Raw genomic sequence first — 1,153,433 nt, 5'->3', positions numbered from 1 at the left:
TCCAATTCTTTTTCAGGGTAATACTCTCCTGTATGTACCTTATGGTGCAGAATTTTTATAGACCTCATGTTGATTTTTTTTTCCTGTTTGCTCATCTTTGAACAAAGGAACATCTGCTATACTGAGCTCTTGCCAACAGCAGCGTGTGCCGATTTCACTTGACCCCCACTTACTGTCCACATGAATGTTTGTAGACTTTCCCACATGGATGTAAAACAGAGAACAGGTTGACACGGTTCTTGGTTTACTTTTTAGAGTCTAACGGAGGTTCACATAGTGCCTTTCTATCAAATTGAAGGGCATCCTTTCTTGCTCTGCACTCCATTCTCTGAAACATAAGGAAAAGAATATATGTCCCATATCAAAGGCTTTCCAAAGTGTACTCCTTTGAGGCAAGCTGAAGTGTCCATTCAAAAGGGGCCCTTAAAATTCTATTGTATAGATGGGAATTTTGCACACAGTTTGATTTGGAAAGGAATTAAAGAATATAATTCCTAAAAGTTGTTTCAAAAGAAAACATTTATAGATCATATAAATTTCATTTGATCAGTTCCCATGTGTGAACACCTATAATACCTCGCCATCCACCACCAAACACACCCATGCACGCACTGCTCAGACCACTACTCCAATCATTTCAGAACCATCATTTTGGTGAATGAGTGCGTTTCCAACTTTATACCTTTCATTTTCAGATGCCCAGTAAGCTGTGGCCTTGAAATGGTTATAGCGGGGGAAGTAATGCAGTTGGCAGGGAAGCTCTTGCCTGGACAGATCAGGAGAATCTTGTGATGTTAGGCTGGTAGCCACCCCGCTTTCCAGTTGGCATAGACCCCAAGCTTCTGAAGTATGGAGAAGAGGCATGAAGATGAGTGAGGAGGAAGAGAGGGAAAAGCGGACAGAAGAGGAATGACAGCTCTGTTAGTGAATCAAATACCTAGCATGGCTAATATGTATTAATTGGTTGTGTCTGACAGTAGGCTGACTGCCTTATGTAGATTATTATTTTATTTCAATTATTTTTACAAACGCTTTTGAAATAAGTGTGCTAATCTCCATTTTACATAGAAGGGAACTGAGAATTAGAACTGATAAGCAATTTGCCCAAGACCATACACCAAGAAAGTATGGTTAAACTCCAGACAGTCTTCATCCAAATGCTTATCTTTCCACGTCTGATTGTGACACTTTTAATAGAAAGGTTTAAAAATACATAATAGATGTGCTGGCCTCATAGTATTGTCATCAAATAAAGCAATATTATAATTAATACTGCCATAGTGTGAAGATAGTCACCAAACAGTAAGGCTGTTGGGAAAATGTAGGAAAAATGAATGTGATATGTGAAGGACCATTTCTTACTCGTTTTTTAGTTTTAGCACCCTGTACAAGAGTCAACCCATAAGATTACTCAATAAATACTTGTTGAACAAATATACCATTTTATTAAGAGTTTACAAAGTACTCTTACATATTGTATCAAACGATCCTCGCACAAACCCTATGAGGCATGTTCAGAAATGTCTACCCAGCCATGAGTTCCTTTTCTTTCAAGTTTTTCCATGCATAAATTTACCTCTCAATCTGTCTCTCAACTATTTGAATACTGTCCATAGAATGAGTCATTGTTTTAGTAGTTAATTACAAATAAAGCAAATTGCTACACATTTTGTAATGTATTTTAGATGATTCCACCAATAAAGGTCTCAACCAAGTCTAAATGTAAGATGTAAATATAATTTGATCCCACACTGTGGGGTTATCACCTTCCATTTCAAATCTGTTCTTCTTTCCATGTTATCGAATTGTGTGATATGAATGATGCTCTTTGCAATACGAAGGCCCTACCTTAATCTTATCTAGATGTGTATCCTGAAATCACCTTTATATACTATTTTTTTTACCTGTGATTCAATCGTCTCGTCATGTCAATTGTACAACTGCAATAGCTCTGCTGTCTGTCAACATCACTCCATTATTCATTTAGATCAAGCTTTTGTTACAGCATGCCTGGATAATGGCTTCCTAGCTCACATTAGAACATTTCTCCCTCTTGCTGCACAACAGAAGAGTGACTGTATCACTCCTAAATCTTCAATGCCTCAGTGGCCAGACAAGAAAATCTAGACTTCTTTCCTTGACTCTGAAGGCCCTTCACAATCTAGTCCTACCAGTTTCATACCTCATTTCTGTTCACCAAGCACTTTCTCCTTGGTAAAATCTAACTAATTTCATTTACCTCTTGCCATACTATTTCCCAGATGCGAAATTTTGAATACGTCTCATCTTTCTACCTAAAGAATCCTTCTTTGGGTGGGGCGCCTGGGTGGCTCCGTTGGTTAAGCATCCGACTTCCACTCAGGTCATGATCTCACAGTTTGTGAGTTCGAGCCCCGCATCAGGCTCTGTGCTGACAGCTCAGAGCCTGGAACGTGCTTCGGATATTGTGTCTCCCTCTCTCTCTGCCCCTCTCCTGCACATGCTCTGTGTCTCTGTCTCAAAAATAGATAAAAAATTTAAAAAAATAAAATAAGGAATCCTTCTTTGGAAATTCATATTTTCATAAGCTCACTCTATTTTAGGGGAGAGTTCAATTGCCACCTATTCCAATGTCACATTTCCCCCTCCTGAATATCTGGACCTTTTTATCTGACCATTTTAAGTTTTGTTAATGACACTTAAAACCTGACAAAATATCTTTAGATCCAAAGGCAGGATCAGTACCAAACACAACTGTGTGTTATCTCTGTCTCTTTTTAAACCACTGTAGACCCCCAGTGTCTTATATTATTATGTGCTCCAATAGACATTACTGAATACATTTTCCATAAGTATAACAAAGCATTTGATGGACCTGGTGTTGAATCCTAGTCTTCATATTTGTAGCTATGCAGCTATGGGTTATTTGTTTAGTCTCTCTGTGTTTCTTCATCAAAAATATGGAAACGGGTGGGGACCCTAGGTGGCTCATTTGGTTAAGTGTCTGACTTTGGCTCAGGTCATGATCTCACAGCTCATGAGTTCACGCCCCACGTTGGGCTCTGCGCTGACATCTCAGAGCCTGGAGCTTGCTTCAGATTCTGTGGCTCCCTCTTTCTCTGCTGCCCTTCCCCTGCTCATTCTCTCTCTCTCTCTCAAAAACAAATTAAATATTTAAAAAAAGAACAGAAAAATATGGAAATGGGAAACTGGGTAAAATAAATTATGTATGTATCCACCAAGTCTGACATGCAATAAACACTTAATAACTAGAAATCTTCTAAATCTAAATTTTCAATATAGATTTTAAGATACTGGATTATGTAATAGATCAGAATGTCTTCTCTTCCTCTTGTATATATTGCCTAATAACATGTTTATTGTTTAATAATTAATCTTGAAATTTTTCTCATATTCTAGAATTTGCCCTTCTTAGTCCCAGAAAAAAAAAAATCAGTCTCTGAAGTTTTCCTCTCTGGCCAATCTGTCCAAAAAGGAAATTCCAGCAAATCTGGGTCTATAGTATTTTCCTTCATTTTTTTTTTTTCTTTAATAAAACCGCAAGGACAACTTTTAAGAAGAAAAACCTCACAAATTTTCTAAGAGGACAAGGGCATCAAAATGGCTGCTGAAAAGTTTCACGTGTGTCTATAAACTGGTGTACATGGCCTTAGCAAGGTTATCACAATGAGTTCTTCACTAAGAAAATGGTATTCCATGGGGTGCTTGGGCGTCTCAGTCGGTTGAGCGTCCAACTTCAGCTCAGGTCATGATATCATGGTTCGAGCCCCGCATTGGGCTCTGTGCTGAAAGCTCAGAGCCTGGAGCCTGTTTCAGATTCTGTGCCTCCCTCTCTCTCTGCCCCAACCCACTCGCATTCTGTCTCTGTCTCTCTCAAAAATAAAAATAAAACATTAAAAAGAAAAAGAAAAAAATGGTATTCCAAAGGGATTATGCTCACGAAATATCTGTAAGTTCCCTCTAAATAGTGTTACAAATAACTTTGTTGAACTATTAGAATCACAAATTAGTGGTGAGAGGGTATCATTCTGTGATGTGCTTCCTGTGAATTTACAGTTCTGGGCACTGTAAGAAGTTATTGACACCAAAGCTCTTCGTCTTTTCTCATCAGTCCTTCATGTTCCTCTCTCCAGCCTGTGCAGACTAGAGGCTCTGAAAGCTGTCAGGTCTCAGGAACGAGCCTGTAAACACTATGACTGCATCCATCTCAATTTTGGTTTGGCAAACATCAGAGTTTCAGCATCTATGGTTCCAGGGCCAGTAATTCTGGACCCCGTATGGGATGTGGATTGCTGGTTGTTCTCTCACATTTTAGTGGTTGTTGTGGCCATACATAATCTGGAGAAGCACTTGACAAGCAAGCATTCTGGCCAAGATATCTCAAAGGCACTAGGAGTCTTCAAAATATGGCTTTGTTAACCCTTCAAGGGCATGTACAGCCAGCATGTGAGTCCTTCTTTAAGTTTGCAAACACAGGCTAGAAAAGACCCACAACAATTTTAATGGGAAATGGCAATTCGACAGAAAACTATTTGGTGTAAGGACAAAACCCAATTTGAAAACATAATGGCCTTTCCCCCAGGTTTGCCCCAGTGAGGAACGACTTCCTCTCTAGATTTGCACTTTTCCAATATGACTTTTTTACTGCTTATTTTTAAATACTGTAAGTTGAGCAAACCTCTAAATATTAAGTCTTAATTTTAATTTGCAATCATGTTCACTTCATCAGCCCATATATTTATTAATTTAAAATGATTTCTAGGGGGTCCCCGGGTGGCTCAGTCATTTAAGCATCAGACTCTTGATTTCTGCTCAGGTCATAATCTCATAGTTTGTGAGTTCAAGCCCCAAGTAGGACTCCATGCTGACAGTGCTGAGCATGCTTGGGATTCTCTCTCTCCCTCTCTTTCTCTCGGCCCCTCCACCCGCCACTCACTCATGCACACTCGTGCTCTCTGTCTCTCAAAATAAATGAAGAAAAACTTTAAAAATAAACAAATAAATACAATTATTTCTAGAATATAAACCTTTATTGTTCTCAGCATTCAGTCGGCCAGCAGGTGTGGTTCAAGCCTTTTTCATTTATTACCTGCATTCTTGTAATTATTCTGTAACTGGGTCTGTCTCTAGTCTTACATACCCCAAACTTCCTTCATAGTGATATTCTTAAAAGGCAAACCTGATGAGGAATTCCTTACTTTACATCACTTAATAGCCACTTACTCTTTTTAAGACAAAATCTAAGATTTTCACTAGGTTATACTGGACCCTTCATGATTTGACATCTATTCATTTTCTTTTCCAAGTTCAACATCTTCCCCAAAGGAACACTTACTTCACAAAGTACTCTAAGTTTGCAGAAAGTTCCATCTTTTCTCTTGCCCTGATTTTCTGATAGGTTTCCCTCTGCTTAGCATACCCTTGCCCCATTCTCTTCTTATAACTGGGTACCTTCTTACTTAATTGTTATGATTATTCCCATGTATAACCTCTACAATGTATTCCCTGACCCACCCACGTATCCAATATATAGATTTTGTACCATTGCTATGATTATTACTCAGCAATGTGGTGTTGCCTAAGGTTTTCAGCTGTTTTTAATCATTTCAATCCATTAATTGCTTCTGCCTCTTCAAATCCATTGAAATCATTTGCTGAGAAGTTTTCTCTCTTCCAACATTTAAGTCTCAGTTGTGAGAACGCTTTGAGGATCTATTGGTTCTATTCAAACAGAAGCCAGAGGTATTAACATCATCATCATCATCATCATCATTATCATCATCAAATATCAGCTTGTAGTCATAAAAGAGATCAGCTGACCCCAGATTGGCTTTTGTCACTGGATGAATTAAATGGAGAAGATACTATTAGATTAGGGAGAGTTTAATACACCCTGAGCACTGTTCTAATTGGTATACATGAATTAATTCTCACATTAATGCTATTAGGAGGGTAATATTTTCTACACTTTATAGATGAAGTGTAGGGAGGTTAACTTGCCAAATGTTACAAAATGAGTAAATGCAAAGCCAAGATAGATATAGAAGACATTTAACATTATACCATCCTGATTTTTAAAATTATTTCTTTCTATAATGAGAATATGTTGAAATTGTAAAACACACACAAAACAAATAATATTAGTAAGAATTATATTATTAAAAGGAAAAAAACCAGTATTTTCTAAAATATTAGAAAGTACAATATTTTGGGGCACTTGGGTGGATCAGTCGGTTAAGCGTCCATCTTTGGCTCAGGCCATGATCTCACAGTTCTTGAGTCTGAGCCCCACGGCAGGCTCTGTGCTGACAGCTCAGAGCCCGGAACCTGCTTTGGATTCTGTCTCCCTCTCTTTCTGCCCCTCCCCTGTTCATGCTCTCTCTCTCTCTCAAAAATAAATAAACATTAAAAATAATTTTAAATAAAAAAAAAAGAAAGCACAATATTTTCTAAAAGTATCCTAAAAGAGATCAGGATAAATTGATGAAGGATTTGTTAATTCTTACAAGTGAAAAGAGGAAATAAAAAATATGTTGTTATACCTATAATATTTATAAACATCCTCTTGATTATGCTCTGTAATTTAAATGTGAGAATTTTGTTAATAAATTATTTTTGTTGTTTTCTGTCAAGATAAAATATTGACCATCTAAGAGAGTTCAGTAAGATATTTAGAGTTGTATATATTAATATTTAATGATCTTTCTGAGGAATTCATGTCTTGAATGCAGAATTAGAGTAAATGGTTTCTATACTCTTCTGTGAATATAATATGCTATCATTTTTCCATGCCTCACTGCTTGCTTAAAAGATCTTCCTAAAAGAACATACCATAAGCTTAAATGAGCTTGTGCTTTCCACAAATTGCCAGTGATAGAACCCAAAACTTAGTGAGGAGCTCTCAACCCCACCTCCACATTAACATAGATTCTGTTCCTTAGTGGATTTTCACTGTCCAATTCCAAAGCCCACCAACTAGAAATTTGTACTGAAGAAAAATTTGTCCCCTGAAAAGCCCTTTGAGACTGGCAGATCTCCTTGGTAAATTATCTGATATTATATGAGGCAAAGCTTGCCAGGAAAAGACAGGACGTAAAATTAGTAAGAGACTGCATCAATGCATGGAGCACAATTTTCTTCCCAGTACTAATTATAAACTTGCAAAGAAGAAAGGAAAGAAGGGAGGGAAGAAAGGAGGGAGGCAGAGATCAACTTTAATATTTAAAAAAAAAATTTTTAATGTTTATCTATTTTTGAGAGAGACAGAGACAGAATGCGAGTGGGTTAGGGGCAGAGAGAGAGGGAGATACAGAATCCGAAGCAGGCTCCAGGCTCTGAGCTGTCAGCACAGAGCCCAATGTAGGGCTTGAACTCACGAGCTGTGAGATCGTGACCTGAGCCGAAGTCAGATGCTCAACTGACTGAGCCACCCAGGCACCCCGGACAGATCAACTTTAAAGTTTCAATTAACTTTAGAACCTTAGTTTAGCAAACTGGCCAACTTGGAAATTTTGCATTCTCTTTACAATTCTATCACTTTAAAAGTGCTGATAGCCAGACTTCTTTCAACTATTTTAGACATAGCTGTCTGACTCTTAAACTTAGCAGGTATTTGAGATCCATCAATTGTGTACAATAAAACTTCTTTTTATATTTTAATTTCTGGAAGGCTTCCATGTTTAGGTCAAATCAGCAAAGTTGTTCTCTCAGGCTCTGAAGTGGGATGTAATAATTGGACATAATAATTGGACATGTCCTAATGTAACCTTGGTAATGTTGGTTCTCCCAACTATCATGTGCATGAGAATGTCACAAAAGGCTCCTTGTGCTTAGTGATAATACAGTGGCCATCCACTGATGGAGTTGATGCGCAGCAGCAGCAGGGACAAGTAGAACACCAATAGCCAAAGGATGTATTTTCGTGTTCCATTAAAATTTCTACTTTGTGATGCCTGCTTCTTGGACTCAAAACTTGAGCCTCTAGTATTCTCTTCATTGCCATGGCTACCTTCTAGCCTCAGAAAGTTTTTTAATATTTATGGTGAATAATCTTTAATGGATGTGTACACTATCTGTAGACTCATGCAATTTGTGCTTAAATAATTCTCTTCCTTTTTATTCCCCTCAGTGCTTTCAGCCCTAAAAAATAAATGAGTATAGGGAAGGTATCATATCAGCACTTGAATTGTGGATTATCACTACTGTGGACAACTATCCTTGATTAATTTTCAAAAAGAGAGTGGCTTATAGTTTCAAGGTAATCAGTGGAAATATTTATTGAATCAATTACCTGCCATTTTTCTCTTTTGACAACACCTCTTTGTCAAGAAAAATATTGGTTCAAAAGATATTATATTAAGCTAGTCTTGACATAAATATATGAAAGAGAAATAAGGAAATATAATTTTAAAAGTATTTAAAAAGCAATGTTTCCATACTGAACACTCTCTTATTTTCAGATTCTGAAGTTAAATGTCTAAACATACAATAAAATGCCAACAAGTTGTGGTGTTTAAACAGATGTCCTCATTTATGCTATTTGTTCCCTGCGTGTTTATTTACTAAAAAAAAATGCATTTTAAATAAAAACATAAGAATGGCAGTGTGATGTTACTGAAATATTAGCCTTCTCAGGGACTATACTATTTGTGCCCAAACCTTGGGCTTTCTCAGCTGAGTTCCTAAGACCAAATTTGGGGACTTAATTCCAGGGCAGCCCATCCACAAAAGACCAAAATTCAATGTTGTGTCAGGTCTGAGATAACCAACACCCTCTCTGGGAAAGTGGAATTGGGAAACCAAGGAACTAGGAGAATCAAGGAGAGCTGTCGGTGGCTGAGCAGAGGCCTCATGCAGAGTCTGGGGCTGAGGAAGCCATGTGGAGCTGCCTGCAGAGGAAGGAAAGTGGAACAGCTCTTACCCCACTATGGCACTCATTAAACTTATGTAGACTAATGTTCATGAATGATAAGAAGTCAGTAGTCATATGCCATTAAATACTTCCATTACCGCCATTACTGTAAGCCACAAAGAATGAGCCTTGAGATGCAAAGTCCTCTGATCATCCCAGAAACCACGAGTGGAATGTGACCCCTCTTTCTATACATCATCCTTAAGATGGCTTTGGAAACAAAGCAGAAGATGGGGTGTTTAAGACCAGAAAGATGGAGTAATTTTCTTGGTTCCCTATTTCTACAGTAGAAAGGCCAACAAGGCTGTGACTCAGTGACTATGAGAAATCATCCATAGAAGTGAGGGGAGCATGGAGGAACAGAAAAGGCCTATCTGTTTTCTGCTCTGATCACCACATCCATATAAAAAGGCTTCTCTTCTAAGAGCATGGTTATCAATCATGCTTGCTTGATTTCACTCCATACAAGTTAGGAAGAAATTTAGAAATCCTAATGAGTGAGAACCTTCTCAATATTGTCATCAATGTCACAGAAAAAATGACAAAGGCATAATTTCATATAACATCTCACTAGTTCTGTCTCCCCTCCTCTGGGAGGTATACCAGACATAAAAAAATAAATGCTATGCAGTGGTAATGGATTTAGCTGAGACTGGGCCAATGCAATGTATACTACATCTGAAGTCAGAAATCTAGATTCCCATTCCAGTTTTACCACTGAGAAAGTGTTTATTTAGGAATGTTGATTATCCTCAGAATCTCAGTTTTCTCTTGCTTAAAAGAGATGAGATGCATGCTTGGCTGAGTTGCTACAATGATTGAGACAGATAATGTTTCTGGACTGTAGTACATCCAAAAAAGTAGTTATTAATATTATTATGACTTCTAATATCTATTCCTTTGCCTGACTCAAAGGTTTCTGAAGCTGGCACATGACCTGTTCCTCTTTGTATTTGTGGACTCTCACCGAAGCCCTGGAACCAAATAGGTGCTACCTATTTGCTGCTGTTAGTACAACTGCCCCAGACAAAACTGGGACTTAATGTCAGTAAAGTGAGAGTAACAGGCCAGATGGGAGAGGTCTATGAGAACATGCTTCTATGGGGAACATCAGCCACACACAAAGCATCAGGCAAGCACAGGAAATTCACACACACACACATAGCTCATGCTGTTTAGAGGGAGCCATTCACAGAAAATGGGACGTGATGAACATAAAAAATTAGTGAGGACCTGAAAGAAGACACTTCAACAGTGCATTTCAACAGGCTGCAAAGCCTGAGCACTGATAGCCATCAACATGGGATATATAGGCAAGTAGTGACAGGCTAGAGAAATCTTTTAGAAACTAGCATAGAGTTTCCACGTAAAATACAGGATGCCCAGTCAAATTTGAACTTCAGGTAAATGATGAATAGTTATTTTAGTGCATGTCTCATGCAAAACATTCTCTCTATTCTTACAACAATGTTTCCAAGCATGTACAACTACAATATTTCTAAAGAAGAGGAAATTGAGAGTCTGAGGATTTTCCTACATAATATTTGGGATACATTTATTAAAAAAAAAAGCCCTATTTGCTGCTTATCTGAAATTCAGATGTAACTAGCATTCTGTATTTTATTTATCCAGCTGATAAACCTTAAATTAGTGTGTAAAGGCTAGGATGCCAGGCTAGGATGCTTTAGCAGGACCCCCATATAACAACAAACTGGATGGCCAGACAATACAAATATGATAAGCAAATGATTAAGACAGAGGCCCAGATGCTGGAATTCAATTTCAGTCCAAAAAGTGGCTGACATTTTAAGAAGTAATGTAAAGAAGCTCAGGGTTTCCAACAACTTAACAAGGCTCTCTCTGACGACTGTGCACACCTTACCCTCAAGAATCCAGGAATGCCTTATTTCCCTGGGAGCAGGAACTGGATTGGCACTAACACCTGGGTCAAGGCAAACTTGAAACTGCAGAAATGGGAGGCAGCAGGGCCAGGAATGCAAGCAGGTTCTTATTTTTTATATTTTCATGTTTCATATTGTTTGAATTCTGTAAACTGCCTCAAATCCCTTTAGGACATAAGCTGAGGTAAATCCTAAAAGAATGAATAAGTAAATAAACAAAACCATGCCCAGCCCAAGGCAGTTATAGGAAAACCAAGATAAGGAACCCAGCCACAATCTAAGGAGCAGCTTGCTTTCTTCCTACTGGAGTTAGCAGCCAGGGCCCCTTCAGCCCTTTAAATTAACCTCTTGATGTCCTTAGCAAATACATTTGCAATTCCTTTTGGGAGTTTTTTTCCGTTCTGTTTTTGTTTTGTTTATTTGTTTATTTTGTTTTGTTTTATTTTAGTTTTTTAGAGATAGCACAAGCAGGGAGGAGCAGAAAGAGAGGGAGAGATTCGAAGATGGCTGTGCGTTGTCAGTGGAGAGACCCTCTTGGGGCTCAAACTCATGAAGCTTAACTGACTGAGCCACCCAGGCACACCTTCTTTTTGGAGCTTTTGATTAGACTCTGGGGGTTAGAATTCCAGAAATTAGATTGAGTTACAATCAGCCAATCATTCAGGTTTGGGCAAAAATATTAATTAGAGCCACGTTTCTGGAAGCTATTTTCCAGTCTTAAAGTTTTTGTTACATTCTTCTTAGGTTTTTTTAGTCTTAAATGTTTATCTGTAAGAGATGATATGATTGAATTCCTTAACATTTCCTGGGAGTGAGAGGGAGGAGATGACTTTAATGGAATGTTTTAAAAGAATGTCATTATTTTGTAAGATCTAGGACCTTTTTTTGACGTGACGGGAATATACTATTATCCACTCCCTAGGTTCAGTGCTATACAGTATGAGCTTGTAACAAATGCCACCTTAACTTACTTAAGTGACATATAGTAAAAGTTGGACTGCGTTCAATCCATTATTACTCCCATTAGTTACACTCTAGATATGCTTCGCCCCCTCCCCCTAACAAAATCTGTTACTAATAGCATTTTTTATGATGTTCATTATGCAATGAAACATTTCTACATTTTTTTTTTTTATTGTAATGGGTTGCTACATGTCATCTGACACCTGTGCTGAAGTCCACATAAAGATTGGCCTTGGGAAACCTGAGGAACATCTCTTCTGCTGAAATAGGAAAGGAGTGTTAATAGCAGATATTTGTTAGCAGAGCATTCTCTTTGGGTCCTTTCAAAGAATGACAGAGGCCCTAGAGATAAAAATTATGGCTATGAAAACTAGGATTTTCTTTTTTTTTTTTTACCATCCAAAGAAATAAGTATTAAACTGCTTCATGGGGCGCCTGGGTGGCTCAGTCGGTTAAGCAGCCAACTTCGGCTCAGGTCATGATCTCTCGGTCCCTGAGTTTGAGCCCCGCATCGGGCTCTGTGCTGACAGCTCAGAGCCTGGAGCCTGTTTCAGATTCTGTGTCTCCCTCTCTCTGACCCTCCCCCGTTCATGCTCTGTCTCTCTCTGTCTCAAAAATAAATAAACGTTAAAAAAAAATTAAAAAAAAAATAAACTGCTTCAAACACTTAAAACAGTAATAAAAAAAAATGGCTGATACCCTCTTCACTCCACACTTTGCCTCTGTTCTGTCCACAATTTATTCATTCTTTTTGATTTTCCATTTGAAATACTTAAAACTTTGGATTAAAGTTCAGATGCTGAGATATTTTTCCGTAAGACAAAGTCACTCAAATTGTTTGCCTTCCCTGACAAATTATGAAGTAGGAATCCCAAATTCTCCCTTTGCTGTTAGAAAAGAATAGATTCATCTTAATGTGGAAAAAGTAAAGAGAGGAAAAGCAGGCATCAGTTTCTATTTTTTCCTCTATGAACTACTCATATTATTATTAATTGATTACTCTACATATGATTATCTGCATACCTGGAAGTACTTGGGTACAATGGACATAGAGACAATTCTTTACTATCCAAGACTACCAAATGGCTACATACCAAATTAGGGGCTTCCCCATCTTGCCTCTTCCTTCTGGCATCCCCAGTTGTGTTGACGACAAAAGAATTCTTGTTCACCTCAGACTCAGAAACTTCCCTTTTTCAAATGTAGAACAAAAGAGGGGGCGTCTGGGTGGCTCAGTTCCCTTGAGCGTCTATCTGCCTCTTGGTTGTGGCTCGGTCATGACCTCACGGTTCATGGGTTCCAGCCTAGTATGGGGCTGTCTGCTATCAGTCGGAGCCCACTTTGGATCCTCTGTCCCCCTTTCTCTCTGCCCCTCCCCACTTGTGCTTTCTCTCTCCGTCTCTCTCAAAATAAATAAATAAACTTTTTTAAAAAGCAGAAAAATCTAAAATACATAAAATTTAAAAAGTGTTTTGTATTTGAGGTCTCCATTGCATTGGTCAGTGTTCAGTTGCATAAATAAATAAATAAATAAATAAAAGAATTCACTCCAGTTAGTTCAGGGTCCATGTATTCTATAGAAGAAAAGAAAAAATGCATTTTTCAGCCTGTAGGAGAGAAAGCTACAACAGGGGTCATGTGCAAGTGCACTGGATGCCATAAACTTTAATCTCACCAATATATTTCAAGTTCTTAGTTTTAATGATTGGTGATTTGGTGTTTATTAAAACAAGATTTTGAGGGGCGCCTGGGTGGCGCAGTCGGTTAAGCGTCCGACTTCAGCCAGGTCACGATCTCGCGGTCCGTGAGTTCGAGCCCCGCATCAGGCTCTGGGCTGATGGCTCGGAGCCTGGAGCCTGTTTCCGATTCTGTCTCCCTCTCTCTCTGCCCCTCCCCCGTTCATGCTCTGTCTCTCTCTGTCCCCCAAAAAATAAATAAACGTTGAAAAAAAAATTTAAAAAACAAAACAAAACAAAACAAAAAAAAAACAAGATTTTGAAAGGCTATTCCAGCTTGAATGCCCCTGAGAAAAACATTTCTGAATGACATGCCATCAGAATTCACAGGAATTCTGTGAATTCTCATAAATCTTCATTTCTAAAAGATTTGTCTCTTCTGAGTTTCATGTTGTTTATATAAAAAGAAAACTGCCAATAGTGCAATATATTCCCAGATATATACCCTCAACATGTCCAAACCTAACTATGTCCTCACGGAGCCTGCTCCTCTTACGTCAATACCTGAAATTCCATCCTCAGGTACAAACCTGAGAGTCACGTTGAAGTGTGCCTTTCCCTCACTGTTCATTCAATCAGGATCACAAATTCTATCTGTATATATGTAACCTAAAGATCTATCAGGCCAATCCATCCATCTCTGCCCACCTTTCCAGCCTTATCTCTTCCTAAAGATCTCACCTCATATTCCAAATGACTTTTTGTTTTCTATCAACTTCATGTTCATTTTTTCCATTTGGCTGTTTCACTTACTACTTCCACTGTCTAAAACATTCTTCTTCCCTCCTCACTTACAATCCCCTCCTATATCCCTTCCCTTCACAGAAACCTTTCCTTCCCACAGACTCCCACATGCTTGACTCATATCATCCTTCAAATCTTAGCGTTGAAAGTAATTTCCTCTAGGCCATCCTCAGTAAACTCCTACATCTGGGAGATGGCTCCCATTGCATCCTGTCTCTCCACATCATATCTCCACGTTGTAACACTCTTTTCACTCAAATTTATGTCTCATTATACTCTTTGCCATAGGTTTATCAGATAGGCGTTAGTCATGTTCGTGATTGTAAATTTGAACCTAATGCAACTATCTAAAACCAATATTTTTTAAATCAAAGAAATTTAAAATTGATATTAATGTCCATGGAGTTGAACACAAAATCATGATGAGACAGTTTTTGTCTTCAAGTAAAAAATCTAAAAGGTAAACTTTCATTAAAAATAACACTTCTGTATGTTGTGATATTAATGGGATGTTTCTGGTAAACTTTGATTGACAACCTAGGCAATCAGTGACTGGGATGGTTACTTGTTCAAATAATAGTGGTTTAAGGCAGAATAGACCCACACTGTAGCAGAATACCCAGTATGAAAATAGAGGTCTCTTCCCTTTCTTGACAAGTTTCCAGCAAGTATCAAAATAAAATGAAACCCAAGAATCCTCGGTCACCTCAAGATCTAAATCAAAACTTTGACTCTTGAGGAAGTTTTTATTTTAATTTGTTGGGTTTTGTCAAACGGTTTGGATTATGTAGAAATTTGGGAGCTAAACAATGCAAAACGTGTAGAAATCTTAAGTTGTCTATGTTAGGTTGAAATTAAAAGATAAATGGAAATAATCATCATTAGGTCTTGCTTTGATAACTTTTATAAAGTTTTAGACAGCTTGAATGTTATTTGAGGGAAAGTAACAGATTGAAAATACTACAGGGATTTGATATAAATTTCTATCCATTTCTTAGAATTAAAACAGTGCTTAAATTCTGTTTCCTTGATCTGTCAACTAGAACAAGCAAATTTTTTCTACTAAGTGCTTGCATTAAAAAAAATAAAAGTATTCTAGTGATGCATTAAAATAAAAATCAATGGATGCAAAACATGATGAGATTATTCAATGAAACCAAATGGGTTTTTTACAAGATTCACATTGTAATTATATATGCCATTATTGTATAACTAAATTAATTTTTAACTGAATTTTTAAATTTGGTAATAAAAGGACTTACTAATTACAGTGGTGGAGATCAAGAGTACTATTTTATCAATTTTTTTTCTACACCAAAATGTATCTTATGCTTAAAAGCTATTTCCAAAGACTGAGATGTATTTGATATCATGGATGTATTTTAAATTAGCAACAAAACTAACAAATACACTCTCTACAAGCATTGCTCTTCCCTGGGTTGAACTTTGGATACAGGTTCAAGTCTTGTGCATAAGAATATGATAGCGAATATCATAGATAATATGTCTTTTTTGGCATTAAACAATTTATTGCTAAGAAGCTGTTTGATTAATTTAATTAATTTAATTAACATTAATAATGAATCATAATATTTTTGCACCAAAAATTTTTTTAAAAAAGATAAAGAATGCTGTCACTGTGTAGTATATACTCATATGTATGGCTAAATTATATGTTGAATTTATTTTCAAGGGTGAGACAATCACGGAAACAAAAGTCCCTAATACATGTTATTTGTAATTCAGGGATCAGTTGAATTCAGTTGAAGATTATCACTATTCTAGTACATAAGCTTTTATAATAAAATACCAAAAAGTGAATCTTAAAAATACAACCCAAATCAAACCAACTAACAAAAAAACAAAATCAAAGAAACAAAATAATAACGTGGGGAAAATGAAGACCAAATGCAACAAATTAAAAAAATTGGGACTCTATTTTAAAAAAGCAAATATTAATTGGCAATATACTTCACTTTCCTAGTCAGAGCTGCATGCAAAGAGCAGGCAGTTCTCTGAGCAATATGATTTCCAGGGTTCCAATAAAAAAGGCCCATGCCCCAAACATCTCCTTCTTATAGTCAAACCATGTCATTAAAGACTATAAAATTTTAAAGAGAACGTCTCCATATTAGGCATGAAAGTAAACTCATTGGAATGTGGCCTTTCAGCCTCACAGATATTTAGAATAACACCTGTGGTAATCTACTCATACAAGTAGAGGCAGAACATCTAAGGAGAAACTGAAAAAAGGAACCCTAGTTGGCTGGTATATTTGGAGTGGTTGGCAGGAGATTTTGAATAATGTTGTTCAAATACCAAGAGTACCTCACCACAAAAAGGTGAGTACCCCCCACAAAAAGCATAAAATTCAACTTTGCTTATTTCAACATGTCCTGGGCTTGGCCTTTCTTTCTCTAACATCCAACACACAAAGCCCCAGGCAGTGTCTCTTATATCCAAGGCAAGTGTACAATTAGAGCTGTGCTGCGGTAACTATCTTTGTCATAGATGTCCTTTAGGTAGACATCACTAGAACTGACTCTGTTTGTATAATGATGTGTCTTAAAGTGTTGTATATTTAAAGAAATCATGACAGAGTTTTATGAACTGACTCTGAATGAAGTCAGAGAGGAGAACATTGAATTTGAAGTCAGATAGATACCAGACATATTCTGATTCTGTCTCTTAGTAACTGGTCTTGTAAAGTTAACCATTTCTGAAATTCAGTTTCCTCATTTGTTAAGTGGAGAATGTGATACTTTCCTTGGAGATTTTCTTTGAATGTTCTATGAGGGTTGAATAATAATAAGATAATTCATTTATATTGATTTACACATAATTCCTCATTCTCACAAATGATCATATGTTTACTATGGTCATTCAAAATTAAAGATAGAAGCTTAAGTGCAACAAATACAGATTTATCTCCTTAAGATTCATACTTTTGAGTTCCAAACCATAGCCTCAGCATTCTATAAAATCCATAGTATATTAGCAGTATTCATTTCTTCCTTAAGTTTCTCACCAAATTAGGCATTTACTGAAAGTAAAGGGCACCTTACTCATCTATATATTTTACCACCTAGTTTTCTTTCTGTTGTGACAGGATGTTTGCTGAATGGCAAAGTCAGTTCTTACCATGTGTAGGAATCAAGTACGAACAAAATAGTTCTTAGTATTTAGTGTACAAATCTTGGCACTTGGTGCACAAAATGGAGATAGAAAAAAACAACTACAAATTGAAAAAAATTTGTTTTTAATATCAGGAAAAAAGATGGAGAAAAATGAGAAAACTATTTTTGATGTGGAAATTTTAATAGAAAGTCATTATAGAATACTCACCAAATTTTAAAAGATTGAAAATTCTGATTGACAGATGTGGCAAAGTATAATTATGGTAGAGAAAGGAGCATGGGTTCAGATACATATGAGACTATTTTAAGAATGATGATATGTTTGGTCTGGAAGGTACATGAGCAAGAGTAAAAAGGTAAGACTGTAAAAAAATGTTTAAGTATATTTCAATACTAAAATGAGGGGAATTTAAATTGGGAAGAATTTTATATTGCTGTCCATAATTTTATATTGCTTAGTTTTTCAGCAAACCTCTTTTCTCTACATTCTGAATATATGGCTGGCCACATACTTCTTCCTTTTTTTTTTCCCCCAGCTGGAAATGGGCTTGTGATGGCAACCTAGTGAGTAGAATGAAGGTGGAACTAATACTTTCCACATTGCATCTTGGTCAATATAAACCTCATGTTCAGTATTATCTCCTCTTCTCCTCCACTAGGGGTAGATGTTGGTGGCCAGGGTAACCTTGGGAACCATGTTTTGAAGTTAGAGAACTTCTGTCATCTTGGGTCCCTGAATTTATTTTGTCGAGCCAGAGGGTGAGAATGTATTTTGTCAAGCCATTAATATTTCAGGGTTTATCTGTTTTGGTGGATTGCATAATTTTAATGCACTATCTTATACTGGATGTGCCAAATCATCAGATACTAGTGAACAGGTGAGAGACATTCTGTGTTTTTAAAAGATTACTTTGTTGGTGGCATAGAAAAAGAATTTAAAGAAATGGGTTTTTCTTGTTTAGGAAAATTCTAAAATAGACTAAACAATTGATTAGGGAACCTCAAACTAGAAAAAATATAGTAAGAATAAAAAAGGCAATGCAATGACTCTCTATATGAATCCATTATCTCCAGGATAATTGTTATTTCTTTGATGTTATATTGGAACTTATCTGATGCCATTTCAATACTAAAATGAGGGGAATTTAAATTGGGAAGAATCTAAGTTTAGCCAGTAAGAGACATTGTTTATCTGAAACCTGTAAAATACCATATTTATTTATTTCCCTAATGGTTTCAAATAAGCAAGATTTAGAAGAGACATTAACAGGAAAGTGTAGAAACTTAAGACTATAAAGAAAAAGCAAGCAAGCAAGAATGCAAGCAAGCAGGAAAGAAAGACAGGAAGGAAGGAAGGAAAGAAGGAAGGAAGGAAGGAAGGAAGGAGGGAGGGAGGAAGAAAAAAGGAAAGGAAAGGAAAGGAAAGGAAAGGAAAGGAAAGGAGAGAAAGAGGGAGGGAGGGTAGAAAGAAGGAAGGGAAACATAGCATACACTGCTTTGAGTGTGATCCTTTTCTTAATAATTGGAAAGCCTCTTTAAACAGCACTTCATAAGCTACATATAGTGGTACTTCATCATTAATTATTTCACACTATCTATTGATCTATTGATGATAACTCGATATTGGACAGACATACTGAAGTCAGTCACCTGTCTCTTTTCCTTTAACATCCATCCACAGTTTACCAAAACTTCCAACAGATTTTTCTGAAATGATCAGAAGCAGGGGTGCCTGGGTGGCTCAGTCGGTTGAGCTACTGACCCCAGCTCAGGTAGTGATTTCAAGGTTTGAGAGTTCAAGCTCCATGTTGGGCTCTGTGCTGTCAGCTCAGAGCCTGGAGCCTGCTTCAGATTCTGTGTCTCCTACTCCCTCTCTGTCCCTCCCCCACTCACACTCAGTCTCCATCTCTCTCTCAAAAAATGGATAAATATTTAAAAAAATGGATAAATACTAGAATTTTTTTTTTTTTAATGCTCAAAACCCACAATAACCTAATGAAGTAGCAATGTGATGTAAAAGGACAGAGGAGAAAAAAGCCTAATGGATTCTGGAGCTGAGGATTAAAGGAGTTTGCTCAAGAAAAGGGACAGAGGACATAGTTCTTCAAAAGTTTTAACTTACATCATTTTTCCAAAACAACGATTTACATGGCTGCTCATGAACTGGATTTGGAATGTAGCCCACACACATCCATCCTGCTCACCACTCAGATAACAATACTATCAAATCTTCAAATGCAGGTAGTATATACACATGGTTTTAAACAATCGTGGTGAAAATTAATTTCCTAAATTATTTAATTGCCTCATTAATTAATATATTCCATTAACTGGCGTATTACATCTTCTGATGATAAAATATAATTATTTATTTATATATAGTATAAATCTTGAATTTTTAGCTTGAGAAATGTGCCACCATTAGGCATGACTTGGCATTTAATAACTAACTGGGTTAAAAACTCTTCTTTTGAACATCTGGGCATATTTGCTGCCAGAAATTGTCCTTGGGTTATCCCAATCTCAACTGTTATTGTTTAAATAAATATCATCTAATTGTGAGGATTTTTTTTCAAGTATAAATGCACTATAATAATTCTAAACAATTATTCATAAATATAATTATTAAAACTTTTACATTTATACATATTTCAATATAATGTACATTGTGTATATGCAAAGAATAAATAGCACACAATCTATTATCTGATGTATTGTGCAAAAGTATTTGATCTAATCTCTGATATTATCTTGGAGAAATTTCCCCCAAATTGTATTATACTGCAGCCAAATTCTAAATCAAATAGTTATTTGGATTTTTTTTAGAAAGTATTTTATGTTGGAGTTCACATATAAAACAAATTGAAGACATAATATTATTTTGTCCTTATCAGTAGCTTAAAGTACATAATAATACATTAGGTCTTTGCTAAACTATTTTATTGAATGTTGATTGGTATTTGGTTTTCCTTATAATTTCATTATTAAATATCATCATGTGGACCAAATTCTCTAAGTTGTCTATTACACACACACACACACACACACACACACACATACACACACACATGCCACAATTATGCATGTGTACCTATAGCAGGCAAGACAACATAAAGCATGTTCATAGATCACTATAAGACAAGGTAGACAGTGTTAGCAAAAGAAGAGACACACTACAATATAGCAATTTGATGAAGAGAAAAAATACTTCTTTTTGGAAGACACTAAATATCCAAATATTCTTGCAGCTCTCAAGAAGCAATTGCACAGTTTTAGGAGATAGAAAAATATATACCTCTAAAGTCTGTCCCAGTTCTTCAAATGTTCTCTTCTTTATTACTCAGCCTCAAGTTTTCATATGTCTCAAGAGACTATCAGAGGGAAGAGCAATACCATATCCCTCTAGAACTTTCTCCCTATATTTGTTAAAGAAAGAAAAATAAAGTTTTGGTATCTTAAGCCTTAAGCAAATGTAACACAGTTTTTAACTGTGGGGAGGGAAAATGGTGAAAACATGCAAAACTTGACAGATTTTCTTTGGATTTTTATTGAAGCATGGAATAATTGTCTTTCAGTCTTAATTCTGATAAAATAACCACAGTTTTAATAGATCTCTAAAACCATATTCATGCAATTTCTCTCCAAAAGTAATAAAAACGGAAACAAGAAGTAAACAACAGAGCATTTTTAAATTTTTATTTATTTATCTTCAGAGAGCTAGAGAGAGAGAGCGAGCAGGGGAAGGGCAGAGAGAGGGGGAGACGAAATCCCAAGCAGGCTTGGCACTGTTAGGACGGAGCCTGATGCGGGTTTTGATGCTCAGGGCTCCATGCATGGCTCAAGCTCATGAACCTTGAGATCATGACCTGTGCTGAAATCAAAAGTTCAGCACTTAACCTACTGAGCCACCCAGGCACGCCAATAGAACATTTGTAAATACCTCTTTTGATAATTCTTCCCCCCAAAGAAAGTTAAATTTGCCCAGTGAAAGGTTTCTATATTAACACTATTTTCTTATGAGGATAAACTTCTGTCGGCCAATCTGTACTTAACAAAGTTCAAAAACACTTGTAAAGGACCTTCTAGTCTACCTTATGAAAATGCAAGGAGGTACTTTTTCTTTTGGTTCCAGAATCACGATGGCCCATGTGGGCAATTTCTTCTCCCATTGTTACATCACTCAAGAGCATATCTTAACATTGGCAAATACGACTTTTGCACTAAAATAATGTAAAATTGGGATATTTCTGTGCTGATTTATCTAAGACAGTGCTACTGAATTGTTGAAAAGTTAGAGATACATAAAAATTTAAAAAAAAATGGCAAGAAAATCAAAATACTTGCAGTATGTCAGGCAAATACATAAACCATAAAACCACAAGAATTTGTCTAATTTTACAAAGTTTATATTTTATTCAGAAGCAATGCATTAGATAGTACTTTTTCATTTTTATATAACAGCTTTATTGAGACATAATGCACATATAATAAACTTTGCCCATGATTACTAGCTGATTGCTCTATTGTTTTCAGCAACACTCCTTAGTGTATAATTCACTCTAAATAGACTTGCTCCCCTCAGGTAGAGTGTGGTATTACCAGTCTTTGAGGCTTGCTCCCCTAACACACTCCCCACCTCCTCCTTTACATGACAAAACAGTTGCTCTATGAAGCAGGAGTTGAAGGTAAAATTTATCTCTCACTGAGTGTTCCAACAGGATCCTACTTAAGGAATGGGATCTATGTATGTGAGAGAGAGAACAGGTGCTGCCACCCAGCTATCCATCTCCCTCCACTAGAGATTGTCCTTGGCACAAAGGTGGAAGCTACTGGGCTGGCCTGGAATAGGCTTTCTATGTCAATGATCGGAGCTGCCACTTAGTTGCTGAGTTGTCCAGGGTAGCTCTTTCCCAACATAGAGTTGTGGGGAAATGGGAGACTGTACTCTTTACCAGTTGCATTGCCAGACTTTCCCTGGAGAGTGGCAGTTGGGGATGGGAGAATGGGACCATTGCCTGGCTACCATCATTTATCCAATTTATATCTTTTGCAGGGCGGAGCTGAGGAAAATGGAATCTACCAGTGTTTCCCGAGCCTGCTGGAATAGCTTTTCCACACCAGGGATCTCGGTAGGAGTGAGCCCTGAACTGAAATGCTATTTTCTTTCACTCATATTACTAAGTTTCCAGAGTCCTTGTTGAATAAATACTTTTCAATTTGTTGTAAGAAAATTTCCAGAGACTATGAATGATTGTCTTTGCTAATTTTAACCAGTTTATAGATTCCTCTCTAGGTGAGACCTCTTGCCAAACTGCTCATGCTGCCGTTCCATAAGTCCCACCTGGGTATTTCTTTCTACTTCCAAATGCCAAGTTAGATCAAATTATAATGTTTTAAACATCTACAATATGCCATAAATAAGAAATAACCTCTAACTTTTAAATAATTGGAAGGAACAGGCAGACAGGTGATTGTGAATACAGTAGAATTTTTTTTTTATGACCATTAGGCTTTTTCCACAAAAATAAAAATTATTCATGAGGTTTTTTTTTTTTTGATGGAGGAGTGGTGTTAATTTCTCAAATATCTGGCAGCAAAATATAAGATCTTTTGTATCTCCAACCTGATTTCATTTATTTTTTTCACCAACTTGCTTTTAAATTGCTCCCTTTTTTATGTCCCTTAAATTTAAAATTAGTAAAGTTTTATTTTATATTATTATAATGTATACTCAGAGCACTTCTTTATAAAATATATCCTTATTAGAATCAGCTAGGAATATCATTTGATATTCTGTTGCTTATTTTTTAAGTTTGGAATATTTTTATTCAGTGAAACTAGGTTTAAAAAATTAACTAGATTTTTTATATCTGCATATTTGAACTTTAAAAAAGGTGATGTTGTTTTTTTTGATCATATGGAATTATTTCTATGGTTGAGTTTCAGCTATTTTCATTTTTTTCATCTTTCTAAATAATTCAGAAAATAATTCCACTTTTATTCTGTCATAAGTATATTTTACTATTAAATTATGTGGTACATCTATGCACTCTAATTATAGTAATTTTAATGTTTAAAAATTCTCACAGAATACCTACTGTGTGTGAGGATATAAACTAATTAAAAAGGAATAGAGACCCAACGCAGGAATTTTCACTACCTAAGGAGAAGTACAAAAATTAGTTAAAATAAAATCAATATATAATAGTGCCAATGAAGATCAAACACAAAGAACTATTCCAGTTCATTAAAATAAGGAGACATTACATCAGGTTGGGAGAATTAAGATGAAAAACTCAGTGTATTTGATAAATGTTTATTCATTCATAATTTACCTCCTGCTAGGCAGTGGAGTGTAAGTTGTATATATAGAAGTCTGTGTGTGTGTGTGTGTGTGTGTGAGAGAGAGAGAGAGAGAGAGAGAAAGAAAACAAGTGAGATTATACTTGACATTTCAGAGTAAGAACATTTGGGCATATTTTTGTTGGGTTAAGTTGGAAGAGAAGAGCTTTGCAGAGAGGAAACTCTAAACAGTTGAGGCACTGAGTCCAAGAAGGGAGTCACAGATCACTATGCCTCAGGGCTCAATGGGTTAATAAATTAAGTGGACTGGCCACATGTAACACAATAGGGAAAGTGGGTACATGTACCCTGCAAAGAGCATAGACTTTGTTCTTCTCCAGATAACTATTTTCATGAAGTAAACATATATGGCCATAAGACATGTCATCTAATGGATTAATGTAATAAAGTGGACTGGCCATATGTAACACAATAGGGGAAGTGGGCACATGTGCCCTGCAAAGAGCATAGACTTTGTTCTTCCCCAGGTGACTATTTTCATGAAGTAAACATATATGGCCATAAGACACATCATCGACATATCCTAGTTAGTTACCTCCCATTGATCACCTTCACATGTCAAGAGAGCTTTCACGAAGACACTGTTCAGTTGTTTCTATTCATTGGCCCAGATATCAGATAGTCCTCTATCTAAAAATCTATGGTTTTACATGTCAGTGAGTGCCTTATGGCAAATATTTATGAAAAATCTGTTTGCTCTTTATTTTGATAAAGGATATTCCTAACAAAATTCAGTTCAAATATATGGCAATTTAAGAAAGAAAAGTTTGCTTTTGCAAATCACTCACAATGTAACAAGTAAATCTTGTAACGAGCAAAATTCTGATGTGAATGTAGCCTTGTAATAATAGTTTATGAAACACCAATGCATCTGAATTCTCTAGATATTTCATCTTGATTCTCAGTCTTTCCAAGACAAATTTCCAGCTGCAATTCTCATTCTTCCACTACCACAACAAATGAATGAATGAATGAATGAATAAATAAATAAATAAATAAATAAATAAAATGATGGGCTGTGTCAAAGGAGACCCTCTGACCATCTGAGATTAAATTTTAAAGTGAATTTGTATCTTTGATACTTTTCCATTATACATGATTCAAAACTCTTCTTATATTTAAAAATTTCAGTAATAAAACATGAAATTTTGTGGTGTCAAATATGTAAAACTCTTCAATTTGTTGAAAATTTTCAAAATTTATATAATTGAATAAAAATTACAATGTATTCAGTATATTCATGGGAAATGCTCATTTAAAATTACATTATTAATGAATAAGTAAAGAATATATTTGATATGTTATTACCTTGAGGATTTTTAAAAATATCACACATAATTCATATTGGGATAAGTCAATGATTCACATAGTGAATTTGGAAAGATCATATTATAGAGAAAAACCTTATAGGTTTCCAACATCTAAGTATAAGGTGTTACTAGATATGAAGGAATCTCAGAAAATACCTATTAATTCTCAAAAAGTAATGTATTAAAATATATCAATCACATGGTGAGTATAGCCGATTTTGTAGTAGCATATACACACATTCACAGATTTGTTACAAAGAAAACTGAACAGGTTTTGAAGTGAAGACACTTTAGATGTGGAAATGGAGAGCAAAGTTAAGTACTTTATTTTTTAAATCCCAGAGACTGAAATGCTTAGAGATGTGTGTGCATTAAAAAAAAAAAAAAAAGTATGTTATCACCTTGCACAGTGTGCCTAAACCTGCCTATTTCTAGAAAGAGTGATTTGAAGCTGAGAATAACTGCACAAATGGAACATTAACTAATACACTTAGAGGAGGACTGCTGAAGAAAGGTGACATTTCTGCTTCACGTGTCTTCCAGTGGGAACAATGGATTCCTAGCTTCCTAACTAATGTCATCATGAACATAAAATCGTTATGCCACACTGATTGAAAAATCATTGCCTCATAGTCTATGTTCACTACATTTGCGGTTAAGTTCCATATCACTATACTTGAAAGCACCTTCAGCTGTATGTTGTTTAGCTTACAAAGAGAGTTTCAGAGTTGCTATTGTTGGGGAAATAGAATTGAAAACAAAATCTTCCTTCAACACAGAAAACCCTCTCCACAATGGTAGTAGAGGAAAAAAATACACTTTTAAGGGTGCCTGGGTTGCTCAGTAGGTGGAGTGTCTGACTTCGGCTCAGGTCATGATCTCATGGCTTGTGAGTTCGAACCCCGATATTGGGCTCTGTGCTGACAGCGCAGAGCCTGGAGCCTGCTTTGGAATCTGTGTCTCCCTGTCTCTCTGCCCCTCCCCTCTTGTGCTCTTTCTCTGTCTCAAAAAATAAATACACATTAAAAAAAAAAAAGAAAAACAGACAACAGAAACGATATGATCTTAGTGGCCAATCTTTTCAGATTACCTAGAGAGTGCCTGTATTGTGACTGATCTATTTGCTTTGTTTTATACTATGTCTATGCCACAGTGGTATCTTAGTAAAAAACATAAAATAAGTTCATATGAGCTTAACTAAGTTTTCAGAGTAAGTAAAATATTTGTTTTAATTTAATATGCTTTGTTAACAACTTTTATCATGTGAAAATGAAGTAATTGTCAATTTTTAAAAGCATCTATAACTGTTAACTGTTATAGCATTTCGGTTTGGGTTCCTTGAGACAACTAAATTGATAAAATAAAATAAAAATTGATAAATCTTACTGATCATCTATAAGACTATTCAAGAAGAAATTGATTTTAATCAAGGAAAATGGCCAATTACTTACATAATTGTAACATTCCTATTATAATGAGTTAATTCAAATACCCAAAGGCCTACTTTTTGTTTATTTGTTTGTTTATTTGTTTCATTCTATTTCTTGCTTGTATTAGAAGGTAGAAAATTTGGCAATATAAAGAGACTCAGAAGTATATTCCTTGTGACTTATTATTTTCATAGCTCTATACTCTCACATTTGTGAAATCCATTTCAATAAATAGCCACAGTAGTTTCTAAACAAAGGAAACATAATACCATGTTTATCAATGGTGGATTAGCCATCCCATTCATATTTACTACACTAAGTATATTCTGCTAGGGGAACAGTCTAAAAAGAAAGAAACAGTAAACCCAATTTTTTAAATTGTATTGAATATACGTTGAATAAAGAGACAATAGCCACAAAGAATATTTTAGAGCCTATGTTTTCTTGATTATGAATTTTTAATTATGACATTTACATGACATTCTATAAATTATACTTTTGATTTAATAACAATTATGATTTCTATAAAGTATGTTTATCTGTGATATGCTACAGGTCATCATTGCCTTCTATTCTCTGAAAGAATTCAAAACGGATTAAGGTTAATTCACAGAGTAGGGTTTGAGGCCTCTAATTAAAGTTCAGGAAGAGCAGCTGAAATTTCTGGCATGTCATCTACAGAAGTACATGTACATTATTGCTAAGTAAAGAGGTATTAATTTTTTGGATTATAATGAAGATGGGAAGCAAGTGAAAATAAAGACAGTCATGGAGAGGGGAGAATCTTACCGAATATTTCTTAAACATTTCTATGCCATTAATGTTATCATTTTCCTATTTTTCTTATTCCAATAGAAAATTAAACTCTTAGTCATCTGCGTTAATAATAGCACAGCTAAATTTGAGAACTAATGGCTAAAATACTTAACCTTGAGCTTTAAATGCTAGACTTTTTGCTTAAGTCTATATGTGAAAACATTAGTGTGTTATGAATATTAGGATCATGAATATTGTGCTAATTTGACATTAAGGTCTTATCTGAATGTTTTATTTTATTATAGAATTGAAGGTAGAAATCCATCATTTCAAGAAAGGCTAAAAATTTTAAGCACATGCAAACAATCAATTTTTACCTGAGTTTTAAAATGTTAAAACATTTGTCAAAATACAATTGAATACTTCTGCCATTGTTAAAAAAAATAACTCATGATTACAGAAGCCTGTGTATCTATGCATTGTTAGTTTTAAATTTATGGCCCAGCTGCATTTGGTTTTATGTACGGAAGCCTGCATTCATCAATAAAACAAGCAAGCTAAAAAAACAACACACAAACAAGCAAGTTAGACATTTCAGTTTGGAAATTATAGCAAATGGACACAATGGACACTCATCATATTATTTTAGTAAGGAATAACAAATAAACCTCAAAAATAGTGATTCTACATTTTTTCCCCTCCAGTATTTCTCTAGTATACCTCTCTGACTTCTGAACTGTTTTCTCTTCATTCAGATTCCCAAGGCTTATTCTTCTATCTCCCTACACTTTCCCTCTTTGAGATTACATTCATAGCTCAAAATATCACAACCATTTTGAGTGATCTCCAAGAAACCCAGCTGTACTAAGTTCCCACTTTTATTGTTTACAGGAATTTCTAGAAGACTAAAAATCATCATTTGGACCTCCCTCTACTTCAGGGAAAACATGAGCAAAACTTGAGAATGCTTCTCAGCAAACTACCTTCCACTTCAGAATTTCATGTTTCTGTAAATGGCATCACCCTTCCTTTATGTTTGCTCTTTATTTTATAGCCCTTACTTTTAAAATATTTCATTAAATCTTGCTGATTCTGATAAAGTAATCCTTCCATTTTTCTTTTTACTCCTGTCACCAACTGCCTGGGTCTGCTGCACCCTCATTTTCCAAGTTGCTTTTCACAATAGAAAACCTTCCTGGGGCACCTGAGTGGCTCAGTCAGTTAAGTGTCAGATTTCTGCTCAGGTCATGATCCCATAGCTCATGAGTTCAAGCCCTGTATCTTCTCTGTGCTGACAGCTCAGAGCCTGGAGCCTGTTTCAGATTCTGTGTCTCTGTCTCTCTCTGCCCCTCCTCTGTTCTCTCTCTCTCTCTCTCTCAAAAATAAACATTAAAAAAAACAAAAACAATATGACCTTCTCCCTCTCTTAACTATTCTATGTATATAATTTTAAAACTTATTATAGAACACTATTTTAGGGGCACCTGGTGGCTCAGTCGATTAAGCATCTAACTCATTATCTTGGCTCAGTTCATGATCTCATGGTTCCTGGGATCGAGCCCTGAGTTGGGCTCTGCACTGACAGCTTGGAGCCTGCCTTGTAATGTCTCTCTCTCTCTCTCTCTTTCCGCCCCTCACCAACTTGCGCTTTTTCTCTTTCTATCAAAATAAATAAATAAACATTTTAAAAATGACACTATTTTATTGGCTTGCTCTTCTATTCAAAAATTTTAAAAGTAACATTAATTATAATAATCAAATATATGATTTACCAAATCATATATTTCAGACACTGTGGTGGGCATTTAGAGTACATTATCAGTCAAGTCCAACCTTTTGAACCAAGTATAATTATTGCAACTTACAGAGACATTTTTAGCAGCTCAGAGAAGTTAAGGAACCTGCACACCTCCAGTAGTACATAATAGGGCCCAGTTAGTAATGCAAGTCTTCTATTCATTACTCTGTCATATCATACATTGTCAAAGGGCTTTTTATTGCCAACCTCAATAAATTCAGCCTCCTTTTTTGGTAAAGTATGAATTTCAAAGTAAACTTATAACCCTTAAGCAAAAAGTTTTTAACTCATTAATTAATGAGGTAATCAGTAAAGATGTCATGACTGGTTCAAAGGGCCTCTGAGAAGCTAGGACATACAGACCACAAAGAAATGTTAGAATATAATTTCTGAGTTAGATATAAACAGTTCAATGTCCACAAGGCCATAACTCTTTTAGGGTTCTCTCTTCCACTAAACCAAAATTATCTGTATCTCTCTTAGGCAAATATCTAGAAGTTAGCAAGTAACTTCAAAAGGCCTAGGACTTTAATTAATAGTAATTAAAAATGTGAACTAAATACATCCCCCTAGACTAACACATTGCAACAAAAAATAATGCAAGCTACACATAATATTTATTTTTAGTGGGTTTATTAAAAATAAACAGATGAAATTAATTTTAATATATTTTCTTTAACCCAATACACCCAAACGATTGTATTTTTAATATCTAATCAGTGTAAAAACCCTAAGAAGATATTTTGAATTTTTTTCACAGTAAGTCTTAGAAGTTTGATTTGTATTTAAACTTACAGCCCTCTGAAGTCAGACAAGTCATAATTTAGCCACATATGGCTACTGCTATCTTATTGGATATTGTAGTCCTAAATAATATTTGGGTGTCCTCCACCAATACATGATATGTCACCCATATTTTATGGCCTTATTTATAATCTTCAGACAGTTTTTCTGAGAGGGTAAATTTCTGACACCCTCCATAAAGTAGAAAAATCATATCTTCCCAGAAATTAATTATTACCCTTTATTTTTTATTTAATTATTTTTAATTTTTAAATGTTATTTATTTTTTAATGTTGTTTTTGAGAGAGAGAGAGAGAGAGAGAGAGAGAGAGAGAGATACGGAGCATGAATGGAGGAGGGGCAGAGAGAGAAGAGAAACAAATTCCGAAGCAAGCTCCAGGCTCTGAGCTGTCAACACAGAGCCTGACACGGGGCTCAAACTCACAAACTGTGAGATCATGACCTGACCCTAAATCAAGACACGGTTGCTTACCTGACTGAGCCCCTCAGGTGCCACTAAATTATCACCCTTTGAACTTAGGTCTACTTAACACTGATTCATCACACAAGCCTGGCCATTTCTCATTAAACCTTCATCACTTATAGTATTGTTCCATTATACAAGATGGATTTTTGCTGAGTGCTAATTGTTTTATATGCAACACTGTGCTTAATCCTTTCAACCATCTTATGAGCTAGGTACAATATTATTCCTTTTTTCGTGGATGAGAAACCCAAGGCATGGAAGGTTAAAAAACCTGGCCAGAGTCACAAAGGTAGAACATGGCAGAGCTGGAATATGAACCCAGGTACTGTGTCTGCAAGGTTTTTCTGTGAATTTTTCTATATCCTTATAATACTTTCATATGCCAGTCCAGCCAGGGTTAACAGAAAGTTTGTGGGCCTCCAATGTGTGTTTTTAATGAGTCCTGCATAACTTAGCACTTCCTTTTAGATAATTGTTATAGCTGTACTATTTCTGTTTCCCCTGTTTTATTACAAACTTTATAAGGACTAGGGTCATGATTCGTTGTCAGCAACAGCATGCATTACATAGAGAATCTGCTGGACATGTAAGCGATGTCTATTATGATTACACACCTTACTGCTTCCTTTAGAACTGATGCATATCTGGCCTGTGTTAAAATGCCAGATAGTAACTTCACACCAGGCTAAACTATGATCAGGAAAAATATACCCTGCAAACAAAATATGATGAACAAGTCAACCAATAGTTATGAAGTTCCAAAAAGGTTTTCCTCAAAAGGGAATCAAGAATATTGAGAAAACTAGAAGTTTTCTCTTCTGATGTTTTTTTCTTCTTGCTCTTGGGCCTATGTTTAATTCTTATTGGCTATTGATGGGAAATAGTTATTAAGTGTGGCATGCTAGACAAGGGTGGTGAAGGAAATCAATGACCATGTAAGTAAAGTGATTAAACTTAAACACATTTTATCATTTAGCCATTAACTTTAAGCATCCACACTGCTTCCCTCAGGTTCTACATTTACTTAGTGCCTAGGGAACATTGATTACGTTGTTATAGTACCAATGGACTTATCAACAAAAGCAACTCTTTCCTTTCTAACATCTTCTGTTGACTTCAAGCAAATTGGTAGCAAAAGGAATTGGTATTGGTAATACAAGAAGTTTCAGCAAATATATTTGAGACAGTTACACTTTGTAAACACAGAAGATCTTTTGTTTATTCATATATCCGGAAAAAAAAATAAAACATGAGCGTATACTAAATGATTTATCTTTTGTTATTGCCAATACACATTAAGTGGCCCCATCTCCAAAGTCAATATTTATGGAAATCTTTTTTTTTATTTATGTTTTTAGAAAACTGGGTAAGTTTGTTCTCCGAAATTTTAAATTTAAATATTTTTATACATCGGCTTAAATAGGTGTACTTGCCCAGATTTGTCAACAATTTACTAGATCAGAGATGTTTTAAAAATAAATTATTAGAGTAAGCACATTTACTTGAATGTTTTCATTAAAAAGTGAATTTCATTAGGGTTCTAGAAAAAAACTTCTATTAAAGGGAAAGTTTAAATTGTTTTCTAATAAAATTCTTTTTCCGATGTCAATTAAATCCTTTGTTCTGCAGGGGCAAGAGTCTATTGTTCAGACTACTACTTTTCTGAGTGTGTGACTCTTTGGCTGGCTTCCAAGGAAAGTATATTAATTTTTGTCATTTTAACTATTTAATTTACTGTACAGTATAGTTATATTAAGTTAATGAAATAGTCATTAAAAAATGAATACACATTTTGTTTAACCATAGTTTAAAATTGGTAGTTTTCATGCAGAACCATCCCCTTACCAAACATTTTCTTTATTTTCTCCAGCTAACAACATTCGTGCTAGGTACTGGATCTGAGATGATGATGCCAACTGTATTAATAGTTGATCTTCCTATTATATTACAAATCTTGGATCATCACATATTTTTACTTTACCAGTTCTGAATACTCATTTAACATGGTTTTACAATATCATTTGAAATGTTTAAGACCTAGATAAAGCAGAAAAATAGAGTAGATCAAAAATGAATTATACATAGAAACTTGCTTATTGGCTTGAGATTTTTATGAAGGTTTCCAATGTGACCTTCTCTGTAAATGTAAAAGTCACTCTCACAAGTCTGAAATAGTTTTTACCTCAAGGGAAACATGTCAAAGAATACCATGTGCAATATTTAGCATGATTTTTGAAAATCTTTTAAAGTTTCAAAGTGACAGATTTTATTTCAAGGATTATCCATTTTTGATCTGCTATTCTGCAATCTGGTGTACTCGTTTTTCAATACTGTTCATTTATATCGCATATCAGATTTTATCTTTTGGTTAAGGGAAGATTCTGACCACTTTGTTAATTGTGAATATCTTTTTTTTTTAAGTTCATTTATTTATTTTGAGAGAGAGAGAGAGAGAGAGAAAGAGAGAGAGAGAGCATGCACACGGGGAAGAGGCAGATAGAGAGGGAGAGAGAATCCCAAGTATGCTCTGTGCTATGAGCACAGAGCCCAATGCACGGCTTGAACTCAGGAACCTAGAGAACATGAGCTGAGCAGAAATCAAGAGCTGGACACTTAACTGACTGAGCCACCCAGGTGCCCCTAATTGTGAAGAATAGCTCAATTGTGAAAGTTTTATTTAAAAATACATGGTACTTTTTATGTTTGCTTCTTTTTAAAAGAAAAATAACTATTTATTATTCATGACTTTTAATATACACTTTTCCTACTCCCCTAACTTCATTTTTCAAAGAAGTTGAAAATATAGGAAACTAAAGGTGCTGTGAAACTAAAGTCAATGTGAAACTATTATTCCATCTTTTTAAAAAATTCACCTTAACTTAATTTCATTGTATTTTATGAGAAGTTTGACCTTTGAAAACAATGCTTTGGAAAGAATAGTCATAGTCACAATCCCATATGTGTTGCTTTTTTTTTTTTTAAGGTACAGTTCTTTTGTCTGACAATGGCTGATGTTTTTAAATGTTTTGAGACCACAGACACATTCATGGGAGTTATGAATATAAAAGTGAGGAATGTTTTTAGCAGATGGTTGGTACAACCTTTTATCCTTATTTAGAGTAACCTCTCTCACTATAATTTCACTCTGCACCTGTTGAGAATGTGATTATCCAAGTCTTTGTTCTGCTTATGAGACAAAGCACTAGGCATTGAAGTGAGATGCACTGAAATTTCAAAATGTAAAACCTTTTTAAACTAAACAAATACATGTACGTAGAATGACTTATGCTTTTCATAAATTAAGTTTACATGTTTGAGATTACGGACAATATTTCTGTGAAAGATCAAAGACATTTTAAAATGAGAAAACAGATGTGGGAAGTAAGTTTCTCCTCACTAGGTGTTGTTTGCACATATAGGTCCCAGGCACGACAGTTTCATTTCCATCGCTTAAAAACAAAAAACAAACAAATGAAAGACCAAAACAACAGAAAACATTTGGCATTCATCTTAGTGGTTAAAACCTAGGAGTTAATTTAATTCGGGATCTAAGCTGTAAGGTTCCAGATATTTAGAGGAACAATGTAAAATAAAATCTGACTTAAAAATACAATTTTAATACCATTAAATTTTCAAATATTTAAAAAAATAAAAATCAACTGAAATTTTTCTTTTCTAAGAACTTTACAGAAGAATTCTTTATTTAATAGTTTTTTTAAACTTTAAATTATAAGAGTTTTATAGGTGAATTTTTTTAGTATTAAAATCAAGTTATTATGGAAACATTTATAAATCTCTGTTGTCATAAAATTTACCAATAAAATGATCAAATGCAATTACTACTTCCACTTCAGATGAATGCAGAAAAGCAATTTGAACCAGCCCCCTTGCCAAGGACAACCATCAATGCTGGAATAAAATTATTCATGAAGACTTCAAAACATAAAATCAAAGGTCGGCTTTGTAGTCTGTAGGAAGGGTAAGGATTGACAGAAGTTTTAACTACTAAGCTAATAGTGGGGGAGAAAGAAAGAAAGAAAGAAAGAAAGAAAGGGAGAAAGAAACAAAGGAAGAGGAAGGAAGGAGGGAGGGAGGAAGGAAAGAAAGAGAGAAATGAAGGAAAGAAGGAAGAAAGGAAGAAAGAAAAGAAGTAGAAGGAAGAAGGGAGGCAGGGAGAGAAAATATACAATTATAATCCAAAATCTAAGGGAAGGAAAGTGAAACAAGTCTTCAAAAATAATAGTAACAAAGGGAGGGTCTTAGAACAGAGAATGAAAGTAAAAGGAATAGAATTGATGGGATCAAGTGGAGAACAGATTCATATTTCCTTAAGAATTTGATCAGTGTAATGATTGTCTTTAAAGTTGAATGGAAGGAATAATCTAAAATAGTGACTCTTCAAGAGATTTTTAGTTAGTTCCAGATGGCAGGTACCTAGATCATGCATGTAACCTGCCTGGGGCTCAGGTTTCTTTCTTTCTTCTTCTTTTTTTTTGAATATAATTTTTTTTTAAATGTTTATTCATTTGTTTTAAGAGAGAGGGAAAGGGCATGCACCAGTGAGGAAGAGAAAGGGAGAGAGAGCATCTCAAGCAGTCTGCATTGTCAGCACAGAGCCCAACTTGGGGCTTGATCTCATGAACTGTGAGATCATGCATGACCTGAGCTGAAATCAAGAGTCGAACACTTAACCTACTGAACCACCCAAAAGCCTCCCTTCTTCTTTCTTTCCTTCCTTCTATCTTTTTCCCTCCTTCCTTCTTCCTTCCTTCTTTGCATCCTTCCTGCTTTCTTGCTTGCTTTCTTGCTTTCTTCTTCCCTCCCTCCTTCCTTCTTCCCTCCCTCCCTACTTCTTTCTTTCTCTTTCTTTCTTTCTTTCTTTCTTCCTCTTTCTTTCTTCCTCTTCTTTCTTTCTTTCTTTCTTTCTTTATTTCTTTCTTCCTCCTTCCTTCCTTCTTTGTTTATTTCTTTGTTTCTTTGTTTCTTCATTTCTTTCTTTCTTTCTTCCTTCTTTTTTCCTTTCATCCTTCCTCCCTCCTACCTCTTTCTTTCTTTCTTTCTTTCTTTCTTTCTCTTTCTCCCCCTACTCTTTCTTTCTTTCTTTCTTTCTTTCTTTCTCTTTCTCTTTCTCCCCCCACTCTTTCTTTCTTTCTTTCTTTCTTTCTATGGATGAAAACATAGTCAAAAATGTCCTTTATATTGTGCATTTTTTTCACATCCATTTCTACTCCCTGCCTAATTCTAAGTTACTCCTCCATCCCTCCTGCCTGTGGTCATTGTTAAAAAGATATTTATTTCTGTCTCTCAGCTGACAGCATTATAATCCTTTTGACATTGCTTTTCTCTGTTTTCCTTCCTAAAAAAGTCAACAAGTGGCCTTCAGTGTTTATCTCATGGAAATAGTATCAAAGAACTTAAAACAGCGAGGAAGCAGAAGGCATCGCCTTGCTTACTCTATAAGTATAGTTTTTTCTAATAAGAATCTACAATAGGAGCTGTAAACTATTTCATTTATTTGTCTTTGAGTACACTTTAATAACCTGTCAAAAACAAATTTTCTGATGGTTGCCACTGAATATCCACTTGGAAACCATCAGTATAAATTGGCAAAAAAGATATCCACATGCCCAGTTAGAGAAAACATGTCTCCTTTTGAGTATAACTCTTAAAACTTTGAAAGTATCTAATACTGTATCCAATTACCTATAGAACTGAATAAAAAATAGACTTAGTCTTATCTAAAATTACTGCTGAGATTCGATAGAAATTTCTTGACAAAAGAAAAAAACACAAACAAGTTTCTGAAATAGCACAGCTAAAATTTCATTTCAGCATAATTCTCCCCATATTCTAAAATGTAAATATTTAAAAATTATGCATAGATAGAATAGTTAGTAAAGATCAAATGTTTATAATTTATGAGAAACAAAAGTTATAGAAGTGCATTTTTATCATCATCATTACTGCTATTGTTATGATTGTCAGCTTAATAGTTATCAGTTCTTAGTACTCTGATAAGCCCTGTTATTAAAGGAACAACATGAAGAAATTGCCTATTTTTATATTCCCGTAGAAAGACACTCTATTTTGCGTGTTGAAACCTAGTAATCAATTAAGTTATATGTTCACTCATTTTGACTTTAGTATATTTAAATAAGAAATATAATTTATCAGAGGAAAAAAGCCAAGAGATTAGGAATCTGATAGGCGAGGCTTTGTGATGAATTTAGATCACACAGTTGTGTCCTCATAGGCCAGGTATTTGATAGTTTTTCACAGATAATAGTAATTGTAGATAATAATATTGTTAATAAGAATCAAGTTCCTGTCTACTGAGAAGGTTGCATGAAGAATTAGTCACTAAACTATAAAAAAAACACAAATATTTTACAAATAGATTATATGAGGACATTAAATATTATTTTATTTTTCTACCTAATTCTTTGTTTTTGCTAACTGAAAAAGGTGAAATGCATCTTACTGCTAAAGGCCTTTTGAATGATTAGCTTAACCCAAGGCTGCAAGGCTTTTTGTTGACCCAAATGTTGGTTACCAGCATCAGGTCTCATTAACAATTCGATCTTATGGCCTTTCAATTACCTACTCCATTATTATCATTATGTCAATGAAACATAATATTAAAAAGAGTGTAATATTTTAATATGAAACTTTTTTTTGAGTAAAATTTTATTACACGATTGCATTTTTTATACCAAAAAAATAATGTGCTTTTGTGTGAAGATTAAGAGAAGGAATAGGTGTTAATGATGTGGTTAGAAGTAAAGAAAAAGACCAGGAGGCAATGTTTTGCAAGTGAACTATCCTGCATTATAGATGCGCTTAAGAAAATTTGCAATAATCTATTTAAAATATCAAAGGTTGAATTAAATTAGAGATTTTAGAGTAGTAAGGACGAGAGGATTTAATATATAAAAGACATGGCTAAAGAATAACTATTAGGACAAAACCTAACAATATGAATATACAATTTTGTATGGCAATAGATAATTAGTATCTGATATATAAGTGCATTCAAAGATTATGAGCACTCCAAAAGACAATAGAAATTATGTATATATTTTTTAAGAGAAGAAAAATGAAATTTCACAAGAAAGAATTCTAAAAACTCAGAAAACCCTTTATTCTGAAGGATCAATTTCTCTGTTAAGGAAAAATTTCATGAGAAATCTTTAATATTTTTCTTTCCCAGTGGATCTATATATCCTCTAAAACCTTCCCTAGCTACCTATGTAAGGATTTGGGATCTGGAGAAAATTAAATCTGAAAATCAAATTACAGGTTTGACATTTATCGAAAAAAAATAAGTATGAGGTGTACAATAGAATTCTATGTACTATGAAAAATTAAATAGCTTTAGGGTATGGACATAATTTGTCATGAATGGTTAAAAGAAACTGCTCAAGTTGTATATTCATGGATAAAAGTTTATGATCTTATTCAATTAAAGTCTCATAGAACCATAATATAATAGAAGCAACTATGTATTAAATGCTTATACAATGCTACCTACACTGAGATCCATATCTCTGTATCTATATCCATCTCTGTATCTCTATATTAGTCTATTAATTTTCAATTAACCTGTAGGAGGCAGATTCCATAGATTGAGAAACTGATGTTCAGTAAACTAAGACCTTTCTCCAAGACCACATGGTATATAAAAGACAAGCATAATCTGAATCCTAGATCTGTTTGCTTTGGAAATCCTTCATTCATTCAACACATATTTATTGCATGTTTTCAATGTCCCAGGAGTTCTAGAGGTAAACCCACCCAGATGCTCGTTCTCTCTCTAGTATTCTGAAGACTTCAGTTAAAATGGGCTCTCCAATCAACCCACTTCATTTGTTCCAGTGAGGGCATTCCCAGCTATTGTGATAAGAATATCTAGCTGTGGCAGCTTGTGGTCACGGACCATTCCTTCTGATTCCCAGTGTAGTGGAAGCCTTTTTACCACACCATAAACTGATAATGCAAGCCTTAGTGTGTTTTTAATATTCTGTTAATTCACTGAGTATATAATTTAGGTTTCCAAACAGGTACATTTATTTTTTCAAGCCTCTAGGACACCCCTGTGCTGCCTCTATAATGTGGGGAGAAGTAAAGTTTATATCTCAGCACAGCTGCCTTCACAAAGGATACGAATCACTGCTGTCAAATTGTCCTTGTGGCAGCACTCATCGATTTTTAAGACAGTCGAAATAAAGAGATCACCCATGCTGTGCTCAGTTAATTTTGCATGTATAGACACGATGCCTTATAGAACCCAGTGATTAGTTTACAGCTGGTTTAATTAAAGGACAACACTTGTAAGAGCAGAGTCTCTACTTGATTCACATTAAAAAAAAAAAGAAAGAAAAAGAAAAAGACATACAGCTAGTTAAAGCATTCCAATATTGCCTAAAAATCTCAGTATCGTCTTTTACAAATAAGACAGGGGAAGAAAAACAAGCAAAAACACTATGTATAAAGGATTTACCAGCATTGGAAAACCTAGTAATAAGAAATGTTTACAGTTATGCTTACTTGATTCTAAAAATCAGCCTGAAATTCTTCGATATAGTAAAGAATATTATTAGAATCTTTTAAGAAAAAAAGCAATTTTGAAAACATGCACCTGAAAAGTGTTTCAATTTGTTTTTATTTCTGTGTTAAATACCTTCCCTCACTCTCATACCTTTGCTATTATAACATTCATGGGGAGCAGAATTGGCCATGAAGTTAAAATAGACATAGTACATATCAAAGACCAACAGGTGCAGTTTTATGTTACAACTTTTAAATTTTCTATTATTATTAAATGTTGGTGATTTTTCTACCTCACTCTTAAGAACAAATTTGATTCACCATGCTATAAAATTTCAAAGTAGGAGAAGCAGAACCACTTGAGGAAAGAGAAACCACTGATCTTCACGGTTTAGGTCAAATTCCAACCTAAAGCAAAATATTTTTATAGGTTATACTATGTGCAGAAAACATGACCAATTCTCAATAAGAGAGCAGGGATACAAGCATAGCAATTTAAATGTTTTGCAAGTGATTTTAAAAGGAATAAAGTAAATGCGATAGTTGCTATTTCAATAAATCTAAGTACACATAAAAAATAAAAATGAGGGACACCTGGGTTAAGCGTCTGATTCTTGAGTTTGGCTCAGGTCATGATGTCACAGTTTGTGAGGTTGAGCTCAGTATCCACGCTGACAGTGCAGAGACTGTTTTGGATTCTCTCCCTCCCTCTCTCTCTGCCCCTCCCCTGCTCTCTCTCTCTCTCTCTCTCTCTGTCAAAATAAATAAACTTTAAAAAATTGGGGCGCCTGGGTGGCGCAGTCGGTTAAGCGTCCGACTTCAGCCAGGTCACGATCTCGCGGTCCGTGAGTTCGAGCCCGCGTCAGGCTCTGGGCTGATGGCTCGGAGCCTGGAGCCTGTTTCCGATTCTGTGTCTCCTTCTCTCTCTGCCCCTCCCCCGTTCATGCTCTGTCTCTCTCTGTCCCAAAAATAAATAAACGTTGAAAAAAAAAATTAAAAAAAAAAAAATGAAATATGTATATATAATGTAACAAAAATGTAATGACCTGCTCTGCAAAGAGTATTTCAATTTTATGACAATGTAGTTTGCTTCAATTAAACAGAGGTAATAGAAGAATTCGTCACAAATATGCCAATATTGGGGCTGAACATTTATTCTCATAGTGAATCTTGAGCTTCCAGTGGGCAGAAATATATTTGTTTTAGCATGTTTATATAATAATATTTGTACTGATTTTTGTCATGCATTGTAAATTTACTTAATTGTATTTCTTTTAAAAAGGTAAGCAATATTTAGTATTTATTCTCCTAGAGTTTTGTGGGTTTCAGTAGGTATTTTGATTTACCAGGACTTCCATAACAAAGTACCAGACTGGATAGCTTACACAAGAGAAATTTATTGTCTGTAAGCTTTGGAGGCCAGAAGTTCAGGATCAAGAGCTGGCAAAGTTATTTTCTCCAAAGACCTCTCTCCTTGGCTTATAGATGGTCACCTTCTTGCTGTATTCTCACATGGCCTTTTTTTTGTGTGTTCACTCATACCTGGTGTCTCTTCCTCTTCTTCTAAGGACATCAGTCACATGGAATTAGGGCCCCACACTTATAACCTCATTCCACTTTAATTACCCCTTTAAAAGTAATTTCCAAACAGAGTCACATTTGGGGTTAGGGTTTTGACATATTAATTTTGGGGATACACATTTCAGTCCACAACACCAGGAAAGATAGAAACAGTTACATTTTCAAATGCTAATGGGTAGATGCACAGTGAAGGATTATCCTTGCTCAAAGAGAAGTTTGAGGCTTAATCTGATCCTTGGAGGTGACTTCTAAGGCCTTTTAATGCCCTGCCTACTGAGTGCCTTTGTTCACTAGGAGGCCTTGGGATGCGCCAGATACTTTATGCTAACAACGTGACCCATGGTGAGGGCTTTTGGCAGTGTGATATCAGCCCTGCATACCTCTGGAGGGGCTAAAGACCTAAGAAACAAAGGAGTTTAGCCAAACTTGAGATTAAGAGCACAGTCCACAGACTGCCATATTATGCAGGACTTCTGACACAGACTACATGTTTGGGGCCTTCTCCAAGCCACCTTCAGGTTTAATAATTTACTAGATTCACAGAATTCACTGAAAGCTTTTATAGTCATGGTCACATTTATTACGGGGAAAAGTTACAAATTAGAACCAATCAAAGAAGTGACACAAAGGGGAAAGTCTGAGAAGATTCTAAATGCAGTTTCCACCCTTCTTGGAGATGTATTATTCTCTCGTATCAATCAATGTGTAGCAATACACATTAGAGTATTACCAAATTCAGGAAGCTCACCCAAGCTTCAGTATCTGGTTTTTATTGAGACTTCACTACCTACACATGATTGATTGATTGATTGATTGACTTGTCCACATTGTTGAATTCAGTCTAAAGCTCACCATGTGTCCTTCTTGAGGTCAAACTGATTTCACTTGGCCCAAAGCCCTAGACATTTATAATCACAAAGTTGGTTTTTCTTGCCTGGCCAGCACCCACTCTGACTCATCTGACTCACTATCAGGTGTGGTCCAAGGGGACAATATGAATACAAAGGCATTCATAGCTTTCAGGATAATACAAAGGTTTAGAAGCCTGGACAAAGGCAAGACCTCTCTTTGGAGATCAAATTCCCTACCACACATAAGATTAGCCACATAGGCAGTCAGCCATGTCTAAGTGACCTATACTTAATGAAAAGCCTGGTCCCAAGGCTGAGGTAATCTTTCCCAGTTGGCTATGCTCACTGCATATTGCCAAACATGGCAGCAAGAGAAGTAAGCACTTTCCACACACTCCACTGGGAAAGGACAAAATAGGTAACTTAATGCCTCATCTTTCCTGGGTGCTCCTTATGTATCTCTTCCCCTTGATTATTTTAATCTGAATTCTTTTTCTTTAATAAAATGCACTAGTGAATGTAATGACTTTTCTGACTTCTGTGAATCCTTTTAATGAATTGTTGAGCCTGAGGGTGGTCTTCGGGACCAATGAAACAGAACACTAGGCATATGTGATCTGAGCTAAGTTTTTTCCATCTCCTTTGAGGATGGGAAAGATACTAAGAACTATCACTATACAGTATTGTTGTGGGTCTGTCCATGGGTCAAAGAAACTATAACTCCACTAATTATTTTATTGCATCATGATGACACAGAAGGTAATTCAGAAGTTCCTGAATCATAATGCTAACTCTTATCTCTCTTTTAGAGAGATATATGAGAAGAAAATCAATCTGATGAACCTCCAAAGGTGACACATTTCATCCTGGCAAAACACAGATGCTTTGATCACTAGCAAGTGCAATTTAATGACATTTGCTATTATTCTTTATTGCCAGCAAGAACATTTGAGTCAGAGATATTAAACAAATATTTCCTAGCCCATAAATACTGGGGAGAGAGAAAATTTAAGCCTAACTCACAAAATGTGGTGGATATGAAGACACAGAAGATATTAATTTAACTTCAAGTTGCTCTAAGCCCATATATCTATGTGTATCTATAAATGTACATATGGGTGTACATATAATAGTGTTTGTATATAAACACATACATATAAGTAAATAGCTATACCTACACACACATGCCTTTTAAACACTTTCCATGTATTAATTCATATATCCTCACTATAATGCTATTAGTTAAGCTCTATTATTATACCTGTTTTATGGATAAGGAAATGTAAGCACAGAGGTTAAATAATTTATTTCATTATCTTATGATAGATAACTTTTGAGTGGTGATATTGTGATTCAACTCAAATCTTGCCAGCTTGGACCCAGAATATGAAGTCACCATGCTGTGGTGACTATGTATGCAATTTTGTCCAGAATCAGTATTGATCGGTTCAGTATGTAAGAGCAGTATCATGAGAATTGAAAATCTTGGCTCCCACATTTTGTTCTTGCGTGTTTTTGGATATTATGATAACCTCACTGTGTCTCCATTTCCTCAGTAATAAATTGGTGCAATCATGGGAATTACTTCAGGGTGTAATATAATGATTAAATGAGCAAATACATGACAAGCACTTAGAAATTTTCTTGTAGCATAGTAAACACTCAAATGATAATATATTTACAGTTTTATAGTTCAAGTTCACAAGCAAATCTTAATAAATTCTAAGACAACAATCTAGTATTGAAATTGTGCCATATACATTTATTCAGGTTTTATACAAAAGGAAAAATTCAGATTAGAGTATTTGTGAGGACTTCTTTAATAGCATTTGAGTCTAACTGAACTTGAAATATGGGTATGCATATTAGGAAGGTGTCCAATGCTTATATTATTTCTGTATTGTACAGATTATGAATCCTGAGAAAATTCTGGAAGCACCTGGCTCCAACTGCAAACAAGCATTTTTCTGAATTCAGATATAATGAACTTTTGGTTCAGCTTTTTCCAGTAAATACACAAAATTTGGCATTCCTATATTTGCACAATTTGGCCAAAACCATGCAACAAAAATTCAGTTCATGCAAAGGCATGTGACCTCTGAAAGGAAGTGACCTTGACTTAAATCTATGCTCTTGCTACCTGCTGGGAGTTGTGTTTGTAGACTGAATAGCAGATTTGACTGAGCAATTGAGGACTCCATATGGTGCTGGTATGTCTTCTGGGATGAAACCTTACCCTAAGATAAAAATAAGCCAGAATTTTAGACTTTTGCCTAATGACAAAGCTTTGCCAGATGAAAAACTTTTTAAGTTCATTGTTTAGGCAATGCCCATTTGCTTAAAATATACCTAAAGTGACTTGAACCTAGCAAAATGTGAGATATTTATAGACCTTAAAAAGTGTGCTTGTAATAGTAAAATAGTAAACTAGGATAAATTAGGATCTGTCAGCTCATGACTCTAATGGGGAAGGAGACATTTTTAGAGTAGGCTCATTCTGGAAGCTGCTCTAATGGCCAAATAAGTCAGTAAATTTTATCAAGTTAGAAGAACACACTTTAGCAGGACACAGCAATTAAGAGAGAGACAGAAGCACAATGCAGTGACAATTGATAGGTAATGGCATTAACATTTTGCAGAGGATAACAGATCACGAAAATCATCATAGGAAGATAAATAATAAAGTATCTATTTATAAAATATGAGCTTTTAAGAGCTTACATATGAAAATTAATTCTTTCTGTTTGAAATTTTAACTGCTCATTCATGGAGGACAGCATTCCAAGGAGAGTTAGTATATGGCTCAAGAAACATATGGAATAAATAAATGGATAGAATAAAAGTGTTTCCTGTGGCCTCATGATTGAGAGAATCTCAAATTGTCTACAGGTGAGATTCTGAAAGTTAGAAGCCATGTTGAGGTTGTGAGTCATGTTAATGTTCGATTTTGAGCCATTCTACTTTACAAAATTGGTTGGTTTTCCCTTAATTAATAAATAAGGCTAAATTCAAAGAAAGCTTTAAAATTTTCCAGGGAAACTAAATGACACTTTTGTTCAAAAATGATCCACCTTGTGTGGTATTTCCAGACTTTGTCCATTGCTGTTGTTTCCTAATGTGAAACAGCTTTGTTCTCTTGCCTCTATTTGTCTTTTGCTATCCTTCCAGTACTCTTCCTTTTGCCTTCCCTGCTTTTGCACACCTGGTAAGAGATTGCCTAGGAATGCTGCTGTCTCCTGTCATTGACGTGAATTTAACCCCAAGTAGACAGTTGCTAGACATGCAACTCCACTGCCAAGAACGTGGCTGTATTCTCAGAGGTGGCATCATATAGTTGAAAGTGTGCCGACTAAAAGCAGGGTCTCCTCCTCTGTGAAGGCAAAGACTCAACTGGACAAGTTAGTTTCATAGTTTTAACTTCCGTGAGGTTTCCTCCTTACAATTTAAGGAGCACCAATTTAAAAAGTGCTTTAAACAACTACACATGGAATCTTCAATAAATACCAGTTTCCTGGCTTCATGAACAAAGAATTCTTTGAAGAAGAGTACATACGACTCATTTTGATGCCAAAGTTTATCTATAAAGTGTGTGCATTACATTAAAATTCATTGATTGATAGCCTTCTATAAAGATATACCCCAAGTAATTGCTATATATTAATAGTGATACTATAATAATCCTGTCAGGTAAGGGCATACGTGATGAACTACTATTGACTTTAATGATATAGCTGGCAGAAACCATCAACATTTTATTCAGATCTATGAGCAAATAGTGTGGTCATATCTAATTATTAACCATTTATGAGGTGATAAGTCTCCTCTAGACTGCATTAATCAAAGTTTATACCACAAGTAACTACTATGTATTAAATAAATGAGCTGTGGATACTCAAAAATGCTCTAATTTTCACTGCTAGGTTTTATCATGCTGCTGAGTTTTGTACCCATGCAAAAGAGAACTCAATAGTATTCCCATGGGAGTTTTTCCTGTTAGTTTAGACAGTGCAAAAAGCTCTAGTGAGTATTTTACTGGTACTTTCGCAGGTCAAAAGGGGAATTACAAAAATTATTCCAAAATGGAAATACACATGGAGGCAATACTTCATGTTGCAATATCTAGGATAGAGAAGGTAATTTTTTCTCCTGATTTAAGAAGATCATACTTAGCTCATAGTCAATATTTCATTTTCATGGGATCCATTTACATGCCAACAATTCTATAATTTTGGTTTCCTGCTCTTTGGTTATTTTATGAAGTAATTGCACACTAATATTATATCCTAAATTGCTTTTATCCATTCATTATAAGTCCATTTCTTTTGAGGGGAAATGAATTCTTGTATCAAGAAAGATTTAACCTTCAATTTCTATCCCATCAGTAACCTCCATGGAAATGATATAACGGTATATAGAATAAGGCATTAGCTATTTCCAAAAATGCATATTTTTCAACCAGCCTTTAATGAAAATATATAGGGGAGCTGAAAGAGCTGTGAGATAATGATTGGGGAGCCTATATCGTAAAGAAATAAATATATGTCAAAACTAAAAATGTTACTAAGGAAAAAAGGAAATCCCAGCAAAAGATAAAGGGTTAATTAAAATATTCTATTCAGTTCAATAAAAATAATGTTCCAGTCTCCTTTTCTTAGAAAATCAAGCAGTTTTTATATAATAACACTTCTTGGGAAATTCTCACTATTTGAAAAGAAAGGGTTGTTTTTATTTCTGTTTTTGTTTTTAGCTTTGCATCTATTCTGAAAACAATTTATCCTTTTTTCTACATATGTTTTGTTGTTGTTGTTGTTGTTGTTGTTGTTACTTTTGCATTGGTTTCACTGCATACGTCTTAAAGTAAGTAATTTTACATTTTCCTTTGTGATGTTTCTTCTTAGACCATGATCCATAAATAGAAGTGCTGCTAGGAGTAATGTGTTAAGAATTGCTGAAGGAGAAGCAAATAGGATTTCCAATACTTGGAAAGTGGAAGACACACATTGAAAAATGAGAAAATTTATCATTTTAATTAACTGAAGGTTCCCCGTCTTTCTATTCAATATTTTCTTTGCTAGGAGAGGCATTTGAGCAGCAAAGAAACTCATTAAAAAAAAACTTACATAATGAGGGCTAGCATGCTACCATTAATTGACAGTACAGTTTGACTGCTAGTATGGATGAATAATCCAGAAGAATTTTGGAGGGGGAGAGAGAAAGAGTGAGAAAAAGAGAGAGAACAAGTAGAGAAGGAGCAGAAAGAGAGGGAGAGAGAGAATCCCAAGCAGTCTCCATCCCCGACACAGGGCTTAATCTCATGACCATGAGATCGCAACCTGAGTGGATATCAAGAGTTGGACGCTTAATCGACTGAGCCACTCAGGCGGCCTCCTACCCCCATATATTTTAAATGTGGTTTATGGTTCTGCCTACTGGTCTAGAAAGCAAGACCTCAAATGTTTTGCCCATAGCACCATTAAACTTCTTTCATTTCTAAGTATCTTGAATAGAGAGTCCATGTCTCTTGATATAATTCATGTTCTAATCACAAAATAACATGCCCAAGAGCCCATTTCATCAGTGACAATTATAAAATACCTATGAATTTGTAAAGTATAAATAAAATAATTTACCAATGCACACATGTCATATGAAAGCCATGCAATGCTATTAGCATGTCACACCTTCATCTTTTTGAGGTAAGATCAAGCCAGCTACAAGAAATAGAGTGGAAATCATCTTAATTGAACATATAAAAAATTTCTTCATTGAAAAAACAAATAATACAAGTAGGGAGTTACAAAGTTTTTTTTCAATAATACATAAATGTCAATACTCAACACTGCAACTTTTTGAAAAATTTTGCATATTAATCTTAGAAATAAATGTATTCATTTTTATAATTAGTTTTCCACTATTCTCTCTCCACATGAACAAGTTTACATATATTTCAAGTGCAGGGATTACTACGAAAGCATATTAAAAACAATTGCTCTAACATACTAAACAATTTTAAGCAGTGATAATTTTGGGGGGGCTGAGAGAGACTATAAAATAACACCCATTCTATAATGTTTCACTGGTAATATTCTATTCATATTGGGCAAATTTCACAGATTTTACATAATAAATTGATTATCTTTCCACTCATCAACTGATCAGCAGCAGGCTTGTTTTTAATGGACACCCTAATGCAATCAATTCTTTGTAGACATTCTAGTAAGATCAGGTCATTAGGTTACATATTTTTATTAACTTAAATACATCTCAATAAACCATGAAGGATTCTTTCCAGTTCCTTAATTAACACAGAGTGAAAAAGATGACTTTAATTCTAGTAGGCCAGAAACAGAAAGCACAATACATTTACCAATATAAATATATTGCTAGAGTAAAGTTACCATGTAAATAGTCCCTGAACTTGTCCTCACATCTGTTCAATTAATTTTATACACAAGTACACACACACACTGAATGTCTAAGGATGTGCTATTTGAGTGTTACAAAAGAATTACAAGATGCAGTTACTACTCTTAAATTGGTTTATAAAATCATTAAAAGTGAAATTGTCACAAAGAATATATAATTAAATGATTAATATATATAATGTCTCATTTACTATGTACTATATTGTGTTTGTTTGGCAGAGAGACTGAAAAGGTGAATTCAATATTTTGAAGTATTCAAAGTATTCAGAATTATAAGAAAATTTGAAACCCTCAAAGATTTCCAAGCAGAGAATCCATATATATATATATATATATAATGTATAAGCAGAGAATCCATATATATATATATATATATATATATAATGTATCATTATATCTGTTACCTAGTAAAGTGACAAATGGTAAACATTGATCCAACCCAATATTAATAATTCCTTTTCATGACACCATCACCTGATCCACAGGTGACATTAGCCATGTTAATATTATATAACTCATACCTCACTCCCAACCCTGAGCATGGCTAATGGATTTAGGAGTTGGGATTATATCACTGAAATTAAACCAATTAGAATTATTCTCTCTGAAATTTTTAATGAGAATTTTCAGATTGAGTTTGTGACTCATGGAAGAATTGTGGGGTCAGAGGGGGAGAGTCTGAGGAGCTATGGGATAGTCATATTTCTTGATTAATTCAGGGAGGCAGAGGAAGCAGGTCTGTAGGGAGAGACAGAAAGCAGATGGTGAAAAATTTTCAGTTCCTAATTCCAGTCTCTTCCTCAAGTCTGACTGCACTGGAGACATCAAGGTCTGAGAGAAATATATGCATTTTTAGATTCAGTTCTCTCTTTGGCTCAACTGCTTTTGATGGTTTACATTGTTTGCAAAAAGAAAAAAAATAAAATCTAACTAATGTTAAGATTATTCAACTGAATAACGAACATTGTGACTTAGGTACAAAAATCCGTTGGCATTTCATAGTAGTTGATTGGAGGGAAGAAAAACAGGATAAGTTTAATTAAAATTGGGTAAAAAAACTAATGAGTCTGTTATGAAATTCCTATTCTCTCTCTTTTTGTAGGTTCCCACCACCAGAAAAAGAACTTGTGACTTATTCAATATGAGCATGTACATGATCATATTTCCTTAAACTATTTTTAAGAGTAAATGATAATCTTTATGTCAAATAAAACAGGTTCAGTTGTTCCTCTTTTTATTACCTGTAAACTGTACAACCTTGGGACACTATTTGAGTAATCTGAATACCACATCCCCTAACTCTAAAATAAGACATTTGTTTAAAGTGATATGAATGGCTTAGCAAATAAAGCATTAATATCAGCCAATTAGAATAAAGCCAAAGCTAATTATTACTGTGATTAGTTTAGAAAATCGTTTCTCCACACTTTAAAAAAATTAACTTGCTTGTTAAGAGCAGCTTTGGTTTACAGAAAAATCAAGCAGAAAGCACAGAGAATTCCCATGTATCTCCTCTCCTCCCTGCACCTGTTTTCTTATTATTAACATCCTTCATTAGTGTGTTACATTTGGTGAACCAATAATGAACATTATTACTAACTAAAACTTCAAATTTACATTAGAACTTACTCTGTGTTGTGCAGTTCTGTGAGTTTTGAAACTTTTTAAATGATAACTTCAGGTCAGAGTAAATTCTTAATACTCTAGTGTTATTTAAAAAAAATAACATCCACTGAATATTTCAATCCCCCTTCTATTTTATTATAGTCTGAATTATTCATAATGGAAAATGATTATAATGGATATTGGAAGGCTCTAGAGACATGTGTCTGTGTGTGCTTGTGTGTGTAAAATTCATTGTTAAAAAAACACTTCACATAGCTATACTTAGCTGTGTCTAACATAATTTTTATAAATATGATATCTTCTCTATGTTTATTCTTGAACCTATAGAGATATTTTGAGAAGTGATGCTTTGTACATTCCAATGAGTAAGAAAATAATATATCGAGTTCTTGAAAATGAAAAACAGCAATGGGTAACCAAATCTCCTTGGACTATCCCAGTGCCCCATTTCTTTTCAGCCCAGATAACGGAACTGTTCAGAACAAAAACAGAACATAGCAAGAAATTCGTTGGTATTTTTTAACTCAGCAATTCTCTGTCACTCTGGGATTTTCTAATGACCCTTGACATTATAGCTTAAAATTCTAAATACTATTATTGAATCTTTTGTAACTATTTAATCTGTTGAAAGCTAAGACAGATGAGGCCATCAATACTTAAATGATTTCTATTCTGCATGGTGATTCCAAAATGAATCTGAGCTTACATTTGAGGATCTGAATAAAGAAACATTTGCTATCATAATTTCAGCAAATCAACAGGGAAGAATGTATCCTTGCATTTCAGATGTATTTGAAATGAGGAGCATAGCATAGTGACTCTGGCAAAGGAAAGGGAAACTGAATTTGAAGAGTGGTGATTGTTTTGGGTAATTTTGGTTAACACAGAAGCAGAAAGTGCGTTGGAGATTCAGCTTATGGTTGGTAAGGGACAGTACTTTCAAGACCTGCTTTAATTTTCAGTGCTACTCTACATCTAAAGACTGTGTCCTCAGGGCAGAGGGGTGGTTTAGTTGGTTAAGCGCATGGCTTCTGAGTTCAATCCCCATGTCTGGCTCTGTGCTGACAGCTCAGAGCCTGGAGCCTGCTGCAGATTCTGTCTCCCTCAGCCTCGGTCCCTCCCCAACTCATGCTCTGTCTCTCTCTCCCAAAAATAAATAAACATTTTTTAAAAATTTAAAAATAACTAAAGACTGTGTCCTGGAAGGTGGCACTCTCCTTCCCTGTGTGCCTCTCTCAATGTCTGACGTTGATAATATTTTTAGCTTTTCAATTAGAAATTATTAACAGTACTGAACTATCTTATGGTCTTTCAAGAAACTGCCCTTAGATGATGCTGTTGGAATCCCCATGCTAATATCCACATACTTCCAACTTTTTCTACTCCTACCTTTGCTTAATGTGTGTGGCCTTACCTTCTATTAACTAAATTATTGGTAAGTTATGCTCTCTCCTACTACCCAGTTTTCTGCATTGTTCCCTTGCGTTAATTCTGAATGTTGAAAAAGAAATAAATGGAATTTATCTTATTGTGACTATGTTATTACTTTTCATTTTTGGTCAAGTAGAGTTCTGGGGTTTTATTTTTTCTCTATGGATAATTTATCTAGATTTCTGGGGAACCTGAATGAGAATTTTTCTAGAATCAAGACCAAACTAATTCTCTTTCTCTCTCTACTTTTTTGTATTTTTCATTTAAAAAAATTTTATAGTAAGGGTACATTATAATCAGCTTTATTTAAATTATAAATTTCTTTTAAAATATTTGTTTCTCCTGAATTTTACATTTTTCATTAAATATTGCATTTCTATTCTTTTACAAAAATTTGTCCTTTTTTTAAAATCAGGACTCTCCTGGGAACTCTGTCCTCCCATTGCAGAAATTTTGTGTTTTCCTCGATAGGGTTGCTATTTTCTGGATCTCATATCTTCCAACTTTTCTATTTACTTCTTCATCTGGCTGAAGATATAACCTTTAGTAACTGCCTCAGAAAGGATAAAAAGAAGGAAAATATTTTGAGAGCTTTTATGTTTCATAAGGGTTTTATTTTATATTTTCTCAACCCTTTACCTAGATATACACTTCTAAATTACAAATATTTCCCCCAAACTTTAAAGACTTTGCATCCTCATCTGACTTTGAACCTCTAAGAACCCTATAGAGTTTTCTACTTGCTTTTCGTAGCACAAAATCTCATTTTAAGAATACTGTATCTTCTCAGGATGCTTGGGTGGCTCAGTCGGTTGAGCCTCTGACTCTTGATTTCTGCTCAGGTCATGATCCCAGGGTCATGGGATCTAGGCTCAAGTCAGGCTCCATGCTGAACGTGGACCCTGCTCAAGATTCTCTCTTTCTCTCTGTTCCTTTTTCCCTGCTTTCTCTCTAAAATAAAAAATAATTAAAAAAAAGAAAGAATACTATATCTTCTCAATATTTTGAGTATACTTATTACAGTTTTTTTAAAAAGTTCTTTGCTAAGCTATCTTTTTCTTATATTGCATTTTTTTTCTGATAATTTGCCTTGGCCTGTTTTGTTTCTTTACATATTGCTCTGTGCATTTGTTTTTGGTCACTATTTGATCTTTCATTGTTAAGCAGTAAAAACAAAGGAGCTAGTAGCTGTCCCGAGTCATATTATTCATAGGACTCCTAGATATCGTAGGGCAAAAAATGTATCCCTTATAGGTCCTTTGGCTTGTCTAATAATTAAATTGACATAAGAATGATCAATAAGAGAAAAACATTTAATTTCTTACATCTGAGACCCTGTGAAAATCTAAAACTCAAAGACAGGCAACTGAGGTTTATAAACTAGCCTGAGCTAAGCAAGGGAGAGGGGTCTCACTTCAAAGGGGAGGAAGGTCATTCATAGGAAGATGAGAAGAGCAGATGTTTGGTAATGAAATGTTTGCTGTGCCAACCAGATAAGTCTTTCAGATAAAAATAAAGTTATCTCTAGTAATAGCTTTCCTACTGGTATAGGCACCCTATCTAACTAAATTCTTTAAGGCAGCTAAAGGAAAGGGAAATGATTTACCTGAGCCTCCTGGGTCCTGATTGCCTTTCAGCTCAAAATATTCCACATGCCAAAGTGGCACATTTTGGGGCAGCATATTCTGCTCCCCTTCAATATCTTGGGTGGCAATTATTACTGTAAGAAGGGCGTGTTTTGTCAGGAGAAATTTCACATTAGGTAAAGCTGATAGGTAGTGGATTGTCTGGATGAAATTCTTTCAACACCTGAATGAGAAGTTTTTATTTGGTGGAACTAACTCTTATACTGTAAGATTTATCTTTCCCCAGAAAATTCATCCTCCCCCCTCCCAAAGGGAGGGCGCTGCATTTTGCCTAAGGATTATAAACTGAATTTCTCTATATTCAGTACACATGCACTAAACCCATATTAAATTTTGTACTATGCAGTCATCAGTAAACAATCCTCATCCTCTATGTTTTTGAAAAATTAGTTGCAATTCTCAGTTGCTGGAGATGCTTTTATTCCCTCAATTATGTTTGCATTTATAAGATTTCCCCTTTGTTCTTTTATTTTTATATTTCAAACAGGCATGGAGTGAGGCATCGAGTAGACCCAAGTGTGCACTACTTTTGAATCATTTATTGATTTAAAAAATAATACTACTTAATGAAAAACTTTACTATGAGATTTATTTGGGATTCGTCAACATACTACATAAAAAAGTTTAATTATAAAAAGTTCTGTTATTCTATATTCTTGTTTTGTGCTTTTACTATATGTAAGTACTTTGCCAGAAATTTATATGTCAATGTGTCTCTATCTAAAATTCTCCTGTAGATTATCAGCCCCTTAAGAATAGCAATTGGGTCTTGCATTAGTTTTCATTCTTTTTCAAGTCATACACAATCTCAGGTGCTGTATTAAATACTGATTTAATAAATTAAGTGAATTACAGTAGCAAGAATTTATTGATAGCTACATATGTGGGTCAAAATTAATATTCCATATTTTGCCCTAAGTGTAAGGGAGGAAACATAATTTTCCCTCTAGCCTTCTAGGTTCTTGGCTGAGACACCCTTCCCCACCCCCATAATAAAAGACAGGGTAACAGAAGAAAAAAAAAAAGACAATTTTAATTATGCAAGTACATACACACGGGAATCCCACAGAGATAGGAGATTCAAAAGGCAGCCAGATGATTGAGGCTTATATACCATTCTGAGCTAATGAAAAGAACAATTAAGGAACTGGGGCCTCAAAGAGAAGGCAATTCAATGGAGAGTGAGAAGAAATGTTTCATAAACAAAGTCTTTTGGGTGAGAAAGTTATCTCTTGTAATAGCTCTTTTCCAGGTAAGGGCCCTCTTTGTAATGCAGATTTCCCTTATGAAAGGATAACTTCTACTCTGTTTTTAAGTTTCCTCTGTGTCTGCAGTCTCTCAAAATAATCAACTCAATATAATCCTTATGCCAAAGAGGCACATTTTGGGATGGCACATTCTGCTACCCTTTGTAAGAATGCAAATAAGTAATATATGATTAAATATATGAATATATAATCTCTAGATTATAGCTACGAATCTACCTATCTGTAACTAGATCTGTAGCTGCTCCTATTTGTACTTTTTTTTTCCCAACTGTTATTTCTATTTCTGATTGTTTCTTTCTCATATGCAAGGGAGCATGTGCTGTTGTTATGTTAGAAGGCAGGAGATCTGTGTACTGTTTTTATTTCAGCAGCAATCATGTCTTATGATTTATAATTTTTTGGTCCTTTTCTATCTATAACATGGATAACAGATAAGATTTTCTTCCAAAATTTTACTGAGACAATAAGGTATAGCTAACATTTTATTAAAGCTATAAAAAGTAAAATCACTTCTGGCCTGATGTAAATTCAATTCAACCTCATGCCTGTTGAGTTCTAGACATTTGAAATATTAGTAAATATTAGTTTCATTTTTTGGCTCACTTTTCAAACACATGATATAGGAATTGTTGAAATGCTAAACTACTATAACACTTTATGTTAACTACCTGGAATTGAAATAAAACTTAAGAAAATAAATAAAAAATAGGGGCGCCTAGGTGGCGCGGTCGGTTAAGCGTCCGACTTCAGCCAGGTCACGATCTCGCCGTCCGTGAGTTCGAGCCCCGCGTCGGGCTCTGGGCTGATGGCTCAGAGCCTGGAGCCTGTTTCCGATTCTGTGTCTCCCTCTCTCTCTGCCCCTCCCCCGTTCATGCTCTGTCTCTCTCTGTCCCAAAAATAAATAAACGTTGGAAAAAAAAAAAAAAATTAAAAAAAAAAAAATAAAAAAATAAAACATATGATATATATTTCCAAAATACGATACCTTTTATAGATCTCAGTAATTGTACATTTACTCATCATAACCAAGGTATTTGAGTATCAGCTAGTCTGATATGAAAGTGATAAGCCTGTGAATCAAGAAGGTTTAGAATAATTTGCAATACAGATGTACCTGAGACCTTTTTTTGGTCACAGGAATTAAGAAGAATTTTGTTGTTAGAACTGATGTTTGAAGCAATCCCACAGCTTTTTAGATATTCTAAGAGCGGTTTGTAAAGGATTTCTAATTCAGAATGCATGGAAATGATACTGTAAGAATGGTCTTTGTATTGCATTTTAGATCTCCTGCATCACTTCCCAACTACAAGCTCTAATTATGAGACTCAGAAAGCCGATAGAGAATTTAGGATAACTTTTCTCTGTAAAGTATAATGGAGACTGAAAATTAAATAACAGAAAAGAATAGGATAGGCTTGCAAACAATTACATTTGCCTAATTACATTTATTTCATTATATCATTGGAATTAGGTACAACAGTATATATATATTATATATATATATATATATATCATTACAAAGAATTATAACATCTTTATAAAGATTTTAATAAGTATAATGTTTATTTAAAAATAGGAAGAGCACTGCAATAGTTAAATGTTTTGATGTCTTTTTACAAGAACATTTATGTTGGGAAGTTCCCATCCTCTGTTACCAAGTCATCATTTAAACCTAAGATGATACGTACAGATTAATTTATTTTTATTGTTAAAAAAAATTTGTGGTGAGACACTAAGATTATATTTCTTAAATTCTTAATTGTGACATCACGTCATACGTTTTGAAGAGCTAACATCTGAAGTTACAAAGGAGGAGAGGACAAAACAACCAATTTTGTGGCCATTAAGGATTTGGATTCAAGGTCAAACAAAGCATTGGATGTTCAAGAATAAACCAAAGCTGAAGACTCAGGCTTTTAAGAGTCATTAAGTATTTAACAGTTATTAGCCAAGAGCCTCTGGCAATTTTTTTGATACAAAGAACTTTGCTTCAGGAAGGCTCCGTATAAAAACATCTCAGGAGTTTTGATTGATTTATTTAGGGAGACTTTATTTAGGAAAAATGGTAACATAATATGTGTCTACATTATTGCTTGAATTTATTTGATGTACAATATGGTTTTAAACTGTAGAAATGCACAAATAAACACAGTAAAGGACATCATATAGAATACAAATTATTTTTATTATGTTGGTTTATCAAATGAATCATCATTATGTTGTAAATTTGATGTTAAAATGAATTAAAATTATATACTTAAAATCTGTCTCTGAAACAAAGCCTGTAGGGTATAGCTCTAAAGATAAACAGGAATCACATCAAATACATCATTATCCACTACTGGGCTAACTGTGGCACTAGTTAAGTGAATTCTGACTCAACCAGAGGGCCCTGGACTATCCAGAAATCTCTACCACAATACAGGATGTCAACAGGAACAAAACAATTTACAGTCTTTCAAAACTAAGTGTGTTCTGGGAAAGGTTAACTGACCATTGAGAGCACTAGAGACTGTGAATTCTGCAGATTAACCACTGAATTATTTAGATGGCAATCCAAATATGGACACGAATAAAATCCATACAATAAAAATCCAGGTGTGTCAGATTAGTCACATAAATCATTATATGTAAATAATATCTACCAACACACCTTATATTAAAATTTCAATCTCAGAAAATCACCCGTGTTAGTGTTCTTTGGTATTTTTAATTTCTATCGATTAACCTTGGCAGATGTTCTCTAACTACATATTATATTAATATATAATATTAACATATCACAAGCATATAATACAGTATGTATATATATTAACATATGATATATATTGCATACCTTTATATAAATTGTGTATTTTAATTAAGTTATGTCTTAATTTTATTCTTTTTTTTAAAGATATTTTAAAAGTTTTTTTTACATTTATTTTGAGAGAGAGAGAGAGAGAGAGAGTGTGAGCTGGAGAGGGACAGAGAGAGAGAGAAAGAGAATCATGAGCAAGCTTCACACTGTCAGCAGTAAGTCTGATGTGGGGCTTGAACCCACGAACCATGAGATGATTTGAGCTGAAATTAAGAGTCAGAGCTTAATTGATGAGCCATCCAGGCACCCCATCTTAATAAACAATAATCAATAAGTATCTTTCAATCATTGTTCTCTTCACCATTCTTTTCATTGAACTGCATTATTTATGTAAAAGATATTTTTTTTGTTTCTGAAAATTTTAATTTTGCTTTAAATTGATTATTTTAATAATACTAAAATATGCTACTTCATTAAAAGGTGTTAACACAAAATAATACAAAGGCCACACCCATATATTTGCAAATATATTGAATTATAAGAATGAATACTCCAGATCAATCGAAGTAAATATTGTTAATGATTAAATTATTATATTCCTTACAGAAAATGAGTGTTGCCACAAATTCAGTATTTTTCTTTTCCTCTCTTTTAATATTTAACATCACCTTTGGAAATATGAGCCTGTAACAAAAATAAAGTTGGACTTGTAGTCCAAATAGCAATGTATTGATGAAAGTTCATTATGTACCCTACATCACATCCACATTAAAGGAAGACAAATAATGAGGCATTATCCAAAATAAAGGGTTTTTCTTTCATTGCTGACATTTATTCTACTCCCACCTTAATATTAATGTGCCCTTATAATCTTTGGTATCTCTCTTTTTAACATCAAAAAAAATTGCCTAAGAAATTACTGTATCCACTGGGCTGGAGTGGGCCTCATTTTTTTCTTTAGAGGATGACTACCTAAATGCTTGGTATATGGTAGGAATTTTACAAATGATTCAAGAAGGAAAAAATGCATATATTTAAGCACTAAAACACAGTGCATCTCAAACTGAATTAATTATATACTCCCCCAAATCCTATTGTGTTTTGAGTCTTAGCTTAACTGCTCTGGAATCCTCAGATGACAAGATTTTCTGATTTTCTCCAACCGAATTAAGTTCTCCAGGGACCTCCCAAATAAAATCAGAGCTGGACAGTAGTTAAAGTGATAAAAACAGATTTTACTCAGGAACTCTTATAATAGGGGGAAAAAGACCTCAGCATAGAACCGGGCTGAATTCTGAATATAAAAGACAAAAGTGCAGATTTATAGCCAAAGAGTAGGTTGGGTGATCAATGGATGAAAATTTCCAGCTAAAATGATATAGCAGAATTTTTGCTGAAGGTAAGCCAGGACAATCAGGAATGACCTGGGGGATGGTAGAAGATAGGGGATTTGATTAAATATTGAGGTGATTGCTTATTGAGATAGATACAGGATTTTGGTTTGCTAAATAGAGTTAGCAGGATTTTGGCTAAAATTGGGAAATGTAAAGACAAACACAGAAGTCTAAAGGTGAAGGCCTAATTGGAAGGAAGGTTTGGAGAAGCCTAACCAGTTTGGTCAAGGAAAGAATTTTCGTTAGGCCCATGGTACTTTATTAATATTACTCCTATAGTATTCCTCTCAATGGTTTCATTAAATGTGATCTTCCTCATCATTGTGAGGGTTACTATAAGTCAATGATTCTCAACAGGGGACAATTTTGCCCTCCAGTGGACATTTAAGAACATCTGTATTATTTTTGGTTGCCACAACTCAGGGAGTGCTACTGGCATCTAGTGGGTAGAGGCCAAGGATGCTGTTAAACATCCTAGAATGCACAGAACAACCTCCCCCCCCCCCCCCAACAAAGAATGCTAAAGTGGAAAAACTTTACTGTAGATCAAGAGTTATGTCCTGTTGTCATGTTTTTGAAACTCTCCTATGTGTATTTCATATTAAAACTCTCCAAATTTTGTACATCAGTGCTTGAGGACAAACTAAGCCATGTAGCTCATGGCTTCTACATACTATAATGCATTTTATACAATAAGATTAGTTATTTACTCATTGATTTAGTTATTTTATTATAAAGATTTATTTGTAAAACATTATATGTATTTATCAATTATGGCACGTGCTATATGCTATAATAGAGAGGCTTAAAATATAGACGCTTTAACAAGACTTATTTTTCTCTCTAACAGTCCAGACCTAAGTCATCCAGCAGGTAGGATGGTCCACATCATCAGTTCAAGGTTTCCTAAATCTAAGGTAGCTGCTTGAGATCTCTTCACTCCCAGCCAGTTGGAAGGGAGAAAAGCTTGGTGGGAGCACATGCATTTCTAATTAGAAGCATGCCTAACAATCTATTGGACAGAATCTGGGGCCAATTGATCACATTAAAGCTGGGAAATGCCATCTCTTTATGAAAGGCCATATGCAGAACTAAAATTCAGGTGTGATAAAGAAAGGTAGAATGGGTACAGGTTGAATCAGACAATCTTTGTCAAGTAAATTAAGATAAAGTTTGAAAAAATACAGAAAAAATATAAAATGACTACTCTTAGTTTTCAGAATATTACTTCAAGTGTTTTTTTTTCCTCCTGTTTTAACAAAATACATTAGTATCATATCCAGATATCATTTGATATTGTATCATGGTCGGTCCTTTGTAAGTGAATGTTCCTCAAAAAATAAAGGCTCTAATGACTACAGAGTACTTCACTAGAAAGTTATAGTATTATTTTCTCAACCACTAGTTCTTTATAGATCTATCTGTAGCTTGTTATGATTCACCGCTACACAAATTGTAATGAACGTTCTTTTACACAGATATGTGTCCACCTCTATGACTATTTCCTTAAGAGCAATTCTTAGAAGTGGAATTTGTGGATCAAATATTATGAGTAAGCATTTTATAAAAATCTTAAGGCGTTGCCAAATTGCTTCTCAAGATGGCTATACCAACTTACACTCTACCAACAATGTGGGAGGCTATATATTTGACTAAATCTTTGCCAACAACTGTATAGTTGATCAAACAAAATGACCGTCAATTTGACAGAAGCAGATAAATTGCCTTTTTTCTTAACTTACCCTTTTAAGTATAATAGTTGGTATTTTAATGTATTTAATGGTTTTCACTGCTGTGCTTTCAAATGATTAATCTTAACTTTCCAGGTAACATTTATTTCTCACTGAAGGAGGAAAAAATACTACTTTTGCTTACAAAGATTACAGTTTTCTTTGACTTCAACCAGTAGACCTCAAGATCAGTAGACCTCTAAATTAGTTGCCGCTTTCATCCCTTTTTTTCACGTTTTCCTATTTCCCCCCAATAATTCTCAAACATTCCCAGCAAATGATGGAATGCAAATTGACGGTGATTGCTCCACATTTACTACTCTCTCATTAGGGCTTTTCTCAGCAGTCTGCCTCTTGTTCCCCACAAAGGATTACCCAAACTAATCTAAAGTAGGAAAAGTTTCTGGATAAGCCAATAGTCAAGAGACAGAGAAACTAAATAAATTCAGTGCATGAGCACATAATGATTGAATGATGGGGCTAAAATTGTGGAACCAAATCAAAGTGAGATCATACGTAGTAGCATGAGTTTGGGAACAAATCACTAGAAACCCTCATGGAGATGCTCAGTTTGCATTCATGGGATGTTAGGTGGATGCAGCTGGAACGCAACCAACTGGCTTCAAACTTTTCAGAATAGAAAAAGAAACTGATGTCCTGAAGTCATAACTATCAGAAAATGAATGTGTTACAGTTTTAATTAGAATCATTAATGCTTCCTCTTTCTGTAAAATTGCTTCCCATTGCTAATAGATCAACTGATTTAATGTTTTAGTTGGCTTATAATCATACATCCTGTATGCATGCTGCATGTGACTGTAGAGTCACATGCTCATGACAAGAACAATTCCACAGCTGACTATGAATGTTATATATAACTCTACAGTTATATCATTTATGCTTATTCATCAATTTTGGTTTCTTAAGAGAGATGTCTGCCAGACACACAAAGAAGTCTCCTGACAAAATGACATTAATGGAAACATTAATTCATATAAAATCTGATTCAGTGCAAGCACATTCAGAATGTAAAGTCACATTTAGACACATTGCTTACCAAAAAGATATGAAAAGAATCTTTAAAGGCAAGTTAGCATCACTCACAACACAAGGAATCATTTTTATCTAGCATATTATAAATAAAAGAGCACTCATTAAAATACATATATACATCAGGTCACTTTCTTTCTTGAAGAGAGAAACTGACTTCCCAGTATCCATTCATTTGTGTTGGTACTTCTGTAGAAAATCAACTTAATATGTATGTGTGGTTTGTTTTCTAGATTCTCTCTTCCTTCGATTTATTTACTTTGCCAATGTCTCAACTAGTATAGCATACAAGTAAATCCTGAAGTCACCTCATGTACTTTCTCCAATTTTGTTCTTTTTCAAAGAAGTTTTGGTGATGATTCTAGGCCCTTTGCATTCCCATATAAATTCAAAAATTAGCTTGTCAAACTCTGCAAAAAAGTCTGACAGAATTTTGACTGGATTTGAGTTGCTTCGATAGATTACTTTCAAGTGAACTGACATTTTAAGATACAGTCTACCATGTTTTATAGGAGACTTAGTACATCTTGTATTAAATGTATTTCTAAGTGTTTTACAGTTTTTGATATCATTCTTATTTTTATTTTTTGCTTTTATTTAGAAATATAAATGATTTGAATTTTAAATCTTTATTTTATGTAGTTGCAAATTTACAGAAAAGTTGCAACGATCATGTAAAGGTCCTTTATGCAGATTCACTAATTCTTTGCATTTCCCCCCATATGTTTTATGACTTTTTTCCCAAGTCATTTGAGAATAAATTGGAGATAAATTGTCACTTTACTATAAAATAATTCAGCGTGCACCTCCTTAGAACATGACTGCATAGCAATTATCAAAATTGGAAATATACCATAGATATAATACTATTATCTAAATTCAGCCCATTTTCATATTCTGCCAATTGTTCCATTAATGTGCTTAATGGCTGTTTGTTTTTCTAGCCCAGGATCATGCATTAAATTTAGTTGCTATTTAGTTTTAGTCTCATTTAACCTGGAATATTAATCTGTTTTTCTTGACCTTAACATTTTTATGGGACATGCTATACATATACATATATATATATGTATATATATATATAATCGCTTTCAATTTGGTTTTCTTTGATAATTCCTTATGATTGAATTCAGGTTATGCATTATTACAGAAATACTACATAAATGATATTATGTTCTTCTTAAAACACAGTATCAAGAAATAAACGACATTGGCTTGTATTGATATAGGTAAAATTAGGTCACTTGTTTAAGATAGTGTCTGCCAAGTCTCTTCACCTGTTTTTTATCAAATATTCACTAACTAGTTTTAGGATCCACTGATAACTTTCTAACTCCTTTATTCTTTCCATCATTTGACATTCTCCTTTAGAAATGCTTTTTTTCTTTTTTTACCATTTATTTATATATTTATTAATTTATATTCAAATGGACTCATGGATTTTTTTAATCTAATGGATTATAATCCATTATGATTACTATTTATTTTGATGTACAAATGTCCCATATTTGGCCAGAGGAATCCTTTGAGCTGGATCTCATATTATTTTGATATGACTCTTCCTTCTATAAGCACTTCTTTACTTTTTGGAATACTGAGAATTTCCCAACCCAACTCAGACATTCCCTGACCAGCTCTGGAATTAACCTTTTCCATGAAGACTCCTGGTTTCTTTTAGTAACAGCTGGAATTTAAAAATAAAAACCTAGGCTCTCTGTGTACTCAATTATTAATGGTATATTTTTGCTTCTAATTCTCTGCTGTCAAATATAGTAGCCATTAGCAACATGTGACTATTTTACTATAAGTACATATGAATTACACTTAAATACAATTAAAAGTCAGTTTCTTAATCACACTAGCCACATTTCAAGTGTTCAAGATCCAAATATGTCTAGTGTCATAATGGACAACACATCCACAGAACATTTCATCATCACAGGAAATTCTATTAGATAATGCTGCTCTAAACCCACTCAATGGAAAGCTAGAAGATAAATACAGACACACATATAATACACATATACACAAAATATATCTATAACCATGATTTCAGAATTCTTACTAATACTGCAATTACAGGGTATATTTTCTTTTTCCCTTTCAAAAGTGTACATTTCCGTCTTCAATAGTGAGAAGTCCATTTCCTATTATTCTCAATATGTTTTATATTTGTTCAAACATGGAAGACACAGAAAATGCCTTCAGAATTTCTAACCTGTACAACACTAAAGAGAAAAACTAACTAGAATTCAATATTTTATTTAATATTTTTGAGATAAAATATACATGCATTGGGCTTCTGGTTCTGGCCATGATGGAGTAAGCTTACCACAGCCCATCTTATCTTCTGATGTCAGGTGTTACAACTAACAGAATTACAACTAAAAACTGGGTGAAATGAAAAAAAAAAGCATCTATCTGAAGACTCAGAAAGTAATTGAAAGAATGCAGATAGTAGAGGGAAGACAGCATTTGAAAAAGTGATCTGAATGAGAGTTAACTTTTATTTTTAGTTTCTATTTTTCCCTCATGATTATGCCCTGAGAGTGCTCCCAGTTGCAGGGCTGAAGGGTGGCAGGGGGAGAGGTGGTTAAAACTCTGGTATAAACTCCATCTTTCTAGCCATGGACTCTGTCACAATGCTGCATAGCAGCAATAATACAGTAGCTAGACCCCCAAGATAATCACCATGTTTTAGCCCGAGGAGTTGTGAAAAGGTAGTTCTGTGGGGCAAAGAGTGTAGGAGGGCATCCCTAGAGAATAGAAAACTAAATGAAGGGAATGCCTCCTGAATCCACAAGTCCTAGGCACATTCCTGAGGTGTGTCTGCATGGGACAGACCTAAATTAGCATACCAAAGGCTTTGCACATTGGGTTCAGATTTAAACCACTGCCCATTTCCCAGAGTAAATTCTGAGTGTCTCATGCACAGGCAGATCAAAAGCAGCATAAATACAAATTTAGGAGAATGAACTAGAAGACAAGACGGAATTTACAATCTGAAACTATCCTGATTGCCTGCTAAAACAAACAAACAAAATTTCTTTAGAGTATTATTTGAAGACTCAGAGTCTATATACACCATGACATTCAAAATTTCCAGAACACAATTCAAAATTACTCAACACACTATTTGAAACATGTAGACATTTCTCAAGGGGAAAAACAATCAACAGATGCCAATTCTGACATGATGCACCTGTTGGAATTATCAGACATGTACTTTAAAGCAGCTGTCATACCTATGTTCTGTGAGTAAAAGTAAATGTATTGAAAAATATGGCAAGGTAGAAGTTCTCCTCAAGAAATATAAACCATAAAAAATGGAAATTTTAGAACTGAATAGGTACAATTTTTAAAATAAAAATAATCACTGGTTAGGTTCAATAGTGGACCAGAGATGATTGAGAAAGGAGGCAGTGAAGTTGAAGATATATCAATAGAAACTGAAAAAAGAATAGTGCTCCAGGGACTTTGGAATAATTAGTAATAGATCTAAAATTTATGCCTTTAGAGCTCTACAAGGAAAGGAGAAAAGGATTGGAGCAGAAAATATATTTGAAGAAATATTTGCAAACTTTCCAAGTTTAGTAAAAATATATATATATCATTTATAGAACCAAAAAACCTAAGTGGATCCCAAACAGGATAAGGTCAAAGAAAACACCCACCGAGGCATCATAATTAAACTGCTGAAAACTAAATAGAAAGAAAAAAAATCATGTAAGCCACTGTGAAGAAGTGACCTATTATATAGAGAGAAGCTGAAAAGCTGAAAAAGATTTCTGAAGGAACAACAAAAAGGCAAACATTTATTGCTGTTGGAAGCATAAAATGTTATAAGACCTTGAAGAACTCGTTGCCAGTGTCTCGTAAAATATGAACCAGCAATACAGTCATAAGTATTTTCCTAATAATAATGAATACATATGATAAGAAGACTTTATAAGAATATTCATTGCAGTCATATTCATAATAGCCAAAACTTGAACATAATACAGATAACATCCACAAGGACAACAGCCAAATGGATCATATGTATTCAGTGGAATATTTGACATCCCCCCAAAATCAAACTACCATTTGGGGGAATTAAACATAGGGGAATTAAAAATGTTTATTTATTTATTTTGAGAGAGAGAGAGTGAGCAGTAGAGGGGCAGAGGAGAGAGAGGGAGAATCTGAAGCAGGCTCCAGGCTCTGAGCCATCAGCACAAGACCCGACGTAGGGCTCAACTCAGAAACCATGAGATCATGACCTAAGCTGAAGTCGGACGCTTAACGACTGAGCCACCCAGGTGCTCCAACATGAGGGAACTTCAAATATATTATACTAAGCAATAGAAGCCAGAAACAAAAGATCATATTCTTTATTATTCCTTTTTTAATTTTTTAAATAAGAGAACAGGTAGTATTACACTATAGAGATAGAAATCAGAACATGTGTGCCTTTGGTTAAGAGGGTTGGCAATAAAAGGGAAATATTTGAAAAGAACAAGAGGAAACATTCTGAGGTTATGGAAATCTCCTATATATTTATGTAGAGTTATATATACTGAGTTACAAAAGAGTAAATTCTGTCATAATGAACATTTGTGATCTGCCATTTTGTTATATGCTAATTATATACCAATATAAAACTAAAGGAATGAAGTGTGATCAGTTTTGCCATGGCGGTACTATTTTACATTCTTTCAGCAGTGTATGAAAGTTACTATTACTCCATATCTTCATCAATGTTTGATGTTGTTTAAAACATATAGCGTATAATGACATCTCATTGTGCTTTTTAATATTTGCATTTCCCAGATGCATTGATTAGTGCTGCTGCTGATAAGTATATTTCAATGGTTCTGATTGGTATTTGTTTATCTTTCTTTGTGGAGAGAGTCTGTTTAGTATCCCCTTCTCCAACACACATACTTTTTTTCCCCAACCAGTGGATATGACCTTTTTTGCTGATTTGCAGGAACCCATTTATATTCTTGGTATAAATACTTCATCAAATGTTGTATTTATTGGTATAAAGTTGCTCATAATAACACTTAATCACCCTTTTTAAATGTGCAATGAAATCCTCTAGCTATTCCTGATGTTAATAACTTGAATTTTCTTTCCTTCTTCTTTCTTGTTAAATTTCACCAGATTTTTAAGCACTTAATGATATTTTCAAATAAACAACTTTTCGTTTTGTTAATTTGTTCTATAGTTTGTTTTTTATTTCACTGATTTCTACTCTTATCTTTACTATTTTCTGTATTCAATTTACTTTGAGTTTAATTTGTCTTTTTCTAGCTTTTTACCATCAAACTGGGTCATTTGTGAGTCTTATCTACTAGTTGCCTTTTTTTCTCTGTTTTGGACACATTTTTTTTGCTTCTTTTACATGTCTTGTGACTTTATTGCATTCAGGCATAGTGTAGAAAAGAACAGTGGAATCTAAACTAAAATTTTGTTTGCTTTTTTTTTCCACTTCATGTAAAGTCTGTCATCTTTTGGGTAGTTGGCACAAGCAAGAATCCAGCTGAGTTGGAGGCTGGCCTGTGTCTGGTCATATCAAGTTTACCTCTGCTTATGTTAATTCTCATACACTTCCTGTGATCTTGATAATGTGGAAGCTGGAGGTAGCTGGCGATAGTTCCTCATGCTTTTGCTTTACATTAACCTTCATCTCTGGAAGTGCCAAAAATCCAAGCGCCATAATAATCTGATAATGTGAAGATTGAATAAATCTTTCCATTTATATCTCTTTCGGCATCCAATTATTCTGTAAATTCCTGAGTTGGAGAGGATGAATAATTGGGGAATTTAATGATGTTTTCTTGTGTTCAAAGTATTTTAAGATTTTAATCTGCACTGTCTACAGTTATGAGTGTCTTGATTTCATCCCCACAAAGTCCTTTGTCTTCTTGCAGACATAGTCTTCAACCTACCTATAGCCTGAATATGTTTTTTCTCAATTTTTGCTACCATGACACTCCACTAAAGTAGAAAATTCTGTATGTTTCTGTAATTCAATTAACTAAGGATTCCTTAATTAAGATCCAGCATCTTCATTAGTACTGTAGGAAATATGACTAGATGGTATGTTTCTTTATTCCACAGAGGCAAAAGTCTCTCACATACTTCTCCATAATAAATAGCATTTGAAGTTCAAAGTTACCTTTACAAGTTAAAACTGACAACTCATTTTTAAACATTACATTAATGGTTAACATAATCCCAAAAATCTCATTTTTCTATATTCTATTATCAAGTTCTATGGCCTCTAAGTAGAAATATTGCTATGTGCACATATTGGCACAAATTTCTCGAATAAATATAACTCAGGTTTATATAAAACTTTTTGGTTTATTGGAAGTTTTTCCATAGAAGAATTGAATCAAATAGTTAGAAAACCCAGTTTTTAAGTTTATTTATTTATTTTGAAAGAGAGAGAGAGAGAGAGAGAGAGAGAGCGGAGTAGGGACAGAGAGAGAAAGGATAGAGAGAATCCCAGGCAGCCTCTGCACTGTCAACGCAGAGCCTGACATGGGGCTCGAACTCACGAACTATGAGATCATGACCTGAGCTGAAATCAAGGGTCTGACATTTAACCAAGCCACCCAGGCACCCCACAAAAAACCAGTTTTATATCCTTAACTTTTAAAATGGTGTATGTATTCTTGTTAGTAGCTGTATTTTCTAAGAGTGTAAGTCCATATCACCAGTATCATTTAGTCTCAGTTCAAAAACACTCCAACAAAATAGGTTTAAAAGATTTTATTTTTAAAACTATTCTTGCATTTGATAGAAACAGATGAAAAATATATTAGAGATAAACAATCATGTTTTGAACATCTAATTCAGGAGCACTATCATTAAACTCACAGGAAATAAGAAGTCAGTTTATATAATGGAATTTATTGTTATATTTGAAATCAAGAAGATTAGAACATTGAAGTCAACTTCATCTACAAGACTAAGAGATGCTCTCTTATAATTTTATATACACTAAATTTTCTGTTAATTCCATTTTAAACTGATACCTTTCATGCAGAAGATTATTTTAAACTGAGAACTGGCAACAACCTTATCTATTTCTTATTCCTTAGCTTTACAGTTTAAAAGTATTGGTCATGATAATTTGAATAAACAACAAAATATAATTTATAGTAAAAGTTATAAAACAGTTACTATCGATACATTGAACTGAGTTTCATGATCCTGGACATTTCCTAAACTCCATTAAAATGGATTTAATGAATGAACATTTGTTTTCCCTTCATGTAGTTTCATTCATAAATTCTCAATATTTTTATTTAATATGATGTTTACAATAATCCACAAGAACTTATGTGCTAGTATAACAGTCCAAATATGTGCATTTTAGCAAGTGTCACAGTATGAAGATGTATAATAAGAAAGTTCATCATTTCTGCATTCTCCCCTCTTCACCTTACCCTGCAGCCATAGATCAAATATAAAATGTAAATACTCCAGTATGTATATAATTCTGTGTACACAAACATCCTATATTTATTTTGGCTGAAAAAAGGCTTCTGATGTTATTATTATTATTTTTTTTGTCTAGTTGGTTGCATGATTTGTTTTCATTTAAAGATAATCTCATGAATCTGAAACTTGTTATCTTTACTTAAGAATATACATTGAACATGGGGCGCCTAGGTGACACAGCTAGTTAAGTGTGGGAGTTCAGCTACTGTCATAATCTCCAGGTTCATGAGTTCAAACTCCACATTGGGCTCTCTGCTGTCACTATGGAGCCTGCTTTGGAGGCTCTGTCTCCCTCTCTGCCCCTACCCCATGCATGCATGTGTATACACTTTCTCTCCCTCTCAAAAAATAAATGAACATTAAAAAAATTTTTAAAGGGGTGCCTGGGTGGCTGAGTCGGTTAAGCATCCAACTTCGGTTTAGGTCATGATCTCACAGTTCATGAGTTCAAGCACCACATTGGGCTTTGTGCTGACAGTATGGAGCCTGCTTGGGATTTTCTCTCTCCCTCTTTCTGCCCCTCCCCCCCCGCCCCAAATAAATAAATTTTATTTTAAAAAATTAAGTTTACACACACACACACACACACACACTCACACACGGAACATATATACACATTTCTGTATAAATGTATATATACATTTCCAAGTAATGCATATATGAAATGTACTTCCTTTTCCACTCTAATTCATGTGCATGCATGTTATTCACAGATGACATTTATTAATGTAATCATAAATACACATGCAAACACTCTATACATATGTGTCTGTATACACACAAATATACCAAATTTGCTTTGGTACTCAGAAATTCTCTTGGTCTTTCCTTTATGTATCTTACATTAGCTGAAGCTGCAGCCATAATACTGCAATCCTAAAAAAGAATGGGAAGGCAAGGTATCAGTATACCTGTCATTTTTATCAGGTTAGGAAACAAAAAAGATCAATGCAGCATATTTCTGATTTCTTCCACTTAGAACAATATTAAATGGTGAACTACACATGTAAAAGAAGCAGAGAAAGTAAGCTTTTTCATCCTCTAATCTCTATTGTAGAGATAGCAAGGAAGAAGTTTGGTGGGCATATGTGTTTGTTTAGGCAAAGAAAATTGTCTTCCTCATCATCTTCCTATTTTGGAAAATTTGAATAGTTCTTGCTTATTAGCATTCTCTAGAATCTCTCTCAACTTTCATCATTCCACATCATTCATGATGATGATACTGGTGATGATGAATGTTTATTTTAGGCTACCATGTATTAAGAACAGTTTATCATCATTTAAACTACACAATATTCTTATTAACTAGATCTTGGCATCCCAATTTTGAAGGTAAACTATATGAGGCTCAGACATGTCAAATGTCTCACCAAATCACAGAATTAATAAATGAGAATAACTATTATTCCATTACCAATTTTTACTTGAGTTTTTAAAGACCAAAGTACTGGTTTTATAATGGTAATCTAATAAAGTGTTTTTAAAAACATAGTATTTGATGCTTAGACATGTTAAACACCTCACCCACTCCAGAAAATTGATACATGGGAACCAACTGTTAATTACCATTCACTCTGGCTCTAAAACTAGGTATCTGCAATACATACAATTGAACGTTTTGCAGTTCATCATTGACTTAATGCATACAATTTGATCACTTATATCATCTTCATCAACAGAATTGTCAGATATCGATACATATTGGTTGCGGTAATTTTAACTGAATGTATGAATGCAGATGAAAAAAGTTTTTGAGCCATTTTTCTTCAATGTCAAAAGAAAAGCTATGTTCAATGTTGGATTGATTTTTATCTCTTAAGATGTAAATTTATTTCAGTGATATCAGAAATTACTACCAATAGCAACACATTGCACCTCAGATCCAACATCAAAAACACAGTAGCAATTAGAATTTGGGTAAAGATATTCAGACACTTTCACAACTTCCATTTGCAATAGTAATCACAGTACTACTGAGGTGATTTTGGAATGGTGTGCAGGTCCAGAGCTGATGGCCAAGAAAGAATTCTTGAGACATCATTGGTGCAAAATGATTTTATTAAAGCACAGGGACATGATCTGTGGGCAGAAAGAGCTGCATTGGGGTTGTGAAGAGTGGTTGATTATATACCTTCAGGTTGGGAAGGGGTTAGGGATAGCATAAGCCTCTAAGGTATTTTGGAAGCCAGGTTTCCAGAACCATGAGGGGCTAGCTGCCATTAGGAAAAGGCCATTTATTACTGTTTAGTAAAAACTCAGTCATGAGACCCTTCAGATGTATATCAGTGGGTCATAAGCTTGGAGTATGATTGCCAACATATATCTTGGAGGGTAAGGATCAAGGAAGTTTCCAAGGGAATTTTTATATGTTAAATTAGACTTACAGGATCCTGGGGGGTCAGGATAATGTTAAGCTAAGATTCCCTTTTGCCCCTAGCAAAGTGTCGTCATTGAGTCATCACTGAGCTCCTAGAGGGATGTCATTCTGCTCGTTTCAAGGACTTCTCAATGGGCTGTAGGCAGTAAGGAAATTTAATTTTTCATTTGCTTTTGTTTCCCACATCAATACTACTACTAATAATGAGTTTCTTTGCCTGCTTGTTTTGATAATAATTCTAGTTTAAAATAGAAACAACAGAGAGTTCCAACTCTAACTTTTAACACTTTCAAAAGTTATCATCTCTTCTCCTTAACTGGAAGGACCCTGAATGTGAGACCCATCTTTATATGAACTTTTATCAATTATCCATTCTGGAGGTTCTCTACTGTATAGCATAAGTGAATTTACCTTATACAATGGAATAATCGAGACTCTGTGGTGATATGCGCTCTTGTTGTTACATGGCTACACAGCATAAATAAACATTTCCGAAGAAAAATATTTGTAACATTTCAGATTTTTCTTTGGGGTAATTCCATATTCGGTAAAATATTTTGTGGGTTACTAGATTCTTGTAAGAGGTTTTGCTCATTGTACAACAAATGGAAATAAGAGAGTTAAAGTTTATTTTATTTAAAAAAATCTATCTTTCAAAGGTAATTTTCCAAGATTAAACAATTATTTCAAAAAGGCAATGATTATGTGTTTCTACACTGACAGTGTTATGACCTTAATGGGTAGAGAATCAGAGAATAGGAACATCCAAGCAGCCATCTATAGTAGAATTGACAAACCTTTCCGTAAATGGAGAGATAATAAATATTTTCATCCATCTTTGGCCCTATGGTCTCTGCCTTAATTCCTTAACTCTACCTTCGTGGTGCAATGCAGTTATTGACAATGGGTGTAATCGTGTTCCAGTAAAGTTTTATTTACAAAACAGGCTAAGGGCTTGGTTTGGCTCATGGGCCAGAGTTTGCCAAACCCTGATAGAGATGATCCGCATCTACCCACTATCTAAAAGTAGGTACTGGTTGTTGGATACACAGCAACTTGGACCAGAACATAGGGTCATTGTGTACCCTCGAATAAATCCTGGCTGGAGCAACGCTTCTTGATTCATTTAAAGCATCTAGTTTTCCTCTTAACTGCCTGAACTCATCTGTGTGTTTGTTTCTCTTTACTACTGTTTTTGAAGCTACCTTTTCAGAGGGAAATTTTCATTGAAAGAGAGAAAAAAAGAGGCACAACATAAGTTGAGAAGGCAGTCTTTGTCAAGGTTATTACATATAATTTCACAGAGTCTGCCTTTTTTAATATATATTTTTCTATTTTCCATCTCTGTCCTGCTTTTCTCACCTTAAGCATTTTTGTCTCCCACAAACCTAAAGCTCTTTTAAATTTAGTCTATATGAATATGTTTGCATTGTCTCTTTTTATTTTATCCTTTGATCATGCATTCATTTAACAGATGTATTGTTTACAGTATTCCAAATATTTGACAGTACCTTATACTAATCTTCAATTGTGCATCACATACGATTTTCTTCATTGGTATGATTTGTTTCCCAATGTTTCTTTATTTTGAGACAAAGGGAGAGACAGAGCACAAGCAGGGGCGGGTCAGAGAGAAATAGAGACCCAGAATCCAAAGCAGGCTCCGAGGTGTCAGCACAGGGCCCATGAACCATGAACCATGAGATCATGACCTCAGCCAAAGTCGGACGACTGACCGATTGAGACATCCAGGTGCTCCTAGTATGCTTATTTAGATACAGGAAGTAGCCCGCCCTTATCTGCAGTTTTGTTTTCTATGAATAGGTTTCAGTTACCTGCTGTCAACACTGCCCAGAAGCAGATGAATCTCCTTTTGACTTAACCCCATGAAGGTCAATAATAACTTAATGCTACATCGCAATGCTTGTTCCACCTTACTTCATCTCCTCATGTAGACATTTCATCATCTAGCATCATCACAAGAAGGCTGAGTACAAGACAGTAAGATATTTTGAGAGAGAAACAGGCCACATTCACATAACTTTTATTACAGTAGATTGTTATATTGTTCTATTTTATCATAATTTGTTGTTAATCTCTTACTACACCTAATTTGTAAATTAACCTTTATGATAGGTATGGATGTACAGGAAAAAAACAGTAAACAGTACATATAAGTTTTGGTACTATCCGTGGTTTTGGAGATCTACTCAGAGTCTTTAAATGTATTTCCTGTGGGTAAGGGAGGACTACTGTATTTACTAAAAGTTGACATATTTTTTTCATTAAAAAAATATTTATTTATTTTTGAGAGAGAGAGAGAGAGAGTGAGAGAGGGGGAGTGTGTGAGCACGTGCGCGCAGGAGTGGGGGAGGGGCAGAAAGAAAGAAAGAATTTCAAGCAGGCTCTGCATTGTCAGTGCAGAACCCCATGTGGGGCTCGATCTCACCAACCATGAGATGTTGACCTGAGCCGAAATCAGGAATTGGACACTTAACCAACTGAGCCAGTCAGGCACCCTGACATAACTTTTTAAATTAATTCCATCTTTTATCATGATTTTGGAAAAATATTTGACACTGAATTTTTAGTTATCAGTTATATTAGGAGATAATATACATGAACACATATAATTTAAAATCAAGGAATGAAAATAGTAAATTGTGAAATTCATCTTTTCCATATTCTCAATTTTTTAAAAAGAAGGTAGCAAAACTCAATGAATTGTTTTCCATCAAGGCAGCAGATAGAGTTAAAATTGGAACTCAATATGTGGACTGTAAGGTAGTAATGTTTCCATACTTGCTAGTATGGTGATTATTTTGCTATTTGAAAAATTTGATTCTTCTCCCATAAAAATCTAAAACAACAGGCATTAGTGAAGAAATAAAAATGTGTGTTAAAATACAGTTCAGTTTCTATTTATATTAGCAATGGATATTGTCTTTCTTATCCAATATTAATGTAATTTGCTAAATTTTATCTGATTGTTCTCAAGACTAATATGATTTCTGAGTTGTTGGTGATAATAGAGGTTAACTATGTATGACCTCTTGTTTCTAAGTCTTAACTTCTCATTTCAAAATTACTTCCTCTGAGGTTTCTATTTTAAAGGAATGAAGAAATTTATTATCATAGAACAGACATTTTCAATGTCCTTAATCCTCAGTATGACATATAACTTTGTTGATCCTGTAGGATTTTTTCTGAGAAATTGCTTTATTTTTTTTCAAATGAAGAGTCAGACACAGTTAAAATTTCAGTGTATCCAAGTCCTCCTTGAGGCTTGAAGGATGCATGCAATTATGCTAATGGAACATCAAGTCCCTGTTGCTAAGAAAAAGCTTGAGAAATATCTCAAGTTGGAATAAGTTGACCTCTTCAGAATAAAAAAAAAGGATTTTCTTCTCATATTTCCCAAAGTAATTAGCAAAGTTGGCAAATCTCATGAATTTGATTTAAACCAAATGATATAGTAAATTCTACTCTAATAAATCTTCATATATTCTTTAACAGAATGGAATATACTGCTTGTATGCTCCAGTGTGTGATATAAAGGAGAGCAGCATCTGGTGGCCTGCTGGAAATATTCCTAAGTGAGCTCCAATAATAGTCAACAGAGTGGGCAGAGATTATTTATTGCAGTAGCAAACACTTAGGGACTAGAAATATAGAGAATATGGAGCATATAGAGGATTTGAAATCTGTCTACTGCTCCATTTTATTATCTTCTTTATAAAACATTGTCATGCTAACAGTGGTCAGATTTTTTTGTTTGCTTGCTTTGTTTTGTTTCCAAATAAGAGGAGTTAAGAATAAAGTCACTTGGAAATCGGTGGTTAATGGGGAAAAATATACAACATAAAAGTTTCTTTTTAAATTTTCACTCCATCTGAGTGTTCTTATGAACTTGGAAACATATAATCAAAGAACAAAATTGGGGTGTATTAATAGACATTATTTATGATTCAATTTGAATTTGATTCTATCAATAGATATTCTATTTATGTACTATTTCAACCAAAATATATTGTTCACTTTCTATGTGTAGGAAGTTACCAGAGTAGGCAGTCATCCATTGATAGGGGACAGGCTCCTCCTTAAAGACTTAGAGTCTAGTCATGGGAAAATAAATCCATAAATCACCCTGGTACACCTAAAGTGTTATAGAAACTCGGAGATGAGAAAGAGTATGTCTACCTGGAAAATGAGATTGCAAGGCCTTTGAGTTAAGCTTATCAATAAGTTCTAAAGGAAGTAACAGACCAAAATTAAGTTTATTGTCAACTATGAAAGGATAGGATCGTATTGTTAAGGGACAACATCAGTCATAACATTGTCTTTCCTCCACATCATCTTCAACCTGTCTAACACTTCTCAGTGGTGGAACAAAGGGGAAATTATGTCAAATCTTAGCTATATGGTAATTAAATTTACATTTAGGAGGTTGAATTTAAGTAAGTTCAGATCTTAATTTACAGGGCCTTAATATCCATAGTTATCTCTCTTACTTCCTTATAAAGAAGCAATACAGAGGTAGAAGATGTTCCAGCTAATACTTCTCAACAACCAGGACGATAAAGGTGTTAACTCCATAAATAAATAGACTCAAATGCACAATACCATGTACATTTTAAGATTGGTAAAGAAAGCCATGCAACCTACTGCATTTGTTGTTGATATTATTGTAACAGTCAACTATGCTGTTTTAGGTTACATGAAAATATGTGTTATAGAATAATTTCTGCTTAGTGGTAGTCAGTAATTCTAAAGTTGTAGTTAAAGTAACAGTATTCATTTTTCCAGTTTTTAAACCTATAATCAAATATTTTAATTCACAAATCATGCATTTTTACTCCAGTGACTAATTTTCTTTAAAATCAATACTTTTAAATTGTCTTAATTTTCTATGGTTGCTGTAACAATTTACCAAAACTTTAGTGACCTAACGCAAATTCATAATCTTACAGTTCTGAGGTCAGAATCTAAAATAGGTCTCATTGTGATCAAATCCAGGTGTCAGGATGGCTAAATTTCTTCTAGAGTCTTTAGGGGAAGTTTTGTTTTCTTGCTTTTGCCAATTTGCAGAGACCACCCACATTCCTTGTGTCAAGGTCCCATTCCTCCATTTGGAGAACAACAATGTTGGGTCAAGTCTTTCCTTTGCTACTGTCTCTATAGTTCTCTCCCTTCTGCTTCCTTCTTCCATTTATAGGAACCTTTGTGTTAACACTAGCCTTACTTAGATAGAGCAGGGTACTCCCCCATCTCATGATCAATTGATTAGCAATTTAATTCCATCTTTCCATCGCCAAACTTAATTTCCTTTTGCAATGTCATCTAACATATTCACATTCGGGGGGATTAAGATATAGGTGCATTTGGGGGTCCATTATTCTCCCTGGTACAAAGATATATATTCTATTTTCATCTCTTTCTGTAAAAAAAAGATACATTTTTGGGAAATGAGTTTATGTATAAGAAATAGTATGTATAAGAAATTGCCATCCCCAAAGGCAAGGGAATTAAAAGCAAAAGTGAATTACTGGGACCTTATGAAGATAAAAAGCTTCTGCACAGCCAAGGAAACAACCAACAAAACTAAAAGGCAACCAACGGAATGGGAAAAGATATTCGCAAATGACATATCGGACAAAGGGCTAGTATCCAAAATCTATAAAGAGCTCACCAAACTCCACACCCGAAAAACAAATAACCCAGTGAAGAAATGGGCAGAAAACATGAATAGACACTTCTCTAAAGAAGACATCCGGATGGCCAACAGGCACATGAAAAGATGTTCAGCGTCGCTCCTTATCAGGGAAATACAAATCAAAACCACACTCAGGTATCACCTCACGCCAGTCAGAGTGGCCAAAATGAACAAATCCGGAGACTATAGATGCTGGAGAGGATGTGGAGAAACGGGAACCCTCTTGCACTGTTGGTGGGAATGCAAATTGGTGCAGCCGCTCTGGAAAGCAGTGTGGAGGTTCCTCAGAAAATTAAAAATAGACCTACCCTATGACCCAGCAATAGCACTGCTAGGAATTTATCCAAGGGATACAGGAGCGCTGATGCATAGGGCCACGTGTACCCCAATGTTCATAGCAGCACTCTCAACAATAGCCAAATTATGGAAAGAGCCTAAATGTCCATCAACTGATGAATGGATAAAGAAATTGTGGTTTATATACACAATGGAATATTACGTGGCAATGAGAAAAAATGAAATATGGCCTTTCGTAGCAACGTGGATGGAACTGGAGAGTGTGATGCTAAGTGAAATAAGCCATACAGAGAAAGACAGATACCATATGGTTTCACTCTTATGTGGATCCTGAGAAACTTCACAGGAACCCATGGGGGAGGGGAAGGAAAAAAAAAAAAAAAAGAGGTTAGAATGGGAGAGAGCCAAAGCATAAGAGACTTAAAAACTGAGAACAAACTGAGGGTTGATGGGGGGTGGGAGGGAGGAGAGGGTGGGTGATGGGTATTGAGGAGGGCACCTTTTGGGATGAGCACTGGGTGTTGTATGGAAACCAATTTGTCAATAAATTTCATAAAAAAAAAAATAAAAAAAAAAAAAAAAAAAGAAATAGTAGGTAACTCATATAACACATGAGTTCTATCACAAATGAACACCAAATGATAATCTACTACATCCTAACTCCACTCCATGCCTAAGAAATTGTTCTGTATTAGATCACATTTGAAATTGAGATATTAACTGTAATGTTGACATTTTCATTCACTTGGAAACTGTTCAATCACAATATAAAAATAAAAATAATATAATAAGAATTAAAATAGTATTTTCTTTTAATTTTTACATCTTATAAATAATGTGTCCTCTATGACTTACAGGAAAAAAAAAAACCACAACTAATGGTATACAGCAGTAGAGTGTTCTGTTTACAGATTAGTGACAAGTAAAGGAGAGTATAAAAATAAATGAAGGGCACCTGGGTGGTTCAGTCAGTTCAGTGTCTGACTCTTGATTTTGGCTCAGGTCATGATCCCAGGGTTGTGGGATCAAGACCCATGTGGAGCTCTGTGCTGAGTGTGGAGTCTGCTTAAGACTTTCTCACCCCTTCTGCTCCTCTTCCCCATTTATGCATGCTCTCTCTCTCTCTCAAATAAATAAATAAATATTTCTTTATCACCTATATCATTATCATTATCTGTCTATATCACTCTGTGCTGTACCTTAAGCATCCTAGGATTATGAAATGCATTCACACTAACTATGCATATCTAAATGTATTCTAATATCTTCAGTATCATGTCTTTGATCAAGCTGGGGTTTAAATCTCCACAAGACACTCCCTATTTCTGGGAGTCCAGAAGAAATCACAAACAGCATCTTTTCTTATTCTCCCTTCCTTCTCTTGTTGCCACCTGAAAATAATACATAACAATTGGATCAAGACCATGCCAATAGTTAGAATACCAATCAATATCTGTGCCAAAAGGGTTTCTCTAGAATCTTTCCAACTTCCATTGTCCCCACAGCTTAAGAGATTTCTCGCCTACAAAGGGAGTAACACCTTTCTCTTGAACTATGCCACAAGTTGCCCAGAATTTCAGAGTCTACATTAAAGTATTCCTCCACCTTCAGGAACATATTCACTCACTGAGTAGCTCATCACATGTTTACATGAAAAACAGTTGGTATGGCTTTTAATCTCATAATTTTAAATATGAGGATAAATAATTAAAGGAGCTAGAGAAGGAAGGGATTTCAACATCTCAGTGTTCTTCTTCATCTAACCTATGTTACCAGTCATTATTTCTTCCTCTGTTCCTAGTGTGCATTTTGAGATTTGTCAGATGTTTAAAATCTAAAACAACAATAACAAAAGCTTCGTTCTCTTGCTTTCTCACACCTATCAGCTACAGCCACATTTGATGATGTGAAGACTTGCATTCATACATCTCCTTATTTATACTTATTTGTCATTGCATGGTAAGTGTGCACAGGAGAATTAGACCTAATGGTGTTTCAGAGACAAAGAGTTATGCGATGCATTAATGATATCATCACTTTTCCAATGAAGGCCTCGGTGGTGTTGTCTCAAAGCACCTTTCTTATCAAATCCAGAAAGCTTCCCAGACATCCTTGGTTACTCTCCATTTTCTTATTGACCAAAAGGAATGTCTGGCAAGCTCAGGATATATTTGATCTGGGGTTGAGTATCCATTTTCATCAGTGTTGACAGAATTAACCTGGTCTTATTCAGGTGATGATTTGCCAGATCAATCTTTGTACCACAACCTGCTTAACATATTCTTGATATAGATGAGGTGCACTTCTAAGTCCATTGGCTCTTGAGAGAGCTTTGTCTTCCATATACATATACACATACATGCACATATACATACATATATATCTCCATGCAAAGTCAGTTTTCAGATACTTCCCTCATAATCTTTCCCTTACCTTCTTCTATCTTCTTCCCTATTAACCAGAAGAAACAGATTCAATATATCCACTCGTATCCAACTTTATAAATATTCACTAAATGCTTTTGATAATGTAATTTGTTAATTAGTTATAATGTGACAATCACCATTGGAATTATTTTTTTTTTATTTTGGAATTGATTATTAAACATACTATCAACCACTGTTGTAACAACTGGTTCAATGTGGAATTTGGAAAAAATAGGAGAAACAGGAACAATGCAGATGTGAAGAAACAAGAGCTACTCTCCTTATATCTAAAAATGTGAATTCACTTCAAATTGCTATTATTTTAGATATCATCTATAAGGAAATAAAGGAAACATGGGATAATATATGAGAAAAGTAGGGAATATGTTTTTTTTTTGTTTTTTTCTTTTTGTTTTTAAATAGGTAATACTGCTGCTCTATGTGGAGTGGTTTCAAGACTTTTAAGTGAAGGAGGAAATCTGTAACTATGTACCTGACATGTTAGCAGCTTCTCTAACCAACTCTTTCTATCATTCAAAAAATAGGTATGAGCTGTTTAAAGAGATATCGGAACAAGAAGACACTAACCAAGGCAAGAATTCACATTTTAGGAGGTGAAAATATACCTGAGAATTATTGTCTTTAGACACTTCTCAATAAGTTATTACTTCAACATTTTTATTATAGAACTAATTATAGTAGCAAACTCTATATCTTAGTTTTCCTAACTACAAAATGAGAATACTAATAGCGTCACAAGCTTTTTAAATGATTGACTAAAACAGTACATCAGCATAGGACAAGCACTCAACAAATATTAGCCCTTATTATTTGAGTTACACAAATCAAAGTGCTGATAGGGTTCCAATTAGTTTACAAAATTGTAAGCATTATAAAAAAGAAGAAAGAAGAATTTTCAAGAAGTTGTTTTAGGCGAAGTGTAGGAATATATATGACTATGGCTATTTTAATAGGTGAATATGCTAGAATAGTATTTCTAAAACTCCTCACAATATGCAAATTAAATGACATTTCAGTATCTCTAAATTAAACATATGTCATTCATCTGTATAATGAAAAATTTATGTTATAACTGTAGAACTTAATACTCAAATATTATAGCTATGCATAATTAAACACAAATTTTAAACTCTATAATGTATCAGGAACAATAGTTGTATTGGCCACTGTTCTTAAGGCAGGGCACGATTCTCTCCCACTCTTTAAGGGTCTCTTTTGAGAGCAATTCATTTCAGCCTTGACATGACTGCTGAAATCACCAGACTGAAGGAAGAGAGGAGGTTACGGCAGGTTTAATATTATGCAGCCGAATATTTTTTCTCCTGTTTTCCCCAACTAATCCTGAATCTTGGGAGAGGTGATTTGGGAGAAGGTGCCATTTGTAACCCCAAAAGTGTTTTTGGACCACCTTTCACTTCTCCAATAGCAGTAATAATAATAATGATTTTAATAGAACAACTAACACTTACTAGTGCTAATCTCTTTAATATACCACTTGCCATTTAAATCTCACAGTATGTTGAGTTACATACGATCACCACTACTTTACTAATGAGGACCCTAAGGCTTATAAAAATTAAGTAACTTACCCAAGGTCCCATAGTAAGTAATTGGCAGAGTCAAAATTTAAATTCTGTCAATAAACCCTGTGCTCTTCCCACTGTGTTATGCTACAGTTGCTGCAAAATGCATATGATGTCGTGGGGAATGTGATGATACCAATTCCTTTCATCTCTAATAGTAATGAGAAACCAAAGACACTTATAAAATAAGAACAGATTTTGTGCAGGGAGTTCCTTGAGGTTTATTCTCTTCTATTCCACCTCACTGGAAAATTTCAGGTTTGCGTTAAGAAGTAAAATGCTCAATATTGTTCACCATCACAGTGTATTCATGCTGTTATAATATAAACAATATTTTAATAAAATGTATAAAATTATAAAAATAAACATCAAACTTATAACACATTAATAAAAGATAAAATAATAGAAAGGGAGAACACATTCCAAAACTTACCACAAGTTTTTAAAGTATTTATTAAAACAAAGAAGCAAGAAAACAAAAAATTAAATTTAACTATAGACATATAGTATGTGTTTCTGATAAAAAAATAATTGATATTACTTGAAAAATCTCTTATAAACAAGCTATTGTTATACTCTTTGAAAATGAAACAGTAGGGACTGACAATTATGGAAATAGGTTATTAAATAAGATTTTATGATGTCATAAATTAACGATAATAGATACTGAATAAGTTTTCATCTGTTATCATTTGCTTATAAAAACTGTTTTTTTAATCTACCCATCCAATATATTTTCAACCAAAAATAACACATTTACAAACTTTTATTGGTGGTGTTTATAATAATATATAGCAAAGTAATTTTCTTTTCTAAACATATGTTCAAACCCTCTTTTATTTATATATTTTAGATATTTTTGAATCCATTTTTCCTGGACCTCTGAAGGACAAAGAAATTTTTCAGAGTTTAAACATCTTTCTTGTGGGGAGAGGGGAAGCAGGGAGCAGAGGCGGGAGAGTAATCCTTATTTAGTCAACTTAGTTACTTTAAAATCCTCTTCCCCAATAAAAAAAGGATATATGGTTAAAATGTTATTTCTAATAACTTCAGGATAAAGCAAATACTTCTGACTTATTTTATATAAATAAAGGACTTAAGTTCTAAAGTCTACAGTTAATTTTTTTAGTGTCTTTTGTATTTCTAAAAACTTTATTGCAAAACAAAACAAAAATTATCTTATTTAGATGTTTTCACCAATTTATTTTTATTTCTGAATTGCATTTCCTTTTTGGTAATTAACCTCAGAAGAATGTTGCTAAATTTAAGATATTTGAACCAAAATATCAGAGTTTGAATATACATATCACAGATTGTGTGTGTATGTGTACATGGTTTAGAATTCTCATATAATTATATGCAAATAGGAAAAATAGGGTACTATGAACTAATAAATATTTTATACCTGGGGTTGGACTTTCCATGTTACACATTATAGAAATAAATTTTACTGTGGTCAGGTCCTAATTTTAACCTAACTTGTGACTCTCCTTGGAATTCTTACATGTCTAGTGAGTCAGGATGATGTCAATTCATATGAAGTATTAATCTTTTTAAAATGCATTCCTTATTTATTTTTTAAAATGTTTACTTATTTATTGGGGGGGGGGAGGGAAAGCGGAGAGGGAGAGAGAGAATCCCAAGCAGGCGCCACGCTGTCAGCACAGAGCCTGACCTGGGGTTGATCTCATGAACTCTGAGATCATGACCTGAGCCAATTTCAAGAGTCATGTGCTTAACTAACTGAGCTACCCTGGTGCCCCCAAACTTATTCTTTAAAAATAAAACAACTAAGTATTATTAATGGGGAACAAAAAGGGTAATTATTTCATAATTTTCTCAATAAGCATTTCTATAAATTTATATGATTAAAAACAAGACATTAAACATGTGCATTAAAGTTTTAATTAATATTTAAAAAATAATTACTAATCTTACGCTATAAAAGATGACAAAATGAAGTAATTTACATGGCTTTTCACTTCCAAGGTTTAGCATAAATTCTGAGCACAGAATGATGTTTTACCTTTCAGATATAATTCCTCTGGAAGGAAAGAAGTAATAAGGAAAGCGTCAATAAAAATAGATACAACTGAATGGCTGAAAGTGAATACTGTGGAAAAGACAAATACCTCCAATTGTAAAGCAATTGACACAGTTTTGGTATACAGGGATGTTCACAGAGCATTTCGCTTATGGAATAGAAGCCTTTTTATTGGAGGTACATTTGAGGAGATTCTGATATTGAATGAATTGATGAAATTTATTGAAAATGATAATGCTGCCAATAAGATATGACTGTGGCCAGTGGAACTGGAAATAGTGCATTGTCTGTGGTTATTAGGAAATGAGAAAAACTTGTTGAAATAATGCTATTACCTAATGGAATATGGAAGGGAATAATAGTAGTGTATGTGCCTAGAAGATGGAGTGTTAACCACTGAAAGGAGTGATATTTCCCAAGAGATACAGCAGTGCAAAATGGGAGCGGAAACATCCAGTGGAAATGGCAACGGTGCCTGTGAGCATTAGCTATACTCAACCAGCTTTTACTAAGTTAGGTTGTGGTGTGTGTTTCTCTTAAAATCTCAATGGGTTCACAACAGTAAACATTTACTTGTTCACACATAGGTTATGGGTTAACTGTGGCTCCGCTCCAGACTATTTTCTCTCATTCTAAGACACAGACTGAAAAAGTATAACCTTTGAGATATTCAATTCCAATGACAGGCGGCAGAGAGATTGAGCTGACCCACACAATCATTATGAAGCTCCTTCTCAGACCTGGCAAGTCTCATCCAGAAAAATAAGTCACAGGCCAAGTCTGCTAATGGTATAGGAAGTATAGAGTATATTAATTATGAATAAGAGTACAATTTGCCAAAGTTGTCTTCCTTGTTTTCCCTCCTCAGATATCTTTTAAAAGAATTTTGAAAATACATATCTCCAAATTTATCCTCCAATTTTTTGGTTGATATCAATATTTTTTGTATTGTGAAAGCTTCTTAAAAATTATTCAAATAAGTTATGAAATTTAATTCAGAGTGAAATCAGCACGTTCAAACTAAGCTGACTCTCCCATCTTCATATATAATTAGAACTACAGATCTTCCGTTTAACACAAAGGTCAAAGTTTAACTCTGGATTCCGGATTACAGGGTCAGTGAAACCTTTCACAACAGTGACATACAATTAAATAGGCAATCAAAACTCCAATGATGGTATGATTCCGAAAGAAATATACAAAGAAGAAAGCCCTGTAAAATAAAAGTTTATGAACATTTCTCATTCATATACCCAAGTGTCTCTGAATCACAAAGTACGGTGTTGCTGAAAAAGCTAACAAAGCCTATTCTGGTCTTTTTGAGTTTCTCAATGTAAAAGAGAAGTAAGTTAGAGTCAGCACTTTTCCACTGTATATTAACAATATATGTAAGAAATAATATTCAGATACCAGAAGCAACAGGAAACGATTGTCACTTATACTTTATCAAGATTGAAATCAATACTTAAAAATATATCGGTACAGATATCACTTTGATTTTAGGAAAAAGAAACACTTTTTCACTGAAAGAATGTAGTCAAGTAAATGTCTATATTTAATGTTTAATATCAAAATATATTAAAACATATTTAAAATATACCAAAGGTATTTTATACATAAAGGAAACAATATGCATCACACTACATGACATGAACATTTCATTCATACCCTGTTAAGGTTTCAATGTTATTTATTTATTTTGCTTAAACATACATAATAGTTTATAATAAACATTTATTTGCCAACTTTTTGCTGTAGGCACTATAGGTTGAAAGGGCAAGGCCAATTAATTGCATACGTGTTTACTGTCTGATCTTTCTGGTGTTAAACCACCATCTTTTTTTTTTTTTTTCAATACCTATAGTAATGAGTTTTTCTTTTTTTTTAACTTTTTAAAATGTTTACTTATTTTTGAGAGACAGAGCATGAGTGGGGGACGGACACAGAGAGGGAAACACAGACTCCGAAGCAGGCTCCAGGCTCTAAGCTGTCAGCACAGAGCCCCACGTGGGGCTCAGACTCCTGAGCTGTGAGATCATGACCTGAGCCGAAGTCAGACACTTAACCGACTGAGCCACCCAGGTGCCCCAATAATGAGTTTTCTTAAAGTAGATTGGAAACTTATAAACTTGCAGAGTAATGTGAGTGATGAAGCATTTTAGAGCTGAATCGTTTTTTCCTAATCTATTTTCCAAATATATTACATGAAATGTCAAAATGAGAAAGTTTTAAAGAATGATATGCACCATATCCTGTAAATGTACCATATCCTATAGATTTAAAAATTATTAATATTTTGCCACATTTGCTCTAGGTAATTCAACCATGCTTTCTTGTCTTATCTTTAGCTATTACTAATAGTGTTCCAATGAATAAACGGGTAGGTTTTGGTTTCCCAAAGAGAAATGTGAGGGTATCTTTTAATGAAACCTTTTGAGTACCAGTTTTTTGTGAATCTATAAGTAAGTAATTACAGAGAAATTTATTAGTGGAATATTTATCAAAAAGATGTCAATGAGAAAATTCTAAGAATTGGTATAGTAGGTGCCATTTACATTAATTATAAAATAAAAAGAACTCATTTTATGGTATGTAGAGGACTGCTGTGTTTATCAATAATTAAAAATTCCACATATTTGCTAAGTACATTTCTATATTCATAAGTTCATAGTATTATGAATAAATATTACCTACTGCAGTCACCGAAAGTCAAAACAATAGCACTTAAGATAAAACTCTCATATACAGTTATGCTTTATAGGAGTTAGCATTTGTGACTAATAACTATGACTTATAAATTAATTTTGGATTGATGCAGCCTGACAAATAACAGAGAAACTAACAGATAAAGTCTCCATGTAGTGCTAAATCAAACCTTTAAAATCATAAAATGAAATACTTTCATGGTTTCACTTATTTTTAGTCATTTGTCAAGCATTTATGTTTTACACCTTTAATAAGGAAAAGATGAAAAAGTGTATTTTTACCTAAGTATAATGCATAAATTTATTTGTACAATGCATTTCTTGTCATTTTTAACAACCTATATACTCTCATGGGAGTTGTAGAGATATTAGCAATGAGATATATGAACTGTACCATTTACTAAAATACATATTTTATTTCTTTATAAATTTCTTCTGTTTCTATTCTGTGTGTATTTGTCAAAGTCAAACTTTCCTTGTGCTTACTTTATAGATAAAGATGCTCAAATAAAAAAAAGTAGCATTTATGCAACTAACCATGTGTTTTTAGAGATACTATTTGGCTAAAGTATCACTTCTTATTATCTGGCTTTCATTGTAAGTGTTATTCATGTTTAATTACTCTTATCATAATGCACCTATATCATAACTGATACATATGTTGAGCTACTGTTTTTTTGTGATTCTTCATGATACTTTTGTCCTTTTATCTGGTCATATCTGTTGATCAGGATTATAGCAGTATTTCTTCTCTGGGAATGCTATTTCAGGTATCTTTAAACTATGGAGTCTGAGGCATGTGTAGTTTGTGATATTTTCCTTTTTCTTTTCATGGATTTGTTGGCAATTATGTTGGCTATAACAGTTTATGCAAAAGCCCATAATCCAATCAATTTACAGATCTGCAAGAGCTTCATGTACTCAATGAGGTTGTTATTGTTGTTCTTTAATTTTTTTTAATGTTTATTTATTTTGAGAGAGAGAGACAGAGCGCAAGCAGAGGAGGGACAGAGAGGGAGACACAGACTCTGAAGCAGGCTCCAGGCTCTGAGCTGTCAGCACAGAGACTGATGCGGGCTCGAACTCACAAACTGTGAGATCATGACCTGAGCCGAAGTCGGGCGCTTAACCTACTTAGCCACCCAGGAGCCCCGAGGTTGTCTTTTCAATTTAAAATAAAGCAAAACATGTACTTTGCGAATGAGTCATAAGGTCATAGGTCTTTAGTAAAACATCTATTATTTTTACAGAATAGTCTTATGTATTAACTATGTAGAGTTGAAAAATATTCAACTTAAATTGTGCATGCCTACTTTTATTTACCTCCTAGAAAGTGAATTTGTTTGGTATACTACTATTTTTGAAATTTACTAAGTCATTCAAGTAACATACAAAACCATCTTTAAGTGATAATTTCTAAGAATAAACCATTAATAACATGGCAAGATTTACATTTCATGCAGAAGTTCATAAATTTGAGAACTGTTTCATTTTTCCCCATGAAAACTGCCAATTATTAGTGGGGCTAATTTTAACAATTAACAGCTAATTTCCTTAATTATGCAGTTATCTGCGTAACTAAATAATATATATTTTATTTAATATTTGACAGTATTTCTATATATCTAAAAAGAAATATGACATATAAATATTCTATGATTTCATAATTCTTTAATATCTGAAATAGTTTTATGAAAGTACAAGTGAAAACTACTTGTGGAGACTTATCAGTACTCTTATAATCAAGAACAACCTTCCAGGAAATTGAGCAGCGTAGATGAGAAGCAAAAATTCACAAAATGAAAATGTTCTTATCATTGTGAAAGCAAGGAGTGAAGGCCTTGTCCCAGAAAGAACACAGTTACCATTGAAATTTTATTGTTATATTTCCCACTCTGCAGAATGAGTAAAACCTGAAGTTCCTAAAAAAGTCAACTATAGCAAAAAAATATTATATACTCTTATCACATATGCTATTTATAAGCTTTCTTTGGGAAAAGATATTATATACTTTTATCTATCACATATACTATTTATAAGCTCTCTTTGGGTGGTAGCCCTATTTTTTTTTTTGGTGTTATTCTTGATTTTCGCATTATATTGATGAAATGCCATACATTTTTCACACAAAATATACATATTTCATCACAAAATATATTTCCATTTTATGTTGAAGAAAATAACAGTTATTCAAGATTTTATAAACCTTAAGATGGAGATAGTATATTTAGATTAATAGAACAGAAACATACATAATAATCATGTTAGTTATATCTGATTAATATTTTTGAATGTCTGATTAATATTTTTGAACATTAATGTCAACAGGAAGCTTCAGTTCAAAGTCTGCCAGTTACTGTACATATCCACATATCATAATTGCATTTATTATTCATTGTCAGAATAAATTGTTTCATATATTTAAAAACGAGGTCAAATATATGGTATATAGAGAATATTTTCAGCAATTTCACTATTCATCTGAAAATTGAGCCACTGAAGTTCAAAATAAAATGGGTGAAGAAAAGAGATAGGGGGATAAAGCTTCCAAAGAGAATTTTTGTAAAAAGGAGATTTAGAAGCTTAACAGTAATAGCTACTGAGCTCTTAATAGATGCCAGACACCCTACTGTGAGCTTTAAATATATTTAGTTTTATAATTTACAAAATGTTTCATCCAATCCCTTCAAAAAAATACCAATGAGATAAAGTTATCTCCATTTTTCAGATGAATGAAGCTAAAATGTGATGTATCTCGCTTAAGATCACATAGCAGCAATTGTGAAAGGCCAACTCTATCCAGTCTGTCTGACACCAGAACCTATGCTTATATTCAATGTTTGTGCCCTAGTGGGTGTATAACTACTTATTAGTCAGGGTTTCCCAAAAAAACATATTTGTGAAATTTGTGTAAACATTAAAAATCGAATCTCTTAATTCATGTAAATAATATATATTAGATATATTATTATATTATTACTACATGTATATATCTATATACTAAACGTATATTGCATGTATGTGTATATATAATATGTAATATGCAATACACACACATATTTTCTATAAGGAAATTGCTCACTTGATTGTAGAAGCTGAGATTTTCATGATCTGCCATTTGCAAGCTAGAGACCCAAGAGAGCTAGTGGTACAGTTCCAGTCCTCGTCCAAAGGCTGAGAACCAGAAGAGCCAATGGTGTAAGTCTATCCCAGGGCAGGAGAAGATCAATGTCCCAGCTCATCAGAAGAAAGAAGCTAGAAAACACATTTGTGAAATTCGTGTATTGTATTCCTAGAAATTTTAAAAATCTAAGCTCATTTTTTTAATGATTTTTATTTTTAAGTGATTTCTACACCCAACATGGGGCTCAGACTTAACCCCGAGATCAAGAATCTCATGCTCTACTGACTAAACCAGGCAGGTGCCCCTAAAAACATAAGCCCTTTTATTTTTAAGTTTATTTATTTATTTTGACAGAGAGTAAGAATGAGCAGGGGGAGGGCCAGAGAGGTAGAAAGAGAATCCCATGCAGTCTCAGTGCTGTTAGCACAGAGACTGATGCAGGGCTCCATCTCATAAACTGTGAGATCATTACCTGAGCCAACACCGAGAGTCAGACACTTAACAGACCAAGCCACCAAGCTCCTAATTCGTGTGAATAAATACTGACACAAAAGTATGCAATTAGTTTTTTAAGCTGTATAGATTTTTCAGCTAAAAGAGTACAAATATATGAATTCCATTAAGACTTTCTGATTATATATAGAGATGAGGTATATAATGAGGGAAAAGTCATGCTATTATGAATAGAACATTTATAAATGAGAATTGACAAGTTCCTACATCTGTAGCTCAAATTTATTAAAGGTATAAGTATTGGGGTAGTAGTGACAGAGTTTTACAATCTAATTACAGTGCGTTGATACTCTGAAGAAACTTCATACTTGACAGGATCTTGCCAACAGTATCACAACTGGCCAGACATGACCATCAAAGAAAATATTTGTTACAAAACTTAAAATCTATCCAGCACAGATACCAATTTTTAATGTTTTTCTCTCTTTAAAGTAAAATATATTTAATAATTTGTATGTACTATTTTAACATCTTATTTTCTTCATTATAATTGTCAACTATAAATTCTATTAAAAGTACTATTAAGAAGTTTTGAATTATAAACAATTGTGGAAGCTTTAAAAAATGAAAATGCTCCAAATATATACAACTGGAAAACTAAATTTCTACCACAGTAGTAGAAACATTCTTTTAGTTATGTCAACATAAGAGCAAAAAAATTTAATAAACTTACCATCTTTGGGGTAATGTTCCTCTCCACGAAACATACTTTCACATTGTATCTTTCTAAAAAGTGTCAATTCATTTATGAGTGTAATTTATCTATTCAATGATTACAAACTAGCCTTACTTTCATAATCTCAGAATTTAACTATGCCATTTTAATTGTCATTATATTTTTCTGAAAGAGATGAACAACATAGTGATTAAAACTAAAACAATAAGGGGCGCCTGGGCGGCTCAGTCGGTTGAGCGTCCGACCTCAGCTCAGGTCACGATCTCACGGTTCATGAGTTCGAGCCCCGTGTCAGGCTCTGGGCTGATGGCTCAGAGCCTGGAGCCTGTTTCCGATTCTGTGTCTCCCTCTCTCTCTGCCCCTCCCCCGTTCATGCTCTGTCTCTCTCTGTCTCAAAAATAAATAAATATTAAAAAAATTTTTTAAATAAAAAAAAAAAAACTAAAACAATAAAAGATGTCATGTTATTAATGCAGGTCAAAATGCATTATTTAAGTGTAATGACATAAATTTGAAACTTAAGTATTGGTTTTTTATCTTTTTTTTTTTTTTAAAGCAAATTTAAATTTTTTTTTTTTTAACGTTTATTTATTTTTGAGACAGAGAGAGACAGAGCATGAACGGGGGAGGGGCAGAGTGAGAGGGAGACACAGAATCGAAAACAGCCTCCAGGCTCAGAGCCATCAGCCCAGAGCCTGACACGGGGCTCGAACTCACAGACCGCGAGATCATGACCTGGCTGAAGTCGGACACTTAACCGACTGCGCCACCCAGGCACCTCTGGTTTCTTTATCTTAAGTAATGCTTAACATACCAACATTTGGAAGCTAAAAAAAAAGTACAAGACTGTAAGCTGGAGACCCAAGAAAACTAGTGCTGTTAATCCAGTCTGATTTCCAAAGGCCGAGAACCAGGGGAACCAATGGTATATATCTCAGTCTAAGAACAAGTGAAGACCAAGTTAATGATTCAAACAAGTAGGCAGAAATATGTCATATTTGGGGCTGCAAAACAAATTGGAGATCTGGAAAACTGGTAATGCTTGGAGCCTAACAATGTGCCCATCTTCATCAGAATTGTCTCAGGAACTGCTGGCATCTGAAACTAGAGGTTGAATGAGCACTGCTGAAGCTAGGGTAAGGGGTTAGGATATGAAGATTAACACAGAATGGTGACACTCTGATTTTTTCTGGTGTATAGACTGAAATTGGATTCATATTTTCTTTTTAAAATGACAATTCTTACTTTTTAAAAACATTATTTTGGTTAACATATTTACATTATCTTTTAGTACTCTTAAAGAAATTTATATGTTCATAGATGGTTTAACTACAGCATTTTACAAAAAATAAATGATTTGATTTCAAATTAATAGCTTATTAAAATGGAGTCCACTAAAGTGAAAAAACAAACTTTCCTGCAACTTTTGAGAATTGTAGAAGTTGCAAAAAAAAAAAAAAAGTAATGCATGGATTCTTTTTTTTTTTTTTTTTTTTTTAGCCTGCTCCTTAGGAAATATTTTGTAATCCACATAGGAATGTTAAATCTCCTCACATAGGTTTTCTCTCAGTGAATGAAGTCAAAGTATCCATTATTCAATTTTATGGTCTCTTGCATCCAACAAAGTATGATTTGTAGGATTGAACCAGACCATTTTATGTATACATGTAATTCTGTTTAATCCACTAATTTCTAAAGTACAGCCCAAGAGAAATACTTTATTTGAACTTTTTGACTGTGGGAATTTAATCCCCAGCATTAAACTATATGAAAAATGGGAAAGAAATAAAGTTCCCATGGATTTTATTTTGAAAATTGTTCCTCCTGTGGTAAAATATTCTAATTTTGGGAATCACTTTAAAATATTTTTCTTGTTAATATCTATACCATCTGCATGTAAATTAAAAGTAAATGCTGTAACTTTTTTATGAATGCTATTTCCTACATCGTTACAAATACACATATTGTGGCCAATGTACACACTATAAAATTTTGGTGTGTTACAATTAACAACTTCTGCAACATCCAAGAAAAAGGTTAAGCCTTCCTTAAACCTAAATATTTGGAATGATATTATATAGCACTTCAAATAAATATTTTTACACTGTAATGATATCTTAATTTCTTGGTAGAAACAGGTTTTACATGTAGGAAATTAAGAGTTTAATTTTTAATATTTTTAATAATTTTAATATTTTTCAGTCAATTTTCAATACCACATATGAGAGAATAAATAGCTATTAAAATCCTCATTGAAAATAAAGATTTGTATGAGGCCAATTTGTATAAAGTTCAATTCATCATGAATATTTATACATATTGATATCAACTAAGTATAAGTTGATAATGCTAACTCCCTAATTGGTTGACAATGTTAACCCTTTCCACGACATTAGAATTCATGTTGAGTTTTGTGGGTTTTTTTTTTTAGCATATATATTTGTAGGGTCTCAGGAGACAAAATAACATCAGTCAGTCCATTTTAGGTTTTTCTTTCAAAATACATGTGCTGGTTTTTCTCTTAGATTGTCTGTAAACCAGATTTGTAGTCTGATAACTATTAAACTATCAGAAGATCCAATGTGACAGAATAAAGGAGAAAATATACTCTGAGGCAAATTTTTGGGAACGTCTCCTTAAATCAAACCTAATCTTCAATTCTATACAGCATGATGATGCATTTAATTACATTGCGGGTTTATATGGTTCTTAATTTCATGAACTCATGAAAGAACATCTGGTTTGCTATACTAAAATCATATTTTTATTTCTCATTTCTTCTGTACTGGATTTGATTTAATGATGGCAGTTTTTACTTTCATACTGATGGACTCTTTTACCTTGTCATTTGATATACCATATGGTGCCTAGGTGACGATGCAATATTTTAAAAATGAATTTTGACAACCATATTGATTTAATATCAGACAGCTTAAATTAGGTTAGTCAGCACTGAAGCTTTTTTAGAGTTCACTTTTTGTAAATTTGATTCCTTATTGACATCATTATTTACACTTTTCTTTCAGTTAATCTTTCATCTCTTCTTCCATCAATGTGGTGGAGAACCACATGATTTTTGTGTGTTATGTTCTTTTCACTTTTTTTCTCAATTAATAATGCTGTACCAATTCATATTCCCACCAACAGTGTACAAGCGTATCTCTTCTGCCACATTCTCATCAGCATTTATCTTTTACCTTGCTGATAATAACCATTCTAACAGATATGAGGTGATATCTAATTGATTTGCATTTCCCTGATGATTAGTAATGTTGAGCATCTTTTCATATGTTTGCTGGCCATTTGCATGTCTTCTTTTGAGAAACGCCCATTCAAATATGTCTTTTGCTCATTTTTAATCACGTTATTTTGTCAACGTTTATTTATTTTTGGGACAGAGAGAGACAGAGCATGAACGGGCAAGGGGCAGAGAGAGAGGGAGACACAGAATCGGAAACAGGCTCCAGGCTCTGAGCCATCAGCCCAGAGCCCGACGCGGGGCTCGAACTCACGGACTGCGAGATCGTGACCTGGCTGAAGTCGGACGCTTAACCGACTGCGCCACCCAGGCGCCCCTTAATCACGTTATTTTGTACAACCACATGCAACACAGTATGGAGTTCCCCCCAAAATTAAAAATAAAACTACTTTATGATTTAGCAATCCCTATTCTGGATATATGTACAAAGGAAATGGAATCAGAATCTCAAAGAGATATCTGTACTCATTTTAGTATTATTCTCAATAGCAACTATATAGAAACATACTAAATGTCCACCAAAGGATAAATGGATAAAGAGAATTTGTTATATACATGGAATTAAATATTATTTAGCCTTAGAAAGGGAAGAAATACTGCCATTTACGACAGCATAGATGAATCTGGAGAACATTTGCTAAGTGAAATAAGCCAGATATAGAAAGACAAATACTGCATGATCTCACTTATATGTGGAATCTAAAAGAGTTTAATCATAGAAGCAAAAAATAAAATGGTAGTTACCAGGAATAGGAAGGAAGAGAAAGGGAAGATGTTGGTCAAGGGGTACAAAGTTTGTTATGTAGGACAAATAAGTTTTGAAGATCTGATGTATAACAATGTGTTAAAAATTCTGTATTGTATACCTGACATTTGCTGAGAAGGTAGATCTTAAGCGTTCTTACCACACACATGAAAGGAAGAAAGAAAGAAAGAAAGAAAGAAGAAAGAAAATGGTATAACTATGTGAAGTGACAGATATATTAAGTAGCTTAAATATATTGATTATTACGCAATATATATGTATACCAAATCATTAAGTTGTATACCTTAAATATATAAAATTTTAATTTTCATTTAATTAAATGAAGCTAGAAAATAAAATGAACCAATAATAATGCAAACCTCATTTCCAAGATCTAAACCTCTCACTTACAAATATAGCAGAGAGGAGTTAACATGGCAGAGAAATAGGGGGACCCAAAGTTCCCTCATCCCTCAAGCACAGCAGTACTGGGGCCAGAAGACTTAAATTCCAGGAATCCAGGCTACAGACTGATAGAAACATCTCCAGGAGCCTAGAGGGACAGCTTCGTAGACTATAGGTGTGTGATTGTGAACTGGGAAAGACAAAATAAGCACTGTAGGCATGGAAGGGAGGGATTCCCTTCCATGGAGAGACAAAAGGAAGAGAAAGAGAAGCAGTGGAAGTGTAGGATTGTATTTGGATAAGAAAAACAATGGACCCGGGAATGGAAAAAATAGAGAGAGAACCAATTTCTAACTCATTCCAGTGTTGCAAGGCTTTCTCCAGACTGGGACCTGGAGCTCTGTTCACATGCTTGGGAGTGAGGGGAGCCATCCCAGGGTCAGTACCAAGCTCAGAGGCACAGTAGAAGAGACCAATCCCCTCCCGTGAGTGCTATGGGAAGAAGACATATAGCCTCTCCAAAGACAAAAGACCTGCAGGTGCCCACCAGCCAGAGGCCTTTTGTCACCTGGCTGGGTGGAGTGACTCTACCCCAGAACCAGGGCACATGGAGAGAGATCCTTTAAGACATCAGGGTTTGAATACCAGCTGAGTGCTTGGGAGGCGCAGGAGAAATGTGGAGTAGAACAAACCAGCCCACTTGTACCCACAGGGCACTGTGAGGACGGCCTGAACAGAGTGATTTGGGACACCCAGTCTGGGAAGGAGAGACTGGAGTGTCACCATTTTCTTCCCCGTCACCAGCAAGGTAGGGCTTCAGGGAAGGGACAAAGGGTCCACAGTGGAGGCGGGACACCTACACCCAACCACACCCCTCTGTGCCTGGTAACTGCATATCTAACAGAGCAATATTGACCAGAACCAGACAGCCCCTCCCCCAGACCAGTGCAGTCACCAGTTCCAAGGCACCATCAGATAATAGCCCAGTGGTTTTGCATTTTCTGATTTGATTCTTGATCAATTCTTTACATATATATACATTTTTTTTTCTTATCATCCTTTTCTTCCTCTTATGTCTTCCCTTCTCTATTCTGGTTATTCTGGCTGTTGGTTTGTTTAAGCAGACGTTTTTAATCTATTCTTTATACACCTCTACTGTATCTCCTTCTTCTTTATTTTCCTCCCTCTCTCTCTGTATTAAGCCGTATTGTTTCTCTGATTCTCTGCCTGGTCATTTTTTTTTTCTTTTCTTTTTACCAACCCCTGTCATTTCTCTCTTTGTATGGGATAAGGCTTCTTCTCCCACCCTGTTTTTAATTTTTTTTCCAGTGTTAATTCAATGAACAAATCAAAGCACACCTGATGGAGGGTCCAAACCAACACTACAATTAGGGAGATAAAGCAACCAGAGTCACAACAACAGAGAGCACATAACACACTCCAAAAACACCTCCTAAAGGGCCAGGTCCTGGACAGTGTGTGACCCCTTTTTAATATAATAGTGTTTTCAGGTGCAGGACACATAACAAGCTACTGAAACACATAAAGGACAGAAAACTAACCAAAATGTTGAAACAGAAGAGTTCTCTTTAAACAAAATTCCAGGAAGAAATGACAACTAGAAAATTGCTCAAAACAGATAAAAACAATATATCTGAGAAAGAATTTAGAATAATTGTCATAAGATTAATAGCTGGGCTTGAAAAAAACCATAGAAGACAGCAGAGAATCTATTGCTACAGAGATCAAGGAACCATGACATAGTCATAATGAATTAAGAAATGTTGTAAAGGAGATGCAAAATAAACTATTTTCAGTGACAACAAGGATGGAGGAAGCAGAGGGGAGAACAAGTGAAATAGAAGATAAAATTATGGAAAATGATGAAGCCAAGAAAAAGAGATATAAGCAAATACTAGGAGCGCCAGTGTGGCTCAGTCAGTTAAGCATCTGACTTCAGCTCAGGTCATGATCTCATGGTTGGTGAGACCGAGCCCTGCATCAGGCTATGTGCTGACAGCTCAGAGCCCGAAGCCTGCTTCAGATTCTGTGTCTCGCTCTCTCTCTCTCTGCTCCTCCTCTGCTTGCACTCTGTCTCTCTCTCTCAAAAATAAATAAACATTAAAAAATTAAAAGAAAACATACTAGAGCACAAGGAGAGAATTAGAGAACTAAGTGGTTTAATGAAATGTAATAATATCTGTATCATAGGATTTCCAGAAGAAGAGAGAGAAAGGGGCAGAAGGTTTACTTGTACAAATTATAGCTAAGAACTTCCCTATTCTGGGGAAGGAAGCAGGCATTCAAATCCAGAAGGAACAGAGAACTCCCTTTAGATTTTTTTAAATGCATGCCATAGAAGCTGGTATGCAATGTTTGCATTATTTTTTTAAGAGAAATTCTGTCATGTCCATTTGTATTTCCCTTTTTACCCAATATGTTTTATTTTATGAGAAGCATTGTTTTTAAATTTTCACATGGAAAGAATTTTTTTAACCTATATATTGACCTACAAAATAAATGTAAACTACACAGCTCTTATATTTAATGCTTAACCAAAAGACAGAGAACACTGTACTGCCACTGGGGACATCACTGCTGCTTCAAGAAATTAGACACGAACACTGTATACTATATTGTTGCAAAACTACAGTGACAGAAAACAGATCGGTGGTTATCAGAACCTATCGTGAGGTAATGGATTGGCTGTGAAGTAGCATGAGGTACTTTTTTGGAGGGATGAAAAGTTCTATATCTTTATTATGGTGGTGGTTACACTAACTTTGTTAAAACTAATTTAATTATACACTTAAAATTTGTTAGTTTTATTCAGCTATTTTCTTCATTTTGATTTATCATAAAGATTCCCTTGAAAAGAGAATTGCTTGAATGATATTTTCATACTATGGCAGCGTGCTCTCTCATTTTATTCATTCAAGAAGCCGAGTGCTAAGTCTATCCATGATTTGCTAGGCCCTAGGGTATATAATTGGAGGAAATAAAATATATCCTGACAAGGACTTAAAAATCCTCTTCTTTACCATCAAATTTCAATAGCTATAGGAAAAGAGTCTCTGGATCCAGAAACCAATTTCCTTCTCCAGCAAAGTATTTCACTGTCACTTCTATATGTGATAAGTTAATCAAAGAAGAATAAAGTTGTGGAGGGAGAGCCTGGTGGCTCAGTCACTTAAACATCTGACTCTTGATTTCAGCTCAGGTCATAGTCTCAGATTCATGGGAATGAGCCCCATGTCAGGCTCTGGGCTGACAGCGCAGAGCCTGCATGAGATTCTCCTCCTCTGTCTCTGCCCCTCCCCCACCCCCCCCAAAACAAAAAAAATAAGCTTTAAAAAAATTAAAAAATAAATTTGTGGAGAAAAGAGATTTATGAATAAAAACTAAAACACAGAAATAAAGACAGAAGGTAAAAATAAAGAATATTTTTATTTCTGTATGCGTGAGTGACAGAGAGAGAAAGAGAGACTGAAGACTTAAGAAGGAATTTGGGGTGATTGAGAAAAAGAAAAAAAAAGAACTGATTTTTAATGGAGTATTCTAGGATTTATACTGAGGTTAAAGTGTAGGGTGATGTATGTCACTAGTGATTTTACAAGCAAGTTAACTTATTAGCTGAGTTTCTTTCTATAGAAGAGTGTACATTCCTTCAGAATCTGCCTCATTTTAACCACATTTTTTGTGACTAATGATTCTAGATCACATCTTCAGAACAAAATGTAAAACCAAAAAGATCATTTTCAATTAAATCCCACTATGAATACATTGCATACGCAACATATAATGGGAACCATTGAAAGTATTGTCTAAAATGGGAACATAAGAGACTGAAACAGTTATATCATAAATAAAACTGTTATATTATGTATATGAGATAGAGAAACCAATTGTGTTTAGGTGCATTTGAGAAGATTTTTTAAAGGAACTGTCATCTGAAAAAATCTTTTAATATGAGTTTGAGGGCTATACATGTATATGCATATAAGATGCTTTAACATTTTCAAAAGGGATTATAATGAATAAATAATACCTTCCATGGAAAAGAAATGTGGATGTGATAAAATATACATAAAGAGTATGATGTATAATTGAGACTCAATTAAGCTATTTTGAAAAGTAGAAGAAATTTTTGTTTGGTAAGAAAAGATAAAAATATTGCCAGACTGAACAGGTGTCTTTTTTTCCCTCTTGTTACCGTAGTATTATCTACCTTTTGGGTTTTTTTCTTTTTATCCTGACCAGCAGGTTTCTTTGCATCAAGACCCACAGTGACAATGCTGCAATATTTTCCTCACTGGGGTCCAGCAGTGCTAGTCATTAAATCCATATGTGGTCACTTTATAGGAAATTCCTCCCGAGACCCATTGCTGGGAAGATACATCTCCTCTCCTTCTATATAAAAGTAATGAAATTCTCTTTTCACAGTACTGCATTACCTAACTAGGTATGTATGTTAAAAATCAAACCAAACTCTCATAAGGCAGAAAGTCTGATGACTAACTTTTTATAGAGTTTCAAACAGCCTGGAAACTTTGTTCTGGATAATTCTCTGAGAAGAAAAATATTTCCTATAATTCAACAGAGGTACTCAGAGTGAACAGGGGAAATATTTAACCTAGGATTCTTAGATGAACATGTGATTCAATCTAAATTGTCTATTTCCTTTCAGCCTTTTTCTTGTCTCTGTACTCCCTGGAGCTGGGGGCGGGGGCGGGGGGGCTTTCTCCAGGTCTCAAAGGCCACCCTGAGGTACAGAACAACCCTGAATAATTTCCCTTAATGGTGTCAGTCTTGATGTACAATAAGATTATTTAGGATTCCCCTCATATTTGCTGAATCATAGGAGCCTTTGCTGGTAAGAATGGGGTATATGTGTTTATAAAAACAAGGTCATTGGGACTTTATGCCTGTGGGGAAAACTCATCGGTTTAGAATTTTTTCCAGCTAAATTCTGACTTGAAGTGTACTTGTTTACTGTCTTATTACTGCTGGGTTCTGCTATTTGCCAAAGCCCATTCGCAATAAAGATAAATTTGTGCCAATGTGCTTCCCCTCTAAGGTAATGGATTAAAAGTCCATTTCTTGGAAACACCCTAAAGGAGTGGCATTAATTGACAGAAATTTAGACACTGTGGAAATATAGTGAGGCATATTATGTAGGCCAGGTGATTCTTTCTTTTAAGGTTCCTGAAAATATAGCACATGGACAGCTATCATTCTGTCTTCTGTAGGCACTAAATATCACCCATGTGGAACAAATTAAATAGTTTCTTTCTGTCAGTGGTATTCAGAAGAAACTCGTGCCAAAAAAATAGTTATAACGACATATAACTTCCAATATTACCTTTCAATTTCAAATGCCAGTCAGAGTAAAGATAGATAATGTGCATCTTCTCAGGCAAAATCATATTGCAAAGTGATTTTCCTGCATGACACTCACTTACAAAAGTATTAACGAGATAAAAATGTGCATGATAGAAAGTTTCTGATAGTAGAAGCATGGCTGGAACAGCTTCATAAATAAAAAACAAATATTTTCTAGATAAAATTAGATGATCTATGATAAAGTTTTAAAAGCAGAAACTCTCCAAAAAAAAAAAAAAAAGGAAAAGCTCTCCTAGGAAAATAAACACTTAAAAGCATATTTAAATGTATAATATATTTATATATTTACATCAGATATTTATTACAGAAACTTACACTTGTAGTCAAAATTAATTGTTCTACAGTGCTTATTTAGATGATGAATAGTAAAGGCTTCATGCAATTTGGGTTATCCTCATATCCACAGTAAACTAAACAGTAAATATATTTCTTCAGGAATAAGAATCTGTGGGGCACCTGGGTGGCTCAGTCGGTTGAGTGTCTGACTTCAGCATGGGTCATGATCTCGCAGTTGGCGAGTTCCAGCCCCTCGTTGGGCTCTGTGCTGACAACTCAGAGCCTGGAGCCTGCTTCTGATTCTGTGTCTCCCTCTCTCTCTGCCTCTCCCCCGCTCATGCTCTGTCTTTCTCTGTCTTAAAAATAAAGATAAACATTAAAAAAAATTAAAAAAAAAAAAGAATAAGAATTTGCTGGGGCACCTGGGTGGCTCAGTCAGTTGAGCATCGGACTCTTGATCTCAGCTCAGGTCAGGATCTCATGGTTTGTGAGATCGAGTCCTGCATCAGGCTCTGTGCTGATGGTGCAGAGTCTGCTTGAGATTCTCCCTCTCCCTCTCTCTATGTGCTGTCTCTCTCTTTCTAAATAAATAAATAAATAAATAAATAAATTTTTAAAAGAAGAACAAGAATTTGCTAATTCTGAAGAGAAACAAAATTTTAAAAATGAAGATGACTCATAAATATACATATTATTAATCATATTATAACCATTCAGTCATGTGTAAGACTTGAGATTTTATTTAGGGAATACAATCTGTACACAAAAGTATGGTGAATATAATGAATATTGTAGTAAGTACCATAATAAAAATACAAGTAACATATAAAAATGAATCTGGAAAGGCATCTTGGAGAAGGGAATTTTAATCTGAGCATCAAATTAGAAATGATGTATATACAGGTAGAAATTTGACATTTGAGATGGAGGAAAACAATGAAGAGATATTAAGTGAAATATTGCCACTCTTTCAGAGATGCACCAGTTGGCTTTGGTATTGGGTAAATAAAAGTGAAAGGAGGAATATGCATGACAAAGAGAAATCTTTAATTTTGATTAGGATGTTAGTTCATGTTGCCAAAGCAATCATAAAATATTTAAAATTCTATCTGTCTGAATTATGCAGATTCCCTATGAAGTTAAATCATATATTTGGAAAATAATTTGGGTTCATTAGCATTTAGTCTTATTTTTGCTATTTACTATATGTGTGAGGTGACCATATATCTTTACCTAGCACAGTTCTGATGTATGCCAATAGAGTCAGATTATTATTAATAGCTTCTCTTTTTCTTTCATGGGGTTGGTTAACTTCTTTAAGTTTCAGACTCCTTACCTTAAAATATGGATAATTTTTATAACTACCACATGGCATTGTGAGCAGTAATAATACAGTGCCTGTAGAGTACTTAATTCAGTACCTTTACAAAGCAAACAATTGATAACTGCCAGTTATAACAATTTAATTATTAAAAGATGACAAATATTCAATTGGCTCAAAAAAATCAGTTATAGCACCAATTATTTGGATGATTTGTACACTTATAATTGACTAGAATATTGACTAATTGCTATTAGTAGTTGTAAAAATATTCTTTTCTTTCTTTTTTATTTCATTCACACTACACACAGTCTACAAGAAATTATCTTCTAAGGCCAGTATATATTGAATATTATTCTAATAAATGGAAACGGTTACTTTTGCCTCCAAATTTATTACTTAAATATAGATTGCATCATGGAAGAATATAATCCCAGATATATAAACAGATGATCCAGATGACAGTGATGAAGCATTTCTATTTCCTCAGACACAAATAAAACTCTGATAAAACCAGTGTATAGTCTGGAGCAACTTTTTAAAAAGTTTATTTATTTATTTTGAGAGAGAGAAAAAGCATGTACACAAGTAAGGGAGGGGCAGAGAGAGAGGGAGAGAGAGCATCTCAAGCAGATTCTTGTCAGCATGGAGCCCAACACGAGGCTTGAACTCACGAACCATAAGATCATGGCCTGGGCTGAAACCAAGAGTGGGTTACTTAACTGACTGAACCACCCAAGTGCCCCAAGTCTGGAGTGATTTTTAAAGATATTTAATGAATCTTTTCAGTCCTTTTATAAATGATATCATGCAAAGCTCTCTGAACCCAAACCCCCCAAAATGTTAGCTTTAGCCTGATATTTCACATGTTTCAGTACAAAGATGTTCTTTAGATTTGCAAAGACATTAACATATATCCTGTTAAGGAACAAATCTCTCCACCATCTAATAAAAACATTAATATAGAGTAATAAAAATACTTTGAAATATCTTTACATAAAAGTGTTTAAATATTACTGTTCTAATTCTTTTGGTTTTGAGATGTTGTTTTAATTACATTCAATAGTGTCTCACAAAGCATCAGAACATCCAGGAATATTCTGATTTCTGTAGTAATTAGAATCCATGCCACCCCCAACTCTCCTTCTTCATAAATTCAGTAGAATTTTAATATTTCTGAAGAAAATTCAGACAATATCCTTTTAATAAATTTTTTTAATGTTTAGTTACTATTATTATTTTTTGAGAGACAGAGAGACAGAGTGTGAGTGGGGGAGAGGCAGAGAGAGAGGGAAACACAGAATCTGAAACAGGCTCCAGGCTCCAAGCTGTCAGCACAGAGCCCAATGTGGGGCTCGAACCCACGAACTGTGAGATCATGACCTGAGTCAAAGTCAGATGCTTAACCGATTGAGCCACCCAGGTGCCCCCAGATAATATTCTTAACAGATAGATGTTGGAAATTTTGTTTGTTATGTTTTTAAATTTACTGCATTGATATTGCTCTTATTAAAATAAGGAGGGAATATATCAACATTTCTTTTTTAGGAGTCAGAAAAGGTCATGATCATGACATAAATGAAGTGTCTCCTAATTTGGAGGAGGAACCCCAGTACCTCACAGCATTCAAGTCACAAATCTTTCAAGGTGAAATCCGGTAACAGCCTCGCTGGATGACGTTATCAGCATGCTATCAATCAGAACCCAAGTGGGAATGTATAGCTTGCGTCTAAAGAGCTGTTCAGAAAACTTTTAGTTTCTTTTTCTCCATCTAATTTGCCTAAGTTACTACAGAGAGTGAGTCAAATGTAACCAGAGATAGCTATAGATATAATAAACAAAACAAAATAAAACAAAAACAGACTTCAAATAAAGAAAGGCAAAATGAATTTTCCCTTTATTTGAGATGTTTTGTGGTCAGGGAAAGAATGTGAAAATGTGGGCCCAGCTGGACTAGCCATGAGTATTGACTTCCTCCATCTGATTCCAGTTGTGTCAGTTTTCAGTCAATTTTAGATTATGATTCCCTTCAGCTATTTTTGTGAGCATACGAACAAATTTGTGAATAGCGTTTAAGCTTTACAGAATAGACTATGAGGGTGAATTGGGGTTAAAGAAGAGGTAAGAGGCTTAAATATGAAGAAATTACATGAAAACCTTTTTCGAGTATGTTCATCAATTGCAACTGGTTTGACTGAGGCATTTTGAGACTTGAAGTTGACTTTTGATTTTGGAATCTCTGTTCTAACCCTGGAAGTTCAGCCTGCTTTAATAGGCTTAGTATTTCTACCCAAGATATGATTAAAAGATGCATTATATGCAATAGAATTACAAGTACTCATTTCAGGACGTTTCTTCAGAAATGTTGAAGTGTGGCTGCATTAGTTTCTTATTGCTCCTGTAACAAATAACCATTCATTTAGTAACCTAAAACAACCCAAAGGTATTATCTGACAGTTCTAGTGGTTGGAATTCAGACACGGGTCTCCCTGGACTAAAATCAAGCTGTTGGTGAGGCTGTATTGCTTCCAGATCCCTTCTTCCACTTTCCCTTCCTTTCTCCTTCCTCCCTTCTCTAGAAGAGAAGTCATCTCCTTGCATTTCCCAGCTTTTAGGGGCTGCCTGCATTTCTTGGCACATGCCCATTCTTTCATCTTCAAAGCCACCAATGCTCAGTTGAGATTTTTCTCATATCACAACACTCTGACTCTGGCCATCTGTCTTCCTCTTCCACATTTAAATGACCCCTGCAATGACATCTTGCCAACTTGGATAATCCAAGTTGGATACTCCCCTTATTATAAGGTTATCTGGTTATCTGATTAGGAAACCTAATTCCATTGGCAACCTAAAATCTCCCTTGTCATGTGACATAACTTATTCAAAGGTTTCTGGGATAAGAACATGGACATATTTGAGGATCCATAAATTCTCCAGGAATTGTTTTGTTTTGTTTTTATTCTGCTTTCAATAGTAATGTGAGCAAGTTGATAACCTAACTGAATGTTTAGGGTGTCCCTGCTGAGGACTCTACATGTCTTGAGAGAGACTAACCTGATTCTCTTCCTTGGCAGGTCTTTGACCCAGGTACACTTCTTAAGAAAACACATCCATAGCCTGGTGAGATGTGGGCTATGATAACCATTATTCATCACATAATATTGCCTTGGTGCATCTTGTTACATGCAATAAAGCGTTTCCAGATTAGGGATGGGAAAGTCTTATAGAGAAATGAGAACAAAAAAATATAGTCACCCACTAAGGCTAGGTATGAGTCAGTAAATTATAGGAAGATGTGGTAGGACAAAGATGATGTTCACCATATAACAAGAGATTGCCGGCATGTCTATTCCAGCAGACAATGTCAGGAGGTCCAACTGAGAGAAATTGGGGTCTCCATAAAAATCATCGCATGGGATTGGAAGTCAAGACCAGACATGTTAAGAGACTCAATACAAGACTGATGGGCAGTTGCATCAGAGATATCTATTTGCTCTTAGTAAGGTCTATAGTCATTGTCTGGTCCGTGGTTGGGGAAATTTAGAGGAAAAGATCTATGGTCATAGTCTGGTCCATGGTTGGGGAAATTTAGAGGAAGTTGAAAGTTTCAGATAAATTGGGTTACTGGCAGGTCACTAAAATAGGATCTGTAGTAGAAGGACTTCTATTTTCTAGAAGAGAGAGTAAAATTTCGGAAAATGGAAAAGTAAAAACCCAAATATTGAAAGTGAGATCTCAAGTCAGAACAATTCTAGCAGTACACGCTGACTGCTGTATCCTGAGTGCTGAGTAAAAGTTAATTAACTTCTTCTGCTTAAGTCGAATACATTTGAGAGATAGAAGTTAAGCCGCAGCTGATTCAAGTAGACTGAGTGGTGGATTGAGCATGTTTAAAAGAGGGAATCTTCTGAGAACGAAAGGCAGTAACTAGCATCTTCAGCAATAATTTTATATTGAGCATAAAATACTTTATATTATTATTTGTTGTTTATTTACTTTGCTTACAAATTATTCCTTTCAGAACAGTAACCAAGTCTTTTTCATCTTAATTTTCTCATAGAGTGCCTAGGACAATGTTTTTTCATATAAAACAGACACTTGAATTTTTCCTTTCAGGTTGTCCAGTTAGGGAACTTTACCTATTCTAATCACTTTGTATTTGTTGGCTTGCTATTAGGTGGTTTATAAATATATATTGGCCTCACTTTTTAAAAACATACTTTATTATCACTTCTCAGCCTTTTGGCTAAGATCAAGTGTAAAAAAATACTTTATTTATTTTTTTAAGTTTATTTATTTATTTTGAGAGAGACAGCATAAATGGAGGAGGGGCAGAGAACGCGGGAGAATCCTAACCAGGCTTGGTGCTGTCAGGGCAGAGCCTGATGGAGGGCTTGGAGCCTCAGGATCTTGAGATCATGACCTGAACTGAAACCAAGAGTTGAATGCTTAACCGACTGAGCCACCCAGGCACCCAGCCAAAAGTATTGGCCTTACTTTTACATGTGTTTCTAAAGACAGTTGGTGACCTCTACATATATGAATTCTAGAACAGGAAAGAGAAACTATGGCAAACTGGTGAAAACATTATTTGAGGATAAAAAGAACTTTCAGCATTTGCTTATTCATAATTATTAGGTCACCTCTTATTTCAGCTATTCCTGATGTTTATTCTTTGAGAACTGAATTCTTCAAATATCATTAACCATATATGTACTATCTGCTATTTTCTCGTCCTCTGCTAGTTGCTCTAACTTGTAAGTAGTTTACTCTTATTGCTTTTCCTTACACAATGTCATATATTTGTTTATCAATTCAACTCTATTTTTTTCTTTCTTAAACAAATAAAATTTTCTTTCTTAAAAAAATAAAATTTTTACGACAGGGTTTTTCTTGTCACAATACAATTTGACATATTTAATATTTCTTTTTTGGTTGAGATTTAATTATTTTCTTTTTTTTTTTTTTTTTTCAACGTTTATTTATTTTTGGGACAGAGAGAGACAGAGCATGAACGGGGGAGGGGCAGAGAGAGAGGGAGACACAGAATCGGAAACAGGCTCCAGGCTCTGAGCCATCAGCCCAGAGCCTGACGCGGGGCTCGAACTCACGGACCGCAAGATCGTGACCTGGCTGAAGTCGGACGCTCAACCGACTGCGCCACCCAGGCGCCCCGAGATTTAATTGACATATAACATTGTGTTAGTTTAGATGTACAGCATAATGATTTGATACAGGTGTATATTGTGAAATGATCACCCCAATATGTTTAATTTACATCTATCATCACACATATTTATGGATTTTATTCATATGATGAGAACTTTAAAGATCTACTCTCTTAGTAGTAGATATTTTAACCTATCTCAGTGTAAAGTCAATTATTTAATTATTTCCCCTTTGCACTGGTCTCTATACTGTCTTGGGCCTTTTATGCATTCCGGTCCTAAGATAGACAATTAGAGAGACAGACAGACAGACATGTGGCAGATAATTCACTGTATAAATGTGCCAAAATCTCCAAAATGTTAAAACAACATTTGTACATATGGATGATCTTACCCCTGCTCTATAGGGATTTATAATCTAAACAATATTGGAAAACATATAGACACATTAAACAATTATGTAAAAAAAGGAAAGCACATAATGAAATACAAATATATTTTTAAATATAAAAGCTTTTCTTTTTTTTTGTAGGTTCACCACATACTTCCTTTTTGCTTTAAGGTGTTTGGTCGTCATCATCTCCTAATGTTTATTATTTCCTTTTAAGGTGAGATAATGACATTAGCTAGTAAGTGGAAGAGATAAATTTCAGACCGCTATCTAACTACACATATGTGTGCTCTTTCCCAAATATCACTTAATTAACTATATATAAGGAAAACAGAGTATGAGAGGCTCAGAAAAAAATTAAGCTTATTTATTTATTGATGTAACAGAGAAGGTTTCAACAAAGACATGCATCTTAACTTAGGCTTTAAAAACTGGATGTAATCTAAACTGGAAATTAGAAAGATAGGCATCCTAGGTACAGAATAGTATAAGCAAAGGCATGGAGATAAATGTTAGCCCTGTCTGTTACCAAGACAGTAAAAAGCAAGTGCAAAAGTCTGATTTAATCATTCTACCCCACATTCGTTCATCTCAAATTCAATGCTAAACCTTTATCCAATCAGCCTATCAGGTCCAGAATTACTTTCAGAGCAGACAAATTACTTTTACCCAGCATATGGTTTCAGAACTTAATGCCAGGCCAGTTTGTCTTCCTTCATTTGTAAACAATACTGTGTCCTGAGGAAGGAATATTGAATCCACACTTTATATAGGAATATATTAGATTTTTAAATTACATGGTGTTGTGTAGGTCACACTCCAGCAAGCTCATTCCTAAAAGGATAAAGTTAGTCATGGAGAGAACGCTTGCACTAGAAACACAAATGCCTGATGAATATACAAGGGTAAATAAGTGAAATACGTATTGCTGAAATGAAGACTGTGTTGAGATTAGATAGCCTACCAAGGAGACAGAAAAGCCTTCTCAAAATGCATCATTTAATATGGAACTGTACAAATGGTCATCTTTTATTGTATAGTCTAGCCTTTCATTTAATTTGTCACAAGGTTACCCACCACTAGGCAAAATGTCTGTTTTGACATATACCACTCAACTGTGAAAGTAACCTTTTGCTTTAATGCTTTATTCAAGAACTAGCCTGGTGTTTTTAATTGGCTAATGCGGCCCTCAAATCTGCAGTCTCCCAAAGAATATAATACATCCAAAAAACAGCCCAGTTTTAATTTCTTCCATTTTAATGTAGCTTAATATGAAATCTGCTTTACATCCCACTTGCAATTAGTGAGTATAATCAGTGTAAAAATGTGAATGGTAGTTGCAGCTGCGGTAGGCGACGTCTGTGAACATTTCCAATAAGATAAAAATACCATTCCCAAATCAAAAAGGAGATGTGAACTGATATGGAGAAGCTGATTGTTGAAATATTTCTGGTAACTACAGTTATTCTAATATTTATGTGGCTAATTGTTATTTTCCTCCATTTTGTAATATCTTCATTCAATTTCTAACAATATAATCAGGTACAAGCAACGTGTCTGTTTTCTGTTCAGACTTCAAGTAAAAGCAGTCATGGTACTGATAAGAGACGAATAATTTTGACATTTAGACAGTCTACATACTAAATATCTGCTTTTGAAATGTGTAATATGGACTATAAATTATTTTAAATTTGCAACTAAGGCTTAAAGATGCATTTCAGTTGAACACTGAGAAAGATGAGGGGAATTATAACAGGAGATGTCCTCAGTAACTGATTCTGTTAGATAAAATTTAGTTTCAGGTAAACTGTTTGTCATACCCAGCTAGTGTGAATACTTGAGAAACTTATGCATTGTTTTTACTAATTTTAAAATTTAATAAGTTATCTTATACTTTAGAATCACTCTTTCTACAAAGAAGAGTTTTCAATAGTTTTAAATTAACAACTTAAAATGATTAAAAAATAGGTGTTTATTTTATATAGAAATATGAATACTGTGTAGCACCAAAGGTACTTACTTATAAAATTTTGACATTGATCATTGTAAAGTATTGACAACCTTTGAGTCCCCCCCGTCTCAAATTTCCATGTCTTTCTACATCAGGTTAGCTTATGGTAGTTATTCAATTTGAATTTGCAAGATGCGTGATTGTTATAACAATGTCATGAACTATTAAGGTAGCTCTTTTGTATTTAAAAATATCATTATATAATTACCAAGTTCATATTCATAAAAACTATATCTTGAAAAATTTTAATCATGTGTAATATTAAAATTTTATTGGATTTTTCACCTCTATTGTTAATTTTCATATTGTTATGGGCTATGAGTTTGTGTCCCACCCCAAAAATAATGTGGAAGTTCTAATTCCTGATGTGATGGTATTAGGAGGTGGGACCTTTGAGAGGTAATTAGATCATGAAGGCAGAGCCCTCATGAATGAGTTTGCTGGCCCCTTGATCTGGGACTTCCCAGCCTCTGGATCTGTGAAAATAAATGTTTGTTTAAACCACTGTTTAAATCTGTTACTCTGTTAATCTGTTAATCTGTTAATCTGTTAAGTCTGTAAATCTGTTAATCTGTTAATCTGTAATCTGTTATAGGAGTCTAAACTAAGACATCATCTTCGGAAATTTTTATGAAGTTTAATATAAAGATACACTATTAACATTTTTACTTAGGTTATAACAATATATAATACATACAGGAAGTAGAGCATACTTGAAAACCACATGAAATTAATTTAGACATTATGGCATTTGTTGAATATTTTTAAAGTTTTTGTTGTTAAAATTTTATTTCTATTAGTTTTACAATTTTCATTAGAATATTTGTAAAATTTTATATAGTTATTTCTATTCTATTTATTAGCCTGTGAGCATTTTTAATGAGATAAATATTCTTTGAAAAGATAATTTCCATAGGAACATTTTATTAATGAAAATAAGAAAACTATATGATTGTAGTTAAGACGGAAGAGTAGTGGGAAGACCTTATGCTTGCTTTGTCCCTCAAACACAGCCAGATAATTATCAAGTCATTCTGGACACTGAGGGAATCCATCTGAGGACTAAGAGAATAAATTGCACAACTAGAGGAAGAAAAGGGGCCAAATTGTGGAAGGTAGGAGTTGTAGAGACTCAGAGATGTGATTTGGGGGAGAAGAATTGTGGGTGCTGCAGAGGAGAGGGAGCCCTGATCATGGAGAGAGGCAGGAGAGAAAGAGAGAGGGAGAGGGAGAGAGAGAGAGACAGAGAGAGTGAAAGAGAAAGTGAAAGAGAGAGAGAGAGACAGAGAAAGCAGCAAGCAGGGGATTGCACAGGAGAAACACTTCTCCAAAACCATTGACTGGGAAAATGAGAGGGGCTGATTATCACAAGTTTTTACAAGCAGCAGAGCTAAAGTCTGAAGCTTTAGAAGACAATACCATCATGAGGGTTAAGCCTGGCAGGCATAGTGATGCTACTATGGAGAAGGTGGCAGAGACCTGGGAGCAGCCTGGCAGGGAGGGTTGCAGGGGAGGGCAGCAGATGGCTTGGACAAAAACAGGGTGAAGGAAGGGATCTGATGGAAGCCTAGGACACAAGAGAGGAGATTGTTCATTCTTCTGTGAGGGCTTCCTGAACAGTGGCATGTGCGAATTCCCCTCTCCAGGGAAGAGAGTGGCTGCTGCCATTTTTCACCTCTCCCATTAGCACAGAAGGACTTCAGTGAATGGCAAAGTGCACACAGTGGAGGCTTGAGCCCCTTACATGAAGCCCTATCTCACTGTGCTTTGCAGGTGACTTTTTTTCTAGGGCAAGTGTGATTGAGAACCAGAGAAGCAGTGGGCCTCTCCCTTGGAGGGCCAGCACAGCCCTCCCCACCCACCTCAGCCCATCCCTGTCATAAAAGGGAAATATATTGCAAGATAGGCCTACATCAAGAAGGAAGAAGTCTCAAATACATAACCTAACCTTACACCTAAAGGAGCTTGAAAAGGAAGAGTAAATAAACCTTAAAGACAGCATAAGAAGGGAAATAATAAAGATTAGAGAAGAAATAAATAATGTAGAAACAAACCAAAATCACTAGTAGAGCAGTCAATGAAATTAAGCTGGTTCTTTGAAAGGATTAATAAAATTGATAACCCCTAGCCAGACTTATCAAAAATAAATAAATAAACAAATAAAATCATGAATGAAAGAGGAGAGATCACTACTGACACCACAGAAATACAAACAATTATAAGAAAATATTATAAAAATATCATGAAAAAATGGGCAATCTTGCATAAATGGGTAAATTCCTAGAAACATACAGACTACTAAACTTTCTAAAAAGAGCTGTAAGAAGTAGAAAGCTTAAAAAAAGGATTTTGGATTTTTTTAACATCTATCCATTTATTTTGAGAAAGAGAGAGAGAGTGCAAGAAGGGAAGGGACAGAGAGAGGGAGAGACAGAATCTAGTCAGTCTCTGAGCTGTCAGCACCTAATGGGGCTGGAAGTCACCAACCATGAGATCATGACCTGAGCCTAGAACAAAAGCCAGACGCTTAACTGACTGAGTCACCCAGGCACCCCAGGATTTTGGATAAATCCTAAATAACTAGGATCTATTTAGGAAGAGCAGTTGCAGTGGAATTGTGAGAAATGAGGCAGATTCTTTCACGATGAGTAATTAATATGGTGAGTAATTAATGTGAGTTATGATGAGAATAAAAATACACACAAATGTTTTTGAGAATCTTGGGTGTTAAAATGGAAAAAAAAAACGAGGGATTCTTTATAATCTGGGAGAATCTTAAGCAAGTTTTTTTTTTTTTTAACGTTTATTTATTTTTGAGACAGAGAGAGGCAGAGCATGAACGGGGCAGGGGCAGAGAGAGAGGGAGACACAGAATCGGAAGCAGGCTCCAGGCTCTGAGCTGTCAGCACAGAGCCCGATGTGGGGCTTGACATGGGGCTCAACGGGGGGCTCGACGGGGGGCTCCACGTGGGGCTCCACGTGGGGCCTGATTTGCTGCCTTTAAAAATCACTCTATGCATATTTTATATGCTTTTGCATGTAATTATAAGTAAATAAAAAAAGTTAAAGGGAAAACCAAGTTGAATATATACACTGTTGTATTATCTTCTCAAGATATAGTCACAAGATATAAATACCAAGATACTCACAGAGCAAGAACAAAAGTAGCTCCTTATAAGTGTTGTGTTTGTTTTTTGAAATCCACTGAATCCCATTCTGGCTTAATAAAACGGAATAAAATTTATTAGAGGATACCAGGAAACTCTCATAATTGCTGGATGGGCGACAGTATCAGGTTGGGCATCCAGGAACAACCTCCCAAATCACACTGTGAAGCAGGTTTAGTGATGAAAACCTTGTAGCTGCCAAGCACCAAGCAGCAGCTTGAATTGCCAACACAACCAGCCCTTATCACCACTGCTGCAGTGTTCCAGAAGTTGGCCTTCCTGTCGCTGTTGCCCAAGGTAGATTTTGGCCACCCCCCTTGGTTACATGACCAAATCCTAATTCAAGGTCTTGGGTTGGGGGGGGGCGGGTGGGTATTTTATTGTTTTGTTGAGCTCATGCCACATGACTCTGTACTAGTTGCAAGGAAAATGTAATAGGTGACATTTTTTAGCTCCTACGATTGGAAGCTTTCTCAGCTTTTCATTGAAAATCATAATGTGGGAATTTCCCCAAACAAACAAAAGGTTTTCAGGCACTGGGTAACTATAAGTAAATAAAGAAACAAAGAAACAAACAAATAAATGGAAGAAGGGAGTGAGGAGGGACGGGACAGTATTTTTTACAAGCTTTGTTCATGGTTGTGGACACCATCTGAATTTTCAAGAAGAAATTAACTGCCACAGAATATCTGATTTTCCACATTCATATCAATGAAGCAGAGCTTCAATCTTGGCAGTATTGATATTTTGCGTGAGATGATTATTATGGGGTCCATCCTGTGCATTGTAGGATGTTGAGCAGCATCTCTGGTGTCAACCCAGCCCTCCCAGTTGTGACAACCAGAAGTGTCTCCATTTTTCTAAACAAATGTCCTTTGGGAGGACAAAATTGTCCTGGTTGAGAACCACTGCTGTGAAATAATGCTAATGCACAGCTTCATCAAAACCAACACTGTGGAGAGTGTAACAGAATATTCTAGTCCATAGTACACACATTGGTAAACACAGTTTAATCCTTAAGCCAAATGTTCATAAGTTACGAACATTTATCTTTTAAAGCGTGGTCGTGAAGTATACGCAAGCAACATATTAGTAAGTATAATATCCTATTTAAAGTTTAGAGTTAGATTGCATGCACTTAAATACTGTTTTTCACCTATTATCTGTGTGATGGGGCATGAATTACTGTGCCTCAGTTTTGTCTCTATAAAATGAAGATTTAAAAGGTAAACATAGGGGTGCCTGGCTGGCTTAGTCAGTAGAGCATGCTACTCTTGATCACAGGGTCACGAGTTTAATTCCTACACTGGGCATGGAGGCTACTTAAAGATAAAAAAGTAAATATATTAAATTCTTGTTGTGGGAATTAAATGAGTGAAGACATTCGTGGAATACATTGAGCACCCAAAAGATATGAGCTATTAGTGAATGAAAGATTAAATTTGAGGAGCGTTCATGTTTTGGAACTGATTCCATAATCCTTGTTATCTCTCTGACCATAGCCTGTTCTTTTTCCTTAGTCTTGCCTAGTATTTTTCAGCAAACTGGCTTCTTTCTGTTTTCTGACCAGCCCTGATGCACTGCATAGCTCCAAGAGGCATCAGTCATCCTACCTAGAATATGTCTTTAGGCCTTTTTTGTAGCTGTTCCTCCATCTTCCTGAAAGAGGCTTTTGTTGACTGACTTCCTACCTGTTAATCAGCTCTTAGTTTAAATGTTACCTCTTAGAGGATTTTGATGATCATCCAAATATAAATACCTATTCAACGACTATCACATAATTATTTTTTAATTTTATGCATACCACATATTGTATTTTTTGAGTTATGTCTGTAAACATTGATTAATCAACTTATTTGGTTTTTGTCTATGTCCCTGAAGTAGAACTTAAGCTCCATTAGAGAAGAAAACTTGTCTGGCTTTTTCATGTATATCCTAGGTGCCTAGCATAGTGTGAGGCATAGAGTAAGGCTTAATAATGTTTTTTTATGAGAAATGATGAAAGAATGAGGCTTGAAGATCCCGAGGAACTGAAAATATTTTTCAGTGACTAAATTCTTTGATATGCTTTATCAAAAAAAGAGAATTAAAAAATATTATTTTAAAAAAAGGGGCACCTGGGTCGCTCAGTCAGTTAAGTATCTGACTTTGGCTCAGACCATGATTTTGCGGTTCGTGGGTTCCAGCCCCACGTCAGGCTCTGCGCTGACAGTTCAGAGCCTGGAGACTGCTTTGGATCCTATTTCTCCCTCTCTCTCTGCCCCTCCCCTGTTCGGGTTCTCTCTCTCTCAAAAATGAGTAAACATTAAAAATTTTATAAAAAAAGAGAATTTTATCTAGAACAGGACATTCTTTTAACTTGAATAAGTGTTTTGCCCTATAAAGAACTAATCATATTAATGCACATTTTTCACATTTTTTCTCTTGCAAACCAGTGAAAGCTTATTTACAGAGGAATGAAAAAAGTTTTTGAAGTATTGGTTGAAAACAGACAATAGAGTTCTTGTAAACTGAAAGTTTGTTAATTTCATATACCTTTCTTTCACAGAGCCAGCCAGAGTAAAGTGTTTTGTCACATGTGACTCAGTGGACCAGAGACTCTGTTCGGCCATTATTATATTTTCTGCCTTTGAGCGTTGTCTTTCTTATTTTGAATGCCTTGGGTTTTGAAGTGTTCCATATCTGGCCTGAGATGAATTACAATCTACACAATCAGTCTTTAACAATCTCTAGGATAATTTCAACAACTACTACTGGTTGCTAAGATCGGTTTAAACTTAGTCTGGATCCAGAGCACGGAAGCAGAGATGCTGTTTGAAAAAGGTGACCATGAACCTAGCTCTTGAAGGTAATCAGGAAACAATCAAATTTGGGGAATAAGTACATAGGTATTCAATAGGTAGACAGAGGGTAATGACATGTGCAAGACAGAGATGGAACTTAATGAGTCATGTATGGGAAATGACACAGAGATTTACTGGCCAATGGGAAAAAAAGCGTTTAGATAACATTTCTATCTTTTCCTTTTCTGATGTATATTTTCTGCTCACATAGATGGATAGATAGATAGATAGATGAGCATATATATGGCCATGTAGATATATATACATATGTATATATATGTATAGGTAGATATAGATATAGATATAGATATATAGATATAGATATAGATAGATATAGATATCTCTTACATTCTGATTTGTGTTGTGACATAATACTCCAAAGTTATTTTCTACATGCAGAAGCTTCCTTCAGGTCCTCACAAGAAAAACTGCTTTACAAAATCTACATTTTATACATCACTTGAACATGAGACAACCATTTTTTTTTCCTGAGCTAACTACAGCAGGTTTCTCCATTCTCATTACAGTAAAGAGGATTTGAATGATTCACCTCTCATCATTTAGATAGCATATACGCAGATAAGTGGCAGCTGGGCTCCTGCTCTCCAAACTGAAGATGAAATAGATGTATTTTGTTTGTGATGGATATCACTTATAAATGTTATGTTAACTGTTGCTGCTGTAGATGTCACTGTTTCCTTAACCTCTTATACACTCAGGGATATTTTTTCCTAGGTTGTAGATCTGAATCAACTCACACAAGACCGAGTAAGCAAAAAATAGCAAATCTTTACATCTTTCATTTTCACACATGTGAAAGAATAGGTTTTTTCTACAAGAATGCAAAATTTTTATTTGAATTTTGAACAAAGATAAAATAACTATAATAATTTATCTTCTGATGTGCACTTATGGGTTAGAACTGATTTTAAATAGTTTCGAGATTGCCCTATATACCATTCTTTGCTTTTCTGTAACATTTTCAAAATCCAAGTTTGTTGGATGTAGCAGCATTTAACTAATTAAAGTCAACAACTCATGGGGCGCCTGGGTGGCGCAGTCGGTTAAGCGTCCGACTTCAGCCAGGTCACGATCTCGCGGTCCGTGAGTTCGAGCCCCGCGTCGGGCTCTGGGCCGATGGCTCAGAGCCTGGAGCCTGTTTCCCATTCTGTGTCTCCCTCTCTCTCTGCCCCTCCCCCATTCATGCTCTGTCTCTCTCTGTCCCAAAAATAAATAAATGTTGAAAAAAAAAATTAAAAAAAAAAAAAGTCAACAACTCTTCTGATTTCTTTAGTAAAACTATCCTATAAACACAGGAAGGAATTTTTGTCCGTGGTGATATACATTCACTTACTTCCCCTAAGTATAATGAAAGAGGTTTATTCTTTCTTTCATGGCTATACTGTGGTCTGTTTCACGAAAACAATTTACTATATGTAGGTAAGTTAATTTACTCTTTAGGTTAATATCACATTGCTGCTGCAGCTAATCCTGTTTTCCAAATGAATTATAGACTTGTGCTCTTGTTATTTACTTTCATGGCTAGCACATTTTCTGTCTTTATACTAATATCTAAACAAAACTAAGAGCATATACATATAAAATACAATTAAAACAAATAAAACATGAATAACTAGAAGTGGAATGAACATGGTGATATCTGATGTCAACTTCTGACTGAAAGATAATTCATACACTCTCCCCACCATCAACACACTCATCTGATATAAAAAGTTTTATACCTCTAAACTTTCTCAGTGTCATTCTACCTTGTACATCTAATTCTTATCCACTTGAGTGACTTCAACATCCATTTTGATTAATCGTATGTATCCTAAAATACTGATGACCTTTATTTCAACACCATTGCAACCAACTGCCCACATAGGCTGTGTTTTGAGTTCCACTCTCATTAAAAATCCACTTCATCAATATCGAATTGCAGTTTATCTCCCTCTGATGACAAGCTGCTGGTTTCTGCTTTTATTTCCTATATTCTCTTCTTTCTCTCTTAAACCCCAAATCAAATCAAATCAAATCAAATCAAATCAAATCAAATGAAAAACCCTGATTCATTATCCTCTAAATTTCCTTAGAGAAGCCACTGTTCACACTACTCTCTGGAATTTTGATTATTTACTTCATTCCTGGAATAGGTGCCTCTTCTTGATCATAGACTTTCCCTTTCCAAATTTTTCACCACACTGACTACAGAGTCATTTCTGTATAACACTAAACTGATTGTGTCAGCTCCCTGATGAAAATTCTTGAATAACTACCTTTTATTTTTGTCTAATTTATTTCCAAACATCTTAAAGGACTGTCATGTTTATCTCTGTAGGTTTACTGTCTAAAATACAAGAATTCCCTATCTTTCAATGGCTGACATCAACTTACCTTTCTTGAATGAGCTTAGATGGAAAAATGTTATGGGAATATACTCTGGCCCACCAAAGCCAAATTAAATGACACTCAAATTATCCGTAACTGTATGTGTCCCATTTTATTGTTGGATTATGCATCATTGTTCCACTAAGGTACCCTCATTTTTGGTAAATATTCTTCCATTTTTAGTCTACATTTATCTTCATGTTAAATCTTATCCTCATCTTGCTTAATGCATTCTTCAGCTCTTAAGTTAAAAGGCACTTCCTTATAGAAACTTTATCTGAACTCTTCAGACTAGATATGGTATATTTTATAGATATTTTCAAAGCTCAACAGAATTTTTCCTCAAAATACATTTTTAAATTATGTATTTATGTGAGTCTATGGACAAAGATATCTCCCTGATTAAAATTTTAAGCTCATCAATGTAGGAACCAAGTCCCTTTTGCCAATTATTATATATTCAATATGTAACACTAAGTTTGAAAATAGTAAAAATCATGTATTACCTATGTGTTGTGTAAATAAATTAATCATTTTATTGGGTTAACAAAATAAATATTGTTTTGCAAGGCTGAATATTCACTAAATATATATTATAAAATCTCTTTTTAGGGGCACCTGAGTGGTTCAGTTGGTTGAATGTCCAACTTCAGCTCAGGTTATGATCTAATGGTTCATGAGTTCAAGCCCCATGTCAGGCTCTGTGCTGACAGTTTGGAGCTTGGACCCTGCTTTTGATTCTGTGTCTCCCTCTCTGCCCTTTCTGTGCTTACACTCTGTCTCTCTCTCAAAAATAAACATTAACATTTAAAAAAAAATCTCTTTTTATGTCAAGATTGTACTTAATGAACAAACATGTGTTTGTTCTGTGTCTCCCTCTCTCTCTGCCCCTCCCCCGTTCATGCTCTGTCTCTCTCTGTCCCAAAAATAAATAAACGTTGAAAAAAAAAAATTTAAAAAAAAAAAAAAAAAAAAAAAAAAGGTCTAAATTACTGTCCAAGCAAACAAAGAAAACCAGTGTCCTCACACCTGAGAATTTGCAACATTTAAAAAAAAAAAAAAAAGGGGGGGCGCCTGGGTGGCGCAGTCGGTTAAGCGTCCGACTGCAGCCAGGTCACGATCTCGCGGTCCGTGAGTTCGAGCCCCGCGTCGGGCTCTGGGCTGATGGCTCAGAGCCTGGAGCCTGTTTCCGATTCTGTGTCTCCCTCTCTCTCTCTGCCCCTCCCCCGTTCATGCTCTGTCTCTCTCTGTCCCAAAAATAAAATAAAATAAACATTAAAAAAAAAGATCCTTAATTTAATTGAATCTGAAAAGTCCTTTTTGTCATGTAAGATGATACATTTATAGGTTCTGGAAATTAGGACACTGACAACTTTAGGAGACATTTTTCAGCCAACCACAGGTGTATGCTGTCTGAGCTTCCTCATGTATAATAGACAGGGCCTGTAAGATGTCTTTCTCTAACATTTTAAAGTCTAGGTTGACTGTTTTCCAAAAGAGAAAGTTTAAGGTACTCTGAAGATTATATTGTGACATATAATGATCCCCAATGACTAGAATGGAGGAACAAAATCTAATTCCATGTATTTCACCCAACTTTGAAATGAAAGCTCTCAATTACAATGTTGTATATTGCTACATCTTTGTATGATAACATCAGAAAAAGTTACCAATTTACATAAATTATTTTTTTAATGTTTATTTATTTTTGAGACGGAGAGAGACAGAGCATGAGTGGAGGAGGGTAGAGAGAGAGAGGGAGACACAGAATTCAAAGCAGACTCCAGGCTCTGAGCTGTCAGCACAGAGCCTGATGCGGGGCTCGAACTCATGAGCTGTGAGATCATGACCTGAGTTGAAGTCAGACACGCAACTGACTGAGCCACCCAGGTGCCCCCAATTTACATAAATTATTAAATGCACTGTTAATTTCCAAATTTGCTGGTTAGAACTATGCAAGAAAATAAAATTAAGCAGTTATTGTCATTGCATTAGAAATGCAAACTAGGCACAAATTATCCAGAAAATGTATTATAATACTACACAAATAAAACTCTTATTTTTTTCACTCATTAATCTTGGAATTAGGATCCCATGAAGATTAAAAAAATTCATATTAATTGCCACTAAGGCAAGAAAGGCTATTTTTTGTTCCTTAATTGTAATGCATCAAAGTTATATTCAAAATCGTCTATGCACTATAAATATTAATTGATGAGTTCAATTTTAAGTACCTCAGTAGCAATAATGTTTAATGTTAATTATAAATCCACAGTATGAAATAACTCATCAAAAATAGTCACTAGGTGCCTACTGATACCATAGTTACAATGTGATATAATTGGACTACAAATCAAAAGCTGTAGGATGCAGTCACTTAGCCCTCAAAAAATGTAATATTCAATTATCTATTCTCACAGAAAATAGACATGTATTAAATACACTCTTTTAAGATGAAGGAATATTGGGGCATCTGGATGGCTCAGTCAGTTAAGCATCCAACTCTTGATTTTGGCTCAGGTCATGATCTCATGGTTTGCGGTTCAAGCCCCACATTAGGCTCTGCACTTGCAGCACGGAGCCTGCTTGGGATTTTCTTTCTCCTTCTCTCTCTGCCCCCCCCCCCCATGCTTATGCTCTCTCTCTCTCCAAAAACGAATAAATAAACTTAAAAAAGGATGAAGGAATGTTACATTTGTTAAATTTTAGGGATTTCATGAACTTTTTGTTAAACAAAGCTATTATTAAAATTAAATGATGTAAGTTTATAATTAGGTAAATTAATTAAAAACAAAGAAAATATATATTTAAACACTTCCTAATTTTTTAATTTAATTTTTATTATTACCTATGTTCTTCAGTTTAGGTCTGTGGTGTTTTTGTGGTAGCAGTGCTATATGATTGGGGCATTTCTGAGCATTTCTTCCAAAGTCTGTGTTCAGTGATGTCGCTTTGGTTGGTAGCTTTAAAATCATCCATGGGAAGAATACTTGCACCACAAAGATTAACAAATGTTACAAGTTAGGAATTTTTCTTTCCCCCGAAGGATTGGTTATGAGAGATTTACCAACATACTACTGATTAAACAGAGAAAAAAAACAATCTTTGTAATTTCCATGGGTCAGGAATTCAGGAGGGCTTAGCTGAGTAGGTCTGGTACAAAGCCTCTCATGAAACAGCCGTCAATGTATAGACAAGAGCTAGATTCATCTGAAAACTTGACTGGTATCGGAAGATTTTCTACCTAGGTGGTTTATTCACATGGCTGAGAAGCTGGTGTTTGTTGTTAGTGGGACGTTTCATTTCCTGGAAACATGGGTCTTCATTGACTGCTTGGGTTTCTTCATGACATGACAGTTATCAGAAAACAAGAGCCAAGTAGAAACTATGCATATTATGAACTAACCTTGAATTAAGTCACATGGCTTTACTTCTGACATATTTTATTCATTAGATGATAGTCACTAAATCTGACCCACACTTAGAAAGAGATGAATTCACCTTTTGAAGAGAGGAATATCAAAGATCTTCTTAATATCTCATAAAGTTCTCACATTTGTAAGGCAGTGTAGGACCTCTCATAGAATGTCACGGTCTATAGCTCAGATTTTACTATTATAAAGCATTATAATTTAAGGAAAATTTAAAATTAATAATACCTTGTATTTTAGAATTTATTTTAAATATCCCAGGTAAGTAATTTCCACATTCTTTATGTTTTATATTATCTGCAGCCATATTGACTTTTTTCCTCTAGGTTCAAATTTTTAAAATGATCAGTTAATGAGAATATATTGGTCTATATAAACTCATTTTATTTAAAAACTTGCAGAAAATATTTGTATATTGATTTAGCTTTTTGATCATGATAAAAATGTAATATAGTCTTTTTTTTAATTAACAAATTGCCTCAAGAAAACCACTTTTAATATTAATCATGATTATAGACTTGTAAGTATAAAACAGTGAATTGACTACAATTACCAGCAGCATATTCTGAAAAATCATTCTTTTCACTATATCATTTTAATGTACTTTTTTAATCCTTAAAGATTAGAAGAAAATCTAATACATTGAGACTCCTGTTAGTATTGATAATACTTATTTTTCTACATATTTTATGGGTTCCTAATCCCAGTATTTTAAAAAAATTTCCACCTACAGTGTAATATATTTAAATATTAGGATAATTTTTTCTATATCTACATTATTTCTTCTTTCAGCCTAATAAGGGATTAATAGGTATTTAGTATGCATTTTCTTTTTTTTTTTTTTAATTTTTTCTTTCAACGTTTATTTATTTTTGGGACAGAGAGAGACAGAGCATGAACGGGGGTGGGGCAGAGAGAGAGGGAAACACAGAATCGGAAACAGGCTCCAGGCTCTGAGCCATCAGCCCAGAGCCTGACTCGGGGCTCGAACTCACGGACCGCGAGATCCTGACCTGGCTGAAGTCGGACGCTTAACCGACTGCGCCACCCAGGCACCCCACTATGCATTTTCTTAATATTAATATACCTCTTTCAGAAAAAAATATATACCTTCACCATTTGCTTATATTCTCATTTTTTACTTCTTCCTGGATGATTAATGTGACATTTGAATGGGTTCCTTCCTTTTTTAAAACTTTTTTTTTTAATGTGTATTTATTTTAGAGACAGAGATACAGAGCACAAGTGGGGGAGGGGCAGAGAGAGCCAGAGACAAAATCCGAAGCAAGCTGCAGGCTCTGAGCTGTCAGCACAGAGCCCAATGTGGGGCTGGAACCCACGAACCATGAGGTCATCACCTGAGCCCAAGTCGGACACACAACCAACTGAGCCACCCAGGCACCCAGCTTCCTTGCTTGTAATATGAACATTTATAATTTTAACTTGTTACTCTTCCCCAACAGGATTTTGTGTCTTTGAAAAAAAATTCAGTGCATCTCAGTTTTCATCAAGTCAATAAAGGACTCCATTTGCCTGGTTGGTTATACTGTGCATATTTTGCAAAAAAATTAATTTTTATATTTATTTGAAGATACATGTAAAAACGACATTTTTTGTATATTTTTGGTGTTGGACTATTTACATTCATTGCTCACAGAAACCATGTCCCTAATCATATATAACTATGACTATGGCCAATGTTATTTTAAAGAACGTGAAGTGTAGTTAGAGCTACATTCCTAAAACTACTTTTATCTTTATTATTTTTATTCAAATTTATAATGTGAATGTACTATTGACCTAGTATCGTGCTTAGTATAAAGAAATATCAGATATGGCCCTATCCTAAAGGGAATTTAGATACTGTGCAACATAAGAAATATTTGACAGTGTATACAAAAGTTCTATTAAAAAAAAAAAGCTCCAACAGCGATGACAAAACTGGGATAATTATAAAGGAAAACAATGGGGGATCACAACTCAGAGGGGACAATAATGTGAATATTCAGAAAAGATGGTAACTCAGAACTTCTTATTAAAACATGCACTTTGCTTCCTCCATCTAATTGTGCTGTTTTTGTAAGTGAATGACATTCCAGAATTAGAAATGTATATGTAGAATATATATTAGAAATGTAGAAGTACCAGGGTGGCTCAGTCAGTTAAGTGTCTGACTCTTGATTTCTGCTCAGGTCAGGATCTCACGGTTCACGAGTGCAAGCCATGCATCAGACTCTGCACTGCTGGTACAGAGTCTGCTTGGGATTCTCTTTCCCTTTCTTTCTCTGCCCCTCCTTGCTCTCACTTGCTCTTTCTCTCTCTCAAAAATAAATAATATAAGAAAATAAAAAAAACATTTAAAAAGTTTAAAAAAATAAAAAATGAAATATATATGTACAATATATCTATTCAAACGTGAGTATCCCTAGGATATTTATATTAGCAACAGGAAAGTGCATAATATTAGGAATTACTGAACTATTGCAGTGGATTAACTTCTAAATCATATGTATTAAAGATTGTAAGGATCTATGAAATCAAGAGGTTCAGATAACAATTACTTTAAGTATCAAGCAAGTCACTAAAGCCAGGCCAGATTCAAAGGATAGGATGAAACATGGCCTTTTGTTGCAACGTGGATGGAACTGGAGAGTGTGATGCTAAGTGAAATAAGTCATACAGAGAAAGACAGATACCATATGTTTTCACTCCTATGTGGATCCTGAGAAACTTAACAGAAGACCATGGGGGAGGGGAATGACAAAAAAAAAAAAAAAAAGGGTTAGAGAGGGAGGGAGCCAAAACATAAGAGACTCTTAAAAACTGAGAACAAACTGAGGGTTGATGGGGTGGGAGGGGGCAGAGGGTGAGTGAGGGGTATTCAGGAGGGTACCTGTTGGGATGAGCACTGGTTGTTGTATGGAAACCAATTTGACAATAAATTTCATATTAAAAAAAAAAAGAAAGAAAGAAAAAAAGTTTTGTATACACTCAAAAAACAACACACAACAAAGGATAGGAATCCTATTCTTGTGCTAATGTACATACATGCACTGATGAAGTTTCCATTTGACTGAGTTCCTCAATGTCTACATTGAGTAGATCCTCTAGAAAGTATCATAAGTAAGCAACTTTTGTATTGTTAAGTCACACATTTGGGGCACAGTTGGTAATTGCAGCATGATTAGGTCATCAAGACTGGTAGAGAGTATTTTGGCTGGATTTGGAAGGCCAGATAGAGAATGAGGAAGGATAAAGCTTTGAAGTCAGGCAGAACTGAACTCTGTTGCTTCCTTGCCGATCAGTGCATGGGAAGAAAAGAATAAAGGATATCACTAGGAGGGTATTGCTAGAGTAGGGGAAGCTCTAGGGGATACTGAATAAACCAGTTGACAGGAATGGAAGCTTCTGGAAGTGGATAATTGGTGATAAAAAGCTGGAAAGTAGGTTGAGGTAAAATTTTGCTCAACTTTAAAACTGACTGAACTTTAGCTCCAGGAAATAAAAAAAAATCATGTGTATGTTTATTATAAAGATGTAACACAACACTGGGCACACACAGACAAACTAGAAACAGCTTATAGAAAGTTGTTTCTATTTTTATCAGTTTCCTTTAATTAGGATCACTTCTCTGGGAAACTGTAAATTAGCTTTTGTTCTATTTTCAAAACAGAAAATTCATGAGATATTAAAACATGAACTGTTAGACTAAGGTAGACATAGAGAAATTTAGACTTTTTTTAAAAAAAGAAAAACAATATTTGGTTTCATTCAAATGCACTTTCAGACCATGCAGACACATACAAAGAAAATTTAAGAACTGAGGCAATTTTGTGGTTTGAGGCTTGAATTATCTGGATAATTGCTTCAATTTTCCACCTCACTACCCATGGGAACACACTTAGAACATGCACATTCTTACACATTGCTAAAAATCAGTTTTTCTCTTTTATGCATGGAGGAAATATAACCCAAAAGCTTAAAGCTTAATAATATTATTAATATTATGAACAAAATTTAGCCTGCCGGTTTCACTGATTAGTTTTAGGTACATGTTTTAAAACTTATATTCAAATTAAGAATTTTGAATTCAAGGCAATATTTGCCTTAAAAAGCAAATGGGTTTTAACCATGCAATCTTCTTTCCCGAATTGAAATGGAAATGGAGCGCTGCAATCTGCAGGGAGGTGAAGGAATGCTCATAGTTCATTAAATAATGTGAGTAGTAATGAGGTTTACACAAATCAAACAGTGTGTTAGGTAATTGTAATGTTGCTTTGTGGTGAACCACCTGTCAGGAAGCACTTCCAGCCGAAGGCTCAATCTGCTCTCCTGTTCCCAGATGATTTCTAATTAGTGTAAACTTCATCTGTGGCAGGCTACCAGGAAATAAAGAAAAAGTTATTTGTAGGCCTCTTTCTTTTGTTTATGATAAAGGAAAATAATTGCTTTCCTTCAAGTACTTACTCTAATTTTTCAAGAAGGCATTTGATGTGGTCTATAAAATAGAAAATGTATGTATACACTAACACGTTAGAGACACGGAGGCACACACTTAGGAAAATAATGTTTCAGAACAGATCAGCACTACAGAGTCCTTCCTTTTCCTTGATCCAGAAGGAGAATGAAAAGATAGGGGCTGGAAAGGGAGAAGGAGGAGGAGGAGGGGGTAGGGAGGACAAGGAGGAGGAAGAGGAGGAGGAGGAGGAAGAAGAAATGTGAGGAGAGGGAGGAGGTAGACGGGATGACAGATGACGGATGATAGGAAGAAGAGAAGACAGGAGGAAGGAAAGAAAAAAGGAAGGAAGGAGAGAGAAGAGACTGGTAATAATATGAATGACCATGAGATCTCAATGTACATACTTCTACTTTTCTAGTTTTTTGAAAATCATTGACATCAGATAGATACAGCTATATTTTGGCAAAAATATATTTGTCAAATAGAAAAGAAAATGTTAAGCCTCTGTAATATGGCATACATTTATGCAGAAAGCAGAAAAAGGTATGAGTATATTCACAAGAAGAAAACAATAAGCAAAAACGTACAGGTAGAATTTATAAAGTTTACATCACTGTAAAATTATCAGCAAATTATGGACTGTATTTCCAAACTAGATATTCATAGGCAAGTTCAACCAAACACATTTAGGACAATAGCATCAGAGGCTTACCCCAATCATTCTACACTTATTGCAACACAGATCCCATGATTTGACTCTTAAAGGAAATGAAACTTAGTTATTGAGAGCTTGGACCATTCTAAAATTCATATATAATCACAAAGAGCCACAAATAACCAAAACAATCTTAAGAAGTAAGAACAAAGCCAACTGTATCATGCTTCCTGATTTCAAAATATATTATAAAGCTACAGTAATTAAAAGAAAATGGTAATAACATAAAGACAGATATATGGACCAATGGAACAGAATAGAGAAATAAATAAATCCATACATACACAGTCAACTGATCTTCCATAAAGATGCCAAGAATACAAAATCAGGAGAGTTGTTTAACAAATGGTGTTGGGAAAATTGGATATTTGCATGCAAAAGAAAGAAATCGGTCCCTTATCCTATACTACACACAAAAATCAATTCAAGAGAAGTTAAAGACTTAAAAAGACTTAAAAACATTATACTCCAAACTGTAAAACTTTTGAAAGAAAACAGAGGGAAAAACTTTTATGACATTGGACTTCCAAATGATATTATGGATATAACACCCAAAGCACAGGCAACAAAAATAAAAACAAATGGGACTGCATCAAACTAAAAAGCTTCTGCACAGCAAAGAAAACAACATAGCGAAAAGGAGCCTACAGAATGGGAGGAAATATTTGTAAGCTATATATCAGATAAGGGGTTACTTTCCAAAATATATATGGAACTCCTAGAATTTATTAGCAAAAAACTAACAACCCAATCAAAAAAATTGGGTAAGGGCATAAATAACATTCCTCCAAAGAATACACAGAAATGGCCAGCAAGTATATGGAAAGATGCTCAACATTACTTACCATGAAGGAAATGCAAATCAAACCACAATGAGATATCACCTTACACCAGGTAGAATGGCTATTACCAAGAAAACCAAAATACAAGAAGTATTGACAAGGATGTGGAGAAAGGGAAACCCCTTTACACAGTTGGGAATGCAAAATGGTACAGCCACTATGAAAACAGTATAGAGGTTCCTCAAAATATTAAAAATAGAACTACTATATGATCCAGCAATCCCACTTCTTGATATTTATCCAAAGAATTGAAATTAGGATCTCAAGGATATTAGCACTCCCATGTTCATTTCAAAATTATTCACAATAGATGAGATGTGAAAACAACCTAAGTGGCTATCAACAAATGAATGGATAAATAAAATGTGTTATTTACATAAAATGGAATAGTTTCAGCCCTAAAAAGGAAGGAAATCTCTCAATACATGACAGCACAGATGAATCTTAAAGATATTATGCTAAGTTAAATAAGCGAGCCACAGAAGGACAAACACTATACAGTCTTGATTATATGAGATATCTGAAGTAGCCAAACTCACAGAAGCAGAGAATATAACCAGTGGTTGCCAGAGACAATGAGAATGCGGAAATTGAGAGTTGCTAACAGGTCCAAAGTTTCAATTATGTAAGATGAAAAAGTAGAAATCTAGAAATCCACTTTACAAAATTTTGCCTACAGTTAACAATATTGTATTGTACACTTAAAAATCCATTAAGAGGGTAGGTCTCATATTAAGTGTTCTTATTATATACAATAAACATTAAACATAAACAAACAAACAAATAAAAACTTGGCCTTTGCTGTTAAAAAGCCTTCATTTTAAATCTGGCCTCTAATTAGCAATGGTCCTTAGGCAAGAATATGGAATTTTCTGAGAATCAGTGTCTTAATTGAAGAATGGTAATAATGATAATCTCTAATTCACAGGCTGTTTGTGTGGATAAATGAGATCATTTGAGAGGCAACATCCTCTTTTTCTGCCCTCAAATGATCTTACTAATTACTTTACTCAATTTTTCTATTTCCTTGTCTTTGGGTTTGTGTTTTATTGCCTTCCCCAACCCCTGCCTAAATATTTAACACACATTAAAATTTCGGGACTTGCTTTTCTAACCAATTCAACTTGCCTCCTTAATTGTCTACATACGTGGGGCCTTAATCCTTGGGTTTTCTAATATGATTACCGGCCACTTCCTGTAACTGAAAATATCAGACACTGCCCCTGGACGCCCTCCCTTATATTTTGTTTTTTCTCTTCCCTTTGTTAAGCTCTATGGCCCCAGAGTACAAGACTTACCTCCTTCTTAGTTCTTTCTTCAGCATAATTTATTGTTCAAATTTGGGTTTAAGAGTGTCACTGCATGGGTAAGGATTGCTCCACAACACAAGAGGGAATGACATTTGAACCTTAGTGAGAATGGAAAGGGAGACCAAGAAGTCTAGTCCAAGGATGAAACATCCAAAAAATAATCCAATCACTGTGTGTGGATATTAGACTCCATGTAAGATTTCTTCTGTAATGTATGTGAATAAAGCACCACATCCTTTGAGTTCTGTTGGAAAAGATTACTTCTATTTCCTTGGTAGGTACCAAGATCCAGGAGAAATGAATGGTGGTTGAGGGAAGTCTGTCCTAGCTAGATATACAGGTCAAATAACGAAGTGCATAGCTTGTATATATTTTTTAGTAATGAGGACAAAGTTTTGAGGAACAACATTTTTTCCTCATTATTTGAAAATAGTGACCACTCCACTTGCATCTTAAGAGAGGAAAATATGGGCAGAAGATTAATATTTCTTGAACCTTCACTCTGTGCCAGACATTTTTTAGATGTCATTTGTTCCTCTCAATAATCATAGGAAACTGATATTAATATCACCCTTATGGAAAAGCAACTAAGGCATCATAAGTAACTTAAACCATTTCTAATAATGTTGTAACCAACAAAATTAGAACACAGGTCTAGTTGTCTTTAATATCTGTATTTCCAATAAATTCTACTGTCTGTACATTTCAGTTCTTCCACATTTATTTCTGATAAGGAAGGAAAGTAGATCCTTTTCTTAGGTAAATGTTCTGCGGGAGAAGACAAAGCAAGAGCATATGCATGTGTGAGCATATGAAGGCAACATTGCAATTTTGAACTTATACATAAACCTTGATTATTGAAAAATGGGTAAGAAATATAGGAACTCATGATAAATGAGGACAAGTGGACATTGTCTTTGACATGAAGTGACTGCAAACTAAAGCTTCTTCAAGTTCTTCCCTTCAGAATAATACAGAGATTATTTTATTTTACTGTGATGATTAGCTATGAAGAAAACTCACCTCTCCTTACATATCAAAATAAATGAACAAAAGTCTAGACTTCAAGTGTTGAATGTGACTGTGGTATGCCAAATATAAAAGATTTCTAGCTGATCATATGCAGAGGACTTGAATAATGTTCAATTAGGGAGAAAATAAATACAGAAGCTATGTTTGTTGACTAGGCTTACATGGATATCAGTCATATAACTGAAAAGTAAGACATTGTTGTTTTTAATTGTGTTAATTCCAAGCAAGTTTGCATATTTCTGAATGTTCTTCTGAGATTGGACATTAGCTAAAGCTTTGAATTTAGATTACTCAATTGACACTGCACACAGTTTAACAATGTAGCTACACCTGATATGCTGTGGAAGTTCTGAAAAGAGCTCTTGTTAGAAGAAAGGAGGAGAAAGAAGAAAGAGGATATTCGAACAGGAAAAAAAATATGACAAAAAAGATAATCATTATATCAAAAATACTCACTTCACTCTGGGTGGCATAGGACCTATATTCCAATTGCAGAGCAACCCTAGGTATCATTCTACATAAAAAGAAGGATGAATGCTATAGTCCCAATTAGTTTATTATTGAAATTTTATTGTATTTATCTTTTTCTGCAAAAGTTCTAAGGCACAAATTGGGGTAGATCTGTGCAAAATGGCTAATGAAACATAATGAAACAATGGGGTTAGCCAACATCAGATTTTTTTCTTAGGTAGAGAAATATGTATACACTGAAGTTTGCCATGAAATAAACAAATATGCTAATTATGGTCTTTAGTAATAACCATGAATGAACAGAGAGAATAGCAAGGGATGAAACAATTTTGGAAACATCAGGTGATCTTTATCTTTCTCTCCCTCCCCTATTATCTAAGTCTTGATAACATATGAAAAATCATGCTCATTACGTCTAAACTAAAAGCCCATAAAATTAAAATAGCACCTGGGTGGCTCAGTCAGGTAAGTGTTCGACTTCAGCTCAGGTCATGATCTCACAGTTGGTGAGTTTGAGCCCGGCGTGGGGCTCTGTGCTCACAGCTCAGAGCCTGCAGCCTGCTTTGGATTCTATGTCTCCCTCCATCTCTGCCCCTCCCCAACTAGAGCTCTGTCTCTTTCTCAAAAATAAATAAATATTTTAAACAACTTAAAAAATAGTATGTGGGTTGGTTATAAAAGTTAGGCACTATTTAGCCCTTTATTTTATTTTATTTTATTTTTTTATATATAATTTATTGTCAAATGGGCTAACATACAGCATGTACAGTGTGCTCCTGGTTTTAGCCATTTATTTTAAAAGACAACTTATTGTTTGTTTAGGTATCAAATTGTGCTTCATTACTTTTTTCCATTATTCAGAAAAAATGTTAATATATTTTAGCAAATCTTGTTTAGAAGCTTACAGAAATGTGCAATATCAAGTTTAGAAAGATCTGATTATAGAAGGTTATACAGACAAAGCTAATTTTGCATGATAAGTATTTTTTAGATAATTTTTTTTATCAAGGTTTAGGCTCTTAAATGTAATACAGAGTAAGATTATTTAAAAAATTATTTTCAAAAACACATGTTATATGTGTTTATTCTCATCTAATTGCTAAAGCCTTCAAATGCCAGAGAAAACTCCTGCCTTATTTTTCAGCAGCAAATTTAATAATAAAATCTCATCTCTTCCAGAAAATAATTGTCATTCAACTACTAAAAAATAATTAATGATAGCTGATTTTAACCACAAAAAAATCTGGGGTTCAGTATTATTCTGAAAACATTGATCATATCTTTGACATAATACAGAGGATGTTATCATAAATATTATATTATAGAAAATACTTTTACATAATTTTACTGTCAATCTCTTTACTTAAAACCCATAAGAGTGATTTATCATCATCATTAAGAATTTTTTTGTGGGGCGCCTGAGTGGCTCAGTTGGTTAGGTGTCTGACTTCAACTCAGGTCATGATCTCATGGCTGGTGGGTTTGTGTCTCTCATTGGGCTCTGTGTTGACAGGTCAGAGCCTGGAGCCTGCTTCCGATTCTGTGCCTCCCTCTATCTCTGTTCCTCCCTCACTCACACTCTCTCTCTCAAAAATAAATAAAAGATTTTAAAAAAAAGAATGTTTTTGTGATCAGCGTATCATTCATGACTTAACTGTAAAAAGAAACCACAGTGATATATTCAGAAATGTACTCTAGGTTGCAAGGATTATTCTAATCAAAAATAAAATCAAAATTAACAGCAACAAAAAACACTCTAAGGAAACTGAAGCCATGATTTTGAGAATGGAATTAAATAATAAATATATGTTGGTTAGTTAGTTACAGATTCATAATAACCCTCTTATTCCCCAGACTCTTCCAATCCCTCTAGTTACCACTTACTGAGCATCAGGAAAGGTTACTTTAATACTTCATTTGTTTCCCCCACCTCCAGTCTTATTGTGAGATAATTGACAAAAAAAAATTGTATATATTTAGTGTACAATGTGGTGATTTGATATTTGTAAACATTGTGAAATTATTTATTAACATTTCATTTTTTATATATGTCACATTTCAATTGGCAGAGAGAAAAATGCTATGTGGAAAGGTTTAGGGTGGAATGTTTGGAGGAGGCCCATAGGATTTTACAAAGCAAACTCCAATTCATTCTTCCTCACCCACCCTTAAACTTGAGAGACATTATTTACTCACCTGTGTAAGCAAATAATCTCCAACCCCTCCCCCCTATATTAATAGAAGCACAGGCAAAATAAGTTATGCTGTTTCTGAAATACTAAGATGAAATATAAAAACTAGATTTATCTATAGATTACACTTGTAACATAATATCCTTAAGCTGGATAGAGTTATGTGAAGTGTGCTATTTTACCAAAAAACTGTTCTTTGTGCTTTTTGAAAATACAAGTTTTGAATATGCATTCATATAACAACTGAACTGGAAATATATTTGAAGTGCACAATAGGATAGTATTATGCCTTATTTTTCTTAACCAGAGAAGAATTTGAAGGATGGAACACTTCTCTAAAAGTTATTGGAAAGAGACAGATAACAGAATAATTGAATGTGAATGAATACCTAAGTAAAAAAAAAAAAGTGAGGTGGGATTGCATTTGTGATCCATTTCATAATTGTAAAGCTGACAGGTTGAATCAAAGGAAGAGTTCTGCACAATATCTTCTATTTAAGTTAAAATACTAGTGGAGGAGAGACCAAAGTCAAATCTAAGTATATAATTTAATACACATAGATGAGTCCACTGAAAGATATTTTTTAATATAGTTAGTGATTTAGGAAGAGACTTATTCATGGAGATCATTTTTACACAAAGTAGTCGAACCGCCTTTGATTTAGAAAGACAACAGAGGTAGCCATCAACGGTTATTGCTATATCCAAATAAGTTTTACTAGTACTCTTAAAACTTCATAGACGCATATTACTAATATGTCATGTAAAACATTTTCTCATTGTGGTACTTAGTAAATGAATATGGAGATCATAAAATATACAGTGAAATATTTTTCATGGTAGAAATAAAAACAAATGTAGTCTTTTCCAGAAACATTAAAATAGTAACATAAGGTATAAATTTAAATTATAATTAGCATAAAAGCACTTTTTCTTTCTTCTATGAATCTTAACTATTTTTCTGATCAGTTCTAGATTGAACACATTTTGTATTCCCCATGTTCTTTGAATAAAGTGCACTCCCATAAACATTCCACAAATTCAATTTTTTAAAAAATTTTCACGTGAACCATTATAATAACCCCATACCAAGCCTTTGTACTTCTTGTATTTCTTTATTTCAATCATCGTTCAACAATGTTAGCAGATTAGTTTTCTGAAAGGATCTCTGATCAATTAAGAACAAATTCCTCATTCTGGCATTAAGTCTTCTATGCCATATCCCCAACTTTTCAACCTCATCTTTATAGACACTGTGTTATACTTAATATAGAGAACATACTGCTTTCAAGTATTTTAAGCAATTTTTTTTCTCATTTTGTACTGTAAAAATAAACTCCAGTTTCCTATCTCCAACTTCAATTTTTTTGTGTTACTCTGGATCTTCTCCCATAAAATATTCCCCAATACTCCTCTTTAAACCCATGTAACACAAAGCTCTATAATATACATATTTATGGATTACTGTACTAGTGTGTAATATGTCCTAACATAGCTACTATCCTATAAAGTGCCATAGCACTCTATTTCTCTGCAGGATCCCACCTTTCTCATGGTTGGTGTTCAGTAAATATCAACTAGATTAAATAAATAATACATATAGTATTAGACAAGCTGGTAACACAAACTTCTAATATTTTTGCCTTCCATAAAATAATTTTCCAAAAAGGAATTCTTTAAACTGATATTATTTATTCTCATAAGCTTTTTGATTTTCAAATAAATTAACACAAACATCTCCTAAAAATAAATTATTTTATGTAAATTTTATACTTTATAAGTACTTTCCATTATTATTATTATTATTATTATTTATTTATTTTTGGTAGGCTGTATGCCCAGTGAGAGGCCTGAATTCACAATCTTGAGACCAAAATCCAAGACCAAGAGTCAGATGCTCAATCAACTGAGCCATCCAGGCGTCCCTTCATTTGGTTTTTGTTTGTTTTTAATTTATTCTTTGATAGTTATTTTAGATATAGGGATTCAATATGAATACAAGTTCTAAATTATTATTAATAAAATTTATATTCCTTTGATTTCTTCCTAAAATTGCATTTCTTAAAAACCTTACTTCAATCTTTGGAGTTTTGAATTTCTGGGTAGTCAAAGCCAGTCTGAAGTCCAGACCAGTTTCATGAATTTGGACAAACACCATGCCTAAATGGGAGAAGTGACAAAGAAATTGTGGCCATTTTTTACTCAGCTACACTCCAATCACTGGTCACAAATTATTTATACTCTTCTTATATGCAAAATATACTCACTTTCCCCAAGATCCTCAAAGCTCTCAGGGCATTATGACATCAGGCTCAGGTTTAAATTCCTGGGTCTTGTCATCTACATCATGACCAGGTATAGATCAGACTCCTAAATTATGGCTCCTCTCGATTTGAAAAATCTGTGAATTAAAGAGACAATTGCTCCACATTCTCCCACACTAGTGTACAGTTTTTAGGCAAGGACTTGAAATTATGTCCATTCAACAAGAGTGAAAATGGGGTGACATATCAGTCCACTGAAGTTCTTGGAAACAGCTTGGTCCATGTCTCCAGTTTCTGGATTAAGGCTTTATTCTGTACTTGGGGAGTGGGTCCATGTGGTGTTTGTGTTCACTCTTCTAATCTTATAGCTCAATTCTCTGAGTTATCGTTTATTTTCCACTACAGATGGGCTGTGTTTACATCTGAGGAATTTAGCTCACTTAAACTATTCTCTGACTCCATTTCCCATTTTACCATTTGATTATTTCTTAGCTACATTATCGCTTTTTTATTTTAGAAGTTGCATAGCTTGAAAAGCATCATCAGCTCTTTTTAACTTTATTTATCAACTATAGAAACGTAATCCTTTATTATTTACCATGAAATATTAGAACAGTCGGGTATATGATGGTCACACTATAAAACTGCAATGTAAATTATACTGGGCTTTGTCCAAGTGAGTATTTTTAAAGAACTCAATTTTAACATATGTGCTTATGTAATTGTATTATTGAAATGTATTTTAAAAATAATTTCTCAGACAATTTGAACTCACCATTATATTGATTCTTCGAAGTATTCAGTGTAAGAAACCCTCTTTTCACTTCTTTGTGACTTCATTTTCCTTATATGAATTGCACTCCATGCTTTTCAATTTCTTCAATCCAATCTTTATACTCCATCTTGGATTAACTCCTCCAACCCTTATCTTATGGGCCATACTTATGTGGGTAAAATTCTTGAGAGAGAGTGTCTGCATCAAGATACCTTTCTTTGCTTTCATCCTTGAAATTTGGTTGGGGTAGAATTCTCAGTTGAGTATGATTTATTTTTCCTACAGAAATGACAGCACATTGCTTCCCAGAATCCAATGATAATTAACTGACTGAAGTCTCAGTTTTGTTCCTTTTTGTGTAACATTTTTCCCTATAGAATCTGTTTTTCCTTGAAGTATATGAATATTATAAATATGTGACAAGAATTTTTACAACTAGCGTTGCTTTTTTATTCTTGAAATCTGTACAACCACTACAAGAAATGAAATGCCCAATTCCTTCACCTTAAAACCATCTGTTCCTGGTACGATTAAATCCAATATGCAGGAGGAGTGTTTAATCAGCCTAAAAACCCTAATTACAGGTTGCCTAAGGTTACATCTCAACAGACGTCTGAAGGCAAACATATTCCAAGGGTCCTAGGAAATATTGTTAGGGTGTTTTGATGGGTAGCATTTTCTACACGGTGGTTTAGTGAGGATGAGATTAGCAAACTGGGAATGTTCACAAAACACCAAGTCAGGAGAGCTTAATTCTAAGGGTAGAATGTTTCAGTCCCTCAGACTGCTCTGCCCTTTACTAAGACTACAGTATAATTACTAGAAGGTCCTTGATGGTAAATCACATACTTTGGCTCACAGGTCGTTCTTAGGCTTTATATAAGGGTGGTGAAGAGGGGAGGATGAAAGTCATAGCAGAAAGTCAATTATGTATTGAAGGCGGGGGTCAACCTCAACTGCTCTAGCTGTTGAGTATCTTATCACTTCAATTAAACTTATTTAGTTTTAGCGCTGTATGGTGGCAGATGATAGCTACACTTGTGGGGAGCATGACATAATGTACACAGAAGTTGAATCACTATGTTGTACACCTGAAATTAATGTAATAGTGTGTATCACTGTACTCAAAAAAATTTAATGTATTTATTTTTCTTCTCATATTTCATTTCTGCTATTAACATTTACTAAAAAGTATGTGAAGTCTCTTCTGTCTTCTCATGAAACAAAATACAATTATATCCTATGTTCTATTTACAGTTAATATTTTCTCTCTCAATCACATCAACCTTGCATCTTCTACAGACATTTAAAAATTATTAAAGTGATGACTCTCTTTCTGACTTTTTAAAATATGTAATCTTTTTTTTTTTTTTTTACTATTTGGTAACTTTAGTAAGAACTTGGAATTGAGAACAGGTAGACATATAAAAATGTTTTGCCAGATGACAAATTGTAGAATTAGACTTTTTGGATTCAATCCCAGCTCACTGCTACACACAGGCAGTGTAACAATGGGAAAGTTACTTAACCTCTGTGTGCCTCAGTTATTTCATACAGTGACTGGAGATAATGAATAGTATATACTTCATAGGAATTTATGAGAATGGAATGAGTTGATATGGTAAATCACTTAGATAAGCACCTGTCTTATAATTAGTGAAATAAAAGTATTGAAAAATCAAAAATAAAAATGTTCATTTAAAAGACAAAAATGCAAATGTAATTTTTATAATATTAACAAACTGTAAATTTTAGTGTGAGAGTATAACCTATATAACTCTATATGAAAAGACAAAGTATGCTTGACTTTTGTCCAGTAATACACCAGAGTTTATTTTTTTTTTTAATTTTTTTTTCAACATTTATTTATTTTTGGGACAGAGAGAGACAGAGCATGAACGGGGGAGGGGCAGAGAGAGAGGGAGACACAGAATCGGAAACAGACTCCAGGCTCTGAGCCATCAGCCCAGAGCCTGACGCGGGGCTCGAACTCACGGGCCGCGAGATCGTGACCTGGCTGAAGTCGGACGCTCAACCGACTGCGCCACCCAGGCGCCCCAATACACCAGAGTTTAATACAGAGATCAGGAGAACACTCTATGCATGATATCATACACTATAATATTATAGTGATACACACATACATAGACCCTATAAATGATACACAGAGGATATATTTCTCAATAAATATTCACTAATATTATCTTAAATACATAACATATACAATTGTGATATATCATCACATGTAATTATAAGCCAGATCACGATCTTGGTTTAAAAAGAACACATTAGGGGCGCCTGGGTGGCGCAGTCGGTTAAGCGTCCGACTTCAGCCAGGTCACGATCTCGCGGTCCGTGAGTTCGAGCCCCGCGTCAGGCTCTGTGCTGACAGCTCGGAGCCTGGAGCCTGCTTCCGATTCTGTGTCTCCCTCTCTCTCTGCCCCTCCCCCGTTCATGCTCTGTCTCTCTCTGTCCCAAAAATAAATAAACGTTGAAAAAAAAAATAAAAAGAACACATTACATTCATTTGTGTGCGTGTGTGTGTGTGTGTGTGTGTGTTCACTTATTTTTGAGACAGAGAGAGACAGAGCGTGAGCAGGGGAGGGGAAGAGAGAGAGGGAGACACAGAATCGGAAGCAGGCTCCAGGCTCCGAGCTGTCAGCACAGAGCCGGATGCGGGGCTCGAACTCACGAACTGCAAGATCATGACCTGAGCGAAGTGGTGGGACGCTTAACCGACTGAGCCACCCAGATGCCCCTACATTCATTTTTAAAAGTGCTTGAAAGATGATAGTTAAACATGTCAAGAGCTTCTGCAGACTTACTGAGAACAATTGTAAAAGTTTTGATTCCAAAATTTCATACCTTATAAAAACATTAATATATCATGAGCTTCATTTTAGTTAGAATGATGCTCCTTAGTTTAAAAATGCAACATTACAATTATTCTATCATGTTTTTCTTTCACATAAAGTTATTATTTTAATTCTGTGAAATTGGAAAAAAGGTGGTCCTTCTATGAAAGACTCCCTCATGTGATTTGGGTTATTTGAGACCCAAATTACTCCTGCTACCCAAATTAACTCCTGCTAAGTTAGTGAACATAGCTTAGCAGGAGAGGAGAAATTGTTGGGCCTTCTAGAAAAAACAAAGAAAAGACTTAATAAGGAAGCTTACTCATTATGCCCAATCTCCATGAAGTCACCAACATAGTGGCTCAATTTAATGTTCTATAGAATATGCAGAAAGTCAAGATATCTTTGAATCATATTTTGACAGAGAAGAGTTATCCATAGCTATAGGGAAAAACTGCCAATTAATAATATCCATATGAATGCAAACTATTTTTAGTCAAGCTTTCCTATTAGAAGGGAATTAAACACATTCACTATATCAGTGATCACACATCACACACCTAAGTTCTTATTGTACCTTCCAGTAACAGTAAAATCCATTACAGTGTGATCAGGGCAGCCACTTTGATGAGCTAGCAATAGTTTTAGCCATTCTCTAGGATCCATTCAGTTTTTGCAAGTGTCAGATCAGTGAATCGAATATATCATAGGCAATACAATCTTTAAAAACCTTAGATCTTTAAGGGGAGTACTAATTGCTGTCTTTCTCCCATTTTGAGATAAAATATTGTTTGTGATTTCCTCTTCTCATCAGGGAGAGGAAGTCTCAAGGATTTTATTTGGTCCTCCCCATTATGATTCTACTTATCCCAGAGAGCAAGGGCCTGATGTGAAGGTTATTCCAACTTCCAAGTATGTCAGTCCCAATTACACACTTGAGGACAGATACATGGGTCTGCAGATCCAATGGACTTACTATAAGTTGAAATTTAATCATCACTCCATTTATACCTAGTCATGTATACACTCACACCAACAGAGGGTTCATATGCCCTACACCTACAGTGATCAAAGTCAACTCAGACATTGTATCCAGTGGTGCTCAAATATCCAGATAACCTTACCCCCACAGTTAATAGTGAGAAGGTCTTTTGGGAAGCGACTGTGGAAAGAATCATAGTACATACTTGATGTGGTATCACAGGGTCTTTATATTGGACACACAGCCACCTCTATAATCAATAGCTTCCGGAACTGAAAAGTGACTTGTATTTGGAAATGGAAGAAGTAATCATGTCTTTTCATTGAGGCCAGCCCCTCATCTCCTGCTTCTCCCTTAATGCCTTCTTTGATTATAGATATTATGTCATACTTTCATTGAGTGTCTGGTTTTGCCCCCAAGGACACTATATACTATTAGGTATCTTCACATATCTCTGAAGGTCATTATCCTTTGACTATCCCTGTAGCCTTTTTAGCCATTATAGTCATGGTGGCTTCTGAACTTCTGGTGGCTAAGACTCTCCACATGACCTCTATTGTTTCTGAGGTCCCATCATTCCTATCACTATGAATAAGTGAAGCTTTTGATCACTTCTTCTACCCTCAGGCCTGATCTGCAGTGGAGAGCCAACAATGAAATTTTTATAGAAATGCATCATATGTGGAAAATCTACTGTGTAGGAAAAAATGATGACATTTATATGGTCATTTTCCTTTATTAGGTAAAAATGTGCTGTGAGGAAATACCTGAGCCCATTTGTCTATGATTATTGATTTTGGTGTCCTATAATATTATCAACATATATTTGTTAAATTATTTAATGATTAATATGTTGTAAATAACTGCACATTTTAATATCCTTAAGAGATGAAGTAAATTTAATTAAAAGACAAAGATTTATGCTAGTTGGGCACCTATTAAACCAGAGCATGATTAAAAAACTTGTTAAATTTTACAAACCTGAATTAATTCAATATGTACTGTGATTCATTGAAATAGTAAAAAAGAATTATCTAGAGATTACAGAAAAGTTGCACCCAAGGATTTTCATTTAAAAATAGTTTTTTAAGGGGTGCCTGGATGGCTCAGTCAGTTAAGTGTCTGACTCAGTTTAGGCTCAGGTCATGATGTCACAGTTTGTGGAATCAAGCTCCATGTTGGGCTCTGTACTGACAGATGGAGTCAGTTTGGGATTCTCTCTCTCTCTCTCCCTTTGTCTCTGCCTCTCCCCTGCTAGTGCCCTCTCAAAACAAATAAATAAACATTGAAAATAGTGTATTAAATAGGTTTTTAAATTAAATACACATTATTAACCAACTTTAAGTTTATACAACATTTTTATAAATTGTTTAGTTACATGTATGTTCTGTTAGCCTTTCCCATTTCTACATGTGTTATATACACATTTTATCTCTTACTTTGTTTTTGACTTTTCAATTTTTTGTACCCATACTTTTAAAATACTATCAATTGCTTTGGGACAGTTGAAGATCAAAATCACATCCTCACTAAGTTAATCATTGTACAGAATTTTAGGAATAAATTCTAGGTTTCCTTTTTGTGAAAGAATAACATTGTTAAGAGAAGTTTATATTTTTTTCTTGTGAAAAGTGGGTATCTTATACAATACTTAGTGTAAAATGAATTGACTCTATTAACATAGTATTTTAAATGTTTCTTTTGGAAAGTTCATTGAGAGAAGCAAACCATAAAACAGACTCTAAGTAAAGAAAACAAACTGAGGGTTGCTGGAGAGGAGTGGGTGGGGGGATGGGTTAAATGGGGGATGGGTATTATCGAGGGCACTTGGGATGAGCACTGGGTGTTGTATGTAAGTGATGAATTACTAAATTCTTCTCCTGAAACAAATATTACACTGTATGTTAACTAACTGGAATTTAGATAAAAATTTGAAACACACACACACACACACACACACACACACACACACACACAGAATCCGAAGCAGGCTCCAGGCTCTGAGCTCCAAGCTGTCAGTACAGAGCCCAACTGAAGGTTCAAACTCATCAAGGGCCAGATCAGACCTGAGCTGAAGTCAGATGCCCAACTGACTGAGCCACCCAGGTGTTCCGATAAGATATTACTTTTAAAGTATGCATCATACTTTAAAATCCAAGTAGAAGTCCAGGGGAAGTCATCACGTATTCATTTGCACATAAATGATATTTGTAGAGTCTTTAATATTGGATCCACCTAGTTGTCATGTAATACATGTTTATATCCTTTCTTGATAAATTAGTAAACTCTTCCCCAAAATTGAAGAATCAAACTCAATCTAACTAAAGTTATATGATGAAATGTATCAAGACAATCTTCTGTCAGAAATAAATAATCCAATTTCTTCTATTATTATTAATGAGTACAGGAAGATTCTGTCACAGACACATGGCAGAAAAGTACTGCACTCTGTTATGATTTTATCCTCCAGTAAGTATAGCAAGAGTCCCTAATATCAGGAAGTCTAACCAGTTAGTTATCTATTTGTAATTACTCAACTGAGAGCTGTGAGCACAAATGTAGGGAGTCGGTTTTGAAAGTGCTAATTTGTGAACCTCTTTCTAAAGTTCTTCAATATATTTATTGCATATAAATATTCCACCAATATTCTCCACAATTAAACCTTATTATATCTAAATAAAATAAAACAAACATAACAACTATTTTTCACTTTTTTAACTATAGCTTCAGAACTAGATAAACCTAACATTCAAACCCAGAATTACTCATTCCATTTCTGTGACCTTGGGTATAATTAGCTTTTCTCATATCACTGGTCACCCAAAGAGTTAGAATAATTGCACTACCTTTCATGGCTCTTGTGTGAATGAGATAATAAATGCAAAGTCTTTCCCTTGTTGGCATTCAAGTGGTAGGTATTACTTTGCTTTTGATTCAAGTACTTGCCTTTGTCTATATCATTAAAATAAAATACTTTGATTGTATAAGCAATTACATGGAAGGGGAAGCATAGCCCAAGAAGTGATGGATTTGTGCTTCAAAATGGTAAAGAATATTAGTGTTTGAAGTACGAACGTTTAAAAATTATATTAGTGTAAATTTGTCTTGTTAGAGAAGATGTCATTTTTTGATTCTATGCTATACCTAAGAAAGCCCAAAATGAGGAACTTAAAAGACTGAGGGTAGTCAAGTTATATTTAGCTCTTCTAGCTGATTTCAAGTGCACACTGATTGCAGGAACAAAAATAATTCCTGCAATTAAATGGGTGGCCTAACTTGATAAGTACCTGTATACATTTAGCTGGATTCAAGGTTCTAGAATAGATTATAGAAACTTAACCATATAGGAACAGTTAAAGATTGTCTATTTGCAATCAACATCTCTTCTAAATGATGAAGAGAAAGAAATATATCATTTACCTTTTTCTGAATTTCTAAAGTTATTTTCCAATATACTTTGTATACTTTATATAATGCTACAAGTCTATAACACTATGAAATGAAATCACATTTTCCATCAGAAAACAACAAAAGAGTACTCGTTCTTTAATTTTTAAATTAAAATTAAATAAATTAAAAATTTCATGAGCAGAGTCGGAATGAATCAAATAAGTCAGTATCTTCATTTTGAAATTTTACTTATTTATTTTAAGTTGTTTCACACACGTTTATTTAAGGGCTCCAATTTCATTCCTCAATGGATTTTATGTATTTCTCATATGCTTCTTCACTCGTTAATTTATCTAGTTCTGAAGGATTACTGAGTGCTATCTTGATCAGTCAACCATCGTCATAACAGGATTTGTTGACAAGTCCTGGATTTTCTGCAAGAGCTTCATTAATTTCAGTTCCTTCTTTTGATGGAGGAGAATATTCAGTAGCAGCTTTCACACTTTCCAAAGCACCAAACTCAACTTGTTCAATTTTGTCCCAACTTCAGGCAGCCTATAGTAAACAACATGTCCCAAAGCTTCCTGTGCGAAACTGCTGATTCCCACTGTTCCCATACAACTTTCTGTTGTTATCCATTCGTGTCTGTGAATTTATGCACAGAGAGCAGAGAGGAGCCCGGCCCTCCTCAGCCCCCAGGGCACCAGCAGGCAGGATGGGGAGATCGCGGAGGCGGCACGCGCACCTCACAGCTCTTAGCGTCCTTAGCAGAGGTCCCAGGTCTCAAGGCAGCAGCCAGCAAGAGGGGGCTGGGGTGTTCCCGGACTGGAGCCAGCCGGCTGGTTCTGGGTGCGGGGTGGGGCCCCTATTTTGACTTTTTCAAAATAGATATTAAAGCAAACAGCTGAGTTGGACATTCTCTGTAGTAGCTAGCGCCCTGAAAAAAGTGCGTGCAAATCGTAATACACATTGGCCAGTTGCATTCTTTCATAAAGAAAATAAATTTTAGAGCTGAGTGGTGTTTTCAAAGGGCAGCCAGGAAAAAGACAGGGAACATAAATTCCTCTCCTGATGTAAATTTAGGATTTAAGAATTTAGGCTTACTATATATTTGAAGCCACAATACTGCCTACCTGATGATGCTCTTTGGTCCCTGATTTCTGTCTAGAGTTTGAAATTTATTACCCGCTTGCCATTTTGTCAACCTGTTAACTCCCTCCATGGACTACAATCTGTCCATGGGTGCTCAGTATTGTCTATTTATATTTTTCTTGTATATTTGTTCTTGTATATGCCAGGAAGAGGTCCACGTCTTCAGGAATGATAGAATAGATCAAGTGTTTTTGTCTCTCTTTCGGCACAACATTTTTCATTTTTCACAAAGAGTCACTCTTCAAATTGAGATTCAGAATTTGAAAGAAACTACGTCTGAGAAGTATAAAGCCATAACGCTCCTGATTAGGTGTTAGACAATATTTATACATTGCTTTCCTTCATAGCATGGTGTGGTGGGAATCCTAAGCTAGATCCCTGGCCCAGTGGCCTAAGTGGCACATATGCAACCTCAGTAACTCATAGATGAGGACTGGTCAAGTTCATAATTTTTTGACCATTTACCCAGAAAAATGTGTGGCCCTGTGTATGTATGGCCATGAGGGAATAGGCATATTTTTAACAGACTCCTCTGGTATGACCCCAGAGAAGTGGTTTAAAAGTTGATGGACACAAAATATGATGGAAACTTGATAAATGATTGGCAGAAAGGTTTTTTTAAAAAGGGAAAGAAAAAAAAAAGGCAAGAAGGGAGAAAGAGAGGAATAGATAAAAGAAAAGGCTTGGTTGTGGAAGTAGATTTCAAAGATCTAACCAACTGGCATTCTTTTCTTTTTGTCCTTATTGGACTCACTTATACATAATAATTTTTTTCCAATTATGCCTATTGTGCTAACTGGCTATGGCTTTCATTTCTTTCTGAGTTCCTGTTGTTGGCTCTGCTATTCTGCCCACAAATTTATTCCTTAGGCCAAGAATTGAACATAATCACAATTTTCTGAAGTCCTAAGATCTCAGTTTCATCTGCACTCATTTTTCTTTTCTTTTTTTTTTTTTTAACGTTTTTTATTTATTTTTGAGACACGGAGAGACAGAGCATGAACAGGGAAGGGTCAGAGAGAGGGAGGCACAGAATCTGAAACAGGCTCCAGGCTCCGAGCTGTCAGCACAGAGCCCGACGCGGGTCTCGTACTCACAGAGTGCGAGATCGTGACCTGAGCCGAAGTCGGCCGCTTAACCGACTGAGCCACCCAGGCGCCCCTGCACTCATTTGTCAAATATTGACCTTGCTGAGAGAGGACATAGCAGAAATCATGATACACAGTACATTTTTCATTAACATACATGGAATGTGAGGAGCTAATTAAGATATTGATTGATCCTAATGTCTTCTTGAGCTCATATCACCTTTAATTTCAATTTATTTGCTCAGAATGCGATCATAGAGAAATGGAACAAAGAGAAATAAATAATAAAATTGCGAATATCTCAGGATTTACAGTATGATAAAGGTAAAATTTCAACTTAGTGAAAAAGGAACTATTCCATAAATTAGTATGCTTTTCCAATTAGCTTTTGATGATGCCACATTTATTGATATTGGTTTGTAATTGATATTGAGTTGATATTGGAGCTCAGGCAAGTCTGATTCTACACTACAAGCTTTTTCTACTCTACTATTCTATTCTGCCTCCTGAAATAGAAAATTCAATGAATGTTTTTGGTTTCTGTTTTTAAGACATTTGGGGAGCGATTTATTAAATTTCAAAATTCTAAATAACCCACACATAGCCAGTATTAACATGGTGTGATCCTTCCTTCCAGTTCCTTATCTTTACACATCTACCTATACCTTTTATAAAACTGGAATTGTAGGGGCGCCTGGGTGGCGCAGTCGGTTAAGCGTCCGACTTCAGCCAGGTCACGATCTCGCGGTCCGTGAGTTCGAGCCCCGCATCAGGCTCTGGGCTGATGGCTCAGAGCCTGGAGCCTGTTTCTGATTCTGTGTCTCCCTCTCTCTCTGCCCCTCCCCCGTTCATGCTCTGTCTCTCTCTGTCCCAAAAATAAATAAACGTTGAAAAAAAAAAAACACTGGAATTGTAGCCTATAGAGACATAATTATTATTTTATGTTTGCAAGTTAACATTGCACTTTGCATTTTTTCCTTATATGACAATTTTATATGTTTTTATTTAACCTATGTAATTTTGTTTCAGAATTTGACATGATTTATCCCTCTCTTCCAGTATATGACGTTATAAAACAATGCTATCTTGCTTTTCCTTCTATCATTTTGAACGTCATTTCTCATTCACTTCTATATCCTTTTCTTTCTCTATCCATTTAAGTATTGTGGTTCTTTGGGTTTCATTTTTGTTTCTCTGTTCTTAACACACTAGAATCTCTCCTTGAATGACTTTATCCAGGATCATGTCTTTAATTACCACCTATATGTCAGTGAACGCTCAAACTGCTTATAGAACAGCTCTATATAGGGGTGCCTGGGTGGCTCAACTAGTTAAGCATCTGACTCTTGATTTTGGCTCAGGTCATGATCTCACAGGTTAGTGAGATCAAGCCCTTCATAGGGTCAGGCTCTGCACTGTTAGTGGAGCCTTCTTGGGATTCTCTCTCTCCCTGTCTCTTCCCTCCACCCCGACTCATGCACATGTGTGCTCTCTTTCAACATAAATAAATAAACTTTAAAAAATAAAAATAAAAAGTGAAAAAAAGAATAGCTCCATATAGATCTTCTATATACTTGCTCAAACTGAACTCAGTTTTCCTGAAAAACAATTATTTGTCTTCCTTCTTCAATTTTCCCATTGCTTTAAAAAACATATATATTCCCATTGCTTTATGAGGTTTGAATTCTTCAGTATATCATATGAAGTTCTTCAGAATCTTGTTTTTACCTGCTTCCCCAATTTTCATTCTTGCCATTTCAATTCTCCTTTTGTGTATAGTCCTATTATTAAAATTCCCTGTATTTTTACATCTTTGTGTCTTTGTACATTCCTTTTTATGCCCTGAAATGCTTCCCTCCCACCAACTTTATTCTTAGTTAATTAATAATCTTATAATAAGTACTTAAGTCTAGTTTCTCTGTTCAGTTGACTTTGAACCAAATATGACAATGCCCCAAGATAGAGTTAAGGCTGACCCTTTCTGTTCACATAATATGCTGCCCTTACATTTATCATAGGGTTTATCATACTTCAATAATCATATATTTATCATATATGGTGTCATATATTTATTTAATTTGGTATCCTCATCATCTCAAATTGTACTTGGCAAAGAGTAATATACAATATTTTTAGTGGTTTAATAAAAAGATTAATGAATATTGTCTTATTTTCACTAATCAGTGATGAGTACAGTTTTTTAACTACTGGAAGAAAGACATGTTGAATATTGACCGTTTTGAGTTTAAGTTTATTATTTTGTCAACACCCTCCAAAATTTTGTTGAGTTACAGATATTAACCCATTAGAGCAAATTTCTTTTAGGTAAATTAATGTGTGTGTAATTTGCAGCAAAATTATTTTGAAAGTTCATTGAGAAGTTACTTCAGTTAAAATCAGATATTTCATGAGCTTGCTGTTCAGATTTTTCTGTTGTCAAGCTGCTGTTACTCTTTGTTTGGCATGCTTTAGGGACTAGAAAATGAGTAACTGAATCAAACATGTCTTTGTGTGCTAAGGTGATCTCAGAAGTGCTTCCCCTGAAAACTCTTGACTCTGTTTACAATAATATTTGTTTTATTTACTGTTAATTCCACATCTCTGATGGAAACATTGAGAGAGTTTAGAGCAGATAGGCTAATGTGGATCCTATAAATTAGTGCTTAACCAAAGAAGGACTCTTCTTCATTCTGTCTGTGGTGGAGAAACCTTGAGGCAAGCTCCAATAAAAAAAAAATTGATCAGCCCTCACATAAAGAAATCAATATCAGGAAGAAAATGTAAGCAACTGTGCTCCATTTTCCTCTGAGTGTTGGAAAAGTTGAATTTATAGCATAAAGAATTTGAGATCACAAGGAAGCAATGATTCATCAATCTGTATAATCACTAAACTAAGTAAGATTATGGTATACACATAAGTATTGACACTTTTAAAAATGAAGTAATCTTGCGGTGTTTGGGGTAGATCAGTCGGTTAGGCATCTGACTCTTGATTTCGGCTCAGGTCATGATCTCATGGTGAGATCAAACCACATCGACAGCTGAGAGGTAGTGCAGAGCCTGCTTGGGATTCTTTCTCTCCTTCTCTCTCTGCCCCTGCCATACCCTGTTCTCTCTCTCTCTCTCTGTCTCTCTCTCTCTCTCAAAATAAATAAAAAAAATTTTTTTCAGAAATAAAGTTATCTTAACAATAGGCTTTTCAGTTCAGCTTCAAAAGCAAATGTATAGATTAAGATAACCACTTCATTTTAATTTTATGTATGTGTTAGCATTCACATAATTCAACATTTAGGCTTGTAATTAAATATTTCAATGGACTGGCATAAAACTTTTAAGTAAATCTGTTCTCTTTTTTTGACATGATAAATTACCTTTATTTCTATTAAATTAAGAATTCAATTGCATTTCAAACCTATTCAACATAAACCCCCTCTTACTGTGTTGACTTGGAGCACCATTGTGTCAGGCAGGGTCTATTCATTTTGAGTATAAGAAACTTGATATCTGGTAACATTTTTGTCACTTCACATTTAAGTTTTTCTGGCTTTTTTCTTGTTGTTGTCATCTATAAGGTGAAACTGAACCATATCATTATTGATTTCTTTCTCAGCATTGGGATTCTAATCTATGTAAATAAAGTTCCCCGCATACCAATAACATTTTTAAGAACCCTCCCAAGAATTCAAATGTTAGTGTTTAACTCTAAAAAATGCATGTATCTCATTTAATCCTGATGACAAACAAATAAGGCATAGGCATTATTATCCCACTTGTCAGGGGGATAAAAACATTGTCAGTATGGTTTAAAAACTTTGCTCTAAGTCAAGCAAGTAGTTATAAAATAAATCAGGATTTGAACTCAAGAAAGTTGAACCACAGATTCATTTTTCAGTTTATAAAACAAAATTCAATGCTTTTCTCTTTTTCAAAATTCTGTGATTTTATTTTACTCTAACATTTTTGTCTTTAATTTCATTCTATTTCTTTTTTCTTTTTTAATTTTTTTTTAACGTTTTAGTTTTTGAGAGAGACAGAGAGACAGTATGTGAGCAGGGGAGAGACAGAGAGAGACAGAGACACAGAATCCTAAGCAGGCTCCCCAGGCTCTGAGCTGTCAGCACAGAGCCGACATGGGGCTTGAACTCACAAGCTGTGAAGTCATGACCTGAGCCAAAGTTGGTCGCTCAATCGACTGAGCCACCCAGGCACCCCATCATTCTGTTTATTTCTTATGTGAGCATTTCCTCTATAAATAAATTATTATTTTTGAAGTTATTATTAATTTTATATATGAATAATTTCATGTGGTAGAGCTTCCCAGTAGGCTTACAAGTAATACAAAAATGTCTGAAAGCTACAAGATTTCCAATTATGCTAGAAATTGCTCATCATGCTCATTCTTAATCCCTGATCTATTATTCATAAGGGTATATCCTAAGATGTCCAAGGAACCTTGTAATGGCCCTGGCTTTTGTTTTTTAACTCCCTGTACTGGGTTTCTTGTCTACAAAAAGTCCTGCTTGCATGTGCAAAATATCCTACTCACATTCTCGGTACACAAAAGTGTTTGAATATCTACATAAATGCCCAGCAGAAAATAGTTGTTAATTCCCATGTTCTCTGGAGTCAACGAGTGCAACTTTTTAATTGTTGTTCATCCAGTGTACTTGAATAAAAAACAAATTTCACTTTTTTACTGAGGACATCAAGAATCTTCTTCCATGTCAGTGTATCACATAAATTTTACAAATCATCAAGGCAAGTGAGAAATTTTTCATGTGATTGTGGAAAATCTTGCCTTCTGAGTAGCTTTTGCCTAAGAATCAATACAGCATTACTCTGACATGTCCTCTCAATCACAGGTACTCTGTATTCTTGTTGTCTTACACTGTTGATTGCTACAAGTAAGTTCATTGTTTAGATGCCAGAAGACCAAAGTTAAAAGTTTATATTTTTCAGTGGAAACTTTAAATATTTATAAAAATTCAAGAAAAGAAAAGTTTATATCATTTTGAGACCAAACTGAGTAAATTTAGAAATGTTAATGATATTATGTGGAGAATGTCAGCTCAAAATTGGTTGATTCATAAGAAATATATAATACTAGTTAAATGTATTTTAAAACTGTACACATTTAAACAAAACTAGTAAGTGTGTTTAAATAATTTTTTGCCTTAGGTAAAACATGCACCCACACAATCACCTTGAGTGTTTTCAATTAAATGGTAAAAATTATATGGACTCATTTTTTTTTTTACTGTTCTATCTGCTCCCAAAATTAGTTCTTTAGATTTTTTTTTTGGGGGGGGGGGTGGGAAGTACAAATAATATCTGTGAAATCAAAAAAATTGCAAAAAAAGTTATTAGTGGTACATACAAACTAGTAACACATTGTGACTGTATCATTGTTATTGGTTTACATAATTAGCTGTGTTAACATCCATGTTATATGATATATTTAAATAGCATTATATGTAATTTAGGAAGGTAAAATATACAAATATACTGAAAAAATAAATGATTTCAGGTATTTTGAAATGCACTGCATATTTACAAAGACATTTACCTTGAGTGCTGGCCCGTTATTTAAAATTATGAATCCAAAGTAAATAGATCCATAAAACAGCAATGCAATTCCTTGAACTATTTTTTTTTATTTTATTAGCCATAGTTCACCAAGATATTGAATGCTTTAAAAATTTAATATGTACCCTATATATGTTAATGGGTGGGAAAACATTTAAAAGTAAACCACAAATCATTGTCCTTGTAAGAAAATGTGCCTACTGAGTGGGTAGGAGGGGGAGAAAATAAAACATGCCTAGATTATCAATCATAATTAAATCAAGTGAATATGTATAATGTATACAATTGGTGCAGTTGCTTGTAGATTTTCAAAATCAATGTTTTTAATCCAGCTTAATAGTATTTTAAGCAGTCTACCTCAAATCTTGAATAATAAATTTGTGGCTTTCCCATATACCACATTTTCCTTTTTGGAACATCAATGATATTTCTAAGGTGCTTGAAATCATATATGGACTGTAAAGCCATAAAATATGTCAATTTCTAATTAAATATACCAAACCACCACTGATATTTCAGAAAAAAATCAGAGTATGAATTTCAGACTAGGTCATATCAAAATGTTATCTCATTGTGGAGTTTAAACAGTGAGTATATAACATTTTATTTTAGGGTGTCTTTGAACACACTAATGACCACCAATCTTTTAGGAATGATACAATACCAATATAATTAAATATCATGAAAAACTATCTTTAAAATTGAGAATTTTGTTTGGCTTGCAAATTACTTAGGATGCATTTTCCTGACAACTCCTAGCTAAATTTAGGGTGTTTTTTTAAATCTGTAGTTTTCTAAGGATAATTTCAAAGATCTGATAGTATGAAAACACTGAAATCCTCAGGAGTATACTAAAATTAATTAAATTATAAAACTCAACATGGGAAAATAAAGCATGCTTTTTAATAAACAAAAATAACGTGTCCAAAAATGCGTATGTTAGATACTTGTTTATTCCTTACACACCAAACCAGGCTCCCTTATCTTCAGCAGTTATTTCCACCAGACAGCAGCAGCTCGGAATTATACGTGAGCTTTTATATTATTGGTCTTAATAAGCATTATTCACTTCACCTTCGCCAACAGACTATCTTATGAGCTCATAAAATATACATTTTTGAAAAGAGAATAGATTGCACTACCTTCTTGTGGTTTCCTTTTCAAATTGTGGATAGCTAGAGGCTCAGGAAATACAAGGATGATATCAGTCTGCTACATTTTGGATGATGTGAGATATTTTTAAAAATGAGCAAATGTCAATGGATCGAATTAAGAAGGTCAAAAGAAAAGGGAAGCCAATAATATTGACCAAATACATTACAATTCATTTTTGTAATATATGTTTAAGAATCAAAGATCTTTTTTACATAGAATGTAATAAAAGAATAAAAATTCCTGGCTACAAATTGTTTGCAATGTGACTACCAAGAGATCCCTAAATATAGTTCATTTGTATAATGAAGGGAAAACTGAACCCTTTCATGACTATATGTAAACAACACGTTGAAAATATTTAGCTTTTATATCCTGAAAAGTGAATGAACAATGAAACTGTAAGCATGACACTATAGGAGTGAAGTGACATTACGCGTGGGGGCTTGCAATTTTTGGCTATACATTAGCACTTATGAGCCACTGTGGTCACATCTCCTGTGCTGGAATAGGTCATTTACTAAATAGACTGTGAACTGAAAGGGCAAACACACATCCCAAATATAAGCTGCTATTCTCTTCTCACAATTAGGGCCAAGAACAAGTAAATGTCTAAAGACACATTTCAACCACTTGTAATTTACTTTTAATGTTGCACGCCTTTTTTAAAGAACATTCATCTTCATCAGCTGAATGTAACATGTTTATTTCCCATTTTGAGCTTGATCAAGAATGATCAGATATTTTTATAAAGTGTAGATTTAAAATAACATGCTAGCAGCAATTAACAGAGTGTCAAATATGACAAATTGAAAAAGTTTTATATAGGTCTTATTTACAAATTTCAAGATAAGTTCTCTTTGGATAATAACAAACTATATTTAATGATATTTTCAGTTTTTCATTTTTCACTATATAAAGAGAAAATTGAATCTCAACACTCTCCAGTAATCTTAAGACATAATATTTCATCATCATTTACTAAACAGGAAGATAGCTCCTGGTTTTGCACTAATTTTTAACAGACTAAATCAAAAGAAGGTATATACACTTCACCATATATATGGATATATGCGTATATGTGTGTGTATATTGTGTGTGTGTGTGTATATTGTGTGTGTGTGTGTGTGTGTGTGTATATATATATATATATATATATATATATATTCCTTGTTATATGCTTCTCTCTGGTGATCAGAAAAGGTAGAAAAAATATTGAGTGCATTCCTTGGCAACCAATTATCTAAAAATACAGAAAAACAATTTTGTGCAATAGTTTCATCTATTACTCTGAATTGCTGTCTGCTTTAATATTTCATTTCCATGTGAAAAAATTTTGAGCATATCAAAATGCTAATCAGTTGCCAGAATAATACAGCATTCCATGCAGAATCCTCTTCTGTGGGAGCAAACAGTAGGATCACCTTACATAACCTAGAATTACATTTTCTTCCTAATTGGCAGAGTATATCTGTCATTTCCTGGTGTTTCTTGCTGTTTAAAACTAACCTTTGTGGACAGTTTATTTGATCATTGAGCTCTCTATATGTACACTTGTGTATTTAAATGAAATATCTATAGCTATTATTTTTCAAAATGGACATGGCTCTGTAAACCCATTTAAAGGAATGACAAGGTTTGTTGATGATTTTAATGGTCTTATAATCACCCCTCCTACACATCTAAAATCAGTTAGACAGTAAAAACAGACACAAGGGGATCTGAATAGTTTGATTTTATATTCACAATATTTTGAGTGACAATCATAGAAGTTTTTTGATGAATTCGTCTTTAAAATGTGAAGTCATTTCATACTCATGCTATTTAACTTCTACTGCTTTCCAAAATATTTTCCATTCATGAATTAGGTGTTGTTTTTATAGTTTTACTGATTAAATATGTTTAATGGAGGGAAAATATGGAAAAATAAAATAAAAAATTAAGATCCATAATATCTCTTACTATATTGTAGATATAACTGTCAATATTCTATGGTTTTGACATTTGTATTTTTCAGTTTTCTTTATATTGCATATACATTTTCACACGGCATGAGAATTTGTGAGGTCATTGTTACACTTTTTCACATATCACACATATCATTGCATTACTATAATACTAATTACAGTACTATAGTATTTATTAGCAACACTGCTATTATTGAACATGTAAAAGGTTTCAAATTTTCTTATTATAAATAACCCTGTGATAATCATCTTTGTCCATGTATGCATGTTTGTGTTTTTAAAAAAATTCATTACTAAGATAAAACTGCTAGCTTGAGATTGTTGCAATTTTAAAGCTCTGGATGTATAATCATACTATCTGTACCAAGTCCTTTCCTACTTACAGTCCCTCTATAATTTCATGGAAAAGCCTGTTTGCTATTATTCATCAGTATAAAAAATAAAATGTGTTTGAAGAGTTGCTAACTTGATAGAAATTACCTCTTTTGATTACCGATAAAATTGAATGTTTTACATATTGTTCACTAAACATTTTATTCACCTCATTGTGAAAAGTGTTTTCATCCAATTTGTTATTCTTTTTATTATCTTAGAATTTCAATTGTCATATCATTTTAAAAATAAATTTTTTTATTTGTTCATTTGTAAAAAATACTTTTATACTTTCTGTTTAACTTTCAGTATTGTTGCAGACCTGCACAATGTGCATTTGCTTCATTGTCCATTTGCCATTTTTTTCTTAGAATTTTCTCCCTAGAATTAATTTATCTAAATGTTCTCCTTATGCTTTTATTTGTTTATTTATCTACTTACTCAACAAACACTATTTGAGTGTTTATTATGTCAGGCAATGTGCTAGACATGAGACACAGAACATGCCCTTAAGGATCTTATGAGCTATTAATGGAGAAAAGAAAACAAAGAGAAAACTACAGAAGAGTATTGAAAAATACAGCAGCAGTAGTAGACATACTGTTGTGAAAAGCATAATGACATGTATGGACAGAGTGGAAATGGGAACTCATAGGACATCTACTTGAAATTGGAGACAGTGAGAGAACACTTCTTAAAGGAAATGATCCTTGCCAATCCTTAATTCCAAGTAGAAATTAGCCTGGGGTAAGAGAAAAGACAGACATTCAAAGCAGATAGAACCTTGCACAAGTTCAACCAAAACCACACAATCTGTCAAAATCTGAGACTGGGGTTCATATGGGAGAGAGAGGATTAGAACACCATGAGAAAGAAAACTGCATGTGTAAGGAAGGCCAGATTCTGAAGGGCATAGCATACCAAATTATGGAGCTTGTACTTTATCTTGAAGGCAATGGGAACATCATTCAGGCTTCCATGTGGAAATGGCATTAGGGAGCAATGAATTATGGCAGGATGACCAGTTAGAAGATTGTCAAAATTCAGGCTCAGGCATTATAAATGTCTTACTACACAAATTAACCTATTGGGGTTTGTTTCCTCATCTAAAATGGGATTAATAACACCTACCATAAAATTTTGTTATAATGAGCAAATGAGATGATTATTTTTAAATAATTCAAATTAGGCAGGTATAGAGTAGGTGCTGCATAAATCAAATACATTTTAGATTAAGGGATTAAATGTGAATTAAGATTTCAATGCTTGACAAAAATATTAAATTTTCTACCCTACACACATTGTGTGGATAGTTTTATAATATTCTAAGTACTATTTATAATCTGGAAATTCCAGTCTAGAAGATGCACAAAGTCAACATGGCTATTTCATAAATATTGGATCATATACTCTATGTTTGCTTTATTTTGGCTAACTATATTAATACTTTTCTGGTTTTCCTCAAAATTCTAAAATAATTTTTAACACTGACTTATCAAATAGTGCCTAATGTGTGACTATCTATTACATTATACAATATGTCTTTCATCAAAAACTGCTCATTTGTGATCTAAGACCACAGGGAAAATGTATCCTAAATCTTACATTTAATATTATTTGTTTCTTCAAATTTTCCTTTGTTTAATGAGGGAATTTGTTGCATTGCTTATTTAGCATGGCACACTTCCTTTGAACTTTCATTTTTTTCCACATCTACTGATATTTCTATATTTTCTAATCATTAGAAAAAGGAATCTATGTTTGTACATTATTAAGATTGTAATTGAATTTTATGTGAATTTATTCAAAATATTTATCCTCCAAAATAAAAGTGGCAACCACAGTTTATCTAATTTTAGTTTGTTCAATCAAGGTTTACTTGCCCATGGGACATAAAGCATGAGCAATTAGGAAACCAGCTCTGCAAAAGTCATTATACCGGCTTCCTGGGTGGTTTCCTTTAGACACGTTATGTAAGGTAATTTAAGAGCCATTCCCAAATAATTCTTGGGAATGATTTATTCCCTAAGATTGTCCCATGTGCGAGCTTTGCCATCAGTTTTTGATCCCTCAGGCCAAAATAACAATTTCTGGGGGAAGGTAGAGAAGTAGATACAGGGAAAATCATTTCATGGTTGGAGAAACCTCTCTTATATCAACACATTTGGTGGTTTGCTTACTTGGTTTGTTGGAAGAAGGCAAAAGTAGCTGTGGTATGTCCTCTTTTCCTTCTTCCTTATTATTGTTGCTGCTGTTGCTGTTGCTATATTTTTCAATGCTTTATTTTACTTTTTCTTAAACTTTATTCACAAAACTAATAGGGGTGGTAGCTTTTTGTTTAATAGCTTTATTGGGTAATATTTAACATACAATTCCCTGTACATATTCCAATTGTTAAATTTGATAAGCTTTTTTTTTTAAATTTTTTTTTCAACGTTTATTTATTTTTGGGACAGAGAGAGACAGAGCATGAATGGGGAAGGGGCAGAGAGAGAGGGAGACACAGAATCGGAAACAGGCTCCAGGCTCTGAGCCATCAGCCCAGAGCCTGATGCGGGGCTCGAACTCACGGACCGCGAGATCGTGACCTGGCTGAAGTCGGATGCTTAACCGACTGCGCCACCCAGGCGCCCCAATAAGCTTTGAAATATGTATAAACCATCACTAAATTCAAGATAATAAATATGTCCAACACCCCTCGAAAGTTCCCTCACATCTCTTTGTAAGCCCTTTTACCCCTCCCTGCTATTCTCTCTACTCTCTAGCTCTAGGTAGCCACTGTCACTGATTTGCTTTCTATAATTATATGTTATTTTGTGTTTTCTACTTTTTTTTTTTGAAGGAGGGAGGCTGAATTTCCTTACTCAGCATAATTATTCTGAGATCTATTCATTTTGTTTCATGTATCAATAGTTCATTCATTTCTTTGCTGTGTAGTATACCATTGTATACCTATACTTAAAATTTGCTTATTCTTTCACATGTAGATGGACATTTTGGTTGTTTCCAGTTTGGGGCTAATGCAAATAAAAATGCAATGAACACTCATGAATGAGTCTTTGTATATGCTTTAATTTTTCTTGGAGAAATACCCATGTGTGGTATTGTACTGATTTTATGATGTGTATTTCTGAAATTCTAAGAAATGACCAAATTTTATCCAAAGTGGTAGTATCATTTTATATCTCCACTCCAGGATATGAGAATCACTTATTCCACAATCTTGTCAACACTTATGATAAAGTCTTTAAAATAATTTAATAGGTATTTAGTGTCAATCCATTGTGATTTTAATTTATATTTCCTTAATGTTAATGATGTTGAATATATTTTTATCAGTTTGCCATCTTTCATAAATTGGCTGTTCAAATTTTTGCCCACTTACTTGAGCTTTCTTATTTATTATTGATTTTAGGGAGTACTCTGTATATTCTAGATACAAGTTTTGACAAGATATGATTTGCAAATGTTTTTCTCAGTCTTTCCTTTGAATGGCAACATTGTCAATATCTAAGAAGTCAAATTACCACATTTTCTTTTATGGATTATGCTTTCGATGACATAGCTGAGAATTCTTGGGCTAAAACAAGCCAAAAAAATGTTTTATTCTAGAAGACTTACATCTTTAGGTTTTACATTCGGGTTTATTATCCAGTTAATAATTATTTATTATTTATATATAGTATGAGGTATGTATCAAAATTTATTTATGTATGGATGTTCAATTATTCCAGTGCTATTGGTTGAAATGACTATTCTTTCTCCACTGAATTGCTTTCATGCCTTTGTGAAAATTATTTGTCTATTTCTGGACTCTATTTTGTTCTATTGATCTATTCATCTAGACAGACCTATCTATGTCAACTAGAAAGTTAGCATATCCTATTTTAAATATGCAAATAAAGTTATTGTATTTTTTGTACCAATTTTTCAAGTATGTCCACTACCAGTATAAGATAATATTGAAACTTTACTATTAGAAATAAAATAATAGTGTTTGCAGCAATGCCCAGTAACAACAACTTCAAAGTGTTGAAACAACTATATTTGTTAAAAATCTACATATTCACGTTTTTTTTTCTTCCCTATGATTTTCCATGTAATTCCTAGTTTACTTCATACAAAATTCAGAAGCTCTCATTCTTCCTGGCAATTTTATTTGTGTTTTACTGAACGGAAAGTCTCTAAAAGATTTTGCATTGATTTTTAAATGATTTCACTCTCATAGAAGATCCTTAATGGCTATGGCCTTGTGCTTTCACTGAAGACCTTTCATCACCTTATGTACCTTGTTGTTCACTTAGATCTGAATCTGCTGATTTTTTAATGTGTTCTAATCATAACCTTCAGGCAATGTGAGCAAAAATGTTTGGTAATTAGGTCCCTCAATAGGAAATAAGTTCCATGCTGAACTTCCAAATGACTACCCTATTACAATTTTGTAAAGCTTGCTTGAAATAACACATTAGTAAGTACCACTTTAAACTATATTTTACTTTCAAAGATTTAAATTTAGATTAAAAATGTTCAATGTATTTTGAATCCCATCATGCTAAAACATTTAATTTGGATAGTTGAGGGCTAACGTTAATAATTTTACATTGTGATATTTCACATGTATGTGGCAAATGGCCTCATGGCAATATAATAACAGTAAGAAATTCCCATGAGAAAAGACAAGAAGTAATCATTACTTTTGATTACTCCCTTATACTGGAACACAAATTACTCACAATCTAAACAAGCCATATGAATATACATACACACACACACACACACACACACACACACACAGATAGATAGATATAGATGCCATTTTTTATTTTGTAACTTTTTCATGAAACATTTCTTATTTTTAAATAACAGAAAGAACACCTACACAGAAATAAGATTTTAAAGGACTTGTTTTTGTTATATTTTAAGAATCATTTGATTAATTTTAATAACACATTTAGTATGGATTTGATGACCAAAATAAGAATTTAAGAGGGTATTTTACATTACTGCAATTACATTTTGTATTTAAATATGTATTCTATATGTATAATCAAACGCCTCTCATTTAGCACATAGCTGGAAATATTCCTAATTATCATTCAGAAAATAATTTGCAAGTTAAATATTTATCTACACTTAGAAATTAGGCATTTAGATATTTTCCTCATTTGTCAAATAAATAAACTCTAGCATCATTACAACAAAAACATATCCATTGTTAAATTAAGAATTATGATTTTAAAAATCGCCAGAAAACTGAGGTCAACAGTTCACATTTGATTCAACCATCTACAAGCTTTTAGAGCTAAAGTAGATCACTTTATTTTTCCATGTTTTTATTTTGTTAAGGCTGGTCATATGTAAGTAAAGCTCAAATGTAAAGTCCTCAGGATTTGTAAGTCATTAATTAAAATTTTGTTTCTTGGTGTTTTCCCATTGCTTTTAATAATATATTGAGAACATAAAATTACCTATATGGCAGTTTCTAAAATCAAAAGTAGAAACAAATCCTCTAAAAATCTTATGGTCAAGTTATGAATGTAAATGATACTGAACAAAAAGTTTCGTCCTGATAAGACATTTTTGACTCATCTTTATTTTCAATTTGCAAAATTTTCTCCTTCATATGCAAAAGTGCTTCTTAAAACTTGTTAATGTAAAATATCTGAAACCTGAAGATAAATCATCTGGTATATCTAAATAAAGATTAACAATCAGTTGATTTTAATGCACTTGGATTATTCTATGTTTTCTTATAATTTTGGTTCTAGAGGTTTCAGGCTATACAAGTCTATCAAAAAAAAAAAAAAAGTAAGCAATGCAGGGAACCAAGGTCTCTTAGATTGTATTTCACTTGTGGGTATAAGACTAATGTATTCAATGACTTCAATGAAAAAGATCATTTTTCTCAATATTTCTTCTTACATTATTTTGGATGCACGATACTATACTGAGAAGTTAATAAATAATTTGGAAGAAGAGGTAGGAAAGGACAGTAGACATAGGTGTACTTTGCTTTCGCAAAATTTAAGAATGATTCCAAGTTATAGCATTAGTCTTTCTGTTTGTTTTACTGTGCTTTTCACTGAACAAATTCAGAACAAATTGATGTTGATGAAAAGAACTTGAAACCATTCATGAAAGACTTAGGGCAATGATTAAGGTGTATTGTTACAATATGGCATATTGCTGATTCTTCGGCTAAATAGAAATAAATGAAAAATGAGGCTCTTCACTTTGGAAATTAGCAGTGAGTAAATATCTCTCAACATTTCAGATAAAAAAGGAGTAAGATATGACATTACTATCATAATTAAAATTCAAATTTATTTCCAACATTTTCAGCATTTTGCTTTTATGTTTGTAAGTAGTTCTATAAGAATAGAAAAGGACATGCAAACAGAAAAAAGTATAGCTGTTCATCAAAGTTCTCTTTTATTACAAGTTAGCAACTTAAATTTACTCCTAATGCTGCATTCTATACTTATTATTCTATGCTTATTTCAAACAATGACAAAATACTAGCGTATGGTTTTTAAACTTCTAGTTTAATATTTCATCACAATAATTTTTATTTGTTCCAGAATAGTAAAAATTATTGAGAGGACTTTTGAGTTTCAAAATGTATAAGTTAGATAACATGCATTTTTGCCACATTGAATTATATGCATGTTTAAGTTTAGAAATTAAGAAATACTTACTTGGTCCAGAATTAAATCACCCTCTTACTCTGTGTGCGATTCTAACTAAATAAATGGGTCAGCGGCACTTTCCCTTGGGGTTGTTAGCCTTGCTTGTCTACTTAATTCCAATGCAATAACCTGGGGCTTGGTCTGTCACTTTAAAAAGTATAATGCCATTTCTTGACTATTTCCATAATACTATGCTTAAATACTCCTCAGTTCTGTTCAATTTTTTTAAATTGAAACCCCACTGAAATTCAAATAAATATCTATTTTTTAAATTTGACTTCATCCTTTAAAAAAAATGACAGCAATGTAACATATTGGGGAAAACGTTAATTTGTCTGAAGTGGTGCATCTTTTGCCAGTTATAAGAGAAATTATTTTACATAATTTTACCTTGTGTAAAAAAATGAACAATCACCATAAAGGGTCCTGTAATAAAACATATGATAAAAGGTACAATATAGCTTTAGGAGAATTCTAAGCATGCACTAAAAATATATATATATATGTCCCAAAGCCACGATAAGGTTATAAACTGATAAATAATAGTACCATGCTCATAACTAGAGGTAGTATATTATATGTCACTATCTGTCAGGTATATATGGATAAAAAGTTAATGAAAATAAATACAACTCACATAACTTCCTGAATTATTCAGGATTAACTGAGAAGATGCAAACTGCGGAGTGCTTTCCAGGGTGTGGATAATGCATCATGATCAATAAGCAAACACTGTCCTAACTTAAAACCAAATTTAAGAATGCATTATTAAAGAGGCATAAAATATGCAAACATGCAAGTCTGATGACATTTGCATTGTGATAGGAAATGTAACTTCTTGATGCCACAATTTTAGGCAATATAATGCTTGAAATACTACATGTGGAGGATCCTTGCCATAAGAAAGAAAAGTAAATAATTTAACTATTTGACAAAAGGATCACAAAACTAAGATTCAGTATCTAATCTGGCTTCTTACCTTCATCAAGCCCATTCAGAAAAGAAGTAAACAAACAAAGAGCATTTCTTTCTGTACCAAGTATATATACTGGAAAGTTTATCACCTAACTTGATAATTTACAGAGATTTCTAAAACTAAATTTGACTTATTTTCTTGCTCATTAAACTTTCTTGATCAGTCCCCATTATCAGTGGTTTAAAACTTAAAAAGGAACACTTATATTTAATATCAATTTTTTAAACGCCTGGAAAATGCTACACTCATAAATTAAATTATATATATTGCATAATTTATATCACTTTGAATACTAAAAAATTGGATTATAATATATGTATGAAAATAGGTTTAATTTTAAAATCCTTTAAATTTTTCCTTTGATTTATAAATTTTACTAGCTTCAAACATGTTATCTTAGTTTAATAATATTAATGAAACAATAATTTACAATAAGAGAAATTAATTCATTTTCAGTAAAAATCAAATTACTACTGTACCAATCAGAAACATAGAAATATCTTAGCTTTCCAAAATAGAAATGTAAGAAAAGCAAAAAAAAAAAAAAAAAAAAAAAAAAAAAAGGAATTTAAATGTGGACAATAGAAAGTTCATTCATTTATTTGCAGAGGGTCATTCCCCTCATTCCCTGAGTATTTTGTCTTTTGATTTACTGTTTCTCTCTCCAGCCCTACTTACTATTATAATTATAATTTCAATTTCCTTGCAGGTGTTCTTTAATTAAGCTCCTCTCCTCCAATGAACTTATTCTCCATCTTGACTTCCTCACTAAATCCAATGGAATTTCTACGGATCTTCTCAACTCTATAACTCCTGCAACTCTATAATCTCAATTTTGAATCCCACTCTGTACACCATCTCTTTGTATCTCACTACCTATACTAACCCTGGTCTTATGCCTGTTGAACCTTGCAGGGATTTTAGTCCAACTTCTCCCACCTACTCATGTGGTACACACTCACTCAGAACCTTATTGCCCTACTTATCTAACTTGAAAGTCCAGGCCACATCATTATAATCATTCTCCTGCAGGTATACTCAAGGCCTTTGCCTTCTTTCACAATTGCCTAGAAATAAGTAGGACTGGTTCTGTCCAACTTTCTGCTTTCTTTGAGATGTTAACACAGATGAGTGTGATTGGAGAGAAACATGTAGTCATATTGACTATTGTCCCTCTAAATTTAAAGGGCTTCACATGAGCCCTTTTAATGCTTTTTATGAATCATACTGCATTTCCTTTGTTCATTCACTATCCCACTCCTCTTATAAATCGCAAGTCTTTTACCTATAAGCCAAAGTCAAAAGGCTGTGGAAACCAAGAGATTTTTATATCTCATCTGATGGTGAGACTTGGCCTGACCTAATCAATTCATTTGGCATTAGAACTTTACCTCAAGTTGATGTACAGCTATTTATACTCTCTTTATTCTCATTAGTATGAATATTCATATAGTTCCCTATGGACATATTATCGTTTTGATTTCAGAGTATTACTTAAGACTTTACTGGGGTTCTTCCTAATACTTAAAGTATATGTCACAGTATTACCTGTCTGTAATCCAAAAAAGTTCATATTTTATAACATATCTGACTTCCATGGTCTTGGATAAGAATTATGGCCTTTTTATTTTTTGCACAATACATTCTATCTCTATGAAGGAAATAATGATCCTATACAAAGGCTGTATCCCCTCTTATATGTAGTGTAAGGGTAAATACAAATTAAAAATAAGAGGCTTAATTCTCCCTCTTAAAAGTAAGGGAAGAACTCCACCCCCCACTTTTTCTTAGAACTCTTACTTTAGAATACTTGTAAGTTTTTTCTCTGTCTCTTTAAAATGTATGTAAATCTTTTTAAAAGCTATATAAATTACTTGCCAGCTACATGACCCAATAATGCCTTTCTCAAGGACCTGGAGCCATGTCTTTGAAATGTAATGATCTAAATAGCATCCCTATCTCCCAGTTTCTGTTGGAGGGTAGAAGCCTTACATCAGTGTACCTCTTTTCACAAAAATATGAAAATTATTTTTCCTTTGGAGAAAGCCAATTATGAAATACAGATGGCCACCCCAATTATCAGGCAAATCTAGGAAGAATGATGTGTGACAAATGGTGCTGTCATGTCCTCTTATTTAAGGACTAGTTAGTTATTGTTTATTGTGAGAACATATATGTCATAGGGTTGTATCTGCTTGGTAATATAAAAGAGTAAGATTTCTTTCTGGTTTAGAGTAGGCACTCTATAATAGAGCTGTTGTCTTTCTCTTCTACTTTTGTGGAAAGGTTTTCTTAGTTGGCTGAAGATTTTGTTTTTAATGATATTCCCCATTAGCACCTCCAACTAACTTGCTTATTCAAAGACATTGCCCCAGAAATGCTTCCCTTTCTTTTTATGCCTTTTAAAACATTTTTCCTTAATTGATCTTTCTCATTAGCTGTGATTTCTTCCATCCTGACCTAATACCTCCTTCAAAAATAGTCCTTTCTTTCTACTATCTTTTGAATAAGTTATCTTCTTTCAAAATCAGACAAGCTCCTCCTGGTATGTCATTTCTGATAGACACTCTAATTAGGCTTTCGACTTCATTACCAACCAAAATTGTTTTTGTTAGTGTCAGTAATAACCTCCAATGACAAAATTTTGGTCTTCACATTTCTTCACTACTAGCAATCTTTGACAGAATCGATCTGTCCCTCTAGCTTGAAACCCTGTCTTCTTACTTCTAGGACATCACCCTACTTATTTCTACTACTAGCTCACGATCTGGTGCTTTTCATTCTCCTTTATAAATTCCTCCTTATCTCCCAAACTCTAAACCATGGAGTGCCCCTGGGATCAGCCTTGACCTTCTTACCATCTTGGTCTCCTTCAGGTTTGTTGGTGGTTGCATTCAAACTCATAGCTTTGTACATAACCTCATACTGATAGATCCCAAATATATTTCTCCTGCTTAGATTGCTCTCATAAAATCCAGACACATTTCCATATGCTTATCTGACATCTCTTAAATGAAAGAATCTTGTGAAAGATCTACCTAAATCTAAATATCGAAAACCTAAATTGTATACCTAGTATTTATTTCTAAAATCTATGAATCTAAATTTCTAAAATCTAAAATTTAACTACTTTCACCAGCTCTGTTTAGTTGTCATCCTGTACTGAGTTGTCATCGTCTCTGAAATGATTGTAGTTTCCTCTATTGTCCTTCTACAACCTATTCACAGCACATATCAATCCTTCACTTTAACCTATATGGCATCTCCCCATTTCCCTCACAGTAAAACAAATAATTCTTAAAAAGACCTACAAGACCTTATATTATTTTGTATTCTACTAACATTCTGAAATTATCAATGATATTCCCTCCACACTGACCTTCTTCCTGATCTTTTAACATATCAGACATCTCACACCACTGACTTCCGTGGTTTTTTCTCAGATCTAGAATACACTTCCTTTGGATTAATGCTTGTCTCATTCTTTAACTTCTGCCAGGGCTTTATACAAATGGCACATATTAGGAAAGACTTCCCAGAATGCTCCATACAAAATTAGATATGTTTCATCTGGTGTGTCATTTCTGGTCCATCCATCCTTCCTTCCTTCCTTCCTCTCTGTCTTCTTTCTTTCTTTCTTTCTTTCTTCTCTCTCTCTCATTCTGTGTATATGTCCATATATAGAGAGGCATCTATATTTATAGAAATGTCCATGTATATGGAAAGTGTGAATATATATGTATATATAAAGTATACATACATCAAATAGTTTCAGAATCATTGACTGATACCATAGTTACATGAAGCCAACTAACTGAAATTCAATATTTTAATAGTGGTTTTAGTTTAAATGTACAGTGAAATGTACAAATCTTATTTGTACAATTTGATGAGTTTTGACAAATGCATACACCTGTGTAACCAGACCCTATTTAGATATAGAACATAATCATGATCTCAGAAAATTCCTTCATTCTCTTCCCAGTCAACACTTTTACGCCTAAGGCAACCACTTTGTTATTTTTTTTTTTACCATATTAGTTACCATATATTATATATAAAAAAATTACATATTTCCTGTGGGTTTATATTTTCATTTCTTTTGGATAAATACCTAGGTGTATTTATGTTATGTCATATAGGTACTTATGTCATAGAACAACTGTATGTTTCTCTTAATACATTGCCAAAGCACTTTCCATTGCACTGTATCATTTTACAAACCCACCATGTAAGAGTTACAATTACTCTTCCTACTTGGCAGCATTTGGTGTCCCATACTTTTAAATTTCAGCCAAACTTCTAGTTCTATAGCGGAATTTTATCATGGTTTTAACCTGAATTTCTTTAATAACAAATGCTCATTTTCTTAGCTGGTTTTCTCCCTCTCTCTCTCTCTCTCTTTTTTTTTTATATCTCCCTTTGTGAAGTGTATGTTCAAGAGTTTTGCTCATCTTTTTCCAATATGGAATGCTTCACAAATTTGCATATCATCCTTACACAGGGGCCATGCTAATCTTCTCTATATTGTTCCAATTTTATTATATGTATTGCCAAAGTAGGCACTTGACCTTTTTAATTTATTGGCTTACTTGTCATTTTATTGTCACATGGGATTTTCATGTATTTGATTTTTTTTGTAAAACATAAATTTTATAAATAATTTATTTTAGTTGTGATTTATGTAATAATTTTTAAAAAATATTTTTTTAACAGTTATTCACTTTCTGAGAGACAGAGACAGAGTGTGAGCAGGGCAGGGGCAGAGAAGGGGAGACACAGAATCCAAAGCAGACTCCAGGCTCTAAGCTGTCAGCACAGAGTCCGACATGGGACTTGAACTCACAGACTGTGAGATCATGACCTGAGCCGAAGTCAGATGCTTAAGCAACTGGGCCACCCAGGCACCCCTATCTACTAATTTTTTAAGTGTTATGTGGTAAGTAGCACTTTTTAAATTTAATGATGTCTGATTTGATATTTGCCCCCTTAAATTTGTTTAGGATGCTTTTGCCTCTTGTCTAAGAAATATTTGCCTGTCTCCAAGTCATGAAGATATTGTCCCTGTGTTTTATGAGATTTATAATTTTTGCTTTGTATGTTTAGTTGTATGATCTATCACAAATTAGGTTTAGTACATGGTGTGAGGTAGGGATTAATATTCTTTGTTACACAAATGGATATATAATATTCTAAATATTTGTTGAAAAGCCTAATACGTCTTTTTTATTGAATAGCTTTGGCAACCTTGTCTAAAATAATTGACCAAATATGTGTGGGTACATTTCTGGACTATCTAATCTGTTCCTTTGATATTTTTTTCTATCATCATGTCAATATGGTTATAGTATTACTATTATTATAGTTTTATAACAGTTTTGAAGTGAGATTTTTTTTAAGATTGGGTTTATTTTAGGTCTTTGTACTTCCACATAAATTTTAGATTCAGCATGTCAATTTTTATAAGAAATTCTGATGGAACTATGACTGTGATTACTTTGTCTATAGATTAATTTTGGGAGAATTGACATTTTCATAATATTGACCCTTCAAATCTATAAGCATGGTATATATCTCTCCAATTATTTAAATCCCTTTTTGTCCTCAGAAATATTTGATAGTTTAGCATATACAGGTCTTTCACTTATTTTGTTCAATATATTCCTAAGTGTTTTAGTAATTTAATTATATTAAAATTAATTTTAAAGTATTTTTATTTTGAAATAATTATAAAATCATAGGAAATGTCAGAAATAATGCAGCATGTCCAGCTTCCTCTAATGGTGACATTTTTGTAACTGCAGGACAAAATTGAAACCAAGAAAAATAATGTTGGTACAACATTGGTAACTAGACTACAGACCTTATTCAGTTTTGACTGTTTTTAACCTGCATTTGTCTGTGTGACTGTGTATAGTTCTAAGCAATTTTATTCCATGTAACAATTTGTTCAACCACCACAAAATCAACTATTCAAAACTGTTCTATGACCCCAGAAGAGCTCTTTTATTCTATTCCTGTCGCATGGCAACTAATAATCTGTTTTCCATCTCTATAGTTTTGTCCTTTGAAAATGTTATATAAATAAAGTCATACTTAGTGCCTTGTCTTTGAATTACTTCCAAAGAATCTTGGAAGTTGGTAAAAGTAGGTAGGAATACAGATTAAATTTTAACCATGAGTTGGTAATTGCCAAAGTTTGGTGAGGATACATAAGGACTTATTATACACTATTTTCTAATTTGAAATACTTTTAATATTCCCTTAATAATAAATAAAATTAAGAGCTATTAAGGAAGAGACAAAATATTTAAGTAGAGGATACTCACAACAGAAAAAAGGTGAGAATACTGTCCAAAGTTGGAAAATACATTAGAGAGAAAAATAATTTGGAGTGTTAAAAGTGAGATAGAAAATAACCAGAGAAACTAAGCAAGCATGACTGATATAAAAGTAATGGGCATTATGATTAACTTCATGTAGTTTTTTTTTTAAGTTTTTATTTTTTATTTTTTAAATTTATTTTTAGAGACAGAGAGACCAAGAGGAGGGGCAGAGAGAGAGGGAACCCCAAGCAGGCTCTGCAGTGTCAGCACAGAGCCCGACACAGGGCCCAAACCCACAAACTCCAAGAACATGACCTGAGCTGAAATCAAGAGACACCCAAAAACAGAGCCACCCAGCTGCCCCTCATGAAGTTGTTTGAAAAATGTTTAAAAATTGAGCCTGCGTGGCTCAATCGGTTGAGCATCTGACTCTTGATTTTGGCTCAGGTCATGATCCCAGGGTTGTGGGATTGAGCTTCATGTGGGGCTCTGCACCAAGTATGGAGCTGGCTTGAGATTCTCTCTTTCTCCCTCATATGAGATAATGAGATTCTCTGCCTCTCTCCCCCACTCATTCTCTCTCTCTCTCTAAAAAGAAATTTAAAAATGAGATAAAAATCAATGATATAACATAATGTCTTCAAGGTTACTGTAAACGTCAGTATTTTCTTCTATCTCATGCTTGAAAAATATTCCACTGTGTGTGTGTGTGTGTGTGTAAATATCCATCATCAGAAAAATAGAGAATATATGGTATACATTAATATCCAGTCATAAATGATAACCCAAGGGATGCACAAAATGCTTTCCATTCATAAATAATAACACAAACAATATAAAAATGGTTTCCAGTCACAAATGCAACACAGGTGATAGAAAAATATGGTTTCAAGTCATAACTGATAATGCAAGAGATAGAGACTGTTTCCTGTGATAAATGAGAACTCAGGTGAGAGAAAACAAAAGGTTTTCAGCCACGAATTGTAACTCAGCTAATAGAAAGAGAAGGTTTCCATTCATAAAAAAAGTCAGATGATAGACAAAAAAGATAATTTCCAATCACAAATAATAACTCTGCTGATTAAGAATGACCAGTTTCTAGTCATGAATGATAACACACAAGATAGGAAAGAATGTTTCCCAGTCATGGATTATAACTCAGGTGGAACAGAAAGAAGATGCTCAATCATAAACAATAATGAGATAATAGAGACAGAAAAACTTGCAGTCATACATGATAACTCAGATGGTGGAGAATAGAAGATTTCCAATCATAAATATTAAATCAGGAGATAGAGAAATAAAGGTCTCCAATGATAAATGATAAGTAAGGTGACAAATAATGTTTCCAGTCATACACGGTAATACAGACGATAGAGAAAGGTTTTCAGTCATTACTGATAACTCACATGATGGATAAAGAAGGTTTTCAGTTATAAGTGGTAAATCAGGTGCCAGAGAAAGAATGGTTTTCAGACATTAATGATAACTCAGGATATAAAGGTTCCCAGTCATAAACAAACCAGGTGATAGTGAAAGATTCTAATCATAAATGATGACATGTTATAGAGAAAAGAGTTTTCCTTATTTTTAGTGTTTGTTTTTATTTATTTATTTTGAGGGGATGGGGAGAAGGGCAGCAAGACAGGGTGAGAGAGAATCTGAAGCAGGCTCCGTGCTCAGTGTGGAGCTCAACATGGGGCTCATTCCCACAACCCTGGCATGATGAGCTGAGCCAAAATCAAGAGTTGGACACTCAAACAACAGAGCCACCCAAGCGCCCCGAGGACTTTTCCAGTTATTTTTGATAATTCATGTGATAGAGAAAGATGATTGCTAGTCAAAAATAATAACTCACATGATGGGGGAAAAAGGGTTTCCAATCATAAGTGGCGAATCATCTGCTACAGAAGATTTCCATCATAAATAATAACTCACATGGTAAAAAGAAAAACGGTTTATACTTGTAAATGATAAGTCAGGTTTGAGAGAAAGGTTTCACGTCATGTAACCTCTCTAGTGCTCAGATGCTAGGGAAAGAAGATTTCTAGTCATAAACAGTAAGTCAGGTAATAGGGAAAGAATGTTTACAGTCTTATATCATAACTCAGGTGATAAAAAAGAAAATTTCTAGTGATGTATGGTAACTGTAGTGATAGAGAAGAAGGTTTCCAGTATTAATGATAACACAGATGATTAAAAATGAAATAAAATAATTATAAGTTGCAACATATATGGAAAGCAAGCAATATATATTAAATAAACTGAATTAGTGATCCTGAAGAAATAAATGCAAAAGAAGTTGGTTTATCTCATGCATGTCATAGATTCTAAGCTCTTCCATGGGAAGATCATTTAAAAGTAGAATTACAGTTAAATGTACTCTTAATACAATACTTATTGTAGATCCTGGACCAATTAAAACAAATAATATTAGATTATGATGTAATGTAGGAAATATATAGGGAAAGATTGCCAATATTGAGACTTCTTGAAAATGGACCAAGATGATTTAAAAATACTACTCTCTTTAAGGATAGCTTAAAGCCACCTGGCAGGAATTTTCAGATTAACATCGCAGCTACTTTTTGGATTTGTGAGCCATTACAACCAAGCAATAAGGAAAAATTTTCCTTAGGATCATACTTCAGAACAGCTCATTACAAAAGAACTTTCTGCAATAGATATTTTCTGTATCTGGGCTGCCTAATATCTTAGCCACTAAGCATATGTGATTATTGAGCACTTGAAATGCTGGCTGATGTGACTAAGGAACTGAATTCGTAATTTAGTTTAATTTTAACTAATTTGAATTTAAATAGCTAGATGTAGCTAACAACTAAAGTATTGGACAACACAGGTCTGGAGGAATCCATAGTTACCTCCTTTCAATCAACCCATTTCAATCATCCAGATTTTGGAATTTGTCATGGATCTAATTTTCTGCTCCAAAATTCCTTAGGAATTTACATTGTTAACTCATAGAAATTATTGTATAAGGCTCATGCACACACACACACACACACACACACACATATACACATAAAAACAATTAAGTAAAAAATATATATATATAATCTAATATATATTAGATTGACTTTTAACAATGACTGTGCCATCTAAGCCAATAAATTGGCTTACATCCTTTAGTGATATATTAGGGTAGTCTTAAAAAAAAATCCTGATCCAATTTGGCTGAAGGAAGACACTCAACCTATGGGGATTTTGAAATAGCTTAAGCAAGCAAAACTTAAATTCTGCTATTATCTGCATTTTAAAATGTGCTCATTACTTAGCTTCTAGGTAGATATAAGAGGCTAATTACAATACTTAAAGGAATGTATAGTTAAGTTTCAACTTTCCAGTCTACCTGCATCATCAGGCAGAAGCCTGATTAAACAGATGGGCCTCACCCCATGACCCTGAAAATCAGTACTGTGATTTTGGAGAAACAAGAAAAGAAAATGCCAAAAAGTGTTCATTCTTCATGGAAAAAGCCCTAAGGCACCTAAATATGCTAATGCTGAATCAGCATTATACTTTGAACTTGGCAAAGTCAAAAAATGAACAATACCGCAAAGATGCTTTATTATGGTTCCTCAAATCATGAGATATGAGAATTATTAATATTTATTTTAATACACTAATCACATTTAAGATTTTATGGACCTTTTTCATTATTGAGTTATATTGCAAACTAAGATGAGGCATAGATATGAACCACACTGAAAGTAACAATTTAAAAAACCAAAGACACCTTATCATAGAAAGCAAACAGCAAAAATACCAAACATGAGGTCCTGTGTCTCAGTTTATACATGCATTAAAATGTACATTAATAGTAGCTTAATTTCATATGGATAAACATTTCACAAACTAGGAGTATACCTTGTGATTATTATCAGTTTCCAAAACCAAACTTGAAATTATACCTTCTCAAAGAGTTTAAAGAACTCAGAAATTATCTTAAGTATACTTATGTAACCTATTCAGAATTAACATTGAGCAAATTCTCAATAATTTTTTTATTAGTTTTCTTTATTTTTGAGAGGCAGAGAGAGACAGAGTGCGTGTGGGGAAGGGGCAGGGAGAGCAAGGGAGACACAGAATCTTAACCAGGCTCCAGGCTCGGAGCTGTCAACACAGAGCCAGATGCGGGGCCTGAACCCACAAACCGTGAGATCATGACCTGAGCCGAAGTCGGACGCTCAACTGTCTGAGCCACCCAGGTGCCCCAAATTCTAAATAATTTTTATTTAAGAAATCTGAGATAAGAGTCACACCAACCTTATAGTCTTTTTATTTAGATATCAACCTCCAAACTTATATATGTACATGTAAACAAATAAGTGAGTGTATATATACACACACACATATATACATACACACACACACACACACACACACACACACACACACACCCCACACACACATTTAGGTTGTTTTAAGTGATGAGGTTAGAGGACACAGAATAGTGGGCTATCTTTTGAGATGTCAGCCAGAACTCCAAAGGCTGTTACATGTTTTTCTCACATTTAGTTATTCATTCATCCTTACTTTCATTTATTCATTCCTAAATTCATTTATTTAATACATGATCATTAAATGCATGATCATTTATGTCAGATATAGGGAGGGTATCTGAATAGAAGAGACTAAATAATAAATAGAATAATGTTATACTCTTTGTACTAAAGAGGGAGTCAACTTACTATAAACAGAATGACGTATTAGATACCCAGGAGGATAAAAAGAGGTACATAATATGTATTTTCTTTTTAAAAGAAAAATTTTATTGCTTATATGAAGTTTGCATTGTTTATTTATTTATTTGTTTATTTATTTACTGGGCTCTATGCCTGACATGGGGCTTGAACTTATTTCCCTGAGATGAAGAGTCAGACACTCCACCAACCGAGCTACCCAGGAACCCCAGCAATGTTCTTTTAAAATATGACTTTCATGAACTTTCAAGTGACATTTGAATCTCATTAGATGTCACCACGGTAAAAAAATGTGACAACTGAAAACAAAAACACGATACAGAGAGAGTGTAAGGAACAGAATAATGATATAGAAGTCACTTAATATTGCTACTTTATTTGAGAACGATTTCACACCCTGAATGGCCCCTGATTATAGTATCTATTTGTAAAATGTATATGCACAAGCGTGAGCTAATACAGTTCCTTGACTCTTTCAGAGTTATCAGAAATAGAATATAATTCCTTAAGCATTTTCCCTCTTTCTATTCTTATGGTTTTTTTCAGTAAATGTAGAAAAGTGCTAGATATACAACACACATTTATAAAATAACTATTTGATGCAGGAATGGATCAATCATTCTTCATCTTATATCCTGCACTGGCCAGTTGATTGGGTTGTCAGATGTCAAATATTAAATATTGTGATCACAAACATTGGTCTTACCTCTAATGGAAGCAGACAGAAAGATATGACTAACCTAGCACATTTAAATTGCTGTATTTCTTACTATCACTTAGTGCTTCATCCATGATAGAGGCCCTGTGGAATGGCAAGAACTATGAATACAGTATTAGTCACAGCTTTTGGCCTTAACCCCAATGTATTCTTAGTTACCCAAGCTGAAGAGAATTTGAGATATAATGTGTGGGGATGGTAAAATTTTCCCTCTACCCTCTCAAGAGTTTTTGTTGTTGTTGTTGTTGTTGTTGTTGTTGTGGCTAAACCTGAGAATTAAACTGACATAAAACAGATTAGCAGGAGAAAAGCATAGAAATTTATACAAGCTTCATGCGACATGGGAGCCCTCATAAAAAAATTTGAAGACCCAAAGAAATGGTGAAACTATGTACTTTTATATTAGGCTGAACAAAGAGAAGCAATTTTGGGAAAGTAAACTAAATGTGGAGGCTAAAAGAAGATAAAAGTTATTTTAAAAAGATTTGTTTGTATAGGATTCTCATGGCTTTGACTTACTATTAAAGAGTGTTTCTTTTCTCCTGATACTGGATAGGCATCTTTCATATGGGAGTTTTTATCTTCGTTTTCAGGAATAAAATGAGAGATTAGAATGCCTGTCTTACACCTGCTGTTTTTTAAGTGCCTTTAGCTTAAAATAATCCTTATGCCAAAGGGGCATATTCTACCATGCTTCAAAGACATTTTCTTCTTTCTTTCTCTTTTTCCTCCTCCCCCTACTCCTTATTCTCCTTCTCCTTTTTTAGAATAAGCCAGAAATATGTCCTAGTCTAAAATCCAGCTCAATAGCACACTTTTCCCTCACTCACTGGGATCACAATCCAACTTCAAATGTGTATTCACTCATCATGAATTCAACCAATTTTTTTAAGCCCTACTAGTTATTGTTCTAGGCACTGAAGATACAGGTAACACAATGACTTTCACATAAATATTTATTTAGACACTGCCACTCAAAATGGCCAGAAGAGAAGAGAGAGAGAAACTCAGAAAAATCTTCTGGAACTACAGGAGATCTGCCTTCCAAGGAGGAGAGATTTTTAGCTTTCCTTACCCCACCGACTTTGAAATATGAACTGAAAAGCAGAATACGTCACAGTAAACCAAATTCAAACGGATTCTTTTGTTTGTTTGTTTGTTTGTTTGTTTGTTTTAAGATTCTCAAGATGCTAAACCAAAGTTGAAATTGTTTTACTTGCTGCTTAAACATTGCTACTGTTTCTACTTCTCCTTCCTTGTTTAGGGCTTTCCATAGCCTCTAAAGCCATTGAAATTTTTAGCAAAGAATGATTTAATCAAAGAAAAGTTAATAAAATACATTAATATATATTTAAGATAATGTTTGATCATTCTAAAAATTCTGCTTACATGCCAATATTCACTACATCCATTTTAGCTGCTTTTTTTTCAAATAAGTTTGCTAAATGAAAAAAGAACTAGTAACTCCAATACAATAGTTTCAATATGGTGCAAGGAAGTTTAATAGAATAGACTTTTTTCAAGTTGATTTATTTATTTTGAAAGAGAGCCCGCATGAGCAGGAGAGAAAGAGAATCTTATGCAGGCTCTGCACTGACAGTGCTGAGCCCAAGGTGGGCTCGAACTCATGAACTGCAAGATCAGCACCTGAGCCAAAACCAAGAGCCGGAAGCTTAACTGACTGAGCCACCCAGGCGCCCCTAATAGAATAAACATTTTATGAAATAACTATCAAACTATTAAGAGTACAAGTATGTTCAATCTTAAAATTTATAATATAGTTTCTTCTGCAAGTAAAATAGTATTTCCTCTCCCCATCAAAGATGGAACTGACAGATGCGCTTGACGTCATTCAGAAACACAACACTTGAGTGAATTTCTTAGAAAGAAAAAATAAACCAAAAGCCAAAAGACTTCCTTTGAATTCTAAACTAGTTTCCAGTTCAATGTATTCTCCTTGTCAAAGTTATGACCCTTATCTATTAGTCCTTTGAATGACATAAGAACTGAATATTAGAAAGACTGATTTAAATCTACTTTCTCACATAATCTCCACTGGATTGACATAAAACATCAACCTGTTCTCAGGCTTGCTGTGGAAGAGTTCAAGAAAGAACTGCCTTTTGGGGCGCCTGGGTGGCGCAGTCGGTTAATTGTCCGACTTCAGCCAGGTCACGATCTCGCGGTCCATGAGTTCGAGCCCCGCGTCAGGCTCTGGGCTGATGGCTCAGAGCCTGGAGCCTGTTTCCGATTCTGTGTCTCCCTCTCTCTCTGCCCCTCCCCCATTCATGCTCTGTCTCTCTCTGTCCCAAAAATAAATAAACGTTGAAAAAAAAATTAAAAAAAAAAAAAAAAGAAAGAACTGCCTTTTAAGAGTGAAATTCCCATCTGAATTCTCTTCTAGCATAGATACATTAAGAGAAAGGTATTGGACGAATGACTTGATTAGATCTAACAATGCAGGATTTGCTGAACTCAGAATTCTCAAGGGAATAAACTGAAGCATGGAGAAAATAAATGCAGCATATTATTAATTCACCCTCCTGCCAGAATGTAAAAGGCAGTAGATAAGTGTGTATAGAACTGTATAAAGAGTTACAAGTCAAACTAATTAAATTAAGAAAGCAAGGGATTTGTTATTTCTTAATTAATGCAACTAAGCCCCTATTGCCTTTTTCATGCTCTCTTAGCACTAAAAACCTATCAGTTTGAGCCCTTTTCATCCAAAACACCCCTCTGTTGATTTCTAAGTCTCAGTTTTGTGTATTTAATACATTATTTTCCTGGACTCAGTTTTAAATTCCTTGAGGGTAGGACAAATATTTTTTCATATTTTCCAATGTACACTTTAAACTGCTTAAATTTAAACACTTTAAATTTGTCAGATTGCACTTTAATCCAAGCCCTTTTCTCCTATTGTCAAAGGGGACCTTCACCATGACCCAAATGCTTGACTCTCAAATGTTCCCCTGGGGAGAGGCATATTCTATCCCACAACTCATTAGTTCTGTTCTTAATTCTGTTCTTTTAGAGCCTTTACATTGATTTCAGAGCTCCTTAATAAATGCTTCAGATTTCAGCCAAGGTGGTAAATAAATTCAAAATGTATTTTTAGGATCTATTAGTTGTTACAGAGCTTGGGTAGAGGGAATAGTTAACTAAGGTTTAGAGATTATTTGAAGATTTCTTTACTTCAGGCTCTTGTTCACATTAACAGATAATTCAAAGTGGAAACCAGACAGAGAGAAGACCCCCCAGTCTCTCCACATCATAAACAAAGCTTATGATATCCATCAGAGATATATTCGGAATTTTATAGCTGTGTGCTTATTTTAATCACACCACCTAGAGTAAGATCATATGGAGAGCAAACTGACTTGGCATTTCTAATAGTAACTTCTCAGGTACCACGCTACTTGGGCAAAATCTATTTTGATTTGTGTTGAGAAACAGTGTTAGAAAAGAAACTCCAGAGTCTGTAAGGTATAAGAGATCTGGAAATGTTTCGGTGTGAGGAGGAAAAATAAGTTAATAGGGACAAGAAAAGAAGATAGGCATAGGCTACAAAAATGTTTAGATCCTGAGAAATACTGAGAAAGAGAACTGGACCGAGAAGGGGAGGGTGGCTGAAATCAGGGCAGCAGAGCCAAAAAGAGCCAGAGAAGCAGTCATACTATTGGCACAGAGCCACACCCTCTAATACTTGTGAGAACCAGTCAGTCATTTTAAATCAATGTGCATAACAAATCAAATCTGCCAGGCACTAAGTTACTGTCTCTCAGCCCCAAAACCACCTGTATACATTCTGTTTTGTAGTATTGAGTCTAGCACTCTAAAACAACATTTCTCCTGTGTCAATAGGGAGTTATAGAGAAGGAGTTAACACACTTTTATTTGAAAGGGTTGCCTAGTAAATAGTATAGGGTTTGTGGGCCACTTGCTCTTGGTTGCAACTATTCAACTCTATCTTTGTAGCATGAATGCACCCGTTAAATAAATAAATGAACATGGATGTGTTACAGCAAAACTTTATAGACACTGAAATTTTAATTATATATAATTTTCACCTGCCATAAATTCTTAAATTTATAATATGTAAAAAAAATTATTAACTCACCAGACTACAAAAACATGAGGGTGAGATCTGGCCCACAGGCTATGATTTGCCACTCCTCTCACTAGGTCAATATGGAGGACAGGGAGAAAGGACTTGCTTCTGTTTCCTTGTCTTCCAGTCTACATGACTCCAGAGACCACGCTTCACCCTTGCGGTGGCAAACTGATCTCACTCTCCAGTTGTTTGCTTACTCTTGCTCTCCGGGACTCAGCTTTATCATGCTTTCTTAGATCTACCACAACCAATGCAGTCACATTCAAGCCTTAACTCCACAGTGTCCATCCTTGGAGTTCTTAAGGAAAGCACCTGCTGGGTGCTGCTTCCTTCTTAGAGTTCTGGGTCATAGCTCCTGTGCCCTTCTTCCAAGCTCCTTGGGAACCAGCGTTCCCTTTTAAGCAATCCCTTCTCTGAGGTCCCTTAACCACTCCCTTGTTCCCTAAGCCTTTAGCGTTATAGCTGCCTCTTGCAGTTACTATCTCTGTGTTAACTCAGTGTTCCTTTTCTGATTTTTAGTTTTCTACCATATGTTAACCAATTATTTTATTAAATTCCTACTGTTGAAGTACCAAGTTTAATTTCTATTTTCCTGACTGGATGCTGACTGATATACTGATATATGTCTTCCTAGTGACATAGCTATATTACTCAGGTAGTAATTACTGATTACTAGTTTTGGGTGGGTCATTATCTTCCAGGTCTGATTATTTTCTTTTCTTCTAGAAGTTTCTGTCCCAGGAATATCAAGACAGGCTTGTTCTAGGTTCCTAAGAGGTGCTCTAAATTCTGTATCTCTCTCACACTAAGGCAAATTAACTAAATTATTCCAGTCACACAGTATCAATGATTTCTTTCAAAGTCCCCAGGCATAATTATCTCCCTAATTATACAAAACAGAAAGTTTCAAGCTTTTTATAACAATAACAAACACTGACATTTACTGACCTATTTGGCAAAATGATGTTCAATGAGAATATACTTTCTGACTTAATTCTTAATCTGTGAGATAGATGATATTATTAATTTCTCTTATATAGACACTTTCATATAGTTACCAATTTTTTTAGTCACATATATAAAAAATATCATAATTGTCATCTAAACCCAAATATTTTGACTCCAGATTTTGCTTTTTCATCACTATGATGTATTATCTCCCAGCATATTGACTGTTATGCATTATCCTGGTTCCTCTTTAAGACTATCAAACTGATTCTCTTAGCTATGGGCTGTGCTGGCAGTTTTCTGGAAATTGCTCTGGGCTTGAAAGAATCGTTTCACTCAAGGTCATACTACCTTCCCAGAGGCGACTAGAATTCAGTGTCATGCTAGTCTGCCTCATCATAATAAGGGACAACTATAAGGACCATACAAGCTCCAGCTCTGCATGGGGCCAGCTGAGGCACTGAAGCCCAATTTATCCCTCCATCCAACCCCATTTCCTTCTCTTCTTTCCATACCAGTTGATCTGAAGAGCTTCTTAATAAATTTACTGCATATTAGTCTCAGTCTCAAAGTTGGCTTCCTGGAGAACAGGACTTCCAAAACCCAGGTGATTTAAATAAAGCCAAATTTGTTTAACATAATTTCATACAGACAGAAGGTTTATGGACTAAGGAATGAAAATCTTACTATTAACACATAAATAAATTAAGAATATTTTTAAAGTGCTAACCCTAAGTCAGTTATTAAGTTTGGTGTGGAACATATTTTCTCTAACATAGCCATGAAATAAATAGAAAATCTTCTTGTTTCAAAAGAGGGTAATTAACTTGCATAAGGTTATGGACAGTTATAGGGCTGGATTTGAACCAAAGCCTTTTAAATCCAAAATCTATTATACTTCCTATTGTATTCTTAGACTATAAACTAGCTTGGTAAAGAAAGATGACCATCTGTTCATGAAAGTTAAGTTAAACATATTTAAAGTTCAAACTCAAATGTTCACTTGAATATAGCTAGATTTCATCTGGCGGCACTGTAAACACTTATATGACCACTATTAAAAAAAAAGCTATATAGGATATTTTATTTTGTTAATTTGTTTTCCAGAAATGAGAAAACATGAGTTCAAAAATCAGACTGTTAATTTGGCAATGCATTCTGTGATGGGTATATTGCTGTACAAATGAGTTGCAGGGGGAGAGAGTTCTTTAACATATTGAAATATAACACTGTATTACCTCATTTTTTTTTCTAAATTCAGCTCATGGTCTCTTTTCAGTCAACTATTCTTGAATTTAATCTGCTATTCGCCTTTCTTTCATTAGTAAATACAGAACTAGGTTGGAATTCTGAATGTAAGAACCTCAAGTCAGTGGCTGCTACCAAGCCCTATAGCTCAAACACTTGACGGGGTTTCCAGTGGGGATGCTAACAGCAGTTGGAATAAGTATCATTCCCTGTCATTTTCTGCTCTGCAACGTCCCCACCATCCTCCCATCCAATTGTGCTTAATTGTCTAAGGATCTCTGGAATGTGTTTAATTAATGTTAACTATTATCATCATTGTCTTCTTTCTCTGCATCATGTAAGCTGCTGCCTTAACACATAATTAGAAATATCCTCAACCTTACTCCATAAAAGTCAGGTTAATTGGGAAAACATTAGTTTCTCTAGGCTAGGTATAATCAAGTCTCTCTTGGGTCAATGGCTAGGAAAAAAAAGGGACTTTTCTAAAAGAGTGTTTCAGCTTATATTAAAGCTGGCTTCTTGAATATTTTATTTATTCTGTGTAAAAATGCAATTAAAATATATATTCAGTTACCACTTTGTCAAGTAAATTCTCCTTTTGAAAAGTAGATACTAAAAGGACCTACGTGGGAAAGCACATCTACAGGAGCCCCACGCAAGAATATGAAGTCCACCTGAATTGCGCTGGCTTACTCGACACAGATAGTATGTTTCTCAAAGCAATTTAGCACTGCCACCATTCGGTATAAAATTAAAGTAGATTTTATATCCATGCTTATTTATCTGTATTCCTATTTAGAATTCTAGCAAAGGATTTGACACAAAGAGCCTAAGTCTTCAGGGAGCAATCGCACAAAACACTAGAATGCAAAACGTGTCAAATACGAAGATGCAGCAGATACAGGCACTTTGATTACTGAATTTAGAAGAAACAGTAAAATTTCACAAATGTACATAAGAGAAGATGCTTCATATCGACAGCCATGGGAAATGTCAATCGCACATGCCACAGGAATACCTAGGAACCTGATCATGAATCCAGCCTCTTCATTTTTAGATTGGGAGAAAGAATCAGAAAAGATATGTGGAGTTCCGGAAGCACCCAGTTAATTTAGCGTTTCCAAGTTATTTGAACAAGACTAAACTCTAGGAATCCACTTGTCATTCTATCTTGTAATATGTGTGTATTATGAATAATTAAATTTCTTTGCACAGATATGATAATGGAGAAGCTTCTGTCTCACATGATTGGAGACTGGGCTTAAACTTCACCAACGTGGTCTCTCAACCATCTGTCTTACCTGAAACTAACAGCTTTTCATTGTTTTCCAAAGCCTCAGAGATCAATAGGAAGCAATTATCTCATTAACCTTATCTTGGGTCAAAGAGAGAGAGAAATGTATACCCATACTGGGGGTAAATATAATCATGGAAAAAAGTAAGTGTCAATAGTAACATTTGTATCAGAGTTTTTACTTTTTTAAAGTTATGATAAATAGAACGGTATAGCAGAAAGAAACTTATTTTCTGAGATCCTGAGTTCTGCCATGTATTAATATAATCATTACTGTATATATTATTGTATTTAGGCTCTATTATTATATATGAGCTAAACAGCTTTTACAAACAGCCACAAAACATCACAAATCAACACAAGAGACATGCATTTTTTTGCTCAGAACTGTCTAAGTAGATTCCTGATCTGGGGGGAGGGGGTCTGGTTGTGGTGTGTGTGCTCTGTTTCATGAAGGTACTGGAGGACGCAGGCTAGTGCAGGCCCAGCAATCCTGATTAAGTGGCCTCCAGTATAATCCTAAGCATTGCCATTCCAGTCACCTGAGCAGAGGGAACATGGTAGAGCAAAAATAGGATGCTTTAGAGGCAGACATGAAAGTGGCACTGTCACTTTGTTCATTACTCCATAGGCGAACACGTAGTTACACAGCAACACCTAAGTACAAGAGCGTGTGCAAAAGGTAGTAGGTCTGTTGGTCAAAGTGAAAGGCTAGAATGGGTCTAAAGGCCAGTTAGCACTCTGTAACCCAATCTGACACTTTCTTTACCAAATATCCATGTCACCCTTTTCCCCACACACTTAGAACCCACTCAATCCCTCCCAGAGCATGACAGCCTAAACTCCTATATAGTTACTGCATCAGGATCATATTCAGGATCTGTGGTCTAGATGAATCTTCCTATAATCCAGCAATGTGAAAAATCATCAATGAATAACTAAATATCTTTTGTTCCTCCAAGTGTTCACACGCAAAACAACTGTGGAGAATAGAACAAACACCTGCATTATAATCTTTCCGTTTGGAACAAGGGAAAAGCAGTGCAATTATCATTCAATAAAAATGAGAAAATCCTCTTGAGATAGCAGTATGAAGACTCCTTTACTAGCAGTGGATCTGTTCTCAGGTGGCGAACTCCCTATATATCATTTTTCCATGGTTCCTGCTTCCAACCTCTGGAAAGTCCCTTCTTAACTATCATCCCCCATGACCACAACTGATTAGGGTTATGGCAAGTATGTCCTCCATGAGTGTGGTGCATTTTAAACAGCATTGTTTTCTATTGCTATAAGTTGGTGGCTCAAGTGGGATTACTCGGCTCATAGAGTCCAATGCTTTCTGAGGCCATACTCATGATTTTCTTCAGTAATAGAATTTCCAGTAACCTTTTTATACTTCTGCACTACTGCCTTTCCTCAAATATATCTTTCTTTGTATGTTACATCATTATTTTATGTACCATAGTTTACTTAACTCTCTAAATGCTTACTTGATATGCATTGAAATAGACCTTTTAGAAAGAGGAGGGTTATTGTATAGGATGACTTTCACTATCACTAACAGATGTTGATTACAGTAAAGTATTGATAAATTGTTATCATATACTGCATTTAATGTAACAGGCTATAAGACAGTAGAGGAAAGGGTCTCTATCTGCAGGCAGCCTGATCTAGAATGAAGCAAAGCGTTCCTAAGCTTACTCTTGTATGGAAAAGGAAAGGGCTGTCCATAGGTGCTTTGAAATGACAAAAAATATACTAGTGCCAGTTGTGGGCACCTTCCATTGTTCTGAAAAATCACTGATTTCTGCCAAACACCATGGGCTGAGACTGAGCATCTGAGTATGGGAGACAATCACCCACAATCCTGCAGAGAGTGAGTGAGAGAGAGAAGGAGACAGAGAGAGAGAGAGAGAACCATTGGCTCATTTGTGATCATGTGACATCTGGCATCATGTACTACCATATTGCAAGACATCACTCGTTTATCAAGTTAAAATTTATTAGAAACATTTGATCTTCCTGTGGAACACTCACAGAACAAGTTACAATCCAACGTTTTACTGTACTTCTCAACTCAGAGTCATTGATGGTGATATTTTTCAATACAATTACCATCCTCTATGTCATCGGGAACACTAGAGAAGAAATCTATAAAATAATTTAAAGCTATTGGTACTAGGTTCTTTTTTTTTTTTAACTTTATTTACTCATTTTTGAGAGACAGCACTTGCATGTGTGGGTGGGGCAGAGAGAGAGGGAGAGGGAGAACCTCAAGCAGACTCCACACTGTCAGTACAGAGCCTGACATGGGGCTCAAACTCACATGAGTTTGGGAGGGAGGGAGATCATTACCTGAGCCAACATCAAGAGTCAGATGCTTAACTGACTGAGCCACCCAGGCACCCCAGTACTAGGTTCTCAAGCTGGCTTTGCATTTAAGTACTGCTAATCTACTTCCACTCCAGGAGTATTTATTCACCACCTCTCCCTCCCTCTTAAAAAAAAGCCAAACAACAGCAACGAAAAGCCCAAATATGTTCCTAGAGTTTAAAAGTTTTCCACTGTTTACTTCCAGATGATTTTAGTGATTATAAAACCCCATTGATTTTCTGATGAATCTCAATATCAGAGATGGTAAACTATGAAAGAAAAGGACATCTTAGAACCATGAAATAAGTTATCTGGTTCCAGGACATTGCCTGTGTTGATAACCACAACACAAATCCTTTGCTACATAATTTGGAAATCTGCTTTATTCACCACCACCCACTTAATGTGGCTATGTTAACACCGTTTGAAACAATAGATTTGTTAGTAGGCAACACCCTTCATCTTTTTTTTTTTTTTTTTGGCAAAAAGACTGATTCTTTGTTAATTGAGAGGTCTTGATCCTTTGTCTTTTTAAATACATTTTAATCCTAGTTCCCACTGTTTATGGTCCAGAAGCACTTGGTTTCTCCACTACTGTGAATTCATTAATCTATGCTTAGAAATAAGCCATTTTTAAATTTCTGAGACCATTTATTTTTCTGTAATAACTTCCTAAAAGTAGCAAGTAATTATAAAAACAAGTTGTTACTCTAACCTTTTCCAACTCCTCGGCCTAGAGTAGTGGGCTCAGGATCCATCTTTCAAGTTATAACAAGTAACAGTTTTACCAAATGTTTTCCCACAGCATAAAGCAAACAAAGCTTTCAATTTTTCCAACTGGTAATATCCTTCTTTGATTTTAATTGCTAAACTGCTAATTCAATGTCATATATATATGACATATATATATGACATATATATATGACATATATATATGACATATATATATGACATACATATATATGTGTGTGTGTATATATATATATATATATATATGACATACATATATATATGTGTATATATATATACGACATATATAGAGCATTAGTCCACTACAGGGTACTAATGGGTTTATTACATTGCATTGATTTATTCTTAATAATCAGTTCAGATAATAGCTTGATACAATAAATGTTTACCCTTTGCTCAAAAGAGAGTACAAGGTGGCTTCAGATTACCTGGGCAGGGTACAACGTGAAGGCTGCAGATAAGGCCCTGCTCCACAGTGATTCAGTGACCCAACATGATAGAGACTCTTATGATATCTAATATGTAGTTCGAGACCCACCCTGTGCATTGCCATTCCCTCCAGCTGGATGAGGATAAGAACATGGTGAAGTAGACATGGGAAGTTTTATGGAATTTGCACACATCATTTCTACTCATATTCCACATCTTAGAATTCAGTCAAGTTAGATTATAAGGAAGCCTGTGTTCCTAAGAAGAAAGGAAGAACAAAATTCAATGGACAGCCACCAGTATTTACAAAGCAATACCATTTTGTTCTATATTACTTGAGTCTAAAATTTTTAAAAAATGAGATTAATCGTCCCAGTGTAACTTTTATAGTTGTGATGAGCAAAAGTCGTAACAAATGTCTTAGAGTTTTTTGTAAACCATAAAGCATCAACAAATGTTAGGTATTACTACATAATGACCATATCACAAAGTTATGCAGTTGCAAAGCAGTTACAACTCTATTAGTTTGCTTTTGGCACCAAAATTCTCTGAAAATCTTAAATAGAGCACTCAGTTATATTATTTACTCTTTCAAATCAATGAGATTATCCATGACAAGGTTTGAAGAAATTTCCTCTATTTTTATCAACAACATGTACAAAAAACAAAACTATACAACCATATATGCTTTTTTAAATTTGCCAGAAGGGGAGCTACACAAGAATGTTGTAATGTTTCCACATGTCTGATAATTTCTTCACCCAGAGGAAAATGGACAAGTACCTATCTTTTTCAAATACAGCCTACAAAAGTATTTCCCTCAACACTGGAAACTTTTCAGAAACTGTCAGGCTCTCCTAGAATGGCACCACACAGACAATACTGACTCTGTGGTCTTTAATTGAAAAATATTTCCCATTGTATTGATAATAATCTTTCAATTAATTTTGAATATGAAACTTCCATTTGACATGATATATTTTAGCAGTCAACATTAAAGGTTCTGAGCTAAGATCTCCTTTACTCACAAAAAATAAAATATTTGTGCATAAATTGAATCAAGAGAGCCCTACCACAAACCCTGAAATCTCCAATCATCTATAAAACTGACAACTACCTATCCTGCTCACATTGCTTAACAAAATCTCTTGAACCAGTATGGTTCCAAGGCTGAGCTAAGGTGACAATTATCTATTCAGTATTTTTGAAAGAGTCTTCAACACCAGTGAATTCTCACATAGAAAACAATAAGTCACGGCATGTACAAAGATTCTTTCTAGTCCAAGCTATATGCATAGCTATATACTTCATGTGATTTAGTGGACCCATAATAGGCCAAAATCCAAGTTTAGCTGCAGTGTCACACATCGATGGTTTCATCTAGTTGTACATTAAAGGTAAATCTAGCAGCTATCATAAACGACTTCAAAATATTAAAATGAATGTTATCTATTTTGAAGTGAACAATGTTATTGATAGAGTCACTGAAGCAATGATTTACTTTTCTAAGATATAAAACAAATCCATGATATAAAAAATTTATTTTTTCCAGGGGCTCCTGGGTGGCTCAGTCAGTTAAACCTCTGACTTGGGCTCAGGTCATGATCTCAGTTTGTGAGTTTGAGCCCCACATTGGGCTCTCTGCTGTCAAAGTAGAGCCCACTTTGGATCCTCTGTCCCCCTCTCTTGCCACCCCTCCCCCACTCATGCACATGCTCTCTCTCTCAGAAACAAATAAACATTAAAAAAAAAGCACTTTAAAAATTTCTTTTTTCAAATTTAAGTCAATGTTTTCTTTTACTTGGAAATGTAAAAAGTAATTTTTTAAGATACTTCTGTTCAAGGCTTTTATGTTAGTGACAAATTCAAGATTATTTTTTAAGTATTAGTATTTGAAAAATAAGTCATATGTTTACGATGCACTTTACCATGGATACAATTTTAATATAGACATTAGGTGATATTTTTTCTTCTTTTACTAGTAAGAACTCTGCCACACAAGAATGACTGGGTCTTGTGTGTCTCTTTAATGTCAACATTTATAAGAAAACAAAAGTCTAAGGAACTTTATTATGCTTTCCATTTTTGACATTTTCTCTCTTATACCAGGGATTAATATAAGGAACAGCAAATATGCATACTGTCAAGGAAGCACTACACTTTTTTTTTTCAATGTTTATTTATTTTTGAGAGAGACAAGAGTGTGAGCAGGGGAGGGGCAGAGAGAGAGAAAGACACAGAATCCAAAGTAGGTTCCAGGCTCTGAGCTGTCAGCACAGAGCCCGGTGCGGGGCTCAAACCCACGAACCATGAGATCATGACCTGAGCTGAAGTCAGACGCTTAACCGACTGAACCACCCAGGTGCCGCACGACACTTTCTTTAATTTCTATCAATAGAAACTCTGAGCATAATGTCTCTTGTATGCCACCTCAAAATAGCTTATGGTAAAATAACTTCAGAATGTGATATATCCATAGTTATTTTAATGCAGAAAAATTTTTAAAAAGGACTTGAGAGAAAAAGGTTTTTATGACTATTTTACAGAGAAATAAAACTAACACAAACAAAAATTCCATAATTTGTACTCCATATATCAAAGAATATAAAAAAAGAAACTTGTACTTTCTTGGAGAAATTAAGATATTTCTTTAAAATGCCTAAAGTTGAGCAGCAAAAATCTTAAACATTTTAAATATTATTTTGTCCCTTTTATTTTAATGAATAATTAATCTTCCTATATTTAAAACCATCAAAAGTGCAGACATTAAGGAAAGATAACACTTGAGAACTTTATCAGGCCATTTGAGATTTCTCAGAACGACAATGATCATACAGTTTTTAAAAAGTGCCTCAATCAAATATTTTGTTGTTGCTTTATCAGCTTTTACTTTTAAATGTGGCGTTTCTTCAATTGCTAATGTGCTTTTGGCAAATACATACAAATGATTTTCTTTAATGGTATGAGTATTGGGATTTTAATACCCTAAAATTAGTTTAAGTATTTCCTTTACAGACTATTATTACTCTTCCATTTAGAGGAAAATTTCTTCTCTAGGATTTATAAATGTAACTTATCTTGATGAATCCGTTACATATTACAGAAAAAAAAATGAAAATAAGCATGCTAGGGACTAAATCCCCATCCTTTAGATTTGGGCTAATGATATAAAATATATACTTCATACACGCATGGAAGAAATAATGTCTTTTTTTCTTCCATCTCTAGTAATACAATTTTGGGGTCTGTGTATAAAATGTATGTAGCGAGGACGTTTATTTTAAACTTATTTAGTAACTTTATCGTCAGTTGCCATTCCTGGTCTTGAATCCTTTAGGACCATTACATCCTCTAAAATGGTAATAATTTTGCAACTACTCAATTTTTAAATTAACATAAAATATAAATATGCAGGATGTTTTTATCAGAGTCATTACTATTACCTATTCAAAATATAGACTTTGTATAAATAAGGCAGCTGCATTATAATGGAAAGAACACATAGGTTGAAGTTACAGGGCTTAGGCCTAAATCCCATCTATTCCCTTACGAATTCTAGTAGCTCTGGGCAGTTATATATACTATACCAGGAAAATATGCCAGGAAAACTAATGAACCATGATGTCAGACAAACTCATGTTCAAATTCCATTATTTTTTTCCAACTCGTGAAAAATAATGACTTTGGGAATTTTTATAAACTATGCAGAGTTTCTCTTTCTCTATCTCCAAATGGAGATAATAACATTCATATTACAGTAGAAATGAATTTAGATAGATAAATGAACTATCAAACACTGGAAGCATGGTGAGTTCTCAGCAGATGCTTCTTCCATCATTCAGTTCTGTTCTAGTCCCTCTTTGAACCTCTGTATGGATCATAAAACTTTTGTAATTTAGAGCATTAAGTTAATTTTCTGCAGAACTTCTAGAAGTATAATATATTTTTACAGGATCTGAATATTTTTTATTTGTTTTAAAGAACATTTTACAGAACAAATCATATGCCTAGTCTGACTGAAAAATGATTCATGCATAAATTTAATGGGTGTTTATTTAGAACCTATCATGTGCCAGGTACCATATTTTGTCCAAAGAAAATAGTGATAGACAAGTGAGATACATTCTGCTGTGTTTTGTGGACCTTTAAATGGGACAGGCAAGTAAAAACTGAAACATAAACAAATTACATTTAGGTTGTGATGGGTTATGAAGTGAAGCAAAGAGAGAGAAAGAGAAAGAAACTGTGGGAATAAAAGAATATATCAAATATGGTTAGATAGGCTTCATAAAAATTCATACTCAGAAATCGTGCTTGGAATGGAGAAGAACCAATGATATAAAGAATGGGGGAAAAGAGCATTGCAGGCAAAAGGAACATCTTATGAAGAAGCCATTGAAGTGAGAAAGGGTTGAGTTTGACAAGCTTAAGGGACTGAAAGAATATCCCTGTACCTTTAGCTTATTATACCAGAAAACACTAAAGGCACAAAATTGAAGGACGAGGAAGAACATACCATCCTGAGACTTATGTATTATTGAAAGATTTATGGATTTATCTTTCAGTGCAATGAGATGCTAGTGAAGGATTTCAGGTGAGTCAATGACATAATGTGATTTGTATTTGAAGATTTCCTTACCAATAAATATAGAAAGGTCTGAAGGAAGGCAAAAGAGAGAAGAAAGAAAACAGCTGGAATGCTAGTTCACTAGGTCTATTAGTGGCCTAGACCAAGATGTTAGCAGTAGAGACAGAATAAACAGAATTTGTTTATGGATTAGCAAAAGAGAGGAAGGGAAAGAAAGAAATAAAAGATGATTCCTAGATTCCCACCATGAGACATCTGGATGAATGGTAATGTCATTCATTTCACTCACTGATGTGGGAGATATCGGGTGATGGAGCAGAGGGTATATATTTAGATTGGAAAAGCTAGACACATTAAGTCTAATTCCAAACAGAGATTTCAAATAGATAAATATTTTCCTTGAACATAAAATTTATAGTGACTACCATATTTATAGATTATTCCTAACATACGAGCTAGTGAATTCTTCACATTTCTTATTATATTTCAAAGAAACTATATGAAAAAAGGTAGGCTCTCTTCAGCAAATGCTTATAATATTCTGGGGCATAAATATTACTTAATTAAAATTTTTATATTAAGGAGTTTAACACAGTATAATGGGATTCCTGAAACTTCTATTTTATACCCATACCTGCCTCTAAATTTGCCTGCAACTTTAATGTTATTTTATCTATATTATTTTTTAAATTCCTGAATTGATGCTTTTGTACTAAATGTATTGCACTTCCTTTTCCTTCCTGTTCTCACATCGTGAGAGGGCATGATTTTTTCTATATCTGCCCATCTGCTTAACTATAGACCCATCTGTCTGTCTGTCTGTCTGTCTGTCTTTATATCCACTTATACACACACACACACAAACACACATACACTCTTACAATGTACTATATTATAGTACATATAATTGCATGGACTATGTGATTAGGGCATGTATAGTATTCTCAGTATTCACAGTGCAAAATTTGATATAAAGTGAATATATTTGAGACCTGGACAAAGAAATCTAAGAATAACAAATACCAAGTTTATCAATATCAATTAAATCCAATTAGAAAGGTTAGAGAAGTAAGTAACTTGTCCACTGTTATGAAAATTATAGACAAAGGTTATCTCTCTAATTTAATTCTAAAATTGATGGTACTAATCATTATACACTACAGATACTGAATTTAAAGTAATCAGACATAGCTAGATCTGCAGTGATATCTAATTTTCCATTATACTTATATATGCATGTGTATGTATATGTACACATATACATATACATACATATACTTAAATGTATACATACACACATATATATACATACACTAATGAGACTTATTTGGCAAATACGGGATCAATTTTAGACTCTGACCAAGGAGTATAATTACTGACAAATCAAATACTCTATATAGAATATATCCAATTGGATGTCATACTTGAGTTACTGGTCTTATACTTCCTGGATTAAAATACTGTCTTCAAGAGAGTGGGGTGTTTGAACTCTCCATAGGACTTAATCCATAAATTCTCTTCACCATGGAGTACTAAACAGGTCATTAATTAACTTCTTTTCAGGTTGTTTTTGTCAGCATTATAAGAAAAACAATTAGCTAAGCATAAATTACAAATGCCAGTAGAGATGGTTTACAGTGTAATAGCAAGAAAGCCAGTGGCATAGAGACAAGCACATTTTCAATGATGGCACTATGTGGATCCACAGTCACATAAATGTGCTGACAAATCTACACTGAAGTTTTATAAACATGGAAACTAAAATGTCACTGAATTATACACTAATTGTATTTATAATGTTACATTGTAGGAAATAAAATGTGTTCTGAGGAATACAGGCCATATCTTCATGTCTAAGGCATATCACTGATACTATGTCTACCCATAGTCTTTGCACCCTCTTTTCCCTCCCACAGAGGTATTAGAGTTTTGTTTATTATACTTATGTTTATTTAATATTCTTTATAATTCTTCTCCCAAACACATTTACTTGAATATAATGCTTTCTCATTTTGTCATTAGTCTGTATTTCATTTTAAGATACATGACACAAAGTTTCTAATTGGAATCTTAGACCCCAATTAATGTGGAAGTCATCTGTTTTAAGCTAGTTAAGTAATGAGAAAGACAGATAATATTCTCTAAAGTACCTAAGAAAATAGATAAGGTTTAAGGGCTTATCTTTACTTTTTCTTGTAAAGATACATATTAAAGAATGATCATCTCCTTAAGAGATAAAAGGTTAGTTATCATTCTTTGTTAATTGTAACCATTGCTCTTTTATATAAAGGTTCATTTATAGCTAACTCCATGCATTTGTCTCCTAATTTAGAGTTGTCAAAACACACAGAAGATTCATTATTTTCCATCTGACCAGAAAGCAAGAAGTAACTTTTGAATCTTGTCTGAAGCTTTATAGGTACTAGTATCACAAGGAAGGGAAGGGTTACTAACATTAGCTGAGAGCCTACTTTGTATAGGATACTGTGTTAGAAACTTCTACAGTCATTTTAATAAACCAGTGAAGTGGGATCTTTAATACAAATGTTATGATAAGGAAATCTAGAGTGAGAATGGGAAACTTTCCCAAGATCATACGGGTAATATCAGATCATGGTTTCCTGATTTCAAAGCCATTTGGTCCCATAATATTTCACTACTACTCCGTGTTTTTATGGCAATTTGTTCAAATAATTCTTTTTTTTTTTAATTTTTTAATGTTTATTTATTTTTGAGAGGGAGAGAGACAGAGTGTGAGCCAGGGAGGGACAGAGAGAGAGGGAGACAGAATCTGAAGCAGGCTCCAGGCTCGGAGCTGTCAGCCCAGAGCCTGATGTGGGACTCGAACCCACAAACCATGAGATCATGACCTGAGCTGAAGTCAGATGCTCAACTGACTGAGCCACCCAGGCGCCCCTCAATTATTTCAAACAGTAAGAAGTTAGTCATAAATTATTCATGTTAAAATATACCTTTTATTAATTTACATCCATTACAGGCCTTGTAACTCTCTTTTGTATCCAATGGTCTACTAGTCTTCTAGTACCAAATTTTTGGCTTTCTGAAGAGAGTAGAATCCTGAGTTCCCAAGACAGGGTTACCCCATAGTAATGCTCATTTTTAAAAAGTAAAAGAAGTATTATCATTGTTCAAAAGTAAGGAATGATGGTAATTACATATTAAGTTTCACTAGTAAAAACTGTATTCTCAACATTCATAAACAGCACCTGCTTTGACTGTCAGAAACTTAGAAGATAAATTGTATGGTTACATTAGCTCTAACAAAAGTATAATCCTGTGTTACAGGACTATAAAGAATAGCAGCAAAACTGACTATGGATCAAGAAAAGCTTTCTAAAAGGTACTGCTATCTTTATTTAACTAATAAAGAAATCAGAATCAATCAAAATTGTTTTGCCCAATGTGACAAAGCTATTGCCAAGTGGAGTCTTCATCTGAGTGTAAGCCTTTACATTCTACACAGTATTGCTCTTTCTCAGTATGTAAAGTCTGAAGATTTTCAGTGCAGGGCATAATTGAAGACCTAAAACCATAGCTATTCCTATACTGGAAGAGAGTGTTGGTTCAAAAAGAATATGCCAGAGTAAATAAACTAAAGCATTAAAACCTCATTAATTCGTTCCCCTGATCAATATCTGTGATAGCTGATGCAAAAATACATTTGCAATTTAACCTCTACATAGTTTATAAAATTATTTTATCTGTATCCTGCTTTATATGATGCCTTGAATAACATTCTGCAGGAATCAGTTGGGTCCTTTGTTCCTGAGTTATGGCAAGCTTCCCTGTTCATTGTAAATTCCATTAGCAGTGGTCAGTGGAGAGCCTTGTGTAACTCTAAGTCACTTTACCAGTGCTCCGACAAGGGTCAAAATCAAATCCCTGGTACTAGATCAAACACTAGAACTAGCTACTTCTATTCAACACCGATGACACTGTATCTAATCAAAGAGGGTTCATGATCCTAGAGCAACAATGACCTTTCCAAAAGTCCATCTTTTTGCAACAACCTCCTTTCAAAAAGTCAATCTTTTTGTTTCAATTGCCAGGGATCAAGAGAAAGCTCCAGATTCCCACTTCTATTTCCTAATACTATAAATATCATTAGCACTATCTTCCTTGTCTCACACAAATTGTATTAACTTTTTGGTCCCTATAGATCTAGTCACCACATGAAAGGTCCAAGATTCCAAAGTCATGTCTTCATGTCTTAAATTCTAAACTAATGAATTTATCTAGTTACCTTACCTAAAACCCATCACATCTCTTCACTTTTTAAAATATCCCCAGTGTCCTCTTTGAAATTGCCAAAAGATCATTACCAAAATCTCTACAAATACAGTCTCTTATCTGAACGTTTCTTTCCTGAGTGATCCAGTTTTTATGGAAACCTACTCTCTCCTGAGAACACCAATTTCCCTGTAACCTTTTCAAGTGCCAGTAGGTTTTATCCCAGAGAAACACCCGTCTTCCTATAATCTGTCCTCCACTATACCCCAGACTCTCATTCCTTTGTTTATAATCCTAAATAGAACATCACTAATAACTGCCATCTGTGACACACATCTCATTCTCTTCAACACCTTCTATTTTCCATGTTGACTCCCTGATGATAGGGTGCCAATCCATTGGTTCTGTTACCTATTCACATACGCCAGCCATTTCAATTATTTCACCACTTACGTAATTTCTTTCCACTGTACTTAAACTCCATAGAGTCATTATAATCATCCTATTGCATATACCCTGAACTCTCTTAACCCCCTTTCATTTTTTTTTACCTCAGTAAAAACATAACACTTGTTAAATCTAATTCTCCAGTTATACTACACTTGTACCACTTACAAAAATCAAACTGTTAGCAAAACAATATGTAAAGCAATATAGTAACCTGGATTGGACAGTCATCTGCTTAACATCATCAAATAGTTTACATTTAGATGCAAAAGTGAGCAGGAGTAGTATAAGCATAACAGTCAGACATATAATGGAACGCTCGATTGTCAAAGCACTGCAGGCCACAAGAACTTGTGCTCAACCAACCACAATGTCCTCTTTGCTGATTTTAAAATACGTGAGGTATTGTTTCATCTCAGAGCCTTTGGACAGATTGTCCCACTTTTTATAGTGCTCTTTCCAAGGAGATGGCTCCATTACTACCTCAATTTTTTTTCAAAGGCCACCTCTTTAAAGAGGGCTAGCCTCATTTAAATTTGCAAGTGAACTTCCTAGGGAATTGCAGAATAAATATGGCCTTTAATAGCCCTATGTTTGGGTCCCATTCACCCACATTGCTGAATGCCACTTCAAAGCCATATGACAACAAATCAATTTTTTTAATGGCATTGGATGGCAGTTTCTCATTTGGCACATTTTGTGATATCTGTTTTATGCTTCCATCTTTTTGATAGTTCATATGTATGCAATGTGACACAGTATTTATTCTGTAAAAATGGTAGCAAGATGTCAAGGTGTTAACAGTGTTTAATTTTAGATGGACATAATATAAATGATTATTATTTTATTTTACCCTTTTCTATGTTATTTAAAATTCAAAAATAATTGCAAAATCTTCTGTGACTATATAAGTGCTCAAACACATTTTGTTAATTTTAAGTCTTGTTTTCTTGTCCTAATTATGTGACATTATTTATGACTAATCTTAAGGAGTCATTTCAACGTTCCAGGAAAACCTTTCCTCACCTATAAAATCACATGGTTTTAGTGATGCTATCTTGAGTCTTCTAGCTCTGATCTCTGACCTTAGGATCTTGCTACAGACACTGCACACAAATGAAAATAAAAATACAAGTGAATAATTTTAAATTTTGAACATGCTTGTTACTAAATGAGATTGACCTCTTCAGATAATAACTTACTGGGGATTTTCTCAATAAGTGCTTTTGACCACTTGGAAGGAATTATTTGAAAGTGATAGAGTTACAATTTCAGGTGTCAGGACTCCAATACTTAGAAGGGTTGGGGAGTAGACGGCTGAGGAAAAAAAGTAATGCATTTCTGTCATTCTTAATTTTACAAAACCAAGCAAAAAGTGAATAATAATCCTATATCACAGATTATGCCTATAACACTATAAAGCTTTAGTTAATACCTGTCAGGAGAGTTACATTCCCCATTCCTCTTTATTAATTGCTCCTGTAGTGAAAGAGAGAAGAGAGAAGAGAGAGAGAGAGACACACAGAGAGAGAGAGAGAGAGAGAGAGAAAGTACAAAAATACCACTTTGAAATAAGCCAAAAAAAATAACTTCCCCACATTCAGGTGAATTTTGTTTACTTATTTCTATGTGTTGTTGTTGTTGTTGTTATTGTTGTTGTTGTTTTTCCAGTCGGCAAAATTTCCAAGGAGACACAAAATCTGAAACTGGTTTCCTGTATGCATTTTCGACTGCTGGTAGCACAGCAACATACATTATCTTAGTTTTGTGAGTCAGAGGTCTGGGCATGGGTTGGCAGGATCCTCTGGTCAGGGCCTCTACAAGGTTGTAATTAAGATGTCAATAGGGCTACATTTCTCATCTAAAAGCTTGATTAGTGAAGAATTCTCTTCTAAACTCATTGAGGTTGTTGGTAGAATGCATTTCCTTGCCATTATGTGACTGAGGGCCCAGTTTTTTACTGACTGTTGGATAAGGGCTGTCCTCAGGTCATAGACACCACCTAGCATTTCTGCCACATGGCCTTCTCCATAACAATTTCACAATCTAACTTTTTGCTTCTTCAAGGCCAACAGGAAAACCTCACACTCCAGTAGGCTAAGGTGAAGTCTTATACAATGTAATGTAATCCTAGAAGTGATATCCTATCATCTTTGCCATTTTCTATTGGCTAAAAATAGGTCATAGATTCCATATGCACTCAAAGGGAGGGATTACACAAGAATCTGACACATTGGCAAATCACCATAGTATATGTTCACTGCAATCTCCCCAGATGCCAGAAACCAGAGTTTTAGTTTGGACAATATTAGAGAATTAAGGAGAGGAAATGAAGACCTTACGGATCATCTAGTCTAAATGCTAATATCTCAGAAATGGAAAACAGGCTCAAGGAAATAAACAATAGTCTGAAATATCCTGTATTGGGTAGCAGAGCTGATTTGAAATCATAGTTGTCCTGAATCGCCTGTCTGACCCTTAGATAAAGGCAGCGATTAAATTATGTCATTGAATCAAATTATTTTCTATGGTAATGCATCACAAATTTTTCAATACATACTACTGATGGAAAAACCAGGTTTCTATATATAGCAATTTACTTCTAACCAAATTTTGGAGTACAGAAAATTAATCGGCAGTCATTTGTATTGCTGAAGGATTTTGTTCTCATATGAACCTGACCAGTGGTCATTTTAGCTATGTACTATTTATCCTACTATTCTGGAACACAAAGCTTAAGCACTGAAAGAAACTATTATTTAATCCTTCCTCCTTTGACTCAGATAAACAGATGCTCATTATTTGAATATAATGCTGTAATAAGTCCATAAATTTATTCCATGGTTAAGTATATTGCTAAAGGAATTACAGTTTGGGTTTATGCATGTAAAATTTGATTTTTACACCTTTTGAAAGAGAAATCACTTACAATTTTCAGTAAACAATGAAGATGATGACTTTAACATTGATATTACTAGCTAAAATATTATCATTTAATTTCTCCAGTGTTCTTTGTTTCTCTCAAAAGCAGTTTGTTTTTACGTCAACTGTTGTGCAATGGGACAAGACAAGGTCACACTGGTAATTTCGTCTGCAAGAAACAGCTTTATTCTGCAGTATAACAGAGGAACCAACAGAAAAGTAGCACATGGTAAAATGGACAAGCAATACACAATCCTAAACACAGTCAAATTAAGGTTTCCCTATGTCAATAACCCATATGACTTGCTGAAATTCAGAAATAGCTAAAACCTACACTATTGTCTCTACTAAAAAAGGAAACAGGGTCTCGTCTTGTTCACTGGTCATCTGGAGAAGTTCTATGCTCACTAAAGTTCTATGGTAACAATTTTGTCAAATAGTGAAAATGCGCAAAATTTTACCTTTTTTTTCTGTATGGTCTATGAGAATTAAATTTATGTTGAAATTCTCCACTCAAGGAATGAATACGTCATATCTTTTGTGTTTTAATTTGCAGACATTGGCATTTTTTAAGGACAGTAGTGGTCCTTCAATTTTTATCTTCAGAGCTAAGCAAATCTGTCTTTCCTTTTTTTCATAGTTTATGCTATAGTATGATGGGAAAAAAGAAAATCTTAGACAAACATTTCTAAATATGGTAAATGTCCAATATGTCTTTACATTGTTATGCCTTCTTTTTAAAAAAATGTATCTGTGAAAGTCAGTGGTAAGTTATGTTTAATTACTCAAGTACCTGTCTTTACTAGATGTTATTCAGGGTGATTTAACCTGTCATGTTTCTTGCCTTCAATTATATTCTGGAAACACTATTAAAATCCATGCAGCAGATTCAAACAATTCTTATAATAAAATAAAGGAAATTAGCTTGAAAAATGTTAGAGAGATGTCAAAAATAACAGCTATACACCCTAATTTAGGATTTAATGGTAAATTTAGCACGAGTAGAAAGTTTTATGATTCATTTCACTGGGATTGATTTGAATATTTGAGCACCTTTTTCTCCTTTAGTGGAAATTATTTGTTCCTGAGTACCCTCACAAAAACAATTAGCTAGTGTGATTGCAAAGCATATGTTTACTGGCAGATGTTGAGAATTTAATGCATCGGTCGGTGTAAATAAATAAGGAAAATTATAATTTTATTATAATTCTAAATATGAAAACATTAAATTGAATTCTATGGCTCATTAATTGTCTTATCAGTTTAATTTGCATATTAAGAATTAAAAATAAAACCAGGCTATTAAAAGTGGGCTAAAATGAAGTTTTTATATAATAGTTCATATCATTAGAATAAAAATAACAACTGTTTTATTAAAATATCCAAAAGTCAGAATATGCAATTATTCATGAATTTTTAATAATACCTTTGTATCATAAAAATTGTTTTTCAGCATAATATTGTAAAACATGCATATTCTAGGAAGTGAACTAAAGCATAACAAAGATGTATAAAACAAAACTATTCATTGCCTTCCTGTACCCTACCATCTCAATTTCCAGCCCCTAATTTAACCAACTTTATACCATCTAGTGCATTTTTTTCTGACAACTTTGTTTTCAGATCTTTGTACATGTGTGTGTATACACATACATACACATACACACAGCACACACACACATATAACTTAGAATTTTAGTGAACAACATCATGGACTATTACTATTTCCTCATTCATGAATAAACTTCTTTACCCCTATAATGATTTCTATGTTTGTAAAGTCATAAGAGTATATACAATAAAAATATACATGAAAATTAAATTTGATTTAAATAATGTTAAGGTAATATTAACTAAGATTTTTTTTTCAAAATAACTAAGAATGCCTTAGCGTTTATCAGTTCAAGACATAGATTAACATATCAAATTTGATTAGTGAGGAAATTCTTGTGTCATCCTTCCTGTGATTGATTTGTTCTTAGGATCTTGTACAAAAAAGAAGTAGGTAAGAACAAAACACATAAAAAGATACTAGGTATGATTTTGAATTTTTTTAGAAATAGATACAGGTATATAATATTTCTTTTTTTGTTGCTTTTCTTTTTTCATCACTCAGACCTGGTCCTCTCCCTCTTACTCCCCCAAAGGAGAAGACGAATGATGATCAGTGGTAATTGGCTGTCATGGGAACAACACCCAAAGTCAGCTTCATGCTCAGGAGAGAACATTGTACCTCTTCCTTGTGGTTTCAGGTACTCTAAATGTTCAGAAAAGCTTCTCTAGTAACAGACTATGGATATGATCTCTGAAAGTATAGTCTTACAGATATAATACTTCTAAGTAACTTAGGGAAATGAAATTGAAAACTGTTACTTCAAATTAAGTCACAATTTTAAAATATTTTTCACCAAAAACAAAGTAGCTTGCATTTTATAAAAGTATAACTTTTTAAGTAGATGGTTACCAATTTCAAAGTTCAACTGACTTTCAATAAGAATGATTTTATAGTTGACAGTCATGTTATAGAACTACATGAAAAAGAAACAAAATCATTTCTGAAGTCTATTTTAGACCCAGAGTGCTATAAGTAAGTGGGACTAGTTCTAAAAGTAATGAAAACAGCTTGAACTCTACAGTTTTTTTTTTCAAAAGGATGCATTAGTCAATAGTCTAAATTTCATATACAAATGAACTTAAAGAATGAAACCATAAATAAAGAATGAATGTTTTGCTCCCTCTAAAGAGTAATATGTGGATAGATTTGAGGTTTATTTCAAGAAATGTTAGAATTTACTTTTCAGTGGCATGACCAGAAGACAATTATAATGAATGTAGAAACAAACCTAAAGAAGGGGAGATTGCTGGTGGCAATAAGGAAAACAAAAGGATTGTAGAAAATATAATAATGTCATATTCAGAGAGAGAAAGAGATCCTAATTAGTGACTAAGTAATCAAAAAGTAACAGATCACAAATATTTTAAGTAGTGCTTTACAGATAAAAGGAAGAGACTGAGTAAATCTTGAGGAGGTGCGATGGATGGCTTTGCCACCAGACAGGTTTCTTTGAGGTGGCTATTATTTAGCAGTATTGAGCAGAATTGCCTGGCAGTTCCATCCCCTAAGACAGAGTAGCAAGGCCCATTTCAAATTTTCAGAACAGCTGGAAGATCATCAGATGCTCATTCCAATCAAATTAGCTGGAGCTGGAATTGGGATAAATTCTTGTACAGGAAGCAAAAGGAAGATAGTAGAAGAAATGAAAGTAATGCCTTAGTATACATAAGCTTAATGATGGTATCAGAATGAATTTTTCCATATTGAATATACATTGCACCTTCTCCAGTTCTTGATTAAGTGGCCATGCATTCATTTGGGCTTCACTATGTTAAATGTACCTGGTGGAGTTTATAATGATCAGTCTAGAATAGTATTTATTTATGTTAGTTTTCTAGTAAATCTCCAGCGTAATTTCAAGTAAGTAATATTAAGCACTATTCAAAGATGGGGTCAGTTAAAACTTTGAGTCAGAACAATTTATGCTAAAATGTTGATGAAAGTCATTAATATATGAAAATATTACTAGAGTCTTATTAATATGTTATCATATTTTAAAATAAATTATCTGTTAAAACATGCAAATAACAATTGAGAACCTATGATATTGAGAATTGACTTTAAAACCAAACCTAACAGAACATAAATAATAATACTAGTGTTATTATTTAAAAAAAAATTACTGAGGGGCTCCTGGGTGGCTCAGTTGTTTAAGCATCGGATTCCTGATTTTGGTTCAGGTCATGATCTAACAGTTTGTGGGTTCCAGCCCTGTGCTGGGCTCTATGCTGGCAGCATGGAACCTGCTTGGGATTCTCTCCCTCTTCCTCTCCCTCTCCCTCTCCCTCTCCCTCTCCCTCTCCCTCTCTCTTGGCTCCCCCCCCTGCTTGTGCTCTCTCTCTCTCTCAAAATAAATAAACATAAAAACTTTTTTTAAAAAATTAAAAAAATTACTGACCTTGGCTAGACCAGAAAATTTCAGAGAGGGAATGATGTGAAAAGGATGCACAAATGGTTTCACTTCTGTTTGTTTTTGAACCAACAAAGGAATTGTACAAAGGTTATTTGAGCATAACCAGGAGCACTGAAGCAGAACTGAAAAATAGAAATCATAAGCAACTGTATTTTTGCTTTCACAGCTCCTTCACAATTGACCTAGTGAATGACAAATCTCTCTTGACTCCAAATAAACACTTCAGGAGTCTTCATAATTATGGTGGTATTTTCAGGTAATCAAAAGTCCTACAATTAGGGGTGCCTGGGTGGATCATTGGCTTGAGCATCCAACTTTGGCTCAGGTCATAATCTCATGGTTTGTGAGTTCCAGTCCCACATTGGGATCTGTGCTGTCAGCTCAGAGGCCACTTCAGATCCTCTGTTCTCCTCACTCTCTGCCCCTCCTCAGCTTGTGCTCTCTTAAAAATAAATATAAAAGAAAACATTAAAAAAAAAAGGGTCCTACAACCACATTAATTAACAAACGGATTCAATATGGCTGGTCTTCAAACAGCAGCAACCTTCACCATTTTTCCTATGGATTTCCAAGGCAAAAGTTTAGCCCTTGTCCACTGAGTTCTCTAATCTCAGGGGATACAAGCCAACATTTTTGAGTAGTCTCACTGAAGCCCATCTCTCTTGACTTAGGGGAACACCAGCACCCCCTTTTTGAGTGAGGTGGTGTTTACTATGCAACTTTCTCTAAGCTCTCTCAAAAAATCCTTCCTAAAATCCTGAATAGTCTTACCTTTTTTAGTCAGTAGAAGTGACGAGTTCAAGACTCATATTTTTAGGATCTCCTTTTTGAAAGGTCTGCAGATTAGATGGTCAAACATCTCACCTGTACCTTAGTACGTCTACAAACCTTTCCAATTACCATTACATATCAGTAAATTGATGCAGCTGACTTATTTCCTCCTTAATCTCTTTGAACCTTCACCTGATTCCACCTGCTCCAAACAAAGCAGGCCAAAAGCCATGATGAGCAAGCTGATAAGGAAAGGGAAGGAAGGAAGGAAAGAAAGAAAGAAAGAAAGAAAGAAAGAAAGAAAGAAAGAAAGAAGAGAGAGAGAAAGAGAGAGAGAGGAAGGAAGGAAGGAAGGAAGGAGGGAAGGAAGGGAGGGAGGGAGGGAGGAAGGAAGGGAAGAAAGAAGGAAGGAAGGAGGGAGGGAAGGAAGGCAGGCAAGAAGGGAGGGAGGAAGGGAAGAAAGAAGGAAGGAAGGAGGGAGGGAAGGAAGGCAGGCAACAAAGCAAGCAAGCAAGAGAGAAAGAGATCACATTTCTTCTTTACCTATATCAGGCCTGATGAACATTAGTGTGAACTTGAAATGAAATTGGAAGCTGTACCTATTATATAGAAACCGACAAACTAATTTCAGGGTGGAGACTCTGTTTTGTGACTAAAATGACCACATAGTTTTTATATTTTATAAATGTCATAAACAAAGTTTTTCTGTCTTTGAAAAAGGTGAATCGTAAGCAAAAAATAGTGATACTTGCCTGAAAGAAAATCATTACTCTTTGGAAATACTTTAATATTTCTTTATAAAATACACTTATTTTTTAATTCTACTTTTTTATTCTTAGTATATATTCTACCTTTTAATGGTACGTATAATGTATCTTTATTTTAGGAGGAAAAAAACAAAAAGTACAAGGAAGGTAAAATGATGAATACAATAAAATAAAATAATAAAATTTCATGTAACCTTATCATCCAATTTCCGCTTAATATTTGATGAGATACCACTTACTGAGTCATGTGCAGGGAAACTAATGCTTTTAGGAAGGTGACACAGTACCTCCTTGCCGTGGTATCCTCCTAATTTGCATTAGGATTTTACTTTCATGTAGAATATGAAATTCTCTGTTTACTCATATGTTTACTCTATAGTTATCTATTACAAATACTTAATTTTTTGATTCAATCCTTGTTTTCAATGTTTCAGTGGAATACATTTTGATTTAGTTCATTACCTACATAATAAAAGCATCCTTGCTATTTTTTAACTCTGAATTTTAATAAACCAGATGCAGTGACTAAAAAACACCATTTATTTGTGTAAGTACATTTATGAACATAACAATGAAGGTGTTCTTGCTTTTCAGTCATAAATTATATAAATTATGTTCTGTTCTTTCTCAACTGTTCTGAGGCTTATTTTTTTTTCCCTAACAGGTGTGTCTCTAAATAGGATTCAAGTGGCATTGTATATTCCTCTATGATGGAGTGCTTGTTATACTCTATTAAGTATATACTATTAATATAAAATAAGTAATTTAATTAATTTATTTTAATTAAATACATACTATAGATATTATATATATATAATGAGCTTTTTTCCTCGATAGCTCATTATATATATAATATAAATATATATATAATATAAAAAAGCCCATTATATGTATATATAAAATATATATATAATATAAAAAAGCTCATATATTTATATATATAATGAGGTTTTTCCTCAATAGATTGTAGCACCGCTGTTTTTGAAGCCTCATCACCTCTTAACCTATTAAATATATAATAGTTTTTAAGAGACTATTTGTTAACTGTTAATCAGGGTTTAACCATGGGAAATATAAATATTCTTTTTTTAAACTGATAATACAGGTTTATATTGGTTTTAACTGGAATTTGTAATTAAAATTCTTTACCTTCATGAATTACATATGAAAAGAAATATGAACTATATTATTAGTTAAGCTTTCTTGAAAGTGATTTTTAAAAGTTAGCAATTTCTTCATTATTTAAGAAAAGTAAAACTGCCCTTGTGATATATCTTTACTAAAGGAAAAAGATGATCTGGCTTTAATTTACTGACTGCTCTCAGTTTTGTGTATGGAGGTATATGGTTAAGTGTATTCACCTCAACTTCAAAGGAAAAAAAAATGTCAGTTCTAAAACAAAGACTTAGCAAGTTGCAAGAAGAGGAATGTGCAACCTGCTGGTGTTGTTATTGTAAGACGAAGGAAAGGGCAAATGGACAACAGGATTTTTGCCTGAAGAAGAATATTTAAATTAACTTGTGCATAACTTGTGCCAAGATAGCAATGAGTGAACAAAAGAGATAAAAATAACATTGTAACCCAGAAGGCAGAAATTTTATGTCTCAAATCTACTTGATTATATGTCCTTAGCATAATGATTAAAATGAATTCATTGAAGATTGACAGTGGTAAGCTTCTAATATATCACTATTAAACTTTAACCATTAATTTCAAAGCAATTCTAGTTATAGTTTGAATTAATTTTAATCATATTTTAATTCATCTTACTGAGACAGTTGTTGTCTTTGGTAGGTTGAATTATTATTTTAACCTAGATTCTGGAGCATGGAGAAAATACGGAAATATTAAAAGAGTATTAAAAGAGTTCTCTGTCATGAAGGAAATGCTTATTCAATATTTTGAATATGACTACAAATAGCACATGTAGCTTTCTCAGAATGAACTATATTTCTGGGGTTAGTGAATCATTTCTGATCTTATAACAATGATACTGATTAGGTAATAATTACATAGTGCGTGCATTAAAAATGAGAAGACAAATATAGATTGTATGACAAGAAATAACAAGCTATTGATGCCTAATATTAATTTAAAAAGTTCTTATTTAATATTAATCATATTTCAAAGACCATACATGTTTGCAGATTTTATCCAAAGTACTATGAAATGTCACTCTACTATATCATATATTACACAAAACATGGAATGTGAAGGTGGTTAAAAGGTCCTAATATGTATCACTAATCAGCAAATTATTTTTCCCTTTTGCTTGAAAACAATCTTAGTTTAGAAACTTATTAGGAAACTATACCCTCATACTTTTTTTTGTATATCCCTACAACATACTTCTAGTGACCCTATTATCTGCACATCAGCTTGTTTAATAAATTATTTTATGTGCTGTTGATGGTCAATCTATTTCATTCTAATGGCCTCCCATTGCTGCCTCATTAAAATATAGCATTACGGATCCATTATATTCCAATGGCCAGTCATTGATTTCCTTCTTTTATTAAAACCACTCAGCCTCAACAGGAAACCTAATCAGGATGAATCATCTCATCCTCTACAAAATGGGATGGAATATTCCTAAATTTATTTTTGCACGTTGAGAACACTGTGTACCTTTTAATGGACCTAAAGTTAAATGTTTTTCCTCTTTATAAAAAAAATATATTTCTTGGTATGAACATACTTTTCCATAATAATGGCTCTCATCTGTCCCTTGTAAAATTGATACTATTCCTAGGGCCAATGAAAACAGAGATTGTAGCTTTTACTACTGTGTGTAGAATACATTCTAATTCTTGTTCTTGCAGAATATTTACTTCATGGTTTATATATTTAAAGCCAATATTTTGTTTAACTCAGAATACTCTTCTACTAAATTCTTTTTATATACACACACGTATAGAGAGAGGAATGTATACACACATACATACATATACTCTAAAGAGTGCTTTATTAATCATCATACAAAGTTCATTGATTCATAACTACCCCTAGCAATCTAAAATTCTAGTTTATGAATGATCAGCTGTAAATTTTTTGATCTAATTTTGGAAATTAACTGTAGCTAGAGTTACTTCATACAGTCTTTACCATTCCTTTAAAATTTTGATCTATTGCGGGGCGCCTGGGTGGTTCAGTCAGTTGAGTGTCCGACTTCAGCTCAGGTCACCATCTCGGGGTCTGCGAGTTCGAGCCTCATGTTGGGGTCTGTCTGACAGCCCAGAGCCTGGAGGCTGTTTCAGATTCTGTGTCTCCCTCTCTCTGACCCTCCCCCGAATATGTTCTGTCTCTCTCTGTCTCAAAAATAAATAAACGTTAAAAAAAAAAAACTAAAATTTTGATCTATCGCATAAGAAGATAAAAATATATTTGTCTTTTAAGAGAAATAGATGTCCAGATCATATAATCTTAAATTTACAGTGAGTTTTACCTGATATTTTTTACTATAAATTCGTTATACATAATCAAATATGTATTAAACTGTGTGAAATTATCATACAATAACAGTAACAAAATTCTGAATATTAATAGGTAGATTTTTGCCTCTTTCTCTTTTAGCTATTATAGCATAATCCTAATTTTATCTCCAAATTCTTACTCAAATTCTTTTCCAGATAACTCTGATCTTATCATAGTTGGGCCAGTACAAGTCTCCTCACCTCAGGCTATCTTGGGACCAGATGTCTCTACAGAGATTTTTAATATTTGCTCAATTTCTCTGTTTAATATCTTAATTTTAATATGACACCAACTCCAATGTGTATGTTTTTTTCCACACTACCAAGTAATTAAATCAATTCTGACACTATCTACCTGGAGACAGTATCTGATCCCACAGGTTAAAGGTTCAGTCTTACAAGACTGGGTATGTAAGAGATATGTTCCTGGGTGGCTCAGTTGGTATAGTGTCTGACTCCTGGTTTCAGCTCAGGTTATGATCTCACGGTTCTTTAGTTCAAGCCCCACATCTGGCTCCACACTGACAGTGTAGAGCCTGCTTTGGATTCTCTCTCACTCCCTTTCTCTCTGCCCCTCCTCCACTCATGCACACACTCTCTCTCTCTCTCTCTCAAAATAAATAAATAAACTAAAAAAAAAAAAGATATGCTCCTTAGTGGAGTAGATTTATTAAATTGGTTTGGAAAAATAAAGACTGTGGACATACCACATCATTTGACAATGTACAGGGAGTTTATGTATGTATTGCAACAGAAATACATTTCAGAAAAAAAAAAAAAATCAAAAACTCTAGGAGTGAGTAGCCCCTGAGTTTCTTTGTCAGTGTTCTGAAGTCATCTTACAACTCTTTGAGACAGCCTCCAAATTGTTCCTAAGCTTTCAGTCCTTTACAGATTGTTTCCCCATGTCCATGTTCCATACGGCAGCCAAAAATTCAGTTATGTTACTCTCCTGCTTAAAATGTTTGCTTGTTTTTAGCTGTTTGTGGACAATGCCAGATTCTTCTCTAATTACCCCCGACTCCCATATGTTTATCTTCTGCTCTAGCGATGCCAAACTAATTTTGAATTCCACAGTGGTAGCTGGCTTGCAGACATCTCAGCTGCTGTTCTTTCCTGTCTAACTTCCCCACCTCTCTAACAAGTGTCTCCTGTACTTGCCATATAACTTACTTGTACTGGAGTACTTAGAGCTTGTTCCTGCTTTTCCATTGCACTAGCTTTTCAAAAAAATTTTTTTTTAATGTTTATTCATTTTTGAAAGACAGAGAGAGACAGAGCACAAGCAGGGGTGGGGCAGAGAGAGAGGGGGACACAGAATCTGAAGCAGGCTCCAGGCTCTGAGCTGTCAGCACAGCCAGCACAGAGCCCGACACAAGGCTCGAACTTACCAACAGTGACATCATGACCTGAGCTGAAGCTGGATGCTCAACCGACTGAGCCACCCAGGTGCCCCTCTATTGCACTAGCTTTTCAAATCTATGTCTGTCTTAAAGACTGACCTCTCCAGGCTGAGTAAAATTTCTTTCCCCTCTGCCTTTTAGCCCTGAACCAACCCTAGCTGTTTAGCTCCTTTATCTGATTAGACCATCTTGTTTTTCTGGTATGAAATTTTCTTTTTCTTAATTCTAATGCTGTAAACTTCTCCATAGATATTAAACTTAAATAATAAATAAATAAAGTATTAAGTTGAGCAATATCTTAGCCTGCCAGTGACAATACAAGGGTTTTAAAATAGTTTAATTCTGATCTTTTCTCTCCCAATTTAAATAATATTATATCATAGAGACATTGATAGTCCCATGTATACATGGGAAATTAGTATATGATAAAGATGGCAATGAAAAAAATTATGCATTACTGAGAAAAACTCACCAAATGAAATAAAAACAAAACTGATGAGAAAGAAGACAGTAGCCATTGACATTCAAAAGCTAGGTCTCCAGGTTGCTAAGAGCTGGCCTTTCACTCAGAGCTTGGTGTTGATGTTACATTGAAAATAAACAATTTAGCAGAATACCAATGTCAGAAAAGGCCATTCTGTGACCATAATGAGTTAAGACAAAAGGAAGACCATGCCATAACCATGTATGAATGTCACCAGCTAGACCCGAAGACCTGACCTTTATTGGTCACCTTCTTGTATCCAGTGACCTTTGTCTCACATTTTTCATTATGCTCTTCTTTCTAGCTTATCTCTTAGGCAAAAGACCTGAGAGGCATAGCATCCTGTGATGGAAAACATAACTACCTCTCAAGCAATAACAATTGCCCAAAGAATTCTCGCCAGCCAGAACACCCAGGTCAGTTTGAACTCAACCTGTGACTCATGCCTGCTCAGATGGACCATGGAGTGACCTATGGAGTGACCGACAGTTACTTTTAACTCATTATAATACTAAAATCTCCACCCAAGGAGGAACACAAGCCTTATTTATATACCATAAAATGTATGTATTGGTAAGTTTCCTTAGGGCACATGTGCCACATTATGCCTCCCTCTACACACAATGCCAACTCCCTCCCCCCCCCCCCATCTAAATATTCTTTCTAGCCTTAAATAAAAGAAACCTATTCACCCTTGCTCAAAGAGTCATGGCTTTGGAGGTTATTCCCCAGGATCAAATAAAGTTTTCTTTGTGCGACAACTCACCTGGTGTAGTTTCTACCTGGGACTCACCAAGGAGCAAACTCATTTTGTTTGGTTACATGAACACAGACAACAATGTGTACATTTTTAAAACCATAAAAATTATTGACTTCTTCCCTTCCTAGTTAAAATGAGTGACCTCTGTTTTTTGTTTTGTTTTGTTGTTTCCAATTAGTTTCACCCTCACTTCATTCTTTATACCTACAAGGTAAGATTTGGTATTAATACCAAATCATAGTATTATCACAACTTCCTGACAGCACACAATCCAAAGCAAAGCCTTGATCCAATTGCACCTTCTCCAAAATTATCTAAAAGTGCCCAAATACTATAGTACGTCATTTCTAACACCCTTTTACTGAGACACCTCACTATTTTCCATAGCAAGCTATCTCACTGATTTCAGCAACCTAATACTACATACAAAAGGTGAAATCATTTCTGTTACAGTGATCTGTATTTCTGATATTTTCTTCTGTTTATTTCTTAGAATGCCTATCACTCCATTACTCATATCTTGCATGTTATCTACTTTTTTACACTAATGCTTAACATGTTTTCCATAGTTATTTTAAATTCCTTTTTTGATAACTTCGGCATTTGTGTCAGGTTTGAGTCTGGTTCAGATTCTTGCTTTGCTTCTTCAGACTGTGTGTTTAATTGCCTTTGTCATGCTTTGCAGTTCTTCATTGTGTTTTAATAAACAAAATTAAACTGAGTAAATATGAAGAACTAATTGAATTTATTCAATGATTCATGAATTGGGCAGCATCCCATCTAGAAAAAAGAAAAGAGCTCTGAAGAGCTGTGCAAATGGAAGATTTTATAGGAAGAAAGGGGTGAGACAAAGAAAGTTATTATTTCAGGAAAGGTCACCTCTCTTTGGGGAAAGCCTGGGGACTGTCAGGAAGATTACCTCACTAGTGTTGTCCAGATTGACTGATTAAAGGTCACATTTTGGAGAGAGGCTGAAACTGCAATTAAGTATTAAGCTTTGGTTTGCTGGTAAGGGGCTTAGCACAAGTGACTCCATTTGGAGAGTGTTATTTCTTTTCATAACAGTGGAAAGCCCCACATGATGTATTAGGCAAAAGGAACTGAGGGGAACAGGTCTTTTGTGTGAAGTTTTGTGTAATTAAAGTAATTGGGTTGTGTTTAATGTTTGCTATAAGTGTGTGGGTGGTTTACTTTTTCCTTTTTTACCTTCTTCTATCCACTTTAGGCTAAGTACTCCTCCTCAGAGAGAGTCTGCCTTTTACAACTCTTTGAAATGGAGCATTCTTGGTGTGGTGGTAATGTGGCAGCTGGAAGAATTTAACATTCTTTTTTTTTTAGTGTTTATTTACTTTTGAGAGACAGAGAGTGCAAGCAGGGGAGGGGCAGAAAGGGGGGGGGGGGGACAAATGATTCCAAGGGGCTCTGCACTGACAGCAGAGACCCTGATGTGGGGCTTGAATTCACAAACCACAACATCATGACCTGAGCTGAGGTTGCACCCTTAACTGACTGAGCCACCCAGGCACCCTGGATATTTAACATTCTTATGATTAAATATCCCTGGACTTTGATCTTTGAGTGTTCTTTAGGTCCCTCTTCCTTCATGCCCTTTAGGTGAGACAAGAAGGCTAGAGGGATTGGAATGGACTAACTGCCATTCCCTCAGGTGGGATAAGACTCTAGTAAAGTCTTTTCCCTAAAGAGTAGGCTTTTGTTATGGAGACCTCTGCAGATAATATTTAACAAAGGTTTGTCTTCTCCCTAGTGTGGAGCCCTAGGGGATATTTCTTTGCTCCCTGTGGGAACTGGCTGGGGTGCTAGAAAATAAAACCCAGTAAATTGCAAAGGGCCTTGGAAGACGGTGGACCCAGGAGTTTCTCACTCTCATGTTGATCTACATTCAGCCTCCAGCAAGTCATTGAAATTGTCATTTATATTTTCATAACAGTTTATGAATCCAGGAGCTTCTGCTCAGGGTGAGCGGATCTTGACGTTCTGGACTTGCCTGTTTCTCCAGATTTTGTGGAGGCTGTTTGACCTCTCTCCCCACTTCTCTGATGGGTCAGAAAAAGTCATTTCTTTTTAGTTTGTTCAGCTTTCTCTTGTTGTAAGGACAAGAATGACAACTTCAAAGCTTTTTACACAGTAGACCTAAAACTGGAAGTCACATTTGAATACTGTTTAAGCATCCAATTCTCTCTGTCAAATCATCCTTTTTTTAGAGTCTTTTCTATCTTCTTCAGTTAATTTTAAATAATCAAAATAGGTAACTTAAATGAACTCTGTGCAAATACTTAAATTAGAAATAAAAAAAAACTTTTTCTTTGTTTTATTTCTTCAGAAAATGAGCAAAATATTCCAAATTAGGAATAAAAATATGATTTAGATTTCTTTCTGAATTATAAATAGGTACAAGTAAAGAAATATTTGTTTTTTCATAGTTCTAATGAAATAATGTGTGTATAAATTTAATGGTAATAAATAATAGCACTTAGTGTATTAGCTAATGACTGTGTTATAAGTAGCATAGAATGTAATAATTTGCAAAAGAATGTTTTCTTGTTAGTCTGACTACCACCAGGAGTATTTGAGGTGCCTCAGAGAGAACAGAATTAAAAATAATCTTTTTCAAATAAGTTAAAAATTGTGAACTTTTCTATCAAACTTCAAATTAATGTTTAAATAAATTAAGTAGAGAGACATTTCTGAACATTTAAAAATCAAAATTAAGACCCAGAAATAGTGACCCTAATCATAACAAATTATATTTTTATCATTAAAATATGGAGAGAAAGGTAAATAAGCTAAAACTTTATTTCTCTATATTTTGCCAAAATCAATTTGAAGTAGTTGAAATTTAAATAAAAGCATTTGCAGATACCTCAGGATTATGGCTTTAATAAGCAATATCTAAGACAGTATACAACAAAAATTTCCCTTTTCTTAATGTTTATTTACTTATTTTAAGAGGGAGAAAGAGCACAGGGTGGGGAGAGGAAGTGAGAGAGAGGGAGAGAGAATCCAAAGCAGGATCCTCACTGATAGCCTCATGAACCATGAAATCATGACCTGAGCCAAAATCAAGCATCAGATGCTTAACCAACTGAGCCACCCAGGTGCCCCAACAACAAAAGTTTTCTGTGAATTCAGTAACACATCTAGATTATTTTGGCTTTTATTACCCCACAACAACAAATACATACATAAAAATAGCATCACATAAAAAAGCTTTATTTTTCCCCTTAGTCTACAAGCAATGCTTGCAAATTCTGCATAATATACAGTGGGGGACCAGGACTATAACTGCCAATAATAACAGTTTTTCTTTTCATTTAAACTTAAAACAAATTATTTATTTTCATTTGTTAGCAAATTATTTAAACTTCCTTGTAATTGCTTAATGCTTATTCTACTCATAAGGCCTTGTACACCTCAATAGTTATTCACAATCATTTATTCAAAAAAATGTTTTTAAGCTTCCACTATATGCCAGGCATAGGTGCAGAAAATGCAGTGGTAAATTTAGAGGCAGAAATTCCTGTGCTCACAGCTTACCATTCTAATCAGAAATAACAGAAATACTATGTTAGAGAATAAATACAAAAAAAAAAAAAGAAGCATAAACTAAGCAATGGGATCAGGAAATTTTGAGAAGGAGTATAACTTTCTAGATAGGATGGTCAAGAAAGACCTTAGTAGCGGCTAATATTTGAATCCAGTCCTAAGGGAAGTAGGGAAATGTCATGCAGCACCTAGGCAGAGGGAAAGGGGTTCAAAGTTCCTGAGACAGAAAGTTCTTAGAAGGTCCATGGATGATTACATATCACTGTGGCTATAGTGGAGGAAAGAAGGGGAAATAGTAGAATAAAATATCTGAGTGGAAAGGGGAAGATAGACCTGTTAGAGCAGTGCTATTCAGTATGTGGACTCCGCCTATTTCGGACCATGAACAATTTGTCACTAGTCACAAGGAAATAGACACTAGAAATTGAGAGTAAATACTAAGAAACTTTTATAACAACTTGATAGAGTACTATAGCAATTTTTTCTATTAAAATTAATATTAAAGTATCATATGGTCTTGTTTTCTTCACCTTTCTAATAACACATTTTTACTTATTTTATAAAATTATTGGTCCATCATAGAGTGGAAATAAAAAATAAACAAATAAAAATGACCTTCACCACTAACAATTTGAGAAGTTCTATCTAATCTAGGGCATTACTGAGTGAGGTGAGAAGAAAATGGGTTTTGTTTAGAAAAATGGAATGAACTATAATGGTTGCTGTGCTCAGAGTAAACTAGAGGTAGGGGCAGAGGTGGTGAAGTGAAAAAAGAGCCCAAACGGAGAATACAAAAAATTGTAAAATTCTAGGTATTTAAAAAGTACAGTCAACAAGATTTGTTGACAGATTGGAAGGGGTGTACAAAGGAAAGTGAAGAGTCAAGAATAATCTAGTTTTGGGGCTGGGGAAGAGGTGGAATAGAATTGCCATTAATCAAAATGAAAAAGAAGGCAGGATCATCAGAAGAAATATCAGGTGCCTGTTTTTGATATGTTAAGTGTGAGAAACCTACTAAATATTCAAGTAGAATCATCTGAATATGGAGTCTGGTTAAGATTCTGGTGTTCAGGAGAGCTTATCTGAGCTTGAGAAATAAATCTGGCAGTCATTAGCATAAAAATAGTAAGTAAAGCTATGAGACTGGATGAACTCACTTAAACAGTGAGTGTAGATAGAAAAAATCAAAGAGATGAGCCCTGTGTCATGCTCAATGTTTCTAGATTAGAAGATGGGAAAAACCAATACAGGAGGCTGAAGTACATTGGGAGTGACCAGAGAGGAAGAAGAAAGACTAAATATATATATTGTCAAGGGAAGGAAGTATCTGTGGGAGAACAGAGATTACTGACTTTAAATTCTGTAAGAAAGGAAATGAGAACGGAGTGGGGGGAGGAACAACATAAGGAAGTGTGAGTAAATCAAATGAAGGGTTTCCTAGAGTCAGGGATTGTTGGTGTTGGGATACAAAAGGCAGAGTATGGGAAAAATCAAAGGTTATATAATTAGGGTTGGAATGTTTCAGGTTGAGAGGAAGGAGGATTTGTAGGTAAAGTTTAGAACAAAGTCAGGATATTATGATGGAGTAAGGGGGCTAGGATGGGGAAAAGGACAAGATAATTGCAATGTAGGTTGTTACGGGATTGAAATGACAAGGAATAAGAGAAATTGTCTTCATTAATGTTGAAATGACCAATTACTATGACAGGGATGATATGGGAAAAAGAGATGAACTGCCTCTTAAAGTTGTTATTATAAAATAAAACTCAAGACTAGATTTGCATATCACATATCTAAATATATGTAATCTTTTACTTTTTTCCCAGAGGTTCTGAATTTTGTGGTAGTAATTTTGAGGTAGGACTCTGAAATTTGCAATTGAAAAAATAATAACTCTGGATTATGTTGGTGCACTGACAGATAAAGAAACCACTTCCTTATGGTAACCTGATGCTAACACAGACTGTAGATTTCATCAAGTATGATCCTTAAAATTCTTCTTCAAGGACCTAGAAAAATACCAGCTTCAGCTCATTTGATCACTGTTGTTGCAAGCAATGTCTTAACATAATTTCAATTTTATAGGTTAGCCTTAGAACAGGGCAGTTTACATTATGAATTGGTATAACAAATATGTAACTTCATAAGAATCATTTTATAAGTTAAACTAATGTTTGTAATAAATTTTCTTCCTCTTCAAGCATTTATCTTCTGTATTATTATATATATGAATTGAAAAGATATTTTAACAATAAGCTTCCAAGAACTTTTACTTTCAATTGTTATTAGTTTTAACTTTTATATTAACTCTACTTTTTCTCCAATTTTAAATCAATTGTAATAGCAATTCAAACTTTTCACCTACTCTCTTTTTGTTTTCTACTTCATCTTTTAAAAATATTATAGAATGTTGGGGTGCCTGGGTGGCTCAGTTGGTTAAGCCACCAACTCTTGATTTCAGCTCAGGTCACGATCTCACAGTCATGAGATTAAGCCCCACATCAGGCTCTGCTCTGAATGCTGAGCCTGCTTGGGATTCTCTCTCTCCCTCCCTGGTTCATGTGTGCCTGTGCACACACATGCACACTCTCTCTATCAAAAGAAATGAATAAACTTAAAAAAGAGTCCATCCTTATAAAAAATTATCTATAGAATGTCAAGTACTATTCAAGACAGTAAGGAGATTTTTAAAAATAATATTTGAACATAGGTTCTTCATAATTTAATTGAAATGAGAAGTGTAGAAACAAACACTTGCAGTGATGGAGTGTGTTTTCTAACCAATGCATGGTAAGACCATGGGAGAAAACTTCTAACTGCCTGATGATGGCATGAGGGGCTTCCTGGAGGAGACAGTGCTTGCTTTAAAACATTAAGGCTGAGGAGAAATTAATTTCCTATGTATAGATGGATAAGACACATCAGCAGCAAAGTGGAATATAACATGAAAAGGCATAAAAAGCAATAAAACATGCCCCTTTTCTAGAAATTGTAACTATTTAGGTATGGCATAAAATGAGGGGCTTTATAGAGAGACAGCAGAAAAGGAAGCTATAAAAGTAGATAGTTTTAAAGCATGTAGGGCTATTTGAAGAAACCTAGATTTTTCCTTAAGTTTAGTGTGTTTAATCAAGAAAGACTTATGATTTGATTTTTGTTCACATGGGATGAATAACATTTCAGTTAAACACAACCAATAATGTAGGTTCCATACTGTCAAGCTTTTTCAAAGAGTAACCTAGTTAGCACCATTGTGTACTATAGGGAAAACAGCCCATGGTTTCATGGGGAATAAATAGAAATTATGGCTATTTTTGTAGTTTTTTGTATGCCTTGTTTTCCCTATGACACATTTCTTGCCAAGCTTTTTCAAGTCTCACACAAATGTATCAGATTGGCTTATAGGTGACAAATGCTAACAAAGGGCATAAAAAAATGATTGGACAAAATTCAATCCTAAAGAAAGGTCTAGGGGAGCCTGGGTGGCTCAGTCAGTTGAGTGCCCAACTTCGACTCAGTTCATACAGCTACAGTTTGTGAGTTCCAGCCCCGCATTGGGCTCTGTGCTGACTACTGGGAGCCTGGAGCCTGCTTTGGATTCTGTGTGTGTCTCTCTCTCTGCCCCTCCCCCGCTCAAGCTCTGTCTCTCTGTCTCTCTCAAAATAAATAAATATTAAAAAAAAATTAAAAAGAAAGAAAGGTCTAGTTTTAATTCCCATTACATATTCAGAAGCCAGAGGACAGTGTTTTTAATTCTGGAATATAGGGACATTGGTCATTGTGATTTTCAAACCTTCACTAAATTTTAGTAAAGTGTTATGTTCATTAAATCATATATATTTATATATGATTATTTTTATATGGATATTTATATCTGAACATGAACAAATCTTGTATGTAACATGTGATTAATATATTCATTAAATCATGTATATATGATTTACATATATACATGACTTATAATACATAATATTAAAATCCTCAAATCTTTAGCATGCTATTAGTTAGCTATTAGTTTAAGGGCAAAAATTACTTCTGAATCTGTATTGTCAAAATAGAAATTGATACTGTTAATCCGTAAGTAGCAATTAACACAACTCTTTAAATTAACCCTAAGATATGAAATGATGTCTAAATATTTCTAACGGGTTAATTTTCCTAAGGAAACATATCATATTTAAAGCTTATAAAAAAACCAATTTACCCACAGTAACAGTAATATAGCACTACTGTAAGACTATAATAAGAACAGAAAAAAAATCTAATTTAGGGAAATGTACTTATAGGAAATGAATAATTTGATCTAAAACAAACAAAACATCTTTGGATAACAATTATTCAATAAAAGGGAACATGTTAAAAAACATAATTTGGCTTTCTAACAGTAGTACTTTTTTCTAGTCCGTAAGTTTGTGTGTGTGCTTACATGTGAGGATCCTGTCAGGTTGAAAGAGAGATATTAGGTAGACTCATATGATACTGGTTCATTGTTGATATTGTGTAGAAAGTGAAATTATCTCAGAATATAGACTATCAGAACTCATGAACTATTTGGTATTGATACATCACACATATTGCTGAAAATGAATTTGTGCTTTTCTCTCCTACCCACCATGTTTTTCTACCACCTTAATACCTCAGTAATGTCCCAAGGATTCTGCTTATACATATCCTCTACTTCCTAATACATCCTGCTAATTCCTTCTTTTAATATATTTCTTAGTTTCTGATCCACTGTTGTTTCTTCATCCTTCATGCAAATTTGAGCGACTTAGTCACAATTCAAACTACTCAACATGCCAGATTTCTAATATGCTTTTACCACCAGTGGACAATACAAACAACTCATTTTATTTTTTCATCATTGATCCCTGTTATAATCAGCTGCAGCTCAATCAGCAAGTCCATGTTAAACAAACAAACAAACAAAAAATTCTGTCCAGTAGTGGGCTGCTGGAAATGTCAACTATGTTTAAAATGAACCCTCTGTTTGTTATTTGGGCTCAGCATTTTCCAAGATCAAGTGTGCTCAATGTTTTATTTTTCACAGATTCAACTTAGATTTGTATTCTTAAACATTTTTTTAAATTTTTTTTAAATGTTTATTTATTTTTGACAGAGAGAGAGAGAGAGAGACAGAGCGTGAGCGGGGGAGGGGCAGAGAGAGACACAGAATCAGAAGCAGGCTCCAGGCTCTGAGCAAGCTGTCAGCACAGAGCCCGACGTGGGGCCCGAACCCACAGACTGAGAGATCATGGCCTGAGCCGAAGTTGGACGCTCAATCGACTGAGCCACTCAGGCGCCCCAAGTTTTGTATTTTTGCGTTTCTACAAATTCAATGTTATATCACCAAGTATTCTTAAAAGTATGACTTTAATGGATATACAGTAGTTACGTGATTTACACATACTTGCTCTAAAAATTGCTTTGTAGTTGCCCCTTAATTGAGTTTTCTGGTCCATCTTACTATCACCATCACATGTTTCTAATACCCCTACTGTTTTGCAGTGTCGAGGCATGAGTCCCTGGTTCTATTCATTTTCAGAGACTTGATATCATTCTAATCACTGGAGCTCAAGTGACATCTCCTGTCAAAAATTTGTCAGGTAAGTCAGGTAAGGACAGATTTTAATCAGTAATAAGTTACTGCAATAGGGAAAAGAGCCCAGCATTAGCTGAACTCAATTTCCATTTGTACAAAGGTGACTGGGGGTTGAAGGAATAAAGAGAGGGTGGGCAGCAGCTCAGTAGAGTCAGGGAAGTGAAAAATTACAAAAATTAGAAGGGAGGTTGATCCATGTAAAACTCTGGGTTTGCTAACTGGTGCTTATTAAGGTTAGGCTCCTATTGTCCCACAGAAGATGAGAGGCAGGGGCCTTATCTTTAGATATTGGCAAGAAGGAATAGTAAATTCCTTTGGTAGTGTTGAGTTTTCTCATTTTAAGGGTGGCTAGAGGTCACCATGAGACCGTGAGCTGTTAGAAATTGTGTTAGTGTTTATAGACCAATGTTAAGCCTAGTTGAGAAGAATGCTCCAGGGAGCCTGGCTAGAGTTTGGTAAAAAAGTGAAGCTCTGTCAGTCCTTTCCTGCATAATGTTTTGTCATTTTATGCTTAGACAAAGTTGAGATAAATACCGTTACCACAATTGAAAGAAACCTAAATAATAAATTAATGTTTACCTTATACAACAACAGCTTTCCATATACTTGATTAATTACTTGGAGTAATTTTCTAAAAGTAAAATAAATATATCAAAATATATTTTTAAAAAGTAGGTCGTAATATGTTGTTATATTTCTTTCCAATTAAGGTTCCTACAAGTTATTGATGACCCTGTCTAACTGATGTGATCACAAAGATAATTAATTATAACCAATTAATTTAGGGATTTTTAAGGGTTTAAAAAGTCTATCATTGCTATAAATGTGACTATAATTTGTACTTTTTCTTTTTGGTTAGTTAACTGGCACAAAATTTCATTTTTTCTCCTATAAGCTATTTATATTACTTAACCTTATTTCTAGTTAAGGGCAATGCTTTTTTATATGTAAGAACATTATATTTCTATTTTGTACTCTTAATAGTTAACTGCATGATTCTAAATATTATAAACCTTTTAAAAGACTCTTATTATGAACAATTTGAAACATGATAAGACACAGGCACAAAACCATAATTACCTCCCATGTATTCATTACCAAGGACCCATAACTTTGAACCCATAGCCAATTCTGCTCAATATGTACTCCTAACCACTCTACCCTTACATATTATTTTGAAGTAAATCTTACCCATAAATGTTTATAAAGATAAACAAATAATGTATCTTTAAAATATAATATTTTATAGTTATGAGTCTGTTTCTTGGCTTGCCACTCTCTTTCCCTTTGCTCATTTGTTTTGTTTCTTAAATTCCACATATGAGTGAAATCATATGGTACTTGTCTTTCTCTTATTTCACTTAGCATAATACTCTGAAGCTACATCTATGTCATTGCAGATGGCAAGATTCATTTTTTATGGCTGAATAATATTCCACTGTATGTATATATACCACATCTTCTTTATCCATTCATCAGTCGATGGGTACTTGGGCTGTTTCATAATTTGGCTATTGTAGTTAATGCTGCTATAAACATAGGGTGCATGTACCCCTTTTAATTAGTATTTTTGTAGTATTTGGGTAAATACCTAGTAGTGCAATTACAGAACAAACTGGTGATTACTGAAGGGGAGGTTGGTGGAGGGATGGGTTAAATGGGTGATGGGGATTAAGGAGTGCACTCTTGATAAGCACTGGGTGTTGTACAGAAGTGCTGAAACACTATATTGTACATCTGAAACTAATATTATACTGTATGTTAACTAACTGGAATTTATATAAGAACTCAAAAAACAAGATAAATATGCATTTTAAAATGTAACTACAATGTCATCTTCAAGCCTAAAAACATTAAAAATTGTTATTTAGTATCATCAAATACTAGCAAGTGTTCAATTTTGCAACAGTTCAAAAATGTCATAAATAGTTTTATATGTTAATTCTGAATCAGAACCCAAATAAGATGTATTTTGAGTAGTTCATATGTATTTTAAGTCTTTTTTCATCTATAGCTTCTCTCTCTCTCTCTCTTTAAATATCTTTCTCTTAAATACATACATGTCAAACACACAGCAGTTGCTCAAAATCAAGTTGTTTTCCTATAAAGCCTTGCTACTCAAAATATTTTCCAAGGATCAGCAGCACAGAAGACTTTAATTATAACAAATAAATTGGGAGCTTATTAGAAATGCAGAATTTCAGGGGCGCCTGGGTGGCGCAGTCGGTTAAGCGTCCGACTTCAACCAGGTCACGATCTCGCGGTCTGTGAGTTCGAGCCCCACGTCAGGCTCTGGGCTGATGGCTCAGAGCCTGGAGCCTGTTTCCGATTCTGTGTCTCCCTCTCTCTCTGCCCCTCCCCCGTTCATGCTCTGTCTCTCTCTGTCCCAAAAATGAATAAACGTTGAAAAAAAAAAATTTTTAAAAAAAAAGAAATGCAGAATTTCAGGCTCACTTGAACCAGTGAACCAGAATCTGCATTTTTGAAAAAAAATGAACAGGTAATTTTTATAGATATTAAATACTACATTTGATATTTCCATCTGCATTTTGCTGAAGAAAATATGAATAATAGGTTGTTGTATCTAATGGCTTCTCATATATATGACATACACTCTGTGTGTACATGTGTGTGTGTGTGTTTGTAAATGTATATTTCATGGGAGATGCCCTTCCGCAGAAGGCACATAATGTTTGCTTGTGTCTCTTTTAGTAATGGTAATTCTTATATAGATCAATTAGTTCATTAGGGGTTGCAAATGGAAAAGTAATTCTCACATTTACCTCCTGCATTGACCAGTTGGGATACTTCCATAAGAAGAAATTGAATTTCACATACACTTAGGTTTACTCTGTCACATACTTTGCTGAAAGAAGGCAAGATACATGCTTGATTCTTTTATTGCCCAATTTTGAAAACAATGTTTTTACCATATCATCCACAAACAAGAATCAGTTAGGTGTTTTTGTTTCTTTGCTTTATTGGTGGAATGTTAACACTTGAAATGTAACAAAACTTACTGTTCCTGTATATAAACTGTCCCATCACTATTATACTTTTTAAACTGCCCCAAATAGAAATCACCTATTTTAATCAAATGTTACTTAAATATCCATGTATATTATAGTTAAAACTGAAATTTAAATTAACATATATGATAATTTTGACCAAGAGATAATGGTAGGCCATTCTTTTACCAGGCTAAATGTGAGCATGGAGTCCAGAACTGGAGAAATCAAGAACATACTGAGAACATGATGAGTACAGGAAAAGCTTAGTTCCTAAAGGTTTCCAAAACTCTGGTGGGGGTGGGAAGTTCAATTTTGCCCAAGAAGGCAGAACAAGAACTTTTGGGCTATATAAATCTTTATTTTTTGTTGGTGAATTTTATCACTTTATTTTTATAGCAAGTATTTACACTCATGTCATCTTAATGCCTTTCAATTTTTATTATTTTTATTCCTTTTTTCTCTCTATTGGTACTTCACATATGCATCATGCTTTATTTTTAAATATTTTTATGAGTTGTTTTTATAAAATAATACAGCTTCCTGGGAGGCATTAAAATTATTCCTTTTCTTCACCTTTTCATATAACATATGCACTTCCTTACTCTTAGTATATATATATATATATATATATGTATATATATATGTATATATATACATATATATATATATACATATACATATATATATATATATATTTAAGTTTATTTATTTTTGGGACAGAGAGAAACAGAGCATGAATGGGGGAGGGTCAGAGAGAAGGAGACACAGAATCTGAAACAGGCTCCAGGCTCTGAGCTGTCAGCACAGAGCCCGACGCGGGGCTCGAACTCACGGACCACGAGATCATGACCTGAGCCGAAGTCGGACGCTCAACCGACTGAGCCACCCGGGCACCCCATCTCTTAGTATATTTTTGATTATAGTGTTAAACATTCAATATTATTGAAGCTTTATTTTCCATCTGGTGAATTTACACTTTCAAAATTAATAGTTTCAGAAAATATATTGTACTTTGCTGCCATAGTTTATCCAACAAAGAGTTTCCCAAAATGTACAAGCCACATATAATACTTCATTCATACCCTAAATAATCCTTTAGTTTTAAAGAAATGTGATCATTTATTTGCATAAATGAGCATAAATATATACCTAAAAGACTAAAATTGCCAACAAATGAATTACTCTGATTTTTCATTTGAATTCTATACATTGAAAAAGACTCCAGAATATTCAAAAAAAGAAAGTAAATGAAAAGTCTGCACTGTACAAATATTTACTTTAAATTCAAGAACTGTGTCATTTTCATCCCCAAGGGCAAGGGAATTAAAAGCAAAAATGAACTACTGGGATCTTATGAAGATAAAAAGCTTCTGCACAGCAAAGGAAACAATCAACAAAATTAAAAGGCAACCAACGGAATGGTAAAAGATATTTGCAAATAACATATCGAACAAAGGGCTAGTATCCAAAATCTATAAAGAGCTCACCAAACTCCACACCCGAAAAACAAATAACCCAGTGAAGAAATGGGCAGAAAACATGAATAGACACTTCTCTAAAGAAGACATCCGGATGGCCAACAGGCACATGAAAAGATGCTCAACGTTGCTCCTCATCAGGAAAATACAAATCAAAACACACTCAGATATCACCTTACGCCAGTCAGAGTGGCCAAAATGAACAAATCTGGAGACTATAGATGCTGGAGAGGATGTGGAGAAACGGGAACCCTCTTGCACTATTGGTGGGAATGCAAACTGGTGCAGCCACTCTGGAAAACAGTGTGGAGGTTCCTCAAAAAATTAAAAATAGACCTACCCTATGATCCAGCAGTAGCACTGCTATGAATTGACCCAAGGGATACAGGAGTACTGATGCATAGGGGCACTTGTACCCCAATGTTTATAGCAGCACTCTCAACAATAGCCAAATTATGGAAAGAGCCTAAATGTCCATCAACTGATGAATGGATAAAGAAATTGTGGTTTATATACACAATGGAGTACTACGTGGCAATGAGAAAGAATGAAATATGGCCCTTTGTAGCAACGTGGATGGAACTGGAGAGTGTGATGCTAAGTGAAATAAGCCATACAGAGAAAGACAGATACCATATGTTTTCACTCTTATGTGGATCCTGAGAAACTTAACAGAAACCCATGGGGGAGGGGAAGAAAAAAAAAAAAAAGAGGTAGAGTGGGAGAGAGCCAAAGCATAAGAGACTCTTAAAAACAGAACAAACTGAGAGTTGATGGGGGGTGGGAGGGTGGGGATGGTGGGTGATGGGTATTGAGGAGGACACCTTTTGGGATGAGCCCTGGGTGTTGTATGGAAACCAATTTGACAATAAATTTCATATATTGAAAAAAAAAAGAACTGTGTCATTTTTAGGTCTGTTTTTATTGGTTATTTTTTTTCTCTTTTTCTTGTCTATTTGTATAGCTGGTAATCTTATTGGAAGCCATTTTGTATTAAAATAAAAACTGCATGTTGCCAGGTAATGGGATCTTCCTCCAGAAAGGGATAATCTTATTTTCTCATTGGTGGCCTAAGGAGTGGTGGTGTTGGTGTTGGTGGTATATTACTTTGATCCAATCAGGAATGACTTGACTTGAGGTTGTACTGTCAGTTTTATAAGACTCAATTAACTCTCTTTCTCTCCATGGTATTCTACATGTTTTGTGTTAGCTTTTGTTCCAAACTATCTTCTCAAGGATGTTTGTATAACAAATAGCCTTGGAAGATAAAGATGCTATTTCTCTCCAAGATAAAAAGCAGAGGTTTTTGCTGTCCAAAATAATATTGATATGTTCCCTCAAGGGCAAAAATTAGTCAGGTTTGCTAACAGGTCCCTTGTAAGACTGGCAGGGTTCTGATCTCAAGGTTTCTCCCTTGTGACATAAACTCACTGTGTGTACTGCATCCCCAGGATCTGATTTTATACCACGCCAAAGGGCATTGAAGGCCAGGGAGAACCAATGCCAACATGCTGCCTGCTGTGTTGTGAGTAATAAAGTCCTTTGCTTCTGACTCAATAGTCTCATGTGTTCTGTCAGCACCCGAGAAATTGGGGAAGGCTAACTTTTGAGGTGAAGTCTTAGACCCTTCACATTTCTTACCTTGCTAAGTTTAAGGCTTCATAGCTCTTGTGGGGGATAAGCTTAGGAATCCCCCAGGCTTACACCAATGGGCTAATAAGGCATAAAGGAATACAAAGCCATAGGATGCTCACACCTGAGTTTGGGTAAACAAGATTAAGCGAATAAGGATAGAGAAAGGGAGCTTAGGCCCCCAGAATAGGGAGGTGCAAAGGTACCAGTATAGAACATAGGTATATGAAATAAGCAAGATTAGATATTTAGGGCCGAAGCACCCCCAATTTAGTACTATAGCAGAAAGCTGCCTTCACAGGAAGAAAGGACCAAGTTAGGTAAACAGGTAAATTGGGCTACAGACCTGCTGCACTGCAGGTAAAGGAGCCCAGAGTGGAGATGATTTACAAAAGGTGCCTTGTTAACTCTGAGGTTATTTCCCCTACCTGTCCCATCCCCTAGGCTAGCTAACATAAACAGAGGTGATGCCTCATGTCCCCTGTAAACAAGCCCAACTGCCCGACGCCCAGATTTTGTTTTGTATTAACCCAAACCCCTAACCCCAAATATCTTCAAGACCCCTTTTCCCTCATGTCCACAAGTTAACGTTCACAGTTTCATTGTCTCTTTGTGCACGTCCATCGCCATGTTTGTAAGCCTTCTGATCCTAATAAAAATGGTGCAAGGACCTTTTTTCTGGGCTCTTGACTTTTCCTGGACATTAGCCATCTCTCGTTTAATCCTGAGTCCCACTCTTTTGCTGGCTAAAAGAGAACTTTAGACTTAGAGTCTATGACAGGGCTCAAATGAGAATTTGGCATATTTAGTAGACTCCTTTCTCCTGATCTCTAATTTTTATCTTCCTAGCAGTATGAGACTGTAGAAAATGTTATTCTGCTTTTCATTGACTTTCTGTCTAGTTTCTTAACCTATGACTTTGAGCATCTTAAGAAATCAGTTAATGATTTGAGGGGAAAATCCTACTGAGTAAGGATTCCTCTCTACTCTCTGGATTTCATGACTTTAAGTCTTGTTATCTGAAAAATCTCAAACATGCAATTATTTATTCTATCACTATGAACTTTCATCTTCTTGGTTCATCTATCTTTAATTTTTTTAATATTTATTTTATTTTTGAGAGAGAAAGAGAGAGAGAGAGAGAGAGAGAAACATGAGTGGGGAGGGTTAGAGAGAGAGGGAGACACAGAATCCAAAGCAGGCTCCAGGCTCTGAGCTGTCAGCACAGATCCCAACATAGGGCTTGAACTCATAAACCATGAGATCATGACTTGTGTTGAAGTCACACACTTAACCAACTGAGCCACCCAGGCACCCCTTGGTTTATATATCTTTAAAATGTAATATGTCTGGATTTTCTGATTTGTACCTTACTCAAAATTAAGCACAATCCCTGAGGAAAGCAGCTACTCACAGAATGTTGGCTTGTATCTCTGCATTTCCTTCTCTCCAGCCTCTAAGGTCTTCAAGTCCTGGTTGCCCCAATAGAGGTTTCTTCAAAGGAAGATTTTTTTTTCTTTTTATTTTTCCTCTGTTCTGTTCTCTTTTCCTTTCTCTCTCCTTTGCTCCCTATACTCTGCTCTCCCTCTCTTTCTTCTTTATTGCTTTTCTAGTTATCACCAGGAATTTTGTTCTGCCACAAGCTACTTCATTCCAGCCAGGTGGCTAGATGTATAACATTGATATAGCTTAGGTATACTTTAATCAAAAAATCATATGAAATGAGCATTTGAGGTACTTAATCAATGTGCCTCTGAAGAGCTAACTTGTTATGTCAATATAGTATAGGCAGACTTTAATATCAACAGACTGCTTCACTACAGATTCAACATTTTATAACTATAAGAGTGCAAATACAAACCTTTATAAAATTCTACTCAGCTAATCAGGCCCATTGCTGATATTACAAAAAATATGATCTTGCCAATCAATGCAATCAATCATTTCAATTACAGACTTGGATTTAGGAATGGCTGAAGGCTTAAAGTCCATTTTCTCCCATTCAGTATTCTCTATTGGCATTCATGTTCTATTGGCATTCATGTGTACTGTGGATTCCACCTGGTAGGGTGTCCACTACATGGACATAATATGCTAGTGTTTACTGCATCTCTTCTTTTGGCATAGGCAATACACAAAGATGAATCTGGGGAGTTGAGAATTCCATTCTTGCTGGCTGAAACTTTACCCTCATCTCCTATTACCACTGCTAATCTTTGAGCCACAGTCTTATCCTTAATCGGTTCCCACACTTCCCTTCTATTTTGCATTCTCAGATCTAAGACTTCCTTGCCTTTTGCTGCTAGAGCTCCCTGGGAAACATCCAGTTCTTAATTCTGAGCAGTTTTTTATGCTTTATTTGGGCACATGTGGACATTTCAAGTCTTCACCCTATCCTGTAGGAGCTGAGGGAACATTTGGAAAAATGAAGTAAGGTTGGGTATATGATTTCCTCTCTCTACCTAAGATACTATTGTGGTAACCCCATTTGGGATGATTAATCTGAAGTTGCTTCCTGTCATAAATTCAAGTCCGTAATGGGAAATAAATCTCTGCACAGTTTCAGAATTATATGGAGGTTTGTTTTAATTCTCTTTGGTTTGTTTTCTAAAAAGACGTCAGGGATTTCTATTTGTTCTTTTCTCCCAATCATATTAGATTTCAGAATAGGTTCTTGCTCTGTCACTATAGGGCAGAAAAACTGTTTATGTCATTACATTCTTTATGTTACTCTATGTTGTATGATATAAAGTTTGTGCTTCAATGCCTTCAAGCTTTGATTTGGATATACAAGGCCAAGTTTTTGATTTTCAGATTGCTTTTTCTCTGTCATTGTGGTGTATTCTAAACATAACTGAGAAATGGATAATTCATAAAAGTGCTTATTTGAATTTATAATCTCTCAATTTAAAAAATGATTCCAATATTCAACTAACTGCTTTCTTTTGGACCATATCTGCCCTCTCCCAAAACAATAAATTCTATTCTGACTTGGTAGTGAGCTGTGGTACACCAAAATTTCTGTTCCACAGGAAGGCCAACAGAAAACAGCATTCATAAAGTCCACCAGGACTGTGCTGGTGAGATGGATGGTATCATTGCTAGAAAGACTGATGTTTTCTCTCTGTTGGTCATGGCTCATGGTAAGTAAGGCCATGAATATCAATGATATTCAAGAGGCCCCATATTAATAGGACCCAAGTGGTAATACTGAACCATCAGAATTCAGGAGATCATAACTACCATAATCAAGTGTACAGCCAAGAGGGATTGATCCAAAGTAAGTTGTGGAGCTGGTTAATAGGGCATGGTGTCTTAGAGGTAAAAGAATAGCACAGGCAAGAAGATTCTGAGAGAATGATGGAGTAGGAAGCACCAAGAATTTGTCTCTCCACCTAGACAACAATTGCACTGGCAGAATCTATTTGCTGTAACTATATAGGGTCTCTGAAGTTTATCAAAGGCTTGCAACTTCCAGGGGGAGATTTGGGCAGTACATTAATTACAGTGATTAATTTCAGTCAATTCAGTTCTTTGTTCCACAACAGTTACCCATCCCCCAACACCCAGATCCATAGCAGGCAGCCTTGCATACATTCCTGGAGCAGCTTTCACACTGCCTACAAAGAACCAGGGTGGGCACTGAGGATATTTTCCTCCAAAAATAAAAAATCTGTACTCTGATCGCTAATTACTGCTTCTGATCAGAGATGCAGACACAGAAGCAGACACCCAGAGTCCTGAATCTAGTAAGTCTACTATGAATTGGCCAGGATTCTGGCAAAATTTCAGTTTACAGTAGGCTTAATAAATCCATGGACACACACAGTGGTCATTTCCCCAAACTGTGACATATATTTGGAATTGATATACAAGAAAGTTGGAGTTATATTCACATGAGGCCCCTTATTTAATGAGGGGAAGACTTATCACAGTGGGGAAGACCAAGTGGAAGTCTCTAAAAAGCAGACACTCATACTCTCACTTGTTCTTTATCTCTCTGTCTCTCTGTCTGTTTCTCTCTCGTACATGCACCACACAGACACACACACACACATAGCCAAAATAGTAAACCAGAAGTAGTACTGTTTTCTAGGGTAGATTAGGCTTAAACAACAACAACAACAACAACAATAAAGGCTTAAATAATAAGAGTGGTAGCCTCTATGATATCTGCATTTCATCTGCCAGAATGGCCCCTGCAGGAATAAGATGAATCCTATAGAATGACTGTAGATTATGGCAGAATCATCCAAATAGTGATTCCAATATCAACTGGTACCATTGCAAGAGTAGATTAATAGAGCCATCAGTGCATATTTCATGGTCATCAATTTGGCAAATGAATTTTTTCTCATTTCAACTAGAAAAGAGAATCAGAAACAGTACATTCGGATAGGTTGGACAACAATACTGATAGTTTTTCCTGAGGACTATGTTAATTCTCTTGCCTTCCATCAAAGTGTAATTTAAAGAGGTCTAGATCACCTGGATATCCAAGACTGCACTGATACACTGACTGGGAAGGACAAGTAAGACCTGGTAAGGACACTGGATACCTTGGTAAGATACATGTGCTCCAGGAAATAGAAGATAAACCCAACAAAGATTCAGAAACTTGATGTATCTGTGAAACATTTGGGAGTCCAATCTTCAGAATCAGGACAGGTATTAGATATCCAAAATAAAATAAAAGATACATTTCTGTACCTTGAAACACCTACCACAAAACACGAAGGAGTAACTGGTAGGCTTCGCTCTATTCTGAAGGCATCACATTCAACACCTAGAACATAAACCACAGAAGGCTGTCAGCTTTAAGTAGGGGTGGAGAGCAAGGGGTCCTGCAGCACATCCTACTTTCTAATAATAGTTCTCTTCCTTGTCTCACAAATATTGTTGAAAATACAGATCCAATCTCTTCCTTTATATAGTATTCAAAACAAATGTAAATTGTGTATGTCTTTTCAAGACCTGGCTCTCATATATCTCCCCAGGATTATCTCTTAACTATTCTCAATTCCTATCCAGTACCTGTGAACAAACCACACTCACACACTCTCTGCCCATGTTCAGCTATTCTTGATTTTCTTCATATGACATGTTGCTTACGAGAGGACTAGTGCTTCTATTCGCAACTCATTTTCACTGATATTCCCATTCCCCACTCTTCTGAAAAATTCCCTATGCTGTATTCCCAGGTCAAATTTAGGTCACTTCTTTCTTGGTAAATTTTTCTAACACATCTTCTAACACTTCCCGTCTTCCTTTACTCAGAACTCAATTCAGTTTGCTTATTCCTCCCATATATCTCATTAAATATGCCCGAAGCATTGATCATGCACTATGTTAATCGGTTCTTTATATTTTTGACTTTTTCTCAAGATTATAAGATCCCTTGAAGGTAATGACAATGACTTAGCCACCGTATATTTCCAGCACTTCTGATGGTGCTTGCTACCTGGGAGAAACAGTATTACTTACTGAATGAATGAATCCTAAATTATACCTTAACTTTTTCTAACATTTTCTGTTGAAATTCTTTCTTTTACAAAATTGCCTTCACCTTAACCTCTTTTCAGAACCTACTATCTCCGTACCTTAATTGAAAGTGTGTTTTACATCAAGGACACCACTCCCTTAAAAGGCACTCTAATGAAGGGTGCATTTTTAACCACATGCTACAGGGCGCTGGCATATTCTAAACATTGTACTCATTTTCCTCCACTTTTTAGATAAGAATTATTCTACCTGTTGGCACACCTCTTCACCTGTAAATCTTAAGCATATTGCTAAATAACTTCTACTTTTATAACAAAATAGATTTTTACTGATCTGTAAGTTAAAACCTCCCATTCAGCAAAGATGAATTTTCCTATAACTGTAAATGTAATGGCAATTCCAATGTCCATACGAATGACATATCAAAGAGCCTAACCTCATATTTCACTGATTCAACTCAAATGACTTTAATTTACATCCCATTTTACCTATGTCTTCTGATGTCCATTTCTCACAATCCAGGTGTATTCCATATCATAAATACTAATTTGAAGATCAGCATCTCTGATTTTAATCCCCTATTCTTTCATATTCCTACTTCCAGGAACTCTACTCCTTGATCTCATTATGTTCTTGACTTTTTTTTCCTTTCCATTTGAACCTGGTTGATCAAGATTCCTTTTAGATTCATTAATTTTGGTAGCAAGCCTGAAGTCATAATGAATAACTGCATTAGTCAGGAATTCTCATTTGAAATATCAGCTATTGACAGCAGATCATTTAAACAAAAGCAGAAACTCTGAATTATCTGTAGGTAGCTCACAAAGGAGAGCTACCTGGAGAAGCAGGTTCCATTGGCTATATATTCATGACCACAGCCAACATTATCCCACAGGCATGCTCCATTGATGACTTCTCTGGCAGCACTAATAGCTACCAGATAAATGGCAGGTACCACAAACAGAGCTTAAATGCACGCTAAATAACACTAATGACATTTCTGTCATTATGTGCTATAGAGTTTTTCAATACTTCTGCACCACAAAAGTGTTTCCATTGTCTCCTAGCAAATTTTGTCAGCAAAATCAAAATGAAAATCCAGGACAGGTATATCCAACTGGATGGGAATAGGTGATTGTTCATGCCGTATAAAAAAGGAAGTCGGGAATACTGAGTAATAACTGATTTCAGCTTGCACAGTGTGAGCTGGATTTCATCTCTCATCAAAACTCACAAATTGCTCACCCAGTAGAATATGTCCAAAAAGGCCACCTGCCAGTTTCAATTTCCAACTCAACGGAATCTCTTTTGTGTTCTTTAGTGAAATCATTTTGCCCTTCAGCTTAAAACTTCCCAAGTAGTGAAGACCCCAAACATGGAGGCACTTTTTTTACAAGTTGAAAATTTTAATGAAATAATAATACATATCTTTTCCTCCTCTTCACTTTAATTTTCTAGCAGTGAACTTAGTTCACACCTTTTAACCCATGTTTAAAGATCTTTGTAAGTAATTCTCTAATCTCTTTGCTTCCAAGTACTTATACATCTTTTTAAACCATTTGATATCACCCATGAATTATCACTGACCACCAGCATTAGGATAGGATACAATATGCTAGACAAAACAATCTTACTGACTCAATTACTTAACAAAGCAAATGTTTCCTTTTCATTCCTGTTGTAGGTACACAGTTTGGTAGGTGGAGAGATCAGAAGGGGCTCTGCTCTGAAAATCACTTAGAACTACACATGATGGAACTTTCCCAGTCTTGCAGCTGCACCATTTGGAAATGAGTCTTGCTCAGTTTCTAAGCAGGGGAAGAAAAAGCTGAAGGGCAATGCTGACATTTACTACTTTCTCTTATAATCCCTGTAGCTAGATGTCATCATACCATGGAATCCTAACTACCTAACTGCAAGAAATTTTAAAATAGACAAAAATGCTTAGAAAGCACCGATTTACTATAAGATTTATTCTCTTAGACAAAGAAAAGTACCTCTCAAAATTTAGCTGCTATATCTTAGACAAAGAAAAGTACCTCTCAAAATTTAGCTGCTGATAAGATTCTCATTTCTGTGATGCTTCAGAAGAATCCATTCATAGGTGAATGTCATAGCAGTTCATTTTCTATTGGTGCCAGTTTATCTTGAAGAGCCATCTCTTCTTAAGGGTTAACTTTTTCTCTTAAGACAACTGGTCATGGGAAATTTCTTACAAGGCAGTGACAACACTAACAAAACAGGCACACAGGGAATGTGAAACACCTGCTGGTGAATTTATTTGTGTTATTGTGGCCCATGGGGGAATTCCTTGACATTCCAAAGAACACTGGAGCTCAGTGACTTCTCTAAGCTGGCTGCTCTCTGAACTATGCTGAAACAGAGTTCCCACCCTCTGGCATAAATAAAACTTAGGAAAGAATCTAAGCTATCTGCTCTGTCAGTTCTCTACGTCCTAAAATCCTCTGGGCCCTTGAGATTCTGCCATGTTCACTGAAATCAGGAGACTTTATTTATTGTAGCATATTCTCCCAAGATTCCCACTCTATAGAAAAGAAGCCAAAAAAAAAAAAAAAAACCAAAAACCCCCCAAAAAAACAAACAAAAAAAACCAAAAACCAAAAACCAAAAAACAAAAAAAAAAAAAACAAAACAACACTGTTTTAAGATATCAGTGCTCTATTTATCAAAATATCTCTTCATGCTATGGGAATGGAGTATTTTCAGGACATCTTTAGATGTCCTGCCTGGATCCTGGACAGAATTATGGAATTGGTGTTTGTGTCCCACATGATATACCCATACTGACGTGCCCAACTACCTCACTCATTGAATTTATTCCTCAATATTATTTCAAGGAATTTTATGGATAAGAGTAAGAGACCTGAAACCTATATGTAAATTTTGGTTCTGCTGCCTACTGTATCAATATCCCTGTCTTTCTTTTCCCCACCTGTGTAATAAATGATAATCCTATTTTCCTCATATAGATGTAGTAAATAAATGAATTAATCCATATGTAACACTTAAAACTTTGCCTGGAATATACCAAAAAATCAATAAAAATAAAAATTAATATTCATATTTATTTATCATAAGCCACTATTGAGCCCATGATTTATGCAAACAACTGAGGAAAAAATTAGTAAGACTTCAAATTGCCTGTTACTTGTTGTATTAATCCCTCAGACACAAGCTGGATTCCCCCCCCCCCCCCCCGCCATTACACACCTGGAATTTGGTTTGAATGTCAACACTGATGATGATACACAAGTACCAGAAAGAGTTTACTTATATAATAAGGCTTTGGGAGAGGAGAAGAGGCTCTTAAGCAGGTCCATAAATGGCTGGAGAGAGCACAGTGGTAATTGGTTTGGGGTTTTATGGTGATTAGGCAATGAGGTTATAATGAGGTTCCCTCACATGACTAGGATTTGTTTGGCTTAAACATCCTGCCAGTGCCACGGAGGAAGCATCTGGGCTTTCTTATCAGAACTCCCACAAGTAAGGCAAGAGTGAAACTGGAAAGGGTGAGGATTGAAGTCTGTCAACAGTCAAACATCAAAAACAAAGTCAGACTCTTCACAATATTAGCACAATGAATTTAGGACTTTGTGTAAGTATACCAGGATCAATAAATTTTCACCAAAATACATGTTCTCCACAGCTTATCACTATTATATATTTCTTGTATGATTTATTAAGTACCTATATTGTCTCAGGTACTGTGCTCTTAAAGAAATTCAACAGAGTAACACATATAACAGACATGGAAACCAAGGTGTAGAGAAATAGAAACATTTGCCCAAACTACTAATACCTAACAAAGTCAACGACAAAAGATGAATGTGGAATAAAGGGGTCTGTCAGATTTCAAAGTCTCTAAACTTGTCATTGCTACATACTGTTTTTCTGATGATCATGCTACACACTACAAAATTATGATATTATAATCCAAAAGAAAATAAATAAGTGGCTATGACAGTCCAAAATTATTGAGATTAGTAAAGAGAACCAAAAGGTAACATTTTAAAAAAAATTTTTTTTTCAACGTTTATTTATTTTTGGGACAGAGAGAGAGACAGAGCATGAATGGGGGAGGGGCAGAGAGAGAGGGAGACACAGAATCAGAAACAGGCTCCAGGCTCTGAGCCATCAGCCCAGAGCCCGACGCGGGGCTCGAACTCACGGACCGTGAGATCGTGACCTGGCTGAAGTCGGACGCTTAACCGACTGCGCCACCCAGGTGCCCCAAAAGGTAACATTTTTATTTGCATTCAAGTTTGAATGAAAATAATAATTCTTAACCAAATCCTAGTATTAATAGTGATCACTTTGGTTGGCATATTAGGGAATTTACATTTAAATCCTTATGTGTTGAGTTAGGAAAAGCCCTTATCACCACCAGAGAGAAACCAATGCATACATAACATGAACCTTCAACATCATATCAATTCTCTTATAGATGGTTATGTTTCAAATATTTAATATAAGTATCACATACTTATTTAAGAGTGTTTCATTTTTTTCCTCTAGCAGAGTTATTTTTTTCAAGATTCAGCTTTCTGCACTCTATGTTAGAAATTTAATCTAAAGTAAAATACATCAAATAAAAAACCATCCAAATGTATCTTATTTAAAATTAAATGTTCTTTTATTATAGGAAAAAAATCATAACCCCTAAATTGTCAAAACTCTTCTTCTAAAATTGTTTAATATATTATAGTGGCAATGATATGCAACTAATAATAATGAAACTCCATAAAAGGGATCTCTGAATTCATGAATTGCCCAGTGGAATCTATCATTTTGATAGGATTCTAGGAATAGTTTCTAAAGTAATTTCACACTATGATGCACAGTTTCTTACCAAGTTTGTAAATTGCCTTATAAGACAATATAATGAAGAAGGAAACATAAACAGCTAAATCATTTATAAAGACTGAGAAGGTATTTTAGTCAGTGCTTAACAACATATATGATTGTTGTTTAAATGTAACAAAGATGGAAATAACCTCAACATTGGGGTCAACTGATGGTATGAATTCCGAACAATATGCTTTCTCTTTCTTTGTATCCCAAATATTGAATGTATTGTTTTGAATTTAAACATTTCAAGCACAATTCTACAAAGATTTATCACTTCTTTTTTGTGTAGGTCATGATTTGAACTAAGTTTTCATGCCTAAAAAAAATACATCTAAAATAGTATTGATTTAGTGTTATCAACCTGTGACCTTAACCTGTTTTTCATTCTACTTCAAATTATATTTAATTTTAAACAAAGGAGAACACACAAGTTTATAAGTATTATTCCTTTTTACTTGTATTATAATAAAAACCTATATATGTACAATTTAGTTAGCTGATTGTTATAAACTCTCCAGAAATACTATTTAATTAGAATATGAAAACACACACTATGATCCCATTGCATAAGGATAACATTTATGTGTAATGAAAAACAACTATTTTTATTCTGCCAGAACAGGATTCTTGACATTATTTTGAAAATTCATAAAATAGAGGTCTACCTATCTTTTATCATTTGCATATTATGAGGCTTTATATGAAGCTCTATTTGATAAATTTGTAGTCAATTATAAATTGAGGAAATATATGAATAAGGATTATAAAAACATTTAAAAAACATATGTTTTCAGAGATACCCTGAAGTAATTTATTTGCTGGTTTAATAATATAAATTAATCTGGAGGCAAAAGTTTTGCTGAGTAGTTTCTGCTAAGAGGTAAAAAAAAAGTATTATATTTAAAGAAATTAGGATATATATTCATTTACTTTGACACTAAAACCTTTAAGCAGATTAGAACAGATATTTACAAGAACAAATGATTAACTTCAATCATATTTACTGATTTAATATATAGAATTTTTAAGCTTTTACTCAAGCTATTTGGCTCATATCAGATTTGATATAGTAATTATATATTTAAAAAATAATTTCTAACATTCCAAGAGATTTGAGATATTAAATAATTGCTTCAGTAACTTCTTAAAAAAAAGAGAAAACACTGATCCAAAATTAATGAATTATTAGCTACAAAAATACCTAGCTAAATTTAGTTTACAAGGCACTTATTTCTACCTTAGTTTAGTTCAAAATTTTTGTTTTTTATTAATTATAAATGTGAAAAGATAAGGTCCTAATTCTTTCTCTACACTACCAAGGATCTCACAGAGGCAACTTCTCTGACTTTTCTCAACCTCATGTCTTCAATCTGTAAACTTGGTTTATTGAAGCAAATCATATCTAAGTTCATTTTAAGGTTTAAATTGTGTAATTTAGTTACCAAACTATGAATTTAATAGAGTTTTATTAATAAGTTTTAAGACTACTTTCCTAAAGACCAAAATATGTAGACTATATTTATTTAATGTTTAATAATTATATTTATTAAATTTTTTTTGAATAAAACTTCCTGAAGAAACAGAACAAATGAGATCTTAAAAAAAAAAATCCTTTGGTTTGAAATGGCAGCCATGGTTCAGCAAGCATATTTTATATGTTTTCTGGGAGAGTGTATATAAGCAAAAGTTTGGAATGGGGTCAATTTAATACAGCTTCCCTCCCTCATTGGTCATTAATTATTTCATCCAGGAAGAATTGTTTACTGTCACCACTGACTGTGCTTGACTCTGAAGATAAAAGAGGAAAGAGTAGGGAAATATAATCAAGATAAGAAATACGGTCACAATGTCACTCTTGGGAATTGTAGCAAATCAGTGGAAAGAACTTTACTTAATAGATGAGCTAAACTTCCTTCAGATGTGGTTTAATATTATGTCAGGATAATCCCAGAACATGTGAATATGTTCTGTGACATGCAGCAAAAGTGAATTGGTTGCAAATGTAATTAAGGTTGTTAATCAGGTGACACTAAAAATAGTGAAATTATCCTGGACTCTCTGGGTGGGCCCAATGGAGTCTCCCTAAAAATGGGATCAGGAGGTAGAATAAGAGTCAGAGTCAGAGTAATGCAATGTAAAAAGACTTGACCAACTGTTGCTGGCTCTGAAAATAGAAAGGGGACATGGACCAAGGAATATAAATGACCTCTAGAACTGTAAAAAGCAAGGAAGAAATTCTTCCTTAGAGTCTCCAGAAGGAAAGCGCCCTGCCAATTTCCTGATTTTTCCCATTAGGACTCATTTCAGATTACTGACCTAGTCTAGAACTGCAAGATACTAAACTTTGTTGTTTTTTTGCAAGTGAGTTTTTGGTAATTTGTTACAATAGCTATAGAAAACTAGATATACATGGAATATTGTCAACAGATATATAAAACATGTGCATATGGCTTTCAGATTGAGCAATGGGCAGCTGCTGGTCAAACTTCAAAGAGCATGAAAGAAAAGATCTAGATTCTGTAGAGGTAGAGATGTCAAGAAAATTTTCTAGTGAGGACATAGATGGAAGTGAGGAGTATGCTAGAGAAAACACATAATGCCTTAGAAAATACTTGAACCATCATGAACAGACTGTTGGTAGAAGTATGGATGTTAAAGTTCTGCTGGTGAGAGATAAGAAGGAATTGAGGAACATGCTGTTGGGAATTGGAGGCAAGGAGATCCTTGTTATACAGTGGCAGAATACTTAGCAGAATTGTGTCTTGTATTTATGCTGAAAGAACTTATAAAATGATGAAACTGGACATTTAGCTGAGAAGACTTTCAAGCATAGTGATGAAGGTAACCTAGTTTTTTCTTTAGGTTCATAGCATATTTCCAGTGGAAAGAGATAAATTGAGAAAGAAATGTTAAACAAAGAGAAAATAAGGCTTGATGAGTAGGAAAATTCTCATTTTATCTAGATTATAAGAGACTAAAATTAAGATATTCACTGTCTGGAGGCCACTTTCCATACAAAAGTCCATTCATGTGGCTGTAAAATCTTTGCAAATACCTTAGAAAGATAAAAGATGAAAATATTCAGTCATTGAAAAAGCTCTTTGAAAAGACTAAGCATGTTACTCAGATATCCTCTCAACCATCTCAGCAGAAACCAAAATATAAATGGGATTATCTAGGAGCATAACGTCTAATGGAGTGAATTTCTGTGACAACATAAAAAACTCCTGAGATTCCTGAGAATATTATATAAGCAAAAATACTTCCAATTTTAACTGAAAAGTACAGAGATAGGACACAATGAAAGAAGGTGGTCAGACATTCAAAATTCTGCAGTCAAGAATATGCCGATAAAACTCAATTGCAAACATGTGCTACCTCTTATAGAAAAGGTAGGATAACTTAGAAGATGGAGCCTATCACCCAGAGTTTGTAGCCACAAGACACCAAGGGTCATTCTCTGGCCTTAAAACTAAATGAAGTTTCCCTAGCTGGATTTCAAATTGCTTGGGATAGTTGACTCCTTTTTGCCTTCCATTTTCTCATTAATTTTTTTAAATGTTTATTTATTTATTCTGAGAGACACAGAGAGAGAGAGAGAGAGTAAGTGGGAGAGGAGCAGAGAGGAGGAGAGACAGAATCCCAAGCAGACTCTGCACCATCAATGCAGAGCCTGATGTGGGGTTCGAACTCACCGACTATGAGATCATGACCTGAGCAGAGATAGTGTCAGATGCTTAACTGCACCACACAGGCACCCCATTTTCTCATTTGTTTGAACAGGAATGTTTATAATTGATTCCTATGCTTGTTCCACCAATACATTTTAGAAGTAGGTAACTTGTTTCTTGAATTTTACAATTCACAGATGAAGAGAAATTTTGTCCCCACATGGAACATATCCATAGTCTCACCCATATCTTGATTTAGATGATGAAATTTGAGATTTCTGAGCTGATAAATTTAGATGAGATTTGGGACTTAGAGTTACTACTGTAAAGGGATGAGATCTTTGGGAATATTGGAATGAGGTGAACATATTTTGCCTATGGGAAGGATGTGAATCTTTGGAGGCCAGGAGGCAGACTGTGGTAGAAAAAATAATTGTCTCATAGAAATATTCACATCCAACTCCTCAGAATCTGTGAAATGGTAAAAGGGATCTAAGAATTGTGTGCAATTAAGGTTGCTGATCAGCTGACCTTAAGATAGGAAAATTATTCTGAGCCAAGAAATGCTGCCAGCCTCTAAAATTTGGGAAAGGCAAGGAAATACATTCTCACCTAGAGCCTCTAGAAAGGCATGTAGCCCAGCTGAAATCTTTATTTTGGCCTAATGAGATGTATTTCTTATTTCTGCCCCACCCCTTGATTTCTGTTGTTTGAAGAAGGTAGTTTGTGGTAATTTGTTACAACAGTCATAGAATCCTAGTATAACATTTTACCCCAAACAAAATTTCTTCAAGAAGTTAAAACTATAGTCCTTTACTTTCTTAAAATCAATAATTTAGAGTATAATTTATCATAATATGTATGGTTCAGAAATCAACTTCATTCATTCACCATTATATAGTTCTCTATCTCCTCAATTTTTTGGTGTCAAATTCAAACACTTAACATTTTTTCTGCAGTTGTTTCAGATATAAACCATCAAAACTATTTTTTTTAATATTATTTACTGTCAAGTTGGCTAACATACAGTGTATACAGTGTGCTCTTGGCTTTGGGGGTAGATTCTCGTGATTCATCAGTTACACACAACACCCAGTGCTCATCCCAACAAGTGCCCTCCTCAATGCCCATCACCCACTTTCTCCTCCCCCTTGCCCCCCCATCAATGCTCAGCTTGTTCTCTGTATTTAAGAATTTCTTATGATAAACCATAGAAACTATTAACTATGCATTAATCATCTTAAATTTGGTTAAATGGTTTATAGACTGGTGAACTGGTTTATCTGTGACATGAGCTTCCATAGAGAAAAAGTAAAAGGCTGATACTAGGAATGAGCTAAGTTTACTATTACTTTATGTTTAAGGAGATATCAAAAAGGTAAGATTAATAAAGCAGAGAAATAAAGAAGCAGAACCTTTTTATAAGCCTACTAAGTTTTACAAATAGCACCAGGTTCTCTGTGTACTCTGAGTAAACATGCTACATTCCTACCAAAAGAAACTTTCAGCTTAACGAAAATAGCAAATAAAAACCCGACTACACATAATACAAAAAAGACTATAGTTAATGATATAAGAAAAATGTCAATAAAGGGCTTTGGAGACACAAAGAAATGAGGGATAACTACTTAGAACTTAGAGATTTAGGAATTTATGCTAAGTTTCCATAGGTCATTTAGTTTCTATAATTACATATAGATATATGGGAAAGAACTCTTTTTAAAACAATAGATAAAAGTGTTATTTTAAAAAATATCATGCGGAAGTACTAGATTATTCCATACATTATAAAATAACTTAAATATTTAGAATACCCTCCTCCACATCCCCATTCTCATTTTTTTTTTGCATTATTAACTGCTGCATCTTTCAAGGTGCTATCAATTAAGTTTTCATCTCTAACAGGAAGCTTTCCCAGAACCTTTGTGGATAACCGTTAGAACCCAATCGACCAATGAAATGCCCTTCCTGGGATATGGCCTATGAACTTCATCCTGGACTACCTTGCATGGGATTCGTGGCTATCCCTTAAACATTAATTTGTAAAGCTCAGGAACAAAATAGTGTCAGAACAGCTCACTTAAGGACAGATAAAAACAGTCCAACACTGCTGTTTATTTTTGGAACTCTTGAATACTTCATTGCTGCTATAAGCATCATTAATATCACCATCTAGTGAAAGACTAATTTTGGTTTTAGCTGTATTGTAGATAACCAAGAATCAGAAGGAGGGAAAGACATCAGAAGTTACACAACTAAATTGCCGAGACCAAGACCTTTACCCTCCTCTCCTCTTTCCTTTTCTTCTTTTACATACCAACATTCTCAGGCAAGTGGGACTTCCAGATTTCATCATTCGCCAGGAAGTAGATGGAATCTGGCCTTAGCACCAGGCCCCTAGCTGACTGTCAGTGGCTTATTACAGGGGGGACATGTTTACTATCTTTGCCCTGCCTCATTAAATTTCATTTGAGTAAAGTTCATATACAATAAAATACATAGATTTTAGATATAATTTGGTTACATTTGACAAATATAGATATCTTTATATCAAAAATCTTCATCAACCCTAGAAAGCATTTTCTGTTTTCTTCTAGAATTTTTTTTCTATTTTAAATATAAACTTTTACATTCAAGACTTTGGCTCATCTTGAATTAACTTTTACATATTGTGTGAGCAAGGAGTCAAAGTTATTTTTTTTCCATATACTTAACTAATTCGTTCTAAAAATTTCTGTTCTGCATTGGATTACCTTGAGAACTTGTTGAAAATCAGTTGACAAAATAAGTATGGTTCTTTTCCTCTATTGTATAATCTGTTCCATTGACATTGTTGTCTTTCCATGGGTCAAAACCTACCTTACAATCTTTATTAATATAATTTTATAGAAAGAAACTCAATAACCTGAGTCCTCCATTATTCCTTGTTCTTTTTGTTGTTGTTTTTCAAGATTTTATAAACTTTATATAGATCCTTGGGCTTTCTATGATTTTTTTTAGCCATCTTTGACATTTCTACCAAAAAACAAAAAGGTTCTTGAGATTTTGATTGAAGTTGTTTTACATATATATATATATATATATATATATATATGTATGTATATATATATATATGGAAAACTGGCATCTAAGTAATCTTGAGTCTTTGAACCTATGACTATATCTATTCATGACTATATGACTATATCTGCGATGTATCTATCCATTTAATTCTTCTTTAATTTTCTTTAACATTGTTTTCTAGTTTATTATGAAGCAGTCTTACACATCTTTTATTGAATTTATTCCTAAGAACAATATTTTAATGCTATAATTAATGGTATTTTTTTCTAAATTTAATTCCTGAATTATTTGGAAATATAAGACTACAATCATTTTTTCCAGTTTCATTAAGATATAATTGGCATACAATACTGTATAAGTTTAAGGTGTACAACATAATGATCTGTACCTTTTCACCAATTACCTAACTCTCTCAACACCCTCCCCTTGCCTCTGTTTACCACAAATCTGATTCGTTTTCATGAGTTTTTTTTTTTTAGATTCCATATAAGTGAGGTCATATAGTATTTGCCTTTTTTAATATGACTTATCTGACTTAATTTTACTTAGCATAATGCCTTTTTTAAAGTTTATGTATTTATTTTGAGAAAGAGAGAGAAAGCACACAAGAACAGGGAGGGGCAGAGACAGAAGGAGAGAGAGAATCCTAAGCAGGCTCCACTCTGGCAATGAAGAGTCTTATGTGGGGCTCGATAACATGAACTGTTAGATCATAACCTGAGCTGAAATCAAGAGTCAGATGCTTAACTGACTGAGCCACCCAGGTGCCACAGTATAATGCCTTTAAGGTCCATCTGTGTTCTTGCAAATAGCAGGATTTCCTTCTTTTTTATGGCTGAATTCCATTATGTCGGGTGTGTGTGTGTGTGTGTGTGTGTGTGTGTGCATCACATTTGCTTTACCCATACACTTGCCAATAGATATATAAGTTGTTTCCATGTCTTGGAAACTGTAAATAATACTGTGATGAACATGGGAGTGTGGATATCTCATCTCTTTGGGATAGTAACTTCATTTTCTTTAGATATATACCCATAAGCAGGATTGCTGAATCATATGGTAGTCCTATTTTTAATTTTTTGAGGAAACTCCATACTGTTCTGCATCAATTCATATTCTTACCAACAAAGTACAGGGCTCTCTTTTCTCTCCATTCTTACCAGCATTTATTATTTCTTATCTTTTTGATGATAGCCATTCTAAGAGATAAGAGGTGATAGCTTATTGTATTTTTGATTAATGATGTTGAGTACCTGCTGGCCATTTGAAATACACAAACACACGTGTGTGTGTGTGTGTGTGTGTGTGTGTGTGTGTGTGTGTATCTTTGCTCTACTGAGTTATATGGGTTCCTTGTATATTTTGGATATTAATCCCTTATAAGATGTGTGGTTTTCTCCCATTCTGTAGGTTGCCTTTTCATACTGTTGATTTTTCTTTTAGTGTGCAGAAGCTTTTTAGTTTGATGTAGTCCCACTGGTTTAATTTTTATTTTGTTGCTTGTGTTTTAGATATCATATCAAAAAAATTACTGTTAATACCCATGTCAAGATTTTCCTATGCTTTCTTCTAAAAGTTTTGTGGTTTCTGGTCTTAAATTTTAAATTTTTAATCTACCTTGGGTTAATTTTTGTGAGTGGTGTAAGATGAGGGTCAAGCTTAATTTTTTCATGTGCAAATATCTAAATTCCCAGCACTATTTATTGAAAAGACTGTCTTCTCTCTATTGAGTATTCTTGGCTCCTTTGTCAAATATTAATTGACCAAATGTACATGGGTTTATTTATGGGCTCTCAATTCTGTTCCATTGGTCTGTGTGTCTTTTTTTCTTTTTTTTTAATGCCAATATCATACTATTTTGGTTAAAGCAGCTTTGAAATGTAGTCTGAAAGCAGAAAGTGTAATGCCTCTAGCCTCATTCTTCCTTCTCAAGATAGTTTTGGCTATTTGGGATCTTTTGTGATTCCATATGAATTTTTGGGTTGTTTGTTCTACTTCAGTAAAAATATGCCACTGGAATCTTGACAGGGACTGCACTGAATCTATAGATGACTCCGGGTAGTATGGACATTTTAACAATATTAATTCTTCCAATCCATGAAAACAAAATACTTTCCATTTATTTGTGTCTTCTTCAATTTCGTTCAGCATTGTCTCATAGTTTCTAGTGTAGAGGTCTTTTACGTGCTTGATAAAAGATGTTCGTAAATATGTTACTATTTTTGATGCTACTTTAAATAAGACTGTTATCTCTGTTTCCCTGTTTTGTAGTGTTTCCAGTGTCACTGCATAGATTCACATGTTTTCCTGATTCAAGATGTAGGTTGTTAATATTGCATAGAGATCCTACTTTGTGCTGAAATGGTTTGTCTAAGGAGTAAATTTTACTTCCCTAGAGAGAACTGGTCTTCTGTAGAGTTCCAGGGAAACCTGCTACAGCCTGGTGCTTGAGGCAGTTAACTCAAGTAGAATACTGATATGGTAACTTAGCCTCCTTCTTCACTACATTATAGGCCGCGGCAATAAGAATTCAACCTTAGCTTTTATTTTTTATTTTTTTATTTAAAAAAATTTGTTTTCAATGTTTCGTTATCTTTGAGAGACAGAGCATGAATAGGGAAGGGGCAGAGACAGAGGGAGAAACAGAATTCAAAGCAGGCTCCAGGTTGTGAGCTGTCAGCACAGAGCACGACAGGGGGCTGGAACCCACAAATCGTGAGATCATGACCTGATCCAAAGTTGGATGCCCAACCAACTGAGCCACCAAGGTGACTCAACCTTAGCTTTTAAATTATAGCAAGGAAGGGGCTGGTGTTCTCCAGCCATGCATACTGAATGCAGGAAAGCATAGCTGGAGGACAAAGACCTGCCTGCTAAACTGCTGCAGATAACACCAGTAGTAGGTAAATGCTTCCTCCCCTCCAATGCAATTTTAAAGCCCTGCAATTAAAGGGCCAGTATACCTTCCCTGGATTCTAAAGTCTGATCCTGCCACATGGTTGTGCACTGTTTGAGATGTTGAGACATTACACTTCTGCCACTGTCTACACTTTTCCACTGATAAAGTTAGGTCTAACCAGCCTTCTGAGTGGGCTACTTCGTCACTTGTTGCCATTTGCTTGATAAGAACTTTGCTTCCTATACTGGAATATCCCTTTAATTTCAGAAAGTTAAATAAAAAATGATGTATATTTGGTTAAGTTTTTCATTTCCCCTACCCCCAGTCTTATATAATATTGATGGTACATGCTAAAACAGACGGCATAACACAGAGAAATAGAATGTAATGCAATATTTCAAATAATTAAAAAAATGCACTCATCCTTATCATCAAAAAGAACCCAATAACATTCACAGGGCATCTACTCTATATATCAAGTGAATCTCTGAGGTAATCGTGTCCATTGTTTAAGAGAAAGTGTTTTAAACATAATTGCTTTTTTCCATGAGAGAATCATAAATGATACCTGACAGTCTATGGTAACCACTCAGTTTTACACTTTTGAGTATGATTTTATCACATTTTGAAAGAATATTTGTCCTGAATATAGAACCCATTTTTCCTTCTAATGGCCATTTTTGCTTGCAAAGTTAGTCATCACATTTCTTTAAGGAAAATTATTGTTTCACGTTCCTTTCTTATACCCTAATGCTTGATAGAAACTAAAATGTCAAGAGTATTACAAAACTACCTCATACTTGCTTTAGCTCTACAGTTAGCTATTCACAAATTATGATTATACCAGTCATAAAAATCCTCCATGTTTATTATATAAACACTTAAATGTATATAGTAAGGTGGGCACAGCTTCTGCTCTTATAGTGCAGGTTTATTCTGTGCCTGTGGATAAACAGAACCTACCTATACCAAGACCTATCATTTAATCAGGCTAATAGCATAAGTAGGGGCCCATTCTACTTTTACTATCAAAAAATATCAGAAAACATAACATAGTTGTAACAATAACTGAGTCAGTTTTACTTTCCTATTTAAAGATGTTTCTTGTCATTAAAAGATATAAAAAAATGTGGAGAAATAGGCAATAGAAAGCAAAGAGTAATTATGTAGAACTCTGAATAACTAATACAATAAGCCAATAGATTCTATATGAATATATTGTCATGTATAAGAATTTAGAAGGTGAGAGTAAAATTTAACATCTAAATAAAAATATTTGTGGCTGCTGTGGATGTGCTGGTGAGTGGGGTCAGCTCCTAGTGTTGCTGGCTAAGAGGCTTGGCCACAACTATTGCAGGTGTGCTGTGGTGTGCACACACGCATGCACATGTGTGTCTCCAACGGAACATTACCCAGCCGTAGAAAAGAATGAAATCTTGCCATTAGCAACAAGATGAATGGACGTAAAGGGTATTATGCTAAGTGATATAAGTCACACAAAGACAAATATGGTATGATCTCACTTATATGTGGAATCTAAAAATAGAACCAATAAACAAACAAGGTAACGAAAAAACAAAGACTCATAAATACAAAGAACAAACTGGTGGTTGCTAGAGGAAGGAATATGGGGGGGTGGGCAAAAAAAGGGAAAAGGATTAGAGGTACAAACTTCTTATTAAAAATAAGTCATTGAAGGGGGGGTGCCTGTGTGGCTCATTTGGTTAAGCGACCAACTGTTGATTTCAGCTCAGGTCATGATCTCACAGTTGTGGGCTCAAACCCTGCCCCAGGCTCTGCACTGAGCATGGAGCCTACTGGGGATTCTCTCTCTCTCTCTCTCTCTCTCTCTCTCTCTCTCTCCCCCACTTGCTCTTGTGCATGCATGCTCTCTTTCTCTCTCTCAAAATAAATAAACTTAAAAAATAAATAAAAATAAGCGGTTGGGATGAAAAGTATAGCATAGGAAATACAGCCAATAATATTATACTACCTATGTTTGATGACAGATGGCAACTACACTTATCATGGTGAGCATTTCATAATTTATATAATTGTCCATTCACTATGTCGCATGCCTGAAACTATGTTGTACAATATAATATTGTATGCCAATTATGCTTCAATTTAAAAAAAGAACACTATAAAAAACTTAACAGTAATGTTCATAGCTGCATTATTCATAATAGCCAAAAGGTGAAAACAGCCCAATATGCACTAACTAATGAATGGATAATTAAAGTGGTATATTCATACAATAGAATATTATTTGGCAATAAATATGAACGAAGCAGTGCACATGCTACAATATAGATGAACATTAAAAAGATCATGCTCACTGAAAGGAGCTAGACAAAAAGGCAACATAGTATGATTTCATTTATATGAAATGTCCAGAACAGGGAAATCCACAGTGTCCAGAATAAGGACATCCATAGTGACAAAAAGTAAATTAGTGGTTGCCTAGGGCTGGAAAGGGACTTTGGAGGGAATGGTAAGTCACTACTACTAGGTATGAGGTTTCTTTTTTGGGATGATGACAATGTTGTAAAAAGTATTTAATTTAGAATACAATAAATAAATTAAGATGGTACTACTCTACATCTCACTACATCTCATAAATATATATTCTTACCAAATTTACTGCTTCTTTTTTTCTACAGAGACTTCAGTGGGGTTAGTTAGGTTAAGATGTATGCATACACAGATGTATACATTTCCCATGGTACTTAGGTAACACAAACCACCCAGACTCACAAATCAAGTATTTGGCACTCTCCAAACAGGAAAGCCCCTTGCCCTTATCTGCCTCTTCCCAGCCCCAGGGAGATTGATTTTAAATTAATAAAGAATTACAATTTACTGCTCAGCTTTTATAATTCCCAAACTTTAAAGCACATATACATATGACCAAAGGTTTTGTGATTGTGACCTTTCTGGAAACACAGCTGGTATTTAATTACATAGTGAGTCTAAAAGCATACAGGTTAATTTGTACTATTTCCTTTTGCACCGGTTTATAGATGGCCTGACCTACAGGGCACATTTAATTAAAGGTTGTTTAGATTTCTTGTTTTATTTTATTAATTAAGTTATATTCAAACTTTCTTAAAATACTAGTTTAAAAAAACCCATGGCTTGGTCTTTCTGGTGACCAGCCGCATCCAGGAGCCTACTCAGAGTCACAAGGGATATTCTGATCACATAGAAAATTACAAGGGTTTGAGGAGCTCTGTGCCAGGACCTAGGGGAAGACACCAATATATTTTCTATTCTCTCACATAGGTACAATAAATTCTCAGTATATCATGAGAATGGGATAATAATACCATAATAATAATGTCACATAAATACTTTAGTGCTTTGCTAAAAAAAAGACACTTAGCTATAAAATAGGAATGTGTTCTTACTCATTAGTTACAGTATTCATTAGTGATATTCAGCTCTATTTGTGCTTGTGAAGGCCTTTGAATGGAACAACTAGGAGCATAGCACAAAGATTCATCCACTTGGCTAGAACTTTTGTCCATCACTGAACTCCTAGAACATGTCGGAACCCAGATGGACCACAACACATAGATACAGATAGTAATTTAGAACTCTTGAATAGTAAAGATTCTAATGAATCACTAAGTTTACATTTAGTTTACCACCACATTTTACCTAATGAAAGCAGTGAAGATAATCCAATATTCTTAAACTATGCATTTCAATATTTTTAAAATGTGTTGAACAGGTATGAGTGATTATACACCTGCAAACAACTATTCTTAACTACTTCTTTCATCTTCCCTAGTCCTAGGAGCTATTGTACATCATTGCACCCAGACAATTGGCTAACACCTGTAAGAGGGGTGGTGGGGCTGGTTCTACTATTTTCTAAGCATAATTTGACAAATGAGATGAACAGATATAAGGAAAGATGTGACCAGTGGACCATTTCTACTGCAGTCCATCACTTCCTATATTTAATATTATTTACTTGGGATGATTCTTAATTTAAGGCATTACTCTGACTGCTAGGTGAGATATTAGCTCTAAATAGGAATACGCATGACCTGCAACATATTGTTTCTTGTTGCAGCACGTTTTTGTAAATATGAAAGTAAACAAGGCATATTCGTAAAGATACTTGGATGTGGATCCTAAATTCTTGTTCATTCAATCTTGAGAACTGTAGAGAATTAAGTATAAATTTGGAAACCGTCACAGTTTTAAGTCAGATTCTCAGGGTGACCAAATATTGAATCAGTAGTTTATAACTAATATGTGTATCATTTTTTTGTGTGTGAAATTGCTTAAACTTATTTTTTTTTCTAGACATTTGTTCATTTTAGGAATACATAATCCTGCTCATCCTGAAGACCCTCACAATTGTCCTAGGACAATTCCTTCTGGCCTCATGTCCTTGTTTCCCTGATTTGCCACTTCCCAAAGTATGAACTGCAAGGCTGAAATCAAAGAAGTATGCACATAATTTGGATTGGGTACTGACCTTAAAAGATACCTAATGTGACTAAAGTAGGAAAAATGAAACTGTGGAAATGGGAGATATTCCAAGCAAAAGACACACACCATCAAGGAAGAATCTTAAACAGTAATGAGTTTGGTCACATGGGGGGACATATTTTATTAATAAACATAGGGTTTATGTTGATGATTAGTGAGAAATAATACAAAGGTATGCATGATACAAAATCAGGTTGATTTTGAAATACAATTTTAGATTATGCTATGGAAAGAAAAACACAAAGGCTCTGAAAGGAAATGGAGGGGATTGCTTGATGCAGGGGTGAAACTGAAGGCTAAGACTGCAAATGTTAAGTCACTTCTGCAATTATTCTGCAATTATTCTGTGCTGCACACCCCTTTATTCTATCCCATGGGGAATAATATGGATGTATTAAGAATACAGGCTGTATTAAACAATCCAGATTGGAATATTTCTTCCAATGCTGGAGATTTTTTTTTCAATTTTGGGGGGCCAATTTGTTGACTCATAGCTTCCTCAGTAAAATAGGATTATTCGATGTATTCTTATTATTGTATTTGGATTAAGTTAATACTACTTCAAATTCACTAATAAGAGCTAGGTACATAAACAAATTTTCATGATGATAAGTTGTTATCTTTCCTGAGACTTAGGTATTTTGCTAAATATTGTCATAATATCCTAAACTTTATTTGAGACTTTTGTGCTTCCCCAAAAAGCATTCATTTACTCATTCATGCATTCATTTCAGCCTCAATAAATGAATAAATATGTAATATATGCCATCTCACTTTAATAGCACCCAGTAATAGAAACATTTATGACAGTAAGAAAATAAACAATTTATTGTAGTATGTGTTACTTTTGACAATAAATTTTTTCTTCAAACTGGATACTGGAATTAGAAAACTCTAAAATCCTGAAGGTTTTAAAGGTAAGGTACATATTACTTACCTTTGAAACTTTAGTATTTACCATATTTGGTTCTCAGTTTAAAAAAAAACTGTTGAATAAATGAATGATTGCATGAATGAAATAATGGTTTGGTTGTCTGCTCTGAATGGTTTAGACTTAATAGGAATGGGTAAACCAGAGTAGGAAAGAAAAAGAAAGAGAAAGTTTAGAACTGCTAACCTGTATTTGCCTCCATTATCCTCTTTATTTTTTTTTTATAGTTTTTTTAATGCTTATTTATTTTTGAGAGAGAGACAGACAGACAGAACATGAGTGGGGAAGGGGCAGAGAGAGAGAGAGAGAGAGAGAGAGAGAGAGAGAGAGAGAAGGAGACACAGAATCCGGAGCACTCTCCAGGCTCTGAGCTGTCAGCACAGAGTCCTACGTGGGGCTGGAACCCACAAACTGTGAAATCATGACCTGAGCTGAAGTCGGACGCTGCACCGACTGAGCCACCCAGGTGCCTCTATGTTATTTTTTAAGTAAATAAACTTAATATCATGTAACACTAAGGTTTCAGATGGTATATTAAAACAAGTATGAACATGGTAAGGTTCTGAGTTTGTTCAGTGTCTTCCAGTCAAATAAAACTTGGTTCTTGGTTATTTTAAAACTTAAATTCATTCAGGCTGCCTGTTATTCTGGCACAAATGTGGCAAGAAGCTGTTCTTAGCGACCCACCACATTTGATATTGCCCATGTTCAAAGACAAAAGATGCATCTTAGACCTCATAATGAGATATGACTAGCTAATCAGGTTGCAGATATTCTAGTTTGATCACTCAGGTACAAGGTGGTGCATTGCTTTTATTACCTAGTTTTCCTTTTGGTGCAGACCAAACATCTTCCCAGTTTATCCATATTTCTCTGGTGGATCAACAACAAAAAATTAAAACAGGATATACTGATCTTAACTCCTTTTTAAGGATGCTTGTTCAAAAGTCATACCAGACCCTAAATATGAATCCATAGTAAACAAACCCATTCAAAGTACAAATTTTAATATACCCAAATCTATTTTGTGACTCAGTCTCGGCTGATGTGGTAGTGGAGAGAGTGGCAGTTTCAAAGGGCCCAAAGCCCTTTAGCCTGTGGTCCTGACTGGGGAGAGAAATCAATATTACAAAAGGCATTCAGGTGTTGACTGTATGCTCACCAGTAGTCTTAGGTGTTCTGCTATCTGGCCATACAATTCTCATAAGATGTAAGCTTAGAGATACTAGTTCTAAGGGGGGGACTGAAAAAAATATGTTTTATATTTTGATCTTGAGAGTCAAAGGCCATGTCTCAAACAAGCCTCTAGGTGAGCACTACATTATTTTCCACATTCAGAAGTTTTAAATACACTTACAACTCTTGGAGTGCCTGGTTGGCTCAGTTGGTCAAGCTTGTGAGTCTTGATTTTGGTTCAGGTCATGATTTCATGGTCGTGAGATCTAGCCCTGCATAGGGCTCTGCACTGAGCATGGAGTCTGCTTAGGATTCTCTCTCTCTCCCTCTGTCCCTCCCTCTCTCTCCTGTCTCCCTCAAATAAAATTAAAAAAAAATTTAAATATACTTATAATTCCCAAAATAATTTCTTTTTTTTTTTTTAATTTTTTTTTCAACGTTTATTTATTTTTGGGACAGAGAGAGACAGAGCATGAACGGGGGAGGGGCAGAGAGAGAGGGAGACACAGAATGGGAAACAGGCTCCAGGCTCTGAGCCATCAGCCCAGAGCCTGACGCAGGGCTCAAACTCACGGACCACGAGATCGTGACCTGGCTGAAGTCGGACGCTTAACCGACTGCGCCACCCAGGCGCCCCCCAAAATAATTTCTTAAGGCCAGAATGCTATGGAGAACCAGATACATACACATGACCTCCATATTTGCATGTGTTACAAATATCTGAAATTTGGGCAGAACAGCATGGAAGTTGTTTTTGCATCTTGCGTCCATGAAATGCAGCCAGATAAACACTAAACCATCCTGCACACTAGAAAACTGATTTGAGGATTAACACAACAATTTGCACAACCTGAACTACAGAACTCAGCAGGTACACAGTCCAGAGAGGTGAACTGGGGGGAGAGAAAAGCCATGGGAAGGGAGCTATTTTTGCTAGAAGAGAGAGGACGGAGATGGAGGGGAGAGTACAGAAAAGCACCCCCCCCCCCAAATAAAAGCAGCTGGAGAGAAAGTGGAAAAGTGGCAACAAGCACAGGGACTGAACTATCTGAAATTTAATTTGTTCAAAATTGAGCTCTGCTTTCTAAATCTCACATTGTATCTGCTGCTCTGTCCATGCTTCTCATGTCAGCAAGTGGCTTCTCTATGTCAAATGTTAAATACTCTTAAGCCAAATGTTTAAATGTTGGAGATGCGTGAGCAAGAGGAGTTAGCAGAGATGAATACCAATTGACTGAATGTTCAGTGTTATCTACAAAATATATCTCTGTTATTTGATCCTTCTCCATTTCCTTTGTTCCATCCTTTAAAAATGAAACTTTTCATCTGGCCTCCACTGAGGCTTCCCTGCTAACATCTCTAGTCCCTATTTTGCCTTCAGATGACCACCATCTCCAGTCTATTTTGTCATACTGGTATTTCCAAAAGCTAAATCACATCATGCCACTTATGAAGTTAGATGTTTTCAACTAGTTCTTACTGCTCTTATATTAAGATCCAAATCCCTGACTAGACATGGAAGAAATAAGGAAAGAAGAGAAAAAAGAATGGATGGATGGTTGGATGGAGAAAAGAAGAAAGGGCTTACATGATTTTGACTTTAGTGACCAAATCATCCCATTTTCTGCCCATCTCACGTGTACTCATTATGTTTAAGGCACATTAGTTTTACCCAGTTTCTTCTGGGCTTGCAACTACATTATTTTCTAGATTTAGAATGCTGTTTATTACCCTTCTCTTCAATTGATTTACTTTTATATCAGAATATTTAGCTTCCTAAGAAAGAACTACTCGCCTTCCCAAATCTATTTCTTTACATGATGTCAAAGTATCACGTATACTTTTTTTTTCACAGAACTTATCACAATTATATTCTATGTCAAGTGCATGATTATTTGCTTAGGCTCGTTTCTCACCCAAGATTGTAATTTGTATGAGGACAGGAACTTTGTATGTTTACCTTTCTTTATTCCAAATTTTTACTGATGCCCCATGCATAGGAGACTTTGAATACAAATGATCATTGCCTTGTTTAGTAAAGACGCCAGTGAGGGAGTGAGGAGAGAGAGGGAATTGGATAAAGGTGGTCAAAAGGTACAAACTTCCAGTTACAAGATAAATAAGCACTAGGGATGTAATGTACAGCATGATGGCTATAGCAACCATTGTGTATGATACAGAAAGTTGGTAGGAGAGCGAATCCTAAGAGTTCTCATTGTAATCAGAACATTTTTTCTTTTTTTTTTTTAATTTCTTTTCTTTTTATTGTATCTATATGAGAAGGCAGATGTCAGCTGAACCTATTGTAATCATTTCACAAACTTAACACTGATGTATGTCAATTATTTCCCAATAAAACAGGAAAAAAAACCCAGGATTTTCTTGTAAAGAAAAAAAAAAGATACCACTGAATGGAATCACAATGATTGGCAGCAACGAGGTTAAAAGTAGCAGGGGAGAGAATTCCAGACCCAAGCTGATTTTTCTATCTATAAACCACGAGATAGGTAACAAATGCTGGTATCCGTTACCACACAGCAAAGTTTCTCAAACGATTACCAGGGAATGTTTTAACATGTCACAGAGGACTACACTCTAAAGACAGATTAAGCAATGACTACCCTGTAAAGAAAAATCTAAACGTCAAACCGATGTACAACATATGATATCTTACAATATGTTCCTCACATTCTGGTCCCTATACCACCTGGACCAGCACCACCTGCAATGCTTGATAAAAATATAGATACTTGTGTCCCATCACAAACTTATTTGAGAACTGACAAATTAGAAAATGCGTATGTAGCTAGCACATAACTCTAAACCCCTCACTACTTGTCCCACAAAAGACTGGAAATGACATCAATGACAAAAAAGAAAACTACTGAAGCTCCTTTAGAGAATGCTATCATGCCTTAAGTGGGAGTACTGTAGCAGAAGAGACTATAAAATATTGATGGACTATTGACTGGAGGTGGCAGAGAAGGGTAAAAGCTAATTATCTGAAGGCACAGAGAAAGTGCCTGTCTCCATGTCATGGAAAAGAGTTTCAACAGTGACAACACTAATCAGTAACCAACTGACATGCCTTTTCCTTTTTACCATATTAGAATTATATTCATTTCAGTTTCAGAGAGACAAGAGAAAAACTTTGTTTCTCCTTTCATAATTATGTTTTCTAGAGCAAGGAAAGTACACTTGAGCTAGGAGATTTAAAATATAGATCTTGCGGGGCACCTGGGTGGCTTGGTCGGTTAAGCATCTGACTTCGATTCAGGTCATCTCCTAGTTCTTGAGTTGGAGCCCCGCGTCCAGCTCTATGCTAACAGCTCAGAGCCTGGAGCCTGCTTCAGATTCTGTGTGTGTGTGTGTGTGTGTGTGTGTATGTGTGTGTCTGCCCCTCCCCTGGTCCCTCTCTCCCTCTCTCTCTCTGTCTCTCTCTCTCTCTCTCTCAAAAATAAATAACCATTCAAAAAATAAAATAAATTGGGGTGACTGGGTGGCTCAGTCGGTTGAGCGTCCGACTTCAGCTCAGGTCATGATCTCGCAGTTCGTGGGTTGGAGCCCTGCATCCGGTTGTGTGCTGACAGCTCAGAGCTTGGAGCTTGTTTAGGATTCTGTGTCTCCCTCTCTCTGTCCCTCCCCCGCTTGTGCTCTGTCTCTGTCTCAAAAATAAATAAACATTTAAAAAGTTAAAAAAATAAATATAGATCTTGTGATCATGAAAGGCCATGGTACTGTGGCTACATTCATGAAACAGTGAAATAGTTTGAGCTGTTTTGGGGTTCTCTTGGGTTAGGTCTAAATTCCCAATTATTACTAAGCTTCACCCATCGAAATATTGCTCAAGACAGAAAATATGTTCATAAAATTTAAACATTTCCATTTTAGGCTCCTGCACTCAGTAGCTGAGTCTTGCTGGAGAAAATTACATTGCAGTAAAAAACTGGTGGCATGACAAATTTATGGCTTCCAACTTAAAGTAGAATCCTAGAGTGCTCAGCAATCTATTTTCATGATATTACACCTCAACAAATAAACACAAGAGAAATATCTACAATAGTCAAATTATAGAAACAGTCCAAGTGTCCATTGGCTGATGAATGGATAAAGAAGATGTGATTATATATATTTATATTGGACTATTACTGAGCCATAAAAAAGAGTGAAATCTTGAAAAAAAATAAAATCTTGCCATTTTTAACAATGTGGATGGAGGTAGAGAATATTTTGCTAAGTGAAATAAATAAGTCAGTCAGAGAAAGGCAAATACCATATGATTTCATTCATATGTGAAATTTAAGAAACAAAACAAATGAGCAAAGAGGGGAAAAAAAGAGAGAGACAGAGGCATACCAAGAAACAGACTCTTAATTATAGAGAACAAACTGACAGTTACTGGACAGGAGATGGGTGGTGGGAATGGGTTCAACAAGGATGGAGATTAAGGAGTGCACTTGTGATGAGCATGCAGTATTACACGAAGTGTTGAAGCACTATGTTATATACGTCAAACTAATATTATACTGTATATTAACTAATTGGAATTTAAATAAAAACTTAAAAAAAAAAGAGAGAATCGTCCACACATTTTTTTTTTTTAAATAGGACCAGGTGCAGCATGTTGGTCTTGATTGGAGAGACTTGACAGGATGCTAATTACCAAACAGTGGGCTTTGTCAACACCTTGCTCCAACAAAATAATACTGATTGAGGAGTCAAAGATTTGGAAGCAGCACTTTCCCAATTTACGTTGAATCTTCCTTTAAGAACCACTGTCTAGATAAAATCTAAACTAAAATTTTTCTAAGTATTGATACTCAAACAATATTTTTGATACAACAAATATATTTTTTAATGTTTATTTATTTATTTTTAGAAAGAGAGAGAGAGAAAGAGAGAGATAGTGTGCACACACAAGTGGGGGAGAGGCAGAGAGAGAGGGAGACAGAGAATCCCAAGCAGGCTCTGTGCTGTCAGCTCAAAGCCAGAAGTGGGGCTCGAACTCACGAATCCCAAGATCATGACCTGAGTGAAATCAAGAGTCCAACACTTAACAGACTGAGCCACCCAGGCGCCCAATTCAGCAGATATTTTTAACACAACTTTTCTGTTAATGTTGGGGCTACTGATTTCCAAGTTCCTGAAAAGGAACTGAGGTGAAATCCATGTCTTGACTATTTTAGAGGATCTTTTGAATGGTTTATGACTGCCTTGCTGTTTGAATATTGGCAAAGGGATAAATAATAAATTAACCTAAAAAAATTAAAAAATAAAAACAAGGTATATATAGGAAAATAAACACAAAAGATGTGTTTTCATGTCCACAGTACTCTTTGTGAAAGTTCTTTTATCTACTTCCCTTAACCTAAAGAATTTCTCTTTTTCTTTCAAGATCAAGCTCAAATATTATATATTCCTTAACTTTATCTTGACTCTACCCATCTTTTCTCTCCTTTAAAGTCATATTTGAACTTATTTTACATGTGTTCATAACATATTCTACATATTTCTACTTACATTTTAAACTGATATCTTTAATGAGAGCTTATAATCTTTTTTTACTAGTATTTGAGATCTCAAGACCATGGGCACATGTATGAGTCATGTTTTTGTCTTCATTGCCTTATGTTGTGAAACCCAGAAGTTTCTGGCTCTGTATCCTGATGGAATAAAGATTTTGTAAATGTTCTGAATATGCATGAAATATTCAATATGAGTACACCAACACAAGTTTAAGTAATGTTGTAATTGTAAAGAAAATAAAATGAGGTGAGATTAAAGAATTAGATAGACAGTCTGGATACTTAGTTATGTTTACACTTCACTCTCCTATCTCCTATGACTTTCTGATTTAAGGCATTTTGGTATCTATGCTGAAGCTTTAATAAAAGAGGGCTAGGGGCACCTGGGTAGCTCAGTCGGTTGAGTGTCCAACTTCGGCTCAGGTCATGATCTCACAGTTTGTGGGTTTGAGCCCCATGTTGGGATCTGCACTGACAGCTCATAGCCTGGAGCCTGCTTTGAATTCTGTGTCTCCCTCCCTCTCTGCCCCTCCTCTGCTCTCTGTCTCTCAAAAACAAAAACAAATAAGCATTCAAAAATTAAAAAAAAAAGAGGGCTATACTTTATGAAGCAAATTTCTGGTATAACTCTGAATTTAGTACTAACATAATAAGAAAAATATATTATTTGGTAGGTAATTATCTCGTAAAGTTCATTTCATAAAACAGTCCAAGATGCATGCCTGGTAGATGCAAGTCTTCTTAAATTTCTTTAGAACAGAATTTGAAATAAATTATGAATTAAACTGACATTTTCATAATAATTTGAGTTGTGTTTTACATGATCTTGTTTAGGGGTTAATCGTGAAAATAATGAAAGTGTAATAATAACATGCATGAAAATTTCATCAGCAGAAAATATAGGTCAAAATTTGTTGGCAGGATGCCCAGTGTTTAAAGAATCAAAGATTGTGATTTACTTACTAATATTATCAGCCCAAATCCAGGATTATATCATTGATTTTTAAAGAGAAAATTTGCATTCTAGATTATCCACTATATTTTTACTAAAGTCACTATCATGAGAACAGAATTTAAGAACAGTAAAATGACTGAGCATACTATATGACTCCATTTATATCAAATTAACAATAATGAAGACACGCCTATAGAATTTTCCCTAACTCATGACATTTATATGATCTGTTCTTTAAAATATGTGTCCATGACACAAAAACATACACACAGATATACACACATACACATTAGATATATAGAGAGAAACTCAACAACACTTACTAGTATGTTTCATTGACTTTTGTTCATGTAAACTTCCTAATTCTTCATAAAAATTGATCTCTTTTCTTCAGTTAGAAAAATGTCAGGACTTTTATTAAGTTACAAATGCATGTTGTTTTTATCCCATTTTATTCATTATTTAGCATAAAGAAAGCTGACTCCTATCTCTTTGATAATTTTCTTTGCCTTTCTCTGAATTGTTTCAAGAAATAACTCCTATTCAGTTCTTCAGTTTCATGGCTTGTTCCCTTTATAAAATCCAAATTTTACTAAGCGGAGTTTCCAGAGATGGATAATTCGCTTGTCTAGCACTTGAGTCAGCCTGTTTTACCATTCCAGATACAGTGGTATTACCTGTAGGCAAATGTCACAGAGTGAAAGAATAATATTTTTAAGGAAAACTAGGGAAAGAAAAGGAAAGACAACTATGAGCAAAAGCATGTCCAGAGGAGAGTTATTGCTGTCACTGGACAAAAGGAAAAATTATTTTCCTTTGATTCATGGATAAAGGGGAGCCAGAGGAGAGTGACATAATCAGAATATTTAGCAAGAAATAATTTGGGAATGCCTTTTTAGATGATTGATTTGGGAGCAGGGAACGGGATTAGTATGCATAAGGAACAACTGATCAAGGTCTAGATTACCTTGTGTAATGGAAGAAAAATAACAATTCGCTAAATTTTAATTAGGAGAGCTCATCGTACTAGTTCACATACATTATCAAATAACACCTCTTTACCATCCTGGCCCTAGGCCAGTCACTATATGATTCTAAATCCATGTTGAGTTGAGTGTTTAGAGAAGTCTTGATGTAGATTTTTTAACATTGCTTAAGAATATGACAAAGAAGAATGTGCTTGGAAGTACACTTTGGAAAGACACTTTCCGAGCACTGGGGAGAAATAATTTCAGAACACTTTTGTGAAGTTACACTGAAGGAATTTTTGACATACTGATATAGGTATAAAACTGTCAAACTGCTCTAGGCAGTTTTGAGGCTGCATTTATTTTCTATATTCATAGTATTCTAATAGACTTTTCCCAATTTTCTGCCTTCCCATGTCACTTTGTCATTTTTTTTTCATAACAGTTACTATTACGGAGATATTCTGTTTACCAATATAACCCAAGCATATAAAAAATACTTAGGATATGATAGTTGCTTTATAAATATTGTTGAACAAATGAACAGTTTTTAGCAATAACTTTTACTTTAGAATTCTGTTAAAATATAAAGTATTTCTTGTGTCTTGTCACCATAGAAAACCTTTGCTGACTCTAGAATCCATCATAGAAATTATTTTAAATTACTTCCTAATTAATGAAGCAAAGGGGTCAATAAAAAAACAATTCTATTGTCTCTTAAATGTATGCATTTCATGTTAATTACATATATTCTTTTATTCCATCAGGGATATGTTGTAATTAGTATTTAAGCAAGGGACGCTCAATCTATTAGCAGCCTTACTTCCTAGAAAACCTAATACACATCTTATTCCTATAAGTGAGTCATCCGCAAATGCTTGGATCTCTCAAGTAGTTGCCTCCCTCAGGGGAGAAGATGACTGAAGAAAAAAAACAATGTACAGGACACTAAAGGAAACTATGAAGAGCAACCAAGGAAAATCGGTGCAATCTTTTGTTATAAAATATTAAGGAACCCTCAACAATCACAAGATATGCAAGAAAACAAAAGAAAGAAATAAAGTCATGCCAGAGGAAAACAGAAAATACAGAAAAAAAAAACCACAATTCAAAAATAAATAAAATTCCTTCTCTGTGAAAGTTTAATTTCCAGAGTACATAACAAAATGGACAGTAGAATTTTGTTTTCTATTTTAAGTAGGCTTTCAGCCCAATGGCTGAGCCCAATGTGGAACTTGAACTCATGACCCTGAGATCAAGACCTGAGCTGAGATCTAGTGTCTGATGCTTAACTGATGGAGCCACCCAGGCACCCCTGAACAGCAAGCTATTTTAATTTGATTCTCCCTTGGGTACTACATTTCCTGGTTCTTCTAATAGTTCTCTGAATTTCTAGGCTGGATGGATCCTCTAAATATCATTTTTTCTCTTGGTTTCTCTATTTTTTAAAAAATAATTATGCTTTAACTTACACATTTTTCTTGGTTGTACCTTGCAGCCCTCAGTAGATTGCACTGTTGCACATTTAAACAATTAAATTTTTTTTAACTTCTAATAACGCTTTATTGTTCCCTGGTTGCTCACATATTCCACATAGTTTTGTTTTTCTGTTTATGCATGAGATATTTATGTTGTTTTTACTCTAAACATTCCCGGACTTTAATTTCTTTTTCCTCTAATTATATTTCTCCTAGCATTATTTTTAAAAAATGATCTTGTCTTTATTTAGCTTGATTTTAGTTCTCACTTTTCTGATGATCTTTGATGGCCTATTAATATATTAGGGACTACATAGACTTTCTTTAGTGGTTCAGGGGAGTTTCCTCATCTACTATGGATATTGGTGTCTTTGCCAATCCTCTTCTCTGAAGAGAAAATCTGTAAAATTTAGTGAATAGGAGAAGTGTTCTGGTTGGTAGGATTTGGTATAGTATTTCAAAAAGGGAAGTAAAGGACTTATTTTCAAGTGCCAGAAACTCCTTTCCCCTCAGCAATTCTCATCAACACACCTTTGCCCCAACAACACAATTTCACCTTCTCTGGAATTTAGCCTAGCTCTCTGAAATCAATAATTTGATTGGTATAGGTTTTACATAGCAAAACTTTATATTAAACTCCACCTGACTCCGAGCCTACACTGCAGACCTTGATCTTGAATCTCTACAAAATCACACCTGTCACATCAGCCATCTCTTCAGTTGTATACTTTATACTCTTCAGCTCCAATTCTCTCATATCTATTTGGGATTTTAACTAACCACATGCTTTATCTCACAATATGCTTCCATTGCTTTTCTGACTTCCAGAATCCAGTAAAGTCTCATCTGCTATGGAATTCTATTCTTCCTCTAGTCAGAGTTGTGTTCTATGTTTTTGAATACATATATATATATATATATATATATACACAAATATTCAAATATACTATATATAAATATTAAATATATATATATATATATATATATATAGTAATTCCAATAAGATAATAGGAGAAAGAAGAAACAAATCTATGTTCTTTATTCAACACCATTATTATTTGGAGGACTTAGCCATAGAAATAAATGAAAACCATTCCTTCTATCAACAATTTTAAAAGGATTAACTAATTTTATATTAGGATATGAATACTAAAAAATCTAACTATTAATAAGTGTTCAGATACAAAGAAAAAAATTATAAGGGCAAGTGGAAAGAGACAAGAACACTATAAAATTATACAGTAGAATTAAGACAGCAATAATAAAAAATTAAAATAGATATCATGGTCTAACCAAATCTGTAGATTTTTCACTGTTTTCCTTAGAAAAGATTTAAGGGGCGCATGGGTGGCTCAGTCAATTGGGCATCCAACTTCCGCTCAGGTCATGATCATGCAGTTAGTGAGTTTGGGCCTCGCCTCGGGCTCTGTGCTGACAGCTCAGAGTCTGGAGCCGGCTTTAGATTCTGTGTCTCCTGTCTCTGCCCCTCCCATGCTCATGCTCTATCTTTCTGTCTCTCAATAATAAATAAATGTTAAAAAATTTTTTAAAAAAAGAAAAGAAGACTTAAAAGTATACATTAGCAGGGCACCTGGGTGGCTCAGTTGGTTAAGCATCTGACTCTTGATTTCAGTTCAGATCATGCTCTCGTGGTTCATGGGTTTGAGCCCTGCGTTGGGCTCTGTGCTGACAGTGTGGAGCCTGCTTGGGATCCTCTCTCTCCTCTCTCTGCCCCTCCCCTCCATGTGCTCTCTCTCTCAAAATAAATAAATAAACTTAACAAAAATGTTAAAGTATATATTAGGGCTTCATTGGACATTAATTTAGAGTTCTTATTATTAAGTTATGATTAAGACTAGGTATATTTTCATTTGTCTCATTCTAGATTGTTAATAGTTTGTTTCTAATTTAAATCATTTGATACCTTTGTCAAGTCTTGAATCAAACAATTCCTTAAAGACTAGACTTAGACAATGTAGATCAGGTGGTTCCTTTCAGAACCTTAAAGGATTTTTACTAATAGAATGGAAACATAGGAAAGAGGTATTCCTTATAGAATGATGTATTAACAAGGCTTAATTCTACCTTGGTATGTAGCACATTACAGAAATATCTTGCAAAATTTCCTGTAAAGGTTTAGTATGGAGTTACCCACCATCGTTAATTAACTCACTCATTCAATTTTAATGAGTTAACAGTTAAGAAAAGAACATTTGCTTAAATATATAATGGAAACTCTCATGGTAATTTGATTTTTAATTAGTTTTACTACATTAATGAATACAACTAACCTCTTTTTAAAATATTTTTAATATTATAAATAGATTACAAGATATATTTCATGTTACTTTAAAAGAGATTTACTACAGTTGAAATATTAAATATTGAATAAAGTAGTCAGTGAATCAAGGAGTTGAGTCAGTAATCAAAAAGTGCTTAGAAGGTAAGAAATCATAGCAATGAATGTAAGTCCTCTTTAATAACAGACATAAAAAGGATGCTTATGTGCCTAAGATGATTCCTGATTGGTGATTAGGTGTTATCTAGTTTAGGAAGTACTTGATGGGACGGGGTGGGGGTGGGGGGCATATTCAGAGGAAATAACTGGTAAGAGGAAGAGAGATGAGTGAAAATGACCAATTTAGGTAAATGCATTTAGACAAATTTCATGTAGGAGCTTAAAATGTTTCTGAGATTGTTATGGAAGTGAGAGGGAGAGGGAAAAACCAAAAGCTGAATGTCCAGAGAGGTAAAGAAGAAAAAAGTTCACAGAAGGATTTTGTATGCTATATTGATTTTACAGCAGTTCAAGATAGCAGTTTGTCCTAAAGGCAACTGACAGCCTATTAATTTTTTAAAAACATGTCAATATTTAAATAATATTTAAAAAATATACTGTGAATATATTATCAACAAATTTGGAGAGAACCACACTTGAAGGATTACCAGTTCTGTGACTCAGTGTACATCAAATGAGAGATAAAATCAGATAAAACAAAGATAATGGCACTGAGCTGGAAAAACAAAAACAAAGCCAAAAACAAACAAAAAGACTTGAGAAATATCAAAGAAGAAAAATCAGTAGGCCCTAATGGTTGATTCAGTAAAAGGGGTGGGGAGAGGTAGTAGTGGGGACTAGATAACAAATTGAGTCTGAAATATCTGCACTGGCAAAACTAGTCACCAAGGCAAATAGAAAGGGAACAAAGTTCACGACAAAGTTCACCACTATGGACTAAACATTGGTTCCATCTAGAGGACAATTACAAACAGCATCTTTAGCAGGTGAGCCCCACCTATATCATCTGATCCAAGTGTACATGAGCTAAACAAATACTATTATATGCTGCTGAGTTTGTTGGAAGTTTGTTATACAGAGAGACTAACTGATACAAATCATTTGGGGATTTTTTTTTCCATATTAAAACAAAATACCACATAAAAATGGCAATGTTTCAGGATTTTAGGTTTCCCACTAAAACAAGAGAATATATTTCCCTGTGTATATTATCTTTCAAAATCTGGTTTTAGACAGAGGATCTGTCCTTTTATGTAGAAAATTTAAGTTTCCTCAAGTCTTTCTTAATCCTACCAACATACTTAACTATGAGAGTTGCAGCTCAAGACTAGCATTGAGTGGGTCAAATAAAAGGGGAAAAATAAACAAAACAGTCTATGTTTAGACATATAGCATCTATCCAACCATATTAAAAAAAAGAATATTGAACTCAGTCACAAGGATCTTCGCTCAAAATCACATGAATAAGTCTACAAACCTTAGAGAGTCCCTTGGGACACCATACTTTGAGATCTATTATAGAAAGTGACAGAAACAGATCTTTACAAGAAAAACAACTAAGAAAAAAAAGAAGTCCAAATTTACATCATGTTGCTACTTTTCTTTTTCCTTATAAAAATTCTTATGAGACATAGTGATACGGATTCAGGCACCCAGTAATTGTCAGCAAATAATCACTGCATATTTGATAATACAAAAAGAGAGAAAGAGAGAGAGAGAGAGAGAGAGCAAGCAAGAGTGAGAGAAGTCACATCAAGGTAAATGTTAAAAAAATATTACATTAAACAAGAAACAAAAAAAATAGTAACGGAAAAAATATAAATGCCAAGGATAAAAGCAAGTCGTGCCATTGCTACATGTCTAGTTTATTGTAGAGAGATAATGCATTTTAAACTGTACATGATATATAATTGGAGCTGGAATAGTTATGCAATTAAGATGGCTTGCTGCCTTCTATTATAATCCCCACCCACTAGAGAGATGACAGATGGGTAATTTTAAGCTTTTAGCTGCAGAGAGGGAATGGGCTTATTGCTTCATCTGTCAGGTAAGGCATTTTGCAGTCATCTTCAACTTCATTAAAGCTTCCCCATCTTAGAAGAAATACATTTCAATATGGAAAATAGGTTGTTTGGGGATATTTATGCTTCACCTCTCTCATTGCTTCAGCTGTCCTATGTCAAATTTGTACTCAGAACTCTTCTACAAAGTCAATGATAAATTTGGCAGTATTCCTACAACCCTCAAAAACAAGATAATTAGGCCTGGAACTTCAATCAGGTTTCCGTACCTAAACATTTTCTTTTCTTCCAAGCTGACCCTAAACAAAATACAAATTAATGTTTTCACCCTCTTTTTCCTTTCATAACTGACAATAAATCTTGCCTTCTCTAATATTATATCATTTGCTAGTTGATTGTACTACAAGTTTAGAACAGTACACTGGGCACTGAATGCATTTATAATGTTGTGGTCCTATTTTTCAGAGCATGCCAATTTTATACAAATTAAATTTAAAGCAGAATTCATTATAAGCTACCACATTTTATTTTTAATATTCTTTATATTGGAAAGCACTGAGAAAATGACAAGTGATTTTAAATAATTTTTAAAGGGTGAGCCATATCATATGGATATGAAAATAATAAATGGTAGAAGAATATTTAAGAAGAGCTAGGGGAAGAAAATTCCTACCACTATCATATGCCATCAGTTTCAATTATTCTGTTAGAAAATTGAACAAATAATATGAAAAATCCAAGATAGTTTGTTTCTTTGTTTAAGAGCAATTAGTTATGGACTATGCTTATAGTCATCAGTTGTAATTAAAGCCGGTGAGAGAATCTTGGTGAGAACAGTTTTATATACATCTAAATATACCAAGGCATTATGTGCTTGTTATTTAATGAACCACAAATTTTAAATTCACCAAATGATACTAAAATGATTAGAGTTTACCTCTTAAATTATAAGCATAGCATGAGACATGAAAGAATCCTTAAGATTTTTTTTTCAGATATAAGTTATAGTATACTTGTTAAGCTAATCCTGACAACAGGAAGACATTCACCAAGCTAAGAATTGTCCTGTGAACTCAAATCCCGACCACCAAAAAGGATGAAAAAACATTTTTTTTCAATTTTATAAATCAAGTAATTTCTATTTCTACATATATCAGCTACTCAATTGAGTAAACTCAATTGTTTGCACATAAGTGTGTGTGTGTGTGTGTGTGTGTGTGTGTGTGTCTAGAATTTAACACAATAAACACTGTATTTCTAGCATTCATAGCTTGGGATATGTAACAGCCAATTTGTTTCTTTCCCTCAGCTACAACAACACATTTCCATTTAATTAAAGTCTCAAATATTGCTTGATTTCACATTAGAATTGTGATGTTTGCTAAATGAATAAATGGATTTGCTGGCATCTAACATTACAATATATTGCAGACTGAGTTCCCTTTTGGCAAAAATCCCTGGAATTTCAAGCCCTTTATTCATATATTTAAATGCAAAATTGCTGATTTAAATAAAGAGCAAAAATGAAATGGACGAGCAGTCTCGTTCCACTTTTTTATTTCATTTAAATAAGATATAACATGACTTTCCAAGTTCCAACTGCCATTGTAGCAGTTTCAATGGGAGAATAACATAGGCCTATGCAAAATCAAAGCTGGACTTTTTACATTTTAGAAAAGTTATTGTGAACCCATATTTTTAGGTTTTGAAGTTTATTATCTGTACTTAGCATTACAATTATTATTTTTGAAAAAACGTGTGCCAGAAATGGAATACTCACTAAAAATTATTTACATGTTGCAATCTATCATACATTTGTAGGCTATTTTTAAATTTATTATTATACTATGAATATAGCAAGTCTAACATTTTTATTTTATTGTTTAAGTTTATTTATTTATTTTTGAGAAAGACAGAGTGTGAGTGGTGGCAGCATCAGAGAGAGAGAGAGAGAGAGAGAGAGAGAGAGAGAGAATCTTAGGTAGGCTCCACACAGCCAGCGTAGAGCCCGATGTGGGGCTTGAACTCACTGAATTGTGAGATTATGACCTGAGCCGAAATCAAGAGTCAGACATTTAACTGACTGACCTACTCAGGTGCCCCAAGCCTGACATTTTTAAAAGAGAAAATTCTTGGCCCATCTATGGATAAAGAAAAGCAAAAATAAAAAGCATTGAGCAATGCTTTTAACCATAAAACAAAGACAATTTCTTTTCTCAAATGAATTGGAAAGTAGAGATGAAACCAAAAACCTGATAGTATTTTCCTGAATTTAATTTGATAAATTTAACTTTAGTAACACTTGATGAAGAATGTTATATAATTTAATTTTTCTGTAATACTTCACATGAAAAATAAAAAGAATAAAAACAAGACTTTTCATGAGCTTAAACTGGGAACAGACTCACCAGATCCCATAAGCATCAGGAGATGTGCATTAAATGCAGTTTAGTTTGAAACATCAAGGGAGTGGAGGATACTCTGCTGTCTTTACAGTAAGGTTTGGTAAAGAATGAAGGGAGGTGGTTTCAAAGGATCAACACTTCCATTCATTTTGGAGGAGGAATACAAGAGGTGCGCTCAGAATGTAGAAAGAGTACACAACAAGAAAACTATAAACCTGTTTCATCTACAAATAATCCCAGGTTTTAGAAGTAGCAGTAGTTCATGTAAAAATGAGACAAGAAAAAAAATTTCAACTCATATATATTTATTTATATATAAACACAAATATATATAAATTATTGAAAGTTTAGAGAAATATTTATATACAGTATATGTTTTATATATTTACACATATGTAGTAAATATACACCTGTCTACACTTACTGTGTAATTATACATGATATATTCACACACATACATATATACACATAGTTTGCTTTCTCTAACTTGGTATACTCATCAGAAAAACATCTAAAGGTTATTAAAGCTCAGAAATTAAGGGGAAAAATACACACTGAATCATAAATAAATAGTTCAGATATTAGTCTAACCATAAACACTGAAATAAATTCCTTTAGAAAAATTGTACAATCTCAACTAGAGGATTTTCTTTGAATAATGAAGGCCATATCTTTACAATCTGGTGAACCATTAGTAGGGCAGGAATTCAAACAGAAAAAGGTTGGAAAAACACTTCCAAAATCAGATACCCACAGTTGTTAATCTATAATCATCCTTCTCAGAGAACCAAGGAGATTAATAGAAAATGTTCTTTTGTAATTTTCTAGAGACCACCAAATGACTTCCTAAGAAAACAGGGAAATAATTCCACCTACAGTGTTTTTTGTTGCCTGATAGACACAAACTGGCCAAGTAAACAGCAATTGCCTAAGAGCCAGAACAAAATTCAAATGACCAGTAATTTCACATTTCTACTAAAGAAGAAAAAATGTAGGGACATAAAAGAAAAGGGACCTATTTTTAAACATAAATTGATATAAAATCAGAAAAGACTAAAATTCAGTATTATTATCATGCAAGAAAACAAACACACAAACTATGTAATATAAAGGATAGAATCTAAAAATGAGTTAATTAAACAAGTGCGAAAAAATAAATTTAAGGAAAAAAAATAATGTTATTGCTTAACTTAAAATGTAGTAAGTGACAGAAAATATTACATTTATACTTTTCTTATTTCAAGTAATCATCATGAAAAAAAATTTCAAAATATTATGGTGCGTTAAGAAACAATAGAGGTGGGGTGCCTGGGTGGCTCAGTTGGTTAAGCGTCTGACCTTGGCTCAGGCCATGATCTCAGTTTGTGCGTTTGAGCCCTGTGTCGGGCTCTTTGCTGACAGAGCGGAGCCTGGGGCCTACTTTGAGTTCTGTGTCTCCCTCCCTCTCTGTCCTTCTCCTACTTATGCTCTGCCTCTGTCTTCTCTCTCTCTCTCTCTTTCAAAAATAAATAAACATTAAAAAAAATTTTTTTTAAAAAGAAACAATAGAGGATCACAGATTGAATGACTAGCTAATGGGGATACTACAAAAAGTCCTATCTAGCCATGACAGGATTTTATATGGGATGGATCTCTCCCACCAAAAACAACTGTGACATCTATATAATATGTAGGAATGTGTGATTAAAGGAATTTCAGAGAAATCAGAGGAGGAAAAATTTGAGAGATTGCCACTGAGAAGATATTGAAATCACAAGCAAATGAATATCACCTTACCATAACATTTTTCCTGAAGCCATTGATCAATTGCTTCTGTGGCAAATAGGCCTTGGCAGATTACTGCAGCCACACTAGGCTGAAGAAACAGAAGCTGAAGATTGGAGTAGTTAAAGTGGCTAGAAACAGGGGGAAAAGTCTGAAGAAAAGAGAAAATCATGGGAGTGATCACAAAAATCCACATGCAATCTCCCTTTGAAGACACTGTCTGCAACTGATGTCATCATATACAGGAAACACTCTGATAAGTCACGCATAAAGCAGAAGCAAGACAGGCTAAAAAGCTGAGATTTTAGCAGATATTCACTGCCAAGGAGCTAAGAAGTTGGAGTTTAGTGCCACTGTGGAATGGTTGTGGTAAATACTCTTTTAGGCTTTTAGGTGAGACTCCAGAGTCATCCAACTAGGAAGAAAAGAATACTAAAACATCAATACTGACAAAGCATAAAAATAAACATTTTATAGAAATAAGATAATCTAATTCTGTCCTATATTCTTGACAGAATAGAATTTAAACCTTATGGGAGGAAAAATAAAAACATAGTCTAAATTTCCTACAAGTGTTAATGTGTGATGTCTAATATCTGATTAAAAAATACTTCATAAGGTATATGTAAAGCAAAACCAATTGATTAAAGATAAAATATAAAAACTTACTATGGAAAAGAGATATAGAAGTGACTTGGATTTTGGCAAATCAGACCAAAATTTTCAGAGTCAAAATTATAAAATAGTTATGATAATTATGTTCAAGCAAATTAAGCAAAGTATGAAAAACATTAAGACAGTTTAAACCATTCCAAATTATTTAATGAATATATTAAAAAGAAAAATGCTATAATTGAAATTAATAACTTAATAGGTGAGTTTAATAATAGAATAGACATAAAAGAAAAAAATAATGAACTAGAAAGCAGGTAAGTAGAAAGAATTAAAGCCAGAGAGGGAAAGAAAAGAATGCAAAAATACAGAAATTATCATCAAGGACATATGAATATGGTGCCAAAATTTAACCATAATTGTGATTCAAGTTCAAGAGGAAAGAGAAAATAGGTTAGAAAGAATATTAGAAGAAACATTGACTAAATGTTTTCAAATTGACAAACAATATTGAACCTTATAAATTTTTCTATAATATTAAAGCTCCACAAAACCCACAAAAATTAAGTATACAGAAAATCATACTTAGGTACATTATGGTAAAACTATGCAAAAAAAAAAATAAAAGACCAAAAAAAAATTAAAGACAACCGAAAATAAAATGCATTATTTTCAAGGAAGCAACAAAATGTTCACAGATTTTTTAAGAGAAATCATGGAAGCCAAAGAAAAGGGGATAAAATCTTTAAAATGCTGAAAGATTCTCAACTCACTCATCATCAAGAAAATGCAAATGAAAACTACAATGAGATATCACCTCACACCTGTCAGAATGATTAAAATCAAAAACACAAAATAGCAGGTGTTGGTGAGGATGTGGAATAAAAAAGAAATCTCTTCTCTCTGGGCCAGCCACTACGGAATACAGTATGGAAGTTCCTCAAAAAAGTTAAAAATAGAACTGCCCTAGGATCCAGTAATCACACTACTGGGTATTTACCCAAAATATACCAAAACACGAACTCAAACGGATACATGCCTCTCTATGATTATTGCCCATTATTTAAGACAACAGCCAAATTATGAAAGCAGCTCAAGTGTCCATTGATAGATGAATGGATAAAGAAGATGTGGTATATATATCTATATATCTATATCTATATCTATATCTATATCATCTATATCTATATCTATATATAACATTCCATTATATATATAATGGAATGTTATTCAGCCATAAAAAAATGAAATGTTGCCATTTGCAATAACATGGATGGAGCTACAAAGTATAATGCTGAGTGAAATAAGTCAGTCAGAGAAAGAAAAATACCATATTGTTTCACTTATACATATAAGTTAAGAAACAAAACAAATGAGCAAAGGGGGGAAAAAGACACAAACCAAGAAACAGGCTATTAACTATAGAGAACAAACTGATAGTTAACAGCAGAGAAGAGTGTGAGGGGATGGATGAAATAGGCAATGAGGATTAAGGAGGGCACTTGTGATGAACACTGGGTAATGTATAGAATTGTTGAATCACTGTATTGCATGTCTGAAACTAATATAACACTATATGTTAAGTAATCTGGAATTGAAGTTTATAAAAATATAAAATAAAATAAAATAAATTAAATTAAATTAAATTAAATTAAATTAAAAAAATAAAATAAAATTTTGAAAGAAAAAAAGAATGCCAACTCAGAATGCTAAAACAGGTAAATTATTCTTCATAATAATGGTGAAATAAAGATATTTTTAGACAGACAAAAGCTGAGAGAGTTCAGAGCCAACATATCTGCCCTAAAAGAAGAAAAATAATATCAGATGTGACTGGAAATAAAACAAAGGATGAAGAGGATTGACAGTGTAAATAATCTAATCACAAATACTCATCATTTAAATGATTATTATGATGATATTATTATAATTTTGGGTTCAAAGTATGTGTAGAGGTTACACACATGAAAATAATAGCACAAAAAATTGGAACAGGTATAGTATTAAATATATGTAAGGTTTCACATATTTATAGAAATGGTAAAAATAATTTTTAAAAAATCATCAAATATTTGGTAATTAAGCACTTTAAAAACTCCTAATTTAAATGTAAAGATTCCTAATGGAAATCAGAAAAAATATGATCTGAAAGTCAATGAAAATAGGACTCTCAAAACATGTAAATTGTAACTAAAGTTGGAATTCGATAAATATTTATACATTTAAATGTATGTATTAAGGGGCACCTGAGTGGCGCAGTCGGTTAAGCGTCCGACTTCAGCCAGGTCACGATCTCGCGGTCCGGGAGTTCGAGCCCTGCGTCAGGCTCTGGGCTGATGGCTCGGAGCCTGGAGCCTGTTTCCGATTCTGTCTCCCTCTCTCTGCCCCCCCCCCGTTCATGCTCTGTCTCTCTCTGTCCCAAAAGTGAATAAATGTTTAAAAAAAAAAAAGTATGTATTAAAAAAAAAAAAACAATGATCTATGCTTTCATGTCATATGACTAGAAATAATAACCAAAAAGTAAAGTCAAAGACTAGACAGAAGAAAATAATAAAATTCAGTGAGACACCCAGCTACAAATGTTGGTAAAAGTCAATATATTTCCCAAAGGTAGCTTATAATCAATTAGAAATCATTCAGAAGAAAACTCTTAATTGAAACATAAGCCTCACCTACTTAGAATGAACTTCATCATGGAAATAAATTTTCTGAGGAAAACACAATTTTAAATGAAAAAATGTGTTGAACTTGAAAAACACTATTCTATTTTGTAATTATGTCAATTATTTCAAATTTAAGAGAAAATTGGATCATGGGCTATTGGGGCCATAGCATGCTCTCTGCTGCATCTGGGGGTAGGGAGACCTGGTCTTCTTGACCATACCTACCTCACAACACAAGGCTGGGAGGTATGAGTACCACCACTGGCAGCCTGCCTCTCCCAAGAGAAACCTTAGCTTAAGACTGGGATCCAGGGGTTGCCTGGGTGGCTCAGTGGGTTAAGCGTCCAACTTCAGCTCAGGTCATGATCCCATGGGGCTCGGGTTGTGATCTCATGGTTTGTGGGTTTGAGCCTTGCATTTGGCTCTGTGCTGACAGCTCAGAGCCTGAAGCCTGCTTCAGTCTGTGTCTCCCTCTCTCTCTGCCCCTCCCTGGCTCACACTCTGTCTCTCTCCGTCTCTCAAAAATAAATAAACATTGAAAAAAAAAAAAAAGACTGGGACCCAGGAAGATAGATCCTGCACCTGCCTAGAGTTGAACATACTGCATAAAGTTTTTGTAACTAGGAGCTTGTGGGAGTGGGTAGAATAAGGTAGGAGGTTGTAATTAAAATATCACGCACTCTTGCTATTACATCAAAAGCAGATTTTCTTAGATGAAGAATTCTCCATTTGCTGTATGCCCTTAGGACAAATTACAGAGAATATAAATATTTTTAAAAACATAATTTTCATAGCTAAACTGTGTTGCTCAGGACAAGATCCACTAAATTCCTTACCCACACATCCCGGAAGCCACCCATTAAAATACATTCTAAAACTCCATTATGGCACTTGTATATAAATACTTAAAACAGGAAGAACAATGAACAAAATAGAAAAGTAGAATTAGATTCAATAATGCATGAGTTTTGGATGTGATAATGATAAGTCAGTGAAAAGTTTATTAAAAATTGTTTTTGGTAACTCATTAAAATAAAAACAATTCTAGTTTGTCTTTACCTTATTTACTCACATAAATTCCAGATTAGAATCTTGGCTCCAGTGATTTAAGCCACTGTCACTACTGGATTAAAAAGAAAACAACCAAAATACTACATTGAGAAATTCTCCCATGTTTCATCTTCTTTTGTCTGTTGATTCAGTGAAAGTCTTTAAGCTTCTAGGCTAAGGCAGAGCCTTTAGTTAGGAGTCTGAGTTTCTAGATGTTTGCATGGAGCAGAGTCCTCCAGACAGTTTACAAAGAACTGTAATGTGAGCAATAAGTAAGTTGTTGTTGTATTGAGCAAGTAACACAGAGAAGCAAGACAATTTATAATTCATCCAAAGGCAACAGTGATGTCCAACATCCATAGGCAGCAGCTACAATGCCCATGATCACGTGACCTCTGAGGTACACCTTTGCCTGCGGTTTTGACTTCCTAACTTTCCCTTGTTTGTGGATTTTTTCTATGAAATTTTTGAGATACCTATGTTCTACATAAATTTTTGTCTAAGTTACAAAGAGATGATTTCTATGGTTTACATTTAAAAATCATTTTTTATTTTACTTTTTTATTAAAACATTTTTTAAGTTTATTTATTCATTTTGAGAGAGACAGAGACAGCACAAGCAGGGGATGGGCAGAGGGAGAAAGGGAATCCCAAGCAAGCTTTGTGCTGCCAGTGCAGAACCCGAAGCGGGGCTCAAACTTCTAAAATGTGAGATCATGATCTGAGCCGAAATCAAGAGTTGGATGTCCAACTGACCAAGCAAGCCACTCAGGCACCCCTACATTTAAAAATCTTAACAGTGATATCTTTTTTAATTTAAAAGCATTTTTATAAATCAGTAAGGAAGAATAAATGATTTGACAAAACCCATTTTAGAGTATATGTATTAAGTCCCTTTGATGTTCAATTCCTTTCAAGGTGGAGGAGAAAAAAGAGGAAATATAAAAATTATTAGAATGAAAATGAAAAGAAAATATTACGTCAAAGTAATGAATTCCAAAAATCAAGCAATACTCAAATATGATAAAGTTTCATCACAAAGATGAGAATAAGAAAATAATTAGTTTGAATTTGGCAAGAACACATCATTAGTAAACATTTTGAGATGATTTTTTATGAAGACACAGGATCTAGTAAAGAATTAGCCATATTTTGGTTATAAAATAAAAAAAGGAATAATCAGTAGATTCTAAATGATAGGAAGATACATCAAATGCAAATCTACTGTAATAAGAGATTACTGAAATTTTATATCCTTTCCTATGCTTGCATAAGATCTGATGGCAGCTGTACAGGCTCTACATATTTTTTTAATATATATATATTTTTTTTGACAGAGAGAAAAAGACAAAGCCTGAACTGGGGAGGGGCAGAGAGAGAGGGAGACACAGAATCTGAAGCAAGCTCCAGGCTCTAAGCTGTCAGCACAGAGCCCGACATGGGGCTCAAACTCACAAACTTGTGATATCATGACCTGAGCCAAAGTTGGACATAACCGACTGTTAAGAGTAATAAATATTTCTGGAAAAGTTGATGTCACTAAAAAGAATGGAAGAAAAATCAGGTGAGCCTCCCCTAGAAACACCTCATTATCACACACACACAAAAGGTTGTAGTTTTCTATGGGTAAAGAGGTTACTGGTTAGGAAAAGATAACAGTCAACATCACTGTAGATCTAGAAATCCTTGGCTACTTAAAAAAATTTTTTTATTTAATAATCACACTAGACACTAGTTTTGTACAGCTTCTGTGATCCAAAGAGAAGATACCGAGGTCTAAGGAGGGAAAAGATCTATGAAAAATTCACACCATGGTAGAGGATCTGGGTTCAAAATCAGGCAAAGCTAGAGTTCTCTTATTTAGAGATTCAATGTAGATAACAATATTATAAAAGGAAATATGTAAATATTATCTCAAAATTTGAGCTAGCAATTATCTGTGAGTACAAGTTTTATTTGGTTAAAAAAAAAAAACTCCAGGAGCTTCTGAGGCTGTAGTAATTTTCTGATCTTGACCTGGAAAGTGATTAGGTGGTTGCTCATTTTCCACTTATTTATTACATTAGGTATTTTTACTTTATGTATTTTTTCTCTGCATGTCATATTTAACAGCACAAAGTAAAATATGATTTGGGGGACCTTATTATGATGTTATTGGGTGGTCATTAAAGGGTTTGCTTTGTAAGAAAGATTACTTTGGCTGGAGCATGAAGAATAGAGAGAAGGGAGGGGTAAACAGGAAAGAAAGCAGACACTACTGCAATGCTAAGAAAGATCCAATTTATAGGAAGATTCAAAAGGGATTTTGGAAATGTAAGTGATGAATCCCTAAACTGTACTATGGAAACCAATATTATACTATATGTTAACTAACTAGAATTTAAATAAAAACTTTTTAAAAATAACAAATAAAAGAGATTTTAGAAATGGAATTTGTAGAAGCAATGATTTAATCAGGTGTGTGAGTTACTGAGAAGAGCGAAGAAAATTTTGAGGAAGTAGGCTTAAATTAGGTCCCTCCCTGTTCCTAGGAGGAGAACAGATTGAAACATTGTGGCAGGGGAAGTTCAAGTGTCTGCAATATTTCCTGGATGCTCAGGGTGTGGCTTGAAAAAAAGAATAGAAAATTTCAATGAAGAGATATATTTGGGCAGTGTGCAAGTGACAAATGAAGCCAAAGAGAACAGAGGAGATCATCTAAGAAGATAATATGAGAATATAAAAGGATATAATACAAATTGCTTTGCATATGGACGTTTAAAGAATCTAGATGAAAAAGAGACCACAAAGTTAATTGATACAACAGAATGAAAAGGAGAATATCAGAGAAGCGTGGTGATATCCAGGATCACTTCAAGGTATTGCCTCACTAAAATATAGGTAGGTATATAATAGATGGAAGGGTGGACAGACAGATTGACAAATAGGTAGAATTACAAGTGTTACTGAGAGTTAGATGGAAAAGAAAAGAAGCCATGGTTCCTTTTGCCACCACTGGAAAGAATTGCAAGACAGCCAACGGGAAGTAAAGCAGAAGGAAGTTTTACTAATGGACACTCAAAGGGAGGAGTGGGCCAGTCAAGGGAGACAATGGCCCCAGAAACTCCGGGGTGTGGGCTCAATATCAATTATTTTTCTTTTGCGCAGATCCTAGGGTCGCATCGTTTGAGTGACTGGCCTGGGTTATATAATGTTAGTCATACTGTCTTGATTAGCAGCAGCTAGAGGGATGGAATGGGGTGGTTCCTGGGTGGCCCTTGGTTGGGGCTCTCCATCAGGATATCTAAGATCCATCCTCCTGTAGCTCATGCCTAACTTCTTGCCTGACAGTGCATAGTTATGAAGACAGATGTGCAGGAACTGTAGAAAACCTATTCTGATCTTCCAGCTTTCCTAGCTTCATTGTCTACTATTCATTTACAGATATATTTTAATAGGGCCAGCAAATGTGATTCATTTTCTGGGCTCTTGCTATTCCTATTACCTAAAATAATCATCCTCACTTATTCCATACCATTAAATTCTAACTATATGGTAAAATTTTACATAATGGTACATACTTTTGAAAATATTATCTGATCCTAAAATGATTTGCTTATTATATTTCTTGGAATTTACCCATATTTGTTCTGATCTCACTATACTATACATAGTAATAACTTCGTCAATTCCCAAAAAACAAGGAAGTCTGCAGTGTGAGAGTAGAGACCTTCCTTGTCTTAATTTTATATCACTGGCACACACTAGGTATTTAAGAGTCATAGAGATTTGCCTCCCTCTGTTTTTATCTTATGTTTTATTTCCTTCCCTATGTTCATCTGTTGTGTTTCTTAAATTCCACATATGAATTAAATCATATATTTGTCTTCTCTGACTTACTTCACTTAACATAATACACTCCAGTTATATCCATGTTGTTGCAAATGGCAAGATTTCATTCTTTTTGATAGCTGAGTAATATTCTATTATATATATGTATCCCACCTCTTCTTTATCCATTCATCAGTTGATGGACATGGACATTTGGGCTCTTTCCATATTTTGGCTAGTGTTTATAGCATTGGTATAAATATTAGGATGCATGTGCCCCTTCGAATCAACATTTTTGTATCCTTTGGATAAATACCTAGTAGTGTAATGGCTGGGTTGTAGGGTAGTTCTATTTTTAATGTTTTGAGGAACTCTATACTATTTTCCAGGGTGGCTGCACCAGTCTGTATTCCCACCAGCGGTGCAAAAGAGATCCTCTTTCTCCGCATCCTTGCCAACATCTGTCGTTGCCTGATTGTTAATGTCAGCCATTCTGACTGGTGTGAGGTGGGATCTCATTGTGGTTTTGATTCGTATTTCCCTGAGGATGAGTATTGTGGAGCATATTTTCATGTATCTGTTGGCCATCTGGATATCTTCTTCGGAAAATTGTCTATTCATGTTTTCTGCCCATTTCTTCATTGGATTAATTGTATTTTGGGTGCTGAGTTTAATAAGTTTTTACAGATTTTGGATACTAACCCTTTATCTGATATGTCATTTGCAGATATCTTCTTTCCATCCATTGTCTTTTAGTTTTGCTGAATGTTTCTATGGCTGTGCAGAAGCTTTTTATGTTGATGAGGCCCTACTAGTTCATTTTTGCTTTTATTTTCCTTGTCTAAGGAGACATGTCTAGTAAAAATATTATTAGGCATTAATTGGGATATGCTTTGGTACAGGTAGAAGCTACTGGCTGCCAAATTTCATAGCACCAGCCTGGTAAAACATTTCTGAGTTTCTAATAGCATATTAAATAACATCTAATATAGCAGATTTCAAGAATGCATGGAGATAAGAAAAAATAACATACAAATCCAAAAACATCAGAAGTAGAAAGTTGGCTTTACAAATGTTATTTACATAATATGTTATTTATATAATGTTTCACATGTTTTCTTTTTTCATTAAAAAAGTTTTTTTAATGTTTATTTATTTGAGAGAGAGACAGAGACAGAGAGACAGAGAGACAGAGAGAGGGCTCAAATGAAAGAAGGGCAGAGAGAGAGGGAGACACAGAATCTGAAGCAGGCTCCAGGCTCCGAGCTGTCAGCACAGAGCCCAATGCAGCGCCTGAACCCACAAACTTAGAGATCATGACCTGAGCTGAAATCAGATGCTTAACTGATTGAGCCACCCAGGTGCCCCACATTTTTTCTAAAAAAAAAATAATAAATAAAAATCATGAATCTTTCCAATCCCACTCTTGTGCATTAATGAATGTATTTTAAAAATCATACTTTTACATAACATAGTGAAATTGCCATCAAGTATAAAGATACATTTCTTAAAAAATCCACAGGCAAAAGGGAGATTAGCTACAAAGGAAAGCCAATTAGTCTGACAAGAGGTATCCTCAAAGGCATATGTAAAAATCATAGTCAACGTAGTTTTCTATACCCAGATAAACTATATTTTGAAATAAAGGTGAATGTATGAGTAATAATTGAAGTTGGATGGTACGTGTCAATTTATGATTCTTTAGAAATGTTTGAATATTAAAATAGAAAAATTAAACACAGTAAAAAAGAAATAAATAATTTTCAGATATTAAATAGTAGAAGGGTTTCCTACTCACCAACTCTACCACAGTACCTACATTAGCAAGAAGCTAACTGACTTCAAGGAAGTGATGGGATGAATTAAACATGACTACAAGCATTAAGAGCAAAAGAATAGCAATACTTCTTTTTTAAAAAATTAAAAACATTGCTGGAAATTTTATCTGAGAAGATATAGTGAGAAAATTTAAGTAAAGTGCACTAAGCCATATCTTGTTGAGAAAGTGCATAAATCTATAAAATAATTATATTTTGTTTAAAATTTATAGTTACATGTATGTGAAAAATATATAAAACACAAACCATAATCTCTAAATCAACAGGGATGATACAAATGTAAAAAACAAAATTTCATCAGTCAAAATAGGAAAGTAATGAGGAAAACATGAAGCAAAAATAAATCATTGCATGGCAAACAACAGCACACACCTAAGCAAACAAACATGCAGTTGTTTTTTTTTTTAATTTTTTTTTCAACGTTTTTTATTTATTTTTGGGACAGAGAGAGACAGAGCATGAACGGGGGAGGGGCAGAGAGAGGGGGAGACACAGAATCGGAAACAGGCTCCAGGCTCCGAGCCATCAGCCCAGAGCCTGACGCGGGGCTCGAACTCCCGGACCGCGAGATCGTGACCTGGCTGAAGTCGGAAGCTTAACCGACTGTGCCACCCAGGCGCCCCACAAACATGCAGTTTTAAATACATAACGTAGCAGAATAAATATTTTCAAATACTAGACATTTTTAAAAATGTTCAAATTTAGTAGCCTTCTCCAAATAACTGGGAATAGCAGAGTAAATTCAGGATAGGGTAGAGTAGGCTAGGCAATAGATTATAAATATATATTATGTTACAAATATATACTTATAATCTATACCTCTTACAATGTAAGCTTCATGAAAATAAAAGAGTTGTTCATGTTTCATGTTCGTGAAAATAAAAGATTTGCATCATTAGTGTGTTGAACAGTGTATATACAGTACAAGTACTCAAAAGATATTTTTGGGGGCTCCTGGGTGGCTCAGTCACTTAAATGTTCAATTCTTGATTCTGGCTCAGGTCATGATCTCACGGTTTGTGGGATCGGGCCCTGTGTCGAGCCCTGCACTGACAGCATGGAGCCTGCTTGGGACTCTCTCTCTCTCTCCCTCTCTCTGCCCCTCCTCTGCTTGTGTGCCTGCACTCTCCCTCCCTCTCTCTCAAAATAAATAAATAAACTTAAAAGAAGTTTATTTAAAAAAATATTAAAAATTTTTTAATGTTTCTTTATTTTTGAGACAGAGAGAGAGAGAGAGAGAGAGAGAGAGAGAGAGAGAGTATGAGCCAGGGAGGGTAGAGAAGGAGGAATTCACAGAATCCGAAGCAGGCTCCAGGCTCTGAACTTTCATCACAGAGCAAGACGTGGGGTTCGAATCCATTAACCATGGGATCATGACCTGAGCCAAAGTTGGATGCTTAACCAACTGAGCCACCCAAGCACCCCTAAAGTTTTTTTTGAAAAAGAGAAGAGAAAAAAGTCCAAATGGATGCTTTCATGGAAATTAATGTTGATATGGTGATACATTCCTAAAACAGCAGAAGGACTGAGCTGTGTTAAACAAAATACAAAATGAAAACACTAACAAAATACTGTACCAAATCACATATTTTAAGTCATCTTTTTAAATTTTGTTACTATTTTAACTTTTAGCTGTTTTGAATTTACATAGTTAAATATTTTATTCCTTTATTAAATCAATTTTCCATTATAGGACAAGCTGAGAGATGTCTTTTTCTCTACTATTTTATTGATTTTTACTTATGTTTTTATTAGAGTTCTCATAGTTTCTCTTTATTCTCTAAATCTTTGTCTCATCTGTAATTTGGCATAACAGTCAATTTTTACTATTTGGGTAACAAATCTTTGGACTGTTGCTTAATAAAAATTCCTTCTTTAAAATTTATTTGAAATACCACCTTCATTATATACTACTTTGTTCCTTATATTTTAGATTGTCTTGATTTTTCTTTTACCTTTCCCGTATTTTCTTTAACATCAACCAGTTAAAGTCTCAACATGTTTGCTTCATATGGATTAAATTTTTTTACATGGAACATGAGTCCAAATTTAAGATAAAAATATTTGCAGCATAAATAACAGTATATTATTGATATCCATAGTGTATTAAGGGAAAAAAAGTGAAAATACAAATGGAGTGGGTACCACAAATCTCATAGTCAATCTACAATGAAAACTGCCGATGGCCAATAAATATGAAAATATTCAAAGCCAAATAAATAAAAGCTGAAAGATAAGGACTACATCTCTTTATTCTTACCAGTGTAGTGAAGATTAGAATAATTGATGCAATGCTCAGTGTTGGGCCTGTAGTGGAGAAACATACACTGTCAAATAATGTTGGGAAAAATTAGTTTAACAAACCTGGAGGACAATTTGACACTACCTAATAAAAGTCTTTATTGTTTTGACTTGTCCCATTAGTTTCACTTGAAGGACCTCATCATATTTGCAACAATATGACTAAAGACGCTCATCTTGATTTTGCTATTTATACCAACATTAATTCATTGTAAAAGAAAAAGGTATCATAATAATGAGGTACAGTGTTGAAACCCATTTTTCATTTTAAAAGCTATTATGTATGATGTGTGTGTCTATATGTGTGTGTATATATTTCAAAGTGTAAATAAATAGCAAGGGATTTCTCTGACAGATTAAAATTTTATGCTTTCATTGTTAGGCTTCTTTATGAATTACTCTATAAGAATATATATATTTCAAGCATGTTCAATATTTTAAAGAATTTTTAAAACATATTTATTTAGCATCTACAATTCCAGCTCCTATTTCTTACTTACCTTTCTATCATACTTATAGGCAACTGGAACTCAGTTTGTTATTTATTGAGAAGAACCAAAAATAACTGACCACATCTAAATTTTGAACGTGAATAATGAAGAGTTCGATGACATTCATATCAAATGGTCAAGTGTGTCAGATTGAATCCATAAAAGTGTTTTGATATTGATCTATCTAGTTTCAGCACATCTTTTTGGGGTAGATTTCTTTTAGACTACGTGGAGATAATTAGGAGAGTCTGTTTACTGTACACGGTTAGAAAATGACAATGAATCTTTTGAATCTAATAGAAGCCTTGGTTTTTAAGTAATAATTGAATAGTAATATAATTTCAGACCAAACTGTAAAATAATAATTACCTACTAATAATTTAAATTTTTTTAAATATTTATTGTTGAGAGAGAGAGAGAGAGAGAGAGAGAGAGAGAGAGAGAGAGAGATAGAGCATGAGTGGGAGAAGGGGCAGAGAGACAGGGAGACAGAGAATCTGAAGCAGGCTCCAGGCTCCGAGCTGTCAGCACAGAGCCCAACACGGGGTTTAAACCTAAGAAACATGAGATCATGACCTGAGCTGAAGTCAGAAGCTTAACCGACTGAGCCACCCAGGGGACCTGAATTTTAAAATGTAATGAACTTTTCCTCTTCAGTGATCAAAACCATAATTTGAAGATTAACAGATTGTATCTATCTTGAAGAAAAACTAAATGAGAATCATTAAAATATGCATATGTAATAGAGGAAATGCAATTTTAAAAGACTTAAGAATTTATATCAAGACTATTATAAAAATTTTAAAAAAAGGGGGGGGGCACCTGGGTGGCTCAGTTGGTTAAGCGTCTGACTTTGGCTCTGGTCATGATCTCACAGTTTGTGAGTTCGAGCCCTACATCGGGCTCTGTGCTGACAGCTCAGAGCCTGGAGCTGCATGGTATTCTGTGTCTGCTTCTCTCTCTGCCCCTCCCCCACTTGTGCTCCATCTCTCTCTGCCTATCAAAAATAAATAAATGCAAAAAAATTTTTTTAAAAAGACTTATAAACACTATTTATTCCCCTACTACAATAATGCTAAAGTCAACACCTGTCCCAATTTGCCTTCAAAAGGTACTTCTTCTTGCATATGCAAAATTACAATAATGTACTAATGTTTGTGAGCTACCTACAAATGATAATATATCTTGGTTATTTTGCTATTTTTTCCTGTGGCTGCACATGAAACTAGACAAGAATGGACCGCCTTTTCCCTGATATCTGCTTTTTTGAATTGCCTGAGGCAAACATCATCAATTTCAAGACAATAAGAGATTCCACTGAGCTACAAAGTGATTTGAAATTCATGAATGTGCAAGTTTTGTGTACCAGAGGTCATTGTTCCACCCACCAAATGGACAGAATCAGCAATTTCAAGCTACCTGTTCTGAAGAATTATAGATTCAAAAAAGTCTATATGTTGCCATTTAAAATTAATGATGGTTCTCCCCTTGTAAGGACAGGATTATTTTCGAAGTTTTTTTCTTAAGTATCAGAATTGCTTTCATAGAAAATAAAAGCTTTTATTTTGGTTTAGTTGATGTATAAAACAATTCTAATTTATTTTAATTAGTATGATAAATTGCAACATGTGGACAAAGTAAATATATTTACTAGTTATTCTCACAACTGAAATCAGGAAATACACAGAAAGCTGTTTGGTGAATATGAAATAGGAAGAAAACTAGTTTGATTGTTTTAATTTTCTGTTACGTCTTGATGAGAAGGTAAAGAAGACTGATTCTGGAATCATCTTGTAACCACTTTCCAAGATTTGGGGAAGAAACTGGACAAAATTATCTAAGTTATGGGTGAGATGTGATTGCATACCAAAACAAGCTATGCCACCTGAAGTGAGAAGGTGGCTGATGAAAAACAAAATAGAAAAGTATGGGAGCAGAAGAACAGATATAAATAGGTAAAAGAAAAAATGAAAATAACCTTTATTATAGAATGTAATATTTAATGTTTATCATTTTAAATTAAAAGAAATACCAAAGCCTTTGGTATGCACTGCAGTTCAAATTCCATTTACACGTGAAAGGGGGTGCTACATAATAGTAAAGAGATGAAAATGAAACATATTTTAAAAAATACAAATTCAGATTCTATATTAAATAAAGGTATACCTCTCCCTATGTGATGGTCAAATACTACTTAATATTCATTTAAGTCTTCACCAATGAATTTTTCTAATCCTTTACAATTCCAAAGCAATTCTTTGAGAATGATCAAGTTCATCTTAAGAAATTGTTGGGATGAGCACTGGGTGTTGTATGTAAATGATGAATCATGAGACTCTACCCTGAAGCCAAGAACACACTGTATACACTGTGTATGTTAGCTAACTTGACAATAAATTATATTTAAAAAATAAATAAATAAACAAATAAATCAAATACTTTCCTTAATAGCACCATAAACGCGCGCGCGCGCGCGCACACACACACACACACACACACACACACACACACACAGAAATGAAAATTACCTACAATTTTATTAGACTTAGGCAACAACAGCAGCAATACAGCACACCGGAAACATCATACATGAGATTCTAACGCAGATTTTTATCTTTCTTGCTTAAAACAAACAAACGCATACAAGTAGCAGAAATTCTCCCCCAGATAAGGGAGGTGAGCAATATTTTTGTGAACCCAGTGATTCCTTTCTGCTCTGCATCGCCCTAAGACTTGCGGATCTCTTCCTCCTTGTTCTCTGCTAGGCTGGGCTGGACAACAGGCTCCTCCTTATATTTACTCCCCCAGACCCAGTTTGATTTCTTTCTTGTTCAAAGATTATGTTTTATTTGTAACTTTATCAACTAGAAAAATGAAATGTTGTTTCATTCCAATGTGCTATTGGTAATGTTGCCTGCTTTACATGCAAATTCTTCAAATGGCTTCTCTGTGTGCTTGGTAGATGTTGTGGTTTTACTTTTATGATGAGAATGCTGTAAACCTCTTCACTTGAGGTCTCCACTGAGAACACATTTTCTCCCATTAGACAGAAATATACCCAACATGATAACATTAAAAGAGTTGCTCAATTTTCATCTCCAGAGTCTTCCCTCCATCTTTTTTTTTTTTAAATTTTTTTTTCAACGTTTATTTATTTTTGGGACAGAGAGAGACAGAGCATGAACGGGGGAGGGGCAGAGAGAGAGGGAGACACAGAAACGAAACAGGCTCCAGGCTCTGAGCCATCAGCCCAGAGCCCCACGCGGGGCTCGAACTCACGGACCGCGAGATCGTGACCTGGCTGAAGTCGGACGCTTAACTGACTGCGCCACCCAGGCGCCCCAACCCTCCATCTTCACAGCAGCTCAGATTCTGTTCCCCTTGAGCCCATGTCACATGGTGTTATGAATAGTCAGAATTGTATAATGTGCCTGCACATTATTCCTGGCTCCACCTCTTACTTGCTCACAACCTTGGGCAAAGTATTTAATCTCTGGGACTTTCTTTCTTCTTGTTTAAAACAGATAATTATAGTACCGGCTTCATGAAATTTTTTAAGAAAAATATGAATTAATGCTTGGAAAAAGTTTAGAACTATGCTGGCACAAGTAAGGTATCATTGGCTCTTTCTTGTACACGTCCATATAGCACAATGGTCAATCTAGGCAATTATTTACATTAAAAAAACAGTTATAATATAAAAAAGGTATTATAATTACTTAAGCTGCCATTGTAGTTTAAACATGTTTTAATGCATAAAACTTTGCAGAAATCACATGTTTTATTTAGATAACTAGGTCTCAGCCTCAAATTTGTTCAAACGTAATGGGACTAAATTTACTTTGTAAATTTACTCTATAAATTTCATAGGGGAAAAAAACTGTCACTTCATGGAATCTTATAAATGACAAATTTCAAATCTCAACATTACCAACTCTATCACTACAACTCCAAGATCGACATATTTTTAAACATTTGAAATAACACACTGTATAAATCAACTCAGGACAGGCAAAGTGACAGTGCCTCTGGAGTTCACTGCCTGTCTTCCTTTGGTAATGAGACCGACTGATAATTCTTCTATGCTCTAAATAACTAAACTTCACTAATGTGAACCCAGGTCTATAAATTACATTTTATATGTAGCTGACTAGTAAGCAAATTTGATTTCATGCAAATATTTTGAAGTGGATTAGTTGATGGAGAAGCCACATCTGAATGCTAATAGCATGCCTCTATATATACACAGGATAAAAACTCCTTCAATCCACAGGAAAGTGTCAGCATTAATAAAGCAATGTCATGCTATACCTCCCCCATAGCTGGCCTATATTGACATGAAAAATTATAATGATAGAAATATAGAACTTTTCAGATATAAATAACCTTACTGTCTTATGAAATTTTTATCAGGAAGGGCTAACTAGAGAGAAGGAAGAAATCAACTGCAAAGAATATTATTGCCATCTATTGACAATGGGTTTTATGATAAAAGGTAAAATCTATTTTCATTATATAATTTTGAACGTCCTATTTATTAAATAATGGCATATCACTGTGCAGAAAAATAATTGTGATTTAGAAGGTATGTGTTTGGAGGTTACAAATGGGTGTTGACACCATTCTAAAGGTTCTTTAGGATGTTATTTCCACACTAGTACATAACCATAATTTCAACATTTTGTAGCATAACTGATAGAGGTGTTTAAAAGGGGCTGGCATTTTCTGTTGAGGGTTAATTTTCACATCCCCAAACACTGATTATAATAATTCCTTTCTCAGAATAGTTACTAGGGAGGAAATGGTAGTTCAATATTTGTTGAATTCCCAAGATGTCTCTGTCTGTCTTAGAAACTAAGTGATTTGATTTTAATTAAATGCTATAAAGCATGTGTGCTTGCCTCTCTGAACAGGTCAAATAATTTGACACAAAGGATTACAAAAACTCAGACTAACAAGGGATCTTTCAGGAAATTCGGGCCAGTGCCATGTGTTAATCTACTTAATCTTCCCCCAAATAATCTGCCATATCCATGAGAAATATTTTAAATATGTGCAAGTCTCTTATCTTTGCATTGGCAGGGCCTTCATTTGCCACTGTGATCAGCTCCAGTGTCTCGTCTTTTCATCCTGACACATTTTGATAACTACTTCATTAATTTCAATCAACTCAAATGTCTACCTGTAAAATACATACATCCCCATAAACAAAATTATAAAGTGGAACAAAAGGGAGAGCTAGGGCAATAAATTAGCTTTAAACATAAAATCTGACTTTCACTCGGTCTACTTGACTATCTTAAAACCCTGGGCACGCAGCTTTGACCATATTTTCTGCTCTACAGAACTAAGACAGAATACGATGCTCTAGGATCATTGCTTCTTCCAAACATGTACACGTAAGGACAAAGAAATAGCTTTATCCAATTATTCAATCTCATTATATATTTCTAGAATAACAAGAGAAAATAATGACATCCATTGAATTATTTTAACATAGAGTGGCTGTTACCCAGAACATTGGACTGAAACCCTTTCATAATACATATGTGTATATTGCCTTCTTCTCATACTTCAATTTTAAAGATAATGCTGGCTTCCTATACATTGTGATGTATCCTATTATGCTGTTATGGGAGCTGTAATTGTTAGCTTAGGTAGAGTGATAAGTAATTGTGGAAACAGATGATGATTGTAAGCCATTCTAAACCTATTACAGCAAAGCCATTTAAAGTAAACTCTAGCAGCAAGATTAGATTCCTCTCAGACCTAGGCTAAGATCAAAGACAAAGGCAGGCAATTGAAATTATACCTATTTCGTGACTGGATGTGTATAAATTATAAGCTACAAAAAAAGTTTCACAGTAGTAGAAGAGGGTTTTTGTTCTTTTTATGACATCTTGTAAAACAGTTCAGTTAATATTTTTCCTTATATGAAATTCCGAATATTTTTATAAGATTTGGTTAAAGCCTTAATCAAATAAAGTTAAATAAAAATGAAAAAATCAGTTTTTCTGTGGTAGCAGTTCTGATCTCCATGAAAATAAAGCACATTATATCTGTGTGTGTATGTGTGTATGTGTGTGTGTATTTATCTGGTACCCATTTCCTCCTAGAAATAAAACGAGCAGGTTTTTAATGAGGTCCTCATCAAAAGGAAAAGGAATATATTGCCTAATTCATCACATTAAATCTAGTATGGGAAATTATATAGGATACATATGAATATACAATGTACAACTTTTAAAGATAGCGTTTGAGTATCAGCAATGTGCCAGGTACTATATTAAGTATAAAAAGATATGCTAAGATTTTAAAAAGAAAGGAAATAAAGCTCAGAAATATTGAGTAACTGATCAAAAACAGCTTTAAAAGAGAAGCCCATACTCAACCAAAGTCAATTAATTCCAAATTTCTATGCTCTTAACTGCTAACCTATTCTGGGCATGAGGTATTTCAAATAAGAAGCACATAACCAGAGTTAAGCAACATATTATTTGTAACAAGTAGGAGTCAAGGGCAGATTCTTGGAGGGAGTGACATTTAATATCTGCATAGAGGCCAAGAAAAGCCACAGACAATGGAAGGAGCAGTCCTAGGCGGAAGGAACTTAGTGAGTGATGGTATAGAGTTCATACACGGCATGTCTGTTCAGAAAGCTCAGTGACCAATTTTAGGCAATTTGAGTTGATATGCGACTGTAGTCATAGGCATATATGCACAAATGGCTTGGCCAAATTGTGGAAACTCTGAATAATTTGACTAGAAGACTGGATTTTCTTCTGTAGACAAAGTGTACTGAATATGTTTAAATTTCAGTTAAAATTGCTGGGGGAAGGGGTGCCTGGATGGTTCAGTAGGTTAAGCGCCCAACCCCTGGTTTCAGCTCAGGTCATGATCTCACAGTTCATGGGTTCAAGCCCCACATTGGGCTCATGCTTGGGATTCTCTCTATTTTTCTCTCTGCCCTTCCCCCACTCGTGTGTGTGTGTGTGTGTGTGTGTGTGTGCGCGTATGCATGTCTCTCAAAATACTTAAATACAGACTTTAAAAGATTGCTTTGGGAAGATTAATTTGTCAGCAATATGTAGGATGGTTCTTGAGAATACCTACATAAAAACTTAAATCTACTTAAAACCTGTGTAGACATGACTCATTAGCTCCTTTCAAATCATTATTAGATTAGTTTACCATGATTATTATATCAATAACAATTTGAGGGTGGGATGTGTGTGGAGGGGGGAAGGAGGGCTGGAAGTGCTAAAAATGGAATCTGGAGTGGTTTTTTGGTTAAAGAACTTGAAAGACTTAGGCCCAGTGATTTTTATCATGTTTTCTCCCACTCAAAATCAGCACATCACCATGATTCTTAGAGTTCTACTCTTTTCCCAGAGAAAACACCCTAATCACTTCAAGAAAAAATATATCATGATAGATGCAATCATGATTGTCCATGGTACTAGTCAAGGATATGACAGCTATTCTTTCAAGAGATTCATGGTTTTATTTATTTATTTATTTATTTATTTATTTATTTTTAATGTTTATTCTTGAGACAGAGACAAAGCATGAACAGGGGAGGGGCAGAGAGAGAGTGAGACACAGAATCTGAAACAGGCTCCAGGCTCTGAGCTGTCAGCACAGAGCCCAACGCAGGGCTCGAATCCACGAACTGTGAGATCATGACCTGAGCCAAAGTCGGACGCTTAACCGACTGAGCCAACCAGGCGCCCCAAAGAGATTCATGGTTTCAGTTACATACGCAATGAGTAAAGAATATTTGTGGCTGTTGCTAGAGTTCAAAGAAGGAAGGAAGGAAGGAGAGAAAGAAAGAAAGAAAGAAAGAAAGAAAGAAAGAAAGAAAGAAAGAGAAAAAAAAGAAAAGGAAAGAAAAGAAAAGAAAAGAAAAGAAAAGAAAAGAAAAGAAAAGAAAAGAAAAGAAAAGAAAGAAAAGAAAAGAAAAGTTACCTGCTATTACTCTCCAGCTTGCTCACTCTCAGCTTATCTGCTCTTCCTCAAGGACCTTAGCACTCACCGTTCCCTCTGCATTGAATGCTTTTCTCCCAGGTGGCTCTTTTTCACTTTATTAGAGAGGATAACCAATAATCTGTCATTCCCTATTGCTTGGTATTATTTTTTAATTTATCTATGGACTGTCTTCCCTACAAATACCTAAACATTAGATGACATATATACCAGGGTTACTATGTGCCAGACATTGTTCTAAGCATTTTATTTAGAGTAAGTAACTCATTCAACTATATAAAAGATATATAATTATTCCCATATTACCAATGAGGTAACTAAACTACAAGGAGACTACATAACTTGCTGAAAGCTACACAGTTAAAATTATAAAGAAGTTGGTATTTCAACCCACATAAGTGGTTCCAAAATTTATGTTCTCAACTACCACACTTTGCCGTCTTATGTAAGTGCTATGAATGAAAGAATTTGATCTATTTTATTCACTACTAAACTCCCCCTAATGAGAACAGTCACTGACACATAAGTTACAGTTATTTTCAGAATGTGTGCATGAATGAGAAAGTTAGTATTACACTAGGAAAAATGTGCAAGATCTCTTGTATAGAAAGCTTGTGATAGATTGGGATATCAAAAATGAATGCATAAAAACCAAGGCTAAGACACCAATCTATTCACAAGGGGCAAAGGGCCTCCCTAATTTCACTGTTAAAAGAAAACAGAAGTTGATAACAGAATCTTCAATACATAAGTCTGTATTTATGATTTCTTCTATATACATATTTTATCAGTTCATCTTTTGTGTATAGTTAAATTTTCAGTATTTTTTATTTTTTTTTAATCTCAGAAATAAATATTCAGCCCTAAAAAAATCAATCTGATATTTTAAGGAGAGGTATGTGGGCAAGGACAAACCCAAAATATTTAAGGTCATATTTACCCTGCTCATAAGATACATTTTATTTATATAGTTTACAAAATATTATCTGTTTCTGATCAATCTGAGACCTCTTTGACTATAGGTAGATATTGCATTTTTCAGTTTATAGTAGAAAACAATTTTGCACCCCAAAACACTCCACATCTTTTACTTTCAAGTGAAATTACATTAAAATTTATCATATATATGATATTAATATATATATCCCACATGACATTACTTTTTGCCTTACAAGATTCATATTTGGGGAAAATAACCAAAGAAAACAGAGGTAGGTACCAAATACACTTTTTTTTTTTTTTTTTGAGAGAGAGACAGAGAGAGAGAGCACCGGCACACAAGCTGGGAAGGGGAAGAGAGAGAGGGAGACAGAGGATCCGAAGTGGGCTGTGTGTGGATAGCAGGGAGCCCGAAGCGGGCCTCAAACTCACGAACTGGGAGACCATGATTTTCCTAAAGTCAGACAACTACCCTACTGAGCCACCCAGGCCCCCTACATTAAATATTTTTTGTTAAATATCATGAGAATCTGTAGCTAAGAAGATGATATTTTTAAGGGATAGATGTCACATAGGAGTCAATTTACTGAGTCTTATTTCAACTAATTGGATTACTGTTAACTAGGACCTACTGAGCCCATTGAGAATGGAAATTTATGTTTATATACAGAGTTTGTGTCCTTAAACCTGGAACTTTTATCTAAAGCTGAAAGTTACCAATCTTTTTGCAACAAAGATTTAAGGCATTAAATAACTATAGAATATAGAATCTATAGAATATATGGTTACATTTTTTTTGTGATTAACATAAAACTTTCAGATAACTGCACAATTAACAGGTACTTCCTTCACAAGGGAATGGTTCCTGCAGGAAGCTCTCTTCTATAATAGACTTTCTGAGAACCTTAGGTTTTGAAATATAGAGGGAACCTTAAAGATAAGGCTTCACTTTTTCATATATAGAGGAAATTTTACTGTTTAGGTACTAGGTTTAAGGGGAAAGCATATTATTTAGGGATCCTGGTGATAGAAACATATGAGTGGAGTCACCAAGATCAATATAAGCAGTAAGTGAAATAATGCCATAAAAACTAAGGTAGAGAAACTACTTCTAAAAAGATATTATCAGCTACAGAGCTAACGTATTAAAGTTGTGTGACTACAGCTGGCTGGCATTTGGGAATTGGGTGAAGATAGTAAACTATAGTTAGAAGAGGCACTTTAAGAATAACATTTTCCAAACTGCATATTTTAATATATGTCTCCTCTTCTTCCTTACAGGGAACAAAAGCTCTTTGAAAATTCAGACTGCATACCATGCTCACAGTGAAATATCTAATTTAGAACAAAGGATATGTTTTAAACAAAAATACAACACTTCTTTTTTGAGCTGTTCTTGCTTAACGGGATGTCCCTACCGTTAAAAACAATAGCAGTTTCTGATTACTATGTATATGTGCAAGTAAGGTTTAAGAATATACTGATATAATTCAGTAAAGATTTTGGTGTCTTTCATTTTGTTTGTCTCAGCAATAACTTAAAATTTATGATAGGAAAAAATGTAATATCAAAAATTTACGGAAGGGTTAGGAGACAAAGGTTCTTAAGTTCTTTCCCTGACTCTAATTTACCATTTGATTTCCTGCTAAGAACTTTGCATTTTGGGACCAAAGGGCTTTTCACCTTCTAAATGGGTATACATTAAAAGAAAAACAGGGGCGCCTAGGTGGCTCAGTCGGTTGAGTGTCCGACTTCGGCTCAGGTCATGATCTTGCGGTTCGTGAGTTCAAGTCCTGCGTTGGGCTCTGGGCTGATGGCTCAGAGCCTGAAGCCTGCTTCTGATTCTGTGTCTCCCTCTCTCTGCCCCTCCCCCGTTCATGCTCTGTCTCTCTCTGTCTCAAAAATAAATAAACGTTAAAAAAAAAAGAAAAACAAAAACAACAACAAAATATTTCAAGGGGCTGTTGTAGAAATTAAACTATTAAAAGTTAAAGTGGTTAAAAGTGTTTACTCCTATTTTATTGCATATTTTTACATATTTCCAAGCATTCCTTGTAATCTATCTGCATCTTTTGAAATAACATCTCTGAAATATCTTTCCCTATTAGTCCATTTGTTACTTTTATCACACCTTTGGCAATTCTGCTCCCCAATAATTCTCTGGGCGAACACATTTCCCTATTTCAGTTAGTTTTCTACTTTACAAATTAAAAGAATGAATAAATCATATCGAGCCTTTGCTTAAGATGTGCCCATGATTCCTTCTTCCACAAAATGAACTGTGAATAACTCATTACAACAATCAATTCATTCCATATATGATTCCAGCTTCTCCTTTAGTCAGTACATTTCATTTTTATTGATGTCAGGATGCAAAAAGAAACTAGCAGCAAGGATACTCACACTGGGGTAAGCAAGGGAGCTGCTGACTTACAAAGGGGCTCTAACAGATGTAATCTTGAGGCTTCATTAATACCTAATGGTGACAACATCTCTGTGTGCTTGAAACACAAAGAGATTGTTGTTCTCAGTTTTTAATTTTGATGGGGGGTGGGAAGGAGGGGAGGGGAGGGGATGGGTACTGAGGAGGGCACCTGTTGGGATAAGCACTGGGTGTTGTATGGAAACCAATTTGACAATAAATTTAATATTAAAAAATAAAGAATTCTGAGATTAAAAAAAAAAAAGAAACACAAAGAGAACCTCCTCCCTCTCATGATAATCCAATGGGATAATCTCTCAACCGCATGAGATCTGTAATTTCCAACTCAGTTCTCTCATCCAAGCTATGTTCTCTACAAGAAATGCCCTTTGAATTATCCCAGTATCAAGAAAGAGAAAGGAAGATGAGAAGTTGTTTCCCCATAAGTCATTTGCAAAGCCTCCCATTTAGAATTAATTTCCTATTTGTAATTCCTTATCACTTTGTTTTATGAAAGTTACTACTGTCTTACATTCTGACTATCCAGTGTTTATTATGTTTGTCTTTCATCTCATATTAAGAGAAATCTAAAGCAGGGCCCATGTTTTATTCATCCTTTGATCTCACATAATACCTGAAATTGTGTCACTTTATGACATAAACAATATACATTTTGTTCAATTATTTGGAAGGCAGAGTAAACAAACTTCTACACAGAATTGCTATGTAGAAGTCTTAGACCAAAATAAGTTTTATACTTATGTAGGAAATTTTACTTTCTGACTTTGCTCTTGTAGTATTATTTATTTTCCATTCATTTTAGAAGTCTCACAATAATCTTTGTATTTTTTATTAATTTTTACTGGAAGCTAGAATTACTGATTTATACATTTAAGTCATTTTCAGCTTATGAGCTTTTTTCCATTAAATTTTACTACATATACTCTGAACTTCTTGAATATTAATTATTCATATATTTATTGTGTCTATAACCCACATCCTTCAGGCCCAAATCTTCCAATGTCACTGTCATTGCTTATCACAGCTTATGGCACATGGTGAGTGCTCAAACAGTAGAACAAATGAATGAATTGTATACAATTAAGACATTTTGAAAGTTTTAAAGAAAGGGAACAGATTGAAGGAGAGAAAAATTATTCCTAAAAATATTTATGATGGTGCCATTGATTCAGTTTTCTCAGAAAAAGGCAGGAAACATTAATTTTAAATGATTCACCTTTCAAATTATTTAAAACAATAAAATATGTATATTTCTAAAATACCCAACATTATTCAAGCAAAAACACTCAATGTTTCTAAAATTGCTCAATCTGTGTTACCACAAGTTGGCATAATCATTTATTGGAAAGTAGAACAATTTATGGCTCTTAGTACCGTTAAGAAGTTTCACTAATAGGAGACTCATTCCAATAGAAATTATTAAGGTATTTATCACTCTTACCATCTATCAGCTATTGTAGCAGCTAACTTGAAATGAATTGGCTTTTCTCTACTTTGTTACTAGAAGCCAGAAAAGTATCACATCATAAATATTACCGTTATTAAAACCCCCACTGGCAGTATCAGCAGGGAGAGCCTGAAGAGACCAGAGGACTCAAAAATGACTCACTCCAAGAGAAACTGCTCCTATTTAGGCATGTAGACAAATAGGAAGTCAGGATACTGCTACGGGCCATGGCAAAATCCGAAGTACTTACGGTTATTTGGCAGTGCGACATGGTACACCGATAATCCATTCTGAAAGATCATTGAAAACATAGGATATATCAGTTACCTATTGCTGCATAACAAACCACCCCAAACCTTACTGACTTAAAATAAGAGCACTTCTCGCCCGTTCATGCTCTGTCTCTCTGTCCCAAAAATAAATAAACGTTGAAAAAAAAAATTTAAAAAAAAAAAAGGGGCGCCTGGGTGGCGCAGTCGGTTAAGCGTCCGACTTCAGCCAGGTCACGATCTCGCGGTCCGTGAGTTCGAGCCCCGCGTCGGGCTCTGGGCTGATGGCTCAGAGCCTGGAGCCTGTTTCCGATTCTGTGTCTCCCTCTCTCTCTGCCCCTCGCCCGTTCATGCTCTGTCTCTCTCTGTCCCAAAAATAAATAAACGTTGAAAAAAAAAATTAAAAAAAAAAAAAATAAGAGCGCTTAAGCTGCCATGATTTTGTGGATTGGAAATTTGAATTGGACTCAGCCGAGCAGTTTTTTTTTTTGCTGATAAGATCTGGCTGGAGATCCTGTCCATCTATTGTTTGGTGGATCCTTGGTGTCAGGGACCCCAGCTGCAACTGCTTCTCTGTGACTTATGCACCCTGAATCTCATCTTCCACTAGGTGTCTGATGCTCCCTCAAAGGGAGCTTAAAGAGCAACATAGGATTAATCCCAATGCACAAAGGATACTGTTTTATTGACTAAAGTAAATCTCATATCTAGGCCAGGGTCAATGTTGGAAGGGTCTATATTATTCCATGTACACAGGAAGATGTGATCCATTGGTCAGTACCATAACAATCTACCACTTATGGTAAGTCATAAGTGAACTCTGGGCATAGCCTAGAAAATAATTCTAATTATTTTATATCATATCTTTTGAAAAGCAAATTTACACTGATATCATTGCAGAAGATTTGCCAGAAAGGCGAACTTTTTTTAAAGAGCATAGTTTATATTTATATTTGAAATTATATTTTGCAGATTTCTTTAGTGAAACAGTCTTTAAATAGAGAGGACAGAGTCTTTGAATCACATGTCAGAATTTAATCACAATCTATTGACATTTATTTCAGAAGACAGTAATGATCAGATACAAACATTTACAAGTAAATGCCTCAAAAATAAATGGTTCAATTTTGGTCAATTTTTGCCAAACTTAATAAAAAAGGTTATTTATTTAAGACAAATAATCTCAGCAATAAGTTTAGGGTTAATTTTTCCGTGGGGCTAAAGCAAAACATCAAAATGTTAGATAAATACCACTAAATACCTGAAATCTGACTAAAAGCTTGTTTTCTGTAGTTTCAAAGAAGTACTGTATACGTCAGGTAGACTTGCCAGCTAAAATACAGGATGTACATTTAAACTTGAATATAAGATAAATAATATTTTTTTTACTATTAGATTCTCCCCAACATTACCATATTAACTGGGCATCCTGTATTTTTATTTGTTAAATCTGACAACCCTTACAGCAAAATGTTAGTTTTAAAAGGTTTCATTCATCATTTTGTAAAGAGATGATGTAATGAAAAGTCATTAGTCAAGATACTTGATAAAGGGGTACTCGCAATGAGAAAATCAGACATCTTTATGTTTCAGAACTCCATTAATTGTGTTTTGATGGGCATGAGACCACAGAGACCGACATGTATGTAAATAAGATTCCTGTTGGATAATATGTCTTCTAGGCAGGGCTGATCTGTTCATACCACAAATGATTTTTTTGATAACTGCAGGTAAATCTTCTAAATGCCTTGTATCTACTGATATTTTACATATTTATGGTTATGAAAACCATCTAGAAATTTTATAATATTATCTCATTTTAAAATGCAAATTTACTTGAGATGTTAAAGTCCTTAATAATCAACTCACATATCTGTCTAAGAAATAGAGTGTTTGAAGTTAAAATGGTATCATAAAATATGATTTTTTTAGGAATATGTAATCTGCCTCTAGTAGATAAATGATCACAGGAAACAGGAAAGGAAATGAAGGATTAGATCTGTCTCATCAATCATATTATAACTAGAAAGCGCTAAGTGTTTAAATCCCAAAATATCTTTCCCTCTTTCTTTCTCTCTCCACCCCATATGTACATATACTAGAATATATATTAAACATACATCACCTGTATATTATTAAAATAGCAGCAATGCAGAGTAATTAATCCTTTGTAAGATGAATAGCAAGAAGGAAATTTTTACGTGACCATATTGGTGATTATTTTTTATAATACAGGAAGGAGTTGCATTTAGATAATAAGCTTACATTGCATTGTATATTTGACCTGAATTCCCTCAGACAAAAACAAAAACAAAAAACAAAATCCACAAAGAAAAACCATAATAACTTGCAGTGCATTCTTCCTCAGGCCTATCTCAGAGATTCAAAAAAGTACTCCTTAATAAATTTGAAATATACCATAGACTTCTTTACTAAAATATAAACCTTTTGAAATGTCTTAGCTCAAGCCACCTTGACAAAATACCATAGTCTGGGTGGCTTTAACAACAGAACATATTTTCTCACAGTTCTATGGGTTGTAAGTCTAAGATCAGAGTGCCAGCATGGTCACCTTTTGATATCAACTCTTTTGGGCTTGGAGATGGCCAACTTCTTGTTGTGTCCTCACATGGCAGAGAAAGAGCAAGCTCTCAACTACCTGTACTTTACTGTCTTTACTTTTATATGGACACTGATGCCACAAGAGCAGGGACCACTCTCATGATCTCATCTAACTCTAATTATCTCTCAAAAGCCCATCTCCAAATATCATCACATTGGAGAACAGGGTTTCAGCTTATGAATTTTGTAAAGACATAAACATTAAATCCATAACAAAATGTTGCTCCTTCTAGAATCCTATTTTACAAAAAAAATATATCTTCACTTATTCATTCATATTCTTATAAGCATTCCATGTACATAATACACTGCATGATTAATACTAGATTTACTGTTAAATTAGGTTTTTGCTTTTGAATTTTACTTGCAAGGGAGAAAAAAATTAAATTGTGGTAAAATTTATGATGGTAGAATTTATGATGTAGGCTTATCCCTACAGTGAACAACCTCAATAGAGAGAAAGTAATTATTTCCATATAACCTCAAGAAAACAGTTGAGATGTATTGGTTTGATTTAGGTTGGAATTTGAACTAATCTCTTTGTCTATGGGAGAATTGTGCAGTGATGGTCAAGGACTAGGTCATATATCTACTCTTGGCACAAAAGGATGAGTTATTTTCACCTAAAACAAATGGGGAACAACTATTCTATTATCAGAAGAAAGTAATAGTTTGAGTGGTTAGAACAGAGATGTTCCATATATGGGATAATATCAGATTTTTATTTAGTCATCTTAAATTCTCCAAAACTTAGTAAATAAGCTTAATTCTTTACATATTTCTCTTTTTATCTCAATATATTATATAATATTTAATATTATTGACTTTTTGGACTTACATGTGTACTAATTCCTTCCTTTAAAATATATTTACGGGAGGTTTTGCAAGATGGCGGCTTAGGAGGACGCTGGGCTCACTGCTCGTCCTGCTGATCACTTAGATTCCATCTACACCTGCCTAAATAACCCAGAAAACCGCCAGAGGATTAGCAGATAGGAGTCGCCGGAGCCAAACCCAGACGAGAGGCCCACGGAAGAGGGTAGGAAGGGCGGCGAGGCGGTGCGCGCTCCACGGACTGGCGGGAGGGAGCCGGGGCGGAGGGGCGGCTCGCCGGCCAAACAGAGCCCCCGAGTCTGGCTTGCAAAAGCGGAGGGGCCTGACGGACTGTGTTCCCAAAGCAAGCGCGACTTAGCGTCTGGGAGGTCATAAGTTAACAGCTCTGCTCGGAAAGCGGGAAGGCTGGAGGACAAAGGGAGGGAGAGCTGCTGAGCTCCCGGACGACAGAGCTCAGTTTGGTGGGGAACAAAGGCGCTCGCCAGCGCCATCTCCCCCGCCCATCCCCCAGTCAAAATCCCAAAGAGAACCAGTTCCTGCCAGGGAACTTGCTCGATCCGAGCAAACACCCAACTCTGCGCTTCTGCTGAGCCAAACCTCTGGCAGCAGATCTGACTCCCTCCCGCTGCCACAGGGCCCCTCCTGAAGTGGATCACCTAAGGAGAAGCGATCTAAGTCTGCCCCTCCTGCCCCCGTGCACCTTGCCTACCCACCCCAGCTAATACGCCAGATCCCCAGCATCACAAGCCTGGCAGGGTGCAAGTAGCCCAGACGAGCCACACCACCCCACAGTGAATCCCGACCCTAGGAGAGGGGAAGAAAAGGCACACACCAGTCTGACTGTGGCCCCAGCGGTGGGCTGGGGGCAGACATCAGGTCTGACTGCGGCCCCGCCCACCAACTCCAGTTATACACCACAGCACAGGGGAAGTGCCCTGCAGGTCCTCACCACTCCAGGGACTATCCAAAATGACCAAGCGGAAGAATTCCCCTCAGAAGAATCTCCAGGAAATAACAACAGCTAATGAGCTGATCAAAAAGGATTTAAATAATATAACAGAAAGTGAATTTAGAATAATAGTCATAAAATTAATTGCTGGGCTTGAAAACAGTATACAGGACAGCAGAGAATCTCTTGCTACAGAGATCAAGGGACTAAGGAACAGTCACGAGGAGCTGAAAAACGCTTTAAACGAAATGCATAACAAAATGGAAACCACCACAGCTCGGCTTGAAGAGGCAGAGGAGAGAATAGGTGAACTAGAAGATAAAGTTATGGAAAAAGAGGAAGCTGAGAAAAAGAGAGATAAAAAAAATCCAGGAGTATGAGGGGAAAATTAGAGAACTAAGTGATACACTAAAAAGAAATAATATACGCATAATTGGTATCCCAGAGGAGGAAGAGAGAGGGAAAGGTGCTGAAGGGGTACTTGAAGAAATAATAGCTGAGAACTTCCCTGAACTGGGGAAGGAAAAAGGCATTGAAATCCAAGAGGCACAGAGAACTCCCTTCAGACGTAACTTGAATCGATCTTCTGCACGACATATCATAGTGAAACTGGCAAAATACAAGGATAAAGAGAAAATTCTGAAAGCAGCAAGGGGTAAACGTGCCCTCACATATAAAGGGAGACCTATAAGACTCGTGACTGATCTCTCTTTTGAAACTTGGCAGGCCAGAAAGAATTGGCACGAGATTTTCAGGGTGCTAGACAGAAAAAATATGCAGCCAAGAATCCTTTATCCAGCAAGTCTGTCATTTAGAATAGAAGGAGAGATAAAGGTCTTCCCAAACAAACAAAAACTGAAGGAATTTGTCACCACTAAACCAGCCCTACAAGAGATCCTAAGGGGGACCCTGTGAGACAAAGTCACAGAGACATCACTACAAGCATAAAACATACAGACATCACAATGACTCTAAACCCGTATCTTTCTATAATAACACTGAATGTAAATGGATTAAATGCGCCAACCAAAAGACATAGGGTATCAGAATGGATAAAAAAACAAGACCCATCTATTTGCTGTCTACAAGAGACTCATTTTAGACCTGAGGACACCTTTAGATTGAGAGTGAGGGGATGGAGAACTATTTATCATGCGACTGGAAGCCAAAAGAAAGCTGGAGTAGCCACACTTATATCAGACAAACTAGACTTTAAATTAAAGGCTGTAACAAGAGATGAAGAAGGACATTATATAATAGTTACAGGGTCTATCCATCAGGAAGAGCTAACAATTATAAATGTCTATGCGCCGAATACCGGAGCCCCCAAATATATAAAACAATTACTCATAAACATAAGCAACCTTATTGAGAAGAATGTGGTAATTGCAGGGGACTTTAACACCCCACTTACAGAAATGGATAGATCATCTAGACACACGGTCAATAAAGAAACAAGGGCCCTGAATGAGACATTGGATCAGATGGACTTGACAGATATATTTAGAACTCTGCATCCCAAAGCAACAGAATATACTTTCTTCTCGAGTGCACATGGAACATTCTCCAAGATAGATCATATACTGGGTCACAAAACAGCCCTTCATAAGTTTACAAGAATTGAAATTATACCATGCTTACTTTCAGACCACAATGCTATGAAGCTTGAAATCAACCACAGAAAAAAGTCTGGAAAACCTCCAAAAGCATGGAGGTTAAAGAACACCCTACTAACGAATGAGTGGGTCAACCAGGCAATTAGAGAAGAAATTAAAAAATATATGGAAACAAACGAAAATGAAAATACAACAATCCAAACGCTTTGGGACGCAGCGAAGAAGTCCTGAGAGGAAAATACATTGCAATCCAGGCCTATCTCAAGAAACAAGAAAAATCCCAAATAAAAAATCTAACAGCACACCTAAAGGAACTAGAAGCAGAACAGCAAAGGCAGCCTAAACCCAGCAGAAGAAGAGAAATAATAAAGATCAGAGCAGAAATAAACAATATAGAATCTAAAAAAACTGTAGAGCAGATCAACGAAACCAAGAGTTGGTTTTTTGAAAAAATAAACAAAATTGACAAACCTCTAGCCAGGCTTCTCAAAAAGAAAAGGGAGATGACCCAAATAGATAAAATCATGAATGAAAATGGAATTATTACAACCAATCCCTCAGAGATACAAACAATTATCAGGGAATACTATGAAAACTTATATGCCAACAAATTGGACAACCTGGAAGAAATGGACAAATTCCTGAACACCCACACTCTTCCAAAACTCAATCAGGAGGAAATAGAAAGCTTGAACAGACCCATAACCAGCGAAGAAATTGAATCGGTTATCAAAAATCTCCCAACAAATAAGAGTCCAGGACCAGATGGCTTCCCAGGGGAGTTCTACCAGACGTTTCAAGCAGAGATAATACCTATCCTTCTCAAGCTATTCCAAGAAATAGAAAGGGAAGGAAAACTTCCAGACTCATTCTATGAAGCCAGTACTACTTTGATTCCTAAACCAGACAGAGACCCAGTCAAAAAAGAGAACTACAGGCCAATATCCCTAATGAATATGGATGCAAAAATTCTCAATAAGATACTAGCAAATCGAATTCAACGGCATATAGAAAGAATTATTCACCATGATCAAGTGGGATTCATTCCTGGGATGCAGGGCTGGTTCAACATTCACAAATCAATCAACGTGATACATCACATTAACAAAAAAAAAGAGAAGAACCATATGATCCTGTCAATCGATGCAGAAAAGGCCTTTGACAAAATCCAGCACCCTTTCTTAATAAAAACCCTTGAGAAAGTCGGGATAGAAGGAACATACTTAAAGATCATAAAAGCCATTTATGAAAAGCCCACAGCTAACATCATCCTCAACGGGGAAAAACTGAGAGCTTTTTCCCTGAGATCAGGAACACGACAAGGATGCCCACTCTTACCGCTGCTGTTTAACATAGTGCTGGAAGTTCTAGCATCAGCAATCAGACAACAAAAGGAAATCAAAGGCATTAAAATTGGCAAAGATGAAGTCAAGCTTTCGCTTTTTGCAGATGACATGATATTATACATGGAAAATCCGATAGACTCCACCAAAAATCTGCTAGAACTGATACAGGAATTCAGCAAAGTTGCAGGATACAAAATCAATGTACAGAAATCAGTTGCATTCTTATACACTAACAATGAAGCAACAGAAAGACAAATAAAGAAACTGATCCCATTCACAATTGCACCAAGAAGCATAAAATACCTAGGAATAAATCTAACCAAAGATGTAAAGGATCTGTATGCTGAAAACTATAGAAAGCTTATGAAGGAAATTGAAGAAGATTTAAAGAAATGGAAAGACATTCCCTGCTCATGGATTGGAAAAATAAATATTGTCAAAATGTCAATACTACCCAAAGCTATCTACACATTCAATGCAATCCCAATCAAAATTGCACCAGCATTCTTCTCGAAACTAGAACAAGCAATCCTAAAATTCATATGGAACCACAAAAGGCCCCGAATAGCCAAAGGAATTTTGAAGAAGAAGACCAAAGCAGGAGGCATCACAATCCCAGACTTTAGCCTCTACTACAAAGCTGTCATCATCAAGACAGCATGGTATTGGCACAAAAACAGACACATAGACCAATGGAATAGAATAGAAACCCCAGAACTAGACCCACAAACGTATGGCCAACTCATCTTTGACAAAGCAGGAAAGAACATCCAATGGAAAAAAGACAGCCTCTTTAACAAATGGTGCTGGGAGAACTGGACAGCAACATGCAGAAGGTTGAAACTAGACCACTTTCTCACACCATTCACAAAAATAAACTCAAAATGGATAAAGGACCTAAATGTGAGACAGGAAACCATCAAAACCTTAGAGGAGAAAGCAGGAAAAGACCTCTCTGACCTCAGCCGTAGCAATCTCTTACTGGACACATCCCCAAAGGCAAGGGAATTAAAAGCAAAAGTGAATTACTGGGACCTTATGAAGATAAAAAGCTTCTGCACAGCCAAGGAAACAACCAACAAAACTAAAAGGCAACCAACAGAATGGGAAAAGATATTTGCAAATGACATATCGGACAAAGGGCTAGTATCCAAAATCTATAAAGAGCTCACCAAACTCCACACCCGAAAAACAAATAACCCAGTGAAGAAATGGGCAGAAAACATGAATAGACACTTCTCTAAAGAAGACATCCGGATGGCCAACAGGCACATGAAAAGATGTTCAGCGTCGCTCCTTATCAGGGAAATACAAATCAAAACCACACTCAGGTATCACCTCACACCAGTCAGAGTGGCCAAAATGAACAAATCAGGAGACTATAGATGCTGGCGAGGATGTGGAGAAACGGGAACCCTCTTGCACTGTTGGTGGGAATGCAAATTGGTGCAGCCACTCTGGAAAGCAGTGTGGAGGTTCCTCAGAAAATTAAAAATAGACCTACCCTATGACCCAGCAATAGCACTGCTAGGAATTTACCCAAGGGATACAGGAGTACTGATGCATAGGGCCACTTGTACCCCAATGTTCATAGCAGCACTCTCAACAATAGCCAAATTATGGAAAGAGCCTAAATGCCCATCAACTGATGAATGGATAAAGAAATTGTGGTTTATATACACAATGGAATATTACGTGGCAATGAGAAAGGATGAAATATGGCCTTTTGTAGCAACGTGGATGGAACTGGAGAGTGTGATGCTAAGTGAAATAAGCCATACAGAGAAAGACAGATACCATATGGTTTCACTTTTATGTGGATCCTGAGAAACTTAACGGGAACCCATGGGGGAGGGGAAGGAAAAAAAAAAAAAAGAGGTTAGAGTGGGAGAGAGCCAAAGCATAAGAGACTGTTAAAAACTGAGAACAAACTGAGGGTTGATGGGGGGTGGGAGGGAGGAGAGGGTGGGTGATGGGTATTGAGGAGGGCACTTTTTGGGATGAGCACTGGGTGTTGTATGGAAACTAATTTGTCAATAAATTTCAAAAAAAAAAAAAAACCAAAAAACAAAACAAAACAAAAAAAAACAAAAAAACAAAAAAACAAAAAAAATAAAATATATTTACTATGACAAATGGGAAACTCCGTGGAAAAAATAAAACTGAAATGTTTAAAATTATCAGAAAACAGGAGAAAAAAAATAATCCTTTATATGCCATTTGATTGATGGAATCACAGCAACATGTCAGAAAGCAAAATAAAACCACCCATAAAGGTACTCTTAGTCAAGAATATAGAAAGAGGGCACTTATTTATCTGGATGCTTTGAAGACTCGAGCAGAGAATGTTTAGTATCCTATGAGTTCCATGCTATGATTATTTCTACCATTTGGGACTGAAAAATGTAAGTTTCCAACTTTCGTTTTTACCACTAGAAAATGCTATCAAGTTAGTAAGGATACACATCACTTTATACATCAAATCTCTACCTGGAAATGGAAGATTTTTAATTTAGGAATCTGAGATTTTCTTTCCAGGGCTAACATTATGCAGTTTTACTTCTGGCACTATCCAGAGATGGTAGGATTAAAAATTCTTTATAAACCTGACACTAGCAAAAACTGAGAAAGTAAAGAATTGAGGAACTGTTGTTGGATATTCATACTGTGCCAAGAACTTTCAGATGCAATTGTTACTGTAGGGGTGACAGTTATAAAGTTGTTCTTGTTTCTTTCTATCCTTATGCTCTATGAAATGAATTCAAGTCATGGTTTTCAGAGCTAAAATAATTTTAATTAGAAACTCACCACACCATAGTAAATAGTACACTAAAATCCTTCTGTTCTCTTTATTTTGATATCTTAAAAGGAACCAAAAATAATGAGACCTATTTTCATAATTGAATTACCACATTGGATAATTGGACATCTGTCAAATTAATTTCAAAAATAAATTTGGATGTGAGGAAGAAAGAGGATGGCCAAATCCTTTGAAAATCTACACAGAGACTCAGAATTACAGGCTATGTCTCACTTGCTAATCTGTTGATACAGATATCTACATAAAGATGATCATTATCTACTCCATTTATCCATGGTCACTATATGACTATAAGACTGCAGATAGCAACCAAAATCAAGATAACACAAATCAAATTGCTTTCCCATTAAGTTAAATAATAAGGATACATAAAAGAATATATTTTTGTGGTTTTTGATTTTTTAATTTTATACAGAGAGAGAGCATGAGGGGGATGAGAGGGGCAGAAGGAGAGAGAGAAAATCCTAAGCAGGCTCCACGCTTAGCACAGACCATGACACAGGATTCTATCCCACAACCCTGTGATCATGACCTGAACCCAAATCAAGTGTTGGACGCTCAACCAACTGAGCCACACAGGTACCACTAAAATATATTTTTATTTATAATGTGTGTGAGCCATATAGGATACAGACAGAAATTCTTATTTGTTAGTCTATGCATGTATTTTGTCACTTAAATGATTTAGAATATACTTTAGATGCTGACTATACATATTCAAATTTTGACTCTTCTTTTTGCTAATTATAAAATGGGCAATTTATTTAACTTCTTGCTTCAGTTTTCTCATCTGTGAAAATAGAGATGATAATAATAGCACCTCCCCTAGTGTAGCTGACATGAGAATTAAATGAAATAACATAAGTAATGCTGTCAGGTCAATGGCTCAAACATAGTAAATATTGTATATATCACCATTATCATTATTTTTATCAGTGGTAGTGATAGCATCATCATCATGAACATCATCATCATCATCATCACCCTCCAGTTTAACCATGAGGGATTAAATATGGTACAGTGTTTGAGAGCATATGCTTTTGTTTTTTTTTTAAATTTTTTTTAAACGTTTATTTATTTTTTTGGGGGGACAGAGAGAGACAGAGCATGAACGGGGGAGGGGCAGAGAGAGAGGGACACACAGAATCAGAAACAGGCTCCAGGCTCTGAGCCATCAGCCCAGAGCCTGACGCGGGGCTCGAACTCACGGACGGCGAGATCGTGACCTGGCTGAAGTCGGACGCTTAACCGACTGCGCCACCCAGGTGCCCCGAGAGCATATGCTTTTGAATCAGACTACCTTGTTTTCTGATACCTCTATGTAACATATGTGATCTTGATAAAATTACTGAATCTCTCTAAGCCTCAGCTTCTTCCTGAAGTAAATACTTTTAATCATTACTGAGAACTGCTATTACAAGTACAAAAAAAATTTCCTTTCTTTTGCAGTCTTTCTCAACTTTGCCATGGTGTATTTTGATTGGTTTTTAATATTTTTCAAAGTAAAGAGAAATTAAAAACTTAGGCTATTCACATGAGCATAAATCTATTTATATTATATAACATATAATATAAATTACACATAATTATATAAATATATAATTATAAAAATATATAAATTATGTAAAATATATATCTTTATATTGTACCATGTCAGTTTCAAATGAAAGTATCAGAGCATTGTACACATATATGGAATCATCAAAATTATGCAATCCATATTTCATCATTCATCTCCACAGGGTGCCTTGAGTTGACTAGAATGAACAAACACAAGCTAGATTCAGAAGTTGGAAAGGAGGAATAGTGGTCCCTCTAGGCAGTGAGGCAGCCTGATGAAGAGTGTTTTTATGCACAAGATATTCATGGGAAAGTCTAGACCCATGGGAGTAGGTATGGGGAGGCACACACACATGCTTTGTGCGAAGGTTGCCAAGTTCATCTTCTACCAATCACTGCTGACTAATAAAGCCTTTTCCCTGCCAAGGTGGGGAAGTGAGTCAGTCATCTCTCCTTCCTACAGGCCCCATGCAAGAATACACAATAGATGAATGACCCCTAAGAATATTGCAACCTCTGTGTTGGAACACAATAGGTGCCTAGGTATCTGGGTGAATGATGGCTGGCTGAGATAGAACCACTGCTACTATGCATCCTCTCCAGCCTCTGGGGAATGTGTGAACCCAACCCTGGCCCTCGCAGAGCTAGAGCCCAGGCTGAAAATCAAAAGTGTCAGTGTTTAGGTGGGGATTTGGAACTGGGAAGCTGGGTGGTCCTGTGACACTAGAGAGTGAAGGAATAGGCAGTTAAGAATCCTTCACAGGGAGACAAAGGATATGGAAAGGGTCCACACATTAGCCTAAGTTCCAAGACCCTGTCCCATGCTCCAGGGTTTTATCATATCTTATTACAATATACAAACTCTAAAATAAAATTAACGTATACAAATCAATTTATGTTACACACTAATTAACAAACGCAAGGATAATAACAGGATCATCTAATAGAGGCAGAAAAAGCATTTTACAAAGTTCAATATACTTTTATGATTAAAACAAAAACCTATCAACAAATGAGGTATAGAAGGAATTTGTCTCAATATAATAAAGTCCATGTAAGAAAAGTCCACAGCTCACATCATATTCAATGGTAGGATACTAAAAGCTTTTCCTCTAAGATCAAAACAAGGCAAGAATGCCCATTCTCACCACTTCTATTCAACAGAATACTACTCAGACCAGTAATACTGGTCAGACCTAGTCAGACCAGTAATATGCAATCTCTCTCTCTCTCTCTCTCTCCCACACACACACACACACACACACACACACACACACACAAAAGAAAGAAATAAAAGGCATGTAAAGGAAAAAGTAAAGTTATCTCTGCTTGCATACAGTATGATTTTATGTGTAGGAAACCCTAAAAACTCCATTAAAAAGTTGTTGGGACTAATAAATTCAGTGTAGTGACAGGATATAATTTTAAAAGTCAGTTGCATTTCTATATACTAACAATGAGGTATCTGAAAGAATAGTTATTATTTAGTTAAAAAAAAAAAAACAATTCCAGGGGTGCCTGGGTGGCTCAGTTGATTAAACATCTGACTCTTGATTTTGGCTCAGGTCATGATCTCATGGTTTCTACAATTGAGCCCCATGCTGGGCTCTGCATTGGCAGTGTGGTTCTCTCTCTCCCTCTCTCTCTACCCTTCCCCTGCTCTCTCTCTGTCTTTCTCTCTCTCTCAAAATAAACATAAAAAAATTCCATTTACATGGGGCGCCTGGGTGGCGCAGTCGGTTAAGCGTCCGATTTCAGCCAGGTCACGATCTCGCTGCCCGTGAGTTCGAGCCCCGCGTCAGGCTCTGGGCTGATGGCTCAGAGCCTGGAGCCTGTTTCTGATTCTGTGTGTCCCTCTCTCTCTGCCCCTCCCCCGTTCATGCTCTGTCTCTCTCTGTCCCAAAAATAAATAAATGTTGAAAAAAAAAAATTCCATTTACAGTAGCATCAAAAAGAATAAAATGCTTAAAAATAAATAAATAATGAATTAAAAGACTTGAACAGTGAAAACTACACAACAGTGATAAAAAAATTAAAAATGGAAAAAACATCCCATGTTCATGGATTGGAAGATTTAATAATATTAAAATATTTATGCCACTCATAACAGCTTCAGTCTGTGCCTGTGAGTTCCAGCCTGCTTGTGATGCCCACTTCCTGGTGTCCCTCTCTGTGGATTTCAGACTTGCTTATCCAGCCCCAACAATTTTGCAAACCAATTCCTTATAATAATTTTTTAATATCTATAAAAATATCCATACTACTTAAACCAATATACAAGTACAAAGAACACCTTATCAAAATCCCAATGGCATTTTTTGGGCGCCTGGGTGGCTCAGTTGGTTAAGTGTCTGACTTCAGCTCAGGTCACGATCTCGTGGTTCATGAATTCGAGTACTGCATCAGATCCTCTGTCTTCCTTTCTCTCTCTGCTTCTCTCTCTCTCTCTCTCTTTGTCTCTCTCTCTAACATAAATATTAAAAAATATTTTTAAAAGTCCCAATGGCATTTTTTATAGAAATAGAAAAAAACAATGCTAAAATTCGTATGAAACCACAAGAGACTCAGAATAGCCAAAGCAATCTGAAGAAAGAAGTACAAAGGTGAAAGCATCACATTTCTTGATTTAAAAATGTATTGCAAAGATATAGTAATCAAGATAGTATGATACTAGCATAGAAACAGACATATAGACCAATGGAACAGAATAGAAAACCCAGAAATAAATCCACACATGTAGATTCAACTGACATAAGTGTCAAAATGCACAATTAGGAAAGGAGAGTCTTTTTAATGAATGGAAAACTGAATATCCACATGGGAAATAATGAAACTGGACCTTTATTTTATACCATATAAAAACAACTCAAAGTGGATTAAATATTTAAAAATATGACCTAATTGTAAAATGCCTACAAGAAAACTTAGGGGAAAAGCTTTATAACTTTGGTTTGGGCGATGATTTCTCATATAGGATAACAAAAACACAAGTAACAAAAACACAATCAGGTAAATGGGACTGCATCAAACTAAAAAGCTTCTGCACATAGTAGGAAACCATCAACAAAGTGCAAAGGCAACCTACAGAATGGGACAATATATTTGCACACCATACATCTGATGAGATTAATATTGAAAAAAATATGAAACTCCTATAATTCATTAGCAAAAGTAAAAAAAAAATAAATTACCCAATTAATTAAAAAATGAGCAAAGAAGCTGAATAGGTATCTCTCAAAAGAAAACATAAAAATGGCAAACAGGCATATGAAAAGATGTTCATCATCCCTAAACAGGGGAATGCAAATAAAACGATAATGAAATATCACCTCATATTTGTTAAGGTGGCTATCTTAAAAAAAAAACTACAAGTGTCCATCTTCAGATGTGGAGAAATTGGAACCGCTTGTACACTGTATATGGGAATGTAAAATGATTCAGCCATTATGAAAAATGGACTGCAAGTTCCTAAAAAAATTAAAAAATAGAATTAGCATAAGATCCAGCATCCTACTTCTAAGTATATATCGAAAATAATTGATATTAATACTTTGAAAAGATATGTGTGTTCCCCTGTTAACTGCAGCATTATTCCCAAGAATGGGAGATATGGAAACAATCTAAATTTCCATTAACAGATGAATGGATGAAAAAATATAATATTTACATACAATATTTAATAATAGTGGAATATTCACTTTAAAAAAAGAAACAAATCTTATCATGTACTACAACATGTATGGGCTTTGAGGACATTATCTAAGTGAAACAGGCTAGTCATGGAAGGACAATTACTGTATAATTACACCTAAAAGAATTATCTAAACTAGTCAAACTCATGGAAACAGAGTGTAAAATGGCAGTTGCTAAGAGTTGGAGAAAGGAGGAAACAGGGAGTTGATGTTCAACTTCTTGACATAATGCAAGATGAATACATTCTAGAGATCTGTTGTGAAATACTATGTACAATATAGTATACTGTGCACTTAAAATTTAAGAGGGTAGATCTCATATTATGTGTTCTTATCACAAGTTTTTTTAAAAGGCATACATGTGACAGATACAGTGAAGTCTGGTGGCTTCACTTGCTCCTGAATGAAATGAAGTAACAGTAAGATTTTATTCATAGGAGTAATTTTGAATATTAGGAAATAAATAACTTGATAATAGTACTGAGAATGTGTTGGAGAATTAGAAAAGATGTAGGCATGGGTAGTAATTTAAGTAAAAGAAAATCTCAGAACTTAATTTTAAACAGTATTACAAGAAAAAAACTAAGGGAGGCAGACTTGATAGCTAATTCAGTTGTTGATATGCCTTAGTGATTGATTAGAAAAGAAAGGAGGGATGATATTTTACAACAATCCTATTTGAGTAACTGTACAAAATGTTGCCACCATATACTGCAGTAGGTAATTAAAAAAATGTTTATGTCTGGGAGAGAGAATGATGAAACAGTTTTTGGCATGTTAATTGTGAGATGTCCATGAACACCAAATTGGAGTTGGTAAATTTTAATTGGACATTTGAATCTGGAACCCAGGTGTGAGATTTAGACAAATGGTATAGATGTGAGTGTCATCAGCATATAGGTTATAGTCAGTTATTTGACTGCATAGGATGAGCAGGGGAAAGCAACATGGCCAGACCTTGAGGAATGCCAGCATTTATGGAATGGAAATGGAAAAAAAGAGTTAAGAATACTGAGAAAAAGTGTACAGAAGAAAAGGGGATTGTTTTAGAAAGACGGGAAGAAAGAGCTTCATAGTAAAGGAAATAGTGAACTATTCCTGCTACGGAGAAATCAATCAAAATGCTAAAATTATCTATTTATTTTAGTAAGAAGTTACTTTTTTACTTTTTTTTTACTTGTCACTTTCCTAGAGTGGGCATTTTCAACACAGGTGGCTGTGAAAATTAGATTGTAGGGAGAGAGAGTGCAAACTACTTTCTGCAAAAGTTTGTGAGGGGTGTGAATGAGGGTGATAACTGAAAGGTAATGAAGGATAGAGTAAGAATGTTTTTAAGATGAAATGAATGTATAAGGTTAGAAGAGTCGTGAAGAAGGGTAATTAATCCATTGGATTCTTTGGGGAAAAGGAAGATTATATACAAAACTTTGGAGCAAAGTTGGGAAAGTGGGTGAAAATACAGATAAACATATACACATAAGGACTGCAGACCAGAAAATTTAAGCATGATAGATTTGATATAAAAGTTGATTAAACAGTTTTTGTTAGTTGATTAAACTCTAAAGGAAACAGACACTGAAATGAATTTTTGCTTGCACACTTTGCAACAACACCTATGAGGGAGTGGGGGAAACAATTCATCGGCAATGAAGTTGCTGTAAGAGGCTCCTCAGAGGATTCAAGGGCAAATCTCTGAAACTCACGTGGTCCTTCAGAGCCGGCTTGAATCGAGACAAGAAGCCTGTCCTATGGCACCAGGCATCAGACAAGGACCACCTTAGAGAGAAGGCGTGACCTTGGGTAGGACAGTTCCTTTTAAGAAGGAAATTCTTAGAGTGGCACTCAGCTTAAGCCATCAGCAGACAATACTGGCAGCTGAGGGAATATGTCTTAGTCTTGAATGTGGTTCTATGTGGTACATAACTCATGACAGAGATGTAAAATAATTCTGAAATTTCTGGGTCAATATAACTATTGACTACCTAAGTTTATTTATTTTTTCCTAAGCCTCATTAAAATGAAGAGAAAAACATGCTAAGAAGATCAGAAACCCATCTCCACTACTGTCAAGGGAGAAATAGATTATACTTGGGGACTCACACAACTATTTTAGGATCCCGGATGGCTCCAAAGGTAATGCCTGGGCCTTTAAAAACTGACTATAATCACAAAATAGAAGTCAGCTTTTAACATAATCTGGCCAGAATTTCACATTTTTTGTAGAATAGGTACAAAGTTACAATATGTCTCTAAGAACACCTCAGGGATTTTTTTTTTAACCTGAACAAAGAAGTAATAAAGATAAAACCTGAAAATAATAAAATAAAATAGAATAAAAATGAGTTACTTATGAAATTTCCATGTGCAAAAATCTTTAACAAAAATACAGACTTCTGGGTAATGAGATTATGAAAGAAAAATGTTGAAGGAGAAGGAGAAAAAGGAAAAAAAAGAAAGGAGAAGGAGGATACAAAGTATATGAACCCTCCTCCCAACCCTCCCATTGGACCTCTCTCTGCAATGGGCATCTCAGGATAGTAATCTCTGAGAGAAGGGGGAAAAAATAAGGAGATCCCTAAGACTGTCCCAGCTCAATTCTTGGAGAAAATTTCCAGGCAGAAATGCAGGGACAGAATATGCAGATGGAACCTGCTGATTTCCCTAAGTTGAGAAGACAAGCAGTATAGAGTTCAGGAGGACAAAGTGGTTACAATTCATGAGGCAGACTGCCAGAGAAGAGAGACTTAATGCACAGAGGGAGTTCCTAAAATATGCAGAGGATTTTTCTCATAATTTCATCTAAGTATTGATTGGCAACTACTTATGAGGAGTCATCTCATAACAAGAGAAGGACTATTGGAAAGAAACAGGCAGAACAATCACTAGAGAGCACACAGAGCTGAGGATAGTTCATGTTCTGAGCAACTAGAGTAGAAAGTTCTGAAACATAAACTACCAAGTAAAATCCTTAGTGGTGGGACCAAATTAACCATCGATTAAAGGCTGTTTTGGGATCATCCAACAAAGCTTAAAGGCAAGCATCAAAAGCATCAAATTGTTTTCAAATAACTAAGTAAATTCTAGAACAAAATTCAAAAACATTTAAGAGAACACAAAAGCTCTTAGATCTAATAACATAAAATTTATAATGTCTGATAATCAAAACTTAACTGTCATATACAGAAGCATGGAAATATGAATATTAATAAGAAAAAAATAAATAGAAACATGCCAAGAATGACTAAGATAATAGATTTAATAATACTAGTAGCAATAAAATAAGAATGATGAAAATGAATTGCCTTTGAGTATTAAACATGTGCCAGCATTGGGCCAAGTGATTATTATCCATCACTCAGTATAATCATTAAAGAAAAAAAAAGACCCTTCTGGAACACAATTATTTTCACATTTTAAGTGGTGTAGAAAACCCGGCAAACAACACACAGGTACAACATGGCTGAAATGAGACTAACTCTCAAGTTTAGCTGATTGAAATGTCTAGTATATGCTCTAAACTACTTACCTATATTATTTTATTGTCATTTAAAGTTACAGAGCTATTCATTAATATTGAATACTTTCTAAAGTAATTTACATAAGTGAAAGTAAATAATAGTATTTTACAGGGTCTGTCATCATTCTGTAATGTTTAAAGATGTATTTGAAAATTTAGTTTCACTAAATTCAAAGTAAGTACTTCAAATATTCAATTACAACTTTATAGAGCAAATTAATGAGCAAGATCTTTTGTATTTAAATATATTTTTCAAAATATTCAAAAGAATACAATTAACCATATATGATTAGTTGATGCAGACTCATAGCAGGTATCACATGTGAATATGAAGATATGTTAATAACACTTTAAGAAAATCCTTATTATTCAATCTTGACGTCACCTCTCCAAAATATATCTTGCTTCTTTTGCTAGACTTTACAACTTCCAATGGTTTCTCTGGGAATAACACCTGGAAATTAGCCTTCTCCATTTGCATCCCAAAGCCAATACTATCAAAATGTCAAGATTATCAAGATTACATTTAGAATTCTGGCATTGCTAACAATTTGGCCAGAGGTCAAAATATATGAACAAATAATAAATTTACAAACTTTATGACTCATTAGGAAAAACCTGTGAATAGTAAGATGTAATATTGAAAAGCTAAAAGTCACACAATTCTTATACTGAAAGAACTTAAACTGAGGACAAAGAAAAAGCAAGAATATAAGGATACCATAATTAATATCAGTGGTTTTTGAACCATCTATATGGTCAAAAAGCTACACATTCACAAATACATGTTATATTATATACTCATAGAAATAAAAATGGAATAAAACATTAGATGGTAAAGCTTAACTGATGTTACAATTATTCAACTGTTTGAATAGCTGAATTTTACATTATATTATATATATGTATATATATATATACACACGATATAAAAAAGTTTTAAGAACATTATTTTCACTTAGTTTTATTTAAAATAGAAGAAGTACTAGAAATATCTAGTTATGAAAGAAAATATGTAGTATCTGACAAATTCTATTTAAAAAAAAATTAAGGTTTATTTATTTTTGAGAGAGAGAGAGAGAGAGAGTACAATTGGGGGAGGAGCAGATAGAGAGGGAGACAAAGAATCTGAAGCAGGCTCCAGGGTCCCAGCTGTCAGCACAGACCCCAACGTGTGGCTCAAACTCACAAACCACAAGATCATGACCTGAGCTGATGTCGGACGTTTAACTGACGTTCATTTATAAATTCTAACCCATGTATCATTTGGGTCACTTTAAAACTCTCCAGTCATCTCACTTGTGTAATTTAAATAGTTCTATTAAAAATTCCATATACATATTTGGGTTTCAACTGATACATAACCTAAAAGATATTAATAAAATAGAATTGTGGATTAAGGGGAGATCATAATGATTAGAAGATAGTAACTCCATATAATTTAGTCTAGGCATATGTTTTAATTTCCTAGGAGACCATGCATTTACTTTCAACTTTAGTGAAAAGGAAATTTGTTTCCAATAAAAACAAGTGAGATTATTTCCCTTGTAGAAATCATTGATGAATCATTAAATACTGAAGACAACTTTCTAAGAGGAGGATTCACATGTTAATAGTCTTTAAAAATTGTTTTTCAAAGAAATAAGACTGCATTTATATAATTGTATAGACTATTCTAAATTTGGAGATAGTTGATACAAATTAGGAAATTTATTTTCATTGCTTAATTTTGTTTTAGTGCTGAAACATAGTGCTAAATAACCTATTTCCCTCAAATGCAGATGTAGTTTTCTTTTTTTTTAAATGTTATTTATTTATTTTGAGAGAGAGAGAATGAGCGGGAGAGGGGCAGAAACAGAGGAAGAGAGAGAATCCCAAGCAGGCTCCACGCTGATTATGAGCATGGAGCCCAACGCAGGGCTTGATCTCATGACTGTCAGATCATGACCTGAACCAAAATCAAGAGTCAGGCACTTAACTAACTGAGCCACCCAGGCACCTCAAATATCATCTTAAAGTTTAACAACCAGCATGAAGCATTGACACGTTCATCTTTCTGAGCCTTACTAATGGTAGGCAACTGACTTCCGATTGTATGATATTAAAAAGAAAAAGAAAAGATAAAGACTTTTAAGGATAAGAGGTTAAAATTTAGTAGTGAAGAGAGTAAGTTTGTCACCGCCTCAAAAAAGCAAAACTAAAACCAAAACAAACACCAACATCAACAATCATCTTTTTATTAAAAAATATTATCTTTATTTCTTAATCGTTATTGTTTGCTTAATGAAAACTTTCTCAGCATATAGGCATTAACGTAGACATTATCATTTCTGTATGAGGCAACACACAAAAGAGGCCACGTTTACAATAAACTTTATAAGCCTTACAGTTTGAATACAAATCTACCTAGCAACCCATATATAGCATGTAAAATTTCTATCCTTGATTAAAGGATAAGAGCTGAGTGTGTATGGATAAATTTAAAAACCTCAATACTGAGCTGAACAGGTATTTAAGTTTGAGACTAAGTATTAGCGTCAAATATATCTCACGAGACTACATTTTCAGTTTTCAAGAGTCACTGGAGACTATTAACTTCCTGGAAGCTCACCAGAATCTGGTATATATTCTGCAAAACAAGACCAACAAAAATTAAATGCTGCAGCCTTCTTAAATCAGAATTTAGATTACTATTTACTCCTATTACTTAAATGTATTTTATTGAGGTCATTTTTGGACTGAGTTTTGGACAGTTGAGGGAATTGTTTTGAGGAAGGGGAAGAGAAAAAAAAATATTTCAGTTAGGGGCATAACATAAATAAAGTTCATGATGAAGTATAGGCCATGCACTAAAATCATAGAATAAACCAGACTAGCACAAAAACAGCTCTGGTGAAGAGAAACAGGAGATAAGCTTGGATGGCTTCCAAACTGTTACTCTTCCTCTCTCATGCAAAAGTCCTTGTTCAGCTCCTATTCAAAATACCACCTTGTAATTCCTCCACTTCTCTCCTTTATCCTTTATTCTAGAAATTCCTGGCCATTCAAGCTAATTTCTGTGGAGTTTGGCTCAAAGTTAGAATGGTCATATAAGTTATATTCAAATTAGTAAAATTTGAGAGTTAAAGGGAATGTTACTGATAACTACATCATGACATAGGTAGGAGCCAGGTTGTTTTAGGTACGAGTACATATGGACTCTTACTTGGGTGTTATCAAAACTGGCCCACCAAATTGGCTTCAACCATATTGTCTTCCATATTCAAACATATATGACAATAGATATTACTTTGTATCTTGCCATCATTCAAAGCAGCCTCACACCCAAAACTTTAATCTACAATATAATGATACCTGCCATCTCCTATACATCTGGTCTCTCACTCCCATTCTATCTGCTGTCTGAACAGATTAAATCTGACAATCACTATAACTACTTTCCCTTATTGTAATTCCTTCCTCAGAGTCACACTGTTCCTTACCCAACAATAATAGGTCACTCAGAGTCTCCATACCTTTTTACCCAAACCCCCTCTTCCTCCTAGATGTCCACCTTTAAAATACAAACCCTCTATTTTGGCTCATCCCTACCCCTTGGCTTCACTGCTGTAACCTAGTTCTAAATATGTATGCTACATTTTCTGGTAATGAGCTCTGGATAAATTGATCTCTTTTACTCTTTATATTATTTTCATTGTCTCACATATTAGACTTCAAATTCCAAAGCAAGGATATGTAAATGACATGTGTGTTTGTGCATGTGTGTGTGTATACACATATATGCGTATGTGTATGTATACATATATATATATATTAATTTGTGTGTATACATATATATTTATTTATAAACATTCATAGTTTAGGCCAATGCACAATAGACATTTCATAAAAATATTTACAGGCTCCTTTAAGCTCATATATTCTTTAAAGCAAATACTGGATATGCTGAATGAAAATCAGATAAAGCATGCAAAACCACCAAACACTCACATTTATTCAGTACTGACTCTCTTATTAGTCCCTAAGCACAGATTATCTAATCAATCAAATATACATTCCCACTCTTAACATTCTGAATCCCAGTCTAGAACCTCAAATTCTCTAAAGAATCCATTCCCTCATTTTGAAACACCTTTTTCTTTGCCTGACCCAGTTGGTCTTTGGATTTACTGTTACCGTAAACGCAGTGAATAGAAAAGATGATCTAGTGGATTTGTGTGTGTGTGTGTATGTGTGTGTGTGTGTGTGGGGGGGGTATGTGTGAAAAGGAAAAAGAAGATTGTAATTATTTGATCTCATTGATCAACAAATAATTGTTTTAGGTATTGCGACTATCACTATAAGAATAGCCATGTCACATTATTTTTTCTTTAAAACAATTCTCAGAGAGAAGCACTATAAATTCTTCTGAACAACAGAGAAATTTTTAGGCTTAAATGGGCTATTAAACTTTTTATGTATTAAGTGAAAGTGACTCCTTTTTAAAAATTAACTTTTGTGGTTTTTTTTTTGTTTTTTGAGAAAGAGAACACATGCGAGTGTGAGCAGGGAAGGGGCAGAAGGAGAGACAGACTCTTAAGCCGGCTCCACACCCAGGCAGAGCCGATGTGGGGCTTCACCTTACAACCTTGAGATCATGACATGAACTGAAATCAAGAGTCGCATGTTTGACTGACGGAGCCACCCATGTGCCCCCAAAATAAACTTTTAATTTTAGAGTAATTTTAAATTTTCAGAAAATTTGCAAAGTTTTTTCCTATACATCCCGTACCTAATTGTCCCTATATCAACATCTTATATTTGTATGGTACATTTGTTACAGTTGACAAATCAAAAGTGAAACATTATTATTAACTGAAGTTCACATTTTATTTAATTTTTTTTTTTTGGTTTTTACTTAATGCTCATTTTTAAAGTTTATTTATTTATTTTGAGATAGAGAGAGTACAGGTATGTGTGAGGCAGAGAGAGAGAGGGAAGAGAGAATCCAAAGTAGGCTCTGTGCTGTCAGTGCATAGCCCAACATGGGGCTCCGACTGGCAAACTATGAGATCATGACCTGAGCTGAAACCAAGAGTTGGACACTTAACTGACTGAGCCACCCAAGTGCCCCATTAGTGCCAAGTTCCCCAATGGATACTACATCTCATATACTTTATTATTTTATTTCATTAAAAAACTTTTTTTTGCCTAAGGAACTGAATATTTTATTTATTTATTATTTATTTATGTTATTTTTTTAAATTAAATACAATTTATTGTCAAATTGGTTTCCATACAACACCCAGTGCTCATCCCAACAGGTGCCCTCCTCAATGCCCATCACCCACTTTCATCTCTCCCCCCTACCCCCAATTGCACCAGCATTCTTCTCAAAGCTAGAACAAACAATCCTAAAATTTGTATGAAACCACAAAAGACCCCAAATAGCCAAAGTAATATTGAAGAAGAAAACCAAAGCAGGAGGCATTATATCTCATTTAGTTGTGATGTCTCCTTAAGCTCCTCTTGGCCATGACTTTGTCCCCAGTTTACATCAGTTTTGATCACCTTGAAAATTTTGAAACTATTAATCAGATAGTTTGTGAAATATCTCACAATTGGGGTCTATCTGATGTTTTATCATAAGTAGACTCCAGTTATAGGTTTTGGGAAAACAACAGAAGCAAAGTGCCATTTTTATCACCACATGCTATCAATCACACATCACCACATGCTATCAGTTTGACTTACACTCTTGCCATCAACCTTCCTCACCTGGGGAATATTTGTGATATTTCTCCACTGTAAAATTACTGTGATTTCCCCCATTCCATACATGATTTCCACACAAAGGAATCACCTTATACTATACAATACTCCTCATTTAAACTACGGGGAGTAGTGCTCTGTCCCATGGAGAGGTGGCTGCATAAATTATTTGGATACATGAATTGTATACCCTGAGTAGCTACATAAATTATTTGAAATTCTTCCGCATGGGAAATTTGTAAAACATCCCCAATTTACATATTCAATTATTTTTATATGAATGTGGACACATATATTTTGCGTTATAATCTAATACTACTTTATTTTGTTGCTCAAAGTATTTTGGCCACTGGGGACTCTTTCAGTTGCCTCCTGTGTTCTTCTGACATATTTTGCATTTTTGTTTGTTTTTTGGTTTTTCGTTTTAGCAGATCCTTATTTTCTGGAACTTCAAGAAGGCCCAGACTCTCCTATTGTATATTTCCTACCACACTCCAGCCTATAATAATCAATTTACAAAAAAAATCCAAATAAACAAAAAACAAAAACAAAAAAAAAAACAAAAAAACAAATCCAAACAAACAAACAAACAAAAAACCAACCCAAACAAACCCTGGTTCTTTTCACTGGTACTCATTGCTTGTTGGTAGGGGTTGCTTCTAGGCCTTGTCAAAAGACAGAACAAGGAAATACAGTGTATGTACTAACCAGTAGATACATATGAAATTATAAATATCTATACATATTTCTATATTAACTTTTTCTATATTAAGGTAAACATGATGTCTCCATCTCTAATCTAGTACTACCTGAGCAATTCTATTCTCCCCTCTTTGTTTAGAAACTGTCAGTTCAACAGTGATAAACAGTGCTTCCAACATCTATCATCCATTTATTTGATTGTTCTATTCCAGTAAACATGAGTAGCAGTGTTGTAAGTGGTATTCCATATACCACAAGAAACAATTTTATCAAGTAGAGTACAGCACGTATGTGCATTTTCTTTTGCCTTTAGTCTTAAACAATACTCATTCTTTTCTTTTTTTTCTTAAAGTTTTTATTTAAATTCCAGTTAGTTAACACAGTGTAATATTAGTTTCAGGTGTAGAATTTAGTGATTCATCACTTCCATACAACACCTGGTGCTCATCACAAGTACCCTTCTTAATGCCCATCACCCATTGAACCCATCCTGCCACCGACCTCACCTCCAGTAACCCTCAGTTTGATCTCTATAGTTGAGACTCTGGTTAGAGTCTCTCTTTCTTTATTTCCACCTCTGTCCATCTGTTTTATTTCTTAAATTCCACATATGAGTAAAATCATATAATGTCCATTCGTTTCTGAAGTTACTTGGTTCAGCACCTTTTCTCCTTACCCCCGTTAGTAAGCTTATTTCGTACATTTTATAGTTGGGGATACCTTTGTAAAGTCTACATTCATCCTGTGCCCTTGAGTTCCTCTTTTTTTTTTAATTCTTATACATTAGAGTTTACTCTTTGTACTATGAATTTCAAAAAATACTTAGTGTCATGTATCCACCTTTACAGTTTTGTAAGAATAGCTTTATTGCTCTCAAATATCCTTTGTGTGCTACTTTTCAACCCATCATACTCCTCAAAGTCCTGGCACCCATTGGTCTATCAAGAAGAATACACAAATCAAACAGGAATTCATCTATAAATAAAATTATTTTCTGATGGAAAACTCTTTTCCCAAAAACTAAGACAATCTGAAGTATGTATATATCCACTTATGTTAGAAAGTAATATTAAAGAATCTCATTTGATGTCTATTTGCATATAAATTTTTAAACTTTGTTTGAAGGCGATTATTTTCATTTATTTAATCACCATTTGAAATGAATGTCATAATTTAATCCTAACCTTAGGAAACAAGTAATTTCATGTTCAAATCAACCCAAATTTCACCCATTATATTGATCATGTTAGTGTTATTATCAAATTCAATTGTGTATTATAAAAATAAGTCATTTTAATTACAGAGGTTAATGTAGTAAGTGTAAGCATCCTAGATAAAAACCTTCAATTGTTCAGTTCAATGTATGATGGTCTATATTGGTTTTGTGTGCATCCATCTATATAATTCCTGTTCCATCTTCACAGAGATAATCAGATTTTCCACACATCATCAGGAAAATAAGTCCTTAAGGATATTTTGATTTAACAGTAAAGCATTTGATTTAACAATACAATTCCTTCCAATTCAGCAAGTATTGATTAAAACTCTCCTATGATCCCAGAATATCACCAGATGCTATGTCGCCTGGTGATATAAAAGTATAAGATAATCTAAAGGAAAAACAAAACACTTGGTTAGAAAAAAGTCATGAACATATCTATCCATCCATCCATCTAATTACATACGTATATTTACATTTATTCTTTCTCTTTTTCAATACATTCCCTTTACATTAATAAATGAATAACTTGAATCCATCACATTATTCCCATTCTGAAAATTCTACAATGCTTTTATTACCAGTAAGTTAAAGTCTATATACAATAAGCCTATTATATTTTAAATCTTATCTCCAATTACTCTCAGATACTTAACTTTTATTTTTACTAAACTGGTATTCTTGTTGACTATCAAACACTGTGAATTAACTTTTTTAATCTTTTTACATTGTACAAAAAAAGTTTGACTACATACTTAAATAAGTGCATTGGACAATAATTTTGGAGGGTTTCACTGAGGGCACATCCACTTGAATCCAAATAATTACATATGACTTCAGGAACAGTTCAAACAGTGGTTGAACTCTCAAGGATGGGTAGAAGAACAGTAGTAATTGACATGTTGCAAACCAACATTTTCAGTAGCAAATTTTACCTCCGTATGCTCCCATTTTCATACTTTAATGACGATTTTAAAAATAAACTTTACTGGCCAAGTAATGTGTTTCTTTTCAAAAGTTTTGTGAGGTTAAAGGTACTAATGAAATATTTAAAATTTGGAGATTGGCCTGAAGAAAGGAAAACTGAGCTTTCTTTTGTTTCTTAGAATATTCATATTAGTATTATTATTTTCCATTATCAATAACTACTTGTCTTTGAACAAATTCAATTTTTAAAATTTTAAATTAATTTTGATATTAAAAGAACTAATAATACTCTTTTAATGCTTATTTATTTTTGAGAGAGAGAGAGCGTGCGCGCGACTGGGGGAAGGGAAGAGAGGAAGGGAGACGCAGAATGTGAAGTAGGCTCAAGGCTCCCAGCGGTCTGCACAGAGCCTGATGCCGGCCTCAAACTCACAACTGTGAGATCATGACCTGAGCCCAAGTCGGGTGCTCAACCGACTGAGCCACCCAGGCACCCCTAATAACACTTTTTTAAAAGGCACAGAATCGATTAATATTATAAACCTTCCTGACTGTTATGGATCCTAGACTCAGGTGGCTTGGCTACCATATTGATGAGTCTTGTCTCTTCATTTTTATTGCTTACAGATGTAAGAGTTATTTCAACTTTGTGAAGCAATGAGAGAATCATCCATAAAATATGATGGAAATGCAGATACCATTATGGAAGTCTTTGAACCCTTACTCTACTCCACTTCCAATATTGTTGCCTTATTTGAACACATTGAATCCAATAGTAACTCATGATAAAAGTAAGGTTTTACTTTGTCATTTTTGTTGTTAAAATGTAAAACATGCTAAAAATAATGCCAAAAATAGGTAAAAAAAAATACTCCTATTTTTCTGGGGAATGATCTGGATTTTTATAAATAAAATATTTGCAAAATAAAGAAATAAATGTTATACACAAGTTAACTAGGAGCTGGATTATCAACCATTGAGATGCTGGAGAAGCTGTATGTGTAAAAAAATAATAACATCTCTAAGCACATGTGTACTTTATGACTTTAAGTGTACTTCCTTCTCCAACTGTTTTATTTCCTCAAATTTAGTTGTACCATTTAGTTGCAATTTAATTTGCTACCACCAGGTGGAGAAACTGTGCCAAGGCTAAGCCCAGGTTCGGCAAACAATGGCCCTTCAGGCTTGTTTTTTGTAAGTATGATTGTAACACAACCACTCCCATCTCTTTATGTGTGGCTTTATGTGTGGCTGCTTCTGCATTACAATGGCAGAGTTGAGCAGTTGTGCCGTAGACAAATCCTAAATATTTATTATTTAGCCCTTTAAAAAATGTTTGGCAACCCAAGGTCCAGGCAGTAAATTTTATGATTTAAATTACAAAATAGCTCTGTTTACTTCTACCACATTCACTCATAAATTATTATTCCTATATTCTTGGCTTATGTTAAAAGAAGTCTAGGGTATTAATAAGGATACTACTATACTAGTCCCGGTAAAAACAACAAAAATTCTGTATGTTAGATGTTCAACAGTTTATTTCTTGTTCATATAACAGTCTATTGGCCGTTTTCTCCCAAATAGTTATGCAAGGATTCTTTTCTATCCTACAGTTCCCAAGCCTACAAGTCTTGAGTCTCTGCATCCAAATGTAAAAAGAAAAAAAAAAAAGTTTGGAGAAGGCACACCTACTTCTACAAAAACAAAAACATTAAACACACACAATAACAACAATAAATCAGCCCAGGAGGAACAAAAACATACATTACTTTAGCTCACATTCCACTGGCAAGAAGTTAATCTGATGGCCTCACCAAAATGCCAGAGTGCTAGGAAATGTAGGTTCTGAATTGCAGCCACTTCATAGAAATAATTCTACTCTACGAAAAGGGCAGCATGGATCATTGGTAGGCTGCTAGATCTTTGCCACTCCATATTTCTTGATGTCAATTTTTATCAACTTTATGTCAACCTATGGATATTTTGGATTGAGTAAACATTTCTATATTGCTTTTTTCTGTATTCTGCTTTTGTAATGGTTACTTTTTAAGTCTAATCTTTATGGTAGGTTTTTGGAGGTGGGAAAGTACAAAGAGAAAGAAATGCAGTTGTATTACATGCCAACCATGTGTCTGACTATAAGTAATTACTGAAATAATATCTACCCCAATATCTGTCTGCTTTTTGACTTACAGACAATTGAAACTCCTTATGTTATCCAAAATATAATAACTCCCTCATCACACTCAGGTACCTGTTTATACACTGGTTTTATTCTATCTTATATAATTGGGAGTCTATATATGCATTTCCCACACTAAGTCCTGAATTCTAGAAAATGTGTTCATTTGCAAAAATTCTATAGGGCCTACATATCACCATAGACATAACATGATTAATAGGTTTGTTGAAAAAAAGGTTATCATAAAAGTTAGGCCTACCTACATTTTTTTTCTTTTTGTTTGTTTTACGTTGTTTTTACAAGGAAGACCAAATAATTATCTCTCTCTCTCTCTCTCTCTCTATATATATATATACATATATATGTATACATCTAGACATATATTAATATGTATATTTTAATAACATAATATTGATTGAAAGGTTAAGGTTTCTATTTTTTTCTTTTCAGTGGTTGTTAAAAATAATTTAAGCTTTGTATGTAGCCATTGTGACAAGCACAGAAAATAAACATAATTTCTAGTTATATAGGTTCCCAATGTAATTTAGAGAATCAATATGAAATTACTTAAAGTGTAATAAGATAACTTTCTGTAATGTTTTTCTACCTAAAGACAGAAAGGGCTATATAACTTTTTAATTTCCCTTGATCCTATTGATTGTACAAATACCAGAATTTCAGATATTCTGTGATGCTAACACATGCTAATTGAGTTAATAAGTGAAGTAGAGAGATATTTATTATTCTTAGATAACTAGTTTGATTTTTTTTTTGTAATGTTTTACAATATGTAACTTGGGTAGAAAATATTTTAATGAAAAATTAATGTATTTTTTTTCTGGGTGAGAGAGTCAACATTCAGAATTTCTTTTTTTTTTTAATTTTAAAAAATGGTTATTTATTTTTGAAAGAGAGAGAGAGAAATGGAACGTGAGCAGGGGATGGCAAGAGAGACACACACAGAATCTGAAGCAGCCTCCAGGTTCTGAGCTGTCAGCACAGAGCCAGACGAGGGGCTCAAACTCACAAACCGTGAAATCATCACCTGAGCTGAAGTCAGATGCTTTATTGACTGAGCCACCCATGTGCCCCGACATTCAGAATTTTAAATGGAAACTGTAAATATTTATACAAATCAATTCCTTTCTCTTAACATAAAAGAACAATCTTCCAACGCAAATCTCAGTTTATATTTATTCACTAGTGGATATCTAAGGATTAGGGAGTTAAAAAAGAATGCTGAAGATCTTCCTTGAACACTCACTCACTGTATAGTAAATTAGTGTCTGAAATCTCTACAAAAAGTTGAATTAATTACCACTGGGATACACATTAGTGAACCACTGTGAATTACCATCCTGCTTTCTGTTTCAGTTGACTTTTAAGTACACAGTATATTTTTTATCAGGTTGCAAACAAAACAATTTATATATGTATCGAAAGAAATATGAAAGTAATTTCATATTTCAATCTGTTAAATTTTTTACCCATAACAAAGCATATTCAAATTTATTTTAATCTGAAATAAATACAAGTCATATCATTAAGGAGAAAATTTATTACAAAATATGTCTATGTTAATATATTGGCACTATTTTTTTTCTTTGCCAAGATTTTTATAGACAGAATTATTAGGAATGCTAGAAAATACTTATAGAAAAAAAATTACAGGTAAATTAGAATACTAGAAAATATGATTCCTCCTATACATGTGACAGATACCAGGACAAGAGAGACTTTATAATAAAAGGCAAAATAGAGGGCAGTAATTGCCATGTGTTTGGGTTTAGGTAAAATATAGACTACTATATAGCACAGGGAGCGAGGTTTTGACAACTTTTCTAATCTATTTGTCAACCATTATCTTTCTACCCATATTATTTCAGATTACAGGTCTGATAATAGCATTTGCCTCATACATTACTAATTGGTTCGTGTTCAAATGAATTTTCATTTGCCTGATGAGCATCAACAGGTAAGAGAAAACATTGAAAAGCACAATAAATCAATGAATAAGTTCAAGGAAAATCCAAAGTTATTAATATGAAAAAACCTTTTAAAGTAAAAAATACCATTGTCAAAATAAAAATAAAATTGGAAGATATGTTCCAAAATATAGGATTAAAACGTAGAGAAGGAAAATATGAAAAAAATAAGATGAAAGTCATAGACAGTAATATAGGATGCTTAAATCTAATTAATGGGTATCTAAAAAATAAGAGGAAGATTACTAACAAAATAGTAAGTGTTTTGAGAACATTTAAAGAAAAACTACTAAAATCTAAAAAAAGAAAACAATTCTAGCTTTGATTTCAAGAGTAGAAAGAAGACTCAAATCTTTACACTGAAAGAATTCTGTAAGAGCTAATGCAATAGATGTAAAAATGCCCCATATGTCTAGAAACAATTGTAAATTTTCCTAACACCAAGAATGAAGAGATGGCCCTAGAATTCTTCAAGAGAAGGAAGAAAAGTCATCTACAAAATCTCGTTACCAGATATCTTTTCAAAAGTCATCTACATACTTAAACACACAAACACACAAATAAAGGAACAGAGAGACAATATCCATGAAATACTGGTTTAATTCTCGGGCAGGTAATTGTGCAGCAGTAAAAGAAAGTAAACTGACTAAATTACACAGGAAGTCTGAGTACCATGTGGGTTGTGGGGCATATTCAGAGGAAACTGAATTGCCCCCTATCAAAATATGGAAAGAGTACAGAAACAAAAGTAAAACTAAGTAAAACATGATGTTGAGTTTTCATATCCTTAATTATGACTTCAAAGCCTATTCTAATGATAGATGTGAGGATCAGAAGGGGAGTTTTCAGTGGGTTCAATCAACAAAAAAAGTTAATACATAATTCTTATGCAAATCAATTCAGAGGTAATAAAATAGAGGTAATAAAAAACTTATTTGGAGTTACAGAGATAAACAGAATAAGAAATAATTAGAAGAGTTGTTAAAGTGCTTACTTCAGGGAACACTACAAAGAATGGGAAAGCGGGATGGAGTTCTCTTATTTTTCTTTGTACTGTACCTTTAAAAATGTAATTTTTTTAACCATATGCATATACTGATTTTACAACTTATTCAAAATATTTACTGAATACTTACCATTTGAAAAATAGCAATACAAGTGTGGAGTATTTAATATCAAAAACAAAAAGACAATATGTGTGTGTGTGCACTTAAAATAACATGTTAGGAAATGTGCACAGTTGGAAAACCTCAGATTTTTCTGAGTACAAAATTAGTATTTATTCCATTAAATAAAAACAATAGTGGACCCAGAACTTCTTGCCCTGCACAATACCAGTGGTTTTCACTGTTAATGTGCTATGACACTGGGGGGTTGGGGGGGTGCTCTGAGCACGGGCACAAGCTCACAGGAAGAAGTGAAGATAATCTTTCAAGTAAAAAAAAAATCATGTTGTATCTACAAAAATCATGTTTGTAACAGCAAAGTTAGATACAAGGTTGGCTAATGTCATTGCTTTTTCTTTTGAGCCGCAAACTCTCAGGGCTACAGGAATCAGATGTCTGCACACCCATATGCTGTTCATGTGTCCCTGGGAAGGGAAATAGTCATTCTTTTCCTTGTCAGGCACGTACTCAGGAAAGAATGCTCTCACATAAGAAATGAAATTATATACACTAATATTCTCTACTTTACTGAGAGAATAGAGTATAATGGATTATTCCAGATTCTGTAGGAAATGTTTCTATTGACTTTCTTCTCCATTGATATTGGCATTGAATTTCTACATTTAATTTAATAACAATTTTTTTTATTTGATAACATGAAGATCTAGAAACCACGCCTGGTTGGCTACATCTCATTCACAGGTTGAAGGGAGATTGAGAGAGGTTACTTCCTTTGAGAAACACAGTGAGGTGTGCCACTAATCCTAATGTAAAAAGGACAGATTTTAAGTGGATTTACAGTATTTTCAGGTTGCTATAAAGATCAGCACATGTTTCTTAGAGTGACTAAATAAAGTAATGGAAGTTGTGTCATTATATGCAGTAGCTTATATCACATTAACTTTCTTTAACTGGTAAAAGTTAAACCTTCAATCCATGTAGGTTTCTTTGAAATCAACTATGAAAATAACCTTTGAAATTAATTTTAAATCTTAAAAGTGTATGTAAAAAAGTTGAAAATATTAGTTTTCTTTTTTTTAATTTTTTAAATTTACTTTATTTTTGAGAGTGAGAGAGACAGAGTACAAGCAGGGGAGGGACACAGAGAGAAGGAGACACAGAATCTGAAGCAGGTTCCAGGCTCTGAGCTGTCAGCACAGAGCCCAATGCAGGGCTTAAACTCATGGACTGTGAGATCATGACCTGAGCTGAAGACGGACGCTTAACTGACTGAGCCACCCAGGCGCCCCTAGTTTTCTTTTTAATAGAAAAGGCATATTGGGGTGCCTGGGTGTCCTAGTTGAGTAAGCATCCGAGTCTTGGTTTTGGCTCAGGTCATATTCCCAGGGTTGAGAGATCGAGCCCCACATCAGGTTCCATGCTGAGCGTGGAACATGCTTAAGACTCTGTCTGTCTCCCTCTGCCCCTCTGCCCTGCTTGTGTGCTTTCTCTCTAAAATAAAATTAAAAAAATAATAGGAAAGACATAGCTTCACATTAAATGAACATGAGATAAGCTCTGGATACCCTTGACATCCAGCTGATTTTCAAATGTATTCTGAAGTCAACTGGAAACTCAAGATTTTCTGAATCTCACTGAGATAATGTAAAAATGATTTCCTAAAATACCACAGTGAATCTGAGTCCAAATGAAATACAGTCCTCCAGTAAAGAGTCCAAAAACAAGATGAAACAAATGAAGTTGTCTCACATTTCTCTCAAACTTTAAGTATTCTGAGAAAAAGTAGAAAATGAAGTCAAAGTGGATAGTCATCTCATGTTTTATTTGTTTTATTAGAATGTAACTACCATGTAGATAGATATAGCTTCACATTTTATTTATAAAATTATAAAATTTCATTTCTTTTCACTTCATCTGCAGAAAAGAAAACTATCTAGAGCATAGTTCTATTTTTTATGTTTGTCCCATTCCCTTAACATCTGTAACTTTTCTTTCTGGAGTGAAATGTAATGATGATTAACATGGCACAGGCAAGGAGAATATGCTCCTGTTATGACTGTTTTATGCGGCTCCTGTAAATTGGAGTAACAAATGACATCCTCCTTTAGCTGATTCTGAGATAATCAGACAGCATCTGCCTTCTGTTCTCTGTCTCCATTTGTAGAAAGGAAATGCTAACTTTAAAATCATTCATCTTTTGAAGTGCTAACTCCTTCTATTCCCTCCCAATCATTTCCGTGTTCATTTCTGAGGTATCTTCCCTTGACCACTCAATACTATCAAATCTAACAGGATTCTTTATTTGATATTTCTGAATGGAAAACTGCTTTGTAATATTTTTACCCTTTAAAAGTCTGAACTTTTTGCTTAGTATAAAAGAAAATGTTTTGGGGCGCCTAGGTGGCTCAGTCGGTTAAGTGTCAGACTTCTGCTCAGGCCATGATCTCACAATCCTCAGTTTGAGCCCCGCCCAGCTCTGTGCTGACAGCTCAGAGCCTGGAGCCTGCTTCAGATTCTGTGACTCCCCCTCCCTGTGCCCCTACCCCACTTGCACTCTGTCTTTATCTCTCTCTCTCTCTCTCTCTCTCTCTCTCTCAAAAATAAATAAATATTTAAAAAAATTAAAGAAAATGTTTTTAGCTACAAAACTGATAGTTAACCTTAAACAAAACAAAACAAACGCTAATTGACCTTCCCATTCCTCTCTAAAATTGATGTAATTCCCTCTGTTTCCATCCAGACAATACTTTGCTGCCTGGAAAACAGCATTGCTGTAACTCAATTTAAACTTTTTTCATCATCTAGTATTTTGAAACCATTTAGGAACTTGCGGCTCTCCCTCTGTCTGTTTGGGTCAGTGGTTCTCATCAGGGTATAAAAGGAGGTGGCTGAGGTGGCTCCATGTGGTAAAGCAAAAAACTTGAATCTTTACCTACACTATGTAATTGACTTGCGGTTTTGGCCATTTAGAAGGTATTATTGTTTGTCATTGACAAAGCTAATAAACTGGATAAGTTGATATTTGGTATCACATAACCTGCAATTTACAATCTACAATCTAATAATGTGCAATTTGAAGTGATTTTGGGTAGCCATCATCCAACCTACTCTAGTCTTCTATTACGCACTGATTACATAAGACAAACCCTACAATATTAATCTTTCAGTACAACTATTTCCATTCTTCACTGAATAGCTCAACTCATTTAGGTAAGATTTCAATACAATGTATTTTTAGTGCTTCAGAGAATATGTCGGTTCCATCATAAATAGGGTTTGACATATATCACATAATGTCCAAAAATTTGGTGGTTTTTACTATCGTTCAGTTGTTTTATAAATATTTTATGCCACCTAGTCAAATAATTATAAAGAATCTTTTAGAAATAAAATATAATCATAATTTTCAAGAAGTTTAAATTTTGGAACTTGTGTTAGATAGATATAGACATAACTGAAGTATATATTAGTTTTAAAATGCTCTGTAACAAATCACCAAAATTCAGTGGCTTAAAACAAAAAGTTATTATCTCACAGCTTCCACTGGTCAGGATTCTGGCTGTGGTTTAGCTGGGTCCTCTTCTAAGGGTCTCACCAGGCTAAGAGCAAGGGATGAGCTAGGGCTGCAATCTCATTGGAGGGTCAGTATTTTATTCCAAGCTCATGAATTATTGGTAGAATTCAGTTCTTCATGACTGTAAGACAGAGGTTCTTGGTTTCTTGCTAGCTGGCAACAGGGAGCCATTCCCACCTACTAAAGGCTATCTACCATTTCTTGCCTATCCCTCTCCAAGGCTGTAAGGCTGGTTGAAGAGTTTCCCATAATTTAAATCTCCTAAGAAATGTTCTAGTGTCTTTCTAGGACTCATATTATTAAGTCAGGTCCACCTAGAATAATTTCCCTCTTGATTAACTCAAAACTGACTGAATACATCTTGAAAATCCCTTTTCCATATAAGGTGTATAATCATAGGGTTATATATGCCTACAGTATATCGTATACACCACCATATTCACTGTTCTTGCTCACAGTCAAGAGCAAGGGAATTACACAGAGCACATTTGGGGTAGAAGAGAGGATACTAAAGGCCACTTTATAATTCTGACTACCACAAAGTACAAGTTGGAATAAAATAAGTGTGTAAATAAGATAGAAGTTAGGTTTATAGAAACTGCATTTATGCATACTATATATACATTGAGGAAGAAATGTAGATGAGAAATGGTGAAGCAATTCTCAAAGATATACTTTTACAGGGTAGAGATGTGCCAGAGGAAGAAAGAAGGTATTTCAATAAAGAGCAAGACACATACCGTCGAGAGATATAAAAATATGGAGACTACTCCTACAGCCCAATTTGACCAATAATAAGATTTAGGCCATTCATTTAAAGACTTTAAATACCGTCCTTGTTTTAGTAAGCAATGAGAAGCTATTAAATGTTTGAGGGGATCCAACTTAACTACTTGCCCTTTGAAACACATTCTCTGACCTACATCTGGGAAGGTCCATCTATCTGGACCACATTCACAAGATCCCTTGCCCTTAGGCTTCTGGTTGGGTTTATCCAATTGGAAGTATTGGCAGGATATCTGGAAAATAGGAGAGTGAGATAGGTTATATTACTATATTACCTTCCTGAGAGGCTGGCTTCCTTCTTGATGACAGATGGCCTCTCCACATAGCCCTTTGTATCTTTGGGTTCCAATAACCACTTCCTTCTCTTTCTTCTTCAGGTACAATGACAGGAAAAGCACTGGGATGTGAACCCCTAGGTACGGTATTATCCCTTGTGTTCCTTCTTCACTCATATAGCACATTTTAAAATTCTATTAAAGTCTCTTCGAATTACCAACTTGAATGTGCCATTTATTTGCCATTGAGACCTTACTGAAATGTGGACTATATAACCACAGTTCTTGTGGGGAGATTAGTGTGACAGTGATGAATAGATGGTGTAGGGGGAGAAGATACTGAATATGTTTATCCAGCCAAGGTTAATAATAAAGGCATGAACTAAGTAGTCAGCATGAGAATACAGGACAGATGATACAAGAAATAATGTAGAAGTAGAATACACAGTACTTAGCATCTGATTAAAGGCAAGGGATGAAGAAAGAGTATTAAAGATAGCTCAAGGATAAAATTTGGTAACAATTGAATTGCCATTCCATTAATGAAAATATCAATGTCAGAATGAGAAATTTATTTAAGGGCTTTAGGAATAGCAAGTTTGTTTCTGAACTAGTACACATAAACATGGTAGATATAGAAGTGGACAAAACAAGTCAGTGGCTGGAAAGGTGGATTTGGCATTTCAGAGCATAGTAGAAGGTAAAGTTATAGACTCAATAACTATATAAAAGATGTTATCACTAATTTCTTAAGAATTGTTATGTTTAGAGAAAAATCAAAAAGCAAAGAATGTACATCCAAGAACAAAACCTTAAGGCACGTACTCATAGGAAAATTAGGAAGGAAATTTTCAGAGAAGACATGTCTCTTTCTCTTCAGAGGCAAGATAGAAAAGTGACAGTGATATGAAAAAAAAAAAGTCAAGAAGTTGCAAGTAAAAAAAAAAAAAAGAAATACAGAAGAGCATTTTAAGAAGCAGGAAATGGTTGGATTAGTGCCAGTCTTGCTTGGTGCATACCTGGAAACACCCCAAGCTAATCAACACAACTTCATCCCAAGCCATCACTTTATAGGTATTGTCATTTATTTACCATGTGATCATGTCATATGACCCATGCTGTTTGGACCAGGGATAGACATCTTATCCAAAGGTAATAAATTCAGAGTCTGGTTGGTGGTCCATGAGTACATATGCATGATGCAACAAATTTGGCCAAAGAGTCTTGCTTTTAATATTATATATTGAGAAACTCAGGTTGACTGAGTTAGCAAGTAGAAGGTATAGTTAATAGTGTCTGGGGTATAGTAACTTCCAAGACAATAACGGGTCATGTACAAGGCAAAATTAAGAAGCAACAGTAGCAAATAACAAGGGAAATAAAAAGTAGCCAATTGGCATAGGTACAGAATAGGCAAAAATAAGAATCTTATCAACAATATTGGTTTTAGATCACTGAGAAGACCAAAAGAAATGCATTGACTCAAGAACCATATTCCACTCTCTTTGACATTTAGCCAATTTAATATTTATTCCTAGATTTTTCTTAGTTCTGAACATATGTCCAATATAAAACTGTATTTGTGCTAGCCTGAAGGTCTACCTGTCTACCTGTTTCTAACAACCAAACAGGCCAAAATAAATAAAAGGATTCCTTAAATTCTCTATCTCTGATATTTATATCTACCTCTCTTCATTATTATATAAATATATGACGATTATATATACATATAAATAAAATAAATAGAAATGGAAATTAAAAAATCAGTCATCAGAACGGCACAAAGGCAGTGATAGGAATTGCTGGGTCACCACTTAAGTGAACCATCTTTTTTTTTTTTTTAATTTTTTTAACGTTTATTTATTTTTGAGACAGAGAGAGACAGAGCATGAACGGGGGAGGGTCAGAGAGAGGGAGACACAGAATTTGAAACAGGCTCCAGGATCTGAGCTGTCAGCACAGAGCCCAATGCGGGGCTCGAATTCACGGACCGCGAGATCATGACCTGAGCCGAAGTCGGCCGCCCAACCGACTGAGCCACCCAGGCGCCCCAGGTGAACCATCTTAATACACTCTAGGATGGCAAATTAACAGTTCACAACTGGTAAAATTTTTATTTTTATTTTTTAAGGTCATTTATTTTTAGAGAGAGATAGAGAGAGAGAGCACAAGTGGGGGAAGAGCAGAGACAAAGGTAGAGAGAGAGAATACCAAGCAGCCTATACATCATCAGTGCATAGCCCAACGCAGGGCTTGAACCTACCAACCATGAGATCATGACCTGAGCTGAAATCAAGAGTCAGATGTTTAACTGACTGAGCCACCCAGATGCCTGTGACTGGATTTTTAATGAGGCTCTCCTATGCAAAGCAAGAATATTGAGAAGTAAGTAACAGAATATACCAAAAATGATAACTACTGTAACAATCTAATAGCCCCTAGAAATAAAACTGAACTTTCTTCAACCCTCTGCTTCCCAAGTGCTATGTTTTGTGCCATCTGAATGCCACCTCACTCTTTAACTAACAAAGTAGGTATAAATTATCAAGAACAGCAATTAATTGCTAATTAGCAACCTGTAAGTGTCTTCCTGGAAAAAAAAAAAAAAAGATGAACCAGCCCTACCAGATGATCACCACCAGGAAATGAAACTAAGAATCAGAGAGTCTGAACCAATCAATAGGTAGAAATTGACTTTACAAAATATGAGGTCTAATTGGAACCAGAGAGGTCATGAGTCTTGTTTAATATAAATTATATGATGAAGTCTGTCATATTGATATAATATAATATTAAAAATACGCAAAATCCTTCCTCTTGTTGAGGTCCTTAAAACTACTTTGGAAACAGTATGGTCTTTGTGCTCTAGGTTTAATGAGCTTTAGCATCATTGTAATGCCTCTTGGGGTTTGTTGACAAAATGTCTGGCATCTAACCATATTCTTCCCTTGTAACTAAATGAGATAAACAAACAAACAAACATGTAGTTTCTAGTGCAAAACAGTAGAAGTAGTTTGAGGAAAATAGGGATTGAAAATGTATGTTGTATTTAGGAAAAAGAAACTCATTAATGACCTTTGAGAGCGCAATTTCAGTAGAGAGGTAGGGAAAAAAGAACAATTTTAAGGGATGAAGACTGAACGCATAAATGGATAATGAGAGCTGAGAGGAAATGGCTTTAGAGCAATATAAATGAAGACAGCTTTAGAAGAGAAGAGGTTAGGTCAAAGAACAATAGGGCACAGTTGGATCAAGAAAAAAGTCCTTTCTCTTACATTGCTTTGCCTTGAAGTGTTGGGGAAACTCTCAGAGAATATTTTTAAGCAGCAAAGTCAGAAAAAAGGATTAAATTATAAAGTATAAGATAAGTGGTATCTTTTTACTGTTCAAATATTTTCCAGGAGTTATAAAATTAAATAATGTACTTGCTTAACTGTCCCCAAAACTCCTTTTTTTTAAAATTCAATTGAATGTTCTCTAAGGAGAAATAATTGAGAAATCACCTGGTTCAATTCCTCATTTTGATTGATAGAATCATTTACTTACCCACTGCCTAAATCAAGTGATTGAAGTTTAAAAGGTATAAAACCCTAGTGACTCAACCAAGATTTTGATATTTTGCTTTCCATTACTTGTGTTCCTAAATGAATAAACAATCAATTTTTATATAATTTCTAACTTTATCTCAAACATAAATGTAAGAATATACAGCAATACAAGAAAAAAGTGGTCAAAGACCATTGTTAATTTCTGAGTATCAGTAGGTAACAGATCTGGATAAATATTCTAAAGAAACTATAATGTGTTTAATAAACTTTAATCTTTACTTAAATAGCTATTTGGGAAAAGTTTGATATGAATTTAAATGAGGGAACTTTTTAAAAATTATGTATGTATATATGTATTTTGAGAGAGAGAGAGAGAGAGAGACCGAGAGAGAGAGAGAGAGCGCAAGCAGGGAAGGGGCAGAGGGAGACAGAGAATACCAAGCAGGCTCCATCATGGAGCCTGCTGCCGGGTTAGATCCCATGACCATGAGATCACAGCCTGAGCCATCCTGAGTTGGATGCTCGACCAACTGAACCCCTCAGACACCCCATAGTAACTTTTAATTTTGTTTGCTTTTGCTTCATCTTTTTTGTTTGCTTTGTTTTTTTGTATTTATCTTTATTCATTTATTTGATCTGTTTTGCTTTGTTTTAAACTGGAAAATAAGTTAGAATTGGTCCACTGACTATGAAGCATGTGTCTTAACTAAAGGAAGAAACAGACAAAGAAAGGGTAAACAGAGGTTACACTAATAGGGGTTAGAGATTTCATTGAGGTTGGTTACATGTTTCCTTACATTCAGGCCTGGAAATGGTAATCTCATCAGTGGTGATACTCTAAGAAAATGGCACAAAAATTTACATATTACAAATAAATTAACACAAATGTGAAATGGGAAATATCAAGCTCTGTAATTAGTGCATACTAAACTTCATATTAAGTGATAATATTCAACTCTGAAATTGAAATGTATTAAATAGGCTATTACAAAGACAAGTTGAATGCCATATGTAAGAATATACAGCAATATAAGAAATAAATGTAACAATATACAGCAATAGGCTGTAACATATTGAATGTGATAGCAAGGCATGAAATTTTTAAATGAGTGACTAGATGCCAGTGAAGTATTAAGAAATATTTGGTCAAAAATAATTTTGAAATAAATATATTAACATTTCTGTTTATTACTTCAAAGCTCATTCATCTACGTATTATCTATTCTAAGTCAGTGCTTAATGCTTTTCAAAAGCACTAGAAATTCAAAAATCAACATGGAAAGATCCCTGTTTTAAATAGCCTCGTAGATAACTGAAATGATAAAAACCACATCTTATCATATCATCAAAAACTAACTGGGACTTTAACTTTGTAAGTCCAAACTATCTTTCTTTACAAGAATTAAATATATTGACATCACAATGTACATGAAAACATAGCCAACCCATAGAAATAGTGTAGCTCTCATTTCTAAAATGGTTTAAGTACCTATCTAATCTACCAACAAAAATGATGCCTGAGTGATTTTTCATTTTAAATTGTATTTTTTCAGCTTCATTGAGATATAATGGGCATATAGCTTTGGTTTAAAGTGTACAATATGTTGATTTGATACACTCATATCTTGCAATATGATCACCACCATACCATTAGCTAACCCTTCCGTCACATCTCATTTTAAATTTTAAATGGTTTTCCCCTTATGCTCTTATCTCTCATAGCTATTTTGTTATTGCAAACATGCATTGAATAATAAAAACAACCTTGAATAATTTTCTAAATTCTATTGTTAAAATGTTTAAATGCATATGTAATCTTTATTACCCTCTGAAGTGTGGAGGATTTTCAAGTTAAATAGAGATAGATGGATAGATAGAATATAAAATATAGTAGGTTCATGAAATTCCACCTGAATTTTCTATAAAATTTCTAATGAGTTCATCATTTTGATGAAAAAGACTGACCAGTCCATCAAAATTTTGATTTTCTGATTTCATAAAATCCAGACAATTTAGGGAGGAAAAGGAGATTAAAAAAAAAAATCTATACGACTGGGGCACCTGGGTGCCTCAGTTGGTTAAGTGTCTGACTTCGGCTCAGGTCATGATCTCACGGTTTGTGGGTCCAAGCCCGTGTCGGGCCTTGTGCTGACAGCGCAGAGCCTGGAGCCTGCTGTGGATTCTGTCTCCCTCTCTGCCCCTCTCTTGCTCACGCTCTCTCTCTGTCTCTTACAGATAAATAAATTTATTTATTTATTAAAAATCTATACTACTTTAACTCATCTGTACTGAGTCTGCATGTCAGCCTGACATGTTTCTGTATCTTTGTGTGTTTGTATGTGTGATGTATATCAATATAATGAAACTGTGAATGTACTTATTTCCTAAAAATGTTCATTTTCAAACCGATTGAATCTCAGTATCTTCGAGTAAAGCAGAATAATAAAAGAGGTCAGATTGCCTGATTTTGGCATAGCTGCTCCCCTTTCTCTCTTGTTCTACTAGTTAAATATTTCCCTCTTTTGCCAACACACAGTACCTTCCTAATATACAATTTGTTACATCACAGAGGAAAGCAATCTAAGAAATGCATTCATAATAAGATTAGAGGAGTATTACATTATTCATTAAAGGGATATTTGCATGTTAATGAGCAGAGAGTTAAATATCATCATTCTGATTAAACATTTTGCTTCTAGATTCAGAAAGAAATGGATTCAAATCCTGGTTCCATTAAGCACTATGAGCAATTCAACTAAACCTTTAAGACTCAGTTTCCTGTGAAAAGGAAATAATAACTCTCACCACACATAACTGATATGAGAAAATGAGAAAATATATGTAAAGAACTTAGCACAGTCTCTGGCAAATAATATATGTTTTATAAATTTGAGTTAAGGATATAACTAAAATTGATTGAACACATTCTCCACAAAAAGTATAAAATAAATTATACTTAATAAACTTCTCTATTTCTACAGTTTAATCAACATTTAATATATATCAGGCATTGTGTAAAACTGTAGAAACAAAATGTTATATGGGCTTATTTATCCATAAACGTATTTATTTTTTTTAATTTTTTTTTTCAACGTTTATTTATTTTTGGGACAGAGAGAGACAGAGCATGAATGGGGGAGGGGCAGAGAGAGAGGGACACACAGAATCGGAAACAGGCTACAGGCTCCAGGCTCTGAGCCATCAGCCCAGAGCCTGACGCGGGGCTCGAACTCCCAGACCGCGAGATCGTGACCTGGCTGAAGTCGGAGGCTTAACCGACTGCGCCACCCAGGCGCCCCTATAAACGTATTTATTTATGTATGGGTGGCATTCCCATATCCTCTCTGTCAGATAAGGACACAATATGTCACCTTGGCTCAACAGAGCTATTAGGTTTAGAGTCACTTGAGTGGCTCCTCATGGTTGTGCAAGTGACCAAAATATTAGTTTACAACGATGGAAGTCATGTAGAGAAAAGGAGGGGATTTGGGTGTGAATTAGACTTACTTTGGAAGTATATGAATGTTGAATGTTTTTATCTGTGTTCTTAGTAATTCTGGTATTTTTATGACAACACAGACAGCTCTGGCTGAGTAGAAGTATGTATTTTCTCCGTTTAAGTAAATAGCCCAGGGAGTGTATGGAGAGGACAGATAGTGGCACCGTGCAGGGTAGGTACCACGGAGGCAAAGCTAGGATCTGAGAGGACCAACCTTCAACTCAACAGGAGAAATCTTCCGTGTGGCTATGGATAGAGTTGTCATCACTGACACCAAATGACAAAGGCCAAAGCTTTATACTGTAAATGAATTACACTTTGTATTTCTCTCTACATGTCTAGCATTTGGAAGCAGGTCTGATATCTTTCGGACTAAATAAGCCGCAGATATTCTTGGTCAAATGTGAAAGAAGGAAAAACTTTGAGAGAAAAAAGCCAGATTTGAAGCTAATAGAGACAACTCCAGAAACTGACTGTAAGAATTAAAGATGCATAGCTGTAGTTATATTATAAGCTATTAAACCTGATCAGAAAAGGGATGCATACAAATGGATATGTATACATAATTTTAAAAGGGATATGGTGGAGAAATCGTAATGATGCATAATCTATCAAATACATGAAATAAGTAAACAGTCAAACAGGCTCTGCAATCCATTCACTCTCTTTACAAGCCCATCATACTAACACAGACCTCCTGCTTTTAACAAACTAAATGGTCCTTATTTATGAAATGACTTGAGCAGTGTGCACATGAAAAATATACAAACAATGTAACTATCCAATTATGAAGTTGAGATGTTTCATGGTTCTTCCTGTGTAAGTCAGTTGACTGTATGGATCACTTAGAAACCTCACACATTACCTGAGCAAAAGCATGCTCAAAGCAGCAAGTAAGAATCTGGGGAGTAGGGAGTGTTGTTGGAGTTCCCAGACTTTCCCTGTGCCTTGCAAATAGTTGTGTCTTTTCAAGTAACAAAATTAAATGGCAGGTACTATAACAGGTAAAGAACATAATACACATACAAGTAAGTTATGTACACTAATTTTATAGCTCTTCAGGATAAAAAGTGACCCTTTTTCCAAACTCAAAGTTAAAAAAAATACCAACACTAATTATCACCATTTACAGTGTCTCAAATAGGTGCTCAACATTTTGCATACATTATTTAATCTCCAGAAAAAAAAATTAAATGACATTATTTTCATTTTAATTAAGAAAACAGGCAATTAATATTTTAAAAGATACAATAAAATTTTAAAGAAATTAGAAAAAAGTCATTCCCAAAGTCCCCAAACTAATTAAAAAGGCAAGCTGGTATTTGAGCCTTTCAGGAGCTGATTCAAAATACTACCTCTAGACTAGTGAATGAGGTAATCAAGCATAAAATATAAAAGGAAACAATAAATCTTAGAACAGAGAGATGTGGAAGCACAGGCAAAAGAAGTTTAAGCAGAAGAATTGACACAAAGGAGATCATTTGAATTGACTTTAAGGGCAAATAAGAGTTTACCAGGGGAGATAAGGGTGAAGAAGGACCTATAATACTGAGAAAACTCACAAAAATCTATATATTGATGCATGGGAAATGATCAATAGTTATTGTGGGGAAGGGTTTTATCATTTTGCTTTTTTCCCCCAAATACCCTTCAAATGAGACTGTGAGCTCCTTCTGCCTATCAGCAAGTCTGGAGCTGAGTCTGAGCCTGTTTTCAGAAATTGAGATGTTTCTGTGAGCATGCTACGGGCTCAGTTTATTGCTTTGGACCTAGAAGGGAAAAGTGTGCTATAATGAACAATACCACAATGAAAGTTTTTCTGTGCACTCTATCAGAACTGCGACTCCAGAAACTTTTTTTTTTGTTTTTTAAGTTCTGAAGATGTTGTTTTGAAATATCTTGACACCTAGTGTCTATTTTCTGTTTTCAGTCTTGTCTTTTCCTTCTGATGTAGTTTGGACTCTGCTCAGGGCGCTATTGCATGCGTGCATATATCTCTCTGTGTGTGTATGAGTGTGCCTTTGACTTTAATAGAATAATATCAATCTTCTTTGGGGCAATCAGGATTGCCTTCAGGAAACTACAGATTCATCAAAGGCCTCAGTTAAAGACAATGATTGTAAAATACACGACTGAGGACCAGTTTCTGTTTAAAAAAAAGTTGAATTTTCAAAACACCTTCTCTCTTCCTCAGGTTTGCTAAATTTCTAGACAACATTGCAGTTTGTAATGATCTGTCATGCTAATTAAACCTGACCACATTTTCAGTACTCTCAAAACTAAATATATTTGTTCATCAGGCTTGAAACTACAACCAGGGGGGGAAAAAAAAAGACTGACAGTTTTCCTTAATTAGTAAAATATTCCAAAAGACACTGTTTTTCATTGGGTTCTCTATATTTAGGTGAATAACACTTTGTATTCAGTGATTAGTAAAGGTGCAGGGGAGATTCAGGTAACTATGAAATATATATTCTAGGATTAAGAGGATTTTCCCCAAGGTAGCCTCTCCAAACATGTGGGATGAGTGCCACTTCTGGGTTAGAGGTGATTTTATGTTTTAAAGAGACAGCTTTAAATTCCATTGGATTATATCAATGAGAAAATGATTCCCTTTCCAGTTCAGTTTCAATCCTGCTTGCATCATGGGGAATATCCTACTTTGGCAGGAAGATGTATTTAACAACCCCTGACTGTTGCTAATCTCTCTTTTTATAAAAGAGAGGTAGGCCCTAGCATCAGAACCTTCCATCAGAAACTCCTGTAGGCATTGTATTTGGTGGGAAGTTAACAATACTGTGGTGATTTCATTGTATTTATTTAAAACCACTTCTTATTGACAATAGTTCTTGTTTTCTTTTCTTTAAAAAAAAATTTTTTTTAATGTTTATTTAGTTTTGAGAGAGAGAGTGAGACAGAACACGAGTGGCTGAGGGGTTGAGAGGGAGAGAGAGACAGAATATAAAGCAGGCTCCAGGCTCTGAGCTGTTAGCACAGACCTGACGCGAGGCTCAAACCCACAAACTGCGAGATCATGACCTGAGCCGAAGTCAGACACTAAACTGACTGAGCCACCCTGGTGCCCCATAGTTCTTGTTTTCTATTTAATGTAGTGATACAAAGTTTAAGTTCACTGAATACCTTCTGAGTAAATGTATTTACGAAAAAAACTAAAGGAAAACAGCAAGTTGAAACTCTCTTTGATATTAAATTCTTTCCCACTCAAGCTAGGTCTCTCCAGGGAGAGGAAAAAAAAAAAAAGTTTTCAAAATTAAAATGCATTAGGCTCTAGGCTAGGGCACTTCTGACAAACAGGTTAAAGAATGACCGTGGTTCAAGCAGGATGCTCAACAATTGTGGGTAAAGAAAGTCAAGAACTCCTATGTTTCTTATGAATTAGTCCAACAATGAACACAGTGATGACCAGGAGGGAAAAACAAACCAAAACCAAATCAAACCAAAACAAAACAAAATGAGACAAAATTGGCAACAAAGTAATGTGACTTTTTATTTAAATAGAAAACTAGCCAATCATTCTTTCTGGGTTTTCTATTGAAGTTGTCTTTTTTTGGGTTGGTAAAAATTCTCCCTGAAAGGTCATGGAATCATACTCAACGATAAGGTGTTGTAGCTGCTTCTATAAAGTGCCACTTGGCCTTGTCTTATTCTGACTATCGAACTGCCCAACATGCAGTGCTATTGTCAGTAGTATACCTCAGGAAAGTACAAAGAGAAGCAACCCTTGTTTGCCAGTCCCATCAGTTCCATCTTTGTAAAGGAGGGTGAGAAAATATCCAAAGTCACTCCAAAGGACACTAAAGGTCTCTAGAGATAATATGCTTATAGGATTATCAAAACGAAAAGAATAAAAGGATTTATTTGAAAGGATTACAGGGAGGGAAAATAAAGAAAATAAAATCAACACCAAAAAAGACCTATAAGCTTCAAGTTTTGAAAAATATGGATAAAGATCATGCTTTTGATTGAATTAAAAATACACTAAAGAATTATACATTATACACATTTTTCTGAGTGTTTGGCTGAGAGCAATTTGCAGAGTAGCATTGATGACTGAGTAGAACAATGTGAACTCTGAAATGGATGTGAAACAAGAAAAAAATGTTGAAGAATGATTTGCTTTTCAAGGACAAATGAATACATAATATTGAATTAGGGAGAGAGTTTAATGAAAAATGAAAAATGAGAAGATGTTGGTTTATACATGATCCAGTTTTGATAATAATCTGAGGTACATGCTCATTGCTATGAGGAAATTGAGCACTTTTGCCACATTACCTTCTTTAAAAAGTTTCTTTTTAATGTCTGTCTCTTTTTGAGAGAGACAGGGTGTGAGCTGGGGAAGGGCAGAGAGAGACGGAGACACAGAATCTGAAGTAGGCTGCAGGCTCTGAGCTGTCAGCACAGAGCCCAACATGGGGCTCCAACCCACAAATCATGAGATCATGACCTGAGCCAATTTTGGACGCTTAACTGACTGAGCCACCCAGGTACCGCTAACACATTTAACTTCATAAGGTAAGAATTACCTTAGATAAAATAAAAAAAATAAACTAAGAAACATCTATGCAACAGATCTTTTCACATCTGTTTACAGATAATAATCTGTTTATTACAGATCTGTAATATGTGTGTAATATGGCACATCCACTTTGGAAAGAGTGTAGCAGTTTTTTTTTTTAATTGTTTATTTAATTTTGAGAAGGAGAGGGAGAGAGAGAGAGACACACACACACACACACAGAGGAACGTGAGCAGGAAAGGGGCAGAGAGATAGGGAGACACAGGATCCAAAGCACCCTCCAGGCTCTGAGCTGTCAGCACAGAGCCCGACAAGGGGCTGGAACTCACAAACCATGAGATCATGACCTAAGCCAAAGTCTGACGCCCAACCAACTCTGACACCCAGGTGTCCCAGCAGTTTCTCAGTAAGTTAAATAAGTTACAGTGGCCAAGCAAGTCAACTCCTACTTATTTACTCAAGGGAATTGGAACACAGGTCTGCAAAATACTTATGTAAGACTGTTTATAACAACTCTATTTAATGTAGCCCCAAACTAGAAACACTGAAATATCAATAGGAGATTGGGTAAACAAATCATGTTGTGATTTTACAATGATATACTCCTTAGTAATAATAAACAGCTGTCTCCTCTTCTTTATCCCTATTGCCACCTCTTAAATTCAATAAATCATCATCTTTACATTAGTAATGTAGTCTCAAAAATTTGTTTCCCTACCCTACTGAACACATATACTCAAATATCTATTACATTTAGTATGATTTTAAGACATTCCAAATTTCTTTGAGCTATTATATTGTTTCCTCTGCCAAGTACATTTGTTTTCTTCTCTTTCCACCAGTTTTCTGTTCTTTTTATTGTGTACTTCTGGAGTAGACCTTTATTCTGAGCAGACAGGGCTTTCATGCCCAGTGCCTCTCTAATCTCCCAGGACTTTACATGAGTTGCTGTAACATCCTCCATTTACTATCATTACACTTACACTGCCTTGAAATTAAATGAACTTTGTGTTATTCACTAAAAGCTCAATGAGTGCAGGAAATACATTTATCCTTTGTCTATTTCAGCCACATATTATATCACTAGTGACTATCAGTGTCTGCCTGGTAAAATCTCATAAAAATCTGTTGGCTTATAGTAAATATATGACATGAATGGTTAAAATACTATTATTAGGTTCTGATTCTTCATCTATATTTTTGTAAGGAAAAAAATGACTTGGCACATGAGTTTGATAGTTCACTAGCCCATCACTGGGAGGTTAAGAAAGGGGGGAGAAAAATGGCTGACGCATGTGCTCCAAAGAACAAACTTGATGAACAGAAGAAAGACAGCCAAAGGAATAAAACAAAACAACGAAACAAAACAAAAACAAAAACAAAAACAAACAAAAAGAAACTCTTGACCCCTACTTGGTATTTTGTTTTCACATATAGCCTACTGTTTATCTTGCATTTTTTCAGATTAGTATAACGTCTTCCAAAACAGGGCAATATGGACAAAACTTGTTAAAAGGTTTGAATACTTAAAAGTAACCCTTTGGAGTAGAATGATTATTTTAAATCTCTATTCATGGATGAGCAAAGTGATCTTCAAAGAGATCGAAGTAGAGACCCAAGATCACATATTTAGTAGCAACAAAATTTCTATTCAAATCCAAGTGTACATTCTAGTGCTACCACCCTGATTCTCTACTTTTCAAAAGCAAGCATTACATTATTGCCTTTCACATTCTACAATTATATTTCATCCTGAAGCAGAGACTTTTAAAACCATACGAATCCATCATATATTCATTTTTTCTTAACTGCTCCATTCTAAACACGCATTTTGTTTAGTTAGAAATAAAATGAATGTATTTCATTATTTTTTCTTTCAAAGCTGGTTTAATTAATGCCTAATTATGAAGATAGTTATTAGCATATTTTACATAAGTGTCTCAAAATATATTGATGAAAAACTAACAGTACATTAGAATGTAAAATTCAAATTTAAAAGTTATGTCTAACGTGGGTGAATAAAACTTGAAGGTTCTAAATGCCTAACATGTATAATAAATATGGCATAATATCATAACAAAAGGAAAAATTTCTCTGCTTTATATAAAATTCCAGTTAAACCAAACATTTGAAATTGCAATAATTAGAGGCTATAAAAGTGTAAGAGAAAACAGGAAGCTATGTGCTAATATGCCACATGTAAGTTTTCTGTGAGTAGTGTATGTGTTTATTAGTTGAAAGAATTCTTTCTGCCTAGAAACATACATGCAAACATAGAATTCAATACTTTCTCCAAGGCAAAAATCATTCCCTATAAATAAAGCTGAAATTAAATGAAAACACTTAGGGGGGGGGTTGTAAAACTTACAGATAAATGGCTATGATATAAAAAGGAAAAACCCACTGAAAAATATGAAAAGGATATAAACCTACAATCCAGAGAAAAATAAATTTAAATGGATTTTAAACAGATAGGAGGACAAAGAATATCTTATAATTAGATAAACTAAATTTATAACACTATTTTTTCATTTGTCAGAATAAAGATAGGGGCGCCTGGGTGGCGCAGTCGGTTAAGCGTCCGACTTCAGCCAGGTCACGATCTCGCGGTCCGTGAGTTCGAGCCCCGCGTCAGGCTCTGGGCTGATGGCTCAGAGCCTGGAGCCTGTTTCTGATTCTGTGTCTCCCTCTCTCTCTGCCCCTCCCCCGTTCATGCTCTGTCTCTCTCTGTCCCAAAAATAAATAAACGTTGAAAAAAAAAATTAAAAAAAAAAAGAATAAAGATCAAGATTGATAAAATACACTACCTGATAGTGTATAGCATCAGATATTTTCCTCATTTTTTAAAAGTGAGAATATAAATTGTTTGAACTTCTAAAAAGGGTATTTAAGTTATCATCTATCAAGTTTAAAATGAACATAATTTTGTAACAGTATATTCCTTTACAGGAATTTATCCTATAGCTACTGTAAAATTCCACAAAATATTGCATAAAGCATTGTATTTTAAGGGATATTCAGTATGGCACTCTTTGTAATGTTAAATGATTAGATTTGATGTCAACATAAATGTAGTATTAAACAATGAAGCATCAAGTAAATTACAGGACTTTAATACGATGGTAACTATGCAGCTACTTAAAAAGAATTAGATTTTTCCTTTTCTTCCACTTATATGTGGAAAGCATCTCAAATACATGATTAAAAAAACACATACACACATAAGCACAAAACCACGTGCACATGTTTTGGAATGGCAATATAAATATATCCATAAATGTCGTCATATGCAAGGAATACTTTTGAATGGATACTTAACCTAGACCCGAGAGACCAGGTCCTGTCCCAGCTCCTCTCCACTGCTTGGACCCAGCTACTGTGAGTGTGTCAGGAGGAGACCAAGAATCACGCGAGCCCTGGTGTGCTTTTTCGGCTTGGGATATGCTCCAACCCTTTGCCCTGCATTGGGGTGTCCAGATGGATGCCCTGGGAATGTGTGGGGCTTGCTCTGTGTGCTCCTTCCTGGTTACTGGACCCAGGTCCCCGAGGGCCAGCTGGCAAGCAGAACTGCTGTGGGATCCATGAGGCATTTCTTTCCTTGGATCTTGAAAGTGGGCAGCCAGGATGGTGTTAACAGGCTAGTTCCTGGGACTCTCCAGCGGGACACAGGAAGAGTTCTAGACACACAAGGAGCTCCAAGAGTTGTAGACACAGGAGTAGTTACTTTCACCAGAATGTCAATACACATGTGCCAACCCTCAGACTGCAGTGCTGAGCGGGCCTCTGCCTGGAGTTTCACTCACCAGAATTCCCGCAGGAACCACAACCAGCTGACAACTTGTAGGGGTGGTTTCCAAGGAGGTGGAGGTGCAGGTGTCCGTTACCTCATATATCTCCCCCAGTGGCACCTAGGGTGGCCACCTAGTCTTCAACAAGCTCCATCCGTAGGGTATCCAACTATTTGCTCTGAAGGCCTTTGAGATTCTTGCTCCAGAGGGTTAACAGGCTCTTCAGGTTCCTGTCCTCTCCAGCCTCCAATTGGTAAGGTGATAGTTCACACCCTTGGGTTGGTGTGAGGCTGTGTCTGAAGGGGAACACAAACTCCTTGGATGTGAAGAGGCCACACTCTCTGCCCCATTCATGGGCTCTCGCCTACCTTCCCACTGGTACTCAATGGAGACTGGGATGGAGCCAACATGAAAGTACTCACACACAACCTCTTGAAAAATTAAATAGAAGACCTTGTAGGAAGGTATGTTGTTTTGAATTTATGCTACAAATTTCTGAATGATAAATTTAGCATGGCTAGAAAATGAATGATTGTTCCCTCACATTTTCCTGAAAGCTCTGGGTAAGACTTGCATCTGTGATCATCGTCAAGGGAGCTCAGTAACAACCTTTTTTCTCTTTAATGTTTTTATTTATTTTTGAGACCGAGAGAGACAAATAATGTTTTTATTTATTTTTGAGACAGAGAGAGCATGAGCAGGGGAGGGGCAGAGAGAGAGGGAGACACAGAATCTGAAGAAGGTTCCAGGCTCTGAGCTGTCAGCACAGAGCCTGACGCAGGGCTCTAACTCATGAACTGTGAGATCATGACCTAAGCCGAAGTCGGAGGCTTAACGGACTGAGCCACCCAGGCGCCCCAGGAACAACCTTTGATAGAGTAAATGGAACCCAGTAATCACAGATGTCATGATGGATAATAAAGAGCCATTAAGGGGGCAAACAGAATTAAATAAATAAGATGAAAACTTCATATGCAGGAAGTTCTATGTAGAACAGGCTCCAAACAGCTATTATTGTAATAGCATTGCTACATTTTTCTCAGGTGGGACATATAAGATTAGCCAGGAATGACCATCTGACAATAAAGAACACCAAGAAATAGTTAATGGACCTGAATAGGGAGAGATGGTGCCTTGAAAGAATCTTTATATGTATTGATTGGGAAAATCAATATCTAAGTAATTCTTCTTTACTCATTATTCTAAATCTTTTTTTTTTTAAACAAGAATACTCCTTTCTCCCACCCCTCACTGGGGAAAAAACTGAAATAGAATATTATACAAATTCTGCATCTAGCATTTTTTCACTCAATGTCTAAATTGCAAATAATTCTTAATCAATATATACAGTCGCCTCTTATAAGGCTGCATAGTGCACCATTATGCAGATATGTCACAAGAATTCTTAGTATACATATTTAGGTTGTTTCAAGTTTCATGCTATCCAGTAACTGCTGCATTGACTATCTTTATACATAACCTTGGTACAGATGTACAAGTATCTCTACAGGATAAATTCTCATAAGTGGGAATGGGAGTCAAAAGATATGTGTATTTTTCATTCTTTGGAACCTTACATATTGCCTTCCAAAGATTTCTGAACTAAGTACGTATTCTAACATGATTGTAGACCAGGAGTAGACACTTTTATGCATACCCTTACTAATTTTATACTTTATCAAACATGTTAATCTTTACCAATTAATATGAAATAATGCTATTCCACTATGTTTTTAAAAATTATTTATTTTATTTTATTTAATTTTTTTTTCATCATGAGAAGTATACTCTTTAAACTCCATCATTCATTTCAGCCAACCCTTCTCCTCACCCACCCAAACACACACATACACTCTGGTAACCATCAGTTTTTTTCCCTATAGTTAAGAGTCTCTTGGTTTCTCCCTCTCTCTCTCTTTTGTCCTTTGCTCATTTGTTTTGTTTCTTAAATTACACATATGAGTGAGATCATATGGTATTCGTCTTTCTCTGACTGACTGCTTTTGCATAGTGTTATACTGTCTAAGTCCATCCATGTGGCAAATGGTGAGATTTTATTCTCTTTTATGGCTGAATAATACTATATATATATATGCATATATATACGTACATATACGTACGTACATATACATACATACATATGTACATACACATATACATACATACATATGTACATACATATATATACATACATACATACATATACATACATATATACATATATATGTATATAAACACACACACAACACATCATTTTTATTCATTCATCTATTGATGGACACTTTGGCTACTTCCATAGTTTGACTATTATAAATAATGTTGCAATAAACATCGAAGTGTACGTACGCCTTTGAATTAGGGTTTTGTGTTTTTGGAGTAAATACCCAGTGGTGTGATTACTGGATCATAGGGTAGTTCTATTTTTAATTTTTTGAGGAACCTCCATACTCTTTTCAAGAGAGGCTGTACCCAGTTTGGATTCCACCAACAGTATAAGAAGGTTCCTTTGTTTCCACATCCTCACCAACACTTGTTTCTTGTGTTGATCTTTGCCATTCTGACAAATGTATCTCACTGTAGTTTTGATTTGCATTTCCTTGATGATGAGTGATACTGAGCATTTTTTCATGTGTCTGTTGGCCATCTGTATGTCTTCTTTGGAAAACGTCTATTTATGTCTCCTGCCCATTTTAAATTGGATTATTTGGGGGTTTTGGTGTTGATTTGTACTAGTTCTTTACATATTTTGAATACTAACCGAATACATAACCTAACAGTTATGTCATTTACATATTTTGAATACTAACCGAATACATAACCTAACAGTTATGTCATACATAACATAACAGTTATATCTTCTCCCTTGCAGCAGGTTGCCTTTTAGTTTGGTTGATTATTCTCTTCGTTGTGCAAAGCCATTTTATTTTGATGTAGTTCCATAGTTTGTTTTTGTTTTTATTTCCCTTGGATCAGGTGACTTATTTAGAAAAATGTAGCTGTGGCTGATTTCAGAGAAATCTAGGATTTTTATGGTTTCCGGCCTTACTTACATGTTGGTCTTAAAAACATTTTGAATTTATTTTTGCATATAGTGAAAGAAAGTAGTCCAGTTTCATTCTTTTGCATGTTGCTGTCTAGTTTTCTCAAAATCATTTGTTGAAGAGACTGTCTTTTACCCATTGTATATTTATTTATATTTATTTATTCCTCCTTTGTTGAATATTAATTGACCATATAATTGTGGGTTTATTTCTGGGTTATCTATTCTATTCTATTGACCTATGTGCTGATATTTATGCCAGTTCCGTATTGTTTTAATTACTACGGCTTTGTAATATAACTTGAAATCTGAAATTAAAATAACTCCAGTTTTGTTTTTCTTTTCAAGATTGCTTTGGCTATTGGAGGCCTTTTGTAATTCCATACAAATTTTAGAATTGTGTGTTCTCGTTCTGTGAAAAATGCTGTGGATATTTTTAATAGGATTGCATTAAGTCTGTAGGTTGCTTGATCAAAAAATCACTATTACCTCAGATGGACCTATGAATTTTGAGAGATTTAAAAATCATATTCAATAAAAAATATTTCCCTCACATAGCCTAGAAGTGGCCCTGGGCAGGGGAAGAGGACAGATTGGTAGAGTAAAAATTGTAAACTTACCCTTACTCTACACCTTTTGCACATTTTGTTTTTTCTCATGTATATTTATTTCTTTTTTTCTCATTTTTTTCAATTTTTTAACGTTTTTATTTATTTTTAAGAGAGGGAGAGAGAATGAGCATGAGCGCAAGTGGAGGAGGGGCAGAGAGAGGGAGATGGAGAATCTGAAGCAGGCTCCAGGCTCTGAGCTGTCAGCACAGAACCCTCAAGGGGCTTGAACTCTTGAAACTTGAGATCATGACCTGAGCCGAAGTTGGATGCTGAACCGACTGAACCACCCAGGTGCCCCCATGTATATTTATTTCTTATTCAAAAATAAAATAGACATTTATTTATGTGAATAAATGCACTGAAAAATAATTTGGTTATGTAATTTTAATGTATATGTGTGTGTACATATGTATATACACAAATAGTTTTGAATAACTGTTGACAATTTTCTGAAAAAAATATAAATCATTGAGGTTGACCCAAGAAAAAAGAGAATACTTTAATAGACCAGTGAACCAAATAAATTGGAGCAGTGTGTCATAAATCTTACTATATGTGCAAATCTCTTAAAATGTTGAGACTTGATATTTGTACAATTAATCAACCTTTAGGTGAATCTATAACCACTCTTATATTAAAAATATTTGACAATAGACAAAGCTGGACCACTTGTTTTAAAATTGTATGATTTGGGCGCCTGGGTGACTCAGTTGGTTAGGCATCCAACTTCGGCTTAGGTCATGGTATGGCGGTTCGTGGGTTCCAGCCCTTCATTGGGCTCTGTGCTGACAGCTCAGAGCCTGGAGCCTGCTTCACATTCTGTGTCTCCCTCTCTCTCTTCCTGTCCCCTGCTCATACTCTCCCTCTCAAAAAAAAAAATAAATAAACATTAAAAAAAGAATTTAAAAAACTGGTATGATTTTATATTAAACCAAAAAAAGAAAAAACAAACAAACAAAGGAATGAAAATTTTGTGTGAGCCCGTGAATACAGATGCACCTATCATAAAATAAATAGCACAATAGTGACTAAAAAGTAAATAAATAGCAATAGCATATTTAATAATAATAATAATAACAATAATAAATAACAACGTGTGGTGACTGTGTAGGATTTATATATCAGGATGTAAGAATGATCCATGTTAACATATTAGAATAGGTAATGGTGGAGGGGCATTCAACAGATACAAAAATAATTCAATAGGGGGTGACTATTGAATTAGGGTGAGCCACCTGGGTGGCTCAGTCAGTTGAGCGTCTGACTTTTGGCTCAGGTCATGTTCTCAGGGCTTGTGAGTTCGAGCCCCACATTGGGCTCTGTGCTGACAGCTCTGAGCCTTGAGTCTGTTTCAGATTCTGTGTCTCCTTCTCTCTCTCTGCTCCTCCCCCACTCATGCTCAGTCTCTCTCTCAAAAATAAATAAACATAAAAAAATAACTCAATAATTGGATATTATTTAGTATAGAAAATATGCTGTATATTTAGTTTAGACATAATCTGAAATGTGAAATAATAAGAAATTTTTGTCTTGCTCTATAATGTCAACATTTAGAATTTGACTACAGATGTTTAAAAACAATACAATTGGGGCGCCTGGGTGGCGCAGTCGGTTAAGCGTCCGACTTCAGCCAGGTCACGATCTCGCGGTCCGTGAGTTCGAGCCCTGCATCGGGCTCTGGGCTGATGGCTAAGAGCCTGGAGCCTGTTTCCGATTCTGTGTCTCCCTCTCACTCTGCCCCTCCCCCATTCATGCTCTGTCTCTCTCTGTCCCAAAAATAAATAAACGTTGAAAAAAAAATTAAAAAAAAAATAAAAACAAAAAAATAAAAACAATACAATTATTTAATGGTAATATTTGCTTTCAACCTTGTGTTTAGCCACATGCATGTATATACATATACACAACAGAGATTAGTGATAAATGTTTAAAAATTAAACCATTCTACATATGCAATTTTCAATTATTATTATTTTAATGCTAATCCATTCTAGACTCTTAACATAATTGTCGTCATGTCTATAAAAGCTAAAGCCTTATTTGAACATTTCTTCTAGAGAGCCTATGTAATCTACTGCAGTGATATACACCTTATACACAAGACTGATATTCAGACAAGATACAGAAAATTATTATCTTCCCTCCAGATTATTGCTATAGATTTTGTGATATAATCTTCAAGACAGTATGTATAAACCATGGTTGTTAAGCATGTGAACTTCTGTTTCAGAGAGGCATGGTTTCAAATACTGCCTTAAGAACATTACTTATCCTATTATAAAGTGGTGATTACATATGCAACATAAATGTGATGGGAAGATAAGCAAGAATAATGCATCAAAACTGCTTATACGGGGTGCCTGCCTGGCTCAATTGGTTAAGTGTATTACTCTTGATTTGGGCTCAGGTCATTATCCCAGGGTTGTGGGATGGAGCCCTGTGCTAGGCTCTGCTCTGAGTGTGGAGCCTGCTTAAGATTCTCTTTCTCCTTTCCTTTGTCACTTTCCCCTGCTCACACTCTCACTCTACCAAATTAAAAAAAAAAAAAAAAAAAAATATATATATATATATATATATATATTCTCTTTCTCCCTCTGCTTCTTCTTCTCCCCTGCTTCTCTCTCTCTCAGCAAAACAAAACAAAACAAAACAAAACAAAAACCTGCTTATACATAACACATACTAAATAAATGCAGTATTTTTAATATTAGGATTTTTTATAGCCGCCCAAAATGCTGTTATTAGAAATTGAGATTTTTAAGACATCTTGAAAGTAAGCAAATTAAGTCTCTGCTTTGCTCTGGTTCATTTTAAGTGTGTGATACTTCCCTTCACAGAGACCAGGGTTGGGCTACATAGGATTCCAGTCATATACCCTCTGGTAGTAGAACAAAGTACCAAAATTATGGAACATTTTTTTGTGTTGATTCCCCAAAAGGAGAAATACGGAAAATATTATGTAGTTATGGAGTAACTATATCAAAAGGACCCAAAGAGTTAACAACTAAGTGGGATGAAGAATGAAGATAAACAATGTAAATAACTCCAGAATCAAAAATACTGCCATAAATTAGTTCATAAGCTGTCTAGCTCCTACTACAAATATATGGTTTTTCCTGATTAAAAGGCTTAATGTTGGAGCACATACTTATTATAACTAATATAGTTTTTATTTAAAGGAAGAAGTATTAATAATACAAGCCATTTATATTACACCTAGAACATGTAAAACCTTACAAATCAAATAGAGAAAATTCAACAAGTATAGATATTGTATAGTTACTTGGTCCTTCATTTGGGTTTTTCCTGGTCTTTTTGCCAAAAACTGTAACCATTTTATGTAATTCTCAACAGATTAGCAGTAATAATACCAGTAGATTGAACCTACTCATACATGAGAGTAACTCTTTCCATACCACTTCTATTAATTTCTTATTTTATAAGACATTTTTTAAAAAAGGAACAGACAGTAGTTTTTTCCTTAGATCTTGAAAATTTTCTAAAGAAAATTATCCTCTGAAAAAGTTTCCATTTCTGTTTCATCTTCAGCGTATCTTATCTAATTTTTAATTTTTCTCCTTAAATTTGGTTTATTTTCCAAAAATAAACACATCTTACCTCCTTTTGATTTGGCATCGCTTGGCAACTTAACTCTGTTGTTGTTGTTTAAGAAGCAAATATATTTTTAAAGTAATTTTTAAATATATGATGTTTTCCCATCATGTTTTAAGTAGGGCAAAAGTAGATTTATTTAGAGCAATAATCTGTATTTAAATTAATTATTTTCAACTTCACAAAGAAGAATATAGTAGTTGAAGCTGTTTTACTATGATAGAATTTATCAGTAAAAGGAGCCATAAAGATCAACTGAATGAATATTAATTAATCAAATAATGTTTGTAAAAAAAATGTTTGTCAGTTAAAAAATAGGTCATGATTAGCATTAAATTTTACTTGGCTCTTTTTATTAATTTCCAGGATTCCATAATGACTTTTTCCTGAAAAAACAAATGATTTTTAATTTTTGAGATATGATTCATTCAGCAACTTTTCAGTAACCATAGAAAAGAAATCAATAAGCCAGCTAGTTAATTGTACAGAATGACTTCTTGATGGATTTTTTTTTTATTTCCCAACTAGGGAATAGTTGTGCTGCATATTCTGAGTATTGATAGTTTTATTGGTGCTACAATTAACCAATATTTTAATCTTTTTTAATGAGGCATAGGGATGGTACAGCCTGTTGCCTTGTTAATCGAGATCAATGTTCTGGAAAAAGTGAGAACTAATAGGAACATTCAGTACTGCTTTCCTCATATCCTAAAATATTAAGACTAATAACATGTTGAAATACAATGTCAAACAATTAAATCAGAGAAAAACATATGAAAAAGCAAATAAGAATACTGAAGAAATTACCAAAACTAAAAACTGTAGAAGCTATCCATGGATTATTTTTTTGAAATAAGATACCATATGATTTATCAACTCAACTGTAACAACAGTCAAATGTGTTTTGATCATCTGTAATGGTATAGGAAAAGGACTGGCAAAGATTAAAATAAATATTTTCTAGAAGCCTCAGCCTTTGTAATGCTGAAAACATGCTCAGGAATCCCCTGACTCTAAATTTTGGGTGTTAAGACAGCAGACCCATTACAACAGACAGCACTTATATAATAAAATTTCTATGCTTTCAGTAACTTGAAAATGACCTTGCTTACTAGCTCTACTGAAACCCAGTCATTATTTTTCCCTACTCCTACACTCATACTTCCAATCTTCATTCCTACATTGAAATAGGTACCAAATCCCTTCTCTCAAATCCTTCCACTTCTTCCTGTCTCCATAGCTAATACCCAGGTTCAGGCCACCATAACGTCTCAGACTTATAAATGAATATTTGTATCAGACTCTTAATCCATGTCCTGGTGTCCAATCTAACAAATACTCTAAAATACAAATGTGATAATGTCACTACTGCTTAAAATTCAGTAGACGCTTCAGTACCATTGCTTTTGGGTAAGTTCTAAAGCATCTTAAAATGGCCCAGGAATCTTATAATCTGATCTCAGCTGATGCATAGAACTGCTTCACCTCCCACATACACTGATTTGAGTACACTGATGTTAGGGACTCTGTTTTCTTGTTTATTTGTTTTTTTTTTTTTTTCCTGGGTTTTTGTTTTGATTTTTTTGTTTTGTTTTTGTTTTTTATGTATTCACTGGACCAAAGTCAGAACTTTTAATTCAGTTAGAACTCAATAAATATTTAGTGAATAAAGCCTGCACAAATGACAAGCTCCTTAACCACAAACCTTGTGCAAGGAAGGAGGATGACATAATCCTCAATTCACACTGCATAGTTGTCTGAATGAGTCCATATACATTTTTCTTCTCAAAACTCCTACAAACATTTTCTCCTCAATGCATAGAAAGATGCATCTAAATAAACAGCGCTTTCCCTAAATGATTGGCAGATGCTGTAAAGGGATGCTAAGGTCAGCAGAGGATGACTGACCTGTTTCCATTTTGCCTAGTTCAGATAATACGGATAGTAATTAAGGAGGAATTAGGTTCTATATTCAAAAGCCCTCTACTGTCTTAATGCTTCTCAAATAAAAAGGTGATTTCAAAAGAGCAATTCCAGTAAACACTGTCATCAAATATTCTTTTTAAAGAAAATATTTACAATTTTTATTTTGCTTTAAGTAGCTCCTCTGTGGCCACAAAGGTTGACATTCAATACACACCTAATGAGATATAATTTTCTTCTCAGTGAGAAATATTTTTAAAATTTCTGGTCTACAACCTGTTTGATTTTTGAGACTACTTGAAAATGTCTTTATTATTCTTGGTAAACTCCTCAGTCATATTTCCAAAAATAAACCACTCTAGTTGCGGTTCTACTCAACCTTATAGCCTTCCTTTTCAGTGCAAAGAAGAAAAAAGCAGACTTTTACCTCAGGTAACAATTCAGCCTATCAAGTGTAGGTGGTTCAGCATCCCAATTACCTCCTCTTAGAAACAAATTGATATAAACGAGTCCTTGTTTTAGTCTTCTTTGGTCCCAAGGAAGGAGAGGTTACTTGTCCTAAACAAATGTAATCCTTCTACATTGATCTCAATTCCTTCCCCACTGCATTTCCTCTGGATCTTGCCTGTCAATCATCATAACATCTATATCGTCAGCTTCCCTTCTCTACTGCTCCTTGGCCTCCACTTATAACAGGCTTATATCTTGCTATTTGCATTCTCATGGTGTTCTCATTTGGAGATTAGTGTGCTCTTCCAAACTCATCCAGGTTGCTGACAGAATTCAGTTCCTTGCTGCCTATTGGTCAAGGCTACTCTCACCTTCTAGAGGCTACCCACACTTCTTGTCATTAACTCCTTCCATCCTTAAGGCCAGAAATGAAGAGTGTCTCTTGTGTTGAGTTACCCATCATATTTTAATTACCTCTCCAGAAGGATCTTAGCCTGTTTCCTTATGAATTCAGTTAGTTACATTGAGAATACTCTATCTTAAAATCAACTGAGTTGGGACCCTAATAGCTTATTTAGATATGCAAAATCCCTTCATAGCAGCCTGTTAGTATTTGATTGACTAACTGGGTGGTGTTTATATACCAAGGATGGGAATCTTGGGGGATAGCTTCAGATTCTGCCTACCATACTCATTTTATTTTACACTTTCCCCATTTTGGGCTTACTTAGCTATTTGTTTTACATGTTTTGCCAAATAGACTATGGATTATTGCCTGTTTTTGTTTTTTTTTGTGTTTTTAGTTGGGGAGGGGCAGCGGGAAAGGGAGAATCTTAAGCAGGCTCCACTCCCAGCTCGGAGTCTGAGGTGGGGCTGGATCTCAGAACTGTGAGGTCATGACCTGACATGCAATCAAGAATTGGATGCTTTACTGATTGAGCCACCCAGGTGCTCAATTTTTGAGACTGTCTTTTTGCCTTCTTTCAGAAACAGGAATGCTATATCTCCTTAACAAAAACAATGATGGCAGCAAAGAGTTTACTCAGTCTAGCTCCATTAAGACTTATTTTGTCTAAATTTTGTCAGGTTTGTGTACATAGGCTGTAAACAAAAGGTTTACATGTTTTTACCTTTTAGAATGTCTCCAAAAATATTTTAGAATAAAATAGAAATAATTTATTGGTTGTTCTTTAAAAATATCACTTTAGATGATTGTTCAGATTTAAAATAGGCTTTTATATAGTAATATTTTTATGTAACACCACACTAATATTGCTAATTAAACACCAAAGATATATAAGTGAATTTTACAGTTTTAGGAATTGGGCTCACTAAGCTGATATCATTTTGAATGCCTGACAAAGCATTATTTTTACTAAGGAATTAAAACTTGCGTATCACCATAGACATTCTCATCTGTGACTCTCTGATGTTATAATTAACTGTTCTCAGTCTTAAAGTGCTGAGATACTAGAAGAACATCACAAACCAAATAAATGGAAAGACATTTTAATAGCCCTTGTCTCTGGTGAGGCCTATTGTCTTGATGTAAGATTGGCCTTATCCTGCTGTGAGAGACACAGATCTTTCTTTAGGTTCAATGGTGGTTCAGTGGCCTGCTGTGATTTCCCCCAAGTCAATAGTTGTCATCCAGTCTGTTGACTATCATTTGAGATAATAAATCTTGATCTGTGCCATAGTAGAAGTCAATATCCACTTAAGTTAAGAAAATCACAGTGTTTTCTTTTATTGTAAACCAAGAATTGCCTAGACCTGGCTTGACCTAATCAACTAATCTATCTCCTGTGGTGAGAGCCACTCTAACATGCCTTGATTGGGTGAAAAGAATACTATAGACAGTCACTAAAATGTCAGGATGCTGTGATTTACCTTTCAAAATACTGTTTCCAATTTAGATGTGGAGATTCTTACAATGAAAGTTACAAACTCAGATTTACTGGCTTTACTAATGTCTATCACTTGTGTGAAGCAAAGTATTTACTTATTTACTAGTATTTGCATTTACCTTTAAAAATATAATTGCACTTAGGTATAACTTTTAATAATTGTTTCATATTTTATTGAATACATAGCCATCGAATATTTAAAGCCTCACCTTTCTAAGAAACAATTTTCCAATCTGCAAATTAGTACTAATAATTATACTGTTACTGTGAAGTGAAATATATTATTTCTTTTTTTTAATGTTTATTTATTTTTGAGAGAGAGAGAGAGAGAGACAGAGCATGAATAGGGGAGGAGCAGAGAGATAGGAAGACAGAATCAGAAGCAGGCTCCAAGCTCCGAGCTGTCAGAATAGAGTCTGACGTGGGGCTCTAACTCACAAACCTCGAGATCATGACCTAAGCTGAAGTCAGCCGCCCAATCAACTGAGCCACCCAGGAGACCCTGAAATATATTATATCTAAGTAATTTCTTGCATAGAACTCCATAAGAGGCACATCATAAACACAGATGTTTGGTTTCTTTTTTTAATCTGGTTTGGAGTCCTCATTGACTTACTGTGCACAAATAGAATTGAGACTGGTAGTATCCCTTACCTGACATTCCAGATAGACTAATACTGAGGATATCATGTCAAAGTATTTTCCGGATATCCATCATCTCATTAATCACTAATTCCAAAGTAGCCAAGGACTAATAATGGGCATCTCATATCGAAGTATTTTATGGGTATCTATCATCTCATCGATCACTAATTCCAAACTATCCAAGGAGTGATTTATCCTTTTTTCCTTTTGTTTAAATTATCTCATTTTAGACATTTTCATATGTTCTGGCCACAGTTATTTTTGTTTCTCTAATCGTTGTGATATATTTAAACTTTTACTCTGCCCTAGGGATTCCTCTCCCCTGATCCCCATCTTCCATTTCATACATTCAAGCCAGAGCAATATTTCAAAAACACAAAAATCTAGGTTTTCATAGAAAATTGTAGCTGCATAAATCTATCATCTCCCCACTCACAAAAGACACATATATCAAACAAAGATAATAAACTACCGGTACTTACAGTTATATTGATAGTAGGAAAATAGTCCAGAGATCACTCCAGACATGGATTAGGTGGAAATTGCATAGAAAATAGGAGGATTTGTTAAGCATGATACTATGAGTGTTGGGATCCATATTAAATTATCTGCAGAAAAAAAAGTCCCACATTATATAAGTAAATATTTGGAATAGGTATAATATCTAGAAGTTCAGATATTGGCAACTAGGGAATCAAAAGGAAGGGACTATGTTTGAAATACAGGAAAGGCACTCCCTCTAGGGAACTGAGTTGACATGAAAAGAGAAAGTGTCCTTTGCAGGTTTGATGGTAAAAGAAAAGAAGGAATCAAAAGGTGAAAATAAAGAATCTGGCATAAAGAAAATAAAAAATAAGATCACAAAAATCAGAAAACATACAAATTCAACACCTCAAAATCGCACAATTAAAGAAACTGCACTTCACCTTGCCAACAAAAGAGAGCACTCTTAAATTAATAATAAATAATAAATTAATAATAAATTAATTAAATAATCAATAAAATTAGCAACCATACTAATAATCTTATTGCTGTTAGTTTGGAAAATACTGCCTGTCTCCAACACTTTTTGATCACATCTTTACTTCTTCAGTGGACCACAATGTTCCAGGACAATCTTGTATTTTTCCTGCCTAAACCCAGGAATTAGCCACTTCTCCCAAGATAAAAATTATCCCTGAAGAGGAATCAAGAGCAGAGAAAAAGTGAAACAATAATACTGCAACTTAAATTATATACCTTTAAACAGCCATTTACAGATAGGCAAAAATACTTCAAATCAGAAATTCAAAAACTCAGAAAGGCATGTAAAAAAGAAAAAAAAAAGCTTAATGTAGAATGAGTTAAATAAATTTGAAAAAAAATAAAAAGAACAAAATCAAATCAGAAATAGACACTAACTTACAAGTTTCTTAAGAGATAATAGGTCAGACTATTATAAAAAGAATTATAAAATGAAAAAAATGAAATTAAGAAGTATAAGATGTCATACAGAAGGGGACAGATAATGAAGGCTAAAATATGTATATATATCATGTATATACGTATATACATAATATATATGTATATATATATACATATTTTATTCTGCATTATATATATATATATATATCAGATAGATATATATAAAATCTGGAGTACCTAATAAAAATATTTCAAAAAGTACTGCCTATCTCCAAATTGGCTCAGATGACCAACTCTCAGACCTATACTAGCTGAGCTATAAGATATTAAAGATAAAAATTAAATCCTCTGTCTTGGGCTCCAGGTAAAATAGATTGTCTACTGAGAAAAAGAATAACAGTTTAGCCTCAATTTTCTCTTCAGCAAGGCATGAGAAGATAAACATTTTTAGGAAACTCAGTGAAAAAACATGGAAATGAAGGATTTTATACTCACTAAACTCTTCTTCAAGTATCAAGATTAGAAACTATGTTTTTAAGCATGTATGAATCCAGGAAAAACTATATTCATGATTCCTTCCTGAAGACAAGAAGAAATGATTCACTAACTAGAAGAGAGGGGACAATTTGGCAAAAGGACTGAATATGGAGGGGTAAATATGCTTGAAGGTAGATCTAACACTAAAACAACAGGGAAATAAACTTTTAAAAATATCATGTAAATTTTATATTCTGTCATATATTAGAACATAAATTCCATGAAAAATTAAGAAAATGAGAGCAGAGAAAAGGAAAAAAAAAGAAGAGATTGAGGTAGTAGTACTAAATGAAATTCAAAATATATCATTTAAAAGTGACAAAACATGTAAATTTTAAGAAAAGTAAAAGAAGACTAGAGCTTTATAACAGGTATTATTATAAATATAACTAGTATATATACTAAAACCTTCCTAAATACCACTCCCCCTTTTTTTCTTTAGAGCCAAAGTACAAACACTGCACTTCTCAAAACAAAATAGCACAGAACCCATTTTGATAGATCTCCAACTGAACAAATCTGAAACATCTTGCTTATTAAAACTAAAAAATGATAACACATTGCAACCAATTTAATGAAATATGAAGTCATGAGTCCATAAATGTATACGTTTGTAAATAAATAAATAGAGGATAAGGAAAAACTCATCCTTCAAGTAGGATGCTAAAGAAAATATAATGAAAGGCATGTTAAATCACATAGTAAATCATTCCTTTGTTAAAAAAAAAAAAAAGATGCAGCAAAGACCATCAATGAATGCTGTAATGAGTGGATGAAAGTATGGCAGAAAGCAACATATTTATACAGTCTCAAAGTATTCCTACAAGTGACTTATAAATAATAAAAGAAAAACAGTAACTTTATAGTGGAGAAGCATGTATCAAAGTGAGTTATCACCAGTAATTGGAAAAATCAGCATCACATGACTCCACACATGCACTGGGAAGAATACAGTATTGCATCTGTGGAATTCCAACAACAGACCCTAAATCAAGGTTGATTCTATAAATTCCTGTCTTATATTCTTTTAAAAAAATGTCAGTATCAAGGTTATATTGGTAAATCCCTGTAAGGAAGCTCATGAAAGACAAAGAACAATTAACTGTTCCACATTAAACTACAGAGACATGTTGGGGCGCCTGGGTGGCTCAGTCGGTTGGGCGTCCAACTTCAGCTCAGGTCACGATCTCACGGTCCATGAGTTCGAGCCCCGCGTCGGGCTCTGGGCTGATGGCTCAGAGCCTGGAGCCTGTTTCCGATTCTGTGTCTCCCTCTCTCTCTGCCCCTCCCCGTTCATGCTCTGTCTCTCTCTGTCCCAAAAATAAATAAACGTTAAAAAAAAATTTTTTTTTAAACTACAGAGACATGTCAAATAAATGTAATAATGTGTAACACATGATCTTGAAGTGAAAATTTCATATATTTTTTAAAGACCAGTATTAGAACATATGGAAAAATTTAATTAAGGTCTGCAAATTAGGTAATGGTAAAACATCAGATCGGGAAATTTTTATCATTATTCCATGGTTATACAAAAGAATCTGTTCTTATGAAATTGACCAAAGTTTGAGGGATAAAGGGGCATCATTTTTATAACTTTCTCTAAAATTGTTCAAAAAAAATAATATGAGTTATATATAGAGAGAATTTCAAAGCAGAGTAGAAAAATGTTAACTGGGGAATTCTAGTGAAGGTTATAAGGGGATTCTTTGTATACTGTCCTCCTTATTCTTAGGAGGTGCATATGGAAGTATTTAGAGATTTAGCACATAAAAGTTAAATGTGAAAATGTTTCTGAGAAACATTTTAAAATGATTCTGAGAAAAGGAAGATGTGTAGGTGCTGCCTGGGTGACACACTTGGTTGAGCGTCAGACTCTTGATTTTGGCTCAGGTTGATCCCAGGGTCGTGGGATTGAGCCCCACATCAGGCTCAGTGCTGAGCGTGGAGACTACTTGAGATTCTCTCGCTCTCTCTCTCTGCCCATCCTCTTTTTCTCTCTTTCTAAAACAAAACAAACAAACAAACACACAAACAAAAAGTGGGGGGAGGGGCACCTGGGTGGCTCAGTCAGTTAAGCATCCAACTCTTGATTTTGGCTCAGGTCATGATCCCAGGGTCATGCAATTGAGTCCCACGTGGGTTCTCACTTCCTCTCTGTACCTTCCCTTGCTCATGTGCTCTCTCTCTCTCAAAAAATAGTAAACTTAAAAAAATTGAATGAAATCTAAAAAAAAGATGCATAAATATATATGTATGTATGTAAATATGTTACATATACATATATTTTTATATGTATATACAAATAAATACATACTGGAAACAAATACACAAATGACAGAAAATTAGTGTGGCCAAATATGAATAAGCAGTAAATCCTGCTAAGAAATATAGAAATATATAGTGTTTATTGCATTAAACTTTAAAAATTTCTGTATGTTTGAAATTTTTTCAAATTAAAGATTAAATAAATGAAATTTATCAACTTTAGGATTTGTCCAAATCCCTTTAGTAGTTTTTTATGGCCTTCAGGGTCTGCATAGCCTCCACACACTGCTATCTGTCATTCTAATTTTAGGTTTGAAGTCACCTCCTGTAAGGAACTCTGTCTTGACCTTAAACATGGTTAGCTACCTTTCTGGTGTGGTCCCACACATTCTTTTTTTTTTTTTTTTTACATTTGAATAGCTCAAAAGATGAGCAATTGATAGGTAAATCAATAAATGGATAGATAGATGAATAATTGATAGGAGATAGGGATAAAAGGAGAGGGTGAGAGAGTGCCTTTATGTTTCTTCTAGCAAACTGCTTCAGATCAAAAAGGTATTAGCAAATAATTTTATAGATGAATAAACCTATTTATGCAATATGTGTATATATACATATAAATAAATGTAAAATGGTTGAAAATCATCTAAACTATTGGTGATATTATATAATTTTTGTGTAAGTAAATCTTAAGAGTTCTTGCAGACATGGCTCAAGGGACCACTCACAGTGTGAACTAGATGTAAGAGAAATTTTAGGAGACCAAATATAAAGATTTCCATATCTCAGCCCATATTTTATTGATTTTTTTTATTTTTAGGTTTTATATATTAATACTCCTAACAAGACTTCATTTGAAAAAAAAATCTCCCATGGCTAAAATAAACAGAAATTTCTTTGCATTTCAGTAACTTTCTTCTCTACAATGGTGAAGTAAAACACACAATATTCATTGAGCCTTTAATATATAGCCATATTCATATACTTCATGTAATTCATTAGCCAGATTCCTGACTCAAATTCACAGCAATTGAAACAGCAGTATCTAAGGCAATAGGTGACAGGAAGAGTCTCCAAGCCTTTAGGAAACACAGAACTCCTATTCTAAAAAAGTAGACCACTGACTCATTCTCCTACTTGACCAGGAAGAGCTGACACAGTGTATAATAGCTGCTAGTCGCTTTGAATAAGAAAATAAATTACAGGTGCAGTATTGAGTAGAAAGATTGTAACTAGCTTTTGGCAGAAATTTAAGGGTGGGGGGAGAAGCAATTTCCTGGAAAAGGAGAGGAAGAAATGGAACCGATTTTATATATAAAGCTAAATAGTTAAGTGGTAATAAAACAGTTTATAACAAGAGAATGAAAGTATCTCAGTGGGTTGAAAAGGAGAATAAAAACAAGTCACCAGAAAGAGTGAGGAAGAGGCATTCCTTGTAACAAGGTGAGGAATATGAGGGAGCAGAGATAAGGAAATTTTTTACTTCTGAATATTCAGTCTAAAAAGCATATATAAAAGTATATTTACATATTTTATTATTTATGGTTTTAAGTAGCATTTATATATATTTTCTAATTTGATGTCTATAACAGTGATAGGTGAGGCAGACAAAGACATTATCCTTATTTTTCACAGAAGGAAATAATTAAGATGCTATATACTACATTTAAAAAGGTATCTTAGTTGAGAAACAGTAAGACATCTTATACACAACTATTATTCAGAAAGCCAGTGGTCAAGGCAGGGCCAAAATTAGTCCAAATCTCCAAACCATGAGGGTAGAAAGACTGTTAGGACTCATGCAGTGGAAGAGTTCATACACAAAAGATTAGAAAACTGAAATTAGAGGGGTGCCTGGGTGGCTCAGTTGGTTAAGCAACAGACTCTTGATTTTGGCTTAGCTCAAAATCTCATAGTTTCATGAGTTCAATCCCCAGGACGGGGTCTGTGCTGGCAGCACAGAGCCTGCTTGGGATTCTCTGTCTCCTGGTCTCTCTGCCCCTCCCCAACTCGCACTATCTCTTTCTCAAAACAAGTAAATAAACTTGAAAAAAAGGAAGAAAGAAAGAAAGAAAGAAAGAAAGAAAGAAAGAAAGAAAGAAAGAAAGAAAGAAAGAAAGAAAGAAAGAAAGAAAAAGAAAGAAAAGAAAGAAAAGAAAGAAAGAAAGAAAGAAAAGAAAGAAAGAAAGAAAGAAAGAAAGAAAGAAAGAAAGAAAGAAAGAAAACTGACAGAGACAGAGGGGGTTAAAAAAGTCTACTTAAGAATAAATGGGGGTCTGAAACAAAATAAAGGGAGATGTCAGAGTAACTGTAGAAATAGACATTTTGGAATTTTCCTAATTGAGTAAACGAGCAGACACTGAGAAAAGAAACAATATGAAGACTTGGTTGTGCAGAAAAGAAAGGATATTGGTTCTGTATTTGATATGCTGAATTTGAGTTTCTCTTCTGGAATAGATTTCAGTGCTTTTGAGGAACAGGAGTGAGAGTATTGGATGTTCATACATAGCTTTGTAGTTAAAAGTAAAGTTTAAGAGTTGGAATTCTAGAGCCAGCCTGCTTGGCTCAAATACCAGCACAATGACTTCCATGTTTTGTGCAAGTGTCAATTGCTCAGTGCATGTTTCCCTATATGTATAATGGGCTAATAAAAGTATCTTTTGTAGACTAGTGTCTGATACACAGTAAGTGTTAAATATTAATAGCTATTATTTGTAGGGCTTATTTGGCTGAAACACAGGGTTTTACAAATGACAAGTGAAATTTTGGAAAATAAGAATTAGTAACAAAGAATGCAGAAAAAAAAAACATTGAGGTAGCAGTGGGAAAAACTAAATTCAGACCATTCCTTGTGGTCTCGTGAAAAAGAAATATTAATAACAAAAACCCAGCTTTAAAATTATGGGAGGAGCAGCTTGGTGGTTCACTTGATTAAGCACCTGGCTCTTGATTTCGGCTCAGGTCATGATCTCCTCATGAAATCCAGCTGGGCATGGAGCCTGATTAAAATTCTCTCTCTCTCCCTCTCTCTCTCTGTCCCACCCTTGCTTGTGGGAGCTCTGTCTCAAAATAAATAAATAAACAAACAAACAAACAAGTAATAAATAAAATTATTGGAAATAACTATATTTTCAGGTCTGACAAGAAGGAAAATAATGTTGGTATTAAAATGAACCATATCTGTTGAGTAGCTTCTCACAAGTGGAGAGGGTTCCATAGGACAGAATCCAAGGAAGATGGCTGGAGGTAAAGAAATGTGAGAAAAGAAAGGAGAGAGCTGTGTGAGCATTAAAGTAGTGGAAAGTAGAGGAGAGTAAGAGAGATACAATAATGATATCAGTAATCATTTTTGAAATGTGCCTACCACTTTAACACTCCTCTGACCTCTAGGGTCTAGAGGAATTCTTATGTGAAACAATAGTGGTCTCCTGGAGAGGATACTAATAAACTAAAAAGAGACCTATGTTCCACAATACGCAGTTGTTAGTTTTTCTTTCAGATGAACATAGTCAATATGTTCAAAAACAATGCTTTAAATTAACTGAAAAACTCTAAGTTTCTCCAGCTGATAAATTTCAATATAATACAACATAACTCTATTTAGCCTTGCTACAATAACCTTCATTAAATTAAAACAACGGTGATGGCAGACTGGGAATGAAGAACCCAAATTGCTTCTGATATTTGAACCATGAGATTTTACTTTTTAAAGGATCAGTAGTAATTGCTAAAGGCATTTTGGAAAATTGTATGACCCTTAGATTACATTTGTTAAGACCTCTATTTCTTTCAGGCAATCTTTGTAACCCCACTAACCTGAGTTCACGCCTCAGTGAGTTATGGATAGAGAACATCAGGTGGAGTTGTCACACAAAGGATATTTTACTTGCAGCAAATGAGGAGATCACAAGGAATAACTTCCAAAGCTGTGACTCCCTGAACAGGGTTGAGCAGGTTCTTTTTATTTAGGTTTTAGGATGAATATTCAGAAAGGGAAGCTTTGTCATAGCATTTAAAGGCAAACAGAAAGCTACACTGATGTACTTAAAAAACGCGCCTATAGGGGGCGCCTGGGTGGCACAGTTGGTTAAGCATTAAGCATCCCACTGGAATTCTGCTCAGGGTTTATAAGATCCACCTGTTTTGGGTTCTGTGCTGAGAAAACAGAGCCTGCTTGGGATTCTCTCTCTCCCTCTCTCTCTCTGCCCCTCCTCTCTCTCTCTCTCTCTCTCTCTCTCTCTCTCTCTCTCTCTCTCTCTCTCTCAAAATAAATATATAAACATTAAAAAAAACATGCCTACACATGCATATTATGTTATGTTAATGAAACTGGTGTTCCTCTGTGGGCAGAGACTTTATAAGCAGAGATAACTGTTGAACTAGGGGAAGGAGCTATGAGCAAGCTCTGAGAGTTGGTATAACCTGGATGGGGGCATGGCCTCCTTATCTCTGGTGAGGAATGCAGGGTCTTGCTTACTTTTGAAACAACACTAGGAGTTTTACCAATGATTTACTGTGTTATGGTTAGGTAATTTCTTGGTAGAGACTGGTAGAGACTCTTAGTCTTTCATTCCCTTGGTTCCCTTATAATCCTAAACTACTGAAGGTTTTTTTTTTTTTTTCATTTCTTGAAATTCTGACACCTCCTGGAAAGTTCTGCAAGCAATGTGCTTGCACAAATAGAGTTCTTAGGACATAGATTACAGAAAACAGCTGGTGGGGAGCCAAAAAATGACTTCACTTGTGTCATGAAAGCTGTGTCTCCTCTTTGTTTTTCTGGGGACCCCTAACTTGTCCTGCTTATATCATCTGTACAATAAGGTTGAAGTCTTCAGTTATGTTTGGGCATCACAGACAGTTATTTTCTATATAATGACAAAATAAAAACGTATGCCCCAAAAAAGAAACAATGCAACTGAGAATGCTGAAACTCTAAGACATTTTGACTATTCACAAGATACAAATGATAGGAAGAGTTCTTGGAAATATGTAAATTTCCATAACAAGTCAAAACCATCAAAATACGATTATAATAAAGAATTTTAAGATATTGGAAAATGAACATATCTACTCTTAGCCACTGACCTGAAAAACAGCATTTCACTCTCGTATTACCTCCAGGATGAGGATATCCACCTGTCCATACAAAACAACTCTAGAAATCAATGGAATTACAAATTGTAGCCAACTCACCCACAGACCACGGAATAACAAGTAAAAAGGGTTTCAGGAATTTGCAAGATGATACGACAATACAGACAAGGATTCAACTGAAGTTATGCATTAGCTGGAGAGTATTAGTTTGTCCCGTAAAATATTTCAATCACAACATTTGAAGAGAAAATTTCAAAGCTACATATAAAATATGATGTTAAATGTCATCGTAATTTTATAAAACATTTAAACAAAATAACCTATGTGCTATTATTTTAAACTTACTAGTTTCTTACTTATCCAAAGTTGAGAGACAAGATTTGATTTAGCCAATATGATGCTCTAAGATTCCCCAATCTCCAGTATTTTCATGTTTCTATGAAATGTGCAAAGGCAATAAAGGCTATATTGAAGACAATTTAATTATGTTTTCGTCTTTCGAGACTACCAGCATTCAAAAGTATCATTTTCTATAGCCATGCCCTCTAGTTCCACTAAAGACTAGGGTGATCTGCTTCTCCATGAAATGACTAAGACTCTGTTACCATTTTTGTTAATGTTGAGATTTTTTTTTAATTCACATATACTAAAATTGAAGTGTGTGTGTGTACAGTTCTACACATTTAACACATTATAAACTTAGGAAACCACTACTATAGTAGTAATACAGAAAGGCTCTTTCAACCCAAACCACTGTCTTTTAATGTGTCTTCACAGTCCCACCTTCCCCTCACCCCAACTTCTGGCAAACAGTAATCTTTCCTCTATTACAATAGTTTTGTCCTTTAGAAAACATCATAAAAGTCAGGTTGTAAAGTATGTAACCTTTTCAGATCAGCTTGTTTCACTCAGCATAATACCCTTGAGATTCATCTCAGTTTTTTTTTTGTGTGTGTGTTCATCAATATTTCAGTTGTTTTGGGGCCAAACAGAATTTTATTGTAAGGATGTTTCACCCATGGGTCTTGCATTTGAAAAGTGTTTGCTTTGATTTCTGGGTTGGGAAATTTTGAATAGGGTCGTTATATAAATGGATGTATAGGTTCTTGTGAAAATTTAAGTTTTCAGTTTTGTATGGTAAATACTTAAAATTGACATCATGGAGTCATATGGTAAGTTTAAGCTTCATTTTATTAGAGAATGCCAAACTATTTTCCAGAGTGGCTGTACCATTTTGTATTTTCAGTAGTAAGAGGGGAAAGTTTCAGGTGTTCCACATTTTTGACAGCATTTGGTATTAATTGTATTTCTTCTTTTATCCCTTCCAATAGATAGGGAGTAACAATTCATTATCATTTGTTTACATTTTTTAATGTTTATTTATTTTGAGAGATAGAGGCAGAGCATGAGTGGGAAGAGGTAGAGAGAGAGGGAGACACAGAACCCAAAGCAAGTTCCAGACTCTGAGCTGTCAGCACAGAGCCCGATGTGGGGCTCAAACCCATGAACAGTGAGATCATGACCTGAGCCGAAGCTGGACGCTTAACCCACTGAGCCACCCAGGTGCCCCAGCAATTCACTATTGTTTGAATTTGCATTCCCTAATGGCTGATAATGTGGATAATATTTTCATATTATTAATTAATATATCATGTTATTGATATTAATACCTCTTTTAGTGAAGCGTCCATTCTTTTGCCCATAAATTGGGTTATTTTCTTACTGTTGAGTGTTGAAAGTTCCTTATGCATTTTGGATAAAAATCCTTTGTCACACCTGTTCTCTGCCAAGTGTTTTCTCCCAGGCTGTGGCTTGTCTTTTCATTCTTTACCTGTGTTTTATGCAGAGCAAACATTCTTTAATTTTGATGAAATCCAATTTATTGTGTGCTTTTATGCATGTCATTCGATTATGAGTATACTTTTCGTGTCATGTCTAACAACTCTCAGCCTAAGCCCAGGTCACAAATATTTTCATATGTTTTCTTCCAAAGTCTTTATAGTTACACATTTTACATTTAGACTTATGACCCATTTTTTGAATCATTTTCTGTAAGGTGTGAAGTTTAGGTCAAGACCTGTATTTCTGGAAGCGAATATCGATTAAAAAAAAAAACCCTTTTCATTTAATCGCTTTGTACCTTTGTGAAAGCTCAATTCACTATATTTGTGTGGGTCTATTTCTGGACTCTCTCTTCTATTTCATCAGTCTATGTGAGTCTAATAGGTCACTTAAAATCAGATGCTGATTTTAGGAAATTTATTCTTTTTTCAAAAAATTTTTTGGCTATTCTAATTCTTTGCCTTTTCATATAACTTAAAATCAGTTTGTCTATATCTAAAATTTTCTGCTAGAATTTTGATTGTGTTAAATCTGTAGGTCAATTGGACAGGATTGTAATCTTTACCATCTGAGTCTTCCAATCCAAGAACACAGTAATTTGATAGTTTTTAAGGCAACTCTTTATTTTATATAATAAATCTATACAGCATGTAAATATTAATTGTTATATATATCATATTAGCAATTACTAACAAATTTGATAGCAAATTTAAAAGTGGATCAAAAATACATGTATTCATGGGGCACCTGGGTGGCTCAGTCCGTTAAGTGTCTGATTTCAGCTCGTGTCATGATCTCCCGGTTCATAAGTTTGAGCCCCGCATTGGGCTCTGTGCTGAGTCCTTGGAGCTCGCTTCAGATTCTGTGTGTCCTCTCTCTGCTCCTCCCAGGCTCATGCTTTGTCTCTCTCTCTCAAAAATAAATATTTTTTAAATAATTTTTTAATGTTTATTTATTTTTGAGAGGAGAGAGAGAGAGAGACAGAACGTGAGCAGGGGAGGGACAGAGAGAGGGGGAGACACACAATCCAAAGTAGGCTCCATGCTCTTAGCTGTCAGCACAGAGCCTGATGTGGGGCTTGATCTCACAGACCGCCATGATATCATAACCAAAGTTGAAGTCGGAGGGTTAAATGACTAAGCCACCCAGGTGCCCCCAAAATAAATAAACAAAAAATACATGTATTCATGATAATAACTATGTAAACTATATTCTGTAAATAATTGGATATAATTAATACTTGCTTAATTTGTTTTTAAAAATGTTAACCAAATAATTTAAAATTAAAAGTTATTTTAAAAATTATGAAAAGAAGTAAAAAGGGGCTGGATCAGCCTCAGCACAGCAAAGCAAGAACCTGTGTATGTGTGTCAGAAAACTGCCAGGTACTAAGATTCTTAAAAATCTTAATGAAAATTCCCCCTTTTAAAGATCTAAAAACCAGATACATTAACCAACTGGTGTAAAGACAGTAACAATCATTAGAAGAGCTAGAAACAACTTGTAATTTTTACCACTGTCGGTCTCATTAAACATTACGCACATTTCTCTTTTATACAGGTTATATGAAAACAAAAAGCACACATCTAAGAAACATTCCAAACCCCACAACAAAGTGGATATTGGAAAAGTTCAATATCTTTATGTCATAGGGGTCAGCGAAATAGGTGAAGGAGATTAAGAGGCATAAACTTCCAGTTGTGAAATAAGTAAATCATGAGGATAAAAAGTATAACATAGGGAGTATAGTCAATAATGTTGTAACACTTGTATGATGACAGGTGGTCATACACTTCTTGTGGAGAGCAATGTATAAGGTATACCATCCTCAAATCACTCTGCAGTACACTTGAAAATAATACAACATTGTATGTCAAATATACTTTGATAATTAAACAAACGTGTTTTCTTTAAAAGGAAACATAATATATTAATTTTAAGGTGGCTTTGAAGATACTTGGTGACAACAGGAGCATAGTTAAATAGCTTAATTTGCTGTGCAAAGAATCATCGCTCTGTTGAAGGTATTTGTTCTTTATGAAGATAAATGAGACATCTAATTTTTCTAGACTGCTGTGGGGTGAGGCAAATTTAAATTCACTCTAAAAGAACCAACAGAACTTTTCTATTTTATAAAAAGTGACTTTGTCTTTAATTAGGGTAGTTTTAATCTGCAGTTTGTTCATTCTCATATATTTTCTTGTTTAAAGTCAACTCTTAATTTTGAGAAGGACATAAAAACTTAAAAGACAAAATTAAAGAGCTAGAAATCAGGAACTATTCCAAGCCTTAGTTTATATTCCTAAATACTTTCCACATTTTGTGAAACATTGGCTAAAATCCATATGCTGTTGAATTATGGCAATTTTGCAATACAAATTACATTCTAAAGAGGCAAAATGAGTTTTGAAGTCCTGAATACCAAAGATTATGCAGTGACTTTGGCTATATCAAATTGCCTCGCTGGAAAATCTGTCTCTCCACCCACACTGCCCCCCTCACCTGGCACTGCTCGCCTGGCCCCAAGCATATTCTACCTTTCCCCACCTTGGTCTGTATCCTGAGAAGCTCAGCTGTGTCGTCTATGTGACAGCGATCCCTTGTGCCTTCTCATCTTGGATCCAACCAACACAGGCTACCACAGATTGGAGGGAGAGAAAGTGAAGTCAGGAAATGTATTCCTCTGACTCACTTTCTAAGAGGTTGCTGTAGGCTGGCTATACCGTTCTATGGAAGTTCTCACCTGTCAGTTAATACTCTCCACCCAGACCTCTCTGTCTCCTGGATGTAGTAACTGCTTTCTCACTTCACACCTTCAGGTCTAGAAATTATATTAGAATATCCCTGCCTGGGGAGTTGCAAAATTACTTAGGGTTTCCCTACCATCCGAACCTTGTAGATATTACTCTTATAAAACTGTGGCCAAATTGTACTAATTTAAGTGTGTTCTTTCTTTCTGCTGGGACCTATTACTGATACAATGTCATTTTCAACTATTACATAAAATTTCATACAAACAAAAGCCTATATGCAACCTATGTGAAAATTTTGAAACGCCAAAATAAAATGAATACCTATAAACTCACCACTAGTACAAGAACGAGAATGCTGTCAATATCATGACATAAATTTATTTATTCATTTTTTTAATGTTTATTTATTTTTGAGACAGAGAGCATGAACAGGGGAGGGTCAGAGAGAGAGGGAGACACAGAATCCGAAACAGGCTCCGGGGTCCGAGCTGTCAGCACAGAGCCCGATGTGGGGCTCAAACTCACGGACAGCGAGATCATGACCTGGGCTGAAGTGGGACGCTCAACCGACTGAGCCACCCAGGCGCCCCTCATGACATAAATTTAAATACGTTGTGCCATCGCCACTGTTCCCACCAAAGGTCACCGCTATCTGAATTTTGAATGACTTTATCACATACATGCTATGTATGTATAAGCATTATATTGTTTTCCTTTGCTTGATTTGTAAATATATCTAAATATGTATGATATTCCTAAAAGTATCATACTCTAATTACAGCATGCTTTTTCCTAAGTTCTATTCCCAAAGATTTTTCTGTGTTGCTACATGTAGCTTTTTTCTTTGTGTTTTGAACACTATTGTCAAATTCTTAGAAACATCTGTGTACATGTAATACACGCTATATATGTAAAAAAATGGAAGTATATGTCCACGAAGAGAATTACTGAATATAGTATATAAATGATGAATTTCAAAAGAGAACTTGTTATTGGCAGATAATTTGTCTCAACTACTATACTCAAAATAGTTTTTAGGGGCGCCTGGGTGGCGCAGTCGGTTAAGCGTCCGACTTCAGCCAGGTCACGATCTCGCGGTCCGTGAGTTCGAGCCCCGTGTCAGGCTCTGGGCTGATGGCTCGGAGCCTGGAGCCTGTTTCCGATTCTGTGTCTCCCTCTCTCTCTGCCCCTCCCCCGTTCATGCTTTGTCTCTCTCTGTTCCAAAAATAAATAAACGTTGAAAAAAAAATTTTTTTTAAATAGTTTTTATATCTGAATTTGTTCCAAAATAACAAAACAGGAAAAGGAAGATAATATAGCACATGCAGAACCAGTTTGGATTAGAAACAAAAGTATAATAAACATACATATGGTAATTATATAACATGTAGTATATCAGTAATCATCTAATTGATATTATACATGATAATGAGGTTAGCCCTACTGGCTATATGTTAAATTATTCCAATTACATTCAATATGATTACTGATGTATTTGAATTTTCTTAATTTCTCATTTTTTCATTGTTTTTCTATGGTTTCTTTTTTACCCTTCGAAATAATACAGTGATATTTTCTTGTTTGCTTTTACTCCTAATCTATTTTTACCTCTCTACTTGTTTGAAAGCCATACAACCTTTAGAAATTACATATTTAGGGTTTTTTAAATGTTTATTTTTTAAAGAGAGAGAGAGAGAGAGAGAGAGAGAGAGAGAGCGCGCACATGCGTGAGCAGGAGAGAGAAGGAGACACAGAATCTGAAGCAGGCTCCAGGCTCTCAGCTGTCAGCACAGAGCCTGACATGGGGCTCAGACCCACGAATTGTGAGATCATGACCTGAGCTGAAGTCGGACACTTAACCGACTGAGCCACCCAGGTGCCACGGTAATTACATATTGATGTTTACTTTTTTTTTTTTTTTACTTTTTTTTTTTCCAACGTTTTCATTTATTTTTGGGACAGAGAGAGACAGAGCATGAACGGGGGAGGGGCAGAGAGAGAGGGAGACACAGAATCGGAAACAGGCTCCAGGCTCCGAGCCATCAGCCCAGAGCCCGATGCGGGGCTCGAACTCACGGATTGCGAGATCGTGACCTGGCTGAAGTCGGACACCCAACCAACTGCGCCACCCAGGCGCCCCTGATGTTTACTTTTAAATTTTATCACGCATATCTATCAAAATCTGTAGTTAATATTTTCATTCTTCTCCCCAGTATAAAATGACCTTAACACATTTCACCTCAAACCTTTCCCATATTTACAGGCTATTCTTATCTAATAATTTAGGTTTGTTAGAATTTTTATTTACATTATTAGACTAATTTCTGTAAAGTAGTAGTTGTAGTAATATCAGTATCTAACACTTACTGAGCTTTCTGTACATCAAACACATACATGTTGTAGTTCAGTTACTGATTTAATCCTCACAAAACCCATCTGGAGTGTGTAATTATTAACCTTCGTTGTACTGATGAGGAACCAGAGACAAAGGGTGAATAAATGTCTCTACCCACCTCTAATGAGTGTCAGGGCTGATTTAAAAATGAGACTGTTTAGGTACACAGCCTATTTTTTATTACCATAGACATTATGTGTTTAGGTTTACCTTCATATTTACTAACTGCTCTTATTATTTGTTTACTTTTATTAATGCAATTAAAAATTTCCTTCTAGAATCGTTTGTCTTCTCTCCAAAGACATTTTTTTAGAATTTATTCCAGTTAGGGCCATTGCTGTTAAATTCTCCCAGGTTTTGTTTACTGAAATATGTTGTTATTTACCTAATTTGTTTTGTAGGTCATTTTATCTCAGTGCTTCGAAGATATTATTCCACTTTCTTCTGACTTCTATTTTTGCTGCTGGAAATAATGCTGTCAGTTTAATTGCTGTTTCCTTCCCTCTGGCCACTTTTAAGATCTTCTTTTTGTCTCTGATGTATTTGAGGTCATTGATATTTCATTACAATGTGCCTAGGGATGGATATCTTATTTTTATTGCTTGGAATTTGTTGGTCTTAACTGCAATGAAATTTCATTTCATTGAAAAATGAAATATTTTTCAAATATTTTGTTAAGTTCCCATCCACTATTTCTTCAAATAACTGCTCTCTTCTATTTTGTCCTTTCTCTCCTCTGGGACTCTGCTTTGATATATGTTACACTGCCTAATTTTAATTGTTAATCTTTAATTGTTACTCTCACTTTCAGGTTTTTTTTTCATTTTTTTATGCTTTTGAACTTCATCATCAGAAATTTTTTTTCAGATAGAGCTCCCTATTTACTGTTGCTATTTCAGCCTGCTTAAAACTGTCATCTAAAATGGTTTGTTAATTTTTATTTAAATAATTACCTTTAAAAAATATTCTGTTTGGTTCTTTGATAGGTCTGTGTGGTTAGATTTTAGTCTTCTTCTTGCTCATTTTTGTATTTCAAATTTTATTTTTTTAACCATTTCACAAGCGGTGCTTTCTTTACAGTGTTTGATGCTGTCCTGATTCTAATATATGAAATCTTTAGGGATAAGAACGTGTTGTTTATTTAAGTATTCATTTCATTGTAACTTTTACCATTCTACATTTAGTTATTTTAGATTCAAATCTTCTATTTAGTAGATTTTGAACTATTGAATACCTAAATTGAGTACCTAAATAACATTTTAAAAATCTGCTTCTATATCCACCTAAACTATAATCAAGATGTTGGTATAGTCCAGATGTCCCAGGGTTAGCTCTAACTCTTTAGCCTTTCATGCTTCTTTCCCTAAGAGAAATGCTGTAAATATTCACACTCAGGGCAATTCCACTGTATTCTCAGTTTTATGTATTTGTCTTTTTTTTTTTTTTTTTGAGAAAGACGGTGCAAGTGAGTGAGGGGCAGAGAGAGAGAGAGAAGCGGGGCTCACCCGATGTGGGACTTGAACTCACTAACTGTGAGATCAGGACCTGAGCCAAAGTCAGATGCTTAAAGCCTGAGCCACCCAGGTGCCCTATATATATATGTCTTCTTAGAAATATACTTTATTCCCTCCAAATCAGTCTATACAAAAATTAGAATGTTATACAAAGCATGGTTGTATTTTAGCATGTAGTTGCTTTGGATTATTTAGTTTGCATGCTGCCCACAACACACCGTTTGAAAATACATCTGTATGAATATTTAAATACAAATATTTAAATATTTTGAATACAAATAACGAGGCTTATTACTTGAAACACAGATCCTTCTCTGACTCTTTTATGATCATTCGTTTATCTAATGTTGGATGAGATATTAGGATGTGGAATAAACAATAAAAATGTAAATAAAACAAATACTCTACTGTAATAAATTGAGGACTTCCTCTTTTGTGCTAAATTTCACGGATTATTCAGAGAAAGATTGCAATTTCAGAAAACCTACGTAAGTAGATATAAACAGAAGATACTGCCACCTAATAGGCTGAGTGGGAGTGACTAAGTGATTTTAAGTAATCTCACAGATAAAAATTCCTGGTAATTGGGGGAAATATTTTTCATAATTTTCTTCTAGAGCTTGTTATGATATTGGTCCAAAGGAAGAGATTAATAAAAAATTTATTGCTCAAAACCTAAAATTTTAACTTCCTATATCGCAAAATGGAAATGAATCCCATTTCTAAAAGAAAACATAAAAGAAACCATGAATGATTTATTTTTTCATCTAGCATTATATAACCCACTTATTTTTCAAATGTGTCTATTGAAATCCACATTTTGGTAGTATTCTGTACAGAGACTGACGTCTTTCTGGTCATAGTGGCTATTGGATGTTTGTAAGAGAAGGATTCTTTTAAGTTCCAATTGTTCAAATACTTGGGTTAGAAGTGAATTGAAAGTAATGGCATATATGTTGTTTTTAAATTTATTTCCGCATCTGAGAAACCACATTGGCTATATTATTACTTACATGTATTGCTTATGTGACAAGAATTGGGGTTTTACACTTCAGGCGTACTGTGTAAAATGTTCCATATCTCAATTTGTTCAGCAAAATAACAGAAAAAGGAAAAGGAAGATAATATAACTGATGCAGGACCAATTTGGATTATAAACAAAAATATAATGAAGTTCAATTAAACATATATAATTGGTAACTATATGGTATGTAACATACAATTAATTATCTGATTGGTATTGTACATGATAATGAGGTTAGCCCAATTGGTAGTCAGGTCACACAGCTGCTTGTTGAATGATTTGAAAACTAATGACAGTTCCTCTCTCCTTTCAAGTATACCATGCACTGACTGTTTTGATTCATGATAGCTCAATGATATAGATTCATTCTTACAGGAAATACAATTCCTCCACAAGCTTGTTGCTACCTCCCTGTATTTGAAGTAGGAACTATTTTTTGTGATCCAAATCTCTCTGCATGACCTGTATTGTGGCATTTATCATATGATTTTATGGCACACCACATTAGTTTGTCTATAGGCCATTAGACTATAAATGCTATAAGAAGTTAATTTACTTATTTATTTATTTAGTCAATAAATATTTATTCAGCACCTATACAAAGCCAGGCACTGTTATAGACACTGGAAATAATGCAATAATTCAGAAACATAGTTTTTACCTTCAAAAGGCAATCTAGTGAATGGGAGAATATATTTGCAAATGATATGTCCTACAAGGAGTTAATATCCAAAATAGAAAAATAACTTATACAATAATAAAACATAAAACCACTATGATTAAAAAGGGCAGAGAACCTGAATAGACGTTTGTCCAAAGAAGACATAGAGATGGCAAACAGACACATAAAAAGATGTTTGGCATCACTAATCATGAGGGAAATGCAAATTGGAACCACAATGAGAGATCACCTCACACCTGTCAGAATAGCTAAAACCAAAAACACAAGAAACAACAAGTACTAGCGAGGATGTGGAAAAAAGTAACCCTTGTACACTGCTGGTGGGAATGTGAATTGGTGCTGCTTCTGTGGAAAACAGGAAGGAAGTTCCTTAAAATTTTTGAAAATAAATACTATATGGTCAGGGCGCCAGGATGGCTCAGTCGGTCCAGTGTCCGACTTGGCTCAGGTCATGATCTCAAGGTTCGTGAGTTTGGGCCCGCATCGGGCTCTGTGCTGACAGGTCGGAGCCTGGAGTCTGCTTCAGATTCTGTCTCTCTGTCTCTCTGTCTCTCTCTCTCCCTCTCTCTCTGCCTTTTCCCTGCTCCCACTCTGTGTCTTTCTCTCTCTCAAAAATAAACACTATATATATATATATATATATATATATATATATATATATATCTCACATGATCCAGTAATTCCACTACTAGATATTTACCTAAACAAAATCAAAACACTAATTTAAAAAGATATAAGCACTCCTATGCTTATTGCAGCATTATTTACAATGCTTGATATAGAAGCACCCCAAGTGTCCATTGATAGATGAATGGATAAGAAAAATGGGACTTATACATACAATGGTATATTATTCAGCCATAAAGAGAATGAGACCTTGTCACTTGTGACAACATTATTGGACCTAAAGAGTATTATGCTAAGTAAAATGAGTCAGAAGAAGAAAGATAAATACCATCTGGTTTCTCTTATATGTGGAATCTAATAAACAAAACAAATAAACAAGCAAAACAAAAGCAGAAGCAGACACATAAATAAACTAATGGTTTGCCAGAAGAGAAGGAAGGTGGGAGGCTGGGCAAAGTAGATGAAAAAGAGTGGGAGATAACAGGCTTCCAGTTATGGAATGAATAAGTCACAAGGATAAAAGTTACAGAATAAGGAATACAGTCAATGGTATTGCAATAGCTTGTATGGTGTCAGACGGTAGCTACATTTTTGTTGAGCATAGTATAAAATGTAGAGTTGTCAGATCACTATGTGGTATACCTGAAAGCTATGTAACATTATGTGTCAACTATACGTCAATAATAAATAAATAAATAAATAAATAAATAAATAAATAAATAAGTCCCAGATCCTAAAATAAGTATTTGTTGTTCATGTGAAATTCAATTTTAACTGGTGGCCTTGTATTTTTATTTTCTAAATATGGCAACCTTATGACTGGAGCATGCTATTTTCTCTTCGCCTGTGTTGAAATACTTAGTATATACCAAACAATCAATGTTAGTTAACCGCATGCTGTCCCTGAAAGAAATGTATAACATATTCAAGGAGGTACTCAGAGGCTTAGAGGGTGCTGGAAGGGTAAGAGGTCAGGGAGGTCAAAAAGCAGAAAAGAGGGTCAGGGGATTGGAGGACATTAAAATTCATATCTGCCTATTTTAAATGCTGTGGAATATTGATCCTGAGTATCAATGGTCAATAAATACTGAACTTGAAAGTATTTTACTTGGATATTTCTCTTAGATTCTTATATTTATATATCATCTCAATATTATTCCAAAATATTTAATATAAACCATATTGAGATGAGAAATGAGTAATTTGGACTTTTACCCTTACATTTTCTGCATTTCTGCATTATATATAAATATATATATAATATAGTATATATATATATTGTATAGTATATATATTATATAGTATATATATAGTATATATACATTATATAGAATATATAGTGTGTATATATATATATATATATATATATATATATATAACCTAATGTAGCATAGGTCTGTACAATATGCTCGATCAAAATAATTCATATCTAGATACAACATAAAATTCAGGCATGCATAAATTAATAATCCATTTTTTTGATGCCTTTTTGCCAAATTATGCAGACTAAAATGACCATCTTTTCAGTAAATTGTCTCCAGTGTGTAGTAAAGCTCACGTTTGAAAAGAGTACCAAAGAAATGTGTATGGCAATTCACTTAATAGATCTCCAAACAGATGTTTTCAATGTGTGTTGTTGCGCTTGATAAAATTAAAATTGGGAATTGTCACTATTGATTGATGGTCATGCTATCAGGCCCCTGGAAGGCTACATCAATGTTAAATATTTTGAACTTTTCGTAGATCTCTGGAGGTGAACAGCAAAAGTAAATGAAAATAACAACAACAACAAAAACATGGTGCCTTCAACAAGTGCCTCAGGCAAAAAAAACCTCCTGCAAAGTTTAACCTGGTAGCTTACAGTCTGGACATGATAAAAGCTACGACAAAATATAAGCCTTTTTTATATTTCTTTAGAACAAAGCTTCTCAGACTGTGGACAGCAGACCCTTCCATTGTAACAGGGCTTCAGAAAAGGGTGAGCCTAGAGCCTGCTGGAACATAACTTCCAACCTCATTGCCTTCTCCAGAGCATTAAAATTTAGAATAACTTTGGTCTGATATTAATGAGTTTTATGACTACTGACTTGGTTTGTGGTTTTTAACCTACACAGTCCTAGAGCTGATATGTATGTTCAGATATTTTTTCATGTAAAATACATCATATCATTTTCCTTAATCATTACTTACTATTTAGGCTGAGAAACATAAAACTGACTCTCAAGAGTTACAAAGGAGTCATAAGAAAGACCTCATGTCCTCAAAACATCTTTTCAATATTTTTCTTAATGTAAATGATTCAACACATTCATCTTTATGATGTTGGGTCAAAATTTAAAAAAAATCTGACTTTTCTGATATGAAAACAGTACTGAAATTGCTGGGCTTTATCAGTAAACCATAATTTATTGGGAACTACTTTCTCACATTATTTCTTGAGAACAGTTTTAAGTAGAAATGGTGGTCAGAACCATTGCAATAAGATGGCGAAAGGTGAAGAATGGAGGACAGAGGATGAGTAGTAAGAGACAGGAGACTACAGACACAAACAATTTGACCAAATTAACAATTCTGATATAAAATCACATATGATGTTTTACTTCTCTCTTTGTATCTGTGCCATTCCTTCTTATTTCTGAACATCAAGACTCTCTGTTTCTGCAGTCCATATAAAGGGTGATAGAATTCAACCCCTACAGTTCTCATCTAGTTTATGATGCCAGTAACTCCAAAATAGGCCTCAGCTCCAATTCAAACTCCCCAGGAAAAGATTACCATGTTTGGTTAAATGTCCACATTGGGAACAATTACATCAAATGCTAAAGAGGATCCTAATGTCACTATGTCGAAGGTAGTGGTACAGTTCACAGTGGTACAGTTCAAGGAACCTGGACAAACTTCAAGCTGTTTCTACCATGTAAGCATGTGTGTGCATATGTGCATGTGCACACATACACACACACACACACACACACACACACACACACGCTTCTTTTCTTACATTCATTTCCCACAAAGTCCAATTACTCATTGGATACTCAGTAGGTTGTTTCGAAGCAGATATTTTAAATGTATACAAAAGCATCACACCTTATTTTTTTCTAGAGCTAAAACACTTAGGTCATAACAAATAAACTAAAACATTTTTTGTTTGGGAGATAATGTCAAAATTTTAAGAAGGAGCATGTGATATGCCAATAGAAAGATCTTGGAAAAGACATGAGACAGCTTATCAAGACCTGAGTGCACTGCCAGAAGAAAAAATTTTCAGCAATACTATAAAGAGATCTCTATACCCAAAAGACCATGAGTAGGAATTCCCCAAACTATTTACAGTGGTGTAGATGAAACAAAATGAAGTTCTTTGAAAATAAAACAAATGAAAAATCCATTGGCTTATCATACCTCCTAAGGGAGGTAACGCACACCAGAAAATTAGGACATCAAGTGGAGGGAGGGCATTTAGGGGAAAGGGCAGCATAAATCCTGGGGAATAATACAGTATCATGTCAAAGACATAACTGATTTCTTTCAAATGCATTCACCAGAAAATTTCAGAATAAACATTTAAAAAATGCCAGTCAGAGCCTCTCTTTCTCTCTTTCTTACTCAATCTTCCCCTCTCTCACTCTCTCTCTGAGTGGATTATAGAAGAGAAAGAAGGTAGTAAGCAGTAGTCTAGCTGATTCTTGACCTTGCATAACTAGAAAGTATGTAATATTCAAATGTTAAATTTAAATCAACTCTATGAACGCTTAAGTACTACTCACAGAATGAAAACAAAGATTTCTTGACATAACATGTTGAATTAAAATACATAAAACTCAGCTGATTTACAATGGGCCTATCAAGTGCACTTGCAGATCAAAGGAAGATGATTTTTTTAGAATTTATAAACTGGGATTAAAAAAAAACAACTAAAGCATTTGGATAAAAGATAGTAATTAATATATTTTGGGGATTAATTTAAGTCCTAGAGATTTCAATAGAAATCAGTTTTAGTGGATCATTCAATTGCCATTCTCTTAATTGCCTGGGAACATGTCTTAGGAAATGCCAAACTTAGATAGAAACTAAGAACTTCTCTATATCTAAAAACTTTTTTCAAGTCCAGGACAATAGAGTGTGTATGGAATTAATTCTTCTTCTTTTTGAATCCTAATATTCTTAATTTAAATTTTAAACCTTAAAAATACTAAAGCTGGTCAGCAGCTAAAAGCAACTGAAGGTATACATAGAGCTAACCAAAGCACAAACATACTTTAAGAAATTTATTTATCAAATTCACTGGGATATTGATTGGAACCAGAATTAGACACATTGTATATAGGCTGTCTGTAATACTATAGTGGCACCATCTTAAAATCAATGAAGACTTAGACAAAACTTAAAATGCTAGGGAGTTTACACATATGAAATTTTTAAGCAAATAATTTAAAATCTCAATTTTAGAGTGAAGATAATCTGATGCAATGGATTACTATGCTTTAATTAAAATTATAAATATGAATCTTGTTGGAAATTAAGATATGTCGCATACAAATGAATATATCAATACAATATACTTTAAAACCAATGATTATATCCCTAAAATTACATTTATATGTACTGAATGAGAAAGTGCAAGATACAACACTAAAAATAGAATACTTGTTACAAGAGTATAATTCAATGTTTTTCTTTCTTTTCCTGATTGTCTAATTGTGCACCGTTCTTTTGTCAATAAAACAGAACCCATACTATATATTTAAGTATTCAAAGTATAGATTGTCTAAACATAGGAAGTAGAAACTTGTGCTAGAAGTTGGAGCAGGTCTCAGCTTGAAGCACAAAATCAACTAATGCTCAAGAAGTTCACCTAGTTAACATGACATCTGCCATGTTTCTGTCCATGTGATCTCTGCAACCACTTAAGGGAATAAGGATCTTTCACTGGTAGGCTCTAACCAGCATGTGCACAATGAAAAAGAAGTCTGGAATTTGAAAATCCCTCCTGGTTTCTTCTCTGTGATGGTAGAAGAAACCTTAGCAGGAGTGTCAATGATGCCAAATTGGTTAAAATTAACACAATATAAACAGTACTGCATAATAAATATTGTTCCATAACTCTAAACAGTTTAAGGCAATAGCGGGGAAGAGAGCTTAGATTATGGAAATCATCAGCCTTGGACTCCTAGCTGTCAGACTGATATCATAGTGAAAAATGGTTTTAATGCCCTGCCTAACACTATGGGCAATTTATAACTAATCACTAATTTATTACATACAGAGAATTTGTATTGCTTTTCTTATTCATTTTGGTAAAATACAGTATTTCATCATCACAACTAGCAATCGTCGATTGTACGACACATCATTAGTTCATGTAAACACTAAAAAAATTGTCAGTGAAAATAATGGTACACCATTCATGATTAGATGCATCCTAAGTTCAGAACATTAAAAGGTGAAGAAAATACTCACTTTAAGATCAGTGGGATTGAATACAATTATCCTAAATTCAAAAATAACAATAGAGTAAAGATATATATCACTGTTACCTTGATGGTTTAGTAATGTGGTGAGATATGCTGTATATTATTTCTATGCAAATAACTAGGTTCATGCAAGTGTGCTAGTTTCTTTCCTGAAAGGCATAGAGTCAGGTTCAATTCCTGATGCTCCTTCCTTACTGACTTCAGTCAGTCTTTGTCCACTATATAATGTCAAATATCATTCTAATTACACAATTAATTCAGAGTATATTACTTTTCGGTTTTTAGATTTCTTTTGTAAATTTAGTATTTTATGTGCTAATAAAATTATATACATATAATTCTAACTTGTAATTTTCTAAATATTTATCAAGGATTTACTATGCATAAAGCCTTTGCTAAGTGCTATAAGAAATACAAAAATGAATAGGATATAGCCTCTCCTCTCAGGGAATTTATACTATGATAGTTTGAATAGTACTAGGTCTTAATTAACTATTAGACTAAGGATGATTTCTGCACCAAGAGAGTTACAAAGGGTTGGAGGACTACATTGGACACAAATGAATCTGTATTAGGAAACAGTTCCAATGGCTAAATGTTTTTGTTTGTTTTATTTTCTTTGGGCTAATGAAATTAAAGTATTCATAGAAATACATTGTTGTATTAAAATAAAACTGGGCAATATAGAATGGTATGGGGGACAAACACTTACCAAATATTAACAGTGTGATTTCTGCCAAGAAATTTTATCTTTCTGTGCTTCAGAATTTTTTTTTTAAATTTTTTTTCAACGTTTATTTATTTTTGGGACAGAGAGAGGCAGAGCATGAACGGGGGAGGGGCAGAGAGAGGGAGACACAGAATCGGAAACAGGCTCCAGGCTCTGAGCCATCAGCCCAGAGCCTGACGCGGGGCTCGAACTCACGGACCGCGAGATCGTGACCTGGCTGAAGTCGCACGCTCAACCGACTGCGCCACCCAGGCGCCCCTGTGCTTCAGAATTTTTATTGTCATACTAGGGAAAGTAGCCAAGCAAATAAATTTGCAGAATATATCTAAGTTGCCATTAAAAAGCTTTAAAGCTGTATTAGCACTGTTTATAAATGTAAAACACCGTGTGTTATCATTCCATTTGTGTTTTACAATTTTTATGTGTGTTTCTTTACTTTGAGCTTCTCCGTCGTGTTTTTTTTTTCTTTTTTTTTCCTTTTTTCTCCTTTAGCATCAATCAGTAGATATCTGGTGCTAAAGCATGAACCTCTAGGCCTACCTAAACTTCTTGTAAAATAAATGTTAACAAGACAAGTATAAGGTTTCTCCTCTTTTGCAGATGCAGAAAATATTATTCAGTATAATTTTTAAAAAGGTTTTCCTTGAAAATATTTCATAAGAAAAAATCTTCAAATAATCTGTACTTCAGAAATTATTGCTATATCCCTTGTGAATGTAACATATTACCTCTAAAATTTTATGACACTCTTTGGTGAATTATATCAAGTTTCCATATATGAGTGGTGCTATTTCCAAGCTCCATATTTTATTGACCTATTTGGCTATCACTATTTAAAAATTTTTTTAATGTTTATTTATTTTTGAGAGATACAGAGACAGAATGTGAGTGGGTTGAGCCTGGAGCCTGTTTCCGATTCTGTGTCTCCCTCTCTCTCTGCCCCTCCCCCGTTCATGCTCTGTCTCTCTCTGTCCCCAAAAAAATAAATAAACGTTGGAAAAAAAAAAAGAATCATGTTGAGGATTTTGAGGAGTATTCTGAGATAATCCAGTTTAATATGATTCAAAAGAATCTTCAGAATATCTACATTCTTTTGACCACAAGAATGTGAAGAGCAATGAAAATTTTTGTGTAATTTAAAGACAGAGTAGGTACAGCTGATTTGACCTTAAGGATGTATTTCATGGGAACTGGGAGGGAATGCATAATGATACCACAAGGGGATTTGGGACTTCAAGTAAAAGACAATTTTGTTGTAGCATTTTTAGGCTGTTAAAAACTTTTTTTGAAATAATTTATAGTTTGTCATTTTATTCCAGCTGGAGAGCATTCATCTTATAATTGAATATATCTATTTTACTGCTGATTTTAATCATTTTAATAATTTTTCTATGTAGAACATTCTTAATAGGAACTTGTTAGCCTGTGTCTTTCCTTTCCTTCCTGTTCTCCATTTCATTCCTTTCATGTGTTCATTCGGGAGACCTAGGATTACAGTGATCACTTGAGTTTGCATCCACAGTGATAGACATTTTACGTACAATTTCTAACTTCTATTCACTACCCACCTATTGACAAGGGAGCCTTTATTTTATTCCTATTATGTGCAGTGAGAATGACTCTGATGTTCGACCTAAAGCTTAGAACTTCAAGTCACTACTTCACCAGGATATTCATTTCTGTCAACATCTTTTGAATTGAGTCACATCAAGTTTGTTGCTTCACCCCAATGTCTCCACTTTGTTTCTATAGAACTTTTAGATCATGAATATTTTGTATCATTTTCATTTTCATATAGGCCTTTTCAGTTTTTATTGTTGATGTTATTTGTATCATTTCAATATATTTGGAGCAAGCAGTGTAAACACACATGGGAATCATCTTCACCAAAGTCTGAGTAAATGTATTTCTATTTTTTTCAGTTTATTTACTGATTTTGAAAGACAGACAGATTGAGAGAGAGACCGAGAGAGAGAGAGAGACAGAGAGAGAGAAAAAACTAGAGGGGGAGGGGAAGAGAGCAAGAGGGAGAGAGAGAATCCCAACCTAGGGCTTGAACCTATGAGCTATGAGATCATGATCTGAGCCAAAATCAAGAGTCTGCTGATGCTTAACTGATTGAGTTACCCTGATCAAATATATTTCTAAAGAACTGTGTGTGTAGTTTTAAAGAACTATACAGTTCTAAAGAACTGTGTGTACTGTTTATATGCATTTGTTTTGAATTTTAAAATAACTATTCCTACATCTAATGACTAATTCTGAGAACATTTTTAGAGGAAAACTTACCTGAACAATTTATACTTATAATAAAATAAATGATTAGTCAAGTCTAACATAGTCTATACTTATAATATTATTTGATAGGTATATTTTCTCAAGAACTTAAAGTATATATTAAAAACCAAACAATAGACAAGTAATAAACTGAATACATTGGAAAAGTAACACCAAAAGTTTAAAAATAATTTAAAGTACATATACGAGTCAATTCTCTATTGAAATTTAGGATACCTGAAAATATCATGAAGTTCTCCTGAAAAGCTTTCAGTACATCTATGAATCTTTAATATTTCATGCTGTTAAATTTGCTCTTATTTATTTTTCCTTTGATTATTCTCACTAGTATTATATCCATTTCACTGGTCTTTCCAAAAAAAACAGCTCTTAACTACATTGATATTCTCTATTGTATCTTTTGTCTTAAGATTATTAAGTTCTGATCTTTAATATTTTTGTCTTTTTTGATGAATTCTAGTACTTTGACTCTATTCTAAATTTTTCTAACTTCTATAACTGCATCATCATGATACAAGCATCAGTCATTAATTATTATTTCCTAAAATAAATAAGCAAAGTTATATGTTAGTCTCTAGGGACCATTTTAATATATAACAAAAACTGATAGTGGATCATTAAATATTATTAATGTCTGGGAAGTTTATATACATATATCTTAACATACCTGTACAAACATATATACATTTCTTCTTATACACAGATATAAACATGTTTATTGTATTATTGCTTTTAATAGCAAAAGTTATGCAGCAATCCAATTAAATGAATAATCATTAAATTATGATACATTTAGCCAAGGATTAATAAGAAGCTACTAAGAAAAATCTTATAAAATTTTGTGCCTTTTTGGCAAAGCTTTCCCCAAATATAGGAATTGTAAAAGCAAGAAACAAGGACTCGACAGTAAGATTCAATTTTAAGTTCCCTTGATGTTGAGTTTTATTACATGCATATGCTATTTTCTTAATAATAAAAATATTATACCCTGTGGATAAATTGAAACAAGAATACAAATGATTAATATTTTATTTTGTAGTCATAAAAATTAGCACTTTTATGTGATGAAATTCAGCAGTTGAGGTGCCAAGAGGAAAACTGTATTGTGTGGGGGTGCCTGGCTGGCTCCATTGGTAGAGCATGTGACTCTTTGATCTCAGGGTCATGAGTTTGAGCCCCATGATGGGTGTAGAGATTACTTAAAAAAAAGTGTATTGTGTAGTTAACTCATAGAGCTATACCTTTTACAATATTTTTGAAATTAATTTGGTAAAATGTTTATCTTTAATAATCCTCACAACTCTGGCACAGCAGTATCCCAACCAGGAAAAATTATTTTACAAATACAATTAAATCAATTAAATACAGACATTAGTATATGAATGTTTCATGTATTATGATTTGAAAATACATGGCATAAAACTAACCAAACCTTAAACACTAGCAGAGTATTTAACCAAATTATGTGTTATCAATTACATTTAATTTTATACAGTTTTTTAATATTTGAATTTGATGTAGCAGGATCAGAAAACATTTCTGAAATAACTTGAGTTGAGAAAAATAGATACAATTTTTACTTAGATATTTGAAAGAATAGACAATAGTATGAACAGAAGGAAAGGGGAATACAGAAATAGTTTTACAAAAATGTTTTTATCTTGTCCTTTCATTAAAAAATCTCCTTGTGTAATAGGATTCAGCAACATAATTGCATTTCTTGCAGTTAGTAAGTTTTTTCTAGTGCAGCATGGTTGTCCTCTTTTTAAAATTAAAACAAAGCTACTTGAATGTTACTTAAAATACTGGAGGTGGAGGATATTTCTATTTCAGAAAGATGTGTTCCATATTTTCCTGGAGAAATACAAAGTGACACATACAGAAAGAGGCCAAGAAGTTTAAATTTACATTGAAATCATCAAAATAAGATTTTATATTATTGTCCATGAACTTTCCTTGATCTTTTCCTGGAGCTTCTTTTCTTTTCTTTTCTTTTCTTTTCTCTTTTCTTTTCCTTCTTTCTTTCTTTCTTTCTTTCTTTCTTTCTTTCTTTCTTTCTTTCTCTTGTTTTTAACATAGTCAGCTCTGAAGTTATTTTCCAGTAGTTGAATCATCCTTACTAATCCCAATGTACATTACATTATACATACACAGGACAGTTATGCCTCATTTTATTCAACGTCGCTGTACTGTACTTTGCAATTATTGCATTTCCCACAAAGTGAAGGTTTATGGCAACCCTGTGCTGAGCAAGTATGTTGACACCATTTTTAAAACAGTATTTACTCACTAATATCTCTGTGTCACATGTTAGTAGTTCTTGCAATATTTTGAACTTTTAAAATTATTTTTATATTTGTTATAGTGATCTGTGGTCAGTGATCTTTGATGTTACTAATGTAATTTTTGGGGGTGCCCTGAACCACAACTCTTATAAGATGGCAAATTTAATAGATATATGCCATGTGTACTATGACTGTTTTACCCACTGGCCATTCCCTTGTCTTTCTTTTTCTCCTTGGATCTCCCTATCTCCTGAGAAACAATATTGAAATTAGGCCAATTAAGAATGTACAATGGAGACATGCCTGGAAGATGGTGGAATAGGACACTGGGCTCACCTCATCCTGCTGATCACTTAGATTCCACCCACATCAGCCTAAATAACCCAGAAAACCACCAGAAGACTAGCAGAATGGACTCTCCGGAGCCAAGGGTAGAGAAGAGGTCCACAGAAGAGGGTAGGAAGGGCAGAGAGGTGGTGTGATACAAGGACTGGGGGGAGGGAGCCAGAGCAGTGGAGGGGCAGACCCCCGGCAAGGCAGAGCCCCCAAGTCCAGCTTGCAAAAGCAGAGGGGCCAGACTCTGTGCATTCTGACAGCCAGAAGGATTTAACATCTGGAATGTTAAAAGTCAACAGCTCTGCTCCCAGAGAGCAGAGAGGTCTCTAGGGAGATCTCTAGGGAGAGGTCATCTAGGGAGGGCGAGAGGTCACCAGGAGGGAGAGTGGTTGAGTGCTGGAAAGACAGAGCTCTGCAGGGGAACAAAGGTACTGGCAAGCGCCATTACCCTCTCCCATCCCCCAACCAAAACTCCAAAGGGAACCAGTTCCCATCACCGAACTTGCTTGCACCACACAAACACCCAACGTGGTGCTTCTGTGGATCCATCCCTCCAACGGGACTGCCTCCCTCCAGGTGCTGAAGGGCCCCTCCTGCAGCAGACCACTGATGCCAAAGCTAGCTAAGCCGGCCCCTCCTGCCCCTGTGCACCTTGTGGATCCACCCCAGCTAATAGGCCTTTGGCCAGATACCATTGAAGCAGCACCACAAGCCCGGCAGTGTGCAAGCAGCCAAGACAGGGGCCACACCACTCCACAGTGAGTCCTGACCCTGGGAGAGGTTAAGGTAAGGTACACACCAGTCTGACTGGAACCCCAGCAGTGGGCTGGGGGCAGAAATCAGGTCTGACTGTGGCCCTGTCCACAACACAAGTTACTCTGGACAGCACAGGGGAAGTGCCCTGCAGTTTGGAGCTACCACAGGGACTACCCAAAATGATGAAACAGAAGAAGTCTCCTCAAAAGAAACTCCAGGAAGGAGCAACAGCTAATGAATTGATCAAAACCAATTTAAACAATATAATGGAAAAAGAATTTAGAATAATAGTCATAAAATTAATCACAGTGCTTGAAAAAAGCATAGAGGACAGCAGAGAATCTATTGCTACAGAGATCAAGGGACTAAAAAAATAGTCATGAGGAACTAAAAAATGCTATAAATGAGACGCAAAATAAAATGGAGGTGGCCATAGGATGGATTGAAGAGGCAGGGGAGAGAATAGGTGAATTAGAAGATAAAATTATGGAAAAAGAGGAAGCTTAGAAAAAGAAAGATAAAAAAATCCAGGAGTATGAGGGAAGAATTAGAGAATCAAACAGAACAATATCCGTATCATAGGAATTCCAGAAGAAGAAGAGAGAGAGAAAGGGGCTGAAGGTGTACTTGAACAAATCATAGCTGAGAACCTCCCTGATCCCAGGAAGGAAAAAGACATTGAAATCCAAGAAGCGCAGAGAACTCCCTTCAGACGTAACTTGAATCAATCTTCTGCAAGACATATCATAGTGAAACTAGCAAAATACAAGGATAAAGAGAGAATTCTGAAAGCATCTAGGGATAAACTGGCCCTAACATACAAAAGTAGACACATAAGGGTGGTAGCAGACCTATCTATTGAAACTTGGCAGGCCAGAAAGGAATGGCAGAAAATCTTCAATGTGATGAACAGAAAAAATATGCAGTTGAGAGTCCTTTATCCAGCAAGTGTGTCATTCAGAATAGAAGGAGAGATAAAGGTCTTCCCAAACAAACAAAAACTGAAGGAATTCATCACCACTAAACCAGCCCTACAAGAAATCCTAAGGGGGACTCTGTGAGCAAAATGTTGCAAGGACCACAAAGTACCAGAGACATTACTACAAGCATGAAACCTACAGATATAACAATGACTCTACCACATATCTTTCAATAACAACAGTAAATGTTCCAACCAAAAGACATAGGGTATCAGAATGGATTAAAAAAAAAAAAAAAGACCCATCTATATGCTGTCTACAAGAGATTCATTTTAGACCTGAGGACACCTTCAGATTGAAAGTGAAGGGATGGAGAACTATCTACCATGCTACTGGAAGTCAAAAGAAATCTGGGGTAGCCATATTTATATCAGACAAACTAGACTTTAAATTAAAGGCTATAACAAGAGATGAAGAAGGGCATTATATAATAATTACAGGGTCTATCTATCAGAAAGCGCTAACAATTATAAATGTCTATGCACCAAATACGGAAGCCCCCAAATAAACAAAACAATTATCACGACCTTATTGCAATAAGCAACCTTATTGACAAGAATGTGGCAACTGCAGGGGACTTTAATACTCCACTTACATCTAGAAACAGAATCAATAAAGAAACAAGGGCCCTGAATGATACATTGGATCAGATGGACTTGACAGATATATTTAGAACTCTGCATCCCAAAGCAACAGAATATACTTTCTTCTCGAGTGCACATGGAACATTCTCCAAGATAGATCACATTGGGTCACAAAACAGCCCTTCATAAGTATACAAGAATTGAGATCATACCATGCATACTTTCAGACCACAATGCTATGAAGCTTGAAATCAACCACAGGAAAAAGTCTGGAAAACCTCCAAAAGCATGGAGGGTAAAGAACACCCGACTAAAGAATGAATGGGTCAACCAGGCAATTAGAGAAGAAATTAAAAAATATATGGAAACAAACGAAAATGAAAATACAACAATCCAAATGCTTTGGGATGCAGCGAAGGTAGTCCTGAGAGGAAAATACATTGCAATCCAGGCTTATCTCAGGAAACAAGAAAAATCCCAAATACAATATCTAAAGGAAATAGAAGCATAGCAGCAAAGACACCCCAAACCCAGCAGAAGAGAAATAATAAAGATCAGAGCAGAAATAAACAATATAGAATCAAAAAAAAACTGTAGAGCAAATCAATAAAACCAAGAGTTGTTTTTTTGAAAAACTAAAAAAAAATTGATAAACCTCTAGCCAGGCTTCTCAAAAAGAAAAGGGAGATGACCCAAACAGATAAAATCATGAATGAAAATGGAATTATTACAACCAATCCCTCAGAAATACAAGCAATTATCAGGGACTACTATGAAAAATTTTATGCCAACAAACTTGACAACCTGGAAGAAATGGACAAATTCCTAAACACCCACACACTTCCAAAACTCAAACAGGAAGAAATAGAAAACTTGGACCCATAACCAGTGAAGAAATTGAATCAGTTATCAAAAATCTCCCAACAAATAGTAGTCCAGGACCAGACGGCTTCCCTGGGGAATTCTACCAGACATTGAAAGCAGAGATAATACCTATCCTTCTCAAGCTGTTCCAAAAAATAGAGAGGGAAGAAAAATTTCCAGACTCATTCTATGAAGCCAGCATTGCTCTATTCCCAAACCAGAAAAGACCCAGGAAAAGAAGAGAACTACAGGCCAATATCCCTGATGAATATGGATGCAAAAATTCTCAACCAGATACTAGCAAGTTGAATGCAACAGCATATAAAAAGAATTTTCACCATGATCAAGTGGCATTCATTCCTGGACTGCAGGGCTGGTTCAACATTCGCAAATCAATCAATGGGATACATCACATTAATAAAAGAAAAGACAAGAGCCATATGACCCTGTCAATCGATGCAGAAAAGGATTTGACAAAATTCAGCAACATTTCTTAATAAAAACCCTCGAGAAAGTCGGGATAGAAGGAACATAGTTAAACATCATAAAAGCCATTTATGAAAAGCCCACAGCTAACATCATCCTCGATGGGGAAAAACTGAGAGCTTTTTCCCTGAGATCAGGAACACGACAGGGATGTCCACTCTCACCGCTGTTGTTTAACACAGTGTTGGAAGTTCTAACATCAGGAGTCAGACAACAAAAGGAAATCAAAGGCATCAAAATTGGCAAAGATGAACTCAAGCTTTCGCTTTTTGCAGATGACATGATATTATACATGGAAAACCCAGTAGCCTCCACCAAAAGTCTGCTGGAACTGATACATGAATTCAGCAAAGTTTCAGGATACAAAATCAATGTACAGACATCAGTTGCATTCTTATACACTAATAATGAAGTAACAGAAAGACAAATAAAGAAACTGATCCCATTCACAATTGCACCAAGAAACATCAAATACCTAGGAATAAACCTAACCAAAGATGTAAAAGATCTGTATGCTGAAAACTATAGAAAGCTTATGATGGAAATTGAAGAAGATACAAAGAAATGGAAAAAACATTCTGTGCTCATGGATTGGAAGAATAAATATTGTTAAAATGTCAATACTACCCAAAGCTATCTACACATTCAATACAATCCCAATCAACATTGCACCACCATTCTTCTCTAAGCTAGAACAAGAAATCCTAAAATTTGTATGGAACCACAAAAGACCCGGAATAGCCAAAGTAATATTGAAGAAGATCAAAGCGAGAGGCATCACAATCCCAGACTTTAGCCTCTTCTACAAAGCTGTAATCATCAAGACAGCATGGTATTGGCACAAAACAGACACATAAACCAATGGAATAGAATAGAGACTCTAGAATTGGACCCACAAAAGTATGGCCAACTAATCTTTGACAAAGCAAGAAAGAATAGCCAGTGGAAAAAAGACAGTCTCTTTAACAAATGGTGCTGGGAGAACTGGACAGCAACATGCAGAAGGATGAAACTAGACCACTTTATTACACCATTCACAAAAATAAACTCAAAATGGATGAAGGACCTGAATGTGAGACAGGAAACCATCAAAACCCTAGAGGAGAAAGCAGGAAAAAACCTCTCTGACTTGAGCCGCAGCAATTTCTTACTTGACACATCTCCAAGGGCAAGGGAATTAAAAGCAAAATGAACTATTGGGACCTCATCAAGATAAAAAGCTTCTGCACTGCAAAGGAAATAATCCAAAAACTAAAAGGCAACCAATGGAATGGGAAAAGATACTTGCAAATGGCATATCGGATAAAGGGCTAGTATCCAAAATCTATAAAGAACTCACCAAACTCCACACCTGAAAAACAAATAATCCAGTGAAGAAATGGGAAGAAGACATGAATAGACACTTCTCTAAAGAAGACATCCAGATGGCCAACAGGCACATGAAAAGATGCTCAACATCACTCCTCATCAGGGAAATACAAACCAAAACCACACTGAGATATCATCTCACGCCAGTCAGAGTGGCTAAAATGAACAAATCAGGAGACTATAGATGCTGGCGAGGATGTGGAGAAATGGGAACCCTCTTGCACTGTTGGTGGGAATGCAAACTGGTGCAGCCACTCTGGAAAACAGTGTGGAGATTCCTCAAAAAAATTAAAAATAGATCTATCATATGACCCAGCAATAGCACTGCTAGGAATTTACCTAAGGGATACAGGAGTGCTGATGGATTGGGGCACTTGTACCCCAATGTTTATAGCAGCACTTTCCACATCAGCCAAATTATGGAAATAGTCTAAATATCCATCAACCGATGAATGGATAAAGAAGATATGGTTTATATTATACAATGGAATACTACCTGGCAATGAGCAAGGATGAAGTATGGCCTTTTGTAGCAATGTGGATGGAACTGGAGAGTCTTATGCTAAGTGAAATAAGTCAGGCAGAGAAAGACAGATAGCATATGTTTTCATTCTTATGTGGATCCTGAGAAACTTAACATAAGGCTATGGGGGAGGAGAAGGAGAAAAAAAAGGTTAGAGTGGGAGGGAGCCAAAACATAAGAGACTCTTAAAACCTGAGAACAAACTGAGGATTGTTGGGGGGTGGGAGGGAGGGGAAAAGGGGGTGATGGGCATTAAGGAGGGCACCTGTTGGGTTGAGCACTGGGTGTTGTATGGAAACCAATCTGACAATAAATTTTGTATTAAAATAAATAAATAAATAAATTTTATAACTAACTAACTAAATAAATAACTAAATAAATAAATAAATAAACAGAAAAAAAAGAATGCACAATGGACAATGAAAATGTGGTATACAATGGAATATTATTTAGGTATAAGAAAGAATGAAATCTTGCCATTTGCACAGACATGGATGGAGGTAAAGAGCGTTAAGGTAAGCGAAATAAGTCAGTCAGGGAAAGGCAAATACCATATGATTTCACTCATATGTGGAATTTAAGAAACAGAGCAAATAAACAAAGGGGGAAAAAGCAGAGAAAGAGGAGGCAAACTAAAAAATAGACTCTTAACTATAGAGAACAATCTCATGGTTACCAGAGGGGAGGTTGTGGGGGATGGGTGAAATAGGTGATGGGAATTAAGGAGTTGTGATGAGCACCAGGTACTGCATGTAAGTGTCGAATCACTATCACTATATTGTACACTTGAAACTAATATTACACTGTATGTTAACTGGATTTATATAAAAACTTTAAAACAAAACAAACATAAAATAAAATAAAATAAAATAAAATAAAATAAAATAAAATAAAAGGTCCCAGGTCAAAATAAAAAGATCCCTAGAATGATTTGTAACCAGTCATGTGAAAGGAAAAGTCTCACAGCTCTTGCTTTAATGCAAAAGCTAGAAATAATGAAGCTCATGAAGAAGACATGTCAAAAGATGAGAAAGGATGAAAACGAGGTCTCTTGTGCCCAACAGTTAGCCAAGTTGTGAATGAAAAGAAAGAGTTCTTGAAGGGAATTACAAGTGCTGCTCTGGTGAACATAAATGATAAGAAAACAAAACAGCCTAATAGTTGATATGAAGAAAGTTTCAGTGGTCTGGATAGAAGGTCAAACCAGCCACAACATTCCCTTAACCAAAGCCTAATCCAGAGGAAGACCCTAACTTTCTTCAAAGCAGGTGAGGAAGATGCAGAAGAAAAGTTGAAGCTAGCATAGTTTGGTTCGTGCAGTTTAAGGAAAGAAACATCTCCAATGCACATACAAGTGCAAGGTGAAGTATTAAGTGCTGGTGTAGAAGCCACAGCAAGTTATCCAGGAGATCTAGCTAAGATAATTCATAAAGGTGGCTACACTAAACAAAGATTTTCAGTGTGGATGTAACAGCCTTATATTGAAAGAAGATGTCATTGAGGACTTTTATGGTAGAGAGAATTCAATGTCTGGCTTCAAAGCTTCAAAAAAGGCTGACTATCTTGTTAGGGGCTAATGTAGCTGGTGACTAAGTTGAAGTCAATGCTCACTGACCATTCTGAAAATCCTAGGGCCCTTAGAATTATGCTAGGTCTATTATGCCTATACTCTATACATGGAACAACAAAGTCTGGATGACAGCATTATATTTACAACATGGTGTACTGAATATTTTAAGTCCGCTGTTGAGAAGTCCTGCTCACCAAAACAATTTGTTTTCAAAATAGTACTGCTCATTAACAAGACAACTGCTCACCCAAGAGCTCTGACAGAGATGTACAGAAAAATTAATTTTGTGTTTATGCCTACTAACACTACATCCATTCTGCAGTTCATAGACCAAGAAGTTATTTTCACTTTCAAATCTTATTATTGAAGAAATTAATTTTTAAAGGGTATAGCTGACATAGTGATTCCTCTGATGGATCTGAGCAAAATAAATTGAAAACCTCTGGAAAGGATTGACCATTCTAGATGCCATAGAGAACATTCACAATTCATGCAAAAAGGTGCAAATATCCAGATTAATAGGATTTTGGAGTCAGTTGATTCTAACCCTCATGAATGACTTTGAGGAGTGCAAAATCTAGTGGAGGAAGTAACTGTAGATATGGTAGAAATAGCAAGAGAACTAGAATTAGAAGTGGAGCCTGAAGGTATGCCTGTATTGCTGCAATCTCATGTTAAAAGTTTAGTGGATAAGAATTTCCTATGGATGAACAAAGAGTGTTTTCTTGAGATGGAATCTACTCCTAGTGATGATGCTATGCATATTGTTGAAATGACAACAAAGGATGTAAATGGTACATAAAATTAGTTCATAAAGCAGAAGATGGTTTGAAAGAAATGATTTCAATTTTGAAAGAAGTTCTACTGTGGCTAAAATGCTATCATTTGTGTTATTTTAAGAAATTGTCATAGTCACCCCAAACTTCAGCAACCACCACCCTGATTAGTCAGCAGCCATAAACATGTAGGCAAGATCCCCTATCCAGCAAAAAGATTACAATTTGCTGAAAACTCAGATGCTGGTTAGCATTTTTTAGCAATAAAATATTTTTTATTAAAGTATGTACACTTTTTTAGATGTAAAGTGTGTACACCATTATTTAGAAATAATGCTATTTAACACTTAATAGATTACAATATAGTGTATATGAAAGTTTTATATTTACTGGGAAACCAAAACATTCATTTGACTCTATTACACTCTTCGCTTTATTCAGAGTTCTGGAATTGAACCGCAATATCTCCAATGCATGCTTGTATAATTACATTATAATTAGTACTATTAGCAATATAAATGGCAATAATAGTAGTAATATTTACACCCTTAGCTTGGATACCTTGAGTTAAATCTATAAATTCATTTTAGTCATATCTCCATTATGGAATATCAACCAATCCACCTACTCAAATTAAATCATTCTGACTGGTGTGCTATAAACAATTTATTATGTATATATTAACACATATTACTATTACAAATACCAATGTATACCCCTTTTTTATATTATGTCTATTTTTGATATTATGCTATAGATGCCCATGTTATCTTCCCAATTCCTTAGAACTATACTTCAAAATCTCATTATTTTTTGTTCAATATCTTATTATTTTAAAGTCCAAAAGTTCTTCCCACAAGTTAAATTTCTTTTCCCCTGATATACTTGTTTTTTCTTACCAGAAAATATATGTAAACAACTTATTCAACAGTCTTTCATAATAGAGTATTTGTCAAAATAAATCTTAATTTAAAACATAAGTGTGTGTAATTGTATTTGCCTTATTTTCCATGGCATTAAGGGTGTTATCAAGTCACAGAATCATCACTTTTTTTTTCCAGCTCCAATCAAGAATACTCAAACATCTTAATTTATTTATAAAATATTTAGCTTACCTTTAGTAAGAAATTTTCATTTTTACATTTTTCCTCTACCCTACCTTCTTCCAATGATAAGTTCTGTTCACTTACTTATCATATTTAGTACAACTTTCCAACAACAATTTGTAAAAGTTTTGTTGGAAAAACAAATTCCTTAACATGTAAATGCCCAACAGAAAGAGCAAGATTAGATAGGGGCATCTAGGTGGCTCAGTTGGTTAAGCATCAGACTTCGGCTCAGGTCATGGCCTTATGGTTCATGAGTTCAATCCCTGTGTCAGGCCCTGTGCTGATAGCTCAGAGCTTGGAGCCTGCTTCAGATTCTGTATCTCCCTCTCTCTCTGCCTTTTCCTTCCCTGCTCTGTCTCTTTGTCTCTCTCTCTCTCTCTCTCTCAAATAAGTAAACATTAAAAAAAATAAAAATAAATAAAAAACAATTAGACACCAACATGACTTGAAATGTCATATTGACACTCAATTGATAGGTTCTTTTTTTTTTTTTCCAATTGATAGGTTTTTAAAGGGCTTTGGTATCTTTCAGTATGTTTTGGGATTTTATATATATATGGTTTTCCATAAGACTGTCTAGGTCATATGATTTAAATGCATAATGCTTTTGTTCCCCCCTCATTAAATGCTCATATTTAACAAATTTGGTTTCCCTTGTCGGGGAAAAGGAAATATTTTAAATTCTTAATCCCAGAGGACATTTAACTTACATCTAATTATGACAGCTGAAACCACAGCACAACTTAAAAACACAAAAACCCAATCATGTAAGCTAACATTTTCCAATGAATGAATTCCATATTTTATGCACACTCTATTCCAGTGCTCACATACCACTGCACTTGTCAAGCTGTATCTCACTGGTCTTGGGCACCTGAGCCTACAGGCAGGTCTTCTACTGGTTCAACTGGCAACTGAAGGCTGAGATAGGTCTTAGCAAAAGTCTCCATGAAAAGAACAATTCTAATCAAGCATAGGGGGATTCCCTTCCTGATTCTCAGCTCATTATTGCTCTGGTTCTTATTTGCCACCCGCAAAATGGAAGGGCTTCAATTCCTTTGGGGTCTGATTCTTCATGACTGAGTAGGCCAGAATGAAGAAAGGCATTATAGACCAGACCATGATCATCCCTACCTGCCCATGGTGTTGATAATACCTACCTTCCCGTGGAAGCTCAGTACTTGGCAGCAGGTATTCTAAACAATTGGCAATGCAAGTTGTGAGAGATCCTAAGCATCACCACTGCACTAACACTCTATTGTCTACCCAACTGAGTCAGCCAACACTATGCAGTAGTTGTTGCTGCTTGGACAGAATCGGGTGGATTATGAACAGCTAGGCAAAGGTCACAGTTACCGTATCAGCCAGTCCTTGATTTCCCATTTGTTTGGAATGGGACATGTGTGTAGAACTTCTTCAGGTATAAACTGGCTCTAAAAGATGTCCCTATAGATAATATTTTCAATTACCTTCCTTAGTTTGTGTAGATCCATGTTTTCATCTGTTGTCATTGTTTTTTCATTAACATTCGTGTAGTGAGATTCTGCTAATGATGAATTCTTCCAGCTTTTGTATTTCTCAAAGTGTTGATTTTTGTCTCCAGTTTGGAAATTTTCATTGAGTACACAGAATTTTAGATGGACTTTTCATTTTTCTTTGAATACTTTATTTTTTTATTTTTTTAATGTTTATTTATTTTAGGGAGATAGAGAGCATGAGCAGGGAAGGAGCAGAGAGAGATGGAGACACAGAATCTGAAGCAGGCTCCAGGCTCTGAGCGGTCAGCACAGAGTCTGATGTGGTGCTGGAACTCATGGACTGTGCGATCATGACCTGGGCTGAAGTCCTACCCTTAACTGACTGAGCCACCCAGGCATCCTTTCTTTGAATACTTTAAATATGTGCATACTTTCAGTATCTTTGAAGAGAAATTTGATGTCCTCTTTATCTTTGTTCCTTTGTACATATCATGTCTTCTCCCTTCCCCACTGGCTGCTCATTTTTTAAACTTTAATTTTAAGATAAGTGTAGATTCATGTGCAATTGTGAAAAAATAGTACAGAGAGATCCTATGTATATCCAAATATATATATATATATATAATATATAGATTATATATATATAAATTTGAATAAGAACTATATAGTTTCCTTAGTTGTTTGCCCTCATATGTATGAGTGTGCAGGTGTATGTCTTGGTATAGTTTTCTCCAGGTTTCATGTCCTTAGGCTTTGTTAAGCTTATGCAAACTGCTGGATTATTCATTTCATCAGATTTGGAACATTTTTTTATTTGAAACATTTTTGTCCATTATTTCATCAAAATTATTTCTTACTATTCAAAAGAGAACATAAAAATCTCTAGAAATTCATTTAAAATACTGATGGAAGTAAACAAACTTAAAGTAATGTATAACTGAAAAATGAGGTAATGATTAAACAGAATCTAGGAAGAATAACCACAATAACTATGAACACTAAAAAATCTGAAGCAGCATCAATTTTGAAAAAGCATTAAAATTGTCTTTATAAAATTGGAAAATGGTTAAAAAGCTTAGGCCATATCTTGAAAATATAGACAGGCGATGAGAATTTTGACTGTATTGTGAGAGACTATGCACTCAGTAAAACCACTGCATTGCCTCATTTCACTGGCTGCTCCACATGTCCATGTGACTAAGTTCTGAATAAAGAGATAAAACTGAAATGTATAATGATAGGAAATTGAGAAAAGCCATTTAAAGGGAGCTAACTCAGCTGACATTTTATCCTTTATATCTTTCTTATACTCTTTTTGGGCTTGGATGAGGTAATGAGTGTTGAAACATCAAAAGCTACCTTATACAATGATGCAATCTGGAGGCTGGAAGATAAATACTAGCACAGTCTAGAGAGATAAGAACATTTGTGTCCTTGATAACAAGAAGATATTCTACCTGGCCATGTGGAGAATACATAAACTTGTTCAGCTGCTGTTTGAGTTGGCTCCTATATGGAGCAAAACCCACAAGCCAACCAAGCCACTGTCCTCTCCTCTCCCCTGTTACTAACAAGGAAGAGTCTCCTTCTTAACTTCTGTAAACCTCAACCTCCCTCTCTCTCTTTCTCAACCTGATCTTTCTTTCTTAAACAAAAGTATGACCAACTCTTTCCACTTTAAAGGAGAGAGTGAGAAAGAGAGAGAGAGAGAAGAGAAAAGACAGAGAGAAATAAATATCATATAGATTGCTCAAAAATAAAAATACAAAGCCTGTAGTAGAAAAATGAGCAAAAATGAGTAAAGGATAATTCATAAGGAGGATTGGTCAGTTGGTCAATTAGCTTACAGAAATTGGTCAGATAGTAATACAAGGGATGGCTATTATAATAACAATAAAATATCATTTGATTTTACCTAAAATTTGGCAAAAATACAGAAAACAACAGTAACGTCTCATGCTGTTTTGAGTGCAGAAAAATTGACAGGTTCATAGAATGTGGTCAATCAATTGAGTCATTTGGTAACATACTAAAATATTTAAAAATAAATCAATAAATAGATAAATAAAAAATAAATAAATATTGCCTTCCTAGCCAACAAATTCCTTTTGTTTTAAGGAAAATATTAAATATTAATTAAATCCTAATTAATCTTATTAATATGCAAGTGCTAGAATACATATTTACAATAAGCTTAATTGTATAGCACAAATTGAAACTGACATTAGTGTTTAACGTATGATATTTGTGGAATCATTAATGGTACACCGGGCTTGTGGAACTCTTGTCATTAAAAATCATTTGAAAAGTGCATTGGTAGATCCCAAAAGTTCATAAATATTTTAAATATAGACATGGGGCTATAGAACAAGGTGCATATTAACTCCAAATATATTCACATAAAGTGGGAAAACAGTTGAAAAGGTTATACAAAATATTTCAAATATGCTAGGAGTAACATTCTGGATAACTCTATTTTTCTCTTTTCTACTTTTTAATTTTATGTTTCAGGCATTAAAAAAAAATGTTACTTTGAAAGAGAAACTGTCAATGAGAGCGCGCCAAGGTGAATAATCAAAATAGCAGGCTATTGTGATTTCCAAAATTCAAATCAGTTTTCAAAGACCAATTATCATGAGAAAGAATTTCATTTCAACCAAGTGTGTTGCTTCTCCTGGTAGTTACTGGGTAGAACAAGTGATGCAAAATAGATGCCAGATAGTTTTAATATAATCACTCTGATCAAGTCAGCAATACCCAGGAGTTTCCATGTATGTACATATATTCATGCCTGCATTGTCTTTTATTTGAAGTCCCCTAAGTTCCTCTCTGATGTCATTATGCACTCCTTCCCCAATTCTCATGAAACACTTCCTTGAGGATGAACCAACTATACCTATTCTTTCTTTACTCAAATTACACAAAAATCTTCAGTACTTTCCACATTCTTGTGGTCAAAAGAATAGAAATATTCTGAAGACTCTTCTTCATCTCATTAAACTGCATTTTATAAGAATACTTTTTAAAAGCCTCAATGTGATCCTGATCATAGTATCTCATTTCTCATCACGAGGGTTCCTTACAAATATAATTTGTAGCATTTATGAATCTAAATAATTTTCACTAAATATTGTTGGCATTTGTTTTACCTAATCACAATATATTCCCTTTCTTATTAAAAAAATACCAAAGTGAGACAAATTGTTTCAGCCTGTCTGTAGTTTCTCCAGATATGCTTCTTTATACTTCATGTTACATTTAGAGAAATGGACATTAAGTGATAGGTGATCATGAACAAAAGGAGTAATGTACTGGGCTTATGAGTAGAATAACATCTGAAAAACAACTGAATTATCCAGTTTTATATCTATGTCATCAGATTTTCAAATAGAAAAACCCACTGGGTTAGTTCCAGTGTTGATTTGATGATTTCAACCATATATGGAATCAAACTAAAGTTTGAAAGTTCATTATTTTGAAGGTAAAGCATAACCATAACATTGTACATGGTATAATAAATTCCATTTAAATGTTTAATATTAAATTCAAATTAAAAGAGTACAAATTATGGCAGAGGACAGATCATATTATTAGTGAATTACAAACTTATTCAGAGATAAGTACTTGGGGTTGGTTATAATGGCCACGTAATTCATATTTACATCCAAAATTCTACCAATCAAAATAGAAGTGATGGCTATCAAAATATACAAATACTTTGAATACATACAGTAAATAAGATAAAACTTTGTGACAACTAATACTGGATATTAAAATATTAATTAACATTTAAAAATGAAATATCCACTTTCACAACTGCTGTTCAATATAGTATTGGAAGTCCTAGCCTCAGCAATCAGACAGCAAAAGGAAATAAAAGGCATCCAAAATGGGAAGAAGTCAAACTTTCACTCCTCACTCCAAATGATATTATGCTCTAAATGGCAAATGTGAAAGACTCCACCAAAAACTGCTAGACCTGATACATGAATTCAGCAAAGCTATAGGATATAAAATCAATGTACATAATCAGGTGCCATTTCTATACACCAATAATGAAGCGGCAGAAAAAGAAATCAAAGAATAAATCCCATTTAAAATTGCACCCAAAACCATAAGATACTAGGAATAAACCTAATCAAAGAGGTAAAAGATCTGTATGCTGAAAACTATAGAAAGCTCCTGAAGGAAACTGAAGACACTAAGAAATGGAAAAATATTCCATGCTCATGGATTGGAAGAATAAATATTGTTAAAATGTCTTTACTACCCAAAGCAATCTACACATTCAATGCAATCCCGATCAAAATAACACCAGCATTCTTCACAGAACTAGAACAAACAATCCTAAAATTTGTATGCAACCAGAAAAGTCCCCAAATAGCCAAAATAATGTTGAAAAGGAAAACCAAAGCTGGGAGCATCACAATTCCGGATTTGAAGCTGTAGTATAAATCTGTAATCAGCGGGGCCTGGGTGGCTCAGTTGGTGGGGCGTCCGACTTCCCCTCAGGTCACGATCTCGCAGCTCACAAGTTCGAGCCCCACATCTGGCTCTGTGCTGACAGCTCAGAGCCTGGAGTCTGCTTCACATTCTGTGTCTCCCTCTCTCTCTGTCCCTCCCCGGCTCGTGCTCTTTCTCTCAGAAGTAAATAAATATTACTTAATCATTAAGTAATTAAGTAATAATTAAGTAAATATTACACTAATCATTAAGACAGTATGGTATTGGCACAAAAACAGACATATATACCAAAGGAATAGAATAGAAAGGAATAGAACCCAAAAAAATAGACGACCCACAAATATATGACCAACTAATCTCCAACAAAGCAGGAAAGAGTATCCAATGGAATAAAGACAGTCTCTAGCAAATGGTGCTGACATAGGACCCAGCAACTTCTTACTTACATGTGTCCAGAGGCAAGAGAAACTAAAGCAAAAATGAACTAGTGGGGTGTCATCAACATAAAAAGCTTCTGCACAGCAAAGGAAACAATCAACAAATCTAAAAGGCAACTGACAGAGTGGGAGAAGATACTTTCAAGTGACATACTGAATAAAGGGTTAGTATCCAAAATCTATAAAGAACTTACCAAACTCAACACCCAAAAATCAAATAATCCATTAAAGAAATGGACAGAAGACATGAATAGACACTTTTCCAAAGAAGACATCCAGATGGCTAACAAATACATGAAAAGATACTCAACATCACTTATCCTCAGGGAAACACAAATCAAAACCACAATGAGATACCACCTCACACTTCTAAGAATGACTAAAATTAACAACTCAGGAAATAACAGATGTTGGCAAGGATGCAGAGAAAGGGGAATCCTTTTGCCCTGTTGGTGGGAATGCAAACTGGTGCAGCCACTCTGTAAAACTGTCAAGGTTCCTCAAAAGATTAAAAATAGAACTACCCTACAACCCAGCAACTGTACTACTAAGTATTTATCCAAGGTTACCAAAATTCTGATTTGAAGGGGTACATGAGCCCAATGTTTATAGCAGCGTTATCAACAATAGCCAAATTATGGTAAGAGCCAAAACGTCCATAGGCCGATGAATGGATTAAAAAGATGTGAGATTATATGTATCTGTATCTGTATATCTATATCTATATCTATATCTATATCTATATCTATATCTAGATATCATATTCCATTGTATATATACAATGTATCTGCAATGAAAAAGAATGAAATCTTGCCATTTGCAACAATGTAGATGGAACTACAGGCTATTATGTTAAATGAAATAAGTCAGTCAGAGAAAGATGGATATCATATGATTTCACTCATATGTGGAATTTGAGAAACACAACAGATGAACGTAGGGGAAGGGAAGGAAAAATAAGATAAGAACACAGTGGGAGGCAACTCAAAAGACTCTTAAATACAGAGAACAAACAGGGTTACTGGCAAAGTTTTGGGTGGGGGGCTGGGCTAAATGGGCGATGGGCATTAAGGAGGGTATTTGTTGGGATGAGCACTGGGTGTCATATGTAAAAAGATGAATTACTCGGTTCTACTCCTAAGGCCAAGACTACACTATATGTTACCTAACTTGAATTTAAATGAAGTAAATAAATAAATAATTAAAAAATAATAATTAAAATAAAGGGCACTTTAACATAGCAGTAGGTATTTTCTCTTTTGATGTATGTCATCAGTCTAGTTTTAAGAATATTTGAGTCATGGTAAAATTACCTTATAAATATAACTATTTTGAAATGGGAGTAAAAGTATTTGTAAATGAGTTTGTTGAGTTTGGTAGCATTTTATTCAATATCAATGAGACTCTCAAATGAAAACTTATTCTACAAATGGAATGACAGAATTTCAACTTTTGAATCCTTTTTGAATTGCAATTTACTGAAAATAAAACTTGCAAGGAGGAAAAAATTAAATTTATCCCTTTAAATAGGAAGGAATTAAACAAATTAAGTGATCAGATGTCAAAAATGTTAAAGATTCAATTTTAAAATGTTATGTAACTTGGAATATTTCATCTAGTAGAAAGAGATATTTACAGTTCAATAAATTTGTATTCTGAACCAGAACTGAATAAAGTTGAGAGGGTTTATGATTTGGCACTGACTAAATTTGGCAACACCATTTTTAAAAAGAGCTTTATTGATATAATTGATATAAAAATAGTACACATATGTAATATATACAGTTCATTAGTTTTGGGCATATGCACACAAGAGGAGTAAGTTCGAAAGATCTGCAGTAAAGCATAGTGCTTATAGTCAACAATGCTGTATTATGCTCTTAGAAGTTTTTGTAAGGATGACAGATCTCATGTTAAGTGTATTTACCACAAAAAATGGGAAAGATTTTTTTTTAAGTTTCTTTATTTATTTTGAGAGAGAAAGAGAGTGTGAGTTGGGAAGGGGGAGAGAGAGAGAGAGAGAGAGAGAGAGAGAGAGAGAGAGAGAGAGAGAGAATATCCCAAGCAGGCCCTTTGCTGTCAGCACAGAGCTGGAGGTGGGGTTCAGTGCCACAAACCTTGAGATCATGACCTCAAGAGTTGGATGCTCAACAGACTGAGCCACCCAAGTGCATTGACATAAATATAGGCAATTACAATGTGTTTGCATTGTAAAAATATTTGTTGAAGAAAGATAATTTGGATAGGAACCAAAAAATATAACAGAAAGAATAAGTGTTGTCTACAGAAAACTAGAATTTATAAACATCCATTAATTATCAGAATTTTCCCTGAGCTTACCAGGTACCTCAGCATCTAACAGAAAGATTATTTTCTCAGTTATAAACAGGCTTTCAGAAAACAGTGAGATAAAATGTCTCCAATTACAACTTTTTTAGATTAACAAATCTTAAAACAAACAAAAAATATTGCAGGCAATTCTACTAAATAAATAAAAATAAGATTATGCTCTAAATAATTAGTCTTCAAAAAAAAACAATCCCACAGATTTAGAAATATATGGGGTTTAATAACTGAAGTATATGAATATAAAGCAATTATGATTCTTTTTAACTTTTGCTTTAATAGATACTTATATTATTTTTATTTAAAAAATAGTACCTGAATAGTATTATTTTTACTAAGCCATTAATATAATAAATAATTTGGTTAGCCAATAATAAATATCTGAAAATTATACATGATTTTTATCATTTGGCACATAATTTTATTCTCAAAATTTTCATATTTTAATGATAACTTATGCAATCACACTTAGAAAAGAGAGAATGACATTCTGCTTTATTGATTTATACATTTAGATGACTACCCAAATCTCCAGAGCAGTGGTAGATAGCATACATTATTCCAGGATAACTGTGATGGCCAAGAATGTTAGTTATCTCTAAAATTTGTCAGGATTCTTCTTTTTCAGTGTAAATAATATTCCTCTGAGGGTTCAGGGTGGTTCTGACTCTGCACTTCCTCCAAAATGCTTATTTTCTGTACTCATAATTTAAATTGTCTATTCATCTGCGCATAGGGATTTCTATGAAATGTATATCCATTAGACAGCATTTGTACCAGGCAATCTCCTTGGTGCTTTTTGATGCATTATTTATTTTAATTTAATAATATTCACAACACGCCTTGTGAAGTCTAGGACTTTGAATCTCAGGGAGAATTAATATGTTCAAGAGACACAGTAAGTAGTTAAGTTGTGAAAGTTTGCCGTTATGTTCCAAAATATAATGCATTTATAGTTCTGTTTTATTAGTAATGCAAAATGCATTAGTAAATGCAAAATATAATGCATTTATAGTACTGATTTATTAAAAAAATAAATCTAGGATATGAAATAGATGTGCTAATAAGAAAAAATAATTTGAGGAAGGAAAATGTCTAGGTCTCATTGTCACATGATAAATTCATCTTAAAAACAAGAGCAAAGAGGCTTCTGGGTGGCTCAGTCCGGCAAGCATCCAACTTCAGCTCAGGTCATGATCTTGCAGTTTATGGGTTCGAGCCCCTCATGGGGCTCTGTGCTGACAGCTCAGAGCCTGGAGCCTGCTTCGGATTCTGTATCTCCTCTCTCTCTGTGCCTCCCCTGCTCATGCTCATGCTCATGCTAATGCTCATGCTCTGTCTCTCTGTCTCTCTCTCTCTCTCTCTCACTCTCTTTCAAAATTAAATAAACATTAAAAAAAAAAAAGAGCAAAAAATGTGCTGACAGTGCAGAGCCTGCTTGGGATTTTCTCTCTCTCCCTCTCTCTCTGCCCCTGCCCTGTTTGCTCTCTCTCTCAAAGCAAATAAATAACCTGAAAAAATAATTTAAAAAATTAAAAAAAACCCCACAAGAGTAGAAAAGAGGTAAGATATAGACAATTTGAATAGGAACTGTGTGAAAATGCAATTAAAATGATTTATGGTAAGCAAATAAACTTCAAACTGCAAACAACAAAACAAAACTTCATAAAAACCCTGATAAGTTGATGTAGAGGAGAATCTGGGAAATCACTATCATTATTGAAAAAAAATCAAATAAAATTAGATGGTCCAACCTCCTTCCAGAGCAGTGGGCCCATGTGACTAAGTTCTTCTTAATAAAGGGATGAACCAGTAGTACAGTGTGTAAGCTGCTTAGCTTTGAGTACATTACTGCTGATGAAAATCTCCTATAATCTAGCATTTTTGCCAAAGGCATAACATATGAAAGTGTTCAGAATTAGTATGTTAACTTAGTGTAAACATCACTTCTTATAAATGCTTTCTCTTCACACAGTCCTCTTCCCCCAGACTAGGTCAATCCCCCTCTTTTACGCATCCATAGGGTCCAAACACTTTTCCTTCAAAGACTTTTCTCAAATATATTAATCAGTCACTTGAGTATTCTTTAATGTTTATCTTCTACTACATACTAGAATCAATTTGAGGACAGCCCCATGTCTGTCTGCTTCATTATTGTACTCCAGCAATAGCATAATGCTTGACACAGTAGATAATATATAATCTATTTTCCATATATAATAAAAATTTAAAAAAGGAGCTGACCATAATTTTTCTACACTAGTCATTCATTTGATAAATATTTATTAATTGCCTAATATGCCAGACACTTACCTAGCAACTTAAGATATATTAATGATCAAAAGAAGCAAAAATATCTGCTTCATGGTGATATTCTAATTGTGTGACACAGAAATTAAACAATAAAAATAACCAATTTAAGTCTATACTTTATGTTGGAAGGTGAGAAGTACTTTGGGAAAATAAAATCAGTGCAAGGAAATGGGAACCAAAAGTGAGGGGGAGGGGTAAATATTAATAGGGGGCAGTAACTGTAACTATAAATAAATGTGACATTTGATCAAAGTCTTGGAAGAGATGAAGACGTTAGCTCTGAAGATTTTTGGGTAGAGCATTTCAAGTACATCATCAAATCCCAAAGGGGAAGCAAGCCTTGAGAGTGTGAGGAAAAGCAAGTAGATCAGCATTGTTCGACCTGAATAAGCCAGCAAGAGATAAGTGGGAAATGATTAGAGAGTAATTATACTTAGTGCATAGCTGAAGAGCATGTTGGCAAAGTTCAAGACATTTTTACTTTGAAGTTTATCCATTTGGATTAATTTCCCAGAGGACAAGAACAGAAAGACATTAGGTTTCTTTTACTGAATTCAGCAATTGTGAAAAATACTTGAACTGAAGAAATATAGGAGTGAGATTATTTATTCTATCAAGCACAGACATCTTATTGATCCTGTAAATTTTAGTTAGAAGAAATGTATAATATAATTACTTTCATTTCATTGTGTATATTTCAATATTTAAAATAGTTGATATGATATTTGTTTTGGGACAGAAACATGCTAATGTTCTCAATAAAAATCATATTTACAGGGGCGCCTGGGTGGCGCAGTCGGTTAAGCGTCCGACTTCAGCCAGGTCACGATCTCGCGGTCCGTGAGTTCGAGCCCCGCGTCGGGCTCTGGGCTGATGGCTCAGAGCCTGGAGCCTGTTTCCGATTCTGTGTCTCCCTCTCTCTCTGCCCCTCCCCCGTTCATGCTCTGTCTCTCTCTGTCCCAAAAATAAATAAACGTTGAAAAAAAAATTAAAAAAAAAATCATATTTACAAATAAAAGTTACAATTAATTGTATATTTATTTATGCATTTATTAGTTTTGAGAAAGAGAGAGAGTACACATGAGGAGGAGCAAAGAGAAAAGAAGAGAGAGAATCTTAAGCAGGTTCCATGCCCACAGCAGAGCTCAATGTGGGGGTCAATCTCATGACCTTGACATCATGACCTGAATTAAAATCAAGAGTTGGACGCTTAACCGACTGAGTCACTCTGGAGCCCCCCAAATTACAGTTAATTTATTGAGTGAGTACTCTAAGTTATAACGTGTTGAGTCATCAAAACTAAAATGCAAACAAAATCTTGAAATTCATAATAAAACCAACAGAAGGTTATACAGTCCACAGACCACAGGGAAATAAAGCTGAAAGGTCAACACGGTACAGTTGTAACAGAGATGATTTTTAATAAACTCTATAATATGGAACTCTTAATGCAGAGAAAATATGTTAGGAGAATTTCATATTTCTCTTCACCATAATATTGTTTTTGGTCTGGCAAATGTAAAATATAGCTAGACACACACAAACACACATACAAAACAGAAAAAAAAACTCTCAATGTTCTCTTTAAGAAACAAAAAAAAACATTTATGCTTTCTGAGAATGAGTTGATGAATGACATGCTTTTCAGTATTCCATTTGGTGAGTAGTTTTATAATGTGTAATTACAGAATAAAAGGGAATACACAGTGTAACATGATTTATCTACTGAATATTGCATGCCAATATATATTATTATACCAGTTGATAAACATTTTTGAGATATAATTGACATATATTATGTCAATTAAAATATTATATAATTAAATATATATATATATAACCATCTTATATAACTTATATAACATTATAAAATATCATGCTTCCAAAAATGTTGCATTTTTTGTTTTCAGATTTTTACTATTTTTTTTTAACGTTTATTTTTGAGACAGAGAGAGACAGCATGAACCAGGGAGGGTGAGAGAGAGGGAGACAAAGAATCTGAAACAGGCTCCAGGCTCTGAGCTGTCAGCACAGAGCCCGACACGGGGCTCGAACTCACGGACCGCGAGATCATGACCTGAGCCGAAGTCGGCCACTTAACCGACTGAGCCACCCAGGCGACCCAGATTTTTACTATTTTAAAGACAATAGGAGTTAGGTGGATGCATAGAATTTCTCATCAGAAAATTCAAGACACCTGTAAAACTCCACTGAGTTCTCATTTTAAGGAGGTAGAATTTTCTGACTGCTCAGTTATATACTCAGTGAGAAAATATACTTAAAAATACCATTAGAAAATGATTTGATTTTTATTTCTTTATAAGTATGTTGTCATTCTTTATCTACTACCCTAGTCACAGATAAATACTTATTAATATTCCAGGTTGTGGATTTTCTGTCTTGTCACTATGGCTATGGTTCATGTAGAATTGCATATCTAAGAAATCAAAGATACCTGCTAAAGATGCATAGTGTTAATAACTGTTTATTTCATAGTCCTTAATATTCTCTGTAAAATAAAGAACATTTGGCAATAAGTAATTCTACATAGTGATACAGTTTTCCATATGAGAGTTATACAGATGATTTTTATAACTTGTACCAAGAGAGAAAATATATTTTTACTGTGATGTTAGGGTATACATTAATCTGAAAAAAAATCATATTTGTATTAGATTATGCACCAATAAACTGTGATTTCATTTTTACTTTTCATTAAAATAAAAGATCTAGATCAATTATACATTTTTTTGGTTACAAATGCTGAATTGTTAACTTAAGAAAAGATGCCAGTTGCTAATTTCTTGGATAAACTTATTTCCCTAACAAGCATAAATTATCATTTTCTTGATGTTCTTACAGTTGCTCCATGATAAAGAGGTGAGCAAAAGATAGTCTCCAAAGAAACCAGAAAACCGAAATGGTACAAATGGGTGGTGATGGTGAGGAGGAATTACATTAGGTACAATTTGAGTGAAAATATGGCAATAAGTTTCATATCATGTGTCTAATTCTATGCATAGAATACTGTGAAGTCCGGAGGTCAGTGGGGTCTTTTGGAAGCAGACACAGACAGAGTTAGAATTACAAGAGCTGTATTGACAGTCAAGATTGTAAAAGATCGAAGAGGAACTAAGATTAGTCAGGGGAGGCAAATCTGACATCTGTGTAAAGGATTTGGCAGGGAGAGTGTCACAGACATTAGTTCTCTTGTTTATAACATAATGGTAAACTTAACTATCCCTAAGATATTTTCTTACTAGATTTTTGTTCTTGTCTCTGTAAGGATTCTGTGTGTGCCTGTGTGCAATATATGTTTGTATGTGTGCCACTTAGTCTTTTTTTTTTCTTAATGGACTGCTAAATGTATTCATTTAATTAGATTTTTTACATTTGTTATCTTTCCTAATTTCTCAATCCCATCTAGGCATCAAAGGCTATATCACTTTCATTGGCTTTAGTAATCTAACTTCTTTTACCGGATAATCTTATACCAAACAAATTCCCAATGTGCTCTGCAGTGAGACTCCCAAATGTTCCATGATTAGCTGTAAAGGAGAATGTGAAATAGAATTTCAGCCTTTTATTTCCAGAAAGCAATATAAGTGTCTACTCAATATCTCTAGTTGGATTTCAAAATGTAGATTCTTGGGAAAGAAATGTTACAGTTATCATTAATGCTGTATTCTGAGTATGTCCTAGGACAATTAGGATACTTTAGATGATACTGGCTGTATGCTTCACTGGGAGGTACTATAATATTGTTGTTAAGGGCTCTGCCTTTGAGAGCAGACATTTCAAATTCCACCTACCTATTATCACATGTTTGATCTTAAAAAGTCTGAGTTTCTACATCTCTAAAATAATAATATTACCCAACTCATACATACAGTTGTTGTAAAGAAAAAATAAGATAATGCCTGTAAAGTAGTTTGCATAGCACCTTTCTTCTAAATAAATTATAAATCTTTACTATTTTTTCTAGTACAAATTATACTGTTGGAATATTGATTTTTAATTTTAAAAGGTAGTTAAAATAACTCTTTTTAATATTATTAATATGTGGATAGAAGACTACTTCATCATTACTATATTTCTTTTTCTATTTTATTATTTAAAAAATGTTTAATGTTTATTTGTATTTGAGAGACAGAGGAAGAGAGAGAATTTGCAAGTGGGGCAGAAGCAGAGAGAGAGACAGAAACAGAATTTGAGGCAGGATCCAGGCTCTGAGCTGTCAGCACTGAGCCCAACACACAGGGCTCGAACTCACAAGCAGTGAGGTCATGACCTCATAGTCAAAAAGCCAAAGGTGGATGCTTAACCGACTGAGCCATTCAGGCGCTTCACTATATTTCTTTTTTTTTTTTTAATAAAAAATGCATTGGTCTTATGTTCTAACCCATTTTTCATGTAAAAACACAAAAGAATTGAGTTAATAATACTTGGTATTAATGTATTTTATTGCTTCCGTATTTTAACTCAAGGAACAGAATATATGTACTCATTTCTGCCTTAGAAAATTGTGAGAAATTCTCTACAAGCATGTGGTTTACGGTGTCCAAACCTACTTATGATCATTGCAAAGGTTCTTTCAGCAGTATTATAAATTCCTTGGGTATTATTTTTTATTAATATACAGTTCTGAAAAGAAGCATAGATTACCCTAAGGCTTATGTCTTTTCAAAATGTATATTTTATTGTTAAACATACATTGCATGCTGAGCTATAATAAAACACAGCATTATTCTTTACAACGTAACAACTGGGGAAATGCTGTTCACTAAAATTGGAAAGAACTTAGACAGTGTCTTAGGAATTAACATATTACATTATGTTTCAGATAAAAGGGGAATCAGTCTTAGAGAGCATTGGGTTGTAATTATGTGATTGTCTATTGAATCTTTATGTTTCATTTTCGATTCTTCTGCACAATTGGGGCAAAAGAGGTACAAATTGGAAAATAAAGGTTTTTTTTCCCCAAAACCATGAAAAATTCTCACAGGATAGTTTTTGTGATGCATAATACTACCTAAAAGGGGGAATCATTATGTTTTTAAATGCCATAATTTTCTATTTGCAAAATTTTTTCAAAATATAATGTTTGCAAAAAAGATATTCAATGGAAATCTGCCAAGCTCTTTGTATGTGAAAGTTTGGTTATAAAAGATCGTTTCCATAAAGATACAAGCTTAAAAAATGGCTTTATTTATTTTAGGTAAAACATGATAGGCCATTTCGGTTTTTGGCTTTCTGGCCTATTGTGGTGTTTACTATTGAATAGATGACCTAACATTTGATTTCAGTAACCCAGAAAAACAACTAATTTATTACTTGCAACTGGTATCAGGGAAGCTGGGTGGGTCCAAGAGGAAAACTGCCTATTTTCTTCCCCATGAACTTCTTAAGAACTTCTGCTCTTTTAGTTGTACAACAAGAAAAACAAAATGACAAGAACACACAGGGACAAATAACAGAATTGTTAATAATAAGGCAAAAATTCATTAAATATAAAAGTTTTCAAGTATGATCAGATAATCAAAAGCTTCTTAAAATTATTAATTTTTGATATGAGACAAAATAGTCACATCTGGCTTTATTAATGAAATAATGAGAAAAATATATAAATTAGAAATTTACTTATGTCACTCCTAATCAGAGACATCCCTGATAGAGAGGCAGGACTGAGTACACAATTATGAGGCCCGATGCAAAATAAAAATGTAATGTCCCTTTTTCAAATATGGTTAAGAAATTTAAGACAGCAATAACAGAGCCTTAAACCAAGCACAGAGGCCTTTTAAGTATGCGGCCCTGGATGACTGCACAAGCCACATGCCCATGAAGACTTCTGTTCTGGCAGGAATCTCAAGAGGCCTCAGAGGAGGATCCAATTTGAGGATCTAGGGCCATGACAGTCTCAACTGGAGCTCAGTGAACCTCCAAGGTTATTGAATACTGGCTTTCTCAAAAATACCATTAAAATAAATCGTTGATGAGAAAAAAAAACTGAGATTATTCTTACTGAGGCATGGGAGAATACAACTTTGAGAGAGTCTTGGTAATGTTGAAGGGGGAAGAAAATGCAGTTGGAACACTTATGTGTTTTGGAGTCTGGTTTAGGATGGTATTTTATCTGGGGTCTTTATTGGGATTGGGTAGTAATTATGATATTATAATATTTGAAATTATAACGAATGAGGATTTTGAGGTGAGGATTCTGAAGAGTCTTGGGAACTCAACAGTCATTTAATGCAATCAGTTGAAGAGACAAACATTTTGTTGTTCATTTAAATGAGTTTTTCAGGAAGTTCCAGGAATGAACAATGAGGTTAATGTAACTTTTCTCTTCCTGATCAAGATCCTTTAATACTAAAAATATGTTAATGAGGACAGAAATACAGTGGAATACAGAATAATGTTAACGTAGTTATCTGTGTAGATAGTTTCAATTTACAATAGATTTTTGTAAAATCTATTTTACGAAAAAAAAGTTATTAAACAGCAGTGCTTTTCAATATGGATTTCAAAATCAACATTGGAGAAAGTATAAAAATGAAAGGGGGGGCGCCTGGGTGGCTCAGTCTGTTAATCGTCTGACTCTGGATTTTGGCTCAGGTGATGATCTCAAGGAATGTGGGATTGAGCTCCATGTTGGGCTCTGTGCTCATGGTGCAGAGCTGCTTAGGTTTCTGTCTCTCTCTCTTTGTGCCCATCCCCCCTTTAAAAATAAATAAACATTAAAAAAAATGAAAGGGAAACATAATTTCCAAGAGCTAGTCCAAAGAGAGAGAAAGAAAGAGAGAGAGGGAAAGAGAAAAGAGAAAAAAAAAAGAGAAAGACAAGAGAATCCCTTGGGAGACAGAAGTCTGTCTTGAACATTTGCCTTTCCCTTGATTTGCCTGACAATAATCACTGCCAGTCTTTTCATTGTAACAAAACAGCAGTAGCTACCCAGAACCCTAGGTTATATGAAAGGAGCATCATATGTCTCCTTCAGTGAGGGTTTAATTAATACATACACAGACTGGAGCACCAAGGTGGCTCAGTGGTTAAGTGTCCGACTTTGGCTCAGGTCATGATCTCACAGCTCATGGGTTAGAGACCAGCATCAGGCTCTCCACTGACAGGTTGGAGCTCAGAGCCTGCTTCAGATTCTGTCTCCCTCTTTCTCTCTGCCCTCCCCCCTTGTGCCCCCTGTCTGTCTCTTAAAAACAAATAAACATTAAAATAAAACACACATATGCAGACTGACAAGCTAAATTTGAGCTTTTATTCCTCTAACCACTTTCAGTCCCAAATCCCTGTGTTGGTTGATTTTAATCTTTTAAGACTGCCTCTCCCCATTCCTGTTTTATGCTAAGGATTTAAAGGAGAAATCTTGACCAGTAGAGTTTGTGCTAACATGGCAGTGAGTGAGAGTGATTAACAGTCTTTCTCTGATGCCTTAGCCTCTTGTTTTGGCCTTTCTCTATTATAAATTATTACAGAGTAGTTGGTATCTCCACAGAAAGTGAACTTGTAATTACCTTAAAAGGAAGGCACCAAACTGAAATATATATATGTGTGTGTATATATATACACACATATATGTATTTATGTATAAATAAAAGAAAGGCACCAAACTGAATATATAATATATATAATATATAATATACATATAATATATATATATATATATATATCAAATGAAACACACACACATGCACATACATACACATATTTAGATATATATAGGAGCATGATAACAACATCAACCAAAAACCATTCAAAAAGAACCATATGGAACTTTTACTTTATAAAACCTATAAAGGTTAAAAAAACCCTAAGATGGAATAAATATAACCAAAGATCTAACTAAATGATAAAGGCAGAATGGAAAGATAAAAAATAAGACAATAAAAAAGAAGATCTAAGAACCAGGTGTATGAAAATATAAAAGCAAGTGTTGGGATAATAGCAATCACATAAGAAGAAAAAAAATTCAAGTCAAATAAAAGAAATATTTGAAGAAATATTGAAGATACATGATTTGGAATTAAGAGTTCTATTGGAAAGGGCCCATCAAATGCCAAACAGGAAATAAAACAAATAACTAAGACCTGGATATACTACAGTGAAATTGGAAAATGTCCTAACTAAAGGGACAATATAAAAGTATCCATAAAGAAGGTTAACTCAATGATAAATTTAGAGCAGATTTTCTTGACATAAACATAGTACTCAAGAAGATATTGAAGTATTAAAGTTTAGCTAATGGCAGAAACTTATTTAGAGCATAGAATATTTAAATCCAAATTTGTATTCAAATATGAGTTATAAATATATTCTTACACATGTAAGCTCACATTACTCATAATAAAAACAATTTTAGCTGAAGTATTATGATAATAAAAAACAAATATATGATCTGTCACAAAATATTTTGGAAGTAAAAAGAATACAATACATGAACATTCAGAACAAAAGACACACTAAAGTAAAGGAAAAGAAAAAAAATGAGTATAAACGTTAAATTCCAGGTGTTCTCTAAATAATGAGGAGAGAGAGTGAAATACAAAAATACATCAGTACACATTTTTCATAAGGGAAGTAAATGATAATTTAAAAATTAATACGGGGAAATAAATACAAATATGTATGTAGAGTAGATGGAACCCGCATAAGAACAAAATATAGCATACCAGTTATATAACTGTAGTTATAATAGATGTACGTGGATTAAACTTACCAATTAAAAGCCTCTCACATTGTATTTAAAAACAATATGTAATTTTATGTTGTCTGTAGGAAACCTTAACACACACACACACACACACACACACACATAAACCCACACTGAGTTTGAAAATAGATTGATGGAATAAAATACACTAGGCAATTATGAACCAAAAAATTTTGAGGCATTGACTTTAATATCTGTAAAAAAACAGAATTATAGGTCAAAATTTTTATAAGGAACAAAATAATATATGCATATAATATATATAAAACTAGAAGCTATATTCATTACTATTAAATAGGTACATTCTAAGATACCTTAATATATATCAAATAATAAATGATAGAACAGAGATAAATGATAAATCAGCCTTTGCAATCAGTAATTTTAATACACCATCCCCAGAAACTGTTTAAGAAGACAAAAACACAGATAAAAGCCTTAAACAATACTAGTCATTAGGCTGACTTAGTGGATATGCTTAGATATCAATACAAAACTGTGCATTTCAGTACACATTCTTTCCAAGTACACATGAAATCTTACAAAAATAAACCCTGTATTAGGCCAAGCATTAAACCTCAACCCATGCTGAAGGACTGATGTTTTATATATTACTTTCTAGGAAAATAATGTAATATGGTTAAAACAATAGCAAAGCTATAGCCTACAACAATTAAGCACATATTAAAAAGATGTATCTGTATGTTAAAAGGAAATACTTTTTAAATAAAAATAATAATATATTTACCATTTTACATTGGACAAAAACCTAGAACATTTTCAGAAAATCAGTGTGTGAGTCATTATGAAGGGGTATGAAAACCAACCATGACTACAAGCTACTCATTAGAAAACATTTATGTTTGTAGTTGAAAACTTTGAAAAAAATTTAAGATTTTTTTCTTTTTTAACACTTTATATTTTTCTTTTCTTTTGGAGAACTAAGGTAAAAATCTGAAATCAATCTCTGTGTCTTTGGAGGTTATGAGGAGTTTCTAAGTGTAAACATTTTTCAGCATACACTCATTGTATACCACATACTTCTCAAGCTGACCAAAGAATGGAATTTTTCTATTATCCCATCATGTTGATGACAATACAGAAGTCAGACAGGTGGAGGCTGAGCCAGAAGCAAGTGCTCTAAGTAAATGGCATAAACTGAAACATTTGCCATAGCACAGAGAGTAACATTCAAGGGTTGTCAGTGTGATATAATCTTTGTAGTTATCAATTCCAGGTAGCTTATGGATAGAGCATCAGAGAACTCTAGTAAGTACGATCTGAAGGAAGAGGTGAACAGCTGGGAATGCAGGAATTTGAGTCGTAGGGGTGTGGAGAATGCTAAATGCAAGGATCCAAAAGGATAAAATTGAACTTTCACTGTAAATGTTGGCCAGATTGCTTTACTCTGTTTCTTCATATGCTGTCGATACTTCATATATTGTTGTTATAGTGTTTAAATGGTATTTTCACTACTGTTACTGCTAATCTGATTGAAAACATCTCTCTTCTTTCCTTAATTGAGCCCTTTTATGCTGAACCAAACTTTATAAACAGAAGTAATTTGAAATGTGCAACGAAAAGCAAAGCTCTTTGGTGCTTTATTCTTTGCCCCTGAAGGTCCCATGGATTTTCTTCAAAGTACTATTTCTAGAATTTTTCTCGTTTGTTTTTGTCATTCTTCAATCTGACTGATGATGCTGGAACATGGCCTTGGAGGCTAGTATGTGTGTATGTATATGTGTGTGTGTGTGTGTGTGTGTGTGTGTGTGTGTGTATTAATTATGCTTATTTATTTATTTTGAGAGAAGGGGAGGAGCAGAGAGAGCGGGAGAGAGAGAATCCCAAGCAGGCTCTGCGCTGTCAGTGCAGCACTTTGAGATCATGACTTGAGCTGAAATCGAGTCAGACACTGAGCTGACTGAGCCACCCAGGCGCCTCCCTGGTATAGTTTTAAAGGTTAAAAACAGAGCCTTGTATGAACCAAACCCAAATTCTGTATATCTTGCAATTTAACAGAAGAAAAATGAAGGAAAGGGGCCATACAGGTCAAGATATAAAATAAACAGTGGACCTCACTTTGTCAGTATGAAAATTGATAGAAAATTTACCATAAATTATGTGACTATTTTTTCTTTTCATTTTTTTGTATGACTTTATTTTAACAAATATAGTGGGACAATCCAGAATTAATATGATGTCATGCAGCGTACAGAAGATTATACTTCTGGAGTTATATGTGCAGTACAGAATACCTTTATGCAAAGCAGATGGTATATGAATAATCAGAAATCCAAGGGCAGATAAATAACTATAAATTGTAGCAGAAATATGGTTCCGATTGTTGGCAACAAAGGCATCCAGCTGAGGTCTGGATTAATTTATTTAAAGGTTAAGTACTTTACACTATGTTATGTGATTGACACTGGAAAGTCCTGCCACTGATAGACCCAGCTGGCACACAGGGGATGATTTTGGGAGAGGATTCAGAATTATTATAAAACAGTAACTTATAAGAAGATTAGATTTTTTTAGAGCTGTACAAAGTATATTCATCATTTTTTTTACATAAAGAATTTTATACTGTAGTGATGTTCTATTAACAACATTTAATCCATAGTGACTAAATAATTCATAGTGACTATAAATATATGAATAAAAGTCAATGGGATGGGCACATTTAACTTATGAACATGAAATGAGATGGGGTAAGAAAATAAGACTGACTTTCATTAAATATTCCCAACCTGGGATACCTGGTTGACATAGTTGGTTAAGCATCCAGCTCTTGACTCAGGTCATGATCTCAAGATTTGCAAGGTTGAGCCCTGTGTCTGGCACTTCACTGTCAGTGGACCCTGCTTGAAATTCTCTCTCCCTGTCTCTCTGCTCTTCTCTTGCTCTCTCTCTCTTTCAAAAGAAACAATCTTAAAAAATAAATAAATAAAAATAAACATACCCAAACTCATAGATCCAAAAAGATGCTTTCTTCCCTTGCCTGCAAACATAAACCCCAAGATGATTATAAACTAATTTCTATTCTCTTTATAAGAAAGAAGAATGGAGACTGACATATACATACCAATGATTCTCTGAGTTTTACAAGCTATGATTGCTCAGTTGGGTGTTCATAGGAGTTTTGTACATAACACATTGTTTTGGACACTAAACAGAGGTAAGATAAACCCCTCCCTCAAAATATGGCTCAGAGCAATGTTAAGGATTTTACACATACACTGAGAAAGTGTGAAAAGTTCTATATGCATAACGAGGATTTCTGTGGAGAGGTAAAACTAGTTTGGGGTTTTATGGTGGTTTTGGGGTAGAGCCAAGGGTGAGGATTTCTGTGCAGGAGAGTCAAGGCTTTTTTACAATTTGAACCTCTTGCCAGCGCCACAGGAGGAAGCACCCAAGCATTTCTAGATATGGCACAGAAGAGAAAGGGGTAATTGTATGGCTTGAAAACTGTCAGTCAACAAATATCCAATATGGAGTTGAATTCTTTATTACTTTCCCTGTGCTTAATTACAAAAATTCTGACATAAACAATGTCAAATGGATTTCTTGAGCTTTGAACATGCAATATCGTTTGAAAATGCCTATAATGGTAGATAGTTACTGTTTTTCCCAAATACATACAGCCAAGTACGTTTTCTTCAAAAGGATAAAGCTCAGTTTTCTCCTGATGTAGAAGAACATAAAACCTAATTTTTGGCAAGCTTCGTGACCTAAGCCTCAGCTTCTCATCTCTAATTTGGAAGTAATTTTTGCCAGTACTTACTTTCGCACATTATGTTGAGCTTCAAATATACATGTGAAGCTATTTAAAAAACATAATGTGCAGTGTAAATTAAAAAAAAAAGTTCACTGTAGGTGTTCAGTTCTAGTGTTTCCCAAAAAACCAAGATCTCAAAAAGCTAGGCTTTTTTGTTAAGTGAATCAACACTTAAGATAACAATAATCGGGTGGTATCATGGACTATTCTTGAGTAGATATTCTAACACTCAAAGGAAAAAGTTTTGTAACTTGAAAGGGTGGGAAGGCTGTGTTTACTAATCCCAAGTTGAATGATGATAATTTTTATCTGATTTACAATATGTAGTTGAGTACTGTGCAAAGGGGAGACATGCTCCCTGGGAAGATACTATCCAACATGTTCTCCTTACTATTCAGAAGGTGCTGTGTGTATAGGTTAAGTTACGTACTAAGAAAAGTAACCTCTCATAAGACTGCAATACTCATCTAATGAACCTGTTTTTATTTGTCCAACTTTGTCCATATACTTAAGTAAAAAATGTATTTTTCTGAATTTACATTCAGAAATGTTATCTGTGAAACTGTAAAAGATAAATGACAATAACTCTCAACAGGTGTTAAAATAATATATTGTTCCATTGCTAAAAGAACAAAGTGTTTATTTGGAAATGCTAATACGTAAGAAGAATGATTTCAGCTCTTTTGAAGGTTATGTAGCTTGAGGAGAATCTAGTATACAGGCTACCTTATGAAATCATTCATTTTCATAATACACTGTACTTAAAGGCAGAATGTTAATAATTATTATTTGAAAAACTTAAAATGTTATTATTATATGAATTTACTTGCAGAACATGGTTATAGTACACAACAAATGCTATTGCAAATGTCCTATGCATTTAAACATTCAGTAAAAATATCTGTTCAACTGTTTAAATTACAAGTATAAATAGTATTCAAATATCCATATGTTTATACACTGTGTAGTCAGTACATATACTTAAAACAACTGAATTGATCTTGCTAAGCATTTCTCCTTATTTTTGAAATTGATTTTCTTTGCAAAGGAAAAATGTGAAGCTCACTTGGAGAAAATCTATGCCTTGGGGGCATTTTATAATGAATGACTTGGCTTTTTTGTGAAAATGCTTGTACTATTTTGAGAAATGGATATACAGTATGATGGTTACCAGCAGTTTGCTTTGTTGTAATTTCTGAAAAGCAGCTTGCTGTGTTTCAGAGAATAATTGATTTTTTAAAATAGTACTCTCTTAGCTAAGAACTTATTTATATCATTTTTCTTATTGCTTTTAAAAAGACAGATGTTTAATTACTTATTGCAGCAGTATGCACAATTAAATTACATAGATGTATTTTTTCATTTTAGTTTAATATTTTTTAAATCAATAGAAAATCAAATATTAATGATGAATATTTTTGCATAGATTAAGATATTCAAGTCGAGTATTCTCAATTACAATGTTCTATAAATAAGGCAAATAAGCATACATGAAGCTGTGTCATAATAAATTACATAATAAATTTGGCATTATCACAATGTGAGAGGATATGAAATTTAGTAATTTTTAAAAATATTTTGCTAATGTTTATTTTTGAGAGAGAGAAGAGAGAAAGAGAGAGAGAGAGGAGAGAGAGAGAGAGAGAGAGAGAGAGAGAGAGAGAGAGAGAATGAGAGAGAACAGGGGAGGAGCAGAGAGATAGGAAGACATAGAATCAGAAGCAGGCTCCAGGCTCCAAGCTGTTAGCACAGAGCCAGAGGCGGGGCCCAAATTCACAAACTGCAAGATCATGATCTGAGCCGAGGTCTGATGCTTAACCGACTGAGCCACCCAGGTGCCCCAGTAATTTTTGAAAACTGAAGAATATTGTCCTATTGAATCATAAAAAAAATATTTTAAAGGAAAAAAGGCTAAATAGGAATAATTTAATTAAAATCACGAGTTAAAATTTTAGGTTTCTTTTTACACTGTGTTTAATATTATTCAAAAGTCTCATATGAAAATAATAAAAAAATTATGGCATTTCCAAGAGAGAAATAATGTTTTCTATGTGTGTACATAATTAATCATTAAGAATACAGAAAGTTACACAAAATTTAGAGTAAAATCAAGTTGAAAATCTAGATGGGTTGTGTATTAAACAAAAATGTTCAGATCTTTAAGGCACTCAGAATATGGTCTACAGGGCTATAAATATCATGTTATTGTTTCTTAGTCATTATCATTCTGCAAATATATGAATATATATGTATCATATATAAAATTTATTTATATTCATTTATATTCAGAAATAAATATATTTATGAATATTTTCCTGACTCCTTACATCAGTTACTGAAAACCAGATTTGATTAATGATTCTTCCTGCCTCCTTTTTTCTCCTTTCATTCTTGTTTGGTTGTTTTCCTACCCTTCTCCCATCCATTTTTCATTCTTTAATTTGTTTGTTCAATAGGTAAATAGTCATTTTTGTTGTGTTTTCATCAAGCCATATACCAAAATATTTATTAGATCTAATTAATATATTACTATATTACTAATTACTATATTACTATATTACTAATTACTATATTAGATCTAAAAACTATAAAAGAAAAATTGGTTTACTTAATAAATGCATTCCCATAAAAATCACCAACTCAGAGTTAAAGTAATTCCCTCAATGTCATTTCTCTTTTCCTGAAGACTCCTACACAAGTTGGTAATTTTATTTAACTAATTTTCTATGCTAATCTTCATGTATAATAGAGTCCTAGAAAAATTGTATTATTTTTTTCATCTTTATGAATATCTTTCCCATATTTCAAGATTTCTGTGTGATTACAGAAGTTGCTGTTTTGGATCCAGTTATCCCATCACAAATTAAAACGTTCTCATTCATAATGTCCTCTATACTTTATTCATGTATTTATGTGGTTTATTTGTTTTGAGAGAAGCAGAGACAGCATGAGTTGGGGAGGAGCACAGAGAGAGGCTCAAACTCATGAAACCGCAAAATCATGACCTGAGCCGAAAACCAAGAGTCACTGACTGAGCCACCCAGGCATCCCTGACGTTCTCTATAATTTATAATGGATAAATGTTCTAAATGTTTTGGTAACTTTCCCATTAGTCTTCACATTACTTCAGTGTCTACTCCAGAGTTAGCCCTAATTTGATGGGATATAATTCTGTATTAGGTAGTTATGTGAAACAACAGACAAAAATACTATGCAAATCTTTAAAATATCACAATTCCTACCTTTAATTATACTTATGGTCCTCAAAATATACTCAGATATTTTATACACATTAAAAAAGTTTTATCCACCTTGCTGCATTCAACTATTATGTGTACTCGACTATGTCATTTCTTTGAGATAGTTTACTCAATATAAGTCATTATATCATTAATTCTCAAATTATGAGATTGAAAGGATCAAAGATTTTAATCCATTAGCTAATATCCATTGGATATCAGGAATCATAAACAGAGAGGTCATGGTAGTCCAACTAAATCTTCGTGCAGATAAGGAGAATGACAGATTAAATGATTTACCTACTTTGCTTTAAAATCTACATTAATTACTACTTTATGGGTAACTTTTAGAAAACAAATGACTAAATATACATTTCATTTACTTTCATGAATATTTAGAAAAACAAATGAACATTAGGATGCATTTTCATCAAAATTGGGTCTCTGACATTTAATGAAGAATTATTAATATCCTACCAAATATTTAATTCTAAACATTGTTCCAGTTTTCTGAAAGGTGGTAAGTTTTTTTTTATTCATTATCTTCTTGTATATATAATCCGTGCTGGTTTATAAAGATTAAAAAAAAGATTTTATATTTCTCTAAGGATTTACAGTTTTTAAAGCATTTTAATTATATAGTATTATTTAATGATATATTATCCTTCCCACTCCACAGAGTGGGAAATATTTTCAAATATACTCTAAATACTTTAAAAATATATCTTCAAAATAGGAAATAATTATTGATGTCTCTCTTGTAATCCACCATTCTGTCTACAATGCATTGTGCACACAAGTAATTCAGAAAACACATTTTATTTGTGATTTTTAAAATATTAGATATCGTATTTTTATAAATATTTCCTGGAAATAAAAACTTCCACTTTTGTTTCTGGTAGTTTTCAGTCACCTTTATTTACCACTGTAAATTTTCCACACTGAGAAGATGCACACATAAATTAACAGAATGTAGAACCAAAATTTAACCCTCTTTAAAATAAGACAACATGGAATGATTTGGGAAAGATGGTGGTGTCAGAAGTGTCAAGAATCTGTTCCCCACTGGACAAAAACTGCACTGAAGGAATATGTGATGTAAACATGTTGGAACTCTGGAAGGTATTGTAGGTGTTTAACTTCCAGAGAAAGACTTGGATGGTATATTGTGGCCAAATTATTATTATAATTATTTTAATTATTTTAATGTTTTTTATTTATTTTTGAGAGAGAGGGACAGAGCATGAGTGGGAAGGGCAGAAAGAGTGGGAGACACAGAAAACAAAGCAGCTCCAGGCTCTGAGCTGTCAGCACAGAACCCTACAATGGGGCTAGAACTCAGGACCTGAACCAAAGTCAGGAGCTTAAACAACTGAGCCACCCAAGAGCCCCTATTTTGGTCAATTTGTAAATTTCAGCTTAATTTAGCACAGTAGTGACTACCTTCCTCCAACCTCCAGCCCAGTGGCAGACAGGTGTGCATGTATTTCTGGAGCACCCAGCATATAGCTTGGCTTGAGAAAGCCAGGATGGGTAAAAAGGATCTTGTTCTCCAGATATGGGAGATTGTGCTCTGCTCATTAGTTGCTGATTCTGGTCACAGAAATTCAGACTAAGGGCTGGTGGCCATTTCTATTATGCCTCTGCTGCAGGTGTGGTAAATCCCTCCTCCTTTTGGCTGAAATCACTTGCAGGGGATTTAAAGGAACAATGGCCTTGCCTTTCCTTTTATTTATCTCCTTTCCCCCATTTGGGAGGCAGACATGAGCATTAAAAACGTGAGCATTAAAGACATAAGCATTAAAAAACAACTGCATACATGAGGAAAATTAGGAAGTGAACCATGATGTTCAGGAAAAGACTCAGGAAAGACCTGAAAAGACCTTAAATTTATACCTCAGGCTGATCCTCAGCACAGAGATGGCCTATAAGAATCAAAAAACAAAAGCCATATCAAAAAGGAACAAATGACCAGTGCCTGGCTCAGTTGGTTAAGCTTTTAATTTCAGCTCTGGGCATGATCTCCTGGGTTTGTGAGTTTGCGCTTTGGGCTCGCTGCTATCAGCACAGAGCTTGTGTCAGATCCTCTCTCTCTCTCTCTCTTTCTCTCTCAAAAATAAACACTAGAAACATTTTTTAAATGTTTAAAAAGAAAAGAACAAGTTATGGGCAAGGCAGATAATTTAATTTCCAGAGTTACCACATTATTAGATTCAAATGTCCATTTTTTAACAGCAACAACAAAAATCACAAGGAAATAGGAAAAAACAAAACAAAACAAAAAACAGAAACGGGAACTATGTCATTTTCAAAGGAAAAAAAAATCAAGAAACTGTCCTTGAAAAAGACCTGATGGCAGATTTATTAAATAAACACTGAAAACAAGGCCTCAAATATGCTCAAATAACTAAAGTAAGATAGGGAAAAAGTCAAGAAAATTATGTATGAATAAATTGGAAATATCAAGAGGTAACCCCCCCCAAAAAAAAGAGTCCAGAGTTGCAATATACAGTAACTGAAATGAAAAACTCCCTAAAAGAATTCAAAGGTAAATTTGAGCAGGCAGAAGAATCAATGAACTTGAAGATAGGACAATGGAGATGACTGAGTTTGAGGAACAGAAAAACAAAAGATTGAAGAAAGGCAAACAGAACCTAAGGAACCTGAAAAACCTTAGGCACTGTGTTCTTGAACCCTCCTAAAGGCAGAGCTCTCCATGCTTTAGCACACTCTCTGTCTCCACTCTCAATCTTTCTTTGTGGTCCTAGGACATATCATGTACCCTCCAGGACTTGTGATTAATAAACCTTGTTTCTTCAAAGTTCCCTAATGATTGTTGCTGAGGTGTATCTTGTAATCATAAGAACCACAAGGGTCCATCCATCCATAAAATTGGCTCTGATTGAGGAAATGTGTGTGGGGGCTGGCCCCAAGCAGTATGGGTCCTGGTGAGCATCTGTCATTCTTAGCTGATACTATTCTAGGGATAGGCTGAGACCAACACAAAACCCCTGGAGTTTTTCAAGCATAGATGCATGATTCCTCAGACCCTAATGCAGGAAAAAAATGTGGGGAAGTGCAAATTTAATGTCATAATATAAATGTAATGTTACAAATTACACATGAACTGATATAAATTTAACATGGACTACAATGAGTTAAAGTTGCATATTGTAAACTCAAGAGTAACAACTAATGAAAAAAAGAACTAAAATTAGTGACTCATTAGAGGTAAAAATGGAAAACCAAAAACTATTCAACCCATCCAAAAGTGGGAATGAAGAAATAAAGAATTCAGAAAAGAATAAATAGAAAATAAATCAAAAGTTGATATATTGAAACTCCACCCTATTAGTTTATTGATCATTATATTAAATTAAATTGATACACCAATTAAAATGTGGAGATTTTCATGGTGGATAAAAATGCAAAACAACTGTATTTTGTATACAAGTTGGTTGATAATGTTATTCTAGTTTTCCATGAAGCACTAAGATATACTTTTTTGACTGCTTCTTCAACTAATTACTGAGAAAGGAATGATTACAATTTTAAATATGCCTTATTTTCCTTTTGTGTCAGTTTTGCTTCCTTTATTTTGAAAATATATTCATAAGTGTATACATATGCACATACATATACATATAATTTTCTTCTTTATGAATGTACATTTTGTCTTTGTAATGTATTTTTCCAATATTATTTTGTATAATTTTAACAGAGCTCTTTTCAGTTTTCTTACCATTATCATTTAGTATTTGTATTTTTTTCATCGTCCACTCATTTGTCTCACTTTTATGTTTGTTAAAATTTGTATTTTTGATCAACTCTACTCTTAACTTTTTTTTTTCAACGTTTTTTATTTATTTTTGGGACAGAGAGAGACAGAGCATGAACGGGGGAGGGGCAGAGAGAGAGGGAGACACAGAATCGGAAACAGGCTCCAGGCTCCGAGCCATCAGCTCAGAGCCTGACGCGGGGCTCGAACTCAGGGACCGCAAGATCGTGACCTGGCTGAAGTCGGACGCTTAACCAACTGTGCCACCCAGGCGCCCCTTAACTTTTTTTTTAAAACATTTTATTTATTTTTTGAGACAGGGAGAAACAGAGCATGAACAGGGGAGGGCCAGAGAGAGGGAGACACAGAATCTGAAACAGGCTCCAGGTTCTGAGTTATCAGCACAGAGCCCGACGCGGGGCTCAAACTCAGGGACCGTGAGATCATGACCTGATCTGAAGTCGGCTGCTTAACCGACTGAGCCACCCAGGCGCCCCTGATCAATTCAACTCTTTAGAGATATTTCATTTGGGGTCTCTTTTTATTTTAACTTCCAATCTTTTTTTTTTCCAATAAAATTATTAGTGGAATGTACTAAAGTATTTTAAATTTATATCCCAAGACAAGACTCATGGCTTCAACACACAAAAAACTTTTACAAGTAATGAAAATATATAAAAACTGACATTCCATGGAAATGCAGAGATTTCTTTAAAAACTATACATATATATTTATATAAATTATAAATATATAAAATTTTATATAAATATAAATATATAATTTATATATATTTATATATATAAATTTTAGGAAAGGAAGAACCTTGTTAGTATTAGAATATACAAATTAAACATTTGACTTTAAAGAATAAATATTGACTAAAGACAGTAAGACAGTACTCCAAGAAAATGAGCAGGTTTTTAAATCTGGCTATGCTGATACCACAATTCTAGAGAATTATTGGCAATATAAACCAAAATATCTAAAAGTGAACATGTACGTTATATAAATAATATCCATTTCATGAATCCAAAAAATAAAATAAAATAAGAAGACTCTGAACAATGGCTGAACCTCAGGACAACATCTGATCAACTTATGGCATCTTATAAAATGGTATGCATTTACTCTGCAAAATACTGTTAGTGTAATTCTTAAATGAAATAACTTAAAGTCACTATTACAAAAGTGGAATATTAATGTTCTAGAACAGCTTATCCAGGTGATTCTGATTTTAAAATATATTTACTTAATATGTTTATATGACCAGAAGTAACATGCAGGTAAAAATAAAAACATTAAGATAATTTTTTGGTTGTTTTTGGGGTTAAAATCCTTTTTAATTTTCATTATTGGTTCATTAATGTTTTCTATTCTTTCTACATAAATAATAGCTATTTAAATTTGTTTAGCAAATAAATTGTTTTAAAATTATTAACAGAAGATAATGTTTGTCTAGGTCATAGTCCAACTCATACAGTATTAAATAGCTTCATTACTTTATTTGAATCAGCTGTAGCATACACAAAAGGCCAAAATTTAAATCAATAGAGAAACCTTAAAAATATTTCCAGTGAGGGGCCCCTGGGCAGCTCAGTCGGTTGGGCGTCAGACTTGGGCTCAATTCATGATCTCACGGGTTCGTGAGTTTGAGCCCCACGTCAGGCTCTGTGCTGACAGCTCAGAGCCTGGATTCTGCTTCAGAATCTGTGTCTCCCTCTCTCTCTGTCCCAACCCCGCTCGCGCTCTGTCTTGTCTCTCAACAATAAATAAATATTTAAAAAATTAAAAAAAAATCTTTCCAATGAAATACAAGTTTGTTTCCAATCCTGACAGATGTCACAGACAAGTTCTTGTTAATATCTTAACAATATTATTTTATTTATTACAAGTCACTGACCTAAATATGTCAGTATAGTTTTTAAGCTTTTAATATTGATAATTTTAGTTTTACTATACGGTTTCATACCCTTCTTGATATGAGCTCATAAATACTAGAGCTTAGTTCAGTCTTTATTCCTTTTGTATAATGAATCCTTCTACAAGGCTATGGAAATAATAAGGAATATAAGCATTTGCTGTTCTGTGTTTGAACTATTGTAAGGATTAGGAGTATTCTGGTTGTGAACACTGAATTTAACTTGGGGAGACAAAGCTAAAAGAAAGTTTCTTATGTGATGTTGATCACTATAGCATAAGTCAAGCCAAATTCTGAGGCGATATTTAGAGATATGTGACTGAGATAGAGATATTTAGAGGTATGTGACTGGTACTCTTTAGATACTGAAACTTGCATAATAAGGTGTCATATATTCGTGGCACAAAATTAAAAAAAAGATATACATCATATATATTATTTATATGTATAAATAAATGATAAAAATCAAAGGATTTGAAAAGACAAATAAATAATTCTCAAATCCTTTGAATTATAAGTTCTCCTTACCAATAAAATCTCTATATATTTAGTGAACAAGTCAAATATATTGTAACACTTTCCATTTTCTTATATAATTTTTCAGATTAAGTGTACTGCAAATTATTTGCTAACTAGGAAACAAAGCCTCAGGATCATAAAACTCACTGCTAGCCAGTCAATTTCCTCAGTAAAGAATGCCAGGTTGAATTCCTACTGTATGAAATTTTGAAAATACAGCAGCTTGGTTTTAGCAAAGGATGCCAAAAACTTAAAATTATGGTACAAAGTAGTAGGAAAGTCATAGGCCTTTTTAAATAAAGTTACTTGAGAAATTAAGACATCTTTCATACATATAAAAGAGGATATTGATTCAATTTTTTAAGAAAGAAAATATTTTGATGAAAGTGGCTCACATAACTTTTTATAAAAATGATAGGAATTGTGATCATGGTAGAGACGTCAATTACCTAAAAATATATACGTTGAATAATTGGAATAATGGCAATCAAATTTGCTATGTATCCTCTTTAAATTCTACGCACATTCTTTAATGTTTTTTGTCAGAACCATTTAAACTCCAAAATCGGCCTAATACAGTGTTATATATTAGTGCATTTTGCCACTATCCATCTATATGCTACCTGAATTTAATAATTTATAACTGTTTTTCAAAAAATATCATAACTTAAGTGGGCTTACTTTAAAAAAAAATCCTATCATTTGGCATATTGAGTAACAACCACATACATATTGATAGGGATCAAATCCTCAATATGATATAACCTGGAAAATGGTTTACAGTTGTCATTAATCTCAAACTTGAGATATTCAAATTGTTTAGTCATGTACTTACTCCTTACTTTGGTATTCTGACAATAGTGAAAACTCTATATATCTATTGTTGATGTTCTCATCACTGATTGCTTGGATGTTTACAATAAAACTCCCTCTCTTCCCTCCACCCCAACAAATGCTATTACTTTGCAATTTGGATAGAGCTGATAAAAATGTGGGCATCTGAAATAGGCTTCCCTCACTTCTGGTTTCTGTTTCAAAATATAAACAGTTTGGAAGTTGTCACTCCCAAACTTATAATAAGCAAAAGGCTGAACAAATTAAAATTCAATTCTTCTTAAATCCACCAGAGAATTGAGGTGACAGGGAAAACTGATGCCCTGAAACTGGGAAAAAAAATCTAATACAGAGAATCACAGCATACCTAGAGTAGAAGCCACTAGGGTCAGTACTGGTAAGAAAGCTCAAACAGTAATTGACTGATATGTAGAGGCTGAGCCTGGACTAGCTAGAGAGTTAAAATCTCCTGGAGGTACAGGCATTTGGTTTCTTCCACATTTTCATGGGTTTTATATCTAAGAGCCCATCAGCTTCTCATTTTTATGACTAGAGAAAAATTGCCTCTTGCTTTTAGTAGGGAGATGGGAAAAGGAACCATACTGATGCCTGCCCAGAACATTTTGTTCTCAGTAGCAAAGTCCTGCCTGCCCTCAGGGGAAGATGCTTTACCAGAATCTAATATATTGTAGAGAAAGGGCAATTATATAACTTGAGCCTTTCTACCCTCTCTGTCACACATATGGAGAAGCAAAAATGGTAAGAAAGTCTTCTAAAGATCAAAGCCCAGGGACTCTTGCCCATTAAAAAGTAAGATTTAATCATGTGGTTATAGAATACTTCCTCTCCCCAAAACTTTAACACCTTATCAACAGTACTCCAATATAACAATGTATTATAACTGAGAGAGCTGTTAGAAACAGACTTTATTTAAGATGTTTCTAAAGAGACCCTAAGGCAATAGTGGAGCCATAAATAAAGACATTAGAGGAAACTGAAGCCTCTGAAATCTACAGCTACAGCAAACATTAAACACAGCCTAACTCAATATAAATATTTTCTTATTTTTTTGAAGATAAATATAAAACCTCACATTAATGGGCTATTTAACTCCTTTCTGTTAACCAATATCATGTCCAGCTTTCAATAAATATTACAAGGTATGGTAAAATTCAAGAAAAACACAGTCAAAAGAGACAAAGCAAGCATTAGAAACATACTAATATGTGACAGATTTTGAAGTTCTTATACTTGGAATTTAAAATAACTGATAATATGCTATAGTCTCCAGTGGAAATAGTGGATGACATTCAAGAACAAATGTGCAGTGTAAGAAAACTCTGAGAACAAATCAAAAGAGAATGCTAGAAAACAAACACCGTAAAAAAAAAAAAATGAAGAATTCCTTTAATTAGCTGCTCAGTAGACAGGACACAAATGTGGAAACAATCAGTGCTTTGGAAGAAGATATGTCAATAAAAACTTCCAAAACTGAAAGGCAAAAATAAAAATAAGAATGAAAAATAAAGTATTGAATATTCAAGAAGTGTGAGAGAATTACAAAATGTGTAACATACATGTAATATATTTGTATTCTCTTCAAAAATCATGCAAGCAAAAAGAGAACAAAGTGTTAAAGGAAGGAAACTCACGAATCCAATTTAGGATTTCCTATGCAGTGAAATTATGCTTCCAAAGTAAAGGAGAAAAATATTTTCTCAGATCAATAAAGAAATGAGGAATTTGATGTCAGTAGACTAGCCTTGAAAGAAATCTTAAAATAAGTTCTTTATAGAAAAGGAAAATAATGTCAGAAACTCAGATCAACCTAAAAAAGAAGAACATTAGAGGAAGAATAAACAAAAGTAAGTTAAATTTAAAAATTTTTCTTCCAAACTGCTCAAATAGATAACAATTCAAAATGATAATAACAACAATATATCAGGTGAATATAACTTACAGATAAGTGAAATGAATGACATCTAGTGAGTAAAGTGTGGAAACATTCAGGTATAAGGTACCTATACCTCCTGTAAATTAATATAGTGCTATTTGAAAGTGTGTTTAGATTACTTATAGACATGTATTGAAATATTTAAGACAATAATTAAGATTATATTAACAATATAATTGATATGCAAAGAGAGTAGAGAAAATAAAATCATATAAAATAGTTAAAACAAGAGAAAAAGCAAAAAAGCAAAAAAAAAAAAGAAAAAATTCAATGGGTAGAAAACAGTTACAAACATGGTAGATACTAATCAAACAAATCAACAATCACTTTAAATATAAATGGTCTAAATTCACCAATTTAAAAACAAATGGACAAAAAAGCAAGACGCAACTCTATGTTCTCTATAGGCCACAGACTTTTTCTCAAGTTTCTATTTAAATTCAAGTTAGTTAACATACAGTGTAATATTAATTTCAGGTATACAATTTAGTGATTCAATAATTCCATACAACACTTTGTGCTCATTCAACATATAAACTCTTTAATCCTCTTTAATCTTTAAACTCTTTAATGGGGGATTAAACTCATTAAACTCACCTATTTAACTCATTCCCACACACCTCCCCTCTAGTAACTATCAGTTTATTCTCTATAGTTAAGAATATAGGAGACTCACTTTAAATATAGACACAGATAGATTAAAAACAAAAGAAGAGATAAAAATATGCCATTCTAACATTAACCATAAGAAATTTGAAGTTAGCTATATTAATTTCAGACAAAGCAGGGAGAGTTCAGAAAAGCAAAAATTATCAGGGATAAAGAGAAATAATACATAATCATAGAAGGATTAATTTTGCAAGACATATCAATCCTTAATGTGTATGCATCTAACAACAGAGCATAAGAATATGAGGCAAAAACTAATAGAACTGTGCTGTGATCTAAACTGTGCACCTCCCTAAATTCATATTTTGATGTCCTAACCCCTAGTATGTTAGAATGCAACCTTGAAGACAAGGTTTTCAAAGATGTGATTTCTACATTATAATGAAGTCATTAGTGTGGGTCCTAATCCAATAGAACTGGTGTCCTTATGAGAAGAGGAAATTAGGACACAGACCAACACACAGGAAAGACCACATGAAGACACAGGGAGAAACCAGCCATCTGCAAGCCAAGGATATAGGCCACAGGAAAACAAACAACAAAATAAACAAACAAGACTGCCAATACCTTGATCCCAGACTTTTAACCTCTAGGATTGTGAGAAAGTAAATTTATGTTGTTTAAGTCACTCAGTGTATTCTACTTTATTATGGTAGCCCTAGCAAACTAACACAAACTGCAAGAAGAAATAGTTAAATCCACTATTATAGTTGGAGATTTTGACAGCCCTCTTTCAGTAATTGACAGATTCAGCAGGCAGGAAAATCAGTAAGGATAGAGTTGAACTGAACAGCACCATCAATCACCTGGACCTAATTGACATTTATAGAACATTTCATCCAACAACAGCAGAACACACATTCTTCTCAAGCTCTTGTGAAATATTCACCAGGATAAACTACATTCTGGCCTTCAAATACATCTTAACAAATTAAAAAAAAAATAGAAACCCTACAAAGAATCCCTCAGAACACCGTGGAATTAAACTAGCAATCAATAGCAGAAAGATACCTGGAAAATCCTAAAATATTTGGAGAATAAGCATTGCACTTCTAAATAACAAATGGACAAAAGAAGTGTTAAGAGAAACTAAGAAATAAACATCCCTAAGTCCAGACCACCAGTTTTACCAAGTATGGCATGGATAATCTGACTAAATTAGTGGAACCCCAGTTTCCCTAATTGAAGAATAGAAATGACATGTTTCTTTCAGGTGGGTAGAGATAATTAGAGATAATAAAATTAATTCAACTTAAAGTTTGAATTGTTTTTGCATAGCCAATCAATGGTAGTTTTTATTAATGTAGCACCTTAAACACATCATTTACTTATTCTTTTACAGGACTGATGAGGGGGTCATGAGAACCCCCAACTTGTGGCCAAGTCAGAGAGAAGTCTGGGTACCCTGGAGATTCACTATTTGTGACTGTTATCTAAAGTAGGAGCTGATCTTGTAGAACTGAGCCCTTAATTTGTGAGGTCTGTGCCAATGCTGCATAGTTAGTGCCATAATTGAATTGTAGGACACTCAGTTGGTGTCTGGAGAGTTAGAGCTTTGTTTGGTGTGGAAAATTGTCAACATTTGGTGTCAGCAGTGTTCTCTGAGTATGGAATAAAACAGACACAGGTGTTTTTCCTTTCAGTAACACAGTGTTTGGCAATAATATGCACTCAATAAACATCAAAAGCATGTTGAGTGAATAAATTAAAAATATATTTACTGCATCAGAAGTTTCTGTAAATTAGAAATTTTGAAAAAGAAATTCTTTTGAGTATCATAAGACGATGGAAGAAAATCATTATCCAATTTACCAACATAATAAATGCTGTGCTACCTTCATCCCATCCATTCACTCATGCCCTATTTTAAGCACTGGAAGCTAGCACAATAAAAAAATACTAAAATCCCTGACCTCATGGAGCTTATTTTCTTAAATATAGACATACATCCAAGAAGTCCCTAAATTACATAAAATGGTTCATGTGTTACAGAAATGTTAATACCTAACAGAATTCTTGCCTGACCTTTAGACTGAGGTCTCTATTATATGTTGTCAAATAATACTAAATAGCTTTTCTTCTTAATTCTTACCAAATTACATTTTATTTGTATAATTATTTTAACATATGCCTCACCCATTAGACTTTAAGCTCCATGAGAGTGGAAGTCAAAATGTTACTTTATTTATTTTTATTTTTTTTAATTTTTTAATGTTTATTTATTATTTAGAGACAGAGAGAGACAGAGCATGAGTATGGGAGGGGCAGAGAGAGGTGGAGACACAGAATCTAAAGCAGGCTACAGGCTCTGAGCTGTGAGCACAGAGCCTAACACAGGGCTCGAACTCACAAACCACAAGAGCATGACCTGAGCTGAAGTTGGACGTCCAACCAACTGAGCCACCCAGGTGCCCCCAAAATGTTACTTTAAAAAAAAATGTTTTATGTTCATTCTCTAACAATGTCTCTCATATAGTAACAACCAAAGAAACATTCAATCAATAAGTGAATGAATGAATGAATGAATGAATAAAGGTATGAATCAGTGGCTTTATTTAGTCTTCACGTCTGTGAGCTTAGAATAATTAATGAAGGATTGCATACGGTAGAGCCAAGATGAAGAACAATTAAATAACTTGTTCAAATCATTTTCATGATAGCACTAACAAGAAAACTTGTCTCTTCTGAATATAGTTAATTTTTCCAATACCACATAGACCCACTGTGTTAGAGAAATACTAAAATTTAAAACAAATTCTATCAAACTATGAGTATTATATTGCAGGTAAGCCAGTAAGAAAATGATGAGCTGCATTAAAAATTCCTGCTCTCACAAGAGTTTAACATACTATCAGCATCTCCCCTGAAGACTCTCTATTACAGTATTTCCTAAAGTGTATTGTGTTGCTAGTGATAGTATCTTAAACATATCAAAAGCTTTGGAATATTTACCCAAAAAAGGACACTTCAGACCCCCTTTGCCCCCCAAAAAAGTGAAAAACTGTGCAAATGCTAACATAACTCCACATTTCAAATTCCATGTAAGATGTGAGGTAATGCCATTCTGACAGTTTTATGTATATAAACTCTAAACAGATGAGATACAGTTCAGGAGAGTTAATCATTCTTCTGTTTCCATTGCCTGAATTCATGCTTTTATTTCCTGCTTACTGTCATCACAGGATACCACTCTCTCCATTTTTCTCATATTATTTGGTCTATTTTTAATCTGGTCTTTAGCTGTCTCAATTTTATATCTTTATGCATATGAAAAATGAAAATAGCTGAATATGTTTATTATTTCCCCTGATCGAAAACATGACAATTAATTTCAATAGTATTAGGCTCTATCAATATCAGCTATATATTGGTTAGTTCAATATTTACCAGAAACACTTCTTATCTAAGAAGTATAGTAAACATACTGTCAATATTCATGCAAATATGAAGTGAAACTCATTTTGAATTACATGAAGAATCTGGGCATTATTTTTGGTGATATTTGGTATAATATTTTTGGTAATTATGGTCATTAACATATTTAAGAAATATAAATTGATAGGAACAGAAACATTTCCTCTGAAAATTTTACGAAGCAGAAATGACTGTTTTGTCTGTCTCAATATACAGCAGTGTAAACTACAGGAGGCAGGGATATTTTCTGTTTAATTTATTCTTCTAGCATTGAGAACAATGCCAAGAATGTAAGAGGTACTAAGTTTTTTTGTTAATATGAAAGAACATTAGATGACTCCTATAGCTTAGTCACACTAGAAGTACTTTGTAGAGCCATTGTTTTAGCTAAAACAAACAAAATAATGATAGAATACATTTCTTCAGAATTCATCATCTGACAGAATTAAGAAGTGAAGTTTTGGGGACGCCTGGGTGGCTCAGTGGGTTAAGCATCTGCCCTTGGTTTGGGCTCAGGTCACGATCTCACGGTTTGTGAGTTGGAGCCCTGCATTGGGCTCTGGCTGACAGTGCTGAGCCTGCTCAGGATTCTTTCTCTTCCTCTGTCTCTGCCCCTCCCACTTGTCCTCACTCTATCACTCTCAAAAATAAATAAACTAAAAAAAGAAGTGAAATTTCAGGGGCGCCTGGGTGGCTCAGTCGGTTGAGCGTCTGACTTCGGCTCAGGTCATGATCTTGCAGTCTGTGAGTTGGAGCCCCACATTGGGCTCTGTGCTGACAGCTCAGAGCCTGGAGCCTGCTTCAGATTCTGTCTCCCTCTCTCTCTTCCCCTCCCCCGCTCATGCGCGCGCGCGCGCTCTCTCTCTCTCTCTCTCTCTCTCTCTCTCTCTCTCGGTCAAAAATAAATAAACAGAAAACAAAATTTTAAAGAAGTGAAATTTCATAAGTCCACATTTTAATTCATCAAAACTGAATGCAACATGTCTGTGTTTGCAAGCTAAAACACCAGGATTTAAGTTCACCTGCTTGCTAATGAAATGCACTGCAACAAAAGCAGCAGGCTGCAGGATGTGTATTAGCCAGGGAACTAAGAAAAAAAAGAGCAACTTTAATTTTTTAATTAGATTGAGGTGAAAGTATAGAGTGAGATTAATTTACACTATGCTCTATTCTTTGCCATGAATGACACATTTTTATTGTTGTTGTGTTTGCTGACAATTCAATTTAAGGAAAACAAAGCTCTAGTTGTCACTATTTTACAATTGAGCTTTTTACCGGTCTGAAAAGTAACCCTTTTGTCTGCCTGAACATTATGTGTTGATAAACATTACATATATATAACTATGAAAAGTCATTAAATTTGGCTAGTGTAGGAAGGAATTCTTATGAATTGTACCTAGCAGTGGATTTACTGTGAAGCTTGAGCACGAGGGCCCTTTACTTGCTTGAGTCGCATCCAAGGCCCTGAGAGGGGCCTTACTGATATGTCCACATGGTCATCTGCTTTTGGAGAGTTAGGAAAAAGGGAATTCATTTTAAATTTGTCAATTTAACATTTTTGCAATACTAATCTGATGGCATTTGTGTGGTAAAAATATTGCCAAGATCGCTTCTATGACATTATAATTGTTATGAAGATTCCACTACCTGGGCACCTGGGTGGCTTAGTCAGTTGTGTCTGACTTTGGCTCAGGTCATGATCTTGCAGCTCATGAGTTCGAGCCCCGTGTTGGGGTCTGTGCTGACAGCTCAGAGCCTGGAGCCTGTTTTAGATGCTGTGTTTCCCTCTCTTTCTGCACCTTCCCCGCTCTCTCTCTTTCTCTCTCTCAAATAAACATTAAAAAAAAAAAAAAACAGATTCCATCACCACTGTTGTGTATGTGTGAGTGTGTGTTTAAAGCTTTACACATATTTAACATATAGGTTGACTTTGCATGTTATATCACATAATACACAAAGAATCATGTGGGTGTGTATCATATCAATATCCATAAAGTTATCGTCCAATATCTTGATTGTAGATCTTGCTTGTGTTGTTTTTGGAAATGGAAACCACAGTTCAGAGACTCCTGCCATTTTGCATTCGCTCCTCATGAGCTTTAAAGAAGATTTATATAATTTTCAAAGTTGAAAATATCTGTGCAAGTCTAGTCGTACAAGCTTGACTTTTCAATTTTTCCAGGAATTTTGCCCCATCAGTCTAGAATCCATGGCAGAGATGGGTTTTCTTTTTCTCTGTGCTATTACTGAAGATTTTTCATTTTCAAATCACTTTTTTTTCCCTGAGAAAGTAGCCTTCCAGAATACTTGCTTAAGAGAGATCCTTTCTTCCACTTCTCTACTTCACATGGATCACAGTCAGGTTTCTTAGGCTTACATGAGTGACAATCCCAGTAACTCTCTATTATGGTCTATTTTGTTTGAATTTATCTTCTGATAATTGATGGAATTGAAATGAATCAACAGAATATAAATGCAAACTTAAAACTCATTTTCTATTTGGCAAAAAAAATCTCACCAGTACATATATGTGAGACTGTGTGGGTGTGAATATGTATGAGTATATACATATGTGTGTGCATGTGTGTGTGTGTGTATACAAAAACAAAATATTATTAGTTTTCATTTATATTATACCATATAGATTACAGTGATAATAATTTATTACATATGTTTTGGTCTTTTTAAATAGAGCTATTTTTTAGATGTAAGAAAATTTGCATGTGTGTTTGATGCATAGTTTTTCAATGTAGTATTTGCAGACATGATCAAAGTTTTTAGGGTTTTGAAAATAAAGAGCAGACTTTGGGTGGTTTTGGATCAAAGATTTGATTTGCATTTAACTGTAAGCTATTTTTTCCATCCTTTATACAAACACAGATTAGACTTTCAAATTAAAGAGAAAAAAAATCCATAACATCACCCTCAGTTAAGTAGAAATACTAGAAACATATATCCATTTACTACTGGTATTATGAGTAAAAACATCTGTGATAAGATATATTACTGTGGCTGACTGAGCCCGACAATATGAAAAACACAACTATTAATAGAAGGGGGGGAATGTTTACATGTTTCTGAGGCTCCAAAAAATGCTACCTTCAAAGAATAATATTTACTTTTAAAAAATACTTTTTACTTTTCAAGAAAACAATACTCATCTGTAACCTAGCAGTTTGTGGAATTATTTTATGAGCTTAAAATTCATGAAGTTTCCTTGAAAGTTGCCATAAAAAGACTATTAAGAACTTGAAGACAGCAAAGGTTTAGACAATATTTGGAGAAGAATTCAGTGTGATAAGTAATTTGTTAAGTAGAAATGGTTCTTGGCAGGAATGACTTGATCTCATCTGTCATTCCACCCTTATTAACTTTTTTTTTTTTTTTTACTGTCTTCCCAGTTGATTAGTGCTCAGATTGCCTTTGTACTTTGAGTTGCACTGCTATAATGTACTTAATGTTCCAGTCATGTGATCCTCTTATTGTTACAAACCACAATTTGTCCTGTGTCTCATTCCTTCAGGTCTTATTGAACAGCAGGCAGCTTAGTCTGGTAAAACTGACCAAATGACAGAGCTATGTTTAACAAACATAATATTCATGTGTTATTAAATTAAATACTGAACTTAAGGTTGTATAAACTGGATGATATAAGGTAGTTTAAGACTTAAAAGAAAGGAGGAACAGAATGAAAGTATTCAGAGAGGAAGATATTGTCAAATTCTGGACATTACAAGATTGATCATTAATAGTCTACCTACCCTGACTAACAAAATATCAGCTTTGTAGAAAACATTTTGTTTTTTTCTTGAATTGTCAATTAATTCTAGTGTATGATATCAGAATTATTTACCGATAAGTAACAGAAAACCTTATGTCAACTATCTTTAATAACGATGAATTTTTTATATTAAAAATTATCAGATATTAAAAAGTTGGTCAGTAATTTGATACACACACATTTCTAAATTTTTTTAATGTTTATTTTGAGAGAGTGAGAGACAGAGCACAAGTGGGGGAAGGGCAAAGAGAGAGAGAAGGAGACAGAATCTGAAGTAGGGTCTACACTCTGAGTTGTCAGCACAGAACTCAACGCGGGGCTCCAACTCATGAACCGTGAGATCATGACCTGAGCCAAAGTCAGACACTTAACTAACTGAGCCACCCAGGCACCCCAACACATACCTATTTCTGAACCGATCAACGACAAGAGGGATGAGATGACATAAGTGTCTTTCCAGTCATGATTCACCTTTTACACCTGTGTTTGAGACGCACCTCATCTGAGGTCTGAAACAGATATCTGAACAAAATTGGAATTACTTTACTTAAAAGAATAAGGAGAATAGGTCAATTGTTGGCTTAGCAACCATGATCTAAAGGAACTTCTTGTTCTTTTATCCTTCCTCCTCTTTAACACTAAAAATACAAGTAAGCCAACAAAAGTTACGTTTTTAATTTCTATAGATATTCTTCACTTTTAGCCAGTCCCCTGCACATTAAATAGTAAAAACTATGAAACAAAATATATCTTCCCATCTGTCCAGGCATGTCAAAAAATGTATAATTCAAACAAATGTTATGAATGATATGATGATAGTTTGATTATGGTTCCATGTTTATTATAGAGTAAATCAATGCTTGTTTCATACATGCTAAATAGAGGCCTCACTCTGGATAAAAATTGTGACAAAATCATAATGCCCTACATATTAACTAGATATTCCAGTTCCTTTCTTTTTTTCTCACCTTAGCTCTCAAGCAAAATTGTAATGAATGCATGAACAAAATCTATAGTCATGCTGGTACTCCAATATTATAGTCAATTAAAAAAGGGCTCTATAGTATCAAAATTGCATAATTGTCACAACTGATTTTAATTCAATAAAAAGTAATTCACATGTGTTATGTGTAAATTTCCATGCTAGGTAAGTACAATGGGAGATAGATTAAATGAGTCACGATTCATATTTTTCAGTGTATATCTAAGATACATTGCATTGAAGCAGATACATGTACACATATGAATAAATATAAATGCAAGTGCTTTGTGACATATTCTATAATAAAAGTTGAGATATGTACAAAGGAAAAACCTTAGCAATTTTAACAAAGCAAATTGATAACAATTCCTAGTGGAAGATATATAAATTTGATTACAACTTTAAATTTCAGACATTGATGGATATATTAGTGAGAATTTATATATATTTTAAATAAATATAAGCACATTTATTATGTATTATGTTTATATAACTACATATGTGTTCTACAGCTAAGAAGATCTTGATCCCTGACAACATATTTTCCTTATATAATTTTTTCACTATAATGTACACAAATGTTATTCTTAAATAATTTTAAAAGTTAGGACACTTAGATCATTTTTCATTAATTCAGTTAGTACTTTTTCTTAGTTTGATAAATTTTCTACACTCATAAGATTGGTGGGTGGAAAAAGAGGGGTAAGTTGAAGATATCAGCAGTCTAGTATGGGCTTATGTGAAAAAATGAAGATGGAGATAAGAAACTTCTCTAATATACAGGTAGGTAAAAAGTGGTAAAACATACTGATGTATTGGAAGTCAAGTGTTAAGAAAGAAAAAAGTAATAATAATTCAGCCCAGAGTTTTAGATCAGCAACTGAGTGAATGGTGGTACCATTTTACTGACACTTGGAAGGCCTGATATTGGGAACTAAATGAGGAGTTTTATTTATTGAATATGACAAATAGTTCAATAAAATGTCTGGTGCTTAGAGAACTTTGGAATATAAGTGTAAATTCAATAGCCTTCCTTTTCTATGTTATATGTAAAGCCATGGGACTGAATCAGATCATTTAGAAGAAAAGTATCAAAAGACAAAATGAGGTTACCTAAACATCATAAAAGCCATTTATGAAAATCCCACAGTTAATATCATCCTCAATCAGGAAAAACTGAATGCTTTCCCCCTGAGATCAGGAACACGACAGCGATGTCCACTCTCATCGCTATTGTTTAACATAGTTTTGGAAGTTCTAACATCAGCAATCAGACAACAAAAGGAAATCAAAGGCATCAAAATTGGCAAAGATGAAGTCAAGCTTTCACTTTTTGCAGATGACATGATATTATACATGGAAAACCTGATAGACTCCACCTAAAGTCTGCTGGAACTGATACATGAATTCAGCAAAGTTTCAGGATACAAAATCAATGTACAGACATCAGTTGCATTCTTATACACTAACAATGAAGCAACAGAAAGACAAATAAAGAAACTGATCCCATTCGCAATTGCACCAAGAAACATCAAATACCTATGAATAAACCTAACCAAAGATGTAAAAGATCTGTATGTTGAAAACTATAGAAAACTTATGAAGGAAATTGAAGAATATACAAAGAAATGGAAAGAAATTCCCTGCTCATGGATTGGAAGAATAAATACTGTGAAAATGTTAATACTACCCAAAGCAATCTACACATTCAATGCAATCCCAATCAAAATTGCACCAGCATTCTTCTCGAAGCTAGAACAAGCAATCCTAAAAATTGTATGGATCCACAAAAACCCCTGAATAGCCAAATATTGAAGAAGAAAACCAAAACGGGAGGCATCACAATTCCAGACTTTAGCCTCTCCTGCAAAGCTGTAATCCTCAAGACAGCATGGTATTGGCAAAAAACAACACATAGACCAATGGAATAGAATAGAGACTCCAGAATTGGACCCACAAATGTATGGCCGACTATCTTTGACAAAGCAGGAAAGAATATTCAATGGAAAAAAGACAGTCTCTTTAACAAATGGTGCTGGGAGAACTGGACAGCAACATGCAGAAGGATGAAACTAGACCACTTTCTTACACCATTCACAAAAATAAACTCAAAATGGATGAAGGACCTGAATGTGAGACAGGAAACCATCAAAACCCTAGAGGAGAAAGCAGGAAAAAAAAACTCTCTGACCTCAGCCGCAGCAATTTCTTACTTGACACATCTCCAAGGGCAAGGGAATTAAAAGAAAAAATGAACTATTGGGACCACATCAAGATAAAAAGCTTCTGTACTGCAAAGGAAACAATCAAAAAACTAAAAGGCAACCAATGGAATGGGAAAAGGTATATGCAAATGACATATCGGATAAAGGGCTACTTTCCAAAGTCTTTGAAGAACTCAGCAAATTCCACACCCGAAAAACAAATAATCCAGTGAAGAAATGGACAGAAGACATGAACAGACACTTTTCTAAAGAAGACATCCAGATGGCCAACAGGCACATGAAAAGATGCTCAACATCACTCCTCAGGGAAATACAAATCAAAACCACACTGAGATATCACCTCACGCCAGTCAGAGTGGCTAACATGCACAAATCAGGAGGCTATAGATGCTGGCGAGGATGTGGAGAAATGGGAACCCTCTTGCACTGTTGATGGGAATGCAAACCAGTGCAGCCGCTCTGGAAAACAGTGTGGAGCTTCCTCACAAAATGAAAAATAGATCTATCATATGACCCAGCAATAGCACTGCTAGGAATTTACCCAAGGGATACTGGAGTGCTGATGGATTGGGGCACTTGTACCCCAATGTTTATAGCAGCATTTTCAACAATAGCCAAATTATGGAAAGAGCCTAAATGTCCATCAACTGATGAATGGATAAAGAACATGTGGTTTATATATACAATGGAATACTACTTGGCAATGAGAAATAATGAAATCTGGCCATTTGCAGCAATGTGGATAGAACTGGAGAGTCTTATGCTAAGTGAAATAAGTAAGGCAGAGAAAGATAGATACCATATGTTTTCACTCATATGTGGATCCTGAGAAACTCAACAGAAGACCAGGGGGGAGGAGAAGGGGGAAAAAAGTTACAGAGAGGGAGGGAGGAAAACCATAAGAGACTCTTAAATACTGAGAATAAACTGAGGGTTGATGGGGGCGGTGGGGAGGAGGGGAAAGTGGGTGATGTGCATTGAGGAAGGTTCCTGTTGGGATGAGCACTGGGTGTTGTATGGAAACCAATCTGACAATAAATTTCATATTAAAATAAATAAAATGTTAAATTGTCTCATCCAAAAAAAAAGACAATATGAGGAAATTAAGAAACCAACTTTATGGAGAACCAATATAGAGTATCTAGGAAATGACCTGCATATTAACATCTGTAGAACCAAGAGGAAAGACTGTTTCAAAGAGGAGAAAGTTATCAACTCTGTAAAATGCTGCTTTGTAAGTAAAGAAGAGGAGGGCATAAAAACTGATTAGACTACGAAGAAAAGAGAAAGAAGGAGAAAAAGGCACTAATAAAATACAAAATTCTAAACAGAATAAAACTATACATAAAAATGATTAAAATTGAGGAATAAATAGAAAAACTGGAAGAAAATTAATTTGAAAAATTAGATGGAATAAATTAATTTCTCGAAGAATATAAAATGCCATAGGTAGTGCAATAGAGAAGAGCAAACTTGAATAGATCTATAACATCTCATGAAATAAAGGTCTAATCAAAGATCACAATTTGAAATAAACTCTAGGAAAATTTTACTAAATTTTAAATAAACTGAAAATCTATTTTATAGGAGTTGTTTGTAAAATAGAAAAAATTAAAAACCTGTCAGTCATTATGGGAAGTTAGGATAGCCATGATTCCAAAATCAATCAAAAGTAATACAAACCATGATGAATATAGGTTCATTTAATGTATGAATAGAGATTTTAAAAGCCTAAGTTAGCACAGACCCAAACTTAACAGTGTATTAAAATATCTATATAATGATTAAGTTAGTTTATATCAAGAGTTTAAGAATTCAACATCACAAAATCAATTATTATGGATTTATACCTCACATTAATATACCAAAGAAAAAAGCTCAAATAATTTTAGTAGCTGCCAAAAGCATTTTACAATATTAAATGTCAATTTATAATAAATGATTCAAGGTAACTTTATGAAGACTATAAGCCAAAAAATGATAGTAAACGCTTTGGAGATGCCTCACTAGAGTATTGAGCTTCTATGCATCTTACTGTGTATGTAAGGAATTCAAGGTTTCTTTAAATGCTCTTTATCTGGACCATTTTAGGAGGTTTTGATGGCAGGAAACAATCTTGAGGGTTGGGATAATCTCTCTCTCTCTCTCTCTCTCTCTCTCTCTCTCTCTCTCTCACTTAGTTCCTTTAAAATAGTGGATTCCCCAAGCCCAGTGTTCATATATTGTAAAACAATACACAGTTTATAGTTGTTATCAGCCTTTCTCTGTTGCTCTGTAAAAACTAGACTCAGAAAACCAGTGTAAATGTATTCATTCTCTTGCTACTGTTACTGCTGTGAGTGCCTCTGTTCCAGGAGCATTGGGTCTTCTGTCAATATCTATGGAACTGTGGCAAATTACCATGTTAGCTTGCAAGTAGGTTAACAATCTTATACCCTTCCCAATCATTGACATAAGTATTATGCTTAGTATAGAATATTACAATAATTTAAGTACTGGATAATACAATAAAATATGAAGAAATAGTGGATTGAGTTTTAAAATAAAAATCACAATACCGTTACTTGGAGATATGATAATCAACTATTTAGAAAACCTAACAAATTAAAACAAACCATTTGAATTGAAAAGATTAAAAGATTAAATATAAAGTCATCAGTAAACAAGTTATAGATTATACAACAAAAATTCTAAAATGCATGTGGATTTTAAACCGCATGAATAAAATAGCAATTAAAAAAACATTTTTCTATCTGATATGTGAGTAAAATTCTAGAGTAATGATGATGAGTAGATCATAGTACATAAATATGTTCATTTATAAATGATGAGTTATAGGAGCATGTGGGTGGCTCAGTCAGTTGAGCGTCTGACTCTTGGTGTCCGATCAGGTCATGATCTCATGGTTTCATGGGTTTGAGCCCCGTGTTGGGCTCTGCACTGGCAGCTCACAGCTTGTTTGGGATTCTCTCTCTCTCTCTCTCTCTCTCTCTCTCTCTCTCTCTCTCCCTATCTCTCTGCCCGTCCACACTCATAGTGCTGTCTCTCTCAAATAAATAAAAGCTTAAATAAATAAATAAATAAATAAAGAGTTATAGAGGTGGAAACCCAAATGATTAAGATAAAAATATATTGGTTAGTAGATAGTGATTGAAAAGTTATCTCACAGTATGGAGAAAACTAAAACATGCTCTCCTTTAAAAGATGTATAGATGTGATCTTAACCCTAAGAGAATAAATTTACAGAGAGAAAAACGTGGGGTGACAAAAGGCTCTCTAAATAATAAACTTTTATTCTCCATATAAATTTAGAAATACATTTGTTGATTTCCTTGAAAAATGTTGCAGAAATTTTTATTGGAATTAATTACATTCATAGGTTTATTGGAGAATAATTTTGTGATCAGTATGTCCTATGTAAGAGACTATCTCCATTCGTTCAAGTTCTTTATGTGAATTGTAATAATTTTATGATTTTCTATCTAGAGATATTGTGTTTTATAATTTGCTTTTTAACAATTGTTTTATAGAGGCAGTGTAGATTTGTCCTTGAGTGATAGATCTGTATTCCAGTCAGGTTTGAATCCATGCTATAACTTATTACCTGTTTGTTTTTCCATATATTGCTTAAACTTTGAGCTTTGGTCTTCACATGTTTAAAATGATTATAATGGCCTTTAATTCCTTAGGGTCATCATGAAGATAAAACTTACTAATATATAAAAAATACTTATATAAGTGTCTAACACATGTTAAGTGTTAAAGTTATAATTATTATTGTTAACATGTTTACTTACAAATCATCATAACAAAATGATATATTTGATTATATTAGTATTATATATTTCACGAGACACACATATAATAAATAAAGAAGTAAAAGACTAATTGAAGACATGTTATTCTATAAAACTGACAAGGGTTTATTAACTAAAAATGCAAAGACCTCCTGAAATTCAACAAGAAAATAAAGGAAAATGTAACCACATATTTTAAAACCTGGGACTGTGTTCTGACAGAGCCAAAGAATGGAACTGAGGAACAAGGTTAAGGGCAGCACAGGGACTAAGTTGATTAGGGGGAGAATGAAACAAAAGAAAAGAACTGCCCCCCTCTGCTCCCCTCCCTCTCTACAATAAAATAAATAAATAAATAAAATAACAGGAAATAAATGTAAAAGGGAACAATGCTTAGAAAATGTGGAGGTATTTGAATTTGAAAACCACAGCTCTAATGAAATGAATGTGAAGCCAGGATAAATTGGGATGGTGAGTAAATATGTCCTAGGAATATGCAGACAGAATGTGTTGACACTTGACAACTTTTGTTGTGTGAGGACTGGAAACCAGTAGAGTGGATGGACATTTGTACGGAAGAGGAAGGGCTGCTGCGGTTGCTGTCATCTGGAGAGCTTAGAACATTATTTGGGAAACAGCATGCTTTTCTGTTCATGTTGTAGATAGACAGAAACTGATTTAAAAAAAAAAAAGCACGTCTGTGGGGCGCCTGGGTGGCTCAGTTGGTCGTCCGCCTTTTGATTTCAGTTCGGGTCATGATCTCACCGTTCATGGGTTCGATCCTCGAGTAGGGCTCTGCACGGACAGTGCCTGGCCTGCTTGGGATTCCCTCTCTCTCCCTCTCTGCCCCTCCCCCGCTCACTCACTCTCTGAAAAAGAAACATTTAAAAAATTTTTAAACAAAAAAACAAAACAAAACAAAAAAGCATGTCTGGAGAAGGAGTGTGTTTGAAAGTTAATGAAAATGGAATCCAGGGTACACTTAGGGGTATTTCCATTTGACAATAAAAGAGATCCTTGATAGGAAAAAAAGACAGCTTTCAATATAACTTGACGATTTGATGGCAGAGGCATAAGGATTCAATTTTCTTGTGCTTTATATTTTATCATTTGAATATTAAATCATGCTGTTATCTTTGGTGAGAAGGAAGTAAGTTTGAGTAAGGAAAAAATCAGGTGCAGCAGTTTTAAAGAGGAGGAGAGTAAATTTACTAAAAGAACCTAGTAGACTTGCCAGGCAATATATGCAGGTGGTATTTTAACCCTAAGGTCATGAAATCAAGGGCATTTTGTGAGGGTACGTATGATGGGAAAACCTAAGGAAAAAAAAAGAAAATGAAATAATGATCACGACAGACCATGGAATCTAATGTACATAATAAGGAAGTGTAAAGTATAAAGTAGGGTAAATGATGGAAAAAAATGTGACATTTTCTAAGGATTGTTAGCCACAGTATGATGAGTGATTTTAATTATGACTTCTTGAGCAGGGAAACTAAATGTCTAAGAGGCTGTTAATGTACATGGTCCTTATTTCCATTTAACACTTTTGAAGAAGGATAGTTTGGGATAATGACAAGAATATTGGTAGATGACAAGTATAAAGTAGTAAGAATGAAAAACCCACATGATGTAAACAACAAGGGCACAAGACAGAATTGGAAAAGATGTGAAAATAATTGTAAGGATTACTTAGAAAATACAGCATAGTTTTGGATTCTAACTTTACCCCTTTCCTGTAGCATATGTTTCCTTTCCTCAAACCTTATTTATATATCTGAACTAGTTTTACTAAGTTGCTATTTGATTCAGTTTGCATTCTAAGTAATTAATTAGAATGTTATTCATTTTGTCTATATTCCAAAATAGTAGGGCTAAACATCACTTATTTAAGAATAACTTTTCAAAAATATCCTCATATCTCCAAATAACTACTTTATTTGATTAAGAAACAAACAAAAATAACCAAAACTCTTAATCTCTGAGGCTGTTAGAGGAAGAGATGTGAGTAAAAGTTCACGAAAAGAAGCACAATATAATATAATGATACACTGTGGCTGGCAGTAGGAATCCACTGGTGGATTTGAAAACTTATTAAGTGTTGAGTAACTAACCAGTATTTATGATAACTTTATAGTGGACCATGGTTGGACTATTCAATGGTAGGCATTTTACTTTAGAAAGGAGTAGGATTATTAGGAGGAGGGGAGGAGGTTAGGACTAAACACTAGGAAGAAAAGATTGTTTTGAACAACCTGAAAGATCAGGAGGGATGAGATCTGGAATTCTAACATCAGGAGAAATCAGTGTTTCGTTTGTGGAATATAACTGACAGTATTAGGGTGTTCCACCTAACAGTTCACCTTTATAAATTAATAAAATTCACCTGTTCTCTCAAGGGAAAAAAGCCTCATAAGGGCCACAAGGAACTCCTTTTGAACTCTACAAATTTTTAAATTATGATACAAATAAATAGCCTTGACATTATTTCATTTGCAAGAAGACATTGACTAATTATGGGTAACCTGATACTCCAATTATAAGTATTACTGGCATCTAATAAAAACTTACTCAAATTGCCTTATGCATAAGTCTTTATGATGTCACATCATTTTGTTTTAACTTGTATTCCCTCAATTTTTCTCAAATGATGCTGAGATCTTGGAAAAGAAGCTTGGAAGAATTTTGGCGGAAAGAACAATTTTGACTTTTCCACCTGCAAGTTAAATTTCACTTATGTTTATAAAGTGGAAAGGTTACAGTAGTATATTTCTTACTGTGTATTCATTATAAAAGTAAACTTCTAAAATCATTGGAGAAATTAGCATCAGAGTACTCTTCAAATTAATTAAGTAGAATTTTAATTTTTTCAATCCCCTCTATGCCAAGTGTTATGAATTTAAATGCTAACTTGAAAGTCTGGCATTTTATGATTTTAACATTTTGCTTCCTTTCACATAATTTTAGTGTAAAATTATTGAGACAGTTGACATTTTAATTCACGCTAGTAGGTACTGTGGAATTGAGGAATGTGAAAGATATGTGTTCAAACTTCATTTTATAAATATATGTGGGGGTTGGTGGTGGTGGCATTTTCCCTCAAAGTTAAGTACCATTTTGCAATGATAATAATCTACATTGGAGAGATGCTCTTGTCCACGCTGTTTGAAAAGTTCCAGGGTTCTGGTTAATAGTCATATCTGATACATTAGAAGGGATAATCATGAAAAAAGGAAGCTATGTGAATATACAATTATAACTAATAAATTGAGTTATTTCCTTGCTAAGGAGGCCTCTACTGTCTCAACTTAGATGAAATTCCGGGTACAGGTATTGACAGCAAAGAGCATCACCTCACTTGGCAAGAATTAGGTTGAGATATTCTTTGTGATATTCTTTGTGATAGTTTTGGTCACATTGTTTTGCTTTATAGAAAACACATCCTGTCTGGCAAAACTCTCCTTCCAGTGTCTTGACCACATTCTTTAGGGGAAACACTCTACACATTGGAACTATTTCTAAAGGAATCTCATTCAAACTTCTCTCAAATTGGCTTTCTCCAGACTAAAACCCACTCTCTAACTCTGTACCTAAACATGTTTCCTAAGAACACTTCTCTTCTATCATTTTCATACTCTAAAATGCTGAATGCAAGAGAGAGTGTTAGGTGTCCATCTTTCTCTCAAATGTATATTTCAGGCCATACTTCTGATATCATTGCTTCACCATTTTCCAGCTGCAATCTGCTTTTACTACTCTTTCCCAACTCATTTGTCATCCTTGAAAACAGCCTTGGTGATATCGGAAGTCCTTCACATATTTCTCCACATCATCTTCCATGCTAATATTTTTGGTATGTAAATCTGACATCAATAAAGGGGGAATTTTAATACGGACTCTGACATTTTTGAATGCCATGGGCATCTATTCTTCAATATTCTGTAATCTCTCTTAAAGATCTTCAAATTTCCATTTCATACTTATGTGCTGGAATCATATCTTCTAAGAAAACCTTAACCCCAAAGCCATAATTTTTTAATAATAAGTTCTGAGCTATTCTGAGTCACTGGGTTATTCAAAGTGTAATATGGTGCCTTCCCTTGTCTGCTGCAGCTAGTCTTTCTGTCTAGTGTCTTCCATTACAACGTGAACGTGGTTCCTGGTTCTGCTTTTCAAAAGTTTACCCTTTCATTCCTGCTCAAATTATGTTATTTTATTGCCTCTTTTGATCAGAATAAAATATTTTCACCGATTCATTCTCATAGATTTTAATCTCTTTTGTAGATGTTGCATTTTTCTGCATACACAATAACTAAGTGTATATGCTTCTTCTTCCTTTTGGTATGTTTGAATATTTAGAATACAATCAGGTCTTTAATTTTTATATCCCATCTAAAAATGTCTAACATTTTACCTAATGCATATGAAGAATCCATAAATTTGCTAAAATAATAGAAATTCTGTTAGGGAGAATATCCGCAATGAGAAAGGTAAAAAATAAACTGCTTTTGAGTCATTGGGATAGTTTCTACAGGGCTGAAATAGAGTGACAATAGGAAGGCACATGTTTTAGGCATGCAATATAAGGGGCATGAAAACAACCATGTTAAATTATACTTTAACAACCAAATGTGAAGCAAAATTCCACGATGAACAAATATCAGATTTTTAAATAAAGTTAGGAGTATTGATTTTTCCTTCTGCTTTTGTCTCCAACATGACTCAATATGGCACTGGATGGGAACAAGAAGGCCATGAGATAAATTCTAGGAATAATGGCACCATGACTAGTAATCGGTACAGAAAAATAAGAACCATGCACACGAAAGAACAAACATTACTAACCTACTTTTTTTCTCCAATATCGTTAAGTTGAGCATCTCTCAGTGTAGGCAGAGAATGAACATAATTTTACTCTTTGTTGTTGTTTGCAAAGAAACAAAGAAAGACAGACCTAGAACAAAATCACTTTTACCATATCACAGAGTTTGGAAAGTGAGGAGAAAAGTTTCCTAGGGTAATAAAATTCCTTTGAAAAATCTTTTCCATTTTGTCACCACAGATTTAACATATTTCATTCATGTAAACATAACATCTCTTACTGTTCAATGCTCTTTTCTTCAGTTGTTTTTGATTAATCTAGGAAGCCATGAGCATACTTTGAAAGTTCATGCAATTGGAACAGATGCTTTCTACAATCTTAAAATAGTAAAATTACATCTATTAATGGTATAGAGTATGGTATACTTTATTCTCCTTTGATTAATATGTTCTCACTCCACTCTCTTATTTTTGGAAAACCAAGCAAGTGTTAGAGCAGATAATGACCGCATTTAGTCCATAAACTACTCAACAGTGTGTGTGAAAAAACAGGAAATATTATTTTAATTTCTCAACAACCCAATTCCTAGTAAATAGAAAGTTGTCATTGTTTTCTTTTATCAGGGTGAAATTTCCCCCCCAAAAATCATAGAAATATGGTTCCTCACTTGAATTATTGAGTTCTATAAGAATTTATTGTGTTGCACCAGGAAAAAATGCTAACATGAGTAGAGCCAAGAGACCTAAATGATGACTGGTTCTGTTTATATGTGATTACAGGTAAGTAATTTCACACTTTCAGGGTTCAGTTTCTTAACTTGTCAAGTGAAGAGTTTGGAGTACATTGCATCTAATTTTCTAAGAGCTCTACAACATTTTATAAAACCGGGAAGTATTACCTTTCTCCCTAACTCCGGATATAGTCACTTCTATAGTTGAGGTAGTTAAAAATAAATAAATAAATAAATAAATAAATAAGTAAATAAATAAATCTTTAGCTTCTTTGGCTTTGTGTAGTTAATGTTATATTACCAGACCACCGGAGTGTGTGACCTTATAGCCACATGTAAACTTACTCGATCAGTTACCTTCTTAAACAAAGCTCAATTTTCTCTCCACAAGGGACACAGAAACCCAATTACGGGGATCTCTCTCTCTCTGTGTTTTAATTGTAGTGTAACTGACATATAACACCATATAAGTTTAAAGTATACAATGATTTCTATATTGCAATATGATTACCACCTAGCTTTAGCTAACACCACTCTTAAGCCACATAATTATAATCTCTTTTCTATGGTGGGAACAATGATCTCATCTCTCAGCAACTGTGAAGTTTATAATACAGTATTTTTTACTCTAATCACTAACCTGTATTACTTCTCCAAGATGTATTGATCTACTAGTTTCCTATTTGTATCTTTAACCATTATGTCCTCAATCCCTCCATACCCCAGCCCCTGGTAACCACCATTCTACTCTGTTTTTACGAGTTCATTTTTTTAAATTTATTTTGAGAGAGAGAGAGAGAGCAAGTAGGGGAGGGACCGAAAGAGAGACAGAAAGAGGGAGAAAATCTTAAACAGGCTCCATGCTCAGCACAGAGCCTGATTTGGGGCTTAATCCCACAACCCTGGCATCATGACCTGAGCCAAAATCAAGAGCCAGACACTCAACCAACTGAGCCACCCAGGTACCCCATGAACTTGGCTTTTTAAGATTCAACATATAAGTGATATAAGTGATAAGTGATATGCCTTACAGTATATGCATACAGTATATGCCTTTCTTTGGCTGACATATCACTTAGCATAATTCCCTCAAGGTGAATCCATGTTGTTGCTTATGTCAGGATTTCCTTCTTTCTCATGGCTGAACAATATTCGTGTGTGTGTGTGTGTGTGTGTGTGTGTGTGTATACACCACATTTACTTTATCCATTCATCCACTGACAGACACTTAGGTTGTTTCCGTATCTTGGCTACTTGGCTATTGTTAATATGCTGCAATGAATAATAGAAGTACAGATATCTCTTTGAACTCCTATTTTCATTTCCTTTGAATATATGCCTCAAAGTGGAATTCTTTGTAGTTCTAGTTTTAATTTTTTGAAGAACCTCCATACTGTAATCCACAGTGCTGAATTAGGGCTCTTCAATTGTTTTTCTTAGTCTGCAAAAACATCTTGCCCTGTGCAGTCATCTACATTATCAATCCTGTCCCTACATCTGTATTTTCTTAATTCTTACAAATCATATAAAGTCCATTTTTAACATTTTTGGAGGCTTATTACAATCAATGGTCTCTTATAGCTCTTAGGCATAAAAATCAAATAAGGCATATTCTCTTTTCTCAAAGAACTTCTAGTCTACTAAAGCATCTGTTTATCGAAATGAAAGATATTTATTTGCACATACGATACTATAACTGTTTTAACATTTCATAATAGTTTACTTCCTTTTGGTTCATTCCCTAAATCAGTAACTTTTATCTCTTTTTCTACAGAAATTTATGTTATGACATTATAATTTGCAAACAGTTGTTCTTCAATCACTTTTTTGTTTTAATGTATCATCATTCAGAGTTTATTTTTGAGTAGAACTAGTACTTGAAAGAGTTGTCACTATATGGTGGGCTCTCCCATTATGAAACTCAGGATGACATTTTAATTTCCAATGAGTCCTTTTAGCTCTAGCCTGGTAGTGAAATTTAGCCCCTCTTTTATTTCCTGAGTAACAGTAACCATATATGCAAAAGATAATTTTAATTTCTTTCAAAGGCTTTGTGAATTTTCTATGCTTCTGGCACTTTGACTTTCACAAGACAACATAAACATTTGTGCTCTGACAGATAACCTATTTTCTGAACTGGGTTTCAATTTATACCTTACGAAACATGTTTAAGTTATGGAACTTAAGGAGTAAGAGAAAATGTATTCTTTCCAAAAAAAAAAATAAATAAAAACCTGTTCTTCTTGTAGTAACTCTCAACTAATGTTGCTAACCAAAGTTATTTTTGTATACATTCTCTTCTCGTAATATATTATCAGCCTGTATTTCTAAATGATATCTGAAATGTGCCCAGTTGAAAAAAAAAACATGCATTGGTGTTTTCTAGTTTCTAATTGTAATAAAACAGGTGATGATTTGTATCTGTACAAATAAAACTAAAAACTGGCATTCAACTGATGGCATATGGAAATATGTTTATCTAATGAAAAATTTTCATTTTAACTTTATCTACATGTATATCATTGAACTGCACTGTGTAATTTTCACAAAACCACTTGTGCTTCAAACAAGTCATCTACGTACATGCATATCTAAATGATTCTGTTCAGAATGAGATCATGATTCAGTGACCTCATTTTATACACAGCTTATGGATTTCACAGCTCACAGCTTGACTGGTTCTTATGCTTAGAACAGTTTGCTTTTTTTCTGGTGGCTTAGCAACTCACTGGTGTGGTTGTTGGCTTGCCTTTTATCATCTGCTTAAATATAAACATCTCAGCCTGTATGTAAAATCTCAGTATGCATGGGAGCTTTAAATACAAGCACAAGAATGAGGTACTTACAAGATCTTAAATTTATGTCAACCTACTTTTTAAATCTGTCTTTAAAACGTTATTTTTAAAGTATAAAATTTATCCTGAATGGATGGATTACTGAAGAAATGTCACTGTCACTTAACACTTAACCAAATGACCAGAAGAAGCAACATATGAATTATAATCACTAAGAAAAACAATATGCATTCATTCATGCATAAAAATTTTCAGCTTGCAGGATTCAAAAGCAATAAATCTAGGGTCAGCAGCAGAGAAGTTTCAAATTCATTTATTATAATTTAATTTTTAATATCTTAGCTATGAATACTATAAATACATGGTAGGGAAATATATCACCTCTGAATAGTTTTCTATTTTGATGGTGGATAAACCATGAAAAGAAGATTATATAATCAAAGTATAAGATTATTCAGAAACTAGGCTACAATAAGGGATGTAATCAAACCTTCCACTGAATTTCCTTGCTGCTTTTTCATTTCACTGAAGCAATTCAGTTCACTGAGTGTCATTAAGGAAAATGGAGCTCAAAAGTCAGAGCAATTACAAGAGAGAAATGTTGAGAAGATTTAAATGTGTCCTAAAAGGAGACCCTGGTCCTAATGTTACACTATATGTCAATTTAATGCCTTCATTTTAGTAGCTGGCCCTCAGCAAACACAAAATGTAAAATCAAATGCTTTTTCTTTGTCAAAACTACTGACAATCATTTTATGTCATCCGTGTTGAGGTGAAGAGACCTTAACAGTGCACACAGAAGTCCAGAGCCACCTGGAGTTTAATCACATGGATTTTAAGCAACTGTTCTGTAGGTCTAGCATCTAATCTTTTTAAATCACTAGTTTCCTCTTAAGACTTTACCCCAAGCATCACGATTAACCCAGAAGTCCGGGTGTCTATTGCAATTCTCCACATGGTCTCCTATTACACCAGGTCTTCCTATGTGTCTAAATGTAAGCATGTGTGTACATTATAAACAGTAAATTGTTCTCAGCAGTTGTGAACAGGTGGTAAGAAATTCAAAGGATAGGGCTACTGGGACATTAGCCTTTAATGGAACTTCAAAGACAATTACTACTGAAATTAAGTAGAAAAACCAAAGAGGATTCTCATAATCTTTACTCATCTTAGAATTGGTCAAGACAGTTAGGGTCATTCAGAGACTCTTATTATTCTGCTAGTCTCTTAATCTGCTTTATTTCAGTTATTACAGTTGCTTAGATTTCTGGTTTGAAACCTAGCTGTTCATAAGTTTCTCTTAGATTACATTTTGAAATATACTTATCTGACTCTTCTCCCCAGAAGTTTTGCTTCAATTTTGGAAAGCATCAGCATAGAATACCATACAAATAAGACACATGGTTTTCATGTACTTGGTATTTTACAAATTGTAATTCCCAAATACTCATAGTTTTAAATATGACTTCTTTTTTTAACTCATATTCTCTGTTAACCTTGAAAGTGTATATTCATCAAGTACTAAGCCAAATACATTTTTTTCCAAAAAAATATTTTCTAAAATATCCATGGAAGCCTTCTACGTTTCTTTTATGCTTTCATTCACTTGAAACACATTGGATTTATGATTAAGTTTTAATATATGTGTCAATCTCAGAAAAATATGTGGAAGAGATTCCAATTTTTTGTCCCTTTGTTTTTTTCACAATACCAGAATCCAGTGTTCTGCCTGATTAATAACCTTTGAATAAAACAGTGAATGACGGCAAGAAAACATTCACTCATCCTGAACTTCCATTCCAGTAATGTGTGCTTCGGTTACCTAAATCCTTATAATTCAACTATAGATAAATCATAACAGTTCTATCACCAATTTTGAATAAATATACAGTAAACGGTGCACTATGTTCAATGTGAGTGGGTAAATACTCAGGCAAATGCCGTAGAAGTTACTACCTTTGTATTTGATTACATGAAAAATCAGGTAGTTACTGTGAACATAGTAACCATTACCAGTGATGTCTAAAACATTCTGTGATCATGGATTGGAATAAAAAATATTGTTAAAATGTCTATCCTACAGAAAGAAATTTACACATTTGATGGAATTCCTATCAGTATACCACTAGCATTTTTTCACAGAGCTAGAAAGCACAATACTAAAATTTGTATGGAACCACAAAAGACCCTGAATAGCCAAAGCAACCTTGAGGTAGAAAAGCAAAGCTGGAGGCATCACAATTCTGGACTTTGAGTTATGGTACAAAGCTGTAGTGACCAAAATAGTATAGTACTCACACAAAAATAGATACATAGATTAATAGAACATAATAGAAAACTCAGAAATGAACCCACAATTATATGGTCAACTAATCTTTAACAAAGCAGGAAAAAAGTTCCAGTGAGAAAAAAACAATCTCTTCAACAAATCGTGTTGGGGAAACTGGGAAAATAATGAAATTGGACCACTTTTTTACACAATACACAAAAATAAATTCAAAATGGACTAAGTATGTAAATATGAGTCTTGAAACCATTAAAATCCTAGAGGAGAACACAGGTGGTAACTTCTTTGACATTGGCTGAAGCACTATCTTTCTAAATATGCCTTCTGAGGCAACGGAAATGAAAGCAAAAATAAACTATTGGGACTTCATCAGAAATAAAAGCTTCTACACAATGAGGGAAACATCAGCAAAACTAAAAAGCAACCTATGGAATGGGAGAAGATATTTGCAAATATCTGATAAAGGTTTAGTATCCAAAATATATAAAGAATTTATAAAACTCAACACCCAAGAAACAAATAATTTAATTAAAAGATGAGCAGAAGACATGAATAGACAGTTTTCCAAAGAAGACACCCCAATGGCCAACAGACACATGAAAAGATGCTCAACGTCACTGATCATTGGGGAAATACAAATCTAACTTCACTGAAATATCACCTCACACCTGTCAGAATAACTAAAATTAACAAAATAGGAAACAAGTGTTGGTGAGGATGCAGAGAAAAGGGGATTGCCTTGTTATTGGCAATGCAAACTGGTGGCAGCCACTCTGGAAAACAGTATGGAGGTTCCGCAAAAGTTAAAAATAGAACTAGCATGCAATCTAACAATTGCACTACTAGGTATTTACCCAATGAATACAAAAATACTAATTCAAAGGGATACAGGCACCCCAATGTTTATAGGTGCCTTATATGCAATTGACAAATTACAAAACAACTCAAGTGTCCACCAATTAATGATGGATAAAGAAGACATATATACCATGGAATATATTCAGCCATAGAAAAGAATGAAATCTTGCCATTTGCAAAGACATGTATGGGACTAGAGAGTATTATGCTAAGCAAAATAAGTCAATCAGAGAAAGACAAATACCATATGATTCACTCATATGTAGAAATTTAAGAAGCAAAACGAATGAACAAAGAGGAATAAAAAGAGAGAGGGAGGAAAACCAATGGTTACCAGAGGAGAGGTGAGGGGGTCGGTAAAATAGGTGATGGAGATTAAGGAGTGCACTTGCTGAGATGAGGGCCAGATGATATACGGAAGTGTTGAATCACTGTATTGTACACCTGAAACTAATATTACACTGCATGTTAACTAACTGGCATTTAGATAAAATCTTAAAAATACCCAAAACAAAACAAAAAAAAAAAAAAACACCAATGTATCCCTGATTACAACAGTTTAATTCCCGTTAGTATACTTTCACATTGTTTCTGTTGGTTAAATGATGCCACTTGACAATTCCGAAATTCTATGAAGCTTTTTCCAAAAGCAGTATCTCCTGTTAACCCCTACCTACAGAGGATGGTCGCCATTGAAATTCTCCAAAGAGAATGGTGTGAGCCTCACCAGTGAATTTTTACTGCTTTAATCTCCTAGGGAATATGGCCTAGTGGGCATTCTCTGTACACAAGCTATAATATTCTAACACTTCAGTCTTTTCCTTCCAGGCCTTCTGACCCTTTCCTCAGCACATTTCAAAGGCAGTACCAGAATTATTTTCTCATGTAGAACTGACTCTCTTTAATTATGAGCTTTAAGGAATCATTTTCAACAACAAATTTGTATTGACTTCAGTAGTTCCTGTTAAAATGTTGAAACTCTAGTCATGAAAGAGTATTCTAATGTCAACAATTTATCTCCTGTCCAACCTTTAATGAGTAGTCAAACAAGCCCAATATCATGATCAGCTCCAAGCATATCTACCAGTTCCTGCTGAACTGCGTTAGACAAGCCTTGCAAACCTTTCTGCATGTACTCTTTTTTTCCTAGAATAAAAAGCACAGATTATATTGAGACCTGATCATTGGCTTGCAGACAATAAGGAGAAATAATGAGGAATCTTGAGGTAACAGACAAATCATTTTATACAATAGAAAATCCGCGTGCATATCTCACTACATATGAATATTTAGCATTTGATAAAGGTGGCATCTGAAATTACTGGAGTAAAACTAGACTCCAAAATGGTTTTCAAAAAACTTTGTAGCTAGTTGGGAAATAAAAATTAAAATTTAAGAGGCATCTGGGTAGCTCAGTTGGTTAAGGGCCTGACATCGGCTCAGGTCATGATTTCATGGTTAGTGAGTTACAGCCCTGCATCAGGCTCTGTGCTGACAGCTCACAGCCTGGAGCCTGCTGCAGATTCTATCTGTCTGTCTCTCTCTCTGTCCCTCTCCCTGCCACATGCATGCTGTCTCCCCCCCCACCTCTCTCTCAAAAAAAAAAAAAAAGAAAAAGAAAGAAAACACTAAAAAATTAAAATTTAATCTGTATCTGATATCATACATTCATAAAAATCTAATTGGTTTGGAAATCTAAGTATAATAAATAAAATTAAACAATTACCAGAAGAAAACATTGGGGAAAGACTCTACATATGATTTAAATTTCTGACGTATTAAAGGACGTATTTCTCTTAAATAACTATGAGTAAATAAAATAACTTTTTGAAAAGAAACATAAAGAATCAAAAGGCACATGATAAAGTGGAATATGTTATTTACAACATATCATAGACAAAGGATTAATATGCATAAGGCTTAAAGTCTAGGAAAAAGAGGTCAAAAACCTGGTTACAAAAATGATATCAGAGTAATCTAAAACATATGTAAAATAAGTAAATTTAACCATAAGTAAGATGCAAAATAAAATACATGAAGATTTTATTTCTCACCAATTAGGCAAGAATTCAAAAGTGTGACAAATATACACTTTTGCAAGAGGTAACAGATATTTATAAGCATTGCTGCAAATAATGAAAAAGATACAAGCTTACTTTTTTTTTCAATTTATCTATTTATTTTGATAGTGGGGCAGGGAGGGGCAGAAAGGAGAGAGAATCACAAGCTGGCACCACACTGTCAGTGCAGAGCTGGATGTAGGGCTCAATCTCACTAACTGTGAGATCAGGACTGGAGCAGAAATGGAGAGTCAGACGCTTAACTGACAGTCTCTCAGGCACCCTCAAACTCATTTTGTTTTGCTTTTTTTTCAATAAAGATAAGCCAGACAGTGCTTTCCATTATACATTGCTAAGTGAAAAAGCTATTGGAAAAGATTGTCAACAGTAAGCCCTTCTTTGCATTGAAAAAAAAAAATTGTGGCAGTTAAAAAAATGCATTCATTTGCTTACATTTGCATAATAATAATAAAAACCTAACGAATATATTTACCTATGGGGGGGGTGGGGCTATGTTGAGAAGGAAAGAAGGCAATAGATATTACTTGAAGTTTACCTGTTAGTATCATTTTGACTTTTGAAATAATATGGTTTACATAATTGAAAATATGTAAAAAATAGATATGGGAAAAATAGGGAAAATCTCATACTGACTACAAAAACAAAAATGTTTTACACTTGAAACTAATGTAACATTGTGTGTCAACTATACTCCTGTTAAAAATATTTTAATATAATTTTAGGTAAAATTTTAACATAACCACAGAGCTTTTAAAATAGAACAAATTAAAGAAATTAAATAATTTTCTAACATATTATTTTAACTATATATTCTTAGCAGGATATATTTTGAGGGAAAAATAAAAATATTGCAAAGATATTTTGCACTTTAGTACGTTTGTTTTTTACTGTACTAAGTGCAACAATTCTAAGAATATTTCCTGCTTATTATAGGATTGAACAAATGAGTAATAAATTAATGTACATATTGTTTCACTATGGGAGAAACAAGATAAAAATTATGAAATAGGAAAAAACATATTTTTGGATTGGAATAAGTGGTATTACTAACACAGTGACAACATAATACAATCTATATCCTAGTAACAATGAAAATACTATAATCAATAGTGACAGATTCTAAATTGGTACAGGGTAATTAAAAAAGGCAAACAGAATATTTAGTTGTGCCAGTTAAAAAGATGGGGAAGTGTCTACAAGAACACAGCAGCCAGCCTGAAGTGTTCCCATTTTGGCCAAAATGTAAAAGTACACATGAAGCATGTATGAATGTTCATTTTATTGTTCATGAAAACTGTCTGCATGTCTGAAAATATTCGAAGTAAAAATGTTGAAGACTATAAGACTCCTTATTAAGTGAATTAAGATAATTCACATACATTGGTGGAAGTAATGATGTGTCACCATCCTTGCATATCAAAACAAAGATGTACATTACCCTATTTTTACTGTATTTCTGTCTCTACATGTCTTCCCATTGTTAATTCACAAATTCTAATAGGATTATCCGTTCTAAAGTTTTATTTTTGCTCTTGTGGCTAGCTTTATACTTTTATTAAATTTTATAAATACTTGTAATACTTTTAATCTTTACTTAAATCCCTCATTAATTTTTATGATATACTTTCTTCTAACTAAGCAAAAATGATTTGAGGTTATTTAGCTTACCTATTATTTCTTCTTCTTCTACTTTTTAGCTGTCTTATTTCTACCTTATAAAATAATATGTTTCCATATTACTCTCCTATACATTTATCCAGTTTCCTTTTTCTCTTTAATTAAAACAAATATAGTCATGCTTACTGTTACAAATTTTCCTGGTTTCCTCAGCCGCTAATGAGTTGCTTGAAGTGTATCTTCTAATACATTCATCTGAAAGGGCTATCATAGCTATAGCTATCCTTATGTTCTTTGTGTGTATGTATGTGTGTTTAAAGACTATTTCTTAAAGCAATTTTAGGTTAACAATAAAACTCAGAGGAAGGTACAGTGATTTCCCATATATCCTCTGCCCCTACACATGCACAGTCTCCTCCATTATCAACATCACTCACCATCAGAATGATATGTTGGTTACCAAGGATGAACCTACATTTACACATCACAATCACCCGAAGTCCCTAGTTTACTTTACAGTTCATTCTTTTTTTTAATATTTATTTATTTTTGAGAGAGACAGAGACAGAATGCGAGTGGGTTAGAGGCAGAGAGAGAAAGGGAGACACAGAATCCTAAGCAGGCTCCAGGCTCTGAGCTGTCAGCACAGAGCCTGATGTGGGGCTCGAACTCACAAGCTGTGAGATCATGACCTGAGCCAAAAAGTCGGACGCTCAACCAACCGAGCCACCTAGGTGCCCCAACAGTTCATTCTATATATGTGTATGTGTGTGTATATGTGTGTGTGTGTATTTATAAATTATATACATATTTATAAATTTATAAATTATATATTTATATTTAAATGTGCCTACACATATATGTATTTGTGTATATATATATCCTACCGTTTTAATATCGTACAGAGTAGTTTCACTGCCCTACACATCCTCTGGGCTCCACCTATTCATCTTACTACCTCCCCACCCCAGACAACACCTAAAAATTTTACCATTTCCTTGGTTTTGCCTTTCCAGTGTGTCATACAGTTGAAATCACACAGTATGTAGCCTCTTCAGATTGGCTTCTTTTACTTAGTAATATGTATTTAAGTCTCTTCCATGTCTTTTCATTTCTTTTTAGGGCTGAATAATATTCCATTGTCTGGATGTACCACTGTTTACTTATCCGTTCACCTACTGAAGTACACCTTGGTTGCATCCATCTTTTGGCAATTATGAATAAAGTTGCCATAAATATAAACATCTATCTTCAGGTTTTTGTGTGGACATAAGTTTTCAATTCCATTGGGCAAATAGGAAGGAGTGTGATTGCTGGATCATATTGTGAGTATGTTTAGTTTTGTAAACAAACAAAAAACAAACACAAAAAAACAAACAAAAAAACACCAAACCATCTTCCAAAATGATACCAATATCATTTTGTATTCCACCAGCAATGAATGAGAGTTGCTGATGATATACATCCTCATCAGCATTTACTATCATCAGCGTTTCAGATTTTGGCCATTCTAATAAGTGTACAATGGTATGTCATTGTTGTTTTAGATTGCATTTCCCTGATGACATATGACATGGAGTATTTTTCGTATGTTAATTTGCCTCTGCATATCTTCTTTGGTAGGTTGTGTGTTTAGATCTTTGGCCAATTTTTAATTTTTTTTCCTTATTGTTAAGTTTTAAGAGTTCTTTGTAATTTTGGATACCATGCCTTTATCAGATAAGGGTTTTTTTTTTTTGAAAACGTTTTCTCACAGTCTGGGGTGTGACTTCAAATTCTCTTATTGTCTTTGCAAAGCACAAATTTAATTTTTTAATGAAGTTCAGTTTATCACTTTTTATGGAGTGTGTCTTCAATGTTGTGTCTATAAAGGCAACACCATACTCAAGATCATCTAGGTTTTTTCCTAGGAGTTTTATAGTTTTGTATTTTACATATAGGTCTATGATTAATTTTGAGTTAATTTTTGTGAAGTTTAATTTTTGTGAATCTGTGTCTAGATTCATTATTTTGCATGTGGATGTCCAGTTGCTCCAATACCATTTGTCAGACTATTGTTGCTCCACTGTATTGCCTTTGCTCTTTTGTCAAAGATAAGTTGGCTATATTTATGTGTGTCTTTTTCTGGCTCTCTATTCTGTTCTATAGATCTATTTGTCTTTTGCCAATGCAACACTGTCTTGATTACTGTGGCTTAATAGTTTTGAAGTCTGGCAGTGTCATTCTTCCAATTTTGTTCTTCAATATTGTATTGGCTATTTTGGGTATTCTGCCTCACCATATAAACTTTAGGCTCTGTTGAGATCCATAAAATAACTTGCTAGGATTTTTACTGGAATGGCATTGACCTATAGATCAAGTTAGAAAGAACTGACATCTTGTCAATATTGAATCTTCCTACCTATGAACATGGAATGCCTCTCCATTTTTTTTTAGTTCTTTGATTTTGTTGATCAGAGATTTGTAGTTACCTTAATATAGATTTTGTAAGTATTCTGTTTAAGTAGTTCATTTTTGAGGTGATAATATATATAGTATTTTTAAAAATTTTTAATTCCTTCTGTTCATTGTTGGTTTATAGGACTTTTTTTCAGGAAATTAGAAATAGAAGAGAACTTTCTCAACATGATAAATCAATAAACTTTTGTATATTAACCTTGTGCACTTAAACCTTGCTATATATAATCTTTTATAAATTTTAGAAGTTTTTTGCCCATTCTTTTGGATTTTCTACACAATCATGCCACGTGCATTAAAAATCTGATATTTTACTTAACAATCAATGTATCTTTTCTTTCCATACCTTGCATCCTTGCATTACTAAGGACTTCCAGGATAATGTTGAATAGGAGTGTTAAGAAAGAACATTCATGACTTGTACCTGCTTTTGATGGGAAATTTTTAGGATTCCCCATAGTAGATTTTCTGTAGATAGTCTCTATCATGTTGAGACAGTTATCTTCTATTTCTAATACTGAGAATTTCTATCATGATTGGGTGCTGGATTTTGCCAAATGCTTTTTTTTTTTTTGCATCTATTGATATGATCATGTGATTTTTCATTTTAACCTGTTGGTGTGATGGGTTACACTAATTAATTTTCAAATGTTAAAACAGTCTTAATACCCTGGATAAATCTGTTAGATCAACTATGAATAAGAAAAAAAAAACAAAGTTTTGTTTTTACCTTCATTTATTCCTTCTTTGATAATCTTCTTTTCTTTATGTAGACCTGAGTTTCTGACCTATATATTTTTCAACTCTGTAAAGAACTTCTTTTAACATGCTTGAAAGTCAGTTTGGTTGGCAACAAATTTCCTCAATTTTCTTTGTCTGAGAAAATCTTCATTATATCTTTCATTTTTTGCAAGGTACAGAATTCTAGGTCTGTTTATATTTCTGTAAATTTGATATTTTACTTCACTCTCTTCTTGCTTGCATGGTTTTGGAGAAGAAATCCTAAGTAATTTTTATCTTTGTTAGGTTTGGTGTCTGACATTAATTTAAAGAAGTTCTCAATCTTTATTGTTTCAAATATTTCTTCCTTACTTCCTTTCTTCTTCTTCTTCTTCTGATATTCCATTATGTATATATGGATATGTATATATATGTATATATGGATATGTATATATATTACATATACATATACATATGTATACATATACATATACATATACATATACATATACATACATATACATAATTATGTATATATTATACCTTCTCTAATTGTCCCACAGTCCTTGGATATTCTGTTCTGATTTTTTCAGTCTCTGTTTCCTTGCTTTTCACTTTTTGAGGTTTCTGTGGATACATCCTGTACCTCAGAGAGTCTTTCTTCAGGGATATCCAGTCTACTAATAAACCCATAAAGGCATTCTCCATTTCTGTAACAGTGTCTTTTATCTCTAGTATTTCCTTTTGATTGTTTCTTAGGATTTCCTCTCTCTGCTTACATTGCCTATCTGCTCTTGCATACTGTCTATATTATCCATTAGAGCTCTTAGCATATTAATTATAGTTATTTTAAATTCCTGGTATGATCATTCCAACATCACTGCCATGCCTGCCATAAGATTATTGTGATGACTGCATAAATTAAATAAGCGTAAGTAATTATCTCAATAAATGTAAAATATATGGTAATCATGGTTATCACAATATTCACCTTAGTGGACATATTTGTCCTAATTCCCATGTCTTATCTAGTGACTCCTTCAAATGCAGCTATACACACAGCTACTTACATGATTTTAGGCTATTAACAAATAAAAACACTTTTTTCTGACTCCTTCAGGGTAAAAACATACTAAGATTGAGCTCTATCTATCTATCTATGCACGTAAAATGATTAGGAAGGAAGAATTAAAACTGTCATTATGCACTGGTGGCATGATAGCATGAGACAAAATCCAAGGAACTACAAAATAACCACTAGAATTAATAAATAAATTTGCTGAGATCACTAGATAGGTCAATATAAAATATTATATTTCTATATAACAGCATCATTCTGTAAATGACAGTATACTGATGTAAATTATAATATCACTAAAATAACTATGCACAATGTAACTATACATAGCTATAACATACACATAATAAAATATAACTATGTATAACTATCACTATGCATAAAAAGCTATGCAAAATATGCATAATGTCTATATAGAAACACTATAAAATATCATAGATATATAGTAAAAAGACATGAATGTAAAGAAGGCTACAATTTTGGTGAGCTGGAAGACTCGATATTTAAAAGAGGGGTGGTAAATTTGCAATTTATCCTTTTTTTCTTCCTGGCTATTGACTTTGACATTCTAATTCAAAAAATTTTTATAACGACATAAAAGAGAAGGGATAGCCAAGAAAAAAATTGTGGAAAATAAATAAACTTGAAGGATTACACTATTAAATATTGAGACATTATGAAGTTACAGTAATTAAGGTAATGTATAATTGGCACAAGGACAGAAAGGTAGATCAAAGTAATTACATTAAAAGTTCAGAAATCGACCCTAAATATGTGGACACATGACTTATGCCAATGTGGTACAAACAGTGAGGAGTATAGAACTACATTTTAAATAAATGGCGCCATGTCAACTGGGTATCCTTATGAAAAACAATGTAGCTTGATGCTGATTTCACAGCATATGTAAAAAATTGAAATCAAATGGATTGTAAATTTATATATAACAGATGAAAATAAAATCTCTGGAAGACGATGTATGAGGATATTTTCATGACATTGAGACAGGTTAATTTTTCAACAGAACAAAAAAACTAATCATAAAGAAAAATGCTATAATTTAATTGACAAATTTTAAGACTGTTTATTTTAAAAAGGAAACAAAAAAAAAGAAAAGGTGACTTTAAGAAAGTGAAAATGCAAGCCACAATATGGGAGAATATATTTATAATAAATATAATAAAGGATTAATATTTGTAAATATTAAAAATGCTAATGAATCAAGAGGTAAAGACCTACCATCCAATAAAAAAATGTGAGGAACACTTTAGATAGGCACTTCATATTATAGGATATACAAATAACCAATAATCTTATAAAAATGTGTTCAACTTTGATAGCATCAGTAAAATGCAAATAAAAACCACAGTGAGATGTTATGACATCCCACCAGTTCCTAAAATTAAAAGACAGGCAGTAAGATTCAAAAGCATGTTGGGTAAATGCTACTCTTACAGATTTCTAGTGGAGTGTACATGAATGCAAACATTTTGAAAAACACTTTGCCATGATTTACTATTTGTAGATATAGCAGATCCTTTCACACAACAATTCCATTACCAGGTACATTGAAAATAGGAGTATGGGACCATACAGATGTTTACTAAAAGATTTGTACAAGAATGCCCATAGAAACATAATAACCCACAAAACAAAACATCCAGCAACAACAGAAGAGACAAATTGACACGTAAGAATGCAATGGACAGCAAGCAACAACATGAATGGATATTGAAATCATAATATTGAACAAAAGTTGCTATGTATGAAGAGTACATATATAAAGTTCAAGAACAGGCACAGCATCTTTGGTATTATAAGTCAGGATAATGGCTGACTTTGTGAGGAGAAGGAAATGCAATGAATGGGAATGAGTCATTGGGTGGGTGTTCTCAAACACTGGTGGTGTTCTATATTTTTCTATCTGTTTGGTGGCTCAAATGGTGTGTTCACATTATGATAATTCGCCAAACTCTGTATTTATGAATTGTGTACTCTTCTGTATTTTTTTATGTTTCAAAATAATATTTATTTTAAAATATTATTTACTCATCAACATCTTAATTTTTTTATTTGAATGTAGTTGACATACAATGTTACATTAGTTTCAGGTGTACAACATAGTGATTCAATTTTTATGTTATGCTATGCTCACCACAAGTATAGATACTATCTGTCACCAGTATATAAGGAAGATATGGTATGTGTATAAATATATACATACATCAACACACATATATACAGCATGTGTGTATTTAATGGAATATTATGCAGTTAAAAAAAGAATGAGATGCATTAAATATAATTGATGTTATTAGATTGTGTGCACCACTATTTTCCATTGTTGGCTTTGAAGTCATACATCCTATTAGCATTATTTTAATGTTTTTATTTAAATAATTATAATGTCTTTAAATAAAGCATAAAGAGTCTATTATATCAACTTTTGGAAAACAAAACAAAACTCAAAAAAGTATAAGACAGTTTACTTTGTACCCACTCTCATTTATGTTCTGCTAAATATTTATAGGTTTCATTCTGCTTTTTGTTTGCTTATTTATTTGTTTTGTTTTTTAGATCCCACGTATAAATGATATCATATGCTATTTGTCTTGCTCAGTCTAACTTATTTCACTTAGCATAATATCCTCCAGATCCATCTATAATGTTGTAAATGTACCATACTAGTACAAGATGTGAATAATAAGGAAAACTGTGTATATCTGGAGGGGTGGGGGTAGGAGATAAGGGAATGTATGAAAACTCTGTATTTTCAGATCATTTTTTTTCTCTGAAACCAAAACAATTCTAAAAATAATAAAGTCTATAACTTAAAAAATATCATATATACAAGATGCATATGATAGAAAACAAAGCAAGGATAATTGCATAAATACCAGACAAATGGGATTTTAAAATACAGGCATTTTTAGGGTATAGAAAGATTCACTATATAATGAGAAAATTTTAATTTACTTTCTACAATTTTTTGTACTTAAGAAGATGTCTCAAAACCCATAGCATAAACACTGTCATATTACACGATGACTTTATGTATCCACCATTTTAAAGATAGATTTAAAATTGGGTTTTTAATTGGTTCATAAAACTACAGGCAAAAAGTTGATACACATAGTGAACATATGAACACAGGCAGATATAATTTTTAAAAATATATAGATTGTGGCACATGCAACAACATATTACAGAAAATCTAGGACTCAAAAATCACACAGAACATTTTATCAAAAGATAAGACCATCAAACAAAGCTCTACAATTGTCAAATACCCAGTATTACATAGATGGTGTTCTATGAGTAAAGAACAATTTGTAATAAATTAGAAATACATTACTCATTTGTCTGGAGATTAATAAAGCATTTCTAATTAACTTATGAGTATAAGAAAAATATAATTGAAATTTTAATGTTCAAATGTGAAAATACTAGGCCAAAATAAATAATATTAGAAAATAAATTTGGATTAAATTACAGTAGAGATGAACGTTACAGTAAAAGGATGCAATAAATAATCTTATGTCCATATATTTGAATAATTAATCTAATTAATCTAGATTGATAGGTTCTGGAAAGATTTGACAATATAAATTCAAACAGAAATACAAAGCTTGATTATTCTTGTAACCATGAAACAGAAAATCAGCAATTTTACATGCTCCCACAAAAAGCCACAGGTTGAATAAAAGTCAAATCATCTGATTCAAATATAAATTACTCAGCATATTCTATTATTTTCAAAATTTTTATTTATTTTTCTCTTTTTTTTCTTCTTTTTTTTTAATTTTTTTAAAATTTTTTTTCAACGTTTATTTATTTTTGGGACAGAGAGAGACAGAGCATGAACGGGGGAGGGACAGAGAGAGAGGGAGACGCAGAATCGGAAACAGGCTCCAGGCTCTGAGCCATCAGCCCAGAGCCTGACGCGGGGCTCGAACTCACGGACCGCGAGATCGTGACCTGGCTGAAGTCGGATGCTTAACCGACTGCGCCACCCAGGCGCCCCTCAAAATTTTTATTTAAATTCTAATTAGTTAACATATAATCTTAATATTGGTTTCAAGAGTAGAATTTAGTGATTCATAATTTACATATAACACCCAGTGTTCCACCAAGTGCCCTCCTTAAAACCTACCACCCATTTAGCCCATACTCCACCCACCTCCCTCCATCAACTCTATTTGCTTTCTATAGTGAAGAGTTTCTTATGACTTTCTTCCCTCTCTTTTTTTCCCTTTCCCCTATGTTCATTTGTTTGGTTTCTTAAATTCCACATATAAGGTACATCATACAGTATGTGTCTTTCTCTGACTGACTTGCAAATGTCACAATTTCATTCTTTTTGATGTTAGAATGAGACAAAATAATCTTGATATCACTACCATATGATGATAAGATGAAAAAGGAAAATTTCACACCTTAAAGATATTTTAAAAATATTAATATAATACTAACTAAATACATCTAGCTAAAGCTAACATGTATTTCTCTCTATAAAAAATATGACCAGTTTGGGTTTATTATGGGAATGGGAGAGTGGCTTAAAATGAGAACATTTTATACATTTTATTTGGTTCTTCAACAGATAAATGAAAAATAATGTAATCATTTGCAAACAATGGAGGAAATTTACTTGCTAAACTTCACCCTAGAAACCATTTGGGAAATAAGGAACATAAGAAAACTTGTGAACATGATAAAGGGTACCTTTAAGATAAATTGATAGCAAATATGCTTAAAGGTGGAATATTAGAAGCATTCATTCTCTTCAAAATTAGGAGCAAGACTTGCATTTGATATTGTACATTAGAAATTAGTCAGTCCCTATACAGGAATAAAGTCCACAAAGACCACAAAGGAAAAACCAGAATGGCAGTATTCTCTGATTATACAGTTGTATAAATAAACTGAAATAATCTGAAGATTAGTATACAAAACAATTGACTTTGTAATTAAGCCCCAAATTATTAAAATTATAATTAATAATAATACAATGATATCAAAAGTTAAGGTACTTAGTAATATATAAGAAAATGTATACATCCTTATTAGAAAAAAAATAATGAATATTAAAATCAGTAAAAAAGGCCTAAGTAATGAGACATATAGCATTTGTGGATTTTTATTTTAACATTATTAATTTATAAATTCATTGTGATTTCAAGAAAAACCTCAAATCTCAACAGATTTTTTTTAAGAATCTTAACAATGGATTATAAGATGTATATGAAAAAAGAAAACGACAAAAAGATAAATGAATAGTTACGAGAAAAACAATGCTTGGCTGGAGGTGGGGTGGGACCATCTCTACTTGTCATTAGGGCTTACCAATTATTAGACTAAAAGTAACTAAGAACCTATGGGATTAGCCCAAAGATAGGCAATTGATCAATAGAACTAACAACCCAGGAACAAACTCAGAAATTGGTTTATGATTAAGATGGCAGTACAAATCATGGGGAAAAAGAAAGACTAACAGATAAATGCTTGGAGACAACTGGTTAACCATGTAGAAAGGTAAAACTGGAGACCGACCTCACATTGTACATAAATAAAAATTTTCAATGGATTAATCACAAATTAAAGGCAATTTTTTTAAAAATTAAAATGATATAAAACACAACTTTAAAACAAATATATAAGGCAGTGTTTTTTAAGGACTTCAAAGCTCTAGTCATAAAGAGACTGAATTACTCAAACTAATTGAAATGAAAACCACTTGTAATTAAAACACACTTTACAGAGAATGAAAAGATAATCCACATGCTGAGAAAAGATATTTGCAACATATATAACTAACATTAATTCAGCACACAGAGCTTATCTTAGATTCTGATACGTCTACAAACAAATGCCAACCAGACAGAAAAACAGGTAAATAACATGAACAAGAATTTTACAAAGAGAACTAGGAAAAGTACCTACATGAAAAAATGTTCAGCTACACTGGTAATCATAGAAATTCAAATTTAGATCACAATTAGATAACATTACATATCCACTAGACTGTTCAAAATTTAAGTTGGATAATGATACATGTTAGTGAAAATGTTGATCAACTTTTATGCACTGCTAGTGAGAATGCTAAATTGACATAACAACTTTGAAAAATGTGGTCACTTAAACTATGCCTCCAGCAATTCCATTCCTGGTGATATAATCTAGGGAAATCAATGTGCACTTGTTCCAGGAGACAGGTATAAAAAATGTTTATAACAGAAAAATATGAAAAAATGTTTTAATAACTAGTAAATGAATAAATTGATACTACAATCAGTAACAATGTATAGTGCAGAGAACTGTGGCAGTGTATCATAGAATCAAAATGCCTAAGGTAAAATCGCAAGCCTCAAATACTAGGTAAATTAAGATACAATTTATAAAGTTTTAAAAACAAAAAAAACAAACAATATATTGAACAATGATATAATTACACATTATTTTTATAAGTTATAAAAGAAGAAATAAAACATAAATTCAGTACATCTTTGATCTCAAGAAAGTTAAGAAAATAGAATAAGGGGTAAGGCAGTTCAGGTTATTTATAGTATTATCCTTTTTAATTGTAGTGGTTCACTCATATGTTCCTTTTTTTATTTGTTTCTTAAGTCTTTTGTGTTATGCTTCATAACTTACAAATATGTTACCATCTTTTCGAATGTATCAATAGTATCAAATAAATGCATATGGCATTTTAAAATTCAGTAAGTATATCGTCTTTGAAAGACTTTAGGCATATTAGAAAGGATCAGACAAATATGCAAAAGCCTACAGTGCATAGTAAAAAGTGATTAATGCCCAAAAATTATCTGAAAGGGAGTTAATGGTGGAGTACTATGGGGACCTTGAGTTTGTCTCATCCCTGAAATGCAGCCAGATCAGCATCAAGCCATTCTGAACACCAAGGAAACTGATTTAAGGATTAACACAACAATTTATGGCACAAAATTTTAGCCACAGAACTTGACAGGTATGTAGTGTGGAGAGGTGAATTGGGGGAGAGAAAAGTCACAGAGCTTTGGAGGGTAGGGAGCTGTTTTTACAGAGAGAACAGAGAAAGATAAAGGGGAAGACTGCAGCATATGGAGATCAGACAAGAAAAGCAGTCCCCCCTTCCACCACCCCCCCCCCCCAAGTGCCTGGAGAGAAAAAGAGTGAAAGAGCAAAATCACTCACAGGGGACTGGACAAGAAATATGTTCTCCAAAACCACTGACAGAAAGAAAAGGAGAGGGTTTTAATACCACCACGATTCTATAAACAGTGGAATGCACAGTCTGAAGGTTTGGACTCACAGTGCCTTGTGGTGCTCTGGTGATGAAATAGGGCACATCTCCAGGGGCAGGCAGTAATCTGAAGGGTCCATGTGCCACACGGGGAGAAGTGGTTCCCCTGCTTGGAGTGTATTTGGTAGAGGCCATTTGGCCTCCCAGTAGGCAAAGGTCCAGGGGGACCTGGAAAGCAGCCATGTTTGCTCGTATTGGGACAAAGATGCCAGAGTGAAGTGAAAACTGGCACCAGCTTGTGTTGTGATTTACCATAAATTCTGAACCTCTGCCTCTGAGGGATAACATGAATGTTTTCTGGGACAAGCGGGCCCCTAGCCATTGCTCAGTGAGACCCTCCACCCGAGACCTGGTGCAGGTCCAAAATTCAGGGATCTCTGAAGTGTGGGGTTTTGAAACACAGTGCCATCTGAGATAAAAGTCTAGAGGGAGGCACCACCTAAAAGGCGGACAGGCTGGACACGAACGGGGTAGAGGAAGGGAGTAGACGGAGGCCTGAGACAAAAAAAGACTATTGTGGATCCATGAAATTGTGAAGTTCCTGTGCCAGAGACAAGTGAGGTGGGTGAAGCGATTGTCAACTCTGGCACACCGTGCACATGCCCACTGGCACACACAGATCCACCCCAGTAAGCTAAGTAGCACCATCAAGTGGAAGATGGAGCCAATACACCAATCCCCACCCAACTGCACCCATCAGGCACATCCCCCAGAGCAACACAAATCCATCACAACTGCTTAGTCTATAGACTATAGTGTTTCAAATTTCAGTTCTAGGAGAAACTGGATGTAACTTCATTAGTGTTTCATTCTGTTTGCTGGTTCCTTTATTTGTTTGAAATCTTTACATTTGCTTTTGCTTAAATTGTTTCCATTTTTTCTTTCTTTCTTTTCTTTCTTTCTTGGACACAGAAATAGCAAATTCTTTTTTATATTTTTTACTTTTTATTTCTTTAATTTTTAAATTTTTTTCTATTTTATTTATTTTCTTTTATTCTATTATTATTTTTGTTTAAATTTAACTTCTTTTCTTCCCTTTCTCTTTTTTCTCTATTCTATCCAGCTTCTTTAAACAAGTGGATCAAAATACATCTAGGATCAAGCTTCCTTTATTTGATTATTTGTTTTTTCTTTAATTTTTTAATTTTAATTTTATGGATTTATTTTCTTCATCTAAAATGACAATACGGAGGAATTCACTGCAAAAAAAAAAAAAAACAAACAAAAAACAAAAAACAAAATGGGAAGAAATGATGGCCAGGAATGTAATCAACACAGATATAAGTAAAATGTCTGAATTAGAATTTAAAACCACAATTATAAGAATTCTAGCTAGGGTCGAAAGAAGACACCACAGAATCCCTTTCTGTGGAGATAAAAGAACTAAAACCTAGTCAGGCCAAAATTAAAAATGCTATCACTGAGAAGCAATCTTGAATGGATGTCAGGACAGAACGGATGGATGAAGCAGAGCAGTGAGTCAGTGGTATAGAAAATACAATTATGGAAAATAATGAAGCAGGAAAAAAAAAGAAAGGCAAAGGCTCACAATACAAGACTTAGGAAACTCAGTGACTTATTAAAAAGAAATATCATTCGAATCATAGGAGTCCCAGAAGATGAAAACAAAGAAAAAGGGCAGAAGGTTTGCAGCTCTAATTTGCTCACGTAAACCTTCTGCTCCTTTTTCTTTCTCTTCATCTTCTGGATTAGTGCTGAAAACGTTTTCAATCTGGGAAAGGACACAGACATCAAATTTCAAGAAGCACAGAGAATTTCCATTACATTAAAAAAAGTCCAACTATAACCAAGGCATATCCTGGTCAAATTCACAAAATACACAGACAAGGAAAGAATTAGGAAAGGAGGAAGAGAAAATAGTCATTAACCTATAAGGGAAGACAGATTAGGTTTGAAGCAGATCTGTCCACAGAAACTTGTCAAGCTAGAAAGTAGTGATAGGATATATTCAACATGCTGAATCAGAAATATGTAGCCAAGAATGATTTACCCAACAAGGCTATCATTCAAAAGATAAGGAAAGATAGAGTTTCCCAGACAAAAAAAAAAAAAAACCAAAGGAGTTCATGACCACTAAACCAGCCCTGCAAGAAATTTTAAGAGGGACTCTTTGAGTGGAAAAAAACAAAACAAGAGATGTAACAAGAGATGAATAAGACCATTATATCATAATTAAGGTGTCTATCCACCAAGAAGATCTAACAATTGTAAATATTCATACTCCGGACTTGAGAGCACCCAAATATATAAATCAATTAATCACAAACATAAAGAAACTCATTGATAATAATACCATAATTGTAAGGGACTTTAACAACCCATGGACAGCAATGGAAATATCAACTTAGCAGAAAATCAACAAGGAAATAATGTTTTTGAATGACACACTGGACCAGATGGAATTAACAGAAATATTCAGAAATTTATCCTAAAGCAGCAGAATACACATTCTTCTTGAGTGTACATGGAACATTCTCCAGAATAGATCACAACCTGGGGCACAAATCAGCCCTTAACAAGTACAAAAAGCTGAACATTATACCATGCATATTTTCAGACCACAATGCTATGAAACTTAAAATCAACCAAAAGAAAAACTTTGAAACAAATACTTGGAGAAAAGAACATCCTGCTAAAGAATGAATGGGTTAACCAAGAAATTAAAGAGGGAATTAAAAAATACATGGAAGCCAATGAAAATAAAAACATGACAGTTCCAAACCTCTGGGGAGCAGCAAAGGCAGTCATAAGAGGGAAGTATATCACAAAACAGTCCTTATTAAATAAGGAAGAAATGTCTCAAATAAACAATCTAATCTTACTCCTAAAGGAGCTGGAAAAAGAACAACAAATAAATCCCCAAACCAGCAGAGGAAGAGATATAATAAAGGTTAGAGCAGAAATCAAAGATATGAGGGAGAAAAAAAACAATACAGCAGATCAACAAAACCAGGAGCTGGTTCTTTGAAAGAATTAACGAAATTGATAACCCCCTACAAGACTGATCAAAAATAAAAAGGACCCCAACAAATAAAATCATGAATGCAAAAGGAAAGATCAAACCAACACTGGAGAAATACAAACAATAATATGATGATATTATGAGCAATTGTATGATGACAATTTGGTTAATATGGAATAAATGGAAAAATTCCTGGAAATATATAAACTACCTGAAGTGAAACAGGAAGAAATAGACAATTAGAATAGATCCATAACCATTAAAAAACTGAATCAGTAATAAAAAATCTCCTAACAAACAAAAGTCTAGAGATGGATAGCTTTCCAGGGGAATTCTATCAACATTTAAAGAAGAGTTAATATCTATTCTTCTGAAGCTCTTCCAAAAGATAGTAATGGAAGGAAAACTTCCAAACTTATTCTACAAGGCTAGCATTACCTTGATTCCAAAATCAGACAAAGTCCCCACTGAAAAGGAGAACTAGAGACCAATTTCCATGAAGAACATGGAATGCAAAAATTCTCAACAAGATACTAGCCAACCAAATCCAACAATATATTAAAAGAATTATTCACTATGATCAGGTGAGATTTATTCCTGGCCTGTAGGAATGGTTCAATATCCACAAATTAATCAATGTGATAAATCACATTAATACAAGAAATAATAAGGGGATCCCAGGTGGTTCAGTCGGTTGGGCGTCAGACTTCACCTCAGGTCATGATCTCACTATTTGTGAGTTTGAGCCCTGCATCGGGCTCTATGATGACAGCTCAGAGCCCAGAGCCTGTCCAGATTCTGTGTCTCCCTCTCTCTCTGCCCCTCCCCCACTTGCACTCTGTCTCTCTCTCTCTCAAAAATAAACATTAAAAAAATTAAAGAAAACTTAAAGAAATGATAAGAACCACATGACCCATTCAAGTGATGCAAACACACACACACACACACACACACACACACACACACATTTAAGAAAATACAGCAAACTTTCTTGATAAAAACCTTCAAGAAAGTAAGGATAGATGGAACATACCTCAAGATCAGAAAGGCCATATACAAAAGACACACATCTAATATCTTCTTCATTAGGGAAAAAACTGAGGAGTTTCCCCACAAGGTCAGGAACATGACAGGGATATACACACCTACCACTGTTCAACACAGTGTTGGAAGTCTTAGCCTTAGCAATCAGACAACAAAAAGTAATAAAAGGTATCCAAATTGGCAAGAAAGGAGTCAAACTTTCACCCTTAATAGATAACGTGATATTCTATGTGGAAAACCCAAGAGTCCACCAAAAAAATGCTAGAACTGATACATGAATGAATCAAAGTTGTAAGATATAAAATTACTGTACAGAAATCAGTTGCATTTCTATACACAATAACGAAGCAGCAGAAAGAGAAATTAAGGAATCAATCCTGCTTACAAATCGCACTGAAATCAGAAAATACCTAGGAATAAACCTAACCACAGAGGTAAAAATTCTGTATGCTGAAAATTACAGAAAGCTTATAAAAGAAATTGAAGAACACAAAGAAATGGAAAAACATTCCATGATCTTGGATTGGAAGAAGAAATATTGTTAAAAATGCAATCTACACATTCAATGCAACCCCTATCAAAATGAAACCAGTATTCAATTTTAAATTTGATTGTTTTTTTTTTTAATTTTTTTTCAACGTTTATTTATTTTTGGGACAGAGAGAGACAGAGCATGAACGGGGGAGGGGCAGAGAGAGAGGGAGACACAGAATCGGAAACAGGCTCCAGGCTCTGAGCCATCAGCCCAGAGCCTGTCGCAGGGCTTGAACTCACGGACCACGAGATCGTGACCTGGCTGAAGTCGGACGCTTAACCGACTGCACCACCCAGGCGCCCCAACAATTCTAAATTTGTATGTAACCAGAAAAGACCCCAAAGAGCCTAAGTAATGTTGGAAAAGAAAACTAAAGATGGAGTCATCACCATTCCAGACTTCAAGCTGTATTACAAAGCTATAATCATCAAAACTGTATGGTACTGGCAACAAACAAACAAACAAACAAACAAAAAACAGATACATAGATCAATGGAACAGAATAGAGAACCTAGAAATGGACACGGAAATGTATGTCCAACTAATATTTAACAAAGAAGGAAAGAATATCCAATGGAAAAAAGATAATCTCTTCAGCAAATAGTGTTGGGAAACTGGACAGAATCATGCAGAAGAATGAACCTGGACCACTTTCTTACACCATACACAAAAATAAATTCAAAATGGATGAAAGACCTAAATGTAAGACAGGAAACCATCAAAATCCTAGAGGAGAACACAAGCAGCAACCTCTTTGACCTCGGCCACAGCAACTTCTTACTTGAAATGTCTCTGGAGGCAAGAGAAACAAAAACAAAAATTAACTTTTGGGACCTCATCAAGATAAAAGCTTCTGCACAGCAAATGAAACAGTCAACTAAAAGGCAAATGACAGAATGGGAGAAGGTATTTGAAAATGAACTATCAGACAAAGGGTTAATATCTAAAATCTATAAATAACTTATCAAACTCAACACTTCAAAAAATAAATAATCCAATGAAGAAATGGGCAAGAGACATGGACACTTATCCAAAGAAGACATCCAAAATGCTAACAGACACATGAAAAGATGCTCAACATCATTCATCATCAGGGGAATACAAATCAAAACCACAATGAAATTCCACTTCATACTTGTCAGAATGGCTAAAATTAACAACTCAGGAAACAAAAGATGTTGGCAAGGATGCAAAGAAAGGGGAACTCTTGTGCATTGCTGGTTGGAATGCAAACTGGTATAGGCACTCTGGAAACAGTATGGAGGTTCCTCAAAAAAACTAAAAATAAACTACCCTATGACCAAGCATTTGTGCTACTAGGTATTTATCCAAAGGTTACACAAATGCTGATTCAAAGGGGCATATACACTCCAATGTTTATAGCAGGACTATCAAGAATAGCCAAATTATAGAAGGGGCCTAAATGTCCTTAAACTAACAAATGGATAAAGAAGCAGCGATACACACACACACGTGCGCGCGCGCACGCACACACACACACACACACACACACTACATATATACATATAATGGAATATTACTCAGTGATCAAAAAGAATGAAATCTTGCCATCTGCAACAATGTGGACAGAATTAGAGTATATTATGCTAAGTGAAATAAGTCAATCAGAGAATGATAAATACCGTATGATTTCACTTATATGGGGAATTAAGAAACAAAATATATGAACATAGGGGAAGGGAAGAAAAACTAGGACAGAAACAGAGAAAGAGGAAAACCATAAGAGATTTTTAAATACAGAAAATAAACTGAGGATTGCTGGACGGGTGGTGGGTTGGGGGGTAGGCTAAATGGGTGATGGGCATTAAGAAGGGTACTTGTTGGGATGAGCACTGGGTGTTTATATGTAAGTGATGAATCACTAAATTCTACCTCTGAAAAAAAAAATCAGGTACACCTAGATTTCATAATCATTCCTTTGATTCATACGAATGTTTTAAATGTATAAATTCACACAAGTAACCTTTATTTTAATATCTTTTATTTTTATATAAAAAAACAAAAACAATGATAAAAATACCCCTAAATACACCCACTTGCATATATAAACCTACAGACTCTCCTCCCAGGAAGTTAGTATTCAGTTTCTTGTGAACCACCTAGAAATATCCTAAGCATACAAACTTATCTTTCAAACAACTTTTACTCATATGAGCATTATACATACTCTTTATATGTGCATGTGTGTATAGTTTTATATTTTCTTAGAATATGTTTTACATAGTTCAATATAAGTATATAAGTACAAGAAGCCTATTTATTTCAACACCTAATATTACAATTGCAGCTATTACAATTTTTAAGCCAGACTATGACTACAAAACCTTTAGGTCCATTCCAGGATATTACTACTAGCTAATAACACTGAAATGACAAACATTTTATGTGATAATTTTCAATCATATTTGTAAATATATACATAGGTTACATAAATGGTCACATAAAAATATGTACATTTTTAAAAATTTGATATTGCCCAATTTCACTCAAAATGATTGTTTCCTTCTTTCACTTTCTTTTTTTTTCCCAGAATATGTGCAATGAATTATAAACTTTCACATCTGTGACAATATAAACAATAAATAGTGCCTCTAATTTTCATTCGTCATTCTTTTACTCAGGATTTGATTTTTCTAAAGGACTTGTTCATATGCTGCATATTATTTTCTCTGTAAATTGTATGCTACTACATTTGTCCACCTTTTTATTGTTTTGGGTTTTTTTTATTAATATGAAAGAATTCATCATATGTCAACAAAATAAGCCCTTTACCATAAAAAATGTGATTAATGCCATAAAAAAGTAGGAAACATTATTTTCTAAAATCTCAAAAGAAGAGGAAGTTAATATAAACCAGAATATCTGTTTAGAAGAAGCAGGGACATCACTGTGGTCTTGAAAAATATGTTTGATTTGCATATTGGAGAAGAGGAGTGTCAAATGTGTGTTTTGCAGTTGCCGAAGTGCCCTAAGAGTGTATTTTGGCTCTTCCTAATACATCATTTATTGGACCATGCTGTATATTGAGTTATATTTAAAATAATTGGAAGAGTTCTGGTTAAGACGGTGATGTAGGAAGACCCCGAACTCACCTCCTCCAGGTAACACACGAAATTACACCTATTAATAGAACAATTCCTCTTGAAGAAGAACAAAGGGCTGACTGAACAGCTACTGAACAACCAAAAATAGAGAAAATGTCATCAAAATAGCAAAAGAGACAGAGACATGGCTATGGCTTAAAAGAGTAATGAGCATATACAGCCCCAGCTCCAGCCAGCCAGCCAGCCAGCCAGCAAAAGCCACCAAGCACAAATAATTGGCAAGAGAGACTACATGCATAAGACCACTCCTTCCAATTTAAGAGAAGCGGCCATTTCACCTAATCTATAGAAAAAAAAACACATAAAGTGAAGCAAAATGAGGAGACAGAAGAATACACTCCAAAAGAAAAAAACAAAAAGCAAAACAAAAAACAAAACAAAACAGACCAAAACAAAAATAAGACCTCAGAAAAAGAACTACATGAAACAGAGGTAATCAATATGCCTGATAAAGAATTTAAAGTTATGTTCATAAAGATACTGGGCTGGAGGAAAAAGTGGAAGAACTCAGTGACACCTTTAATAAAAAGAACCAATCAGAGTTGAAGAATACAATAACTGAAAAAATATAACACTAGAGGGAATAATTAGTAGATCAGAGTATTCAGAAGAATCAATCAGCAATCTAATGACAGGGTAGTGGAAAACAGACAACTGAGAAGCAAAAAGAAGGAAGAACAGATTAAGAGATCTCTTGGAAAACATTAAGTGAACATTCACATTATAGGAGTCCCAAAAGAAGAAGAAAAGAGAGAAAGATGTTGAAAACTTATTTTAAGAAGTAATTGGGGCGCCTGGGTGGCACAGTCGGTTAAGCGTTCGACTTCAGCCAGGTCAGGATCTCGCGGTCCGTGAGTTTGAGACCCGCGTCAAGCTCTGGGCTGATGGCTCAGAGCCTGGAGCCTGTTTCTGATTCTGTGTCTCCCTCTCTCTCTGCCCCTCCCCCATTCATGCTCTGTCTCTCTCTGTCCCAAAAATAAATAAATGTTGAAAAAAAAAAAAGAAGTAATAACTGGGGCATCTGGGTGGCTCAGTCAGGTAAGCATCTGACTCTTTATTTTGGCTCAGGTCATGGTCTCACAGTTCTTGAGTTTGAGCCCTGTGTTGGGCTCCGTGATGACAGCATTGAGCTGCTTAGGATTCTCCCTCTCTCTCTTTGTCCCTCCTCCACCAGTCCTCACTTTCTCTCTTTATCTCTCTCTCAAAACAAATAAACAATCTTTAAAAAAAGATAAAAACTGGAAACCTTACCAACCTAGGAGGGTGGGATAAAGGACATTTAGGTTCAAGAAGCACAGGGAGTTCCAGGGGCGCCTGGGTGGCGCAGTCGGTTAAGCGTCCGACTTCAGCCAGGTCACGATCTCGCGGTCCGGGAGTTCGAGCCCCGTATCAGGCTCTGGGCTGATGGCTCGGAGCCTGGAGCCTGTTTCCAATTCTGTGTCTCCCTCTCTCTCTGCCCCTCCCCCGTTCATGCTCTGTCTCTCTCTGTCCCCAAAAAAAAACAATAAATAAACGTTGAGAAAAAAAAAAAAGCACAGGGAGTTCCAAACAAGATAGATCCAAGGATATCCACACCATGGCACATGATAATTAAAATACGTTAACGATAAAGAGAATCTTAAAAGCAGCAAGAAAGAAGCAAAAATTTACCTACATGGGAAAACATACAAAGCTATCAACTAATTTTCTGCAGAATCTTTGCAAGCCAGTAGGGAGTGGTATGGTATATTCAAAGTGTTGAAGGGGGCAGGGAGAAAAAAAACCCCAAAAAACAAAAAAAAAAAAACAAAAAAAAACCTATTACCAAGAATATCCAGCAAGATTATCTTTCAGACTTGAAGGAGAAATAAAGAGTTTCAGAGATAAAAGAGTTTATCACCACTACATCAGCCTTAGAGGAAATGTTAAAGGGAGTTCTTTAAGTGGAAAAAAAATGACCACAGACTTAAGAAAACTGTGTAAAAAAGATATAAAATATAACAATATATAAAATGTGGAAAAGGGATGGGAAAAGAAAAAAAGAGGATTTTTTAAAGAATGTATTTAAACTTAATATATTCTTAATTTGACCATCAAATTAATATGGACTGCTATTTAATTTATGATATTATATATGAGACATATGGCAACCATAAACCCTAAATCTATTATAGATACACAAAAACCCTAAATCTATTATAGATACAAAAAAGTAAAGAGAAAGAAAGCCAAACAAAACACAAAAGATGTTCACTGATCATAAAGAGAATAAGAAAAGATGAAATGAACAAAGAACTACAAAAAAGAAAGAATAATAATTTAATAAATTATTAATAAAGGTAATAAATAATAAAGGCAATAAATAATAGTTATCAATAATTACTTTATATGAAAATACATTCTATGAGGCCAGCATTACCCTGAAACAAACAAAAAAAAGAGACAGATACCACAAAAAAAGAAAACTACAGGGGCACCTAGGTAGCTCAGTTGGTTCAGCATCCGACTTTAGCTTAGGTCATGATCTCCCAGTTTGTGAGTCTGAGCCTCACATCAGGCTCTGTGCTGACAGCTCAGAGCCTGGAGCCTCCTCTGGATTCTGTGTCTTCCTCTCTGCCCCTTCCCTGCTCATGCCCTGTCTGTCTCAAAAATAAATAAACATTAAAAAAAATTAAAAAAATGGAAAACTACAGGCCAATATATCTCATGAACATAGATTGAACATCCTCAACAAAATATTATCAAACCACCTACAATACATTAAAAAGGTTATTCACCAAGATCAGGTGGGATTTATTTCTGAGATGCAAGGATGGTTTATTATTTGCAAATCAATCAATGTTATACACTATATCAACAAAATAAAGGATAAAAATTATATGACCACCTCAATAGATGAAGAAAAAAGCATTTGATGAGATTCAACATCCATTCATGATAAAAAACTTTCAAAAAGAGGTATTAGATAAAACTCACCTCAACATAACAAAGGCCACATATGAAAAACCCATAACTAACATCTTATTCCATGGTGAAAATCTGAGAGCTTTCCTTCAAGGATTAGGAACAAAACAAGGATGTCCAGTCTTGCATTTTTACCCAAAATTGTAGTGGAAATCCTAGCCACAGCAATCAGACAGGGAAAGGAAATACGAAGCATCTATATTAGTAAATAAGAATTTGAATTTTCACTAATTGTAGACAACTTGATACTATACATAGAAAATTTTGAAGAATCCACCAAAAAACTACTAGAATTGAAAAGTGAATTCAGAAAAATGACAGGATACAAAATTAATATCCAGAAATAGGTAGCATTTATTTACAGTAACAAAGAATTCACAGAAAGAGAAATTAAAAAAAAACAAATAAATAAGTAAAAAACAAAACACAACTGCATCAAAAATAATAAAATATCCAGGAATAAATTTAATCAAACAGGTGAAAGACCCATACTCTGAAAAGTATAAAACACCAATGAAAAAATTTGAAGATGATACAAATAAATGGAAAGATATTCCATGCTCATAGATTAGAAGAATTAATACTGTCAAAATGTTCATATTACCCAAAGCAATCTACACATTCAATAAAATCCCTATTAAAATACCAATAGCATTGAGCACCTGGGTGGCTCAGTTGGTTGAGCATCCAACTTCAGTTCAGGCCATGATCTCACGGTTCATGAGTTCAAGTACCACATCAGGCTCACTGCTGTCAGCACAGAGCCTGCCATGGATCCTCTGTCCCCTCTCTCTTTGCTCCTCCCCTGCTCACAAACTCTCTCTCTCAAAAAATACATAAACATTAGAAAAATACCAATAAGATTTTCCACAAAACTAGAACAAATAATACTAAAAATTGTATGGAACCACAGAAGACCCAAAATAGCCAAAACAATCCTGACAAAGAATGAAGCTGGAGGAATCACAATTCCAGATTTCAAGACATACTACAGAGCTGTAGTAATCTAAACAGTCATATTCTGGCACAAGAACAGACACATAGATCAATGGAACAGAGTAGAGACCCAGAAATAAATCTTAATCTATGACAAAAGAGGCAAGAATATACAATAGGGAGAAGACAATCTTTTCAATAGTTTTGGGTAAAATGGACAGCTATATGTAAAGGGCTGAAACTGGATTACTTTCTAAAAACATAGACAAAAATAAACTAAAAATGGATCAAAGACCTAAATATTAGACCTGAAACCATAAAAATCCTAGAAGAGAATGCATGCAGGAAATTCTCTGACATCAGCATGGAAATATTTTTCTAGATATGTCTCCTTTGGCAAGAGAAAGAAAATCAAAAAGAAACCATTAGGACTACAGTAAAATAAAAACCTTTTGCACAGTAAATTAAACTACTGACAAAACAAAGAGAGAACCTTATGCATCAGAGAATATAACTACAAATGGTATACCCTATCAGGTGTTAATATACAAAATATATAAAGAACTTATACAACTCAACACCAAAACAACAAGCAATCTGATTAAAAAATGGGCAGAGGAACTGAATAGACACTTTTCAAGGAAGACATAGATGGTCAACAGACACACAAAATGATGCTAAACACCACTAATATCAGAGAAATACAAATCAAATCGACAATGAGATATTACCTCACACCTGTTAGAATGGGTAAAATAAAGAAACAACAAAAAACAACCATTGAATCCCACTCACAGCAATAGACAGATCATCTAATCAAAACATCACCAAGGAAACAATGGCTTTGAATGACACACTGGACCAGATGTATTTAACAGATATTTTCAGAACATTTCATCCTAAAGCATCAGAATATACATTCTTCTCCAGTGTACATGGAACGTTCTCCAGAATAGACCACATACTGGGACACAAATCAGCCCTCAGCAAGTACAAAAAGATCAAGATCATACCGTGCATATATTCAGACCACAACGCTATGAAATTCAAAATCGACCACAAGAAACAATTTGGAAAGGTAACAAATACTTAGAGACTGAAGAACATCCTATTAAAGAATGAATGGGTTAAACAAGAAGTTAAAGAGGAAATTAAAAAGTATACGGAAGCCAGTGAAAATGATAACACCACAACCCAAAACTTCTGGGACGCAGCAAAAGTGGTCATAAGAGGAAAGTATATGGCAATCCAGGCCTTCCTAAAGAAGAAAGATCTCAGATACACAACCTAACCTTACGCCTTAAAAAGCTGGAAAAAGAACAGCAAATAAAACCCAAAACCAGCAGAAGACAGGAAATAATAAAGATGAGAGCAGAAATTAATGCTATCAAAACCAGAAATACAGTAGAATAGATCAATGAAACCAGAAGCTGGTTCTTTGAAAGAATTAACAAAATTGATAAACCACTAGGCAGTTTGATCAAAAAGAAAAAGGAAAGGACCCAAATAAATGAAATCAAGAATAAAAGAGGAGAGGAGAGATCACAACCAACACAGCAGAAAAAAATAAGATAATGTTATGAGCAATTATATGCCAATAAAATGGGCAATCTGGAAGAAATGGACAACTTCCTAGAATCATATACTACCAAAACTGAAACAGGAAGAAACAGAAATTTTGAATAGACCCATAACCAGTAAGGAAATTGAGTTAGTAATCAAAAATCTGCCAAAAAACAAGAGTCCAGGGCCAGATGGCTTTCCAGGGGAATTCTACAAAACATTTAAGGAAACATTCACACCTATTCTCTTGAAACTGTTCCAAGAAATAGAAATGGAAGGAATACTTCCAAACTCATTCCATGAAGCCAGCATTACCTTGATTCCAAAACCAGATAGAGACCCCACTAAAAAAGAGAACTATAGACCAATTTTCCTGATGAACATGGATGCAAAAATCCTCAGCAAGATATTAGACAACTGGATGCAACAATTCATTAAAATAATATTCACCATGACCAAGCGGGATTTATCACTGGGATGCAGGGCTGGTTCAATATCCACAAAACAACTGACATGATTCATCACATCAATAAAAGAAAGGACAAGAACCATATGATCCTCTCAACAGATGTAGAGAAAGCATTTGACAAAATACAGCATCCTTTCTTGATAAAAACCCTCAAGAAAGTAGGGATAGATGGAGCATACCTTGAGATCATAAAAGCCATACAATGCTAATATCATCCTCAACTGGGAAAAACTGAGAGCTTTCCCTGTAAGGTCAGGAACAAGACAGGGATGTCCACTCTCACCACTGTTATTCAACATAGTATTGGAAGTCTTAGCCTCTGCAATCAGACAGCACAAAGAAATAAAAGGCATCCAAAATCAGGCAGGAGGAGGTCAAACTTTCACTCTTCACAGATGACATGATACTCTATATGGAAAACCCTAAATATTCCACCAAAAAAACTGCTAGAACTGATTCATGAATTCAGCAAAGTTTCAGGATATAAAATCAGCGCACAGAAATCGGTTGCATTCCTATACACCAACAATGAAGCAACAGAAAGAGAAATCAAGGAATCAATCCCATTTATAGTTGCACAAAAAAAAAATACCTAGGAATAAATCTAATCAAAGAGGTGAAAAATCTATAAACTGAAAACTATAGAAAGCTTATGAAAGAAATTGAAGAAGACACAAAAAAATCGAAAAGATTCCATGCTCCTGGATAGGAAGAACAAATATTGTTAAAATATCAACACTACCCAAAGCAACCAACACATTCAATGCAATCCCCATCAAAATAACATGAGCATTCTTCACAGAGCTAGAACAAATAATCCTAAAATTTGTATGGAACCACAAAAGACCCCGAATAGCCAAAGCAATCTTGAAAAAGAAAACCAAAGCAGGAAGCATCACAATCCCGGACTTCAAGCTATACTAAAAGGCTGTAACCATCAAGACAGTATGGTACTGGCAGAAGAACAGACACTCAGATCAATGGAACAGAACAGAGAACCCAGAAATGGACCCACAAATGTATGGCCAACTAATCTTTGACAAAGCAGGAAAGAATATCCAATGGAATAAAGATAGTCTCTTCAGCAAATGGTGCTGGGAAAACTGTACAGTGACGTGCAGAAGAATGAACCTGGGCCACTTTCTTACACCATACACAAAAATAAACTCAAAATGGATGAAAGACCTAAATGTAAGACAGGAAGCCATCAAAATCCTCGAGGAGAAAGCAGACAAAAACCTCTTTGATCATGGCCGCAGCAACTTCTTACTCAACACATCTCTGGAGGCAAGGGAAACAAAAGCAAAAACAAACTACTGGGACCTCATCAAAATAAAAAGGTTCTGCACAGCAAAGGAAACAATCAGCAAAACTAAAAGGCAACCGACAGAATGGGAGAAGATATTTGCAAATGACATATCAGATAAAGGGTTAGTATCCAAAAATATAAGGAACTTATTAAACTCAACACCCAAAAAATCAAATAATCCAGTGAAGAAATGGGGGGAAAAATCATGAATAGACACTTTTCCAAAGAAGACATCCAGATGGCCAACCAACACATGAAAAAATGCTCAACATCAGTCAACATTAGGGAAATACAAATCAAAACCACAATGAGATACCACCTTACACCTGTCAGAATGGCTAACATTAACAACTCAGGCAACAAAACATGTAGGCGAGGATGCGGAGAAAGAGGATCTTTTGCATTGGTGGGAATGCAAGTTGGTGCAGCCATTCTGGAAAACAGTATGGGGGTTCCTCAAAAAACTAAAAATAAAACTACCCTACGACCCAGCAATGGCACTACTAGGAATTTATCTAAGGGATACAGGTGTGCTGTTTCAAAGGGGCACATGCACCCCAATGTTTATAGCAGCACTATCAACAATAGCCAAAGTATGGAAAGAGCCGAAATGTCCATCGATGGATGAATGGATAAAGAAGATGTGGTATATATATATACACACACACACACACACACACACACACACACACACACACACTGGAGTATTACTCGGCAGTCAAAAAGAATGAAATCTTGCCATTTGCAACTAGGTAGATGGAATGGAGGATATTATGCTAAGTGAAATTAGTCAGAAAGACAAATATCATATGACTTCACTCATATGAGGACTTTAAGAGACAAAACAGATAAACATAAGTGAAGGGAAACAAAAATAATATATAAATAGGGAGGGGGACAAAACATAAGAGATTCATAAATATGGGGAACAGACAGAGGATTACTAGAGGGGGGAGTGGGAGGGGATATGGGCTAAATGGGTAAGGGGCACTAAGGAATCTACTCCTGAAATCATTGTGGCACTATACTGTAACTAATTTGGATATAAATAAATAAATAAATAAATAAATAAATAAATAAATAAACGGTTGATGAGGATGTGGAGAAAAAGAAACTCTCAAGCACTTTTGGTGGGACTATGAACTGGTATAGCCATTATGAGAAATAATACAGAGGTTCCTCAAAAAATTAAAGTTAGAAATACCATATGATCAAATAATTCCGTAACTGGGTGTTTACCAGAGAAAATAAAAAGACTAACTCAAAAGATATATGCATTCCTATGTTTATTGCAGTATTATTTACAATAGCCAACACATGAAAGCAATCAAAGTTTCCATCAATATGCGAATGTATAAGGAAAATATGGTACACACACACACACACACACACACACATATACACACAATGGAATATTACACAACCATATAAAATGAGACCTTGTCATTTGAGACAATATGGCTGGACCTAGGAGATATTATGGTAAGTGAAATAAGACTGAAAGAGAAATACCATGATCCCAGTCATAAATGTAATCTTAAAAAAATGAATAAACTAAAAGCAATTAGAATCAGAACTATAAATACAGAGAACTGCTGGTTTCCAAGAGGGAGGGGTAGATGGTTGAGTAAAAAGGGTGAAGAGGAGAGGGAGATACAGGCTTCCATTTATGGAATGAATAAATCACAGGATAAAAAAGCAAAGTATAAGGACAACAGTCAATGATATTGTAATAGTGACATAGTGAGACAGATGTAGCTATACTTGTAATGAACACAGCATAATGTATAAATTTGTCAAATCACTAAGTTGTACACATGAAATGAATGTAATATTGTGTGTCAACTTTACTCAAAATAAATAGATAAGTACAGAATTAATGAAATTGGAAATTGTGTCTTTTTATATTTAATTTTATTTAAAAAGTTTTGTTTTTAATGTATTATTTTGGAAGACAGAGCGCAAGCAGGGGAGGGGGAGAGAGAGAAACAGAATCCAAAGCAGACTCTAGGCTCTGAGCTGTCAGCACAGAGCCCAATACAGGGCTCAAACTCAAAGACCGCGAGATCAAGACCTGAGCCAAAGTCAGATGCAAATGATTGAGCCACCCAGGCATCCCAGAAATTAATTGGATATTTTATGGACATTTATTACCTTGAGAAAAAGTGTGTTGTTGGTGGTGTTTTCTTTTCTAGTTCATCACTTAAAAAAAATGTTCCTGGGGCACCTGGGTGACTCAGTCAGTTTAGCATCCGACTTCAGCTCAGGTCAGGATCCCACAGTTTATGAGTTTGAGCCCCGTGTCAGGCTCCAAGATGATAGCTCAGAGCATGGAGCCTGCTTCAGATTCTGTGTCTCCCTCTGTGCTCCTCCCCTGCTCACGCTCTCTCTCTCTCTCAAAAATAAATAAACATTAAAAAAGTTTTAAAAAATGTTCCTGTAAATATACTGGAAAGAATATGTGATGAATAAATTAGTGAAAATTGGCTGAATTTTTCAAAAATTATTGAATCAAAGATGAGGGTTTAATTCTTCTGATTTTTTTCCTCTTCCTGAAATGTATTTTTAAAACCACTAAATCCTATTTCTTCACTATTTCTATTTAGTAGTCTCAGATTTGGTGTGCCCTTTGAAACATGACCTTAGGGCCCTTTATCACTAGCTCAATGACCCACAGACATCTTTTCATCATTTAAATGTACTTCTTAAGTAGCAAGTCTACTTTCATGGGCTCAGTATAAAGTAATTACAGTACACTTCTTTAGGTACTTCTGTTAAGTGTTTTGGACAACTTTGTAGAAAATCTACACATATTATTTACCAGATGACATTTATAAAAAATGTCTCACTGAGATTCAATTGGATCTATTCTCATTAATTGATTTTAAAAGATTTCAAGAGGGGCACAAATCTGGCTTGGCTGGTAGAGCATGAGACTCTTGATCTCAGGGTCATGAGTTTGAGCCCAAAGTTGGGCATCCAGCTTACTTAAAAAAAACAAAACAAAACAAAATGAAAAGAAAAAAAAAAGAAAAAGGAAAAAAAAACTTTAAAAATGTATAAAAGATTTCAAAGTTATTACAATATTCTTTAAAATAATTACTATCATAAATTTAAAACACAGATTAATGACACCATTATTTTTAAATAATTTAAAATAAATTCTAATGATGTTTTACATTTAATTCACTTGGTAAATATATTGCATTAAAACTAATCTGGGGGGCGCCTGGGTGGCGCAGTCGGTTAAGCGTCCAACTTCAGCCAGGTCACGATCTCGCGGTCTGAGTTCGAGCCCCGCGTCGGGCTCTGGGCTGATGGCTCAGAGCCTGGAGCCTGTTTCCGATTCTGTGTCTCCCTCTCTCTCTCTGCCCCTCCCCCGTTCATGCTCTGTCTCTCTCTGTCCCAAAAATAAATAAAACGTTGAAAAAAAATTAAAAAAAAACTAATCTGGAAGGCAGTATTATTGGAAAAATACTTTCTAGCCACATATTCTGTTTCTTTTGTGAAAATAGCATAACTTTACAGCAAAGAAATCACTTTAATCACTCAAGATAAGCCTATATTTCTGTAATGATAGAACCAGTCACGTTACTTCTTTTATTTTATGAAATCATACAATTCTATTTCTTTTATGCTTAAATTCATAGGTACTTTACATTCTAACATTTTCTAGAGATAGAGAAGAATTTTGCAAACTACTACAAAACCATTTCATTAGCAGTGGTGAAAACTTCATAGTAGCTAAGTTGTGTTTGTAAATTACTTTCTTGAAAAATCCAATTGTGCTTTTTCACATTCAAGATGAGCTTTTTCCTCTCATTGATTTAAAATTTTGAATGCCATGTCTCATTTTTGAAATGTCAGTTACTTATCAGATACAGCATACCTCCATAAACCACCTATACTCGTAACATTACTCGTAACTTTGTCTTTTTAAATAAATATAATGATAGGTAGAAACCTCATTTGCAATCAATGTTCACTAGGAATAATTCGCTAGTGTGACCTCGATTCTTTAATTAAGCATGTGTGCAATGCTTCAATACTCTGCTGATCCATTATATGGCAATCCCCATCTTTTTCTTTTAGCCAATTTTAGGACACAGTTTTTGAGCCTATTTTTATCTTATTTTAAAATATATTTTAAGTAGTTATCTCTGTTCTGGTGCTTGTGATTTAGATCCACTGTAGAATATTGTGTTACCAAATTATTGACAGGAGAGTGAATGTCTACTTCATCTTAAACCACATTCTCCTCAAACAGGGCCAACCACTGTCCTCTCAATTTTATTTCAGTTGTCATCTTAGTGTTTACTGAGAGGTGGTTTTTTTTTTTTTTTGAGAGGGTATTCTGTTGTCATGGCTTTCATCTTATTGAAATTGCCATAATCCAAGTATCTATTTCTAAGAGAAAAATAAATGAAGATACCAGTGAATTAAAGACTTAACAACATACCTATGTCTCTTTCATGTTCTACTTTTTTCTCCCAAAGATTTTATCAATTTCATGTATACTGTATACTCTGCTGTTACTATTTACTATTTATTGTCTATCTCTTCTTGCCATCTGTCCTGTTCTTTCATTATATAAGAGGAATAAGATTATATAAATCCTCATTTACTTTGCTCATAGACATATCCCAAGCATACAGATGCGTAGAGGTTGAATAAATATGTGAGGAATTGATGCAGGAATGCTTGAGGAAAAGAACTCTAGTCTCAGCTGATATATTCAGACTTTCATTACCTTAAATGTCATCAAAATCTATTAGTATATTTGAATATAAATTTATGCAGATACTTTGGAGGAGAAAACATTTCTTGGCATCTTTTTTCTTAAATTAATTAAACAAATAGAAATACACTCACAAAAAGAGACACTGAGATTTCATTTGCAAGTGGAATATCTGTGCTTCTCCATTGTTCTTTTTTCGTTTTTTTTTTCTTTTTTTTCTTAAGAGCACTAAAATGCTGAGATATGTATTATTCACCAAACTCAAGACATATTCAGGGTAATCTTAAACATTTTCTCCACACTGAATAGAATGTTATACTCTCAATAGATTTTATAGTTTTCAATTTTCCTTCACAAGTCCTAAGTAATCTCCATTTCTCAAAGCCTAATGTATTTCAATGTATGCCATGTGTAACTCAATTTCTCTTTCTTCAAAATTGCTGAAGTCTACTTAAATCCCAATATCTTTGCAACTGCTGGAAATTTTTCTTCAATCTTGCTATTATTTCAAGCTTACAATTTCAACCCTGAAAGGATAATATGCTTTAACCAAAATATGCTGTGACTCCTGCCACTGTTGTAATTTTGCTTCAATCTGTTTGTTCCCCTTTTTGTTTCTATTTTAATTTTATCAGCTATATAAAGTAGATAAGAGGTCATAGAGAAAACCTTTTAAGTTTGTTAGTATCTAAAACTATTCTCCACCAATAATCTGCTAAAGCATATCCCTTAATTCTTATGTTTTGACTTTAATTAAGGAAATAATCCAGATAAGGGAAGAATCCTGAGGGATAAGAACAAATAGACATTTTAGATTTTCACTGTCTCACATAAAAAGAAACAATAATTTTAACCCATATGTTCAACAGTGTTATTTCAAGTAGATCTTAGTATGTATTTGAGTATTGAATTAGACTGAAATTAAACTTTATTTTCACAATATAATTATTTAGGCATATGAAGAAAAATATGATCTCTTGTTTTGCGACCTGGCCCTCTCTGCTAGACGATGAAGAACTCTTAAGGAAGAGGATAAATACTTCAGGGGATATTCTAGAAAGAATTAAGTAAAAGAGTTATTTACAGTCATTAAGTTATAAAAAAAAAACAGTGATTAACCCCTACCATATTGATGTTCATTTTCAATAGAGTTAATGAAAGCCTAATTTTCCAAGATGAACAACTGTGTAAACAGAAATTCTCATTTAGTAATTCACAGTTCTGAAAAAAGCACAGGGCACTTTTAATACCCCTACTCCTTCAGAAGCAGCACACTCCAAAACTGAGGACTGACATTTTAGTGGAAATATCAGTGTTATAACTGAAGGGAGTTTATTATAAAATTTTTACAGAAAACTTGTGTTTCCTAGAACTTTAGCTTTATTAAAGTGACTGTATCTTCTAAACTAATACATATAATGTTGAATATTTACAAAGAGAAGGCAGTTATAGTTATAAACAGTATTATTTAACACTATGGCTACAGCACAAGTAACACACATTCAACTTGAAGGGCTTAAACAAAATGGGATTTTTTCTTCTCACATAACAAAATGTCTCTTGAAGTAGGTGGTCTAGAGTGGGTGGGAGGCTTCTCAATGTTGCAAATATTGGAGCCTCCTACCACCTTTTTTGCTATGCCATTTATTTCTCTTGTATTATAATGGTTCCTGCAGCTTCAGGTTTCTTATTTCAAAGAAAAAAGTAAAATGTGAGATGTTATAAGAAAAAAGCACTAGGTTTTTTCCTAGGGAAAGTTAAAGAACAAAATTATTCAGCAGTAAGAATATCTTGGAAATTCTATACAAATGTCCTTTATATCCTACTGACCAGTATTGGGGGGGGGGGGCATATGGTCACCACCAGGTGCAAGAGGTTATGGGAAATGAAGTAGGATAAATGTGAAAAAGGAAGACCACCAGCAGTGTTTGCCACAAAAGATATTCTTTTTATTGCTAAGAAGGTATATTCTCAAATATCAGAAGTAAAGTTAATATATAGCTACTACATCTATTTTATTGATTACATTTAGGTCTTTTTTTTTTAACCTTGCTTTTTTGCTGTTATGGTTCACTTGATTTTTTTGTGCTGATTTTCCTAGTAGTCAGTAAAGCATCCGGCTTTAGCTCAGGTCATGATCTCACAGATTGAGCCCCACATCAGGCTCTGTGCTGACAGCTCAGAGCCTGGAGCCCGCTTTGGATTCTATGTCTCCCTCTCTCTGCCCCTCTGCCTCTCACACTGTCTCTCTCTCTCTTTCAAAAATAAATAAACTTAATAATAATGATAATAATAATAATAATAATAATAATAATAATAAAGAATACCCGTACCTATAACATACCAACTTCACTAGCCCTACTTTTTTTCTTATTTCCATCTTTCGGGTATGCCTTTGGCAATCTTTAATTTTAGCATTTCTAATTCTTTTTCAAAAAGGTTTGCCTCTTTTATACAGATTACAGTCACAGCTTGCTTTGTGAACCCAATTAAAAATCTTTTAAAAGAGCAATTTTTTAGTTGTGACATATGGAAATTCATGTTTATTGATATGCATGATAAATTTTTGTTCTTCACTCCATAATACTATTTTCTAATTCTAATTCTAATTATATATACTATAGTATATGTGCCTTGTTTCTTTCTTTATCAGATGTGTATTTTTTCTCTTTTATTAAAATAAAGATATTTAATTATACCTTAAGACACTAAGTCTCTCTTTTGGTTTTAACTATTTTATCTATTTTTAGATGGTACACTTTAATCTCACCTATTTCCTATATAAAAACAATGAAGTTACTCTTATTCCCTGTTTTTCTCTCCATTATCCTTGTTTTTTAGTTACGTTATTTTGCCATAGCATACACATTTGTGCATTAGTTTTACACCCCATCACCATCTTTTATTTAGTCTGAGATATACTAATATATAAATATTAAGTGCTCACAACAGTCCTTTTGTTAACGTTTTCCCAGTCCTGTCTTGGTTGGATAAAGAGCAACCTGCAGTAGATTTTTCAAGAAAATCTTATGGAGACAGAATTCCTTAAGATCTTATATGTTTACTGCCATTCTAATTATTTTATTCTTGTATGTTATTTGACTTTTGCCTAAGAGTTTGGGAATTGTTTTTTCTTTATTTTAAAATCTAATATTTTCTTTTTCCTAGGATCTATATAGCAGAGGATTGTTCTAACATAATATTCCCATGTGACTCCTGGGTCTTTTCAATATCAAGATTCACATCTCTCATTTCTGGAAGGTTTTACTGGATTATAGTTTCAGACATTAGTTCTGTTCTATTGGTTAGTTTTTGCTCTCTCTCCCAGCCTTTCCCAGGGATGTCAGTTATACAAATGTTATTCCTTCTTTGTCTGTTTTCCTTTTCTACATAGTCTTCAGATGTTTAACTCTTTCTTCATCTCACCTTATTCTCTTTCTCTTTTACTTTTATCCAATACCCCTCATAAAATTTTAATTCCTCCTTAGTCACCTTAGTTATTTAGTTTTTATTTTGAGTTGTCTTTTTCATTATTGTCTGAATTCAAAAGTTTTCATCTGGGGATGTGTTTTGAACATTTCTGTTCTGAATTTAAAATAATAATTCCCATAAGAGTGTGTTCTACACACTACAAATGCTGGCTTCAGTATACTCAGTGTAAAGTTTTATCTTACAGAGTTTTTCTGCTTTATTACTGATTTTGGCAAAAAGATTTTCATCAGATATGGTATGTTAATCTCATATTCTTATTTTTTATAAGAAATTAGTGTAGATATAGTTTTTTTTTGAATTTTTGTTCCATTCTGGATCTGTTGTGATTTAATATATTCTTAGTTCAATATTAACCTTGACTCAGTGTAGCAAAATATAGATTCTTATTGGGTTTTTCTTTTTTGGTAGTGAATGGAAGCATTTTGTTTCCTAAAAAAATATTTTCTTTTATCTTATTGCACCCATATTTCCAATATGCTTTATGGAGTTGTTGTATTCCCTAAGTCTACATTCATGATCCAATACTTTTCTTTCCTTCTTTTCAGTTTCCTTATTTTCCATAATTTTATCACTTATTCATTCCTCTGATTCTTAGATCCTTGTGGGCATTACATCCAGTCAGTTTTGCATCTCTGGTTAAAGCACTTTTAACTTTGGCCTAGCTTTAGGTCTTTTATCTCTGTGGTAAGGGACTTCCTGGTATCTTCTATGCTTTCCTCAAGCCCAGCTAGTATCCTTATGATTATTGTTGTAAATTATAGATCAGACATATTACTTATATCTGTTTTGATTATATCCCTGGCCTTTTTTGTTCTTTATTTTTCTTTTGCAATGAATTTGTCCATCTTGGCATTTTGTGTAGGTCTCTGTCTTCTTCTGTGTTAGGAAAGCCTGTTACGTTTCCTGCTCCTGACAGTAATAGCTTTATTTAGAAAAGGTCATAAACTGTCTAAGGCATGGTGCTTCAGGATGTATTTCTTATGTATGTTATGTGCTCCTGCTGCTATGTTTTCACTGCTCTTTCCCTCAGGTCAGTCCTCTGCAGAGTTTCTCCTTGCCTGCAGTGGAGGATGTTTGGACCTTGCACAGTGTGTGGTGAGTTTTAACTAGGTGTGCTCTGGTCTGTTTGTTAAAAGCAGCCTGATCCTATTTCCACTAGAATTGAAGCTTTGCAATACTCTATAGTCTGTAGATGTGGTATGTGCAGGGTGTTTGTGCTAGTCTTTTGGAAAAGGAGCCTGCTGCTCTGGTTGTCAGGCACACTTGTTCTAGTAAAGAAGCACGTGCAGGGCTAGGGTGGCAGGGCTTGTTGTAGGCAGATCATGCCTCCGCTGTGGGGTCTGTGCTGCTCCCTAAAGTCAGTTGGTGCTGATGGGTGGGGGAGAAAAATGGCACCTGCCCTCTCCTTCCTCCCTGGAAAAGGGAGTTTGCAACCATTGCTTCCCTGGAAGCCCTCACAAAAGCGCAAACAATCGCCCCTCATGTGTCCCAGACATCCCTTAGATCCCTGTCTTCACTCTGTCTTTGTCCAAACCATCTGCTCAGCAAGCAGCATAGTGTACCTGTGTTTTGCCGCAGACAAGCTGGCTGAGTTTCAAAACTCCAAACAGATTTTTGATTGGGATTTAATGTTTCCTTTTTAGTTATTTAGGTTATTTTGAGGTTGGACAGTCTTCATCTTCAGGTTATGTGGAGAGTGCAATTTTGCATAGTTTTATTCCCTCTTCTTATTTTTCAGTATTTGAAGGAAATAATAGAAGACTTATTTTTTTTCTTCTGTGTAAATGTGAAAATGGAATGTTTATATATACTATCAATAAGAAAGCTATAATCTTTGAAAATATACAAGTCATTAGAGTTGACGAATAACTTCTTTTATTCAAGAAAATGTTATTTTTGTTAATAGACTTCCATATATAAATGTGGAAACTGGAGTTTATTACCTTAGGAATAATTACAAATTTTGAGTAGTGGAACAATAATAAAAATATTTGATGCATTATCATAATATTTAGGCTGACTAACTTCATGGTGATGAAGATTCTCAAAATAAACTTCTTGCTACTTCAAGGCTTCTGAATTTTCTGGGCTCTAAGAAATACTTGGTCATTTAACATAGAATGATTTCTAGCAAGTGTTTTTTCTCTTAGTATACACGTAAAAGCTTTCGGTTTTTGTGTGTGTGTGTGTGTGTGTGTGTGTGTGTGTGTGTGTGTGTGGTTTATTTTATTTATTTATTTTTTATTTTAAAATATGACAGTTTCACCAGTTTACAAATTAAAATGTTACAAATTAAATTACAAATTAATTGTTAATTAAATTATTGCTTACAATTAATAAGTAGAAGAGAAAAATGTCTCTTTTTGGTTAATAAAAACTTAATGATTGTGGAAATAATAAAGAGGCATTTTTCTCTTCTACCAAAAAAGGGAAATATGTTGTAGAATATGCATGCAAGGAAATAAGGGTTAAACATAAAATATGAAAAATATCTTGAAAGTCGTAATAATAATTATAATCTTGCATTCTATTAATATAATCAATTATATGTAATATGTACAAGACACTATAACAAGCATTTAATTCTCAAGAATACCTTTCCAAATGATGGAATAATTATACCCCTATATAAATTAACAAAAAGCCAAAGGGACGGTGAGCTTCCCAAGTTTACACAACTAAAAAATTATGGAGCTAGATTTTTATCCAAAACCCATGTTTTAAAGAACACTTCAATTTCTAATTCTCTGTGTCTTCAGTTTACCAAAACATTTTATCTAGAGTCTAAATTGGAGATCATTGTGTAAGGGTTACTTGACATTTAGAAAGACAAAGCTTTTCTGGCTAATACTCTTAACATTTATTGTTTAGAGAACAAATATAATATTCTGCTTAACATAAACTAACTTCAGTTAGAGCAGATATTATTCCTCAAAACCATGGGTCATAGCCCTTAATATAATAAAATGGAAGTCAAATTTATGAATTTCTAAAACACTTTCTGATTTTTAATTCCATATTTCAGAATATGACTAGTCTATTCACATCCCCATGAAGGATTTTCCTTCATTTCCACTTCACTACAAGTGGGTATTTATTTCTTTACCAATTTTTTCTTCTTTGTAATTTAATGACCATGAAGAAATAAGCATTAAGGTAACTTTAATAAGAAAAATATAGCATTATCAGACTGTACATAATTATCTAAAATTTCTACATAATACTGAATTTACTTTCTTTAAAAAATCAATTATTAAATACTCCTGAAATCACTGTTTCACTCATTATATGCTAACTAATTTGGATGTAGATTTTAAAAAATAAAAAATAAAATTAAAAAAATAAAAAATAAAAATCAATTATATGTGGATTTCATGAGAAATAATAGTATTTAGCATACATTAATAAAAGCTGCATGTAGCAAAATATAGTAATGATCTTCATTCCAAATATTTCTTATGAATTTACAGAGTTGTCTTCAATTTATATCACTCTACATATTTCCTGTCACTTCTCTAAATGTATATTCAAAATCTTATCAAAAAGAAACATCTGTTTTCTAATGCATACTATATGAATACAAAACTATCTGTATATTGTATACTATATAAAGGCGCTATCTCTATGGAATATACAATATCTGTTTCTAGTTATTTGGTTGATGCCGCAAATGGTGGGTATATATATGTGTTTGTGAGAGGGAGAGAGACAGAGACACACAGACAGAGAGAGAGGGAGACAGAGAGTGTGTGTGTGTGTTTGTGTATATATTTAGCATTTTGTCCTGCCATCCTAACTATTCACAACTGTTCTGCCAGCTATGATTTGGCTCATGCTGTGGAATCAATTGATGTTTTACAGTTCAATTCACAGATTGTAGAAAGTGTAGCAAACTATAATATAAAATAAATCTCATAAATGTATTCTGTGAATTTAGATTTTATGGCATATATATGAAGAGGAAGTATATTTATAAGGAAAATAGGCATTGAGTCCCTGTTTTCAAGTTTGACACAGCAATTTTCTCCATGTTAACTTTCATACAACATTTTCAGAAGATCTCATACTGCCAAATACACTTTTAAAATACTCAATAAAATTATAATTTGTTCCACCACTTTGCTAGATATCATATTGTGACATGTTAAAAAGTTTGTGGAGATTGGTAGGAGCTCCTATCATGGACTATAAAGTCACATGTATAACTTGCTAAACAAAATAAACCAGAGTATACAAATTTATTTAAGAAGCACAGATGGTGTTGTTTTACCATAAAACAAAACAAAACAAAACAAACAAACAAAAAAACAAATGTGAAAATTTGGTTGCGAGAAAGAAAATGCAGCATTTAGTTATTTTAAAGGGGAAAGTGAGACATGGTGTAAAGCTTAACAACACTCATACAGTAAGACTGCAACTTCTGGCCAAATAGGCTGAGGTGTAGCACTTGGGCACAGTCCATTACTGTATAAAATTAGATACTCTTTCAAGATATAATACTTCAGTGATTTCAATAAATTTGCCTATTAGGTCCCTAAGCCTATTTCAACATTCTTTGGCATTATTTTAAAATGTTAACATTATAACTTTCAACGTTCCAAAAGTCAACTTTCCAAAAGTTTTCTATAAGTTAATATTGCATTCATATGAATAACTATGCTCTCATAAATAAACAATATGAAAATATAGTACAACATATCAAAATATTAAAATGTTACTTTATTGGTTGGTTACATATAACTTTAATAAACAGATATAAAAGATATAGGTAGGTAGGTAGATAGATAGATAGATAGATAGATACAAAATGCACCACATAAGGCCAATCCATTATATCAAATGTTCATGTATTTAAAATCCTTTAATCCTCTTAAAAACCTTTTAAGGTAAGTGTTATTGTAGCCAACTGAATACACAACCCCTCCCCTCCCAAAGATAGTCACATTCTAATCCTCAGAACCTGTGATTCTATTACTTTACATGGCAGAAAGGATTTTGCAGATGTAATTAAGTTAAGGATTTTGTGATGGGGAGATTATTTAGGTGGTACAAATGTAGTCACAAGGTTATTTATGAGAAGGGCAAGAGAGTGAGAGTCAGACAAAGGAGAGACATGATGACGAGCAGAAGGAGATTTTAAGATAGAGGAAGGGGCCATAAAACAAGGAATGCAAGTGGCTTCTAGAAGCTGAAGTGAATTCTCCCACAGAATCTCTAGAAGAATGCTGCCAACACTTCAAGTTTGACTTCTGACCTCCAAAAATGTAAGATGGTAAGTCTGTGTCTTAATCTAATAAAATTTATGGTAATTGGTTAGAGCAGCAATGGGAAATTAATACAGTTATTATCAATTTAAAGTTATTTTTACGAAAGTCTAATGAAGTTCTATAACTTGCCCAAGGTATCACAACTAATACATGGCAAACAGAATTAGAACCTGTGTCTGACATTTTTAGCCAACTTTTTCACTGAGTCATGATTTTTTAGTATTAACATTTGTATTTTAAAAACTAGATTTAGAACATACTAAAAAGAAAAAAAACTCTTCAATAGAAAAGAACATACTTCATTAATTGCAACTTATTATGTGACAGAAAGAACTATGACTATTGAACATCTACTATGTTTTCTGCTTGCTAGGTACTTGGAACATAACAGACTAAACGGATGAAGTGCCTTACCTAAAGAAGACCATATGTCTCTCAAATATTTATTGTTTCCCTCAGGCAATGGCGTAGAAGGAAAAGTTTTAATAGCAAAAAGAACTAAAAAACACAGCTACCTAAAGTCAAACTGTCTTTTGCAGGAGGCTTAGTTTTCTCAAAAAGAAGATAATGGTAAATGCATAAGCATGATGAACTGGTACATCATTTCAGTTTTATTTAAATATTCTTGAGCTAAGAAACCAAAAGTAGTTGATTTTCTTCTGCACAATATGAAACTAGAGTGTTTTCACTATCTGTGTAATATGGAAATAGATAACTATTTCCTTTGAATAGATATAATTTATTGGAATTATATTTCCAACATATATAAAAGGAAGACAGTTTCTTTCATAAACTATATGTCAATCTATACATCATTCAGTCTTTTAATTTATTTTATCTAGTTCTCAAATTGATAAAATAAAATATATGAATTTCATATATGTGGTTTGATATATACTGAAATTCTATAAACATGTATATAGAAATGCTACACCCATATGTTAAAGGAACATTTAATCTGGAGAAGGAAAGAAGACAGGGGAGATATTTCTTTCATTAAAATGCTTTTTTAGAAAATATTTTTGATGATGGTTCTGTGCTCATTGTTTTAATTTGCAGATCCCTAATATACATGATGAAGATCTTTTCATACATTTATTTGTCAACTGTATATTTTCATTGGTGAGTTTTCTGGTCAGGTCTCTTGTCCATTTTTTAAATGTAGTTGTTTACTTTCTTAACATTGAGTTTTAATAGTTTTTTTTTTACAAGTTTATGTATTTATTTTGAGAGAGAGAGAGAGAGAGAGATTGAGAGAGAGAGAGAGATAGAGCATGAGCTGGGGAGGGACAGGGATATAGGGAAAGAGAGAATCCCAAGCAGGCCGCACTCAGCGTGAAGCAGGGGTTCAATGTGGGTCTCTCTATCATGACCAGGAGATCATGACCAGAGCCGATATCAAGAGTCAGACATTTAACTACTTAACTGACTGAACCACCCAGGCACCGGAGTTTTAATCATTTTTGCATATTTTGGATAATAGTTCTTTATCACATACGTGTTTTGCAAATATTTCTCCTAGTCTGTGGCTTGTTTCTTGACACGGTCTTTTACAGGGCAGAAGTTTTTAATTTTAAAGAAGTCCAGTTTATCAATTCTTTCTTTTGCAGATCATGCCTTTGATATTGTATCTAAAAAGGCATCAGCATGCCCAAGATCATCTAGATTTTGTTCTATGTTGTCTTCTAGGATTTTTATAGTTTTGTGTTTTTTATTCGGGTTTATAATACACTTAGAGATAATTTTTGTAGATGGTGTAAGGCTGTATCTAGATTTACCTTTTTGCATGTATGTCCTATTCTAACACAATGTATTGAAAAGACTACCTCTGTTCCTTCGCTCCTTTGTCAAAGATCATGAATTATGTTTATGTGGGTTTATTTCTGGGCCCTATTCTGTTTCATTAATATATCTTTCTATCCTTTTGATAATACCAATATCTTGGTTACTGTAGCTTTACAGATGATATCAGGAGGTGGGGCTTTTGTGTGTGTGTGTGTGTGTGTAGGTGTGTGTGTGTGTGTGTGTGTGTGTGTGTGTGTGTGTGTCTGTATTTATCCTGCCTGAATTGTGCTTCTTTTATATGTGGCTTGATGTTTTAATTGATCTGGGAAACTTTATCTACTATCTCTTCATATATTGCTTTTGTATATTTTTGCATTTTCTTTTCTTCTGGATCTCCAATAAAATTATGTGAGATACTTTAGGATGAAATAATATTCTATTGTAGAAAGTGTCCTATCTGTAACCTGCTGCTTTCCCCCAGTTTCCTTCCCTCTGTATAATATATTCTAGTGATGTGATTTTAGTTTACTAATCTTCTCCCCTTCCATGTCTAATGTGTTGTTAACTGATCTTTTGAATTCTTGATTTATTATTGTATTTTTCAGTTCTACCATTTCTATTTGATTTTTAAAAATTTTTTTTAAATGTTTATTTATTTTTGAGACGGAGAGAGACAGAGCATGAACGGGGAAGGGGCAGAGAGAAAGGGAGACACAAAATCGGAAGCAGGCTCCAGCCTCTGAGCCATCAGCCCAGAGCCTCACGCAGGGCTCGAACTCACGGACCGTGAGATCGTGACCTGAGCCGAAGTCGAACGCTTAACCAGCTGAGCCACCCAGGCGCCCCTCTATTTGATTTTTTAAATTCTACATTCTTCTCTTAAAATTCTCTGTGTTGTTTTCAATTTCTCAATAACAGCAATATATGAATCGTTTATGGGATTAATGTCCTTTCTTCCCCTCATCTTTCAATTTAGGTAATTTGGTCATGTTTTCCATTATCCTAAGGATTTTCTTTTATTATTAAATGCTGGATATATTATTTGAAAACTTATAGAGATTAGTTGAGGATTCTGCAAGGAAGATTTACTTTTGCTGCTGGAAGGCAATTAGGACAGTTATTGGGCATTTAGAAAGCCAGGCTATAGTAGTGAATTTACAGAAAGACTCTGGTAAATCTAAGTTATGACAGGACATCACTGGATAACGTGGTGTCTATTGTTCTCTAACATCTTCCTGGTTAGTGTTATCTAACACCTTCCCCGTGGTGAAACTGCTAGTATTAGACTGATAAAGGACAGCGTGTCATCTCTTTTGGGAAAAATGAGCAAAGTCACATAACCACACCTGGGAGTTCTTGTCTGCAAAATCCTACACTATAATATCTGAATAAGAATTTTGAAAAAGAGGATGGGAATCTAAAATTTACTAAAGAATGACTTCTATTCACTACCTCAGTTACTGAGAACATATGGTACATAGAAAAAATAATTTCTGTTGTTACAGAATAGAAAATAATACTGTAAATTTTATTGATGTATAGTGTGTCAAACATTAGTATCGCTGCCATATCTATGTAGTGTTGTAAAGGTCTGTAACCTTATTGACAGAATTAAATGAAAACCAAACATATGTTTGGTTGTTTGAAAATAATTGCCTTATATATTTTGTCCAGAGTATGTAATTGTTACAAAAAGGTGGATTACTATAGATACGGTCTACTCTGTCTTTACTGGAACCATTTTACCAATATTCTTAAAAGACAATTTCACAAAATATCAAAAGTAAGAGCACAGTCTTGAAAACATGCTAAGTTCCTCCCCCTCTCTTTGTAATTATTGAGAAATTAGGTATCAATCTGATTGGAATCATTTGTAAATAGTCTAGTCTTCCTTTTGTCTTCATTTTAAGGGGTTCTCTTTGGTTTTTGTGTTATTCATTTTCACTATTACATGTCTATCATTTTTTTTGTCTTCTTAGAACTGAGATTTTTTTTCAGAAATTCTGGAAAAAATCTCAATTAATATTGCTTAGACTATTTTCTCTTTCATAAATTTCCATGACATCCCTCTGAAATCTAAAAAAAAAAAATGAAAGTTATATCTTTTTATTCTGATTGCTACATGTCTTACTCTTTCACATTTCCTATGTCTTTGTTTATCTGATTTGAATTCTGGTGAATTAATTCATATCTAATATAAAATTACTCTTCAGTTTGGTCTAATGTGTGGTTTAACTAATTCACTAAATTTTTAATTTTTTTAAATTTTTATGTTCTAAAATTTCTAACCTTTAAAAACTTCTTAGTCATTTTTATCGACTTTGTATTTCTCATACATTGTTTTGTTATTTCTTTCTTGTAATAAATGATATAGCACTTTTGTGTATCCTAGTTGCAATATTGTAAATATTTTTAGCTCTTTTTCTGCTCACAATTGTCTATTTTGGCTTAGTCTCATGATGCTTCCTTCTTTGTGTTGTTATGACTTTTCATTGAGTTATTAATTCATGGAAATGTTTACAGCTGAGTTGAAATTTTACCACTTCAAAAGTGTTTACCTTTGCCTCTGCCAGACAAATGGAAACAGAAACTACTCTAGATCATAGTAAATCAAAACTGTCTGCGAGAATTCCCCATCCCACCACCTTGTATGAAGGCCAGCTTATGATCATAGATTCTTAGTGGAGACTTATCCCCCTCAAGCCAGTATTAAGGCCAAGGTAAGCAAGTCGCTGGCTGATGCCTTCTTTTCACCTGTAAAATTAAGGTATGTCTTTTTTGGAGTTTCTACTTTATTCTGGGATGTTCTATGAGCCTTCTTACCTGGGCTAGATACAAGACTTATTATTACATGTCACCTGTGAATCCATTAATTCCGTATGATGAAGATTCATCTACGTAGCCAGGGAAAAATAGGTAAAATGGGAATTTTACTAATTCCCAAGCCTCCCACTTTAATCTCATTTTGGCTTTTTATTTTCTGGGTGTATCAGTGATTAAAAATTTGGTTTTAGATCCATGCTGCATTAAATTTTAATTGGCAGATCTGTTCTGAGCATCCAGTATCCCATACAATGAGAAATAAAAAAATCATATTCTTTTCAATCCCTTTCGTTTCACACACATGAATGTATGTTTCATACATACATACTTACACTTACATACATACACACACATACTCACAACTTATTTTTACTAAGTCATATGAAGGAGTAAGTACAATAACACATTGTTTTCCATTACAATTTACAGATACATATCAAAAGTAAGTACATAAGAATATGAATGATGAATAATACATCAGGGAAAACAAGTAATTTGATTGCTATTTCAACATTTCAAAGGAGCTAGCATGTCCAACATGCTATTAGAAATATAAACACCATATTCAAACCATAAAGCACAAGCTGTTTTGTACTATGCTGAATATTTATTAAATCTTGAACCAAATAGTCTTCACTCTGTGTATCAATAGAATGAAACTCGATATGTTTTTATAATACCCAGCAGACTTCCTTATATGGAAAAGTTTATGTCCTCATAATCATATAACTACAAAAGAAAAGTAAATTAGACCCAACAGAAAGCTCATGAAAGAAGTGATTATTTTGATAAAAGTGTGTCCACATGGAATAGAGATGAATATCTAGACCAATAACTATAGAAACTATTCATTCTATTATGCAAATATTAAATGTGAACAGCTGGTGGAGTGATGAAATTGCCATGCTTGATAGTTAATAGTCAACTTGTTATATAAACACCTTTCTTAATGTGGGAAAGTAATTTCCTTAAATCAAATGCTTCAATCAACCTTCATAAGATTATGTCATATTTCTACAAGCAAAGAGATTATTGTTTTCCTCCATTCCCTATTTAGACCAAAAGATAATTAAACCTGCTCCCATAAATATTTTTTTAAAGTTTTCTAGTCATTGTGAAAAGCATGGTATTATACCAATAGTTAGAAAACATAACATTGATAACAGGCTTTTTAAAAATATATAATATTTTAATTTTAGAGGCACAAAAACAACATTAATGCAATTAAAAACATGACATTTGATAGAAATTTGTAAAAAGGGAAAAAAGGGGCTAATTGTCATGTGTTGATTGCCTATAAAGTCCTAGGCTCTGTGGTAGAGATTTTAAATACATAACCTAATTGAACTCTCTCAACAGCACTGGAAGTATACATATGAAGAAAGCCAGCCTCAAAATATAAATGGCCTGCACAAAGATATACAGCTACAGAATGCCATGCACAAGTTGCCAGCTGTAATCTGTCAACAAAGTCTTCAATCCTGATTGTTTCATCAATTGAATGATGAATTTGTTTTCCAATGGCATGAAAATCAAGTTACTATAAAAGTGTACTTTTAAGACATGTAACATTTATTTTAGGGTGATGACAGAAATAGTCAAATACATAAGTGATGTATCCAAATAAAATAGAGGAATTAAGCCATGTAATTTTTCAGTAAATAGATTACAATTTGACTCTTGCCATGTTCCAAAAATAGCAATTTTTATATGCACTTATACTTAACAGTTGCAGTGCTGGTGTCAAGATTAATGATATTCTTGGTGACATCCCCTAACATGAGTAAAAACCAGAATTGGTTTCAATAGATGCATTTTGATTTAAATGGAAAAGTGAAAACCTGAGAATGCAGATTCAAGGTGGTGAAATACACTGTTTTTCTTCATTATTTTGGTAAATAACAATGAAGAATTTGAGAAGGCAAAATGAAGAGGAAAAACGGAAATGAGGCAAGAGGAGCTAGATAGAGTGGGAAAAGCACAGAGAGGAAGAGAAGAGGTCAGAGAAGTAGAGAAGCCCAGCTAACGTCAGTCACTTAGATCGACATAAAGCCTTTCAGTTTTATTCTGGAAAAAGACAGAAGTCTGAGTGGAATTTGATCAAATCAGTGACAAATCCTGTCTTCTTTCCAAAGGAACACTCTGAATATTGTAGCATGAATAGACTGCGAGCATAAATAGCAGATAAACGGCAGCAAGAACATTTAGGAAGCTTTTACAATAATCGAGGCTAGAGAGAAACTAATAGACATGGAGTTGATCTATATCAGAAATAGATGGATTCTGAACACATTTTGAAAGTAGAGGTAACAGGATTTGTTGATGGATTCCAAGCATGAGGTTTAAAAAAAGAATATCAAAGATGACTTCAAAGATTTTGGTCTGAGCAAATTGGTGATAATTTTATAAAGAAGGAGATAAACAAGAAAAAAGTAATTAGATCACTCAAGCAGTCTATATATTAGTCATATTAGTCATATATAGTCATATTTTACATATTCTTCATACAGTCATAGTCCAGTTAGAAGGCAAAGTAAAAATTGGCACGATCTTGAAAAAAACTTGAAGCTAAAAAAAAGACATTTTTGACCAAACAGGTATAAAATACCTCATTTGACAAGAATAATAATATAATATTAGTGTATTATTTGACAAATATATATATATAATACATATTTACATACATATGCATGCTAATGTATATGATCTATACCACTTATGAAACTATAGATAGAATACTGAAGGATTACTTATGGTTATAAAAGAGACTTTGCATTTTGCTCAATTTATTGTGTTTGAAATGATGCATCACAATATGTTAACTTTAATAATAAATAAAGTTAGAGGGATGGAGTTTAAGAGGAATAAGAGAGTATGATGTGAAAAAAAAATGGATCAAGGGCCTAAATGAAAGTGAAAACTGTAAGATATGAAACTGAAAACAAATAACAAAAAAATAGATAAATTGGACTCAGTCAAAATTAAAAACTTTTATGTCTCAACAGATATGATCAAGAAAATGAAAAGACAATCCACAGACTGGGAGAAAAAAATTCTTACAACTCAACAATGAAAATATGAATAACCCAATTAATAGATGGTTAAATTATTTGAATAGATATTTCTCCAAAGAAGATATACACATAACCAATAAGCACATGAAAATATACTCAATATCATTAGTCATTAGGGTAATGAACATCAAAATCACAATGAGGTACCACTTCATGCCCATTGGCATGGCTTTATTAAAAAAGGCAATATCAAGTGTTAATGACAATAGGGAGAAATTGGAACACTCATAATTTGCTAGTTAGGATTTAAAATGGTACCACTCACTTTAGAAAACAGCTTGGCAATTCTTCAAATAGTTAAATGTAGAATTACCATATGACCTAGCAATTCTACTTCTAAGAATATATGCAAAAAAAAAAAAAATTGAAAGCTTATGCGTGCACTAAGTACACGAATGTTCAAAGCAGAATTTTTTATGATAGCCAAAAAATGGGAAAATACAGATGACCATAAGTGATGAACAAAGAAACACAAAGTCATATATCCCTGTAACAGAACATTATTCAGCCATCAAAGCAATGGAGTACTGTTATGTGTTACAAAATAGATGAAGCTTTAAAAGAAGTGTGAAAGAAGCCAGACACAAAAGGCCACACATTTACAATTTTATTTATATTAAATTTTCAGAATAAACAAATCTAGAGAGAAATAAAGTAAGTTAGCGGTTCCATTGGTTGTGGTTGTAGGAAATACAGAGGCTAATGGATACATGGTTTCTTTTTGGGATGATGAAAATATTCTGAAATTATTTAGTAGTGTTGGTTGTACAATTCTGTGACTATACTGAAAACAATTAAATTTTGCACTTTGGAATGGTGAATTTTATGGCATGTGAATTGTATCTCCATAAAAAAGAAAATAAAAGAAGAAAATTAAAATCCATCATTTTAAATTTTGAAGTTTATGGCTCATTTTACATCTCCAAAATCTAAAAATTAATGAAGAAATAATGTATAAACTTACATCAAAGAATAGGGAAGAGGCAATTTTATAATTAAATAGTGGATATAACCAATAATTCTGCATTGAAAACTCACGTATTCTTACTGTATGGCTCTGAGGAATTCTTTAATTTCTCTGGTTTACAGTTTGAGCATCAGAGATATGACACAATGCCTTACTCACATGATGGCTAAAAATACTGAAAAATCAGGCATGAGAAAGTTCTTCAGAAAGGTACTCACATGATGACTATAAACATTGAAAATTCAGCTGTGAAAAAGCTCTTCAGAAAGGTTTTTGTTTTATTACGGTTGATACGTGTTTACAGCTCATTTCAACACATAACATATAGCATGATCAGACTCTGCTGGTATAGCCACTCCTTGAGTCAAACCTTAAGTGCCTCTAAGTTTTCTTTACAATTCAAAATTCCCGTACTTCTTTAGGAGGACTAACAATAAAAGTTGAAGCACTTCACTTGAGTTTTAAAGATCACAAGTAGCTGGAGTTAGCCATCTCCTGGTTTTCATCCTGGGCACATTATTACAACATGGTATTTTCACACTTCTAGATGTCTACTGCTAAATGGTCACCACACCCTGTTTTAATATTTTCCTCAACACTAAAGGGGATACAAATTATATTCTCCTAAAAAAGTTCTTGCCATGTTTCTCCCTAATCACTGGAACACCAGAGTGGGCTTAACAAACATGTAGCCATCATGCCAGTTTTTCTTTCTGGAACGTACTATCAGACTCTTGGAGTTTTCTTAGAGCCTCATTATTGTTCCACTCTTGTTCCATTCTCTGATTAATTTACTTTGATAAGTGGAGGTATTGGAGAAGCTAGGATGATGCTACTTGGGGGCAACTTGACTGTAACTCCCCAAAAGTCATGAATGGACTATCTGGCCCAAATAATTGAAATCTCTCTTTTAACCTGGATATTTAGTTCCTCTTTTCTATTAGCTATGAGCCATAACCAGAGGTCAAAATCCTTTACATTATTATTGCAACTATTAATATATATACATATATATGTATTATACAACATAATTTTTAATATATTATAAACCTAATATATACATTTATAGTTATACAATTAAATTATTATTTCCCATACTGGCATACTGTTTTTCTTCTATATGTACTAAGTGGTATATTGACTTACCAACTGATAAGTCTGTTAGATCAACAAGCATTTGTTGATATAAAATATTTCCCAGTTCAAAAAAAGAAGTGTTATTAATAAGCTTAGTTACTTGAACAAGCAGTTGGTGACAATCCACTTTCCACCACAGAAGTATGTGGATGTGTACTCTTAATGCACCTAGGAAAACATCATGTAGAGAACTAAATGTGGGACATATTTTGGTTAGGAAGTATTAAGAATTATTTGTTAGTTTTTTTTTTTATGCAAGGACTCTATGACAGAAATAAAAGAAAACTGACATGGATAAAAGAAAGTACTTTTTAAAGCAATATCCAGGTTCTTGAATGTGATTACTTTTGAAATATGTTTTTTCCCAGATCAAACTTAATAGCTCTAAAATTAAATAAAATTTAATACATTTACATGTTAGATATACTTAAATGTTTAAAAAAAAGCAGAACAATTCAAAAATCATTCATTGAATATCAAACATATGGTCACTTGAGAATCTTCCTTTTTGTTGCTGAACCAATACGGCAGAACTGCATTTTAGAACTGAGCCAGCAATTACTGATAATGTTTCTTAATATTAATTACAGATATTCAGTTACTGTAAATATATATAAACCATATATACTTATAATTTATTATTATATGTAATATATGTTACATATATATAATTATATGTATTTTACATTATAGTACATTACATTATATACTTATGTATACATATATAAATTATATTATATACTTATATTTTACATATAGATACATTTATATTTATATAATATATATACTTCTTTGGTTGTTACTCAGAAGACAGAAGATTGAACACATTCTTTTAGAAATGTGTGCATGCAACCACAGGGAGGGGTAGAGAGAGGGAGAGAAAGAATCCCAAGCAGGCTCCATACTCTCGCTCTGCTGAGAGCATGATGTCTGACACAGGGCTCAACCTCAAGAATCTTGAAATCATGACTTGAACCAAAATCAAGAGTCAGATGCTTAACCAACTGAGGCACCCAGGCACCCTTTAGAAGTAAACTGCCTTCAAGTCTCCTGTTGACTTTGGACCTAAAATTTGAATTCCCCTTTTTTATATTTATAAACACATGTACACACATACAAATAAACCACATGACTTTGGATAGAATATTTTATTTTGAATTCCTAAATAGTTTACATGTGATATTAACTGAAAAAAGGAAAATGCACTATGATTTCACAGAAAGAAACTGACTTATCTTGTAAATATTACGAAGTATCCAGAAAGTTATACTGATCACTATCCAAATTACTATTTATCATAATATACAATGGGCAGATAAATCATAACTGTCTTTGTTTTTAATTTTTTTAAGTTTGTTTATGTAATTTGAGAGTGAGAGAGACAGCATGAACAAGGGAGGGTCAGAGAGAAAGGATGCCAAGCCGGTTCCATGCTGTCAGCACAGAGCCTGACACAGGGCTCGATCTCACAAACCTCAAGATCATGTCCTGAGTCGAAATCAAGAGTTGGACATTTAACCAACTGAGCCACCCAGGCACCCTTCATAACTCTTTTTAATGTTATAATAGTTTTTATATAATTCCTTTTACTATAGCATGTTTGAGTTAATTATTTAAGACAGTATTTATTTATTTTTTAAAGCTTACTTTTTGAGAGAGAGAGAGAGGGAGAGAGAGAGAGAGAGAGAGAGACAGAGAGAGGTAGAGTGCAAGCAGGGGAGGGGCAGAGAGAGAGGGAGAGAAAGAAAATCCCAAGCAGGCTCTGCACCGTCAGAGGGGGGCCCAGTGTGGGGCTTGAACTCAGGAACCATGAGATCATGACCTGAGCCAAAATCAAGAGTTGGACACTTAACTGACTGAGTCACCCAGACACCCCAACAGATAGTATTTAAATAATAGATACTATATACATAAAAAAATAATAGATAACAGAGGTCACATCTTTTCAGGTAAATACTGAAAAGTCCTTTGAACAGTGTATATAAAACTCATATCATGAAATAACTGGTATTTTTAACAATTTAAATGCCGTTAAGAAGCATCAAATGTTATTAACCTAACAATATTAACCTACAATATTTTCATGCTAAAACGGTATACAAAATAAAGTTATTCTATAACATAAATTTGTAGCTAATTGTGACTATAAATTAATATACTTAGAGCATATGTATATATGTCTGAATTAAATGTAGACCTAACTCTTTTTAAGAACAACACATAGGGATTTTCAAATTGAAAAAAAAAATGAAGTGTCTCTACAGAAATTATTTTACTTGGATTCAGTAACATTACACTTAAATTATTTTGAAAAGTTTGCATCTTGGCAAAAGTAAATCCTGAACTTCAACTACAGCTACAATTCATATGGGGTAAGGGTTGTGACAGTTCTAGGAGAATGAAATAAAGTTAGGTGAAGATTGATTACAGCACAAGCAAGAATTAAGGTATGGGCAGGTCAAGGAGAGAATGATTGCTGATTATGCATAAGCCTAACAGCATCTTAAGAATATAGACAAAATGTATTAAGAAAACAAGTTTTAGCTCAAGAATGACTAATATTTTTAGCCTTGGGAGTAAAGCTAATGTCTGAGTTAAAGAGACAGATTGTTAGTGCAGTTGTCAGCATAGTCATCCAGCTGGAATTGTTTTTTCTCCCTTGTTTTTCAGTTTTTCTATTAAAATAATTCTCTCTGTTGAACAAAATGAAAAGTAACATGCAATTAACATGAATATGCTCCCAGATTATCTTTTGGCATTAGAACTGTCTCTGACATTTAAGCAAATCACCTAATTAGTCTCTGTCTACATTCATCAATGTGTGAAGCAGATTTTAAAGATTTTATATAGTTGATAACAAAATTGGTAAATTTTAATGTGTTTAATGTTAAAATAGTGTTTCATAGTATATAATCTTTATAAAATGTTTAAGTTAATGATTTAACTATTTTATTATTATTATTATTATTATTATCATTAATATTTTAATTTAAAGAATGTGGTGTGTTGAAGGCCTTCGAGTGTTATGCCTGCCCGCAGAGTAGCTAGAAAGGCTTGTGGGGTGTGGAAAGCAGTCAGAACTAAGCTGAAGGTTTTTTCTCTTTTTTTTAAGTAAGTTCTACAGCCAAAGTGAGGCTCAAATTCATGACCCCAAGATCAAGAGTTGAATGTTCTACTGAGCCAGCCAGACACCCCCCCACCGTGTCCCCCCTTTTTTTTTTCTTTGGTTGATCAGCCATGCTTATTGCAGCATTGGCAAATAATGTAATGTATATACATTAGCTACATACATTTATTAACTATTTTATAAAAGAATAAACGAATGGGGCAGAACTATCTTAAAGACCCAGAAACTGGATTTTAAAAAATGGTTGTATTTTAAGCACAAACTAGTTGACAAAAGGTTGTTTGATTTTTTTCAAAACACTGTGCCTACTTTACATAATGGCATATAATTGAACTTTATATTTAATGTCATCTTTTAAATTTTAGCATACAACCCACCCATACATACACACGGTGCAAATACAGAAATCTCTTTCATAATGATAATTTGTGATATGAAATTCTACGGTGAGGATTCTTACTATTTTATGCTATTTATCACTTTTAAGGAATGCTAACTGAAATATGCAAATTTTGAGTCATTCTGTTTGAGATCAATTACCCAAAAGCAGTTTGGAATTTATGAAGAGGGATGCATACAGTGGAAAACTCAGCCAGACAAGAAGTTTTTGTAGGTTTGCCTTTGAAAAATAAAAGAAAAGTAGGGGCGCCTGGGTGGCGCAGTCGGTTAAGCGTCCGACTTCAGCCAGGTCACGATCTCGCGGTCCGTGAGTTCGAGCCCCGCGTCGGCCTCTGGGCTGATGGCTCAGAGCCTGGAGCCTGTTTCCGATTCTGTGTCTCCCTCTCTCTCTGCCCCTCCCCCGTTCATGCTCTGTCTCTCTCTGTCCCAAAAATAAATAAACGTTGAAAAAAAATTAAAAAAAATATTTAAAAAAAAAAAGAAAAATAAAAGAAAAGTAATGTGAAATAAACCAAAGCCTTAAAACTCCCCACTGTCAGAGTTAGGAATCTAGGTGCAGGAGCCCAGTGAGCATTTCTGCTAAGGGCTAGTTTCTAACAGGGGTGGAATTAACACCTGTTAATGCTTGGGAAGGATAATAAAAAAAATATTTACACAGCAATGTATAAGACTGAAACTTAATGCATGCCATTAAAAAAAAGTCTTTTAGAAGGTCTGTGATTCTGGAGATGAATGCAGAATGTGACAAAGTAATCTAACTGTATTCAAATGTATAAAGAAGTCTCACTGAAGGGGACAGGGAAACAAGATGCTGAACTAAGTAACTTTGGAAATGAGTGGAGTGTGTAAGACTAAAGGCAAAAGAAATTGCATATAAGTACTTTACTGTAGTTGGTTAATATTTCTCATGAGAGTACAAGTTAAAGATTCTGAAATCACTATACATATGTTTTGGAACTGAACGATAAAATAAATGAATGGCAGATGGTAGGAGCCAATTTTCTCATAATTAAAGTGGAGAATTATATACCAGCAAGGGGAAGAAGATAGAAAGATCCATGTGATTATGGATTAAATTTGGAGATATCAGTTTATTTAGTATAATATAGATATAGCTGATAAAACACAGGGATTTTTATAGATTTGCATATACCAATATACATTGGTTGATATATACACAGGTATTTTCCTTCTCTGTCACCTCAGAGAGCTTACATGAACTCACAGTATCAAAGAGCACATCTAGCACCCAGATCTTGGTTTCTAATACCATTTTTCCAAAGAAAGATATCAGGGCTCCTGGGCAAGAGGACTGATTCCATGTTTGAGCAAGAGATAGACACAAGCCTGGAGCATTTTGTAGGGAAGGAAAGTCAAGTCCTCAAACAAACAATCAAATAAACACAAAAAACAAAACCCCAAAACCTAAAACCAAAAAAACAACAACATAAAGTTCTCAAAACCCAAAAAACAAAAAAAATCCAACCCTACAATTATGGAGATGTCAAACGGATTCAAGAGATAGCTGAAAAAGCTCCCAACGTCAGCAAGAGAATAATTCCATTAGCATATATTAATATGAATATTTAAATAAATGAATAAATAGAAAAATTACTATGCCACATAATTAAAAAGAATTTATATACATATTCCACCCTCAAAGAGCTAGAGCGTAACTCCCCACTCAAGTGTGGGCTGCGCATAACATCCCTCCAAAGAGTTGAGTACGCACAAGGTGAACAACAGACTAACCTTACAATACCCAAACTGAAAAATGCCACCTGAGCCAAGTGATCAAGGTTAACAACGGCAGTAATGTCATTTTGATAATATATATTCTTTTTTCTATATTTATTTATTTTTGAGAGAGAGAGAGAGAGGCAGAGCATAAGCGGGGGAGGATTTGAGAGAGAGAGGGAGACCCAGAATCTGAAGCAGGCTCCAGGCTCTGAGCTGTCAGCATATAGCCCAACGTGGGTCCCAAACCCATGAACCTCGAGATCATGACATGAGCTGCACTCGGATGCTTAACCGACTGAACAACTCAGGCGCCCCAATAATATATATTCTTAATATGATGCAACAAGAGATGAACTTGGCTTCTGTGGTCTTCCTGTCTATAACACAAACTTCAGGCAAATCATTGGAAAAGAATCAGGCAAATGTCAACTGAGGGATATTCCACAAAACACCTGAGCATTACTCCTCAAAACTGTCGAAGTCATGAATAACAAGGAATTTCTGAGAAATTGCCAAAGCCAGAAAGAGCCTAAGGAGACATGATAACGTAATGTATCCTGAATGTGATGCTGCAACAGAAAAAAATTAAAACTAAGGGAATTTGAATAAAATGTGGATTTTGATTAATCATAATATATCAATATTGGTTCATTAATTGTGAGAAATATATCTTACCACAGTATTGGTGTTAATAATATAGGAAAACTGTGTGGGATTAGAGGAACTTCTCTGTACTATCCTCACAATTTTCCTATAAATCTTAAACAATTCTAAAAGAAAAGAAACATTTTAAAGTATATCAGAGAGAGGTGGGGGTGGAGAATAATGACACTGATGTTCTCAATAACATAAATATTATATGAGAGGACTATTTATTGGGCAAAGCAATTCTAGATATCTCCCCTCTTACATTTCATAGAACCCTGATATTGGGCAGGAACATATACACACACGTTTCTGTTGCAAGGAACATGGTTAACTAAAATATTCATGACACCAGTTACTTGAAATTGAATTAAAACTCATCTCTTTACCACCAAAAATAAAACAAAACAATATGAAAAGACCCCCCCCCCAAATAGTACTTTAAAACAAGGTAGTATCTTTTGGAAGAGCTCTCTGCACTATTTTTTTTCACTGTAAATTTGTTCATGTTTTCTTAGTGGAATGATGACTATTTTGCCATCCACTTCGACAATGAATCTAGAAAGAAAAAAAGGAGCATTGTGGGTATTATATTCCGTGAAGTTAAAGACAAATACCACAGTGGTGACTTATAATCATACGTAATAACAAAGAAGTAAAATCTGAGTTTAGGTGAAGATGAGGACTTGGGGGGCATGTCATACATAGCCAGGGATGAGTGTCCTGTGGGTTTATAGTAGATTCTAAGTTAAGTAGGACCTAAGCGTATCATGGACACTTCTTGTTACTGCTATCATGCGATTTTCTGCTTGGAATGCTCAAATAAACATGGAGAATATATTCATTCTGAGCTTCTTGCAAAAAAACATAATAAATGCTTATTTCTACTTGTAGAAAAAAGATTCTTTGTGTCCGGTGATGTTGTTCTTTCCATCCATCTGATTAGCCAATTCAACATCAGTGAACGATGTAGAGACATCTATCTCAGGCAGATCTAATCCTTCAATTTATTTTTAAAGCATGTGGAAACTACTTCACAGCAACTCATACATTTTGCTTGTGAAAACTTTCTTCCCAAAGATGACCAGGGAGGTCATACAGTAGAGTACTAAGTAGTATATTCTAGCCAGGCAAATTACTTTCTTTCCCTGAAACAAACATGCCATTTAGTCTTCCTATCACTGTATGTTCCTATTTCCAAAACCTTAATTTATCTTGCTTACATTACAATTTATATTTGAGAGCCATTGTAAGTCACTGGTAATACATGGCTAGCTAAAGTCAAAAACCACAAATAAAATACTTTTCTCCTTATTTTCAGATTTCAGGCTGAATCTTACCTTTATTTCTGCTAAACAAGTTTACGACCTCACATTAATGACTAGTCAGTATGCACAAAGCTAATTTTGACATAGGTCCTTTTTTATTTCAGTAATTAAAGTCATTTAAAAGTTTTAATTAGAAAGTGCACTTTATGGCCAGTAATAGAGAAAGGAAGGTGCCGCTTCGAGAGAGATTCTTTTCTACAGTGTTCCTACTGTGTCAGAAAATTACAGTATGTCCATCTTTTAATTTGGCTCAGTAATAATGGATTTCCACCTACACATATAATGTTTTCCCATTTTTTTAAAAGCTTACTGCTTCAGTGGAAATATGCGATATGCTGCTGTGATAGTGTTTTGCTATAAAATAGTATTACGTTGGTATAAAGAAGCCCAGGAATGTTAGAACAGGAGGAGGCCAGGAAGCTGTCCACAGTTCTATTGTAGTTAAGGTAGAGTCAGAATTGTGTGGTGCCAGGGTTTTCTCTTAACTGCAGCAGTTGGCTAATTACTTTTTGAGATCTGTTTACTCTAGTTTTTCTGAATGGGCAATTTAGTTTTCTATTAACTACTTGGAAAACTACATTGCTTATTTTTTTTTTAATTTCTGTCTTTTCCTGAATGTCAGACTCTTAACTCTTCTTTGGAGCACCTTAAAAACAATTTACATATTGGGGAACAGAGAAGAAGAGACAAACAAACAAACGGGAAAAGTATTCCACCACTTGAGACAAAATTGCAAAACTGAGATAGTAATCTTAATAGTATCTCATTGTCTTCACCCCCTCTAAGTATTCTTAGATATTTCTCATAGACATGTATTTGTCATACTCTTTGTGAAGGCCCTGGACAAAAATTTAAATGATTTAAATTGTATAAATCCTGGGGTGCCTGGGTGGCTTAGTCCGTTAAGCATCTGACTTCAGTTCAGGTCATGATCTCACCATTCATGAGTTTAAGCCCCACACTGGGCTCTGCACTGACAGATTAGAGCCTGGAGCCTGCTTTGGATTCTGTGTCTCCCTCTCTCTCTGCCCCTTCCCCCTCCTCTCTCTCTCTCTCTCTCTCTCTGTCTCTCTCTCTCAAAAATAAATATTAAAAAAATAAAGAAATTGTGTAAATCCTTTGACTCAGCAAATATTCTTCTGTTAATCTATCCTTAGCAAAGATCCATAGAAAAGTGTAAAATTTTGGGACACCTGGGTGGCTCAGTCGGTTGGGTGGCCGACTTCGGCTCAGGTCATGATCTCGCGGTCCGTGAGTTCGAGCCCCGCGTCGGGCTCTGTGCTGACAGCTCGGAGCCTGGAGGCTGTTTCAGATTCTGTGTCTCCCTCTCTCTGACCCTCCCCCGTTCATGCTCTGTCTCAAAAATAAATAAAGGTTAAAAGAAAATTAAAAAAAATAAGAAAGGTGTAAAATTTTAACTGAATAGCTAAATCTAAGAAACATCTTAATGTTTAAATATTAGCTAATAGGATGCGATGCCAATATTAAAATCATAAAGATCAAATGTTCAGTGATATGAAATATGTGATAATTTAAAAGAAATGTATTCTGTTCAACTGTGTGTGTGTATACACACTACATACACACATATAATATGCTCCCTTTTTCAATTCAAAAACGTTTGTGTGTGTGTGTGTGTGTGTGTGTGTGTGTGTGTGTGTGATCTAGAACCTAGCACTGCTCCCTGTCTCCACTGTTCCCCCATTAATCTGAGCCACCACCCCCAATCTATTCACAACATAGCTCTCAAGAGTAACCCATTCCAACGAAAACCCAGGTGACACCTCCACTTTTCTAAATATCATGCAGTGGCTCCCATTTTACTCAGAGTGTAAGCTGAGTAAAGTCCTCACCATTGTCTGAAAGGCCCCACGTGATTTAGTTCCCAGGTATCATCCCTCCTATGCCATCTCCTACTGTTTTCCTTCTCACTCATTCCTCTCACGTCACCCGAGTCTTCTCATTCTATTTGTCTCTGTGACAGTTTATTCATTTCTCAAGCCTGCATAATTTTCTCCCCAGATATCCAGAGAGCTACCTCTCTTGTCACCTCCAAGTCTCCACTCAAATCACCACTTTTCTCAACAGAATGATCCTCACCCCTATTTAAACTGCTGCACCCCCTCATCCATCAGTCAGCCCTACCAACTCTTTTTCTGTTTCTTTCTGACATATATCCTTCCAATGTACTCTGTTTCCTCTCTTGTTTGCTGTGTTTATCAGCTTTTGTTTATTTGTCAGTGTGAAAGAACAGAACTCCACAAAGGAGGGATCCCTGCTTTCTTTACTGTTGTATCCCAAGCAGACAGAGAGGCAGACGCTTGCCCATTGTAGACACTCAACAAATATTCACATGCGAGTACATAGGAGTTAGTGTTTTAACCAAAATGGTATTAAATAAATGTGGTTTAGCTCAAGGTGGTAAACTCACAGAGTTTTATAGGTGACTTGTCACAGTATTTCCAAAATTTATATTATGAATATTTATGTTAGGCCAAGTAAATATGCAGTTTCTGGAAGAAGGAAGTAGAGAAGGAAGGAAGAAATGTGTTCAGTTTGAATTTTTCAATACCAGTAGAAACTCAACCTCATTTTTGATGATTTGTTTCATATTTCCTTCCTAAGATTTGAGGCTTTATAAAACAATAATAAGCAAAAGAATGGTGACAGACCCTAGGTTTCTAAACAGGATAATGTCAAGATTCCACATGCAAGTAATCTGTTGTTATTAAATTTTAGAGGGTTACGCATTATATTTTCCTTTACCCAGATAATTTGCCTAATTGCCTTTTTCCCTCATGTTTCAATACTATCACTGCATACTTAGTAATTTTGTTATAAATGATCTGCTTTTTCCTCAGATAAAATCTCTCTGGACTATGCTTTATCAAAATTAGAAATATAGATTTGAGTGTAAGCTAATTCAAAACATGGTTTAATATTGTAGACATTTTCCATATCCTTAGAAAAAATGTTATATTAAGTGACTTCTTTCATACCATTTAATGATTAGCCTTTTATTTTGTCTAAAACATCAAGAATGTTTGAATATGTATTAAGTCTATAGAGGAGATATCATAAATACATATACATAAACAACTTTATAATATCTATGTTTAATGTGTAAGACAATATTGATTTCAAATGCCTTCAAAATTATAAATATTTTGGTATCCAGTCATACAAACTTATTGAGAAATGTGATTGATGTCTTAATTTCTTCCTACTCTAACTGACAGCGTATATAGTAATGGGCCATACATGTAATGAGGAATTGCTAAATGCTGAGGTTTGCAGGAGAAGGTGGTTAAAAGCATAATGATCAGGACATTAGCATAGATGATAAAGTAAACAGGTATCCATAATCCCCCCTTCCTGCTTTCTCTCATCTCACAAGTTACAAAAAAAAATAGGAGGAATAGATTTATTAACCACCACTGAACCAAAACTTTCTTTTCTCCTTTGGAACGTTTGTATTTCTGTTTGTATTTCTGTTTGTATTTCTCTTACCTAAGGGCCTATTTTTAATCTAAATGTGTTTTTAAATAAAATTCTATTTTCTGTTAATATAATTAACACAATCACTTTACAATAAATGTGATCACTCTTTCATTACTTCCTTAGAATATTTAGAAGTGGTATTTCTTTTTTTTTAATCACACATTTTGTTCTTCATATATAATACCATCATGCCCTCTAGGAAAAAAATCATTAACTTCTAATTCGACCAATAGTCCATCAGATGGTTTGAATCTCAAATATAGCGGAAATGGAACATTTTAACTGCACTTCAGTGTCTTTGACAAACTGAAAAATAGCAGAATAGAAAATTGATCCAAGATGTTTCTTATAGGTCGAAATGATGTACTGTTTTCTGAATCTTTTATATGCTCGAATGGGTTTGTAACATACCAAAAACAAAAACAACACATTCCAGCTTAAATTCTGTGGACTCAACTCTAAGTGCAAGTGAGTAAATAATGAGTGGCATCAATTAAAACCCATCCTGAAAAATATGTGTGATAGACCCTTCCTAAAGTAGTTCCCAGTGATCCTATCCACACCCTCATGTAATCTCTTCCCCTTGTGAGTGGCTAGACTTATATGCAAGAGAAAGAATTACTTTACTGAAGCAGCAGTGGACAGACACATGTGTCTTTTGCATCAGCTTTCCAGTAAGTTGATGCCAATCACCTGCTTACATCTGACATACAGCTGAAATTTTCAGAGGTGGCTTCCTATGACTCTGGTCTTTCATGATTTCCTGGAAGGTCAGTTTCTCTTTGACACATTCTAATGGTGTTGTAAGCCATCTAATTTGCTATATTGAATCATTTCCTGCTGAAATATGTAAGTGATTTATATGTTTATGATGAAGCAGTAACCTGTACTTTTTTAGCATGATATAGAACAGGAGATCCTCACAAAAATGCTAATCAGAGCAGTGCAAAAGATCTAATCATTTTGCAGTTATCACATACTGAAGGCAGAAAACTCTGGAAGTCACTTTCTCATTTTTCCATTTTGCATTCCTGAATTTAATAAATATTTTGGAGCTGAAAGACTAACAAAATGACAAGAAAAGTTTGAGAGTGAGAAATTGAGAGACAAAGATTTTTAAAAGGCCAACAAGAGGGAAGGGGGACATAGGGTGTGCAGGAGACCTATTGAGCGGGAGTTAACAGTCACTTACATAGCACTGGGGTACAGAATTGAGCCCTTGTGATCATAGGAATTGAGGGAAGAGTACAGTTGAGTAAGAAAAAAGAAACATTTCAAACTGTTCAAATTTTCTCCTCTAGAATAGGCTAGGAAATACAAATTAAAGCCTCAGTAAAATGTTTTATAAATTCTCTCAACTGTGCTGCTCTAGATAGATAGGTCATTCTTCCTAAATAGGATGGTTAGTTGTTGGTTAGTTGGTTAGTTGTTGGCGTGAATAACCCCACAGTGTAGTTCAACCTATTAAAGCTTCGTATTGAGTTTTAGGGGGGTGCAGACTTGTTTTACTTTAATTACTTCTCATTGAAACGGGATAATTTTCAATCCTCTTATTTTATAGAGACAATATCACTGTATAATTGACAATGAAACTGAACAAGAATGTGTGTAAAATGTATTTGTGAAATTTAAAGCATTCTATGTATATTTTGCTAACCATGAATTCTTTATGGGCAAACCTGTTCTAGTGTCTGAAGCATTTTTTTTATATTTATGAAATAAGCACTGTTAAAGATGTGTTAAACAAATAAATAAATAAATAAATACTCTGAAAATAACTCTCTTGTGAAAAAGCCCGAGAGGGCAAATCTACATGCTTCTTGTATCTCCAGAGCTTTGGGTTAAAAACATGTTTCCTCTAGCAGTATAGACACATTCATCTTTTCATAATTCACAGAAATTTTTCAAATTAAAAACCATGATACTTCTGTACTCCTTGAGACTTGTTGATCATTAAAAGAACAGAACAAAAACCTATGATATGATAGGTGCTACATTTCAAATTGTGTGGGTTGGTGAATTTTGGGGATCAGAAAATATATTCTGATGGATTTTAAGTTTGTTAATCTAGAGCAATTTATCCATATATCTATATAACAATATCTATTTCCATACATAAATGTATCCAGAGACTTTTGCATTTAATATATTTATTCTCAAGGATATATCTACTCTTATGTCCAAATATACTTTATGCAAAGGAAGGAATTGTTCTGTACTAAATATTCAATCACTTCAAGAATTTTTACAGATAAAAGCAGCACCACCTATAAAGAAAACAAACTTGCAGACTTAATTTTTCACAATGATAAGGCATGAAAATAAACCTAATGAAGATAATGGAAATGATTATAATAATATATGAGCATGGAGAAAATAAATACCTAATGCCAGTTAATTTAAATTTAAATATAATTGTCAGCCAATGACACACAGACACAATCCTAAATATTTCATGCTTATCAACAAGGATACAAATACTTCATCCAATACCCACACACATTTAAAAGAGCCTTTCTGAAAATGCATCACGCTGAAGCCCTGGAAAGGGGTGATTTTATAGGAAATAACACATTATGGTGTTTCTTGAACTCCCCATCACATATCACATGATTACATTAAATTTTTTTTTATGTTTATTTATTTTTGAGAAAGAGACAGAATGTGTACGGGGGAACGGCAGAGAGAAAAGGAGACACAGAAGCTAAAGCAGGCTTGAGGCTCTGAGCTGTCAGCACAGAGCCCAACACGGGACTCAAATTCACAAATCTTGAGATTATAACCTGAGCTGATGTTGGACGCTTAACCGACTGAGCCACCCAAGTGACCCACATCTTAAGCAAGTTATTTTAAATACATGGTAATAGGTTCAAAGAGATGCCAGAGCTGCTGGTTCCCCTGGGCTTTGGAACTGTAGAGAAAGGTGCACCTAGGGATTTTAGGTGAACACAACCAAAACAAACAACAAAAGCAAAAGACATTCTCACAAACCAGGTACATATTCTCAAATGGGGATATTTATTTGTTCAGGATCCATGAAATATTATTATCCATCTATTCTGGACAAGGCACTGTGCTGGGCATTAGAACAAGGCAGGAATAATTTTGTTAATGGAATATATTACCTTTTACTTTCAGAAAGTATATCTTGTTCCTTAGTATGTGATTAAAGTTAAGTAAACATTACATAAAACACAAGAAAAAATTAATAACCCAATTAAAATGATACTTAAAGTAACCCTAATGATCACTGAGAAAATAATTACTTAAATGAGCTATAAAAGTTAGGTAAGATGATACACAAGTGGCATTTGAACTGACTACTGAAGAATACTGAAGTAATCTTATTTCATTCTGAAAGTAAAAATTTGAGTTACACAAAAACATTAAATGAGATAGATCATTAAAGAATTCTCCTTTACAAAATGATTTCTCATGAAAGTAGCTCAATATTGTGAAAAAAGTATTCAATCATGCTAAAGTACAATGTTATCTTCCACTCAATTCTTCATTATTTCTTCAAGAAGTTCTCAAACACAAGTTGTTGGTCCAATATGAATATATAAACATTCAAGAATGAGGATGAGAATGTGGAATATTAATTTATTTTCTCTCCTTCGACATAGATATGCATGTATCTTTGAATCACTCTGTGTATTCTGTTGGTACACATCATGGAAAAAAGTCATTCAAACTATTTCCATATATTTTTGTGTTGAGTATATTCATCAGTATTAGAGCTATTTTATAAATATTTCACAGTTTTGCTTTCACCTAATTCTTGAGATTCACTATTTCAAGAACTCACATCTGATACTCTACTGGATATTTTAGTTTATTCAAAATACAAATATTTACATAATATAAGGATCCTGGGTCTTTTTCCCATTCTTTTTCTACAAATGTATACACACACACACACACACACACACACACACACACACATATACATTTCTAGAAATGTATATATATATATATATATATATATATATATATATACATTTCTTCACATATATACCTTTCTAGAAATATATATATACATATATATACATATACGTATACGTATACGTATACATATATGTATACATATATACATATACACATATATTTATACAAAATACAAAAATATATACACAATATATACACAAAAACACAAAAATATATATTCCTATATATTCCTACATATACAAAAATATATATTCCTATATATACATAAATATATATTCCTATATATACATAAATATATATCCCTATATACACATATATATTCTTATATATACATAATCCTATATATACATAAATATATATTCCTATATATATGTATATATATTCCTATATATACATAAATATATATTCCTATATATACATAATCCTATATGTACATAAATATATATTCCTATATATACATAAATATACATAATCCTATATATATACATAAATACATATACACACATATATACATAAATGTAAATCTTTTAATATATTGTTTTGGAAAATAATTGAAAAAAATTTTAACCTTATTTATTTATTTTGAGAGAGACAGAGAGAGAGAGAGGGAAAGAGTGCTCGTGAGCAGGGGATGGGCAGACAGAGAGGGAGACAGAGAGTCCCAAGCAGGCTCTGCATTGTCAGCACAGAGCCTGATGAAGGACTTGATCTCATGAACCATGATCATGACCTGAGCTAAAACCAAGAGTTGGACGCTTAACCAGCTGAGCTCCCCAGGCAGCCCTGGAAAATAATTTTTAAAATTCTCTTTAAAATGATATATAAGATAGATATATCAAAATTAGCATGGATTAAAAATATTTCCAGTACTTATACATACATATTATATATAAATATGTAGACTTCATTAAGAGTCTTCTCTGAGATTATTTTGGAAAACAAATCTTGCCAACATTCAGTTATTTACAGTATATTAAACTAATTCTTGGAGTAGACATGCAAGACATATTAACTAGGCTTGGAAGTAGGGAAGTTGCAGTTGGATTGGTGACTGATGAAACCACTTGTTGTCAGGGTTGCACAAATAAGTAAAGATTGCTGAGGTGAAAATTTACATTTTGGTTCAAATTTCTGGGCTTTCATCCAAATCATGCTTTACTTAATCTCATGCATTAGTCCGCTTAGACTGCAATAACAAAATACCATAGATTGGGTGGCTATCACAGACATTTATGTCTCACATTCTGGAAGCTGGAGAATCTAAGATCAAGATCCTAAGAGATTTGGTTCCTGGTGAGAGCCCTCTTTCAGGGATTACAGATGACCTCCTCCTCTGTGTCCCCCACTTGATGGAGAGAGAGCACTCCGGCCTTTCCTTCTCTTCTTCTAAGGGTACTAAGCATATCATAAAGTCCCATCCTCAGTACCTCATCTACCTAATTACTTCCCAAAGCCTCCTCTCCAAATATCATCATGTTGGGTGTTAGTCCTTCAACATATGAATTTTGGGAGGACATAAACATTCAGTCCACAAGAACTAGTTTGCTTCATTTGTAAATTTGTAAATCTTAGTTTGTCTTGTTTAAATTATATGGCTCAGTGAAATCAAATTACATATATTCACACACATATATACACACATATATATTACATATATATACACACACACATATATATATTTAAGTCTGCTATAAATGACATGCTGATATGTTAAGAAAATCTCTACTTTTTTTTAATGTTCATTTTTGACAGAGAGAGAGAGGGAGCACACACAAGTGGGGGAGGGGAAGAGAGAGACAGGAACAGAGACTCCAAAGCAGGCTTCATGCTGACAGCAGACAGCCCTACGCAGGGCTTGAACTCAGGAACTGTGAGATCATGACCTGAGCCGAAATCAAGAGTCAGACGCTTAACCGACTGAGCCACCCAGACACCCCTATTTTATTTTTATATAGCTGTTATAAAGCATTTCGGAATATAATTTAAAACACATTAGATTGTTTTAGGAGTGTGTTTTAAAAACATATCTGCTGTGTTGAGCTGTATGAAAGCCAGAAATATGAAAATTCAAGTGGAAGTCTGTACAGTTAACCAATTGTTACGGGATACCTGGAATTGTCTGTCCAGTACCGCCTCCCTTAGAACAGCTAACCCCCCTATTCAAATATTAGTGCTGGATCCATTATATAACTACAATACAATTTTACCTTCTGGTTCAACTAATTATGCCCCTAGGTTAATATCCAACTCAAGCTAGGGAACACCCAGAATTTCACTCCTCTAGATTTTGGACCATGAAGATATTGTTCAAAGAGAAGTCTCTGAGAAATAGTTTGCGAAGTCTGACTTACCTAGGAGCTAGTTTTGCTGTCATGGAAGAGTAAAACTTCCATAAAATACCTGGTACTATAAATTACCCAACAACTGCTGACCAATAGTCTATGTAATGATTTATGGATAAGTGAATAAGTTTCCCCCCTTTTCTCTTTTGTCAGTTAAGAGTTATACTTTGGATACCCTGCCTTCTCTTTTGGTTTGTTTTTATTTTAAGAGATTTACTAAGGAGGTATAATTGATATATAAATAAATGCACATATTTAAAGTACAGAATTTGATAAGTTTTGATACATTCTTGTGAGACAGATATGCCATGCCCTTTTGCAAACCAACTCTCGTACCACGCTCTAGCCACCTACTGCTACCCCCCATATCCAGACAACCAGTGATGTTTCTGTCACTATAGATTTGTTTGCATTTGCTAATATTTCATGTATCTAGAGTCATACAGTGTATACCACTTTTTTATCTGACTTCTTTGATTCAGCATAATTATTTTGAGATCTACCCACGTTATTGCATATGTCAATAGTTCATTCATTCTTATTGCTGAGTGTGGGTATACCACAATTTGTTCACCTATTAACCATTATTAACCATTTTTTTTTTCCAATTTGGGGAATATTACAAATTAAACTTCTGGGAAAATTTGTTTTCAAGTAATGTCTATACCCAACATGAGGTTTGAACTCATAACCTCAAGACCAAGAGCCATGGTAAAATTTGTTTTCAAATTGTTGTATGAATATATGCTGTGCTAGGCAGAATAGTGGCTCCCAAAAGCCAAGTCCTAATCCTGGAGACTTGGAATATGTTACCTTACTTGGTGAGAGGGAATTGAGGTTGCAATTGCAATTAAGGTTGCTAATTAACTGACCTTGACATGGGGAGATTATCAAAAATTATCTGAGAGGGGCGTCTAGGTGGCTCAGTCAGTTAAGCGGCCAACTCTTCATTTCAGATCAGGTCATGATCTCATGGTTCACGAGTTTGAGTCCTGCATGGGGCTCTACAGTATGACAGTGTGGATCTGCTTGGGATTCTTTCTTTTCTCCCTCTCTCTCTGCCCCTACCCACCCCCCCAAATAAATAAATAAACTTTAAAAATAAACTGTTAGATAATACATTCATTTTTTTTAATTTTTAATTTAATTTATTTTTTTAACTTTTTATTTCAATTTGTTACTTAACATACATGTTATAACATATGTTTTACACTGGTTTCAGGTGTATGATATCGTGATTCAACAATTTCATATATCACCAAGTGCTCATCTTGACAAGTGCATTCTGTAATCCCAATCATATATTTCATCCACTCCCCAATCCTCCTCCCCTCTGGTCACTCAGCAGTTTTTTCTCTACAGTCAAGAGTCTGTTTCTTGGTTTGTCTCTCCTTTTTTTCTCTTTGCTGTTTGAAACTCATATTAAGACACTAACTTTGTTTTGTTACAGCAATAGAAAAACCAGCACATATGATTTCATTTATCTTGCATAAATATCTAGGTGTGAAATGTCTCAACCATATGGTAGGTATGCGTTTAAATTTCTAAGACACTGCCAAACTGTCTTCAAAAGTGGTTGCACCATTTTAAATTCCCTACAAACTTAAAGAATTTCCGTTGCTCCACACCCTCATCAACAATGGGAATGGCCAGTCTTTTAAATTGTAGACAGTCTAATAAGTATGTAGTAGTGTCTTATTTTGGTTTTACTTATTTACGTTATAAAGTTTATTTATTTATTTTTAGATAGAGCAGCAAGAGCGGGAGAGAGGCAGACAGAGACGGAGAGAGAGAATCCCAGGCAAGCTCTGTGCTGTCAGCATGGAGCCTGACACAGGGCTTGAACTCAGGAACCTAGAGATCATGACCTCAGCTGAAATCAAGAGTCCAGTACTTAATTGACTGTCAACTAACTTAACTGACACTGGGTGACTGAGCCACCCAAGTGCCCCTCATTTTGGTTTTAATTTACTTTTTCCAAATAACTAATGATTCTGAGCATCATTTAATGTGCTTGTTTTCTATCCATATGACTTCTTTTGAAAAGTGTCTGTTCGAATCTTTGCCTATGTATTTAATGAATTGGTGTCTTACTGTTGAGTTTTGAGAGTTTTTATAGATTCTGGATACCAGTCTTTTTACCAGATACATAATTTGTAAGTATGTTCTCCCAGTATGTGCTTATCTTTCATTCTCTTAAGAATGTCTTAAAAAGAGTAGAAGTTTTAAATTTTGATAAAGTCCAGTTTACCCATTTTTTCTTTCATGAATTATACTTTTTATGGTGTATCTATAAAAAAAAATCTTTGCCTAATCCAAGATCTCAATGATTTTTCTATGTTTTCATTAAAGTTTCATTGTTGTAGGCTTAATATTTAAACTTATGATTAATTTGCATATGATATGAGAAATAGGTCAAAGTTAACTTTTTCTTACATACAGTTATCCAATTGTTATAAAGCCACTTGTTGAAAGGCAGTTCTTTTTCCAATGGAATGTCTTTGCATCTTTGTCAAAAAAAAAAAGTGTGCATTCACTGACATATTGGAGTCTCTTTTCTGTTCAATTGATATACATGTCATTTTTATGCTAATAACACACTGGTTTACTATAATGTATCTCAAAATAAATCTTGATATTTTCTAACTTTTAGCTCTCTTTCAACTTTGTATGTCTTTAATATGTTGCTCTGGCTATTCTGAAAACTTAGCCTCTCCATATGGATTTCAGAATCAGCTTGCATTAGTCTCACCCTCATGCCCCGCTATCCTCCACCCCAACCCAAAGAAAGAAACAAACAAAGAAACGAAGACACAAAGAAAGAGAAAAAAGTCTGATTGTTATTGTTTGGGATTGTTTTGAACCCATAGATCAATTAGGGGAAAACTGGAATTTTAAAAATATTGTCTTTCTAACTCATGAACATCTAACTATTTATTTAGTTTTTCTTTAATTTCTCCCAACAATCTTTTTCCTTTTTAGTGTACAGTTCATGGTACATTTTAGTTAGTTTATTACTAATTATTTCATTCATTCAGATGCAATTATATTTGATATTTTTTACTACAGTAAAATTATGTGACAGCAGTATATAGATATTGAGTTTTTGTATATTTTGTTTCCTGCAGGAATGCTAAATTCATTAGCTATAGATATTTTTTAAGTTTATTTATTTATTTTGAGAGAGAGAGAGAGCGAGCGATAATGTGAGCCAGGGAGGGGCAGAGAGAGAGAGAGAGAGAGAGAGAGAGAGAGAGAGAGAGAGAAGGAGAGAGAGAATTCTCAATTCCATGAAGAGTGAGATCATGACCTGAGCTGAAATCAAGAGTTGAATACTGAACTGACTGAGCCATCCAGGTGCCCCAACTACAGATTTTTTTATTTCATATTTTTTACCAAAGTTTTATAAATTCTCCTTATATTAATCATATTATTGGTGAATAGAAGTATTTACATTTCTTCATTTTCACTATGGATGCATTTTACTTTCCTTGCTTTTCACTGGCTAACACCATCCAGTACAATGTTGAATAGAAATGGTGAGAAAAGACATCTTTGCCTTATTCTAGCTTTGGATGGAAAAACATTCAGTCTTTCACCAGTAGGTATGATGTTAGACACAGATTTTTCATAGATGTTCCTAATCCAGTTGAGGAAGTTCCTTTGCAGTCCTAGTTAACTGAGAGGTTATTATTATTTTTCTTTTTTCCAAGAATGGATACTGGATTTTGCCCAAAGCTTCTTCCGCAGGCATTGAGACAATATATTTTTTTTTCTTTTGTTTTCTAATTATTAACATGTGGAATTACATTGTTTTTATACAATTTTAAATAATATGTTATTTTAATATCATTTTAGATTTCCACAACAATTATGAAAACATAGAGTTCTCATACACCACACAATCAATTTTTTCTATATTATTAGTATCTTAAATTGCTATGGTACGTTTGTCACAATTAGTGAATGGATATGGACATTTTATTATTAACTGAAGTTCATACTTTTACTTTTTTATTTTATTTTATTTATTTATTTTTTTTGTTTTAGAGAGAGACAGCACATACGAGTAGGAGAGAGACGCAGAGGGAAAGAGAGAAAGAATCTTAAGAAGGCTCCACCCTTATTGCAGAGCTCAACATGGGGCTTGATCCTGCAACCCTGGGATCATGACCCGAACTGGAATCAAGAGTTGGCTACTCAACGGACTGAGCCACCCAGGTGCCCCTAAATTTCATACCTTAAAAAAATTTCTTACTTTTCACCTAATGTCATTTTCTGTTCTTAGATCCCATCCAGGATACCATGTAATATTTATCTGCCATGTCTCCACAAGCTGCCCTTGGCTGTGACAGTTTTTCAGACTTTCCTTATTTTTTATGACCCCGACAATTTTGAAGAGTACTGGTCAGGGATATTATAGAATGTCCATCAACTGGGATTTGTCTGATGTTTTTCTTCCTATTAGACTGGGTATATGGATTTTTGGGAAACCACAGAAATAAAGTGTCTTTTTTTTTCACATCATATCAAAAGTACATACTATCAACAAGATTTATCACTGTTGATATTGACCTTGATTCCACGGCTGAGGCAGTATTTGTTAGGTTTCTCTCCCAGTAAGTCACTCTTTTTTACCCTTTCCATACCATAATCTTAGGAAGGAAGTGATTCTGCAGATCCCATACTTGAGGAGTGGAAAGTCATGTTCTACCTTCTGGGGAGTATCTAAATAAATTGTTTAGAATTCCAAACAGGAGATTTTTCTATCCTCTAAATAAATATAAAATATATATTTACTTAACTAATAATTTATTTTTATAAGACTCATAAATATGTATTGTACACTTTGAGTTATAATCCAATACTACTTTATTTATTTTATTGCCTAAATTGTCCAGCTTTGGATATTGGTAACTCTTTCAAAAAAAATTTGTCTACTGTTTTTTTGTTTTTTTGGTTTTTTGTTTTTTTTTTTTGACAGAGAGACAGAGACAGAGCATGAGCAGGGGCGGGGCAGAGAGAGAGAGGGAGACACAGAATCTGAAACAGGCTCCAAGCTGTCAGCACAGACCCCGACACGGGGTTCAATCTCACAGACCGCAAGATCGTGACCTGAGCCGAAGCTGGACACTCAACCGACTGAGCCACCCAGGCGCCCCTTGGGAACTCTTTCAATTGGTTAATTTATCCTTTTGACATACTCAAATTATTTAAGTGTTTTTTAACTGAGCCCTTTCTTACTTTCTGTCACAGCAAGATACAGCAGGTACATTTTGTGTAATTCCTGCCTTAACCCTAAAATTTACCATTTCTACAAGAAGCCCTAATTCCTGTCATTGGAGATAAGTATTAGAAACTAGGATGTGGGTACCATGTGTAGTGATTGCTACTAGAGTGTCATTACTTCTAGGTCCTCTCTGCTAACAGATCAAGATTATCTCTGTGTGTATGCTAACCCATGTGAATACAGATCTCTCTTTATCTATCTATAAACCGGCATTTATGTTAAATTAAACATGCCTTCATGCTGATGTGTCCAAATCTAATCCTTCCCACATAGATCATTCTTCTTCCTCCCTTTGCTAATCTGTAGCCTGTGACTTCAATAAGGAATCTGGCTGCTGCTATCCACTATTCATTGTTTTATTTTAGTATAAAGATACAGGCACCTTCAGAATTGTTAACCTGTGTGCAATAGGAAACAATTAAACGACTTTATCAACTAAAGTTCAGTGCTTCAGTACATTTCATTTTACTTTAATCTTCTGGACTGCATTAATTTCCAGTTACAGTGCTCGTAGTGTTTATATCTATTCCTTTCTTAAGGAGATTTCATACATTTGTAATACAATTAGTTTCTTTTGTTATGGTTTTCATTGCATGCTGGGATTGTCTTTACTCCCTAAATGTTGTATATAATTTACATACATTAGTTTAGGGTACAATTTTTTGCTGTAAAGATCTACAGAGATATCCGAATAAGTAGTGTCCTGCAACCACTGTCAGAGTATTATACAGAATCAGAATACTTTCACTTCCCTGTGTCAACATTCAACCTTCCCCTATCAATAAACCCCTGGCAAACATTGATCTCTACCATCTCTACATTTTTGCTTTTCCCAGAATATCGTGTAATTAAAATGACACAGTACATGGAATTCTCAGACTGGCTTTTTTTAAATAGCTATATGCATTTAGGATTCATCCAGGTTTTTGGATGGCTTAAGAGCTCATTCCCTCTCTTGCCGAGTAATACTACATTTTAAGGATTTACTACAGTTTGTTTATCCATTACCCTATTGAGGGACCAAAAATCTTCCAATTTTTGGTGATTGAGAATAGAGCTAATATAAGCATTCATGTGAATATTTCTGAGTGGATATATGTTTTCAAACCATCTGGGCTTGCATGTAGAAATGTGATAGCTTGGTCATATGGTATCTTCCCACATAGCTTTACCATTTGGCATTCCCCCTAGCAATGAATTAGAGTTCCTGTTGTTAGGATGTTGATTGAGTTTCAAATGTTAAACCAATGTTTCATTCTTGGAATAAAGTTCACTTGGTCATGAAGTATTGTTCCTTTTGTATAATCTTGCATTTTATTTACTAAAATAATTTTAGAAAGTTGTGGACTTATATTCATGAGGGATTTTGGATTCTAGCTTTCTTTTCTTTTAATCTCCTTGTCTGAATCTGTTTTAAAAATAATGATTCATAAAATGTCCTCACAGAATAAGTTGGGAATATTATCCTCTTTAATTTTCTCAAAAAAATATTTAGCAGTGGTATTATTTCTTCATAAAGGTTTGGAACAATTCACCAGTGAAGGCATCTGGACCTAGAGTTTATCTTATTTTTGAAAGAGAGAGAGACAGAGCATGAGCAGGGGAGGGGTAGAGAGGGAGGAAGACTCCGAATCCAAAGCAGGCTGGTCAACTTTCTTTTAAAAGATCCTGCTTATCTTTCCTTACCCTATAGCAGAAGAGCCTTTTTCTGTTCAATTTTGTGTTGTTCCAGTTTTCTAAAATCACAGTATTCTCCCTATGGAAATAACCTTTCTTTTGAGGAAAAAAAAATATCTCCCTAAATTCAGATCTGTTTTTGTTTCACAGTATATTTATTTGCATTATTTTTTGAGTGAGTTTTGATAGTTCATGTCCTTCAAGTATTATGATAATTTCATTAGAATTGTGGAATTTATTTGCATAATAGTCAATTATACAAAATTATAATTTCTTGTGTAATATTCCCATATTTTCAAGATCAGTAGTACCTGTAATGATTTCATCTATCTCATTTCTTATGTTTCTTATAATTGTTTTAATCCTTCTTATTACTCTGATCATTGGTTTACATTGGTTTCTTCATCCATTACATTGATTTCTTCGAAGAACCAGCTTTTGATTGTATTGATATTTTTCTATTCTTTTCTATTTTCTACTTCATTGATTGTTGTGCTGATCTTTGTCTTTTTTTATTTTCTCTTTTTTCTCTTCTTTCTTTCTTTTCCTTTCTTTCCCTTTCTTGCTCTGTTGATTTTATTTTCTCTTTTTTTGAAAAAAATGTTTAAAAGCAATCAGACTTTGTTGATTTGAAGCCATTCTTCACTTTCTTCCTTTTTTAATAAAGGCATTTAAGAAATGCTACAAAATTTCCCTCTGAGTACTGCTTTAACTGTATCCCATGACTTTTGTTGCATTGTGTTTTCATTCCTATTATCCTGGTTTTGCATGCCTAGTAATTTTTGTTTGATGTCAAGAATTGTTAATTTTACTTTAAAACATGCTTAATAGTCTGTATTGCTATAAATAGTCTTGAGTTTTGTTCTGGGAGACAGTTTACTTACTTGAAAACTATTGATGTTTTTGGATCTTGCTTTTAAGATTTGTTAGGAAGACATAAGCAGCTTTTAGAAAAGAGCTAATTATTCCATATACTCCAAGGAAAAGCCTTTTCTGTGTACTCTGTACAGTGTCCCATGAATTCTGAAATTTTCACATCTGGCTGGTGGGAATCAGCACAATTTCTGGTACTGTGCAAGATACAATTACTGCTTCCTCTTATCCTTTTAGGAATTTTTTCCCCTGTCCTGGATAGTTCTCTCATATTTCTACAGATAACTGAGGAGTCCAGCCACAGTTCTAGGCAGAGGATCTAGACTTTTCTCTCTGTGAAGCTCTTTCTTGGATACTCTGCCTTGCCTCCTTAGTTTCTCTAGACACTCAATTCTCTTCAATTCAGGGATATAAATTCTAGGCTTCCACTGGGATCTCCCTCTTTGATCCACAGCCTAGAATCTTTCTCTAGCAACAGGCTGGTGCAATCACAGTGCTCATCATACTTCATACTTGTTCTTAGTTCTACTTTATATTATAAAGCACATTAATATAGCAACTAAAATAACAATAATGCAACCAACACAAATTTGGACAAAGAAGTAGAAAAGGGTAGATGGGTTTCTCTATAGCACCTGAAAATAAAGCCTACAGTTAACAAATATATAAAATTTGTTTAATTATAGTATTTGAAGTTGATAAGTTGGTGAAAGACCTAGATAGTGGCTTCCTTGGTTAGCAGAATTGGAAGTTCTCTGTGTATTTAAAGTTAGATTGAAAAGAATGTATTCTTTCCTGAAAGAAAACTTTCAAGAGCAGATGTGGCTATTTAAAATCACTGATGAAAAACTGCTCAGTTGTACATGATCCCTAATATGTAATAAATCTATATATTTTTCCAAATTAAAATCAAGATTAAAAAAATTGACCTTTAGCTCATTTACTGTTCTGCTATTCTTTTTCTCTACTAATCCATTTGAGTATGCTGACTTAAGTAATACATGTTCTAAATAACAAGTAATTTGAAGCCTATCAGGATGTTAAATTGTGTGATTTTTTAACTAAAAACTTAACTCTTTGAGGCATTCAATTTACTGATAATATCTGCACTAATCAATGAACGGCTGAAAGTGTCAAAAAAGAATAAGGGGAAAAAAAACATCAAATTTTCAATTTTAAGGACCTAAGGAAATGAGGTTTTCACAGGAATGAGAAATCATTAATTTTTTTATGCAAAGAAAATAAGAAATGAAAATATCAGATTGTTTAAGATACTACACTACATTACAAGCTCTTACTATTACTGTTTCTCTGCAAATTACTTTTCACTACTCAACATTTGAAAAAGCTAGATTAAAAATTACATTTGTTATGTGAATGGCTAAATTAGTGAATATATGTAGGTAAACCGGATTACACATTTCAATGTAAATTTTGGTAATAAAGATAACAATCATGGGGTTTTTATAAATTACAGTATTTTTAAAGTTCTATTTAAGCATCTGAAGTCAACATAATTAAACATTACTAATAGTGTTCAACATAGTGAAAAACACTACAAATATTACACAATAGAAATACAACTAATTCTTTATCTGGTATTTCAAAACACAAATCATTATAACTTATTAATAATTGCTACCATTTATAAATGGCATGCTATATTCTTGCTAGATAGGATGTCTTAGGAATTTGACATAACCTACCAGAAAGCCACTGACTGGAACACTGAACTCCTAGCCAATAAAACGGAGAAGTGGGGTGCCTGGCTGGCTCAGTCAGTTAAGCTCTGATTTCACTTCAGATCATGATCTAACAGTTTGTGAGTTCAAGCCCTGCATCAAGCTCTGTGATGACAGCTCAGAGCCTGGAACCTCCTTTGGATCCTGTGTCTCCCTCTCTCTCTGCTCCTCCCCTGCTCACACTCTGTCTCTCTCTCAAAAATAAAATAAACATTAAAAAAAAAAAAAACAAAGGACCGGGAAGTGATTTGATATTACATTAGATTCTAGTATAGAAATGTGGGCATCAAGCAAAACATAAAAAAAAAATCATTTTTAACATAAATGGAAATATTTAACCCTAATATCATCAAAAGACATACATTTTAAAAAATGTGCTAGCATTCCTAAGAGAGGACCTTGTGTAGCTCACTGTTCAGAAATTATGTTTCTTCTTTTTTATTTCTTCAAAAACAATGTGTATCTGTGTGGTGTAGCTTCTAAAGGAAAATGGGATGGAAATAGTGGTATTAATATATTGGGAATTTTTTCTACATAATGGAAATACTTAGGTACAGAGCAATACTCCATGGACAGGGACGCAGATGGGAGAATCAATTCTGAGAAGCTGAGTAACTTGTAGTTAAGTGTCCTATGTAAATATGTAACAGACCTGGGATTTGGATACAGGCCTCAGACATCAAAGCTCATACACTTTCCATATAACTGGCTTTCTTGTTCAAATTCCTCTTTGTTTAAAAAAAAATTTGAAAAAAACCCCAGGATTCTCAGAGAGAAGAAAGTTGATTTGTTCCAAATCACATCAAAAAAGCATTCAGCTACCTCAGCTGTCACTAATGATGAGATCTATGAAGTCAGTTGAAATTATGGATTGTAATTTTCTTTCCTCTCATTTCTGCTCTCCACCATCTGGTGAAAACATAAAGAGAAATCCTCACAAATGTTTGGGTGTTTTTATAGGAGTATGGAATTTTTTCAAGTTTGCCTTTCACCAACTTTGATTTATACGCAATTTTAAAACATATTGAGTCTTACTCTCCCCTCACTGGCAGGAGGGAGCAGCTGTCATAAATCCTTCATACTGCTGCTTACACAAAGAAAAGGATTGTCCTGTATTGCATGACGTATATAATACTAGCTCAGGGGCAGGGAAAATGTGATGGAAGAATTCTCTAATGTCCTCGAGGCAGAGAAAGGCATGGAGCAGGACTTTCATTATCAAGGAGAAATTTAGCTAATTCATTTGTAGTACTAACATTGTGTAAAAGAAAAACTGTTTTCTTTCAAAGATCTAGTTATAATCAAATGAAATGGAGCATTTTCTTACTAATAAAATACAAGTGCCATCAATTATAACTGCCGGAAATAATTACTCTAACGATTATGTAATGCACTATTATGAAGAATGTAAGTTTTTCTGATCCATATCAAAGAAATAAGTAGTCTACCTTTCCAAAGCATGCAAAAAATTGAATTTGAAGATAAAAAATAAGATTGAAATTCAAATAAAAATGAAGGTCTGATAAATATGATTCAGATCATGTGTGGAATATCAATATGTTTTAGGGGTAAACACAGAATACAGAGCTTTATCACAAAATACTATGAAGGTTTTTAAGCACATCTGATTATTTTTATTCCCTGAGAGGTAGCAAATATCATATGCACACCAATGTAATTTTGGACTCTGAATAATTGGCAGGATTATGTAGCCATGATAAATCATTTTACTTCAGATAGAAAGATATGTTAAGATTATTTTATATAAAATGTACAATTAGGGCACCTTGGTGGCTCAGTTAAGCGTCCGACTCTTGATTTCTACTGAGGTCAAGATCTCACAGTTCAAGATCAAGCCTGGCATCTGGCTCTGTGCTGACAGTGCAGACCCTGCTTGGGATTCTCTCTCTCCCTCTCTCTCTGCCCCTCTCCCACTCATTCTCTCTCTCTCTCTCTCTCTCTCTCTCTCTCTGCTTCCCTCAATAGTTTAAAAAATGTGCAATTAGATTTTTTCTAACATACTCGGAGATGATAGAAAATACACATATATTAATATTCCATGATATCCAGTGATTTAAACTTATAGAACTTATTTTAAAATGGAAGTACTGAAGGGCAGACAATGAGAAAAGTCAAAACTTGGACATATATTCAGCTCTGCTCCATTCTCATTTAAATTCTGACAAATAATCAGTAATGAGTAAAGGAAGAAATGAGAGAATTCAGTCATTCATTCTTTAGTATCTTCTATTTTTGTTTAGTTTCTGTTGTTAATTTTAATTGTATCAGGATTTAAAGCTAATTCTCTAATAGCTGATTTAGCTGGAAAGCCTCTCAGGCAAAAGATACAGGATTAGAAAGAAAGTTTGTAACATAACTGAAATAAGCTGATTTCTAAATGAATTTTTACCAAATATCTTGTGAAACCTACGATAGTCATTAAGCTGATAGAGTAGGCAGTTAGCTAGATAAGAGCAGTGAACGGAACTCCTCAACTATTGAAGAAAGAAACTGCCAACCACTTCCAGAATGAAAACAGCTGGGAAATAACCTGGGAGCGTGCATGCGCCTTTCTGTATAACCACTGCCCTAAAATAATTTATATCTTCGTTATAATACATTCACATTGCAGTTTTGACTACTCCCTTGGCAGGGGATGGGTGCCATGACAGTTTCAACAAAGTCTATATAGGCCCCAAAACTTCCACTCCCCATTGGTAGGAAGAGTCCCTTAGATGATAGGAGGAAACCTTAGAGAGCACTCTAGCTAAGACCCATAACCCATGCAAGTATAACAGTATGACGAAAAAGACAACTCCAATCCCCAGCACACCACCTCTGGACCCACCTGCTCTCCCACCTTGAGAGTGTACTTTCACTTTGATCGCTATTAAATGCTTGCTTAAGAGTTTGGGTCTGAATTCCTTCTTGACTGAACTCAAGAACCCAGGTGGGAAACAGAACTCTCTGCTAACAAGGCCATCACTATTTTTTCTAGCAAGCATGAATGTAGACATTATAAAAATGCTAATAAAACAAGTCAAACAATACTGTTTTTAAAGAAATTATAATGGTTCTGTATTTGACTGTTCATGTCCACTTTAAACCAATTCATGATGAGACTTAATGACAATAACTGAAAGCAAAATGTAATGACAAAAAGATACCACATATAGAAAAGACTGAACAACCTTGGGTTTTTATATTTTCAACACAGATAAATGTGTTACATAATCATATAAAATATCAAAATGGAAGTAACACAAATTATTTTCCTTCATTGTTTATAGCTACTGTGCTACCACTGTTTTTTTGTTTTTTTGTTTTTTGTTTTTGTTTTATTTTTATGAGAATGCAGGAATATGTAGTCCCACAAAATTGGACACACAGGAACAAAGCAAGGATCAAAACACTTACAAACTTGCTCTTAAAACAAGTCCATGCTGCTGAATGTGTGGTTGTGTTGGGGCTAACTATATCAGAGTTCTCCAAGTTAACTTTCATGTAGAATATAACATTTATTAAAAGAAAAGTGACCAATTGTACTAATTTAAAGCTTACATATATATAATCAAACCTCATCTGTAATCGTAACAATTTTTAAGAACCTAGACCAGAAAAAGATTTGGGGGGACTATAGTTGAATCTCTGATTTTATTTAAAGTTGGTGGCACAAAGGTTAATAAAAAACAAATTCTTTAGTTTTTTTTTTCTATTGTACCTTAAAGGTCATTAATAGACAAAGCACATATTTATTGCCTGACACTTCACCCTTGCAACGCCACTATTAACACGTGCATTGTGCCTTAATACATGCTTATGTGATGGAAACTCAGCACTGGGATTTTATTCTCTCATGCATTCTGTCTCATTTTATAGGAGAGATATTTATTGACACAACATTTCTAATTAAGGTCCTACTTATTGTGAGAACATATGTGAAATAAAGTGGCTTCTGTCTTTACATATTACTTAAATACACACTTACTCACTATAAATAGATACAAGCATCTGATTACTCTATTGTGTCTTCTAGTGTAGTTGTGTCCAAACATTTACATATTGTGCTGAATGCTGTATTTGACTCCTTCAGCTTTCATTTACTTCCTTTTAGTTTGAGGAGTTGGGAATTTAAAGGCTACGTATCATCGATAACCTCATGCTGTTTTCCTTTTGTCTTTATCTGGTGACAAGTACAGTTGGGCAAATGAGAGAATTCTCTGCAAAAACACTACAATTCCTACATTCCAGTGTCTTTAATGACAAAAAGTACTTTGGTGTTGATGGTGATGGTTTCCTTATTTTCCAATATGGTTTCTCAATGTGGGCAACAGATAGGTGTGTCCATTCTTAAGATTGCTGAGTAATGCCAAGTTTAAGCCTTAGTATTGGCATGCTCGCATCTCAGCACAAGTTCATGGTGGCCAAAGAGGTAGATTGTCCTCTACTTCAGTTCTGTGCTGTTCTGGTATCTTTTCTGGAGTCTAGACCTTCTTCAACCTTCCAATATTTTTGTAGACATCGATATTTATGTGAAATCACTGATGCTTAACATACTTTCAGTGGTTTATGTTTCTTATACTTAACTATAGACGATACTCATATTGGTATTTATGCATTCTGCTATAATTATTACATACACTTTTCTGAAACATCTTGCACCAAAAACTGAGCTTCGGGAAGATTAGATTAGAAAAAGACCAACCAAAACTTATGCAACTTTGTGACAAGAACACTAGCAAAAGCAGTAACAAGACTAATAGAGCACCAATATTATTTAAAACAAGATATATTACATTCATAATAAATAGAGAAGTGCCATAACAAGTAGAAGTCTTTATCGCTTATTGAAAACAGTAAAGTTATCTTGTTGGAAACTCTGAAGGTAGATGGCATTTTATGGAAGTGAGGGCAGAGGGTCATTATCATCATCAGAAGATTTCAGGTGGAAAAGCAGTTAGAGGCTTTTCACGAGATGATGTGATGCACCAGGTAGAAAATTGTGATTCACATCGTAGCATGTTTATTGCTCAATTTCTCCCAAGACAGACTTTGTGGCAAAATGGAGCCAAGTAGAAGAGCATGGAGTCAATGATTATTGTATACACTGTAGTCTGTGGCTTGCAGCAAGTTCAAATATTTTACATTCATTTTTGTTATTTGAAGGTACAGAACTTTAATTTGCTGAGAATATTTATATTGACTGATAGATATTATTCATCATGCCTGAGTTAATTTTCATTACCGCAGAACAGATGAAACATATAGTTTTATTTCAGTTTTATTTATTATTCTATTTTAAAAGACTCATTATTAGATATATGTGTGTGAGTGAGGGTATTTTATACACAGATTTTATTTGAAGGCTTACTGTTACAAAATATTTATTTATTTAATTTTTAAAGCAGGTATTTTATCAGATCTGAAATTTTTGAGGTCTTTCTCAAACTTCATGCTATTCAAGACAACAGTCAGGGAAATTTGTTGCTTTGAATTGTGATCACATATCTCTGTGTGCCACTCAACATTTGTGATTTTACTTGTGAGAACTTGGAAGAGCTCAAGAATCCATTTCCATATACTTAGCTAGTATCTTTACTCGGTGTATCCTTTCTTTCTTCATTTTCTGGTTTGTTAGTAAAGCAAAGGGAATTACATCAAGCTGAATATAAGCCATCATTCTTAACCCAGATCAGACTTTGAATCCAGCTCCTGGCCTACCTCACATATAACTTTCCAGATATTCTAAACATCTGTATACATCAGAAACAAACAAACAAACAAACAAAACACCTAATCTTTTGGCTACCACCATGCTCAGCCTTTTATGAATCTAAGAGTAATGCACGCTGGGATAGCCAATAATACCTACTATTTTGTAATTGATACTCCTACTAGGCCAAGTGCCAGATTCACATACGCAATGCCTAGAACTTGACAGTGACTGAGAACCTTCAGCCTTAAAATTATCCCATTTAACATTTCAGATTCTCATGTGAAGTGATAGATTTTAAAGCACTTCTCAAATCAGTGGATTTCTTCTTCTATTGTTTATTACATTATGAAAAATTTTATTATGTAATTAAACTAAAGTGTTACATTTTATTGTAAATCACCACTTATGTATGAAAAATAGTATCTGCTGATTGTTATATTTGTCCACAGGTTTATAATTAGAATTACCACAATGACAGGTTAAAGCTATTATATTAAAGAAAGGCTATATACTCGTAATGACTAATCAACTTGGCACTTTTCCTTAAAAATATAAATAGTCTAGTGAAATAGACAGAAAGGCAACCTGTATCCTTTTAAACCAGAGATCATGCTTTTTCCCAAGTGGTTTCCCAACAAATACCATTATGGTTAAGATGTATGCAGACTATATATTGCAGTATTTACATGTTTATATATTTTTAAGTTTTTTCAAATATTATTTCTGAAATTACCAAACTCTTTCAGGTCCTATTAACATACACCGTGCATATGTTATAATTATTAATTGCCAACTACCTTATCTTTTTAACTGCCAATCATTCAGAAATTTTTCAATTATGCCCTTTCAAAGTCAGATTTAGCATTATTATATTTACATGACATTAAATTTACATTTACCTACATTTACATTAAATGTATTTACATTAAATTTTAGATACCAATAGTTTTTTTCAAGAAATTCATATATAGTATCATTATATAAATTAATCTGTGGTTGGATTTCTAATCTCTTCTAGTGATTTTAGTGCCCTAGTTACCTACCATCTCTAGTAAAATCTTTGAATCATCCTTTTATTTATTTGTGTCCATTCAGTCCACCTGAACATACACTATTACATTTTTTCTGTCTTACCAGTTTAACCTGAGTATTTTCCACAGAACAAAGTGTTTTCAGCCTCCCCTAAGTGATATAGCTACTCTATTCTCATCCATTTTTAAAATTACAATTCAAATACTGTCTCTTCCATGAATATTTACCTAGTCAGCTCAGAAGCAAAACTTGTCTCTCTTTTCACATATGGAATTCAATTTTGTCACTAATTTTTACTTATAGAAAACCTTGCATACAAATATGATATAAGAATTTGAGGCTTGGAAGGGTTGCAGGGCTATCTTTGCACTAAGTGCTCACCTTTTGAATGCTTTCCTTGTATTAGTGGGGAATCGAGTTTGCATCAAGTTTATTCTATTTCTCCACATTTTAAGCTGTATACGATTTCAGTTCTAGTCACTGTTTCTTGAGAAAAAATATCCTTTATATTATATCTTGTCTATATTTCCACTCATTATTGACTTAAAGTCTGTAACAGTGGTATTTGAATATTGCTAATAGTTTTCAGAATAATACAATTACTTATATTACCTAATTTAATCCTGAAATAATAATATTTCTCATTTTATAGAAGAGTAAGCAGCCTTAGAGTAGTTGTTTTCTCAGTTTCACAGATCAACTATGAGGCAAAACCGGGCCTGAAATCCAGGCTGACTTTTTATAACATGCATTTATCATGGCATTGAGTGGGGAAAGGGTTAACATTAGGCAGGGAGAAATAAAGGACCTTCTGGGAGGCAGACTGCAGCTGCAAGTGGGAGGCTAAAGAAGCAGGCAAGGCTTGGAAAGAAAAAAGGGATAAAGGTACCCTAGACCTGCCTGGGCTAGATGCCATGAATGGAGTCTCACAAACATTCTGGTAAGGTCCCAATAAAAGTCAGGGACAAAAATCCTTGGCGGCTACCCAGTCTTGCTCTCACTCTTGAGAGCTATATAATTTCTCTCAATAAACTCTACCACTTTGCCCACTCTCTGTTGTCTGCGAGATCCATTCTTCATGAGATAAGGACCAGCATCTCTCCCACCCTCCTGTTACAGCATGATTCCCCTTTCTTATTATTGCTTTATTCATGATAACAGAATAACTAAAAACATATCTTCCCTCACCTGCTCTCCCCATTCATTTAACTTAAAAATACATTTAATTTTTAATTTAATGTATTATTCTCTCAAGTACATATTTCAAGTATACCAATTTCAACAAAGTGAGGTGCTATTGTTTCAAAAACTTTGGGTCCAATAGCTGACATGATGAATGAAAGGGAAGCAAAATGGTAGTTAATCATGACTTCTGTGGTGTCTAGGTAAACTTAAAGTTCTCCTTATTCTAAATACTTCACTAGTTACTTCTACAATTCTTACAGCAAATCTAGAAGGATTATCTCAAAAATCAAAGGAAAGATTATCTGATTTTAGAGAGATCGCCCAATAGAAAAATGAGCAAGAGTTAATAGCCACTCCACAAAATAAAATGTAAAAATGACTATAAACAATTGAACCTAATTAATCTCATTAATCAGGAAAGTGTAACTGTGTAAGAATGGCTAATTTAAAAATTTTTTAATGTTTATTTATTTTTGAGAGACAGAGACAGACAGAGAGTGAGCAGGGGTGGGGCAGAGGGAGAGGGAGACAGACAATCTAAAGCAGGCTCCAGGCTCTGAGAATCAGCACAGAGCCTGACATGGGGCTCAGACCCACAAACTGTGATATCATGACCTGAGGTAGTCCGACACTTAACTGACTGGGCCACCCAGGTGCCCCAAGAATGGCTAATTTAAACCAAAATTATAAATGGAAAAAACAGACATTGACCTAGCCAAGAGCTATTACCTAAGATTCCAATACTAACACACAAATCATATATATATGTATGTGTATATATATATATACATATGTGTATATATATACATATATATGTATATATATATGTATATATATATACATATGTGTATATATATACATATATATATGTATATATATGTATATATATATACACACACAATGTGTATACATACACACACAATGTGTATATATGTATACAATATGTATACATATATATATGTATATATGTGTATATATATATATATACACACACAATAATTATACATAAATATAAAATTTAAAAAAATTGTAACCTAGAACTGTGCCCCTTATTAAATTCGTTCATGTGCTTTGAGTCTACCTTAAAGTGATACATTCCCTATGGATTATTTCTTAGATTATACCAGGCACAACATTCATTCTTTTCTCTGAACACCTGTTACTTGCAATTTCAGTACACTATATTTGTCGATTAATATACACAGTCTTTTATGACAATCAGGTTGATTTCTGTTGTTTATGAGATTTTACGTAGTTTGAGCTATTCAAGATACATCTTGCTCTGCTCCTGTAGTTTCATTGATACAATACTGGACATAAGACATTTGGTTAAATATATATATATTTTTTAAGTTTATTCATTTACTGAGAGGAAGACAGAGAGGCAGCATGAGTGGGAGAGGGGCAGAGAGAGAGAGAGAGAGAGGGAGAGAGGGAGAATCCCAAGCAGGTTCTGCACTGTCAGCCCAGAGCCCAGTGCATGGCTGGAACTCAAGAACGAGGAGACCATGATCCAAGCTGTAATTAAGAGTCCGACACTTAACCAACTGAGCCACATAGGCACCCATGGTTGCATATATTTTTTTAATGGATTGATACTTATCTCTGTATTCAAGCAAAGATATGTGCAATTTAAAGAACATTCCTTTCAGTAAAATGATTATCTAAACCAAAAAAAAAAAAAAAGTAAATCCAAAATCTGTGCTTTACCCTTGCTATATTAGCCTTTTAATTTCATGGATGAGAAATTAGAAATTTAGAGGTTTAGAGTTTGTCCAACATTACATAGCAAACTAGTGACAAAACGGTAACTCGGATACATGTCCACTGATTTTGTTTTCTTCTTCCAAGACTCTATTTAAACTATAGTTAAAATACAGTGTAGTACTGGTTTCAGGAGTAGAATTTAGTGATTTATCACTTACATATAACACTCAGTGCTCATTACAAGTGTCCTCCTTAATCTCCATCATCCATGTAGCCCATCCCCCCACCCGCCTCCCCTCCAGCAACCCTGTTCTCATAGTTAAGAGCCTCTTATGGCCTGGCTCCCCTCTCTGTCTTTACCTTACTTCATTTTTCTTTCCCTTCCTCTATGTTCATCTGTGTTGTTTCTTAAATTCCATGTATAAATAAAGTCATATGCTATTTGTTCTTTCTCTGATTACAGGTCCACTGATTTTTTTAGGCTGCTGAACTTTGTAATTTAATAAATAATTTTACTTAAAAGAGGATTGGAAAAAAAAGAGCAAATTTATTGTGACTCCAGGAATCAAATTTTCTTTCCTAGAATGAAAACCACTATTTAATGTCTCTGTCCTTTTTCCTATGATATATGATGCTGAATGCTAGTTGATAAACGTAGCTGAAGAAAAGCGGTAGTAAATAATACAAAGAAAAATAAAACACAGGAATTGCATATTTCCCTGTGGGATAATAAACATGGCAAAAAACTCTCAACAGCGTAAAGGATAATAGATGTTGGATAGCCATCTGGAATGCCAAATGCAGTGCTTCTAGCAAGAAGTAAAGGAAAGCAGATGGGCATTTTGTTTCCCATATTGTATTCCCAAGAACTACAAGAACCTACTTGAATGACCAAGGGCACAATAACCTAATCTACTAGCAAAACACTGTAGTAATAAATGTGAAAAAAAGAGGGGGGAATGTTCCTGTGATAAAAAGTAGAGTGTTTTATCATTAAGGAGAAATGAAAAAGAACAGAAAAAAAGAAACAAAAAAAGAAAGAAAAAATTCATATATTGTATGTGACAGAATTGCCAAAAAATATTTACTGTTGTATATTTTAATAGTGTCTTTGTTATCTGCTCACCAAAATCAGGAGACTACTTTTTTTTTTTAATTCCTTCATCTATAACCTGTAGAATATCATTTGGCAGGATGTTGAGGTGTTGTTATAGGTACAATTTTATTTGGACTTTCTTTTTTTAAGATACATTTTTCAATTGTTTAAAATATTTATTTATTTTTGAGAGAGAGAGAGAGACAGAGTGTGAGCAGGGGAGGAGCAGAAAAAGAGAGAGACACAGTATCTGAAGCAGGGGCTCGAACTCACAAACCATGAGATCATGACCTGAGCTGAAGTTGGATGCTTAACCAACTGAGCCACCCAGCCACCCTGAGATATATTTTTCAAATGGTGGGTATGATTAGAATTCATATTTTATTTGGTTTTTGCTCCTATTTGCCTTTAAAATAATTATCATAAATACTGGCTCAAGAAAAATAGTAGTTAATAAAAACAAGCATTAAGTTAGCATCTATAAAAACAAAGTGAATGACGAATGAGAGATGAATGATAGACACTGAAGTGAATGAGACGGAGTCAAGTTTTCAGAAAGTGTTTTTATGAAACCTGTTGGGAAGAAACTTGGGAAGAAGAAGGAATTATATTTTTGCCTAAAATGTTGAAAAAACAGTAATTAATATGACATAGGGCTTAACAATTTTTAGGAGAAAAAGGTCAGAGAAAAGAAAGCAGACAGGTATTTTCCATATAAAATAAAATACATATATTAAAAGAGAAAATTTTAGAAGGCCTTTAGATGAATAGGCCACACAGCAAATTAACCATGTGTTCTTAAAGTAATAATTCTGCACATTTGTGATTGCAGGTCTATACAGATTTCAGATTAAACAAACTTAAAATACCACTTTACTATACAATTAATTTTTTGTTTAAATTTCTCTTATGTGGCATCATGTGGCTAGCACTACATTATCAGTAATGTCATTAATACTTTTTTAAAATTTTTATTAGTTTAAAAAAATTATTGTTTATTTATTCTTGAGACAGAGACAGAGTGTGAACAGGGGAGGGGCAGAGGGAGAGGGAGACACAGAATCTGAAACAGGCTCCAGGCTCTGAGCTGTCAGCACAGAGCCCGACATGGGACTCGAACCCACGAACTGTGAGATCATGACCTGAGCCAAAGTTGGACATTTAACCGACTGAGCCACCCAGATGCCCCAATACATTTTTTTCTAATTAAAAAAAGGAGACTCATTTTTCTTTAGATGAATCCTAGGTGAAAGTTTTCACATTAGTCACTTTTCAAATAAAGTTATTTTCCTATTCTGATAAAGATAAACAAAAATTTATTTTGTAGTAAATTATAAAATAGTGAAATTAGTCTTTAAACCAGTAGGCTTTTCTTTTCAAACTAACTCACTCATGAGAGCCTTAGGAGATAATGGCGGTTATGGGTAAGCTCTGTATACCATGTCTAAGTTTTTTTTCTTTTGGGGGGTGGGTGCGGGGCTAGAGTAGAACATCCTTATTGTTTCCACAAGCTGAAGTAAAGCTATTGGCTACAATTTACATCAAGGTTATGACTATCCCAGGGGTGCCTCGAACATGGAAAAGAGGCAGCCCATACTTAATACTGCACTGAAGGATAGAAACGCTTCTTAATTCTTATTTAAACAGTGCCTCTGATAAACTCTTAAGAAATAAGAAAATCGAGCTTTTAATTTTGTTTTAACTCAACAAGGAACCATCTGGAGAAAGACAACAAAATACCACGACTTGTGTAGCCTTGAATGGGTTCCATGTCTCATCAGCTGTGATTTGATTAGCGCACTTCATTTTAATGAGACCTCATGGTAAACTCACTGGCTCTAGAGAATGATGTCACATACTAGGATTGATAGAATACGGTACATTCTTTTGTTAATATGTACAGAGTACTTCCAAGCATTGCTCTGAATTACAGACTGATCTACCTAACCTCCAAATGGTACTGAAGCTATAAAGCTACAACATTTTTCAGTATAAGCTTTTGCAAATTAGTCTCTGGATTGCCAAATGTAGTTCCTTCTGCTTTTTGTCATCGCCAAGGCAAACATATTCTTTATGATGTTTGTAATGATATATGCAATACTGCTCCTTTTTTTCTCATTTCCACTATGTCTAAGCATTAATGACTTTTCTTTTTTCTATGTATTATTTTTTAAAATTAATGTTTATTTATTTATTTTTTCAACGTTTTTTTTTTATTATTTATTTATTTATTTTTGAGACAGAGAGAGACAGAGCATGAACGGGGGAGGGGCAGAGAGAGAGGGAGACACAGAATCAGAAACAGGCTCCAGGCTCTGAGCCATCAGCCCAGAGCCTGACGCGGGGCTCGAACTCACAGACCGCGAGATCGTGACCTGGCTGAAGTCAGACACTTAACCGACTGCGCCACCCAGGCGCCCCTGTTTATTTATTTTTGAGAGACAGAGAGAGAGTATGAGTGGGGCAGGGGCAGAGAGACAAGGAGACACAGAATCTGAAGCAGACTCCAGGCCCCGAGCTGTCAGCACAGAACCCCACCTGAGCCACCCAGGGACCCTGACTTTTATTTTCAAGTGTGAAGTGGCAACTGAAATTTAACATCTATTGGAAAACTCGTTTTTCATAACAAATGTTAGCAAGATTTACTTTCCTAATACTACTGTCGTCTTAATTAGATGATAAGTCAGGAAAACAAAACAAAAACCAAAATGATGTCCTCATTGCCATTCTTCTCTAAACACACCCTCAACATTTGCATTTGAGGAAACAACAACTGCCTGTAATTACCAGAGGTTCAACAGAACTGTAAGATCAAAAAAAAAAAAAAAAAAAAGAGGGATGGATATTGAAGACTGTCATCAACATACAAACTAAACCAGAAGACGTAAGCAATATACAAACTGCTGGATTTTGAATATAACATGGAAAGCTTTAAATCATCACAATTAATTAAACAATTAGTTACTTGTTTAGTGTGCAGTATGTGTCAGGCTGGCCCAAACTATTTACTAATGTTAGGAAAACTGAGTATGATAACATTTTATAAGTGATCAGGCCAATACACACTTTTAATTTTGCAAACTGGAAACATTTTTAAGTGTCTTTATTTGACTTAACTTAGTTATATATAAATCAATTTTAATTCTTTTTATTCCTTTTAAATTCAAGGAAATGAGTAAGCCCTCTCCAAGTATACTTTGATAAGATTATTTCTAAGCCTTTACCATCTCCCCCCAATTCCCTAGGTGTTAACATTTGCTAGTTTGAACCATCCAGAAGGTGGTTGTTTTTCTTTGCCTTGTCCTAGTAAGATGGCATTTTTAACGAAGAAAGTACCTGGATCCTATTTAAGATCTAATAAAAAGGCTTCACAGTACAAATAAGTTCAGGGATGCTATCCAACTCTCTTTGTTCTTATGCTAATATAACATCACTTGTTGATTTCCTATTACCTTGTAAAGTCAGCAAGCATGCCAACACTCCTTTAATCTCAAGTGCAGCCAACAAACAAATGTATATTTTTGGCTAGAAATTGGAAAGACAATATTATAAACTTCTCAGACTGGATAATTATTAAGCTCTAAAGAAAAGTGACAGCTGTCCAGCTATGGTTCATCTATCAAGCTTAAAGTATATATTGGGAAGTCCGATTCAAAGCTTACAGTTTCAAATGCCACCAATATGCCAATACTTTCTGGTTTTTCCCTTCTTGCCTGTACTCAGTCAAATTCTGGACCTGTGCTCAATGTTTAAGAGATAGAAGAGGATTCGTGGGGAAGAAAGAAGCTGTGACCTCACCTATGGTTGATACTTTGAGTTTTATTTCTGGTTTTAATTAATCTATTTTGTTAAAAAAAATGACTGAAGAAAACCAGAAGATGTCACCCCAAAACATGCCTTTTTGACATACTATTTTGAGCTGAAGGCAATTTAAGAAGGAACAAACACAAGAAAAGTTCTCTCTACTCCCCCTTTCTGTCTAAAGGCAGGATGTGCATTCTCCTTTACTGGGATGACTCTAGACTCTTATCCCAGAGATAGCACCAGAGTATCTGCAAATAAACCTTACTCTTATCACTTTCCTCCTATACAGTTACCTTCCCTGTGCTGCCCTCCCTTAGAAGCCTAAAACTGCATTTCTTTATCCAGTCACTGCTCTATACATTTATTGTTCTTTGTTGAAGATGCTAAGCTCTTCAACATGTTGAGATGTTGAGTTCTAATTCTAGGCCACCTTTTTGCTGTACTCTTTCTCTGAGTCTGTCCCATGTACATATGAGATACACATGTTAATAAACTTCTCTGTTTTTCTCTTGTTAATCTGTCTTTTGTTACAGAGACCCAGAGTGAGAAGTTAGAAGGGTCAAAGGAAAACTATTTTTCCTTTCCTTTCAAGATATTGTATCTCCTCTTACTGACACTTTTATTTTTTGAAATCCATGAAATTGGAAAGTTCACAAGCTAAAAACAACAACACAAATAACAGCAAAAAAACTTGAGTCTTTAAAGTGAAATTGTCCACTGGGTGAGAAATTACATTTTTTAAATAAAAACTATCATCAAATAAATTAATTTCATATCCATTTCAAGATTCGAGAGATAAATCCTGTATTTCCAGAAGATATAGTTAATTACAATTCTTTGTTTTCCTAGTTAGAAAAAAAATTAATTTGATAAATCAAGAAATAACACCTAAGGATACTTTTAAAATTCACGAATCCTGCTTTTCCTGCTTGCCCTTTGAGTGCTTCCCTTGTGTAAAAGATCTTCTATTGCTAGATTTTATTGTCCCTTTTTTACAGTGTGGGATATCCTCAATTGTTTGCTGATTTTGAACTGTGCCTTCATTTTTAAATTAGAGTTCTCTTACATCAACTGCCTCATCTCTTTGTTCAGCCTGCCATGGGAAGAATGAGAGTGGGGTGCTGACTGGATATACTATATTGGTTCTTGCAGACAAGTTTATTTTATGTGTCCAATAGAAAGGATGGAAGGATGGAGGGGCAGGACATGCCATTTGACAGAGTTCCTTTAAAGGTATTCTTACTCCCTAAAGACTGACACCAGCTAATTGAGAGATTGTTTTCACACCAAACTAAAACTAAACTGTACTGTTCCTGGCTAGAATCAAATACCTTCTTATCTAATGGTTTATGCTCAAGTTTTAGAGTTGTGTTGGAGATAGGCTGTTTTAGTTTATAGCACTCCAATTAATCACACAAGATGTCCATATTTTGCTTTCAGCTTTCTTCACCTCTCCATGTGGCTCTACCACTCATTCCTATGATTCTTTTTCTCTCATCCGTCCTGGACTATGGATCCTACTTCAGTAAGAATCTAATTATGTGCCTTCTTTACAAGTGTCTCCATTGTCCATGATACTGCAAATACTCATCTTCCTGCATTTGACTAGGATTTGTATTCATTCATTTCTAGACTGTGATTAATGAATTTAGGGATTGGGATATGATGGAGAAGTTGTAAAATATCTTCAGTCGTTACTCATGAATTGGAAGTCCCTTAAAGTCCATGTCCTTTCACTTGCCCTTTAACACAAAAAAATGGACAAAACTTGCATCTCACTTCTTCTCCACCCATAAGTTGGCCCACTACCATGATTTTTGTCTTTTATAACACTTTACTTTTTAATATGCCTATATATTTGATTTTTTTACTCTTTCTTTGTACTTTTACCTGTTGCTCATTTTATTGTTTTTAAAATGAGCACATGAGAAATATGGCCATTTGACTATGGCAAAAGGGGAGGGGAAAATAACCATTGTGAAATATGATAGCAATTTCTTGGTAACAAAAGCCTACTCTGGGGTGGGGTGTTGGGGGGGAGTGGATTCATGGGAATACCAAAGCCTTATCTCTGCTGGAGGAAGGACATTCCTCCCAATACATTCTCCTATAGCCTTCTTATTTTACCTCAGGGTGAAAACATAGTTAATAAGAGTTAGAGCTTCAAGGAAATAAATGGAGAACCCTGTAGCCAGGGATGGAAACAGGAGAAAGGAGCAAGGGGTGGGGACTATACCACTGGGGAAACAGTTATGAAGTCTGCAGTTTCATCCAGAAGAAGGAGATATACAGGAGCCTCTCCCCCATACACCACCACCACACCAAGAGGGCTCCAGTTGCAACGAATCAGAGCTGAAAGAACTAGCAATTGGTACCTTCATACATTCTTGGTGGAAATATAAAATAGGGTAGCCACAGTGGAGAACAGTTTGGTAGCTCCTCAAAATATTAACCACAAAGTTACCACAAGAGCTTGCAATTCTGTTCCTAGGTATATACCCAAAAGCATTGAAAACATTTGTTCTCCCAAAAACTTGAACATGAATGTTCACGGTAGCATTGTTCACAATAGCCAAACAGTGAAAGCAACTCAAATGTAAATTAACTGGTGAATGGATAAATAAAATGTTATATTTGTACAATGCAACACCATTCAGTCATAAAAAAAGAATGAAGTATTGGTACATGCTACAACATGGCTGAACCTTGAAGACATTACACTAAATTAATGAAGCCAGACACAAAAGGCCACATTTGTGAAATTCCACTGAAATAACATTTCCAGAATAGGGAAATGTAAAGACACAGAAAGTGGATCAGTGATTGCTAGGGGATGCGGGGCAGAGTAAATTGGTTGTAACCACTAATGAATATGGGTATATTCTCAGGGTAATGGAAATGTCCTGAAATTAAATAGTGGTGATGCTGGCATAATACTGTGAATATACTAAAAGCCACAGATCATACATTTTAAATTGTTGAAATTTAGTAATGATGTGAATTTTATCTCAACAAATGTTTTTAAAAATCTAACAAATGCCACCTCAGCTAAGTGATCAATATTTATAATAACTGTGATGTCATTTGGGTAGAATGTATACTTGGTATTATAAGAATAGCACATAATAATAGCCCAGTAAGAATACCTCTATGGCCTTTGTCCTTAAAACCCATATTCTAAATATGATCATGAGAAAAAAGCATTATTTTTTTTTTCAGTTGAGGTAAATTCTACAAAACTCCTGACCAGGACTCCTCACATCCTTCATCGTCAAAATATAAGTCCAAAAATAAGGAATACCTGAATAGCTGCCACAGCCAAAAGGAGCCTCAGGAGATATGATGACTCAATGCAGAGTGTTTTCCTGATGGAATTCTGGAACAGAAAAAGGACATTAGGTAAAAAGTTTATAGAAATATTTATTACACTATTCACTATGCTCTTAAATACTTTATTTGTGTTCCTTTTGTATTTAGAAATCCATCGACAGCATTGGCGACCTAATTGTAGACTTCTACTTAATATGGACTGAACTATAGCTTCTTTAATGTTAAAACAATTTACAGAAGACTCTCATTTGATTCATAATTCTGAGTTAAAGTTTCTGAAAACCAAACATGCTGAGGTAACCAAGAAAGGCAGGGAATCATCAGCACAGCCCGTGAACTAAATGAAACCACAGAGCTTAATCCTAACAAATATTTACATAACTGTAATAAATATATATTATATAATATCTATATGAGCATATAGATATTATATAGATATGTTTTATAATTAAAAGAATATTTGGAAGATATATCTGGATACTAATGGTGGTTTTAAGCCCCAAAGCTTCATTTCTCAGTTTGCTGTCAAAGCTAATTTTGACAGTATATAAGTTATATAGCCTTAAGTAGGTGATGTCCAGCAGGCAGCACCACCAGCAATTTTAAAGTACTTGCTTATTCAGCAAACGGTTTTGTTATATAGATATCTACTATCAAATGATAGCATATGTAATTTTAAATTATATTTTAATGTTTTATTACTCTTGACATTTTAAGGACTTTATATTTTCCTTATATTCACTATGATAGCTCGTGGAAGATAAGAAAAGTTTGCTTTACTTAACAAAGATTAAAAACAACTTAATTTTTTTGAAAATATATTGTTATGTAACTGTTAACATTTGCAGCAATGCTATAGATCTTCTTATATACATTTAATTGAAGCCCACGTGTCTTTATTGGGTTCTCCAGAAGCAGACCCTGAAAAAAGGTATTGTGGGCTAGTAGTACATGGGGTAATCCCACAAAGAACCAGGAGGAGAATGGGGAATCCAGAGAATAGAGAGAAGGGAACAAATAAAAGATGTGTTATTAAATAGGTGGCAATTTTGCACACTTATAATTCAGGGAGACAGTATGGAACACACTTCAGAATTTTTCTAAGCAAAGGGAAAACAGAGGCAAGATAGTCAGCTGGCAGTGAGATTAGGGTGGGTATTTGAAAATCTGGGAAGACTAGACAAAATATTTTAAAAGTACACATGTAACATTTCTTGTAGACTGGGAGATCAGATTTATTACACAGATGGACTAAGAAAGCCAAGTTGAAGTCATTAATAATGATTATGTGGAGTTATATAATATTAAAGCTGATTTTTTTGGTATACAGTACACAATTTAATTTTTCTAGATGTCTTTGAATCACCTTTAAAGGTATCATTTATGGCATATGGGCAAACGACTCACATTTATGTCCTATGAAGTCTTAAAATAATAGTTATATATAAGCAATAAGTTTATTTTAACAATATTAATTTCATCGTACATTTAGTATATTTTAGTTTGAGAATATTCTATCTTTTAAATAGGAAATTAACTTTCTATCTCTCATGAATTTAGCTAACATTTATTTCTCCTAATGAATAGCTACGCTTTTATAGCCATCAACCATTTTGTATTATGTTTCTTCCTTATTCTGGCTGCTTAAGATTATCTTGTCTTATGTTGTCTCTGTATTAACATGTTGGAGGAAAATGAATGTGAAGTTAATAACTTCAGTTTCATTATAAAATAGTATTGTATGGCTTTCTTGGGGCACCTGGGTGGCTCAGTAGGTTAAGTGTCCGACTCTTGATTGTGGCTCAGGTTGTGATCTCATGATCCTGAGATGAAGCCCTGCATTGGGCTCAGCACTGGGCGTGGAGCCTTCCTAAAATCTCTCTCTCCCTCTCCCTCTGCCCCTACCTTGCTTGCACATGTGTGTGCATGTGCTCTCTCTCTCCCTCTTTCAAAAATAAATAAAGAGATAATTAATAAATATATAAAAATATTGTATGGCATTCTTGGTAAAAGCAGAATGAGAGCAATACTTAAATCTCACTAAGTTTTTCAAAAATATTTTACTGGGTTTTCTGTAATTATCAAGTTGAATCATAATTAGCTCAGGTTAGACTTCAATTGTTTTTATGTTTTATGTTTAGCACACTTATGATTTTTTTTTTAATTTCTTCTAATTTTTTTTCGAGAGAGACAGAATGTGAGTGGGGGAGGGGCAGAAAGAGACGGAGACACAGAATCTGAAGCAGGCTCCAAGTTCTGAGCTATCAGCACAGGGCCCGACTTGGGGCTCCAACCCACAAACCAAGAGATCATGACCTGAGCCAAAGTCAGGTGCTTAACCAACTGTGCCACCCTGGCACCCCATATTTTTTAACAGTCTATAATGCTTACAATTTAGTATGGGCAGATAATGCTAAGGGTGACTTCATTTTGAACTATTTTGTCTCCTTAATTAGTATTGTTATTTTTTTAGTTCTCCTTCCTGATCCACTAGCCTTCTAATTATAATAAAACTTGAGATATAACTAGATTTTTCTCTTAGATATCTCAGAAATCTTTTATTTTTTCAATTTTTATTTAGATCTTAAATTTCTTCTTGAAACTTTCATCATTTCACCCAAATGAATATTCCAAAAGCAATCTATGATGTACCTTTCTTCAAAGTCAGAAATTTAAAATGCATTTATATTTTCTGTATTATGGATTTGTTTCATATACATAGAGAGGTGCAAACAGATAGACCCTAAATATTTATGTGGACACGAGTTAAATACAATTGGTTTCTATAAAGAATCAAGAAGTATGTTTTTATTCCTTCTTCTCTGTTTCACTTGTTTTCCCAATCAATAAACTATATAAAACTGTTGACAAAGGTTGGAGAGAAAAGTGTGGAATGAATTGTGTGGGTTCCTGTGGCTTTCCATTTCTTCAAACAGAAAAGCCACAGGACCATTGGGCTTTCCTTGTGAGAACCAATGAAACACTCCGTGAAAGGTACTGAAGCCCAAGAGGCAGTAAAGATCTTTCTTTTGTTGTTATGAAAAGAACGCTGGCTAAAGTCTTTGCACTTTAGCAAGATGCCAGTTTGAAATGTTCAGGGTAATTATGTACATGACACAGAGAAACTATAAGGTTATGAGATTATATGTTGAACACACCAAATACTATGTAAAGCTGTTGAACTAAAACTATAACCACTACCCTCAGAGAGCTCTTCTTACATGTCAATTATTTTATTACTTGTTAATGTTTATTTATTTTGAGGGAGAGAGAGAGTACAAGCAGGGGAGGATCAGAGATGGAGAGAGAGCCCAAGCAGGCTCTGCACTAACAGTGCATGGGGCTCAAACTCACCAACTGTGAGATCATGACCTGAGCTGTGAGATCATGATCATGACCTGAGATCAGAAGCTTAATGGACTGACCCACCCAAGTGCCCCACTAAGTGCCAATAATTGATCCAAGTACTTTTACTCTATTTTCTAATTTACAACAAATTCTTATGAGAGACTTTGTAATTTTATAGTTAAAAATGTAGCACTCAGAAAGTAAACAATTTGTCAAATTTATAATTGTTGCAGCAGAAAAACAAATCTAGATTTATTTGGTTATAGAGCAGATACTACAATGTTCCCATCTCAGTTCTCTTTTATTTTCAGGTAAATTTTTAAAATTCAAATTAAAGTAAAATATAACATTTTAAACATACTACATATTTTTTATGTTGTGTTCTGAGTATTTAAAATGTATGTATTAAATATACATTTATCCTAAATGTATGTTTTTAGTAAGGGTTATGATAAACTTGAAATTAAAGTCTATCAATAACAGAACTGTCTTACAAAAATTTATCTACTTTGTGGAGCACTGGAACTTGATTCTCTTTTATAAAAGTGTGTGTTTTGTTTCCATTTAGCATTTTATTTTATTAAAATCAAGAAAAATGTTGTGGTTCAGGAAGTTATTGATATCTTAATTTAATCAAAGCATTTAATATTTTATATTAACTATAGAGGTATTCAAATCAGAATTTAACCTTAGAAATTTTTAAAGAATAGAGTTGCTATGCTCTGATCTCTGAAATTGGCCCATAATTTTAATTTTTAAGAAAAATAAAAAGCTTCATACTTCTACTCCCCAGACAAGGAAGAGACACACCAATAAACTTTACAATAATTATAACAAAAGTTTTGTTGTTTCTAGGACAAATGAATGGCTCTGTTTTCTAAACTCTAAATACATTATGTGGCCACAAGAAGTAACCTATGAGAGCTAAATGCAAATTTTATTCTAAATATAGTACTTAGCAAAAGCAATGTAGATATAGTCTGCTTTTCTATACCTACAAATCAATGAAATCTTCTTGACTATCACTTTTTTAATGTTAATCACAGAGGAACAGATCTAATTAATATATTCAGGCAAGGCCAAATTGACCTTTAAAAATTCTGTTACATTTATCAATTTTGTATGATGAAAAATTCCCTTTGGCACTTTATAGACTATAAGTAAATGAGTAAAAGAATGAAGATCTCACAAGTTACAGAGTTTAGTTCAGTAAGTAGAATAATGATCTTGTGATCAAAACATTTAGTTACTATCACTTACACTTCTATTATGTATAGGACCTGATTAAGTTACATAACACTCTCCACCTGATCTGTGCCTAACATACAAGAGGGGACCTACCAGATGGTCCAGCAAAAAGGGATATTGCAGGATATATAGGGGAGAATTATAGGAATCAGCATTCTGGAGTAAATGTCAGTGAGGCTCGAATTCAAATGGAAGGCTTAATAATGGACAGAACAGTGTAATGGTGTAATAGAAAAGGCAGAATTATGGATACAGATACAGGGAGAATGGTAGAAGTTAACCATGAGATTGTGATTTACTTCTGCACGTTTTGAAAGGCAACCTAGGGTCGTGCACATCACTGTTTGGACTAGGATTGGATTACAGGATGAGAGACTAAGACAGGCATTAGAAGACAGAGTCAAGGAATTGGAAAATCAGGAATGGCTAAACTCTTGACATGTCCAGAAATTACAGAAGGATTTGTAGCAGAAAGATGTACAATGATCCATGTGCTGGCAAGAGTTGCTATAGTCTAAAGGCATGAACTTCAAAAGTAAAACATTTTGAGGAGGCTGGAAGTGGTTACTGGTCAGGAAGCAAGCAGCAAGGAACAAGGAATGGATAAAGTAGAAGAATTGTTTTTTAATCTATAACGATATAAACAAATGTCAGTAGTTATGATGTCAGCTTCTTGTCTGTATCATGGGACTGCAGTAACTAACATGCAATACCTTTTAATCTCTTAGATTCTATCATTGTTACTTAGCTTTTGAACTCTTCCGTCCAGTTTCCTTTCCCACTATTGCTGCCAGCTTAGTGACTGACCCTCTTTAAAACCCCATAAATAGGCTTAGCTTCACTTCACAATTTCAGTCCAGTACTTGCCCTAGCTTAGGTTATACTTTGAAATTGGCTTCACATTATAATAACTTGCAGAATTTAAAATAATAATAACGAAATGCTAGTGCCCAGATCTACCCCTTGCCCAAGATGCAATTTTAACTGACCTGATATGGGGTTCAGTTTAGGTAGTCTTAAAAGATCCCCATGTTCTAGCAGACTTTTGGTGGAGTCTATCAGGTTTTCCATGTGCTGTAAAAAGTGAAAGCTTGACTTCATCTTTGCCAATTTTGATGCCTTTGATTTCCTTTTGTTGTCTGATTGCTGATCCTAGAATTCCAATACTATGTTAAACAACAGCGGTGAGAGTGGACATCCCTGTCGTGTTCCTGATCTCAGGGGGAAAGTTCTCAGTTTTTCCCCATTGAGGATGATAGTAGCTGTGGGCTTTTCATAAATGGCGTTTTTATGATGTTTAACTATGTTCCTTCTATCCCGACTTTCTTGAGGGTTTTTATTAAGAAAGAGTGCTGAATTTTGTCAAATGCTTTTTCTGCATCGATTGATAGGATAATATAGTTCTTATCTTTTCTTTTATTAATGTGATGTATCACATTGATTGATTTGCGAATATTGAACCAGCCCTACAGCCCAGGAATGAATCCCACTTGATCATGGTGAATAATTCTGTTTATATACTGCTGAATTCAATTTGCTGGTATCTTGTTGAGAATTTTTACATCCATATTCATCAGGGATATTGCCCTGTAGTCACCTCACGCCAGTCAGAGTGGCTAAAATGGACAAATCAGGAGACTATAGATACTGGAGACGATGTGGAGAAACGGGAACCCTCTTGCACTGTTGGTGGGAATGCAAACTGGTGCAGCTGCTCTGGAAAAACAGTGTGGAGGTTCCTCACAAAATGAAAAATAGATCTACCCTATGACCCAGCAATAGCACTGCTAGGAATTTACCCAAAGGATACAGGAGTGCTGATGCATAGGGGCACTTGTACCCCAATGTTTATAGCAGCACTTTCAACAATAGCCAAATTATGGAAAGAGCCTAAATGTCCGTCCACTGATGAATGGATAAAGAAGATGTGGCTTATACATACAATGGGATACTACTTGGCAATGAGAAAGAATGAAATCTGTGCATTTATAGCAACATGGATGGAACTGGAGAGTGTTATGCTAAGTGAAATAAGTCATACAGAGAAAGACAGATACCATATGTTTTCACTCTTATGTGGATCCTGAGAAATGTAACAGAAGACCATGGGGGAGAGGAAGGAAAAAAAAGAGGTTAAAGAGGGAGGAAGCCAAAACATAAGAGACTCTTAAGGACTGAGAATAAACTGAGGGTTGATGGGGAGTGGGAGGGAGGGGAAAGTGGGTGATAGGCATTGAGGAGGTCACCCATTGGGATGAGCACTGGGTGTTGTATGGAAACCAATTTGACAATAAATTTCATATTTAAAAAATAAATAAATGAAAGATCCCCATGTGATTCTAATGTGCTGCTAGGTAGAAAACCCCAGCCCTAGGCAAAGGAAACACAAAGTATCAGTAGCACATTAGCTAAAAGCAAACAAAGACACAAACCAGCAAACAAAAAACAAGCTTCGTAAGTGTTCTCTGTCATGTTCCTCAGTCACATGCCAATGCAAAAATCAGAAAACAAAGCATTAATGACTTTCTACTACCTTAAATTTCTCGTGTTTTCCTTTATTTTCTGGGCCCTCCTGCTTTTCAGCCTCATCAGGTACTATTAACAACATCTCTGTAGACCACATTTTGAATAATTATTAGATTATCATGAAATATTCTTGTACTCACGTTTTTGCCTACCCTTTCTCCCTCCCTCTATCCCCTTCCTTCCTTTCTTCTTCCTATGTGCTTCAAGAAAACTCCTCAGTTTTAAGATACACTTTAATTCAAATTACAAACACACTAAACTACACCACAAAGCCCTGAAAGTGTGCTCTTTGTCAATACTTCTGTCCCCTTTTAGACTAATAGCATACTATTATTTGGCATTCTGATCCTAATTCTTATCTGTCTGCCTAAGTACATCTCAAACATTTGATTTTTAATACAGACCTTTAATTCAACATGAAGAAGTCAAATCGGTTTATACTTATATTATCTCACATTTTTAAGCACTTGTTTAAAATAAATTTATTCTACCTTAGGTGTATTTTGTTTGGCACCAAGTTTTGACTGATGTTGCATTTGAAGAATAACCATACTCTCAACAATAAAAAAAAAATTCACTGAAAACCTCATTTAAAATATTTAACATTAAAACCTCACTTGAGTCTTTTCATGTTGCAACTGTCACTTAGGAAAAATGCATGAAAACTCATCATTTTAGTTAATGTTTGACTTTGGAATACCTTCCTATCCACCTTGATGAAGTGAGTCTTTCATGGAGAATCCAAAGCAATGGAAACATCTAGAGCAAGAGTGCTCAAACTGTGCTGTTAGGAGCCAGGTTTTTTTTTTTTCCCTTCCACTACAATTTTATTGTATCTTCAGATAAAGGAGAGGATGGCTCTGCCATGCCTCTGACCCATTTCTGGCCCATCATTCTACCTCTAACCACAGAACTAGAGGTGTCAGAATAGAGCCACTTGACATTTATTGAATCTACACTTAACATTTCATTCTTGAGTAAAAGATTTGTTTGTTATATATAAAAAAAAATGTGAAGATCACTGGCCTAGAGGCAGACAAGGTAACACAAATCATGAAGAATCTGCTGAATATTGGTAACAGACCTGTGTGTGTGTGTGTGTGTGTGTGTGCGTGCGTGCCCATAGTCCTAAATTATAATACTTCTGTTATGAATTCTAAGGATATTTTGGGGGTCCATACAGCACAGACATTGGTCATCGCTTTCCTTATAAAAAAGCGGAAGGATGAGGCTATCACTGAAGGAAGCAGATAAAAAAAGTAAAAAGTTAAATGCTTTAATCACAGTGTTAACTTGGGGAATTGGCCAATGTACTTCCTCTCTCATCAAGCATCTTTAATGGAAAGCAACAGGAAAACAATTTATATTCGGTAATGTAACAATTTATATAATATAACAATTTATATTTGGTAGTGTATGTTGGATGTATTCTTTGGGAAGTCATGCTCATGATCCAAAGAAGCAGTACTCATTTTCAGAATAGAAAACAAAAATTTGCCATGGAATTTTGAAACATTGCTGAATCTATTATTCTGATAGTAATTGAAACTGATTTGATAGCAGACACAAAGTTAATATAAAGTTAGTACTAACTTGACAGAGAATAGGAAGCTAAGAGCTAAAGTAGCTATCTAGAACTTCAGAGGTTTCCGGAAAAAAATAGGTCAGGCACTCTGTTTTGTTCATCTGTAGACAAGCAGTGTTTGAATTCAAGAAAAGAACAATTTCTGGATTACTGAAAACCTTCTAAAATGGGAAAGTTCTCATTTCTGTTTAAGATTACTGTTATTTATAATACGCACTCCAGCCTATTTATGAAGGAGACTTGAAGTCCACATTAATTTTTCACTATTCAGCAGGCACTTGAAGGTATTGATTTCTTTTGTGAATTAAGTAAAAGACCCACCTGGAGCAGAACAATCCTTTGTGATAAAAAGAATATAGAAATATTGGATAAGAAGTTGGGGCACCAAGATGGCTCAGTCGGTTAAGGGTCTGACTTTGGCTCAGGTCATGATCTCACAGTTCATGAGTTCGAGTCCCGCATAGGGCTGTCTGCTGTCAGTGAGAAACCCATTGGGATCCTCTGTCCCCCTCTCTCTCTGCCCCTCCCCCACTTGCACTCACACTCTCTCTGAAAAATAAACATAAAAAAGAAGTGAAATATTATAGTGAAAATGGTTCTATACAATGGCATATGTATTACAGAAACCTGGTGAATGAAGATTTATCATTCCCAGCTTCAGATATTTGCAAGTGACTCCAATGGTCATTGATGTGTGGTCATTTTCAGTTTATTTTAGAAGGCTTTTGTGTGAGAATGAACCACTGGGCTAGGGAGGTGGAAAACTCAGTTGCTAAGTAGCCACCTTAGAATGCATGTCAATATGGTTTCCTCCTTTGTTTCTGCCTTTACTAAACCTCTTGCAATTAGATTTAAGTTACTTTTCTTTTTTTTTTAATTTTATTTAAAAAATTTGTTTACACATTTATTTACTTTTCAGAAACACAGTGAGACAAAGCGTGAGTGGGGGAGCGGCAGAGAGAGAAGGAGACACAGAATCTGAAGCAGGCTCCAGGCTCTGAGCAAGTGGTCAGCACAGAGCCTGATGCGGGGCTCGAACCCACAAACTGTGAGATCATGACCCGAGGGGGAGTCAGACGCTCAACCGACTGAACCACCCAGGTGCCCCTTAAGTTACTTTTCTTAGGCAAATGAAACAAAAAATAAATCCAAATGAAGGGTTGTTCATGTTGGTGAAGAGGTTTCAAAAGTGGAAATTTTTATACAAAGGTGGATAAATTAAAGTGCAGGAGTTGAATTGTGCAACAGTATATGGATATTTCATACACACATATGCACACACACAATTTTAGATAGTGATCAAATAAGCATAACATTCTTCTTCAACTCTTAGACAAAACAAGCATAAATTGATTGACTATTCATTTAATGTCAGAAGATATTCACAGGAAACAAGAGACTTGTGGAAACACATTTCTGGGTAAAATCAAACTTTTATATATTGATTAAATGAAGGAACTGACATTTAGGACACATATACTGGCAAGAATTGACATGAATATATGATTGTTCAGGAATTTAAATAAATCTTTCTGTGTACAACAAGAAACTAAAAGGAATCATATGCTCACATTTTCAAGAGAATTATTCTACTGTACCGAAGAATCTCCTAGAGAGAAGTGTTAATAGGACATTACACACACACACACACACACACACACACACACACACACACACACACACACAAGATGATAAAATTTCCTCAAGCATGCACATCTAAGGATAAGCATGTCAAGGGCGGATCATCTCATCAGTTTATGGGCAATATGACCAAAATTTAGATTAAAAGAAGCTTATTATATTATTCTACAAACCAAAGGTTATTAAGGAGTCATGGATAGTAACCTGCTATATGCTTGAAGTATAATAAAATGAATGATTAGCTAAAAGTACAGTTAACTTTCTAGTGTCCTTTGATTAACTTTCTAGTGTCCTTTAATTATTGGGGGTAGAAGCAGAAAAACATTTTTATTCATTCAAAAAATAAACAAGTATTATACAAGGTCATTTGTAAGCCACATGTGAGTCTTAATGTTGAGATGTTTACTGTTCCCCTTATCATATACTTACAGCCTCTTGACCAGGATATAGTACATATATACAAGGATCACATTTACTCTTTGAATATAGAGCATGATGTAAGGAGATACTGAATGAAAATACATAATAAAGTAGTATTAGAACAAGTGAGTCCTGAACATTGAATGATTTTGAGGAGTTCTGTGGGAAGAAATGAAATTATTTCAATGGATAATAACAACTTAAAAATAAAATATGATGTTTCTAAAGCAGATGGTAAAATTACTGAGTACAACGTTTAAGCCAAATTGGAAGAGCTGATTCAAAGGCAACAAAGGAGGAGATGTTGGAAGATTCAGGAAACGTAGTTAAAAATGTCTAACAGACAAAATTGCAACATTGAAGAAGTAAGAGAAAATATTTGAGAATTTGTATAATATAGTAAACATTTCTAATATACTAAGCTGCTAATCAGTAGGTCATCTTATTGGCATCAGCAAAGAAAAATAAGCATGTGGACCCTTAATATCACCCAAGAAATAAATCTCTCTTTTTGACTCCTGTAAAGTTTTTTAATCATAATGCTCTAAAAATAACATTTACCCTTTTGTAAATGGCCATTCTCCTTAGTCACTCATAGCCTCCTTTTCAACCATCCTCCAAATATTTTCCACCAACTACTTTGTTAATTTATTTGCACAGAATGAAACAGTCACTTATTAGAATACCAAAGAGAAGATCTGATAAATCCTACTATTCCACTATTATTTTTTTTTGTAATTTTTCATCAATTTCTGCCATATTTACTGAAATATCCTTAGGACAAAGTTTTTATCTATTTTCATCACCAAAGTATTACAAACACAGTATCCTAACACAGATACAAACACAGAGAAAATATTCAAATAATATCCTTGGATAAATAAGTTTATAGGTATATAAGTATGTACTATATGCAGCCATTACCCTCTTTTTTCTTTATTATCAATCTTAACATCAACAGTATATATAATCCCCTATGTTTACTGAAGCATTATTTCAAGTAGCCAAAACACAGAAGCAGCCTAAATGTCCACTGATAGATATTGGATAAGGAAGATACATGGAACACAATGGAATATTACAAACACAAACAATGGAATATTACACAGCTATTAAAAGGTGAGATCTTGCCATCTGTGACAACATGAACGGATTAGGGGGTATTATGCTAAGTGAAGGGAGTCAGACTGAGAAAGACAAATACCATATGATTTCACTCATACGCTGAATCTAAAAGAAAACAGAACAAATGAATAAACAAACTAATAAAAGGTAGAATCAGACCAAAAATACCGAGAACAAACTGATAGTTGCCAGAGGGAAGGCAGTGGGGTGTGGGCAAAATGGGTGAAGGGGAGTGGGAGATACAGGCTTCCAGTTATGGAATGAATAAGTCATGAAATAAAAGACAGCATATGGAATATACTCTATAATATTTTAATAGTATCATATGATGACAGATGGTAGGTACACTTGCGGTGAGCATAGCATAACATATAGAGAAGTTGACTCACTATGTTTTATACCTGATACTAATGTAACATTGCATGTCAACTATACTCAAATACAATTTAAAAAATGATTCTCATGCTTTAGTTTAACGGAGTGAAGAAACATATGGTCCACACTATTGCTATGAAGGGTGTTATCACCATATTAGGAGATGTAAAAGGCTGACATATACGTTCTTGATAAGTATAAACTGAATAGACCTAGTCTCATTATAAAGATAGTAGAAACATAAATTAAATTTAGAAGCCTGTGTATATGGATACATGTGTGACCGTACAGATATCCATATCCATATATAGTGAATATTTTGAAGACTAATGTGACTTATAATTCTTAAGATTTTATTTTTAACAGAATGGTGCTGCAATATTATCAATTAATATAAATAAAATAAATTTAAAATGAATGCATTGGATTGTTTCTGGTAATGTTGCACAGTAACTATATGAAAAATCCATACTCTTTAAAACAATTTAAAAAATCAGACAACAGCATTTTTTTTAATCTTTTTTTAAAGTTTATTTATTTTTTAAAAATTTATGTTTATTTATTTTTGAGAGAGACACAAAGCATGAGTGGGGGAGGAGCAGAGAGACAGGGAGACACAGAATCTGAAGCAGGCTCCAGGCTCCGAGCTGTCAGCACAGAGCCTGACTTGGGGCTGGAACTCACAAACTGTGAGATCATGACCTGTGCCAAAGCCGGACACTTAACCAACTGAGCCACCCAGGCGCCCCAAAGTTTATTTTTGAGAGAGAGAGAGAGAGAGAGAGAGAGAGAGAGAGAGAGAGAGAACACAAGAAGGGGAGAGGCAGAGAGAGAGGGAGAAAGAGAATCCCAAACAAGCTCTGTCAGCACAGAGCCTCACGTGGGGTCAAACTCATGAATTGCATGACCGGAGCTGAAATCAAGAGTCAGACAGACACTTAACTTACTGAGCCACTTGGCTCCTCGAGACAACAGCTTTTTAAGAATGGGTGGTATGGGCAAAAAATAGAATTTCCTTTGCTCTCCCAACAAAGTTCCCTCCAAAGGATACTCTACAAAGAATACAGAGAGGTAGGAACATGTTGAAGTTAGTGGCTCCAGAGGGAATATCTATTAATCTGTATGACCAAAGGCTTTGGAGCTACACCAGGCATGACAAAGCCTGGTGACAAAATAAGATGAATTATTAGGTTTAGTGACCCTGAGCCCCCAAGTACAGTTAGGACCATGGACTCTCTAAGAAAGAAAAAAAAATCTATCCTACAGGAGAAGACATGTTATTCTCCTAAGTTACTAATAAGTAATAACTACTGCTGACCTATTGAGTATTCCTATTACTACTTAATACTATTTCTCTCTGGACTTTTAATTTTGTTGTCACAAGGCTCAGTAGTTTGACCACCTTTACTTTGCATTCATATTAATTCCCTTGTGGTGTTATCCTGTCTTATAAACCATATAATATATCTGTATGTGTGTAACATCTATAAATATTTACTAGACTTGACTTTCAAAAGTATCATATTACATGCTGCTTGAGCATGTATGTTTTTAATTTTTGTATAATTATTTTTCAAGTTAAAAATATCAAATTACTACTTGTTTTATTTAGTCTCTTCTCTATAATGCTCTAAATTTTTATATTTATTTCCATGATTGTTTTATTCATATATATGTCTCCTGCTAGACAGTATACAGCACGAGAGTAGGGACCAGGTCCATTATTATTCACCAGTGTCCATGGTACATAAATAACATTTTAAAATATTTTTAAAAAATAACTGAATACAGGGATATGAAGAGAATAATGACCTTATTTCTAGTATTTTCTATGTAATTAAAATTTACCTATCCAAATACATATTTTCTAAAATTAAAAAAATTCATTTAAAGACTGTATTTAGAATCATCTCTGAATTAATTCCACAGAAATCAAATAAAACTATTCTACTAGAAAAAAGTGTATCTTCTAATGCACACTTCAAAATACATAAATATTTGTTCCATATTAACCACACTAATGAAAGAAAGACCAAAATGAAATTTCAATGATAATATACTTGCTGATTTTTTTTCACATTTCATTAAAAAAAGAAAACAAATAAACAAAAAAGACAGCCAAAATATTTAAGTGGAAAACCTATGGACTTTGAACTTAACCAAACATGGTTTCAAGTATTTGTTTTCATGACTGAACATCTGAGGACAATATCTTTTTGAGAGTCAGTTCCAATATTAGCAAAGTAGGCAAAATTTTAAATTCCTCACAGGATCGTTGGGACGATTTAATAATACATCACATATGTTGAGGGCAAAGCAGACAAGCAAACAAAAGAACTTTTTCTATAATCCAAGTTCTGTTTTTTTGTTTGTTCATTTTTTTTTTTACTTCTAACCCCTAAGATTTGGAAAAATACCATAAGTACATGTGAAGATCCAACGCTCACAAATGCACGCTGTTGGGAATTATTTATGAATCATGGAAGCTGACTAGCGATACATGTTGGAAAAATGAGATGGAGAAAAGTGGGAGAATAGTTGTGATCATCATGCATTGAAATTGATCTCTAGGGGCGCCTGGGTGGCGCAGTCGGTTAAGCGTCCGACTACAGCCAGGTCACGATCTCACGGTCCGTGAGTTCGAGCCCTGCATCGGGCTCTGGGCTGATGGCTCAGAACCTGGAGCCTGTTTCCGATTCTGTGTCTTCCTCTCTCTCTGCCCCTCCCCCATTCATGCTCTGTCTCTCTCTGTCCCAAAAACAAATAAACGTTGAAAAAAAAATTAAAAAAAAAAAAAAGAAATTGATCTCTAGCAAATCTCTATGTTTTTATCCACATGGCCTATTTCTAATAAGGTCTAACTCAGGATCACAGAAATGATTCTCCTTTCTCTACAGAACATTACTGGACTCTGTACAGTGATTCAAAAATCATTCTAAACATGGTATGTGTGATAAAATGTCCTAATTCAAAAATGTTTAAAAAAATAATTTTCTTAAAATATTTTGCATTTATCCTGTTCTTTAAAGCATCTGGTTTGGTTTATTACAAACCACACTGACATAAACGACATTATTTACTTTATTGATTAAAAGATTCAGCACACTACTAATTTAGTGTTGCTGAAATCTACTTTTGACATATTAGTGTTTTATCATTTTAATACAATTCATAGTAAGTAAATGCATAGACATTTACAATCCCAAATGTTTGTAAAATATAATATATATGTGCACATATACATGTGTGTGTATACACGTGTCTGCACATTTTATCTTGATTTTCAAATTTGTTTTAATCATGTTCTATAATATTATTGTTAGGTGGAGGGCACTCCAATGTGAAAGAATAAGCCAGCATTACTAAATTCTATGTGTTTATGCTTTCTGTGCCTTCTAAGATTCTATAAAAAATAGCACATATGCTTCCAAAACTGAGTTGGTTGTACAACTTACGCTCAGAAGGATTTCTTTCTACTATTTTTTAAATTTATATTTTTAAAAGTTATTTATTTATTTTGAGAGAGAGAGAGAGAGAGAGAGAGAGAGAGAGAGAGAGAAAGAGAGAGAGAGAGAGAGAGGGACCAGGGGAGGGGCAGAGAGAGAGGAAAAGAGTCCCAAGCAGGCTCCACGCTCAGCACAGAGGTCTACTGGGGGCTCAATCCCACAAACCACAAGATTACGACCTGAGCCTAAATCAAGAGTGGGACTAAATGACTGAGCCACCCAGGTACCCCAGAAGGATTTCTTTCTATAATTGTTATGCCAGAAAAAAATAAAATAGAAAAACAATTCTGCATTCAGTCTTTGTTCTTCTCCATTTGGTCATGTAAACATACATGTAAGTACTAGTGATAAAGCACTTATTCTTCAACTTCTGCAACTATGCATCAGTTATTTTCCTTCTGATTTTCTGTTATGTTGTTTTCAAACCAATGACATTATCAGATTAACAATGCAAATTTAGTTTTTATCTATCTCTAGATATTTCAAAGCCATCTGAATAGTCAGATGGTACTTCAAATTCACACAAGTATTCTAGAATGCCTTTCCCTATATAAAAAAGCTTTTTTTTGTGGCCATTAGCATCTTTATTTTGATTACTGTAATTGAAAGAGAAACTTATTTTTGGTGTTTTGTTATTGTCAGGAAGTTAATTTCAGGTTATAATGATAAGCAATAACAATAAATGTATATTTAGAGAAATATATGAACAGTTCAATTTTGGTTGTAGGTAGATGGAAAGTGTAAACTGATACACTGAGGCATTGATAGATCTCTACATTTCTATATCAAGATATTCATTTAATTTAAAAAATCTGCATTATATTATTCTTACTCTAATGAAGCTATAAGTTCAACTGGGAAGTATTTTAAATAACCTAAAACAATATACTCCACAATGCTGATTTAGCTTCCTTTACATATAATTAGACTTTTCCAATTTAATTCTAAATTTACAGAGAACAATTTACAGATAATTTAAAAAGAGAAGTAAGATACTACAATGATAACAGTTATCAGGTCTATAAAGGATAATGATAATAAACAACGAGTATATTTGGGGTATTTATATGCATCAGTGAGTCAGATAAAATAACTAGGAATTATTGTTTTACACCCTCAAAAAATCTTATCAGCTACTATTTTTCCTAATTTAGATACCATGGTTTGATAAAAGATAAGAAATCTATTGACAATATCAGGGCTTGTGAGACAGAAGCTGGAATTTGAATTCACTTCCCTCAGATTCCAAACTCATGTTCTTTCCATTACATTATGCTGTTATCCTAACAACAAAAATTGTTTTTCTCACTCCTTTACTTCATGTTTCCATATAAACAGTGTATTATAAAATGAATCACTGCTTTGATGAAATGAGGGCCAGTACAGAATAAAACATTTAATATACCTTAGTACAAAGGTACTTTTCTTCATGTCTTCCCTTTTTATACTTCCTAAGAATTATAAATATTTAAAGGAATATTTATTAGTGTAAATTATTTGTGACAATTTCTGAGAATGTGTTTTAAACGTGCTTCTTTCTTTAAAACCAAAAAAGAATGGGGTGCTTGGATGGCTTAGTCGGTTAAGCCTCTGACTTTGGCTTAGGTTATGATCTCGCGGTTCAAACCCCGCAATGGGCTCTGTGCTGACAGCTCAGAGCTGCTTCAGATTCTGTGTCTCCTTCTCTCTGCCCCTCCCTTGCTTCTTCTCTCTCTCTCTCTCTCTCTCTCTCTCTCTCAGAAATAAATAATAAACAGTAAACATAAATATAAAAATATTACAAATATTATTATATTATTATACATTATATTATTATAAATATTATTTAAAAATTAAAATAAAAATAAAACCAAAAAAGAATGGGTGTCTGGCTGGCTTAGTTGTTAGAGCATGCGACTCTTGATCTTGGGGCTATAAATCTGAGCCCTACATTGGAAGTAGAGATTACTTAAGAATAAAAGTCTTAAAAAAAAGAAACTTTAAAAAGAAAAACAAAAAGGAAGATATATCATCACCTTCTATAATTTGTTCACAACTCCATCTTCATTATCAATTATTACCAAGTGAGTATTTACTGTTAGATGCGTTGTATAACTTGTGTGTAAATCTATGCTTTAATCCAAATTTGAATATTTATGTCTAAAACTCAAACTGTGGGTTCAACTAAATATAATTAAAAATATGACTTTGGGATGTATATATAAAACATATATATACATATATATGTCTGTGGTTTAGGTATAAATCAGGAGTAAAAACAATGATTAAATACAGAAGCACACTGATGTTTCAAATCATGTTTATGCTATGAACAATATAATGAAACATTTAAATAGTTTAAAATAATCAAACTTAAAGTACAATCTTAGAGAAACTTCTGTGATGTCTTTCCATGCACTGATAGATAAGAAGTAGTAAGTGGGCACTGGGGTTCGTGGATGGCTCAGTTGGTTAAGCTTCTGAATTTGGCTCAGGTCATGGTCTCACAGTTTGTGAATTTGACCCCATGTCAGGCTCTGACCTGATAGCTTGGAGCCTGGGAGCTTATTTGGATTCTGTCTCTCCCTCTCTCTCTCTCTCAAAAATAAAGAAACATTAAAAAAAAAGAAGAAGAAGAAGTGGGCATCAATTCCCCTAGAGAGAATTATTATTAAAAAAAGGCACTTTGAACTTTTAATTTTTGACTCCTCTAAACCATATCGAAGCAAATATTATACTCATTCCAGTATTTTGAACTTTTGCCAAGTAAAAATATTATAGAAAAATACAGCTATTGAAATCTATTTAAATCATGATTTCATTTAGATTTCTACATAGGAAGAGAACATTTCCACACAGGGACAAATATACCATGGTTAATTTCTCTTCCTCCCCACCTGTATGAGTGTGCAGTATGTGTAAAAAAAAAAAAAAGTTTTGTTTTTGCTGTTTATAAAAAACCTTCATTTCTAGAGGTCAAGGTAAAACTAGCACTCCCCAGACTGCCACAGAGAATCATTCCAGTAGTTAATTTGCTTTTATTGACTTCCAGGGTTTCCTACTGAGAAATTTCCTGGCTGGTGTTCTTAAAATTGGAGCAAATGTCTTCATCTTTGTTCATTTTTCTGAAGTTAATATATGGTTTTCAATCTCCTCCTTAAGATTTATCAATTTGTTATATTTCTCATAAACACAAACTATGTTTCATTCAACACTCCCAAAATTCTAAATGTACTTGTTGATAGTTCTCCCTGGCCTGAAGCCATCTGGGACAAACTATGTTATATATACACAAACTACACACTTATATACACGGACACACACACACACATATTTAAAAATAAATTGATAATCACTACTTGTTTTTGTTTACTTCTCCATGAAAGGCTCTAGCTGATAGATTTAGGGCCATCATTACCTTATTATTGACACCTGAAAACAGACTGCTGTTTTTGGCACTGAGAACTCACTGGGTACAGGTGAAGGAAACTGTAACAAAATCAACAGTGGGAAAAGATTGGAAAGAGGCAAGACATCATATTATTTTAGCTAGGTAGCCTTCACTAAAAGTAAATTCTGTACCTTTCTCATTAGCAACTATTTGATAATCTATTTTTTAATGGTTTTATGTTTTATTGATAAATATAATGTAAAGAAAATATGAAGCGCTATTCAAATTATGATCATAATGCTGCCTGTCTCTTCCCTATAGAGACTTTAAATTTTGGAATAGAGTAGATTGCATAAGACTCATGATTAGAGAAAGTGGATCTTCAACAGAATTTCAACTGACACTTAAAATCACTATAGTTTTCTCTCTTTTCATTTTGGTAAGTAGCAGTTATTAAAAATAATAGACAGACTTGCACTTCTGGGAAGATGGAGTACATGTAATTATCCCTATTTTTCAGGAATAAGCTTAAATAAACCCCCAAAAAGTCTGACAATAAGGCAGACTGGCAAAGGCCCTGGGGACCCAAGGAATGACTTGGTGGAGTGTTCCTTGGTTTTCTGTATGATTATATACATCGCAGACTTGGAGCTGAAGAAGCCAACTACCTGGAAATAGCAATGGGTGCAGACAAAAAACAAAAAGAAAAAACAAAATAAAACAAAAAAACAAAACAAAAGAATCAAACGAAACAATCCACCAAAAGCCCGTTATGTTTAGTCCAAGAATCAGGAAAGGTGAAAAGGTGAAGTCTATCATGAGACAAAACATTGGGAAAATAATTGCCCTACTCCATTACTGAAAATATGAACTGTAGTAGAATACTGGAATGTATTTTAAAATCCTATTTATAGTATATTAATCACTTAATTACAAGTAATGTTTCCCTATGTAACAACATACTATTTTAGTTAGGTCGACAATGTATTTTACTAGTAATATGGTATTAATTTTTCAAAGCAGTCTAAATTGTCATAAATAACTTCCTGAGCCACTCCATTTTAATGTTTCTATTTCACTGACAGATTTCTCTGAGGCTGACAGTTCATTTCTCTAGGATCAACAGCTTATAGAAAAAATAATATTATTCTCCCTGCACTATCAGGTGCATAAGATGTCAAATGCAGTGAACACTTCTCTACCCTAATTTGCTTCTTGAAATTTTGACTGTTAAGTCATATAAATATTCCTTGGATTATTATTTCACTACTAAAGGTATCTCTCAATTATATACTTATCCTATGAACCCTGCAGAAATATTACAGAGGCAGCTCATTTGGAAAACATTTTAGTCAGTATCTTTCTTGCCATCTGTTATGGCAATATTTATGATACATAAGATATAAGAATGCAAGTTTAAATTTATTTTGATTCAGTCATTTGTAATATTTCAGAATTTGTGGAATTTATGTGTACCTGATCGATTGAGGAAAATTAATAAAAACTGCTGGACACCAACAAATGGTTGTTGGATTACTTTTCAGCTTATAAGTCTTTCTCTTAACTTACATATTTTAAAAGTTTTCCAAAATATACAAAGTAGGCAGGAGAATAGACTGTATCCCAACTCTGAATTCAATAGTTATCAACATTATACCACAGTTGTTTATTATTTCCTTCCTTCCTTATTTCCTCCTTTCCTCCCTTTTTTCCTTGACTTTTCTTTCAATTATAAAATGGCTACATAATCTTCCAACATTTTAGCATCCTATTTTGCCATGTGATTTTGCAATTCCTCCGATCAAGGGGTCAAGTCTAGGAGTGCCTGAGTAGCTCAGTAGGTTAAATGACCTACTCTTAATTTTGACTCAGGTCATGATCTCAGGGATCATGAGATCAAGCCCTACATCAGGCTCTGCACTGACAGCTTGAGATTCTCTCACCCTCTCTCTCTCTGCCCCTCCTTCACTCATTCTCTCTCTCTCTCTCTCTCTCTCTCTCTCTCTCTCTCTCTCTCTGTCTCAAAATAAATAAAATATACATTTAACAAAAAGAGGTCACGTCTATTTCTTTACAGCTTGAATCAGGTTGGCCAGAGACTTACGTTGCCTAATGGGACCTTAGGAAACATAACTCAAGCAGAGCCCTCAAAAGAGCTTACATATTGGACTGTCTTCTTTTGCTGTGTTTAGAACCCTAACACCACCATACAGACAAAATTGAGCAGGACTCATGGAGGGTGAGAGGCTAAATGCAGGAAAAACAAGTCCAACAAATAGCGTGCCAACTTCCAGAAAAAGTAAAACCATCCTAAATCATCTAGCCATTGGCAAAACTATAGGCAACTACCAACATACCATCAAATTCAAGCTGAGTTGGCCCAGATAACAAAAGCACAACTGATACACAAAATTGTGAGCAAACTCAAGAAGCTGTTGTTGTAAGCTATTAAACAATTATCCTTCTTTTCCTCTTTTTTTCTCCCTTCCTTTCTTCTTTCCTTACATTGTTTTATCCTTCTTAATTCATTTCCTTTCTCTTTATGTTGTTATGATATTTTTTAAAACTCCTCATCATGGGGCGCCTGGGTGGCTCAGTCGGTTAAGCGGCCAACTTCGGCTCAGGTTATGATCTCGCAGTCTGTGAGTTCGAGCCCCGTGTCAGGCTCTGTGCTGACAGCTCAGAGCCTGGAGCCTGTTTCTCCCTCTCTCTGACCCTCCCCATTCATGCTCTGTCTCTCTCTGTCTCAAAAATAAATAAACGTTAAAAAAAATTCAATAAAAAGTTAAAAAAAAAAAAAACAAAAAACTCCTCATCATGTCACTTTTCTTGTAAGTGTTTCCGTACATATCCAAATAAGGGAATTTTAACAATCACAGTACCATTACCTCACTTAATATTATTAATAATAATTCCCTAACTACTAACATCCAGTCAATATTTAATGTTTTCCAGTTGTTTCTAAATATATTTTATTGCTTTTCATTAATAAATTATGATAGTGTCTTCAATAATAAATTATTTTGGAAAATTGACTGCTCTAGCTAGGTCAGAACTCCAGTGTTTCTTCAGCTTTGTATTATATCTGAAATCTTTGTTCATTTCTCACCCATGAGCAGCTGTGATTTATTGTTCTTTTTCAAGTCTATCCTTGTACATGTGCAGTTCAGAATGCAGGCAAGCACTTCAGGGGAACCCCTGAGCAGATTACCAGGATTCTTTTTCTGTCGTTCCCTTCTTCCCTTATCTCTGGACCCAGCCCCAGATATTCCAGCCTCCTTAGTAAAACAGTCCCTTCCCATTTGGGCCCTATTTGCCTGAAGAGCCATTTGAAAATGACCCCCTTGGGAGGCCAAACCATGGAGTCTAGCCCATTCCCAAGAATGATACTATTTATAAAAAAAAAAAAAAAAAAGTGGCGGTGGAGAGGGGGAGGGGGGCGCCTGGGTGGCTCAGTCAGTTGAATGTCTGACTTTTGATGTCAGCTCAGGTCATGATCTCATGATCCTGAGATCAAGCCCCGTGTCCTGCTCCAAGCTGAGCCTGGAGTCTGCTTGGGATTCTATCTCCCTGTCTCTCTGCCCTTCCATGAACCCCCTCAAAAATAAATAAATAAACATTTAAAAAAAAAAAGAGTGATGTGACAGATTCTCATCAAGGTTATTTGTTCTCTGCTTTACTACCAAATGTCTAGGTCAAAGGCCTTACATTGTTTACTGTGTTTATAAGGAAGCAAGATCCTCTCACCTGTAACTGTTCTATTAGGCCTGTGAGTTTCCATTTATGTCCGTTTAGGGTATTTCTATGGTCATATCTGGCACATACACTGTACAGGTGTATACAGCTTACATGCGTACATACTCTGGATTTTCATCTACAAAAAATGTTTAATTTTGTCTGACAAATGATACCTTATTACTTGACAATGGATTGTTTTAGACAAGGTGTAAGTTAGTTATAATGTTCAGTGTACATATATTATAATTATTTTCCTAATGTACTAGAGCCAGAATCAATATATTCCACATAGAACATTAATGCAAATGAGTGAATTTGTAATCTGGGATCTTAGCCATGGACATGCAGATTAGTATTTGAGGCAAAATTTTATAAACAAAACCATAGATTAATTATCTCCACACTGTGAAGTAGAGTAGTTTATTCTAGTCCATCTTTCAGTTTTAATTTTGTCACTAATATGTTCTAAGTTAAATTGATATACTCGGGAAAAATGACCTTCTAAGGTAGTTTATGAAAGATCCATAGTTTAACCTGAAATATTAACCAGTTGTTAAATACATTTCTAACTTTCGTATTCCATTTTCTAAAAAATCTACTTGAATGGAGTAAATTCTCAATTATTTATAGCATTAAGAGTTCAGAATAAAAGGAGAATGTTGAAAAATTGTGATAAGCCAAATTGTGGATGTTTAATTTCTATGTAAAAATGCATATAGATTTCCATTTTAAAAATACACTTTTATAGTTAAACTAATAGTATTTGTTTAACCTTTGGGCAATTAGTGAATGCCAGAGTCAAAAATCTTTATTTGATGCTGGGGAGCCATTGTAGATTGAGCAGACTAATTTCCTTTTCCTTTTTATTTTATTTTATTTATCTTTTTCATTTTAGATAGAGAGAGAATGTGTGTGAATGGGAGAAGGGGCAGAGGAAGAGGGAATCTTAAACAGACTCCATGCCTAGTGCAGAGCCTCACATGGGGTTCAATCCCAATACCCTAGGATCATGACCTGGAGCAAAATCAAGAGTCAGACATTCAACCACGTGAGCCACCCAGGTACTCCAAGCAATTAATTTCCTTAATGGAATTGGTCAAACTCAGAATAGAATAAATATTTTTTATATATTTATGTACTTTATATAGTATTTATATATTTTAAATAAAATAAATAAAATAAATAAAATATTTCATATTTTCCAAATAATATATTAGTATAAACAGTAGCACATACATAACTGCTATGCCTGCTGTTATGGGCTAAACTGTATCCCCCCAAATTCCTATATTGAAGCTCTAACACATCATATGACTCTATTTAGAGATAATGTCTTTAAAGGAGTAATTAAGTTAAAATGAAGCCATTAGAGTGGGCCATAACTTAATCTGGTATCTTTATAACCAGAGTGGATTAAGACATAGAGAGAGAGAGATACCAGGGCACATATTTACAGGAGGATGACCAGTGAAGAGGCAAGAGGGCAACATCTGCAAATGAAACAGGGAGGTCTCAGGAGAAACCAACCATACCATTTCCTTAGATCTTAGACTTCAATCCTCCAAAATGTGGGAAAATAAGTGTGTTTTAAGTCACCCAGTCTGTGGTATATTGTTATGGCAGCCCTACCAAGCTAATACATCTCTTCATATGATTACCATAAATATTAGGTTTTCTAGTAAGAAAAAACTGTTATATTAAAATAACTGAAAGATCTGGATCTAGATATCTCTTCCAGTTAGTGTTTTGTTTTCTTTGGGCAGATAATAGTTGAATTATTGTATCATATGGTATTTCTGTTTTTAGTATCTTGAGAAACCTTCATACTGTTAACCACAGTGGCTCCGCCAGTTTACATTCCCATCAACGGTGCAAGAGAATTTACTTTTCCCCACATCCTCATCAACACGTGTTATTTCTTAGCTTTTTGGTTCTAGACATTCTGACAAATGTAAAGTGATATCTCATTGTGGTTTTGATTTGCCTTTCCCTGATCACTACCACCCATCTATTTATCAGTTTTATTTACAATATCCAAGATATGGGAGAAATCCAAGTGTCCATTGATAAGTAGATAATGAAGATATGGAATATGTACAATGGAATATTACTTAGCCATAAAAATATGAGATCTTACCATTTGTGACATCACGGATGGATCTAGAGGATATTATGTAAAGTAAAATAAGTCAGACAGAGAAATGTAACTATCATATGATTTCAATGATATGTGGAATTAAAACAAAACAAAACAAAACAGGGCAACTGGGTGCTCATTTGGTTAAGTATCTGACTCTTGATTTTGGCTCAGGTCAGGATCTCACAGTCCCGAGATGGAGACTTGTGTCAGGCTCCATGCTAAGCATGGAGCCTGCTTAAGATTCTCTTGCTCCCTCTTCCTCTGTCCCTCCCCTGCTGTGTGTGCATTCTCTCTCTCAAAAAACAAAAATAAAATAATTAAAATAAAATAAAATAAAATAAAATACTAACAAAACAAAACAAATGAATAAGCAAACAAAAAGCAGAAACAGACCCATTAATACAGAGGACAAATTGGTAGTTTCCCGAGGGAGAAAAGGGTGAAAGGATGTGCAAGGGGCAAAATGGGTGAAGGGGTGTAGAAGATACAAGTTTTTAGTTATGGAATGAATAAATTATGGGAATAAAAGGTACAACATAGGGAACAGTCAATGGTATTGTAATAGTATATGGTGACAGATGGTAGCTATACTTGTGGTAAGCATAGCATAACATAGCGTAAGGTATAATCTTGTTTTGTTTGTTTATTCATTTGTTCAATTACTATCCTATACACTTGAAACTAATGTAACATGTATCAATCTTACTTAAATTAAAAAACAAATGACTTAGAGGAAAGTACAAATGGTTATAAGTTGGCCAAAGCAAACACAACAAAAGAAATAGCTAAAAATATCTTAACTAAAAATAAAGCATTAAAAAGAAAAAATAACAGAAAGATCATAATGGCTATAGAATAGTATATACTGATGACAGAAGTATGAAGACATTGAAAAAGAGATCTGTAAATATTATAACAAATTACAGGCCTTTAAGAGCTTCTGGTTATAGAGAATCTAGGTCTTCTGACCCCATCTCTAAGTTTGTTCATTTAATTAAAAAATATTGCCACTTAGTTTTCTTAACCAGGCAAAGTGAGTATAATATTTGTCTCTTCCATTCAACTGCTCAAAGATGTTTCAGAAAAGCAAAGAAAGGTCTTATTTCATGAATGAAGAAAAGTTGAAAAGAAATATCAAAAAATGTCAAATAGTTGGAAAAGGAGAAAATCTGTAAAAAAAAAGTTTACATTCCATATTATTTTCTAACATTGAGTCACAAAATGTTTTAAACAAAAACTCTTTCCCTGTGATTTTTCCTACTTTTTAAATAAGTTGTATACATCTTACTCTCATGTTTCAATACGTGTTTAAGAAATATTCTGGATACAAGTCTTTTGGTGGATATATATCAGTTATAAATACGTTCTAGTCTGTAGCTATTTTTTTATTCTTTTAACAGTATCTTTGATATAGCAAATTTTAAAAAAAGCTTATAAAGTTCAATTTATCATTTTTTTTTCTTTTATAGATTGTGCTGTTAGTATCATTTCCAAGATCTCTTACCTAACCTCTGGACACAAAGACATTATGAGTGAAAGAAGCCAGTTTCAAAAGGTTACCTACTGCATAATTCCATTTCTATGACATTCTTGAAAAGACAGAACTATAGTGACAAAAAAAAAAAAAAGATTAATGGTTGCCAGAGGTGGGGAACTGTGTGACTACAAAAGGGCAACATGAAGAGTTCTATGGGGTGATGGAAATATTATGTAGGCTAATGGTGGTAAAGCAGAACCAACATAGTTAAGGTTCATGCAACTGTGCTATACCTTCAAAAAATGTCATTTTACTCTATGTTAAATTAAAAAAATACAAAAATAAAAACAAAAATAAAAAATAATTTTTACCACAATGTAAGCATATTGTAGAGCAGATATTCCTGAAAAGTATATGAATGACAACTATCAACTAGAAGGCCCAGCGGTAGTAAACTAAAATCAAATTGATCAGGTCACAGACTATCAAAAACACCAGTGAAGACATTTTAGTTCTCAGAGCTCTGGTGGGTCTTATACATTAATAATCTCAGTCACAAATTTATTAAATTAACATATATAATATAAATATTAAACACTATTTTCTGTTGCCTCACCAAGTGAAGCTGATAGAAACGTTCATAGAGCGGTGCCTGGGTGGCTTAGTCGGTTAAGCATCTATTGATTTCAGCTCAGATCATGATCTTGCAGTTTGTGGGTTCAAGCCCCCTGTTGGGCTCTGAACTGACAGTGCAGAGCCTGCTTGGGATTTTGTCTCACCCCCTCCCTCTCTTTCTGCCCCTCCCCTGCTCTTACTTGCTCTCTCTCTCTCTCAAAATAAATAAATAAATGTAAACAAAAGAAATATTCATAGAACAGAAGGTAGTACCGGTATCAGAGAGTTTAATTATTTTCCTTAAAAACAACAACAAGAACAAACATGCAAGACTGTGAATATAAAAGGAAAAATCCTATAATGTGAGTTGAGACATAACCATCCCTTATAACAGTAATTAAATGGTCAGGAATTACTCTCTTCATTTATTTCACAATTGGCTGACAGCCACACTTATTGTTAAGCAAGAAAGAATGATGCTTTGTAAAGTGGGTTTGTATCATATGCTGTAGCTGGTTCCAGAGTATTCAGTAACTTATAGATTCTTGGGGAGCAAGTCACACAGTCAACAGTTATTAATTCAGTTGTTTAACTAGCTATTTATTATTCAATACGGATTGAACCAACCATAAACGTAGATTAGACCTAAAATTATTTTTTCTTACTGCCATTTGTATCTTTGTCCTTTTTTTCTTTATTTGCTTATGTTTGGTTTTAACAAATAATGAAGTCAGTGAATCTGTGCAGACAATCCTTAAATGTTAATGAACTGTCTTTTAAAAGAGCACATAAATCCTTTTCTTCCAATTTTTTTTTCCAGTTGCTGTTAGGTTGTTGCTGTGAATAAAGAGATATTTTTACCAGGGACTCTTTCAAATTTTTAAGGTTAAAAAAGGCTGTACTCTCCAAACAGCAAAAAAAAAAAAAAATAGGCAGAAAATCTTTCAAGGATGAAATAAATAAAAGGAGCAAAAAGATTTGTACTGGCAGAATTGTTAAAAATGTGATTATTTTGAATTCATTAGGGGATAAGCAATGATACAAAAATAGGCTGCTAATTAATAAGGAGGGGCTAGAAATTAATGAGTCCAAAATGTCTGAGTTACTGAAATTGTACAACTCATTTTTTAATGAGAGAAATGAGAGAAATTTTAGGAAATAGTGACAGCTTTGCAAAAATTGCTATTGACAAAACACAGGAAGAGGCATACTTGAATATATGAACATACTCAAATCAGCAAAATTGGGTGACTTGTTTCCAAGGACACAGAGCAAGTTAGTTGCATAATACCAATCACTGAATCAATAATAATAAAGATGCAAAAATTATGTCAAAATATCTATATATTGCCTTTGAACCACATTTTCTCAATCATATTAGATTCTACTTTTGATACAGTATGTTTTTCCATATAATAAGATCTTTCTAGATTCAAAAATGAATTGGGTACTTCTGGTTTTTCAAGTTTGTCAAAAGTGCAGTACTTGAAATAAAATGTAAAATACTTTTGATCGAAAAGATTTGGATGCTGATGAGAAACAGACAAAAACAGGGATGAGAGTAGAGAGTATTGGGTGTTTTCTTTTTTGTTTTTTTGTTTTTTGTTTTTTTGTGGGGGCTCTTTTCTACTGGAAGGGCAAGAAACTACCATCAGGTAGATGATATTTAATCTGAAACATACCAAATGAGAGGGATCCAACTGTATGAAGTATTGAGGTAAGACCCATTCCAGAAGTTAACAGTGTATCTAACACTTGGGTGAAAATCTTTTATGTTCAAGGAAAGAAAGAAGGTCTTCTTGGCTGGATTTTAGTGCCTGGGGTGATAGTGATAGGAAATAAGGGAGACTGGTTAGACTGTGGATGGTGGTAAGAAATCTGAATAGAAAAAATGTAAGTTAAATATGTAATTTAAAAATATAATCATCCTTAAACAAAAATCATTTCAGCTTCTGTTGCCATTATTAGAAAACCTAATGACTAAATAAGTTATATAAACATGACAGACTGGGTTTTATTATGGACAAAATGATGGAAATAGATTGATAGAATAAAGCCAAAAGCATAAAGAAACAACCTAAATCCTTAACTAGTAAAATAAACAGAGCTGCAACGAGAAATTGGATGAGTTCCCTAAAATAATTGTTGCCACAAATCTTAACACATACTCCTTTTTTTGTATACTCTATAATTCACCTATGATTAATAGTTTTTTTTCTATTTTGTAGGGAATTAAAATGTTTTTAAAGTGGCATGTTCTTTTTATTTTATTATTATTGTAATAATAAGTATTTTAAAGAACTATAAATACAGAGTTGAATGCTAGCCAGCAGGTCAACTCTAGTAGATCTTATCTCACTCTGAATCAAAAAAATATGAACATTTCAGTAACTCGTGTTTGGACTTATGCTTATGATCTCCCTGTTTACTTTTAGTATCAGTCAGGTTAGGTCAGATGTTATTTTAAAAAGCTCAAACCTTGCCCCAAAGCATATTACTTACAGAAATGTTAACTCTGCAACTTTTACAGATACCCAATACACATTAGTCCAATAATGGCTGTAATATATATATATATATATATATATATATATATATATATATACATATTTAAAGTTGTTCAGAGCATTTTAATACTAGTTGTTTTCCTGCCTCCTCTTTTGTCTCATTTATATAGCAAACACCATTAACAGTATTTCAGGAATGGAAGACATAATGAAAATAAAAGCCTAAGCAAAGATTGAGCAGTCTGAGCTCTAGTAGTAATATTTCCCCCTCAAACAGTTGGTTGAATGTAAGCAAGTCATTGACTAGCAGAAGCTCCATGGGTGAACTAAAAATCATCATGATCAAAAGACACAGTACATACCTTGTAATCAGGGACACGTTTTTGTTTTTTTCTAAGGTATTAGCTCTGCTGCTTATTAGCTCTAAGGCCCTAGATGGTCATTTTGCCTCCATAAACTATGATTTCTTCATCAGGAAAATAAGGATATGAATGCATTCTACACATATTTGAGATAATGTGTGATAAAGTGCAATGTACTGCATTGTATTGCAATGTATATAACCATAAAGAAGAGGTCATTATTTTCACTGAAAATAAATGTGCTGCAAAGACTTTACTATTTCTCAGGAAGTGAGAAACTATACCGGTTTCCTTTAAATGAGAGGCCAAAGGACACAAAAATACTGATTTAAAGGGGCACATGTACCTCAATATTTCTAGCAGCATTATCAACAGTATCCAAATTATAGGAAGAACCCAAATGTCCATCGACTGATGAATGGATAAAGAAGATGTGGTGTATGTATGTGTGTGTGTGCATGTATATATATATATATATATATATATATATATATATATATGTGTGTGTGTGTGTGTGTGTGTGTATATGTATATATATACGTATATATATACATATACATATATATGTATATATATACGTATATATATACATATACATATATATACATACATATACATATATATAAAACGGGATATTATTCAGCCAGCAAAAAGAATGATAATCTTGCCATTTGCAATGACATGGATGGAGCTAGAGTTGTATTATGCTAAGTGAAATAAGTCAGTCAGAGAAAGACAAATACCATATGATTTCACTCATTTTTGGACTTTAAGAAACAAATCGATGAACACATGGGAAGGGATAAAAGAGAGGAAAGCAAACCACAAGAGACTCTTAACTTTAGAGAACAAACTGATAGTGGATGGAGGGGAGATAGGCTAAATGGGTGTTGTGTATTAAGGAGGGCACTTGTTGGGGCGCCTGGATGGCTCGGTCGGTTAATTGTTCAACTTCAGCTCAGGTCATGATCTCAGGGTTCATGTGTTCGAACTCTGTGTGGGGCTCTGTGCTGACAGCTCAGAACCTGGAGCCTACTTTGGATTCTGTGCCCACCCCCCCTGTTCCTCCCGGACTCACACACTCTCTCTCTCTCTCTAAAAAATAAAGATTAAAAAATTAAAAAAAAAAAGAATTGGATGTTGTATGTAAGTGCTGAATCACCAAATTCTACTACTGAAACCAATATCACATTATATGTTAGCTAACTAGAATTTAAATAAAAATTTGAATGAATGAATGAATGAATAAGAGGCCAGAAATAATAACATTAAAACTCAAAACAAATGACTGCATACAAAAACCAAACAAACAAAAACAAATAAAATAGCTATTGGATTCCTGCAAATACACTCCAATAAACTGCTTATATTCCATCCCTTACTTCTATGCTGGTTATAAACTGCCCCTCTGCTCCAAATCCACCTTTCCCCCCACCCCTGCTTTGTGATACTGGAGCTGAATCATTTAAATCTCTTTTTTTGCTGGCCACCACAATGTTAAATTCTGTCAGTAGAGAGCAGTAGAGGGACAACTCAAAAGGAAGGGCCTGGAGCACCTAGGTGGCTCAGTGGGTTGAGCAACTACTTAGGCCCAGGTCATGATTCTCCAATTTGTGGGTTCAAGCCCTACATTAGTCTCTCTGCTGTCAGTGTGGAGCCTGCTTTGGATCTTCTGTCTCCCTCTGCACCTCCCCTGCTTATGCATTCTCTCTCAAAAATAAACATTAAAAAAAAAGAAAAAGACAAAAAAGGAAGGGCCTTCTCTTCTGGTTCTATTCCTTTCCTGTTTTTTCCTACATCGTGAAATTCAGCTGGTGGCTTCCCAGCAAATCTCACTGGGTGCTTCCCAGAGACTTTCAGCAGCACCTCACCCTGGGATTCCTCGCTTGTTAAACCTTTCCCAAACTCTCTCCCACCTGGTGAACCAGGGACCCACCCTCTCCAGCAGAGTGTGTGTGTTTGTGTGTGTGTCTAGAGAGACCCTCTTTCTTTCAAGTTTACTTCTTTCTCTACTATTCTCCCTAAACCCTAGAGATAGTGGCTGCTCCCCACTTCTATTCCTCTGTTTAGAGTTCTCTATGCCTCTTAATAGTTAATTCCCTGTTACTAGTTGATAATTCTTTATATAGAAATTATTCTCCTCAGGTTCCTGATATGATTTCTGACTCTTGACTGGACTCTGACTGATATACCTTTTCATACTCAAGATTAAAGATATCAAGTGTAATTTAAACTTGGCATTCTGGTAACTCTAAAGCACACAACAGAATTTTACAAATCTATGATTATAGCTCTTAATACTAAATGCAGCTTGAAACAAATTGAATTTTGCTGGATAAAAATAAATCTGAAGTCCGTGACAGATTTCAAAAACATTTCACAATATGTTGGAAAACAGCAATGGAATGTAAAATCTTTGAAAGAGTTAGAAATACTGAAGAAAAACAGGGAAGAGCATACAAAAAGAATTAAAATTCTGTTGGAGTCACAGTTTTGGTCCTAGTCTTTACACGGAGATTTTTATATACGTTTTGTTTAATTTTCAAAGGTTATTTTAGCCATGAATAAACTTAGTAATTTTTACATATAGCTGGTATGACTCACACATACATAAGCTTGATCCCATTCATATTTTTGGGTTCTCTACCATGCTTTCTAAACCTCTTGACAAACTAATCAAATGTCCTTTAAATTGATTTATAATATTTCAAATTTGTGTTCCACAGTAATTTTCCCCAAGTCTCTCATCCTGCACAGAAACTAATTCCTCTTCAATTGTCTCATTGTGCTCACTAAATACTAACCCAATTTAATTATTATTCTTTTATCTTTTATACCACTAACATTGGAAGTTGATAATTAGAATAAATTAATTTTCTGCTTCTAAAATGAAGAAAATTGGCTACATTGCTTTGTTATGAGCATTTGAAAAGTACTTAGTATAAATATACATAGTTACTGATAACAAATGCAATGACAACTCCCTGGCAGCTTCCCCTGAACCTCAGAAGCAATGGATTGTCACAGTGAAGTGTTAATGAACATTAGCAATTACACATGCAAATTTTGTTTCCATTTCTAGAATAGTCCATTTCTTTAAAATCCATTCACTTTAATGTATTTTCATTTATGTATTTAAATATAAACATACAAGAAATAATGATTTGTACTACCTTGCTTTAGGATTTAAGAAGATTCAAGATGAATACTAAATGGGCATGTTCTTTGAGTTCCACATTATTTTTTTCTGCTAAGAACAGGAGGTTTTTTTATAGGAGTAAAAACAGATATGGTTTTATCTTAAAGTATCTCTTAACATGAAAGTGTTCTCTATCTGACCACTCAATAGAGAAATGATAAATTTTAGAGAATGGGGTTTCCTTCTGGGTCAGGGTTCTGACTCTCTCATATATCCCTGGCATACACTTGATTTAAGCACATATCAGATATACACTGAAACAACTTAATTTTCCTCCAGAAGACATCTTCTCTCTCTCTCTCTCTCTCTTTTTTTTTTTTTTTTGGCTAATAGTTGATGTATAGAGATTATATAAAGGTATAAAAAAGTGAATTTTAAATATTTAAAAATATTTTTATATTGAGATAGAGTGGTATGGTATACAATTTTATTTATTTATTTACTTACTTACTTATCATTTATTTATTTTACTAAGAGTGAAGATCCTTTTAATTGTTAAGAAGGAAGTTACTTAGAGGGGGAACCGTGCTTAAGATTCCACAGAGCTAAGGTTGTGGAGACCATGACCAAATAAATATGTAACAAGGACATATTTTGATATACTTTAAAGCAGTGTTTTTGAGTCAGGAAAACATGCAAAAAACATGATTCTTCTTGACGTGCTTCTCACTGAACAAGACCTTTACTCACCTTTGTATGCATCGACTGCCTAGCCCAGGTATTGGACCTCCATAATAATTTAATGCAACTCACAATCAAATTACACTTTATCAAATATAATACTTTCACATGGAAATAAATTCCAGATACTTTTTAAATTCATGATTTCCATGAACATTTCAGTTATGATAAATTACAAAATGGCAAGAAAGACTCTTTGAGATCTCAAAGTAAGAAAAAACCTCGAGGAAAGTATCTTTCAAAGGGCTTCACAAATATGAAGCACAATTATTAAAAGCTTGATAAAAAGCAATTTTTCCGTTCAAGGTTTAAGTCCAAATTTTTGAACATTCCTACATCAACAAGACACCATTTGTGATTGCTCTTTTTAAAAAAGCCCCAAAGAGCTTATATCATGTCAGGGGCGGGTGCCTCTCAGCCAGCACCAGACAGAAGAGGCTTGCGATATTTGCACTAAATCCAAACTCCGTACATTGTCATTTCCTCAGTTCAGCTGCAATCTGCTATCTACCAGATTCTGAGACTTTTCCAGTCCAGCAGTAGTGATAAGTGCATCCGGCCCATCTTGTGTGAAGTAAACTATAGTACCATCACCTCTCACACAGAAATTTTCACAGAGACACTGACCTTTTTGTAAACTGAAGCTAAGCCATGTCTTAGCGGCCATAATCTTGCAGAAGCATCACTCTCCGTGCTTCAGAAGCCTGCTCAGCCTGTTGATAGCCTTCTGCATCTTGTCTGGAACAACCTCTGGAGTGTTGGGTAGGTGGTGGAGGATCCAGGGAACTCATCAGCACAGATTTCCAGGTGACTGAGTTTCTGAGTTGTGTTTTCTTCCCCAGGAGGCATCTGTGTTTTACATCCAAGGCTATCTGAAGAACACTAGTGTTCTTTTATTTTTAAAGCAGGTCCATCCTCACTGCTCCTACATTCAGCTACTTCACTTCTCTTGTTCTCTGAGAGCAAATCTTTCAAGTGATTTTGGTTTGGGCTAGGTGCTAGCTCTGGAAATTCAGTAAAAAGCCAATGTCTATCCTCAAAAAACCTGTTTTAGTGGATTTTGTAGAAGTCATTCCCATATTTGTGGGCATTGGATTGGTAATCAACTTGCTCCTCCTGGCACACCCACTGGGTACCGTTCTCCCAGACTTTCCTCTCCACCAATTTGGTCTATTCTTCTGACCCCTCCACATTGTCCCAGACATTATTAATGGTCGAAGAGTCAAAGCAGAATGCTCAGGAACCAGGTCCCAACCTGCTGCCTCCTTTTACCAGAGTGCAGCCTGCTCATTCAATATAGGGACCAACCATGACACTGGAGCCGGATATGTATACAATTATTTTTAACAATTTATATTCACATGGAAATGTGCTCATAGCATTTGGATATGTTAAAAACTATTTAAAAGTGGCTATGATATGATCATATGCATTTTAAATAACAGTAGATATTTAGAAGGATAATCACCAAAATTCATAACAATTATCTCTGAGAGCTGGTTTACAGAGCAAGGATATAAAGATAAATTCATTTTCTTACTTATGCTTTTTTTTCCCTGGTGTTTTCTATGTGACATGTAATAGAGCCATGATAAAACAAAATAAAAATTATTTCAATTTTGAATAAAAACTAAAAATGATGCCAACATCTATAGCTTCATATTATATGCCATTTTCTTTTTCTTTTTCTTCTCTCTTTTTTTTTTAATTTTAGAGAAAGAGAGAGAGAGGGAGGGAGGGGAGGAGGGAGAGAGAGAGAATCTCAGGCAGGTTTGACTCTATCAGCACATAGCCTGATGTGGGGTTCTATCCCACAAATGGTGAAATCATGACCTGAGCAGAAATCAAGAATCTGACACACAGCCCACTGAGCCACCCAGGCGCCCCGGATATTTTCTTATACTATGTTCTCAAAGAAGTAATCAATGATACTCATTTTTAAAATAAACAGATTCAGGGCACTTGGGTGGCTCAGTCGGTTAAGTGTCCCACTTCGGGTCAGATCATGATCTTACAGTTCATGGGTTTGAGCGCCACATTGGGCTCTGTGCTGAGAGCTCAGAGCCTGGAGCCTGCTTCAATTTCTGTGTCTCCCTCTCTCTCTGCCCCTTCCCCACTTGCTCTCTCTCTCTCTCTCTCTCTCTCTCTCTCTCAAAAAGAAATAAACATTTAAAAAATAAATAAAGTCAGGGCGCCTGGGTGGCTCAGTCAGTTAAGCATCCGACCTCAGCCCAGGTCATGATCTCACACTCCATGAGTTTGAGCCCCGCGTCCAGCTCTGTGATGACAACTCAGAGCCTGGAGCCTGCTTCAGATTCTGTGTCTCCCCCTCTCTCTCTGCCCCTCCCCTGCTCATGCTCTGTCTCTCTCTGTCTCAAAAGTAAATAAAAACGTTTAAAAAAAACTTAAAAGAAAAGAAAAGAAAAGAAAAGAAAAGAAAAGAAAAGAAAATAACAGACTCATGGCTAGTTTACTTAGTCAATTGTAGATAACTACCTGTAATGGCTTTTTATAATTTGCTTTTACTATTTTTGTGGAAACATTTTGTACAAATAATACCTTATTAAACTGGTATATGTGTTAATTACATATATACATTATATATAAATATTTATGGTATATACTGGTATATTATTTATATAAATTAATTATATATTTATATATAAATAATATATGTATAAAAAGTTTCCTTCAAATTTAGTAGATAATGTATCTTTTTTTTTCTCTTGATTTTTTTGGCTGGAATAATTCCTCAGAATTTTTCCTTGACAGTGATGCATAGCACTGACAGATACTGGGGGATATCAATACACATCCATGAAACAGTTTTACTTTCTGAAATTCTGCAAGATAGCTAAAGTATATAATGCCTTACATACCATACAGAAAGCTCCAAATATCAAAAAGAATGATTCAAACAATGGTACATGAGCTGAAGGTATCAGGAAGAAATAAAAAATGAATTGGCATCTGGGGTGGGTATTATAGGATTTCTGTAGATGGTGTTAGGGATAGATGGCATTCATGAAGAGAAAAATGGCAAGAACAAACATGAGGAGAGAGAAAACCAACAGGTGCCTTTGGAGCAATGAAAATACATCAGATTTGCTAAAGCTGACCACAGAGATCAATGAAAAGGCTGGAAAGAAAAGAAGGTATTGGATGCTAGCTGAATGATTTGGATTTTATTTCAAAGTCAGTGACTTGCCTTGGAAGTAACTGGGAAGTGCTATGATCAAAGTACATGTCTGGAACATCAATATGATGCTCATGTGCACAAACAGGATGCAAAAAAAAAAAAAAAAAGCAGAGGAGGCAAGACCCATTAGAGGACTCTGTTCGTATTCCAGGAATTCATGAGTGCCTACACCGTGGTGTGAACCATACAAATGAAAAAAAAAAAAAAGATATAAATGAAAGATACAAGTGCAGACTGCACAGAGCGTGGTAACAGACTGGATGTGAGGAGATAGGAAAACATTGAAAACAACTATTGACACTGGATAAATAGGGATATGGAATAACAGGAACAAGAAGGTCAAAGGAGAAGCTAGTTTATGGGAGAAAAGTGTAGTTCAGTGTTAAATGAAATGGCCAGAAGGTCAAGGTAAATGTAGAAATGGCCAACTTGAGCTTGGAATTGAGGCCAGCACCAGACATGTCAGTTAAGGAATCATTTAGCTTGACTCTGACTCCTTGGTGCTGGCAGTGGTGAGGGCACTCTGGCCATAGGCTTCTTATTTTGATGGATTTTATCAGTGTAATCAGTGTGTATAATATATAAATATGTTTTTATTATATAAATAGAATATTTATATGTTTAACCAGAAAGTTTCTTGAAGAATCACCTCCTTACAAGTTTTTTTTCAATTTTATTTATGAAATAAAAGGCCAAGAAATAGAATCACGCAAAAATAATTTCAGAGTTGAGGTCAACTCAGATGTATCCCAACTAAAGTATACCTATTTCTCCAAGATCATACTGCTTTAAAAAAACTAAATTATTCTAATTAATTGTACTCTCCTGTAGTGATGATGATAAATACACTCCAGTTCTCTGAAAATTCAAACAATCAGATGTTTAAAATACATACAATTATATGATATTTTCTGCTATGCTGTTATTTTTGGAAAAAGTTATATTGAATTTATCTCTAATCTAAATTGCTTCTATAAGAAGTAAAAGTAAAAAGAAAAGTGAGAGGAGTTATCAGTGGATATTGTAATAATGGCTTGGCTGAGTCCCAATATTCCTTCTTTATATTATTTAATAACTCTTCCTGAAATGATGCTGAATAATAATCAGGCACATGCACAAACTTTCTTATTTATAATCTTTATTGTTTGAAAATCCTTTCTTGTATGAAATATTGATTTTTAAATGTTCTTATATTAAATTATACTTGAGTATAAAGAAAAGTTATCATGTCAAAAAGTAAGATTGGAACTCTAATTTTTATCCAGATTAATAAAATATCATAGCATATTAATATAAAAATGAGCATAAGAGACAATATTAAAACAACAAATTTTCAACAAAGATTAAGGCAACACCTGGAAGTTGTGAAAAAAATAATTAGTAACTTAGAATAGCTATAATTGCGACATAATATTTTTAGAAAAAAGTATTTTCAATAAGAATATAACATTACATTGTAACACTTAGAAAGAGCTGACATTAATATTTTGGTCAATATCCATGAAAATATCAACATTCACGGACATACCAATTTGTATAAATTTAATCAAACTCTAACATATTCTTTCTGTAACTATTTTCTCTAAATAACATATATCATGGTCTATATATACATATACATATATATATATACATATGTATACACACATACAGTATATGTAATGTATACATATATACACACTATATGTATAAATCTATACACTATACACACACACACACACATATATTCAGAGAAAGAGAATTTAGTGGCTGCACATCTCATGTGATTGTTATGAGAGGATTAAATGAGACAATAAACGAAAAAAAACATTTGAAATAGTGCCCAGTTCATAATAAATGCTGAATGAATATTACCTAGTCATCTTACCACTGTCATCATCATGATTGTTTCACTGCCCTGGACTGTTGACATTTGGGTTGTTTCAATTTTTGAACCACTAAAGTGATACTCTAATGAAACATTTCTATGCATAAACCTGTTCACACTTTTCTGATTATCTCCTTGTTATAAATCCAATAAGAAGAATCAATATACATAAGGGTATATCAACTCCACATTTTGATATTATAGCCACTATCAAGCACTACTCTTGAAAACAAGATGGATCTTTCTCTAAGAGAGTGTGTGAGTTGTCACTCTCATTCACACAGAGTATTTTGAGTCTTTTTATTTTTATCAACATAATAGGGACAAAAAGTACATGATTGTTGTTTTTATTTGTATTTCTTTAGTTATTGGACACCATATAGTGGGCATGCTTAGTTTTTGTTGTTGTTGTTAATTCCACTAATTTGATTTTTGTTAATTTTTTTAATGTTTATTTATTTTTGAGAGAGAGAGAGAGACAGAGCATGAGCAGGGGAGGGGCAGAGAGAGAGGGAGACACAGAATCCCAAGCAGGCTCCAGGTTCTGAGCTGTCAGCACAGAGCCCAATGCAGGGCTCAAACTCACAAACCGTGAGATCACAACCTGAGCCGAAGCCAGATGCTTAACCAACTGAGCCACCCAGGCGCCCCTAATTTGATTATTTTTAAATATGAAGCTGATAATTTACTTTTATTTTACTTTTATTTGTATTAGAGAAATGAAACATTTCTCTGATATGTATTACATAATTTTCTTGTTTGTTTTGTCTTTCAAATATTTACTACATTTTAATGTAATTTAAGGTTTGTATTATTTGCACTATGTTTTAAAAGTATACCCACAGATACCATAGATTGTTTATCAATTTATTTGGTATTTTTATTTTCACATTTACTTATTTATTAATTAGCTCAAGACTGTGTATGTGTGTCTGTGTGTGCTGTGCATGCAATGAACTAACGATGTAATTTTTGTTTCACTTCAATGTCTGTGAATATGCTTACCAAACTACACAACCAATTAATCCTATATGATTTATTAACCCACTCATATTTTCCTCACTGTTCTTATGTCAGTGATATGATATATGTGAGAATATTTTTGAATTCTTCATTTGTGCTGTATGACTGCCTCTTCCTACACCAGTGTCTTAAATTATTGCTGTATTCGTATTCTATCTAATGTAACTGTGGATCATCACTTAACCAGTTGTCCATTAATCCTGTGTTTTTATTTTTCAGGCTACCATTATATAAATAGTATTATTCTACCTTATTCTATACACTTTATAAGTGTTTTGTCACATTACAAATAAAATCATTTTGAGTAAATTGATTAATTTCATAACACACCTTTAAGTAAAGAATATGTAATTATCATCATAATAATGAGACAGATAACTTTGTTATGTGATATGTACTAGAGATTATATAGATGAAATCAAAGGCTATGAACATTGCTTAATGGAAACATTTAACTTGGAGTTTTCTTTGTTGAGCCCACAAATAAAGACCTTGTAGATAACCAGATGAACATTTTAAGAAGAATAGGGATGGAGAGTAATATAGTGATTGAGGATGAAATAGATAAAAATACTGTAAACATGCACACATTCACACATGTACTTCTTATTCTCAGTTTTAGTGACCAATCGCTTATGTCTGAAAATCTCTGAAAATAAGTCTAATACATAAATATATATTACACATGTCTGTAATATAAGTATGTGTGTATATGAACTTGAATATGTAATACAAGTACATAAATATGCACATATATGTGTGTATGAGAATACACACACATACACATGCATATATATACACATATAAGCACATATACACGAGAGAGACAGAGAGAGAGAGATACACCTTTTCTTAGATGAGGTGAAATGAGAAAGAAGACTTCCTTTGAGGACATTGTTTATTATTATTCATACAACTCATGTATGTTTATGGTAGAAAAATGTGCATGAGTGTAATACAGATCAAAAGAAAAAAAAAACAAGGTAAATAATTCTGGGTTCCTCCTCCAATTCTTATAACCATCAATTGCCTTTTTAGATCTCTGCTCATTTTATAGTGTACAGAGCAAGCTGGAGAAATGTGCTCAGAATTACCTTCTTTTTTTAAAATTTCTCAGTGTAACAAGGTAGATATTTTAGCATTACAGAGGACACAAAAAATCATTGAGTTCTGAATCTGACACCATACTGGCTGGCATGTTAGATATACTCTTGGGCAAATTTTTAGCCTCTTCTTAACTTTTTCTCTTCCTTTATAAAGTTAGGGTTATAAAAGCTAGGTTTTATAATTACAATATACATACTTAAAAGGATGGAAATCAATTTTGATTTTTGTAATGTATATCAACAATGGCAAGGAAAAAAAAATAGAGAACATTCTTAGCCTCTTTTATTTCTTCCAATCTGACACTGTTCTATAATTTTATGAAATAACACATATTTTTTTCAATAAGCAAGAAGGATGAACTCAGATGATTTTTGTTGTCATATTTAGCTGTTTATTATAGGATATACTATGGAAAGAGGAATACTAAATCACCTAAGAAAGATTTTGTAACTGGAACTATGGTAAAAGAAAAAAAAAAGTTTAAAGTTGTGCCACAAGTAGTATATTTGTATATTAAATGATTTTTGCTGAAATCTCCTGTGAAAATAATGTTTAGAATCTGTTCTCCCCCAAGCTGTCCAACAAATTGATTTCATCCAGATGAGCAACTGTTGGAGAGTAATATGATTTTTCCCAGGCATTTTGTCTGTGGCCCCAACTTCTCTCCTGCTTAAACTATATATAAGTATTTATTCAGTCTGCACATACTCTGAAGTGTTGTGTGTACTTTATGTAGATTTTTGAAAAGTTAAAGTTCTCTGTTTCTGCCATAAAGATCAATAATAAAGTAGAAAGAATAATAACTGAATAAATTAGTAAGTATAAAACAACATTTGGATATTTTGAACAGTAAAATTACTAACATTTTCTTATCAAGATAAGCATCACGCACGATATTCAATGTTAGTAACATTAAACATGTAATATCTTCTGAAATGGAAGTTTCTATAAATCAGGGATATTTTATTCAGGAGAATTGTAGACTTAAATAAATCAGAAAACTACAGTGTTTTAAAAAATAAAGTTCAAGTAAACAAAAAAAGTAATAACTAAACTATATATCAGAGGAAAAAAATGTAAATGAGATAGTAAAAGGAAAAAGCTAGCAAAACAACACTATGAAAAGATGAACTCAAAAGTAAAAAATCAGATAGCTGTTTTAAAGTCAAGAGAAGGGCAAAACACATAGGACAAGAAACTGCTTAATAAAATAGCTTGTAGTGGCCATTCAGTACTACATGATTAACACAATGACAATCAAACACAGCTGAAAGTCTCAGTCAATTTGGTAATTATAATGTTAACACCTTTTGGGGAAAACAGATATATCATCATTCCATGCTTGGTGACACTGTAAAAGGATTTCATAAGTGATTAAGAAAATGATGTCAAGATGGTGGAGAATCAGATGAGTTTATTACCATTAGACTTTACTCCAATTCTGAATATTGAGATTTTTTTCTTTTATTTTTTCTGATATTACACTTTGGGTATGAGACCTTCACCAACCAGCAACTGAGGTCTATGAGAACTTTATATGTATTATGCTTTTGCTATACATATACTAAGAGAAAACACTAAAAACCTACCAGTGGAATTTTCTACTTGTCATATAAGGAATAATAAATCTTGGTGACAACAATGAGATATTCACCATGTGACTTATGCACAATTGCTATGATCCAACCTAACACTTTTCTACCATTTTATCCTATGCATTTATTTCAACAAATTTTCAATTTGAATAGTATGTTTGAAAAGCCAAAGTTTTTTTTAAATATTTTTTTAAATGCTTATTTATTTTTGAGAGAGAGAGACAGAGTGTGAGTGGGGAGAGGCAGAGAGAGAGGGAGACACAGAATCCGAAGCAGGCTCCAGACTCTGAGCTGTCAGCACAGAGTCCAACACGGGGCTCATACTCACAGACCACGAGATCATGACCTGAGCTGAAGTTGGACACTTAACCAACGGAGCCACCCAGGTCCCTCAGAAATGCCAAAGTTTAAAGAAAATAATATTTAGTGAGCATTGATTTTTTAAAAATTAGATATTCATAAACTAGGTATTGTCTTTTCCACTTGAAAGCATGAGGTTTTTTAATATATTTGCAAAATTTTAAAAGAATCCACTCAATACTCATATATTTTTAAAACTAAATGGTTGTCCAGATTTTAAGAAAGAAGGTAAGGAGATGGGAAAAACCTGAAGAAAGGAGAGTCTAAGGCAAAAGAAAACAGGAATGTGAAGGGAAGGACTTCCAGCCTTATAAATCAGTATTAGAATGGGAGACATAATCCTGTGAAAGATAAGAAATCATTATAAAAATATACTTTTGGTTTTTGAAGACATTTTATTTTTCATGGCTAGTTGACATGGAAATAGAAAAGACCAAAGGTCTTTATGAAAGGCTATACAAATAAGTATTTTTCTATGTTGACCTATAGTTTTCTAAATTTAATATTGACTTTCATTTCTAAAATTCTGATTATGAGTGCACAGTGAGTCCAATTACAGCTATGCTAAAAGTTCCAGGATCATTGTATGTCATCTAGCACTGAGTGGTGAGGTGAAATGAAATGTGAAAGAATTAAAGATGGAAGTGTCTGAGTTAGATGTGGAGACAGGCTGGTTTGGTTACCCAGAGCCCAAACCTATACGCCCCTTGCCTAAATCATGTAGGTAAGAACTTGGTAAAAAGTTAAGAGTTTACTAATTTATAACGGATTTCAATCATCCATAAATTCTTACTTACTATAAAATGTATTTAAAATTATAATCTGTCTGATAAGAATAAGAATAGGAAAAAAAAAAAAAGTAATGATCCAGAAACCAAGTATGTCTTATAGCAAGAATGCTAGAAGCAGAAAATTTAAGCTTGAGGTCTGCATCGGAACATAGAACTACATTTAACTACCAGATGGAGCCAATTTATCTAGAGTAAATAATATTATTGTAAATAATCCTAGGGGATAAATAAATAATTCTAGCAGAAATATTAGAATATTTAGGGGCGCCAGGGTGGTTCAGTCGGTTGAGTGTCTGACTTCAGATCAAGTCGCAATCTCGTGGCTTGTCAACTCAAGCCCGGCCGTTGGGCTCTGTGCTGACAGAGGTAGCCTGGAGCCTGCTTTGGATTCTGTGTCCCTCTCTCGCTCTGCCCCTCCCCCAATCATGCTCTGTCTCTCCCATTCTCTCTCTCTCTCTCAAGAATAAACATTAAAAAATTTCAAAAAAGAAATACTAGAATATTTAATATTTTTTTATAAAAATGTGAATCAAAAAATACTGAAATAAAATGAATAAACCTATCTTATGTATATTCTTAGTACAGGCTACTACTGAGTCACCAGTACTATAAACTAAGACTCTCTTATGATTTTTAAGACTAACATTTTGTTTAATCCTCACACCATCCTGTTATCTTATTATCTCTAGTATATAGATAACTAAATTTAGCTATAAAGATTGAGAAGTTAAGCGCTGTAACTGCTCCTTTTATAAAAGTTAGCATTGATTGAATAAGTTTTAGTCACCCTAATTTTGGGGGGAGGTGGATTTGGGAGAGTATTTTCAGGATTTGAAAGAGCTTCTAAATCTTTTGACAGATACCAGGAAGTGAGCAGACAGTAGTTGTTTGTTGACTTTTAGGGGCAGGTATTATAACACATATTTGTGTTACGCTAGACTTTGAAATATATTTGTGAATATTGCATACATAATAATCCATGAAGATGATTATACAGAAGAATTAGGGAAAAGATAACACAACACTATTTATTCCAGCCCTAAGGATCTAGGTGTTTGAATCAGGAAAACAGTTATGACTAGGTAGGACAGTCAACAATCATCTAATGGAATAGGACTACCCTTGATCTCTCCCTTTTGCCCCATGTCTTAAGAGCGGAAACGTTTTCTATTACCACGTCAGTAAGAGGAATCTCACAACTTCAGACATTTCACATACTGAATAAGCAGATGATAAAAGATCATTCTCTCCGTGATCAGTGAGTTTTGAACAGATTTGAAGAGTAAAGTGTGAGAACTTGCTGCATGCTTTATGCATAATTTATGTTATTACTGAATCTTCCAAGCAAATCCTAAGAATAGTTGTCCATATTTTCAATTAAGGAAACTGAGGCTTAGGGAAATGACCTCATTGCTTAAAATAACCAACTACTGAATTGAGAAGTCAGCTCTTGAATTTGACCTTCTGTGGCTCCACAAGTTATGGTATTTTTCACTACACTATAACACACATTCAGCAAGGAGTTAATTGAAACAAAGGCTAAAAAATACAGTTAATTGTAAAGCAACTTCTATTGTTACTGGTGATAATCATCTGGTTTAATCTATTTTTCCAATACTTTATAGTTGAACAATTTTTTAACTTTACTTGAATTCTAGTTCTAGAACATATTTGAGAATAATAAGCTGGAAACTACTATGTGTAATGACACAGGATATTAATATTTATAGATTTTCTCCCTATAATTCACCACCAGTGCTGCCTAATGAACAATAGAGAAATTGGATGAGTGCATACAAGACTCAAATGATAGCCATTTTTCTACGGTGGGATCTCTAAGGAACTCCAAGTCACTGTAAGTCTTTATCATTACTCCATACCAGGCAAAGAAATTCCAAATTAGCACAGCCGATGCATCACAACTGTGCCTGCAGGTCATGTTCTTCCACCATGATAGCAGTATGAATCAGGGTGAGGCTGCCACGACAGAATATGCTTAGAAAAAACATGTTTCTTTCTCACAATCCCTGTTCCTCATCATGATACACAGTCTAGCAAATCAAGCTGCTTCCAGCCCCTCACTCCTCTCTCCTTTTTTTGTTTTTGTTTCTGTTTCTGTTTTTATTTCCATGATGCACTCGGAGATATAAATATTATACCTCCATATATAATCATATCCCTAGGAAACTCATTATCTTACTCTCTCGCATAAAAGTGACAGCAATACAAGTGTGTTTCAGAGACTTGGACCTAGGGTTAGACGTTGGTAACCTCAAGCAATTATCTGTGACATTTGAGAAATCATGAGTTGGGGGCTTCAGTGATTCAGAGTGATAAAAATATTATAAATTTTAATTATGTAAATTATATAAAATTTAATTATACATAATTGAAATATAAAATTTTATATTATTTATGTTATTATTTTAATTTATAATTAAAGTGTAATAATTTTATATAATATATAATATACATATTAAAATATATATATGTATATGTGTGTGTGTATATATATATATATATATGTATATATATATATATATATATAATTCAGTCTTAAAACTGAAACAGTCCTGGGCCAACCTGGATGATTGGTTGTGATCCCGTGGAAGTTTTTTGTACGGCTCACTGTACATTTATTTTAGAGTTGTAACAGAAATCTGGAGGTCAGATAATTCAACTTCTTACAGCATCCTGCCGCATCTCCACTAATCTCTCTAGGAAACTCATTGAATCCAGGTTTCATGTGGTGCTAATCATAAATAATCACTGTTTTCTGAACTTACATGTTGTTATTCATTTGAATACCATTTCTACAGCTATAATATTTATTCATTTCTACAGTATATTAAGAATAGTTTATTCATCTGATTTGTCATTAATCCCAATTTAAACATGATTTATATCTTCCTTACCCCAAATTTCAATGAAACAATACAAATCAAGCACAAAATTTAAAAAGGCAAATTGAACTAAACCAATGTCAAGTAGCCAATCAAAGAAACACAGCTTCCCCACACTGCTCCTTCCCAGCTCTACCCACTTCTTCATAATTCCCTCTCTCGTACTTTCTCAGCTCAGATTCTTGATAGAATTATCAATATTACTTAGCAACTGGAATTTTTAACCAATAAAATGTGGGTTTTGGGTGTTTTTTTTTCCCACTTACTCATTATAATCTTTGCTATTTCATTCTCAAAGTAGTGAGATTTCTCCTGTTATCAAATTTAGTGGATTTGATTTTGAAGGAAGAAAAGAAAACAGATAATCAACCAAATTGCAGTAAACTGCAAGAACAACTTTCATAAGAATTACAATTGATACAAAACTATTATTTAAGATGAAATCAATCAGTCAGGGGCCCCTGGGTGGCAAAGACAGTTAAGCAAACAACTTTTGATTTCAGCTCAGGTTGTGATCTCACAGTTCATGAGTTTGAGCCCTCCATTGGGCTCTCAGCTGACAGTGTAGAGCCTGCTTAGGATTTTCTCTCTATCCCTCTCTCTCTGCCCCTCCCTTTCTGCCCCTCATGCTTGTGCTCTCTCTTTCAAAATAAATAAACTTAAAAAAAGAAATTAATAGGTCATTGAAGAAAATATCTCACAGGCCCATCTGTAGTAAAATAAAAGTAACACTCATTTCAGGGCACTCAAATTTGGAAACATGCATGGAAGGTTTATCTTGAAATATCTGTTTATGTTGAAGTATCTGAAGGCAAAATACAATGTATCTGAAAAGTAAAGGTTAATGAGGTAGGTTTTCCTCATTCTTAAAAATTAGAACGTAAACAACCACTGAGTAAGATTGTTTTGTAAATCTGCATTGTCACAACTTCCCAAATCTTCCTGAAAGCACTTCCTGAGAAACAACTGCTAGAGAAGCCCTAAAAGAAGAGATTGATATCACTTGCAAAGTTTGCTTGGTAGGATGTTTTATGTAGTTGCAAAGATTTTGGAAAAAATAATATTAATGGACCAACTTCAAAATTAAAGCATTTTTAGCATTTTCCAAAGCTCAATCATCTAGGTTGCAGATTAGGAAAAGACAACAACAATTCAAATAGAAAAAAATTAGTTCTGAAAGAGGCACAATACTTTAGAAATAACAATTTTTGCCTAAATTTAGTTAAGAGGCAAGCCTCTAAATGTTTTCAGTGTTTCAATAAAATGATGGAAAATTCACTCCTTAGAAAAATAAAAGAAACGTATCCACAAAACATTAAAAACATCCATACATATTAGATTGAAGAATAAATTTCTGTTTAATAATCTGTCTCTCCTTTGCAACAGATGACGAGGTAGACATTCCATTCTTTGAGGAAAGTTAACCCTTTCCTATGATTATGAATAATAATATACCTATTGACCTCAATGGAATGCCTGCTGAATTATGCAAAGGCAGATGTGATGTACTGCTTCTGCTTAACACACACACACACACACACACACACACACACACACACACACAGCTGTCATGAAAAATGCCAGAGTGATCCCAGATAAAATCCCTCTGACCTAATCCTCACAATCTGAACATGTTACTTTACATGCCAAAGGGATTTTGCAATTAAGGATTAAGTTAGGGATTATGGGGAGATTACCCTGAATTATCTGAGTGGGCCCACTGTGATCACAATGGTCTTTATAAACACAGGTGCACATACAGCAGAGAAACAGGAGTGTCAGAGTCAGAAAAAGGAGGTATGATGAAAAGGAAGTAAAGATTGGAATGATGGACTTTGAAGACGGAGGAAGGGGCCATGAGCCAAGGAATATAAGCACCCTCTAAAAGCTAAATTTCTGCCGAATCCACTAGAAAGAATGCAGTCCTGAAAACATCTTGATTTTAGCCCCACATGACTCATCTCCAACTTCTGACCTCAAATAACACAAAACAAGTTTGTGTTATTTTAAGCCACTAGGGTTGTGATAACTTGTTAGAGTAGAAATAGGAAGCTAATACAAATGTAAAATAAATGTATTTGAAAACAGATATAAAATAGATTTTTTAAACAGAACTACACAGTTCCTTTTTAAGAATGTTTTCTAGTTTCTATTCCTGAATATCTTTTCTATTTCTATTCCTGAATATCTAGTTTCTATTCCTGAATATCACTGCTAAAGGATATTAGAGTTTTCCTATATCAGCTCTCATGTAAAATGTGAAGAACATTTGAAGAATTAATTGATAACTTGTTCCTACAATCCATTTTATAAAACTAGTTTAAAAATAGCAATAAAATTAGGATTAATGTATTATATTCATAGACATCAATGTTCTCTTATTTAAATGTTGAAATTCAAAAAATATTTGAAGGACTTTATACACAAGAAAATATATAAGATAACTCGTATTCCTATCATCATAAGACTAGGTAAATGTCAATGATAAACCTAACTTTTTTTAACAATGTGAGAGAAAAAACTCTAGACTCTTTAAAAGAAATTTCATTACTGATATTGTTGATTGTGTCTGTTGCCTGGAGATTTGGTATTGAGAATTGGTGATTACCTTGTTTGGTCTTAGTTCATATTAAGAAAATGGGCTCTATTGTTTGTCAAATGGCTGCAAACCTATCTACTGTCTTCACAGTAATGAATGTAATTCATGTGCTGGCAAAGCCTCACACTTAATACCCAGGGAAGAAAATGATGGCATGAAATATGCATATGCTATTCAGGAGACAGCTCCAATTATAATGTATTGACTACAGTAACACTGAGTATCTGAAACCAGAAGTCTACTCAGGCTACCTAATACTTGGCTATAAATATTCATTGAGATTTCCACAATAGATTATTTATCTCAGTTGCTGCCACTACATTGGCATTAAAAATTGGAACAATTCTGGATCTGATGATAAGGATTTTCTGGAAACTATTATTAGAATACATTCTCTTTATTCATAGAAATTGATTTTTATATACTGATTAGAAGAAAAGTAAAGCAGGTTTAAAAATTTGAGGATCTCACTCTACTAACTCTTTTTAAAGTAATTTCCTCTTTTTACCCATCCTAAACTGTGATTAAATCAAATTCTTTGATTCTATCTATTCCTTGATATTTTCTCCCCCTTTTTCTCAAATCACCATCCCAGACTCATTTAACATTTTATTTTTTAACTAAATTTAAACTTTCCTGATTTTGAACCTTCCAAATATGACATATGTAAAATATTTTCCATTCTGATTAGACTATCACAAATCTCTCCAAGTCAGTTTTAGACTTGAATATTAAAGAGCCTTTGAAATATTATTTCCTTCAGATATTTCACAAATCTCAGAAAGCAATTTTAGACCAAATAGATTCATCTACCACCCTGCATAACCTGGATGTAAATTTATTCTCTTTCTTCTTATCTAACTCTTTAAGGAAAATAAAATGATCTGGCAAAATACTTTGGATTTTACTTGACATATAAAATTAGCCACTACTACTGGGATGATATATAAGACAAAGATAAAATAAATTATCTTTATATAAATATCATATGATCTATTAAAGGAGTGGCATTTGACTAAAATTTACGTTGCACATATACAAGGGGTTTGATAAAATAGGTGAATCTGAACATAGGTAATATAAGAATGGAGAAAAGAAGTGGTAAAACCTAGTGATACCACAAGAGCAGCCAAAAGAGCAGCAGAGGAGACAGATAAATTGATAAACCCAGAGTTCATCAGAAGGAGACTATATTTAGAATCACCACTTAAAGAAAACAAAAACACTAATTCAAATATATTTATGCACCTCCATGTTGCAGCATTAGCCAAAGTATGAAAATAATCTAAGTGTCCATCCATAGATGAATGGATGAAGAAGATGTGGTATATACACAGTGGAATTCAGCCATAAAAAGAATGAAATCTTGCCATTTGCAACAACATGGGGGGACCTAGAGAGTATTATACTAAGTGAAATAAGTCAGACAAAGACAAATACTGTATGATTTCAGTGATATGTGAAATCTAAAAACAACAACAACAACAAATGAACAAACAGATAAGCAACAGCTAAGAGAAACAGACTCATAAATATAGAGAGCTAGTGGTTGCCAGAGAAGAGGAGGCTAGGGGGATAGGCGAAATAAGTGAAGGGGACTAAGAGGTACACACTTCCAGTTATATGATAAGTCATGGAGATGAAAAGTACACCATGGGGAATATAGTCAATAATACTGTAATAAATGTGTATGATAACAGATGGTAACCACACTTAACATGGCAAACATTTGTAATATAAATGATTGTCAAATCACTGTGTTATACACCTGAACAAAATACTATATGTCAATTATGCTCAATTAAAAAAAATTGCTAAGAAAAATTTGCTAAGAATCACCTGGGAAATATTTCAAACTATAGCAAACTGGTGTTCTCTACACATTATGGGACAAATCAGATATTTAGTGGGATGGCTTACACTCATATAAACACTAAAAGCTTCCAGATAAAATATAATGCTCATTCATTAAATAGGCATCTGGGATTTCAAAAAAGCAGATGTCTTACTGAAGTTTTGGTAGGCACGTGGTGGGCAAAGGCCAGGAATGATAATGCTTATGCTACCCACAGGACAGTTAAGAAAATTGTAAATCTGTCCCCTCCATTTATAATCTTGAACCCATTTGGAAAACCTGATTGAGAAAAATGGATCTGTCCTAGAATGTAGATTACAGAGTATATTGGTGAAATCAATGTGTAGAGAATAATAACCTGATTTGGCTAGTTTAAAAATGTATATGCCCCTATGGCTCAACAACAACACTCTTAGATACATACCTTAGAGAAACTCTTGCACTTGGGAACAAAGAGATGATACAAAAATACGAAAATGCAAAAATGAAAAAAAAAAAACCAAAAAACAAAAAACAAAAGTCCATATCAACATCACTTATATTGGAGGAAAACTAGAAATAACCTAAATGCCCATCAATTGGGGTATAAATAAATAACCTGTGGTATGTTCAAAAAATGGAATCCTTAGGAAAAATGAAAAGGAATATATTATAGCTATATATTCATTAATGTAAATGAGTTAAACAGAAAGGAGAATTAAAATCATATTGCAGAACTATATAAAGTTTTATAAATTTTTAAATTTTATATGTTGTTTAAAGTTGGAAATATATTTTAAAATAAAGATAAATGACAAACAACCAATTCACGATAAGAATGGGAGGGTATGCAAGGATATACCAGCAAGAAGATGTGTGCAGGGGACAGTGACAGTAACTACAGTATTTTATTTTATTTTCTACAACTTAGATTTCCCCACCCTAGATTCTACACCTCTGATATCCAAATTAAATTCAACAAGATTCCAAATATCCCTTCTTCTAGTCTAGTTTGAAATTCAATCTGTCATTGTAGCCATCACTTCTTTGAAGGTTTATAGCAGAATCTGTTGGAAAGGCTACAAGTCTCTGGGAAAATTGGCACCCCATTACTTGTCCAGCCTCACTTTCTTTTTTTTTTTTTTTAATAATGTTTTATTTATTTTTGAGAAAGAGACAGAGCAAGAGTTGGGGAGGGGCAGAGTGAGGGATACACAGAATTGGGAGCAGGCTCCAGACTCTGAGCTGTCAGCAAAGCGCCCCACGTGGGCTTTAACCCATGAACCCAGGAACCATGAGATCACAACCTGAGCTGAAGTTGGCTGCTTAACCGACTGAGCCACCCAGGCACCCCCCATTTTTAATTTTTTTTTAATGCAACCTCACTTTCAGTCACTCTATTTTTCACTCAGGTCTGACATGTAGGCCTCATATATGTTCCTCAAATCTACCAGGGAAGCTCCCTGCTGAAGTAACTTTTCCTTGCTGTTCTTTCTAGAAACATGTGGTCCTAGAGTTATATACATGACTGCCTACCTTATCTTCTTCAAGTATTTTGCTTACATGTTACTTTACAGATGCTTTCCTTTATCAATGTGCTAAAATACCAATTCCCCACATCCATTCTCCCTATCACTCTTTACTCTTTTAACTTTTTCTTCACTAGACTCATCATCTAATACACTACATAGTTTATTGATTGGTTTATGGTTCCTAGCACTTTAAGACAACAACAAAAATTTTGTGCATTTTTCTTGCCACTACAACACATGGTAGGTACTTGGTATATTTTTTAAATGAAACAAAGGACTTCAGACTCAAGCCCTACATGCCTTGTACTTACATGTATGTTCTAGAAGCCAAAAGACTCTTGACTGCCTTCAATTCTGTTGCTCTCATATTTGTTAAGGTGAAAGAAAATACACATCAAGGCTCAGAGCCAAATGCCCAGAATCCAGTCTCACAAGGTATCTCATGCAGCTTCCTCACTACATTTTGTTTTTTAAATCTATTAGAAATCTTTCAATGAGATTTGCATCTGTTCTTCCTATCTCTCGTGCATTCAATCATCAATTTCTCTTTTAGACATTTTGTCTCTTCTTATACCTCACATTCTTCTCCACCCCTTTGACACCCACTAAACTTAATCTTTTCAATAAGACTTCCTATACTCTCAAAAACTTTTACATTGGTTCTAAATACACAACTCTCTACTGAGAAAAAGTAGTAGAAAATGACCTGCTATCTCCGTGCAATGAGGAAAAACAAAATACTGAGGGGGAAAAACATCTTCAATGAACTATATTTTTATATTATAGCAACATATAATGTGCCATAATTGGTCACCGTTATGCTCTTAGTCTTTAAAAATTGTGTTTTCTTTTTTCCCTCATTTTCCTTAAAAAATAGAGTTGAAATTATTTTTCCAGTAATCACCATGAATTTTGAAAATATGTACACACATCATATGTCTTGCCTTTGTGCACAGAACATATTTTTGTGTGGGACCAGGGACTACAGTTTCTGAATGTACCTGAATTTGGCCTTATTAGGTTAGTGTTTAAAAAACTTAACTTATTCCTCATATAAAATTATTTTAAGCTGCCTGAATTATTGAATTAAGGCAAAATACTGCCAATTACACTCGAATGTAAAAGGTTGAAAACCTAATTATATGTGTCAATATAAATAACAAAAGAATAACAACTGCCAATATTTAAGAAATGTTATACAGAGTAGCTCAATTTTGAATGATACAAGAAATTTCTCTTTTAGCTGCAAATTTGAATACCTTCTTCTGTACAAAACAATAAAAAATTCAAATTGAATCGCATGCTTTGTTCATCACTTTATGCTATACTAGATATCTTAACAATAAGAGAATATTTGAAATCATCATTGCAGTGTCCTGCTTTTGTTTCAAGAGTATTAATTATTCGTGTAGGAGGAAGAAAAGCTAAGGCATGATGATTATAGTATTCTCCCAATCAATTGATTATCCAGAGTTCACATCACTTAATTACAGGTTATAAAAAAGAGAAAAGTGAATGACTTTTTCTGTTTGCATTATTTGTTCAAATTTATCATGATTTTTTTCTCTTTAAAGGAAAATACTTCTACTTATTTTTAATAAAAATGATTTTTTAATTCTATCAATGGCTTGACATAACTAATGTGTGATTCTGACAGGAAAAATATACTTTCTTCCCAGAGATAAAAACAAGTTAAGTACCATGATAAATATATATTACTTCCAGGCAGTTCAATCATATTATCAAAGTATTTTCTAAAATAGAGGGCTGGAAATTCTAACATTCTATACCCCTTTTCCTTCAATACATTGTGAAGGGAGGTTAATAATTTGAGGGCTGTGGTGAAAATGATGTGGTCAAATGATCAGGAAAATTTAAGTAGAAGATGGGGTTATATTTTAATAAAAAAGGCAAGTCAGTGAGACTAAATTTGTACTGTTAGGGGAAAAGGAATATCAACATACTTATAGTTAATAAAAGGTCATGAATAAAACAGACTTCAGAGGTGTTTTTAATATTTACATAGATACATCTGAAACTGTGCATATAAACATTCACAAGTCCTCACCTAACTTTACAACTCCAGGGATTAGAAAAAGAACAAACTAAGCCCAAAGTTAGCAGAGGAAGGAAATAAATATTAGAGAAGTAATAAATAACATAAAGAAAAACAAAATTAAAAACAATATTAACAATATTAAAAATCAACAAAACTGAGTTTTTTTAAAATAAATCAAATCAATAAACCCTTAGACTAAGAAGAAAAGAGAGAAGACTCAAATAAAACAGAAATTAAAAATATTAGAACAGAAGATTCAGAAATGAAAAAGACCTAGCGTGCCAACTAATTACATAACCTAGATGTAATGCATAAATTCCTGGAAACATGTAATCTACCAACACTGAATTAAGTAGGAATTGAAAGCCTGAACAGACCAACAAGAAACAGTAACACTGAATCAGTAATCAAAAAGTCCCCAACAAAGAAAAGTCCAGAACCAGGGGGCTTCACAGTTGAATTCCACCAAACATTCAAAGAATTAATACCAATCTGTCTTAATGTTTTCCTAATAACAAAAAAAGAGGGAAAACTTCCAAACTCATTTTATGAGGCCAGCATCACCCTTACACCAAAATCAGGAGGAAACAACACAAGAAAAGCAAACAACGGAAGTAAAATACCCCTGATGCACACTGAGACAAAAATTTAAATTCAACAGCACTTTAAATGGATCAGACACCATGAACAGGTGGGATTTATCCTAAGCATGCACGGATAATTCAACAAACACAAATGAATCAATGTGATATACTTACTATATTTAAAAAAAATGAAAGAAAAAAACTACATGATCATCTAAATAGATGCGGAAAAAAACACATTTAGTTGTGGAGAAAGTAAATCCTTGTACACAACTGATGAGAATGTCAACTGGTACAGCCATTATGGAAAACAATATGGAGTTTCCTCAAAAAATTAGAAATAGAACTACTAGATGATTCAGTAATCCCACTTCTGGGTTAATAGCCAAAATAAATCAGTATCTTGAAGATACATCTGCACTCCTATGTTCATTGCCGCAATATTGGCAATAACCAAGATATAGAAACAAATTTAAATGCCCATCAATAGGTGTCACACACACACACACACACACACACACACACACACACACACACTTGAATAATATTCAGGTTGAAAAAGAAGAAAATCTTGCCTTTTGCAACATAAATAAACCTTTAGACATTATGCTAAAAAATAAAATAAAATAAGCCAGACACAGAAATATAATACTGCACAATTTCATTTCTATTTGGAGAGTAAAATAGTCATACTCATAGAGCAGAGAGTTAAATATTAGTTGACAGGAGCTGGGGAGGAAGGGGAAACAGAAGAGGTTGGTCAAGGAGTACAAAGTTTCAGTAATGCAAGAGGAAGTTCTGGAAAACAAGGTATAGTAATGTCACTTTAATTAACAACACTGTATTGTATACTTGAAATTTGCTAAGAGGGTGGATCTTAAGTGTTCTCATCTCCCCACCCTCTAAAAAAGAAAGAATAACTACGTGAGGTGATAGATATATTAATTACCTTGATTGTGGTGATTACATCACAATATATATGTAAATCAAAACATCAACATTAACTTTACAATTTAAATATATACAATTTTTATTTGTCAGTTATACTAAGTTCAATAGTCCTAATTTATATTGTGGTCTATTTTTGTACTACTTGTAAACTAAAAATGTTTCTTTACATTTTAAAAAGGAATAGTGTGTCCATAAGTAGACCCATTGATATGTGGCCAATTGATTTGAGACAAGGTGCAATAGTAATTCAGAAGTGATTTTAGAACATATTTGTGGAAAAATGAATTATCCATGTTCTAAAAAATAAGCCATAATCAATACTTCTTACTACAGACAAAAAGTAACTCAAAATTGATCAGAGATTTATGTGTAAACCTATATAAGTTTCAAAAGGAAGCGTAGGATAAAATCTTTCTGACCTCACCTTTAGAAAATTTTCTTAGATATGACACCAAAGGCATAATCCATAAAAGAAAAATTAATAAATTGGACTTTATAAAAGTTAAAAACTTCTTGCTCTTTAAAGTACAATGTTAAGAAAATAAAAAGAAAAGTCAGAGGCTGGGAGAAAATATTTGAAAATCATATATCTGATAAATGACTTGATCCTAGAATATATTGATAACACAAAACTCAATAATAAGAAAACAAATAACCCAATTAAAAGTGGCAACAATTTTGAAGAAATATATTACCAAATAAAGACATAAGAGAATTCCAAATTAATCATTAGGGAAATCCAAATAAACAATTTGATACTACTACATGCTTTTTAAATGTCATAAAAACAAACAAACAAACCTGATACAACAACTGTTGGTGAAAGTAACCTGAAGGGCTTATTAAAGCACTGAGTCCTGGCCTTCACCAGAGATTGTGATACAGAAGTAGTTGGTTAGAGATCAAGAATTTGGTTTGTAACAAGCACTCATAAGACAATGCCTACAACACAGGGAAAATTGTTGGAGTAGCATCAATCTACAGCAGTATCCTTGAGGAAGTTTATTATCTGTAATCATAATATGAAAATATTATTAGGTAGAAGATTTCAGGCAGTAACTGAAACACTGTCTCCATTGCTGTCTGTATTAATGAAACACTTGTACATTTCTTGAAGTTCTTATTACTTAGCTTTGTATGTACATTTTTTTGTACATCTGCATAGTATTTTTTTACTCTTTAGTTGCATATGTAAACACATTTTATGTGTACCCTAAGCAAAGTTTTGTACCAAGAAAATTTAAATTGCTTTCAGAATCAAAGGAAGAGTTATAAAGATCCACATTAGTTTGGATGGGTTTGGATCTAGAGCTTGACAAATTTGTCTTTCTCACAGTCTCTCTGCCTTTCAGACATATTTCTCCACGATCGTACGTTTTAGTACACATAGTGGAATATTGCTAACATTTTCCTCTTCAAAAATAAAGAGATTATTCTACCAACTAATGGGAATTCTATTGACCAACAGTCCACAGCCAACATGGAGAATTGCATATGCTGCAATGAATCACTCACCTAAGGTACTTTCTGGAGAAGGCTCCATTTAACAATGACTTGACAAGGATTAAACAGCCATGGCTTCTTTCCCTCACTTTTGAACAACTCTGCAAGACTATTCTATATTCAGATGTCCCTGTGGGTTTGACTGAGGTCTTCACTGAGATGATATCATGCCCAATCTTTCCCTCTGCCCAATCCTACTTCCTTCTTTTTTCTACACATGGTCACTAATATATTGTGTTAGACTAAAAAGTGCTGTCCCCAAGATATATCACTTCCTAATCACTAGATAGTATGAATATTTCCCCATATGGAAAGAGTTGATATTACTTTCTATGAAGTAATTAAGTTAAAGATCTTGAGAGGAGGAGTTTATCCTGGATTACCTGTGTGGGCCCTAAATCCTATCCCATGTATCCCACGTATCCCATGTATCCTACCCCTTGTAAAAGATAGGTTAAAACAAGAGTACTTTTTTTTTTAATTAAAAAAAAAAAAAATTTTTACGTTTATTTATTTTTGAGACAGAGAGAGACAAAGCATGAACGGGGGAGGGTCAGAGAGAGAGGGAGACACAGAATCTGAAACAGGCTCCAGGCTCTGAGCTGTCAGCACAGAGCCCGACGTGGGGCTCAAACTCACGGACTGCGAGATCATGACCTGAGCCAAAGTCGGCCGCTTAACCAACTGAGCTACCCAGGCGTCCCAGAACAAGAGTACTTTGTAAGGTGATGGCTGTGTTAACTAACCTTATGTTGGTATTTTTTTTTTGCGATATATACACATATCAAATAATTATGCTGTACACCTTAAACTTACACAATGCTATATGTCATTTATACCTCAAAAGAGCTGGGGGAAAAGAAGTAGAGAGACTCTGACATAGGCATATCACAGAGAAGATAATACAAAGTTGGAGTAGAGAGATGCAGCCATAATGCCAACATCCACGAAAAGCTGGAAGGGGTAAGGCATGGGTACTCCCGCAGAGCTGGGAAATCTGGAGGGAACAAAGTCCTACCTATAGCTACATTTCAGACCTCTGTCCTCCTGTGAGAGAATACACTTCTGTTGTTTTAAGCTACAGGGTTTGTGGCCACAAAACAACAACAGCAAAACTAACACATCTTTTTTATGTTACTTTCTATCTTAAAGTCTTCTTCCAAGTAACCCAAACTGGGACAGACATGGTTATTACAAATTCTGGAATCACCACTCACATCTCTACAAATAAAGATGAAAGGGTCCTTCTCTACCACTGCACTAATTCTTAGGGAAGTTTCTGATTTTTTATTTCTTTTTCTATGTTAGAAAATTAGTCCCAGAACTTGACCATTTAATATATAAGAGGGAGTAGGGTGCACCTTTGTTATGTGCTTACTCCCTAAGCATTGGAACAGACTAATATGGACAGACCCCCGCAAAACCATATGAGTGAGCAGTATACAAATCACCTACATATTACCCTAAGAAGGAGAGAGAAATGGAGGGCTGGGTAGACAAAATGAATGTTCTTTAGTACATCTTTTCCTACAACAAATCCCCATATCAGATTGTAAACCATAAAGCAGTGAACATTTCTTATATGTGGCACCTGTTTAACAGTAGGAAAATCCCAATATAACCTTGCCTAGTGCGGGAAGCCGAGCTATCCCAGCCTGAGTGGCAAGGCCCGGGCTGTGGACGGATTGGTGACTGCAAGGTGGCCCGCCGACAGTGAAGCTTCCTGTACTCCCGCTTTTAGGTAATTCGGCCTTAAGACTACCTGGGGTATTGTCTGTTGGGGAACTGCCCTCGACAGGCCCCCTGGGAAAAGAACCATTAGGAAAGAAAATAAGGTTCCGCAAGAAATTGTGCGACCTTACATTTAGCCCTTGCCATCCCCTATGGAGACTCTTCTACTTACAGGAAGGATAGCCTCATGCATTTGCCAGCAAAGGCGGCCAACAAAGGACAGACATGGATTTGAAAGCCCTACTCCGGCACCTAAGGAGTGTATCTCTGGGCACAGGTGACTTCAACCCCTAGGCCCACCTGGCACCCAGAGGCATTCCAGATGATGACTGAACCTAGTCAGTTAAGGTACAGAATGGTTCATTGGTTCCTAGGTGCATTGTCTCTCTGAGAATGTATAAGGCGTGGGTTAAGGTCCTCTTGGCTCCCCCTCCTGGCACCTCAGACCCAGGCAAACACTTTTGTTCTTCAAAACCACTTTTGTTCTTAGTTGGTTCAGGGAAACGACTAAGAGGTCATGTCCCTGTAACTGTTCCACTTTAGGTGTTGAGAGATAAATGACCTTTCATGAAAACAGCAAAATATTTTATAGATTATAGATAAACATAGATACATAATAAAAACAAGAAAAGAAACTAATCAATAAGCAAAGGGCAGGAGGGAAGGTTATGAGAGAACAATCATGTTATTCCTTATTGGGTGATGACACAAAGGAACAATTTTAGAATTGGGTAATGCCAGAAAACATAGATGACGTATGCTACAAGGAAATGGTTAGCACATATAACGCCACGTTTACTACAATAAATCGGCCAGTTCAACACACTGCTGTTATCTGTGTCCATTTTTATTTTTTGTTTTTATTTTAGTTTTTCATTTTAGTTTTGTTTTATTTTCACTTTTTCGCCGACGCCGTTCATCCTTCGGAAACCCCTGGACCTGCTGGAGCTGGACTCCGGCAGCCTAACTTCATTGATATACATTTTAGTTAAAGTAACAAAACCTAGTAACTCGGGTTATTGTTAAGGCCTGAGTTGACATGGTCAGGTTCTGATCATCAGTGTCTGAAATGTGACTACATTTGGAGATATGTCCTTAAAGAGGTAATTAAATTAAAATGAAGTCATTAGGGTCAGCCCTAAACCAATATGACTAGTATCTTTATAATGAAGAGATTAAGACCCAGACATACACAGGAGGAAGATCCTGTGAAAACACTGGATGAAGTTGAATCTCCCAGCCAAGGAGAGAGGCCTTCAGAATGAAGCCAATCCTGCCAACATCTGCATCTTGGACTTCTAGACTTCAGTATTATGATGAAACAACTTTGTGTTGTTTAAGCCACTCAGCCTGTGGTATTATTTTATGGCAGCCATAGCAAACTAATTCATTATGGAAGATAATATTTGTAATATATCAAACTTCAATGTAAATAATAATTTAAAAATAAGTACAATAATTATTAGCAATATCTAGTGTGATTTCACATATAAAAATCTCCTGAGTTATATACTATTAAGATATATTATGATTTATGTGGATATTTATGAATGCTTCACTAGCTTTGCTTTCTGAGGTAAAGAAAAGGGTGTTTATCATGAGAAAAAAATCATTCATATTCATTGTATTCGTACACATTAATGATTGATTTACATGCATGAATATAACCATTTTAGAATCCACTCAACTAGAAAACTCTTGCTCATCTTCTGTATAATATTACATTAAATAATATTCAATTATAAGTTAATCCAAATCATTAGCATTTAACCTTACATTTCTGTCATAATGTAAATAAGGAACAGTAACTGTTCATTTTTCCAAAACTTCATTATTTTTAATGCAATAAGGAATAGTACTCAATGAGGACCATTGATTTCAGTTAAGAGTACTGACTGATACATACAAAGCTATTAGAGCACTAGGGAGATGACATTATAATATTCTAAGGAAAATTGCACTAATCAGAAAAAGACTGGTTGTTATGTTTTCCCATCAAAATTAAACTTTTGCTTTTTTAAACCACTAAAAATGTTGGAATCTCTGTTACTACTGTATAACCTACCCCGTTCACACTAGCATCTATATTATCTGTGATGGGCTATTGATAAAACAAAATATAAAGTATGTGGCATTATCTTAACATCGGCTAACAGCATGGGGCTAATTGCCTGGTGTTGGAAAGATGGTAATCTATTATATGTAATAGCAATTTTTTGCATACAATTGTTGCCTTATGTTACATGTGAAATAGACCATATACCATAAAGTCTATAGCCCTAGGGAAAAGGCTGGCAATAGAGTTCATAGCAGCATATAATAGTTACTGTTGGCTTCACTTAATACGATATTGCAAGAAAAATATGAGTTAAAAATAACTGATGAACTTCAATTACTGGTCAGAATGCAGAAGATAAAGACAGATTGTTGCTCCCACCATAAAAAAAAAGTAGATTAATTTTTTTAGAGGCGCCTGGGTGGCTCAGTTGGTTGAGTGTCTGACTTTGGCTCAGGTCATGATCTCCTGGGTTCATGGGTTCAAGCTCCGTGTCAGGCTCTGTGCTGACAGCTCAGAGCCTGGAGCCTGCTTTAGATTCTGTGTCTCCCTCTCTCTCTGCCCCTCCCTAGCTAATGCTCTCTCTCTCTCTCTCTCTCTAAAACATTAAAAAATATTTTAAGTACATTAATTTTTTAATATGTATATTTATGTGATTGAACTTTTGTTAATATTAAATGTTCTCTTTTTCTCTAACAATAATACTTTTCAAAAATTGTTTAAGAATTTCAGACAGAAAAATTTTGAGTCAAAGGATTAATCTATTTTTTAATCTAGATTCCTAAAATGTTACTATTTTAAATTAATGTCTTACATATATACACACACATTTGGATTTTCTAGTGTTTCCTCAGTTTTAGATTTTAGTTATGCAGTTTTGGTAAATTATATGCAAGTAAGATTTCATAAAAATGAACATTTTTTAGACTGTGGCACCTATTTAATACTAAGAAAATCTTAATATAACTTTGCCCAATTTCATTAACCTACATTTTAGTTCAATGTGTATTAGTTCTTCTAAAAGTGCATCATGTCAGGAAACTCATGGAATTTATATGGTTCAGTACTGGTGATGTTAATTTTACTCACATGATTAAGGTAGGGCCTAGGAGTTTTCTTTAATGGAGAGTTACTATTTGCTTCTTTTATATTTCACAACTATTGTTAGACAAGTTACTGTAATACTACACAAATAAACTCATATTCTTCAAACTTTCACTAATTTTAAATATTCAAAATTCTCTGTTAAATTATTATAACAATGTTTTTGAAGTAGTGATTTCTTAATTATTTCTTTTAAAAAATCTTATTTATGTATGCCTTACTTCTGTGAAGAAGGGCTTTCCTTTCTCATTATTTTTTTATATCAGGGTGGACTCAGAGATTTTTAATTTATTTAGTGGGTCATAGCCCTTTATCTGTGGCACAATTGCCCCATATTGAGGGAAAGACCCTTCAAGCTTATTAGTTTCTCTTTTGTCCTGTCCTTTCCATTCCTTCAACTCTTTCTTATTTTCCAGAAAAGATATTCCATATTCATCTTGAATTTTTGCTGCTCTGGTCCTTGAATCAGGCCTTCTCCCAAGGAGTAATAGTTCTTTTCATTAAAGAATAAAATGTACCTTGGCATGAGTTGAGTTCATACACACTGGAAAATCATTGCTGTAGACTGAATATCTATTTATCTGTCTGTATACATATGTATATACATACATGCATATATGTGTATGTATGGAGAAACATCTGTATCTACCTACAGATAAATCTATATTTAATTTTTTTCAATGTTTATTTTTGAAAGAGAGAGAGAGAAAATAAAACATGAGTGGGGGAGGGGCAGAGACAGAGGGAGACACAGAATCTGAAGCAGGCTCCAAGCTCTGAGCTGTCAGCACAGAGCCCCGATGTGGGGCTTGAACTCATGAACCAAGATCGTGACCTGAGTGGAAGTCGGAAACTCAACTGACTGAGCCACCCAGGCCCCCAAGGTCAATCTATATTTAAAAACTATATGTATCTATATTTATGTCCACACACACTTGTATCTGAATATGTACCAGTATGTGTTTCCGCATAAACACATGAGCTCATACTGATACTTCCCATTCCAATCCAGCAGCAGAGGCTTATTCTATCCTTCTCCTGGTCTATATTTATAACTTCCATCTCCATAATGAGAAACCAAGCTCCAATTACCCACAATGTATTTACATAATCACTCAATCTTTGAATACCCAAAAAGTAGTTTCAGAATTTCTGACTATGACTCTGTATTAACTATAGGGTTCAATATTTTTAGAGTTCATTTTTTTTTCTTAGCCTGAGGATATACTATCCAAATGCTGATTAAAAATCACTTGGGTTAATACTCTTCCATGATTTTCACGGTGGTTATGCAATTTATTTGAAATATGGTTTGGTTCATTTGTTTCTGTTTGTGTTCTATTTTGCATTTCTACTCTTTTATTTGTGTGTGTGTGTGTGTGTGTGTGTGTGTGTGTGTGTGAACACTAATACGTTCCAAAGTCAGAATTACACAGAAAGATGTATTTCCCGAGTTAATCCTTAAGATACAGAAAAAAGAATATCATTGTTCCTGAAAATATTAATAGGAACATTAATTTGGGTGGATATTTTAAGGAGTTAAGTAATTTTCTTTTTAAACAAGTTATATATTGCAGAGGTTCTGTGATATGTATTTTAAGAATTAACCACGTTAAAACACTTCATTCCAATCCTAGCTCCCACACTATGACAACCACCTATAGAGTTTTCCTCCTTTGGTAGTTTTAACAATAGAAGTGTTCAGTATTTTGTCTATCTTCAAAATATTATGATAGGTCCTCTCTACACACTTATAAAATTTAGCAATTTCTCATTTCCACATACCACATTCTTAAAATGTAAATCCAAATAATGAAAGACAAACACAATGGGGGATAATTAAATAAAATTCTAAACAAAAAAAGGAAAGAGAAACATTTTTGAAGGGGTGACAAAATTCATGGCAAAAAACTTTTTTGTTTGAATAATCAGTTCATGAATGAATAAGGTGTTGCTGTGTTTCAGAAGAGTTTGGTTATTGGCCTTTTTTGGTTAAGGTAAAGGAAGAGAGGAGATAGAAAATTTAAAAATGTATCTTCCTACTGAAAAAGCAATTCTTTGAATTATCAAATTATTTGATCATATATCTATAAATATCCCATTTATATTTTATGGTTAATTGCATATAGTTAAGTTGTGCAATTTTGAATGTGACTACAACTGAGCATGTGCAAAACAACTCCATTGTGTTAATATTACATAACCTAATATTCTATTATTAAATCTATATAAAACTGGAGGACAATGATCCAGTATCAATAGAATAGTAACCTATGTTCAACATAAAAACATGTATTATACACTCTTCACTTTCTTGAGAGAGATGAAAGATAATAATTTTGGACAATCAAATATAAAAGCCATTTTTAATTGTCTTTTTGATTCATGTACTCACAGGTTAAAATACCTATTATATTTACTTTTAATCTTAAAAGACTGAGTTATATTTAAATAATATAGTGATAGGTGATATCTAATATCATTACTATATACTAGCTAATATGTATTATTAAATAATGTATATAATTTATGTTGTATATATGTGCATATATCTATCTATATCTACCTATCTGTAGAGGATCTTGTTAAGTAACGTATTTGTCTGATAGCTATTAAATTGTCTTTCCCAAGATGAAGATGCGAATGAGAGAGACAGAAAAGAGGATACAAGTAGCGGGTAACAAGAGATATCAGAACAAAATTATGCAATTGACTAAAACATTATACTTTGATTTTAAAAGTGAAAATTATTAAATGAGTAAAAATATGTGAATTATATCTATATTGTTTCTCCAAAGGCATAAGATAATTATTGATAAAATGGTATTGATTGTTATTCTAACATCTTTGAGAAGCCAGGATTTAAAAAAAAAAGACAAATTGATAACTGTCTAATAACTTTCTCAGTTTCCTAAACAAGTAATTTCTCTCTGAAATGTGTGTGTGTGTGTGTGTGTATATACACACACACACACACACACACACACACACACATGCCATTTTATACTGTTTTCTGATTTTTTTCTGTTTTCTTTTTGTTGTTGTTGTTGTTGTTTTTTTGTTTGTTTGTTTTTGAGGGAGGGAGGATGGAGTGGCAGAGGGGGAGGGAGAGAATCTTAAACAGGTTCCAAGCTCAGTGCTCAGTGCAGAGCTCAACTTGGAGCTCGATCTCACAATTGTGAGATCATGACCTGAGCTGAAATCAAGAGTCAGATGCTTAACTAAATGAACCACCCAGGTGCCCCTGATTTTTTTTTTTCTTACCATAAAAATTTAATGAACTGTATATACCAAAGTTCTCAAAATTTTACTCCTAGGAAGTTAGAAACATGTCAAGTATGTGGCATTTTAAATGCTGTCATAAACAATGTCTCTTCTAGAGATAAATTAAAATTTGAATATTATAAGATTTCTAAGACAGTATATGAGAAAGATGAATACTAAGTCAACAAAATTATCAAATATTTTATACTCAGTACCTTTATTTTTTTTTTCAATAAACTAGAGTTTCTATTCACTTTCACCCTACCATAGAACAAATATTATTAAGGATGTGAAACATGAATAAATGTGGAAGATCATGAATTTTGGATGAAACCCAAAGAAAGGAAATTTAAAATTAGCTCATATGACTAGACTGAATTGCAATAATTATAGTATCTATATCAATAGTAATAACTTAAAAGGAACTGCCAAATTACTTCTTGATTTACGAACACTATCTAATTAATTGAATTTCACTCAAGCTATGAGGAATTACACAGCAAAGGTAAATAATAACTACTTTTTCTTAAAAAAAATATATATATATATAGGGGCGCCTGGGTGGCTCGGTCGGTTAAGCGTCCGACTTTGGCTCAGGTCATGATCTCACAGTCCGTGGGTTCGAGTCCCGCGTCGGGCTCTGTGCTGACAGCTCAGAGCCTGGAGCCTGTTTCAGATTCTGTGTCTCCCTCTCTCTGTGACCCTACCCCATTCATGCTCTGTCTCTCTCTGTCTCAAAAATAAATAAACGTTAAAAAAATTTAAAAATATATATATATATAAACACAGGAAGAAAATTAGTCAAAATTAGACAACTGATACAAATACAAATTCAATTTTCTAAATCTTAAATTCATTCAGATATTTTTACCAATTCATTTTTCTACAAATATTTATTTAGCACCTACTTCATGCTGCAGATATAGCAGATAAAAATTTCTGTCTTCTTGTGTGTATAGTTTAATAAAGCTGTGATGTTGATAGTAAGAACTTTTGAAAATATTATTTAAATGATATGATATCTTAGATGATAAATTCTATGAGTAAAATTAATAAAAAAGGAATGGAGGACAAGAGAATGTTTAGGGAAGGGATGATAATTTTAAGTTGTATGTTTAAGGAAAGTACATTAGTCATGTAGGCAAAGTTCCAGTAAAAAAAAAAAAAAACAAAAAAAAAACCTTTTAAGTTTTAATTGGTTTAGCTTATGAATGTGTCTTCTTGGCTCATGTAAATTTGTCTGTGGATCTGACAGCTCTCTATGGCAACTTCCTCCTAAGTGGTGTCACAGGGATCAAATTCTGGCTCCATAATAAAATAAGACTTTCATGTTTGCTGGAATGGATATGAGCAAGTGACCATACTGGTTATGGGTTACTGGTTATTGCCTCTGTGACATGACTGCCTCTAGGAAGGACATTTTTTTTTAATTTCTTCTCACAGTCACCAGCCCAAATTACTCATATTGACATGCCCAACTATAATTGGATTGGGTACTGTGGTTTTCTATGTATTCAAGAAAATAAGGAAATATATATATTTGTCAACACTAATGGTATCACCACAAAAAATTTACTAGAAAGGTGACATTTAAGTAAAGACTTGAGAGAAGTGTGGGGTTAATGCATCTATATACCAAAGAATGAATGATCTAGATAGAGGGAAGAACAAATTCCAATGCCCTGGGAAGTTTCAGGCTGAACTGGATTATGAAGAACATTATGCCTGGAAATAGGGTTAGGCTGTCCCTGAGATAAGAGAAGGTTAAAAACATACCCAGGTTAGAATAATGGTAGACATATACTAATTTTGAGATTGGTTGAGATTACCCTCTGCTCCTTACAGCTCTTACGGGTATTACAGAACATACAGGGATATCATGGTACTTTAGGATATCAAGAGTCCAAATTATATGCTCCAAGTGGAAAAAAAAGGAACTTCAAAGGTTTATGGAGGATCAAATCTATTATGGTATCCAGGTTAACCAAAGACCAGGAAGACCTCTCCTGTTTATTTTTTATTTTTTATTTTTTTTAATTTTTTTTTCAACGTTTATTTATTTTTGGGACAGAGAGAGACAGAGCATGAACGGGGGAGGGGCAGAGAGAGAGGGAGACACAGAATCGGAAACAGGCTCCAGGCTCTGAGCCATCAGCCCAGAGCCCGACGTGGGGCTCGAACTCCCGGACCGCGAGATCGTGACCTGGCTGAAGTCGGACGCTTAACCGACTGCGCCACCCAGGCGCCCCAGACCTCTCCTGTTTAAAAACAGCAATATTTTGGCTCAATAGGTGGATTATTGGTGGGAATGAAATTCTACATCTTATTTGCTAAAAAGGATAGTGACCTAAGAAGGTCATATATTACAATTACACTGTTTGGCTTCAAATAATGAGAACAAACTGGATCTAGAAATCTGCTCATGAAATCTTGCACCATATCTGAGTGGTTATGGGGCTATGTCCTCATCCTAAAACAATTTCTCCTTGAACAGTTCATATAAAGTTTCAATTTAGAATTCTGTATGAGTAAAATTGTGTTGTCTTTTGGGGGCACAGTGAAGTATAACTTTGTATCCTTCCCAACACAGGGTTTATGTTCCTGGACTCTTCACACAATCAACAGAGAAACCAGTGCCTTTTACTTTAGGCAATCTACCTTCATGACTTTCTATCTCCAACTCCCCTGACCATTGATAATCTGTAATTACTCTTCCAAATGATGAATTGCTAGGTCAAAAGTTATGCCTCTTATAAAGCTTTTAATTCATTTGCCAAAATTCCTTTAAGAAAGATTGTATTATATGATATTCCAACCTTATCTGGGGTTTGGAAGAAAAATATGCCAATTTTATAAGCAAAAAGTCTTATCTTCTTCACGAACATACTTCTTTAATAATTAAAATATTTTAAAAAGTCTAATTAAGACACCCTTACTTCAAATTCTCTTGTGATTGTTCATAAGCATAATCATATACAGTTAGTGTGCAGATTTCTTGGGGTTGAATCTTGTTTCCACAATTTACTCTCTGTGAGATCTTGGGTAAATAACTCAATGCTTCAGTTTTTCATCTGTATTACAGTATGACACTAGGACCAACTTCAAGAGACTGTTTTCAGGAATTAATTGAGATAATATGCATAACAATTTAGTGGGGCAATTCTCCAAAATACGTGCTGGAAAAATGTTAGCTATTTTTATACGATTTTTACAAAAGACTAGTAAACCTATGTGAGCTTTTAAAGTCAAAAAATGTAAGTGTGACTGATTCATGCAGCATCTTTTAAATTACCCCCTTTGGACCAGATTAATTGGAAAGCTTTTTTTAAAAATAATTTTTAAAAACACTCTGTTTTCTAATTCACGATAAAACTTAGTTAAGGTATTTTACTTTGGGAATATTTTCATATAAAACCATTTATTGTTTACATGATTTTTATAACACAGCCAAATTCAAATGTGCCGTCTGATTTTGTGCCAGAGGACAATGAACTTTATACTGCTTTTAGTGCAGCTCTCAAATTGATTGCTAAAATGAAAGGAAGTGGTGAAAACCCACCTACATTGTTTGGCAAATGCATGCTGTCTCTGTAGGTGAAATAACTCATTTTACTGAACAATACTGTCTTTGCCAGCCCCTCACTTACCCTGCAGAGGTCAATCAAGGACATTTCAAAGCAGCAGGTACCATTTTTGAACACTATGACAAATCTTTATTGTTTACTTTAATAATATGCTTATAATTACACTTATGAGTTTAGTTTATTATTTGGAAGAAGTTGAAATTAGTATTTATGGAGTAAAAAAGACAGCATTTCCATAAATAATTGCAAATTCCTACAGTAATTGTCATTCAATAATTCTGAAATAGGAATGTTAAAAGTAGCCTAACTTTTCACTTACAACACAGTTGAAATCAACTGGGATGCTATCAAAAGTTTTTGAAAATCTGAGCTCATTTTTAAAACTAATAACTTGGTGGATTCGTGTGTTAGAATTAAACATACTCTGTGGTTGACAACCCAAATCTTTAGGCGCTTGAATTTGTAAATTGCTAACAAGCAAAAGAAGAGTTATGAATAAGATTTAAAAAATTAATGTTTACTTATTATTCAGAGACAGAGAGAGACAGACTGTGAGCAGAGGAGGGGCAGAGAGAGAGGGAGACACAGAATCCGAAGCAGGCTTCAGGCTCTGAGCTGTCAGTGCAGAGCCTGACATGGGGCTCAAACTCACAAACTGAGAGATCATGACCTGAACCAAAGTTGGGCGCTTAACCGACTGGGCCACCCAGGCGCCTCTAGTTAATGAATAAGATTTATTTGTTAAATATATGTTTCACATGTCTCAACTCAAAATGATGCTATATTAGGAAATAAAATATTATTAAATGTGTTATTTAGCTGGAAGTAACTACATTGAGTCCCATTGATTTCCCAGTGCAAATCTGAGGTCTATTTCCTGAATTTCACCAATGGTTTGTATAAAGAATTTCATACAGTTCTCTACAATTAGTATTGATCTGATGCTTTATAGTTTACAAGCTTATCTTAACTCACATTCTCATTTAACCTGAAAGGAAGACAATAAAATAAGTATTTTGGCAAATTTTCTAATGATGTAGCTGAATTTCAAAAATCTCTGTTTATTTTCCCAAGGTCAATACCCAGTGAATACTGAAGGCATTCCAACAACCAGATCGATTGCTAGTGAAATCAACATCAGCACCAGTATGATCTTTTAAAACATATCAGGTCATGCCTGCCCTCTAATAGTTTCTGTCTAACTCAGATTTAAACAGAAAATCTTACCGCTCTGTAAGTTTTACATAAAACAATGTTCTGTCTCTATGATCTCTTGCATATTCCTCTAATTTTTCTGTTTTCTGCTCTGATCATACTGGTCTCCTTTCTGCTCCGCAAACAAAGCAAGGTGTTTCAGAACCTTTGTACTTGTTTCCTCTGCCTGGAACAGTTTCCTCCAGAGAGTAACATCACTAAGTTCACTTTACTTTGGTCCCTTATTAAATGTTAACACCATAGAGAGGCCTTCTATGACCACCCTATAAGAAATCAGCCCTGCAACTTTACTCCTATCCATCTCTTCTTCACAGTGCTTATCACTGATTGTTCACTGTTATATAAGTACACTCAGAAGTCCAGATTACTTCTGTACTAGAGACTTCTGGTTTCCTGGAAGGCAGATGCTCTTACTGGAAATTAGTTTTTAGATCAGCTGTTGGTTCTTCTCCTATTTATTTTGCTGTAATAGTTCCAAAAATTTTAATGTCCTAGAACATGGTGACAATGCTGACACAACTCGCCAAGGGCACTATGATTTAGGGCACATCGTATCACCACCATGTGCCTTGAGCATCATAGTGGATATTTGTAATTGATCAATATTCAATAAAACAATAATTAAAATTGTTTCAAAGACCGCATTTTTAAGATCGGTTCTCATCTGGGCACTCAGTTTGTGAATTGTTAATAGGAACAGATTGATTTCATCTCAGGGGCCACACCTATTTGAACCCTCTATGGGTGTCAACCTAACCAGTACCTGGTGAACCAGATACTAACGTAAGTCTTAGCTCAATTGATACTGAAGGATCAAACAAGACATACCCGCACCTGCAGTTATCCTGTTACCCCTAAACAAAGCCCACTTTCTCCTTACATTCTAGATGTGACAGCCCTACCCCTTTATTTTACACACACACACATACACACATACCCCACACTAAGGGAGAATTCCAGACCTTCCATCTGTCCAACCCTGAAATATTTGGTGCTAAGTATTCCTGGATAACATTTCTTTATGTTTGAACTACTAATAATTTATTATTCATATTTTAAAGGGAGATACAATTAATTTTTCAACATCATATCCATGGAAAACATGAATAGAAATATGTAAAAACAATTCTATTCTTATTTATGCTAAAAAGTGTTGGAGTAAGAAATAATGAAGGTGACATATATTGAATGATTAAATGATACAATATGAAAAGTTGTACAATATAAATTCAACGTGCTCAAAAAATATACTCAATTCCTACTCTTCAAAGATAATAGTTAAACCACCAATCAGCCATCACAAAGTATTAATTATTTTTCCAGTATTCCAGTGGGAAGTGTTACTTTTAGTAACATTGTAAGACAGGAACAGTATATTTACTCTTCCTCTCTATGTCTCATAGGAGCACTACAGCAGACACTGTCATTGACCATCCAGATCCCCTCAGATCACATCTATAGGTTCTGTGTGCTTGCTTCTAATGGTTGACACCTGCAATAATTTACATACTTTTGCCATTTGGTCCTGGAACCCCTTCTCCCTCATCAGGAGAGAGCTGGAAGTGCCCGAGGGTATACACTCATTCAGGTAGAAATGACTTACTGATAGGCAAATCTAAAATCCCAACTCTCTTTCTAGATGTTGGCAGAACTCTAAGATGTGATTCATGCTGAAGAATTCACTATGAAATCAGGCTAAGGCTGGAAATTATTCCGGACTCTTTACCCTGCTCTGTTTTGATTCCCCCTCCCTCACTGGTTACTTCTGTAACACTTCTTTCTTTAAAGTTTTTATTTAAATTCCAGTTAGTTAACAACAGTGTAGTATTAGTTTCAGGTGTACAATATAGTGGTTCAACACTTGCATACAACACCCAGTGCTCATCACAAGTGCCCTCCTTAATCCCCATCACCTATTTAACACCTCCTCCCCCAACCATCAGTTTGTTTTCTAGGGTTAAGAGTCCGTTTCTTGGTTTGATGCTCTTTTTTTCACTAAGCCCTTCTTCAATAAATTAGTTGCATATGGGTACTTGTCTCAAGGGCTCCTTATGGGAAACCTAACCTAAAACAACACGGTAGTATTTTGGTATTTCAGTTGTCTACTTCAGTCATTAGTGAGGTCACACTGATCTCTGGCTATCCAAATGCCAAGAGAGCTGTGTAGCCACCTCAAAGAAGTCTGTGCTCAAAATCTTCAAAACCCTGTCTTCTCAGGCATCCCCTAAAAGTCCACTTTCAAAAACTATAATATTGCAGACATAAAAACAAGCAAATGGGTTTCTAGGCAATTGAGTAATACGAACTTTCTAGTTTGCTCTTTTCCAGAATTAATTTAGCTATTTCAACAATTCAACAAATTTGAATATGGACTGTAGATTGGGTGGTATTATTTCATCAAAGTTAAATTTCCTGATTTTTAAAAATTTGAAAATAGAGCTTACTTTTAAAAAATATTCTTGTTTTTAGGAAATACATACCAAAGAATGTAGACACAATGGTCATGATTTTCCAAATTATTTTCAAACATTTCAGAAAAATTGATATTGCTCTATTTATCTAAATAAATCTTGATATTGCTGTGATATAGGTGTTGACATACATAAATATATCAAAAGAGAGAATGATAAAGGATGCAGAACAAATGTAAATAGTTGATGAATTTTAGTAGAAAGCATATGAAAGCTATTTGTTTTTATGATTGAAATTATACTGAATTAAAAAGCAACAAAAGTTTATACCAACAACTTTTAAGATACTTGTAGGGAACTTCTGATAATGTAAAATTTAGTGTTTATTCATTTTACAAACATTGGAATTCTGGACTTTCTTTGTGATGTGTATTGATTACACAGTTAAGTTTCAAATGACATTAGCTCACATATCTTTTCAAAGGAAGGCTTTATTCCCCAAATGTATTTCAAATGAAAAATACTTAAATATATGTTCACGTAATACAAAAAACTAACGGATTACAATAAAGAAGTAAAAACATCATGGTAGCAGTTCCAATAGTGAGTACAGCCTTCCTTTTATATTTACAGAAACCATCCTTTTTAGTTAAACTTAGTTTCACTTTGGCATTTTAACAGCTTTTCTCAAGTGACAAGATTTTGCTCTTTTTGTTTCAAAATTGACTATAAAGAAAGAAAATGTTTTTGGTAGTTCAAGATGCAGAAACCAAAATAGATCCCTTTAAAAATGGTTGTCTGTGCACTTAAGGAACCTAGAAGGGAAACAGAATCTAGGATAACTACGATAATGGGATTTATTCCGCATTTAATCTGAACTGACACTGACTATGCTACTAACACAAAGGTCAGTTTTTCTAAAATAAACCATGTTCTTATTTTAATTTTCTCTAAAATATGATTTGTTACATGTTTTTATTTTTATTGTCTGAAAACATGTATTATGTGAATATTAAAACACTTAAATTGCTCTTTTCTATGTCAGTCCCAGGACAATGATTAGAAATTCTTTTTTAATTATTTCGTCAAAAGTCACTATAACTAAGTAGTTTTACGTACTTTTCTATTTCAAAACATGCACCATATTTTATGTAATAATACATGTACATGCATATTGCTTAAATAAAGATGAGGAGATACACTTACACAGCAAAGTTAAATATATAGATGTTTTAAAATAATATAAAAATGGATAATATTTAATTATTGCTACCTGAATATATTATATATGTGACCTATCCTTATAAATCAGTGACTTTAAACTCTCGTTTCGGCCACCTCTCTCCAGTATTTATAAAAACCACTTCTTCTGCATCCAATTCAAGATGTTATTTCTGGATTTCTTAGGCCTCAGTGTCTGCAAGGCATTCATTGCTGTACTGCATATTAGTTCTTACACTTTCTGTTAGGAGGTGAATATGCAACCCCAAAATTCATATGTTGAAATCCTAACTCCTAAACCTCAGACCTTACTTGTAAATAAGGTCATATTGCAAATACAGTTAGTTAAGATGAAGTCATACTGTAGAAGGGTGTGTCCCTGATTCAATTTGATCGATGTCCTTAAAAAAAGATTTGGACACGGATAACATACAGGGAAATACCATGTGAAGATTGTGCTATACTGCCATAAACCAAGAAAGGAATGGCCACAAGATAAGAGAGAGTTCTGGAACAGATCTTTCTTTAGTGCCTTGAGAGGGAGCATGCCTGCTGACACTTTAATTTCAGACTTCTAACCTCCAGAATTGTGAGAAAATAAATTTCTGTTATTTAAGCCACTGAGTGTTTGTTAGTTTGTTATGGCAGCCCTAGGAAGCTAACACCAACGTGAAAACTAGTTCTGATAATCCCTTGTTATACTCATCTATTTGGAAATAATTTTCTGGTTTGAACTTAAATTTTGTGTCATTTTATAAGATATTGGTATTCATGTTTTGCCCTTAATTGCCATAACAACAAACAACACTATGTCTGGCATCCGGAGGTAAAGTCCTAAGAAAGTGGACTTTTTTTTTTAAATTTTTTAACGTTTATTTATTTTTGAGACAGAGAGAGACAGAGCATGAACAGGGGAGGGTCAGAGAGAGGGAGACACAGAATCTGAAACAGGTTCCAGGCTTTGAGCTGTCAGCACAGAGCCCGACGCGGGGCTCGAACTCACGGAACGCGAGATCGTGACCTGGCTGAAGTCGGCCGCTTAACCGACTGCGCCACCCAGGCGCCCCGGAAAGTGGACTTTTAAGAGATTGTGATCCCTAAGTATTGCAAAACATGGACATTTATGTTTCCCTTATAAGCAAGAAGGTACTGCTTACCCCATTGAAGCTTTTAGGTCCTTTATCTTGTTTTTCTCATATTTATTTAATAACCTCTTTTGACCAAGGCCCATTTCTTTCACCTGGATTATGCCAGACATTTAGTCCTATATGCTTCTAAATGCTTTTTGATTCAGTTAGAGAAAGTCAATAATCTGCTGATTGCATGGATAGTTACTGCTTGAAGGGACACAAGAGTAAAAGGCCAGCAGGAGAAAGTGGTACAGAAAGTAAAGATAAGTACTGATCACTGTATGAAACTACACGAAAAACTTAGGTCTGCATGTAATGTAAATATCAAGACTTAAAAGCCATAAAGGTAATTTTAAACAGTAGAAAATGAATTAGGTTGCATTCAGAAGGGCTTCCTATGAGTCTTAGGTCTTCTTAACCCTGAATTATTTTTTAAGCAGCTTTAATGCAATATAATTCAGATACCACTTAATTTACCTACTTAAGATTACAATTCAATTTTTAAAAATATGGTCACAGCACAGTGCAACCATCCTCACAATCTAATTTTAGAACATTTTCATCTCCTCCAAAAGAAACCGTGTCCATTACAATTACTCCCCCAAATTCCCTACCCACCAGCCCTAGTGAGGCATTAAACTACTTTCTGTCTCTATGTGTTTGCCAGTTTTAGACATTTCCTAAGTGTATTCACATGACACGTGGCCATTTGAGGCTGACTTCCTTCATTTGGCACAGTATTTTCAAGGTTCATTCATGTTAGAGCATGTATCAGTCCAGTAGCTCATTCCTTTATTGCTGAATAGTGGCCCATTGTCTGCATTTACCACATTTGTTTATCTACTCATTAATAATTAACCTTTTGATTGTCTCTACTTGAGTTTTCTTAGGAAAAATGTTGCCATAAATGTCCATGTCCAAATTTTCGAATGTGCATATGTTTTCATTTCACTTGGGTAAATACATAGGAATGAAATTGCTGGGTTCTGTGGTAACTCTGTGTTGAACAGCTTGAGGAACTGCCAAATCTGTTTTCCAGAACAGATTCATCATCTTACCTTCCCACCTGTAGTGTATAAAAACTCCCATTTCTTTCTCTCTTTCTTCCCTTCCCATCCCTTCCCTTCCCTTTCCTTTTTATTCCAAGATTTTAAATTCAACTTAGTTAACATACAGTGTAACATTAGTTTCAGGTATAGAATTTAGTGATTCATCATTCACATACAACACCTACTCTCATCACAACTTAATCCTTAATCCCCATCCCCATTTAATCCATCCCTTTTCCCACCTCCCCTCTAACAACCTGTTTGTTCCCTATAGCTATGAGTCTGTTTTATGGTTTGCCCCTCTATTTTTCCCCTCTGCTCATCTATTATGTTTCTTAAATTCCACATATGAGTGAAATCATATGGTATTTGTCTACTTCTGACTGAATTATTTCACTTAGCATTTTAAACTCTAGTTCCATCCACATCATTACAAATAGCAAGATTTCATTCTTGAAATATTCCACTGTATATATTTAATAATCCACTATATAGATGGATGTGTATATATTTTTATCCATTCGTCAGTCAATGGAAATTTGGGATTTTTCCATAATTTGGCTGTTGTTGATAATGTGGCTATGAACATCAGGGTGAATGTACCCCTTCAAATCAGTATCTTTGTATCCTTTGGATACATTGCTAGTAGTGTAATTGCTATATTACAAAAATATAGGATATTGAAAATTGGGATCAACAGTACATTGTATATGCCACACTATAGAACATTCCTAGTTGTATTCTTTTGATAGAAAATGTTTTTTTTTCTTTCTTTTTGAGGAACCTCCATATTGTCCTCCAGAGTGGCTGCACCAGTTTATATTCCCACCAATAGTGTAAGAGGGTTCCCCTTTCTCCACATCCTTGCCAATATTTGTTGTTTCCTGTATTGTTAATGTTAGCCATTCTTACAGGTGTGAGGTGATATCTCATTGTAGTTTTGATGATCAGTGTTATTGAGCATCTTTTCATGTGTCTGTTAGCCATCTGGATGTCTTATTTAGGAAAAAAAATGCATTCTTGGCTTCTATCCATTTCTTACCTGGATTTGTTTGTTTGTTTGTTTGTTTGTTTGTTTGTTTGTTTTGGTGGGGGTGTTGAGTTTGATAAGCTCTTTATAGACTTTGGATACTAACCCCCTTTATCTGATATGTCATTAGCAAACTTCTTGAATTCTGTCACTTGCCTTTTGGTTTTGTTGATTGTTTCCTTTGCTGTGCAGAAGCTTTTTATCTTGATGAAGTCCCTATAGTTTATTTTTGCTTTTATTTCCCTTGCTTCAGGAGACTTATTTAGTAAGAAGTTTCTAGGACTGATGTCAAAGACATTACTGCCGGTGTTCTTTGATGATTTCCTATCTCACATTTAGGCCTTTCATCCATTTTTGTTTTTGTTGTTGTTGTTTTCAGTTTATTTATTTATTTTGAGAGAGGGACAGAGCACTTGAACACAAGTGGTTGGAAAAGGGGCAGAGAGAGAGGCAGAGACACACCAACAGGCTTTTAACTGTCAGCACAGGGCCTGATGAGAGCTCAAACCCACAAACAGTGCGATCCTGACCTGAGTGGAAACCAAACGTTGAATGCTTAACCAACTGAGCCATCCAGGCACTCTCTTCATCCATTTTGAATTTATTTTTATGTATGGTGTAAGAAAGTGGTCCAGTTTCATACTTCTGCATGTCACCATTCAGTTTCCACAAAACCATTTGTTGAAGATACTGTCTTGTTTCCATTGGATATTCTTTCCTGCTTTGTCAAAGATTAGTTGACTAAAGAGTTGTGGGTCCATTTCTAGTATTTTACTATTGTGTTCCATTCATCTATGTGTCCATTTTTATGACAGTACCATACTGTCTTGATCACTACAGCTTTATAATATAACTTGAAGTCTGGGATTGTGATGCTTCCAGCTTTGTTTTTCTTTCACAAGATTGCTTTGGCTACTCGGGGTCTTTTGTGGTTCCGTAAAAAAATTTAGGATTTGTCCTAGCTCTATGAAAAACACTGGCAATAATTTCATAGGGATTGCATTAAATGTGTAGACTGTATTGACATTTTAATATTTGTTCTTCCAATCCATGAGCATGGAATGTTTTTCCATTTCTTTTTGTCATCTTCAATTTCTTTTATAAGTGTTTTATAGTTTTCAGAATGCAGATCTTTCACCTCTTTGGTTAGGTTTACTTCTAGGTATCTTATGGTTTTTGGTGCATTTGTAAATGGGATTGATTCCTTGATTTCTCTTTCTACTGACTCATTATTGGTGTATAGACATAAAACAGATTTCTGTATGTTGATTTTGTATCCTGTGATGTTATTGAGTATGTTTTTCAGTTCTAGAAGTTTTTTGGTAGAGTCTTTGGGTTTTGGTATATCATTTAGCCTGAAAACTGTGAAAGTTTGACTTCTTCTTTCCCCATGTGGATGCCTATTATTTATTTTTGTTTTCTGATTGCTGAAGCCAGGACTTCCAATACCATGTTTAATAACAGTGGTGAGAGCGAACATGCCTGTCTTGTTCCTGACCTTAGAAGAGAAGCTCTCAGCTTTTCCTCATTGAGGATGATATTAGCTATGTGTCTTTCTTATTTGGATTTTATGATGTTGAGATATGTTCTCTCTATTCCCACTGTGTTGAGCATTTTTATCAAGAACGGATGTTGTACTTTTCAAATGCTTTTTCTGTATCAATTAGGAAGATAATATGGTTCTCATCCTTTCTTAATATGTTATGTATCATGTTGATTGATTTGCATATATGGAATCACACTTGTGGCCCAGGAATAAATCCCATTTGATCATGGTGAATGTTTCTTTTAATGTACTGTTGGATTCAAGTTGCTAGTGTTTAGCTGAGAATGTATGCATCCATCTTCATCAGGGATACTGGCCTGTGGTTCTCTTTTTATTTTGGTCTTTGGTTTTGGATTCAAGGTAATGGTGGCCTTGTAGAAAGAGTTTGAAAATTTTCCTTCCCTATTTTTTGGAATAGTTTGGGAAGTATAGGTATTAATTCTTCTTTAAATTTCTGGTAGAGTTCCCCTGGGATGCCATTTGGCCTTGGACTTTTGTTCATTAGGAGATTTTTGATTACTGATTGGATTTCTTTGCCAGTTTTCAGTCTCCTCAAATATTCTATTTATTCTTATTTCAGTTTTGGTAGTTTATGTTTCTACAAATTTAGCCATTTCTTTCAGATTGCCCAATTTGTTGGCATATAATTTTAATATCCTTTTATAATTATTTGTATCTCTGTGGTGTTGATTGTGATCTCTCCTCTCTCATTTGTGATTTATTTATTTTATTCCTTTCTTTATTCTTTTTGATGAGTCTTTGTAGTGGTTTATCAATTTTATAATTTTTGTTTCAAAGAACTAGCTGTTTTCATTGATCTATGCTTCTTTTTTGTTTGTTTCTGTATCATTTATTTCTGCTCTAATCTTTGTTATTTCCCTTCTTCTGCTGGCTTTGTGTTTCACTTGTTGTTCTTTTTTTTTGGCTCTTTTCAGGGTAAGGTTAGGTTGCATGTTTGCAATATTTCTTGCTTCTTGAGGTAGACTTCTAGTGCTATACATTTCCCTCTCTGATCCTTTTGTTGCATCCCAAAGGTTTTGACCATTATGCTTTCATTTTCATTTGCTTCTGTGTATTTTTTTATTTCTTCTTTAGATTCCTGCTTGACCTATTCATTCTTTAGTAAAATTACCTTTAATCTCCAAGTATTTGTAGTCTTTTCAAATTTCTTCTTATTGATTTCAAGTTTCATAGGGTTGTGTTCTGAAAATATGCATAGTATGATCTTGATCTTTTTTCACTTGTTGAGGGCTGATTTGTGGCCCAGTATGTAATCTATACTGGAGAATGTTCCATGTACACTTGATAAGAATGTGTATTGCTGCTTTAGGATGAAATGTTGTGAATATATCTATTAAGTCTATCTGGTCCAGTGTGTCATTCAAAACCACTGTTTCCTTGTTGATTTTCTTCTTAGATCATCTCTCCACTGTTGTACATGGAGTGTTAAAGTCCACTACTATTATTGTATTATTACCAATGAGTTCTTTTGTGTTTGTCATTAACTGTTTTGTATATTTGGGTTCTCTCAAGTTGGAGGCATAAATATTTATAATTGTTAGATCTTGTTTGATAGGCCCCTTTATTAAGATACAGTGCCCTTCTTTACCTCGTGTTACAGTTTTTGGTTTAATATCTAGTTTGTCTCATATAAGTATTACTATTCTGGCTTTATAAAAAAATAATGTTTATTTTGAGAGAAGGGGGGTGGGGGAGAAAGAGAGAGATAGAGAGAGAGAGCACAAGCCGGGAGGGAAAGAAAGAGATGGACAGAATCTGAAGCAGGCTCTGGCTCCAAATTGTCTGTGCAGAGCCCAATGCAGGCCTGAACTCATGAATTATGAGATCATGACCTGAGACAAAGCCGGAAGCTCAACTGACTGAGCCACCCAGGGCCCCAACTCTAGATTTCTTAGATATCAGTTTGCATGTTAAATCATTCTCCATCACCTCACACACAATCAGTAAGTGTCTTTAGGTAAAAAATGAGTCTCTTGTAGGCAACATAGAGATAGGTCTTATTTTTAAATCTATTTTAACACTCTATGTCTTTCTATTGGAGCATTTAGTCCATTTACATTAAGAGTAATTATTGATAGACATGAATTTAGTGCCATTTTATTACTTGTTTTGCTCTTGTTTATGGAGATTTTCTCTGTTCCTTTCTAGTCTTTGTCACTTTTGGTCTTTCTTTCCCACTCAAAGAGTCCCATTTAATATTTCTTGCAACACTGGTTAAGTGGTCACAAACCCCTTGTCCTCCTATTCTGAACTACGGTCTTGCTCGATGGAGTATTCCTGGCTGCAGATCTTTCCCATTCAGTATGTTGAATATATCATACCATTCTTTTCTGGCCTGCTAAGTTTCTGTGGACAGATCTGCTGGTAACCTTATTTGTTTTCCCTTGTGAATTAGGAACTTCTTTTGTCTTGCTGATTTTAGGATTTTTCTCTTTTTCTCCATATTTTCCAAATTTAAGTACAATATGTCTTGGGAGTTTTGATGGGAATTCTCTGTACTTCATGGATGTGGAAGTCTGTGTGCTTCCCCAGATTAGGGAAGTTTTCAGCTATAATTTCCTCAAACAAACTTCTGCTCCCTTTTCTCTGTCTTCTCCTGGGGCTCCTTTGATACAAATGTTGTTATGAAAAACTCTCATTTCTCTACATCCTTGTCAACACTTGGTCATTTTAATTATAGCCATTGTAGTGAATGTGAAGTAATACCTAATTGTGGTTTTAATTTATATTTATCTAATAACTAATGGTGTTGAACATCTTGTCATGTGCTTAGAGTCATTTGTATATTTTTCCTGGGAGAAATATCTGTTCAAATTCTTTGCCCACACCATAATTGGCTTGTCTTTTTTATTGAGTTGTAAGTGTTCTTCATATATTCTGGATTTCAGCCCATTATGAGATATAGGATTAGCAGCCATATTCCAAATAAAGTAAGTCCTGTCAGACAGAACTCTGGAGTTCTTCATCCTTATGGCCCAACTCTTTTCTAAACATAAACCCTACTCTTTTACCAGTGTTGGATGTGGAAATACTCATCTCCTGGAGTAACATACCTATGCTATGGTCCTGGGGAGCAGTCTCTGGTCCTTTAGGTTGCCCCTTCCTGCATGGAAACTTCAGTCTATGAGCAAGTGGAGGCTGGGTGATCATGCTATACATATTTTTGGCTGCTATTGAATAAGTAGAGCTTCTGTCCTGCATACGGGGGGCTAGGTAAAGGGAAGGTGACCCAGTCCTCTCTGCTGTACTTTCTTGGAATACAGTTTCTATAATATGGAATAGAGGCAGAGGTTAATGAAAAGCTCTGGGACTCTGCCTTTCTAAGTGTAAAATTTTAGCACAATTGAGAGCTGTGGGGAGAGGGAGCCACCATTTTCTTGGCTGCCCCTTCTCAGAGTAGAGTGACTGAGGTAGACCTTCCCTAGCACAGAGATGTAAGGAAGAGGGTATTTGTCGTGTCACACCTTCAAGTGTCACAGACTCTTACTCTGCATATCCAAATTTAATAAATTTCTTTGAACAAATGTTTCTTCACTTAATTTATACCATTAGAATAATTTCTGGAGGCATTAAATGAATTGTATTTAATATATTGTTTTACCAGTTAAATTGTTGTTTTTCTGGGGAGATAATCCACTGAGATCCTTACTCTGACATTCTGGAAGTCCCCCTTCTGGGAATCTGCCTATACTCACAGCTTTGAACCACATGTTTTAATAGTTAAAGTAAAGATGTGATATGTAAATTAGAAATGTGATGATGTCGATAGCCATGAGATTATCTTTGATTTGGAACTGGAAAGCAAGAATGGAGAAAACCAGAAACAAATTAGAAAACTTATGTTGTCTGTGTTTTTTGTTTGCTTGTTTGTTTTGAGAGAGAGAGAGAGAGGAGAGACAGAGAGAGAGAGAGAGAAAGAGAGAGACGGGGAGAGGGGCAGATGGAGAGAGAATCTTAAGCAGGTCCACACTCAACATGGAGCCTGACACAGGGCTCGATCCCCCAACCCTGTGATCATGATCTGAGCTGAAATCAAGAATTAGATGTTACAACTGACTGAACCACCCAGGTGTCCCAACTATGTTGTTCTTCCTATCTTAAGAAGTAGAGTCTTACTCTTGGAGATAAATGGGTGTTTGCTTAGAAACAAAGATACAAATGTATTTTCACACATTCACAAAATGTAGACAAAAACTAACTTATAGAACCTGTGGATGTAAGGAATTTAATTATTCTCTGTGGAAGGATATTAAATATTGTCTTACGTATATAAAGCAGTATTTCTTCAAGTTGTATTCTTTTGATAAAAAAAGTGGTTTTTTTTCCTGTTTATTGATTTAGTTGGCCCAAGGACTGTATATTTTAGCTTCTTCTCAGGAGTTGGTATTTATATATGTTCGTGTATGTTCATGCATGCACATGTGTGCAGGTGTGTGTTTAACTGTTGACCAACAGTAGAAATAAGCAATAATTCTGAAGATAACTAAAAGGCAGACTATAGACAGAACTATCACCTAAAGCATAAAGCAAAAAAACTATCACCTAAAGCATAAGCAAACAGAATTTGGTATACTCAATATACACTGTACTGTTGATCCAAATTTTCAATATCCTATCTTTTTGTAAATATATATTTATTAACTTGATATTTATATTACCATTACTATACACTATTGACTTTAGATGGATGAATTAGGGCTGCTATAACAAATGACCACAAACTGTGTGGCTTAACAACATAAATCTATTTTCTCACAATTTTAAGGGTTAGAAGTCCAATATCAGGGTATCAAACATGCAATCCTATCTCCAAAGATTTTAAATAATAATGCTTACTTGACTCTTCTAACTTCTGGTAGTTGCCATCAATTCTTAGTGTTCCTTGGTTTAGAAATGTATCACCTCACTCTCTGCATCTGTCTTCAGGTGGCATTCTTTCCTCTGTGTGTCTGTGTCTCTGAATTTCCTTTTCCTTATAAGGACCCTAATCATTGGATTTAGAGATCACTCTAATTCAACATAACTTTATTTTAATTGAATTACATCTTCAAGACCCTATTTCCAAATACACTAACATTCACAAGTTCCAGTAGACATCTTTTTTTTTTTTTGGAGGATATTATTCAACCACAGTAATTGGGGCTTGCATGATAACAGCAAATTATTATTAGTGTGATATAAGTGGCATTTATCTTGGTATATTGGGTAAATCCTCTGTAATACACTAAGGAACCACACTTTTTGTCTCACTCCCTGCCCTGAATTAAAGTCACCTTCTCAGGAAGTAAAGCTACTATTTTTCTTGGCTAGCACGAGGTCGGTAAAGTTACAGTTCTCACCAACTACTGCAGGTGGCAATGTAAACAACAGTGGCTTCAGGTAAGAAGGCACAGACCCTCTGCATGTCTTATCAAATTCTGATCAATTTTCAAAACTAAATTCTTCTCCCATTCATTGTCTGATATTGGTGAACTTCCAATTCCCGGAAATGATAGTTCTTTAGAAGTTTGTCCAGTTTTTAACTTTTTATTTGTGAAAGAAAATTGCCTTTTTCATGTCACCATTCTCACCAGAACTAATATCTTATTCCCCAGTACCCAAATATACTTCCTACTGTCCCAAAATGTTAACATAATAATTATTACTCAGACTCTGAAAGGTGAGTATATCATATAAACATTATGTGTTTTTATTCTCCCTTCCTTTTATTCTCCCACAACACTTGAGATATATTATAGTCATTATAGTTACTTCCATATTATGGTTGAAGAAATTGAAATTAAGGCAGATTTAATGACTCTTTTACCTGTAATTACATAATGGTTAAGTTTCAGAGCTATCACTTAAATCTGAGTAATCTGTTTTCTCCTGGTGTTTGCTATTAATTGAAATTAACTTAATCTTAAGAGTCCTTAGGGCAGAAACAACATCCCACTTGAAATTTTATTTCCACTTATGAGGAACTCAATGCATATACATTTGTAGATACAGATATAAAGCAGTAAATTGATCTGAAAATTTAGTTCAAGGAACAAATAAAATTGTATCCATTTTGGCATTCTTATAAATGAACATCAATTGTAAGCTTCTTGTTACATATTCCCACGGTTTCAATAGGAGAGGCAATTGAATCTAACCCTCACTTCAGTTCACTTCTTTACTTAGAATGTAATTGATCCATCTTTCTCTAACACTTTGTTTCCTCTTTCATTTTTTTCTGACTTTTTTTTTTACTATATGTATGTGTAATATTTTCATATGTTTGGGTTAAATACTACTTTGTCGGGGCACCCGAGTGGCTCAGTCAGTTTAGCTTCCAACTCTTGATTTCAGCTCAGGTCATGATCTCATGGTTCATTGGATCAAGCCCCACAATGGGCTCTGACGTGGTAGTGTGGAGCCTGCTTGGGATTCTCTCTCCCTCTTCATCCCCTCTTAAAGTAAATAAATAAACTTAAAAAAAAAAAGATTTCTTTGTCAAAAGCAGCTATACTGTTGTAATGATACTGTTTTAGATGTATATTTTATTTTAGTGGTTTGGCTGTATGTGATCACCTAACATAGTATCTTAAAACTGAATCTATTAGCACACACACATACATATATATTTTAAAGCTATGGCTATTCCATTTTAATTCTTTTTTCTATTAGAAACTATATTTTTTAGATGAAAAGTATTATAGCTTAATATTTTATTGATTGAATGAGTTCCTAAGAATCCTTCCATGATATAATTTTGATATTCTCCTATCTTGGTATTTCAAACAAATGCAGTCCTGATCACCTGAAATCTGAAGAAGAATAAGGTTAAATTACACTGTGGTTTAGGTGAGGAAAGAATGAGGATATTCTGAGCAATTAGGGTTGTCAGCACTTTAAAACAACTATTTGGAAAATAGAAGAGACCTTGGGCGCTAGTTCATCTGGATGTTAATGGATATGATGGTTTGAAAGGGGAATTAGTGTGTGTTTTGAAGCTAATTAAGGCACAGTTGTTAAATGTCACATCTGTTGTTAATAAAGCATATGGTTTTAAGATTTAATCTTGCACAGATCTGGCATTTTTAACCAATATGTGCATATATTTGAATCTGGGATGATTTGATCCTTTTGTGGTTTACTGGAATTCAGCATTCAGGGCTAGATTTCAAGAAGAACCTTTAAAATATTTTAGGAGAAAATTTTAAATTATGATATATTCTGATTCAAAACTACTTATTAATGTTTGTATCCTAATTAAAGATTACAATGATAAAGAATAGTCTAAGAATTAGAAAATATTTAAATAAACATATAAGTAGATATTCTGGGTCAAAGAATTAGAGATTTTGTTAATTTCAGCATTTTAAGTTTTTGTTTTAGATAAATATGTTTTTTTTATCCTCATGTGTCTGTTTGACATGGATTTGACTTTATAGTGTCTTGGCTTTCAAGTGCACGAGAATTAATAGTATGAATCACACACAATATGAAATGCATACCAGTTCATTTGAAATCTATAAGTGTTATAAAAGTTTTCCTGAAAATTTTAATTGGAGGTTTATTTTAGGGCAAGACAATGTTGTTTGTGCTCAATTAATATTTTATTTCATTGTTAGAAGATAATTTATCTTGTTTTCATGTCTCCCATCTAGAAAGGTAAAACAAGAAGGAAATTACAATCCTCTACTTGACCTCTTTTCACATCTAATTTGAGAGCATTGTTTCTGTGGAGATATCAGTATCCATGGTTACTGGTTACACAGACTTTTTAAATGTTTTAACCATGTTACGGGGACCCATGGGGCTGTTGCTTTGCATTTCAGCAAATAAGGACATTTGGCCTCTGAGAGTGCATCTCTGAAATAATAAGTGTGTATTAGATGAAGAGCATTGTAATGTTTATAACACACCCATGGCTTATAAATGTGCATATATGGATGAATATCCTCCTAGGGTCTCTGTACCTAAAACCGTAATTTGTCAAAGTAAATGCCTGTTAGTAGGTAGAATTGGCTTCAAGTGTCTGGATGGATCAATATCACTGTGCTGTTCAAATAACACAGAGACAACTCTCCAGGTGGGGATTCAGTCTTGTTATCTTTGAATATGGCAGGAAATGTCATAATCTCAGTGCAAAGCAGAGATGTCACTTAAGAAAAACAGATGGTATTTTACAGAAAATAAACATTTATACAAATAGTCTAAAAAGTCTCACTTAGATGAATACAACTGTTATGCTTCCTTTTGGTAATTTTTGGAAGGCAACAGCTGGATGAGGAAGAGAAGGATGAGGAGGAGGGGGAGGGGGAGGAGGAGGAGAGGGAGGGGGAGGAGGATGAGGGGAAAAAGCATTTACTATCACACATTTTAACATCTTTTCCATTTAATCCACCATAAGTTTTTCTTAAAATGATCCCTTTCTCAAGATGTCAATTCTATATGCATATATTTATATGTCATATAAATGTATAAAAGGTTATACTACATGTTTGCTGTTAGTCAAATAATGTGGATTTTTACCAGCCATATACAACGTTCTAATGATTTGAATTATATAAACCATGTAAGCGATTAACACATAAAAATGTATCTTTCATTTTCATTCAGTGTATTTGAATTGTGAAATCTTGAGCATTTGATGCTAATAATAATAAGTCAGAAATTATTCAGTTTTCATATACTTTTTTTCCTTTGACACATTTTAGTCAATTCATTTGAACTACCTGCTGGCTATATTTGTATTACAATGATAGACCACAGAAACAAACTGAAAGAAATAGAGCATGGAAGTAATCCTCTGGAGTGTTGGTATTTTGTTTGAGAAGATTTATTCTATGCTCTGTTTCACCCATCCTGAGAGTCAGTCATGTTAATTCAAGAGCTTTGTGTCACGAACTTTAAAAAAATGTTTTCCCTATTAAAATGTAGCTACTTTAATCCCAAAGTTGGGTCCTGGCTTCTTTTTTCCTCCCTTCTAAATTTACAGTCATATTTTAATATAAATTTGTTTCAGATAGAAATAACAATGAAATCTATTTAAAATTCTTTTGACTATATTTTAATGTTTTAAACATGAAAAATATTAAAGGAAATGAGTAAATCAACAAAACCCCATAACTCACTGAAAGGTAATGTTACAGTTTGGTTTGTATGCTGTTTTATATTTTCAGTCTTGCAATAGGAAAAGTATAATCTGACCTGTGATATGCTCATAAAAAGGAATTAGGTAGCCATTAAAAATTATGCCCATTAATGTTGTAAAAAATGTCTACAATTAAAATTATATTAAAATACAACAGATACAAAATTAAAATATATACATATGCATATATATGCATATTCACTCTTGCATAATTTAAAGGGACTTCTACCATCTTTTTGTGTGTTCTTTATCATATACCTGGAAGATACTGCCTTTTTGTTGTTGTTGTTCCCAATAACTTACTAGTGTAACTAATTTAGGCTAGAAGACCTAATAGGGGAAAAGGCCAAATGTGATATATCAAATTTACCATGGAAATAAATACATCTGACTCCATGAAAATATAAAGTGACAATGCATTTATCTAAAAGCATATAAAATGAACGAAATGTTTTAACCATAAAGAGCATGTTACACTAATAACTGCTTATGACTGTCAACCTACAATATTATATAGATTAATCTAGAGAAGGTGAATAAGATTATAAAATATTTCAAAAGATCTATATTCATACTTGTAATTTAATTTTTAATTTAATTTTTATTTTATTTCTTAAACATTTTTGGAAGTCTATCAGGGATGTTTGTGCAGAATACCCCATCTCAAATATATATTAAAAAACCTAGGGGCGCCTGGGTGGCGCAGTCGGTTAAGCGTCCGACTTCAGCCAGGTCACGATCTCGCGGTCCGTGAGTTCGAGCCCTGCGTCGGGCTCTGGGCTGATGGCTCAGAGCCTGGAGCCTGTTTCTGATTCTGTGTCTCCCTCTCTCTCTGCCCCTCCCCCGTTCATGCTCTGTCTCTCTCTGTCCCAAAAATAAATAAACGTTGAAAAAAATTAAAAAAAAAAAACTAAATATCTCAAATAATCATTTATCTACCTATGATATTTTGGTGAGGTCATTTGGTTTCTCTTTAAGACGACATGATATCCATACCTGGGAGATTCTAAAAAATGCACTTGCCAACAAGGATATAAAATATAAATATTAGTTGTAGCTATTTCTGTAGTTTTACTGTGCTCAGGAAGAAATACTCTCTGTATAAGAGAAGGGAACTTAAATCAGGAAGAAATAATCTCTGGATAAGAGAAGGGAACTTAAATCTGAATACAGACAATGAGCCAGAATTTTGCCAGATGATTTTTTAACTGTTTTGCAGGGACTGTATTCCTGTTCTCATAGCATCAATTCTTTTACCTTTGTCACATTTTCCATTGTCCATTCTTCTTTATCATCTTTGCTTATGCCCTTCTTTTTCTATTATTCTCACATTTTCTTCATTGTCTCATTCTTTTTCTCTTTTGTGACCAACAAACTGGGGATATCTGTGTAAACTATTAAACTTACCGTGGGAATCTAAGCCACTAAGTTTGGGTCTGATCTATCTACTCTCACCTTCCTCATAAATTCTATTAGCATATATACAAAGTAAGTAAAGATGCCCTTCCTCATAAGTCTTATAAGACTTTACATAGGTTCTTCATAACAACATACAATATACTAAATATATTTTTACTTATACATTGTATGTGTATATAATTTTTTTTAATTTTTCTAGAGCCAGAGAGAGAAAAAAAGTATGAGCAGGGGAGAGGGGCAGAGAGAGAGAGAGAGAGAGAGAGAGAGAGAATCTTAAGCAGGCACAGAGCAGAGCCCAACATGAAGCTTGATCCCACGACCTTGGGATCAGGACCTGAGCTGAAATCAAGAGTCGGATGCTCAACCAACAAAGCCACCCAGGTGCCCCTATAACATTTCTTAGTAGTAGTAGCTTGCAAATACATGTTTTTCTTTGGCTCTATTAACTAGATCTCAAATTTGGACAAAGCCTATCACATTAGTGAGACTACTGATTTTTAATACAATAAGATTGGAATAAATATTTTCTAATGCATGATAATATTTTACACAGGTGTTGTTCACTGTGATTTTGGTAGAAGACGTATAAAATTGAGTTCATCTTTTAATAGAGAAATCAGGCATTGTGGTGCAAATTAATAAATAAATAAAAATATAGAATACAATCCAAAGTTTAGACACAAGTCTTATTGTCTTTCCTTATTGTTATACCATATAATTTTCATATTCACGTAGGTAAATTTCACAGGTTAACAATAATGTCTATTTGTCCCTTCTAACATTTCACACAAGTCTTTGCCATATTAACATATCTATTATGTGTTAGATAAGAAGGTGTCTGCTGGATATATGTTTATAAAAACATCATGTGACATTCATTCATTTGTTCATTCATTCAATAGATATTTGAATTGTACTGTGGTCCAGGCACTGTATGAAGTACAGGTAATAGAACAAACAATACAGACAGGTCTCCATAGGCATGGAGATCACTCTTTAACATAAATATGTGAATTAATAAATAGTAAATTACAATGCGCTTAAAAATGGCCTGAAGAAGATGGTATGATAGAGAGTAAGACAGAAGGATTCTTGGATGATTTCTTTATTAAGGATTATGGACATGAATCAGTAAAGAGACTCCAATACCATATGGTAACTAGCTTGAGTAAGGAACATGCACAGTCTATCATGAGCACACAGGATAAAAGTGTTCTCTGGCACAGAGGTTGAGATTGAAGCAAGTAAGGCTTCTTGGATGAGATATGAGCCAAATTCTGAGGTCTAAGTCTATGCTTACAGGATAAAGAGGAGGTGGGAAAGAATAGGAAGAAAGGGACCCAATAGCAACAAGTTTATAGAAAGAGAGCCATGAGAAGATACTGATTTTATAAGACATCATAGTTATTCATATTTTGGCAAGATTGTTTTAGTTACTCATAATGATTTTCCTCTCTACTTTCTATCATGACATACATAGTACTGCCTTCACTCTTATATAATTAAGCCATAAAAGCTTCACTTTACTATTTAAAACAATATTGGGGCCACTGGGTGGTTCAGTCAGTTAAGTGTCCAACTCTTGATTTCATCTCGAGTCATGATCTCACAGTTCATAAGTTCGAGCCCTGTGTCAGGCTGTGCTGACAGCACAGAGCCTGCTTGAGATTCTCTCTCCCTTTCTCTCTGCCCCTCCCCTGTTTGTTCTCTCTCTCTTTTCTCTCTCTCTCTCTCTCAAAAATTAATAAACATTAAAAAGTTAAAAAAATAAAGAAAATATAACAATCAGTTTTATAAGCATTAGAAACACATTTCCCTTCTTTATTTGTTAGCATTTAGACATTTGAATCATTCCTATCTCAGGTTAGAACTGATAATTCTGATTCTGGGCCAAAATCATGTGTGTGAATCAGTGAAAAGAAGTCAGGTCAACAGCTTCCGTATTCCTGCTTCTCTGTTCTGATACTTTCTTAATCCCAAGCACTTATAATTTGTGGCACAGACTTAGATGGCTACTCTCAAGGACATTAGCTATAAATTCTCTTTTGAACTGATTCTGTCATTAATCACAGGTAGGATATGTGCTGTTTTGGTTCTTTTAAACAATATAACTGAGAACTTAATAGTGTCAGATAAGCTGTATATAAACTAAATTTTATTTTTCTTCATTTCTTTGCAAAAAACACAACAAAGCAAAAAAAAACCAAAACTTGTTTCTTTATAAAATATCCCTAAGACTAAAAGCTCCAAAGAAGGGTAAATGTCACTATAGCAAGACAATAGAATTTTATTTTTATATAAATCATCTAAAGTTCATATGAGGTCTTCTCTATGCCATCTATTAGTGACATCAATAATGTCATCCCGGGGATCTGAAGGGCATACAGGGATGCAATAACCTCATTTTAAATAAAAAATTGTATTCCTTTAAATTTTTAATGTTTATTTATTTTTGAGAAAGAGAGAGATAGCATGAATGGGGGAGGGGCAGAGAGAGAGGGGGACAGAGAATCCAAAGTGGGCTCTGTGCTGACGGAAAGAGCCCCAATGCAGGGCTTAAACTCACAAACTGTGAGATCATGACCTGTGCCTAAGTCAGATGCTTAACTGACTGAGCCACCAAAGTGACCCCAAAAATCATATTCCTAAAATGCAAGAAGTATATACTAATCCTTAAAATTACAATAGCATGTAAAATAATTCAAGTGTTTAAAAACCTACTTTATTGAGATATGATTTACATACAAATTTAATTTTAATTCTACAGCTCGAATTGTCTAGTTTAATTTAAAATTTTTAATTGTACATTTGATGTCTTTTGACAAGTATACGCCCATATGACCACCACCACACCCAAGATACAGAATATTTTTGGGGTGATGGAAATGTTGTAATAATCATTTTTATAGATTTTATAATCGAAAGCCAAATATATATTTGCTAAATAAAGATCATGCTATTAATATTTAACATAATATGTAACTAATTAAAATTTAATTACTATGTAATGATAATATTATGCAAGACCTCTGAGGGCAGAGTTTTTCATTAGATTTGTTCAATGACATATTCCAGTGACATATGCTAGGTGCTTAATACATTTATGTTGAATAGATGAAGTAGGAATAAACTGCCTACCTGAATAATTGTGTTTACTCATTACTATTATTTGTAGTCTTCCAAATTCTTCACTACCTTCACTTATAATAATACAAAACCAATTTTCATTAAATGTCCATGTAGTGAATTTTTGTTTGATTCTGTTACAGACATATAGTTTGCAATTAGGAATAATATATATCAATATTAATAGAGCATTATACTAAATATACTAGCTCTTACAAATATATATAATTTAACCATTTTATCCTCTCTCAATGTAACCCTTCTAAACTCAGTATCATTTTCTTAAAAATACTATTTATCTAACTAATCAAGGCAATTTCACTTGATAAACCACATAAGTCTCGTTACATTGGTTCAGTTTTATAATGGTGACGGATATACCAGTTTATATGATTAATGCAAACTAATATTATTTTGAAACAACTGAAAAAAAGTTGTCATCAAAAAGTAGTAACCCGAGTTGAAATTATTAACCACATGACTTTTTCCCAGATCGTAAAAGTTGTTAGATTGCTAAGCAAACTTATCATCCACACATAAGCAATTGTCTTTGGTGATGGTAACATATTAAAAAAGCAATGATTCAAACTGATCTTAGTACTACAAAAGAGTTCTTTCATTCCTGGATAGTTGCAGTTCTCCATGACAACAGTAATTTTCAGTGCCTGGAAAATCTATTTGACATGCTGGGGTCAGGGGTTGTTATTACCAGTAACAGCGAGTCCTTCTAATCTCATGACAGCAGAAAAGGTCTCACCGATTATGATTGTTATAAAATTTTAGACAATAGATATTTTCATTCTTTAGCAACACCATTCTCCTCATAAAATAGCCTATTTCATTCTTTTATAACCAGTCTTATGAAATTGCATACTCTTCCTTTCCTACCGCAAATGTTCTGGATAGTTCTCTTCTATTCACCCTTGGCCCTCTCACAAGGTTTGGCTTTTTTGACAGCCATGCCATTGCTCAGTTCTATCACAACAGATGTTGCTTCCCTTTCAGCTTCTACACCACTTGCATCCAAGTTCAAATGCTCACCTGGCAGCCTCCAGCTTTTCATGCTATGCTGTGTATTCATTTCAGTAGAGGCTATGCCTGGCCAAGTTACTTTGCAACAGGAAACAAAATGAAAAAGTATCATCAGCAAAATTAACAAAAGAGCATAATTATGGGTTAAATATGTACTAAGTGGCTACCCTGCAATGGCAATGAATGGCATCTTCTTTTCTGAAAGAAACAAAATAAAGGCAAATAAACCAACTGAACTACAGTAGCAGATGGTTTCAAAAATCATGAAAGAAAATAATTTCTTTTGGACTAAAATACAATCCAATTCTTCTAGAAACTGCACCCCTGGGGTTTTGGAATAATTTCAGTAGAAGTTTTTTAAAGATCACTCTCTAGTCCTCAGTCAGGTACAACCCAATTTAGAGGCATCCAGCAATTGTAGTTAAACTTCACTGCAGTAGGAAGTCTATTTGGAAACACAGGTGTTTGCAGCAACCACTCACAGAGTATATCCAACTAAAGAGACGAGTCATAGATCTTTCTCAAACTTCTATCCTTACTTCATGGCTGTAAAGGATGTCATACAGTTATCAGTCTAATGATTATAATGAGTTTTGATGGTCACAACAAACCCTTTTATGTTCCACAATAAATGATAATAACAACAATAAATCTAACATTAGTCCAGGCCAGTTACATTTTGCTAAACAAGCCACAAATCCTCAAAATGTATATGATATATAAAGAAAGACATGAAATATTTTTTTCTTTTAATGTATGTTTTCACATTATAAACACCGTATGAAAAATTGAAACAGAGAGAGAGAGAGAGAGGGAGAGAAAGAAAGAGTTGCTGGTGCTTTATTCCCATGTCTATTTCTTTCATCAATCATTGTTAGTGCATATGTTTCATTGTCACTATATGATGATGAACAATTATAATTCATTAAAAACTGTAATATATATTTTTAAACTAAAGACCTAGGTACTTATTATAGTTGTTTTACTTTTATGAAAAAGAAAATCCATGGTTTTCCTGGTTGGAGAAATGCTAAACTAATTCAAATAATCAAAAGTTAAGAGTAATGTACAAAATGGAAAGCTTTATTTCAAATTAGAAATACGATGTCGGGGGAAAAAAGCCTATAAACTGATAAATTTGGCCAAATGAATATTAATATTCCTTATAAAGACAATTTAAAGTGTGATTATTAAGGTCAAAATATTTCTATCTACCACCTGTGGTTTAGAAGATAAAGTACATGATAGTAGGAACTCATGTGTACTTACAGCAGAGCTTCACACAGAGGACATAGTAAGTATATTCTTGAGTGAATAAATGCCTGAATAAATGCATAGTGTAAGAGAACTTAAAAAAACATGGATAAACCATTATTTGTTCATTAAAGAACAAGTTATGCCCACTAATTTGCATTTCATTTTAGATAGGGTCATTGATTATAAAGTAGCTTACATACAGACAGGAGAACCCCAAGCTAGAAAATTATACAATTAACTAGATTTCAATCTTTGAACAGATCCAATTAAAGCTTTAATCTGGACAAACTTTGCTTGTGATATTCACTGGTGGCCTTTCTTTGACAGTTTTCCATTAAATTGTTTTACCTTTTTGCAGGTGATAATATAAAGGGTAAGATTATCAAATATGTGATTAATACAGAGTAAGGAGAAGTTATTATGTAGACTGGTAGATTTATGTTTAAGGTTTTTTAATAGGCTAAAGTAATAGAAAAAGTTTAATTTTTATGGCATGAAGTTTATGAATTTCATTTATGAAAACTTAGGCATACGTATTGAATAAGGAGGAGAGTTGACTTATTATGAACTCATGTGAAAAGCATTAGTAAAAATTTAGTTGAAAAGAAGCCAAATAAGCAGCTTTCTGTAAGTGCAGGATAAATCTAATATATGGTTGTTCTTTTTTTTTAATTTTTTTTTTAACATTTATTTATTTTTGAGACAGAGAGAGACAGAGCATGAACGGGGGAGGGTCAGAGAGAGGGAGACACAGAATCTGAAACAGGCTCCAGGTTCTGAGCTGTCAGCACAGAGCCCGATGCGGGGCTCGAACGCATGGACCGCGAGATCATGACCTGAGCCTAAGTCGTCCGCTTAACCGACTGAGCTACCCAGGCGCCCCTATGGTTGTTTTTTCTTAATCAACGTATAATGCCCGTATTACTTACATATGTATATGATGACACTTAAGTATGTATATAATACTGACACAAGCCCACATGATTTCTTAGTCTTCCACATGGTATTCAATTTGAGACTATTTGTCATGTTCTTTAGATTTCACAACTGTACTCTTTCATATGTATATAATATGTATGAGACATAGTTCTAAGAAAAAAACAAGTTTATCTTTCCTAAATAAATTTCTGACGAGCTCACTTTATACTATATAAATGCCTAATTAGATAACTCAAATTCAGGCCAACCCAAATCATGGCTAAAATACAGTAGAACTTACTTCAAGGGTGTTTGAGTATATTAACAAATGCTTTCCTTTAACTTACTATATGCAGAGTGAGGTGTTGAAATCATATTTATACAATGTAATACTCTTGGCAAAGAAAGAAAGAAAGAAAGAAAGAAAGAAAGAAAGAAAGAAAGAAAGAGAAAGAAAGAAAAAAGAAAGAAAGAAAGAAAGAAAGAAAGAAAGAAAGAAAGAAAGAAAGAAATCTTTCCAATTGCAGCCATGTGGATGGAACTAAGGGAAATAAGTCAGTCAGAGAAAGACCGATAGATTATTTCACTCGTATGTAGAATTTGAGAAACACAACAGATGAACATAGGGGAAGGGAAGGAAAAATAAGATAAAAACAGAGAGGGAGGCCAACCATAAGAGACTCTTTAATACCAAGAACAAACTGAGGGTTGTTGGAGGGGTGGTGGGTGGGGGATGGATTAATGAGTGATGGGCATTAAGAAGGGCACTTTTGGGAATGAGCACTGGGTATCATATGTATGAATCATTGGGTTCTACTCCTGAAGCCAAGACTACACTGCATGTTAAATAAAGTTTAAATAACGAAAAGAAATTATATCTAAATACTTTTCAAGTATGTTTTCAAAATATTTAATATAATTTAGTTCTTGCATAAAAATGACATAGACAATGAAGTAATATGAATATATTGGTGTACATATTTGTGTGAATGTTTTTATAGTCTCTGAATTGTACACCATGGATGTGTTTAGTTAAAATCCCAGAAGCCACACGTAGTATCCAATTAAATATGTTTAGTAAGAAATATCAATTAAATTTTTTTTAACTTTATTCATTTTTGAGAGACTGAGAGAGAGCATGAGTGGGGAAGGGGCAGAAAGGGAGGAAGACACAGAATCTGAAGCAGGCTTCAGGCTCTAACGTGGGGCTCGAACTCACTGACTGTGAAATCATGACCTGAGTCGAAGTCAGTCGCTTATTGAATGAACCACCCAGGTGCCCCAAGAAATATCAATTTTAAGTATTAACCTTAACTTTTAATTAGGAGAGATCAATAAATATGTTTCAATAATATAGGTGGTATTTGCAATGGTTCTGAGTTGATTTGTTTTCTTTTCCATTGATACTAAGGGTTTTTAAAGTCTATATATTTCTACTATTGATCATGAATAATTCCATTTTTATAAGTTTTTATCCAAATTCTACTTAACATATAATGTAATATTAGTTTCAGGTGTACAATACAGTGATTCGACACTTCCATACAACATCCAGTGCTCTTCACAAGTGCCCTCCTTAGTCCTTGTCACCTATTTAACCCATACCCCACCCACCTCCTCTCCGGTAGCTATTAGTTTGTTCTCTATAATTAATAGTCTATTTCTTGGTTTGTCTCTCTCTCTCTCTTTTCTTTTCATTTTGCTCATTTATTTTATTTTTTAAATTCCACACATGAGTGAAATCAAATAGTATTTGTCTTTCTCTAACTGACTTATTTCACTTAATATACTCTAGCTCCATCCACGTCATTGCAAATGGCAAGATTTCATTATTATTATTATTATTATTTTATGGCTGAGCGTTTGACTTTCCTCCACCCATAACTGAGAACATGTAAAATGTAGAGGTCCATGGACTATGTCCTAGTGTTGTGAATTAACAGAATCAGCAGATGACAAAGGAAAGCAACCAGTGAATTAGAAGTTAAACCAGGAGAGTGTAATATTCTATTAGCTAAGAAAAGAGCTTCAGAGGGAAAGACCGAACTATTTCAAATGCTCCTATCAAGTTAGATGCAGACTGAGAATTAACCAATGGACACAGAAAAATGGAAATCAGTTTCTGTGGAATGACAAGGACCAACACTTGATCTTCAAGAAAGAATGAGTATGGAAAGGAGAAATGAGGGAGAGTTGGAAGTGTTCTGTTTTTTTTTTAAGTTTTTAAATTCTAGTTAACATATAGTGTAATATTAGTTTCAAGTGCACAATATAGTGATTCAACACTGGAAGTGGACTTTTTAAATGGAAGAAGTCAAAACATATTTGTATGCTGATCATATTGATCCAGGAAGCAAAAGGAAAATTCAGAATGTGGGAGACAGGAAAATCGCCGGGGTGTTGCATTTGAAAAAAGAGAGACTACTGAATCTTATGCAAATATGGAAAGTTTGTTTTGGATAGGAATCTGGATAATTCAAGCATACGAATAAATGAGAAGTTAGATATGAAGACAAGTAGAAGTGAATTGTTAGATATAGTTATAAGTATTTAAGAAAACTTCCATCTAATTCTTTTTTTTCACCATTGTGGTATAAGAAACAAAGTTTTGAGCTGAGCAGCAGGTGAAAAGAGATGATGGAAGTTTGAAGAAAGGAAAAAAATAAAAGGGAAGGTATAAACTTTTCTTGGAAAATAGGGTAGGAATAGACCAGGAAACCGTCATGATTGTAAGGCAATCACCTGAAATCTTATTTATACCTTTGTTACACATTCTCTCAATCAGCACATATCTGCACTAGAGAATTGCCTTGATTAACATTTCACCCATGGTTTTATGATATACCATTAGCTGTCCCTTGCTCTTTTGACATCTAGCTAAACTCATTCTGGTGACATTCAGATGCTATTTCCTAAAGTAACAAAGGTTAGAGGAATCTTTCCTGACTTAGCTGTTCTGAAATATAAAATGTTGCTTAAAGAAATTAATTTTTCAACAAATACATTGTTACATTTTTTCTACACATTTTAAATGCATACATTATTACACAAGACCATTGATTTGTCTCATCTTACACAGACTTTTCACTTTCGCACATTCTATAGGAGATTTATAAAACTACTTTCAAACACAAAATTACATGAAATCATCGAAATTTTCAAAGTACAGTTACCATTCATCAATTAAACCAATCCACCAATAAGTTAATAAAAATATTTGTGACAGTCAACCAATGAAGAGTGACATTTGTAGATCTTGCCAAAAAGGATTAAATTAATTTTAATTAAAATTATTTTCATAGTGGAGAATATTCTGAATAATGTGACCATCAGGATACTTGCTGATTTAAAATTAAATGTCCCTTGATTTGTTTAGTTACTTAAAAGGCTGAACAAGTTACTTTATTTTTTTTTATTCACAAGAATGTTCTAAGACTTGATGCCCTGTGATCTTCCCAGGGGATTCTATTTTATTGGTTCTGTCCTTGGCCAGCATCACTCTACTCTAAGAGTGCTACTGAAGGCCACCTGCTCCTTGCTCCAGTGTGCCATGACAGAAAGCACAGTACCCCCAACCTCGAGTACTTGAGCTAGATGCTGGCATAGGACTTTGTTCAGGAAAAGGAGGAAAGAAAGCAATAGGAGGATGATAAAAAGCCAGCTGATGCAGGTTAGATTTATCCTCATCAACAGACCTGAGTACCACGGGAGTCAGATGAGGAGAGCTAGGCCTTTCATCTGACCCCCTGGAAAAACTAAAGCAGATTAACACAAGTATACCTACAGGGTCAGGGACACACATAATATTATTTCTGGACAACAGACATCCATTTTTTCCTTCAAAAAAAAAAAAAAAAGAAAAGAAAAACAAAAAACCCTATCTTTGCTCCCAGACACTTGCAATAACTTTTCAGTGAAAAATATAAGGACTTTTTAAGATATTATGTTAAAAATAGAAAGCTTAACCTTAAAATTTCCATTTCTAAAACAACCTGTTTTAATTGGAAGGGGATGGGGGGGTGTTGCCAAAACTGGAAATGAAAAGATTATATTCAGTGGGAGACAGAAGCCACCTGGAAAGGTCTTTGTGAGCCGCACAATGTTGCTTAGATCTCATTTGTTTATTTCATGTCCATGTTGACAAAAAGAATCGTGATAGAAGAGTTTCGGGTCCTGCTCAACTGCACTGAGTCTCAGCTTTATGACAGCTCTCTCTAGAAGTATCTCCAAAGTAATTAAACTATAATGAAGTGTCACCCTTGTGAAAACCTACAATGTTTACAAACTCTTTCTCCTGAGGGTACATAAAATACTTTATTAATTATGCAATTAAGACTGGAAATTCTGAAATTAAGAAACACTTGATATGTACTTCAAAACCATTAGGAAAATGTTATTCAGGGTATTTTCTGAATTGCTTTAAAACTCTGTCTTCTAAGGCTTTTTTTTTTTTGATGACCTTAGGAATGGTCTTGATATATAACCTTTTATTATGAAAACTCTTATCACTTATTGTTGAAAGTGGTCTTTATACACTATACTTATGTATAAATACAAGTGAGACAAAAATAGTTCTCTTTTTTATGTTTCAAATTAATCCTCCTCAAAGGCACTACATTGGTCAACATTTCATTTAACAAGATTTTAAAAGTTATTATTTTGTTAGTACTCAGTTTAATTTACCCATCTATTGGCCTAACATCAAGTTGCCCAAATCTCAAAACCCATGGTAAAATTATACTTGGTTTTACACATGGGGATTTTTTTTCTTTCCTGGAATAGAATTAACTCTCTCTAAAGAAATCGTATTGTTAACGCCTGCAGAAAAAAAAATCTTCCACTCATTGCCTTTTGGAATATAGTAGGGATCCTCAATTTCTGAAGTTCTTACTTCCCTGTGTATTTGCTATAAAGTGTTTTATTCTCACCTGCATGTTTGCATTTGTGAAATTGCACATTCCAGGAAAGAAAAGAATATTTCATGCATGTGAGTTTTGAGTCTCAAAATAAAACATAATTGTTTAAATCTATTTATCAGAAGATGAACTATGGTTCAGGGATGTAGTATGTTGCAGTTTTAGGACATGTACTTGTAGATGGCAGATTTCTTATGAAAGTGTGCAGGCTGTTCACTGCTTTGAATTCAGCGTATCATATGGTGCCTACACATACACCTGCCTGATAAAGAGTTAATGCTCAGCAATTTTTTTGTTGAAGTATTGAATAGATAGCAAGAATAAATAAACATTATATAATTGGCTACCCTATGACACATGCATAGATACCGATATTATTTTAAAATACGCTTATCTGTAATTGCTTAATATTAGTTAAATGCCATTGCTTTTAAAAAGTTAAAATATTCATAAATTCTAGGCTGACGTTCCAGATCACATTGAAGCCCTGATGGACCAAGCAGATTTTAGACATTCCTTGGGATCCAAACAAAACGTGCTGAATAGTTGTTATGGTATATGAAGAAATCAGGGCCCAGGTGACTAAGAAATTGACATTACTGCTCATGAGACAGACTACTTTGTCCTGAAACCAGTAACAGCCTCTAGTAGATGTGAGGACTTAGCTATCTTTGAAACTTGTCAGCCATGCTTCTTTCTTTCAGATACAAACACAAGTAGTATAGGTGATTTAACCTAGGTCCTATTATTTTAAGCATAATTAAAATGTATTGGCCTGACCCCATATTTGCATAGTCTGAAGCCCATAGACCATACATCATAATATTTACAAGTTACAAATAAATGAAGTTATACCCAAAGCCAGCCTTCTTTTCTACTCAGGGCATCTTCCTCTTTCTTGCTGCACAGCCAACTGACTCTTGGACATCACCTTCCAGGTGACCCAACAAAGGAGCAGAGTTGCCCTCAACAGCCTGAGAGCTTGAGAGGTAGCAGGGGCCTGAGGGGACAGCAACCTGGGGGTGGAAGTTGAGCCCCATGGCACATAATTCCTGTGCAGTGGCTGGACGCTTCCAAATGAGGAGCGCTGACCTGGTTGAGCTACCTTAGGAAGAAGGAAGGACAGGTTCCCCTTACTTTTTACATTTATAACTATTCGTTTTAGACAACAGAGCTGACAAGAGGAAGGAAGCATAGGAATGTAGGAAATTTGGGTGACCTATTTTAGGTCAAAGCAGTCCCTTTTCCTCAGGTTTTCCAGTGCAGTGTCTGTGGCTTTTTCCTTCTCTTGCAAACACTCAATTGGCAGGTGTCAAAGAAAAACTGCACCTGACAGAGTTGAACAAGCAATGAGAGGTATTCAACACTCCGCCAGTAGTGAAACTCAACTCCTCTGAAACAACAAGGCAGAGGAAATTTTAAATGCCTGAGTGAGCTAATGGAAAAGTACAGGAACATGTTCAAAGGTAGATTGGTCAATCTGATTGATAAGCCATGTGTGTTTGCTAACTGTTACTTATTGAAGTTAGGGCCCTACCCTCTCACAGAGATTGAGGGAAAAGGCTCTATCTCCCTAGATAGCTGCATTTCAAAAGGATGGCTCCCAGATTCTTAAGAAAGACATTCCTGGGTTATAAAACAAGAGGTTGAGACATTTACATTTCAGAGGAGCAGAGAAAGAATTTGCAATTCCAAGTTTTAGAAAGCAAATTCTCTAAGAAAAGGAGGCCCAGGAGGCTTAGCCAAAAAGAAGCCTGTCTAAAGTTTAGTCAAGCAGAGGAGAACTTTAAGGCTATCGTGGTCAAAGGCTTAACTTTGGGCATAGCATCATGGACCTGAGCAAAAGAGTTGCTGACCTAGGTCTTGTACTTGAGAAAACTCTATTCGGGCCCTGTTATAGTTATACACCTTCCATAAGATGAGGAGTCCCCTGGAGCTCACTCCTCCACTTCTGGTCCATGTTCTGGACACCTGGCACCTGCTTTTCTGCCCAAAGGGATCCAAGTTCTGGTCTAAGGCATGCATAACACTACTAGGGATTGCATGTTGTTACCTGAGTGGACATCCTTAGGTGTATGTGGTAGCAAAAACATGACTATTTTTAGGGGTGTGAATAGAGTTTGATGCATCGCCTTAGGTATTCACACACAGGTAATGGTTTTGATATTTTTAAAGAGTTGTAAACAGAAAGGCAACAAAGAAAAATGAATATATCACAACAATCCTATGTAGACCTTAAAGCCTAAGACATTTATGTACCAGATACATCACATAGATTTGCTGACCTCTACTCTATTCGGTGATCTAGCACTTCCTTGGTGGTGAATAGTTTTTACTTGCCTTTTAACAATTTTTAAATGTTTATTTATTTATTGAGAGACAGAGACAGAGACAGAGAGAATGCAGGAAAGGACAGAGACAGAGGGAGAGAGAGAGAGAGAGAGAGAGAGAATTCCAAGCAGACTCCATGCTCTCAGCACAGAGCCTGATGCAGGGCACAATCTCACAAACTGTGAAATCATGACCTGAGCGGAAATCAAGAGTAGGATGCTTAACTGAATGAGTCACCCAGGCACCCCAGTGGTGAATATTTGTTTAGATATGAATATGGGACAGCAAAATTTTCATACTTTGTGCCCACTATCATATGTTCAATCTCATGATCTACCCTAGGTGGTTTTTCCTCTGATATTCTCGTGGGTTTTTTTCTTCTTCTTCTTCTTTCCAGACCCTTGACCAGGCAAAGCCATTTGCCACCATCCAGGAATGTGTATGTACTTTTGCCCCAGGCCAATTCTTCCAATGGATGACCAACTACACTTCTCTCAGCTCTGCCCATTAGGAACATTCTTCCTCCCCAGTGTCTTTCAGGGCCGTCTGAAAGTGCTTGTGAGGCAGTCACCACCCATCTTCAGCTTACTCGTACATAACAGGCCAATCCATACACAACTTCTCTCAGGCTTTTCTTCCATCTTCAGTTTGTCAGTTGGAACATCCCAGATGGTACTTGGGTGCACCTGTGTGGAGGTCTTGACTACCAGCTCACACTGTTTACTTATGCCCTCTGGTCCTGTTCACACTTGATCCTAGTTGTAGCACTTCCATCTGCTACTGGCTAATTAGACACTATGAGTTGGCAGGTGATGAGTACTCAGTGCAGAATGGGTAATTCTGATGCATGTTCATTTGGTGTCTGTGGTTAAATGTCCCTTCTACAAAGATCATACTTTAGAGTTATTTGTGAGGTCTCTGTTGTCTCTTAAAAATTGGAATGATTCGGGGCGCCTGGGTGGCTCAGTGGGTTAAGCGTCCGACTTCGGCTTAGGTCAAGATCTCACGGTTCGTGGGTTTGAGCCCCACATCGGGCTCTGTGCTGACAGCTCGGAGCCTGGACCCTGCTTCTGATTCCATCTCTCCCTCTCTCTCTGCCCCTCCCCTGCTCTTGCTGTCTCTCTCTGTCTCTCAAAAATAAATAAATGTAAAAAAAAAAATTAAAAAAAACCCTGGAATGATTCTAAGAGATTCTGTGTCTTTTGTGATCTTTAAATTTCTAAAGGATGAATAAATTCCAATTTATTTTGTAGGATGTTCCTCACAGATGTTTCTTCCTGATTAGATTTAGGTTGTGCAGTTTAGGCATGAATAGTACTAAAGTGATGTGTCTTTCCCAATGTATCATATCAGGAGGCAAGTGATACCTATTTGTCCCAATGTTGGTGATGTTTAATATGATCACTTGGTTAAGATCTGCCACCATCATCCCTTAACACTTCCTTACTTTCTATACATCTGCATCAGCACTGGATTCAGTGCATTCTTAAAGAAGACTTCTTTCCTGTTAGTGTCAAGTGGTATTCAGAGACCAAGCTCTGAATGCTAGGTATGTTCAGGAATATAGTATGTCCTTGATTTTAGGACATCTTGTCAGAAAAACCCAGAAAATAAATGAACATTATCAGAAAGACACAAAATTATCACAACAGAAGACTTCTTTCTGCAGGGCATATAGGCTCCAGGAACTTTATACTCCCATCTGTTTCTCTTGCCCCAAAACTCCACAGGGTGATTCAGAGATGGATCTCTGTGGATGCTGTCCACACTGTAGGTTTTGTGTCATACATAACTGAGGAAACGTGACTTGAGGAAACTCGCAATGTTATAAGGGAGCTTCTAGCAAGTCTTTCCAAACTGTCCTGGAATGAGACTTTACCACTCTGATCAGGAAGCAAATCTGCCCTCTGTCTCAGAATGAGTCAGGGAGGCAATATGTTTATCCACCCAAACTCAAGGCTATAAAAACATTCTTGGGAGCTATCCAGAACAAATAGTTTCAATACTCTTATCTTGGAATCAGCAAAAACACAGGAGACTCATGGGGAATTGTCTTCCACTGAGTGTGTGTGTGTGTGTGTGTGTGTGTAATGAGTTCATATGGATAACTCTATTTCCAATCCATGGAATACATACCAATATTCTCTATTTGTAACATGGTTTGTTTCCTATTTTTTCCATGTAATAACTTATTATCTAAATGCCTTGAGTATATACAGAAAATTCTTTCAGATTTGCCAACCTTATACTGCAGAAAAAATAAAGATAAATAAAACTTAATGTTTTTATAGTTATTTTTAAAGTAATATTTATGTATTTACTGTATACATCTTAAATGCATAATTTAATGTTTGATGAATACAACTTTGTACCTATCACACTCTCAGTATATAGAACATTTCCATCATTCCAGAATGTTCTCTTGAAACCTTTCTTAATCAACTACCTCCACCTTTTTCTGAATATTTTTACCACAGATTGTTTGTGTGTTTTAGCACTTCACATAAAAAAGAATAATATCACATGTACATTTCATTTATGACATTTTTGTTCTAATGTAATTTCTGTGATAGTCATCCAAAATTTTGCATGCATTGGGATTTTGTTCCTTTTCACTATTTATTGGCATTTTATTTCCTTGTATAGAAAGAACACAATCTGATTATCTATTCTCCTATAGATGGACATTTGGATTATTTCTGGGTTTGAGTATTTTTGTTGTTGCTTTTTTTTGTTTTGTTTTGTTTTTGTTTCTTGGAATCTGAACAAAGCTTCAATGAGCATTCATACATGAGTCTTTGTGTAGACCTATATTTTATCTGTCTAGAGTAAATTCCTAAAAGTGGAACTGTACTTAAGAAAGACATTTTATTTCTTGGTATTTTCCCTTTACATCAATTTATTGATTTCTTTTTGACTTTTCTTTCAACCTCTTTGGTAAATATCATTTTGAAGAATGACAGGTAAACATCAAATATACATTTATACAAAAATTTGCTCTGAATACCAAAATACATAAAGAATTATGGGGAGAATGCCAATTAATTGTAAATAAAATTATCAGGAAAGACACTGTGGGGCAATTGGCTTTGGGAGATATGTCTCGATGGGCAATTGAGGTTTTTACATGGGTGGTGAAATGTGCTTGAAGAGCCCTCCATGCTTCAGGAACAGGATAAATAGAAGGTCAGGACATGTAAGACAACACCTCATTTAGAAAGAGTGCTTGGTTTAGGGCAGGAATGCATGCAGTAGAAGAATGAGGTCATGGATAGCAGTGAAAAATCTACGTGGGCTAGGTTTACAGATTTTTCAGTATCATTTTTACACTTTCAATATCTTCATTTCTATAAGCATTTTGTTTTTTGGCCTTCTTATTTCCCCTTGCTTTTATCTCATATTAAACTAATTCTCCTAAAGAATAACCTGTACTCTCACAAACAAAATGAGCTACTTTCTAGTTGTGAAATGTTCCTTTCCAGTCAGACTTGGACAATAGCTCTATGCGAATGAGCACTCAATTATGCCATTTATTTTTTATGTGTAGATTCCTACTATACTAATGGCAATATGAAGACATGTATATCTCTACCCTATGTCCTCTTTACTTAATATATATAAAACATGCTGTGTGTTTTATGTTGTTTGCAGTATTATCTGTAAAAGCACATGGAAACCAATGCTTGGAAACACATTGCAAAAAGTTTCTTATCCTTGAAAACAATGAAATCTTAAACGTTTAAAAGTATTTTGGAACTTGAACTTTGGAAAATATGTAATATCAAAATGCTTTTATGATGTGAGGCTTATGCTTCGATATTCAGTGTTTCCTAGGAAAATGTTCCACTTCGAAGTTTTCATCGAACCATATTCCTCCAGTACTTAAAACAGTGTGCAAGACAGCATTACATCCCAAACTATTTATCTTCTCTCTTAAATCTTCACAATCTGAATTCTTTATTTAGGTTCAATACCTTTATTGTTTTGTCTAATTTGTCTCAAACCCTAATCATTTTTATCAACTCCTCTGAAATGTTTTTATTTTTTTGTGCACACAAATATGTAATGTCCCTCTGTAATATTTCACACATATCTTGATGGATATACATGTCCAAACACATTTCATGCTAAACCAACAAAATGCAAAAAACTCAAATATTGTGTTTTCCAACACTTTTTAAAAGTTAGTATCCAACTTCTTGAATCCCCTTCTCATCTCCACCTTCCTCAGATAGTATAATGCCATACACATTTATATAAAACTATTTAGTTTTTAATTAAACATTTAAAACATTAAACATTATTTATTTATTTTTTTTTATTTTATCTTTTCTCACTTACTGATGATTCCCTTAGGCAAATACCAGATTTGAATTATTTTTGGTAATCTCTCTTTTTTTAATGTTTATTTATTTTTGAGAGAGAGAGTGAGAGAGAGAGAGACACAGAGAGAGACAAAGAGAGATTGAGCACTAGCAGGGGAGGAGCAGAGAGAGAGGGAGACACAGAATCCAAACCAGGCTCCAGACTCTGAGATGTCAGTGCAGAGCCCAATGTGGGGCTTGAACTCACAAACCATGAGATCATGACCTGAGCCGAAGTTGGATGCTTAACTAACTGAGCCACCCAGGCACTCCTTGATATTTATATACATTTAAGAGAGAGAAGAGAGAGAGAGAGAGAGAGAGAGAGAGAGAGAGAGAGAGAGAGAGCATGCGCAAGGGAGGGGCAGAGAGAACAGGAGACACAGAATGTGAAGCAGGTTCCAGGCTCTGAGCGGTCAGCACAGAGCCCGATGTGGGGTTCAAACCCACAAGCAGCGAGATTATGACCACAAGCAGCGAGATCAGAGTCAGACACTCAACTGACTGAGTTACCCAGGGGCCCCTACGCAAAATTATTTAAATGTTTAAATAGCCATTTTTTTTTCACCAAACATTTTTACTTGATGGTTTATCATACCTCTAATCAGGTTCATCCATCAGTTAATCATCATGCAGAAGAGAAAAAAAGCAAAACTGGTCAAATTAGTTTGCTTACAAAAATTAAAAAAAAATATTTCAGCTCTAAATGAATTAAGAATAATGTTAACAATAAATAACATTTGACTAACAATTTTCCATAATTAAAAAATTTTAAGGTCTTTCATTCGCACAGCCTTATAACATTTCTCTTAATGATGTTAAATAACCACATTTTCATTTTGAAGGGCAGGATGCTAAGAAAAAACATGGAAATGCTAAGTGAAAGTAAGAAACTTTCTAAAGCCATTAAGAAGATATATCCACAATGAATTACTAAACTTTAATTTTAAACACTGGTGAATCTGAAATTGCTACTTTTATGATAGGCTCCTTGCAGGTTTCTATTTCCAGTGACAGCTATACTTCAGTAATCTTGTAACTATTTGCTACTGCTATAAAGCTCTTGCTTAGCCATGATCACATACTGTTTCAATCTTCTAGCACAAAATCAGATATAATGTTTCTGTTCAGTCATTTACAATACTCCTTTTAAGGAACATAAGAATATGGAAGTAGATGGATTTAAAAAGGTGAACCCAAGACATATATTTATTTTTATTAAAAATAATCTGAAGCAGTTTTAAATCGATTTTCTCTATTATTATATCTTTCAAAGTTAACTGGCAACATTTCATACTTTATAGCATCAATGAAGCAACTACTGAATTATTAAAAGTGGTACCTACAGAACATTTTCTGTTTATATTCCATATCTAAATAACCTCTTAGATAGCAATATAAAACACTAGCCATCTTGTATTTGTGCATTATACGTTTGTGTAAAACTCAATGTTATATAATTTAAGCAGAAATTAAAATGCATGCATACGTCAGTTTTAATTTTTGAAAACTGATTTAAATGAATGAGTGAAGTGAAACAATCCTTAGAAAAACCAATGCATGAAACAGCATAATCTGAAAAACTGATACATCAGTAGATACGGAGATACGTATAAATAAAATGGTTTAACCACTGCCCCTGTGACAATCCAGTTTGTTATGTCAAGCAAAACATACAATATACAATAAAAGAAAAATGCCAGAAGAGTTGATGCAAACCCTAGGTTATTTTGGAGGCAGTGTCTAGACAGAGACTCCTCTATGGTCCCAGGACGTGTACTATAAAAATATATAAGGGCACAAATCATGCAGTGGCCGGTCCGGTCCAGCTGATGTTTATTTCTTTGTATGCACGGCTTTGACAATCTTGATCTCTATACCTAGGTTAAATTTTTTCCCCTACCTGTTGCCTCTTACTTTTCCCTTTCTCCTTTTCTATCTTAGTTGCTCTTTCATCATTTTTTTTAACTCCCTTCCATCTCGTAACGTTGCATTGCTAACTGACAAGCCCACTATTTGGTTTTCCATATTATTTCCCTAAAATCTCCCATTCTCTGTTGTTTTGATAAGAAATAAATCTTGAGCCTGGTGTGAGTGGCAGACAGTAAAATTCTGGAAATATCAGGAAAGGTTTTGTTTGCACTGTTCCAAATCTTAACCTGGGTCTACATGATGGCATTCACCTGTACATTTTAAATTATCTACTCAGTTTCCATTTTTTCTCTTTTCTCATTTCTACTCTTAAATTTTAAATCTTTATTTGTTCAATCATAGAGTCCCTCTGAATTTCTTCAACTTCAATTATTGCTAATAATTATTGACGTCTGTGAGCAACACCAAATACCTGCATGAATTTATGTATAGTTACATTCTGTTGTCAAACTGTGTATTAATAGTGAGTGAATTTAGTTTTGTGAACATTATTTGAAAGATTATTACAGATACTTAAGCAAATGGCTCGCCTTATATAAAAATATTGCAAAATTCATGGAAACTCAAAGGATGTAAAACATTCTGACCTTGATTTGAGTAGAAGGTCATGAAAGTTTTCCTTGAGGAAGAGGAAATGAAGCCAGTCCTACAGGGTGGGTATAATTTGTCAACAGCTAGTGTAAATTATTTTAAGACCACTCTAGAAAGCTATGATAACGTGTACATTGACTTTGGTGCCAAACCTGCAGTCATATGGAAAATAGCTGTTCAGTTTTATGAAAAGTCAATAGCCAATGATGGGGGTATTGAAAGGTTAAACTAGTAAAGCAGATCGTGGCAAGAATTTCCAGGGAGTTCACCTGTGTTTTTTTTTTTCCATTTATTAGGATGCACTCAATAAAGAAAACTTAATAGAAAAAATGCAGGTTAATAATAATGGATATAACAATATTCTATTAGTAAAATAGAGATAAAGGATTTGGGTAGTCTGAAAAAAAGTTGACAAAGTCAGGAGCATCATTCTTTTATGGGACTTGATCAAGTCACTGAACATCCGAGGGTTACATTTCTTCAATTCTGAAATTGACATGATAATAATAATACCAATTCTGATTACTTTATTGATATGTTATGAAGATTAAAATACCACATGTATAAGCTTTTTTTAATGTAAAACTACTAAAAACAATAAAACATCATTGGGGGGAAGGGGTTTCAGTGTTCTAGAACTGGTATGTGGAGGGCAGAGAATATTATTTTTTTTTCTACTACATCAATATCCAAAACTTCCCCATAAATGGATAAATGCCAAACACTAGAATATACAAATAAATTTAAAATATGAACAGGTGATTCACCCCCCTCAAAAAATTAGATATTTAATATCACCTACCACTGAAGAATAAACATTAAAGCATGGGTTTCTTTTCTTTTCTTTTTTTACCTCCTAAATAGGCAAACTCAGAAAGGCTGAAATAGCATGAAAAGAAGTGTAAAAAAGCAAAGATTTACACTGTTTGTGAATGGTATTAAGCAATATGATCCCTTTGTGTGGCAATCCAAAATTTAAATGCATATACCTTCCAAAGTAGTAATTCCACCATTTAAATAATTGCACAAGAAACTGTGGACTGTCCACTGGAATCTGGGCTAGATACAGAAATGGGAGAATTTCCTTCTCTCTTTCTCTTAAGCTTTTAATATGTACATGTGTTCATTTTATAACAAAATAGTATTTTTAATTAGAAAAAATAATAGATGCTACAAATATTTAAAATTACTGTAATATAAATTTTTGTTTTGTTTCATTTTGCCTTTCTGAATAGAATATATGCAAGCCATTCTACTTTTGTTTATTTGACCTAATTCACTATGTGGTTATTTTCTCTTTGAGTCCAGTCTCATTAAATTGAGCTTTGTAGACAATAATCTCCCTACTTTTATTACTGGTCATTTTGAATCTCACTGTTGGTTTTGATGAATATCACCTAAGAGGGAAGTAATTCTACCACTAAGCTTGATTCACCCACCCTCACTCCCCATTTCATGGGAAAAATACCACAGTTTCCGACAAGAAGCAATCATAAGTGATAATATCAGTTGGTTTAATGATCATGACTGTTGCATGCTGTGATGCAAATTAGAGATATCAATTTTAGCAACATGCTGAGTCTATCTTTAGTGATTGTTTACCTCTAAGGATGAATCCAGATATCAAAATACCCATGGATCAAAGGAAATGTTATTTATCAAATGCATTTGATGTCTTACTTAAAAATCATTTATAACTTGACTAATAATTCTAATCACAATCCTTTATTAGCTTCACTATAGACTTTCTAAAATCTAAGTTAAATAATTGCCCAATAATTTGCTTTCTTCTAAGTTCCTGATTGTTTTGTTCTGTTAAGAAGTGTTTGGGGCACCTGGGTGGCTCAGTCAGTTGAGCGTCCGACTTTGGCTCAGGTCATGATCTCACAGTTTGTGGGTTCGAGCCCCACATCAGGCTCTGTGCTGACTGCTTGCTCAGAGCCTGGAGCCTGCTTCAGATTCTGTGTCTACTTCTCTCTCTGTCCCTCCCCCGCTCACGCTTTGCCTCACTCTGTTTCTCAGAAATAAAAATAAAATGTGAAAAAAATTAAAAAATAAAAAAAGTGTTTGATAGAAATTGTCTACTTTATATTTTTATTTCTTTCAATTTTCAGACATTTCTGCATACATTTTCATCAATGAGCAAGACAGGGAAGCCACCCTCATTAAATGGAGAAGTTGAAGACAATGGAGGTGTACATAACTTATACCGTGTTTTCTTAATGTAGGATATGGATATCAATTTTGTGTTTTGACATCAACGTTCTTTTTGATGCAATCCAGTTATCTGTTTATCTTGAAGGCAATGTGTTTGCTTACAAATGTTAAGATATATTAAAATGGCATTAATCTGCACTAGGGAATTATAGTAGATGTTGTCAGTGCTAAGTACATATCCCCTTGGTCATTATTTCCGGGTACATCAGCTGGAAATCCAACTGGTGGCAGCTGCATCCCTTAGCCTGAAAGCTTTTCTTTTGGCAGCTAGACCCCAATTTGTCCATACACATTGTAAGCCAGAATTGCTGTGGACTTAACACCACACTACCCAACCAATGACTGACAAGATGTGGTAAATAAATGCTCTGGCTTCTTTGGGTGATTTATCTAAAAAGTGTGTTCCATACTGGCATTCCAAATTCCTAGTGAGATTAAATTTTGTTGCCCCCAGTGGTAACTTACTTAATAATGTAATTTTGTTGAATATCCTCTCTCCTCTCCTAATCATAATCTTTCCCTTATATCAGGGCATCTAGGGATCATTTCTGAATTAAATTACTCACATTAAAAAAATGAATGCATCAAGGTTTTTTGTTTTGTTTTGTTCTTTGTTAATGTTTATTTATTTTTGAGAGAGAGAGACAAAGAGCAGGGAAAGGGCTGAGAGAGGGAGGCATAGAATCTGAAGCAGGCTCGAGGCTCTGAGCTGTCAGGACAGAGCCCCACATGGGGCTCGAACTCACAGACCACAAGATCATGACCTGAGCCAAAGTCGGACACTTAGCCTACTGAATCACCCAGGTGACCACAAGATCATGACCTGAGCCAAAGTTGGACACTTAACCTACTGAGCCACCCAGGTGCCCCAGAATGCATCAAGTTTTAAACTATTTTTGATTCAGGTGTCTTAGAATTAATATGATTCAAGGACATTAAGGATTTTAAGAGTGAAATATTAATAAAGTACATAAGATTGAAAAATGTTAGAAATAGTGGAGATAAACAAAGAGGACTCAATTAATTAGTTTAGTCTGTAACAAATTCATAACTTATTGAGTACCAATCTGAATACCAAAGAAAACCAGACCATGATCTTAAAAGGAAGAACCCATTGCTTCATACTTCATTTCCCATGACTATTACTGCCTTATAATTCTTTATGTTTTCCTTTGTGAAGCCATGTGGAGAAATGGGAAGAAAGTTTTTGTGGAGCATTTGGAGAATATGGAGAAGAGGAGAAGAGCTTTAAAACAGAACAATACAAGTCATATGAACATGCTGACTTAAACATGCCCTAAGCAGGCCATTTTGTTAGGGTGAGACTGGATTTGAAATTTTTTTTAAACATTTATTCATTTTTGAGAGTGAGAAAGATAGAACGTGAGTGGGAAAGGGGCAGAAAGAGAGGGAGACACAGAACCTGAAGCAGGCTTCAGGCTCTGAGATGTCAGCACTGAGCCCAACGCAGGGCTCAAACTCACAGACGGTGAAATCATGACCTGAACTGAAGTAGGGCGCTTAAACAACTGAGTCACCCAGGTGCCCCAGGGCAAGACTTTATTTAAAAAAAATATTTGCAAATATACCATTTTCCACATTAGATAGTTTGCAATGCTAAAGCTGATATTTCCTTGCTAAGATACTTTTATCTATCTATCTATCTATCTATCTATCTATCTATCTATCTATTTACTTTATTTTTATTTATTTTATTTATTTATTTTATTCTCGTTAACATACAGCATAGTCTTGGCTTCAAGAGTAGAACCCATTGATTCAAATCTTACATATGACATCCAGTACTTATCCCAAAAAGTGTCCTGCTTTGTGTCTGTCACACATTTAACCAACCCCCACCTTCCCATCAACCCTCAGTTTGCTCCCTGAATTTAAGAGAGTTTATTATGGCTAGCCTCCCTCTCTGCTTTTATCTTAATTTTCCTCCCCTTCCCTTCCTTTATGTACATCTGTTAAGTTTCTCAAATTCCACATGTGAGTGAAATCATATGATATCTGTCTTTCTCTGACTGACTTTTTTCACTTAGCATAATGCCCTCTAGTTCCATCCATGTTACTGCAAATGGCACGATTTCATTCTTTTTCATCGCTGAGTAGTATTACGTTGTGTGTGTGTGTGTGTGTGTGTGTGTGTGTGTGTGTGTGTGTATACACATACACCACATCTTAATCCATTCATCAGCTGATGGACATTTGGGCTCTTTCCATAATTTAGGTACTGTTGATAGTGCTGCTATACACATTGGGGTGCATGTGCCCCTTTGAATAAGCATGTTTGTATCCTCCAGATAAATTCCTATTAGTACAATTGCTGGGTAATCAGGTAGTTCAATTTTTAACTTTTTGAGGAACCTCCACAATGTTTTCCCCAGTGACTCCACCAGTTTGCATTTCCACCAACACTGCAAAAGGGTTATCCTTTCTCTACATCTTGTCAGTAACTGCTTTTTCCAGAGTTGTTTATTTTCTCAATTCTGACTGGGGTGAAGTGGTATGTCACTGTGTTTTTGATTTGTATTTCCCTGATGAGCGATATTGAGCATCTTTTCATGTGTATGTTTGCAATCTGGAGGTCTTCTATGGAAAACTATCTATTCATGTCTTCTGCCCATGTCTTCACTGGATTATTTGTTTTTTGGGGTATTGAGTTTGATAAGTTCTTTATAGATTTTGGATACTAACCCTTTACCTGATATGTTATTTGCAAGTATCTTCTCCCATTCCATCAGTTGCCTTTTAGTTTTGGTGATTGTTTTCTTTGCTGTGCAGAAGCTTTTTATCTTTTTTTTTTTTATTTTTTTTATTTAATTTTTTTTTTCCAACGTTTATTTATTTTTGGGACAGAGAGAGACAGAGCATGAACGGGGGAGGGGCAGAGAGAGAGGGAGACACAGAATCGGAAACAGGCTCCAGGCTCCGAGCCATCAGCCCAGAGCCTGACGCGGGGCTCGAACTCACAGACCGCGAGATCGTGACCTGGCTGAAGTCGGACGCTTAACCGACTGCGCCACCCAGGCGCCCCAGAAGCTTTTTATCTTGACGAGGTTGCAATAGTTCATTTTTGCTTTTATTTCCCTTGTCTTCGGAGACATGTCAAGTAAGAAGTTGCTGCAGCCAAGGTCACAATGGTTGCTATTTTCAGCTGGAGGAGTTTGATGGTTTCCTGTCTCATATTTAGGTCTTTCATCCATTTGTAATTTATTTGTGTGTGTGGTATAACAAAGTGGTCTAGTTTCATTCTTCTGCATGTTGCTGTCCAGTTCTCCCAGCACCATTTGCTAAAGAGACTATCTTTTTTCCATTGGATTTTCTGTTATGCTTTGTCAACGATAAGTTGGTGATATGTGTGTGTGTGTGTGTGTGTGTGTGTGTGAGAGAGAGAGAGAGAGAGAGAGAGAGAGAGAGAGTGAGAGAGAGAGAGAGAGAGAGATACTTTTAGATTATTGGGTTTGGAATATTTTTATGATACAGAATTCTCTCCTGCTACCTTTCTTATTTCCTTCTTATACATTTAGCTCATTGAACTATATTTTACTGGATTTTAAATATCACAGGGAGAAAAATATTAAACTAGGACTCTACTCTTACCTCCATACATGTTTCCACTTGTTTAAACTAAATGAACTTTCTTCATTTAGCTTGCCAAGGAAGTAAGGGTTAGCATTTACTTATGACATTTTAATAGAAAGACAACACAAAGTAGCATTCAATAATCTGAAATCCTGTGATGATATTTCAGTTATAGAACTAAGTTTGGGATACAGTGTATTACAAGAAGATATTGAAGATTCTTCTAAAAGCAACTATATTTCTCCCAAAAAGACTGCAAACAAAAGGCTTTGGAAAACACAAATTGCTGCAATAACAGATTGCTCTGCAATTTTCTATACAGAGGTCCACCTCTATACAGCAAGACTGCTCACCCCACTTCCTATTGAGAGAGAAAGCAAAGTCACATGTAATAGTGTTCCTAGTACTCTAGAGTACAGGATGGTTTTGTCAGGAGATACAGGAGGCAATGATGACCTTATAATATCCTGCTCTATAGTTTTCTCAGACTAAAGACTCCCTATTTTTCAAGAGTCAGGAACCTTGCTTAAGATTTATCTGGTAGCCTTTGTGATGGTCATATAATATGAATAGTAATATATTTCCAAGGAAAATTACAGAGCAATAACAAAATGTCTGGAAAAATCCTTTGTAAATTAAAATTCCACGTATCACAGCATGATTAGTACAGAGTCATGTACACACTAGAGAGCCTAAAGATGGGTAGCTTTACCATCTTTAATTTGCAACAAGAGTCCACCTAAGACAAAACTTGTGTGTGGAAGATTTCAAGTTCCACTGGCCTCCAAAAATATGACTAACTTTGATTGGAGAGGAGACCACTCTCTTGGTTCTTCAAATTTTAATCTATAAGGGTTGGATTATGGGTAATACACAGATGACCAAATATTAAGATGAGAGAATAAAGTTTATTTCTGTGTAAATTAATACAGAAAATATTCAAAATGAAAGAGGAAAGGCAATCTTATTCAGTAGAAAGGAAGAAAAACTAAGAGAAAAAGGATAGCAATCAAATAATTTAAAAAAATAATTGTTTTGCAGAAGATATCACAACTTCACAACTGATCAATGCACTCAGGCTATTAAAAAGAGAAAGTATAAAGTTTGGTAATAGCACTACTCATTTCTGTAAGAATATGAGAAACACCTGGGCAAATGTTGTGATAATTTTCTCTGGCTCATGAGAAAAACATCATTTATCCATATAAGACAACAGATGATACTTTTCTATTTCTCTATACACAGGGAAAGTACTTAACAGTAATTATAAGGATGTCTCACTATTATTTTTCAATATTTATAATTATATTCAGTCTTAAGGATTGAATGAGACTTGTATCCTCATTTAGTGAAATTAGATAACACTAATTAGGGTTTTAAGTGAAAAATATTCTTAAAAATATTCTTTACTGAAGTAATGGAGGTTGACTTGTATATAGTATACTAAAGATTTAGCAAATCAAATCTATCCTATTTCTGATCATGCAATAAGTTCTAAGTTTGTAATTCTTTTAGTTATGACACACGGCTACTTCATTTATTTCTCCCCTTCTCCTGGTATGCTTTTTCTTGAGCTATCAATAGGATTATTTTTCTCTTTTCAGTTTTTCAGTTTTCTGGCGAAATTTTACCTCTCATAGAATTCCTTAACATTACATTGAAAATAGAACCTCATCTTTTTAACCCACTGCCTTACTATATTTTTGTTTCTCTGTTTTTTTGTTGTTGTTGTATGTTGTATGTTGTTGTTGTATGACCTGTCTTCTGCTGTTTGTTAAAATTTTGTTAAATACTTTAAAAAAAATTTTTTTAACGTTTATTTATTTTTGAGACAGAGAGAGAGAGAGAGAGAGAGCGAGCATGAACAGGGGAGGGTCAGAGAAAGAGGGGGACACAGAATCTGAAACAGGCTCCAGGCTCTGAGCTGTCAGCACAGAGCCTGATGTGGGGCTCGAACCCACAGATCGTGAGATCATGACCTGAGCCGAAGTCGGACGCTTAACTGACTGAGCCAATCAGGCGCCCCAAAATTTTGTTAAATACTTAATACTCAGTCTAGACCAGACATTTGCAAACTGTGGCTGTGGATCAAATTTAGCTCACCATCTGTTTCTGTCCATAAAGTTTTATTGGAAACAGCCACATTCATTCATTAAAGTAGATTTTTCTTTTCCTTTTCTTTCTTTCTTTTCCCCTCCCTCTCCCTCTTTCTTTCCTTCCTTCCTTCCTTCCTTCCTTCCTTCCTTCCTTCCTCTCTCTCTTTCTTTCTTTCTTTCTTTCTTTCTTTCTTTCTTTCTTTCTTTCTTTCTTTCTTATTACTATCATGCTACAACAACAGAGCCAAATGTTGCAACAGAGGCCAAAAGGCCCACAAAATCTGAAATATTTAATATTTACTCTCTGGCACCTAGCAGAAGTTTGCTGACCCACTACCTCTACTATGACACACTAAGGACAGACACTTGCTGCTTGTAATCACTGTTGTATTTCCAAGACATATAATAGGGCTGATACTTAATTGGTGCTAAAACAGTATTTAAAAAGTAAATTAATTAATCATTAAATGAATGTCTGAATAGGTCAAAATATTTCCTGGCATATATAGATACCCAATGAACATTTGTGTAATAAAATGAAGTAACTATCCCCACAGTCTGAGATAAGCAGTTTACAAAACAGTAGATACACTAGATTATATATATATAATTATATATATCTGTGTATATTATACAGAACATATACAGTCTATACATTCACATATATGCATATATATGTATCTATATGCACAGGCTATGTATATATACAACTAAATATATATATTCTTTTATATGTATATATATTTTATATATACCCACAATATATTATACATTATACACACACATATATACACATATATATTTTCTATATACATATACATATATTAATATATTACAATGATTATCTGTGCTATATATTTTTCAATATTTTTAATAACTTCTTTAACATTCATAGTTGCTTCAGGAATATAGGAAAAGTAAACCATAATTTTACCTTAGAATTATGGTACATGTTTATGTTTAATTTATATTGTGAAACATTTATTTTTGATTTTTAAATATTTTTTCTCGTTTGAGTATAGATTTTTATGTATTTACATAACCTCAACACCTAGGATTTTGCTATACATCTTAGAAAAGGGATGCTTAATAACATTTGGGCTTAGTAACCATCTAATTTTTTGTACCAAATTTTCCCGGTTTTATATAATTTAAGAAGAGTATTATAATAAATTTTAGTAGTTATATTATTGAGGAAATTTGTGTAATTTTATGGCTCTTATTGAATGTATCATATTTTTATCTATAATGGTTTTACAACTTCTAAGATGCTAATGTCGATGAGATCTGGTATTATATTTTACAAAAGCTTTGTAGTAGGGGATGAGAAATATGTTTTTAATAGGCTAAATATATGGAATTTTCCTATTTATAATGATTTTATAATGATTTAAAGTAATCTTTCCACATAAATTTTATATTCCCTTACATTTTTCCAAATGTGGACAATGTTCACAAGTCATTGCTTTAATCTGCTCAGAGCATAATGGGAAGTAAATATATTCTTATGTGTGTGTGTGTATGTGTGTGCACATATATCTGTATGTATATACACATCTAGATGCTGCAATAGATTCCCTCTACCCACTGGGAGAAGGAGAGAAAGAAACACAGAGCACATAGGAAACACCAGGGTGGAAGCAGGAATCGTTAGAAAGGAGGAGGAAAAGTTAGAAAAGTTAGGAAGAGATTTGAATTACATGTTCAGAAGTTTTATTTCATTTGTAGGAGATAAGGAGAAGTAGAAGGTTTGTAAAGAGCATGGCAAGAAAATGAGATCTGTGTTTCACTGCAGAGGAGAGAGTAGGAAATAGAGTGCAAGACATCAGTGGGAAGGACTAAAGTTTACAATCTATTCAAATAGTCTGTCTACACTGAACAGCATTTAACTTCATCTAAAATAATGATGGTTAATGACAAGTGTGAGGAAAATCTTTCAGGGAATATAAAATGCCACCTAACACCTTTGTGCAGAAAAAAACAATAGGAAGGGGGGAAAAGAAGTAAAATAAAGGTGGCGTACTTTATTCTTATTCATTCATCCCCTTCCCCCTTCTAGGTTAGCCAAGCAAATTCTATTCCCTTTCTCTGTCTCTCCGCTCCCCCCACTCCAGCCCCCAAAGCCTAAGAGTCAAAAAACTTCAGAGTTGAGGCACTTGGGTGGCTCTAGTTGGTTAAGCATCCCCACTTCTGCTCAGGTCATGATCTCCCAGTTTGTGAGTTTGAGTCCCATTGTTGGGTTCTGTGCTAACAGCTCAGAGCCTGGAGCCTGCTTCAGATTCTGTTTCTCCGTCTCTCTCTGCCCCTCCTCTGCTCACACTCTGTCTCTCTCTCTCTCTCTCTCTCAAGAAATAAGTAAACATTAAAGAAAAGTTAAAAAAAAGTTGAAACAGAAAAATCTGAGTTTTAAAGTTCCTACTACATTTAAAAATACCAGTATTAAATCCACTAGTACTTTAAATGTTTTTGTTTGTTATATTCCTTTTCTTTTTTCATAGTAGAAATAAGGGTGAAACTGTTTTTATTCATGTGGATCCACATTTTTTTTTTCTTGTGTTTACTCAGGATGTGAAGTATGTCAACAAACATCAGAACAAGACTCATTTTCAAATTTTATGTAAAATCCAGGCGGGTGCACTTTGAATAAATAAATGTTTAGAAGTCCAAATGAAGTACATGTTCTTTTGTAAACCTCATATTGGATTCAAAAATAAACTTAGAATGTATTTTACCATAGCGATAGCCTAATATGTTATTATCTCCAAAGTTTTCAATAAACAGCTCTAGAACAGATTTTAGAACTGTCATTTTGGGTTCCCCTTCACTCAGGAATCCCTACTCTGTGTTCTTTGTCATCGAATTGCCTCATCATCTAGGGCTCCTTAGGGTGGGAGAGCTAATTTGGGTGCAGTTGCAAGATCACAAATGGCAGAGATATTTCCTAATGTGTATACATTCAGATGATTTTTTAAAAGTTAAATGTCTTCTTAAATTACACAAATTAATAGTTGATTTTTGTTTCAGTCACTCTAAGGTGCATGTGCTATAAGTTGTTCCTTTCAAATAATGATAGGTTATACACACACACACACACACACACACACACACACAATGATATTTATGTAAAAAGAGTGATAAAGGAAATGAATAAGAGAGAGTAAGCTGAAATACTTTATAAAATCCTATTGTGCGTGTGTTAACAATTTACTCATCTATTTCCTTTGGATGGAATTTTAGATTGCTTAAATCAGACTGATTTGCAAAAACTGTTACTAGGCTCTTTCCTGTGCATGCCCCTTTGTGCATGTGAACAAGCATTTCTCCAATGTATATTCAGGAATTATTGACTCATAAGGTATGGGCATTTAAATTTCTATTAGATCATTTAAAATTACTCTTTAAAGTAACTGTTTCAATTTAATTGCCACTAGAAATGACTGTATAGTATACACTTTCTGTGCCCTAGCTTAATGTTGAGTTAATAGCATTTTCCTTTTACTCTAGAGTCACCTTTTACTCCTGTTCTGACTTAAATGTTTTATAATCTACAGATATATTATTTTAGTCATTAGCCTTAAGTTTGTAACATTTATATTTTTGGCCAAGTCTTAATGTATTCATATCTTTAGTCTAGTCCTGAATAGGACAAGTTGCTAGCAGATTTTCATTTACATCTGAAAAGCTCATCCCTAAATTCCAAGATGATTTGTCAAAAATTTTAATTATAACTGTATTTAAATGTATATATATACACACACACACATACACACACACACACACACACACACACATATATATATATATATATATATATATATATATGATTACTGTTATTATCTCATCACAGTCATGTTTTTTGGATTGGCCAAAATGTCTTATTGATATACGTTTTCATTTTACTATACAGCTTGAATTCATTTTTTTCTCTTTGAAATATATTGTTTATGATTTTCCTATACATATCTTGGGTTCAACTTTTTCTTTAAACAAACCTAATAGGATTAAAAAATTGGAAAACTACTTATCTTTATTTTTAAATTCTTTTAGATTAGCTTGTTAGACATAAAGGTCTAATTTCAATTTCCCCTTAGAATTTTGAGGTTTTCTTCACCGACGTGAAGTGTTAGAAATTTATAATTTTATTCTTTCTCCTTAGTGAATTTCACTTTTTTAAAGTAATGTTTATTAATGTTGATCTTTAAAACTAATTCTGCTCAGGGGTACCTGGGTGGTTCAGTCAGTTAAGCGTCCAACTTTGGTTCAGGTCATGAGCTTACGGTTCAAGAGTTCGAACCCTGAGTCAGAATCTGTACTGACAGCTCAGAGCCTGGAGCCTGCTTCAGATAATGTATTTCCCTTTTTCTCCCTACCCTTCCCCCATTCATGCTCTGTCCTCTGTCTTTCAAAAATAAATACATGTTATAAAAATTACTAAAAAACAAAACAAAACAAACAAACAAAACACTAATTCTGCTCAACAGTCAGTAGTATTTTTCATTCTGAGGACTCAGGACTTTTTACATTACAGGAAAATTGTGAGTAGCTCTAAACCAATTTTTCTCCATTATACTGCAGTAGCATTCAAATGAACAGTGAAAGCTAAATTAGAAAAGATAATTTACTTAATCCAGGATTATCCCCATCCAAGAAATGGGCACAATTTTAGTTCATATAATAGCATATGCTTCTTTTTTCTTTATTGAAGTACAGTTGGCACACAATGTTACATTAATTTCAGGTGTACAATATAGTGATTCCACAACTCTGTATGTTATGCTATGCTCACCACAAGTGTAGCTACCATCTGTCACCATACAATGCTGTTACAGTAATATTGCTATGTTGTACCTTTTATCCCTGTGACTTATTCACTCCATAATGGAAATAATAGCAGAACTCTCTAACATTTGTTAGTAAGAATACTATGTCATAAAAATTGTAAAAGAATAGCTAAAATAGCAAAATTGATTTAGTAGAGTGTGTTAGCTTGTGTTTATCACAGAAATCAGAGTATGAGTCTAGATTTTGCAAGCAGGTAATTCACTTGGAGAATTGATCTTAGAAACCAGGAATGGGGATAATGAAACAGGGAAGAAAGGAAGCCAATCAAAAGGTGAATAATTAGTTTCTTCCATGGGAACCTGGGGTAAATGCTGCTGTGGATGACCTAAGAAAGGTTATGTCATACATTTCAGAATTGTCCATCTGAGACACAAATGAGGACAATATGTATCTATCGGCTTTTGCTGCTCACTAATCAAATATTGGCTGAGTTGTTACATCCTTTCTATTTCCTGGTTTGTGGATGCAAAGATTTCCTCAGTTGGAATATTTAAGTAGATTCAACAACATTCACAGAACATCCTTTTATTTAAGGCTTTTATTTGAAAGCAAATGATACGGTCCGTCAAAAGAAGTAGAGTGCAGGGAAGTATCAGAGGTCCCAGGGACATTCCATGCACAAGCTCCTCAGAGGACCTTATTCACAAACATGGACCATGCTCTCTCTCCAGCTCAATCCACCGACATCTGTGTGAGGATTTGCATTTGAGAGAACTCAAAGCAGAAGTTTCTAGTAAAGGTTTTAAATACCCCCATGGACATTTAGTCAAGAAAAGCTGAAATAACTGATTAGACCAGTGGCAAACCATTAGTGATGAACTGATTTGGGGTTCACCAGGAGAGTTTCAGTGTAAAACTGCACATCATAGATCTTGTTCTATCTTAGCCAAGAGTCAAAAACTAGGCTTCCAAGACAGATAAAGATTTTTTAGCCCTGTTGTAAATCAACTCTACATGTGCCAGATGGTTGAGCAGGTTCCTACAGGCATCCACAGGTGGAAGGAGAAGATGTGGGCATAAAGCAAAACATATGGGATGTAGTTGAGCAAGGTGTTTTCAAGATAAATCTTCAACTACTGTCATAACAATAATGAATGCAAAAAAGATGGATGAAAATAGGTATGTAAGCTAGATATAAAAGGTATCCAACACAGAAAAAGGGTGCAATGCCATTTATTGGCTCGAGGCTCTTAATTACTTGTATTTTATAACTAAAACCTTAACATTTGTAGGTAGTTTTTCAGTTACCTTAATGAAACAGTTCTGAAGGTAGTTAAATGTCATGTCTTGTCAATATCATTGTAACATTTCTAAGTTCTTTAGAGAAATTGCTTATTTTTAATTTAGGAAAGACTCATAGCATTACTCTGAACCAAAATAACATTAATAACAATAATAATAAGGTTAGTATTTTTCATGTCATGTTCACAATTTGAAGGAATAAGAATTAACTGACTCTAACCTATTTACAAAATTATACTATAGTCCCAACATGTACATAATTTGGCAGAAAGTGATAAAAATATATCTTCAAGGGAAAAATCATAAGTAGTTTTTACATTTCTTTGGGAATATAGTTCTAGTAAGATTTAGCATTTATAAGCATACAGAATAGGTTTAAAATATGATGAGTAGCAAGAAAGTTAAGAAATAAATTTTTAAGACAAAATACAATTTAATATTTTCAAACATACACCTATTTAGTTGAGGACTGTCAGAAGATTAATTGGGTGACTCTGAGTTGGAATTTTTTCTCCAAAGGCTCCAAAAGCTTTAACAACATTTAGAAGACTGATTTGGAGTGATATTTATCAATTTGTATATATTTGAAATATTAGCAATTTTTAGGAAAGATGATGCCTTTTTATTTAGAAATAGTGGTGGGACTAGTATAACTTCCCTTTTAAAAACAGAGTAGATATTTCATTTCTTAATTTGCATAGTTAACTCTCTCCACATGGAAAAAAACAAATGTTCTTGTTTGTAAAGAACAAAGTTGACATGGTGTTTCATTTTTTCCCTTTGAAGAAAATTATATGCAAGATGGAATAAATATTACAGAGTTGTAATAAAGTGGGAATATAATCTTTGTAGTAAATAAAGTATTATAGGAGTGAGTTTATGTAGAAAAAAGAGAACCTTATTTTCAGTAAAGGTCAAATCTCCCTTACAATCAGCCTATTGTTCTATATAGGAACAATTATGAAAGCTTTAGCATAGTTATACAAATGTATACAAATATACAAATGTATATTAAGAATAATCAGAGACTACTGATACAAAATGATAGGTTATGATATAAAGACATGAATAAAAGTGATTTAAAAGAAGATGAGTAGTACTTGTTAATGGCTTGTTAGTAGTACAAGTAGTACAAGTTAATGATCTGTTAAAGTCAGTAGGCCAAGACTGGCACATATGAAACTATAGGCCCACAGTGGAAAGCTCAAAGCCTCTCAAAGGCGGCAGTGGCGGGGGGGGGGGGGGGGGGGGTGGCAGGAACAGTGAATGCAAGCTGGTGAGCAGAAAGCATTTGCTGATTCTAGCAAGCTGAAAATGCCGTTAGGTATAGGTAGGCAAGACCAGGAAGCTGACCTTAAATGAGGCAAATAAATCATGAACTATTTATGAAAAGATTGAAACATTTAACTATATTGGATTAAATGTTTCTATTCATCAAAAGACATTGTTTAAAAAGTAAAATCATAAGCCACAAAGGAGAAAATATTTATCATACATATTTCTTCAAAGAGGTTACTATCAAGAATATACAGACAAGTCCTATAAATCAATGAGGGAAATATAAACAACTATACAGAGATATTAGCAAAAAGTTAAGGAAGCACATTTATCTTACACCATATACAAAAAATAAATTCTAAATGGATTAATGAAAACTAAAACATTAATTCAAAAAGACATATACACCCTGATATTTATTGAAGCATTATTTACAATAGTGTTTTATGGGTACCTATGGTAACTACACTTGTGATGAGCATTGCATAACTTACAGAGAAGTTGAATCACTCTGTTGCACACCTGAAACGAATGTAATGTTGTATGCCAACTATACCCAAAATTTTAAAAAAGGAATTGTATTTCTAAATATAAGGCCTGAAACCATAAACCTTCTAGAAAGAAACATAAGGAAAAAGCATCTTGACATTGAGCTTAACAATGATTTTTGGCATATTACACAAGAAGTTCAGGTAACAAAAGCAAAAATAGACAAGTGGGACTACATCAAACTAAAAAGCTTCTGCACAGCAAGGGAAACAATCAACAAAATGGAAGCACAACCTATGAAATGGGAGCAAATATTTGCAAACTATGGCCAAGAAGGGGCTAAGATCCAAAATATACAAGGAACTCATACAGTTCAGCAGCAAAATAAATAGATAGGTAGGTGGATCTATGTATAACTAAGTAGATATACAAATCCATAAACAAACAATAAATAACATGATTTAACAAATGGGCAAAGGACCTGGATAGTCATTTTTCTAAAGAAGACTAACATACATATGAAAAGATGCTCAATATCACTAATCATCAGGGAAATGCAAATCAAAATGAGGTATCACCTCACACCTGTCAAACTGACTATTATCCAAAAGATAAAACAATAACAAGTATTGGCATGAATGTGGAGAAAAGGAAACCTTTGTACACTGTTGTGGGGAATAAGCTTACAAATTCCCTGGGCTTACACCAATGGGTTAACAAGACATAAAGAATTACAAAGCCACAGGATGCTCACACCCAAGTTTGTGTAAACAAGGTTAGGTAAACAAGTATAGAGAAGGCAGGGGCAAGTATAGAGAGGGCAGGGCAAAGGCCCCAATATAGAATATAGGTATATGAAATAAACAAGATCAGGTATTCAGGATGAAATAGCCCCCCAATTTAGTACTATAGCAGAAAGCTTCTTTCACAGGAAGGAAGAACCAAATTAGGTAACCAGGTAAATAGGGCTATAGACCACTGCAGTGGGGTGAAGCAGGCCAGAGCAGAGATGATTGACAAAAGAAAGGTGCCTTGATGTCACATGTCCTATCTGTCTCCTCCCCTAGGCTAGCTAAGATAAACAGAGATGGTGCCTCAGGTCCTGTGTAAACAACTTTCTACTCAGCTGCCCAGTGCCAGAATTTTGTTTTGTATTAACTCAAACACCTAACCTCAAATATCTTCAAGACCCCCATTCCCTCACGTCCATGAGTTAATGTTCACCGTTCCATTGTCTCTTTGCGCACGTCCATCACCATGTTTGTAAGCCTTCTGATCCTAATAAAAACGGGGCAAGGACCCTGATTCAGGGCTCTTGTCTTTTCCCGGACATTAGTCATCTCTCGCTTTTAATCCTGTGTCCTGCTCTCTTTCCACACAAGAGAGAACTTTAGACCCAGAGTCTACGACACACTGTTGGTGACAATGTAAATTGGTGCAGGCATAATGGGAAACAGTATAGAGGTTCCTCAAAAAACTATATATGAAGCTACCATGACCTAGCAATCCCTCCTCCACTGGGTATGTACCCAAAGGAAATGAAACCAGTACCTCAGAGACATATTTGAACTTTCAAAAAACATATGGTACATATAAACAGTGGAATATTATTCAGCCTCAAAAATCAGAAGATCCTATCATTTATGACAACATGGATAAACCTGGAGTACATTATGCTAAGTGAAATAAGTCAGACACATAAGGAAAAAAAAACATATGATCTCACTTATTTCTGGAAAACTTTAAAAAGTTCAATACAGAGAAGCATAGTAAAATGGTTTCCAGCTATAGGGAGAGGTGGAGAAAATAGGAAAATGTTGGTCAAAAGGTACAAAGTTGCAGTTATGTAGGATGAATAAGTCTAGGGATCTAATACACAACATGATGGCCATAGTAATAACTGGAAACTTGCTAAAAGAGTAGGGTTCATGTGCTTTAATTACACACACACACACACACACACACACACATAGGAAAAATGGTAACTATGTGAGGATATGATGTGTAATTAGCTTTGCAATAATAAGTGTTCCAAAATATATAGTCATTTTGTGTATTTAAACATATACAATTTTTATTAATAAAGTAAAAATACGTTTTACATAGGAGGCAATATAAAGCTGAAATTGGATAGGATTTGAAACCTAAAATATCGTCCAAACTAAAAATCTGAAAATGCATTTTAACCAAAGTAATTCTGACACACAATCTTGGCAGGACTATAAATTGACATAACCTCTTTTAATTTGATTTTATCCACTATATTTGAATATTTTCAGAATCTACCATTTAGTAAATCAAATATGTGTTAGTCTGAATCCTCCAAAGCTGACATCAAGGGAAGGTTTAAAATGAAAAATTTTATTAGACCAAATGCCTATGCAGGAGGAAACAGGAAGTCCTTAAGCCAAACTTGATCATCTAAAGAACCCCACCTCTTCTAGAAACAAGCCTGCATGAATGTTTTCGCTGTTCTCCATCACTAGCTGGAAGTAGTCCATAGAAAGCATATCAGGTCAACACAAGGACAGATTTTAGACAGCAGTTGCTTGCTCAGTTATATTCCTCATTGTTGCAGCACTATAGAATATTTTAACAATGACAACAGTCCACTATTGTGCCACTCAAATCTATTTCTCCATACAAGTCCATGAGAATTCTTCCATGGTTCCCATGTGCCTTTTTGCCTGAATTAGTCTCCATCACTTCAGCTGATCTCTGCACTGTATTTGGTATTCATCATTTCCCCCAAACATTCTCTATTCTAATTTCCCTTTACCTTGAACTGTCACTTAGGCAGGTCAGTTGGTCCGTGTTCCAAGTCTCCATTGCTAAAACCTCAATATTCACCACCTGCTCAGATCAGGTTGTTGTACAAATACCTTCACAGTTAAATCACAGGAGCATCAAGAGGCACCTAAGTGAATTACCTGGATTGCACACATATTCATTCTTGTCCCCAATGTGTAAAAGCAGCCCTACCTCCTTCTTCACCAGTGTAGTGACTCTTTCTTTCACCTGCCAGTAACTGGGCAAAGTTCAAAGATCCCATGGTTGTGCCTGTCCTTGTATGCTTGTATGCCTTTCTCCGTGAAGTGGGATTCCAGGCTGGAGATTATGCTGTGGGGGAATCATTGCTTATGCATCTGGTATTACATAACCTCAAAGGGCTATACCTGAGAACTATTAATGTAATACTGATAAAAATATCAGACATAGAGCTGAAATCAGGTCTTCTCTTTAGTTAAGTCTGGATTATATATACACATTTTCCCCTTGACTCCTCTGGTTTCTCCAAAAGGCAGACTAGTGAATTAAATGGAAATTTGATAGAAACCACCATTTCTGGCATTTTTCTAGAATGTACTTCTACTTAAGTTTGTTGAGATATTTTCTCATTATTCTGGAGTTCGGAGTTTTGGGGAAGAATGCTATAAAGATGGGATACTCTCCTTATCACATCAAACCAGGGGGGAATGTAGTATCAATATGGCTTATGATTCATGATATTAATCTTAATTATTTGGATAAGGTGATGTCTGACAAGTTTATCTATGGTAAAATGTCTATTTTTCTCTTTCATACTGTGTTGTAACTTAGCTGCTAAAACAAGTCTGCACTAAAGGGAATGAAATTAAACTCCTTATCTTGGAGGGAGGAGAATCAAAGACTTTGCAGACATATGTTACAATCGTTACAGTAATTAATAAGTAATTTGGAGGAGATACCTTGAAGCTATGCAAATTTTCTGTTTTTTTCTCAAAGGTTAGCATGCTAATTTTATCATTCAATGGATGTTGTATATAGCAATTATTTTTTTGGTATTAATGGTGATTTTCTACTTCCTACATTCCTTCTACATTCACGATTCAGAATTCTGCTAGAATGATTTGTTTCGCCTCCCTTCATTCAATCATTTAATCACTTTCCTTAGATAATACTATAATAATTTTATATTACTGAATAGCAAATCATTGCCAATTTAGCTGTTTAAAACAACATGCAGTTATGAGCCCATGATTCTGTAGGCCAGAACACTGGCAAGGTATGACTGGGTTCTCTGTTCAGAGAACCACAGGCTGAAATCAAGATATCCACCAGGCTAAATTCTCCTCGAAACAAGAGGAATCTATTCATTTCCAAACTCATTCCTCTCGTTAATAGAATCTGATTCTTGTGCTTAAGATGGAGGCCTCCCTTTGCTGGTTGTCAGGGGAAAGCTATTCTTATCTGGTGACCACTCTCAGACCCTACCGACATGAATTCACAGCGTAAATGTTTGCTTTCTTCTAGGCCGGTTTCTCAGACTTCCTCTTCAGTGACAGAGCACTCTCTAATATAAAGAGGCTCATGTGATATGTCCGGACTTTACGGATAATCTCTTTTTTTTAAGGTCAGTGTTAACATGTAACATGGCCAAGTCATGGGAGGGATATCCATTATAGTCAGTATCCTGGAAATTATGCAAGGTATGTAGGCCAGAGGGACTGAAAATCCTGGGGAGCATCTGTCAAAGCATCCCCTTTGACAGGATGATCTCATGAGTATTTATTCTTTAGGTTAAAATCCAATATTATGTATTGGATTGATATTATGTATCAATTTATTTTGTTGCTGTACTTGCACCCTCTTTCCCAGCTACAGTGGATTTCTACTCTACACTCAGGCTACAGTTTTATTTTTGTTTTGTTTTGGTTTGTTTTGGTTTGGTTTTACCCTTTCCTCGGAAGATTAAGGCTTTCCTCAATGAAACAGATGGGGAGATGGGTTCAGGCAAAGTTTCTTATGGGCATATTATTTGGGAACATGTATAACAGAATTTTAAATTTGTAACAAATAATACTTTCTAGCCATTAGATTAAAAATACAGGTCGCAGAACTAAGTACAAGGGCTATTTTATGAAGCTATAAATCTAGGAATTAATAAACAAGATGATGTTTACAACTAATGGTCAATTAGCATATTATTTTCCCCAGCCAGTTAAATGGCTAAAACAAATGTAACTTAGCTTGTTTCTTTCTGTTCTCATAAAACAGTAGTAATCTCTAAAGACAGAAATTAGTCAAAGCATAAATACATCCTTCACATGTATACATTTCCAGTTTCGTGGCATTTTAGGTAAGAATTAAAAAGTAATACAGATTGTCTTGTTAGGAGAAAAAATTTTCCCCTCTGTTCTAGCTGAAGTCAAGAAATGCAGTGATTTATCTCAATATATTTATAATATACATCTTAAGATATAACTGTTCTTCATTATTTTGATGACTTCATAGTCACCTAATTTTTAATATTTAATAGAGATTAAAATTTCTAATTTTTAATAGAGATTAAAAAAGAAATTTAAAAATTCCTAAATGTTGACATAATTAGAATGACTATATTATTTATTCTATTGTAGAAATGGCCTCTCATTATAAATAATAGACTACTCAGGATATCCTGGAAGAAAGACAAATAGGTGGCAGCAAAATGACAAGGGTCAACAGATGACCCTTATTTTCAAGATAGAGTCAAAGTAACTAGGTAAAATATTTGACAGCTTAAGGAACAATTGTATAAAGAACTTTGGAGAGGTTTTTTGTTTTTTTTGTTTTTTTTTTTTTTTTTATTCTACTACTGCGGACAATGAGTTTTATCAAAATCCTGAAAAATGAAGATAGATATTTTTCTCCTTATTTTTGGAAGAAGCAGCATTGATTTTTGTATCTTAAAGTTAATGAAAATGACACTTTAACAACTTATATATGTATCCAAATGCTTTCAGTAAATTTTTCCATATGTGATGATGTTCTTTTATGACTTTTGGTGCTTTTGCTAAGCCTTATTCACAATCTGATAATGAACAATAACAAAGTGGCATATAAGCTATCAATGCAATACTCCATAAATGACAACAGAATAAAAAGGGAATTCTTGTTTCGCCTAATAAGATTAAATGTCTACTTGAAAATGGAGAACAAATGGAGTGCCTGGGTGGCTAAGTCAGTTGCGCATCCAACTTCTGCTCAGGTCATGTTCCACTTGTGGTTCGAGCCCCGTGTCTGGCTCTGTGCTGACAGCTCAGAGCCTGGAGCCTGCTTCGGATTCTGTGTCTCCCTCTCTCTGGCCCTCCCCTTGCTCACACTCTGTCTCTCTCTCTCAAAAATAAATAAACACTAAAAAGAAAGAAAGAAAGAAAGAAAGAAAGAAAGAAAGAAAGAGAAAGAAAATGGAGAACAAATATTGTGGTCTTCTATTTTCCTTTAATAAATCTAGCAATCTTTACATAATAAAAGCTTGTTTTGGAAAAACGCACCACTTTTGCCTTGGGTATTGAAAGACAGATGTTTATACAAAAGAATTTGCAATGTTTTGCAAAACAACATATTAAATGATTTGAATCCTAGAGCAACTCATTTCCTTTATGTGACAAGCAGAGATCAGCATATGTTGAACTTTTTTCCTTCCCAACATGTCATCTTGCTGCTTAACTTTACAATTTTCTGCCTCATATACTTTTGTAAAAAGTTGATAGAGTTTTATCAGTGATTCATATGTTATGTCAACATGAGAAACTACTGTTGTTAGGTACCTTCAAGTAAGGCTAGTGGCTAGTGTAGTTGTTTTTCTTTCTTTCTTTCTTTCTTTCTTTCTTTCTTTCTTTCTTTCTTCTTAACGTTTATTCATTTTTGAGAGAGAGAGAGACGGAGTGCAAGTGGGGGAGGGGCAAAGAGAGAGGGACACACAGAATCTGAAGCAGGCTCCAGGCTCTGAGCTATCAGTACAGGCCCCACATGGGGCTCAAACCCACAAACTGTGAGATCATGACCTGAGCCGAAGTCGGACACTTAACCGACTGAGCCATCCAGGCGCCTCTTTCTTTTTTTTTAATGGGGGTTTGTATATTCAGTATATTTACTCAAGGTGTAAAATAATAATTCTACTGGAATGATGAATCTATATTGGTTAAAGTCTTACAAAGTTAATTTTGAGAGCACATGAAATAATCAAATATGTATTTCATTTCAAATAATTTCATTGAATTTTTCCATTTATAATTTGCAATTCTATTTTCTTTCATCAGAAACAAGATCTCTTCTTCAAATACTATTTTTAATTTTAATAGTACATACAAAAATAATTTGATACTATAAGGTCTACTTTACTAACCCTAACATTTTCCATAATTTGATTAAATATAAAACATGAGTACATTTTTCTCCATTTATTTATTTTATTTTATTTTTTTGAGACAGAGACAGAGTATGAGCAGGGGAGGGGCAGAAATAGAGGGAGACACAGAATCTGAAGCAGGCTCCAGGCTCTGAGCTGTCAGCACAGAGCCCCACGCCAGGCTCAAACTCACAAACTGCGAGATCATGACCTGAGCGGAAGTCGGACGCCCAACCGACTAAGCCACCCAGGCACCCCCATTTTTCTCCACTTAAAAAAGTGAAAAGAGGAAAGGACTGACTTTTTAAAATAGGAAAAAATGTATTCATGGGTCAAGAATTCTTTTTGGGGAAGAATCACATTCCCTTGTGTTCAGTGATCTTGAAGCAATTAACCTGAAATGTGGGAAATGATAGCTAGGACATCCTGTCATGTGACGGACTGAGCTTACACAGAATGGCCCCCTCCCAAGCATATTATAAATACACAGAAATATTAAGTAAAACCTAAAAAAATAACATCATAGGGGCGCCTGGGTGGCGCAGTCGGTTAAGCGTCCGACTTCAGCCAGGTCACGATCTCGTGGTCCCGGAGTTCGAGCCCCGCGTCAGGCTCTGGGCTGATGGCTCAGAGCCTGGAGCCTGTTTCCGATTCTGTGTCTCCCTCTCTCTCTGCCCCTCCCCCATTCATGCTCTGTCTCTCTCTGTCCCAAAAATAAATAAGCGTTGAAAAAAAAAATAAAAAAAAAATAATAACATCATGCACACACACAAACACACAGAAAGAAAGAGAGAGAGAGAGAGAGAGAGAGAGAGAAAAACCTTAACTTCTAGAATTGAAGATAAAAGGCAAAAATTGTGAGATAAGTAAGAGCAAAGCCATAGCAGGCCCAGGTATCAGATATAAATTAGGTTTCAGGTACTGCTTTTTAACCTGAGGATGGTTGTCTATCAGAAATTATTGAAATCAGTCCAGCGGGTCACGTCAGGAAAAAATGTATTAATATTAGAATTAGGTAAAAAAATGTAGATTATTCTCGCTGTAGTGTTTAGGCTGATAATCTGTTGAGGTTTTTTTGACTAGGCTGTTGTCTAATAGAAATTCTTCATAGAGGTTAACTTGTAGATTTTTATTTGGGAAAGATGGGAATAATTGATTCCACTGGATATAATGACACCAAGAGTTACATTTTGTTGCCCTGTAGGTCATTAAGCAATTTGTAGCTTACTGTGTGATTCTATCCCAACATTCCTGTATTAAAATTCATATTCATAGTTCCTAAAATTCTTGTTTCAACTGTCTTAATAGCTTATGAGCTCCCTTATAAATAGGCTAAATAAAATCACTGAGGCATGATTATTATTTTATTTGAATGAGTGCTATTTTTGTCTACCTTTTGGAAATTATACTTGAAGAGCTTTAAATAGTATTAATCAGAATGAATGTCCTATAACAAAAGTAAGGTTTATTTTTAGAAATATGTGGATTATATGTGTGTACCGTTTATAATACAAATGAGAATTTCTTACTATTTCAAAGCCATGGTTCTACGGTCTGACGTTTGTGCTGTTAATATCCATCAAAATATTTTTTTAAAATATTGGGAGAGGTTGAGAAATGAACCCCTTACCAAAAGCTATAAGCCTAAAAATGTCATATTTTCAGTGAAACCAGACCTAGAAAAATCTGTTCCTAAACTGTCCGGACAAAGCAGAAATGTACATTTTCATTATTTAAACCATGGGTAGGGGAAAAAAAGAGTCACTGAAGAAAAATTTAAAACACAAGTTTTAATTGTGAAAGTGGATGGAGGGTTCTAAATGTTCACTATATAGTTATGCAAGAACCCCAAACACAGAAATGAACATATACTAGATTTGGTCTTGAAACCTTCCCTGCAAGGCAAATTCGAAATGCTCTCTGTAGGCATATTTCCCTAAGAGCCTAACCCCCAAAACAAGGCTACAATTGAAACTAGTTTACAATAAAAAAGTTAAAACTACATAATAAATAAGTTATTTTCTTTTTTTAAATTTTTAAATGTTTATTTATTTTTGAGGAAGAGAGAGCAAGCATGAGTGGGGAAGGGGCAGAGAGAGAGGGAGACACAGAATCTGAAGCAGGCTCCAGGCTCTGAGCTGTCAGCACAAAGCCTGATGCAGGGCTGGAACTTGTGAACCATGAGATCATGACCCGAGCCGAAGTCGGACGCTTAACCGACTGAGTCACCCAGGTGCCCCTAAGTAACTCATTTTAAAATAAATTCAATATTAAAAGTCTTGGGGCACCTGGCTGGCTTAGTCAGTAGACCATTCTGGATCTCAAGGTTCTGAGTTCAAGCCCCCACACGGGGCATGGAAGCTACATTAAAAAAAAAATCCTAAATTAATTAGCATACTAACATGCAGAGACCCTAGAATATCCTCAAAGATATTATAAAATAAATATATATGTGAAAAATGAAGACAAATTTTTTAAAAATGAAAATACACATTTATGAAAAGATTGAGCAATATAAAAAAAAGGTCAGTAGGTATATTACTTTATTTTCGTGATTTAGTCAGGTTCAAATACTAAATATTTAACTAGCAAACTCAGCAAACTATTGCTTAGAAGTTGTCCTGGTGTGAATAAGAGAACCTGGATGGATTATTTTTCCTCCCACATTTACTAGCTATGGAACACTGACTGACTTATTTAACCTTCCATGATCCACGTTTCTCTTTTATTATTAATACCCATAAAGTGGTTGTAAGGATATTTAGTGTTACAAAACAAACAAACACAGGGTGCCTAGGGGCTCAGCCGGTTAAGCACCTGACTCTTGATTTCACCTGAGGTCATGATCTCACAGTTGTGAGATCAAGCCCTGCATTGGGTTCTGTGCTGACCCTGCAGAGCCTGCTTGGGATTCTCTCTCTCTCCCTCTCTTCCTACCTCTCCCCTGCTTGCGTGTGTGCTCTCCTCCCTCAAAGTAAGTAAGTAAGTAAGTAAGTAAGTAAGTAAGTAAGTAAGTAAATAAATAAATAAATAAATAAATAAATAAATAACTTAAGAATAACCACATAATAGCATCTGGAACAGATCTTAGTTATAAATATTATTAGTAATATCATCACCATTGTTCCACCTCTCAAAGAATTTAATTCTGATACATTATAGAGGTATCACTATTTACCTAGAGAAAGTAAAATCTTCCACAACGTGGGTATCTTTGGCTTTTAAGACGGTGCTTCTTAGGAGAATATATTACCTGAAACGAATTTACACCTAGTTCAAACTAGCTGGATCATTGGTAGCATATATTACAGCCAGATAGAATAAAAACAGCTACAGAGAATAAAAACAGGAACAAAACATTTACTTTTCCTGCTGATTTTAGTCCTAAATCAACTTTTAAAAATGTGTGGTTTGGGGGATTAAAGTAAAATATCTCTATATTCATTTGTCTGAGTATGAATATGAAGTTAAGACTTTTAAGATACTGAATACGTTATTATTAATACTTCAATTATTTGTTTTCAATCTCAGTGGGCCTGTGTTCATCAGTGTACTACCAATGGAAGCACATGTTAAAATATTTCCCACTGTAAAATTAGTCACATGTAAATTTTTCTAGTAGTTATTCAAATGTTTTAAGAGGAATTCAGACAGCTCCCTTCATTTTCTAATTAGAACATATTAAATAAGGCTCAGCCCTTCTTATCCACAGTTTGGAGATAAATCTGACATATCTCCTGTTTCTACTGGAGTATACAGTTAATTTTGAATGACCTTATCTTAGACTTTCCAGAGCAGTTTTGTTTATTTGTTTTCTCTCACCTATGTCACTTTTTATAATTCTTTAAAAAATATTTTACATTATCAAAAAGTAAAATTGATTTTTTGAGTGAGTTTCTCTACGACTTAATTTTAACAATGAATACATTCATATTAGAATCAGGATGCATAGCAATTCCATCACCACCAATAATTAATTTCATCAGGCTACTCCTGTTATTAGTCCACACACTCTCTTTACCCTTACCCACTGACAAGCACTGTTATGAGGTCTATTATTATGACTTTATTGTTTTGAGAATGTCAAAAAACAGAATCACAAAGTATATAACTTTTGAGACTGGCTTCTGTTGTCCAGCATAATTCTTGAGATTTGTCCAAGTTGCTAAGTGTGTCAGTAACATGTTTGTTTGTTTGTTTGTTTTATTACAGAGTAGCATTCTCTTGTTAGGATGTACCAAAGTTTATTTATCCATTCACCTATTGAGGGAGGTTTGGGTTATTTCCCGTTTGGGGAAATTATAAATAGGCTTTGAGTACAGCTACAGCCAGAGAGATTGTTGCTGCTGGTAGCTCTGTGTCCTTGTTGACCAAATTGCATGATCTGAAAAGGTATATAAGAGGAAAGGGAATCCATGTATTCACCTTTGCTGTTCAAATAATTTGAAAAAATATTAATTGACTGATATATTACCTTGAGCAATCTGTAGCCTGGAGAGAGTCAACTAGCCACTGCAACAAAATGCACAATAAATAAGGGGCTAGACCTCTATGGCCTCAATCATCAGAAGGAAATGCAGTTTTAGGCAAAGTACATGATTAATACCATGAGTTCTGCCCTAGACTAATTGTAGCATTATGGGTAACAAGGCTCACAAAAATATAACCTGGAAGAACTCCAGGTTATTTTAAATATGAATTTTTAAATATTTAGATTTTAAATATGAAAGACCCAGTTGTGAATTTAGTATTGGAATAATTAGTGTTCTCCATCATAATCAGAATCACTGACAAACTAAGAACCAATGTTGTATTTGAAAAAGAATGTGAAGTTTGATATTTTTACTTTGATAAATCCTGCAAGTACAGTTGTTATTACTATTTGTACAATTTTTGAAAGTTGTGGAAAGCAACAGTTTTCTTTAAAAATAAGACTGGATTCATTATGTAAAATTAAAGCACTGTTTTGTAGAAAACTCTATAATTAGAATCATACTAGTCTATGTTACCTTGCATCATCATTTGGTGCAAATAGGATCCTTTAGCAAAAAATATTCTATCTTAAATTCTAGAAAAAGGAAAACATGTTACACTTTAGTAGTCGACAACTGCTGAAGTACTTAAGAGCTAATGGTATATTTGTACTAGCTTGCTTGACCCACTACAAAACATTTTCAAACTAATGATCTGAAGAATAAACATGTCAATGTAAAATCATTATTTTCCTACTTCACTTAAAAGGCCATTTTCTTCGACAATTACAATATTTGGGCTTACAATATAAATAAATATACCATTTTTTTCTGATTTTCATTGATATTAAAAAATACCAGGAAATAGTTCATGTCCCACAAACTGAATTCTGGTGATTACTGTTCCTGGCGTAATATCAAATCTTTCAAGTGCCTGAATCATTTTATGCTTTTCCTTTATAGTTATAGGAGAAGCATGTGGAGGGACATTTGGTTTCCCTGTATTGAATCCTCTCTAGGAATTAAGCACTATTTAGTGCTATTTAGTGCAATTAATTTCATATTCCTGCTAACTCATAAAAATATGTTTTTACTCAAAATAATATAGTTTATATTGGAGGATATAGCAAAGTGGATATAAATTACTCTACTTAAAAATCATTATAATATTCATGTGAAAAATAAAAATAATAAGAATAGCAAGGTTAAATACACTTTCTCTCTCTCTCCCTCTTTTTTTTTTTTTTTTTACTTAGTCCTTAGCATGACAATCACCAGTAACTGCATAGAAATATGTAAATGAACCAATTTTGGTTTCAAGGCAAAACATGGTTATGTAAATTTTAATTATAATATTAGAAGTCTTCTCTCAACTTCAATGTTTTACTTTAGGCATATATTGGTAACTGTTTATCACACTGGCCAAGGAATGCTTAAGCTGAATCTTCTGTGAATTACCATGACTGAAATTACAAGAAATTTACTTCTGTGTTGATAGAACCATAGTAAAATCCTCCTGAAAAAAATAAATCTTCCAAGGTAACTCTATATAAGACAACCCTATTTTAAGTATGTTGAAGATAATACTATTTAACATAGCTCTTCTCTCTTAAGTGTTAGCACCTGATCTCACCAAATATTAAGATAAAGTAGGCACAAAGAGCCAGATGATGTTTGAGACTCCTTGTCTTAGTTCTACTGTCTCATGTAGGGGTGACCCTTTTGGGCACAGGACTAGCAGTTGGTGCCCGATGTTAGCAGGTCATCCTAATCTCAGGGATCATATGCAGAGTTGTTATTCTCCCTAGGTGAGGAAAGAGTAGAGTAACAAATATGATATGACAACTACAAAATATACTAATTGAAAAGTCCAGATGGTAAAATTGAAAGCAGGAGTCAGGACCAATAGAAAAGCAATATAAGGTGTGCCTTGGTGGCTCAGTCAGGGAAGCTCTTGAGTTCAGTGGGGGGAACTATCTCGGGGGTGTGAGATCAAGTCCCGTGTCAGGCTCCACACTGAGCATGGAGCCTACTTGGGATTCCCTGTCTCCCTCTCCCTCTGTCCCTCCCCTCCCCAAAAAATAAATGAACATTTAAAAATAAAGAAAAGAAACATAAAAAATCTTACAATAACGAAGGAACACTGTCTCTTCTGGCATATTTGAACTATTCCTGCATTGACTTACATTGTTGCCAGTCTGGTGTTGCTCCATCATTAATAAAGAGATAAGAAATAAAAATAAATATTTTTATATATTTATTCAGAAAATGAATTTATATGTGAACTTAAAGCTTACCTGATTTTGAAGAAATAAATTAAGAGATTTAAGATTAAGATGAAGATGAGTAAGTAGAAGGCACTGATATTTAAATGAAAGTAGTAATAAAGGGATCACACAAGTGAATTTTTTGAAGAGATGGAATTGTTCTGTATACTGACTGTGGTGGTTAAATGTGTTAAAATTCACTTTACTGTACACCAAAAATATCAATATTACATATGTATGAAACAGGTAAAGGAATATGTCACATATTCTTTAGTGTAGTAACAATAAGAATGAAAGCAACAGTAAGTTTTCTCAACAGAAATAATGGATCCTAGTATAAAAAGGAAAGATGTCTTTAAAAAATATTATCCCATAGTTACTGAATACTCTGTTCTAACTTCATAATTTTTTTTCCCTTCACACTTGTGTTTGGTAGGTTTCTGTTGTCCTATGTTCAAGTTCACTGATTTTTTCTCAGCTGTATCCAATCTACTGTTTAGCCCTTCAAAGGCATTCTTCATTTCCATTATAGTATTTTTTTTTTAATTTTTTTTTCAACGTTTTTATTTATTTTGGGGACGGAGAGAGACAGAGAATGAACGGGGGAGGGGCAGAGAGAGAGGGAGACACAGAATCGGAAACAGGCTCCAGGCTCTGAGCCATCAGCCCAGAGCCCGACGCGGGGCTCGAACTCCCGGACCGCGAGATCATGACCTGGCTGAAGTCGGACGCTTAACCGACTGCGCCACCCAGGCGCCCCAGTATTTTTTATTTATAGCATTTCCTTTGACTTTATCTTAGTTTCCATATCTATGCTTACCATCTCTTCTTGAACGATCTAATTTTTTCCATTATACCTTTTAACATATTAATCATAGTTATTTTCACTTCCTTGTCTACTAACTCCAAAATCTCTCTCATATCTGAGTCTCATTCTGATGATTTATTTGTCTCTTCAAAGTGTATTTTTTCTTGCCTTTTTGCATATATTTTATTTCTTTATTTTTAATTGACAAACAAACATATTGTACTGAGTGGCAGGGATTAAGGTATATAGGTCTTTAGTATGGGGATTTATGCTGATTGAACTAGAAGTTGAGAGTCCTTTAATATTTTCCATAGCTATATTTGCCAGGGTTTCAAGTTTCTCCAGTATCTTTGTTTTTTTATCTTTTGTTTTGACTTGGATCTTTTCTGTGTACTCCTTCTAGAGACTCTGTGTCTAGCAACTCTTTCTGCTATAACCCATTGCTATACTGCAGATTTGGGTTGGAGTGGTAAGGTAAGGGGAGGTGGTGTTCTCTATTTGTCTGAATACTTCTCAGCCTTGTAGTGAGTCTGTGTCTCAGGGATGCAGCTTTCACAAGTGCTACTTTCTCTTATCCAGAAGTATAGCTTTTTACCCCTGGAGTTCTACTCCCTTTCCTTGGCTGTGGCATCTCTAATCTATTTCCTTAAGCATATCTTAGAATAGTGTAATTAAGTGGAAAATCAATAATAGAAAGATCGTTAAGATATCTAAAAAAATTAAAATGTAACATATCAAAACCCAGGAAATTCAGTTAAAGCAGTACTTAAAAGGAAATGTACAATCTCTTATCCATATAGGAAAAAAAGGTGAAAAGCAATGAGAAATAACCAACTATCTCAAAAATCAAATCAGATCAAAGTAGAAAGTAAGGACTAATAATGAAACATAAATAAATGAAAAGTTGGAAAACTATATAATAGCGATAGATAGATGATAGGCAGATAGATTAGATATTTTTTCTTTATGTTTATTAGAAAAAATGTACATGAAAAACAGTAATTATAATTTCAGTTAACTATATATAATATTGTTCAGTTCAGGCCTGAATTTAAAAACATGGATACAAAATTCTGCATTTGCTTAGATTAAACACACACGGAATAAGTTAATTTTAAAAGGAAGTAACAAACATTTCTGGATTTATGAAAGAAATATAATTATAAGCAACACAGAATATGTTGTTTTTGACAACATACAGTCTTAGCATTATAAATATGCTACCTTTTAGCCTACATGATTACCTATATGCTCAGTTATGAATATTTGAATTGACTTTTACGCTTTAGAATATATCACTAGATTTTAAACTGCATTAATTAAATCAATGGGTTTTAAATCAACTACTTTCACATTATTATCTGTTTTGATTGTAAAAACTTATTTTTAGAAGACATGAATTTTGACTGTAATAAGAAACAGTTACCAGTTAAAGAAATTATCATTGATGGAAATATAACATTTGTGAGCTAAAAAAAACATATATATAATATGACTAATCAAGTACCTTAATGTTACTTTTTTAAAGAAAATGAACACTTTTGAATTACTGATGACAAAATCAAATAAAATCTACACTGCCTTACTCTTCTAGAGGTATGCTTGAATTTATATGCAATAGTAATCAGAGTCTTTGTTTTAAAAATGTATTACAAGACAAAACTAGTATACACACTTCCCAATGATTTTGATCAAATATTTTAAGAAAGTAAAAAAATACCTCGTCAAAGTATATTAAAAGAATTTGTGTCACTGTGTAAGACTTAAAAGGATAGAAAAAAATGCTATTTTTAAATTTAATTTTTAAATGCTCTAATACTGGTGAAGATACAACTAAGAAAAAAAAATAATAGAATATGTATACAAAATAAACGTTAAAAGTAGATGGTAAAAATAAATAAATGGAAGTCCTACATGTCATGATGGAATGCCATTTTTGAGATTACTCATGCCTAAATCCAAAATAGCTTGCCATGACCTTCAGAAATCAACTTAAAAATACTCTTATTTCTTTAAAAGCACCAAATCTTAACCAAGAACAAAACTAATCTTAACTTTAAAGAAGGTCTCTTTAATAACATCTCATTAGCTCTTTATCTTCCAGGGAGTAGGACTTCCCTTTGGCACTATAGGAATAAACTATAAAACACGTTTATTTTTTGGCCCCTGTTGCTAGCATTTTATTTGAAGAAGGAGCTCTCTCTACTCCCTGTTAAAGGCACAGTCCAAAGGCTATTAAAATTGAGTCATGTTAATAACGCATATTATATTAGTGAAAACTAATGTTGGCATGGTAGTATTTTAAAATTAAATTTTAAAAGAATAAATTTGAATAATTCAATGGCCCGTCTGTATTCAGTTTTTAATTTTCTGACTAGTCATATGAAAACTTCTTTTCTGAAATTTCTGTTGAAACAGCCATGGAAACCGTAGTCTGTCTTCTTCAATTAGTAAAAAAATAAGGTATAGACAAAATTATTTCTAACATATGTTTTTATTTGAAAAGTACTTGTAATTGTATTAACTTTCAAGAACATTGAAAGAGTACCTTAGATGGAAGTGAATATGTATATTAATCTTGGCACAAAATACAGAATACATATTTACATTTAGTATTATTTTGATTTAGTATTTCAACCTATATAAAATCTTTGTAGGTGAAAACACCAGGAGAGCCATCTACTGGTAAAACTGGACATGTGTACATGACTTTATTTCTCCTGTTACTTAAGGAATCATACCTTATTTATTAACTGAACAAGCCAGGTTATTCAAAACCATAGTAATGTAACAGCAGTTGTAAAGCAAAGAATATTGAGTGAATAAAATGTGATGAATATAGTATTTATTTTTTCTAATTTTTAAGGGCATTAACATTTTCCTTTCCTATTTACAAACAAAACATTTCAGATACTATATTTACAGTTATGTTTCTAAGCAGTCACCAAATCATAAGTAACTAAGGGTTCCTTCAAATGAATATTAATTCTGTTAAAATATTGGTAATAGGAATTAAAAACTGCCAACTTTTTGTCCAAATCTTCAAGTCATCTCAGTCTAGATTTTAATAACTGCCAATTTTTATAATATATTGGCAATGCTTTGATTTGAAATGCTGAATGAATATTCACTGCTGAAAACATTCATTTTGGGGGCACCTGGGTGGCTTATTCGTTTAGGTGTCCGACTTTGGCTCAGGTCATGATCTCATGGTTAATGAGTTGGAGCCCCAAGTTAGGTTCTGCTGACAGCATGTAGCCTGCTTTGGATTCTCATTCTCCCTCTCTCTCTGTCCCTCCCCCACTCATGGTCTCCTTCTCTCTCTCTCTCTCTCTCTCTCTCTCTCAAAATAAAGTATTTTTTTAAATAAAAGAAAATGTTCATTTTTGACAATTCAATAGCAGCACATCTAACTGTAGCAAAATACTATTTATTTTTTGAGAAGCCTTTGTGTCACTGTAATTTCAGAACTGAACAGCAGTGTTTATTATGCTGTGGTGTCTTTTAGAGCAGATTAATCATTGGCAGGATTTTTTTTTTCTTAAACACTTTGCAAACTCATTTAAAATAATTTCAATTATTGGTTATTAAAATTAATGAATCATGTTGATGTAAGGGAATAATTTATAGACATAATTTGAATCTTGTAAGGAAAAAATAGCATGTAAAAATGTCCAATGATGTTAGTAGAATTCTACAATATTGTGTCAGAAAATAGATGATTTTAACCAGTTTATTTGGTAGAACAGGACATTTGAATTGTTTTTATAGAAAACATTTTTTTTCTGAGTTTGACAATTAGATTACACAGAAAAGTTGTGAACATGTGTAATTAGTCACTACTCATTTATGCATGTTATTTTTCTTTAAGAATCACCAAGTAATGGCCAAATAAGCAGAAGCAATTGGTGATTGCATATGGCTATCTTTTTTTTTTGTATTCATTGAAGTCTGGTTGCTTTTCTAAAATGGATGCTTTTATGAAATTGAAAACTGAACTTTTTTTTCACTTTAAGTATATGTTCCTTTTGGAGCCATAGAAATTTTAATAGACTAATGAAGACTGAACTGTTCACTAAACCTTAACTGTAAATGTTGCTGTAACTATAACTAACTGTAAATAAAAAAAAAATATTTCTATACATAAGTAAAATGAAAAAAAAAAAACCCAAACTCTTATTGCCGTGATAAACCACCGTCATGGAAAGCATCAGACCAGTGTGCCAGAAAATGCCTGCAAGCAACAATCCTGGATGCTCATATTAGGAGAGTTACTGCAGGTGACATCTATTCCACACTCAAGTGTCATAAAGACAATGGTGCAAAGGGAGAGTCAGCACTGGGTCAGCAGATACTGAAAAGTAGATTTAGAAGATGTCAGCATAAATGTAGTAGTAAAACTCATGAGCATGAATGATGATGCCCTCAAGAAGCATATAAATAGATACACATTCAAGTGGAATTTTGAATGATCCCTGTGTGATTTCCTGAATAACCTGGGCAATACTAGTTTAATGCAAACATATAACATTTTGTGAAAACTAAAACTTGTTATAGGCTATGGCCATATGAAATTCCATATAAAAACATATACTTTAAATTCAAACAGCAGAAATAACTATGCCTACAATTTATGTTGGGGAATAAGTTACCAAAATTTAAAAGAAAGGGCTGCATTTGTTTTTATTTATTTAATCAGTATTTATATAGTATTTATTGGATGACTAGCATTGTTTTAAGTGGCTTAGAGATACTAACTCATTTAAAATGTATCATAAACACATATAATTCATGTGTTACTGATAAAGACACTTAGAGATTCTGTAACTTACCCAGTCTCATCACTAATCAGTGAAGGTGCTGAGTTTAAAAACTCAAGATTTGCTACAGTTGTCTAGAAATGCATAAGTGATTATTGAAATGATAGTACCTGATAGTAAAAGTTTTTAAAAAGTGACTTATTCATTGTTCCAAAATAGTGCATGTAATGTTCCCCATGGGAAGAAGCAAGGACTGAGGATGAATTGTTCTTGGAATATTATTTTGTTGCTCTGGCACATTACATTGATATAAAATAGAAACCATAGGAGCCAAAATGTTGTAACTCCCCATGATTTTCCGATGTTAAAAATCAGTATGTTGGCAGAAATATTGGTAGTCAGTAGGTTATCCAACTCATCTTGATTTGCCAAGTACCTTTCTAACTGTAGCACTGATAGTCCAGCATCCTGAGAATTTCACAAATCCTAGGCAGATAGGGACAGTTCATCAGCCTCTCTCCATAGTCAAAGGGAACAGCCCTTGGCTCTGTGCCACTTGCTGGTATAAAACATTATGATGCCATCAAGATATTTGCATCTGTTAACTAAATTTTCTGGATACTCATCTATATTTTTCATTTTAGAAACAAATTTGGTGAGACTTCTATAGGACAGAATGGAGTAACTTGTGCTCCATTAACTTGTGCCCCAGAAAAAGTTGCGTTCTGAAAATCTGTTTAAAGATATCAGAGATAGTGAAGCCTCTAATAGAGAAGAGGTAAGTTTCTGGTGAAGAAATAATGGCAGAGAACTGAAATAGCATTCTGAAGGAACTTGTTCTCTACAGCAGTACTTGCTAATCTGGGCCTAAACAGAGCAAAGGGCCTCTGATAGGTATAGAGAAATCAGAAAGATAAAGATTTATTTGGGGCTGGAGTAAAAAATTATAGAATGAAAGCCAAAATCCTGATGATCCTTGTTCACACTAGAACAACCCATATATGGAAAAGCTCTCTCTTATTTTTCTTCCTGTTGCCAGGGCATTAATTTTCTTTAAATAAGTTTCTGTGCGATTTATGTTTGAACTGAAAATTTTGCTATGGGCAGAAGAGTTGAGTTTACACTGAGGTAGTATTTATTACTCCTTACATTGTGGACCATCGTTCTGTGCTCACTTAGTACTAGGTTTAAAAAAAAAAAGTCTTTTCATGGATAATAAGTTCATTACCATAAATAGCATAATTAGTCCTAAGTTACCTAAAATTACTATTTTTAAAACATATCACTTGTAGTATTTTTTAACAAAACTACGCTGCAAAATAGTGTTTACTTACCCTGTGATTAATTCAATTAAATAAATATTTATAAAAAACTATGTATCAGAAACTTTTTAAGAATGGTTTCCATTTTCAGCAAAATCATCTACATAATGACAATCATTGCTTTGTTGTTAACCTTCTACAAATTAATAACTGAAGCCAACATTGTTCCTTCATAATGCATGGTTTTATTTTCTCTCTCTCCCTCACTCTATGACTCTTTCTGTATCTCTCTTTTGGAACATGTCACCTCTTCAAGGCTATTGACACTTAGTCTCATGACTTACTTCAAAAATCAATGTACTCTCTAAAACAAATGTTATAATGAGACACATCATAACACTGTGGAAGACAACCAGAAAACAACCAGATCCAAATGGTCTCATAGAAAAAAACAAAAAAAAAGGTCTGAAAGCAAAAGTGAAACAAATTGCTTGTTACCCCATCATCCATGGTGATAAGAGCTCTAGCTTTCTAGCTTCCCTTGGGGAAGCTCAGGAGTTGTTTCTCTTTTGAATGGAAATTCAGAACTTGGATGAAAGCATCTGCCTGTGACACATATTAACCAGGAAGATAGTTCAGAAATGACTTTTTCTTAAAAGTTCTGTGACAATTTAAGCACCATAAATAAATAGCTTAGTGTCTTGGGGCAACTGCTGTAATTTTTTTTCCACTCTGTCTCAGAGATTGTTTTTAGAGACAACAATTCCTAACTACAACAAGCATTCCTTGAACTGTAGTCGATATCAAATAAGAAGATTATTTGCATCAAACCTCTATAAAACTGTATTTCATCAGTTTAAGACCATTGATTTGTCAACTATCATTTTCTGTGGAATCTCAACTGTGTCTTTATAAATTTATAAAACGTAGTAATTATACAATCCAGAAATATTTTGAAAATAAAAGCCACCCTGGAAACATAAATGATACAATATTATCATATTAGCATAACCTTTGAGAAGTTTCAAAATATACTTCTTTGATATTTGAAAGTTATCTAGAGAACATTAAATATTAGATATTTTTATTTTAATACTTTTCTACTTGACTTCCATGTTATAATATTCAAATACAAATGGATTTTTATCATTTAAATTTTTTTTAACGTTTATTTTTGAGAGATAGAGACAGAGCACGAGTGGGAGAGGGGCAGAAAGAGAGGAAGACACAGAATCTGAAGAAGTCTCCAGGCTCTTAACTATTAGCACAGAGCCTGACACAGGGCTTGAACCCACAAACTGTGGGATCATAACCTGAGGTGAAGTGGGACACTTAATTGACTGAGCCACCCAGGCTCCCCTTAAAATGTCCCATTTTGAAGTGTACATCATCAATGCGAAAAAGTTTGCTAAATGCAAAACAATACGAGAATGAAAATGTCATAAACTTTTAAGGGCTTTTAACTAGCATTTTCTACACCATCCAGAATATTTGCAGAAGATACGATTTATGTCTATTAAATTGTTTTTAAATAGACATATAACATACATGTAACTATAAAATAATGAGCCTTTGTTGCTATTTAATAGTATCAAACTTACTGGTAATTATTCTGACCCACATATTTCTTCTACAACTGCTGCTTGTGGGGAGGTGCCGTCTTTTCTACCCATGATAATTTATCTTTTTAGGACATTTTCCAACCACTCATTTTAGAATACTCTTTCTCTTCATAAGACTATACAATCAATGATCTCACCTGATATTATCCATTGATTCCTGAATTACCATCTAGAATTCCTTGTAGGCTTCTCTGTCATTATTTTAAGCATCACTCCTGTTGTATATCTCTGGGATTTCAAGATCCACAATCATAGTCCTCTCAGTAATTGTCACTTCCTTTCTTTCAGTAATTATGACCACCTTTCTTACAAATACTACTCAGACTTTCCTACTCACTCCTATGATTATTCATTAGTTCTTTCATTTCCCTTAATTTTGTTTCCTTCATCAACTCAATTTCCAGCATTTTTTTTTCAACTCTTTACTAACACCTTCTAAATCTCAAGTCATTCTCAAATCACTGTATCCTGCTGCCAATAAACTTGTTGCCTTACTAAGACGTTTCCCCATTGGTCTTTAACTTTTTATTGTTTCTATCTAAATCTTCATTTACCATTCTTTCTAGACTAAATGCTATGAGTCATCATTAAAAGAATCATAAAGTTACTTCCTTGTGTTGCTTCTTTTACACTTTCAACTAAATTCTATGTCTATGCTTGGCAACTTCACAACATTATGAATTGAGGGGGAGGGTATGATTTAGCCAATAACATCCACTATTGGAATTAGAGATCTTCCTTTACAAAACTTCACATTTATCAAAGATGTAGAGGGGCACCTGGGTGGCTTCATTGGTTAAGTGTCTGACTTGATTCATGTAATGACCTCACGGTTCATGAGTTCAAGCCCTGCATTGGGTCCTGCACTGACAACTCAAAGGCCTGGAGCCTGCTTCAGATTCTGTGTTTCCCTCTCTGTCTCTTCCCTTCCCTTGCTTGAGCTCTCCCTCTCCCAAAAATAAATAAATAAACATTTAAAAATTTCAAAAAAAGATTTAGAGTTGAGACCTGGTGGTATTTTAGAACTAACATGGAGCAAGAGAATTTTACTTGTGAACCCAAAATACAAACACAGTTCATATGCTTCATTCTTTTTTGTGCAAATTTGTGTCAAACATGCTTCCAAGATAGGCAGTTGAGATTCTAAACTACACAAAATTTTTAGTGTTAACAACATGATATGAAATTAATATTTAATGACATCAGAACCAAGACAGAGGTTTTCTTGGTCACTATAACCACATAATTAATTTAGTTTTTTTTTATTTGAACATAGTTGACACACAAGTATACATTAGTTTCAGGTGTACAACGTAGTGCTTCAACTTCTGTATATGTTATGCTATGCTGAAGACACCTGTAGCTAGAGTCTGGCAACATACAGCCCTAATACAATATCATTGACTATATTGCCTACGTTGTGGCTTTTATTCCTGTGACTGACTCATTCCATAACTAGAAGCCTATCTCTCTCTCTCTCTCTCTTTTATTCATTTTGCCCATCCCCACATCCCTCCCCTCTTGCAACCATCAATTAATTCTCTGTATGAGAGTTTTCCTTTTTTTTTATATTGTCCTATATACATGACCATAAACACAGAAATTTTTAAAAATAATGGGTTTCTTCCCTTAATTAGAAATCAATGTAAACATCTTAGGAAGACTGGCAAATTTAATATTTCCTAAACCACAAGGTCTACTTGCTTATTGCGTTATCTTCTTTGGTGAGATGTTTGTTCAGATTTTTCCCTTGCTTTCTTCTATAAACATTATAGTTTTGCACTTTATATTTAGACCTATGAGCCATTTTGTGTTAATTTTTGTAAGGGCATAAAGACTTTGTTTAGGTTTGTTTGTTTGTTTGTTTGTTTTTTGCTTTTGAATGTACCATTATTCAAGGACTGTTTGTTGAAAAGACTATAATTTTCTTTTTTTTAAGTTTTTTTTTTTAATGTTCAGTTTATTATTTTTGAAAGAGTGAGAAAGAGAGAGCACGAGCAGAGGAGGGGCAGAGAGTGAGAGTGAGACACAGAATCTGAAATAGGCTCCAAGTTCTGAATTGTCAGCACACAGCCTGGTTCAAGGCTTGAATGCAGGAATGATGAGATCATGACCAGAGTCAAAGTGGGAGGCTTAACCAACTGAGCCACCCAGGCACCTCAAGACTATAATTTTCCAATTAGCTGTTTTTTCTGTTTGTTTGTTTTTGTTTTTTAGTCTTTGTCAAAGATCACTTGACTATTTTGGTGTAGGCCATTTCAGGATTCTGTAATTTTTTTTTTTTTTTTTCTTTAGAGGGGAGAGGAGAGGAGCAAAGAGAGGGAGAGAGAGAATCTGAAATCTGAAGCAGGCTCCACACTCAGTGTGGAGGTAATGTGGGGCTCAATCTCATGACCCTGAGATCATGACCTTAGTCAAAATCAAGAGTCAGATACTCAACCAACTAAGCCACCTAGGTACCTCTCTAATATATTATTTTGATGTACTTGTCTATTCTTTTACACGTTATCCTGTCTTCTATAGATTTACAGAAATCAAGAAATCTAAGTCTTCTAATATTTTTGTAGTGGACTGGCTATTCTAGATCTATTTACTTTCCATACAATCTTTAGAAAAAGTTTTTCAATGTCTACACAATAGCTTTCTGAAATTTTGATAGGAATTGGGCATTGAATCTATAGATCAAACTGTGAGGAATTAACATCTTAACATTGTTGAGTTCTCTATTACATGAACATGGAATACCTGGGTCTTCTGACTTCTTTAATCAGAGATTTAAACTTTTCTACATATAAATCCTGTACATATTTCATAATTTATAATTATTTCATTTCGGGGCACTATTCTAAAGGGTATTTTTATTCCACTTACACATTACTAGTATATAGGAAAGCACTTTATTATTATTATATGTTTAATATTAGCATAATAACTTATGATCTTGCTATAATCACTCATCATCTTCAGGAGTTTTTCTAGTGAGTTTTGGGATTTCCTATACCATGATGTCATTGTGAATAAAATAGTTTTCTTTCTTTTTTTTTAAGTGTTTTATTAATTAAGTAATTTATTTATTTATTTATTTATTTATTTATTTATTTATTTATAGAAAGAGAGTGTGAGCAGGGGAGGCACAGAGAGATAGCAAGAAAGAGAATCCCAAGCAGTCTCCGCACTGTCAGTACAGAGCCTGATACGGGTTTGATTCCCAAATCATGAGATCAAGACCTGAGTTGAAACCAAGAGTTGGATGCTGAACCAACTCAAGCCACCTTTTTTTCCCCCCTAATCTGTGTGCAATTATATATTTTTCTTATTATATTTCACTAGCTAAGAATTTTGGTGCAACGTTGAGTAAGAGTGGTGAGAGAAGGGGCGCCTGGGTGGCGCAGTCGGTTAAGCGTCCGACTTCAGCCAGGTCACGATCTCGCCGTCTGTGGGTTCGAGCCCCGCGTCGGGCTCTGGGCTGATGGCTCAGAGCCTGGAGCCTGTTTCCGATTCTGTGTCTCCCTCTCTCTCTGCCCCTCCCCTGTTCATGTCTGTCTCTCTCTGTCCCAAAAATAAATAAACGTTGAAAAAAAATTTAAAAAAAAAGTGGTGAGAGAAGAAAATTTCGCCTGGCACCTGTTCTTAGGGGAAAAGTGTCTAGTATCTCAATATTATGTATGTAGTTAGCTTTTGCTCTTTTTGTAGATTTTTTTAAATCAATTGAGGAAGTTCCTTTTTATTTCTGGTTTGTTGAGATTTTTTATTAGAAATAGTTCTTAGTGTTAGGCAAATGCTTTTTCTCCACGAGTTGCTATTATCATTTGTTCCTTCTTACCTGCTGACATGGTGGATTACACAGAATGATTTTAAATGTGGAATCCCTCTTGCATATCTTGAATAAATCTCACTTGGTCACCATGTATATAAATATTTATTAAGTTGAATTCAACTTCCTAATATTTTCTTTGGGGAATTCTGCACTTATGTCATGAAAGATATTTTTTTTTTTTTTTTTGGTAGTATTTCGTGTGTGCTTGCTATTAGGGTAATGTTGGACTTGTAGGATGGCTTGGAAGTGTTCTTCTTGTGTCTTAAAGAAATACTGTGAAGAATTGGTAAAGTTTCCTTATATGTTTGGTACAATTCACTACGAAAATCATCGTGTGCTTCCTTCTTTCAAACATTATTGTTTATTCAGTTTCTTTAATATATATAGGCCTTTATAAGGTTATCAATTTCTCCTTGCATAAGTTTTAGGAGTATCAGTATTTAAAGGAAATCGTCTCTTTGAAGCAATTTATCAAAATTGTGGGTATTTTTTTATATTTTTATTAACATTTTAATGTATTTTATACCAGTAATAATGGCCATTCTTTCCTCTGTCATACTGGTATTTCAAGTTTTCTTTTTTCCTAACATAAGTAAAGATTTTTCAATTTCATTAATCTTATTAAAGAACCAGCTTTGAATATTTTATCTCCATTTTTTCCAGTTTACATTTTCATTGTTTTCTGATTAATTTTTATTATTTATTTTATTTTGCCTCCATTAGACTTAAATTGAAAGTTTTCTGTGGTTTCCTGAGGTGGAATCTTAGGTCATTTATTTTAGAGCATTTTCTAATATATGCATTTAATATTATAAATTTTCTCTAAATACTTTTTGGGTTGCATCTAACAAATTTGATTAAGTCTCATTTTCATTTTACTCAAAATTTAACATTTCTCTTGGCACTTTTGCTTGAATGATATGTTATTCAAAGCTAACTGTGTGTTTGTTCTAATAGTTTTGCAGTGGGCTCCGTAGTTATTCTGCATGATCAATCAAGTCATTTGTGAAGAGAGTTTTACTCTTTCTGTCCAATCCCAAATGAGTTTCTTTTTCAAGTATAATGTTAAATAGAAGCTCAAGAGTGGATATTCTTTGTTTGTTCCTAACAGTAATGCATAAGAATCAATTATTTCATTATTAAGTATAATGTTAGTTGTGAGATTTTTGTAGATGCCCTTTATCATGTTAAGGAAATTATCTTTTATTTTTTGGTTTTCTGAGTGTTTTTTTGCTTGTTTGCTTGTTTTTAACATGAAAGGGCATTTGGTTTTGTTTTAGTTTTTGGATTTTGCTTTGGATTTTGTAAAATATTCTACCTGAATCTAATTTGATACTCTATAGTTAGATATACACTAGTTTAGAATTGCTGTTTTCTTAAAGAATTGTCATTGTGGGACGCCTGGGTGGCGCAGTCGGTTAAGCGTCCGACTTCAGCCAGGTCACGATCTCGCGGTCCGTGAGTTCGAGCCCCGCATCGGGCTCTGGGCTGATGGCTCAGAGCCTGGAGCCTGTTTCTGATTCTGTGTCTCCCTCTCTCTCTGCCCTTCCCCCGTTCATGCTCTGTCTCTCTCTGTCCCAAAAATAAATAAACGTTGAAAAAAAAATTAAAAAAAAAAAAAGAATTATCATTGTGGAGCACCTGGATGGCTGAGTTGGTTAAGCATCTGAGTTTCAGCCCCACATCAGGTTCTGTGCTGACAGCTCAGAGCCTGAAGCTGCTTCAGATTCTGTATCTCCCTCTCTCTCTCTGACCCTCTCTTGCTTACTTTGTCTCTCTCTCGCTCAAAAATAAACATTAAAAAAAGAATTATCATTGTATAATAATTATCATTATTATTATAGATGTATTATATATGATATGTATTATATCATGTATAATATATAATTGTATTACAATTGTATAATTATCATTACATAATGATAATTCTCTTTATGCCTGTTTTTGTAAAACCAGCTTTGTCTAAAATCAGCATATTTTATCTTTCCCTTGATTAATGTTGGCTGGCATGATATTTCTTTTCCCACTCTTTTTCTTTTAACCTATTTGATTCTTTATACTTAAATTCACTTTTTAAACACTACATTTGGCTGAGCCTTGTTTTTTTTCCCCCTGTATTCTATCAATCTCTGCTTTTTACTTGGTGCTTAATTTTTCACTGTTATTTGTCTATAGACCAATGTGTACACTAGAATGTAATTTAATTTCCAAATTTCTAGACATTGCTCTAATCTTTTTGTTACTGACATCTGATTTAATTTCCAGCCATCAGAGAACTGTATAAATCATTTCTAAATGTATTGAAACTTTCCTTATGACTCAGAATATGATTTATTTTGGTAAATGGCACATGTGCCTTTGAAAACCATTTGCATGCTTCAATGAGGTCTTTTTTTATTCATGCTGTTTAATGTATATTTTTTCTATCACTTGAAAAGACAGCTGTTTAGAAATATCAAAATAAGATTTTTCTCTACTTTCATTTGTAATTGCTTCACTTTATATACTTTATTATTATATATGACAACTACGTTGTTAATTGCACATAATTAAAATTGTTATGTATTCTTATTGAAAAGATATTTCCATAATTATAATCTTTATCTCTCATTTGACTATTGTTTTACAGTTTATGTCACACTAACAGAGCTGTATTAGCTCTATTAGTAATGTTTGAAAAGTGTACCTTTTTCCTATACCTTTTATTTCAAACATTTTGTGTTCTTATAAAGATTGCCCTTAAAAAATAACATGTAAGTGAGCTTTTCTCTTTATCTACATTGACCATCTTTGTTTAATTGGGGTCTATAATGCTTTATATTGAGTGTAATTACTGCTGTAATTGGGTTTAATCCAGTCGTATACTGGTAAATGTTCAGCAAGTTGGCTTTGTTTAAGTTGCAGATAGCTACAACAATTAGTTTTTTATTTTTCCCAAGACCATGTTTCCTAACCATATTCTTGCCATCACTGTTTTCCCCAAATATCTGGGGATATTGAGGTTGGATAACCCCCCCTGCTCTCATTTTGGGATCTCCTTTGTTGATTTTTTTTTCTCATGCCCCACTGTGGGACTTATTTGCAAAGGCATTGCCAACTGCTAGGCCTATCAACTGAAAAATATTTAGCCTCTGAATCCACTCCATGTGGATCCTGTCTGTGGTAAGAAGAAAAGTCAAAGCTACCTGAGCCTCATGTTTGGTTGGTCTGAATTCCTTTACTCTTTGATCACTGTTAGTTTGTGTGTGTGTGTGTGTGTGTGTGTGTGTGTGTGTGTGTGTGTGTGTTTTGATTTTTATGGAGTACTCCTGTCACCATTAATTTAGCTATAGCACTGTTGGGACAGGTCTGTATTACTGATTATATATTTATCTCTTCTGATTCATTCTTCCCTGTTGGTTGAGGTGAACCAATATTTATGCTTTTTCCATTTTTCTTTAAATGAAGTTAAGTAGTTTAGAGAAGTAGGAATGAGGTTTGATTTTTGCCAGCTTGAGCTCAGAGAAAATGACTGAGTTCAAATTTGCCCCTTTACCTACTGTTCAAATTCAGCTCATTCATTCTTCCTGTTGCACTCACTTCCAACAATGATGGGTTTTTACATTCAAGAAATCTGGAAACCACATATACTATTTGACTCTCATTCTCTAGGAAGAAGACCAATTTAATTTAAAAAATTAAAGAGTAGAATGAATAGAATGATATAGTAGTTAAGAAAACAGTAGTATGAATCAAAGCATTCTGTGTAACTATGATGAGTCTATTCCCTATTGTCTACATGAACTTAGGAAAATTAATTAATATTTCTGTACTTCATTTTTCAGAAACCATATAAATGTCACATTTAAAACAAACCTAATATTTCCTTGTTTTTTCTCTAATTAGGTTTACATACAAATCAGCCAAATTTAAAGCTTAAATACTAAATATGAAAATACTTATAAAATATTCTTTTTTTCTTTAAAAAAAAATTAAATGTTTATTTATTTTTGAGAGAGAGAGAGACAGAGAATGAGAGGGGTAGGGGCAAAGAGGAAGGAGACACAGAATCTGAAGCAGGCTCCAGGCTCTGAGCTGTCAGCAGAGAACCTGATGCAGGGCTCAAGCCCACAAACCGTGAGGTCATGACCTGAACCAAAGTCAGACACTTAACCAACTGAGCCACCCAGGCACCCTGAAATACTCCTTACTTAAATTTAAAGGACTGATGTGAAAAAAATTACCATTTTGTGGCTGCCTCAAACTCTTTAATATGAAGAAAGGAGGCTTGTATATGTTAGAATGATGCAAGACACAATTAATAAAAAACTCTGTGTCTATTACACTTAAATAATAATTACACTTGTCATATCACATCAAGTATACTCCAGAGACTTGCTGATAGACAATTCAATGGTTTAATGATGTCATGTCCTTTCCATCTCTCTGCATTGTCATCTTGTATATAAATGTTGCCCTCAGATGACTGTCATTATATGAATAATACAGTCACAATAATTCTTGATAACAGTCACATATGAAAATACAATGCCTATGCACAAATCAATTGCTGGCAAGACAAAAGAATATCCAAAGTTATCTTAGATTGCCCACTGTGAGGGGAATGAATGCTGAGAAGTCAACAAAGTTAACCATGGCAGTGTTTATTACCATCAAAAACACAGATGGAGGTGACTTGTCTGCATATGCCAAAGTGGGGATAAACCTTTCGTTATTAACAGGATCTTCCTTTACAATTTTTAAATGTCTTTTATGAGTTTATAATAAAATATTCAAATTAAAAGAATTAAAATTTTCATTTGAAGAACCTTAGAAATTTTGACTACTTCATTTTGTAAACAAGGTGACTGTCTTATGTTATGCAATTGGTGTGAACAATGATCAACTTGATACAATAATTAAGCTCTAGAGAAAGGATGTCTCCCACCAAAAAAACTTAAAAACAAGCCTCAAAAAGATCAACTGTAACTATTAGTAAACTAACTCCCTGATAGTAAAAACAAAACAACCAACAAACCCTGAACATTGCTTAAGAGATGATCACAAAATTCATAATTTCTACTTGTTCTCTATGCCCAGAATACAAAATCACCAATTAGTTAATGTGCTGAGAAGCAGAAAAATGTGACTAATAATTATAAAATAAAATTGTTAATAAGAAACCCTACAAAATGACCCAGATATTGGAAAGGCCCAGGAAGTAGGAAGCGTCATTGAAGTGGCTGTGACAAATATGTTCAAGGACTTAAAGACAAACATGTCTTTAATAATGAATGAACATACAAGAAATTTTAGGAAACTGAACTATAAAAGTTTAGAACTGAAAAGTACGATACTTGGAACAGAACCTACAATTGACAGTGATGACATTGATTTGAAATGGCAGAAAAATGGTCAGTGAATTTGAGATGGAACAACAGAAATTATCCAATCTAAATATCAGAAAGATAGAACATTAAAAACAAAACCAAAATAAAGAAACAGGGCCTCAGTGATTGTTTGGATATTATCAAGTCATCTGCATAAAACTGAATCCTCAAGAATGGAAGGGTATGGAGAAAAAAAAGTATAAAAGCATATTTGAGAAAGAAAATATTTACATATTTGGTTAAAAAAAATATACACTAACATATCCAAGGATCTTAGCAAATATAAAACAGGATAAATCCAAAAAAATGCTCAGTAGGTACCTGATAGTCAAGTTCAACCAATGATAAGGAGAAAAGCTTAAAAGAATGAAGAAAATAAAGACATATTACATACAAGGGAAGAATGACATGAATAAAAAATGACTTTTCATCAAAAACAATAAAGGACCATAAAAACCTAACAGCATGTTTACCTTTCTGAAAAAAAGTCAACACAGAAATCTATATTCAGAAAAAAATCTTCAAAAATGAACATTAAATTCAAAAATAATCAGGAAAACAAGAATAGATTTTACTCCTCACAGGGAATGAAAAAGAAGTCTCTGAATCTAACAAATATTGACACCAAATGGAATCTCAGAACTACAAGAAAAACTAAAGAGCTGCTGTAATGGCATATATTTTGGTAAATACAAAATACTATTTTATTAGCTATTTACTTTCCTTAAAAATATATGGCTAGGAGCCCCTGGCTGGCTCAGTTGGTTAAGTGTCCAGCTCTTGATTTTGGCTCATGCCATGATCTCATATTTCAGGGATCAAGTCCCTTGTCAGGCTCTGTTTTGACAGATGCAGAGCCTGTTTGGGATTCTCTCTCCTTCTCTCTCTCTGCCCTTCCGCACTCCTGTTCTCTGTTTCTCATTCAAAATAAATAGATAAATATTAAATATATATATATATATATATGGTTATGTAAAGCCAATATACTATATTAGGTTTATAATATATGTATTTGTAATATTTATGAAAATAGTAGCAGCCCTCAGAATGACTGTAAATGGAAATAGCCAGTAGGTTCTTAAATTATATATAAAATATTAAATATTAACTTAAAGTTGCTTTTAATGAGTTAAAAATACATGTTGATATCCCTAGAAAAAAATTATTTAATTCAAAGAGATACAGCTTCAAAGTCAATGAAGGAATAAAATTAAAATCATGCTACATTTCTATTTCTGGATAGTTAAGTGGGATTCTGACACTTTCACAGACTATCCTAGGCTGCAAGAACCTATTTCCATTTAAAATCACTGGTCACTATAGTAGATGGTAGGAAATGTGATGAATCATAGAAGTGACATACACACCACTGATGGAAGTCTTTTAAACATATCTTTTAGCTGCTGGCCAGGAAAAAAAAAAAAAGTACCTGAAAGGAGGAAAGTAAGAAATATCTGTGAAGAAAACTGAGGGCTATCATTGTTACTACCTGAAAGATACCAAAAAGTAAGTTTCAAACCTCTGTCAAAAAATTTACCAATTGTGGTAAGCAGAATAATTGCCCCCCAAATATATTATATCCAAAACCTTGTTACATATAAATAACTTTATAAGATAAAAGTTATCACATGTCTGTGATAACTTTGCAGACATGATTAAATGAAGATACTGAGATGATGAATGGATATTGAGAGATTACCTGGATTCTCCAGGTGGGCTCTGAATGTAATCACAAGTGGAGGTAAAACACATTCCATAAAGAAGAAGGCAGTGAGATAAGAGAGGCATAGTTTGGAATGATGTGGCCATAGTGAAGGATTAGGCAGCCACCAGATGCTTAAAGAGATAAGAAACTGATTTTCTCTTAGAACTTTCTAAATGGAACACAGCCCTGCTGACACCTCAATTTCAATCAAATGAAATGATTTTGGGCACTTGGCCTCAAGAACCATGAAACAATAAATTTCTGTTGTTTTAAGCTATCGTTGTAATTTGTTACAGAAGCCATAGGAAACAAATTCACCAATTTTTCCTAAAATATCTTGCTAATTAATTTCTTTCTGCAACTTTACCAAAATACTGCATATTGCATTTAATTGGGTTGGAAATACTAAATGTGTTCCTTAATTTGCATTTCATTACATTTTAAGATAATACTTTGTGATCTTTTTCCCCTCTATGTAGTTTTTTCTTACATTGGTTGTATTCCAAAGAAAGACTCAATTCAAATAAATTTGATGTCTACATTCAGATCACTCTGACAAAGTAAGTCAAGATATTAAACAAACACATAACTCATATACAACCAGTAAGTAAATCACCATTTTTTAAGGAAAAAAAACTGCTTCTACTTTAGCATCTTCTGATAAATCATGACAGTTACAAAATTATTTATGAGCATGTTTTATTGATTAAGCCAGGAACTGAATAACTACCTGGAAGGTATCTCCTAGAACAATCAATGTGACAGAAAATGGCATAGTTATAATTTTAGAAGCTATGTTAATTTTTGAGCAGTGTACTCTGATTCTATAGGCATCTATTATGTGATCCATCTATGAAGAAATGTGAGTGAAATACCGTGAGGTTAATGTAAGATGCATGCAGAGAATGAGGGTAGCAAGTTTCCAAAGTCAAATACCTATCCTCACCAGCCACGAGTCTTATAGTTTTTCCACATTCTTTCCAAAATTGCTATTGTAAGGTTTTCTAATTTTAGCTCTTATTCATATGAAGAAGTATCTCATTTTGGTTTACTTTTCATTTCTCTAATGATGGATGATATTGAACATATTTTCATGGGCTTATTCCATTTTTCTATCTACTTTTATAATCTTCATCCATTACTAATTGATTCATTTTCTTACTGATTTATAATTCTTTTTATAGTCCTCTGCAGAACATATAAGCCTATTGCCAGAAATGAATTTAATTTTTTTCTCCTCGTATGTTGTTTGATTTTCCATTGTAATAGTGTCTTTCAAAGACCTATTTTTTAGAAAAAAAATATGGTTCATATTATTTTCTGTCCTGAAAAATTTTTGCTTGCCTCATGATCATAAGATTTCCTCTCACCTTTTACTTTAGAGATTTTCGTAGTTTTAATTTTTCTATTTTGGTCATAGTCCATGTCAATTTTTTTTAGTGTTTTTGATGCAAGGTAATAGGCAACTTTCTTTTTTTAACTTTTTATTTAAATTCTAGCTGGTTAACATATAGAGTAATATTAGTTTTAGTGGTAGTATTTAGTGATTCACCACTTACATCTAACTCCCAGTGCCATCACAACAAGTTCTCTCCTTAATATCCATCACCCGTTAAGTCCATCTCCCTGCCCACCCTCCTTTCTGGCAACTGTCAGTCTGTTCTCTAGTTAAGAGTCTCTTATGGTTTGCCTCATTCTTCTTTTTTTTTTCTCCCTTCCCTTCTGTTCATCTGTTTTGTTTCTTAAATTCCACATTTGAGTGAAATCATGTGGTACTCATCTTTCTCTGACTGACTTATTTCACTTAGCATAATACATTCTAGTTCCATCCATGTCTGCAAGTGGTAAGCTTTTTCATTCTTTTTGATTCCTGAGTAATATTCCATTATATTCATACCACATCTTTTTTATCCATTTATCAGTCAATGGACATTTGGGCTCTTTCCATAATTTGACTACTGTTGACACTGCTGCTATAAACATCAGAGTGCATGTGCTCCTTTGAGTTAGTATTTTTGTATGCTTGGGTAAATAGCTAGTAGTGTAATAGCTGGCTAGTAGGGTATAACTTTTTGAAGAACCTCCATACCATCTTCCAGAGTGGCTGTACCGGTTTGCATTCCTATCAACAGGGTAAGAAGGTTTCCCTTTCTCTGCATCCTCGTCAACATCTATTGTTTCCTGTGTTAATTTTAGTCATTCTGACAGGTGTGAGGTATATCTCATTGTAGTTTTGATTTGTATTTCCCTGATGATTAGTAATGTTGAGCATCTGTTCATGAGTGTATTGGACATCTGTATGTCTTATTTGCAAAACTGTCTATTCATGTCTTCTGCCCATTGCTTAAATGCATTGTTTATGGGGTGTTGAGTTTGATAGGTTCTTTATAGATTTTAGATATTAAACCTTTATCAGATAGGTCATTTGCAAATATCTTCTCCCAGTCTGAAGCTTACTTTGATTTTGTTGATTGTTTCCATCAATGTGCATAAGATTTTTATCTTGATGAATTCCCAATAGTTCATTTTTGCTTTTGTTTCCCTTGCCTCAGGAGATATATTTAGAAAGAAATTGCTATGGCAGATGTCAAACAGGTTTCTGCCTGTGTTCTCCTATAGAATTTTGATGATTTCTTATCTCACATTCAGATATTTCATCAGTTTGAATTTATTTTTGTGTATGGTGTAAGAAAATGGTCCAGTTTCATTTTCTGCACATTGCTGTACAGTTTTTCCAACAGCATTTGTTGAAGAGACTGTTTTTTCCATTGGATATTCTTTCCTGCTTTGTTGAAGATTAGTTGACCATACAGGTGTGGGTCCATTTCTGGGTTTAAATAAGGAAATTTCATTTTTTTAAGTTATGGACCCATTTGTTCCTGCATCACATTTTCCTATTGAATTTTCATTTTCACTTTGTTGAAAATCAACTGATTTTATATTTAATGATTTATTTTTGAACTCTCTATTCTGTTCCATTAATCTCTATGTCTGTCTTTATTGTAGCATTGCATTATTACAATTTCATTAACTTCATAGTTCATCTTGAGGTCATGTTGTGAAAATCTTCCAATGCTTTTCTTCCTATTGCAAATTGCTTATGTTATTTTAGTCGCTTTGTATACTCCAATGATTTTTGACACAGCATATCCATGTTTATAAAAAAGTATTCTAGAATTTGAATTTTGTTATGTAAAATAAATCACACTATTCATATCAGTTCTTCCAATCATAATCATGGTATACCCTTGCTTATTTAAGATATTGGCCCTTTTTTGTTAATCTATTCCTAAGTATTTCACTGTTTTGATGCTATTATAAAACTTACCTCAAAATTTTATGTTCCAACTGGTTATGTATGCTAGAATATAAAAATGGCATTTATTTTTGTGCCTTGTGTTTATTATGCAACCTTTCTAAAACTGAACTTTATCTGGGAATTTTGAATAATTCCCTTTGAATTTTCTATATCACATTTGTGCTTTGAGGATTACAAACAAGTTCCATTTACCATTTCCAATTTGAATATTTTTTCTTTTTTTTTGACAGAGTTAAAGTTTGTCTTATTCTTAAAATGAACTTGCTAGCAAGTTGTAAGGTAAAAGCAGTGATACTATAATTATATTTAACATTAATTTCCCTCCTAAATTCTGTATTTATGATAAGTATTTTTGAAATATGTGTTTGCTTTATTCATAATGATAAACCTTGCCATAATATTATAGCAGATTATACTTGATATATTAAAATAATATTATAATGAGATATATCTATTTATAATTAATTGAACACATATTTGAAGTGCAAGCTTGAAGTGTGCTTTTGTTCTTGTTTGGTCTTTTTTAATGAAAAGATATGTGCAGTAAAATAAAAATATGTAATCACTACAGTGAATGTGGAAGATTAAGCACCACACTGGAAGCCTATATGTACGCCAATAACATTTTCTCTGCCTATTCATAAAGAATGTCAAAGTCCACAGATGGTATCTACACTTGTGGTGAATATAACATAATGTATAGACTTGTAGAATCATTATGTTATACACCTGAAATTAATGTAACATTGTGTGTCAATTATACTCAAATTAAAAAAGGAAAAAAAATGAATGTTAAAGCCCAGTATTTACTTCATGTTTATATATTTATAAATTTGATACTCATATCTGAAAGTTTCAATTTATAAACAAATATTTCTGAAACTTTCTTTTTCATTGTTTTTTTTTTCAAAAATTTCCGTGGAATACAAACAAAACCCGCAGAGATATTTAATGTAGGTAACCCACAATAGTAAATCACCAGGCCGTGATATCCCCTCTTTGGAACAGAGTTTATCTCATATTGCCCAGCACATATTGCCTGTTGATCAGCACACATGAATCCTGCAGGGTTAAATTTTCAACTTAGAGAAAGTTTATTGGACCTTTCTACTGTGGGATTTTCAAATCACATATGAAGGAAAACACCAGCTCAAAGCCTATTGTGATCAAAGATGAAGATACATCAGTAAGACTGTTTGGAAGAATCCTGCCTCTTTCCCTGTATTGCTACCTTATGTTAATTAGGAAGCCGAAGATATTTACCTGCAATTACTCAGAACCAAGATTGGAAGAATTGAGGATAGTTAACACAACATGGTAGAATACTGGCCTCACCTGAATGTTTGTGACTGAGGAAACATTAGCCCTTTCGAACATGTGACCAGGGCTATTTGATCCAACCTTCCTGGTACTAGCTTTTTGATATGGGGAATCAGTGATCTTTGGGACTGATTAGCTGTGTCCATACTCTGTTAGGATGCATGACCTTAAATTTCCACAAATTCTAACTGGGGCTCTGAAGAAGACAGCTCTCTCTCTAATGGGCTATTCTGCAGGGGAGCAAATTAGCCTTTACTTCTTGGTAGATTAATTTCTTAATATAAAGTAATTTCTCTTTGTAATTTGTCATGATGCATTTCAAAGCATATGAAATGAAAAATTACTGTCTTATATTTTAAGGCAATTGTACTACTAGAGAAGCTGGACAGTTTACCTTGATTGGCTATTTTTTAAAATAAATTTGCTTAGCATTTTCAAATCCAAATCCAAAATATCAATACTTTTGTAACATTGCTCGTCAGTTTCCATGAAACTTCAGGAAAGATCCACAAAAGCTTTATTTGGTGGAAATAACAATAGTGGTATATACAGTAATAATATTTTCTAATGTTTATGTTTGAAGGAAAGAGAGAGCATGAGCGGGGGAAGGAAGAGAAAGAGGGATACAAAGAATCTGAAGCAAGCTCCAGTCTCTGAGCTGTCAGCACAGAGCCCGATTCTGAGCTTGAACTCACAAACGTGAGATCATGACCTGAGCCAAGTTAGGCACTTAACCGACTGAGCCACCCAGGTTCTCCTATACAGTAATAATATTAATTCTAACATATGACACCAAATTCTTAAAAAGACTATGATATTCAAACTAATTTTCTTTATTTGAGTAATGATTCCCTTTTCTATCAGCACAATTCTTAATTGTTGCATCAAACCCCTCGCATAACCATTGCAAGAATTCCTAACTTGTTTCCTTGTTTTTCTTTGTTATCTTTTTGCATATTATTAAATAACTAAAAAAACAAAACTTTCAATTTTGTGGTCACCAATTTCCACCCTTCCCGTTCCTGAAAGTCTGCAGACTTGCCCTTGGATCCCAGCTTCCATGTTTCTAGCTCTCACCATTACTTCTACTTCTCCCCTATTCCTTGGAAACGTAGGAGAATGTACTTTCTGGTACCTTTCCACTTCAGTGGTCTGGACATGAGGTATACGTCACTTTGGAGTTGAAGTATTAAGAGGCATTGTATAGCTCTTCATGCTTTCTTCCCTTACAGAAAGAAGGAAAGGCTGAACCCTGCATTGACCTTGGAGTATTATTAGAAGCTGAATCCACAGTCAACCTTGTTTCAGGTTACAAGGGGACTGGAACTCAGCCCATTTGCTGATCCATGTAAAACAAGGAAGATACTGCTTTGGCATTTTACAAAACACTGGAACTTTTTTTGTTTGGGAGAGCTTTTACTTTTGTTGCTGTTTTTACTCTATAGTTTCATAACCTGATAACTATACAATTTCATTCCAATTTTAATTTTCTAAGCATGGTCCACTGAGACATGTTTAACAAGTATGTAGTAAGTGGTCTCTGCTGTTATTTAGTTACTTTGCCTTCATCTCTCCCTAGGACAATTACCCAGCTTCCTTCTTTCTCTGATAATCATATTTTTAATGCTGGGCTCCTTTCCTGAAGTTACTGTCTCAGCCTTGCCAACAATCTCTATTGTAATCCAGGGAACTTTGTTTCAGCCAAAAGCGAAGAACAGAAATGACAACTCGAGTACTTTTTTACTTTCAAATCTTCAGCCAATAAAATATAAGCAGGGTCTAAGAAAATCTCAGTCAGTTCCACATGGAATATAAGAATCCTCAACAAACCTTGTGCCAGAGTAAAAGCCCTCCTGCTATTGAATGTTCTGGATACGTAGAATCCTTTAAACTAGCATGGAATAAATACACATATCTGATTTGTGGCATTTTGCTTTGTGCCAGAGAATGGTTACATTCCCAGTGAGTTTTGAAGAATGTTTTGGTTTGGGAGAAAAAGCCCAACAGCATTTTCACTAGCTTTCCTCTCAAGAAAAGTTCCTCATCCTGCTTTATTTATTTATTTATTTTTTTGAGTTATTAAGTGCAGAGAGAATTCCTGAGGATTTTGCTTTATGTAAAAACAAAGACCCGCAGACAACTGATTCTTTAATAAAATAGTGTCACATTGTTTAGATAATGGTATTCAAAAAGTCTCTGGATTATTTGCAGATAGCAAATTTCTAAAACACCAAATTAAAAAAATATATGTCCGTGATTATCTCATGTAGATTATTCTCCCTCCCAGACAAAGACTGTCAAAGTAATATGTTTAAACTAAGTAGCAGCTGGGATCTTTCTTAATAAGGTGAGAAATTCCAATGATAAATTAACTATATTTTTAAAGGTTTTAAATCTGACAAAACTCATACATAGGAAAAACTACTGCTACAAATTAAGAGTAAAAGAAGAGAGGCACCTGGGTGGCTCAGTTGGTTGAACATCTGACTCTTGATTTCGGTTCAGATCATGATTTTATGATTTGTGGGATCGAGCCCCCAGTCGGGCTCTGTGCTGACAATGTGGACCCTGCTCGGGATTCTCTCTCCCTCTCTGCCCCTCTCCCCTGCTTGTGATGTCTCTCTTAAAATAAATAAATAAACATTTTTAAAAAGTAAAAGAAGAATAGGAGTTTTGGCTTCAGAAAGCAGAAACAGACATAGACATATGGGATAATAAACACAGAATGAGCTGATCATGTGAATTTTGATAGTAAGTCTAGTATATTATATGTGAGAAAACTTAAGGGGCCTCAATATATTATATGTTATTCATATTTAAATCAAAAATATATTTTCCACCAAATGCAATTAAATCAGTCTTATGTTTCATTTGGGTTTTTCTATAATTTGGTTCCATAATTGTATAATATGGTTTCCTATAAAATACCACTTTGGTACCTAATGATTTGTATTATAAGGGCAATGGTACTTACTATTTATTTTTCTATAGTATTGCAAAATGGAAGATGTGTAGCCTTAAGATCCTAGGCTACCAATTTCTATCTTGAGTAAAAAAAAGGGGAACCAAATTTTGGCATAGATGATTTTAAGCTTTTGAAATCTTGAAATAAGGTGCTTGCTTCAGTTGCACATATACTAAAATTAGAACAAAATACAATATGCAACATACACACATATATATATACATATAGTGATAGAGAGTATTTGTTCATGATATCTCAATGTTTGAATGAAATTTTCTACTTTCATCCATAAGCAATATTGCCTAAACTATTAACTTGACAACTTTATCATCTCAAATTTATCTTTTCTCTGTCCCTTAATTTTTGACCACCACAGGGGTTAAATATATTACCACTGGTTCATGATTTTTTTTTTCCCACTGCAGCTAAACTGTATGCTTATTGAATGCAAACCATTATTGACAAAGTTTTCTTCCTTTCTTTCCTTTTCCTTTTCTTTCTCCCCCCCCCCTTTTTTTTTTTTGCTATTTAGATAATATGGATAATATGGATTAACATAAGCAATCAAAGTAAAACCAAATTGCCATTTGTAGCATATATTATGGTTACTTTCCTAGCCCATCCTCTGGAATTGTAAAGAGTTGTGCTATTTGGATACATTTAACTTTGTTTCATATAGAATGATGTCTCTGGATTTGCCTATGTTATTTGTAAATTCAAGCAAGTCCCACAACCCTTGCTATACGGCCTGACTCAGGCTGCTGCATGAAATCTGGTTTGAACTAAGCAGTAGAAGGCATCTCTTTGATGTAGTAACTGGTTCCGTGATGGCAGGTAACTTGAATGGTATAATCAGAGTAAAGTTCAGGAAATCCACTTCTGATTTGGAAGAGACTTCCAAATATCTTCTCTCTAGATATTAATGAGTAAGTATAAAGTGGAGTTGTCAAATTTAATAAATAAAAATACAAGATATCCAGTCAAACTTGTATATGTTATATGCGTATACATAGTATTTGTATGTCCTACATTTTGCCTGGAAATACTTATAACAAAACAAGTTTATCTCAAGTACAAATTTAATATAGCATTTTGTATTTCATCTGACAACTTACACATTAACTTGAAAACAAAGTCCTCATAAAGGAGAGTATGGCCAAAATAACTAAAAGTAATTATTGTCAGAAACATGGTTTTATAGGTCTGCAATCTGTCTACAATTTTCATTTGCACTCAATACTAAATTCCTATCTTCTTCTGTTATTGTTAAATTATTTGATATTGCTATTTTGGGACACAGTGTGTGAATCAGCATAAAAATATCTGAGCATAGAGAAATCCAACCAGAGGAATGAACAGATGTTACAAATCTACATCAAGAGTAGTTCTGGCATGTTTAAGGAAGAGCAATCGGTTTAGTGCACCTGACATATAGTGAACAGGAAGAGAATGGTGAGGAATGAGGTTAAAGCAGAAGCCTGGATCAAGAACAGCAAAGACTGGCATGTCCTAGGATTTTAAGATTGTATTGTCAGCACAGTGCAATAGCATGGAAATATTGACAAGAAGGGTGTGAACGACCTGATTTAAACTTGAAAAAATATTCATTCCAATATCTGTGCAGAAACTGAACCTAGAGACATTATAAGAATTAAAATTTTGTTGGGAATAATATTGGCAAATGAAGATATTAGGGTGCACTAGGGTGATAGTGGTGGAGAGAAAGTTGTCCAGAAATAGTCTACTTTATGTAGACGGAACCAGAGGAGACAGCAGTTTGATTTAACAACATTTGCTTCACTTTCCTCATCTGTGATATGGGGATAATAATAGTCATATAATAAGTTGAGCTACATTAGTCTCTGAAAATTTTATCTCAATAAAATGTTGTATTTTCATGAAATCTTATAAAATTAAAAGACTATTAAACCAAATAACTAATGAAAGTTGGTTTATGCTGACATGAAAATATAGATGCAACTCAACACCAACAAAACCATATAATCCTATTAAAAACTGGAAGAAGATCTGAATAAACATTTTTCCAAAGGAGACATACAGATGTCTAACTGACATGTGAAAAGATGCTCAACATCAGTAACCATCAAAGAAACACAAATAAAAACCACAATGAAAATCACCTCACTCCAGTCAGAATGGCTAGTATCAAAAAGACAAGAAATAACAAGCGTTGGTAAGGATTTACAGAAAAGGAACCTTCATGCACTAATGGTGGAAATGTAAATTGGTAGAGCCATAATGGTAAACATTATGAAGGTTCCTTACAAAACTAAAAGTAGGAGTACTATATGATCCAGTAATTCCAGTTCCGGGTATTTATTTTAAGAAAATGAAGATATTAATTCAATAAGATACATGTATGCCTATGTTTATTGCAGCATTATTTAAAACAGCCAAGAAATGGAAACAACCTTGGTGTCCATCAATGGATGAATGGATAAAGAACTGTGTGTATATATGCATGTGTGTGTACAACCCCCCCCTCCCCGAACATACATACTATTCATCTGTAAAAAAAAGAATGAAATCTTGACATTTGTGATAACACAGATGGAACCTGAGGGTATTATGCTAAATTAAATAAGCCAGAGAATGAAAAATACCCTATGATTTCACTGATTGGTGGAATCTAAAAAACAAAAGAACAAACAAAACAAACTCATAACACACAGAACATACTGGTGGTTGCTCAGGGTGAAGGCTGGGTAGTGGGAGAAATGGGTGAAGGGGATCAAGAGGTACAAATTTCCAATTATAAAAAAGTATTACAAATTTAAAAGAAAAAGTATTTGTAACTTTGTATGGTACAGATGGTAACTAGACTTATTTTGGTGATCATTTTGCAATGTATACAACTGGTAAATCATTATGTGCACTGGACATAAGTACAGCAGCTTTGTAATATATATTGAAATCAAAAGGTATCATGCCTCTAGCTTTGATCTTCATTGGCTATTCTGGGTCAATTAATAAAAAAGTAAAATAAAATAAAATAAAATAAAACAAGACAAAAATATAAAACCACAAGCTCATAGAAAAAGATCAAATTTGTGGTTACCAGAGGCAAAAAGTGGGCAAGAGGGATTGGAGGAAAGTGGCCAAAAGATAGAAACTTACAGGTATAAGATAAATAACTAAGAATGTAATGTACAACATGATGACTAAAGCTAACACTGCTATATGATATACATGAAAGTTAAGAGAGTTAATACTAAGTTTTCTCATCACAAAGGTAATTTTTTCCTTCATTTAAATTGTATGTATGTGAGAAGAGGATGTTAGCTAAACCTGCTGTTGTATTCATTTCACAATATTTGTAAATCAAACCATGATGCTGTATGCCTTTAACTTATGCAATGATGTATGTCAATTATTTATCAATAAAACTGAAATAATTATTTTTGCAATAAAATGTATATTTTTGTTATTCTTATTCATGGAAAAGCACACAGGAAAGCCTGTCATAAAACTCTGTTGTTTTAATAACAATTAAATTTTCCAAAACAACCAACAATAAAAATAAGCTTAAGTGAAATAATCATCTAGTCCATGGTTCTTTGAAATAATTAATAAAATTGATAAACCCCCAGCTAGACTTATTGAAAAGAAGAGAAAATATCCAAATAAATAAAATCACGAATGGAGAGGAGAGATCACAACCAACACCACAGACATACAAATCATTATCAGAGAATATTATGAAAAATTATATGCTAACAAATTAGGCAAACTGGAAGAAATGGATGAATTCCTAGAAATATATAAACAACTAAAGCTGAAACAGGAAGAAATAGAATATTTGAAGCAACCAATAACCAGCAAAGAAACTGAATCAGTAATCAAAAATCTCCCAACAAACAAAAGTTCAGGGCTAAATTGTTTCCCAGGGGGATTCTACCAAACATTTAAAGAAGAGTTAATACCTATTTCCCTCAAATTGTTTCAAAAAATGGAAATAGAAGGAAAATTTCCAAACCCATTCTACAAGACTAGCACTACCTTGATTCTAAAATCCTCACTACTACTAAAATCCCCAAACTCCCCACTACAAAGAACTATAGGTAAATATCCCTCATGAACATGGGTGTAAAACTTCTCAACAAAATACTTGGAAATTCAATTCAACAGTACATTAAAGTAATTATTCACCACAATCAGTTGAGATTTATTTCTGGATTGCAGGGGTAGTTCAATGTTTGCAAATCAATCAATGTGATACACCACATTTATTTAAAAAAGGATAAGAACCATATGACCCTCTCAATAGATTCAGAAAAAGTATTTGACAAAGTACAACATCCATTCTTGATAAAAACCCTCAAGAAAGTAGGGATAGAAGGAACATACCTCAACATCATCAAAACCACATACAGAAGATCCATAGCTAATATCACCATCAGTAGGGAAAAACTGAGAGCTTTTCCTCTATGGGCAGAAATAAAACAGGCACTTCTACTCTCACTATTGTTATTTAACATACTACTGGCTTCAGCAATTGACAACTAAAAGAAATAAAAGGCTTTCACATCAGCAAGGAAGAAGTCAAACTCTCACTATTCACAGACAACATGATACTCTATCTAGAAAGCCTGAAAGACTCTACCAAAAAATTGCTAGGAGTGGTATACAAATTCAATAAAGTTGAGGGATACAAAATCAATGTACAGAAATCTGCTACATTTCTATACATCAATAATGAAGCAGCAAAAAGAGAAATCAAGAATCAATCCGACTTACAATTGCACCAAAATCCATAGGATACCTAGGAATAAACCTAATTAAAGAAGTAAAAGGGATACCTGGGTGTCTCAGTCAATTAAGTATCTGACTTTGGCTCAGGTCATGTTCATGTTTCCTGGGTCCCAGCCCCAAAATAAGGCTCTATGCTGACAGCTAAGAGCCTGGAGCCTGTTTCAGATTCTTTGTCTCCCTCTCTCTGCTCCTCCCCAGCTCATGTTCTGTCTCTCAGAAATAAATAAAAAACATTAAAAAATATTTTTTTAAAAAGAGGTAAAGATGTATTTTGAAAACTATAGAAAAATTATGAAAGAAATTGAAGAGGACAAAAAAGAAATGGAAAAACATCCCATGTTCATGGATTGGAAGACCAAATATTGTTAAAATGTCTATACTACCAAAGCAATAAACACATTCAATGCAATCCCTGTCACAATACCACCATCATTTTTCACAGAGCTAGAAAACACAATCCTAAAATTTGTATGGAATCACAAAAACCTTGAAGAGCCACGGCAATCTTGAAAAAGAAAAGCAAAGCTGTAGGTATCACAATTCAAGACTTCAAGCTGTATTACAAAGCTGTAATCATGAAGACTGTATGGTACTGGCACAAAAACATACACATAAATCAAAGAAAGAGAATAAAAAACCCACAAATGGACCCACAACTCTATGGTCATCTAATCTTTGACAAAGCAGGAAAGAATATCCAATGGAAAAATCATAGTCTCTTCAACAAATGCTGTTGGGAGAACTGGACAGTAACATGCAGAAATATGAAAGTGGACCACTTTCCTACACCATACACAAAAATAAATTCAAAATGGATGACATACCTGAATGTGAGACAGGAAAACACCAAAATCCTAGAGGGGAACACTGGTAGCAACTTGTTTGACATCGGCCCATAGCATCTTCTTACTAGACACATCTCTGGAGGCAAAGGAAACAAAAGCAAAATTAGACCATCGGGACTTCATCAAAATAAAAAGCTTTTTCACAGCAAGGAAACAATCAAAAAAATCTAAAAGACAACTTATGAATTGGGAGAAGATATGCAAATGACATATCAGATAAAGGGTTAGTATCTAACATCTATAAAGTACTTATCAAACTCAACACCCCCCACCCCCCACCCCCCCCAAAAAAAAACACACACAAACAATCTAGTTGGGAAATGGGCAGAAAGTGCACCTGGGCAGCTCAGTTGGTTAAGTGTCTGACTTGATTTCTGCTCAGGTCATGATTTCACGGACCCAGGGATAGAGCCCCACATTGGGCTCTGTGTTGGACTTGGAGCCTGCCTGACATTCTCTCTCTCCCTCTCTGCTCCTCCCCTGCTTCTGCATGTTCTCTCTCCCTCTCTCAAGATAAATAAATAAACATTAAAAAAAGAAAAAAGACAGGCAGAAGACATGAATGGACATTTTCCAAAAATGACATACAGATGGTCAACACACTCATAAACAGATGGCCAACATCACTCATAATCAAAGAAATACAAATCAAAACTACAATGAGATATCACTTCACACCTTTCAGAATGGCTAAAATTAACAACACAGGGAACATCAGATGTAGGCGAGCATGCGGAGAAAGTGGAACCTTCTTACACTGTTGATGAGAATGCAAACTGGTACAGCTACTCTGGAAAACACTATAGAGGTTCTGAAAAAGTTAAAAACAGAACTATCATACTACTAGCAAGTGCACTACTAGGTATTCACCCAAAGGATATAAAAATACTAACTTGAAGGGGCATATGCACCACAATGTTTATAGCAGCATTATCAACAATTGCCAAATTATGGAAAAAGCTCAAATGTCCATCAATTAATGAATGAATAAAGAAGAAGTGATATATGCAGATATATATACACATGGAATATTACTCAGCCAGAGAAAAGAATGAAATCTTGCCATTTGCACAGATGTGGATGGAGCTAAATTGTCTTATGCTAAGCAAAATAAATCAGAGAAAGACAAACACAATATGATTTCACGCATATGTAGAATGTAAGAAATGAAACTGTTGAACATAAGGGTAAAAAAAAAAAAGAGAGGGAGTCAAGCCATTAAAGAGACTCTTTTATCAATAGAGAACAACCTAAGGGTTACTGGAGCGGAGTTGGGTGGGGTGATAGGCTAAATGTGTGAATGGTACTAAGGAGGGCACTTGTGGTAAGCGCTGGGTGTCATATGAACCACCAAACTGTACTCCTGAAACTAATATTACACTATTAGTTAACCAATATTAGAAACTAATATTACACTATATGTTAACCAATTAGAACTTAAATAAAACCTTGAAATATTAAAAACAGGAAATAATCAGCTATTCTAGAAAAAAAGTCATTTGTAAAATATTAATTTGTAAGTATTTGGTAGAGATGAAACTTGAAAATGAACAAGTATCCAAGTTAAAAGGAATAATAATAATTATTACTCTTAAAATATTTACCATAAATTATAAATACCAGAAATGAATAAACACATGAGCAACACAAGTACTTCAGAGTTAATAACAAAATAAGAGGCTACTATGAACAAACTCTATACTGTGTAATAGTAGCTAATGCAATTTTTTTCTTCTTTTTTAAATTTAATTTAAATTTTTTAATGATTAATTATTTTGAGAGAGAGAGAGAGAGAGAGAAAGCAGGGGAGGGGCAGAGAGGGAGGGAGAGGGAGAGGGAGAGGGAGAGGGAGAGGGAGAGGGAGAGAGAGAGAGAGAGAGAGGGAGAGAGAGAGAGAATCCCAAGCAGACTCCGTGCTGACAGCACAGAGCTCAATCTAAGGCGTGACCTCATGAACTGTGAGACCCTGACTGGAGCTGAAATCAAGATTCAGATGGGTTAACCAAGTGAGCCACGTAGACACCCCAGTTTCTTTTTGTCTGAGGTGCATTTTACTATTCTGTTCAAAAGAAAACACAACCAAAACCATCAATTCTTTCACGTGTTAAGATCACTATAAAATGTTCTGTTAATTAGGAGGTGTATCCAAGTAAGACTAATGACATTTACCAACATTCTACAAACTATTAGATAAAAAATAATACATGCAGGGTCACCTGAGTGGCTCAGTTGATTAAGTAGTCCAGCTTTGGCTCTGGTCATGATCTTGCAGTTATTGAGTCTGAGCCCCGCGTCGGGTTCTGTGCTGATCCCTCACAGCCTAGAGCCTGCTTTGGATTCTGTGTCTCCCTCTCTCTCTGCCCCTCCCCCATTCTCTCTGTCTCTCTGTCTCTTTCTCAAAAAATAAATAATAAAACATTTTAAAAATTTAAAAATAATAATAATACATGGAAATATTTTGATTTTAAGTTTTATAGCAAGTAATACAAAAGTCTTATGATTCTTGTCAAGCATTATATAATTTGAAGGTGGGATGCAGGTTATTGTTATTGTGTTCAAATATGTATGTATATATGAAAAAGAGTAAATGAGACAGGGACAGAAAAAGAGATAATTCTCTGACATGGCATATTTTAAAAGGAAACAACTAAATTTTGTATTTGTTTCCAGTATATTACAAAGGCCAAGGATAAGGAAGCTGCAATATGCTGAAGATATTAGGGATAATAAAAATATGAAGCTGAAAACCTTAATTTTCAATAATATTTTTAAAATGTAGAAATCTGATTGAAGTTCAATTCGTATGAAAGATGAGTCCATTTAGAAAAATGCATTAAAGTCAGATTCTTTCATTATACTCTTTTCAATGTTTTGAAATCCAGTTCCTATGTGACTAATAGATTTATAACTACACACTAAGCTTTTAGAATTAAAATAAATGTTCAAACTATGGATACCAATACTGTTTTAATGTCTGTGTCCAGAATGTTTTTCTATTTGATTTTTGGGCAGTGGTCAGGCCCCATCATTGCCCATTTGGGACTCCATAGACAGATAGTATTTTAGGATGATACACCCTTTAATCCAAAGGACATATTGATGATAAAAGATTTTTTTCATCCTCTTAGCTATCTTTTTTTTTTTCATTTAGAGAAATATTTCAGCCTTATATTCTGCAATAACTGTATGACTCCACAAAATGAACTTCTGGAGTATTAATATGGTGCTAAATTTAACCTCATTTGCACCTTCATTACTTTAGTGATTCCACAAATATTTATTCACTGAGGGACTTCTGTACTTGAAAAACATTAATGTGGGGAAAAAAGAAAATAAAAACATCAATGTGTAAAACAGAGACAGCACTTGCCCTCAGAAAGCCTCCATTCTAGTGAAGAGCAAAGTGGCTGATACACAAAAATGTATTCATTTTTCTGCCAGATAGTACCATCCCAAATGAAACGGGAATTATAACTTATGTAGAGTGCTTTGAATCACTATTCTCCAAAGTCTTCCTAGCACTGTAAATCATGACCTTTATCTATCTATCTATCTATCTATCTATCTATCTATCTACCTACCTACCTACCAACCTACCTACCTACCTACCTATCTACCTATCTATGTATCTATCTATCTATTGACTAAGGATTTATGATTGTTCTCTGATTTATTCCTAACCATAATTGAAAATTCAAAAAAGTTGAAAACGTAATCTAGTCCAATACCAGAACTCTGTTTGTATAAATGCACTTGGAACCATCAATTTCAAAGGGTATCTGTTGGTTTCAGCAATTTAAGTGTCCATATAGACATGCTTACCCTGGCCTCCCATTATATGGCATGCATATAATTCTCCAGATAGACAAGGATTTTGGAAAATATTAGCCCTTCTGTAGCTCTTATCCCAAGATGACACTGATTCTCTGCTCACCCCAAGCTAACCACACTCTCAGTTCAACAAAGCTACAAATTCTTCATGTCTTTTCCTACCTCATTTAACACTTTTATCTGATAAAGTCATACTTTTTGCCTGCTCCTCCCCTCAATCTCAACCATGTCTAGACCTCTCATAGGAAAGCTGCTGGTTTTCATAGCCAACCTCACCTAACAAAACCTTTGTCTTCAGCATAGCTTGGGTGAGGGACAGGATATGGAGAGGAGAACAGCATATTCTATATGAGGGACAGGATATGTCAGGGGAACAGCATATTCTATAAGACTGTCCTGAGTTGACACAAAGTCAATGTCATAAGGATAAAAAGGTGAAACAACTTCACCTTTAATTATATCTACAATGTTGCACAGCCAACATTGTATCTATTGCCAAAAGTTTCATCATCCAAAACAGAAACCCTACACCCATAAAGCAGTAAGTACTTATTCTCTCCTGTCCCAAGCTCCTGGTGACCTCTAGTCTACTTTGTGTCTTATTAATTGCCTGTTCTAAATAGCATGTAAATGACATCATACTGTATTTGTCCTTTTGTTTCTGGATTATTCACTTAGCATAAAATTTTAAATATCATGTATTAGAACTCCCCTCCTGTTTATGGCTGAATAGTACTCCATTAATATTACACCACATTTTGTTTATCCATTTATCTATTGATGGACAAATGGATTGTTTTCACTTTTTGGTTATTATAAATAATGCTCCAAAACCATCAGTATATACTTATTATACACATACATAGTTTGTGTTTTCCAGAAGTTAATAGCTGTCCTATTCATTTTCCCTCTGTTGAAGGATTACAAATCACAAAATAAGGTATTTAAATTACAGCTGTTGCTTTCTATTCACTTTTCACAAAATTTTATCACTACCTTTGGTTCTACAATTGCTCATTACTTTTGATCACGTCACAGTTCATATGTTGTGATGTATTTATCTTGTATATGGGAAATCATATTTTATATTCAAATGTCATGGCATGAAAATATGCAGGGTTGAAGGTTATTATTTTTGGCCATGAACAATTTCTGAGTTTATGTGAGCTTCATTTTCTCAAACATGTATTTTACACCTTTTGTTTTGTTTTGTTTTTTTGTTTTACAAGCTAAGACAATATGAGCAATAGTTCTGTTGGAGAGCAGTCTCATAGATTTACTGGATCTAACCTCAGGTAACTCAATTCCTCATATTTTATAAATAAAAAAGTATAAAAATTAAATAATTATAAAATGATACATCAAGATTCTATGCTATTACAGAAAGATATTCAGTGGATTTTGTGAAAATCATTCCATATCCACTTTGATAATATTTGAATTATTTAATAAATATAAAATCCCAACAGGTTCTTGCTATGTGCATGCAGCTTCCAAAACTAAGTTAGGAGCATTGCAAAAATTCTCTGTTATTTAGTTGCATAAGTTTTTCATGTTGTATCCATAGTGTATTTTTAAACCTGAAATGCATAAACTATTTGAAATTTATTTATTATTCAAATTTTAACTGAAGTTCTTATGGTTAATCAGTTAATATTTCTATAAATGTTACACAGTGTTCACTAAATATTTTGTTCCTTTCATAATGTCTTTTCATTACACAGCTTATATTATATACCTCCAAAGGGCTAGGTGTTATGAGAGATAAAGAGAGTTTTTAAAGAGGAAGATATGAATGCAAATATTAAACAACATACTATATGCATGAATAAAATATTTTTAAACTCTCTAGTATCATAAACTAGAGGATGATTAATACTAGCTTCGTAAAAAATATTTAGCAAAAAATATAATTTTGGTTTTGAAGTACATATTTAAATACTGATTGAATTTCAAGATATTCATCAAATAAAATGTTGCTAACTATTTTTTTCATTTTTTCCTTTAAAGTTTATTTTTTAAAAACATTTTTAAAGTTTATTTATTTTTGAGAGACAGAGACAGAGTGTGAGCAGGGGAGGGGCACAGAGAGAGGGAGACACAGAACAAAGCAGGCTCCAGGCTCTAATCTGTCAGTACAGAGCCCAAAGCGGGGCTTGAACTCATCAACTGTGAGATCAGGACATGAGCTGAAGTTGGACGCTCAACCGACTGAGTCACCCAGGTGCCCATTCCTTTAAAGTTTCTCATAAAGATTTTCTAGTAAAAGATACAGAATTTTTAAAATTAAATTGATGTTTTTATGAAACATGTTTAAAATAACTATACTCAAGCATTTTGATATATTTGAAAATGAACAGTTTAAGTGTCTTTGTGTTAAGAGAGAGTATATTTATAGACACAGAAATAGTCCCTTCCTAGTTTTTAGTGAGAATTTGCATGGTAAGTCAATGAATAATCAACTTCTCTAAATAAGCTTATAAATTATAATCCTTCAGAAACATGCAGATGGATTTATCCTATTTGTGAAAAATAATTCATATAAATTCTAATAATCATGCTACATCTGATTCATATTTCATGCAAGTTCATGAATGAATAAAGAACTGTTTCTAGTAACATTGAACTGACAGTAAAATAATGTATGTTTGAAGCAGTGGTAGTAGCTGGAACTGCATCCAGTTAATAAAGATCTGACTTTTAATACATTCCCTCTTGATGGGTTGACTGCTAATTACAACCAAAAATTATACAGAAATACGGTGACCTTCTAGGATGGCATTCAGAAATATAATAAATTTAACCAGAAATCAATTTGTAAACTAATGTGCCATCTTGAAACTTCATTTTATTAATGTTATATCAAAATACAAATTTGATTTAAAAGTGAATTATATTTGCACCACATATGATTTGCATTTTTTACTGTTGTCACACTCTGATTGATTAACTCTGCTGGAAGATATTAACAACCCAGTCTGTTGAATTTTCACTTTTCAGCTCTGCTGCACTTCACACTTCTAAGCTTGTTATTATATTGCTTCAAAATGTATTTGCCTTTGAAGTCTAAAATATCCAACTGCCAGAAAGCAAAGGCACTTGGTAATTAATTTAATATCAAATTGGACATCTGCCAAGTCAATGGACAGAGATAATAGGATACACGTTTTCTAGTACCTGTTATATTTCAAACAAAAGCTAAAAAAATTTCTTGAAAATATACATTTGATAATTTTAAAGCACATAATCAATGTGTCATATATCAATAATCAGTAGAAGAATTTTTTTACTTTTGTTTTTTTTTTTTTACTAATTTTGATTGGAAATGTCAATGCCAACATTGGCAATCAACATTTTAAATTCATGTACCCTGTTACCTGACGCAGAAAGATAAACACTCCTAAGTCATAATGTTGGAGAGAAAAATTTATCCCGATGTCTGTTTCTAGAACAAATAGCTAAACCTACAGAAATAATGTGAATCGCTTTCTGGCACATTTATGTTCCTAGAAATCCAGGTAAAAAAGGGAAATTATAGTGGTAAACATATGGTTACATTTATGAATTAATCATATAAAATACAGTGTCTCAATTTAGAAGAGGTCAAATATTTCACAATATAAAACTTTAAACCATATGGAATTATTCTCACTTACTGTGATAAATGAAAGCCTATTTATGGTAAATAGCATCTGATAACAAAGTTATTATCATGTAAATTAAAAGACCTTTCTAATTTCCATTAGACACACCTAAAACCACTTATACATAAAAAGTCCTTTTATAGACCATTTGCTTAATGTTAAGAAATAGCTGATAAAAATATTTGTAATCTTTTGTGTAGATAGTTTGAAGGTAAAATCAGCTGAAAACACTACAGGTGTCTTTCTTGGGTACTTGACAGGTGAGGAATGAAATAATCTTGAAGTGTAGAGAATGTACACATTTATACACATAATTACCTTCTCAGGTTTAGTGAATGTCTCCTATAAATGAGCAAATACAATAAAGTGTATTACTAAAACATCACATTCTAACTCAACAGTCATCATATTTAATCATTTCAACTGCGAATATTTAGTATATTTCTAATATTGAAAGTATCACTGTCATCTATGACATTAATACTGTATATGCTTTTAAATTTTTTTCCAAGGTTTATTTATTTTTTGGGGACAGAGAGAGACAAAGCATGAACGGGGGAGGGGCAGAGAGAGAGGGAGACATAGAATCGGAAACAGGCTCCAGGCTCTGAGCCATCAGCCCAGAGCCTGACGTGGGGCCGAACTCACGGACCGTGAGATCGTGACCTGGCTGAAGTCGGACGCTTAACCAACTGCGCCACCCAGGCGCCCCAATACTGTATATGCTTTTAAAGAATCATAATTTGTTTACAATTACATTTGCACCAGATTGCAATTGCACCATTTACGACCGCACCAAATAATATGTAGGAATAAATCTAACCCAAGAGATGAAAGACTTACACTCTGAAAACTATAAAACATTGACTAAAGAAATTTAAGATGATACAAATTAAAAACTATACCATGCCTGTGGGTTTGAAAAATTTTTACTGTTAAAATTTCCATACTACCCAAAACAATGTACAGATTCAATGCAATCCCTATCAAAATACCAATAGGATTTTTCACAGAACTAGAACAAATAATCCTAAAATTTGTATGAAACCACAAAAGACCTTGAATAGCCAAAGCAATCCTGAGAAAGAAGAACAAAGTTTGATGTATCCCAATCCAAGTTTTCAAGATATACTACAAAGCTACAGTAATCAAACGAGTGTGGTACTGACACAAAATAGACACATAGATAAACAGAAGAGAATATAGAGCTCAGAAATAATCCCACACTTATATGGTCAATTATCTACAAAAAAGGAGGCAAGAATATACAATGGGAAAAAGACAGTCCTTTCAATAAATGGTGTTGGGAAAACTGGACAGCTACATGCAAAAGAATAAAAACTGATCATTTATTTACACAACATACAACAATGAATTCAAAGTGTATTAAAGACTTAAATGTGACACTTGAAACCACAAAAATCCTAGAAGAGAAGAGCACAGGCAGAAATATCTCTGACATTGGCCATAGCAATATTTTCTGGATGTCTCCTCAAGCAAGGGAAACAAGAGCAAAAATAAACTATTGAGACTGCACTAAAATAAAAAGATTTTGCCCAGTAAAAAAACCAAAACAAAACAAAAAACAAAAACAAAAAAAATAAAGAAAATAAAAAGGCAATCTAGTGAATGGGAGAAGATATTTGCAAAGGATATATATCCTATAAAGAATTAATATCCAAAATATATAAAGAATTTATGCAACTCAACACCAAAAACAAGCTCCCTCTTTCTCTGACCCTCCCCTGTTCATGCTCTGTCTCAAAAATAAATAAACGTTAAAAAAATTAAAAAAAAATAAGTACAAGCTTCCAGTTGTAAGGCAAATAGGTCGTAGAAATGGAAAGTACAGCATAGCAAATACAGCTGTAGGTACGGTAGTAATACTTTATAGTGGCACAGAGTGAATACCCTTTCCATGGTGAGCATTTCATAATGCATAAAATTGTTGAATCAATTTGTTGTCACCTGAAACTAATATAAATTGTATGTCAATTATAATTCATTAAAAATAATAATTTATTTCTTTGACTTTCTAATACTAGAACATTTGCATAGATAAACTGAGTATATTAAAAATGAGGTGAAAAACCTGGCAAAATTAAATTAGCAGAGAAACATTGTTTCACAACCTAAGTATTTGAACAAAATAAAGTTAGATGACATTTATTTGTAAAAAACCATAGGTAAACAATTTTAAATTAACCAGTGTTTTAAATGGTGATATGTATTTAAACATAATGTATTTAATATTTATAATTGATTATATATTTATATGATTAAGAGATGCAGCAAGTATACATTTTTAACGAACACAAAGTGGCTTTATATTAAAATTACTACTATGTCAAAGCAGACACCAATGCCAAATATTGCTAAAATAAGCTTCTGGAATAAAGAATTAAATTTAAACATTGGAAAAACTTCATTATCAAATATATACTATAGAAGTTGTTGTGGTCCTATTTTCATTTTATTTTAATTTTTTAAATGTTTATTTATGTTTGAAAGACAGACAGACAGAGTACAAGCAGGGGAGGGTCAGAGGGAGAGGGAGAAGCAGGTTCTAGGCTCTGAGCTATCAGCACAGAGCCCAAAACAGGGCTCAAACTCAGGAACCATGAGATCATGACCTAAGCCAAAGTCTGACACTTAACTGACTGAGCCACCCAGGTGCCCCTATACAAGTTAAGTTGTAGTCAGATTTTTAAAGGAAATATATTTCTCAGCATTTCTAGATCTCATACTTTGCATAGGATCACAATATTCTAAACAGTATTTCACTTTCTATTGAGCATTGTGGAGAATCACGCTGGATTTTGGTCAGCTCTAAAGTGATGGCAGCCATTCATTTAAGCTTTTTCCACATTTGGACTTGAAGACTTCAGTGTTCATGGTGAAAGTGGATTGATTTAGTCAACATCACAAACTGAAACCAACAGTTCACAATTTGAGGAAGATGCTTTCTGAACATTTTTAAATTGAACTAGGATTGTTACCCTCATTATATGTTTAATCTCTAGTGTTTTTCATATACCTGCTGTTTTTTATTTGTTTTCTTTTTTTAAAAAAAGCTATTTTTTGAGACACAGAGAGAGCATGAGCAGGGGAGGGGCAGAGAGAGGGAGACACAGAATCTGAAGTGGGTCCCAGGCTCTGAGCTGTCAGCACAGAACCTGATGTGGGGCTCGAACCCAGGAACCATGAGATCATGACCCGAGACAAAGTCGGACGCTTAACCGACTGAGCCACCCAGGCACCCCTCATATACCTGCTGTTTGATTAAAACTAATCCTTACAATAAGAATCTAGAGATGTGGCAACAGAGGATGTGACCAGCTTTCAAAATAGACCAACATTCTCTGAATGGCTATTTGCATCTTTTATTTTACACATATTAAGTGTATAAAATGTGTATAGAATGTTAAGCACTCTTTAGTGCAAGTACAAATTAGAATCACCTTGCCTGTCAAAGAGTGGGTTCAGCAACACATCTGTTAATACTTATGGTAAAACAATTTGTTGACAGTCTGGATTAAAAACTGCAAGTACAGTACTGGGTCTTTTTGCACAAGTAGAAATTTTAGATGAATTTTTTGGGGGATGTTGATGGAATTGTAATGTTGATGTTCTCTCACCTTTTATTATGAAAATGTTCTAGTACATAAAATAATTAAGTCAAATAATTATACACCTTCACAAATTGTACTATTACATTGGGCATTATTTGCTGACTCTCCCTCTCTCTCCTTCTTTCTCTTTTTCTCTTTTATTTACTTTTAGATCACTTGTAATTCAGTGATAGTAACTGTAATGATAGTTCATTATACTATAATGTACAATGTAATTATCATGATAGTTCATTCCTAAATACTGTATTTATGTTCTCTGAATTTTTCCAAAAATTATTTCCTAAATGTTTCTTAATACAAGATATAATCTAATTTCACCCATTGCATTTGTTTGTTACACTTTCTTAGACACTTTTAGACTCTAAATTTGCTCTAATTTTTTTTATTTCATGCCAATTATTATTAATTGAAGACAATTGTCAAATAGATTCTTCTGCACCTGTATTTATCTTATCTTTTCTTCTTAATTCTGTTTAGTTCCTATAATCTAGAAGCAAGATTTAGAAGACTAATTGTATCTAGATTAAATATTTTAGTAAATGTGCTTCATAATGTGTCACATCAGAAACACTATAATTAATTGCTTTCTCATTTTGTTTCAATATCATGTATGTATGTCACAAGGCAGCTTTTGTTTTCCAGTTTTACTGAGATATAATTGTTGAGGGAGTAGATATTAAAAAATATTTATCACAAGAAAAATTGTAAGTATGTGACAATGCAGTTTTAATTTTTTTAATGTGTGTTTTATTTATTTATTTTTTTGAGCAAGTGAGAGACAGAGCATGAGCAGGGGAAGGGCAGAGGCACAGAGAGAGAGGGATACACAGAATCTGAAGCAGGCTCCAGGCTCTGAGCTGTCAGCACAGAGACCGACGCGGGGCTCAAACTCAAGAACTGTGACATTATGACCTGAGCTGAAATGGGCCAGTCAACTCACTGAGCCATCCAGGAGCCCCAACAATGCAGTTTTAATATCACTTTATACCAGTGTCTTGTCTTTGGCTAAAGAATGATAATGAGATTGGCCTTTCTTCTTTCTTACATTCAGTAATTTTGTAACATCTGGCTGTTTTAATCACAAATAAAGGATTAACAAAGTATTAAATTCTTGCAATCCCTATTTACTCATGGACTTAACCATATGTGTTCCATTAATACTTTTACAACTCTGATATTTTACCAATATTGAATATATAGGTACCCCTAATAATTTTATAAACAAGCTGTGTTCATGGTATCAATGTTTCATTCTAATTAGAAATAAAATACAGAATTCACAATTATTAGTCAGTAATATGCAAGATAAACAATACCAGGAATGATATTGGAATAACAATGAAATACAGTCTTTTAAATACTGACCCTGAAACCAAATTGTAGACTAAAGCTGGCATTTGGTTTATCACTAACATGTGAATGTACATACAAATGCAGAAATGAATGGTTCCTTAGAGAAGAATGAAATCTAAAATATAAACCTTGTGAAGGCAAACCATAAGAGATTCTTAGGAGAACAAACTGAGGGGTTGCTGAAAGGTAAGTGCATGAGTGATGGGCTAAATGATGAGTATTAAGGAGGGCAATTGTTGGTTGCCTTTTAGTTTTGTTGATTGTTTCCTTTGCAGTGCAGAAGCTTTTTATCTTCATGAGGTCCCAATAGTTCATTTTTGCTTTTAATTCCCTTGCCTTTGGAGATGTGTCAAGTAAGAAATTGCTGCAGCTGAGGTCAGAGAGGTTTTTTTCTGCTTTCTCCTCTAGGGTTTTGATGTTGTGGTTTATATACACAATGGAATACTACTTGGCAATGACAAAGAGTGAAATATGGCCTTTTGTAGCAACGTGGACGGAACTGGAGAGTGTTATGCTAAGTGAAATAAGTCATACAGAGAAAGATACCATATGTTTTCACTCTTATGTGGATCCTGAGAAACTTAACAGAAGACCATGGGGGAGGGGAAGGAAAAAAACAAAAGTTAGAGAGGGAGAGAGCCAAACCATAAGAGACTCTTAAAAACAGAACAAACTGAGGGTTGATGGGGGGTGGGAGGGAGGGCAGGGTGGGTGATGAGCATTGAGGAGGGCACCTGTTGGGATGAGCACTGGGTATTGTATGGAAACCAATTTGATATTAAATTTCATATTAAAAAAAAAGGAGGGCAACTGTGATGAGCAATGGGTATTACATGTAAGTGATGAATCATGAAATTCTATTCCTGAAACCAATACTATACTCTAAATTTAACTAACTTAAATTTAAATAAAATCTTGAAAGAAAAAAAAACCGCTCCCTATCCTGAATCCTATTATAGTTTCCACTCTGTAAGTCTGTATCAGTCAAGTATTACCAAAATAATAATGTAAAATAAACTGTCTCAAATTCTGTATTTTTATATGGGAATCATTCATTTTCATCTGTGCATTATTTAAGGTGATTTCATTTCTGCTTGGCTCTAAGCTAGAGATTGCAAATCACCTTCATTTATCTCCCATCCTCTGTATCAGTAGTCTAACAGAGACATCTTACCATGACACCGTAATAACTGCTTGAAGGAAAAGTCCAAATGGGCAAGACCATTGTAAGCCTCTGTTTGCACAGTCTGCTAGCATATGTTGAATCAAAGGAGCACAGGGCGTAGTCCAAAGACAAAGGGTAGAAAAATAACCTCTGCCTTTAATGGGAGATAATGCAGGGTTACATAAAAGGACATTGATACAGAAAGAAGAAAAGAGTTTAGTCCAATTACTCATTTACTATACCTCCTATGTATTTTCTATTACGGACACATCAAATATATGTATTTTCTAAGCTCTCAATAAACTTTCCTGCTTTGGATATTTAATTTCACTTGCTAATTATTTTCCTCTCTGTTTCTCTCTCTATGTCTTTCTCCTAGTCTATGAAAACTTAACATACAGTGTATATTCTCCGTGAGTTCTATTTCAAAACATCCCACCTATACCCCATATCAGGTACAGTTATTCTTTCTCTAGCATATAATCAACATTCATTATACCTCATTTTATCCCTTCATTTCATTCTTCTTGTTACCATTCTTGCACATGAAAGACAATCCTTAATTCTGCTGAATAAATTAAATAAGAAACACCAAAAAATCAAATCAAAACCTATAATCTCACCAAAGAATCAAAGTGATTAAATCTCACATTATATTTTATTTATGGAAAATTTTCAACAAGATAATAAGGCTATTTGAAATGTCCCAATATTATTCAGAAAACAAAGAACTCTTATTTTATCTCCATAAATTTTTTTCTGTAAATGATTACTTAATATTTTGTGTAGACTTTGGAAGTTTTCAGGGATCTGTCACAGATTATACAGATAGATAGGCTCAAGTCTTAACCTGCTCTAATTTCTCTTTCATCATTTGAATACATCTCTTGTGTCTGGCATCATTAAAATGTCCAATTTGCTTACTATTTGATAGTTTTGTATGTCTTGACTCTCTTATTAGACTGTTAACTTCTTAATTCTGTCTTCTACCCTCAGCTTCCTGGGAGCATTTACAAAATGCAAACCAGAATATGTGCTAAATTATGCTAGTTGAGCACTAATTACAACCAAAAATTCCAGTCTTTCTTACTAACTACTTTAAGACTAAAATAGCAATAGAAGATTTAAGTCTTGCTTCCTAAGACCATGAGAATCAATTGGCAACCTATAGAAAAACCTCTACAAAGAGACTACTTTTAATAAAATTACCATTATACTCTAATTACCATGTTTACTTTGATAGTGTATAGATGTAGTTTATGCTCTCAAATCTGAATGGCTACAGTGATAATACTTTCAAATAGCAGTATTTTTATATAAAAAGCTAAGAATCTATGATTCTAATATGCATTATAAATATAACATATATAATTCTAATTTTTATGAATGTACTGAAGGCCCTAACTTCTCTATCCCACTTCTTCTTCCATTTGACCCCCACACCACATTTCTTCTAAGCCTGCACAATCCCATACAGTTTCCATTTGCATGGAATAGAAGAACCAAGTCTTCAAATTCATGAAGTGGAGGATTCACTTTCTGAGAACGTGGTGTAGAGGGCAAATACAACAGCTTTGCAGTGAAATCTGTAATGTCAGGAGCAATGCATATGTTTTCTTTGGAAGATCTTAGCTCTCAATGAGTAGAGTCATCCTCCTTTGAAGTTCATAGCAGCCTGTGCAAGGAGCTAAGTGGTGGGCCTCATTATAACTATAAACCAGTTGCCTGAACGTGAGGGGCTCGATTCAGCCCCATTCCATTGCATTAGGAAGCCACCGGGGCAGGAAATTGTCAATTACTGTGTTGTTCACACTTGGGTCTGGAAGAGACATTGATCTTCTTTGAGACAGACTGAGTGTCTGCTTTCCTGGAAAATACAAGTTGTGATGCCCATTCAAGAGGAAGTCCCTAAATTCATGTTAATAATTTCTGTAAGGACTTTTGTGATTTATTAGAATAAATAAGGTGCTTCACAAAATTAGAAAGTATATTTGTAGTAAAGTTCTTAGCCAGTTAATTTGTGTCAGTTCCTAAATATACTCATCTTAGATTTTAACAAAGGAAGAACTACAGAATAGAATCTTCTTTGTGCTTACTCCGAATTCCTATATTGAAAATATTTTAGTGCCCATGATATTCCATAATTGCATGTCTATCAGTAGAACATATTACAAGGCCAAGTTCGGGAAAGCAAATGGAAACATTTGTGGATGAAGTTGCAGTGTGTTCTATAAAATAAAAACAACAATCCCTCATTTTACAGATTATATCAAATTTCTATAACTGTCAGTTACACAGTTACACCTTTCTCATTCATGGCCATTTTAGTTAGGCAACCTGAAGCTCCCAGAAATATATATATATGTATATGTATGTATATATATGTATAGATATACATATATATACATACATATATATATGTATGTATGTATATATATATATTTAATTGGCAATTCATGTGCTTAGATTTTCAATCAAAGATATCAATTATGTTATAAGATCTAGCTATAAAATAAATTTTAATTACAAACTAATTTGCTTTTCCCTTATAATAAGATGATTTACTTTATAGTGATTCCCTCCTGGTTGAAAATTTGCCATACACTTCATTGCTGCATGGAGGAATCCAAAATTAAAATTACCCAACCACTTTTGGAAACCATTTTGCAGTTAAACACACAGCTATTTTATGATCCAGGTATTTCACTCTTAGGCAATTACTCAGTAGAAATCAATACATATGCCCATATAAAAACTTGCACACAAATCTTCATAGAAACTTTGTATGTAAGCCAAAAAGTGGAAACAACCCAAATGTCCATCAACAGGTGGATGGATTAACCGACTCTGGTATATCTGTGGTAGAATATTAATCACCAATGAAAATGTTGATTCATATAACAATGTGAACGAATCTCAAAATTACTTTGCTAGTGAAAGAAGCAAAACACAATAAAAAGGAGTATATATTGTATGATTCAATTTTTATCTCACTAGAAAATGCAAGCTAATCTAAATATAGCAAGAGAACACAGATCAATATTGTAAGGGTAAGAAGAAGAGAATGGAGGAGTTACAAAAGAATATAAAGAAGCTTTGTATCGATGGATATGTTCACTATCTTGATTGTGGTGATAGTTTCACGTGGGCAAAGATATGTCAAAATATTCCAATCTGTACTCTTTATTTTTTTTCTGAATTTTTCATATTTTAATTTAAAATATTTGTGTACTTGTGGTAATGTATATGAAGGGTCTTTGACTATGGATTTGCCAATGATTAGTTTTTTTTTAAATACATGACATTTATTGTCAAATTGGTTTCCATACAACACCCAGTGCTCATCCCAAAAGATGCCCTCTTCAATACCCATCACCCACCCTCCCCTCCCTCCCATCCCAGATCAGCCCTCTATCTGTACTCTTTAAATATGTGCAGTTCTAAGTAATAGATAGGTATGTCAGTTACACCTCAATAGTGCCATTTTAAAATAAATGAAAATTAACCAGCTGCAAGCTATGGAATCATATTCTTTCTCTCAGGACCTATGGGTATTATGAAGAAGAATTTCATTGTTGTTCATTTTTCTTTTGCACATATATTGAGCATAGTTTGGATACATGCAGCGAAAAGTAATTTCATCCCTTTTCTGGTTAAACTTTGTGTCTGGGACAGACAGCAAAGAGAACAGAAAAAATGCAAAAGTAGTTAAGATATTTCAGGGGAAAATTAAACTAATGAGGAGACTGATAGTAAACAAAACAATCTTGATTACCTGCTTACCTTTTAAACAAGTGATATGTGAGAGCATATGTGAAGCATTACTTAATTGGATCCCAGCTTCCTTTGCATATAACTGTACAGAGTAGAATATCTACACTCATATTCTCCCCATCAATTCTATTAATACAAAGTGTTGTAATTACAGTATAATATCTACCACCAGGATCTGCTGAGAGGCTAATTAAGTGATTTATACAAATTACTTTCTGATGTTACAAGGAAAGTAGTTTATGAATGTCAATTACTGTTTTCAGGTATTTGCTGCTAATTATTGTCTGGAAAAATGAGTACTGCCACCTTTGTTTAATGTGTTGAGTATTATCCCTGCTTATATAATGTTTTGACAATTTTCCCTACTTTCTTTCCCAGAGAATAAATAAAATTTTGTTCAAATTAATTGTAGACATAGAATTTTTCAAACAAGTAAATGGAAAATTTCTTAATAGAAATTAATGAAAAGAATAAAAAACAAATCAGATATGACTATATAATCAGAATAACTATAAAATATCAAAATATTTTAATGAAATATTGAGGAAATTCTTAGCAGAACTTTGTATGTCATAGTAATCTCTTGAACATTAACGTTAGCAATATTTTTTCTGGATCTGTCTCCTTAGGCAAGGGACACAAAAGCAAAAATAAACAACTGGGACTACATTAAACTAAAAAACTTCTCCACAGTGAAAAAAAGCATCAACGACCTGAAAAGACAACCTACTGAATAGGAAAAAAATATTTGCAAATGATATATCCAATAAGGGTTTAACATTCAAAACACTAAAAAATCCAAAATAATCCAATTAAAAATGGGCAGAAGACCTGAACAGACATTTTTCTAAAGAATATCTACAGATGGCCAACTGACACATGAAAAGATACTCAAGGTCACTCATCATTGAGGAAATGCAAATAAAACCTAAAATAAAATATCACCTCATACCAGGCAGAATGGCTCTTATCAAAAAGATAAGAAATAACAAGTGGTGGTAAAGATTTGGAGAAAAGGAACCCTTGTGCACTCATGATGGAAATGTAAGTTGGTACGGCAACTATGGAAAACAGTATGAATTTTCCTTAAAAAACAGAAACTAGAAGTACCATATAATCCAGTAGTTCCACATGTAGGTATTTACCTGAAGAAAATGAAGAAACTAATTCAGAAAGATATATGCAACCCTATGTTTACTGCAGCGTTATTTCAATAGCCGAGATACGGAAATAAGCCAAGTATCCATCAATAGAATGGATAAAGAAGATGTAGTATGTATACAAAATGGTATATTACTCAGCCATTAAAAAAAAATTGCTATTCACAACACTGTGGATGGACCCAGAAGGTATTATGCTAAGTGAAATAAGGCAGACAGAGAAAGAAAAATACCTTATTATTTCACTTATATCTGGAATCTAATAAACAAAACAATGAACAAGCAACAATAGAGAGAGAAACAAACTCATAAATACAGAGAACTGGTGGTTTCCAAAGGAGAGGGGAGTGGTGGGAGTGGCAAAGTGAGTGAAGGGGATTAATAGGTGCAAACTTCCAGTTATAAAAAAATAGGTCATGGGGACGAAATGTACGGTATAAGGAATATAGTCAATAATATTGTAGTACACTTATTGTGGTGAGCATTTTGTAATGCATATAATTGTTGAATCACTATGTTGTATACTTGAAGTTAATTTAACATGTCACCTATAATTCAAACAAAAATTAAAAAAAATAAATCAAAGCAAAAATAAATAAATTAAATAAAAAATTCAATCAAAGCAATTTTATTTACAAACTTAAAAGAGGTCATATTTGTAAAAACATTTCCCTGATGCAATAAATAGACAAAGAATAAATATATATAGACATGCATAGCTGAACACATATATAATACAAAGCTTCCTGGATATGGCACTTGTTTTTATGATTCTGTCATATAGTACACAAATGGGGGTATGTTTTAACCTTTTATAAAAATAAGATGACAGTATGTGCCATATGAGGGGGTTATATGATTTTATTATAGTAGGGGACTTCATCAAAGTATCATAGTACTTTGTGGAATTAAGTCAGGCCAAGTATCAGAAGAGAATCCAAGTCTGAACTATTTCTAAAATAACAATTACCTTTTTCATTTAGAAAATAGTAGGGGATATACTCATTAAAACAATTAGTAATTTTGGATTTCAGCACATTTAAAGAAAACTTCAAGTATTTAAATGATGAGAAATATATGCAGCATATTTATACGAAAATTGTGGATAGAAAAAATAAAAAATATGTAAGAAGCATATTTATCCCTAGACTTTCAGTGTTATATTAGATACTACTTATAAATTTATGCTTATATTTTCTATTTATATTTCTTGAATTTGTAACATATTTGAACTGAATACGTTTACATATATAAGGATGATAAAATGGATTGTTAAACATTTTCTATAAACTTTAATATGAAAAGCTTAATCAATTATATAGTTATATTTCACACTATATCCTAAATACATAAACAGGCTAAAATACAAAAAAAAACCCTGTGTGTTCATAACATTTTGCATTGAACAATGCATATCTTAGAACATTTTACCTCATATGGACAAATATGAATAAATGCCAATTGAAATATTTATTTTATATATGAAATTCAACTAATTATCACTCTCAGAAGGCAATCTTTTTTTCAAGAATACAAAAACTGCAGGAAAATAAACTTTAGTGCACACACACACATACACGCATATATATTCAATAATTATTAACAAATTGTTAAAACCTTAATAGATGAAAAATCCACAGAATTCTTTATAGCCTTGTAAGTAAGCATAACTATAGACTTACTTGGAAAATTAACTGTACTATTTTTATAATTATATACACTCATTTAGCACACTTTCTCATTTAAATTGTTATTCAACAGCAGCAGCCTTTGGATGTGCCTAAATTGCTATTGTGATTGGCAAATGAAATTAATAAAACAATGTTGGGCAAATAAGAAACCTAGTTTTATTCCTCTCTCTGAGTTTAATAGCAACTGGCAAGTGACCTTGGCAAATCACTTAACCTCTCTGAAACTCAGTTCCCTCCACTATAAAATGAATGGCTGTGCTAAATGAACATCCCATTCACTCCTCTCTCTGAGACTTTCTGTGCCTCTGGAAAAGACTTCTGACTGGCAGTTTGTAAAAACCATGATTTACTGTTAAACTTTACATTTCTATTTATTTTGTAATATGTTTATTTCCTAAAAAAAATTGAAACTGTATTTATATATTTCTATTATGCTTATTAATTGGATTCTCAGGGTTAAAATATCCTAAAGGGGCATTTTGAGCACATATATCTTCTTGAGATTGAAAAGTTTCTCTCAACTTCACTTTCATCTGACTCACTGTTGCAAATAATTAAATGTCTCAAGGTGTCAAAACTAATTTGTTCACAGTAAGATGTGGTTTTCGTTGTTCAGGGTCCTGAAAAGGGAAAGGCTAAAAGGGTTGGCAAATGGATTACATTATGAAAAATGAGGAAACTATGGTCTTAAATTGAATATATTTAAAACTCTCTTGAAAAAATAAATCACTTTTTGCTGGTACTTTATTATACTGTGTTATAGCTACAAGGATACATACATGTTGGAACAGTAGCATTTTATTAAAATAATGTGTACTCTTAAAATTTTCTGCTACAGTATTGATCATTCAGCCTATGCTGGTTAAAGATAAACTAATAGAGATTGTTTGAATCATTTGGCCAATTCATTTTCTTAGTATTGAAATCACACAATTGGCATTATATTAAATGATAAGAGGTAAACAGAATATAGTATCCAAAAAGTCACACTTACAAATAGACATGCCTAGATGTAGATATAGATCCATAGCCATTAAAAAAAAACTCAATGGATTTACTTACAATAATAGGTCAACTAAGTAAATCCCTGGAAACTGGAAACAAATTCTACTTTATCTTTTGCAATTTTCACATCTCACATCCATGTTTCTAAAATCTGTTATTTCACATATATTAATTAACTGAAGTCTAATGTTTATTTCATGTTTCTTAACTGTAAATAATAGAAATTTATTATTTTATCTATATACTAAAATAGTATATTTATTGCTTCAGATTAGTGAATATTGCATTAGACTTTATTAATGCAACTTAATTCTAATGTTTTCTTTTGATTATATTACTATGAATGCTCTATTGCTTTTCACTAGTCAAAGTAGAATATTATTACTTTGGTCCTTAAAGTCAATATATCTATACATGATTAATCTCTGAAGACAGAATTGTTAAGGATATGATTTGCTTTCAACCAACCAGAGCATAGAAGTTCGGTATGTTATAGTCAGAGGCTTCATACCTCTTTCAGGTTTCAAAATATGAGATTCTACCACTCCAAACTACAGTAATATTACAAGGTAACATTACAATGATGATAATAAATTAAATTACACAATGAGGACTAGGATCCCAAATATACCCACTTACTGAGTATTTTCAATATGCAAGGCACTGTGTTAATCATGTTATAGATATAATTTTGAATCCTCACAACTCTTAAAGTTAGGTATTTTTTTTTTCAAATTTCAGTTCAAAGTAATTAAGCAATCTACCTACAGTCATACAACTAATGGTTGAACCACTATTAGAACTCATGATCTCTCCAACTCCAAGCCCTCTTTCCACTTTCCAGTTATATATACTAACATGAAACGATTATAAATAAAGTGATCACATATCCTCCCTGGCCCATCAGAGTCCTGTTTTTCACCTGTTGTCTTAGAGAAATATGAATACAGCTTCATTTCATTATTAAAAAATTCTTGTCTGGATGATAAATTACATGGTCTCCCAAAATATAGATAATATAAAATTGGTTTGTACTTTAATATCTTATCAACAAGGACTTTGTGAAAATCATTTTATCAGTATAATCTGTATTCTGGTAAAGTCTAGTTCATTTTATGTGGTTCCTCAGCTGTCATTTCCTCATTACATCTGTATAAGAACACCAGTCTGTTTTAAAAGGAAATCTAGGGGCGCCTGGGTGGTGCAGTCGGTTAAGCGTCCGACTTCAGCCAGGTCACGATCTCGCCGTCCGTGAGTTCGAGCCCCGCGTCAGGCTCTGGGCTGATGGCTCAGAGCCTGGAGCCTGTTTCCGATTCTGTGTCTCCCTCTCTCTCTGCCCCTCCCCCGTTCATGCTCTGTCTCTCTCTGTCCCAAAAATAAATAAACGTTGAAAAAAAAAATTAAAAAAAAATTGTTAAAAGGAAATCTATTACCAAAATCACGATTGGTTATTATGTTGTTCCATGCATAGTTCTTTAAGTACAAAATCGGGTTCACTGATTTCTAAGGAAGACTGCAAATTGCAGGCTGCCTGCTCTTACAATTAAGAAATAGGGGTAAAATTCAGCACTCTGTTTAACAAAGGGGCCAATTTAATAGTTGTTATGATTATACATCTATGTGGTTTTGTTTGCTTCAGTTCTCTGTGTAGATACTGTGGGTTCAAAGATCAGAATGCTGTTGGGATAACAGGTATGTTTTAAATTTCTCCTTGTGGTGTCAGTTGAAAAATGGATCTCTCCTCACATGGTGCCACGAGTCTCTGAAAAACACTACTAACCCTCACCTAGCTGCAGCAGCTAAGGGGTAATACTGATTAATGACACAGTCACCTGCTTGGTGCAGGTTATTACATGTAAACATCCATTTCTTGGAAGATGCACTATGGACGTCAGTTTTCTAGGTCTTTGGCCTTGAACAAAATTTGAATCGTCACATTTCATCTTAAAATTCCCAATTTGTCTAATAAAGGAAAAAAAAACAGAATGTAGGGTATGAAGAACACATTGTGAGTCACAGAGATATAATTGTTAATCTATATGCTGCCACTTACTGGGATATGACCTCAGGTAAACTACTTAACCCCCTTAAGCCCATCTTAATGGGTAATATTGTCTGAGGAAGATGTGAGATAATGAATACAAACATTTACCTCAGAACCTGAAGAGAGTACTTGCTCAGTAAAATGTAGCTACTATGTAGTATGATTGTTATCTCACATACTTAGTTTTAAACATTGTTTGCAACTATCTAGGGGTATAAACTTGTGAAAATCACAACATAATTTCTATAGGATAGCTACATGGACTCTAATCCAGAATGATAATGAAGACTACTTTATTAGTAGATGTAAAAACATTTTATAACACTCAACTTTGTCATTAGTATCATCGTTTAGTGGTTTCCATAAAAAAATATTTTACTCATTTCCTTAAAAATAGACTATTAAAGTTTAGATAAATTAGTATCTTAAATAAAAATCAGGTATTTAGCTCCAGTTCCTAGAATGACAATGTGTTCTTTGGGGAAAAAATATCCAAATTGATTAATTCTTACTCATAGAGAGCAAATATGTAAAAAAAAAAAAAATCTGTCCACAATGGTGAAGATTTCTGATAACTGTTACAGTAGAACAATTTGTAGAATCTAAATTTAATACTTTAAGAAAAAATTTCTTAATATTGTGCAATTCTTATGAATGCATGTTTTCCCTAAAATTACATAAATATAATGGAATATCAGAGCAGATAAAAATTAATAACATTTCATCCACGTTAATTTTTTAGAACTCATATGGCATTATAAAAGATCTTAATTTACCATTTACTGTGTTCTAGAAACTTTTTAGACACTTTTTACTTTTCAATAAAATGATTATACATGTTTTTTTCTCAATGATGTGTTATTTTATGGTGGACAGCATTCTATCAATAGTAGTTAAGATTTATGATCCCCATATTGAAACTGCCATTATGCTTCTAAATACACAGAATTACTGACATGTTTGAAAAGAATTTTAAAGTTTTTCTTTAATGATTTCACCCTGAGCAAACAGTTTTGAGACTTAGTATTAACTATATAATCTTCATAGTGCCCATGCTAACTTCACAGCAAAGTCTATGCCCTTTAATAAATACAGCTAAACTTGGATCCTGCTTATCAGATGAAGCACAAATACTTCAATTCTGTTCTTTCCCTTTCATTCATTTCTTTTTAAACCCAAACTTTAAGTCTTCCCCCAGCTTTTTTTACCAAATAGAGATGGCCCCTCTATATCTAATAGAACAAAGATTTATTTCAGTTCAGGAAAATAGTTAATCTAACATGCTAGTCCCATAGAATATGTTGTCTATAAAAGCTGAGATTCTGTTAAATAGACTCACAAATTAATGCACCAGTTTTTTAGATCTCTTCTGTATGGTTCATGCAGTACAGTTCTTAATTGTTCTCTATTGTTCAGAGACACTGGGCATTGATGAGAAATAATATCCATTCTGCACAAAATATCTTGCTCACCAAGATATAGCAGATATTTTTACACATAAGTCATATTTACAAAATTTCTATATTTATCTTACTAAATTTATTTCGGTAGTTTAATAAGTGCATGAATATTTATAGAATTTTAGCATCTGTATAAGTTGCTTGCAAAATATGGTTCTGTAAACATTTTATATTAAAATATAAATAATAGATGATATATTTAATAAAAATTAAAATAATATCTTTAATAGTATTATGAATTTGATATTTTTGTGTTCAACTGGCTTTATTATGTCTTGAGATTACTTTCTATAAAAAATATATTGTATTTATTTAAGTTGCTTTTGATATCTCTGCCTTTGACAGCTCTGCTGTTGATGTTTCCTACATTTGGTCTCTAAAAAACACCCTTTTATTTTAATTCCCAATGCTTCTAATTTTAATATTACTACCATAATTTCACAACTAGAATAGTTTCCACATTTCCAATTTACTGTGACCAATGGACTAGACTCATTTATGGGTACCTTTGCCATTATCAGCTTCTTTTGAAAATTCTAAGAGGCTCTGAATAATTTTAAGATTAAAATTGAAGCTCCTTCCAGTAATATTTTTAAATAAATATCCTTCCCAGTTTTGTCTATCCTTTTCCCCTATCAAACAAAAGAAGAAGAAGAAGAAGAAGAAGAAGAAGAAGAAGAGGAGGAGAAAGAGGAGGAGGAGGAAGAGGAGGAGGAGAAAAGAAGAAAGAGGAAAAGGAGAAAAGGAAGAAGGCAGAAGGAAAGAAAGGAGAAAGAAAGGAAGGAAACAAGGAGAAAGAAACACAAAAGAAAGAAAGAAAGAAGGAAGGAAGGAAGGAAGGAAGGAAAGAAAGAAAGAAAGAAAGAAAGAAAGAAAGAAAGAAAGAAATGGAGGAAAGGAAAGAAAAGGAAGGAAAAGAAAGTTATTTCACTTGAAGTATATACCAATAACCAAGCCCATTATTTCCTGACCTCAGCTTAGTGCCAGTTTTGTGGTTCTCTATATCACTCTTTCTTGGGATATGTATTCTCATACCTTTCGAAACCAATGAAAACCCATTTTATACTTCAAAGTGAAGTTATACCATGTCCTCTATTAAATTCAATTTTCTTTCTTCTAAAAACCAGATTATTTTCTACTACTATTCCCCTCATCATTTATAACCTACTGAATAAAAGCCTCTATAATACTTATTGCCTACTAAAGTTTAAATTCCTTCAATTGCAAAGTTTTCTCTATGTACCTATTAAGACTATATTATAAATACACTCATTCATAGATATTTAGCACAAATTGATTTGATTCAACCATAAATCACTGTGTAGCTATTACTTAAATATGTATTTACTGAGATCCTGAAATCTTGTTCTTTCACATGACTGAGCTACACACTGACGGTATAACTTATAAGGACTCCTTAAAGTCTTAACCAGAGAGGCATCTTGACTCTATGGTTTTTAAATTAAATTTTATTTTTTTAATTTTTGTTAAGTTTATTTATTTTGAGAGAGAGAGACAGAGCAAAAGAGAGCACACACACATAAGAGTGGCAGAGAGACAGGAAGTGGCAGAGATACAGGAAGAGAGAGAATCCCACGCAGGCTCCATGCTGTCAGCTCAGAGTCCAACATGGGGCTTAATCTCAGTAACCATGAGATCATGACCTGAGCCAAAATCAAAAGTCGGATGCTTAGCTGACAAAGCCACTCAGGCACCTCCATTCCATTTTAAATGAAATCTGAGTCTGATACATTTCTATTTTGTGATAAAGCTTTTTTATTTTTAGTCTAAAGGGACTCCCAGTAACCATATTTTTGTTTCCTTGTCATCATTGAAAGGTAGGTTAATAATTTAGGAAGTTCCTTCTTACAATTACTGCTATAGAATCCCCATCCCTCACAGCCCTGAACTATATTCTATAACTTTCTTCCTGAATATAGTAAACCTTTATATACAACAATGTTTGTATTAAACATAATTTGCAAATCCTTACAAACTCATGAATCAGATACTGGAAGCAGAGGGAATAGGAGGTATGCTTAGCAGATATTCTTTTTCAAAAACAGCCCATTAATCTCCTACATTATCTTTATGAGGAGAAATACTATTCTCTGGAGGTTCTGTGCTTCTGTTTTGTTAAAACACCTATACACCTTTAAGTTTCTTCTCTGAAATCCCATGCTACCCAGAAAGGATGCTGACCTTTTAAGTGATTTTTATTTTTTGACTGACTTAATAGAGGGTTAGATATTTTATCTAATGTTGATACCCATGATTGCTAATAATGCCAGACCACCTTTCAGAATCTTTTTTCACAAAGCAGCGTTGCCACAGAGATTGGAGACCTTAGAATGTCTTCCACCCTACCTCGATTTTCCATTTTTGCCACCAGTACTAACAAACAGCTGTTGAAGTGATTACGTCTACCTGTTATATACACATTCTTGCACATTAGTACTCCAATTATTTCATGTCATTTAATTATATCCATACCTATATGGCAATGGCCATCATGATAGCTCCTAACTATGCTCTTGGTCGATGTGACCTTGTCCCTCATCCATCAGAAGGGAGAGTTACATTAAATTAGACCATAAAATTAGAAAGAAAAAAAAAACACAGTTTGAACAACAAAAATACTAAATAAGCAAAATTTGTGCACGCAACAAAGAATGTGAAAAGTAGAGCAAGGTAAAGAAGTACAGAGTGCCAGGCTAGGACCTGATGCAACTTTTAAATAGTAAGTTAGGAAAGTCTTCACTGAGTGAATGGCATTCAAATAAATCTTGAAGGAACCAAAGGAGCAGGCATATGGATATCTGGAGAGGGAGCCATGTGTTCTGTGAAATTTTATTAATTTTGTTTTTTCATTAAATAAATGTCACTTTCTTTTCATTAATTAATGTTTGGTTTTTCCCTTGCTTTTCTGGTACTTTTTAAAAGTTACTCTGTTTTTGATATGCATAATTTTTTATGGTAACATTTATACATTGTATATACAAAAATAAAGTATTATATATAAAATATATGTTCAATAAATATTTTATTTTTCCATTAATCAATTCATTAGGAATACTGTAAATTTAGCTATTTTGTATAGATCTGAATTCCAGAAAGGAAACATTAGAATTATCAAAAACTATTAAATCAGCTACAAAATGTGCTTGCTCACTTGCTCTTTCCCATTTGATTCATGCCTTCAGATTTATTCTTTGAAATATTAGGGAATAAACTCTGATTTTATAAAAGTACTGAAGATAATCAGGTTTCTTTTTTCCTTTTTCAAATATCCTGGGCAAATCCCATATATTTACTACTTTTTTTTTTAATTTATTGGTTTTGCAAAAGAAGATACGGTCTTACTAAATATTTGTAATTAAAGGAAAATCATTGTTTAAAGAGCAATTTGCAAAAAAAAAACTAAAAAACAAAAACATGTTTGGTTCTTTTATAATCTCATTAAAAGAACATCTGGCAAATTAACAAGGAAAAAATGCAGAGGGCCTGAGTGAAGCATGTTTCCAATGTTTAGGTAACTGCAGTGGGATCTGGGTCACTAGAGTAGAATCAGGAGAGATGAGAGACAAAAGATGAGATCAGGAGGTAACAAAAGGGTTGTAATGCAGGACCCTACAGGTCACTGTCAGGAATCTGCCTGTATAGTGAGAGCAGTTGAGAGCCATGGAGGAGTATGAGCCTTAGAATGACATGATATGGCCCACCTTTTAAGAGGATCATTATGACTTTTGTCTCAAGAATAGAATACGTGCAGGGAGAGCTAAAGATTACTGCAATAATACAGGCAATACTGTGATAATACAGGCAAGAGAAGTGGTGTTTGCATCCAGGAGATTAGCACTTGAGTACTGAGATACAGATTCCAAATGGACACTAAAAATAGAGACAACAGATTTCAATGATTTTATCAGGGACATGAGACAAAAAGGAGGCAGAGAGGACTGCAAGGATTTTCTTGAAAAACTGGAATGACTGGGGCTGTCATCAAATAGTGAAATGAAATACAAACAGTGCAGGAAATAATGTTATATAACAACATACATTAATAATGAAATTACTGTCTGCTATAGTAATATCAAAGAGACCATCATCTTCCTCTGCTAAATGGGTTCATAAAAGCTAATAAGCCTTTGATACAAAAACTAATAGAAAAACCTTACAAATAAAAAGATGTCATTTGTATAGGCTAAGCTATTCTCCCTGCATAAATCTCCAGTTTCTATGTGGAATTTTTATCCATACTGTTAAATTAACTAATTAACCTATCCATTCATTTGTTAACTTAACCAGTAATAATGAACACATATTATAGGCTAGTATCCTGTGATCTAGCAGTAAAAATGCCTACCAAAATTCTAGTGAAAATATTAAGCAGATAACTTTAAGCAGATATTAATATAGTAATTTTTTATACTTTAAAAGGGTTAAATTTTTAATGTTCATTCATTTTCTGAGAGGGAGAGACAGAATGCAAGTGGGACAGGAGAAGAGAGAGAGTGAGACACAGAATCTGAAGCAGGCTCCAGGCTCTGAACTGTCAGCATAGAGCCCCCGATGCGGGGCTCGAACTCGTGAATTGTGAGATCACGACCTGAGCTGAGGTTGGAGGCACAACCGACTAAGCCACCCAGGCGCCCCTGTAATTTTTCATACTTTAATTCTTGGAGTGTTAACTTTAATGATGTTAAATATAACATATAAATATGAGATTTTATATTGATTATTGATAGAACCTCAGCATTAACTGGATATCTAGGATGAAACAAGAGAGAGAGGATACTAATTTTAATAGCATTTGAAGAAATATCATGTTCCAGAAAATGATTTGATAATGAAAGCAGGGTGGGGGAGAGAATTGAACATGTATAAATAGGAAACATAAATGGGTAAAATTATATTTAGAAATCATTTCACCTGATAGTATAAAATACAGAGTGGTAGGAAGTGTAGCAAGACAAAAGAGCTCTGCTTAAAAGGCTACTGCAACAAAAAGAAAAAAAAATAGATTGTTGATGCAAAGCAGACAATATATTTTGGAGATCTGTACTGTCTTTTGGTGATTGAGTAGTTTTGGAGAGTACCAAAACAAAATGGAGGCTCATTGGACCTATATAATTAAAAAAGCACTTCTTAAGCAAAACATTGGGCATTTGGCATTGTGATGAATTCCTATTATTTGACATAACTGACATTCTCTAGATAAGACTTAAGGAAAGAGAAACAGAGTTTTGGAGATATTGGAAGGTAGATAACCTTTTTCCTACCTCCTTTCCTTCTGTCCACATACTAAAATCTACCTGATAGTCACAAATCATATGGAGCTTGAAAAATATCTGTATAACTGGTCTAAAGTATAGGCTCTAGTACCTGCTTATTTGGGAGGAAGACTAAAACTAGAGAATGACCTTGAATTTGAATATTGACTCTTTCAAATGGAAAGATTTCACAGCAGCTCTTTTTCAACAGGTTCTAAATATATCTGCACATAAAGGAATCCACAGTCTGGGTTCTAATGCTGGCCCTTCCAGCATGCAGCTGATGAAAGTACTCACTGATTTTTAGAAAGCTTGAAAATAGGAGAGCTAAATTAAATTGTATGTGATATCAAAGCCCATGTTTGCTCCTGTGACCACTCAGATTATAGCTACAGTGTGTTTGGAGGAAAATGAAAAGAATCTTCAGACTATATTTACATATGTAGATGATACATGAATAAGGGTTTCAACAAACACTTTTAAACCACTTTTAAATCCTTTGAATGAGGGGCTCCTGGGTGACCTTCAGCCAGGTCACGATCTCGCGGTCCCGGAGTTTGAGCCCCGCGTCAGGCTCTGGGCTGATGGCTCAGAGCCTGGAGCCTGTTTCCGATTCTGTGTGTCCCTCTCTCTCTGCCCCTCCCCCGTTCATGCTCTGTCTCTCTCTGTCCCAAAAATAAATAAACGTTGAAAAAAAAAATTAAAAAAAAATAAAAATAAAAAAATAAATCCTTTGAGAATGAAGAATTGATCTTAAGATGGTTGAATTTTTAATGATAAAACACTAAATCATATATATTTAAAATTTTGTTTCAGATTATATAATTCAGCTAAGGCTTTTAAAATATTGCTGCGTGAAAATGAATGAAAAATACACATATGTACTGTTGTGTAATCCCTGATTTTCATCACAGGAATTTAGCTGTTGGTATTTTTTCTTTGTAGCATTAAATTGTTTTGTTTAAAAAGCTTTGCATAATTTGTGTTTTTAATTTTGTAAACACCATCTATGTTGTAATGAGAAGTACTTGGAAAAATCATTAAAAAGTTGTTTATTAACTTGCCTTGCCTTTTTGAAAATGCCTCAATATTCTGCACGTTAAGTGTGCTCAGAGCTAATGGCAAGCTGCAAGCATTCTGTTAGATATTAGAAGACCAGTCTCGACTATCTTAAAGGAAACCTGATTAATTTAATCCTGATTTTTATTTTCTGTTGAGAAGAGTTGTGCTTTACCAAAGCTTATAATTGTGCATATTTTTGCTTCCCAATTTTGGTATACGTTTGTAATTATACAGTACCTGATACACCTTGAAATAGGAACAAAAACACAATGATCACCGTTCATTAACTTAACTGTTTTGATTTGGGTAGTTTTCAGGTGAGCAACACCTGAAAACTCAGACATTAAAAAACTCACAAATAAATGCAAAATCTCCACCGGGGTAAATGCTCTAAAATATAAGCATACGGTATCTTGAAACCTCATTTTAGGAGATAGGACTTAAAGAATCTCTGAAAGGACTCCCTAAGGAAATAGAAACTGGCCTTAGAAAAGTAAAATGAGCAAAGAAGAGGGGGGAAAAGATCTTCAAACAGAAGATGTAGCATTTGCAAAACTCGGGCAAAAGAGAGCACACACCTGTCCTGAAAGAAGGTCAGTATGTCTTGAGTTCATACAGTGGGGGATTGAGGGGAAATGTGGCACAAGATGAAATAAGGAAAAGCAGGGGGCACTCAGAACATTAACATTTTTGAAGGTAATGATTTTTTTTAATCTTTGAGAAGATAATACTTGCCTTATTACCACAGAAAAATACAGCATAAGAAATTTTACAAGCTCTGAAATGTATGTAAGAAAAATGAATTAAAAAATGCTTCCTATTTCATCAGTTTCAGCCATTATAAAATGTAGCAGTGTTCTTAATATTTAATCATATTTACCACCGTGAGCATATTAAGGTACCTTAAAATGATCCAATCATTATTTTGATAATAATCTTTTGTGTTGAAAAAAGAGAAACCAAAGAGATATAATGCTTCTAATTTAGGAAATTAGTGAAGAGATAAGTTTATTATTTCATAGAAAGTCAGAGAGAGGTGTGCTTCTGTTTCAACAAGATAGAGGTTGACTTTGGGAAACTGGAATACCTAAATTTTCAACAAAAATGATGGCGTGATATAGAATGGATAACTGTCCATTGTTTTAAATTAAGCTGGAGCATATGGGAACAGGGTGAGCAAAGCTATGATTTCTGCAGTGGTGGGTCTGTGGTAGCCATGGCTGAATGGAAGAGTGAGATTTCATTCTTTGGTGTAAAGATGCCCATAGTCAGGATGGTGACACTGGAGAGACTCCTTCCAGAAAGTGAAGAAAGAAATTATCTGAAAACCATAAGAATGATCTTTGTATAGAGTAAATTTATTCAACGGGCCTAAAAAAGAGGAAGTACTATTGTGTCAGGGAAGCAATATCACAGAAGAAAAGCAGTGATATCACTAATAAGTATCTATTGCAATTTAGAGATCATTTGCTCATACGTTATTTTAGTTGGCTCTCAAAACACGCATGTAAGGAGAAGAATTATGTGGCTTCTATCAATTAACTTAATGTTACTTGGAACCTTTATAATATGCATTCTGGCAATAAATGAATTACCTTTATCAAGATAGCTCCTACCATATACAGTGCTGTGCTATTTGAGAATAGAACAACAAGGAAGAATATCAGATTGCTGTTTCTGGGGGGAAAGACTTATTTTCCCTAGATAAGTTGTTAATGTAAGAATCACTCTGATGTCTGGAAATCCATTTCTTATTAAACATAAAGCTAGTTTCAAAAATTTTCCTAATAACTTATCAACTTTTTAAAGAATTTAAAATATTTTTTAAAATATTTCCCTGCTTGGAGACACATAATAACTCTATATATGTATTGTTATCATTTTATATGTATTTTTAAAATAATTTATTTTTTTAATTACTTGGATCATTAAGTGCATTTCATTTACAAATTTTGGAGTTATTATCAAATCTAAATTCTTTATCTTTTCACCATCAACCAGAATGACTTCTTTTCCAATGCTACTACCACTTTTTCAGTGATGCTGTACCATCAATCATCTCTATTCTTCCTATCAGTATAAATTCTTCCTTTTTGATTTCTTCCCCTTAGCAAATGAGTAAAGTTAAAATCAATATATGTTAAAATATCTTCTCTGTCTTCTAATTTTGTGATTATCTTTTAAAATCTTGTCAGGTTATGTTTCTTCTAACTTCCCTCATCTATGCCACATTGGCCAAATGGCTAGTCTCCATATGTATCCTAAAATCATTTTCTGCTCTTGGAATGCTGTTGTTCATTCCTTGGGGCACATGCTTCCTCTTCTTCCTCCCCATCTTGGCTCACTATAAATTCATTTATTCATAAAATCCCAATTAAAATCACATATCATCAATTTACTACACATTCTCAACTAGAGTATCTCAAAATCTCTAATTTCATCATTTTGTTTCTCTACCAGGTAACTTGATCCTCACTTTCTGTTTAGGGTTACTGCCATTTATGTTTGATACACTAAAGGGCATGGATTCTGTCTTGTTCATATTTATGTGGGCTTCCCTGCCAAGTAAGAACCTTCTTCAAAATTACTGCTGAGCAAGAACCTGCCCTATGGAATCATATCACTCTCATTCCACCTTTGAGAGTTAACATTCAAGGATGATTCTTGGTGTGCTTTTGTATCCAGTAGCCAATTGTTCTTGGGTTCTGGTTTTGAGCCAAATTTTAAAGGAAACAAAGAGTCTTGTTCTCAACTTGAGAAATAAAAACACTACGGCCTTCCACTATTAAGTGTTTTGCTAAGTCAAATATTTTAATATCTGTACAAACCAGTTAATTCGGCACAGTTAAGCAATACTTACAATTTTCTATCTAGAGAGTCATTGCTACTTAGATACATGTTCTCAAATAAAATTACCTCATGTGACACCTCAATTATGAATTTCAATGTTATTTTTATACTTGTGCTTCACATGGTTGATTTTTTAATGTCTCTGACCATTTATGTGGGATATCTAAAATAACACTTTATATGAAATGCTTTGTAAATATCTAGGTCACATTTGTAAAAACTGTGATAAGGTATTTTTCTGGACTTAAAAAAACTTATGCATCATCTTTATTTTTCAAGAATATTTGAAGTCCTTACTTGTTCATTCTTTATATGGATTTGTTATGTTTTCTCCCACTATTTCTCTTAATTGTTTTTGAACACTTGATTTATGTGGTTTTAAGATAATTTACTTTGAATTTTAGTTTTATTCAAAATGTAAAATATGAGTAATTTATGATCTCATATTCATAAATTCAAGCAAACAACATGTTTCAAAATATCCTAATTTGAACAGAACACTTTGTTTTTAATTGTACAAGTTGTTTTTCTTAAGTGACGAATAGAGAAAATTTGACATGGCAGATGGTAGGTGGGTGGACACGCTGTAGGCACAAACTATCTTGGAAAACTAGAAGCTATGGAGAGTGACTCTGGATAAATTGGCAACTAATTGGATGATCTATAGACAAAGAGACTGATGTGGCATCAGGAATTTGAATCCAATATTGATGGGAATCAAGTACTGTTTATTAGTACTGGGTTACTGTTTTAAGCATAAAGACCAAACCACATTCTTTCTTGTATATTGATATATTTTTATGATTTATAGCTTTAGAGAAAGATGTCTATTATCCACATTTCTTACATACTCTGTTAACAAGAGAAGCTTTGTAAAAGACAGTGATTGCACATATATTTATTTAATGCAGGAAAATGTTTCAGTATTTCAAATGTTTAAATATGTTAGAAAAATGCAGAGTTGTCAAAGTGTATACAAAGGGAATATATATATTATGTGCAAGATATTATATATGCCTATATATGCATGTACATGTGTGTGTATATATATGTATATATATATATGTACACATGTGTGTACATATATACACACACACACACACACACACACACACACAAATACATGCAAGAGTTTAAGGTAAATTAATCCAGATATACTGTTAAAATTTTGGTCTTCAGTGAGATTCATCTGGTACCATTTTTTTCTTGATATTTTCCAGTTTCTTACTGAAGAAAAATATTACTTATATAGCATAAGGCACATATGTATATTAAATGAGATAATATATGTAAAGTTCTTGGCTAGTGCTTTCATATAACCCATGCTAAGCAAGTATTATTAATTATTAATAAGAACACTAAAAGACTAAATAAGTGTTATATTTAGGTTTCTCTAAACAGATGAATATGAATTTAAATGTTAATTCTGAATGTTTATATTTATATTAAATGTTACCATAGCATAAAGTATGTAAGTACATTTCCAGGTATTAAAACTTCTTCACCCCTACTAGGAACAAAAATGTCTGATTGCTTTGAGTATTGGCTTTAAGCCATATGATCTTGCTTCAGATTCCTGATTTACTACTTAATAACCTTATAGAATTATACATATTACTTATTCTTTCCAAGTCTCAGTTTCCCACCTGTGACATTATGATGACATCAGTGTCTATTTCATAGAGTTGTGAGGATTACATATGCAAATATATGTAAAACATGGCCTGCCAAATAATCATGCAATACATGCTAGTTATAATATTAAAAAAAATTTAATGTTTATTTATTTTTGATAAAGAGACTGAGTGAAAATGGGAGAGGGGCAGCGAGAGAGGGAGACACAGAATCTGAAGCAGGCTCCAGGCTCTGAGCTGTCAGCACAGAGTCCGATGTGGGGCTCGAACTCACAGACTGTTAGATCATGACCTGAGCCGAAGTCAGATGCTTAACCAACTGAGCCACCCAGGTGCTCCAGTGTTAGTTATAATTTTAATTAATATTTTGTTTTAAAACTTCGCCTAAATATACATGAAGATTCTATATCCCTTTTCCATGTTATATAAGATCTGAATATTCAATATTTAAGAGTATGTTTGCAAATTAATTCATTAAAAATTAGATTATTTGGCATTTAGAAAACTTGCCCTGGGAGGTTTTTGACATCAATTTACTGAGAAAAATTTTAAATGACAGAAATCAAAAACTAAAATTCATGGAAATTATTCTATTAGTATTTGGGTAGAATAATTCCACTTCTAAGTCACTTAGTAAAGAGCAAAACAAAACAAAACAAAAAAAACACAGCAATTTCAAATATAAGATACCAAGTAAATATTATAAAGTATAAAAGATATGCATCGAGGGGTGCCTGGGTGGCTCAGTTGGTTGAGCTTCCGACTTCGGCTCAGGTCATGATCTCATGGTCTGTGAGTTCAAGCCCTGCGTCGGGCTCTGTTCTGACAGCTCAGAGCCTGGAGCCTGCTTCAGATTCTGTGTCTACCTCTCTCTCTGCCCCTTCCCTGTTCATGCTCTATCTCTCTCTGTCTCAAAAATAAATAAATATTAAAAAAATTTAAAGATATGCATCGAGAATATGATAGATTTCTAATATAAGAACACGAAGATTACATTTCTGGAAATAAAACAGGAGAGATTAATTTATTGAAGGTATTTAAAATTTCTTCAAGGCAATGCAAGGAAGCCAGGAGTTCTAAGACAATAAACAATCACATGTTGAAATTTGTTGAATATCAGTTACATCTAATTTCTGTGTCTTGATAACCTAAGTACTAATTTTAAAAAGTAAAATAGTAAGTGGTATCATATATCACGACTCCAAATGAAAAAGAAATCACAAGGAAAAGAATTAGGGAGGAATGTGGCTAATTAAAGAGATAAATGCCTCAAACTGAAATAGACGTGAAAGAAAGAAAAAAATGTTAGTCTACTTTAAGGAAATTCGTCCACTGCATTGTCTCTTTAAACCTTTACAACAATCCATGAGATAGATATTAGAATTATCATTCACATGTTATAAGACCTTACATATACAAAACTCAAATAACTTACCAAAAGTCACATAGATACTTCACATCAAGGTGCGATTGCTCTCAAACTCTGTATGACTGCTATGTTACCAAAATAAGTAGAAAAAGATCATACTTGTGGAAATATTTAGCTATGAAGGCATAACCTAAGGAAGAAACTGATCAGTTCCTTGAGAGTCTACCAATGATTCTTAACTAGTAACAGAAATAGTATAGTATCTTAAAAGCCAATAGCATATCTATTTCTGTGTTACATTAATTATCTCCTTCCTCACTACAAAAGACAATATTATTTGGAATACAAGGCAGAGTACTTTTTTTTTAATGTTTAAGTAAAGTATTATTAAGGAAACAACAAAAAAAGAGAAAGTACATATCCAATCATTATTGAACCCTAGCATATGTCCAGCACCTTGGATATACGAAGGAGAAGCCACAACAACCTGATTGGGTCAGTGTCTCCTTTATACACTAATAAGCAGAAGTTTAGTGAGTCTGGAAATTCCATAAAAACATGCAAAAAAATGAAGGAGGCAGATTTAAATTTCAGAGATATTTAATTTTATAGTCTGTGGACTTTTCAATGATTCTTACCCATAAAATATTCAGTTTCTCCAAAGCAGTGCATTATAATACAATTGCTCTACAAACAAAATACAATTGCTCTACAAACAAGGCCTATACTTTCAATCTCAAGTACTGATTGGTGTCATTAGAATAAGAAATTATGGGGCACCTGGGTGGCTCTATTGGTTAAGCATATGACTCTTAATATCAGCTCAGGTCATGATCTCGCAGTCAAGCTCCTCATAGGGCCTGAGCTGAGTGTGGAGCCTGTTTGGGATTCTCTTTCTCACTCTCTCTCTCCCCCTCTTCCACTTGCACGTGCTCTCTTTATCTCTCTCTCAAAATAAATAAATAAACAAAAAAGAAGAAATTATTATAGTATATGTTATTGTATCAAGATTGGAAATAGTTCTATAGGATTAGCTTAGCATAAATAAACCAGCAAAAAATGATTCTGTGGGTGAAAGATGAAGTAAGGAAACAAAGATTATGAGGACAGGTAATGAAAACAAAATTCATATATTCCCCAGATTTGAACTAGAGGACGTGGGACACAGGAGAAGTTGAATATGTATTTGTATTCAGTGTAGAAATCACTGCTTATCTGAAGCATGAAACTTCATGACTAGATCTTAGTTTCTAGAACTCCAAAGTTATTAATGATTAGGATATTACCCTTCCTTGAATTTCAGCCACAACATTTAACTCCATAACCCACAAATGTCAGTTAGGTATAAAGAAATGCTTCCCTCTACATAATCCATCAAAGTAAAGGAATGCTCCTTTATTTTGCATTATTACCCACAGTGATTACCAATTAATTTTATTATAATAGTCATAATGTTTAATGCTTTCATATAAGATCTTCCTCAGCCTTCACCCTCTTAATTTTGTGCTTTTTATTGCACTTAAATTCAGTTGACCTGTTCATATGACTATTTCAATTTTCTTTTAATAAAATATTGACTTGGTTTCAAAAACTATTGCTGGTTGATTTTTCCATCAACCTAAATTAGAGGTAGTATTTGTCTCTGTTTTAAGCTTTACTTAAGTTCCTGTTACTTAACATTTAGTGTTATATTAGCTTCAAGTGTACAATATAGTAACTGAACACTTCCATACAATACCTGGTGCTCATCACAACAAATGCCAAATCCTTAATCTCCATCATCTATTTCACCCATCCCTCCACCACCTGCCCTCTGATAACCATCAATTTTTTCTCTCTAGTTAAGAGACTGTTTCTTGGTTTGCCTCCGTCTCTCTCTCTCTCTCTTTTCCCTTCACTCATTTGTTTTGCTTCTTAAAATCTACACATGAGTGAAATCATATGGTATTTGTCTTTTTTGACTGATCTATTTCACTTAGCATAATACTCTTTACCTCTACCATGTCATTGCAAATGGCAAAATTTCATTACTTTTATGGCTGAGCAATATCCGTTGTACATAAATATACCACATCTTTTTTATCCATTCATCAGTTGATGGACACTTGTGCCCTTTCTGTAATTTGGCTATTGTAGATAATGCTGAAGTAAACATGGGGGTGTATGTATCCTTTTGAATTAGTATTTTTGTGCTATTTTTTTTTTATTTTGGTTAGATGCCTACTAGTGCAATTGCTGGATAATAGGGTAGTTCTACTTTTCACCTTTTGAGGAAGCTCTGTAATGTTGTCCAGCATGGCTGCACCAGCAGTGCAAGAGGAAGATAAGGCCATGGCCAGAGATATAAGTGAAACAGATAGAAGATACATATATGATGGAGAATATAAAACAACTACGATAAGGATATTCACTAGACTTGATGAAAGAAGAGAAGATATCAGTGAGAACCTTACTATAGAGACAAAAAGAGTTGAAGAAGAATTAATCAGAGATGAAGAATACAATGAACAAGGTTGGAAACAGACTTGATGGAATGAACAGCAGGGTGGCAGGAGCAGAGGAATGAGTTAGTGACCTAGAAGACAAAATAATGGAAAATAATGAAGCTGAATAAAAGAGAGAAAGAAGAATTATGCAACATGAGAATAGAATTAGGGAACTCAGTGACTCCATCAAATGCAATAACAATCACCTTTCAGGACTCCCAGAAAAAGAGAGAGAAAAGGGGGCAGAAGGTTTGTTTGAGGAAATAATAGCTGAAAACTTCCTTAATCTGGGGAAGGAAGCAGACATCCAGATCCAGGAGGGACAGAGGACTTCTAACAAAATCAACAAAAGCAAACCAACACAAAGACATATTGTAAATAATTTTGCAAAATATAGTAATAAAGAAACAATCTTAAAAGTAACAAGACCCCCCTCCAAAAAAAAAAAAAAAAACAACCCCTTACCTTAGAAGGGAAAAAACATAATACTAGCTGTAGATTTCTACACAGAAACTTGGCAAGCCAGAATGGAGTGCAATGACATATTCAAAGTGCTGAATGGGGAAAATCTGCAGCCAAGAATATTCTATCTAGCAAGACTATCATTCAGAAAAGGAGAGATAAAGAGTTTCCCAGACAAACAAAAACTAAAGGAGTTTATGACCACTAAACCAGCCCTGCAAGAAATATTAAAGGAGACTCTTTGAGTGCAAAGGAGAGACCAAAAGGGACAAAGACATGACAAGAAAGGATCAGAGAAAATCTCTAGAAACAACAAGTAATAAAACCACAACACATTCATATCTGCCAATAATTACTTTGAATGTAAATGGACTGAACATTCCAATCAAAGGACAAAGTATACCAGAATGGATTAAAAACCAAAAAGCCAAGACTCATCTATATGCTTCCTAAAAGAGATGCATTTTAGACCTAAAGATACCTATAGATGGATAGTGAGGGGTAGAGAAACATTTATCATGCAAATGGTGCCAAAAGAAAGCTGTAGTAGCAAATTTATACTGGACACTAGACTTTAAAACTAATACATAAAAAAAGACAAGAAGGAGATTATATAATCATAAGGGAACAATCCAACAAGAAGATATAACAACTGTAAATATATATGCATCTAACATGGGAATATCCAAATATATAAAACAAGTAAAACAAACATAAAGGAAATATTTGAGAGGTGCCTGGGTGCTCAATAGGTTAAGCAGCGAACTTCAGCTCAGGTCATGGTCCCACGGTTTGTTAAGTTCAAGCCCCATGTCAGACTCTGTGCTGACAGCTCAGAGCCTGGAGCCTGCTTCAGATTCAGTGTCTCCCTTTCTCTCTGCCCCTCCCCCATTTGCACTCCCTCTCTCAAAATATGAATGTTAATTTTTTTTATAAAATAAAAAAAGGAAATAACTGATAACACAGTAAGAGTTGGGTACTTTAACACTCCACTTATGCCAATGGATAGATCATTCAAACAGAAAATAAACAAACAAAAGCATGATGCCTTCAAGTGACACACTGGACTGTATGGACTTAAAATGTATATTCGGAACATTCCATTCTAAAACAGCAGGATACGCATTCTTTTCAAATGCACATGGAACACTCTCCAAAACAGATCATACATTATGTCACAAAACAGACCTCAACAACACAAAAAGATTAAAATCATACCATGCACCTTTTCTGACCACAATTTTATGAAACTAGAAGTCAATCACAAGAAAAATATGCAAAGACCTCAAATACAGGGAGGATAAACAATATACTATGAAACAATGAATGGGTCAAATTGAAAAAATACATGAAAACAAATGAAAATGAAAATACAATTGTCCAAAAGTTTTGGGATGCAGCAAAAGCAGTCCTAAGAGGAAAGTATATAATACAGGATACCTCAAGAAGCAAGAAAAATTTCAAATACACAACCTAACATTAAACCTGACAAAGCTAGAGAAAGAATGAGAAATGAACCCTAAAGCTAGCATAAGGATGGAAGTAATAATGATTAGAGGAGAAATAAATGATACAGAAACTCAAAAACAATAGATCAATGAAAAACGAGCTGGTTCTTTGAAAAAATTAGTAAGATGGATAAACCTCTAGCCAGAAAGAGAGAAAGAGAGAGGGAGAGAGAGAGAGAGAAAGGACCCAAGTAAAAATCACAAATGAAAAAGGAGAGAGCAAAACCAACACCACATAAACACAAACAATTACAAGAGAATATGATGAAAACCTAATGGCATCAAATTATACAATCTGGAAGAAATGGGCAAATTCCTATAAATATACAAACTACCAACATTGAAATAGGAAGAAATAGAAAACTTTAAAAGACTGATAACTAGCAAAGAAACCAAATCAGTAATCAAAAAACTCCCAACAAAGTCGAGAGCCAGATAGCTTCACAGGTGAATTCCACCAAAAATTTAAAGCAGAGTTGATACTTATTCTTTTCAAACTGTTCCCAAAAATAGAAAAGGAAGAAAAATACCCAAATTCATGTATGAAGCCAACATTACCCTGATCCCAAAACCAGATAAAAACTCCCCTAAAAAAGAGAACTATAGGCCAATATCCCTGATGTACATGGATGCAAAAATTCTCAATAAAATACTAGCAAACCAAATCCAACAATACATTAAAAAAATCATTCACCACAATCAAGTAGGATATATTCCTGGGCCTCAAGCATGGTTCATTATTCACAAATCAAACATTATGATACATCACATTAATAAAAGAAAGGGCAAGAACCATATGATCATTCCAATAGATGCATAAAAAACATTTGACAAAGTACAACATTCACTCATGATAAAAACCAACAAAGTAGGGTTAAGGGAACATATCTGAATGTAATAATAAAGATCATATATGAAAAATATCAGCCAATTATCATCCACAATAGGGAAAAAACAGAGCTTTTCCTCTACGGTCAGGTATAAGACAGGGATGTCTACTCTCACCACTAATATTTAACATAGTACTTAAAGTCCTAGCCATAGCAATCAGACAAAAAAGAAATAAATGCATCCAAATTGGCAAGGAAGAAGTCAAACTTTCACTATTTGCAGATCACATGATACTCTATACAGAAAACCAGAAATACTCCACCAAAAAACTGCTAGAACTGATAAATTCAGTAGAGTCACAGGATACAAATTCAATGTACAAAAATCTGTTACATTTCCTTTTTTGAGAGACAGAGACAGAGCAAGCATGAGTCGGGGAGGGGCAGAGAGAGAGAGAGAGAGAGAGAGAGAGAGAGAGCGCGCGAATATCTCAAGTAAGCTCCATGCTGTCAGTACAGAGCCTGATTCAGGGCTGGATCTCATGAACAGGGAGATCATCAGATGAGCCAAAAACAAGAGTCAAACACTTAACCCACTGAGCCACACAGGTGCTCCACATTTCTATACATCAACAAAGAAGCAGGAGAATGAGAAATTAACAAATCAATCTCACAACTGCATCAAAAACAATAAGAACTAGGAATAAACCTATCCATAGTAATGAAAGAATTGTACTATGAAAACAATAAAACTCTGATGAAAGAAATTGAAGAGGACACCAAAAAATGGAAAAACAGTCTATACTTATGGATTGGAAGAACAAATACATCGAAAGTCTATACTACCCAAAGCAAAATACACATTTAATGCAATCCTTATCAAAACATCACCATCATTTTTTGCAGAGCTAAAACATACAATCCTAAAATGTGTATGGAGCCACAAAAGACCCTGAATAGCCAAAGCAATTCTGAAAAAGAAAAGCAAAGCGGCAGGCATTGCAATTCTGAACTTCAAGTTATACTAGAAAGTTGTAGTAATCAAAACACTATGGTACTTGTATAGAAATAGACACACAGATCAATGAAACAGAATAAGACCCACAACTCTATGGTCAGTTAATCTTCAACAAAGCAGGAAAAGAATATCCAATGGGAGAAAGACAATCTCTTCAACAAACTGTGTTGGAAAATCTGGAGGGCAACAGGCAAAAGAATGAAACCAGACCACTTTCTTACCACATACACAAGAACCAATTCAAAATGGATGAAAGACCTAAATGTGAAACAGGAAACCAACAAAATCCTAGATGTGACTACAGACAGCAACCTCTTTGACCTTGGCCGTAGCAACTTCTTCCTCAACACGTCTCCGGCGGCAAGGGAAACAAAAGCAAAAATAAACTATTGGGACTTCATAAAAATAAAAAGCTTCTGCACTGCAAAGGAAACAATCAACAAAACTAAAAGGCAACCTTTGGAATGTGAGAAGGTATTTGCAAAAGACATACCTGATAAAGGTTAGTATCCAAAATCTATTAAAAACCTCAAACTTAGCATGAAAAAAAAACATACTCCAATTAAGAAATGGGCAGGAGACATGAGTAAACATTTGTTTTTAATTTTTTTAATGTTTATTTACATTTGAGAGAGACACAGAGTGTGAGCAGGAGAGGGTCAGAGAGAGAGGGAGACACAGAATCTGAAACAGGCCCCAGGCTCTGAGCTGTCAGAACAGAGCCTGACGTGGGCTCAAACCCATGGACCATGAGATCATGGCCTGAGCCAAAGTCGGACGCCCAACTGACTGAGTCACCCAGGTGCCCCAACATTTTTTTTTCCAAAGAAGAAATCCAGATGGCTAACAAACACATGAAAAGATGGTCAACATCACTCACCATCAGGGAAATACAAATCAAAACCGCAATGAGATACCACCTCATTCTTGTCAAAATGGCTAAAATTAAAAACTCAGAAAACAACACATGTTGGTGAAAATGTGGAGATGGGAAACCGTCTTACACTGTTGCTGATAATGCAAACTGGTGCAGCCACTCTGGAAACCAGATAAAGTTTCCTCAAAAAGTTAAAACTGGAAGTACCCTAGGACCCAGCAATTGCACTACTAGGTATTTACCCAAAGGAGTCAAAAATACTGATTGGAAGGGCCACATATACCCCAATGTTTATAGCAGCATTATCAATAATAGCCAAATTATGGGAAGTGCCCAATGTCCACTGACTGATGGATGGATAAAGAAGATGTAGTAAATATATTTATAACAGAATGTTACTCAGTTATCAAAAAGAATGATATTCTGCCATTTGCAATGATGTGGATGGAGCTAAAGTGTATTATGCTATGCGAATTGAGTCAGTCAGAGAAAGACATATACCATATGATTTCACTCATATGTGGAATTTAAGAAACAAAATAGATGAGCATAAGGCAAAGGGGGAAAAAAAGAGAGGGGAGAATATCATAAGAGACTTTTTACTGAGAACACACTGAGGGTTGAATTAGGGGAGGTGGGCAGGGGGTGGGCTAAATGGGTTATGCATATTAAGGAGGGCACTTGTTGTATTGAGTACTGGGTGTTTTATACAAGTGATGAATCACTAAAATCTACCACTGAAACAAATATTACACTATATGTTAACTAACTAGAATTGAAATAAATATTTGAACAAACAAACAAATAGACGCATTTCCTGAGCCAAAGGAAACAAAGCAAAAATCAAGTTTTGGGACTTCATCAGAATAAAAATCTGCAGAGCAAAGGAAACAATCAACAAAACAAAAAGCAACCTAAGGTATGGGAGAAGATATTTGCAAATGACATATCTGATAAAGGTTTAGTATCCAAAATATATAAAAACTTATAAGACAACACCCAAAATATGAATAATCCAATTAAAAAATGGGCAGAATATATGAATAGACATTTTTACAAAGAAGAGATGCAGATGACCATCTCACAGGCCATCTCACACAAATGAAAAGATGCTCACTACAATGATAATCAGGGAAATACAAATCAAAACTACAATGAGATATCACCTCACATCTGTCAGAATGGCTTAAGTTCACAACACAAATAATAGATATTGGTGAGGACATGGATAAAGGGTAGTTATTTTTAATTTTATTTTTATTTAATTTTATTTTTATTTTTAATTTTGAGTTATTTTTAATGTATGGTAAAGCACAGAATTTGATCAAAATTACTATAACATGCTCCAATGAACCCTAATCAGATTAAATAAATTTAAAATGTTGATATATTTTATATATGAAAAATCTTATACTTGTATCTAAAGCCATATGAAATCTATTTCTTATTAAGTCCCAGATCCATGATTATAAATGACAAGGCTAGATCATGTTGGAACTTGTAAGCTTTTTAAAGAAAAGTTTAGTTTTAAACCAAAATAAGATGAGAAACAATTATGACAGTTTTGTGCTGAGCAGTGGTTTGATCTCATATGCCTCAGTGAAACCAATAATTCCTTATATTTAGAAAACAATAAAAGTGAAAAAGAGGGAGAAGATTGACCAATTACGTGGTTTATTGTAATATTCTAGGGAGACAATGGTGTTAAAACAGAATAATTTTGGAAACAGGAGTAATCAAATTGAATACAGGGATTATCTTATTGATTGATCTGATTGGTGAAATCTGTGATGTTAAAGTAGAGATTTAAGGAGATGATACAATTACAATTTTAGATTTTTGTGTTTTTTTGTCATTTCATTTTTGCTTTGGTCTTTTGAATCTGGAAGGATGTTGTCTTCATTTACTGTAATAAGGAAAGTTGTGGTTGGACCAGTTTATAAAAAATGGCTTCCAAAAGGATTAAAATGTTTTAAGTTATTTTTCTTTGTCTTTTGGGATCTTTAGTTTCTATAAAATGTTGCTAAGTGAGCATTATTCTTATGTTTCCTATCCTAAACTATGTATTAAGAGAAATCTGTAGGGTAGAGCCAATGCAAAACATAATCCCAGATTATGAATAAAGAGTGCTTGAACACAGCTGCATTCCTTGTAGAATGTGTATATTTATAAAGCTACACAAATCATATAAGTACTAAGATCTTTATATTTTCCTAGATTTCTTTAAGGAAAAAATCAATTTCTTTAGCTTTCTAAAAAAAATGTTAAATCATGTCTTATACTCAGATTATTTTGTTCTAAACAATTCAAACAGATTAAACAAATAAAGCCTCAGGAAGGAAAGAATATGCTCCATTCAAAAAAATATATCTACATAATCCTTAACTACTAATGAGTATGGAATTTTGTTGTTGTTGTTTTGGTTTGGTTTGGTTTTGGTTTTGGTTTTTCCATTTCTCTTCTCTTGATCTTCTTACACACTTATTTTACCTACCATCCCACACAACTGAATTCCAGGCATCTTCTACCATATGAAAGTATACATTATGACAGCTCGACATAAAGATCTTACTCTGTGAGACTACATGAACTTTTTTTAATAATTTTTAAATGTTTATTTATTTTTGAGACAGACAGAGAGTGCAAGCAGGGAGGGCAGAGAGAGAGGGAGACACAGAATCTGAAGCAGGCTCCAGGCTCTGAGCTGTCAGCACAGAGCTCCAAGTAGGGCTTGAACTCATGAACCATGAGATCATGATGTGAACCAAAGTCAGACGCTTAACCAACTAAACCAACCAGGTGCCCCTACATGAACTTTTGAGCTTGGATCTCTGCAGACAAAATTCACATTCTGGGAAATGAAACCTAATAAGCTCAGAGTGTCTGATAGAAGTCTCTAGTGGCAAAGGCAATAGGGTATTTGGGTACTTAAGGAGGGTGACAAGGAGCTATAAGAAGGAGCTATATAAGTGAGGAGTATGTTATTTTGTATTTCCTCTGTAAATTATAAGCAAAAATGATATTATAATAAAAATAAGCATAAAAATAACAATGATTAGCATGTAAATTTCTTATTTGTAATACTACTTTCAGAGGTAGTACTGGTTATTAATGATTAACCTTTTTCTTTATGAATAAACTCTCAGATATATAACCCAGGATGGTGCTTACCAATGACATAAAAATGCCATTCTGGAGACATGAATATTAGAATTGGTACTGCAAAAGGTTAATTTTTCAGGTTTTGCTGAAAAATGTGAGGTAAATTTCTTCTGCCATTTTTGAGTTAAATCAACTGTAAAATAATTATAACTTTCTCCAAGTTTCTATAGGAGTTTTACTTTGAAACAACTTAAAGTGCAAAAGGTCTAAAATTGCAGAAATCTCACACACTTAATCCTCTCTAAGCAATTGCGCAAATTTAGAGCAAAGGCTACAGCAATGTTGAGTCAAATGCTGATTTCACACATCTATTCATCGCAAAAGACTAGTTTAAAAATAGTATTTTAGTATTTGCAGAATACTGTCATGAAAATTATGATGTATAATAATCTCTTATTTTACTGTTATAAGCATTCAATTAGTTGTTTTTTGTTAAATTAATACTTCAAAAGTTATAATAAAATGTGGGAATATAATAATATTAGCTTTCATTATTATTTCTTGAAATTTCATTAGGCCATTAACAAATAATAACAAATTATTAATTTATAATAATAACAAAGTTTAAAAGTTGCTTAAAATGGTAAAGATAATGTTTACGTATAGCTTAATATTTATATTAATTTATTTTTATCATAGGTTTCAATTTATGTATATTGTATTTGCATAACATATATCACATAATTACTGTTACCTTTATAGTCAGTTTCATATATATTATACAGAGAACAGTCATTCTTGAACTTTTCTGCATCCTTATAGGCTCTTTTTGTATTGGATTTTTCTCTTTCTGCTTTCTACTATTTACTGTTCTCAAAATAATACAACAAAATACAAAAATAAAATCATTTAATCTAGTTGACAATTCTATATATCAAACATTCTTACTCTTTAGTTGACAAATATCTTAAAAGTGGTTTCCTTAACTTCTCATAATCTGAGTTTCATACCATTCTAGATATATATTACTTAATTCAGATTCAGATTTAATTCATTTTTTCATTCAGGTTCAAGTAACATTATTGGGCACTTACTTTAAGCCTTCATATGTCTAATATTGTCTTTAATTCTTATAAAAGGGCTTAATTATCCATGTACCTATTAAATAGAAGAGTAAATATCTTCAGAAATTTGAAAACATTTGGCCGGGGGAAGTTTTGTATTTGATTTAGGTTTTGATGTACATCAGTCAGAATCAATCATAAGGGAGATCACACACTGTAATTTAAATAGGGAAAGTTTAATATAAAGAATGGTTACCCTAATAAAGGATTAAAGTGATAAGTAATTGTCTACTAAGAAGTAAAGAGAACTCTACAATTTTAGAAATAGCATATATAAAGAGCAAGCATTATCCCTACAGCTAAGATAGAGCACCCAAAACAGAGACTCCCTGGACTAAGAGGCAGACCTTGTTAGAGACGGAATTTGTGTCTCACTGAATAGCAGAAAAGTCACTGTGGTGCCACAAGAGTAGATCTTGCTGAAAAGCCTAACTTCTGGAGTTTGCTGGAAATCTGCTCTCTATGATACTCTGAAAAGATGTTCATGGAGTACTGCATGAAGACTGTCCAAGGAGAAAGAATGCTAATGACTACTGGATGCTGCTATAATCCATGCATTGCAGGAAGTGGGTTCTGGAGAAGCTGTCAGTGCTGCAGAAAGGAGCATGTGGCTAAATGAGCTGTGAGCCCTGTATTAGCTAGAGGCACTCTTTCACAAACATGGTAGATGTTACAGGGAAGCTGCTGGCCACCATGCCCTGTGAGTTAAACAGTAGAGAGGCTGAGAGCATTCAAAGAGGTGCATGCTGCAGGCACTTACAAGTGAGCATACCCCAAACAGCAAGTAAAATGCTTTCCTCCTGCAATGTCTCTTTAGCATCCTTCACTGGCAAAGCTTCAAGGCCAGTTAGTAAAGGAAAAATATTTAAGAGATCAAGATTAATTTTTACAAAGCAGGCTAAATGAGGAAAATTTAGAGCTGGGAAGCAATAAGTCAATGATTGGCATTATTGTACAAATCCACAATCTTTATTTTTAGGTTATATATAATTTTAACTTTTCATCTGCCATTTCAGATTTATGTATATGGAAAGTTCTTCCCACCATAACACTCGATTCTACCTTGTGATAATGTTGATCAAATATAGAAAAACCCACATTAGTCCCCAAGGATCCATAATTATTGAGAAAATTAACATGCTCAGGATCAATAATGGATGTATAGGTCACCTAGTTCTCTTTTTATTTTAAGATCAATACAAAAGTACCTAGCAGGGAAATGACACTTGGGCTATGGAAGTTCAAATCGCATATTCAAAGAAGCACGAGCTTCTCCTCTCATGTGAAATCAGAGGCTGATATTTATCATAATAAGATATGGCAGAAGTGGCTCCAGACATATTCAGCCACCATAGCTTTTTTCTCCAAGAAGTCTCACTCCCACGGTGGCATCACTAGGGGGTTGGAATCTAGCCTCAGTACTGAGCTGTTCATCATGACGGGACCTGTGGCCTGAGTGGGTGCCTTAGCAATTTACAAGTGATTGTTTTAAGCATTATCTGTAGCCATTAACCATGGAGATTTTCAGGAGACCAAACTGCAAGCAATAAACCCTGGACAGGTAAACCCTTACCTCTCACAGACTGGAGGAATTCTTTTCACACTGGCTGCTACAACTTCAATGTCCTTAGTTACATATTTCAGCCAAGATTTGCAGTTTTCCTTGTGACCATCTTTTCTTCTCCATGCCAATTATCAAAACTTTTGTATAGTTTTCATCACATTAAAGTTCTACTATTTCTGTAGACTCTAAATAGGTATTTATTACCCATTGCACTGGATTTTTAGTTTTATTGGATTCAGTTGAAATAATGTTTATTTTTAGTAAAATTGAAAGCTTAGGAAGTCCTGCTTATAGGACTTATTCTGTAACCTGCATATCATATTACTCCAAATAATTAATTTTGTTTCTAGATTTTAGTTTCCTCTTCTCAAAATGAGCATCAAAGTCAGTATGTAAGGTAGATCCAAATTTCTAAGTAGAGGGGTAGAAAATCAATAGATAATGTGGAATGTATTATTACTGTTCTTTAATATTTCCTGTTCTCTTTCCCATCTGAACACACCAGAGGACAGAAGTTTCTAGTCGTGTGAAAGTTAGACATAATCACATGACTTTTGACTAACAGATTGTTATATGAAATATGAATGCTATTTCTAGGTGACAGTAGTTAAGATAATTCTTGTCATGCCACCGTGATCTCACAAGTAAGCATTCATATGGTGATGCCTCAGATCAAAGCAGCCTGAAATAATAAACCAGTATCAGGAACAAGTGCTATAGAGTGCTGCCCTAACCACAGTGGATATTACGTAAATAAGAAACTTCTGTTGTTTTAAGTTAAATGGCTTATTTGATACCACTGCATAACATAAAAATTTTTAAAACCATTAAGTAGCTAGTTAGGTAAGAAGCTAGATGTATCTTTATATAGGCAGAACAATAGAAGGTAATTTATTTAGAACTTACAATAATGCCAGGTACTACTCTAGGAATTTTACTTATTATCTCATACATATTTACCCCAACCACTTAAAAAGATAAATTTGTGATTCCTATTTTATAAGAAACCTCTGAGAACCAGAAAGTTTAAGCAATTTCCTCAAGTTCACAGATTCCAAAATGAAATGACAAGATGCTTTTGCTGAAAACATAGCTATTTTTGTCTTTCTTAGCCACTGAGGATAGCTAAATGGATAGGGACTTCTCTAAAAACAATTTCAAATAACATATTTGAGTGGTACATCAAAAGAATGTGTTTTTTAAGAGGAAAAGTTCCTCACTTGTAACATGGCATGGGTTTGGTCAAAAATGTTATAGTGAGTGAATCATCAATATATTGTTACATATTATTCAATTTTCAACATCTCATACATTTCATGGTTAAACAACATAAAATATAATAATTTTCTAAGAGTAAAGTAATAATTGAGTAAGATAAATAATTTAATACATATTGAATAATGTCCTTGATTGAATGATGTTTTGATTTGTCCTCCAACAATTCTCCCTCAATACTCATTAAAATACTTTCAGCCGACTTAATGAACTTAACAAATCTACTAGCCTGAAATAACCAGACCAAGAACAATTCAACTGAAATCCACAACTGGGTGATAACCATGATGTTTATAATTGTCTACTTAGAAAATTAGTCATCATTTTTAAATTAAAACAACGTCTGGTTTTGGCCTAGAAAATTTAAATCTTTCTAAGCATTTACAGTGACATACAATATTCTGTTACCTGAACTGAAATTGTGCTACTTGAATTCAGTTATAATATTATTCAACAATCAGAGATCATAGTGGAATATACTTCTACCAAATTAAACAGGCAAACACAAATCAATGCTTTTAGGTAAGTTATCTTATGTTTCTACTTAAGATGGGTATGAAGCCCAATGAAACTTTAAAAAAAGAAAGGGAAGAAAAAAGATTGGCAAATCTCATTGTGAGTATTTAGAGCTATTTTGAAATTTTATGTATACAAAATAAATTTGACAATATATCATTTTTTGGCTATATCCATAAGATCAAATGTAAAAACTGAAGTACACCAGGGGATTAAAGGTGGCAGCAGTGACAGGAGAAGTATAATGATAAAAACTAACCAATAATTACCAAAGACATTGGTAAAGAAACTACTCTGATGACAGTCTTTGAGATAACAATTTCACAGTTCAGTTTTCTGATGGGTTGATAGTTTAGATCAGTTACACTCTAGATTAGAGTTGGATACACTACAAAGATACCTCATGATTGAATGCACTCCTGCAACCCCCATTTCCCTGATTAACAGAACTTCTGCAAAACACACACACACACACACACACACACACACACACACACAAAACACTACACTACACTAAATAAACAGGCTTCTAAAATACATTGATAGAATACTGATTTTTTAAATCATCTAAATATACACACATGATCATCATGCAAAACACTATTGGCTTCTGAGGTTACTTCTTTATATTTTTAAAAAATGAAGAATATTCCAAGAATTCAGTCTGATCTATGTCATAAAACATAATCCGTAAACAGGAGTATTAATACGGAAAAGGCTATATTATTTCTCGGTAGTATAAAATTAAAAGTACAGAGAAAAACAAATGTTAAATGAAAAATCCACATTTTTCAAAGGAATATCTTTGAATAACTGAGAATGATGAAGATATTTTCATCAGGGAAAATTATGGACATGGGTATTTGAGATTTCTCATCACTGCTTCTTATGTAAAACACTATGGAGCAGATGTAGAGACAAAATAGAAGAGAAAATAAATCAAAATAGAGACAGAAGCATGGACATGATTGGTAAATTCAATTACCTTATTTAAAAGTAGTTTATTTAGCACATATTTTCTTCTCTCAAAAGGTATTTGGAAATAATAATTTAAAAAAAAATCTTAGCATCACTGGGACATAGGATATGGTGTCTTCAATGACCAGAATCTTGAGGAATTTCTGGAAGACATGAAGCAGATGGGCACAGATGGAGGACAAAACGAATCAGTGCAGAATAGCTTCTGATTCAAAGCAGGCAAAAGGAGAAAACCTGGAGGAATAAGGGAGCAGATTTTCTAAACTGAACCCTGAAAACAATCAAAGCTCAGAACAGAAGGGACTGGAAACAAGGCGAGCTGGGTAATAAGGCAAAAACTAAAGGGATTTAGATTCTGAGTTAGCTATTCCCATACGAAGTGGCTGGTACATTCTCAGTTGCCAGGGACTGTTTAAAAATGAACTGAGGGATATGGCACTGAAATCTGTCAATGTGGGCAGCAGAGACAAAGAGAAGAAATTTACCACAGGAAACATTTGGGTGCCATTAATAAAAACTGGAAGAAAAAATGATTTATCATATTTGAAAAATATCCTGAATTATCTGGTATTCTCTTTCCTATTGGACACTTGGAACAAACACTCTAGCTGGACACAAACAACCCTAAAATCTCACAGAGTTTGGAAGATTGGGTAGCATACAAAAGAGACAGGGAGACCAAAGACAGGACATTTGGGATCTCCTCCAGTGACCAATACAATGAACAGCTAACTATAAGCTATACACTTAACCTTCACTTGGTGTGAAAAGCAACTTAAAAGAGACTGTACAATTTAAAGAACTCCATAGCCAATCTCCTGATTGAAGAAGTTCACCATCTGCTGAAAGGCTTCCAAACAGACTCAAACTCTCATGTCAAGCATCCCAATTATCCAACACACACATAAAAATGTCCATTGAACAAAGTCCTTGACGAGTCATTAGTTGGGAACTGGATAAACAGGATGCATAGGAAAGTAGTATTTTTTATAACCTCTCATTTGGATGGATGATAAAATAGGCCAAACATCTAGTTTATTCATTTTGGTTTTCTGAAAAGTTGTTAATATCATTCAAAAGGGAATATGTAAAAGCTTTGCATATGGTATAATCCAATAATATTTATTAATTTCTATTTTATGACATAGCATAAGGCAGCCAGATAATAATTTAGCTCTGCATAAATTAACAGATACTAAAACTTATTAAGCATATAAGAAAGCACTTCATCAGAAGAAAAATATTGGGACAATGACCATTAAGGATGGGATTGGCTTACTGAACATTCTGCTTATTTTAATGACATTCTTTACAGTTAGTGTGTCATTTTTGCTTTCTGGGAACAAACATATTTAAGACACACAAAATAATGTTAGAATATGTGGTCCAGAATATGCAATTAACCTTCTAATTTTTGATGGCCTCAATTGTCCCAGAGAAAAATGCCAGAAAAATGAGAGCATCCTGCCTTAGGAATATGGGTGTGATTTCAGCACATTAGATGTTTACCACAATGGCTTTGCTCACTTTGTCACCAACAATTAATACAGACTTAATCATAGTTATTAACTGCCTTATGTTAAACATATGTTATTTATTTTCCTCTGAATGGATTTGGAGAGCTAGAAATAAGACTTCTTTCTCTTTTTTTCAGCTTACACAAGGGACAAATGAAATAAAAAATGTATTCCTACCCTGCATAACGCTGAACAGTGACATGATTCTTGAAGGATACTAAACAAGTCATCAAGTACACATCAATCTAGACTTTCTTTTCCAAAATGGGACATATCTAAAAAAATAATAATTGGGCATATGAGGAGGAATGAGAGATTTTCAAAAAGGGTTTGTAATAAGTGACTTAATTAGAACAATTATCTATTAATAAAAAAGCTGCATGAAGAAAACAAGAAAGGACTTTTAATAAAAACACCTCTACCTAAGAACTTTTCTCAAGGAGCAACCAATAAATAAGCTTGGAGAAAAAGTATTTCCGGGGGAGGAGCCAAAATGGCAGAACAACATGGAGGTTTTTTGTGTGTTTCATCCATGAAATACAGCCAGACCAACACCAAACCATCCTACACACCTAGAAAACTGATTGGAGGATTAACACAACAATCTGCACAACCTGAACCACAGAACTCAGCAGGTACACAGCAGGAGAGTTGAACTTGGGGAGCGAGAAGCCATGGGAAGGGAGGTGTTTTTGCAGTGGAGAGGACAGAGATGGGGGGTTGGGTAAAAAGCACCCCTCCCCAAAAGCAGCTGGAGAGAAAGTGGAAGATTGGAAACAGCTGCAGGGACTAAACTAAAAAGGGAGAAAGGAGAAAGGAGAGGGTTTAAATTCCATTAAGACTGTAAACAAGGGGAGCACAGAGGCTGCAACTCCGCAGCTCCATACCTGGCGGTGCTCTGGTGGGAAGGGCAAATCCCCAGGAGCAGAGTGGGGTCCGGGAGGTTCTCAGGCCACACGAGGAAAAGCGGTTCCACTGCTGGAAGGACATCTGGTAGAGACTATTGAAGCGACCTGAGTCCAGCAGACCCCAGTAAACAGCCACATTCGCTGGTGCTGGAACAAGGTCGTTAAGAGTGAAGCTTGTGTCAGATGTGTGTTGTGATCTTCCATAATCTCTGAAAAGCTGCTGCTATACTATCTCATGAACTTTTTCTGGGGCAGTCTGGCACCTGGCCGCAGTCCCTGTGGCACCGGCAGCAGCAGGATCCAGCAAGCATTCCTGGGTGCAGTTGACATTCGGCCGTTGCTCATCTGGCCACTGCTTGGTGAGACCCTTCCGCAGAAGGGCAGAACAGGTCAAAGCTGCAGTCCTTTAGAATAAGGGGCCAGAGAAAACAGCGGCATCTGAGACAAAACTTGGGAGAGAGGTACTGCCTGGGGCCTGATCACGGACAGTGAAAAAGCAGGGAGTGGACGAAAGCTGAAGACAGAGGACGGGTGCGCTATTGCTGATCAGGGAGAACAGAGTTCCGATACTAGAGACTGGGTAGCTGGGTGAGCCATTTTCACCACTCCCACACATGCACGAATGCACCTACAAGTGCTGCAACAATCCACCCAAGTAGGCTAGCAGCGCCATCTAGTGGAGAACAGAGCCATTACACTGAGCCCTGCCTAACTGGGCCAACCTCGCTCTTCAAGAACACAATTCTCACTGCCTCCTTAGTTTATGGACTATAAAGTCCTTCAAAGTCTGACTTCTACGGGAAAACAAAGTAATTTCAGTCCTATTTCAATCTGTTAGCAAGTCCATCTATGCAATTTTCTTTTTTTTCTTTTTTTTGCTTCTTTTGTTTTTCTTGAATACAGAAAGATAAAATATTCATTTTTATTTTTAATTTTTATTAAAAATATTTTTTCAAGTTTTTCTAGTATATTCTTTACTTTTGTGTAACTTTTTTCAAATTCTATTTTATATCCATCATTTTATTTTAATCTATTTCAGTGTATTCACTTTTCCAAATTTTCAAATGATTTCCTTACTCTTTTCTGTTTCTTTTCTTTTTCTTGAATGCAGAAAGAGAAACACTTCATTTTTACTTTCACTATTAAAAATATTTTTAATTTTTTTACTATATTTTTGCTTTTAGGTATTTTTTTTTCAAATTCTATCTTACTTCCATCATTTTATTTTTAGTCTACTACAGTGTATTTCTTTTTCAAATTTTCAAATGACTTCCTTTTTGTTCTCTTTTTCGTTTTTCTTTTTCTTGAATACAGAAAGAGAAAAAATTCAATTTATTTTTTATTTTTATTAAATTTTTATTTTTTATTAAATTTTTAATTTTTTTCTACTATATTCTTTACTTTTGTGTAATTTTTTTCAAATTCTGTTTTACTTCCATCAACTCATTTTAGACTACTTTAGTGTATTCATTTTTTCAAATTCTCAAATGATTTCCTTTTTTTTTCTCCCCCCCCCTTTTTTTTAATCTCTAATCTTTCACACCACTTTAAACACCCAGACCAAAACACACCTAGGATATGGCATCATTTATTCAATTTTTTGTGTGTGTATGTGTTTTTATTTTTTTAATTTTAATTTTAATTTTTTTTAATTTTAATTTTTCTGCCTCATTAATTCCTTTTCTCCCTTCAAGATGACAAAATGAAGGAATTCACCCAAAACAAAGAACATGAAGAAACAACAGCCAGGGATTTAACCAACACAGATACAAGCAAGATGTCTGAATCATAATTTAGAATCACAATAATAATAATACTAGCTAGAGTCGAAAGTAGATTAGTTCCCTCTCTGCAGAGATAAAAGAAGTAAAAACTAGTCAGAATGAAATTAAAAATGCTATAACTGAGCAGCAATCACGGATGGATGCAGTGGCGTCAAGGATGGACAAGGCAGAACAGAGAATCAGCGATATAGAGGACAAACTTATAGAGAATAATGAAGCAGAAACAAAGAGGGAGATGAAGGCAAAAGAGCATGATTTAAGAATTAGAGAAATCAAAACTCATTAAAAAGGAACAACATCAGAATCATAGGGGTCCCAGAAAAGGAAGAGAGAGAAATAGGGGTAGAAGGGTTTTGTGAGCAAATCATAGCAGAAACTTTCCTAACCTGGGGAAAGACACAACATCAAAATCCAGGAAGCACAGAGGACCCCCATTAGGTTGAACAAAAACCGACCATCAACAAGGCATATCATAGTCAAATTCACAAAAGACTCAGGCAAGGAGAGAATCATGAAAGCAGCAAGAGATAGAAAAAGTCCTTAACCTACAAGGGAAGTCAGATCAGGTTTGCAGCAGACCTATCCACAGAAACTTGGCAGGCCAGAAAGCAGTGGCGGGATATACTCAGTGTGCTGAATCAGAAAAATATGCAGCCAAGAATTCTTTATCCAGCAAGGCTGTCATTCAAAATAGAAGGAGAGATAAAAAGTTTCCCAGACAAACAAAAATTAAAGGAGTTTGTGACCACTAAACCAGCCCTGCAAGAAATTTAAAGGGGGACTATCTGAGGGGAGAAGGGATGAAAAAATATATATACAGATAGATATAGATACAAATATAGATATAGATAGATATAGATATAGATATAGATATATAGATATATAGAGAAATAAATAAATAAATACCAAAAGCAACAAAGATTAGAAAGGACAAGAGAACACCACCAGAAACTCCAACTTTACAAGAATCATAATGGCAATAAATTCATATCTTTCAGGACTCACTCCAAACGTCAATGGACTCAATGCCCCAATCAAAAGACACAGGGTAACAGAATGGATAAGAAAACAAGATCCATCTATATGCTGTTTACAAGAGACCCACTTTAGACCTAAAGACACATTCAGATTGAAAATAAGGGGATAGAGGACCATATATCAGGCTAATGGTCAACAAAATAAAGCCATACTTATATGAGTAGCCATACTTATATCAGACAATCTAGAGTTTAAAATAAAGACTGTAGGGGTGCCTGGGTGGCTCAATCAGTTGAGCATCTGACTTCGGCTCAAGTCATGATATCACAGTCTGTGGGTTCAAGCCCTGTGTCGGGCTCTGTGCTGACAGCATAGACCCTGAAGCCTGCTTCGAATTCTGTGTCTCCCTCTCTCCCTGCTCCTCCCCCACTCATGCTCTGTCTCTCTCTCTCTCCTTCAAATATAAATTTAAAAAAAAACAGTAAAAAAAATTAAAAAAAAAATAAAGACTGTATCAAGAGATATAGAAGAGATATAGAGAAGATATGATTATATCATAATCAAGGGGTCTATCAACCAAGAAGATCTAACAATTGTAAACATTTATGTGCCAAATGTGAAAACACCCAGATATATAAATCAATTAATCACAAACATAAAGAAACTCATCAATAGTAACACCATAATACTAGGAGACTTCAACACCCCACTCACAGCAATGGACAGATAATCTAATCAATACATCAACAAGGAAACAATGTCATTGAATGACACACTGGACCAGATGGACTTAACAGATACATTCAGAACATTCATCCTAAAGCAGCAGAATATACATTCTTCTCCAGTGCACATGGAACGTTCTCCAGAAGAGACCATACACTGGGGCACAAATCAGTCCTAAATAAGTACAAAAAGATCGAGATCATACCATACATATTTTCAGACCACAACACTATGAAACTCGAAATCAACCACAAAAAAAAAATAATAATAATAATAAGTCGGAAAGGTAACAAACACTTGGAGTCTGAAGAACATCCTACTAAATAATGAATGGGCTAACCAAGAACTTAAAGACGAAATTAAAAAGTATATGGAAGTCAATAAAAATGATAACACCACAAACCAAAACCTTTGGGATGCAGCAAAGGCAGTCATAAGAGGAAAGTATACAGCAATCCAGGCCTTCCTCAAAAAGGAAGAAAGATCTCAGATACACAAACTAACCTTATTCCTTAAGGAACTGGAAAAAGAACAGCAAATAAAACCCCAAACCTGCAGAAGGCAGGAAATAATAAAGATTAGAGCAGAAATTAATGCTATCGAAACCAAAAACAAACAAACAAACAAAAAACAAAACAGTCGAACAAATCAATGAAACCAGAAGCTGGTTCTTTGAAAGAATTAACAAAATTGATAAACCACTAGCCAGTCTGATCAAAAAGAAAAAGGAAAGGACCCAAATAAATAAAATCAAGAATGAGAGATCACAACCAACATAGCAGAAATAAAAACAAAAATAAGAGAATATTATGAGCAATTATATGTGAATAAAATGGGCAATCTGGAAGAAATGGACAAATACCTAGAAATATATACACTACCAAAACTGAAAAAGGAAGATATAGAAAACTTGAACAGATCTATAACCAGTAAGGAAATCAAATTAGTAATTAAACATCTCCCAAAAAAACAAGAGTCCAGGGCCAGGTGGATTGCCAGGGGAATTCTACCAAACATTTAAGGAACGTTAACACCCATTCTCTTGAAGCTGTTCCAAAAAATAGAAATGGAAGGAAAACTTCCAAACTCTTTCTACGAAGCCAACATTACCTTGATTCCAAAACCAGACAGAGACCCCACTAAAAAGGAGAATTATGGACCAATTTCCCTGATGAACATGGATGCAAATATCCTCAACAAGATATTAGCCAGCTGGCTCCAACAATACTTTAAAAAAATTATTCACCACGACCAAGTGGGATTTATACCTAGGATGCAGGGCTGGTTCAATATCCACAAAACAACTGACATGATTCATCACATCAATAAAGGAAAGGACAAGAGCCATATGATCCCCTCAATAGATGTAGAGACAGCATTTGACAAAATACAGCATTCTTTCTTGATAGAAACCCTCAAGAAAGTAGGGATAGAAGAAACATACCTCTAGATCATAAAAGCCATATATGAATGACCCAACGGCAATATCATCCTCAATGGGGAAAAACTGAGAGCTTTCCCCCTAAGGTCAGGAACAAGACAGGGATATCCACTCTCACCACTGTTGTTTAACATTGTGTTGGAAGTTCTAACATCAGCAATCAGACAAAAAAAGGAAATCAAAGGCATCAAAATTGGCAAAGATAAGGCAAGCTTTCACTTTTTGCAAATGACATGGTATTACTCTATATGGAAAATCCTAAAGATTCCACCAAAAAACTGCTAGAACTGATTCATGAATTAAGCAAAGTTGCAGGATATAAAATCAATGCACAGAAATTGGTTGCATTCCTATACACCAACAATGAAGTGACAGAAAGAGAAATCAAGGAATCGATCCCATTTACAGTTACACCAAAAACCATAAAATACCTAGGAATAAATCCAACCAAAGAGGTAAAAATGTATACACTGAAAACTATACAAAATTTATGAAAGAAATTTTAAAAAGACACAAAAAAATGGAAAAAGATTGCATGCTCCTGGATAGGAAGAACAAATATTGTTAAAATGTCGATACTACCAAAAGCAATCTACATATTCAATGCAATCCCTATCAAAATAACAGCAGCATTCTTCACAGAGCTAGAACAAATATCCTAAAATTTGTATGGAACCAGAAAAGACCCCGAATATCCAAAGCAATCTTGAAAAAGAAAACCAAAGTAGAAGGCATCACAATTCTGTACTTCAAGCTATATTAGAAAGATGTAATCATTAAGACAGCATGGTACTGGCACAAGAACAGATACTCAGATCAATGGAACAGAATAGAGAACCCAGAAATGGACCCACAAACATATGGCCAACTCATTTTTGACAAAGCAGAAAAGAATATCCAATGGAATAAGGACAGTCTCTTCAGCAAATGGTACTGGGAAAACTGAACAATGACATGCAGAAGAATGAATCTCAACCACTTTCTTACACCATATACAGAAATAAACTCAAAATGGATGAAAGACCTAAATGTAAGACAGGAAGCCATCAAAATCCTCGAGGAGAAAGCAGGCAAAAACCTCTTTGATCTTGGCCGCAGCAACTTCTTACTCAACACATCTCTGGAGGCAAGGGAAACAAAAGCAAAAATGAACTACTGGGACCTCATCAAAATAAAAATCTACTGCAGAGTGAAGGAAATAATCAGCAAAAGTAGAAGGCAACCGACAGAATGGGAGAAGATATTTGCAAATGACATATCAGATAAAGGGTTAGTATCCAAAATATATAAAGAACTTATCAAACTCAACACCCAAAAAACAAATAATCCAGTGAAGAAATGGGCAAAAGATATGAATAGACACTTCTCCAGAGACAACATCCAGATGGCCAACCGAAACATGAAAAAATGCTCCACATCACTCATCATCAGGGAAATACAAATCAAAACCACAATGAGATACCACCTTACACCTGTCAGAATGGCTAACATTAACAACTTAGGTAACAACAGATGTTGGCAAGGATGTGGAGAAAGAGGATCTCTTTTGCATTGTTGGTGGGAATGCAACCTGGTGCAGCAACTCTGGAAAACACTATGGAGGTTCCTCAAAAAACTAAAAATAGAACTACCCTACAACCCAGAAATTGCACTATTAGGCATTTATCCACGGGATACAGGTGTGCTGTTTCAAAGGGACTCATGCACCTCTATGTTTATAGCAGCACTATCAACAATAGCAAAAGTATGGAAAGAGCCCAAATGTACATCGATAGACAAATGGAAAAAGAAGATGTGATATATATATATACACACAATGCCAGTATTACTTGGCAATCAAAAAGAATGAAGTCTTGCCATTTGCAACTATGTGGATGGAACTGGAGGCTATTATGCTAAGTGAAATTAGTCAGAGAAAGACAAAAATCATATGACTTCACTCATATGAGGACTTTAAGAGACAAAACAGATGAACATATGGGAAGGGAAACAAAAAATAATATAAAAATAGGGAAGGGGACAAAACAGAAGAGACCCATAAATATAGAGAACAAACTGAGGGTTAATGGAGGGGTTGTGGGAGGGAGGATGGGCTAAAGGAGTAAGGGGCACTAAGGAATCTACTCCTGAAATCACTGTTGCACTATATGCTAACTAATTTGGATGTAAATTAAAAAAAAATAAAAAATAAAATTTAAAAAAATGGTATTTTATCAACTTAAAAAATAAATTGTAAACTCTGAATGGAAGTTGAATTTAATCAAGTGTCTTTTCAGCATGGAAGACCATGATTTTTCTCTTCAGATCATGACCAATGTGGTTCAATGTAATTAAACCTTTTAAGAGTACAAAAAAAAGTATTTTTGTAAGTAAAATGCATGGTGGTCAAAATAATGGGAAAGAACTCAACAAAGGAACTGAATGGGTAATATTGAATAGTGACTGTGACTTTGAAGATCAGCTTTAGACATTATACTAGAAGACAAAACACACAAAGAAGATATTATTAAGTGCAAAAAGCATGACACATGGGATCTAGAACATGCAAATCAATGTAATAATCCAGGGTTACAAAATGGAGAGGATAAGGAAGTATAAAATAATCAAATTAATGATGAAAATTTAAATAAAGAATTAACTTTTTAATACCAAAAAGACCACTGAATAATGAATATTAGGACTGAAAACAAAGCAATACATTGCTCAGTGATAGTCAAACATTCTAAAATATTAAAAGGAACCCTATAAGCTTCTTGACTGGGGGAGATGGTTCCAAAGGATAGAGAATAAGCTTAGCATTAGAAATCCCTCCAGAATATTAAACTCTGGAAGACTATGTAAAGGAAAAATTATACAGAAATTCATTGTGACTTTAAGATTCCATAATGATGCAAATGGGACAGAATGTAGAAAAAATCTTTTCATATATGCAAAGAGTAAAATATAAGTTATCTGTAAGTACATTTTTTGCCATGGTCTATCCTGTAACTTGCTATGTTCTGTCTTGTAACTTTCCTCTTCAAGTAGGAAAGCTACTCTATTCCACTTCAGCCATAGGTGTGTTGGGGAATATTATCTCATTACCTGTCCAAAAAGTTTCTCAGTTAACATTCAGCAGGTACAATTACATCACCCAATTTACCTGGGCAGATAAAATGTTGTAGTGATAAGCATGGACTCAAGCTGAGCTAATTGTATGTCCTGCAAGTAGTTTTCTCATTGGATTTGATAGAATTTTTTTTTATTTTAAATTTTTTCCCACAATATAATATTGCTATGAATAGGGATTGTCAGTAATGATGGTTCTAAATTTGCAGTGAACCTTAGTTTAAAATAATATATTCCACAAATGAAGAGAAGTAGGAAACAAAGAAACACACATATTGTTGGTAGATGATAGATAATAGATACATAGACTAAATAATTTCTGTGAAAAGCTATCTGATATTTCAAATAACAAGGAGACTACTTAAATCCTTTTTTGGTTATCTCTTATTTTATGGTGAATTCTCCACCCCTTGCAACTGAAATATTCTTGACATATCCAAAAATATACTTGAAAAATAAATTTGGGAAAACCAAAAATAAATAATAAAATACAAATCAAAATTGGAAAAAATGGCATAAAGGAAAAAATGGGAAAAACTAAACCAACAAAAATAATAATGTAGGGCTCTAGTTGGTAATATAGTTTTTTTACATTTAATGAAATAATTTCAAGTAAAATTCTTTTTTTTTTTTAATTTTTTTTTCAACGTTTATTTATTTTTGGGACAGAGAGAGACAGAGCATGAACGGGGGAGGGGCAGAGAGAGAGGGAGACACAGAATCGGAAACAGCTCCAGGCTCTGAGCCATCAGCCCAGAGCCCGACGCGGGGCTCGAACTCACGGACCGCGAGATCGTGACCTGGCTGAAGTCGGACGCTTAACCGACTGCGCCACCCAGGCGCCCCAGTAAAATTCTTTTTTTATTGAGATGTATTTGACACTAATTGATAAAATATTTCTGAGTAACTGATGTTAGAGAAAATATAATAAGATAAAATATCCAAAGCAATAGAAACAATGAACTAAAACATTTGATTAATAAACATTAAATAAAAGGGAAACTACAAAAAATGAAAAAGATTACAAGAATAAAGCTGAACTTATTTATAAATGAATTATTCACAAGTGAATAAAATCCACTAGTTAAATGAGAAAATGCACAAACTGTATAAGCAAACCAAAATGCTCACAAATTAATCATGAGTTATGAGTTAATATTAAATACCACAGTTGAAAATAATGGAATACAAAACAAATAAATGCAAGCAAGCAAAAAGCAGAAAGAGAAATATTAACATTATGCAAACCTTATTTCAAGATAAAAATGGTTATCTTGGGAAGATAAAAACACTGTATTGAAAACATGCATGATAACCAAAAGATAAATATATATCACTGCATGAAATTAATTTTAAGGTAGAAATACGAAGATCTTGACAAAACTAAAATCATCATGAAAAACTCACTCTTCCTTAACATATCAAGACATGAATTTCATATTGTCTTTATCCATTCATCAGTGTATGGACACTTGGGCTGTTTCCATAATTTGGTTATTGTAGATAATATTGCTATAAATGTCGAGATGCACATAAGTACCCTTTTGAATTTGTATTTTTGTATTCTTTGAGTAAATACCTAGTCGTGTGATTGTTGGATTACAGAATAGTCCCATTTTTTACATTTATTTATTTTGAGAGAGAGAAAGAAAGTGGGGGAAGGGTAGAGAAAAAGACAAAGAGAGAGGGATAGAGAGAATCTCAAGCAGGCTCCAGACTGTCAGCAGTGAGGCCATTGCAGAGCTCAATCTCACAAATGGCGAGATTACGCCATTTGAGCCGATATCAAGAGTCGGACACTTAACCGACTGAGTCACCCAGGCACCGCACAGAGTAGCTCCATTTTCAACTTTTGATAAACTTCCATGGTGTTTCCAGGTGATTGCACCAGTTTGCATTCCCACCAACAGTACAAGGTTCCCTTTCTCCATATCCTCCACCAGCACCTGATTTTAGCCATTCTGATAGGTGTGAGGTGATATCTCATTGTAGTCTTGATTTACATTTCCCTGATGATAAGTGATGTTGAGCACTACTAGGTATTTACCCCAAAATATGAAAATAATAATTTAAAGGGATACATCCACCCTGATGCTTATAGCATGATCTACAACGCCCAAATTATGGAAATCGCATTAGTGCTCATCAACTGATGAATGGATAAAGAAGTGGTATAAATATAATGGAATATAACTTAGCCATAAAAAGGAATGAAACCTTGCCATTTGCAACAACATGGGTGGAACGAGAGAGTTTTATGCTAAGTGAAATAAGTCAGAGAAAGACAGATACAGTACAATTTCACTCATATGTGGAATTTAAGAAACAAAACAGATGAGCAAAGGAGAAAAAAAAAAAAAGAGGGAGAGGCCAACCAAGAAACAGACTCTTAACTATAGAGAGGAAATTGATGGTTACCAGAGGTAGGATGAAAGGATGGGTGAAATAGGTGATAGAGATTAAGGAGTGCATTTGTTGTGATGTGGACCAGGTGTTGTATGGAAGTGTTAAATCACAATATTGTACACCTGAAACTAATATTACACTATATGTTAACTAACTGAAATTTAAATAAAAGCTTTACATCTTTTTAATTTTAAAAAATATATGAATTTCATAGGACTTGTGAAAAGTAGTCTATAGCAAAATGAACAAATAAATGATAAACAGATAGACCCAATAAATAAAAAAGACTCAAATCTAAATGACTTGATGAAAAGATAATTTAAGTATTGCTTATGCTATATTTACTACATGGTCCACTATGCTGCCTGTCCATTCTTCATTATTCAGGATTCAAAACTGAGAAAGATTCAGTCTTAACATGACTTTCCGCTATTGAGACAGAAAGGGGAAAATGGCTAATAATGTACTCAAAACCCACACTTAAGCAATGAACTTCACTTCTATTAACATTTTATTATATAAAATCAATTTCCACGGCCACAGCTAATTCCAGAGAGGGCAGGAAATTTTTTTTGTCCTGAAGGCAGAAAGCCAAAAATAATTCATGAACATTAATGACTAACATACTCCATCATTTTGGGCATCAAAAAGATGTCTCACTCTCCATTTTGAAGACAAAATACACTCAACTCTTCCTGAGAAATACAACCCCAAAAGTCCATCCAAACATAGTATCAAGCTCAAAGCTCGGCTCCTCTTAGCAACAGCTTCTTCATTGGGAATGATACATTGTAGTCTAGAAATCGGTTCCAAAGATGGTTTCTCTTGACCCAGAAACCTACAAACTAACAAGTATTCTACAACTTAGGTATTCCAAATAAGGTGCAACAGAGATAGTCTAACTGCAGAAAAGTATCCTGAATGGTACAGGAGAAAAATAGGACACACATATGTCACTCTTATAATTATTCTCAAATCTCATTTGATTCTCAAAGCCTATTTGATAGGCTCCCTAAACAGGGGATGACCGACCGAGCTCCTTCTACAACTTTCGCATGTTTCTCCATGACCAGTGGCTTCACTTTCTGGGTGAACCTTACTTTCCAATTCTGGAGTTGCCCATACAAATTGGTATCTGGAAATATACCCTGGGAATGAGTAGTTTTCTCAGCCCACTTTCTCTGTGGGAGAACTAGAGTATTTTGTCATTTAGTACAAGATGGTGCTGCTAATGATGGTACAAATATCCTTAAACCAATCAGATTCTTATCTGTTTGAATTAAGTCAATTCCATGTATTAATAGCCATAAGTATAAGACTATAACACACAGTTTTTTTCTCAACATGATTTTCGTATTTGCTGTATTTCTTTGTTGTTTTTTTGTTTTTTTTTTTTTTTTTTGTTCCCAGACCCTGATCTCTTTGCTCCTCTCTCTTCATCTAATGTAGGTGAGAGAGCTATTCACCCTTGGCCTCTTTTCCATAAGCTATTTTTAATTTAATTGATAGAATTTAATGTTATAACTTTAATTCATTTTTTACAGTTTAATAATGAATTCCTTTGTTTTTATCTCTTAACTAATTCTGAGTTTTCATTGACCTTTGAAGTTTAAAGGCCTTTCCTCTGGGGTTTGAGAGAAGTCCTGCAAGTCCTTGCATTTCTAGCTTTTCTGTTTTCCGTTTTTATTCTCCTTCAAATTTTCTATATATTTCATCCTATAGTCATCTTTTTTTATAATAGTATTTAATATGTTGAAACCATTGGTAATCTGTACACCCTAACATCTTCTCCTATATAAAAGCTCAGGAGTATATTACTATATTTCTCAGGGACAGGTTTGTCAAATGTTCTGTCACTATATAATATTTATCATTCTCCTTCTAGACTCTAGCATTAATATCATCTAACACTTTAAACCAATTGAATCAAAGCATGTTTACGGTTTTCATGTGTTTTGTTTTTGCCACAGTAGCACCTACTTGAAGCATCCTTTTTTTATATCAATTTTGCTACAGTAACAGATAAGTCTATATACCTCACGGCATAATACAGCAAACATTTCATTCTTGGTCATACTTCCTGTCATGGGGGCTCTGCTCACGTAAGTTGTTTAGTTAGAAGGAGGGCTTCTCTTCTACTTTGGCACATGCACCCAAATTCTCCACAGAAAGAAAAGGCATTACGGTTCTCAAAGCTTTTAAGAGACAAACATCACATATGCTCTCATTCCATTGACTTGAAGAAGCCTTACGATTTGACCAGTATTATTGAAAGGTCATAGAGAAGTACAATTCTAGTATGTGACAGACGCTATTCCTGCATTAGAGTATTAAGGCAGTAAAACAAACAGAAAAAGTTCTCAATATCTTTGAAATTTTATCTTTTATATCAATTAAGCCAAAGTGAGTTTGCTTTTAATTTTTTAATAAGATAATTTTATGTTATTTTTTTAAATTTCTTATGTTTTGATTCTTTTATTTAAAGCCTCTGGTTTTGTAACAAATTTCTTTTAGGCTCAATATGTCGTAATCAGCGAATGCAGTGGGTCATTACCTAATTTTAAATGTGTTATGAAGCTATTGGTTTTCTACTGCTACATAACAAATTACCACAGGTTTTGCAGCTGAAAACCACACACAATTATCTCACAATTTCTGTGGGTCAGGAGTCTGGGATCCTCAGGGTCTTAAAAGGCTGCCATCAGATATATGCTAAGTTGCAGTGTCATCAAATGATTGAAGGGGAAAAATGTCTGCTTCCAAACTTGAATAGTTTGGCAGAACTGATCTTCCTGCTGCTATAGAAATTAGAACTGTTCTCTTGCTAGCTGTCACCAGCTGCTGCTCTCAGTTCCTACATGACCAGTGGTTTCATGGCCTTTACCATAGGCCCTTGGAGAAAATGGTGTTTCAGTTCTTCAAAGCCAACAACTCTCTTCTCCAAGAGGGTCCAGCTCCTCCTCTAACATTTTCAATTGATTAAGTCAGGTCCAATTATAATCATTTTGATTAACATAAAATCAACTGATGTGGGATCTTAATTTCATCTTTAAAACCCTGGCATCTTTCCCATATTCTCTTAGGGAGAAGAAAGTCACAGGTCCTGTCCACACTCAAAGGGAGGGGATTATACAGAGTGTGAACACCAAGAAGGGAGGATCATGGAGGTCGACTTAGACTGTGTTCACTACAGGAAAATGTTCTTTTGTTTCTAACCATGTTCTTTTATTTCTGACTAAATCAAATTTGATCACATTGGTGAAACAATGTTATGTTAGGTAACCCTTATATTTTCCCAATCATTCCTTATTTCCCTTCTTTAAAACGTTAAAAGTTTCCTAATAAATGTATTTCTTAATTTGGGGAAAGTTCATAAATAACAAAAATAATACCAATGAAATCACTGAATAAACAATTAGTACAAGTTTATTGTGCACACACCAAAAAAGACACTTTGCAAACTGGGAGCCCTTAAACCAAAACTTGGAATGAAACTCAGGGGGATATTGTTATAAAGCAGCTTGTATAATGAGATAGCAATGGCTGTGTATTCTTCATGGTAATTTGTTATAATATTACAATTTTCTTAAATTATAGAGAATTCATATCATGTCAACCTTAGGAAACAGTTCAAGTTTTACTTAAGATTTCCAGAGGCATAAGCAAGAAATGGCTCAGGCCAAGTTAGTCTTGCAAAATAAGCTAAATTAAGCTTTGTTTGTATGATTAGACTGGTTTCATCTGCTCAGGGAATTTTCAAAGCTGGTCTCCATTTGTTTCTGATTCTAATAATCTCTTATTTCTATTTATCTTTCATATACCACTTACTGTTTTGTATAATAAAATTATTTAATTGTACTATTATTTTTTTAAGTTCATTTATTTTGAGAGAGAGAGAATGTGAGCAGGGGAGGGACAGAAAGGGAGAGAGAGAATCCTAATGAGGCTCCCTGCTGTCAGCTTGGGGCCTGACAGGCGCTCAATCTCCAAACCATGAAATTAGGACCTGAGCCGAACTCAAGTTGGATGCCTAACCAACTGAGCCACACTGGTGCCCCCTAATTTTATTATTTTAATTCTCAGTTCATGAGTTACAATTTTGTATTAGGCACTCTGTTAAGCACCTAACCTCATTAAGTAATTATACTATCTTCAATTTACATGTAACAATAAGAGTTTCCTAAAAACAAATAACTTGCAACTGATAGGTTGGCCAATTTTTGTCTATTTATTTATAAAGGAAATTATTGCATGTTACATATAGTTGATCCATTAACAATGGCTTCAATCTCAGTTAAAATGTATTTATAAAAAGTGACCTTAATTTACTCACATAAAGGTTTTCTGAGATAACTGTACTTAAAAAAATTTTTTTTATTATGTTTCTTTATTTTTGAGAGGCAGAGAAAGAGCGCAAGAGGGGCAGAGTGAGAAGGAGACACAGATTCCGAAGTAGGCTCCAGGCTCTGAGCTGTCAACACAGAGCCCAATGTGGGGCTCAAACTCACCAACTGCGAGATCATGACTTGAGCTGAAGTGGGACGTTCAACCAACTGAGCCACCCAGGCGCCCCATGAGATAACTGTACTTTAATAACTATCTTCTCTTTTGCATTCCCTATAGTAGCTTTATAAATTAACTTTTCCTTTAAATTTTCTGTCCTATTTTGAAAATTTTATATAAATGTATTTTATAGCCTAACTTAATCTGAGTATATTTATTTCAAAAAGCAAGTTTATACTATTTAAACTATTATTACTTCTTTTTAATGTAGTTTAAGTGCTGAAATTGACTTTTTTTCCCATGCTACCATTCTGTTTCCCCAACATGCTTCCTTCTATTATGAGAATTATGCTTTCTGATTACTTTTACCTAGATGTGATAAATTTATGTAGTATATTTCCAATTTTGCTACTAGTTCTGCTTTTTTACTTCAGATTTATTTGGGAATATGTTTTTTAAAATTTTTTAATGTTTATTTATTTGAGAAAGAGAGAGAGACAGACCATGAGTCGGGGAGGGAGACAAAGAAATCGAATCAGGCTCCAGGCTCTGAGCTGTCAGCACAAAGCCTGACATGGGGCTCGAATCCATGAACTGTGAGATCGTGACCTGAGCTGAAGTCGAATACTTAACCAGCTGAGCCACCCAGGCACCCCGGAAATATGTTTTTTAATAATGAGAGACAAGTTAAAGGTCATTTTTATATAATGCACTTTAAAGATTTTAAAAATCCTGATATACTGGTATTCACACCCATGTGTGATCCTCTCCTCTTGTGTGTTGGTTCTATCTAATGATGTGCTTATAAAAAACAGGATGAGTAAAAAAGTAATAGGATGAGACTAGGTTACAAAAGATGATGACTTCCATTGATGACACTATTTCTGGTTTTCACTTGCAAATTCTGATGAAGCCAGCAGCCATGTGGTGAGCTGTCACATGGAAAGGCACAAGAGTCCCACATAACGAAGGCACTGGTCAAAACCCAGTGAGGAACTGAGGCTCTCTTTTCAAGAGTTCCTCCGTCCATGAACCCACGAAGCACTGAATTATTCCAACAAGCACATGAATAAACTTAGAAGTGAATGGTCTCTCAGGTGAAACTCAGCAGGCACTTTGCCTGCAGCCTTGTGAGAGACCACAGATGGAGGATTCAGCTTAGTCACATGGAAATTTCTGACCCATAGAAACAGAATGAAAGTAAATTTTTGTTGTACCAATCCTTTAAATTCTGGGGTATTTTATTACACAGTGATAGACAGCTAATACAATATTTTGCATGATCATTTTTCTTTTTTTTTTTTTTTTTAATTTTTTTTTTTCAACGTTTATTTATTTTTGGGACAGAGAGAGACAGAGCATGGACGGGGGAGAGGCAGACACAGAATCGGAAACAGGCTCCAGGCTCTGAGCCATCAGCCCAGAGCCTGACACGGGGCTCGAACTCACGGACCGCGAGATCGTGACCTGGCTGAAGTCGGACGCTTAACCGACTGCACCACCCAGGCGCCCCTGATCATTTTTCTACAAACATGTGCCAAACATAGATTTCCCTGTATTAGTTATCTCCAAGAGTCATATCTTGGTCTGTCTATGGAGCGATCTCAAAGATAGGTAGATGAGTAGACAAACTAATGTCTTAAATGCTTCACTGAACAAGCATCACACTTTTCAAAAGTGAAAGCATGTAAATGAATCATTAAATTTAAATAATTATACACAGTTTGGGGAACTGCTTTAATTTTAATATTTTAATAAATAAAATTATATATATATGTTATCCATGAAATACTTTTTATTTATGAATCAAATTATAATAAAATTGATTTAGAAACATGAAATGCTTAAGATATAAAAAATAAAATTAATCTGAATTATGTAACTAAATTTGGTTTCTTAAAACTAAGAGTATTTAAAATAAGTTACATTGTTCTAATAAGCCAAGTAGACATATAGGGAATACTCAATATGTAATAGCAAGAAAATATTCTTTAACCTGATGTGATTAAAACCAATGTTTACTTACAGAGTAGAAGTATGTACTCATTTTTACCCAAGACTCACTCACTGAAACTGGTTTACTATATCAGGAATTCCCTCAGCCCTGGGTAGGTTTATTTCAAGCTATTAAACACTTGTGCTGATTTCATCTGACATTTAGTAGTGTGCAAGCTCTAATAGCTCAGTAACTCACATGAAAAGTGCAATTGCAAACATCCAAGGAGTGGAATTCACCATGATTCATAAGAGCAAATATCATATGCCACTAAAAATATAGGAACATAGCCAAAACAATACAGCTGATGACTACTCTTATTTCCCATTTCCTATAAAGTGCCTACTATAGGAATTACTGGCAACCCTCGTATTTTTATTCTCCTGCTGAGTAACATTGTGTAAAATTCAAGAACTAGTAACCATAGAGAAATAAGAAAGATTCAACCTGGCATAAATACTTCAAGTACCTCCTGTGACATTAGAGGGAAGATTTTGTATATGATGACATCGATAAGGAAAAACTATAGGAAACTACACTGTACTTAACATTGATCCACGTTGAAAACACTATTTGCCATATTTACATAAATATTTCATATTTTTATTTGGCAATATATAAAATAAAGCTATATATAATACAAACATATATTTGTACCTTTTGAGGGTTTCTTAAAATCCATGTGTATGCATGTTGGGAGATTTTTGATTACTGATCCAATTTCTTTGCTGGTTATGGATCTGTTCAAATTTTCTGTTTCTTCCTGTCTAAGTACGCATAATGTTTTGTAAGTAAATAAAATATTTATTTAACATAGTCATAAGTATCTGATATACAACCTGATGATATAACCTGATGATAGTTATATGTTGTTATCTTTATTTATTTAAATATTTATTTTTTCATATGTTGTGAAACAATATACATTCATAAAATCATACTGATACTCATTAGTTCCTTTATTTCTTATACATTATTTTTGCTCAAGATGGTGATTTTAGAAAATAATATAGGAATAAATTCTACTATACCTTCTTGCAAAATGTTTACTATAATTTAAGTTAAAAATGTATCTCTGGGGGTGACTGGGTGGCTCAGTTGGTTAAGCGTCCAACTCTTGATTTTGGCTCAGGTTATGATTTCAAGGTTCATGAGATCAAGCCCTGCATCAGGCCTGCAGAGCCTGCTTGGGATTCTCTCTCCCGCTCTCTCTGCCCCTCCCTGACTTGTTCATTCTCTCTCTCTCTCTCTCTCTCTCTCAAAATGAATAAGGTTAAAAAATATGTATCATTGGCAAAATAGGGATTTGTAAATTCTCATGAGAAAATATATAATGCTTCATTTTCAGGTTATACAATACCAATGTTACAAATATATCTAAATGAGGCGTAAGTATTGATCCTTTATTCTGTGACAACATAATACATGATTACATAAGGATGAGTTGCAAGATGATTAGAGATGAGGGCAAAAGTATGTAATTATGTAAATGTAAAAAAATTGAAAATCTAATAGAGAAACATATCATGTTCGTGAAATATATACATCAAATTTTACATTACAAATTGAAGTTTGCATATCATTACATTTCTTTTTCTACCATTTCTTCTAAATCTGCATGTTCAGAAAAATGTTTTTGCCTCAGAGTCTTGCAATAACTTTCATTCTTCCCCTACTTTATGTACATCCCTAAAATTAGAAGTTAAAACATTTTTGAGGGTCAATATAGATCTGAGATTCTTCCAACAGGAGGAAAATGTTATTAAAACAGATCATAGTCATGAATCATTAAAACTGCAGGATTTTACTGAAATTTCCTCAATTAATCTCAGTGCACCAGAGCATTCATATTTGACCTAATATTTTTGAACTAATTACCTATTAAGATAGTATTTTTTATAGCTAGACTCTATGTAGGGTACATGAATTATAAATATTATTGATGCATAATCTCAAATTAATTTCTGAGTTCCAGATTGCACTGAGTACATGTCAGTCATTGTTTTGAGGGAATGGTAATGTATATATGTCCTAATATTTTTCTTCCATAAAGTCATTTTTTTAAGCACTTGCTCATTTCCTGGGAATTGGCACATTTGTTGAAAAGAAGAAAAATAAAAAAGCCAGGGATTTGGCTTTTATTATTACAACATAAAGTCAGAACTTTTCTCTTTTCTTCCTAGAAATCATGCAAAAGCAATAAACAAAAAAAAGAAGAAGAAAAGAAAAAAAAGGAGAACAAGAAACATAAACACAAATCTATTTAAGCAAAAGTAGGAAACAGTGAATGTTCAAACCTCAATGTAAGTGAAAAAAAGTGCTAAAGTATAGAGGGAGCCAAAGTATTCATAAAAAGAAGCCAAGAGAGGATCAACCAGGAGCCAAAGACCTAGAAGTCTGTATGGGGAAGAAAACTGTTCCTCATGTAAAAATACTAAGTGCTACATAACATGAAATTTTCCTTGTAGAGCTTGACTAAAAGAAGCTTGGAACAATTACATGTGGCCATAAAAAGAAAAGCTGTAGGGCACCTGGGTGGCTCAGTCGGTTTAGCATCCGAGTCTTGATTTAGGTTCAGGTAATGATCTCATAGTTCATGTCCTCTCTCTCTGCCCTTTCCCCTGCTCATGCTCTCTCTCTCTCTCTCTCAAAATAGGTAAGCAGACATTAGAGAAAGAAAGAAAGAAAGAAAGAAAGAAAGAAAGAAAGAAAGAAAGAAAGAAAGAAAAGAAGGAGGGAGGGAGGGAGGGAGAGAGAGAGAGAGAGAAAGAAAGAAAAGAAGGAAGGAAGGAAGGAAGGAAGGAAGGAAGGAAGGAAGGAAGAAAAAGAAAGAAAGAAAGAAAAGTTCTAAGTTACATTACTGCTGATTCACACCAAATGTTCAGTGTGGATGGACTTCCATTAGAAGTAGGTATAAATATTTACACTGTGCTTAAAGTCTTGGCTTTGCACTAGTTGTGAGAGTGTCTGTTTAAGGGAGATGGAAAAAGAAACATTTAAAACAATTTTTTTAACATTTATTTATTTTTGAGAGACAGAGAGAGAGAGAGAGAGAGAGAGAGAGAGAGAGCGTGAGCAGGAGAGGGACAGAGTGAGAGGGAGACACAGAATCCAAAGCAGGCTCCAGGCTCTGAGCTGTCAGCACAGAGTCCAACACGGGGCTCAAACTCACTGACTGTGAGATCATGACCTGAGCTGACGTCAGATGCTTAACCGACTGAACCACCCAGGTGCCCCAAGAAACATGTTTTAAAGGGGAGAGGGAATAAAGCTACGACTCCCTCATAATTCTGATAAATATTAGCACATGGACCCCATTTATATGTTGCTTATAAAGGACATGTGTAAAACCTAAGAAACAAAAAGATTAAAATTAAAGAGATGCAAAAAATCAGCCCACCAGAATAGATATAAAGAAAATGTACTGATGTATTAGTTGTGGTGAAAGGTAAGCTGCCAAAACAAACACAAACATTACTTTAGTTTTTTTTTTCTATCCTATAATATTCCAGGATATAAGGCAGTCTGTGCTTTATAAAGTAATTCAGGCTACCTGACAGTCTGCCCATCCTCTGTCCTCCATATGATTTTATAAGAATGCCTTAATTATTTTTACATCTTATCAGTTGAAAGATAGAAGGAGTTAAAATATAGCAATCAGTGTTCTAGAAGATGACCTGAAATTTGCACATACCGCACCATTCACATCCCACTTGTGACCTTAAATGCATGACCAAACACACCAGAGAGACTGAAAATGTGTTCCATAGACCATTAGACAAAGCATTGTGATGGCAGAACACATACATTCTGACATGAATAGCTATATTAGCACTCAAAAAAATCAATTGTAAGACAAAAAAAAATGACTATTAAGTGATCCAATACATCAGGAATATAAATGATTACAAATTACTCTGTACCTAACAAATGAAGCAACTATAAAGATGAAAAAAAAAATAAAGCAGTGACTGACATTCTACAACCATGATGCAGACTGCAAATATCAACATGATTTATTGGTAAGTGAGTCAAACTTGAAAAAAAATACACATAAATAGAGATCATTTGAACAGTCAAAGTAACAAGGTTGATATTTAAGGAATATATAGGATCCTGAATGAAACAGAGTACAGAAAGTATTACTTTCAAAAAAAGAAAAAGAAAGATTTAACCAAAGTTGGCCCTTAGTAGCTCATAAAAAAATTTTAAATGATTCAAGAATCCAAATCAAACATAACCATATCATGATTATGATTATAAAGCAATTAAAGCAAATAACAGAAATGCAAAGAACTATCATCTCTAAGTTATATAACTCCTAAAAATTAATAAAATATATTAACCCAATAAAAAATGGAATATGATTTCACTTATCACACAAAAAACATTTTTAAAATCTTGAAAAATGACAAGTTTTATCAAAGGTGTAGGTAATTCTTACGCACTGCTGTGGGAGGAATTTAATAAAATAGTTTGGTAGTATCCTGTCAGGCCAAGCATTTGCATATTCTCCAACATAATATGGAATTGTTCAAGAGAATCTTTTGTACATGAATACCAAGAGACTTTTATAAGAGTATTCATAGCAGCATTATTAGTAACAGAAAATAATACTGATTTCTATTAAAATAATAGATATGAAAACCTTGTTTTATGTTTATTACATAATAAGAAATAACTCTAGAAACAAAATTTTTGTTTTTTGTGAACAAGATCTGTTGAAGAGACTACTTTGTCACGTTGTACGTTCTTGGAACTCTTGTCAAAGATCAGTTGACGTCATGTGCATAAGCTTATTTCTAGGTTCTCTTTTCTGTTCCACTGGTCTATATGTCTGTCTTTATGCAAGTACCATACAGTTTTAATTACTGCAGCTTTGCAATATATATTGAAATCAAAATGTATCATGCCTCTAGCTTTGATCTTCATTGGCTATTCTGGGTCTTTTGTAGATCTATATGATTTTAAAATTACTTTTTCTATTCCTATTAAAAATGCCATTGGTGTTTTGAGGGTGATATCACTGAATCTGTTGATTATTTTGGATAGTGTGGACGTTTTAACAATATTCAATACTAATCCTTCCAACCCATTAACATGGGATGCCCTTCTACTTATTTGTATTTGTCAATATAAATTTGTCAATTTCCTTCCTCACTGACTTATTATCAGTATACAGATCTTTCACTTCTTTGGTTAAATTTATTCCTGAGAATTTTATTGCTTTTGATGGTACTATAAATGGGATTGTTTATTTAATATCTTTTTCGGTGGTTCATTGTGTATTCTGCAACTTTAGTGCATGCATACGTTCTAAAAATATTTTTGTGTAGTACTTAGAGTTTTCTACATACAGGATTATGTCATTTGCAAACAGAAATAACTGTACTTCTTCCTTTCCAATCTGGATCCATTTTTAATTTTTTTTTCTTGCTCAATTACTTTGACTAGGATTTCTCAACTTATACCTTACACAGACATCAACTCAAAATGGATTAAAAACTTAAGCATAAAACCCTAAAGCCATTTAACTAGAAAAAAAAAAAAAAAAAAGACAGGGTAAATCTTCTTGCCATTGGTCCTGGCAGTGATTCTTGGATATGGCACTAAAAGCACAGACATGAAAAACAAAAACAAACAAACAACAACAAAAACAACAACAACAACAAAAAGGGACTACATCAAACTAAAAAGCTTTTGTGCAGCAAAGAAAATTAACAGAATAAAAAGGCAACCTACAGAATAGGAGAAAATATTTGCAAACTGTATATCTGATAAGGGGTTAATTTCTACAATAATCAAGAGCTCCCACAAATTAATAGCAAAAACAAAGATCCAATTTAAAAATGGGCAAACAGTTATGAAATGAATAAGTCATGAGAATAAAAGGTACAGCATAGGGAATATGGTCAATGGTACTGAAACAGCATTGTATAGTGACAGATAGTATCTTCACTTGTGGTGAGCATGGCATGATGTATAAACTTGAATCACTATGTTATACACATGAAACTAATGTAACATTGTGTGCCAACTATATTTAAATTAAATAAAAATGGACAAAAAACTTGAATAGACATTTCTCCAAATAAGACATACAAATGAACAACAGGTATACGAAAAGATACTCACTATTACTAATTTTCAGGGAAATGCAAGTCGAAAATAAAAGGAGATATCATCTTACACTTGTTAGGGTTATTATTATAAACAACCAAATGATAGTAAGAGTTGGCACAGTTGTGAAAAAACTGGAATCCTGTACCCTGTTGGTGGAATATAAAATGGTGCATAGGCTGTGGGAAAACAGTATGGAAATTGCTCAAACAATGAAAAACAGAATTATATGATCCAGAAGTCCTATATCTGGTATTTATCCAAAGGAAATGAAATCAGTATCTTGAAGATATATCTCTATTCTCATGTTTATTGCAGCACTATGTATGCCCAAAAGTCAAGATATGGGAACAACCCAAGTGTCCACTGCCATATGAAGAGATAAAGAAAATGTGGTATGTACACACAATGGAATATTATTCAGCCTTTAAAAGGAAGAAAATGCTGTAATCTGCAAAAGGATGAACCTGGAGACAGTCAGAAAAGGACACATTTTATGTGATTCTGCTTATACAAAATATATCAAATAGTGAATTCACAGAAACAATACAATGAAGGTTGTCAGAGGCTGTGGGAGAAAATAGGGAGTTGTTATTCAATGGGTATAAAGTTTCAGATGAATGCATTCTAAAAATCTGCAGTACAATATAATGTCTATAATTAACTGTTATCAAAAACCAAACAAACCCTCAAAGAAACACAAGGAAATTCTGAGAAATGTTGGCTATCTATTACATTGACTATGGTGTTTGCATAGATCCTAACTCAATAAATTATACAAATTAAACATACACAGTTCTAGGTATATCAGTTACACTTCAACAAAGCTGTTAAAATCCAGAATTATAACATCAATTGAAAATGCAAATCAAGGGCCACCTGGGCGGCTTAGTCAGTTAAGCATCTCTTTTGATTTTGGCTCAGGTCATAATCTCACAGTTTGTGAGCTCAAGCCCCATGTCAGGTTCTGCAAGCACAATGCAGAGGCTGCTTTAGATTCTCTGTCTCCCTTTCTCTCTGACCCTTCCCTGTTTTCTCCAGCTCTCTTTCTCTCAAAATAAATAAGTATTTTTTAAAAATGCAAATTGAATAAAATGTACAGTATAATACATTTAGCATAATGTTCTAAAGTAATATGAAGGGTGCCTGGGTGGCTCAGTTGGTTAATTGGTGGGCTCCTGATCTCAGCTTAGGTCATGATCTCAAGGTTCATGAGATCAAGCTTGAAAATGGACTCTGCGACCACAGCACGGAGCCTGCTTGGGATTCTCTCTCACCCTCCAATCTCTGCCCTTACCCCACTCATGCACACGCTCTATCTCGAAATAAAATTACAAAAAATAAAGTAATATTAATACAATGCTAATAATACATATCTATGTGGTTGTAGCAACATCAACAAAGTTATTAAAAAAATATGAGGGGAATCAGGATAATGGTTCCCCCTCAAAGGGATGAAAGAGAAGCAACAGTTTTTTGTTAACATTGGTTTCTGGATGAACATATTGTGGTAGATTCTTCATTATATACCTACATGTTGCTTGAATTTTTACTAAGTATTAATACATTTCTATTATGTCTAAAGTAGGATAAAAATCCACAGTTACTTGTGGGAAAAGAATGGTTCAGTTATTCATACTAGTGTAGTGTGAAAATAATTGCAGTTAGGCTTCAAGCCCTGGTCCCAAACGCTTCTGTAGATGACAAAACACACCTTAACCAAAGAGGCTGCCATTTACACAGGCTACAAATTGAGTGGTAACCCCCGGAGGTGAGCAATACAGTGATTTACCAGTTGCTACTCCACATGAGCACTATTTCAGGAATAAAATAACTATGTCAAAAAAATAAACCAAAAATAATGAAATAACACAAATTAGAAATGATATAATTCCAGAGATTAAATTAAAAAAACACACTAATATTGAATTATTTTTTTAAATTTTTTTTCAACGTTTATTCATTTTTGGGACAGAGAGAGACAGAGCATGAACGGGGGAGGGGCAGAGAGAGAGGGAGACACAGAATTGGAAACAGGCTCCAGGCTCTGAGCCATCAGCCCAGAGCCTGACGCGGGGCTCGAACTCACGGACCGCAAGATCATGACCTGGCTGAAGTCGGATGCTTAACCGACTGCGCCACCAAGGCGCCCCTAATATTGAATTATTAAAATGACACAAGGGCACCTGGGTGGCTCAGTCGGTTAAGTGTCTGACTTCAGCTCAGGTCATGATCTCACAGTTCATGGGTTTGAGCCCCGCATCGAACTCTGTGCTGACAGCTCAGAGCCTGGAGCCTGCTTCGGATTCTGTGTCTCCCCCTCTCTCTGCTCCTCCCCTGCTCATGCTCTGTCTCTGTCTCTCTCAAAAATAAAATGACACAAAATGACCCAGGAAAAAATGTACCATATTGCCTAATGGCTTAAAATAAACAAAGGCATCTTTAAAACACTAAGAAAACTTGAGAGAAAGGAGAATTTTTTGTGCCAAAAAAAGAGTTCTCAGAGTTGTTCACAGCAGTAATCAACAACAGTCTTAAGGAAAACCATGTGTGTGAAGATTTTTAAAGAAGCCCAGATTCTTAACTTCTTCTGTTACACAGTACTTTAACTCTTTAAATACAAATATTGCATTCTTCATAAAAAACAAGAGTTTAGGCAAGATAATATGTAAATTCTCATTGATATGCTCCAGTTCATCTTGTAGGGGACTGTAATGATCAACACAGATTATTTAATATTTTGTCACTTTTTGGTCCTTGACTATACAAATTGTTGATGGAATGAATGGAATGATCTTAACATGAATAACAAAAATACTATCCCCATGAAGAGTTTAGAGATTAATAATTTTGAAGGTCGGAACTTGTAAGAGGAGTTGTCTGACAGATTAGTCAGATATCCCTTTAAAAACAACTTGTTTATCTTACATTTTAAATCACTAATGTACCATTTTTTCCTTAGTGGGATTCATTTTCTTCCACTATCAATAATATAAAACCATGTGTTCTAGCTGATGCAAATGATTATAGATGGGCACTATGCCTTATTAGGTGATCCTGCTATTGATTATCACAGAAATGATGTGTTATGATCAACTTGTCTGAAACCATTATAAATGGTTGACTTTAAAACTTTTGGGATTATGATTAATCCAAATTTATGAATTACTGGTGTTCAACTATATGTAATTGCCCTTCCTATGAAATAATTATCAACTAGAATTCACAGAACAGTCTTTTTTTTAATATGAAATTTATTGTCAAATTGGTTTCCATACAACACCCATTGCTCATCCCAACAGGTGCCCTCCTCAATGCCCATCACCCACCCCTCCCTCCCTCCCACTCCCCCATCAACCCTCAGTTTGTTCTCCGGAGTAGTCTTTTTAATCTGCCATCTCCAACCTCCAGATAACCAAGATGTGTGTGTGTGTGTGTGTGTGTGTGTGGTGTGTGTGTGTGTGTGTGTGTGTGTGCTTGCGTGTATGTGCACCTGGACATACTCTTTGGAAAACTTACTTGAGAAGGTTTTCCAGCTTCTTCAGTGGAAATGGAATGTTTGCTTCAAACATTTCAAGCATAAAATTAATATGGACACATTTAATGGCAACAATCTGTGTAACTATGATTCTCAAATTTCCCACATATCAAAGTGGATTAGGAACTAACTACTTTATGAGGAAGATGACGGTGCATGTGATATGTATGATTTCAGCTCACTTTTCATCAAAGGTGGGGTTGAAATCTACTCAGGATCACATTTTTGTAAGACTGTTTCACATTCTCATTAAGGAATTGAACTCAATTTTCTGGTTGGGTTCTGATTAAAGCCAGAAAGTTTTCCTAAACTTAGAATAATTGGTAATAGCACTGTAACATTTCACTAGTAAATAAACACTGAATAAAACTATTTAAAGAAATAGTTAAATAGGACTATTAGCATATACACATATATATGTCCAATATGGGGTAAATAATAAAATAGAGTAAAATAATTTCCATGGAAAATGGAAACATTTCTGACAATTATATGATGATTTAACATTTACTCTGCTGTTTTTGAAAGAGGACAGAGAGAAAAATAAAATAAAATGGTGAATAGAAAAAAAGAAAGGATGTGAGAAAGCAGGTTATTTTTATTTGGTGCTGAAACATACCATTTTTGTTTCTAACAGAAAAGTTTGGATACCATCCTTGTTTATTTAATGCTCTTTCTGACTCTGCCCACTATTATAATGACTTAGGAATCCTTACATAACTACTATCTTCTCACAGTTTGATGATAAGGACTGAAATAGATATTATTTATATCATGAAGGTAAAAACTGATATGGAGAAAAAAAATATTCTAGGAAGATGTGAGACCAGATAAAAGAGCGCAAACATTGTATTTCATAATGTAATGTACTTATGAATATAGTTGTTAGCATTTCAATCATATTCTGTGCATATATGAGGTACATAGTTATAATTTTTACAAATTTGCATAATATAAAATATACAAGTATTATAAAAGATAAATAAAAATTCAGATTTAATCTCTTTAAATACCTCTAACACCAATAATGTTTTTTAATTTTTAATGGACTGTAGGTAAAGGTAACTAGAAAAAATATTTCAAGTTAAACTTTTTATTAAGTTTAAAGAATGATTACTTAAACTATATTTAAAGTCATATGAAAATAATAAGTATCAATTTAATCAACTATTAAAACAATTACATTGTTAATCATGTTTTTCTGTTGGTAATAATGGCATGTATATTTAACATAAAAATATTTCAACAAAAACTCAGTGAATAAAAATTGAGTGATTTCCTACAAAGAAAGAACCTATAAATTCTAAAACAAATTTACATTTACTTACAAGTCATTTCATATGCTATTACTATTTCCAGATGGTTGATATGCTATAAAAATTTTTAACTTTGCTCCAAGCAGAATACTGGCCTATAAAAATATAAATTCTAATGCTGGAAGCAGAATTAAAAAAATACCTCAAAACTGAAACTATTTAAAATATTTTATTATTAGTATGTGAAAACAGAATTAATGCATATAATCCTATTGCTTCTTAAAAATAAAAATGATAGGGGCAACTGGGTGGCTCAGTTGGTTAAGTATCTGACTTTGGCTCAGGTCACGATCTCACAGTTTGTGAGTTCAAGCTCCACCTAGGGCTGTGTGCTGACAACCCAGGGCCTTGAGCCTTCTTTGGATTCTGCATCTCCCTCTCTCTTTCTGCCCCTACGCTGCTCATACTCTCAAAAATAAAATAAAACATTAAAAAAAAATGTTTGAAAGGAAAGAAGGAAAGAATGATAAACACTGAAGAAGGATAAATACCTACCTCTTTCATGTGGAGTTTCCACCCTCAACCCGTAAAAACATCTCAGCAAATTATGTAATGGAAAAATAATTTCTTGGGAGTAACCGTAATATAGGAAAAAACTCAAATCACATATGAATGATTTTATTAGGGCTACAGAAACAAGCCATTACTGAATGCCTACTATAGATTGGTTTGGTACTAAGCAAAATAGATTTGTTTTCCTCACAACTACGTGTTATTTTAACCCATTTTACAGGCCAGACAGCTGAAACCTAGGCAAAAATATCTGTAGTGTCACTCCCAATTACTATTGGCGCTGACATTCAAATGCAGATAAGTGAATATAAACTTATATTTTTAGTAATGAAACAATAATGCAATGTGTTATACCACAGTTACTGATTTTAATATTCATTATTATTACCCCCAAAATAATGTCAGTTATTTCCTGTTATATTGCATACCTTCTTAAATAAAAGATATATAATGAATCAAACATTAGTTTTTGCTGTATTGTTTTATAAATAATGCTCCACATAATTATTATATACTATATGACACACCTGAAAACACGAAGCTCAGAGCAAGTATTCTCTTAACCTTTGAATAGTATTAAGTATGGCATTATGCAATATAATAATTACAAAATCTATACAGAAATATTATGAAAACATTTAGTACTTTTCGGTTCACATTTTTGTAGTTGTAAAGATTAATAAACAAATCTATGATGAAATATTATACATGAAAATATTAACTTATTATAGATAGAAAAATAAATTATAGATTCAATGCAATCTCAATCAAAGTTTTTTTTGTAAACATTGATAAACTGATTCTAAGGTTCATATGGAAAGGTAAAAGAGCCAGAATAGCCAACACCAAAATAGAAGTAGAACTGACACTTCCTGACTTTCAGACTTATTATAAAGCTGCAGTAATCATGACACTGTGGTATTAGCAAAAGAATGGGCAAGTGAATCAATGGAACAGAATAGAGAAGAGAGAAATAGACCCCCATAAATACTGTCAAGTGATCTTTGACAAAGGTGCAAAGGCAATACAATGGAGAAAAGACAGTTTTGTCAACAGATGGTGCTGGAACACCTAGATACCTGCATAAGACAAAAACAAAAACAAAAACAAAAAAAAAAAGAATCTAGACACAGACCTTATAGTCTTCACAAAAAGTAACTCAAAATGGATCACAGACCTAAATGTAAAATGCACAACTAAAAAACTAGAATATAACGTAGGGAGAAAATATAAATGACCTTTGGTTTGGCAATAAATTTTATTTTGGCAATAAATAAATAACACAATGATAGAAAGAACTGGTAAGCTGGACTTGATTAAAATTAAAAACTTCTGCTCTGCAACAGACAGTATCAAGATAATTATAAAAAAAGCCACAGACTAGGAAAAAATATTTGCAAAAAAATACATCTGTTAAAGGACTCATTCAAAATTTATAATGAAGTCTTAAAACTCAACATGAAGAAAGTAATCAATTAAAAAATGGCCCAAAGACCTTAAAAAACATTTTATCAAAGGAGATACACGGATGGCATATAAGCATATGAAAAGATGCTCCACATCATATATCATCAGGGAAATGTAAATTAAAACAATAATAAGATATCACTTACATACCTATTAGATGGCCCAAATACAGAAAAATGACAACACCATGTGCTGTTGAGGATGTGGAGCAACAGGAACTCTCATTCACTGCTGCTGGGAATACAAAATGCTAACGCCACTTTGAAAGATGGTTTGGCAGTTCATAAAAAAACTAAACATACTCATACTATTTGATTCAGCAATCACAATTCTTGATATTTACTCAAAAAAGCTGAGTGTATGCCTACACAAAATCCTGCACAGAGATGTTTAGAGGCTTTATCCATTATTGCCAAAATTTGGAAGCAACCAATATGTCCTTCAGTAGATCAAGAGATTAAAAAAACAAACAAAAAGTATGGTACAATCATACAATGGATTATTCTTCAAGCCTAAAAAGAAATGAGCTATCAAATCATGTAGAAATAAGAAAGAAATGTAAATGCATATGACTTACTGAAAAAGAAGTCAATTTAGAAAGATTCCATCCCATTTGATTCCAACTTTATGACTTCCTGGCAAGGACAAAACTATGGAGACACTTAAAAGGTCAGTGATTGTCACAGGTTTGGAGGGAGTAAGGGATGAGTATGTGGAACACAGAGGATTTTTAGGGTAGCAAAGCTAGTCTCTATGATATTATAATGGTAAATATGTGTCATAAATTTGTCCAAAAACACAGGATGTATAACACCAAGAGTGAGCCCTAATATAACCTATGAATTGGAGTGAAAATGATATTTATGTTCATTTATTATAATAAATGTACCACTCTGGTGGGGTGAGTTGTTAAAGGGAGTGGCTATGCATATATGGAGACACAGGGATATATGGGAAATCTCTGAACCTTCTACTCAATTTTTCTGTGAACATAAAATCTCCAAAAGAAAAAAAAAAGTAGTTTTTAAATAAAAATAAATTAGTTACATTCACTATCTATCCCTAACTGGTATGTGTATGTATGTGTGTGTGTGTGTGTATATATATATATATATATATATATATATATATATATGTACATATATATATATATATATATATACACACATATATATATGGACAAAATTCTTTAAAACTCAACGTATATATCAATTTAGAAAACATTTAAACTGCCATGAAAGCATCAAAAAGAACCATTATTTTTAAAAATTTAGGGTGCCTATGATTTGTCTTAAAAAGGTGTCACTTCTTATAGTGACATATAAAGAAAACTGAAAACTCTGCTGACCGACCACCAGAAATCATAAAGAGGCTTGGGGTAAATAGAAATATCAAGTGTGGGACTTCAAAGATTTTGTGAAAAAAATTAGCTATGGAAAAAAACTTTATTATTTTTTTTATGTTTATTTACTTTTAAGAGAGAGAGAGAGAGAGAGAGAGAGAGAGAGCATGAGAGAGCATGGGGCGGGGAGAGGTGAGGAGAGGGAGACACGGAATCCGAAGCAGGCTCCAGGCTCCTAGCTGTCAGCACAGAGCCCAACACAGGGCTCAAACTACGAACTGTGAGATCATGACCTGATATGAAGTGGGACACTCAACCAACTGAGCTACCCAGGTGCCCCTAAAGTGCAAATTATGAATAAGATATTTCCTTTCTGTAATGTAATAAAAATAAATAACCTGATATATTTTTCATTGTCCTTTACATTTAACAAGTGGTCCTTGCCATGTTAATGTATGCAAAATAATCTATAATAGTGCTTGACCAGAGTAGCACTCAAAAATGGTTCCTTATTCCCCTGTCATTTCTACTGGTTGTCATTGGTCCCATGATTTTGATCCCTCCTGTTAGTCCTTATTTTGCTAAAATATACATGTCTCAGTATTAGCAAATAATAGCTAATCAGCTTTACTGTGATATTATTTACAGGTAATAAAATTCATCACATTGTAGTATACAATTTGGTGACTTGAAAATGTATACAGTTATGTAAGCATCACCACAGTTAACTTTAAAACACTTCAGGCACCTTTTGGGATGAGCACTGGGTGTTGTATGGAAACCAATTTGACAATAAACTTCATATATTGAACAATAAATAAATAAATAAATAAATAAATACCCAAATACCTAAATAAATAAATAAATAAATAAATAAATAAAACACTTTAGCTGCCAGGGCGCCTGGGTGGTTCAGTCGGTTGAGCAACCGACTTTGGCTCAGGTCATGATCTTGCGGTCTGTGAGTTCGAGCCCTGAGTCGGGCTCTGTGCTGACAGCCCAGAACCTGGAGACTGCTTTGGATTCTGTGTCTCCCTCTCTCTCTGCCCCTCCCCCACTCATGCTCTGTTTCTCTCTCTCTCTCTGTCAAAAATAAATAAACATTAAAAAATATAATAAAAATACAACACTTTAGCTGCCTCAGAAATTTCCTTCATTCCCCCCTGACCCTGGCTCTTCTTGGACCTCTAGGGTTTTCTCTGAGTGGAGCCCTCCCCTCTGGTACTCTGTCTTGTGAATATTAGTACCTTCGCCTCCCAGAACTCCAACTTCATTATATTATCTCAGGGAGTCTGTGTGGATCAGCTTGGTCTCTCTGTTCCCTACACCACAACATGGAAACCCTCTCGGGTAGATAAGTGTGGCAGTATAGGATCCACCCCTCTACTTCCCATCTCTCAAGGATCGCTTTTCACTATTGCCTGATGACCAGTATTTTAAAAACAACTGTGTTATTTATTTATTTTGTCTGTTTTTGACGGTTTCAGGCAAGAGGGCAAATCTGATCCCTATTATTCCTTCTAGGCTAGAGATGGAAGGGGTTTATTATATAAGCCAGACTAGGTTCTCCTTCTCAGGAAGGCTTAAATGTCTTATCTAATATCACACTTCATGCGACAAGTTTAAAATCCTTCATAATAATTCAAATATGTAGACAATTTACACCAGAAGTTACACCCATTTCCATGATGGTGTATCTAAAGAAAAGTAAAATTAAAAAATGTCTCCTACCCCGCCCACTATATATGAACTGAGAGAAGAGATTTTTCTGGCACAACAAACATGGTTGCTTCTAAAGAAGGTGCTTAGAAAATACTTTTCTTAAATTGTCTTCTTTTCTTCATTTTCCATGCCAGGAAATATTTGTTTGTTCTGTATCATTTCTATTATACTTTTGTTCTTTAGTGATGTCTCTGAATTTGAAAGTGTGCAAATTAACTGTATCTCTACTCTTTGCTTTCCTCTCTGTTTTTGCATTTGATCTCTGTATTATTTTTCTATTACTCAATTTGCCCATGACTAAACTTTGACACCTACCCATTTGCAACTGATCACTAGTATATACTTCTGTGTATATGTCAATATCTGTAATTCATTAAATATATAGGTTTTATGAAATTTATTTACTTATTTATTTTAGAGAGAGACAGAGAGTAAGCAAGTAGGGGAGAGGAGCAGAAGGAGAGACAGAGAGAATCTCAAGCTGGCTCCACGCTCAGTGGGGAGCCTGACAAGGTGCTCAATCCCACAACCAAGGGATCATGACCTTGGCCAAAATAAAGAGTTGACACTCAACTGACTGAGCCACCCAGGCTCCCCTGAAATATATAGGAGGTTTTAAGGGAACCAATAATGTTGCTTATATTTTCCAAAAGTTAACATGCTGTACTATAGTGATATGTAATATGTATTTCGTATTTCAGGAGTTACAAATAGAGCTGTTTTAGTTACACTATTAATATTGAAAATGAACATTCTACAACCTCTGAAATGCCCACTTGCATTCTATAAAATTATACTACAAGAAATTAAAGATTCTTATGAGAGAAATAGAATTATTGTAAATTATAAAGAATATGCATCATTAAACACATACATAACTAAAGAGTTCAGTTTTAAAGATCATTTCATTGAGTTAACATATATTTTTTTTAATTATCACTTCCTTTTATATGCCATTCATAGTGTATTATTTCCTTGGAGAACAATGTTAAAAGATGCAATAAAGTATGGGTTAAGGAAATTGAATAAATGTCATACTTGGGTCTAGTAAAGCAGTAGACAGCTATAAATCGAAAACATTGACAAAGCTTTTTGCTTTGGAACAAACTTTTTTTATTTTTATTCTTTGCAAATTAAAAAATATTTCCAGGAGGAACAACAACAACAAAATCTAAAAGACTATATCCTTAAGAGATTCAAATATTTTGAGCCACACATTTACATTCACGCTGTATGTTAAAAAAATCCAGTTTTATCATGATTGGTACTTTATAAGATGATTTGTAAAACAGTATAAAATAAATTTTAAAAGTCAAATAAAATCGTTACCCCTTTAGTTTTTCCTTGCATCCTTAATACATATTGACTTTACTTTTGATTTATAAAATGATTTAGTACTGTTGATTTTCTCAGTTTCTGAATTAATCTTTCTACTTTTCTAATTCTTTAATACTTGTCTCTTGTTCAGTCTCTTTGGGTTGTGGCATCTTGTTCTCTTGGTATTACTTTTTTTTTAACTTTTCTATTTTTGTGTCTACTTCTACATATATCTCACATGTTTGTCTATCATATTAAGCACATTGAGTAGACTTACCCACTCAATATGTAGTTTCTTAGTCTTCATGTTAATTAATCCTTGTATCACATTTATATTCCATGTTGGCTGACCATCCAGATTCCTATGTCATATCCTTCATATGCTTTTATCAGTTGACTAAAAAAAAAATTCATTTTGATTCAATGGCCTATTTTCTAGAAAGATTAGATTATCCCTCTGTTAATAAACTAAATATAAAAAATGAGATATGTATAAAGCTAATTACAAGAAACCGTGTGTGTTTGTGTGTGTGTGTGTGTGTGTGAAGATGGTAACTAGTTTCTATATGGTAAATTGATTAGAGGTCAGGTTTTCATCATTCCAGTGATTTTCTGGGGAAAAGAGAAATAGATCTCCACAGGGATGTTGGAGTGCAGATTTGAGAATGGCGGAGGAGGCAGATAACATAGGAAAACTTGTTACCTTTTTTTTTTTTAAATAGAAAACACTACCATGTGTAGTTTAAAGCTGAATTAGAAGACTAAGTAAATTATATTAATTCAATATGCAACCCATACAAAAAGAGTTAAAATTAGTCATTTATACAGTGAAATTTATTAGCCTCACCATCTCACTAAATTAGCATTTTCTCAAAAGTAATGAACACATTCAAACTGAAACACTTAATTCATTGTGGCATAAACCATTGGAAGAATGTATGTAATTTTAAATGCTTCTTTGTCAATGATGTAGATATAAAAGATGTTATTCAAATGAACAAATTGCTTATAAAGAACATAAACTATGACTAAAATATCAGAACTGAAAATACCGTTTATAGTGTTGAAAACTTCTGAGAAGAGCTATCATAGCATTTTCATACATATGAAAAATTCCAAGAATTAATCACTGAATAACTTCAAATGTGAATATTTTACTTTTATGAAGGCAGCCATCAGAAAAAATAATATAAACTATTATTCTGATGCACTATTTATCATCGCTGCTCTTTCACTAAATTGTTCTGTACCTTACTTTGAATAGTGCATTTAAGTCTTCACCTGTAGGATGCAACATTGTGTGCCTTCTAAGAGTGCCTCAGTGACCTTCTATCTCTCTCTTAGTTGGTATGTGACCTATGCAGAATGGCCTGGTTTTTAATTACTTATAGAGGTGAGTGAAAATCTGCCATGTACTTTGTGTGTGTTCATGTTTTCATTTAGTTCTACCAATTTTTGACTTCAGATTGTGTTACTAAGTGAAATTCAAATTAAAATTTTTATAACTTTTTATGGGAATGAACCTTAATATCACAATAAATACTTCTCCTTTTCTGTAGGATGGTCCCTTCCTTAAAGCTTAATTAGTCTGATACTAGTATACTTAGCAATTTTTCTTTTTATTATCACATATATTGTTCTACCACTTTTTTTCAATCTCTTGAGTTTTATTTCTGTCATAATTCAATATAATATTACTTTCATAACTTGAATGTTTAGTTCACTTATATTAAGTGTAATTATACAAATGTACTTGTATAATATTTGACACCATTATTTAATGTTCCTTTGTCCATATTTCTTGGCTTTTGGGGATTAAGCAAATATTTTAATAAATTTTTTTCTCTATTAAATTTCTAGTTATATATTGTATTGGTTATTTTAGATTTACTATGTTTCCTTAAGTTCTTATAGTTTAAAAACAATCAATACTTTTACCATGTAGCTGATATTGCTAGAACCACAGAACACTTCACAAGGCATATTGTTTCTGATTTTAAATTATTTATGGATTTTTATTTTCCACACATTTCAGATTTTATAAGACTGCATTGATTTTTATATTGTCAATACTCACTTACATTTTCCCACATATTTAACCTCTCCAGTATGTTTCTTTACATTTTCCATTTCCATATTTCTACCAGGAATCTTTTTTTTTTTTTTTTTTTTGGCCAGAAGATTTCCCCTCACTATTTATTTTAGGCCAGGCTGACTCACTATGCATTGTCATCAGTTACATGTATGTCTGAAAACATAATTTTTGTATCTTACTTTTTTGATTACAGAATAATTTTTTGGGAGTAAATTTTCCTATACTATAATGATGTCATCCTTTTTCCTTCATCTTCCTTCCTTCCTTCCCTCTTTCCTTCCTTCCTATCAATTTTCTTTCTTTCTTTCTTCCTTGCTATTTTTGTATACAGGTTGAATGAATGTCTATATAGTTGCTTTTTTGAAGATAATGTGTATTTTATTCTAGAAATTTTAAGATTTTCTTTTTAACTTTAACTTCATAGTGTTTTTTTGTTTGTTTGTTTGTTTGTTTGTTTTACAATAGGCCTAGTTGTGGCTTCCGTTTTTGTTTTGTTTTTTGCCATTGTGCTTCATGGAACATCTTGGATGAAAGTTGATGATTTGCATCAATTTTGCAAACTTATTGTAATTAATTTTTTTCAGTACTGCCTAACCCATTCTCTCTGCTATCTCCTGCTGGGACTAATTAACTACCTACTAAAATAGTTGAGTCTGTCTCATGTGTGTCATAAACTCTTTTCCCCCATTTTTCTCCCTTGCTTCAGTTTGGATATTTTCCTTTGCCCCATGTTTCAGTTCAAAAGTTTTGTCCTCTGCTATGTATAATTTGCTCTACAATCCTTTCCAGTACTTATTAATTCCATTTTTGCATTGTTTTAATTCTAAAAGAGTCAATTTCATAAATTATTTTACACTCCAAAACTCTGTGGAAATTCTCCTCTCCTTCATCTATCTTGTCTACTTTTTCCATCTTTCTTTCATATCTCTTTTCATCACTTTCAATTTTTTCCTCTTTTCTCTTAAAGGGATTTTTCATTTCAAATTTATTTTAATAACAAAAGAAAATAAGAAATACTGAATGAGGCCACACATGAAAAAGTTACTGAATTGTTCAGCTATTACTAACATGAGAAGAACTCTTTGGATATTTTTCTGACCAAAGGGAAAAAAATTCTAGCAACCAGAAAGTTAGTCAACTATATAAACAAGTTGCTTTCAATTTGAGCAACACACTTCACATTAGTCAGTATAAAATCAAAGTCTAGGCTTATCTTATATATTTGATTCTCTCTTTAATCCAGCCAATAGGTCTTTCAATTGAGTATCGCTAAGTTTCAAGCTATGACACTTTATAATCAAAGTAAATTCACCTAATTCAAAAATAAATAGATCAGAAAATAATATATATCCATTGGGGATATATGTTCATTTTACTAAGGTTTCAATCACCTTCAGCCACTGCAAAAGATGTCCACTGACATTCCATGTAGCAATAGGTAGTTAAAAAACCTTAATGCTGACAAAGTACTTTGGAGTTTAAAACTTCTCACCCAACCCGATACACAAAATGCCTCATATAGAGCTAGTTACCATGACCATATAACTAATGAGGATTCAGATAAATATATCATGTGTAACACATGGACAAAGAGCAGAGATTACTATATCAGAAACTGAGGCTGCTTGGACTAATTGCAATTCTCAATCTCAGATAATGTATCTATTATTAGTACTCAAAATATTTCACTCTCAAAATATGGTCTCTCACTGCACTGTCACATGTTTGTTTTTTTTTATTTTTTTAAAGTTTATTCATTTTTGAGAGAAAGAGAGACAGAATGTGAGCAGGGGAGGGGCAGAGAGAGGAAGACACAGAATCCAAAGCAGGCTCCAGGCTCTAAGCCGTCACCACAGAGTTCGATGTGGGGCTCAAAGCCACAAACCACGAGATCATGAACACAGCCAAAGTCAGACACTTAACCAACTGAGCCACCCAGGTGCCCCCCCCCTTTTTAATCTTTTTTAATGCACTGTCACATGCTTTATTGTTCTGGAATTTATTATAGGGTATTTTCAATTTGCCTTATTCTTTCACATCTCTTTTCTAGTCCATTTTCTCTTTTCTAAGTCCATTTTCTTACCTTTGTATAATCTCCTCAATACTATTTTTCAATTAATATATTTACTGGGAGGATAGGATCTTCAAAGAGTTCACATTTACCCCAATTTTACTCAATTTCCACTTTTTACTCAATTTCCACCATTACTATCTTACATGCACAGTACATTTAGTGTGGTACATTTGTCACAATGAATAAACCAATACTGATAAATTATTAGTAACTAAATTTCCATTATATTTCCTTTGTTTTTCCTACTATGTCTTTTTTGTTCAAGGATATATTCCAGGATATCACATTATATTTAGCACAGTATATCCTGAGGATCCTCTTGGCTATGATAGTTTATAAAATATTTGCTATTTTTGATGGCCTTCACATGTTTGAAGATATCTGTCAGGTATTTTGAAGAAGGTGTTCAATTGGAATTCATCTGATGTTTTTCTCATGATTAGACTGGGGTGTTGCGTTTTTAGTAAGAATGGTAAGAACTGTTCTCAATACATAAAATCAATGTTGCATATTATTAGTAAGGTTTATCACTGTTGATGTTAACCTGATCATCTCCATTATCAGGAGTCTCCACTTTAATGTATTTCTTTCTATCCTTTTTGGAAGGAAGTTACTATATGAAGCCACACTTAAAAAAAGTGTTTATATGATGTTTGCTTCATAATTGTGCTAGGGTTATGGATTTGATTGACCAGGGTACTCCAAATAAATAAATCAACAGGAGAGTTATATATTTATATTTATTTTGTATTTTTATATTAGATTTTTAGATTTATATTTAGAAAACTATATACAGATTTACTATTAGGTTAGAAAAGAATTCTTATTATAAGTAATTGGCTGATGTGATTATGGATGCTGAGAAGCTCAAAACCTACACAGCAGATGTCCTGATGCAAGTTTGTAGGCTGCAAGCTATTGTAGAACTAGGAAGAGCCAATGTTCCAACTCAAAACAGGCAGGGGATATCTTTCTTACTTGGAGAAAGGGCAGCCTTTTATTGAATTCAGGCCTTCAATGGATTAGATGAGGCCCATATGCACTATGAAAGACAATCTGCTTTACTCAGTCTACTGATTTAAATGTTAATCTCTTATACAAACATTTTCAGAATAATGTTTGATCAAATACCTGAGCTCCCTATGGCCCAGTCAATTTGACACATAAAATTAACCATCACAAGGTTTTTGGAAGAAAGAACATAGAGGTGATGTTCCATTACTGTTACATCATATCAAGGGTAAACACTATCAAAATGTTTCTCTTGATGTTAACATTGATCACCTCAACATTGTTGAGGTAGAGTTGTTAGGTTTTTCCACTGGAATGATGCTCTTTATGCATATTTCCATATGGTATTTATCTGAGAAAATACATTATGTGGAGCTCTCACTTAAAATTGGAGACTTATGCTCTACCTCTTTAAGAGTGAACTCTGTACATAAGAAAATTGGGATTCTGAATGGAAGATCTATCTGTTGGCCACCATTTATTTGCTTGCTTATGTGTTAAATAATTTATTTAAGTCAGTATAGATTTTTCTATACACTGGGATATCATTCAATATTACTTTCTTGTTCAAAATTTTCTATTTTGGTCACTTAGAATTCTTTCAGTTGCTCCTGTGTCCCTTTGAAGCACTGTATCCTTTCATCTTTTTTTTTTCTATAACTTTCTTATTTTCTGGAACTTTAAGGTACTCTAGACTTATCTTGCATATTTCTTATTCCAATCCTAGAATCGGACAATTCCCTAAAAGCTCTAGTTCATTTTATTGGAGAATGGTATCAGAAACCAAGATCTACATGCCAGGTGTGTTTGTTACTGCTGGGGTGTTATTACTCTAAGCTCTCTTGGCTTACAAAGGAAAGAGATGTATGTGTTTATACTAACCCATGTATGTACACATATTTGAAAATCTTTCTATATATACTACACTCATCAGCATCGATATTTAGCTTAGTATGAATTCTCACTAATGTATCTTGCTCTCATACATTACAACATGAATCATTCCAAACTTCTCCCCCTTACTTTTTTGTAACTCTGTACCAATAATGAGAAACATTTCTTCAAACATCCACCACATTAACTTAATTCTTTAATTCCAATATACATGTAGAGTGATTCCAATACTTTTAATCTGTATTCCCATAAAACAGAACTTTATCAGTTAAAGCATTGTGCTTATTGAATACATTTTATTTTGCATTTAGTCCTCCACAATACATTCATTTCTAAAGTACTTGGGTCAGCAAATTTCCCCCATTAGAAAGAAGTTTCAGCAAAATTATTCCACATATTTAAAACAGAGCTAGAATGTATTTTTACATTCTTCATTCCAACCAGGGTCTCCAAATCTCCTGATTAAGTAAAAATGTATACATTAATGTTGACCCCTTGTGCTATAAAGTTCTATGGGCTTTGGTATGTGAATAGTGTCATCTACATATCATTACAGTATCATAAAAAATAGTTTCACTGCTCTAAAATAACTGCTGGGTTTCAACCTGTCAACTCTTCACTACCCTTTACCTATAGGAAACAATAATCTATTAATCCTTTCTATTGTTTTCGCTTTTCCAGAACCTGAGTCTCTGCCTTTAAAGAGATGGCAGGACAAATGGCCTGTGGAGATACAGCACAGAAAGAGCAGTTTGAAAAATGCCTGAGGCACACAAGAGGGAGAAATATTTATGCACCTTCAAGCAAGTCCAACACAGGCAGGGTTCACCTGAGGACTTCCCCAGATAAAAAAGAGCTGGCAGGCATTATCTCCCTCCCCCACAGCATAAACACAGGGTCACGTGTGGCAACCAGCCCAGTGTCAACATTCACTATATAACTTCCTTATACCAAGCCTCAAACCCTTTATCTTTGGTGGATCTGCCCTTCTCAGGATCTGTCATGTTTGCCTTCTCAGTAATGTTTGCCTCAGTCTGGGTGCTGCAGGACCCTTCTCCAATAAGACCAAGGCATCTCGCCAACACCATGTCTCCTGACCCACATTTTGCAGGGCTTCAGTCTGGGTGACAGTGGCAGTGGTGGTGGCTGCAGACCCCGCAGAAGCCAGAAGCAAAAACTGTTAAAACTGTGTGTCCCCTCATGCAGTCCTGGTCCCAGCAGCAGTTCTCATTTTGCAAGTATATCAACACATACATTATTAAAACTGCATGCCATGCCCCAGCTGGGGACCAAACACTGCCCACAACAAGCAAAGAGAAACTCTGCAGATGACTAGACTGAAGGAAGAAGCATCCAGGACATAACAACAGGGTACACAGAGCACACATAATTGACACCCCTGAGGAACCATAATTGGTAAACAGGGGATGCTGCACTACAGAATTTCTTCTTCATAAGACCATTATTTTCAAGAGCAAAAGACACAGCTGACTTTCCTAACATACAGAAACAGACACAGAGAATTAGACAAAATGAGGAAACAGAGGGATATGTCCCAAATGAAAGAACAGGACAAAACCATAGCAAAACACCTAAGTGAAACAGACATAAGTAATATGCCTAATAGAGAATTTAAAGTAATCATTATAAAGACACTCACTGGACTTGAGACAAGAGTGGAGGATATCAGTAAGCCCTTTAACAAACAGATAGAAAACATAAGAAAAGAACCAATCAGAGATGAAACATAATAAATGAAATTAAATATACACTATATGAAATAAACAGCAGACTAGAGGAAGTATAGGAACAAATTAATAACCTGAAAGACAGAATAATGAAAAGTAACAAGCCGAGTAGTTGAGAGGGAAAAAAATTATACAAAATGAGAATAGACTTAAAGAGCTCAGCAATTCCATCAAGCATAACACTCACAATATAGAGATCCCAGAAGAAAGGAGAGAAAGGGGACAGAAAATTTAATTGAAGAAATAATAACTGAAACCTTCCTGAATCTGGGAAAGGAAACAGATATCCAGATACCGGAGGTAAGGATATCCCCAACAAAATCAACTGATGGAGGTCCACAGGCATATAGTAATCAAAATGGCAAAAAGTAATGATAGAGAGAAAAATTTAAAAGCATCAAGAGAAGACAGTTACATACAAGGGAAACCTCACAAGACTATCAACAGATTTTTCAGGAGAAACTTTGCAGCCAGAAGGGAATAGTATATGTTCAAATGCTGTAAAGAAAAATCTGCAGCCAGGAATACTCTTTACAACACAGCTACCATTCAAACTAGCAGAGATAAAGAGTTTCGCAGACAAACAAAAGATAAAGAAGTTCATGACCACTAAACCATCCCTATAAAAACTGTTAGAGGGGACTCTAAGTGGAAAGAAAGACCGTCGGTCAGAGTGGACTCTTTGAGTTGAAAGGAAAGACCATCAATCAGAGCAAAAAAAGTAGAAAGCACAAAACAATAAAAACCAATCAAGGGGCACACAAATGAAGAAGATGTAGAGTATGAGACCATACACCAAAAACATGAGGGAGAAAGGAGTAGAGAATGGGCTCTAACTTAAGTGACCATCAATTTAATATAGATGGCTTCATCCAGAAGATGTTATATACAAACCTAATGGTAACCAAAAATCAAAATAATAATATCTTTAATTTAAATTCAAGTTAATTTGCATACAATGTAATATTAATTTCAGATGTGTAATATAGTGATTCAACACTTTCAAACAATAGCTGGTGTTCATCACAATAACAAGAAAAATAAACTAGTGATAGATATGAAAAGACTAAAGAGAAAGGTTTACAAGTATATCACTAAAGAAAGCCAGCAAACCTCAAAGAGAGCGAGACAAAAAAGGATCACAAAACAAACAAAAAAAAACAGAAAACAAGTAACAAAATGGTAATAAATACAAACTTATCAATAATTATTTTGAATGTATATGGACTACATTCTTCAATCAAAAGACATAGGATGACAGAATGGATAAGAAAACAAGACCCATCTATATGCTGCCTACAAGAGACATTTCAGACCTAAAGACACATGCAGACTGATTGTGAGGGGATAGAGAAACAATTATCATGCAAATAGATGTGAAAAGAAATATGGAGTAGTAATACTCACATTGGACTAAATAGACTTTAAGACAAAGACTGTAACAAGAGACAAAGAAGGACACTCTATAATAATAAGGGGGGGGACAATCCAACAAGAAGATATAACAATTGTAAAATATTTATTTACCAATCATGGAAACACCCAATACATAAGACAGTTCATAACATATATAGAATTAAAAATGATACAATAATAATGGGGATTTTGACACTCCAATTACATCAATAGATCATCTAAACAGAAATCAACAGAGAAACAGTGACTTTGAATGACACACCAGACAGGATGTGTTTAACAAATATATTCATAAGATTCCATCCTAAAGCAGCAGAACACATTCTTTTCCAATACACAGTCATCATTCTCCAGAACAGATAACACAGAAGGCCACAAAAGAAGTTGCAACAAATTAAAAATATCAAAGTCATACCATGCATCTCTTCTGCCACAATGTTATGAAACTAGAAATCAACCACAAGTGAAAAATCACAAATACATGGAGGTTAAACAACATGCTACTAAGCAACAAGCAGGTGAATCAAGAATTCAAAGAAGTAAAAAATTACATGAATAAAAATGAAAATGAACCTATGACACTACAAAATCCCTGGGATGCAGCAAAAGTAGTTCTAAAAGGGAATTTTACAGCAATACAGGCCCACCTCAAAAGCAAGAAAAATCTGAAATAAACAGCCTAACTTTAAGCCTAAGGAAGCTAGAAAAAGAACAACAAACAAAACTCAAAATCAGCAGAAATAAGGTAATAATAAATATAAGAGCAGAAACAAATGATACGGAAACTAAGAAAATAATAGAACAGGGGTGCCTGGATAGCTTAGTCGGTTGGGCATCTGATAGGCTCAGGTAATGATCTCAGTTCGTGAGTTTGAGCCCTGCATAGGGCTCTGGGCTGACAGCTCAGAACCTGGAGCCTGCTTCAGAATCTGGGTCTTCCTCTCTCTCTGCCCCTCCCATGCTAGTGTTCTGCCTTCCTCTCTCTCTTAAAAATAAACAAACATTAAAAATTAAAAAAAAAAAGAAAACAAAGAACAGATCAATAAAAGCAGGAGCTGATTCTTTGGAAAGTTCAAAAAAGTTGATAAACTCCTATCCAGACTCATCAAGGAGAGACAGAGAGACAGAGAGAGCGGTGGGATTCAAATAAACAAAATCACAAATGAAATAGGAGAAATAACAACCAACACCACAAAAATACAAAGGATTATAAGAGAATATTATGAAAAATTATATGCCAAAAAATTGGACAACCTGGAAGAAATGGATAAATTCCTAGAAACTTATAACCTACCAAACTAAATCAAGAAGAAATAGAAAATTTGAACAAATTACCAGCAATGAAATTGAATCAATAATCAAAAAACTCCAACAAAGTCCTGACCAGATGGCTTCACAGATGAATTCTACAAACATTTAAAGAAGAGTTAATATGCATTTTCTCAAACTTTCCCAAAAAATAGAAGAGAATTCCAAATTCATTCTATGAGGCCAGTGTTATCCTGATACCAAAACCAGATAAAGACAGAAGGAAGGAAGGAAGGAAGGAAGGAAGGAAGGAAGGAAGGAAGGGAGATAGAGAGAGAGAGAGAGAGAGAGAGAGAGAGAGAGAGAGAGAGAGAGAGAAAGAAAGAAAGAAAGAAAGAAAGAAAGAAAATGAAAGAAGAAACTATAGGCCAATATCTCAGATGAACACAGATGCAAAATGCTGGCGACTTAAATACAACAACATACTAAAAAAATCATTCACCACAATCAAGTGAGATTTATTCCTGGAATGCAAGGGTGGTTTGATATTTGCATCAATCAAGGTGATAATTCACATCAATAAGAATAAAAACCCTATTATCATTTCAATAGATGCCTAAAAAGCATTTGACAAAGTACAACATCCATTCATGATAAAATCCCTCAACAAACTAGGTTTAGAGGGAACATACCTCAACTAAATCAAGGCCACATATAAAAAACCCCACAGCTAACATCATTCTTAATGGGGGGGGGGCGGGGAAACAGAGCTTTTCTCTTGTCAGGAACAGGACAAGGATGTCTACTCTCACCACTTCATTCAACAGAGTACTAAGTCCTAGCCACAGCAATCAGAAAACAAAAGGCATCCAAATCAGAAAGAAAGAAATAAAACTTTCACTATTTGCAGATGACATGACACTATATTCAGGAAAAAAAAACCTTAAATACTTCACCAAAACACTATTAAAACTGATAAATGAATTCATTAAAGTCACAGGATACAAAATCAATGTACAAAAATCTGTTGCGTTTCTATACACTAATTATGAAGCAGCAGAAAGAGAAATTAAGAAAACAATCTTATTTACAATTGCATGCAAAATAATAAAATACCTTGGAATAAACCTAACCAAAAAGTTCAAAGATCTTTTCTGTGAAAACTATAAAACATTGATAAAAGAAATGGAAGACAACATAAAGAAACGGATACTCATGGATTGGAAGAAAACATATTGTTAAAATGTCTATACATCCAAAGAAATCTACAGATTTAAAGCAATCTCTATGAAAATACCAACAGAATTTTTCACAGAACTAGAACAAACAATCCCAAAATTGATATGGAACCACAAAACCCCTGAATAGCCAAACCAATTTTGAAAAAGAACAAAACTGGAGATATGACAATTCCAGATTTCAAGTTATATTACAAAGTTGTACGGTACAAAACAGTATGGTACTGACACAAAACCAGACACATAGATCAATGGAACAGAATAAAAAAATAAACCCACAATTATATGGTCAATTAATCTTCTACTTAGTAGGCAAGAATATGCAATAGAAAAGACAGTCTCTTCAACAAATGGTGTTGGAAAAACTGGAAAGCAACACGCAAAAGAAGAAAACTGCACCACTTTCTTAATCCATACACAAAAAGAAACTCAAAATAGATTAAGGACCTAAATATGATTCCTGAAATCATAAAAATCCTGGAAGAGAGCACAGGCAAAACTGTCTCTAATATTAGCAGGAGTAGCATCTTTCTAGATATATCTCCTGAGGCAAGAGAAACAAAAGCAAAAATAAACTATCAGAACTACATCAAAATAAAAAGCTTCTCCACAGCGAAAGAAACAACCAAGAAAACTATCCCCTGTTGAATGGTAGAAGATATTTTCAAATGACATATCCAATAAACTGGTAGCATCCAAAATATATAAAGAACTTACACAAGTCAACATCCAAGAAAACAAATAATCCAATTAAAAAAGGCAGAAGATATAAACAGACTTTTCTCCAAAAGACATACAGACACATGAAAAGATGCTCAACATCAGTCATCATGAGGAAAATGCAAATCAAAACCACTATGAGACATCACCTCACATCTGTCAGAACGCCTATCTCAGGAAAAAGTGTTGGCGAGGATGTGCAGAAAAAGGGACACTCATATACTGTTGGTGGGAATGCAAACTGGTGTAGCCACTGTGGAAGACAATGTGAAGACTCTTAAAAAAATTAAAAATAGAACTACCCTATGATCCAGTAATTGTACTACTAGGTATTTACTTGAATGCAAAAACATTAATTCAAAGGGACAAATACACCCCTATGTTTATTGAAACATTATTTACAATAGCCAATCTATGGAAGCAGCCCAAGTGTCCATCAAGAGATGAATGGGTAAAGAGGATGGGATATATATGTGTGTATATATACAGGAAGACAGATACCATATGACTTCACTCATGGAATTTAAGAAACGTGGAATTTAAGAAACAAAACAGTAAATAAAGAAAAAAAAAAACAGAGACAAACCAAAAACCAGACTCTTAACTACAGAGAAAAAACAGATGGTTACCAGAGGGGAGGTGGGTGAAAAAGGTGAAGGCGATTAAGGTACACTTATCTTGATATTCATTGAGTAATATATGGAATTATTGAATCACTATATTATACACCAGAATCTAACACTATATGTTAACTACACTGGAATAAAGATGAAAGAAGAAAGAAAGAAAGAAAGAAAGAAAGAAAGAAAGAAAGAAAGAAAGAAAGAAAGAAAGAAAGAAAGAAGAAAGAGAGAAAGAGAGAAGAAAGAAAGAAAGAAAGAAAGAAAGAAAGAAAGAAAGAAAGAAAGAAAGAAAGAAAGAAAGAAGGAAATCAATCCACTGGGCGCCTGGTTGATTCAGTCAGTTAAGCCTCCAACTCGTGATTTCAGCTCAGGTCATAATCTCATGGTGTGTTCAAGTCCCGTGAAAGGCTCTGTGGTAACAGTGCAAAGCCTGCTTGGAATTCTCCTTCTCCCTCTTTCTCTGCCTGTCCCTCGCTCGCACGGCGCCTGCACGCGCATGCTCGCTCTCTCTCTCTCTCTTTCTCTCTCGCTCTCTCAAAAATAAATAAACTTTAAAAGAAGAAATTAATCCATGTCTGGGATTAACAGCTCATTTCTTTCCTTTTTTCTTTTCTTTTTTTTTAAGTATATTTTTAATTTATTTTGAGAGAGAGATAGAAAGCAGGGGAAGAGCAAAAACAGAAGGAGGGAGAGAATCCCAAGCTCGATCTGATGAACGCTGAGATCATGACCTGAGACAAAACCAAGAGTCAGATGCCTGACTGAGCCACCCAGGTATCCCACCATGACCCTTTTTAATATCAAAAATAGCTGCAATAATTGTTTTTACATATTTTACTATAATTTATCCACTATGTGTATTTTTTACATAGATGTTATGATTTAGTCTATACCCTATAAATAGCAAACCAGATAATTAAGTACTAAAAGCAGCTTTGCAGAACTGTCATTTCATGTTTGTTTTTAATTTACAATACTTTATCAATACTTACACCTGTTAGTTCAAAGATTAAAATTATTTTTGTGCTAATATCAGGGGCAAAATTATTTAAAGTATAGTATTAGATTCTTACTTGCTTACATTATACTATATAAATACTATAGTAAAAAATGCTTTTTAAAGTATTTTTATCGTGTATTTGTTTTGCATCTCTTCATTCAGTATGTACTCTAATTGTTTGTTCCCATTTAACTGTGGAGTAATCATTTGTTTCTTATTATTTCTAAAGATTACCAAAATATTAAAGATATAGACCTTTTTCTGGTATATATTAGCACAGTTTTTCCAAGATTATTTTATGCTTCTGAACTTGGTACATGTTATTTTGTGAATTTTTTTGTTAGAATTTTTAATTATTAGTTTATAATTAAATATACTATTCATCCCATTTTGCTTTATTTTGCTTTACTATTATTCTTCAATATTTTTAGTGGTTACATTTAAAAATGATTTTTATTTATTTTTAAGTGGTTGCATTTTTAATACACATAATTGTATGATAGTTTTATCTAAAATTTTTTTTAATGTTTATTTACTTTTGAGAGACAGAGAGAGAGAGAGAGAGAGAGAGAGAGAGAGAGACAGAGCATGAGCCGGGGAGGGGCAGAGAGAGAGGGAGACAGAATTCTAAGCAGGCTCCAGGCACTGAGTTGTCAGCCAGGGCCTGATTTGGGACTCAAACTCAGGAGCCATGAGATCATGACCTGAGCCAAAGTGGGGCACTTAACTGACTGAGCCACTGAGGCACCCCATAAAATTTTAATATATTATATATCATTTGCATATGATAAATCACTAAAAATATTACTTTGTCCACATGATTTCTTAGTTCTAGGAAAAAGGTTTCTAAGATAAAAACTGGTATAAACCTTGACTTTTGGTTGTATGTGCCAATGATCACTTCTGGTGTGATTTTCATATTTTTATTGGACATTTATTTGTCATTTATTACATCTATATTAGTTGTGAAAATATATGTGATAATTTATATGATTTAGTTATGAGAAAATTTTGCTTTTTGCATTGAGTTTGGCTGCTAAATATTATAGCACCACAAACTATTCAATATAGGATTTACATTTAATTTTTGAGATTTTAATATTCATATATTTTTAACTTTAATAAACACTGAGACACTTCTCTGTAGTTGTGCTACACTGATGGTAAGTAATGAAAGAAATGCAGTATCACAAATGATACTTAATAGGCATATTCCTGTGGTTTATTGACCATTTGAATTATTTGAATATGATTTATCTCTTTTCTAGTACATATGTTATTTTTATGCAATAGTTTCTTTTACTCTTTAGTCACTCTATTGTACCATAATCTGAGAATTCCCCATTTGCTTTTCTGCCCAGTTAAAAATGTATTATATATGAAGATTATCAAATGAGCATTTCATTCATAAATTTTCAAACAACATTGAGATTTCTTACTCTTTTGTTTGCAATTGTGGGAATCATTGCTATTCAAAATTCATAAAGTTACAGACATAAAATTAAATTTATATTTACAAAATACCCTAAAATATACTGTTAGAATAACTGTATCTCAACACCCTTGATTGCATTTTCATTTGGCTAATAGGAACTGGATTTCCAGTAACTGAAGATTCACGTTACATTCACTGCATATCCTTAGGTCAGTTGCTATTTAAGAAAATCTAGGAAGGGGCACCTGGGTGGCTCAGTCGGTTAAGCGTCCGACTTCAGCTCAGGTCACGATCTCGCGGTCCGTGAGTTCGAGCCCCGTGAGTCGGGCTCTGGGTTGATGGCTCAGAGCCTGGAGCCTGTTTCAGATTCTGTGTCTCCCTCTCTCTGCCCCTCCCCCATTCATGCGCTGTCTCTCTCTGTCTCAAAAATAAATAAACGTTAAAAAAAAATTAAAAAAAAAAAGAAAATCTAGGAATTAAAAAGTCTACTTTTTCCTCTTTGCACTATTTTCTGGTCTCTGAGGCAATGCAATGTAAGAATCTAGGCTTTGCCTACTTATTAGCTAGTTAAGTAACACTAGTCCTTAGTCACACAAGTTAATTGACCTGTTAGTTGAGCCACACTTGAGAATAACAGTGGTAAAATATCTTTTTGGGTTTTTGAAGGCCAATTTCAATGGTTTCTCTCTTTCTCTATCTCTCTCTCTGTCTTCTCTCTCTCTTCCCTAACCTCTTGAAAAAAACACGTAGTACTGGTTTTACATGGGAAAGTGACATGTTTGAAAAAGAGGACAAAAAGTCATAAGGGTTATGTGACTGATGGAAGCGACAAGTGAAATTAGGATGAAAGTTAGGGACACAGACGCTATTTTTAGGTGTACGAATACATAATAGACCCAAATAAAAAAAACTTGTGAAATATCAGACCTCATTTTAAGCATGATGAAATTTTTTGAAAATGTATTCACCAACACAGGTAATAGAAAAACAGTAAAGATAATGGGTTAGAAATGAGAGTAAAGACTGGAAGAATAGAATGAAGAATTTACCAGCATGTTTCTAGAATGTAACAGACATCTTGGCTTAAACAAGATGGTTCAATCACTACAACAGAATGCACACAGCAACAAAAGATTATGCAATGTTGGCATGAGGACTGTGTACCAGGGCAGCTCAGTGCTAAGGAAGTGACCCAAACACATTGTGGATCTATACGTGGAACATGGAAGATTGGGCGAAGTGTTTAAGGGATACAGCTTCCTTATTGTCAACTTTTGATATAACTGAGCTTTTTTTTTTTCCCCAGAAGCACAGTGATGAAAAATAAGAAGGCAAGTAATACTTAGGAGTAAGAGTCCAAGTTGTCATTACTGGCGTATCTTTCCACATGAGATAAAACTCCAGTAACAGCGTGGCTTGGCTAAAGCTAGCAAAAGGGAGGTTATCAGCCTTTAGAAACTGGCAAAATATACTTGATTGACCAGGTAAACATGAACTCTGGACAAATGTTCTCTGAATATCCTAGATTCCATAGAAACTGAATTTAGGCTTTAAAGGATATTTTTATCCTTTAAAGTAAAGTGTAAAGGAAAACACTGCCTCCACGTGACATATATGCATTCATTCACTTAGTCAGTAGGCATTTTTGAAACAGTCCTCTTTGTCTCCGGTGCTTGAAATACAGGGCTAAATTAGACCCCTCCTGCTCTTGCAGAATCACAGACTTATTAGAAAACCTTATGAATAAAGAGAAAAATAGCAATGAACTATAGTCATTTCTTTTCATATGAATAATTATGTCTTGCAAAGATTAGACTATAGTAAAAGTAGGTTAATCTCCTTTGTGTCTCTTTTAATAGCTTTCAATTTATTTAAAAAATAATAAGGTAGAGCTGCATACTATATGTGCAAAACTGTTATTTCCTTGTACTTCTTTGTAGAATATTATTATTTTCACAAGAAATACATTTTTAATTATATTTTTAAAATTAGGTAGTGGTCACGAGAATCATAATACAAACAGAGAGATATGGTCTTGTGTTGCTTAGAATAACATGTAAAATTAAAGACACATCTAAGGTAAAAGTATATTTACATGACATAATTCTAGTAGAAAAGACTACTATATAGCATTATGTAGGATTGGCTCATTCAGAAAAAAATATTTTTAATGATGAATAATAAATATTCAAAGGTGTTTCTAACAAAAGTTATAGATTTATATCTATAGACAATATGAAATCCCAAAAGTCTAGGTAGGGTTTACTACAAATGAAAAGTATGTGCTCTTTAACAAATCTAAGTTCTTTCATAATGCCACAAAATTAAATAAAATGTAACATTTTGCACCAGTGTGCAAGTTAAGATAATGCTATACATGAAGAATGATTAAAAGATCACATTAATAGTGATAACCCTAATGTAATTATTCAGAAGAGCTTTCAGCTTGTCTTGGTAAGAATAGACATGTTACATCAGTCTACCATGGACTATGGATATACAGTGAAGTATGTAAGTGAAATATACTTACACTGAATCCATCTAACTTTCCCATTAATTACCTTATTATATTTTAGGTAACTTCTACTTGTAAACAATTTTTTTTTGCTTTTATGCAAAATTTTTTAAATCACATAACTAAATGAAAAAAATAAAACTAAACACAAGTTCTATTTATACATCAGCAATAAGGTTTATGGAAGCATTATCAACAACAGTCAAACTATGGAGAGAGCCCAAATATCCATCGACTGATGAGTAAAGAAGATGTGGTATATAGATACAATGGAATATTATCCAGCCATCAAAAAGAAAAAAATCTTGCCATTTGCAATGATGTGAATGGAACTAGAATGTATTATGCTAAGTGATATAAGTCAATCAGAGAAAGACAAATACCATATGATTTCACTCATATATGGAATTTAAGAAACAAAACATATGAACATGGGAAAGCGGGAAGAGAAGAGAGGAAAACACACCACAACAGACTTAAATAGAGAATACACTGGGTGTTTATGGAGGGAGGTGAATGGGAGATGGGCTACATGGGTAATAGGTATTAAGGGGGGCAGGTGTTGTGATGAGCCCTGGGTGTTGCATGTAAGTGATGAATCACTAGGATCCACTCCTGAAACCAATACTGCATGTACGTTAACTAAAATAGAAAGGTAGAAAGGTAGAAAGGTAGAAAGATAGAAAGAAAGAAAGAAAGAAAGAAAGAAAGAAAGAAGAAAGAAAAAGGCCTATGACCATGGACAATATTCAATTTTTTTGTTGCTGTTGTTTGTTTTTGAGAGAGAGAGAGAGAGAGAGAGAGAGAGAGAGAGAGAGAGGGAGAGAGAGAGAGAAAGCACAATCTGGGCAGGGGGTGGGGGCAGAGAGAGAGGAGGAGACACAGAATTGGAAGCTGGCTCCAGGCTCTGAACTGCCAGCACAGAGACCAACATGGGGCTCAAACCCACAAACCATGAGATCATGACCCGAGCCAAAGTCGGACGCTTAACTGACTGAGCCAATCAGGCACCCCAAGCATGGGCAACATTTAAAGGGCACTTAAATGTTATACACAGTGACTTGCCTTCATGCTTGGTTTTCTTTCATTATTCTCACAGCCATTTTATGGCATACAAGTTATTATTAATCTCCTTTTTTTCATATAAGCAAAAAGGCTAAAGAGGTTAAATCATTTGCTTAAGGTTAAATAAGCTGAGAAATTCAGGACTATTCCAAAGTGAGGCATCTTAATCACTTAATCAAATCACTAGTTTGCACCAGCTTTAGAAAGCAGGAAAAAAAAAAAAAAAACACTCTGAGATGAAGATCGTATTAGCTTGGCCATCACTGTTCTGTTTTTTGGTCAAAAATGTTAAACTAGTTGAGCTATAAGAAATGATATGACCATTTATTCATCACTGAATGCTAATACTAAAGAAGTTTAAACATATCCAACATAGTATCTTCAACAGCTTTTGTTTCCACAAGACCTTGCGGAGATTCAGTCCTCCACATATATTAATAAAAATATTAAGCAGAAATTTTAATCATATATGGATACCCAGCTATTTTAGACAACTGGATCCTATTTTATCGTACGCTTGTTAAACTATGTACATAGTCTAATTCCTTAGGTATTTGGGGGACTAGTCTATATGTCACTTGTCTATTTTGAAAACTAATAAGAAGGTGAGAGATGTTATCATAGTTTCACATTTATTTGAGACCCAGAAAAACATGAATCAAAAGTGAAAATAGGGGCGCCTTAGGGTGCTCAGTCGGTTGGGCATCCAACTTCTGCTCAGGTCATGATCTCACCATTTGTGGCTTTGAGCCCCACATTAGGCCCTGTGCTGAGAGCTCAGAGCCTGAAGCCTGCTTCGGATTCTGTGTCTCCCTCTTTCTCTGCCCCTCCCCTGCTCGCATTCTGTCTCTGTCTCTCTCAAAAGCAAATAAATATTAAAAAAAAAAATTAAGTGGAATTGAAATACACCTTGGAGAATCTCAAAGGCATTTTTTGATTCTCCCAGGCCCAAAGATGTTCAGGAAAAGCTGGGGAAGGAAAAGAATAATTCATGGATCTAAGATACTTTTTCAATCCTAAAAAAATAATTAGTTTTGTTTCATCTGCTGTTCTGTGATATGTATCTCTTGATTTTTAACCTACTACACAAAGATTTATAAGATAATTTATACATTTAAATTTGATTTATACATTTGTAACTTGAATCTTTTTAATTTTTTTTAATGGTTTCATCCCTTTTTGAGAGACACAGCGCAAGCAAGGGAGGGGCAGAGAGAGACGGAGACACTGACTCCGAAGCAGGCTCCAGGCTCTGAGTTGTCACCACAGAGCCTGATGTGGGGCTTGAACCCATGAATCATGAGATCATGACCTGAGCTGCAGTTGGACACTTAACCAACTGAGCCACCCATGTGCCCCATGTATCTTGAATCTTTAAAGCTGGGGAAAACGGTTGTTGCACATAAACAAACTATACAACTGAAATGATATGCCTGGAGGTATTCCATGTGACTTTACAACAAATGATTATTTTTTACATCCTAACAATTAGTTTTAACTTTATATATTTCAAGTTACGTATTAATTAGTTAGACTGTATCATAACTGTCCTAAAATTTGTTAGGTCATCGCACATAGCTAATATTAAATTTTGTCCAACCCTGGAAATTTATCTTAAACATTACTAATTTGTGATTTAAAACACATTGAGAAATTTTTTTAATGTTTATTTATTTATTTTGATAAAGATACAGCACGAGTAGGGGAGGGACAGATAGAGGGAGAGAGAGAATCCCAAGCAGGCTCTGCACTGCCAACACAGAGCCCGACCTGGGGCTTGAACCCACAAACTGTGAGATCATGACCTGAGCCAAAACCAAGAGTCGGACACTTAATCAACTGAGCCACCCAGGTGCCCTACATTCAGAAATTTCTTACGTCAAAAATTACACTTAATCCCACCCCCCACCCTTCCCTGATTTTTGGCAGTGTATAGAACTGTCAGTTATTTATTTTGAGAAATTTTAATGAAAACAAATGTATGCAACTAATATATATTTATTGTGTTTTAATAAGTGTGATCTTTAAAAATTACTTCTCTGTGCATTTTAAAAATGTTGACTCGGTCCAATTTATTTCTATTAGCAAGAAGAATGTGTATAGGATCACTGGAAGCTCTAACTGAAGTCTCCCTGTCTGTAGGACTTACATTTATCCTTTATGTCCTGTTTCTTCCTTCTTCACAGAACTTTCAGAACATTAGCTAATCAATACCCACAACTCACCTCTAGATAAGGTCTTTATTGCTCAAGATGAGAAAGCTTAAGAAGAGTTAAGTAACTTGTGCAAGGTCAGTGTGAATTGGTATCTGGGCTAGGTTTAGCATACAAATTGACTTTCCCCATAGCTATTTCCACATTCTCTGGACACAGTAGCTTCAGACAGGCCTGTGGCAGAGAATTTCTTTTAACTGTGGATCTTCATCACAATGTTTAAACATAGCTGTTGACATATTTTCAATTGCACCTTTTTACATATTGTTCACCCAACATTATTCTCAGGGCAGATTTGCTAGGGATGGGGAAAAACATATATATATGTATATATATATATATATATATATATATATATATATATACACATATATATATATATACATATATATATATGTGTGTGTGTGTGTGTACCTATTTTAATACCAATTTTCCAGATTCATATTTTATGTAAAATATATTGTTGTTTTTGCTCAGTGTTTCTTTCTTACTCACTCTATTCCAAAGTCAATTCATTACCATGTTTTGCCACTACGCTATTTGAAATGAAATGAAAACAGCATTAGAACTCATCTGATTTTTCCAACATAAAAATATTCTTAGTTGTAGGTCTTGATTCAATTGATTGTTTCTTTAAATGACTCTACGTTATTAATTTCTCTGAATAGGTTCATAAGGATATTAAATATCCTTATATAATGTTATTAATATTTTAGAAAAGCTACAGTTGCTTGTTTTTAATAAACTGGATATATACTAACAAATTTATCATTTTATACCAGCTGGTCTACTTTCATTTCAGGAGATCCTTTCCATTTCAATACATCTACTCTTCCTCTTTAAAAAAAAAAAAAGAGATAGTATTCAGCATTTATCTCAGTGGCATTGTGTATTTCTATGCCTAGCACATCCCGACTTCACTTCAGTCTTGTGTACTTTTCCCCTCCACCTTTTTATACTGACTGTGATTTATAGCTCCAGTCAAATCCACAAGTATCTGAGCTACTTGGATGCCACATCCATTATTATTTTGCCCTGGGTTCTTATGACCACTTTGACCAAGTTTCTGAAGCAGTCAACATTCATACACAGTCTGCAAGTATTTAGCAGTACTGCTGTCAGAGACGCTTTGTAATGTTATGCTACTCTCCTGACTGATCTGTCCTTAATCTTTATTTCTTTCAGCTTGAATCTCTCATCCTGTTTCCTGGATTAATATTTAAGTCATGCCTCCATTTTATGTGTTTATTTTTTAGCTTAGTTCTATACTCCTTCCATATATTATTTTTGTTATCAGTATTCCCTTTTCCTACCTTGTGCTAAATAGGGGGAATATATGACCTTAACCATGCCATTGGTGGGCATTGTCATTTTTGTCTACTTATCGACCAGGTTCCATGTACTCAACTAACCTTAGCCTCTGTGAGGTGTTTCATGTCATTCTCTTTATATTATCTATGTATCCACTCAAACTATGTGTTCCAGATATGAGGAGAACATTTTCCAATTTTGCATCAGTTGTATTTGTTTCATTTACTTCACTTAATACATATGTCAGATTCTAGTTAATTTTTTCCACTAATGTTGAAAGGTATCTATTGTATGAAAACAAATTCATACAGGTTTGTCAGTCTTTCAAATCTTGAAAAACATTTGACCAAGGAATTTTGTGACAATCACCTTTCCATACATTAGTCTTTACTTTAGGAAAGGTAGTTGTCACAAGAGGATTATTTTCATATGTAGCCTAGTATCAAATATAATGAAAGTAATATGTAGCATATGCACAGCAGCTGGTACTGGATAAAAATTCACAAAATGCTATTATATTATTTTCTGTTTTCCTCAACCAGCTGTTCTAGCTGCATGTATTCCTGCTCTGTGCTGATAGTTAGCACAGTTTTAAATGAGAGTCATGGGGGGCGCCTGGGTGGCTCAGTTGGTTAAGCGGCCGACTTCAGCTCAGGTCATGATCTTGCGGTCTGTGAGTTCGAGCCCCGTGTCGGGCTCTGTGCTGACAGCCTGGAGCCTGCTTCATATTTTGCGGCTTCCTCTCTCTGACCCTCCCCTGTTCATGCTCTGTCTCTCCTTGTCTCAAAAATAAATAAACGTTAAAAAAAATGAGAGTCATGGTCAGAGATCTATTAAAAACCATCCATGAGGTCTGATAAAAAAAGTTTTCCCAGGAGTAAACAGTTTAATTTAGTGTTTCATACCTTGGGGGTTCACATAATACGTGGCTTTAGTTTCACCCAATTTTTGCCTTCCCTGACGTTATTGATTCTTTCTCAATTTACCCTTGAAAAACTTTCATTAGATTCCATAGCTTCTGGGGTTCAAATATAAAAATTTTTACATTCTTAATGCATGCTCAGTGTCAGTTATTGAGAACAAAAAAAGTTCTGCCCAGTTTTAACCTAGTGTAAAACTTTTACTCTGGATGCATGTCCCACCCCAGATTAAACCTTAATTTGGCACCAGGCAGCTGCAGGAAAATAATAAGGGACAGACTATTCTTACATAAATGTTCATTTGTTCCTCTTTTCTGGTTCCTCCAAGGCTGAGGCATAGCTGAAGTGATGGTTTAAAGGGAGAATTTATGTAGCAAGTCATATTTGAAAATATCATCTGGGTGCTAGAGTCCTCTTTCTGACAACTATCCAAATATAACTGTAGACACAGGTTATTTGGAAGGTCCAATGGCAAATGATGCACTTCCTAGTTCTGTGGCATGGCCTTATTCTCTCAGGATGTACCTCCAGCCCTGGTGGTATATTCCTTGCCCTCTTATCGGTGATGATCCCACATTCTCTTCAATAGGATGTCTTCAGAACACTTCATGTCTGACACCTGCCCCTCTCCATTTGACACAGAGAAGATGTGCACATCCTCGGATACACCAATGACAGAAGTGCTTTCTATCTTTGCTTCAACATTTTCTACTTGTTGTGACATTACAGGCTATAGAAGCCAACATGATGCCCTCTGAAATTTCCAGGGGAAAGAAAGTATCATTTATCCCCCAAACTCCAGGGGAAATTTGTTAAGTTCTGCCAAAATTCCTTTATCATGCATCACTTTTTATTTATCACTTTTTAACAGATGAGCAAACATCTATTCAGGGAGGAAGATAGCAGCCTTCCTTTTCTTCAGGAATGTTCATTCACTCTGAGTGGTTTTCATGGAAAGCCACCTCATCTGGACATTATGCATCTATATTTGCTATACAATCTGACTTCCAAAAATGCTCTATATCATCAGTACACTTTAAAAAAAATCTAGTCTCCTTCACAGATAGGGCAGTTGTTTTGTGGTAAGGTTTAAAGGATAAGTATTATATTTTCATAAAGAACTAGAAGAGCTATCAGGAACCTCAGTGTTACTCTCATTAGAATTTATGACCTGTTTTCAACTTTAGAAATTTAGGGGGAAAATACAAAGATCACAGATAAAATGATGTTTAAAACCCTGTTACCCATATTTTATATTAGTTGTCCAATTTTTTGGAATCAGTATATGACGGTTTAATATAAAAATAATACTTAAACTCTGAAACAACCCGAACTTGTAATTTTAACTTAATTTCTTGTATCTAATAACACTATTACCATAATTATTTCAAAATCTTAAAAAACAAGATTACTAACTGCTATAGTTTAGTCAAAAAGCAGTTGAAACATTTATTGTATATTTAGTCACACGTGAGAATCAAGCATAGGCAAAAATACTGCTGTCTGAATAAATAATACTTTATTAGTAGGTTCTGCAAAAATAAAAATAAATTAAAAATACTGCTTGACATTATGGCTAATAAATCTTGAGCTAAAAAGTTTCCTAAATTCAAGAAACTGTACAATATTGGAATAGGCTTAATGTAATAACAGAAAGAACAATTTAAAATTTAACATTCAAAAGTCCAAGCCCACTGAGAAAACAACTTATTAGTAAACATGTAACACTTCCTACAGAGAAACAATTTATTTCCCACAGAGAAAACAACATATGAACATAAACCTCACTAAAAATACAATCTGGTTCTAAGGAGCAGATGCTGATCAATAATTCAATATCTAAAATGATAAGGGAGAAATGGTAAACATTTATTTATAGAATAATTTATATCATTATCATTCATATTTAGAAAAACAGAAAAATTCTACAACATAAACTATGTTTCTCCATTTTCACACAAGGGATATGTTTTTAAAATTAGAGAGTAATTGTCAATACCAAAATACATTTAGAGATCTATTGTTCACTGTGGGAGATAGCTTCACTAAGAAACTCAATCATTACTTCTAAATTCCAAGCACTCTTGGTGGAGAAACTATTTACCTAGTAAACTCCACATGGTAATAAATAGGTAAAATCAAGGAATTGAAGAGATAAGCAGAATACTTTAATTTTATCTTAAATGTTATTCTTCCAGAAATAAAGCTTTTAATATAAGCCACGGATAATGATAAATGATATAGTTTCCACCGTGTCTCTTCAATTATTCTTGTCTCAACTTATATCCTACAATTAGATAAAATGATTCAAAATCATGACCTCACTCCCTCCAATACAATAATTATTTAAAATGAAAGATCATAGCCTTGACTCTATAAAAGAGCTTAAGATATTTTCAATTGCCTATTGGAAAATTCTATCTACATATCACACCAATATCTCATCTCAACATGGCTTTTAATGACTTTTTCATCTTTAACCTCAAACTTCCCCTGCTGTTATGTTCTCCATGTAAGTGAATCATACAACTATATATCAATCTATTTAAAGTATCTTAATTTTGTATTGTGGGGTCTCCAGCACAGAACTGGTGCCTGATATTACTAGTATTCACCAAAACCTAGACTTCTTTATCCCTTCCCAGGTAATTAAGCATGAAATTAAGTGTGACCATTTTCTTTGACCAACAGAAGACAAATGGAAACAATAAGTATCACTTCAGGGCTCAAAATTTTTATTTCTCTTGTGTAATCCTCCATGCACTATTTCTCTGTCATGACAAATATGGATGCTAATTTTGAGATAGAGATTTTGGAATATTAACTTACCATATGGAAACTGCATCACGTAGACTTCGTATTGAGAAATCTACGTATTGAGAAATTAATGTTAATTCTGTTAAGCTAATATTTGGATGTGTTCATTAAGTAGTCATAACCTAGGCTATCCTTATATATACTATACCTATAGTAAGAGATAATCATTAAATAGTTTAAGTTAAAATTAATTTTGAAATCCTAATCTTTTTCCTCCCCCATCAAATAGGCTTTTACTAGTTGTTGATCTGATCTTTCAATTATCTTTGAAATATTTTTCTTTACATTTCACTAGGTTTTTTTTTCACTATCGGCATCTTCACATCTTAACTTCATATCTTGCATTTTTCTATTTTATCCACCTTAATGTCACAGAAGTAACCTTTTGAAAGGAACCTGGAATCATTCCATATCTTATCTCCTTCCCCCTAAAAAGGATTGAGTAGATTGGCTTTTTTTTTAATGTTTATTTATTTTGAGAGAGAGAGAGAGAGAGAGAGAGAGAGAGAGAGAGAGAGAGAGAAAATCCCAAGCAGGCTCCATGCAGGGCTTGATCTCAGAAACTGAACCATAAGAACATGACCTGAGCCAAAACTGAGTCAGATACTTAACTGACTCAGCCACCCAGGAGCCCCAGGATTGAGTAGATTATTAACAGTTAGCCAGATGAATGAATCACAGGCCCAACAGGATGCAATGAGTACCTATATGCTAGAAACAAAAGAACCTATCAAAGTCCAAAATATTGTGGATTTGAATGGTATAGTGAACTGAAGTTGATAAGTAAGGGGTCAGAGTTGAAATATATTGTCAATCTAGGACGGTGAACAGGAAGCAGGTAATGAAGTACCAACAATCCAAGGAGATGAGAGCATGGGGCAATGAGTTCACTAGCCAAGAAAAACTGTAGTCTAGGTAAAATCTAGATATCAATAAGCAAGATAAACATTGTTGCCCAAGCTTTTGCAATCTTCATTTATAAAACAATGAACTAATCTGTAAAGTTTTCACTTCAAACAAACAAACAAAAAGGCTTCATCTATCTGTCAGGTTTCCACTTTATTTGTGGGACAGTGTTTTTGGTTGCCTAGATTATTTCATAAATATTTATTGAGCCTAGATTATTTCATAAATATTTATTGAGAACTTATGTGCCAGGCAGTGCTCAAGACCATTCGTGTACATCAGTGATCACACTGGACAAATCACACTAGCCCAAATGAAGCTAACAGTATAAGATGGGAAAACAGGAAATAAATAAGAAAACTTTGTACTAAGTCACAAGTTGATAATTGCTATGGAAAAGAAGGAGAACAGAAATCTTTGTTGTGCAGCAGTGGACTGTTTGTTGCAGTTTCATAAGGTAATATATGGATGATCAAAATGACGAGGTTTGAAAATGGCTGAAATAGTCATTCCAGGTATAGAAGAATATTCCATAAGTGTGCTGGGGAGTTAGAAGAACAGCTTGGGGCCCCTGTGGCTGAAATAGAGACTACAAGTACCAGGAAATAATGTTACTGAGGTAAACAGAGATGAGATCATGTAGGGGGGCCACAGTTTATTTTAATGATTTTGGGTTATTTCTGAATGAAATAGGAAATTTTTGCAGTGTTTTGAGAAAAGGCATGCCATGATTCCACTTGTTTAAAAATAATTTGCTCCTCTGTGGAGAACAGATTTTACACAGACAATTGTTAAAGTAGAGAAACTTTTAAAAGGATATTTCAGGCAACCACGTGAGTGGTAATGGTGGCTTCCATCAGATTTGAAAGAGTGGAGAATGTGAGATGATGTCAATACTCTGAATATATTTTTAAGTCAGAACTAATAAAATTTGCTTTGGATTAGAAGTGGGGTGTGAGGGAAAGAAGAAAGTCAACACTGACCCCAAATTTCATTGCCTGAGCAACTGGATGGATAAAGATGCTATTAGCTATGTTAGGGAAAAAACTGGGATTCAAATTTGGACATTTTAAATCTGATATCCAAGTGGAGGGACTGAATAGGTACACAGATACCTGAGTCAGGAATTCAGAAAGCATTCTGGAGCATTTCTTCAAGAAAAGGGATTCCTTTTGGTTGTCCTTCCATACATTCATTATTTAAACTAGGTACTGTGCTGTCAGCATCTTAAGCAATATTAGGTGCCTGAGATGTTATTCTAGAAAAATAATACAAATTACCTTTATTATATAAAACCATTCTTCTCATTCACAGATATGTTGATTCAGAACAAATTTATACAAAAGTTGGATGTCTCACTATTAAGAATGTCCATCCTGGAACAAGATTTTTATCACTTTCTTCTTTCATAATTTTCCACCAAACAGTAACATAATATCTCAATAACTGTATAATTTCTGATTAAGCATAGATCTAATTATTGATTTTTACCACTACATGCAACTTTATTTCCTTCAACAATTCCATGTAGTGTGGTCCCTTTGTGATTTAGCCATCGTTCTTCAAGTGAATTCACAAATACTTGCATGTTTGTGTTCAGTGATCATAGATGTTTAGAGAGCCATTTATCACTTACTTCTGTCATGTCCAGCATCATTGATTGTTTCTTCAAGCAGAACAGTTTCAAGAAAAGTCTGCACACTTTTCGAAATAAATCAAACCAAACTTTTCAACATATATGAGCCTCACATAAAGTCACACAAGTTGAGCTCAGGGATCGTAGCCTTATACAAGCTTTATAAAATTAGTACATCCTTACTTAACATCTATTTTTTCATTATCCTTTATTGTTCATTGTATTTTAACAGTAAATTTCTAGTAATTCCATTAACACGATTGTAAAGCCCATTGAATAAATGCACTGGGGATTTCTATGAATGAAATGTATACATTTCTGTATTAATCTCTAAATAAAGCTATTATCTTAAGTAAGAACTCAGCATGCGTATGTTCCTACCTTATTTACTGGCTGAAAAGCATATATGCAAAAGTGTATGCAAATACCTCACGCTTAAATTTTGCATCAGAGATTATAATCTGTGAATGCATAAACTGCATTTAACTCAAAATCAACTTTCATTTACGAATCCTAAAATGGCATATCTCAATATGATAAAATGGCAGGATATCCTCAGCTCTCAGAAATACTTTACACATAATAGCTACTCAATGGAAGTAATTGTATTTAGTAACTGAATACATGAAAAGAAAGAAAGAAAGAAAGAAAGAAAGAAAGAAAGAAGAAAGAAAGAAAGAAAGAAAGAAAGAAAGAAAGAAAGAAAAGAAAAAAAAGAAAAGAAAAGAAAAGAAAAGAAAAGAAAAGAAAAGAAAGAAAGAAAAAGAAAATGTAACATTGTGGCTAATTAGAAATTATAGTAACTCCTTTTATCTATACTTGACTTTCTTTATATATTCTCTTACATTTGCTATTAACAAAAATACCACTTTAAAAAAAAAAATGAGACAGCCTAGGGGCACCTGGGTGGCTTAGTCAGTTAATTGCCCAACTTTGGCTCAGGTAATGGGTTCAGGCCATGTGTCAGGCTCTGTGTTGACAGCTCAAAGCCTGGAGCCTGCTTTGGAATCTGTGTCTCCCTCTCTCTCTGCTCCTCCCCTGCTCACACTCTGTCTCTCTCAAAATTAAATAAACATTAAAAATTTTTTAATGATTTGTATTTCCCTGATGAGAAGCGACGTTGAGCATCTTTTCATGTACCTGTTGGCCATCTGGATGTCTTCTTTGGAGGAGTGTCTATTCATGTTTTCTGCCCATTTGTTCACTGGATTGTTTGTTTTTCGGGTGTGGAGTTTGGTGACCCAGATACCACCTCATGCCAGTCAGAGTGGCCAAAATGAACAAATCAGGAGACTATAGATGCTGGGGAGGATGTGGAGAAACGGGAACCCTCTTGCACTGTTGGTGGGAATGCAAACTCGTGCAGCTGCTCTGGAAAACAGTGTGGAGGTTCCTCAAAAAATTAAAAATAGAACTAGCCTATGACCCAGGAATAGCACTGCTAGGAGTTGACCCAAGGGATACAGGAGTGCTGATGCATAGGGGCACTTGTACCCCAATGTTTACAGCAGCACTTTCAACAATAGCCAAATTATGGAAAGAGCCTAAATGTCCATCAACTCATGAATGGATAAAGGAATTGTGGTTTATATACACAACGAAATACTACATGGCAATGAGAAAGAATGAAATATGGCCTTTTGTAGCAATGTGGATGGAACTGGAGAGTGTTATGCTAAGTGAAATAAGCCATACAGAGAAAGACAGATACCATATGTTTTTACTCTTAGGTGGATCCTGAGAAACTTAACAGAAGACCAGGGGGCAGGGGAAGGGGAAAAAAAGTTAGAGAGGGAGGGAGCCAAAGCATAAGAGACTCTTAAAAACTGAGAATAAACTGAGGGTTGATGGAGGGTGGGAGGGTGGGGAGGGTGGATGATGGGTATTGAGGAGGGCACCTATTGGGATGAGCACTGGGTGTTGTGTGGAAACCAATTTGACAATAAATTTCATACTATAAAAATTTAATGAGGCAATCTAATATATTAAAGCCTCTCTGACAATTTTCTTGCTTAACCATATTACTGCAGACTAGCTTCCAAGTAATAAAATTTCACCCAGTTAAACGCTTTACTGGTCATTCAGCAGCAGAAGAACATACATTTTAGTAGTAGTGGAATAAGGATAAACTAAATGTAATACATCCAAAATCTAGTTAAATTTGAAATGGGTCAGACAATGTCACACATAGTTTCTTTTCATCCTAAGTAGATACATAAAAATGGTACATTTAGCCAGTCTGGGAATATTTAAGAATACAATTTAGTTTGATTCCCTGAACAACAACTATTTCATAAATAAGATGTGTAATTTTAGGGGCGCCTGAATGGCTCAGTTGGTTAAGGGTCCAACTCTTGATTTCAGTTCAGCTTATGATCTCATGGTTCATGAGTTTGAGCCCTGGATCGATCAGGCTCTACACTGACAGCACAGAGCCTGCTTGGGATTCTCTCTCTCCCTCTCTCTCTGCACCTCCTCTGCTTTCTCTCATCCTCACTGTCTCTCAAAATAAATAAACTTTAAAAGTAAAAAGATGTGTAATTATATACATGAATATTGTTAATGAAAAAAACCTATTTTTATCTTTCTGTAATCATCATCCTTATCATAACAGTTTCTTAACAAATCAAGTTTCTGTTTAAAAATAATTTTTCAAACTATATAAAAATGTCAGTTCATGTCATTGGGACAATTAACAAAAACTAAAACAATGAATCTTAGACTGTACTTAGTACTTAATAATCCTTAAATAAACTTAGTGCTTGTAAATTCTGTAGCCTCCAGCTATTTTTATTTTTTTATTTCAATATCCTATTATTCTCATTGCTTTGATTATAAGTACTTACAGGACAGCTGTGAGGATAATGGAATATTTTTGCCCTTATAGTTTAACATCATCTATCTCTCTCCAAAGTCAAACAGGAACTATCATTTTGGTGAGTCCTGCTGTTAGCAGCATTGTGTTTAGTTCCGTTTTCATGTAACATAAAGCTTCTGTGTAAAGCTGTCTGCTCATTTTGTACAAAAAAATATTAAAAAAAACCCTCTTTTGAGGTTTTCTATCATAGTGAGATATGCATGTCAATGACCCCAGAAAATATAATACTTAATATTTACTATATATTTTGTAGGAGCATTACTATTTGCCAGTTTATAAGTCTCAGATGGAACATAGCTGATATATTCAAAAGAGCAGTTATTTTTTTTTATCAATGCTCTTTAATCTCTCTCAAAAAGTTAACAGTAACACTATTGTAAGACATTACTTTGCCTGTGATGGTGTTGTTGTCCACAGTGGAAACTGCATAATGAAAACTGCTTTTCATTATAGTCACATCTTATATCAAGATAATAAATTGTGTGGATTCTTCTGTGGAAGCAGATGAAAGGCAAATATGTTTTTTTCGTTTTTCAAAAAGGAAACTCGGTATTTTAACTGAGGCTGTTCAGTCTGGCAATTCCTTCAGGTAAGTGTGTGGGCTTATTTAAAACTTTTAGCAGAAAAAACAAAAGAAAAACATTTAGGCTTAACAGGAAAATAGCTTCTTTTAGCCGTGCTCCAAGTGTTATTAGACTGCGTAGTACTTAAGTGGGTGCAGGATTAAACCTGAGAGTCCCTAATTCCTTGTTCTTCTAAGTGTTATTTCTTTTTTATTATTTATTTTTGAGAGAGAGAATGTGTAAGTGGGGGAGAGAGAGAAAGAGAGGGGGACAAAAGATCTGAAGCAGGCTTTGTGCTGACAGCTGAGTGCCCAATGTGGGGCTCAAATTCATGAACCCTGAGATCATGACATGAGCCAAAATCAGACGCTTAACTTGACCAAGTCACCCAGGGACCCCTTCTAAGTGTTATTTCTATCTCAGAAAATAAATTTGAGGAGTGTCTGGGTGGCTCAGTTGGTTAAGTGTCCGACTTCAGCTCAGGTCATGATCTCATGGTTCACAAGTTCCAGCCCTGCATCAGGCTCTGTGCTGACAGCTGAGAGCCTGGAGCCTGCTTCAGATTCTGTGTCTCCCTCTCTCTTTGCCCCTCTCCTGATCATGCTGTGTCATCTCTCTCTCCCAAAAATATATAATAAAAACATTAAAAATAAAGTGAATCCCCGTACTCACTGATTTGAAATTCTAATAAATATAAATATCTATCTCAATGCAAGTGAGTGATTTGCAAATACTTCTAAATACATCCTTAAGGTTATTTCCGGCCTTTTGTTATCTGGGTAGTTGTGTTCATCTCTTAAATTCAACCTCACTTGACATAAGTGTACTTCATACAAATGCAAAATACCATACTTACACCACCAGATCTTGCATTGTTTCTTTTTTGCTTCTCAAGCTGTGCTTTATGAATGATAATTTACATAGTTATATAAAGATGCAATGAGTCCTTTTAATTTCTTAAACAGCCTTTTCACCAATTAGAAGTTAAAGTATTCTCATAACATGCAAGCTGGGGCTGTTTTGACAAAACTTGGCCAAATGCACTACTGAGGACAGTCTAGAACCTCTCTATACGTATATTAAAATAATTTCAGCCACTCCCAGAAAATCTAAAATCAAACAGTATCACCAACAATAATATTGCACCAGCAAAAAGAGACCTCACGTTCACTTCCATCAGAAGATGGCTTCATGACTTAACAAATTAACATTATTTACAAGAAAATTTTAGGATAATGTAAATATAAATAAGAAAATACTTGCACCACCATCATCCTTATCATAAATATTCATATTTATCGGAAAATATTCACAGTATTTGCTAAGATTCCCATATCTCACATCACTGCTCAAAAACATAAGCTAGGACTGGTACAGTTGAGTAGTTGTAACAAGACTTGGAAACAGCCAGGAAGACTGGAGCTCTCCTAAGAGTACATACATTCAATACCTGAAACATTTACTCTTTTCACTTTATTCCAGTTTTACAGTTGTTGGTGGCATGTAGGTACCTCCAACTTATCAGTTACTGTGTTAAATTCTCAGAACTGGATGTCCTTGATGTAACTATAACTGCAACCCATTTACTTTCTTTCCTGTTTCTGCCTATTCCCATATTCCTCTTAGGTAATTTACTTTTTACTTTACTATAGTAAAGGCATCTATTATAATTTTTGCCTATTAACATATTTATCACCAATCCCAGCTGAGTGCTAATTAGGTAGTTTTAGAACTCTAGGATGCAATTCGTATTTCTTCAAAACTTGAAGTCTATCGGCATCCAGGGTTGAAGACATAAACTCATATATTTGTACACTTATTTTCTCCAGATAGGGTGTATGCATGTGCATTTTTCTAACTGAGTGTCTCATTTCATTCACTCAACTCTACCTGGGTTTTTTTTTTTATTTATCTTTGTCCTGGTGGCCTTAATTCCTGTTTGTTGTTTCTATGTGGGCATAGGTATTTTTCATTCTAAATGCTATGCCTTCTTTGGAAGCCCCTTTCAAAGTAAAGATCACTGTGTTTATTTCCTCTAGGAGAAAATTTGACTCATCATTGCTTTGACATATTTTTTCTCCAATCTTCTTTTGAGACTCACAATGGATGAACAGTTTCTAAAAATAACCTAACCTCTCTTTTAATTTTTCTAAATATTATTAAAACTCTTAATTTTCATCTTTTTTTTTTGCAATTCAATTCAGAATTACATGGCTTTGTTTTTGAGGTCATTAATACAAAAATTTTTGATGTTTAAACTATTTTATTTTCCATCATACAATTCAACTTCAAATTCAAAAATAAAATTTGTATTTCCAATATCTTTAGAACTCCTTAACAGAAACTCATAGTCGAGCTTATCAGAATTCCCTATATGTTTATCACTCTAGAGAAACTCTTCCTAGCCCCCTCTGACCTCTACTGTTCCTTTGGGTTTTATCCGTGTGTGTGTGTGTGTGTGTGTGTGTGTGTGTGTGTGTGTGAATATTTATATTTGCCTTTCAGCTTTCTGTCATTCCAGTACACAACACTTCCGCTTAGTAAACAGCTTGTTTATTTTCTCATACTGTTGTATGATTAGTTGTAATCTTCATTTTTCCTGTTATTTTAAATTATCTTCTTTATCTATGTTCTTAGGTATTATTTTAATAATTTAATAATTATTCTACTTTTTACATATTTATTAATTTAATTAATTGCTATGGTTTTGTTCCAGAATTTTGTATCTTCTGTATTCAATATTGGATATTTATACCTTTCCTAGAAATGTATAGCCATAAATATTTTAACTTGTTGGCACATTCCCTCAGCAAGAAGAATCTGTTACACTTTCTCTAGGTCTCTTGGTGATAATTTTTTTTTTCTAATGAGGTTTGTTGGACCTTCATTTTTGGAAGACTTAGTATTTTAGTTTGGAAGTATTTTCCTTTGAAGTTTGAAGACATCATTCCATTGCTGTCCATTCCATTATTTCATTTGAGAATTGTTATTCCTGCTATTTTAAAAGTTATGTCTTACCCTCCTCTTTAATTCTTTAATATACTTTTTGTTCCCCCCAACCATCCAGCAACATTATTTTTATTCCTAGGTGTGTGTGTGTGTTTTCATGTTCACACACATATACTTTGCAATGTATATTAAAATACTTTCTGGGGCCTTGGGGCACCAAGGTGGCTATGTCAGTTAAGCATCTGACTTTGGCGCAGGTCATGATCTTATGGTTCATGAGTTCAAGCCCTGCATCGGGCTCTCTGCTGTCAGCACAGAGTCCTCTTCAGATCCTGTGTCCCTCTTTCTCTGCTTCTCCCACTCTCTTTCTCTCTCTCTCTCTCTCCCTTCCTCCCTCCCTCTCTGTCAAAAATAAAAAGAACATTAAAAAATACTTTAGGGGTCCTATTCTCTCCATCTTTCATTCTTATGAGGTTTGGTCTATTTTCACTTCATCCTTACTACTGGGCTTTAGGATTTGAGATTCCTACCCAAAGCCTTGAATGTTCACCAAGTTACTTTCATTTTGTGTCCTGAACTCTGATTTTTTGCTCCACCAGCCCAGTGAATGTGTGGTACAGTTCACTCAGTATTTGGAGTGAGAAAAGTCCCAACAAAAAAATAAATGCTGCAAATTTGGTTTCTTTTCTCTAAGCTTTTCTCCTTTCTCAGATTTTAGACTAGAAATTCCATAATGCCTTAGCACTTTTCAATTTATTATTTCAGCACAAATTTTTCAACATCTAATATTCTAAAATAATAGACCATATTATAAATTTTTCATCATATAGCACACATTTTAATTGTCCTGTTAGGAATAAAATGTAATTCTCACATAAGTAAATTAGAGACATGTAGTGAAAGAGACCTGAAATGAAGGCAGACATTCTTTTAAACTTGATGTATCAAAAGGCAAGAATCACAGTGCTACACACACACACACACACACACACACACACACACACACACAGTGGGATAAGAGAGAGAAAGATAAGAAACAAATATGCTAACAGGTTAATGGTTGTCCATGGTTAAATCTGGGTCACTGGTATATGAATGTCTCTTATTCTATTTTGTACTTTTATATGTTTGATCTATTTCAATACTTATTTTGAAATTAGAGAAAATAGGAGCACCTGGATGGCTCAGTCAGTTAAGCATCCAACTGTTGATTTCAGCTCAGATCACTATCTCACAGTTGTGAGATCAAGCCCTGCACCAGGCTCCATGCTGGGCAGGGATTAAGCTTAAGATTCTCTCTCTCATAAGATTCTCTCTCTCGCTCTCTCTCTCTCCCCCTCCCTTGTCTTCTTTCTATAAAATAAAATAAATAAATAAATAAAATAAAATAAAATAAAATAAAATAAAATAAAATAAATTGGAGATAATAAAATAGCCCTAGCAAGAGATCTAACTTCTATCTCATGTCTCAAGAAGTTTCTACTTTATTTTCTTTTAATTTTTTTTAATATTTATTTATTTTTGAGACAGAGAGAGACAGAGAATGAACGGGGGTGGGTCAGAGAGAGAGGGAGACACAGAATCTGAAACAGGCTCCAGGCTCTGAGCAGTCAGCACAGAGCCCGACGCGGGGCTTGAACTCACGGACCACGAGATCGTGACCTGAGCCAAAGTCGGACGCTTAACCAACTGAGCCACCCAGGCGCCCCAAGAAGTTCCTACTTTAAAAAAAAATTATTTTCTTCACCTTATCCAGTCTTCTAAAATTTACTTATATTCCTCTTGTTCTACTTAACAGATTTCATCTTGTGTTAATATTGCTAGGGTATATATCTCAATTCCTTAGAGGTGTAGACAAAAAAAAAAAAAAAAAAAAAAAAAGCCAAGTCAGGTACAATGGCAAAACCATCTTTTTATTCCTCCACAAGTACTTTAAGCATAGTAACCATTGAGGCACCTGGGTGGCTTGGTCAGTTGAGTGTCCCAGTCTTGATTTCAGCTTGGGTCACAATCTCATGGTTTGTGTGTTCAGGCCTTATGTCAGGCTCCACAATGGCAGTGCTAAGTCTGCTTGGGATTCCCTCTCCCACCCCCCACCCCCTCTTTGCTCTTTCTTGCCTCTCTCTTTCTCCCTCTCTCTCTCAAAATAAATAAATAAAATAAACAAAAAATAAACACAGTAAGCATTAAAGACATACTTATTTACTTAAATATAATTGATATCTCCAAAGTGGAGTAAGGGAGACAGAGACACAGAAATGTGCCAGTGAGGCCAAATTTCAAGAAGGAAAATGACACCCAGATCCAGGAAGTGTGGATAGCATAGAACCACCAGCTGTTGGTAAGCTCCTTAAGAGTCAGTCTGAACTGCACATATAGGCCTATCATAAAGTCACATCCTTTCCATGGTTTCCTATGCCTTGAGTCTGAAACAGGTAAAGATGGGCATTATTGGCTGCAGAGCTTCTTACTGAGTTGGCTGAGGGTTTGCTGGACCTACAGCAACGTTCCTCTTTTTACTTTGTTTAAACCTGCTTCCCCCCCCCTTTTTTTACAAAGGTGTTGATGCTTAATATCTTGTACCCTGTAATGAGCTTAATTGTGCCCCTGCAAAATTCGTATTTTGAATTAACCTGCACACTTCAAACGTGTATTTGGAGATAGAGTCTTTATAAAAGGTAATTAAGAATAAATGAAGTCAATACAACGGGCCCTAATGAAATATGACTGTTGTCCCTATAAAAAGACATTAGGACAGAGACACGCAGAGGGAAGACCATGTGAAGACACAGGGAGAGGAGAGAAATTTCAGGCCAAGAAGAAAGGCCTTCCATGAAAGCAATCCTGTCAACAACTTGATCTTGGAAGTAGCCTCCAGAAGTATGAGGAAATATTGTTTAAGCTACGCACTCTGGGGTACCTTCTTATAGTAGGCCTAGCAAATTAATACACACCCAAACTCTCTCAGAATCTACTTTTTTTTTAAGTTTAACCTTTGACAGTTGGAATCAAAAGTGATCTAATGAATTAGTCAATAAAATACAATTTTGGAGCTGGATCACTCTCTCAGCTGGCAATAAAGACTAACACTGGTGGTAGATACTGCAAGGTTCTGACACAATGTAGCAGTCCAATTGTTGACACTTTCACCATTGAATAAGTTAGAATTGTATAGATGGAAGGGACTGCAGAAGTGAGTGTAAAGTCATTTGAGATGTATCAAACAAATAGTAACTGTAAGGCTGATGTTATCAGATGGCTACCGCTAAGTGCTATTGAGAAACCACAGAAAATGTGAAGAATGGAGGGCTAGTAACAGTCAACTGAAACCAAAATGTGGAAGTCAGGTGGAAAAAAGAAGATATCTTCTGAAAAGGGAGAAGAAAGTGACCCAGGGAAAATCCCAGTACTTAATAGTTGCATTGGCTGAACTTCAGACAATTACATACTCAACCAAGGCAGGTACTGACACCAAGGTTTGGGCCCTGATTTTGAAAACCGGGATTACGACACACGGAATGGAGGTATATGGGTGAGTACTCCTAAATATTTTTAATCTCTGAGCCAGTGACTTCTCTACTAGAGTTAGCACTTTCCCAGCTCTAGAAGACAATACAGAGATCTCTACTCCCTCTCAGGCAGCAATGCAATAGAAGCCCCTCCCACTGCCTCAGAATTTTCTACTACCTCCCTTTATGGTCACTAGGATTATAACTAGGGATAAAGTATATCTAGGCTGAGGACAAGCTGGAGTTTATGACAGATTAAGGGGACTATATACCTCAAGTTGCAAGATCTAATGAGCACCTACTGATAGGAGCTAAGGAAGTATTCACATGACAAGGTATTAAGATACTTGATCAGAGGGGCTGAAATTTAAAAATTAAAAATAGGGGGCGCTTGAGTGGCTCAGTTAGTTAAGTGTCTGACTTTGGCTCAAGTCATGATCTCTCAGACTGAATTCCAGCCCTTTGTCGGGCTCTGTACTGACAGCTCAGAGCCTGGAGACTGCTTTGGATTCTGCGTCTCCCTTTCTCTCTCTGCCTCTCGCCTGCTCGCACTCTGTCTCACTCTTTCAAAAATAAATAAACATTCAGGTGCCTGGGTGGCTCAGTTGGTTAAGCATCTGACTTAAACTGATCAGCATCTGATCAGGTCACGATCTCACCATTTGTGGGTGCGAGCACCATGTTGGGCTCTGTGCTGACAACTCAGAGCCTGGAGCCTGCTTTGGATTCTGTGTCTCCCTCTCTCTCTCTGCCCCTACCCCACTCATGCCCGGTCTCTGTCTCAAAGAAGCTAAACAAATATTTTAAAAAATAAAATAAATAAATAAAATAAACATTATTTAATTAAAATTAAAAATAGGGGAAAATCTCAGGCACATGGTTAGCAACTGTCATATCAAAATTACTGTGGTAGATGGTGATGGGAAAAAAAGGCTCAGGAAAGTGGGCATACTGGAATGGACATATTCTCTATAACCAGAAATCCCAGAAGCTAAATATGTTCAATGGTAAAGTCAAAACTAGGTCATTTAACAAGGGTTTAAGGAAAATTATGCTAAGAAAGACATCACTAACACTGGATCAAGAGTGGTTTTACTGTATAGACCAGAACTGACAGTAGGAAAGCTGATATAAAACTTAGTTCACTGAGGATAATGGGAACCTATAACTATTGAAAGCCGATAGTGAGATTTAGTCCAGGTACAAGAAGTCACAACTATCATATTAGGTATTAAAGTTAAAGTGACAGCTATGGGGTCAGAGATGGTAACTATGCATGGATCCAACCATATCTTCCATTTATCAAGGCAATCTAGCTTCTGCCACTGCTGAATGTCTAACCTACCAATAACAGAGACCAATATGAGCCCCACAACATGGCACCATTTCTCAAGGATATAAACTGTCCACTTCATGACAAATTTACTACATTAGTATTATTTCAGCCTGTTAGAGCCACCAGTTCATTTTCAAAGGAATACAAACTTACTATGGCTATAAATTTGTGTCTTCTGCCCATAGAGATTAAGTAAGCATCCGACAGCACTAGATCTCATGAAAAATTATGGCGAACCAGGCAATCCCTGAACAGCAAAGGAATTGCAATAATGCACCAATGACTACATGATCCAGTGGTCCTATCATATAGGACATTATCCAGAAGCTTCTTGGACATTGAAGACACATGTGAAGCAGAAGGGGAAATAAGGTTTTTATTTCAAACTGAAGTGGGAATAGAATAAAAGGTACTGCTTGCAAAGAAATTGTCAGAACTACATCACAGTCAATGGTCTTTCTCTGCCTAATCATGCCCTCCACTTCCTCTCACAAATGTTGATCAGTAGTAAGTGTCTTCTAGCCTAAACTGTGACTCAGTGTCTGCTTTCAGAAAGCAATATAGTACACTCATGCAGGGAGTGTCCAAGATGATCAAGTACAGTACAGAAATGTTAGAACTTTCACATATTCTTTAATTTATTATCTCCCTCTCACTCTTTCCCTCTGTACCCCTTATCTCTCTCTGTTTCCCTCTCTCCCCATCTCTGTCTCTCTGTCTCTCTGTTTCTGTCTCTATTTCTCTCTCTCCTATCTATATAGAGATACATATATAATTAGTATATGTATTAAGTGTGTATAATATTCATACAATTAATAAATAGTCCATATCATCGTGTGTGTGTGTGTGTGTGTGTGTGTGTGTGAGTGTGTTCCTGTACCTTATATATGCAAGTTAGTAAGGCACAGAGGTTAAGAAACAGGCCTCTGATTCTCAAGATATGTCTAGAATTCTAGATGTATGAACTTAATCTCTGAGTTTCTATGATTTTAGATAAGACAATTTTTCTATGCCTTGGTTTCCTCATCTGTAAAATGGAGGTTATCTAGAGAATAAAATTTTAATTCCACATTAGATAAATTAAGAGCACACAGGATAATATTTATCCTATCACAAATAATTATTTCATAAATAATTATAATTATTATTATTACATATTTCCTTTTAAATCATGGGTTCCAAGTCCACAAAGCTTAGAGGAATACTAAAATATAGTAAAAGGAATTTGTTAAATCCTAAATTTTGGTGGAAATAAATGATAGGAAGAATATTACAAAGAAATCTACTTCCAGATATGACATCTAATGAGGTTAAAACAACTCTCCATCTGAGACTGTGGAAAATGATACCTAATATTTAATATGATATTTTAAAGTCTCTTTTAGACAGAAAATTGCAGAACAACATTGACTATTTTTATCACCATAGTGCTTGACATATAGGTGTCTAAAAGTATCAGCCAATGACTGAATTAACTGAATTAGTTATCTGTCAATCAATGAATAAGTCAAGCTTAAACCGTATATTGCCATGAACACATCAGTAGCTATACTTTTCAACTCAGTTAAGGTTTCTGTTTTTTTTTTTAATGTTTATTTTAGAGAGAGCGTGAGCCGGGGGGGGGGGGGGGGGATTCAGGGGGCAGAGAGAGAGGGAGACACAGAATTCAAAGCTGGCTCCAGGCTCTGAGCAGTCAACACTGACCTGATGTGGGGCTCAAACTCATGAACCATGAAATCATGACCTGAGCCAAAGTCAGTTGCTTAACTGACAGAGCCACCCAGGCACCCCTCAGTTAAGGTTTCTAAATCATCAGTCAAATATAACACAAATATCAGGCAAAATACAGAGGCTGAGGAAACACATGCAGAGTTCCAAGTGACAAATTTTCAGAACCTACTCAATCTTTTTTTTTCTTCCTAGTTTTTATTTAAATTCCAGTTAATATACAGTATAATATGTTTCATGTGAAAAATTCAGCGATTAATCACTTAACAAATGGTACCCAGTGCTCATATCAGTAAGTGCCCTCCTTAACACTCATCACCCATTTAACCCATTCCTCCACCCACCACCCCTTCAGCAACCCTCAGTTTGTTCTTTATAGTTGAGAGTCTGTTTTATTGTTGCCAATCTCTTTTCCCCCCATGTTCATCCGTTTTGTTTCTTAAATTCCACAGGAGTGAAATCATATGGTATTTGTCTCTGCCTGACTTATTTTGCACAGCATAATTCTCTAGCTGCATCCACATCACTGCAAATGGCAAGATTTCATTATTTTTGATGGCTGAGTAATATTCCGTGTGTGTGTGTGTGTGTGTGTGTGTGTGTGTGTGTGTGTGTGTGTACACCACATCCTCTTTATCCATTCATCACTCCTTGGACATTTGGGCCTTTCCCAAAGTGTAGCTGTTGTTGACAATGCTGCTATAAACATTGGGGTGCATGTACTCCTTTGAACCTGTATTTTTGTATCCTTTGGGTAAATACTTAGTAGTGCAATCGCTGGGTCATAGGACAGTTGTATTTTTAACTTTTTTATGAACCTTAATACTGTTTTCCACAGTAATTGTACCAGTTTGCATTCCAACCAACAGTGTAAGAAGGTTCTCCTTTCTCCACATCTTCACCAACACCTGTTGTTTCATGTGTTGTTAATTTTAGCCATTCTGACAGGTGTGAGGTGATATCTCACTGTAGTTTTGATTTATATTTCTCTGATGATCATCAATGGTAAACATCTTATCATGTGTATGTCAGTCTTCTCCAGGTCTTCTTTGGAAAAATATCTGTTCAGTCTTCTGCTCATTTATACACTGGATTATTTGTTTTGGGGGAATTGAATTTGATGAGTTCTTTATGCATTTTGGATACTAACGAGCTATTAGATATGACATGATACTGTATGTTGAAAACTACCAAAAAATAGGTAGAACTGATATATGAGTTCAGTAACGTCACAGGACACAAAATCATGTACAGAGATCCAATGAATTTCTATACATCAATAATAAAACAGCAGAAAGAGAAATCAAGGAATCAGTCCCATTTACAATTGCACCAAAAACCACAAGATACCTAGGAATATACCTAACCAAAGAGGTAAAAGATCTGTACTTATAGATCACTTGTGAAAGAAATTGAAGAGGATACAAAAAATTAGAAAAACATTCCATGCTCATGGACTGGAAGAACAAATACTGATAAAATGTCTATTACTACAGAAAGCAATACACATTTAATGTAATACCTATCCCTATACCACCAGCATTCTTCACACAGCCAGAAAAAACAATATTAAAATTTGTATGGAATCACAAAATATCCCAGATGGCCAAAGCAATCTTGAAAAAGAAAAGAAAAGCTGGAGGAATTACAATTCCAGACTTAAAGTTATATTACAAAGCTGTAGTCATCAAGACAGTATGGTACTGGCACAAAAACAGACACAAAGATCAATGGAACAGAGTAGAAAACCCAGAAATGGACCCACAACTATATGGTTAACTAATCTTCAACTAAGCAGGAAAGAATAACCAATGGAAAAAGACAGTCTCTTCAACAAATGATGATGCAAAAACTGAACAGCAGCATGCAAAAGAATGAAACTGGACCACTTTCTTCCACCATACACAAAAATAAATTCAAAATGGATGAAGAAACTAAATGTGAGACAGTAAACCATCAAAATTCGAGATGGGAATATAAACAGCAGCCTCTTTGACATCTGCCACAGTAACTTCTTATGTCTCCAGAGGCAAAGGACATAAAAGCAAAAATGAACTATTGGGATTTCATCAAAATAAAAAGCTTCTGCACAGTGAACAAAACAATCAAAAAAACTAAAAGGCAACCTTCGCATGGGAGATGATATTTGCAAATGACATCTCTGATAAAGGATTAATATTCAAATTCTATAAAGAATTTATCAAAATCGACACCCAAAAAACAAATAATCCAGTTAAGAAATGACCAGAAGACATTAACAGATACTTTTCTAAAGAGGACATGTAGATGAATAATGGACACATGAAAATATATTCGACGTCACTCATCATCAGGGCAATACAAATCAACACCACAATGAGATAATCACCTCACACCTGTCAGAATGGCTAAAATTAACAACACAAGAAATAACAGGTATCGATGAGGATGCAGAGAAAGGGGAACCTTCTTACCTTATTGGTTGGAAAGCAAACTGGTGCAGCTACTCTGGAAAATAGTATGGAGGTTCCTCAAAAAATTAAAAAAAAAAAAAAAGAACTTTCCTATGACTCATCAATTGCATTACCATGTATTTACCCAAAGGATACAAAAATACAGATTCAAAGGGGTACATGTGCCCCAATGTTTATAGCAATATTTTATCAACAAAAACTTTGGGGAGAGCTCAAATGTCTATGGAATGATGAATCAATAAAGAATATGTGGTACACACACACACACACACACACACACACACACACAGGAATATTACTCAGCTATCAAAAAGAATGAAGTCTTGCCATTTGCTATGATATTGAGGAAGTGAAACTGTATTATGGTTTGGGCAATCAGTCAATCAGAGAAAAACAAATACTACATGATTTCATTCATATGTCTAATTTAAGAAACAAAACACATGAACTTAGGAGGGGGGGTGAGAAAGAGAAAAAAGAGAAAGAAAAGCAAATTATAAAAGACTCTTAAAGGTAGAGAACAAACTGAGACTTGATGGAGGGAGGAAGGCAGGGGGATGTGCTAAATGGGTAATAGGTATTAAGGAGGGGACTTGTTATGATGAGCACTAGGTGTGCTCACTGAATTCTACTCCTGAAACCAATATTTCACTATTTGTTGACTAACTAGAATTTAAATAACAATTTTAAAAGATGAACCACTGAATTCTACTCCTGAAACCAATATTTCACTATTTGTTGACTAACTAGAATTTAAATAACAATTTTAAAAGACAGGGAGCCTGGGTGGCTCAGTCAGTGACACATCCAATTTCAGCTCAGGTCATGATCTCACCGTCTGTGAGTTTAAGCCCCATGTCAGGCTTTGTGCTGACAGTTCATTTAATTAACAATTGCTTTTTTAATTTGAAAAGACAAATCAATCAATCAATAAATATTTTAAAAAAGAAAAATTAAAGTAAAAAAAATCTGCACAGTGAAGGAAACCATGAACAAAACTAAAAGACAACCTTTGGAATGGGAAGATATTTGCAAAGAACCTATTCAATCTTTTTTTTTAAATATTTTTTTAACGTTTTATTTATTTTTGAGACAGGGAGAGACAGAGGATGAATGGGGGAGGGTCAGAGAGAGGGAGACACAGAATCTGAAACAGGCTCCAGGCTCTGAGCTGTCAGCACAGAGCCCAATGCGGGGCTTGAACTCACGGACTGCGAGATCATGACCTGAGCTGAAGTCGGCCGCTTAACCGACTGAGCCACCCAGGCGCCCCCAATTTTTTTTTTAATGTTTATTTATTTTTCGAGAGAGAGAGAGACAGAGTGTGAGCAGGGAGGGGCAGAGAGAGAGAGGGAGACACAGAAGTCGAAGCAGGCTCCAGGCTCTGAGCTGTCAGCACAGAGCCTGACACCGGGCTCAAACCCACAAGCCGTGAGATCATGACCTGAGCAGAAGTCAGACGCTTAACTGACTGAGCCACCCAGGCACCCCCTAGAACCTATTCAATCTTAAAACTTGAGATTGCTTCCAAGACTTTGGCAGTTTATGTACACACATACACAAATACACACACATACTCACACACCTGAAAATATACTCAGTCTCATTTTTAATATACTTGATATCAGGTAAGCTGAAAATAAGTTCACAAGCCTCATTTACTAAATAAAATATCCTATTTATTATAGGGTATGTGTAAAATAATACAGATGTTTCTTGTGCTCAAATTTTTTGAGATTCTAGATTACTTGTAAAAGAAATAGGTCAAAATTGACATTTCAACCTCAAGCAATTTTTAAAAATATTATATTTTGGGGACTCCTGTGTGGCTCAGTCAATTGAGCCTCTGACTTCAGATTTCAGCCCAGGTCATGATCTCATGGTCTGTGAGTTCAAGCCCCACATTAGCGGCCCCACACCAGCACAGATCCTGCTTGGGATCTCCCTCTCCGTCCCTGTCTGCCCCTTCCCTGATTGAACTCCCTTCTCTTTCTCTCTCTCTGTCTCAAAAAATAAACATAAATTTAAAAAAAATAAAATATTACATTTTTTATACTTGTTATTTTGTTTGCTGATTATACTTTAATTCTTAAGTCAAATTTTAACACTTGCCTATTCATATGACTGCAAAAAGTACTATTGAGAATCATAGAAGATAAATTGTCCAATGCCATATCATATGATCACCTACATAGCTTATTCAGGAAAACAAAGTAAACATTTGAGTTTTACCTCAAATGAGCTTGAATGAACATCTTGGCCTTTAACATCTCATTCACAGTAATAAAAATGAAACAGCAGTTACAATCTAGGGTGAAATATTTTAGTAAAAAACACATAAATATATAGTTCAAAATAAATGTGAAATAAATGACTTCTGCACTCCTGAAGGCAAACAGGTGTTTCTGTTTGCCTTTCATTGCTAATATCACTGAACTTTAATTCAATTTATTAGAAATTGATTTTTAGAGGATAGCTTATAGTCATATGAAAATCATGGACAGATCAGTAATGTCTATCTAAAATGGCTACTGAGAAATATAGCAACTATTTATGTTCTCAGATTTCCAAATTTTAGCCAGTGTACAAGAATTGATTTCCCAATCCATTTTTATATCAATGAATTAGTTCAGTAAATTGCTTCAATTTTCAATGATTAATGTATTTCAAAACTAGTATGTCCCAACTTAATGCATTATTTTCCTCCAAAACAACACATCCTATTCTTCATTTTGTTTTGTTTTAATTTCTGACAATCTCAAATAAATTCTGATGAAGTAGCAAATATTATAGCCAAACCAATCTAATCTTAAAGGGGCATTTGTGAAAATGTACTTTTTATGGCACCCGTTTATAGAGTGGAAACAGCATGTACGTGTATGTGTGTGTATTTCATATATGGTATATGCATGTAGGTGTATATTTGTGTATGTGTGTATGCACAAATACTACTATTTACTATTTTACTGTTTACATTTTTAAATACATCGGGGCGCCTGGGTGGCGCAGTCGGTTAAGCGTCCGACTTCAGCCAGGTCACGGTCTCGCGGTCTGTGAGTTCGAGCCCCGCGTCAGGCTCTGGGCTGATGGCTCAGAGCCTGGAGCCTGTTTCTGATTCTGTGTCTCCCTCTCTCTCTGCCCCTCCCCTTTTCATGCTCTGTCTCTCTCTGTCCCAAAATAAATAAACGTTGAAAAAAAAATTAAAAAAAAATACATACATATATATATATATATATATATATATATATATATATATATATATAGCTTTCTTTTTTCTACAACATTCTTAAAGTCCTTTGATCAGGTTCAATAAATCAAAGAGTTTCTTACTAAAAATAATTAGGACTGTTTTTTATTGAGCATGTATAACATGCCAAGTTGATTAACCCTTGGCATAGCATTAAGATCATTACACCTATTTTGGTTTTTGAGTTTCTTTTGGAAGCAGTTCTTTTTTGAGTATTCATATTTTATGACATTTACTCTTTCTTAGACTCTTTACGAAGAAAAAAATTACCTATTTTTAAAGGATTATAGTTCATTCTGTCTTGGAATTATCTTTGGGTCAATCGACTTTGGTAATAAGATGAATTGTGGGGACATAATGATTTTCTCTGTATCTTATTTTATTTTATTATTTTATTTTTTATTTTACTTTTTTATTATGAAATTTTTTGTCAAATTGGTTTCCATACAACACCCAGTGCTCATCCCAACAGGTGCTCTCCTCAGTGCCCATCACCCAGTTTCCCTTCCCTCCCACCCCCCATCAACCCTCAGTTTATTCTCAGTTTTTAAGAGTCTCTTATGCTTTGGCTCCCTCCCTCTCTAACTTTTTTCCTTCCTTCCCCTCCCCCATGGTCTTCTGTTAAGTTTCTCAGGATCCACATAAGAGTGAAAACATATGGTATCTGTCTTTCTCTGTATGACTTATTTAGCTTAGCATAACACTCTCCAGTTCCATCCACATTGTTACAAAAGGCCATATTTCATTCTTTCTCATTGCCACATAGTATTCCATTGTGTATATAAACCACAATTTCTTTATCCATTTATTTTTCTATTTCATCATACTAAGATTAGCTTCATCATTATTCATGATTACTCACTGATAATTCCCAAGTATGCTGAAACAGAATAAGTAATAAGACAACAAAAGAAAGATGAATTTGCTTCTGAGGATGATGCAATAATGGAATAAATGGTCATTCTTCTGTTTTTTAATTATATTGTTCAAATTATAACACTTTTTCAAGAAGGCATTCAAAAAGGCTGTGGACAGCACCTTTTAGTCTGCTTTCAAATTCAAATAAACAAGATGAGATTAGAAGTTTTTATTTTCCAGCAATAATGACAAAGAGAAGAAATCTGATATTCCCCACTCACAAGATGAATCCAACCAGGAGAGGAATGTAAAAAAAATAAATAAATATAAAAGAGAACAGCACTCTTAGTCTCTAATCGAATGGGGAGATTTTTCATATTAATGGAATCTCAGAGTAGGAATCTTTAGATGATATTTTTTTTCAAATTTTTATTTAAATTCTAGTTAGTTAACACACAGTGTAATGTTGGTTTCAGGAGTAGAATTCAGTGATTCATCACTTATATGTAATAACCAGTGCCCATCACAAGGGGCCTCCTTAATGTCCGTCACTCATTTAGTCTATCCCCCCTCCTTTCTCCCCTCCAGAAACCCTCAGTGTGTACTCTGTAGTTAAGAATCTCTCATGGATTGTTTCCTCTCTCTTTTTGTCTCTTTTTTCCCCTTCCCATAAGTTCATCTATTTTGTTTTTTAAAATCCACATATGAGTGAATTCATATGGAATTTGTCTTTCCAGATGATGATATCTTATATTTACCCAAATGTAAGAAATTATCACTAAATAACATATTCCAAGAACAAAATGGGAATACAGTATTCTCCTCCAGATTGGTTTTTAAAGGAAAGGATGTCAAGCAATAGTCTTAATAGGAATCTGGATGATCCCATGTTGTTAAAACCATTTTTGAGAGTATTCTTTCATCTCCACTGATGGCTGTGCCCAAAAATTCACTAATTTAAAGTTTTACTATGTTTAAAATTTATTAATGTTTAATAAAATTACCGTAAGTATGTCTTTATTCTTATAACTGTAAATTACTTGTAAAGTAACTTAAAATAAGAAAATAAACTTCAGATAAAATTAAAAGGTTCTATGATGTCTAGAAGTTATACACTGAGGATGGTTTTTCCTGTAGCCTGAAAATTAAATATCCCATCTCATTAATTATTCACAAAAATCCTAATGATAAGCCATAATCCCTGTACTTCCATTTTTAAAATGAGTTAACTTGCCCAAGACTATACAGAATAAGAGAATATTAAGGGCAAAATTCAAACCCATATTTATTAATTCTGAATTACACATTCTTTCTTTTATACCATGTAAACTCACTTCAAAGGAGGAAAAAAAAAAAAGCACCTAAGTCTCTGATACCTTCCACAACCTTTTACTAAAGAAATGGGACAGAGAAGATTTTTAATATTCAATGGAATGAAAAATGGGATCTGTGTTTATTACATTCACATTTTAGGCATTTATGAATATTTCCATGTACTTACGATAATAATGTGTAGTATCCATATAAGCAAAAAGAGAAGCCCATGTTTTGTTTGTCCTCAAAATTTGTAAGATATGTGGTAACCAATTGTTTTAAATTATGTTGTAAATGTAGTAAACCAAGGGAATAAATTAGTATTTTTTTCATTTGGACTGTATATGGGTAGTACATTGCTTTAGGATCACAGGTTTTGTGCAAATATTTGCTGAATAAACTAATCACTCATTTGGAAAGAGATTATTGGTCAGCATGATGGTTTTTATGTGACATAAAACCATTATGTGACTGGACTATGGGATTCCCCGGCAGACTGTAAAACATTATTTCTAGATGTGTCTGTGAAGGTGCTTCTGGAAAAGATGAGAATGAGTAGGAGAAGTAAAGATCATCCTCGCCAATATGGGTAGGCATTATCTCACACATTGAGGGCCTAAACAGAAAACAAAAAAGTGGAGGAAAGATGCATTTGCTTTCTGTTGAGCTGGTATATCCATATTTTCCTACTCTTGAACTTGGTATTCCTGGTCCTCAGCCCTTTAGGCTCAAATTGAGACTTAAATCATTGTCTCTACTGGTTTGCAGGTCTTCAGATGTAGACTAGAACCATACCACTGGCTTCCTGCGCCTCCAGTTTTTAGGTGGGAGGTCACAGAACTTCTTAGCCTGCATAATCACATGAGCCAACCTCTTATAATAAATATTCTTATCTCTATATCTAAATCTATATCTATATCCTACTCGTTCTGTTTCTCTGGAGAAACCAGGCAAATAAAGTTAGCATTCACTTTTTCTCATGGCAGACTAGAGATTATTCATTTAATACCAATATATATTGTACACATTGTACACATTCAATCTAAATATCTATTTTTAAGTACATTTCATTTGTTATTCTAAGAAACACAGATTTTATAAAATGCTTATTCTTATTTTTAGAATACTTGCCTGCAGGAAAGTACTAAATTTGTTAGTTGTTTCATTAGTAAGTACTAATTATTATTTTAGTGTACTTGATTTATTTGAAATTACAAAGAGAAGGGGAAGGTGTTTAGGTGGTAGTTTATCATTGATAGATTGATACATCTTACTTAGTTTTGAAAAATACAGATTGATAAAACCCACACTGTACTACTGTTTGTTTCATAACATGAAAATTCTGTGTAAATTTTTAAAGACTATAGTGCAAAATTTTTTATTGTTCAGGAAAATATTATGCAACACTCTACTTTATAAAATATATATTATACTAGTTACGTATATAGATACATATCAGAGTTAGGACTGTCTTGATTCTGACATGGTGCTCCTAGATCTTACTATTCAAAGTCAAGAAATGACTAACATTTATCTCCAAATTCACCTGTAGGTATTTTGAGCACTAATAGCATGCTAACAATTAGGTAAGTATATCAATTAATCTGAAAATGTATCTGAAAATCTTTCAAATTATTGTTTTACCAACATAATATCTATTGATAATGATGCTACTGATGATGATACCTAGCATTTGTTGTTTATTATATGCTCAGCACTTTATTAGGTACATAGTTAATACAATATAAGATTTATAACAACAAAGAAATATTGATGAGGGACAGATCCCATATTGTTTTTTAGACAGGGAGAGAGCATGAGCAGGGGAGAGGGGGAGAGGGAGAGGGAGAGGGAGAGGGAGAGGGAGAGGGAGAGGGAGAGGGAGAGGAAGACAGGGAGACAGGGAGACAGGGAGACAGGGAGACAGGGAGACAGGGAAAGAGACTGTTAAGCAGGCTCCATGCTCAGCACAGAGCCTGACGCAGGACTTTATCCCAGAACCCTGAGATCATGACATGAGCCAAAATGGAGTTGGATGCTCAACCGACTGAGCCACCCAGGCACCCCATTTTTTTTATATTTACTATTAAATAGGGTGGTCAGGATAGGACTCATAGAAGAGGCAAAATCTGGGCAAAGAATATAAGATAAGGGAGTAATTCTAGTAAATTCTCAAGATAAGAATATTCCAGGAAAAGAGAACAGGGTGGGAATACAGGCCATGAGATAGATATGGGATTGTCTGCATGGTGTTTGAGGAAGAAAAAGAAAGCCCATGTAAATGAGAACAAAATTAATACAGAGGAGGAGAGTCATGACAGAAGAGATCAGAAAGATAATAGGGACAAATTGCAAGACATCTTAATAGTAGGGAGATGAAATGTTCCAGTTGGCCAGGCCAATTTATTTGTATATCTATTGTTCTGTCATGGGTACTATGACTCCTTCTTTCTCTCTCTAATGTAGCTTAAATCATAGATTGTATGGTCACCCTACTTATAGGCCCCATAGATATCTTGGCTTTTATACTGAACATAAAGAGCAGCCATGCAGAGTTATAAACAGAAGAGTGATGTAATCGGAGTTATGTCCTAAAAGATTCATATTGGCACCTGTGTTTTCAGGGTCCAAGGCAATTGGGTATTAGTAGGAAAAACTTATAGAAAGCTATTATACAAAAATCCAAGGGTGAGGTGATATGGCTCAGGATAGTGTGGCAGAATTGGAAGTAGAAAAGAATTTAATATATTTTAAAGTAGAGCTAGCATGGTTTTATGATGGTCTGAATGTAGTGTTTTGTTTTGTTTTGTTTTTTTAATTTTTTTTTTCAACGTTTATTTATTTTTGGGACAGAGAGAGACCGAGCATGAACGGGGGAGGGGCAGAGAGAGAGGGAGACACAGAATCGGAAACAGGCTCCAGGCTCCGAGCCATCAGCCCAGAGCCCGATGCGGGGCTCAAACTCACGGACCGCGAGATCGTGACCTGGCTGAAGTCGGACGCTTAACCGACTGCGCCACCCAGGCGCCCCTGTTTTTTTTTTTTTTAATAAATAAATGATTCTAGGGTAAAATAAAGATCTTAAGTTTTTTGGCCTGAGAAACTAGAAGGAAGAATTTTCCATCAAATGAAATAGTGAAGACTACAGGAAGATAAGATTTTTGTGTGATGATCCTGAGTTTATATTTGGACATGTTAAATTTAAGATATATAAGAGACAACCAGATGGTGATGAATGTATGTGTTAAGTATGGGAATTTACAAAAGAATTATGGGCTAGAGACATAAATTTGAGAGTTGTCAGTACATAGGTGGTATTTAAGTCATGAGGATGGATGAGATCATCAAGGACTAGGCCCAGGATCCCTTTAATTTTAAAAGTCAGAGACAAGGGAAGGATGCAGCAACAGAGACCAAGGAGTAACTCTAGTGATATGGGAGAAAATGCAAGAGACTATTTAGTCCTGAAAGTCAAGTGAAGAAAGCATATCAATGAAAAAAGAGCTATGTCAAATGCTTCTGATAAATCCAATAAGACCAGGATGTAAACAGACTGCTAAATTTAGGAAATTGTACGTCAATAGTGACAATGATGAAATCAGATTCTATAGAGCGATGTGAGAGGTCAAGAACCTGATTAGAATGGAATTAAGAGAGAATGAGAGGAGAGAAATTGGAGACTTCAAATTCATCATGAGAAAAAACAAAGCAAACTGATAACAAAAGAAAAAAAATTAATAGTAATTCATCAAGGGCCAGGTTGCAGTGAAGATGGTTCAATAATTTATTTATTTGTTTGATACTTTTCCCATTTCCGCCATTTCTTAGGTATGTAACATTAAGAATGAGAGTTATTTCTCTCAACCTGAATTTACAATAAATGCATATGTTATTATTACCCAGCTAAGTATGTTGACAGAGTTGGTAGTGTTCAATCAAGTTTATTAAAGTGAGCTCCACTATTGAAAATATCTAGAACATGGTACCTTTTAGAAGCAGTAAATTCTGTTTTTATTACTCCTCCTCCTCCTCCTCCTCCTCCTCTCTACAATTGCTCTTCAGTTTTTACTTAACACAGGGGTGAATGTCCTGACCTTTCTTTCTCCTTACATTTTGTACTTCTCTCATTCTTTCTTCTGTCACCAGCCTGCCAACATCTCTTTTCCAGAGGACAAAAGCAAACTAATAAATAAAAATACAAAGCAAGCAAGAATTTCTTTCTTAATCTTTGGGAAGAACTATATATTGTTACATCCTTCAAAGTACATTCATAAGATAAGGAATTCTCTTTAATGATAATATCTCTCATATCTTATATTACAACTCCCTCCCAGGGTGAGTCTGGAGCAGAAAGATAAATGTGAAGGAGGTAGATTTTTCTTTGAACTCTGTCTCTAATATTCCATATGTTCATGGCTCAAATTTCTGCTTAAAATGTCTATCTCTTTCTTTTCCTAACTAGATCTTACTTGTTTTACTCTAGGGTCCCATACTACAATGCCTTCCAAACTACAATGCCAATTGCCTGTAGCCCACATAAACATTTCAGGTGTACTGAATATCTATAAAGCCCGTATTATTTCTAAAGATGTTAGTAAAAAGTGTGGGGAAGGAAAACATTAAAATATTTTGTACCAGGTATCCATCCTCCCAGTTCCTCTTTTCTAGACGTATCACAATGCATTCTGCCATTTCCACCTTTGGAATGGATAAGAACGATGGTAAATATGGTTCGTCTTCACAGATTACAATTTTCACTGTTTAATCTCATTTACATAAACTATTAATTACGATTACTCATCATCATCATCCAGTACTTCTACTGGATAGAATTCCTAGATTTTTTTTAAAAAATGTTTGTTTATTTTGAGAAAGAGAGAGAGCGAGGGAGGGGCAGAGAGAGAAGGAAGGAGAGAGACTCTCAAGCAGGTTCTGTGCTGTCAGTGCAGAGCCCAACATGCCATCAGTGCAAAGCCCAACGTAGGGCTTGATTCCACAAACCATGAGATCATGACCTAAGTCAAAATCAAGGGTTGTATGCTTTCCCAACTGAGCTACCCAAGCTCCCCTAGAATTCCTAGACTGTAAGATACGTTTTCTTCATTTTAATGTTGAGTAATAACACATTGTTTGAAATATACTTAGCATTCATATTGTGTAACTAAAGTGAACCAAATTCTGTTTCATCAAAACCTTGATATAAATGTTTCCTATATTTATATATAATGACAGATAATATATCCATATTTACTTTTTTAAGTGTATTTATTTATTTTGAGAAAAAGAGAGAGAGAGAGAGAGAGAGAGAGAGACAGAGAGAGAGAGGGAACAAGCAGGGAAGGGGCAGAGAGAGGAAGAGAGAGAACTCAAGCAGGTTTGAGCCATTAGAGCAGAGCCCCATATGGGGCTGAGACACACAAACAGTAAGATCAAGACCTGAGCTGAGATCGAGAATGAGATACTTAACTGACTCAGCCACCCAGGTGCCCCATATCTACTTTTTAAGCCTCTTACTGTGACTTCTGTTCTCACTTTATAAGATGACAGCATAAATTTTTTTCTTTAATTTTTTTTTTCAACATTTATTTATTTTTGGGACAGAGAGAGACAGAGCACGAACGGGGGAGGGGCAGAGAGAGAGGGAGACACAGAATCGGAAACAGGCTCCAGGCTCTGAGCCATCAGCCCAGAGCCTGACGCGGGGCTCGAACTCACAGACCGCGAGATCGTGACCTGGCTGAAGTCGGACGCTTAACCGACTGCGCCACCCAGGCGCCCCAATAAGATGACAGCATAAAATTTCTCATTGATCCCCTATCCTCATGTAGGATGACTAATTTGTCCTTTAGATGTAGCCTCAAAAGAAGTCTCAGATTCTCTATCTACTGACATTTAATGAAGAAAGAATGACAAGATTGCTCAATTTTCACTATATTGACTTCTTTGGTCACAAGTTCTGGTACTTGTTTTGCATTGCATTACAAAGAGCTACATGCTGATATGTACAAGATAGCAGTTTATATAGTAACATGATGTTGAGTTTCAGTATATGTAATATAAGATATTCAAAGCTCTCAACATGCTAAAAAGAACCACCAAAATTTAGGGCAGTAGGCGAAGTAGGAGTTATTTACTTAAGCTTCCTAGAACTATCGCAATAACCACAGACTATCCTTTAACTTAAAACTCAATCCCTAAAAAGAGGACAGAGGAGAGGTACAGTGTTTCAAGTGTCCAGGATGACAAGATCTTTTTTTTCCCCCATAAAGTGGAAAAGGAGAGCAGTCAACCCAACAACAAATTAATCACCATGCAATAAAGCTATCTTCTTGTTTTATGAGATACTAAATCTGAAGATTTACTTTAGAGGTTCCAAGAAAAGGTAATTTGGTAGAATTATTTTTGTTAATGTTTATTCATTTTGAGAGAGAGAACATGAGTGGGGAGGGCAGAGAGAGGTGGGGGGGGGGGATAAAGGATCAGAAAAGGGCTCTGCACTGATAGCAGAGAGCCTGAGGGAGGGTTGGGCCTCATGAACTATGAGGTGACTTTAGACACATCCAGCAGAGCCATCCAGGCAGCCTTGGTAGAACTATTCTTAAAACACTATTTGTAGTATGTCTCAATGTTAGGAATATCCATGAATATGGAGACTGGTGCTTAATTCTAGTATAAAGATTATGGAGGTGAGAAACGTTGACTAGAGTCATACAAACAAGAAGAAGAGCACAGGATTCACCCCCATGGAATTTAGTAAAAGACTGTAAAAAGGGGATTTCATAACTGTCCATGGCTCCTCTACAGGGGTCACATCTCCCAAATCAGAGTATAGACTACTAGCAGAAAATGGAACCAGATGGACATTTGACCTGAGCTAGGACTGGGATATCTCTCTACCATGGTCAGTGGCAGTTTCCATTAAGATGTCCATGCTCCTTCGACTCCTTATCTCCAACATTAAAGGAGATTGGCCTTAAAAAGGGATAGGATTAGAGGATGCCACAAAGTCAGGTTTTGCATTTTATCTCCCTAAAAGCTATCACTATTAAACCAGGGGTATGGCTTAAGTCTGCATTTGAGGATGGTAAAGACACAAAATTTAAATTGAACTTGAGATTAAAGTTTTAAATCAGATTTAAATGTTCATAAACAAAAGTGACCAGAATGTTCCCAGGGTACTATTTAAGGAATAGTAAATGAGGATATTATGTACAACAGGTAGATAGGAAATACAAATAACATTCTAGGATTATACCACTCTTGAAATTCCTTTATAAACAAGATTACACCTAAATACAAGAATATGTGACTCATACAGAGAAAGAGAGAGAGAGAGAGAGAGAGGCTAAGAGACAGTGTTAATATTTGTTTCCAACCCTACTGGGCTATAACCATATAAAAAATTGTATATATTTAAAGTGTACAGTGCAACCATTCAGTATATGTATACTCTGTGAAATGACTGTGGCAACAAAACTAATTAACATATCCATCACCTTAACACAGTTACCACTTTGTGTATAAGAACACTTAGGATCATTCTCTTATCAAATTTCAAGTATATAATACATATTAGTAACAATAGTCACCATACTGTATGTAAATTATATCTCCAGATACTACATATTATATCTCCAGTACTTATTCATCTTATAACTGAAAGTTTTTATTCTTTAACCAATATCTCACCACTTGTCCCACCCCTCAGTGGGACAGAATAGAGAGGTCTCCATTGAGAAGGAATTCAAATAATTTCTATAGATATTTCCTCCTCCAGGAAGTAGGATATAAGTCCCCATTCCTTAAAGTGTAATCTGACCATAATGACTCTCCCCCAGGACTTCAGAATAGAAAGGGGGAAAAGCTAACATTATGGTATAGAAACCTAACCAAACACTACACCTCAGTCAGGTGATCAAGGTTAAGATCAACAGTCATAAGACATACCTTTGATATGATATGATGAGAATGGCAATTTATCATTGCAGTCTGCCTTTCCCAAACCCATAACCCCAATCAAACCATGAGACAACTTTTCTGTAAATCTGAATCTATTGTAAAAATTTTAAAAATATATATTAAGGAGAACCAAAAGAATAGGATATGTTAAAGGGATACATTAACCAACTTGGAAGAGTCTCTGGTAAATAAAGCTGAATCAATTTGAGCCATGAATAAATAAAGTAGTTCTGGATTATAACCCGAAATAAAAAATACATATTTATGAATCCATACTAATATTAAAAAATGAGCAAATACATTGTAGAGCAGAGACAAATCTTCCTCATAAAAGAACTACCTAATATATGTGTGTGTGTATATCTGTATCTATAACTATATCTATATCCTTCTTTCAAGAGGTAGAACCTAGCCACTTTTCTAGGCCCTGCTTGAGGGTGGGCTACACATAGTGACTTACTTCCAAAGATATATTAGAGAAAGGTAAATTAGTAATTTTTACAGTGGATGAATCCAGCAAATATTATCTTAATCAAATGATAAAGGTTAACGTTCCTAGTAATGTTATATTCATATATTACCTGATCTGATGTGATGGGAAAGATACTGTTTAGTATTTCCCAAAACCCATTATTATAATATAAACATGAAAACAAAATCAATCAGATAATGTACCTCATTGAGTATATTCTAAATAACTGGCCAGTGTTTTATTTTTTTAAAAAATGTAAGTTTACTTATTATTGAGATAGAGAGAAAAAGAACAAACTGGAGAGAGACAGAAAGAGAGGGAGACACAGAATCCGAAGCAGGCTCCAGGCTCTGAGCTGTCAGCACAGATCCCAACACAGGGCTCCAGCCCACAGACCATGAGATCATGACCTGAGATTAAGTCAAACACTCAACCAACTGAGCCACCCAGGTGCGCCTTGGCCAGTGCTTTTAAAGACTGTCAAAGTCATAGAAGACTAGGGAAGACAGAAAATGTCACAAATCAGAGGGGACTGGGGTGATATGACAACTAACTGTAGTACAGTACCTTAGATTTGAATCTGGAATAGAAAGAGACATTAATGGAAAAACTGGAGAAATACAAATAAGGTCTAGAATTAGTTAATAGTAAGTACAAATGCCAGTTCGATTTTTTATAATTGTTTCATTGTGGTATGTTAAAAATGGAAGAAACCGGATGTGGGTAATAAGGGTACTCTGTACTATCTTTGCAACTTTTTCTATAATTTTAGAAGTATTTCAAAATTTAACAAATACTTATATAGAAAGATATGTGACATTATTTTATAAATAGTATAAATGGTACTACTAACTGTGGTTGAGTAATAATGGCTTAGCATTCTTTTTCATTCCCCCACAAAAAATTAAGTTTATTTCATAAATTTATTCTAAGTGGACTAAGTTTGTGACTGCTTTGTAAAAGAGAAACATGATGTGAATGCTATTGTGCCAGTTCAGGGTCTAGCCTTTAAGAATACGGGAAGCTTCTGCTTCCTCCATCTTTGAACTCAGTTACTATGTTGTAAAGAAACGCAAACAGTAATATGAAAAAGAATTGAGGTCCCTAGCCCAGTGTGCTGAGCTGCATTATGATAACCAGCACCACCAACTTGCCCCCATGTGGACATGGGTCTTCTGGCCTCAGTCAAATCAGCTCAGCTAGTACCACATGAAGCACAGATAAGATATTGCCATCAAGCCTTGATTACCATAATAATGAGAAAATAGGTGATTACAGTTGTTTTAAGCCATTAAGTTTTGGAGTGGTTTGTTATTCAACAATATGAGCCAAAACAAAATTTCATTCTAGAAATAGTGTACTACTGAAACAGAAACCTAAGTCTTGTGGAATTAGCTTTGAAAATGAATGATAGGAAAAGCTCTCAGGGTACTAACGCTGGAAGGATAGTGATAATGTTACTGAATATAGAGGAAAATGAAATAACATTTGCCAGTACTGTTACTTAAGATGGTCTGGGGTACAGAAATGGTATCTAGTTAATTCATAGATACAGCCTAGGAAGTTTCCGGGAAGAATGCTGTGGGTACTAACTGGTTTGTTACGATAAAGGGCAATGCTGTAAGAAGGGCTAACATTAATTCTTCAGTCTTCAGGTACAAAAAGGAAAAATAAGGGAGCAGGATTATGTTTGAAAATAAAACTTTATCACTCCAAGCCTTTAAACAACAACTATAAGTTATCACAGTAATAAATGGCCTCAGATAAAAGATTAAATTCAGTGTGACTTTAAATTCAGTAAAATGGCCTCTGAGTCAAAAATATCAACAGTGGATCTTGCAAGACTCTTTGCTAAGACTTCAGAAAGATTTAAGGACATGTCCTATAGAATCGTGCAACTAGACAGAAGAGCTTGTAAATATCTTTAGAGCGTTGTCCAAGAGCAGCCTCAAATGTGACCTAAGGTAAAGAAAGGTCTTCTTTGTCTCACGTTTTGTCTCACTGAGTTAAATATAAATAGCATAAAAGAATTCACAAAGTTTTCAAAAGATTAATCCACTTGCACTGGAAGAGACAGAGATAGTTTAAAATAAAGAGTGGCCTCTACACTCATCCATGAGCATGAGCCTATCCATGAGCATGACCCAGGTTGAGAAATCTATATAGTTGTAAATCTGAAACATTTCTAATGTGAAAGGGCAGAGCCAAGAGCTTACAGAGTGAAACCAAGAGCCACAGAAAACCATTCCCTGGGATCAGAACTGAGCACTAATCAAATAACTGGCACTATGTAACCAGAGATTTCAGAATCGCTATCAGTTAATGACTTTTTCTATGTGCCTCCCATTTTCCTTTTTTGTGTATGGAGGGCACAACATTTTTAATTTTACTTCATGTTTTTTTTAGATTGATAGAAACCACACCTGAAGAACAACTTCCATACCTGTATCTTCTGATATATTCTGGCTTTGAGCATGATGACTAATGAGATAAATCTTTACATCTTACAGGGAAGAAGGGTATTTTACATGTGGGAGGCATGTACACAATTATGGCTAGAGGGCAGAATGTTGCAGATTAAAGAGAACTATAAATTCTTTGTCACTACCCTCACAGAAATGTGTGGTCTATTTCTCTACCCACTTGAATCTGAACTAACTGGGTCTGTTCAATAGAATACAGTGAAAAGTGAATCTGTGTCAGTTACCTTAACCTTTTAAGACGACTGTCAAGTTCTGTATCTTGTCTCTCGAAGTCTAGGCTGCCATGCTGTAGCCAAAGCTTTAGTAACCCTGCAGAAGAAAATTTAGGCCCAGTTTACAGTCCCAGCTTAATTTTCGGTCAACGACCAGCCACATTGTAATTGTGGCCTCAGTCAACACACTGTACATAGAAGAGAGATATGCTGTTCCCATTGAGCATTTCCCAAATAAGGAATAAAAAATCATCAGCATGCATATTGTTGCTTTAAAACTTAGTATTAGAGGTAGTTTTTATACAGCACTAAATAACCAAAATATGAACTCTCATCTCTTTCCCTTTATGACACTGACAGCAAACAAAATGTAGGTTGGAATACTTTAGAATAAAAAGAAATCTTTCGATTAGCAATTTTTAAATAAATCACACATGTGAATGAATGAAATAATCTGAGTATTCACTAAATGCTACAAATTTATTTTCTCTTTCTTAAATTAGAATTTTTGTTGTTCTTGTTAAACCAAATTACATTAATTCATTTGATAATTATTTCAATGTGGTGATCTTCTAAATTAACTCTACACTAAAATTTAATGAGATTTGTAAACTATATCCATATTAGTGATTAAAATGACTTTTTTATTATTTCAAAAATCATTAAATCATTAAATTGTCATGACAAAAATAACCTTGAAGTGAGTCTTATTAATGAAATTTTAGTTTCCTTCATAGTTATTGTTACTTGAACTTGATAGTATTCTCTGACAATTTACACATTTGTGTAAATTTAATGTCCTCAATTTCATAACTTCTTCATTTTTACATATAGTATGCCATCTAGTGACAAAAAATTAAATATAACAAGCATAATCTTTTATGTGTTCTTGGAAAAAAACTATGTATTGATATGTGCTTGACATTGATCTATAATAGAAAATAAATTACATTTATATTTTTCCTTAAAATTATTTTGAATTGAAAAATAATTCAAAATAGCATCGGTCATGGGGTGCCTGGGTGGCTGTCAGCTAAGCATCTGACTCGAAATCAGTTCAGGTCATGATCTCTTGGTTCATGAGATCAAGCCCAACAAGGGGCTCTGTACTGACAGCTCAGAGCCTGCTTGGGATTCTCTCTCTCCCTCTCTCCCTGCCCCTTCCCTGCTTAGCCTCTCTCTCTCTCAAATAAATCTAAAAAAAACTTAATTTTTTTTAAATAAAATAGCATTCCCTTTAAGATATTCCATTATATATACATGCAATATGCCCCATGTTTGTTAAACTCTAATTTCAAGGAGAATGAGCTGTTGCCTAGCATAATCTATCAAATAATAATATATATTTTTTACTGTAATTGGAATATAAACACTATTACTTAAATATTTGATATTCTGCTTATTTTACAAAATAGAGTTCATTAGCTTGTTTATTTAGCAACTAACAAAAACAACTAATACCTTTTATCTCTAGAGTGCTCTAACCACACTCACAAAACAGCAGTTTTCTTTTCAGGTGAGTATATTCTTAATATTAATACAGTCCATAACATATTCTACAAATAAAACATCATTTCCATATATCTCATATACTGTCTATCTAGGTCATCTTATACACACAGGTATAGAGACTTTGAAAGATCATGTGCCTTGTCTCTGACAATAAGTGGCAGCAATAGTACTTGAAAAAAGGACTTCATATGCAAAAACTAAATTAAAACTATAATGTGCTAATAAAATTTCAAATATAAAATGTAATGTTTGATATAGAATTTGTGGTTAAGATATTTTTCTTTATAATTCTAAGTCTCTCATTCATTTTTATACACAAATTCTTGACCATCTTTCAGATAAGGAATACAATATATGGATAGACCATAGGTATTTCCCCGAACTTACTTTTTGTCAAGGAACTTATGAGAATATGAAATCAGAGCAGAATTTGTAAAACTGATTTTTTTCAGTTACTTTGAGTGCCTAATAAAATCTGTAGACATTTTCTCCTAAAAAAAAAAAAAAGCGCACTTCTAAAGCCCACCAGAGGAATCTTTAGGGTACTGTGTGAGGGAAACTTGAACTTGAGGATTACTCCCATCCACCTTCTACTAGCAAGCTCTTAGAACTTTAGTGTTGCCTTTTTTAACATTTTTGACAAGATTTCCTTTAAATGTGATCATGTTTCCTACAAAAATGTGTGCCAACTGATCATTATGCTCTATTTATTTATGTACTAGAGGAAATATCTTAAAATACATATATATGTGTATATATGTATATACAGACTAATATCGAATTCATATTTTATATTTTCAATATTCTAAAGAATCCATTAATTATATGCAGAGTGGAATTTTTATGTGAGATGGCAAACAATAGAAAATTTTTGAATATAATGTTTATGAAAATATTTTATATTATTTGCAGTTATAAGAGCTAAGCCTTACAGATCTGATCATAAAGATTAACCCAAGGGAACCCCCAACCAAGAAACACCACCTGTCTTGATCTCACGGGTTTGTATGGAAAAACCCACAGATACATAAAAGCAAGAATCTAGGCAGATGTCTTAATCTGACTTGAACAGATTTCAAACCTAACAGTAAAGACTTTTACACATCTTTAGACACACCATATCTGAGATTTAGGAAGGAGACACCCCATACAATGTTACTCTTCTACATCAGTGAAGAAGAGAGGGAAGATCAGCATGGTTATTTGGCAAGAGCAATTAGTTGGCACTCTTGAATATCCTTCATTTAGCATGGTGAGACCCAGAAATCTGCACATGCTTTTTACAGTCCATAAAAGTAACCCAACTGAGAGCCAAGAAGACTTCTATAAATGTGCTATAGCTCAAAGGTAAAAGTCACTGTGAAATGGAAGCTGAAGACAACTAAGGCAAGAATCCAAATGTAGAATGTGGCAGACATTCAAAGATAAGAGCCAAAGGATGATGAAGCAGCAGCAAATATTACTAGTGAAGGACTATCAACCCAAATTAGTGTAAAAGAGAGATGAGATCCAAGATAAACCAGCCACAAACATCAGACACTACCTGAATGCCTAGGAAAGGGACTGAACCAAATCCATCTCAGAACACACCAGCCCAAAAGAATTTAGAGACATTTTACAGATGACCTAAAAATTAAGTGTTTTTCTCCACTGCTACACTCCTTTTCTATCACACCAGTCTCTTTCAACTATTCTACTCCATGAACACAGGACCAGGTTAAAGGAAAAGACATTTAAAGCATGGAAATTCACTAGTGTTTTCTAAGCTGATATTGTATATAAAACATTAACATAAATGTGGTGGTTGGGGTGCCTGGGTGGCTCAGTCAGTTGAGCATCTGACTTTGACTCGTGAGTTTAAGCCCTACATCAGGCTCTGTGCTAACAGCTCAGAGCCCGGAGCCTGCTTCAGATTCTGTGTCTCCCTCTCTCTCTGCCCTCCCCAAGTCTGTCTGTTTGTCTGTCTGTCTCTCTCTCTCTCTCTCTCTCTCTCTCAAAATATAAATAAACATTAATATTTTTAATTAAAAAATCTCCTTTAAAAATAAAATAAATTAATAAAATAAAATAAAAAATAAAATAAAAATAAAATAAAATAAAATAAAATAAAATAAAATAAAAGTGGTGGACTTTTGTCTTACTCTTCCAATGTCCCCAAAGAACTGCCCTACCATGCCTGCTTCTGAAAACCACTTAAGGATAGAGAATTCATAGGGAATAACAGCAAAGCTATAAATAAATGAAGACACTAAACTTTCAGTTAATATCTGCTATAGACTTTATGTTTATGCCCCCCCTAAATCCATTGTTGAAACCTAATTCCCAATGAGAGGGTATGTGGAGCTAAGGCTTTTGGGAAGTGATTAGAAATGAGATTAGGGGTGCCTGGGTGGCTCAGTCAGTAAGAATCCAACTATTGACTTGATTTTGGCTTAGGTCATGATCTCAAGGTTAGTGAGTTCGAGCCCTGTATTGGGCTCTGCACTGACAGTGCTTGGGATTCTGTCTCTCTTTCCCTTTCTCTGCCCCTCCCTAGCTCTCTGTCTCTGTCTCTCTCTCTCCCTCTCTCTCAAAACAAATAAATAAATTTTAAAAAATGAGATTAATGCCCTTATAAAAGAGAGTTCCAAAGAGTTCCTACACCAGCTTCCACTACATGAGGCTACACCAAAAAGACAGGTATCTAAGAATCTCACCAGACATCAAATTGGCAACTCCTTCATCCAGGATCTCCCAGTAACCAAAACTGTGATCTTAATCTGTGAGTATGCAAATATATATTGTGGCTACCCAAATTATTGCAAGGAACTTACTATTATTACAATGAGATTAGACATAAGCTGAATAATTAAATCTTATGATTTACAGAAATTATTATAAAACAATGACATTTACTTTTTTGGATAATCTCCATCCTAATAAGCGTAGGGTGGTCACTGTGGTTTTGATTTGCATTTCCCTGAAGATTAGTGATACTGAACACCTTTTCAGATCCTCGTCCATTAGTATGCCTTCTTTGTATAAGTGTCTATTCCAGTCCTTTACCCACTTTAATTAAGATTATTTAGTGGAGTGGTGCCTGGATGGCTCAGTGTGTTAAAGCTTCTGACTCTTGATTTCGGCTCCATTCCTGATCTCACAGTTCATGGGTTCAAGTCCCACATCAGGTTCTGCACTGGCAGTGCTGAGCCTACTAGAGATTCTCTCTCCCTCTCTCTCCCTCTCCCTCTCGCGCTCATAATAAAATAAACTTACAAAAAAAAAAAAAAAAGACTATCTGGTGTTTTTTTTTTGATACTGAATTTTGAAAGCTCCCTATATATTTCAGATATGAACACCTTATCACATATATGGCTTGCAAATATTTTCTCTCATTCTCTAGGTTGCTTTCTGTTGGTCATTAGCTTTGCTCTGTGGAAGCTTTATATTCTGATGTACCCCTAATGCCTATTTTTGCTTTTTGTTTTTTGGCCGTGATTTTGGTGTCATATCAAAGAAGTCATTACTAAACCCAATGTCAAGATGCTCTTCCACCTATGTTTTCTTCCAGTTTGACAGTTTAAAGGTTTAAACATTTAATCTATTTTGAATTGAACTTTGTATATGATGAAAGGTATGGATTCAATTTTATTCTTTTGCATATAGAGTTACGGTTTTCCCAAGACCATTTATTGAAAAGATTATCCTTTCCCCATTGCATATTCCTAGCATCTTTATGGGCTCTCTTTTCTATTCCATTTGTCTATATGTCTGTCTTTATGCCAATATCATATTCTTAGTAAGTGTTGACAAGGATGTGAAGAAATTATAACCCTTGCATACTGTCAGTGGGAACAGAAAATGGTACAACTGCTATGGAAAACAGTATGGTGGTTCCTCATAAAATTTAAAAACAGAACTTCCATGTGTTTCATAAATCCAACCTCTGGGGATATATCCAAAAGAACTGAAATCTGAATCTCAAAGAGACAGCTGCACTCTCATGTTCATTGTAGCATTATTCATAATAGCCAAGATATGAGAATATCCTGAATGTCCATCAATGGATGAATGAATTTAGAAAATGTGGCATATACATACAATGAAATATTATTCAGTCTTAAAAAATAGAAATCCTGCCATATGTGACAAAATAGATGAACCTGTAGGACTTCATGCTAAGTGAAATAAGTCAGTCACAGAAGGACAAATACTGCATGATTCCATTCACATGATTCCAAAAGTCAAACTCATAGAAACAGAAAATATAATGGCAGTTGTTAGAGACAGATGGAGGGGGGAAATTGGAACTATTGTTCAACAAGTATAAACTTTTAGTTATTCAAGATAAGGATGTTCCAGAGATCTGTTCTACAATGTAGTACCTGCAGTTAATAATACTGTATTGTACACACAAAAATTTATTAAGTGGGTAAATCTCATGTTAAGTTTCTTGCTATAATAAAAGTTACACAATTGAGTAGTAACTAAACTGTAAAACTGTCTAAGTTAATATCCACAGCTCCAACAATTTTTTTCTTCTAATAAGATATGTAAGAAGCAGTCATATAAATTAAGTCTTAAGGGTACTCTTCAACAAGTTCTAAATATGAACATATATGAATTAATGATACCTCATTTTTAGATTTTCCAATATAACATTTTTGAGACATGTTGCTTATCATAAGGGTTTTCTATATGCAAATTATTGTTTACCTGTTTTATATACATTAAATAAAAAACTATATAAAGTATATACTATTATAATGCCAGTGAGAAACGAGGTGACTGATACACAGAGAGATTAAGAAGCTTGCCCAAGGTTACATAGCAAATACATGGAATATCCACAGTGTATCTTCAAACTCCATATTATTTAAAACAACAGTATATTGCCTCTGCAATTATATATTAGAATATAACTCTTATTGTTACTTCTTTAACAGTTAGTCAAGTGGTGCCTGGGTGGCTCAGTAGGTTAAGCCTTCAACTCTTGATTTTGGCTCAGGTCACGATCTCACAGTTCACAAGTTCAAGCCCCATGTCCGGCTCTGCATTGACAGTGTGGAGCCTGCTTGAGATTCTGTCTCCCTCTCTCTCTGCCCCTCCCACATGCATGTGCATGCTCACCCACCCTCTCTCTCTCTCTCAAAAATAAATATTAAAAAAACAGTTGTACCCTTCTCTTCATAACCATTTGAATTATTTGTGTAGTCTGGTTATAATTTTCCAGAAATTTAAAGCAACATCCAGGGTAGAGGTGGGGAGTGGATGGAAGCCTGAGACAAAGGAGAGGTGCTTGACTGCAGGTTGGTAACAGCACAAAGTTCCTGTGTCAGAGACTAAGGAGCTAGATAAAGTCATTTCCACCTCTCCCACACATGCACATGCATATGCACATGCACACATGCCACACTGATCCACCCCAGTGAGCTAAGTAGCACCACCTATTGGATAACAGAGCCTTTACACCAAGCCTCACCCAACTGTGCCCTCTAAGCTTCTTCCCTAGAAGACAGTACAAGTATCCCTGCCTGCTTAGTGTACGGACTATAGAGTGCTTTAGAGTTTGAGTTCTAGGGGAACACTGGATGTAACGTCATTTGGGTTTCATTCTCTTTACTGGTTCACTTACTTACTTACTTACTTATTTATTTATTTATTTATTTATTTATTTATTTTGCTTCTTCATTTAAATTGTTTTATTTTCTTTTTTTCCTTTTTCTGGGATACAGAAAAATAAATTTATTTTTATTTATTTTTTTTGAATTATTTGTATCTTTTAAAAAAATTTATTCTATTTCATTTTCTTTATTTCATTTTAGTATATTTTATTATTAATTTTTTTTAATTTTTATTTTCTTATCATTCTTTCTTTTCTTTCCCCTTTTGCTCTATTCTATCAAGCTTCTTTCAATAAGACCAAAACACACCTACATTCTAGCTTCATTTTCTGTTTTTAATTTAATTTAATTTTAATTTTTTATTTTATTAATTGTTTCTTCCTCCAAAATGACAAAAGGAAGGAATTCACCCCAAAAGAAAGGACAGGAAGAAATAATAGCCCAAAGCTTAATCAACACAGATATAAGCAAGACGTCTGAACTAGAATTTAGAACCACGATAAATTCTTATTATAGCTGGTGTTGAAAAAAGCACAGAATCCCTGTCTGCAGAGGTAAAAGAAGTAAAATCCAGTCGGGACAAAATTAAAAATGCTACCACCAAGATGCAATCTCGAATGGATGACATGACAGCAAAGATGCACAAAGCAGAGCTGCACATCAGTAATACAGAAGACAAAACTATGGAGAATAATGAATTCGAAAACAAGAGGGAAACAAAGGCAAAAGAGCATGATACAAGACATAGAGAACCCAGTGAGTTATTAAGAGAAAGAGAGAAAAAAACACAGAAGGCTTATGTGAGCAAATTATAGTAGAAAACTTTCCTAATCTGGGGAAGGCCACAGACACCAAATCCAGGGAACACAGAGGACTCTCATCAGATTCAACATAAAACGACCATCAACAAGGCATATATCATAATCAAATTCACAAGAAACACAGACAAGGAAAGAATTATGAAAGCAGCAAGGGAAAAAAGGTCTTTAACCTATAAGGGGAGACAGATCACGTTCACAGCAGACCTATCCACGGAAACCTGAAAGGCCAGAAAGGAATGACATGATATATTTAATGTGCTGAAATGGAAAAATATGCAGCCAAGAATTCTTTATCCAGCAAGGCTGTCATTTAAAATAGTAGAGATAAGAGTTTCTCAGAGAAATAAAAACTAAAGGAGATTGTGACCACTAAGACAGCCATGCAAGAAATTTTAAGGGGGACTCTTTGAGTGGAGAAAAGATTAAACAAAACAACAAAAAGGCCAAAAGCAACAAATACTAAAAAGGACCAGAGAATGTTACCAGAAACTCCAAATCTACAGGCAACACAATGGCACTAAATTCATCTTTCGGTACTCACTATAAATGTCAATGGGCTAAACGCACCAATCAAAAGACATAAGGTATCAGAATGGATAAGAAAAGAAGACCCATCTATATGCTGCTTACAAGAGACCCATTTTAGACCTAAAGACACCTTCAGATCGAAAGTAAAGGGGTGGAGAACCATCTATTGTGTTAGTGGTAATCAAAAGAAACCTGGAGTAGTTGTACTTCTATCAGACAAACTAGATTTTAAAATAAAAATGTAACAAGAGATGAAGAAGGGCATTATGTCATAATTAAGAAGTCTATCCCACCAAGAAGATCTAACAATTATTAGATATTTATGCCCCCAACTTGTGAGAACCGAAATACATAAAATAATTCATCACAAACATAAAGAAACTCATTGTTAACAATACCATAATAATAGGTGATTTCAATACCCCACTTACAACAATGTATAGATCATCTAAGGAGAAAATCAACAAGGAAACAATGGCTTTGAATGACACACTACACTGGATAAACTTAACAGTTATATTCAGAACATTTCATCCTGAAGTAGAATACACATTCTTCTCAAGTGCACACAATACACTCTCTGGAATAGATCACATACTGGGACACAAATAAGCCCTCAGAAATACAAAAAGATCGAGATTATACCTTGCATATTTCAGACGACAACACTATGAAACTTGAAATCCATCACAAGAAATTATTTGGAAAGACCATGAATACTTGGAGATTAAAGAACATCCTACTGGGGTGCCTGGGTGGCTCAGTTGGTAAGCGTCCGACTTCAGTTCCGGACATGATCTCGCGATTCGTGAGTTCGAGCCCCACATCGGGCTCTGGGCTGACAGCCCAGAACCTGGAGGCTGCTTCAGATTCTGTGTCTCCCTCTCTCTCCATTCCTCCCCCACTCACACTGTCTCTCTCTCAAAAATAAATAAACATTAAAAAAAATTTAAAAAAAGAACATCCTACTAAATAATGAATGGGTTGACCAAGAAATTAAAGAGGAAATTAAAAAGTACACGGAAACCAATGAATGAAAACATGACAACCCAAAACCTCTGGGATACAGCAAAAGCGGGCATAAGAGGGAAGTATATAGCAATCCAGGCCTACCTAAAGAAGGAAGAAAGGTCTTGGATACACAACCTAACCTTACACCTTCAAGACCTAGAAAAAGAACAGCAAATAAAATCCAAAACCAGCAGAAAAAGGGAAATGATAAAGATTAGAGCAGAATCAATGATATTGGAAAAAATATACATAGTAGAACAGATCAATGAAACCAGGAGCTGGTTCTTTGAAAGAATTAACAGAATTGATAAACCCCTAGGCAGACTGATCAAAAAGAAAAAGGAAAGGACCCAATTTATTTTCCAAATAAATAAAATCATGAATGAAATTGGAAAGATCACAACGAACACCACTAATAATAATAAGAGAATATAATGAGCAATTATATGCCAAGAAATTGGGCAATCTGGAAGAAATGGACAAATTCCTAAAAACATATAAACTCCCAAACTAAAACAAGAAGAAATAGAAAATTTGAACAAACCCATAACCAGTAAAGAAATTGAATTAGTAATCAAAAATCTCCCAACAAATAAGAGTCCAGGGACAACTTTCCAGGGGAATTCTACCAAATACTTAAAAATGAGTTAACACCTCTTATTTTGAAGCTGTTCCAAAAAATAGAAATGGAAGGAAAACTTCCAAACTCATTATACGAGGCCAGCATTACCTTGATTCCAAAATCAGACAAAGTCCCCCCTGAAAAGGAGAACTACAGACCAATTTCCATGATAAACATGGAAGCAAAAATTCTCAAAAGATACTAGCAAAATGGATCCAACAATACGTTAAAAGAATTACTCACCATGATCAAGTGGGATTTATTCCTGGGATACTGGGCTGGTTCAATATCCACAAATCAATGTGATACATCATATTAATAAATGAAAGAATAAGAACCACAGGATACTCTCAATAGATGAAGAAAGCATTTGACAAAATACAACATCCTTTCTTGACAAAAACTCTCAGGAAAGTAGGGATAGAAGGATAGTACCTCACAATCATAAAAACCATATACAAAAGACCCACTGCTAATATAACCCTAACAGGGAAAAACTGAGAGATTTCCCCTAAGGTCAGGAACATGACAAGGATGCCCACTCTTGCCACTGTTATTCAATATAGGATTAGAAGTCCTAGCCTCAGTAATCTAACAACACAAAGAAAAAAGGCATCTGAACTAACAAGGAGGAAGTCAAACTTTCACTCTTCACACATGACATATACTCTATGTGGAAAACCCAAAGCCTTCACCAAACAGCTGCTTAAACTGATACATGAATTTGGCAGAGTTGTAGGATATAAAACCACTGCACAGAAATCGGTTTCATTTCGGGGTGCCTGGGTGGCTCAGTTGGTTAAGCGTCCGACTTCAGCTCAGGTCATGATCTCAGTCTGTGAGTTCGAGCCCCGCATCAGGCTCTGTGCCGACAGCTCAGAGCCTGGAGCCTGCTTCAGATTCTGTGTCTCCCTCTCTCTCCGCCCCTCCCCTGCTCATGCTCTGTCTCTCTCTGTCTCAAAAATAAATAAAAATTAAAAAAAAAGAAATTGGTTTCATTTCTATACACCAATAATGAAGCAGCAGAATGAGAAATCAAGGATTGATCCCATTTACAATTGTACCAAAATCTGTAAAATACTAGAAATAAACCTTACCAAAGAGGTTAAAAATCTATACACTGAAAAGTATAGAAAGGTTATGAAAGAAGTTGAAGACACACACAAAAAAATGGAAAAACATTCCATGATCATGCATTGGAAGAAGAAATATTGTTAAAATATTGATACTACCCAAAGCAATCCACATATTCAATGCAATCCCTATGAAAATAACACCAGCATTCTTTACGGGGCTAGAACAAACTATCATAAAATTTGTATGGAACCAGAAAAAAACTTGAATAGCCAAAGTAATCCCGAAAAAGAAAACCAAAGAAGGAAATCATTGAGAAGTATGAATGAGATATCCAAGTGACTGAAATCACAAGATTTTATAAGAAGTCTACATCTGTATCTCGTCTTCAGAGGAGGAAGAGAAAAAGGCAGAGGAATCCCTCACTTAAAATGAAATCAGGGAGATGTGTAAAATGTGGGTAACAGTGCAACATTTTGTAGAAAAGTGCTACCAGAATAAGGTGTAGCAGTGCAAGCGATGAATCTGTTTAATGACAATGCAATGTCACATTTTCATGTGATCCTCAAAAGGAGGGAAAAACAAGTGTCACTGGATAGGTTCCTTGTTAAAGTTGCATGTACAGAAAAAGATTTCCCTACGCCAACAGATAGCAATGATTCTGTTAGTGATAGTGAAAATCATCCTACATACACAATAACCCTCTTCTCTCATCTCCCTCATACCAGTCACAAAGATTTTCAAAGGTAAGTGCACGTTAATTTATTTTTCTTTATTTTTTTATATTCTTTATTGTTTTGTAATATATTTCAGTATTATAATCATTTTTATATGAATATTTTTGGGTTGTGGAATCTGAGTTTCCATTATTTCTTAAGGGGAAATTCACTTTGATATATAAGTGCCTTGGATTACAAGCATGTTTCCAGAAGGAATTATGCTCGCAAACCAAGGTGTTAACTCTACTTTGCTCCATCACTGCGTATGAATGGTGTGGAATGTTGGTTGCTGGCATTGTTTTCTACCTACGAGCACCTCTTGAGTGTACCTTTCTTTGTTTATGCTAGGTCCATTTTTCAACTTCTGTCTTCATTATCAGCACATTATCTCACTGATGGAGTGATGTTACCATGGTCATGTTGGAATGGGCCCTTGTAAAGACAATGACCTATTTGGGTTTGGTTAGAATCAGAAAACTAAGGACGAGTTCTCCACAGAAAAGGTAATAAAAGCTCTCATAAGTGTAAAATGTGTTCAAGTCAAAGAATTTTACAGGTAACAGAGATGAATACTTAGTACTAAGTAGCCTGAGTAAAGAAACTGTTGAATATTTATCTTATTCAAATAATCAGCTTTGTTTTAAAATATTTTGAAAGCAGTCGGCATAGAAAAGTACTAGTAAAGAAGTGTAGCAAATTATCTTTCTTTAAATGTAACCCTATTATTCTCCTATATTTACATGCCTTCTTTCTATCAGCCCACTTAATTCATTATCTTTTCCTAATAGGAATTTCCCCATAAGGTTTTTATCATGAACACCATTCTAAAAAATGTTTATATTTAAACACTGACAACATCCTCTATTCTTTATCCAAAATTCTTTTTTAGTCCCTCAGTTTTCTTAAAGTTGAAAATCAGATTTTACTTTGAACTTGTTATCTCTCAACACTGACTTATTATTACAATAGTGAGTATGTTTTCCTCATCAGCCTCTCCCTTGTGACAGTGAACATATAGTCACCAAATGCTTACATATCTGGTTACTCTTTCAATTGTGAAAAAATAACCTCTTTCTACATACTTTCATTAAATAGACACTGAAGAGCATTTTAATGGATTTGTAATAGTTTTTTTTTTCTACTGTAAGAGTATACCTGATCACTATTAAGGTCATTTAAATAATCACAAAACCTGAGCTACACAAGCACTGAGCTATTGCCAATGAAAAGAAAATACTAAGATCCAATTCAGCTTTGAGCAATAGTACAAATGAGCATTTCACGTGGGTAAATAATAGAATGTATTCACATACTAGATTTTTTCAAATATAGCTTCAAAGGAAGTTCACTAATATCCAATATGTAACCAAAAGTATCATGTGTATATGTGTATATGTATACACACACACACACATATACACACAGACACACACACACAAAAACATACATACAAACACACCCAAGATACACAAATACATACATGCATATATGAATGCAAATATATACATATATTTGTATTTATTAATATATCATCAATTAGGACAGATATTTACAGTGAGAAAAATGTTGGAAGCAACCACTATTGGATATCTGCTGAAAAATATATGAAAATTTCAGCAAGGATAGCCACTGAAATGATGAAAATAATGACCTTTACAGTTTGCTTTAAAAGAAAAAAACAAGCTGGTTAGAAAAAAAGAAAACATAAAAAGGGCATATTGTTTTGTGAGATATCCTTTAGTGACATCTGTTTTGTTTTGGTTTGCTTTTGTTTTTTCAGAAGAAAAATGCTAAATATACTGTAATACATAAAGGCAATCCTATGTCACCAGAATTAATATTTGCTAGGAATGTGTATGTATATGTATACACACACACACACACACACACACACACACACACACACACACACATCCCTTGCTACTCTTCATTTGAAGATTCTGAATATTCCAGAAACAGAAAGACTTTTATGATGATAAATGACAACTAAAAATAAATCAGACATATATGTATGTATGTATGTGTGTGTGTGTATGTATATCAAATAGGTAAAAAAAAAAAGGACAAATAAAACATAAATGTATTTAAAGAGTGAATACTACTTCAAAGACAATGCCACAAAGGAAGCATGGCTGTGTATCATTGTGAATTTAAAAAAAAATAATGAGGATGAAGTAATTATCTCTATAAAATCAAATGAAACACAGAGAAAAAGTCTAGAGAAGCAATATCGAAATAACAAAATGAAATAGATAATTCAAGAAGACAGATGGAAGAATAAAATAAAGTAAGTGCTTGAAGAACAGACAAGAAAATGATACAAAATTAAGTTGAAATAAAGTTGTAAACATTAGCGAGAAAATGATAAATTGACAAAGGATATCAGTATGTACATAGTTGTTATCCTTGAAGGAGAGAACTGTACTAATTAAACCAAAAATGTAATCATATATTAAAAATCTAGAAACTGGAATAAAAAAGTTGAAAACACATAATGTGTTCCAAGAAAACGAGAGGGACAAATATTATGAAAATTAAATATCCATACATTTCATTTCAGCAATTATTTTCTTGAGAACTATACCCTGCAAATAAAATAGCAGTATATAAGAATAAATCACAGTATATTTTGAAATATTTTCACAGTGACCACAAACCAGAATCAAAGTGACTACCAATCAATAAAGAACAGCAATAATTTCTGTGTTTTATATACTTAAAAATAATAAATTTGCCCTTCACCAGATATTGTTTCATGATTTCTACCTGGTATCGCTTAAAGAGAAAAGTTTAATGTAGAAGCATTGTATGTAACATCTTATTTTCATAGAATTAACCAATACCTAAGAAGTGAACATTTTTATATATGCAGGGTTTTCCCTCATTTCTTTTCCTTGTATTTTGTATTTTTCTAGAATAAGCATCTACTTTTGATAAAGGTAAAAAGGTATTTTGATTTGTAAGCTCTATAGCCACGTGTCCCTTATCCCCACCTGATATGGTTAAATTGTATTTCCTGGGTTTCTTTTCTTTATAAGTCTTTTTATAGAGTTTATCACTTTCATTAATCTTTTTAAACAATAAACTTTCAGCTTTGTTGGATTAAAAAAGTTTTATAAAACATAGTAACTTCCAAATCAATGTGCATGTATGCTTATTCATAGACACACACAGACTACCATATCTTCTACATATTATTCCTTATACTTATTTTTGGCAAGAGATTTTTTTCCTTCCAAATTCTCCTTATAAAGTAAAAATTCTAATATTAAACTTTAAACAGTTTCAATAAACTAGCAAAGTGAAATAAAATTAGTTCTAAGAAAATTAATTCTAATGCTCTTGTCAAAATACAAGTAAAATATGATCAAAAGAGAAGAAAATTAAAAAAAAAGAATATTAGTTATCATCAGATTAATACCCCTCCCTCTCTCTCTGATATTAGAAAACAACTAGAAGAAGAAGAAGAAGAAGAAGAAGAAGAAGAAGAAGAAGAAGAAGAGGAGGAGGAGAAGGAGGAAGAAGGAGGAGGAGGAGGGGGGAGAAGGAGGAGGGGGAAGGAGGAGGAGGAGGGGAGGAGGAGGAGGAGGAGGGGAGGAGGAGGAGGGGAGGAGGAGGAAGAAGAGAAAGAAGAAGAAGGGGGAGGAGGAGGGAGAAAAAGGAGGAGGAGGAGGGAGAAAAAGGAGGAGGAGGAGGGAGAAAAAGGAGGAGGAGGAGGGAGAAAAAGGAGGAGGAGGAGAAGAAGGAGGAAGAGAAGAAGGAGGAGGAGGGGGAGGAGGAGGAAGAGTGGGAGGGAGAGGAGGAGGAAGGGGAGGAGGAGGAGGGGGGAGGGGGAGGAGGAGGAGAGGAGAAGGAGGGGAGGAGGAGGAGGAAGAGAAAGAAGAAAGAAGAAGGAGGAGGAGGAGGGGGGAGAAAAAGAAGGAGGAGGAGGAGGAGGGAGAAAAAGGATGAGGAGGAGGAGGAGGAGAAAAAGAAGGAGGAGGGGGAGGGGGAGGAGGAGGAGGCAGAGGCAGCAGCGGCAGGGAGGAGGAGGAGGCCAAAGAGGAGGAGGAAGATGCAGACAACTCAACAGCTAATTACAAGCTGCATCTCTGCAGATTCAGAATTAATGGGATTCTGAGGTAAACCTGCTGGGATAAAAAAGGTCCTTTCTTAAAGTCCAAATTGCCACTGACTTTGGTTCACCTTTTTATTATTTTCTCTCCCTAGTTACATTTTAACAAATCTAATGAACTAACCTATAAACAAAGAGCATTTGTAAACCATGGGTAATTACATGGGTCATGGGCTGATGCCAGAAATAAACATAATTTACATTTTTGCTTCTCAGAAAAGGAACAGAGGATCTTGAATTTGAAAGTCTAACTTTATATATTCTTCATCAGGCTGGTGGCTGTGGTGGTGCAGCTACATTTTGGTAAAGAAAAACAATGGCTCCTTTTACCTAAACACTGTTTTTATTCATGCCGTTGACAGATCAATTTTTATGACAATAAAAGAAATATGGGAAGAATCAAGCATTTCCTTTTCATTGAAATTTGACTACAGTCTAAAAATAGCACAGACTACCCTCATAACTGTAGGTGTAACTAGCTCACACTACAGTGTTTTATACATTATTAACATAGGGCTACTGAAAAAATGAAAACCAGGTTGATCCTTATTTTTTACAGTTTGAGATGATGTACATGACTGTGTAAGTTTAAGGTGTACAGAGTGGTGTTTGAGTTATACATACTGTGAAAATATTATCGCAGTAAGTTTATTTATTTAGCGTCTAGGTTCATATGAATACAATAGAAAGAGAAAGCAAAAAAAGAAGGAAAGAATTTTTTTCTCTTTGTGATGAAAACTCTTAGGATTTATTATCTTAACAACTTTCCTATATATTATATAGCAGTGGTAGCTATAGTCATCATGCTGTACATTATATCACTAGCATTTATTTATCTTGTAATTGGCAATGAGTATATTTTGACCATCTTCCCCCATTAATATTCTTATGTTACAAAGATGGTTATTACTAAAAGTGACTTGTTCAAGATCATAAAATACACACGTACCTACAGAGCAACTTAAACCCATGATTTCTAAATTCCAAGTTATTTTTATATTTTCCACATCAAAAGCTGCCACTTATTGATCTCTTCCACTTCCTTTCAAATGGATCATTTTACTAATATTACTATTTACCAGATCACCCAGTCCTTGTCCCAGATGCATCAGACAATTGGAGACTAGAGACCTGAAATGGGACATAAGAGTTTCATGCCTAATTAGGACTTTAGCCTTTTAGGACTAAAAAATTTGGAAATTAGAATTTTATTGAATAAAAAAATTCAAGTCAAAATTATGAAGTCAATTTTTTCTCTAAATGTAGAACTGTCTAATAAATAATGTAAAATAGTTAATTGATTTTATAAAATGTTGTCTAATAGTATGAGATTTATACTATAGTCATTTTAATTTACTTACAAATATCAAAGATAAAATTAAATGTCACTAGGTGTCTAGGATAAGACAGTTGTTTTGTCATTTTTATAAATTATTACTCCCTTTTATATATTTATTTAAAATTCAATCATCAGAACAGTAAAATGTTATTTTGACATATATTCCATACACATTGAACAACATTTTTAATAGTCCTTCTAAACCTTTTATAAAATTGTGTGCTGCCATTCTAAACCTTATCTGATTATTCCTGAATTTGTTAGTCAACCTTCAAAAATTCTAATTTACTAGTAATTTTGGCAATAAATAATACATATTTTCTCCACTTCTACAGCATTTGTGACATATCATGCTGGAATACGATATGGTAAATTATGATAATAGATATGAATGAATAAAAATTCAATGATTAATTTATAAAACATTCATTGGGTTTACTTATTAGACTAATTTTTGGTAGTTACTATTATTTTTATCATTCATATTATATTTTCTAGTAGTGATATTACTATCCACCTAAATATGTATCATTATGACTAAAATAAATTCCCAGATAAGTAAATCTAAAACTATATCTATCTGAGACTTTTAGTACTTTTTACTTATAATTTTCATTTATAAATAATCCTTTATGTTCCTTAAAGAAAATGCTAACACTTGCAAATAAAATGTGTTCTTTATTTTCAGCTTTGTATCAGCCATTGTGAATATACAATTTCACAAAATGTTTTGAAATAAAAATATTTTAAGTTAGGAGAGAATGCCATTTGTGCATTATTTTATATAGGTTTTAAACTACCATTTTAGTTTAGTGTTAGCATTTTGTTGAAAAATATTTCTTGATAGTCTCTCCTCTGTCAAAGTTTGTTGTAAAACCATTCATATTTAGTTGTTTTCCCATTTCCTATTTCACCAAACCCTAACAAAAATTAATTCTACATATGTACATATTTTTATAGATTTCAAAAAATATATAAAGCATTAAAATCCAGGTTTTATAAGGTATTATTAGAAATATAATAATACAGGGGAAAAGCCCTTATTTCATCAGAATGCCTTCCCTTTTCAAAATAGAATGAATCAAATGAGAGTACTAACTTTCATAATTTTGCACCTTCAAAGAGCATTTAATATATACCTACACCCAAGTGAAATGTATAAAACGCATAGTGTTGGTTGGTCTTCTACTTTTAAATGCCGACAATCTGAGACAGAGACAAATATAGGAAATCAGAAACTTCCAGTCTTTTCAGTATCAATTCTTATTGTAATATTAGTTCAATTATATTCAATTTATTTGTTAACTGTATGCTGCACTTATTCTGTACACTGACTAACCCACTGTCATTTTCCAATTCCTTTCTACTTTTCTGGATATTCCAAGTTCTCTTTTAGATAGGATGGCCAGAGATAGTTCAGAACAATGCCGTACAAACAAAAATCTGCTGGTATTGATTCTACTTTCTCTCTTTTTCTCACTCTAAAATGGAGATATAAGACCCGGAGATATGAGATATCCTATGAGATATGGAGATAGTCTAGTGGACATGATGTGACACAGATGACTTAAAAATCTAAATACACCATTGAAAAAGAGTAGAACTCTAAACACATTTGCTTATCTGAATTTTTGAGTTGCAAAATCTCAGTCTCACTTTTGTTTAAGTCATCATATTAGAGTTTTCTGGTATTTGTAATATAACACATTCCCAGATGCTGAATTGGTTATTATATGATATATGCATAAAATAGAATATAAGTGTGTGTCTGTATGTGCAAGCTTATATATACTGACACTTTACAATTTACTTCAAAAAAGTTGCTTCTATATTTGGAAAACAGGAAATTCACATATATGAACCTAAAGATACCAGATGTAAGCATAGCATTTACTATCAATGCCAACCAAATCACCTTTCCCTTCTCTTATTACCATTTATCAGAAGTGCACATACGGTGGTATCAGCTTCTGTACACAAAAATAAACTAAAGCAAATTTTAATAATAACTATTATAATGTTGCCAGCATATTTATATTTTCTTATATTCCAAATAAAGTGCTAAATGCTTTCTATGCATTATTCTAAATAATCTGCCCAATAAATAGGAGGTAAATATATTATTTTCATTTTTTTTAGATGAGTGCTTTTTTTTCCTTTTTAATTTTAGAGAGAGAACATGAGCAGGGTAGAGAGACAGAGAGAGAGACAGAGAGAGAGCGAGAACCTTAGGCAGACTTCATGCTCAGTGCAGAGGGTAACATGGGGCCCAAGTCCATGATCCTGGGATCATGACCTGAGCTGAAATCAAGAGTCAGATGCTTAATCCACTGAGTCAACCAGGTGCCCCAATTCCCTTCATTTTCAAAAATGATTTTTTGAGCCTCAAACAGTTGAAATAACTTGGCCAAATAAATGACAGTTATGTTAGTATGGGTAATTTTTACTGATTCCCATTTTATTTAATTCAATGTCATCATGCTGCACCCTCTTCCTAAGATGAGGTGCTTCCGTCATTAAGTGTGCAAGGATAGAAAATATAGTATGTCTTTCCTTCAAATTACTCCCTACTCATTTACATTTACATTCTACCCCTAAGAGTTAGGAATCTTTAATAACCATAAATTTTCACTAACTGTGGTATATATCATAAGTGAAAGTTTAAATAATCTAGTCTATAGGACTAAGGAAGGAAAAGGAGGAAGAGAGCCAATATTGATTAAAAATTTCAAGATATAAATTCTATTTATGCCTTTTCACCACACAATTGGGTGGCTGTGGCAAGTGATTTAATTATTTTGAAACTGAGTTTGGGCACGTTTAAAAATGAATAGAGTTGTGAAGTTAATATATGAAATCTTACAATTAAATTTCATATCCAGGTATTTGACAAATATCAGAATGTGTAAATACACATTATTTTGTCCTTTCAAGTAACTTCCTTTGTTCAAAATATAACTAAAATTGTGAATTTCAGCCCACCCAGAACAAATTCAGTCAGGTTTTGCTCTCATAAATTCAAATCTTCTATGAAGTACCATGGAAATATAAATTATGGCCTTAAGTAATCAGAAGCCTAAACAGCCAGTCTATTAGTTATTACTGCCTGGCTTCACACCTTTCTTAATTTCTGTCCTCCTACAAACTTGATTATTCAAGATTCTTAACTTTCTTAGGGTTTTCTTTTTTAAAAAATGTCTAATAAATTTTTGTTAGCTTGCTGTAAGTAAAGGCATACAAATATTACTAGTGCATATAACAATAACAAATTCTGCAAGCTGAGTACAAATACTGAGTTGTCACTATTTAGCTTTTTAGTCACCAAAGTCAGCAGCCTCAGGAATAAGCCTTCCCCACCCATATTATTGTTCAACATCCAGATAGATGGTCTTCCTAATACAGGTACCTTCTCTTCCAATGTCATAGCTGACCTGGGATTCTATTTAAATGCTACCTTCAGTGTCCTCCTGAACATATTCTGAGGATGTTTTAACATATTATAAATACCCAATGCCATTTTTAACATACAACCAGCTTACCTAGAGTGAAAAAGATTAACTACGTAACAAAAGAAAATTAAAAGAAAAATACTATTGATCAGAGTGCTACTCACACACAAAACAAATTAAAAGGATCTGTAAAGATGAGAAAATTTTCTGTACCTATAATGAAAGAGAAATGTGAAAAGCATCAGTTGTAATGATAAGGTTTGTTAAGAATTAAATAAACATTAAATGAATAAATAAAAAGATGGATGAAAAGATGCTGAAGCATGAAAACAGTAGAAATGTAAAAGTAATACAGGGAGAACGAATTTTATTTCATCTAAAGTATCTTAGAAATTCTTCAGGATTAGTCACTTAAGCGTCTGACTTCGGCTCAGATCATGATCCCACGGTTCATGAGTTCGAGTCCTGCATCAGGCTCTGTTATTCAGGATCTCCCTCTCTCTCTGCCCCTCCATCTCTTGCACTCTGTCTCTCTCTCTCTCAAAAATAAAACATTAGATTTTTTAAAAATTCTTCATGAGCATAAAAAGAAATGCATTAATAAACAGAGCCTTAAGCAGAACACTATAAACTGAGGCAGAAACAATCCTGGGAAAATTGCATAAAAAGAATAATTATCTACATTAGGCTATTGATATGTCAGCCATTTCTTAGAATACTGTGTAATCATCACAGCAGCATGCCTAAGGGTAGGTAAGAAAGAAAGAAATGTATGCTTATTAATAGATATTTTTTTTCACCAAACATTGCTATTTTAAATGTCCTTCCTTGGAAACCAAGATGGAAAAGAATGTTAGCTATGAGCACAGTTATATGGTGAAGATGTTTTTGTGGAAAATGTACAGAGAGAAATAATGTATTCTACATACTACTAAAAATTATAATACTAAATACTTACACTTAAATATTTTTTCATCTACCAGGTAAGATACTTGAGACGAGGTCTTGGCAATGGCAATTAGATGATAAGTGATTGGAATTGAAAGGTTCAGATCTTTTTTCTGATAGACAGCAGCCAATGAGGGAAGGGTAAATATAAAAAGTTTATCCCTCAGGAAAGGCAGAGCTGGTTAAGATTAATATCTTGTGTTTTTTTTGGGGGGGGGAATAAATGTTAAAATCCAAATGGCATTAAATGTCAAGCAAAATAACAACACTATGGGAACCAACTAGAGAAGTCATGTGCAAGAACAGTCCTTTTAATCTTAATCATTGCCAGCCAATTTCCTCACAAGCAAGAGTAGTCTATTGAGAATAACTTGCCTACAGACCAGGGGATTTAGAATGTAATAAATGGATGACTAGTGAAACTTCTTTCCTTTTATTCTTTGCTTTTAGCACCTACTTTTAAGTTTTCTGTCCCCCCTCCCTTTTCTGAAATGTCTGATGAGATGAATACTAAATTTGTTTTAATAATGCAGTTGGTATTAGACAATGTATGTAAAATCTGATGAAGAAGACATTCTTTGACAAATAGAAAAGTATGTCAATATGGATCTATCTGGATCAGCATATATTCCTTTCCACATATTGCTGTTTACTAAATGTTCAATATGTGCCTTATACTAAACTTAATGCTCTTGCCTTTCTTTCATTATCTCCATTTTTTTCAAGCTACAATATATCCAAAAAGGAAAACGATTTATGGAAAAGTTACACATTCATTCCACACAAAAGCTAGAACAAGTTCGCCTTGATATATCCATCTTTGAAATCAAACACCATAAGCTCCCCATTAGCTGCATAGAATTGCAATAATTTTCAATTTTTAGATTGAGTTCTTGGGGGAGCGCGGTTTGAAGGGGTGGAAGTATGTAGACTGTTCTGTTTTTTTTTCCCTTCTGTTTAGAATAAATCAAACTTTAAAATTATCATAGACCTTTCATTAACTATAGTACATTGCCTATCAGACATCACTCTGAGCAATTTTCCATGAGGAGCTATTAAGAATTATAACAATTATTTCTTAATCCCTTGGAGCAATATGCTTAATATGTTGTACAATCTAACTGATTTTCATCGAAAACATTAATTTCAAAAACAAGAGGTGTGTCATACATATTAAAGAAACTAACACATGCTTATTGTGCAGAACTTTTTGAAAATGATAAAATATTAAACCTTAGGTGTGTTTTGTTCATTGAGTCAGAAAAATATGTAGTACTGGATTTTTAACGCACAAATCAAGGAAATGAGGGAAGGTAAAAACAACATAAAGTTCAGATTTTATTGTAAATATAATTTAACCTGAACTATGACCAGTGTTTTGTGATTTTATTATGTAATTTTTTTCAGTGCAATATATATATATATATATAATATATATAAGCAGTAAAAAGATAAAAATAGTGACTTTTGGTTTATAGCGGTTTATTGCTTTTTTAAAAATCACAATTAAACATCTTATTTAATATGCTACAATAACTTTATGAGGTCTTCCTAATTGTAGATGCAAACTAAAGGATTTGCCAATTGCACAGCTGGTAGTGATGAGGATTCAAATCAAAGGGAAGGGAGAAAAGGAAAGACCAGTCACACCTTTAAACTACCACTATTGTATGTGTAATATAATCCAATTCACACACTCTATGTATATATTTAAAAATTTTACTCTTGAGAATACTAAAGTCCATGAAGAAATTAATGTTAATATGCAATCAAGCTAGGATTAGGTCCAAGTCTATTTAAATTCATCTTGTTTCTGCCATACCACACTAACTCTAAATGTCATCAAAATGTATGTGTACATGTAACTTCTCAATCTCCATATAAAAATACTACTTCAAAAAGTGATTGCTAAGAAACCAGAATGGAAGATTCAGAAGACACAAATTTTGGACCAATAATGTTATCTGTTTGTATTCCATTATCATGGGGCTTAACAATAAGCAGAAAGATTGAAAATGATCTAGGATAGCAATTATTATTAATTTGGGGTGACTGTTATCTCCAGTAACTATGAAATAATTGGGTTAGAGGCAGTCCATATTATCTGTATTAAAATAAAAATCGCCATGTACATCAAATACATACCATTAACTGAAAGATACTGCTCTAGTTTATCTGACACAGTTATCTTATTCTTTTGCCAGAGAATAAGTGAAAAAGCTTATTATTAATCAGTAGATCTACAATGAGCCAGGAACAGTGATAAATGCTTTCATCTGCATGACTTTTAAATTTCAAACAAATCTGATGAGGTTGATACTATTATTATTTCTATCTTATCAAGATCACAAACATCATAGGAACCCATGCAGTGTTCTTAAATACCAGAAGACAAAGTGTCAATATAAAAAAAATGAGAAATAAATCATATTATGAGGTCAGCATTTTTATGGAAACATCTTTAGTTTTGTACTGGCAAAGACCCTCTATTACTTCAGAGACATATTAAATTAAATGGGATGAAATATCAATCTAGAATTAAAATTTGAACATTTCTAACTTGTAAAAATTTAATTTTCTTTCAAATATTTCCAGTTAGTTTTATTATCTATAATGAATGAAAACAATGTATTAATGTTTGAGAATTGATTATATAGCTAAATTGTTTTATTTTTATTTTTTGGAAAGGCTTGTAATTTTTTTTTAATTTTCTTTTCTTTTTTTTTCAAATTTTTAGAAGTTTTCATTTAAACTTCAGTTAGTTAATATACAATGTAATATTAGTTTCAGGTGTACAATCTAGTGATTCAACACTTCCATATATCAGCTAGTGCTCATCATAACAAGTGCCTTCCTTAATCCCCATCACCTATTTAACCCATCCCCTACACATCTCCCCTCTGGAAACTATCAGTTTATTCTCTACTATTGAGAGTCTGTTCTTGGTTTGCCTCTCTCTTTTTTTGTCTTTGCTCCTTTGTTTTGGTTCCTAAATTCCACGTATGAGTGAAACCAAATTGTATTTGTCTTTCTCTAACTTCCCTTAGCATAATACTCTCTAGTTCTATCCATGCACTCGCAAATGTCAAGATTTCATTCTATTTTTTAAAGTTTATTTATTTATTTTTAGAGACAGAGAGAGCAGAGGAGGAACAGACGGGAAGAGAGGGGAGAGAGAGAGAGAGAGAGAGAGAGAGAGAGAGAGAGCACCAGAAGCAGGCTCTGTGCTGCCAGCACAGAGCCCAATGTGGGGCTTGAACTCATGAACCAAGAGATCATGACCTGTGTCAAAACCAAGAGTCAGATGCTTAACCCACTGAGCCACCAGGTGCCCCAAGATTTCATTCTTTTTTGTGGCTGATTTATATTCCATATATATTCCATATATAAGATAGATAGATAGATAGATAGATAGATAATCACCTCTTTTTTTTTTTAATCCATTCATTAGTCAATGGACATTTGGGCTATTTCCATAATTTGGCTATTGTAGATAATGCTGCTATGAACATCAGAGTGCATATATCCCTCTGAATTAGTATTTTTGCATTATTTGGGTAAATAGCTACTAATGCAATTGCTGGATCATAGGGTAGTTCTATTCTTAGAGGAACCTCCATACTGTTCTCCAAAGTGGATGCACCAGTTTACATTCCACTCAATACCGCAAGAGGGTTCCCCTTTCTCTGTATCCTCACCAACGTCTGTTGTTTCCTGTGTTGTTCATTTTAGCCATTCTGACAGATGTGAGATGACATCTCATTGTAGTTTTGATTTGTATTTCCCTGATGCTAAGTGAAAATGAGCATCTTTTCATGTCTGCTGTCAATTTGTATGTCCTCTTTGGAAAAATATCTATTCATGTCTTCTGCCCATTTTTAATTGGGTTATTTGGGGTGGGGGTGTTGAGCTTGATAGATTCTTTATATAATTTGGATACTAACTTTTTATCAGATATATCATTTGAAAACACATTCTTTCATTCCAAAGGTTGCCCTTTATTTTGTTGATTGTTTCCTTCACTGTACAGAAACTTTTTACTTTGATGAGGTCCCAATAATTTATTTTTGCTTTTGTTTCCTTTTGTCTCAGGAATTATATTAAGAAATAAGTTGCTATAGCAGATGTCAAAGAGGTTACTGTCTCTGTTCTCTAGGATTTTGATGGTTTCCTGTCTCACATTTATGTCTTTCATCCATTTTGAATTTATTTTTGTGTTTGATGTAAGAAAGTTGTCCAGTTTCATTTTTCCAGCATGTTGCTGTCCAGTTTTCCCAATACCATTTGTTAAAGAGCATGTCTTTTTTCCCATTGGGTATTCTTTCCTGCTTTCCTCAAAGATCAATTGGCCATATACTTGTGGGTGCACTTCTGGGTTTTCTATTCTGTTCTATTGATCTATGTGCCTTTTTGTGCCAATACCAACACCACAGAAATACAAAAAATTATAAGAGAATATCATGAGAAACTATATGCCAACAAAATGGACAACCTGGAAGAAATGGATAAATTCCAAGAAACATATAAACTACCAAAACTGAATCAGGAAGAAATAGAAAACTTGAACAAACTGATAACCAGCAAAGAAATTGAATCAGTAAACAAAAACCTCCAACAAATAAAGTCCAGGGCCAGATGCCTTCACAAATTCCACCAAACATTTAAGTTAGAGTTAATACCTATTATTTTCAAACTATTCCAAAAAAAATAGAAAAGAAAGGAAAACTTCCAAATTCATTCTATGAGGCCATGACCTCCAAAACCAGATAAAGACTCCACCAAAAAAAAAAAAAAAAAAAAAAAAAGAGAGAGAGAGAGAACTACAGGTCAATATCCCTGATGAGCATGGATGCAAAAATTCTCAATAAAATACTAACAAACTGAATTTAACAGTACATTAAAAGAATCATTCACTACGATCAAGATTTCTTCTTGGGCTTAAAGGGTTGTTAATTCGCAAATCAACATGATACACCACATTAATAAAAGAAAGTATAAGACCATATGATCTCTTCAATAGATGTGGAGAAAGCATTTGACCAAATATAATATCCGTTCATGATAAAAACCCTCAACAAAGTCAGATTAGAGAGAACATACCTCAACATAATATAGTCTGTATGAAAAATCTACAGCTAATATCATCTTAAATGGGGGAAAAACAGAGTTTTTCCTCTATGATCTGGAACAAGACAAGGATGCCCAATTCGCACCACTATTATTTAACATAGTATTGAAAGTCGTAGGCACAGCAGACAACAAAAAGAAATAAAAGGCATCAAAATCTGCAAGGAAGAATTCAAACTTTCACTATTTGCAGATGACGTGATACTCTATATAGAAACCCAGAAAGACCACCGAAAAACTGCTAGCAGTGATACAGGAATCCAGTAAACTCACAAGATACAAAAACAACATACAGAAATATGTTGCATTTCTCTACACCAATAAAGGAGCAGCAGAAAGAGAAATGAAGGAATCAATCCGATTTACAATTGTACCAAATACCATAATGTACCTAGGAATAAACATAACTAAAAAGGTTAAAGACTTGTGCTCTGAAAAGTACAAAATACTGATGAAAGAAAGTGAAGATGACACAAAGAAAGGGAAAAATAGTCCATGCTCATGGAGTGGAAGAACAATACTGTTAAGTGTCTGTATTACCCAAAGCAATATACATATTTAATGCAATCCCTCTCAAAATACCAAGAGCACTTTTCACAGAGCTAAATTGTTTTAATATACCAAAGCCTTCCCAATTAATTCAGTACAAAGCTCTGTGGAACACCTCTGCATTCTCCAGGAAGCTATGCTTGTGACAGTTTCAGCAAACCAAAAACATAATGAGGATTCTGAAAATTCATCAGTGCTTTTCAATGCATCCCCTATCTTGCATTTTCTTTAAAATTCTACATTTTTTACCTTTATAAAATGAATCTATCACATCACTATGAAAGTTCCTTTTAATTATCCAACCTGATTCTCTTTGATCAGAAGGAAAACCCAAATAACCATCTTTCCTTGTATAAAAGGGAAAACCCACTATTCATTCCCTTGTTAAATATTATTCTCATCAGAGCTTGCATGGAGCGTGGGATAACAATTGCTGACTCTAACTGCCAGTATCCAGTATCCATGATAAAGTAAAAGATGTGCCATAAGAAACTGGATAAGGTTCTTCTCAGAGTGGAAAAAGGACAATGTGCTATGCCAAAGAATACAGATTGCCTAGAGTCAAGTGCATCAACTCATCACATAATAAAGCAAGCACTCTGCTAGCCACTACTGGGTGAAGATAAAAAGCAGTATGAAATTTGTACTTTCCTGAAATAATTGAAAAATATCATGTAAATTTTGCAATAATGTTTAAATTTCTAAATATTACTCATCAAATCTTAATTATTCATTTTAAAGATGGATAATTGTAGTGCAGTCAGTCCTTCTGTTTAATCCTATGTATAAATACCTCTGGGAAATCTTCTTGGATATTTCCAGGCTATGTTCGTATCATCCTGTATTTTATTTCTGCACCTCATTCCAGCTGCTAACATATTATTTCCTGGATGTTTTTGTAATTACCTGTTCACTCTTTCTGTTTGCCAAACTCTAGGTTGAACATAATTTTAGAACAAGAATTCTATCCTTTCTTCATTCTTAGACTCACGTAAAGTGCCTGGCACATATAGATCCTACATATTGCTTCTTTTCACTATAAATGCATTAATATATCTTTATATATAGGACAGTGCCTGGCACATAGGAGTAATTTAATTAAATATTATTAACTGATAAAGACCATAAGGCATGTGCAAGGACTGCACTTTATTGACCACTACATCATCCATACTGCTCCCATCCTGGTCTAAACATCACCATCACCAGTCTTTTTGTAATAACTTCATAACGGACTATGCTACCTGTAAAGAGTATACCCTCCCCCCAAAAGTCAGATTGATATTTCTTAGCTCTAAATCCCCATATTCAAAATCTCCCACTGTCTTTGAATTACCCTTTAAGACTCTACTAGACCTGGCCTCATCTTAATCACTGAACTCATCTCCTATCCCCACTTTTATGCCCATTGCACTCTTTGCTGCACCTCAAGCTTGTTAGGGCCTTGACTTTGTCTTTGTGCACTCTCAACTAGGAACTCTTCTCTGAGATGGCAGTAACAATGGTCAAACTCGCTGAACACTTATTATAGTATCCCACATTTTGTCCATGCATTAATCCAATCTTCACAACAACCTCATGGGGATATACTATTAGAAACCCATTTTCCAAATGAGGAAACTGAAACACAGAGTAATTAAGTAACTTACACAAGTTCACATACTAATATCTATATTTATACAAATAGGCAAAATGGTGTATCAAAACATCAGTGGCTGAAAGTAACAAAAGTTTATTTACTGCTTAACCATGCTTCTACTCAAGTAGATGAAAGACTTCTACACATTCAGAAACCTGTGATTCTACCATCTTATTATCATAGCAGCCTGGAGGTAATCAGAACTTCTAGGTTCAGCTAGAATATGGATAAAGGGCATATGAACAACAGCTTTTTCAAGAAATTTTTAAGAACTAGGCCTGGAGATGAAGTACATCACAAGTGCATACATTCTATTGGCCACAATTTAGTCATATAGTCTCTCTACCTACAAGGCATGCTGGGAAATAAAATCTAGTTATGTGCCATATCATAGATCTCTTTACTTTCCTTTTTTTTCAGTTATTACCTCCTCAGAAATGACCTTTATTCACGCTGCACTTAACATAACCACAATCTACCAACACCATTTACTCTCTTACCCTGTTTTATTGTATTCGTAGCAATCATCACTAAACAGAATGAATTTAACTGTTTACTTTTTATTATCTCTTGCTACCTATATGTGAATGTGCACATGCACATATGTGTGTGTGTGTCTTTGTGTGTGTGAGAACTGGAACAAAGCAATAAATGTAAAACCATTTGTTGAATTCATGAAAAAATGGGGTCAAGGGTCATAAAATGATCCAGCCATCTATATCTTCTGAGCCAAGACCAAAGCTAGTTTCCCAAAAAAAGATTTCCTTCTAGTTCCAACCCTTTTACTCCCCTGATGTTTCACATGAAACTGCCTGAAATTATACACACCACACCTGTTCTGGATGAAGTGAACATGCATCCCTAAAAACTGCTAGTGAAATTAGGTTGAAAATCACACTTCAGCAAAACTTTTGCAGATGCCTGGTGGCTCAGTCAGTTAAGCAACTGACTCTTGACTCTGGCTGAGGTAATGATCTCACAGTCTATGGTTAGACTGAGCCCTACAGGGGGCTTCAGGCATGGTGCCTGTTTAGGATTCTCCCTCTCTCTTTTCCTCTGTCCCTCCCTGGCTTGTGCTCTCCTTCTCTCTACCTGGAAAGAAAAAGAAACAAAGAAGAAACAAAGAAACAAAGAAACAAAGAAACAGAAATAAAGAAAGAAAGAAAGAAAGAAAGAAAGAAAGAAAGAAAGAAAGAAAGAAAGAAAAAGAAAATTATTTTTTAAATATTTACATTTTTACTTTACTTCTGTACTTCATGGATTCTTAAAATGAAACACACTGAATATACAGATAATCTGATTTTAGTGGAGCTAAACAATCTAGGTATACTAGTATTTGCCCAACACTAGAATTTAGGTAAATGTAACCCCTGTGCTTTGTAACTTCTATATTTCACAGTTAATTTGTGGTGAGTTATGTGTTCTCTATGGCTGTATCCCACTCTACAGAACAGCACTGAGGAAACAGTATATTTATAAAAGAGAACAAATTCTTCCTACAGAAATGGCTGAGACTGTGGGGCATGTAGGACATCCTGTTTTGATGCTCTGGCAAAGTGCTAAACAGATAGGATAGCATGTAAAAATTAAAAAGTTGGAGAATGGAGAACTTAAAACTAGAAATTTTTCTTAATTGATTTATTTTTTAATTTACATCCAATTTAGCATATAGTGCAACAATGATTTCAGGAGTAGATTCCTTAATGCCCCTTACCCACTTAGCCCATCCCCCTCCCACAACTCCTCCAGCAACCCTCTTATGTTCTCTATATTTAAAAGTCTCATGTTTTTTCCCCCTCCCTGTTTTTTAAAAATTTTTTTAACATTTTTATTTAGTTTTGAGAGACAGAGTAAGATAGAGCACAAGTGGTGGGGAGGGCAGAGAGAGGGTGGGGGGACACAGAATCTGAAGCAGGCTCCAGGCTCTGAACTGTCAGCACAGGGCTGACAACACAGGGCTTGAACTCAGAGACTGTGAGATTGTGACCTGAACCAAACTCGGATGCTTAACCAACTGAGCCACCCAAATGCCCCATAGCCCCCTTCCTATTTTTATATTAGTTTTTTTTAAATTTTTTTTAACATTTATTTATTATTTTTGAGACTGAGAGAGTCAGAGCATGAATGGGAGAGGGTCAGAGAGAGAGGGAGACACAGAATCCGAAACAAGCTCCAGGATCTGAGCAGTCAGCACAGAGCCCAACACGGGGCTTGAACTCACAGACCACGAGATCATGACCTGAGCTGAAGTCGGATGCTTAACTGACTGAGCCACCCAGGCGCCCCAATTAGTTTTGCTTCCCTTATGTTCATCTGCTTTGTATCTTAAATTCCTCATATGTGTGAAGTCATGATATTTGTCTTTCTCTAATTTCCCTTAGCATAACACCCTCCAGTTCCATCCACGTAGTTCAAATGGCAAGATTTCATTCTTTTTGATTGCCGGGTAATATTCCAGTGTGTGTGTGTGTGTGTGTGTGTGTGTGTGTGTGTGTGTGTACACACACACACATACATACCACATCTTCTTTATCCAGTCATCTGTCAATGGAGATTTGGGCACTTTTCATAATTTGGCTATTGTTGATAGCACTGCTATAAACATTGGGGTGCATGTTCCTTCCAAAGAGCACACGTGTACCCCTTAGATAAATACCTAGGAGTGCAACTGTTAGTTCTATTTTTAATTTTTTGAGGAACCTCCATACTGTTTTCCAAAGTGGCTGCACCAGTTTGCATTCCCACCAGCAGTACAAAAGATATCCTCTTTCTCCGCATCCTCGCCAACATCTGTTGTTGCCTAAATTGTTAATGTTAGCCATTGTGACAGGTGTGAAGTGGTAACTCATTGTGGTTTTGATTTGTATTTCCCTGATAATGAGTGATGCTGAGCATCTTTTCATTTGTCAGTTGGCCATCTGGATGTCTTCTTTGGAGAAGTGTCTATTCATGTCTTTTGCCCATTTCTTCATTGGATTATTTGTTTTTTGGGTGTTGAGTTTGATAAGTTCTTCATAGATTTTAGGTAATAACTCTTTATCTAATATGTCATTTGCAAATATCTTCTCCCATTCCATCAGTTGTCTTTTAGTTTTGCTGACTGTTTCCTTCTCTCTGCAGAAGCTTTTTATTTTCATGAAGTCTCAATAGTTCATCTTTGCTTGTTTCCTTCACCTCTGCAGATGTGTGAAGGAGTTGCTGTAGCCGAGGTCAAGTTTTTCCCTGCCTTCTCCTCTAGGATTTTGATGGCTTTCTGTCTTACATTTAGGTCTTTCATCCATTTAGAGTTTATTTTTGTGTATGGTGTAAGAAACTGGTCCAGCCTTCCCAGCACCATTTGCTAAAGAGACTGTGTTTTTATTCCATTGGATATTCTTTACTGCTTTGTCAAAGATTAGTTGGCCATACATTTGTGGGTCCATTTCTGGGTCTCTGTTCTGTTCCACTGATCTAAGTGTCTGTTTCTGTGCCAGTACCATACTATCTTGGTGATTACAGATTTGTAATATATCTTGAAGTCCGGGATTGTGATGCCTCCTGCTTTGGTTTTCTTTTTCTTTTTTTTTTATTAATTTTTTTTTCAACGTTTATTTATTTTTGGGACAGAGAGAGACAGAGCATGAACGGGGGAGGGGCAGAGAGAGAGGGAGACACAGAATCGGATACAGGCTCCAGGCTCTGAGCCATCAGCCCAGAGCCCGATGCGGGGGGTTTTCTTTTTCAAGATTGCTTTGGCTATTTGGGGTTTTTTCTGGTTCCATACAAATTTTAAGATTGTTTGTTTTAGCTCTATGAAGAATGATGGTGTTATTTTGATAGGTATTGCATTGAGTATGTAGATTGCTTTTCACAGTATTGACATTTTAATATTTGTTCTTCCTATCCAGGAGCATGAAATATTTTTCCATTTTTATGTGTCTTCTTTAATTTATTTCATAAACTTTCTATAGTTTTCAGTGTATAGACTTTTCACCTTTTTGGTTAGATTTATTCCTAGGTATTTTGTGAGTTTTGGTGAAAAACTATATAATTTAAAGTTGCGATTTTCATTAACCGTATATAGTCTTTCACATTATATTCATGTTGGAAACCTCCTAAATGTAGGTAGTTATATATCCTATTGAATTAGCACTTAGATAGCTAAAATAATACAATACTGGAGAAACTCATTAAATGTTAGATTACTCATCTCTCCCCATAGTGTCTGGTACAAACACTTCTAGTCTGGCTGACAAAGGATTTGGGAGAATTTCTTATCTCTCTGTTTCCTTATTACCTCTTTTAAGTTGGCTAGTACACTATTCCTTCTTCAGGAACTCCTACTAGATCTTATTGAAGTTTCCACTCTATATTCTATCTTGTAACTTCTCTTTCATGTTTTCTATATTTTATGTGCTACATTCTAGGTAATTTGAAATAATCTTTTAATACATTAATTTTTCTTTTGAGTTGCTTCTATTCTATAAACTCAATAAAAGTCATACCTACTATTTTATTTCCAGATTTCCTATTTGTTTGTAACATGTTTAGTACTTTTTACTGCACAATGAATCATACCCCATGCATACTGAATGTTTTAAGTATGCTTATATAGAAATCAATTCCTGGTTGTTCTATTTTGTGCTATTTTGAAGATGTAATTTTGTGACATATTTAAATTGTTGATTCTTTTTCAGGGCTGTTTACCATTATGTCTCATATGCTATCTGTGTAGCATATACATAACCTCAATTGTTGACATTCCTATTTGGGCATCTTTACATTTTTCTTTTGCTAAATTTAGTTGCTATCAATGCTTTAATTTTTCAGTTTAGGGTTGCTGGACAATACGAGTAGTGAAAAGCAGGAGTTTGAGTCAATGCCTGACTCATTCCTTGGGTTGTTTTTATAAGATTCCTTTTCCTCCTACTGCTTTAGCCATTTTCTTCACTGCAGCTCAGATCAGTAGTTGGAGTTAATCAAGTGTCCATTTTAGAGAAGTGACTGTGCACCCTAAATTTATGCAGGGGATTTTTTTGATGCATCTTTATGAACAAGCCTGAAGTCTAAGCTTCCATCATTGGAGACACTAAATCTGATCCTTTATTATGTAGTCCCTTCTTTTAAGCCCTCCCCCAATTTCTGAATTCACCTCACAGTTTTGTGTTTTCCCTTGGTATTTGCCATCTAGTGATGTCTTTCTCCTGCCTTCAATGCAAACTTTTGTATTTAGGCGTTAATCTTGTTATATTGTACAATTTCATGTGTTTTATGGGAGAGAGAATTTTCTCTGACACTTCAGCCTCTGTCTAGACTTTTTAAAGAATAAAATCCATTCTCTTCAGGTTGGCTCTTAGGCTCCACGACTGACCCTTTGCCTCTCTACTCCATTCTATCATACTGTACTCATCAGAATGAATTTCACTCCAAATAGATGAGTATCTTCAATTTTTCTTTGTTTATGATGTCTTCTAAAGGAGGAATTTTATCCCACAGTGGTATCTATTTTGGCTTCATTCTCTTTGCAGCCTCTTTCTGAATACTTCAGTTCACTATCTACAATCTTAAAATGTCTATTATCTATACTTTACATAAAAATGCATATTACATACTACATTAAAATTAACTATTGTGAGCATATAGTTGGTATGATGATAGCAATACCAGAGGAAGATGTAATGATGTAACATTATTTCTGAATTTGTTATTATTATTACACAAAGAAAGCTTTGGCAAAAGCCTTTACCATGCTTTCCTTAAGTTTACAAATTCTCTTAAGATGCCTCCAATTAAGAGATCCAGAAAGAGATGAAGGAAAAATTTTATAATTCTTAATTTTTCAAAATAAATATTAAATAATATTTTAAGACTGTGAGCACTGTCATTAGTTTCTCTGGAGAAAAAATGATTTACAGAGTCAGTAGACAAGTAACTACAAACCCTTTCATTGTTCCCTATTTATCCTTGCAGGAAATCTCAACAACTGTTAACTTTCCTTCAAGACAATATATTTCAAAAATAATCACTGTGTACAGATATTTCTGTTTATGTCCCTTGTTACCGACACTTGAAATAAAGTGAGTACCATTAAGATTGTTTCCCAAAGTAATTTCAAAACTGTATTGTCCACACAACCTCTATATCACTAGTTGTTAAAAAGCAGTGATGCCACAAAAGACAGGATTTGATTGTGTAAGCCAGTACTGAGGGCTCACTTAATATTCTTCTTCCAAATAATCATGTTTTTAAAATCAATAGGATGTTTCCATAATATGAAATAATTTTAAGAGTTTTATGTTAACATTCACTTTTTATGTATAATTTTTCCTCACTTGATAATGATCTTCTTCATTGGTCATAGGTATCCTATCTTGTGGGCATAGATAATCCTAATATCTTCCTGTCTGCTAATTTCCTTTAATGTAAAACGCAGAGTGAACCAAGGTGTGTTGCGGTGGTTTTGTCACCTGGCTCTGCACAGAATCACCAAAAGATATATAAAGCTTCCGCTCAGGGCTTCAAATAAGAGTTATGATATCCTGTACACCAGCTTCAAGAAAGCCAGAACTCTGGAGGGTGAAGCCTAACTGATTTTCTCCAGTACATTAATCAAAGCACCTTTGACAACTAGAATTATGTTGTTATCATGTGAGGCACTCAAATTCTTCTTAATTCCCAGGTGGCATTTCACTATTCTGAAGAAGTGACAGATGAAAGAAACCTTAGTTAAGATATCAAAGGGAATAAAAATGGTAAAATATTTCTGATCAGCCATACATTAAATAACAACTTGACTTTCAAAACCAAACACTAATGTTGCATATCCTGTCTACAATCTCTTGCAGAAAAAAACAAAAAAAAATGTTTTATGCTACCTGTTTATTATAAGCATTAAAATTATGTATATATTCTTATAAAGTTAAGTTTTATTTTTTGTAATGTTTGTAACACCCCAATAAATCAATAGTATATACCAAAACATTGGTTAATATTTGATATTTGACTGGTTAATTTGATATTTGATTCACTTTTTTTTAAGTTTATTTATTTATTTTGAGAGAGATGGAGACAGCGCAAGTGGGAAGGGGGCAGAAAGAGAGGAAGACAGAAAATTCCAAGCAAGCTCTGCACTATCCATGCAGAGCCCAATGCGGGGCTCGAACTGACAAAACTGTGAGATAGTGACCTGAGTCAAAACCAAGGGGTGGACACAACAGACTGAGCCACCCAAACTCCCCATACATTCATTCATTCTTAATGAAAGTAATTAAAAATTGAAAAAAAAATCATGGATTCAAACACACAAAAGAAGCCCAGTAGTAGTATCAGACTACAGAAAATTTAGAGAACCAAATAATTGCTGCAAGATTGAACTTTAGTATTTTTGTGTTTAGTGTGAATTAGAAAGTTCAGATGTTCTGAGTTTTGCTTATTGAACCTGACCTATGTTTAACTGAGTCCTAACTGGGATACCAGACTGTGATCCCTTGCCTCTGATGCACTAATTCTGGATCACAACTTACTGAATCCTAAAGTCTGGACATCTAGAGATCTGCCTGCATTTTTGTTTTATTTATACTTACTTACTGCTATTATTGCAAATCTAAACTTCTGGATTTCCAGGACAAAACAAGGCCGGGGTAAGGGACTATAAGTAGTTAAATTCAGGCAATACTGTGAAGGAAAATGCAAAAACCCAAATGCTATTATACATTTGCCAAGTTATAATAATCATCATCATAATAATCCTAAATAGTATTGAGAGAAAAATGATCGCTTATCTGATCAAAGTCAATGCTATATCAAATCCAGAAGTTGGACTATAATTGCTGGCTTTTAGACAAGAGGTCTGTACAACAATCTGTAGGTAGTATAACTAAGTTAATAAAAGTTTAAAAAAATGTGATCAGAACTAAACAACACCAATATCATTGTATTATGCTCATGTGCCTCCTGCTTTGTTCCTTACTTTAAACATATCAGCAAAATAGTTATTGCAAAGGATTAAATGTCCAAGGTACAGTTGCTCTAAACTATGAGCAACTTCTAGCTCTGAATAAGCTAGAAGTATTCAGTGCATATCAATCATTATACAATTTCTACTTCTTCACAAAATATCATTACTTTGTTGCCTAATTCTAAATAATTAGTATGAGGTTTAAGATTTAATACAGTAAATTAAATTCTCTATTTTTCCTGCAAATTTATCAATCCCTAACTTATAAAGACATAGTTAACTCATATTATCCTGATTTACTTTCTAAGATTTCACAATCTATAAATGGAATATTTACATTTTAGTTTAAATTTCTTAATTTTATCCAGGGAAAAATCTAAATTATATAAACATGTTCATGCCTAAGATCTTCGCGATAGTGAGATTAGCATCATATCTATTAGGTAAAACTGCTAGTTTTCCTTATAGTGTTAATATTCTATATTACAAAATAGAATTTTGTGAATCAGTGGACATTCCAGAGTCATTGTGCTATGCTGCATATTTTACATAAATAGGTATTTCTTTTGTAAAATCAAATTATATTTTACTCAAATTTTACTATTTTGTTACAAATAATATTCAATCTACTTTAATTACACCATCCAGAAAAATACTGTAAATATTTCTACCCTCTTTCTCTCTACCAGGTCCCTCAAAAATTGCAAGTAAGAAAAGTAACAGCTACCACCATGGTTAATGTTGAAATATTGAACTTTTTCTCCAGAAAACGGCAAACAAGGTGAATATCTGTACACTTAATTATTTGTAAACAACAATGAACTTGAGATACTAGCCATTTCTACAGAGTAAGAAAATGAGAAGAATAAACTCAAAAAGTAAGCATACTTAATTTTAGATGGCATGATTGTTAATGTAATAAGTCATAAGGAATGTGCATGGTACTGATAGGATAAGCCAATTGAGCAAGGTCATAGAATACAAGTTTAATATACAAAAATTGAAAATACTTTTAAATTCTAGCAATGAACCATAACAAATAGCATCCAAAATATAAGATATTTATAAATTTTCCAAAATAATATATGCATTTTAGAAATAAATGGCAGAAATAGATAACCATAAATGATAAATTTGACTTATTTAAATTTAAATTAGCCTTCTGCTCATTAAAAGATATTTTAAATTTATATATATTTTTTCATTTTACAGTTTATGATTTTTGTGTTCTCCTTCAAAAATCTTTGCATCTCCCCAAATCACAAAGATGCCAGATATGTCTGAGAAAATCTCTTTATATTCCTGGTTTGCTGACAGTTTTACTAGAAATGACTGTTAAAAGCTCTGTCAGTAGAAATTTTTTGTTGTTTTTAGAATGATTGAATTAAACTGATTGACTTTTTCATTGTTAATCAACTTTTCATTTTTCACATAAATTCTACCTTGCCTTGACATTTTACCTTTTAAAAAATACCGATGGATCTTTTTATGGTCAGTATTTTAATAAAATATGTAAGCCTTTATTTTTGATTAATCTTAGTGTGTAATTTTACTTCCCTTATAATGTCTTAGTTTAAGTTTTTACAATAGGATTATGCTAACCTCATAGAATAAGGTGAGAATGTTCTTCTGTAATTTTCAAGTTTTTTTGATGTGAAATAATTTAACTTCCTTTAACTTAAAATTTCTTACTAATAAATTGAGGACTTAATTAGAGAGTAACTAACCTTAATGGATATATGTTAGCGCTATTTCACAGTGAATTTTTCACATTCACTGTGTTATGAAAACTGCTGAAGAAATAAAAAAAAACAAATTAGAAGAAAGCAGGCTATATGAAAAAGTCCAAATTTATGTAATCATTTTAGGTAAGTGTATACCTAAGAAGCACAGAAACTGGGTGCTATATATAGGCTAGAAGTTTCTAATCTACCATGAGATAATAAAAGAAAGATATGCCTTTGACAAGAGATTGATTAGTCCCAAACAGGTTGGAAAATTCATCTTTCCCTAAGAACCTTCTCTGGTAAGAAGCATTGTCAGTTGAGGTTGGTCTTTTTTATAATTACACCACAGATAATTATACCACAACCCTAGTGGAATTGTTAATCAGAGTCAGATTCGGGCAATTTGCTTCAAATCACAAAAGATAATAATAAGCAAGTAGGTGTTTCCAGAAGAAAATGATACATGTGCCAGAAAAGAGGAATATGACTATAAATAATAAAACATTCATTGGTTATGATACAGATACACACACTTATTATTTTTATTAATGTTTATTCTTATTTTGAGAGCAACAGAGCACAAGCGGGGCAAGGGCAAAGAGAGGGAGACACAGAATCATAAGCAGGCTCCAGGCTCTGAGCTGTCAGCACAGAGCCCAATGTGGGGCTTGAACTCATGAACCGCAAGATCACGACCTGGGCCAAGGTCGGATGCTTAACTGACTGAGCCACCCAAGCACCCCTACACACACTTATTTTTATATTTAATGTGAGTATTAGGATAGCTAATAGTAATATGAAATAAAATGTGAAACATCTCTATTTTACCTTTTATGTTACTTGTTTTTAATAGTCATGGAATCTATCTCAAAAAAATAAAGATGACAGATTTTAAATTTTGGATAAAACAGGGGAACCTGGGTGGTTTAGTCAGTTAAGCATCCAACTTCGGCTCAGGTCATGATCTTGCGGTTTGGGGGTTCAAGCCCCACGTTGACTATGTGCTGACAGCTCAGAGCCTGGAACCTGCTTCACCTTCTGTGTCTCCCTCTTTCTCAGGCCTTCCCCCACTTATACTCTGTCTCTCTCTCTCTCTCTCTCAAAAGTAACATTAAAAAAATTGGGGGGTAAAACAACAGGTCATCTATTTTATCCTTCTGAAAGACTAAAATGGCTTGTCCACATCTATTAACATATGACACAATAATCCATTCATTAGCACAAATGAATCCTGATCATTTTGCTCTAATTCTACTTATTTTTCATTCCATTAAACACATTTAATGTGAGAACAAAATCTAAAAGACATTTCTAAAGGGATAAAAGCAGTTGCGATTCTCTAAATTCAACAAACATTTGCACATACGAGCTATGTGGAAACATGTCAGGGTGGCAAAATTTCCTTAAACTTCCAAAACCTGCATAATGTTATTTTTAATAATACAATATATACATAAGGGTGATGACAAACGATAAAAGGAACAGAACACATACTTTAAAAAGAATTCATATTGCTTCTTGGTGTGCTCCACTTGTCTCCAATTTCAAGACACTTAAAACTAGTTGCTGAGAAGAGTTTTAATTTTATTCAGCACTGTAAGGTGTAAAAAGTCAGAGTAACTAGATCTCTCCCTCCCTACTATTTAATGAGTTTGAATTCTCTTGAGTCAGTTCTGTTCTATGTTCTTCCTTTTCAACACTAGCTCTTAAGGTCAGTTCTTTTAGTGCTATCTTTCGATTTTATAATAAAAGAGCAGATCTTTTCTAAAACTGGTACTCACATGACTGAATTTATTATAATAGTAGGAAAAAAGGTGTGGCTACCACCTGAAGCCTTGTTCTTAGAAATTTACACTCTGACACTGATGCAGTACTTTTAAAGAAAAAAAAAAGTCATAAGTCAAAGATTACCATAGTCATTACTGGCATTATACCAAAGTTGTATTTCAAGATGTAAACCAAGCGGGTGCAACTAGATGCTAATGAGTAGTATCTACAAAGGTTAAATATAAATACATATAATTATAGCTTTTTTGTGACAAGAAATTATTACTTTCTTTCTTACCCACAAGACATATCTTTCAAATAACAAACTGAAATGAAAGTATATTTATTCTGCAATCATAACAGGACTAGGAAATGTACAATTATGGTTAAGTGTTTGGAACATTTTGAATATTCATGGCTACAGCCTATAGATAGGATTAACTTTTTCCAACCAATGAAGTTCTGTTTAATAGTATATTTGCATTCCGAAATTTTAAACTGGTGCTGAGAGAAAATATACATATTTTTTGTTTTCTGTCAAATTTATAATATATAATATTATCAGTGAAAAGTCTTAGAAAAATCATCTAGTATTAAGGCAAAGTCTATAATGAGGTATTTTGAAGCAAGACTGCCAAAGTATACTTATTTTATAAGGATAAATTATAAATTATTTCTGCATAATAAATATAATCTGTAATTTAATATTAGGTACCCTGTGTTGATTGTGAAAATACAAGTCACATTATTGAGTTGATAATAAACAGGTATTCTTTTTTTAATGTTTACTTATTTTTGAGAGAGAGAGTGCAAGCATGGGAGGGGCAGAGACAGATGGCCAGAGGATCCAAAGCAGGCTCCCAGCTGATGGCAGCTAGCCCAATGTGGGGCTGGAACTCAGGAACTAGGAGATCATGACCTCAGCCTAGTCAGACACTCAACCAACTGAGCCACCCAAGGTGTCCCTATAATATAAGGTATTCTTTAATAAGTTCTACATTTTAGCACAGAATGGATACTATCAGTAATATAATAAACATGAAAGATATTTATATAATGTTAAGTGAAAAAAATGATGAAAATTGGATTTATTTTATAATTAATATGAATAAAAACCCACATATACATATTCACGGACAAAAGGATTTGACATTAAAAAGAGATGAAAAGTTTACAATTTGTAACAAATGTATTGTTTTATTTCTCTCAATTTATTACCATAATTTTGAAAAATTAATTTATTCTGAAAAACAAATTTAGTAGGTATTTTGAAGACAACAAGAGACCAATATTTAATAACAGATCCCATGAAAATTAAAGTAAAGAAGTGAGAGCTAAGGGGTAATCTTCAGTAACTAAATTCTGCTAATCATTTAGCACTTATTGACTGTGAAGATAGGACAATTGTTTAGCAGTAACATTCAGCATGGGAACTTAATTTGGTTTGGGTTTGTAATTTTTTTTCGGGTAAATGTAATGTATTAAAAAGGCAAGTTCCCGGGGCGCCTGGGTGGCGCAGTCGGTTAAGCGTCCGACTTCAGCCAGGTCACGATCTCGCGGTCCGTGAGTTCGAGCCCCGCGTCAGGCTCTGGGCTGATGGCTCAGAGCCTGGAGCCTGTTTCCGATTCTGTGTCTCCCTCTCTCTCTGCCCCTCCCCCGTTCATGCTCTGTCTCTCTCTGTCCCAAAAATAAATAAATGTTGAAAAAAAAATTAAAAAAAAAGGCAAATTCCCTAAAATTGTTCCATTTTATGAATTTTTAGTTTAAAATGCATCATTTTATTTAATCAAAGCAAATATAACTATAAACCAGTTTAAATTCCTAACATGGACTATAAGGCACTATAAAATTTAGTTCCCTGAAAATCTGTGGTCTCTTCACCATTCACTTTTCCCACTGAGATCCAGCCATACCTCTTTGTTCACTTTGCTTTTCTTTGAATCCTGCAAGTTTCTTCTTGCTTGTGTGTGTGTGTGTGTGTGTGTGTGTGTATCTGCTGGTAGTTAAGAAATGTGTAACAATTCCCAAGTTGGTTTGGCTACAACAGGCCAGCAAGAGGGATCCTGTGCTGATAGAAATGTTCTGTATCATGACCGTATCAATGCCAATATCCTGGAAAACTACAGTTTTGCAAGGTATTTCTATTGAGTAAAACCAAGTACAGAGCACATATCTCTCAACATTATTTCCCAAAACTGCTTGTAAACCTAAAATTATCTCAAAATAAAAAGTTTACTTAAAAATAAGTGAATAAAAGTAACTGGGAAAAACAACTATTTGGATCAAGTTTTAATTATGTAAATGATAGTCATTAGGTAATACAATAATTTTCTTCAATACAAACTTAGGAAGCATCTATAGGAAATGCCCTTATGCTAGTTGATAATATGGATTCACAATATTTACAGAATGCTCTACTTGCAGTGATAATTTCTTTTCAAGGTACTGTGAGATAAAATGACATTTTATGTAATAATAATACCACTATCAAAGTAACATGTAAAGCTTTTTATCAGAAATATACATTTTGTATATATAAGGATGAATTTAATGTTTACCAAGTAATTCCATTGGATAATAGTTCTTACTTTTTAGTAGAGCAAATGTAGAATGATGAGATCAACGTCAAAAGAGACATACAAACTATTTCAAAACCAACCTAAACTAAGAATTCTACAAAGTAGTTATCATGTTAAATTATGAAACTAAGAATTGAAGAGCAAAGAAATTCTTAATTTTCCTAAAAGCATGAAATAGTTGTTAATACGGAGTAATTTACCTTATTATCTAACGTTGGCAAGTACTCTGATATAAAGACAGCAAAAACTTTAATAACGACTACTTGCACTATTCTCAGTAATACCACTTACAAAGCACTTACATTATACCAACAGTTAGAAGGAAGGCTATAAAATATGTCTTGTGTTCAGCCTGTTTTCTGATTCTAGGATGGAAAATATTCTACATTCACTTATATGTAGCATCACATTTTTAACCTAAGAAATAATGAGGAAGCCATCTCAAAGTAAAGGTATTCCAAATAATACACTTCATTTCCATATTTACATTAAATATCGCTACATTAGAAACAAGGGATTAATTCAATATTAACTAGAGTTAAGGTGTTACCCAATGGTTCAAAACTGCTAGAGAGTCACTGAAAATAGATCTCTAAGTCAGAACAGCTACACGACCAAAATCGCTTTAGTGGATCTTCATTTTCTCCCAGCCATCTCTGTTCCTAGATAGGTTCCGGAAAACAGTTTGGATGTTGGGACAATTCTGCAATTCTATGTTCAAACTGCTGGATAGATCATATGTTCAACATTATATTCTTTCTTCAGTGTTTGGAACTTTCTATCTCTTGTCTATATACTTCAGAGACAACCTCTTTTGAAAAAATTAAAAAATAATTAAAAAAAAAACAGAAAAACTAGAGTTAAACATGATTTTCTTCAGAACCTGAAAAGCATTGATCCTTTAACTTCTGGCTCCAAATCCACACTAATTTCATCTTTTAACGGCCACTACAATGATTTGTGCTGATGTGCCTAAAGTTAGGTACTATTTTTGCAAATATAACAAAACTTAAAAACACAAATATTCTATGTGACTATAGTTTATCTTCACAGACTCTCACAAATATTCTCATGAGTCAGTATTTCTTGATTACTCTCTTCTAGGACATTAAATTAAATTCAACAACAACAACAATCTGCTTGAGTGCCCCGCTCCCCAATCCTCCATCAGAGTCTCACAGGCCACATTTGGAGGATTTTTGTCATAGAGAAACTAAGCATTGGCCAGTTCATAAATACATGCTAAGTACAAGAATCTGTCTTGTACTGAAAAAGTCCAAAAAGCATATTTCATTTCAATAACAGGTAATTAAAAGCCGTCATCCTATTAAATTTATTACAATCATAATCTTCAAGATCCACCCATGTTCAAATTATAGAATTTGACAGGTAATAGAAATCATTATGCAACTAAAACTCTTCTCAAATTTTGATTATGGTACTAATCTTTGATAGTCCTCAGGGTCATGAGATTGCTTTCATTCCTTTTTTTTTATCTTCAAATCTAAGAGTTCCTTGTATATTTTGAGTATAGCAATTTACCACATATATAACTTGGAAACATTTTCAACCATTCTGTGCTCTGTCTTGTTATTCTTTTTTTTTCTTTTTTTTTTTAGTTTTAAAACTTTTCTTAAGTTTATTTTTGGGGGGGGAGAGAGAGAGAGAGAGAGAGAGAGAGAGAGAGAGAGAGAGAGAGAAAGAAAGAAAGAAAGAAAGAAAGAAAGAAAGAAAGAAAGAAAGAAGAAAGAAAAAATGCAAGCAGGGGAAGGGCAAAGAGAAGGAGAGAGAGAATCCTAAGCAGACTGCGTGCCAGCAGCACCAAGCCCAATATGGGGCTCTGTCTCACCAACCATAAGCTCCTGACCAGAGCCAAAACCAAGAGTCGAACACTTAACTGAGCCATCCAGGCACCCCTGTCTTATCATTCTTTTAACAATACATTTCATAGATCAAAAGTTTTTAATTTTAAAAATTCCTACTAATTTTTTTTCTTTTTTACCTTTAAGGATCATTCCTTTGTTTTTGTTTTTTTTTGTTTTTTTTTTTTTAAGAAAACTCATTAACAAACCCAAGGCAATATATATTTACTTTTGTTTTCCTCTAGAAATATTATATATTTGCATTTGTGTTTAGGGATATAATCCACTTTTATTTCATTTCTGTGTTAAATATATATTTTGCCTAGGTTTATCCTTTTTCATAAGGACAACCTATTGCTCCATCACCGTTTGCTGGGGAGAAAAAATTATCTTTCCTCCACTAAATTGCCTCTGTGTCTTTGTCAAATATCAGTTAGATTTATTTTGTGGGTCTATTTCTGCACTCTAGTCTGTTATCTTGACCTATGTGTCTATTCTTTCATAGTATCGCAGTCTTGACTGTGGTAGCTGTAGAGTTAAGTCTTGGTCTGGGGTACATTTAGTCCTCTGACTTTATTCTTCTTTGAATATTCTAGGTCTTTTGCCTTTACATGTACATTTCATAAGGAGTTGACTGATATTTACAACATACCCTTCAAATATTTTGGTAAGATTTACATTGAATCTAAACAAGTGGAGAAATAATTCTCCATTTAATTAGCTCCTCTAATTTCCTTCATTGGTTTTTTTATAGTTTTCTACTTACAGACCATGCACATATTTTGTTACTTATACCTAATACTTTTTTGGTGCTATTAATAAAGGGTATTGAATTTTAATTTCAAATTTCAATTACTCAATGCTGATATATAGGAAAAGGATTGACTTTTGGGGTATACAAAAATAAAACCTGTATCCTGTGGCCTTGCTATACTTGCTTATTAGTTCCAGACATTTTTTCAAGATATTTTGGAGTTTTCTACATAGATAATCAGGTTAGAAATAAACGAATAAAATATAGCATACACACACACACACACATACACACACACACACATACACACACACACACACACACACACACACATACACACACTTTTTTGGGTCTTATTGAACTAGATAAGATTTCCAGTACAATGAATAGGAGTCATTGGAGAGGATATCCTTGCCTTTTCTTGATTATCTGGGGAAAAGCCTCCAGATATTCTCAGCATTAAGGATGATATTAGCTGTAAGTATAGCTGGGTCTTCTATGTTGCTTTTATTTGGTTAAGGAATTTCTCTCTTCCTATTCTTTACCTTTTATTGTGAATTTGCTCTAATTATGTTGAACTGATTTTCTCAGACTACTTTGTTACAGTATTATACTTTCACATGTTCTTTAGTCTGTTTGTAGCATGAAATATAGTGTTGATTTATATATTTAAAACCAGCCTTGCTTTCCTGGAATGAATCACCCATCATAATATAGTTTTTATATTGTTGAATTCAATTTGTTTTTATTCTACAAAGGATGTTTGCAACTTGTTCATGAGAAACAGTGGTTTGCAGTTTCCTTTTTCCGTAATGTATTTATTTTGTTTGGTATTAGGATAACATTAAGCTCACAAAATGAGTTAGGAAGTATTAACTCTGCTCCTATTTTCTGGATGAAATTATGGAGAACTAGCATCCAATCATCCTTAAAAGTCTCATAGATTTCACCAAAACACCATCTGAGTCTACCACTTTATTTTGGGGCAGGTTATTAATTATTGATTGAATTTATTTAACAGATATGCATGCATTCAGATTATGTCTCTCCTTATATGACTTTTGGTAGCTTGTGACTATCAAGGAATTAGTCCACTTCATCTAAATTACAAAATTTCTGAACACAGAGCTATTTGTAATACTCCATTACTGTTCATATGATATTAGTAATTTGTATCTTTTTTTTTCTTGGTTTCCATGGCTAGAAGTTTATCAGCTTTTTTTGATCTTTTGAAAGAACTAGTTTTTTATGTCATTATTTTTTTCTCTATTATTTTTCTGTTTTCAAATTTAGATTTCTCCTCTAATTGTTATTTTCTTTCTTCTGCTTACTTTAGGCCTAATTTGTTCTCCTTTTCTAGTACCCTGGTTATTGATTTAAGAGGTTTCTTCTTTTCTAATATATGCAGACAAATAGATGAAGAATACAAGGGATAAAAACTACTTTGGGGCGCCTGGGTGGCTCAGTCGGTTAAGTGTCCGACTTCAGCTCAGGTCACGATCTCGCGGTTCGTGAGTTCGAGCCCCGCGTCAGGCTCTGGGCTGATGGCTCAGAGCCTGGAGCCTGTTTCTGATTCTGTGTCTCCCTCTCTCTCTGCCCCTCCCCCGTTCATGCTCTGTCTCTCTCTGTCTCAAAAATAAATAAACATTAAAAAAAAATAAAAAAAAAAACTACTTTGTTGTTGTTGTTGTTTTGTTTTGTTTTTTGCCTATTCCAGTATTAAAACAAACAAAAAAGCTAGGTAAGTCTTAAGAAATGAGTTTTTCTACCATTACTGATATGAAGCTGAGCTGTTAGGATTAAAATAAAGTGATCATATCTATATTAAAAATATATATATTATAAATAATGTTTAGAACATACCTCATATAAATTTTTTAATGTTTATTTATTTATTTTGAGAGAGACAGAGTGTGTGCAAGTAGGGAAGTAGCAGAGAGAGAGAGGGAGAACCCCAAGCAGGCTCTGGGCTGTCACAGCAGAGCCTGACACAGGGCTTGATCCCACAAACCGTGAGATCATGACCTGAACCAAAATCAAGAGTTGGGTACAAATGACTGAGACACCCAGGCTCCCCCGTACCTCGTATGATTTTTATTCTTTTAAATTCCTTAAGGTATGTTTAATACTCATGAGGTGTTCTATCGTTGTGAATATTTTTGTGAACTTAAAAATAAGTGTATTCTGATGTTGTTAGAGAACTCTACAAATGTCAATTATAGTAAGTTGATTTATAGTGCTGTTCATGTCTACTATATAATTACAAATTTTCTGCCTGTTTGTTATATCAATTACTGACAAGGGTGTTGAAGTTCCCGATTACCACAGGGAATTCTATATTTCTTTATTAAGTTATATCAGTTTTTACTTCATATATTTTAAAGCATTCTTTTTAGATGCATTTATGTTTCAGATTATTATGTCTTCTTGGAGACTTCATCCATTTATCATTATGTAATGCTCCTATTTCTCTCGGATTAATTTTATTGGAACTCAGTTTTGTCTGAAATAATTTTAGCATGTTTTTTATTCACTCCTCTATTATTAATTTGAGCATTTAATTTAAAGTGAGTTTTTAAAGGACAGCAAAGAGTTATGTTTTAATGCACTGTCTTTTAACTTGGATCATTATATAACCATATTTAAAGTGATGATTGAGAACTCCACTTTTACCTCTCGCATATAAAGAGTTTGAATATTGTTACTCTTTCTCTTAAAATATTTTTTTAAAAAAGGCTGAGCAAACATATCAATTACATTTGCTGCACCCATTAGGGAAGTCAGGTTAGGGAGCAAAATGCCACCCTAATATTTGGAGATAAATAAACCCTGAGAGTCCCAGCAGAATTCTGTATACATAACATAGGTACCTCCAGCCAGGAACTGGCAGGATCATTTAAATGGTTAAGTTTTGAAGAGTTAATAGAAGCAGAGTGTGAACTAATATGAGAATGAGAAAGTGCAGCCTTAGGGAGCTCACCGTAGCCTTGAGGGTGTTACCAGGAGCAATCACAGGAAAGATACCATCATAGCTCTGGCAGGGGAAAAGGAAAACTTACCACTGTGAAATATACTCATAGTGTCCTCCCTCAGAAAGACCTACTCTCCAGTGGAAAAGACTTTAATGCTGAGTGAGCTGACATAGGGGAAAGACATTTCCCTGACTGTAGTCCCCTTTAATCTCTTGTCTTACAACATGGGGTAGAGGTGGCTAGGAAACACGTTGCAGGCCACACCCCATGGAACAGACCCACTAAGTGATGGATTTAATCACAGGATTATAGAATGCTTCTCCTTGCCTATACCTTACCACCAGCCAGGAGGGCTCCAGTGTAACAACAGTGGATTTCAATAAAAAGAGCTCAAGAAAGATCCTTGGGGCACCTGGGTGGTTCAGGTGATTGAGTGTCTGACCCTTGATTTAGGCTCAGGTCTTGACCCCAAAATTGTGACATCAAACTTTGGGTTGAGCTCTGCACAGATCCTGCTTGAGATATTCTCTCTCTCTTTCTCTCTCTCCCTCCCTCCTTCCCTCCCTCTCTCTCCCCCTGCCACCTCTCCATCTTCCTCTAAAATTAAAAGAAAAAAAGAAAGATCTTCTCTTAAAAGAAATATTTAGTAAAGCTCAAAGGCCACAGGAGAGAAAAATAAAAGGAATATTAAGAGGTCTGAAACCCTGGCACTTATTGCTACAGAAGTGTTACACAGAACAAAGCCTACCCAGAGTAACATAAATCTTCATACTAAAGACTTAGTGTGAAGCTTTCAACAACAACAACAAAAATACAAGGTTTGCTAAAAACCAAGAAAAAGCATAGTTTGAAGAGATAAAGGAAGCATCAGAACCAGATTCATATATGACACTGATTTTGGAATTATCAGATAAATAATTTAAAATAACTATGGTTAATATGATAAGGGAACTCATGAAAAAAATAAGATATAAGAATAATTTAGTAGGGGCGCCTGGGTTTCGCAGTCGGTTAAGCGGCTGACTTCAGCCAGGTCACGATCTCGCGGTCCGTGAGTTCGAGCCCCACGTCGGGCTCTGAGCTGATGGCTTGGAGCCTGGAGCCTGTTTCCGATTCTGTGTCTCCCTCTCTCTCTGCCCCTCCCCCGTTCATGCTCTGTCTCTCTCTGTCCCAAAAATAAATAAAAAACGTTGAAAAAAAATTTAAAAAAAAATTTAGTAATGTAAGCAAGATTAAGAAAAACTAAAAAAGAAACGCTAGAAATAAAAAGTACCGTAATACAAATGATGAATGACTTTAATGGGCTCCTCAAAAACAGACCAAGTTAAGAAAATAATCATGAGCTGAAAGATATATCAATAGATACTTTACAAATTGGAATATAAAGAGAAAAACAATTTTTTTCTAAACCTCAGAATGGGCCATTTAAGAACTGTAGGACATTTCAAAAGGTGACATTTGTAACTGGAATAACAGGAGAAGAAAGAATAAAACAAAATAAATATTTAAAGCAATGCTAGCTGGTACCTTTCCAAATTAATAACAGACACCAAACCACAACCAGAAGCTCAGAGAATGTCAAACAGGACAAATACCTACCCCCCCCCAAAAAAAAAACACCTGCACAAAGGCATGTCATAATATGACTGCCTACAAAAGAAAGAAAATCTTGAAAAACAATGTGAAGAGAGCTTACCCATAGAAAAGCAAAGATAAAAATTAGAATGGATTTCTAATCAGAAAACAGTGGAACAAAAAGAGAGTATAGTGAATTATTTAAAGGGTTGAAAGAAAACACACATAAATATATAACACACAACCTAGAATTTTATATCCAGTGGCATTTTCCTTCCAAAGTGAATGAGAAACAAAAATTTTCTCAGACCCAAAGGAAAAAAAAAAAAAAAACTAAGGTAATTCATCACTAGAAGACCTGCCTTGCAAGCAATGCTTAAAGATGTTTCTCAGAGAAAAGGAAAACAAATTCAGAAATGTGGATTTACATAAAAAGAGAGAGTCCACTGAAGAAGGAACAACCTAAGGTAAAATAAAAAAAAAAAAAAACTTTATATTCTTTTTGATTGATCTAAAGGGATTATGAATATAGTTGAAATAATAATATCTACCCTCTTGGTCACTATTCAATATTCATTGCATTTGCAAACATATGATGTGACTATAGGGAAAAATCCACAAAAATTTAGAGGCCATATGAAGACTGGCACCTAGGAGTTTCTTACTCTTACTCTAGCTCACACTCGGTGTCCAGCAATCCATTACTACCACCCATGTTCCTACTACTCTGTAGCTCCAAAAGACTTCGTTCTGGGTAGCAGACCTTAGTTGCTTTCTCTTTCTCTATGTGCCTGTCCCTCCAGAGACAGCCCTATGGCCTCAGTTTTCTATAATGTCCAGGACAAGTAACTGATTTTGAGTTTTTCTAATTTTTTCTTGTTACGCTGAGAGTAGTGGTGACTTCCAAGCTCCCTATATGCTAGAGTTGAGGACAAAAGTAAATATTTGGATTTTTAAGGACTGTTTCTGTTATTAAATATTTATTTAAACAAGATATAATACAAAATAAAGCAAGACATTTGTCCACATACTCATAGTATGTCTTAATATTATCAGCATAAATCCAGGCCTGTGTGTGTGTGTGTGTGTGTGTGTGTGCGCGCGTGCGCGTGTGCGTGTGTGTGTGTATACAAAAAAACCTGAGTAATTACTCAGGGTAATTATTACTCAGTTTTTTTCTGTTCTTTAATAAATCATTCAGCTGTACAATATTTATGAGCTTTTCTATATGTGCCTTATATTTTTAGTAAAATTTTAAGAAACCACAAAAGCCACATACAGTTAACCATGCATGTGACATCAATTTTAGCTGCATTAAATAATTTTAATCATTTACTCTTCTGTGGAAAAAATAATCCAAGTTTGGCTGACAACTTCTGGAATGACTTCCTAGTTTCACTGTGCATCTGCTTCCCAGTGAAAACAACCACAACTGGTAAAAATGATAAAAGCAAAGAAAGCACTTAAAGTCTCTAGAAACCATCCTAAGGGAATGCAATAGAGGGGAAAAAAATTGCAGAAAACCTTTTAAATTTCATTAGAGCAGTGGTAGTCCACGGTACCTGAGCCATGATTAGCTTGGAGCCACCCTCAAAACACACCAGCTCATCAAGGCAGAAGCTCCAGACCAGGTGAGTGTGACCATTAAGGTTGTGCTCCTTTTCCCCATGCTCCAAGTCAAGGGCTGCAGCAACACCTCAGAGGGGCATGGCACCAGCATTTATCATCTACTCCAGCTCCCTGTTGCAGAAGCTCTATTCAGGAACACACAGCTAAGATGTCTTAGGACCCTCTTCTTCTACCCAGCCCACAGTCACAGAGTAGTAGTTCTACCTCAGACATGCCATGTTACAGGGGGCCATGAAGGTGTTCCTGAGGAAAGTGACTTTAGCTAGAACTGAGTCTATGAAGTTCACTGTGAGTTAAGCCAAAGAGTTAAGAGAACTCTAAAACAACGAAAGTTTGGTGGTAAGCAATTAGCAACCAGAGAAATGCAAATCAAAACCATAGTGAAAAAAAAAACAAAAAACAAAATAACCATAATGAGATACCACCTCACACGCTAGAATAAAAAAGTCAGATAACAACTAGTGTTGAGAATAGGGAGAACTCAAAATTCTCATATACTGCTAGTAGAAATGTTAAGATTGTACAACTGCTTTGGAAAAATCTCCCAAAGTTTAAACACAATGTTATCTTATGCCCCAGCAATTCCACTTCTAGGTATAGGCCTAAGAGAATTAAAAACAAAAATCCACACAAAATACGTACATAGATGTTCAGAGTAACATCATTCATAAGAGCCAAAAAAATAGAAACAACCTGAATATTCACCAATTGAAGAATGGAAAATAAATTTGGTAAATATATATATTTATTAAAAACATAAATATATATATATTCATTAAAAACATAAATATATATATATATTCATAAAATGGAGTATTATTTAGCCATAAAAAATGAAGAACTGATTACAAGTTACAATCTGATGAACTCTGAAAATATTGTGGTAATAAGTAAAATAAGTTAGTCACAAAAGATAAATGAGTTTCTGTGTGTGTGTGTATATATAATATATTGTGTGTATATACACATACATACATACACACTATGTATGTATACATATATATGTATACATATATACACATACATACATATACACATTGTACATACATATACATACACACTACGTGTGTATATCTATAAACTGGGTGTGTATACACATATGTATATATATGTATATTTATATAATGCCCAGAATAACCAAATCTAAACAGACAGAAAGCAGATTAATCTTTTCCTAGGGCTGTGGGGTTGGGGAGAGATGGTGGGTGAGTGAATCCTAATGGCTATGTTTTTTTTTGAGAGGGCATGATAAGATATTGTGGTAATAATGTTGGGCAACTGTGAATAAACTAAAAATATGATACACTGCATACCTCAAATGAGTGAATTATATAGTAGATAATTATACTTCAATAAAGCTGTTATAAAAAAAATCCTAGGCGTTTAATTACACTAAAATTATTTTTAAATAATATTTCTACATCATAATTTCTATCAACTCTTTTCTCCTACAATGTACTAGTAACTTTATATTCAATATCTTAAAATCACATAATAACCAGGTAAAATATACATTCTTTTAACAAATTTTTTGCAGAGGAAGAATCCCAGAGAATTCAACTTTCTCAAAGTCACTTGGCTCTTATGGTGGAAGGTCTGGGATATGAATTGAGAATTATCTATGCTAACCAGTCTTGCTGTAGTACACTAAGCTAACTCCTGTGATTTATTTTAAGGGGCATGTTTAAACTAATGCGTAATCCTGCTTAATAAAACATTACATTTTTGTTCATTCTTTTAGCCATTTGCTCAATAAATATTTACTGAATTCCTCCTATCACCCAAGCCTGACCTAGGCACTGGGGCATTAATTAAAAAAAAATGTGTTTCATTTTCCAATTCAGCACAGTTCTGTTCTATCAAGAAAAGTAAATAGTTTATCCAATTTGCAGGCTCATTAGTCCCTTTGGTGAGTGCAACTTAGATTTATCATGGCACAATAAAGAATAGTGAAACTTTTTTTAAGTAAATTTCATATCAAATATAAATCCACGGCAGGTTTCTGTAACAATTACTTTTTTAAGTTGCAAAATGAGAATCTTTCTGTTCTTTCATTTTTTTAACCTAAATTAAATTCAAATTGGCATTTTTGAGGAGGATTAGGTCTAAAGACAATAACAGATGGAGATAACAGAAGATTTGATTTATATGTTGGTATTTTCAATCTTATATCTGAGTGAATCCAACCCCACTGAAGTTTCTGTGTCAGATGAGAAACGGATTTTATCCCACATACTCAAGCATGCACTCACGGGGACAGGAGTCTCTCAGTTTGTTTGGATACCTAAGTTTCACTCCCTGAAGGAAGAACTTTTCTGAAGATCAAATCCATAGGACTTGTCCATAGGACTCAAATAAAAGTGAAAACATAGATCCCTGGTTAGAATGTGTATGAAATTGCAGCATTACAATATAACACAAGTTGCCTAAGGCAATTACATGTATCTGAACAAATTTTTCAAAGAAAAAGCACACTACACAGGGTAGGGGAGGATTGCACTCAAATTAGAGACATTTAAGTGCTAACTATGCAAAACAGAACGAGGATATTTTTGAGGGTAAATTGACAGGAAAAAATTATGGTAACCAATTTTACTGACAAACATATCTTGTCAATTGGAGTGTTATTTGGTACTGGAGTTGTGGAGTATAACTTGACAGTTCCTCTCTAAATTAAGAATTTACAAATTATTTGAATAATATGCTTCTAGGAATATATTCTCCATAAAATTATGTCTTGAATACATCAGTTTCTCTTTACCTTGGCTACCACCCCAACATCCAAATCACCATTATTTTAAACCAACCTTGTGCAAAATCTAAATTTCTGGCTTCCTTGTTTTATTGTTTTTAATGTTTAGTTTTGAGAGAGAGTGGCTGAGGGCGAGTAGGGGAGGGGCAGAGAGCGAGGGACACACAGATCTGAAGCAGGCTCCAGGTTCTGAACTACCAGCACAGAGTCCAACACGGGGCTCGAACTCACGAACCAGAGATCATGACCTGAGTTGAGGTCAGATGCTTAAACAACTGAGCCACCCAGGTGCCCCTGGCTTCTTGTTTCTAAACATGCTCTTCAATTTTTTACAACATTGTCAGAATGACTGATAAAATATGTAGAATAAGTCATGTGATTTCATACTTAAATTTTCAAATGTCTATTTCTTTTAGAATGAATACAAACTCTTTATTATTCCCTACAAGGCAGTATGTGAAGTAACCATAGGTTTACTCTCTCATGATCTAGAGTTCTAATCATACTAACTTCCTTACTTTTCTTTAAAATCACTAAACTTTGGGGCACCTGGGTCATGATCAGGTGAGATCAGGTCATGATCTCACAGTCTGTGAGTTCGAGTCCCGTGTCAGACTCTGTGCTGACAGCTCAGAGCCTGGAGCCTGCTTCAGATTCTGTGTCTCCCTCCCTCTTTGACCCTCCCCTGCTCATGCTCCATCTCTCTCTGTCTCAAAAATAAATAAATACATTAAAAATTTTTAAATCACTAAAATTTATTCTATATATTGGCTTAGCACTCGGTTCCTACTAGAGTAATTATTTTCCGGCATTTAGCATGGCTGGATTATTCTCCATTATATTGATATTTTCAAAGATCTGGAATTTTATTGATTTTTCTCTATTGATTTTCTCTTTTCAGATTTTCATCTGCTCTAATTTTCATTTCATTATACTGTTTTATGTGTTCTTTTTCTAGCTTCCTATTATTAAATCTTGGCTTATGATTATAGATCTTTCTTCTTTTCTAATACATTCAATGCTTAAATTTCCATGTAAGTACTGCGTTTGCTGTATCCCACAAATTTTATGTTATATTTTCATTTTTACTTAGTTCACAACATTTTAAAATATTCCTTAGGATTTCTTTGACCCTGGGTTATTTAGAACTGTGCTGTTTAGTCTTCAAATATTGAGTTATTCCAGCTATCTTTCCATCATTGATTTCTAGTTTCATTCCATTACAATCAGAGAAGATATTTTATACAGTTTCTATTCTTTTAAATTTGTTAAATATGTTTCATGTCACACTATGTGGTCTATCTTGGTTAATGTTCCAAGTAAGTTTAAGAAGAATGTGTATTCTGCTGTTGTTGGATGATGTAGTATATAGATGTTATCTTGATCTATTCAGCCTACTATGACAGAATACCATTGACTGAGTGGCTTATAAACAACAGAGTTTTATTTCTCACAATTCTGGAGACTACAAGTTTGAGATCAGGGAGCAAGTATAGTGGAATTCCAGTGAAGACTCTCTTCCTGGTTCACAGACAGCCATCCTATCACTGTGTTTTCACATGGCAGAAGAAGAGCAAGAGAACTCTCTGGTGTCTCCTTTATAAGGGTACTAATCTCATTCATAAAGACTCTACCCTCATGACTTAATCATTTGCCAAATATCCCACCTCTTAATACCATCATATTGGGGGGTTAGTATTTCAACATACGAATTTGGGGGCAAATTCAGCCTATAGGAGATGCTAATTAAATGCAATTGACTGATTATGCTGTTCAGCTCAACTATAATCATATTGCCAGAAGCATTAAGGAATTATTCCCCAAATTCTCTGTGAGGCCCTAATAGGACTCCTGGAGGTAAGACTCACAAAAACATGGAGCATGTATGTCAATATGCATGTACGTGTGTACACGGTGGATGGTAGATACATAAAGCATAATGAAGGCTAGGGATGGGTGCTTTCAATTTTTTTTATACTTCTATATTGTTTGCTTTTTCAAAAAAAAACTCTATATTTATAATTACAAACAACTTTAAAGAAATGAGGAGGAAAGGGTACTTATTTATACTGACATTAAAGCCTCAACCAGGAACTTCACTTTTGTTAAATGCACTCTTACTTGAGAAGAGATACTGTGTCAATCTGATTTAACTCTGTACCTCTAGCGCCTGACATAGAGGGTGCACAATATGCACCTGATAAATACTTTTAGAATACATGAAAACCTTCAAGAGGGACCTTCAGGGATTTTAATTAGAAACCATCAATACAAATCGCCATTGGAGGCCACCACTGAGAGCATAAAATGGTGCATTTTCTATTGTGGATCCATTATTGCTCAGTAGCCTCCAGCTATCTCTTCACCACTAACATGAACTGTCCATGTTATTGAGGGAAGCATAAAAATTATCAAAATTTCCAGTAAACTTCATTGAAGGAAACTTTACTAAATTAGATACCCAGAAAGATGGAATGACAACATAAATGATATATAAAAATCGTGAAGCATACGTCATCTTTCAGTTTATCAGCAGAGAATTCGACCCTGTCTGAAAAACATGATTACAATACAGTATATTAAATTATTTTCTTCTGAATATTTTTTTCTCTCTCTCTCTTCCTTCCTCCTTGTCACAGTTCTCTGACAAATCCAAAATCAGTTTTTCACCATGACTGACTTTCTACTAACTCTTCTGACTGCTTTATTCAGGTAAAATTCATGATAAAGGAAAATTATCCGTATAAGTTAAAAAACAAAAGTACTTGCCAGATTGCAAGAAGTTTTATATACAACAGAATAAAACACAATTTAATTAGAAACAAAAAGTCTGTTTCCTAGGACTGCAGTCAAGTAAAGTTTTGAATTTAGGGGCCAGATGGTTGTCTAAAATAGAACATATTTGAGATTCTTTGGTAGCAGCGAAGTAGACTTAAATCAACTGGATGAGAGGTTCACTTTAATCAGGTCAACCAACAGTTGTTATATCAAAGCTGACTGAATTTCTGAAATTCCGTGAAATAAAACAAGTAATTCCCACATATTCCAACCTTCCACTGAGATAATGCATCAACTTATTTCTCATTTCTCTGAAGAGCTGCTTATGTTATAGGAATTTACTCAATGATTTACAAACATAAACGTCTAAATATAAAAAAGTAAACAAATGTAACCTGAAAGAGAGGACTGACAGATCAAATTTATTGAAATCCATGATGAAAACTTACATGTTATCAAAATTTTTATTATGATTTATTTAATGATTTGGAGTGTGATTTCTAAACAATATTAAAGAAATTTAAATGGATAAAGACAGTACTTACAGTTTAAGCTTCAACGTCATTCTAAAAACGTATTAAAATTCTTAAACTATTTTGGGGTGCCCGGGTGGCTCAGTCAGTGAAGCACTCAATTCTTGATTTTGGCTTACGTTATGATCTCATTGTTCATGGGATTGAGCCCCATGTCGGGTTCCACATTGACAGCATGGAGCCTGCTTTGGATACTCTCTCTCCCTTTCTCTCTGCCCCTCACCTATTTGTGTGGCCTCTCTCTCTTTCCAAGTAAATAAACATTAAAAAATAAAATTCTTAAACTATTTTTCATTAAAACCTTTGAAATTTAAGTATTAGCACTTGCTTTGATTCCCCTGATCTTGAGTTTATCCATATGACACTGGCAATGTAACTAAATTGTTTGAAAGTTCTCTTCATTTTAGTATTTTCTCATTTAATACCAAATATCATACCACAAGGAAAGTCAACATTGCTCATTTGATCATTCATTTAGCAGATAAGTGTTGAGCAGCTATATGTAAAGAAACTCTTTGAGAGGTAAGGTTGCAGTGAGAAAACATATGTAGTCCTTTCTCTCATGGTATTTATGTTTGATTGTGGGTGAAAGGCAGACAGTAAACAAAGAAATATGTGAGTCACCCAGGCGCCCTGAAGAACATCATTTTAGACATTTGTGTGAGGTAGATACTTGAGAGAGTTTTTAAAATGCAAGAGAAACAATAAAATAAATGGATGAACTTTTGAGCAGAGGGAGGATAATATCTGTTAAAATAGGATTCAAAATATAGAATGTGGATAAATATACAGGTGAATTACTCTATTTTTATTCAATTTTCTTCTCGTGAATTTAGAGGACAGTTATCTGCTGGAACCAATAAAAGAGGTAATAAGATTAGGAGGGCGAGGTATATGAAGAAATCATATCCTGGAAAATGTGGAAGATAATTGACCAGGAAAATCTGGAAATATTGAAATAAGGATAAATAATGTTTGAGTTGGGAAACCTGAATTTAGAGCATCATCATCAATCAATTCTTTTATCAATGACTTCCTCTTCCCCTTCCCTCAGTTTTTCAGGTCTTCTCTCCCACAAGAAAAATTACACCCACAAGAAAAATTCCACCCATGTAGAAAATGAGTAAAAGATTTCAGTGATATACTTTAGAAATATTAGTTAAGTAATATATATTTTATTTTACTACATACTACATGTAAAACAAAATATACCAATTATATAGCTTATACATGTGTTTCAAAAGCTTTTCTATAAGGAAACTACTTCACATGTTGTTTTTTTTTAATATATGTAGTATAGAAAAAAATTGTTGCTTAAAGTATACTTAGCTAACAGAGAGGCTGAAAAAGTATTTCCAAAATAAGGCAATTATATTCAGTCTATCAGTATAGATTAGGAGCATAATATTGACCAACAAGGACTCACTCTCCATATTTTGCAACATATAATCACACTACTATGCTTTCTTTCTGGTAATACAGTTGTTATTTTATTATTTTCCTTTTCCTTCAATGTTATATATATTTTTACTACTTTAGACATTTTTCTGTTGGTTATGAGAAGCAAGTGGCATTTGTACATTTTCCTATGGAAAAGATAAAAGATAAGAACATGCTTGTTTATTTTCAGTATGTTATTACTTTTTACTTAGATTTATGTAAGCTTATGAAAACATTGGCCCTTGAAATTCAGAATCCTCACAGTTCAATATGTGTAACTTGATACAAAGATATTTGGGTGTCTGGTGGTTCAAAATGACCTAAAAATAAAGAATTATATGTACCTGTGTCCTAGTTATCACTCTGTCCTTAAGTCTCACATGCGTTTTGAAAGGACTATCCATTTTTTTGGTATATATTTTTATTATCTGTAAAATCAAACTATAAATATGTTTAAATGTAAAGGCAGTATGGGAGTATCATATAATATTTAGCAATTCAAGACAAATAAAAATAAATTAATTACAAACATCAGATTATGTATTTATACATATACATTTTGTGTGTGTATATATATATACATATATATATTTAAGTGATAGGATTTTTCAGTTATTTTTATTTTTCTTTTTTTAATTTTTTAATGTTTATTTATTTTTTGAGAGAGAGAGAGTGCGATCAGGGGAGGGGCAGAGGGAAAGGGAGACACACAATCTGAAGCAGGCTCTAGGCTCTGAGCTATCAGCACAGAGTCTGACGTGGGGCTCAAACTCATGAACCATGAGATCATGACCTAAGCTGAAGTCAAACACTTAACCAACTGAGCCACCCAGGCGCTCCTCAGTTATTTTTAAATCTAAAATAGTGATATATATTTTTGTACCTCTTTTGTTTAATGAAGTTAAAAACAGCAACTAATTTCACAAACTTTTTATTTTTTTAAGAAAAAATGCATGGGGCACCAGGGTGGCTCAGTCGGTTAAGCATCCGACTTCGGCTCAGGTCATGATTTCACGGTCCATGAGTTCAAGCTCCGCGTCAGACTCTGTGCTGACAGCTCAGAGCCTGGAGCCTGTTTCAGATTCTGTGTCTCCCTCTCTCTCTGCCCCTCCCCTGTTCATGGTCTGTTTCTCTCTGTCTCAAAAATAAATAAACGTTAAAAAAAACTTTTTTAATAAAAAAAAAGGGAAAAATGCAGAGACTTTCAATACCAACCCCCCCCCCCCCCCCCCGCCCTTTCATTTAGTAAGGGAAAATTTGGTTTTCCAGTCCGGAGAAATTTCTAGGGCTAGCAAGCCCTTTTTGCAGCTAGACTTTTACAGCCCCACTTGCAGCAAAGACCATGTTGAATTCAGTCTTGCTCAGTGGGATAGAAGGGAAAATTATGTGTACAATTTCTTAATCATATCCTTCAGGAGAAGCTGTTTTTCTCCTTCCTCTTTTCTGTATTCTAAGAACTGGTATGGAAAAAGGCAGTGAATGCACCAGCACTGGCTGTGCAATTAGGGATGATGAAGCAAGAAGACAGAAGGAGACTGTGCACTTATATGACTTGCAGTACCCCACAACCCACTTATCAGACTTTTGTGTGCTTGAGGAAATGAGTCTTGTACCCTGTTTAAGGCACTATTATTTGCTCTCTACTAAAGCAACTAAACAAATAGCCTAGCTAATAAAGAATATGCATTTTTAAAATCTGCAAACATGAAATCCACAGCTCTATTTAAACTTTGTAATTATTATACTCCCATTACTGAAGAATAAATTTTGTTAAAAATAAATGTTATTTTATTAAATTGGATTATATAATAAAAAAATAATGTTTCCCTTTACATTAAATGTTGACGTTCAGATGCTTTGAGGCATTTTTTAAAGTACTTAAAGAAATATATAATTTTCTTCTTGGTAACATTAGCAGCAGAAATATAAAGTTTATTTCTAAAAACAGCTTTGTTAATTCCTGCCTTCCAACTCGTACCCAGGCCATTCTCTCCTATCTCCCTCTTTAATGTGTCTGCATTTACCATCGTGTTTAACAACCCAGCATAAATAGTTGAGAATATCTGTCAAACCAGCATTCTAATGCCTTTTATCATAGGTTCAGTGCTCACAGGGTCTCTCAATCTCTGGGTTCTCTCACCACTTTTTTCTACTTCCCATTTCAAGCAACCTATGCGTTACTATACTTACATGTAGGCAAACCTAAGTAGCTACCCTGGTCTCTTAGAGAGAAACAGGAGAGCACTGAAGCATTCTATGCGACCCTGAGGTTTATAGGTTGGGTTTTGTCCTCTGTAAATGGAAGTGATCTCTTTCAAATAAGATAATTGCTAACATCAGATTGTAAATTGCATTGTTAAGCCAATGAGACATCAGCAAACCAGAGCTTACAGATTATTTGCCAGTATTTAGATGGTCCCTTTTTGCCCAAGTAGAAGGCATGGAAATGCCATATATACTCTTTGACTTCTATGTTAAAAACAACAGATTTTAAAAGAACAACAAACTAGATGGACTTGCTGTATTATAATGTGTTTTATTGTGTTATATCATCCTGTCTGAGAAGAATTCCAGAAACAATCTTCTGGGTCAGGATTCTTAAAATTTGCCCTCCGTGTTCTGAGGAGGAAAGGTGCTAAGAACAGGTGGTAGAAAAATAACTGGTCTCCAGTCATGATTAGTTATATGAACTAACATTCATATTTATAGCTTCAAACTATGAAGAACATCTGCTTTATAAATATATTTTATATGAAGAAAATGGTTAATCTAGTTTGAATAACAAACCATCCAAGGGTATTTCAAATATTTTGAAATTATAAATGAATGAGATTTCTTATGATTTATTTTCTTTATAACTTGGGAATCAGTCCGGAGAGATAAAATTAATTAAATTTTCAGCCAACGTTTAGATTTGATTGTTCTCTTTGAGTTCCCCCAAAATAATATGTGTAACACCTTTATCACCATACATAAAGCTCCTTCTTACTGAACATAGGTGGGAAAAAGATTGAGGGAGAGGCAAACCATAAAACAGACTCTTATCTACAGAGAACAAACTGAGGGGTGCTGGAGAGGTGGTGGGTGGGGTGATGGGTTACCTGGGTGATTGGGATTAAAGAGGGCACTTGTGATGACCACTGGGTGTTGTATGTAACTGATGAATCACTAAATTCTGCTGAAATAAATTATTACACTATACGTTAACTGGAATTTAAATCAAAACTTGAAACAAAAACAAAAATAAAAAATAAATAAAACAAACAAAAAACCCCCTCCATCTTATGATAGTATCCTCTGCTACCTGAGACCCTGCAGATAGCCAAAACCAAGCAGGACTCATGTTAGAAGCTGTAGTCCTTAAGAAACTGGTTGTTAGATATCAGTGTCAAATCATTGTTTATGAAGTAAAGTCAATTACATATATATATATATATATATGTATATATATATGTACATCTATATGTATATATATGTATATATATATGTACATCTATATAATTTTAAATAATATATAAATTTTAAATAATATATAAAATTATATATATATATTTATATAATTTTTAGATTAATATTAGAAGTTTCTCCACATACGCATATGATAGAACTGAGTTCCTATCTGAATTTGAGCTTTGCATAACACTAGAGAAATAAATGTATCCTGGATATAGAAGATGCTACTGAGAACTTCTTGTAACATATAACCTATTGGCACAGAGAACATCGACTCCTCCGTGGGGAATATCTAAGTTGGCAGGGGCGGGGGATAGAGGGCTCTTAGATAAGGCAATCATCTTCTAGTACAACATGGTGAGGCAATAATTTTCCAGGATATTGTTTTCATTACCACTCAGTAAGTGAAGAAGCAAATCTGGAAATTCTAGGGAGCTAGTTAGGGTAAATGTTACTTAATAATATAGGGGAGATTAAAATTGTTCAAATAAAGCAATTTGATATCAGTTTTTTGCTATAGGAAGTTGTCAGTTTTCCACTATAGGGAAAGGAGTATCAGACTCTGCTGTAGAGAATTTGCAGAAGCCTATGAAGCACCATGCATTACTCAACAACAGCATCAGCAGTTCAACCTAAGTCTGGTCGTTTATAATAGACTTCATTACTTAGTAATTGTTTAGTACTTCAGAAATGTATCTAAAAATTCACCCTAAAAATCACAGTTAATTGTCTTTTTCCTATTTGCTCTTTTTTTATTTTTACACTTGACTTTTTCTAGTCACTTATTATTACAAGCATTTTTTCACACTTCTTGAGTTTGAAAATGAGTAAGACTCTTACACAGTTTTTGTAAGTTAAATCACCAGAATTATCATTATATAAAATACCTTTTGACAAACTCGTTTTGTTTTTTTACCATAGGGTTTTACTATAATAAAAACATGTCAGTATATTTGTACAACTAAATTTTTAGATGATTTTAGACTCATATAAATGAACATTATGTATTATGCCACTGAACTCAGATAAGTAGAGGTCATCAAAAAGGTATGTAGCTGTAGTCAATAAACTACCTTAGAATAATTGACTTCAGTTCTAATATCCTTGTGACTAAAAATTTTGTATAACATCTAATAAGGACCAACACAAAATATTTCTTACACATCTGATGAATCATACCACTTTTTGTTACCCTGAACTTCTAAATGAACAATATATAGTGAAAAATGCAATCCCCGTTGGCCTATATATGCTACAGAATATTAAAAATCAACATTATACATACTTCAGCGAAGAGAGTAAGAATAGTGTAATAAAAATATAACAATCTTTGAAACAGCGTTTGAGGCAATTTCTGAACTTCAAATTATTTAATCTCTCTCAACCTCATGTACCTCCTTTGTAAAACAGAGATAACGCTGCTTTCGTCATAGGGTTCTTGCAAAAATTACCAAAAAAAAAATATATTTACTGCATTTCATTTCCTAGGCCCTTCATGAATGATAGAACTTTTCTCCTCCTTGGCATTTACTTCTAGTGAAATGAAGTGAACTTACATAAAGAAGCATCTAGGAATGAAGACTGGGGTCTTTTCTATTCATATTATTAACGAAGAAAGAATCTACTGAGAATCGTATAAGAAAGACAGTTCCATAGTTGTTTAATGGGATCTGCATGGCAATATTTCCTGCACCAGGGATACAGTAGGGAACAAGGGAGACAAAGTTCATTTTCTGATGGAGATTCTATTATGTTAAAGGGGAGACAAAGAATAAAGAAACAAACAATGACAATTTCAGGTAAGTAAAACTGTAATAAAAATAAAAAGAGCACTTAAATAGAGAGCATTTCTGAGGAATGGGACACATTTTACTTTGGAAAGGATTTCATGGAAGACATTTAAGAAGAGATGATATTTTCAGCTGAAATTTAAATGATCAGAAAACCAACTGCCATGTAAAGGTGTCAGGGGAAAATAAAAGAATTCTAGGCAAAGTGAGGAGAAATTGGCAATTCCCTAATATGAGAACAAACACGTGTTTTAGAATCAGAAAATAGGTCCACATGGCTGGATTGCAATTAGGGATAACACTGAAGTGTTTGCAGAGGCTAGATCATACAGAGTCTAGTTAGTAGTCAATGGTAAGGAGTTGAGCTTTGGTCCAAGTAAATGGGATAGCTACTAGATGATTTCAAGCCGTTGAGTTTTATCATGTCTTTATTTACATATTATTTTCTATTTCAAAAAGGAAGATTCTGGCTATGTAGAAAATGAAAGGGCAAATGAAACAAAGAGTTAGAAAGTTGATTTATATATGTAGGTAAACAAAGCCATTTCAGAACAAAATTACTGGTACAAATGGATGTTTCAAAGATGAAGACAGACTACATAAATGTAAAAACCAACTTCTATATGTAGAAATAATTTTTACATAAATGTAAAAACCAACTTGTATATATAAATGATACAGAAATTAATAATCTATATTTTATATGGAAATATGAAATAGGCATACTGGAAACAAATAAAAAAATCCTCAACAAATGAATCAATGAATAATACAAACATTCACAGGAAACTTTAAAAAGTGGGCTTCTCTTAAGACCAAAGCAGGAGGCATCACAATCCCAGACTTTAGCCTCTACTACAAAGCTGTAAGCATCAAGACAGCATGGTATTAGCACAAAAACAGACACATAGACCAATGGAATAGAATAGAAACCCCAGAACTAGACCCACAAACGTATGGCCAACTCATCTTTGACAAAGCAGGAAAGAACATCCAATGGAAAAAAGACAGCCTCTTTAACAAATGGTGCTGGGAGAACTGGACAGCAACATGCAGAAGGTTGAAACTAGACCACTTTCTCTCACCATTCACAAAAATAAACTCAAAATGGATAAAGGACCTGAATGTGAGACAGGAAACCATCAAAACCTTAGAGGAGAAAGCAGGAAAAGACCTCTCTGACCTCAGCCATAGCAATCTCTTAATCGACACATCCCCAAAGGCAAGGGAATTAAAAGCAAAAGTGAATTACTGGGACCTTATGAAGATAAAAAGCTTCTGCACAGCAAAGGAAACAACCAACAAAACTAAAAGGCAACCAACGGAATGGGAAAAGATATTTGCAAATGACATATCGGACAAAGGGCTAGTATCCAAAATCTATAAAGAGCTCACCAAACTCCACACCAGAAAAACAAATAACCCAGTGAAGAAATGGGCAGAAACATGAAAAGACACTTCTCTAAAGAAGACATCCGGATGGCCAATAGACACATGAAAAGATGTTCAGCGTCGCTCCTCATCAGGGAAATACAAATCAAAACCACATTCAGATATCACCTCACGCCAGTCAGAGTGGCCAAAATGAACAAATCAGGAGACTATAGATGCTGGAGAGGATGTGGAGAAACGGGAACCCTCTTGCACTGTTGGTGGGAATGCAAATTGGTGCAGCCGCTCTGGAAAGCAGTGTGGAGGTTCCTCAGAAAATTAAAAATAGACCTACCCTATGACCCAGCAATAGCACTGCTAGGAATTTATCCAAGGGATACAGGAGTACTGATGCATAGGGGCACTTGTACCCCAATGTTTATAGCAGCACTCTCAACAATAGCCAAATTATGGAAAGAGCCTAAATGTCCATCAACTGATGAATGGATAAAGAAATTGTGGTTTATATACACAACGGAATACTACATGGCAATGAGAAAGAATGAAATATGGCCTTTTGTAGCAATGTGGAAGGAACTGGACAGTGTGATGCTAAGTGAAATAAGCCATACAGAGAAAGACAGATACCATATGGTTTCATTCTTATGTGGATCCTAAGAAAGTTAACAGAAACCCATGGGGGAAGGGAAGGAAAAAAAAAAAGAGGTTAGAGTGGGAGAGAGCCAAAACATAAGAGACTGTTAAAAACTGAGAACAAACTGAGGGTTGATGGGGGGTGGGAGGGAGGGGAGGGTGGGTGATGGATATTGAGGAGGGCACCTTTTGGGATGAGCACTGGGTGTTGTATGGAAACCAATTTGACAATAAATTTCATATATTAAAAAAAAAAGTGGGCTTCTCTTGACCCTAACACAGATGGAGAAAGAAAAACTGAAATACTGTGGGTAGTGTGACTATGGGAAGATGTCCACAAAGAGGAGCTATTTCAACTGGGAACTAAACAATTATAATAATGCTTTCCAGAACAGTTCACAGGCACAGCAATCTCGATGCCCATGAAGAGGCAGATAACAGCAATGTGATAGGAAAATGTCAGGATTTAACTGTGATCTGAATTATGGAGCCCCCAAAAAGTTTACTTCATGTCTGGACACCAGGAAATTGATGTCATTTATCAACCATAGTTGTTATGAAGAGGGCTATTAACATAATTGCTGTTATTTTTGCAGGAATGTGATGAATTACAAAAACAGAAGCTGAAGTCCAGCAGTACCATTCTCTTGGACTATAAATATTTATTCCATCTTGATACAGATTATATAAAGCCATTTAAAAATGTTTTATTAGCTTCTCATGTCTTACCTAATTATGACATATTAAACAGGAAATACATGTTTTGATGGATTTTCAACTGGAAAATTAATTGAAAGCTAGGTAACTATAACTGACTTTTCTAAATATTTTTACTTTTGTCCATCTTTAAAAGGTTTCCAATGTTATATTTCCAAGTCTTTTATATTTTATTGTTTGTTGCATGAGGGGTGGAAAGTCTGTATGAGAACTAATTCTGAAACTTACCAAAGCAACTAAAATGAAGATTCAAGTTTTTTCTTTTTTTTTTTTTAAATTTTTTTTTCAACGTTTATTTATTTTTGGGACAGAGAGAGACAGAGCATGAACGGGGGAGGGGCAGAGAGAGAAGGAGACACAGAATCAGAAACAGGCTCCAGGCTCTGAGCCATCAGCCCAGAGCCTGACGCGGGGCTCAAACTCACGGACCACGAGATCGTGACCTGGCTGAAGTCGGACGCTTAACCGACTGCGCCACCCAGGCGCCCCTCAAGTTTCTTCTTAAAGCACCATGCAGTAAACAGCAATCTGGGCAAAATCCTCAGTCAGTAGAATCTCTGTCATTATGAATCAGGGCTCTTGGAAAGATGTCCTCTACTACAGAATTACGTGTTTTTAAGAATACAGACCATGGGTGAACATTACAAAAAACAACGTAGTTTACCTTAGGACATCACATACATATACATATGTAAATTTCACAAAGGTGTATATGTATACAACGATAATGATAATGTCTAAGAAAGACTTTTGCTGAAAATGCTAAAAAAAAGTTAGAGCACTTTCTGTAATTCTGTTAATGGAGGGCTTCAGAATACAGAGATACAAAGAATGCAGGTGAGGGTACAAAGAATAGGTGTTCTACTCTATGCAACCAAAATAAGGATGATTCCTGATTCATTTCCCATTGTGAGATTTTGTGAACAAGAGCTCCCCTTTTTACTCATTTATTCACAGGTCCAGTTGTACTTACTTTCAACATATCCTAGAATCTGTACTTGTTTTTTTTTTTCTTTTACTTGAAGGCATTCATGAAATCAAGAACCAATGGAAAATGTTGACGAGCCTCTCCATGACCTGCCCCCTCTTTCTCTTTTCGCTAAATATAAAGAAGTGATTTGGAGTAAAAGTTGCTGTTAAATGCCATTTGGAGAATCTCAATACCCACCGTTATCCTTGGTTAAAGGTTAACTAGAACTGAGGGTTAAGCATCCTAGTAAAAATGAAGTTTAATTTGGGCTTTGATAGTTAGCTCCCAATCCTGATGTGTTACCCACCTATTATAAAATGAATTGTAAATATCTTATCTCTATAAAACAATTTAAAACTCATTAAAGATTTCATTATGTTACATATTTTTGTGGCACAGATATCATGAGGCAGGAAGGCTTGAATATTTTACAATTAATGCTAAATAATCACACCCCTGAGGTTAACTAAATTCCTTATCACCATTAAGCATCCAACTCAACATTGACTTCATGACCACAGTTCTTAGCCAATTTACCATCCATTTAGAACAATGGCTTTGAGCCCCTCTCTTGTGCTTAACAAGCTTCCTAAAGAAACAGGGAAAGATTTGTGTCTTTCTGTGCTATAGCCTTAAGTCTACTTGACCTTGACTACAAAGAATTTGCTACAAGCTGCCTGATCTTCTATTTAACATACTGACCCTTCTGCAAGATAACTTGATAAGACACATAAGTAATAAACAGCTCTTGGTCCTTTTCCAGATTATTTTGAAGAATCAAAGTTATGTCTACCTTTTATTTGAAGCAACAGCAGCTACGAAACATAAAGCAGTCACATAAAATCCCTTCTTAAACAGCCTTAAATATAAATAGTTTATTTCCTCAAAAAGTAGCAAAATCTAATGTTTCCTACTGAGGAATGGCATTCCTCCTTTTTGAAACACTTTGGGTTAACCCCATGTGTTTTATTCTAAATTGTATCGTGCTTTTCTGTGTTGACTAAAAATGCCAGTAGTTTCAACAGCAATTTGCCACTTAACAAAACTTCAAGTAACACTGTAGTATGCCACTTGCTAGTAGTGCTATGTTTTATCCAGAGGAAATTAAGAGGAGTTGCCAAAATCCAATTACGAAGCAGCAGAATTTCAGCACCTAATTCCCAAGTGCTACTATCAGCATAAATTCACCGACTGTGTTTCCATAACAGTCTGCCAGGTATTAAAACTGTAACATAGCATCTCTCATGTAATTTCCATGACCAACAAGTAACTTCACGAGCTTGAATAGCTCCAGATGATTATGCATAAAATTTCTGCTCATTAGTAAACGGTGTCAACTTCTACTATAAGATCTCCCAGATAAAAAATTAACATAATTCTCCCACCCAGTATGTATACTTCCTACACAGGAAAAATAATTTGAGATCCATTTTCTCAGCATGCTCAGTGGTGCTAGGAAAAAAAAAATACACACACACATACACACACACATATATCTTTTGGCTCCACACTCTTACACATTTAGGACTTAGGATTTTTTTATATGTTTTTTTTCCAACGTTTATTTATTTTTGGGGGGACAGAGAGAGACAGAGCATGAATGGGGGAGGGGCAGAGAGAGAGGGAGACACAGAATTGGAAACAGGCTCCAGGCTCTGAGCCATCAGCCCAGAGCCTGACGCAGGGCTCGAACTCACGGACCGCAAGATCGTGACCCGGTTGAAGTCGGAGGCTTAACCGACTGCGCCACCCAGGCGCCCCTAGGATTTTTTTATATGTTAAGCCAAGACACTCAAGCAAACTCAGAATCTTTATACTTAACCCAGAGTCAGCCAAATTTTCTATTTCTACAATAGTTATTTTAAATTTTATCACTATTTTCCAGTCTTAATCTCTACCACTGCCCCCTATCATCTCAAGTGATGACCTTACCTTGTACAATCCAGATCAAATAGACACTATCTAGCATCAACTGTCCAATTTCCCAAACCTTACAGCTAAAAACATTTCTGAAATAGTACCTATTGCTGCCCATGCCCTGACCTGGTCAGAAGGAGAGCCATACCTTTTTCCCTCCCAAAGCTAACCCATCACCTCTCATCTATTCATGGTGCGACTGGTTTTGCATTCTCAGGAAACTTTCTCCAACACTTATCCTCTCTCTCCTGAATATTTCTTTCTTAGGATTCCTCCTCATCAGTCTTTAATTCCTCTATGTGATTTCCCTTCTAGAAAAACATCATTTTCTACAATTTAATGTTTTTAGTATTTAACAGCTATACTTCACTTTATTATTTTAATAATAATAATAATAATAATAGCAATAATAATGATGATAAGCAACAGAAAGTATATGGCTAACAAGTAACTTCATCACCCACGGCTCCTATTCCTTCTCCTTTTTTATTATTGCACCATTTCACAGAGATATTTCTTCCAACGCTCCATTAGTACTGGTGTTTTTAAATTGTTAGAAACTTTACTATTATGGAATTTATTAAATGGTGTTTGTCAGATGGATAAGAAAAAGGACTGACAGCAAAAAATAATAATAATAATAATAAGATCAATGCCACACAGCTAGTTGGTAGAAGAGAATGGTTCTAAAGCAATTTTCTATTTTGTTTGATTTCAGCAGCTTAACTATGGTTTTCATAAGTGTTATGTTCTTTGGATTTATCCAGTATGAGGTTCCCATAACTTCCTGTAGTTGCTATCTTTCTCAAACTGTGAGAAACTGTAAATTTTTTTCTTCCAAATATTCTCTGTACCCTTGTGTCCCTTCTGTTTTGAGTCTCTAATTGCATGTATGGTAGCATATTTAGTATTGTTCCAGAGGCTCCCAAAACTTGGTTCAATAATTTTTGTCAATCCCTTTTGTCTTCTTCAGATTGAAAAACTGCTGTTTCTACATCTTTAAATTGACGAATAATCCTTCTGATATCTTCAAATCTATTAAAAACTTCAGTGTTTGTTTGATTTAATTTCAGATATTGTATTTTTAGTTCCAGAATGTTCACTTGGTTTTTAGTTTCCTTCTCTCTGTTGATAATCCTAATCTGTTTGCTCATTATGGTCATCTTTGACCTCAATATTTAGCCATAATGTGATAAAGGTACAGACAGAGGTACAGGGGAAGAGAGCAGTAGAGGTAGAGGGAAAGAGAGAGAAGTAGAGAGCGAGAGAGAGAATAGATGTAAAGAGAGAGAAGTAGAGAGGGAGAGAGAGAGTAGATGTAGTAACTTCTTTAAAATGCATATGCTAATTATCCTGAATGCTAAGTGATCTTAAATTGTTTTTCTTTTAATTTTTTTTAATATTTATTCATTTTTGAGAGACAGAGAGAAACACATAAAATGAGTGGGGAGAGAAAGAAAGAGGGGGAGACACAGAAGCGAAAGTAGGCTGCAGGCTCTGTGCTGTCAGCACAGAACCCAACACGGGCTCAAATCCACCAACGCCGAGATTATGACCTGAGCTGAAGTCAGACACTTAACTGACTGAGCCACCCAGGCACCCCTAAAGTCTGTTTTTCTTATGTGTTCAATAATTTTAGATTTCGTGGTGAGCATTGTAAATGATAGACTGAAAGAAATTTGTGTACTAGTGTTTAAAAAGGTTTTGATTTTTTTTTTCCTGGCAGGAAGTTAAAATTCCTTAGTCCAAGGTCATAGTTCTTATCCTAGAATGTGAGCCTTACTCCTAAATTATGGTTTTCTAAAGTCCCAGGTGATGTTTGAAGTAATCAGTGATGTGTCTTCTCTCACTCACTAGGCTAAACTTCAACATGTCTGAGCCCTGTGTGACCTCTGATAACCTTTGTTTCACTCAGTTTGACAGGAAGCACACTTGATAGCATTCAAGGAGACCAGCCACTCAAGAAGCAACAAAATAAATGCTTGGCCAAGGACCTGCAAGGAACTACCATGCAGACTTCTGCCCCTACCCTCCTCCTGGTACTCAGGAGCCCAAATTCCAGTTGGATTAGTAGCCCCAATTTCGGATCAATTTATGCTCCTTCAGCTCATTGAGACCACTATTCTGTTTAGACTTCAAGACACTAGGCCACAGTCCAAAACTTGACCCCAGGGAGAATACATAGGTAAATGTGGGCCAACCTTGTGTTTGTCTTTGCTCAAAGGTACTCTCTAGATTAACTGCTTTTCTATTGCCCAAAAAATTTGCCTTATATATTTTCTCTGGTTTTATAGTAGATTCCAGCCAGACTGTATTTTCAATACAATTAATCATAGCCAGAATGGAAAAACCTGAAATTTTACCTCTTTATCAATAAAGTGAAAAATAACAGAAAAATAAGTCATTTCAGATTAATGCCCTTTAAATATCATGGACCAGGTTTATATAACTAAACCTAGCAGTAATACTGAGAAGTATCTGGCAATTTTGACATAGTTGACAGGAAATAGATAGATAGATAGATAGATAGGTAGACAGACAGACAGATACATCTGTGTCTCCCTCTGCTTTGGATTCTCTGTCTCCCTCTCTCTCTGCCCCTTCACTCCTTGTGCTCTCTCAATCTCTCTCAAAAACAAATAAGCATTTTAAAAATTTTTAATTAAATAGGTAAATAAAAAATATAAGATGAATTTAAAAATTAAAATAAATAGGGGCGCCTGGGTGGCGCAGTCAGTTAAGCGTCCGACTTCAGCCAGGTCACGATCTCGCGGTCTGTGGGTTCGAGCCCCGCGTCAGGTCTGGGCTGATGGCTCGGAGCCTGGAGCCTGTTTCCGATTCTGTGTCTCCCTCTCTCTCTGCCCCTCCCCCATTCATGCTCTGTCTCTCTCTGTCCCAAAAATAAATAAAAACGTTGAAAAAAAATTTTTTTAAAAATTAAAAAAATTAAAATAAATAAATCTGGGAATTAAAGAAATATTCTACAACTCAAGAGCACATTATTTGGTAAACATTAATCGACAATCTAAGACTGAATTAGATAACATTAATAATTTTTCAATGGTAAAATGAGTGATGTTTATGATATATAGCTAGTTAGCATTTTATAGGCACTTTACCCTTGATATGCACGGGCTTTTTCAGCACATGCATTCCAGCTCAAGCATACCATTTGGGTCCTCTACACAAAGGGGGATTCTATTTCCTAATGTGACTGGAAAATTAGCTAAGTAATTTCATTTGCTTTCAAATATGCCTTTTGAGCGAGGGGAAGTAGAAGTGCCTCAAATTTACAGGAAATCTGGAATGATGATTCTATGCCTATTTGAAGAAAAAAACCACATATTTGCTCATGTGCAATAATTTCCACATGAGTAAGAAACTTTCTCTTATTGTTATAAACCACTTGCTTACTGGGATATAAAAGGAGAAAGATATGGCATATACTCACATACTATTATCTGAAGTTAAGAACATGACAATGATTCAAGTAATATATGGGTTTAGCATGATTTCCCAAGCGTCCTGTTTTTATTCTGAATAACATATTGAAAATGCACCTCATGTAAATATCATAGACTTCTATGCTATAGCTAGTTCCATGCTGCAATATCTAGCTTTTCTTTCTTCACGTTTAGGTAGCCACAGATCTCAAAGCATACATTAAACACAGATTCATTGTATGATTTTACCTAGTATGTAATGGAAAAAGACAATTAGGGACCATGTTACTTTCCTTGCATTAGCAAAGAGGAGACATGTTTGCCAAATATAAAACTGCTCCACTTTTAAAATTTCATCTGATATGAACAGATTCTCAAACACACAATGAATAAATATAAAAACTATACTTCACTGTGCCTGGGTGGCTCAGTCAGGCACAACTCAGTGCCGCACAACTCTTAATTTTAGCTCAGGTCATGATCTCATGGTCATGAGATCGAGCCCTGACTTAGGCTCTGCGCTGGGCATGGAGCCTGTATAAGATTCCCTCGCCCCCTCTCCCCATGCACCACCCCCTGTTCTCGCAACTCCAAAATGACTAAACACATTCCAAACCTCAGCCTCTTAGTCAGCTATTCAAATAAAATTACCATTTGATGTTATAAGCCATTTTAGCAGAAATTGATCTCTTTTTATTTTAATTACAACACTTCAGAAAATTATCAAAATACATGTTCCAACGCAGTGTGATCTACCACACTCCCAGCTTCATTACCAGTGTCTGTCCATAAACAATCATCTCCTTGCCTGGACCCTGAATTACACAGGCTCCCAAGGCTCCAAAGGGGGAATAATTTGAGAACTTATCCCCCGACTCTGGCTTGATTTAAAAAAAAATGTTACAATGCATTATGAGAAGATAATATAATGGGTATTTTATAAGCTAAGTCTGTCTTCATAGTAATCCAGGCCACAGAGAATTAGGCAGATCTGGTCATATCAGTTAGTGCTACTAGGATTATTTTTTTTCCTTTGCCAAAATTGCGATAATTGGAACACTAACTATTCATGTTCACAATTCCTTGTTAGTCAACAATTTAAGACTTAATACTCTCTTCTTCTGGTAAACTCATTCCTAAAAATAGGATCCTACTATATAATTGCAAATGTTCACAAGTACATGCTATTCTATTTGCCTTTTTGGGTCCCTCACTATAGTTTCTGGAATTTCTGCTATGAATTATTAAAATATAAAGTGTTAGTGCCTTAACCCTTTGGATCCTCTACTTATTAACCAGCAAATCCCCTTTCTCAGGCCCTCCAATAAAGAATGTGACAATTCAGTAGTTGTATTGTCCCTAGTTGGGGATGTCTAATTCCCCCATGTTTCTCTTCATGTTACAATGGAGAATACTAGCAGTAGCCTAAACTCAAAATATCAGTCAATTATAAATATGCATAAGTCACCCACTCAAGGAAAATATGCTACAATCATAAGCCTCTGAAATCTGATGAACTACTAAAACTAATTATTAAACAAGCATTACCAGATTTTCTTTTTAAAAGTAAATTTTCTTCTTTAAGAATGTATTTATACCACTTTTAAAAAATAAAGGAGGGGCGCCTGGGTGGCTCAGTCGGTTAAGCATCCGACTTCTGCTCAGGTCACAATCTTACGGTCCGTGAGTTCGAGCCCCGCGTCGGGCTCTGGGCTGATGGCTCAGAGCCTGGAGTCTGCTTCCGATTCTGTGTCTCCTTCTCTCTCTGCCCCTCCCCCATTCATGCTCTGTCTCTCTCTGTCTCAAAAATAAATAAAAACATTAAAAAAATTAAAAAAAAATAAAGGAGATGTCTCACAACAGTGAGTTAGCTTATACAATACCCCACGGTTATACTCTGGTTTCTCTTCAGATCGCATAAATCTTTCGCCTTTTACAATAATCTTTCGCCTTTTACAATACCCCATGGTAAACATCCAACTCTTATTTGAGCAGCTCTAAGAAGAATAAAATACAAACTATTTCTATACATTTTATTGTGCAAATATTTTCTAAATATATTTTGGCACCAAAAAGTGCTGTTCAGAGTAGCACTTTTATATTGTGTTATACAGAACATTACATAATAGCATTCTGTGACTAGTAAAGAGATAACCCTGAACAAATTGTGACCCTTTCAAATACAACTTGGAAATGTCAAGCTAATCAAATCTAAATAGATTTATTTATGGGAAGATAGCTCTGAGCCTTAAAAATGCTTATGTGTATATGAATCTCCCAAAGGAGAAAAACAAGAAAACTTTCCATGTACCTTTTAGCACAAACACCGTTTCTGTTTGTATACCTACTGATATTTCTAGGATGACTATTCCATATCACACAATTAAGGAAATGGTCTATAGAATTATTTTCTAATATATCAATAATATGGACAAAACTCAAAATACCTGACCAATTAGCAAAGCCTAGAGAGTAGGGTTTTGGAACTCTTCTATACTCTAGAAATTAAACCTCTTGTTGTTAGGTCTTAGGTAGGGGCAGAGATGGGAGGAAGATAATCAGAATAGCTGAGGGCACTACAGTATGTCCTGAGGGGTGCTGAAACTGGCTGAAAATCAACAATAATTATTTATCATCTTGGAATTAAAGGATATATTTAAAAGTTTATGAGTAAGCACAATTGAAAATCCTTGAAAACGGGTAAATCAAATAATTTCTACCTCAAAATGAAGTGACAGCTAGTAAGACATCTGTTTCCATGATGCAAATGAATAAGGTTGGAGGCGCCTGGGTGGCTCAGTCAGCTAAGCGTCCAGCTTCAGCTCAGGTCATGATCTCCTGGTTCTTGGGTTTGAGCCCCGCGTCAGGCTTTGTGCTGACAGCTCAAATCCTGGAGTCTGCTTTGGATTCCATGTCTCCCTCTCTCTCTGTCCCCCCAGCCTCCCATTCAAGCTCAGTCTGTTTCTCAAAAATAAACAATAAAAAATATGAATAATGTCATATTAACATCAACCTAAAGTCTCCTTTATTATTTTGTAATATGCAAATATTTATATATATATATATATATATATATATATATATATAGAGAGAGAGAGAGAGAGAGAGAGAGAGAGAGAGGAGAGGGGGAGGGAAGGAGGGAGGGAGGGAGGGAGGGAGAGAGAGAGACAGGGAGGGAGAGATTGGGTTATTATTTTAGTGAAAATTATTTGATTTTTTTCTGCTTTGTGTTATTTTTCCTGTGGCAGAATGATCATGATAGGAAACAAAGCTGGTGATCCATTATGCCAGAAGAATAATTCCACATTGCATTTTAAAGTAATATTACATAATATATTAAAAGAAAAAACAGACCAACACTAAACAGCAAAATTTTTAAAAAGATAATCAGTGTCTGCTGTCTGTGTCATATGACTTCGGTGTTGATACTCACATTTTACATAGTTGTTTCTGAAAGATTTTTCTACTTATTACTAAGTTCCAATAAATTGTATATAAGTTTACTTATCATGGTATGATAATTTAGAGCCAAAATTTCCTCTCCAGAACAGCAGTAATATTTTTACTATTGTAGTCAATGAAAATAAATAATTGTATCTTCATGAGTTTTTATAGGAACTTTAAAATGAGTTTTTTAAGTAATCTCTACACTCAAAGTGGGGCTCAAACTCATGCCCCTGAGACTGAGTCTCATGTTTCACTGAATGAGCCAGCAAGGCAAACCTAAGTTTTTTTGTTTTTTGTTTTTTTAAATATAAGAAACACCCTTATAATCTTCACCTAGATTCACTGATTTTTAAAAACTAAACACTAGATTTTATTTGGATTCCACCAGCTTTTCTTTCATGTCTTTTCTGTTGTAGGACTTCATCTAGAATACTGTATTTCATTTAAATACTGTGCTTCTGTAATGCCCTCCGTTCTGTGAATAGTTTCTTAGTCTTTAATTGTTTTTCCCAGCCCAGAAAGTTTTGAGGAGTAAAAGGAATAATTATGAGATATTTTGTAGAATAACTCTCAATTTGGGTTTGTTTGATGACTGGACATGGGTTACAGGTTTTGGAAAGAATAAAACAGAGGTGAAATGCCTATCACATCATATCAAGGGGTAATGATGTCCACAAGGAACCTCTGGTGATATTAACCTTGATCACTTAGTTAAGATAGTATAGGCCAGAGTTCTTCAAAAGTTACCATTTTCTCTTCATACTCTTTTACTTCCATCATTGTTTTTCCTATGGAATATGCCTTTGGAGTTGTATCTAAAAATTCATTGCCAAATCAAAGTCATACATTTTTACTCCCAAGTTTTCCTCAGGACTTTTTATATCTGCACCTTTGACATTAAGGTTTGTGAATCATGAGTTAATTTTTGTACAATGTGTGAGATTTATGGCTAATTCATTCTTTTTATTTTATTATTATTTTATTTATTAAATAATTTTATTTATTTAAATCCAAGTAAGTTAACATACATGTAGTATTGGTTTCAGGAGAAGAACCTAGTGATTCATCACTTACATTTAACATCCAGTGCTCATTCTATTTTTGCACATGAAAGTCAAATTATTCCAACACTATTTGTTAAAAATATTATTCTAACCCATTCTATTGCCTTTGCAACTTTGTCAAAGATTGGTTAAACAATATTTGTTTGGGTTTAATTATGGACTCTATTTTGTTCCACTGGTCTATGAATCTATACTTTTATCCATATCAACTGTCTTGATTAGTATAGGTTTATAAGTCTTGGAATCAGGTATTATGATATTCCAAATTTTATTTGTTTGTCTGTTTTCAGACTTGTTTTGACTATTCTAGTTCTTTTGGCATTCCATATAATTTTAGAATAAGTTTTTCAATATATGCAAAAAAAATTGTACAGATTTTGATTGGAGTTGTTTTAAATCTATAAAACAAATTGGATAAAAGGATGTCTTAACAATAATGAATGTTCCAATCCATGACCATGAATTTATTTATATTTTCTTTATTTCACTAATCAGTACACTTTGTAGTTTTTCACATCTAGATGCCATACACACACACATACACACACACATATACATACACACACATACACACTCCCTACACAAGCAATTCATTTTTTGGTACGTATTTAGCTTTTTTTATTTCATATTTTAGTTCTTCACTGTATATAAAATACATTTTTTTATGTTGACATTTTATCCTACAACCTTGCCAAATTCATTTAAGGATTCAAAGATTTTTATGGGGAATACGTTTAAGAATTCCCTGAGCCTGCACCAATGGGTTAACAAGACTTAGGGTCGAAAGCCAACACAGAGTGAAAATGCCCAGTGTAGAACAAAGCATAGAGCAGAAAGCCATTTCCACAGGACAAAAGAGTCCAAGAACAGGTAGAGGAACAGGTAGAGGCAGAAAGCCACTGCATCAGGGCAAAAGTTTCCAGGATTTATCATTAAGTAAAACAATGCATAGAGTGGAAAGCCACTACAGGGTGAAAGCACCCAGAGCTAATTAGTGAGAAAAATGCCTTGTTAACCCTGAAGTAGCATGGTATATCTGTCTTAGCCCCTAGAAAAGTAAAGACAAACAGACATGGTGCCTGGTGACGGCAGTAAGCGCCTCACTGCTTCGTGCAGGGACTTTGATTTGTATTGACCCTAAACCCTAACACTGCTTACTTTCAAAACCCCCTTTCTCTCAAACACGTGAGTTAATGATCACTGTCTTACTGTCTCTTTCTACATGTCCCAAAGGTTTGTAAGCCTTCTGATCCTAATAAATATGGAGCAAGGACCCTTACTTGGGGCTCTTGTCTCCTCCTGGTAATTAACCGCTCTCATATTCAGTTCTGCATCCACTCTCTGGCTGGACAAGAGAGAACCCCAGACTCAAAGTGTGAGGCAGATTTCGTTTTTCATATAGTTTATTTTGCACTTTAATCAAGTCATATGAAAATAAAGATGATTCACTGATTTTGTTTAAACAACCTTATCATCTGTCCTCTTTCTTTCTCTATATATACAGATAGGTAGATAGGCAGGAAAGACAGATATATAGAAAAATTAAAAATACATAATTAGATATTTAGATGGATCGATAAACAGAGAAACAGACATAAACATAAATGTGAACCATTTCTCTATAAGATATTCCTAGCAAAAGAGCAAGCATATGGTCGACAGATTCTTAATTTTTCTTATGCTTATCAGTTAACTTATGGAAATCTATGATCAAGTGCTATCAGTGTACTGATATTGCCTGAGTGATAATTACAAGTTGGTCAAGTTAATTCTAGAGCTGCAGTGACAACAATTATAACTGAAAGCAAAACAGGCAACAAACAAAAGATGCTAACAAAAGATGATATAAATGAAATGTCTCCTGTTGTTTAACTACTACTTCCTCTTTCCATATGCAGTTCTTGTTTTAACCAGGATGAAAGAAACCTCATTAACAAAGGATGATTTTTTCTTTTCTTTTCTTTCTTCTAATTATTGTTCTCCTATGATTTTTGCTACATGGATTAGTCACTTTCCTACATGGAAAACTCATTTTCTGGTATTAGCACTGTACCATTAAAAGATTAAAAAATGAAAATAGTATATAAATTTCTTTTCTAAAGCATTTTGCCATTAGTAATCATAGAAACTAGAATTAAACAGCCTTAATCAAGAAACATAATTTACCAGTCTAAGTAACAGTAAAGTTCAGGAGCATACCCAAACTCAAACACTATTTGACCAAAACATTACACATTATAAAAAGTTTTGAATCTCTGGAGTATTCCTCCTAGATCTTCCATTCTTCATGTGTGGATATGGCTTTAGGAGGATTTCCCAGAAATGGCAAAAGCACTTTTAAAGATCATACCAAAATATTCTTACTTTTAAAAGGAACCGTTTTTCTTTCCCAACTCTGTAAATGTATCCTGGGCTTTACCCTTAACTAATTCATGTGAATTTCCTGTAAGACTAATGGGGATACAGTGATTTCTTGGTCAGTCAAGGTCTATCCATATAGTGAGAATGGTGTCAAGCTATATAAAAATCTAAGCCAGCATTACAGAAGCGCAGAAATTCAAAGATGCTATTAAGTTGGGGTGGAAAGATAAAAAATCAATGTCTATTATGAATGGTCAGACTGAATTATTTTCAGAAGATTACAGATTATGAATCTGAGACACTAGGGTACTGTGATATGATTGACAGAGGGGCAAAGGGGAATTTGAACTTTTGTAAAAACAAAAGCACGCATTCAGCCTGAGCTGTGATATTATGAAACACTGAAATACAGGATTTTCAGCCAGCATAACATAGAGGATGATGGCAAACTTGGGAATTCTGTACAATATATGAACATGTTTCAAAAAGTTAGTATTCTCCAAAGTTTAATTTTTTTAACCTTTATTTATTTTTTAGAGAGACAGAGAGAGAGAGAGACAGAGCATGAGCAGGGGAGGAACAGAGAGAGGAGACACAGAACCTGAAGCAGGCTTCAGTCTCTGAGCTGCAAACTCACGAACTGCAAGATCATGACCTGAGCCGAAGTTGGATGCTTAGCCGACTGAGCCACCCAGGCGCCCCACTGTTCTCCAAAGTTTATGGCTCAACAAGATTTGTAAATAAATTCATTTTAATACTGTTACACAGAGAATATTTATCACTTGGGGCTTGGATGTGATGATTTAAATACTGGAAAGGCCCTTAATACATCAAATAGTTTGTAATTTTAAGTTTATAAACTGACACAGAATTATACTTTTAGCTCTCAGATATTTAAACCAGAGACACATACAGAGATCCAGTAATTATCTTCATCCAATAAACCTTTGTTGATAAAAATTTAAGAGTATGTCTCTTGCTTTGCTTTGTTTTCCAAGTTATGCATTTTGTGTAAATATTATAAGCATTGGGTTCTATTCACATCAAACTTTTTTATAAATAGTTGGCTTCTAAATTTGTGCTAAACTACCCCAGGAAGTGTTTACATATTTTAACTTCTTAGATTCTAAAAACTATTTGATATACACATATCTAATTGCAATTGCATATTGTTTGGAACTCTGGGAACAATAAAATATGCTAATTGCATAAAACATGCATAAAAACTGGATATAAAGTGAAAATCCTAAAGTATGGTCTGAAAACCTGCCAAGAACCTAGAGAAATTTTGAGAGTTAGCAGCATGCACATAGTTAGTATTCTGTGCAATCATTTCCAAGCTATGATTAAATTAGTTTAATCTAATGGAAAAATTATCCAGAAAAAGATAAAAAAAATCCAAGAATTATATATATCTTTGAATTTATTTCTTCAGTAATGATGGGATTTGCAGTTCATGCATATTATTTCTTTTTTAAGTGTACAAAAAATCTACAAATGCAAAAAAATTACTTAGGAAAAGGAAAGGGATAGAAAGGCTTGTATAATAAGATCTTATAATCTGTTAATAGTAGGTCACTAAGCATGTACCAGAAAATCAAGTGCTCAAAGTATAGAACGGATTATAAGATACCTTCTATTCCTAGGCACAAAGTAGGACAAAAATTCTTTGGCTTTCACATATAGGGTTGTTTGGGAGCTTCAGGAAAAAACAGATAGAAAATGCTTCCAAATTTATTTATTTATTGTGCTGAAGTTAAAACTGATGAGATTCTTGGAGCTCTTACTAGAAATTCTGTTCATGTGTGTAGTATTTCCAAAAAATTAAAGAAAATCTCAAGGTTGAAAGGAAAATTCAGAGCCCTTTTCCAATGCCTTATTCAATTCTGAAAACATTTTATTTGCCTGATTAAATAAGCAAAGTTAGAAGTTAGCTTCAGAACTGTTATATAATCTCCAATATATAAACTCCTTTTTTGCTAGGTAAAATAATTTTAAGTTGTTGAGGTACATCTGTTGTGTAAACACTGTGAGCTGACAGTGGGAACACTGTGTCATTTAGCGAAATGAGTAATCCACAGCAAGATGTCAATGTATTATGGAAGACTAGTACTGTGAGCAATTATTGCCTGGCTATAATACCTTGAAAACATGAAATGTGTCGTATCCAACCAAATTTGCAAATTTCAGATTCATTTACAGAACCACTTTAACATTTTCAGCTGGTACAACAATAGATGTCACAGCAGGAAAAAAAATAATAAAAATTTTTCAAAACCTTTCAAATGCAAAGCTCATTTGATCCTGTTTAAGAAACTGTATTGTTTCCTTGGTTGGATTGATCTCAGTAGCAGTGTATGGAACAGCTAGTCCAGTGTTTCTTTTCTATAAATAAAGAAAATGTTGAGAATTTGCCCAATTTTTTCATCTGCCTATTTATTCAACATATCTTTATTTCACACCTAGTTTATACCACGTCTTTACTCACTGTTAGTCCAAGATGAAGTAAACACAATTTATACCTTTAAATGACTCAAAATTTAGTGGAACCAACAGTTTAGTGGGAAACTTCAGTCACAATAGGGCATATTAGAAAAGTTTCTTTGGTAAGTAAAGGATGTACCCAAAGCTCTAAGTATGGTAATCTTTCCAGATGCTTTTTGGAGGATTATTAATAATGTCAAGATTAGTAAGTGTAGGCATTAGCTTCATTAAGAGTGATGAGGGAAAATCTTCCAATTCATTGGTAGGAACATTTACAATTATAGAAAACAGACAAAGTGGACCATGGAACATTCTAAGATGTTTTAGTTACTGTGTAAGGCTAGTATGTAAAGGCATTGAGAAGGGTAGGGTAAACATGAACTCTTGTCACTTAATCAAGGATTATGTCATAAAAATGCCTTTATGAAGTGTCCTAAAAAATTAAAGCTGTGTATTAAGGGGACAGAGACATACTGAAGTTTTATGAGTTAATATGTGCAATTTAGAGTGAGAATAGTGTTAATGGAGAAATAATTGAAGGGAGCAACTTTGTTGCAAAAATGACATGAGAATATGTCATTATTTGAGTGCAGGATGATGACAGTTTGAATTAAGCTGGTTATCAGGTAGATATAGAGTACTGGGTAATTAAGAGGGAAATAAAATATGTATTATCTTTATGTCTTAACAGAAAATATACAGACTTTCTGGTTTCTAAATATAAACTACGGAAAAGATACAACTATTCATTAAGATGAGTTAAGAAAGATATATTTAGGGAACAAGATGAGGAGACCACTTTTATCAGCTGTGCTTCTCTCAAAATCACAACTAAATGAAGATCCTTTTGACATATTCCCCTTTCTCATTTTCTCATTTTTTTAGAACACTTATTTTTTTGGATGCTATATTTTCTAATCTTTTACATTTAATACCTTATATAACTTTGCTTTGTCTTTGATACCTATTAATGATTATAGAACGTATCAGATAAGATAAAACACTATTAATTTGATTAATGTTTCTGGAAATAGAACAGCATGACTATATACTGCACATAAAGCTATCACATCCAGGCAGAAATATGTCTCATTAGAAAGCACTGGGCAAAGAGTCCTTGTTGTCTGTTATATTTGCCTAATATACTATCCATAATATAAGTATTATATAGTAAAGACAAAATGATTACTAGTTTAGAAAAATTATAATGCAACAAAGTGATGCCTTCAATATTCTGGTTGAAAAGTATTTTTATTTCAGAATTCTGATTCCAGTCAAGAATTAAGATAAAACCATTTTAAAACTTAAACAAAAATTGCCATACTCTGAACTCTGCCCAAATATTCATTTCAGTGTGTATCATACAGCAAAAAAGAAAATATAAAAGAGTAAAACATGAAATCCAGGACACAAGCGATACTTGCTCTACATGGGGTTCTACAGGTTTCTTCCTGGATGGCAACTAAGAAAAGTCTAAGGGTAAGAGATCGAGGAAGTTGCCAGACTGTAGCTGTGCAATAGACCTCATGATCTACCAGGGCCGATCCAAGCAGGTGGACAAACCATGCCAGCCGAGGAATCTCAGGAGAAAAATCAGAAATTATATGTTTATAAATATGAAAAAAGAAAGTTATTGCACTGATACACAATAGAGATGGGGGGCAGCTGGGAGTACAATGAAATGCTTTTCTAGAAAACTAGGTAAATGGAACAAAATGCAATTTATTATTTTCAATAAATCTATAAGGTTTATGAGAAACAAAATGAATAGTGGACACTCAGATAAATCCTACCAATGAAATAAAAGAACACAATACAGCTTGCAGAAAAGTGGTAGATACTATTCTCAGCATTTTCCCTGAAGGATATCTGAATAGGAGCTTTCCTTCAGACTCCCAGGAAGGTGATCATTTAGGCGTGGTCTGTCTCTCCACTGACAAACTACTGTCACTGTCAATCAGTTTCTACTGTGTGATCTTCCTCTTTTCTTCCCCAAATCTATAACTAGACTAAGAATGTGTATCTAATCTAAATAAGTCAGCTTCCCTTTTTCCTGAGAAAATGGGAGTGGCACCACTCAACTATTAAACCTAGTAACTCACCAGCAAGATTTTTGCTTTCTGACGTTCAACCTTACATATCATCAGCCTTGAGGTCCTAGTCTCAGAGGGAAGAATACTTCTATAAGTAGACACAGCAATGATTTCATTTAACTGCAAGTTAAGATTGCTGCCTGGTCACTATAGACTCCTCATGTTTCTAAATCAACAAAGAGGACAGGACTGTGCTATCTGCGGGATTGATCCTGATTATCAATGGGAAATTAAACTGCTACTGCACTGTGGAGGTAAAGAAGAGTATGTCTGAAATACATGAGACCCTTTAGACCATCTCTTGGTATCACTATCCTCCTGTGGGATATTTGTGTCCTCTTAAAATTCCATGTTGAAGCCCTAATCACCAATGTGATGGCATTTGCAGGTGGGGCCTTTGGGAGGTAATTAGGTTTACATGAAGTCATGAGTGTGGAGTTCCTATGGTGAGAATAATGCCCTTATAAGAAGACACCAGATCTCTCTCTCTTGCTTGCTCACTCTTGCTCTTACTGTGACTCTCTAGCTTTCTGTCTCTCTCTTTTATTCTCTCTCTTCCCCCCACCCCCATCACTACCACGTAAGAATACAGCAAGAAGGCAGTCATCTGCTAATCAGGAAGAGGTTCTTTATCAGAAAGCAAATCTGCCAGCTCTCAGGCTCTGAAACTATGAGAAATTAATGTTTGTTCTTTCAGCCACCAAGTCTACAGTATTTTTTTCATAGCAGCCTAAATTCACTAAGATGCATCTCCTGTGATTAAGGTAAATGGGAAATTACAGCAACTTAATCCAGGAAGAACTACTAATATGGACCAGATTTTTCAGGAATGAAGGTTTGGGGTGCCCCACTGAGTACAGAACCATGACCAGCTGAGGTGGTTCCTGAAGACAAATGAAATGCAATGGACATTTGAAACAGGCAGCTGTAAATACTGGCTACAACCACATAACCAGTTACAGAAACAAAAATGAGGATTATAATTCTCATTATAATTTCCTCCTTAATATTTATAAAAATACCTGTGTGTGTTTGGGAATATACACATATACACACTAGTCTCTGTTTTCTTCCCTCTGTTATTTCCTTACCATGTAACATAAGATGTATTAACTTTAGGGGCGCCTGGGTGGTGCAGTCGGTTGGGCGTCCGACTTCAGCCAGGTCACGATCTCACCGACCGTGAGTTCGAGCCCCGCGTCAGGCTCTGGGCTGATGGCTCAGAGCCTGGAGCCTGTTTCCGATTCTGTGTCTCCCTCTCTCTCTGCCCCTCCCCCGTTCATGCTCTGTCTCTCTCTGTCCCAAAAATAAATAAATGTTGAAAAAAAATTTTAAAAAAAGATGTATTAACTTTATATCATAATATTTAAGTATTGTTAACTTGCTTCATAATGTTTAAGTTACGGGACATCAAAGAGAAAAGTAAACATGAAACATCACACATGGACCTTACATTCTCTGCTGGGTAAGAGTTAGCCCATTTCTGGTTTATTCAGGATAGTTGTTATCATATTAGGAAGTCTTATGTTCATATTATACTCCTTATTTGTGTTAACTTTATATGTGCTAACTTGACTGGGTCATAGGGTGCCCGGATATTTATTTGGTCAACATTATTTCTGGATGTGTCCATGAGTGTTTTCTAAATGAGATTAACATTTGAATTGATTGACAGAGTAAAGAGTAAAACTGTCTTCCCAAATGTGGGTAACCTTTAATCTGATAAAGGACATCTGCAGAAATTCAAAAGTCAACATCAACTTAGTATCGAATGACTGGATTCTCTCTGTACTAAGTTTGAATGAAAGAAGGTAATGATTACTGCCCTCTGACTTCTTTTTCTGAATTTTTACTTATTTGTTTTTCACAAATAAATGTTGAAGATATTTAAAGTATGAAGAAAATACATATGGCCAACAGACACATGAAAATATACTCAACATCACTCATCATCAGGAAAACACCAATCAAAGCTACAATGAGCTATCACCTCACACCTGTCAGAAGGGTTAAACTGAAAAACACAAGAAACAACAAGTGTTAGCATGGATATGGAGAAAAAAGAACCCTCTTGCACTGTTGGTAGGAATGCAAACTGGTGCAACCACTCTCGAAAACGGTATGGACATTCCTCAAAAAGTTAAAAGTAAACGACTCTACAATCCAGTAATTGCACCACTGGGTATTTACCCCTAAAATACAAAACACTAATTCAAAGGGATACATGCACCTCTATGTTTATTGCAGCATTATTTATAACAGCCAACTTATGGAAGCAACCTAAATATCCATTCATAGATGAATGAATAAAGAAGATGTGGTATATATACACAATGAAAAAGTATTCGGCCATAAAGAGGAACGAAATCCTACCATGTGCAACAACGTGGATGGAGCTAGAGAGTATATGCTCAGTGAGATAAATCAGAGAATGACAAATACCAGATGATGTCACTCACATGTGGAATTTAAGAAACAAAACAAATAAGCCAAGGAAAAAGAGAAAGAGAATACCAAGAAACAGACTCTTTACTATACAGAACAAATTTATAGTTACCAGAGGGAAGGTGAGTGGATAGATAGGTGAAATAAGTGATGAGGATTAAAGAGTACACTTACCATGAAGAAAAAAAATATATACAACATGGTATTTTGGTACATGTATACACTGTGAACTGAATTACCATATTCAAGGTAACGAACATATCCATTGTCTCCTATAGTTACCTTTTGTTTTTCTCTTTGTAGTGGGAACACTTGAGATCCACTCTATTACGCTATTTCAAGTATATGGTACATTATTAACTATAGTCACCGTAATGTACACCAGATCTCCAAAACTTATTCAACTTATAACTCAATGTTTGTATCCTTTAATCAGTGTCTACACCTGTCTCGTAGCCTCCACCTCTGCCTCTGGTAATCACCATTCTACTATTACTATGACTTATATTTGACTTTTATTTTTTAAGATTCCACATATAAGTAAAATTATGCAATGCTTATGTTTCTATGTATGGCTTACTTGACTTAGCATAACATCCTCCAGGTTCATCCATGTCATTGCATATGACAGTATTTCCTTCTTTTTTTTTTTAATTTTTTTTTCAACGTTTATTTATTTTTGGGACAGAGAGAGACAGAGCATGAACGGGGGAGGGGCAGAGAGAGAGGGAGACACAGAATCGGAAACAGGCTCCAGGCTCCGAGCCATCAGCCCAGAGCCTGACGCAGGGCTCGAACTCATGGACCGCGAGATCGTGACCTGGCTGAAGTCGGACGCTTAACCGACTGCGCCACCCAGGCGCCCCGGTATTTCCTTCTTTTTAAAGGCTGAATAATATTCAACTATAAGTACACACTTTCTTTACTTATTCATCTATTGACAGGTTTTTCCATATCATAGCTACTATTCAACATTTAATTGGAGTTTCTTAGCAGTGAAAATAAGTGAATTATTAATCACATAAAATTGTTTCAATCTCAAAAGCACTATGGTAAATAAAAGAAACCAGATGCATGCAACTTCATTCTTTATGACACCATCTTTCATGCAAACTTAGAAATGACAAAGCTATAGTGACTGAAATCTGATTGAAGTAGTCTGGAGTGACTACAAAGGGGGGGGGGATGAAACAATTTTTTAAATCTTAATTTCTTTAAAAAAATTAGGTCCCCATCTGTCTCATTTTAATAGGTTTCTTTTTAAGATTTTATTTGTGATATTTATTTTATTTATTTATGATTTTTTTTTCATTTTAGAGAGCGTGCATAAGCAGGGCAGAGGGGCAGAGGGAGAGAGAGAGAGAAAGAATCTTAAGCAGTCTCCATGCTCAGCACAGAGCCTGATGCAGGACTCGATCCCACAACTCTGGGATCATGACCTGAGCTGAAACTAAGACAGACACTCAACCAACTGAGTCATGCCTGCTTGCCTGCCTATCTATCTATCTATCTATCTATCTATCTATCTATCTATTATAAGTAAGTTCTATCTATCTATCTATCTATCTATCTATCTATCTATCTATCTATTATAAGTAAGTTCTGTGCCCAACATGGGGCTGAACTCATGACCCCGAGATCAAGAGTTGCATGCTCTACTGACTGAGCCATCCAAGCAACTCCAAATTTTTTTTCTTTACATTTCAAGTTTTTATTTAAATTCCAGTTAGTTAACATATAGTGTAATAATGGTTTCAGAAGTAGAATTCAGTGATTCATCACTTACATATAAGACCCAGTGTTCATCATAAGTGTCTTCCTTAATACCCACTATACTTTTAGCCTACCCCCTGCCCACCTTGCCTCCAGCAACCCTGTTTGTTTTTTTTAATATGAAATTTATTGTCAAATTGGTTTCCATACAACACCTAGTGCGCATCCCAACAGGTCCCCTCCTCAATGCCCATTACCCACTTTCCCCTCCCTCCCAGCCCCCATCAACCCTCAGTTTATTCTCAGTTTTTAAGAGTCTCTTATAGTTTGTCTCTTTTCCTCTCTATAACTTTTTATGAGTCTCTGGGGCACCTTGGGTGGCTCATTTTGTTAAGCGTCCAACTCTTGATTTCAGCTCAGGTCATGATCTCATGGCTTGTGAATTTGAGCCCCAAGTCAGTGTCTGTGCTAACAACACAGAACCTGCTTGGGATTCTCTCTCCCTCTCTCTCTGCCCCTCCAGTTTGCTCTCTGTCTCTCTCTCACAAAATAAACAAACATTAAAAAAAATTAAAAAGAGTCTCTTGTGGTATGACTCTCTTTTTCTTCCTTTCCCTATGCTCATCTGTTTTGTTTCTTAAATTCCACATAGAAGTGAAATTAGTGTTTCTCTCCAAAATTTTTAAATAAAATATTCTATATATTTTTTATAGTTCAAGTTGTATTAAATTGAAAGAAGAAAACAGACTTAAGGAGTTCAATGAAAGCATAACCCCAACAATATTATTGTGTTTACATGGGAATGGATAAGGAAGATGTTGTGTGTGTGTGTGTGTGTGTTGTACTTGTGTATATATTTCACCATAAAAAAAGATGAGATCATGCCATTTGCAACAACATGGATGGACTTAGAGTGAAATAAGTCATGCCAAGAAAGACAAATAGCATATGATTTTCACTCATATGTAGTGTCTAGAAAAACAAATGAACAAAAAAAAAAAGAAAAAGAAAAAAGCAGAATCAGACCTATAAATACAGAAAACAAACTGACAGTTGCCAGAGGGGAGGGAAAAGGAGGAATGGGCAAAATGAGTGAAGGGGGGTAGGATATACAGACTTCCAGTTGTGGAATGAAAAGTCATGGGAATAAAAGGCACAGCATAAGGAATACAGGCAATGGCATTGTAATAGCATTGTATGGTGACATTGTATGTAATAGCATTGTATGTAAGCATATGCTTATGCTTGCGGTAAGCATAGCACAATGTATAGAATTGTTGAATTACTATGTTGTACACCTGAAACTAATGAAACATTGCATGTCTATAAACACACATATATAATACTTATATATTAAGATATAAGATATATATGTATACATAAAATGTAAATCTCCCCATGTCAATACATATTCTTCAATGGAATCATTTTTAAAGACTAAATTATTTACATTACAAATTGACACTAATATTAAATAGATGGATGCTTAGCCTGTTTGTAAGGTCAAACCTACAATGAAAATCTTTGGATGTACATATATACATAGTTTTATAGGATGAATTCTAGAACTAAAATACTAGGTTCAAAAGTGAGAATATTATAGGATTTTTGATATTTTTGTGCATAATTAGTCTATCCATATTTTATTTATAATGCAAATAATGTTTCAGACTATTTTCTGTCATTTAAATTTTGTTTCTGTGTTCTTTAACAAAATATTTTAAAAGTATATAATAAAAATAATTTATGTAACTATATTACATAATGTTATAAGACTTCCATGAGCATAGGAACATATCTAACATTTTTTGTAAAATGTTGGTGTAAGGTTAAGAATTCTGATTTCATTTCATCCCCAATGTTTTCCTAGTTAACCACTTATTAAATCTACTTTTTCTAAACCAATCCAAAATCTAGTTTCATTCTTTTGTATTTACAAAGGATATTGATTTTATATTATGATCCATCAGTCTATTTATTCATTCCACAATCAATTATGTAATTTATTTGCAATAGATTTATAGCACATATCAATACCTGATGTTAAAACAACTATGTTTTTAAAAATAGGTATGGTCATTTCCCATAGGAAAATGTTGTGATCATTTCTGAAACCAAAACAAGATACCGTATAAATATATAAAGTTTACAAATTTGAGGTAATTAACAACTTAAAAATTATGTATTCTTTCTACCTATAGTAAGATATCAATTAGTACTTATTTCAAGTTTCTTTCATGGATCTCATTTGATTTTTGCAATATTCTTCATGTACATATTACAGATATCTTATTAAATGCATTCCATGGATTTCTTATATTTGTACTGAACTATCAGTGAGATCACTTTTCTCAATATATTTTAATCTTTTCTTCCTTTTACATTTTCTACTATGTAGAAAAGCACAGTTTTTATATTAGGTAGTCATAACATTTTCAGTTGATTTTTCTTAGATTTCTAATTTAAAAATCACATTATCTAAAAATACTCCAAATAATTACCTCTTCTTTTATTTATACTTGTCACATTTTTTCTTACCAAATTTCATTTCTAGAATATGAAATGTGCTAAAATCATGCATCTCTGTCCTGATATTATTAGGAATCTAGTTGGTGGCATTTTTCATATTACAATAGTTTAATGGTGGTAATAGACATATTGGTAGCAATTAATAATGGCAGTGATTATCACTTACTGAAATTTATTACATACCAGATACTGTGCTCTTGGGTCTACAACTTTAATACACACACACACACACACACACACACACACACACACACATACACACACACACATATATATATATGTATTTTTTAATGTATGAGAAAATTGAGTCAAAAAGAGTAATTTATGGGCACCTGGGGGACTCAGTCAGTTAAGTGACTGACTTTGGCTCAGGACATGAGCTCACAGTTTGTGGGTTCAAGCCCCATGTCGGGTTCTGTACTGACAGCTCGGAACCTGGAGCCTGCTTCAGAATCTGTGTCTCCCTCTCTCTCTCTGCCCCTCCCCAACTTGTGCTCTGTCTCACTCTCTCAAAAATAAACATTAAAAAATTAAAAAAAAACAGTAATTTATCTGCCTCAAGTCACACCATTAGTAATTGAGAGAATCTGTATCATGGATGGAGAGTCTCTTCCTATTTTTCATCTCTTATACACCAGAATTTAAAAATGAATGCCATATTACATATATTGATTATGCTATATAATTTATTAAAACAAAAACGAAAACAAAAACATGTGTCTTTCATTCTCCTATCATTATCTTCCTATCATTACCCAGAAAGACCCATCAAAGCCAGGAAATTCTGCTGGATAAAGTATGTGTCCTGATCTAGCTGAGGAGCTCTAATACCCATTGTTCTCAGTTCAGAGAATGAGAAAATGCACAGGCTCTTTGATTTTGTATAATCTGGATTTCAAGTGCTAACTATTTAGAGAAGTTATCTGAGAATGTTAGCTACTCTGTACTTAGTAACTTTAGGGCCTGAGGATTGTTACAATCCATTATGCTTCATAAAGATGGAAGAAGTGATGGGCGCCTAGGTGGCGCAGTCGGTTAAGCGTCCGACTTCAGCCAGGTCACGATCTCGCGGTCCATGAGTTCGAGCCCCGCGTCAGGCTCTGGGCTGATGGCTCGGAGCCTGGAGCCTGTTTCCTATTCTGTGTCTCCCTCTCTCTCTGACCCTCCCCCATTCATGCTCTGTCTCTCTCTGTCCCAAAAATAAATAAACGTTTAAAAAAAAAAAAAAGATGGAAGAAGTGGTAAACCACAAGCCCAGAGAAAGCTAGATTTCTCTCTTTGGAAGAAGGAGGAGACATTCTCATGACCCAACTGGCTTGCTGTACAAGTATAATCAAAATAATTATTGGGAAAAGTTCTGCTCATGAACCTCCAGTGGAATTTGAAACCAGTAAATTTAGTTCTTGTTTCATTAAAAATCTAAGTTAGGGGCAACTGGGTGGCTCAGTTGGTTAACCATCCAATTCTTGGTTTCACCTCAGGTCATGATCTCATGGTTCACAGGATAAAGCCCCACACTGGGCTCTGAGCTGACAGCACAGAGCCTGCTTGTCATTCTGTGTCACCCTCTTTCTCTGCCCCTTCCCTGCTCACCGTCTCTGAAAATAAACATTTTTTAAAAATAAAATATGATATAAGGGACAGAATGGCAGAAATATTAAAGGCACATACATTAATTTGAGATTACATATGGTCAGATTCTGTTTCTCTACAGAAAAGCTTTTATTTCTCTGTTTCTCTATCAAATGGTGAATTTGATAGAACCTAAATCTAGAATTCTTGTGAAAATTAAATTAATGCATGTAAACTAACAAGCAGTGCCTGGGGCATAATAAGCCATCAATAGAGTGCCAGCTATTATAATGACATTGACTACTAGCTTAAAATAGATACAGTATTATGTTAATTATTTATTATTGTAACTCTATAAATAATAATTTATATAAAATAAACGTTTAAAATATAAAATGTTTAATGCTGAATTATTTCAAATGTCATTTTATCAACTGTTGATGTTTTTTTCTCATTTTGCCTATTAATAATATTTTAATTAGAAGTAAATATTCTCTATTAGAACTATACTGATATCTTACATAACAACTATTCACTCATATTATTTATATTTACGTTGCTAAGTTTGATATTGGATTTAGATTTTTCTCATGTGTATTCACATGTAAGACTGCCCTTTTTTTATGCTCCAAGTCAAGATGTTTCTTAAGAATAAGCTAGCTTCATAAAGTTACATGAAAAGAATTTATCATCCAAAACTTTGGCACAATTTAAAATCCGTAAGAATCAAGTATTTTGTGAGTAATGATATCATTTAGTCTTAAAAAATCCATATTTCTGCCTGATAATATTAACCAGGAACCTAATGCCATGATTTCAAATTGGAATATTATATCCGTGTTACACATCAATTGAACTCCCCTATTAAATTCCTAAAATGCACCAAAACACAGTAAACATCTATGTAGAAATAACAATCACAAAATGCCTAAAACATTATTTCTTGGTCACCTAACTATTTTCAGGTACATCTTTCCTTACATTGAAATTACTTTTCTAAATCTTTGCTTCTTTCTCTACATTTTATCCACACTTTTTCAAATTTCAGAAGCCCATTTTTACAACACTAAACAAAAACAAGAGAAAAATATGAACATATTTACACTTAAAAAACCATATACAGGACGAATATGCAGTTGCAGAGAATAATTCAGACTGAGAAGGAGGCTCTGATGCCTTTCTCAAATTCAAGAAGAATTCAGACATACATCCCCATTGTCAGCATTTGACATTTTTTTTTCAAAATATTTACTTGTGATCCTGATATTCTACAGTTATATTTGAAATATAGCTCAAATTTTCTTATTTTTGTTAATTTAAATTGTTATACTAGGTTTGGGGAAATTCTTATAAAAGTTTTCCATGTAACCATTGGTTAAGAACAATTGTAATATATAAAACTTCGATTCTATAATGTCACTCTACTGAGAAAATCTGTGGAAAGTGTTTGCAAGGAATGGCAGTTTGATAGGTGAATGCTGACAGATTAATAAATGCGAAAATTCCCGGTTGCATATAACATATTGGAAGACAAGCAGTTTATTGGAAAATATTTCAATAAGGATCCAATGCAAAGGTTTGAGCCCTCTGTTTAGATGAGTAAATCCCCCATATTTCTTTGCTACTGCCCAAAACATACATACATACACACACACGCATGCGATTGTGAAAACAAGAAAAACTTATGACACATGGAATGACATAAATTAATCCAAAACATTATTCTGAGTCAAAGAGGCCAGACATATTTTTTTTTAATTCCATACAAAATGTTCCCCAAAAGAGAAAAATGATCTATAGTGCTAAGCAAATAAATGGTGGCCTCAAGAAGGGAGTAAGAGAGAAGCCAACAAAGAAGTCTTAGAGGAACATTTAAAGAAAACAGAAATAAATAAAATTTGTTAAAGCTCCTCAAACAATATAAATGAATGCATTTTATTAAATATAATCATATCTCAGTAAAGTCTTTCAGGAAAAAAAAATGACAATCAGATGCCAACAGTTCCACTCCTCCTTCAAGGAAAATTAAACTTACATGCTTGTGTCTAGAGAAATAAGGTGTGAGGGCAGAAATTCCAAACTGATTTTCTTCAGAGAAACACATTGAGAATCACTGTTTAATGTGTAAATCCACTGGGACAAGCTAAGGAATAGTATATACCCCACCTATAATTTTACTTATGTATATAAATATTTTTTTTGTTTGTTTTTTTTGTTTGTTTTGTTTTTGGTAATAACTTGTAACTGCCTTAGTGCAGCTTTGGTAGTGATGTACTTTGTGAACCACACATTATTTTATACTTTCACACCTTTGTCCTATAAAGAAAGGCTTTTTACAGGGGCGCCTGGGTGGTGCAATCGGTTAAGCGTCCGACTTCAGCCAGCTCACGATCTCGCGGTCGGTGAGTTCGGGCCCCGGGTCGGATTCGGGGCTGATGACTGGGAGCCTGGAGCCTGTTTCTGATTCTGTGTCTCCCTCTCTCTCTGCCCCTCCCCCGTTCATGCTCTGTCTCTCTCTGTCCCAAAAATAAGTAAAAAACGTTGAAAAAAAATTTAAAAAAAAGGCTTTTTACAAATTGTTATATTTCTTTCATTGGAAATAGAATGAAGACTTAATAAATGTTCATAAAAATGAAGATAAGTATCTAGCAACGCTAGGTTGAACCTTATAACTCAAGTACTTTTTGACAAAAATCATTAGTCCATTAGCCTGTATTTGTTTTCTTAGTTGCAATATAGTCAGGTACTGTATAGTGAACTTCCATGGAATTTTTCATGTTTAATCTAGATTGTTTATTTTTTTAATAAATTTGACATTTCACATTTTTAAGTTTACGGTGTACAGCATGTTATTTTAATATATTTATATATTGTAATATGAGATGTAACCATGTTTACCACATTGCATAATTATAATACATATTATATATATTATTGTCATTCATTATACTGTGTGTCAGATCTCTATGACTCATTTACTACTTATTATAAATTATACTCTTAAACACCATCGCTATTATCTCATCACTCTTGTCCCCTGGTAAGTCCCATTTTATTCTGTTTTTTATAAGTTTAACTCTTTCAGATTCTGTGTGTGATATCATTCCTTATTTGTCTTTCTCTGATTTACTTCGTATAGCATAATGTGCTCACCCATGCTGTTGCAATTGAAGGATATTATCCTTTATCATGGCTGAATAATATTCCATTGTGCATATGTATCATATCTTTTTTTCATCCATTCATCTGTTGATGAGTATTTGGGTGGTTTCCATAGCTCTGCTATTGTGAATAATGCTGTGATAAATATGGAAGTACATACCTCTCTCTCCAAAATCCTATTTTTATTTCCTTTGGGTATATACCCAAAGTGGAATAGCTGGATTGGGTGGTAGATTTTTAATTTTCTGAGAAACGTCCATATTGTTCTTTATAGTGATTGGATTAGTTTACATTCACACCAACAATGTATCAGGATTCCCTTTATATCACATCCTTGCCAGCACCTGTTGTCTCATGACATCTTGATGGCAGCATTCTAATAGGTGCAAATTGGTATCTCATTGAGGTTTTTACTTGCATTTCCCTGATGGTTAGTGATGTTGAGCATCTTTTCATGTATCTGTTGCCCATTTTGACATCCTATTTGGAGAAATGCCTATCTAATCCTTCTGCCCATTTTGTAATCAGATTTGTTTTTTGTTATTGATTTGACTTTTTTTTTTTGAGAGAGAGAGAGAGAGAAAGCACAAAAGTGTGAATGGGGGAGAAGGAGAGAGAGAGAGAGAGAGAGAGAGAGAGAGAGAGAGAGAGAGAGAGAATCTTAAGCCAGTGTGGAGCCTGATGTGGGGCTCGATCCCACAACTTGACCATGACATGAGTCAAAATCAAGAGTCAGATACTCAACTGACTGAGCCAACCAGGTGCCCCTAAGTTGACTGAATTCTTAATACACTGAATATTAACCCCTTATTTGATATATGGTTTGCAGAAATTTTCTTCCTATCTCTAAAATGTCTTTCATTTTGTTATTTCCTTTGCTGTGCAGAGATTTTGAGTTTGATGTAGTCCCATCTGTGGATTTTGGCCTGTGTTATTTGTGCTTTTAGCATCATGCCCATAAAATTATTGCCAAGACCAATACTGGTGAGCTTCTTTCCTACATCTTCTTCTAGGATTTTATGGTATCAGGTCTTATGTTTAAGTATTTGATCCACTTTAAGTTAAGTTTAATGACCCGTATGAGATAAGGGTCCAATTTCATGGTTCTGCATGTCTTTCTTCATCCCAGCACCATTTGTTGAAGAGACTATCCTTTCCCCTCTGGAAATTCTTGGATCTCTTGTTGAATAGCAGTGGAATGTCCATGCCAGCGCTTAATTCTGGGATCTCTATTTGGTTCCTTTGGTCAATGTGGTTATTATTTTATGTCAATACCACACTGTTTTTATCACTATGACTTTGTAGTATTGTTTGAAATCTGGAACCATGATACCTTTAGATTTGTTCTTTCTTCTCACGACTGCTTTGGCTATCAGGGTCTTTGGGGTTCCATACAAATTTAGGATTATATCTTCTATTTATGTGAAGAATGCCTTTGGTATTTTGATAAGAATTGAATTAAATCTGTAGATGGTTTTGGGTACTGTGACCATTTTAGCAGTATTAATTCTTCCAATCCACGAACACAGAATGTCATTCCATTTGTCTGTGTCCTCTTAAATTCCTTTCAGCAAAGTTTTATAGTTTTCATTGTACAGATCTTTTACTTACCTGTTTAAATTTATTCCTAAATATCTTATTGTTTTTGATGATATTCTGAATGAGATGGTTTTATTTCTTTTCAGATGCTTCATCATTAGCATAAAGGCATGTATTTGATTTTTTATGTTGCTTTTTTTATCCTGCCATTTTACTGAAATTATTAATTACAACAGTTTTTGATGGATTCTTTGAGATTTTCTAAGTATAAGGCCATATCATCAGCAAACAATTTTGCTTCTTCATTTACATTTGGATGCTTTTTTATTTCTTTGTGGTGCCTAATTGCTCTAGGTAGAACACCAGTGCTACACTGAATAGGGGTGGTGAGAGTGGGTACCCTTACCTTGTTCCTGAGAGGAAACACATTTCAATTTGTATCCACTGTATATAATGTTTGTTATATATGTATGGCCTTTATTTTGCTGAAGTGTGTTCCCTCTACACCCAGTCTGGTAAGTTTTTATCATGAAAGGATGTTATGTTTTGTCAAATGCTTTTTCTGCAGCTATTGAGATGATCATGTGATTTTTATCTTTCAATTTATTGATGTGATGTTACATTTATTGATTTGTGTATGTTGAATATCCCTGCATCCCAGGAAACATCCCATTTGGCTATATTGTATAAATCTTTTAATGTGTTCTTAAATTCATTTTGCTAGTATTTTCTTGAGAATTTTTACATCTATATCATCAGGAATATTGGCCTAATAGCTTTGTTTTCTTGTGCTATGCTTACCTGGTTTGATATCAAAGTAATGCTGGCTTCATAGAATGAGTTTGAAAGTGTTCCCTCCTTAATAGTTTGGAAGAATTTGAGAAGGACTGGTATTACTTCTCCTTTAAATGTTAGATAGAATTCTCCAGTGAAGCCATCAGGTCCTGGAGTGTGAGAGAGAGAGAGAGAGAGAGAGTGTGTGTGTGTGTGTGTGTGTGTGTGTGTGTGTGTGTGTGTTGGGAGTTTTTTTGATTACTGATTCAATTTCTTTACTCATTATTGATATGTTCACATTTTCTATTTCTTCCTGATTCAGTGTTGGTAGGTCATAAGTTTCCAGAAATTTATCCATTTCTTCTAGGTTACACAATTTTTTGGCATATAATTATTCATAGCAGTCTCTTATGATTCTATGTATTTCTGTAGTATCAGTTGAAATGTTTCCTCTTTCATTTGATTTTATTTGACTGCTTTTCTTAGTTTAGCTAAAGATGTGTCAGTTTTATCTTTTGAGAGAACCGGTTTAGTTTCACTGATCTTTTCAATTGTTTTTTTCTGGTCTCTATTTCATTTATTTCTGCTCTGAGCCTTAGTATTTCCTTCCTTCTGCTAACTTTGGGCTTAATTTATTCTTTTTCTAGTTCCTTGAGGTTAAAGTTAGGTTATTTGAATCTCTAACTTAATACATGCATTACTGTAAAATTTTGTCTCTGAACTGCCTTTGTTGCAGCCTATAGTATTTGATATGTTTATTTTTTCATTTGTTTTGAAGTAACTGTTTATTTCCCCTTTGATTTTTTTTTCTTTGACCCAGACCCACTGGGTGTTCAGAAGTGTGGTTAGATTCCACATATTTGTAGATCTTCTCACCTTCCTCCTGTTGTTGATTTCTACCTTCATACTATTGTGGTCAGAAAAGATACTTGGGGGGGGGGGGCGCCTGGGTGGCGCAGTCGGTTAAGCGTCCGACTTCAGCCAGGTCACGATCTCGCGGTCCGTGAGTTCGAGCCCCGCGTCAGGCTCTGGGCTGATGGCTCGGAGCCTGGAGCCTGTTTCCTATTCTGTGTCTCCCTCTCTCTCTGACCCTCCCCCATTCATGCTCTGTCTCTCTCTGTCCCAAAAATAAATAAACGTTGAAAAAAAAATTAAAAAAAAAAAAGAAAAGATACTTGGTATCTTTCAATCTTAGGTTTCCTAAGATTTGTTTTGTGGACTATCATATGATCTTTCCTGGACACAGTTCCATGCGTACTTGAGAAAAATGTGTACTCTGATGATGATGGATGGAATGTGAATAGGTCTATTAAGTCCATGTATTCTAAAGTGTGATTCAATTGAAAATTTCCTTGTTTTTTGTCTGGACAATCATTCCATTTCTGATAGTGAGGTGTAGAAGTTCCCCAAAAATATATTATTGTCCAATTCTTCCTTAATTTTGCTATTAATTGCTTAATATATTTTGGGGCCTGGTACTGGGAGCAAACATGTTCATGATTGATGTATCTTCTTGATATATTAACGTCTTTATAATGAATGACTGTCTTTGTTTTTTGTTACCCTTTTAGGCTTGAAGTCTCTTTTTCTAAGTATAGCTATATCCACTTTCTTTTTGTTAAGTGCTTGGAATATCATCTTTTATCCTTTCACTTTGAGCCTATATGTCTTTGGATCTGAAATGAGTCTCTTGTAGGTGGGATATATACTTGGGTTTTGGTGGTTTTGTTTGTTTTTACTCGTGCAGTTACTCTGAGCCTTTTGACTGGTGAGTTCAATGCATCTATTATATTCAGGATTATTGATATGTAGGCATTTGCTGCTGCCATTTTATCTTTTTCCTTCTGGTTATTTTGTCTCCATTGTTTCTTTTTCTTTCTGTTTCTTTCTACCTTTGTAAATTGGTTTCCATGGTGATTTGCTCAATAACCACCCCCCTTTTTAAATGTTTTGTGTCTCTGCTCTAGGCTTATGCTTTGTGGTTACCATGAGATTTGCATATTACATCTCACAGATAATATAGTCTTCTTTATGCTAATAGCAACTTATCTTCTATGCCTATAAAGGTTCTATCATTTTACTCTTCACTTTTTATATTTTTGATGTCACAAGTTATTTCTTCTTATGCTTTGGCTTCGTTACTATGTTGTAGTATAGTTTTTAATGCCCTTTTCCTTTTACCTTTATGCTATATGGCAGTCCTCCATTACCTGCTGTTTCAGTTAACCATCATTAACTGTGGTCCAGAAGCAGATTATCCACTTTCTGAGGTTTCAGAAGGTCAATAGTAGCCTAATACTATGACACAATGACTATGTCACTCACCTCACTTCATCTCACTACATAGGCATTTTATCATTTCACATCATCACAAGTGTGAGTACAGTACAATACTCTCATGGGGAGACAGAGATATTTTTATATAACTTTTATTACAATATAGTTACAATTGTTCTATTATTTTTGTTCTTTATCCCTGTGTCTAATCTATAAATTAAACTTGATCATAGCCACGTATATGTGTGTGTGTGTGTATATATATATATATATATATATATATAGAGAGAGAGAGAGAGAGAGAGAGAGAGAGAGAATGAGAATAAAGTGTTCAGTACAATCTACAGTTTCAGGAATCCAATGAGAGTCTAAGAACGTGTCCTCCATGGATGACGGGGGGTGGAGTACTGTAGTTAAGAGTTTAATATTATTTTCTTTAAAAGTTAGAGCATTCTATTTATTACCTTAATCACAATTCTGTGTATTTTTTCTTTCCATTTCATCTTAAAGAGCTCCTTTCAACATTTCCTGTAAGGCAGGTCTAGTGTTAGTGAACTCCCTCAGCTTTTGTTTGTGAAGGAAAGCTCTTATTTCCCCTTCATATCTAAAGGATAACATTTCTAGATAGAATATTCTTAGCTGGTGGTTTTTATCTTTCAATATCTTGAATATGTCATTCAACTCTCTCCTGTCCTATAGAGTTTCTGATGAAAAATCTGCTGATGGCCTAATGGGGGTACTTTTGTAGGTTACTGTCTCTATTTTTCTTCTTTGCTGTTTTTAAAATTCTTTTTTATGGACTTTGACAGTTTTAAAATAATGTTTCCTAGAGAAGGTATCTCTTTAAGATAATAAGGTGTTGTATCAGCTTCAAGGATTTGTATACCCAGTTCCTTCCCCAAGTTTGGAAAGTTTTCAGCTATTATTTCTTTAATTAGGCTCTCTGTCCCCTCATTCTCTCTTCACCTTCTGGGATACTCATCATTATGATGACGGTTTTTCTAATGAAGTCAGGGTTTCTTCACATTTAAAAAAATCTTAATTCTCTATCTTCTTCCTTATGAATCATTTCTATTAACATCCTTGAGCTTGGTAATTCTCTCATCTGCTCTATTTCCAATGCTTTCTAATATATTCTTCATCTCTTTTTTAATTCTTCCACTCTAAAATTTCTGTTTGGTTCTATTTTAGAATTTAAATCTCTTAGGTAAAATACTCCTTTTGTATGTTAATTATATTCCAGAGATCACTGTACAGTTGGCCCTAGAAAAAACACAGGGGTGAGGGGCACTGACCTCCCATGTAGTTGAAAATCCATGTATAACTTTTGATTCCCCCAAAACTTTACTAACAGCCTACAGTTGATTGGAACCCTTACTGATAACATAAACAATTAATACATACTTTGTTATATTATGTACTGTATTCTTACAATAAAGCTAAAGAAAATGTTATGAAGAAAATAAGAGAAAATATATTCACAGTGCTGTACTGCCTTTATTAAAAACAACCCATGTGTAAGTGGCCCTGTGCAGTTCAAACTTGTGCTGTTCAAGAGTCCGCTATATTCACTTTCTGAGTCTCCTTGTGGCTTGTTGAATTTCATCATAACAGCTATTTTTAATTATTGATCAGATCACAATACTCCAATTCTTTGGGTTTGGTTGCTAGAAAATTGTCATTTTCTTTGTGTGATACTATACTACCATGATTTTGCATGGTGTTTGATGGGACATGTATCTGCTGCTGTATTTGAAGTTGTGAACACCTTATTTAGGCAAGGTTTTGTTTAGTTTGATTCAAATAGTTCAACATGTTAATAGGAGCATTCCTTTTGTTTTCCTAGTGACGCTATAGCACAAGTTTTTGGCTTCTCTTATAGGAGCTGATTTGCCACTGAAGTTGGGACCACAAACATTTAAAAAAAAAAAAAAGGCAAAGAGTGGCAACAGTGCAACAGGGAAGTATGTAGCTAGCCATTGTGGCTATGGGTGTGCCAGTGGCCCAGCATGGGGAATCCTAAAGTTGGGGAGGGTCCTAGAAATCTGTGGGCAGTTCTCTTTCCTCCCAGGCAGAAAGCAAGAGACTCTTTCCTTCAATTCTCTTTGCCTCCTTCCTTTTCCTTGCCCTCCCCCAACTACTGTGCTCTCTGTTCTGACAGAAGCTGGTCTTTCCAGTTGCAGCAAGTATGGACAGACAGACCCCCACTCACTGCCTTCACTCTCCTGTAACAGATGGGTTCTGCAGGCCTGCTGCTTAACTAGCTGTGACCTTCTCTGACATCACTACCCCTGCCTCCACTGGCTCCATCCCCACTTCCTTTGCTCTGTCATCTCCTCCACCGTCAGATCCACCCACTTTCAGGTGCACAGATGAATGGATTCCTCAGATATCTTGGTATACTGTGCTGAGGTGTTTTTGCCTGTTTGTTTGTTTGTTTGTTTGTTTGTTTGAAGTTAATTATGTCCCATAATTGTAAATCAAAGGGGACAGAAAAGAGGAATGACTTACACCATCATGATGTTGATATCATTCCCCCCATGTCATTTCAGATATGCATTACTGTAGAATTCACAGATAATATAAAAATGGTACATGGCTACATCAGAGTGATTATAGTATTAAGGAGTTCAAAACTATGCTAAATACATGTGTGTACATGTGGTGTTTGTGTGTGTATATAAATGGACATTACCTAAAATCTATACAGGATTTTGCTTTAAAGAATTCATGGCTAACATAATGCTTTCATAACAAGATTTTAAAATGCACACAGATGATAATTTTTAGTGTAGCCAAGCCTCTAAATCTATCCTTCACAAGAATATAAGTTTAGAGCCTTGTCAATCAGAACATAATTAGGTACATTCACATGCAGAACAGATAGGAATTTTGGAAATCTTTCCTTTGCTTAGTACATGTGAGGAAAAATACGGATGATTTTATGTACATATCTGTGTATGTATACTACAAGTTATACGTAGAATGTAACAATGTTATAAAAATATACTTAACACTTAATAAACAGTTAAATCACTATTCAAGTCTAAATATGTTACCAAAACAATCAAAACATCCACATGTAAAACCAATGTCACTGGAGGAGACATAGTTAAGGACATGTTATAATAGCTACTTTTTTATACCATTTTTATAGATACAATAAATATTTCAAAGTGTTAAAACAAACACCAAACCATGGGTCCAGGCTGATAAATATTATATAACAATGCACTGCCTCATACTTCAATAAACTGTGGAAATGTCCTAATTGAGTGCTTTGGATATCTACTGATCCCATAGATATGCATCATATCATGGAAAGAACATGTTACTGGACTTAGAGACTGTATATTTGAGTTTCATATTTAAAATCTGCAAGAGATGTGACCTTGGTATACTCATTAGCTGAGCCTGTTATCTTCACTGAGAAATGACAACAGTAAATTTCCAATGTTTCATGAAGATCAAAATCAAAATGAGATATTTTTAAAATTGGAAACCTCTATTCAATTATTGATAATATAAAATTAAATAATATGTACAGTCTGGACATTCATTTTTGCTTATAACAGAACCACTCAGGTAAAAAATTGTTCCAACCCTTATTTTTCCATGAAAATGTATAGATTAGTAGTACATCTCAATGATACTTAGAATGTGTTCATGTCTTTATTAATTCTGCCTCTATCAAGTAGGAGGTAATATAACATGTTTTTTACAGCAGCTAATGAAAATACTCTGAGAAAGATTACCTCCATATTTATATGTATTGTCATATGCAGCCACAAGAGCTAGGTACTTTTATCTTTAACTTATTCACATCAATGAAAATGAATGCTCTTGATAGAACTAAATTTGTATGTCTTTAGAATTTCTAAAACTATATGATTGAGATTATTTTTTATTTTTTAATCAGAACTATAGTTTAAAAATGTAACATAATATAGAATAATTGCCTCTAAATATTTTAATCAAATATTATAAAGAAAGAGTTCTTCCAGCAAATGAAGTACCTATAAATATGCTTTTAAAGAAGAAAAAATAAGCAATTCCACATTTCACTTTAGTATTTAAAGAGAATTTCTGAAAAATAATCAAATCCAGTATGTGTATACTTGTTTATTACAGTTAAGATCAAGCTGCAATAACTATTAAAGATTTTGATAGGTGTTCATGTTGATGAATATTTTCCTTGTTTCTCCTAGTACTGAAAGTATAAATTAACTATAATTTGGTAGTTGATTTCATCGTAGGGTCTGTGGATGGGAAACAAACCATGAGAAAAGTCAAATACAATATTTATTAATAGAAAAACTAAAGGGTAGTTCTGAGGAGTCTCAGAAGCACTAAACATTCTCAAAATATCTAGTCCTCATCTTCTGGAAATTCACAAAAGTTCAATTTGAAAAGGTAAGTAATTATTTAAAGTACCACATATGATTTTATTTTGGTAACCCACTTTTAAAGCTTTAACTAAAATTTCAAACATTAAAAAAATTGTAAAGTAATGACATCTTTCAATGAAACAAATTATATGTGTGTGTATGTATGTATATATGTATGTGTGTGCGCATATATATATAGATACACATACACACACACACAAACATGTAATACATATGGAACTCACTTTTTTCCCTCTGATAAAATAAGATTACTATTGTTTTTAATTTTAAATGGAATCTGAGAGCAACCCATGTGTCAACTTCTCCAAACTTCTTAGGAAAATCATCCTGAATAAATAAATAAAAAAGCAAACCAATTATATTCAAGAGTTCTATGAAGCAAAGCAACAACTTAGTGTGCACTGTCTGGGTAAACTATTCTCATCAACTATATCAAGGCTGATGGAACTGTGTTGAGGATCAATAGGTATTATATGATAAATATGTCTGCAAGAGAAGTCCTGTCCACTGAGAAAAGGGATGGAGATATTTTGTCTTGTCCCACTCTCTTCTGCCTAGATCAAATACTCAGATTCTCTCCTGCAACAAAGCAATGTCTTCTCTTTTGTTTGTTTATTCAGACATAACTGATAACAGAAAACAACACAGTAGAAAGACAGAAAGTGTAAATTTTAGTAACATGCTTATTATATTCTGGACAGTGTAGCCCTACAAGGAAAAATCAACTATTCGTAGAAAAATGAAGCAATTACCAATATGACTGTAAATACAATTCTGCTGCCCTTCCACCCTCCATTTTTTTTTTTTTAATACTGATGCACAGACCTACTCTACATTAACTTATTATCTCCAATGTGGAAGAAAATTCTAAATCATCTGAAATCAATACTCTGAGCCTGTCAACCAGAAGTTTCAGCACAGCCTAAAATGCTGTTCATGACACTTTATTCCCAGGTAACCACCGAGAAGTATATGAAATATATACCCTAAGACTGTACTTTTAAGTATCCTAGACTTGCATTTGATGACTGTGCTTCAACTTTGTTAGAAACAAGAGGTTTTACTTTGTTGGCTTTCTCCTGCTTAAGCTCAGAAAGCATTTTGGGCTTCTTCCCTGCTTTAATTTGTAATTTTCTTTCCAGTCTTACAAAAAAAAAAAAACTACCTCTGCCTATACTGTACCTTCCTTTCCCATCTCCTATTCTTCCTCTTCCTTTTTCTGGTAGGCTGCTTAAGTGTTTTTTTTTTCTTTTTTAACTTTCTATTTTGAATTAAATTTATTTAATTCACTTAATTAATTAATAAGAAGTTGCAAAATATTAGGGAGTCTTCTCACCCTGCTTCCTCTAATGTTACTATCATATATAACCATAGTACAATTAGGAAGAAAAACCATTGATACAATATTACTAAATGATACCCATGAAATTTTTACCAATTTTTTTCTCTAATGTCCTTTTCCCATTCTAAGATTGTGACCAGGATCACACATTGCAATTGTTGTTATTTCTCTTCAATCTCTTCCAGAATGTAACGATTCCATATTCTTTTTCCTTGTCTTTCACAACTTTGACAATTTTCATGAGTCTTGATAAGTTCATTTGTAAAATGTCTTTCAATTTATATTTGTCTGATATTCATTCATGATTGGAATAGTTAGGCATGTTTGGCAGTAACAGCACAACAGTGATGTTTGTCTTTCTTAGTACATCATACCAAGGGGTCCATGATATTGATAGGTCATTACCAATAATGTTAAGTTTGATCACTTGGCTAAGTTGGTATCATTTGAGTAGTCCCCTGTAAGGTTACTGTTTTTTCTTTTGTAGTTAATATGTTGGTGAAGAAACTTGGAGATTAGTCAAATCCTGTTTCTCTTCAAACATTCAGTAGTAATATACATTTAATATTTAAAATGAGATGTATTTTCTGTAATTTTAATAAATTTTTGCAGCAAGTATGTTCAATACGGTTGAGCAGATACTAATTAGAATTTCTCAATGAGTCTTAGAGAAACATACAATAATGAAGGCACACACCTATCTCAGATCTAAAAGTCTGGCCAAAACAGACAAGGAAAACGTGGCCCAGCTTCTGGTGAGGTATTTTATTTCCCATATTTTCTAGATACCCTATAGTGAAACTAAACTACTTTTAAAATGAGAAAAAATGTTTTAAAAATTATGTTGGTGTTAACCAGCATGAACAAACATCCTATATAACCATAAAACAGTATACACAGCTTGGTATGAAAAACATTGTATGCATAGCTGCGACCATTTCTCAAATGTGAGCTTCTTAAAAATATACAAATGTATTTATTTAAGTTTCATTTTAGAACCTAAAGTCTCTTTATTTAGAAATGATCATTTAAAAGCAAATTATCCATTTCAAAATCTATTTTATACACTAAAGTCTCTACCACTGACTTTTACTTATTATCCAGTTTCCTGTATTTTCCAAAATTTTCATGTCTACACCCTATAAACTGGCTCGTGAATGCACCTTGTGCCCAATTTCTGGCTACGTCTACATATATGTCTTCTCCATTTAATTTTTTTAATGTTTTATTTATTTTTGAGAGAGAGACAGAGTGCAAGCTGGGGAGAGGCAGAGAGAGAGGGAGACACAGATTGTGAAGCAGGCTCCAGGCTCTGAGCTGTCAGCACAGAACCCGACACAGGGCTCAAACTCACGAACTGTGAGATCGTGACCTAAGCCGAAGTCAGCCACCCAACTGACTGAGCCACCCAGTCGCTCCTGTCTTCTCCATTTTATATCCATGATATAATTTAGCCTTGGACTAATTTTACTGGATGCTTTATATACTAGTTGGTTGAATGTTTTAATAATTATAAAAGTAGGAAGAAAACATAAAATATACTCTGGTTTTCTTATTTTATACTTGTTAGGGTGGCTGGTGACACAGGTGGCACAGAATTGTACAAAGAGTGAAGGACCAAATATCAATTGGAATGTCAGCTGTCTGTTAGGCTAGGCCTTTTAAGTAGTTTTAAGGATGTGAGAGTTGCAGCTACACTCAATGTGGAGGAGGTCTAGGGAAGGGGTTGACTCTTGGCCAGGTAGAGCATGAGGTGACAAGTTTCTCGAGGGGTTCTCTTTGGGGTTTGTCCAGAAATGTGGGTTGTGGTCTGGCTAGAGAAGATTATGATTTATAGTGGTGGAGTCTTTTCTGAGAAGGTGGGGCACCATGACTTAGAAAAATAAAGACTTAGGGCCAAGCGTAGACACCTGTGACTTTTGTCTGTAAGCTTGGTTGAGGAGGGGGCTTTGAATAGAACCCTTTCAACATTCATTCATTAATATGAATATTTTATGTATAAATCATATTAACAACCTTTCAAGAAGCTTATTTATGGACCATTTGTATTTTAGAATTAATTTTAATCCTTTAAGAATAAATTTCTGAACCAAAGTTAAATCTGATACATAAATATTAAGCATAATCTTACAAAATTGTCATGTAGACCAAGATAGTGTATTACAATTTCGTGTGATTCAATGTAATAGTTATTTGGTTATAATCACATTAATTTCAAAGAGAGTATGATTTATGTTTGAATATTATAATCAGATAAAATGGCAGAAATATTCGGACTTCTTCAAATGCTATTTTAGCCAAAAATAGGGAAACACATTAGGATCTTCTCTATACTTATTATCTTACTCCACATTCTTTGTTTTATGTGTGAGATGACAAAACAAAGATATTTATGCATGGTTGAAAGTAGTATAGTGTATAAGTCTTCAATTTAGCAACCTATCCACAGCTAAATCTGAGTGGGTTACAGAAATAATTAATATAAATGAAATGTATACAGGAACTAAAAATATAATATAGTGTTGTAAACATGGGTATTTAAATGTGGGGGTTAAAAATATGATTCTGGGTACCTGGGTGGCTCAGGTTAAGCATCCGACTCTTGGTTTCGGCTTGTCATGATCCCAAGGTTGTGGGATAGAGCCCCACCTCAGGCTCTGTGCTGACTTACGGTCAAATGTGACAATGTAATATGAAATGACTTTTAAAATATTGATTGGAATAAAGTGTGAAGACTATGAATACTCAGGTTTTTAAAATCATTTCCACTCTGTGTGGAAAAATAAAAATAATCAATTTTTGTATCAACCACAATGGAAACAAAAAGCTTTATCTAATAAAATTAGTATTTACTAATTATGCAACATTGAGGAAGCTACTCTTTTTTTCCTGTTAAGCTTAATGATAGTATATGACTCAGTGAGTTACTGTGATTATTAAAAAATATAGCATTCATAGTTATCAAGATTCTTGACACATGTTAAAATACTTAATAAACTATAGGTAATTTTAGGAAAATATATAAAACTTATTCCAAAGACCAGATCATGTTTATCAATGGGAAAGCTTTGTATCAAAAGCAACAGGTAAAATGATGTCTAAGTAGGTAATGGATTCTAATTTGTGCTTTGTGAAATGTATGGGACTTGTACAGATGAAGATTAAAATGCCAGGAGAGGATTCAAGGTTGGAGTTCAACACAAAATTCACACTAGTCACAGTGGCCTACATAGGTTGTTAGCAACGATAAAATCAGTATGAGATATCTAAACATCCAACAGTAATAGAACAAAAAATGTATTTAAGAAGCGATAGGATAAAGTTAGAAAGGCCTTGAAGTCAAACATACGTCATGCTTTGAGACATTATATGAAGTAAATGCATTTTAGACCTGAAGGATTCTAGCTGGCAGTGGAAAGCAGAATGGCAGAGTGGATGAGGGTAGAAGTAGGGGGACCATTTTGGAGCAGGTATGAAAGCAAACTGAGTGTGAACTGTCAGGACTATGGACCTGGCTCCGTGAAGTACAAATAGAAAAGGAAAGTGAATCTAAGAGTTGGAATAAAACAAGATATAATTTGGTGGCAAAATTCTTACATTTTAAATATAAAGGACTGAAACAATGTAGTACAGTGAAAAATGTTTCAGATTTCACCTCTGGCATGTACCTGCTGTGTACCTTGATAGGACAAGGTAAATAAACTGTAGTGTCCTACTCTACAAAATGTACGTGACATACTATAGGCATGATAACATCTACTGAAACAAAAATTACTAAATTTGTTATTTGATCTAGTTTTCTTTTTCTTTTCAATCTGTTGCCTTTGATTCCCATTATAGGATAATAAATATAGTACTTAACACAGCACTTGGCTACTGCATAGATTTAATAAGTGATATTAGCATTATGAATATTAAGGAAAAGACGTAAAGAGAGAAGTCTTTAAGACTCATTATCTGCATGAACTGGAAAACTGTTATTATAATTCATAGGAACGTACGGGCATCCAGTTTGGGGCCAGGGTCGGTACAGGGGAATGATAGTATAAGACAGTATGAAACTGATTTGAGGATGGTGTTCTCTATTAAGCAGAGTTAAAACAAAACTGTTAGGAGCACACAGTTCCTACTAAAGAAACAGTTTTGTTTTCCTTTTAGTTATTGAAATTCAAATATGATTATCCCATTTCGTCTTACCTTGTTTTATTTTTCCCCAGTGGTAATAACAGTCTAATACAATACAACCAATTTAAATTGAAGCCAACTGATAAAACAAATCATGTTACACCACATGGAATTCTGACCAAATTCCATAATTCTGCTTGCCTACAGAGATTATATTCATAAATGTTTCTTCAGCCATTATCCAAATTACAAATGAGAAGTAAACTTTTAGATAAACATAGTTTGGAAGCAGGTGGTGTTTTGATTATTTGCATCTGAACATTCTAATGAAGCCATGAAATATGAATAGATGATAATTTATTGAAAGAAATGAAAAGGGAGTTTTTAGCTGAAACCTCAGGGTAAGAGAAATACTTCATGAAATCACCAAGTATGAAATTTAAATTCTCCTGCTGAGTTAAATATGCCTTGACAATGTCAATGAACTTGGAGAAAAATGACAAATTACTATTATATGCTCAACTTTCCAAAAGTCATGCTGTTAGCTATTGTAAATACTGCAGGATACTACTGAAAGGAATGCTTTACATTTATACTCATTTTTTGTGTAAAATACTTTTCCTTTTACATTGGTATAAACTACAGCTGAGTTCAGATAATATGTAATAAGGATTTAGAAAACTTTTCCGTTCCTAAAAACAAAATGGCAGTATAGTGTTCTGACTTTAAATTTTATCTTTTCAATCTTAAGTTATTACCTACAAAACCCATAAATTCCCTTATCCTCCATAAGCCTATACCTGAGTATTGTAACTTTTTGATAATGTTTTCACTATCACTGCTGAACATGCAGTTAGAGTCCAGTAAAAGTGGAAATGGTCCAATTATATCAGAAACATTTTTTTTTTCAATTGAAAATAAAACTACCAAAAGCCCAGGAAAAAACAACTGGCAAGTAACATGTAAAGTAAAACAACAAAAATTTAAAATATTCTCTTCTTTATCACACTGAAGAAAATGTGTTTGTTCACAATTCTGAAGCCTATGGAAATCATTTCTACTTTTAAACATAAAAGTATTTTGATCAACATGATGTTAAAAAAAGATTTGTAATATGTGAATTGATAATTATTATCTATTAACTTTAACAACACTTTACTGAGTTTATGGGTAGTGGTAGCTATACTTTAGTAAGAACAGAATTTTGACATGTGGTAATTTTTAATGCTGCCATCCTGTCTCCTTAAATAGAAAATATGATATCATAATTTATTGCTTCCTCTAATTCTCATGCCCATATCAGTCACCGGTTACTATTAATGAAACCCAGTATATTTGTTAAAATGGGCTATTCTTCTCCATCCCTGACACTTCTACCTTAATGTAGACCATTATGTTCTCTCTTTTGAACTATTTTAAGGGTCTTCTATCTTGTTTCATTGTCACAAAACTTTCTATCTTTATGTATTCTGAGTATGTCTTTCAGAATTATTTTCTTAAAAAGGAAGCAGTAATTCTACTCCATTATCTGCATACCTCTTTTGTTTATGCAAAGTACAGTGTATAAAACCTATTTTGTTAATTTGGCCCTTACAATCTGGGCCAACCTACCCTCCCAACATCCTTCTAGTACACTGGTTCCCACATAAATACCTAGAGTCTTACCACACTGAATTTCATGAGCCACTGTCTTTATATATTATTCCTTATGCCAGAAATGAGTCATAATTAATAATAACTTGATTAGCAAAGTTCTACATCTTCCCAGACTCAGTTTATATGTTACCACCATAATAAAACCTTCCCTATCACCCCCAGAAAGATTTAGTGTCCCAGTCTTTGATATGTTCTTAAAGCCAAATTCCCAGCTCTATAGTAAAACTTACCAAATTTACACTCATTAATTTGTTAAGACCTTTGTGTCATCAAAGGAACTAAATGGCCTCTAGGACTCTGATACGCAAGGAGAGGTTGGTGGACCAGCTTGCACCTTTATACCAAAATAAGTCCCCTGCTCCACTCCACTCCAGAACTCTCTAAATTAAATTTGCATTTTTAAAGAGATCCTCATATGACTAATTTTAAAAACACTGTTGCAGGGGCATCTGGGTGGCTCAGTAGATTCAGCATCAGACTCTTGATTTCGCCTCAGGTCATGATCTCATGGTTCTTGAGATCGCACCCCATGTAGAGCTTCACCTTGTCAGAGCAGAGTCCACTTGGGATTCTCTGTCTCCTTCTCACTCTGCCCCCCACCGATCCCACTCTCTCTCTTTCTCAAAATAAATAAATAAACTTTTAAAAATATAAAAACACTCTTACAGAATATATATACATATATGTATATATCCATCCTTTGGGCCAAGTACAGAGTAGAATCCTCAACTACAAATTACTGAAGAAAATTTTGTTTGAACTTAGTACAATGAATTTTACTGATTAAGTGTGCAATTTAAACTCTTGAGATCTGAGTACATATTTGATATAAAATACAATTCTTTATTTCCTACTTTAAGTTCTTATGTTGGTAATAAGAAGAAGAATCAGTAGCATTCCATTTAAGATGTTACAATCAGAATTTAGTTTGTCAAATGATTCTCTTCTTTATAGCCACTAGTGGTGAGTTTAGGATTCTTAGACAAAATTAACTCTCGAATTCATATGGATCATATAATGATACCCTACCTATATTTCACATGCCTGAGATACAATGTTCTAGAGTAAATTCACATTTGTGCAACTAAAGGATCTGACTTTTTTTTCTTTTTTTTTTAACTTACACTGATTAGGCTGTTAGCAGATAAGTTACTTATTCAGGACATATAAAACACTGAGGCTTAGACCTAATCTGAATTCCTGTTGCTCAAGGGACAAACAAATCTTTGAAAGCTCATCCAGGGCTGAGTGAAGGTCGTCAATGCAGGACTGTGTTTCTTTAAACTAAATGCTGGATATAGACTCCTGAATTTTAGGCTGTGTGCCTCTTTGCCTAAACTTATTGAACACAAATTCAGAAAAATTCAAGAATTTTTACAGAATAGAGATTAATAATCAAGGAAAGTTCATTCCATATGAGATAATACTATTCCTTAATAGGTGATCATAATATGATTCATTTTATATCATGCCCTGATAAGACTGAAGAAACATGTCCATGTGGGCTACAGGTTAAAAATAAAAATATAATTAAGAAAACTACTCTATGTGTCCTCTGAAATATACCATAATGATTAAATACACATATTACTATTGGAAGAATACTGTTTTAATTCCAAAATTAATTTTGGGGGTTCAATCCACCTAAGAAAGTAGAACCTTATGAGGTCATATGAGTGTACAAAACATTTCCTACTAGTTTTATGTTTAATGAAACTTTTTTCACCAGGAAAAAAGTAACCTTCTTTAACCAGATAAAAAATAATCCACTGAAAAATATCAAGAATAAAAACAATATGTTGATTCTTTATGTAACAGTAGCTGCCAATGCTAAATGCTGTTATCTCTATTGATTAGCCTGCCATAAAAGCTGGATCCTTAGCACTACATACTATTAATTGTTAATAAAAGGATTAATAGCTTAATATATCAATTTTCTAAGTGGGGGTTTGAGTAGAAAATTTAAAAGTTGAAACTTCTCCACTTGGAATATGGATATATTCCTGAGAAGAAATGTTTTATTTGATTTTGGCTTTCTACTTATGTGGTTTTAGATATGAAAATGTAAAGTTGAAATCATGTCCTTTGATACTGACCCCACTCAAATCATTTCTATCTAAGATAATGAAAATACTGCATAATTAAAAGCTCTTGAACTGTTCATTGTGATTTGGCCAAAAGGCAGTGAATCTGCCAAAAAGAAAGAGAAAGGCTGTGAAGATGCCAACACAATTGAGTACTCCATATCTACGTATTTCTAAATATGGCAATTTATTGGACACTTATGGGTATGGAAGGACACTGGGGTCAATTCAACCATAAGGCAATGCTGAGACACCTTCATTTTGACCTTTCCCTGGGCATAAGTTATGTCTTAATGAATGCATGTCTAGTTACAGACTGTATGTTTAGATGGGGAAAAAGATGAAAGCATAAAACATGATAACCACTACCAAATAATAATTTTAAAATGTTATTTAATAAATTAACTGAAAATAGAAAAATAATATTTCATCTTATTTGAGAAATAGTATATTGGGTATCTTTTATATGTAAATATTCATGTATAAAATATGAATATTCCAAGTTAAAAATTCAAAAATTCAAAAGAAACAAATCAGATATTTATTTTTTCTTCTCAAATTTTCTTTATCACTGTAAAATCTTACCTCATTACTTTCATTTATCAGATTCAGGCAAATTCAAGGTATCAAAATTTGCCTGTCTTAAGACATAATGACCATGTGGGCAAAACAAAACCCATAGTACTGCAGAGATCTTCTTGGGTCTAATTTCCACCATTAATCTCCAGATTCCTCCTTCAAATACAAATGTTGATATGGTCTTTTCCATGAGATTTTTCTGGCACCCTTTTTAAACTACCAGGTCTGCTCAAACACGCCATATCCCAAACTGAATTTCCTAACAGGATGAGACAATCCTTGGGTTGTGCTGAAAAAGACATTTTAAAGTCAGAAACAAGAACGTATACTTATTAACGGATACGTTCAATAAAAATGCATCAAGCACCACACACCAAGCACTATGCCAGAATATGAACACCCCCCACCCAATCAAAAACTATATTATAAGTAAAACCTTGGACTGTGAGTAAACTTGTGCTGCAAGTGTTCCGCAAGACAAGCAAACACTTGTAATAAATTTTAACTTGATAAATGAGCAATGTCTTGCAGTATGAGTGTACGTGATGACAAATGTCACATGATCACAACTGTCCAATGGTTCTTAAAATTCACTGTGATACACAAGTGCTTTGGATTACAAGCATGTTTCTGGAACAAATATATCTCTCAAATCAAGGTTTTTCTACAGGTGGCTTAGTCAGTAAAGCATCCGATTTTGGCTCAGGTCATGTTTTTGTGGTCCCTGGGTTTGAACCCCACATCAGGCACTATGTTGATAGCTCAGAGCCGAGAGCCTACATCAGATTCTGTTTCTCCCTCTCTCTCTCTGCCCCTTCCCCGCTTATGCTGTCTCTCTCTCTCTCTCTCTCAAAAATAAACATAAAAAAAATTAAAAACAAGAGTTTCAATACTAGTTCAGAAAAGACCATTCATTCTATAATGAGGTTGTACCATTGTTTCACTGAGGGTTTCTAACTTTAGTTTGAAAATTTCCTCCACTTATGGAATAGCTAGTCATGTGATTCAGGGAGGTAAAAGAAAGCATAGCGCTTCCCAAATGACTTTTAAATTACTCCATCACTCTACTACTTTACATATTAAGGAAAATCACTATGTTGTTATTTACAGCATGTGTTTTCTAATTCATGAATAAAAAAGACTATTTTAACTTTCTAGAAATATTATAGGTACTAGATTAATGTATGATGATTTAATAGACAAATTGAAGCATACTATATAATCATAGGGACCTAGAAGGTACAAGTGCAATGAGGAATAAAACTGCAGCTTCCACAAATATACAATATTTTATAATTTAACCCTGTTTTATTGAGCAAAATTCCAAACGAAAAATAAAAATGATTGATATTTACTAACTACATGTCAGACACTAGATTATTTAAATATGGTAAGCTACTTGCCTGCAGCACTGTGAAGTAATCTGAACATGTTTCCTATTCATTTCTTGTACTGGACTCTATGGACCTCACTCTAGTCTCTAAAAAGATCCTTTAAAATTCAACAGACATCTCTTTTGTTAATTTGAATACTTGTAATAATTTAAGAACAAGGTAACATCCCTAATTTTAGTGAAATATAAATATGGAAATCATAGTACCAAAACCTCAATTTATTTCTAAGCCTAGTCACCTGTTAGTGCTAATAAAACAAGAAAGGGCCATAAATCTGTTCCTATTCCTACACTTAATTCTGTATTTAAAAGCATTTTTGTAAGAGAAAGAGAGGGATGGGGGAGGAAGGAAGGAAGAAATGCATTTCATGATTTTCAGATAAATTTGAATGCTCAACAGAATGTTTTTTACAGTACATAATTTCACACTTTTTTACTATCCAGGCAGGTATTTTAGTGTAATGTAGTTACAGTAGAATTATAAGCAGATATAAAATATACGAAGTAAGTTTTATCAGTATGTCAAAAAACAGGTAAGGATTTCTAGCCATATTTCAATATTTCAACAGCCATATTTCTATAGGCATATTTCAATAACATAATATCACTGGAAAAAAAGAGAGTGATGAAAGACACACTTTAATTTTCCAAATTCTGTTAAAACAATTTACATAAACATTTTTCTTGAAATCAATAACTTCTTTCCAATCTCTGGCACAGATTTCAGAAGCATACCATAAAGAACATATGTCTAAATCATTGTACAATTCAAAAGTATAATACTTCTTCCATTATGCAAATAAGCAAACGGCATTAGAATATAATCAAATTTCCTCAAGGTTAAATGATCTATAGTCTGGCATTTCTATTTCATAATTGCCTTCAAGTTATATTTCCACAGATCCTTACAAAGCATAAGTGTTTTGAAGCACAGTTTATTATCTATCTCAGGCAAATGAAAATCAGAATATAAGACCATCCTTGGCAACCTTGATAAAATCCTTCACCATACAGTTAAAAAGAAATACTTCCATTTATTTTAATTTTCACCTATAGTCTGTCTGTTCAAAGTATGTTTAAAGGCTCAAAGGAAAAATAAAGTCAGCTATATTTAAAATAACTTGTTTTTAAATGATCTATGCTGAACACAAGGAGGGAATGATAATGCAATACATATGTGAATTTTATTCAGAAGAGGATTAAGAGTGAATGTTGGTGAAGGTTTAGCAACATATTCAGTTAATGTGCACATGACCTAAACAGAAAAAAAAAATCACATAAAAGTGTTTTTAAAATTTCTTCCAACTACCTAGTTAACAATGTTCAAGCAGTTTATTATTTGACCAGTATACCTCAGTGGTATTGCTGAGAAAATTGCTATTTAAGAATTTGCCACATGTTCATTTTCTTAACACAAAGTAGGACAAAATTTTAAAGAGTCTTCTTAGAGTAAATATCACATTCTTTCTACTTTTCCATGTGAATCAGAATTCAGATAAAAGGGAAAAAACACTACACACAAACCACCACCACCACACAAACACAAAAGGAGAAAATAGAGCTAGTGCTCTTTCTTTCTTCTCTTAAATACAAATATTTCAGATACAAATATTTCTTCTGGGAGAAGAATGTAGATATTATTTTCACTAAATGGTGATATATATTTATATTTTTTTTTTCTTTTTGAGAGTGAGTACTGGGGCGGGGGTGGAGCAGAGAGAGAGAAAGAAAGAATCATAAGCAGGCTCCAAGCTCATTGTGGAGCCCAATGCAGGGCTTGTTCCCACAAGCCTGGGATCATGACCTGAACCAAAATCAAGAGTCAGACATTCAACTGACTGAGCCATCCAGGTGCCCCACTGAGTTCTAGAGTGGCACTGGGTACTTAGGTGGTTACAACTATTTGTGCCACCAACTACTATTTATTTTAGAGATCCACTGGCTCTAGAATTAGGGGTATTCAGCAGAAAATGGGATGCTGCCTGCTGAAGGCTTACTGCAGCCCGAGAGATGACACAGAGCTCAGTTCAGCCGAGTAATAATTAATGAAGATTATATAACTTTCTGAAGCAACTGGGAACATGAGCATTGTGAAAGCCATGTAAATGGTGAGTAATGACAACACTGTTCAAGGAGATCAAGGATGTAATTAGAAAGTGAAAAAATGAAAACTAAAATCACATTTAGAGACTGCTCAGAGTTGTAAAAAAACAAACAAAAAAACAAAATACACACGCGATTTGGTCCATGTAAATTTATCACTAACCCCCTACTCTTACTGCCAAAAACAAAAAACAAACAAAAAAAACAAATAAAAAATGACAAATAGTGAAGTTAATATAGGAAGACAATTAATTGATCTTTATACATATAGTTATCTATAAACTTGATATATATGGAATTGAGCCAAGGAAAGAACAGCTGAAGGATACTAGAATTTTCAAATAGAAGTTCTGTAAGACCAAATAAAAGATTTTTTAAAAATAATTACAAAAATAGCCGTAAAGAGGATAATGCAACTGAAGCAAGAACAAATAAACCTATTCCTAGTTTAAAACTGGCACTACTGTAGTTTGTAGAGATATTCAAATTAATGAAATAGCAATGTTTCATCTACATGAGGCTCAGATTACTGTAGGTCATTTAAGCAGGCATTCATGTACACGCATGTGTGTTCACGCGCGAGCGCACACGCGCACACACACACACACACACACACACACACACACACACACACCCTCCCCCAAAACAAACTCTATACTATTTAGCCAGAGTTTATAATGAAATCTTGGGAAAGACAGACAAAACCATTGAAGCTGCAACAAAAATGTGCGAGCACATCACGGTAGAAGGTCTTTGGTTTAATTACCAGAGAAGTCTAAATACAGCAATTGGCTACATCATGGTGAGGGTTACAAAACAGATGGAGTTTGATTTGAAATCTCTTATGTTCTTATGAGAGATAAAGCAGGTTTTGAAAAGATAAATGGTAAAGATTATGCAAAGCAGAAATATTTTAATTATTTTTCCTCATTTTCTAACTTCACCATAAATAAATTCATTCATCTCTCCACTTGAGTTTCCAGATCTCAGTGGACTACAAATGTTTAAATAGCTTATCATCCTTATTCGATATAGATTAGTGTGTCTCTCTTGTCCAGCTCTACCAATTGACTCAATAATCAAATGTTTCCATTTCATTTAGTGTCCTAATTAAATATTGTGGGATTTTTGCCTACAAATTACAGGACACTTGCATTTTATCTCCAACACTGCACAGCCCATCATTCCTAGGAAAACCCAGGTACTACAAGGTATAACCCAGGTACAACCCAGTGCTCAGATCTGAATGCCTTGTTTCATTAATTGAAAACTGGAAAGGCTGAGTATTGAGCTAAGTTGCCTCACTTGTGGTTATTATTGCTGCTTTATAGAGTTCAGTTGACTGTATCAGTTCCCTGAAAGATCCTATTTCCCATGACACTGAGTGTTTGCACCCCTTAATGATGTTGCCACCAGAATTATGATATTCAACCAACTAAGGCAAAGCATTTCCCTTGTATTAAGTATTGTGATCACTGAAGCTTTCAGCCTGGCTATTCTGCCCTGGACTCTGCAGGGTACTAGTGCCAACAAGGCTCGCCCATCTCCACTATTGGGAGACCTCAACAGACCCCAATTACATAACGGATAATGTGGAAACCAATGATCACCATCTCATCCTCAGGTTTACAAGTAACTTCTGATGGTATTTTTGTTCTGTAGGGAGGTAAGACACTCTATAAGTCAGTTCTACCCAGCATTATAACCATATAAGTGCTCAATCTCCCTTCCATCTCTGTGTAAACTAGATGTTCATGTATCAGCAATTTTTGGCACAGGCTTTAACATAATTTTAAAAGTGGCAGGTTATGGAACATTCTAGCATCAGAAATGCACTTAGTCACAAAATCTATTCTGTAGCATGTACTACTGTTAAATACTATCAACACACTTCCAGGGTCTGCCGTATTTTCTTGTCAGATTATGCAGTCTGAGCATGATGAATTTATCAAATACAATGTTTAAATCTCAGAAGAATGGAATGTTAGCATCACTTCCTTCCCTCTCAGAAAACCTCACAGATATCTTTGAATTGTCCACTTGCAGACTTTGGCCCATAGGAATGGATATAGAAGACTGAGACTAGAAATATAAGAAAGACTGATTACATGAGCTTACAGCCAAAGGAATTTAACTTTTTCCCTATAACAGTATTTTCAACCTAGGGCAATCCTCTTCCTCCAGGATACATCTGGCAATGTCTGGAGCTATCTATCCTTGGTTGTCACAACTGAAGAGTGCTATTGGCATCTAGTGGGTAGTGAGGATTCTGCTAAACACCCCACATGTATAAGACTGTCTCCCACAGCAAAAAATTATTCAGCTTTAAATACTAATAGTGCGAGTGTTGAGAAATCCTGCTTTATAATTATAAAACTATCTGTATGAGTACAGCTTACCCGTCTTCATTCCTAAACTCCATCCAACTTGGACTCTCAAAGCTAGGATTCTGCAACCTTGTTGACATACTATCAAATGCTTATGTTCAGTCACATAAAATTTCCTTGGGTTAGAGTTTATAATCAAAGTTCCATTATAAATAAAAATCCAAGAAGATCATTTACTAAAAACACTAAAACTATTTTCTTTTCAAATCACAGGCTAAAATAAGGAATTAGAAAAATACAAATATATTAATAAAAAACATTAAAGTGTGCCAAATTAGTATTGGTTTAGAGCATGGAGATGATTTAGAGACACGGTGCATGTGTGTGTGAGTGTGTGCCCTTGTGTTTTATTGACTAGAAGAAAACTCACCAAAATGTTACAATAGTTAATACTGAATATTAGAAGTTTTAATAATTATTATTATTTATATATAACTGTAATAATCAGACAAAGCACTAAAGCAGTATCATTTAAAACACATTCTGAACAGAACAGAGATTCAAAAACTGACCCATACACATGCAATCAAATAATTTATGGTAAAGATAACTTTGCAATTTGGGGAAGAAAGAATGGTCATTTCAAAAGTAGTGCTGTACTATTTATATATTCAAATATAAAAGCCATAATATTGACCTCTATTCCTATTTCACAGCATAATTCAAAGTTAATTCTACATAGAATACATACATAAATGTGAATGGATAAACAATAAGGTTTCGGAAGAAAATATAGAACATCTTCATGAGTTTTTACTAAGCAAACATTTCTTTAAAAATAGGATCAAAGAGCAAACCAGAAAGGAAAATAAAAATGTATATTGGGCAATATAAAATTAACAAATACTAGTTTCAAAAAGCATGATTAACAGAGTGAAAAGGCAATCTGTAGAACAAGAGAAAATATTTTGAATGCATAAATCCAAACACATCTAGAATATATAAGGAATTTTTATAAAGCAATAAAAAGGAAATAAAACTGGGCAAAAAAAAAACTTAAATGGAAAAAATCACAAAAGATATAGATAGCCAATATAATTTATCACAAGTGCTCAACTTAGTCATTAGTTAAATGCATGTTTAAATAATGTAACAACAATATACACACATTTCAATGGTTCAAATATCAAATGAATGAATAAATAAGTAAATAAATAAATGACAAATAAGTGAAGCAAAAGTCTCACATATTACTGATGGAGGTATAAATGATTAGAGCCTACAACCATGTTGCAAAATTATTTGATGCTATTTACTAAAGCTAAGCATCATACTCTGTACTTGTAATCCCTACCCTAGATATTTATCTAAGAAAAATGATTACATATATTTATGAAAATATATATACAAGAATTATCAAAGTGGCTTATTTAGAATAGCCAACACTTTGAAACAATTCAAGTATCCAGTAACTATGAAATAAATATACTATAAAAATTAGTATATTCTAAATACTATAAATATACTATGAATGTATGTGTGTGTGTATGTGTGTGTGTGTATATATGTGTGTGTGTGTGTGTGTGTGTGTGTGTGTGTGTGTGTATATTTCTTGTATGCCCCACTGAATTTAGGTAATAATACTTTTATTTTGCTCAATGGAAAATAAACTTTAATTCTCATTACATATTAGTTTGCAAATGTTTTCTGTTCAGACATAAGCAGGGCACCTATTACTGTAAGCACTATAAGAAAACAACAATCTCAAACTCCAGTTCCTCATAAATATAACTAAAATATTCACAAAAGAGTATCTTGGAATTAAAATATGAGCAAAATTTAGTGCAAATCCTAATATGAATATTTATTTTTGTCTCATCACCTACAAAAATTCCAAATGACATCTATGAAACAAAACATGTATAATATTCAGACCAGCAATAAATTACATTGAGAAATGCCCCCCATATTTTCCACTGTAATCCTGAGGATTGAGAATATTATAACTCTTCAAACCCATGAATATGTTACTTTACATGGCAAAAGGGAGTTGCAGATGTAATTAATGCTACTCATCTGTTGATTTTTAAAAATAGGAAGATTTTCCCAGAATTTTGGTGCAGGTCAGAGCAAATAAAATTACATGATCCCTTTAAAAGTTTTTCCCTCAAGAAGCAAGGTAGGAAGTCACAGATATGAGTAAACACCATGAGGTCCTGGACATGCCATTTCTAACTTATGAGGATATGAGAATATGGGCAAACCCTAGAAGCTGAGGTTGGCCCCAGATGATGGCCAGCAAGGAAAGGGAGACCTCAATCTTGCAACTGCAAGGAAACAAATTCTCTGACAACCAGTGATCTTGAAAGAGCCCCAGGTGGGACCTGAGCCCTAGTCATACCTTGATTTCAGCCCAGTGAGACACTGAACAAAGAATCCCATGTTGTACCAGATATCAACCATGTGTTAGTAAATGGGCATTGTTCTAAACCACTATGTTTGGAGTAAATTGCTAGGCAACAATGGAAAACTAATGCATTAGAATTAATATTTGTGCATCAATGTCCTATTTGGTGTAGTAAATAAAAAATAAAGTGTTAATGGATTGTACATATTATATGTATGTGACAGTTGCTTGCAAGAGATAAAAATTTAAGGAAGTGATTATTTTTAATAAACCTTTTATTTTACTATAGTTTTAGATTTACAGAAAAGTTGCAGCTATCGTACAGTGAGTTTCTGTACACCCCTCATCCAGGTTCCCCAATTGTTAACATCTTACACTAGTATGGCATATTTGTCGCAACTTAGGAATCAAAATTGTACATTGCTACTAACTAAAATCCATACTCTATTTAGATTTCACTAGCTTTCCCCAAATGTCATTTTTCTGCTCCAGGATCTCATCCAACATACTACATTATATTTACTCCAAATGTCCCCTTAGTCTTCACAGTTAACAGTTTTTCACACTTTCTGTTTCATGATAGTTTTGAATAGTATTGATATTTTGTAGAATGTATTTTAATTTGGTTTGTCTGCAGTTTATTTTATGGTTATATGGAGTTATGGGTTTTGGAGAACAGCACAGATAAGAAGTACAATTCTCATCACATCAGGGAGTAGAGCTCTCCACTGATGATCTAAACCCTGATTACCTAGTCAAAGTACTATTTGCCTTGTTTCTGTACTTATAAATTTACATTTTCTTTTTCTCTTTATATACTCTATTCTACAGAAATATCCACTAAGTATAGTCCACACTCAAGAGGAGAAAAATTTGGTGTTTTACTAAAAAGACTTGTTTCTTAGGGCGCCTGGGTGGCGCAGTCGGTTAAGCATCCGACTTCAGCCAGGTCACGATCTCGCGGTCTGCGAGTTCGAGCCCCGCGTCAGGCTCTGGGCTGATGGCTCAGAGCCTGGAGCCTGTTTCCGATTCTGTGTCTCCCTCTCTCTCTGCCCCTCCCCCGTTCATGCTCTGTCTCTCTCTGTCCCAAAAATAAATAAACTTTGAAAAAAAATTAAAAAAAAAAGACTTGTCTCTTGACTTACATTTATGCATTTATTCAGCATTTTATTTATATCACTATGGACTCACTGATATTTATTTTATACTTTGGTTTATAATCTAATACTATTCTTTTGTTTTGTCTTCTTGCTCAAATTGTTTCAGGTTTGGCTATTGGGAGCTTTTTAATAGGCTTCTATATTCATTTACATGCCCCTAGTCTTTTGATTTTAATACTTTCTTACTTTCAGAGTGCCTGGGTGGCTCAGCCTGTTGAATGTCCGACTTAGGCTCAGGTCATGGTCTCACAGTTTGTGGGATCAAGCTCTGCATCAGTCTCTGTGCTGACAGCTCAGAGCCTGGAGCATGCTTCAGATTCTATGTCTCACTCTCTTTCTGGCCCTCCCCTGCTCACACTCTATCTCTGACTCAAAAATAAACATTAAAAAAAAATTAGTACTTTCTTGATTTCTGACACCCATAATGCTTCAGACACATCTTGAATTCTTCCTGCTTGAGCTCTAGAAACAGCCATTTATCTAATGTATTGTGATCCCTTTTACTAGAAAATGGCATCAGAAACAAAGTTTGGATTCTTGGTGTGCCTGTTGTCAATAAGGTGTAATAATTATTTTTATTAAGTTTTAAACCATAAAGTTTTTGCACGTGAAAGTAATAAAGTAACAAATGTTCATTTAGGCAATTTGGAACCTATTAAAGTTACAGAAAAAGAGTAAAAAAGTTGTATATTGTCAAACAGAGAACTTTGGGCAAATTTCTACACAATAAATGGAACTTTAGTTGACTCCATGATGGCAATATATTGGATTGATTTGTCACATTAGAGAACAGTGTTCCCCAACAAGGACATGTCAATGAAGAGATGGGTAAGACAGAATTTTCTGTTATCTAGGAAAGAAACAGGATACTGGAGAGAAAATAATATTGACTGAAAAATCCTAGTAATATGAACCAACTAAGATAAAAATTTAAAATCTGAAGGAGTAGTGTTTGTAGGTCTCAGTATCCAAATGCACCTGAGCATCCTGTCTCTGTCACCTCTCCCAATGCTATGCTCTTTTCCATTCCTTCCTTCACACTGTTTCACTTTTATTTTTTCTACCAAACATAATGCGCTGAGGACCACTCAATGATATTCTGGGGCACCTGGGTGGCTCAGTCAGTTAAGCGTCCAACTTCAGCTCAGGTTATGATCTCGCTGTTCATGAGTTTGAGCCCCGCATCAGGCTTCGTGCTGACAGCTCAGAGCCTGGAGGCTGCTTTAGATTCTGTGTCTCTTTCTCTCTCTGTCCCTCCCCCACTAGTGCTCTGTCTCTCCCTCAAAAATAAATATTAAAAAAAAGTTGTTTAAATATATTCCTCATTCATTTAAGTTTCAAAATATTTTAAGTAGTTAAAATATCACATATTCACACAACCATTTTGTGAACCTTTTGCTACTTTAAGTATGATAGCAATAAAGTTGACAGTTCAAGGCTTACTATGCAGCAGGAATAAAAGCACTGTAGTACTGGATGAAAAAGACATAAGTAAATGAATGGAATAGAACAGAAAACCCAGAAATAGATCCACACTGATACAGTCAATTGATTTTTGACACAGCATCAAAGACAACGGAACATAGAGAAGGGTTTTTCAATAAATTATGATGGAAGAGCTGGACATCCATTTGGAAAACAAATAAAAATAGAGACGACTTATACTTGTCACAAAAATTAACTCGAATAAGACTTAAATGTAGAATGCAAAATTAAAAAACTACTGGAAGATAATATAGGAGAAAACTTGGATGACCTTGGTTATGGTGATCCCATTTTAGATACACCAAAAGCATGATGTATGAATGAAAAAACTGATAAACTGGACTTCATTTAAATATAAAGCACTTCGTCTTTGAAAAACAGTTACAGGAAAGAAAAGACAAGCCACAAACAGGAAGAACATATTTGCAAACCACAGATCTGAAAGTGACTGGTGTCTAAAATATACACAAAAGACTTAAAAGAAAACAAGTTAACAACAGAAGAAAATCTTAAAGAATTCGGCAAAAGATCAGAACAGATACTTCATAATACTGCATACTTCATATGCACATGGAAAATAAGCATACGAAAAGATGCTCCACATTCTGTCATCAGGAAAATGCAAATTAAAACAATAATAAGATACTAGTATACACCTATTAAAATGGCTAAAATACAAAATGCTGACAAAACTAAATGTAAGTTTGTAGAGCAAAACAACACTTATTCACTACTGGCAGGAATGTAAAATGGTAGACATTTTTTAAAGAAAATTTGTATTTGTTTTTTTTTGCAAAACTAAACATCTCACAATATGATCCAGAAACTGTTTTCCTTGGTATTTACCCAATGAGTTCAAAATGTATGCCCTCACAAGCACCTTCTCACAAATATTCATAACAGATTTATTAAGAATTGCTGAAACTATGAAGTAACCAAATGTTTTTCCCCAGGTGAATGAATAAACTGTGATACATCCAGACAACAGAATAATCAGTAAGAATAATCAATGAGCTATCAAGCCATAAAAAGGAATGGAGGGCCCTTAAGCACAAACTATTAAGTTAAAGAAGGCAATGTGAAAAAACCATATAGTGTATGATTCCAATTATATAACATTCTGTGAAGGCAAAGCTATGGATACAGTGAAAAGACAAACTGTTTCCAGTGATTTAGGGACAGGGAGAGAGGAATAAGTAGAACACACGGGAGTTGTAGGGCAGTAAAACTATTCTATGTGATAATATGATAGTATATATTTGTCATTATATGTTCGTGAAAACCCACAGAATATACAACAGAAAGAATTAACCCTAAAGTAAATTACGGACTTCCACCCCTAAGGATGAGTCAATGTTAGTTCATTTAAAGAATGTGTCACACCATTGCAGAAAACTGATGGTTAGGGGAAGCTGTGTGTGTGCAGTGGGGAGATAGGTATGTGGGAACCCTGTACCATCTGTTTGATCCTTCTGTAACTCTTTCACTGTAGAAATAATGTATAGTAGAAAAATACTGTTCCTTTGAATTATCCTGTGAATGTACACATTTTTTGGTAGCTTTTACTACTTTATTTCAGGGATAGATTCTAAGTGGTTTTGGATTAAGAAGTCTGTGTTTTAAAAGGATGGGGGTATGACTTAAATAGGTGATGGGGATTAAGGAGTCCACTTGTGAGGAGCACTGGGTGTTGTATGGAAGTGCTGAATCACTTGAAACTAATACTACACTGTATGTTACCTAACTGGAATTTAGATAAAGACTTAAAAAAAAGTTTTGCAAAAATGTGAAAAGATAAACCAATTTCTGTGTTCAGTTATGACAAGTAAAAAGCTTGGAAGTCATCATTCATATTCTCATAAAAACAACAAAATGATGAACAAACTGAAAATCAACCGCTATTCTTAGATCAATCAGAGAATTGATGTCACAAGGCAAACTCCCACCCCAAAAACTATAGATACCCATGAATACAGAAAATCACAGCTGTGATAAGGCACTGTTAAGAGAATGAATATACAAGCCAAGGCTGGGAGAAAATATTTGCTAAACATATATCTGATAAAAGACTTCATGATGGTTAATATTATGTGTCAACTTGACTGAGCTAAAGGATGCCCCAATAGCTGGTAAAACATCATTTCTGGGTATGTTTGTGAGACTGTTTCTGAAAGAGATTAGAATTTGAATTGACACATTGAGTAAAGATTGCCCTCAACAAGGCAATGGGCATCATCTCATCCACGAGGGCCTGCCTGAATAGAGCAAAAAGCAGAGAAAGTATAAATTTTCTCTCTGCTTGAATAGGGACATCAATCTTTTCTTTGCCTTGAATATTGCCATCCTGGTTCTCAGATCTTCAGACTCAAACCAAGACTTACACCATTAGCTCCCCTAATTCTCAGCCCTTCAGATTTAAACTGAATGAGGGAGGAGTCAACATGGCAGAGAAGTAGGGGGACATGAAGTTCTCTTGTCCCTCAAACACAGCAGTATTGAGGCCAGAAGGTTTGGGATTCTAGGAATCCAAGCTATAGAGTGACAGAAACGTCTCCAGAAACAACTTGGCAGTCCATAGTTGCCTGATTGCAAACTGGGAGAGAGAAAATGGGCTGCATAGGAATGGAGAAGAAGGGTCCCCTTCTGTGGAGAGACAAAAGTAAAAGAAAGAAAGGCTGTGGAAGTATAAGATTATATTTGGACAAGAGAAAAATCATGAAGCAGGGAACAGAAAAAACGGAGAAGGAACCAATTTCTAGCTGTGGGTCTTTCTTCAGACTGGAGTTAGCCACCTTGTTTGCATGTCTGGGAAGCATGGGGCAGCCAGCCCTGGTGCAGGAGACTGTGTAGCAGGACAAACCAGCCAGTTCTCACCCTTGAAGCACTGTGAAGACAGCCTGAGCAGAGTGGTTTGGGACACCTGGTCTAGGCAGGGAGAGCCTGGGGTGTCGCCATTTTTGTCCCCATCACGAACAAGGTGGGGTTCAGGAAGCAGACAAAGGACCCACACTGGAGGCAGGACCTGCCTACACTAGGCCATGCCCCTCTGTGCCTGGTAAATGCTATCTAACAGAGCAAGATTGACACTGACTGAACCAGTCAGTACACACACACTTTTTTTTCTTTTTTCTTCCTTTTCTTCCTCTTAGTTCTTCCCTTCTCTAGTCTGAAAATTCTGGTTGTTGGTTTGTTTAAGCAGACAGTTTTTTCTTTAATTTTTTAAACATTTTTTTCTTTTTATTTTTGAGAGACAGAGAGAGACAGAGTGTGAGCAGGGAAGGGGCAGAGAGAGAGGGAGACACAGAATCCAAAGCAGGCTCCAGGCTCTAAACTGTCAACACAGAGCCCAACTCAGGGCTCAAACCTATGAACCATGAGATCATGACCTTAGCTGAAGTTCAACACTTAACTGACTGAGCCACCCAGTCTCCCCTTAAGCGGACATTTTTAATCTGTTCTTTTTACATCTCTTCTGTATCCCCTTCTTCTTTATTATTTTCTTCTTCTTCTTCTTCTTCTTCTTCTTCTTCTTCTTCTTCTTTTCTCTCTCTCTCTCTCTCTCTCTCTTTCTCTCTGGATTAAGCTGTGTAGTTTCTCTGATTCTCTGCCTCATCATTTCTTTTTTCTTTTCTTTTTTCCACCCCTGTCATTTCTCTCTTTGTATGGAATAAGGCTTCTTTCACCATCACCACCCCCATTTTTTTCCCCAGGGCTACTCCAATGAACAAATCAAAGCACACCTGATGAAAGGTCCATACCACCACTATGAGTAGGGAGATAAAGCAACCAGACTCACAACAACAGAGAGCATGTGACACACTCCAAAACACCTCTTGAAGGTCAAGGCCCTGCACAGCACATTACCCCTTTTTAATACAGTAGTTCTCGCAGGTGCAGGACACAGAAAAAGCTATTAAAACACACAAGGGACAGAAAACTTGCCAAAATGACAAAACAGAAGAATTCTCCTCAAAAGAAATTCCAAGAAGAAATGACAGCTAGAGAATTGCTCAAAACAGACAGAAACAGTATATCTGAGAAAGAATTTAGAATAATAGTCATAGTACTAATAGCTGGACTTGAAAAAAACATAGAAGATAGCAGAGAATTCATTACTGAAGATCAAGGAACTATGAAATAGTTAAAAGAAATTAAGAAATGTTGTAAATGAGGTTCAAAATAAAGTAGATGCAGTGACAGCAAGGATGGAGGAAACACAGGGGAGAAAAATTGAAATAGAAGATAAAATTATGGGAAATGATAAAGCTGAGAAAAAAAGAGGTAAGAGAATACTAGACCATGAGGGGAGGATTAGAGAACTAAGTGACTCAATGAAATGTAATAATATCCATATTATAGGAGTTCCAGAAGAAAGAGAGAAAGGAGCAGAAGGTTTACTTGAACAAATTATAGCTGAGAACTTCCCTAACTGGGGAAGGAAGCAGACATCCTAATCCAGGAGGCACAGAGAATTTGCTTCAGATGTAACAGGAATAGGTCTTCTCCATGGCATATCATAGTGAAACTGGCAAAAATACAAAGATAAAGAGAGAATTATGAAAGCAACTAGGGACAAACGAGCCTTAACCTACAAAGGTAGACAAAAAAGGGTAATGGCAGACCTGTTCACTGAAACTGGCAGGCCAGAAGGAAGTGGCAGGAAATATTCAATGTGATGAAGAGAAAAAATGTTTTGTTTGTCCTTCAAACAAAAACTGAAGGTGTTCATGACCACTAAATCAGACCTGCAAAAGACCCTAAGGGTGACTCTGTGAGTGGAATGTTGCCAAGACTACAAAGGACCAGAGACATAAATACAAGCATGAAACCTACAGATAACACAATGACACTAAATCCATACCTTTCAATAACTCTGAATGTAAATAGAATACTCCAATCAAAAGACACAGGGTATCAGAATGGATTAAAAAAACAAGATCCATCTATATGCTGTCCACAAGAGACACATTTTAGACCTGAGGACACCTTCAGATTGAAAGTGAGGGATGGAGAATCATCTACCATGCTACTGTAGGTCAAAAGAAAACTGGAGTAGCCATACTTTTATCAGACAAACTAGATTTTAAATAAAAGGCTGTAATAAGAGATGAAGACGGGCATTATATTATAATTACATTATAATAACTCTTCTATTCATCAAGAAGAGCTAAAAATTGTAAATGTCTATGCCGCCAACTTGGAATTCCCCAAATATATAAGTCAATTATTCACAAACTTAAGCAATCTTACTGATAAGAACAAGGTAATTGCAGGGGACTTTAATACTCCACTTACAACAATGGACAGATCATCTAGGAAAAAAACCAATAAATAAACAATGGCCTTGAATGATACACTGGATCAGATGGACTTGACAGATATATTCAGAACTTTTCAATCCAAAACAGCAGAATACACATCCTTCTCTAGTGCACATGGAACATTCTCCAAGATAGATCACATACTGGGTCACAAAACAGCCCTCAATAAATAGAAAAGAACTGAGATCATACCATGCATATTTTCAGATCACAATGCTGTGAAACTTGAAATCAACCACAAAAAAATTTTTTTGGAAAGCCTCCAAATACATGGAGGTTAAAGAACATCCTACTAAAGAATGAATGGGTCAACTAGGCAATGAAAGAAGAAATTAAAAAATACATGGAAGCAAATGAAAATGAAAACATGACACTCCAAACCCTTTGGAGCACAGCAAAAGTAGTCTTAAGAGGAAAATACATTGCAATCCAGGCCTCAAGAAACAAGAAAAATCTTAAATACAAAATTTAACCACATATCTAAAGGAATTAGAAGCAGAACAGCAAAAAACATAAACAAACAAAAAACCCAAAGCCCACAGAAGAAGAGAAATAAAGATTAGAGCAGAAATAAACAATATATAATCCAAAATAACAAAACAGATCCATGAATCTAAGAACTGTTTTTTTGAAAAAATTAACAAAGTTGATAAACCCCTAGCCAGACTTCTCAAACAGAAAAGAGACAGAACCCAAATGGATTAAATCACAATAAAAGAGGACAGATCACAACCATCACCACAGAAATACAAGCAATGATCAGGGAATACTATGAAAAATTATATGCCAACAAATTGGACAACCTGGAAGAAATGGACAAATTCCTAGATACCCACACTGTTCCAAAACTCAAAAAGGAAGAAATACAAAACTTGAAAAGACCCACAGCCAGCAAAGAAATTGAATAGGTTATCAAAAATCTCCAAACAAATTAGAGTCCTGGGCCAGATGGCTTCCCAAGTGAATTCTACCAGACTTTTAAAGCAAAGTTATCTTTTTCAAGCTGTTATGAAAAATAGAAATGGAGGGAAAGCTTCCAGACTCATTCTATGAAGCCAGGATAACCTTGATTCCCAAACCAGACAGAGACTCCACTAAAAAGGAGAATTACAGGCCAACACCCTTGATGAACACGGATGCAAAAATTCTCAACAAGATACTAACAAATCAAATTCAACAGTATATTAAAAGAATTATCCACCATGATCAAGTGGGATTCATTCCTGGGCTATAGGGCTGGTTCAATATTCACAAATCAATCAGTGTGATACATCACATTAACAGAAGAAAGGATAATAATCATATGATCCTGTCAATAGATGCAGAGAAAGCATTTGACAAAATACAGCATCCTTTCTTAAAAAAAAATCTCAAGAAAGTCTTGGTAGAAAGAACATACCTTAAGATCATAAAAGCCATATATGAAAAGCCCACAGCTAATATCATCCTCTATGGGGAAAAACTGAAAGCTTTTCCCCTAAGATCAGGAACATGACAGGGATGTCCACTCTCACCACTGTTGTTTAACATAGTGTTGGAAGTCTTAGCCTCAGCAATCAGACAACAAAATGAAATAAAAGGCATCAAAATGGGTAAAGAAGTCAAACTTTCACTATTCACAGATGACATGATTCTCAACATGGAAAACCCCAAAGACTACACCAAAAAGTTGCTAGAACTGATACATGAATTGAGGAAAGTCACAGGATACAAAATCAATGGGTAGAATTTGGTTGCATTCCTATACACCAATAAGGAAGCAACAGAAGGAGAAATCAAGAAATCAATCCCATTTACAATTGCACCAAGAACCATAAAATACCTAGGAATAAATCTAACCAAAGATGTAAAAGATCTGTATGCTGGGAACTACAGAAAATTTATGAAAGACACTGAAGAAGACACAAAGAAATGGAAAAACATTTCACACTCATGGATTGGAAGAACAAATACTGTTAAAATGTTGATACTACCCAAAGCAATCTATACATTCAGTGCAATCCCTATCAAAATTGCACCAGCATTCTACTCAGAGTTAAAACAAACAATCCTAAAATGTGTATGGAGCCACAAAAGACCCCAAATAGTTAAAATAATGTTGTAAAGGAAAATCAAAGAGGGAGGCATCACAATCCCAGACTTTAGCCTTTACTACAAAGCTGTAATCATCAAGACAGTATGGTATTGGCACAAAAACAGACACATAGACCAATGGAATAGAGAAACCAGAATTGGACCCACAAATGTATAGCCAACTAATATTTGACAAAGCAGGTAACAATATCCAATGGGAAAAAGACAGTGTGTTTAACAAATGGTTCTGGGAGAACTGCACAGCAACATTCAGAAGAATGAAGTTGGACTACTTTCTCACACATACAAAAAAATAAACTCAAAATGGGTGAAAGACCTTAATGTGAGACCAGAAACCATCAAAACCCTAGAGGAGAAACCAGGCACAATTACAAAACAGTTGCTTTGACCTCGGCCACAGCAACTTCTTACTTGACATGTCTCCAAAAGCTAAAGAAATGAAAGCAAAAATGAACTATTGGGACTTCATCAAGATAAAAAGCTTCTGCACTACAAAGGAAACAATCAACAAAACTAAAAGGCAACCGACAGAATGGGAGAAGATATTTGCAAATGACATACCAGATAAAAGGTTAGTATCCAAAAAGCATAAAGAATTTACCAAACTCAACACCCAAAAAACAAATGATCCAGTGAAGAAATGGCAGAAGACACGAATAGAGACTTCTCCAAAGATGACATCCAGATGGCCAACAGACACATGAAAAGATGCTCAACATCACTCATCATCAGGATAATACAAACCAAAACCACACTGAGATACCACTTCACACTGGCTAGAGTAGCTAAAATTAACAACTCAGGAAATGACAGTTATTGACGAGGATGTGGAAAAATGGGAACACTCTTGCACTGTTAGTGGGAATGCAAACTGGTACAGCCACTCTGGAAAACAGTTTGGAGGTTCCTCAAAAATTAAAAATATAACTACCTTATAAACCAGCAATAGCACTACTAGGAATTTATCCAAAGGATACAGAAGTGCTGACTTATAGGGGCACAAGTACCCCAATGTTTTTAGCAGCACTTTCAACAATAGCCAAATTATGGAAGGAGCCCAAATGTCCATCAACTGATGAATGGAAAGAGGAGATGTGGTTTATATATACAATGGAATACTACTTGGCAATGAGAAAAATGAGATCCTGCCATTTGCAACAATGTGGATGGAACTGGAGGCTATTATGCTAAGTGAAATAAGTCAGAGAAAGACAGCTATCATATGTTTTCACTCATATATGGAACCTGAGAAACTTAAGACCATGGGGGGGGGTGGGGAAGGGGAAAAAACAGTTTCAAACAGAGAGAGAGGAAAACCATAATGGACTCTTAAATAAAGAGAACACTGAAGGTTGATGGGGGGGGAGGGTAGGGAGAAAATGGGTGATGGGCACTGAGGAAGGCCATTGTTGAGATGAGTACTGGATATTGTATGTAAGCGATGAATCAAGGGAACCTACCTCCAAAACCAAGAGCACACTGTATCCACTGTATGTTAGCTAACTTGACAATAAATTCTTTTTAAAAAAATAAAGTGAATTATATCAAATTTAAAAAATTTAAAATTAAAATAAACAAATAAAGCCAGAAATAAGTAAAAAAAATAAATAAACTGAGTGACACTGATGGCTCTCGTATGTACCCAGTTTATAGATGCCAGATGATGGCTTGGCCCTCATAACCATATTAGCCAATTCCTGTAATACTTGTCCTCATATATCCTATCGGTTCTGTTTCTCTGAAAAATCCCAATACAAATGACTCTCTAACCCCAATATTAAAAAAACAAATATCCCCACAAAACAAATAAGGGCAAATAATCTGAATGGATATCTCACTAAAATGGACATAAAGATGGAAAATAAGCATTTGAAAAGTCATTTAACATCATATGTCATTAGTTAGGGATCTTCAAATTAAAACAGTAAGATAACCACTACACTCTATTATAATGGCTAAAATCTAAAATGCTGACCACACCAAATGCTGGCTAGGATGTGGAGTAGCAAAAATCTCATTCATTGTTGGTGGGATATAAAATAGTACAGCCCCTTTGGATAGCAGTTTAGCAATTTTTTTTTCTATAAACCTAAATGTAATCACACTATTAGGTATTTACCTAATTAAAATGAAAACTTAACGATCACAAAAATTCTGTTAATAAATATACAGAAACTTTATCCATAATTGCCTCAAACTAGAAGCAACTAAGATGTCCTTCAATAGGTAAATGAATTTAAAAAACTGCAGTCCATCCCTACAATGGACTATTATTCAGCATTAAGAAAGCATGAGCTATCAAACTGCAAAATTACTTGGAGGAATCTCAGATGCATAATGCCATGTGAAAGAAGCTGATCTGAGAAAGCTCTATATATAATGTGCTCTTCCAACAATATGGCATTCTGGAAAAGGCAAAACTACAGACTCAGTAAAAAGATCAGTATTTTTTAAGGACTTGAGGGAGGAATTGAGGGGATGGTCAAAATAGCTGAGACAAAAGGGAATTTTAGGATGGTGAAACTATTCTGTAGGATACTGTAGTGGTGGCTAAAAGGTGTTTTGCATTTGTCAAAACACACAGAACTATACAATACAAATTGTGATTCTTAGTGTAAACTGTGAACTTTCACTAATAATAATACATCAATATTGGTTCATAAGTTGTAACAGATATTCCACACTAATGCAAGTGGCTAAAAATAGGGGAAATTATGTGGGGGAGGGTACAGATGGTATATGAGGAATCATATATATTATTTGCTCAGTATTTCTGTAAATCTAAAAATGTTCTTAAAATAAAGTCTCTTAATTAAAAAAAAGTTAACCCTATTCTTAGAGAACTCCAAGATATTTCAGTCTTCTTTCACAAAATAAATCAGTAAGAAACTTTTCCCTTAGTTATAAAAAAGGAAATTAAATTTGGTTGAGTAGTTTGAAATTTGAAAAAAAAAGCAGATATATCCAATAGAGAAAGGAGAGTATATGTAATTTACTTCAGGTCCTTGTGCTAAACATGAGGCATAAATATTCACAAGTATCCTGACAAATAGATAAATTAAGTAAGGAAAAGGAAATGAAAGTGAGAAAGGGAATCAGGATCATAAAAATAGACTGTTATTACGAAAAAAGAAAACAAAATTAAGTGACTCATGGGTTTCTACTCTCCCCTCAGGGAAGACTCAATGTGCCTGGCTGATGGTAAGGGCAGGGAATGCACTATTAGCATCTGGCTGCTACAATATCACCAGTCTTGGCCAGTTTAGATAAAGGACAAAAACAACTCTGTTTCTTAGTAAATATCAATAGGTAAAGCTGGTTCAAAACATGGATAGGCATAAGGATCATTTAATTAATACCTAAGACATCCATTTCTGTTTTCTAAAAATCAATGGGATAATATCACTATCCTAATGTGGACTTTTAAAACCATTAAGACTAGCACATGCTCAATCCCATGATAGTTGATCTCTCTCTGATCAGTTTGGGCACATTGCAAGTATGCCTAGCTTTCTCCTTTCTTGATGGGTTACAAATAAAAACAACCTTCAGTTCTTTTTTCCTTGTTTTATATATTCTGCTCTCTGTGACTGGCATATTTCCCCCTTAAATTTAGTGATTTAATTAATTTTATTTCTATCAATACATGTTTTTAAATTACATAGTATTCTCTATAGTTAATACTTATATATAGTTTAGCCAAATAGTAGCTTATAATTTATAATGTCGAAGAGCCTTCTATGACACCATCCTTCTTCATCCTAGTTCTCTTTCTTCAGAGGAATCTGTTTTGGCCTGATTCCTCTACTACCTAAGCCAACATTTCTAAATCCCATGCTGTTATCTTCTATTTCTTTTATCTTTCGATTTTAGTCAGTTTCAATGGCTACTTGATTATACAGTGTGTTTGTTCTATCTTATGATAACTTTTACAGATCTGATAGAATGTTGGTATAAAGTAGTATTACATATATAGTTAAGGTAAGCAATCAGTAAAGTGAAGCAATTATTAACTGCTGATAAAACAAAGAGTAATATGTACAAAAATGCACTGACAGCACAGTGGCTTCATTTATCATGGCTTTAGTATACTGTAATATTTATATGTGCATAGTAGAAAATGCAAAAACTGGGGTGCCTGTGTGGCTCAGTTGGTTAAGCGTCCGACTTCAGCTCAGCTCATAATCTTGTAGTCTGTGGGTTCAAGCCCCATGTCGGGCTCTGTGCTGACAACTTGGAGCCTGGAGCCTGCTTCAGATTCTGTGTTTCCCTCTCTCTCTGCCCTTCCCCTGTTCACTTTCTGCTCTCTCTCCCAAAACTAAACATTAAAAAAATTATCAATCAGTGTAAAACCTGAGTATAAACTCAACAAAAACAAAATTGTGCACAACTGTATTAGGTATGTATTATGAGGTTGGAGTATATATGAGAAACAAATTATCAATTTAATTAGTAAGAAGTAAATTGAAAATAGCTAACCTAATTCTCCAGTTTAGTAATTTTATTCTTAGCTTAGTGACTTGCTTTTGCCAGTGAAATGTGGGTGGTAGTAACAATGTACCATTTCTGAGCCTAGATCTTGAGAAGTATCCTGTGGTTTGCTCTTCATGTACCTCTACACCCATGATAAGAATAGGAACTAGATAGTCTGCTCATCTAGAAGAATAAAAGATATCAGATCATACCTGTACTCAATCCACAATTTGGAGCAAAACCCAGATGAGTTCAGCTTGGATCAGGTGAATTTCACCCAATCCTCAGATAGATGAATGAGAAAGCATGTTTTGTGTCATTTTCCTCCTAAGTTTTGAGGTAGTTTATTACATAGCTTTATTTTAGTCACAGATAATTAAAACAACCTCCCTTTTTGTTGTTGTTGAGAATTTCTACAAATATTTTTTGATTCTCAGCTCTGATTCTTATGTAAGAGTTAGACAATAGATGTTGTTTAGAACCTATATGTCTTTTTTGGGCAGATGGGCTGAACGACCTGACTCTCATGGGGGTCACTGTTGGGTCGTAAAGCTGTCAATGATTTTTTTTTGTCAGTCAAGCCTCCCCCAAAATGAATTTTACTAGACATTTTCTATTTGGAGAGTCATTTAAACTAGGGAGAAATTTCCCAATTTCTGTGTAGGAGGTATAAAAATCATTGCTAGCATCCAGGGAGCCAGTACTTTATCCCCATCTTTTCATGGAGGCATCTCTCCCATCCTTCTAGTTTACTTTCTCCAGAAAAATTATATCATTTATGCCAAGTGGGGAAGTTACTTTGCTGGGCAGGAATAAAAAATGGAACCTACTGTTTAACTTCTTTGTATGTAATCTGTATTAGTAATAATATCAACAAACACTTATATAGCATTACCTACGTACCACTGTGGCAAGAACTTTATATTCTCTTTTAATTCTCCAAACATCCCCTTGTGTTAGATACTATTATTAACTCCTACTTTACAGATCATGCAGACACAGAAGTCACTCTTGCTGTCGTGTAGTAACTAATCATCCTTCTTCTTTATAGCTTCCCAAAATGTTGATACTTCATATTTCTTATATTCTTTGTATGCTTATATTTTTTTTCATAAAAGAACATATATACTTTCAAATTCTGACATTGTCAGCTAAAGGTACTAAATTTGTTGTATCTCTCTAAATCAATAAAGTACATCACCTCTTTGTAGTTCTATTGAATTTAATAAAAATGGTTGATTTGGGTAACAAATAAGTCAGCAAGACTTTTGCAAGGTATTTAGGAAATCTGTTAGATACAAGGTCTTGAAGTGGTATAAGGTAGAAAACAAGCAGTTATTTAAGCATGCCAACTCATCAGCAGTATTATTCTTTGCATGTATTTCCAAAATACATGGAGCATTCCATGGGCTACACAGTTTTTCTCTGTATATACAGCATCCATCCTATTCTGTGCACAGTGTTGTCTATCAATGCAGCACTGGCAGCATGATTTGCATTTTAATCTGGTAGCATGTCTATCTCAGTGATAAAGTCAGCTCTAACTGATTCCATGATACAGCTTGCCCTTCGTGGCTGTATGATTCAGGAGTTTGTCTTGCTTTAGTAAAACCTGTCTGGCCTGCTGTCTCTAACACACACATCTGCAGAGGCAGCAGGTAATTAATGTTATTGATGGTGCTCATTTACGTTGCATTTTTCTACCATGCTCTCTGCTAAAATAGAATGGGACTTCATGTAACAACTATTTATAGAAATCCTAAAATCTTCCTTTTCACAATTCATTAGTACCTCTAGAAAATGTATTTTTCTCTTTACTTAAACATATTCTCAGGTCACAATAGACATTCTTTTATTTACTCTGAGAAATGGTGCTGAATTTTTTCCAGGCAAACTTTCATGTTGTTGATAGTTAGATTTTTTTTAATTGCTCAATTTATCAAGGAATAGAGCAAAGCTCTTTCAAAAAGGAATCAAATTAACTTAGGATGGAAAAAAAAACATTTTGGATGGTATTTGGTACAAATTAACTAGTACTGAATAGTGCATTTTCAAAGTTTCCAGAGACTGCACTGATTCTAAATTGGAAAACACCTTACATAGTTGATAATATAGCTTGTGCTGAACTAAAACCTCAATAAAATGCAAATGTAACAGGTGCGCTTATCTGAAGCAACCTGATTCACAATCAAGTCTCATCTTATACAAGGCACAGAATTACTTGCATAGTATTTATCAAATACAGATATTTTGATTACTGAACACTTCTCTAGCACACCAAATTGAAGATCTTAGTTCATATTTTGTGGTTTCTTTAATATGCTGTTTCAATGTGTGTATTCACTATAAAGCAGTATTTCCAAAGAGAAGAAACAATGTGTTAAGATTTATGATGTTCATTAGAATACGTTTACTTCAAAAATAACTCTGTACTACAGGCCTGCTAATTCTACAGGACAAAGTGACAGTCGTTGAAAATTGGCAAGAGGTAGTAAAATAAAAAATGTATGATATTCCACAATAATGTTAAGCTACTGTTTTCTGTTTTATCTCAAGTTGCCATTCTTATTGGTATTATTTTTATATGAATATCTAGAGATATACTAATGAAAACCAAGGTATCCCTTCCAATACCTGAACAAAGAGGCAGACTTAAGACATGCCAACCTATTCTAGATGCTTTATGTGGCATTCCATGAATTCTGATTAAATTATAATGATTTTTTTAATAACGAAATTTTCACAGATTCATAATTGTTCTTATTTGAGACTAAGTGAACTATATCAATATATTTTATTTATATGTTTATTATTGTATTCATGTGTATTATTTATATTTCTTGGATTCTTAGAGTATATGTGAAGTTTCTTATGTTTCCATTTATGCTAGCAAAAGATGGTATCAGGTAAAATTTTAGGAACTTGTTATTGAGTCCATAATTAATAGGAGCATCTTATGTTTGAATGGTATTGTTCCATAGACAAGGTATGCCTGCTCACTTACACATGTGACAAAACAGGATAGAACATGGACAGGACAGGACATATTCTACTGAAAGACCCTAAAGACACTGATTGAAGTGCAGTCAATCACAGAGTGACCATAACTGCGTATCATACTAGACACAGTAAGCAGCGGGACAAATGGCTTATGATACAAGGCCTATAGTGATTCTTTTTTCTGGTAATGTGTGATTGTCCGTAGTAAAAACAAAAATTTAGGGAAAGGAAATGGAATGTAGAATGTTACAATGTTTAGAAGAAATGGATAAGAAATGGATATGGAACAGGGGTATGCAGCCTCTGCATTTAGCTTCTACTGGTAGCAGCTCATTTGTAAAGGGTTTGTCTGCTATGCCAGCAACCTAGCTAGGCAATAAACATCACTAATGCTTCACAGTTTTCTAGTGTCTGAGAAATTTAGTCATGATAAGGACAACCCATAATATTAATAATTTGGAATAATTCATCAAGTTTATGAATATATTATAATATATATGATATGTATATATATATATATATATTAAGTTAGTTGTTCAACCTAAGTATTAAATGTACATAGTAAGCAAGCCTCTTCCATCTAATGTCGTACCTTGCTCTTGATAACTGCTTAAGAACTGCATATTGATTAATTGGAATTTTGATTACCATATAATATCTAAAAATATTGTTATAAAGATGTTAATTATTCTCTGTTTTGTATATTAGGGTATGTAACATGTTTTTAAAGAAGGTAAATGATCTTACATTGTTATTCATGCTGATTTTGAACACTCTAAACTTTCCATACCAATTCTGATTAGCTTTATATAAATATTTTCTACTCTATTCACCTTCCATGACAATGAACTGAATTTTAATAATTACACTTCCACTTTTGAAGCCCTTTTTCACAAAAGGATTTAATAAAATGATGCTAAATCACTGAATAAGAAATTGAGATACCTCTGGATGAGTTAGTAAATGCAACACAAGTTTTTTGAAAAATAAGATTTTTTTTCTTAAAAGAGAACAGATTGAAAATAGAAATTCTGAGCTCAATCAAGGCCAGCTGATGTGAGTTACCATGAGAAATATTTCTAACAAGAATATATTGAAGAGTTAAGTTTTAATTCTTGGTAAATAATAGTAGTAAGAAATTTATTTTGGGAAAAATATTTATTGATGTTTCTAGTTCATTCATTCTGTTTTTTTGTTGTTTTCTTTTAATTCAATGAATTTTTACAAACTTTTCAAAATATGAATATTTCCTCACTTCTAATTTTTTCTTCCATTATGGTTACCTTTGTTCCACAGGAATTCCTAAATTTATCATTGGCTTTAAAGTAAGGGTGTTTTTAATAGTTTGTTAATAGTGTATATTAAAGAATTTCTTAATCATTTTCTGAATGTGAGATTCAAACTAATATTTGGGTTCACAAATAGTTGTACACTGTATACATCTCACTGTCACAAGAAATGTATGTTCATTAAAACAATAAGCAAAATGATAAAAGCAAAAATATAAAACACTGAAAATGCAATTATTCAGAGGTTCTTTTTTTTTCTCTACAGATTCTTCAACATTTTCTGTCTCCTAGCTAAACATCTATGACTATAGAGTAGCCTTTGTCATATAGTGCTGAGTAACAAATTATCCCCAAAACCTAACTGCTCAAACATTTACCATCTCACACTTTCTGTGAATCAAGAATCTTGGTGCAATTTACCTGGGTCCTTCGGCTCGGGGTCTCTAAGAAAGCTACAATCAGAGTTGAGGCCAAGGCTGGAGTCATCTCAAGGTCCTCCAATTTCTCTCTTGTGCTGGTTAGCTAGAGGTATCAGTTCCTTGCCACATGCATCACTCCTTAAACAACTTACAACACAGAATTAACTTTCCTCACATCAAGCAAGAAAAGGAGAGAGCCCAACATGATGCCATTATTTTTTGTGACTTAATGTTTTTTATTTTTTTTTTTACTTTTAATAACTGTTTATTTTCATATCAAAAATTGTGGAATTATAACCTAATGTCGAAATAACATCTTTAATTCTTGCCTTATTCTATTCATTAGAATTGATTCAGGGCACATTTGAGGAAAGAGTATTACAAAAGGGTATGAAGAAAGTGGAATGACAGGAGCCATATTGGATATTCTTGTCCTAACTCCTAACTCCAGTTAGGAGTGTTAACATCAAAGTTTCAGTCAATGAGATGTGGGTAGAATTCTGTGAATTTTTTTGTTTTTTTTTTTTTAAGTTGAGGAGAGATATGTAGATAAAACTGTCCTTTTCTCTCTTATTCCTCTTGAAAGTGGATATAATATCCAGGACTTTAGAAACCATCTCAGGAGTATAAGTAAATAAGCATGATGGAAGATTTTCACACACTAAAGAAGGTGAAGTAGAAAGTATGAAGCAACCAATGCCTCTGGTGATCAGCACCGTGAAGACTCTGGTAAATGCTAACAACTACATCCTTGTTAAGTGAATAAAATAAACACTTCCTTGTTTAGGTAATTCTAACATGTTTTCCTCATTACTTCCAAATAGCTTCTTCAACTGATAAAACATATTTTACTTAAGTAGGACCATACTGCACAAAATATTTACCAACAACTTTTGTTTTAATTCAACAGTACTCATTTTAATGAATTAATATTTCTCACCAGAGTGATATGCCATGGTTTATGCTCCCATTGTTCTTGTATGATGTCAACTTTCTGATAATAAAAACAACATTGTAATAAAATTCCAGTAGCTTAATCATGACTAATATCCTTAAGAGCTTACCTGGGATAAAATTTGGAAGGAGCATTACTGGGTCAATAGTTAGGAACATTTTAGAGTTTATTTTAATTTGTTTCTGTGTTTGGTTTTTGGTCAACACACTGACAGGTGAGGCAGCAGAAACTGTGTGCCTAATAACACAAAACTGATACAGACACGAAATAATAACACGAAAACTGATACTTCACAGTTTCTTTAAGCATAATTATCTGATTTCATGTTATAATCAATGTATAATATGAGCACTAATTATTTTAATTTGCATATTTCTGATTTCTTGTGATGTTGTACTTTGTATACTATTTTATATTAATTTTAGAACTTTTCTGTTGATGCTCCCTTTTTTAAAATTCATCCCTTTTTATGTATATCTTTTAATTTTTTTAATGTTTATTTATCTTTGAGAGAGAGACAAAGAGACAGAGTGCAAGCAGGGTAGGGGCAGAGAGAGAGAGAAAGAGGGAGACACAGAATCTGAAACAGGATCTAGGCTCTGAGATGTAAGCACAGAACCTAATGTGGGGCTCAAACTTGGGAACAGTGAGATCATGAACTAAGCAAAAGCCGGATGTTCAACCAACTCAGTCACTCAAGCACCCCTCCCTATCTATTCTAATTTGGAGTATACCTCCCTTCCTGATTCTAATAATATTGTTAAGTATTAGAGATTAATATGTACTTATATTAAAATATGATTCCTCTCCTTGTTATTTTGACATAAATTTTATATGTCTTTTGGAACTAATGCAATCAAATATGACACTTCTGGCATGTCTGGTTTCATATATTGGTATCATAAAAAAAGATTATACAGACATCTACATTAATAAAAAGCAAAAACAACATTTACTTTTCTACCTTTTCTATAGAGATGACATACTATCATTATGCAAGTAATATAGTAGACAAAAACATGGCTAAATAATTATATTCTTAACATCAATCTACATACATGAAATTTATCTGTAACTATAGCTACAGATTTTTTTCATGATAATATTTCAACCCTATTTTATTCATTTGTTATATTTACATAGAAAATTTATATTTACATAGAATATATATGTACTGTATTATACTGTAACCAGAAATTAGATATTTTATTCACATATTGTGTTGCTTCGTGCTTGTTCAGAATAAGTTCTTGTAGTTTTATTTTCAAATAAAGTTAATGATTTGTGAATATGCTATCTTCCTGAACATTCTTATTAAGAATTTTTTTCTAGTTGACTTACTTAGATTTTTATTGTTATAAAATTAAACAACCTTTACGTGATTAAAGTACCATCACCCTGTAACAGTAGATAATTTTTTACATTTCTATATTTATTCTTATTGCATTGCTTTGAACACAGCAAAATGTCCCTGTATATGATCTTCTGAATTTTAGTGATAATGACTTTAACGTTTAACAATTACATTTGAGAGTGGCTGTTGATTACTACTATATTAGGACATATTAAAGAATTATCGTACCATTTTAATGAGAGTTTTAAGCAGGGTTGTGAATTAACTCTTATTTTTATCACCTACTAGTTTTACTTCTACATAATTATTTGACATTTTACCTTTTTCTATTGCCCTATTAAGATAATCGGTAGTAAATTTTCTAACACTTAAACATCCTGCTTCTGAAATGCATTTCACTTGCTCTATTCTACCTTTTAAAATTACGATTTTTCTTCTGGCTGAGCTTTATTATAATGTTTAGCTGTATTTATTACCCAAGTGAGTGCATTCGTTCATTCTTTCTTTCTTGCCTGTCTGAGTTAGATTTTTATACAAACCTTATGGTGAACACTTTTCATACACTTGATGTTCTCAAAGTACTGCTGATAAACTGAATTTTATCCAAGGCATGTAAGGAATGTTTGACATCAGGAAACATAGACTGATGTAATTCCCACACTAATAAACTGAACAAGAAAATCATACAAATACCTCAAACATGCAGATAAAAGGATAAAATACACCAAGCCAAGGAAGAGCCAAAGGGTACATGCAGGGAGAACTCCTGGTTCTCCTCCTGCCAATAGTTAGAATGACACATCAAACTATGGCTTGAGGGCAGAGAAACCCATCTTGTTTTTGCATGGGCCTGCCACCCTTAATCTATGAGGATGGTGAGTCTAAAGGGAATGCAGTCTCTTCATCAGGAAGTTCTCTTTAGCTGGGTCAGGGATGAATATGAGGCTGGGCCTACCAAAGTCATTCATCAAAACTGGGACAATGGCATCCTGGGGCAGTGAAGACTACCTAACCTAACACTGCCATCTTCCTCTGTGCCAGAGTTGAGGCCCCTGCTGGGGACAGGCAACTGTAGTACTCAGGCCTCCCCTCCCTTACTGGCGCAACTTGCCCTGAAGGAGGGTGTCAGTTGTCTTGGAGCAGGGCCCGGAGTATGAAGTCAGGCTAAACTTAAGGAACATGAGTAGGTGAGGGAAGTGGGGAAGGATGTGAGGAGCAAGCAACCAAGAACCCAACTCAAGGAGCAGTGCTGGGATATAGGATGGCAAATGAACTGAGGCTCCAAGCCACTCCTCATACCCCTCCCCTAAACCCTTATACATGCTCCATCTTCCAACAGATCTGACAAATCACAAATTAAAGGTAAAATTATTAAGTATTTCAAGATGGCAGCAACAGATAACTAAACCCCAAGTGCAGAGACTTATGAGACTGTACTATCTCACCACGAAACCAGCATGTCTCACAACCGGGGTGACAGCGAAAGGGTAGCTTACTTTCACTTACTAGTGTGTCCTATATTATAGAATAAAGTACGCGGGCAGTCTACCATCAAACAAGTCTACTCCTATTATACATCCAAAGATATTAACAAATGCATTTTTATAATTCATATACAGGATGTTCACTGTAGCATTATTTATGGCAGTACAGTACTAGAATGGAAGTTTACCAGTAAGAAACTTAGCCCCTAGTACCTGCCATGTATTTCATTGCTCAATCCCAGTGTACATGTAGTTTCAGAACTGCTAACCCATAATCCCATGGGAAAGACCTTATGAACTTGATTGGGTGCTTATATTCAATTCCTTTTACCTTTAGACTTACAGACTCCACTCCATTCTATAGTTTCTTAGGTCACCGCTCTTCTCAACCACACCATCAGTGCAGGTAGCTCCATCATTTTAATGCAGTTAGATTTATTTTTTGCACTTTGAACTCCATCCTGCAGTCCCCCAACCTTCTGACTTTTCAATTTTTCATAAATTAAGCTTCAGTCTTTAAGCTATAAAGTTCTATGGGTTCTGACAAATATATAGTGTCACATATGCACCATTGCAGAACCAGAGGGAATAGTTTCACTGGATTAAAAAATTCCCCTGTGTTTCACATATTCAACTCTCAATATTGTATACCCTAAATCCCTGGCTATCAGAGATCAATTTACTATCTACACAGATTTGTATTTTGACAATGTCATATAAATAGAATCACATGATATGTTGCATTTTCTGACTGGCTTCCTTCATTTACCAATACTCACTTAAGAACCAACCATGTCTCTACGTGGATTATAGCTTATTACTTTTTTTTTATAATTTTTTGATGAATAGTGTACCATTGTATAAGCATACCAAAAACTGTTTATCCATTCATCTTGAAAGATACCCTGAATCCTGCCAGTTTCTTGTGATTATGAATAACGCTACTAAAAACATTCACATGAAAGTTTCTGTATAGACATAAATTTTTAAATCAATTGGGTAAATACCTGGGAGTGTAGCTGCTAGACTGTAGAGCAGTACTGTAGTTAACTCTGTAAGAAAAAGTCAAACTGTCTTCTGAAGTGGTTGTAAGCATTTTGCATTTCCACCAAAAATGAATTAGAGCTCCCATTGCCTTGCATTCTTGCTGGCAATTGTCTGGACTTCAAAGCTCTGTTTGAGATTAGACCACCATATGATTTACTTTCTCCACACTCCATCTAGCTGTAGAAATCACTGCTTTCTTGTTATGAAAAGTACATGAATACTCATCAATGGAGTAAAGTGCTTATACACTGTGATTCTTAAAAAAAGTGTAGTTGTATCTCTGCAACAAGGCCATGCCTTATTAACGCACAAAAACCCAAACCTAAATATGGTAGTAGTAAATAATAGATGTTGATATCACTCCTGTATTATTTAGAGGTACACTCATGGGTATAATATACTTTTAGAGACAGGAGCACCACTTGAAGCTAGAGACCACAGTTACTAGAGCAAATAACCAATCCATTTTCTCAGTGCTTGCATTTGTGGCACAATTACCATTTGTTCCAGACATTGTTCCATTATCTCATATAACGATACAACCAGAGGTGGTATGTACAAACTCACCCCCATGGAATTAACTGTGTTTTATAAATGAAATAAGGAGTCTTAAACCTCTGGCCCAACCCAGTACCCAATATACTTTATCTTGAGATAAGATGGAATTAAGATGCTGTCATTATTCTTTTGTTGTTGTCTCTCTCTCTTTTTTTTAGGTTTTAATTTTATTTTAAGTAAGCTTCATGCTCAGCGTGGAGCCCAATGGGGGGCTTGAACTCATGACCCTGAGATTAAGACCTGAACTCCTAACTAACTAAGCCACCCAGGGACCTCTATTCTTTTGATTTTAAAAAGAATAAACCAAATTATGTGTGTCTATTCCTAGGACATCAGCTAAAAGAAAGAAAAATGGAATGTCTATAAATTCCATAATCATAATTCTTTGTTTAGAAATTATGAACATTAAGTTTTCACATATATAAAATATTATTAATAATAGAAATCTCACTGTGCCAAATGAGACAAATGAGAATTGTGGTTGAATAGTTCAATTGACCAAAAATTTGGGTTACAAAGAATAAAATAGAAGTGATAAAATAACTTTTTTTGGATTCAGGATTAATCTAATTGGCAGATAGTGGACAAGTCCTTCTGTTTATGATCATTTTGCCATATGAGGTGCAGTCACAATGAGGTCTGGGCTATTCGTTTTTGAACATTTGTCCACTAAGAAGGCAAGAACAGAGCAGGTAACTTCTGTGTGCATCACACTGAATGGGGGCTGAAGAGACAATGAAACCATTTAGGCCTGTTTCTAGCTTCATATGTGCATTTTGGTTCATTGTGATCATAAAATATTCAAGTATGGCTTTTCCAAAGAAAGGGTTAGTACCTTTCACTGGACCTAGCAAAAACAGACTGAAAAAGGTAAAACAATTGCCAAAGGATAAAGAGTTAGTTTTCATTTAAACCTGTATTTTTTTATTTTACCAAGATTCAAGCTATACATTATGTTTCAGTGCATAAAAAGATGGTGGCATGTTTCATAGAGTGGAACAAGCCATCCCATACACTTACAAGCCATCCTATACACTTACACTACCAGTAAGGTGATTATTATCCCTGCCTTATTTTTTAGGCTATCATTAATTCTTTGGGGTCATGGGGAAGTATGTGCAATTATTGGCTATGGATAGATAATGATGATCCACAAATGATAAACAGCTGCAGAAATGAAAAAAGTAAATAATATGCTCAAGACCAGATTAAAGTAATGACAGAGATACGACTTCTGAAAACATGCTTATCAGTCCTGCTTGGTCGTATTCTTTTGGATGTGTTTCAACTTGGTTTAAAAGTATATGAAATTAAATAACACTAAACTCAGCTAAGAAGTTTCCTTTGGTGGTAAAAACAGAAAATTGCAGTATAACTTTTGAATGGATTCAGTTCTTTCAAAGGAATGAACTATCAATTTTCAACTGGTTATTTAAGAGTATTTCAATCTCAGCATGGGGAGGTCATTTTGGCCTCTGAGATCTGGAATGCAGGGCTGTATGTGTTTCCTTCACTTAGACAGACATAAATCCCAAAGTGACAGCAGCATGTTTATCTTTTACTGTATTTCCCACTGGAGTGATTCAGACTTTTGACTTAAATAGTTGTCTACAGCTTTTGAAAATTGATTTCTACTTGATGATGAGTGAACTTGCTGACCAAACTGCTAAGGAGAAATATTTTTAGAGTAGCATTTCTTAGTGGTGTTTTATTTCTTTGACTTTGGGTTTCTTTACTTCCTTCTTTTCTTTCTTTTTTTAATATTTTAATGCCCCTCTAATGATTTAAGCCATATGATGCTTATTAGGAAATACATATATGACAAAAAATGTTGATGCATAAAAAAAGATCTGGATTTAAACATAAATCCCCCTCCTCTCATTCCCACAATGTTATAGTTTACATCTTCACAAGGAATCACTATCACTATCTTATTTTCTATATTTCTACATTATTACATATTATGTATATATGTATTCTCTTTTATGTTTTATAATACAAATGGTAGCATATTTTGACATTTTTATACCTCTTCTTTTTTCTGTCCTTACTTAAGAGGAGTTAATTTCATAACAAGATATATAAAGTGACAGAGGTAGCTAGCAAAGCTATGTTCAACAACCATATAGCACCTACTTTATGACAATGTTACTTAACATACTATTAAAGAACATGTGGATTGTTATTATAAAACATATGCCAATAAATAATTCATAATTAATGTCCATACCCACATATGTATACAACATATAATCACAAGGTACGTTTGTAATATTTAAGTAGATAATACCTGTATTATCTTACCAGTTAATACTAGTAAAACCTTTCAAAGAGTTTGAAAAATTTACACTTCCATAAACAAGAATAACTGAAAATGTTTCTTTCCCATAGTACATTCATTTTTAAATACAAGGTAATTCTAAATAACATTTTTAAAAGAAATATGAACAATTAAAATATAACATTAACAACTGTGGAATACAGATAAGACAAAAAATATGTTCACTACTATTTCATAAGCTTTTCTCAGGAGGCAACATATATAAATATATATATTTACTTATAGGTTCTGAATTGTTATTAAGCAAAACTATGAGAACGGAAATATTTACTATTTTGTTGCCTATTTATACATAATTTCATATTTTGCATATATTCCATGTTCATAAAATATTTAGCACAATATTAGGCACGTGGTGTTATGTTTAATGTTTTATCAATGTATTTTAGATTATAAAATATTATTGGAGGGCAATAATGTTTATAGAAATTGAGAAGACTCATCTGAACTATCATTAATGTTTTTAATAGTCTTTGCTTTTTAGAGAAGTTTTAGGTTCACAGTAAAATTGAGAAGGTATCAGAGATATCACATATATCACCCACACCCACTCATATAGCCTCCCCCATTATCAACTTTCTCCACCAGAATGGTACATTTGTTACAAGTGATGAACCTACACTGACACATCATTTTAACCAAAGTCCACTTTTACAATAGGGTTCAACTTTGCTGTTGTACATTCTGTGGGTTTAGACAAATGTTTAATGGTACGTATATACCATTATAGTATCATACAGAATCCTTTCACTGCCCTAAAGATCCTCTGTGCTCCATCTACTCATGTCTCTTTCTTCTTAAACCCCTAGCAACCACTAATCTTTCTGCTGCTGCCATTGTTTTGCTTTTCCATAATGTTATATAGCTGAAATGACACAAATTGTAGCTTTTCCTTATTAACTTCTTTCATTCAGTAACATGCATTTAAAGTTGCTGCATATGTTTTCATGGCTTGATGGCTCACATCTTTTTAGTGCTGAATAATATTCTATTTTCTTCTACCAGAGTTTCTTTATCCACTAATATACTGAACAACATCCAAGTTTCTGGCCATTATAAACAAAGCTAGTATAAACTTGTGAGGTTTTTGTGTGGACATACATTTTCAATTCTTTGGGTAAATACCAAGGAGTGCAATTGCTGGATCATATGGTAAGAATATGTCTAGTTTTGTAGTAAACTGCCAAACTGTCTTCCAGAGACAGTTTGCATCCCAACCAGCAATGTATGATAGTTCCTTTTGCTCCACATCCTTACCAGAATTTGGTATTCTCGGTTTTCGCCATTCTCATCAGTGTATAGGGGTATATCTTTGTTGTTTTAACTTATATTTCCTAGATGACATATAACCTGGAGTATCTTTTCATATGTTTTTGTGATCTATACACTTTCTTTGGTGAGTTGTCTGTTAAGGTGTTTGGCCTATTTTTGTAAATAAATATGTTTGTTTTCTTACTGCTGAGTTTTAAGACTTCTATTTTTGGATAACAGTCCTTTATCAGGTATGAAATGAAAATATTTTCTCCAAGTCTATGGCTTGCCTTCTGATTCTCTTGACGTTGTCTTCCACAGAGCAAAAGTTTTTAATTTTAATGAAGTTCAGCTTATCAATTATTTCTTTCATGGACTGTGCCCTTGCTGCTGTATCACAAAGGCATCACCATAGGCAAGGTCAACTAGATTTTCTCCTACAATACCTTCTAGGAGTTTTACAGTTTTGCATTTTACAGTTAGGTCTGTGATCCATTTTTGGTTTGTTTTTATGAAGGGTATAAAATCTGTCCAGATTTTTTTTTTTTTTTGGCATGTGGATGTTCAGTTGTTCTAGCATCATTTGTTGAAAAGGTAATCTTTGTTCCATTGTATCACCTTTTGCTCCTCTGTCAAAAAACAGCTGACAATATTTATGTAAGTCTATTTCTAGGCTCTCTTTTCTCTTCCATTGATCTATTTGTCTATATTTTTTCCAATACCATACTATCTTCACTACCCTAGCAATCATTAAATTTTAGTAACATATTACAATCAACATATCTGAAATTATTACTTTTAAAAATATTTTGGGGGTGGCTGGGTGGCTCAGTTGGTTAAGTGTCCAATTCTTGATAACAGTTCAGGTCATGATCTCGCAGTTGTGAGACTGAGCCCCAAGTAGGGTTCTGCACTGAAAGCCTGTGTGGGATTCTCTCTCTCCCTCTCTGCCACTCCCCTGCCCACACATGCTCTCCCTCAAATTAAATAAAACTTCATAAATATATAACATATAAGTAAACTGACAAAATATCACCTGATGAAACCATATTTTCATGCAGTTACCAGATGAAACTTAATCTAAGGATAGATTAATGTAGGGGTAAAGCTTTCCCATCCTCTTTTGTTTAACTTATCAGTGTGTTTAATAAATTTACTGAGGTATAATTAACACATATTAGACTCCACATATTTCAAGCATACAATTTCTTAAGTTTTGACATAGGCCCGTACTGGAAACTATCATCAAAATCACAATACTGAGCCCATTTCTTATCTCCGCAAGTTTTCTCATGTTCCTTTATAATCACTGCCTCCTACCATGCCACTCCATACCTCCTCAAGCAACAACTGCTTTGCTCTTTGCCACTAGAGTTTGCGTTGAGTTTTGTCTGAATGGAAATGTAATACACAGTCTTTTGGCTAAATCCTTTCACTTAGCTTAATATTTTTGATACCTATCCATTCTGCTGTATCAAAAATTCATTTCTCTTTATTACTCAGTATTCCATTGTATGGATACACCACAACTTGAATCCATTCATCTGTTAAGTTTTAGGCCCGTACAAATTAAAGCTGCTATGAACATTTATGAGCAAATATTTGTAAGAATATAAACCTTCTTCCCTCTTAGGCAAATACTTAGGAGTAGAATGGCTAGATCATGTAACTGATATATGTTTACCGTTTTAGGAAACTGCGTAATTTTTTGAAGTGTTATGAGCTAACACTCCTACCACTAAAAATGTATGAGAATTTCAGTTCCTCCACATACTTGCCAACACTTATCATTTTAATTTTAGTATGATCTATCATTTTAGCCATGTTTATATGTATATAGAGATATTACAGTTTTAGCTTTTATTTTCCAAATGTATGATGATGTTGAGCATCTAATCCTGAGCTTATCTGACATCCATATATATTTTTTAATTTCTTTTTTCAAAAAATGTTTATTTTTGAGAGACAGAGCGTGAGTGGGGGAGGGGCAGAGAGGGAGACACAGAATCCAAAGCAGGTTCCATGCTCCAAGCTGTCAGCACAGAGCCCAACTTGGGGCTCAAACTCACAAACCACGAGATCATGACCTGAGCGAAGTTGGATGCTTAACCTACTGAGCCACCCAGGCACCCCCATCTACTTTCTATGATAAAGTCCTTGTTAAAATATTTTGCCCATTTTTATATGGTGGCTTTCTCCCCATGTCCTTTTATTTAGTTTAATAGTTCTTCATATATTGTAGTGTAGCAGGATTCTGGCGCAGAGAGTCGTGACAACGGGGCTTTTCTTTCCAGGAAGCAATTTTATTCGTGCCAGCATGGCTCAGTTGGATTCGTACCCGAAGAACTGAGCCCTGAATGCCACGTGGTGTAGTTTTTTACACATTTTTTATTTCTTGGTCTCCCATATATGGTAACACACAAACATGCAGTCTGATTAAGTGGTCTCATGTTACAAGGTCATGAGGGATGCCACATACACATAGAGCCAGGTTGCCTTGAGGTTTGTTTTTTTTCCTTAGGGAAGGGACCCTACCACAGAAGATGTAACCCTTAAGTCAGGTATGCACTTCGCAAATAATCTTTCATAGTATGTTGCTTTTTCTTATTTTTTTTTAATGTTTGTTTGTTTTTGAGAGAGAGACACACAGAATTCAAAGCAGGTTCCAGGCTTTGAAAAGCTGTCACCAGAGCCCAGACACAGGGCTTGAACCAAAATCCATGAGATCATGACATGAGCTGAAGTTAGACACTTAACCGACTGAGCCACCCAGGTTCCCCTCATGCTTTATTTCTGTTTCTCTTAAAGCATCTTTTGAAGAGATAAAGCTTTTAATTTTCATTATGTCCAATTTATCAATTTTTTTTCATTGATCAATCAGTTGTATCTATGGTACCTTCGCTTAAACCGAAGCCACAAAAATTGTTTTCCCATGTTTTCTTCTGATAGTTTATACTTGTGGGTGATACTTTTGTGATCTATTTTGAGTTAATTTTTATATATGATGTGAGATATAGATGGGAGTTCCTTTATTTACATATGAATATCCAATTGTTCCAACACCAACTGTTAAAAAAGACTCCTTTCTTCAATGAATCTCCTTGAAACTTTGTCAAAATCCATTGCCTAAATATGTGTGGGCCTATTTTTCAATTCTGTTCTGTAACACTGATCTATTTTTCTGTACTTACACCAATATGAGATAGTTTTAATTATAATAAGTCTTGAAATAGTTTAGTGTTAACCTGCCTACTATGCTCTTTTTCAACCTTGTTATTCTAGCTTTTGCATTTCTTTATGAATTTCAGAATCAGATTTTCAATTTCGAAAAAAAAATCTGATTTTTATTGAAAATATTTTAACATAAAGATTAAGTTGGATGACTTAACATAATAATATTAAGTCTTTTTAACCAAGAGTAGAGCAAATGCCTCCATTTATTTAGTTTTTCTTTAATTTTTTTTCATCACTGTTTTGTAAATGTGGATGTAGGTACATCTTTCCCACTTCTGTCAGATTTATCCCTAAATATTTCACATTTTTTTAATGCTAGGATAAACAGTATTTTTAATTTTAATTTCTTAGTGTTTGTTACCAATATATAGAAATAAAATGTTTTTCCCCCCTACATTTATTATGTATTCTGCAACCTTGCTAAGCTCACTTAGTGGCTCTAATACTCTCTTATGGCTTTTCTACCTAGGCAATCATGTCATCTGTGACATGGTATCTCCAAAATGAAAGAATTTTATTTCTTTTTCTTGTCTGATAGTACTGGCTGCACCCATCCATCAATACAAAAATGATAGAAGTGGGAGACGTGGAAGTTCCTTTCTTATTTCTGGTCTTACAGGGAATGATGAACGTTTAAGAAACGGGCTTCTCCATTTCATTAGTGTTCTCTCTCTCAACACTCTCTTCTCTTCAATATTCTGAGAGCTTGGCTGCCTTTGTGTTGCTGGACTCTGAGGTTGGTCAACTGGGCTCAGTTCCCCCTCAGTATACCACATACACGAAGCTGTCTCAGGGCACTATAAACTGGGTTAACTGTAAGGATCACCTTGTCTTTTTGTTCTTTCAAGAATTACTCTCCTTTACCCCCTGATTCCAGTGTCTTAAAGACCTATTGTTTTAGCTATTTTGCCTGTTTTATATTTTGTTTTAGACAAGAGGGAAAACACCCATCCTGTTACTTCATTTGGGGAAAAAGGAGAAATTCCCTCACTGTTTTTTAGGAAATCAAAACTACAGTTAAATTATTTTTAAACGTGTGAATTGTTAAAAATTCCAAGATTGTAAAATCAATATAAATTGTTATAAATTCCAAGATAGTGAAATCAATATTGATACAGCCATTCATATTAATGACATTATAGATTAATTTCTATTTGTATCCCTTTTCATGAACCATAATCCATACTATATTAGAAAAAACTGTTATCATTAATTGCAATATAGCAGTAAGCTACAGGTTAGATGTGCAAAATTGTATATCAATTATAAATAACACATTAATTTTTATAAGTATATTAAATAATATAGTTATTTTTAGTATTTAATAATTTCCAGAACCTAAATATTTCCCCAGAATCTAAAATACTGAGAAACTTTCCTCTTCTTTTTCTTCAGTTTCACTAAAATGTGTTTCTAGGAAGGTTTCTGTACTAATATTCAAGCAAAGTTTATAATTTTATATAAAGACACAAAATATCTCTTACAGAGATATATTGACTAATGTAAGAAAAATTGTATCTTTAGAGTAAAATTGGTTAAAACATTTTACCTAAGTCAGACATCCATTTGCTCTACAAAGTAGAGCAGTGACTCAATATGTATTCAAAAATTCATATTTATTCAAATCTCCATCCATAATCACCTTGAAGATATAGTAGTCTCTCTTTAACAAGCAAAATTTACCAGAGACTCATTTTTCTATTATGTTTTATGTTAGAAAATGTGAGACTGAAAAATATTTAAATGAAAATTACATTACTTTAATGATACTATATTTCTGAGAAATATAAGAGAGCATTTGATAAGCTATTCAGCATTAATTATTTTAATAACTTTAAAATAATACAATATTTCATAATTCAATATTGGAGAAATATCTAACATTCTTGGTGTTTTCAAAGACTCTTAAACTTGAAAGGATATTAAAAATGCAAAATAATGCAGCAGTATAAAAACTAAATGACTGAATGCTTCAATACTGTACAAGCCTTAATACTCAAATTATAAATTTGAATTTTTTATTTCATTTTTAACTTATGTGTATATAATAAATCTCCTAGAATCTCATGTTCTCATTATGTTCTTTTAAAAGACATTTCAATCTGAGGATTAGGCAATGATATATTATTTAAAAATAGTGACTCTATACATTGCAATATATTCAGTATTATTTTCAACAAATATTACATTATCTCTACTGCATTTTAAAATTAAATATTATTGTGATGTCGATTTTTAGAAAATTGTTCATGTTTGCTCCTCTACTCCTAAAATTAATCATTTGTGCTGTGCCAAACCTGCCATTTTTGCACTCTCCCTGTTACTTTTAGAGGATACATGACTTTCTATCAATATCCCTCAGAAAATAACATGATTCCAAACATTTACACTTTAGTACATTTCACCAAAGCTTTTGCCACCTACTGAATTAGGCATTTACAATTAAATGCTGAATACATAACATCAGATTTACCTTCTATGATAGAATGATGAATTCTTGGTGAGAAAGAATTTTTGTACAAAACAAGGAGTTATTCAATCACAAAACATAGCAAGCTAAATTTGTGTAGGAAGTCATTCTACCTCTGTGCACACAGGGTTTATTTAACAAGATGGACCAATTTACAATATATAATAGTAAGAAAGAAAGAAAGAAATAGAAATATAACACCTTTACCTTCCCTTTAGGTCTTTACTAAAGGATGAGTAAGAGTTGCCCTGTTTTATTTGAAAGATGAATTTCAATGAATTAAATATATCCAAGTGATTCATTTTGTGGTTCCTTTACTTGTGTTCATAGCATCCCTCTGGTATTGGTAATCCGAGAGAACATTTTCGTGAGGAATCTGCTAACTTATACTTGGGAAGATGTTGCATAGCAATTCACTATTGTCTGTTCAAAACAATTTTAATTAGTTCCAGTGTTAGAGACAGTGTAATTCCTTAATGAAACTATACAGGCTGCTCCATTTGCCTTTTAACAGTTAAAAGTATTATAGCAACCTCATTCTACTTTTTCACTAAGGAAGCCTGCCAGCTGTAGTCCCAGTACAATTATTGCTTTCACAAAGTGCTCTAAATCTGTCAACAAGAAAATACACGAACTACTGCATAATAAAGCTGTTAAGAAGGTGACCCAGTTGTTACACCACAACTGCTTCCTCTGGCAGAGATATCCAGGCAAACGTGCTGATTAACAGTGTCTTGGTACCAACACAATTAGGAAGAACTTTTCTTTTTTCTATTATATAAGAGGTGATTTTAATGGTTTTAAAATTATTTAATAATGTTTTCAACCAAATTACAGATGTAAATTTAGGAATGGAGTTTCAATAGAAATATGAGCAACCTCAAATTCTTTAAATAATAAAAGTATCTCTATACTTTCGCTCAATTTTGCTGTGAGCTTAGAACTGCCCTAAAAGAATACAATCTATTTTAAATAAACAAATAAATGCAAGTTTAAAAAAAATAACAAAGAGGAAAGGAAAAGCATTTATTAAGTGCCTCTCATATATCTAGTCTTATAGTTAATATCACAATATATACTATTTCACAATAAATTTACACTTAACCCTAAGTTATTTTTCACATCTCAGTTTCTTGGGAATTTTCCCAAATATGGCTTTAAACTAGACATGGCATTACACATAGATGAGAAAAGTAAAAGCTAACTCTTATTTTCTATATCAGATCTGTTATTTCTCACAATTCCTGACAACTAGGGAAAAATTAACTTTTAAACTAATCAATTGATTAAATTCAACAATATAAGAATTCATTAAACAATCTTATTACACAGAAAAAGCATGCACAAATCTTGGAGATCCAGCTTAATGAATTTTAACAAACTGAGTACATCCATGTAATCACCCAGATCAAGGCTTCAGGTGGTAGCCATGCATCAGTGAGTGCATGTTACCCATGATGAAATTCGCAGAACACCATGGCTTCTATAGCAGCCAAGAACAACTCCATTCAAATGCAATCCCAGTCAAAATACCAGAAGGTTATTTTATAGATATTGACAAACTGATTCTAAAGTTTATAAGCAAAAGACCTACACAGCCAACATAATATTGAAGTACAACAACAAAACTGGAAGACTGATGCTACCCAACTTCAAGACTGAATATAAAGCTACAGTAATCAAGACAATGTGGTATAGGCAAAAGAATACATATACAGGGGCGCCTGGGTGGCGCAGTCGGTTAAGCGTCCGACTTCAGCCAGGTCACGATCTCACGGTCCGTGAGTTCGAGCCCCGCGTCGGGCTCTGGGCTGATGGCTCAGAGCCTGGAGCCTGTTTCCGATTCTGTGTCTCCCTCTCTCTCTGCCCCTCCCCTGTTCATGCTCTGTCTCTCTCTGTCCCAAAAAACTAAATAAACGTTGAAAAAAAAATTTAAAAAAAAAAAAAGAATACATATACAGATCAATGAAACAGATTAAAGATCCCAGAAGTCAATGAAATACAGTCAATGATATCTGACAAAGGAGCAAAGGCAATACAATGTAACAAAGATGGTCTTTTTGGCAAATGCTGCTGGAATGACTAACTGGACATCCACATGCAAAAAGACTAATCTAGACATAGACCTTATACCATTCACAAAAATGACCTAAAAATGGATCCCAGACCTAAATGTAAAATGCAAAACCATAAATTTCTAGAGAATAACCTAGGAGAAAACCGTGATGACCCTGGTATAGGGATACCTTTTTTGATACAAATCCAAAGGCACAATTCATAAAAGAAGTAATTGATAAGCTGGATTTAATTAAAATTAAAAAAATTCTGCCCTGTGAAAGGCAATGTCAAGAGAATGAGAAGATTGTCTACAGACTGAGAGAAAATATTTGCAAAATACACAACTGATAAAGGATGGTCATCTACAATTCACCAAAACTCTTAAAACTCAATAATAAGGAAACAAACAATCCTATTAATCAAAGGGGCAAATATTTTAACAGACACTTCACCAAAATAGGTATACAAATTCAAACAGGCACATGAATAAATGCTACACTTCATATGTCCTCAGAAAAATGCATATTAAAACAACAAATGGATACCACTAACACACCTACTTGAGTGGCCAAAACCCAGAACACTGATGACACCAAACGCTGGCAAGGACTTGGAGCAATGGGAACTCTCACTGATTGCTCATAAAAATGCAAAATGGTGTATACAGCCATTTGGGAGACAATTTTGTGGTTTCTTAAAATATTAAACATATTCTTACCACACAATCCAACAATCTTACAAAACTTGGACAGAGCTGGTTATACCAGCTTTATTCACAACTGCCAAAATGTGGAAGCAACCCAGATATCCTTCCAGGTTAATGGTAAAATAAACTGTGATACACATGGAAAATGGAATCTTTTCAGCACTAAAAATAAATAGGCTATCCTACCAAGAAAACACATGAAGACCCATAAATGCATCTTACTAAGTGAAAGGAGCCAACACGAAAAGGCTACATACTGTATGATCCCAACTACATGACATTCCAGAAAAGGCAAAACTATAAAGACAGTAAAAAGATCAGTGTTTGTATTCATGAGGTCCCAATAGTTCATTTTTGCTTTTAATTCCCTTGCCTTTGGGGATGTGTCAAGTAAGAAATTGATGTGGCTGAGGTCAGAGAGGTTTTTTCCTGCTTTCTCCTCTAGGGTTTTGATGGTTTCCTGTCTCACATTCAGGTCCTCTATCCATCTTGAGTTTGTTTTTGTGAATGGTGTAACAAAGTGGTCTAGTTTCATCCTTCTGCATGTTGCTGTCCAGCTCTCCCAGCACCCTTTGTTAAAGAGACTGTCTTTCTTCCATTGGATATTCTTTCCTGCTTTGTCAAAGATTAGTTGGCCATACTTTTGTGGGTCTAGTTCTGGGGTTTCTATTCTATTCCATTGGTCTATGTGTCTGTTTTTGTGCCAATACCATGCTGTCTTGATGATGACAGCTTTGTAGTAGAGGCTAAAGTCTGGGATTGTGATGCCTCCTGCTTTGGTCTTCTTCTTCAATATTACTTTGGGTATTCCGGGTCTTTTGTGGTTCCATACAAATTTTAGGATTGCTTGTTCTAGAGTCGAGAAGAATGCTGGTGCAATTTTGATTGGGATTGCATTGAATGTGTAGATAGCTATGAGTAGTATTGACATTTTCACAATATTTATTCTTCCAATCCATGAGCATGGAATGTTTTTCCATTTCTTTACATCTTCTTCATTTTCCTTCATAAACTTTCTATAGTTTTTAGCATACAGATCTTTTACATCTTTGGTTAGATTTATTCCTAGGTATTTTATGCCTCTTTGTGCAATTGTGAATGGGATCAGTTTCTTTATTTGTCTTTCTGTTGTTTCATTATTAGTATATAAGAATGCAACTGATTTCTGTACATTGATTTTGTATCCTGCAACTTTGCTGAATTCATGTATCTGTTCTAGCAGACTTTTGGTGGAGTCTATTGGATTTTCCATATATAATATCATGTCATCTGCAAAAAGTGAAAGCTTAACTTCATCTGTGCCAATTTTGATGCCTTTGATTTCCTTTTGTTGTCTGATTGCTGATGCTAGAACTTCCAACACTATGTTAAACAACAGCGGTGAGAATGGACATCCCTGTCGTGTTCCTGATCTCAGGGGGAAAGCTCTCAGTTTTTCCCCATTGAGGATGATATCAACTGTGGGCTTTTCATAAATGGCTTTTATGATGTTTCAGTATGTTCCTTCTATCCCGACTTTCTTGAGGGTTTTTATTAAGAAAGAATGCTGAATTTTGTCAAATGCTTTTTCTGCATCTATTGACAGGATCGTATGGTTCTTATCTTTTCTTTTATTAATGTGATGTATCACATTGATTGATTTGCGAAAGTTGAACCAGCCCTGCAGCCCAGGAATGAATACCAATTGATCATGGTGAATAATTCTTTTTATATGCTGTTGAATTCGATTTGCTAGTATCTTACTGAGAACTTTTGTATCCATATTCATCAGGGATATTGGCCTGTAGCTCTCTTTTCTTACTGGGTTTCTGTGGATTAGGGATCAAAGTAATGCTGGCTTCATAGAATGAGTCTGGAAGTTTTCCTTCCCTTCCTATTTTTTGGAATAGCTTGAGAAGGATAGGTATTATCTCTGCTTTAAATGTCTGGTAGAATTGGGACCTCATGAAGATAAAAAGCTTCTGCACTGCAAAGGAAACAATCAGCAAAACTAAAAGGCAACCAACGGAATGGGAAAAGATATTTGCAAATGACATATAGGACAAAGGGCTACTATCCAAAATCTATAAAGAGCTCACCAAACTCCACACCCGAAAAACAAATAATCCAGTGAAGAAATGCAAAGAAAACGTGAATAGACACTTCTCTAAAGAAGACATCTGGATGGCCAACAGGCACATGAAAAGATGCTCAACATCGCCCCTCATCAGGGAACAACAAATCAAAACCACACTCAGATATCACCTCACACCAGAGTGGCTAAAATGAACAAATCAGGAAACTATAGATGCTGGCGAGGATGTGGAGAAATTGGAACCCTCTTGCACTGTTGGTGGGAATGCAAATTGGTGCAGCCACTCTGGAAAACAGTGTAGAGGTTCCTCAAATTTAACAACAGATCTACCCTATGACCCAGCAATAGCACTGCTAGGAATTTACCCAAGGGATACAGGAGTGCTGATGCATAGGGGCACTTGTACCCCAATGTTTACAGCAGCACTTTCCACAATAGCCAAATTATGGAAAGAGCATAAATGTCCATCAACTGATGAATGGATAAAGAAATTGTGGTTTATATACACAATGGAATACTACATGGCAATGAGAAAGAATGAAATATGGCCTTTTGTAGCAACGTGGATGGAAGTGGAGAGTGTTATGCTAAGTGAAATAAATCATACAGAGAAAAACAGATACCATATGTTTTCACTCTTATGTGGATCCTGAAAAACTTAACAGAAGTCCATGGGGGAGGGGAAGAGAAAAAAAAAGAGGTTAGAGAGGGAGAGAGCCAAAGCATAAGAGACTTAAAAACTGAGAACCAACTGAGGGTTGATGGGGGTGGGAGGGAGGGGGGGGTGGGTGGGTGATGGGTATTGAGGAGGGCACCTTTTGGGATGAGCACTGGGTGTTGTATGGAAACCAATTTGACAATAAATTTCATATAAAAAGTTTTTTAAATAAACACAGAAAAAAAAAGATCAATGTTTGCCAAGGGTGGGGGCAAGGGTGAGACGGACAAGCAAAGCACAGAGAATTTTGTGGGTAGTTAAAATATTGTGTATGATATATAATGATGAATATATGTCATTATACATTTATCTAAACCCATAGAATGTATAATATAAGTCAACACCAAAGTAAACTATGACTTTGTGTGATTACGATGTGTCAACATAGGTTCACCCTTGATAACAAATGCACCAGTCTGATATTGAATGTGTGTGATGCTATATTGAAGAGGCTATAAATATGTAGGGATAAAGGGTATATGGGAAATCTCTGTGTCTTCCTCTCAATTTTGTTGCAAACTTTAAATTGCTCTAAAAAATAAAGTCTTAAAAATTTTCCATTCTATGTAACCAAGAAAATAATTTAAATAACTGGTAATTTCCCAAACAACATTTAGTTATCTTCCCTACCATCCAACTCTACAATACATTGTTTTTCTAATTAATGATCTCTAATATTGGTACAACTACTATTATGTACTTTCAATCTTGGGAGATGAATAAGGGGAGACAGGCCCCACAAAACTGTAATCAAAGAAATAAGCAAAATTAATTGTATTAACCACAACGAAGGAAATACTTGAATGCAGACAATCACATCCAAAATCTGAGCAATGCCATAAAGAAAAATAGGGGGCGTGACTGCTTCGATTAGGAGAGTGATTAAAAATCTCTGAGAGCATATATTATTTAGATTGAAACCCGAGAATGAGAAAGTATATCAAGTAAAGAAAAGTTAAAAATTCTCAAATTGAAAAGAGCCTGCACAGAACTGAGTTAGGAGTCTGGTGGCCTGCTCTAGTAACCACAAGAAATCCAATGTGGCTACAGGGACATAAAATGGGGCTAAAGGATGCCAAGGACTAGTTAATGCACAGCCTTGGGGGCGGGGAGAGACCTTTGGAGTTTTAGGGGGCAGGGAGAGAGAGACCTTTGGAGTTTTACGCAGTAGGATAAATGTGAAAAAATAGCAGGAAATGACTTGATCTGAGTTATATCTAAGCAGTTCAGCCTAGTTTCATTGTGGAAAAGAAACTAGGGGAAACTAGGATGGAAACAAAAAGACACTGTCACAGAAGTATTGGTGGAAGGTGTTGAGGCCTAGTCCAGAGCTATAGCAATGGGTTTCAAAAGAAGCCAATGGATTTTCAAAATATTTTCAAGATAACATTGTTAGGATGTGTTGACAATTTAGATGTTAGATAAAAGAAAGGGGCAATCAACAATGAATCTCCAGTTTTAGCTTGAAAGACTCCGTGAACTGTGTTGCTGTTTCCTGTGATGAGAAAGACAGGATGGAATGGGGGAGTTTGGTAAGTTAAGGACAATCAAGAATTCCCAATGCACACAGTGAAGACATCTGTGATATAATTAAATGGACACCTTAATGTGGAGGACAGGAAAAGTCTGAGACACAGATGTGAAGTTAGAGTTTTAGTACATACATGTAAAACCATGGAAAAGAACAAGATTGCTGAAAAGTATAAAGATCATGAATGAAACACTGATGCAGAAGAAAACATGAACCAAGTCCTTCCCTGATTACAACAATAAGCTTAGTCTATATCATGGTGGGAGAACAACACTGCAAAATCTCAGTGACCTAACAAAAGTCAATGTTTATTTCTTGCTCTTGATACATATTTTTTTGTGAATTAGCTAACGCCCTGGTCTGTCTGCATTCTGGGACTCTGGCTGAACAATGCATGCTTACCCACTCTCTAAAGCTTCTTAGGAGTGCTGCACATCACATCTTATTGAACAAATCACACCAAACATGTAAGACTGATATCAATGGGGTAGGAAATATACCCCTAACTTACAGAGGAGCCTACTGGGAGAGGATGCAAACATTCTGAACAATAAAATCTTCTTCGTACATGAAACCCTAAACACTCCAAAATTATGTATCTTGAGCATTTTCCTCTATATTCACTTTATATTTCATTACTAAGTACTTGGAGTGTCTTTATTCCCTCTTTATTGTTATCAGAATACATATGGCAAATGTTTTAAAGCACAGAGAAAGGCTCAGACTGCCCAGTAGCCATCTCCTGTACCATTCCTCCCCACCACTAATCCCATTTCCAGTGGGCTAAAATTTTTAATTCTACTTCTCATCAAAATGTAAAACTTGAGTCCACACCTAACATATGCTCTTTTCCATTTGATAAATAAAACCAGTAATATTGCTTGTCTGTCTACAAATAGTATTTCTTTTACTCTTGGGCCACAACTTTGGTTATTAATCGAATACCTTAATTGCCATTAACAGCAGAATTTATAAACACTGAATTCCAAAACAGTTGTTAGTATATTTAGTATTTGCCTATTTACAGAACAGAATAAACAAATGTGACTATCTTTTTTCTGTAATTTTTACCCATTAACTTCATATGATTAGAAATTGGGTTATATGCTGCTTTACTTTTCCACAATAGATCAATTACTTTCCTTTGCTAAAAGGGACTATTTTAAATATTTTGTACTCTTGCATGGAAATCTCAAGGGTTTGCACTGCACTCTTCAAAATATAAATACTTTTAATTTGACTGGCTTATAGAAAAATTGATTTTCTCTCTTTTTGAAAAGGACTGTTGAAAATGGACTGGGAATAAGTGAAAACAGCAAACATACTCCTTCTGGTTCCCAGGAATATCACAGGAAGTATGAATTGGCTATGTGTCTGCCCCTATAGAATTAGACAGAATGTATTTGTTAAATTGTGAAATGCTTTCAGGCTGCAGTCAAAAAGCTGTTTAAGAGTATAAGAGAAATTAGGATCACTTTTTTTTACGTTTATTTATTACTTTTAAGAGAGAGAGAGAGAGAGAGAGAGAGAGAGAGAGAGAGAGGGCTTGTGAGCAGGGGAGGGGCAGAGATGGAGGGACAAAGGATCTGTGATGACAGCGGAGAGCCCGATTTGGGGCCCAAACTCATTAATCATGAGATCATGACCTGGGCCAAAGTTGGACGCTTAACCCACTGAGCCACTCAGGTGCCTCAAGGCTGATTTTTATAAATTCTATGCAACAGAAACATTTTTTGAGTTCAGAATTAGTCATAGAGATACTTTTCCTTGCAAAAATCTAAGAGTCAACAAAATCATCCCCACCATAGAAACTAAGTAAATGAAACTGAGCAAAAGTCAGAGCAAGAACAGTAGGACGATGCTACAGAAGTAAGGGAGTCTTTGACATTATTCTAATTAGCAAGAGAGACAAAGGGTTCCCCTTTTAGGACTCTGAACAAGGAAATCAGAAATTAAACCTTGTCAATACTTAACCTGTCATTGAGCAATACAAGAAAATCTCTCTAGCAGACTCATTCAAAAAGAGACATGGAAGAGATTAAAAGAAAGTGCTGAAGGGTATACTCTAACAGAATTACAAGTTTTGAACAGACTATACACCTAACTGTATGTGGTTAATATTCTATAATGCATGCATGTTTGGCCATGGTCACAATAAATTCTCAAGGTAAGTAATTCCTCCAAGTAGTTTTAAAGACAGACATAGTAACTGCAAATGCCTTCCCCCAAATCTCAATTTCAATGCAATATGGTGAAAACTAGGAACAAGCCTGGTAAGTATCATCCCTTATAGAGTTAGGGTCTCAAAAGGGTTTCTTTTTTTTTTTTTTTTTTTTATGAAATTTATTGACAAATTGGTTTCCATACAACACCCAGTGCTCATCCCAAAAGGTGCCCTCCTCAATACCCATCACCCACCCTCTCCTCCCTCCCACCCCCCATCAACCCTCAGTTTGTTCTCAGTTTTTAAGTCTCTTATGCTTTGGCTCTCTCCCATTCTAACCTCTTTTTTTTTTTTTTTTTCCTTCCCCTCCCCCATGGGTTCCTGTGAAGTTTCTCAGGATCCACATAAGAGTGGAACCATATGGTATCTGTCTTTCTCTGTATGGCTTATTTCACTTAGCATCACACTCTCCAGTTCCATCCACGTTGCTACGAAAGGCCATATTTCATTTTTTCTCATTGCCACGTAATATTCCATTGTGTATATAAACCACAATTTCTTTATCCATTCATCAGTTGATGGACATTTAGGCTCTTTCCATAATTTGGCTATTGTTGAGAGTGCTGCTATGAACATTGGGGTACACGTGGCCCTATGCATCAGCGCTCCTGTATCCCTTGGATAAATTCCTAGCAGTGCTATTGCTGGGTCATAGGGTAGGTCTATTTTTAATTTTCTGAGGAACCTCCACACTGCTTTCCAGAGCGGCTGCACCAATTTGCATTCCCACCAACAGTGCAAGAGGGTTCCCGTTTCTCCACATCCTCTCCAGCATCTATAGTCTCCGGATTTGTTCATTTTGGCCACTCTGACTGGCGTGAGGTGATACCTGAGTGTGGTTTTGATTTGTATTTCCCTGATAAGGAGCGACGCTGAACATCTTTTCATGTGCCTGTTGGCCATCCGGATGTCTTCTTTAGAGAAGTGTCTATTCATGTTTTCTGCCCATGTCTTCACTGGGTTATTTGTTTTTCGGGTGTGGAGTTTGGTGAGCTCTTTATAGATTTTGGATACTAGCCCTTTGTCCGATATGTCATTTGCGAATATCTTTTCCCATTCCGTTGGTTGCCTTTTAGTTTTGTTGGTTGTTTCCTTGGCTGTGCAGAAGCTTTTTATCTTCATAAGGTCCCAGTAATTCACTTTTGCTTTTAATTCCCTTGCCTTTGGGGATGTGTCCAGTAAGAGATTGCTACGGCTGAGGTCAGAGAGGTCTTTTCCTGCTTTCTCCTCTAAGGTTTTGATGGTTTCCTGTCTCACATTTAGGTCCTTTATCCATTTTGAGTTTATTTTTGTGAATGGTGTGAGAAAGTGGTCTAGTTTCAACCTTCTGCATGTTGCTGTCCAGTTCTCCCAGCACCATTTGTTAAAGAGGCTGTCTTTTTTCCATTGGATGTTCTTTCCTGCTTTGTCAAAGATGAGTTGGCCATACGTTTGTGGGTCTAGTTCTGGGGTTTCTATTCTATTCCATTGGTCTATGTGTCTGTTTTGGTGCCAATACCATGCTGTCTTTATGATGACAGCTTTGTAGTAGAGGCTAAAGTCTGGGATTGTGATGCCTCCTGCTTTGGTCTTCTTCTTCAAAATTCCTTTGGCTATTCGGGGCCTTTTGTGGTTCCATATGAATTTTAGGATTGCTTGTTCTAGTTTCGAGAAGAATGCTGGTGCAATTTTGATTGGGATTGCATTGAATGTGTAGATAGCTTTGGGTAGTATTGACATTTTGACAATATTTATTTTTCCAATCCATGAGCAGGGAATGTCTTTCCATTTCTTTAAATCTTCTTCAATTTCCTTCATAAGCTTTCTATAATTTTCAGCATACAGATCCTTTACATCTTTGGTTAGATTTATTCCTAGGTATTTTATGCTTCTTGGTGCAATTGTGAATGGGATCAGTTTCTTTATTTGTCTTTCTGTTGCTTCATTGTTAGTGTATAAGAATGCAACTGATTTCTGTACATTGATTTTGTATCCTGCAACTTTGCTGAATTCCTGTATCAGTTCTAGCAGACTTTTGGTGGAGTCTATCGGATTTTCCATGTATAATATCATGTCATCTGCAAAAAGCGAAAGCTTGACTTCATCTTTGCCAATTTTGATGCCTTTGATTTCCTTTTGTTGTCTGATTGCTGATGCTAGAACTTCCAGCACTATGTTAAACAGCAGCGGTGAGAGTGGGCATCCTTGTCGTGTTCCTGATCTCAGGGAAAAAGCTCTCAGTTTTTCCCCGTTGAGGATGATGTTAGCTGTGGGCTTTTCATAAATGGCTTTTATGATCTTTAAGTATGTTCCTTCTATCCCGACTTTCTCAAGGGTTTTTATTAAGAAAGGGTGCTGGATTTTGTCGAAGGCCTTTTCTGCATCGATTGACAGGATCATATGGTTCTTCTCTTTTTTTTTGTTAATGTGATGTATCACGTTGATTGATTTGCGAATGTTGAACCAGCCCTGCATCCCAGGAATGAATCCCACTTGATCATGGTGAATAATTCTTTTTATATGCCGTTGAATTCGATTTGCTAGTACCTTATTGAGAATTTTTGCATCCATATTCATCAGGGATATTGGCCTGTAGTTCTCTTTTTTTACTGGGTCTCTGTCTGGTTTAGGAATCAAAGTAATACTGGCTTCATAGAATGAGTCTGGAAGTTTTCCTTCCCTTTCTATTTCTTGGAATAGCTTGAGAAGGATAGGTATTATCTCTGCTTTAAACGTCTGGTAGAACTCCCCTGGGAAGCCATCTGGTCCTGGACTCTTATTTGTTGGGAGATTTTTGATAACCGATTCAATTTCTTCGCTGGTTATGGGTCTGTTCAAGCTTTCTATTTCCTCCTGATTGAGTTTTGGAAGAGTGTGGTTGTTCAGGAATTTGTCCATTTCTTCCAGGTTCTCCAGTTTGTTGGCATATAATTTTTCATAGTATTCCCTGATAATTGTTTGTATCTCTGAGGGATTGGTTGTAATAATTCCATTTTCATTCATGATTTTATCTATTTGGGTCATCTCCCTTTTCTTTTTGAGAAGCCTGGCTAGAGGTTTGTCAATTTTGTTTATTTTTTCAAAAAACCAACTCTTGGTTTCGTTGATCTGCTCTACAGTTTTTTTAGTTTCTATATTGTTTATTTCTGCCCTGATCTTTATTATTTCTCTTCTTCTGCTGGGCTTAGGCTGCCTTTGCTGTTCTGCTTCTAGTTCCTTTAGGTGTGCTGTTAGATTTTGTATTTGGGATTTTTCTTGTTTCTTGAGATAGGCCTGGATTGCAATGTATTTTCCTCTCAGGACTGCCTTTGCTGCGTCCCAAAGCGTTTGGATTGTTGTATTTTCATTTTCATTTGTTTCCATATATTTTTTAATTTCTTCTCTAATTGCCTGGTTGACCCACTCATTCGTTAGTAGGGTGTTCTTTAACCTCCATGCTTTTGGAGGTTTTCCAGACTTTTTTCTGTGGTTGATTTCAAGCTTCATAGCATTGTGGTCTGAAAGTAAGCATGGTATAATTTCAATTCTTGTAAACTTATGAAGGGCTGTTTTGTGACCCAGTATATGATCTATCTTGGAGAATGTTCCATGTGCACTCGAGAAGAAAGTATATTCTGTTGCTTTGGGATGCAGAGTTCTAAATATATCTGTCAAGTCCATCTGATCCAATGTCTCATTCAGGGCCCTTGTTTCTTTATTGACCGTGTGTCTAGATGATCTATCCATTTCTGTAAGTGGTGTATTAAAGTCCCCTGCAATTACCACATTCTTATCAATAAGGTTGCTTATGTTTATGAGTAATTGTTTTATATATTTGGGGGCTCCGGTATTCGGTGCATAGACATTTATAATTGTTAGCTCTTCCTGATGGATAGACCCTGTAACTATTATATAATGTCCTTCTTCATCTCTTGTTACAGCCTTTAATTTAAAGTCTAGTTTGTCTGATATAAGTATGGCTACTCCAGCTTTCTTTTGGCTTCCAGTCGCATGATAAATAGTTCTCCATCCCCTCACTCTCAATCTAAAGGTGTCCTCAGGTCTAAAATGAGTCTCTTGTAGACAGCAAATAGATGGGTCTTGTTTTTTTATCCATTCTGATACCCTATGTCTTTTGGTTGGCGCATTTAATCCATTTACATTCAGTGTGATTATAGAAAGATACGGGTTTAGAGTCATTGTGATGTCTGTATGTTTTATGCTTGTAGTGATGTCTCTGGGACTTTGTCTCACAGGGTCCCCCTTAGGATCTCTTGTAGGGCTGGTTTAGTGGTGACAAATTCCTTCAGTTTTTGTTTGTTTGGGAAGACCTTTATCTCTCCTTCTATTCTAAATGACAGACTTGCTGGATAAAGGATTCTCGGCTGCATATTTTTTCTGTCTAGCACCCTGAAAATCTCGTGCCAATTCTTTCTGGCCTGCCAAGTTTCAAAAGAGAGATCAGTCACGAGTCTTATAGGTCTCCCTTTATATGTGAGGGCACGTTTACCCCTTGCTGCTTTCAGAATTTTCTCTTTATCCTTGTATTTTGCCAGTTTCACTATGATATGTCGTGCAGAAGATCGATTCAAGTTACGTCTGAAGGGAGTTCTCTGTGCCTCTTGGATTTCAATGCCTTTTTCCTTCCCCAGTTCAGGGAAGTTCTCAGCTATTATTTCTTCAAGTACCCCTTCAGCACCTTTCCCTCTCTCTTCCTCCTCTGGGATACCAATTATGCGTATATTATTTCTTTTTAGTGTATCACTTAATTCTCTAATTTTCCCCTCATACTCCTGGATTTTTTTATCTCTCTTTTTCTCAGCTTCCTCTTTTTCCATAACTTTATCTTCTAGTTCACCTATTCTCTCCTCTGCCTCTTCAAGCCGAGCTGTGGTGGTTTCCATTTTGTTATGCATTTCGTTTAAAGCGTTTTTCAGCTCCTCGTGACTGTTCCTTAGTCCCTTGATCTCTGTAGCAAGAGATTCTCTGCTGTCCTGTATACTGTTTTCAAGCCCAGCGATTAATTTTATGACTATTATTCTAAATTCACTTTCTGTTATATTATTTAAATCCTTTTTGATCAGCTCATTAGCTGTTGTTATTTCCTGGAGATTCTTCTGAGGGGAGTTCTTCCGCTTGGTCATTTTGGGTAGTCCCTGGAGTGGTGCGGACCTGCAGGGCACTTCCCCTGTGGTGTAGTGTATAACTGGAGTTGGTGGGCGGGGCCGCAGTCAGACCTGATGTCTGTCCCCAGCCCACCGCTGGGGCCACGGTCAGACTGGTGTGTGCCTTCTCTTCCCCTCTCCTAGGGGCGGGATTCACTGTGGGGTGGTGTGGCTCGTCTGGGCTACTTGCACCGTGCCAGGCTTGTGATGCTGGGGATCTGGCGTATTAGCTGGGGTGGGTAGGCAAGGTGCTCGGGGGCAGGAGGGGCAGGCTTAGCTCGCTTCTCCTTAGGTGATCCACTTCAGGAGGGGCCCTGTGGCAGCGGGAGGGAGTCAGATCCGCTGCCGGAGGTTTGGCTCCGCCGAAGCGCAGAGTTGGGTGTTTGCGCGGAGCGAGCAAGTTCCCCGGCAGGAACAGGTTCTCTTTGGGATTTCGGCTGGGGGATGGGTGGGGGAGATGGCGCTGGCGAGCGCCTTTGTTCCCCACCAAACTGAGCTCTGTTGTCAGGGGGCTCAGCAGCTCTCCCTCCCTTTGTCCTCCAGCCTTCCCGCTTTCCGAGCAGAGCTGTTAACTTATGACCTCCCAGACGCTAAGTCGCGCTTGTTGTGGGAACACAGTCCGTCAGGCCCCTCCGCTTTTGCAAGCCAGACTCGGTGGCTGTGCTTGGCCGGCGAGCCGCCCCTCCGCCCCGGCTCCCTCCCGCCAGTCCGTGGAGCGCGCACCGCCTCGCCGCCCTTCCTACCCTCTTCCGTGGGCCTCTCGTCTGCGTTTGGCTCCGGCGACTCCGTTCTGCTAATCCTCTGGCGGTTTTCTGGGTTATTTAGGCAGATGTAGATGGAATCTAAGTGATCAGCAGGACGTGCGGTGAGCCCAGCGTCCTCCTAAGCCGCCATCTTGCCCAAGGGTTTCTTCTTTTAGCTTAATTGCATGTTGTCAGGGAAAAAGGCTGACTAAGGGTATGCATTCTACTTTTTTTTTCCCTATACAACCCACAAAGAATAAATCTTTGAAGGTTATACGAGTAACACTTTTAGGAACTCAATGCATTTTTTACAGATTATAGTAATATGTTGTGCTTCCAGAGGTATTCCACAAACTTCACTCCCATTTGTTAAAACCTGGGAAAATTCTGTAAGATAAATACAAGTAACCCAGCATAATCAGGAACTACACATCTAAGGGTTTATCATCTCTAATATTCTCTGCTATAAAGAAATTTAAAGAAAATCCAAGATATTTTACTAAACTTTGCAATACCAGAGTAAAAGCACATTTTAAACACATTTATAAACACATTTCCTTGATTCAATATATATTAATCTGATTTCTGAAAATTTGGCGAATTAAATAACAATGATTGTCACCTTTTCACTTATTTTTTAAAATTTTTTAATGTTTTATTTTATTTTTGAGAGAGAGCGAGCGAGCATGAGTGGAGGAGGGACAGAGAGAGAAAGAGACACAGAATCTGAAGCAGGCTCCAGGCTCCGAGCTGTCAGCACAGAGCCCAATGTGGGAATCAAACTCATGAAACGTGAGCTCATGACCTCAACCAAAGTCAGATGCTTAACCATCTGAGCCATGCAGGTGCGCCTTCACTAATTTTTAAAAGCAAAACAAAAAACCTGGCATTAAGCTATGACATGTTTTGTACATACAGGAACCAAATATTTGCTTGTTTTAATTTTAGTTCTGAGCAGGCAAAAACAGGAGATAAAGAAGCAGATTTAGAATTTAAAAATAATTATTAAAATATTCGAGATTGATTAATTGATTGCTAGATGATAGAGGAAGAATTTATAGTGAAGAATATCAGTGGAGTGGGGAGAGAGGAGCTCACCAATGAGGGCCCCTAGTGGCTCAGAAGCTAGAAGTTGGCCTGGTTGGGGGCAGAGGGGTAGAAGACTGCAGTCAGGAAGCCTGAAGGAGCTGTAGGGGGTTAGAGTGAGATGTGCTGAGGCCTGCGGCCAACTTCACTCTGGACTTGCCTACTTGTATGTTTAGTTTTGGTGTTGGGCACAGGTCTCTGGTCTGTCTTAGAAGGCAGGCGGCTCTTCCCTGAACTAAATAATGCTTGCAGCTCCTATACTATATCGAAGGGATGGGGAGTGGGATACAAATACACTGGGTTACAAGTAAACCTTTTCTGTTGATAATAAAAAAAAAGTATTCTTTGTCAGGCGTGATCCAAAGAATCCTTTTCTCAATTCTATCTGGACCCAGAATCTTGAACAGCCTACAGCCTTGTTTCTGATGGAGCTTTCATATTCCACTGTTAATATGGGCTGAATTGTGTCTCCTCAAAATTTATAGATTGAAGCTCTACCTCCAAGTACCAGAATGTGACTGTTTGGAGAGAGGGTCTTTATAAATGTGATTAAATTAAAATGAGGCCATTAGAGTGGCCCTAATCATCTGACTGGTGTCCTTATGAGACGAGGAAATTTGGACAACAAAGGAAGACATCAGGAGTGCATGTGCACAAAGAAAAGACCATGTGAGGCACAGGGAGAAGGCAGCTATCAGCAAGCCAAGGAGAAGAGTCTCAGGAGAAGCCAAATCTCCTGATACCTTAATCTTGGACTTCCAGCCTCCAGAACTGTAAGATAATAAATTACTATTTAAGTCACCCAGGCTGGTATTTTGTTATAGCAACCCGAGCTAATACAAATGTTGACCTGGGAACAGGTCAACAGCTGAATATCCTATGAGATACAATCTCAAACCGTTTAAAATACTGAAACTACGAGGAGAGGGGACAGTTGATAACTTAGGTGCTCCCCAAATCTCACTGTTTTATTGAAATAAGGGACTCTCAGCATTCCTTTTTAAGTTATTTAAAAAATTCAGGTTTTTGGGGCCCCTCACTGGCTCAGTTGACAGAGCATGAGACTTTTGACCTCAGGGTTGTGAGTTAGAGCCCCATTTTGGGCATGGAGCCTACTTAAAATATATATATATATATATATATATATATATATATATATATATATATATATATATATATATATATATACACACACACACACACACACATCCGGTCTTTTTTCTCCCCCAGGGCAGATGTAATGGCTTCTTATTTAATTGAATTTTCTTTTTAAAATATAATCTGGGGTGCCTGGGTGGCTCAGTTGGTTGAGCCTCAGACTTCAGCTCAGGTCATGATGTTGTGGTTCATGGGTTCAAGCCCTGCATTGGGCTCGTGCTGACAGCTCAGAGCATGGAGCCTGCTTCAGATTCTGTGTCTTCCTGTCTCTCTGCCCGTCCCCCACTCTCACTCTGTCGGTCTCCAAAAAATAAACATTTAAAAAAATTTTTTTAATAAAAAATTATGAAAAATATATATCCTTTGTGGAGCACCTGGGTAGCTCAGTTTGTTAAGTGTCCAACTCTTCATTTCTGCTCAGGTCATGATCTCACAGGTTTGTGATCTCTGCTCTGGTAGTGCAGAGCCTGCTTGGGATTCTCACTCTTCCTCTCTCTCTCTGGCCTTCCCCCTACCCTTTCTTAAAATAAAAACTTTAAAAATAAGTAAAATATACCCTTTGAAGCAAATGTTTATATTATATTCTGACAATGTTAAAGTTTTCATGTGGCATGCATTCTTATTGATTAGGAAGATGCATATTTTGCCCAAAAATCATGGAGGATAAAAATTATTTTGAGTGCTTTATAATACCTGAGTGTTTTCCTTTTTATACTCTAATTTGAAATCTTCATTTCCCTCAAGGTGTACTTCATGCCCTAGTCTTCCACAGCATTTGTGCCTCTTCTGTAGCTCTGTACTTCACAGACCAGGACTTCTCATTTTATTTGTCTTCCTTTTATCACACAGTAAACCTCTCAAGGAAGGGGGTCATGTCTTACTAATTTTTTATGTCTCCTGTTTTTTTGCAAACTGGCTGGAAGGCACTTGTGGACAACTGGATTTTGAGTGAACAGAAGGATTAACTTTAATCTACTTATTCTGTATTACCGAAAGATCTGCTTCCTGAGACTACTTGCAGCACACTAAGAGAAATTCAATCTAGAAATTTTTTAATGCAACTGTATATTATTCTTTAGAAGTTTCATATATAAATATATTTTTCATAACTAGCAAAATCTTTGTTGTTTGTGAAACAACAAAGACTGAATAACAAATTCATTTATATATAAATGTATTTATATGCACACATATTTGTATATTCAAATACACACCACACATATTCAAGTATATATATTCTATAATACTACAAGGGAGTGAGAACTTATTTTATCTTTGAGAAAAGTGAGGATCAGAGTAGTAAGTTAATACGCTTAAGTCCACAGAACTAACTTAATTTTCTCGGCGAATGCTGGGCTCCTTATCACGAAGAAGGTATTTCACGTGCTGCTTTTTAACCAACCTGAGTATTTAAACATAGAAAATCTACCATCAATTGTAACGTGATCATAATTAATGGTAAATTACAACACCAATATTTTTACTTGGATTCTTTAGCAAACACACTTTGAAAATACATTTTTATACTAACAGTAATACATTCCATTAAGAAGATAAGATGATATAATAAAATTCATACAGAATCCTTCAAAACTAGTACTCATGTTTGTGTATAGTGCAAAAAACAGTTTTTGTCTATATGCATAGGTAAGATGATATAGTTTGAAAAAAGAAGGAGGCTATATTTACTTAATTTTTAATTAAGTAAATTTACTTAATATTTACCTAATTTAATTAAATTTACTTAATATTTACTTAAAATATTAAAAGCAATTTTTAATAGTTTTTGTCTTCATAATAAAAATTTATTGCTGAGCCTTCTCCACTCAGCTGATATACCATGGTGATAGACACACTTACTTGTCTCATACATTTAGATTATATGTAGTTTTCTGTTATTATAGATAATATCCACTATCTTCTTGCATTCTTATGTTTATACTGATTTATTTCCTTAAGTTCTTTTTTAGGAGTATGATTGTTGTGCCTATAAAAATGTGACACTTATAAAACCAGAATGTGTACCTGGTATGTATCATGCATTATTACAATGTTGGAAAATTAGAAGCAGATTTGTTCTCTGTCCAGGTTCAACTTAAAAATGGAATTCGTTTATATGTACAATGGAATACTACTTGGCAATGATAAAGAATGAAATCCTGTCATTTGCAGCAACCTGCATGGAACTAGAGGGTATTATGCTAAGTGAAATAAGTCAGTCAGAGAAAGACAGGTAGCATATGTTTTCACTCACATGTGGAACTTGAGAAAACAGAAGACCATGCGGGAAGGGAAGGGGAAAAGATAGTTTCAAACAGAGAGGGAGGCAAAACATAAGAGATTCTTAACAAACTGAGGGTTGATGGTGGGTGCAGGGGAGAGGGGAAAATGGGTGAAGGGCACTGAGGAGGGCACTTGTGATGAACACTGGGTGTTGTATGTAAGCAATGAATCACAGGAATCTACCCCCAAAACCAAGAGCATACTGTATACACTATATGTTAGCCAACTTGACAATAAATTATAATTAAAAAATGAAATTCAAACCTTTGAAGAAAAAGCGATTGCCTGGCCATCTCACATTAGTGCTTTGATGCTTCAAATCAGTTATAATTGTGTGCTTTCAGGATTATAGGTTCTAGTAAGACAATGGCATAACTGCTTGCATGAGCAGTGAGAGGAGCATATATTAGACATGCGGCTGTCTTGGCTAATACACAGTGGGAAATGTAGACAGTGGGTTCTGGGCAGTAAAAGACACACAATGTTTTCCCAAGAAGTTCACCTTCACCTCTGTGAATTTTTTGAGGTGAACTCATATATATCCTTTCTTTCTTTGTGTTTTTTTTCCTTTTTTTTTTATTCAACGTTTTTTTTGTTTTTTTTTTTTTTGTTTTTTTTTTTAATTTTTGGGACAGAGAGAGACAGAGCATGAATGGGGGAGGGGCAGAGAGAGAGGGAGACACAGAATCGGAAACAGGCTCCAGGCTCCGAGCCATCAGCCCAGAGCCTGACGCGGGGCTCGAACTCACGGACCGCGAGATCGTGACCTGGCTGAAGTCGGACGCTTAACCGACTGCGCCACCCAGGCGCCCTCCTTTTTTTTTTTTAAAGGGAGAACAGATGAACAATTCCTCTCTTATTTTAATGTTTACTTATTTTGAGAGGGAGAGAAAGCAAGTGAGAGAGGGGTACAGAGAAAGGGAGAGAAAGAATCTCAAGTAGGCTCCACACTGTCAGCACAGAGCTCAATGAGGGGCTCAATCCCACAAACTGTGAGATCATGACCTGAGCAGAAATCCAGAGTCAGACACTCAACCACCTGAGCCACCCACCGCCCCTATAAGCTTTCTTTTACTAGTAGCAAGCATACAACTAACAGAACCAGGTCTATGTGGTCTCACTCCAGAAAACAACAAGATACCCATAAATGCATCTTGTACATGTAGATAAAAATAGCACAGGCCACCTAATTTTCTACTGATAGCTACAATAAGGACTAAGAAATCAGGATGGCTAAGAGGTATAATTCTGATCTATACTAGTTCTGACATGACTGGAGGGTCATAACATCTCTGACAATTGGGTATAAATAAGACTGTATAGAATATTTATGAATGATACACTAAATCTAAAACAATTGGGAAATAAATAATCTCTTTGGCACATATTGTCTCTACTTTCCACTCTTTGTGGTTATTATTCATGTATCTTGAGATCCTGAAGTTGAGCTGCTGATGCCTTATCAGATTGATTATATATGACCTACATGGCCTCACTGTTGTCACAACTGCCTTTTCTCATCTACAACTGGTATCCAGTTCAACACACAGTAACTAGAAAAATTTCCCCTACTAGGTACAATATAGTATTACAATATTTCTATTGTTAATTTTAGCCATTCTGATACATGTGAGGCAGTATCTCACTGTAGTTTTGATTCGTATTTCCCTATCAAAATACCAACAGCATTTTTCACAGAGCTAGAACAAACAATTTGTATGGAACCACAAAGTCCCTAAATAGCCAAAGCAACCTTGAAAAAGAAAAGCAAAGCTGGAGTCATTACAATTCAAGTTATATTACAAAGCTGTAGTGATAAAAAACATTATGGTACTGACATGAAAATAGATACATAGAGCATTGGAAGAGAATAGAAAACCCAGAAATGAACCCACAAATATATGATATATTTGGAATTCTTAATTAAAATTTTTGAAAATACTTAATGATTAGGTTGGATGTATGCTATTGTTTAAAATATTGAAAATGTCAATTTTCACAATGATATAAGTGAAGGTATTTAGATAATAGGTTATTGTTCATTATATAATAACCAAACAAGTCCATATAATACCTGTTTTAAAACCACTCGAAGTATAAATATCATTAGATATTACAGACTAATATAGCTTTAATCTATTAAAACTCCACATGTTCCCAAGTTAACAATGCAATTATGAGTTAACAAAATATATTGATGCATTCATCAATTTTACTCTTGAACTTGTTTTGATGATATGGACAATTTTAGAAAGTTGATGATCTCCAGACTGATTTAATAAATATACAGTATGTTTCATAATCTTTATGATTATTGAACATCAGGGAGAATTTTAATTAAAAAGGTAAGCTCTCAAAGGGGAGCTGCTCAAAATATACTTTAATATTTTTATCTTTTGAAAATAAGTAAAAGTCATGCTTATGTGCTAGAATAACACAGTAAAAATATTCATGAAGTAACAAGTGGCCAAAAATACAAATTTATGCTGATTTCAGGTACGGTCTGGTTTGGTTGGATGGAACACAACTGGTAGATTAGGGATAAGGAAATCTGGGGAAGAAGTATTGGCAAGGAACTTTCAGAGCAGACACACACTCTGAAGATGTTTGTGTCCCATGTCACTGCCCAACAAATGGGATCCACAGTAGAAAAGATTCTTAATAATCAGGTGGCAAAATTACTTGCTCTGTGGATGTCAGTCTCTTCTCTAGCCACTCCAGTACTTACCCAACGAGTCCATGAATATGGCCAAAGTGCCAAGAGATGAAGACTACATATGATCACAACAATGTGGATTTCCATATGCTTAATTGAAAGGTGGAACTTCATACTAAAGATTTAGTTGTGGGCAAGTTGGAAGAGTACACTCTGAAAGAATGGGATCTTGTCGTGCAGTTGCTAGGTGTCTTGAGTTAAAGCCATCATTTAGTATTCTCTGGCCCATATTTAGATTACATGGGATTGGGAGTCAAGAGGTAGAAGTAGGAGTAGTTTCTCTTAGTAGGAGTACCTTCTCTTCCTATACCAAATAACATACTTGCAGAAATTTTGCTTACTGTTCCACCAGACTGGGGCTCTGCTGGTTTGGAGATCTAAGTCCCTAATGTGGCAATGCCTCAATGGTTCAAGTGAATTGAAAATATGAGTAAAAGTTTGTCATTTTTCGCTCTTTTGCCACTTAACTCACAAGCAGAAAAAGGAGGTGCTCTAGGGATGGAGCAATTGATACAATTACAAAAGGGAAGTTGAGTTGCTCCCAGACAATGGAGGCAAGGATAACTATGTGTAACACCCAGAAGAATCTCTAGGATGTCTCTTAATACTTCCATGCCTAATGGAGAAGGTTTCCCAAAAAAGGTGGGAAACTGAAGGCTCAGAACCTTCAGGAATGAAGGCTTGAGTCACTTGAACAGGTCAACAATCCCAGTGAGCTCAAGATCTTGCTGAAGTGAATATACAGAATCGGTAATAATTAAAGATAAAATAAATGACCATTACATTCTCATGGCAGAGTGTGTGGACATGAATCACTGTGTAGAAGAAAATTCAGATTGGCGCTTGGGTGGCTCAGTAGGTTAAACGTCCAACTTCAACTCAGGTCATGATCTCATGGTTCATGGGTTTGAGCCTTGCATCAGGCTGTATGCTGACAGCTCAGAGCCTGGAGCCTGCTTTAGATTCTGGTCTCCCTCTCTCTCTTTTCCCCTCCCCCACTCACACTGTCTCTCACTCTCTCAAAAGTAAATAAAAAACATTTAAAAAATGAAAAACAATTCACTGAGGTGTCATGCTGCTGGAACAGCTGGGAATTCATCCTCTGAGGTTTCAGGGAAAGCCATGCAGAGGGAATTTGCACACTTCTGAATGCCTTGGAAAACTACCCTAGAAGGAAGCAGGAGTTTTCACTAATGAGAAGTGCCTCACTGGAGGCACTCACCTATGAAGCTACTGGCTGCTGTACTGGGTATTACTGGTCACGGGACTACAAGAGATGGATGCTGGAAAATCTGCTCCCTCGGCAGGAACGGAGTGCTAGAGAAACTGTTCACACTGCAGAACCATGGTAAGAAAAGTACTCCAGAACACAGGAAAAGGCATCCCTTCCTCCTCCAGTGTCACTCCAGCTCACTACTAATAAAGAACAATGTAAGTACCAACTGACAAAGGAGAAACATTAACAGGGCCTATCTCCATTATCATTCCAGAGCAGGCAATAAAGAATCAATTTGCAGCTAAGAGAAAATAAATTGGTAACTGGCTCAGTCTGGGATCAAAAGTGTATTCCATCAGATGCAAAGTGTTAAGCAAGAGAGCTGTCCCCTCATCTTATCACATGGTCAATAGTAGTCCTCCTTTTTCTTTTCAAAGGATCTGATATCCAAACTAATTTAATTGAAGCATGAAGGTTGTCTCTGGGAATTAAAGTATTTTTCATGACTGAATGTAGATTAGTAGTTTACAATCCAACAAAATTATACACACACACACAGATATATATATATATATGTGTGTATATATATATGTGTGTATGTGTATATATGTATATATGTATATATATGTATGTATATATATGTATATGTATATATGTGTATATATGTATATATATGTATATGTATATATTTGCATATTTGTGTGTGTGTATATATATATATATAATTTCCTCAACTGAACTAGGTTTTATCTATCTCATCAGTTATTCTCTATAGGATCTGTATACCTTCATTTTTCTGAGAAACCTAAATTACTCAAAACTATGGTATCCAGAATTTTAGGAGAAGAATAGTGTTGATTGGTATTGAAATTAGAGGACAAGGGGGTGAAATAATCAAAGATAATTCTAAATTCAAGCAATATACACACACACATATATTTTCACTTTGTGGCATTGAAATGGTCTATGAAAATGTTTATTAGCATCATATTGTGTACACTAATACTTTCCATTTTATTTTGACATGCCTAAAAGGAGAATGAATGTTTGAAAGCTTTGCAAGTCACTCTTTTATGTGTGTATGTGTGTATATATATAATATATATAATAATGGATGATTACAGATATGCTGAGATTTGATGTCTTTATAGATTGCTTTGTACTTTTAAAAGGAGCCCAGAAGTGATGTGCTTCCCCTGAAGGAAGGGTTGTGTAAACATTACTTTAATAGATGTGTATAATTTCTATTCAAACACTGACTTACACAAAGTAAGGTTTTATTTTACAGCATACTACTCCTCTGGTACTAGTAAAGAGAACAAACATGTAACTCCTTTCATTGTTCAATTCAGCTCAGCTAACTTAAGAACTATACAATCCTCCATGCTGCATTAATAAATGCTTTTCAAAGTTACTTTCAACCTTTCATCTGCCTTTTGAAATCCATGACAGCAGATAAAGCCTATGTATCCTGCAAATTGTAGTGATTTTACCCTTACATTAAAATGCTGTTATATTCCTAAATATAAAACTTGAAAACCTTAAGGAAATTCAAGCTTTCAACTAAATGAAAGAAACTTTTGACCAGCCCCTTTCAATTTATACTATAATTTACAGAAGGGTAAGTTCAGAAAGGACTGTTTTACCCTGACTCCAGACCAAGATGTTGATACAGCAGGCTTTAGAATTTTCCTCAGTCCATGAACACACTGAATGCACAGCTACACATAGAGCAACCCCTGTGAAGGAGATTCAGAAACTACCTAAGCAACTCCAATACATTGTGATACTGAAAAAATACCCACACTGAAATGGATATGAAAGGTAGAGACAAAATCTCACCAAAATCCCCACCTGTGGCACAGTGTCCTATAATCAGGAGGGAACCCCCAGCTCCCACTTCTGAGAAGTGCAGGGTTTGGACCACTCATCTAGCACCCCAACTTTTAAGATTTCCATCTGAGGAATGGACCTCCAAATCAACTCACTCTGAAAACCAAAGATGTTTGCATTCACATGTCCCAGAGGACTACAGCAAAGAAGTAGTTTCATGCAAATAGAAACCAAAAGAAAGCATGTGTAGCTATACTTAAATAGACTTTAATCCAAAAACAAACAAGAGACAAAGTCAATATATAATTATAAAAAAGGCAATTCATCCAGAGTAAAGAGCAATTGTAAATATGCAGCCAACATTTAAATACCTAAAGCAAATGTAGCAATACACTAGATGGCAATCCAGTAATAGTAGGGAGAAACAGATTGCAATACAATAGTAGTAGGGGCCCAAAACCCCACTTACAACAATGTGTGTGTGTATGTGTGTGTGTGTATGTATGTATGTATGTATATGTATAAGACAGAAAAGCATTATGAAAACATTGGATTTAAACTGCAAGTTGGACCTAATACACATACACAAAATATTCCATCCAGCACATCAGAATATACATTCTTCTCAAGTGCACATGGAACATTCTCTAAGCTAGAACATATGTTAGGCCAAAAAAGTCATAATGAACTTAAGAACACTGAAATAATATCAAGCATCTTTCCAATCATAATAGTATGAAACTAGAAATCAATTACAAGAAGTAAACTAGAAAATTCGCAAATGTGTAGAGATTAAACAACATGTTCCTGAACAATAAGTGGGTCAAAGAAATTAAAACAGAAAAATCAGAAAATCTTCAGACAACACCAATGGAAACACAACATGTCCAAAATTATGGAGTGAGGCAAAAGGAGTTCCAAGAGACAAGTTTATAGTGCAAAACATCCCATTAAGATAAAGAAAGGTGCCTGGGTGGCTTAGTTGGTTAAGCGTCTGACTTCAGCTCAGGTCATGATCTCAAGGTTCTTGAGTTCAAGCCCCGTGTTGGACTCTGTACTGACAGCTCAGAACCTGGAGCCTGTTTTCGATTCTGTGTGTCTCTCTCTGTTCCTCCTCTGCCTACGCCCTCTGTCTCTCTCTCAAAATAAATAAATAGACATTAAAAAAAGAAAAAGAAAAAAGATATCTACTAAACAACCTTAACTAAACACCTCAATGAAATAAAAAAAAAAAACTAAGCCAAAAGTTTGCAGAAGGAAGGAAATGAAGATCACAGCAGAAATAAAGGAGACTGAAAGATAATAGAAAAAAAAAAAACTAATAAAACTAAGAGCTGGTTTTTTGAAAAAGTAAAAAAAAAAATGACAAACCTTTTGCAAGACTACATGGTGAGGGAGAGCGGGAGAGAAAGAGAGGGAGAGAGAGAGAGAAGACTAACACAAAATCAGAAATTAAAGAGGAGACATTAAAACTAATGACCCCAAAATACCAATGGTCATAAGAAACTACTATGAACAATTATAGACCAAGAAACTCAATAATCTAGAAGAAATGAATACATTACTAGAAACATACACCTTACCAAAACTGAATCATGAAGAAATAGAAAATCTGAACAGACCAAGTACTAATAATGAGATCAAATCAGTAATCAAAAACTTCCCAACAATAAAAGCCCAGAACCAAACGGCTACATTGGTGAATTCTACCAAACATTTAAAGAATACCAATCCTTCTCAAACTTCCCCCCCACAAAAAAAGGAGAGGAAGGAGCAATCAAAACTCATCTTACAAGACCAGTATTACTCTGTTACCAAAGTCAGACAGACACAACAAGAAAAAAAAAAAAAAAACATAAGGCAATATCTGACGAACATAGATGGCATGTTCCTCTACAAAACAGTAACAAACCAAATTCAGCAATACATTAAGATGATACACCATGATCAAGTGGGATTTATCCCTGGGATGTAAAGATAGGTTCCCATCTACGAACCAATAAATGTGATATACTACAATAGCAAAAAAAAAAAAAAAAAAAAAAAAGATAAAAATCATATGATTATATCAATAAATGCCAAAAAATTATTTGACAAAATTCAACATCCTTTCACGATAAAAACTCTCAACAAACTGTGTAGAGGGAATGTACCTCAACATCAAAAAGGCTAATAAGACAAGCTCAGAGCTAGCATTATACTCAGTGGTGAAATGATGAAAGCTTTTTCTCTAAGATCAGGAATAAGGGAAGGATGCCCACTCTTGCCACTTTTATTCAACATAGTACTGGTAGTCCTACCCCAGAGCAATTAGGCAAGAAAATGATATAAAATACATCCAAATCAGAAAGGAAGAAATAAAATTTTCCATTTGCATAAAATCATGAAAATAACATGATTTTATATATATGGATACTCTTAAAGACTCCACCATAAAACTGTTAGAATAAACAATTTAAGTAAATTTTCAGGATACAAAACCAATATACAAAAATCAGCTGTATTTCTATATACTAATAATAAACTATCAGAGAAATTAAGAAAACAATCCAATTTCAATTGCATCAAATAGAATAAAATACTTGGGAATAAGTTTAAAGAGATGACAGATTGGGGTACCTGGGTGGCTCAGTCCATTAAGTGTCCAACTTTGGCTCAGGTCATGATCTCATGGTTTGTGGGTTCAAGCCCACATCAGGCTCGGTGCTGACAGCTCAGAGCCTGGAGCCTGCTTCAGATTCTGTGTCTCCCTCTCTCTCTGCCCCTCCCCCACGTGCACTCTCTGTCTCAAAAATAAACAAACATTAAAAAAATTAAAAATAAATAAAAATAAAGAGATGACAGATATGTAAACTGAAAATTATAAGACATGGATGAAAGAAACTGAAGATGACACAAATAAATGGAAACATATTCCAAGTTCACAGATTAGAAGAATAGGTTAAAATATCCGTACTATTAAAGGTGATCCACTGATTCAATGTCATCCCTATCAAAATCCCAATAGCATTATTCAGAGAAATAAAAAAATAAATTTGTATGGAACCACAAAAGACCCCACATAGCCAAAGTTTTCCTGAGAAAGAAGAAAAAAGCTGAAGGCATCGCGTTTCTTACTTTCAAACTATGTCACAAAGCTGTAACAACCAAAACAGTCTGGTATTGGCATAAAACAGACACACAAATCAGTGGAACAGAATAAAAAGCCCAGAAATAAACCAATGCATATATGGTCAATTAATTTACAACAAAGGAAAACAAATACACAATAGGGACAGTCCCTTCAATAAATGATGTTGGGAAACTAGATATACATATGCAAAAGAACAAAATTGGACCCCTAACTTATACCATACAAAAAAAATCAACTTAAAATTGATTAAAAACTTGAAGGTAAAAACTTAAACCATGAAACTCCTAGGAGAGTACTTAGGGGATAAACTCCTCAACTTTGGTCTTGGGAATGATTTTTTTGGATTTGACACCGAAATCAAAGGAGCAAAACATAAACAAGGGGGACTATATCAACCTGAAAAGCTTCTGTACAGCAAAGGAAACCATCAGCACAATGAAAAGGCAACCTATAGAGTAAGATAAGAAATATCTGTAAACCAAAAAATACAAGAAACTCCTAAAACTCAACAGCAGAAATATACAAAGAACCAAATTAAAAACAAACTAGGCTAAAAGCCTGAATAGACATTAAAAAAAAAAAAAACATAAAAATGGCCAACACATGTCCATCAGCTAATGAATGGACAAGGAAGATGTGGTATATGTATACAATGGAATACTACCTGGCGATCAAAAATAATGAAATCCTGTCATTTGCAACAATGGGGATGGAACTGGAGTGTATTATGCTATGTGAAAGTAGTCAAAGACAAATATCATTTGATTTCACTCATATGTGGAATTTAAGAAATACAACAGATGAACATAGGGGAAGGGAAGGAAAAATAAGATAAAAACAGAGAGGGAGGCAAACCATAACAGATTCATAAATATATAGAAAAGACTGGGGGTTGCTAGATGAATTACTGGGTTCTACTCCTGAAACCAATACTACACTGTATGGCCAGCAAGTATATGAAAAGCTCCACAAAGTCACTAATCATCAGAGAAATACAAATCAAAACCACAATGTGATATCATCTCACACTTGGTAGTGTATCCATTAATCAAAAAGACAGGAAACAAGTGTTGTTGAGGATGTGGAGTAAACTGTTGTGTACTGTTAGTAGGAATGTAGTTGGTACAGTCACTATGGAAACCAGTATGGAGATTCCTCAATAAATTAAAAATGGAACTTCTTTATGATCCAGCAATTCCGACTCTGAAGAAATTTATTTCCAAAGGAAACAAAATCACTACCTTGGAAAGATGTCTATACTGCCATGTTTACGGAAGTATTTTTCACAATATCCAAGGTATGGAAACAACCTGTGTCTGTCAACAGACAAATGGATCAAGAAAATGTAGTACAGGACACTCAGTTAAACGTCCAACTTTGGCTCAGGCCATGATCTCACGGTTCGTGGGTTCGAGCCCCGCATGGGGCTCTGTGCTGACAGCTCAGAGCCTGAAACCTACTTCTGATTCTGTGTCTCCCTCTCTCTCTGCCCCTCCCCTGCTCACGCTGTCTCTCAAAAATAAATAAATGTAAAAAAAAATTTTTTAATGTAGTACATACATACAATGGAATATTATTCAGAGTTAAAAACAAGGAAATCTTGCCATCTGTGACAATATGGGAGAACCTGAAGGTCATTAAGCTAAAGAAAATAAGCCAGAGAGTGAAAGACAAATACTGTCTGATATCACTTTTATGTAGTACCAAAAAATAAATAAATAAAGTCAAACTCATATAAACAGAGAGTACAATGGTTCTTGCAAGGGGCTGGGGTGGGGAAAATAGGAGGAGGCTGGTAAAAGTGTACAAACTTTCAGTTACAAGATAAATATGGTCTGCAGGTCTAATGTCTAACATGACTACAGTGATAATACTGTATTATACAGAAGTTTGCTGAGAGAGGAGAACCTAAGTATTCTCACCAACCCCCCAAAAGGTAAATATGTGAAGTGACAGATAAGTTAATTAATTTAATGATGGGAATCCTGTCACAATGTTCACAATGTGTACATACATATCATCACATTGTATACTTTACATATATTATAATTTTGTCAATTATATCTCAATAAGGCTTAAAAAAAGGACAAGTTCATGCTTCTAGAACTCATAAAGTATTAGATTTTCCTACACATGGATTCTACTTCAAATCTGAGGTTCATGTTATTACAAATTTACAATATAATACTGACAAGCTAGACTTAAGAAAATGTACACTTTATTCATGCTTTTTGACTCACTTCATTTGCTATTCTGCATCATGTCATAACTTCAAACACATATATCTTATATGGCAATTAAGAAGAAATAATTGGCACCATAAAATATAAAATAATAAGTTGTAACATATCTTTGGGACATACACTTTCTTGTTAAATGTAAATATGATGTGATTTTCTACCCAGTATGGCCTACTGCTATGCTGGTATTTTCGCATCCACCCTACCCCCATCTATATTTGGGTGATGGAAAGACAGTGAAATGTATTTTCTACAATCCTTTCTCAGTAAAGCTCTGGGAGTAGACTCTCCTTACAGTGTACCATTTCTTACTACTTAGTAATTAGGTACTTAGGTGAGATTTGGAAGACACCAGTTGCAGACTAACCTTGGATAACCACATTTTTCTGACTTCATACTCCATTCCTATTCTTTGGCTTGAGGTATGTAGACAGCTCTGGATTCATCACTAGTCTCTAAGTTTTCTGATCTGGGAGTAATATCATTTCTTAACTTCTGTTTTTCTAGCACTTGCCAATTTTGTAAGCACTTATTTCTATGTATTTCTGCTAGAAATATCTGGAATTATTTTTACTTTCCTTACTGAACTTTGATAAACTATGTGTTTTGATTATAATATCTTAGGTATGTCCCATCTGCAAATGAATTATGTACAGGGAAGTACTAAGGTTAGCATAAAGTTCTATGAGAAATGTCTTCTTCTATTTATTTTTCTTATTTATTTTCCTAAGTGCTTGTTTCCAGCACCTTACAGGTATGGGTTTATAAAAGATTATCATTTTTGCAATTTGCTTGATTTTGATTTGATTTATATCTTCAGCGCTCCATCTGAATAATCTGTGAGGTAAAATCATAATTCTATTATAACATTTAAAATACTACTAACATATTACCCAGGAAATACTGTAACAAACTATTTCATAATCAGTTAAAAATTATCACTGAATTTTCAATGCCTTATACAGGATGAATGTCCATGTCATTTCAATATTGCTAATTTTGTTTTTTTTAATTCTCTCTTAAAATGTGATCTTAATTCATATTTATAAAAAAGAGCTTTGCATTTGATGTGACTTATTAAATTTTAGTGATCTAAATAATACCAATGATAAGCTCTTTATCAATGTCTTGGAAAATTAATTTATCAGACATATTTTTTCAGATATAATAAGTTGGTCATTGACAATTTATTTGAAGTATCTTTAAATAGCCTCCTTTTCCTTTGAATATCTTTTTAACAAAGCCTCTTTGGAAACTTTGTATTCTTTTCAATCCTTAAAATATGTTCATATCACAAAACTATAGATAAAAGTTTTAATTTTTTTTTAACGTCTATTTATTTTTGAGACAGAGAGAGACAGAGCATGAACGGGGGAGGGGCAGAGAGAGAGGGAGACACAGAATCTGAAGCAGGCTCCAGGCTCCGAGACATCAGCCCAGAGCCCGATGCGGGGCTCGAACCCACGGACCGTGAGATCGTGACCTGAGCTGAAGTCGGAGGCTTAACCGACTGAGCCACCCAGGCGCCCCAGATAAAAGTTTTTTTTTAAGTTTATTTATCTATTTAAAGAGAGAGAGCAGGGGAAGGGCAGAAGGAGAGGGAGAGACAGAATCCCAACAGGCTCTGCACTGTCAGCTTACAGCCAGACGCAGGGCTCAAACTCACACACCATGAAATCATGACCTGAGCCAAAGTGAGATGCTTAACCAACTGAGCCACCCAGGCGACCCAACACTTTAAAAATAAAGTATAATTCCTACACAGAAAAGATACTGGCCGGTCATACTATCCACGAAACTGTAACAATAATTAGTTCGAAGAACTATTTCTATTGGATGGAAATCTGATTCTCACAATAAGCTTTTATTTCACAGATGTAAAAATCTGGTTAAAAGTGATTCATTCCATATTTTGTGCACACTGTGGAACTTTTCCTAAGGTCATATGTATGTGGAATTTATTGATTTGTTATTTCACAGTTCAGTCAGTTGTCTGCCTAGTTTCTCCAAATATGGAACTTGAAAATAAGGCAGTGTTTATATGCATTAGGTAGATTCAGATACGTCTAAAAGATGACACAACTGCTCCTTAATGTAGCTTCATGACCAGTATATCCTGATGTTTCCAAGATTCTGCTACCTGTGGTGGAGAGAAATGAATATCCACCAAAGTTTTCTGAAAAATCCAATTTTATATAAGTTCCCATAATTTCATTCCCAATAAACTGACTAAAAATCAACCATCCAAAATACTCTTTTTTCTGACATCATGCAATTTCTGAAGCTTACTTCTTCCATAAGATTGCCTTTTAAAAAGCACGTTTTTTTTTCTTGTCAAAACAAATTACAAACATTTTTACCTTAGCATAAGAAAATATAGCAGAGTTGTTTTCACAGTGCCTGGACAAGCAGTTGTTAGTTTCCAAAAAGATTACTGAACACCACCCATATTAGAATAGACTCAAAGATGCCTTACTGCCCACCTTTATTGTGGCTTATACACATCACTTGAATGCAACAAAATTCTTACTGCTAATGATAGTGTTTATAGTCCTCTTTTGGTGGTAAATGATCTCTACTATCACAGAGGTTATACAGAAGTGATGCTTTCTGTGAATGGCATGTGAGTGGCTTTTAGAAATGATATCTTGGCTCACCTTTGGTGACACCACCTTAATCCTCGACTCTAGCTCTTGCTCTGGGGATTTTGTCCTGGGGCTTCCATATCCCAGTGGGCAGCCTGCTTAGACTTGGGAGTTTCTCATTTGTGAGATTATTTTTGAAGATAAATCAATAAAATTTGATATTTGATTGAATGCAGGCAAGGTGAGGAAAAGAGATTTTAAGAATGTATTTCTGGCATAAGAAATTGGATGGATTTTAATGCCATTTACCAAGAGAATTCTGGTAGATGATAATCAGAGATGTGTGTATGTGGGGAAAAAGGGAGGTGAGGAAGGCCCAGAATACAGATTCTCACTTTTGAAAACTCTGTGCTTATGGTAATTATGAGATATCGAATTGGAAAACTGACACAAGGATTTGAAAGATAATAGCCCTGGGCTATTTAAGTTCCATTACATCTGCCTTTGATGAAATACAGCACTATTCCAGATAGTATACAGGAATATGAAGTTATATTTTCTTCTTGAATATGCTTATAATCATTTTATATTTACCTCAAGGGCAGACTCATACAACCAGATGTGGGAATTAGGGCATAAATTTTTGCTTATATAGAGAAAATAATCCCAATCCACTTTTTCCCTACCAGTCTCCTATTATAGAAGCTAAAAATGCTAGCTATTTGCCAACTCAGCCTCCCTCGCAGCCAAGTATAGACATTTGACTGAATTCTGGTAAATAAGAATCAGGGGGCTTCTAAAACAAAATTTAACTTCCAGTTTTTAATAAATGGGACAAACAAGATAATAAAAAACTGTAGAGCTTCTTCCCCCCTATTTCTACCATCCATGACCTTGACTTTGACATTAGAAGATAAACCAGTCACCTTATTACATGTAGGTAAAATAACAGGAAAATGAAAAACCAACATGCTAAGGCAAGCAGAGCAAGACTCATCATCACCATCACCATCTTTGAGCTAAATTCTCTATGATTTCATTGAGTCTTGACTCTATAAACCTGACCTTAAGAACCATAAATGCATTTAACCAGTGTTGGTTTGTTTTCCTGATTTAATAGCTGAAGGAATTACTAATTTAAACAGAATCTGTCAGTGGAAAATGTTGTGATGAACTTAATTACAAATTACCATTGTATATTATGTGTGTGTGTGTGTATATATGTGTGTGTGTGTGTGTATTTAAGTTTATTTATTTAGAGAGAAGGGGGGAGGGGCAGAGAGAGAGGGAGAAAGAATCCCAAACAGGCTCCATGCTGTCAACCCAGAGCCCACCATGGTTCAATCCCTGAACTGCGAGATCATGACCTGAGCCAAAACCAAGAGTTGGATGCTCAACGACTAAGCCACCCAGGTGCCCCTGTCTCTGTTTATATTTTAACTGAATAAAATTTGATAGCCAAATTCTCTATTTTAGATTATACACAGTATGACCAAAATGTATTTTATAGTAATATTTTTTAGTCCTTTCACTTACTTCATAATTGATATAATGTTGTTAAAGTGACAGTTTTCAAATATGTATTGACAATTATTACCAGATCTGTGATCCATTTACATAATTGCTTCTTGTACAACCAAAATAAACAAATAATGAATTGCTTGCTCTATAAAATATATCTAAGAATACACAAGAATATTATAAAATTTAAAAATAACTCAATCTATATACCTAAATTTTAATATGTATAACATTATATATGTATTTGGTCCTTTTTAAAAAAATATATTTCCAGGGGTCCCTGGCTGGCTCAGTTGGCAGAAAAAAGCAGCTGTTGATTTCGGAGTCATGAGTTCAAGCCCCATGACTTAATAAATATATATTTATGTATTAAATTGGTTCAGTAAATTTGTGCTTTGATAAATGATTCTTTTCTACCACATGTAAGGAACAAAATCTATAAAGAAAAAACCATGAATGTAAAACTATACTCAGGGGCGCCTGGGTGGCTCAGTCGGTTCAGCGGCCGACTTCGGCTCAGGTCACGATCTCGCGGTCCTTGAGTTCGAGCCCCGTGTCGGGCTCTGTGTTGACAGCTCGGAGCCTGGAGCCTGTTTCGGATTCTGTGTCTCCCTCTCTCTGACCCTCCCCCATTCATGCTCTGTCTCTCTCTGTCTCAAAAATAAATAAACGTTAAAAAATTTAAAAAAATAAAAAATAAAAAAAAACTATACTCAAATATTTATTTATTTAATAATAATAATAATAATAATAATAATAATGGTCTAGGCTAACACCATGTACCTGCCATTCTCCACAACGGGAACTTGAAGCAGGGGTGGACCTCTGTGGAACTCTGTGGAACTCTGCAGGAACATTACCTGATGTTTCAATACAGGGGTTAGCCTCAGCTGAACAGGCTATGCAGGGCTAATCACAGTCTACTCTCCCCTGGCAACTCATCCTGGTGAAAAATAAAGCTCTGAAAAACTGGCAAATTATGAAATCCTTTTAGTTTCATGAAAATAGAAGATTATGCGGGTAAAGAGTCAGGCCTAATCTTATAATAAAGAGTTCAGTCCACCAGTCAGTGGTTTCTGTGAGTGGATTTACAACATCCCAAGCTTCACCACATCAGCAGAAAGCAACAACTTCCAACTGTCTTCACAGAAGGGAGAGAAAGAGAGAAAGAAGCTCCTAAGATACGGCATTTCTGAAGAAATTTACTTGGAACAAGAGTAGTTTGGGACTATTTTTGTACTGTATGATAATATGTGATTATTCTCCATTCCCTTAAGCTGATTCCATTATTTTTTTAAGTTTAGTTATTTAAGTACTCTCTACACCCAACATGGGGCTTGAACTCATGACCCCGAGATCAAGAGTCACATGTTCCTCCTACTGAGACAGCCAGGTGCTCCACATTCCATTACTTTTAACTGATCTTCCTGTTGGTATTATCAATTCTGAGTTAAAACAAAAACAAAAAGAAAAATACCTCCATGCATTGGGAAAGGTGAGGGTAGTATAATAATTATAAGCTCTTCTTTTTTCCCTTTCCAGAGGCTATGCCCTGCAAAAAATAATAGCATATGGTGGGGGAGGTAAAGACAAAGAAAAACATAATAGTAACAACGACCAAACCAACATAGAATTCCACACCTATCCCAACTCAGGAGATTGCTTATATATACCTAGCTTTTCTGAGGTTACTGGTTCTAAGAAGACCAGTCCATCTCAATTGGTGGATCCTATTTTTTTTTTTAATATTTATTTATTTTGAGAGGGAGAAAAAGAGCACAAGTAGGGGAGGGGCAGAGAGCAAATCCCCAACAGGCTTCATGTTCAGCCCGGAGCCTGATGTGGGGCTCAATCTCATGACCATGAGATGATGACCTGAGCTGAAATCAAGAGTCAGATGCTCAACCAACTGAGCCACCCAGCCACCCTGGTGAGTCCTATCTGATATTAATATTTTTTCCTCTCCATTAGACAAAAGTAAATTAATTTAGTAAGATTTTTTAAGTCTTCATTAAAAAGAGTATTTTCTTGGGGCAGCTGGGTGTCTCAGTTGCTTAAGCATCTGACTTCGGCTCAGGTCATGATTTCATGGTTTGTGAGTTCGAGTCCCTCAATGGGCTCTCTGCTGTCAGCACAGAGCCTGTTTGGATCCTCTGTCTCCCTCTCTCTCTGCCCCTACTCCACTTGTGCATGTGTTGTCTCTCTCTCTCTTTCAAAAATAATAAACATTTCAATTTTTTTAAAAAAAAATAAAGAATAGGGGTGCCTGGGTGGCTCAGTTAAGCGGCTGACTTCGGCTCAGGTCATGATCTCGCTGTCCCTGAGTTCGAGCTCTATGTCGGGCTCTGGGCTGACAGCTCAGAGCCTGGAGCCTGTTTCAGATTCTGTGTCTCCCTCTCTCTGACCCTCCCCCATTCATGCTCTGTGTCTCTCTCTCTCAAAAATAAACGTTTAAAAAAATTTTTTTTAAATAAAGACTATTTTCTAGCAACATGCCATCCCCTTACTTCTTTCTTCATTCCCCAAATTTACTTTTTCTAACAATTGCATTTATAACACTTAACATTCTTACTTCCCCATTTTTAAGCATGGTGTGATTTAAAACCTTAAATGAAAAAGGTGGAATTGTTTCCATTGATTGTTGAAGTACTTTTATCTCACTGTGAATCAAGTGCTATTCCTAAATACTGACCTACTAGCATTTGAAATTCAATATATAATTAAGTTGTAAAATATGCTTAAACTTGGAAAGCAAAAATATACATACTTATGTTTCAGCTTCTAAAGGCAATTATGCTTTGTTTTGTTTTGTTTTTATTACTATCCTCCTTTGCCTGGATGTTTTACATTCAGCTCAAAAATATACGGTGATAAAGTTCTATGATGGATGTTGTACGTACAAAGGTATCAATAAAACTTTACTCGTATAACCTTCAATATGCTGCTTATATGTGGAAGATAAGCATGACTTGCACACAGAGAGTTTCAATACTATTAATGTTCTTTTTCTTAAACTGTTGATTGAGAAGCTTGGGTTTTTTAAACCTATAGCTCTTTGGGGTGCCTGGGTAGCTCAGTCGGTTGAGCGTCCAACTTTGGCTCAGGTCATGATCTCGCGATTTGTGAGTTCGGGCTCTGCGTCGGGCTCTGTGCTGACAGATCGGAGCCTGCAGCCTGCTTTGAATTCTGTGTCTCCCTCTCTCTCTGCCCCTCCCATGCACATACTCTGCCTCTCTCTCTCAAAAATAAATTAATTAATTAATTAAAAAAAATTTAAACCTATAGCTCTTTATAGTTTTCTATGTATCAAATAATTTCTATAATTTCAAAGAGTAAAGAAAAAGAAAAGTGTAAATAAAACTATGTAACAAGTAGGACAAGGCTGTGTGTTCTTATAATTATTGAAGGAAGCAATTACAAATGAGCACAGGCAGTCAAGTATAACTGCCCACACTGTATACATTTACATATATTTATATACATTTATATACTAGGGAGGGAAGTAGTGTGCTGCAGATTAGACCACAGAATAGTAAGCTAATAATTAAAAAATTAGTTTGGAAGGCAAAAAGTGATCCACTTAAAGGTTGTGAGGAATGAATTGTGATTGAAATTTCATTTTCTTTCTGTGTCATGACTGATGTCCTGATTTTATAACTACAGAATTAATGCAATCTTTCCAAAGAGCAAAAATGACAATAGACTAAATAGATGTTAGACTTTTCTCCTCACCAGCATAGGGTACCTTCAGCATGAAATTGAGTGCCACAGACAACCAACTGATCAAATTAATTACAGTCATTTTACCAAACCCTATTACATGCTGCCCATCTACTTGGCTGGGATTAGTAGTTTCTTCTCCAGCTCCCACTAAAATTACAGACTATAAACCAGATCACACGAGATTTCAACAAAAACTCTCTTTATTAGTTCATCCATTAATCTTCTACCCAAAATATCTCTCAGATAAAACTCTGTGTTCTCTATGCCACATTCTGCCTGTATGCTCCATCTCACATGCATTTCTTCCCAGAAGTCTTTACTTTTATTTGGAAAACATATATTATCTTGATTACTGCAATGTGTCCTAATTTTTCTCTCCAATTCCTTACTTACCCATTTCAATTTATTCTTCACATTGTCATCACCAGATTGCCAGTAACATAGACATCTGATAATGTCATTACCATCATCATTTTGATGACACACTCCATTATACAAGTAGACTCTTTATGCTATGCTTTATTTCATGTTTTTTTATATATACTTACCCATTTTTCATCATAGTAAGATTTGTGTTAAATACTGTTATGAAATCAATTTTCAAGATAAACTGAAAAATATATACATATATAACTTATATACACATGAAATTATATGCATATATAAAATATATGTACAGAAATTGTATATAAATTATATATTATATATATTCCACTAAAGTAGAGATCTATGTCTTAGCATTAAATACATAAAAATTTGAAATAATAGTAATAATTAAAATCCTTCTAACAAAGATATCCAAAACAGTGTTTTCTCTTTCAATTGTATCAGGTGAGGTAGGGCACAGCTGAAAACATTAAGAACCCATTACTTGAATGTTTTTGAGTTTTGAGAATACTGTACATGCCTACAAGGTCATATCCCACATCTTTAACTTTATTATCCTTTGAACTTTTTTTTCTTCAAAGCCACCACGTGATGCAAAATATTGTATATAAGTAATTTATCAATTTAGGTGTTATGAGCACTAGCTCAAATAAATGTATCTAATTATAATAGACTTTAGTGTGCAAGCTCTCTTCCCCTCCCACTTTGTTTTCCTCCTCCTTTTCCTCCCCTACTACATGTTTTAAAACATAAATGGGTTTTGACCACAAATAGGATGATATTAATTAAAGCAAATGATCTTTTGGCACTAAAAGACTTTTTATGTTTTAATCTAGTATAGCAGAATGAACCCTATAGCCTTTCGGACGATGTTCACATCCAAGTTCCTGACAATTACCGGCTGTAGGACCATGATCAAGTTACTTAATATTTTTGATGTTTACTTGCTAAACTGGGATATTACACACAGAGACATTGCTAAGACTGAATGTAAACAGAGTTTATAATTCCTGGTCATTTTATGCAGTCCAAGAATAAGTCAGCTTCACTGAAATTGGATATAGAGACACCACACAATCTCTGGGTAGGATTCACAGTTACACAGAATTACACAGGATTAATAGTTACACAGAAAGTATCACTGGAAGTCAATTCTTCACTGAAGAAAAAAGCTAAAGCTTGCATAGAGTTTTATAGAGGTGAGATATTAAAGTTATCAGAATGACTAGGCCTTCCTGTGTTCCTGTTAAACTGAAAAGACGACATATTTTTTGAAAAAGTAATTCTGACTTATCCAGGTGCTTTGAATCACATATTTGTCATCTCCCACCGTTTTCTCAAGATCTCAAGTCTAAAGCAAGGCATAAATCCTAGATGGTCTAGTGAAAATGGATATGGCATTCAAATTCTGTTTAGAGTTATCTCATTGCTTTATCATCTTCTGTGGCTTCTTGAATGTACACCTATGTTTTTCCTGATTTTAGTTTAGCCTCCTCCAAGTACCTCCTCTACTTTGACCTGGTATTCCCATTTACTCATGTTTGGTTTCCTAAATTTATTTTATAATTTTCAATGAGATATTAATACCTAATTGCATACTTCCAATTTTTGAGGCTTAGACATTGCAATCACCACACATGTGTTATTGTTTTTATTGCAATGGGGGGGTGGGTCTTAATAGGTCTTATATTTACCTCATACAGAAGATGTGATTTCTCTGCACAGCAAAAGAATAAAAAAAAAAAAACTGCAATCTATAGAATGAGAGGAAATATTTGCAAACTACAAATCTGAAAAGGGGTTAAGATCCAAAATATATAAGGAACTTCTACAATTCAGTGGCAAAAAAAAAAAAAAATCTCTAAGTGAAAAATGGGCAAAGGACCTGAATAGACATTTTTTGAAAGAAAATATTAATATGGTCAATAAGTAAATTGAAAGGTGTATAAGATCACTAATTGTCAAGGAAATGCAAATCAAAACCACAAAGAAATATCAACTCATATCTGTTGGAATAGCTATTCTCAAAAAGATAAGAGTTAACAAGTATTGCTGAGGATGTAGAGAAAAGCGAATAGTTAGTATAGTCAGATACTAACTATACAGTTAGTATGAGGGTTCCTCAAAAAATTAGAAACTTCCCTATTATCTAACAGTTATACTTCTAGGTATATATCCAAAGAAAATGAAATCACTATGTTGAAGAGACATCTGACTCCCATGTTCACTGAAGTATTAGTTACAATAGTAAAGACATGTAAACAATCTATCTGTCAATAGGTAATGAAAGAATGTGATATATATACATATATATATACATATATGTATATATATCACATATATATATAGTATTCATACATCCCCACCAATACACAATGAAGTATTATTACTCAGCCATAGAAAAGAAGGAAACCTTGCTATTTATGACAACATGGACGAACCTTGAGAGCACTGTGCTAAGTGAAGTAAGTCAAAGGCAAATACTGAAATGAATTAAATAACAACAACAAAACAAACAAAAAACCTCAGTTATACAGAGAATGGACTGGTGATTGCCAGCAGTGAGGGGTGAGGGATAGGCAAAAGGGTCAAAGGGGTTAAAAGTTACAAACTTCTAATTATAAGACAACCAAGTTCTAGGAATATAATGTACAGCATGGTACTATAGTTAACAATACTGCAATGTATATTTGAAAAGTTATTAACAGAGTACACCTTAAAAGTTGTTATCATAAGAGAAAAATTATTACTATGTGAGGTGATGATGTTAACTAAACAGTGATAAAGATTCCACAATGAATACATACCTTAAACTCATACAATGTTATATGTCAGTGATATATCAATAAAACTGGAAAAAAAAAGACAAAACATTTAAAAAAAAGAAAACATGACTTCATCAGGTTAGATAAATTCTGCCAGAATATTTATTAGTTTCTCAGAGTTGCAATCAGAGGGGATTTAATCCTTTATACCTCTCTTAATGTTCAATTAAGATGCATTACCACAACAAAAATAAATACAGAAGAGTTAAGGAGACAGATATTACTTTTAATATCTTTCTGGGTCTCATTTTGTTGTTGTTGTTGTTGTTGTTGTTGTTGTTGTTGTTGTTGTTAAGAAAGCAAGTATAAATGATACTTAGGAAGAACAACCCTTTAGTGACTCAGACCATTACCTCATTGATGAGAATGTCACCACAGTCAAGACTACTATGCTTTCTCAGTTGCAGAATGATGTTTTCTCATGTAATGCCTTTTAAATTGTCAGGATTCCATGATGCATTTTGGAAATATTATCATTAATGCAAAAAAAAAGGGTTCAAATCAGAATATTGCAGAGGTGAAGTATTTGATTTGTTTTAATGAAATTTTACTCATTACTAGTCAGAGTATGTCATTTCAAATTGGAACTTTTCGCAAAAATACTGAATTGGTTATAAGATTTTTATCTTAAACATAATTGTCTAACTTTGAAAATTATTTAATCTGTAATCATTAGTGAATGGGTGCACTCAGTAGTGGCAAATGTGCTTACAACGACATTGACATGTGTCTCTAATTATTCACATTTTTCTATAAGCAATAGTTCAAAATATTTTATATAACAAGTATAAATAAATGATGTATTCCAAAATTTCACCACACCTAAGATCAATGTAGGTAAAACATAAACTCTTCATTACACCAATGGTAGCAGAGATGACCAGTCACCTATCTGACATCCAGTCTTCCTTTCTTCTTTTCTAAGAGAAGCCCAATATTACTGAGGATGAAAATGAACCCAGTTAATGATTGTTTTCTAATATCCCTCACACTTGCCACCAGCCATGTGACACAGTGACTAAGTTCATCCTTTCATGAAGGATATGGGAATGTAGACAAAAACTGCCATTTTACTCTTCCCATATCTGTTATGCTTTATTTCTAATAAGCCTATATGATTGCAGGAACTCTAGAAATCTTCCTATGTCCTGAATCTGTGAATAAATATTTTGTGGTTATATAGATCATCAAATGGAAGAAAAGCCTGTCTTTTTTTTTTTTAACATTTATTTATTTTTGACAGAGAGAGAGAGAGACAGAGCATGAATGGGGGAGGGCCAGAGAGAGAGGGAGACACAGAATCTGAAGCAGGCTCCAGGCTGAGCGGTCAGCACAGAGCCCGATGCGGGGCTCGAACTCACGGACCGCAAGATCATGACCTGAGACAAAGTCGGACGCTTAACCAACTGAGCCACCCAGGCGCCCCTAAGCCTGTCTTAATATCATTGGCACTATAAACAGTTCTACATTGCAAATAACCAGATCATAATGTATACATGTATATTTTAGAAGATATTCAAATTGAGAAGTCAAATAAGGTCCTTTATATGGAAACATAAATCAATTCTCCCTAAAATGGAGACACATAAAATGTAACATTTATTCTTAATAAAATTACAGAGAGTAATAAATTTAAGAAAAAGGAGGGAAAAGTCAGAATAAAGATGCTATAAAATTTGCAGTTTCCAGTAATAGTGAGATAGGTTATTCACGAAAACATGCGCGCGTGCACACACCCCCACAAACATGCAAACACACACACACACACACACCTCTAATGAAAACATAAAAATGCTTAGTGAAATGCCTTGTTCATTCTTTATGTATTTCAACATATTAAGAAGATAAAAGATATTAAGAGAATCTTCAGCCAATAATACAGGGAAAATTAATATAGAGAGTTAAATGAGGCATTTACTACTTTTTGCTTTGAGTGCATTTGCCATTCCTGGCAACTTCAAATTCATTTTGAGAGCCTTATCAATGCAAGGGGATTAGAAAACAAATTATAGGGCTCTTGAAGGTATGGGGATATAATAAAGCACTCTCCTTCAAAACTAAGATGAGAATATAAATTCCTATAAATTCAGGGATGCATAGACCAGAAGGAAAACAACAGTTTTGAAGAATTTTCCCCTGATATTAACATCAGCAGGATAGCCCATGTTACTTCAAAGTTTTAATTTAGATTCAAGTAATCCTAATGATCTTAGAAGAGCAAAAGCAAACGTTCTCTGAATAAAAGTAGATGCAAACTGGGTCTCATTATTTAAAAATTATGTTTCAATTATAATAACTAGTGCATTGTCAAAGATAACCTGACATACACGGATGTCAGTGAAAATGAAAGAAAACGGATGAGGGAGCATAAGGCAAGCTGAGAGCAAAGCACAAGCTAACAACCCCCACTCTCACCCTCATTGCCCAGCCAGGTAGGATATATGTGATATTCCTCAGGCACCTCTGGCTGCCCAAGAACAAAGGAAAGGAAAGAAAACAAATGGTTACCTGATAGAGATCACAGTCATAGAAGACATGAGTCTCCATTAGTGTACCTATCTCTTAGATATGTAAATTACAAGAAAAAGGCAATCTTATCAATAGCCTATTCTCCAGAAACCTATAGACTCCGTTTCCTGGAGCCCCAACATCAACCCCCGCCTCCACAGTGATGTGGGGAACAAAGGCAAGAATGAAATAGCAGATAAAATTAAGTTTCTTTATAACTTGCAACCCATTGACAAATACTTGAGGCAAATATAACATTTTTCTAAGAACTCCCTACTGTCCTAATGTTAATTCCTTACTAGAGTGTAAACAACCTTAGCTTGACAATAGCAAAGCCCTTGACATTTTAGGAATCCTCTTTAGCATATCAAAGTCCTTCTGGAGGCCTCCCTTTTGCCTTTACCTCCCCCAACTCCATAGTATATAACCAGCCACTCTTCACAACCCCAGTGCAGCTCTTCCTGCCCACAGGTCCTGTCCCAGTGCTTTAATAAAATTTAATAAAATCACCCTTTTGCACCAAAGACCTCTCAAGAATTATTTCTTGGCCATCAGCTCTGGAAGACCACTGCTCCAAAACCCCATCAAAAACCATCACAAAAACATTAACAGATCTGTAAAATTTCTGGTATCATTCAACATAGACTATAAAGCAAACAGACATAGTGTGCTAAAAAAAATAAAGACCAAGTTTGAAATGTATATTGTGAATGAATAGGAAACTATCAACAGTGACACAAAATATCTGGACCATCTCTATAAATAAAACAACAAAAATATAAACTGAATTTTTAGGTTGCAAAGCAGATTAGATGCCTGGGTGGCTCAGCTGACTGAGGGAAAGACTTGATTTCAGCTCAGGTCATGATCCCAGGGTCATGAAATTCAGCCCCATGTTGGGCTCTGTGCTGAGTGTGGAGACTGCTTAAGATTCTCTGTGCCTCTCTCCCTCACTTGCTCTCTCTATGAAAAATAAAATAAAAAAGCAGATTAGATACAGCTAAGAGAATATTACTGACGATAAAAAATTACTCGGAATGTAGCAAGGACAAACCAGATGGAAGATAAAGGAGAGGGCACGAGCTACAAACAATAGCATGAATATATTTATAAGACTAACTGAAATTCCAAGATGAAATATAAGATATCAATGAATGGGTAGAAATATTTAGAGATATATTGGCTGATATTTTTAAATGATGAAAGACATCAATTTAAATTAATATAAAGCAATCCAACTATAAAACACCTTGAAACTGTTAGGTAGAAGCTAGATAAAAGCAGTGGAAAGAACACTCAGAGGCAGTGTCAAGTCCTTGAAGGGGAATGATAGACAGGAGCTGGAGGCAAAGTCATAGGAGTTAAGGCACCAAAAAGGGTTAACCAGTGAGAGAGCCTGCATTGTGTGAAAGGAGGTCTTGGTCTTTGGATTCTCCAAGAAAAGATTTATGTGGGGATCCACATTCAAATGAAGACAGCCGGAAGGAAAGTTGCAGGCACAAAACAGTTTATTAAAGCAAAAGTATACTCTCAGGGTGGGAGAGTGGTCAAGTTCCCAGTGGTGGACCCAGCCCTGGGTTGTTTTGAGATTGGATATTTGTTGTCTCTCCAGGGTGGGAAGAGCTGTGATATACAGTATATAGGGTGGTGGTCTCTAAAGGGAGGCTGTGTCCAGTCATTTGCGGGACTCCTCCCACAGGTTGGCATGGGGAGTTTTTGAACTTACAAGGTTTGTTCCTCAAACACCAGAGCAGCCCTTCTCTGTGGGAGCGGGGCTGTACCAGCAATGCAAATGTATTATAGGACACCAGGGGTTATCTGGGGCAAAGGTGGAAGAAGAGAGCCCTGCCCCTATCGGTGTCTCTGATCTGTCTGCCCCTAGGTCTTGGAAGCCAGTAAGTCAGGATGTTGTGTTCCCAGGCTTTTAATGTATAGGTTATTTATTATTGTCCTTGCCTCCATCTCAAGTCTGTCATTCCCCTTCAAGGACCTGGAACTCTGCCTCTGGGCATTCCTTCCCTGGCTCTTAGCTTCCACCTAACAAAACTTCTGAAAACCAAGGACTAGCAGAGATTTCTAAAAGTACTCAAAAGTGGGAGAAAAAACAGACTCCCTAAAAACACTGGCAATTGTGTGTACAGCTAAATGCTTAATAGTAACAATGACAGGAGAGAGTAGAATGATATTAATTTCAAAAAAAAAAAAAAAAAGATGGCTACCAGTCATGCTATATCCAGAGGGGAAAAATAAAAACTTGAAAAAATAAAGACATAGACCAAACAGGAGAAGGGAGTAAGAATGAGAATAAACATGAGAAAGGAAAGGAGAAAGAGGGAAAGGAGGTGAGGGAAGGAAAGGAAGGAAGAATGGGGAGGAGAAAAGAACAGGAGGAGAAAGAAGAGAAGTACAAAAGTGACAGAGTTCACCATGCATACACATTTATTAAAGTAGTGAAAGTACTTCCGGTGGAATTAAAATTATCTCAAGTGTAAGGTCTGAGATGAAAGGACTTTACAAATAAGGAAAAAACACAATTAACTATAAATTAACACTCACTGTATAAAACATCAATAATGTGTATACTTAGGAAGGGTAACTAGACTGCATTAAGATTCCTTATATCCATATGGAGATCTAAGGTTTTAACCAATTTTAGATATACAAAATATCATTAATAATATAGTAATTTTATTGGTAAACATCAAAGAATTAAAGATGGAGAGAACTTCCAAAATAGTAATAGGAAAACATTGAATAGAAAACCATACAAATGCAAAAGGCAAGAGAGGAAAGAAAAAAAAAACATATAGAACAGGCAGAAAAAAGAAGTCACATAATTGGATGATAAATTTAAGTCTTAATATAAACATAAGTGTATTAAATAATCTAGTTACAAGATAAGAATTGTCAAGCTCAACTAAGGAAGAATAAAATAACAGTCCATTATAAAAGATGTATTACAAAAACTATAGGAATAAAATAAAAAGGTATAGCCTGCAAATTCAAACAGAAACAAAAAGTACTGAGAAAGCTATGTCAGTATCAAACAAAATAGATTACTAGAAATTGTTGCTTCTTCATGGAGAGAGAAAGGAGACAAAGACTGAGAGATATCTGAGATCCATAAGAATACAAAAGATTTCAAAAATATAATTAACAAATTAGACCTAATGGCCATGTAAATAACACTAATTTCAATGGAAGAATAAACATTCTTTTCAAGCAGACAAAATATTTACCTAAAGAATATTAAGAATGTTTCAAAACCTTTGAAATAAAACTAACTTAAAGTAATTCTCTAATCTCAATGGAAACGAGCTAAAAATCAGTAACAAAATATAATTAGATGTATCTCATATATTTGTAAATTATGAAATGATTTTAATAATATTTGGATCAATAAATAGTACTAATATGAGAATATTTTAAATACTGTATATTGAACATACCATGCTATATTAAATATAATATGCTAAATACAGCTGAAGTACTTATAAAGTAATGTAAAAACTGAACATTTGAAAAAGGTAGGAAAACATCAGCAATAAAATGAGAATAAGAAAAATCACAGAATAATAATACGAACATATATTCAATGTGCAAGGTTAAGAAAACTACAAGCAGATATTTTAAGCTAATAAAATGGGAAGGCTGATCAGGAGGGAGAGAAAAACAACTAATATCAGAAATCAGGAAGAAAATAATACCAATGATGTTACAGACAAGTAAAAATGAGAGATTAAATCAGGCGAATAAATATGGAATATTTAGGAATAGTTTCCTAATCCTAGAAAATAATAAAATGTACCAGGATGAGCTTAAGCAAAAGTACATAGTAGTCTTTTAATGAATAAAAATGGTGCATAAACAGTAAAATTCTCTAAGAAAAATTTTCAGGTATCCATAAATTTACTAGAGTGTTACGAAGCATTCATGGGAAAAATAAACCTATACCTAAACAGGGAGAAGATAGTTCCTAATGGAATGACAGAAACAAGTCTATTCAGCAGCATCAATAAATGTAAAGAACTAAAACTTGTAGTTATGGGACAAAAGTTGTCAGAATGGATTACAAAACTCCAGTTATATGGTGTTTATAAGGGGTATTCCTAAAGTATAAGGATCCAGAAAGGTTGAAAGTAAAGGCATTAATTAAAGATACATTTTAGAACGGTGGCCTGGCTGGCACAGTCAGTAGAGCATGCCGCTCTTGAGCTCAGTCGGGGTTGTGAGTTGAGCCCCAAATTGAGAGTAGAGATTACTTAAAAATAAAATCTGTAAAAAAGGACACACTTTGCAAATACTAGGCAATATGATGCTTATGTGATTATAATGATTTCAGACAAAATACTCCTAAATCATTATTGGAGAAAAGCAGAGTTGCTAAATAACTATAAAATGTTCAATTTAACAGGAATATCCACATACATACATACTCGCAGCAGGCATTTACTTCTAATCACCTAATAAAATTGAGCAGATATGTGAAAGCACAAGTACCATTTCCACTGTAAAGAGAGATTAAAAATATCTAACACAAAAGTGAAAGAACTAGAAAAAGAAATGAAAACTTCAGAATCTTAGTTGGTAATTTTAACATACATCTTTCAGTAAATAACAGATCAGACAGCCAACACAACAACAAAGATAATTAACATTTAAAGAGAATATTTCAAATTCGATTTGTCAAACACGTGTAGAAAATTGTTCCCACTATGGAGGACACATACTATTTTAACCACAAATGTAAAATTTATGCAAACTGGTTAGATGCTATGCAATAATAAATTTCAAAATTTCTGTCACATACATACTACATTCTCTGATCACAATATAATTAAATTAGAAATTAACGACAAAAAAAAAGCTAAAACATCCTCCATACTTTTGAAAATGTAAATTCAAATGCCTAACCAAATCACGTATATATGAAAGAATACTAATCTGAGATATTAGAAGCTGTGGGATTCAACTAAAGTGGTAGGTGGACTGACATTAACAATTCTAAGTGCTTACCTCAACAATGATACGTCATTAAAATAATAGCCAAGCATCCAATAGGCAAGAATATAGGCAAGAAACCAGTAACTATAAGCAAAGAAATAAGAACAGAAGCTAATTCAAGAAAAAATATATAGACAGTAAAGAGGGGTGAAGGAAAATGCACCAATATTTGAAAAAATGAATATACTGAAAAATATCCAACAAGATTAATCTTCAAGAAAAAAGCAAAGGCAAAATTGAATATTAGGAAAAATATTGTTATATAAGTGCTGATATTGCAAGAGATTGTCTAACTTAGTTGAAAACTCAGCTAAGAAATTTCTGATATTAAAGCAGTACCAAAATAAAAATACTACCTAAATAATTGTATAACCATTAATTAAAATAAATGAAGAATCAAATGAATGAATAATGAAAAGGATTTCTACAATGTTAGGCCTAGAAAGCTTTAAAGGTGTATGGAAGCAAATGTGCGAGGAACACCAATCTTAACTCTTGAAGAAAGCAGAAATGACAGTAACACCTCTGCATATTTTATGAGGTTAGTATAACCCTGATGCCAAGCCAGAAATGCCCAGTAAGAGGAGGAGATTATAAATTAATCTCATGTTATAACATACATATTAGTTAAGAAACACACTATTGTAAATAAAGGAACCCAGAAATCTAGTATCATCAAGCTAGAATCTCATCTCTCATGTAACCATCCAGCAGGGGATGAAGGATTAATGACTGGCTATAGGGTCTTTCCTACAAGATGATACGGGGACTCACACTCCATCATCTCTCTGATGTTGATCTCACAAGTATGGAAAAACTCGACTTAATGGCATCACATCTGTATTCGTCATCTATATTCCTATTCCAGCCCAGGAATATAGGAAAGGAAGCAGAGACAAAAAGAAGCTGCTTAGTGTATGCTTTAAGAATGGGTCATAGAAACGCACATAGCATTTGGTTCAAATTCTCCTTACGACTTCTAACTTCAGAGAAAGCTGAGATATATTGTCTTCTAGCTAAGTGGCCAAGTGAACCATTAAAACTGCATCAGATTGTGCATAATTTGACAAAAGTAGCACACTGAGTTGTTTCTATATGTAAAAGGAAGAAAGGGAGAAAAAATTCTGGGAGAAAAGTATCAATCTCTGATAAAATATCAATGTAAATATTCTCAACAAAATGAGCAAACTAATCCAGCATAGATACTTAGATTTTAGTAAACCATTTGAAAGTTTCCTGGTTGCAGTGTTATTTTGGTATCAGAAAATTGACTAATATACTTCACCATCTTAACAAATTAAGGAAAAAATGCCCCTAGGGATATTCCAGGATTAGCAAAAGAATTGCTTAATAAAAATTCAGTATCCACACACATGGTTAAAAGACAATCTTAACAAAATATATATAGATGAAAACCATCTTAGTATGTGATGCAGCTTAATACTGCTAATTGTTTATCATTAACTATTATAATTTTGATTAGATTGGATTCTGAATTTAAATTTTCTATGGTTTATCATAAAAGATTAACAAATCCTAGCTATTTTTTTTTCCACAGGTCCCACATTGTAAACAGAAATAAGGTGATGGTGGCTATTTTTGTATTTAGACTAATGTTCCTCATTGCTATTAAACAAAATGTAATTAGGCATCATTCAAGCAATAATATTTGTTTGTTGTGACCCTTTGAACAGTAACCAGTTACGGTTGTATTATTAAGAATGGTAGCAGCATCCATGCCTAATTCTCAGTCTTCAGTCTAAGTCAATATAGAACATGATGATTTGGGGGACTATCTTAAATACTTCCCTATCAGAGAATTTTATCTGTGGCATAATTACTCATTACAGAAATTTTTCTCAAGTGTTTTCTGTTAATTTATTTAATTAAATATCTTTAACATCTGAATTAAGCATTATACCACTCCATAATTGATTGATTAATAAATTCCAAGCAAGACAAACATTTTTCGTATGAATTTTCAAACCTCCTGACCATCTATATCCCCTACTCTTTATCACCATGTCAACACTCAGTTTAACTAGGGTAAAATCAAAATTCAAGCATGTTATATTATCACAAATTACTTGTTTTACAATTCAGTAGGCATGCAGTATTTAAACAAGAAAAATCCTAAGATCCAAACATTGAGATCATGCAGCCAGAAGGAATATTTAACAGGATTAATAGACAAAAAGCAAATCAATAAATAATATTAATATAGACACTTTATATCTATCTATCGTGTACTCAATTTTCAGCTCATATCTCAGTAGGAAAGTTTCTCTTCTTACCAGAGAATACAAAATATAGTATTTATCATTGGTAAAACAATGTAGATCAAAAAATCTTTATCTATCTTAGAATAGGAAGACAGACCAGGTATCAAAAAACACAATCTAAAAGATACAGCATTGACAGAACAATAGCTAATACCCAAGAGTAGGCAATTTTTCAAAGCATTCTGGGAAGAAAGCAAAACCATGTTAATCAAATATGGATAGTGATCATTTTACTTAAAAGCTGAAATACTAGCAATCACAGATACATGGAGAAATTTCTCTAATTTCATAACACAGGAAAATGAGATTGTGATAGAGACAAGCATGGGTTTAAAAACTTGACTATAGGGTAAATAAACATTGTAACTTGGGCAATAAAAGGAGAGGAGAATTTCCAAACTAAAGCCTAACATTATTGTGGCTAAGTTTCTTCACCGTAAGAAGTAACCATTTGTATAAAATGACGTATATTTCTAAAAACTTTATTGTCTGTTTTAACTAGTTTACCTCTACATAATTCTCATTCTATGGTATGAGTTCAGTCATCCACAAAATCTGTCTTAATCATTCATAAAAAAAAAATCTCTTCATAGATTCTTAAAAAATATATTGTTTATTTTTTAATGTTTATTTTTGAGAGAGAGAGAGAGACAGAGAGACAGAGAGAGAGAGAGAAGGGGAGGGCAGAGACAGGGAGACAGAAGATACAAAGCAGGCTCTGTGCTGACAGCAGAGAGCCAGCTGCGGTGCTTGAACTCAAGAACCATGAGATCACGACCTGAGCTGAAGTCAGATGCTTCACCAAGTGACCCACTCAGGAGCCCCAAGAATATATTGTTTAGATCAGTGGTGATTCTGTATTCAAGGACGGAAAAACAATTAGATAACAAGAGCCTTTCACAGAACGTTTCTTTTATAAAACCTACTTTTTGTGGGGGTTGATGTACGTAATTTTGGTAAATCAACATGTTTTACTTTTCACCTTTTATATGTACATACTTCAGAAGGACATACTCTACAAATTCATTTTTTTTTTTTAATTTTTTTTTTTTTCAACATTTATTTTTGGGACAGAGAGAGACAGAGCATGAACGGGCGAGGGGCAGAGAGAGAGGGAGACACAGAATCGGAAACAGGCTCCAGGCTCTGAGCCATCAGCCCAGAGCCCGACGCGGGGCTCGAACTCACGGACCGCGAGATCGTGACCTGGCTGAAGTCGGACGCTTAACCGACTGCGCCACCCAGGCGCCCCTACAAATTCATTTTAAAATAAAAGAAAAAATGAAAAACATGCAAACAACATGAACTCTTGAAACATAAACTTTAAAAATATAAAACAAGCACACAGAAGTACACAGCAAAAGCATTGTGTTAGTAATTGTAGTCGTTTTCAAAACATCAAACACATGTTTTCTCATACAACTGAAACACATATGGGGGCGGCAGGTGGCTCAGTCGGTTAAGTGTCCAACTTCAGCTCAGGTCATGATCTCACAGGTCATGGATTTGAGTCCCAAGTCGGGCTCTGTGCTGACAACTCAGAGCATGGAGCGTTGCTTCAGATCCTGTGTCTCCCCCTCTCTCTGCCCCCGCTCACACTCTCTCTCCTCTTTGTCTCTCAAAAATGAATACACATTAAAAAAAAACACATATGTATTTGAATATTCTTTCCAAATCTGTTTTTTAAAACTTGATGTGTTGACAATAATTTAAAAAATCACATTGATATTCTGGTGGCTGCTAAATATCAAGGTGAAGCAGAAGACAAAATTCCATCAACTAAGTTTTTGAAAATATAAGGCACTTTCTTATTGAAGATGCGAGAAAATTAATATTTCTAATTCTGTATTCCATTTTTTATATTTTTAGGAAGTTATGTTAATCACATTTTCCAGTTTTGTTTAATCTCCATAATCTAATTACAGGAAAACATCTAAAACTGTTGAATTTTTATTTTATCAGAAGGTTGTGGTGGAGAATAATCTACCTGAATTGGTGCCAGCCACAGTAGACTATTTTTTCATATTATTACTCTATTAATATTTGACGATGTAGCTTCTATTTAAGATGATATTTATAGCTAAAGGCAACATCAATAAGACATTTTGCTTCATTTTTTAGTTCACCAACTTATCATTCCTGTTATAAATAACGTGTTGTAAACATCACACATACCAAGAGATTAGTCTTCAATCCTTTCCTAATCTGTGGTCCTAAAGGCTAACAGGTTTGTCCTCACTTAAGTTCTTATCATTATTTGCTAACAATACCAGTGACACTAGAAAGGTACACCAACTTGCTTCCTCTCTTGATCTACATCAAGGAAACAAGAGCCTTTGAATAAGGAGCATGGTCTTCTTGATAAGCACATTTATTGAGTTCTTAGGAAAACACCTCTTCTTGAACACTGAGAGCGACCATTAAATGAAATGTGGAGCACCTCGACTTTTTGAAAAAACTCAAGCATAATTTTGATGGTTGATTAGCGAATGGAGAAAGAAACAAAACACTACAAAGCTTATTAGTGTGATGTAGTGAGGCAAATAAGAAAATGAGATTTCCTTTCTTATCAATTTTCTGAAATTCTTCAAAGCTCAGAGAAGTAAATTCTCATGTTCAATTCCCATATGAATCATCTAGCCTCACTGCAGCAAATGAGAAACATTTGGTAGAGTTATACCAAATAATTCTATTTCATGCTCATTGCCACAGGGCTTTGCAAAGTTTGACATACATTTGGGGATCTTGTTATGATGTACACAATGATGGCCTGGTGAATGTTTTATAAATGGCTCTCTGGAAAAAGGTGTGCATGTATTTACATAGATAAGTGTAATATGAATTATACTAATAAAAAGGATTAGAGATAATTGTCACATTCTTTGTGGTAAATTTCAACAGCTAATTGAATCTCACAAGAAGTATCTTGGATTTTTGATGAGCTCTTGTATTCTTAGCCAATCTATAGTTGCAGTTCATCCATGACAAATGGAATTGCTATTCAATACACAAATTCCTTCCCCAATGAAGTTATTGCCATTAAAACTGATATACTGTTGGGGCGCCTGGGTGGCGCAGTCGGTTAAGCGTCCGACTTCAGCCAGGTCACGATCTCGCGGTCCGTGAGTTCGAGCCCCGCGTCAGGCTCTGGGCTGATGGCTCAGAGCCTGGAGCCTGTTTCCGATTCTGTGTCTCCCTCACTCTTTGCCCTTCCCCCGTTCATGCTCTGTCTCTCTCTGTCCCAAAAAAAAATAAAAATAAACGTTGAAAAAAAATTAAAAAAAAAAACTGATATACTGTCTACTGTAAAATTCCCACCATTGTACAAATTATATTCATTAAATCAAACTTCTTCCAGCTTCATTCTGAAGTATGTAGAAACTTCAGTCATTTGTCAGTGATGGGTCGGTTCTTTCCTAAACCAGATAATCCATTTTATATACCAGAAGATGATTTCCTCAATGGTCTGTGCTATTCACAACACAGGCTACAGATATAATACAATCCTACATTTGATCTACATTATTAATATATTCCCCATCACTTATATAAGTCAACCAAAAACAACCAAATAAATAAAGACCTGATTTGTAGTTTGTACCTATTTTCATGATGCAAATACCGCCATGGTGACTGATCAAGCCACCAAAGTGATACCACTGATTGCACAGCTATGAGGAGGTAAACAGTAACTACGGTATTTCCACAACACAGACAACAGACAACTTCAAGAGTATAGATGAAGGTAAATGTAAATACTTATAAGTGAGGAGCTTTGAGAACTTATTCCTATTATAAATATAATTCAATGTTAAGGTTTTGTAGTTTATTTTTACTAGTGCCTTGTTGAATAATAAGCTCACAAAATTGCTGGAAAACATACATGATGAATGCTAAGCACCATCAATGTTAATGATATTTAAAATAACACAGCTTCTGGAGTTGATTTTTGGAATGTGTTGTTATTGGCAATAAAGTCTATAAAACTACTTTCAAAATGCATCCCACATGTGACTGTACACATAACTTTTTCCGGACTACCAAGTGTATTGTGGTTAAAATAGGGCACATAATCTATTTAAAGATATGGTCTTGAATAGAACACAGCAATAATCTGGGGAAAACATCTTTTAGTGACATGGACTGTATACAGATATCAGAGCAAGATCTACCTTGTCCTCAAAGGAAAAAAAAAATCAAGGTTCAAGATTTAAAAATACTGTCAACCCTTTATTCAAAAATAAAGGTAACAGATAAATATATTTTTACATGACATTTGAAAATATTACCGTAATAAGCATCTCCAGAAGAAACTGCTAGTGAATGAATAAAATTCATCCAAAGACTGAAAAACTACAGTAAAAAAATGACTAAAACATATTGAAAAAATAACTGGAAGCAGAAATTGCATTCCATACTCTCCTCTTCTTAACAAAACAAAACCTAAAAGCAACAGGTAAAGGGGGGGGGGTGGCACCTGGGTGGCTAGGCCTGCCTGTTAAGCATCTGACTCTTGATTTCCACTCAGGTCATGATCTCCCAGTTTTCTCCCTGGGACTGAGCCCTGTGTTGATGGAGACCCACATCATGGAGCCCCATGCTGTTAGTGCAGAGCCTGCTTCAGATTCTCTCTCTCCTCTCCCTCTGCCCCTCTCCCCACTTGAACGCATGCACATGTGCTCTCTTTTTCTCTCTCAAATAAACATTTCTTAAAAAGAAACAAAAAAAGCAAAAGGGGACAAGAACAAAAATATTTCAAGTGTGACCAAAAAAAAAAAAAAAGGTCTGGGGAATTTAAAACCCAACAGATAAAACTCAGAACTATAAAATATATAGAAAGATTTCCCAAAGCAATAAAAACAGAGCAGAAGTAAATTCAGGATGAAGAGTAAAAAAGGACCCATAGCTAGCTACAGATGTCAACACCTAAGGCACATCTCTCAAAACTAACTGGTATCTGCAGGAGTACCAAGCAAAATCCCTTGCTTGCACCTAAGGGAAATTAATATTTTGGCTCTAAAGACTACAGGATTCAGAGTTCAACAAATAATATCTTAATCAAGCCATGTTTTCGGAAAGTGATAGGAGTCATAGTAGGTGGCTGACGCAATACGAGGTACTTTTTATTGTGAATGTGCCACATATCTATGAATGCTTGGCTGAGAGTTCTGAAGGGAAAACTGGACTCACACTCAAACCTCTCTGTCTTTAGAAAATTTCTTACAGGGCTCTGAACATCTCATACAGCTTACAAATACTGCTATAGGCACCTACACATAAGTGTTCTCTAAATAACTCTCCTGAAAAAAGGAAGCAGCACACAACCTATGAAAACAACAAGGAAAAAAAATACATATGCAAACATTTGAGAGCAAAGACAATCATTAGAAAAATAACTCCATGGAGCCTGTGAAAATCATGCCCAAGTGATTGTCCCTAACCATAAACACCCCTACACACCTCACCTCACACACGCACACACACACAGAGTTGCCTTCTACAAGCCAGGAAGAGAAACCTCACCAGAAACTGGATTCGACAGCACCTTGATCATTAACTTCTAGCCTCCAGAACTTTGAGAAATAAATTTCTCTTGTTTAAGTCACACAGTTTGTGGTATTTTATCATGGCGGCCCTCACAGACTAAGATAACTATAAGTCTCTGATGTTATACAGTGCTAAATGCTTAAGATAGGAAGACAACATGAAGGAGTGAAAAGAAATACTAGGTAAATAAATAGGTAAATGAGTAAAAGGAAATATTAGGTAAATAAAGAGGTATTGGTGCATGTGGTGAGGGCTACGATGAACTAGAGATACACAGTACAACTTAATAGGGAAAACATTCACAATTAACATTAAACAAATTTGGCAATTGTATCAATGTAGATTCAGATACTTTAGAAAAAGAAATCCAGGTCTTTACGTGAAATCCCTCGAGTATTAAGTTTAGGCAACTAATTTAGATTTTGGTTTTCTTTAACACTGAAGGCTGAAAAATAGCTTAATATGGGAAGATTCAGCTCATAAATATGTCTGACATTGTTATAATGATGTGCATCAAGTTCAATGCATTCAAATGTAGCCAAATAGACTAGGCCTTAAAAGTGACAATAGAGAAGACCAATGAAATAATGCATTTTCAAGAAAATATAAAAGAAAATGTTCAAGATTAGAGTTCAACCTCACTCCTGTTTGGGCATGTTCAAAACATAAAACCATGAAAGAAAAAATAATTTCATTTTTTTCTTTTTATACCTCTGTTCCTTTATATTCCACTTTGCAGAGTTTAGATCAAGACCACACACACACACACACACACACACACACACACACACACACACACACAAACTAAAGCAAAGAAAAATATTCATAAGTCTTCTTTTAATTAAGAATTAAAAGCTAGGGGCACCTGGGTGGCTCAGTCAGTTAAACGTCTGACTTCAGCTCAGGTCATGATCTCACAGTTCATGGGTTCAAGTCCTGTGTCAGGCTCTGTGCTGACAGCTCAGAGACTGGAGCCTGCTTCAGATTCTGTGTCTTCCTCTCTCTCTGCCCGTCCCAAATTTGTACTCTGTCTGTCTCTCTCTCTCTCTCAAAAATAAATAAACATTAAAAAATTTTTATAAAAGAATTAAAATCTAATGTAAAATAATGCATTTTGCAAATAAATATATTTACTTTAGTTTTATATTATTATTCATTACCCTGGAGACTGGGTGAAAAAAGCAAATCGGAAAACTGAGCGAGCCATAGACATATACTGCAGAGATTTAAGGGAAATATCTGATAAATGTATTCCTCCTTTTCATGTTATTTATTTAAACTTTTAAAAATGCATACTAATGTGAGGGCTATGAAAATATTTAAAGTTCTACATATTCTTATATATTGCATATTTACTGATATGCAACATATATGCTCACAAATCCTAAATGTACAGCACAAATAACTTTCACAAAATTAATGCAACAATAAAACTTGCCCCAGATAAAGACACAGATAATTAGAGGTACAGAAGTGTACCTCTATCCCAGAGGGACTTCTAAGACCCCATGGTCATTTAAGTGCAATCACTCACCACCTACCTGCTCTGCTGTGTCTGATTCTCTGGGCTTACACCATCCAAGCTGTGTTATAGGGGCTGTGATTAAATCTTACATTTTTCAAATTTCAGAGATTAAAATAATGCATCCATTCTGTGCTTTTTAGGATATCTCCATTAGGCATGTTTAAAGAAAGAGTGTTATGACTTTACAATTATAGTTTCCTTGGAAGCTACTGAACAGGTTGCACAAAACAAGAGTCAGATGCAGCATTTGGGTTAGATTTAATTATTTTTAAAAATTCCTAAGCCCAGATTTTAACAGTTTTGGGTATAATTTTCAGTTTAGTTTATACTTCCTAATATTATTTTATTCAATTTAGAATATTATTTATAGAACTTAACCTTTTGTTGTCTATTATTAATATAATTTCACTCTTTATTACCATCTCAAAACATCATAGTTGATACAGTATGTTCTCTAAGCCCACTAAAAAACACAATACAGGGGCTCCTGGGTGGCTCAGTCTGTTAAGCTTCCAACTCTTGATTTCAGCTCACATCATGATCTCATGGTTCATGAGTTCCAGCTTTGCCTTGGGCTCTGTGCTCACAGCACAGAGCCCACTTGGGATTCTCTCTCTGCCCCTCCCTTGTGTCCCCTGGGTACCCAGCGCTCTCTTTTTCAAAATAAATAAGCTTTAAAAAAAATAAGTAACAGAATATATATACATATACACACACATTTATTTAAAGATAGTGTGCTTGATTTTGAAGATACAACAGTAAACATAAAACAATCTCCTCCCTCAAGGAAATTGCACCAATGTTTAAAACTGACTAAAGTTTTTGGGTTTGGGTGCTTTTTGTTGTGGTGGTGGTTGTGTTTTGCTTTGTATTTTGCAGCACTCATCTTTTTTATTACATTTTCTTTAATTTCCTAACTATAATGCCTGAAGAGGCAATGTCTGGCAGATTCTGAACTTTGTTATCCAAAGGTGAAGATTTGGTTGTCAATGCTTCAATCTCTTCACCGGTAATGAAAGTCACACCTATAAAGGTGCTGAGAAATCAAAAGAGATGATAGATGGCAAATATCTGTAATATTTTTAAATGATAAAATATCATGATGTTGTATCACAATATCATAATATGAACATCAGTTATAATGAGCATAAACTACCACAAGTGAAGGTGGAGAATAAGCAAAGAAATAAAAGTATCTTAGATATTACTGATAAATCTTACACCAGTGTTAGGGAAGTACTAATATGAAAAAGAGCTTGGTGGTAGCTATCACGAGATAGTACGTATTATCGGTGTAGAAATGAAAGCCATTTTGCAAGTCCCAGTCTTTCCAAAGCTATCAGTTTTGATTCCACAGAGAGAAAATTACCATTACAGGTGGCAAAACAGTGATCACAGATGAATTCCGGAGAAATAAGGATTCTTTTTTTATGCAGATATCGTCTGCAATAAAGAATGAGGTAAACAACTTACATAAGTTATATGAAAGCAGATTGGTTTCTAAATAGAATTTTCCAAATTCTTCTCTAGATGTCAGCAGCTGCTATTTGAAGATGAGTGACTACTTTCAATATGCAGCAGTGGAAATGAGTCTCTCAAACTAAAACTCAAATTACTTTTCTCATCATCATCGAACAAAGTGGCCACTGAAATTGTTATCCAGGTCCAGATCGAAGAAGGAAAGATAAGTACAAGAGTTCAAATCTCTACCCTGAAATCATGTCTTCTATTTTGTGTTCTCCCCATAAAATGGGAATATAGCTGATTAAAACTCAACAAGCAAAGAGACTCAGCAGCCACAGTCAAGTCTGTTCTCCAAAGGGAGATGCTGAATCACAATGGGCTAGAGGCTGTACACACTGAGATTTATGCTTTTAGGTCACTGAGAAATTCTATCACCCCAAATTTTCAGGCATACAACGGGTGGTTTATTCAGATTTTACAAAAGGTCCAACATTACTATTTTAGTCTATCCATGTAACTTCCATGTTTCCTAGTTTTTGTTTTTTGTTTTTTTTTTCTATTTTGGGCTTATATTTAACTCTAAAGCTTTTTGTCTCATTTATTATACAAAGATTGTGTTTTCAGGGTACCTGGGTGGCTCAGTTGGTTAAGCATCTGAGCATTGGCTCAGGTCATGATCTCACAGTTCCTGGGTTCCAGCCCCACGCTGGGCTCTGTTCTGGCAGCTCAGAACCTGGAGCCTGCTTAGGATTCTGTGTCTCCCTCTCTTTTCCCTTCCCCCACTCGCACTCTATCTCAAAAATAAACAAACATCAAAAAAAAAAGATTGTATTTTCAAAAAAAAAAACTAGAGCAAATAAGTATAAAAATATTTGTATAAAAAGTTTACATTCTTTTCTATTCTTACCACAAATTATAACACCTATTATTTAAGGACAAATTCTGTCAAAAATATAATGAGAAGTGGCTATATTACATTAGTTGTTCAAAGCTCCGACTCTACCAAATACGGATTTAAGTAGCCATCAAAAGGAAATACACGTGCTGAAATTGTTACAGAGTTACTTCTTCCTGGGTCAAATGTTAAAAAACAAAATTGCAGACTCTTGAGTTTTCACTGCCAGATAGCTTTTCTTGTTTATCAGTGTACCTGTTTTGCTGATATTTCTCATCATTGTGGGTAATTATACAGCTCAGAAATTCATTGTGCATTAAAATTGTTCTCCATGTACTTTAACATTAAATAAAACGGTAACTGCTCTTTTAAATATTTTATTTTTTGTTTCAAAAGTCTCTATTTTATTATTAATGAATACTAGGTTTAAAGTGATTAGTCCCCTTATTTCTACATTTATCAAAAACATATTGTTCCGGATTTTAAAATTCAGACTTTGTTCTGGGCTGAATTGTGTTCCCTCAGTTCATATGCTGACAGTCTAACCAAGCGTATCTCCAGGTGTGACTGTATTTGGAGATAAAACCTTCAGAGACGTAATTAAGGAAAAATAAAGCCCTACGGATGAGCCCCGAACCAGTATGACCAATATCTTTATCAAGGCGAGGTGAGGACACCAGACACAGACCTAGGGAGAACCAGGTGGACACAGGGAGAAGGCAAGAATCTGCAAACCAGGGAGAGAGACCCCAAAGACAACAAAGCCTGAGCAAAGGCAGGAAGATGGCCATAAGGAAGCCCCCTCTCCTTCTGCCACGGAGAAACTCACTGAACAACAATACAAGATCCGCAAAGCCTTTATAAGAACTCCAGAAACGGGTTAAAAAGTCACAGTACCCCAGGCAAGCGCAAAGCTGAGAAAAGCCGCGTTGAGGGGGGTGGAAAAAAAAAAAAAAAAAAAGCTGTTACATTTTACCTAAGAGGGCCCTTACCTTTAGGTGTCACAGCTCAGCGCAATTTGAGAAAATGTGCAGCTTGGGTCTCATCCCGAGGAGAGGAAGAGAAGAGCTGAACTGTGCCGAATGTTCCGGCTTTTCTGGAGGCTGACTCGCCTGACCTGGAGCGATGGCGGGAAACCTCTGCTCACTTCCTTTGGCGGGAGTCAGTGAGAGGTCAAGCGGCAGATGCTGCAGTACTGCAGACAAACGCCAGAGGGAGGAAGAGAATAGGAGCTCGTAAAAGAGAAACAGGTGAAAATTTTTTTTCAGGTGAAACTCTTTAACTGGAAAGCTATCAACATAAGCCTAGAGAAAACACATCCCCAGCAATGGTGTGGGAAGCTTCTAGAACCTCTACCAAAGCTGATTGGTAAAGAGCTTCCCCTATAGGAAAGCAGTCTGTAAAGATGGAGGAGGGGTGGCTGATTTTTGTATAATGACCAACCCCAGAAAAAAATAAGAAGGCATGTGAAGAAACAGTAAAATGTGGCCCAATAAAAAGAACAAAAAAATCTCCAGCAACTGAGTCTATGTAAATGAAGATCTATGAATTAAGTGCCAAGTAACTTAAAATAACTGCTTTAAAGAAATTCAGTGAAATGAGAAATCAATAACAAATGGAAAACTGTAAAATTCACATATATTTGGAAATTAAACAGTATGCTCTTGAGTAATCAACGATTGGAAAAAGAAATTACAAGGGAAATTAGAAATGATGTTGAGATAAATGAAAGCTAAACTACAACATACCAAAAACTTAGGATGCAGCAGACGCAATACTAAGAGAGAAGTTTACAATGCTAAATGTCTACATTAAAAAAGAACGAGAGACACCTGCGTGGCTCAGTCCGTTGAGCATCAGACTCTTGATTTCAGCTCAGGTTTGGATCCCTGGGTTGTGAGATTGAGCTCTTTATCAGGCTTCAGGCTGAGCATGAGGAATGCTTAAGATTCTCTCCCTCTCTCTCTCTGTCTCTCTCTCTCTGTCTCCCTCCCTCCCTCTGCCCATCTTCCCCACTGTCATACTCTCTCTCTCTCTTTAAAAGTAAAAATAGGGGCGCCTGGGTGGCGCAGTCGGTTAAGCGTCCGACTTCAGCCAGGTCACGATCTCGCGGTCTGTGAGTTCGAGCCCCGCGTCGGGCTCTGGGCTGATGGCTCAGAGCCTGGAGCCTGTTTCTGATTCTGTGTCTCCCTCTCTCTCTGCCCCTCCCCCGTTCATGCTCTGTCTCTCTCTGTCCCAAAAATAAATAAACGTTGAAAAAAAAAATTAAAAAAAAAATAAATAAAAAAAAATAAAAGTAAAAATAAATAAATAATAAAATAAATAAATAGAAGAAAAATCTCAAAACAACAATCTAACTTTACACTACAGGAACTGGAAAAACAACAACTATACCCAAAGTTAGCAGAAGGAAGGAAATAAAGATTAGAATACAAACAAACAAAAAAAAAAACTAATCATTGGTTTTTTGAAAGGATCAACAAAATTGACAGTCTTAAATATATACTAAAGCAAAAGGAGAAAAAACTCTATAATAGAAAAATCTGAAGTGAAAAAAGAAACATTACAACTGATGCTACATAAATAAAGATTATAAAAAAATTAAAAAATAAAAAGGGGGCGCCTGGGTGGCTCAGTCGGTTAAGTGTCTGACTTCGGCTCAGGTCATGATCTCCCGGTCCATGAGTTCGAGCCCCGCATCGGGCTCTGTGCTGATGGCTCAGAGCCTGGAGCCTGTTTCAGCCTCTATGTCTCCTTCTCTCTCTGACCCTCTGCCATTCGTGCTCTGTCTCTCTCTGTCTCAAAAATAAATAAATGTTAAAAAAAATTAAGAAAGAAGATTATAAGACACTGTGCCAACAAATTGGATAACCTGGAGGGAATGGATAGATTCCTAGAAACATTGCAGTCTACCAAGACTGACTCATGAAGGAAAAAACAAAACAAAACAAAACAAAACAAAACAGACATATAATTAGTCAGGAGATTAAATCAGTAATCCAATCCTCCCAACTAAGAAATACTCAAGACCAGATGGCCTCACTGGAGAACTGTAACAATCACTCAAAGAAAAATTAACATCAATGCTTCTCAAGCTTGTTCAAAAACTTGAAAAGGAGAGAATACTTCCAAATTCATTTTCGAAGCCAGCGCTACCCTAATATTAAAGCCAGACAAAGATATAAGAAAAAAAAAATTACAGACCAATATCCCTGTTGAATACTGATGTAAAAATCCTCAACAAAATACTAGCAAACCAATTCGACAGTACATTAAACAGATTATACACCATGACCAAGCGGGATTTATTTCTGGAAAGCAGGGAGGTTTCAACATGTGAAACTCAATGTGATATATCACATTAACAGAAGGAGGAGCCGAAAAATATGTACATGGTGATCTTAGCTGGTGCAGAAAAAAACATTTGACAAAATGCAATACTCTCAGAAAAAAAAAGTCGACAAATAAGAAATAGAAGGAAATTACTTCAACATAATAAAAGACATTTATGAAAAGCCCTGCTGACATCTTGATTTCAGACTTCCACCCTCCAGAATTGTGAGAGAATAAATTTCTATTGTTTTAAGCCACCCATTTGGTAGTACTTTGTTATGGCAGCTTTAAGAATCTGATATATTTGGCTATATATCTTTCCTACATTATATGAAATCCTGTTCGATTTCTACTTTTCTCATATCATTAATTTCACCCTTGCAAACTATGCAACTATAAAACTCTATTGTATAAGTGTGTGTGTGTGGGAGTGGGTGTGTGGGTGTGTGTATTTTAAACATGTTTCATTTTAGAGTTAGGTGTCAGGAGCAACAATACCGTGATTTGCTTCACATTCCCCTGTTCATTCACATATAAGAACCATAAAAGTTCACAAATGGAATTATCATTGACTCTATATGAGTTGTTAAGTAGATTTAGGACACTTGAATAGCAAAGCGATAAGGGATATTATAGGCAAATATGTTACATATTATAAAAAACATAATATAGTTCTGATGTAACAATAAGCAAGAACTCTCTTAAAATTGCAATTACTTATAATTCTCCTATCAGACTCTGAAAGAACTTTCCATCAAAGTTGAAATCAACTCATATATAGTTTTAGTATCTGTGTGAACTTTATTCTTTTTCCTTTAAGGGTTGCACATGAAACCTTTGGGCCTTTCCAACTTTTTGTCTTTAGATGTTTCCCTTTAAGCTGTATCTCTAACCCCAAATAGCTTCTGTACTTTCTCATAAGCCATTTCTTACTCTGTAGGGAACTGATATAGAAGGTCTGACCTTGGTTCTAAAGAAAATTGAAGGAAGAAAAGGGGGTGGAAACTAACTAAAGCAATAGGAAGACGTGTACTATTCAAGGTCAGAGAAAATCAGAACACCAGCCATTCTAGAGAGTAGGCCTAATTTGCTTTACATCTGTTTAATATGACATTTGTCATTAACACTCAGTATTTATCAAACATGTGTTCATACATACATGGAGAGAAGTATTTTCACCCATATGCCTGAATAACTATGCATGTGTACATATAAATACGTATGCATTTACTCCATGGAAAATTTAAAATTTCCATTTCCAGCATTGAATATGTGACAAAATACACATACATAATATCACAGATAAAAATTCTTAAATGAAAATTGAAGGTTTTATAATTACTACTTTATTATGTACTAATATAAGTAAAGTGAATGTATTTCTGCAATAATGGAGAAAATTCATATGTGTTTTTTGAAATGAAACTTTCGATGATGCAATAAAAGATGTATAATACAGTTATACAAAACATATTTAGATAGGCATGTTTTTATTTACCATGAAACGAGGGAATATAGAGTAAAAGTTTTCTTAAAATTATCCAGGAAGTAATTTGTATCTTTTAATTCCCTATATTATAACATAATAATTGGTGTTTGTGTCTGAGAGATTCAAATATAAATTCATAGTTAAGAGTATCAAAATACCACAAACAATGTTATGACTAATTTCCCACAGTTAATAAAATGGGTCAGAAGATGATTTTACAATACTTTATGTTTATAAAGGGGCAATATAATATGAACTGAGAGATATGGTTATATTTTGGTGTCTTCCACTCACAAATATAACAAATTGTGTATTTTATGCATATATGAAATATGTATTATGTATTTCCCAAAATTGTTTGGGATGCATGATTATGTATTTCAAAAACCTGTTATAAATCTGATAAATTCAATATTTTAGGCATCATAGTTATTTCATGTGGAACTCTAATAAAATTCTCCAAAATTGTTATACTGAATTGAAATGTCACAGGGCATTGACATAAACAAGCAATACCTCAACCTGCAAAGATATTTCTTTCTAAAGCAAAAAGAAATTAAAAGATAAAAAAAAATCATTTTAAATGCAACATTATATTGTATAACTCTGTTAAGTTGCCAAAATTTCATCAAAGTGTACTATACATTATTTTGTAAATAAGAATCACTAAATTTATTTCTACATTGTGGAATATAGACAATCCCTAAACATATGCATGTCTTAATATTAATTCATTCCTTTCAACTATAAGTACTCTAAAGATGACCGTAATGGTAACTAAGGTGTAGATGATATTTTGGGGTTTATCGTAGATAATATTTTGGATCACATGCTTTCCAAAAAACATTATCTAATTTCATCTTCATATTTCAGTCATCTACATTGCCTGAAATGACAGAATCATCATTTATTAAGCATTATTATGTGCCACATAATGTTTATTTATTTTAAGTTTATTTATTTATTTTGAGAGAGAGAGAGACAGAGAGAGAGAATGTGAGCAGGGAAGGGGCAGAGAGAGAGGGAGAGGGAGAGAATCTCAAGCACGCTCCGCACTGTCAGTGTGGAGTCCAATACTGGGCTCAAAGGTCTGTGGGATCATGACCTGAGCCAAAATCAAGAGTCAGATGCTTAACTGGCTGAGCCACACAGGTGCCTCATAATGTTAATGTTAATGTTGTTGGATAGCAACCCAACATGAATGAGATTCAGTTCTTGCCCTCAGAAATATTCAAATTCTGGGGAAAAATCAAATTAATCAATAATTTACACGTGGAAAATACATAATAACATGTGGAATTAATGATAGAAGTTTGTGTAGGGTGGTATGGGAAGTTTACCATAGGCACTTAGTCCCACTTAGAGATCATCTACCCAAGAGAAAGAAATGTTATTATCAAATGAATGAGCAACGAAGGTTATTCTAAAAGAGAGGACAGCATGAATAAAGGTTCAAATATATAACATAGTGAAGTATGTATAGCAAACCACAACCAGACCAGAGACCTAGAAATTAAAGGACAAAGCATAACACCACTTAAGACCATGTGGAGAGACAGGGCAGGTCTTTTACGCCCTCCAGAAGAGACTGTTCTTCATCCTGCAGACAAGACAGGAAACTACTGAAGCGATTTCAGAAGAGACATGATTAATTTTATCTCTTTGGGTAATTTAGCCTCTAGGTAACATAGGAGGTAGATTTGAGACATGGAAACTTGAAGCAGAAAGGTGACATAAGATGTTATTTTAATGATGTTAGTGAGATAAAGGAGATTTTAACTAGGAAGTGCTGTAAGGACATAGAGTGAGAACATCGCTAAGGGGCAGGTTTGAGAGATAAGGTCCTGAGTTATATTTTTACTTCTTGAACTTGACATATATAGGATCAAATCAAATATATTCAAAAGTCAAGGATACATGACACAATCTCATTCAGATTCTTGTCTCTTTACTATGTAGTCAGTCTTGGAACCCATCCCAATCCTATTTTTCCTCTGTTTTTTGTAGATATTTGTCAAGTTCTTAGGTATGAGTAATGAAAGACAACTCACTAATATAATTGGAAAATGAAATTATTTTGCATAGCTCATGGAATCACAGGAGGTGCCGAAGGATTAGCCTCAAGGCCAAGCATCCACAGCCATGCCATTGATGGTACATCATCCTCGAGTGCATTCTCTACAGTTTGCACAACACCAAATTCTTTTCCAACAATTTGATATAACAGCAGCTACTACTTAGCTTCCAAGTCAGTGCCCTGCATAATCACTTTTATTCATTCTCTGGCTGTTTCTCTCCTGGGCCACTTTAGTAAATACCTAACTAGTTTCCTGAGTTCATCTGAGGGCACCTGCAGGAATCTGTTCCCAGAGACTGACCAGAGTCTGCAAATTCTCCACTCTGAGCAGGTCTGGACTGCCCTGATACCTGCTTTCTATCCTTTATAAAACACTAGGTATAATGTCTCTGTATCAGCTTTTACTAGAGCCAATCACCTGTCATGTCTGGAACAGGGATTGTACCCAGATTGCTCTTAGCCCCAATAATTACGAAGTCCACATCTATAAGAAGAACAGGAGCCAACGGGTGAAAGCTCATAAACTCAAGGAGCACAACGGACACATCCCAGGTATGGACTGGGCTCTCAAGAGTGACCACATCATCATTTGTGGGACAGACCACAATGCCTGTGTCTGGAGTCTGAAAGATGGTGTCTAGAAGCCAACTCTGGTAATCCTGAGAATTAATCGTGTAGTGACTTTTGTCAAGTGGCCCTCTAGAGAATAAATTTGCTGTGGGAATTGGAGCACGACTCATTTCTGTTTGTTACTTTGAGTCTGACAATGACTGGTGGGTAAGCAAGCACATTAAAAAGCTGATTCGTTCCACAGTCCTCAGTTTGGGTTGGCATCCCAATAATATTTTGCTGGCAGCAGGATCATACGGTTTCAAATTCAGAGTATTTTCTGTCTAACTTAAAGAAGTGGCTGAAAAGCCAGCCAGTACGCCCTGTGGCAGCAAGAAGCCTTTTGGTAAGCTGATGTCAATGTGGTGGCAGTGGCACTGGTGGCTGTGTGGATTGGGTCAGCTTCTCTGCCAGTGGGAGATGTCATGGCCTGGGTCAGCCATGACAAAACCATATCTGTTGTTGGTGCCTCAAAAATTGTGCAGGTCTCAACTCTGAAAACAGAGTTCCTGCCCCTTTTGAGTGTGTCATTTGTCTCGGAAAATAGCTTTGTAGCTGCTGGCCATGACCGCTGTCCATTACACTGTAGATGACTGTGGCTGCTTGACCTTCATCTCCAAATTAGACATTCCAAACAGAACACCCAGCATTTGCCATGGAAAGGTCCCACAACATGGACAAGAGGACCACGACTCAGGACTAAAAAACAGTCTGCAGAATAGCATCACTCAAGTGTGTATTTATGAGGTGGACAAGCATGATTGTCACAAATTTTGCATTACTGGCATCATGGAGCCATAATAATTTGGGATTTCAAGATCTTAGAGTCTTCTATCCTGGGCTTCCCAGGGTGTAGCTGGGTGAGCATCCCAGATCCAGCGTAACAAACTGACAAACTGTGCTGATGAGACCGGGCCATTTGCATGGTGGTCAGAAGAGCCAGCCCTGAGGAAACACTGAAGACACGTACTGTGCAAATATTGTTTGTGCATTTTTGTTTGAATATAATTGGTGAAAGTGTTGTTTTTAAAAAAATTTTAATGTTTATTTATTTGTTTTTGAGAGGGAGAGTGCAAGTAGAGAGGGGCAGAGAGAGAGGGAGATAGAGTCTGAAGCAGGCTCCTCCCTGTCAGCACAGAGCCCCATAAGAGGCTGGATCTTACAAACCTTGAGACCATGACCTGAGCCAAAATCAAGAGTCCCCCGATTAACCACCCAAATGCCCCCAAAATATTGTTGTTGTTTTTTTAAAGCAGCAGTGATTTGTTTTCTTTGTTGGTATCGTTTTGTTTTTGCTATTTCATTCCATTCTTGACCAAAGCTTCTCTTTAAGTAGTTTATTATGGAAAATTGTCACACTACCTTAAAGGAAAGGGTGGAGAGATACATAAATTTTCTGCAAAACAATTAAATAAAAATACTGAATGTGAAAAACAAAAAAGAAATACAGTTCATTCTACATCCCAAATGTTTAAGGTAATTTGACTTTTAGTGATTATAAAATGTTAAAATATTTCTCATGGCAAGGATCTAATTTTTAGAACTGAAAGGATAATTCTCAAATAACACCCCTAGATTTCAGGTTTATTCACAAAAACAATACATGATCTCCATCACTAACTTAAAGCGTAAAACCAGAAGAAGCCACACGCATTTCACCCAAGGAACATTGACATGGGCTTCCAAAAACTTATAATGACTGGAAACAAGCTTGCTGTAAGGCAAATTTTAATTCTGAGATATTACTTATATGGCATTATGGTATTAGTATTAAAAATAAAAAGGAGAAGGAAAGATAAATCATTACATAAAGTGGAATATCAAATATCGAGAAAACATACCTGTCTGGCAATGACAACTGGATATTTTACTTTTAAAATTAAATTAAGCTTCTTAATAAGTATTATTAATTCTGGCTTGGCATGCACACACACAATTTAGAAAAATACCTAGACAAGAAAGGACAACTTTATCCTAATTTTAAAATAGAGTAATATAAGACCTACGTTAAATGTGATATGCACACACATTATTTTAAACAATATCTTCCTCCAGTGTGCTTAGAAGTCTGCATATTTTTCTTCTGAATGTGATAGTTTTGGACACAGAAATTGAAAAAGTAATCTGAAATAGTCACTTTATTTTAATGTGACTGGGGCCTCTTTCTCTATCTATATACATAACGTGCCACACATTTCAGGTTAAGTTGCAATACATTAGGCCTGTATGGTCTTTGGTTTTCTATTTCCTTTACTTCAAAAAATATATATTTTACAGTGTCTCTTTAATTCTTAAGCAGGAAAGATTATGCTTAATTAAATCTAAACATGTGACTCAGTTGGTTGAGCATCCGGCTCAGGTCATGATCCCAGTGTTGTGGGATTGAGCCCCACGTTGGCCTCTGCTCTAAGCATGGAGCCTGCTTAAGATTCTCAATCTCTTTGTCTCTCTCTCTCTCCCCTCCCCACCCCTCTTCCCATTTCATGCTTGCTCTCCATCTTTCTAAAAAATTTAAAAAAGGAAAAAGAAACATGTTTCATCATATGCATTTTGTCAGCTGCAACAATAAAGTTTTTAAGACATCAGAATATAATATGAAACCAAGAATACAGTGCTATTATAGAAATATATGGATTGTTTTGTCAAATATACAACATTGGGGAAAGTGGAAATATATATTAGCCTTTGAGAATGACAGATCATTCAGATAAATTTGCTTTGGCCTACAGAACCAAGATGAAATTTATCTGTTAAAACTGTATCATTTCCTATTTTAACCTGCAAATATTATTTTGTATTCTTAGTGATAATTTGCTAGATGGATTACTGTTGAGGTTTGAATAACATAAACTTATATCACAAAGGTTGTTCAAATAACATCAGTCTTTTTATTTACCCCAGAGGAACTTCTGGCTTTTACAAATATGTCCATTTTTATTACTTAATTGTGTTAAAATATGCTCAGGTTGCATTTAGTAGCACAATTCTCTTGACCTCTTGAGTGAAATAATAAAACACTGGTTTGTATCTATTACTTTGCTTTCTAAGCATTCCATTGCTTGCACAATAGGACACTAACTACACTGTGCATAATTTAACATTACAATCATATATAATTTCAGATAATGCCAGATTGCTAAATCACATTGCATTACACTTTTCCTCTGTTAGACCCTGTAGGTGAAACATAGTGCAGTCCCTTTAGAATTCTGGAGGCATACCTTTCTCTGTAGAAAAATGTTCTCCTTTTATGAAACAGATTCTGGTTTGCCACTGAGCCCCAGGAAAGACTGAATTCTTGACCATGGACTGATAAACTATTATTAAATCAGAACTACTACAAATGTACTAGGTGTTGCCTGGCACACCAAATCACAAAGATAGTTATGCACAGAAGCGCTGCATCATCAAACGGAAGTAACATAGAGTAGTCCTCCTTTATCTGTTGGGGGATCCATTCCGAGATTCCCAGCAGATTCTTGACACAGCAAATAGTACCAACCCTATGTATACTATGTTTTTTCCTAGATGTACATACCTGTGGTAAAGTTTAATTTATATATTAGGTACAATAAGAGATTATCAATAATATCTATCCGTAAAATAGTACAATAAAAACAATATACTGTAATAAAAATTATGTGAATATAGTCTCTCTCAAAATGTCCAATGTACTACATTGCTCTTCTTCTTGTGAGGATGTGAGATGATGAAATGCCTACATGAGAAGATAAAGTGAGGCATTGTGAGAGTGTTAGGCTGCTGTTGCCCTGATGATAGGGAAAAGGGATGATCATCTCTGCTTCTGGACTGCAGTTAACATCAGGTGATTAAAACTATGGAAAGGGAAGTCACAGATACAGGGGGGGCTACTACTTACAAAAGTGTCCTCAAGCGGGACCTGAACACATGGTAAGCTGCACAAGCAAGTGATTCCTGCTTCTGTGATCCTTACTGATGCTAGATTGCCTCTTTTCTCTCAACCATGACTTGCAGCTTCATATGGATTTCCATCTAACCAAATGACTAAAATAGTCATTTGTGTCTTGTTCACATATAGTTCCATTACAGCCCTTATCATGGGTGGTCCTAAAGGATAGTGGTGAAAGGAAGTTCTCCCAGAAGACACAACTTTAAATAGTTCACTTGATCATTAATTTTTCCAGGAAAGAGATGGCAAAAGATACATATCCACATCATTTCATAGGCAGTGGGTAGGATTTTGCTGGATGGTAAGACTTGAAAGATGATTCAAAAATTGGTGATGAGGAGGTACATTTGCATGTCACATACACATTCATCCGAGATCAAACTCAAGCTCTTCTTCAGCTTTGTTGTAAGATATTCTTTATTTGGTGGCATGCAATAACTGTTCAACGTGGCTTTCTTTTCTTTGTGAAGTGTGCTCCAGTGGAAAGGATTTAAAGATTTAAGGTTTCAATGAATTGTATTGGGTGTAAAAAAACACATCACAAATAATTTACAGGTCTTGGCACTATCTATATCCCTTTATAAAGGTGAATAAATGCAGTTATATAATTTATACTACAGAAAATTAATCCCCTTGACCACTGTAGAAATGTGGCTGATGCATGTGCCAGTGGGACTAAAAAATGTGTAAAATTTGTGGTGTTTGGGACTTCTTTCAGGCATAATGCATAACACACACACACACACACACACACACACACACACACACACACTTGCATGTTTATAGGTATACATATACCTACTGTGGCCTTTAATCCTTTACAGAAAAGAAACAAAGTGAGCCCTACCATTTCCCTGCCTTCATACCTGTGAGCATTTTTAGGAGTACACAGACAAACCAAAGAGACAGAGATCAGAGTTCAAACAAGCTGAAGTACTGGAATTGATGGATAAGAGAACAGGAGAGGAGGAAGCTTTGCATATAAAAAGCTTAGAAATCTGCACAAGAGTCACCTTCAATCTTTGCAGAACGCTAAGCTGTGCATACATACTGTGAAATTCCATAGGGCTAAGCAAAGAGCAAGTTCAGATTTTATATAACATCAAAGACTTTTAGTTTGAATCTTAATAACCAGATAGAAAAGGTAGGGAAAGATGTCCATTCTTTGATTATTAGTTAGCTTCTTTCCCCATCCACCTCATCTTTGTCCAGGGTTTATAAATGAAGTGGCTGTAGTAGTTAGGATGGAAGTTATCCATGGGCTAAATAAGCTTATTCATAAAAGCTCTCTGGCTACAAAACTTGTCGAGTCAGCAGAGATCAATACTATTGCTGAATATGACACCATCCTGCACAAAGATCAGTCAGACACTGGGCAGCAGGTTAGATAATTTCCATCAGGGGAATGGCAGTACTTTATGGAGTTCAAAATACCTCTCACTGAAGTAGATACTTAAGTCCATATATTGGTTTTCCTTTCCTGAGTACGATGCTTCTACAGAGACAACCATTGCAGATGTACAGAATGTCTTATTCACCGTTATGCTTACTTCTGAAGAAGTAATTTTCACATTGGAACAAATGAAACACGGAAGAGTGCTCATCATTTGGGAATTCAAGGTGGTATAAGATTCTGTTTCCATGTCCTCAACTGTGTCTGAAGATATGAGAGGACTGATGTCCCACTTGAAGACAGGCAGAGAGAGTGAATTGTTCCTTACTCAGCCTGTTTATTCTATCTAAGTCTTCAAGAGATTGAATGACGCCCAACAACACCGTGGAGGGCAATCTGCTTTATTCATACTGAATCAAATGTTAATCTCATTCATAAACACCTTCACAGACAGATCCTGAGTAATATTTAATCAAATATCTGAGTACCCCATGGCCCAGTCAAGTTGACATAGATAATTAACCATCATACCATCATACTAAAGAAGATGGCCTGATATGATAATGAAATGGTCTTTAGGAGATTGAATTTTAGCACCAGCAGGATGGCAATACCTTCCTGGACTACTGTAATTTCTTTCAAGTTGTGACTCCAAAATAAAAAGAACAATAGAAAATGCAGTTTCTTACACAGTCCCAATTCATGGGTCTGGGAATCAAAGGGTAGAAATGGAAATGATTCTGCTTAATATTGCCCCTAGAAATCTGAGGGGTTTTGTTGTTGTTGTTGTTGTTGTTGTTGTTTGCTTTCCATAAACACAATTTTAGGCTTTATTGCCTAGAGGTTTTAAGTCTCCAGAAAGGAGTGCTTCCCACAGAGGACACTGATGTCTTTCTATTAAACTAGAAGTTGAGCCTGTCACTTGTCTACTTACAAATCTTCAAGCCAGCAAATCATTAGGCAAATAAGAGGGTTTCTATGCTAGTTATGCTGATTGATCCTGATTGCTGCTATATGATAGGACTAAAGAGAAGTGTGTAAAAAATGCAGTAAATTCCATGGAGCCCTTCCTTAATACACTGACGCCATGTGATAAAAATCATACACTCCTCAATTCAGGAAGGACTGCAAGAGGCCAGATACTTTAGGAGAATACACTAGGGTCACCCTACCAAGCAAAGAACAAAGACTAGCCAAGTTGCTTTCTAAAAAATTTTTTTAACGTTTATTTATTTTTGAGACAGAGAGAGACAGAGCATGAATGGGGTAGGGTCAGAGAGAGGGAGACACAGAATCTGAAACAGGCTCCAGGCTCTGAGCTGTCAGCACAGAGCCTGACACGGGGCTTGAACTCATGGACCACGAGATCATGACCTGAGCTGAAGTCGCCCGCTTAACCGACTGAGGCACCCAGGCGCCCCCCAAGTTGCTTTCTAAAGACAAAGGGAATATGAAATGGGTAATAGAAGAAGGAAGTTATAGATACTAGCTACACCTATGTTACAAATTGCAGAAATAATGATGTAAAAATTATAGGTATGTTTTCCTGATTTTGATGCAAATATACTTGTGTATGTATATTAGATTATTTTCTCATTTTATACTACTCTAGCATACACCTTCTAAATTATAAAAAACATGCTAAAATATATTAGTTTCTGGCAACTTCAAGATATATCTTAAACCTACAGAAAATCCAGCACTGTGAAATTATTCATTACTAATTTCAGGTTTGGGTGTCTCATTTTTTTGTTTCATAACTTTGTTTCTAAAAAAAATATCCTGGAGTGTTTTCTATATCTTGCATGCTCCCTGTAATGTAGATAGGCATAATATATTTAGAGTTTTAAGAAATACATATGGAAAAATGATGTATTAATAGCAACAGAATAATTTTAAGGTATAACAATTTATAAATAAAGCTTTATTAAATTTGAAAATAGATGATTTTGATGTTATTGTCATCATTTCAATGATAGCGAAGGGAGTTTTGAGGACCTGGAAATACAAACTCTTTTGAAATTTGAGCGCCAGTAGAGAAAGACTCTAGAACTACTCATTATTATAAAATTTAGCAAGCAATTGGAATCAAAGAGGACTGGCAGTGGCAGCAAAATCCTCCCCTCTAGGGTGGAGATCAATGAAATAATTTCTAACAAGGACAACTTCCTGCTGTTGCCATATTGAAATAATGGAACCACTACCTCCTAGGTCTGGAGCTTATTTACATGGATGGTTCATGATTCCAGTTATGAAACTGGGACTCAAAATCAAATCAAAAGTGATTCCATACTTAAAATAAAAAACAACTATAACTCTTCTTATTTATGATGTTTGGTAGGAAATTCACTGATACAACATTCACCCAAATAAAAAAAAAATAAATAAATGAAAAAATAAATTTTAAAAGTTAAAACAATTAAAAATAAGTATTTTTCAATTTTTTTTTAATTAAAAACTCATTTACATTTACTGCAAACACGTTTGTAATCACTGGTTTCACACTAAGCACTATGTTTGAAATTTCAATTTCCAATTAAATGGATTAGTTTGTAGCTATTGAAAAAATCAGGAGACAAAGGAGGATACTTATGTAAGAAGACTGTGGAAGTCAGGAAAAAATTCCCTTGAAAATAATAACAATAATAGGAATAATGAGTATTTCCTGTTTTCTTAATAGAATATATCCATCCTGATATAGATGATACAGTAGATATTGCCCAGTAGAGAAAGACTCTAGGTCCATTCATTATTCTAAAACTTAGATTTACTTTGCTTTTAAATGGTGACATTGAGTTTTCAGAATGTACTGTGTTTTAAAACAGTAATTCTAACTCCATTAGAAACAGATATATTGCAAAACACATTATTTTTCTCATTGTAAACTACCATACTGATGATAATTAATTTATAGTTCTAATACATATTTATTTTTTTATTTAAGTGACTTTATTTTTACGTTTTTATTTAAATTCCAGTTAGTTAACATACAGTGTAATAGTAGCTTCAGGTGTATAGTAGAGTAATTCAGTGCTTCCTTGCAACACCCAGTGCTCATCACAACGAATGCACTCCTACTTAAGTGACTTTTTTGAGGTTATTATATAAATAACCTAATACGAAGATAAATATTAAGAAAAAACACTAAACCCTCTACTTTCCCTCACCTCGACATGTATCGCCTCTTGCTATTAAGGTGAGGACTTTGTGCATCTTGGTAAAATTATGAAACTCCTAATTTGATCTCTCAGGGTAACAACTTATTAAATATATCTTCCAAATATGAAACGTTTGGGTTGGCATTTTCTTTGCAGAAAGATTTTGTCCAAAGCATAATTTCTCAGGATACACAAGTCACAGCAATAATTTTTAGTTAGATAAACCAGCAAAGGCATGGTAAAATAAATTTGCAATTATAATGTTCTATTTTCTGCTCCTTTCTGAATTAGAACATTTTATACCATAGGGCAGTGTACATAATTATGTTAAATGTGAAACATTAATTAAATCTTATTTTTAGAAAAACAGTTGAATGTAAAGGGTCTTTATTGCTGGGCCCAAGTTATCTTAGACTATAAACTGCATTTCCAGTGACTACTTGACAATTATTATTGAGGAAATTGAAAATTGGAAAAAAAGTAGATTATCTGCCAATAGATAACTTCATGTGCTACAGAGAAGTTTATTGAAGCTCAGTGACAATTTCCTTGGAATGGAGGTCAAGTCATTTCTACTACAAGGTAGGTTTTATAGACTGACTGACAGCTTGGCATATAATCAGCAAAAAGACATTTTTCAGCAATAGTGTTTCAAATACTGAGAAACTAGGACCTTTGGGGACTCTGCTGTTGGAAATAACATGTATTCATCTAGGAAGACTCCAAAAATTACTGGCCCAAGAAGTTTCTCTACATCTATGTGAATCCGTATGTTTGAGCCCATATGACATTTCCAGTCATTGATTAATCATTTCCTACATTAATGACCATGGCTATTCTATTTCATGGCACTACTCTATTTCCTTCTTCTGTCAAATGACAATGTCTGTAATCCTACTTCTCAGCTAACATAGAATTCAAGTGAAATTGCATATTAGATATCACAAACTGTTAAATAAATCACATAGAATTCAGATTTAGAAAATCCTGGGATAATGGCCCAGGTAATTCATACTTTTAGTTTTCTACCCATTTGATTCATTTATAATGGAGCTGCCTCTCTATGTTTACTAATGTAGTTTAATCTTAATGGCAATGAGCCAGCCATGGTAATTTAGGTTAATAATGAAAAAATTTCAAGTAATTTCTTTAATTTTATCCTGAAAACATCTATTATGGTTCACCTACATTGTTACATTACATTTCAAATCTTTGTTAATCTAGAATATATAAATGTCATAAGACACTTTAAGATCTACAATTTTTTAAGTTAAGAAAATAAGTATAAATATTTTATTTTATTTTATTTTTTAATGTCTATTTATTTTTTTGAGAGAGAGAGAGAGAGAGAAAGGACATGAGTGGGGGAGGGGCAGAGAGGGAGACACAGAACTCAAAGCAGGCTCCAGGCTCTGAGCTGTCAGCACAGAGCCTTACACGGCACTCAGACTCATGGACCGTGAGATTATGACCTGAGCTGAAGTTGGACACTCAACGGACTGAGTCACCCAGGTGCCCCAAATATGAAGATTTTATAAATCTTACATAATTATGTATATAAACCTTTTAAAAAAATATATACATATTTTACCACTATGTTCTATAAATTTTCCAGTGTTTGAAATCTTTAAGGAATAAAGTCATCAATTTTAAATTTTATTCTGTATTGTTTCTTGAATTTTTCCCTTTAATAAGTACATAGATAGTACGTAAATGCAATTTGCCTAAAACCTTCACTAATTTCTAAATATGTTCTTATTTTTAAGTCTGTGTTCATAGTTGTCTAATGACTGTGTCTCTCCATTTTACTTACACATTTTCTTTTATTTTTTTAAGTTTATTCATTTATTTTGAGAGAGAGAGAGAGAGAGAGAGAGAGAGCAGGCTTAAGTGGAAAAGGGGCAGAGAGAAAGAGAGAGAGAGAAAACCAAGCAGGCTCCACACTGTCAGCACAGAGCCTGATGTGGGGCTTGAACTCAGGAAACATGAAATTATGACCTGGGCAAAAATCAAGAGTATGATGCTTAACCCACTGAACCACACAGCCACCACTATTATTATTTTTAAAATATGTTCACAAGTAAGGAAAATCTGAATCTAAATATCATTGAGTATTTAAAGAGTCCATATGTCTAAATGTATAATGTTTGAAGCTGTTCATATTAAATCACAATTAAGGACTTAGAAACCTTTCTAATTTAAAAACTTATCTCAGGAAAAATAAAAGTGGTAAACAGCTTAAATGTATTTCTTTTCTTTTTTAATTTTTTTTAAATGTTTATTTTTGAGAGAGAGAGAGAGAGAAAGAGGGAGAGAGACAGTGTGCAAGTGGGGAGGGGCAGACAGAAAAGGAGACACAGAATCCCAAGCAGACTCCAGGCTCAGAGCTGTCAGGACAGAGACCAATGTGGGACTCAAATCCACAAGAAAGATATTAGGCAAGCTGTCCATTTTGGCTTCTTCCTCTTCAAAGTAACTGCATTCTATAACTGGCCACTTGAATTGGGATTTTGTCACATGAAATGTATAATAAAAGACAAAATAATACAAACAAGTGTGCAATTGTTCTGGGTGAAAATTTCATAACTTTATTTTCAGATTGCAAATCTCATGCAAGTACTTCTTATAATGCAGATTTGGTAGCCAATTAACATTGAGTAAATAATAAAACAGAGTATTTAATTTTAACTTATGAATGATATCTCTGATACCCTCATACATGAGACCTCACAGGTATATTGTGGAGCCCATAAAGGTAATCTAAAGGAAATATAGAATCACAGATATATGAAATTGTAAAAATGTTAAGTATTTATGAAATTCTAAAAGTATTTAAAATGTATATTTTACATTATATATTTTAATTATTTATTATTTTATACCTTTTATCTGTCTGTTAATTTTCTACTATGTGACACACAATAGAAAACATTATATATATGTATGTGTGTGTGTATATATATACATGTATATATGTATATATACATGTATATATATGCATGTATATATGTACATATTTATATTAATTTATATGTATGTGTGTATATATATGTGTATATATGTGCATGTATATGTGTGTATATATGTATATATATAAATATTAGTTTGTATATATATGTATAAACTAATATTTGGAAGTTTGTGAAATTTTAATAAATTTGAAAACATTTAAATATTTAAGTTTTAAACTAAATACTTCAGTGCTTCCACACAAAAAGAAAAAAAAAACAAACCTGCACTAATGCTACAAAGATGAAGTAACTATATCACATATGGAAAATCAATCTTAATAAAATGGGCTGAAATATTTAATACATATGATGGGGTTCAGAAAATATTATCTCAAAATATGTTACCTTGGCATACTGAATATTTCAGGCTGACATATTTCCATGACTTTCCACCCTTTATCAGACCTAGCATAAAACCTCTTTGGTTCTTCTTTTCCTTATGAGGGCTACCATGTCATGTAAAACTTAATGTAAAGTGAATTTGCGTAGCTTCCTCTTGTTAATCTGTCTGTCTTTTGTTACATGGGCCCTAGCCAAGAACTATCCCAAACAGGTAAGTGATATTTTCTCTCTTGCTAGTTGGAATAATAAAATGATTCTGAAAATCAAATACAATTACAAATAGTCTGAGTTATTTTTAACAGTGCTCCTGAAATTATTCTCACTGGTTCACAGAGTGCATATTTATAAGTCTGGCCTCAGAATCCCACGTTTTAACTGAGGCGCAGATGGCATTTAATCATGGTTATTCTGACATTCACGCTACTATTATATGAGGAGTATATTTAGAATTCAATTAAGGAAAAAAAATAGAACATTATTTTCTCTATTGTTTTAGTCTCCCTAAAAATCAATTTTACTGAATTTCTTTTGCTTGGTGCCATCAGTCTACTTTACCAGAGATAAATCTATAAATGCATTTTTGAACTTAATTTAACAATTTGGTTCAAATTGTTTAATATATTACAGAGTGTTCACTACAAGAGTTCTTGGGACAAATTTCTCTCTCATCTTAGGACTAGGTATCTGATTCTTCTATGGAACATCTGGCTTGCTTTTATCTTAAGTGTACTATAAATAAACAACATAATCATATTCTACTGTTTTCATTGGCTGCTGAAAAGCTTAGAGCTAAACATGTTACATTCTTCAAGCAAGTGTATCGGAATTAATAGCACCTGTTTAATGTTCCAATAGCCCTCCTAGTTTCACCTTGCTTCCGTTTCCCCCATGACTCCACTTAAAGATATTTATTCATTATAGAAATACCATTTTTGCAAATAGTCTTAAGCATTATACTGTGAATTCAGTGAGGTGTTATTATATGAGCAGCCTTATAGCCAAAGATGTGAAAATCAGAGAGAAGAGAAATGCAGAAGATTTTAGTCTAATTTTAACCATCTTTTGTTCATAACCAGCTGAGCTTTAAAAGACAATGAATGTTGAAATTTCTCAAGAAAAGGAGTTTAATTGAATAGTTGGTTTCAAATGGCTGTTTTATATTACAACTTGGACATTTAAAAAAAAATCTGCCAGCAGCAAAGCAAGAGCAGCTTGGTACAAATACAATGTCGTATTTTTTGTTTGTTTTTTTTAATTTAGTATAATATTCCTCATAAAGCCTTCACCACATGTGTATCTGGCATATGGACTAGAGGATTTATCTGTGCTTCAGGCCAAAAGAAAAAGAGGAGGGAGACTGCTGTGAAGTTTAGTACAAACAGAAATAATGAAAGTTAAGATGTGATCCAAGGTTAAAATGCAAGCTAGAGATTATGGCATCAGGTATTCTGAAGTTTTATGGGCTTCAGAGGCCCTCAGGTTTTGAGAAGTGTTACTTAAACTCTCAAATATGGCCTGGGTTTTCTCATCTGTAGAGTTGAATATAAATATATAAAGCATGTAGCACAATGCCAGACACACAGCATTTAGGAAATCTCATTCTTATCCCGTCCTCACTTTTTTGTTCTTACTCTTGATTCACAACAGTGCCTTTCTCAGTGTATTCTCCGGAAGTTTTTTAAATGACCAATGCCTGGCCAGGTGAAGCCAAATCTCTCTTGGTGGAGTCTGCAGACCTGTAATCTTAGAGCTTTTCAGGTGATTCTATTTCTATTCTATCCAGTCATTATTTCTGAATTGGCCTTACAAAGCATCTGAAAAAGTGTTTGACATTTGATATAATTTGAGTCTGAATATCTACAGAATGAACCTAGGAATCTGAGCATATCAGAATATTTAGTGTAGGATAGAGTTCAGGAAGAATGACTATAGTCATTTGAGCTGAGAATGCTTCAATGATTCACTGGTTATTTTGAGTTGATATGAGAATGGACTCTCTTAGGAAGAGTGTAGGCTTCTTCCTAACTATCTATTCCTATCTATTTCCACACTTCCAGCCCTCTGCATTTATGATTTTCCTAAACCAATGCAGAGTATCACAAATGATTTTTTGTTGTCAGATTAAATATTTTCTTTTCAATCTTTCAGAATCACTCGGCTCAGTCAGTCACCTTCCCTTTTGCAAGGATTCATCTACTTTTGCTTCTGGCGAAACCACACTCCCCTAGTTTTCTTCCTACCTCACTGGCTATTTCTTTTGAGCGACCTTTGCTAGATTGTTCTTATTTTCCTTACTACCCAAACATTGGATGCCCCAGGGATCAGTGATCTCTGATCACTTCTCTTTCTTATTTTAATTCACTCTGTAGCAGATTTCAACCAGCTAAATGACCTTAAATACCATATCTATTCTGAAGACTCTCAAGTATATATCTTCAGCCATGTCATTTCCCTTACATTCACGCTCACATTTCAAAGTCACTATTTTTCTATCTCCTCTTGAATGTCTCATAGGTATCTTACACCCAATATGTTCAAGACCCAAATCCTGGGCTCCTCATCCAAATTTGTTCTTCTAGTGTTGCTGATTAGTATTGCCATGACCAATTTTTTCAGGTCTTAAAACACTGGCAGCCATCCTGGATTCTTTTCTTTCACACTCCATATGTACAATAGCTTCAAGCCCTGTTATAGCTATTTCAAAATTAATTCCAGAATTGGATTATTTTTTATTACTTCCATCTTAGACCAATCCTCCAACATACCTCAAGTGAACTGGTGCCACAGCCTTTCCCAAAACTTACCAGAGAGTAGAAGGTCCTGCATTGTCCACTATGCATAACTTTCTCCTCAATTTCATCTTCTAACACATTCCCCATGGTCATGGAACCCTGGGTGCTCTCTCCCTTACCATCCCCTGATCTTTCTAAAACATTTACTCCCACTTTGGCATCCACCATTCTCATTGCTTGGAACACTCCCCCCATATGTGTCTATGTGATTGCTCATTCACTTCTTTTGGACCTCTGCTCAGAAGTCACTTTCTCAGAGAGGCCTACCTTGATTCTCAGATCAAGCTCTATCTCCTTATCCTGCTTTCAGTATCTTTATAGCACTTACCTAGATGGTGTTTTGTTATGTAAGTATGCTTATTTATTTGTTTCATTTTTGCTTCTGACCAACTCAACAGAATGTAGGATACATAAAATCGGAGAATTTGGCTGCTTGTTTCTTTATTTATAATCTCAACACCGAGAACAGTCTTGGCATATAGTGGGCATTTAATAATTATTTTCTTTGCTAAAAGACTATACGTCAGAGTGGCATCATTTTATGATTCTTCCATGGTTGAAATAATCCATTTATTAGGATTATATGCTGTTTGTTCTGATTCTCTCGCTTGAGAGATACCACATTACCATCTCATAGCACAATCTCTCCAGTTCTATTTAGAGCAGGCAGCTTTGACAACATGTGCTGACATTTCTCAAGTTTAATAAACTTTCCATTTAATTTTTGCCCATTGTTTGACTCCCTTTTATTTGCTCTCCTTTCTTATTTTTAAAGTTATTGAACTTGTATTTTATATTTATGGATTTTAGAAGTGTCTTGTGTTTTAAGTTTATTTATTTTGAGAGAGACAGAGAGAGCATCTGTGGGGAGGGGCAGAGAGAGGGAGACACAGAACCTGAAGCAGGCTCCAGGCTCTGAGCTGTCAGCACAGAGCCTGATGTGGGGATCGAACCCACAAACCACGAGATCATGACCTGAGCTTAAGTCTGACGCTCAACCAATTGAGCCACCCAGGCACCCCAGAAGTGACTTTAATGAAGAAATATCATTTACATCTCTGTGTGTGTATGTTATGTGTGTGCATGTACCTATAGCTTGTGTGGCTAATGCCACAGATGGTTATGCCCCAGCATTTGAGGTAGAATGTAATAGTTCATTTTGTAGGAAATTATTTACAAGGATTCATTGTTGCTCAATTTATCTATTAGAGAGGTCACATTTTTATTGTCTTAAAAAATCTAATTTTCTATTTCTAAATCTCTTAAATTCAGGGTACATTTAACTTTGTAACAAAACTGAGGCTTTATGAGATGTTTTTCTGCTCTTTATTCTGCTGATGGGTATAGAATGTCAAACATTGTTGTAATTTAAAGTGGTGTTTATTTTTAGTAATATAAGCTCATGCTGAGAATATTCAAATGCCTTCCTCTGAACATAATTAACATGGCAAGTTAGATTTAAAATAACAATAATAAAATAGAAGTCGTGAAACCAAATAATCAGAAAACTCTCCAATACTGTCTGAATTAACATTTTTCAATGGTCAAGTCTCTTGCAATACAAACGACATTATTCTAGCCGTTCATATTTTAAGATTATTATACAAAGGAGGGTTACAATAATCATGTTTCACTCTTCTGTGTAATAATGTACAGATACTTCTTTGGCTGCAGTGAAAGGGTTTTCCTGATAGAATATTGCATCAGCAGAGCTATGACAAAAATCAAGCCAATGAATCAGCTTCACATCAATTCTGTTTTCTTTCATGAGATTAGAGGAATAGAAGATGAGAGGTCAATTTTCTTTCCTACCCTTAATTCAGAAATCCATTCACTGGAATGCCTCATGTCACGATTAATATTCTGACACCATCATTCTTTCAGTGGAAAGCAAATTTAGCAGTCTAAACTGGTTCTCATCCCCTTTCATCTATGGTCATGTCTGAACTTCTGCATGCTACTTGCCAACACATACTTCAGATAATTGCTGTACCATGAAACTCCCTCAAAGTATAAGAAATCATGGAGAGTTATAGGGATTAATAATTATTTTACCAATTTTAAAAGAGTGAAACCAGTTTAATAAACATATTAAAAAAGAAAGAAAGAAGATAGCATCTTTTTGACACCGTTCCTATTTTTGACATATAAGCCTTGTGCCTACATTCTAATTTTACTGATGTAGCAAATTGACATCTCGTCTATTTTTAATAATCACCTTTGTTTCTCTATGTGTCTGGAGAGTCATAAAATGATTTAGAGATGCAAGTGACTCAGAGATCACTTTCTTAAACTTATTTGTTTTATAGGTGCTGGCCTGGTGGTATTATGTGTAACCATTCATGTATTAGCATAGTCTCAGACTTCAAGTACAATTCAAGCTGATAAATGTCCATCCTGCTGGCAAAAGGAACCTGTAATGTTCCAGGACAGTTTATCCCACCAATGAGCAGTCCTAGTCATCAAAACGGTCTATGGTAAACTCAAGTAGGCCTTTAGTTTCAAGTTATTTATCCCACTCTTATCCAGGGGAACAGAATATTTTCTATTAGCATTCCTATTTGCAGGATGATCCTTGAATATTTATAGACCTTTCTTAGCTCTCTTCTCATTCTTCTCTTTTCCAAAGTACACACATCCAGGCTCTCAAGCACTTAAAATTTTTTTTAACATTTATTCATATTTGAGAAACAGAGAGAGACAGAATGTGAGCAGGGGAGGGGCAGATAAGAGAGAAGACACAGAATTAAAAGCAGGCTCCAGGCTTTGGACTGTCAGCACAGAGCCAGGCAAGGGGCTTAAATCCATGAGCTCTGAGATCATGACCTGAGCCAAAGTGGGAAGTCTGACCAACTGAGCTACCTAGGCACCCCTCAAGCACTTTTCATGAAACAATCGTACATCATTTAAGTCCCACCAGCTTTTCATATCTTCCACAAATCAAAGCAGCTGAAAGTGAACACAGCCCTCTGACTTGCAATTCACACACAGTAAATCTTAATCTCAGTTAAGGTATTTGGTACCTAACTAGTGCTTCTTGGATATGTGAAGCTCAGTCTCTCCTAGTTCCAACTTTAATGTTACCTGTTGTGATTTGTCATCCTCTTTTTTTTTTTTTCTTCCTCCCTCCTTCCTTCCCCATTCCCTTCCTCCACCTCTCTCTCTCTCTCTCAGTCAGATTACAGATTCTGGAATTGTGGCTTCTGTAAAGAACAGCGAAGAGTCTAAGATTTTGCTGTACTCCCAGCTAACACAGCAGCCTGCCACAATCAGAACCAAAGGACTTTTCGACTGGGAGAAAAACACAAGAGCCAGAGGACCAGCATGTGCACCAGTTTCTGCAGTCCCAGCTCCTACGGAGGGTGGGAGATGCTTGTATGCACAGCAGGTTCCAGTCCAGAAGACAAGGCCTGAGTTTAGGAAATCTGAATCTTTTATAACAGGCAATAAACCTGCCTGTCCTTTGCATTGCAGGAGGACGTACGCTTTATTTTAGTAGGCAATGAAAAACAAACAAACAAACAAACAAACAACAAAAAACCTAACCTTTGCTCTGGAGAAAGTCACTTCTGCCTATTTTCCAAGGCTGTTCAACATGCAAAATCTTTGAAAAAATAGTCTGGAATGAAGGCAGGTAGCATGTCTGTTTATAATACACACAAAATTGCAGAAGACTCAACTACTTTTAAAATATATTGGTATTACTTCTATAGGTTGTTCTTTTTGATTAAATCTGGAAAATTTCAGCCACATTTCTTCAAACATATTTCTTCTATCCCATTTTCGCACTTTTCCCTTTCTGAGATTAAAATTACATGTGTCTTAGACTGTCCCACTGATCATTAAAGCTCTTTGACTTTTTTTTCCCCCTCTCTGTGCTTCAGCTTTGATTATTTCAGTTAACCTGACTTTCAGTTTACTAATCCTTTCTTGTGGGATATCCAATGTGTTTTTAATCTCATCTAGTGAATTTTTTTCCAGATATTTTATTTTTACGTTCTAAGATTTCCATTTGATTCCCTTTTATACTTTGGTAATTTTACATGAAATTCACCATTTTTTATTCCATTATTTCCTGCTTTTTCCTGTAGACTATTAAACTTATTTTACAGTTTTTGTCAAGACCTGTTTAATTTGTGGGTCTGTTTTCTTGGACTGGTCTTTTGATTATTGATTACATTTTCTCTTTATTCTTACCTCTACTACTTTTTATTTTATTTTTTTAATGTTTATTTATTTTGAGAGAGAGAAAGAGAGAGAGTGCACACAAGCTGGGGAGGGGCAGACCTAAAGACCCAGAGAGAAAAATCCCAAGCAGGCTCCACGCTGTCAGCGCAGAACCCAATGCAGGGCTCAGTCTCCTGTACCATGAGATCTGACCTGAGCCCAAATCAAGAGCCATTCAGTTGCCCTGCTATTAGTTTTTAATTGTATGCAGGATGATATCTTATAATATGATACGCTGAATTTTTTTAATCTACCACTGAAGACTGTTGAATTTTGTGGTAATGGGCAGTGAAATAACCAGATTATCTTGAATTTGTGGCTACTTGATTTGATACTTTGTAGTGTGAATCTATTTAGATTTTTTTGCTTTGTCCTAAGGATAATATCTTAGTATGAGGGTCTAGCTCTCCTGGAAAGGCAATGGAAAGTTCTAGGTATTTGACAAATTGTCAAGACTCTATATTGTCAAGGCACAACTCTAGGCTGCATTGGGTACTGGCTGAAATCACTGCTCAGGTGTTCTCTCTCTGATCCTCAGAATCTTGTCTGCAGTTCTAAAGATCTAAGGGAATTTATATGAATATAAATATATACTCTTTGGTATATACATTGGAATATCTCACATCCATATGCGTCTTTCATTTCCAAGTTTCTCTTAATGTCTCATATTTCTCAGGCCAATAAGACTGTAATTTTCTGTTTGTGATCTGCCCAGTAGGAACTGAGAAGTGCCCTGGGGGAAGAGGGGAAGCTGTGTAAATGAAGATCTCACCCTGGTGTTAACCTTTCAGTTCAAGAGAGTCAAATTCTCTGTTTTGTCTGCCTCACTCTTCAATATTTTTAAATGGGATTTTTTGTATTTCCCTAAGAATTGGTAATGTTTTCTGCAAAGGGATTAATTTGTTACAAGTTGCTCTGCCAGTACTAGAATCAGCTCTGTAATTTTTAGCTGTGTGATTGTGGGAAAGTTGATTTCTTAAAAAAGCTGTGCTTTTTTCATCTTTATTTTTTTAACTTAAAAAAAATTTTTTTTTAATGTTTATTTATTTTTGAGAGAGAGACAGAGAAAGAGACAGAGCATGAGCAGGGAGGGACAGAAAGAGAGAGAGAGAGAGAGAGAGAGAGAGAGAGAGAGAGAGACCAAAGTAGGCTCCAGGCTCCACTGTCGGCACAGAGCCTGGCGTGGGGCTCTAACTCAGGGACTGGACCGCAAGATCATGACCTGAGCCAAAGTCCGACACCCAACTGACTGGGCCACTCAGGCTCCCTTCTGCTTTGTTATCTTTAAATTAGGGATGTTAAGAATTTATACTACCTAAGCATGTTATGACAATCTATTGTCAACATTAATGTAAAGCACTGAAAATGAAGATTGGTGAATTGTAAGAACACACAAACTTTACTCCTAGGCTTACAATAGGAATATCTTTCACAAAAACTCTCAAGACTGATACTCTTAGGTTAGCAATAAAAGAAAAAAAATACTTATTTTTATTGATTTTGGAGTCTCTTTCTTGATTGCAAACTTTCTAAAATTCGACTCTTTTTATATGATAAAGAGAATTATTCAATTTCTGCCACTAAAATGTTTATTAAAGAGATAAATTAAAAAAATTACCACACAGTAGATGTTAAACTATTTTTCTCTGAAAAATAGTAAAAGTTATACATACTAAATCTGCATCTATTAAGCAAATATTCATTCATAGGTCAGTCTGCTATAATTTGAGATGAGAAACATGAAATAGTCCATATACACTTTTTGGCTCTATCTCCTTGAAACTTCCATTAAAGAATAACTAACTGGGGCGCCTGGGTGGCTCAGTCGGTTGAGCATCCGACTTCGGCTCAGGTCACAATCTCGCGGTCGTGAGTTCAAGCCCTGCGTCGGGCTCTGGGCTGAAGGCTCAGACCCTGGAGCCTGCTTCTGATTCTGTGTCTCCCTCTCTCTCTGCCCCTCCTCTGTTCATGCTCTGTCTCTCTTACTCTCAAAAATAAATAAACGCTAAAAAAAATTAAAAAAAATAACTAACTAAATAATAACCATATAAAAATCACTTTGTTAGCACTTGATACCAGTCTTATATATGTACATATACCCAGAAACACATAGACACAAAAACTCACAATTAGCATTATTGTGGTGTTCTTTGAAAGTCTGTAATCCTGGAGTTGTAGATAATGCTAACTGTGTCTGAGTAAATTGCTGAGTCAGTATGAAAGACTTTCTCCTTTTTTAGCTCATTTTCTCAATACCCCCCATCTCCTTTTGAGCTATGTTCAGCCAGACTAAAATATTTCATGGCCAGCATAACCAGAACTGAGGCAGACCCTGAAATGATGTGGCCTCAAGCCCAAGAATGCCAGGGAATCTACCAACAACCAGAAGAGGCAAGGGGTGGACTCTTCCTTAGAGTTCCTGGAGTGAGTGTGACCCTGCCAAGTACCTTAATTTCTGATTTGTAGCCTCCAGAACGGTGAGAGAATACTTTTCTGTTATTTTAAGCTACCAAATTTGTGGTTATTTGTTAAGACAGCCTCTAAAAACAAATTCCACACCTCCATTAACATATTGGCTTCTCACATGTAAGAGCTATCCCCTTTCCACCAGTTTCTTTTCTGCAACTCAATGTAGTTCTAAGTATATAATATACTTTTATTAAAGTGAATAGTTTCTTTGTTAAAACATTGCTTTTCTATAGTGATAGTATGGTTATTTATAATCCATTTTATAACACATAGCATAAAAAACACCATTTCTAGAGATACAAATATACACTGTGCATCACGACTAAAAATATCTTCCCTGGGCTGCGACAATATTTATTACTCATTTTGAAATTGTATAAATGGCAGTGTAGCACCATTTATATCATTTACACTATGTCATAGTGAGAAAATTTCTCAGTATTGTTTTTTTCTTGAATTTATCAGATCCTCTGTGAAGATTATGTCAGTTATTTATATGAACCCTTAACAGATGAGAAATGTTAATACAATGGACTTTTCTTAAGAAACATTTAAGTATTTTATGCAACCGTTGTTACACTTGAGAATTTCCTTCTCTGATTACCAGACTTCAAAAATGAAAGAAAAAACTGAAATAAATGTGTCTTTCCTCATTACTATTGAAAGACTCAAGCTGCTAAATAATATTTTGCTGAACACAAATAGTTTTTTACCTGCTAGATGTTTTGCTTTTCAATCCCTTTACCTTTACAATATTTTCCACAATGTGACAATTCATAACTTTCAAAATATTGTCTAAACACACATCTTTTAACAACCTCTTAAATATCTTCTTAGCTATAATCTCATTCGAGCCGAACATGGAACTGTAACTGATAGTTATAACTGACTTTATAGGGAGCTAAAGATTCCGGAATTATAAACAATGATATATTCATTGTATTTCTGAAGAGTGCACAATTTATAATTCTTTCCAATCATTTAAACCGCTATCACCTATAATATAATATAGAGTATTTTTTTAATTATAGAATTCAGTTTTTTATTTTATTATTATTTTTAATGTTTATTTATTTTGAGAGAGAGAGAGAGAGAGAGAAAGAGAGACTATGAATGGGGGACGGGAAGAGAGAGAGGGAGAGGGAGAGAGAGAATCCCAAGTTGGTTCCATGCCATCAGCATAAAACCCAACATTGGGCTTGATCTCATGAACTGTGAGATCATGACCTGAGCCAAAATCAAGAGTCAGACACTTAACCCGCTGAGCCACCTAGGCGCCTAAAGTCAGAGTTTTTATATAAATTGTATTATTTTCATGCTCAGAAAAATGTAAGAAATATTATTTATCAAGTTACTAACTAATATCTATTTTAATAATAATTATAGTAATAAGCTTACACATTTTAAAAACATGTGCTAACCAGTTAAGTTTAAGGGCAGTAGCTGAAGTTCAACTAAGTCTCATGAGTTTGTTTCATAAACAATGTGATAATTATATCCTTATTGATTTTTTACTTTTCTAATTTTAGATGAGACTATTAAAAAATGCTAACAGACTATTATAAAGTAATTATGCTTTGTTGGAAAACTAAGATATTTAAAATTATAATTTCTTATACAAAATCAGAAAATCTAAACTATAAACACCTTACAAAAGAAATTTTTGCAGATGACATATATTGTGTTTGTATTTGGAGGTGTTCTTCTTGAAGTGCTTGCGGTGATTAATTTTTAACTCATTCCTCTGCAGAACCTTAACTTTTTCCACCAAAGAATTTATCAAATTTGTATTGATACTTACATTTTAGCTCACATTACACAATCTAACTAAATACTGATTCTAATATTTAGAGTAAATACTCATATGATGCTTATAATATGCAGGGTTCTTTTGTAAGATCTTTTAATACATTAATCCATTTAGGGGCGCCTGGGTGGCGCAGTCGGTTAAGCGTCCGACTTCAGCCAGGTCACGATCTCACAGTCCGTGAGTTCGAGCCCCGCGTCAGGCTCTGGGCTGATGGCTCAGAGCCTGGGGCCTGTTTCCGATTCTGTGTCTCCCTCTCTGTCTGCCCCTCCCCCGTTCATGCTCTGTCTCACTCTGTCCCAAAAATAAATAAAAAACGTTGAAAAAAATTTTTAAAAAAATACATTAATCCATTTAATCACCTCACAATTCTATCAGGTGGCAATTTTATCATTCACAATTTTATACATAAGGCACAGAGTTTAAGAAATGTATCCCAGGGATGCCTGGGTGGCTCAGTCAGCTAAGTGTCTGACTTCGGCTCAGGTCATAACCTCACAGTTTGTGAGTTCGAGTCCTGCAAAGGGCTCTGTGCTAAGAGCTCAGAGCCTGGAGCCTGCTTCAGATTCTGTGTCTTCCTCTCTCTGCCCCTCCCCCATTCATTCTCTTTCTCTCTCTTTCTCTCAAAAGTAAATAAAAACATTATTATAAAAAAGGAAATATATCTCAAATATGGAATTAAAAACTCAGGAAATATTGTTTCAGAAGATGTGCTAACTATCCTTTTACCATACCCCTCTACAAAAATAACAACCACTAACAAAAAAATATCAAGGGAAAATATAATAAACTGATTTAAACTTAAAAAGCAAAAAAAAAAATCCAACATGTCAAACATACTATCTTGAGAAGAATATAATGCAACATTTCTCACTGACTTTCCTGATTTTATAAAAATAATTACTTTCCTGGGGCACTTGGGTGCTTCAGTCTGTTAAGTGGCCGACACTTCATTTAGGCTCAGGTCACGATCTCACATTTCATGAGTCAGAGTCCTGCGTTGGGCTCTGTGCTGACAGCACAGAGTCTGCTTGGGATTCTCTCTTTCCCTCTCTCTACCCTTCCCATGCTTTTCTCTCTCTGTCTCTCTCAAAATAATTAAATAAAAAACTTATTACTTTTCTTAAAATTTCTCCTCCAGGGATACTTTCCTGTTACTATGCTTTCCTTCAGACCATTCCTCTGACATTTCCTCTATCACCAGTTCCTATAAGCCTAAATCTCATCTCATCCCATGGCATTCCAATTTTGCTGGTAAGAAATCTTTCCTTTCAGATCTTCAGGAGAAGGGAGAAGGGATCCTAATTCTAAGTATTATATCACTGTCATTTATATATCAAATTACATACCACAACAAATGTCCTGATGTCTTCACCAAAATGATATCTACCTTCTGTTAAGACAGGTATGGATTATTTTGCCTCTTCTCTTCTCTATTCCCTGTTTAGGTATAGTCATTAGCTTCTGTATCTCAGTTTCCTCGAGCCTCCCATATCTAGCAGCCCAAACAACTATATACATTTATTTTTTAAATGTTTATGTGTTTATTTTGAGAGAGACAGAGAAAGAGAGAGAGGGAGAGAGAGAGAGAGAGAGAGAGAAAACAAGCAGGGGAGGGGCAGAGAGGGAGAGAGAGAGATCCCAAGCAGGCTCCTCACTGTCAGCATGGAGTCCAATGTGGGGCTGGAACCTACTAACCTTGAAATCATGACCTAAGCAGAAAGGAAGAGTCAGATGCTTAACTGCTTACGACTGAGTCATCCAGGTGCCCAGCAAGTGTAGCACATTGAAATGCGTGTGTTTAATATGAAATACAGTATATCAAACTCTCACAGAGAATACACTATATTGCTGAATCATTTGAGCAACATTTCAGTGCCAATTTAGAAGAAAGCAATTTACACAGTTGGATCAAAATAATTTTAAAAATTTAGAATTGATAAGATTGAGGAGTGTTACAGACTCCATTTATAACCTAACCATAAATATTTCCTTTGTCTTAAATGTGTTTGCTGTATTAGGATTCAAAATAAGATGCAATGCTATAGATGGTCTGGAATTTCCAATTTGTAGAGGAAAGGAGAAAACCTTACTAATCAGTAAAATTCCCACCATGTATGTATTACTGTCAATTTGTGACTGACAGTTAATGTATTACTGTTAATTTGTAATTATGACATAATTTTTCAGGTTGCATAAATATACATATAGGAGATATTTTAAAAGGACATTTATACCAGCTTAAAGTGCTTTTAAGAATATATTAATATAATTAATTTGGGGATATTTGGTATTTTTTCATGTAGGTCAGTAAAAACAAATATTTTTAAAATATTAATAAACAATAAAATATTTTTAAAATGTATTTTGAAAGTTATGTGCACTTTGGAAGTAAACCTGGAAAGAATCTTGACAAATCCTAGGGAGCCTACAAAAAAGAAAAGTAGAACAATAATAGAGGGCTTAGCAAAAGTTACCAGCTGACAATTTGACTTTTAAGCTTTCTTATTCAAGGAAAACCCAATTAAAACTTTCCTGGGGTGGTGTGGTTCAAAATGATGGTGTAGGAAAATCCTGAACTCACCTCCTCCCACAGACACACCAAATATACAGCTACATATGGAATAACTCCCTCAGGAAAAGACCTAAAAACTAGCTGAAACTCTCCTCCATAACAAAGGATAAAAGGGCCACATCAACATGGGCAGGACAGGCAAAGATGAAGTCTTGCAGTTTCCCAGTCTTGCCAAAAATCCCCTCCCCTCAGCATGGCAAACCTCAATTGGCAGGGATCTCATAAAGCAGGAGCTCATCCCTGAGAAGTGTGGGATTCATGCTCTACATCAGGTACCTCAACTCTCAGGACCTGCAACAAAGAGACAAGCCTCCAAAATACCTAGTTTTGAAAAACAACAGTCCAGGAAACCCAAAGGTCTGTGGGGAACCGAAATTACACTCCTATGCAGACTCACTCAGCTGGGAGCCTAGAGGATATTATGGTAAATGATAAGTCTGATAGAGAAAGACAATACCATATGATTTCACTTGTATGTGAAATGTAGAAAAACAAAACAAAACAAAACAAAAAACCCACAAAGGAACAAAACAAAACTCAGACACAAAGAACAGAAAGATGGTTGCTAGAAGGGAGTGGTGTTGTGGAGCGGGTGAAATAGGTGAAGGGGGCAAGAAATACCAACTTCCAATTATAAAATTAATAAGCCATGAGGATGTAATGTACAGCATGGTGACCATAGTCAATAATATCGTGGTGCATTCTTGAAAGCTGCCAGAGAGTAAATCCTAACAGCTCTCTCATCACAAGGAAAAAAATTTTGTGACTTTGTGTGGTAACAGATGTTAACTGGATTATTATTGTATGTAATTACGTCACAGTATATACAAGTATTGAATTATTATGTTGTACACATGAAATTCATATAATGTTTTATGTCAATTATACCTCAATAAAAAACAAATAAATAAGATACAAGTGCAAGCCAGGACAAACAACAACAACAAAACTCTTACGCCTTCACAAAATGATTTTCATTTACTTTAAATCAATGAAAACTTCATGTAGCCCCAGTTTAGAGCTGGTCTTCCAATGCATGAAGAGTCTCCACCAGAGTAGCCCATTCATCTACGTCCTTTTCCTCTTAATGAAGTTGCACGGAGTATCAACAGTGGCTAAGAGCTGCTGTGGCCCCAAACTTTGTATCTGTCCATACTGTAGATCTGCAATAAAACTTTCAAACTATACATGGATCATGATCAGCAATCCCAAAATATTTAAGAAGTTTGTTAAATTGCTTTAAAATGTCTGATTTGCAGCTTTTTTTTTTTTTTTTTGGACTGAATTTGCAACTTAGCACTATGAAAATGTTTCCATTTGGTCATCAGAGTAGCTAAAGCACGGATAATTTGTACAGATTCCAAAGATGATAATTAAGGTTATTACAGTGATAACCCCCAGCATATTTGTAGACTTCCTAGGCAGCACTAATAACCAGCTCATCGTCTTTAATTAAAATGGTAGTCATTTTGTTTTCTAAATATAAAATTGGATCCCATTTTATTGTCAGTGGAATGGCATTTTTACTACAGTAGACATTTTATTTTAGTTTTCATATGACATTAGAACATTTTTTGCCTTATGTGATCCATATTATCAAACTAAATATAAAATAATATCATAATGCCTATAGTAACCAGTAAAAGATCATAATATATTTATACGAGGCAGTTGGCTTTTTAAATAGAATCATGACTTTTAATTTTATGTGTTTTTCATAAACAGAAAGAGTACAGACATGACTCTTGCAAATTTTAAATAAGTAAATGGATCTATAAAACAATGTAATTGAATCCATGCAATAACCATGATTCCATTGTTTGTCATTATAGTTTTTCTTCCTCAATATTATCATTTCTAAATTGAAGAATCAGAATTCCAAAAATTTAAGAGCTACCTGAAGAACAGTAGATGTGTAAGCAACTTTACAGATTAGGGAGAGACTGCTGGACCAAGCTTTCTAAACCCAAGACTTTCTTAGTGTGTATAAAATAGAGCAGATTAGGGTCATTCTCTGAACTACAGAGTAGAGCTTGATTTAAAAAAAAATCGAGGATTTTACAAATGATAAATGTTTTGCTTGCTTGACAAAATTTCCTGAAGATTAGAGCAGTTTCATATTGTGCTTCATCAAATCCTATCATTCTCATTCAAACTAAATGTGCAATTGCAATCATTCCTCATTTTCCCCTTAACAATTGAAGGGCTAAAAGTTTGGAATACTTTATTTCAGAAAACTAACCACCATTAAAATTACTCTTATTAGCATTTTCATTTTAAGGCCACAGTATTCCTTTGGTTTCATTTTTCTATTCAAAATATTTGAATAGAAAATATTGAAATGGTAAAGAAAATGGTAATTTATGGCCAATAATAATATTCTTTCATATTTAATATCCTATAGTTCATTGAAATGGGGTTAGTTCAGTTCAGTTTTCTTTAACTATATGACTTCAATTGTTACATTGATTTTCTGGGGTTTTTTTGTTTGTTTGTTTTTTTTTACAAAATAAACAACTTGAGTTAAATGTTATTATCATGCAATAATTTATATTTGCATTTTGGTATATAGTATTTTTTGATACTTTACATTGTGACTAATCATTAATATAAACAAGAAGTATCAGGCTGCGTGCCTGGTACCAAGAATTTGAACAGAAGGGATGTCTTGGTTTCAGTCTCCCTCTTCTTCTTTCCTACAGGCAGAAGTAACAGGCTGAGGTGGCAGAGATGCAGGATAGAAGGTGTGTGTGTGTGTGTGTGTGTGTGTGTGTGTGTGTGTATAGGCATACACATGTGTGTGTATACGGGTATACACACATGCACAAAACTTATACACACAACACACAGTACATACATGGTAATGGGTACTGATATATGAGCCCCATTACAGTGGTTCACATATGCTAAAACAAAATAAATTTAGCCATGTGAATATTTGGGAGACTATAGTTTCAGGACAAGCATCTGAGCAAGGAATTAGCTTGGCTTTTATATGAAACAAAAGGAAGTCAGAGTAGCTGGTAGAGAGTGAGCATGTTTGGACCAGGGAGGTGAGGGCAGAGAGGTTCAGAAGGGCTGGATGAGATGGGAATAAGTAAACCATGTTGTAAGGGAGATCAGTTTGCACACACTGAGACTAGCAAACATATAAAAAACAAAAACAAAAATACCTTTTTTGGAAAACTTTAAGAAGAGAAGTAGTGAAATAGAAATTGTCCTACCAAAGTTGGCTATGGCTCCTGCAGATCGGGAGAGGTGAAAGTGAAAGCAGATTGATAATAACAAAGCTATTGTAAAAGTCCAGGGTGAAACCATGCTGTCTTTTGAAGATGGTGACACTTGGGCTTGAGAAATGTAGGCAGTGATTCAGGTGCCCTGAACAGAGAGGAAGGAAATCTCTATAACATTGAAACACCGGTAATTACATTTCTGAGAGCAAGTGTTATATTTCTAGCTAGGTCTTATAATTTTTTCTCTAAATCAGATTATACTGACAGTCAGAGATGGGACCTAAAGATCATTATCTTACTATATTAAAATCTCGCTCCATGAATGAACTCTACAACAGATAGTGTATAGATAATGTATCAAATACATTCATGCATACTATCATTGTATATCCTGTAATTTTCTTTTGATAGATAGGAGTACTCAAGCTTTCAATTCTTAGGAGCTTTCTTAGTATTAAAAAATATTGACATCCCCAGAGAGATTGTTCTTTATGTATACTATGTCTATTTGCTTTTGAAAGTAGAAATTAAAATGCGGAATTTAAAGACATTCATTAACTAATTTCAAGATAAAAATAAACTCATCATATATTATCCACAAATCAAAATAATTAGAGAAGAGTCCCATTGTTTTACATTTTTGCAAACCTCTCAAAGACTAGTCTACTACAAGAAAATGAATTCTCATATCTATTTCTGCATTCAGTCAGTTGTGATACGTTGTTTTGGCTGAAGCGAATGAAGAAAATCTAGCATCACAAGAAATATGTGAATATACATATTTGATACCACACCAAATTTTGACAGATGGTAGTTTCTTTAAGATTACTTGCATATGGAATCCAAAACAATGTCCATTAATTTTTGTAGTTTCTTACATTATAATCCATTGACCTGTCTTCCACTTTGACTGCATCTCTATCCATGTGTGATGTTACAACATTAAAGACAATAGGAAAATATTGGTTCATTGAGGTATGAAGAAATACCAAACACTGATATATGTCTTTATATAATAGCAAATAATACATTTGTTACTATTATCACCAGATTTATTAACAAAGACTTTATTGGCAAGCTGTGAAGTTTTCAATGATAGATTTAAGTTTTTGGAAATTCTCCTTTTTAAAGTTTATTTATTCATTTTGAGAGTTAGCACGAGTTGGGGAGGGGCAGAGAGAGAGAGAGGGAGAGTGAGAGGATCCCAGTCTCTGCACTGTCAGCACACAGCCTGATGTGGGGCTCAAACTTGCCACTGTGAGGTCATGGCCTGAGCCCAAATCAAAAGCTGGACGCTTAACCAACTGAGCCATCCAGGCGCCCCTAATTTTTCACAATTCTAATATTTGGTTAAAATCAAATTTTATTATCCACAGCAAATAGTATCATTTGTTTTTCTTGAAGAGACAAGTCCATTTCTTCACTTTTGAAGACAATGTCTATAAAGTATACAAATCTGAATTACTATAGTGCATCTGCTAAAACTTCTTTCTAGTGTAATGGTTTCCATAAAAACAAAACAAAATAAAACAAAACCTAATTTAGCTTGCAAGTGTCACAATAGCCCCCTCCCCCAGCACACAGGTGTTTTCCTTAGCAACAGTCATATACTTAGGCAGCAGAGGCTTTATGGATAATTTTCATTTCCTCACGTAGAATACTGAAAAACATGTACTCTAGGGTCAAAATTTAATCAAATCAATAATTTGCACTGCTTCATCAAGGGCACTGTTAAGTGAAACCTTTATTTCTTTACTGTAAATTCGTGGTGGTAAAAATATAATGAATACTAGTGCAGTTTAGTGCCACTGCTTTGATTCATGCCAAGGTGCCATACTTTTTATTGAAAATTGCTTTTGCAATACCAGTGCAGATTTCACCCCAGAAAAATGCTTTTGTGTTCTTACAAAAAAATATTTTTTAATTTGTTGATCTCCTGAAAGGGTCTTAGGGATGCCCAGAAGTTCATAGAAGTCACTTTGAAGACCACTGTAATTGCACGATTAAATTATGTTATGCATTTAAATGTGAATAATAATGTTTGGAATTTATTAATTTTTACTTATTATATTGAAGAATTGAAGAGGCTCAGATTACTTTCAACCTCGCAGAAGGCTTCACCAGATGGATGAGAACAAAGTACACCCAGGTACATGTGAATAGGGCTGACTGAATTGAAGGCATAAACAGTTAAGTTGGGTCAACTTTTCAGCCTTTATATATTTAAGACCACAAACTATTCAGTCAGCGGTCCAACTATGCCTTTACTTTAACACTCTGTCTAATAGGAAGAGAAGTATCAAAAGACATAGTTGACTAATAACATCTTTTTCTAAAGCTGTGGTAACTTCTTACCTCCCCTGTCATTTTCTGACTCTAAAATCACAGTCTATTGTATATTTCCATGACCGAGATGACAAATTTAGGATGTTATGGGCCAAATGGTGTTCCCCCTTCCAAATTCATATGTTGATGTCCTAACCTCTAGTACTTCAAAATGTAACTGTGTTTATAAATAGGGTCTTTAAAAAGGAAAATTAAGCTAACATGAGGTCTTTAGGGTTGGTCCCTAATTCAATATAGTTGGTATCCTTATAAGAGGAAGAGATTAGAATACTGACATTCACAGAAGGGAGGATCATATGAGAGCATCAGAAGATGGACATGTACACACCAAAAAGGGAGGCCTGATAGGAGACCAACCTTGATGACTCCTCGATCCCAGATTTCTAGCCTGCAGAACTATGTAAAAAAATAATCTCTTAAGTCCCCATTCTGTGGTCCTTTCTCATTGCAGCTCTTTCAGACAAATCAAATGCATTTGAAAAGTAACTGCTTCTAAAGCCAACTCAGGAATGTTATATTTAGTTGATAAAATTATATACTTGAAATTTCTACTTTCATTGGCTCGGGATGTAAATATATCCACAATCAATGTACACACGCAAAAAATTCCAGCATAAATCCCTTTAAAATCTGATATTTTTAAAAGGGGAAATACAACACATGTCAAATTGGGTTCTATTATTTTGTGAAATGTAAATTTTAAACAATTACAAGGGGCAAAGAAATGTAGTGTAGTTCTTTGCTCAGAAAGGAGAAAACTGAATATAGAGAATCTAATCATTCTCTATTCTAGTTCTTGATAGTTGTTAATGGTCTCATACTATATTTTACACACATCAACTCAGTTAATCCTCAAAAGCACCTAGAAGCACTATTATTATTCCATTTTATTAAAAAGGAATATGAGACTCAGAGAGATTACACAATTGCTCAAATCACAGAAATTATAAAAAGCTGAGACTTGAAAACAATTTTTCTAATGTCATAGCCAAGACTTACACATTAAAATTCTGAAAGAAGATGACAAATAACATGAATGATGATTAATCAAAGATAAGCAACATAGTGATATTCGTTATTTGTGGGCTTTTCATTTTGTTAACAATTCTTCTTTCAAGTTTAACATTTCTTTTAAAAAATTTAGAAGTCAGAGAATATTAGAAATAACAGGGCAATGAATATTTACTTTTATAATGGATATAGATTTACCAGGTGTTAATATTTTACTATATCTACTTTACCATTCTTTTTCTATGAAATTACAGCTAATTCTCAAATATTTATCAGAACTTACACATCATCACTTTAAATCTACAAACTTAGAACTTATCTCCTAGCAATAAATCATCTAAAATCTATAATGCATCTAATATTGGTGTTCATTCACACTCAACAATTTAATACTGGTAAAAACCATGTATTAAACAATGCATTAACCATATTCAAATTTTTCAGTTACTCCAAAAAATGTTTTTGTAGTGTCTTTTTTCAAGAACCATGAACCATTCAAGCAAAGTATAATGAACATTTATAATGCGATAATGGTTTGGGGTTTTTGGTCTCCTTTTTTTTTTAAGAGAGAGAGAGAGACAGAGAGAGCATGCACCACAGGGCAGGGGCAGAGGGGGAGAGAGAGAGAGAGAGAGAGAGAGAGAGAGAGAGAGAGAGAGAGAATTTCAGGCAGGCTCCATGTTCAAAGCAGAGCCCCAAGCTGGGCTCAGATCAAAACTGTGAGATCATGACCTGAGCTGAAATCAAGTCTGAAGCTCAACTAACTGAGCCACCCAGGGACAAAGTTTTTGTGTGTTTGTTTTGTTTTTATCTCTTTAATCAAGATTTATTCTCCCACTTTTTACAGATATTATTTAACAAACACACCAGGTTTTTGCTTTGGGATTCGTTTTGTGTTTCTTTGTTTTTCCAGAATTTCTTTCAATTTGAATTTGTCTCAATCTTTCCATCATAGCTAGTTTCAGGGGAAAATTTTTGGTCAGCAGGTCAGTAAATTCACTTAGGTGTGCCCTTCTCCTTGCATCACCTCAGGAGTCACATAATATCAGTGGCTCTGTTTTTATGTGGTTAAATTTGAACCTTTAAGGTGTAAACTGGCTGCCTTTATTTGCATGCATTCCCTTTCCTCCTCCTTCTTCAAGGCCTTTCTTTTGCAACTGTCGTTTTTCTTTCTTTCCTTCAAGGGCCTGTATTGTGGCAAGTTTGTAATGTTCCTCTTCAAGTGTAAAGATGTCTTCCGACCTTTATAGTTAAAAAGTAATCATTCAGAACCAGCGGTGGATCCTCAGATGCTGGGACCCGGGGTCCTGGCAGCAGGGTGGCCTACAGGCCCAGGGCAGGGATGCATGGCCTCTGGGTGGGAGCCGGCCCTACAGCCAAGAAGGAGCTTGCCGAGGTCAAGTATAAGGAACGAAGGACTGTCTTGGCTGAGGACCATCTGGCCCAGATGCCAAAGCAGTTGGACATGTTCAAGACCAACCAGGAGGAATTTGCCGGCAAACACAAGCAGGAGATCCTGGAGAAGCCTGAGTTCCTGGCGCAGTTCCAGGACACGTGTGCACTACTGGGGTGGATCCTCTGGCCTCCGGAAAAGGATTTTGTCTGAGATGCTAGGCGGGGGAGATTTCTATTTTGAGCTGGGTGTCCAAATTATCTTAGTGTGCCTGCCCCTGAAGCACCGGAATGGAGGCCTGATGACTCTGGAGGAACTACATCACCGGGTATTAAAAGGAAGGAGCAGGAAAGCACAGGATGTCAGCCAAGAAGACCTCATCAGGGCCATCAAGAGACTGAAGGCACCCGTTTCCGCATCATCCCTGTGCGCCTACCTCTTTCGGTCTGTTCCAGCTGAGCCCAATAGGAATCACACTGTAGTGCTGCGGCAGGCAGAGAAAAATGGCCACGTGACTGTCAGCGCTCTCAAAGCCAGTCTTCTATGGGAGACGGAGCAAGCACAGCAATGCAGAACACCCTGGCTGGACCCGCAGGCCCCCGAGAAGCTCACTATTGGCTGCCAGCCCTCTTCATTGACCTCGGCTCCTAGATTACAGCCAGAGGCCAGAGAAGTGCTCCCCTGAGGCTGGGAGTGCAGGAGGGGGTGGGGGCAGCAGCAGGCAGGGAGAAGAGGGAGGAGCTTAAAACCTGAGACTTCCTTGGAAAGGAAAGGAGGAAGGGAAGGGGAGGCTAGGGGAGGGAAGGAAAAAGTAATCATTCAGGTAACACTTTGGCTGTTTGAGTATTTTGTCCCCTCGCCCCCCCCTGCAGATACTTTTCACCAACTGATGTTAGTATTTGTTGGTGATTTTGTCTAAATCAGTTATTATAGAGAAAGATGTAAAGTGATTTTCTGATTCTCTCCTTTCTGATTTTACTAGCTGGCATTCTCCTACAAAACTTTTTTATCCTATTAAAATCATATATATGTGTATATATATATATATATATATATATATATATATATATATAGTTCAACCTATCCTTTGCTTTTGATTTTCAGTATAGTTTCTTTTAATTATTCACTGGGTCATTACTACCATGGTTGATGCTAAAAGTAATTTCAAATCCGCCAATGGAAGCAACTTCTGATAGGGTAACATCTGGTTTTTGTTGTTGTTGTGGTTGTGGTTGTTGTTCTTGTTATTTTTTTGAGGGCATTTGGAGGAATAAATCTATTTATTAAACATAGTATGTGCGTTTCTTTGCATGTACATTCAATTCTCATAATAACCACATGGAATAGGTAACATTATAATAGTCATATTACAGATGAAAACAACAACAACTACAACAAAAACAAAAACAAACAAAAACCAAAAAAAAAAACAATGCCAGAGAGATAAAGAAACTTAGATAAGGTTATACAGAAATTTGGGCCTGGATCAATCTGGCTTTTTTCCATTTTACCACAAACCCCAGCCAAAGAGCTTATACTGCTTTTACCAAAGCCCTGAAGCTGTTTGTGGAAATCCTGGGTGTCAGTATTGATAAGTTCTATGTGAATGAGTCAAGGATTACTCATATGTAGAAACAAAGAAAGAAACAGTTTTCTGTTTCACATCTTGTTACCAGTAAGGGTCTTTCCAAAACGTAGCTGCGTCCTGGTAGATGGAGAAATGTGGCTTTTGAAGCATTTCTTTCCTCCCCTCAATGTGACAGCACAATTATATACTAGATCTGTGTCTCATAGTGCTTATGCTTTTTTATCTCTTAAAAATACTTTATTTTCCTCTGAGAGTGGGAGTTGTTTTTTAAAAATTATTTTTAGTGTTTATTTATTTTTGAAAGAGAGACAGAACATGAGTGTGGCCGGGGTGGGGGGGTGAGTGGGGTGGGTGGGGTGGCAGAGAGAGAGGGAGACACAGAATCTGAAGCAGGTTCCGGGCTCTGAGCTGTCAGCACCGTGCCTGACCCAGGACTCCAACTCACAGACCATGAGATCGTGACCTGAGCCAAAGTCAGACGCTTAACCCACTGAGCCACCCAGGCGCCCCAAGAATGGGAGGTTTTATATTTCCTATTTCATTGTCTTTCAGTTCACTAATCTTCTTTTCTGTGCCATGTAACTTCCAATAGACTCATCTATGGAGGTTTTAATTCTGGTTATTGTATCTTTCCATTCTAATTCTGTGGAAGAACTCTACATTTTCATTTGTATTCCCTTACGTCCCTTTATTTTCTTGAAAATATTAATCACATTTATTGTAAGATCATTGTCTATTAACTTCAGTATGTGGATCATCTATATGTCTGTTTCTAGTGTGTATTTGTGTGGTTGTGTATGCATGTATATGTATTGGCCTTGGCTGTTTATTAATTGGCCTTCCTCTGCATGCTTGATTATTTATAATTAAATGCTGTGCATTTTTACTGAAAAAAAATGTATAGGCTCTGGATGATGTTGTTTTCATTTTCCTTTGAGAGTCCATTCTTCCCTTTACTATGGCATGAGCTGTCATTTTAATTAGGTGTGAACTGGTAGAAGGAGAGATGTTCCCCTAGGCTCCTTCCCCAGGCAAATCTGAAAATCCGATTCTAGTCTTCCTAGGTCTATGAGACTGCCAAAAATACTAATCTGCTTTTCAAAAGCTCTCTGCTCTGCTCCTTTCTTGACTGCAATGTACCATTCCAGCATTTGGCAAATGTCCTGAAAGGGCATTAGCACCTGGTCAGGTTTATTGCTCATCCCATTCGTTTCATCTGAAACTGGCAAGTTTCTAATTTTTGTCTCTCCAGACCCATGAGACTGCTGGAATTCAGGTGACTTCATCTCTTTTTAGTAAGAGTCTCGACCTCAGGTCTTTGCCCATATTCTGTCCCTCTGGGTCTGGAGTAACTGTCCTCCTTGAAAAAACACAGGTAAAGTATTAGCTTGTTTCTCTTGGTGGTTCTCCCTTCTTTGAGACTCCCCCACCCCCGGAACTTTGATTGGGGTTACCTTAGCAGCTCTCAAATCCTATCAGTTTTTGAACACATCCTGACTTTCTGATTCCAGGTGTTTGATGTATATCTTGTATTTTCCTGTCCTAGTACTATAATTAACACTTATAAGGACCACTGTTTGCTTACTGATACTGGTGTCTCATTGCTTTTAGTCCGTTTCTGTTGGTAGAGCAATGAATTTCATACACATGCAGATATATATGTGTGAGTATATATAAATACATGAAAATATATACTGACATAGGTAGGCATACATACTCGTAATTTCACATGGATACCTGCAATTCCAATCCATTAACACAGAGTTATTCCTTCCTCTTGCATTCCTTGTTTGTGTTTCCCTCCTTTCATGATAAAAACCTTACTTTCAAACATTCTATTTTATTTTTAGGGCTTATGGAACAGTAAACAGTATTTCCTTGGAATGCACTGGTATTTTTACTTTAAAGGCTAGAGGCTTTATGAGCAATATAAGCCATTTAAAGTTTATTTCTCAATGCTTTTAAAATGTATTCATTTTAAAACTCTAATGCCCACTGAGCTCAGCATCAAATCCAGATAAAGGCAATATGGAACAGAGTTTGCGTTTAGAGTCTCTATAGGAAACTCACTTACAAGAGGATGCAAATATATCTTCAGGGGAGTACCATAAAAGTGAATTTGTGAAGACGATGTTAAAATATGGTTGATAATCCTTCCTGAAAGCACAAAACCTTTCCACTATAAAAATATAATAATGTTTGCTCAAATATTTATTCAGAGAATCACAGGGCTACCCTGAGAGGTTGTCAAGTCCGTTTTCTGACCTTCAGGCAAGACCACATTTAATCTACCTTAGATGGTGAAAATGTCTTTCCTTGTAAAGGACTTCCTTTTTTGGGTAGCCCACAGTTACACTTAATATTTTTAGCTGTGAGGGAATCCATTATATGTAGCTTATACCTTCTATGATGCAGTTTAATTCACTTTATCTTCTTCCATTCTAAGTAATGAAAGAAAAATCATTGTTATTATCTATTGAATAATATCATTTTATGGTCTTGAAATCTTGTTATCTGACTCAGCCTCATTTCTTTCTTTTATTTCCTTTTTTTTTTCTTTTTAGAGTTTGGCCAAGAGTTCCATGGCCTTTTTTTTGCTTTAGCTTTATCTATTCATAAAACTTATTATTCTGCTATCATCTATTCAAGTTATGCTTAAATTTTGACTATTTCAGAGGCCAGTCTCAGAGCAATGCCATCAAAATGTGGCTGACTGTAACTACTATGTAAGGAGACCATAAACCTCTCATCTGTTATATGTTTTAAAGTCATGGTGCATTTCTGAATCCTTATTTTATTTTATCCCTTAGATATCAAAGACTTTTTTCTGTTCAGTCATATATTGCTATTTAAGCCAATTCTCATAGAAAGCCCTATTATTTAATGTAGAGGGACCAGGAATTCTAGAATAGTGCTGATAATACGCCTCAACCTGACAATCCTTGAACAACTAAGAATAAGATTGCAATGACAACCACTATTTGTTGAGTGCTAACATGTGGTGGCCCCTTAATCACCTAATTAAATTATTGTAAGAATCACCTAATTCAATTATTATAGCAATATTTAATTATTATAGCAATATGGCAATAAATCCTATTACTTCAATTAAATGCAGGGGACTGAAACATAGTTAAATGAACGACACAAGGAATAGAATTATTACTTGAACATGGATCAGTCTGACTTTGAATTTTTTTTTCAACGTTTATTTATTTTGGGGACAGAGAGAGACAGAGCATGAACGGGGGAGGGGCAGAGAGAGAGGGAGACACAGAATCGGAAACAGGCTCCGGGCTCTGAGCCATCAGCCCAGAGCCTGACGCAGGGCTCGAACTCACGGACCGCGAGATCGTGACCTGGCTGAAGTCGGACGCTTAACCGACTGCACCACCCAGGCGCCCCAGATCAGTCTGACTTTGAAATGTGTGCTTTTAGCAATATACACTTCCCTGGGATCTTTTTTTAAATTTTTAAAAAATGTTTATTCATCTTTTGAGAAAGATGGAGTGGGGGGGCAGAGAGAAAAGGGACACAGAATCTGAAACAGGCTCTAGGCTCTGAGCTGTTAGCACAGAGCCTGATGCAGGGCTTGAACCCACCAACCATGAGATCATGACCTGAGCCGAAGTCAAGACACTTAACTGAGTGAGCCACCCAGGCACCCCATAAACTTTCCCAGAATTTAACTTGGTTTCTAGGACTTCATAAATTATATTAGTGATAAGACCTGATGCTACTTAGAACAATCCTAAGGGGACCAGGGGTGACTTGGTTAAGCCCCATTTCAATGTCACAGTAATCTTTGCCCAAGTATGACTTGAAAGCAGTTACACACCTGGTAATTGTAATTTTCAAGCTACCAATTACTAAGCTAGTAACTGACCCCCAAAATTGTTTTATGTAACAGAAGTAATATGGGAAGTTCTATTAGTGCAATACATTAGAATGAAAATGGAGAGGCAATGGAATAACTGAGGACAGAACAACTTTGTTGGAAGGTCAGAGGGATCTAAGAGGGTCAATTTCAGTTTGGGAGAAATAGGGTGTCTTGAGTGTCTCAGTCCATGATATCCAGTTTTAGGAGGAAAGTGATTTTAAAATGAAATTATAAATCTGAAGTGTGATATGATCCTAGCCCCCAATTAGATAGTTGCCATTTGGGGCCTGACATAGTACCTAGGTATACAGTGTAACAGATCATAAATAGAAAAAAAAAAAAAGTCATCTGGTTGAGGATCTAGCCTCAGTGTAGGCCAAATAAGAGGTAACACTGAGAGAGGCTATAATGGCAGCAGGTGGTAAACTCAATCCAAGTAGTGCCCCAAGCATAAAGCAGACAAATTAGAATAAACACGTCTCCTACCACTATAGTTTTGTGGGTTACTAATTATAATTAAAGACAGAGGTCTAGGGATTGTGATTTCTCAGTAAGAATCTGTGGAGCTTGCATCCATGGATTAAAAAGGAAAAACAGGAGCGTCTGGGTGGCTCAGTCAGTTTAAGGATACAACTTTGGCTCTGGTCATGATCTGGTGGTTCTGGGTTTGAGCCCCGCATAGGGCTCTCTGCCCCTCCACACTCTCTCTCTCTTAAAAGTAAAATAAATGTTAAAAAAAAAACTCTGAAAGATATAATTACACTACACTTTCATTATTTCTGTGATCCATTTCTTTTCCCTGAGAGAAAAGAAATATCCTTCTGGTTTTATTTGAGCAATTTTATTTTTTGATCTTTTGTTTTGACAATTTAGCTTAACTCTGTTGGCAAAATACATAGTTTTTTTTTTAAACAGGAAATAAAGTTGATAAAATGAAATCACAAGGCTTTCCCCCCCCCCGGAGAATTAAAATCACAAATCTTGTACTTTTAGTACATTGGGGTCATGGAGTTATTCTTACATAGTTTAAATAATTTTATTTGAATTCAATGTCATGATTTTAACAATGATAATAATACTGATTTAATACAGTTTACTCCATTCCATGGTTTTTAAAAAAGTTTAATTGATAGTGAATAATAAAAGTTGTAATTTCAATTTGTGTCCTTGTTTTGGTCCTCTTTAAACTTTTATCTTGCTGCATATTCCCCTCTCAGTGTACTACTTCTACTGAAAAGGAATGTATTAATATATATTAATGTATTAATACACAACAGCACCTCCTGAGAAAATAACAGCAACAAATATTCATTGAGAGCTGCAATGTACTCAGTATTGTGCTAATCATGCACAAGTTTTAATTTTCGATCTTCTTTGCACATTAGACATATTTTAAATTATTTTTATAGTCCATGAGATACACAGCCAGTGAAAAGAATCCAGGATCCAAATCCAGATCTGTCAGCAGCCCGCAGTTAAGGGATTGGTGAAGTAGAGTGAACAATAAATGTGATAAATGATTTTTTAGACCTAGTGGGAAAGCGTAACCAAAGGTAGGCATTGCTATTTATAAAAACATCTTTATTTGAAATAAATATGCTGTGTGTCTCATAAGTGATGTGTAACTTAAATATTTCACTTTATGTAGTGATGTTCTATATCTTGTTTACTGACTCAATGTTTTTAAAGGAAAGAATAGGTTATAAAGTTGGGGCAACCGATAATTTCAAAATCTCCTTAAGAAGGGATATCTAAACTAGTAAGAAAATACACTTAGCTTTAATACTTGCTGTAAGGAAAGACAATTTGCTGCAAGTGAAATTGTCTTTATTAATTTATGAGTATATTCTGAATACTCAATCATTTTCACTCGCTCATCTCAAGATGTGAGGAAAGTTTTATTAGTACCAAACCGTATTTCTGCTGGTTGTACCTTTATAACTGAGAAATCACTGCTTCTACTGCCCAGGGTGAGATTGAATCTTTTGAGCAGTTTTCCTATAAACAATGACATTCAGCAGAGGCTATATTGCCAGTTCTTGTAGAAATGGCATATTTGTCTAATAGACTATAGTGAGAGCATTTCACATTCCATTCCTTTTATTGACAATATGTTATTACCATTGATCATTTCTTTGGGAAAGAAACAAAATTCATTGTCAGAAGAAAAGAAAACTCAAAGCATGATTAAAAATGAAAGCGAGGAGACATTTAAATCAAACATGTGTTAATTAAGTACTTACTTTAAGAGTTTGGCAGCTCATTCAAGGATGCCTTTAAAACTGGTCCAAACATTGTAGCAATTCCTTTTTTTAAAATCAGTTTTCAAGAGGATTTAGTTGTCTTTACCATGGAAAAGCATTATTCTTTAGAAGTATTTTGGGTTTTTTTGAAGCATCTAGCTTGTTTTTAAAGCTATTAACTTCTAAATGTGTAATTTGTCTTATAGTTCAAAAGGTAAATTTGAAGAAAAATATTTTGGTAATTATAATGTCACTGGTGAACTGAGTGTACATCCTTTCAAAATAACTGTCTTGAAGATTATGGTAGTTATTTTGAAATCATCGTTGTAGTTTAATTTTTTACAATTATGTACCATATAGTAATAATTAATAATTTCCATCTTATTAAGTATAAAATAGAATCTTCAATAAAAAATGTAAGGCTAAAGTAGCTAATAAGTTTATGTTCAAGTTTTATGCTTTTAGAAGAAATTGCATAATAAATTCCTTTTGTGAAAGATACTCAAAAGTAGTTTGAAATCAATTTCAACTTATCTCCAAAATGTGTGCTAAATATTTATTTTGTGTTAAATGAATTAATTTTAACTTCACCAATAAAATGAAACTTCCCAAGGAAGAAAGTTTCATTAATACATCTTCGACAATGAAACACTTAATTAAAATTCCACACAACCTGTGTCATCCTCAGAATGAAATTATTTTGCACCTTTGCATCATGTAGTTACTTAAAACAGCTTACAGAATTAATGTCAGGCTTCTATCCAATTACTCCTATGTTTTCCTATGTTCTTCTTGGAACTTTAAAAAAAAGCAACTATGTTTTTAAAAGCTATTTGCTTGGGCTTTAATTTCTTGATGATAGAAAAATAAAGTATTCTGCATGCATTAAAAGTAGCTGAATTTCATTATATAAAATGAAATTAATGAGTGAGCTGGAATGAGGGAGACAAGAGCATATATAAACTTGTTGGCATATTAATATTTTAAAAAAGGATACTTTCATACTATTGCAGTTCAGGTTTTCAACTGAAATATTGAGGTGGTGAGAACAAATTAATGTATATTATATAATAGACAGTCTCTAAACTTAGACAGCAATAAGAAAGATACTTTAAATAAAAGTAAAAAGCCAATGAATCTAAAAATCTCTTGTTTCAATTTCAGGCATACACTAGACCTAAAGGAGAAATAATTGGTGGTAACACTAACAGATTCGTTGATAATACAATATTTCTCTATAATAAAAATGATAAATGAGAAAAGGAAAAGAAAAAAAAAATGGAAAAAGATTCCATCTGGTGTTTTGGCCATTTTCCTTGCAAATGCGATGAAGTAGAATTACTACCAACGATGAATGAAAACCAGTTACGTCGTGGCCAATACACTCAAAAGCACATGTTCGCTTGCCACTCAGCCATCTTTACAGAATGTAGTAAAATCACGGTACTTTAAATTAACGTATTTCCATCCCCTACTGGTAAGAAACTGGATTCATCAATTTGAAGGTTCTTAAATGTGTGACATGTGAATACTTAATTAGAGGCTGGACAGTTCGTTTTAGATACCAGCAGCAGGAAATTACATAACCTTTTCTCTTGTAAAAGAGAGCCACCCTTTACCTACAAAGGACTGGCCAGGTTCCAAAGGTTTTAGTTCAGGAACAGCAAGCACATGGTCTGTAGCCATTTTATTACTAACTCCCTGCACTCATGGAAGGGAAATCCATCTACATCAGCACTCTGTCCCAATATGTCTAAGGTCCTTTTACTGTTTCAGGATCTCATTCAAGATACAATGTCACAGTTACTTGTCATGTCTCCATTGGCTCTTTTTAGCTATGACAGATTCTCAGTCTTATATGCAGTTCCTTGTTCCTTTAGTCTAACAGACTCATTTCTATGGTGACATAGGTCTACGCCTGTCTTCCACCCCTTAATTAGGTGGTTTCATATATTTGTAATACAGTTAGATTATTTTCCACTGGCTGCATTTTATTTTGGGATGCCCTGATTGTCTAGAATTGTTTTTTAATTTGCATACATTAGAGTTCACTATAGGTTTGTAAAGTTCTATAGGTTTGGACAAATGCATAATTTTATCTATTCGCTATAAAATGGTTTCACCAACTTAAAAATCCCCTGTGCTGCATTTACTTCTCCTGCTCCTCCTTTTCTGAACTCTTAGCAACCACCATTGTTTTTCCTGTTTATATACTTTTACATTTTCCAGATGTCATGTACTTGGAATTACATAGTATGTAGACCTGAAGACTGGCATTTTTTTGTTAGCGGTATGAATTTAAGCTTCCCCCACATCTTTCTGGCTTGATCGCTCATTTTTTAAAATCACTAAATTGTGTGCTTGGGTGGCTCAGTTGGTTAAGTGTCCAGTTTGATTTTGGCTCAGATCATGATCTCACAGTTCATGAGATAGAGCCCCATGTCGGGCTCTGTGCTGACAGCCTAGATCCTGCTTGGGATCCTCCCTCTCCCTCTGCTCCTCATCTGTTCATGTTCTCTTTCTCTCTCAAAAATAAATAAACTTAAAAATAAAATAAAATCACCAAATAATATTCCATTGTATGGACATACCAGTTTCTTCATCCATCCACCTGTTTAAGAATATTTTGTTGCTTTCATTTCGGGGCAATTATGAATAAAGTTGCTGTAAATATTTTTATGCAGATTTTGTGTGAACATAAATTTGATAGCATTCACCAGGAAAAATGTCTGGGTCCGGCACTTTGTTTGTGGAAGTTTATCAATTATAGATTTATTGTTAACTTATATGTATAGGCCTATTTAATAAATCAGTTTTCCTTGTGTAAGATTTTGTAGTTCAAGTCTTCCAAAATATTAGTCCATTTAATCTGTTATTTAATTTGAGGTCATAGATTTGCTTACGGTATTTCTTTATTCCATTCCTTTTGATAATGGGATCAGTAATGATGAGCTCTCTTTAATTTCTGCTATTGATATTGTATATATTTTTTCTTAGTTTGCTTGGGTAGAGTTTATTGATTTTATTTCAAACAACCAGCTTTTGGTTTTACTGATTTTCTTTATTGTTTCCCGTTTTCAGTTTATTTGATTTCTGCTCTTTCTTTGTTACTTTTCTCCTGTTTAACTCAAACTGAAGTTTATCTTCTTTATCTAGTTTGTAAAGTATAAGTTTAGATCATTTATTTTATATCTTCCTTATATAGTAAAACTTTGGATTGTGAGTAATTTGTTCTGAGAGTGTTCTACAAGACAAGCAAACATTTCTAATAATTTTTAACTTAATAAATAAGTAATGTCTTGCAATGCAAGTAGTATGGGTTGCCAAAGTCACATGAGCACAGCTGAACCAATGGTTCTTCTCTCGCTCTCTCTCGCTCTCTGTCTTTCTCTCTGCAGGATTGTGGGTGATCGTCTCCCATGCTCAGAGTCTCAGGCCATGGTGTTTGGCAGGAATCAGTGATTTTTTCAGAATGTTGGAAGATACCTACAACTGGTACCAATGTATTTTTTGTCACTTCAAAGCACCTATGGACAGTCCTTTGGTTTTCTATCTAAAAGCAAGCTCAGGAATGCTTTGCTTCATTTTAGGTCAGGCTGCCTGCAGATACAGACCTTTTCCTCTGCTGCCTTGCTGCCAGTTACATTAACTACAGTATATGACAAGAGTTTATTAATACTGTACTGTAGTCAGCATCTGTGCCAGCATATACAATGCCCCCCATGCAGAAAAAGGTTGAAGAAAGGCAGTAAGAGTAGATGTTTAAGGTGGAAGTGAAGAAGGAAATCATCGAGAAGTATGAACAAGGTATGCAAGTGGCCAAACTTGCAAGATTTTATAAGAAGTCCATGTCTGCATCTCATCTGCTGAGGAGGAGAAAAAGGAGGAGGAATCTCTCACTTCAAATGAGATTAGGAAGATGTGTAAAATGTAGGAAACAGTGCAAAACTTTGTAGAAAAGCACCATCCAAATAAGGCTGTAGTAGTGCGAGTGATGAATGTGTTTAATGACAATGCAATGTCACATTTCCCTGAAATCCTCAAAAGGAGGCAAAAGCAAGTGTCTTTGAATAAGTTCCTTGGTAAAGCTGCAGGAACAGAAAAAGATCCCATTGAGCCGATAGATAGCACTGATTCCTTAGTGAGAGTGAAAGTTGTCCTACAAAATAACCCTCCTCCCTTATGCCAGCCATGAAGTTTTTCAAAGATAAGAGCACATTAGTTTGTTTATGTTTCTTTATATTTTGTATTTTCTTTGTTATTTTGGATTATTTTACAGAATTATAATCATTTTTATGTGAATATTTCTGGGTTGTGGAATGAATCATCTGAGTTTCCATTATTTCTTATGGGGAGATTTGCTTCAATATACAAGTGCTTTGGATTACAAGCATATTCCCAGAACAAATTATGTTCACAAAATAAGGTTTTACTGTATTCTATGATTTTTTTAAAAATGTTTTTATTTATTTTTGAGAGACAGAGACAGAGCATGAGTCGGGGAGGGGCAGACAGAGAGGGAGACAAAGAATCTAAAGCAGGCTCCAGGTTGTGAGCTGTCAGCACAGAGACTGATTCGGGGCTTAAACTCAACAAACCGAAGGATCATGACTTGAGCTGAAGTCTGACACTTAACCGACTGAGCCACTCAGGCGCCCTTACTGTATTCAAATATAGGCATTTAATATTCTGAATTTCCATCTAAGCATTATTTTTGCTTGTCCCACAAATTTTGATCAGTTGTATTTCCATTTTTACTTTAAAATATTTTAAAATTTCTTTTGAAATTTCTTCACTGATCCACGTGTTTAGAAGTGTGTTGTTTAATCTCAAAATATTTGGGATTTTCCATCTATCTTTCTGTTATTGATTTTTTCCAATTAAAATATATTATTTTTGTCAGTATTTTCACTTTAAGTATCTCTCTAGATACAGCAGACCCTTGAACAGCATGAGTTTGATCAGCACGGGTCCACTTAATCTGCAGTTTTCTTTTGATGAATATAATATAGTACTCTAAATGTATTTTCTCTTTATTTTCTAAATAACATTTTTTTTCTCTAGCTTACTTTAATTTAGGAATACAATATATAATCCATTTAACATTCAAAATATACGTTAATCAACTTTTTGGTACCAATAAGGATTCTGATAACAGTAGGCTATTAGTAGTTAAGTTTTGAGGGAGTCCAAAGCTATACTTAAATTTTTGACTGCATGAGG

At 34.4% G+C, this 1,153,433-nt stretch overlaps 2 long non-coding RNA genes, 2 other non-coding genes and 1 pseudogene across 6 annotated transcripts; 2 read left to right on the top strand and 3 right to left on the bottom strand.

The window, feature by feature from the left end:
• Positions 1-165,186: 165,186 nt before the first annotated feature.
• On the bottom strand, positions 165,187-165,289 carry LOC125175808 (U6 spliceosomal RNA). Its single transcript, XR_007155983.1, has one exon. It is a non-coding gene; the product is annotated as a U6 spliceosomal RNA (small nuclear RNA).
• Positions 165,290-197,963: 32,674 nt separating this feature from the next.
• LOC125175928 (small nucleolar RNA U3) lies at positions 197,964-198,177 on the bottom strand. The gene has a single exon (XR_007156069.1). It is a non-coding gene; the product is annotated as a small nucleolar RNA U3 (small nucleolar RNA).
• Positions 198,178-227,576: 29,399 nt separating this feature from the next.
• On the bottom strand, positions 227,577-1,100,416 carry LOC125174398 (uncharacterized). 2 transcript variants are annotated; one of them, XR_007155439.1, is made up of 7 exons: positions 1,100,296-1,100,416; positions 880,714-880,798; positions 730,446-730,542; positions 558,084-558,158; positions 314,223-314,299; positions 292,695-292,734; positions 227,577-227,615 (listed from the first exon to the last, which is right to left on the bottom strand). It is a non-coding gene; the product is annotated as an uncharacterized LOC125174398 (long non-coding RNA). The 2 variants fall into 2 exon arrangements; XR_007155440.1 differs by lacking the exon at positions 880,714-880,798 and having other exon boundaries at positions 1,100,296-1,100,410.
• On the top strand, positions 504,224-510,076 carry LOC125174399 (uncharacterized). 2 transcript variants are annotated; one of them, XR_007155442.1, is made up of 4 exons: positions 504,224-504,414; positions 504,904-504,966; positions 508,203-508,349; positions 509,812-510,076. It is a non-coding gene; the product is annotated as an uncharacterized LOC125174399 (long non-coding RNA). The 2 variants fall into 2 exon arrangements; XR_007155441.1 differs by having other exon boundaries at positions 504,224-504,439.
• A 40,031-nt stretch (positions 1,100,417-1,140,447) lies between the features above and the next one.
• LOC125175564 (vacuolar-sorting protein SNF8-like) lies at positions 1,140,448-1,141,184 on the top strand (annotated as a pseudogene).
• Positions 1,141,185-1,153,433: the final 12,249 nt, after the last annotated feature.

This window comes from Prionailurus viverrinus, chromosome C2 (genome assembly GCF_022837055.1).
Source record: "Prionailurus viverrinus isolate Anna chromosome C2, UM_Priviv_1.0, whole genome shotgun sequence".
NCBI lineage: Eukaryota > Metazoa > Chordata > Mammalia > Carnivora > Felidae > Prionailurus > Prionailurus viverrinus.
This window is presented reverse-complemented; position numbering and strand designations above follow the sequence as displayed.